Here is a 1,122,775-nt window from a genome sequence, read left to right as displayed (position 1 = left end):
GGGACGAGTATGGAAGCATACAGTACAGTGATATGTTGCGAAGCATTATCAATAATTTGAGAAAATTACCGTTAATTGAGCGAAAGCGAGCAGTTAGAGGCATTAAGTAATTGCGAAGAAGCTAAGGGATAAATAAAGTCCTAGTATTTGTAAAAGTACTTAAGCTGAAAATAGAATTGAATAGTGGAAGTAGCTAAGTGAGGTTAGGGAATGAAAGGCGAAGGGAAGAGGGGCCCGGGGCGTCCGGCAAAAGAAAAAGTCGCCGAGACGGAAAAAAGAGAAGAGGGCACCATCATACAATTCTTGGCATGGGAGAAAGGCGCTAGAGCCAAGGTGGTGCACTCACCAGTAAACAAAGAGGGCAGATATGAGTTGCGGAGTCTAGCCGAGAAAAGTGGCGCTGTGGAAGATGCCTTAGAGCATAGCAAGCCAGAAAGTAATATGGAAGATACCGAAAAGACACTGGACACCGGTTGGGTCGACGAGGAGGATAAAGGGGATTTTAGGCAAAAATCACATGCAGAGATGGATGAAGTGGGAAGAAGTATATTGGAGAACTCCATTAATTTAAGCGGAGTGATTGACGACAGAAATATGGATGTCAGAGAGAAGGAATCCTCCCACCACGAGATTATAGTGGTCAGAAGCTCTCAAGGAAAGTCTATAGAAGCGAAGGAGCACTATGAAGAGCTCAAAATCAAAACAGTTGCTTTAGAAGAGCTAGTGAAGAGTCTCATGAGGGAGAGAGACAAAGATAGGCAAGCCTGGGAGACAGAAAAAAACCAGATGATTAAGAGAATTGTGGAGCTGGAAAGAAAAGTAGAAAGTGACAAAGATGACATCAATAAGAGGCGGTTTGAGAGGCAACCTTCGCTTCAAATTGAGAATCAACTACCCCAAGAATTCTCAAGGGAAGAAAGGGAGGAAGTAGAGCCCATCGATGACAACAACAATGAAAAGGCAGTGAATGCAAATCCGAGGTTTCGTACTTCATCACCAAGTGTGAACAGGCAGAGGGTTAGCAAAAATCTGCAAGTCGACGAGCTAGCCATAGACAGACTAGTGAGAAGGGCAAAGAACAATATTGGGAATAAGCCGGTTGCAATAGCAGAAGAGCATTTAAAATATGAAGTTAAAGAACGTAGGCGAAGAAGGAAAAACATCATTATTAGAGCTGCTACACCAGAAACCAACATGGATCATGTTGAGACAAGAGGAATGATCTTAAGAAAGCTCGGCCTGGCTAATCACAATTTGAGAATCAAGTACTGTGACAAAAGGATGTTAAAGCTAGAATGTGAAAACTTAGGTCAAAAACTAGCGATGCTGAGAAGGAAAGGCGAGCTGAAAGAAGTAGGAATCTGGGTGGACGACGACCACACAGCACGTGAGATTGAGATTCAAAAGTGGTTGAGATGGTTCGCAGGACAAGAAAGAAGCCAAAACAGAGAAGTAAAAGTGGGCTACTTAAAAATAGCAATGCAGGATCAAGTATGGGTGTTTAACGAGTTGGTGGGAGATCTTGAACTGCAGCCCTTTCGTGGCTTCAGGAAATAGAGATGCAAGAGGCGGAAAGGGGTGTAAGGTGGTGACGTGGAATGTTCACGGTGCTAGAGGAATGTGTGCGGACAGGAGAGCGGTAAACTTTTTATGTAAATTCGACATAATAATGATACAGGAGACTTGGATGAAGGCAGACCAGGCAATCAAATTGTTTAATAAGACATTTGTTGAGCATAAGTGTTGGGCAAAGGGGAGCGATAAAGCACGGTAATAGTAACAGAGGGCGGTTGTCTGGGGGTCAAGTGCTGATGATAAGAAGAAGCCAGTTTCGTGAAGCACAGGTGAGTGAGTGGGAATATGGTCTCGTAATAAAAGCCAAAAAAGGCCTTGCAATCATATCAGTGTACTTGAATGAAGGTGTCGCTAAAGCAGAGCAAAAACTTAAAGAGGTGATCGAGGATTGTGCAAGTGGCTACGAATTAGTATTCATTTGTGGTGACTTAAATGCAAGAGTGGGGCAGGAGCAAGGCGATGCCTTCGCAGACGAAGAAAGCTTACGAGCAAGGCCCAGAAGATCCTCAGACAAAGTGCTGAACAGTGAAGGGAAAAGAGTACTAAAGATATGTGAGGAGCTAGGTCTAATATTATTGAACGGACGTGTAGATGGTGATATGGACGGAAATGTGACATACACTGGTGGCTATGAAATGTTTGAGGGGTCGGTATTGGACCTAATATTTATGGTAGACAGGAATAATAGTCATGTAGTTAAAAAACTGGAAGTCATAAAGAGAATCGAGTCTGACCATATGCCTGTCACCTTTGTATTTGATGTTGGTGGGGAGAACGAAGGGGATGAAGAGCTGGGAACTATGATAAGCACGGGAAATAAAGTGAGCCGGATTTATTGGAAGACAGAAGCTAGTGATAAATTTCAAGAGGTATTCGTGAGCAAAATGCAGAACATAAGCAAAGACTGGGATTGGAGTGCAATAAAAGAAATATTTTGGAGCACCGCTGACGAAGTTGGGCTAACCAGAATAAATCAATCAGCTGGTGATACGAACAGAGGTCCAAAGGTAAAATCTCTGATTTATACTGAAGATTGCAAGAAGTTAAGGAGTGAAGTGTGGAAGTTGCTCAACGAATGGTTAAAAGACAGAATTGCAGTGAAGAAAAAATGTTATATAGAGTGCAGAAAAAAGTTACACAAGATGATCAGTGAAGGCAAAAGAAAATGGTTGGAAGACAAATGGAGAGAGCTGAGCAGGGCAAGAGGTATGACTGAATGGTGGGGAGCACTTAATAAGTTTAGAGGGAAAACGAAATCAGTAGTAGTTGGGGATATAAGTGAACAGCAATGGGTGCATTACTTCTGTGGCCTGCTTAATTACAACAGGGGAGGATCAACAGAGGTACGGGAGGTGTCACCATGGAGTGTAGAAGCAGGTGAGAGTCTCAACTCGGTGGATGAAGGCTTGGATGATGATATAGCAGGCTGGGAAGTGGCGGAGGCCTTGAAAAAGATGGCAAGCGGGAAGGCGTCTGGGGAAGACGGCATCCCGATAGAATGTTTGAAGCAGATGAATAAGCATTTCGCTGAACTGTTGAAAGAATGCTTAAACAGAATATGGAATGAGGGTATATTGCCTCCAGGATGGGAGAAAGCACGTATCGTCCCAATCTTTAAGGAAGGTGACGAAAATAAACCGGAGAATTACAGGGGCATTTCACTCCTGGACTCGGGATACAAACTGCTGACATGTATAATGGCAGAAAGATTGAACTGTTGGCTGGACAAAGAGAGATCACTGAGAGAGAGTCAGGCAGGCTTCCGTAAGAAAAGGGGAACCAGAGACCACATTTTTGTACTCAACGCACTAATAAACAACAGACTGAAGGTAAAAAGAGGGAAATTGTACGTGGCCTTCATCGATTTCAGAGCAGCATTCGATACCGTGGATCGACAAATTATGCTGAAAAAAGTATGGAGCATTGGTGTAAGAGGAAAATTTCATAAGCTCATAAGGGAGATCTACAGAACAACAAAAGCAGAAGTCAAAGTGAATGGTGTTGTTTCAGCGGAATTTCTATGCAGAGTTGGCGTTAGGCAGGGCTGTGCACTCAGCTCAGCTCTGTTTGACATATTTATTGATGATATAGATGAAATATGGGAGAGAAATAAAGAAGGTGGTACTGTGATGGGCAAAGCAAAAGTAAGAGCACTGAAATATGCAGATGATATAGCAATAGTGGCTGAAAGTGGTGAGGAGCTGACCAAGATGTTGAAATCGTTGGAGAAGTATGTTGACAAGAATAGGCTAGAGGTTAACGTCAGGAAAACAAAGATCATGGTGTTTAAAAATGGAGGTAGAAGTAAAGACAACGAGAAATGGTACTTTAAGGAGAATACTATCGAGGTGGTGAAGGAATTTAAATATTTAGGCTACTGGTTTACGGCGGCAAATAAAGCGACAGTACATATGGAGAGAATGGCGAGTAAAGCTCAAAAAGCTACAAACGCAACATGGGGGCTGTTCAAGAGAGCTGGCAGAGACCTAAAAGGTGAAAGGATATATCTGATGGAAACAATTGTCAGAGCCATGGCGGTGTATGGGGTAGAGATATGGGGACTTGGTAAGATTGAGAGACTTCAAAAGGTGCAAAGCAGATATTGCAAGGCGATTCTCGGCGTTGCTAGGAATACGCCCAAGTATATTTGGAGAAATGAGATAGGAGTTAAAGAGATAGAATTCATACTCAAAGAACGTGCCTGTAGATATTTATGGGAAGTATTAGAAATGGACGATGACCGCTGGCCGAAGATATGTTTACTCGAAGAGGTAAGAGGTATATTAAACAACAAAGAATCAGCATGGGGAAAAGCATTTGCGGAGTTTTGCTATGAAATAGAGGATACTGAGATAATTCAAGACATAAGAAATGGAGTTGCTGCGGGTGCGATAGCAGCGCGATTTGCCTGCGGTCTTGACAAACTGGAAAGAAGGTACAAAAATAAAGAGTGGGATCTAATCCTGAGGTCCACATATAACCCCATATATGCAATTTTGAAGCCTGGTGACAATGGTGCAGTGTATTGGAACCAAAGAATAAAAAACTCTAGGTATAAAGAAATCTGGGCCAGGATCAGGTGTGGTAATGTGGGAAGAGGTGGTAAAAAAGGCTGGAGGGACTGGTCATGTAGGCTGTGTGGTTGGTGCAGTGAGACATTATGCCATTTGTTGTGCTGTAGTGAAGCCATTAGGCCACAATCAGAAAAAATAAAAAAATTTTTAATTAAATGGAAGGGAGATCAAGGCGAATTGGAGATTCAAAGTCTTATTGTAGAATTGCTCAAGGGAAACATCTGTTTTGAGCTGTGCGAGTTTGTGGAAAAAGTAGAGTGTGAGTTGTATGGAAGGCGGTGACTTAGGTTTGGAGGGAAGGGGAGCATGTAGAGAAATAAGAGTGATTTTAGATTATGGATGTAAAACTGCAACCCCCTTGCGTGCAGCATAATGTACAGTGCAAAAGAAAAATTATTTTTATAATTTAAACTTAAGTTCATTTAGATATAAGTTGGTCTGTATTGAGTGTATATAGTCGAAATGTAAAAACCCAGTTGGGTATACAAGAGTAAAATATAATAATAATTGTTTATAATAAATTGAATGGTTTAGTATTGAACAACCATATTGTATTGACCTCAGTTGTCGATAATGTTAATCATCTAATGAGTAGAATCTATTTCAAATGTCTTCTTAACTCAACTTATTTTGCAATCTTTTTGTCATAAAAAAATGGCTAAACCGAATTCGCTCAAACTTCTTTCAGATCTTTTTTATTATACTATTTTTAAAGTAAAATTTGTAAAAAAAAGTAAAAAAAAGAAGTGAAAAATTCGTAGCAAAGTCAGTTATATAAAATAATAATCCGATCACGAATTAGTAGAAATTAAAATGAATATTTCCTGACGATTTAAATCTAAAATAAACTTCACTTATATATTATATCACGCATGATTATATCACAATAGAAAGCGAGTGTAGAATAAAGACGATAAAAATACACGAATAACAAATAAAAGTATAATTTTTTTTTTGCAACGTTGACCTGTGCTTGTGATAAGGCGATAATTCTCAGGCATGAGCACGTGAAATCGATCAATCGACGTAGCATAGTTTATCCAGGCTGTCGACAACTACCATAGAGAATCGACGTGCCAAGCATCGAGGCATAGAGAGGCAGTCAAGCTGGCCAGCCAAACCCGGAGATGCCGGGGCGCGTAAATTCTCGAGGGAGTCACGATGCTTCTCCTGCTTGCATACATGTGGAGAACCAACCGATCGACTATAGCTACACGACCATCGGCCCGTCATTTCCGGTGGCTTAACCAGGATAACGATGTGTAATCACGGCCGTCGAGCAGGCACGCTCGATTATAACCCGCGCGCGATGCTCCAGGGACGTATAAATAACGCAAATAACACCCGACCATCCAGCGCAAGATACACGGCCGATTGCTTTTCTCTTCTATGCTTACTCGTCCCACACACCTATACAATCAATGCCTGCTATCATTATAAAAATTTGCTTTGCAATTGATAGGTTATTATATAAATTGCTTCTTAATTTTTCAATTTATTTCATTATATTTAATTTACCTTTGTCTAGCTTTTTATTATGTTGAATTATTTTATATCATGGGAAATATTTCATATCATGATGTTTCCATTTTATTAAGTTAATTTGAAAAAAATAAATAGAAATTTATTAATATTGTTCAAAGCTTTGGGATATTTTTAAATCCAAAAAAATTCGTAATTTAATTATTTAGATATAAAATACTAAAAATATATGAAATCTCATTTTTTCAGGACAAATTGTGACTATTCGAAACATCCTACTTTTGAGTATCGAATATATTTCGTGGCAATGGACACATAATTTTTGATACATCCTTTTTTTTATCATAAATACGATACTATTGGGTGAACCATTTTTTTCGTATAAATTTGAATTGTTATTAGCAGAATGTCATATTCATTAGTACGATAAATTGAGTCATATTATGTGAATAAATTAAATGTTCAATTTTATGGTGAATATATTAAAGAGAAAATTTTATCGGATAGAAAATTATTGTTGTTATTTGGGATAATCAATTTATTCGAAAAATTGAAATAAATTTTCAGTTGAATTGAAAATAATTAAATTATTAATTGATTCATAATTTGATGTTGAAAACTAGATTTTATATACTCTCAAAACGATAATACTGAATAAATAACATAAAGATAGCATAATGCCAGCTAAATTGTGTAAATCGATTTCAAACTATTGTTTACGATTAATAAATATTATCAACAAAACATATAATTAATAAATGACAGAAAAGCTGAAATATTCTAAATACCAATAAATAAAAAAAATTGCTTTGAAAATTTTTTTAATGAATCTATATATTAATATCCAGTATGTTGATGAGAGTTGTATGCATGTGATTTTATAAGAATAATAATGTAGTAAAGCCGGCAAACCGCAAAAATTCCATGAGTATTTAGAAATTTTCTTGTGAAATGAAGCTTTAGAAATTGTATTGTAACGAAGAAGAGAGAAACTCTCCTTAAGATGATATAAAATGAAAAATTGCACAACAGCGGAAATAATTGCGGAAATCGTTTCTCTAGTGTCATCGAAAAAAATAGCATTTACAGTACTGTAATGTACTTTTCATGAGACTTCTTCCTTCCTTGGCTTTTGTTATATATTTTTTTATCTGTTGAGCTTATTCACGATTTTCATTGTATGAAGACAAAAAGAAGAATTATGTGGATTTTATATTCGTGTAGGGAAATAATTTAATTCGCAAATGCAATAACTTTTGTTACGAAAAAATAATTTATGAACTCACCGGAAGTCGTTACAACTCGAGTCGCTGAAGTACTTTTCTTTTACGAGATTTTTGTTTTCTTTCACTTACCTGAAACAAAAGGATGAAAATATTAATTTAAAATAAAACAAAACAAATATTATATGACTTATTGTAGAAACAGAAAAGCATAAAGGAGAAGTAAGTTGAACTCGAATGACTTGAAACTCTATCAATAAATTCTAACTTATAGAAATATAACTCTTCTTATTAGTAATCTTGAACTTTAGTTTCTAAATGATATATATCTGTACATACTTCCTTTATAATGAGAAATATATTGAAAGAGAAAGAAAAGCAACAAATTAAATCTGACTATGTAAATAATTATCCTTCTATTCTATTAAAAATAAAAAAAGAATTAATAATAATGAATTAATGTTTTATAGAGACTATAAAGCGGATTGACTTCCATCCATAGCTATAATAGTTGACTATTCTGTTGCAACTGCAAACTAGAGGTAACTAAATATAACGAAATGTTTTATAGCTCGATAAAGTCCATGTGGACTGTATTTATTGTGTTTTGTTTAATTAAATATCCTCTTTAACAGAGCGCTATAAAAATTGAAATAAAAAATTAATTCGTTGTGACTTGGATGATTTCCTGGATATACTTAAAATAATTATGCACAACTATTTAAATTAATCAGATTAGATAGTCATAAATGAATGTCAGTATAGCTAAAAAGCTAAGATAAAGTTTATTTGATTAATTGTTTTTTAAATAGTATATCTCTATCGAAAAACGTGAAAGAATAAATCACGTCTCTTAATAACTCTTGCTAAAAACTTTGACGAATGGATTTTCCTTGGTCAAAGGTCACTACAAATCAATAAAGAAAAATTGATAACCACTATAAAGTTAAAGCCACCAGGTTGAAGGAACTTTAGAAGTAGGAAAAAAATAATCTAAAAATAAATAAAAAGTGAAATAAAAAGAAAAATGTCTTCGAAGCATATGTGCTTGCACACATGGATGATTGTACGTGAAATGAAGGAAATTTTTTACATTGAACATTGGAGGAAATCGGAGAGTTAGACTGGATAAGGTCAACTTGGAGGGGTTGACCACGTTTGATTCCATTTTCATGGTGGTCACGTACCCACTGCTGTCTCTATAGACGAAACCATGAAAGCTTCGTGTACATGTCACTCATACATATTGAGGACATTCTCCAATGTGAAGATATATAGTTGGAGGGTAAACGCTGCATTATGGCTAGCAGAATTGTACTGCTCTGCATCGTGAGGGTGTCGCACACGAGCAAGCTCTTGTCGGATTTGCGAGACTGGTAATCAGCGCTTTATTGGCCATAGCCAATTAACGGCTGCGATTGGCACGCGAACAAAGCTCGAGCTTCGCGTGGGTAACGTATTCATTCGCTCCCTATCTCGAGTGCAGACATTGCAGAGAGAGAGAGAGAGAGAGAGAGAGAAGACAAGGAAAGGCATTGAGGGTTTACCGGAAGTTTCGGATATCCGATCAGGTATTGAGTTAATCGAATGAGTTTTTGACTTCTGAATTGGATTATCTTCTACCTATTGGAGTTTATTTTATTTTATATTTCTCGTAAGCTGAAAGGACATTTTTGGTTCAATATTATTAGCTCATTGAGGTCTTTAGCGAGGAATCAATAAGAATAAAAAATATTTTAGAGTTTAAAAATACTCAAAAAAATAGTGCTATAAAATTTAATCTCAGATATTAAAGGTTCATTTAACTTCGTTTTATCAGTGAATAAATGAAGAGTATTTGATTGAAATAATGGGAAATCTATATTTAAATTCTAGAGATTATAAGCCCTTTTTTTTTAATAAACAGAAATGTAACCACCTTACTGCAAAAAAATCTAATCAATTTCTCGTATATGTATTTTTTTACGGTTTCAACGAATTTCATGAACAAAGCTTTTTTAAGGTTTCAGAACCCTATTGCAATCGAGTTTAATATAAACTATTTTGATATTCACAGAGAGAAAAGTTTATTATCACAAAAAGAGTACATTTTTGCATAACTGCTAGATTCTCTTAATAAAATTTAAAAAGTCACCATCGGTGCATTAAATAGAATATCAAAAATAAAAAAAAAATGATTTACTTTTATCTGTTGTGTATTTAGTTGTCGAAACACTTTATATAATTTTTTTAACAAAAAAAAATACATTTGCTTGTCCGCAAACAAACACTTTGTTATTTTCCAATAGTTTTTACTCAAAGTCTTAGATAAGTTCTTTCTTCTATCGAGCGAGCTTGGAGAGCTGTTATAAGAGAAACTATCTACGCGTTTCATTTCCTTCACTTTTACTTTTTTTGATCATCTCCCTAGCCAACAGACTCTCTTGAAAAAGGGGAAAAAATTTCTTTCCAAACTTCACGACGGAGAGCTTCTTCAAGCATTGTTGTCCGAGAAAACAGTAGCACTGAGCTTGACTTTTTCTTGTTGCTATCCTCAACACCAACTCCCTCATCAAGGACTTATACACAGTATGAGGGTTTGAAGAGGATGGTGTTACCCTCGACCTCTTTTTTACGACTCTCATGTTTCCTCGTTGCCTTTTCATCTAGTCGATCTGGCTGTGCATCTTACGGATGATCCGAGGTTTTGGAAGCTAAAACTGATCCCTCACTTAACGGGGTGAGATCCGACCTCTTGATCTCTCGATTAATCGTACTTCATGAGAGATAGATGTGACTTTAAGAGAGGAAATACCTCATATTTTAATCCACGGAGGGATAAAAAGGTAAAAAGAAAATCAAGTTAAAGGTTCAATTATCGATGTATCGAGCATTGAAATTTAGATTCTAAAGTACCTTTTTGTTTTAACAAATTTGTCTGCTTTAGAAACGACCGGTGAAAAAAAAATCATCAGAAGTTTTTTTTGAAGATCAGAGATGAGGACGGAAAAATGTAGGTCATTGACTTTTTAGGTGAGGTAGCATTTAATTGAGTTCTAGCATTCGCAGCAAAACTTTAAGTCAATATAAACGATGTCTCTACCTCTAAGATTATTTGAATTGATATTAAATTTATTTTGGCTTTTTTTAATGATTTTACATTCAATACTGTGAATAAAAATAAGCTGGTTTATTAATTACATTTAAGAATAACGCCAAAGTTGTTGAGTTTTTCATAACATTTTATTCAACATCAGTAACATAAAATGTTTGTTATGAAAAATATTTTTAAAAAGTACTGAAAAATAAAGCTTTTGTTAACTGAAGTACCTTTTGAAAATTTGGTAGTTAATTTCTACGATCATGATGTTAAAATAAAGGTAAATGAAAATATTTATATTTTAAAACATTCATCGACCTTTGTTTATTTTTCACTCTAATTATTCATGTAGATTTTTCAGTTTAAAAACAGCTTTGTTTTTACTAATAAATAATTGAAAATTGATAATTAAGATAGAGATCATATTTAAAATCCAATAGTTGATATGATGAAATCATAAATAAAGTCAAGAGAAGAAAAGAGATGATTTTATCAATAAATTTGTCTGTTAAATTTCTTCAAAATGTCATTTTCTGTGGTCCGAGAGAAGGTAAAAGGGAAAAAAATTTTAAGGGTTCGTTTGTCATCCACCGGTTGGCTACAAGTACAGTAAAAAGAGAGAGGATTGGTAACAAGACTACGAAGAGGATGGAAACAATTTTGTGTTCAGTTTAAGATAGAATAGGGGGTGATGAGGGTGAAAAGGACATTTACCAGAAGCACTTTCCGGTTCTAAAGCTCCTCCCACTCATAGTGAATTCTCGTTTTTTTTCCCCTGTCTTACTTGAGGTTCTCCGGATCCCCCGTTCTATAATTCTGAAGTCTTGCCGAGTGGCACGAATTTTCCAGAATTTTACCGCACCTTACTTCACCACAAGAAAATAAATCCTTAAGAATTGCTATAAGCGAGAGAACGGCTCTTGACCTCTCATTCTTATATGACTTCTTTTTTACGAGAATGCTTGTTTAGATCATAACCTTTTTTTAAAAAAACTACATACATAAATGTATTATACGAAAGCCAACATAACAAAAATATTTCTAAATATACTTGTATGTTATAAAAGTCGTGTTTTACAATAAAAATATGATAATCTGTTTCCTTATTTATTTAAAGTAATAAATATGATTTAAATTTGTTATCATTATTGTTTATACAAGTAAAGGAATATTTTATTATTATTGTTATTTTTGCTAATATTTTTCACTAAAGTGTTTACTTTTATTTCCACTATTTAATCAAATTAGTTATTAATAGAAAAAAAGTTAATGAAATTAATTGTTTATATTACTGTTAATGATACTGATCAAATTAAATTGATACGTAATGAATTAACTCTTTAACTCAAGCTCTACTCTCAAGCTTACTCTTTAATCTTCAATTAATATCTTCTTTGATACAAAGTAAACGTATACTACTTTTCTATTGATTGTAAGTTCTTGACCTACTCACAATTTTCTATTCTCTCGTATACGGATGTTTGTCTTGACTTTTATTTTATCAAAAAAAAATAAATAAATAAATCATCCACGAGTAAATAAAAATTTTTCTGCAATAAGAAGCAAAAACAAAGTTTACTTTTCACTAAATAAAAAAAAACGAAAAGAAATATTCTCCAACTTTTATATAGTTTAAACCAACAATGAAGGTAATTGCTCATATATATACCTCCATCTAGAATATTTTCATCCCCTGAAATGTTCCACCCTTACGAGAGACGAGCTCTACAAACGTATAAATATTTGATCTCGTTTAGAACAGTGAGAGGGTGCATTCTACCTCGACGACGCTGTACGCCCGGATATCTCTAAATCAGGGAGATTTGCCGACAGAGAGACTGAGGGAGAGAGAGGAGAAATGAAAGGGAATGGCCATGACGCGGCTTTCGGAGTGTACCCTCGCGCGAGACGGACACTCTGAATAATTATTCATCGAATTTGCATACTGATTTTGAGGTCACGTTTGCTACAGGATGAAGTAATTCTCTCCCTCTTTGCTTCATATCTATACATACGAATCTGCATATTCTGGGTATTTATGTATCTCTTTCTAAGCTTAGATCATTTCCAAATTGTTTTTGAACGTCATCGCTCACTGATGCGTAAAGTAATGACTATGAGGTTTGCCGAGTCAAAGGGGGGTGGGTTTAAACGTAACATATACAGAGAGATAAACGGATGTGTATCGTAATTCTGGACCAAACGTCATTTCATCCTGGTAATTAGATCCGGCTATAACAAATGAACGGAACGACGGTGCTCAGGGTGGTAAGGGGTGAAGCGTAGGGGTAGTTATCGTACCAAGCTTCGGGGAATCCAATAGCTATGAAGTACCACTGTGCGGAGACCGACACTAATTACTCGGAAATCGACGAAGAAAATTAGTTGATTCAGAGTGAAGGAGAAGTGAAAGATACTCTAATGTATTTATTTTATTTTAATACTTTTATTTTTTTGAGCTAAAAAAAATTTTTAAAGCATTTTTTTTATCTTGGAAAAATAATTTTCTCTACTTCAAGTAGTTCATGTTTAATCGATATATATATCATCGACGTTTGGTCAATTTTACTGCGGAAAATTATTATAACGTAAGCTTGGCAAAACGGCCAAGACAAGCTAGTCGAGATAGCAATTAATCATCTCCTACATTTTCATCTTTTCTTGCTGAAGAAAAATGTAAAAAGAAACAACTTTTCTCTCTTATTTTCATCGGTTATTCTCATCTTTACCTCATTCGTCGTTTTCGTCTTATTTTTTACACTTTTTCTCTATCCTTCATTTCTTCACTTAAAATTTTTTTTTCTCTTAGTTTTATTTTATTCTTTTTTGTAGTCGTGGTAAGTGAGGAAAAGCTTTAGATCGATCTAACCTTCACACGACAGAAGGATTACCTGTCTAGTTGAAGAAATAACCAGGTGGAAAATCGCTTGGTGATAATACGCTTTTTAAAATAAAAATAATATTTTTCAATAAATGTCAATTGGTTTCTTGTCATATAAGATCATACATAGTTCAAGTTAATCTTTAAATAATTCAATCATTAATTATCAAATATATTTACAATTAATTTTTCAAAATATAAACTGAAAAAAAAAATTATTTGTTAAAATTAAAAACAACAAAATTTATTAAATGAAAATAAAATTTAATTTATCAGCCACAAAACAAATTATGAATAAATAAATTGCTTTTAATAAATGAATGCAGCCATAATCGTTCATTTAAACGGTTTTAACTAAGCATCAAAAACATAAATTAGTGTAGAGAATAGAATTTACGATTACAAAGAAAATAATGTAATTTAAATACAAATAAAAAGGTATGTAAATGAGGGCGTTTACAGTAGCACAAGTCAAGCTGGGTCAGCCATAGAGGCGTGGTAAATCTTGGGTTCAGGAAGATAGATTCCAACAAATACATGACCACACGTGAAGCTGCAACGATGCTAATGTCAGACTGGGTTCTTGTTGTCGGCTTGTTTTGGTTGCCGAGATGTGACGGGCGACATATTCGAGAGGGTGCGAAACCCACTGGAAGCTGCAGAGGATTGGAATAGAGAAGTGAAGAGAAGGGTAAGCGGAAAGCAGAGAGATGTGTACGCAAATATGTATGCTAACGAGGACGTGAATCCTCGACGTTGATACATAACATTCGAGGTGCAGTCAAAGCTCGACCAATATTGTTGAGTGACGGCACTATCGATACATCAGAAATATTTTCACAGCACGTAGAAACTATTTTCTAATGAATTGCACTCTTAAATATGAATTTAAATAAAAAAAAAACAAAAGTATTTTATCGTGATATTTTTTCTTATTGGTTTTTTTTTGAATCATTTTTAAATTATTTGCACGCTTTAAAATGTTTACAGGTGACGATTATTTCAATAATCAATTGATAAATATAACGATAAAATATTTAAATTAAATGACACGTGTATAGTAAAAAAATTATTTTATTGAAATAGAAATCTGTTCAATGTTTACAATGATATTTATCACACAAACTATAATAAATATTCTAAAGTGAATAATAAACTTGTAGTCATAGACAATATTGTCATAACGATATCGTTCATTAGCATGAAGTCATTCTATCTAATATAACATCCCGATGTATAAATAATTAGTTACAATTAATTCAATTTTCTCATATTATATTGGGAGTAAATTACTAAATATTTACAAGTTAAAATAATTTTCCACGTCACTACTGTTCGTTAATTTCTGATTGGATAATAATAATATTTACTACGGTGTTAAAAAAGAATCAAAAAGCTTCTTTTTCTAAAAAATTTCTTATGTATTAAAATGGCGAAATATGTATGAAATGAATAATTATATTTGCAAATTTCTTTATAAGCTCAAATTTGTTTTGTTTTTATGTAAATGTTGCTTAAAACATTTAAGTAATCGGAAAAAGTACCTACAATGAGAACTTTGAAATTAACAAAATAAATGATGAAGCAAATAAATTTGTCAATGTTGAAAATTACTTCAGATATTATTAACCTGATGCATGAAGATTTTTTCGCCAATGATAAAACAGTAACTTAGTTAGTGTGTTATTGAATAATATCAAAAAAGAAGTTGCCAATTTGTCAAGCTATTGTCAGAAAACTTTATGAGTATTATCTTGCTGGATATTACTAAATTTGAAGAATGCAGTTGCACGTGTGGAATAGATATAACTGAACGTTTTATTATTATAGAAATGCATAGTCAGCATTCTAGATAGTGTAGAGATACGATAGGCAATAAGGGCGACAGGTCGTTACAACGTTGATAAAGCATCGTATAACAGTCTCTAAAACTTTGTTGCAATATCCAATCGAAAGCTTCTGTCCTTACACTTACATACTCTCTTCACTCTACCCTATTTAATCTCCTCTACTCTCGCCTTCAGATGTGGTATGTCACACGGGAATTTCGGGTTCACATGTTTCCTCTTGGGATACTACGTACTCAACTTTGTAAACCCATAGAATACTATGGACAGAAGCAAAAAATTTTAGATGAAGAGTAGATAGAACTTATAAATTCTCGAGAGATGTTTTGTATCTACAAGAATAGAACCGGGATATAGAGTATGATCTCTGGAGACATTTGAAAGAGTTTTGAGCTTATATAAGTCACAACTTTTTTGGTTTTTCTAACATCTTGATGGCACATCAAATATTGTATTAAAATGGAAATAGAAAAGAATAAAGAGAGAATTTTAAAAGCAATTATTATTTTTTATTCAGAAATAAAGTGTAAGTCGTTAAGGCACGTTCATCATCAACGCTTTATTGCCACTTTCAAAGTTTCAATAAGGTCTTACTCATCCTTTCCCTGCTTAAGCTTAAACTCTGCTACTGGCACTACACTAGAGGAATTCTCTTGGAACTTTTAGCATCCAAATTTAGCGTAAAATTGCTATATATTTCTAAAACTATTTGTAGTATCATTGATTGCTCAAACGATATATTTTACCAATATACTATACATCAATATTATTGATTAAAACATCGTTCATTTAAAAAAAAAAGGTTTTTTCATATCTCACGATATCCTATTTTTCAAATTGTGTTATCCCATTTTTTCCAGTGCACAAAAAAATTTTTCCTCAAGCTTCATACCCACTTTTACGTATGGAAAAAAAATTCTATTGTGGTCTATAGTCATAAATAAAAAAAAGGCAAAAGTTTGAACAATTGAACGTCAATTAAGCTGTTGATTACTAATGGAGAAATAAAAAAAAACCATCTAGGGATGGGAAGAGAGTAGCAATGAAAAATCGCGACATACTAGTTTGACAATCGGTATCATCCCTCTTCACCCTTTAACCCCTTCTCTAATTCTCCGAATGTGAAATACGAAAAGTACAAACTCGATTTAAACGAACACGACACGCACTACCGATATAACTACACGGATAACGACGTTTTCGCGTTGGCGCGTTGAGCATCGCGTAATTCGATTTTACGACGAACGATGGGATGAAAAAGGATGGTAGCGGTGTAGTAACTAGGAACGAATAGTGAGAGAATGGGTAGAAATACGCCTATGTCAGTGTCTCGATAATACGGTGGTCTAGTAGTGACAGAATTTTACAGCAGACCACGAAAATTGTCGTTGCTCTTCTACCAGGATGTAGAATATAACTAGTCCCTTTGAAACGTTTGGTCTACCGGATGTACCAACTATTGATGCTGCGTTTGAAAAACTTTTTTTCATCTTTTTTATCATATGGTAACTTTGTCGTGATAAAAATTTTTGAATGAAAAAAAAGGTTTTCAGATACAAATAAGAAAAAAAAGAGAGAAACACTTAATGATGTCTCGATAAAACAAAAAACAACTGCTGAAGATTTTTTTTTAATTCACAAGTCTTGCTTTGAAAACTATTCGATTTTTTATTTAAAACTTAACATTGTAATATAGTGATAGATTTGTCAAGAGAACTTCGTATTATATTAGTATTGAATGAGTAAGTCATGCAAGAGATTGAAAAATTCATTTTTAATGAACAAAGATGTTCTTTGGATTATTCTCTTCAGAATCTGAAATAAAAAATAATAAAATGGAAATCCATGGGATATTGGATCTTTGTTGAAGTAAAAAAAAAGTACTAAAAAAAATGAAAGAGAATACAATTTTATAATAGAAATAAAATTGGATCACTGTAGGACAGACTAAGGGTTCGCAGGTTTGCCGTCACAAAATTCAATGTCGTAAAGTGGAAAAAGTGAAGTCGGATTTGACATGAAAAAGTCGTTTTTACTCGACATTTCGATTCCTTGGAAAAATCATTATCTAATTCTTATCTGCGATGTCGTAAATCAGCTCTTCGATTGCAGGATTTTTTGTGCTCCAAAATAAAATTGAACAGAGATTTTATAAAATGTAATCAATAAAAACAATAAAATAAAAACTGTCAAGTACTTAACAAATTTAAAATGCAAATTTAATCAATTTTTTTTGTCTTCCAATCGTATAAAATTATTTTAACCGATAATTAATTTTATTATAAAAATAAATCAAATGAAATTAAAAAGTAGAAATGATTTAATTAAAATAAATATTTAAATGTTTTTTAAATAATATTGTACACATTTTTTTATGAATGAAAATACCAAATATATTAAAAAAACAATTATTTACTAAAATACTCGAAATGTTGGTCAACATTAAGACGAGTTCAAACCAAATAATTGAATTTTTCTGTGAGATATGCTTCGAAAAAAATTTCATTACTGCCCGATAATCGAAAATATCTTCAATATAATCTGGTGGAGATTTCAAGTGCAGATGCAATTAACTGATCAAAAAAACCTTTACCAAGCTTACGTCACCATTCTTTCCTTTTACTGTACATTCTCACCTCTTTTATTTTTTATTATATTTTTTTTTAATTTCATTTCCTCGTTTTACAAAATTGAAGTTGTTTTGACGTATCTCTATGGTCTATATGGGTTTGTCGATTGGTCGAATTGAAGCAATTACCTTCAGTAAAGGCACTCGAACACTTGGCTCATACAACCTCCGAGTCTTTTGGTCCAACCTCTCCGTCTTATTCTCTTTTTTCATTCCCATTCGTTCTTTCGCGCCAACACACAACCACCCGCGACCATTCAAACGTTCCGGGCCAAGTCTCTTTCTACCTTCACTCCATCTCTTTCTGCCTCAACGGGTCGACGGACTTCTCCAGACCAGTCGAGTGGAAATTTCAAGCCGAGTTCGCAATGTCATATCAACAAATTTCCATTTATTTTTATTTTATTTCAAAATGTCTTCAAGTTATTTGTAACAAAAATTGGTTACTCAAGTATATATAATGCAGTCGGTAATTATCATTTACATTTTGCGAAAAAAAACAAATTAAATCGTCATTGATCTGTTGTGAAAGAGGCTTAAAGAACTGCGAGATGAGTCTCAGTTACGGTTTATAGTAGGGGGCAAAGAAAAAAAAACTAAGAGAAGCGTTCGTGCCTAAGGAAAAGTCGCGTGCTCTGCAGTGCCGGCTACGCAATTGCCAGTGACGCGCCCGCGCAGTAAATCCCACGCATTCATATCAGCAAACAATTGAAATTTTTCGCTAACTAAATACGAAAAAACAAGTTTTACCAATAAAAAAAAAAAGAAAAAAGTCACAAAAAAGCTCCAGTTAAATTTGTTTGCAAATTTAAATTGAATTCTCGTGTTGATGAGGGAATTAAGATCCTTTTGATGGGATGACATCAAGTCGGAGATTGAGTTCATAGGAAATTAATTGAAAAATAAAAAAATCAATAATAGAATTTGTGCAAATCGAGGTTTAAAAAGACTTATATCAAAAAGAATTTTTATTTGTTTGATTTAATTCCTATTCAAATTCGTATTCAATCGTATATACACGTGACAAAAGCTTGAGAGTAAGCGGAAAAAACGGGTGTGTCTGAAAATTTTGCAAAGATCGAGTCCTGCAAGCTCTCGAGTCCAGCGATACGAGAAATTCATGGAAATTGGATGGAAATCAAAGCGTCCTGTAGTACCGTCTCTATACCTTCGACGAGTTGTATTGGATCGTACGAATGTTGAACGAAACTTTGAATGATGAAGTAAAAAAGAAAAAAGATATTCATGAACTGAAAGTAACGGTGAGTATATCGATCAATCTGTTTTCTAACTCTAGAAAATAGACTTTTCTAAAATAAAGAATTCAATTCTTTATAAACTATTTCGAATTATATTGCAACAGTGAGAAAACTTGGTGGAAAAGTAAACTAATAGCAAGGTCAATAGTAATCAGTAGTTCAGTTAAATGTTAGTACTTTCAATATTCTCGAAAGTTAGAAACATGTGTTAGATTATCGAATATTTATTCAAAGTGACAGGGACAGTTTCCAAGTGAAACGTCAAATGTTCTAATGTTCGAAAGGTTAAAGTGACCTCAACATGTCGATATTTCGTGTCTTTAATGATTAGCTACCCAGACCTGACTCAATAATCGTTTTGGCCGGAAAGTTTATTCACCACTATGTGAGCAAACGAGTAATGAAGTAAAGTGAACAGTGAGAGAAGGAGAATAAGTTGACGTACGTGGGGTCACAAGGCATTCACTCGCATTCCTTCTCACGTTCTTTGAAAGTCATTCGAGATTCTTCCCATAAAAAATCTTACTATGATAAAAGTATAATAAGATTGTTCATTTCCATTATTTAAGATTTTCTTTTTAACAAAAAAAAATATATGACACTTTTTTTCATCACGTAACAACGTCTATAAAGATTCTGATGACAAGATTTTCTACTGCAAAAAAATTATTGGGAAATATAAAAGATGAAAAAAAAAAGAAAAGAAAAGAGAACGAGGGTGAGAAAAAAGTGGCTTTCGATAATATAAAAAATGAAATTGACTCGATTACTCAGGGATTTAATATCATAAAATACGAGGATGAAAGAGCTTCTGAAAGTTTAAATAGATTTTTCCGTTCATACTTTATAGCTTCACTCTTTTTCAGCACTTGAAATGATTAATTCCTGCGCCTCGTCTAATTGAAACATCGTACTATCGGTAATTAACGTCCTTTTAATTCACAAGCGAACGTGACCTGCCTGATTCTCAATTTTTCTCACTTTTTAACCGTTTTCATTAATTAGCAAAATTAATATTGATACATTACAAGTAATAAAAGAATTTACAATTTATTTAAAATTTATCATTTATTTTTCATTTTTATTAATTAATTAACCCGATCATGAGGTAATATTAATTATTTATTTCCATCACGTTTCAAAGTGATTATATTTTTATAAATGCGTATTAAATTTTTTTTTCATCTCAAGCAGAAACTAAATCTTGTAGGTTACTGTTGATTTTTATACTTGTGACCTTTTTTCATTCAAAAATAAATTTATGGCAGATTATCACGACAATCTGTGCGATATTTAATCTATTTATTCTATAATATTCGTCTTAATACTCGATAAATTATCATTATTTATTTCGATACTGATTTTGATCATAATATATATTTATCCAAGGATTAAATCTTCGGATGGAAATTATTCATAAATGCACAAAAAATCAGAACTTTATTAAAAAAAAAAAATACTTTCAGTCTAAATTCGGATTATGAGTATTTTTTAATACTAGTGTATGAGACAGAACTAATTTATTATTAGATAGAACATGATTAATTAGAACTGATATGGATGAATAAAATGATTAAGAACGTGTTAATAGCAATTAAAGCTTCATTGAATCAATGTAGAATATTCTTCACTACATGCAACCCCAAGAATAAATTTAATTATAAAGAATTTAGTAACAATAATAAATATGCAACGGATGAACTTTTTTAAAAATAGATACCATAGACAATAATGTATCATATAATCATCATTCTTTTCTCAGCCTTGAGTCAGAAAATATACACGTGCAGTCGATTAATTAGTCGTCTCTTTACGGCTGGACGATAATAAATGCAAACGAGACTTCGGGGCCACAACGGATGAGAAGGAAAAGGTGGAAAGAAAAAAATAAAGGACCAACGCGAAACAGACGTAATTTACGAGGTCGTTAAGCTACCCCATCTCTGAAAACCTAAACGGAGAACAATGTTACCCTCCTAAATCTTCAAACTGGCGGTAGTCACTCACTTCTCTTTACTTGGTCTTCGAAAAACCTTTATCTTTCATCCAAATTATTTTACTAGACCCTCTGTTGATCTTCAAACTCAATCACTACTCCGTAAAGAATAGGAAAATTTTTCATTGACTTTTATTGCCGAAAAGTATGATATTGGAAGTAAAGTAGACAAATAAAAAAACACAGAGACAATATTTTTTAGGGACAAAGGGAGAGTGAATTTTATTCGAAGAAAATTTACATTCAGTGAAATCTCAAAGAGACAATCATTGAAACAAGAGATAAAAAGGGTTCTATGTCTAAAACCTAAGTCCCCTTCTTGATGTATATGTAAAACTGAGGAAGTAACGAAAGAGAGAAGAATAATAAAAGGGAAAACAAGTGACAGAAGTGTACGGCTGTTTACCGCATGTAATACTTGAAGACGTCTTTCGTGAGTTCGCATCTGGCAAAACTACCAGGGAATACAGATAGAGGAGTGAGTATTGAACACGTAAAACATTTAGGGGCTCAAGCAGACGGTGAATAATACATATTGGGAGAAATAGACCACTTGAGGAATTTAAATTTCGTTAATACTTTCTTATTATCCTATTCTTTGTGACATCTCGTACAAATATGAAGAAAATATAGCTAATTATCATTTATTTCTCAGCATTGTACTAAATTTCTTCACATTAAAAGTTTTTTATTCATTTAATAAATGTGAATAATTTGTTAAATACTTAAATACTTAATAAATGCTGATAGAAATTAAATTATCTGGAAACATTCTTTTCAATTTGTTTAGGAGTTTAATTGAAACATGGATATTATGAAGTTGTAACACCATGACTAATAAATACATATTCAGTACAGGCAAATAGAATGATCCATGTACTTATTTCCATGTCGACGGGGGATTGTAGAAAATTCTTGTAAAATATGGAGCAAAGCCAGTCAACAGGGAGTCCAAGCGGTAGTGTACAAACAAGGATAAGACAAAATGAGTAAAAGCAAGGCAGGGAGAAAATGGGCTAGGTTTCACCCGTTTGTCGGACGAGAATGAAATTCTGCGGCGTCTGCGAACGCGAGCTTGTAGAATCCCACCTCCTTCCTCTTTTTCATTCCCTTCTCGCTACCTAGCCCCCATGTACTCCTCTTTTACTCTCACCCTCTACTGTGGTTCGTTAACGTTAATTAAGCCAGTCGGAAACACGAGCAAAATCTATATCTTTCTCTCTTTCTGCAACTCTAACTTATTTTTTACCTAAATTGATACGACCGATTTTACTCGATTGATACTTGAATCAAGTACGAAATAATGAACGAGTAAATACTCAAAACGAGGTATTAAAATCATAAGATCTAAGATGATTAAGAATTTATTCCATTTTTGCTTTTAATCAACTCTATTTGAATAGTTTTTTATTTTCTTTTTTTTTAGTTTTAAGTGATTTTTTTTAAATTTGTTTATTTTTTTTTGTGTAGATTTAAAAAAATATATATAAAAATTTCATTCGATTACTTGTACAAAAGTTATCAATAAATAAATGTGAATGAGTGCGTTTATATAAACATTTAAAGCCCCGAAACTAATATAAGTTTTCATTTTTTTTTCGTTTAGTAACTTTGTTCGTAAATCCGCCGTAAAAACGAAGATTTAAAAAAAACATACACATACAAAAATGTTGACATTTCAATTTTTTAAAGCAAAAAAACAATGGGACCACGATAGTATGAGATTATCATTTTTAAGTATAATTTATTTAAAATATTAATTAATTGTAAATATAAATAACCTGACCGAAAAATTCATCTGAAAATGTTTATGTGTATTTTTTCCATAAAATTATTTTTGATGATATTTAAAATACATCAATTAATTTAATTAATAATGTCAGTATAGATTTATTCAGTACAAATTAAAGCTCCGTTATGTTGAACAAATTAGAGTGATTAATTATTTACAATTGACATTGGTAATATTTTGATTTTCTTATTTTTTCATCCAAATTTTATGCAATTATTATTATTTTAATTTCATATCAGTATTATAAGTAAAATGTCGATTTTTTTTGTTTTTATTGACACATATCCATTTAATAATTTACAATGTATCTTTATTGACATGATCAGCTAAAACAACGAAAATACAAAAAGTAAAATATGATACTTTTGAATATTTAAAATTTAGTAAATTTTTTTTTAATGTTTTTTAAATTCACCATTGAGTTAGTGTGAATTCGATCAAATATTTGCGCGTCGCTAGACTTAACATGAATCAATAATTACGAGAGATTAAAAGCATACGGGCGTGAAGTCAGGGAGGGATGTGAAAAGAGGAATTATATTGTGCAAACTAGTGTATATTTTATGTATACTTTTCGTTTTATTTTCAATTCATTAATTATTTTTATTTTTCAATTTTTATCAATTCATCATAGATAAATAAAATGATGGAAAAAAATGAATCGTTGTATCAAATTTAATACCGAAACATTAATTATTAGGAAATTAATTGCACGAATAAGCCAAGTGTAATGCGGTTGTTGGCCTGTAAATTTTACCAAGATATTTAGTCTAGATAGAGAGTAAGAGAGTAAGCACGAGAAGAGGCGAGAATGGAGATAAAGACAATGAATTATAAGATATAAGTTTAGGGAATAATTGTGTACAGTAACACATTATTCGTGCATTGCTTATTTCCGACTTCTATACCCTCTTAGTAGCACAGAGAATATACTTGCATTCTAGGTCACGAAACTTAATTGAAGCATTAATTTAACCGTTGAGACAAGCGGGTTAATCGAGAGTCATATCATCTTGTCCCTGGCAGTTTTTTTAACAAGCATTTCCTCTCAATTAATTCATTCTACTCTCTTTCCACTTATTTATACCAAACATTTTTTCAATCCACCAATAAAAAGTTTAATTGGACATTGTTTTTTCTTTTACATTATTTTTTTTCAACTACTTTTTATTGCTGCAAATTATTTGAACAATTTATCTCTTTTTATTAGATTATTTATAGCCTTTTTTTATTTAAATCAATTCAAAAATGGTATCTCAACAATTTCTGTGTTATTTGTATCCCCATAATCATTGATTAGTTTTGTTTTTCTAGATAATTCATCGATAAATATTATCTTAATTTAATATTTCCTTATTAATCCATTTATTGATGAATTTTATTTCTTATTTCATCAGCAAAAACAGAACCTTTCCATCAAAATTTAATTAATTCTCCCAAGTAATTTATCATTTTCTGAAGCCGCCCAATTGGACACTTTTTCTTATTTATTTGATCGTAACTCTAGCAGAAAGATTGTCTGAGCCATAAGAATTCTAGTAATTTATTTCAATGCTTGTCAATTTTGTCGAGTTGATCTTCTGGAAGAAGAATACGTCACATTCGCCTTGAGACTTACTGTAGAAATTACTAACAAAATTCGTTGACAGAAACCTGCCAGCGTCGATGTCAAATGTTGTCTTATTCGTTCTCTAGATTTAACTCTAGCCAAAGGGAAAACGTAAAACACACACAGCCTCCAGCACCCCCGTAACAGTATATATTCAGGCCTCGACCCGCATTTGCTTTTGCAATAACGACACCAGCTGTGACTTTGAATTGACATCGCAATTAAATTTCAACCCCTACTATATGTCTCTTGATTCGTTTTTTTTTTTATTTTTTATTTTTTATGCTTCTCTTCGCTTCATGTGAAATCAGAGACTTTTTATGCCAGGACATTTACATGAAGAAGTGACAATGAAAATTGTATGGAGTAAAAGTGAATAAATGAAAATGAGATTGAGAAAATTGAATAATTCATTTGATTCTGACTTTTTAAAAATAAAAATTGGAAAAATCAGACACACTTTTATTGTCATTGTTTTTTATTTTTTTTTCTCTCTTTACCAATGCAAGATAATTTATTTAAAGTTTCTAACAAGTCTTGAATAAATTTACAAAGAATATCACAAGAAACTAAAACCAAAAAAAAAAACTGGATAAATTTTTTTATCGCTTGGAAATTTAAAAATGAAAAAAAAAAAGCCTGTATAAAATGGAAACTCGGCTTCTTTCTATCTAGCTAAAGAAGTAAATAAATTTCATGTAAACTTACTTTTCTATAGATATTTTTATAAAGTACTTTATGTACTCAATATTTATCGCTATTATACAACAAATAAGTCTAAAAACGTAGATATTTGAATGAAAAAAGTGGGAAACTAGGGGATAATAAATACTTTGAACTAAGTATATTTAAAGAAAATAAGAAAATTTTTCAGCCTTTCTCTGGAGATAAAAATAAATATCTTCTAATAATTTTATTAGTTTACTTATCTTTAGTGGCAGTAAATTGGGGTTCAAATGAAAAAAGTTTAGCAATTTACAGCTTCGATTGATATCTCTTGTTCTTTGAAGATTGTTTCATCTTCCGCAACATTTACTCTTACTGACCGAATGCTATGTTATCACTAGTACGACGGATGAAGAGTACCATCGAGAACTACCCATTCGCTTATCGTAACCGTTTCTCGATAGCAATAACTGACTGCCTTGCGGCCAACCTTTTGTAACAGCCGGCAGAGTTACTTTACTTCTTCTTTTACTTCTTTCCCTTATTCTCCGATCTAACTTTAGCAAAGCACGACATCTCTTTTGCTCTATGCTACTCTTAAAAAACTCGTTGTGGTGGCAACGGACGAAGAAAATCGACATCTTGTCCCTTCGAGTATTGGAGAAACATTATGACAGGAATATTAGAAGGCAGACAAGGAGAGTATAAAAAAGTGACAAAAGTTAACCAATTTCAAGTAAATTTAGATCTCCAAGTGTTGGGTAAAATCAAAATTCTAAAAAACCTACTCTTTTTCTCAACATTGTTTACGTTTCTTAATGAAATTGAGTAACTTTTTTGTGAAATAAATAAGAAAATCTTTTATACTAACGAATCGATATTAATTGTAGTGAAAAAATAATCATGAGTCTCTTAATTTTAAATATTCTGACAGTAGTGCATGAATGAATGAATAAATATGTATTTGAAAGGAAAACTTCACAATTATTATGCTTAAATATATCTATGGCAACATTAATCTAGGGGGCAATTGGAATCTGGTCCTATTCTGGAGTCCTAAACATGGCCTATTAAATTTTCGAAACACCTTTCTCGATATAACATTTATAAAGAGATAAATTTAGGCCCAGGAAAGAAGATAAAACCAAGATCATTCATTGATCATTGATGTAACGAGTAGCGCTATGGTGATGCCCTAGTAGGGTATGCCAGTCTTGTGAGTAAATGAAGTTATTATCCAGTCATGGCTGAGTACAGAGCCATGGTTGGATGATGATTTGTGCCAGTCTCAATGCTGGCTCAATAATGAGTCTGTTATATGCCTCTACTAGGGTAATAGGCTAGTGGTAAATGAAGTAGCACTGAGGTAGTAATAAGGTAGCTAAAGGGTAGCTCTGAACTGTTATTTCAGTTCATTTTTATTCAGTATGTTTCAATAATATTACGGTTTATCGTAAAAAAGGCCATCAGGCCTGTATATGACCGTATTTCATTGCGACTCAGGATAATATATTCTATAGATAAAATCTAGAATAATTTACAAAAAAATGTTTTTTATCAAAATATATGATTGGGTAAAATTATTCAGATAATATTAGAAATGGGGAATTTTGGTTTGTCAATTGAAAAAAATTCCTTGTTGATAATAAAATTGTAATTTCATATGTAAGATAATTATTGATATTTAATTGAGATTGTAGCGGTTATTAAAAGTCTAATGGTAGTGACAGGTAGAACCGGAATATTGCTAAAAATGATGATAAATTTTGTCAAACAAACAGAGTTGAACGGTCAGAAAACAGCTTTTTGATATTAATTATTTCTAAATATTGATAGAATCTTTCGAGAAAAAAAAATGTGAGCTGGAATAATTTTCTATTGCTAAATAATTTAAATGGTTTAATAATAAATGACTATAAATATTATTGAATACAGAAAATGATGCATTGAATCTAGAAAGTTGGAATAATCTTGATTGCAAAAATTACTTAAGGAGTAATTTGAAATGCATTCGAATTTTTTTTTCGTAAGTCATAAAAAGCCATAAAAGTTAAGGGAATAATTTGAAAAGAAAGAAATGGTAATGCAAGAAGTAGAAAATGCCAGAAACTGATGCTCGGTCAAGAAGGAGATACTGCAAACTACGAACGTAGAATCCTAGGTATTATTCCTATCCAGGACGGTGCGCGTACTTGAGATTTACTCGAGCGAGAGAGCAAAGAAGACTCTGGACAGATGAGAGAGACGAAGTAGAAAACTCGGTTCAAGAGTTTGAGATAAAGGTGGATAAAAGAGAGAATACTTCGAAAGTAGACGACAAAAAGAATGAAAAATAAAATAAAAGTAAAAAAAGTGAGGGAAAGAGACAAACACTTGGCAGTTTTATCGGACGAATTGTATCGGTTTCAAACGCTTCGATGTACTAAATTCCTTCGATTGTGAAAATTAAATTTTCTAAACCCTTAGAAAAAAGTCACCACAAAAATGTAGAAATCAAGAGTTTCTCAAGTGATTTTTTTAAGTTTTAAAAAAAAACCAATTAGTGTTTTAAATAATTAAACATACTCAGATAATTAAAAAAATTAAAAATTTTCTAGGTTTAATAAATTACGAATTTTTTCTATTACTTTCATGTAGAAACTGTAAAATTCGCGGAATATATTTGATGAATATTTAATAACTGCATAGATGATTTATTCACTTGAATAAATATGATTTAGTTCTATTTGTTAGAACTTTCAATTTGATAAAAAACAATGTATTAAACTTAATATGATTTGCTATTTTTTTTTTAACACGAAAGCAATGTTTTATCTGAATTATTTAAACTCTAATAAAGTGATAAATCTATTCTACTATTATTATATTTAATAACTGACAGCTTTGTTGTTGAGTTAAAACTTAAATTTTTTACATATAAATAATGATACCACGAAAAATGTATCATAAAAAATATTTTTTATAGCACGTTAACCTAAAACATGACTACATGATGTTATTTTTAACGAGTACCTGCTCAAGAATTGGGTTATAAGGAAAGCTATAAAAATTCTCAACACAATTATTATTTCTAGAACACTTTTAGCAAAGTACTTAGTTGAAAAACATTGTCAGTATATTCATTACATGAATATTGAGTATAAAAAAATTATTTCAATAACTTTATGCTCTATAATCTGGCTTCCTCATATTTTTTAAACAAAGTTCTATAGCCTGAGAGCAAAAACTACAAACCAGAGTATAACTTATTGAGAGGAACCTTTTAAGCTAAGGTTTAAGTTGCTACGACCAACCATTACCGTTATATAAATTTTTTAAAATTAAAAAAATCCGATTTTTTCAGTCATGATAAATTTTACGTCTGAAATATTATTCAAAGGATCATCTTTTGGTGTTATAAAATATTTTTTATATCATTTTTTTATTAATATTCATGATTAAGTACCAAAAGTATGTCAGGATACCTAAGGTGGACATCATAAGAATATTTATTGATATTCCATGTTATAATAAAATGAAATAGTTCATGGAATAATTTTATTTTTCAATAGAAAACAGATAGAAAAACACACATGACATGTGTTTATCGTACAAAAAAAAATGGAAAACGACGTACATTTGAAACCATTAGAATTCAAATCAATCTTTGAGAGTTGAATGTAAATTGAAAGAACCCTTGACGCAAATAAGCGAAACCAGTCAATCCATCAAGTGGATTCTGTATCCTCAATTTGTTTGCACATCCTCAGACTCATGAGGATTTTCGCAATCCTAGCGATGGAGTGGTAGTACATGAACCAGAGACTTTCTATGAAGAAGATGAGAGGCTTAAAGTTGGCGTAGTTAAATCTGCCGATATACAATGTCTGACCTCATTTACATATGTTATTTTATACAAAGTTTAAGCTATGAAACTCACAGTATCCCTTTTCCCTCAGTCCCTTTCAGCCTCTCGTAATGTTCTCCGGCCATAAATCGAGAGCTTCCGACTAGTCGAACTCACGGTCTAAACTTTGATCGCTTGACTCGAAACTCACTTTCCACAAAAGCATGTACTGTATAGAGATGTATTTAGGAGCAAGACAGAAACTTTTGTGTTGCTGAATCTGATGTTTGTACTCACGTCCAGAGTAAATTTAAACTAAAAAATGGAATCTGGACTTGATGAAGCATTTAGTAAGTAGGAAGAAAAAAATCATAGTCAAAAGTGGATTAATTCATAACCGAATTTTTCCACCGAAAAAAATATCTTCTATTATTATTGCTAATAATAATTTTATAATTGATTATGTTCCTGCCATCATTAAGATATTAATATTATGATAAAGAATAAAAAAATTCTTGGTCCAAGAAGATGATTTTGTCAGTGTACGAGATATATTTTCAAGAGTTATTCAAGAGGTGTTTGGTGGTCAGAAAAAATTGATTAACCTGAGAAAATGCATGGAGATTAATTGAAAAAGAGGATCGAGAGATATCTGCAAACGACGAGGAATTATCTGACAGAAAGTTTGAAGCTTTCGATTGAATAGAAAAAAAAGTAAAGAAAAAAAATATCAGAGAGAAGAAAAGTACGTTTAAACGATTGGTCGATGCTAGAAAGACGACGATTCTACTTCTCTATATCATTTCAATTTTACGGCAGAACAACTACGACGCTATGAACTTAGAACCCCACTAAACTTTTCAATGATTTGTATGACTATTTCTTTCTCTACTTTGGATAATACTGAAATATGTATATTCCACCATGAAAGTACTTATCAATAAGTCAATGTACGTATATATAGATATAGGTTGCATAGGAATCAAGTTTTTAATTTGGAAATTCGAGAGAAAAATAATCCTGACATATTCTCTGACAAGGATAAAATTTTCCACTGTTGAAAAGTGGAGATGAAAAGAATATTTTATATTTGCTCAATATTCTCTGAAGTTAGATGTCGATATGAGAAGCCCAGAGAAATATGATAAAAGTGTAGAACGAAACATAAACAGGAAAAAATATGAAATTTTGTGAAAAATTTACTTATCGAATGTAACACTTAAAAATATGACGACATTTTTCATTCAAAGTATAATTCTGAATGGATATATTATAAAACGAAAAATCTCAGACGTTTTTCTGCACTATCAAACGTATTTTATACATATATTTCATGAAACCGCATTTTTATGTAATATTTTACAATTTTACATCACTTTTTATTACACATTTAATTGTAAATAAATTTAAAAAAATTAATTATTAATAAATCTAAATATATTTAAAAAATTCTCTTCAAGCTTTTTTATTTATCAAAGTAATTAGATTTATTTATTCATTTATTTTCTTGTGGTAAAATATTTTTATAAAGACATAACTAAATAATTGCATACACAACTCGTTTTCCAGTGCAAGCAACGTTTTAATCAAAAATATGAAAGTCGAAGCGTTAAAAAAGAGGAGTAAGCATGAAAGATAAAAAAAAATGTAGAAATCTCGGAGTAGAGGAGAATAGCCTCGTATATTAGTTCTACAACGATGGAAGGAGAGTAAGGAAAGGAAGAATAGCGAGACGAGAAGGTTTTGTGTCGGGGTCCGAGGTAATATCGTTTCCCGTGTGCACACCACCATAATCCAGCATAACGATACGCGGTGCAAATATTAAAGCGTCATACTAAGGGTAGAAAAGGAAAAGGGGTGAAAAGTAAAGAGAGTAGCTAAGCTCAACAGTCAAAGCTTAGGATCGACTTACGCATCAGCTGACCAAACTATAACAAAAAAAATATATATATATGAAAAAGATTTCTTAGAGATTAAATTTGAAGAATTAATGAAAAAATAAAAATGCAAAAAAATAGAGAGAGAGAAAATAAAAATTTTTCTAGGACTTCAAGAGAGTATTTAAAGTTTGCTTTTGCTTCTCTAAAAGCCAAAGGACGTAAGTTTGAATTGCACCACCTCATTTTAGCTTCCTCGTAATTCAGTTCCGAAGCTCGTCAGTTTCCAGCCACGAGATTGCCCTTCGCTAACCGAGGAATGAAAGGAGAAGACTTTAAAGGACGTTCGGATGTACGGTAGTAAGGGTAAACCGCGACCACTATGAGTTACTAACTCTGACCTGAATTTGGAGTTAAACGCTGGTATTAGAAATTTTCAATTAGGATAAAATGACATAAAGAATATAAAAGTGTCGATTGTTATCAGCTTTGGAAGGTTTTTACTTGATTAACTTGTTAAAACAAAAGTTTTTCATTTAGAAATTTACGAGCTTTTTCCAACAAGGATTTAACTAAGCTTTACATAAATTTTTTCTCATCTTCAATAGTTTCTTTTATCCATCATAAAATAAATAAATAAATAAACTTTAAGTAAATAGAAAAAAGCCATAAGAATAAAAATTCTGACATGTTTCATATTTATTAAAAAAATTTGAAAAAACAATTTTTTTATTGAAACGGAATAATATCTGTGCAATATCTTGTCTTGAATTGTAGATTGAATGTCACATCAACTTTACACCGAAGAGAAAATATTTCTTTTAGCAATAAAAATAAAATTAAATCATAAAGTCAGACACATGATAGATTAACATCAATGTGAAGGATGAGCAGTGTTGAAATGAAAGTAGATACAGACCCGTTGTAGTGTGCCACCCAAAAGTACTCAAAGATCTAGAGGCTGAGGTTAAGAATTCAATCTCGCCGTTGGCAAACATTTTAACTTTCAGCAGTACCCCTCCCATTGACATCACAAGTCGAACGATAGAAACGAGTAGACGTGGAGGTTTAAGTTGGTTTCTTACTCCCCCAAAAGAAGTGCATTTATCCGATTTCCCTCCTAGAGAATCGTAGTAGGACTTACTCCTAGCCACTTTTATTCGTCTATTTTTCTATCTCCATTTCTTCGTGTTGAAATGGAAGTCGGGTGTTAGGTGAGAAGTGTTAGATAAAGATATAAAATAAATTCAATAAAAAAAATACATTAACTGTAGACTTGGAGATGAAATTTTTTTTAAAGAGTCATTTTTTAAAACTTACTCAAAATAATTCTTTAATGTGTGTAAAATAAAAATAAATTATTTTATCACATCAGTTAATAAATATCTTATCGATTAAATTGTAATTGCTTTTTACTGATGATTATTTATAATTAAAAAAATTAATTACGTAATTAAGAACTGATCAGATTAAAAATACACCTTTAAATCAATTTCCTTTTTTTTTGACAGAAAGTATCACACACAACGTACGTGTTAGCATGTCTTTCAGGTGAATAGAACAGGTTGTGTTGCCAAGTGTAGTTAAAGAGGCCAACGAGACAAAAAACATGTTGCACTTATGTATTCATAACTTCTTCTTTTGTCCTCATACTAAGAATCAACATACCTTTATGTATAAAGCAAACACATGCTTTATATCCGCATTTTTTAAGATACAGAATTTTCTGTGTTGTTAACTAATAATAGTAATAATATTGTCTTGAATAATGAAAGAAAAACACAACATTTTAAATTCAGATTTTAAATTGTAAACTAGAAGGAAAAAAAATCGAAGAAAAACAATATTCCTTAACATGAAAGTAAAAGAGGGCATATTAATTGTAGGATTTAAGCTAATTATTACAAGGAATGGGAAGGGTCCAATTAGTGAGAAAAGCATAGGGATGTTGTTTGCAGCGACAAAATGAGGCTAAAATAGAAGAGGGGAAATGAGAGAGGAGAGAAAAATGAATCAGAGCATAAGAAGAAGAGAACAAAGAAGTAAAGGAAAAACATTACAAGATCCTGAAGGTTTTTTGTGAAAAAAAGATGAACGAGAGAAACTTCAAATGCTTGACGATGTCTTGAGCTTTACGAGGGGATTACCAACCTCCAAATTGCTTCACTTTATCTTCCATCGGATTTAGCACTACGTTCTCTGTGGAATCGTGTGAACCCAAATAATAGAGTAAAGATAGATGTTAAAAGAAAAATGATGGAGTGTTCTAAAATATATAACAATTTTTTTCACTACTATTATTTATCATTTCTTCTATCTATTAAATAATAATCTTCTTCCTTTTTAAAGATCTCTGTGTCAAATTTTACAATACAATAGTCTAATCGTTTATTAAAATCGGATTGAATCATAGCTAAAACGTTAATCAAAAGGTATCTTTAATTATAACTAAGCGAGTCATTAGTATGAATAAGTGAACCTACAGTCTCGAATTAAAGTCCTTAATTAGAGACTTTCTTTTCATTTATTTTATTTCTTTTTTAAAATTTTTTCACTCCTTCAATTTTATTACTTTGCGTAGCATTTAAATTGCCTGATTCAACCTTTAAGTTAGTCTTACTTTTTTACTGTCTCTCTAACCTTTTCTTTTAAAATTCTCATGAATCTTAGCTTCTCTACTCATCTCTACTGCTTTCTTACTGAGAATAAAGACCCGCATTCGTAGATTAAATTGGTAAATTCATCTCGAAGGAATGAAATAACGTTGAGTTAAAATGATGGTAATGAAGTAAACAAAGTAGGTGAAATGAATCTAGAATAATTAGCTGTTTCTGAAATTAATTATTATTTCTTTTGAAAAATTTTCTTAGGGTATTTAAGTAAAAATATTAGTTGGTATTTTTGTTGGTGGATTTTTATAATGAGAAATAAATGAAATAATATAAATCAGTTTTTGTTTATATAAGTACATTAAAAAATTCGCAAATAAAAGTTTATGATTCAGAGACTCATAAATTCTTTAATATTAAATCCCTTATTTCCCACTCTAAGCCCATAAGTCTCTTGAAACTATCTCAAAAGTTATTCTTTCGACATAACAAACTAGGACATGTTGAATTACCACTTGAAACAATCCCTGCATTACAAGCAGCAAAATCACAGAAAATAATTCAAATATTCAGCATAAATATCGAAAAAAAATTCCACCATAAATGTTCTGTAAAAAAATATATATTCAGTGTGATAATCCACTTGTACCTAATAAAGTATAATAACGAGCTTTTTTATCTGTATTATCTGATAAAAATAACATTTTTATAAAAATTTTTAATGATAGATGTACTCTAAATTTAAATAATTGGTGATTTACATACATATACATATCTTTAGATTTTTATCAATTATTATCGAGTTATATAAAATTCAATCTAAATTTATTTTATTTATAGATTGTATCTAATACCATGTCTAATGAAAAATGCATAATAAGTCCATTAGGTATTAAAATTTAAATTATTTAACTCAGATATAAAAAATTTTATTCAATTTTAATATAATGGAAAGAAATTTTTTATTTCTTTTTTTGAAAAAAGATTTTTATATAAAATAAAGAATATAGCGATAAGTAGATATGTATAATATTCTGGATAGAAATTTTTCAATTTTATCAACGAGAAAATAAATATATGTGAAGTACACTTTATCCCTCTAACAGCAATCCCTTTACTCAAATACTTCTTCTAGTGTTTCGTCTACCAATTCAAACATATACGATTACAATTGCATATATAAAAGCCTGACAAAACATAGAAGATCGATAAGAGCGTAATCGGAGTTCCTGCACACCTTTACACATCAATATCTATGTCATCTAGCTTGCATAATTCTACCCTCCTGTTTCCTTTGCGTTTATCACCATAAAGGTGATGTGACACGCACGTGGGCATGAAATCGGTTAAAGTTAGCACGAACATTCGAACCAGTCATGGGTCACGTACTTGTGTATGTAACCCTCTATTTGATTGTGGCTTCAGAGTCCAGCAGTGAAAGCCAGAGAACTCTTTGTTCTGTGGGGACTTTATAGAGTCAAATAACTATGCACTCTCTATAATTTTATTTAAAGTTATAGAGAAAAAATGATGTAAGAAAGCAAATTATTGTCATTAAATGAACAACAATGAAATTCTAGAGTTAATTTATTATTTGGCTCCATGAAATTATTTGGAAAATTTTTTCAACTTTACTTGATTTAAAGGCTCATAAAAGCCAGGATATTATTTGTAGCCATTCCATTCAGGTTTTTAATCAATCAATATATAAAAAATTTGATTTATAGTTTTCGAGGTAATGTAAATCAGTTATTTAGTGCACTATTCAAGAGAAAACTTGATACTAAAAATTTAAAAAAATTGTTAATAAAACTCCAACTACAGAATCAAATGATTATTCCATTGGTATTCACTATTCAACCGAATGGAGATGATTTTTTAGAATACATTTTAATGCTCGAAAAACTAAATTGTAAAAAATTCAATAATATTCTGACATACAATGTTTGCTTTGATATGTAATATGAAAACAAAATTAATCTATAGGACCATTTTGCCAGTGATGTAGAAAAATTTTCTGTATGTAAACGTAAATAAAGATAAAAGATATTCTATTTTGTATCACAAATGTCTCGACATTGTGAGTAGAATTTCTCAACAATGAATAATGGGTAATTGTGCTAATATATTAGCACAATTGTAAATAACTAAAATGGAAGAATGAAAGCAAACATTACAAGAATGTTATCAAGTTCTTAGTATATCTTATACAGACTTAATAATCCTCGACGTCCTCAAAGAGTTTTACTTCGTTAGTTACTGTTACCCCAACATGCGTTTCACAACGGGAAAAGTTTCAAAAGTAAGATGAAACTTAAAGCAAAATGGAAATTTACTCAACACATAGACTCCATTGTAAGACGTGAAATACAAGAACAAAACACCAGAGTTTTGTTAATACTTTTCACGTAAAAAAATAATAACAATAAAGTAACAAATAGGACAAGAAGTTATAAAAGATTGAATAATAAATCTATAGTTGATGTTGAGCAACATTTAACATTATAATATAAACCAGTGTATTTTATCATGTGATAGAGATCCAAAATGAAGCAAATACATCTGGATATGCAGTTTACCGCTTGGCGACATATTCGATTAACGGCATGTCCTACATTCTGAGTCGCAGCCTCTGGCGTCCTACTGACAGATAATTTGATGGTTTATTACGTACCAACATAAATAGAAGTTATATTGATATTATGATTTTCAATAGACTTCTTTGACGAGTTAAATTGGAACTAAAGGTTGTTAAGTATTTTATAGTTGATGTTAATTAATTAACAAATTATTTGAATTTATGGAGCTTCAAAACTTTTATTATGATTTTAAAAATAGATTTGGTTATGAATAAAATTACATGAAAGTTTTTTTGTTTGTCAATAATTGTGGTAAAATCTTTTTTTAGTTTAAATTATTTGAGAATTTTTTTTTTTTAAAGAGTTTAAAGAGGGAAAGAAGCTAGCTTGCTGGAAAAAGATGAGAATGATAATAGGAGGCGAATAAGAAAGTGTGTATCACATGATTATGTTACTAAAGTGAGTATAGCTATCATAGAGGTATCTGAAACATAATACTGAAAAACAGGAATTCTTAGACTAGGAATCTTTCAAGCAAGATCAATGAATTTTTTTATCGACCATGCTATCTTGTCCCTATCCTTGGGTTTTTTCCTATATTTAAATTACTGTTTAATGAAATCAGCATTAAAAAAATATTTTTTGTGGATAAAAATAAAAAATTTTTATTTTCAGAGATTTTTTTTATGAGAATACACTGACAGAATTATATTCTTAAATCACGAATATTTTCATTTTTGATCACAATATTTTTAAATAAAATAATATTAGATGTACAACATGACATGAATGAAGACAGGATAAGAACAAAATGGATTCAGAATGTTGATCATGATCCGGCCATCATTTGTGTCATGTTGTACAAGTATTATTACTTTATTTAAGAATTTCATGATTCAAGAATAAAATGATTCTTAATTTAAGAATATCATTTTTTTCAGTGTAATTAAAATATTTCAAGATTTTCTTCCTTCGTCTTATCTTCATTCTGGGCCTTGGTTTCTTCTTGACGCAGCCATCTACGCTTTACCGTAATCGCATTTTTGAATTAGACCCGCGAAGCGAGATATTGCCTCGGCATCGCATGTCCGGGAGGATTTCCTAGAAGCCTTTAATTATTTTCTCCCTCATTTTGAGAAAAGTGTTCATTTCCGGAAGGTGAAATATTGCCCAGTAAAAAGACCGGAATTAATATCATAAAATTGATTAAATTACTACTTTGTCTTATTTCCTTAAAAAAAAATTTAATAAAAAGACAAGAAAAAAATCAAAGTTTATTTTATTTAGATTGCTGACTCAACGTGAATGTTTTTCTTATCGTCATATCCTGTCTAGACATTCACTTATCCACTTGCTATAGTTTCATCCTATATCCTGATTGCCTATTCTCTGGTCAAAGTTAATTCGACGAATACCCCATAAGAGAACTTGGCCTTTGATCGGAAAACAGTTGGATACCGCAAAGGATTTTAGTTGGAAAATGTGGGCTGGAAACGATGAGGAAGCAGGAAGTGTTGTTCGAGGATAACCAAGAGCTTACTTGCAAAGGATATACTTTCATTATCAAATACAAGCTTTGAGATTGATTAATTAATTACGGACATCCTTTATGGATTTTATTTAATCCTTATATTTTTTTACTGTAACCCAAACTACTACCAACTCGAAAAAATATATATGCAAAATATTTTAATCTACATTCATTATTTATATTTTTAGATAACATTCTAATTAATTTATTTAATATTTTTAATTAAATTTATTGAGAAAAAAATGTTATTTGAAATTAATGAATGGAATTCTTTCAAAATAGATTATTTTTGCAAGTTAATTGAAACCATAGCTTGAATTATATATTTAAAAGAAAAAACGAAAATAAAATAATCACAAAAGTAATTACATAAAATTTAAACTGATACAGTAAAATAAACATAAAACATGTTATCTCACACATTCTCAGTATACAATTTGAAATGTTAGGCAATATGGGTGCCATTATTTATTTCACAGCAGTGAAAGATAGACAGACAAGTGTAAACACCAAGATTATTTATTCCCTAACCAATTCACACACTTGACAATCGGTATACAATTCTCCTAAAACACCGTATTCTCTTTCATTCGAACCCTACACATTGAGAGAAAAAAGCATCAAACGGTTCGTAGATTAAACGTTTTGGCTAAGAACTTGGGGAGAAATACCCTAAACTACATGAGACTTTCGGCAATTTCTCGCTACGGAAGTCAATACGGATTCACCCTCTCGTTTTCCTTTCACTTTCATCTAGAGTCTATAAAATTGCTCTGTGAGGTTTAGAGACGATCTAAGCCCTCTTTTGTCATTGGTCAAACGAGAAACCGCGATACATAAAGTTCTCTCTGTGTCCTTTGGAATCTGCGTTAGTTTACACACCTTTGAACTTATTCACAACATTCGATCAATTGTCCCACCACAAATCGAACTCAATTCTCTTGAATTTAAAGTGCATCTTTCAAACGAGAAGCACGTATTTTTTATCTCGTATACACGAGATTTATAAGAACAAATCAATTTTTCTAAGCAATTGTTTAAAAAATTTCAAACGTAAATAATGGAATAAAACTTTTTTAAATTAAATTTTTTAAAGTTGAAATAAAAAAAAAACATGAAATTTATAAAAACAAAACTAATTCTTATTGATTTTCTTGTTAGTTCTGTAGAGTAGTTAATTGAATAAAACTTTAGCAACATGTACAAATTAAAGTAGATTGTGAAAGTGACATACGAGTGGTGTAAGTGTACGGGTGCGAGAAATGTTTCGATTGAAGAGACCACGTAAACATCCTGTGATTAGAGTTGCTCACAAGGTTGCGCACAGAGTACACGACTCGTAGAGTTAATGTCAATATTCGATGCTAGTATGCGCATTTACTCCTCTAACTCGATAAGTAAATTGCTTTTAATTAAGATTGGGTACAAGTAACAATGATAGATATGAAATGGTTTCATGAATATAAATGAGGACTTAAACAGGAAACTCCTGAATTTTGGTAATCAATATAAGTTCATATTTATCTAACATTTGACAGACATCATTTTCTTCGTACGTAATTCAATTAAATTAATCAAAATTAGTATTCATCATAATTACAAAAATTTTTATTTAAATTAGATAACCCAGTTAAAACTTATTTTTTGTAATTTTATGTTCTAATTTAATTTATAAAAAAAAATAATGAGCAAAGAGTATAAAGCATCCGCCAAAGAACACATATTGAAAGCATGTGATTCTTTGTAGAGTTTCATAATTATTTTCTTCTTAATTTTCAAAATCTCAACTACTGAAAAACATGAAATGTTAAAATTAAGGTATACAAAAGCCTTTGAAGCTGTGTGGCGTCCGCTTTATCACAATAATTGGAATGCATATTCCAACTTGAAGGTATGCACATAGGTAAATACATCGAGAAATTTGCATTTGCGAAACTTACACGCACGCGTGTCCGTCCCGATTGCACCCTCTACAGTCAGCTAATTACACCAACGCCACCTCGTTTTAATTCCATTACATACTGCGTCATGTAGATGCAAATTTCACTCGCACCCTCATCCTCAACATTTCCTCTCCTTCCACTTCTGTGTTCTATCTTCAATTCTAACCTATCCTGTCTCTGCCCTACAGGCAGAGAACTTTCTGAATCATCTCGTAACACCAACCCACCATACTTACTATTCATATGTATATATATATATCTATGTCTATAGGTATTCTAATACTATTAAACTATAACCTCGAAACACTATAATGCAGATATGTCTTCCGAAGCCAACTTCATTTCCCCCGAGCTAAACACAAGTCTTTATTCGTAAAATTTTAGCTCCAAGTCGGTAAATTCACACACCCAACAGCACCAACATTCAGGATCCGGATATGAATGAAGACATTTCAGAACTACGCGAGTGTAAAGTACAATTAGAGTATAGTATTCAAGATAAAGCTCTAAGACCTTCGGAAGCAAGTAACAGCAAGTCTTAAGACACTAGAAGCATTTCCACTCGTAAGCACATCCGGTTTTTAGAAATCTTGTGAATTTAAAATCTTTCATTGAATATTTTAATCAAATTATCTTGGCTTCAACTTAATTGTGCAATTTAGAATAAATTTCAAATAAATTTTTATAAAGTGGTTTTAAGAAGTTTTTTTTTATTTTTAGCATTTTATAAAAACAACTTTGAAAAATGTATTATGAAATTTTGACAAAGTTACTTTAGTTGTTATCAACTTTTCAGCATTTTAAAAGATAACAATGAATAAATTGAATGAACTATTAATGACAACAAAAAATTTTCCAAGAGTTTCAAATTCTAAAATATTCTTTTACATTGTAGAGAACACACTTCAATTTTTAAACTTCTATGAACAATTTTTCAAGTTGAATAATTCTACAAATTCTCTAAAATATAATTTTAAAAAATATTTATCTCTGTTATTCACCAACAAATAGTTAATAGAAATTTTGCTTCAAACAATTTAATATTCTCCTTCAATCAACATTTTATTAATTAATCAACAGAATAATTGCAACTCTCGTGAGTTCATGTACTTTAATTTCAACGTTAATTCAAGCTATAAAACATAAGAAAAACAACAATGCTATACACAATCACACATCTACATGATGCTTCAGGAGAACAGCAGAAGCTTAAACTACAATTAGAGTAGTTAAGATAAAGCTTCAAGACCTTTGGAACACGTTAAGCAAGAAACAGCGACAAATCTCAAGACATTTGAAACATCCCCGTAAGCATCAACAGCACATCTTGCTTTCTAGAAATCTCAGACCCATCTGCTTTCTAGCATAACATTGTCATCAAGATGAAGCAAATCCCTTTGCCCATGTAATTACAGAAGACATTGTCTAACACCGGGTGTACCATGTTAGCGTGACAAGCAACAACATCCAACCACGTCTTCTGTCTCCAGGGTGATGATGGTAGCCTTGAAGGGTGATGAAACCTATCGTAGTCCTTTGTAATGGCACGTTAATATCCCTAAGGCTGTCGATCACCACCTACTAACCATCTCTCATTGAAACTACCTGCTCTAAACGTGATCCACCATCAAATATGGTTGACTCTATCTCTTCATGTTGCTATAATCATTATAGGTAGTCAATACGCCTGCGGAGAAGTAAATACATAGATGTACAATCCATCAGAACGTTCAGTTGTCTCTATTCAGGCATTATCACTTTGGAGCAATGCAGGTTGATAGAACAACTGAAGGACCATCATTCAGACATGCTCTATATATGTTTTAGTCAATGCTATTCACTAAACAGTAGCAAGGTTATGTCTCCTATGGTTGAAAGCCATCATGGAACCACCTGGCAAAGCACATTAGCATTAAGCTCTTGTTCTTCCTTCCTTATTGTATGTATCCCAAACTGGCTAAGATAAATATTTCCTTAAAAACCCTTTTAGTTTGCTCCTGTATTCCAGAGTTTTATCATTGAAATACTGCTATTGCTGAAGCTGTTTAGAAAACAATCTTTTCTGGATTAAATTCTTCAGTTTCTTTTTACTTCGGAAAAATTGTTTCCATTTATTTATAGATTGAAAAGCTCTCTCTTTTTTTTTTTAGCTCGAAAAATCTCCAATGTTTTTTTTATTATGGTACAGTGGATAGTAATTGATAAAAAAATATTCCGTAAATGTTCTAATAAAGATCTTTCACTTGAAAAACAGACTTTTCTGGTTGAAATGCTAATCTTCAGCCATTTAGAAAGCCGTTTATTCAAAAAAAATATTTTCCTTCTGGGTTAGATTCTTTAAGCTGCTCAATTCTCTTGTGCAATCGTTCAAAGAACTCTTCTCTTGTCAAGATATTTTTCTCGTTGGTTATGCAGACGAATATTGCTATATACATACAACATAACGTATGAGACACAAAGAAAAATATAGAGAAAAAAGAAAAGAGTAAAAGAAAAAAATAAACGAACTACGGAAACTTGTGTTGTGTGTGAAAGAAAGTCCTAGGGGACATTTGGTTAGATACACAAGACTTCACAAAGGTTGTTCGGGTGCGATGTCTTCAAGTTCTTTACTACCTCTGTAAGCTGCGTCACGTTGACAGCGAGAATGCAATTTCGCGAATTCGCGGGCAACGAGGCGCGCGACTCGTTTTGTATGCACTTTATGCATTCTACTGCATAATCTACCGAGCAAGGCAAGAGACACAAACTGTCGTTGATACGGTATTCGATTGTTTGAAGAGCTATTCAGAATCTCAATGAAGACTTTTATAGAAAATTCAATGAAATCAAAAAAAAAAAATGAAATACACTCAATGAATTCTCTCAATACAATAAGTTAACATGATTTTATTTTTAACCTATAAATACCCTTAAAATCTAGGACAAAACCAAAATGTTTGAAATACATTGCAATTTGTTTTTATTGATGAAAATTGATTGCTATTGATATCAATTTTCTGATTGATGATTTATGAAAACTAAAAGGCATTTAATGAAGTTAAAGGTTATCTATAAAATATAGATTATATCAGATGGACCCCAATCTATTAGACATCTCATAATATCAATATACTAGTAGCGTCAAATATTGTACAATAAATGACCAAATGTTCGATTTATAAATCAACATTCACCAAAGAGAGAATTTTAAATCACTAAAATTTAAATTAATTGCTTACTCTACACATGTTTGAAATAGTCCAATTTATTTATAAAGTTATTCATCGTAGTTTAAATGTGGTGATATTTAATTCGCCACTTTAAAAAGCTTTCAAAATTTTTGTGATTATTAACAATAAAAGTCAATCATCATGGAATGTTTGAGTTAATCATTGTAATAAAGAATACATTTTTTGATGTCTATAAAAAATAATTGAGAGTTAATTGTAGGAATCATTTTCACACAATTAAATTAATTTTGTGTCAAATTCAGCATTCATTTTTTCAAAGTAGAAACCAATGATTGGTTCATCAAAAAAATTTATTCAGTATTATTTATTTTATACAACTAATTGAAGTAATATTTAATTTAAGAAAAAATAGAACTATTTTATGTAAAAAGCTGTAGAGATTTATATTTGTGAGTTGAAATAATTTAATCAGTAAAAAATAAGGGAAATTATTGAAGATCAATGCTTATCAGTTAGAACAAATAAAAAACCAAATAAACTTTAGTCTGATATTAATTTGTGGAGGCAAAGAAACTGGCAAAAAGAAGCAAACGAATAATTTCTATTAAATCGAAATATTTTTCAGATATTGCTGAAGTGAAGTAACTATCAAACTGGGGTAATCCGAGGTCGAACTAACCACTCGCGAGGGATTTCCTATCATCGATCAATAGCTTCCTCTCGTGAGCAGCTAGTGGGTCATATCGAGCGTATTCAACCCCGAGAGTGGTCGATTGATCAGCGATTTGGAAATCGTTCTGCAACAGAGGGTGAGTCAAAGAGGAGTAGTGGGCGGAGAGAGAGTAGAGAGCAACTTGGCCAGCCAAATAATGACCACTCGAAATATGATCGAATGTACCTGGCCCCAAAGCTTCTATTTTAATTTCCAATATTCATTAGAGGGAAAGAGAAACCCGTGTGTTCACAGATCGCTGATTTTCGTTCTCGCATCATCATCTCGAATCGATGGTCACATAATCTATTAAAATTATAATAAATAACAAAAATATTTTCAGAAAAATTTATTTAAATCGTACAATTTATTTCTTTTTTGACGGTTTCACCCTCTTCTCTGTCAACATATAAAATATTTAAATACTTCCCTTGTGTATCTTGGCAAATAAAATGCAAGAAAGAATGAGGATCATGAAGAACTTAATTTAAAAACGGAAAAGGGTCGATATCGATCCGACTCTCGACTCGTAATTTCTCCAGCATGTTTTTCAACGACTCCGGAAGCGGTCACGGAGGCATAGCAGAGGAGGATGGGAGTTGAGAAAAATTTGTTTAAGAATAGAAAAGAAAAAATATAATGATGAAGAAAGGATAGGAAAAACGGTTGAAAACCTATTCTGACAGCACGATAAAGCTTTAAAAAAGTTTCTACAAGAACTGCGTTATTAGTTACTCGATCATCGAACCAACTTTGGAATTTCTTTGAATCGTGAAAATCGTCTTTCAACCTTTTATTTTATCTTCTAAAAATAATTTATCATTTTTTTTCATTGATTTTTATTGATAACTTAACGACATGAAATTTTGCTCTGTTTGTAAGTCGTAACCAATGCCTTGCAATAAACGTGAGACAATGGCGATGATGTAGAAAAGCTGATAAAAATAAAAAAAGGTCTCGGAATTTCATCAAAATCTAATAAAAATTTTTTATACGTTCATATTCTTTTAATACTGACCGAAAATAGAGAAAAAAAAATCACACCACAATAATTCAAAATATTTTATAATAATATTTAAAGAAAGATATCATAAAAAGATGTAAATAAAAAGAATATTTAAAATGAATGTCTCCAAAAAAGTAATCAAATAAAATAGAAAATTGATTGATTTTAATATAAAATTAAATTGACGGGTTTCGATAATAGAGAAAACAGAATCAATCACACTGCAGGCTACAGTAATCAGCGTTAAATTTTATATGGAAATTCGATAATTCATTTCCATATATTTTTTTATTCGTTGGTCTTTGCATAAACCACAGAAACCATAGTCTAATCGATACAGTAGAATAAAAGAGGAATTGAACCATATAACAATGTTAGCAACAGCAAAAATAAAAGTACATATGTTCTCTCCGATTCATTTAGTGGACAATCAACGAAGCCTGTAGGAGTTACAAGTACGTGATTGTTTCCAGTACTAACGATTAATGCTTCGGTTTGTGCGTGCTTTCCATGCATTCAAGGCTGATGAACAAAAAAAAAAGACAATGTAAAAATTAGTTAGAAATTCTTCGTCGATATTTTAGCTAAAGGATTTTCTATTCTCTTACAGCAGTATCTCAACTCGCTGTTCATTGAAAAAAAATAACTTTTCTCTATGGAAACATATAATGGTTTTAAATTATTACCAACATGAATAGAGAAATTCATAACAATAAATTTAATATTTTCTTAATTAATTAATAAATCAATTTTCAAAGTTAAAATATCGAATATTTATGTGATTAAATTTAATCTGAAAAATACAACAGCCATTTTCCTATATTTTTAATTTCTTTCACTTGTAGTGAACTCCAACAAAAAACATTAATCATTCAATTTAAGTTGAGATACGTGTTAACAATTTTTGATGACATAAATGTTTTATTAATATTTAACGTTATTTCAGTATTGGCGAAGAATAGATATGATTAACTGAGGAAATTTTCATTGTTGATTATACCAAATTTAAAATTTAAATTTAAACTAAAGAATTAAATTGAATAATTTATTTACAGATTGTTATTGTCAATGAGCATAAAATATTTTACAAGCAAACATGATAAATAAACAAACAAAAACATTAATATAATTTAATTACAATGAATTTCATATTGATGAAAAAAAAATTAATTTTCGGGGGAATAATCAAGATAAATAATACGATACACAAATTGAATTATAATGGTCATACATTCACATGGAGCTCGTAAATTCATAAGATATTTATACCGGAAGCTTTGAAACCATTGTCCTTTTCATACTCACTCATACCACTTTATTTCAACGTTTTGGGGCTAAGGGTTGTATTATTAACACAATACAAAGCTGCAAAGCAAAGAAGAAGCTCTCTAATTCTCTTCGTTGCTTTGTCGTCGATGCTATTCGCTAGGTATTGTTATCATCGTTATCGCGATCATCTACCGCGTTGGAATAGATGTGGTAAAGTATAAAAAGACGAGAATAGACAGAAGTGAAAAAAAATAAAATAAGAGCATAATAAAAAAAATCGCGACGTTTCCGGATATCCCTAAGGCAATGCCACTGTGAAAAGATGCTTTCCTTATTTTTTTTTTATATTTTTTATTTTACAGAAAAAATCCAGAATACCTGGGATGTTGAGTTAGACGCCATTAATGGACTGCAAACTGGCATAAAATTCTTTCATTTTATATTTTGCTGATCTTTTTTTCTTATCTAGAAATGTTTGATTCCTGCTCTCTTTGACCGCAAAGCCACGTCGTACCGTTGAATTATTCGAATTTTTCTCTGGGATTCATTGAATATTCATATTCGAGGAGACGTTGAATTTTTTATAACAAAAAAGATAGTACTGCCCTTAAAGGTGGAGAAAAAAAAATTCATTAAAATTTTTTCCAAAGAAAATTAAGTTGATAAATAATTGGATTTTTCATATTTCTCAATCAAAGAACAAACGTTCTTTTATGTATCTGTAAAAAAAGTGTGTCAAGCCTTTAGCTGCTGAAATGTTTCATTGTTTTACGTTTAATTACGAACGGAATGTGTTTAGTTTTTTGACAAAAATATTACGTAACAAAATTATAATAAAAAAGGGAATTAAATTAGAATAAATACTACGATAAAAATAAAACTCAAAACAAGTAATTACAATTAATTTTATGAGAATAAAACATTGAACATAAAATTATTTAAATTTATTATTTAATGAATCAATATTTGACATTAAAATACCTATGAATATTCATAAATGGCTTATTGCTAATAAACTAAAAACAAATATTCAATAATAAATTCCATATTAATATGCTTTTAAAAATAAACAGATTTTCAATAAATATATTTCAAATAAATGTACACAGAGAAATCTTTTTCACTGTTCGGAAGTAAAAAAGAATGAGAAATACACACTGCAAATCCAGGAAAATTCAAATGTTTAGTAATAAAACATTGAAAGTGTTTAATAATCAAATATATAAATGTTTACAATGTCGAACGCCATAAAAAACTATAGCATTTTTGTGAACAGCAGGAAGTGACTTAAATTCGTGTACAAAATTACTATAGTTTGTTTATGGGGTTTAAAATTTTAATCACTTTAAATGTTTAGTTTTCAAAAACTTATATTTACAGTGCACGATTTGAAGTTTAGAAGTAAAAATTTGTGTCTACACAAGTTAATTTTGGGCTACTGTAAGTAAAACATTGTAATGTAGTGTGTAAGTTACTTACCATAACTCAAAATTCACTTTTTTACATACACATTTTTACTTCTAAACGTTAAATCGTGTACTTCTCATTTTTTCCGAGCAGTGAAAAAATTCTCTCCGTGTATCTACCTCTTAAGTTTAATTTTTTTTTCTTTTGATTTATCATTATTTCCAATATTAAAGTTCTAATTGGCCAGTCAGAGGGAACTTGAACTAAATATTATAAATAGAAGCATCGAGATCAATTCACTGACACGTATAGTTAAGTGTAGAATACAGAGAATAGAGTAAACAAACAATCAAAGCAAAAAATGGAATTGAAGCCAGCTTTGAACTGTTTTGAATTGAACTGTAAATGCAATACCTATTTTCTAGAGGGTGTATGTGCATATTTTGATTCTTCTCAATTTTTCTTTCACATTCTGTCACCTTTTTTTTTTCTTGATTTTTGCTTTTTTTGAATATGAAATATGTTTTATTTTTTTCTTTTCCTAGCCAAGTTCTTTATATAAACTGTAAGTCCCCGTAGGACATTTCTACATTTATTGCACACGAAGCCTCGAGCAACAAACTTTAATTAGTTGAAACTCATCGACGATTCGTCCTCCAGAGTTCTATGTAATAGTCCTTTTCGACCTTTGGTTCTCGGATAAATTCTCCGTTCGATTCCAATACCACTTCTTTGCCCTCAACTTTTTGTCTCACTAAAGTCCGAGATTAACTGTCCTCAAACTACACTTGTGTTAATTAACTATCCTCAATTAAAAACTTTTTCATACTTTTTTGTGTATATAATCAACGCACTTTCATTTGAAATTTTCCTTTCAACTGTAAAATATTGCACGTCTTTTTACGTCCAATTGACTTCTTTCAATTAAATTCATTTACAAGTAACAACGAAAAAAAATCAATTAAATATTTTAATTACAAGAAATGAGATTATTAATTATTGCAAACTTATTTCTCATTAAAGTTGACAAATTATATCTTATCTTCAATATGAAATTCAAAGTTTATATTATATATTTGAAAAATCATTTTATTTTTTTTGGTACTTTAGAGAAATTGAATGAAGAACTTTATCAGCAATACTATTTAGCAAAAGTTTATTGAACAGGGATTGAATGAAATGAGAAAAATTAGAAAAAATTAATTGAATAAACAAAAGAAGATTATTTTTCATTTGATTCTTCTAAAAGTAATTATATTTTTTCTGAAATTGGAGATACATAAAAGTGGTTACATCTATAAGTTTTTTGTTGAAATCATATTAAATTAAATATTGTCAATATTTATTCATATCATCACGATTATTTCAAACCACGTAAAATGCAAGAGCAATGTTTGCATGGTCTATCACTTGCATCTATATGTTGTTGTAGATACATTTACTCCCGACAAGTTAAAAACATCAAAAGCTTCGCAATTTTATATCCCTATGTCCATTACTACAAGTATATGGAAGCGGAAAACGGCGACAGCAATGAAAGAGTACTGGAAAGATCAATTCCACGTCATATTTTGTGAACATACGTTCGAAAAAAAAATATACAGATTTTTTTTACTATTGAAAACAAAAAAAAATTTATAACGAAAAAATTTAACTTCAAAAGTCGAATATTTGTTAATTACTACTACTGAATCATTTATATTTTCTGTGAACTTCTTTTTTTTAGATTTGTGAATTACGATAATTATTTTTCTGCAAACTTACATTCCTATTTGAATACCAACACTTGTACTTATATATAAAAAGAGTGTAATGCATTAGTAAGAAAAGAACTGGAACCTTTTCTTTGGTGTGAGTATACACGAGAAAGTGCAAAAGAAGGAAGGGACGGTAGTAGTTTATAAACAAGACACAAGAGGAAAGAGGGAAAAGCCGTGGAAATAGGTATAAGGTACAGGAGCAAAAGCTGCTATAAGAGTAAAGCGTGAAAGCACTTTTTTTTATTCGTTTTTTCATTTTTACTTCGCCTTCAAATCTCTTGACAGTTTCTACAACTCACCAGCTTTCTTTTATCTTTTGAAAAATAAAAAACGCATGTGCGTTTGCAAATTACGTGGTAGACATTATTTATTTTTTTTATCCTTTAGAAGCTTTAATTATTCCATTAAGCATTTTTCCGTAATGACTATATGAATATATAATTTTTTTAATTTTAATATGATATAAAAAATTTTTCAACGTGTTTGAAAACTATGACATTGATGAAGATATAAATTTAAGCTCAAAAAAGGAAATACAATGATGTATTGTATTGGGGACAGCGGTTTATCATGTATCAAAGTTTATTGGAGGGTAGCTGGACAGTAGCTGCAGGGTAATTGGAGAATAATAAAAAAATACCTTCATAATGTTTTTAAAGTATTTGCTAACAATCCATTACTTCTCTTCAATTACTCTATTACTATTATATCTCAATACTGCTCATTACATAAATAACTCAGATCTTATTTTCTCTTCTAAGCCTGAATTTATTTTTTCAAACGTGCCACATCAACAACTAAGTGGGCCATATCCATAACTCTAGAATAGGACCAGATTTAAATTGCTATCTGAACGGATTAATCTTGCAGAATGGTAAAATTTTTTCTTTTACTTGGTAAAAATTCCTCTCTTGTTGGAACATATTACTATCTTACAAGATACAACCAGTTGACGAATCATTGTCCAATGACTTTTTATCATCAAGTTTTCAAGCCTCATGATTAATCAACTTTTATGATAAGAACCTTTTATTGGTCTAAGATTATTGCTCTGGAACTGCCCTAAAACTTCTAACTATTAATTAATTACTGATCTACAGTGAGGTGATCACTTTAAAGTAAAAACTTGCAATCACTCTAATATGAAGCAAAACTAGCTTATTCCCGGTTTATCACTAGACCAGTCTAGCCACCCTTGACCCAATCTTGGGTTAAATAAAGACCAATTCTATTCCCTACTGAAGTAAATAAAAAACGATTAATTAAAATTTTCTATAAAGTATCTTGCTTTAGTCTTTCTATGAAGATTAATTTTTTCCAAGCGTTGAAACACATTGTTTAACAGGAATAAATTTTTTCTAGTTTTTGCAAATGCATGTCAGTGCAATTATATGAGTGACAATTGGTGATATTCAAAATGTCTTAATAACTGTTGCATTTCCAATGACTAGAAGATATTTTATTTAAATCTATTTGTTATCGTCAAATAAGTAAGAACACGATATTACAGAGTATTGTTTGTATGACCGATTTAGAAGATCTGAGTAGCTGAGATGATAGATTTCAAGTATGTCTGAGAATACTAAGGCCAGGAGCTTTATTTAAAGGGCTGACCAAAAGGTCCAGAAGAGGGATTGAAATCTAGCTTGTAGGGTTAAAGGAAGTGTTATTATGTAAGGGAAAGTTGGAGAAATCAGGATGAGTCCAAGGTTCATATTTTAGAAATCAGGGATGATAAGAAAGGGTTTTCTGTAAAGGCCTTGAAATGTACGTAAAATCTAGGTATATAATATAACTCAGTCAAAAATAATTTTAAAAGATATTTTATATCTATCTATGATTCATTCTACTTGACTTTTTCAGTATTTTTATGTAATTTTTAGCTTTCATGCCATCTCATTTCTAGTTTTTATAAGCTTTATGTGTCTCCAACTATATACTGAATTTCAATTCCCAGAGAAAGAGACTTCCGGCTTTAATGCAAGGAAATGTAATCTTGATACTTCCTCCTGGGATTAATGCAGTCTGATCTTTAAATATAACGAGTATTGAAGTAAGAAAATAAGAGAAAAGTAAACGTGTATATTTCGTGATAATATCATTAAAACTTTTGCAAAACACATAAACCCTGGATACTTTTTAATGTTTCCAACCAAACTTTACGATAACTTGGTAATCAGAAGAAAAATTTATTAAGACAGTGAAGAAAATAAAGAGAAAATATTATAATGTCCGTATGTCTCACATCGTGTCATACTTTATACAATAAAAATACATGGAAGAATTGCAAGTTCTTTTCTTACCTTTCATATAGAAACTACAATGTGTGTATATACATATATCCGTTATACACTTAAATACATCTGACATTTTTTCCCAACGGGTAGTGAGTCATATTTAAAATTTTTATGCGTAGAAAATGTTCCCTCGAGTGAAACCCGAAGCAAAGCCCATGAATTTTTTCCTTTTTGAATTTTTTTTTCTCTTCTTTTTGTTTAATTTTATTTGTTTTACTTCGTTTGTTTGGACTCCAACGAGACTGGAGTATCCGACAATGAGTGTAGGTGAAGAAAAAATATGAAGGATTAGATTTTTTTTCTTAAATTTCACAATTTTTAAAAAATTTTTAATATCCTAATTCTTATTATTATTCACTAAAAAGTTTTCTTTTAACTCTCCATTTATTTTTGAGCTTTAAAGTTTACGAGAATGTACGATTAGGAAGTTACATAACTAATTAAGAATTTGATAAATTATTGCTTTAAATTAATGCAAACTTCATTCTCAATAATAAAAATTAATTACAAAAGTTTAGCATAAATTTTATTTTGTTCTGTTAAGTTTCATTTATTCTACCCTGGTTGTTAGAACTTAAGTCTCTGGAGTATTTGAGTGAGTGAATATGAAGAAAAAAAACTAAAAAAATACAACTCAACTTCTAAAAAATTTAAGTTGAGACTAAAAATTTTATTTAATAGACTTGACAGCGATTTTTTCTTTGTATCCAGAGAAAAACAAACGATTTTAAATCGTATGTTTAGAGTTTGACAAGTAAGTAAAGTGTTTAAAGATAAAACAGGTCAAACCTCGAACATATTGTAGATCGAAGTAAATGTTATAGAGATTTTAAGTAGATAAATATTTACGCACTTGCTTTGTCCTACAAAAGACAACAGAATCCTTGACAATCCTGTCAAAGTCTATCGCCTAACTCTTATATGTACATTCTCATCATGTAACCAATCTGACATTATCTTCTGGGTTAAATGAATCACGAACACAAGAGGCTTACAAAAAATATAGACATAAAAAAAAAAGAAAGAAATGTCATAAAAATATTTCATTAACTTCCATAATTGACTCGGAAGAGATAAGGGAAAAAAGAAATATTCTTCCTATTATATTGCATTATACATTTGACGGTAAAAGGACGCGTCTTTCACAATGGACTTCAAGGCCCATTATACTCGACGAATCGGAAAAGCACAAAGCTCAGAAGTAAAAACCGAGTGAGAGGTGAAAGTAGGCGAGGGTGAAAAAAAAAATAAAGAAAAATATGAAAGAAAAGCATAAAACGTAGAAAGGTAAAGAAATATAGCAGTGAACATGGGGATGGAGAAACTCCAGAAGCTGCAGAAATACGAATCCAACAGTCCTGCTGGGTCACGCGTTTCCGGTATGAAGTGTGCATGTACACATGGGTCTTGATATACTTATAATGTATATCTTTCATGTGAAAAATCAGTTTAAATTTGGCTTTGACTTATTTTATTTCTCTTATTCTCACGTTTCGTGACTTTCAAGAATTCAAGAAAACTCATTACACCAAGTATATAAATATTCTGTTTAATACAATTAATTATTATGAAAAATAGAATTTTTTCTTCATAAGCTTCATAAAAAAAGCCGATTTCTCTATAATAAAATTGCACTGCAAGTTTCTAAAGAATGAGGAGAATAATTACCTTATGGTAATGTTGAAGAGTCCTTAGAATTATTAAAATATTAAATAATCCATTTTATTATTCTCTATGTAATTAATTATTTGAAACAATTACCCATTTTTAAGTCATTATTTTTCATTAATAAAAAATTGAATTCATAGATTATGAATCAAATAAAAGTGAATAAAGCTTAACCTTAAATGAAATAACTCGTTATAAATATAAATAAAAGTAGAGCATACAAGTATTGAAAAAATTTTTGCTACATTGCAAGGTCTTTAAAATAACTATAAAATATTTAATGACCTAATTGCAAAAAAAGTAACTCGCACATGTTTGCTATAACTCGCTGATACCTCTAACGATGTTCAACTTGTCACGTATTTTGTCCCAATTTCAACTCATTTTTTTGCACACTGCATATATAGATATAAATATATATACAGATAAAAACTGAAAACATATCCACAGTGATGCTATGACTCTAGTGGGATAGCAATTTATTTTATTCAAATAAAGGAAAAAATTGTAATGATTACTCTTTGTAACATAACTACAACAATTTTATGAATAATTTTATATTTTTAATAAAAAAATTTCTAAAAAATGTTATCATCTGCATTTTATAGTACATGTTATTGATAAAAATATTTTGATGTTACTAAAAATTCGTTATGAAGAGTAATTATTGTCGTTATTAATTTTATTTGAATCTTAATAACTGTTTCTAACACAGACTAGCAAGTTATAAAATAGCTCAACGATTTAACGTCATATGTCACTTGTTGACTGTCACATGGATGACAATCACGTGACATACCCTCTTCTTAAACGTCATGGTACCTAGTCTTTATGCTAATTTAAATAGCTGTCTTAGTATCAAGTAATTTAAAGCTACTTTTCAACAAAGAATCGTTTTCTTTCATTATGTCGTTTAATAATCATTACTTTTTTTTAAATAAAAATTTAATTAAAATATAAATACATTCAACTATGAGTTTTATATTAATTAAATATGCATTTATTTTTTTTTTTCTACATGACAGTAGTTATTGCAATTTTAATTGAGATAAAAATTTTAACTTTTCAAACTCGCTTCTTGTCAATTATTTATTATTTTTTGGTTGATTTGAATGTTAAAAAATTATTAAATCGTAAAGTTGACAGAGTAATTTCCCCGAGTACCTTAAATTACAAAAGCAAAGGTTAATCAATGATCTTGATTGTTTGCGTGAGATTTGCAGGTTTAGTACAAAAAAAAAAATTCTCAAAATGATTTTGATCAGTAACTTGACACGCTCTTAGTACATATATGTATATACTACCTATGCACTTAGTTCCGACATTTAGGGTGTCACGTGTTGGCAGAAGTAGCACGTAAATTGCTAATTCCTCAAGTAAAGAAATTGTTTTGAAACTTTGTCTTTATTAAACAAAATTTTTCAAGCCAACAAAGATTATTTTTTTAGTCATTTTACATTTTCGATAAGTTAATTTGTATTATTTAAACAAAACCTTGCTACATGTTCGTGCATTTTTCAAATAAATTGCTTATAATATTTTAACTCATATTTATTGTTGCAAAATATAAGTTGTAACTTGTGTTTTTCAAATATTATGATAGTAATTGAAAATAAAAACAAGGAAAATATACCCTCGAGCATTTTTTCACCCTCACAAAAGGTAGAGGTTTTATCGGTCTTTTCACGTAATTAATCACAAGTTAATTAATGCCTACCCTTCACTCTCAGTCCACAAAAGTAAGAGGAAAAATTAAACTCCTTGTCTCTCTGAACTAAAAAATTTATTGAAAATATACGTTAAAAAAATGAAATTGCTTCAATTATTCCCCACTTCACTCGCTGAAGTTGAATTTTCATCTATAAACTTTCTCCAATTTTTTTTATTTTCAATTTTACAGCAATCTAATCAATGAAACTTTCATAAAATATACGTTTGTTTGACGTTAAAACTTTCTAAAGCGATTTTTTTGCATTTACCTATGATTTATAAATATTCTAAATATTAGCAGAATTTTTCAATTATAAAAAAAAACTGTTTTAGTATTTTTTGTCTATAAAATTGTTGAATAAAAATTGTCTATAAAAGCTCTTTTTAATGAAACGAAAAATTTGTCTAATTACTTTTTACCAATGGAGTAATCTTGTTTTACAATTGACATTAAATAGATAAGTACGCATTGATTAGATTAAAAGAAATTTGTAACAAACATGTGAATTTTTTTTCATCTATTCTTGATGTAACTTTAAATCACGATTAGTACAATAATATTATTCATTTTTTTACAGTTTAAAAATTTAATAAACTTCATAACTAATGAATATTTATGATAAAAAAGTTCCCAAAGAATCCTTCAATTGAATCAGTTTTTTTGGCTAACTTCAACTGAATACTTTTATCTCAATCTTTAATTTATCTTGAAACAACAAGTGATTCTAACTAGCTCAATAAAATAATTAAAATCATAAATCACCAATCATTATCATGACATTGAAAAATAAAATTCTTCTCGAAAAATAAAATAAAAAAAACTATTTCAAGCTATTAAACTTTTAGAAAAGTTTTCAATAACATTATAGAAACAATTCAAGTTCATTTTCAGTTAATAAATTCTTCATTCTGTCTCATGAAAATTTTTTAACTTCAAAATAATCCAAATAAATCATTAATGTAAATATTTGCCTTTTCCTGTTGGCTCCCGATAAATTTCATCACACAGAGGATGCAAATGGATGCAATGCGGAGAAACGAGAGCGAAAGGAGGAAGACACAGAGGTATAGCATAGAGGCAGATAGTACATGGGATAAATAGCATCTAAACTCTACTACATATACTGCACGAGGCGCATCCGACATATTCGACTGCGTCCCTGTATGCGCCGAAAGTGGGGATGACTAGAGGACAAAATAATAAGAGTGGGGAGAGCACTTGCGTCGCGGGATAACAGTCTGCGAGGTGCAAACCCAACGCGAATTCGAAAGACCGTCAGTCTGTGTCCGCGCGCCGGCCAACCAACTTTAAGGTGGTTGTATTTTATCCATTCTTTCTTTTAAATCCTTCGAAAGTATCAAACATCACGCACGCGATGCCAATCAAAATTCTTCAAGTTTGCAAACGTTAACTCGAGGTTTTATTTATTCCATCCAAAACTCAAGTTATAAAGTGTTTTTTTTTTTTCTTCATTTAAATTTCCGTGACAGAATATTTTTCAACAACTACATCATTTGGAGAATAAATAAATAAATGAAATTGTGCTTAAATGAATTTAAAAAAAAATGTGAGTTTGGAATTCACACTATTTCAGATCTTCTTATCGATAAATGACCGAGAAGTCAACGAGTAATCTTATCAAATAGAATAAACAGTCTCTGTGTCGTTACATTACTTATCAACACAGGAAAAAATATTTTTTTTTCATTTGATTCGATTAATTGAATCATTGAGGAAACAAGTAAATGGAAGAAATGTAGTCTTGCAGCTGTCCTCATCCCCTTAACTCTTTCTTTTTCTTTTATTTTTTTCTTTTTTTCGTGTAATCTTACTCTCATTATTCAACACGGCAGCTGTGGCACGTCGATAGTGCACCTTTACTTAAAAATTTAAAAGCTCCTTTATCATCTGTCGTCTATCATGAATATAAAATTACTTGAAATTTTTCGGAAAAGAAGAAAAAGCAATAAAAAAATTTTTCTCTCTTTTTCCCTCTCGATGTTCTTAAATAATAATTCCATTTTTTAAAAGTAATAAGTAATTCAATCCGATATTAGAAAGACGTGATTACCAGGGATATAGAGGAGAGGTTAAAGTGGCAAATAAGGAGAGTACATGAAAGTGGATCCATCAGTAAAATATTCTTTGACATACTTCTTAGAATAAAAAAGAAAAGAAAAAAAAACAAATAATTACCAAATAAAAAACAAAAAGCAATATCATTTTTCGATTAAACAAAAGAAAAAGTGTTGTAGTCATCTTGATCATATTCACCCTATCTCCAGGAACAGAAAGTAGAAGAAATGATGTTAGAGAGGGAGAATAACATAAGGAATATCTTTTCGTTCGAGCCATTAGGGAAAAAGTCTTAAAGATAACGTGGAATGAAAGATAAAGTATAAGAACGAAGAAATAAAAAAAAAAGAGATCCGAAAAGTCGTATTCTTCGAAATCACATTTAAATGACATTTTTTATGTATGTTTTATTTTCTTTATCTGTTTTTTTTTGCCCTTGATGTAAATAAAAAAATAATGACACAAATAAACGAGATTTACTTTTCGGCATAATAAATTTAATGTAATTATCCGATGAACTTGCAGGTCTCGTGTTCGTAATTTAAATATATGAATATCCATTAGACCGCGTAAATCACATGAGAGAAATGCTTAATCACTGACAGTCCCGAAAATTAGTGACTTTATCTATTTTTTTATAACTTGCATAAGCTTTACTTCATAAAGCTTCAAGTGAATAATTATTCTTGATGAGAGCAAGCATTTTTTGAGCTTCTCGTGAAAATTTTTCAATATAAAAAAAAGTTCGTCAAAGCTTTAGTGAATATTTTTCAATTAAAAAAGAAAGTGTAAAACAAGTAAAATAAAAAAAAAATTATCTTTAATAATAGTGTCCAGAGAATTTCTTCTTTTCATTTTTTTCACTCTTTGTTAGACAGATATTGAGGACAATTACTGGGTAATAAGATCAGAGTATAATCCCTTGATTGCACGGAACATAAAGACACTTAAACGCGCGTTCATTACAGCGTTAATCAGCTCGTGCGACGAGATAACGATTACCATCCTCGTGGGTGCTGTTTTTCGTCGCCTCGAGGCGGAAAGGACGTAACAAAGACGAAAAAAGTGATCGTTAAATTACGAATAAAATTATAGACAGAAAATAAAACACATTGAAAAAGTTGTATATAAAAAAATTCAATACTTCGTGACACGTGATCGCTTAGATTGAATAATTTCATTTTAATTGAATAATTGAATACTATTTATCGTTTTAATAAAGTGATATAAAAATCTTAATTGACTCATTATAATAATTTGAACAAATAGAAAATATTCTTATTAATTTCATTATTAAATCATTTCAATTAAAAAAGTAAAAGTTAATTTTCATTATTTTTTATTAACTTGATAAAGTACATTTTAATAAATGGTGTTAATTTTCAAGAGATTTTAGCAGTGAATAATTGAATAGTTTTAAAAATAAAATTAAAAGCTAAGTCATGTTATAATTTTTTTGCATTTCTTTTTGTGTGAAATGAGTCGACAATTTTTCAAGTTTGAAATTAATTTTTGTTCGTATAGACGAAGTGTAAAATCGCGTGATTAACGATTTGAGGGTGACTTCTATTGAAATGAAAAGCCTAAGAATCGTTCGAGTAGATCACGAGGTAACCATTTACGTCCCTAGAGAAACGAACAAGTTTCTTGGCTTGAGAGAAATTTCAATAATTACGCGGTCTGAAGTTTCCGGCGAGCCATGAACTTCGACCTCACTACTCGACAGCTACACAGAGATTCTCTTTCTCACTTACTCCCCCGAGACCAGTCCTAGTGTGTTGTATATATAAATTATTGTAAAGTTTTCTTATGGCTGTGGAAAATTTGAAGGAAATGAGAAATCAATAGTTATTAAAAAAATCTTATGCCCTATCTTCAATCATTAATTTAGAAAATTTATATTAATTTTACTATGAAGGAAATTTTGATGAACTTTATCAAAACTATTTACTCTATCTCTTTTTTCATTTAATATGAATAAATTATTTGATATTTATAAATTAAATACTTTAGTTGCGAAATAAAGTTTCAATTATTAATCAATTTATTTTTCAATAACAAAGAAAAATGAAGTATAGAGGTATTCAGGAATGTAATAAAAATTCAATTGTGTACAAAACTCAGTAAACATGAGAGTTGACGATAACACATAAAATGAAGGAAAAGATGGAAAAAGAGATTTAACAAGAATAAAGTACTTTAACCTGAAAATTTGTATGTAATAAATTAGTAAAAATGTCGTAGAATAATTTTAAAATTCCACGGAAGGCGTGAGTTCACGATAAAACAAACTCTCGATGGAAATACGAGTTACGTAATTCGAGAGTGTGCTCTCGCGATTCAAGTATGAAGAGTTTTGCGTGTTGAGAAGTTGGAGGTTGCATTTCAGAGTCTCCAAGCAAGTCTCCGAATACAAATTAGTATAGTAAGGAGTCTATTCCTCTTACTAGGTACTTTCTATATAATCTTTTGAATTTTTTATTCATTTCAGACTTTCTTTTCATCGTGGAGGAAAAAGTAGATGAGGATCATTAATAACAAGAGATCTATGATGCGCCTGAACTTTGAAATAGTTACCAAACCACTCAACCAACACAGTCTTTTACAATCTACCAAAAAATGATTACAAGAATATCAAAAAATATGTAGATATAAAATAAGGAAACTTACAATTTATAACATTTAAATAAAAACAACGTTGACATTTAGACAAATGGATCCAACGTACGTATTTCTGAGGAAAAAAAAATGCGAACTTTCTAGTCTTAAATTTGATGATCGAACAAATAACCAGAATAATTGAAATAATCAAAAATAAAAGATTTTTAAATGTTTAAAAAAATGTAGAGATATATCTTAGATGCATGTAAAATAATTCAAGAGTTTCTCTCTATCTTGAAAAAGTTCTGAGAGGAAAAGAAAGATAAAGTAAAATGGGAGCAGCGAGACTTTTTCTTGGCAGTGCAATTCTTGGTCTCTTCTGGGGTGGAATACCACGAACAATTGCCTCAGACACCCTCGATGGAATCTGCGAATCATCCCCTTGTGTTTGTGATCATCATGGGAGACTCACTTGTGATTGCGAGGACAAATCTGAGGTATGTTAAAAAATTAAAAAAAAAAAAAACATTCCCTCACTTGTTATTTTATTACTTCCACTTGAATCTCAGTCTAATAATACTGAGTAATAACTATCACCCCTAGCACATCATGAAAAAAACTAGCGAAAGCTAATGAATAAAAAATTATGAATAAAATGAGAATTAAATGAATGGTGGAAATGTGATGAATTAAAGCATCTGAATCTGACAAAATGCCAGAGCTTTAACCCAGTTTTTTCTTCTGACACGTATGTTCGTTTTATTTTTTTGACAACCACAGGCATGATTTTTTTAAACTAGTTTATATATACTCCATAAGAGAAATATGCCTGAAGCTTCTATTATTTTTGCACTATTCTCACTACCCCCTATTTTTTTTCGTTTTATCATTTGATCTCTCATCCTCAAAAATTCTTCCTCGACACTACTTTCATTTCATTTTTATTATTTTCCTTTTTTACGTGATTGCCAATTCGAATTTCGATTGTCTCGTTTGGTAGCTTGTCACTCAAATAAATGAAAAGAAATATAAAAAATATTCGAATAAAATTCATTACCAATAATTGATGAACTAGACAAAAATTTAATTGAAAAAGAATGATAAAGTATAGAAGCAATGAAAATAAATTTCACCCTTTACCCCAAAAAATGAAAAAAAAAAAACAAAATATCAACTAACAAGGCAAGCGAGAGCTTTACACTAAATCATCAAACTGTCCGCCTTATAAAGTCTCAAGTTCTCATAAATAACATTGCGTTTACGTAAATCTTTTGGCCAGAGGGAGTGCAAAGAAACATCAAAATTTATTGCTATTGTTTACGAGTTTATTTTTTTGTCCAATAATAAAAGTAACATGGAATAAACTGTGCATCTAATAGTGACTTTAAAGAATCAATTGGCCCGAATACAAAGTAGGTAAAGAAAGAAGGCTATCATGACACGATTATATTTGACTTTAAGACGAATATCCTTTGAAATACTCACTTACAGAAAGCCCGATAAAGGGTAGATTTTAAGAGTGAGTCGTTTATTTTCGTTGGCGACGGACATAATGGGGGTGGCGGAAAGTCTTCGGTGGTTCCGTGACGTCGTAAAACACCAGTATAAAACCCGCACCCGTGACGGAATAAAGCCATAACTACGTGACATTCGTTGTGTTTTTAGTGATCGAAACACCTGTCACGACATAAGAGCTATTTTTATTCAAAAATCCTCTATTTTTAACTTATTCATTTCCAGTATTTTAATTCAGTTATTTATCCATTTTCATATTTTATTGTTACCATATTTTACCGTTGAATATTTTCGAAAAAATTAGTTTGAAAAATATTAATTTAATAATAATTAATTTTTTCAATTAAAAAAATGCATTTTCTTCATTTTTAACGCTTTGTTAGAATTACTATTCTCTTATGATTGCAATTTATTTAATAATCCACTGGAGTAATTAAAAATGTAAAAGTGGCATTAAAAAGCTTATTATGTCATCTCTAAAAAAAAACGACAGACAGCGAACATTTTACAATTAATTTTTCTTTATTTTCAATTTAACGACAGACAGGAAATAAACTCAATAAAATAAATAAAAAATAAAGTATATTTTTTTTTAGCATTAAACACCTGCCTTTGGTTTAAATTTTTTCTTATTTAGCCGAAGGGAGAGCACGAGTCGATATAGGGAGTGAAGTTTAATATATGCGAGCTCGTAAAGCTCGATCGCTGAATTCCGCATAATGCGGTTCGTGTTTCACCAACACGCACGGCCAATTTGTCGCGACTACGAGGGTGATCGTGACTTGGAATACGTTCTCTAAGTCGAATAGGTACCTCATTTTTCTCTCATTTCATCTTGTTCTTTTATTCTCTCATTTTTTTTTACCCATCTATTAATACAAACAAGAGGTGAAAATTAGTTTGAAAAGCTATAGCAATAAAAATCCCCGTAATAAAAGCCACTTGTTCATATGTTCAGTTTATATATAGTCTAGGTAAATTATTTTCAAGCAAGTTTTTAAATGAAACGTCGTAAATAAACAATTCCATGGGACAAACTATTATGACTACATACATATATAGGTGTATATACAAGTGTATAATAACAATACAAAAGAATAGAAAAGAGGGAGTAAGCAATGCTCTCGCAAAATTGTTTCGCATAAATCTTTTATGGATCGTAAAAGCATGTTCGTTCCAACATTTCTGTACTCTTGGAAACGATGATTCGTACATCGTACCATTAGAACCACTATATTTTTCCCTTTATCTTTATGTATTTTCCTTGTGTGATTAACGTTAACGTTTATAAAAATTTTTTTTCTATTTTTTTAATCCCTTCTATTAATTTTTATTGCTATTCAGTTGATCGATTCTCGAATAAAGATACGTTTTATGCTGAAAAAAAACTTTTACGCTGATAACTTTTATTTACTGCATCGAAAGACATCAGTAGCAATCAAGATAATTAATTCCTCAGATAAGAAATTAATTTCAATATTCATTTAAATATTTTTAAAGCATTTTTTGTGTTGATAAAACATTAAACTAAATAATTTCCAGAATGATTGACCTATTTTTGAAGAAAAGTAAATGGAGTTTTTTGTCAAAGAATTCAATTTGAATTTCTTTAAGGTAAAATTCAGAAACGTTTGCAAATAAATAGTTGCTAGGAAGATCTAGGCTATTTTCATAGGCTTCGTAAGGTTAAAAGAAGGATAGAGAGAAAGAACTCTGGCAATAATATTCAGATTCTCGACGTGAGCACCCACGAAAATTTATTGCACCGTCCGGACGTGTACGTGCCTTCAAGGCTTTGCCAGTTCTTCGTTTCTCTTCTCCTCTCCTACACCCATCTTAAGCCTTTACCAAGCACACTACCATGCTAATAAAAATGTAAACTACCCGAGGACGTAACGCAGAACGAACTTTCAAACTTTACTCTGTAACTCTTTCATCAATCATAAACTTTCCACCTTCTCACAACTGGTACAATTACATTCTCAACTATTGCTATTCTTACTTATATATTATTTGACTCTGTCACGATTTAACTCATGTAAACCGTCATAAAATCTCGCTACTTAAGATAAAGATAATTCCTAGAACATATTCTATACACCTATCACGTATGTCTAAACATTCAACATATGACTCATTGCTAAAACAATTAACATTTTATCTTTTCATCATTTGTTGATCTCATTTACACATCATATTACTGAGAAAAAATCATAAATTGTTAATTGATAAGTAAAATAATATTTTAAAGAATGAAAACAAAATTTTTTTTAATATTTGTTAGCCAAGAAATATTAATTGATGAGTTGTTTGGTAATAGAGTAAATAATTATCAACTCAATTGTATTTTTCGAGTGTCAATTATCAATCAACTACACTTCTAATTGTTCTTGGCAAACACTTAGATCGTTTATCTAGCCAATAATGGCCCTCGTTATAGCACTCAAATTAATCACACTGATCCACTTCACTTGTACAGGAGCTGATCCTAAAAGCGGAGGGTGAACACCGATTGAGTCCACATACCAGCCGGATAACGATTAAAAACTGCCCATCAGCAATACTGATGAATTCCAGCCTATCATCAATGAGTGGTCTAAGGTCTATTGAGTTTATCAACATCTCCAACCTAACTCTCTTCACTCAATCCTTTGAATTATCATCGAAAACATCGAAAGCAATTATTTCAATTCACTCAGCCAATATCGACGTTCTTCCAAGTTTCGTTTTCAAGGGTGATATTGATTCCATCAGTTTCGAAAATGTTCACATTGGATTAGTGAGTGCTTTTGCCTTTGCCAACTTAGCAGGCACTGATACATTAAGATTAGAAGACTGTCAAGTTGATTTAATAGAAGAGCAAGCATTTAAAAAATTCGACGTCAACTATCTCCACATCATTCGTGGTAATTTTGGTAATCAAGTACCAAGTCGAACAATGAACGACCTTGAAGTATTTACTACCTTTCTATTAGATGGAGTGACAATGGGAAATGTACGTTCATCAGCATTTGTCATTAAAAAACCTAAAACTGTTTCAATACAAAACTGCCTCATTGATTCACTAGAAGAAGAAGCTTTTGAAATTAGCACTCGTGGTGCCGTTCTGATAAAAAATAATCGATTTAATAATTTAGCAGCTGGAGCTTTTTTGGGAATAAAAGCCGATACTGATGATCGTCTTCCACCTCTTGGATCTACACTTCCAGAAATCAGTTTTACCAACAATACTCTTGACAATTTTGAAGAAGGTTCAGTTATGTTTGATCGTAGTAGCTTCCGACCAGTTATAGACAATATTTTCATCAATAAAACATGCGACTGTGATCATATGTCAGCATGGAAAAATAACATTCTAAACTATAGCAATGTTTATACGAAATTTTACACTGGAAATACATTACTTCAAACAAATTCCCTCGAGCCAATTGAAGAGGGAACATTTTTGTGTTCAGATGAAACAAGAAATATCATCACATTCCGAGAATTTAAACAACAAAGCTGTACTTTAGGGAATTCAACAATGTTATTTCTACTACTTCTAATTGGACTGCTCTTACTACTGATCATTGCAATCGTTTTGATCGTTTGGTGCTGCCGAAAACATCGAGGACATGGACAAAAGCGTTGGATGAGTGTTCCTACAACCGCACCAGATGTTGTATCAAAAAAAAACGGAGTTATTGGACGTGATGGATCCACTTCAAATGCTCCAGTAGATTCAAGGATAACCATGGTTGTTCCTGACGGACGACTTTATCGTGAGACTGAATTTCATGTTATTGTTGAAAAAGCAGAACCACTCACTACAGAATTGTAACGAGAGCCTTCCCGCGCTTCAAGCTCCAGGCCGAGGAATTATCGACCACCAGAATTTGGATCTGAAGAGCGCGAGTGTCGTGTTTACAAATTGTGAAGTGATTAAACATTAAAAGATAAAAATAAGAAAAAAATTAACTCAAGCAGTGGTGATGATAATTGTGATGGAAATTGTGGAATAAAAGACTGGGTGAGACATTAAAACACTGTGAGAGAAGTGAAACAAAGTGGGGACATGACCCACTGATAGCTTTAAGACTGTCATAAACAATGAAATACTTAAGTGATTACCCTTTAGTACAAGATTCTTAAGCCTCTACATATCAGAGAGGTTGTCGATTTCAATAAAAGCTTTGTTCATACTGTAAGAAATGATTCTCTGAACCTTGAAATAATAATCTCTAATTTTTTTTTGATGAAGAAAGAAAGCATATATATATATATACATATAAATATAAATATACTTTTATAGAGTCAATAGGCAGTAATTGACCCACTTAATTTGCTTTCAATGTTTTACATTTGTAAGATACGTAAAAAAATATGAGAAATTCATTTAAAATTGATCATTCCCACTTTCCCACTTCCCAAAAATTCATGATTATTTAATTTAAATTTTATTATCATTTTCATTATTTATGACGTATTTTAATTGTTTCTTAATTAAAATTAGTCCAACAAAAAAGTGTAAATACATTACGTAAGCAAGCTTTCGAAATGAGCAACATAATCGTGCCACAGATATACAAAAAAAGTTTAAAAAAAAAGCGGAAAAGAAATGAATTATTTATTTATGTTGATGCTAAAAATTTCTTGACATATGATATGTCAAGTTTCACTCAATAGTCAAAAAGTGAAATTAAATTAATAAAGCTTTTACAGAGATAAAACTATTCAAAATGAGGTAAAAAATAGAATAAACTTTTTAGAAGCAATGTTTAAAATTTTTCATGTCCAAAAATAAATTAACTAATTGTTACAATATGGAATAAATGAATAAAATACGTGAATCTTAAATGAAATAATATTGTAATTTTTTAAAACAAATAATGAGATTAAAAATTTTTTTTTACAATTATAATATAAACAAATAATAGATCAAATTATTTTAATAATAAATCCAGGGCAATAAAGATTGAAAATTTAATACTTTCCAAAATATTCTAAAAAGGTTCCAAAAAATTGCATATCATAAATCATTTAAAGTAATGTATAATGAAAATAAAGTTTTTAATTACAAAGAAAGTTAATAGATAATTCATGAATCAATCTTCCTTCTAAATAGACCAACAAAAAAAACTTAAAAAGACTGCTAAATAATTTCGTTGGAGCAAAATCCTAAATAATTAATACCCGTTGAAATATTAATTTAGCATATTTGAGGTGCAAACTTGGTTAGATTTATTTCGATTAAACATAAAGATTACTCTTGACCTTAAAAAGATGAACCGAACGGTATATGATTAATTGATTGACTCTAACCCAGCTAATTAATAGACTAGTTAGAGAGCTAGCGAGTCTAGAGCGAGGGATTGAGTTTCATGACAAAGATCGTTTAGTTTTTAATTATAACACTGTGATATAAGACTTGAGTCGACTGTACAATTTGTTTTACATCAAGAAAACGTTGATCAACCGTTAAATAAAGATGAACGCTAATTAAACGGTAATACACGTTGTGTCTTGTTCAATCTAGATTACGAACCCCTAGGATGCACGAACACGACGCGATACGTGAGGAATTGTCCAAGCGAACGAACGAACGAACTGAGTCGATTACCAACCGAGTAAGTATGCAAATGCAATAATGATTACCTAGCAAATACCATGAACGCTTACGTGAGGGTTTTCAATACTCTTGAGTCTCTTCAGAATATTTTCAAGCGATCTACTACATTTTCAATTCATAATACTTCTTCATTCTTTTCAATATTCGTACGATGAAAGGAAAAATAGTTTCGTGGAATAAAAATTTTGATCAAATATATTCTTTTTGTTAGAAAAATTTATCGTGATATGCTTAACAATAAGCTGCCAATTCATTGCTATAATACAAGAAAAAAGTACTTGCTTTTTTTAATACAAAAACTTATGAATTTACAATTCATCAATGAAGTCATAGCTAAAATTATAATGATGACTTTGGATGTTTGTAATAGGCAAACTCCGCTTATCGCGAATCTTTTTATAAGTAAAGTTTAGAAACGCTAAATGCATCATGTTTTGAATGTGAACATTGTTTTTTTTTTGTTCGCTTTATGATGTTAAGTTTGAAATTAATTTCACAGCTATGAGAGAATTAAGATATTTTTAAAGATTAGTTAAGAGAGTGATGCTTAATAAATGATAAGTAATAATAAATTACTTTGGAAATGTATTATCAAACATTTACTGTTTAATTATTCAATGGAATAAATCTATTTTCATCAAACCATAGTGCATTAATTTTCAATGATTTGTTGATGAATCCAACAGCTAACAGCGATTAATCATTTATTATTTTTCATTTATCTTGATATTGGATTTCGTGCTATTATAAATTTCAATATGAAATCTAATCAAATTAAATGACTCCAATATCTAAAGAATCATTTAAAATTGGAATTTAATCTTTTGAGAAGTTAAAACGAGGTTATTGATCTCAAATGCAATCGCTAAATTGTTCGAGTTCAGAGAGTATTAATGTCGACCATTTGGTTAGACGACGACGTCATTAAACTACGCCGACACAATCGCTTGCTGTGACCGAGGCTGTATTTGACGTCGTTGTGGACTATGTCACGAGGTTACGCGATTAGCTTAACACGACAGCTAACTATGATTAATAATATCAAACAGTTATAGTGTCACACTTGTATAGATAAATCGCAAAGTCTCATTGCGATAGTTAATCGCCGAAAATTCTGATAAATTTTCAACTTTCCAAGATTAATTAGTTAATTAATCTAATCACGATAATCAACTTGTGGAAGTTTTCATGCATTAAGAAAATTATCTCACTCACCTAAACGGGATCACACCATCCAGGGCCTGGGTCACTGTTGGAGGTGCTGCAAGGGCGAATCCTCTGCTTAACAATGAAGAATGAATGGAGAATATTTTCCGAGATGTTTCCTGTGCAAGCTTCACATTATCTTCCACTTCTTCCACTAAAAAAATTTCCACATGATTTATTCAGATTTAATTAAAAACTTTTTTTCTAGTCAATATCTAATGAAATTATAATTATACATCTTTTTGTGTTATTAACAAATAATTTTATACAATATTGATTTGAATATAATTAAAAGACTTTCAAAATATTAAATTATTTTTCTCGACTTAATTCTTAATTAATATTTATTAATAAATGAATAGAAAAAAGCTTTGTTTGCATTTTTAATTACGAAATCACGTCTTTGCCGGTGATAAAGTTTGCATATCTTCTGCATAATTTTGATTCATAGGAATAAAATGAAGGTTTTCATAATATCATATCTACGATTCTATCAGAATAAAAATAAAAAGGAATAAAACCCCATTGTTTATAAAACATGATAAAAATGAGGAAATAACTCACTTGAAACAGCAGGTAAAATAAGACTTTTCTTCATCAGACTAGCTGCACAAGCACCACCAAGAAACGACAATTCAATCTCTAAATTTTTTAATCCATTGCCGGACGAAATCCAATCGTAGCCGATGATTAAACATTTAAATCCATACGTAACAGACATATCATCTTTCATATAATCTGACGCAGTCTCTAAAGAAAATATCACTTCGTTGCCTGGTAAAACAATAGCATATTGAGGCCATTGTGTTGAAACATTACTCATCTTATGTAATACTGGTAAATAAATAGCATTGTCTTCAGTTTTTCCAGCTCCACTGAAGTTTGGAATGTAAAGTTGAAGGTAATCTTCAGGTTGTGCAGTACCGCATTCAGGAGTAAATTCAATAGTCATCCACTTGACAGATTCAGGAAATGTTACTTTATAATTAGAAACAGTAGCGGGTTTGTAAGGGTGATCACTCTCCAGCCAAGTATAATGATGACTCGTAGTAACAGGAGGGACAAAGTGACTCTGACTCTCACTGTCTTGAGACACTTGAGACATTCCCATTGCAGAAAGAAGATTTAATCCAGCAACGTGAGGTAACATCTCTTGAATCAACGTCAACACTTGGACTGCACTCTTGGGATCTGAAGTAGCAAGTGGACCAAGATGAGCCATCACAAGAGGTAAAAGTGTCGTAACAAAAGTCGCATTACCCAGAACTTCAGTAGCTACGATATCTTCTGCTCGTTCTCTAGCAAGAGCAAGAATTTCATTAGCCCGATGAACGATAGTAGTTGTCATAGTAAGTGTACATTTTCTAGCTTGCATTTCAGCTAAGGCTTTGATCGTATGAGGGCTTTCAGAGTCTTGCGGATTAGAATAATATAGGATGTGTGGTATTTGTCCACGTGTTTGAGTCGTGCCATTGAAACTAAGAGAGCAAGCCGTAAAAGTAAAGTTTGTACCATCTGGTCCACGAACGACGCTCAAACCACCATCACCATTGCTCGTTCTACCACCATGATTGCGTAGTCTTATAGCATACTTAACGTTTTCTTTAATGCTTACAGGTTTGGAAAACTTAAGCTCAACGATGTCGTTCACACAGTCGTCAGGACCAAACGTTCCTCGTTTGAAATCAAGACTACTCCATCTCTGTGTATGAGACGGATCGTTTCCCGTATTATTTTGGTCGTCTAAAAGCTCAAGCTCATAATTATACATCCCAACACCTCCGTAGATCCCCACTCCTGCAATAACTATACCAGGTCTATCGACCGAGAAACAAATAGCATCAGGAGAACCATTTCCAGTATTCCACGTTCTTGTCTGATTGGTACGTGTGAATCTCGACGGGGTTGTGTACATGAATCTACCGCAGACGGCTTGCAATTCATCCTCATTTCCACTAGACTGTGCAGCCAATTCGGCAATTACCCGCGCAAGTAAATAACAGCAGTGAAGAATTAAATTGGGCAGTGAGTAATTCTTTTCACGGCATAAAGTCTTCTTTACAGGAACTAAAATAAGATCCAGAAGTCTATCAAGAACTTCGCGGAAGGACCAGTTTAAAACTTCACGTCCAGTACTTTCAACTTGAGACTTATAGCTCATCTGTTCCACTAAAATAGGATATTGATGAGGTTCTGAAGACTTCATCATTGGCAATCCCGAGTTATCGGAAGGACTTAATTGAGTCTTGATACCATCACTATTGTCCATTACATTACTAAGAATTGGAAAAGTACACCGCAACCTTATTGATGAACTGCACAATGAGTCTAAAACTGCTGATAATAATCGATCCTTTGGTGATGTTCCTTGTTCTTTATCAATCTCTGATAATAGTTCACATAGAGATGTCCATTTCAAGTAGGCAGTAGGATAAAATGCATGATAACAAGCAACAAAAGTCTTATGACATTCTTCTAGAATAAGTTCGATCATTTTATTACTTCCTATTCTATCAATTTTACTACCTTTAATCTTTCCTTTGCTTTTAGAAGCACTTGTTTGTACAGAATCCGAAAGAATTTGCCGAAGTAGAGCACGAACTTCTCCAATACATTCAGCAAGTCTTACAGATTCTTGAGGAGTCTTCTTTCCAGGTTGGTTCGGATAAATTTCATTAGTATAAGTTCTTAAAAGTCTAAGACTGGCTTCACTGATATAAACCAAGTGATCCATCTCCAAAACGGAGTGATGAGAGGTGGACGGTAATCGATGGACCGATTCTGATAATCCAGCTTTTAAAGTATTCCAACTCCATTGAAGTAGAGAAATCAAAGATTGAAAACAGTCTTTTGTTACCGTGCGGCTGAATTCTCTGTGCAAAATATACACAGGTTCTGCTTGGTCTCTTGGCCGGTTAGGAGATTGATTCTCTGGGGTAATGATCTGATACAAAAGTTGAGGTATTTGGCCTGCATTTACATCAGTACCATTATTAGACTTCTTTGAAGACTTAAAGTAGAAGACAACATTATCGTCAGATGTAACCATCGCTTGACCACCAGATCCACAATCACTAGAAGGTCCACTGACCCTTACCCAAGCAACATACCATCGATTTGCTTGTAAAGCTATCGGCTCTTCAAATAAAATTGAATATTTTTGACGAGGCTCACATTCATACGGTATTTCTTCAGTTTCCACCAATAACTCTCCGTCACTCTCTTGATCTCCACCATCCATTCCGATATCAAAAAGTTTTATTTTTGCCATATATTCACCGCGACCTCCAAAAAGTCCATAACCACCTAATAAAATGTCTGTATCTGCACTAAATCTGATAGCTTCAATTGAATGACCTGAGTACCCCCAGCCTCCTCCATGATTTTCAAACCTGTTTACAGTCATAAAATCTTCACGACTATAAATTTTATCGTGATTTGACTGATTTAATTCATTTTCTTCAATAACTGATAATTTTTCATTTTGTGCTTGAGTGAGAGTATCTAAACAACTTAAAAGATGCATAGCAGCTTGAGTTCTTGTTACGAAACAGGAAGAAACAACTGGAAGAGCTAGTGCAGGACTTAAAATTGATGCACTTAAATTAGGTATACTTCGAGCTTCCGTAGTAATAATATTATGAGGACTTATTTCACTTGTTGATGGGTTAAACGTCCAAATCACATTGTAAAGAGAATCTAAACACGCTGCACTCTGAGAAAAATCCACTTGGTCATTGCCATTAAAACTTGTACAACTTCCATCACGTTTGTTTATCACTAAACACTTGAATGTATTCGCGTGCTCAAGATAATGAGGAATTAAGATGATGCAGTTTTTGTTTGCCATCACTGTACTTTTTGATAGGTTGATCGAATTTATTTCATCTACCTTGATGTACGTTTGATCTCCAGCTGCACCAACCCATGTTGCTCGTCTTCCCCAACGAATTCCAATATTCGGTACAATGTTAGGAAAACTATGCCATGGTTGAGATCTTTCGAACTTTCTGCTCTGTGTCATGTTTGACTCATTCCACCAGTTCATGCCCAATTGACCTTTCTGTGAATTAAATAAATAATTATGGCATCATAATAAATGATTGTGACGTTAATATGAATAATGAATAATTTTTATTTACTAACCTGATAAGCTCCAAACGTATAAACTTCTCCTTTATTCGTTAATATAACGGTATGATTGCTTCCAGCTGCTACTTGTGTAGCTATCGCTGGTATTTTTACTTGAACAGGACCCGCATGAGCGATTAAGTCACCCACACCTAATTGTCCATAAATATTACTACCAAAACTGTAAACTTCACCGTTTTGAAGAAGTACTACGGTATGGTGAAGTCCACAGGACACTTGGATCACAGGACTATTACTAGGAATTGGTACTCTAGCTGGAGGGATACTCGTAATTCGTGCTGTTTCTCCTTTTTCAGGATCACTACTTCCAACAACTTCTTCTACAAGACCTCCACCTATTGGAGCTTTTCCTGGCGCACTTTTTCGAGGTAATACACTCGGTCCAACTAAGGAAAACATTATTATTCAAATAATTAATAAATGTAACCAGTCGGGATAAAGACAATTTCTTATATCATTTTATTTACCAGATCTTGGATTATTAGAAGCCTTTATTTTTATTCCTGACCATTGAACAACACTAGGCCCAGCTTTAATTCTCTGGCGTTGTTTTCGCTCTTCTAAACGTCTCTTCAGGTACTCTTTAAAGTTTGATCCAGAACGTCCTAGAAATGAAAAAAAAAATAATTAGTGTTGTTATCACCCGTCGTCACCTACCAGACCCTAGCAAGCTGTTCAACAATTATACATATTTATAAAAAGACAATGTTGTTAATAAAAAACATTTTCACAAAAAAAAATTAATCAATATCTGTTTAAAAAAATATGATGCAAAAACCACGAAACCAGCCCGCTGAAGGTGGCTGGTAGATTCAGACTACCTTCAAACAACATGTGCAATCTCATCATGCCTAAATCTCCACCGCCTGATGGTCCAAAAACTGCCATATCACCACCATTATCACAACTTTCACGAGCGCAAATTTTACAGCAACCACATTCAGCACAACCACTGTCGCCAACGCCACAGCCACATTCCCTAAGTTCAAAATAATTTAATTAATGTAATGAAAACATCTATTGGTAATTACTTTAGGCCAATTTAAATTATGCTCACTGGCCAGGTCGTTTTGGATTCCGATTAGGCACAATACTGGTTAAACAAGATATACCAAAACCCGTGCATTCACGACATACTGTGCAGACCATGCAAGTTCGATGTCTCCATTGATGCTGACCTGGTGGACACATACCTCGAGCCTCTTCCCATTCTTCTCCTTGTTCTCCACTTTCTAGGATCACAAAATTGTATTATACACAAATTGAGAAATTAAATAACACACTACATTTATATCCGCAGTAAGTAAATGGTGCTTATAAATAACTTCATTTTATCATTCTCGTAAAATAATTCACATTCTATTTCAGAAACATGTATATTCAATTGTCAAATGAATATTAACTCAGCTATGAAAATGTTTAACTTTTTCATAATAATGATGAACATTTACCTTCTTCAGCAACAAGTAGTTCATCCTCTCCAGCTCCAGTTTCCATAGCTACTACTGTCACTTCTTTATTGGGTTGACGAACAACAGAAAAGTCTCTACCACATTGTCCTTTGTTATTAATTCCAAAAGTATATAGATGCCCTTTATTAGTCACCACAGCTGCATGAGCTTTTCCTAATGCTACTTTTTGAACTATTACGTCTTTGAGATCATTAACAACCCCCGATGCAGGATCACTATGAAGCGTATCTTTACCGAACATTAACAATAAACCTTCTTTAGATACGAGTGCTGTAGATCCATTATTACATGCTGCATCAACAATAAACTGGCCATCAATCCTAAGCATTTTCTTTGGTTTTACTGGCTTTGAAGCTCGACGGACTTTATTGTTATCACCGTCTTCTCCTCTACGTGCAGTTCCCGCGAATAAAGCAGACCCATCTTCCAAGACTAGAATAAGATGCTGACCATCATGACCCGCAACTACTTGGGAAATTTTCGACCCTTTGCTTATCGTAAATTCTAGCCAACGATTTGGTCGAGTGTTATTCTTCATTCCTAAACAACTGCCTTTTCCAGTATATAGTAATTTTCCAGATGAAGTTTTCAACACACAAAACTCTTTACCAGCAGTCACTGTTAATATTTCATCATCACTGCCAGGACTTAAAGTATGTGCTCCTTGCTCTTCATCAAATAATGCCCAGCCAAATGTATCTACACACTTTCTTGCAAGTTTTAGAGGTAATTCTGATGTTACAGAGACTGGACTACTTAATGTATTTATCGTTCGTACAACAAAACCATCCTGAAAAACAAATTTTTTGTAATGATTACATAATATTAATATAATTTTTGTCGTAAGTTGTAATAAAACATAAAGTTACATCTTTCCCGGCTGTGATCATGCCCAAATTAATACCATCGGAAAACATCACAGATGAAGGCCAATCTCTACCCTCAAGAACTGCAATTCCTCTTACTGTTAAAGTTTCTGCATCCAACTCTAAAAGTTCGCAATGCTTCTTAGGAGCACATTTAAAATACAAAGATCCCTGTGAATAAAATATGTAAATATTAGTTTGAAATTGAGAAAAAGTTTATATTATTTTTATTTGTATCTAGAATCACTTTCAAGAAGAATCATCAATGTTTTCATTGAAACTTTCTCGATTAGTGTATTAATTTTTGTAAATTTCTTTAAATTATTTTCTGTTAAGTAGAATAATTTATTTATCAACATAAAAGTGAATAAACTCACTATTCATCGATAATGCGGTTAATAAATCATTATCAATCGTTACTGCATATATTTAAAGGCAATTTTACCATTCACAATAATCAGTAATCGATTAATATTTAACTTACACTTGCATAGCCTAGCCATCCAACTTCAGTAGGGAAGAAATCCGGTTTGTGTCCATATAATTGTCCCCCAATCGTTCCCCCATAACCACTACCGATTTTTAACAACCCCCTATTAGTGTGAAGGTACAAAAATTTCCCATCACTGACGAAACTTTTACCATTTAATATAACATTATGAATTTCACTGGGTAATCCAAGGGTAAATTTATAGATTTTTGAACTTTTCGGGATACCATATGTCATCCAATCAGGTCGTGAAACTTTCCCTAACAACACAGCTTCGACACTACGTTGAAGAGATGCTAGTACAGCTGGCATTTGAATATTTTGAGTTGCTAAAGCTCTAGGGCACATTAGAAGAGCTGCTATTGCTGTTAAAAGTCTTCCAGTATTTCCACGAACTACAACTAAACTCAATAAACATGCACAAGCTACAGCAGTCAAATGTTTTCCATCGTTTGCTACTGTTGATTCCGGTCCATGAGAAGTGGCAAGATCCAGAAGAAGATCAAATAAAGGATCGATGACATCTTCAGGTTCGGATTTTAAACTCTCGGGCATTTGGCCCTGGAGAACATCCAACAAGGCACTCAGGGATTTAGTACATAAAAGCGGTTCTATTGTTCGGCTCTCTCTCATCAACGTAAAAATACTTCTCAACCCAATGCCAACGATCTTTGGTAATGTTTGAGTCGATGATATCCTGTCTTCATCATCGCTATCAGTATCAATCGTATCACTAAGCTCTGGTGGCTGTGGCGAGCTACAAGTGGAAGCTCTAAATGTTTCATTAGAAACTCTAGAATTCTTTTCCAGGATGGCATCTCTAACACTAGCAAATACGGCAAAAGCTGATGCATTGCTTGATAATTCGATTTCTGGTGGACCTGTGTAGCTTGAATCTCCATTTATCTCAAACTGAAATTAAAATAATTCAATCAATAATAGTTTTATTGTGAAAAAATATTTATTGCAATGAAAAATTGAGCAATAATAAAATTAATAAATTACTAGAAATAGTTAAACATTAATATTGCTTGATATACGATTATCTGTTTATTAAACTATGATTCATAATCTATTTTTTAAATAAAGAACTCGTTTGGTATACAATAAATTGAAATAAAAATATTATGCCTACATAATTTTATCTTGAAAAAGGTATTTACTGAGAACACCTTTCATATATTGGAGTATATAAATATGTGTGCTTTAAAGTAAAGTAGAAATTTAAATAATTGAAATCCATTCTTAAAGATCTTTTTGTTTATTCACACAATGCTAATCATTTAAAATGATGCAATACACTTTTTTAGTATTTCTTCTTTCTAACAATCAATGAATAAAATTTATCTGTATTTTTATCACCACTCTTACGTTTGTTGTGTTGTTTAAACACAAACAAATATAATTATTAATATTTCAAAATTCATACCTTTTTCTTTTCCTTCCTTTTATTGATTCTTGATTTTTTACATTTTTTCCAATCACTTTTAACTCTGAAAAAAGAAGTTTCATAAAAAATTTCAAAAACCTGTATCAACGTTTACAAAAAACAAACAAGGTATTTATTTATAAGAGTGAAATAATGAAAAAGTTCGAAATTGTTGTTGAACCATTGACAAAAAGCCAATTGTTTATAATTTTGAATAAAAGAATCAAGCAGATTAAATGTAATTAAATTAAAGATTGGAGAAACATCACGTAAACAAAGCAGCTTTCTGAGGTTATAGGAATTACATCAGTGATAATAATATACCTTTCATTTTCGGCGGTAGTCTTGAATAATTCGTAAAAACATTTAGCATAATTATCCGGTTCAAATTGAAGCCTTTCGTAATCAATAGATAGCATGGCTTCGTGACTAAGAATGTTCGTAAACGAATATACGGCATTCACCAACTCATTTTCGTAATATTATTGATCGTCACTCGTCTCCCAACACACTACCACACTGTAGTGAGTAGCACTCTACTTGACTACTCCAATGCTCAACAGCGAATGCGTCAAGTTTTCATTTCCCGCTTCAAGAACTCGTGTCTCCAGCGTTCCTGTTCAATTCTGTGCGTTTATTGGTCAACGTCCTCCCTACTTTTCTAATGAATGTAGACCACGATATAAAAATACTATCGTGAAATGAATTAATGTTTACTTTTAGCTCTCTTTCATGTTGTGAAGTCATAAATAAAAATAATTATTTTCTTCATTATTTAGCATATTAATAAACTATTGAGATTATATTATAATACTATGAAAAAAATTTATCACTTATAGAATTCAAAAATACAATATAAGATAGTTAAACAAATTTTTATCATTATCTTATTATTATTGAATTGCCATGATGATGTTTTTATTTATAATTATTCAACATACTTTCATAATTAATTTTTGCAAAAATATCCAACAAAAACAATGAATTATACTTACCATTATTGGAAATTTGAATGAAGCCTACATGACATTCAGCCATCCATTTTCTGCGTCTTACTCATGCGTAGAAGCAGACAGGTTCTATCAGACATTTGCATTTAGCGCCACTATTAAGATGGAGTACTAATTAATTTTAAATTTTAGCAAAAATTAAAATGAGAAACTAAATAGATGAACAATTCAATTTTTACTTTTTTAATAGAAAAAAATAAACTTTATAATAATATAGAGTTCAAAAACCTAAACATCTCATTATTTAAACGTACTTTTTTAAAGCGATTTCTGTTGTTTGAGGCATCAAAACTTTAGTACCACAGCTGATATTGAACGTCGTTGTAGTCTCCAAGAGATCTCAAAAGTTCCAGAAGTCAACAATTACAATCAATCTCCCGCCAAAAAGCAGAAAAACGCGTTAGCTTACATTCTTTGGTTAGCTAGAGAGTCTTTTCGCTTTGATATATTTAATAATTATCATTCTTATTTACAAATAATTGTATTTTAATAATTTTATATCATAAATCTTTGCAATAATGAAGGATAAAGAGAAGAAAGGACGAATGTTTGTTGTGAAACGCGGTAAGTAGATATTTATGAATCCTTTCGTCATTCAAGAATGATGATCAGTCATCATAGATAACCAAAATACCGGTATTTTACTATTATTAATCAAGCATTAATATTAATTTGATTATTAATGTTTGAAATCCAATTGCCTTTATTACTTCTTCAGACTACCATGAAACTTGTATGTATTCTTTATAAAACCTTTATCTTATTATATATCTTATATCTGATTTTTTGAAGATTAATTAATTCTTTGATCACTTATTAAATATGTTCTTTCAGATGGTAATAAAGAGGAAGTTCATTATGATAAAATTACCTCAAGAATTGAAAGACTTTGTTATGGCCTGGATATGGATTATGTCGATCCTGTATGTCTAATTGCTACAATCAAGATTATTTATTCATTTTTTCATTTATCAAAGATATTTTAGGTATAATGCTATTAATAAATTGATTATTTTTAGCCTGCCATCACTTCTAAAGTCATCAGTGGCCTTTATACTGGAGTTACAACTGTTCAATTAGACAATCTAGCTGCTGAAATTGTCGCTACAATGACGACAAAGCATGCTGATTATGCCATTTTAGCTGCTAGAATTGTTATTTCAAATCTTCAAAAAGAAACTAAAAAGGCTTTTAGTGGTAATTATTTATTAGAAAGATTGTAGATGAATGTAGATTTCTTTATTGATCCATTTATTTCCCAGAGGTGATGAATGATCTTCATCATATATACGATCCAGTAACAAATGAACATACTCCAATAATTAGTAAATATCACAATGACATCATTCAAAAGCATAAAGATGCTTTTGATTCTGCTATTGTTAATGAAAGAGATTTTGACTATAATTATTTCGGTTTTAAAACATTGGAGAAGAGTTATCTGTTAAAAATTAATGGCAAGGTCGTTGAAAGGCCTCAACATATGTTAATGAGAGTTGCAGTAGCGATTCATGAGGAAAATATTGAAAAAGTTATTGAAACGTATAACTTCATGTCTCTGAAATATTTCACTCATGCCTCACCTACTCTTTTTTCTGCTTGTACAGTTTCCCAACAAATGTCCAGGTAAAATTCTTATTTTTATCATTTGATTACAATAATTTTTTATTAACTAAGTACTTATAGAATATAAAATTATACAATACAATTAAAACATTAACTATAAAAAATTTTCAGTTGTTTCTTACTAACAATGATGGAAGATAGTATTGATGGAATTTACGATACTTTAAAAAGATGTGCACTCATTAGTAAATCTGGTGGTGGAATTGGCTTAGCCATTCACTGCATCAGAGCCAGAAATACTCCAATCAGTACCACAAATGGAGTTTCTAATGGCCTAGTTCCAATGCTTCGAGTTTATAATAATACAGCACGTTATGTTGATCAAGGCGGAAATAAAAGACCAGGAGCTTTTGCTATTTATTTAGAACCCTGGCATGCTGATATCTTTGATGTTTTGGACTTGAAAAAAAATACTGGAAAAGAAGAATATCGAGCTAGAGATTTATTTTATGCACTATGGATTCCAGATCTTTTTATGAACCGAGTAAAAGAAGATGGTATATGGAGTCTAATGTGTCCTCATGAGAGTCCTGACCTTCATAATAACTGGGGTGAAGAGTTTGAAAAAATTTATACCAGATATGAAGAGGAAGGACGATTTATTCGTCAAGTCCAAGCTCGAGAGCTTTGGATGGCAATTCTAAAATCTCAAGTTGAAACAGGCACTCCATATATGCTATATAAAGACCATTGTAATCGTAAGTCTAATCACAAAAATTTAGGTACAATTCATTGCAGCAATCTCTGTACGGAAATTGTCCAGTATTGTAGTCCAGATGAAATTGCAGTGTGTAATCTTGCATCAATTGCAGTAAATCGTTTCGTTGATTCTGTTAATCGTACTTATAATTTCAAGAAACTTAAGGATATCACAAAAATTGTTACAAAAAATTTAGATAGAGTTATTGATGTAAATAATTATCCACTTCCTGAAGCAGAAAAATCAAACCGCAAGCATAGACCCATTGGAATTGGAGTTCAAGGCTTAGCTGATGCTTTCTTGCTGATGGGTTATCCATTTGAAAGTGAAGAAGCTCAAAAATTAAATATTCAAATCTTCGAAACAATTTACTACGGTGCTTTGGAAGCTAGTTGTGAAGTTGCTCAAGAAAAAGGTACTTATGAAACTTATAAAGGAAGTCCAGTTAGCGAAGGAATTTTACAGTATGATATGTGGAATGTAACTCCTACCGATCTATGGGATTGGTCAGAATTAAAAAATAACATTTCAATTCATGGTGTAAGAAATTCTCTTCTTCTTGCACCAATGCCTACAGCTTCAACTGCTCAAATTTTAGGAAATAATGAATCTGTTGAACCTTATACTAGCAATGTTTATGTAAGACGTGTACTATCAGGAGAATTTCAAATAGTTAATCCACATTTATTAAAAGATTTAATCAAGAATAATCTTTGGGATGATGATATGAGAAATGAATTAATTGCGCACAATGGATCTGTTCAAGAAATTGCTCGCATTCCTAAAGAGTTAAAAGAACTTTATAAAACAGTATGGGAAATTCCTCAAAAAATTATTTTAAAAATGGCTGCAGATAGAGCTGCTTTTATTGATCAATCGCAGTCATTAAATGTCCATATGGCTGAACCAACAACGAATAAATTAACTTCAATGCATTTTTATGCTTGGGATCTTGGATTAAAGACTGGAATGTATTATCTAAGAACTAAACCAGCTGCTAATGCTCTTCAGTTTACTGTTGATAAATCAAGACTTCAAGAATACAAATCTAATCAAACTTTAAATGAATCACAGCAAAATCAATCAATTACTGGAGAAGAGGAAGAAGATCCTGTTCTTGTATGCTCTCGTGAAAATGGAGATGCTTGCATGGCATGCAGTGCATAATCAATATTTTCTACGTATTTTTAACCATTTTTTTATTCATAAGTATATCAATGATTCATGTGACATTAAAATATTTCATGAAACAGTGAATCATAAAGTAATACCTCAAAAGAGACAACTAAAGAGAAATAGATTTAAGTAGGAAACTAAATTCAACACTCTCATATTAAAACCAATATCTCAATGAGTTATTCTTGATAAACATATTCCGTTAGTACACAATTAATGTGTTATAAATTTTTTAATCTTCTTTTATATCAAACAAACAAAAGTATTTGTCACTCATGTATTGATACATTAAGTTGCACATGTTTCTTTTTTAATGATTATCTCATACGTATTTTTTTTTTTATTTTTTATTTGCAAACAAAAAAATGAAACTGATTAATGAATGTGGAATACATTTAAAATACCATTAAAAAATTATGCCAAATATCATTATTTTCTTTTCTAAAAATTGAAGGTAATTGTTGAAACTTAATAAAATAATAAATTTAAAATCTCACTTACATAAAAAAATTTGTAAATCAAAATATAAATATGTGATTTGATAAATTTTCGTTTGTAATTATCTTTTGTTAAAAATAAAATTTATTCGTTCTGGATATCATTTTTTTTTATTATTACTTCAAATATTAATTAATTCTATAATATCAAAATTCTGTCCAGTTATTTAGTAAATTCAAATTTGTTAGTTGCATTATTTATTATTTGTGGCGCTACGATCGTTACGTTCACACTTAATCCTACAGAGGCGCAGTAATCGCATTGGCTTCCACACCGTTCTGGAATATCCGCCATGACAGCTGATGTCTTGTTGAAGACTTGACGTTTTGTCAGAACATGACATTTTGTACATTTTATTTAAACAAATGGCTGACTCTTTTTTCGGATTTGATACCGCTCTACTAGTAAGTATTATTTTTTTTATACATTCTTCAAATTGCATAGTTTTTATTGCTCTAACAATAGAGATTTTGCAATGAGCATATATGTACGCTTGTTTTCCTTCCAACTACTCACGTTTTTGTTGATTTATCTACTCATTTTTTCATTTCTACAGGTGAAGAGTTCACATTCAATGTATGACGAACGGAAAAAATAATTCTATAAATAATCATCTTAACTAAAATTAGCTTGATTTTTTTTTATCAGTAAAAAAAGACGAAATCTAATATTTAACATCCTGTTTTGTGCTGACGATCGAGATACATAGCATCTCAACATAACCTAAAATCATACTCAATGTTGATGAATACTCCAAAATTCAAATAAGTTTAATATTTTGGGAATTTTTTTTACAGGGTAGTGGCTTAGACGATGCTATAGACTGTCCTTTAGATGGAGATGAAATTGAAGATGAAGAATATGACGCCTTGAACGACGAGACTTTCGGCTCCGAAGCGATAGCAGGTGACTGGGAACAAGATCATGAGAAATTGGCACAAATCACTGAATCTAAAAGACCACATCAAACCCAATCAATTCATCACACCAATCAGAAAGTAGTTATTTTTATCTTTATTTTTATTTTTTAATAATTTAACTTTTTCTAAAAAAATTAATTTTTTTAAAGAATGGTGTCGACGTGGATATTAAGGATAGTCTTTCTCACTTGGTATTGGATGAGAAGGAAGGAATTGTTCCGCGTCCAGGTGTATGGGACAGCCCATCAAGCCTTCCAATAGCTCCAAAAGCACCTCCTTTATCCGTGGCCTTGAAAAATGTATGTACAGTTGAAGAACTGGAAAGAGGTCTTATCAGTAGACCACCTCCTGGATTACAAAAACCAATAACACCAACATCGGTATTAAATACTCAAGCTCCACAAAATGATCAATTATTGCTAGATCATGCGAAATCATTACATCGACAAATCAATAGTTATTTCGATACCTTACCTCCAAGATATTTCCAACATATGATAGCTGAGTTAGCTCCAATACGCACACGAGCACCATGTGTGGTACCTTGCCCACCAATATTGCCAAATTCACGGCCTTTAGCTCCTAATCAAGCTCCAAATCTTTTAAGGTATCCTTTATCACCTCCACACCTTATGTTAGCTCATAGAAATCAACAACAAGCACTTCATAGAAATTTTATGGGCAATTTTTCACAACCACCCAGACCTAACATACCACCACCTCAATTTACAAGGCCTGAGCAATTTCAATTTTTGCAACCACCATTTAATAATAATCATCCAAATCATTTACTACCCCATTCTCAACAACAACCACAACAACATCAGCAACAGCAGCAACAACAACATTCTAATAACCAGAGAAATCAAAATAGATCTTACCATAGTGATCCACAGCCATCAAATAATCATCAACCGTTCTTTAAGAGTAATCAACATTGGAATAACAGAAATAATCAGAAGCATTATCATCATAATCATGGTGTCAATGGTTTAAACGATAATAGCGAGTATGATGAATATGCTGGAATGATGAGTAACCGTGAGAAACAATGGCTGACAAACATACAGATGCTTCAACATAACACTAATCAACCTTACTTCGATGATTATTATTACACAGTGTTTTGTGAACGTCAAAACAAAAAGAATGAAAATCAGGATAAACAAAAAGATAAAAAAGTTCATAATAAGAATGGATATCGTGAGAAAGATAAAGATCAATCACAAAATATACTCACGAAAGTTGTTTATACTCCCATGCAATTTGAAAATTCATTAGGAAAATTGCAGTGTGGTTCTGTAACAGCACCAAGGAAAATAATTGATATGGATGTAGTTCCAAGTAATGAACCAACTCAGAATTATTCGTCACAGCAGAAAGATATGAAAAAGGCTCGTCAAAGATTGTTAGAAATTGAACGCTTATTCACAATACAATTAAAGCTTGAAGATATTAATAATCCACTGGCACAATTAGCTGAACAACAAGCTCAGCAAATGCAGCAACAGCAGCCTGATCAAGAGCCAGAAAATAAACCAGTCAAGAAGACGGCGCCAGAATTGATTAATATCATGTTGACTTCAATTTTCCAGCTTCTTCGCGAAGACAAATTAGCTAGCATACTGAGTATCCGGAAAGGAAAAACTTTATTACTTCGATTTTTACCTTTTCTCAGCGTTACGGAGTATACAAATCAACTTGGAGAAATTTGGGTAGGAATCATACGAGGACTGGCAGTTATTTGTCGTCGAGATGCTAATTTCCTAGTTCGATTTTTCCCTGAATTTTATCGATGGATTGAAACCGTTAATGACTTTTCTATGGTTTTACGCTTAGCCAAAGCATTTTTAGACTCTGCGACACAAACTAATAAAAATAACAATAGCCTGGCATCTGCTGTCACAAATAAGGTATGAAATATCACCTTTATGATTAATTCATATTATTCCATAATTTATTAATAGATAAATGTTTCAATGATTTACAGAAGTAATTAATTACAATTAATAAATTTCTTCTTTTTAGTTTGGCGTATCAGTAATCTCTTCGTTATTAGAACGAGCGGAAAATTTATATCCGGAAGACGATAAATTGATATCAGAGTGGTCAACATTTGTTGTAACTCTTGCTGATACTATTGGTAGTACACCACCAAATGTTGCACCGTGTCAACCGATCGCGGCTAATACACTCAACGAACATTTGCACAGAATTCATGGTCTAACGATCGAGAGGTACGCGCCAATAGAATCTTTATTAACTGATGCTAATCCATCACGATAGACTGATAACCTGTGAGTAAATTTTATTTTATTTTTTTCGTCTCGATTTATATTCGCAATATTTATCTTCTTATTTGCATCGAAAAATTTTTTTCCGTCATTGAACGTTCTTCCATCCAAGGGATGTAAATAGAAATAATTGCGATTAAAGAACGATTAAAACAATTAATGTTTTGTTTTTTATATCGATTAATATAAATTGATTAAAAATATATGCGAAAAATAAAATACAAAATTCTAGAGTATGGAAGAAGTACAATACCTCTACAAATAGCAACATGGAATATTACTAAATAATTTAATTATTTTTGATTCTTCGTTGAATTATAATATCCTGCGCACATTATTTGTTTCTAAAATCAATTGTAGCAATTTATAGATTTTTTTGACATAAAATAATTTTATGTACATATTTTGTCTGTCGAAAATAAACTAATTGATTATTTTAATTTTTTTTTTGATCGTGACAGGTAAACATTTTTTTGTTAAGTATGTATAATCTATTAAAAAAAAACAATCATTCGGCGATAATTTATCTAATACATTGCTTTATGTACATTTATCTTGTACATAGTGTCAAGATTGAAATTTATTAGAATGTATAATATTGATCATGCGAAAAGAATTTTTTTGTTTTATATATTAAGTGAAAATGAACCGAAAAATAATGAAGATTTTTACATTGATGATCAATTATAATATGGAAGAAAAATAATAAAGAAAAATATTAAATTGTTAAATAAACAAAAATTTTTTTCTTTAAAAATGAATGAATATAAATATTTCAATTATTTCCATTGAATTAATTCAATTGGAATTATGTTTGATTAAAATATAATAAATATGAAATTATTAATTTGTTTCATACTAATAAATTGTATAGTAAGATAATGATATTCAAGAAAAAAATGAGAATATTTAATAGGAAAAGATTGAAATATTTTTTCTCTACTATCGATAAAAGATAAAATTTTTCTCTAAATGATTTTTTTTCAATAATTTTACTATTTTAATGATTATCGTTATTAAGTAGTAAGTACAATTATAAAAAAAAAGATTTATATAGTAGTTAAATACGTCAGAAAAGTCCAAATGGTTACGTTATATTCTTCTTAAAAAAGTAACCGGGCAAAAAATGATAAAGATATGTGAAAATATTTAAAAAAAAACTGATGATAAAAAGCGCAGAAATATTTGAATAGCGCTTTAATTTTTTTTAACAAATAAATGAATGATTAAAATGTTAGAAGTTATAATGAAATATTTAAATATAATGATTTTTTTAATAAAAATTACATTTGATATAACATAGTATAATAAATAAAATAGTATAGTGATAATCGCACACGTATACGTGAAATCTTCGTGTGAGATAAGAATCTATAACAAAGCATTAAAAAGAAACATAATAATTATATTATAATTATAATAATTTTAATATGAACAAAAATTTTATCTGCCTTAACACACCTATCAGAAATATGTTAAAAAAATAGGTTGTTAGGCATGGACGATTAATTAAGTAACGATTAAACATACCAATTTATTGATTTAAAAATGAAAATAAAAAAAAAACTTGATAACTTTTTCACTGTAATTGTTATTATTAAGTGATAGAAGATGTTATAAAAGACATCATTACGGCCATCCCGAAGGAGTTTTATTTCATTATTATTATTATTATTATTATTATTATTATTATTATTATTATTATTATTATTATTATTATTTTTATCTATATTATTATGACTAGAATAAAATGTTTTATGTGATGATGTATTATAATAATGATTATAACATAAATTTAAAACTTTTCATTTATAACATGCATTTAAAAAGATAAATGAATAAATTAAACATCATTTAAAATGAAATCTAAGCGATACGATTTCTCATAGATTCATCCAATATACCTGTTGAGTAAATTTTTCGCTGAAATACTTATTTATTCTTATGGAATATTTAAAATTCGAATACAGCTCATTTCTGTCATTTTCTACTGTCAATGCATATCTAAGTTTGATAACATGATAATAATAATAATAATCAATAGAATTTATTAACAGTTAAATAACGTTTATAACTGAAATGATTGCTTTCACTTATTAATTATTACTAATTGATTATCTATTTTTCTAGGAGTATCCTTATATTACAATACATAATTTGTCAACTGTTAATAAGTTATCATTAATTATTAATTACTTTATTGATTTGTCTGGTAATATTTTTTTTGCTACCACATTGAATAAAAAAAATAGTTGAAGGATTGTATACTTCTTCTATACTCATTTTTATTATTAATGGAAAAAGTGGTTAAAAAGGATTCATAATAATTTAATAATTGAATAAAGAAATATAAAAATAAGTGAACTAATGTAAATTGAACGCTGCCAGTAAATAAAATAGCAGTATCATCACTATGTGTATGTACAGATTAATTAAATTTGAAATCAAAGTCGCAAATAAAACTTTTGCATTATAGTTTGCAGATTTATGTTTATTTTTTTTTTAACCCTATTTTAGTTTCATAAACTAATTTGATGATTAAAAACATCCATTTTATTCTTAAATTCTTTCCTTGTCTTTAATTCTAACATCATAAAAACAATCATCTTTTCATTATTTCCATAAAATTTATTTTCAAATGAGGTACTATTCCATTGCACTTTTTCTTCTTTTACTCCACCATTTTTACATCAAAGTTGGACATATATATTATTTTAATTACTACCACATCGCATTCTGATTTATTATTTAATATTATAATTTAACAATATACAACATTTTTCAAATTTTTTAATCATCTTTTTGGTTTTCTATTAAATTAAGTAATTCAATAAACTTATTAATTCAACTTTTTTGTGAGCATATTTTCATTTTGAACAAGTGTGCAATGTATGTTTCTAACAACATTCTGATTGTGCGTATATTAAAGTGCTAACTAGCATGAACACTCTTTACAACAGAAATGAATATTTTTCTTTGTTTTTCTTTTATTATTTTTTATTAATTCCAAAATGATAATTATTACAATTATTAACTTCAATAAATAAAAATTTAATTAGTTACCAATTATTTATTGTAATGAATTCTCAGAACAGGATTATCAAAATGGTTTCTTATTTAAATTAATATAAATTATATATTGATTCTTAAGTTTGTTATTTTTCTAAATTTTTTATTTGAATCTCACATTTACTTTTTCTTCTGAAATGTAAAAAAATGAGAGGATTTTCATGCTGTTAAAAATGAACTACGGCAGTGAGTACGTAGATGAGACAATTTTATCTTCATCAACCGAACATAATAAAGGTTAAATAATTTTTCAATAAATACATTACATTGTCAAGATAAAAATTATTTTATCTGACTTATATAATCATCAATTACAATTTTTCTCATTCCGTGGCAGGTTATTTCAACATATTTTTTATTTATTTGGCACACAAGATTTATTTATTTTATAATTATAAACATTCAATTGATAGAATTGTTCAATTTTAGTGAAAATCAAATTTTTGATATATAAAGAATTTTTTTTTTTTAAACTAGTTAAATTTTATGAATTGTGTGAAAATAATAGATACATTCGTGCACAAACAATTATCAATCAATGTTTTCTCAAAATATTCTTTGCTAGACATATTTTATGCATAAATATATAAGATTATCTATTTTATATTTTTCTTTTATTCCCATTTATTTTATATCTTATTCATTCATTATTTCTTAGCACCGATCAAAAAGAATATTTCTTTTTCACTATAGCCTTAAAAATATATTAATAAGTTTACAGAAAAGGAATGAAGAAATTTTCGTTCTAGAAAGAACCGCATGCTTATGGCTCTTTTTTGCCTATACAATTATTGTAATAATCTATGATTTTTAACAAGTAGACGTTCAACAATTTTCTAAATTTTTCAAATTTTTGTTCATGTATTTGTGACGTTTATTTCATTACTTTAGACGTATTTGAACACAAATTCAGAACTTTTCTCTTGTAAAGGAGTTTTTCGTTGACACTGATTTTTTATCTTTTTAAAAAATGATTTTATTTAAATAGTAACGATAACATTTTTTTACTTGTTCAAATATTCATGTGAGTTATTAAGGACGTTTCTTTGAAAAATGGTTTAAAACTCAATTACATTTATCTCTTCAATTAAAAATTTACCTGTGTTTACTAATTTTTGTTCTATACATGTAAATATGTTAGGACTAGTTAGAATATGATTAAAAAACTTTTCATTTACATTATTTAAAATTTAATTAGGTAAAAAACTTGTTTGAAAAATAATTGACGTAATTATTTTTTTAAATATAAAATCAGTAAAAGTTTTTAAAATTAATAAATAACTAATACTTTGCTGATAAAAAATTCATCAGCGAATTCATAGAATATTTCAATAAACAAAAATGAATTTTAAGTTTATATTGTAATAAAGGAAATATTTAAACACTGCTTGTAGCATGACAATCTTCCAAAGTGACCAGACTACTAGCTTTCAAAGAAGCTAAACTAAGTGAACTCTGATTCAGTTCATGAGAATCGTCACAGTGAAGATAAAGACGTGAGCTCACTGATTTATGACAATCAGGACAAAGACGTTTCTTCTTCTTATCACGTCTTTTTAGAATATCATATGCACATCTAAAAAAATTCCAATAAATCCAAATAGATTAGTAATTTCTTTCATAAATTTTATTAATATAGTTTTGAATAATAAATACCGAGCATGTAAAATGTGTGAGCATGGTAATGCTTCAAGAGTATCAGCTTCCAAGCCAAAAGGTTCATTGCATCCACCACATCTAAGCTCTAGATCCTCCTCTGTGGCTAAAGCTATTCTTTCATGATGACTTTTTTGTTCTTCATCACCCAGAGAACCGTAGATCCGTGATAGTCTGCATCGTACTGTTCTTACCAAGAGCTAAAACATTAAGACAATATATCTTCTTTTTCCGACTTTTCAAAACAAAAAACAATAGCAATGTGAGTTTTCATCTTGTTTTTAACTCTTTTATACTATCTCGGTATTTTCTTTTTTTCATAAAATATTACACATTTCTCCTCAAGAATTTTTAAGCTATGAAGAAAACATTTTAATGCTCTGTAAACATCTTTAAAAATCTTCAAATAATTTTTTAATATCATTGAGACGTTTTCCAATACTTTTACATTTGTTGTAAATAACTTAAGGGCTTTGGATAAATTTTTCAAACATTTTTCTCCTCTTGAAAGTTAAAAAAAGTTGACCAAGATTGTTGAAGTTATTTAATAAATATCTAAAAGCTTAGCTAACATTGTTTGCGCTTTGAAACAATATTTAATGATCTAATGGTAATTGATAGTCGTGATATATTTTGAAAACATTGGAGATAATGTTACCTTTGCGCCAACTGAACTGGCCACTTCTAGCAATCGCGTGTTGAACTCTAAAGGTCTGCAATCACAAATTCTATGCTGAAGTCTCAAAGCCTCTAAACATCTAGCAGCACCATCCATTGCTTCCATTTGACACAATCGATCTCCAGTCGCTGCAGCAGATTTCATGGCACTTTCATACTGTCGAAAGGCTTTCTGTAACATATCAAACTTCAATTCCAACTGTATTCCAATAGTCTTTTATGTCAGATAAATCTAGTAATCAAAAGCTCATCAGTTATGTTGTAGCTTTACAATTGGTTTAGGTAAGATCAATGTATTCGATTTCTGGCAAGCTTCATTTTTACTTTTATGGACATTTAGAAAATATTTTTAATCAACTTACATTAATATCTGATTTTGCTCGGTAAATATCTCCCATTATTCGTATACTTCGAGCATAACTTGCTTGGTCTCCTGCAACTAGAGATAATCTTGTCGCTTCCTGACAAACAGACAAGGACATTTTTTTATAACGAAATATTCAAATCCTCAATTAACATTATTCAATGCACAAATATATTTCACTATTTGAGACAAATTTATTTAGTATGAACTTATATTTTATTAATATCTAAAATTATATCAGTTATCAAATAAACTTTACCGAACAATAGTCATGAGCATCACCAAGTTCTCCTTTCTTCCTCAAAGCAGTTGCCATTTGTAATAAGGCAGCACGATGATGTCTAGAATTCAAATCTCCTAGTTGTAAACTTCGGGAGAGATCGTATGCTCTTGACGCATATCTCACACTTTTTTCTGCATCCTGAAGACGGCAAAACAGTTCTGACAGCCCGACATATACCTAGAAGTTAAATTTAATACTCGAAAATATATGACAATAGAGTATATGTACTACTTGTGAATCTAAGAAATATCATTTTATGTTTTCAACTTTAAACATTTTTAGTTTAATATTAATAACAAGCACAGAAATAACAAAAACAATTAAGATGATCGTATTAATATTAATAATTATAATTATAGTAGCAGTACATAAGGTTGACTGAAGATAATTGTAGTTATGTAAAATGGGTTAAACATATACCTGAAGTTCAAGGGATGGATCCTGAATAGAATGAGCAATTTTATGAGCTCTCTGGAAAGCTTCCAGCGCTTTACAGAAGCCGGCTAATTCAAGGTGAACCCTGCCCACCGTTAAATGAACTAATCCAGCTGTAGCACATTGGTCACACTCGTTGTACAGACTAGTTAGATTAATTTAAAAAATAAAAACTAATTATAGTTACAATAAACATATTAGTGCGAAGTTCACATTCAAAAATATTTATCATTCATGAATTCAGTAATTTATTTTACAATTAATTCATGAATTAATTAACATAAAAGAGTAAGGTTTATTCTATTGTAACAAGTGATTGTTGTAAGCAATTAAAATGCTACAATTTTGAAGCACTGTTTACCTGTGTCTGGCATAAGCTAATGCTCGTTCTAGTGCTCCAAGTCTCTCGTGGGCTCTTGCTAAATTCAAATAAGCCTCAGCTCGCATGTTAGGGGAGTCTAGGTCATCAGAAATACTCAATTGCCTGTGAGCGAAGTCTATACTATCTCTGTAAAACAAATGATTACAGCTAATTTTAGTTTTATTTGTTTCATTTATCTCCACAAGTACAAGCAATTATGCTATTCAAAAGCTTTGATTGTTAACTGGTTAAATACTTCAACAAACTATTGTTTTCGATGACCATTTCACAATAATTGTTGATAATTGGATTCGCAGAAACTATCAATGTCAATAACATAAATATTTGATAGCATTATTTAGTTGCTATTATTTTAGAATAATTCATTTTAGAAGATGCTTTTGTATTCAATCAAGTACAGGATTGATATTGAGTTTAAACAGTTTTAGTGTTAGTAAAAGCAATTCTATCATTGAACTTAATTGTAGCATTCAATGGCAATACCACAATGCTTCTATTTTCTGTCTATTCGCGTAATGACAAAATGAATAAATTATTCGTGTTCTCACTAGTCAGACTGTTGTGTCTGTTCGTAGCACATGTGGCTATTCCTTAATGAATCCTAACGTCACATGAGATTTTACAGTGTTCAGAATTGCAGATAAATGCTCACTTCAGCTTGGATTACCACAGTGCTATTAGCACACCCAAGGGAATATAATGTCCTTGATGTCCTCAGACCACAAAACGGATTTACTTAGAACTTATGATGACGTAATTTGTAATTTCTCCCTGATAAATTTATTTACTTTTCATTGTTGATTTAAAGCCGCTCTTTTGTTCTCTATACCTAGGATGAGTTCAAGTTTTATTTAATTGATACTCAACATTACTGTTATTCTCAGAAAGATTAATTCCGGTACGTGTGATAATATTTTATTCCTCAATTATTTCGTGTTTAGATAATAATTAAAAAAAAATATATGTGGCTTCTTTAGTGGTAAATCGAGTGATCTTGTGATATTAATCAAATTATTAATCATAGGTCGAAAACAAGAGTGTTGACTTGTCAGAAGTTTATTGGCAGTGTAAACCTAACAGAACTTGTTAACTCAGTAAATAACTTCAATGTATACTCATATAATAGAAACTAGGGCAAGTTGTTGCAATTTTTATACCGTGATTTTTATTATATTAATTTCTTTTTTTAAATGAAAAATTTAATTAGTTCATTATTATTAGTTAATAATATTCTGGTCAATAAAAAATTAATCAATAACATTTTTTTATTTAAAATCAAAAAAAATTTTATTATGCATTTTTTGGAGAAACTTTATTATTCATAACTCATTTCTCTGTAGAAAGAAGGAATTTTTTTATCACTGCACTATGTCAAATTTGCCAATTTCCTTCTCTTCAAGAATTCGCGACACCTTGATTTTTTATTACTATGAAAGAAAGTACAGGATATGAAGTCTAAAATGATGACAAATTGAGATAGAATCATAATAAAGGAGAGAAAAAGAACTTTTTTTTTGTAGAGTTAGTAGGTTATTGAAAACTTTTCGCGTGTTTGCACACTTGGAATGGAATCTCAAGGCATTCAACAGGACGCCGGAAGGTGGTAAGTGCTGCACCATGTACTATTTGTCAATATCGGTCAGTACTGGTCAATGGTATTTGCCAATAGGTATTTGTGGTTTCTATACCATCTCATATACTTAAGCTCTCTATCTCTGTTAGTATACTATAGAAGCTCTTCAACGTCAACGTTGCAATCTAGTATTCAACAAAAGTATTTCTGCGAGTTTACTTGAATACAAGAAAAAGGTTTTAAAAGTACTCTGTTCGAAAAAATAGAACTATGGAGATGAAGGCGTTCAAGAGAAAAATGGAAATGTATTGATAAAAAAAGAAACGAGTTGTAGATAATCGTTGGAATCGTATCAGTAAATTTTCAATCTAAAAAAAAAGACTCCAGATATTTTGTGAGAATTTTTTATCCAAAATCCCCGAAACAATTTTTTTTGTTGTAATAAAAAAGTATACATAAAATTGGAAGTTAAAGGATTTTATAAAGCAGCTAAAAGAAATCTCTCACATTCGTGAGATAGGTAAAAGTTTTGCTTTTATGGACACTAGAGTGAAAAAGAACTCTTTAAACAATAACAAAAAATGACTTTATTTGAAATATAGATTGATTCATGCATACAAAAGACGTGCTTGATAAAACGACTGTAGAGATATAAAATAGGAATAAAATGCAAAATACAATTGAGTTTCTTTCTTTAAATGTTTCTGGAGGTTGAAACTAAATTTATACAGAATATTTGAATGAATGGAAAAAAAATTTACACTGTATAAACTATATCATAATAAAAATGTTCGACAGCTTTTTTTCAATTTCAATCATCTCGAATCGTTAGAAAAAGATTTTTCAGGTAGAAATTTTTTAATTGATTTACATGAAAACGATTCGTTGATGCTATTCATGATTAGAATCATGAATAAATCAAACTGCAAACAACAGAATTTGGAAATAGATACAAAAAAATTCAGTATAAAATGTAAAGAATAAAAAAATAGCAGTGAAATTTGGAAAATCTGACATTTTACATTTCTTTATCAAAATAAATTTTATATTTGTTATCCAATAAAATTAAGTGAAGCAAGTGATGAATTTATGATCGACTTGAGGTTTAGAAGAGCTTCTTATTCATATGAAGATGATCCTCAAACATGCATTGTTTCAAACTTATATCAAAAACGTGTCTAAAAAGAGGAATCAAAATTAGTTCAGCAAACTTTTTATGAGATAAAATTAAATCTTTTCATTAATGTATTATACAGTCATGATAAAAATAACTTAATCGATTCTTTAGCTTTAAAAATTAATCAATCACAGTTTTTAAAAATATTTGTTATTCAAATAGATACTGAAGTCTTAATTTTTCCAATAGAATTTTATTTCTTTCTATTTTTAGTTTTTTTAATATTTAAAAAAATATGAAACTAATTAAGTGGCCTAATTAAAACTTTAGCAACCTGTTAACTTTCACGATATACTTAATAGAAATATGAGAGATGAGAGATTGAACACCGTAATTTAAAAAAAATGTTGACTTATCTACTATATACCTATATTTTCCCCAATCCATGTAAGCTTGATAAAGATATCCCAACAGGGTAAATTTGTCTTCACGTTGTCTGATATTTTTCAATGCACCCCTCCATTTTCGCACTGCTGCTTGCTGCTTATGTGCTCGATACAATTTTAAACCTTGTTCTACCTGAAACATAGCACAATGCAATAATAAATAAAAAATGAGTTAAAGAGAAGTCAAGAGAAAAATTCATGTACAAAAATAAAAATAAATGTATTGATCATCGATATGCATTTATTTTGCTATAAAGAGCTTTTTTGTCTATTTTTTATATATTTATATTAACCATATACACGTATTAGTCAATCTATATTGAAAGAATAGTCGAGAAAAAAATTGACAGAATATAATAATACCTTTAAGTGAACTGTCGTTTTACACAATATCAACTGAATATCCTAGTATATTGCTCTGCAAGTGTTTCGTCTATTCTACTAGAGATATATGTCAAGGATGCTTTTAGTTTGATGTGTCTTTTTTCTGGTAAATTGCTTGCATTTATTAAAATGTTTTTCATTGTCTAACCCATTGTTTCTTTTCCTTCTCTTATTTCATAGCATTTTAAGCTATTTGCAATGTTTCTATAATAATTATAATATTTACATAAAGATTAATTAAATTTTTTATAATTCTTTTTATTTTTTAACATCTTAGGTATCGTTTGATGCAAATAATTAAATCTATTAAGTTTTAGAAGGCAACTCTTTCTAAAACTAATACAATTAACTTCAACAAGTCTTTAAAGTTCTTCAAATGTTCCTTCAACTGTCGTCTGACTTTTCAATTTTACGCTTGATAAATTACATAGATTTGTGGAGAAGAATCTTCAGTAGAAAATACTGATTAATTTTAACTGAATATCATTTTTCAAAAAATTCAATTCTCAGTTTAATTTAATTTTATTAAATTGATTACATTAAATTAATTAATGATTATCAAAGTGGAAGAAATTCTAAAATACTAAAAAGATTAAACTCAATGAAGTAAGTAGAACATGAATATAATGACCAAGTATACAGTTGAAAGTGCATAGAGAGAGACTAAGAGCTTCGTCTACAAGTAAAAAAGTTCGAAAAGCTGCTTCAAGAGTAAAAGAAGAGACAGTTTAAGTACTTTTAAATCCTAGTTCTTGTTGACAATTTTTTTCTATCAACTATGTTGCAAATGATCTCTAATATGCTTCAATCTATAAGTCAATAGTTTTATTATTGAATAAATATTTATAATTAAATCAACAAACTTATAAATATCAAAATGTCCTTGATTGTTTTTTTTTCTTTTATAAATATCTCAGGGTCCTTAATATTTTTCAATATTATCTTCATTTTAATGATCATAAAGATATCTTTTCATCATCCTATAAATAGAATCAAGGTAGGTACCAATCAGCAAATTAATTAAGCTCTGAACTATTCCAGTGTTAGTATGTATTTATAAAAGCAGAAATGTATTCATTTTCTATTAAATTAAAATAATCAACCAGAAACATTCTATTTTAGTCTAGGTAACATTCACAACAAACCTAAGGATTGTTAGGTCACGAATTGGGACACTTACCCTATGGAATCTAAACTTACAATGGCATATTTCAGTGCAAGGTTACATTTCAATGGTAAATACATAACATACTTCATGGTAGAATCTATTATAGGTCAAGTTTCTCTGATGTTTACCAGCTCATTTAATAAATGAATGTGAAGAAAGTTGACATTGAAGGTTTTATCTGATTTCCTTTATATCCAATCATATTAAACACGTGTAGAATATTCAACTCTTACGCAATGTGGCCGATTATCACGCAAGGATTGGAATAAAGATGAAGGTTTGCTTGAGAGGGAAGGAAGGAAGGTCGTATCGATTCAACCCTGAACTTTATCCTCAGGTAATTCATGAGCACAAGGTATAGCATAAATATAGTAGGGTAGTAGAGAAAATATGAATTACAAAAAAGAGTTTAAAGAGTAATCTTGAAATATAAATCACTTAGGAATTTTTCTTTTTTATGAAGAATTGAGTAATTAACTGGAATAGTAGATGAGATACTCAGGTATCATTGAAAGACATGAAAGATTGTCTCTGGCAAGGTTGAATTCCTGCTTTTATTTCGATGAGGTCACATTCAAAAGAACTCCACTTTTAAAATACTACGCGAACTATTGATGAATTTAATGTCAGATCTCTTATCTTTTACTCTTATCTTCATACTTCTATGATACTGATAAAATAGTTTCTAATCATATTAAGAGTTATTGATAAAATAAAATATTTTTCTTTCTTTTTTGATAAAATATATATGAGGGAATATAGAGCATCTGTGCGTTAAGTATATTTTAATGTTTCAACATCAATTATCTTACCTTGATAGTTCAGCGATCATAAATTTCCATCAATCTATCACCCTATTTTCGAGCAAAAATTTTGCGGAGCTCACGTTTAGCTTAGATTCCAATACATAGCGGGAAATAAATATCGATAATACAATGTATTTGTTGGAACAAAATTCTTCAATACAATATTGATAAAAATATTGAAAAACTGATTTTCATAAAACATGCATTTTTTTAGATTTTCGTATAAATTTCTTCGTCCGCAAATCAATACGGATTATGATCGGTTATCAATAAACCTTGAATTAATCACCAATAGTTGACCGTTCAAATTTTTACAAAATTTTTATCATTCTATTTTAAACAACGAAACATATGAAAATATTTTATAATCTGTTGATCTGAAAAAAATATTCAAACAAAAATTTCTTTTGATGACTCATTTGATTTTAATGTTCTGTAGATTCTGTAATCTATGTATTTAACCTGTTTTATTGTACCTTTATTCAATTGATAATAGTCTATAAGCATTCAGGCCAATTTTGAAGAATATTAATCTCTTTACTTTGACCTCTCCAAGTAAAACCATTTACATCGATCCAACAGTCGAGCACGCAACCACCCAAACAACTGGGCCAAGTTCGTCGATTTTCTCTTTTCGTCTTTTTCTCATTCTTCGCGATGATGTCTGATGTCGATATTTACCCTCGACCCTTTTGTCTTTCTCATCGACCTTTCGTGTAGGTGCAAGATTGCTTTATCAACTTGCGGCCCAGTTTCTTTTTTGGATTCCAGCTAAACTTTTCTCTATCTACAAGCTCGTTTCTACTTTAACGTTTCTTTTTAAGGCTGTGCTAGTAACGTTGAGAAACGGCGAAAAAGAATGAAGATACTGAGAGAGCTTATTTTCAACAAAGAAATGGAACTTCAATTTCAAAGGCTTTTTTAGCTCAAGAAAAGACTATTTTACCTGAAAAAAATCATTTCGGAGATAAATAAAATGAATGGAACAAATTTGTTACTTTGCATATTCAATTAGAAATTTAAATAATTTATTTCCATTTAAAATATAATCCCTTAATAGTGAAGTATTTTTTGTTTAATAATTTATAAATTAAATTACGTTATTACTTGATCAATCTAAGTTATTATTCAAAGTCTAGAGAGCACTTACTATAATAAATTGACCATACTATATATTCACATATGATTGTCAAGCATAGTGGTGTCGAAAGTATAGAATGTTTTGATACAACAAAGCCGGTACTGCCATTCATATGATGACGCATAACATCAACTGATTTCGTCAATTTGTGTAAAATTTTTCCTAAGGCATTGACTGAAAATAGTGGAATATTCGTAGTTATAGATCAACAGTGAGAATTTTGGTTTTGAACATTGTGAACAGAACAGTAAATATACATATACCTTCAATCAACTTGTTATTGCATCAGCTAAAATAACTTTCGTTTCTGTGTTCCGTTAGGTTTATTGAAGAATAATGGATCAACTGCGAACATTTAAATTTTACCTCGATGGAAATTTGATAACACCACGTGATTTGCACTACAACTTTAGAACTAAAGTGCTTACGTATAATATCGAAATCGAAATTGGTTATTTGGACAAAAATGATGGACGTTTTCACTTCACAGCTGACTTTCATACAAACGTCATTTGTGATATCGGACTAGATAAAAAAAAGAAAAGTATCGTATCTAATACGTTTTCAAATAGCATCTTATTTGATGGATTCTCAGATGCAGATACGGGTAACGAACAGACCAAGTCAATTTTTCTGAAATCACTTCGAAAAATAAATGAATTGACAGATGATCCAAATCAAATCAAACGTGCTGAAGAACAGAATCCTGAAATTCATATTGATATTTTTAAATCTCAAAGTAATCAGATATTCAATAAACTAAATTTAGGGACTTCTTCTAATGGTAATAAAATATTTTTATTTGGCAATTCGAGTTGTACATTCGGAAGTACTTCTAAAACATCCGAAGGTATTTCAAAGCCTGTATTTGTTGAGACATCACAAGTTAATACTTCTACATGGAAAACAGTTGATTGTACAAAAGAGGAGAAAATAATGACTGTAAAAGTCATAATTATTATTGTTGAGAAAGCTGAAGACAAAACATTTAAAGTAATATAAATTAAAAATTGTTAATTATTGTTCTATATTTTTATTAACTTATCTTCATAAAATATCAATATGTTATTGAGATATTCTTCTATATAAAAATAAATAATTCCATAATTGAAAATATTTTTCTCTTTTGATATTGTAGTGTTTTTATAATTTTTGCAATTTCCAAAAAATATAAATCAATTATAGAAAATATTTAACTATTTCCAATTACGTTTTATAAATTAAATCTATTGAATTTATGTGAATAAATTAAATATATTAAAATACATAAAATTATTCTATTTTTTTTTATAATATTTTTAAAAAATATGTAAGACGCCTCGAGCGAAAAAAGATAAATACATAAAAGTTTATGGACTGTTACATCGTAGCTACCCTACACCAATTCGGTGTTGAAATTACACTGACATTAATATTCTTACATTTTTATTTTAAATTTTAGAACTACTATCTTACTTATTTTTCTTAAATGTAGTAATGGGTATAGCGTCCACATAAATGTTGGGTAAATTAAAAATAAGATAAACATTTTTATTTTACTTATGTAGATATCTCTTTCAAATATTATTATATTCTTTTACTTTTCTTAAACTAATAGTCCAGTAGCCAAAAAAAATACCTAGTTAAACTTTTTATTTTCTCCGCTTCCATAGCAAGAACGGTGATAGACAGGAGGAATAATGAAGATACTATTTTTGTAGAGAATCGAATTCTCTGCGAAAAAGTATGCGAGAGCACCTGTTTATCTAAATCAGGTAAAAAAGTGCAGTGCTCCAAATACGCACTCGAAAATGGACTTTTGAAATCATACTAAAATACCTGCTAACTGTTATGTTTTTCCATTTGATTTTAGGTCCATTATTTCGCCTCGGAAAGGCATTGTCTCCAGCTAGTCTTCACATAACATCTTTTTTGATGGATTCTTTCAAGTATAGAGAATGGTATAGTACAAATCAAGTCGATTTTCTTGAAATCACTTCAGAAAAACCAGTTTTTAAAAAAAACTAATAAACGATCCAGCTTAAATTTAATGTGCCGAAAAATAAAATGCTGAGTTTCATATTAGTATTTTCAAATGCCAACGTAATCAAACTGTACCATCTAATCATCGTTATAAATTAAAAGGAATCGCCAATTTTAGCACACAAACAAGATATTTCAGAGGCTGTATTTGTCAAAACACTACAATTTAATCCTATGAAGTGGACAAAAATCAGTGGCAAGATAATGAAAAAAATTATGAACATGAAATCGTTTTTACAATTATCGAAAAAGTTGGAGATAAAAAATTATATGTAATAGAAGTTTAACATTGTCAACGATCTGTTGTAAATTTTCATTCTTTAAATATATTTGCGTAGCTAAAAAATTGTTTTCATGAAAGTTAAATAATTTTATAAATAAAATAATCCTGCTCTTTCAATACAAGAAGTGTGGCTTCAGTAATTTATATTTAACTGAAAATAAAGATGAAAAATGATGAGAAAAAACTGTGTAAGTAATTGGATGTCACTGTTCAACTTTTGAATTGGAATAAATTTTTTACACCTTCTTTTTTGTTGCAGATAAATGTAAGTTGCAAAAAAAATCTTCATTTTATTTACGTAGAAATCGCTTTTATTTTCTTATATTTTTTTTTTCTTTTCTCATTTTTCTCTTATTCTTTAAGCCTTGTCATCCCCGGAGTCCCTTGTCTAACTATATATTGAGACTTTTCCTACAGAAAATATTATCATTGTCCTCAGATCTTTTTCACCACATATAACCCACGTAAAATGATAAAATATAGAATCTGAATAGTAGAAAAAACTTCATTTATCATTGAATAACTAAAGAAAAAAATTAATGTTATCATTATACTCTTTATTTGACTTCAATTGATGCGAAAATGATATATGCATTGGTGATATTTTTAATTATTAAAAATTGCCGGAGATGATTCATTTAGCAAGAAGTATATATCGATTAGCGATAAATCAAGCCATAGATAAAAATGATAAATGAAAGTAGGAAGAAAAACGACTATCATTTACAATAGCTTCGATCTTTCCCCTAAGACTTAAGTACATTTTCTTTTTTGCTGACGCTTCTTATTTTTTTTAACTGTCTCAGAATCTGAATCAAAACCACAAAAAATCTTAATTGGTCTTTGTTCTATCATGAATAAAAAATACGACATTCTTTTCTTGTGTAGTAAATTTCATCATAAAAAAATACCAGATCTTTCATTATAATATTTTTCTCCAACTTTTTCAACGATGTTGCTTTTATTATTATGTCTACTACTGCTGTAAACAGCTCCATAAATTGTTAATCATCTTTGAGTTATATAGCATCCATTATTATTTTTCATAACCATTTTCATTACTACTTGTGACAATAACAAAAGCCACAGTAACAAAGAAATAGTGAGTTGTTTACACTCCTCTCAAGAGATGAAGTAGTTCAAAAGCAAAGAAAGTACATAACAGAGAATAGGCTCCAATCGAGCATTTCATCGATGTCTGCTATTGGCAACACCGTTCAAACCTTTTAACTCGTCGACAGTTGGTTTCCTTTCTCTTTTACGCCTTACAGTTTTTATTTGCACCTTCACGGTTACTTTCAAGTCATACTTAATTTTTTTCAACTTTTCTTTCACCTCTAGCTATATTTTATACTTTTTCTTATCATATATTATACATAAAATCCTCCTCTTATTCTCTTCTCTACATTTTTATCTCCTTATTTTCATCAGAAAAAACCATTTTTTACTCTCCACCACTTTTATATTAATAAAAGTCTATTTGTTTCCTTCATTTCATTTTATTTGAATGATAAAAATTCAAATTAAATTGATTTTTATTCACTTACTCGTCTTCTTGCCAATTGCTGATCGAGTCGATGTCTGCAGCCTATAAGACACTCCCATATTCCAGCTCCAGATCGTCCATTTTGATAGTGAGTGCTTCCATTTCCATTTTGATATCGATAATCTTCTTCAGCGAACTCGTAAACATCCAGAGGAAATCTAGAATCATCTGGACTGCCAAGCAAGGCCGTTGCTGAAAGCTGATGGCTGCCAGAACCTCTGGAAAATAATTAAAAGATCAGAAAAAATTTAATCCACTCACTTTTATGGATTTTCTTTTTCATTATTACATGGATTAAATTACACAATATCGGAAAACCTGTTTATCAGGATTGTTTATTGTGCCAATGTTGTTCTGAGTGAAAGGAATGGCTTGTTTAAATGTGATTCTATTGGCCATGAACCAATACAGGTGCTTTCAGAAGCGTCGACATTTGTATAGAGCAATGGAGAAAGGACACTACAACTGAGATATGAGGGTGGAGAATGGAGACAGAGAATAACTTGGGGACTCTGCTTTACAATACAATGAATATTCTGCTGACACGCCTGACGCTCCCCTATAGTGGAGCATAGTACCATCGTCGAGCTCTTGCATTCAAAATTATCACAACTCGCCACAATGTGGGATGCTTCACGCGACCCGATTCTCCGGATGACTAGTTCTTCGATTCCAACCAACAACTACCGTATATCATCCAATATAATCACTTATTATTCCTATTATCTTTACCCTTTTTCAAGCCGATTGTACTAGAAATTTTCATCAACTTCTTCGGTATGTTCCAAACTTTGGTTGAGAAGTGAGTGTATTTGACAATGGACCAGATATTTGTTTGTATGAATGTATAATTATCATTATCAAGCTCTAATTACCATCCCTAACTAAAGATAAAGTTGATTTTATAATATTTTATATCAGTTTTTACTAATGTATTAATAAATTTTCTGATATAATAATCAACTATGTGAGAGCTTTTGTAACATTCAATAGAATTAACTGAAAATAAACTTTTTGCCATGAAATGTGTAATAAATTAAAAATATAATTCTACAGATGAAATAATCAGAGAACATTAATTCTTCTATTTTAGTAATAATTATTGATTTAACTTGTAATTTTCAATTGAAGATAATTATAATAATTCCTTAACATTTTTCGCAAATGATCATCAATAAAAAACACCAATCAATATCTGCTATACAATTTGTACTCTTTGTTATTTTTCAAAAACTTTTTACTGAAGTTTACGACACAATAATACAAAAAAGATTACTAATCAGGAAGTTAATCAGGATATTTATGAAATTAAAACAGTTTTTATCCAAATTTTTTGTCCATGTGGTATGTTAGTTCTGGTTGAGCAAAGAGAATGTATAGATAAAGATAAAGGACTGTTGGCTGATTGCCCAGGAGTCCGAGTTTGTGAACTTGTGGCATTGGCTATTCTAGACACGGGGATGGAATCACGCTTTGAGCCTCTTTTCTCTTCTGTCATTTTCAAGCCTCTGCAATGCGACTGCTGCAGCCTCGAAAGTATCTAATAAATCATATTATGTATTTTTTGTTTAGATACTTTTCGTGAAGGCGGAAACAAATGATAGTTATTAAAGTATCATATAGTAAACTCATCAAAAATATACATCCATAAAATGAACACTCTTACTTTTATTAGTGAATTTTTATATCATGTCGATGTAGAGGATATAATCCTTGAACTATGACGTTAAAAAATCTCTCTTGTTAAAGTATTTTTGTCCGTGGAATAAACTGGACTTTTATGATATGACAGCTCGTTAAATTTACTGTGAGTGTACTCAGAACAAATTCAAGTGTTTAATAAACTTGAAGTGTTTCTTTGTATTACTTAATGTCGCAAAAATGTAAATAAATATTTTTAATTGTGTTTTTAATTTTAAAAAATAACTGCAATATTAAACTGCCATTTTTCGCAAAATTTAAAAGCCACTGAAAAATATTCAACAATTTATTTTAATAAATTAATGAAACTCTCCTAAATTTCAAGTATTTTTTATACTCTCGAATTACTGACGTCAATGAATCAATGTAATACTTTGTAATTAAATTAATTAAAGTTTATTTTAAACTTATTTAAATTTTTTCTTCGATGATATATCACTCAATTAAAACAAAAAAATTTTTTATTAAATTAACAATTTTTTCTATGCTCTTTAATTGGTAAAAAAATGTTGCATAATTCTTCATTGAATTTGTGAACAAACTTTATCTACTTCTTAAGTGTTTTCTGTGCTCTTAATTTATCGACGTCAATGAAAGAATGCAAGACCTATTACTTTAATTAATCAAGTTAATTTTAAGCTTACGTAGATTATCGAAAATATTCTTCAAAATTTCATAAAATTTATTTTAACTAGTTTAATTTATTAACCATTCCATCACAAAGTTCTGCAATTAATATTGAAAATAAATTTTCATTATGCCTTAAAGAGCTTTAAAGGAAAAATCTAATGCTTATCTCCTTTGAAAATCATGTTAAAAGCATAAATTTTTATCTATACACTGATATGTGTAGATAAATGTCACTTAACATTGCAGTGATCTCAAAGTGATTCGTTAACTCTTGTAATAAGAGCAGTTTAATTAATAGGTAAGATGAAATTTAATACAAACCCGAGATAATTCTTGGACGCAACAGACTCCCATGACATGGCTGTACCTCTTCTGCTTTTGTTCCACTCCAACTCGTTCGAATCCTCTTCTTCTCCCTGCGTCCCCCAGTTCCAATCTCATCTCTCTTTAGTGTCATTATCTCCAACACCACTACTACACGTACATGCCACACTTAGGCAATACATGCCAATTTCACTTTTAAATCAACACTTGTCACCACCAAATTTACTTCTTTCTACTTCAATCCACGTTTGTTTTCTATGATTTACTACAACACTTGTTTTATCGTAATGTAAAATAATACTATGATGTACTACTTTTTCCCTAATTCTTATTTTCTTCTCCACGTTTGTAAATTATCTCCAACAAAAATGTGACAATTTCCAGCTTTGAATCACTTGCAAATGTATCCAGCTGACACATAAGTCCCAGATATCATTTTACAGTGCATTCTACCCAGCCTTCGTTTCATTTAAAAATGTGCAAAAATTTTTTCGCTCTACTTTTATTCAAAATGCTTGAAAAAATAACTGAAATAAGAATAAAAATTATTGTTAAAATGATTACAATTCATTTTTAATGGCTGAAAACGAAAAAATTCTGAACGTCTGACTAAAATTTCTCTGTACTACTTGCCTTTCTTCTTATTTATTTTATTTTCAAAAAATGGAAATTTTTATTAAAGATAATGAATATATGCAAGTAATTATACCCTCGTATAAGATAATTTTTTAGCATATTATTGTCTTTTACTATTATTATGATGATTATGACGATACTAACAAAGATATATTTTTGTTTGCAATCCTCTTCTTGTCTTCTTGCTTTAATCACTTCTCTCGTAGCTAAAAGATAGAATTGTCTACTGAGTCGCGTTTCACCTCGTTGCGTTTCACAAATTGTGCTGAGGTTTAATTACTCTGCTTGTTATCACATTTTATCATTTCTTATGAGTACTAATAAAATTTTTCTACTTATTTTAAACAAGAGGTCGTGGTCTCTTTGTTGCATTTCTTTCTTTGCTCTCTTTGCGTTACTTCTTTATTAAGCTTTTTTTTGCCTTAAAAAAAAATATAAATAGCCTTGAGGAATTTGCATCTTATCGCTTACTCTTACAAATCTTGATCACTCAATCTCGTTTTTATTATACTTTTTAATAAATCTATTTATAAATCATCATTATAAATGAAATAATTAAAGTTAATTAAATTTATTTATAATTCAATAAACTGAAAAACAGTTTATCAGGATTAAAGAATTATTTAAAGAGAGTTATTACAAATGAACAAGAAAGAAACGTTTGACTTTATTTTTATACAGAGTCCTTTTTAAATTCACTCAACCTGTCGACTCAATGTTTCACGAAAGCTTTATAATTGGATGTTCATTTGCGAATTTCTAGAGCAAAAATTATACTTTTATAATTCAACATGAAAAAGAAAAATATCAAAAAGAAAAAAAAATTAATTAAAAAAAAAGAATAATAGCGTTATATTCTTTTGTTAATTTCAAGTAAATTGAGCTTAGAATTGCTGAAGCTAGGAAAAATTCCGAGCGAAAGAGTAAGAATAATATTTGGGGCGGGGTTGATGAAACTTTTCGGGCGCCTTTCGCTTACGCTAATTAACTCACTTGCTTTTTTTTCAATATTAAAAACTCCTAATTTTATATTTTAGTATTTCCCTTACTATGATACTGATTCACGAACTAAATAAAAAAAAATATATATACTCACTTATTTATTATTTTATAAAAATATGAATGGTCAATTTATTATTATTTTGATTAAAAAACTTTTTAATGCACTTGAATTTTTAATTTCACTTATTATTAGGACATTTGATTCCTATTATATTTAGCTGTTTAATTAAATCGATTAGAAAATAAAAGAATAATGTGTGAAAGTTTTACGAATTCGTATAAATAGCCGAGAGATCAAGGAACGTAAGTAAATGGTGCGACGGTCGAGGGAGAACTGTCGCGCCAGAGCCGCAGCAGCCCGCAACTTTGCCACCCCTTCTCTCAATTCACCCCTCTTTTCGTCATGGCCTTCTTCTCGGTCAGCCAGAGCTTCGCCTACATCTCGTTATCCACCCTAGGCTACTATCGGTAAACTTCTTAAGCTGTATCTAAGCTTTAAGATATATAGAAACTAAACATCTCGGTTTATCATGAGGCATATGACCTTTGAAGTATCTCCCTGGGGGTGCGACGATATGAGAATACAACCAGAATAAGCATCAGGCTAGTGTTTTGGGTAATTTAAGACCAAGAATACGCTTGACTAACATAAGTGGAACAAGGCACAATTCGTCAGACACACTCTCTTCATCCTCTTAAATAATGCAAATGTGGGAGTAAGGGCTTTTATGAGGTGGATATTTTTTTACTTCATCTGGAGATGAATAAACAAATTCTTTCCAAATCACTTATCGATCTGGACTTATTTGATTGATGTTTTTTTTCGAAATATCCTATGTATGAACTTACTGATTAGTTTATTTAGTTAATTATTAAAAACTTTACAGTTTTTTGGAAAAACCCTTTGGTTGTTTATTGAATTTCCAAAAAAAAAGTTTAAAGTGTAATTTATCAAAAAATGTCAAAGTTAATATATCAGTTAGCAAAAAGTAATTTTTAGCAACACCTTTTTTACTGAAGTTTAATGTTAGTTATATATGGTGTGTATATCTGGTAAAGGTAATTATTAGAAAATGTTTGTTATTATTGGATGAAGAGTACTTTGAAATCAGTTTAATACTGAATGATACAGAAGTTGAGTAAAATTGAATATATACCTGTGAGGTATGATTTTGATGTCTGTTTTCACGTGAGAAAATTCAATTAAGCTCTTAAAGCTAAGTTAGCAATATTTTTCACATGTATTTTGAAAAAAATTATTATTGAATTATCTTTTAACTATTAAGAAAGATTGGTGATTTTTAGTTGTTACAAATTTTATTATCATTAACTACCAACATAGAATGATGTAAGGCTTATAAAAATAAATTGTTACATTAATGTGGTTGATGCATCAAGTTTTAAAAATTCAATTTGGTATTTAAATTGACTGAGAATTATTTTTTTTCACTATTCCATCAAATATTCAATAATGAGGCATTTCAATAGCTTGAGGCGTCAATAAGATTTACCTTGCTGCACGTTTTTATTATTTTCTATTTTATTTTCACCCTCTTCTCTATGTTCTACTTTCTCTTACGTTGATTTTACGTTCAACCAGACACGATGTCGTTCGCGTTATCGACGTCATTCATATCCCCAACGATAAAAGATATCAAATCGTTCCAAGTCCTCAGGCGAAAGGTACAAGGACTAAAAATTCAGAAGATGAAATGAAAGTCTCGAGGCAGCAGATTTTCAAGCCTCCCACAGTAATACTGCACTTGTGAGTGTGGATTTCAACGAAAGAAAAATAAGATTTTTGTTTAGATAGAATGAAGACTTTTAAAGAAATGCTTTCTTTGATAAATGCTCCAAAAATCAGTTGAAAATTTTTTTCTTTCCATTTATCTTCATTCTTTGTTCAACATTCGATCAAATTTCCTCGAAGTACTCTATTTAAATCCAATTATTAAAAAAAAAACTTTTAATTCTTTTGTGTCAATTGATTTTTTATTTAAAAATATTTCTTTTATTGAATTTTTCTTTTTATTTTTACCAAACAATAAAAACAAATTTACATAGCTTAATTTTCTATTAAAATTTATCATTTTCCAATTATATTATTATCTGAATGAACAACGAAATCATTTTAAATATTTTCCGGTACTCAAAAAAGCCAGTGAATTCAATCATAAAAATTGAACAAAATTATAAAAAGACAGATTTGAATGGTTCACTTTTTTTAACGCTATTATCGAAAAATTAAAATTCGTTTCAAGTTTGAATAGTGAGTGTTGAGTAAATTGCTTTATCATTTACTCTACTACATCAACGATTATTTTTCGATCAAAAAATTCCAATTACTCCAATACTGTGCCTATTATATCATGAATCTTGCAAATTACATCAAAATAACTAGATTACACTGCCTGCCATAAGATCAGATAATGTAATGCGATTACGAGCTAATTATGGATGGACGTGCATGAAAATATATTGCTTTTGACATCATATATCTTCTATATCTATTCTACGGTACTACAGAATATATTGCGTCGTGTATAATTATACCAAATAAACCAGTAATGCGTTCAATTGAATTCCTCACAAAAGTATCTGAGGCCATTGCTAAAGCCGTGCTCTATTGTGGTCGAGACTTTGAAGAATGGTCAGATTAAGGGAGTTCTAAAAACTACGTAACTCCTTTTACGTAACTCCTATCGATTGAACGAGACAACTTTTTCTTTTACACTAGGAGATAGGTTCATCGAAAGTCAGACGTTACGTCCTATGCTACTTTGTGTCTCGTGGAAAAGGTCTTGTATGAACCTCGCACGTTTCATCTACATACACTAATGAAAGTTCAGTTCAGTTTAGCCTTTTAAGACAAACATATTCCAACTACTCCGACACATTGTTTGCATCTCTTTATTATACAAAGTTAATATCAGTTTTGTACGAGTAGTAATTTATATTCGATAAACGTTGCTAGAGTTGGAAAGAATGTGCACAAAGAGAAATGGATCTATTGACAATGTAATGCTAATACATCTGTAACATATTTTTTCAATATTCAAGGAGGACTTTTTTGTAATTTAGAAGAAAATTTTATAATGAAATGATCGTTATTTATTATTCAAATACTTGCCGAGAAAACTTGTTGAAGAAAAAAAAAGTTTGTAAAATCGATTTATTCGTATCCAATAATGTATTTGTTGTTTATTTAAAAATAATAAATATGTTCTGTCAGAAATATTATCGTGAGATAAATTTATATAGTGTAAAATTGTTCGGGTATATTCCAATACTTTACAGCAATAATATTTTTTTTTTTTATTCTGAAAAGTAGAAAAAAAAACATTAATTTATGTCTATATTTATTCGTATAATGTTCTGCTGTTTGATAAAAACTTATTGGTTATATAATAGTATTTAGCTGTTGGAAAAAAATACAATCGTCTATTATTTAATGAATGTTAATTAAATCTTTGAAGTTAGTTCGTGATTTATCAAAAAAAATTTTAAGTAGAATTATCTAATTTTGTTCAGACACTTTACCATTGCGGTAGATGAAAGAGTTTGAAACAGTAATAAATGTTTCTAACACAATAAACAATTGTGGTATTTTTAATAAAGAGAATTCAGAATATTATTTGTATAAAAATATTTTCTTTAACTACCTGAGAACAGAAAAGAATGTCATAAAAGTTGTCAGAATGTTTTAATAATTTATATTTTTTCCTGCAACAAAAATATACCACGCAATACTTGGAATCAAATTCAATCTACAGGAGGAAAGTTAGTAAAATGCCGTTGAAAGGATAAATTAAAAGTAGCCTGTATGCTTAGGAAATAAAATCTGGAGAATTAATCTACTGAATGGAGATTAGTAAGAAATCTAGAAGACTTTGAAAAGTAAACTTTTGTTTCCTGATATCCTTGATAGGATTTCACTGGTACGATCAAGAGCATCGAATTCAAGTCCTAGTATCCTAGATCCTTGTCGTGTTGATAGAGTAAGATAGAATGGAACATAAGGGGGAACTAAGGGTCCTATAAAAGAGGACGAGGCATTGGCCCCTCGTGAACTTTCAGCTTTGGCAGATGTAGGTGGGTATTCCTGCTCGCCAAATCCTGGAAGGAAGATGGCAAGTGTGAGGGAATGAGGAAGAGAGGGCATGTGACCTGTTTTCCATCCTCGTCAGGTCGGGGTCTAGCAAGAGTCGCGCGTTCCTGATGCGAGGACGCACGAGTATCACCCGAATAAAGCCGAAAGCTTCATAGAGGTGCAAAAGACGGAGAGAGAAAGCAAAATTGGACTCTCTTGTGTTCTGTGCTATGCTCCACTATATATGTACTGATGCAGCCCGACCACGACCTCGCCAGTACGCTCAACATCCTCTGTCCTTATATCAGGGGTGCGCGAGCGCACCATACCTACTTACTGAAAAATTAAATCTCTCGATCTCTTCTCCACCTTCTTACTTTCAACTTCCACCGACTACAAAGACTCCTGCATTTTTTATCAAAGAAATCTCTCTTTTCTTCGTTTTTTGATAATGTATTCAAGGATTATCTGCAATATTGCTTATCACTACTTCAAAATTCAACAACCGGTGTAATAACATGTCATATTAGTCGTATCATATGCAAGAAGAATTTCTATCCATATTTTAATAATTGATATCTTATCTTTTTTTTCTTTTAAAATAAAATAACAAATTAACATATCTTTTATAAAATATCTTTTTTATTAATGAACACTTAAATTAAAAATATTAAAATTAAATTATTTTTTTAGATTCTTTTTTAAATAATTTTCTCTCAACTTTTTGAATACTTAATGATGAAATAATGAACCTAATCAACAAAAACTATCTTGACCGTTACTAATTCGAGTTTAATTTTTATTTAATAATTGATCTCATTCATTATAATAATATTACTGTAACTATCATTTAAGGATCTATGAAATTACATTTAGATATAATATATTCATAATTAATCATCAGTTACTCTTTAGTAATGTATGAATAGGATAAGTTCATCGTTTAGCAATACAATAAAGTTTCGATTTAAACACTGTTCAATTCATCAATCATCACATTATGAGTTATTATCAAAATTGCTTTCATCGTTTTTATTTAATATCATTCATACAAAGTATTTTTTTGGTTAATTTAATTCTAGTAATCTAGAGTATTTTACAATTGAGGAACAATTTAATTTAACAATATCCCGAATATTTAGCTCTTATTGACTTCCGCATTACAGTGCAGTTAATAATCACAGCAAAATCACTAATGGGAATATTACGGTACAGCTGGTAATAGAGACGAGGTGGTTAATTGGTACCTCCATCTTAACACGTATGATGCAAATAAGAACCCTTAATGAGTCACTAATAAGTGGAATTACATATTCATTTCATTTTATGGAGCTGTTTCTAGTAACTATTTTTTTTCATTAACTATTTTAAAAATTCATAATAGCAAAAATATTTTTACAAACTTTTTTTGCTCAAATACAAAAAAATACGAGAATGCTTTAGAATTTTTATTTTTATAATAAAATTACAGAGGTTCAATAACGTAAATACAATTTAATTCTACAGAATATTTTTCTATAATAAAATCAGTTGAATTTTTGTTTATGCTAAAAATGTTGTCGTTTAGTAACTCTTTAGAATACTGTAGTTAATATTAATTTTATTGAAAAAAATTATATTTAACTAGTAATCCATAGTATGTCATATAAAATACATTTAATTTCATTTTTAGAATCAGCTTTCGTATCATTTGAAATATTTACTCTTTGACATTTTGTAAAGTTAAAAAGATGAGAAGACTTTTCAGAAAAATATACTCTTCTTTTATTTAAAATTTTTTTCGTAGTAGTATGATACTTGGAAAAACCATTAGATAAAAGAGTTCTGTTTTTTTTTATATTCTTTATTTTAATCTTTCATGCAATTCAAGGGTTTAATAAAATAAATTTTTTCTTCTTTTTTCTAAAATAACAAAGTTTAACCCATCCCTTTCTATCAAACTGAAAGATCCTTTTTTACTATAAACGATAAAACTACTGTCAGATTTATTTAATAGTATTAAATTGATGTAAATCCATTTAATTTATTTCCCTCGTCTCAATCCAATTTTTATTCGACTTTTTATTTATTTAAAAAATTCCAGGAAAATGTGCACGTGAGATTGAAATATTATTTCGACGCTGATTTAGTAAAGTATGATGAATTGTTTGTTGTAGAATTTATTTTGAATTGACATAACAAGAGGAGTCAAAAAGACTCGAGTGTTTTATGCTTCGGATAAAATTTAACGCTCGACCCAGTTTTAAAAGCCAATGTATCCCGATATTCCCAATAACTCTGAAAAATTGTTCCCTTCTGTCTTGCATTTGTTCATGCGTAACTGTCGACCAACATTTCTTCTATTTCACTCTTTATATGTATTCTCTTCCATCTTTGCGAATTTTTTAAGGATTTATACTTCTTAAATTCTACTAAAGCTGACAAACGGATCTTTTGGTGCTGTTATTTTACTTCAAAGAAACTTGTCAATTCAATGCTATCACTTTAATGGATTTACTGTTGAAATTTTTCAACTTTATTAATTTAACTTTTTTCCTTTACGATACCAAACTAAATTATAAGAAATTTTGAAGTTTTCTTTTCTTCTTTTTTCGATTGAATTTATAATTAATTTCTACAAAAAAAAAGTTCTCCTAATGAAAATCAATAAACTTGTTAGATTTTGAAAAAAAAAAATATTTCAAATAGTTTAACAGTCATTTGTAAACTGACGTAAAAGAGAGATAGCAGAAGAGAGGTTAAATCGATGTCTGACAGGGTGAATTATTGATGAATGCGAATGATAACGAGATTCGAATATGTGTTGTTAACTCATATGTATGTGCAAAAACATCGTTGAATCAGAGAAGATGTAAAATGCATATTCGAAGTAAAGGGATGGAGAAATTTACGGGTGAATCGTTTGGATGCTCGTGGTTGGTATATGCTCATGTGAGCGTAAGTAGATTAACCACAGTCAAAGTACTCTAGAATTGGCAAGTGCGAAAAGTGGCCGCATAATCTCTTGTTTTAGTTGCTATAAACGTAATCAATACTTCCATGCAACTAAATTCCTATTAAAATTGTTTTCTCTTTAACAATAGTTTCGTATTAACGTTGATTCTCTTTTGAGTTTTTATTATGAGATTATAGTAGGGATTAGCGTTCAAAAAACCCATAAAATAATTGAATTGAAGCCAGAAAAATTGTTCGATAAATGAAAGGAAGCTTTTATTTGTATATATAAAAGATGATGATTAGTTTTTCAATTAAAAGATTAATGAATGATTCCAATTAACACCACTTGAATAGGGGTTTAGTTTATTTAAATAATTAGTGTTAATTAAATTATAATAATAAAAAAAAATATTTACTGATCAAATTATAAGAAATATAAATATCAATGAATAGTTAACTTGTTGCTTGAACAATAAATAAATATTTAGTTTACTGAATTTAATTGTATTTAGTAAATAAATTCTATTGTAATGAAAGATTGACCATGTGTAAAATACATAAAATCGTTTTTTTTTTTTTTTTATTTTGAAAAAATTATTAGTTTACATTTTAACTATCATGTTTTTTTAAGTTTACAATCTTATTTGATTCTGATTACTCTGAATGATGCTGATTTAAATTATTTAATGATAATATTATCAAGTTTGAGAATGAAATAAACTCGTAGTCAGAATTGTGACTTGAATTAATACTAGAAGAGAAATAGATGTAAAAAAGATGTGAACGTGAATAAAGACATATCCTGACTCTTCAAAAAATTAGAGCAAAAACATGATGATTTCTAGTACATACTCAAGTGATAAAAAATGCATTAAAAGTTTTACAGTCTACGTGTACACAGTCTGTCAATATAAAAAAACATCATCAAGTATCTAATTCAAATTACCAGAGTGTATCTTTCATTTTTTTTACGAGGGTATAAAATGCAACGAATTTATCGTTCACCGTTCAACCTTTTTAGCATCGTCAACGCTACTGTATACAACCCCCAAGGTGTCAGTTCGACGAGAACAATCACATGACATACAAGCTATAAAATTGAGAAAAAAAACTCGATTTTCAAACTAAATTTATTTATGGTTATTTTTTTATTTAAATTTATGCACTTTTTTCTTTTGACATTCTTATGAGACTAAATTTATTCAACGAAAATTATTAAAAAAAAAAATGTCAATCATGGGTATAAAAAAGAGATAATTCTTTATTTATTAAAAAATATTCAAACATAATTCTAAAACTTGATATTTGTTCAGCTAAGATTTCAATTAATAAATGTTATTATAAAATCTGATGTAATCAAATAGATTAAATGAAATAATATTCTTCAACAAAATAGAATAAAAAAATACAAGATTCCAGAAAACTATCGGAAAAAATCAACATTAATTTCCTAATGATTGGCGTGTGACGATAACCATTAGCAATGTACATCTCCAAGCTGAGTTTTCCGTCTCTTGTCTTTTGGATTGTTGCCAAGATAATTTTAGATTTTATTCGACGCTCAATAGACCATTCTAATTCCCCGAATCTGTGGTGTACACCTTCCCAATTGACGTTGTATTTACATTTGAGGAGTTTATCATCATGAACAGAAAGAGGAAAACTTTTTCCTCTACACAAAAAAATAAACTACTCCTACTAGGACTTCACACTAATAAATTCTATAAAACAAAATGAATGAGTGCAAAAAATACTGATGTTAATGCTAATTTATTTTTAAACATTGCTTGACAAATTTTCATTGAAAATGTCATGCAATTAGTAATGAAACCTCAGAGAGGTGAATGCAAGTAGTTTAGTTCGACTGTTAGCTCCATTGAGTGGAGTTAGTGAGCTGAGAAACGTTTGAAAGTGAATCAGTAAAAGAGTAGGTAGTGCTAATTAATGATAAAAGACCCAACCCATGTAGGAAATTTTGCCAAACTCATGCATCTATGACAAGGTAGTAGGCGGAGTTTATCATGGGTCCGAAGACATTTTCTCGTATTGCAATTGGCCGGGAATTTTAAAAATAGTCAAGACTGGGCTGTGACTGTGACACATGTAACACGTAAATATCCAAACGCATGTCTCCGTGGTCTGGGGTGCCAAGACATCTTTTGAGAGGGAGAAGAGAGTTTGAGATGTGAGAAAGAGACCATGTGCCATCAGACGGAGATATTACCCCAAGATGCTTACTAACTTTTCACTCTGATCTCTAACGTCGGACTTAAAACACATGCGTATAAAATCTAGTGACATTTTAATTCATTTTTTTCATTTTTATCATTATTTTTTACACTAAAATTAACACTATTTACAACTTTTAACAATCATATTCTAAACATTATTTATGTATACAGTTGTTCTTATTTTCAATCAATGGTTAACTAATTAATTCAACAAGTGCAGAGTAAATAGATAATAGGTGATCAACTAGTGTCTTGGATAGTGCCTTAAAATATGTGCTGTGTTGAATAAGTTGATAAAAAGAAATCTAGTGTTATTAATTAGAAGTAAAGATAATTTTTTTAAAGCCTTTTTATTGACATCTATACATTTATAAGTGAAATGATGACCCTGATGACAGACGTAGGAGTTTATCCCTACGAAGCTAGACTATCATATGAAAGTTATCATCCACATCGTCATCGGCATTTTTATAGCAACACCGATACTGGATATTTGCAGAGCTATGTATCGGAAAGAGATGAACATCCATCAAGAACTCGAAGTGTCGATAGTGTAACTTCACCAGAAAGTATTACTTCTGGCCACTATCGACATGATAATCTTATCAGGTTTGCTCAATTTTTATTTCATTTGAACTTCTGATAGTTCATTAATAATTTTAGCATAGCCATCATTCACTCTATGGATTTTTAATTTCAACTTTTTTAAGTTTAAAATTTTATCATCATTTAACAGACATAACTATTATGTTATTTAAATTTTTTTAATAAGAAAAAGTTGAGAAATAATGAAAAAAGAGACTTGGTTAAAGAATAATTGAATTTTTTTCTTTTAAATTTATTCACTAATTTGGTTCTTGTTCTCTATTACGTCAAATAAGGTTTCAGAATAATAATGAATAATTTCCAACAATATTATACCTAGAAGAAGCTAAGTTTAATATTTAAACTACTAAGACAGTAGACGTAATGAATAGAGCATTTCAAAAATTCATTTAGTTGGCAAAAAATTCATTCTATCAAGTAAAGTAATAAGAAAGAAATAAGGAAGCTACACATGTCTTTTTCTTGGCCTTAGTAGCATAGGGTTGACACATTTATCGGGACGGTAGCAGAAGTAGGATTGAAAGTCTCACAAAGTGGGGATGAAGTTGATGTCCAACGTCAAGAAGTGACGATTACTTTATTGGCCTTTAAAACGTTTTCACTTGATACATATATAAAACATAGTCCTTGCATTTATCTATCTACTTATCTCATTAGTTTAACATAGCTACAAACTACGTAGGCAATTTATTAATAAATTAATTAATTATTTCATGACTTATAGCCTGAATTAATTTCCTAAATTATTTAGTAAAGAGATATAAAATAAATTAGAATATCAAATATAAAAAAAAAATTCATGATGTTTTAGATCACAATTCCGTTACATCCCAGACTCAGATGATGCGTCGTCAGTGGTATCAGCCGACGCATCAGCAGATCCAGAGTCAGCATCTGCCGATGGCGATGAGACTAATGAAAGTGAAGGTGTTGAACATGTTCCTCATCCACACGTTTTGGATACCAGTTCACCACATGGACCTCGAAGGTGTCTTTTGTGGGCTTGTAAAGCTTGCAAGAAAAAAACTGTCACTGTTGACAGAAGAAAAGCTGCCACATTACGTGAACGAAGACGTCTCAGAAAGGTTGGTAATACTTTTTCTGTTTTATAACAAGAAAGATAATTTCAAAGATCAAAATTTCTTGTTACCTCCATGGACAAAGATGAATCTTCTCAAAAGTCAGAGTACTAATAAATTTTATTACTTTTGAGTCGATTTAGTAATAGTTTTTTTTGCAAAGTTCCAAGCTAGCATTATTAAATCTCATAACTTCTGCGTGAATGCCATATTTAGAAACAACATACTCACGTCATTTCATTCTGCAGCTTTCAATAGGCCTTATTACATATCAATCTGGAATAGTCCTTAAATAGTGATGATTATTCGTCCAGAATAGAGCACTAGTCAATCACAGATTTTTAATTGATCAGCTAAGTCAATTAAAAAGCAGGATGAGTGCCAGATGATGTTGACCCAATAATTTTATGTCGATTTTCGTGAGATTATTCGGATGTTTTAAGATTTCCTGTTCCTTATAAGATACACGATGTTTTCTGGCAAAGTAGCTTTGTATGCCAAATCACCAGTAGCATTTCAACTTTGTCTTGCTGAACAAAATAGAATGTCTAGCTTTATTCATCTAATGTTCTTCTATAATTAGTTGTGAATAATTGACATCAGCATTGACAAAATTATTGATATTTATTTAAAGCACTTTATATAAGCCATTCACAAAATATATTAGCCTATTATTACTTTAAAAAAAAAACTAAATAATTGTTGATGAGATTTTGAAGATTATCTTGATAGGATTATGCTTTTCATCACCAAAACCTAAGTACAACAATATCAGTTGAATGTAACCTGATGATAAGATAGAGTAACCATTTATAAGAACTATACTAAGATGTCTTTATCATAGTACTTGATAAGTAAAGTATCATCGAAGTATTTGAACAGTAGCAGGATGGTCTAAATAGAACATTTCCCAGGATCTTCTGGATCCTTCTAGCGTAGTTTTCATAGTGGCTTATCTGAAGTTTAGCATTTAGTATTTATCTACAAACTTGTAGAGTAGTAATCTCAAAAGTTTTTTCAAGTTACTTGTGATGATATTTTATTTATTTAGAATAATGTCAACTTCTCTGATGATTAATATTTGAAAGTTACTTTAGTATTTATTGAAGTGCCCTTTGATATTTGAAAATTCATTTACCATTGTTGATGAAAACTCTAGAGAAGGGCTTGAACAGATTCAATTCTAAGAGAAGTTATTGTTAGATTAAAGTTCTGCTTGATTGTTTGCTTTAGTCAAGAATGTCTCGTTCTGAACGAAAAAGCAACATTTGCCTAGATATTCAATTGGAATTCTCAATTTACGTAAAATGTGATATTAAAGAAACTCTTATGCTTGATTCCTGATTTTACAATAATTAAAATTTGATCTAGGGATTATTTTTTTAGATTCTGAGAAAAACAGCTTATTCAGTAGTTATTACTTTAGGATTATCCGAATCTTTGTTGATCTTTGATTCATGGAGATTTTTTTTAAGGCTTTAAGCGTAATAAAAAGGTGGAAAAGGTTTTTTAATTTTATAAATATGATTCAGCAAATGATCTTATAATGTAATTTTTACTTTTTTATAAATAAATCAGACAGCTGATCAGATCGATCAGACTGTAGTAACAGTTAAAAGCCCAACTTTGATTGAACCCATGAGGCTACTAGCTGTCAATTCCAATTTAATTAAAACAAACTACAAGTCAGCTGACCCTGAAGGGTTGAACTCAGAACTTCTCGTATGGGAATTAAACTTCACGGACAATATCTGCCAGAGAATAATTTGATGAGTTATGAAAACCAAAGCTTCATCGATTACTTTACTCGAAAAAAATTGCTTTTTATAAAAATAGCGAAAACAATTTTTAAAAGAAAATGAATTTTTTAAATTCTACTCTTCTCACGTGATCTAATATTTAAATTCAAAAAATCTATCCTTTAGCAATATTATTATACTTTTTAATAAAGAAAGTCATAAATTTTAGGTAAACATTGACTTTAGTGGAGATATGAAATGAATTTGCTTTGTCTGACTTTGATAATTTTAGTAAAGTATTTGAAGTTTTCACAAACTATTTTTACTATAATAAAAGTCATTTTCATTTTTACAGACAAGATAGATTCTGCAGAATTTTATTTGAAAAAGTTGATTTATTTTATTCTTACTTTTAAAATTCATCCAAGTTTCAAGATCTTTAAAAGAACCAATCAATAACTAACTTCAAATACTAAATTTATGAACTTACCAATTTGATGTAAATAAAAACTTCCATTCAGTTTATTTAATAAAGTAAAATTGCAAAATAGATTTTCATAAGGTTTAAAATACTTCTGATTCCTTTGATTAAAGGCAGTGGAACTTTGTAGCATTCTACTGAGATCTGAAACTATATAAAATGATAAATTTAGTCGACTGTACTCTTTTTGACATTGTTCTATACACTATCTAACTTGTTAATTAGATCGTATCAAAAGTTTAGTAGTGCTGTATGTTGCTGTTAAAGGTAGTTTTAATTGAATTTCCGTTTAAATTGATGAGATTCCAGTAGTCTCAATGACATTGATTTCATCTGCTTGAAATTTGTCAATGTATTGAATACTAATGTCTATATACTTGATGCTTGTTTAATTCAATAAATAATTGAGTAATTAATATTTAGGTGAATGAAGCTTTTGAAGTACTCAAGAGACGAACCAGCAACAATCCAAACCAGCGATTGCCTAAGGTAGAGATTTTGAGAAACGCCATTGAGTATATCGAAAGCCTTGAGGCTCTTCTTCAAGGTAATCGGTCGTCAGGAGGTAACTCAAACCACGTCACTGCGGATAATGTGGTAAGTAAACTCATTATTCAATTTCTCGTTGATTTATTCAGCTTACGTTATGTTCAAGTGACTAAAAAAATAGAAAAAAAAATTATCTGCATTTTTGTTCACGGCAAAGTTGAAATAAGCTCATGATCTAAAAGTATAAAAATCTAAAAGCGTTTTTAGAGTATTCGATAATGGTTTCAACTTCTACCAACAAATTCTAGGGATATTTCATTGTAAAAGAAAAATCCTCTCTTTTGGACTTCTGTATGCACGTCACGACTCGATTATTGCACTAACCAAGAACGACCAATGCTAATACCTAAACTTTGGAGAAACTTTGTTATTAATTGCATCTAATTTCTTCCAGTAAAATTGTTGGATTTTACTAAAAAAATGGCATTATTGGATCAAGAATAATCATATTTTTGATCATAATATTATTAAATAAAATAATAATACTTGTACAACATAACACGAATGATAGCAGGATAGATCTACCGCATTTCTGTCTTTATACTGCCACCATTCTGGATCCATCCTGCTCTTATCTTGTCTTCGTTCGTGTTATGATATACACGTGTTATTTTTTTATTGAAAATATTATGATCAAGAATGCAAGTATTGTCGATCCGAAAATATGATTTTGTCAGTGATTGTATTAATAATGTATTCAAGTCAGTGTATCACGATAATACTTCGTTTATTGTATTAATCAACTCTCTCGAGATACTTCAAACACTTTGATGTATTTATATATGTGTATATATTTTGAATAAGCTTCTGAATAGTTTACAGTAGAGGAAGCAATTCTTTTGATGAAATTGTAGTTTATAAACGCTTGAGAAAGTTTTTAAAATATATCAAAGCTCGGGAGAGTAATTTTTTTTTAAACGATATATTTTTGAAGATAATCTTTTATAAATGAATATGTTAGTTTTATAACAAGAATGAAATTTAGCTTGACAAACTTTTGAAACTATTTGGCCCGGTATTTTTAATTATATAAAATATTTGACAAATTTTTATCAACAGTTTTAAAAGATGATGAAAAATTTTTTATCGAAAATAATATTTTATTTAAAAGATTGCTAATTAACTTGACTGAACTCAACTTTTTTGTAATTTATTTTCTCATGACTTTTTATTCAAGTATTTTTTTGTGTATTACAAAATAATGTTTAATTATTTATCTTATTTTTATTTTCATTGATGAAAATCTATTTTTATCATATCATAAAAAAAAATTTGTGTACATTTTTAGATACTTGTTGTAAATAAATCATTATGAAAATATTTAGCAGTCTTAATTTTGTAACAATGATAAACGATAGAACCACAGAAGAATTCGCGGTCGTTTAATATTTTTCAATTTGTGTATAACACATCAAAAAGTTGGAGGCTTTTATTTTGATCTTGACAGATGGTTCACACTTTCGACAAATTCCATGACTTAGAGTAACTAAGAAGTGATATAAACACCTGAATAAATGAAGAGTTGAGGCAAGTTTCAAGTAAATGCGGCACGAGATGAATCTATTCATTTGTCGGTTTCCGACAACCCGACACGGACGACAGGTTCATGTAAACAGAATACCACTCGGAGGATTCTTAAGCCCACGATGCTTTCTACTTTCTCTATATCATCGGATATACGGGGATTACTGTAGTTGAGTCTTCATCTAATAAATATTCGTACTTTAGTGATAGCAAATAAACGAGCAAGAAAAAAAAATTTTAGTCTACTGGAAAATAAATATAAAAACAAGAAAAAGTGAAGAATTAAGAGAAAATAGCTTAAAAAAATCTTTAAAAACTTCCCAGGAGTCCTTTTTTTTTGGTCATGTCATTTTTTTTATCCACTTAATCTTCCAATACTGACCCCCGCAGTGTTGTTGGTGACTCTAAAAATTTTTCTTACGTCTTTTTTCAAAGTTAATACACGTGTTAGACACGTGGACCACATACCTCTGTTACTTTCTCTTAAAAAAATTTTTTTTTTCCTCTTTATGTCCTTAGATGTCTCATTTTTTACTTTTATACTTTTTAGATTGAAACTAAAAAGTTTGATATCTCATCAATCATACGACAACAAATACAATAGTCGTAAAATATTCTATTATTTTGTGTAAATTGATTGAATTTTTTTTACAACGCAAGTGGTAGTGGTATAAACGATGGTTTGATGAATAGCCTCAAGCTTTGACGTAAATTGAACATGTCAGTATTGCTTGTCAACATGATACTGCACTGAATTTATTAAATCATATACAAAATAACAATAAAAAAACTACCGGCTGTAATTTTTTCAAATCATATTCCCTCTTCGACGTAAAACGGTTCAATTTATGGTGGTCAAGAGATGACAAGTTTATTGTATAGTATTTAATGTAACGTTCTAAGCATACATATAAAAAAAAAAATAATAAGTCAACAACATCAGAAAAATAAGATTTTTGCGTAAGGCTCACACACTTTTGCTCTTGGTGATTTCGCACTGGGCGGGCGACGGTGGCATTCTTCCTGTGGGGATTACACAATGAAATATATTTCCCTTTCGTATCTTTCTCTCCTATTTTCACGTACACTCGTCAACGACAGTTATCTCTTTCACTCTTGTCTGCTAGTAATGTTCAACTCGCTAAATATAACTCTGCGATGCCACAGATCCAAGCGAAACGATAAATCACGATGCGACTGCGCGGAGAAAAATTCCTCTAATTTGTGCGAGCACCCTCTTGACTTTTCGTGAGAAAAAAGTTATCTCAAATGCAGAGACGAAAAATAAACATTAGATCGGAGTAGCTATGGACCTGTTGAAGTCTCGAGAACTCGCGAAAAAAATTTATTGAAACAACAATGAAAAACTTGCAAGATAAAAAAGGAATACTAGGGAATAATTATCGTTTTTTATTGGAAATAAAATGTCTATGAAATATTTGAAAACTTTTTTGGATCAATTTGCTCTTTTTTATGACCAGGAAGAGAGAGATACGAAAATACACTTAAATAAAATAATGTAATTTTATATCAAAATAATAATTTATTAATTTAATCACAGCAATTAAAAATACATTTTTAAATGCAGGGGAAAGGAGGGTAAAGTAGAATAAGGAGGCAAAGTAAAACGTTTGAGAAAATGTACTAATTTATTAAAATAAGTTTAAAATCACTTATTGCATGTTTTACTTATTAATTATTCAATTTATTAATATATTTAAAACTATTAAAATTTTTTAATATATTAGTTACTTTGTTGATTTTCGTTTTTCTTGGTGCTCTACTTTACCTCACCTCCCCCTAATTAAATTATATATTTATTTTAATTGTTCCAAAAATTAATATTATCATGATTAAATAATAATTATTATTCTATCAATAAAATAAACAAAGTTAATTAGATATGAAATCTTATATACAATGCTCTAGATGAATGTTTCAAAGATAAATATTAGTGGCAACAGGTAATTACATCACCTAAAGCACAGTTATTGTTTACATCAACATTAGTCTGGAGTTGATGAGGGAATTTTTGGACAAAGAAGCCAATAAAATAGATATAAAGCAAGTGTAATGTGTCAATGGACCTGTTGGCATGTTCTTTGGGCATAGGTTCCTAAGAAAAATATTGGGTGAAAAGTCCAAAAGCTGGAAAATACGAGGAGGTGATGATCAAGCCGGAGGCAAAGAAATAAGGTCGAGAGTAGCAGACGAAGTAGAGTCTATCTCGCTTTTTCTTTGTGGATCTCAGGCGTTTTTAGACCATATATCACCCGTGGACCTCAAAAGAGTGTCGAGTATCTTCAACGATACACTGGAGTCCACGTGCTATCTGCAAGCGCAAACATTGTGCTTATTTAAAGCCAGTATCTCACCCACAGTATCGTTAAGTCAGTGAGCTTTACGATAAAAGCTTTAGAGTAGCTTTCCAACTGTGACAAGAAAAAGAAAAATACAATAAATAAAATTAAGTAGAAAATAAAAGACTTTTTAGGATTCCCCATCTGATCTTGCGTGTCGGTCGCGTGCCTGTCACGCCGTGCTTCCAAGAGGTCCATTAAAAATCGTTAAAATTCCCCTCTTTTACAAATTTAAACGCGTAAACGCATCACTCGATATTTAGGTGAAGTGTTGATTTCCTTTTTCTTCAAATATTACAGTTATAAAAAAAATTATTTCCTTTCAGTAAATTGAGGGGAGATTGGAGCAACATAGGGACACTAACAAATGATGTTTACTTCAATGCTTTTAATAACACATTTTTATAGCCCTCTACTAGAGGAAAAATTACATTTAAGAAATAAATGGAAAGCCGACAGAAAAAAATTTGCTATATGGAGCAGCCTTTTAATTTTTGGAGCACTCTATTTTACCTGGGGTACCCCATAGTGCCTTGGTTTACCTGGTTATTTAATAACTATTCGACAACAAATATAAATGTTTTGATTGTTTTGTATTAATAATTATTCTAATATTATTCATATATTGAGCATGATAAATTTTCACATAAATATTCATTGATAAATAATGTAAAACAACTCAATGTATCGATAGGAAATTGTTTATTTGATTAAATTTTATTTTTTTTGTGAAAAAGATATTAATTTTAATTTATTTTTGATCGATTTTTATTTTATTCATGTAGGATCCACTTGTCAGTGAAAATTTCAGTTGTTTTTACAAAAGATCATTAATAATCCTCTCCACACATTTTATCGACCTAAAAGCTCATCAATCAAATTCAAAATGAAGGTCCAAAAATTTATTTGAATAGCAATAAAGTAAATAAAAAACAGTATCTATCAAAATGCGGAACGTTTTACGAGTTTCATGAGACTATTACAATATTATAATGCTACACAGGTGGAACAATTTTAATCCTAGAGGATTTTAAAAAATTGTGCAATTTTTATCAAACAGATGGAGTCTGTCGGTCTCTTTATTGTGATCACTGATGGTCACAGAATATACTTCTGAATTTTATCACGTTCTAAGTTACGTCACGTACATATGAGAAAGACTCTTTTGACTTTTTTTCTCTAACTTTATTTTTTGTCAACAACGACCTAACGTTTTCGTTCATACAACTCTTTTTTCCAACCACCAGACGGAAATAGAAGAGTATGAAGCAGCAATCTCGCGACCACCACATAGAATTGAATCAAGAATTGAAAATAGAGTTGAAAAATGCCATTATCAAAAGAGTAATTTTCTATTCGATAAAGTCGATAAAGAGTGAACTTTACGATGGAAGTGTCTGCAAAAGAATATCTCACATGTTCCAATCAATAATTTCATCAAGTTACACACATTCTTGAAGAGAAACTTTGATTAAAAATTTTGCACCTCAAGCAAATCAGTTAAAAATTTCTTAAGAAGTTTATATCTTTTCAAAAAAAATTTTAAAATCGATAAAAATAGGGTAAAATAATTTTAATTAAAAAGTATCTTTTTGAAATGCTAATATATTTTTTTTACTATCACATGACGGAGTTCTAATCATACCATATATGGTGATGATTCACTAAAAATAGTATTTAGAGTCATCAGGAGAAAGAAGAAATAAAAAAAATAATAATATATAATTTAGAAATAATAAAATATATCAGTTTGTTTTACCTTCTTGTACCTTATATAAATCATTTTTTTATTATTTTAACGAAGCTTTTAAAGTCCTGTAACGAGGCCAATGATCTGTTGATTTATCGGTCACTTTAGTTATTCTAGAAACAAATCACATTTACGATATATTTTATTTTTTTAATAAAAAATTACCTTCGCCCACACTTTTCATTCGTTTTTTTCTCATTCTCTCATCTAACTTTCTTGGCTTTCAACAATCTATTTTTTACTCTGATGTTAAAAAATGATAATTTCATGTTTTGATCTTTTTTGTACTTAATAATTATTTATTTTTAAGTAGTAGACAAGATTTAATATCTATAACATTTTTTTTTCTTTTTATACACTAGTGTAGGAAGTTAATAAAATAAAATGAAAAATTTATATGAAAAAATAATGACTGAATATCCTCTAGCGATCATTATTATAAGTGTTGGAAATAATTTTCATCCGAAAGCCATAACACTTCAACCATGAGTAGGAGATATAATTTATATTGAGTGAGACATTTAATGGGGTCGACACATTATCCTTCTGGGTTTATGATGTTTGCCGGACGCGAGGCATGAATTGACGAAAACAAAAAATCGCGACATTCTGACGCCTTTTTATGATGACTAAATGCACATTGATTACGTTGTTACATCAAAATAATATTCATAAACATCCTGTCAACCTCATCATCATTATCATCATCATTAAATTTGAATTAATTATTCATTAAAAATAATTGAACAAATCTTTTTTTTTGTTAAATAAACTTATTACTCAAATTTAATATTAAATTGGATGAATAATAGATAAGCATCAAGATGAAATAAGAATACTCAGTGAATGTCAAAAAGATAAATAGAAATATTAGCAGTGAAAACAAGCTAGCATAAATTTATTGACTGATTTGTTGATGTTATCACAATATATTTTCTCAATTTATGAAGGTAGACTATAAAATGGTAGATTGCAGACTATTTAATAGTGACATAAATTGCAGTTGCTAACCACCGATAAATAGAATCATTAAGAGATATACCCAAGAATACAAAATATACTTGAGTTTGTCTTTAAAATAACTGTCACTCTTCCGAATAAATAGTCCATAATTGTGTATGTAGTAGAATGAGTACAAGTCCTAGGAATTCAAACTCAACAAAGTACGAAATCCCTCAACAAACTTGAGTAGACTTTGAGTTTCAAGTAGTTTAAATACCACAGAAATTAATGTTTTTCATGTAAAGATAACAAAGGTGAATAGCTAGGCAAACTATGTGTCACTTGACTGGCTCTAAATTGCTTCAATTTAAGATGAATGACAATGAAAAAGGTTTAATGTTCATTGTCAAGATATCTACTATTTTTTTTTTTGTACCTTTTTTCATTAATTATTTCCTAATGACACAGGCAAATTATTAACAAAATAATTAAAAATAAATTCAGCTTCAATAAAATATAGAACAGTGAATTAGAATTTTTTTTTTTTTAATTAATTGAAAAATGTGTAAAACGATGAATAATTGAATAAACCACAAAGAGAATTTATTGGATTTGGTTTATTTAAATTACATTCATACTAGATCCTGCACAAATTTAACCATTTTCTGTATGTTCCACACACGACGTACCGACGGAATCGAATGTAGAAGAGCTTAGCGAAGAGACTACTTCGAAGCAATTGCAATTCTGGAATAATCAGGTCGTAGTAAATTACTCGATAGAAGGCCAGAGTTCGGATTAGTCCAATGGAACTGTTACTCTTGTTTATATCGATCAAAAATGCAATCTATTCCATATGTCATTATTCAACACACTTATATCTGTTTCTGTGGATGACTAATTGAAGCAATTAATGAACTAGAAAAATCATTAATCTTATCCTCAGTAACTGAAGTAAAAAATCTAATGGGAAAAGTTTCATTAAGATTTGCCTAAGTATTTAATAATAATCATCATTTACATGACATCTTGATTCTTGATATTTTCTTAATTAATTTTATTCTGTAATTGCTAAAGAAATATAAGAAAATATATTAATTAATTTGATTGAAGAGAAAAAATTTTTTTGCTGAGTAAGAAGCTACTTTTTTTATTCACTTGATCAATCATTAAAACTCATTAGTTTATAATTCGATCAATAAAAAAAATTTATCATCAATTTTTCAGAATAGTGAATCAACACAGTACGTGACAGATAGACTACGTCAGTTCTCCGATCCATTGGCAAGGTTTCAACCGATAAATGGTGAGTAAAAGCATCATTTAATATTCAATATTTATTTAATTCTCATTAGCATAGAATTGGAGATGAAAAAAAAATGAAGAAAAATATACAGAGCTGATATTGACGTTTGCCTGCTTCTTGCACTTACATAGAAGAAGCTTCTATACTTTTTTTTCACTTCCCAACGTCTGTTATCGCTCCTTGACGAATATTGATGATGGCCTTCTTCATCCCTTTTCCTCTCAAACTTCCGTACGCTCTTCTGAATTTTCTACGGAAAATTTCTCATCGTTTTTTTTTCTTTCTCAGTCTTCTTCATTTTTGTACAGCATCTTACTCACGTTCCCATCTAATGACTCTAAAACTGAGCTTTTTTTTTGGATTTTTCGGTTTTAACGACCCTTTCAAAAAGTATATTAAACTAAATATTCTTTCATTCTAGTTGGTTTCTTTGTATTTGAAACACAAAAAAAAATAATAACTCTCCATGATACTTTTTAACTTCTGTCTCTTAAACACTACTGACATCTTAATGAAGCACGATTAATCAAATAATCTGTGGATATTAGGCGGAAATCCACTGAGAGCGACATTCTTGAGATTTCAATTAGTCTATTCCGAACATTCAAGGGTGAAACCAATGAGATTGGACTCGTTAATTGAATTAGAATCTCATCTCCTCTTATTATTGACTTTAATACCACATTTCGGTAAGTGGAAATTAAATATAATGCACAAACTTCCAAGACATCTTTGATTCAAGTTTGTCACCGAGTTTAAGATTCAATAATCTTCAAGTTTGTTCAAAGAAAATGTTTAATGACTGGAATGTAATTATTCAGAGTTTAATTGACAATAACCCATCATTAAGTTCTGGAATTGATGATAATTGAATTGTATTAAATAGTTTGAGATTCAATGTTTATTGTTATCATCATTAATAATAATAATAATAATACAAGATAAAAATAAATAGATATCTATTTGTGTTAAAGTTCTGCCAAATGATGTATTTTACTTACTGCAGTATATCAGCAAAATAATTTCATGCCACGTGCAGTTGTCCCAGCGCCCGGATCATGATCTTCTTTTTTGCCAAGTTGCCACTATCCTACACGTGGTCTCGTTCATGTCTACTGACAGGGTGGGAAAAAATAGTGAGCATCTGGTTATCAAAACTGCAAGGAGAAGCAAAAGTTTGGTGCATCTGGATGGTAATGCACAGGGTTACTGACCGTTTTTTGCACCCGACACTTTCCCACTGTTGTATTTTACGTACCCGTATTATTCATGTCTTCGATTGAAGTGGTTTTAGCTTTGTGCTTTCATTAAATACAAGACCAATCAATTTAACTGTTCAACTAGTTTCGTAAGATACTCAGGCGATACTCATTACAGTTCACTTGTGCTAGCAATCAAGTGGAAGGTGTATTGTTCCATAAAGTTTACTAAATTGGAAAATATGTTTTAATTGAAAGGAAGAAATTCAATGAAGAATCAGTGAGATGCAACGTAAAAATAATTGAAAAATATCATTATGATGTTGAATATTTTACACCTAGAAGTTCACATGGTTGGATTTTAATTTTATTGAGGTAAATCTTATTTAAGTGAAATCATGTTTGGACCTTTGTGCATAATAAATAAAGTCCTTCGTTAGTAGATAAGCTTGAGCTCTCTAGATTTTATGGATATCAAAATTACAATATGTTAGCTTGCAGTTTAATATGCAACGATGCATTGGGTGAAACGTTAAAGAGAAAAAGCTATAACGAATGTCAAACTAACTGAGACTGCTGGAAATAAATTTCACATCTTTATATTTTCCTATATTTTACATACTTGAAGATCTTTTCAATTTAAAATAAACATTTATTTAATTTAAAAAAAAATAAAACAATTAATTTAACATCGTTAATGTGTGATTATAAATCTAAAAACGTGACATTTCATTATAGATTGTAGTATATTTATCCAAGAATGAGTAAAAATAATGTATAAATTTGTTTAGAGCTTAATTCATTGATTCAAAAAGACATTCTGTTAAAATATTTTCTTTCCTGTTACATTGTAGAGTATTTTTAAGTAGATTAATGCTGGACATGAGACGGAGCATTAAGCAGATCGGTATTAATGAGTTTTGTCACCCCCGAGTGGCACTCAGTTCCTATTTGGTTACACTCATCCGTCTATAGATAGCCCACCCGTGAGTTCTACTCGGTCCTCTCTCTTTTCTCCTCTCCCCAATGAGAAATATATGTACTCTGGATAATCCACCTTAAAAACAAAACGGCTCCTCATGTCAGTAATTTATCTGCATTTATTTTCATTTATAAATTTTTTTTTTCTATCGTCTCAACTCTTGCAAGTTTTACATGAAAACTGATAAATTAATTGTAATCTCTTGAGAGTAAAGTTATTCATAACAATATTTTACAACTCTCTGTTTTATATTTCTTTTCTTCAATATTACATCAACAAGGGAAATATGCAAGCTTTTTAACCACATGGTTAGCAAGGTATATACCATTGGATAAATAATTATTCGTAATATAACCCAACACTAGGGAGTTTTTGGCCTGATTTCCCTAACTTGGCAGTGAAAAATCATAAACTTGCATTATTTTATTTTATTCCTTGTTTCCTGTGGTTTACATTGCTGTTATCATTCCATAACATTGATAAATTAAAGTCATAAATATTCACCAGGTAATTAAAAAAATTTCTCAATTAAACATATCTCGGAATAATTTAATTAATTCAACCACACAAAAAAATGATAAATTTAAATAACAAAAATTTTTTATTCAAGTATTAATAAAGAAATATGGTTGGAGTATTAAAAAGCTTAAATATATCCTGGTGAGATGTAGATAAAAATAAAAAAAGACCAAGAAAAATCAATTACCTCAGTATAATGAATGAAAAAGATATTACATGACTAAAAGTTAAATATAACCTACGTGATCAGAATCTAGAAATTCCTACAAAAGTGATAGTCAAAAGAAACAAATAAAAAGAGCGATTAAGAGTGTGGGAAGGAGAGAAGATATCATCTAAGAAAGCCGTCGGATTATTGCTTCACGCTACGTTAACCAACGTCGTATATAACATACCCTTAGTATCTCATAAACTGATATAAAAGAACATAATTAAACTACTCCTATGACATTGGTCAATATCGACCTAAAACTTATCATTAATCATGATCAATAATAATCACTATTTATTCCCCATCTTAGTAAATATTTATTGATGGCCAATTGATTATCTCCAAAATTCTTTCTTAAAAGCTCTGAAATCATTTTTTTCAATTCGAGATCTAACTCTCCCCATAATTTGATTAATTCTGTCATTATTTTAGTAAGTGTAGGACTTATTTATTAATTAATTAGTTTAATCAATAACTGATAATTTATTGGATTACATTGAATTTAATTTCATGTAATAAATGCAGATAAATGAAATTGAAGATCGAAAAATTGATCACTTTAAAAATAGAATAAAACAAGCAATTTCTCGCTCGTGTAAACAATGTCGATCGAATTATTGCACGATAACGAGTGAGCAATTCGTTGGGTGATAATAAATTACACTTTTATTTCCATTAAACTCCAAAACATCATCAGAGATAGTAGGAAATTTGAAAGCAAAATGTAAAGAGGATGGCAACAAAGCTAAATAAATAGTATACCTAACTCTAACATACTCAATGCATTTACGAAATTTATAGACGTGTGATAAATAGAGCTAGCATAGTCTAAGATGTGATAGAACTTAATACTAACCACAGGGACTAATTTCCAGTATTTACAACTCTAGAAAACTAATTTTCGTATATTTACACAGCCTTGTGAAAGTTACGAGTATAGTAAATAAAGTCACCTTACACTCTTTGAATTACGCAGTCGTTAAACTATGGTTAACAACCCCTCTCCTTTGTTACTCTCACCTAACTCAGATATTAACTCATAACGCAAAAGTTAAAAGCTCGCATTAATCTGTTAAAATTACCAAAGTTTTGCATTATTGATGGTTTATATATAATGTTTATCGTCAGACATTGTGTTTTGAATTATTATTTTCAGTTTACAACACGGAGAGAATTTTTTTATTAAATATAAATACAAAAAGTGACACCTCCACATTTCGAAGTTTAGAAGTAAAAATATTATTATTTTATAGTAAATTTTGAGTTCTTGTAAGTTAATTTGATACTTAAGAGGTGTCTTGGTAGAATAATTACTTACGACAACCCAAAACTCACTGTTGATCAGAAGTATTTTTATTCCCAAACTTCGAAATGTGGACTTGTCACTTTTTGCACTTACTTTTAATAAAAAAATTCTCTCCGTGTAATCTGTTTTTTTAAAAGAGTTTTTATTTAATACTAGACATTTTTATTTAAATATATTTTTAGTGACATATTAATTTTTTTGGAGCGAATAAAAATGAAGAATAAATAATTAATTGGCAATAAAAGTTTATTATTAGGAAACATCAGCAACGAGAGATCGTAAATTAGTTGATTTTATTCTGATTCATCGAGTGACCGATTATGTAATTTGTATTACATTTTGATATAATAAAAAAAATTGAACATCTTTAGTAGATTTATTTGTTAAATAAATTTATTGTTTGGCACACTTTCATCGTTAGGTTTATTTAGCATTCGCTTTTAGGCTATTTGATTTATTGGAATATTTTGTTGTCAAAAAAGTTCCATCACTTCATTGAGTCAAAAATAACTAGAAATAAATGATTATTAATGAAAATTTAACCTAAATGTGTTATTATTGTCTTATTTATTTACGTTATTTACTGATTCTTAATATAAAATCTTTGAACACTACAATAAATTACAACATTCAGGCAAACTCCAGCAACAAGAACGCCCTAAATTTCAGCTAAGAAATTAAAAGTATTGCAGCACTTGGTAAACTACATTAGATCACAAAACAGATTACGTTAGCAATCTTTGGAAAGTTCTTATTTTTCAACCGCAATCATTTTCAACTTTTCACTGATAAAAAATAAACGATAAAGTGAAAAGTTATATAATAATTATTATAAAAAAATTCTTATGGTTTCTGAAAGAGTTTCTGATTGGGCTTTTGAGGAACTTAATATAAATTCACATCAAATCCATCACGATAAAATTAAAAAAATGTTTTAATCATTTCATAGCATGCCTCCAACTAGAGTGCCGATAAGAATAATTATGTTTTATAATAAACGAAATAAATGAAGGTAAAAAGAAAAGATGAAAGGGTCAAAATTATTCATAGCAAAGTATCTAAGATGTAGACCTCAAGATCTAAATGACTTCCATGTTTATAAAAGCCTGCTGATGACTAGAGAAGTGAACTTTTCTATTATCAAGCTCTAAATAACCCAGAACCTTCAATTATACACCACAAGATAAATGTTACTGAGAATTATACATTTGTTGATGATGCACGTGGGTGGTAATATGATTGCCAGAAAACAAAAAAGTAGAAAATGGCCCTGATGGTGGACAGGGTAAAGGCGGGTATCAGTCCAGCGATCGTGGATCCGTTCCAAAACAAGCCTCGTTTGCGCACTAGTATATAGTAGTGAAGTACCCGCGGCCGCTTTAAACTCGACAGTGAAGATGAACAAGGGAGTGGGAAAAGTACACGAGGATTCTCGTTTCTCTTGTGTAGTTGTCGGCACGATAATATAACTCGTGGATCAGAGCCAAATCCAACAGCACGCGAGAGCATTCATTGCAACGTTTGCATTGCCATTCGATATGTGTACCCTCGTGTCTCTAAAGTGTCCTTCTCACTTGCCGCGAATGATGTTTATGTGTGGGTTTTCTGAAATGTAAGAAAACATGTATTAACAATAACTAAATTTTACATTCAACTGATGATGTGTGGTTATTTTTATATATTTTTATATTTCACTACTAATGGTTGGTAATATTTCAATAGTGTTTTTATTGAAAAATTACTTGAACACAATTGGACAGAAAGTTTTGAAATTACTCAGTAAATAGTAATTACATTTTTCTGAATAATTATTTCACTTTTTTTCTAACACAAATCAAATTATTTCTAAATAAATAAAGACAATTGAAATTTTGAGTAAGCCAGAATGGAGTAATATTTAAATACAATCATAGTTTTATTTTTGAATAAAAAAGAAAGTAATTATTATGCAAGTATTTGAATATGATAAAAAAATTGTAATAAAATAAAGATGGTTTAATAAAACATGTATTTATGTAAAATAATATAATGTGAATTTGTTTTTAAAATAGTTGGAGTTGTTGATCACAAGTTGGAGTTATGATAAAATATTAGTAACTTAGAATAATAGTACAATTAGTAACAAAGGCAATTGTTATTCAAAGGTAAATTACTACTTACAGAGAGCAAAACAAAATACCAGTGTTATGAGCTCTTATCTCTATAAATACTCTCAGGATTAATTAACGTTAATGAACACTTGGCTATTGGCAAGCGTAGAGCATAATTTAACTGCAAGAAGACAGCGTTTTTGGTGTCCCTCTCGTGTATCTCATCTAACCTTTGAGCTGTACTCAAACTTTATTATTTTTCTTTTTTATTTTCAAGTAAGAAAGTCAAGTTATAGACTTTCCAGTGCAAATGTAATGGCTGTATATCAGTAAAACCGAGCCATGGTGCCAAGCAATTTACCGAAGCGTGTCTCATGCCGTGTGTGGATGCTGATTATTTTAATTAATGCTCAGCCGTTTCGTCTCAACTCCTTGGAGAAATTTGAAAATGGTTTCCTCATTCACTATGCTTATAATCCTCATAAATAAATTTAAGGACGAAAAATTCATAAATAGCAAATTAGGCTTCATATTTTGACATCACAATCAATATAAATCTTGTTAGAATAAATTTTCAAAAAATTTTATCAATTTAATGAGAGTCAAGGGAGGTCCTTAATGTTGACGACATTTGAAAGCCACACTCGAAGTGCCATATATTGTCACAGAGCATTAGCATGACGTATTGCAACAGTTCTAAATGTCTCAGCCAAGATCTATACCTTGGGAGAATCTCTACATACTTTTAAAAATAAATCCATAAACAATAAAAATAATAACGTCAGTTACTTATAGACATATATATTATTCAAGGTTTAATAATTATATTACTTTATTTAGCTTTCGTAAAAAAAATTGTTTAAATAATTCCTCATCTAAACATAAAAAAATATTGTTAAAAATTTGTTTTAACATTTTCTTTCTTGATTAAGTTACTTGAAAATTTATCTTTAACTTGTTATTGTTTTTTTTTCATTAAAAATAAGTAAATAAAAAATTATGCACTTATGAATGCAATTATCTACACCAATAAAATATTTAATGGATGCCAGAAATTTATTTTTCTTTAGTACATAACTTTTTTTCTAGAGACATTTATCTCATCTTGAGAACAGAAGAATACTCTTTTTAATTCCAACAGATTCTTAGTAATTAATAACGTTATTATGATAGTAAGTTTAAAATAGTCTGAATAAAAGTTAATCAGGCCAAATGTAAAAGTTAAATTTCCATTCGAAGTAACTGGTAACGTAATTTAAAGTTCCACAGTGTACGAATGCGTATATTTCTAACTAATGAGTAGGGAATAAACGTGACGTTGTATCCTTTCCTGTCAACGCTTTCCTCTTTCACTCTCACCTTCTATCTATCTCTCTCTCTTTTAGTTAGTGTGCCCAAGTGTAAATTAGTCGCGGGGTAACTCTTTGAAGATGAAAATGTAATTAAGCTATCTTAATTCAAGCGAAAATGTTGATTTGCACAGAGAACAAGGAACCTTGTAATAGTTTGCATATGACTATACTCATTGTCAAATATTAATTAAGGAGTGATGTTTTAATCATTATAAGCTACTCTTTAATATTTTTTATCCTTTTTTACATTTACTACATTAGCATAAATATGCGAAGAATTAATTTACTAAATGAATTCGTTCACTGTTTTTCATGTTTTTACGAAATAATTAATTGATGAGTTCTTTCACTGAGTCACGTAATCCCATCGGCTTTTGAATCATGAAAATTAATCCATCACAATTGTAATCATGTAATAAATAACACATGTAAATGATTTTTGGTAAATTTATGGAAATTTTTGATAATGAAAAATTCACAGTCAATTCGTTATTCAAATAAGTATCAAATAACGAATATTTCAATAACCACTCACTAATAAACATTTTAATTGGGATTTAATTTTTATACTTTAGCAACATTTTCAATATTATCGAATTTCAATTTAATATCAGACTACTAAAATTCAAATATCTCAGTAAATGGGAATAAATTTTATTGATCAATACATTTTTTTATTTATAGTGTATTTTACTATTTAATTATTCTCAGAGTAAACAAGTGAAAATTTAAAAATATTAAATCGATTTTTCTTTCAATTAATAAACATCTATATTGGAAAAAAAATTGGAAGTGTTTGATTTAAATACATAGCCATTTAAATACACAATCACATCAAGTTTAAATTCGGTTTTATAGAGATTATAATATTATACGATGAGGTTAAATATTCTTTCATCAATCATTTAAAGGGTTAAATTAATAAGAAGTAAAATAAAACTAAAAATAGCAGAGCTAAAAATAAATTTCGATTAACAGAAAATAAATGTTCAGAAAACGACGAAAAAACTTAATTCAAATGGTTTAGAAACTTCAGCTTGTTTCGAGATTAAGGTAAAAAATTAATGCGTAGCACCATTTAAATTAGGCCGTGAAATGAGCGTTTATCATGGCAATGAATTACCATGTCATATCTAGAGCAAGGGATGAAGGATGAAAGTGCATGGAAACAAGGAACTAGATGATTCATAATGCATGTAATGATTGAAATATAGCAACGCAATAATAAGTTTAAGTGCACTTAATATTTATTGACAGTATGTTGATGAAGAATATTGACTATTCATAGCCATGTCGATTTAGTTTTCAAATAAATATCTTATATATATTAGCTGTCTCTATGATGAAATTTGACTAGTTATTTTTGCAGATGACGTTAGTTAATATTATGACGATGGATTTGAGCAAAACGGACGATTAATCGCGCTGATTAGATGAAATCTTCGTAGGTTTAAAGTCTGCCAAGTACAAGTGATGTGGAAACAACTTGAGCTAACTTAAATTATACTTAAACGACTTTTGTCTTTCACGTTGGTCTCTGGAGTTTTACAGCACAAAAAAATCAAATAAGACTGAATAATTACACTTTATAAAGTTTAATGATCTAGAAGTTATAGGTAAGACAATTAATTTGATGAAAATAAAAGTGAGTAGCGAAATGCTCGAGGGAATAGTGTTAAAGTACATTGAAAGTACATCATGTAAAAGTTAAATAAGACATTGGAATTTTTTTTTTCAATTAGAGGGATTTTAATTATCACTTCACTCTTTTGGGAAAAAGTAGTTTTATAAAATATTTATTATTCGTGACATGTTGAATGTAACTCCATTTATAACACTTTTTTCTACAACATTTATAGATGATTTTGATTAAATAAATCATACTTTTTATTAGATAATACTTTGTCTAAATTATTGGAGCAGTAATGAAATCATACAGTTAAAAAAAAAGCTAAAAAATTAGTTCGTTTACTGAAGTGAACTGAAGCTTACTAGTGTTTTTAACGATTTTTTTATTAATCAACTAAAATTTTTGGAAGTGAAATAATTTGGCTTTGTTCCGATATCGAATTTAATTTTCTCTAATTTGAGAAACACGAATATAAAAAACATTGAATAGCAGTAGTTGAACAGAATAATGTAAAAGAGTTTATTTTTTTTTACAAAAAAGTACAGCATTTACTTCCTCTTCTCCATAAATTTTTATGGTTCGTTGGATATAAAATTGGAATTAAAATTGACGAATAAATTATAGAAACAAGATTTAATTTGTTTTTAGTATTCTTTCTACTTGTTTGCATATTACGTGATTCTAGTTGTTTCTTAAAAGATCTGACTGAGCAAGAAAGGGTAGTTTGTAGCGGAAAAAATAACAGAGGAATAAATACTTACCCAGCTTGCAAACCTCTGCTTTTATGTCTTCTCAGCATTCCACTAAGCACATCACATTTCCCAGCTACTGCACTATAATTGAAATTTTCCTACACCACAAAGATATCGTTAAAGTCCAAGAACAAAGGAACAAAAAAAAAACTTTATTCCCAAGAAATGAATTTCATTTATTTGAATGAAAAATTCAAGTTCAGCTATTGACAAACTTTCTTCTCATTCAAATAATTTTTTCTCAATTTTTCTTTTGTTTTTGATTTGATGAAAGTTTTTAATTAAATCATCTGGTAGGTAACAAACTCTTCCATTACTTTATGTAACAACAATGAAAAAATTATGAAACCAAGTCATAGTCTTGAATTTCAGAATAAAATATTCACAATTATAATTCATAAAAAAACTGTTGGAATAAAATTCATTCAATAGTTTTTTTTTGAAAATTTTTTATTCTATTTTTTTTAAATAACATTAATATATCTAATTTCAATTTTTAAATTGTTCTTAATCTCATAAAAGGATTAATTAATTCAATAAACTTATTCAAACATAAAACAAACACTTTCATTCAATTAAAAAAGAGCCAAAATGAATTTGTTCATAAAGTAGGAAATGATATTTTTAAAAACTTTATTTTTAGTAAATAACATTTTTCGAGTTATATATTTATTTAAAGGTCTTCTAAGACCTTAGTAATGTCCTATTAAAAACAAACCAAATCTCTAAAGCTAAATACATATTTGTCAATAGTTATTAATAATTATTTATAGAATTCTAAAAATAAATTTATTCTCATTATTTTTTTTTTAAATTTTATCCTATTTTTTTGAATCTTATTTAATACGAACAAATAATTCTGTGAAAAAATATACATATATCTGTTGAAGATCATAAAACGGATATTGAAAGATTTATAAGATTTTTAAGCAAAGATACCAGCACAGTTAAGCTGATTCACCATGAGAGCTGGGCTTATCGAGCTTTCATGCGGTTACACCGAATACACCCGTAGATTCCTACAAATGACATTTTCTGAGTATAAACTTTTCCCAAGGCATCTCATACAAATTATAGAATACTAATTTTCCCCACATTCTCATAGGAAATTTAATGAAATTAAAATTTTCATCAGTTAAGAGGTATATTTTATCGCAATCATTCAATTTATCAAGTGTATAATAAATCTCTAGAGAATTTTAATGCTCTATTAAAATATTTTAATACTGAAAATAAAGGTAGTATAATAGTAAAAAAATTTTCCAGATAAATAAATCCTGAAAACTCCAGATTTAAAATTTTCTGTCGACAATTCCCAAGGCCATTTTATGATGAAAATTATTAGGACACCTGCTTATATCGATAACTTTTGCTATTATAACTTTTATAATTCATAAAAATGATTATTCTCCAACAATTGAAGCAATAATTCAAAATCAAAGTCATCTATACTTATCATAACTCTACCAAAGTATTTTGATTCATTAAACTACATTTAATGTAAAAAAAAAGAACTAAATAATAAATATTTCTAAATCATAATCAAATTGACATAACAAGACTCTTTACTGTATAATGTATAATTATTATTAAAAATGAAATCATTCTTGATTTAAGAATATTATATTTTCAGTGTACTCAGCTTTTTTTAAATTACTCCAAAATCATAAATGGAATTTAAAAAATAAAAAAAATGATTTCTGAGTCAAGAGACAATTTTTAATAGTATAAAACGAAAAAAAATAAAGAAGTGTGGTGATACAAGTTGGTACATATGCGTGTCAGTGTACTATAGAGAGTTGTTGAGAGAATAGCCACCTGCTCTTGGTAGCCAAAGACTGGCATCTGTCAACACGTCTCTCTTCCAATATTTCTATATCTTTCCAAGACGCAGTAAAGTATCAAGTTAACTTAGAATATCTTGATCCAAGTGGTAGGTCAGTTACAGAATCGAATATTTTTCTTGTGTTGGCTGGCATCAACAGTTAGTAAAAAAAACAACCGATCAAAGCCTCTAGTGCACTTTCTATAAGTATTATTATATCAAGTAAGACGAGAAGGTCGTTAATATTAAGTGTTCTGTATTACATCGCAGCACATAAATGCTAAATGTTTCGGACGTCATATGAAGACAGCGGCTCATGAGGAACGACACTTGGCGGTCTGTAAGTTGGCTTATGATGATGACATTTGTGCCAGCCCTCCGATAATTGGTCGACGATGATGATTGTGGTCGATGGAAGTCCCCTTTCTTATTCTTTAACACTTCTCTTGCGTCTTCATCTTCTCTGATTCTGACAGACACTTATCCACCAACTCACGTCTTGTCTTTTCTTTTCTCTTTCAATTACTTCCTTTTGTACCCCAACTCTTCTTGCTTCTTCTCTATTTCTACTTTTTGTTTTTAACATTGCTGCACCCGACTGTCATAGCATATATTGTTCCTCTTCGTACAAGTGTCTTCTAACAGCAGTTGTAGTTTTCGAACAAATACGAATTATCTCATTTTCTTGGCAATAATTGTTACAGTTTTACAGTGCAAAAATGTGAAACTTTACTCGAAAATAGTTTTAGAATTGCTGTGATAGAAGTTTTGATTGAAATCCAATTTTCTTTTTTATATTTTACTTTATAAAAATTGAACATCAAAAACATTACTTTTCTTATTACTTTCCATTCAAAGTAGAACTCAAATCTTTTAAAGACTTTTAATAAATTATTTTTATCAACATCAATTAGTTACTAATTTTTTTTATCTAAAAAAGACAAGTTTTTACCTTGAAAATAAAAGTATTTAAAAGTTTTAAACAATATTGATGAAACATTGAATTATTTATATTACTTAAGTGGAAAATATTTAATTAAAAAATGCAATAAAGAGAATAAAAAAATTTTTAATTTCCTGTGAAACAAATAGTTCTTTCAATAAATTAAACTAAAATGTTCACTCGATAGCTTTTACCTTGAACCATTTGCAAATGCAAAAGAATATCCGGAGCTCTTGAAGAAAACTTTTTTTCATTATTTGTAGTGTTTTTTTCTCAAAGTTCAGGGGTGGTGTATGAGTTTCATGAGACGTTTGGTCATATACAGTAAGAAAGAGAAAGCTTTGATGTCGTTATTCTTGGCAGCCATGAACCCCGGCTGAACAAGCACTTTTCATATTCTACCTTGTTGCAGTCTACTATGACTCTCGATTCATCATGTCCTCATGTCTCTCATCTGTGTTATATTCTTTTCTCGTCTCTTTCGCCATTGTCTTGTATTTCTTAAGTGAAATGATTTTTTATTTATATCCACTAATGTCGCCTTAATTCACACATGAGTATATGTATACATTTGTCCCAAGAAAATGATGTCTGGATTCGTAGAAGTTGAGTAATTAACTGATGTAATTATACTGCAGGGAATAGGGAGAGTCGAAGTCAATTTCTCGCACCCATTCCAAAGCGCTTCTGTGAGTTGCAAATGGCCCCTACGACCTTCCGGTCTATTCAATAATCCTTTGTCCAAGACTTCAATGATGCCGATTAAATTTACCGTGAACTAATTGCCACCCTTTCCAATCTCCCGTATTCTACAATTTTTTCCATTCACTTTTTACTATTTGAGAAACTGTCAAAGTCAATTAATTTTTACTCTATTAAAATGAAATTTCGTTCCATTTAATGCATTTATCAGCATCATTTTTCGAAATATGTTGATCTTGTCAATTAAAAAAGCTCTCACCCTCTAGTTATGGCAGGAAAATTGACGTTTAATAGAGTTAATTGCTTTCATTGTTAATATTGAATATGATCGACTTTCAATTTTCCTACCTATTTTCATCCTATTACTTGATACTTATTTTATTTTGTTATCTCTAAAATTATAGTGTGCACAATCTAATCAGTATTTCTCTTGTTTCCTTGTTTCAGGTTTCGAACCAACAGAGGCTTCTGCGAATCAAAACACTGGGAGTAGTCTTGATTGTCTCAATATGATTGTCCAGAGTATAAGTGGCGAATCAAATGATAATAATTATCCATCGAATAATTAGGATATGTTCAGTATTAATTTTAACAATCATTAAGATGATGAGAAATTTTTTAGAATGAAAATTATGATGGATAGGTAATTTTGTATCATTTTATTTTGTGACCAAATGAATATTATTCTTTTTAATATAATGTAATGTAATTATTTAATATGATTCATACTCATGAGATAATTAATTAGTTTATCTTTGTTTACCAAAATAGACGCCAAAGATTAAAAAAAAAATATGATTATTTAGTAGTCTTTATTAATTAATTAATAAATATTTAATTAGTTTATAATTATTATTATTATTATAAAATTAGTTTTAATTGTTAATCATTATTATTCTTATTAATGAATCAAATAATTATTGATAAATTTATTCATATGTATCGTTAAAATATCTCAAAATTATTCATGAAAATGCTCAATTGTTTATTATAAATAGTTGCAATTATTAATATAAATAATGAATAAAATTCTGATATTTATGAAAAACAAAAAAATGATTTATTTTTAATGGAGGAGATAATTAAATATTGAGGAGTTTTTGAAGTGTATTAAAAATTTTTAATATTGCATGTATTTAAGAAAATCCATCAATCAAACAATAATTAACTAGACTTGTCAGCCAAGTAGTTCGAAATATTAATGGAGTCAAGTGCAAGGAAAATTTCATGAAGCATCTGACAAAAAGTTATTAATGATATCCATAAATGCCTTAACACTCGAGCTCTTCGAAGATGTCAGCTACAAGTCGACACTTTGCTGGAAATATAACTTATAATGCATGGCTATAAAAATTGAAGGAGATTGAAAAAAATACTTGGTGCGTAACTTTAAGTGAGAAAAAGTTAGATAAATTATATGATATTTTTATTATTTATTTCACTTTGCTCAGCAAAAATAGCATAAAAATGAAAATATGATGAGTAAAATTTTTATTATTATTTTATCAAACATTAAATAAATAATTTTCGTATAAAAATACCAACAGAGATGTGTTGAAAGGTAGAAAACAAATGTCTTCACGACCATTCGCCAAATTAAGAGTTAAAATTGATAAAATAGTGAGGAACAATTTGTCAAAGCATTTCGCTTGTCTTTGTAGTTTTACGTTCTACGGCAGATTGCTTTTATAGCTGTTTAGACAACCGGTGGATGGCTTACGAATGACATCCAAGAAATCGACATCAACGTCTTCGTTTCGGTGAATTTGCCACGTCGTTTAGAGACTTCGTTCCAGATAATTAAGATAAAATATCGTTAAATATAATTACAACAAAGTCAACAGTAATTTGGTAATACTTTGGTTTAAATAAGATACTAGATACACCATGTAACCGGAAGTACCAGTATTAACAGTGTTTTCTTTTTCATTTGATCCTTGGCTGGTTCCGCCTCTCCAATGATATTTGACCCAGCTCAAAGGATATATTTTACTAACCTCAACAGACAACTTTATTGACTAAACTGCAGTAAGACTCTTTTTCTTTTTAAAGTCAATATTAATTTTATTGATACAATTGCTCCAGTACTTTCGAACGCTTTATGAATGTTGGAAATGTTATTTCCGTCATTTAGATCCTTAACTGCCGATGAAATCTTCGTTTAATCTTTTTCAACATTTTTTATTCTCCACCATTCTAGGGATATAAAAAGAGTACTTAAAAAAGCCTGCAGATGAATTTGGTGGATTTTTATAAATCTTTATGTTATAATCCACTTAAAGCGAGATAATTTAATTTTTAAGCTTTTCTAGAAAAATTATTAAATTAGTGAATAAATGAGTGACATATGTTTAAGGGAATCAATATTTTGATAATTTTAGACTGAGCGTTAAAGTTTTTGTGGATGGAAATTAAATTACAGTGTAAGCTGTGAATCAGGCGTTGACATTTACTGATAAAGACGTTGATTTCATTTCAAAGGGTCGGAATTAATAAATAGATTTACGTAAATATTATACTTAAATAATTATTATAAAAGCAATAGTCTGCTATAAATCAACAAATGAATCTAAAATTCATAAAAATAAATTCAATTGACTGCTTAAATAAATAAAATCTCTTTTTGCTGTTTATTAATACTCTAAAAAATTATTCTAAACCTTTTTAACTACAATTTTACTCATTATTAATTTTATTTTTAAATTCTCGCATTCTAAAAAAAGAAAAGAGCATTGTCGACAATTAGAAATATTTTCCTCTCCAAGAGAATAATTAAATGACAAGAAAAAAAAATTTTAACTGATAATTGTGGAAAAATATTACTTGTCAAAATGTTAGCTAATGGGTTGAGACAGGAAATAAATAATATCCTGAGTAAAAATAAAATGACAGGCGTTAAATAAGTAAAGATTAATGTCTATCCGATCAATAAATTTTACTTAAAACATCTCTTTTTATCCAGTAACGGCATCCAACTTGGAAATTGAAAAATGCTGGGTTATATAAGAAAGCGTGTCTGAGAGAAAACATCTAGAAAGGAGTCAGGATATTCCGATAAATAATATAATACAGCTGTGACGGTGATTCTCCGGATATATGGAAGGATCATTTGGTGGCACGCCCTTTCGAAAACCGGAAAACCATTAAAGTTTTCATAAAATTTTCAAGAGATCTATCGTAATGTTATTTTCATTTTAGCGTAATTTCGGCACGTTTTCAAAACATCCTTAAGCCCTCTTAAGGTCTCTTAAAGTGCATCTGCTGTCGTTCATCACACGTCGATGTTACGTTATCGGTAAAATTCAAGATATTTCGGCTCCCTCATGTAAGGAACACGCCACGATGCCATCGATATGTTATAACAGTCTGCTTCTTCACCTTCTACTATGTTGGAGTTTTTTATTTTCATCAATGTGACACTTTAAAGTTGTATATAAAAGTTACTTCCAAAGCATCGTGTTTTCTAACTGTGTCACCCAGCACTCTCGAGATGATATATTCAAGCTCAATTAACTCTTAAAAACTCTCGTGCCTTGTAAATTATTCAAAAAAAATTTTTTAATTCGACTTTGAATTTCAAGGGCCTTTATTTACCCTCCCGCAAATAGAACATTCAGAAATAAGCGAATCAATATCCTTCATAAAGGATTCTGACGCGACTTTGCAAGCGGATATACATAAAGAAAATTCTTTACCTTGAGTTTCATAGATTTCAAAGTCTTCCCATCATTCTTTCGAGTTTTATTGAACTTTATTTTGACTACTTAAACTTTCAGGCTTCATATCCAATTCATTTTCAAGATCCAGTATCGTATTATATTGTATACTTTTACATTATTCTTTGAATAATAAAAATGTGTATAAGAAGACATTATCAGCTGCAAGTGAACTAGTTTGTTTGTAACGAGTAATAATATTACTTTTTTTTATGGAATACAAACACATTAACAAGACAACAAAAAAGTTTTCGATAGAATGACACTTTTAGTATTTTTTTTATTTTGTTGCAGAAAGTCTTGTTTTTGTTTGTTAAAAATTTTTTTTCTTCATGGTTGAATTTGATAACTCTGTTCATCATAAATAACATGAAACTTTTTTTATTTAAATAACTTTTTGTGATTTATCGTAGCATAAAATTTCTTGTAAAAGTAATTTCAAATAGAAAAACAATAAAAGAGCAGAGAATACAAATAAAATACAACACGAATGCAAAATTTATATCCATCATTTCAATTGGTCGTGTGTTAAATTCAGTCTCCCAAGTTTCGTGATCTTCCATCTTTTGTTTCAAGTTTCCATAATACCGTTGATAACAGTAATCCAAAATACCAAAATCCATAAACCGTGATAAAACAAAATCAATTCTTTTCATCAAAGAAAAGTCACGATTTCCAATGTAATTCAAATAAACATGATGGATTGGCTGAGACATGTGTAAATTATGTTTCCATGCTGGCTGGATGACGTTCAATCCAAATGTAATACAAGCAGAACGAGAATCGTTAACAATTTGATCAAAGCAATTTGGAGATTTCTGAATGATGACATTTTTTCCGCCCGATAAAGTTTTTAATTTAACAAATGGTTCTAACAAATGTTCATAAATGTAAATTTTATATTCCATGTCTATTAAATTTTGTATTGTTTCAATATTATTTCGACCGGGTCTTGTTAAAAATGCAGCCATATTACCTTCAATTGTTGCATAAATAATTAACATGAGCCAAACAACTCCAAAATAGTGAATCTTTATAGAAAATTTTTTTAAAGGCTGTAAAATACTGTTCTGTACCACAATACGAATGATATCAAGGAATGCTGACATGAAAGATTGGTATTTATGAATCATTAAAGCTGTCAATAAAGTCAATAGTGCAGCAAAAGTTGATATCACAACATAGGGATCATAGAAAGATCTAATTTTTTCTAGGGGTGTTAGGAATTGACTTTTGTGAGTTAATATCACTATAGGTAAATATATATATGGATAACTTTGACTGTAATTCGTAGATGTGTGAATGACTAATCGTGGTGATAGAAGTAGATCATAGAGTCCGTTGGCTAAATCCGAAAATATTCCTTGTTTTTTGTAATAAATTATTGGTGTAATATTTAAAGCAGAAAGATAATTATCAGCAATAAACCATGAATAATTATTCATCTTTGATTTTATGCTCGTCATGTTATATTTTTTTGTTGGTTCATCATCTATGGAAGTTCTTGATGTACTAACTGCATTTATTTGATAGCCATCAAGGTACTTTAATTTGTTGTACTTCAGACTAGAGCATAGCAGAGAACCTGCAAAATCAATTTTCAAACTTTATAAAATGATATTAAATAATGAATATTAAATTAGATTACAAAAGGTAAGAATTCTCTGATGAAGATTGATATGAACTCGATTAGTTGGACAGTAAGTTCATTTAGAAACTTTCAGATAAATTTTTAATGTAAATTATTTGAAAAGAATAAAAGTAAAAATACCTTTCTGATAAATTTGTTCATATAATGTCCAGCTTTTATTTAAATTATCATCATTTTCATGTTTTTTCCAAGGATATGGAGCATAATGTGTGAAAGGATTATAGGTATATACCATCACGACATTTTCATAATTCTGATAACATAAAAATATCGAGGATAACAACTTGTTCGTCCATGCTGTGTGAAGTATTTCCGATGCATTTTTACATGAATATTCCCAAGTTCCAACAAAAATAAAAAATGCTTTCACATTCCACCAGGGAGAGGAATTTAACTTTAAAAGAAGAACTTTAGTATTTTCATTGGAATTTGTTGTTAAAATGACCGTAGGCAATTCTGGATAGAGCTGATGTTCTATTATTGTTTTGAAATTTTTGTTAATTAAAATCAAAGGCAGATGATAATTGCAATCACACAAATATTCATTAATATGTTGGCTCAATTCCGCTGTAGTAATTACTGTTTTCATATTATCAGGAAAACATTCCACCAATAATTCTCTCTATAAAAAAGAAATAATCTATCACAATAAAATTGTTATGTTTAATATTATCAGTAATTGCAAAAATTTATTTATAGTTAAATTTATAAAATACCACTGTATTAAAAATCATGAAATTCTTATTTTGATGATTATTCATACTATTATTTTTAGTTAAGATATTTAAAGGATTTATCTTTTGACTTAAAAAAATAATAACAATAAATAAATGAATATTGATAATTTTGTTTATAATCATTGTTCTGTAATTCTTGATTCTTTTTCGGTTAAACACTACCAACACCTACTAATGTAAATTGATGTCTCTTCTGACCTGAATGTAGAAATATTCTGTGAAAAGTGAGCTGTATATTTCGCTGTTCTTATCTCAAACTAAATCGATGCTAAAACTTTAAAAAGCTAGGAAGATAAAATAATAATAATAAGTTTACTTGCGACTACAATTTATTTCATTAAATAATTTATTCTTTTTATCGATATTTTGTATTCATTTATTTTTATTATTTTACCAACTTCTGAGAGATTTATTTTATGATAACGGAAAAAAATTCCACAAGTCACATTTTTATATATTGTTACCAAGAATATTAAATCAATGTGAGTACGCAGATATGCCCAGATAAAAATAGTCTACCCAATAATATGATTTTGAGTGAACATAATATTGTTCGGATTGCAAAAAACTATTTATTGAAACTCCAGTTGATCTAGGTACAGAAAAAGAGTAGAAAAATCTTGAGATACATAAAATTTATTTATCTCTACATATCTCACTTGAGTTTATAACAGTATTACTGTTGCTTTATGTGACTTAATCCATTATTCTAGAATATTGTGCTGATGGTTGACTGAAAGTAGTATGACAATAAATTGACAGTACAGTAAGGAAAATATTCACCCTGAAAACATGTACATACGACCAACAACGATGACATGTGTGGTATGTAAGAGCTTTAAAAAAAATAGGAATCACGGAAAAATCTGTAGACTACGCCTCGCTAGCTATGAATACTAAATCTTACTGTGAAATATTTATACCAGATGGACGAATAAATAGAAATTATTTAAATATTCAAGTGAAGACTTGGTCAAATATTTGATTGTTCTAATAGAGCCAGTTCTTAATCCAAGTAAAAGTAATTACTAATCATTTATTTATTGATCAATTTATTTATAAATTTTTTAATTACTTTATTCTAAAAATATTTGAAACTTTCAACAAGTTTATTAAACGAAACGAAAACAATTGTTCTCAGAGGCATTGTTATTTTCCATATATTTTTTGTAACTTTAATTTAAAATCCACTTTGTGATCCTGAATGTCAAAAAAAGCTCACCTACACGAAAGAATAATTGAATTTCCCAGAGAAATACACAATAAAAAATGGCCTAATAATCCTTTCAGCCAAAAAGAGAGATAAAGGATTATAATAAAATTCGAATAAAAAATATGAGGTACATTTATAAGAGAACTCATCTTTGTTATAAGAAATTCAAGAGAAGTGTCGTGCATTTGAAAGAAGGTTCTTCCGGGTTCAAAGTAATCCACCCAAGAAATTCCTTTGGTGACACGCCCAAAGTAGCTGTTTCCGTTTCTCTTAACTGTCGTTGTCGTTAGGTTCGTTTGGAAATTGCATACGTGAAGAGTATCCACCGCAAGACGACACTTTATATTAGAAATAGCGATGTGACGAGATGAAAGAGACCGCGAATATGTTGTAAAGCGAGTGCTCAGACTAAGGCGAGAAAATGTAATACAGTCATTTAACTTGATCCGCACATTATAAATAAAGCTGAAGATGGTGATACAAGAATGAGTTGATGCTGGTTGATGTCAAAAATTTAAAGACCACACGAAATGACTATTCTAACTTACTGTGAGATTATACACATGACCCACAGATTGACAGAAATTATGTATGGAGTCTAAGCAGGAGATAGACATCTGGTTCAATGTATCCGACCTTTGAAGATTTTCGTAGATCACTAGCAAGAATTGTCTTTGTCAGGTGTCAAATATTCGTACATGTTAACTACGAAATTATCGACGGGTTTTTTCCCCGATTGGTGTATGCCGGGTCATAGCATCTATTATTCCAATTAACTGAACTTATGTAATGATCCTGCTGATTGTCGATAATGATGAGGGACTACTGAAACCAGCTGCTTGTGGAGAAATAATTGAACACAGTCATCTGTAATGCATGTTGTTAGAATAGAAAATCTCATTAAATATTTTAATCTCAAATAAATATGTGTAAATAAGTTTTTTTTTGATAGCTTCCTTTGATCAATATAATTACAAACTCCAACAAAATAATAAAAATTGAGTATCAACCGATGTTTATCTGATAAAAAGTTTAAAATCCTGCTTGGTAAATTGTAAAAAGAAACCATCTTCTTTCTCAATTCTAAGTACACAAGAAATAAATTGCTCTTTTCCCTCTCAATAGTGTATACCCATTTCAATAGATTCCCCAATTTCAAAGAGACAAAGGCAATTCGGGCGGAAAGGATGATATTGGGCAGAGAGAAATCGATTAAATGCAAATGCAGGTCCATCGAACAGCTACGTATCGGTCGTTGGAGTTGATGGAAATCATTTGAAGTTTCTGAATACACATACATGCACATGCATCAGCATATTTCTTATACAGCAAACGATTGTTTTTTAAAGCATGAGAATGTACTAAAAAATTCTCAAACTATTTACTTTAATGATGTGACTGATTTCTTCTTTTTTTGTTGTGGGTCATTAGGCACGGTTTTCCAAATTCTCGACATGATCCTTCATTTCCGTATGCACATGTTTTACATTCCTTAGTAACCAGTTCACACGATGGAAACCATCATCAAACTTTCAAATGACTTCGTCACAGCTATATAAGTTTTATAATTGAACTTTTTTTTGTTGGACACTAAAATAATCATACCATTTTCTGATTGATGTTTTGAATGATAATGGAAAATTGATAGAGTTATTTAAAGATTCATGAACTAAAGTCTTGATGTTTTTGTCATCCTGGATGTATATTTTTGTATCAAAGATTATTCAAAAGCATTCCACGGCAAGGAATTATGTAGATAAATTTGAGCTTGCAGATTATTTCCGTTCTCGTGTGAGGTCTCTTGCAACATTACACGCATTTATCCTGTTAATCCGAGTGGATTTTAGGGATCACGTACTGAGGATTCGGACGTGTACCAAGAGAAATTTTACTTCGTGTGGGTCACTATTCTGAATAAATCTTAACTGTTCTGACTATTACTTTGAATGATAACATGTATAATTAGAATGCATAAGAATATTTTTTCTATTTACTGATAAATAAAAAAAGCTCAACATAAATAATACACTTATATAGCTATATAGAGCAGCTTATTAATCATAACCCTATAAAGTATTAAATATTCATAAAAACTTGTCAATTCTTGCAGTTTGAAAAATGAGCATTACTTAACCTATTTTTTTAATATTTGATATGATATTAATAATAATGTATTATAATTTTTCTTTAGAAAGAATAATAAAAATTTTCATTTGTTTATTCAACTTTTTTCTCCTTCGATAATTTAAAAACTTTTCTATTTACTGTCGATAATGAAGAATATTTTCAGAAAGTAAAGCGGGAATTGTTTTTATCAACAGATCACCCCCCACTCCTAAATTCAATTGGAGTTACGAAGTTCAACCGAGGCAGACTTGTTTGTATACAACAGATTGGCAGTTTTCGAATCAGTACAAATTGTGAGCAATTTTTATTTAAATATTTATTTGTTTTAATATTATTTTGATATTCTGATTTAAAGTGAGTTTTAACTTTCATAACGAGATTAAAAAATCATCAAAATCATGTCGGGACCTATGGTTTTATGTCAACTATGGATGGGGGGTGTAAGTAATCATAAAATTTTGAAAAAGCTTATTTTTATTATATTTTAACATTAAACAAATTTTGAATCTTTACCAAGAAGGAAATTAAAATTTAGTAAATAATTAATGTAATGTTTTATGAATTTTGTGATCATTTCAATCATAAAACGTTTTCATGTCGTTCCAGAGAGGTTAGAATTGTAAGATTATATTACTAAGTTTGTCAATTACAATCTTTCTAAATAAGTTTCGTTTGATTTTCATTTGTAGTTGGAACCTTATATGACTGAAAGTTTTATTATGAATGCTTTCCACAAAATGGGAGAACAACCACAGACAGTGAAGGTTATGAGGAACCGGTATACTGGTGAGCCTGCTGGATATTGTTTTGTTCATTTTCCAACAGATGAAATGGCCTTAGATGCAATGCATAAATTAAACGGAAAAGTAATTCCTGGATCTAATCCAGTAAGTAACTACTATTTATAATCATTCTTTGAAATATAATCGTTACGATGGTCATAAATTTTTCATTGATATGAATATGATTTATTTCAGGCTGTCAGATTTCGACTGAATCACGCAAGTACTACAGGTAAACCGACAGCAGATCGTGAATTCAGTATCTGGGTTGGTGCTTTATCTACAGATGTTGATGATTACTCATTATACAGAGCATTTGCTGCCAAATATAATTCTATTAGAACTGCCAAAGTCATTTTAGATAGTTCAGGATTTAGTAAAGGATATGGTTTCGTACGATTTGCTAATGAAGAAGAACAAAAAAATAGTTTAGTGGCTATGAATGGATATAAGGGATTAGGAACAAAATCTTTAAAAATTTGTAATGCAGTTCCAAGACCCTGGAATAAAGTCCCTGGATCCACTCCACCACAAGTGTCATCATCAGATTATTCGTCAGCTAACTCGAGTACTGAGACTTATAACTATTATGATACTTCTTCGTACTGGAATAGTTACAGTGCATGGCAACAAGGATACTCTGAGAGTGAACCAACTTCTGATGTCTACAGTACTTATCAATCGGAGCACAAACCTGAAGAAGACGACCTTGAACTTATTGGTAATTTTTAAATTAGTTGCTTACATTTATATAAGTAATGATTCTTTTTGAGTACTAATATATTGATTTTTTCCAGAACATTCTATCCCTATCGACATTGATAAGCATAACAGAGAAATGATTGAACAAGATTACAATTTGTGGGATGCTTTAGAGAGTTCAAAGTGGATTCCCTGCGACACTCTTGAACTATGTTACTGAGTTCATATGTTAATTTACTCGGTTAAACAACATAAAGGATGAATTTTAATAATCTCTCAACTCATAATTGTAATATTAAATAATGTATTTTGCATTTTTTAATATAATTATTTCTTGTGAATAAAGTTACACAAAATTGTAATATTTTAGGTATAATAAAGCTACTTTATTTGTAAAAAAAAAAAAAAATTAACTTTCTATAACTTCCCATGGTTTTTCAGGCCGTAAATTATCCCAACGATTTGGTTTTACATATCTCGAAGGTTCCTCTAGTACAATTCCTCCTTCTTCTATTTGATTTAAAGCTGCAGTGAGCTTTTCACATTGATTTAATTTGGGATCTACGTACAAAAAATGTATTCCACTTTCAATACATCGTTTTGCTAAAATTCTGCCAAGATTCAAATAAGTTGAGGTGTCGGTACACCTGAAATTAATATTCATTTGATTATTCAATATATGGCCTAAATCATCTGTTTTTACTGATTTTATTTAATCATTAACCTGTATAAACGTTTTTTGATTGTCCATTCTTTAGTTGATACATCAAGAACTTTTCCATTCTCAAAATGTATAACTTCAAAAGTAGTATTCTTTGCTGACGAGTCAATAGTAAATCTGTAATATTTAATATCAAATCATTATTATTGGACCATAATTTTATAAATAAATTCTTGCCGGTATCTTACTTATGCCAATATGATGGAATGTGTTGTTCAAGAAAATAACCAGTTGGTTTTAGAGCTATTCTCATCAGTTCTAGATTTCTTGGATTTCTGTTGTTAATGTGTTGACAATTTTCTAATAATGCTGCATTATTATGAACAGCATGAGCTTGTATTCTTGATATGTTTGCTAATAAAAGCCGACTTGGTACCTTATTCATTTTCACCTTTTGAACAATGTTTCTCAATTAAATTAATGATGATTTATTACTATTTTTTTCACTTGAATTATTCACAAATTAAAAGTTCGATTTTAATTGTTTATCATTATTTTTTGAACTTTGATATTCAATAAAATTACGAGATTACTTGCTCGTATATCCTTTAAAGAATCGAATTCGTAGGTTATGTGGCGCAGTACATGCATGAGTGATCAACAGTCATACATACACATGCATGAATATTTTTGGAGTAAATGAGAAAGTATAATGTAATAATAATCTTCATAGTAATTAACATAAATAATTAGAAAAAATTATCATAAAACAAGGGGTTCTTTTAATTTTATGCATATATTTATGTACGTGCATGATTTTTTCATTTAACTGTTATATTTAAAATTTTTCATTTGTAAAGTTTGGCTAAGAAATAAGTACAGATGCTCTTTATCTATATTTATATACATATATATTTATAAAATAGTTAACACTTTGATTATGGACATTCATTTTTAAATTTCAGTATAGTTGCACTTAATTATAAAAGCCTCAGGAATGACTTAATTCTTAAAATTGTGCGTAATACTGGCTTTAATTAAGCAGTTGGATTTTTTTTCATCAACTCTAAGTCTGCCTTCATCATATCTTTAACTAATGCCTGAAATGAGAATTTTTGTTAAATATATTTTTAATTTGATATTCATTCTCTTACACTTGACTTACTTCAAATGTGATAGATGGTTTCCAACCAAATTTCTCTTTAGCTTTAGTAGCATCTCCAAGAAGCATTCCCTTTCAAGCAATTATGAATTATTTAACATTTCAATGTAACATGTCAAAAGCAATTTTTGTATCAATGCTTACCACTTCAGTAGGACGGAAATATCTAGGATTAACCCGTACTAAAATTTTTCGATTACTCTTGTCAAGTCCAACTTCATCAACACCCTCACCTTCCCAAATAATATCAACTCCAATATATCGAAAAGCTTCTTCGACGAATTCTCGAACGCTATGACTTTCACCAGTTGCTATAACATAATCTTCAGGTGTTTCTTGCTGCAGCATCATCCACATTGCCTAAATTAACATAATATGATTGAATCATTAATATTTTTTCTTTCTTTACTTAAAACAATTATATGTATATAAAAAATACCTGCACATAATCTTTGGCATGGCCCCAATCTCTTTTAGCATCTAAATTACCAAGTTCCAGGAAGTCTTGTAAGCCTAAATGAATTTTAGCTATACTCCGAGTAATTTTTCTTGTAACAAAATTTTCTCCTCTTCTAGGACTTTCATGGTTAAATAGAATTCCATTGCACGCATATAGACCATAGGCTTCTCGATAATTTACAACTATCCAGTAGCTATAAATTTTCGCACAAGCTGTCATGCAATAAAAAAATATGTTCATGTTATTTATTGATATGTAGTTTCATAAACTTGATTGTAGTTTGTGAAAATAATTTACCATAAGGAGATCTGGGATAAAAAGGTGTTGTTTCACTTTGCGGTATGGTAGAAATTTTTCCACCATAAAGTTCTGAGGTAGATGCTTGATAAAATTTTACAGATTTCTCCAATTTACAAGTTCTTATTGCATCTAATAGTCGAACTGTACCAATTGCATCAACTTCGCCTGTATATTCACTTAGCTCAAAACTCACCTAAACATAATTACAACAATTTATAATGCAGTAATTAAAAACTTAACAATACTGAAGTTATTGAAACAAATAAAATTACTTTAACATGACTCTGAGCAGCTAGATTATAAATTTCGGTTGGCTGGACAGTTGCAATAACTTTGACTAAACTACTGGAATCAGTCATATCACCCCAATGCAATTTCATTTTTTCTTGTCTATGACTTTTTGGATCAGCATAAAGATGTTCAATTCTGCCAGTATTGAAAGAACTGGCTCTTCGAATTATTCCATGTACTTCATACCCTTTTTCTAATAGAAATTCAGCCAAATATGAGCCATCCTGAGTGGAAACATATTTGTTTAAAACAAAAAATAAATTATGTTTACAAAATACAATTCGAACTTTGACTTACTTGCCCAGTAATGCCGGTTATCAAGGCAACACGACGGTCAGAATTTGTTGTCATTGTTATTTCTGTATTATTAGTTACTTTAATTAAATAATTATAGTCTCTATTTTAATGATGGTTCAAATATGTGTATTTAGTTGACGTGGCCTAGGAATTCAACTAGATGCCGGTTGGTTGTTGACACATTAATACATGAATTCTCTGAGAGCAGCGCTACTGTCTTTGCCACCTAGTGTTGATTATAATTACTTTTATAGAATCAGTTCAAGATGGAAGAAAACAATAACTTCCTAATTAATTGAAAATTCTTTTTTCGGTATTCCTAATTATGAGAAGTTTATTAATCATACAAAAATTTTTTTTATTTTAAAAATTATTCCGTTTATTTGAAGGTTATTTTAAAAAAATTTACTTCTCCTAAAATTAAATTGACAAGACAGGTACAGTCAATTTATAGCATGTGCAATGTTGTTAATAATATTTCTGAGTTCTTGTGAATTATTTCATAAATTTTTTGATATATTTTTTTTATTTTGATCAATTAAAAATGCCTTCAGTGAATAATCTTTAAAGTTCTCAATTATTATGCTGAATACGTAAGTGACCTTAACATTACATACATATCATTAATTAATTTAAAATATAAGTCAATAAAACATAAATTCTATACTCAACTTATGAATTATTACGTAAAAATTATTTAAAAAAAAATATTATATTGTATTGATAAGCAGCAGAGCTCATAAAAAATAAATAATTTTATCAATGTAGATCGATACGACGGTGATAATAAATATATCAAAATGGATTATGAGTATATGCCGATCCAAAAGGAGCGAGACATTCACAATCGATGTTGTGGAGGAAAATTTTGGTGTATTAAGGTACTTTTTTATGTCAATAAGTTACATTTTTGATAATAAATAATAAGTAATAAGTTATTTATAATATTTCTTCAATAAATAATTTTTTTATTTTGTAGGATATATGCGGAATAATATGCGCTATTTTAACCTGGCTTCTAATCATTTATGCAGAGTTTGTTGTGATGGCAGTGATTTTAATTCCAAGTATTACTACACTGTATTCAAGTTTTAATATGGCATTGTTTCAAACACTAGCATTCCTTGCTTTTGCATCACATTTAAAGACTATGTTTACCGATCCAGTAAGTATTGATTTTTTAATCACTTGTTATTCAAATAAAATTTTTAGATTTCCTCAGATTCATTCGTATTTTTGTCATAGGGTGCTGTACCTAAGGGAAATGCAACGAAAGAAATGCTCCAACAAATGGGATTTAGAGGTGGCCAAGTAATTTTTAAATGCCCAAGGTGTTGTTCGATTAAACCTGATCGTGCTCATCATTGCTCTGTTTGTCAAAGGTATAAAATTTATTACTCCCAAATTAAATTTCAAAATATCAGTGCTCTGCAATGGTCTGAGTGCGACCCAAAAGGTCCAGGACTTCCCAGTGGAAAGAATGAAAAGATTTAGCTAGTTTACCATTTTTTCCAGTTCTTTGATTCTGCATAAAAAATGGCTGGACCGATTTTGCTGGAAACTTAATCAGTTCTGAGTAATTATGCGTCGAATGCAATTAGTCCCATGTCAATATCATTTTTTGTTCCCGAGATAATTAAGACGAAAAATAATTTCGAATGCATGTACAAACATACGCACATCTGCACATACACACACACAGACGTCCACTTAAAAACTATTGTATTCGACTCTGGGAACCTTGAAACGTGGAATTACGTCAAAATTCGGGATTCGCAAAATCGGACCCATACTATAACTTTCCACTGGAAAGTTAATAAAAATGATCAAGTAATGTATTTATACAATTAATAACAAATTTTAGATGCATAAGAAAAATGGATCATCATTGCCCATGGGTTAACAATTGTGTTGGAGAGAATAATCAAAAATATTTTGTTCTTTTTACAGTAAGTATTTATTACTACGTTAATAAATTTTTGTTTTGAGATAATAAAATATTTTAAAATGAAATAAATTTTTTCAACAGTTTTATATCGCGGGAATATCATTGCAATCTCTTTTTTTGTGTATTCAACAATTTACCACTTGCGTCCGACAAGAATGGCGTGATTGTTCAACGTTTAGTCCGCCTGCAACAGTTATATTATTAATGTTCTTAACATTTGAAGCTCTTCTTTTTGCTATCTTCACTGCTGTTATGTTAGGAACGCAACTGCAAGCTATTTGGAATGATGAAACGGTAAGTAAATTGCATGGGAAAAATAATGAAATATTAAAACAAATACAAATCAGTCTAGTTGATTGATTAACTGTCGTTATATTTAAAATTTTATATTTATCTTAAAATAGGGCATTGAACAATTGAAAAAAGAAGAAGCACGTTGGGTTCGTAATAGTCGATGGAAATCTATTCAGGCTGTATTTGGAAGATTTTCTATTGCTTGGTTTTCTCCATTTACGTCGCCGCCAAATGCCAAAACTAAAATAGACTCTTATTTATATTCTGTTTAATTTATTTAAAACTTTCTTTTGAAGAGAACGAGATGTACATATAGAAATTAGTTTACAAAAAAGTAATCAAGACAATGACAGCAATTACGTTAGTTTTCTACTTTTTTAATTTTTTTAGTTAAGACATCACAAAAGTGAAATAATTCAGGGATTTGATATGTTTTCATACAGAATTTTTGAAAAGTAGAAACATAGACATTCTTAAACAAAAAATACGTATGATTGAAGCATAACATGAATATATACTCGAAAGTCAATTTTACGTATTTAAATGAGTAAACTAAGTAAAAATGAATTGAAAGTAGATGGAGATAATGAAATGAAGAACAAAAAAATATAATTTATAGATAAAATATTTAAACACAAACGTAATAAATAAATGGTATATTATGATTATTTAATGTCAAATTGACCTTATCTATCGCAACGGATACATAATTAAGCAATAGTGGACAAACCATGAAAAAATAATGACAGTGCCTTGTGAGGTTTTTATTCTTTATCAAAAACAATTCATCTCTAAAAATATTACTTTAGCTCTACAAATTTTTTAATCTAAGTGGCATGTTTTATGAAACAAAACTTATAGCGAATATTTGAATATTAAAATTTTTATTACAACTTGCATATTTAACACACTTATTTGTAACACTGTCATAAGCATAACTAATTGATTAAATAATTTATTTTTACTTTCTAAGATTACTAAGATAAAAAAGAGTAACATTCCATAAATATCTTCCGTTTACAAAGTACAAAAGAGTACATGTTCAACCTGGTTTGTTGATGTTGACAAATAAATTAGAACAAAAAAAATATAATTACAACAATTATATCGCTTAATTCCAGGCAGTACTTATTATCACTGAGTGATACATAGAATATATTGAGTGTGTCATTGTAAACATCAATTGTGCAATTTTTTGTATATTTTAAATTAATTAACACAGGGATAAAAATGTTTTAAAAATATTCTTGCTTATTTTCTTAAATAGTTGATTCATGATTAACCAAAAAAAGTAACCAATGATATAAAAGGCAAGGAAACCGGAAATGTTAGCATCAGTGAATAACACGTTTAGTAATTATTTATATTAATTATCAAGAATAATTTAATTTATGGCTCAATTTTTTTAATGTCATAGTTTTCCCTATATTTGATTATTAACTACTAACGAATTGAAAATTTATAACTATTATCATGAGTAGAAACCTGTTGCATTATATCTCTGTGTAGATTTTTAATCCAAATTAAATTTTATACTAATTAGGCGACAGAATATAAATGAAATAGAAAAATAATTCTAATTTATCTATTAATTAATAAATTAATTTTAATAATATATCTTTAGGAACACAGTTGATTAAACTAAAAATTTAGGAGAAAGTAAATAATTGTAAACTAAGAAACATGTGAGTTGAACATTTTTAGGACAAACAAAGGTACTATAATTTCTACAACCACAGATCTTGTCAACTGCTTCCGTTTAAATTTCTAATATTCAGTGATGATTAAATTTCATATCAGCTTTCGGGAGATCAGAATTAATACAATGTCGTAGGAGTTAATGTTTATTATTTTATTTCTTGCATCAGTCGACGCCAATATAAATTTAAAAGATTGAAAGACTACCACAACTTTCACTTTTGCTGGTGTAACTGTTCGTAGTTGGAATCATCGATCGTATGATTAAACATATCATATTATTAAACTAAGAAGATTTTACTTTAATAAACAAGATCGTCTATACACACTAATAATTAGATGTTTTAAATAACTAGTTTGATAATCTTATCAAATTGTTGATCGATTAAAATTCTGGATTCTCCAACACTGGTTGTTAGTGACAGTTAACAAGAAATCAACATTTAACAAGGGAAAAAATGAAGTTGGTGAGTACATGGTTTGTATCAATAATTTGAAAAAACTTTCAAAATCTTAATTTTTTAATGATTTAATAAATAAGAAAATTGTCATATTATTTTATACTATAGTAGTTTATCTTGAATATATCTCCATAAAACTTTTTTATTATTTATTAAGTGAATGGCTTAATTAGACAATTAGCTTCAATAGTTAGAGTCTTAGTAGTGAACTATAATATTTTTATATCCATGTAAAGAATAAACCATGATTAAAATGAAATGATTCTAAACCAGTTCTATAACAAATATCTAACAGTAATTTCTCTTTCAGTTTCTGTTGATCGTTTCAAGTTTCTTCATACTGGAAATAAACTCATACGATCCAAAAGATGAAAAGCTCAAAGATATTCTACTGCCGGAAGGTCAGTTTGAGGCATTCTACTTAAAAGGAGTTCAAAGTGAAGAAGAGAATGCAGTCCGACCACCTCATCTCCATGGATCTTTTCATGCACATCGTCATCCAGGTCTCGTAGGTGTACCAAATAGTGCAGCATACGGATTCCGTTTTGACGGAAAGCGTCGCTTTAATTATGATTAAGGGAAAGTATCATTCGTCGTTAATATCAAATATAATTAAGTGAGATTGTTGTACTAATGCGTATTATTTCTAATGCTTGTGAAAATCAGATAATCGTAGTATTATCTATTTGGGTTTCATCTCTACGATTTACAGAGCTATTGAAAAAAAAATAATGTATTTAAAGTGTAACATGCGTTGCGTGAATTAGTTAGCGATAAATCACAGAGAAAAATATCATTTTTACGAAAGTTATAATATTCGTAAGTAAGACTATCATTTGAGTTCCAATATGATATTATATTAAGTTCCAATGAGATATTATATTTATTGTATTATAATGCTTAAAGGCGTTCCTTGGAAGCTTTCATATATCATTAATGACCCTTTGAATTACTAGTCATCTTGATACACGATGCATACAGTTTCCGTTTTAATTATTTTCTAAAAATAAATTGTTTATTTAGTGCATTCTTTGAATATACTTTCTTATTTTTTTCTAATTCTAATTAACTCCAGATTCCACAAATTGCCGGTTGTTAATAAATCTAGTTGCCGAAAAGAAATCAAGAGTGATCTGAGTATCTACTAACCAATCAATAGAAAAAACAACTTGTGGTAATTATAGAAACTTACGTACATACACAGATCAATTGATATTCTACTTTCTATCAAACTGATTGAAGTTTTGTCAATCTATCCATATGATACTTAATGGACCAGTTTTTCTTTTAATGTACTTGAATATAATTACTATGTCTTCTATCTATTAAGAACTATTTGAGTACCATACTAGGTGAGAAAAAGACTTAAGTTAGATATGGAGAATCTTCATGGTGAAACTTTAGCTTTCATGTCCATTAAACAGGATGCAAAATTTGTTCCAAGAATTGAATAATACTTACATAGGTATTCGATTAAATACCTTTTTCAATTATCTATTGTTTTATTTACAGCTCTTTATTATTACTAATCTTAAATGTAGTTATTATTAAAACTCAAGAATTGCATGAATGAAAAATAATTTATTTATAATTAATGAATGCAAATCCAAAAATCATTATTCACAAAAAAATTTTAGGTAAATAATCAAGAATATTGGCTTAAATATCCAAGAAGGTACTTAGGTACTATATAATATTTTTCACCTTCAATTTTTATTGTAAACAATTTCTTTTTCTAAATAAAAGTGACCAAGATGTAATTGATTAAAAAATGTATTAATAATTACTCCATTGTTTTTATTGAGTCTAAGATCCATAAAATTGAATGAAAGTTATGTTTAAAGTATTGCGTGTTGAGAACTTTTTATTATCACTCTCGAAATATGAGGCAGTAGTTCAAAGATCTTTTTAATGATAAATTTAAATCAGTTTTAGTAAACTTTCTGCCTTGAGAGAGTGCCAATTGGGTAGAAGCAAATGACAGACTCTGGCCAGTTAACTATCATGTACTTACACATCCATTTGAAGGTATATGCACCAAATGCTAGAAAAACGTGGAACGTAACAAGGAAAGTCTTTAGAAGTTGCGGGAATATGATGCGAGGTGACAGTCGTGCAAGTAGTGCAACTTTGTACTTCGTCCGAGTGTGGGGTCCCACAAGATATGCTGAGGATTATATGTCTGATATCGGTGAGTGCTTGTCGCTTTACTGATCAGACCTCATCGATCTCTTCAACAGTTCAGACTGGTCTTTGATCGATTTTTAATTAGATTTAATTTTTATTTGAATGAGATTTAGTTGTGGATAAATGTGACATCAAGCATAAATTTTTTAAAAAGTGTTTCGATTTTCATGTGAAGTTAAAACAATGCAGTATACACTACTTTATTTAAGTGTAAATAATTTTATTTATATTTAATCGTTGATGGAAAAATATTTATTTTAATATATTCATTAATTTCTTCAGGTGGGATTACTTTTGTTATCCACTACAGTGTCAGGGGATGGTGACGTTCCGGGAGAGTAAGTTTAAGTAAAAATTTTGAAAGTTATAATTATTAACAAATTAAAAGAGAAATAATAATTACATTGTTTCTAAATAATAATAAATATTGTTATTTCTTGCAGTGATAATGTAAGAGTACCAAGAGCTTTAGTATTAAAGCCTGTAGTCAAAGTAAAAACACATCATGATGATGATGATGACGGGCCATTTGACTTCATTGCAGATTGGATATCTAAGTTAGTGAATCCACATAAACCGTCAACACCCGCACCTCTGCGATTACTTGTGCCTAGTATCAATGGTATATCCGACGAGTTATACATTGAACACTTGACGCCATCGCCTCATACGAAGAGTAGTTTTGTGATAATTCGAGTGTCATCTGATGCAAAAAATCCACCTCATGGTAATCCACCAGGTGGAGGAACGACACCTTATCATCCCAAACCAATATTTCCATCAGGATCTACAAGATTTATACCAAAACCATCGGGGAATTTCTTCCCTGTTGCTCCAACTGTTCCTTCTTGGCCTCGACCTTCAACGGCGATGGACAGACCTCTAATACCGAATCATATGAATGCTATGCATATGAATGCTATGCACATGAACAATCTTCATATGAATAATATTCACATGAATAATATGCAAGGATATGACTATAACCAACCTTCAAATTATGGGTCATATAATCAACGAAACTATCCAAATCATAAAAACTATATGCCAATGAAATTCGGACCAAATACTTATAATTTCAAACCTCCGTTTAGTCCACATCTGCAACCACCGTTCCGTTCCCATGACCGTTTTCCCCAGAATCCTTATGGAGTGTACGATTTTCATAATTCTATTCCTGGAGCAAGCGGAGGAAGTTTTCATCACGGAATGGAGTCATTCAAACCTACTAATTATCCCAGTTATTCATCATTTCCTGGAGTTCTCTATAATAATAATAGTCTACATACCTTGGGAAGTGAGCAAGTTAAAGTAACTCTTGAGAATGTTGATCTTCCTTTACCCCCCACCACAGCATTACCTTCTATATCTGATCATAATCAGTTGGATAATGTCAATCGTTTGGATAGAATGATATCAACGTCTTCACAATTAACTAATTATTCTACGAAACTCAAATCATCTACTACAACTACAACAACACCAAGTCCTCATTTAGAACAAAATAGAAATAATGATTTTAAATATAGCTCTCAAGAAATTCAAGAAATTTCTCCACCGGATTTACTACAAACTTGGAAAAAACTTGTTGCTGAGAATGAGGATAAACACGTGATGAAAATAAGCAAAGATGCTGAACTTCATGTCGATGAAAAAATGACGGAAAAAAGTCGACGAGATGTACAAAATAACACGAACGATAATCAATTAATGAAAACTAGAATTTCAGAGATGATTAAGAGAAGAAATCGGAAAACTACTACTAATAGAAGATCAGTATCAACTTTTGTAACTACTCCTGTTTATAATAGAAATTCAGATAAACGTGCGGAAAAATTAGTTGATAGGGTAACTGAAAAAATACAACTTGATTCTAGTGTTTTATCAAATAATGCTAATGATTTTTATAAAGTGGAAAATATTACTTTAAGAAGTATCGAGAATGTTATGAATTTAACTGCCAGTGGTAGTTGGAAGAATAGAGAAACTAGGAAGCCTGATAAATTGTATGAAAGGTTAAAAAATAATCATAATAAAAAAATAAGAGTTGTTGAAAGTGTAAAAAGCTCAGTTTCCGTAATTAAATCAAAAGATAAACAATAATAAATCTTTATAAAAATAAGAAATTTTGTTTTTATGAAACAAAAATACTCATAAATAAATAAAATATTTTCTAACACTTATAGAAAGCAAATAAATCCATGTAAAATTCTAAGAAAAATCTTGCTAAAGTGAGATTTTTTTTGTATTCATAAAAGTAAACTTTTTTTACCATCTTTAATTTGTTATAAAATTTTTTATTTTAATTAGTTGATTATTTAGTGAATTCTAACTATGCTTTCTAAGTGATATTAATCATACATTTATTTACAATTGTTGTAATAAATATGTATTTTTTTTTTAAGTTGAATAAAAAACAAATCAATAGAAAAAGAATGTTGAAAAAACAAATAAAAATCCAAAGATCTAGTTACAAGGAATGATGTTAATAAACTTAATAACTATATTTATAGAGCAAAAAAAAACCTAGTTTGTTTGTCTCAATAGTCAATTAAGTGAAGTAAACTGATTTTTACATTACTGATACTGATATTAAAATGCGATTTAGCTTTCACTAATTGCAGAAAACTTTTAATGAAAAATATCAATGAGGGTATATCGATTTGTGGAATTAGAGCACAGTTTAAATGACAGCTTTCACATTTCAAAATAATCAGAAAAAAATCTATTGACATGGCTTCCAGTTGAACGGAAACAGGGATCAGCTTGGATACATGCAAGATGACTTGATCAGCATTTATGATAGAAAGAAAAGTGCCCAGAGAATTATGCTATTTTTATTCTTTTTTTTTCAAGTTTTAGAAATTTCTCGAATTCATATCACGAATAGAAAAAAAAATTTTCTTTCATCATCATTACTAATATGTAGCATTTAATTATTTCACTCAAGCATTTATCTGAAGTGTTACGGATCGTCCGTACACGCGATAAGGGAATTTACTTAAAATCATGTTAAAATCATAAGTGAATTTGCTCTCTATTTCACTTTAATTTTCACTTTCAATTACTTATTGATAACTAGAATTTACAGAATAATCGTTAGTTTATATAATTAAAAGATCTAAATACCAGAAGATATTTATTTAACATAAATATGCAATTATACTAATTTTTCTAATCATTACTTAACATTTAAGTATTTGAAATCTATTCATTTATCTCTGATGAATGATTTATAATTAAAACCATAAGGAAAAAATTGAAAAGTGCATAAAATTGATGTGTACTTTCTGTTGATGTATTTGATGTCTCAATTATAGCTTTGATATTATTCCCTTCCTAATGGAACAGTTGCGATTTTTATTATTAGGATTTATAGATTGGTTCCGGTCATTAATATGAGGATGAGTATCAGAGTTTCACTGTATACTTTGCGGTTGTACGATTCGCCTCGCTAGTCACACCTGATATATAAAGCTGTGGATGCAGTTGCTACAAACGCAGTTAAACGATTTGTTTTATTTGAATCAAGTGCAAGAGTTCTTTTGTATTTAGAATTAAGTCAGATCGATAAATATGAAGACTGAGCACTTGGTGAGGATTCATGGATTGTTTCTTTTTTGTTCTGATATTTTTAGATTTAATTAATAATATTCAAAAAGACCAATATTAATAGAATCTATTTATCTATTTCAGTGCTTATCGACGTTTTTAATTGCAATGTTGATATTCCCTGATTTTTCAGACGGGTAAAAGTGGTTTTTTCTTAATTATAAATTAATACTTCTATCTCTTAAAATAATTGTAAATAATCATTATTGTGGATTAGAGATAATTTTTTTGTTAAATAAAACAATAAAATTAAGTTAATTTTCAAACTAAATTGGTGATCATTATTCTTAACTTATTTATTAATTAATATTTTTCAGGAAGAAAGTTGTCATTCATGTTCCATACCATGTGAAAAAAATAAAACATACTCATACAATTTATAAAGTAATTCCTCATCATTTCCATGAAGAGAAAAAGTATGATCTCCTTGATAATACAGATCATTTAGACAGTATAGAGCATACTGAAAATTCTGCAGTAGAGGATACAGACTTTGATAATTTTAGAAAATGATATATTTGATGTACTTCTATTGATACTGCCAATATTTTACCACCAAAGAACCAATTATGTTCAATGAAAATGTACAAATTCTCATTTAATGTACTTTTATAGTAAATTTTATTATTGTTGGTATTATAGTAATTATTGTAATAAAATATCACCGCCGTTATTATTATAGATATTAATATGATATTGTAGAACGTTAAATAAAATAGAATTTAAAAGCATGTATTTAGTTTAATAGTTCACTCTATACCTTTTGATTAAATATTTATTAAACAATATTTATTTTAAGTGATCCAATTAGTATTATTATGAAAATTATAAACTATTATTTCTAAATAAGAAATTAATTGTTTAGTAAATTTTTTTTATCAATGATATTTTTTGTTTCTATATCTTAATACAATTTCATTTAGAGTTCTCTCTAAGATAAGTATTTCAATTATTTTTTAATGACAAAAAATAAAAAAAATTTCTGCAAGATTTTTACTCCAAATAATTCAAGTGCAATGTCACTGACAATGATTTTACAGAAAAGAAATGAAATATTAAAAAAGTTATTTCATTTTCCAATCGTTTTACTCCAATTATTTTGTTCTTTGACAAATAAAAAGTATTTGCAGGAGTTCGTGCAGAACAAACGCTGGACAATCGGGAAAGCGACAAGGTTTTTTTTATTGATATAAATGCAGCTCTGGTATACCAATTGACTTTAAATTCAGTTGCACTACTGAAACGAGCGCATTTTCTTTAATACTCCATTAATCATTTCTCTCAACTATCGATAATGGTAGAGTATCCATTAAATATCGTGTATGTATAATTATGCTATATAATACGCATTCTTTTATTTTTTTTTAGAGAGTAAAGTGCTTCATTCTACTTATATTTACGGAAATTCTTCAGAGCTTTTGTGACGAGGATGAACAGTAAGTGTAAAAGTTAATAAGATAATTATTTAACGAATATGTCAGAAGAAAAAACGTGTAATTAATTTAATATAAAATAATTTAAACAAATTAAATAATTTTTAAAATAATTCAAAGTATTACATTTCAAAGTATTAGGGTTTTAGTGATGGTATGAGTAAAATGATAATTATAGTAATTAATTTCGACCGTTTATTTTTCTTTCTATGATGTCGTTAGTATTAAAAATTCATTATTTGAAGTAGAAAAAAAATTTTTTTAGTGTCCATCTACGAATCTACGTTCCAGAAATAATAAAGCATGATATTCACACAAAAACAGTGTTTATTCATGTCAAAATTCCAGCAAAGAAGAAGAAAAAAGAACATAGTCACCTAGAAACTTACCATGAAAACTGGAACAGTTGGGATGCGTATAATCATGGGAGTTACCATCAAATAGGAGAGAAAGAAAATGCTCAGAAAAATCTCATGAACTCGTTTCCTCCTGTATTTAACAACTTAAATCACCACAATCAAGGGCAAGGTCAAGATCCAATGCAAGGACATTATCCAGGTCAAAATTATGATCCAAGAATACCTTTTTATGATGACTACAAAGACTCCGGAAGCATGGAAGAGTCACCAAATCCACCAGGAGCTCAAGTGCCTCCTAAGTTGAAATTTGAAACTGGTGTAACTGGCTACTTCTATCCACCGCAATATGAAACTCATGAAGATGTTGATGACATTTCTCCTAATGATATTGAATCATATGAGCAACATGATTACAATAATGGTCATAGACAAGGTCATCATGTTGAGGAAGGACACCTGTATAATGATCTGTCAAATAATTTCTACAAGGAAAAGCTAGAGGAATCATCTGAACAACGAGGGGGATCTAGCTCAGAAAGATATAGTTATGGTAATAGTAATATCAACAGTGGGAATAACAATAATTACTTGTCAAATTTACGTATAGGATAGTTTGGAGTAATTTAATTTACCAATATTTGTACTTTTTATAATTTTGTATCATTTAATGCCAAATAATAAAAAACCTTAATTCAATAAACACTTTCAGAATTTATTCAATTTATTCATAAATTATAAAATTAACAAAATAGAAATATCGCACCATAAAATTAATCCTAATGGATGTATAATAATCATGATAATTATTCACAAAGACTAGTCGAACAATTTTTACAAAAAATTCACAATTTATAATGCATATTCTTCATAAGGAACACCACCAAGTTCATCACCAAAATCCATTTCTGCATATCCTTCATCCCAAAGCACTGCATCATCAATTCCTTCTCTTCCAATACCACGTCTTCCCCAACTGTTATGAATAATAATAGAGGTCGGTTTTTCCGGAGGAGGATAATCCCAATATTTTTCACTCTCTCCACTATCTTGATGTTCCACAAGTTTAGTGATTGTATGAGTATGTTTTATTGTTTTTATATGATAGGGAATATGAATGATAACTCGACGGCTAAAAAAAAATGAGATTATTTCCGATAACCAACTGTCAATCAATGTAATTAAAAATTAAGGAAATTCCAACTCACTGTACAGCTTCTGTTTGACTTATTGGATTGACTAAGGAGATAGCTAGTAGAACTGCAATCTAAAATTGAAATAAAAGACAGCATTAATTAATATCAATAATTTATCCATCACATTCAACATTTTTTTTTATTACTTTAAACTATCTGAGTTAATATATATTACCATTCCTCTCTAGATAATATTTTATTCAAAAAAAAATAAAATCCGGAACTCACCGTATATCCTATCATAATTATATAGTGTTCTTATCTGCTGTTAATACTTGTTGGAGGTACTGCTTTGGTCTGACACTTTCAGTGCATTAGATATTGCCTTTATATCTTATAGAAAGGAAATACTTGTAACTTTAGTGGAGACAGAATGAAAACATTGACTTTGAGTGAGGACAAAAGCATCAAAGAAAGAAAGGAACCATCTCTTTTTATCACAACATCATCAGTATTGTCCACAGAGCTATCAAACTTAAATACAGCAGTTGAGATACTTATTTTCTGATGTACATTAAATAAATTATAATTACGTGTTTATTTACTTTTGAAATTTTAAATCAAACATATGATTTAATGATCAGGATATTATTTAAATATTTTCCCTGATATTAAAGTCATTATTTCAAATACTATGTGTCTATATAATATAAGCATTAATTAAATCTTTATTAGTATCCGTAATGACGTCCTTTTTAATTATACGTAATTTTATAGATAATGTCAAGAGAGCCCATTCAAAACTTAAAAAGGAAGATGAAAGTTGTTTCATTATTTCTATGTCAAATAGTTATTTCTTAATTAACAATAAATATACTTATTTGTAACGTGTCATTGGAAATACAAATGTATAGCATGTCGAAGAAAAGATATAAACGTTTCATGAAGTAAATACCATCTTTATTAGTAGGTCTTGATAAATGCTACGATACAAGTTTATTTAAATGAAGAAAAAATTTTTCTTTTATCATTCAGGTAAATAGTTCTTTGTTCAAATAACTTTAAGTAGTATCATGATTTCTTTACTAACAATTTATGTCTTCATTACTGATATTGGCAGAAATAAATTTCTTATAATTATTGATGTTATTTCACAAAAAATATATCTAAGAAATAATTTAGTTTTGGAATGATAGTAAAAATAGATTACTTTCATAATGTTTTACTAGCTGTAGAGAAAGGAGATCAATGTGCTATAAAAGAGATTAAATTATATAAAAAATATTGATAGGAGGAGTTATTCATCCTAAAAGACAAAAAGTTTAGCAGCCTGAAGGATAAATGGCATATAAACAAGTTTTTAGAGAAAACAAAATAGATCACTAGGTATTTGATTATATGAGATTGATAATATTTTGTCTATGTATGATAACTTGTCATGGTTGGTATAACATAACTGATTTACATGCTTGATATGATTTAATAAAATAAAATTAAGTTTGCAGTGTTGATCAATCAAAGTTTTATATACTATAAAAAATTCATGAATAAAAGATGATCTGTTAGAAACATCTTCTAGAAAAAAATTGAAAATAACTATTGTAAATAAAAAGTTAAGTTGTCAATTTTGGTCTAGATTTTAGTTGATAAAAATCAAAAAAAATCTGGATGAAGACATCATATTAAAAATTAAAGCTATAATGATTAATTGGATTGATGAGTTTATTTTAAAAATCAATGCAACTAGTGATGACCTTGACAGTGAATTTTTTACTTAGAAAGCACATTAAATCCAGTAAAAATTACGGAGCTCAACTGGAATAATACGAAAAAGATCATGCAAGTAGGAGAGTTTAAAACACAACTTGTAATCAGAACAGAATTAATTATAGAACTTATGATTTGTAATCAAGTTAATGATGTACCTACACTACGATGAACTTCTTGGTAAATAAGAAATGTTAACTTTCATATACATTATTAAATGAAAAATGTGAATTGTTTACACTTATTAAAACGTGCAACTTGTCGTGATTCAATATTAAGTAAAATTAAAAAAAAATTAATGTGAAAAAAGTGTCAATGATAATGGTTGGTTTTGACCAAATAGTTTAAAACTTTTTACATGTTCTAATCTGCTTTTCACTCTCATCATTATATTGATGAAAATGTGAAAAATACTTTGAACATTTAACAAAATATGTAATTTTCTTTTTTTATGTGTCAGCAGAATTTTTTTTTTCATAATAGCAATAAATAAAAAATTAAACAATTTCTTAAGAGAAAGTGAGATATAGTTTTCCCATACCAATGTCTTTTTTTTTTGCTTATTCAAACAACGAAAAACATAACAAATCATTATCGAATTATCAGATACAAGTAAATCAACTCACAATTATGTTATGCTGAATAAAATTAATGTAATTTATACTTGTAGATGAAATAAAAAATTTCAGAGCACGCAAACTCTTTTTTTTAAGAAGAAATATTTTTTAAAATTATTCAATAAGTTAATTATACAATTTTGAGTTTAAAAAGAAAATTTTAAGTTTCGTAATGACCATAATCAGCTCCATTGAATTATAGTGCTGAGTTTTAGTTGCTTTTATAATTATAAAATAAAAAAAATTAATGAACGTGAAATGATTTACAGAAATTAAAATAATGAGATAGGATACTTTAAATCGATTACGAATGTATTTTCACTCTCGTATTCATCATAAAGGTGCACTTGTTTGCAACATTATCCCAGTCAACCATTACTGATTTCAAGTGAAACACTTTAAATTGTACTCATGAGTTTCGAATTTTTTTTCATGATAAAACTTGTATTATTCATACTTGAATAAAAATTATAGTACAAGTGCGAGGTAATTACTATTTTATCTCAACTAGAAGAACCGTTACCATGATCTTAACTACAGTGGGAGGGCCATGTATGCCTTCTCCTGCACCATTTTATCTTCTATAAAAGAGAAGTGTCTCACTTCTGCACTGCTTAGTAATGCGTCAACAAGTCTTGGAGACTAGTGATTATATACACTTGATACAATTGTCATTCAACATTTCACTAGTAAAGTGAAAAAATTAGTATTTATCTTTAATATTTACAATTAAAATTGATTTCATTTAAATATGTAAATTGTTAAAATTGTGATTAATAAAGTAATTCATCAAGAATCAAAGTAAAATTTTAACTGTATTAATTAAACTTTCATCAGCTTTCAACATTATTTATTATTTCATCAATTCATTGCTTTTATTGGTTTTGATTATTGACTTTATAGCTATTTAACGCTATTTTATTTCCATCATGATTTTAATGGTAAGTTGATCTATTAATTTTAATTTATTCGATAAAAGTATATCGACAAATATGAATAAAATTAATAATAAAATCATATCCATGAATTTATCTACATTCTAATTATTTATTTAATAAAATTTATTCATTAAATTATTTTATAATTTGCAGCAAATTGGAATTATTGCATTGGTGACCTGCATTCTAGAGTTCAGTGATGCTCAGTAAGTAATATAATTAAACAAATAATACTTATTGTTCAAACTAATGAATTTTAAAAATAATAAATTTATACAATTTTCGTTTTTTTTCAGAAAAAAGGTAATATTCTTGATGCCTCGACATGTGAAAAGATCTCATGGAACACCGTGGCGTCAATTTATTCGTCCACCTTTTTTAAAAGCAACACAATTTCTTGACAATGAATTTTTACCAACGCATCATCCAAAACAAGTTCTTTTACCCGGTCATCCTAGACCCAGAGGAATGGTTCAGTTCAATAAACATGTACCACATGGAGGTGATGATTTTGATCAAGGTCATGAAGAGGTCAATCACGTTATTATACCCCATGGAAAAGGAATAACACATGCAATCTCATTTGGAAAGGGATACATACCTCATGATGCTTTGATGCACCATGCAGGATTTACCTCTTCATCAGATTCTCATGAATCTCCTGATGATTCTGTCAATTATAATTCACTCACACCAGTCTACATAACTCCTCAAATGACTCAACAAGCTGACGTTTACTATCAAAACAATGAAGCTGATCAATATCATGATGAAATACAAGATAGAAAAATTGATGATCTTCATGTGAAATTTCTTAAAGCAAAAGCTATTGCTGGAATAAATCCTCAAGTCTCTGGAAAGTTGATTGTACATCAGGAACAGCCGAAATCTAATGGAAATAAAGCGTATATTTTAAGAGATACAATTAATTTTGATGAATACAATAAAAAAGTAGCTGAACTTACTAAATCATGGCCAACATCATCTGGATCTCAGGGACCTGTGTTATCGACTGGAAGTCTTGGAATTATTTCTGTAAAACCAGAATCACTTTCACCACTTCCACAACTTCCTCAGATTCCAAAGCATACCCAGCATAACATTGGCGATCACCCGGACACTTCGAATATCATCACATCGATTAATTTACATCCTCCGCAAGGATATTCTGTTAAAGAAGAAATTCAAGATATTCCACACGATTTTAGAACAATGCCCATACAAACCAATCCAGTTCGATTGCCTACTTCGACAGGATTGCATGTCGTTCATCCTTTCCAAAACCCTGTTAACCAAATTTCTCCAGCATCAACTGCTATTCCTGGTTTTTATGCATTGTCCGGCTATTCTGGACTCCTTCCAGGATAATTTGAAAAACTTTTATTGTATTTTAAAATATTGTATTAAGTTTGATTTATTGCCAAAGGTCTTTTTATTTTTTTTTCAAGTCAATTGTATGTCTGATAGTAACTACATTGTCCACTTTACTTTTTAGATTTCATGCATGTTTTATGTCTGTTAGTTTGGAAAGAATTTACGTAGAATAATTATAATAAATTACTGTTAGAAGTTGTTAATTTAGGAAATTAAATACGTGATATAGGCTTGTAAAAGAAGAAAATAATATATGCTTTAGAATATTTTAATGCACTTTCAGTGGTGTTAAAAAAAATCTCAACCAAGCAAAGTATTAATGATTATGCTTATTATTATTATTTAATGAAGTTGTTATATTTGTTAAAAAAATTTGTTAGAAATCTGCATATATTTTGTTATATATTTTATACTACACCACTTTGTTATAGAAACTGCATTGTTAATAAAAAAAAAAAAATTAAATGTCATAATTTGTTGTTATTTCATAGAATCTTGATGAATGAATATTTTTTAAAACTCTCAATTTAAAAAAAATTAGTTAATACATTTTTTTTTTTTTTTTGATTACACAAAACGAAGTTCAATGTATTTAAAGGATACTGACACGTGAAGACATTGGCACTTTCACTGCTGGAGTGGATGACCAGTTGAGTGTTTGAAAGTCTAGAAAGTTTGTTGCAATAAGACGATCATTTCTCGCATCTATCCCAATCCCATCTCATGTATAAATAATTCAACAAACATTAATAAGTTTTTTTATAATTCAATATTCATACCTTTATAGAAAGTTATTGAAAAAAGGAATGTTGATTACATTTGACAAAAAACAATAAAAATTCCATTCACATATAACAAGATAAAAAATAGATAAAAATGCTATTTTTCTATAACAAATATGGGAAATAGCTACCACTGACCATGAACGATCTCATGGTCGAGTTGATGATCTTGGCACTCAACATAAAAAGGTTAAGACAAGTTACTTGTTCTCAGACATTCTCCAGTCACATTGTGAGAGGGAAAACAACGGAGTAGGGATTTGTCGGAGTAATTCAAAGCAAGCGAAGCTCCAATGGATTGCAAATGCTTCTACTTTTATTCAATGATGAGAGAAGAGAGTAACGGAAGTGCATCGATAGTATCCAAGTTTAATGAACTTTGGCAGGCTTCAAAGATTCAATTTACGATAAAAGTATGCAATCGCCAATTTAACCTAAAAAATCATACCTGTAATTATTTGGAGAAAAATTGTTACTATTCAGTGTTGAATTAAAAACATCTTGGTATGTTTCTAAAAGATGAATTAATTAAAAAAAAGAATGAATTATTTTAAAAGTGATTGAAATGTTATACATCATGTATATATGATATTTAATTGAAAAAAAGTATCACGAAAGGTGATACTGTTTATGATATGAACTGTGAAAGAATAGTAGGTTAATAATAGAAATAGAAGGAGAGAAAGGTGTTGTACTAGAAGACTAAATAAGTACAGTAAAACAAATCACGTAATAATAAGTATCTCATTGCCAAGGCCATTTCTCTAAGATCTGGAATTAAATTAAGATATAAAATCTTGATGGTTTAAACTTTATTTCAATACGTGAGAATTAGGAAAATATCATCGAATAAACAGAGAAAGCTTTTGATGATGTTGATGATAAATTTGATATGTTAACTAAACTATTATTAATGAACTATTTCATTGTGATAAATCTAGAATGAAATTTATATTAAAAAATATCTTCACTCATTTTCTCGTAATACATTTTTATATTACTCGCTAATTGTTTAATGGAGGAAGGACGAATGAAAGAGAGAGTCAATAGAAAGGGAACTGTAACATCTCCACGTCTCTCCCACGATTCTCTCGCTTTCTATTCCCTGGACCTTCAACACTGTAGTAATTTTATGTCCTTTTATGTTCTGTACTTAACTTGAATAATTTCTTTCATCCTTTGTAACGTTTAACATTTTTTTTTTCAGAACAATTAGATAATTAATTCAACGTCTTTATTGGAAACTAGACAGAACTCTTATAGAAGTGTGATTCAAAGCAGTTAATTGATAAAATTGAGTTATTTAATAGTGGTAAAAATAATTTTATATTTTTCTATTCATGATTTATTTGACATAGGCCATTCAGAATTTCCTATTATGATTTATATGATTTTAAATAATGAAAAATTTCTTTTGTGTTATATATAATGGTGTTTAATTAACTACTATTAAAAATTAAAAAAATGCAATTTTCCTTAAATGATAATATCAACAGGAATCTTTTAGAAAAAAATTGGAAATGATTTTAGCATATCCCAATTATCGAGAGTCTGATATTAATTTTCAGAGTAAAAAGTGAAATGCTTTCATTCCAATACTTTTTTTATCAGTCTACCATAAAAAATTTATCTTTTCGTACCACTTGAGTAATAAACGTGATTAAAAACATGATTTTGATGTCCTAAAATATATGTTCATAGGACACGCGAGTTGTGTCATCCTTTAAAAAGTCTCGCTTGAAAAAATACTTGTCATAATAGAAAGTGTTTTTTTTTTGCAATTGTTCATTTATCAGTAATAATTATTTCACTTTCAAAATCTTATCGGAAGTGTTTTGCATCAAAAGCTTTGCTTACATTTTATGTAATGCTTTCAGTTTACCATTCAACTTTTAAGGAGTTAATTACCATTGATGTTCAACTTCAAAGGATTCAAGTAATTCATACTTTTTATTCATAAAGTGTTGCAGAAAATTCTTTTATTATTTTATGATCATAATAATTTTGAGAATTTGATAGTTATCTTTTATTTAATAATGTCAAATATTCTTTCATTAAAGAATTTGATAATGCAAATGGATATATTAATGAACATATGTTTCCTAATGGCTAGAAGGGATACTGACATAATACTAGAAAAGTTGATGATGGAAATGATGAAATGACTTATGGGATCAGGTGCAAATTTCCTGATAAAAAGATAAGATATAGAAGTTATGATTATTGAGAGAATGCCTGAAGCGCGAATTTCTCTGGGTTGTAGGTCACGGTCGGTGTGGGGTATAAGCACGTTTCCTTTTCATCTTCCTTGATCTCTCGGTCTCCCTCATATAATAAGACAACACAACATACTACCGTCACGTATCCCCACCCAATTTCTTCCTTCCCTTGAGTATTTTCTCACGTCAGTGTATATAAGTCCACCACTTCTTACATATATAGAACAGTGAGGATCCATCTATTGTACAGGACAGACCAAAAAGCCAATTTGTATTGGAAATTTTGGCTGACATGATTTCACGGATTTTCGTAAGTTTGTCTGAAATAACAATTATTTTAATAACTTTTAAAAACAGTTTTATATAGTTTTGTATATGATTTTAGATTTGTTCATTAATTATTTCCATTGGCACTTCAATAGTTTCTGCAACGTTTGGCAATGAGCAGTAAGTAGTATTTAAAATTGAATAGATGTAATAAATAAAACTGAGAAAAATTTTTATTAAATTATTAGAATTAAAATGGTCAATTATATTTAAATTAAACTGATTAATTTTTCAATTCCATAAGTAAACAAATTATAATAAACTGTTGAATGAAACCTAATGATATTTTTCTCAGTCTATTTATGCTAAATAACAGCTAAATGAATATGTTTCATTTTTTAATGACATAATTGTATCCTTTTCATTTGTCTAACAATCAATTAAATTAATTATTAGTGAATGAATTTCAGTAAATTAATGGTTATTTCATAATATTGACTAATTTTCTAATTTCTTCATCTATGTAACTCAGGATTGAGTATATATTTAATTAGCAATTATTTTATAAAAAAAAATTTAATTGACAGCACTAACTAGACAACTATAATTACAGTGTTCACATAAAGATACACCTGCCAGTTGAAAAAAAACACCACGGCGGTGGAGATCATGTAGAAATAACTAGTCCAGGAATAGGGGGTGGTCACGGAGGATTCGGAGGAGGTCACGACAGTTTTGGTGGTGGACCTTCAGGTGGAGGAGGCCATGATTTTGGTGGAGGATACGGAGGAGGATCCTCAGGTGGTGGAGGTCATGACTTTGGTGGAGGATTCGGAGGTGGATCTTCAGGTGGTGGAGGTCATGATTTTGGCGGAGGACATGGCGGAGATGATTTTGGAGGATATGGTGGTGGCAGTGGAGGCCATGGATCTTCAGGAGGATTTGGTGACAGTTTTGGAGGTGGTGGACATGGTAATGACATTTCCGACAGCTATGGTCCTCCTTCGCAAAGTTATGGACCACCCTCGCATAGTTATGGACCTCCATCTACTAGCTATGGAGTTCCTTCTTCTGGATTTGGAGGATCTCATGGTGGTAGTGGTGGTGGTGGAGGACATGGTGGATTTTCATCTAGTTTTGGAAGCAGGTAAAGTTATTCTTCTCAATTAATTAGGGTGTACGTTTTGTTGAAATTATATATTTATTTTATATCCAAGTGGATAGTATTACCAATTACTTGTTATATGTTATATGTTAAAATATAGTAAATGATTTTTAGTGGTCATGGTGGTAGTTCTGGAGGATTCTCTGGAAGCCACGGAGGATTCTCATCTGGTGGACACGACAGTTACTCAGGAGGTGGCGGTGGATTTGGAGGATATTCATCAGGCGGAGGTGGACATGACAGTTACTCTTCAGGAGGCGGTGGACATGGTGGATACTCTGGTGGAGGAGGCGGACACGGTGGATACTCTGGCGGAGGAGGTGGGCACGGTGGGTATTCTGGAGGAGGCGGTGGTGGCCACGGAGGTTATTCTGGCGGTGGCGGAGGACTTGGCAGTTATTCCAGCGGAGGACATGGAGGATTTTCCGGGGGTGGTGGAGGCGGATACAGTTCTTATTCAAGCCATGGTTCGTCTTCTTTCGGTGGTTCTGACTCTTATTCCAGTGGCGGTGGTGGTGGTGGTGGCGGCGGCCATCACGGAAGTTTTTCGGGCTATCATAAGAAGTAAAAGTGCTTCACTGAAAGCAAAGAAGTATTTCTCCTTTCCACAGTCCCTATTATCATCCCTTTTTTTTAATAAAATTGCCAGACAGACTTCTCAGAACTCGTTTTCAACACTGGTTCATTTCCTTCCTCATCTGAACGCCTTCTAGAGATTGCCATCCACTCGAGCACCTTGTTTGTGAAAGTAATAATTTCTCTGTTCGTGAAATTTAATTTATAACTGATCACCAGGATACTCTTTTTTTTTGCATATTCGGTCATAGGCATGACTAATGCACGATATTATATAAGAAAATAGATTGTTGTATTTTTGATTTGTTTGTAACATAAATAATATTTTGTAAATATTTATAATTTTGTTAATTGTGTGGCTGTAATAAAATATTATTTGAAATTTTTTGTAAATAATTTTTTTTTGTAACTCTCTAATCATTTCCGGAAAGATCAAAGAATGTGATAAATTTAATTTTTCTTTTTTACAAAAGACTTAAAGACCTGAAAAACAATGTAACATATTTTTCGCAACCATTAAAATAATAGAATTGAATAGAATACTTTTTCACATTAAGTAGTGGTAAATGTTTGTAAAATCTATTCATATAATTAAAAATCATTTTTCACTATTCATGCAGTGAGACTAAAATGGAAAGTAATGAAGGTGAAAGAGCTAAGTATAAAGAGTATTACAAGAGTGAATAAGTGTGTACTTTTTTCGCAATTACATATATCGTACTCTCTACATACTGCTTGATAGATGGGACTTCTGTCTTGTGAGAAAGCATGATCAATACTTCCGGTGGTATTAGGATTTTTCTGGTATAATTCACTTTCCATTATAGTGAAACCAAGGTCACATACATAATCCTCGAGAGTTAATTGATCATATACTATTTGTAAAATTACATTTAATGTATATTAAATAAAATAAATGATCCTTTACTTTTATTTTATCAATCATTTATTTTTCTATTAATTAATTGGAGAAAAGATCTGACATCAAAATTAACCATAAATAATTCAGGAAGTCATTAATAATTCCAAACATATTTTTTTTTATTTATACAATTATTAATTTAATTTTATAATAAGTTCATGTCGATATAAAAAATTTATCTCGTTTATAAATAATTTTTCTATTATATGGTTCATTAAATTCCAATTGATTCACATACCAAGTATTTAATGATAAAAAGTGGGAAAATTAAATTTTTGCTGCTTTTATTTGTACATGATGAGGTATATTAGAGATACATGAGATTTCGTACCATTTCCTTTAACTTTCACTGCGAAAATTCATGAATGTAAATACATATATGCCTCGATTGATCAAGAAATGGATACACAATAAACATTATACGGTCTGTATCGAGAATATTCTTGGATGTGAGAGCGAAAGTTAAGAGGGAGAACACGCGATATTAACCCGGAAATTCGTATTGCTCATGTTTTACTACCGATGATGATTACTCTAACTTTATATTTATAAGGCAGTTTCTGAGCAAAATAAGTCTTAGTCTTTCTCGGACTTCCTTTTGCTTAACATTCAGATAAAAAAGTAGTGAATATTTTTAAAAATGATGCGGACACATGTAAGTTTTTTACCAGTTGATTAGATAGTATAATTAATTTTGATATATACAAACAGAAAAATATGAAATCCTTCTAGAAAATGAGTTTTTTTTTATTTCAAATGCTACTCATTCAGTGAATCAACTTAGTAGATTACTATTGCACTTTTTATTGCAGCTGGTATTGCTTGTAATCATAGCAATCGCCCTCCTAGTATCATCAACACCTATTCCAGGAGATAGTGAGCAGTGAGTATACAGCCTATAATCAATTCTTGTATGTTTATAATATTTATGTCGAAATATTACATGCCTCATTATTTTATTCACTTATAATCATAACTTAATACTTTTATCTTAATAAGTTTCTTTCTATGTTTCTAGTGTTCACGTAAAAATTCATGTACCTAAACATATTCACACGCATCACCATACTGTCGTGAAGAAAATATATATTCCAGTGAAAGAAGAAAAGACTGAAGAACATCATTATCATCATGAAGATCATCATCATCATGAAGATCATCATCATCATGAAGATCACAAATTTATTGATGATGCTTGGGAGTGAAAACTTGCGAATTAAATTTTAGTAATTTTATTTTTTATTGTTTTTGTTATTGTTGTTATTTGTTATTACAGTTTTAGTTGTTTTCAATTAATTGTATGATTACCACTGTGCAATTTATAGTGTATGAACCAAATAATTTATCACATGATCTATGAATAAATCACTTGAATTAATTGTGTCTATATTTTTATTCAAAATAGAAAGTACAAAAATTACGGTATTTAGTCACTTACGCATACAACAAACATTATGTACATTTAATATATGATGGATCCGATGTGAGATCGAATAGTATTTTTGATATCTACTTTGGTGAATAATTATACCATTTTTTTCTTAATTATTACTCCAGAATATGACTAATTAAAAAGAATTGTACTCTCGAAAAGTCCAGTTTTGTTGTAATTTAAAGTACTTCTTAAATTTTAAAACTAACTTCTGTTACTGAAAATATTGGGACCTAAAAAAAATGTTATTCATTAATAAAAGAAAATTCTCAACGAAATTCAAATTGACAATAATTATTGACAGTAATTATAGTTAAATGAAAGTGACTTACTAATTTGGAAATTGATCCATGAAGAGAACTGTAACTCTCTAATAATACAAATCCTCATCACCACCATCCCCCTTTGTCTTCCCACCCGTGCTTTTCTTCATGCACTGGAACGGGAACATGGACTTTTTCAATTACGGGCACATGGACTTTTTCAACCACTGGATATGGTACGGGAACATGAACTTTCTCAACGTGATGTACTGGTACGGGGACATGAACTTTTTCTACATGATGAACAGGGTAAGGAACTTTCTTCACGTGATGATGATGAACAGTGTGCACTTTGTATGGTACGTGAATAACGACGTGTTTGCTGAAAAAAATATTTTTTTAATTGTCTATCCACAAAAAGTTTAATTGATGTAAAAACTTACTGATGATCATAACCAGGGACGGGAGATGCCCACGCTATTGCGAGTACTCCAAAAAACACTAACTGAAACAGTACAAGTTCAATTATAATTATCTATTATGCGCTCTGAGAAAGTAAAAGTATTATTTTAAACCGTTAAACATAAATGATACTGCATTCAGTGCAACACTTAAAGGTTTCGCTTTAGCTCGACCTAATTTAGGTGTTACGTTTGCAAAAAATGCATTATTTAATTACGTGATGAGAATTCAGTGAAAAGAAAAAATTTTTGTTTTTTTTTAAAAAAAAGGAATTGTGTTGAAATTTCGTCTTTTGAATTTTTTTTATACTTCTTTCACTTTTTAAAATCAAAATAAAAATCTTTATTACATATACTTATATCAACACAGTTAAAAGCATCTAAACATTTTATTATTGTATTAACTTTACTACCGTGTAATAAAATGATAAATAAATATAATTAAATCACAGCAAAATCTACCGAATTATACTGTCAGAAAGATTAAGTAGTAAAAAATAATGGCTATCGTAAATTGATGATAATTTTCTTATCAAAATAAGAAAAAATGAAACAAATCACTGACACTTTATCCGATTTTGAAAAAAATAAATTTTTCCTTTTTGATATATCAATAAGAGTAAAAAAAACTCACAACAAAGGCGTGAGAGTACATGATAGTTGAATAGAAAAAAACAGAAGTAATTCTTTGAACGAATGCAGATACAGTTCTGGTTGTCCACTGCTGAGCATTGGGTTTATAAAGGTGGACCGAATGTGAAAAAGCCCACTTTCAGTATGTTATTGAGTAGGGTAGGAGCTAAAATATACGTCACCCATATTACTTGATTCCCCTGCAGATCACTTTTTAATTACGTAAAACTCAGGAAATAGTGCACGCATCGTTACGTTATATCGTAATGAAAACACACACCTTTTCTTCGTATCTTGGGCTGCATTGAGCACGTGGCTAAATAATAGGATAGAAGTCTCTAGAGCTATTAACACATAATTATTATAAATTATACATTTTTATTTTTTTTATCTTTGTTTATAACAAAGTAACAACTTTAAAATAGAAGAGATAGAAATCGTACGTGACTTGTTCATGTTTTTAAAAAATTATAAATATAGGTAAGTATCATGATTTTCACTCTTATTAAGTAATTTTGATATCATTATTTATGTATAGACAGCAAAAAACGAAAGCGATGGGGTAACAATTCCTGGCCATTTATTAATATTGATCAAGAAATTGGGAAACTAGTTACTGATTTAATGACACAACAAAAAATCATTAATTTTTTCGTGATATCTCTCCTTAAAGAAAATTTTATCATTTCCTTAGAAAGTCAGTATGCATGATTATATAATAATCATCATTATTTATCGATCAAAAGCTTTTAAAAAGTTTTCAGTTGACATCTCCGGATATTTTTGATAAGAGTAATTAAAACTTCTGAAGATCAATAAATTTTTTTATCGGACAATAAAGAGTTATATATCAAAATTATGATATCAGAACAAATTAGCCAATTATCAAGTAATTATAAACCACTCAAACTGTTCCAATTAACTGAAGTATTCAAACTAATTAATACAATCATATTCATAAATTAATTAATTAAATATATATTTGAGACATTAATATTTACTTAGAGACATAATTTTTTCGCCCCCATCGAGTTTATTTGTTATATTTATTTATAGTCTTTTTCTGCCAACAATAAACTGCAGTGATGATGCAGGAAACAGTGCAATTGGAATACCAGAAGCATTCATCATACACAGAGAAAGTGTTTCATAATTCCTTCGCGTATTTTTTTTTATGTAAAACATCTTTCGTGGTCATAAAGGCGTATCTATTATGTGGCTTCTTGGACCTATTTTGTATTTAAAAAATTATGTAATGATTGTTGCAAAATTTCCTAAACCAGTATTTATTAAAATGATTGAATTTATTAAATTTTTTCTAACATGTTTTGCGGTTTTAAGTATCATTGTGAAAGTATTAAGCATATTTCAAAGTCGTTCTTTTCGCATTTATTCGGTCTCAAAGAAAATATTCCCGACTTTAGTTTGTGACAAGAGAAAATAAAGAATGTAATCGATGAAAGTCGTTGGAATGAATCCAATGTTGAACATATGTGCATTAGTTTCATGAGTAATTGACACTCTATACTCACAGGTAATCTGTAATTAAATACTATGTTTATTCGATTATTTTTACTTTATTTATGAAAAAAAAATTATTTATCTAATAACTGAATTTATTTCGAATGTGTAAAATAATTTATATCTTTCAAAAAAGATGAATCAAGTTATAATATAATTTATAACACACCAGTCAGAATGTTGTACTCTTATCATTTACTATATTTTTTTTCTTTTTATTTTTTGTAGGAACTTCACTTTGTGGTTTTTGCCAATCTAATGGTTTTCTCCTGTACATTGGCCATGGGGGAACTGTGATAATCATGGCCATTAAAAATCCAGCTCCAAGGATATATAATGATTGAGAAAACTCTTGTATGATGTAGCCCCAAATTAAACCTACAGCCTGTAAATAATAATCAACTATTATCTCTTAACAAAAATATTTCATTTTATTATTCCATATTATTTTCAAACTTTAATTTATTCTATCATAGTCAGGCTAATAATTTTTTTGGAGTAAAATTAAAATTTGATATACTTACTCCAAAAAGAGTTACTATAATTCTAGATAATTTTTCTGCTCTTGCTTGACCATCATAATCCTAAAATCATCAATAAATAACCATTAGTCGCAATAAAGTATATGGTAAATAGAGTTTGTTTACGTGGCACTGAATGAAATGTCAAAAACTAACCTAGAAGGATATTTTTTGTTATATTTATTCAGACTTTAATGACAATTTTTCAACATGACATCTTGATTTAAGTTTAAAAGAATATTAATAATCAACATTTCCTTACCATGTGAGTAGGAATTGATTTAAAATATTGAATTAACGATGCCATGATTTTTTATATTAATTTACTCCAACGTAAATAATTCACAGATGCTAAAATTTATCAGCTAATACGCATGCGTAGACCAAGCCGACACCACGTGATTATCATCGATTCGCGCAATTTTTTGATTCGTGAGTTACGTGTGACATTTTTCAATTACGTATAATTTTCCAACAACTATTATTCAATCATTATAATTAATATTTATCTAAGAAAGAATCTTTCTATTGCAAAAAAGAATATTGAAGTAACTTAGAAACGTGTTTGAATGAACCAATAGATCACTTTACTATTCGAATGACAGTTTCTATCGCTTAGTGATAAAATGCTGAATGAGAATAATGTCATTTGTAATGAATTTTAAATAAATAAAGAAAGAGAATAAATTGCAGACACGTGCTATCAATGTTATGATAAGAATGTATAATTGATGCATAAATATAAAAAGAAAAGTTTAACAAAAAGTATATAAATGTATATTACAGAATTCGTGATCCACTTTTTTTGTTTTTGAATTTTATTATAATTTTGAAAGTCCTTTCACCTTTCCTTAAGTTACATGATTTTTAAATTTCAACTTTACATCCTTTTAGAAAAATATTGTAATTATCATTTATAGATGACGATATTTTTTAAAACTTATTTTCATCTTTTGACATTTATATTGTTCAGAATAAATACTTCTATAAATATTCATCATCAAGATATAATATTAAAAATTAAATGTCATCAGATAAATTTTTTTACTAATGTAAATTTAAAAAAACGAAATAATTCTAAAAAGACTTTGAGCTAATAAAATCACAGTCGGCTTATACTATTTTCTTCCTCATACATAGGCCCGCACGTCCACATTGGCACCGGGGAAATCACATTCTCGTGTTGAGCATAATTCACTGCATCACTTACAGTTGGAAATATCATGAATGATTCTGTTTTTTCAACAGTATTGCATTTTTTTATTGTCTCAAATACTGGTCCTGAATAAAAAAAGAGGTATATTAGTATTCATAAAAAATCAATCATAGAAAAAATAAGAAACATGGTTGAGAATATAAATAGAACAGATCTATTTATTTAAAAAAATCAAGATAACTATTTCCTCACGATGAAATAAGATAGCAGATACCGGAACCAATTTCTGATCACATAATACCTTTTTTGATCGACTCAACTTAGTAATTTATTCTTATAATGTACATAGCTGCTATAAGTAAATGGATTCGTACCTGAACAACCGGAAAGATAAACTGAAACTCCAATCTTCATATAATCTTTGATAAGACTTCGAATAGTTGCTACACCAGCTGGATCAATATGATTAAGTGCAGAAAAGTCGAGTATTAATACTCGTAACTATATGAAAATGAAAATCATATAAATTATAAAATCATTAAAATTAGCTTATAACAGAGTATTTTTTTTTTAAATTTCATTTATTACAAAGAAGTTATTAATTTTCTTACTTTTTGAACTTTTTCTTCTGTTATTTCTTTATCGTTGGCTTTAATACGACGGTTCAATTCATCTTGTGGTTTCACGCCGGTAACTTTAAATACTTCTTGTCTAAAATGAAGTTTGGTTGCAAAGTTAAGACCACCACAATAATGGAACATTCGAATTCCAGGTATTTCAACAGTCTACAAATAGTTTAAACAATGAAATCAATTTAAGTTATTCCTGTTGAATTAAAATGATTCTTAAAATTGTCTACTGACAACAATAAATTAAGAAATAACATAAATTAAACTCACCTTATTATATCTATTAGTGTCTAAATAAATCTCAGTCCCTGGAACAACACCTAACTTGCAAGTATATGGTTTCATGGATAAAGTAATGAGTTTTATGAAGCATAGAAGAGCTCCAACAAGTAATCCATATTCAATGTCTAGAATAACGACAATAAGAAACGTAACAATCCAAACCATGGCATCAGTTGTTGATAATTTGCAAAACCTGACTAGATCTTTAACTTGAAGAAACATTCCCTTAAGTGCCACGACGATTATAGCTGCCAAGACACACTGAAAGTAAAAAAATAGATGATGTATGCTTCAAGTAGTTTAAAAGATATTTTTCTTACCCTTGGTAATGGTTCAAGGTAGGGTCCAATCCAGAGCAAGACAAAGAGTAGCAAAAAGCTAGATATTAAGCTAGTTAACTGAGTTTTTCCACCAACTGCAGTTTGCACTAAAGATCTTGACAAAGATGCTGTAAATGGCATACATGAGAAAAATGATCCAAATAAATTACCTAGACCTTGTGCTACTAATTCTTGATTAGCATCAATCTCATAGTTAAATTTTTGAGCAAAAATTAAACCCATTGACATTGAAATACTGTATGATACCATGGTAATAACAAAGCAATCAACCATTATCGATGATAAAAGAGATACTGGTGGCATTGAAGGCATTGGTAGTCTAAAAATAATTCTCATAATGATTTATCATGGAGATATATAATTAAGAGTCATTATAGCATAGTTATTTGACTGTATACCCGACAGGTATCTCTCCAACAGTGACAACATTATAGGCTTCAGTGAGATTCATTTGAACAGAAACTAATGTGCCTATAACTACTGCGATCATTTCGATTGGAATAGGGAAGGCACAGTATTTACTCACACGTGGCTGCAAATAAATTATCGTATTATTAAGCCATTAATATATATCAAGTTCCAATTGATGTGAGTTTATCTGAAAGATTATCTTACCCTCAAAACTTCGTTATTGAAGACTATTGCAAGTATTGTAATTCCAGATATTATCATGGCAGTGGTATTCAAATTATCGATTGAATTGAAGACATCATAGTAAGTCTACAAATTAAATCTTTAATCCACACATAAGTTTTTCAAAATTTATTACAAGTATGAGAGTAACAATGAAGAATATTCTATACTGTAATTTTGATGTTCAAAACAGAATCATTTATTTGATGATTAATGAATATAAGATTATATTATGTCAGTATTTAATGATATTTACTGCTTTCATTAAAAACTTTTCCTCAAACCAGTCTCAGCAAGTTAAATTCCCCTGTGAGATTTATAAATTGCTTGCGCTTGTCACGTGTAATTGTTCTTGAATACCGGAATACCGGAAAACTATTATCGTAGTGAAGAAATAAATTGCAGAAAATTTTACACTATATTATTTCTTTAAGTCTTTATGTAACAATAATTATAAGTTTAACCTTTTTTTTCTGTTTGTCTATCTAGATTTATAAATCTCAAGTTGAAAAATTAATCACTTTAGAAACTAAATGACGAAGACTTTGATTCTTGGTAAACAATAATAATACAAAAAAAACTTGCTCAATTTTATGACTTTAGTTAACAGACCAATTGACAATTAAGCTCTAACAAATGACGTAGATTTTTAATTTTTTTAATTAAACTATTTTTTCAGCTCAAACAATTTTCGATTTAAATCACATTTTTTTTTTCAAACTCCAACAACTTTTTCATCTTCTGGAGGATATCCAGGAGATATCTATTGGTCTGCTTTACCCTATGGGGCTGTAGAAATAAGAGAAAGCGATATTTCGTTTCTAAAGACAAAGAAAAAAAAAGTGAAGCGTAAGTGGGAGAACTACTTCTCCTCTTGGAAAAGGATCAGGGATTTTGAAGAGAGATTTCACTATATTTCGAACCCAAAAGTAAAAAAAAAACAATCAAGTAAAATGTAAATGAATGTATATTTAATGGATACTCACGAAAACGACTTTGAGAATACCACGACGTTTACGGAGTTGTAATCCCAAGAGATCTTTGATTTGCGATGTGAATACGTGAACAGCAGCTCCTGTGGTAAAACCGCTGACCAAAGTTTCTGACAAGAGGGATGATATCAGCCCTAGACGCAGCACATACATTGCCAACTGGGACACCAATAACTTGTCATTTTGATCTTTTTTTTCAATTTGTCTGAGTAAATAATCATATCGATACCTGTAATATGCCTACGCCAAACGTTACTGCAGTTGCCACTTCTAGGGGAGAAAATTGATTAGATGTCTGCAAATATTCTATTGATGGTGATTCTACTGAAGTTGAATTTTGACTATTAGCAATAGTACTGTGAGTTAAAACTACTTTGCCAGTCATCATGCAAATTACAGCAAATGTTCCTAGATGAAGAGTAAAACAATAATTTGTTTATTAAGTAAATCAACAAACGAAAGATTTATTTTTTTTTTCGAATTTTGATTGATCAAAAAAGGTAAAACATTATTTTGATATTTTAATAATAAATAAAATAAATTTACCCATAGAATTATGTCTAGAAGTTCCGAAAATCATGTAAATAAGGACAGGGAAGAATGCCATGTACATGCCAACTACTGGTGGAACATTTCCGAGCATTGCATAAGCCATTCCTGGAGGTTGAAATTTGTTTTTTGCAAATAAAAATTATATTATTCTATTATGCTCACGCAGTGTTTGTTTTTCTTTTATTACCTTGAGGAATATGCATTACTGCTACAGTAAATCCTGCTGCTATATCTCCGAGAATATTTTCTCTCCATGGATAATTTGGAAACCAGTCCAACATAGGGATAGTTTTTTTCAGGCATGATTTTAATTTAAAATTTTTATATTTTTTCTTTAAACTATTTCTTACTAAAAATCAATCAATTCTACTAAAATTTTATTCGATCATTAACTACACTCAAGCTAACTTTTTTAACTCACATGTTGAAGATGGTTTGGAGTATTCGAAAAATCTATCAAGATCCTCTTGTTGATAAACTGGGCGGCGAACTATGAGCTCTGGATTATTCGACATTTCATCACATTGATCTCAAATAATAATAAGAATAGTAAATTATTGAACATGTTTATAAACAAAATCCATTTATTAATAAAAATATCACTAAACAAACATAATAATTTAAACATTTTCAACACCATAACAATAAATACTATAATTATTTAAATAATTTTGGTCAAGAAATACCATAATCATGAGATTTTCTTTCAATTAAACGACTTGTTTCCATTTTGTTGAGAAAAATTTTTTTAATGACACTACAAATTAAGTCTTAAATTAAGAGAAGATAAAAATTATAATAGACTGAAACGCGCCCACTGGTCATTAAATGATGATGCCTCCGGGATGTGTTGTGATTACACAAGTCCCAGATATAAAGACATACAATGCTTTTATTCGCTTGTGTCACGAGACTCAACCGCCGTTGATATCTAATTAATCCAAGATTGTCTTAACACGCGCAAACGTTGAAGATTCTACTTATTTTATGCTTTTACCGATCATTCATGATATCACTTCGTTATTAATCATTCGATACGCGAAAACAAGTGTTCACACGTCTTATTGAAAAAAGAAGTTTATTTTCTTAGTGTAAGATAAGTTTTATTTACTCTGGCCTGTTTTAAGATATTTCTTACATTTCTACAGTCGTGACTTCTCAATCAATCGAACATGAAAAAGTTAATTCTTTATTCTTAACACGTTCAGAATTTATTTCAAATAAAATTTTTATTGCGTGTAATTATGTTAATGTTCAATTGTTGTTATTATTATTGTTACAAAAAATTTTAAAAATTCTGGTTCTTACTTAGGAATGAATAAATTTGTGTCTCTGTTCAACTTGTAAATATAATAAATAAAATGACTTTGGACGTTTTGGTTCCCTTAGGAATGAATGTCAGAAAACGGTGGTATGTAAAGAAATTTTATACGAGACTTGAATGTCAAAACGATTTCTCTGATCTTGAATTATCACAAGTTGTTGCGAAATTGTTTGGAGAGTGTTTTACCATATTTGCTTTTTTTGTTCTAATTTCTTAAAAGACCTTCATAGTTTTTTGTTGTATATTCTAATGGAAATATTTTATTCTCATTTCAGTAAATTATTTCATTCAACAAGAATCTATAACAATAGATACAAAAAATTGTAAGTCAATAAAATATAATTGATGAAAAAATAAATAAATGTATACATACTTAAATAATTACTTTTTTCTAAAGATAAACAGAATAATCTTGATAAGATTATTTTTTCAGCTTCACATGGAAACTGACGTATTTTTAATATGATTAACTCACTCACAATTTTTTTCTTCATCTACCGAGTGATGATACTTTTTTACTTTTAGTTTAGATTCGTATTTAATCTCATTCAGTATCATAGCAAATAAATACAGTTGAAAGTATATGGCTAATAACATCTCAGGGCTTGGATATAATATTATACTTTTCTTTCTATTAAATCGACAATAGTATATAATCTGGTGAATGGCTACTGCGCAATGTTAAATTGCAAAACATCACGAAAACATAGATAACACTTTTCCCAACTGCTCAAACATTCACCACATTATTAATGATAATTATATCAAATATATTCACTCCAACTAATGAAAATTCAAACGATGATATAAAAGAGCAAGTTTTTATTGAAAAAATGCGAACAAATCAACTTTGATAACAAGAATAAAACTGGCTTCAATCAATTATTTAAACTAGTTATAAATAATGTAATAATAAAAACTTCTTCAACAGAGGTCTTTAGATAGAAACCAGTAAAACTGACAGTAATTGACGATTGAAGTGAATATATCCTTTATTACATATTAATGATAAAAAATCTCTCTCACTTTTTATACACGATTATCAAATTATTGCAGATAATAAAAAACTGTTGTACATTTATACAGATAGTTTGATACGACTATTTATTACTGGTAGTGCTCAGTCACCTTTCCCGTTTGGTATGGTTATACTAACAGTAATGATATAATTAGCATTCACAAAACAGTTTATCTGCTTTATGATTGGAAAACATTATTAAAACTGAATAATATATACCGAACGTGATAAAGAAGTGGCAGATATTTCATCTCAAATTTTACTGATTCATGACGATACAATACATATATTTTCAGTAAATAAAATCTAAAATTATCACAAAAGATTATAAACAATGTTATAATTTAGTATAACATTATCATTATTACTGACGTTGTATGAAGCTTAATGTTGATTAATTATTCTTCGCACGTGGCTCATTTCGTGTATAGCAATTGGAGGTAACGATTGATTATGTGTTAATGAATTTTAAAATGCAATGCAATGCAAGTAATTCTAATTTTACATGTATCAACTATTACCCTTGGCACACTCATGAATCTACACTTATACTCTCAAGACCTATATTTTTGAGGTCACATATAAATACAAATAAGAATCAAAATATATCAGTTGAACAAATTGACTTAATTAATAAACGGCTAAATAAACAAAAATTTATCACAATAAACTTTTTCTTTCTTCAACTATCTAATTTTAATTATCATTGTTGATAAATGTGATAATTGTGTTATAAGTGATTCTGTTAATTCCCGGATTTAATTCCGGTCAAAGCCAAAGAAAAAGAGTTTCAATAAATTTTTTTACATTTATAACTGAACTTTTTTGTAAATAAGTATATCTTTACTTTACTTCTATCTTAGATAATCATACCAGTACATAATTAGTATTTATTTAATTAATTTACTATTTATAATACAATTAAGATGGATGATGCTTTATTTATAAATGATGATTTTAACCTTTGCAAAAAAAAAACATTAATAACTTAATTAAAATTTAACACTTACATTATCTTTCGAATTTACATGAAATGTTATTTATATGTGTATTTTAATGTTTAATTATCATATAAAAATATTTTAAATCCGTATAATTGAATGTTTAATTGCATTCTAGGACAATTTATAAATATATTTAATCTAAAAAAAAATAATCATAAAAAAAGTGTCTTTGCCATGTAATAATTGTTTTGCGGTTAATAGTAAATATTTTCGTTCTGATAAAATTGATTAAAGTCATAGACAAAATTTAATGGAAAATTCTAGACGAGAAACTCTAAATTAAGTTTAATAATTAAATATTAAAGTTAATCCAGTTATTATATAACTATTTTATATCAAAGGCAATAACTTTCATTTAGAATTTTTAATGATGATCTTTTTATGTATTTATATATAATTTTCGTTAAAGATAACGAGTATTTAATTTTTATCTTTTCAAGCTCACCTTGATATTCTGACATAAGACCGCTGCTAGTCTTAATAAAATAATTATTTTAATACATATCAAGAGAATAAACTCTTATCTGATATTATGAAATCAATAAAACGTGAGAAATCATGCCACCATGATTATTGTACTTAACTATTTCTAATTAATTGAAATATAAAATGACAAAAATATTATCATCCGTTATCAACTATAACAAATGATATTCGAGCTTCATGAATATTAAATAATGATAAGACTATATAACTAGATTTTACTTGATTTATTTGTCCTCACTTATGGAATTTATTTATTTGATGAAACTTTCAAAAGAATTTCTTTATTTCTCCGATGAAATAAATGTATTCTTTCTATGTGAAAAGAAATTAATAAATTATTCACTTTCTTATTATTAATACCTTTTTTTATACACTTTAGGAACTATTTTGACTATTAGAGCATTGATAATTTGTTCCAAAGCCATGAATGGCATATGAAAACAATTGTGAGGCTGCACTAATAGAATTTTTTTTCATAGTTAAATCTTCATTAATGTCCAAAAATTTACCGTCAACTTTGGCTTCCGTCCATTTTATACCAAGAAGAGGATCGGATTCTCCGTCAGGAGTAGGATTTCCATATTTTGCGAAATTTGTCCACATTCGAGTAATACGATTTTTCATAATTATGAAAGGATTTTTAGGATCTTCAGGATACTCCAGAAGAGACACATACCAAAAATAAGCTAATTCATCCTCATGAGCAGCACCTTGGAAAAAATTTTTTATTGTAGTTTATTAAAATGAATAAAGATTTTCAAATATACTAATCAGTTAGATAAAATCAATATTTACCTTTCATATTAATATGATGAATTCGTTCATGTATAGATATGGTTGACGTAAATGAAATTCCGTAAAAATAAACAGGCGCAGTACTGTATTGGGTCATTATTTGTTGTTTTGCATCGATATCTTTAATAAATGCTGCTTCGGATACACTCTAAATTTAATAATACGAGTTGCATAAGTGTAACTTCATAATTTTTATATTAGAGAATTGAAATTATCTACTTACAGTTAAAAGAAGTGAAGCTCCTTGCGTTACCATATACGCATAAAAATTTTTCCATGGAAAGGAGAGAAAATTACTCGAATTTTTAATGACCCTATCTCCTTCATTTAACGTTTTTTTTATCATCAACATACTGTCTCCTTTAATAAAAACAAAACGTTATTCCTTTGATGATTAATACAAAATTAAACCCATTACATTAAAAATGTAATTCTTTTTTAATAATACCTGGCCCTATTGTCAATGCTTCGTCTTTCATAAAACCAGTCATATGAGGTACATGACTAAAATTACCAGATTTATAAATATCATCAGAACATTGAGAGTAAAATGCACTATCACCAGCAACTAAAGGATCTTCTAACGTCGGTTTAAATGGTAAATCAATCTGTAAAATTTATATTGTTGTAGAATTTTTTTTTTATATTTATCGATCGATCTACAGTAAAAGACCACTTACATTGTGGAGGTTTCTTGTTGCTTCAACTATATCTTGGGGTGGTATTTTATATAAGCTTGTTAAAAGTTCATCTTTATTTCTATCAGTTATATTCAAATGAAGAAAGAAAGCAAGATTAAAAGCTTGACTTTCTGCTTCCTTGGGACGGGAATATGCCCATTGGCAATAATGAGATCCACTCATGCTAATAGATCGATGAAATAACCCTAGAAATAACATTAAAACTTGGTTATTTAAAGTTAGTAATAAAATCAGTTTTTAAATAGAATTTTTCATTTTTTACCTTTTGAAGCCTTCGAAAGTATGTGATAATCAACCGAAACACCACCAGCACTATGACCAAAAAGTGTCACGAGATTGGGATCTCCTCCAAACTTTTTAATATTTTTATTTACCCATTTTAAAGCTAACAACTGATCCTTCAACCCAGCATTCCCAGTCGCATTAGTGTGATTTAAAGCTAAAAATCCCAATGCTCCAAGACGATAATTAACTGCTACTACAACAACTTTTTCTTCTATCAAAAAATCCGGTCCAAAAAAAGATATATTAGTCCAACCACTGTAAAATCCACCGCCATGTAACCATACCATAACAGGTAATAACTTGTCATTTGTCTTCTTAAAATTTGTCTTAGGGGTATACACATTGAGATTCAAACAGTCTTCATCGCCAACATACACTTTATTTATTATGTCTCTTTGAGGACAGGGTGTAGCTTCTGATGTTGCATTAAATACTTTTCTCCACGGATCTGCTTCTTCTGGTGGCTATGAAAAAAAATATTCTATCAATTTATACAAATTTTTTTAAAAAAATAAAAATATTTCATCAGCTGATTATAATTTTTTCCCCCGCTAAAATTCCTAACCTAAAGATTTTACAAATAAAATTTTCTGATTACCTTAAATCTGGCATATCCGACAGGTGGTTTTCCATAACGAATACCTCGAAATGCTGAATATTTTATTTTATTTTGTACAGTGGTGCGAAATTCTCCTTGAACCGGTCCTTTATCTGTATATACTACTTCAGTTAAATTAGATTGAAGATTATTTTTAAGAGCATTGAATAAAACGAGAAATTTGAAATGTGCAAAATTCATCTTTTTTAATTCTTCAACAATAACTTGATGTAATAAAAAAGATAAACTAATCAATGCACAGAAAACAAATAAAGTTCTCAGCAGGAACATACGATACAGTCACATTCTTCACGGCGATACTTTATATATGAACCGGATTGAAAAGAAAATGTTCTACGTAAATTCTGACGTTTTAACTACAACTGAGTTTTTTCAAATACAGTAAAATCATAAGAGTATACGTCAATTGATAAAACAAAATAGATAAAAATAAGAATTAAAATTATATTGTTGTGAGAACTGATATAATGCTCTGAAAAGAATGTCAATTGACGTTAATGACTATACAGTAATTCTTTAGATAAAGGGCCTAGTTGATTACTTTCATTATCTTGATATATATTGTAAAGATCATTGCCCTAAGCAAATTTGACTTTACACACATCGTACATCCAAAGTGACATAGACGTTAGATAAATAAAAATTAAAATTTATTTACTTATCCAATCAACGCATTAATCAAGGTTATGACAAGTTAATAAAAGTGGCTTACATACTTATAATATTGGCACAATGAATGAAAATAAACAAAGATGAGTTTAGAAATATGTATTTAAAAAAATGATATGAATACTAAATTATTGTTGTATCAATTTAAAAACATCATTATATTGTTAAAAATGGAGTAATCATTGTTAATTGAACTTCTTTATTATATCAGTTGTCAATTACAAGGTATGACATATTGGTTAAATATAATAATTTTGTAATTTAAAAATAAGTAATAATCGTATTTTTGATTATGAAATAATTGGACATTTATTTGAACGAACAAATAACTCAAATAATCCAGAAATGATGTCAGTAGATACATCAGTAGGATCACGTTTAATGCTAAGTTTGTTATCTATATCTAAAAATTTGTTGTGAATTCCAGAAATTGGCCAAGTTATGTTGAGTTGAGAATCAGCATAGCCGAAAGGAGTCGGATGACCGAATTTAGCGAAATTGGTCCACATTAAAGTCACACGTTCTTGAACAATTGTAAAAGGATCCTCTGGGCTTTTAGGATAATCCAAATATGAAACGTACCAAATGTAAGCCAGTTCATCTTCATGAGCAGCACCTTGAAAATATTTTTTTATAAATGTAAGTATTTATAAATTGATTGTTTAACTTACCATCCATATGAACATGATGAAGTTTTTTATGAATTGACACATTTGATGAGAAAGATATTCGGTAATAATATACAGGAGCATTACTGTATTTTTTTAAGAGTTTACGCTTGAGATCAATTCCAATAACAAATGCTGCTCGTGAAATATTCTAGATATTAAAGAATGAAAAATGTAATTTTAAGGCTTATTATTATTAGATTTTTCAGTCGAATAAGATTTATATAAAATGGTAGATTTACTTCGATAAAGAATTCTGAAATGTTAATAATCATTTTCGAGTATATTCTTTTCCAAAAATTACTATCTCGATTAATATTTCTTTCTTTTATTGCGTTATTCAAAAGTTTTTTTACTGATAGCCATTTATTTCCTGAAATAAATTGAACAACTTACAAAAACAACAAAAAGAATACTAAGCCACTACATAATCAATAAAAATAAACAATCCTTTGAACCTGGAGCTATTGAAACTGCTTCATCTTTAGCAAACCCCAACATGTGGGGTAAACCACGAAATCCATCTGATTTATAAACATCAATAGGACACTGGGAAATAAATGCAGTATCACCTGCAACTATTGGGTCTTCCATTGTAGGCTTGAATGGTAAATCGATCTACAAAAAAACATGATTAATTATTTTTCATATCATAAAGAATGAATTTTATTTACAGTAACAAAAAATCCACTTACAAAATCGATTTTTCTTGTTGCTTCAACTAAATCATGAGGTGATTTTTCATATAAAGCTGTTAAAAGCTTTTCTTTATTTTTATCAGTGATTATTCCCAGCTGTTCACCAAGCTTGAAAGCTTGTGATTCTGCTTCAGAAAGAGTGAAAAACCCCCATTTACATAAATGCGATCCACTCATGCTGATAGATTGATGAAAAAAATCTGAAAAGTATTAGGCAATTGGATAAAAGTAGTCCACTGATGTCGATGACTTGCATAACAATCATTCAACTGAATAAATAATTTAACTCATTTTTCTTTCATTATAAAACTGTTTGTACCTTTCGAAACTTCTGACAAAACATGGTAATCAATTGAAACAGCTCCAGCACTATGACCAAAAAGTGTCACCAGATTAGGATCTCCACCAAACTTATCAATATTCTTATTCACCCATTTCAAAGCTAGAAGCTGATCTTTTAATCCAGCATTTCCAGTGGCATTAGTGTGATTTAAAGCTAAGAATCCAAGTGCTCCTATGCGATAATTAATGACTACTACTACAACTTTATTTTCAACTAAAAAATCTGGGCCAAAAACAGACATGTTTGCTGCACCGCTTTTAAATCCACCGCCATGTAACCATACCATTACCGGAAATAATTCATCGTCGTCATAAGCGAAATTTGTTCTAGGAGTATAAACATTAAGATTTAAACAATCTTCTTCTCCAACATAAGAATGGTTTACAATATCTAGATGAGGGCAAGGAGTTGCTTCAGATGTTGCTACGAATATTTCTCTCCAACGTTCTGCTTCTTCTGGTGGCTATACATTTTTCAAAGTAAAAATGTTAATTTCTGACTATTCATGACTGTTCTAAAGAATTTGGAGCAAGAATATTTTTACCTTAAATCTTAAATAGCCAACTGGTGGTTTTCCATAACGGATTCCACGAAATGAAGAAAATAACATGGAATTTCGGAATGTTTGTCTTATTTCTCCTTGTACAGGGCCTTTGTCTGTACTAACTATTTCCGTTAGTCTAGCATTTACACCAATAGAAAACATACTTAAAATATTCAACAAGATCAACTCATAGAGTTTCATTTTTTAAATACTTTCGACAGTACAAAGGAAATATTTTAAAAATAAGAATAAACTTCAACTTCGTGTTTGAACATATGTTTGCGAAAAGATGAAAATATTTCAGATATCGTAAAATATTCTTTATAACTTCAGGAATATAAACCTATCTTGAGGTATGATATCTTGAAATTTATGAAGAATCTTTGAATTCTATCAATGAATATTTTTTCAAAAATTCAATAAACTCTTATGTAAATTGATAAAAAATTTATTTTTAGCATAAAATTTAAATTACATAAAGCAATAAATTTTATCGTGGCTCAACCGATAGAATTGATTATTTTATTGAATATATCAGTTTAAAAATACATCAAATGTATCAAAAAATTGCTGTGATATCACTAATTTATTGAAATAAACATTAGATTAATTATAATAGGAAAGGGCAGGGTTCTATCAATAACCGTAAAGGTGAAACCAGAGTACGTATTATCTGAATAAAAGAACTGATAGGTCTTGGTCCAATAGAATATTCAGTATTGATTTCAAGATGTGTTCCATCTTCACCAGAGTTAGGCCAAGTGATATTCAATAAAGGATCATCTGTTCCATTCGGTGTAGGATTTCTAATTAAAAAATAATATTCATTAACAAATAATTTATTAATTATCCGAATAAAACTATAGAAAAAAAATTATTTTACCCATATCTCGCTAAATTAGTCCACATTCTAACCATCTTACTTCTTTGATGCGTAATACCAACGTTAGGATCAGTCGTTTGATTTCTATCAGATACCCAGAAAACGTGAGCTATATCATCTGAGTGAGCAGTTCCATTTAATTGATTACCTCTCACTCTATGAAGAGCTTGAGGATAATCAAACGAATTACGATAATAATACACAGGACCTTTGCCTTTAGCTAAATACTGTTGAGTTCTATCTATACCAGCGATAAAAAGTAAATCGGTTGTTACATCAATTCCTGTGTAAACCGTATCATAACCAATTTCACTAAAGGTATTCAGCGTAGAATTTACAAGATGACGTAACTGAATTATATTTGCTATCGTTTCTATACCAGTTATATTAACAACAGTATCTAGAGCAGAATTAAGGACTCTGAGGAATGATGCTACACCTAGAGAAAGGAACATAAACATATTTTTAGAATATCTGGAAGAATTATCTTGAAAATTAGTTAAAAAAAAAGAAATAAATTAAAAGATGAGAAAATAGTTTTCATACTATCAGCAAATGAAACAGTCTCTGAACTAACGAAGCCAAGAATATGAGGTTCATCACTGAAATTTCCAGCTTCATACATTTTGACGATACACTCCGAGATAAAAGGTTCTGAACTGTATTTAGGATCTTCAATACTTGGTTTAAAAGGTAGATCAAGCTTGTGTTAAAATAAATTTATTTGAGTCATTATTAGAGTGATTATTTGAAGCATTTATATACACTTACAATTTCAAGTTCAGTCGATGTTACCACGATGATTTGTTCAACAGGAACATCGTATAGTTTTTCTAAAATTTTTTCATCAGTGTCTTCCACAATTCCTAGTTTTCTAGCCAAGTAACGTCCTCGTAATACTGCTTGTTCATGAACAGATACACCCCAAACATTCAAAGGCGAGCCGCTCATTGCTATCGATCGGCTAAATAGACCTGAAAGTTAAGTGATTACTTGACTAATAAATTTACTCTTATCGATTAGTTTTATCATAATTAGTATAAAGCGTAAAACAGTTGTTATGTTGTATAAATATAAAGAAGAAAATGTTCTTATTAGTATTCAAAAGTATTCTATGCTAAAAAGTTGAAATTTTATTTTCATTTTAAATTAATTATTTTTTAACGCTACCTCTTGACATTGGAGAAAGTTTATGAAGCTGTACGGCAACTGAGCCAGCACTTTGTCCAAAAATAGTTACTAAATTAGGGTCACCGCCAAAATTTTTTATATTTTTGTTGACCCATCGAAGAGCAAAATTCTGATCTTTAAGACCAGCATTACCAGTAGCATTTTTAGTTTCGAGAGCTAAAAATCCCAAAGCTCCCAATCGATAACTCATGGCAACGACAACAACATTTTGTTCAAGAATAAAATCTGGTCCATATCGTGAAGCATTAATATATCCTTGTATAAAAGCTCCTCCATAAATCCAGACCATCACAGGTCTCAATTCAGTATCATCTGCTTTTAGCTAAAAATATTGATTATAATTTTTATAGTTCTTGAAAGAAAAATAGAATTATCGATAAGCATGAATTAACCTTAGGTGTATAGACATTTAAATAAAGACAATCTTCATCACCAGTAGAAGTTTTATTATCATAATCATATTGAGGACAAACACTCGATGTGTTGGTGGCAATTAATATATCATCCCATGGATCGATTTCTTCTGGTGGCTAAACAATTTTTTCATCAAGTTTTATGCATTAATTTGATTATCATTGTATGAATACAAGTTTAATTCAAATAAAAGTTATTTACTCGGAATCGACGACGACCTATTGGAGGTTTGGCATATGGAATTCCTTTGAAAGCTGAAAATTTTTTATGTCTCACAATCGTTTTCAGTATTACCCCTTGAATGGGACCTTTGTCAGTTTGAAAAACTTCTGATAGTTGATATTCAGCAAAAATTTCATTCAAACTGGTCAATTTAATTACACCTATTGTCAGTAGTATCAAGCGGACTTTTATCATGACGTTGATGACCGGACTAGACTAGAATTGAAGTGATGTTGAATGAGTTAAAATTATAGAAAACTGAAAAAAAACACTAATAGGTTAAACAGTTAGCTAACACTAACGATAGGTTTTAGTTATTTTTAATAACTTCACAATTTTGCAAATAAGTATAAGGAAATTACAACTTTAAGCATTAAAAAACCTGAAGTTGACAGTAATTTTCACGTTTCTTATTTGTCAAATTCCGATAAGGCGATAAAAAAAATGACTGTTATATCATTAAACACTAATAACAAAAATTGCCTAGTATTATCGTCTTATGTAAAACAAAAATTACTCAATAAGTAATGTTCATAAGTGTTCTTTCTGTAATTGAAAAATTAATTGCTAACCAATGTTTTCCTCTTCATTGGAAGGCTTTACAATAGCGTGACAATAGTTATATGTAAGGTGAAATAATTTTTTTTTTACTGCTAACTACAATTATGATCATAATTACCAAGTAAATTTATTATATCTTTTATATTTTTATTAAAATATTTTAATTATCTTAATTAACTTTTCATGAACAATTAATTTATTTTGACATACAAAATTACCACAAATTTCATTAAGAATCATAGAAGTGGATAATCCAATAATTAATTAAAGTTCAAATGTTGAATTAAAAACCTGAAAATAAAACCAAAGTAAATGACATTAAAAAAAGACCTGCGACTTAGATGTCACATAGTCATTGCTCACGCTAAGTAGCCCAATTAAACTCCCCTCAAGAAGTTTCATTTATTTTTTTTTTTCACTTACATACACAATTACTCCGATAAAAGCATATACAATATTAATTATTCAACAGAAATTAAAATAATCTCTAATAAATTTAAATATTTATTAATCTCTTAACCTCTTACCTGGAATTTACAATAATCAACAGGTGGTTTTGCGTAAGGGATTGCTTTGAAAGCTGAGTATTTGACTCCTTTTTCAACAATAGTCAACACTTAGCTTTGAATAGATCCTTTATTCGCTTATATGACTCCAGTTAATTCAATTGTTTGGTCGAAAACCTCAAAGATTGTCAGTATCAGTGACAAAATAAACTTAATCACGATGAAATGATTTCTTAATATATCACCTAGATGCAGACTTTTAGCCTTGTGGTTTTCTAAATAAACATAGACATACTTTGTTGATTTTATTGCTGTAGTAATGGTAAACATTCTATCTAGTTTATTGCTAGTGATAAAATGACTGTTCAAAAGAGTTGTAAATGATTATCATAAATCAAAGTATTTCTGTATGCAAGTGAGTATAACATCTCAATAAAGTAAGCTGAAAAATGCAGATGAAGATGATTTATTTATCTTGAGATTTCATGAAGGAATGAGTATGCGATATATTTTATATATTTTCAATTGGTTTTCTAGGGTAATTAATCACTAAAAAGACATGATTTTATTAATTGACTTATTTATTATGTATTTGTTGGATTAAAATACATAAATTCCTAAAATATGTTGTACACAGTAATTATTCATATTTTTTAATCAGTACAATTTCATTTGTTTTCGATTTCTTGTAAATCATTTTAATCTTTGCAAAGCATTGCAACTTTGTACATTCTACAATTAAGTTTAGCTAATTCCGCTTCACTTGTATATATTGTGGGACCATTACTACGACTATCTTCGTATTCTTCTATAACGACACCAGGTGGGTCTTCACCGTCCAAGTTGGGTCTCCTACAAAAATGAATTAAAGTTTTTCTTTATAATATATCTGAACAAAATGATCTATTTAATGAGATAACTTACAAATATTTAGCAAAATTAGTCCACATGGTGACTGTTTGTTTTCTATGACGAAGGAAAGGTTCACTGTGTGGTAGTCGATTTCCATCTTCATCATAATCATCCTCTCGATGCCAATCATCATTAATGGTCGGTTCTATTTTTTCTTTTGCTAATGCCAATTTATAATCGAATGAATCGCGATAGAAGAATGAGTTTTTATAGTGGTTTATGTTTACTGAGTATCTTCCAACTCCTCGTGCATGTCTTGCTGTTGGTTAAAATAATAAAATAATAAAAAATGCAAGTAAACTATCAAAAATAAAAACAAAAAAATATTGCTGAGATCAAATATTGAATAAAACATATGTAATGATGAAAAAATATGTTACTGTAAAGTAAGTAAAGTGAGCTAAGTGTTGGCTCAAGCACTGGCAAACTTAAGCATCATCAATTAAACCATTTTAGAAATTTAATACAAATGAATATTCTTTTGAATATTTTTTCATCATAATGTTAAAGAATTTTAGCGATAAAAAATATCAACTTACTTCGATCTCTGAAATTTAAACTCTTTTCCTTTTGACCAAGTATATGAGGTGTTTGACTATAATTTCCAGCTTTAAATTTGTCTGCAGGACATGTAGTTAAGAAAGGATGTTCTGAAATTGCCTTAGACTCAACTGTTGGCTTAAATGGTATATCTCTCTGCTCAAAATAATATGTATTTAATAATAAAATTGTTCGATTTAATATTGATGAATATATTGGATAGTGAACGTACCAATTCCAGCATCATACGGAATGAAATTCTAGCAATAAGATCAGCCTTTACTCGTTCTAAAATCGAATAAAGTTTTGGGCCAGTAAACTTTTGAAGTCCCAATTTTCTTACTAGTATTTTGGTGCGTTCTTGTGCTTTAGATCGAGAATAAAATACTCTAGGGTTAAGTAAAACTCCATCTACTGCTATCGATTCTCTATAGAGTCCTAGTTTTATAATGATAAATTAAATTAATTAACTAAAAATACAATTTAAGATAAAAACTATATCCCACTTTTATTTTCAAAAAAGTGTAAAGAAGCATTTCTTACCAACAGATTCATCACATAAATTGTGTAACTCGACAGAAACAGCTCCAGTATCTTCTCCGAAAATTGTTACCCTCTCTGGATCTCCACCAAAGTTTCTAATATTTTTCTTCACCCATCGTAAAGCTTGAAGTTGATCTTTCAGACCAGCATTGCCATTAGCTAAAGAATGATTTAGTGACAAGAATCCAAAAGCTCCTAGCCGGAAATTCATTGCAACAATAATGACATCTTTTTCAAGGAAAAGATCTGGAGTATAAGTATTCATGGATCCAAACATAAAGTTTCCTCCATGAATCCATACCATTACTGCTCTTAGTTGAGGTTTTGTGAAATTAGTCTAATAAATTATAAGAGTTAATGACAGAAATTATTCCAATCTAATGCAAAATGCGGTAGAAAAAAATATTACATACCACTGGAGTAAAAACATTTAAATACAGGCAATCTTCATTACCAAAGTAAGTATTGCCTTCAGGATACCATTGTGAACAAGGGCTAGGATCTTTGGTGGCATTCAGGACACCTTTCCAAGGCTTTGCTTCTGCTGCATACTAATGAAATGATTCAAATTATTTTTAGTATTATTATATTCATGGAAAAATTGAAATTTTCTATTGCAATCACAATTAAAAAGCATTAAGAAAATACCAGACGGTAAACGTGCAGTATTGAATAATTTATTATAATTTCATGATGAATATTAATATGATATTATACTATAGTGTCAATTATTCCGCACTAATAAATATTTTGAATAAGAGCAATTATAATAAACAATATACTCTGCAAGGGATAATCCTATAAAACATCTAAATAAATTAGCTTAAAGTCTAATTGAAAAATAGAATAAAATAAATAACAAAACTGTTAGCTTTCTCATCAATTATTAAATTGTATTAAAGTAGGATAATAAATTCTTACCTTGAATCTATTAGCTCCAAGTGGTGGCTCTGCATAAGGAATTCCTTTAAAAGATGAATACTTGATCCTCCCCGGAACAGTTTTCAGTATTTCACCCTGAACCAATCCTTTATCGGTCTCAACAAGTTCAGTGGATGTAATAACAGCGTAGCACTTAGCCACGAATAATAAAGGAATAAATTTGACGATAAAATTGTTTGGAATCATTTTTCCTGAAGTGAAGACTGCCAGAGCAGAAACAGTAGTCAATTTAAAATCCTCTTAATCAACCTTTAAATAGGCAGCAAAACTTCTAATCATTTCTATGTTATTGATTGATATGTTTATGATATCAATAAACCTACGTAAAAAATAAATTTTTTGTTTATACAATTGTATAAATTATGTTCATCAAGGTTGTGATAAATGTTCACGTGAAAAAATAGTGCATAGATATTTTCTTTAATTTTTAATGTCTAGTATTAAAAACAAATTTCTCAATTGTTTATTTAAGACCAGTATGCATAATAAGACATAAACATTCCATTAATTATCAATAATATTTCATAAAAAATATGCTAATAAGTATGTTTTTGAGCCCAATAGGTATTGTTAAGTTGTCAACAAAACTGATATCTCTAATCAATATTAACATCAATATTATTTCGTGTATTTATTGATTGTCAAATAATTACTAAATCTAAAGTAAAGTTTATTAGGTCAAAATAAAATTTTATTGTTCATTAGATGAATAATTATGATCATAATACATTGTTTTCAGTATCAGTAATTTACATTTGTTAAATAAAATTGAAGAACAATGTGAATGGCAGACAAAAGAAACTAGGTAACGATGATATAAAAATTGTTTATGACTTCAAAGTCTGAAAAATGGAATATAATTCATTTTATAATTATACATACAGGCTTTAATAATTTATTGTTAATTAAAATTATCGTATCAATAAGATTTATCAAAATAATTAATCAAAATGCTCTTCTCGTCCAATCATCGATTCAACTGCTTTACTAATTGGTCGTGTATGACTGACTCTTAAAACTTTGTCTATTTCAAGATGAGTACCATTCTCATCTGTTGGTGGCCAATCTACTCCAACATCAAGTGCTTTATTTTCTGGTATAGTGGGTCTTCTGAAAGACCAAAAAATAAATGATCATCTCTATAAGACAAATGAATCCAATTTACAATAAAACTTTCGTACAAATATTTAGCAAAATTAGTCCACATGGTGACCATATTTTTCCTATGCTTTGCAATATCACTATTAGGATCCAATGATTGTTGCATACCATCCATCCAAAAAATATGAGCAATATCATCAGCATGCCCACATCCTGGTCTTCGATTCATTCCATCAAGTTTATGCAAGCTTCTGTCATAATCAAAAGAATTACGATAATACCAAACTGTAGTATTACAATAGTGGTTCAAATAACGTTGAGATTTATCGACGTCACAAATAAAAATTGCATCCGAATAAAGAGCCATTTTACTATCCGTAAAATCTTCTCCAAAAATATATGGAATTGGCCCTAGAACTAGAATTCAAAATAATTTTTACTATAATAATTCTACTATTAATTTAAAAATTTTAATTATCATTCCCTACAATTGAGAACTGCTATTGCTTCTGCGTTTGTAAATCCTAATATATGTGGAATTGGACTACAATTTCTAGATCGATAAATATATGTAGAATCATTGGGGATAAAAGGATCATCTACAGCTTTGCTTTCGACTGCTGGTTTTACTATTAAATCACGCTGAAAAGTTTTAATCAATTTCCTTCATGATTGATATTTTTAATTGTCTATTTCAACTATTATTTAAGTACACTTACCGCACCAAGTATTATATATATTGTAAATCTAATTAATCTCCAGGTATCTTCATTCACCATTCGATTATACACATATTGATCACTGAGCAATGGAATTTGTAACATTCTAGTAACCATAATCTCTCCATATTGTCTTGACAATTTCTCGCCAATGGCAGCCCATTCATGCATAGCTGACCCACTCATTGATATTGATGCTCTAAATAATCCTACATTAGACTTTTATTAATTAATTCGAATTTCACATGATCAGTTTCATACTTAGGCCACTAAAATATTATTCAGAAAAACTTCGTGTCAAATTCATTCAATTGAATAAGATACTAACCTTGAGATATAGGAGATAATCTATGGTACTCAACAGAAGATCCACCAGCACTTTCACCAAAAATAGTTACCTTGGTTGGATCACCACCAAATTTATGAATATTTTTTTGCACCCATTTTAATGCTAGCGCTTGATCTCTCAACCCATTGTTGCTGTCAAAATATGTAGGTCGAAATGTAAAAAAACCAAATATACTCAAACGATAATTCATAGCAACTAGTACAACATCTTTCTCTATTAAAAAATCTGGACCATAACGTGAAGTTCTGACGTATCCAAACATAAAAGCTCCTTCATGGATCCACACCATGACAGCTCTTGATTTAGGTTTTTTGAAATTCAACTTCAAAATAAAAAAGTTCTATTATTCTGTTATTTAAATTCTGATCTTCAATTAGCATCTTTTTGTACCTCGGGAGTATAGACATTTAAATAAAGACAATCTTCATCACCCATATAACGTAAAGTTTGAGCATCTATTTGGGCACAAGGTATTGGATCATTTAAAGCATCTAGAACACCTTCCCAAGGTTGAGCTTCAACAGGACGCTGTTAAATTGGAGAAAAAAAAGATTCTTACTTTTTTCTAAATCATTTGAATGAATTTAACCATTTTGAAGTCCAGGATATTTTTAATTATTGATGGAAATCAAATCCTATTAGAAATAAATCTACTTACTCGAAATCTTCTTCCGTATCCGATTGGCGGTGTTGCATATGGAATTCCTTTAAATGCTGAATATTTCTGATACGATTGAACCGTAGTCAATATTTCACCACGAACTTTGCCCTTATCTGTTTCTACTATTTCTGTGAATTCAGCTTTCGATAAGATGCAGAAGAAAGTACTGATTAAAGGTAAAATTAATAAAAACAATGATTGTAACATTTTAGAAACATGAATTTTTATTGATGTACTTTGAAAGAAGTAAAAGCCATTGCTTGATGTATAATACATCCAACATAATACTATGATGATACAGCTATATAAAAATTTATGTACTCTAATAATTTTTTCTACTTTATATTACTATGATATATAAACAAGGACATCAGATAGAGACTGAATTTATGGTCTTTTTATTTTCTACACGTGGATAAAATTTTTATGAATTATAAAAGTAAAATTAAAGAAATAACTTCTTTTGATATTCAACTTTTATTTTTTATCAAAAGTTAAACACAAACTTTCAAGAAGTTTTCTAAAAAATATTTTTGAATTAAGTTTAAAATAAAGGTTTAGTTTATTGAGTTTTATATAAAAAAAGATTGATTTAGTTGTAAAAGAGGATTATTATGACAAAACAAATTTCATTAGTGGCATTGCTTAAAACCATGTCCATTAGGATTTCTCCCCTAAAGTTTTCACCTTAATTCCACTCACTTCATACACTAATTGTAGATTGTCGTACGTTTTTTTCCGAAGTAATGAAATCTCCTCTTCACTTAATTAAGGATTTTGAAGCATTCATTAATTATTTGTATGAAAAAGAAAAAAAACAATAAAGGATCTAAGAATAGAAAAGTTAAATTGCTTTCATGAATAGTAGTGAAACTTTTTTAGTAGACTCCAAGCAAGATGGTGAATTATTTTACGACTTTAAACATTTTAACATTAATTGTTGACTTGATCTAATTTTTGAGTAATTTGAAGACATTTCAAATAAAGTAGTATTACTACAAAATGCTACCAAGTTACTTGTTAAATAATGCATTTATGCATCTTTATCATTCTTTAAAAGCTGCAGAGGTAGAAAAAAAAATAAAGAGATTTTAGGGTATAGTGTTCTATATCGAGAGGAAAAACGTGACTAGCTCTATAGATGCAGCATCTTTATTTTTCTTTTCTCTCCTGAACAGAGAAAAAAAGAGGCTGAAGAAAAAGTGAATACTACTTGAAAGTTCACATAGAATTTTTTAACTAACTTTTTTTTTAACACATTATTGAAAGAAAATTTTTCAAGTTATCTCTTTCGATAAAGTCAAACTATTCAATGCCATACTCTATTTTTTTGATAAGAATAGAATTTCTTTTTCAACTATTTAACAATATAAAAACTTCTTTTTACCACTAACAGGTATTTTATTATAATGGCTTTTAATTTCTCACACTTGGGCTGGTTCTATTCAAAATAGTCTAATCTAATGGCATTAAATTAACTTCCTCTTGTCCTAGTATCGCAAGCTTTAAAATATTAAAGACTCTGAAATTAGGACAGGGTTTTAGTGACTTTACCTTATCAGAGCTTTTAAAATAAAAGACTCTAGTAAATTAAAAAAAAAAAATCCTATTCTTTTATGAGACCAAAATCAGAAAAAAAAAAAATATTTAGAAAAATTAAATGTGTCGAATGAGCATGTGCAAACAACTGACCTTAATTATCCATAAAATCGATTAAAACTCAAGACGTTGAAGGTTTGAAATCATAAAAATATACTTGAGTTATGAAAATAATGACATTAATAACACTGCAATATTTGAAGAGTTTTGATTAGAAGGACTTTGTTTTAATAAACATCCAACGAATATGGTTAATACATTTTTTTTTTCTACGTTTCTATTTATTATGAAAATATAATACAAAACATCCTATGTCGTATTACATAGATAACAATGCTCAATTAACGTTTTTTTTTCATTTTTATTTTATTATAACATTACCGTCCAACACTATTTAGAAGCATGTCGAGTTAGGTAAAGTTGTTTTATTTTATTATTTTTTCATCTTAATATTTCGTTCAATATATATATTTTTAAATTATTTTGTCTGTGACCTGACGTGACTGAGACTGATAAAATATTTAGCACGTTGGACAGAAAAGAAATGAAAGATAATTCTGTTGATTGAAAAAGACAGTGCCCGTTTGACAATTGTTAGGTATTTTATTTTCTTTCACGGTGGTATTAATTTTTTTTTTTTTTTTTGTTTTTTTTTATCTCATTATCTTGTCGATGTAATGGAGTTTTGTATTAATACTAATTACAAATAATACAAACGTATGTAAATATTAATTACAATAATAACGAGAAAAAAGCTTAAGTTTTATAAATAATCTAGCGTCACTATTGTTTCATTTTTTTTTTTTATCTTCACACCATACTAACATCAAGAATATTTCAATCAATGTTCTTGGCTCATTAATTAATTATTATTCTCTACAAAAAATGACATTTATAAAATACTAAATTATTGGTCACTAATAAAAGCACTTCAAAAATAATTCATCTATATGTACAAAAAAAATTTTTTTTTCTTTTTTTTTTTAATAATTTTTTTTAACTCATTAACACAATTAATATATCTATGTATGTATATATATATATATATATATATTAATGAGTTACAAAAAAATCCATGAGCACAGAGAGAAATATTTTGATAAACTACTTGTTAAGTTTATATCACTATCTGGCAAGCGAGCGACATTAGATTGAATTTAAAATTTAAAAAACTTGGTTGCAATTATTTTTTTAAATTTTTATTTTTTTGAAAATTATTATCATTATTGTTTAATCCTTTATTAATATTTAGTAGTTATAAATCCAATCAATCACGCTCACCTAGGCATTAGTGTAAATCTACGTAAATGCTAAGTACAATTAGCACTACGATTAGAATATTTTAATGACGTCATACAGAATGCTTGTTAGCTAAATTTCCATCATTAATAGTTGCCGTTATCATTTAATTAATTTAAAAATTTTTATCCTTTCATTACTTTGAATATTATGTTATCATTAATTTATGTCATTTGCTCGTTTAAATAACACTATATTGCTCTTTGTATTGCTTCGGTGGCAGTACAGCCCTACATAATCATGCAAAGATAATTGATTTGAAATTGCTTCTTTCATAAACTAATTTATTTCAGTAATCATTTTTTTTTTCATCAATTCAACTGTCCCTGATCTACACTTTTTGGTATTCAATGAATAGATTTATTCATTATTTTAAATGCATTTTATAATTATTGACATAATTATTTTTGCAATAATTATTTTTCAGTTACATTTGAATTTTTTTTTTCGGTATTATTTTATTATTTAAAATTCAATATTCGAATTTTTCTGCCCCTTTATGTTACTCTACTTAGTTCGTAATTTATTTAACTTAAAAGTGCTTTCATCTTCCTTTCTTCATCTACCATATAATTATTAGCAATTATACTTGTTCAACATATTTCTATAAATATAACTGTTGTAGCGTATAATATTTTCAACACATTCTATATCGCCTCATCACTCAAACTATTTAGTTATTACTTTATATTTTTTTTGTATTTTTTCTTATTATTTCAATCATTGCAATCTTAAGTAAAAGCTAGAAAATATTGAATACACCTTATAGTAATGCTTGGAGACTATTTTTACCCGAAATTACACCGTCTTAATATTCTTGCATCATTCTAAAAACTAAATTTATTTATTTTTTTTATTCTTTAATATATACGTAATTAATGAATTATACAACGATGCAAGGACATTTTAATATCTTATAATACTTTTAAAACAATCGTCCAATGATATTTTACACTGCATCGTGTAAAAAAGCTGGCTATTATTTTTTGTTCTTTATTAATATATTTATTAATTGAATATGGTAGCAGATTGCTATAGGCATTCGTTTCTATTTATTATATGATCGTATTTCGAATTTCAAAATGTTATATTATTTTATTGTGATTTTTCACAATTAATTGCTATCTTTCATGTTATATATTGGAAGAATAAATGCGAAAAAAAATTATTTAGGCCTTGTTTTATGATGAAATACTCTAGTATTTGATTCCGAAATAATTAGTTCTTTTAAATGGAATATTATTAATCAATAATTACACATTAATGATTATTTTTATGAATAATTACTTAAAAAACATGTTTTTATATATTATAATAAAAGTGGTGTTCTTATTGTTGTTATAAAATTTAATGATTAGGGCTTAAATAATTTTTTTAACTTTGATGAAAATTTTTTTAATGCATAAATGCGTTGTTTGTAAATGCGTATGTATATAATAATGTTATTGAATCATGATTTTCATTAATAAATTTAATTAATTATTAACTATTTTTGTCGGGGGCGGCTCGTCATAGAACCCTCCCCTCCCGCCTACGTCTTTTATTGCTTTTGAATACCCCGGCTTCATTGGGAGATCCAAATGGAACAATATCCTGTAAATATCAGTCAAGTATTTTTTTTTTTTTTAAGTTTTCGGGTGGGGTATCACAATTTATACGTTGTGTAATTATACTAACAACCATATGCACAGTTTAAATATTTTTCCCCCCTTTTACTCATCATTATTTGTAAGATCTAATTTTTATATCACATCTGTCTAACGTTACTGCGCAATCATAATAATTTTTCCCCCACATTCATTTTTCATAACATTCCATCACTCACAGTTCGCAATCAATAATAATTTCAATGACAATTTAATCATAATTTTACCTTTAATTATATGCATTTATTTTATTGACATTGTTTATTTAATTAATTTTTTATTGTGTCCTCGTTACTCTTGAAAATTTTTTTTTTTTTTTGATTTCGTTGATTATTTTGACGAATAAAATATTTTAAATATTCAAAATAAGTGATCTTATAATTCATTCTCACTCATATTCTTTGAATTTTATTTTTTAATTCAATTTTTTTCTGTAATTCTCCACCACTTATTTCTTTTCTTTCTACTCCATTAACTGAATTCTTTTTTTAATTGACATTACCATTGAGTCGTTGAATTTAAGTATATTATTAAATAATAATTTAATTGGAATTTTAGGCACTTTTTGCACATACCACGTTTACATTTCACATTAAGATTTTTTTTTTCCTCATCCTTCCCACATTCAATTAAAAAAGAGTACGGAGGAGCACAGATAGAGTTTGAAGAACAGAAAAAAAATAAAATAGAGAAAGACCAGCAGCATATTCAGTAAAAGTGACAAGTATTTAAGTAGATAGAATTTTACAAGAATAGAAACTTTGTATCATTATTAATAATTGCGAACTCTTATCCTAATTTTTATCCATTTTATTAATCGTGATAAACGTACTGAGAGAAAATGTAGCAGAAGTGACTGAGTTAATTAGAATTTTTTTTTAGAGTTCTTCTTCTAGTTAGGAATAAGATTAAAAGAAAATCATAGGAGCCAATGACAATTTACATTTGAATATTCGATTACCTCACGAAGGCGGTCAGAGAGTATTGCTTTTTTTTTCTTCGTAATTTAGTTTAGTTTGATATTATTTTAATTTAATATAATTCAATTTTTTTCCTTGACAAACGAGAAGATTTATTGACTAATGATAATATTGACTATGTACTAATTGAATTTTTTTTTTAGACTGTATGCATTGCGCATAATATTGCTTGTAATTTTATTATATCCAACTAATATTTATCATATCAATTGCTTCGTTTATTATTCATTGTTCATTTAACAACTAGACGTATTTCATTTGAGATATTCAATTTATCAACAATAAAAAAAATCATTTTTGAAATGATTATTACACTTTTGTTTTTTATCAATCTTTCTCTTCTAAACTTGCAAGATTTCATTTTTATTCTCCTATCAATATTTTCCAACATTTGATAAATCTATCCATCAAACATTCTATTAGTCCAATTAATTTTTATTGCAGCTATATATATTGAAAAACAAGGTCCCATTTTTGTAGATCAATCATAAACTGTTGAATCACCTTTTTGGATTTTTTTCAACTAGAAAAGTTATTGCTTTAATTATTATTGCTATGATTATGATAAAAAAATTGGCTTTAAATAATAATACTTTCAAAAATGATTTTTTTCTGATGCACAAACATTTTGGAAAGCGAATTAGAGTACGAGACAGTAGAAATCTTTCGTTAGAGTCAGACATATGATTTTTTTAGATAGAACACGGAGACTTGAAAGAAAAAAAAAACCGAATACTTAATTTTACACCGATATTTATTGAATATTGGTCCTCTGGGGACCCAGCTCTCGCCAGATAAGTTCTTATAACTTACTTAAAAATTATGTATTAAATCTCAACCTGCGTTGATTGACTACATATCATCAACCTAAACTTTTATATATATCCTAAAAGTCACTATTTATTTGTCTATTTACACACAACACTTGCTGTTATTGACAACTCTACGAAAAAAGTATAATTTATGTAATATATTTAAAAAATTATTAAATATGTGCGCGTCCATTTTCTTTTATTCATTTTTTTTCAAGTTTAATTAATACAAATATATTACCATTATTTTTTTATGAATTGAAAAATTTTATTATTATATATTTTTTCTTTGAAGTATATGGAAAATGTACGATAATTGTCAATTAACGTTCGAAGTGAGAGCATAAAATTAATGACAATGTTTAATTATTATTGATTAATAATTCATTATTTTTTCTGGTATGTGCGCGGAAAATTGAAAAAAAAATGTTTTCCCCAATAGATGAATTTCTTTTATCCTTTTGTTAATTTATAAATACAAATGCGGGAATTATATTCTATATAATATTGCTAGAAAAATTATTAATCGATTATTTGTTATGATTATTATTTTTTTGTATATTTTTTAAATTTTATTTTCATTCAGCGAACTTGAACTGTATTGATTTAAAGCTACAACTGTTTGAACACATTGTTCTCTAAATGTTATGCCTCATAAGCGCATTATTTCTCTCTCTCATTTCATTATTATTTTATTTTAATCAGTTATTGATTATTATTTATTCAGTTTAATTATCTTTTTGTATAATAATCAACAATGAAGTCTAAACATAATCGCATTTGTTCTCGTAACGTTTCTTTCTTTTTCTATTCGGTTTAATTATTTTTACACTTGGATTTTTTTTTCATACAATTATACAATCTCGAGATCAATAATATGAAATTTCTATGTTGCTCTTTCATTTTAACTTGAAAAGCGGGCGATATTAATGACAAAAGTGTTCCCTCAGTGAGTAGCATCAGTCTGACGATTTCTCAGGTGTCGAATTCGAAAATTCAGCGGGACGGTTCTGCATGTGAATCGATGCTCTATTTTTTTATTTTTATTTATTTTTAATTACTTATCAATTTTTTTTTCTTTTATTTTTAATAAATTAGTTTTATTATTATGTTTTTAAATTAGTTTAGACGGAGAGTAAAGAGGATCTATCAATAATTGATGATCAGAAAGAGAAAAAGAGCTTGTTCGAGATGCTAGACTGTCTGAAGAATAGATGGATGTTATAAACAAGAAGCACGTACAGATTTTAAGTGCAATTATGTTGTATATACTACGGATATTTGAATATAAATTTTTTATTTTTTTTCAAGAAAGTTTAAAAACTGTATATATTTTTTATATACATGTGAAAGCTCCTCACTTCATGAAAGATAATTGATTTATTTATCACTAATTATTACAGAGAGTGCTAAAAATAAGATATTTAATATAGATAAGAGTTAAATAGAAAATTAATTAGTGTCGATAATTTTTGCAATAATTAAGGAAATACTTTGATTAATGAATTAGCAGAAACGTAAAAACTCAATGAAGGAAATTGATTGGGTGCAAGGTAGAAGCTTAATTTAATTTAAATATTCAATAAATCTATCACTAAATATTATTGTATCAATAAATATACCATCAAATTTTCATTTTCGTATAGGTATTTTTTTGTACACACTTCTTGAGCACCTCTAGAGTAACATTAAACTTGCGACAACAGGGGTTGAGCTTTTAATGAATTTTTTATTATATATTCTTTTTAGCTGGGATAATTTTTTTTTCTTTTAAATTTATTTCTTTTCTAAACTACTTAAAGGACGAAACGTAGATATGCTCTCCTTTTTTGTAGTTCCTGTTATCGTTCCCGCGATTCTGTAATCCAGCAAATCATTCGTTACCAATTGTTTCAAAGATATTAGGTATTCAGTATTTATTGCTAAGACTATTATTCGATAAATATTTTGTTTTTGTTATTTAAAAAAGATACAAAAAAAAATCGTTGTATCAACTCGTTGTATTAGAATAATGATAAATAATTGAGAAAACAAAAGAAAAATAATAAATACACATATTGGAAAAAATTGCATGATAATATAATTAATTAAATAATCATAATCAGTCACAAAAGTTCAACAAAGTTCAAATAATATATTTATAATAATAATAATAATGATAATAATAATAAAAGCGCAGGTTTAAAAGGCAATTGCTTGTATTTATTATTTAATTGATGAAAAATTATTTATTTTGTCCATTATGAACTACCATTATTTTTTTTTACTAAAACATTTCATCAAAAAATCATTTATTCATTCGGTTTAATATTAATATAAAGATTCACTATCAGGACCTATAAAAGAATAGATATCAACTCTATATATTCTACAATATCAAATTTTATAAAATATATTTGCTTAAAAATCGTTCGATAATTAAGACAAATTAAAAATACTACAAAATTTATTAACTATCGTACAAATGTTGCTAAAAAATTTTTGTATAAATTTTATAAATTATAAACCTGCGCTGATATTTATTAATAGTACTTAATAATAAAAAATTATAATAAATTAAAATATGACTAAAAATTTTTTTATGAATTTACAAATAAATTCATTATTTGATGAATAAATAATTAATTAAATAAATATCTAAGTCTAGTAAAAATCTTCCTGTGAAGACGCTGGCCATTGTTTAAGCATAATTATCAAATTAATAAATCATACACTTTGATTTTGATTGATATAAAATCAAAGTGAATTTATATTTATCCATATTATATTGCTTATGTTTATTGCTCTATTTTAAAATTATTAAATGCTTATCATGGGTCATTTAATTATTATCGATTTCAATAATTTATTATAAATAATATAACACAAGTGCAAAATAAAATATTTGCACAATGTGTTTAATTATATAATTAGTAATAATTATACCAATTAGTTACTTTGTAATTATTAGTAATCGTTTTTTTTTTTATTCTTCTTCAATTATTGATAAATATTCACTAAATTAAAATATTGCCAATTGGTCTACTGTACATGCATTTAGATTATTTGTCATTATATTATAAATTATAAAAGACATTTACCATATTTGTAATTAGTGATTTTTCTCTTATTCATGTGTTCATTTTGTTATTTCTATTTTTGCTTTGGTTTCTATAATTGTTTGTTTTGGTATTGTTTGGTTGCTTTTTAATTACCGAGGGCGACGAAGCTTCAGCGAAGAAATATTGAAGAGTATAAATTTTAGGATTTATCATAATATTTCAGATGTATTTATTTAAAGGAAATAATAATTGTTTCTTAAAGCTTTAATTATATAGACTCATCGATACTTATGGATTGCGCATCAATTATTCATTCGATGTTGCTTCTATGTTTAATAGAATTCGTTGTTTCGAAACATTGCTTAAAGACCGTCACACTACGTGTCATCTTTGTTATATTGATTTTCTATTTAATACGTGTATAACAATATAACTTGCAAATCTCAGAATTATCAGGGCAATAATTATTGAATTAATTATATACGCGCAATTTAATATCTCTATTTATTATCAATGAATGCGGTGGTTTTATTTATTTTTTTCATTTTTTACAGCTCACATTTTGATTCTTTTCAATTCACCCCAATTGCAATCATTTAATACCAATGATTTTTGAAAAAAAAATTCTATCAAAATAAGACGACTTTTATAAAAGCTTCAATCATTTTTTTCTTTAGAAAAATTTTTTTAATAATCCATTCGTCTTCCAAGTAATTTACAACCCCTCATATCTTATAATTCATTCAATTCTTCTCAACTTTAATAAATAGATTTCATTTCAAGCTTTCAAGTGTATATTAAATTTCCTACAAAAAGTCATCTGTACTTGATATTTCCCCTTAATAAAAAAAAAATATGTCAAACTTGAAATAATATTGTAACTATTTTTAACTTGAGTCTTTTTAATTAACATATTTCTCGTGGAAATAAAGTTGAAAAATTGATTAAGGAAAAGTAGAGACAAAAAATAAGATGAAAGAAGCTACCATCGCATTCATTATAGCGTTTCGCTCAACCGATTATACCGCCGTTATTACACACAAGTGAGAGTATTTGTGAAAATACGGCAATAGCTTCGGAAATGCGAACCGAATTATGAAGAATATAATTATTTATTGTTGAATAGATTCGCGAAGTTTTGCGTCCTCGTTTACGCGCGATATTAAATTCAGGCAGCTAAGTTATACATGGTAATTGCATCTTGTTGCGCGTGACTAGAAATCTCATTAGCGCCCTAATGATAATATGCTATTTCATTCCACCATACTTTTTGTATATGTATCATGTATATATAATCATAATTTAAATATTTATATATATATATATCATTCATATATGCATATATATATAATTAATAATAATAAATAATCGCAGTAATAATAATATAAATAATAATAATAATCATCAAAATGATAATGATAATAATCGTCATCATGAATACTCGGTGTATAGGTATTAATTCATTAATTATTTAATTAATTAATTAATTGATGGATTAATCGACTAGAGTGACTAGACTGTGATGTGTGGACGTCATCACCAGTGTCTTCATTATCGTCTTTTTTTTATTTTTTTTTTGTTTTTAATTTTTTAGACTTAACAATTACTGGACGTTTTATTTATAAACTGTTAATCATTTGTTCTACTGGCACTTTTCTACTTAATCTACTTTGCAAATCGTCTCCTCGAGTATTTATTCACCACCAGATGTCAAGATCATTCCTAAGATTTACGACTAGACTTACAATACTTTTTTATGAATTTCATTTTAATTAAAAATTTCTTAAGATTGGTCGACATCTGTTTTTGACTTGAAAGAAAAATGATTTTTAATGTAAAAAAATAATTTTATTTATTTATTTATTTTTTTTTATCAAATGATTAAATAACAATTTTCATTATTTCCATTTTTAATGATATTTAATAAGGAAAAAATGAAATTATTTTCTAAAAAAATGAATGAATATTATAAAAATATATTTCAAAAAATTTTGTTCAATTTTATCGTTTTAATAAACATTTTTTCTTTTATATCAAAAATCATTTTTTTTCAATTAAAGTCAATTCGCGCGAACTCGAAGACGCTTACGCTCCGCAAACTGGCACTTTACTACTTAATCTACCTCTTAAACTTCTCGAGCAAGCGCCGTCCAGGTCTCATCAAGGCGTTCCTGAAGTCTCATAAATGTTGGCCGCTTCGTGCGCTGCAATCGGGGCGTTGTCAGCAACAAGTGACGACGCCCTGTTGCTGATCCTGATGAAGAAAAAGAAATGAAGAAAAAGAAGCCTTGAAGAGAACCATTGTGACGACACTACACGAGATGACTAGGTGCAAACCACACGGCACTTTTCTATCATCTATTATCTATCGCTTAAATTTAAGAAGTTATATCAACTTCTTGGCTTTCATAAAATCGCTAGCTGTTGTCACTTTTACTTGTTTCATGACGCTACAAGCCTCGATTCGATTGAGGAGAATGTTGTCCATTGTTATTAGCTTGATCGAGTTGAGGAGCTTGAACTTCTTCGTCCCTTAAACAAGCAGACTCAAGATGCTTATTCAGGTACGACTTGAGAGCAAAAGTCTTGTGACACCTTGAGCACTCGTAATTTTTGTCTGCCGAGTGTGTCTGCATGTGAGCACGTAGATTCGACCTGTCTGCAAATGCTTTACCACAGTGAGCACAACCATATGGTTTTTCACCAGTATGACTTCTTAAATGGCCCTGAAGTAACCATGGTCTCGAGAACATTTTACCACAAACACCACAACTATGAGTGAGCTTGTGTGTCAGCACATGCATCGCAAGAGCTGGCATGCTGACGTAGGCCTTGCCGCAGTGAATGCATTTCTTAGCAGACTGTGAGTCGAGGCTTCGATGAGTTTGTTTGTGTCGAGAAAGATTGGAAGATGTAGCATATTGTTTACCACACTCGGTACAAGTGAACTTAGGTCGATCTGCTGGTTGAGCTGGCTCTTTTTCAGGAACTGCTGCATTATTAGAACGTCTCTTGGACCTTCCGTCTGACACGAAAAAGGCCTCATAGGTATAAGCAACTGTTTTATTGCTAGTTGGTGATGTATTGGTGAGTGTCGGACTTGACTCTGAGCTTGCTGTAGATCGTGGCTCTGGATTAGACTCTTGTCTCGTGGGATTATTATGAGAAGGAACTGGTACAAGCACTGAAACTGGTATAGGTGTTGGTTGAATTGGCTGGGGAACGGTTGGGGCTGGGGGTGTTGGAGGCAGTGAGAGAGTGTGGATGAAAACGGAATGAGTTGGTGCTGCTGGTGATGCACTCAAGTCTAATATTGCTTGGGCAGCAGAGAGCTCTTCCTCCGGGGAATTCCTTAACACTTCTGACGGCTGAAGGCTATATGGTCGGTAAATGTCTTTCTTCTTTGGTGGAAGTGATAGCGCAGTACCAGTACTTGTAAAACACATTGAAAGACTTTTGTTACGTGGTTGAAATCCTTGAACATTTTGTAATACAGATGGCGCCAAGAGAGCTTGCTGTTGATCTTGCTGTTGGTCTTGTTGCTGCTGCTGCTGTTGCTGATGATGGTGTTGAGAAGGAGGTGGAGGAGACTCTGCTGTTGGCTGGGCTAACTCTGCAGCTGATCTCAGTGTTGCATATTTTGGTGGCTCTTCGTGGTTTAACCAAGACTCATGCGCATACCCTAGAAATTAAATGTTACTTTTTACTCATTTTATACAATTTAGTAAAATACTTTTCAAATCATTTTATTTAATTAAAAAGTTGAGATTAAAGCTTTGGACATTGCTTTAGTAATGGAAGCAATTTATGATTATTGGCTTTGAGAGGGAATAAATATGAAAAATAATACCAGAGTTGAAATTTAAATTGGTAGAGACAAGTGTGAAAAGTTATTTAAACATATTACAAAAAGTTTTTATTATGTAGATGCTAGTAAAATTGGTGATCTAAGGGAATCTTAAAGTTTAGTTAGCAAACTTTTTCACCAAGTAGCGACAACGGCTTTTCGAATTCAATTCTTGTCCTCTGTATAACATGAGACATTACCCAGAATTTCCGAATTGGGAGATAAATCGTGTGTCAGGAAATAAACCAAGTGATGATGCAGATCTTCCGTGGTTCATCGCGTTTCACATTAATCCCTATAATCCATTGATATCTCTCTTCCACTTCAACAGTTATATTATATGTATACTTATATATATATATATATATATATATATATATATATATATACATAGAGAAAGAGAAAGAATCGATCATCAAATTTCCGCTATCCTTGCATGGCTTCCTATTATCCTTCACATCCGTCATACAACCCTGCAGTATTCATTTCACTCGTCATTTCCGAACTTTCCCACGTTATTTACTTACTACACATAAAACAAAAGGAAAAATATTAAAGTAAAAAAATAAAATTCTAGAAATGTTTTTTTAGTAATAAAAAATTATTTGCTTTCTTTACATTACTGCAAGAAATATTATTATTATTATTATTATCAATGAATAATAAAAAAATGGAACAATAAATTTTTTGTTGCTATAAAAAAAACGACTTATTTTAATTCAAAATAAATTTTTTTTCTCTGAAAACGCTCTAAAAATTTTTATTAAAAAAATGTGTTATTTAATTTCTAGAATCTTCTGTCAGTGACAATGATTGATGATAAAATTTATTTTCATCATTTTTATGTCCAAACTTTTACAACAATTTTTTAATCCAATTTTAAATACCAAATTAAAGGTCAATGCACCTACGAATTAGTCCCGTAACGGTAGAAAATTTAAAGGGCCACGTGAATCATCCCCTCATTCATGCGGCTATTTCATTTCCTGTGACGAATGGCAGCTGCTGATGCCATGTGCTACCACTATCAACCTCTTGCATTAATATATATATATAAATAATAAGGTTTAGCAACGGTTGTGAATTATGAAGATTTAATGCATTGATATAAAGAATATAACTATTGTTCAGTATACAGAAGAAAATATTTAAAAAAAAAGGTATATCTGTTGCTCACATAAAAACTACTAGAGTGTATAAACATGCATCTGTCATTTCAGACATTTTAAACATTACATGTACACTTACGCTCACTATTTTATATAATCCCGATGGTTCACGTGATTGTTATCTGATTGTGGCGTTTGACGTTCGATCTGCCTTTTGAAAACTGGTTATCACAAATTTTATTTATACTGGCATTGCCATTTTTACATTTCGAGCAATAAAATAAATTCTTTCTATTAAAAATCAATCCCTCAAAAATTATTTTCAAACTTTAAAAAAATATTATCACAACTTTTACATTATTTTTAGTATAAAAGTTTTATATTATAAAAGAATTGCATTACAACAAATGATTAATTTAATATTTTATTTTAATAACAAAAAAAGATCGAAATATTTCATACCTTTTATTTGTATCAAAATAAACGAATGAATTTATTTGATTTTTTGCTGAGTAGCAAATGAATTAAAGTAAATTAGTGATAAATGGAAGCTTTGCGATTTAAACATTGGATTTAAACGAATAGATAAAATATGATGAGTTAACGATATTATTGACGATAGAGTTTGGGCTCACTTTAAATCCAATTTGATACGCGAATACATTTAAAACTAGCGCGTGTTGGAAAGGTAATAAATCAGAAAATTGTACTATCGATCTTGCCAGTTAGTCAGGCTATTATTGGCTAGAGAAATAAAAGGAAGTAAAGAGAGTGAGAGAGAGAATGCAAGCAGGAATCGGGGAAAAGACAGAGAAAACAAGGGTGTCTCTCTCTTTCTCTCTCTGGTCGTATCTAGACATGCATTTCATCAACAAGAGGGGAAAGGATCAATAACGTCGAATGGACGCTCGGCTGCACGCTGCCGGGCTGTTGATATTTTCCACGTACCAACCCCTGAGTAACTCTAGACTATCGAATTCGCTCGATTCTCCAACGATATTAAATCCCTCCGCGATTTTGTAGTCCATGCCGTCACATGTGACATTCAGGACAACTCGACCAACTCGAGTATTTTCTGTCTCGATAAACTCCAAACCACCTGACAATTTTACTGAATAAAATCCTCAATAAATATCAATAACTCGAGTGTACTTTGACACTTTTAATTTTTACCAAAAAATTCATCCTTCACTTCTACCAATTAACTCAACTTGTTGAATATTTTTTACATGCTCTAGATCAAATGGCTGAAAAAAATAATTACACTTCCACTACTCTAAATATTTGGAACGAGTAAAAGAAGAGAAATGATTGTTATAAATTGAAATGAAAAAGTAGACCATTGGAGGTAATTGAAATAAAAAAAATCGTTTAAAGAAAAATGGAATAGCGAAATACAATCGAAGCCGCGAGCGTTAAACTGACAGATCGATGCCAAGGAGCCCCTACAAAGGAAGCATTATGTATAGCAAGAGGTGAGAAAAACTAATACTTTCTTTTTCTTCTCTCTTCATCCCTCTATATACTCTTCATCGAATAAATCCTTTACTAAATTGAAAGAAGTCGCTCCAATCCTTTAATAATAACTGCATCATAACGCAAATCCGTTTGTTCGATGATAACCTGTCATCCTGAAATGTCGATACTGTCAAATATCTTGATGGCAATTAAGCTCTCTCCCTCAGAAGCTAATTTATTTCTTTCTATTTATTTTCTAATATATCTAATGTCTCTATTAATTTCTCTGTTATTGTAGTTTAAGGGGGAGAATGAGACTAGATATAGGTTGGATTTAGTGAGGTCGATAAGCCAAAAATTAACTTGTAATATCGAAGAAATCTTTGACATGGATAAAATCCAATAGATTAAGTATGAGGGGGAGTCTATCGAGTGGTGGAAGAAATGAAACAAATGTTTTTTCATTAAATCTGATGGGATCCATTTGGATTATGATGATAAATATTTAAGACAAATGTTGATTTATGATATTTACCCCAATTATAGGAAAAATCATAAAAATTTTTTTATATGATATTTTTCAAAACACCCTTGCTGAATATTACCACTGATTATTTGAGCGGCTGATAAATATATATATATGTGAGATTACTTGGAATATTTATGGTCATCTGATTACTTTTATTAAGAGATAAAACTTTTTATTGCTAATTAAATAGTTAATAGCTGAATGCTTTTATCAAATATTTATCCATCTTATTGATACATCCAATTTAAAGTCTTAGAAACTATTATTTAAATGGAAGGGAAAAATGAAATGATGTTTATTTAATTATTTTAATGAGAAAAAAAAAGTTTAGCAAATAAAGTAAATTCATTGAGTTTAAAAAGGAGATAATAATCTAAAGGAAGTAAAAGAGTAAATATTTTTCTATTGGATACGATGAAATTGAGTCGAGTTATATGGAAATTCACATTCATGAATGTTTTGTATCATTAGAAAAGTCGGTGGTAGCAGAAAGAAAATGAAAATGTATATACAGCATAAAATATGGGTAGGAAGCATAGAGTCATATATGTACGTATATAGATAAATACATAGATATATGGCAAGAGATAAATAAAGTCGTGTTGGACAATAAGATAGCAGAGAGTTATATAAACTCTTGTCGACGATTTTGTAGTAGTATCACGTCGAGAATGGCTTGGTTGTCAGTGGAACCCACCCTAAGTCGTAAGTGTAAGTGCCACATAGATCTTTTTCACATAGAATGTGCGCGAGGGTGGAGAACCGCCCCTTGACAAAAAGAAAAGTAGGGTGGAAAGAAGACTGCGCAACATGCAGACCTCGCCCGAGGGTGGAAGCATCATCAGCCGCAAAAAAAACGAGACATTGAAGCACCAAAAGTTTTGGCACCCCCCCGTTAACTTGGAGAATAATCCAAGAATTACGAGCTACTTTTGGCGAGCTTTCATTTGGTTATTTAGCAAGAAAAAAATAAGACCAAGCCTAGGGCGTGGTCACATTCATATTTTTAGTTTAAAAGTCTAATCTAAGTTGTAAAAAATAGCGTAATTGGAGTAACAAAAAAAAAGATATATATACCATGATAGTAGAGCGCCCCCGAGGCATTTAGTGGTGGTGGACTTGGTGCAGTTGTGCCAGCAGTAGGGCTATGAGGACCCCAGCATGTTTGCTGACTTGTCCTGTTGCCGTCGGTGGTGCTGTCGCCAACAACGTCAATCTCCTCGTCTTCAGTCTCAACAGTCATCCTCTTCTTGTCCTGGACGGTGTCAATATCACTCTTTTCCATGTTTTCCACATCATCTTCTTGTCTATCAGGCCATGGATAAGCCTTCCACTTCTTCGCCATCAGACAACGCGGCATTTTGTGATGTTACTCTTGGCAATCTTAAAGTTTCAAACTATATTTTTTTGCAGCTTACACTAACAGCTTGTTCACGTGCACCTTCACTGATAACACTGCCACTACAAGCACTTGCACAATCACCTCCTGTTGATGATGCACACCGACGGCGTCTCCTTCGTGTTCTCTTTCCACGAAATCGCAGCTTTCTCTGTTGACTCGCACTTGCCGGCTTTGGTGGCGTCAGCGAGCCACGAGACTTCGTCATCGGCTCAACAATCGGCAGTCATCAATTCCACCATGCCAATTACTCGGCGCCACTTTAATTTTTCTTTTACATTCGCGATTGTTCAAGTTTTGTGATCAGACGACTGTGTCGTCAAGCTGTTGTAGATATTTTCTGCTGCTCCTCGCCCAGTTTGGCTAACGGGGGAGGGCCTGGAATAAAGCAAGCTACAGCAGCGACTGCCAGACGTGGTGGTAAAGCACACCAGTCTTCATTCTTTTACGCAGACGCCACTTTTACCCCTCCAATCCTACTCTTACGATCCTCCCACCTTTCAATGCGGCTCACCCCAATTTCGTGCGTCGAGTGGGTCTGTGCAGGGGTGAATAGCGCCTGGCACGAGGGTGGTTTGAGAGAAATAGAAAAAGAAGGAGCACACATTGGTATTAGTAATTGATGGCTATCCTAAGCGTCAATGTAAAGGGTGCAAACTCTTATTCCAACTCTCATTTCGACAAGGGATCTGCTTGCGACACGCCAATAATTCTCGTATATAAAAAAAAGTAAATCACATTTCCACTCTTTTTTATTGTTTAAATAGCTCGTATCCACAATATGCAATACTAAAAAATATCCCAAGGGTATTATCAACAATACTAGACGAATAAATAAATAAAGTCATTTCCTCATTGCTGTCGAAAGGATACATTATGTAGGATAACAAACGAAAAATGATGTTGATAAATATGGACGAGTGAATAGAGGGGAAAAAAAACAATGAGATTTAGGAGAAGATTTAGTGACGAAGGAATAAAAAAAAATTTTTTTGTTTAAGATAGAAGGGAGAATTGAGGCCGATATTCAAAAAGAAAAAAGTATTTAAGTGTGGAGTGGTAAAAGAGGTAGCTGGCGCATGCTCGAGCGATCCGCATCGACCCGACGACTGAGGCAACACCTGGTAGCACCCCACGTGCCACGAGGGTGGCACTACCACCCCTCAATTCTCCGTATTGAATATCCCACTGGCCTTCCTGCGTTGCTGTCTACTGACCCATGCTAACGCGACTCCTCGAAACCTCTTCCTTGTCTTTTCTTCTTCATCTCCTCTTTTCTCTCTCTGAAAACCTACACCACGACTGTTACACTCTCATGAACACCTGGCTATCCAACCACCGGCCAATTTTCATCGCGTGTGCCTACTGTTAAACTGTTTTTATATTTTAAATAAAACGATACTCTTCATTTAGCTATTACGAAGAAGAATATAACATTATCATTTATTAATTCCCGCTTGGAAGACTTATATGGCTATAAATCGCGTTAAGTTGATGGTAATTTTGTTTGAGTAATGAATTTATATAACTTCATTTTTATTTATTTAATGTAAAAATGCCTCATAAGTTATTTAAATAAAAGAAAAGTCAATACTTGTTTAAACTAAATTTGGCAATTTATTTTACCAATAAAGCTGCAAATTTTTATTTATTCAGTCCTTTAAAGTTAATTGAAAAGGAAGGCAAATAATCTAAATGAAATATTGTTGACAAATAAAAAAGTTATTTATTTATGGAACACATTAAGTCATTTTATTTGTGAAGTCCTTGTTAGGAAAACTATACAAAAAGCGATATGTAGATACACTGATTATAGTTGACTTCATGAATAAATTATTTGATACAGCTATATATACACATCAAACGATAATTGTTACTCAAATAACATCGAATCAACAAGAAAAATATATTACTTTACTTTTAGACTATCTTGATCTAACATTCAAACTGATCAACATATTTTGTTCCCTGATGAATTTTAATATCAATATTGATTGATTAGAAATAATTCATCATCAATTCAAGTAAATTGTATAATATTGCCATATAAATGCAGTCGTTATTGGGCAATTGATTAATTCAAAATAATATCCGATTATTTGCGTGACAAGAAAAAGAATTGTTTTCTCTTCGGTAATTTTAATGGTGACGTAAGGGAAATGGTTCGAGGAAATATTTATAGTAAACTTAACTTTTATTCTTGGCAAGTAGTAAAACTATCCAGGGTATTATATAGTATTGCAAAAAAAATCTATTGATCGTATTCTATAGCGGAAGTTCCAACTGTTTAATAATAAGTAAAAACTATACACACAAGAACACGTACAGTAGGATACAGCTCCTCAAGTATATACATATTTTAGTTTTCCCTATATATAAGAAAATTATATTTATAGCTAGAATTTTATTTAGAGACGAATATTTTTCATTTCCACAAGAGAATTCTTGAATTGTCATTGAATTACGAGAGAAGGAAGTTTATTTATCGTCCTGGTTTTTCTTTTATTTTTGCAAGTCGGTGGAGATCCCGTAAATTCTTTACGTACCATCTAGAGGTTTTTTTTCAAAGAATAAAAATACGCAAATGTATGAGTAAAGCATACCAGCATAAATAAAAGCATAAAATAAAAAACGATATCAACTATAGAGGGTGAAAGAGAATGAGAAAAGTGGCGCGCGCGCGTTAGGGCACACCAGTTGCGAATCTTTACTCGCAGAAAACACGGGCAGCAAAGTCAACTACCTGTGGATACCACTTCATCCCTTCCTTTTGCGTTGTGTACACGCAGCCACGACTCTCTTATTTCTTCTCTCAGTTTTCGTAGTTTATATGAAATCTGCATTCATTAGTACATACATTTTCATGTTGCTCACTAAAAACCATTTTATGTCTTACCTTTCTTGTCAATTCTTTCTGTCTTTTACTGTCAACAAAATTATTATCCTCAACTTCATTTCTATTTATTATTATTTCTCTCTTTTGTGATACATTTTTTTTATTCCTTCAGCTATTGTCAACATCCTTTTAAATGAATTATTCATTTAGCCATTCTTTAAATATTACTTGACATTTTTTTTTAAGTATATTCACCAGCAAAGCAACGTATTTTCATGATAACAAGAAATTTTTCTGGATTTTTTTAAAACTTAAATTTAAGATATTATGTTTTATTATAATTTATGAAATTATTATTTTTATTATGAATCTTGAATTTTATTTACTGTTTAATTAAACTTGGGACTTTATCAAGAAATATATAATAACTATAAATTAACAGTTAAGATCAAACAACCAACAGTAAATAAAAAATTTAATTAGTTTCATGAAATAAAATCTTTGTTATGTTTGAATTGTTAAAGTTTTGAAAATAAATTAATTTTATTTAAGTTTATGTTGAATTTTACTATTTTGATTTTCTCATCCTGTTTAAATGATTCAAATTATTTAAATAATCGGAAATTCAAAAGTGGAATATTTCTCACAGATTTTTCTAATTGATAAGAAAGTATTGCGTGATGTAAACGATTTGCAAATATATACTACAAAGAAAAGAGAGGAAGCTAATTTCATCTCGTGACTGTAATCTTACTGCATCAAATCGATGCTTAAATCAACTGTCACTCGAGGGTTCTCATAAATTTCGCACTGCTATAGAGAGAATCAGCATTTGAATTATCACTGTTTCGAGGGCATAGGAGTCTCACACATGCCATTATCTCTACACCTATATGTCTATCTAGTAGCTTCTATATATCTTAGACAATTGCTCAGGTCGATTTTGCTTGATAAGAAACACTAAGAAGTCTGACTACTACCTACCAGATTAATCTAGACCATTTTACTCTTTGAATAAATGAGTAAAGTTTGCAAGAAAGTTATTTTTAATGAGAGAGAAAACTTTTCAAGTTTTGAAATAATTTAACTATTACAGTCAGTAGTTCTTTTTCACTGATAAGTCGTTTGTTTAAATGGTCCTTTGCATTATTTCCTTGAAAAAAAAAATTAAAATAATCAGAAAAGAAGATTTTGATTAATCTTTTGGAACAAAAAAAATTGATGAAAAATCCTCAGTAAATTTATTTCACTGGCTTGTTTATTGTGAGGTAATTTTCTAGAAGAAAGAAAATGATTTTAAGTACTTACCAGGATTTTTTTCTCTTGAAGAGATAAAAAAATCTAGGGAAATTGGTGAAATAAAACGAGGCAAAGTCGTAAACGTGATAGCAATAGATGAAATGACTCGATCAGGATGAAAATCCAGTTGGACATCTAACGACTGCAATGTCCCCAATCGAACGCCAACAAAATCAAGCACTGATGACAGGTCGCTGGGGTCAGTGAGGAGGGACGTTCTACTTACGTCTGCAGTCTTCGTTCATCATTATTCTAGCTGCAATCCTCTTTTCAAATCCCTAGGGTCGTCGGCCACCAGCCGTATGTGACGTTGAGCAGTCTAATAAACTTCTGTTTCCCCCTTCTTAATGTTCCAATCGAAAATGACAGCAAACGATTTCCACAAGTCATTTTCAGATATAGAATCTCATCTAAAAGATTCTCGAGTAGATAAAAAAAAATGAATTCACCATACATTTCCTTCATTGATTTTCTCCTAAATTAAGAATGCTGAAACAGAATAAAGGATTTTTTTATGCTTCTCTGAGAAATAAGGATAAAGTATTATTTTTTTTCCTGTCGAGATAAAGAATGATGGTTCCTAAAAAAAAATTGATTGATTAAATTGGAGCAAACATAGAATCAATATATGTCTTGATATTTTTTATAAATGAATAGTAATCTTACGTCCATTAGTAAAAAATTAGAATAAAATATTCTGCTCAACGATTGTAAAGAAAGTATCATTATGAAATTCATCTAAAAAATATATTCAACATTAGAAAGCAGGAAAAATGCAAGAGAATTATGAGACAAGACATTTTAAATTATAAATGTATAAATAAACTATGCAATTAGTTTTATTTATAAATCATTAAAATTCTTAAAGGGCTTTCATACCTTAACTTATCTTAATATTTATTTTTTACTCCAAAATGATAAAATATTTCCAACATATTCCTTTCTTCTTTCCAAACATCACCAATGATAACAATTACAATTTATTTAAAATGTATTAGGTAATTATTGGAAATTAGATATTACCGAATGATTTATTAGCTAATATAATATTATTTCAGCATACGAAACTTCCAATTACCTCAGGTACTTGATAAAAAAAAATTGACAACAATCTTTAATTGATGTTAATCAGTTTTCTCAGCTAACTCATGACATTTAATTACTTCTTAGTGAGTATTAGAACAACGACATTGACGTGTTGGTCGCTCAGCAACGGTTCGTGTTTCCGTGTACCTCGTATTCAATAATTCGTTGGGGGCAACTCATGAGTAAAGCTTGGGCTCTCTCACTCTCTCTAAAAGCAGACTTCTCTCACGCTCAACGTCTGCAGCGTTGCCCGGGGTTGCTTTATGCTTTATGGCTTACACCTACGTTTCCCCAACGTTTCCCTTGTCATAGTGAAATATTTTTATTGCAATAATAAAACGTTATTTAAAAAATTTCTAATAAATAAAAACATAACTACACAATCAACTTTCAAAATTGTCCCATAAGTTTGAGAGAATGGGCTTTTAGATATTTTTTTATGACTTTGATTTGTGAAAATAACGTAATGCTACTATTATTCAAGTTTTTTGAATGCATTATTTTTACTTTCTTTTTTGCTTTTCTTTATTTTTTGAAAAAAACATGCATCCAGCACTTATTCCCATAAGATCAAAGAGAACTCGCTGGGTCAAAGTGAATTTAATCGACCATACGTCCTTTCGTCCGGAAGTGTAATATAGCAACCCGTTAAAGGCACAAAAAAAACTGATGCTATAAAGATATAAACTTTATTTTCTTTGATCCTTTTTCTTTTTTTTTTTTTTATTTGTTCTTTCTCGTTACGCTACACACATAAAATCTCCAGTTATTTTTCTCCCTTACACAAGTGGACGGTGATAGAAATAAAAGCAAGAATAGGAGAAAAATGCTGCAATAGAGAAGCGAAATTTTCTCAAGGTTTAAACCGTTAGTTTTAAACTATAAATTTTGGACAAAATAATGGTGATTCTATTTGAATTTATTTTAAAGTGTTATTTTATAATGCAATATAAAGGACAATACCTAATATAATTGGATAAGTTGCGAAAAAGAAAAAAAAATATTGATGAAAAATTTTTTGATCAAATTTGCAAGCTTAAAACTTGGCAAACATTTCAGCACATGCTACACCAGTGGAGTTTGTTGTCTATGTAGAAGTTTTATTTGAATATTAAATGCCGACAAATAAATTCGTTTATCGAAAATCTCTTGGTTGTCTCATCCATCAGCATTCTGCGTGATTTCAGTTTACCCTCTTGCGAGAATAGTCTTGCTCAAACTACGAAGGGAGTCTCAAGTACACGTACATCCCTTGGTAAGGGGTGTCAGAAGGGGGGTTTTAGAGCGCGTCTGGCGTCGTTATCGATTGGTTAAGGAAGCAAGTGGCGGCGAGTGAATACGGGGAAAGCGCGTGTGCAGCACCGTACTATCTGGCGCGGTAACAGGTGTTGGTCTGGTGGCCTGAACGCTGTAAAATCGATGCACCGTGCCGCGAGTTTCGTTGTCCATCGTGCCGCCGCCACTGGGACCGTTGGTGGTCTTTTTCTCTTCTCTTTCTCTTTGGCCTCGTCTTTCGAAGCTGTTGGTGGTGGAAAAGCTTTTGGTATCAAGCACGCAAGCGCTAGGACGCGGGGGCGTCGTGAAGCGCCAGTTGCACCCCAGCCACACCCGGACGAGCCATGTAGTCGGTCTACCCTCCGCACTACGGCGGACAATTGTTGCTTCTGCGCCCACAGGTGGTATCTTCTTATACCCTTTGAATCATCCACCTGGACTAATTGTCAATCCTGAAAATCGCCTACTTCATTATCGCATAAACAAGTGTTTACAACTATTGCTTTGATATACTACAAAGCTCCAAGGAGACGTCAAGGCCTCCGCGAACGCGTAGTGGTGGGTGCTATTGGTGGTGGTGGTGACGGTGGTGGTAGTAGTTGCATGCAGCAGCGTGTGCTCGAAAGCTGCAGCAACGTCGTGTTGGTGGTGCTGCCATCAGTACTTTCCAACCATCTGAAAATAGGACAAGTTGTAACTTTGAGCTTACTCACAAGTTTGCATCAAGTTACTTGGAAGTTGGAAGATTTAACCGACAGTTTACAGTCGATAATGCTAAAGAATAGATGAAAGACTTAACCTTAGAACATTCTTAAACATAGTTCGTCTATCGACCTGCTAGACTATTAGACTGCTAGCACAAGAGAGAGCGCAGAACGAGCAACCGACCTGTTGTCCAACTTGTTGCTCGTCCTGCGGTATCCGCCTTGGTGAAACCTCCGTTGAAGCGAATATGAGAAAAGTGGAAGGGATACTCGGAGACCTAAAGAACAGTGAGCCGAGCTTTTTTAATTAAAATAGTAACAGAGCTTCTTGCTCCATTCAACATCATGTCGGAGAAATGGAAAAAATTATTATTCAACTTTTTCACTAATAATTGTCAATATCTTGCAATAATGGTGGTGTTGCATCACTAGGATTTTAGCAAATAGACATGCGTGAACGACATTTGGGATGTGAGAGATATGAGGAGAGAGAAAGAGAGACAGAGATTTATTATAATTAATATTATGATTATAATATATGTGATGAGAATATTGGAGTTATAATTAAGTAATGAAGTGACTGATATATAAAGTAAATGATAATTAATTTCCACCCACGTTAATACAACGAAAGCAATATCAAACAAGGTAAATCGAGATTTATTACACCGGAGTCAAATTTAATAAAAGTCCGAATTTAAATTTTGAATAAAAAACAAAACGAAACAAAAATAATTAATAATTATTATAAACAAAATACGGAGCTGATTAAGTGACAGACTGATGAAGCGATATTTCTTCTGTCAAGAGTCCAATACTAACTAGAATTAGCTCACTTTGCAAGAAATCGTATTTTAATAATAAAACTGTAAAAAAATAGTAATTCATGCAACGACATAATTAAATTTTAGAAAATCCGAGTTGTATGGATAAAGTCTTTTACTAATAAATAATTTATTAAGTAGACTCAATCCACAGGAGGATGATTAATACACTCGGTTTATTTATTCTCTATTCAATAAATGTGAATCCTACGTCTTGAGAAAATAATCCTAAGAAATTACAACTCCGAGTCAATGTTTACATTTTTATAATTACAACTATAGGCTGTATAGAAATTAGAACATTTAGTGCTAAACTGTGAAATAATAATTTCATATAAAACAATTGAATAATTGATTATTAAAATTCATAAATAATTATAAGTTAATTAAATAATAAATAAGCACCATGCCGCGATGCTACATGGTGAAGAAAGCTTTGTGCAACAAGTATATGAGTGTAACTAGAGGATTTGATAGTTGGAGTAGGAGTAGAGATTCTCCATCACCTACACCAAAACAACTACCTAGTGAAACTTCGCTGACACCAGTATTTCAAGGTATAATTATATTAATTACATTTAAAATTTCCTAGAAATAAAATGATAATAAATATTTTTGTTTGTTTTCAGAACGCTCAAGTACTGAAAATGATTCATCAAATAAAATATCAACAGAAAAATCATCATACTCTGATTCAACATCATCATATGTACAATTAAAAAATGAAAAAACATCCAAATCTGAAATTCAAAGTGCATCAACTAATGAATATCATGAACCGGTGAAACCATCAACGTCATCGTCGTCCACAGTAACCTCAATAAATCTAGATTCAGAATATAAAAGTCATGTGGATTTAGACGTGGAATCTCATAGTGTCATTCAAGAGCCTTTATTTAGAGACAGATCAGCCGCAGAAACTGAAGCAGCGCATGATTTATTGGAATTATCTAGGTCTTTACCACCTTTACCACCTCCTAGTATTGCAGTTGGACCTCAGAATGTGATAGAAACTCCAGGGACTGAAAATGTACAGGAAATAAGTATTTACCAACCAACAGAAACTCCTATTTATCAAGTAAATACTATTGATTTAGGAGGAACTACCACCGTTTATCAGCAACAACCGACAGGAATAATATACGAACCAACTACAATAGTTCAACAAACATCTACTGGTGTTTTTATTCCTCTATCACCAGTACAGGAAATTCTTTTTACTTATAGTACTCCTACGATTCCTTCTATTATCACAGCTCAAGCTTCACCTCTTGAAGCACCTCCGCTAACACCTCCCGCATCAGAGTGTAGTAGTGACATTGAGAACAACAACCCCAACTCTCAACCAAATCAACGAGACAAGGAAGTTCAAACTGTTACTGAACAAACTGAGGTCAAGGCTGCTTCGTATACTTATGACACACTTCTAGTTGCTGATGGAAGGTCAAAGAATAAGAAGCAAATAAATAATGTTGTTCAGTCCAGTAATCTTGTTACTGAAGCTAACTCTGAACCACCGGAGGCACCTAAAGCTGGACGTTATATCTGCTGCGAATGTGGTATGTCTTTATTTAAAATATATCTTTATGCTTTGAAAATGTTCATATTTCCTGACACCGGTTAAAAATAAATTGTTGTAATTTTTTCAGGAAAACAATACGCTACGTCTTCAAATCTTTCTAGACACAAACAAACTCATCGAAGTATTGACTCACAATCTGCTAAAAAGTGTATTCACTGCGGCAAGGCCTATGTTAGCATGCCAGCTCTTGCGATGCATGTACTAACTCACAAACTCACTCATAGCTGCGGTGTCTGTGGTAAAATGTTTTCAAGACCCTGGTTACTTCAGGGCCATTTAAGAAGTCATACTGGTGAAAAACCGTATGGTTGTGCTCACTGTGGTAAAGCATTTGCAGACAGGTCGAATCTACGTGCTCACATGCAGACACACTCAGCTGACAAGAATTATGAGTGTCCCAAGTGCCACAAGTCCTTTGCTCTCAAGTCCTATCTCAACAAGCATCTTGAATCAGCGTGTCAAAGAGAAACTAGTGATGACAATAGCAACGATGTAGATTCGCCAGGTTTTTCAGTCAATTCTACAGACTGTGAGGTAGATTATTAAATTTTTTTTTAACTTTTTTTTTTTATTTCATCACTTTTCATCACCTCAATAATTAAACCGGGAGAATAAAAGCATGATGAAAAATGGAAATTTTTTTCTGGTTTTAAACAATTCTTTTTGAAGATATTTTTTTTCAATATAATATCGAAAATAATGAAAGTAGAGAAGAATTTGACAAATAATTAATGCATCGAAAAGTTTTTAAAGAAATCTTTTAAAAATAGTTAATAAAATAATAACAGTATTTATGAAATTATCTTAAAAATAGTTAGATAAAGTGAATGTATGATTGCATAAATACACATACACGATATTGCAATTACTTTCAATTAATTGCAATAATTAACTCTTTTGTAATTTCCGTTTAATGTGATCAATGTTTACCCATCAGAATGTTCTAAGTTAACACAAAAGCCTTTCCAAATTAATTAACCTACAGTATTAATTAAGTATGAACGTGAATTTTCCTTTATTGCAATGAAAAAGTTAATAAATCTAATATTTAGTTACCAAACATAAAAAAAAAAGTATTTTCATAAAAATTATAATGTTATAAGAGAAAATATATCAGCGTAAAAATCTCGTTAAAAAATTAAATAAAAATTCCAAAGTGATGAAAATGATGGAATGAAAAAGTTGATGGTGAGGATTCTACAATTTTCGATTCAAATCGTTCTCAAAAATAAACTAAAAAAAGAATTAATATTAAAATTTGATATCAGCTCCAAAGGATTAATGTACGAAGCTCTTGAATGTTTGCTGACAAAATGGATTTGGATATGAAATTGGAAGAAATACGATATACATCCTGAATAAAATGCAGTGACCTCAATTGCCGCGATGAAGTTGGTCTCATCCGGCGACGATATCGATTCATCCCGCGGCGTGTGCCCCTGTCGAGGCTTATCCCCGAGGGCTCAACGTCGCTTCATTCTGCACACGATTTTATCGACCTTTCTCACTTCTTTTTCCTTTTCTCTATTGGTCTCGCTCACTTTGCCTGTACTCCTGCACTCGTGTATATGCATAGTTACAACACTCTAAAAAAAAGATTAAAAGAGGGAGAATAAAAACTAGAAGAAGAGAAATGTTGTACATCATATTAATTCAAAGTGACAGAAATCAAGACAAGAGTTTGTATAACAATTTTATTGATAACATCATTCTTTTAGTAGGTAAATAAATCAATTAGGTAAATTCTGATAATCAAATACTCATAACAGATTTACAACTTTAAATTGATACTTGAAAAATAATTTATATTTTTCTTATATGGTTTGAGGAAGAGATTCATTTGTAAAAAGGCTTTAACATTATCAGCATAATTAAGGCATTACAAATTTATTTCATTAACTAATCAAATAAGTATTAAGCTTAACTAGCATTAGTTCAGATCAATAATGCTTTCATATTGATGCCTAGTTTAATCCTAAATGATAACTAATGATTACTTTCCTCAAAGCATCATTATTCTAAATATATCCACACACTTAGTACGTGAAAAAAGGGAATAAGAGTTGAATGAAAATAGTTGGATTAATAATCCAATTCATAATATATGAGGCGAAAGACAGAATAAATTAAATAATAAGACTCTTGGCGATTGTCGTGCGGGGAAAATAAACATCGAAATTCTATTTCTATTGCTCTATTATTGATCGGGACTTGATATTTTTATGAAACGGTATCGCGTGATTCACGCTGTTAATATTTTTTGTGTGACGTAAAAAAATCGTAATGTCGATTGTATTTGCATGTGAAACGTCAGATACTATCGTGTAGCGCATATATACAAAATAATATACATATATATGATCGATTGTCGTGATATACGCTGTATTTAAGAGCATAAGTAATTATTTTTGAATTTTCACCTAAAATTGATACACCAAATTCCCAATACGTCCAAATTGTCTAGTCTAATAAATTATTTATATTTTTATGTATGGATTCTAAAAATGTTTCAAGTTTCTTGATAACTAGTTTATTATTCATTTCTAAATGTAGAAATCGATTCTCTGTATTAATGATGCCTTCATGCAATGCAAAAAGTAATCTAGTTAGAATAGACAGACAGACAGACAGACATACAAGGAAAAGTTGAGATTGAAGAATTGATATTAAATTTATACCAGTTTTCTTCATTAAAAAATCATTTTAACTTTATCTGAAAAAAAAAAATGTTTCTATTCTTAAATTATTTTTCATTCAAAAAACCAGATATATACATTACTGTGTATATTCCATGAGTTATCAAAATATTATTCAATATAAATAAGTTTATTTATACAAGCTAAGTTGTTGACAATGGGTTTTCATCAACATTTTACGGGAAGTAGCCCACCTGTTGAATTTAGTGACCATTTAATAGTAAAGGTTCTGCTATGACCTAACTCTTCTCTTTTTCATTCCTTCTATTCACTCTATGTCTGTCTTTTATTATTTACAGTAAATTAAAAACGTACGCAGATAATATCAATACATAGATTAAATCCATTTATATGCTTACGTCACTCTTATAGAGTAATCAATTCTAGTCTATACCTCTATATACAGCTTTCATGCCATTTCAGTATTCATTTTGATAATGCATCAAAGTGATTCGTGAATAAGTAATGCGGGAAATCTGGTCTAGTTATCCCCTGGCGAAAATATTCTATAATACAGAGAATTAACTCTTTCATTTCAAAATAGATTGAATTTATTTTTTTTTTTTGCATTTGTTAACATTCCATTATTTAGAAATTTTTTCTATGCATTTTTGGAATGATTTGTTGTATTTACGTCAAATTATTTTTCAAGTTATTGTTGATTTATTTAAAAGATTTTATTTTTATAATAATTTATTTAGTTGTTAATAAATTAGATATAATTAAAATAAGGATTAAAACTTATTAGGAAGAAGCTCGTTAAAACGAGTAAAAATAAGAAAATATTTTTAAGATTTATAACAATCAGTAGGTGATGCTGAACAGGGTTAAATGGTAAAGATAAAATGCGATTAGAAAAGTAATGCATGCGTTTGACAAAATTTTTCATTAGATTATAAATTAATTTATGAAAATAATTGATATTCATAGAAAAATAGTAATTTTTTTAAAAAATTAAAAATAAACAATACTGTAAAGCAATGAAAAGAATAATAAACTAAACAAATAAACAAACAGATTTTAGGAGAAAATAATTATCATTACGGTGTAATGTTGATTATCAAACTGCTGAACGACCTGATAACGACAAATTCATCACCCAAAGTCAATGGAATTTAAACAAAAAAATTTTTAACAATAGCATAAAATAGTAATGATAATAATAATATTAATTACAATTAAAATAATAATAATAATACAAAATAAATAAATAAATAATTACAACGAGTATTTCCATATCGTGTTCACGATTAATTAATAATTGCAATTTTTTATTTCACAATAATAAACATCTTATACATTACAAGAAAGAAAGGTTTGAATATATTATTTCATTTTTTATCATATCGAATTTGACCACTATTATATTATCAATACTTTTATAAACTCACATATAATGTGAACATTGAACCAATAATTAAAAAGAAAAAATAACAAAAAAATGTTTAAACAAAGACAAATTTTATCAATATATTATTACTAAATTTATATTCGTTTGACAAGTATATTCAATAAATAATGAAATAGTAATAAAAGAAAAATATAAGGAATATACTTCAGGTCAGTCAATAGAGTATTTAAGAATATTAAAAAAAAATAACTAATAAACGGTAGTCAATAATAAATGTGTATGGGATGTTTTCCATTGCTAAACACACCTTTTAAAACCTGATATAATATGATAAGAAACCCCAGAATTAAATCGGTCATTTATAATTCATTATGATAGTATTCATACTCGATGTAAAAAATGTACGTGCAGAAAAGATGTATTATTTATTTATTTATGTAAAAATGCAGCTACTCTAAAGATTTAGATTAACTATTCATTTTAATTTGCTTCAACAGTTAATTAAAGTTGTAAAGAAATTTTTTTTTTAATTAACTACATTATTTAATATTTTTCTATACTTAATGTTTGCACATAAATGAAAAAGTATTGATAAATCTGTGAGTTTATAAGAAAAATCGCAGAACTGAAACTTGTATTAATTATAGATGTGTGGCATCTAATAATATAACAATTTGTGCAGTTAAATTAATATTATCTAGATATAATTATTATGTATTCCGAGTCACATGTAGACACTTTTTATGTGTAAAAAAATACAGATAAATTTATTTCACACGTTCCTATTTATCATACGATAATTTGGAAATAATTAATATCATATCGAATTGATTTAAAAAAATCAATGACAAAAGGGAAAAAAATTCATTGAAAATAAAAAAAAAACTACTTATAGGGAGACATAGGGTCTAGATTAGTGTGATACAAGGTACGACAAAGCAATAATTTAGTGATTGTACTATACATTTAATTAGTGATTGTAGTAATTAAGTTCTACGATACTTTTGAACTCTATACGTATACATAAATTTACTCAATAAATCAATATAGTTTTGTAGAATGTGCAATGAAAAAAATGATTTTTTGAATTTTAAATTTAAATTTTCATAAGATTAAAAGATCATTTCTAAGCACTGATTATTAAAAACAAAAAAGTTCATAAAAATATGAAAAAATCATGTGAAACTAAATAAAAATATTTAGTTAATAATAATCTTGCTCGTCAGTTAAAAGTTAAAGGAAATGTTTTTGGTGCCAAATTAGTATGTTCCATTTTACGTTAAAACAGATAAATTTAATTTTATTAATTTAAATATTGTAAAAAGAAAACCATTTCAATTAACGCTAAATTAATTAAAACGAAAATTACCGAACAGTAATAACAGATTAAACAGTATTATGCAATTAAAAATAATTACATTATTAATTTGATTAATTAACTTACCAATAATTGCTAAATCCATATACTGGAATTTGTGGAAAAAAATTATATAGCAATTGTAAGAGAGGGTTGCAAGGAACCGAGGAAAAATCTGCCGGTGTCTTTGAAGCAGTTTTAACACAAAAATTTTTTAACCTAGTAAATAAAGAAAATAAATAAAGCATTGAAAAAGATTTTGAATGCGCATTTATACAAACTATATTATGTTCTTCTGAATTTTTAACCGTATAATTAAAGTAATTTTGCAATAAGTAAGTCAAATTTAATACAAAATGGACCATATCAAGGCGCAGGCAAGGTGACGGTGCCTAGTGACCTTCGTAGAATATAAATGAAGATAATTTGAAAATGTATAATATGAAACACAAATTAATAACTGGACGTGTTATATATACTTTCTATTATATAATATTTTAATTATAAAGAAAAATCATAATTTTATGTGTAGCAATTAAGTAATTAATTTAGGTACTTCTGTATTATTCAGATAATTTAGTTAATTAATGTCAAACAGTATTTCACAGTAATTATATAATTATTATTATTTATCTTTACAATTATTAATGTAATAAGTATGAATAAAAATAGCAAAAAGCCAAAGGCAATTTACAAAATTGTAGTGCGCAATGAGAAAAAAATCAATGACACGATGTACTTACAGTATTTAAAATAATGAAAACCGATTTATTGCACCAAATTTGTAAACTTTATTAATTAAATTATACGTTGCGAAAAATAAATAATGTTTCAGTTCTTACCTTTTTATAGCATTTTATACTTTTGTATAATAAATTTCATTATCATTTAATTTCATATAAGCACTGTATGACCACTTATTAACTTAATAATACTTTTGTCTTTATTTTTTTGGTTAATATTCAGATTATTTTTCATAAAATTTATTCTCTTTTGTAGCAGTATAATATAAACGTTAATGTATAATAAATAATTAATCATTTCACAATTAGAATATAAAATAGTCGTTAATTGTGTTATATATTTCAAGCTATAATACAAAATACGAGTGAAGTACACGAAAATGACTATGGCCTATTTAAAAAAAAATTTATAAATGATTTATAGAGCTCCTTGTGACTTTTCTTTCTCTAATTTCGGTTTATCCGATGTTTTTGAATCATTAGATTTACTACTTTTGGTGTCTGTTTCATTTTTGTTTGCATCACTCCCTTTTGATACATTCCAATCTTTAAGACCTTCAGGTAACGACGTATCTTCCTCAAAGGAACCAGTACCTTCAACAAATTGTTCATATGTAGATTTTTCAGGGAATGGTCTAGGACCAAGCAGTTCAATCATATCGTCTCTGCTCAATATTTCTTTTGCTAATAATCTTTCAGCAACCTGTTGAAAACATTTCAATAAAAATCTCTTCATGAAAGCAAGACAGCAAAAATAGAATTTTACATTGAAAAACAAAAATACCTTAATTACATCTTCCTTGTGCTTCGTCAACAATGCAAACGTACGGTCGTATGCTTTTTTAACGAGATCTCTAACCTCTTGATCAATTAACTGTGCCGTATATTCTGAATACGGTTTGTCAAGTACCATATCTCCAGGCTGTGGTTGATCAAAACTGATGTTGCCTATTTTATCATTCATTCCATAGACCGTAATTTGTGAATAAGCTATTTTAGTAATTTTTTGTAAATCATCTTGAGCTCCTGTCGTTATTCTGTTGAAAAATATTTGCTCTGCTATTCGGCCACCTAAGGTCATACACATTCGATCGAATAATTGTTCAGTCGAATAAAGATACTGTTCTCGTGGCAAGTATTGTGCATATCCTAAACCTTTTCCGCGAGGAATAATTGATACCTACATAGTCAACAAAATAAAAAATAGTTTGAAAAGCTCTAACAAATTCTTTTATAGACTTTCTGAAAACATCACAGTATTTTCTCATTGAAACAATGAAAACATATTGCATAATAAATATGTATGACTTTGGAATAAATAAACCATAAAATTGAAATAACTAACCTTCAGAATTGGATCTGCGTGTTCTAAATACCATCCAGACACTGCATGACCAGCTTCATGATAAGCAACAGTTTTTTTCTCTTCTGGTTGTAATACATTAGTTTTTTTCTCCATACCAGCTACGACTCGATCGATAGCTGCTTCAAAATGTTTCATTTCAATGTTGTTTAATAAGTCTCTTGCTGCAATAAGAGCTGCTTCATTGCAAACATTTGCAATATCAGCGCCTGTCATTCCAGGAGTTAAAGATGCCATTTTACGAGCTAAATCTTCTTTGTTTAAATTTGTTTTCAAGGGTTTTAAGTGAACCTTAAATATTGATGCACGTCCTTTGATGTCTGGTGCTGGGACAAATATTTGTCTATCAAATCTACCAGGTCGCAGTAAAGCTTTATCAAGGATATCAATTCTATTTGTAGCTGCTAATACTACGACATTTGTCGTCGTGTTGAAGCCTAAATCATTAAGATACATTTTTTTTTAAATTGATTCATTACTTATATATCTTAAATTATTTTTGTACTACAGAAGCTGTTTATTTACCATCCATTTCTACTAAAAGCTGATTTAATGTATTTTCTTGCTCGGAATGACTTGAAAAACTTCTTCCACCACGCTTTCTACCAACAGCATCGATTTCATCAATAAACAATATACAAGGAGCATGTTTGCGTGCCATTGTAAACATGTCTCTTACTCTGGAAGGACCAACACCAACAAACATTTCAAGAAATTCTGATCCAGAAACGGAAATAAATGGAACATTTGCTTCTCCTGCTGTTGCTTTTGCTAACAGTGTTTTTCCCGTTCCGGGAGGCCCTGCAATTAAAAAATATATTACTCCATTGTTCTAGTTATTTATAAGAAGTAAATTGATGATAAACACCTGTAAGCATTGCGCCTTTAGGAATTTTAGCACCAAGGTCAATATATTGTTGAGGATTTTTTAAGAAATTCACAAACTCCATAATTTCTATTTTTGCCTCTTCACAGCCTGCTACATCTCTATTGAATAAAATTATTAATTATAATCCATATCATGTTTATGTATTGTACAGAAATTAATATTATTTCTTACTTAAATCGTACTCCAATTTCACTAGAATTTATTAATTTTGCAGTAGACTGCATTACTCCACCAAATAAACCTGATGTTCTATTTTTTCCACTACCCATAAATGAAACTGAACGCCGCATGAAATAAATCACAGTTCCTGAAAAGTGTAAAAAAAGTTTATGAAAAATGAACAAATCAATTACTTGAACACATAAATAGAAGTATTCCACACAATCAGATGGTTAATGAAACAAATAATTTACCTATCATTACCAAAGTTGGTAAATATGATATGACTGTTCCCATTTCTACTTCTGTTTTATACACAACTGGAAGATGTTTGTGGGGTTCAATATTTAATTCAAGCTGAGCATTCTCTAAATTTCTTTCAAAAGTCTCTGCACTACCAATATTAAACCACAATATATTCTATAATTATAAATTAGTCTATTATTTATTTTAATCACAACCAATGTTAATAAAAAAACATCTTAATACAATAAAATTTACCGATCCATCAACAGTGTGGCCTGGCAATAATCTCACTCGCACCCATTTTTTATTCACAACCTCTAATTTCTCAACGTATCCTTTCTCCAGATAACTAAAAAATACAGGAAATAAAATTAATAAATCTATTCGTTAAGTGAATAATTTAGGAAATAGCTAATTTCACTTACTTGTATACAAATTCTTGCCAAGTAATTTCTTTAGCATTGACTTCAAAATACATCATCATTGCAAGAATTCCTAAAGCTCCAACAAGACCAGCAACTATCCATTTGCTACTTTCATTTCCATCCATGGGTGTCTTACCACCTCCACTAGGACCTCCTTTTGCGCCAGATCCAAAAATTCCTGATATATAATCTTGGAATGGATCTTGACGAGGTGGAGGAGGTGGTGGTGGCGAAGCATCGGAAGGTTTTGCTTGACTGTCTGCAGATTTTGGAGTTTCCTTCGATTCTAGAATAATATTGAATTTAAAATAATGTCATCTATCAAAGTGTCAAGTAAATTATGAATTAATATATTAATTCTTAATTAATCAATAAAAATCAAATTATAATTATAACTTACTTGGTTTAAAAAATTTTTCAAAGCCTTGTGGCGATTTTTCTGCTAACAATCTCCATTGTTTTTCTACAGTCTGCTCAAGATTTAATAATTTAGGGCTGTTTTTAAGAAATGATAATGTTCGCGACAGCTAAAAAATTTTTTAATTTAATAAATCTTATATCAGAAATGTTGCACATTTTGTGACAATAATATGATTCATATCTGTTATATCACAAAATCCATAACAGAAACAGTAGGTTATGTAGGATAGTAAACTTACTTGAACACGATCCAGTCGACCATTTCTGAATGATTTAAATAAAAGTTTTTCCAATTTATTAGCCGATGACAATAGTTGCAGAGCCATTATTTAAACAATTTAATTGTAATTATCATGTGGATGATGAAATAATTAATCAAAGCAGAGTTGTCGGACAATCTACCGGCTGAACTACGCCATTTTTCGTTTACTCAATGATTCAAGAAAACAACGAAATAATCACATTATCAAATCATTGTAAAAAATATACATATATAGAAATAAAAAAATCTTATCAAAAATTATTCCTACTCAGAAATGAATTTTTAATGATCAATAATATAACTAATACTTAAAAAAATTTTAAACGGAAACATGTTTTTGACTAATAGCGCGAAAAGATGATCTGAATTAAAAGTTGAATAATAGAAGCATTTGCATCTATTTGAATATAAATCAAATAGTAAATGCTCCCTATAATTTATCAATAAATATTAGACAAATTTAATGATCAAATTTTTAATATGTATTAATAGCCAAAATGATATGAAAGTTATTTAAAAATATTTATGAACATAAAAAATGAATGAAATATTTCTTGTTTATTATATAATCACTTCTAACTAATAGGAAAATCTTATTTTAGAATAAAATGTACAATGATTCAGCTAATTATTAACTTTGCTCTAAGAAATATCCAATTAACTATCAAGATATTTCTAACCAAAAAGAACAAAAAATCCTTAATAGTGAAATAATTAAAAGCATATTTATGTTCCATATTGTATATATTTTGATCTTTGCTACAAACCACAGACATTTATATCTGGTACTCTTTTACATTTTATTGTTTGTGTGTAATGTTATATCTGACTAAGAAAGTCCGGAAAACCTCGATAAAATATTTATCATACATATATTTAGGTAAAAAAATATTTCATTTCAGTTTAGCACAATCACTTGTATACGTTAAATATGTGTCAGTCATCTTAATGTTTGTTATCAACTAAAAAATACTCAATAAAATTAGTTTAATGTCATTATTGTATTAATACTGGTGATTTGCTCCAAGAAACCTTATAAAAAATGGCGAACAATATTTCTACTGACAAAAGAAATAATATTCCTCTGAATGTTATTGAAGAAAGAAATTTAAATCGGAAATTATTAAATGTACCAAGTGATAATGAAGAATTAAAAACAGATATGGCAAATGATATTACTGATGAGAAAGTTCTAACTGATGGAAAATTAAAGAAAGCAAGTGTGATAACAATTGACACCACTGACAAACGAACTTATCGAAGCTCAAGACTAGATAGCACTTATGCTGCTAAAAAAACAGTTGCTCAAGGAATGATGGATATTGCTCTTATCACTGCCAATGCTAATCAGTTGAGATATTTAATAGAGTACCAAAGAAATAGTGCAACATTTTGGGTAAACGTTGTCCTAATTGTAGTGAGTCTTTTACTCCAAATAGCAGTAGGAATCAGCCTGATTTTTAAAGGACGTTTTGATATGCAAGGAAGATCTCATTCACGTCAAGCAAGAATGATAAACAATTATGTGGTCGTTGGTGTTTTCCTTATTACCATTATCAATGTTTTTGTAGCTGCTTTTAGTGTTTCACCTGCTAATCCAGTAGTTACACCAATTACACCAGTTCTACCAGTACAAATAACATCTCCAACAACCAATACATCAACATAGTTCTTCAATCAATTGACATATATTTTTTAAAAATATTTCTCTTTCAATGTTAATTAAAATAGTATAATTAGTAATAAATTAATTTTTGATTCATTAATAAATTTTTTACATTTTTTAGTAAAGTTATTTTCTATAAATTTTATAAAATAATTTTGGATAAATTCTACACTTAAAAATATAAAAATAGAAGTAAATAAGTTTTTTCTATAATTTATGTAAAATAATTTTGCTAACTTTTTAATTTGTTGGCCAAGTGACCAAGTTGGCAAGAGGCAAGGAAATGGCTGACTCTAAATAGTGAGATTGAAGGACACTTAAAAGTTGCATCTGCTGAATCTAACAGATATGTTACATCTATCTATCTTCGTTACCTCTATGATGAGCTTTGTTGCTTTATATGCGCCGTTCTGCAAGCTCTATCGTCGTCACTTCACTCTATATGTGATCGAGGGGTATGCGGTTGAAGGGGAATGAAAAACATACGACGAAGGTTGAACTGTTAGTATGAAACAAAAGGTAAGTGCAGCTGCCATTGCCAAAGTCACGTCGTACTTAAGAAATACTTTTCTCTCTCTCTATTGATTAATCTATAATTTATCAGTAATTTGACATGGGGAAGGGAAAAGGTAAGCTCATTTTTCAAATTTTATTTCCAAAATCTCCTTTTACTTCCATTGAACATCAATAACATCACAGCAGTTTCAAAAATGACTTAATATTGATAAAAATTCAATGACACTGCCTTGGAGTAACACAGTTATAGAAAATGTTATTTTTAATTCATGTAAATTTTACTATAATCATTTGTTAAACTTGATAATCGACTTGAAGTTATTTGAATTTTAAAATTCTTATTGCTTGACAGGCGGTGGTGGTGGTGGAGGTGGCGGTGGAAAGGGTGGTGACGTGAGTTTTTTCATAACAAATATTGAAAGCCGATTATTGTGTCAATAATATGAATTTATTTTTAGACTAAAAAAGCAGGAGGAACAGCACCTGGAAAAGGATCTGAGGCCAAAGCCGACTCGAAGGGAGGAAATAAAGGTGGAAAAAAAGGTTTGAAATTTTGACCATTATCCTTAAAATAAAAAATTATAAAAAAATATTATTTTTCTTAATTATATACACATATTGCCATGGCAATAGTTGAATAAATTTTTTCAATAGTTAGATTTGAAGATCAGCAGATTCGTAAACCAAATGAAACTAAAAGAAGATAATTTCCTGTTATAGGTGGGAAAAAATAACATCAGCTTTCTCATCAATCTTCACACTCTCTTCCTTCTTTGATGATTTTTCGAATGATTTTTTTCGAATAAAAATATATATATATATATATTATTTAAGTTATTAATTTATTAATAATAAAATAATTTATAAAACCACTATATTTAATGAACAATTTTTCATCAATAATACAATTACAGTATTTTTATTCTACTGTTAAATTTCCAAAACATTGAAAACTATATTACTATATTAGTGCATACAAAACATTATAAATGATTACATGACTACATTAAAAATTGATTTATCAGATAAAATTAATTCATTTTTTTTTTTGTATATAGCTGATATATAAAAATAATTTGCTACTAGTTTTTAATTATCGTATAACTTGTGATAGATCTACATTGTCTTTAGGACGGTATCCTTCAGGCATTTCAAATACTGAAATGCCAACATTTACAGCTACTGTAAGCATCATCATGGATAAAACAATATTGTTCCATAGCTCTGCACTTTTATGATCCTTTTGCTTATTTATATTGTAACCTGAGCCTAATAGTAGACATATAAGTCCTTGAATGATCTGCAGTTGCAGGTGAGTCAAAAAATAAACGTGCATAAACAGAAAAAAAAATAAAAATAAATTATAAACTAAAGAATTGACAATGTTTCTAAAATAAATATTAATTAATGCAGTCTTAAAAAAATATCTGAGCAATATATCACATAAATTATGAAACAGTTCTATAATTATAACTATAAAAATAAATAAAATTATAACTGAATGAAAGAAATAAATTAAAAAATGAAATATAAATAAATAAAGCTTTGTTTCTATTATTCATTCTGATTCATCAGTATCTAAAGCTTTTTTACTGTATGCAACGAGTTCATTTGGTGGTTTATTACTGAATTCCATACCAAAACCAGAAATAACAACATTAATCAGACTGATGACGAAAACCGCAATTAAAATGATGTCATTAATAATATTAGCAGCCCACTGATCCCTACGTCGATTGATATCCAATCCACCCACGATGATGAAAAGAATACCGACGACAGCCTAAGCAATTGAATCTATTCGTTTTTTTGTCTAATCTAAACACCATCATTTTTTACTTGCGATTGATCCAATTGCGACGCAAGTATCGGATAATTAAATTTTTGAATTACTGAATTACGTAATCATTTCGGCATCGTGGATTGATTGATCAAAAGCAAGAAGTGAAGAAAGCCCCATGGGATCAAAAGCTGCTATGAGAATATTATCCAAAAATACTATGAAGCTCAAAGCCACTCTCAAACGGCCAATCCACTCCACTGTCAATCCTTGTCTCTCATCTTCCATCTTCCGGTCTGCCATTAGGTTTAAGGAGAGAGATAACAACCCCGACAGGATCTGCGCGTCATATAAATATTTTTTTCCACGGTTGCGTTACAATTGGATCAATTGCAGGTGAAAGTGGTTTTGAATATTTACATAAGTACAATCTACTACGTGCTTCAGTGCTATTATTAATTGTCATTTATTCAATAATTTATTTTTAAAAAAACGTCAACTAAAAATCTCAATAATTTAATGCATAATTTTATTTTAGAATTAATAAATAGATTCAGTTGATAGTAATGCATTAAAATGTTTTGAGACTTTTAATTTTTAATAATCTTAAACATCTAGGTATTTAATTATTAATGTCAATTACCTGAAGTCCAATTGATAGACAAATGAGAGAAAGCATTAAGGTATAAAATTCATGCTTCTTTCCGACCTAAAATAAAAAAGAAAATTGTTACAATAATATTGTTACGAATTCTAAGAATACTTTTAGTATGTCAATAGGTTACCTGTAGTATGTACTTCAGCTGAGATGCATTAGCTGTTAGCAAAGCAATATCCAGCATTCCCTGAGCAATCGTTTTCTTCGTCGCATAACGATTCGGGTCCAATGATTTTCCCTGTAATTACAAAGAAGATAAATGTATTACTTTATTCAATACCTTACTAAGAATTGATGATTAAATGTTCTTTTTTGCTTTGTGATCCTTTCAAGTATTACGCATTCATCACCTAAGTTTCATGACCTTCCTTTTCATTGTTCAGACTCTAAACAAAGAGTCTTTATGGGTATTCGTAATTGTTCAAGTCCGTAACCTTTGTGTATTCAACTCTTAAATCTAATTATTCAAATATATTTTTTTGATAATGTTAAAAAAAAAATGCAATAGTCATTTAAAGTTTGATGAATTAGTACTTTTATTACTTTGTTTCATAAATATTTAAGTATAATTAGTTGATAAACTTTTTCAGTGTATTTGAATCTTCTTTTTAAAACTCACAGTCAATACTTCAGCTACTTCAACATCAACAGCTTTTCTTTCATTCATAGCACTTCTTAAATCTCTTTCTTCTTGAGAAAATGTTCTGTGAAGCTCTATTACATCAAAACTTTCATCATTGTGAATTTTACTTCCGGACACTTTACGATACAGAAATCCATTATTATCCGTTTCTTTCGGTTCAGGTTCACTAGACTCTTCAATTCCTGGAGCGGAAGGTTTTAACTTTTCAAAAGTATTAATCTGTGCTTTGTCAACGGATGGATTTCGTCCAAAAGTTAACGGCTTCTCAATGTGCTCAGACATTTTTAAAATTTAGAAAAAACAAAAAGATTTTCTATGTATATAAATAATCTGTTTGTTCAATTAATTTCAGTTTACATTAGTAATCTCGACTGGAATTAATCTTAAATTTATAGACAAGATATCACTTTATATCAGATTTCAAATCACCAAGACTTATCACAAACTCAAGTTACTTTTTTCGTTAATATAAATCTAACTTTTTTCACCTGTTGCGATACGATTGTAACGCTCTTGATCATAGTCTTACAATAAGTAATTAAATTTATAACTTGAAGAGATAGTGGTAGTCAATCTCTGACTAACTTTACCATTTGCAGTCAACTCTCAGTCAATAACAATTACAAAGAAAATGAGGACGAATGCGTTCATAAATAAAAAATTATTTGAAGAATGACTTGATTATTAATCATAAATCTTAAAGCTCTACGTAAAACATTGTTTTGATAGCTAAATATTTAAATTAAATGTGTTATAAAGGAGACTAAAAATTTTAAAAATCTAAAAAAATATCAAATATGTTAAACTCAAACATACTAATATTTGTTATATTAGATTATTGAATATTTATTTAATAGTTTAAACAAAAACCCCGGTTATTCTGACCAATGGTAAAATAAAGTAGCTCAATTGATGAAGAAAAGCAACTGAAGGTCCACAAAAGTTAGGCTTCAAATGCTTCAAGTCTTTGCATGTCTATCTATCTTTTTTCTTTGATTGAAAAAAAATGGATCAAGGAAAAATAACTGACCTGGTCAATGTTTTTCATCACTTATTAAATTGATTATTGACGAAAAGTCACGAGTTAAAGCCCGAATGTTCTACATGCTAACATTGTCTTTATATTTCCTTCAATAATGAAATTGTAACAGGGACAGTAGTCTGATTAAATAAAACTAAAAGTTGTATTTAAATGCTAATAAAAGTTTCTTCTAGGAGGTCGTTCACGTTCATGTATAAAAAATTTGTGAATCGATTAAATAATATAATACTGTCCGTGACATAAGCATTTTAATACATGAATTATTATACTGCAAGTGTGGAAGTAAACCTGTTTATTACTCCAACGAATTTATTCGAAATATTAGTATTATTGCAGTTACGATTTATTTTCATTTATTTACATTCACTACTTAAACTTTTTTTTTGATTATTCTAATTAATTAATATTCATTACCTGATTAATATTTCCGTTTTCTGTAATAATAGGTCCTACGGCCGCAGCCGCTGTGGACATACTCTTGAAGTAGCGAAAAATCTTGAATAACCAAAACACTCTGAGGCTGTAAATAAATTCTTCTTGATATTAATAATGAGCAAAAGTTTACCCACCACCGAGTAAACAAAATAATATATATATGTAATCAAATAATCCTTATCATAGATTAAACATGAACTAATCGTTCAATAAATCGGTTGATTTAACAGTTATATAATAAATTTTATAAAATAGTACTTTCTATTTACAAGCCGAAAAAATTTGAAGACGATTAGGTATAGATAGCTATGTCTAATATGCATTGAAAATGCAACTTTCCCTTACAACAATTGAATTGTATTTCTATTGTTTGAAACAACTGTTTAAGTTAACAAATCGATCGTTGACATCCCCAGAATCGTGTAAAAATGCAAGTATTTCATTGGCTAATGTTGCGAACATTATCCAGTCATTTTTATTATGCTATGTTTTCTTCTGGATAGGTGTGTTACGCAAATTACCCTTTCTATTGTTATGACATGCTAAATATCCATGGTAACTAAATAAAAAGTCACTCAGCCATGTTGAGTATCTACTGTTGCAATTATTTATTAGCTTTCTTTAGTAAAAATTCGTAAACTAACTTTGTTACAAATTTTCGTTTTAATGGCTTTTTTGTTCTTACAATAATTTAATTTCATCTTATGTGTATTTTTACTTTTAAAAAATTTTTTTTTTTATACATACTCATTGATCTTTGTTATTACGTTTAGGGCTTATGTGCGTTAATACGCTAAATATAAAATTAAAAAATGCAAATGTACCAAACTTTTGTGAATGGGCGATTAAATCACACCGCAGATCAGCTCTAAAATTAGCTTGATCATATCACAGGTACAATTTAATTTATTTTGTAAATAAGTGATAGGTAAATTGTTCCTTTCAATTTGTTAAAATAAAATTTATTTATAAAAATTAATTTACTTTTATGCTTTAGCTAGATTCTTGATAAGTTTGTCAAGTCTTATCGTAACAAACTATTAGAAATATTTTTTTTCCGTTATTGAATATTTTTAATACAAGAAAATAAATACTTAATTAATCTAGAAAGATATTACTTTTTTACTCTAACGAATTAAAAATTTTCTAATAATTTGCCATTAAAAGAGGAAAAGAATGTTATTAAGTAAAAAATTTTGTAATAAAACTTAATTATACATTCATGAATTTCATTTCAATAGTTAATAAACCTCTTTAGAATCTAATATGAAAAGTTTCAGTATTTGTTGTCTTTAATAAAAAAAAAAAGATAAGAAACATTTTAATTTTTTAACAAATGATTAATTAGCATACATAAACATTATTTAATTATTAGAGCATAAAAACTGGCTCATTAATCCATGATTAAACGACATAAAAATAAAAATATAGTGAGACCAACAGCAACAGATTTTGATATTTCAATACAAAATATTTAACTGTACATTATTTAGTATACTGTCTAAATTTTTTTAAATTATTCAATGTAATTATTAACTTTACTATTTTTCTATATTCATTATTTCTTTTGAGTTATTTTTTATAAATTTTAGAGAAAATTCACTGTTGTTAAAATTATCTATTCAACTATTATCATATCTATTTTGCTCTGAAACTTCTTTTATCATCGTTATAATTGTATCAAGTATCAATTAATATTATAATGCGCTACATCTGTTAAAAAATAAAATAATTCATTATTGGCTGCATTATTTTTAACAAATTTAAGTTTTAAAACAGAGTTTCATCCTCTTTTTTAAGAGTTTCTTTTTCATGTTTCAGTGATATGAAATTAAATATTTCAAAATGTCACTTTACATTATCGTCTTGATTTTAAAAAATTATTTTTACTTATCGATTAAGATGTGTACTCTTCTTAAAACAGATCCAGCAAAATAATAATTTGGTTAATTTGCTTCCATCGGACTTTGCCAATAATGGGCCTGCATTGAAAGCCGTTGATTATTACTGGGTTTAAGAGGAATTGTGCAACGTACAGCATCAGGAAAACGCTCATGGTATCGCTCTAATCGTAGGTATTTTACTGTCACAAGATGTCCTGTATTTAAATAAAATGATTTTACTTATTATTAAATGAAACGTAAAAGGATAATAAATATTTGATTATTATTTACCATCAAACCAACAGCCATGAAGTGCTCTATATGCTTTTCCAGCGTCTTCTTGAGACATACACTTCATGTAAACACATCCCTCTCGACTATTACGATCCACTCTAATATGAAGAATTTTTACACCTTCTCCACATTTTTCAAGAATGGCATCCTGGACTTTAACTTCCCAATCATCCTCAATTTCTCTACATCCATAAAATAAATTGATTTACAGTTTATTTTGAATAAAATAAAATTAAAGGTACTATTAAAAAATACTTATTAATAAAGTACATACACGTCAGGATCAAACATATGACGAATTTTCAAACACGGTGTTGGCGAACAAGTTAGACTGTTCACTGATCCTTCCATAGTCTCAAAAGCTTGTCCTTGCCAAACTTTAGTTTTTTTACTCGTTGGTGATGCTGATGATGACGTATTTACATTAGGCAACCAACGCCACACTTGAAATTCTTCACCTGCTACTTGTTGCACTTCTCGTCTTATCCTCGATTCATTTTCATCCAAAAATTTTACTGCTCTATCCCATACTCCTAGCATTTTTTTACGATCTTTCGGTGGTATTAAATTGTCACGTACATGATTAATCGCCAAATAAGGATCTTGACTACCACCAGGACTTGTAGATGTAGCACTTTGGTGATGTAATTCAACCATACTGATTATTTCACTGACTAATTGAAATACTTCTCTTTCAGCAGATTTTTTATGTTTCACGTACCATTGAAAAAGCTTATGGCCACCAAAAATTACTAAAAGTCCTAAAAATTGATGGAAATATTTTTATCGTTACTTAATGATAAATAATAGATTAATTATAAAATATTATTTTTGCTATAGCTTACCAGCAGCTAAAATTAATATTGTGGATAGCACAGCAAATAATTTTTGCTTAATTAAACATTTTAATGGTAGATCAGGATTTAACATTACCATTCCTACTTTTTCTGCTAAACGATATTCAAATACTTTTTCCTAAAAAAAAGTAAAACATTAAATAATTACTTATTAAAATAAAAAAATAGTCTGAAGGCAAAAAGGTAATTACCATAGAATCTAAAACTGAGTTAGAAATATCATTACTGTCTTCAATGGCTATAAGAGAAATGCCCCAGCTAGGATTTTGAAAAATAAGAAGTTGGGCATTATGTAGATCACTCATTATTTCAATCTCTTTCTGTAAAAAAAAATTGGTTCAAATAGATAATTTTTATTAATTATTTTACGACTAATTTGTTAGTTATTTTATAGAAGAATAATAATCACAGACTAAACAGAAAAAACCTACCACTTTGTCATTTTTTAACATTTGTTTAACATCAGAATCAGTTAAATAAGGAGCTTCGTTATTATTATCGCAAGATACAGAAACAGCTTTTTTCATCAAAATAGGTCGAAGTTTTTTAAGTAATTGCATCGTAGTCTCCACATCTTCATTGAGTAAGCAGTTTACACTGGGTTTATTATGTCCTGTTTGAGAACATATTGGAATTTCGTTGTCTATAAAAAATTAAACGCGATTTTTAATATATTATTTATTGTAAAACATTGACAATTAATCATCTTAAAGGTAGGATTACTAGTTAAAGTGATGATACCAACAGTGATAACAACAATAAATATTATAGTAGAAATAGATTACTCATCACATGCACAAATTTTATAGAAGACGAATAAATGAATAACCATTTCAATAAATCGATTCCAAAAATAAAAACTATTCATTATAAAAAAAATTTAATAAATAATCACTCAAGGGAGAAGGAAATAAAATACTGAAACTAACAAAATCACCATTATAATATTTATTATTTATTATAAAGAAAATTACATATTTAAGTAATAATCTAGCAACCATATATAATTAATATAATAATGTTGAATGCAAAGTAATGTATAAAATAATTTTTCACCAGGAAAAAATGCAAGTAATTAGAAAATGCACTGAAAGTATCTTAAGAGTAAGTAATCGAGTATAAAATATGGTTGCTTCGATTTAGTTTGTTCCTATACTTTATTTATAATTAATTCAAAATTCCAAGAGACAAGACAAAAGATAAACGAAAAAAAGACGCACACAAAAAATAAATATGTTTCTATCGCTAATTATTTTTCTAAGTTGACGAATTTCGATAAGCTAACGATAAGCAAGTTACTAAAAATTTTGTTTCGTAAATTATGAACAAAATACTAAACTGATTATCAGTAGCTATAGCTGCATAACAATTTATAACATTCAGAATCTATAATTTCATTTTTGCTACAATATATGATATACCCACACCTTTAGATATTTGGCGATATTTTGTAAATATAAACGTTCCATGATTTCTCTTATTAAGTGTGTATTTAAGTGATTATTAATCTTGATACCTACCCATGGGAAGAGCTGGAGCAGAATCAGATTTTCCAATAAGGCCCAAGTAAACAATTGCCAAAATGCCGAAGAAGAGAGCAAGTACTATCACTAGAGCCATTGAAACCATATTTTGGCTGTTTCTGGATTCTTCCTTATTAGATACTGATGATTTATAACTTCTGGTCACAATGTCTCTCGGTCTATCATTTGAGGAGGAAAAATATCTGTATTAAAAATAAAAAAAACATTATTTGTTTGAAAGATAATTTTATATCATTAGAAAATTTATCATTGATATTTAAAAACCTTGAAGTCGGAGAGGTATACGTGGTTTTTAGTGGAGAAGAGTAATGTCCATTTGTATCATTCTCTTTGATTTCTGACCGAACTGATCTTAATATCGCACCTAAAAAACAAAAAAGAATTGAATATGGAAAATTTGTTGATAAAAATACACATCTTATTAATTTTTAAAGTTGTAGAAATTAATAAATACTTACTGGTAGATGGAGGTCTAGGAGGTAAATTAAGACTAGCTTGAGAACTAAGTTTTCTAGTAAATTCAGATAAATATGGTTTTTCATATTGAGAAAGAATGACATCAATGTCATCTTTTTTTTTATAAAGATCATCTTTAATCAGAGCTATTGGAGATATGTCTGTTTTAAATGGAGGTACATAATATTTTTCTTCTCTCAAAGCTCTTGATATTGGTTCTGAAATTCTTGCAGGTTTTTCAACATCTACTGTACTACGTTGCTTTTCTTTCGAATTATAAGGTTTTGCATTCGAAATTTCAGTAGAATATTTTTTTGCTGAGGAATAAATTTTATCCGGCTCATCAGTTATGTCTGAATCAGATCCAGTCTCAAGGCCGTCATTAGGAGCTGATACTTTATGAAATTTATTTAATTTTTTCGTAACAGTTTTAGTTATTGATGATCGATTAGTTGAATTCACGGGTTGGGCTGATTGCTCAAAATCAGCATTAACTTCTTTAGGCTCCGATGTTCTTGATTGAGTACGACGTTTCGAAGGACTTCGTGAAATACCTGTTGCAACTGGCGGAGCCGGTGCTGGTGGTGGCATAGGATTGGCCATAGTCTGGCGCCTGTTGGGTGTTTTCTTTTTCCGGCTTGGTATTGGCGCCGCATCATCATCGGTATCATCACTACTAAATCTGAAATATAAATCAAATGTCCTTTGAAAATACATCAATATTAGTTTTTTTGTACTACAACTAGAGATTACAATATTGCAATAAATTTTACCGATTAAACACTATATTATTCATTATTAATTTTGACTTCTTATTTGATATAGTCTGAGACTACTAATCTAAATTAATGCCTAGAAAAAATTACCTAGCAGCTAAAGAATGACGAGATCCAGAACCTCCTCGAGTTTCAATAAGATTTTTAAGCTTCTTCACTAAAATGTTTCGAGTAGTTTGCGTGACTGGGCCAACGGGATAACCATATTCCGCGAGCTTGAAACGAAGCTCTGAGTCGGTGAGTGTATCCACCGACATTATTGCGTATCAGAAATGTAGGTAAATATTGAGGTTAACTGTTTAATCAGAGATTTATTCAATTTCTATGTGTTCCAAACAAATTCAAGTGATTATCATGTATATAAACAAAAAATAAAACACACACTACAATTGTCTTTTCACTTTTCTAAAAAGAGCTTCGCCGTTTTTTTCACACTCTCCCTTCAACCCGCGTACGACGTTATTACAACCTTTCGTGCTCCGAGAAAACGCGATATGTCGTACGCGCTATTCTTCCTCGATTCGACGCAGAAGGCGATTGATCGTATCTGCGCACATAATCCCGCCTAAAAAGAACCAATCCGAGAACATCATTTTAATTTAGAACATACCTTCTTTTTAGACATCGTTTTCAAGTAGCGATACTTTTTGTTGACATCGCAATTATAAATTACAGAGAAATTTATGTAATATTTATATCATACTCTGCTTTTTATCTATAAATGTTTATTAAACAGTATTTGTATAAGAAGAATTTGATAGAGAGTAATTAATTAAATAGTTTGAACATTTCAATTGGTTGTGTCGGAATAACTTTGATCGAAGCGCCAATTCATCTAACCAAACAATTGGCAATATTATTGTCAGCGCCTCTGTTATGAAAATTGTGAAAATTTATGGTGCAAGTGACACATAATTTGTTTATAAAAAATATTACCGTTAATGCAATATCAATAAATATACATGAACTAAATTATCATGAAGAAAAGTATGTAAAGTACAGTTGAATTGTTTGTGAATACTAAAAATTACGATTATGGATGAAGAAACATTAAATAGGTACATTCTGGTATTATGTTTATAAAATGTTATTTACTAGATAAAAAATTGATCAATACTTTATAACATTCAATTGTTTTACTTTTACTTATAATTGTTACTTTATTTTGTAGATTAGCAGCAGAAGCCTTGATTGAAGAAGCCAAATTAGGAGCAAGAAGAGCAGAAATCATGGGTCCAAGTGGTTGGGTCAAACCTAAAGAAACTGTCAACAAGAGATTCTTAAGTTCAACAATTCGTAATGCTGTTATTTTTAACAGACATCGACAGAAAAGAAAAGAACGACCAAGTGAAAGTCACTCACATGAAGACTCTAAAAATTATAATAAGGAGAAAACAAGGTCCCGTAAAAGCAACAAATAATTCAAACAACTATAGTACATATAATTAAAATTTCCAATCATTCTATGGGAATTTCAAGTGAAAGTAAAAAATATTCAAAAAAATTTACCAAAGTAGATCTTCAAATAATTATATGTTTATAGTCTCAGAGATTAAAAGATAACTTAAAAGAATATTTTTATCCTAGCTATAGAAATAATGTCTTAAAGTGTTATTTAATTAATAATTAATATTTTTATTTATTTAAAATTATGATTGCCTTTATTTTCAAAAATATTTAAAACTTAGCACAAAGTATTTGTAAGAAATTCAAACATTGAAATTTATTATATATTTTTTTTTCATTAACAATCACTGGTATATACAAGTTATACGAAATAATTCTAATTCAAAAAGAGTTTTTAATTTCATTACATATTTTCTTTTAATTGAATTATTCATATTCTATAAATAATTCCAACAAGCACCAATTTTATAAAATATGGACTTATAACACTCTTAATTAATATTAATAAAGAAAATAATATAATTGAAAAAATTTATTGTATATAAAATAATGTATACTACTAAAGTATTTTGCATTGATAGGTTGCTCATGTAAATCGAGTTACAAATCTTTTTATCAATTCCACGAATACTATCTAAAAGTAAAGATAAATTTGAAAATATTATCCAAATAGTACCGTTATAAAATTTTTTCATTCTCATTTATCACATTTTCCGAAATTGACTAAATCAATTATATAATATAACAGTATTTATGCGACCCGCAACAAGTTTGCTCGATTCAATTGTGCATTGTTAAACGTAAAATTTTCTTAATTAAATAATCTAAATCGATCCATTCTTTTGTCCACTCAATTGTTTAGCAGCATTCATTAGATCTTTCATATCAGCAAGAGCTTTTTCAATTCGCTTTGCAAATCTTGCAGAATCCTATCAAAAAAATCGAAATAATTTTAAAACCCATTTTAAATTCATTAAAAAATACAAGTATTATTACTCACAGTCTCAGGAGAACTTGTTTTACTAGAAATATGGAAAAATATAAGATCTTCTCCAGCAATAATATAAGAAACTCCATATCCATCGTCAGCAACAGGCCCAAATCCACCACCGGCTGAGATACAATTTGGAAATTTCTTTAAATCTAATTTAGATGTTTGTCCATGAGGAGTTTGAGATGTCGACAATTTCCACGGTTCACTCAAAACTTCTTTCAAAAAAGGTGAATCGACTTCCAAATATTTAGATACAACATATAAGCAGAACAGATGCCTGTCTATTCCTTTTCCACACATTGCTTCTTGATATCCTACTTGATGTTGCAGTGCTGCCGTTTTTAATAAATTATATTTTTCTTCAATACTTGAAGATTTATTTTCCATTGCTTTAACCCAGTTATATGATTCAATTGTACAAGGACGGACTGTTTCGGTTCGTCCTTCTCGGAAGAGTCTTGTCATGGAAGCTTCATAAGTAAGACAAAATTTACCAGCATCTCTATAGTAAGCAAGTTGCAATGCCATTTGAATATAAGCATCGGGTGACATTTTACATTTTTTCATGAATCCTTTGCCATAATGATCATGAACGTAAATACGAAGATCAACATCGTTCAGTAGCTTGTGTGCTACCTATAAAAATAATCATTTTACATAGTATTTTTCAATCATAACCGTAAAATAAATTTTATACCTCATAAGCTTGCTCTATAACATCAATACATTCTGGAGTAAGATCCCACTGTAAACGTGAAGGAGTCAATGAAAATTCTGGAGTTCCAGCTGTATGTCCATCTTCTTTATATCTACATTTATCCAAAGTAAAATTTTTTACTCATTCGATTAATTAATCATACAAATCTTTGTTAAGTAAAAAGCACAATTAAATTAAAGTAAGCAGTTTGTGTTAAGCATAAAAAATGGTCTTAAAGTATTAAGAATAATTTACCCATTGTCTACTATATCACTGCCAATAACATATTCCCACATAGCACCCATCACAGGAGCATCGGCCCTAATATAAAAATAATTGAAAAAGAAAAGCGGAAAATGAGTAAATTAATGTATGAAAATCAATTCGATTAAAACAGTTCACATTTGATAGATATTTACAATATTTACAAAATTTTAGTTTGAGAAAAGAAATGAGTAAGTTTTTTAATGATAGAAAAAGTAATAATATCCTTTTTAAAGCTCCAATGCAGATATATTAGATAATATTTTATTTTTTAGTTTATAAATATCTGTTGATATCTTAAATCGCAATATTTTAAATCGCTTACATGTTACATGTAACATCTGTGGCTACCACACTTTCCCATAAGTGTGACATTACTGCTGCATCAGCCCTGTTCTCAATTTCGCATTTATTAAAAAATAAAAATAAATCAAGACTATTACTAATTCCAATCACTTGGAAACAAAACTTGATCGAATTTCCCAAATTCAATAATCAGAAACTATCGTCGATTATCAATAAATAAATATTGAAAATTGTTTTAATCGATACACTGAACTTTAAATAAGAGGCTGTAAATAAGACCTTAATTGATAATAATACATACCATGAATGTTCAGCATTAAAACCAATACGTCCATTTGTTCCAATGCAAAGGTTAAAAGATTTATCAAACCATCTATCATAACCTTTTCCATGCAACAATATTCTTCCATATTGATCTAATTTTTCTGGATGTGCCTGCATGAATAAAAACAAATATAAAATAAATATTCTATTTATTTAATAATAATGTTTATTATTTATACTCACAGGGTCGTATTCGTAAGGTAGGTCATCAAGAACAACAACAAAAGCAGACTTTTCAATTAAATCCAAAGAAGTTTTATTAATTCCTTTAGCAAAGTGATCTATTCTTGCTTTCGCCCATGTTGTTCTATCTGTAGCCGTTAAGGCTGCAAGTTTTTGTTCACCAGGTAACGGAGCTGCCTCGTGTGTCAGGATATAATTAATCTGCTGCTCAATCTCGCATGGTAGAAGAATCCTATTTTTATAGTAGATTAAAAGCTTGTAATATCGACCTTTGTGATAAACAACAATATGTTTGGAGTCATTAAAATGTACTATTTTGTCAGTTTCAATTCCAGGTGTCCTCGTTGTGTTGAAGAGTCTCTCATATTGCCAAGAACACAGGGGAACAATACCTTGCAACATTATCGGTTCTAGCTCCTGACGTTCGATACTTCGTCTATACTGCAAACACCAATGGATAGTGTTGGCAGCTCGAGCTGCTTGTATTTTAGTTGGATGCATAAGAATTGCGTCAATACCATAAAAGTTTGAGTTGACCATTATTGGAGATCTACCACGTAGATATACGTACTCTTCCCACCAATCAGACACGTAATTACTCGACCACCAGGACTTGAGAATTAGATAACGTTGAAGTTTTACTGCGATGCCTTTTTCGAATTCATTTGCTAGTTTTTCCATACGTTTGAAGTTTTCATCGTCAAGTAGTGGCCTTACACTTCGCAAATACTGTAAAAGAATAATTGTTTATTAAATAATGGTGAAAAAATAAAATACTTCACAGGTCTACAAATATTCTTTGTTTAATATTTGATGTAATAGTAATTTTACATATTCAAATAATGATAATTAAATGTCTCTAAGTTTTTAATTTACTTTTGATTATATTACAATGTAAATTTCATGACTTCCAGAGAAATACCTCATCTTGATTCAGCATTTTTCAACATTTATAAGTGCTTTAGCTGCCTCACTATTACATAAATTGCAAATTGTAGACTTGTGCTGTTTGATTAATTTACGAATGAGTATTGAATGAATATGTGAATTGTCATTTTGTTATTTATGTTGTTGATTTTTTAAAATATATTTCCTTGCTCCATAATAGTTCGATGGATTAAAATACGATACGTGAGTACTTACTCACTACCAAAAAATTATTAATAGGCTAATAAGACCCTAACCCTTCTAGTAGTATCTTTGACTGATGGCAATGGCAGTCGTGGCAGTGAACCTTGGAAGCTATACAACATAGGTTTATTCCATCCTGACAATAGTTTCACCAAAATCAACCATATTCGAGTAGTAAAAGATATTTTACGCTGTCGAGTATCTAACATCCATCCTTTGTACATCAGTAGTAATTTCAAACAATATCTCAGGGTGTAAATTACTACCAGCCACAAAACTAATCCAACAACAACTGAAGCAGCTAGATGAGCTGGTATTGAAGATCTAAAAAATGAATTGATGATAATAAATTATACTTTTTAAAAAAGTAATTATGATCATAAAATTATAATTGAATAAATGAATAATTTTTCGTTCATAGACTTTCTGTTTGTGTACATAATATTTTAGTCAACAAGTTCCAGGTTCAACCTTTAAAGGTCAGATGATAAATACTTGATCAAAATAAACATTTTTGAAAAAATAAATTGAATTTTTTTGTAATCCATCAGATATGACAGAAGAAAATTTATCCTTATAAAAATACTAAAAAATTCTTGTTTAATAAATGATATGAGTAATGATAAAAAATGACTAATGGACAGTAATTCATACCCTGTAAGATAAGGAGCAATCCTACCAACGAGATCATAAGGAACTTTAAATCCAGTAAAATGTATAGTTGTCACAATAGCTATAGTAAGCCATAAACTCTTCAACGATGCTGGATAAACTCCTGTCTTTAGATTATTCTGCAATCAAAAGATATTTAAATCATTTTTATGACTGATTAAATGATGAATAGATTAAATAATGAAGTTTATTAATACTTAATTAAGATAGAGATAATTAATTGAAGTAATGAAGATAAATACACACCTGGAATCTAAAGAATCTTTTTTTCCATGATCTTAGACCAGATTCCCAAACTAGATGAAGGACTTCCCTATCAAAATTAACATCCCATCCTTCATGAGTAATTGAAAAACTGAATGCAACGGCTGAATGAGCTTCCGCCATACTTGTTTCTCAAGAATCTGTGAAGTGAAAGTTATTATTTATTTTTATTTATAAGAGAAATGCGATAAAAGTATACAAAGAATACCATAAATAGTACAGTCAGTGATTGAATATTTTAAGAAAAATAAAAATATTTCTTAACTGATTATCATATCTTTGGAATTTGTATTCGACTTTTACTCTTTGAAAAAAATACATTTTAATTATTATAATAGTTACAAAAAATTAATTAATAAATAATTTGAATTTAGTTTTGACGGCAAGATATGCATTTAGAGTATAGTCTAGTATTATTAAGTGATTAATTAAAGTTTCATTCATTAATGTAAATATCAAGATTTTAGCACGTTTGATAATAGTGTCGTCATAATTGTTATGATAGTAGTACATGTAGAGGATGTGGCGTAGTGGACTTTGGACTTTAAGCAGTTGATGGGCCAATAATGCCATCGCGGTTCATATTATTAATGCTTCGGCCTTCATTCAATCGTGTCTGCAACTTGCAGTTATTTAAAAACTACTAACCATCATGACTTTTCAACAATTAATTAGTAGCCATGACAATGATAGAAAGGAATATTTATTTTTCATTGAAAAAAATATTCTACTTCATGATTATTCATATTTTCACAATTGATTTTCTTAACTTTTTTAAAGAAATTGATTAACATAATAAATTTTTCGCAATTCGCCATTGTAAGATAATTAAAGTGTAGAGTGCGTTTGTTCACCTTCTGACGTACTATTTACTCAAGGTAAAGAAATAGCCTTTTATGTTTTTTAATTAGCCACAAAAGAATCGAATTAATGTTCGTTAATAAATAATCTTTGTATGCATATTTTTATTCTTTTTAAATATCTCCTTTTGTTCCATAAAAATTATACTTTATTAATTAATCATTAATTTTTTAAGATAAATAAAAACAAATTATATAAACAGATATTTATAATTTGACTCGATGAATAGTATTTTTATCATTATAATGATGAAGAAAATTATATTTTGTACAAATTTTAAATTATAAAAGTTAAAAATAGCTATTTTTAACTGCAACAATATATATTTATTTTAAATAATTCAATATAGTTTAATGCGATTTGCTAATTAAAGTTGGCAAAAAATTATGACTTAACTAAAATTAGCTGTCTACATTTTGAATGATCAATGTCAGTGTAAAGTTCAATTTTTCCAATATTTATAAGTGTAAAAAATTGAAAAATTTAAATGAAATTATAAAATTATAGATTTTTTTTAGTTTTCTCAAATATATATATCGAATGTTCAAATCAGTATTTATTATAAAAACTTGATTAAAGAATTGATAACACTACTTTGCAGGCTTTATTTACTTTTCAACACCTATCATTGACTGAGTAGAATTTCAAGGTCATTTGGAATGCGATTATTTCAATACAACTTGACGCATCGCTAACAAATTTAACTATAATTTTCATGAGCAGTTTTATAGATAAAATTATGCAATTTCATGATTATTCTATAAGTATTTATATAAAAATGAAATTTAATGCGTATTCATGAAAATGAGGTCGAGATTAATTCTCAATTCTAGTAAGAATTTATTAATTATCACAATAAATGCTTATGTAATTGATTTTTTGTTTATATAGACCTTGTTATTATTGATAAAAAAAGACCGGTATAATGAATCAACTACGTAAACAAACTTGCAACGCAATTGTTGATTTGTCAAGTAAAAGCGGAAATACGAACTGATTTTTACACGTGGGAAAAATGCCACCTGTTACAGATATGATAAAAGATTATAGTATAAAGCCAACGTAATTATATTTTTATACTTAAAAATGATTCATTGATTGCACATTGATCTTACAATCAAAAAGTAATTATAGTTCATAATAAAGACAGCCATAAAAATAAACATGAGTTAATAGAAACATTAGAGTTGAAGGAGGAAAACAATTAAATGAAAGTGGAAATTTTTTACGATTCAATTTTAAGTTCTGCTGCCAAGAAATAAACTTGATGTAAATTTTTAACACTTTTTTGTCATTTTTTATCAACACTAAATCTCACATTCCTCTTCACGTCTTTTCTGTCGGCTACTTTTATACTTTAAAGCATGAAGTTTCATTTTTTTTTTAAGTAAAGGTAAAGATTGGTAACTTTTGAAACCCGTTGAAATTATGTTTTTGCTCTCATTACGCAACAAATTATAAAAAAAATTTTACTTTCACACTATTTTCAATTATTATTTTATTCATAGTGTATCTTTTAATTATTGTTTGTCAATGAATCAACTTATTTTACTAAGAAAAATGACACTGAAAATTGCAGCATGCTACCTGGAAGCTGTTGTTAGATTGAGATTTAATCCAGCTGGTAAAGTTTTTTTTACTAGAACAGTGCTCCGATCAAAAAATTTTAGTAAACACAAACGATGAAGTGATGTTAAGATGATAAACTTTCATAGAGTACAGATACCAGTTGCACTGTACGCTGTATTAAGACGTACTTGTTATTTAAAATTATAACATTTACTTATAGAACAGATATACTATCTGGTTGAAGAGTTGACCCAAACTGAAGGCTCCAACTTCAGCTTCAAGTAGCAGAGCGATACGAAAAGAAGTATACAAGAGAACTAACGGATTATGAAGAAAGTTGTCCCGTAGCTTTATTTTTTTCGCATTTAACTGAATAATATGTTTCAAACACACATTGTTATTGTACAATGATAATACTAGAATTAAACATAAGCAATAATGAATAATTACGTATGAAACATGAGTTATAATGCGTTTTAAGTACACGTGAATTGTGAAAGGAAAATTTATATTTATCTAGTGCTACATACGCTACATACGTACATTTGTAACACATACATACTTGATTTAGTAGATCGATAAAAGTCGTCATTGTTCGGATAGGATCGTTTGACCAATCGAAGACTTCAAAATAATTTATAAGCATTGGCGCGGAAATTTAAAAATTGATTTTACAAAAATTACTTACACCGCCATCTGTTACGGAACTTGATGAATCTTATGCTCAATAGATAAATGCCATGAAGCGGTATTTAGTGCTCCAAAAACAGTGAATAAAGCTTTATAAGTATCAATAAATTTTTTGTTTAAATTAACAATTACGAAATTTAATTTCATCTTAGCTGTTTAATAACTTAATTACTAATTTTTTTACATTTTTTAAGTGTTCTGAATTATTATTTGTTTATTTTATCTAGTCCAATTTATTTTAAGTAAGTATTTTGTGTTTACAAATTATTTTTGTTTATTTTTGTAAGAAAATTTAATTATTTTTCTATTTATGTTTATTATATTAGTTACAATGAATTCACTTATTATAATTACCTTGAGAAAATCATACTATAAGATATTTGAATGAATTTTCATGATAAATATTTGTCTGTAAACAACCGTTGGATTAAAGTGAGGTTATATTATCGAAACAATAGATTATATTAACTATGCCAAAGGTAAAATGAAACTTTTTTAAATTATCAATATATTTTTAATTCAAAGCCAAATATTGCAGATGGATTCAGATTATGATGAAGAGCGAGGGGGATGGGGAGATGATATCGGCCGAGGAGATGACGGTGGAAATGAAGAAGTCTTGGACAATCCCCAAGAAGTTCTTCAACAATGTTTGGATAAATTTAAAACACCAGATTATATTATGGAACCAGGAATTTTCACTCAGCTTAAAAGGTTTTTTATATTTCCCTCAAAACATTCATAATTAAATTTTAAAAACAATTTCAAAGAATCGGATCTCATTTTAGATATTTTCAAGCCGGTGGAAATCCTGAGCAAGTTATTGAATTGCTTTCAAAAAACTATACAGCATGTGCTCAAATGGCTAATCTTCTTGCTGAATGGTTAATTCTTGCTGGAGTTAAAGTTACCGATGTTCAAGCAATGGTAGAAAATAATCTCAAAGATATGATCCTAAAAACATTTGACCCTAAAAAAGCTGATAAAATTTTTACTGAAGAAGGAGAAACTCCAGCTTGGTTAACAGAAATGATACAACATCCTACATGGCGATCATTGATTTATAGACTAGCTGAAGAGTATCCTGATTGTTTGATGTTGAATTTCACTATAAAATTAATCTCTGATGCTGGTTTCCAAGGAGAAATAACATCTATTTCAACAGCTGCACAACAGATTGAAGTCTTTTCACGTGTACTAAAGACTGCTATCGCAGGATTTTTACAAAACACTGAAAATTGGCAAACAAGTATCCAAGAATGTGCAAAAATGGTTTGTCATGGTCAACATACCTACGTTTATAGCCAAGTCTTACTACAGATTCTTGCGCAAGAACCACGAAGTGGTTTTATGATGAAAAGATTATCGCAGGAAATTACTAAGTGTGCTCAACAGAATCGTCATGATGTTACTCCAATAACGATGGCTTTAAATGGAGCTGCAAGCAGTCCTGCTGCATGTTTGGCTTTAGCATCAATGTTATCAAGGAATACATTAAATCCTGCAGATATTTCTGTTTTATATAGACACTATTCTTCCACAGAACCTCCTCCAATAGAGCTTGTTCGAAATCCTCAATTCTTGGAGCTTCTTGTTGACGTCCTTTTTAAACCTGGAGTAAAATTAAACCCTGAACATAAATCTAAATATATTTATCTGCTTGCTTATGCAGCAAGTGTTTGCGAAACTTCTCCCAAGAAAGGTAACGTGAGAAAATTGAATAAAGATGAACTAAAAACAACCATTCAAGCTATCGAAAAGGTCCACAATATTTGCAATATCAATAAAGGATCTACAGAACTTATTGCTGAATTAAATACTCTTTATCAATCAATAAGATTCCCTGTTGTAAGTGTTGGAATCATCCGATGGGTAGAATGTACAGTTACTGAACCTTCTTATTTTAAACTATGTACTGAACATTGTCCAGTTCATTTAGCACTTCTTGATGAAGTTGTAGCTTGTCACTACCTTTTACATCCTAAGGTTTTACAACTACTGATTCAACTATTTGAAAGTAAACAAGACGAATTGGAAATTCTAGTTCAAGTAATTATTGACAGATGTAATTATAATATTTTATCTTAATTTTCGTGTCATTGATTAAAAATTTTAAACTTTTAGCTGGAAATGAAAAAAATGTTAATTGATCGAATGGTTAATCTTCTGAGTCGTGGCTGTGTAGTACCTGTTGTATGTTACATAAAACAATGCTGGCAACGAGATGATACAGATATATCATTGATTCGATACTTTGTAACTGAAGTTCTGGAAGCTATTGCTCCTCCATACTCTCATGAATTCGTTCAATTATTTTTACCTATGGTAGAAAATGAAGAGATAACTGGAACGATGCGTGGAGATAGTGACAATGATCTTGTTTCTGAATTTATTGGTAATTATTAATTATTTATTAGAATGAATAATTTAATTCTAATTTTAAGCTTTTTTTGTTAATTTTAATATTTTCTTTAATTTATTTTACATATTTTCCAGTCCACTGTAAAGCTCACTGTCCAGTTGTGAGATGACGATTCAAAGATTAAATTAGAAGATATAATTAATAATGAATTGTGATGTCTACCAACATTTAACTTTACATCTTCAATATGGAAGGAATTAACTTCTCTACAAATCTGCATTGATGTAAATTATGTGGCCTCTGCAAAAAAATTCATGAGAAACATCACATTATTATAGATATTAGATAAATTCGAATCTTAATTAATATGATACATATGAAAAGGTCCTCCATTGAGTGATATAAATTAATTTAAAAAATTGTTTATAAAAAAATGAATTATACATAAATAAAATATAGATGTTCAAGAGATATTTTGCAATCAAATGTTAATCGACATTTTATGAAAAAGAAAAAAACAATTATTTATAAAAAATCAGTCCATACACTTATTAATAATTAGTGAAAAAAACTTCAGTTAGTTGTTAAGAGGATTAATCAATCATTTTAAAAACACGGTAACCAAACTTTTATCTAGCGACTTACAAATCGATGAATTTATGATTTTTCAGCTGTAAAACAGTGTGAAACATGTAATTAAATGATGATACTGATAATTGTCATTAAAAAAATATTTAATAATGATTATTTAATACTTACTCGCTGGTTTTCCATCTTTCCATTGAGTAAATTTGACATTGGTTTCATCACGTTTCATTGCTGCAGTTCGATGTTCAGGTTTTAATGCCTGACGAACTAATTTAGCAGCAATTTGTGAATAATTAATGTAGCTTAAAAAAAAAGAAAGTTTATACATTAATTCATTAATTTCAATAAAAATTTCAAAAGAAAATATTGATCATGAATGGTTACATAATGGTAAATAAATTTGTTCATTGATTTATTAAATCATGGACTATAAATAAGAACTCGTTAATTAAAATTTTCAGATTAAATTTTATAATCAAAAACTCACTTTAATCCAGCTTGTCTCCACGCTGCCATTTCTTATTATTTTAGAGATTTTTTTAATGAACAACTCAATTACAAATTTGGATTCTGATATGGTTATGTTGAAAAACCACAGCGAATGTGCGGAACTATCTATTGTTGGTAACCAAAATCTAGTCATAAACATGTAGTGTCACCTTTATCCTAGTTTTGGAAGTTAGTTAATTTTCTAAAGAGAGAATCCGTTGAATTACAAAATATTTAAACGAATAGATTTTACTCTCCAAACAAAAATATAAATAACTTTAATTGTCATCCTGATAAATTTGCTCACTAGTTTACTTTTCTAAATTTGAAAGCAACAGTATTTCATGGCAAATTTGCAAGTACATCAAGGTTAACACTTTTTTAATGAGTTTGAAAACATCAAATATTAACTTATTACCTCAAAAGTCAATATTATTCTATACAACGATTTTGTCAATGATAATGAAGATTTTTTGTGTACTATTTATGTAAAATTTAATTAATCTTAAAATTACAAACAAACAGAATTAAACTGATAAAAATTTTAAACAAACTGACGTTCAAATAGATTGATATGAATGAATATACATAAAAATTTTGGGTGATAAACTGCATTTATAATCATCGAAACTCATAAATTAATTAATGTTTATTTTAATCATATATAGGTCATTTTATTTACTTATTCCAAACATCGTCCAGCTTAAACATGGACTAAATACTTTTGTATCCAAGCTAGAGCAAACATCATGTTTGGCATCATGAAATTAGCTTATTCAATTCATAGGTGATGATTACAATGAACTTATTTGTAGTTTACTATGAATCCATATATGTAGGCCATGGTTCCTCCTAAGTTTCAGGTAAATTGTAAGGTTATACAAATTACGTAATGAATAATAAGTACTTAATAGTGTTAAATATTCATCACACACCCTCGAATCAATAGTTAGAATTAAGTATAATTTTATCAATTTATTATCATAATAAATCAGTTGCTTTTTTTTATCAACTTTAGCTAATTAATATCTTCTTTATTATCATTCTTGTGCATCATTCAAATTATATCATTTATTTTTTTTACTAAGAAATGTTTTTTAACTTCTCTCTTATCTTAAATATATTTTGTTAAATTTATTTTTCAGTCTGGATATAAAGTTATCATTTTTTGCCATCTTTTATACTTCTCCAATGCAATGAGCAATTATTGATTGATTAACATTGCAGCAGAACACATGTGAGTATTTTTTTTATACATTTGTCTTTTTTTTTATTACTTGTGTATCAGCAAGAAATTATGTAATTGTCTTAAAACCAAAATTTACTCGTGTACAATTTTTTTTGTTTTCAATAATGATTTGCAATATGATGACAAAGTCAGCTCACAAATTAACACGCATAATAACTAGAAAGAAAGATAGAAGAAAACGTACCATCTCATTACAAGTATTTATTAGTACACTAGGGATATAATTAAATATACATACATCAATGTTTTATTTACGAAATCAAAGAATTTGTCGATTCACAGTGCGTTTTGCCTTATACTTCGTGCGATTATTACACAATTACATTGTCATAATGTCTTACTGCTATAGTTGTTTTTTCCCGAATATTTCTATGGTGTCTGACATACTATTAGAATTTCAATAAATTCTGTTCAATTATTTCTTAACACTCTTTTTTGCTTGAATGTAAGAATGTAAGTCAATTACCCGATGTATTTCTCAAACAAAACAAATGACTCATAAGTATTATACGAGGAAATAAATGCTGAACATTTAACGTCCTAACGGTCTGTTGTACTTGTTACTTTAACATGATAATTTAATATTCACTGGTCCTTTATATTAAACGTTCAAACACATCAATACCTCACTTTATGTTACATAAAAAAGATGAAAACAGTTAAATAAAGAATATAACATAGGGTATTTTAAGATGAAAGTTTTTCTTACTTTTTTCCTCGAATTAACAAATTATCATTATTATGAATAATATTATTACTGTAAGATAAAATATAAAAATTAATTATTTTGAATGTTTCACTAGATTATTGATATTATTGGGGTGCTGATTATAAGGATACTTTTGGTGACTTAAACAATTATATTATTATGTGTAATTCCTGAAAGAAATATTGACTCCAACTTCTAATGCTCTCATTCACACGTTAAGTGAACTTTTTATGTAGATAAATAATTTATTTCATAATTTTTCCATTGAAAATGACTCAGAAAGTGTCTTGTTCAAAATGATTATACTAACATTTGTGTTTTTTTATTTCATAGCATCACTGTTTAACTGATTGTATCAATATGGAAGCAATTGTACGGAGATTTATTGTAAATGGAAATTTCAAATGATCAGCATGTATGTAAGTTATTAGCAAGATGGAAATTTTTCAGAATTTAATTGAAACAAAAAATTCTCATGTATACTGATACAGCGGATGTCAGAATCATCAATTAGGATATCGTAGGCGATCGTTGTAAATTGTATAAACGAAAAAACGTAGCATCCAAGTTCCGGTAAATTTACATCGGCAATTCTCAATTGCGTAATATTGCATTTAGTTTCCGGTTATTCTTTAACTGATGTAATCCTTTACATTCAAGTTCATAAAAACGAAATCTCGTTTTTATGCAACTAAGATAAGTAGTATATAAATGACGAAGGAAAACAATTAATTCGTTATAAATAATATACATATATTCGGTTAATCATGATAAATAATAGATATTTATTGCTTTAGCATGTATGAAATGTGACATACACTTGTTATCTTCTCTCTTTGACACCCATATACTGTCATCAGGACTACAATAAATCATTATGATACAAAGGAAAAAGATAAAATCGTAGTTCTCTACCTCATATGTTGAAATCAAGTAAATTATTTTATTTCATTTAAAAAATTGGTTTATCAAACAAAAAACCATTCCTATTCCATAAATAATCATTTAAATTGAATTCTTTTTTGGAGTTGGATAAAAAAAATATTTATGATAAGATAAAAATCATATATATACTTTGAACTTCATTTTATGACAGTTTTAAACTTCTGTTTTACTTTTCAATATTTTTTTTTTATGTATTATAATTTTTTTTATTTACAAAAAATTTTGAAACTTTCATTACATTTTCATTTTCTTTTTTGTAAAGTTATGAACTGACCCCGATCAAGATACATATAAATCAGTTCACGGTCTCTTCTTGATGAGGGTTGACTGGTGCTTTTGTTTTTTTTTCTCTAATCTTAAAGTGTTGTCTCAACGTCAGGTAACAATATGCAAAAGCTTTTAATAATTTATTGAATACAATAATTCTTTTGCTAAATTGGAACAGTCAACTTTTTCTGTTATTTCTTTTTTATTCAATAATTCATCTTTATCTTTTTGACCATAAAAACAGGTTCGACAGGGTGTAAATGACAACAAAACTATAGCCACAACTGGTTGCGTTAATTTACTTGGCCGGTGTCTCTCATAATATGTTTTTATGCCGTTACAACAACTTATTATCTAGGAATTTGTGTGGGTTTTTCACTAAAAAGTATCGAGTAAGCATTGGAGGACATCTATTTAGTATTTAGGATATTTTATCACACTCAAAATCTTAAGAAATATGCTTCCTTTTAAGCATTGACACACTGACTCAGTTACCTCCATTACTTTTTTGTTTTTTTTTTCTTTTAACAGAGAAAAATCTTTTTTATCAAAACGTCAAGAATGTTATTCTTTAATCCTTAGATATTTACATGATACAAGGTGCTTTATGATTTATTTGATTGTGACGATACCTAGGCTCAAATTATGGCAGGTTAAACTTGTGAGTGACAATCTTTGCCTTCATCAAATCATGATAACAAAGACGAAAAAACACACAACATACGTTTTGCAGTAAATAATGCCTCTTACTATTTATTGCTTTTAATTAATGCCAACAACAAGTGTATTTTTTTAAAAAGTTGTTAAAAATTCTCTTTCCAGGTATAATGACTCTAGGTAATAGATGGATTTTGGATTATTGCCAACTACCGATGTTTTGTTTCATTCAATGAAATCAGTTCAACGTTGAATAAATATTGAAAGGATGAAAAAGAAAAAAAAAGCACGTGAATACAAGTAATGAAGTAGAAAGTTGAAAATTAACAGGAAGTATAGATAAGTGTAAAGAAGCTTTGTTCATTTAGTGATGCTTTTGACACTCTAATGTCTAGTACATCTTTAAGTACTTAGACGTCTGTTTAATTTTCAGAGTCACGCGGAGTAGTCACATGGACGTGAATGACCGCATACGAATGCACCTTTGAACTCTCCAGATTATTAAGTGAAATTGTTTAGAGACAACAAATTCATCAAGATTTTAAAATGTAATAAACTTGTTCAAACTGCATTTTATATTCGTGCAAATAATAACAGGTAGTTAATTATTATTCTTTATCTTTCAATTCTTTTTCTTTTTCCAGACGTATTTACTGTACAAATTAATTTAAGAGGTAGAGACAGTAATTGAAGTTTCTAGAAAAAAAAACTGAAGCATTGTAGTCATGAAGACAACATTTATGACCATAGTAACATATGAAGATAATTAAAAAAACTAATACGTCATTGCGATAGTCGTTTTTGCACTGTATCGTTTGGTTGAGTTGTGACAATCGCGATTAGCTGCAACGAGTATACTTAACAATTTTATGCTGTATCAAAGTGTCACTTTCACTTTTGTTGAGAGACTTATTATCATATGTAAAGTATGTAAAAAAGTAGATGAAGTGGAAGAACAAATTGGAACAGCTTTGATATATATTTTCAGAAGATTTGCACGTTGAATTGTCGAGGACTTGGATATTTCGACAGAATGTGTGCATATCACAACCGATAGAGTGCCAAGGTTAGTGTTATTATGTATAATTTCATTGTAAAATAAAAAAAATGTTTTGTTTATATAAATCGTAAGAATGATTTTGATTATGTCACAGAGAGGAAAATTTTTTCACTTATTAAATTTTCATAAATGAAATTACTTTAGTATTATTCATTATGTTAACATTGAAACAATTGTTTTTTTTCATTGATACACATTTATTTGTGGTGCATACGATAAATATTTATAAAAGAAGTATTCACGTAAAATTGTTAGTTACAAATGTATTCATTAAATGAACATTTTATATTTAGACTGGACGATTAATCAAGAATTAAGATACCCTTGAGATAATTAATGGAAATTAAGGAAAAGATCATGAAGTATATATTGGATAAAAATTCAAAACCGGAACCAAACGACCCCGAGATGGACAATGACCTCGGATGGATTCGAGGGTTGACCTCGGGATCAAGTTCTCCAGTACCTTTAAAGGAGTAAAGAGACATGTCTCCAGCAAGAGTAAGTGAGAAAGAAAAGAGAGTGGCTGCAAAGTAACTACAGATCAGTTACTAACAGAGTTTAGTTCGCGATTGGCCAGCATCCAGTAAAGGACTGTGGCAGAATTCGTGCTAATTCCTTGTGCAAAGTCTCTCAAGTATACTTATTTGATGAAAATTGATTATCACGAGTATCACAACAGATTAACTGTTGATAGAAGCAATTGAAAATCAGGAAGACATTAAGACCACGTAATTCTAACAAGAAAGTCATCCTGACTGCGATTCTTCTTCGTATTTACGAGTGATTAGTCTGTTTTTCGCCAAGAATCATCATTTTCCCCTCCAGGCAACTAACGAGGAGCTTCTTCATCAAGTACTTCTGTTGACTCAAGAAGAGGGGGTGGTATCAAAGTATTAACGAAGAGAGGGAAAAAGACACGCGGACTCTGAAAACTGAATAAGTCTCTTCGGTAGTATAACTTGCGGTACGGTGCGAGCAACCAATCGAACTCTGCAAACACAACCGATCCAAAGTCCGTTGCTTGTTCAGTTGTCTTCGAACCCTCGATCACTACGGACGGTTTACAGATTTTTTTATATATATATTTATCGGTGAATTGTTGAAAAAACAAAAATTTATTTTTCAATTTTTAAAAGTATTTTTATCGTGAATAAGAAGTTGACAACGACTATTGCATCTCATCACAAGGAACTCTGAAGTGAAGGAAGTTGTAATCTTAAGTTGAAGATATTTGGACGTTAAAACGTAAGTAATGAATTTTTAAGTAATACTACTTTTTTATTTTATTAAAGTATTTTTTCTTGACCGATTTTTCTATTATTTATGACTTTTTGCAATGTCTTTTTACATTATATTAAATGTATTATATTTTCATTCTTCCAAGTAAATTAAATACCCAGTAACTTGATCAACCGGTCGTATATAGAATCGATCCATAAGCAATTGAGTTCAGAAAGATATTGTGTACATAAGATATATATATATATATATATATATATATATATATATATATATATATATATATATATACAAAGGTTTTATTATGAAAAACAAAAAAAAAATTTTAAAAATATTTTTTTATATCTTAATAACAGTAACAATAATTTCTGAAGGCCTTAGTAGATTTCCGGATTCTCCATATGACATTTTGATGATTGCTTTCACTTGAACGTCCTTTCTTCATTTGCAAAATAGTTGAAAAAGATTTAAACGCATCCTGTCGATCGACTTTCTATTGATCTTCCGGCAAAAAAATATATTTTCTTAAAAAAAAAAATTATTTTCAGAATTTATGTTTAAATAGCGTCAATCAATTAAATGTTGTGGCTTTTCTCCACAAGTAGAGCTGTTAAATTATCGAGATTTGATATGACAGGGAGAAGAGATTCTTATTCAATACGAAACACAGTATATCGGTATGATGATATGATGTTGATGTTGACGATGATAATGGTCTCGTGCGCGCAAGGGTAGATCATCCAAGCATGACGAAGCGCAAGTAGTTCGAATGTATCTATACTTCAATCACAAATGATTACCATCATGTGTACCTGTTAGAATCACCATGAATACCATTTGCATAGAAACTTATTGAGTATTCTATCACCATCATTGAAATCTAGAAATAATTTTTTCTTTTCTCTATCATCACTGAACTGGATCCTTGTTGATAATCAACTAAAAAAGATTGTTTATTTAGATATTTCCAAGTGAATAAGATTAATAGGAGGGAGTTGGAAAACAAATTAGAGTGAATGAAAAATATAATTATTGTGATGCAGTAAAAGAAATCGAGAGACTTGGAGATACATTCAATAGATACCGCGTGCAAACGTTCTTTGACATACTTCCCACTTGGAATGCCGCGATCATTGCCATGAATATACCTGGAGTAACTCTCGATGATGATTGCCTCTGATTCTAATCAATTTCAAGGATGAAATTCATTTGTCATTTTATATTATTGCAATAACCGCAATAATTAAATTGATTGTATAAATAACTTGGGTTGATGATAAAAAATCATTTAAAATGATGACGATAATGATTATTAAAGTATATTTTATCCAAATGGCATGATAGATAATAGCAAAAAGGTAATTATTGATGAATTTTAGGGAATAATTGTTTCGTGTGTCAAGGCCGGAATAAATTGCAAAATGGTGAAGGTCCAGAATTAAATATCGCGATTAAATTCCGCGATGTAACAACACATGAATGCATATAAACGAGTCGACAACCAGTTGAAAAATAAGTTGTGAAATGTAGTGATCGCGTCGACGCTCAGTCCACGATCCTTTCGAGACTTTCTAAAGCTAGAGTCCAAGACGTATGAGGCGATATATCAATACGTACGCATACGAGCGTAACGCCAGTCGCGTTTATCGAACATACGAATGACTGAACAAGCTCTGGCCGTGCATGCTAAAGCTTTCATGTCTAGGGTAAATCTTCCACTTGAGTGTTAAGAATACGAACGATATTTATTATCATTCCTGAAAGTTGCACTCGGTCTATTGTGTTCTTAATTACTCTTTACAGCTTATACATGAATAAACTACAATAAACCAGATCTCTTCATTGGTTAAATTATTTTAAATGTTTACATAAAAAGGTTGATAGAATTTTTTTTCCTTATTAATTTTTCTCTCTCTCTCTCCAAGTAGCATTTAATGAGATTTCAGGTATTTTACTGTCTAATACTATTAGAAATTTATAATTAATTACCAAAGTAAAATCAGAAGAATTTTTTTTCTGTTCAAAACAATGAGTCGTAAAGAGTATCAATAAATAGACAATTCAGTTGACATTATGATTGAAATCACATGTAGATAATAAAATGAATTGATGAATTTTTTAGAATATATCTAAAGCAAATCATGTGGAGCAAGTATTTTTCAGGTTTAGTAAGCACTCAAGCATGCAGAAATAATAATTATACCAATTAAAATATACAATATTATCTCCTATAATATTTAATAAACTTAGTTTTACTATCTACAGTGTTCTATATACCTGAATTCGTTTCAAGTATGAACAAAAGAGTGTTTTACAACTTAGTTGAATGATAAATCACGAGACAATGTAGAAATAATTGAATATGCGTCATCATTGTTACTTTGCTCCTGTCCTAATCACTTTTACGTTGGTATTTCTATCTTACTTTTATCTCCATTTAATTTGATAATATTGAATAGAATGTTTAATCGACGAAGCATGCTAAAATGGCAAATCAAACAGCAACAGAGCAAGTGAAAGAAGAACGTTTAGTTCGAGTCATGTACGCACGTACACGTGTATTGAAGCATTGCGTGTAGCATTTTAACATCTAATATACATTTCGATTTTTTTTCTTTTCTTTCCAATCGCTTTGCTTGTATTTCATGTATTCTTTTATGCTTATTTGTGACACCTCCGCTGACTATCTCATGTAAAATGAGGTCGTGGCATCCTCGTTACGGCCCTGAAAACCTCATAGGTTGTATTATCGTCTTTTTTATTTTGTTTTTCTACCCATCTTCATGTTCGAACTGTTTAGTTGTATTTTCTGATAACAATGGTAATTACTCCAGCTTTTTTTTCAATCAATAAACTTTCATTTGCAGGCTAATCATAATGTAAGTGATTTCTCTGGTAAAAGATTATTCTAGATATTGATAGGATGGTTTGGTGATGTAAAAAAATTTTTCCTCAATAAATTAGGATCACATTTTATTCAGTGATTAAAAATAATTGTTTTTATTTATTTACAAAAAAGAGAATTAACTTTCTGCTAAAATTAAACAGTTATGTTTTTATTGAGTAATTATTTATAGAATGTGTTAATAATGATTAATTCAATTATTTAATTGCACTAATAAAAGTATTTATTAATAAAAAAAAAAGTATTATAAAAAAAAAGAGATTACAAACACCTTTTTTTTTATTTTTAAATGAGCTATGGATTATTTAATTAATTAATATATTCATTGTTATAATGATAACTAACTCGTTAAAATAATATACAATTATTTATAAATATTGATATACTCAAGGCAATATTGATACTCATATTTATCCTGCGACCTTTATATATACATATGGATTTATTAGCATAAGAATGCAATGAGTAATGACACTCTTACCGCTATTCTTAATATTCTTGTGTTACTTTGCTTGGACACCTTTCTCGTTGCAATAAAAATGAAAATAATGAAAAAGATTAAGTAATGAGAATTTGTGAAAGAAAAAGAAATACTTGAAGACCATTTGACTTGAGTAAAACAGACTTAGGATCATTATTATTGAATATGAAGAATAATTTTATAAATATTAATACTGCAATAGGAAAATACACATATAAATTGTGCAGTAGGTTAACGACTTGTGTGATGTAAGAGGCGTTAAGAATTGCTTTCACGTTCGATTGACGTCCTTATATACGCAAACAATTGCTCTGGAAATAAATATGGTAATAATTTAATTTGATAATGAGAAATTTATAGTCTTTTGTGATTAATTATTTGAAAAACTTCTCTATTTTTTAAAAATGCAATGTAATTAATAATTATCATGTTGTTTTCTTCACGCGTTATTGAGCATGCAATTCTTAAATAACTAAATATCGAAGGATTAGAGAAAAAAGTAATGACTGAAAAAAATATCTATAAAGATGAAAAAAAAATTTTTTTCTTTTATTAAAGAAAAATATTTTAGAATTTTTGTTTTGGAATTTCAAGGAAATAAATATATCTTCAAGGATAAGTTACATCCTTCGAGGAATTTACACATTAATATGTCCTTCACCTAAGTCAAGAAGAGCATTAATTATTTTCGAATTGGGTAATTCAAGTCAGAAAAAATCATCTCTTTTAGTTTAATTGTTTTCAGCATTCCAATTTTTTATGGATATCTATTGACTTATTTCTCTTTTGTAACTCTTTCAAAGCTATGTTTATATTTATGTATTTAAATGATAGTATTTAATAATTGTTTAAAATTATTTTTATATAGTATTCCTTAGCTACTACACGACTATAGACATTCAGTTTGAAACGTCGAACCTTGAACTTATCGCAAGTTTGTCGACTGCATTGGTATATATTGCTGACCAATCAGCTTGAACTCGAATGAGTCGTTCATATAACACTTTTCCACGCTTAATTAACATTTCACTGGATAATCCATTACACTTGATTCAAAAAGAAAATATTTTGTAATTGTTTGTTTTTTTTGTCATCTTCATGGGATCATTTAATTAATCTTTTATTCATTTATGCATCAAATGAATGCTTCATTATTTTAATATAATTTTATTTATTGATTAAATAACAATTATCTATTCATTAACTGAAAACAATAAATATCATGTAATTGTTTGGATATGTATGAGATTGTGAAAAATCATCGCTCTTAGTTATTTATTACTTCTTTTTGTGAGATATATATATATATACTAAATAAGATACGTTTGAACATAAATGATAAAAATATTTATATGCTAAATAGTTTATTGCATAGTAAAGTGAATTAAAATATTATACTGAAATAGGAACACTTCCATTTTATACACTTCTATTCATTTCTACTTTTTCAGTGTACATAATTAATAGCCTGTCTACGATTCTCTTCATGAAACGGCTCATTTATTCATATTAACATAATTAAAAGTAACCTTCATCTCTCTCTAACTCTAATATCCCAAGTCAATTAAAAAATTAATATTTTGAATTTTTTAAACATGATTTAGAATTAACGATTTTCATAAACTAGATTTGTAATTTGCCACATTAATCCTTGAACGGTCTTTTATTTTTCAGTTTATTTTTATTGCTACTAAAATTAATATTAGAAGGCTAATGTGGTTGAACAGAGTAAAATGAAACTACTAATAGTTTTTAGTGAACAAGTTGATACTTTTAAAGCTATTAATAATAAAAAAATTCTTATAGATATTTTTATTCCGTTTCTATTGAGTTGATAAGTTTAAAAGTTATCGAAAATTGGTCATTTTCAAGACACGTTTTCTTTTAAAAACTTTTTTACATAAATACTTGACAAAACAACTTTCTTATCACATAATTGCAAATATGTGCATCATTTTTATATAAAGAGTGGGAAAATAAATGATTTACAGCTTGTTAAAAATATAAATGTAATAGATTGTAAATATTGATAGAGATAATCATAAATCAGCTAAAGAAAGAAGGAAAGAGAGAAAGAAAATTTGTACTTTTTTATGTGATTTCAATTAATATTCACTGATATGTAGATTAGAGAATAAATTCGAATGATATTAATTGTTATGACTTATAATACGTACAACTGTTAATCGATGAAATTAATGAGCTACCGATAAAAAACTATAACTGATTGTTTCATTCCACTAGACATTCTGACTTAATAATCTACACATTTACTACCTACACATAACATTCCATTGGTTTGTTCCTTATGCAATCACACGTAAACTATCCATGAATACTGAATATGAACTATTATATCTTTTTTTATTCATTTAAATTTAATTTTCTTATATGTATAATTTAACTGATATAACAACATTTACCATAAAGAAATTTACATTAGTAATAATAAAAATAATTACTGTAATAGTTATAATTATTTCAGAAAACTGTCATTGGTATTCTTGGTTATTTTCTAAAATATTCTCAATTTACTTTATCCATGTCTATGTGAACGTCAAGTCATATCTTTCAGTACCTGGTACGTCAACAAAAATACAATTTTCAAAAAGTAACTCTGGTAATTGAACAGTAATATTACGACTCTGATTGATTCAAGATTCTTTATTAAATCTGATAATTTTATATCATTTATAAATTATTATTTTTTATTATAATTATCTTTGAAATGATTATTTCCTCTGGTAATTGGAAAGCCTTTTATTATACCTACTAGGTGCACATTAATGAGGAAGAAATCTTGTAAGATTTTTTTTTCAACGTGTTTAAATATTTATCACGTACTTGTTGATTGTTTTCTGTTTACCACACAACCATGTCTGGAATCAATTAAGAAACGAAAATAGAATCGAATAGTGTAGTGAAAAGTAACGATGAGTTTCAATGTATTTTTACACTTCGTAGAAATGATTGTAAATAGTTGATAATTATGTCAGTTAGATGTTTTTTTTACTTCTTTTAAATGTTAATTAAATGAATGTCATTATTATTATGTACTTTAAAAAGACTTTGATCTGATCCTTCAAGTTATTTTCATTTTAATTTATATAAATAACTAGTAGTATGTATTTATTCATTGTAAGGATAGCAACTAAGTGAACTAATTAGTCAATTCAATAAGATAATGCAACTTATGAATTACAGGTAGCCTATACGGAGAATGGTGGCATCGCAGAACGACGGGGATAGAAGTGGAGGTGGTGATAATACCTTGGGAAATGGTGAGCACGAGACAGCAGTTTACACAGTATCAGTAAGTGGAGTTGGATACAGAAATGAAGGATACAAAGAAGATGGAGCTGATGGTATTCCCCCAGAACCAACAAAACCACCAGCTTTACCTGCGCCAGAAGATGACACACAATCTAGAAAATTTAAATTATCACGTAGCGAGAAGTGGAGAATACTTAAAAATATTGGAACAGTATCGATAGCCTTCATGGTCCAATTCACAGCCTTTCAAGGCACAGCTAATCTCCAGTCATCAATAAATGCTCATGACGGTCTCGGAACTGTATCATTATCAGCTATTTATGCAGCACTAGTATTGTCTTGTATTTTTGTTCCTACATTTCTTATCAAGAGGTTAACAGTCAAGTGGACATTGTGCTTATCCATGTTATGCTACGCTCCGTATATCGGATCCCAGTTTTATCCTAGATTTTATACTTTGGTACCTGCTGGAGTACTTCTGGGTCTTGGTGCAGCGCCTATGTGGGCTGCTAAAGCCACTTATCTTACACAAGTTGGTGGAGTTTACGCCAAACTCACTGATCAACCAGCAGATGCTATTGTTGTTCGGTTCTTTGGATTTTTCTTCCTTGCTTGGCAAACAGCTGAACTTTGGGGCAATCTTATTTCTTCTCTGGGTAAGTTGATAATATTTTTTTTTTTTCATTAGTTTTATAATTATTCTTATCAGTATTTTCACTGATAATTAATCAGTTAAAAGGATAAAAATATGGGAAAAAATTTATCAATACTTTTATAGATTTCCCCTTAGAAAAAATGATTAAAATTCTTTTGAAGTAAACAAGTCAGTAAATGAACTCTTCGAAAAACAGACCGATTATAATTTTTTTCCATACACCTCTTAGAAAATACAATTTTCAATTCAACCAATTTATATTGAATGAAAACAATCAAATTAATATTCATTAAAAATGTTTTCATTCAATGATTGTAGCAGGTATAGTGTATATTCAAGAATAGTAATTATCTAGTTGGAATTTATTAAATATATATTAAGGTTCCACATATTCGAACATGTGTGTATATATCTATATCTAGACACTGTTTGCTACGCATCGGTGTCAATAACAATAGCCTTTTTTTCATTCATCATTCTCCATTCATTCCATGTGGCATTAATAAATCATTGAGAGTTTACCAAATATATTTCTGGAAAAATAACAGCAAAGATATCATCATTCTGAGCATATCTTTTTGTTTATAAATACATTTTTTTTTATTCATTACACAATAAAAACATTTATATCAAATTTTATTATAAATAATTAGTGAATATTACTTAAAAAAATTTAACCACTTTTCACTCTTCATTCTTGACTTGTTTAATTTTGTGAATAAAAGTATTTTAAGCTGTTAATTGAAAAAAATATTACGCAGTATTCTTTGAACGATTATTAATAAATAGCGGAATAAAACAATTAGTCTGTGTATTAGCGTAACGGATAAAAAATAAGACAAGGAGTGAGGGTCAACGTTTAGTCAGCCCTAGTTGGTTATCATTAGATCTTTATGATTTCATTATTGATACAAATCACAAACTCAAACTCTTATGTTTTCATGTAATTATTTATCTACAATTTACTGTGTTAAACATATTTTAATACTTTACATGAACATCTACAGGAAATATAAAATTATAAATGTCACAGCGGAAGACAGAAGTCAAACTCACATGTTGTGCCTAGTAAATCCAGCATCCAACTCGTTGGTTGTGTTTAATAAAATGAAAGAATTGCCTCAGGCAATATGTTGAACAAGATTTAACCGGTATAAACCGATCTGTAGTCGTTGCTTTCTTCAGCACGCATAACACTACATCTACGCCTTCTTCACTCTTTCCGTTTTAGAAGAACTTGGAGACTCATTCATATTATCAATAATGACCTTTAACATGGAAACAATGAACTGTACTCTGTAACATATTTCTTTCTCTGAGACAATCAGACTCTTTATTATCAATTTATTTAAACTTTAAGATACAAAATTTTTTGTCGCAATGAAAAGTTTATATTTATTTATCTTGAAAATTGGATAAAAAATATATTTTTGATTTTTAAATAACAATTTACCGTTTATTTTTATTTAAAGTATTGAAATGATTATTAAAGTCTTGTTGAGATGTAAATTTTTATTCATCATAAACGTAATATTTTCAGGAAGGTCAAGAGTGTTTTGAATCTTCGTTGCGGGCAATTTTAATGCCAAAATTCTTGCTAATTAAGAAAAAATCTTGGAGGTTAGCATATATAATATAAATAAAATATAAAATATTCTTGCTAAATTGGAAAGTAAATTCCAGGTGAATGATGGATATTTGTAGATAGATTATGATGTTTATATTTTTTTATGTGAAATACATGGTGAAAGTATCCTTATGGAATTAAATGAAAGCTCTAGAAGAGAATAAATTAACAAATCGTTTATACTAACATAACTTCTATTTCTATCATGGTAAGGCACATAAAAGTATTCAAAAATATTTTGACAGTTGATTAAGCGAATATATCAATAAGCTTCTAACACTTGTATCAATATATTGATATCATTTCTTGTGTCAATTATACGTCATTATGATTCAGTTGTCGATATTGTTCGAACAAATCTAGCAAATGTTTTTTTCCTAAAAAATATTATACCTCAATTGTATATTAAATATTCAAGAACTAGAAATATCTTACTTATTTATATTATTAATAAATTAACCGATTGAAATTTAATTATAATGATGTAATAACTGTTTTATTTTGAATTTCTAGTACTCAGTGAAGGTGAATTTGGTGGTGATGATGGTGGTAATTCAACAACTCTAAAAAAAATCAGCAACTGTGGCGCCAATTTCTGTGTTATTGGTGGTGGTGCTGATGATCCACTGAAAAGGCCACCAGACTCAGAAATTTATGAAATATCAGCTATTTATTTGACTTGTGTTATTGTTGCCGTTATTATTGTTGCTCTTTTCGTCGATCCTTTATCAAGGTGAGTTATTTTTATTATACATGAAATATAAATAAAATTACTAATTATTGATCACCGCTGTTAAATCAACAAACGGCTTATTAAAATTTCAATTAATATTCTCAGTTGGAAACAGTTTTATGGCTTTTAGTATTTTTTTTCATCGACGAAATATATTACAGTCGTTAAAGACTATTTATTTGAAAGTTGAAATATTCTTGGGAAGAAGTTTCTGGATTTTTCTTTATCTTTTACTTGATATGTGAAATAAAAAATAGAAAATTATTAGATAAAAAATATGTTTTTGTACAGAATCACTGCTTTTTTGTATCCACGTTGTAAGATTATGAAACAATGGTTAATAAGTAAGTATCACGGGATTGACGGAATCCCTACCATTGTATCGCGATAAACATTGCTCTGCTCATGATTGCAAAATGGCATACATCCGACTTGCGAAGCATCGATGCATGGCATTTACGTAACACGATTTGTATTTATTAAAACTTAACGTTGACGTATTTCCGGAGTCACTCGTTCAGTCTTTGAGTGTATTTTTTAGATTCCGGAAATCATTCAAATTTTATTTATTCAAATCATCTTTACTTCCTCTTCCTTTTTTTCTTTTAATAACCAATATCAAAACACGTCGATGAGGAAATTTTATTTTAAGAAATAAAAAGCAGCTTTACTTTCTTTTGAAAAATAAATATTTAAATCTTCATAAATATTACTACTTTTAAACTTTTATCATATTCTTTCAAACATTTACATAATAATGAGTTTATCTAATCATTATTATAATTATATTATTAGTAGTCATTATAAACTTACTAATGATTTCATTTATTTTCTTATCAATGAATTGGTTTTTATTATTCAAAAGTTTTTCAACACAATAATTTACTAAACATTTTTTTCCAATCAATTAAAGTTTTTATCATTAATTACTGTTTATTTAATTTTATGAAAATTTATTCCATTTTTATTTTCTCATACAATCAATTTGATGGAATCATCAATTGATATAATTATTAGTTTCTTAATAGAAAATAAATTTAAAAAAACGATTATTGTAGTTTTCAGAAAAGTAGAATTAATCCATTGTAGTCAGCCGTGACTACTGTCGTCAATGGAAGTAGTTACAGATAATTATGTTTCCGGTTTTTCTATTTAATTGGTTTTCTCATAAATTAATTCTTAGAATTTTATCTCTATTATAGATTGAAGATTACAATATTTTCATTCGAATTTTTTTTCCATCGAAAAATAAACTATAATTATCCTCTACTTAAAAATAAATGAATTTTTTTTCCTCTCAGAATCTCATAATATTTCATTCATGAAGTTAATCAAAATCACATTTCGTAGAATAACCAACGAATCTTTTTAACGACTGACCTGCATCACAGCATATTGTCTGATGAAAGAATAGTCTGACTAAAGAAGAAAAAATAAAAATTTGTATCCATTGGCTAAAAATTTCCATTAATTTTACATCATGGTTTATCTTTATTTCATTTTATTTATCAATTTCAAGTTCTTGAGCTACGATGTTAACTTGAAGGATCATTCTAGATAACATAGGATACCGATTCCGGTTCCATTGCGTTATTTCTCTTGCGTTGTGGTTCTATAACCCAATATAACTAAAACCTGTCTTGGGGTATTGGAATGTCTTGCATGCGAGAGTCCTTTCACCTCCAGTCGGATGCGACTGAAAATAGATTCAACCGGAAAGGAAATGAGGTCTCTTACGATCATTGAAGATCATTTTATCAAAGAGAATTACCTGCGTTTAATCACCCAAAATAACTGTTTCATGCTATTAAATAGATTTTTATAAAGATAACGACAGTAATTTACTGTATTTATAGGACATTTTGGCCAAGAAAGGATATTTATTGATAAAATAATATATTACAATAATTTAGATTCACCATTTTTCTTCACAAATGTTTTAAATAGTGTTGAAAACACTGCCTGAAGGCTATCGTCCTGCATCGCGGATAGTTTTAATGACTTTATCATATGTGATATCTTAATATGAGTGTATTACGTAATTCATCATGATTTACGTGAGACAGTAAATACACTGACCGACGTCTCCTATTTCTCGACTACAGGTACAAGGTTAAATGAACAGCGTAACGGTTTAATACAAGTAACAGAATAACTTTATTCCTGGAAAAACCATTTGAATAGTACGAGAATTTATCAATATTCATAGTTTATAAAGGTGTGTATACAAATAAAACGAGAGTTGATTCTTGTATCGTTACTTCATACATACATACAAATCAATTATCCTGTGAGGGACAACCGATATGGAGAAAAAAAGTATTCATTCTATACTAGCTTACCTTGCAAGGCTGTTTGTTTTCTTTCCAACCTCGATACAACGAGAAACTGATCTCCAAGTTTTTCTTCTTTTTTTATATCGTTATCTATCCTTAACATTGTCAATGATGATTCAACTGTGGCTTTCTTAATAACTCCAAACATTAGAGCATTCATCATTACTTGAAGATACATTATTATTATAATGAATGTCATAAATATTCATTCATATAATTGGTCAGTTTGATATGTAGATAATCAATGGTTTTACATTTTTAAACATGTGTAATGTTAAATAATTTTCATATTTTATGGTCACTTCAACTTCCAATAGCAATAATATATTATATCACCTGAGCTCTAAGAAAGTAAAAAAAAAAAATTGATCACAAATTTTTTTAATGCAATGCGAAAATTAGGTTGGAAACTTTCATTTATCAATAATAAAGTATAAGTATTATTGACTGCACATAAATCATATCATCAGTATGAATAAAAACGGAAGACAAAAAAAACAAATAAAATAATGTTAAGAATAATATTGAGGTACTACTGAGTCATTAATTTATTAATGATAGTAATTTATATGTCGTAAAAATGATAATAAATCAGAGAAGAGCAGAAGAAATCATTGAGAATTAAAATTCAATAAAAGAAACTTGTGTTACATATGAATGTCGTAAAGGTTACAGCAGAGTGTCTGGAGATTCGCATAATCTTATTTGATTGTGATGATATCAAGTAATAAAGTAGTAAGTTGATACCTTTTCTGCTACCAACTCCCACACTTCATAAGGACTAGGTCCAGGTTAGGTAAAGAAGAGAATTCAGAAACTGATATGCACAAACATGTTCTTTGGAATGCAGTCCTTGACTGTCCCAAGTTGTTTGCCCACCGGTACAACTTGAGGCTTATATTATGAACGAAGGATAACGTTAGCATGTCTGGTAATCGTTGTTGTACATTTCTTCGAATTTGAAATGGAGAAAGAAGAATAAGTTGATGGAGACTCGAAGTCATGAAGCTACGAGGCCGCGACCTTCCGATAACTCTTCTGTCTTCCTCATCTTTTTCGTTTGCATGAATTAGCAAAGAACATGGTGTTGAAAGAAAAATCATTTCCTAAATGTATTACAGCTTATAAATATTTAGATTTATGTGATCATTTAAATGTTTATTTATCATAAAATTTAATTTATTATTATTAATTAAAATTTTAACTCAATATATATTGGTATATTTATTCTATTGATATGCAAAATCGAAATGATGAATTGGTTGAAGGTATTATAAGCAAAATGATAATACAAACCTTATTATAATCTGTAAGAGAAACGAAAGCGTCTTGGGGTCGTAGAACCCGTTTGTTCCAATCGGATTGGATTTACCAGACTAGTCTTGCAATATTTTTTGCATCTCACACTGCGAGATCGTCTGAAATTTTTTCATTTTTTTTACCACAAGTCAAAAGACATTAGCCTTTAGATTACACACAGAATGAAATTTGGTATCTTCTCAAGTCGTTCTGAAAGTAAACTATTTTTATCCTTTAATAAATTTCTTTACGGGAAAAGAAATAAATATACAGTTTAAAAAATGTGCCATCATAATTTATATGATTGGTTTTTTTTAATTTTTTAGGTACGGAGAGAAGCAACGGCGAGCTGATAGCCAAGAAATAAGTGGTATTCAGCTACTATCTGCTACAGCATATCAGCTTAAAAAACGTAACCAGCAGCTACTTATACCAATAACAGTATGGATTGGAATGGAGCAAGCATTCATTGGTGCAGATTTTACTCAGGTAATTTGAGCTTAAAAATATACAGTCTCTAGAACACAAATTTTCATCAGAACTTTCTACATATAAATTAACATATACTAAGAAAAATGAAAGCTTTAATTTATATCTCAAAGATAACAGATTACAAATAAAGTGATACAAAGTTATGAGGTTAGATAATTAGTGGGTTGAAAAAATAATATAAAGAAAATAACTCCATCAAAGAGTATACATGAATGACACAGCGGTATTTAACCATTCATAATAAAATATTTTTAAGCAGTCATTGTATTATGATTATTGTTTATGCTAATGTCAAAAAATCTGGTCAACTCGATTGAAGATTTAAAAAATCATACGCGAGTAAAATAAGCCAAGATAATAATGATAATAACTAAAAGAAGATATTCAAACTCGTTTCTGCACGTGTTAGTTGATTAACGCCTTGAGCAATTTTAAGTGGCATCATCATCCTTTTCTTGCATCTTTTATTGGAGTAATCTTCAGGCGCCACGTACATATTTACATCTTTCTATCTTACATACTATTTATCTACACACACAACTTATTAATATAGATATTAATTAGATATCCATGTATAATTTATTATTTCACGCATAAATATCTAAAAAAAGAAAAAATATGTTAACAGAAAGTAATGAATATTTTTTTATAGTTTCAATTACATTATGAGAGAAATTTTATATTTATTAATTATTTAATTATATTTAATATTTTAGGCCTACATATCATGTGCATTAGGAGTTCAAAAGGTTGGCTACGTAATGATCTGTTTTGGAGTAGTCAATGCTGGATGCTCATTACTCTTTGGTTCAGTAATGAAGTTTGTGGGTAGACAACCTCTAATGGCACTTGGAGCTATTGTTCATGCTGCCCTCATAGGTGTTCTTCTTGTATGGAAGCCACATCCAGAAAACGCTTATGTTTTCTTCACAGTCTCTGGCCTTTGGGGAGTTGGAGATGCTGTTTGGCAGACTCAAGTCAACGGTAAATTATAAATCAATCATTATATTATATTTCATCTATCCTGCTGAGACGATTAATTTTGTTACTTGTCAAAATCTCGTTGATTGAACGAACTAATACTTATTGAAAATTATTTTATCATCAAAACAAATGAAAAAATTTTTGAAACATCAAATAAATTTTTTAATTGAATAAGAATGCACAAATATAACGACTATCATTTTTCACAGGTCTTTATGGTACACTCTTCAGGCGTAATAAAGAAGCAGCTTTTTCAAATTATCGTTTATGGGAAAGTGCAGGATTTGTAGTTGCTTATGCATACAGTACACATTTATGTGCAAGGATGAAGCTCTATGTAATGTTAACAGTATTAATTATTGGTACTGTAGGATACATAATTGTGGAAATCCTTCATAGGCGTAAACAAAAAAGGCTCAAGGCATTGGCAGAAGATCCTAAAGCAGCTCAGGCAGCTGCTGAAGCTAATCAGCCAGAAGAAACAGATGACGAGAAGGATGATATTGATGACGATATAATTATCACTCATTTGTAATAATATAATGTTATTCATTATAGAGTTTTTAATTAATTGCTTCATAAAAAATCTTTCAAGCTCGCTCGTCGACTTGCATTTATTAAAAAAGGAAACTCAGAAGACAAGTATTTTCCATAAATTCCAAATATTAATCACGTCAGAGAGGTCCTTGGCAGGACGACGATCGATTGAAAAAGCTTGAAAGCCTTATTGGGTTTGTCCTTGTACAGAGAAAAGAATGAAAGAATGGATAAGAAAAATCAAGAATTGAAGAACTGATAAAGAAGTAATTTTTGGTATAATTTTTAATTTATTTATAATTACTTCAACGCCTAAAATAGAATGTGAGGAATAAATTTATGCTACATGGAATAATGAGTAGTGAAGTCATCAAAATTATTCAATAGAAGTTTTTAAGTAAAAGGGAAAAAAGGCTCAGGATATGAGATTATTAAGAAATATTAATTTAAAAGTATGATTTAGACCACAAGTGTAATTGCAAGAAACGATCAAAGTTTAAAAATATTACTTCACAGTGAATGCGAAACAGTATTTCTTAAACGGTCGTCTCGTGAGAGACAAGAAGAATATATAGTGATAGAGAAGATGTGTCTTTCATTTTTCCCCTTCTGTTGTATCTCTCACGTTTCGATCGCTCAAGAATTCTCCGTAATGTAGATAGTAATAGATAAAAATATAATGATATTTTTCCTTGTCTTTCTGTGAGTAACCTTGCAAACTCCTGTCAAGTGTAAACGTATCGATAAAAAGATATCAATGTTTATAAACAGGAAAGTACAGGTAAACGAGAGAAAGAGAAGAAAATGGATATAAAAATTGTCAGTCAGTAACTCAATTAATTTATTCGACCTTGATCAAGTGAGAATGCTTTGATGAGCGAAGAAATGTTTCTTCTACCCTGATTCTAGAGGCGCCAATCTATGATCTACGATACTGATCTCGTTTGGCCTCAGTGCAATACAAGAATGTTGATCAGACATTCTCCAGAGCCTTTGATGTTTTTTTTCACTATTCCTCTCTCTTCTATGAACTTTACTGCCTGTCTTTTTCTCCCCTTAAGCAAGAACAAGTAAAAACCTGGACAGGAAACCAGTAGAAGAACCTGTACACGCAAGACACGCCTCACTATACTATGTCTATTTATACCTACGTGCGTGCTTAATACTAATGAAACTTCCCGTAAGAGTAAACGATTTTTTCGAAAATTTTATAAATTACTATTATACCTGATCTAATTTTATGCCGGTGTGTTGCAATAAAAAAGATCTTGATGGAATAAGTTGGTGAAAAACCGCTTTGTGATAATTAATTAAAATTAATCAAAGATGACATTAAGTTTAAATTAAAAAAAAAGTGATTAAAAATGGTTATTTACTACTTTTTTCATCACTGTAAATGTACATTCTATTATATCTTTTTTTATTTATAAACTATGCTAATCACACAAAGAAAGGAATATAATAAATCATTATAACGATTTTATATAACGAATGACGATAGCACCAAAAAAAATTTAGTCATCAATGATCTTCACACGTAAATTTGACAAGGTAAATAAGGAAGAACATTTCGACCTTCTAAAACTGGTTGATTCAAAACCAGAAAAAAATTTTTATAGTTCTGAAGCGTCAATTTTGTGAATAAAGATTGACTTATTGAGAGAAAAAATTTTTCAATAATACATAAATATTATTATTTATAATGTAAGACAAGATAATTATTATTGTTTATATTTCTTATTATTTTAAGTATCATTTGAAATTAGTGATCTCACTTGGGATTACTTGGACAAAGAGAACAAGAAGAATATGTACTTAATTATAAAAGTAATTAAAAAAAATCAACTTCAATAAGAGTTTAAGCACGTACGTACGACGAAATAGAAATTTATATTTGATCAACAACACTATCATTAATGTTTTTAATTACTATCAAAACAATAGACGAATAAGTGTATCCCATACTTGAAGAACAATTAGAATGATAATCTATGTTTATAGGAGTTGAGATTAGAAATATTATATAATACAAAATAGGTAGTTCTTAAAAAAAAACTTTAGTGTATGTATGCACATGAATTTTATACATATCTTAATTATAATAACTAATGTTCATTAGAAAAAAAAAGATGTCACAATAAGTAAAATGGGACCAATGCTTCATTGTTATCTTTACTTGTTACTTAAAAATAATTGATTACTGATCATCAACTATTAATCATCATTGTTAATGTTATATGATTATTGCAAGCCTTATTTGCAATATATTCCGTATTTTTTTATTATTGTTATTGTTATTAAGCGTTAGTACACGATTAACTTATATTTAAGCGAACGCAGCCGATGCGTTAACCGATTTGCCAAGCATATTCTGTTCTCCTTTAAAGTCTCTATAAAATGATAACTAATTGTCCTTGGATATACCGAAGAATAACTATCATTACTCGATTTTGTTGCACAACGCTCAATTTTCGTAAATGTAAAGCAATTTTTTCATATTTGTACAGTATAATTAATTTAATTAATAGTTATAGTTATTATATTGAAATAAAATGTATATTTAAGATATATAAGAATATATATATACACATGAGATTTACTTTCATTTCTCCAAGACATTACTTCATTTATTATAATTATTGTCATTGTGTTAATTACATAAATTTTTTCTTATCTTATTAACAATTTTCTAAAAATTATTTTATTTATTTTTTATCAGAATTAAAATTAAAGATAAAAGAACCAGCTTTAACGATTTATTTTTTTTGTTTTAATTTTATTAATGAAAGCTAATTAAGTTTCCAAAATTAGTGTTTTTAATAGTTTTATTTAATTTATTAATTAAAATTTTTTTAACTACATTATACAAATAATTATAAATAAACATATGTACAAAAACTATGTTTACAAAAAATAATAACTGTTATTTTTTAGATTTTAGTTCGTTTCTTTATAGGTTTCTCTTCTTTTTGCAATTCATCATTATTGTTTACTGTAGTTTTTGTAATCATTCCGGTATTTTTATCCTATAAAATGTAAATGCAACGATTTAGTTTATCAAGATCAAATCAATTAAATTGATTCATATTTTTTATCTCAGTATATACCACTTAGTTATTAAAAAAACCTTACCGTTAATAAATAATACATTTTACATTGAGCTCCTTGAATATATGTACTATCATCATTTACAGTATAGTCATCAGTATAAAATATTTCAATTTTATCTATTTTCGATGATGTTATAATAAAATTTTGGATACTATGATAAAATTCATATTCGTGCTTATTTTCCAAAACTAAATGGGCTATAATAAAAAAAAACATAGTCATATGAATAATGATTGTTAATAATAATTGAGTAATAATAATTGTCATATATAATAATGAAATTTTACCTTCAATAACAAAATTCTTTTTTAGTCGACTCAAGTTATCTCTAAGTACCAAAATATTTTTTATAACTTGGTCAAATTGCTCTTCTAATTCACAATCTCTTCTATTTATTTCTTTAGTCGTAGGAAACTGTGTCTTCATGATAGATGGAACAGATGAAAAAGCTGGAAGTTTTTTAGCAAGTCTTGAATACAATTCTTCACTTAAATATGGCATAAAAGGTGCTACGGTCCTCAAAAATGTTTCGAGACATGTAATTAAACAATATCTATGACTTTTGATAATGTCTTCTTCACTACTTTCCAAGCCAATTTTTGTAGCTTCTAGGAAAAAATCACAAAACTCATAATGAAAGAATTGTCTCATCGCTGAAACTGCTCGATGAAAATTTCTCTGTTCAAGAGAATCATTTACAATTTCAACCATTAATTCTAATCGACTTAATATCCACCGATCAACGGTGGATAAATTTTCAGGAAGCTTCACATATACGTCATCAGTTACCATTAAGACATATTTACTAGCTTGCCATATTTTATTACAGAAATGTTTGAATGTTTTGCATTCTTCAATAGCAAAATTAATCCTATCTTCTTTGATATTATGAGAGCATAGAGTAAACCGTAGAGAATCGGTTCCACACTCAGGAATACCTTGAGGAAAGGATTTCGCATTGACAGAAATAGTTTTTTTGAACTCTGCTTCATCAAGTAATCCAGATTCCAAGTTTTCTTTTGCTTTCTCTTTCAAACCAGAAAGACTAATGCCATTAATTATAAACTCCGGCAAAATTACATTACCCAAACTTTTTGACATCTTTCTTTTATGTGAGTCACAGAGTATTCCATGAAGAAGAATTTCTTTGAAAGGTAAAACACCAGATAATTCAGTACAAAGCATTGCCATTTTTGCAACCCAATAAAATAAAATATCTTGCCCAGTTTCCATTAAAGATAACGGATAGAATTGAAGATGTTTTTTATCAGGCCAACCCATCGCCGAAAGTGGAAGTAATGCTGCAGAAAACCAAGTATCTAAAACATCATTATCCTGTCGGACATCAGCACTTCCAAATTTTGTTTTTGATATCTGTCGTGCTTCCTCAATACTTTTAGCTACAATCCAATGAATTTCAGAATTAATTTCACAAGAATATGCTGGAACCTGATGACCCCACCATAATTGCCGCGATACACACCAATCTCTGATATTATTAAGTTTATCATACCATAATTTTTCATGCCTCTCAGGATCTAGTTTGAGTTCTTTATTTTTCACAGAATCCACAACTTTCTCAGCCATTTGTTTAGTTTTTATGTACCATTGCTCCTTCATTATATACTCAATTATATCTCCGGATCTTGAGCAAATGGGCACAAGCATCGCATGATCTTTAATATTTTTCAAAATTCCTTTATTTTTTAATTCATTGAGTATTTTATATCTAGCAACAAATCTAGGATATCCTTCATATTGTTTTGCATTTTTATTCATTATTCCATCTTCTCCAATTACTTCAATTTCTTCTAAATTGTGTCTTCTTGCTATTTCTAAATCCTGTATACTATGACCTGGAGTTATTTTTACTGCACCTGTACCAAAGTCTTGTTTGACAAATGAATCAGCGATAACAGGAATGAAAACTTCTCTCAAAGGATGCCAAACTTGTTGACCAATAAATTGTGAATGTCTTGAATCTTCTGGATGTACAGCAATAGCAACATCACCCAATAAGGTTTCAACTCTTGTTGTTGAAACTACGATTTCATCTTTCGAATCTTTCACTTTAAATACGATATCGATAATTTCACCAAATGAAATTTTTCTGTCATACCCAGGAACTTGAAGTTCAGTTTTTTTTGTTAGTGGAAGATAATCAACTTCAATCTCTGATATTGTACTTCTTAAAGCTGGAGACCAATTGACTAGACTATTGTTTCTGTATAATAAATTGCGTTCATTTAATATCACAAATGCTTCACTAACTGCATTATTCTGATCCTGTATTAAAAAAATTAAAGTTTATTGGAGATGATGATAAAATGAAATTTATTCACCATAGTTAAACTTACTTTGCTCATAGTAAAATATTGCTTAGACCAGTCTAAAGTTGAGCCTAAATTTCTCAATTGGTTCTCTATTATATGTCCTTTCTCATTTTTCCAATCTTCAACACATTTCAAAAAATTTTCTTTGCCTAATTCTAATCTAGTAACACCATTTTTAGCTTTTAGATGTTTCTCAACCATAACTTGGGTTGCTATACCAGCATGATCCAATCCAGGAACCCATAAAACTGAAACACCTTTCATTCTATTCCTATAATTCTAATTAATTAGTAACAAATATATTAACCAAAATTCATTATTATATTGATTGAAAAGAAAATTACCATCGTGCTAGGACATCTTGAATTGTTATTGTTAATGCATGACCTAAGTGAAGAGCTCCAGTAACATTGGGTGGAGGAAGAATCATAGTCATTAATGATTTGTTATTAAGAGGATTAAAAAAATTATTTTGTTTCCAGACATTATTCCAAAATGTTTCTGCATTTTTCGTCTCATACTTTTGAGGAAAATCTATGAAAAATGTATTCATCTTCAATGTATTTCAAATAAAGATTTTTTACATATAAAAAAAATATATATATAAAGCAATTATTTATTAGTCAATAAAAAATAATTCATTATTAATCGATTAATATGTTTTAATACAAACATTATCATACCGGCTATCCTTTCAACATTCAATCTAGAGCAAAAATTTCTACAAGAAATACTATTTTGTCGAAAATGATATAATTTGATCATTTTCAATTCTGGTTGATATTTATATGCATATAAACAACTGTTATTATTGGTTTTGCAAAGTAGTTAACGAGTATTTTTTACTGTGTTTATATTTTATGTCTTTGCACCTTGTGTTTATGTTTTCATGGTTTTAGGTTAGAATTATTTTTATTGAATAGGTTATGTCGCATTGTTTTGTGTATGTGGATAGAATTGGAGTAACTCTGGCAAGTGATTTGAAATGAAAATTGTACAATTACATAAAAATTATACAAATTTTCATTAAAATTCATTTGTAAATATGACTCATTGCCAATTTTTTATAAAACGTAAAAAAAGATACTGTAAAATGATAGTAAAAAAGGGTAATATGTATTGTGGAGAGCATCAGGAAGTATCATTAGAACTTTTGGAGCCAAATAATTGTGAAAAGTCTATATCTCAACCTAGAAGGATACAGTGTCCGCTGGATAAGTCTCAGTAATTAAATAAATTTCAATAATAAACTTTTATTTTCACGTGATTGTTTATAACGAATTTTGTTGATTTGTATATTATATTTTTTAGTACTTGCTATGAATCAAGACTGAAACAACACCTTAAAGTGTGCAACGTGAAACAATTGATTGACAGAAAGCCTGAGTATATTATTGATGGAATTAATAAAGGAAGTACAATTAATATTCCAAAACACATTCCACTTTGTAATCTTGAACAAAATATAATTGACAATGTAATAAGTAAAGTAGAAAAAGCATATGGTATGTAAATATATTTTCTTTTATAATTACACAAAAGAATATATTATTATAAAACAAAAATCTAATAAAATTTGTACTAGACATGTTACCTCAAGTTGAGGAACTAATCTATGAACATGAAATTCTCAAAGATGAAATTAACAATCCAACTTACGGTAATCATATAAAAAAGCATTTAATTCAAAATGCATCTTTATTATCTCACCTCAAATATGCTGGATTAGTGAAAGATGATACGTGTTTTATAGAGTTTGGTGCTGGTAAAGGTAATATAGTTCAATAATAAAAGTTTAGCATAAGACGTCAGTATCATGAAACAAATATTTTATAGACGATTTATATTTTTTTAGGAAAACTAACATACTGGCTAGCTCAAATAATAAAAGATATAGAAAAACCAACAATTTTATTAGTTGATCGTTCTAGTCATAGGTATAAAAAAGATAATAAACTAAAAAACGAAAAATGCCCAATAAATATCATCAGAATTCGAGCTGATATAGCTGATCTTGCCTTACATAAAATCGAAGATGTAAAAAATAGTACCCATAAAGTTGGCATTGCCAAACACTTATGTGGTGCTGCTACAGGTAATGTAGCTCTTATTTAGATTAATCATCCAATTCATTACTGCTCCGATTTCACAAAATAAATAATCGACGTTTATTTTAGATTTAATGATTAACTGTTTATGTAAACTGAGCAAAGAAGATTCAACAGGTACTATTGGACTAATAATAGCTTTTTGTTGTCATCATCGATGCGAGTATAATTCTTATGTAGGTAAAAGCTATCTAGAAGCATGTGGCTTTGAACCAGAAGATTTTCCAATTTTAAGTAGCATCGCTAGTTGGGCTACATGTGGATCTAAGAATGATCAAAAATTGAATACTTCAACAAAAATAAAGTTTGTATATTTTATCGTTCTTTAAACCGATTTTTTTGAAACATTTTTAAATAATTTAATTGCACATTTCGTTTACTAATTTATTGTGTAAATTTTTAGCGATACTTCTCAACTGGAAAAAAGGGAATCAATAGGTCGAAAGGTCAAATTGATCCTAAATTGGGGACGAGTCAAGTATTTGACGGAAATAGGATTTAATTGTAATTTATATTTTTATACAAAACTAGAGGTTTCTCCAGAAAATATGTGTGTTGTAGCGATACGAAAATAAATTAATTCATAATTTATAATATTTTTTTTAAAATCACTGTATATTTCTAATATACAATATATAAAAAAAAGTCTAATATAAAAGTAGATTATAATGGTTACAGTAAGTTATGATTGTTAAAATTTCTTGCATCTCATAATTTTCACTCTAAGAATACCAAAAACTTAATAGTGATTTACCAGGAGTTTGTGCTCTCTCATTAGCATCAGGTACATATGTAGAACTTCTGTGTTGATTCATTGCATCAATTTTATTTTCCAATGAAACAACTTTCGTTTTTAGATCCTTAACTTCGTTTATAAGTGTTAATACTAAGTTTTGTAAAGCTTTAATTTCAGATTGTTCGTTTGGTTTCGCAGTAGCCGTGCATTTTGGAGCAGGTGTTTTCGTTTTATCAGTTTGCGGTTTTTCTTGAACCGTTAAGTTATTTATACTCTTCAACAAGAATGGAATGTAAGAACCACATGAACCTAAAAAAAAAAATATTATATTTTATTTTATCTATACAAACCAGATAATTTATTTACCATCAAAAGTTTTAGGAGTTGATGGAGTCGAAACTTGAGAAATGGTATTCGATATCTTGTGTGCTTGTAACTCTTCCTTAGTAACTAATAAAAAATACAAGACATAAATCATTTATTTCATTTCAATAATTATTATAGTATAAACTGAATAAAAAACTCACAGATATAATTGTACAAGCTCTCAGGTTGTTTCTCAACATCTTTGATGATTTTTTCTATACGATTAGCAATTCCAACCATTTGTGATTCATTCATAGCTTGAAATAAGTTTAAACTAGGATCCCAAAAGTAATTTAATTTTCTTTGATGAAGACTGTCTCGTAGTCTTTTTAACATCTATAATTTAACAAAATATTTTTAAAAAATCCAATGAATTCCATAGTTAAGTAGTACATAATCATAAAAAACTCACAAATATTGTTAAATATGTTTGACTTGAGTTTTGAACATCAGTACTATTCAAAGCTGAACCCAATGCCTGATAAAATAACGTTTCAATATAATAACTTTCTAAAATTGGCCACTCCTGAGTGTCTCTCAGTTTCTAAAATTAATCAAAACTTGATAAAAATATGAATTCAACGATATAATTGATGTATTTTAAAAAAGATTATCAACTTTAATTGTTCTTATCACAGATTTGATTTTTCCAAAATCTTTCAGAAGTTTTTGTTCATGCCTATAAAAACAATATCGCCAATTTCGATGTGGTTGAGGTACATTTGTTAGAGGCTTTGGAACAAGATACCAGGGTACCTGTAAATCTTTGTATTTATTTGCTAATGACAAAGGAGGATCATTTTTAAATTCCAATACTGGTACTAAGTCTACATCAAAATTTTTTGATTCATATATGACACATAATGTAAAAGCTGGCCCATTTTTTCTAATTTTTATCTAAAATAATGACATTATATAATTACATTATGTGAAAAGATATCATAAATTATATGTAATATCGATGGCCTGCTAATAATTATTATTGATAGTATTAAAGTACATACTTCAAAAGGAAAGTTTAATTTTGATGGAAGAATTAAATATCCATTATTTGTTGGACTTTTTTCCAATGTATTTAAACTTTTTTGTGACATACTTTCAAACCAACGTCGTACTTGTTCATTATTTAAATAATTTTCAGCATCAAGCCAATTTTTTAATATTCTAATGAAGAAAAAAAAAATATTTTATCAGAAATGAACAGAAAAATACACTATCATTTATTTCAATTTTTTTCTTTTTAAATAATTAATCAATTATTTTATACTTATTATCTGTCCATTGAGATGATAAATCTTCCTTTCTAAATTTGATTCTCGCAAATCCAGGGCGACCTTTCTTTTAGTTTAATCACACATCAAAAAGAAAATTAATGACTCCAAATTAATATTAATGGTAATAATGTTAGAATTGTAATAAATGCAAAAGAAAAACTTTCGAAATTTTATTATCGCAATGTTTTATTATATAAATATAATTGAAACTTACTTCAATAATAGCTTTATCGATGTTAGGTAATTTTATAATTATATTTATATCAAACTCCTCAGGTTTCCCAACACGAGTTTGTTTATAAAAACTACCGACATACATTAAAGTCCTATAAAGATATTTGAAGAGATCATCTTTTTGTAACGTTTGGATTACATTTTCTGTAACCTAATAAAAAAATTTTTAAATTGAAAAACTTGTAAGTCAATTAATGAATTTATAAACAACTGAGTTGTGACTTTAAATCGTTTCATAAATAAATTGAAAAATTGCAAATTGCTAAAAAATTCTTCGATCATGTTATTAATTATTATCATTTGTTTTGTATTTAATAAACAATGAACTAAACTGATAAAATTATTTTTTTCTCATTAACAAACATTGTTATTGTCTCATCTGTAACTTAAAAAACATTGTTTTAATTTATGCATAATACAAAATAATTATTGTACCTCACGTAATAAACGATTATAAATATCTGTTTCTTCCTTTTGCAATGAAATCAATGGGCTTATTGTATTAAATGCTGTATCTTTAAACCTTCTGTTTTGTTCCTCTGCATTCATCTGCACATGTTATTTACACTAAATTAATTGAATTGTAGAAAAAAATTATTTTTATCTAATTATTTATTTTCAATATGAGTTAACCTTTGCAGAAATCATTTAAATACTTTGAAAAGAGTAAAAAAAATAAATTTACTTTATTTTTAATTGATGGTATCGAAAAATTTTTATAATCACTTTTTCATGAAAATTTTTGTCGATATTTTTAGATTTCCGGTTGCAATCAAAACTAAATGAATGTCAAGTTTTTTGACCGACCTTACTCTTGAACGAACATTGTTGAACTGTATGTATCACGTGATTTGACAATATATACTTGGTATCAGCAATTTCCAAGCCATATTATATCGCAGTTTTATGATAGAAACGTTAAAAAACTTTACTTCATAGCAAAAGTTTTTCCAGGAAGTTTAATTCTCCGTATAGAGAATAATAATATACATATTGTACGAATAGAAAATAATTATTTATAAAATTTTTTAAATCCAATTTTATTATTGTTTATATTATTAGGAAAGAATTATTATTATTATTATTGATCATTTTTTAAAAACATATTTTGGATAATTAGGAAAGGGATAGCCTGATTATTAAAAACATTTTCTAATTAAATATACCGCGCGTTCGATATACAAAGTATATTTATTATTAATGTTGATTATGTTAAAAATTAACATTCACAATTTTTTTTAAATACAGAATTCAATATTAACATATTGTATTATTTATAAAAAATGGGCTGTTACATTTTTTTTTTTAATTTTTTAATATAATTTTATGTTTTTTAAAAGTTTGGAGATTCTTGATTTTTTATCTTTCAACACCTTTTTAGTACGGTCAACTTTTTAACTTCATTATTAATTTCAATTTCTATTTTTAATGCTCATTTTACAATTAATTATTGAATTATTTTTTTAAAATTCATTATTTATGATTCTGTTATATGTTACTATTATTCAATAGTATTATTTTGTTATTTTATTCGTCAATTTATCAATACTTTTATTTGGATACATTTCGATTAATAATTTAATTTCTCACACTTAATTTGATAGTTATTTTTCATGTTACTATTATTGATGATTATTATTAACAACGAACCGTTATGTGCGTTGATTATCATTAGTCAATCATTATAACGTTGTAAGTTATTTTAACTTGAATATTTTTAATGATTGTTTTTTTTTTCTTCACCAATCATTGATAGTAAAATAATATTATTTTACTTAGGTCGGGCATATGGGGTAGAACGGTAGCGCGAAGCCGATCCGGTTGTAGCTGACGTCTTGTACGATTTCCAAGCGCGGCCCGATGAATCCTCTGCGAATTTAACGGATGAACCTTCTCTTTTCTCTTTAATTATAATTATTAAGTTCATTATTTAATTAAATTTATTGTATAGTTAATTAATATTTTATTTATTGGTTTATCTTTTATATATATAGAAATATATGTTTTCAAATATAACTGCTCTATAATATATATTTAATGTGCACTATCAAATTATTTCAAACGATTGAGATCGGAGTAAAGTTGAATGTTACTTTTAATGTAGTACTTATTAACTATTTTTTGATGAAAAGATTTAAGGGTAGCAAATTATTTTACTTACCCGGATAATCTGATGTTTCGTAATAATCAGAAGAACGAGATGTAGGATCATCATCATATTCATAAGACGAGTATGCTGACGACGTATAAACGTCTTCACTGTATTGTAAAATATAAAAATTCAAATTTCTACATGTATCAAATAGTTTTTTTTTATAAAAACAAGTTGAATAAAACAAATCATGCTTGCAGAAAAATTTCCAAACATCTTACGAAGCTGTTGGAGAGTAATGCCTATCAGCATATCTGCTACTACTACTTGAAGATCCATGATAATCATAACTATGATGAGTACGACTTGATGATGGTAATGGTTCTTCATATCTATAAACAAATAAGCATATTGTTTGATATTTTTTATAAAGTTCGTCTCACTGCTTAAATAATAAATCACTAATTCACTAACCCATAACCCCGATTCATGGCAATCCTCGCTCGATCTAAAATCGAGAAAACTTTTGATTTATTTGAAGTTGAGCGTGTAGATGAACTCCGAGATACGGGCGGTGGTGGCATGACTATAAAATCCGTGAAAATTAAATAGTAAATAAAGGTTTTAGTTATAATGAAAGAAATGTGGTAAACAATTACCATGTGCTGATGAAGGAGGTCTGACGGTTCTAGGTGACGGTATAGGTCTAGATCTTAAGATACTCGATGATCTTAATGAAGGTTTAGGATCATCAGGATTGGCACTTTCAACCATACTCAGTTCCATTTCTCTCATTTGTTCTTGACGGATAATATCATTACTATCGGGAATTAAATATTTTCGGAGTTCAGCAAGAGCATAGGCAATTCGAGCATGAGCCTCAGCTGGTGGAGCCAACACATTGATCTCCACGTGCAGGTCATCATTCAGGTGAGCATATTTGGGGTCTGAAGACTGACGAAGTTCCTCCTCCTGTTTGGTAAATGATTTAAGTCATATATAATTCAGTTGTACTCCGGTCCATTCGCTCTCTTCGATCTTGTCCTCAAAAAGGGTCACGTGGAATTTAATGCTACCTTATGCAACACTATTTTAGATATTAATTTACCACGAGGACACATTAATTTTAATCGAATTATCCTCCTGATACTTTTATTTATAAATAAAAAAGATGAAAACAAGCAAAAAAAATCTAAATAATCCTGAGGGATCGTAAAGGAAAATTTATTTCTCTGTTGTTTCTATCTCTTTTTATCTTTTTTCTTCATTTTCTATTGCTATGTTCCTCGTCTTTTTATTTTAAGTCAGTCTTTCGGGATATTTCAGTACATTTTTTACAATCGGTAAGTCCTAAAAGCTTGGGTTTCAGTACAATATACCTGGGGTTTCTTAAATCGATCTGCTCAATTGGATAATTTATTGCAGAACCATGTGGTAAAAGATCATCAAGTATTTTTAAAAGCAAAATAAAAATACCCCAATGCGGATATAAATATATTCCTAGAAAGTTAAATTGAAAGAATATATACTTCTTGCCTTCTTAATAAATTGGAGAGTTTTAAAAATTAAAAAATAATTCAGAATGAACTTTAGAACAAAGGGAAGATAACTCAACTATTCATCCTCGAAATATAATTTACACGTGTTCCTTTCATTTACCTTTTGTCTATCTTTCATCGATCCTCTACCCAACACAGCCATCTTACACATAGTTTCTTCTTGTAAGCGTTTCATTGAGTTTCCTTTAGGACCAAGTAACTTTCCCACGAAGTTAAACTATAGATCCATATACAAGAATTTTTATTCTCTAATAAATTTTGTAATACTCATATCAATTGTTAATTACACTTTACAATTACCTTAGGGTGTTCCCTAACTGGAACTAAGACTTTGACACGTAGCCTGATTGGTTTCTCATGGTAAATATCAACGTATTTTTGATCTTTTATTGGTTTTGATTCATCCATAGGATTTCGGAGTCCTGAAAGAATATTGAACATTTAGCAGCTAGTCTAAAAAATGACAACTCATTTTCTATTTATATTTTAATTGAATTGTCTACTATGATAAAAAATTTAAAAACGGAGTCATGAATAGTTGATTTAACATTGAAAATTCCAATATAATACTGTTAAAACTTGTGACATTGAATAACATATCTAAAATAATTGGTTTTTTGATTTATTAAATTGAAAAAATAAAGGGGATCGTTGAATGTTCTTGCAGATATCACTGTGAGGACACTTGACAGGCTAATTTGTGGAGGACATCGTTTTGATCATCTAGACTCAATTTATGATTTAATTGCAAACTATTGCCGGGCACAGTGCCATCTTTAGCAAATGAGTAAATGTCAGTCAAATAATATTTTAGAAACAAATCATCTTTCAGAGTTTTTACACTCATATTATATTCAACAGTGAAATGAAATTCTTAAATATGTTTTATTTAGAGCTTGAAAATAACTTGATAGTAGTATTATAGCTAAAATTGTCAGTAAAGCAGACAAAAAATATTAAACACCTCCATCGAGAATTCTGTCAAGAGAATCTTGTGATGAACCTTCGATTGAAGAAGTTCTATCTTTTTCTGTAACTGATTCCTTTCTATATTTGTCAGCTTTACTAACAGCATGATCTTGTTCATCTCTGTCTTGTTTTTCCAACGGTATTCTTTGCTGAGAATCATTTGCTCCATTACTGTTCTCGCCATCACCAGCATCGTCTCCATCATATTTTCCATTACTTTCTCTATCCGTCATCACTGGTGATTATTTTATCAGAGTATAGTCAATAATAGAACTTTAATTATACAATACACAATTATTTAGTTATTAATAATTAACAATGACTAATTTCAAAAGAATGTAAAACACCAAGTGTAAGGGTAAATAGCAACAATGGCGATGCGCAAATTTTCTGCGCACGTTACGCTCTCTGGCGAAGGCGGAAGAAATATTTTAACTCAAAATTTTTATCAAATATTTGCAGAATAAATAATCAGTGTAACACTTACACATATTATGAAAACGTTAGATGAAACAAAAGTACTCAATTAAAAAATTATCATGATAAATGATTATTTTTATTAAATCATTTGCCAACTCTGTTACGTATGACCAGCCACGCGTTCTAGTTTACCCATTGCAGTTTACATGCTATTGTCTCAAATCATTCAACGTGTCTATCAACTCGAGGATTGGAACAATAACGAGCAGTAAGCTGTAATTGTTGAACAGGTTTACTCACCAATAAAGGATATTAAGACTCTAGAAATGGGCTTTTGATAGACATTAATAATACATTGTTGCAATGAATTATGCAATACTGATAATAGGACCTTTTTGTATTCCTCTGTATGGTCGATACAAATTGGCTGTTAATTAAGATTAATAGTGAAATTTAATAGCATCCAAAGAGACTCATACGTAACACAAATTGACTTATTATTCTAGACTCCATTCGTAGGATATCATATACAGACACGTAAAGAGCATCATTCATTTCTAACTTGAGAAAATACTTTACTAAAGGTAATTTTGTATATTTCGTAATTAAAATGTGTTGACATTAGTGTCCATATATTTACTAAGCAAACATATGATTACAAATAATTCAAATCAATTTGAAATCAGCTAACATTTTATAGCAGAATGCATATATAATAAAATATCATGTATAGTGGCAGAGTTTTATTTTATGCATTTATTAATGTCTTTATCACGAAAGTTCTTCGGAAAAACATATAAATATTCATAATTATCTACCTAAGAGAGTATAGTAGATATTTATAAGATTTTAATCTTTATGGCATTGGATACAGTAACGAGAAAAAGAACATTTATAAAAACTACAGACACATCCCTCTTCTGGTAAATATTTTGTTTTTTTATTATTATATAATAATATATAAAGTATTTGTTATTTATTTCAAACTTGTCAATATTTTTCTTGATATGTAAATTACTTTATTTAAAAGAAAATTTTCATCAGTTAAAATATTATTTTACAGGTATTGAGACAAATTGTTGTTCAAACCCCAAATAATCAAGAACAAAGGTTAATATTTCATGAAAATTAAATTTTTTTTATAGTATTTATTTACTAAAATTTCGTTTCTCATAAAATAATGATTTCTCATAAACTCATAATACACTAATAAAAATTAATCCATAGTAAAATACAAATATTTATGTTTTAAGATTTAAAGTTGAGTGTAATACATACAAACTTCGTACTTTCATTCTAATTTTGTATACACCCGAGGGAGTTGTTTTGTGATGCCTTGTTCTTTGTCATTCATATTTGAGCAACTCCCAACTGTTTATTCACATTCGCCAGTATTTCGTAAGCATGAAGGACCTGATAAAGAACTCCGATCGATGGAATTGATTGGTGTGTGAGTAGTAGAAATTATTATCGCAGTGGAATTCAACTACATTTGTGGCCTTTTCCCACAAAAATCTTTCTCTCATATTTTTTATCTTTTTTTTCTAGGATACTTTTATCTCTTTCTTACTCATGAGCTTGCAAAGCCTTAAGCAACTTCAGACACGGGCTTTCGGTTTCAGTCGTGCTAGAACAGCCGTAGAGGTGAGTTCACAAGACTGTGGAGCACATCCCTCTGACTTTGTGTCACAGACTAGGTGATAAATTAAATAATAATACCTGTCACAGAATAATTTCAATCACATTTAATCAAGTAATGAGTGAGTTAATAAATTCAGTTTATAAATCATATCAGTTAATTTGAAATCATATATATAAAAATTTTTCATGATCAAAATTGTACATAAGAAAAATGTGTAATGGTTTTTTGTAATATTTATTATCAATGTCATATAACGTACAAGGTGAGTGATAACAGCAATATTTGATACTTCATTCTTTTATTTTATTAGCTCTGTTTTCTCACATGTTGCTCGGTAATTAATGTGAAGAAAAAACTTAAAGTTACTTCCAGCGGGAAAATGTATCAAATGGATGTAAAACAAAGTTCTAAGACAAGTAATCCTTCTTTATATCCCTACAGGCTTTATTCGTTCGGAATGACATAAACTTTTCTGTGTTCTTCGTTCTTATCTCCTTTTTTTTTTTACTTTGCTCCTACTTAGCAAATTTGAGTTACCTCGTGTCTCAAATCATTTTTCAATACATTCTATCAGAATAAATAATCAGCTAAAAAGGCAGTAATTTCAAAATGTTTTGCTTAGTGTTTTACTGATCAGCGTACACACATTTTGGGATATATGCGAAAAATATTTCCAAGCTCTCTTCAATTTTGTACATGTTTTTTTTTGCAACTAATTAGTCCAATTACTAAACATTTTTATAAGAGAATTTAATTATTAAAATGCAGTCCACTGTCCTAGATTGATATTCTATGCAAGTTTTTTTTTTTAAATGAAAACGACTTGGTAAATATTGATTGCAAATAATCAATTTTTGTTTTAAATTATTCGAAGATTAAAAAGAACTATCAAGTCATTATCATTGACAAAAATAATTATGAGTCCAGAAACTAATGGTGATTTAAATTTTCATCTACTTGAGAAAACAAGAAAACTTTCATAGATTGAATGAATAAATGACATACATATTAACCTGTTGGTTAAGAATTTTTTTCAATTTTTCAATACTTTTTATGAAATTAATAGTATAGGTGTTTGAATATTTTCTAAACATTGATGTTACATCAATTTTTTCAAGCTAAAATAACTTTTCTTCATTTTTTTCAAATTTAATGGAAATTTTCTGTTCTTTTTCGTTATTTCTGCTTCACAGTAATTTTTTAATTAATTGAATAGTTCTTTCTCACTAGAGAGACTGAGTACTGATGTAATTAAAATTATTTTTAATAAATTTCCAAACTTTTTTAATTAAGATCATTTAAAAATCATAAATATTTAAATCCAATAATATGTTTATGATAAAATGTTTGTATATCAGTTGGCTTTTTAATAATTCACTTGAACCACTCCAATAAAACTCTAATCTTTACAGAAGCACGTAAATATTTTCCTTCCATAACATTCAACTTTTACCCTCATAAATTGTATAGAAATGACAAAATCATTTCAGAGGGAATGGTTTTAAAATGAGAAAATAACAAAAGTAGATTCAAAAAAGAAACTAAATAGGGGTAATAAAGTAAAGTACAAAAGGTATTGTGGGAGAAATAGAGGTAAAAAGGGTTCTCGAAGGTGTTAGATGCAAGTACTGATCTATTGTCGTTACTCAAAAGCAGCTTTTGTATCATGCGTGATCCTTTCAGATTCCAGTGCTAGCACCGGCACCGGGAGAAATGTTGGGAGCGGTGGAATTCGTGGTAACATCGGTGGAGGAAATTGCGATGGGGTGGAACGAAGAATGGTCGACATTACGCGAGATAAGCCAATCAAAGTTGCTGTCAGGGTACAAGTCCCTGTCCGGGATCACCCAAAGGTTAGATTAACAAAATTGACATTGAATCATTTTTTCCAATAGCTTCTTAAATCTGTTCATTTTCATTGTTACATCAAATTACGTGTCAAATAAGTTTAACAAAAGATGATAAGCAAGTGTTTTCTTTTGATATCCAACAGATTTCAAGTTATCGCAAGATTTTTCAATCTTAATAAAAAAATCTTCTTTTTATTTTATTTTAAATTAAATATAAAAGGCTTTTATTGTGGTTTTGTTGTAGTTTAATTTTGTCGGAAAACTATTAGGACCAAAAGGTAACTCTTTGAAGCGGCTTCAAGAAGAGTGTGGCTGTAAGATGGCTGTTTTAGGTCGTGGTTCAATGAAAGATCGTCAAAAGGTAAAAATAACGTTTACATAAATACTTTTAACATAGAAGAAGAAACAAAAAAAATATATAATATGGTTTTGAATGAAACAAGAAGCTATGTCAAGTGTTTTACATAGTTACATATGAAAAGATTATGTGCCCGTCGTTTTTATTTATTTCTTATTTTTTCAAGCATCGTACCACTTTCTTGCTTACCATCATCATAATAAATGTAGCTGAACACACTAGTAGGCTTGCTCATTGCGCCCAGATTCGCTCAGCGATGCGACTTTAATGACTTCGTTAATTAAAAGCCGTGCATCGCTCTCATCGCGAGATTCAGAAGCTTATGTGGTAGCCAAAGCTAAAATTTTATATGTACTTTTTAAATGCACTTACGAACACATTTCTGTTTGACAACACCAGTCTACCGCTTTCATCTTCTGTATAACTCAATATTCTCTTAAAGTCTCTAAATATTTAAACATGTAATTAAGTACTGCTAATCGATTAATCCATTCCTGGCTTGGTAAACCAAAGGAGGAGGAGCTGCGAGCAAGTGGTGACCCAAAATTCTCCCACCTTAACGACGATCTTCACGTTGAAATCAGCGCCTATGCAACTCCTGCTGAAGCACATGCCCGCATTGCTTACGCTCTCGTCGAAGTTCGGCGCTTTCTAGTCCCGGTTTGTCTTTTCTAATCTCTTGAACGTCATTTTCAAACTCATACAACCTCTGTCTCTTTTAGGATTACAATGATGATATTAGGCAAGAACAAATGTGGGAAATGCAGATGATGAATTGTAATGAAAACAATAATACAGATATACCATCAAGTCCTGAGACATCATCAGAACCAACTGGATCTCCAATTTCTAGTAAAACCAGCCACTCTGCTGATGTTCAAGACGTTTCTGGAAAATCAGTGGCTTCGTTATGCACCTCATCAACACTCGGTAGTAATGTAATATACTTAAAAAGCATTGCTTTTTTACTCCAATTTAATTTATATGGAAATAATCATTTAGGGTGTCGTAAACGTCCTGGAAATCGACCAACCGTATCCCCAATTAAACGAACAGTCATGTCACTACTAACGCGAGCACGAGCGGTACAGAATAAAGAACAGCCAGTAAGCCTCAGTCACAATGGTCCAGGAATTCATCAAGCCTCCGTTGCTTTGTTGACTTCAACTACAAATCCATCACCTCATCCAGTAGCTCAAGTGCCAAGAATTCAATTGATTGGATCTTCTGTTCCTCAACATACAACAGTTCGACGACAAATTATTCCAACATCGCACACACAGCATCAAATGTTAACTCCAGCAATCCATGGATTGATTCATACCCAGTAATATTTTTTTCTTTAAGTAATATGGTTTTATGTTAATTCATTACTCAGAAATATTTATTTATAATTTTAATCGATACATACGTAATGAATTTTTTTGGAAAAAATCAATAATTTTTTGTATCATGGAATATACTTCTATGCATAAAATAAATATCTCCCAGTTAAAAATCTCTTGATGCTAATGCAAAGAGAAACTATGAGTGTTCCTTTTATACCAAGTACTTCTGCTTTCAGAAGAGTCGCTAGCGGGCCGGCAATTCTTCCACTTTTACGAGAGGATCTCGTTGCTGGGGTTAATCTTGTTTAATCTTTGTGACGGCTACAAGGTACAAAGGTTTTCCAAGTGATAAAAAAATTTACAGATTTGAAATCTCTGTGAAATTGCATACATTTTTTAGCGAATATCAACGACTTTTTAGAGTTGAACAGTTTCACATTCTCTTTTTGGATTTACTGAAAAATCCGAAGAAACTCTAGTCATTTTCCTAAACATTGTGATCAATATTTCCAATTTACTAGCATTTAAAGCTTCAATGTAAAGTTTCTTTAATGTATATTGAAATATTATGTGATTATTAAATATTAGAGAACAAATTATCAAAAAAATCTATGCACTGAATTATAAATTTAAACATGTAATATTATTAAAAAATATTCATTCTTCAAACATTTTCCTTTGTTTTTTTTCTGTTATTCATCCATTTCAATCCATTCATCAAAAATCAATATATCCTGTGAAAACAAATTTTATTGAAAAATTAATTAGAATATTAAGCAAAATTATGTTGATGGTTTGTTTATCAATATTAATATTATTATCAAGGATATAAAATGTCATAATGGCCTGGACGATATAATAAATGAACTGATGGTGTTGCTCCTTCAGGAAAATCATGTGCTACTACTTCCGTTCCAGCTCCTCTATCCATGTACCGAACTCGAACTCCAGTTCCTAAAGCTGTACTCATGGCAATAATGTGGATGTGATCAGATTCTTTATACATTGGTTCAACTTCCTATAACATTAATAAATAAATTATTTATATTACTACTTATTTAATTAACATAAAAATACTAATTTAAAAAACCTCAACAACAATTCTTTTTTGTTGCCAATAAGTATCATTAAATATTAATGGCATTGATGTATCCATTATTAAATAATATTTATTTCGTTAAGAAATTGCTTTTGAATATAAAAAACCTTATTAATTTACCTGATGACAAAACTCAGTAACTGTTCGACCTCCTTCAATAAAATTTTGATAAAAATCAGCTTCTTTTTGAAGTTGGCCAGATGTGATCAATCTAAGATATACAACAATGTAGTCAGAGTACCCTTGTTCATTGAAAAATTTATATAACTCTGTGTAACTAGCTTCGGAACCACCTTCAACTTTATCAATAACTTCCATAAACTGAAAAATGATTACCCAATCAGTTGTTAATAATTTTTTATCTATTACTAAGCATTTTACATAACTAGTTTTGCACCGTTTTTTTACCATTTGAATAATAAATTTTGTGACATCCTTACTAAATATGTATATTGATAAAAAAAGGTTCATAAGTTAAAAAAAATTATGAATCGATTATTAAAAGATTTAATAAAATATACTTACAGTATCATGAAAATCTTCCACAGTAAATTGAGGGAATCCTAAAGCAACTAAATTATCCTTACTTTTTGCTGCTAAATCTCTAAATTTTTCATATTCTTCCTTGTTCTCTAACAGTCTTTCAAGATAAGCAAAACTAAAAGCACGGAAGAAACAATTGCCATCAGGTCTCGTTCTTCTAATAAATGAATATTTTTGACCTAAGGATTTAGCTTTTGACAAATACACTTCATCTTCATCATATTCTCGTTCTAAACTTTTCAGTGATTCTTTTTCACCAATTAGAGGTATTGATTCCGATATCTAGAATATGTACGAGATTAAATGAATAAGTTAGTCATATAAAAAAAAGAGAGATATAAAAAAATATTGTTAAATTTTTATATAGTTATAGAAAAAGTATTAATGTGTGTCAATTTATTTATAAATTATTGACAGTAACCTCTTTCTCAATACTTCGTTGTTGTTGAAGAATGAGTTCATCTTGATTAACTGTAACAGAAAACAAATATATATAAATATAAGAATAAATCAATAGAAGAGTTATTACAGTTTTTACAGAAATTTATATCAAAATTAAAAAAAATAATTATTATTTTGTCTTACCAGAATTCTCTGAAGTATTTAGAGCTGCGTCTCCCATGTTTCGATGAACTCACATAAATATCAATGTCACAGTCAAACAAATAACAAAGTTGCACTGATCATCACTGAGTGTAATAAAGAGAAATGATATTGTTCAAATATTTTTCATGTTCATTTGAAGACCAAAAGCGTCAGAAAATACCTTTTGTCTTTTATTTTTCGATAAAAAAAATTTATTTTCGAGCTTAAAATTTTTTATACGTCGGTAAATTACCGTGGATGAGTTTCAATTCTAGGTTTTATTCTCCAGCCATACCAGTTCATTTCAGTGTGTGTTGTTATAATATCAAATATTCAGAAGTAGTGTGTATATTAAATTCTATTGTATACGATATTATTAGACTATAAATGTGCAATGATAAATTATAAACATTATATATTCTATTATAAACAGAAATAATAATTAACTAAAGTGAATTTAATGATAGTGTGTTTAATTTGATAAAAAACAATCAAAAAGTTGAGGTTATAACTTTTTATTATTGATTGGTCGGTGTTGAGTGATTTATTATTTATATTTTTGGTGGTAAAATTGATTTCAAATTTTATAATGGCTTCAGCGTCAAGTACAAGTGCACGTAGTTTATTTATTGAGTCAAAAATGCGATTAGCAGATAAAGTTCAGGTAAACGTTAACAATATTGCTTCATTAGCGCGACAAATTCAACGTGGATCAAAAAGTAGTGAGGTATGTTATAAGACAAAATTTATTCTGTTACTACATATTCAGTAACTATTTAACTGTCACTTGAACTAAAACTTATTGAAACTAAAATCAAATTCGACTTTTTTGAAAGGATATTTTTGCCTTTATCAAGTAAAGAACTTTTTATTGTAGATGTTAATGCAAGCAGCTAAGACATTTGCCCAACAAGAACAAGGTCTTGAAAATGCGGAAAATAATTTGGAAAAATTAGCTCTAATTACATCGCATCTCGAATGCCAATTAACTTCAATTGATAGAAGCTTAGCGAAATTAGAAGATGTAACTGAGCAAGTTCGTGCAATGCAACGATAATTCAATTACTATACCAAAAAGAAAAAGGACGAGAATAACTTAATAATGTAAGTATTTTATAATAAAAAATTTTACAATATTTTTTATTAACCAGTTCCCATAGTGAAGAAATTATTCGTTCATATTTTTTGTTTCACTTATATCGAGTGTACACCTCTGATAAATGCTTCTACGGACTCAATTGGAGTATCAGGAAGTATTCCATGGCCTAAGTTAGCAATATAACGCGATTTTCCAAATTTCTCAGCTATTTTGCGTGCATTTTCATAAACTTTATCTTCAGATGCGTACATTGCACAAGGATCCATGTTACCTTGAAGTGTTATTTGACCAAAACGTGATTTTGCTTCTAAAGGATCTACTGTCCAATCAATTCCTATTACATTATAGCTTTTATCTTTGGCAAGTTTTTCTATTGAATTCATTGTTGCTCCTTTTGGAAATGCAATCTATAAAATATTAAATAAAAACTATTATTAAGTTCAATGATTTCACTTGATAACTAGTATTGATCGATTTATTTACCATTGGAACCTGAGGTATTTTTATTTCATCCAATTTGGACTTTACTCGCTGGCTGATTTGTTTTAGATAGGGAAATGAATACGTTTCGAAAAGTTCATCATTTAGATAATCAGCATGGCTTTCAAATACTTGTAAAGCCTGAAATCCATTATATTAATATATCAAATAATTAAAATTATCATAATCGTTTCAACTGAAACTTCTTATTATAATTACATAGAAAACATTTTATACCTGAGCACCAGCTTTCGCTTGCATGACTAAATAGTCAACTATGATGTCCGTTAAAAGTTGTAATAGTTTGTGAGAATCATCTGGATATTTATAGAGCCAAGATCTGGCTTGAGCCATTGTAGAACTTCCACCCCCTTGAATCATGTAACCCATAAGGGTCCACTAAAGTCATATGAATAATACTAAGAGGTAAATTTATTAGTTATCAATGAATTGAAATATTCTTAATTTATTTCATTTAACAATATTTCAAAATTTTGTTTGATTCTTACTGGAGCACCTGTGAAGCCAATTAGTGGAACTTTACCCTCTAATTGATGTCTGGTTAAAGTTATTGCTTCCCCAACATATTTAAGATCATTTTCTACATCAGGTTTCTTTAATCTTGTCATGTCTGATGGATTAGCTATCGGTTCTGGCAACACGGGACCCTATTAATTATTGTTATACACATTAATTGTCGATTTATTTGACTGTTAAAATTTTTCTAATAATTGTTTCATTTGCTAACATACCACTCCAGGTCTCATTTCAACAATTAACCCCATTGCTTGAGGAATCACAAGAATATCTGAGAAAATAATGCTTGCATCCAAATCAAATCTTCTTATTGGCTGTAGAGTTACTTCACAGGCTAATTCTGGAGTCTGACAGATTGCGAAAAAATTGTGTTTTGTTCTGAATTCCCGAAATTCTGGTAAATATCTTCCAGCTTGTCTCATAATCCATACTGGAATTTTGTCAACCTCTTCACCTTTAGCAGCTCTTAAAAATCTGTCATTTTTCAGAGGAGGAAAATTGTGTTGTGTCATTTTAATCTAAAAAACTGAGTAAAAATAATTAGCTATCATATAAATTGATTACAAATTATGTATTAAAATTGATAGAAAAACAAGCGACATTTAATGAAATTAATTTAATCAAGTATATTTAATAAGTATGATGTTAAAGTAGTTTTGGAGTAAAAACTTGAGACGTTCAGTGTAGATATTTCTTTCAATAATTAAAAATAATAGCAAGACAAGAAAATATAACTTGATTAACCAGCATGAGCTGTCATCATAATTTTAAAAATATTAATCAAATATTCGATAGACAAACTATAATTTATTTCTTTAAAGGTTATATCTATAACAATATCATTACTTACTGGTATAAAATAGAATGTTGATTATAAATACTTCTCAGAAGAAATGCTATTATTTATTTCTACAATTGTTCTGATAATTATAATGAATGATTATTCATTTTTTCACAATTATTCAAGTAAAATTAGCTCTACTTTAATGCTGATAACCTCACTTTTTCGTATCGGAAGTGATATTTACAAAAAACGATGAAAAAATTATTCCAGTCACATAAGCGCCATCTTTTTATCGGTAATGCAGAATTTATTGTTAAAAACCGCGAAAATTTTAACGGTTTAGAAAAGAAATCGAACGTTTGTAGGTCATTTTGAAATAAAATGAAACAAAAGCAGAGACAGACAAAAAGAGATGAAAAAAAACTTTTTCAAACGAAAAAAAAAGTGCATTCTAAATCTTTTCGTGATTTGCTACAGCTGTCTACTACTCTACTGACCTCGATTAAATCATTTCAAGAGAGATCTGCTGATACGGATTATTATTTTACATCAAAACCGTTCATAATGCTGCTTGTAGCTATTTCTTAATCTCTCATATGAAACATTGATAATAGAGTGTCAATACTGATCAATGTAGTGATGATTGAACGTACTGCAATGTCATTTATATTATTGTTCATATGAGAAAGTGTAATAAAAAAGATATCCGGATCAGACTGAAGTTCATAAGGTGAAGGATGTTGTATTGGTACGCCAGGATAGTGACAAAAGTGATAACCCTTTATCGTTGTCAAGACATTGAACGATATATGATGTTTGGACTCCGATTTCCTCGAAACATCTAAACTTTTTTTTACTCCACTCTATTGCCAATAAATCAATTCTTATTTCAAACTATAAATATATAAAAACCAATCATTTATCCAAGTAATAAATGAATAGTTATTGATATAAAAATATTTGCAATAATCACTATCTTAATTTTAGAAATTACTTGTGATTTATTTTATGCAAAATCATTATTTCATTTGTAATGTGTCTACTGATAATTTAATAAATTAATTAATTTAAATAAATGAAGGAAAAATAGTATCTAGTGTATAGAGATGTCTGTTGTTCTTAAATAAAGTACAAGATAAGTTGGTCAACAGTAAATGTATACTTGAATATAGGCTGATAACACGTGAATTGACAATGTGAATTAGTGTTTCAGTAATTGAAAATATTGATTCAATGAAGCTTGTTGATCATTACATCTCTTGTAATATTTTTTTGTTGCCAATATTGATAGTTGTTAGTGCAAAACACCTATTTATAAGAATATATGAAATATTCATCATAATAAAACTATTATATCAGTAGTACATATTATGTACGTCGTGAAGCATACATTCGATCGTCAGAGTACTGCGCTACGCCGTTTCTTGGTAGTAAAGTGAGAGCCTGACGTATTAGTTATTTTAGTTAGTTTGCAGTTCACATCAAGACTTCACACGGGCTGGTTGTAACGATTTTTCGTACCGTTATTATACTAGTGAACATTTTTTTACAATTAAAATTCTTTATTAAAGAATTAATTTCTCATCAAGAAATTCAAACATTATTTTGATAATTTCATTTTTGTGCTGTTTTGATTATTTTTTTCTAAACAATTCAATCAAATAAGTGAGTTATTATTTTATTTATACTTAATTCTTTTTAAAGAATTAAATAATTTAATTTTTTTTTCATTTAATTTGGAAAGTATTTGTTTAAATTTTTGCAGAAGAAAAATAATTGGCATGAATTTGATGTAAACAATTCTTTAGATATTACATTTTATAAACCAAAACAAATAATTTTCTGATGAATAAATTGATTTATTTAGCATTTATTACTGATAAATTATTTTGAAATATGTCATGTGTATACAAATATGTTGTTTATCAATTATTCTTTTTTATTTTATTGGAAAATTTAATAGAGTAAAATCAATTGTAACGGTGAATTCCAAGGTTGTGGATACAAATAATACGATAATTTATCTCTTACTGTACTAATATTGCGATTATTGCAATCGAGTTTAAACACACTTTATTTATTTTATGTCAAGGATTCAAAATTCGTTCTATAGTAATAATTTAAATAATTATTTTAGCAATAAATATGATGAGTTTTAACTTTCACGGTAGAAAGCGCCGGTTGGTGACCCCGAAGGATTTATCCTCATTTCTTTTAACGTTTCATCCATCTCATTTTACCTGCGCTTCCAACAAGAACACTATCGAGTTCAACGAATATAAAAATGAATGCATAATGCATGTTATACTGTTTTTTTTTCTTCATTGCGACTGGTGACTTTTAGAATTGAACGAAAATCAAGACGTTGGAAAAAAAAGTATGCAATCTTTAGAATCTTGAAATTTTAAAATTCACAAAAAATTATTATTTGTTCACAACCGGTTTGTGGAGAAATATTTGAACTGAATCAATGTTTTTTTTTTCTTAGATAAAAAAAGTCTTTTTCTATTTTTATTACCATTGTTATGAATTATATTGTCGACTAATGATTAAATGGTCTGCATGCAATAAAATTTCTTGGAATTTGTCTCATTAAAAACTGTATCTTGTTTATTAAATTAATTAAATAAGTAATTGATATCACAGTTCATTCATATTTTAATTAAGAAAAATAAATCAAATATGATATTTTTGATGAGACAAGGAAAATTAATGGATTTATGGTTTCTCATTGATAAGTTTCAATAAAAGAAAGAGCTATTAAATTGAAACATTGATGACACAATTATTGTCATTAAACTATGATTATTAGTCAATACAGTAAGAGTATAACATTTTAAAACGAGGATAGATCATATAATACTATTATTGGCAGATATTTTAAATATAAAATATCTATTAAAATTTAATCACAATGGCTAATCTATTTTTAGCATTCGCCAATTTTTTTCGCCTCCTTTTCTTTCCTCGTTAAATTTTTATTCTTATTATCAGAATCAGGTTTTTATCAGTATAAAAATAGCCATAAACCTATTAAGGTATACAAGTCAATCTAAGATATAATTCAAAGTCGTATGATTTTTTTTCTCGATTGGAATTGGCAAGATGCAGCTAATTAACATACAATGTAAGGTAATTTGAAATAGACAATTCTTAGAATAAATGAAATACAGAAAGAAAATCATGGAATAATGAAATAAGATTAGAATAAAAAAATATGCAAAGATACGTGTCGATTTTTTTAAATAAATGTGTGACTTTCCTGTGACTTCTAGTTTGAATTTATTTTTCTTAGTACAAAAGAAACAGAATTTTATTTTTGAATAATTTTTATCTTCGTTACGCAAGGATTATAATGACAGGTGCTTATGGTTGCAATGTAGATAATCACCAAGTTGGAATATTCACTATGCAATTCACGTACACAAGACCTGTCATTAAATAAATCGATGAATTGGGATTAATGAATGGAAGAAATTCTAATTGAAATTTTTCAATCTATACTATTTTCTTTTTTTTCCCTCCATTAATTCAATTGGTGATTGAATTTTTTTTTTCTAACAAGTGTCAATTTTATAAAATAATATTTATGACTCATTTCGCAGAGGAACTTCGAATGAGTCATGTAAAGTTGATGGTATCAACTGTAAAAGTAAAGCACGCGCATGCATCCCGAATGATAAACGTTAGCGAACTTGGACATTTGACGTCATTATATTATATATAAACATATATATGTATATATATGATTAATTATTACTTTTTTATTTTATTACGATCATTTCTACAGATATCATAATAATCTTAACTACTTTATGATGAAGGAATCACTAAAGTGATGTGATTGCAGTTTATGTCAATATGATTTGTCAACACATTAGATTATTTTTGAAAAAAATTAATAGACGTTTCTAGAATAATTGATAGCTTGCAAAAGTAACAGTTTATGCTTAATGTGCAATTTAAATCCAATCTGATACATAAAATCATACAAACGACAATTAAAATATCAATGAAACAAAGTATTATTTAAAATACAATTCTCTCTGCAATTTTCTTGTTTTACAGAAATTTAAATTAAAATTAAATTAAAAAAAAGATCATTTCTACAGATCTATTATCAATCCGTTGAATCTTTTAAATTACATTTAAGTGAAAGGAATAATTATGCAAAAATGATGTAATATCACTTAGATTTCAAACAAAAAAAAAGTGAAATCAAAATGATTCTTTGCAATAAATTACATGATGTCCATTCTACTGACTAAATTTTTATTTTAATTACTTTTTCAGATAATAAAACACAAAGTTGACAGTATTAAAATGTTCTTCAATGAAGAGTGAGTTTTTAAATTATAAAACGAAGATATAATAAATAATAAAGTTAACATAAAGCCGCTAAAATGACGAGCGGCTTACATCAAGCATCGCACGCCCTACCATCACGGTCTTCATTGAGCTGTTGTCAAGGATTAGATAATTGTGGGAGTATCAATGATGTAAATCAAGTATCTGCTATATCAGGAAATAATAATTACATTGAAAAATCTAAACACGCCTTTCCGAAGCGACCTGAAGTCGATTTAGCATTCAACAATATTCGATATAGCGTTAAATCATGGAATTATAAAAAATTTCTTCCAGGTATGACCATTTTTTTATTATTTATCTTTATTATTATAAATCTATGTCAATGGACTATTCATATAATGTATTTATCATCAAAAGAATTACTTTGCAAAAAAGATGTGATAAAAAACAAAATAATAAGTTTATAACAAAAAACGAAATTAATTGAATGGATAATGAATGTAATATTAAACTATTAGAGGTATTGATAAAAACGAATCGGAATTAGGTATGAAAACTTTTAATGACAACGTATAGAGTTATTTTGTAAGTCATTTATAACTTGAAGTTATTCTTTATACGTCTTTGGGCTTCTATTTTTTTTTATTTTTTTCTTAACTCTGGTCACTTATGAAAATACATTGATAGACCATTACGCGTCCGTTTGTAGATAATTAAGAGCATTATTCATGCAGTAAGAAAGGAAGCAACACCGACGTCATTGGTGTTACTTAGTATTGTCTTTTCATCATGAATATATAGATTGACGTGTCATTACAGCCTTTATTCTCAAAAGACAATTAAAAAAAAATCAACAAGCTTTTTATTGAATTGATGAGCTTTTTTTGAATAAAAAATATAAAAATAATATCTTTATTCGAATGATTTTTTGATATTTTCGACCTTCTCCTTGTAAATAGTATTTTTTTTTTTACTGTTATATTCATTTTTCATTCCGAAGAATAAATTTTATATGAAAAAAACTTCAGATCATTAACTCCAGTTCTTTAGAAGTAAGAATAAATAAAAATAAAACAAGTCTTGATAGTGAAGTATAAATTTAATGTTTTGAAATAGTAACAGGTATGTTGCTTTAATAAGAATACAACATTGAAGACTTTGTAAAAAAATTAATCAAATGAATATATCAATGTATTAATAAAGTAATTAAACATTCTTTTTACTTCATCTTCATTGAAGAACTTTATTATTATCAATTTTATAATTTCAAATTTCAATGCAAAGAGCTGATCTATTTCATAATCTAAATACATATATGAATTCATGAGTATTTATAAAAAGAAAAAATATAAAAAGAAATAGATAACAAAATTCTCATGTCAGTTATAATTATTGTAATTGAAAAATCATGTAGAATTTTCTGTTTAGAATGAATTGTTTTTTGAAGTTTGAGTTAATAGAAATTATAGATCAAGGTAATTCTAATTTTATGTTGACATGTGATAGTTAGTTGTTGTATATCCTTAAAATAGCATAAAATGGAAAAAATAACTTAATAAGAAAACAATCAATCTTTCAGAGTGACAAATAGCATCATTAAAATTGATTTATAAAAAAATTTTGCATTTTTCAATAATTAAGAGAATCATCTTTTTTGTCAAACTATTTTATTTCTTTTTTAGTGACACGATAATACTAATGATTAAAGTATAAATAACTGAAATATTACGTAAATAAAGCTAATAGTGAGAAAAATTTTTATTTTAAACATCAAGATAAAAAAGTTGTCTTTATTTGCTTATTATATATTACTAGTGGTCAGTACATACTTGATTCGAGAGATTTAAAAGCAATTCTGAAAATGTAGTTGAACAAAAAAAAAGAATATTTTAAGCTTTCAAACTTTTAAATGATAATGTATACGATAAAGATCTGAAGTTTAGAGAGTCCTCGAATAAGACTGTTATTACTTTGCAATTTCATTTTTAACGGTACAGACCGGAAAACCCGGTCACGTTCCATTTCATACCGGATATCACGTGTGATGATACCGATGGGTCAACAATTGTTTTTTTTTTGTTGATTCAACTTTTAGTTAAAGTAATAATCAATAATTCACCATCTTCAATCTATAAGTAATTCTAGCAAGGAACAAATAGTTTTTCAAAAGTATTTTTAACTTTATTTTATCTAATTATACTACTTTAATTAATTAGCCTATCTATTACAAAATCCTCTCTATTTGATCCAAATCCTAATTGATTTATTATTATCCTTTACAGAAGTCAAAGAAATTCTTCATGGTGTCAGTGGAGAATTTCGAGCTGGTGAGCTCACAGCAATTATGGGTCCATCAGGAGCCGGTAAATCAACTCTGTTAAATGTCCTCGCAGGATTTACGTAAGTACTGAATTTTTATTCAACCGAAACATTATTTTTATACATATTGATTTTGTCGGATGTTTATTTGCTTAATTATTATTAATTAATTACAACATATTTTTAAATGAGTTTACTTCATATACAATTAAAATGAGAAAATTATCATTTTTAGTTTATATTTAGCAGCTAGAAAAATAATAATAATGAATTAATCATTATTTTAAGAAAAATTCAAAAGAATCTTTTTAAACTTGTCACCATTTATTTGTCTTTCTTTTAATAAATAGTCGAATTTGTTCTACTGGAGATAATTTTTTTTTAGTGTCCAAGGAATGACAGGCCAAGTCCTTGTAAATGGCAAAGAAAGAATGCCATACAGTGAAAGATGGAAGAGAACGTCAACTTACATTCATCAAGATTCTTTGCCAAGAGCTAAATTAACTGTTGGTGAAGCTATGACTCTAGCAGCAAATCTGAAGCTCGGATATACGATAAGTTCAACATTCAAGCATACTCAGGTGAGATTTAATGATGATAGTATGATGATAATTTTCAGTATATTAATGAAAACAACAATAAAATACTTTTTCTAATGAACATTATATCTAGTTAATAATTCAAAAATATTAAAAAAAGCAAATGATGAAAAATGAAAATTATCTGATCAAGGTCTTAGAACTATTGGAGATGTTGGGACTGAGTCATTGTTACGACACTCTTTGTGGTCGTTTATCAGGTGGACAAAAGAAAAGATTGGACGTTGCATTCGAGCTCTTGAGCAATCCTTCAGTATTATTCCTTGATGAACCCACTACAGGTAACAAAAAATTCACTTGAAAATAAGTTTTTTCTATAATTCTCTCTTCTCTTCCTTCCATTAATGTTAAATACTAGAGATCATAATAGTGAATAGATAATCAATCATTTCAGGTCTTGATTCTGCGTCATGTAGCTCGTGTATTGCATTACTGCAGCGTTTAGCAAGAACAGAAAAACGTACTGTGGTTTGTACAATTCACCAACCATCAGCTTTATTGTTCGAAATGTTTGACTCATTGTATGCTGTCGCAAATGGTCAGTGTATATATCGTGGACCTATAGCATCATTCTTGCCACATTTGACCTCTGTTGGTGTCAGTTGTCCAGCTTACCACAATCCCGCAGACTTTTTGATTGAGGTTGCAATAGGAGACTACGGAATAACTGTTGATAAATTAGCTATTGCGGCCGAAAAAATGTGGGATGACCGCAAAGTATCATCAACTCGTAAAACACCATCAGACTCAGTAAGCGTTAAGGAACCACCGCCACCAGCAGGATTTCTCGCTCAATGTTATCTACTATACAAGAGACAATTAATGTGTCTAAAGAGAGATTACTCTCTCATGATGACCCGTCTTTTCTGTCATTTGATGATTGGTATAATATTTGGTTATCTCTACATGGGCAGTGGATATCGCGCCAATGGAGTTCTTGCCAATTATGTTTATCTCTATGGCTCATTATTACTTATTGTTTATACTGGAAAAATGGCTGTCACCCTTGCGTTTCCGACAGAAATGCAAATTCTTACGAGAGAACATTTTAATCGATGGTATCGACTGGCACCTTACTACATCAGTTTATTATTGGTCGAAATTCCATTCCAAGCAGCATGTGCCAGTACATATTTAGTGGTCAGTTACTGGTTAACTGGTCAACCTATTGAAACCCATAGAATTCTTCTGTTTATGGTTGTCAGCATTGCTGCAAGTTTGACAGCACAGGCTTGGGGATTCTTTATTGGTGCTACAACACCGGTGAAGGTAATTATTAATATTTAATTAAATGCTAATAATTTTTAATTTATTCAAATTATTAACCATTCAATGATTGTTTAGATTGCAGTATTTGCGGGTCCCGTTATTGCCGTTCTCTTTTCAATCTTTGGCTTTTGCATTCGCTACATGGATACTCCAGTTCATTTCCGTTGGATATTTCATATTTCTTATTTTAGAGCTGGATTCCACAGCTTAATATATGCAATGTATGGTTTCAATCGAATTGATCTCAAGTGTGATGATATTTATTGCCACTATAAGAAACCCACAAAATTCTTGAATGAAATGGAAATTAGTGATACCAATGTTATGAATAATTTAGTTTTAATCGTTGGTATTGGCGTTTTGATGCACTTGCTTACAGCGAGTGCACTATGGTGTAAATTAAACAGACGATGAAGAATAAGATGGGATGAGAAAATATTTTTATAAGAAAACATAAAATCAAGATAATATATGGTTCCTCAGTATTTTTCTAATAAGGATTTAATGGTATATATAATTGATTGGTTATTCATTTTAGTTAATGTTCAATAACATCTAAAATTTATAATATCTTTATCTTGCCGTAGATACGTTGATATTTTTCATTTATTTTTAAGAGAGAAAAGTTTTATTAATAAAGATAAAAACTTTTATAGATTTTAAATAAATTCGTTTAAAACTCTATTTGAATGAGTTGATTGTTTAAAATAAAAACAAATATAAAATAAAATTTATAACATCTTTTCTATTGTAATTTAACAGGGTTAATATACGTTTATCAATAATTGAATTAATTACTGAACTAGTCGAGATTACTTATAAACTAAAACAAAATACCTAACTATCTCATAAAAACCATATTTTAGACAAAATAAAAACGAATAAATTAATTTTTTTCACCCATTCATTCAAAGGGCTAAAGCTGATGAATGAAAAGTAAAATAAGCGTATGAATTGTAATGATAGTAATATACAATAAAAAAATGTCTTCATAAATAAGCAGTTTCTGTGAACATTAATTATAGTATATAATTTATTAATAATAATTAGTAGTTTGTCGGTATTGCAGCATTGAGATCTATACATTCTTTGATATCGCACTAGGCCTTTTACTTCATGAAGAGAGAAGAAAAATTTAACAGACAAGTGGGGGACTATAATGTGTGGGATACGAATATCTTTCTTATTCCGTACACTTGTTTCAAACAGCCAATCAGTTGGCGTTTGATTGCCTTCTCGTTCACACCTTGCAAACAATTCTTGTCATTTTCGTACTATTATTTCATAGTCATTGAGATAAAAAAAAATTATTAATCCTAGTTCAAAATATTCTTAATTTAATTTTGCAATTTTACAAGTAATATTCAATTAACTTGATTGATAATGCATGCAAAATATTCGCGATGAGTGAACTATTCATTGTTTCTTATGAAAAACCAGAAAAAATGAAATTGCTATGCTGTTGAATGGAAAAGGAAAAACGAAATGTCGAAGAAAGAAGAGATGACACCATCGGGACGTTCATTGAACTTGACCTTCGATGGACTATCATACAGTGTACGTGCAGGGATTTTAAAAAAAGGTATGTAGTTTACTTTTTATCAATTATTAACCTTTAATCAATAAAAACTTATAACCACACTAAATAAAGATATAAAATAAATATATGAGATTAATCGTATCTTAATCATAAAGTGCTATCTAAAATTGACAAAGAAAAATAACTTCAAAAATATCTTCTTTGCATCAAATATCAATATTTGGTTTAACCAAATGTATAAAGTCACTTATTCGAATATAGTTTCAAATAAATTTGCATTCATTATAATTTTTTTCTTCATTAAAAATGTTGAAATAAATTTCTTTTTATGTATCATGATTATCACTCCGTTTTGTAAACAAAAAAAAAATGCAAACAGATAAACTAGTTATTTACTTGAAGGTATAATAATTATAACGATAAAATTTTTTACATTTTTTACTGATTAAAATTAGGTCCTGAAATATATTCAAAAATATATTCATTTACCAGATGTTACTTATCAGAGTATCATGAGTAAATTTTTTATCTAGATTTACTTCAGAAATTCAATAAAGTTTTTTATCCAGTTGTTAAAAGACTTATCATCTGTGATTATATATTATATCTTTAAACCATCATTAAACCTATAAAATTGAAGAAATTAAACATTCAGATACTTTTGATAATTTTTTTATTACTCTTATTAAATAATTCATCAACCTCTTCAAAGTTTTATATATTTATTCAATTGAAAAAATTTTAATAATGCAGAAAATCGTCAACTCTTAACAAATATAAGTGGTGATTTCCGAGTTGGAGAATTAACAGCAATAATGGGTCCATCAGGAGCAGGAAAATCTACGTTCTTGGATATTCTCGCTGGATTTACGTAAAAATACTGATTTTTAATAAACTAAGTTTTTTATTTTAAAACTAGACAGTATAATCATTATTTAGCAGTTGAGCTAAAACCTATTACACACCTGCTATAGTTTCATAATAAAAAGCACGTGAGCTCAATATTTTTTTTTTATTGAACTTAGCAGCTTTTTTTCAAAGATATTTATAAGTTATAAATTGCAATTTATATGATTGGCTTAGAATAATCTTTTAATACTCAAGAAATATTTATCAATAAATTAAATTTACATTTATTTTCATGAATAAATAAAATCATAAACATAAAATAAACTTCTATCTGTTTTCTGATTACTATATCGTACTACTATATTTGCATTAGTAATGATTATTTTTTTGTTCTCAGAATACCAACTACTGGTACAGTTTTAGTAAATGGAAGTCCCCGTGATTTGTCTGAATTTCGAAGAAACTCTGCATACATCATGCAAAATGATAATCTAGAACCACTTCTTACTGTTGAAGAAAGCTTGCGCATTGCAGCAGAACTTAAACTACAGTCGAATCATAATGAAAAAATTCAAAGAGTAATTGCTTTATTACTTATATAAAGAATATTAAAAAAATGTATAACAGAAAAAATATTATTTTTATATTCTAGGTTGATCAAATAATTTCGGCCTTGGGCTTGGACACTTGTAGACACACTAGAACTTGCAGCTTAAGTGGAGGCCAAAGAAAAAGACTTGCAATAGCTCTTGAACTTGTAAATAATCCTCCAGTTATGTTTTTTGATGAACCAACAAGGTAAATTAAGTTCATAAGATTTTTTTTCTATGTTAACAACTAATAATAATTGTTAATATTTTTTCTAGTGGTCTTGATATTGTAACATCTAAACAATGTATCAGTTTACTGAAAGCATTAGCAAGAGAGGGTCCGAGAACTGTAGTTGTAACAATTCATCAGCCTAGTGCAACACTATTTGATATGATGGATCACCTGTATGTAATTGTAGACGGTTATTGTGTATATACAGGAGGTACTAAACCTTTACTGTCATATCTTGCAAAGTTCGGATTACACTGCCCAACTTATCACAATCCAGCTGACTTTTGTACGTTTTTTATTTTTGGTTATTTATATTGATCATGATGCTCTGAATTGACAGTACAAATAAAGTTAATAAAATATTTTATAGCTACTTTTATGTTTTATAGTGATGGAAATATGCAATGGTGATTATGGTAAATGGAACGAGAAACTCGTGGAGTCCATAAACAATGGAAAGTGTAATAGTTGGAGATCGATTTCTTATGAAAAAGATTCATGGGGATTTACTCCTATATTTAGAAGAGGATTAAGTCTAGAATTTCCAGAAAGTCATGTTAATTATACACTTAATTCTAAACAATATGCCACAGGATTTTTTAAACAGCTATATGTACTTGTCAAAAGGAATGCTATAAAACTATCTAGAGACAGAGTAACATACTTATTTACTTTTTGTTCATGTTAAATAGAATAAATAAACTATTTTTTATTTAAATAAATTTTGTTTCAGATTTTAACATTTATACGATTAGGAATGCACTGTATTATTGCTATTATTGTAGGAATAATTTATTTTGATATTGGTGAAGATGCAGCTTATGCTTTGAATAATTTCAATCTGTTATTTTTTAGTCTCATGTTTCTCATGTTTTCTGCATTCAGCGCTACAATAATTACTTGTAAGTTTACTGGGAAAAGCTATTACTTTCTTTTTCCTGTGAATTTCTCTAACAAAATGTCTATTTCTTTTTATTTTTCAGTTCCATTAGTTTTACCCATCATTTCTCGTGAACATTTCAATAGATGGTACAAATTACGTTCATTTTATATTGCAAATAAACTAGCTGATCTTCCAATTCAAGTAGTTGCAGTATCCATTTATACTTTAATTGTTTACTTAATGACGGGACAAATTCTTGAAGGAAAAAGATTTATATTATTATCAATAGCTTGTGTTGTTGTTAGCCTTGTTGCCCAGATCATTGGAGTCATCGTAGGAACCGGATTGAATATGCAGGTATGCCTATAAAAATTAATTATATTTTTATTAATAACTAATTATTAATTATTATTCATGTTTTTACAGAATGGAGTAATTTTCGGCTCCCTGTTTATAATGCCATTTGTGATCTTCAGTGGATTTTTTGTACACATTAATGATGCTCCACCATATCTTCAATGGCTTTTTCATGCTTCTTTTTTGAAATATGGCTTTGAATGTGCCATGACATCAATGTATGGGTAAGTAATTACTTTGGAAAATTATTCTCTTTTATTTGTAGTAAATTTTTGTTTACAAAAATTCTATGTTGCAGATTTAGTAGACCAAAGATGCTTTGTTCTGATGATTATTGCCACTTTATTTCACCTCAGAAACTTATGAAAGAGTTTGGAATGATTCATGTTGAATATTGGTTTTCAATGATTATTCTTCTTTTTTTATATCTTGTGCTTGATTTATTCGCATACGTTATTCTTAGATTAAAATTAAAAAAACTTATCTGATCTATAAGCTAGATTAATTTATCAGACATTAAAAGTTTTTCCTTTAAGTTCCTCTATTATTCCAGTAGCTTTTCACGACAATATCTTAAATGATTTTTTATAGAGTAATAAACCTCGCCATTTAGTTATGTAAGAAATGATAAGTATTTCTTGTAATAAATTCTAGTCAGATTTTGAAAATACAATGAATACTTTCAAATTATTTATTTATAAAAATTCATAAGTTAATTAGATGGTGAAATATGTAAGCATCATTTTTTTTATTATGATTTAATAAAATGAAGATATATAGTTTATAAAAAATTATTTTCAATCTCTCGAATTAAAAAAAATATAAAATAGTTATTTCTCTGCTAATTTTATTCCATATCATTCATGGCGATTGACGACACACTTTCTATCAAGTTTCCTTTCTCGAGTAAAAACCAGTTTCACAAATTGTGCTACAGTATATAGAAGAAGTATTCACATTGTAGAATTATTTAATAATTTGAAGATAATATTATCTATCATAAACGTGCTGTGATTTGAAAAATAGCAGCTTTACTCAGTAACTATAAAATTCATGTTAATTAAATAGCTGATTTGATATATTTCGGTATGTATATATTTTTTATAAATTATTTATAGTGACTGCACTATTTTGAACGCTTTGATGTTGATTGTTTTAATGAAGTATAATTCCTTTATCTGTTTGAATCGTTGATTCTCCCTCTCATGATATTCTCTTCGACCATAATCATATCTGCTATGTGTGCTATCAAGACTAGTAGTCTATCTTTTATGCAGTCAAGTCTCAGCAAAGCTTGAGCTATCATGACAGAAGGTAATAATCTACTGCAGTTGATTAAAATTATTCAAAAGAATAGCTGTTTTGTTGAAATAAATTAATTTGATATATTTTTATCAGTGGTAAGCTCGGAAGTACTTTGTGTGTTGACCTTGTTTGAAGATCATGAGTGTAACAAACACATAAATAGGTTTATTATCATCTTGAACACGCAGTGATGAATAAGAAACAAATGTAAAGTCCATCAACAATTAGATTAACTCAGAAAAACCTGATAAAATAATTTTTCCCTCAAACTTTGATAGAAATTATATTTTATTATAATTATAGATGCATATATTTACAATTTCAGAACACTATTGATTTATTGACATTGATCACATTGTATAGATGTGTTTATTAATTTCATTCTGATAAGATAAAATGTACTTTGAACTATTCGAAAATCAAAATTTTTATTTTTATAATTTCTTTAAAATTTTTATAAAAAATGATTTTTATTTTTTTTTTCAGTTTGAAGTGGATGAAGTTTTTATTTTTGTATTTGTTATTAATATGAATGAGACTAACGATGAAAATGGCATCTTAATGCCTCCACTGTCATCACCAAGTTGCACACTTGACCTTGAGAGAGCACACAATAAAAATTTTAATATTTCTTCAAATGAGTTTAACGATAACTTTCATATTAACATTGACTTTAAAGATCTTATTTATTCAGTAAAAACAAGGCAGAAAGGTAAAAATTTTTATGCTCCTATAAAATAAAAACAACCAAGATAAATTGAAATTTTTAACATAAAGTTAATTTGAAACATTTTTTTAGGAGAAGTAAAAAAAGAAATACTTCATGGGATCAATGGTTACTTTAATTCAAAGAGCCTTAATGCTATTATTGGTCCTTCTGGTGCTGGAAAAACTAGTCTTATAAGTATTTTATGCGGGTTTAAAAATTTAAATATACAAGGAACAATTAGAATCAATGGAATCTCAAGCAATTCAGATACTCTACGTAAAATATCTTGTTATGTTCCTCAAGAGTTTGAACTTTTGCCCTGGCTAACGACAAAAGAAACTTTGTACTTTGCCACAAGGTTAAAAATTTCGAAAATGCGACAAAAATACTATCAAGAAATTGTAAGTATAAGCTTTTTTTATCGGTAATCATATCCAATCAATTTGCAGAGATTAATCTTAACAATTTGATCAATCATAGGTCAATAATGTAGCGGATAAACTAGGACTTGCAGATAATCTTGAAACCATGACACAAAATTTGAGTGGAGGAGAAAAAAAACGATTGTCTATTGGAGTGGAAATTGTTACCAATCCTATGGTATTAATTCTAGATGAACCTACCAGTGGACTGGACAGTTTAGCATCAAGCCAAGTGATAGCTTTATTAAAAAACATGTCTCAGAATGGATGCAACGTCATTTGTTCAGTTCATCAACCCAGCAGCCAAATGATGACCATGTTTGATAATTTATTAGTTTTGGCTAATGGCCGAGAACTTTATTGCGGGCCCCAGACGAGTGTTATTAGCACTTTTGAAAGAGCAGGGTTCAATTGCCCTTCATTTTATAATATTGGGGAATATGGTAATTCAGTGAATACAATTAAACTTAATGAACAACTTCAATAATAGTTATTAGATAAATTTTCAACAAAAGCAATTAATATATAACTTTTTTCCTTATTCACGATAGCTTTATTGGTATTTCAGTGATTGAAGTAGCAACAGAACGTAGAATTGGCGACCTTGACTTGCTGCGGAAACTAACTGATGAATTACTATCGTTAAACTCATCAGTAATAAATCATAAATTTCTTCATGAACCGCTGAATACTAAAGAAATTCAAATGAAATGTAAAAATCATTCGGAACGAAGATCAATCACGTGGACTGATGAACTTCGTGTTCTTCTTTGGCGTGCAATCACGTGCATTCGTCGAGATAATGTAAGAGACTTTACCACTCAATGTATTTTTCAATATAAACAAGGAAATGATACATCATTGATTGAACAATCTCAATTATAATCAGAATATTTTTTCAGACCATGACACGATTGAGATTATTAGTACATGTATTGGTAGGAATTCTCCTTGGGATAGTATTTCAAAATTTTGGAGAAGATGCTGAAAAAACTCCTAGTAATATTGCCAGTCTTTTTTTCTTCCTGCTCTTTCTATTTTTTTCTAATGCAATGCCTGCAGTACAAATGTGTATGTAAATTAAATTATTATGTGATGAATTCAGTACATATGTAGTTATTTATCTTACGCAATGTTTGATGATAATGTTACAGTTCCTATTGAAGCAGCAGTATTCATTAGAGAACATTCAAATAACTGGTATAGTCTAGGGACTTATTATATATCCAAAGTTATAACTGATCTCCCACTGCAGGTATGACATTCAAAATTGATTAATTCAATATCACGAATAATGAGTTATTTCAACAGTGATAATTTATTGACATTATTTTTTTTATTTGTTTAGATTCTTTGTCCAACATGTTTTCTCATTATAGCCTACTGTTTAACAGGACAACCATTGGAATTTGATCGTTTTATAAAAGTATGGCTAATGTGTTTCCTTATGTCAATATTAGCCCAATCTTTTGGTATCTTGACAGGTGCCGCATTTAATACTCATGTTGGCTGTTTTCTCGTACCTGCTTTAAATATTCCAATGTTTCTTTTTGCCGGATTCTTTATTAAACTTAATGAAATCTCATCTTATCTTTATCCTTTGAGTGCTATAAGTTTCTTTAGATATGCATTTGAAGGAATTCTTCAAGCAATTTATGATAATGATCGACCATCTCTAACATGTAAAGCAGATTTTTGCTTATTAAAATCACCAAGGTTTATCCTTTCTTATATGGATATGCCTTCAGTAAGTTTTACAACTATTACTTTAAGCTTACTTATATGGATTATATGTCTTCATTGCTTAATTTTCCTTGTACTTAAATGTAAATTTATTAATTTATGTAAAAAATAATTTTTATAGTTTTATATTTTTTATTTTTATAATTTTATAATATTTTAGAAAATCAAGATAAAGTGGAAAAATCTATAAAATAATACTAATCGATTGAATTATCTGACTTATAAAATAATAAAAAAAATATTTTAATGACGAAATTATAAATATTTTTAAAAATGTCAAAAGCAACTAATTGATTATTTTATAAATAAATTTATTGCAATCGAGTGAAATAAAGACGAATAATGGCCCATTTAAAATTAATAATATTACATACGTTTAATTGAAAAATTATACCTATCTAGAAGCTACTAGTTTCCATCGTAATAGAAGATAAGCAAATGTTCTAGAAACTATGAGAATTAAAACAAGAGCTATAACATCATTCCAAAACTGATCAGGAGCCATTGTAATGTCTCTTAAGAAAACCACAGGGTTCTTGTAATGACAATAAATTTCACTACATTTCAAATTTGGACGATTCAAACCATATATAGCATTTATATAGCCTTCTAAACCATATCGTAAGTAACTAATATAGCTACCCCACTTTAAATATACTGGAAGATCACGAAGAGTTACTCCAAAACCTGCAAACATCATCATTGGCACAGAAAGAGTTGGTCCAGCAAATGTTCCATTCTGAAAAAATATATTTGTTTTTTAATATATCTTTTTCTAAGTATTTAAGTAGCAATAAAATTTGTGACGTTAAATTTAAGCCTATAAATTCGCGTATAATTTCTTATCTATTATCAGTTTATTACATTTAATTATACTTACAACTACATTGAAAATGGCTCCTATCATAAGACCAAAACTCTGAGCTACGAAAACCACGAGTAAACTTATCGTAAAAAACATTGAAAACCTTGTTATCTCCATGGGTTGCCAAGACATGAAGTAGATAATTATTGAAAAAACCAGACAACAGATGAATGTAACAGGTATATCAATGATCGTAATTGATAAATAGAACATTTTTAAACTGTACCATCTATTAAAATGTTCTTTCTTTAGAATATTAAGCTCTGATGGAACTGAAATAGAAAATAATTATTTTTAATAATAATCAAATTATTTTAATAGATATTTCATAAATTATTTCTAGAAATATTTAACATGTAGAAGATATGTATATGGAGAAATATTAATCACTAAAATTGCATAAATATAAATATTTACTTACATGTTAAAATGGTCAACATCATAGACGTCATCATGTGATGCATTAATATAGCAAATAGAAGATTATAATTTTCTAAAACACGTGATCCTTCATTTCCAGCTTCGATGAACAAAGATCCAAGCATAATTCCAGTAACGATATTCACCAAAAAACGAAGGTGCGTTAGAGTCTGAGAAAAGTTGATTTTTTGAATATAAGTAACTTTATTGTAGTAATTATCATAAATGATGTTCATTTAATTGATAAAAAATAATTGTTTAAATAAATGAAAATCATTCATTTTAATTGTTAAAATACGAATATCTTTCCATAGAAACTGCTTTTATATGCGTCATAAAATTCCAATAAGTTAGTAAATAAAAAACCGATAAAAAATTACTATACTTACGGCATCTCTTTTAGTTTTAATATATCCTCGAAATAAAAGAACTTTCAATTGATGCAATGGAGATGTTGCTTGCAAAGATTGTTTTCTTTTAAATTTTCCATTGGACTCAATACAGCTGTTATCTAAAATTTTATAAAAGTTATTATAAAAATAATTTTTTTTTATTCAATTCAATATATTTACCCATTTGAAAGTCTTCTATTTCAGGAATCGAACTATCAAACCACTGAGTCGACTTCCCATTCTGTATTACATTAACTAGTACATCTATTTTATCGTCACCATACTCTCCACATGCTAATTCTATGGCATAATCTGCTGGGTTGTGGTAAATGGGACAAGGAAGTTTAACGTTTTCGAGGAAGGGGACGAGTCGGTTAGTAGCTCCTTGATATAAACATTTACCTTTTGCTAAAAATAATACCTAAAAATACATGAGATAGTAATTAGTTCAAAAGACTCATCAAAAAGAATAGTTTTAATCATATTAGAATAAAAACAATTTGTATATTACATGATCAAAAAGTTGAAAAAGTGAAGCACTAGGTTGATGTATTGTACAAACAATTGTTCTATTTTGTTTAGCAAGTACTTTTAGTAGATTAACAACTTGTACACAAGTTGAACTATCTAACCCCCTGCAAAAAAATTCTTCATTATTTATATAATTATATGATGAATGTCGTGTTATTATTTATCACACACAAAAAAAAACTAAAAACTTACGTCGTGGGTTCATCTAAAAACATAACAGTAGGATCATTAACGAGTTCTAGAGCTATTGAAAGTCTTTTTTTTTGGCCGCCACTCAGTCTGTCTGATCTTGTATTCAAATGATCCTGAAGGCCGAGAGTCATTAATATCTCCTTTATCTGTCGATTAAAGTGTTATAGAGAAATTTATTAAATCATTTAATACTTCACTGAAATATACTAATATGCAAAACATTTTTTCCGATTGTTTATTTAGGTATCATAATCAGTATTAATATTAAACTAAATAATGTCCATTTCAGGGAGGAAAAAATTCATAAATATATGTTTACATACAATTAATTTTTTCTTCTGTTTGGAAATATTTGTTCCAAGTTTTAAATCAGCTGCAACCCACATATTTTCTGAAACGGTGAGTAGAGGTTGGAGACGATCATCTTGAGTAATATATGCACTAGTTCTAAAGTAAAAAATTGTATTAAAAAAAAAAAGAAACCAGTTCGTAAATAACATAGTTGAAGATTAATTTTGAAAATACCTTCGGAAGGCATCTAAATCACGAACAACTCGATTAACATAAACAGTTCCTTGTATTCCAGTTAATCTATATCCGGAAAGGATGTCGAGAAGTGTAGATTTTCCTGCCCCGGAAGGTCCCATGATAGCAATCAGCTGTTTAGCCGGTAATCTTCCATTAATTCCATGTAAAATCTCTTTAGTACCTAAATTACATACGGAATTTTTTTAATTTAATTTATCGTACTAAATAAAAGCTTATTGTTTTACCTTTTCGAAATCCTAGAGAAACTTTATAATAAAGATCTTCGAATGAAATATCTGCAGCTTCATGCTCTTTAGTCTTCTTGATTACAAATTGAGATATTGGACTATAATTGTTGAATGTTTGTTCAGATTTTGGAACTGAATCACTGGTTGCTTGAATTTGAGGTACGTTGGAAGCTTCATGCATTAAAACTTCCATGGTTATTTATTTTTAATAAATTCTTTTCTTGATTGTTAAAAAATTAAAAGCTTCCAAGGATGGTCAACGTTCTGCAAATAATATCAGAATTCACATAATAAATAAAAAATTTTTTCTTGTTTCTGGTCATATTGGTAATGTATGATTTGTCAGAATATTCGATAGATTAGATTAGATTAGCCCACGTCTTTGGTGATGATATATCAAACATCTATTGAGATCGAAGGCCGAGAGGTTGCCGCATCGTACTTTAAATCAAAGTCCATTCTTTTGTTACACTTGATTATCAACATTATTGTTTTGATTCATTCCTCGCTCGTGTTTATGTTAGCATAAAAAATGGTGAAAAATCGAAAAGATTGCTCAATGAAAGTAATCATGGTGACGATTCTCTGTTCATCTAGTTAATCGATTGGTTAATTTAGAAAAAAATTGTATCAAATTTATCATTTGATTTTTTTTATTTTCAATAAACAATACTATCTCTGCAACTTTTTTTTAATGATTATTTCTTTTTCTTATGCACCCACGCATATGATTTTTGTTATCATGGCCTTCTGTCATGTAATAATAACACATTCTGCGAATTAATTAATTTGCTGAGCAATAGAAACATATGATAATGTTGTTAATAAGAAAAAAATTAAATTGCAATTCAATGAATGACAACAGTGATAAATGTGTGCTTAACTAATTAATAATTAATCTCATGATCTTGATTTATGAAATTTTTTTGTCATCGATAATCATTTTAATGGCGTTAAATTTCAATATTATTTTATAAAATATAATTCATGTTATAAATTTTTTTTGTTAGATTTGTTTTCTTTTTAATGTGTCATTGTTTATGTTATTAATGTTTATTTTGGTGCATCTAAATAATACTTAGGCCAATAGGCCATAAGTTAAAATGGACCATGGATACATCTGTTGAAAAAATGACAATGAAAGTGATAGTGTCAACTGCGTTTAAATGTCTTGATGAGTACAAAGTTCGTTAGCGTAAATGACTCACAGATAAAATATACTTCAATGATAAAAAAGAAATATTCCCATTTGTGTACCTACATTCTAACAAATTACGATAATTAATTATAAGACACATTTTTTTCTGTTATCATTTTACAAGTTTATGAAAGGTTTAATTTAACAAAAAAAAAAGAACAAAGACTTCAAACATCTTTTGAAGTAAAATCTTCTCTAGAAAAAATAACTATTTTATAATAAATATTTGTCTATAGTTATTTCATAATAAATAAAAACAATTATGCTAATGTTTGTCATCAAATTCTCAAAAAAAATTCTATTTACAGATAACAGTATCAATGCATTTGCAAGACATGAAAACACATTTTTCAATGAAGAAATGATGATGGTGAAAATTATAACAACATATTTGCATTCTCAGAAATTATCATATTATTTGAGGAAAAACTTTATCCAAAAACAGACTTTACTTTATTGCAGCATTAATTAATTATTTAATAGATATAAATTTTATTGCTCATTATTGATTTCAATTTCGTCAACAGATTAGAGATAATAATTTAATTGACACTCGAATTACAGAGAATTGTCCAAATACCTTGTGCATAACATAATCTAACATTGAGAATAATCGTTATTGGAAACTGCACTGTTGCAGGATCTCGATTTACTCTAGTGCAAAACACGTCTTCAACTAAGTGAAAGGCATCAACTAAGAAATGAACAACGATACTTACTACTGGTTCAGGGTCAATGTTTTTCAAAAAAAAAAAAATAATACTTGAACACAAAATCCGCTTTGTTAAAAAAATTAATTTATTTTATTTTCATTAAAGTTCAATCAACATATTTTTATCAAGTTTTTGCGGTTTTACTTGATTTAAATCTCAAGGATATATCAAGATGATACTAAATAACCTTGTGAAGGAAGTAAAAAAACTTTGAATAAAATAGACTTATTTAAATTAAAATACAGATAAATATGGGAAATAAAGTGAAAGAAATGTAGGAACTAATCTTAATTATTCAACGAATATTTAAAAAAAAACATTTAAGACAGAGTCCTGTCAAAATACATGGAATAAATTTGATAAAAAAAAAGATAATTTACCTTAATTATAAATGAAACTAATGACAAAGATGACTCTAAAAACTCGTACGATCATTGTAAAAAATAATAAGTTTAAAATTAAATACACAGTTTAGAAATAGTTATGGTAATAGTCGAAATAGGAGAGAAAACTAGATGTTGTTTGATAGTAAATCCACAACTGACTGACAGATTCTTAGCTCTGTGGTGCTGAAGACACATGTCTCCTTTCTCCTACTTTTATGAACTTAAACTCTTCCATCCTATATAGCCTCATCTGTATTGAAGTTCCCCTACTCATGACCCTCAGTTTCTTGATCACAACTTATTCTTCATTCTCTGGTTTCATTTGATGACGTATTAGTATGTTATTACGTGCTATGGTATAATAACAAAACATCAGTACTGGGACAGAAAGTGTCTAAAATTGTAATGCATAAGTTTTCGTTTATACTTTATTTGAACAATTGTGTGTAATATATTGATACATATTTTTAGCGTCTTTCAGTTGCTGTCATCATTAATTATCCCTATTTATACCTGTATGATATCCTGTATGTGATAAAAAAGCAGAATGACGAAGTATCATGTGTACTTTGGTTCATTAGTATTATTTTGAAAATTCTTGAGACTTAGAATTTTTTATTATGACTAGTACATATATAATTAATGACTGATTTATTCACAAGTTATGAAAATCGTAGTGTCATGGAAAGATCTCATAGTTTTTTCCCAAAAAAAATTTAAAAATCAAAATATATAATTTCTACTGTGATCAATTATAAAATGTCATAGAAAAAATTTCTATACAACTTATCATCATTTATGCATTAGTGGATAAGATGCGGATATACATATTTCACATAACATGACCTTGTTCATCAAAAAATAAAAAAAATTTAATGAATAATAATATAAAGTATGATCTAATGAAGCAATATCCAATTCTATTTTTATTGTTAAATAAAAACACTATGAATTAAAAGAATACATTTTTATTTTATTGAAAATCTTTTAGATACATTTTATGCACTTTTCTTAAAATACGTAGAATAGATTAAAACTAGAATAATTAATTAGAAAATTTACAGAATATTTACAACGAGCTAGAACTACGTCTTTGGTATATAACAAAGCTAATTTTAATAATCTTTTTTTCCATGTCAATGCCGAAATATGAAAAAGGTTAGAATGAAATTAGTAAACATAGAATTAAGAATGACATTCAGCTTTCCGTTGAATAGACATGGTAGCAGTAGCTACAGCCATCCATTCGTTTGTATCAGATTGATACCAAGTTAATCCTAATGAATATTTCGCGTTCAAATTAGCGTGTTGGCAATGGCTAAACCACCAACCACCGTGATAATTAGCTGCACAGTCAGCTGAGCTGATGTCCATGTCTTTATCTTTAGCACTAAAAGCCATATTATTCTGGTAAGAAAAAGCATCTGTAGCATTCCCGGAATATCCACCAACATGCAATTGGTAACCAGTTTCTTCAGATTGAACATTAAAGTAGTCATAATCTGCACGCCATTTAGTTCCGTAAATGTCGGTTAGGTCAATTCTTAATCTAGTACAGTTGTCCCGTGTTAAACGATGAAGAGCTTCATTTCCAACCCAAAATTCATTTAATGGAGATCCAAATCCTGAAGCATATTCAGCCCAAGTACGATCGAAATCAACTATGCCGTCAATTCGACGAGCTACGACAATCCAGCCATCATGACAAGACACTAAAAGTGGAGATCCTTGACCTCCGAGTAAAGTTAAACCGTCTCTTGCATCACAATTACCAGGTAAAGCATCAACCATGAGCCTGTACTGGTCTTCAACGTGTTCTAATTCATGAGTAACGTTTATAGCCTTGTCTAAAGATGTTTTAAAATCTACATTTGAAAGCACCTCTAATTTGTGACTTAATTTAGCTGTTGTTTCCTGCTGGAGATCACTCTTTTCTTGAAGCTTTGAAGCACTCACACTCAAAGCTTGTACCGTTCTTCTTAGATTACTTAATTCTTCTCTTGTCGAAGTCAACTCCGAATTTTTTTTTGCTGCATTGACATCAAGACGAGTGAGTTCTCGTTTAATCTCTGATTGATTTAAATCCAATTTCTCTCTTAGGTTGCCTCGAGTTTCTAAATTTTCCATTATTGATTCTTCTAATTTTTTTTCTAAAGCATTCACTTGATCACTGATATTTTTTATTTGGTCAGAAAATTCGTCTTTCATATTTTGCAATGTTTGTATATTCACTGTATCTGGATTTGATTCATATACAACTCGTTTTTCAATCATAGCACGTTTTCTTGCAACAATTGCTATTTTCCGCTCAAGGCTCAATAATCTCTCTTCCATTCTTCTCCCTAAAAGTGATCGTGATAGACTGTGTCTCATTAATCGATGATGCTCCTTTTTTTCTTCACGTTCTTCACCATTATCAACTTCATTCCTAGCTAGTTGATGATGTTTATGCTCCAGGTGTGGATCCCACTTTAATGATTTCATCTCAATTTGCACCGTGCTCAGCTAAAGCATAAAAAAAATTTAATTAACACCACGCTTTTATACGCTCTGTTGTATCTTTTTTATTTAACATCTAAAAGCATTTTTTTAAAAAAGAAAGTTTATAGTGGACTGATAATTTAAAAGAGATGTTAAGTCAATAGAAAAATGTAATTTAAAGTTGGTTGACTAAAATGATGAAGGTTTCTTAAGAATAAAAGAAATGTCTTAACATTTGAATTATTATCTTCAATGAATTATTGACTCCTTATTAAAGAAAATATAAATTTTTTATTCGAAAATTTTTAATTAAAAATTTAAATAACTGTGATATATTTTGTTGTTAAAAAAAAAAGATGATAAAATCTCGTCGAGTTTATATGCAACAAAATCAATAATAAATCAAATCGATCGCAAAGTATATAAAGAATTTTATGCGAAAAATTTTTATAGTGTCATAAAAAATTTAAGAGCAGCTTCACTACATGGATACATACTTTCATTTTAAAAAAATTCTTCCTGCGTTTATATTAAATGCATGTACAAACCATATATGGTCATCTAAAAGTCAGTGACGCACAGTTGATTTGAACACATAATGTAAAAATGAAAGAAAAATGACCAGGTGATAACCAAGCAAAAGAGAAAGGTAAGAATGAAAAAAAAAGAAGAAAAGAAGAATAAGAAAAGAGCTTGGCGAGCGGCTCGTGTGAGGTAACACGCGCAGCCACCCCTGTATGGCGTGCCTTGGCCCTGAATGTGGTCAGAAATAAAGGGTGGGGGATCACCACCTGCTCACCCGCTCACCATTGGAATGGAACGCAGCGGAGGCGGAAGGTAAGCGGAGGGAGTTAAGTTCAGTAAGGGGGACTTGCGGCAGCTGCTAGCCGCCAAAACGAGAAACTGAAATTAAGGCCGGCTGCCCGCCGATAGCCTGCTGGCCCGCAGGTGCACATGAGCTTCATGTAAATAAGGACGACGGTTATGAGGATTGGAGAAAACAAACTCACATCATCCAGCATATAGATAAACCAAGAATAATATACTAAGATGCTTTATGGTATTTACCTGACTAGCAACATCAGCACAGCTTCGTGTTAATTGACCAGCTCGTTCTTTAACAGCACTGATGTCGTTTCTGATACTGCCCAATGATGCTTCGATCTTCGTCAATCTTCCACCAAGATCTCTGATCCCTCTTCCCACTTGTGCAATATCGCCACGAAGAAGTGAAAGCTCACTCTTCATTCTCGCACGTTGAGCGAATTCCTCACTAGTATTTTGGGCTCGTAAAACTTCAGCCAACTCGGACTTTAATTCGGTCACAGCACTACCCAACCATTTGATTCGCAGTCGTTCATTCTTCGCCTCGTTGCCGCTTCCGCCACGAAGACTAGTAGTGATTTCCTTTCTAGAAGGGACAATTGTCAATTAATTCATGCATTCACTGAACCAAAAAAAATTTCATGCAAAAAAATAAAATACAAACCTTAGTTGCTTTACTTCATTCCTTAAGACTGTCAATTCAGTATTTTTTTCAATAGCCTTCTTTAACGAGCTCTCTAGTGCATTGTAATCTTCTTGTCTATGATCCAGAAGAGCATTCACTTGTTCTCGGAGTAGTTTCACTGTGTTTGTAAGCTCTACTGGAGATTCAAGATCTCCAAAAACACTGGAGATAAAAAAAACTACAAAAAACTGAATAAACTTCATTGTATTTTTAATATAAAATTGTCAATAGATGATGAATAAGTGCCTGTTCAAGGCACGTGTCACTGTTCAACACAATAATTATCAAAAAATATAACAGTTTTATTCAATAATAAAAATTTAAAGTTTATAGAGTCTAAATAAATACTCAGATCATACCACGTATAACGCTGAAGCTTGACTAAAGCACTCAAAGGTAAGTCCAGGTGCTTATATCATCAAATCGGCACAAAGGGACGGGGTGGGCTGAGCCTGTGAGGCAGGTGTTCGCCACACAACATCATGCCATCAGGTATAAGCCACAAGATCCCCCACTTCTCAAGTACTTCAAAATACTGATCAGCTATAGTCCTCTTCAGAGCTATTGTATGAGCTCTTATTACAATGTATAATCCTAAATAAATTTTTTAGGTCAGTAAGATGATCTTATAGGATATTAAAGTTATATCTGCAAAAAATCAAATCATTAGAACAGTACCTTTGAACCAAAAAAAATCGGGTAGATGATGAAAGACACGAGAAGCAGCTGGAAACAGTAATTTTGTTATTGAAGAACGAATTGGATAGCATGACTGTTGGAAATATCTTCAAGGGCTATAGCCACGCGCCAGGCTCGAAGTCATTGTCGCTAAACTCGTGCCCACGACCGGTGAATCGGTCGATGAGATTCCATTCCAGCCGCAAGGGATGAGATAATAAATATCAAACTCGGCAGATGGTGAGCAGCGACTTGACTCGTCTCGAATATCTCAAGAGTCGATTCATTAATTTACAAATTTTGCAACTGTGTTGTAACGCTTACATCTCACATTATAACTTTAGTTACGTAAATGATCATAAAATCAATGACAACAATCGTTGAAAGTCTTTTATCCAAATAATAAGTGTTATTCATTTAAATCTATCTAACAGTTAATTAATAAATTTCTTTTTTGTATCGTAAATATTAAAACGAATTAAATTTTTTACTATTTTATTGAAACAAATTTTGATTAATATATCATTTCTAGACATCAACATTTAACATATTAATAATGAAAATATTACTACATGGTTATATCTATTTAATTATGAACTATAAAAAATGTGAGGTATTATTTATTATAACTACATAATTATTAAAATTTTAATTAAAATTATTATGACTATGTACAGGTTGTATTTAAAATCACAATTATGTAGATTAAATGAATTTGTTTGTACAAAAAAATTAATGTTCATAACATCTTTAAAATGATTAAAACACTGTTAATTTTGAAAAAGACTAAAAATTACAATTATTTAAATTGTTTTTCTGTAAAAAATAATTTTTTTATCATGTTCAATATAAATGGCACTAAATTGCAACGGTTATTGCTAATTGATAATTTTTATTATGCCATTCTACTTCGTTTAATTAATTTAAATAAATTTATATTAAGAAAAAGTTGTGGTTTTCAGTGTTATATTCTTTTTTTTTTTTTTAATATTTATGTTCTTTTTACTTTGTTATTAAATATTTCATATTTACTCAATATGTAAATTAATTATAAATAATAAACATTTTAAGTTTGTGCCGGTCCATAGGTGCCAGTTGGAGGACGATAAGCTTTTGGTAAAGTTTGAATGTTTTCAAACGCGTATTTTCTTACTCCAGTATTTTTCCACGTATTCTCTCGTCTACATCCCTCACTAAAATTTATAAATAATTGTTTTATAGAAAATTTATTTAATTTATAATGAATTTATTTATTCTGACATTTTCTCGAATTAAAGGCAGATTTTTTATCCTTTCAAGTTAAAAATGAAAATTAAGACACTTACCTTCGCATGCAGTCCAATGCCCTGCCAAACTCATTCTCGGACAGGTGATACTCTGTTACAAGAATGTTAACTTGTTCCAATGTAATTGACATTCCAGTCCTGTCTTTTGCACTTTTACAGCTGGTAAACCTGAGTCCCTTCATTCTTCTACAAATCTGTGATGATAGTTGTAAAATATCCGTATTTTTTGGAATTTTAGCATGAACACTAGTTTTTAATGCTGCCATCATATCAGCAAGACTTTGACTGGCAAAAGCTGAACCACCAGATACTGGAAAAAAGTTATTAATATTTTTCCTCTATTCAAAAATAGTAAATAGTAAAAAATAAAAAAATGCTTACATCGAGTAGAATTCGATTCCATAGGTAGATTAAGTTTTTTAAATCTCAGATAATACTCATTTAATCGATCAAAGTTATCGATATTGCTTTTTTCCTGTGGCTTAACAGTTCCAAGGCTCTCAGCAAGTGATGCCATTTCATTAATGCCTACATTAAAGAATACTGGAGTGACGTTAAATGCAATAGTCTGTCGAGAAGATTGCGGAAGTGGAAGAAGAGAATAAGTTCCATCAGGAACTGGGAGCATAACAGTTAAAGCAGCACGAGATCCAACAACTCTTGGCATTGGAAGCTGTGGATTACTCAAACTTTTATCATCAATCTTGGAAGAAAGTCCACATCTTGTCAAGGTAAATGTAACCGTATGCATATCTTCAACAGCAACGGCCATGTCTCCCCACATGTCTATTTCATTTCCATAGTAACTCAAAAGTGCTTCAAAAGAAATAAGAGGTCCAAGAGTCGTTAAAATCAAAAGAAAAAGTGGATCTGGTCTTTGGCACCATAGTTTCGCCATCAAGCCAGTCACAAGAGCAGTTAAAGCTTGACTGAAGCATACATCACGTCTATAACGCACATTACAACTTCTCTGAGCAATCTTTGAGTCTTCTTGAACTCTAAAAACAGAATGTGTAAGTCTTGCAGTTTTCAAAAGTCCATCCATAGCTTGACGAAGTTTTTTCATGCTTGGCCGTAATTCACTGGTCCAATCAACAATGGAGGCAAAATCTAAACCTTCTGTAAACTTGTTTCTTTGTCCAGAATTACTCTTTATAACTCTGGTCATTGAATCAACAGCTTGGCAGACATCCTTGGCTTTAGCAAAACCTGTTGTGGTTGATTCTAAGCCTTCACAACTTTGACGTATAATCACATTACCATTATCTAGAAGTTTACTGGACTCCTCATTTTTGGCTTCTACATTTTTTGGCTGAATTGTTACAACATTGGAAGCAATTCGGTTGCTTGGAAGACATCCTCGAAGAGTGTGAGAACACGCTATACCATTTTTATTACGTAATCTAACAGCTGGGCTACTACATCGTCCACAAAGGAACTTGACTTTTGACACTAGACACATCACACTCGCTTCTATATTTAATTGCGTTAAGTCCCAGGGCTCTGGTTCATCAGTAGGCTTATAATAATTAGCAGAAGGTGAATTACACATTTTTTGAGTATCTAAAAATCTCTTACTTAAATCTAAATCTCCATTCCCTCTTGTATTTTCCTCTTTATCTTCATCATCATCATCTTCATTATTGACAATTCGATTGACTTCTTTGTATCTTGATTCTTCCGAAATGTCTTTACTGTCTTTATTATCTTTAGGATCATCTTCAACCTCAGGAAATATTACAAAATTTTCCTCAGTTAATTCTCGATTATCATTATTTTCATTATTTTTCACAGAATAATTGGTCCTTGTTGTTTCTTTAGCCCACATATCTCTGACACATTCAGGCGTATCTGGGGTAATGAGATCATCAAAATCTGGACTTTTTAAATCAAAGTTCAACTGTTGAGTGATCCGTTTGAAAGGAGACAGCGACTGATTGCAATGTAAACTGAGTGATAAGCTTTCGTCACTAGAATTTTTAGTTTCTTCTTGAATCTTAGCCACTTTATGTTCTTCTAAGAATGTCAAAGCTTCTTCTACAAGACCAGGATCCCAAAGACTAAGTAATATTCTAGTTTTAGAAATCATATCTTCACATATAGGAAGCATTCCGCTAGTTTGTTTTTCCTTTGCTAGTTTCATTAACGATCTCATTGCTTCAACGACGTCTCTTCTAAGTTGTTTTATTGCTTGAATTGCGTCATGTGCCATCGTTATCTTCGATGTTCCTTGATAAAGCTGACTATGACGTGTTGGAGATTCTTTTAAAGCTTGAACTAAACGAATTAAACCACCATTTTTACTTTTGTGCGAATGAGCAGTGAATGCGCCAACAGTTATAAAATCATAAAATCCACATTTATTAAGTGTATCATTATGCACCCACATTCTTTGTAAATGAAGATTAATTGGTGCAAATTCCAAAGTTCGATCATTTCTTCTTGAAGAACGTTTGAAATAGCTTGCATTAAAGGCTGCTAAGTTTTCTTTTGCCTGAGAATACAAGTGTAAAAGATGTAAATGTCTATCAAGAAGCTCTACTTGTTTTGTATGCCAAGGTTCTCGTAATTCACCCATCCCTGCTACTTCTTGAAGTAATTCTTTTTCTTCTTGAATCCAAATGCCTAATAACTGTTGAGGAAATTGAAAGCAAAGCTTACTTTCTGCCATTATCTCATGTACACATATATCACCTCCTAGACCAGAGTGGAATCTGTATGTTTGAAGAAAAGGATTGGCAAAGAGAAGCTTGAGCTGACCTTGGTGAGGTAATTTTATTTTGGTTCCAAGTTTTGGAGGCAAAGATTGGGATCTCCGATGGCAGTAGTTTGAGTTGTTGGTATTATTTGGTGGAATATTTCTCGACGGAGTACTTTCAGTACTATTACCTTTATCATCAGCTTCTAAGCTCCAAACGTTTATCGTCAAGAAACCAACAGTCGTTGATTTTGACGATTTCAAAGGTATCCTAAGTCTTGGAGTATCTTGAACTGCACTAAATATCACTATTGCACTTCCTATTGGAGTTGCCGTTTGGCTCACTCTTTCTCTTACATCATAAGCAGTAATTCTCACTCTCGTATCTACACCTATACCATCACTAACACGAAAACTTACGGTTGTTAAAAATCCTGGATTGCTACTCCTTTCAACGATTTCTGTTTTAGCGTATTTAATCCAAGCTTTAGACCTTGCTGCTTGCACATCTATTTCTAGCACCGGATTTGGTGGTCGCCCGTGACCATCACAGAGAAGATTATCACAAGACAGAGATATTTCACAAATTGGAATTTCTGCAGGATCTGTCACTATCCCACGTTGCAACCGTAACATGTGAATGTCTGTATCATTTTTATGACCAGATGAGGCTTCTATTCTTTCACGTAATGCTAGTAGTTGACTTCTCATACATTCATAGCTGGCAAGTTGAAGAGCTTGAAGCCACGAATCTCGTTCTTCAGATGAATTTGCGCTTAACTGTTGATATAATCCTCCATCGAAAACTGAAATGAAAATTTCATGAGTAAAAATATAAATGTATAAAGTAGATTAAAAAAAGATTATAAACACATATAATCAGATATTTTTTTTTTTTAGATATGGAACTGTTAAAATCAATATGTTTCAAATTGAATTAGAATCATTTATCCGAAAAAAATGAACTAATATTTTAAATTCTCAATTCTTTTATGTTTTATCAATTCAACTATTTTAAACTTTGTAATTGAATGAAATTTATTAAATATTTTTTCATTCAATTGGTTGATCTAATTTTGCTGATTCCAATTCTAAATAATTGATACCCATACCTCTGAAATTGCAATATTACAGTAATATGGGGTGATAATAATGTGTATTATAAATCAAACAAACCTATGCTAAAACCGTACGGAATTTGACTAGTTGGTTGTTCAATACGAAAGTTACATTGCTCCAAAATAATTACACCCATAGGCTCCGACCATTGTTCTTTAGATTTGAAATAGAATAAGAGATTTCCTCGAAGACGACACCATCGCTCCAAGCTTACTATAAACACAAATAACAACTTTACTCATCTTTTAATGTCATGAAGTATATAATTGATGGATGTAGAATTTCCATTTATCTGCACTAATCTCTCATCCATTTTTATTTGAAAAAAAGATGGAATTGACGTCACAATACGTCATGCTTCTTACATTTTTTTTATGAATTTTCATGTCACAAATTGTTAATTAATAACGTAAAAATCATGCAATAATATATTTAATACGTTAACATGCTTTTAAGTGTTACTGAATAATGCAATCTATTAATAATTAAAGCATAATCTTGATTTTAAAAAAATGAATTTTAAGCTTCGTACACCTTCTGTGCATTTTACTGCATAACAAGGTTATTTTAATGATGCAAGTGTTATTTGTTATCTACATGGATTTGTGTAGTTGGTAGTTAATTTAATTTTTGAACTTTTCTTATCAACGAAAAAAAATGTTCATTTGTTATTAATAGCTGAAATGTTGATTGACTTATTTGAAATTAAAATTTAGACAAGATTTTGTTTTTTTAAAAATATTCATTAATTGTGATTGAAAGATCATATTATAATTTATCGTGTTAATTCCGTAGACTGATAACGTGAGTAATTGATTTCTATTGTTTCAATAATTCATTTATATGTCTGCAATAATGATGATTTCATGTTCATTAATATTTTGTCACTAATTAATCAATAGAAGTGGAAAATTCAAGAGTAGACAATTGATAAGTTAAATTAATTAATTAATTTTTCTACTAATTTTTTTTTCTGTTGAAAATAAAAAAATTCTGTGCTCATTTGTGGAAAAATGAAGTGATAGTAAATCAAGAAATATAAAAATTGTTTTGTGTTAGTGGTCGAGTGATTGAGGAAATAGGAGTAAAGGTAAATAGGTAAAATGGTAAAATGCACTCGATGGTACCTTTGCTTGTGCTGGCTGTAACACAACTGAGGTTTCGTAGAGTCTTATGAGTTTTTCCTTTTTGTCTTTTGCGCTCAAGTTTTTTACCTGTACCTGGAAATTGTTCGAGGTACCGAATAGTCATTAAAAAGAAAAAAAAAACAAAAATACCAAAGTAGCCCCATATATGTACAACAGACTTAAAAAATGTACATTATTAATTAATATAAAAACAATTTTTAATTGATTACTAAATCAATTTTTATGAAATTTATTAATAAGTTAGCTTTTTGATTATTTGAATATTAAGAAATGGACATTTAATATTGTATGTGAAATAACAAACATTATTAATAAGATTAAATAATGCTTTTGTCCTGAGAAATCATTAAAATGGATAATTAATACCTTAATTGAATCAATTGTTGAACATGAGACAATTAGTAAATACGTAAAGTTGTAATTTTTCATGCGTTCATCACAATATATTTAATTTTACATGACATAATGCATAAATTAAAAATCATGATGAAGATCATTAAATTAAAACAATACTGCAGAATTTTTAAAACCTAAATTACAATAAAATAAAATTTCAATATTGATACATATTACTTTAATATCTTATTGAACCATGCTTGCAGAAATTTTTCATCAAACGAGATAATGAATCAATTAACAAGCACTATACTAGAGAGACATCAATGTCTACTTTCATATTTTTTCTTAATTACATGACATACTTTATTGATTCTAATTTACTTTAATTATTTATTGTTTAAAATGAGAATAATCAATCATACAGAAGTAAAGAGAAATTGATAAATTAAATTTTATTTTAAACTTAAATAAGTAATGAAGATTTTACAGTTATATCAAGAAACTTCTAATTAAACTTATCAAAAAAATTGATTTTAAAAACCATGCTAATAAAATTATTGGTTCATAAGAGCATAACAATTCTATAATTCATACTAAAAATATTTCTAGTACAATATATTATCGGACAAATTGATAAAAATAACATTAGCTATGAATAAGTAATCAATAATTATTATTCTGTTTCAATTAAACCTCTTATTGATTACTTACCTTCAGTTCTTCGAAAAAATCCTTCCTGTCGTTCTCGAATGCATAAAGTTCCTTCTTTTTCAAATTTTTGTGATGGCTGAGTAGCCAAAGTCATCAATTCTTGTTTATTGAATCTCATTCTTAGATGTTTTTATTTTTTATTTCTCATCTATTAACCATGATCATTCATTTATGCTCTATAAATAGGTGAAATATTTTGTTGAATGATTTTCTTTTATTCAATAAACATTGTCATGATTACTTAACAATATGATAATATAAACAATACTTTTTTTATATCACTTTTGATTAGAAATAAAAAATGTTTATATTGTATAAATATTTACATATATTCATTTGTGAAAATTCTGCCAGTATAAATTTAAATAAATAATAATCTAATAAATAAATAAAACTCAAAGTTTAATTTGATTAAAATTTTACTGATAAAACTCTCAATAAAATTTGATAAAAACTCTTTTAAAACTTAATTCTCCCAAGTCAACATAATTAAAATCTCATCTTTACCAAGTTGCCAATAATTTCGTATCAAACTCTCCAGTAAATTGTCACAAATTGTTCTGGTTTTCTTTCAAACTTTCAGAAAACAATTTACAATTTAATTTTTATTAATTAAATGTATTTTCTTACTTTCATCTCATGTTTGCAATAAAGGAAAAAATTTGATGGATACTATTGCATTTAGCTATTTATTTTTAGCTGTGTACAACAATCAATAAGTAAAGGATAGTATATACGTTTGAGGTTAACTGTCAGTATGAAGAGAATTATTAAAAAATAATAACAATAATAAATAATATAAATGAATTTTTTAACACTTGGTTTTTCACTTGAACCTGACACAAATTCACTTCACTTGTTTTACCACTTGCGCCATTGATCTATTGGCGAAAGCTGTTTTTATGATGCGCCACTTTAACACATGATCATTTGGTTCAACTGTCTAAGCATCTAAACATCTGTTCAATGATTTTACGAATCATTTGTCAAACGTCAAAGTTAAATTTGTCAAACGAGTTTGTTGTTCTACATTATCTCCATAAATAGTAAGAACCCAAATGTAAATGTTTTAATGCCTGTGTGTGTATGTGTGTGTGATTGTGAGTTAAATTTTCTATGAATCCTACACACATTTCACAATTTTTATGTAAGAAAAATTGAACGGATTCTAACCTTAATTTTGATATAAAGTCAGTATGAAAATGGAGGAATTTCTCAGAGAGTCCAAATCTGCTTTAGTAAGTAATCAAAAGCACTGTTGTTTATATTTTCAGTTACTTTAATTACATTCAATTGTCTTAAATAACTCATTATGATGATTATTATTTTAATAATTATACACACATTAACCTGTCACGGAGTGTGATATGTGACATTTAAATATGGCAAAATGCGCGCGCACTTTAAATAGAGCTGTCAGCGCAGCATAATATTCAAGCGGCAAATTTAAATAATTTTTTTTCTTTAATTCTTTTTTCAGAATAAATTAGATGAGTTCACGAAAGTTAAAGTAATCTTAGGAAATGAAACTTGTGATCTAGATTCAGCTGTTTGTTCTTTAACTCACGGATTGTGGCATTATGATAATTTAAAGAACAAGAATATCCAGGATGTAGCTGTTATACCTGTTTTAAATATCAAGAAAAATGAATTGAAATTAAAAACAGAAGTAGTTTATCTTTTCAATGAACACCAAGTTCCATTAGAATTATTAACATTTCGGTGAGTTGAAAGTATAAATTATGAGTTTATTCTTGGACAACATTAATAAATTATTTCTTTCCAGAAATGAAATCGATTTAAGTGACTTGAATAAACGACAGATGTTGGAATTAAGTCTTGTGGATCACCACACGTTGAGCGATTACGACACGTCGTTGGCAGACGCAGTGTTAGAAGTAATCGATCATCGACCTCAGGACCCGAATTGGATGTGGACAGGTCGCGATGTTAATCTGGAAAAGGTCGGCAGCTGTGCCACCCTTATCGCTAGAAATATATTGGAAAAAAATCCAAAACTGCTGGACTTTCATATCTCCAGTTTGTTGAGAGGCAATTATATATCTGTTCAGTGTTGCATGAAAATCCATTAAATCTAGTTGTTTAAACTCTAAAGGATGTTTTCGTGAATTAACAGGACCGATTCTGATAGACACGTGCAATTTTTCCGAGTCAGCGGCACGTGCAACTCCACTTGATATCAAAGTCACTCGAGAGTTAGAGAAGATCATAGATACTTGTTCATCCACCAAGCAAGACAGTAAAGATGAAATTTATTCAAGAATTTTAAGTGCAAAGACTGACATTGGTTGTTTGTCGTCTGAAGATCTCCTTTTAAAGGACTTAAAGTTTGTCAACGGAATACCTATACCTGGCTTACCTATACTCGTAAAGGTTTGCTCGACTTGCGAATTTTTTTATTTAAATTTTCACTAGATTAGATATCCCACTTCTTACACCCATCCAATAGCAATGCGACGATCCGTAAAGCATTCAATTTTACTTTTAGGAATTCTTGAATTTAAATGGCGCCTTGGAAGCTGTGAATGCGTTTACAAGGGAGCGAGAATGCTGCCTCACGATTCTTTTGGGGATGGATTTAAAGGAAAACGTGGCGAAGCGAGACCTGGCTGTATTCTCTTTCTTGCCCAATGATCTGGAAAATAAAGTGAGTGTTTTAAGTATTTTCATTTCTTCTCCACCGTCACTTCATTACTTGTAATTGCAAAATTTCCTTTGACATTACATCACGTATCAATCACCTATTATTTTATAAACAATTAATTTTAGATTACAAAAGCACTAGAGGAAAGTAGTGTTGCAAAGTTGTCACTATTGGAGAGTACATCGAAAGAAAACTGGAGTTTGAAGCTGTATAAACAAGAGAACGTGCGGGCGACACGGAAGCAAATACTGCCAATTATACAAAGCGCATCAGCTGGTATACAATGTTGACCGTGTCCTCTAGTAGTATATACCACTTTCAGTAATATAAACATTAAACTTTGTATTAAGTTAATCAAGACGTTTCTTATTATCTAATTGCTGCTATCTCATCTGTACCTAATCCTTTATTTTGTCCATTTGTTAAAGGAATTAAACTAAGACATATTTTAGTTTTAACATCCAATGAGCCTGTTAATTAAATTAAATGATTAGTTGACAAACTACAAGGATGAGTGATCAAAAGTAAAGATGAGAACCGTCTGACCTAACAGGGAGTAAATCCACTGGGCGTATTCAATTCCCACAATAATCCTGCATCTCTAGTGTCTGCAGCAGTATACACGCACATTACGAGTAAGTGAGTGAGATAAAGGCTTCAGATGTTGCACATCTATACTAGTATACAGATGGATGAGAGTCACTCTCGTCGAGGTTACGCTTCTCACATTCAGATCGTTATGGATCGGTTGTTAAACCACGCGTGGGGGTGTAGTCGGATTGCTACCAGTGGAATGCGGTGAATCATGCGATGAGGGTTTCGTATAGAGAGCGCTTAGTCGCCAACAAAAAAAAGAAAAAATGAAAGGAAAAAAAGCGACGCTTCTTCCTTTCTATTTCCTCTTGTGTGTGCTTACCTCATCGCACATCGTTTGTTCGCATCGCAGAGTCGCAAGCGTGTCAAGGGTTTCACGCTTGTATACTGACAAGAGAAGCATGTTGAAGGATTTGAGGCGCAGGGGAAAAATAAAAAGAATACAAGTGGAATTGTGGGGAGCGTAAAAAAAAAATCTGGAAAAAAGGAGGATGAACAAATCGTTGCGATTAATTCGAGCCCGTAGCACACGGTTGATCCATCAGTCTCGCTCTTTAATTTATGATCTACCTCTTAAATTCGTTCTCTGTCCAATGTACGCGTTGGTTTATCATCCAAGTCTATTCTTCATCGCGTGCCACATCTCCTAACCCATCAATTCTAGTCCAACGGAAATTACCAAAATTTTCCTTTCTCTCTCACTTGGTTTCTCTCCAAGGCCAATGTTCGCATTATAATACTCGATCTATTGCTCTTCTCCCATGTCTTCAGCATCCTTTCACATCCCTTAAACCAACTTGAAGCATCGTGGTTGACACGGGAGTATATATCAGGCCGGGGATTATTGATAAAGAGCTAGGATGGCGCATGGCGGGGCGCATAAAACAATGCGATCTCCGGGGAGAGCGATGATAACCCACCGGCCTCGGGGGTTACCAAAACGGTGGGGATGACGTGGTGGAGGGTGTCCCCAGGTGTTTCCCGGCACTCTCGGGCGGCCAAAGTGGCGCGCACGATCGTATCCATGCGAGATGAAAGAGGGGACCTAGAACAGAAGAGAGGAGTAGGGAGCCAAGGCGATGCTTGATTTTGCGCATTCGCAAGCTCTCTCACGGCATCAACCCTGCTTGTCAGAGATACTGAGACGTCGGTGAATGCTGTACCGAGGAGTCCATTCACTCAGCTTCTCGAGAGTACGCGCAAACATTAACCAACCCTCACCTCTTTTTGAATTCTTAAATTGCGACCGAGCGAGATAAGATTTGTGATAAGCAGCATCATTACGACGTGCTTTCCGTCGTGTGTTGACACCCTCCGGCACGTTTTATTTTATTTTCTCGGGTAGCTTTTGACATTCATATCCTGTAAAACGGGATACGGATGCTGGATGATATTCAATGGGTCTCGTCGTTCTTTCTCAACTGAAAAGGATGAAGGAAAATTACAACTCGTCATTAATAAATCGTAAGTTTCATTACGATGTTACTTTTCATTATTTTACTCATTTAACAAACTTTCTCTTCTTCCCTACTCTAATTTCATTTGTCCAAACTTTATTGATAGAAGTGATTTATTGCTCACTCTATTTCATTTCTATTTCTTTTATCGATTTACGACAAGCATGATACATCGATTTTATTATGATTCCCAAATAACTGATATTGAAGTATACTTAAATGTAATGTTATTTGTTCTATACAATTCACCTGTCGATTTTCAATTTATTCCATTTTAATCTTTGATGCTACTGCACCTGACATTCTGCCGCACTGTCAATAGTCACTGGGAAATCGTTTTGCGAATGATAGAAATTAAAAGAGAGCCGAAAAAAAGGCTTTTTTAAAGTCAATTCAGCATGGACCACAAACTTTCAAGTCTCCGGTGATACTCAATAAACCAAGTACCGAAGATCAATATCCATAATTGTAATGAAAAGTAAACATGGTTCACACGTGTGGATTCTAGTATAATTCAATCGTAGAGTAATCGACTCTTTCTTTTATCTATTGTATGCCTGAGTTATGCAGAGAATAAAAGGGATATAAATGATGATGGTGATGTGGTGAAAGGAATAGTAAGAGAAAAGGATAGAATTCACTGTTACTACCGTATGGTTTGATCGTTCGCCCTTTCAACATCGGACGTTAATCAATTACTCAGTTACTCACCCTCGCGTTGTGTTTCAATGTTTGCCGGAGAAAAGAAATTTCAACGTCGATTGTTGTTTGCCAATTCACTTGCACTGTCATTGTATTTCAACAATTCGTTTATATCACTTTTAATTATTGAATAACATTTAAATTTTATCAAACTGGCCAACAAAAATATTTTTTTATTTATAAAATAAAAATCATTTCTTTTCAATTAGTCAGCTCTATTATGGTTGATGAATAATGAAATATTGATTATTAAATTAACAGTAACAAAAAAATTGTATTTTTCTTTTGACTTGATTAGAAAGCTATTGTAAATTAAAAAACTTCGGTAAGCTTTTTAATTTATTCATTCAATTAAAGCCCAGTTACTGAGGATAATTTTAAAAATTTATAAAATGAAAAAAATAAATAATAAATTGAAAAAAAAGCTATTGAATTAATTATTAAATTACATTAGGAAAGTAGATGATAAAATAAATTCTTGAATTCATTCACTGAAAAAATGAATAACATGAATTTTGAAAGATTTAATATTGACTTATTTAAAATCCCTCCATTCTACTCTAATCCAATTTTTCAATAACTTTTCTCAAATTTCCAACTCTATTTTAATTCATAAATTTAATAGAAAATTATTAAATATTCCTATCAATATTATAATCTCTATAGCATTCTCATTACCAAGCACTCTCTGCTCATATTGCTTTCCATCATCATCAAACGTATTGCTGCTAGCTTATTGCTAATGCTATATACTCCATGTTGGATGTTTAGAAATACATTTAATTATTCTAACTCCATATTCTCTCCCTGCTATGGTAGCTGAATAACATTTAACTGCTAATAATAAGCTTCCTAGATGGAAGTTGAATAGTTTAGATGTCGGAGAAACATTTTTATTCCATCCAGGATCACTTGGACAAGCTATTCAATATTGAACATTTTTTAAAATGCAGATGATGTAGTTGTAGATTTTAGGATAAAGGAGAATTGACAGAACGTGAGTGCCGAACGGATTTGTCTAATCGACATGCTTGGTCGCTGATAAATGCAATTAGTCCCAACATTGTTCTCGTGTTTGGTGGTTATGTCGGCTCGTAATAATCGACATTGTAAGGGAATGGGGGTGTAGGACATGGGATATATATTTATTTGTATATATGTATTAGAGGAGTACATAATATATATATATAGATTTCAAACGGAAACGTATCGGTTGTTGCGCCGCATGGTTGCACGCGTTTGGCGATGTATATTCACAAGTACGAAGGAGCCAACAAAAGGGAAAGGAAGATGGAAAGGGGAGGAACGATAATGGCTCAAGGAATTCGAGGGTGACGCTACGGGAACAAGCTTGTGAAGGTTATTGGGAGGCTGGTTAGTGGCTTAGGGGTAAAAATATTGGCAACATATGTGGTATATATGAGGATAAAAATCCTCAAGTTCTCTTTCTTTTCTACCGTCATTACTCTCTATCCTACTACCTACCTCTTTGGTATATTCCAAAGAAGCAAATGGACCATCGACAGTTGAGAGACTGAAGAGAGAGAGAAAGAGAAAACCATCTATTAGGAAATGCTTTTAGGCTTGTCTCACACCCTGAATCTTGTAATCAAATTATCAATTGCTCTTTGAGATACCTTTGATTACCACAGTTATCCAACATCACCATTTTCAGTGATGACTTTTTTTTTCATCAGTAATGAATGCTAATTTATTTAGATAAACGTCTAGATTGAATTTCCGCGTCAATCTTGATGAAATCCCTCGAGTTATTTGATTGTATACTTGAAACAATATGCATTAAATATCAATTTTCTGATTTTTCATTAATGATAAGACAGTTTGAAAGAGTTGGAAGGGTGCTAGGGGATACTTTCCCCAATGTTTTTTGTGTTACAGCGGCTTTCAGACACGGTCACGTGCGCATGCAAATGAAGCGTAATTCAATAGGAGCTTTTAGAAAGCCGGTAGAGCAAACTGGATGCTATGTTCGGTTAGTGATCCAAACGAGAGGGACATGACTAGGAGGGGGATAAATAAGCCCCCCGGATTCACCACCCTCGAAGTTAGTATACATCGGCGTAAGGCCGCGAGACAACGGGGAAAGAGATAAATCGAGCGCAGGTGCATTCGCCAAGACATAAATGAGGGTGCAGGGCTTTTGACGCGGACATGTTTTGACTGGTTTCCTTTGCGCCCCGCGGCGGTATAGAATACGAGGGTGGGATTATGGTCAGGATGGAGAGAATCGGAATGCAGAGGAACATAAACCTACGGACGAGATCGATCGTCGAGGTACCGCCGCGTGCGCACGCCAACGATGGAAAGTTATTCAATTCGCACAAGTCGTTTATTCTGTTAGAGTATCCTCTTACATTTGGCGGTAAGACGTGATGGATTCTGAATAGACCAGAGGGGGTTAAGAAGAGGGAAGGGGAGTTATCAATGATGGCAAAGGAGTCTCTATAAAGAGATAACAAGCAGCATAATATGTATAGATAACTGAGGGTCCAAGGTGCGTGCGCACTACCATCAGGATGGTCTTACTGAATATGTAGATTTCCGCAGCGAGCCGAAATTAACTCGGTTACGACAGATTGCCCGTGAATAATTTCATCGCCTATTCAACGCCGCGATAACTTTGTTGGCATACGCTCATTGTTCACCACCCTCTCATTTATACCTGGTCCCATCTCGGCCTAGCTTTACTCTATATTATACTCATACGACGTCACTCTCTTTTATATCATTCTCGAGTGACTGTTTTAAGGCTTGATGAAACAAGAGAGACAGTACTTTTGTGTCATTAAATTCTTCAATTTCCATTTCTTTGATACACACGAAACCTCTTCTATGTTTTTCCCTCTTATACTCACCACCTCTTTACACGTCCTTTTTTCTTGTCCCTTTTTTTGCTCAGTACCCCAAGCTTAATTTATATTTCAAAGCTTGAAAAAGTTTTTACATTTTTTATCGACTTGAAGGTTGTTCGATTTTAAAATTCGATGGTGAGCGTCTGCGCAACATTTGGAAAATCGGAAATCGTTAGGCTTAGTTGGCGATCATCCTCATGAGGAAGAAACTTTCAACAAGTTTGGGTTGGAAGGATAGAGGACAAAAACGAGGATGATGATTATAGATCAAGTGTCAGTAAGAATGAATAAAAAGGTCAAATGTAGCAAAGGGTTAATCAAAAGTATCTTGTGAATGTTGCGTTCGTGGACACCAAGTATATATTGCGTATTGATCGTTCGTTTACTTGTTGCGCAGAGCAAATGCTGGGTTGCTTGCTCCCTGCCTGCTGTGCATGGCTGACTCTGCCGTCGTTGGTTACTCTCTGGAGCCAACCAACGAGCCAGCTAGCAAACTTTTCTCCCTCTTTCTCACCAAGTATATCTCACTACTCAGCTTTTTCGCACATGCACAAAGCCCTTTCACAACTATAATTAATGCCCAAATACTCAGTAAAAAAAAAACGTCAAAGAAAAAAAAGATAAAGCAACACCTAAAAGCGAAAAATTTCATTGGCATTCGGTCATTAATTCCATCAACTTTACCATTCAATTCATCTTTTGAATTTTTCTCCTCTTGTCTCCTTTACACTTTTGATTCGTACTAAAAGCAAAGTTTGAGCATTATCCTCTAGCAGAGATCGTTATATAGGTATGCCCTTTGGCTATTTACACTTGGCTGTCATCTACTAGGAAGTTGAACTAAAACAAATGGAAGTGGAGAATTGGTAAAGGCAAAAGGAACAAGAGGGGATTTGAATCAAAGGGTAAAATACAGTTTTTGTATAGAATCTCATTAAACTTCCGACTGCTCAGCATTTGTCGAGTGACTGGACAATGAAGGGTTCAAGTGGCTTAGTGTAGTAGAACGATCTTTAGCAATGATAAACGTAGTTTCTCTGTCTTCATTTCCTCTCAGTCTCCTTGTCAACTTGGTCCCGTGTTTCTACTCATCCCCCAAGCTTTCATTTCCGCGTCTTCCTCTCTGGCCAATTATCTCATCGGCGTGTGCCCGTTCAAGGGACGACCAACGGAACAATTAACAGTTCTGCTCATTCCACAATGTTTCTGTCTTTATCTGTTTCAGTGTAAAATGTGATGACATGAGAGACTGGCGAGCAGGCCTGCGATGAGTTTGCAATGGCCGGGCGACGTAGATACTAAACATTATCAGTGTGTTGACATATCATGAGTAACGCACTCAATCTACTTGTGAAAATTGTCGTCGTTGTGTCGACGCTTCACTGCTACCTGGCACAGCAGCAGATTAAGAATGCTTCCGGTGAGTAGTATGAATAATCTACGGACACGAGAACGTTGCTCCGGAAATTTGTTCCTTCTTACTCTCAGCTCACGTTATACAGTTAACTGAGTGCCCGGGGGACCTACGTCGAGCGTTGTACGGAGAAGCTACGGGAAACGAGCTCTCGTCCAACTTGATGCCTTTTCATTATTAAACATCGCCACACCAACCCAACCAGCGTTACCTTCTGTGCGATTGTTTCATTCTCTCCTCTTGCACCCCGCATACCTCTTCTATGTTCCCTCTGGTGAATACCCGATGTGTTCACTTTCCTCACTACCTCATCCTAGTTCTATCTGATGAATTACTAATTTATTATATTTTTCAGCCCAATGTGTCCTCCCTTTGGGTATGGAAGAGGGAAAAATTCCCGATGATGCCATTTCTGCGTCTTCTAGTTATGAAACCAAATCTGTTGGCCCTCAGAATGCCAGGTAAATCAATTAAGTTGCTCTGAAATATACCACAAGATTTCATTTAAAATTTATTCACTACTGTTTTGTGATTTATTATTTTTTGGTTTTTCATAATTTTGCATGATTTAATTTCAATAAACGCTTCAACTGTACAAAATATTGTTTGAATATTATTTTTTGCTTGAAAATAGAACAAAATATTGCTATTATCATCTTGGTATCTAGGGTAATCAAACCAGTGGATAAACTTTCATTTATAAATAAAAAATATTCTTTCTTCATAAAAATTGAAACAAATTTTTCTTTATTATAAACTGTAAACTAAGCTTACATTTTTTATATGAGAGCAAATATTGAAATAAATTCAGCAATAATAATTCATTTATTGATCTTGACTGTTCGTCTATTGGTCTTCTTATTCTAGATAAACAACGTTTGGCTGCGAGAGCTAAACTGTTCTGCTATCGCTGCAATATTTTTCCCACGTAATGTTATCTACTTTGTAGTAAATATCGATGGGTTTGAATAGATTGACAGAAATCTTTGTATTGTTATGTGAACTGAAATTATTTAGAGGAACACTGTTCATTTATAATAGTTATTGATATCTATAGATATCTTTTTTTTTTTCAATTTTGCAAGTTTATTAACCTACATCTCGTGAACGAAATCGTTGTGTTGTCATTGCATATCTGGTAACAATAGATAACAATCTGTTTGGAAGATTTATTATCGATTTATTTTAAAAAAATATCTGCCAAGTAATGGCACGTCGCTTCCTCGCTAACAATCATTCTATTGCAACACTCGTATTGACCTTTACTATAGAAAATTGAATACTCTTGGGGGAAAAAAATTTATTCAATTTTCTGTATATCATATGTCATTTTTGAATTATAAAAAAAACATGTTTTTGAAGATTTTTGAAATATTACTCTTTACTTCATCCGACATCGGTGATTTATATATAAAACCATTTACATCCTAGACCCAGTCTACAAAGGATGAATTGTCGAATATGGAATGGAGAAGTGATAACATAAAAGACACAAATCGAGTTTAAAACATTTAAATCACAATAAATCTTTTGAGTATTTTTGTTTTTTTTTTTTTTTAAAGAAACTATTAACCCGATGCTAATTTTAAATGAATGAATAGATTAGATTTAAATTTTCTGCAAGCTTTGGATTAAATTTTTGTTCAGTTTTTAAACTTTAAGAGAAAAATTTTTTGTTTGTGGTTAACATAGCTTTGCGGTCATTACCGAGATAAAATTTGATTTTCTAGTGGGATCGAAATATTTTTATTGCTTCTTTAAAATTATTTAACTAGTGTGATATTTTTTATTTATTTATTTTTTTCTGATATTATAATTCTTGTTATTGACTAAATCAAAAAGTGTGTTAGATGTTCGTATGTTAAAGTATAAAAGAAAGTAATTTAGAAAGTAAAAAGAATAAAGTGTTGAAATGTAAAAAGCATCGCGAAAGTCAAGTTTTGACCTGAATTTGACATTTTTAAAAAATTCCTACTCTAACTGCACATTCAACAAACTTTTTTTTCATGAAGGTACGGGTCAGCTTTTTGATGAATGATAATGAAATAATTTATGAATAGTAATGAGATTTTTAAAGTTTTATTTGTACTAAAAAATTTTAATTAATGATATAAATAAACTTTTAATTTATATATCTAATAACGGATATTGGATTTATTATTAAAAAAAACTTGTAAATTTTGTCTACTAAAATTATTTCAAACAACAAAAGGGAAACAGCATTTAATTTACATGTATTAAAATATAAAATAATTTTAGTTTTGAAAATATATTTAAAAATTCATGTTATCGATTTCCTATCATTTGTCATTATTAATGACATAAGCCAACCGGATTGATGGTCCAGATTTTAATATACTATTTTAAAATAATCAAAAGCCTTTACTTACAAATAAAATGAATTTTTTGTTTGTCTAAATGTCATATAATATTGCATATTACAAGCTCGTTTATTGTTGAAACAGAATACGTCAAGAAAAAAATGGTGGAGCTTGGTGTCCAAAAGCACAGATTAGCAATGACATACGAGAATATTTGGAAATTGATTTAACCAAGGACCACTTGATTACATGGACCGAGACACAAGGACGTTTCGGAAATGGTCAGGGTCAAGAGTACGCAGAAGCATTCTTTCTTGAGTATTGGAGGGATTCAAAGTGGCATCAATACAAGACTTTGAAAGGTGATAGAATTTTACGAGGAAATAGTAACACGTACCTGGTGGAGCGGCAAAAACTAGAGCTGCCTTTTGTAGCAAGTAGGGTACGCTTTGTACCTTATAGCCAGCATCCACGAACCGTATGTATGAGGGTAGAGATATATGGCTGCATTTGGGAACAACGAATTATAAAGTACAAGATACCTAGACCAGCATCGTATGGTCCAGGAGGTTCAAATGTTGAAGATATGTCTTATGATGGTCGAGAAGAAGTGGGTGATGGATATTTGAGTGGTGGTCTAGGTCAATTAATTGATGGAATGCTTGGTGAAGATCCACGTGTATCATCAAGTCTAGCTCATTGGGTAGGATGGAGTGATTTAAATCCAGTTCCAATTGAATTTGAGTTTGCTGAGGAACGAGAGTTCAATGTTTGTGTGATATATGCAGCAAATGCCCCAGTACGTGGCATTGAAGTCTTTAAAAACGTAAAAGTTTGGTTCTCAGAAGATGGAGAAACGTACGAATCATATCCAGTTGAGCTAAGTATTGAAGAAAAATCAACTTATTCACCAGGGATTATTCCAATCATCATTCCTCTACGATCGCGAAGTGGTAGATTCGTCAAACTGGAACTCGAGCCGCGTTCCAAGTGGCTTCTCATCAGTGAGATTTCCTTCGAGAGCCGTAAGTTCATCAGTTAGTAACAGAAAACTCCAAGATAACGAGTTTTAATTCTAATCTATACCAGTTACAGGATCTAGGTCGAGTAATTCGAGCGAGGACTCAAAGCAATTGGATTCTCCTGTTGGCAGAAACGATTCATTACCGGTGGTGGACTCAATCCAACCACGAAACACGAATACCAACTTCAGCAATGTGGAAATCAATACCAACCAAACTCCAGACGCATTTCCGGTTGGTCCACGATGGTCGCAGACGTACATCGGTTTGGTGTCCGGTGCTCTTACAGTTTTGGCTCTACTTCTCACCTGCACGGTCTTTCTGATGAAACTTCGTGGACGAAATAAGGTAGCTCTACTTCAAAAACACACGGCCCTGCTATGTGGTACAAGTGCTCCAGGTATAACAATCAATGTCAAGGACATGAAGCTGCCAACGCCGATAGTTGTCAATGGGACACAATCAAGACCAACTGGAAGCCTAAAATCATCGGGCAAAGGGCGATCTGGGTCAGTATCTAGTTACGACATTGCCACGCTGATGAGAGAGCAGACATCCAATCAACAACATCAAGCCTGTGATGTCAGCAGTGAATATGAACATCGTAGTGTCTACGCCGAGAGCACCTACAAACTTCTCTTTCCAGAGGAGCGCTTCTCAGGATGTAAAACAGACTACGCAGACGTAACAGACTTCACAAGCGAGACAGTAGCAGTGCCTGAGGGTGAGTCAAATGAGCGACCACAACCACAGACTCCCTATGCCCACAGGTCATCCAAGCATCATGGATATTCATCCAAGGGTCATAAGGTCTACGAGGGATACTATGCCGCTACTGATATTCTCACGGTTTGTAGATGTTTTTATAAAATAAAACATTCATTTGCTTTGCTAATACTTTTTTCTGCTTCCAGCAATGTAATTATATTTGTTTGATGTAAAGAGTGCTTTTCAGATTAAAAAAAGGGAGCAGCATACTGGTGCTAGCCTTTTTACGTCGCTTCTTATTCAAGATCGTGATTCGGTTGAGACTTTTGATATTCAACATATATCTAGACATCGATTAAGAATCTTGGATAAGGTTGGCGAGGGGAGCTTTGGATTTGTTCATCTTTGTGAAGCTAAAGGAATTCATAGTCCAGATTTGGGAACTACTCGCAATCGTCAATTGGTTATTGTTCGATCACTTTGGCGTGGAGTTACTGACTCTTTAAAGTAATTTTTTTCTTCAAATTTATTCACTGTCATATTTTTTTTTGTTTGAAATTCATATTACAATTTATGAGGCACAAGATACTATTTCAAATATTATTTTTCAATTACGTCAAATTTAAATATGAATGAGCTTCAGTCTTTTAGAATTCACGTAGTTTCATTTTTTATGGAAAACGTAGAGTCTCGAAAAACACATTCTTTTTACTCGAAGTTATTTTTGTATTCTGTTTTTTTCTTTTTAAACATAGAGTAGCAGAAAAATTTTAATTTCGTTGTTGTACGATATTAGGTAAGTGATACTGAAATTTTTAAGAACTAAAACCAAGTTTTCATGTCCAATAGTTTCTGATAGAAATATATTGAAAACTTTATTATTGATTTTTGAAATGAAATTGTAGAAGTAACTTTAACTGACGATAAAATACAAAAAAAAAAAACATGCATAAGGAAGATGCATCACCGTTCAAAACCTACTGAAATATCTAAACTTTCAAACGCATACATTAATAAATTTTTAAACTTGTATGATACCTCAAAAAACCTTCCACCATGATATTGTTTTTGACATCAAATCAACGAGTTCCAATAAGTCATTCACACATATTTAAAATTGAAAGTTTTCGAATACTCAGAAGTCGTGAAATATCAAGTACTTTAGAAAATAAATTTTAGATCAAGTATCTCCACTAAAATATTAAAGCACATTGACACTTGAAAAGAGAAAAATTTTTTCGTAATGCATATTCTAAATATTTTTTCTGCTCTAAAAAATATTTTTCATCTTTTTCTTTTTAGAAAAGACTTTATGCGAGATATGTACATCTTAGCTCAAATTCGCGATCCAAATCTGACAAGAATTGTTGCTCTTGTGGAAGAGGAACCTTTTGGAGCAGTCTTCGAATATGGGGAACTCGGAGATTTGCCTAATTTTATTCGCAGTAATGCAAAGTCAGACAACGAAACGTTATTAAGGTTTGATTATGAATTTAAATTATTGAAATTATTCAACTTCATATTCATATTAAGCTCTTAAGCTTTATATTATGATAATTGATAGAATAGAAAATGGTAATTCTGAGTAATGTCATTACAATTCAATTATCTTTCTTAATTACAGTTACAATCGATTATTAAAATTTATCACTCATATTGCCTCTGGCATGAGATACTTGGAGAGTTTGAATATAGCTCATTGTGATTTGGCTGCAAGAAATTGCGTGGTGAGTAAGAATCTAACCATAAAGGTGTCAGATCATGCCATGTATTGCAGCAAATATGATGGTGAGTATTACGTGAACGAGTGCTACACTAAGATACCTCTACGATGGATGGCATGGGAGGCAGTATTGCTGGTGAGTTTTTATGCTAATTAACTAGATAAATTGATTAAAGTAAAAACAAAGTTTAGTTATTCTGCTCTTAAATGCCAGATCCAGAATATCTCTTCTCTTAAATTTCCGTAAAGTTCTTTGAATAAAAACTTTAGAATTGTTTAATAGATTTAGCTTACAATATAATCTATCTCAAGTTATTTTCAAGATGTATTGATTGATCACTCAGTTACTAGAATATTATACTTAATAAGATATTGTTAGACCAAGTTCTAATCTTATTCACCCACCAACATCTTGATAAATTATTGACAAGTAATTGAACAGGCTTATTCCTTCAATATAAAACCAGTTATTATTATTTCTTTAATACTGCTGGATAATATAAACTGTCAATATAAAATGAGTAAAAATCTTTTGAAGGGTAAAAGAAGCTGTCAAGCAGACGTTTGGTCTTACGCAACAACAATTTGGGAAATTTTCACGTACTGCGAAGACATGCCATTCTCTGATATGACATCAGAACAAGTGCTAGAAAATTGTGGAAATTGGTATCACTCATCATCACAAGAGAAAACACGCATGTTACCGCAGCCAGCACTTTGCTCCAGAGATCTTTATCGTATGATGACAAAGTGTTGGAGTAAACGCGCCGAAGATCGGCCAAGTTTTGAAGACATTTATGTCTTTCTCAAGCGACTAACACTAAATGAGTAAGCAGATAAGAGTCTTACTTGGCATGTAGCAGGACCAAAATAACTTGACACAATCAGCTATGAAGCATTCACCTCTTTCTACAATTATCCACCCGTCGAGGGATGCTCTGGCCACTAACTTATGCTCAACTAGGTTTATCTTCATCCTGTAAGCATAATCATAAATTAATATTAATTTTAAGCATCTATATAGATAAAAACTTTTTATAATTGATCTCAAATGCTAATTTTCTTCCATCAACAAAAAAAACTCCCCAAATGTGATTTTACATACCAAATGGATTTCAAAATTAAATATTTTATAAGCACCCATTAAAAATTGATAAATAGATTTTGAATATTTAGTTTCAAATATAAAATACATAGGAATAATTTGATATCATTAATAAGCAGTATTGATAGGGAAAGAGGAATTACAAATTGCTATTAAAAATTTATCCAATTAATTGGAATTCTATAAAATAATGAGGATAATTAAGAATCCTAATGTCGTATCAATCTCCTCTCTTCTCTGTGCATCTTCCTATTAGAGTCATTAGAATCAGTCAATATGATAGATAATAATGATAAATAATAATAACATGAAATATAATAATAATATTGGGACGTGGAGTTTATATATAAAATCTCGTTACTTTAATATAATTTAATACAACACATGAATAAGTAATAATAAATGCAACTATCAACAACGATAAATCTAAGATATATCAGCGCTTCTGAGTAAGATATTCAGGTCGCAGTCACATATCCTTTAGTTTCAATTATGAAGAGATAGATAAACAAAAATGTATGGTAAAAATAATCGTGATGATCACATTGAAGAATAATTAATGTTCAATTGATTATACAAAACTTGTTTCTAAGAGTATTTTAAGGCTTTAAGATGTATGTATGTGTGTAGTTGAGTGGAAACTTGTTGTAAATTATATATCTCTCCTCTCTTCTACCCATCAATCTTACTATCAACTTTATCATCATGAAAAATCACGAAACACTGCTCATGTTGACAACAAATTCCTCAAATATTACGTGTTTCCTTTACTATATCCAAGTAAATATTATATTGATTCATTTATGTTACATGGTAATATATACCTACATAAACTGCGATGTTAGGAATCGATTATAATTGTGAAAAGATAAGTTGAATGCTTTTTCACATATAAGTATTGAGATTTTTATGATTAAAAGATAAGTTAATTGAGTAAAGAATTTTCTCAAAGTTACCGTTCCATAATTTTTGGCAAAAAAAATTATAAATGAATAATTGATAATTGATGATGAAAATTTATTTCGCAGTTTATGATGTTGTTATAAAATTATTGAATCAATTATACGTGCATAAATAGGATTTATTAATAATAATTTGTGGTAATCATTGAATCGTGATATATACATGTCATGTAACACAAATGTGCAAATCCTCTTTCGGATTATTCATTTATAATATTTGGATTATATCAATTTAATGGTAACATATAATGAACAGAAAATAATCAATTAAATTTAGTATTACATTTAAAAGTGACACAATGAGAGGAAAAATTATTTTTATCGATAAAGAAAATCCTTCAACAAGCAAATCATTTTTTTTTGGGAAAAAACTCCATAATTACTATTTTATAATCGTACTATTTACAGTTAATATTATCATCATTGTTATTATTAATGTTATTATATTTTTTATAAATGAAAAAACAATATTTTTGCATGAATAATTAGACTTAAAAACTATAAAAATTTCTTAATTATTATGGATTTGTTTGTTAAACAATTTTTCTATTATTTTTAAAAATCATTTTTTCATCTCAAAATTATGAATAATTTATTTATGAGGAATGACAATTTATATGACAATCAATTTTTGGTAGTTACATCACACTGGGTGTAGCGAAAATAGGTAATGCGCTATTAAATAAAAAAAAGTTGTTTGTTATCGCAGTATTTGCTTTGTTATAATAAAGGTAATAAAAGAATAACCTAATTTGTAGTTTGTACATATTTCAATTTCTACAGTATTAACTTTGGTAATATTACAAAAAACTTTAATAATAATTTAACAAGGTTTAATATTAAATGATAATTAATTGTAATACTAACAATAAATTCAAAATAATCTATAGGTTTTATTATAAATAATCAGTAGGTTTACTAATATTATAATGAATAATATTAATATTAATACATAAATATATGATAAATTATAAATAATATATAAATATATATATTGACCGCAATACAAATGAAAAAAATTTTGTAATATGGATGATTATTATCGCACTCCATTGAAAATTATATTCTTAATATTTCCAGTGTTACAATTAATAAAAAAAATTGTTATACTGTGTACTTACTATTGTTTGTGAAAATTATTTTCTCCATCTTCAGCTATGTTTTTTTACTAAATACAAGTGTTTTTCAACTATGATTACACGAGTCGTTGAATCTTCATTTCTTTGTGAAAGTCATCAAGCGGTTGCTCCCAACGTTCTTCAAAGTATATACTCAGTAAAAAGCCAGAATTTTTTCCAATATTTATAGCCCAAGGTAAATGATATTCGTAATATAATTTTCTCTGTCTATAAAAATATTACAACGTTAGTTCAATCAATGAATAGTTCAATTCATTGAATACAGTTTTATATATTAAGAAATTTTTTTCAATAAAAATCAAATTAATGATGCTCATAAACATTTTTAAAATATCCATGATTATTTTGATTACTTTGAACGCAAACGTGCAGCACCAAATAGTGCAGCTCCAATACACATAGGCAACCTGGTTTGAAAAGCTTCGACCCACTTTACAGCTACCTCACCAAGCATCGTCGTCGGCATCAACAGGACAGCATGGAAAATATCATGTACTTCACGATATCGCTGCATAACATAGGCCAGTTCAACATTATCGACAAATTTTACATGGTCCCTGGAGTCTGGGCTAACATCCTGAAAACAAAAAAACATGTTGTCATTAATTAAAACTGATGGAAATGAATTTATCAAACTTTTATTTAATTAAAAAAAAACTTTTCTTCCTTCTAACACATTAAATACTGTGTGTACTCTATGGAATAGCTATAAATTAAATTAAAGAATTTTATCACAATGGCTTTTGATCATCTTTTTATATAGTAATAAATTTTTTATTCGGTTCACAATCAATTTACTCACATTGGCTTTTAAAAAATCGTAATAAATTTTCCCAAGACATCCTTCAGGCATTTGCTCTAATTTCTGTATATCAAGAGTTGATGTATTAATTCGTGGTTGTTCAGCAAGAATTCTCCGTCCTTCTGCTGATGACTGCATTCGTTCGTAACAATATTCCAATGCTCGGTTTCCTGTTGTTTCTCCAAGACATGCAATCATATCTCCTCGGAATGGATCGACAAGTGAAACAATAGCTGAACCCCCCGTGAGAACTAAACGCTGTAAAGGTGTCAGTTCTATGTGATGCTTTTCAAAACTAACAATAAATTCGCTTTTTCTATCATTCTCATCACTTTTCTGAGCTTTTCTAGGTACGCTTGTTGATACATATCTGCGGATTAATATTTTACCTGGAACATAAAAATTTGATATATGTATTCATCTATTGATTTATCAATGCCTTCATTAATTATTCTACGTAAATATTTTAATGATGTCATTAAATTTTAATCAGCGAAAAAATATAAAATTTATGTAGATGTTTCATCGTTATTTTTTTAATTTTTTTTAGTTTTAATTTAAATATAGCATGACATGAAATTCATATTAAGGGCAATAAATGTAAGTTGAAATTACTAATTAGTTAAACAAATATTTATTTCAAGTGCTTACATTGATTACTTTACATAATTATACACTATTTTATGAATTAACTTTATTCCTGAGTACAAAATTATAATTTATCTATGTAATATGTAATACGTTTACTTTGGTTTTAACAAAAATGAAGGATTAAATTCTTCTGAATTATATATTACATGAATGTATGAAAACTTTATTATTTTTGTGATAAAAATTTGGAATAAAAAATTACTTATATATATTTATGAAAATTTTTATTAACAAGTAGATGAATTTTTCCTTCATTTTAAAGTACGAAAATGAATTCTATTATCTATTAATAATTAACTGATATTTAAATCCTATTTATTACAAGGATCTATATATACAAAAATATACATAGTTGAAAGAATGTACATAACTAACGATAAATGGCACGCTCATCGTATTATTCTCGAATCCAGCGAGACATTAAAATTACTGGAGACAATAATATATCACTATCGTAGCAAAAAGATATTAAACATGATTTTAGAGATATTAAAAAAAAAATCATTACTATTTATTTAATTGAAAAAATACTGTTTATAATGAAAAAAATATTATATAACTTCAACTTTAGTTGGTGAAGAAATTAATGGAGAATATTTTGGAGCAACATTATCTTTGGGCATAAATGTAACCCACGTATAAATTAAACTACCTGAAACACTTAAATTAAGTCCAGCAAAATTTAACCATGAAAAAACATAATCTCCACCAACAACCATGCCCAAATAAGTAACTGTGATATTCTTTAAACAACCAATAATTGTAGTTGTAAGTGCTGAATTATAATGTGTACATAAAAGTACACTGTACAATAACACGAAACCCATGATGCACGAGAGAATGAACTGACAAATGAAAAAAAAGTTCGTCCAATTATCATATTCCATTATTTTGTCAATATCACCAGTCCACCAGGCTATTAGAGTTGACGGTATAATCATGATGAGTGAGTTGTAGTACATTAAACCATACTTCCCAAGCTCTTTAGAATTTAATTTTTTCTTCGTATAAACACCATTTGCAGCCGTAAAAATATCATTCAAAAATATAAAGATATAGCCTTGAAGATTGAATGCAAGATCATCAAATGCCGCTATCATTGCACCGAAAACCATTATGTAAACACTCAATTGAACTGATGTTTTTGGTTTTACTCCTAGCATATAATATTCTGCAGCCATTGTCATCAAAATACTAAATCTTCTTAGTGCAGTAAACATGGGTAAACTCAATTGTTTAGTTCCGCCAAGGCCGAAAACCATGTTTCCAATGTAGATCAGTGGTAAAGGAAATATTTTTACAATTGTAGATAAATCTAAGTTGGGGAAGTCGATGTAGTTGATTTTCTTAGCAACATATAAAATAACTATTGTTGCTATCATTTGCCCTATTCCAAGAATTTGGAATGATGGAAATTTGTAAGTAGTTAATACTGTCTTATTAACTACAGTGATTAAAAATGATGATATTCCATAAAAAATTGCTGAAGCAATCCGGAACCACATCGCATTCTGTTCTGTCACTGGCATTTTGAGAACTGAGGTTAGCTTAATGTATTTCCTTGATAATTTATTTGATCATATTTGATAATAAAATCGAATAATAGTGATGTTCTCATATTGATAAAACAGAGAGCACAAAAGAGAAGAATGTCAATGTTAATAGAAATAATGATAAGACAACATACTTGGTAACCTTATCATCTTGCCAACAGTAATTTGATAATTCTTTACGTATTTATGTTATGGCAGTAATATGTTCTATAACTATAAAGTTAGATGATTGATAAATGTTATAGTTTTCCCACTAATATAACTTTGTTTATGTTTTGATAACAATTTTAACTATTATTTAATTACTTTTTGTCATAAACGTCTTTTTATTGTCGGCCTATGGCGGCCATACTGAATTTTCCGCCATATAGCGGCGTTGTTGCTAACTTCTAATTAATTTCTAGCGGGAAAATAAATTAAACACACTTCAATTAAGTAAAAAATGTAAATGTATTTGATATCAAACTAAAAAATTATCTTTTATCCACAACATCACATTCTTAAATAGTAGCATTTCAATTATCACTAAACATTTGACTGAGATTTGTTTCATTTACATGAATAGAATAATCAGCAGCTGAAAGTTTTAAAGATAAAAATCCTCCACTTCCATTGTAGTTCTTATAAAAAATTCCAACTCCACCAATAGGTATTGGTGGATCAGAAAATATTGCTTGTGAATCTATGTAAGGAACTAATGTTTGACTAGCATCTTTATTCCAATCTGTCAACTGGAATTTTACAAACTGTTCTCCAGGTTGACTAACTTCAACATTTACTTTATTTTCCCTGTCTGGAATGTCAGCTTGAACTAACTCAAGTTCAGTTCTACACAAATAAACAATTATGATCAAAATACTTTTTTATAAAAAGTACAAAATAATAATTGAGTAATAAATTAATTACCTGGGTAATTGATTTGGCCAGTACCATTGCATATATGTGGGAGTTATAATTTCTCCTGCTTCATCAAAAATTTGTGTTCCAGCCACTACCAATGTTATTCTATTTCTAAGTAATGCAAATCTAACACCTAGAATAATAAAAATAATTAAAAATATAAGATTACATTTTTAGAAATAAAATAAAACCATTTTCGGTTAGAAACCTGTTACAGCATATCCTGGTGGAAGTACAATATTATCCAAGTTTACTGAACGCATATTATAATTCAGTTGAACAACTTCAGAACCTCTTTGAGGTAAATAGCTAGCATTTGGATTCCACATAACAGTACTTGGATCAATGGATCCATTGACTAGTTTTCCTTCTTGAATTTCTAAATGGATTACTTTGTCAACTACTTTTACACGAATTCCCGTAACAATTCTGATGATAATAACGGATATAACAATTAATATTCAATTGAAAAGTTTCTGTCAGTACAAATGACAAGTAAAATAGAGCATACCTTCCATCGCGGAAATCAGTATATTGTTCTCTAAGACTAAAAGACCGAATGCTTTCAGAATTTGCCCATTCATCACAAGTGCACGCACAAATATTACAAAGTGGGTCATTATTTATAAAATCGAATGCTGAAATTTTTTCTTTGTAACATCTTTCACTCCAAATACCCCTTCGATGGTGTTCATATAAATTAAACAATCCATAATTTTCTGTTAAAGCTTCAAATCGTCGGCCACTACCAGGATTCTATAAATTAATAATAAAAATTATTACCACAATTATACACAAATTAATCATTCATAATATCATTACTTACAGCTAAACATATTTGAGTTACACTAGTTTTCCAGCAGTTATAAGCAGATCCGGTACATTGAAATTGAGAAAGTCTGTTTTTATTTGTAAAAATGCTACCTAATTTTTTATAGCTACTGCAGCTACCGGTACACGAAAAATCAGAACTCATCGAGGTTTGAGTAGTTAAAATAATTGATAAAAAGTTCTTCAAGCTTATATAATTAGAACCTGTTGAATAAAAATAAATTTATGTACATCTAATAATTAAACTATGAAATGATTCTAAGACTTTACTGTTGATATATTTAATTACCTTCTACAAGCTCATTAGGATCACAACGACGGATTTCTTTAGAAGCTTCATTCATTGCTCGACGTGCTATAGGAGCTATCTGCATTAATGCTTCTTTGAATTCATTTACAGCATCATTAATTTCAGAATTCCATGCATCTTTGAAACATATTACAAACAAATTTAATTAAAATGAATTAAATAGCCAGTAAAAAAATGAATATTTTGAAAAAAATTTCATTAATTAAAAATATTACTAGGATTCGGCTGTGCTAGTTGTCGATATTTGTAAGCATGAACTACCATAGTATATCCGCGAACCAGTGTATGAACTGCTAAATTATATACAGCGAATAAGTGTTGATGATGAGAAGATCCTTCATTGCAATCTCGATGATGATTCATCTGAAAATAAATAATAAATGTTGATACATTAGAATTTAAACTAAATTATATAGCTTTTTTTATTTACATTATTCTTTAATTACCTTTATTTTTTGATAATCGAGTAAAATATCAAATAATCTTTTATCAGGAACATGATTTAAATAATTGCGAGGAATAATATAGGAATTGAGTGAATGCAAAATTCTTTGGAAACCAGATTCACTTATTGTTTCATTAATAAAGCTTTGAATTGTTTCCACTTGATAAGAATTGTCTTCCACAAAATATTTTATAAATTTTTTTTCAAATCTTTCATTTATTGAATGCACAACTCTTGTGAAATCGTGAACAGCTTGCATGTCAATTTTGACGGACAACTCTTCAATCACTCTATCAGCTTCTTCTGTTAACAGTGATTCAATTCTCCGAGTGCTGTTAACAATTTCTGCTAATGATTCTGTTACTTTTTGCTTCCACATGCGATCGTTATGAGCTTTCTTCAAATCCATTAATGCTTTTATTCCATCATATCCATATTTAGCAATGTCTTTTGCAGTAGATAGCGTGAAAATAAATGAACATGTCGAAGAAAAATTAAAAACTATTATTGATAAAAGAAAAAAATTTCTCAGGTACCGAAATTTCATGATTAATAATAAACGAGTGATTCTACTCGTTAATCAATAAATATAATGAAAAGTTAAAATGCACTGAAATTCGTAATTATGACTTTTTGTTTTTATAAAGCGGTAATGATTTGTCCAAGTGTTTTTTTGCGAATTAAATGATATTTTTTATTTACAATATAAACAAGTTATAAATTGTCTGACCCTCAAAGATCAATGATAGATAATCAGATTATAATTTTTATAATAAATTACTTTAATGAGTATTTCCTGATATTGGATATCTTCCTGATATGTGTAAAAATTTGATATAGATGAGTTATGACCATAAATATCATTAAAATGACATTCAAGATATTACATAAAATAAATGTAATTATATACTTTCTGACCCCACTTGCCCTACCCCGTCTACACAGTTTCGTACAGGCACGCTTTTTTTAAAAAAAAAAAATTTTTCTTGCAACCAGGACTCGAACCTGGATTCCCCAAAATTTGTGCGTTAGGTGCTTTGCCACTTATCGCTATACATTAATTTCTATTTTCCTATATGTACCCATACTCATCGTGATCTGATGAGAACTCCACCGTCCTCTTACGGCTTTAAATTTAAGTAAATTAAATAAATCGCTAAATTAGCATATAGGGCCTAAGGTCATTAAATATATAATTACCAAAATTAAAATTAAAAAGCCAAAGAAAACAATGATTTAAACGTCAATCGATTATCAATATTTATTGACAAAATAATAAAATTATAATAATTGTAGGTGATTTTACTTTATCTTAATCACACATTTACCAACTGTATCAATAAAATTCATCAATTTTATCCGTAGTGAAATAATAATTGTTTACAATATTTATCTTGTCAATCATGAATGAAAAACCATTGTCTTATTACTAGCAGTCAACGATATGATTCTGTTTTTTTTTTATCAAGTACAATTTCCTATCGTAATTCAATTGCACTGACAATTGTCTGTTTTCCTATCTTTGTAACATTTGTCACGGTAGAAGCTTGCAAATTATTTCAGAATCATACGTAATCACGGGTAACAAGCGGTAAGGACCAAGTGGAGCATCTCTTCAGCATGCGCGATAATTTATTCGCAATTTATAAAAGAAAATAAGGTCAAGTTTGTTAGTAAACTTGAGTTAGTTCTCATCAGAGAATGTAAAATCATGGACTCTGAATTCTATAGATAAACTGTGAAATCTGCTAATGATGTTTATCGTAAAACTATTTTTAATTCTCAGTATATTATTTATTATGATCCACGGTGATTCTTCATATGATTATCAGAATTCACCAGATAATTTTCAATCAATTATTGGTGTTTCAAAAAGTATGAGATCAAATTGTCAAAATGTGTATCTTTGTCACTTGATGAAAGGTTTCAACTACGATTCAATTAACAACATGCCTCATTTTATTTCTCCGGTATCCTCTCTAGGATACCGAAGACAAACGTTAAAAACGACTGCTATGCAGCCACGAAGTTATTACGGCTATGGTACGAATGCTGCTCCAGCATATTATCCGTAAGTAAAAAAACTTTGATTAATTACTTTTAATTAAATGTAATTCAACTTAAAATCTTAGTAACTTACTTTAAAATATTAATTGTCACAACGATGATTTTCAGAACATTTGATCCAATAAGCATACTTGCATCTCTGGCATTTTTAGCATTTCTCTTGCAATCTTTTGTATCTCTATTCGATCGAAGCCGATCAATAATCCCGGCAGTAGTCAGCAGTCGAGATTCCACTTTACAGCATCAAATTCCTGATCCTATACAGCTAATAATGCGTGCAATCGACGAATATGTACGTATTGTATATATTGATATGAGATTCTTCAGAAAATGATGAAATTAATTAATACTTATGAAAAAAAATTTTTCAGGCTACTTTCAATCATTCTATAAAACTTTTGGATGAAACAAATTCTCGAAAAAAATTATCTTGATATTGTTAATGATTAAATAATTATTTAAATAATGTAAAATTTAGATTTAGCTCTAATTATTTTTATTATAATTAAATATAAATTTGTATTCATTAAAATATGACTTATTTTAATTTGCTCTAGCATCTTTTTTTAAATGTAATATATTTTTAACAGCTTCGCGATATTTATTCACTGTAAAATGATCTTCCCCGGTATTAATAAGATCACTCACGGCTATTTTATATTCGGTCACATTAGGAATAGTATCATAATCCAAATCTTCAGGTGGATCTGATGGCCATGCATGAATCTTCACTAAAGTTTCTCTACTTTTATTCCTATCCCATTCATAATATTCCATATCAGCTAATGACTTCGCCGCTTCCCAAGGCTCCACATTCTGAAATAATTTTTTGGTCAGTTATGGATAAAAAAAAATATAGTAACAATAATAAAAATTGTTTAATAAATAAATGATCAATAAAATTTACCCAGGATTCATAAAATACAGCAGTCATCAAATAATTGGCGTAATCTAAGTTTTGTTTTCTTGTAGGACATCTATCAGCTACAATAGTCACTGTATCTGTTTCTGGATTGTATCTGTGTTTTACGAGACGCAAAAATTTATCTTTAGCGTGAGAATCAAGTTTTAAACTTGATAATTTAAAGCTAAGTGTTACAATCCTTGCAAGAGGCTCTCTGATCGTTGGAGATGAATAACAATAATCAGAATAAGAATATGTAATTGGAAAATGTTTCTCACATTTCTCTTCAGTTTCTAATCCTACTGGCCATTCAGTACAAAATTGTTTTAATGCTTCACAGTGTCTTTTTATAGCTGGTGGTGTAAGATGAAGGAAATTTGGAATTTTCATGAGCTCTGCATTACCAAATTTACTTGGAGGAGCTTTCTTTTTTGCGTATCCTTGACGAATAGGTAATGGTACAACAGCTGGATGAAAAGTCCTTGGACCAGGCCAAACTGATGGCCAATCCTGATCTGTAGGCATTTCTTTATATCTTGGAGGTAAAGCCGGACGTTTTCCGTCTGACCGAACTTGCTTGGTCTCAGGTGGAGGACGTATTTGAAGAACTCGGAATTCTTCTACATTAGGTAGCAATAAAGTCAAATGTAAATCGAGACAAAGTGTAAACATCATAAATGAATGATTTAAATGATTAAAAATTACTAACAAATAAAAAAGATGTTTGGGAGGTTATACTACTTACGATCATACTTTGGTGAAGATGTTGATGATGTTGAAGAATATAAAACATTTGGTAATTTGGTCAACGTTGATAATGAGTTATGTTTACCAGAGCGAAATATTAGTGACATTTTGATATTAAATGAATACTATTCTTTTCCAGTTCACGGGTAAATATTCATGCGTATACCATTTTAAAAATTACACAGAAAAATTACACATGTTATGAGATGTTTCACAGTGTTATTAGTGAGCAATGCAACTATGTGAAGCGCTACGGTCTACCCAATTTAAGATATTTGGTGATCACTATTTTATTCGCGTTTGATAAGTTAGTACTGATTAAAAACTACAGTTGGTAAAAAAACACATGTAACCTTACAGCGGATGGATCCTTTCATTTTTTTCTGTACACAACAAAGTCACATGGTTTTGTCAATCGTTTCATTTCTTGTTTATAATATGTACGAATGAAATTGTAAAGTAATTGGAGCTAAAAAAGAGAGTGATTATGAATAGTAATTATTTGAGGTTTTAGTTATCATTTGTTATGATGCAACAATAATAATAATGGACAGTTTAATAAATATCCACTGGTTTCCTTTGACATCTCAAGGGAACGTGTATTCAATGTCAAAATTATGCTCTCCATACAGTACAAATAAAATATTAGTGGCTTCTTTAAAAAGAAAAATATTTTCTTGTGGATACCAAAAAACTAACGATAAAATTCTGAAGCCTATTGTCAAAGAATTACTATTCACGTATATTCCAAGTAAGACTCAATCTCCAAAATTATTTCTTACTCACGTGTTCATTGTTTATTTTTACTATCGAATAAAATAAGGTTAAAAGTCTTAAAAATTTTTAAATATTTAAATTCAATTTAGGTGGTGCAGAGATTATTTCTGTTGATGGCTACAATAAATACCAATTCGACGAAGAATTCGTCATAGGAATAACAATTATTAAGCCAACTAATGAAGGGAGTGTGGAAAGATATTTAAATATTTATTCAGAAAGTGCAGGAGATGGAGAGAATTCTGAAACTTCTATAGAAACGATTGCACAAAATTGTCTCACAGTAGAATTAACTTATACTCCATATTTATTATATCATACTACAATTATAAATGAAGAAAATGAGAAAGAAGTAAAATTTCATGTTTTGTTTATTAATTAGTTAAAAAAAAAAAAACTTGATATATTTTTGGATTAATTTTATAATAATTTTGTTATGTTTAGGTTGTTTGGCTCATTTCTGGGAGTGACAATCAATTACATATGATTAGAGAAGATAAATTCACTCATGGATATGTTGAATTCCCCCTGGATAAATACTTTCCGGAATTGCTTAGTCTACAAACACTTGTGTTATGGATTAACGTGCACTATTATAACAATCATACCCGGTAACTTATTATTTCTACTTTTGGAGATAATAAAGAATTATTTTGAATTCGTTTTCCAGAAGGCTAACAGTTGTTTCTTGTGAATCTGGATTAGTTAAAGTAACACTAGTAAATATTGAAAAACTTGAAATAATCAAAGAATGGATACTCCATTATGACCAACCTGTACCCAGTGTACGAATTTTTTCTCAAGAAAATGAATCACCTAATTTAATTCCTAATGCTGATGGTATGAAATACTATTATCAACGATTTAAAAAATGTGTCAATAATTAGTCACTAATTTTTGCAGAACCTGAAAATAGTAATGAAACTAGTACTCAACCTATCTTAAATATATTAATAGTTAATGCTCTAGATCCTTCTGTTGTTTTTATGTAAGTAGGCGATATGTAGCTTTAAAATGAGCAGTTATGATTGTTATGGATGATTAAATCATATTTATAATGGTTAAAATTTTTTAGGGATGTTTTAAAATATGGAATGAAAAAGGAAGTAATACTACAAACAAATGATACTTCCGATGGAATATTATCATCTTGTATTGCTGATATCAATATGGATGGGAAAAATGAAATATTATTGGGAACATACAGTCATGAAGTATTTGTCTTCACTCTAGATAACAATGAATGGAAGTTGACGAGCAAAAGAAAGTTCGATTCGCCTGTTTATTCTATGTGTTATCTAGACTTGACTGGTGATGGTGTAAAAGAGTTAGTTGTATTAACTCAACGTGGAGTATATATTTTACAAGTAAGTTTTTTATTTGGATAATCATGTTTATGAATATAATCATATTATAAATTCATTTTTAGCACAATCCAAGTATTGTGAGTCAAATATGGAAAAGACGTATAGAAAAGTTAATGGTTCAATCTGTCGATGATGCAATAAAAAAGTTACAAATTAAGAATTTCAACATGTAAATATAATTAATCATGTGATTATAAATTAATTTAATAATTTCATAAAAGTTGGTGTATTAAAAAGTTTTATATTTTACAAAAAACTTAATTTAAACAAATTTATACAAACAAAATGACTTCTTACACTTATTTTTTATTTTTCTACTTACATTATTAAATATTAAACTACCCGTCTTACTTCAAAGAACCGTTTGAGGTAAAATATTTGACCGAAGGTCATTGAAACTAATACAGAAGCTTCGAAAATTGACCATAATACCACTCGGAAGTTTGTACTTTCATTGATAGCGCGGTGATTTCGATCACGTACCTTTTAAAAAAGTAATTTAATTAGCTCATTTTAATGTCACGACTATAAATAGTCATTAAGCAAATTCACAATAATAAACTTGAGGCGAATTTGCTAATCATTGTTAAATATTTCAAGAGGGAAAATGTACTCACCTGCATGTATTCCTGTTCATTCTTTACACCTGATAGACTTTTACTTAAATCCGAGATCATATCATCTAATTTTCTGTGATTAACTCCATCATCACCCTCAGTATTGTGCTCATCTGTAGCTTTAGAGGGCTCACTTACTTCCATATTAAACATAACTACTTTGGACGTTAATGTGCTTTTTTGATTGCTAAAGCAATAAGTGTATACACCAGGCGCATATGCAGCAAACGTATATTTTCCTCCACCTTCTCGTTCTCCATTATGAATAACTTTACCATCTGGTCCTACAATTTTTAGATCTATGTCCAAAAATCCACCTTCTGCTATTTCAAATGTAAGACCTGAAAATAAAAAAAGTTTATATTTAATAATAACATTAATATAAAACTTTTGTTTCTTATATCTAATAGAGAAAAGAAAGTGAAAATAGTTTAAAGTTTGTTAAAACTCACCCATTTTAGTATCTTTTTCAACTCTTTCATAAAAGCATTCTTCTGTATGTGCATCCACGGTGATAAAATATGCATGTGTATTATAGATAAGACAAGTAATAATTAGTAATCCGTTTATAAGCTTCATTTTTATAATATATTCTTAATTTTATTCAATTGTCACTGTTTTATTTTTGTTTGCCGGAATTACTTTCTAGTGCCACGTATTTCTCAAGTAAGGTTATAATGGTCGTTTGTGTGAATGTTTTTATTTTATACAGTTGTCAATACTTGTTTTTATGTGTGATACGTTGGTATACTTGTTTCCCCGGGATTATTCGTTTTAGATTCAAAACATTTTGGAGATTATTTTTTGAATATTATGTCATGGAATATCAATTCAATAGGAGTTGATTTCGTAATTCATAAGTAATATTATTATTCCATGAAAATATGAATATAAAGTTTGCTATATAAAATTCTAATTTTATTCAACTTTACATAACAATGAAATTGTTATGATGAAAAATAGAAGTTTTAGCCAAACGGGGTAAATTTACTAAGAAAAAAGAATAAAAACTCGACAATATGATCAATTTTACATCTCGTCGTCAGATGTTTCATTGTATTGACAGTATAAAATACCATACAAATTTAATAGAATTTGAAATTAAAAGCAGATAAATACAAAGTTAAATAGTTTACTGGTAATAAATTTTCTTTTCCGGATGTGAAAAATAAAGGAAAAAAGTAAGCGTGCTCATAGGAAAAAAAATAATAATTCCATTTCTTCGTGACAGTGCATAATCGGAGAATAAAAGAGAAGTCGTTGGGTCATAAAGAAAATAACAAAACGATCTGACAGGCTTCTACTCTTGGAAACCAGAAAAAAAATCATAATCGGATCATGTCAGGCACAATGCAGAATAAAAGAATATATTTATGACAATGGTGCAACACAAAAGCAGTTGAAAAGGCGACGGTGGGTCTTGTATCTAACCGTTGACTTGATATTATTGAATAGCTACGAATAGAATAGCCAGCTATGGTATCCTAGTAATAGGCCTTACCCCTCAGCATGACTTGAACATTAAATTTAACAGTATCAAAGTTTTCATCTGCGTCAAATTAAAGAAGAAATTATTTTGCGTGAAAAAAGGGCACGCCTTAAATTGTTCGTCATCATGCTTCTAGACCCCACCTGCGTGAGCCGCTATTTCCCTTGCGATAATTAACATCATAGCTCTCGCGCTGTGTCAAGTCTCGTCATCATCCCCTAAATCCAAAAGGCGAAAAGAAAATCAATAAAATCCTGCGTCAACTGCCGACTAGACCACATACGTTAGCTGTCTCGTATCTACAACATATTTTGCGACCCCTCAACTCAATTGTTATACTACAACCCCTCGTGGTCTTGGTTCAAGAGCGAAAAAGCAAGAAAGAGATAGCTAACTGTTGTTATATCGTCATTCTATACTACCCCTTCATATGTGTTTTGACCCTACGCTCACATGGTGTGTATCAGACCCTTGGCCACTCTTGCAATTATGTGTAACATCTCCCATTTATATTCGCTGAGGGTAGGTGTTCTTTGTAAACAACCGTAGGTGGCGTTTAAACACGCGGGCAATTTTGAATACTGAAATATTACAAAAGTTTCCTCTTTTTGATATAATAAATAGTATAATTTTAATGTTAATAATTAATTGCAATTATTTTTATTTTACTTTACATATGTAAGCCTATTTTTCATGCCGAAAAATCTAAAAACTAATAATAGATATGATTGTTACCGACTGAGCAACAGCTTTTAATACTCACCAGTAGACGGCGATTTACTGGCCGAATAACATTTCGGAGCGGATCGAACTACCGTGACCCTTCCCCTATGGATTTCCCCCATCTCCAACCGGCTCTATACACCAAGTGTAACACACACTTCTGACTCGCGATCATACACTACTGTCAGTTAGTGCCGCGCCGCGGTCACGAAACACTGTTTTTAATTTAATTAATAACATAAATTAAACGCACAAATTATTTATTAATCAATAACTGTTACAGTTACATTTTATAATAATTAGCATAATTAATCAATGTCATGGGTAATACCTGATATTCTGTGTATCTTCAAGGTCATTTACAATCATAACAATGTGAATTTAATGTAGTGACTGTGATTATGCTTTGTGATTGAAAGAGAGATCTCCCTGATGCATTTATTTAAAAAAGTGAAATGATGATGACTGAATTATAAATAATTTGTAGTGAATATTAATGGCATTCATTGTGAATTTATGGGATATCTCATTTTATTGGTCGATTCTTTCGGATATTACCCACAGAGAAAGGTAAGAAAAAAGGATTAATAAAAATGTCAATAAATGAGAAAAAGGGACTAGCGTCTGTAATTAATTTGTATGAATATTTCAGGTATTTAATAATTAATTTAATAAATGAAATGTTTCAAGCTGAAATTTCGAAATTTATTACTTGTCCATGTTGAGTTGAATTGGAAATAACACAAGAGATTTTTGATAAAGCGCCTAAATCCTAGAGGAATAAATTAACCAGTTAATTAATGGCGTATAACATTTTTTTTCTCTTTATTTCTCATTCCCTGATGGGAATGGAGCGGAAACACACAGAGAGAAGAAAGAATTCTGCGTATGTGGTTCGTTAAAAATGTAAATGCGTACCAGCAGCTATGGAGAACGATGTTATAGTTGTTGAAATATTATAGTAAAGTCATGGATATAGATGGATAGATATTCTCTTATGTCTTTTTACTTTTTCTCTACTTTTTCTTCTTATTTCAATCTGAGACCTTATAGTCACAGTCCAATAAGAGCCAATGCCGCCAGAGTCTTGCTTCTAATATCGACTTGACGCTGGCTGCCTGCTAACAGGTCGATATCGCGTGTAGTGTGCCTCCTCTAGGTTGATGACTTCAGTCTAGAGAATATTATATTATATCGGGGTTGTTTCAGACCAATGGGTCATCAGAATTTCATGCTACTATTTCACTACTCTACTTCATCATTTTCGCTAATTTATTCAATTCAAAGCACACGTTATTTTACATTTGAAATATCTATAACTCATTTATGAATATTTATTTGTACTGCCAAATCTATTCATAATGTATTACTTAAATGTTACTGATTACTTCGTAATTGGATTTTTGATAATAGCTTTTATATTGCTGCTATGTTGAATATTCTTTAATTACTAATACTCACGACAATTTTCTTCATGCATTTTTCTATCTAAATTATTGGGTATATTAATCATTTGCATCAATTGTTGTTAGTCGATTGTTGAAAGAACAAAAAAAAAGAGTGTTTTATTTACCAAAGGAAAATATTGATTAATTAATGACAGCTATTTATTAATGTCAAGTATTATTTGATATAAATAATAAATGGAATAAGATAGATTATGATCATTATTAGATTTCCTTCAATGCATTATTCGTAATCATGAAAAGATATCAGACTTCTGTATTGATTTTATTTATAGATAAAACCAAGCTTAGAACTATTCTTCAAACATTGAACAAAGACTATTGTAAAAGGATTATGCATAATTTTAATTAATAATTCATAATTAATCAATGAATACAATAAAATGGTTACTCCATTGTGAGAAAAATAAAATACAAAAGAATAGTTGAATCGGTGCGCAAGCGCGTATTCCTGGCCACGAGCGTTCGAATCAATTTAATAACATTTTATGTCATTCATCAGTCGAATGGATACATTTGGAATTTTATTGTGGCGAAAATTCATCTCTTGGGCGAAATTTATTTATGAGATTGTATTAAAACGTATGATGAATAATCTACAAGTAAATTAGCTTACCATCTATCTTACTTAAATTTTCATATTTCCCACATCAGACTGAATGTAGTTGAGGTAAGGGTGGGTATTGAGTCTAAAACCTCTGTCGCTTTGTGATTAATGTTCATATAGAGCCCTCGATAAATTGGCCTTTGCTATACAAGCAAAGTGCAAGAATAAATGCGACTCACGTGCCAAGAGGACGTGCGTACGTATATTGATGAAATGAGATGGGGATGGGGGGATAGATTCACAGTCTTATACACCAAGTTTGCAACGTGCTAAAAGAATACGTACATATATATGATATATATGAAGCCGACAGCGCGCAATGAAGAAGAACAAAGTGACTGAGGTGGAAAACGAGACATGTGCATTTTGACGGGTGGAAGAGAGAGAGAGGAGAAAAGTAACAAGAAGAGTTTACGTGTCCGATAAACGTCGCCGGTGTCTGGGACATCCGGTTTAAGATGATGTCTTGAATCATCGACACGGATGTACGTGAAGATTTGCAATCATTCCTACAACTAATTTAATCACTTCCTTTCGCAAAAAGTTTAACAACTAAGTAATGGAATAGACGAACCGAAGTTGAATAATTTTCACTGTCACTGCCGCTGCTAAAATTATATCTCCAAGACTTTGAAGACATGTGCACTCGTAATGAGAGAACAAATCATCGTACGAACTGTCCAAAAGATAATTTGGAGCGAAATATATGTTTATATATAAATGGGTAATGATTCGCTGAATAGCTTTTGAAAAGTCTCGAAAATTTTGTTGAATAAAATCTAGTTGGGAGGTGTACTTAAAAATAAAAATTCTTATTCTTGGAAGAATTATTTTTTACAAATTATTTTTCTATTTGGGCTTGGAAAAATTCACTTCTCTAGCTCTAGTTTTGGAGCACTTTTTTTCCTCTAATAATTACTCCAAAAATTTCTTATCAATTTCTACTAAATTTATTCCACTTTAATTAATTATTATAAATCCATGCTGCTAATTCATTATAAAATTACTGAATAAATAAATAAAAGTTTTGAAAGTAATTGAAATGTACTTTCCAACAAACTAAAGTTGTTTATTATTCATTCTTAATAAAGTAATTGATAAAATTTATTGCAGAATAATTTCATGAGCATTCTTAAGGAGTCTTTGACTCGGCATATGTCATAAACAAAAAAAGGGGAATTTCTGAGAATTTTACCCTCTAATAGTTGCTTAACTCAGTAAATTTCAGTGTTAATGGAAAAAGAAAAAGAGGAAAAGAGCAAACGAGAAAACGAGAAATAGAAAAGAAAAAAAATCGATTTATGTGACTCGAAAGAGTATGAGAGTTTGGGGGCGTAGTGAAATCCTCCTTGTTTGTGCTTGAAGTCGATTTACGAGCGAGAGCGAGACATGTTGGCTTTGGCTACCAGATGGTATATGCACACGAAACTGAGGGCTAGATTTCCCTGTAGACGTAATAAAAATACAAGGGCGCTGGGTAGTCCAAACGACGTTCGAGTTAACAAACGATATTGGATTATGCAGATATCCCTGAGGGTAAGGTGAATTCAAGAGCACTCATATCGAGACTGATACACCCAACCATCTCTCCACTGATCCCATCCGTATATCTGTACCACATACGTATCTATCTACCTTCCACCATATATCTAGGCCATTTTTACGCGTGCCATTAAATTAATATTCACACTTTCTTCACTTTAACGAACACTAAATGGATATTATTATCGTTCATGCAGTCATATCAATTGATTTTTTTTCTCCATATCAGTGCAATGTACTATAAAGTAATTGTGCTGAAGATATTATCAACCATCATCAGCTATTAAAGACTCCATATGTACATAATAAAGATGAAACCTACTTGTGCATTATATTTTTTTTTATTATGCCATCAAAGAATTATTTTTTATTGAATCTTAAACTAAACTATATAATAAATTGATTAAAGTAGAACAATTTTTTTTCTGCTAGTGTAAAAAAATATCCGATAGTATAAATGATGAACATTTTATTGATTTTAAATCAATAAAAATTCATCCACATCCAAAAAGACTAGTTTATGAATAATGAAAAAAGTTATTCATTAATTATTGAAAAAACAAAAAAAATCTGAGGTTTTGATAGTCCAGTGATATTTTTTGTTTTTATTTAAACTTTTTTAATTAGATAAAAACACAACTAAATGTGCTGTTCAATTATTGGCTTCTCTCCGTTATTTTTTCGCCTGAGAGAAAAAACCATTAATATTATTCATGACTGAAATGATAGTCTGACATTCTAATTAAAATTTGAAATCACTCAACAAATAAAACAAAATAACTCATGACAGAACATCCGTAATTTTGTCGAGAAATTGGAAAGCAAAAGTAGTTGGCAACAATCATCAATTATTATTGTCGTTATTGTTCTTATTCTTGAGTGTGACATAATACAAAGAGGGATGGCTTTTTTTTATGTGGTACGTTGTGTCGATCGATAGAAGAATGGGATGAGCAACGACGTTGCGCGGTATATAAGAGTAATGTAACGTAGCAAGTGAATAAGTGCAAGGGAGATCGCAATGAAAAAGAAATAAAAAAGCCAAAAAAAAAAAGAAAAAACAAGAAACAAAAAAAAAAATAAAAAGGAGGGCGTCGTTACAAAGATGCAGGCTTTTTGCTTCTTTCAAACGTGACTGGCCTCTGTGTTTCACTACTCATGATAGTCACGAGTTATTTATTCTTCTTTATTTTTTCAATCTTCTCCCCAAACCTCAAAGTTAAGTATTTCTTTTTCCTAGTAATTTTTCAATGTTTATGTTTATAATAAGGATGTTATTTTTTTAGTAAATTAGTGGCAAAGGGTTGATGCTTATGCAGTCTATGGGTGGGTGGACAGCAGGGAGAGAGAAAGATGAGAGAAGAGTGACGAAGAGTAATCTAAATATAAAGCATACTTTATCTGGTTTGTTGTGTCGGAAAGTGGAGGAAAAGGAGTAAAATAAATATACTCGTTTCCCTCTTTGCAGACGACGGCTCGCAGGAGTCGAGAAACGAGTATGAACAGATGGTACATGAGAAAAGTGAAGAAATACAGAGAAATAAATGCACCTGCATGCGTGTGTTTCACACTGGCAGTGCCAGCAATGAAGAGAATAAGAGAGAGAAAAGTCTTTTTGCCAAGTTAATTGGTTGGGCATATACGAGTGTCAGTGCTTAATGACCATCAATAAATCAATGCTAGCACGTGTATTCATGGAACAACTAGACTACGAGGGAGTAGTGTATTCAATTGAGGAACACCCTGATGCTATAATTCTATAAAGAGTTAAACTTTAAACTTAACATATACATACACACACCTACACCGGAAGTATGAGACTAATTTATTCAAATTTATTACTTTCGTCTTCATAGAGGCTACTCAAACCTTAAACACTTCTCACGTTTAACTCACCATCATTTTTTTATTATCTCATTCTTTCGTCTTTATTAATAACTGGATCATTTGCTCCCTTATTTCCTTCCTATTATAATACTATCATTAATTCTTATGCTAACGACGTGTGTGTCACTGGACCCTTGACAGTCAGAATTATAACTTTGTTTTTTTCTTAACTTGCACTGTGGATATTTTCTTATTACATTTTATAGCAGTTTGCAATGTATTTAGTTGAATCATCTTTCTGGAATTGAAGGAAAAACATTATTTTTGATAAACGACTTTTGTTAGTTTAATGCAGATGGAAAATTATGTGGTTATTTGATTGAAGTGGTTTCAGTCAATAAAATTAATTTTAGTCTTATTTTCTATTGCTACAGCTGCTGATCGTTGAGAAAAAATGATGAGAATTTTCTTAATACTACAATAGAGCCCCAAAGTCTGGAGATTTGTTAAAAATTTCATTCAGATTTATTTCAACAAACTCTCCCTATTTTTTGGAATCAGGGGAATGTCTAATGTGCTACTAATGTTGTTGATATAGAACCTATTATGAATAATTTATTGGACAAATAATATAAGATTTTAAGTATATAAATAAATAACAATTCAATTGTCATGAATTAATTTTTGAGTTTGAGTAGAATGGACTAAAAATGGATTGAATTGAAGATACATACCTTTATTGAAGAACAATAGGTCGATTCAATGGCTTACCATGCAAAGTCCCGAAGGCACAACCGTCTACCATGAATGACAGGCATCCAAGTCCGAATGGGAGCAATCAGTCTGATTGGCCAACTGGTATTTACATTTCTGTGGCTATGTACCAGTCGACCAAGTATTACTGTTCCTGCTCTTGACTGCTGTTCCTTTAGCTTTCTATCCCTTTCTCTCTTGCTCAGGCTTGTTTTAAGCTTCTCTCTCTTGCCATTTACTCTACATCTACACCAATTCTATCACTATATATTCACTCCCTCGGTACTCTCTCACTCTCTCCCTCATCCCACTTATTTCATCGACCAAAGCGAAAGCTCCTCGCGACGGAAACAACGAATGTGGAAATCGTAAACGCGACGAGAGCACCAGGTGGGCTTTTCGAAATTGTAATCCCGGATTCGAGTTATTTCCTAAAATGCTTTATTGGCACAAAGTTGCACCTGATTAAAATTTACAGTGGTGTTTTTATTTTGTTTTATTAACTTCCCGATATATATATATATAGTGAAGTTGTCATGGGGGTTAAAATCGACATTGCGAATTAGGAGTTTTAATTATAGAATGGGGAACGAAATTGTGGACGATTAAAATTTTTTTTTAGAAGGAGTGTTTGTCACATGTGAGGTAAATTTTACTGGAATGAATTATTTTTTTCGTGAGTGTTCCATAAAAAGTTATTAATTTTTTTATTCAACAAATATTGATTATGAGATAAATTTTTTTTTATTTTACATTAAAAGAATTATTTTTTAAGAAAGTAAAATACTACATTCGAAAATTAATTTTCTCAATCCAAAATTATGTTTATTATTCTTAAATTAATATTTTGCATTTATACTCTTGTTCGTATTCCCCTTTTACGAGATGTCTCATAAACTACGACTTATTTTAGCAATATTTAACTCTCTGTAATTGATGAACCCTCCTAACAAAAAATTTTATTGAATATTTTTTTAATTAATTAAAACACTGTTCATGTTTTATAACACCAAATTCATTTGTGTCTCATTATAAAGAAGAAAATTCATTTGTGTTCGGGGAAATGAAACACGTGACCAACTGTAGTCTAAAAATATTGATCCTATTTTTTTTTGGAGTAATTTTCTTTTTTTTCACCTCTAGTAAACGTAAAGTATTCTTTTGGAATACTCATAATTTAAAATGACTCTTCTCTCAGATTTTTAAAAATAATAATGTTGAAAATATTTAAATTAATATTATATTAGAAATATCAAATAAATCCATCAAGTTTAATATTAAATTGTGAATTAATGATGAATTTAGATATCCCAAAACAAATATTAATACAACCTTAATAAATATTTGAACTTGACATTCAAATGTTACTAATATTTGTTAACACTTATCTGATGTATTTTTGGAAAATCAATATTCCTCGACTGTTAACAAATTAACCTTCCAGAGTAAGCTAATATCATATTCTCCACCAACTGAAAACTTGTACAAACTAAAGCAATTTTTTGTTTCAAACTGTCTCAGTTTGACATAACTATATAGTATCTAATTACAGTGTATCAACTAACTAGTGTACTGTAATTAAAATTTATAGAGATCGTTTATTTGTTTAGATATTTAGTCTTCAGTAATTGATGAACTCTCAGAAAAGTTTTATTAGATATTCTTAATTAATTAAAAAATACAGCGCAACATGTTCTAGTGTAATAAATTTCCTTAGAAAAACTCTAATATATTAGTTATCAATAAATTAGCTATTTAAAATGATTCAATATTTTTTAATATATTCAAATTAATATAAACAGCGGTAATATCTTATTTGTGAATGTCTCGGTTCATAATACTGTCTGCAGTACCTATGGCTGGCTCGGCTATTGAATTATTCAATTGAGTAATCATAACATATTTTATTAGATAATTTTATAAATGGCTGTATAAGTAGGTATAATTAATTATTATAGAGAAGTGAGTTAGTTGGAAATATTTGAGGAAAATAATAAAAAAATTAATCAAATCATAAAATAAATGAAAATAAATCCATTTTTCATCTCTAATTAAATATTTCAAACATGAAACATCAATCAATTTTCTCTTTTATTTTATGATTTTTTTTCTCTCTAGTTTTCAATTTTATTGGAAACAATAAAATAATTGATATTCCATCATTTATAAGCAAATGGACATAGAATTAAGTTTTATAACAAAGTGAATTTTTTATTGAAATAATATTTTTCGTCAGACAATAACTAGAGCATTGTACAAAGTCCAATTACACGTTGCAATTTGTCTAATTGAAATAATTTAAAATTTTGTATTATTCAATTTAATATTTCTGTCTTCTTTTATCTCTTCATCACGTTTATCAAGTTGATCTTCTTTCTCTAAATGAAAGTATTTCTTTTGAGAATCAACATAGTGAAGATGCAAGAGAAGAATCGTAAGACGAGTCAGTGGTCGCATAAACGATGTTTGAAATAAAAAAAAAAAATACTCGATTAGCCCCAAGTTTATACCAACGTAGAGAGAAAGAGTAAGAAGCAGCATCTGCTTAGCACTCTTATTCTTATATACTATATACACGAGTCAACTTCTCTTTCAATTTCGTTCACTCTTCACGAGCCTGATCATAATCTTGGTAATGATGCATAATGGCTGCTAGCGTGAATGTCGCTCTTTGTCCGTCGTTTTCAGCCAGTCTCAACCAACACGAATCACTGGGGCTAACAAAGACCAGAGGAGGGATAGTTAACTTACTACCTATGTATTATTTTTCCACTTCACTAACTTTTTTAATAAGAGATAAGAGTAATTATTATACATTGTGAACTAAAAAAAAGAAAGAAAGAATTACTTTAGTAGTATTATGCCAATTTTAGACAGAGTTACTTTATTTTAACTATTATTTCTATTATTTTTTAGCTCAACTTTTTTTTAGAGACGTAAGTTCAAGTGGATTATTGATTTTTTAGACTCAACTCTAATTATATTTGATAAGAATTTTTGTTTTAGAAGTTTTTTGTATGATTGAAGAGTAATTTTTTATCGTCTAATGGATACTTTGATGACACGAAACGAAAAAATGATGTGATTAAAAATGGAATGAAAATTATTCAGAGAGATTATCAGAATATATTTTTACTTATTTTCAATATATACTATGGACTTTTATTATTGATCCTACATATATTTTAATATTTAATTTTTTGCATAAATAATGTTTTCAATACTAAAAATATTTTGCAAACATTAAATTAATTTAATTTGAATTAATAAACGAAAGTTAAAATGTGATGAATAATGATTATATCTCAATGAAAAATATTCCTTCAGCATATTTCTCTAAGACAATTTTTTTATTTGTTCCAGATTGATAAGAGAAAGTGTGACTATGCGATTCGAGTAGTTATCGTAGAAAATAATCGACAAAAAAAACATCTGTCGTAATGAGTAACCTGGGGGTGTTTTATCTTTTTTACCTTTTAACACTCTGTCTTCACAATGGAGACGCTATAGACATATGTAAGTAGAAAAAAAAATAATAAATATAGATATATGTATATACATGTTTGTTTGTATTTGTGTGTGTGTGTGTGTGTGTGGATGAAAAATAGATAATACAATCAGTAAAAAAATTTTTCTCAGGCAAATTCACACAGGGAGATATTTATGTACACATCACGCACCCCTTGTGGGTTCATTCCATGCTCATTAGATTCCTTTTAAATGTACTAGTGGTAAAAATAAAACTTTTTTTTGTTTTCATATGGTGAAGAGTAACTAATATAAAATTTCATGCTGTCAATAATAGAAGATATGTGTCATAAACATGAGTAACATTTCAAAGATTTTGTTATTTCATATGTCGAAATAAAAATTATTTTTAATGAAAAAAAAAAAAAATTTTATTTTTGTTTTATAAAATAATTGGAGTAAAATATTTTAATATTCGATAAATTCCATTAGTTTTCAATATGTTTGAAGTAAATATCAATTTCAGTAAATAATAATTCATTAAAATGACGAAAAAAACATTCTTCATCCATTTAAATGAATTTTTTTCCCAGTCACTACATTAGACAAAAAATATTTATCAGCATTTTAAAATGACCGTAATTTTCATTCGGAAGGATGTCTATTTATAATATGACACACATGCGATATAAAGGTACAGTCACATCAAAGTGCAACGCACTTTCGTTACAGATATCCTGTTAATGCTATTAATTTACTTTTTTTCACTCGTCCAAGTCCAAATAAGAAAAGTCTTATGAAAGTTGATGAGATATTTCAATAATACTTTATTCATAAATAAAGGGGAAAAAAAAATTTCCACCTCAAACTTTTCATTTCTGAAAGCATTTCTTCGTTTTTATCAGAGCTATAGGTATAGGACTCCAGGTAGGTGGAGTGAAAAGTTAGAAAGCACGCTTTTGTGTGACTGAAGAGTCCGAGCAAATGGATGGAGAATGGGAGCTCGTCGGAGTCGCGCTCGAGCTACAGACTTGGAATGAATATGTAATGGCTTGCATATCGAATTCTTTTTTTCTGCTTGCAGCACAATGCATCTCCCCTTTGGGAATGGAAGCAGGAATCATTCCAGACGCCGACATCACAGCAAGCTCGAGCTTTGACAGTGGCAACGTTGGACCACAACATGCACGGTAAGATAGTCAAGAGAATTGAAGTAGTAATAAGAGACACTGAGAGATGACTTTCTCCGCTTATTCATCTCAAAAAGCTACATATCTATCTCTTAAGCTACTACTGAACCTGTCGTCCTGACATTTACTATGTGATTTGGTACTTGACACTTAAACTGCCGCAGCAGCCGGTTGGGTTCGTTGCCTCTACCGCTTTTCTTTGATGTTAAATGTCTCGAAAATATATCTATACCATACCTATCATACTCCTATATAATCTAACGCCTACCTACCATATCTCTATCAAGAATCAAGATATAAAGATCCTGATACTGTGGTAGGCTTCACCCATACACCTTTTTCAATATCAAAGCCTAACATAACATATTTCTTCATCAACTCAGAACAAAAAGACGTATTTTCGTAGCCTCTCAAATCTTCAGGGACAACCCAACGTTAGAGAGTCTCCTGGGAGATGATGACCCACCTTAGAAAAAATGCAAAAATTGATTTTAAAAATTCTTTTAGGCTGAGCATCGAACAATAGGGGCGTTTATTATAAACCATATATTCTTTTTAATGGAGTAAAAGTAAATATATGATAAATTTTCAGTTTTCACTGGGCGTAAATGATAAAAAAATATTTCTAGATTAAAGAGGATAAAATTTAGCAATAAATTTCTTGAGTAAATCGATAATATCTTGGAGGGATCTTTTCACTCCAGTTTCCCCTATTTTTGAAGAAAAAGAAAAAAATAATAACAGCAGCCATCAAGATTTATTCTAATTTATCACATTTTACAAAATATTCTCTTAACATGAAAGTAAAAAAATGTCATGAATTTTCTCTCGTCTTATGAATATTAAAATCACAATTTTTCAATCGTTAATTACTCATTAAAAAGGTCAATAAATATTCCAGTAATTGACAGCGGTGTAATTTAAATGTTTATCTTGAAAGGTCACAAAGCAAATTTATGATTAACCTTATTTTTTTTATTGATAATTTATTCTGTAAAGAATTATAATGGATTAGGGAGAGAAATAAGTATATAAGCCATTAAAAGTATTCGATAGAATCATTTTATTCTTTTTTCTGAATAATTTTTTACCTTTGGTTATACAGCATCGACCCATTTTCCTTTTATTATTTCCTTTTACCTAATATGCCTACTCAATTTCGTGGATCATATCAGCTGCTGATGGACTTGAATTTAAAACTTGCTATATAATGTTCACCAACCCGCCCTCAACTCTGTATCTATTATACTTATATATAATAGTGGTTCATAGTCGTATTTGTGACGCATGCTCCGCGTGAAACGACACTTGGGTTCGGGTCGAACTGAGTGCCAGAGAAACAGGGGGAGATGCCTGAGAAATGGGGGGATACACGATTCATTAAATTACTGAGCAACTTGAGAAATGGCGAGTTAAGTTGTGGAAACGTGTAATATATTCTTTTTACTTCCTCTAAAAATGCTTGTAATATCTGTGTTTTTTAACAGTACATATTAATATATTTCATAGACACTTTTTTTCTCTGACATGTGCTTTTTCTCATGCATTTTTTTTTCACCAGTCCAATATCAAATTTTTTAAATTTCATCCTTTATTTGCGATAGAAAACTTTTCTACTTTTTATTGGAAAGATTATTCTATAGCACACTAGTCGAATAGTATCTGGAGAAAAATTCTTCTCAATAGAAGTATGCATAAATATCGATAAAATTGAAAAATGGTGATATTAATAGTAGCTATATGCTGCTTCAGGATCAATAAATCTATAAATTCTAGGCTTAATGAATTTTTAAATATTACATGAACCATGATGAAATACATTATCGAAACGAGAGGGTGGAGTTTACATGGATAGGTCTTGTATAGAGATCATAGAAGCTACAACAAAGGACATTGTGTTTAGCAGTTAAGCTACTGATCGATGATCAGAAGTTTTACTCGGCAATCTTTTGTGCAGTTCTCCATTTTTTTCTAGGAATTTTTATGACAGAAAATTATCGAGTATTTATGATGTTTATTTTTAAACTAATGATTAAGTTTTACATTAAAAAAAAAAAAAAATTTAATAAATTAAAATTTATGTTTTTAATTAAAATATCAGATTCAAGATAAGTTTATTTAATGAAATAATTTTTTTTTCAAAGAGATCTTTAATCTCGGAGTGTAATGTTGAAAATTTTTTTTAGTATAATTAACGTTAAGACATTACTATATTTCATTGAATGATTTTCGCCAAATTAATTCTGCACTTGCACCCTTTGAAATCATAATTTGACAAAAAAAAAAATATTTTTCATTTGCGTAACAAAATCCGGTCCTAAAATCTGGGTTAATTCAAACCAGTTTTATTAAATCATTTCGCTTGTAAATTATAATTTAACAGAATACAAACTCCTGGATTTAAAAAGTAAAGTTAATTAAAAAATGAGAACAAAATATAGAAAAAAAAGGTTCCTTCATTTCAGCTGGAATAAGCAGTTTTTCCTTGCGGTAAATTTATTTTTTGCTCTCTTTTTTTTAGATACTTCTATGGCATAACTGTTTTGCTCAATGTCTTTGAAAAAATCTCGTAGTGCATATTTTTTTAAAAATAAACCACGTTATCATTAATTCAAATTTTTTTCCCCTCTTTTATAAGTTCAGTTTTATCATTTTACTGTGAACTTAAATACTAGAATTTGAAAGATAAAGTAATATGCACTGAAAATGAGAGCAGTGAGGAAGAAATGTGGAGAAAGAGGAGGAGAAGGAGGGAGGTTCACTCATTCCAGTTAGAAAAACCAGTTTTTCGCAGCGGTAGATACACTTTTTCTCCCTTTTCTATTGTAGTTATATCTTTTTTTCGTAGACAAACAATTCTTTACACATTGAATTTTGACATAAAAAAGTACAATTTCCTATTTGCTCGTTTTACAAAAAATCAAAAAATAAACAACTATTGTGTTTACAAAGCAGTTATATCTAGTTTTATGCTTACCTTGCCATAAAAATTTTGTCAGTACTTTTTTTCATTTTCAACAAGTAATGATTAAATATTGACCCATGAAAATGCTTCTGCAGCATCATATTATAGCTGTCATTTGTACAAAGTGAAAAACATCTGATAAAATTGATTTGAAATTGAACCTGTAGACTAACAATTAAATACAGTAACGAGCTCTAATATTCCTTATCTTTCAAGATAAGTCAAATCTTTATTTTTTAAGAAGAAAATAAAATAAGTTTTGTCATTAAAATTAAATGAGAAAAATATAAAGTTTTATTAATTGAAAATCTGGATTAAAATCTTGACAAACAATTTATCTTTTATCCCCTTTCGACGCTAACGTACCAGATAATAATCTTGCCCTGATTAAGGATTATTGAATACTCCAAGAAAAGAATTCATTTATATTTGAATTATTTCCAACTATTTCGTGAAAATTTATCATTAAAAATATTTCAATAATTAATCAAGTTCATCAGAATATAAATAAGTTGGTAATCATACATACTTTTAATTCATTTAGGTATAAAATATGGTAATTATTCATATGAAAATGATGTTTTAGCTTGAAGCAAGAACGTAATGGTGGTGCATGGTGTCCAAAAGAGCAAGTTACAACAGAGCCACATGAGTGGCTAGAAATCAATTTGCACACGATGCATGTTATAACTGCAACTGCAACTCAAGGACGTTTTGGAAATGGCCAAGGGGTGGAATATGCAGAGGCATACATTCTTGAGTACTGGAGACCGAAGCTCGGCAAATGGGTTCGATATCGGGATGTTAGTGGAGAAGAGGTGAGTTAGCACATTTAGATTCCACACTAACTATTATAAGTATTCCACCTCACTATTGTAATATTAACAATTAAAACTTTGCTCCATCGTTAATCTTTTTTTTCCCCTCTATTCTAGACATTTTGTAATAACGTTTCCCACTATGTATTAATAATTTTCAGATCATTTTTCAATAATGATCTGGTTGTGATGTTGCACTCAAATAATAATAGTTATTTTGGTAACTACAAATTGCTTTTTTTCTTCTTTTCAGGTAATTAATGGCAATAAAAATACATATCTTGAATCGAAACATGAGCTCAACCCAGCAATATGGGCAACGAAAATTCGATTTCTACCGTACAGTTATCACCGTCGTACCGTGTGTATGCGTGTTGAATTGTATGGCTGCTCTTGGAACGATGGTATCGTATCTTATTCGATGCCACAGGGCGACAAACGCGGCAACTGGGAATTCTTTGATGCCACATATGATGGCTTCTGGGACGGTGAATTACAACATGGCTTAGGACAACTTACGGATGGTAAAACTGCGCCAGATGATTTCAAAATGGGATATTACGATTATGATCGTAGTCAAGGATGGGTGGGTTGGAAGAATGACACTCGTCCCGACCATCCTCTTGATGTCAAGTTTGAATTTGATCGAGTTCGTGAATTCTCTGCTGTTCATATTTTTTGCAATAATCAATTTACTAAAGATGTACAGGTAAATATGACTATAGTTTTCTATTAAAATAATTTTAAAAAAATATATATGTATTGAGAATTTTTATATCAATGAAATTTTAATTTTCAGGTATTTTCTGAAGTTCATATTTTATTCAGTATTGGAGGAAAATGGTATATTGGTGATCCAATAATATACGCTTATATGGAAGACCGGATATTTGAAACAGCTCGTAATGTTTCGATAAAACTTCATCATAGAATTGGGCGATTTATCAAATTAAGATTTACGTTTGCTGCCAAGTGGCTCATGATTAGCGAGATTACTTTTGAGTCTGGTGAGTCATATTGTCCAATTGATATGATACTTTATCAATGTAAAGTTTGTTTTAAAAGCTTAAGAGAATAAAACGGAACATATATATATATATATATATATATCGTGAATAAATACACAGGATGGATAAAAAAGAAATATAATAGCTGTTTTTTGTTCTGAGAAATACGAAAAGCCAGTAAAAAAAAAGTAATAATACTCAGATATACTGATGAATGTATTTGATATTTTTATTATTGTGAGTCATTGGTTAAATTATCAACAATCACTATCATAATGACCGAATAATTTATATCATTAATAACAACATTGATGTTTGGTTCTGACATAATAATTTAGAATAGTTTTGATTAATTAAGAAGTTTACCAGCAATATTGTGTGAGTAAAATTTAATATAAAACGTGTTATCAGTAGCTTAGAGTCGTTTAGATAATTTTGGCCATGGCTGTCTATTTTTTTCATACTGTGTCTATATAAAATACGTACAAATATATCAGTACATATATGTATTAAATAATCCCACTCATGTTTTATCGTATCACTGTTGACAGACATAGCCCATGGGAATTTCACTCCGGAGTCACCCCCCTCGACTGAGTCTCCTCGTACAAAGAACCAAAGTACCTCAAAAGATATACCACTACAAGCGGAAATTCCTATCTCAACAGCGAAACAAGACGATCCAACATATATGGCTGTCATAATCGGTGTTCTCACGGCTGTCATACTTTTGCTAGCCGTCGCAATATTTTTCATCGTATCACGACATCGACAGAGAAAGAATTTTGCTAGTTCCCTTGACACCAAGGATTCATTACCTTCTGGTAATCATCAACACCTTTCGCCTGAGTCAACGTATGGTATGACTGGTGAAAAGGATTCTTCACTGATGACATATCGTGTTGAAGATTATGATGACCGATATGCTGGAGCTAAATTGACAACTCTTCCGCGAGATTTAAATGATCGTTTACTGGGTGATGTCAGATTAGACGAGTACCAAGAACCGTTTCATGAAAACAAGTATAGAGAACCATCGCAAGCTACTTACTATGGATATAGTACGGTTGTTATCGACAATAAGGATTTACATGATAACATTGAATGTTCAGGTAATTATTTTTTTTTTAATAAATAAAATCGAAATAAAACATGTATTCCAGTCTTGAATAATACTGAATATTTAATGATTTGTATATTTAAATGCTCTTGTATAGATCCAACGTATGATTATGCAGTTCCAATACCAGTACCTAGTACAAGCAGTGAGCATGAGAGTGTATTCTCTAAAACATCATCGAGAGGTAGTGCTAAGGTAAAGATTATAAAATATTAGAATTACTTTTATAATTGATTTCATGACTTATCTAATATTTTTTATGCTAATCTACTTACCCAATTTACATCATATTTTTTTTCTTTAACTTTAATAAAGGAATCTTTATAGCTATTTATATACATATAGGAAATCTCAGCAAGATTTAAACGACAGTAAATTAAATAAATTGGTATTCCAGGCATGTTTGCAGAGTTTTTTTCCACCGCCACCGCCACCGATAAGCGTCCCATCGACTCGGGGCTCCAACAACGTAGTCTATTCAAGCCCTCCAAGTCCTCAACTAATCTCTGAACGCGAACGGAGAGGAAGTAAACGTCGGGAGCACACGCACAATAGATATGCGTAAGGATCTACTCTCTCTCACTCTCTTTTATTCTCTTTCTTTCTTATTCTGTCTTTCTCACGAGTCACACATATTCTGGTGAATATGATAAGCAAATATTTTAATGTAATGTTCAACAATCATTTACGAATGCATATAATAATCAGTAAGAATGATGAACATTTGCATTTAGGTTTCATACAAGTGATTTCTGTCTATGCAAAAAAAAAAAAAAAGAATTTTAAAGTGAATTAAAGATAGTGTCAGTTCATGTCAAATAAATATCTTGTAAAACATACATTATATATTACAATTAGGACGATCGATTCGTAGTATTTCCCGCATTTAATTGAGAGAAAAAATTCATTGAGTTATTTTATTATTCTTAAGCAATGAAATTAACGAAAAATTGAAGAACTCATTCAGTATGCTTAAGTTTTAATCGTTACACAGGTCAAAAAAAATATTTTAAAAAATTCTATTACGTTCAAATTTTTTATAATAATTGTTGAAACCGCAGCAGGCCTGTGTCACAGTAATTATGAGATAATTTATTTATTTAAAAATTGAGAATTTTAGAAACAAAAAAAAAAATGATTTTTATTCTCTCAGTGATGTGATGACGAATCGACTGCCACGCTATAAGACTGAAACTATTTGCAAACTGAAAATAATATACGTGTTTGGCTTTATATAACTTTTGTGCTCCCAAAACAACCAAACAAACACGTTGATGTATTTTTTTTATTTAATTAATGATTAATTAATTGATTAGTTATTTTCTATCAGCGATATCAGTAATTAATATAAGTCATACGAACGTACATATTTATAAACAATTATTATTAATAGAATTTAATGACCAATTGTAGCCATTAAGTCTGATTGAAATAGCGAAATCTTGTATATTATTTCTCTATTTCTAAACCGACATCGCCTTCAACGCAACGAGTAAAAACTAAAAAAAAATAAAATAAATGAATAATTAATTAAATAAATCAATAAAAATATAATGATGACGAAAGAAGAACGAACATTGAAATAAAACATAATTTTTATGAGTATTGACAATACAGGGATAATCCAACAATAAATATCATGTATGTAAATCCGATGATGAATGTGATATAAGTAACAAAAAATAAATGAGAATACAAAACAAAAATAATTACTTAACTTAATGTTAAATAAAAAGTTATAACAACATTGCAAATCATACAAAAAGGTATAGATAATGAAATTCTTATACGTGATTAAATTCTCGATACTCGGTTCATCGAAGCTTTGTTGGCTAACTTTTTAAATTATACATGTAACATTTTTTTTATATATACAAAAATATATATATAAAGAAAAACTTAAAAAATGCGTTTATCGTTGATTTCATTGATTATTCTTTATATCGCTAGCTACTGAAAAATGGCGATGTTAAAAAAAAAAGCTTTTACTGTTGCGTAACTTTGTGAATGAAAAGAGTTCAAGTGACGGAAGTTACTACTTTTAGGGTGGTACATAACTTTCAAGTATTGTATAGAAAGGGCATAGAATATTGTTGTTAAATAGGAACTTTCATTTGCAAAGTACGCAATGATGTACTCGTTAATGAGAAAATGCATTATTTTATGAAAAAATAAAACGATAATAATAAAAGGAAAGAGAAGTAGAAAAAAGTTAAATAATATGTCTTAGGGTCTTCTTCGAATATTAAATAGCAAATAATTATTGCAATAATACCTTTGCCTCTTTTACTATCACTTTTTTTCAATATTTATATACTCATATATTTTACCGTAAAAACATTTACAACTACTTTTTACATATTTTTGTCATCTTTAATTTAAAAAAAAAATTATACAGGTTGATTCGCATTAATGTTTAATATGAAAAAAGGTGAGACTTAATTTATGAAATTCAATTATATTTGAAGGCAGAAGAAGTTATCATAAAATAATAATTATTATAATTTAGAAAGATAATAATTAATGAAAATAAATTTATTAGACTGAACGATAAAAATTCAGAAACGATAAAAAAAAAGAAATTGAAAAGTGGTTGGAAAATATTGGTGCGGTAATAATATACGTAAATATATAAATATTAATATAAATTAGTAGTTTTTAAAAACGACAAATGTCAATTTATCCGATGCGTACTGGACGATCAAATATTTTTTATGTAATCTTATCGTAATAAAGATTACTGATGATGAATAATTTAGGATTGTAGAACAAATCTGTACTCTATGATAATGGTTTATTGATATGAAATTTTGGCTGAATTTTTTTTTCAATAACTATATTATACGAGAATCTGGTGAGGATCTGTACCTGTTCAGAACATTATATTCAAAATCACATATTAATAATTGCATTTGCCTTTAGAGAATTTTTTTTTCTATTTGTCTGCGCTTTTAACAATGAAATTATTTCTGCACTTCTATTGAACGAATTAATTAGGTTTTTTTATAAACAAAATAAAATTTAATTTTAAAAAATCTCGATATGAATTAAAGGTTTGACAGTATTGAGTCAAAAGATGAATAATTGATGAAAATATTAGTTGCTTTTAGTAGAAACATTTGTAAGCTTTTGATAAGCTTTTATTACTGTTCAAGCGTAATCCAGCTTGCGTATAATCACATTGTGAAATTTTTCATGTCATTTTCAGAATGAATTTCCCGCAAAAAATTGCTTTGCTTAAACTATTAAAAATGTAGAAAGGATTTAATAATATTAGAAAAGTTTAATGCTGATGTTGATTGAGTATAAATTAGAGTAACAGTCTTACCAATACAAATGTTTAGAATTTTTTCTGTCATTAATTTTATTGGCTGATGTAGCATGTATTTAAACATAAAATTACTAAACCAAACGAAAATAATTGTACTCACAAAAGTATAAACTATTTTATCATTACAAAAATTAAATGAACATTAATTGATTTCAATATCATAGAATGTCAATATTACTGAAGAATAATATTGTTCATTTCACAATGAAATTTAACATTATATTAATTAAATCAATAATTGTTCATTTTTGGCCTATTCCATATTAATGTAATCAATGATTAAAAATAGAGAATTTTAGATTGATAAAATCTTAAATTATTCAATTGTTTTAAAAAGAACTCAAGATTAAACTAATTCATTTGAGAATAATAAATATTTATAGCACGATTTTAATTAATAAAATAAGTAGAACAACCCAGTAGACGGTACTCGGAAAAATTTTCTAAAATAAAATATAAATAAAAAATGTATAATGAAAATTTTTTACAAGTTCTGCCTTGTATTTATTCTGGACTGGATCGTCCCGCCTGTAAATCTCAAACTTGACAGGATTTTAACAGATTTTAGCGTTGTAGTTAATCAATGATTCTTAATAAAAATAAACGAAAAGAAGAAGCAAAAAAGAGTAAAACTAAACAATGAAATTATGATAAAAAATTATAACAAAATACGAAAAATTCATTACGTAATATTGTACGAGTTATATAGTGTACGAATTTTTTAAAAACAAGGTTATTTATTTTATGTACATAAACAATGTAATTTATATAAATATATATATACTCAAATGATGATAAAAAAATCAACACCCTGTAAATAGATGTAACATAAATGATATATTGAGTACCACCAAGTGTAATTAATTATGGTGCCCCACATGAATAAATGAAACTATTATAATTATTATTTCTTTATAAAATAAAATAAATGTTAATTTTAGAATGATAAATAATTTATGCAATATGTAATGATAAAGTTAAAATATGGTAATTTTCATTTTCATACTGTTCTTAAGTGAGAAAGATTTTTTTATTTTCTACTGTCATTGTACAATATCTTGATTCATAAGATAATCATAGTTGAACTTGATATCTAAATAGCATATGTACTGTAACGAATGAATAATTGATTCACAATTATTTCTACTGTTCCAAAAAATATCTTGAACAAGACTATAAATAAAATGATATTATTTAAATTTGTAACAATAATAAACATAGTCAAAAGAATGTAATAATAATGAATAATAATAAATTTTTTGTAAAACTCAAATTAATTAATTTACTTTGACTTTATCAATGAACATCTTATATTACATTACAACACAAAATGAAAAAAAATGCATTGTAAATCATAATAAAAATACTTAGGATTTATAAAAAAGGATTGTTTTATTTATTCTATCAATTTTTATCAAGAATCCTGCACGCCTAGCTAATAAAAATTCACAAAACTGTAACTGGGTTTAAAATTGCTACATCCTTCGATTTTTCCATTTCAGTTGATCCTGAAAAAATAATCCCTACATATGAAATTGAATTTTTGAGAAAACCTCTAGTTAATTCATGAAATCAAATTCGCTTGCAATGAGAAATGTTTAATAAATGTTTAAATTATTCGCAATCTCACGAGAAGGTTGTGCACGAGAGTACCTGAGCTATATATCTATCACCCTATCCCTATGACATCCACAAGGCATTATATATGTAAAAGAGACAAAAAAAAAAGCAGCCAACATAAAATCAGTGAATTGAAATGAAACATAAAAGAGAATTATGTTTGTTCGATGAAATCGATCCGTTGAAGAGGAATGAAGGGGAATCACAATAAGAAATAAAAAATATAATATAAGAGAAGAAAGAATAAAAGGAAAGTATGTCGGCGGAAAAAGATCGACATCTGGCGTTGGTGTTTCCTTGTGTCGCCACAGGTCATGGTGGCGTCGAGTACGCCTATCCCTCAGAGGGTTGTTTCAACCCTCAGCACCCTCAGTTTGTCTTGGGGTTGCGAATAGTATGCATTGTTACAAATAATTTTATCGATCGAATTAATATACATTTTACAGTACTTAGCAGTAAGAAAATTCCCGCGTAACGATCGCCCAAGTGTCACAATGGACTATAATGATATTTTAATTAATAGGAATAATTATAATATTAATCATAACAATAAAAAAGTTGTTAACACTGATAATTGTTTTAAAAAAAATCATAATAAATTATCCAAATTAACAATTAATCCAATTTTTAATGCTTCTTTTTCTTCAATTTATACGATTATTGAAAAAAGTTACCAGCAATTCGTCACCAAAAATCTATCGATTAAGGAACCAATAATTTTTCATCTAACAACGATTCTTCCATCATTAGATGAAGAAAACTGGGGCATGCAAATTCAATAATGGAAGCTTATTAAATAAGTAAGCTCATTAAAACGATACCCATTTTAATTAAAATTTATTAACAACTCATTTATTTTTATATTATATTTCATTTAATGTATATGATATTATGTTACGTGTACGAGTGCTTCAAAAAATGAACGAGTCATTTTTTAATTAAAATAATTATACAAAAGTTGAATAGAAAAAATAAGTTATTACCATTAGATAAAATTATAAACTTATGATCTCATAAGTGGCTATTCATCTTTTTTTTCTTTGGAATATTTACCCTTTTTTCAGATAGGGCGATAATGAAGTAGACTGAACGTCACCGAGAAAGGGTCTAAGTGAGACCCGTAGAACGGAACTATGATGAAAATCTCACGCTTCTGTGACGTTGTCTCATTAATTATTCAGCGATTTTTCATATGTATTTTTTGTATTGCTTCAACAGCACGCAGTATAGATCTTTGTAAGTGGCATATTTTATTTTTATTTCAAAAATGTTTTATGTCTAATCATCATGTATATTTATTTATTGAAAAAGGAATATCTATGTTTCAATTGCTTGACAGAAGTTTACAAACATTTTTTTTTTCGAATTGAAAGAAGAATTAGGTAGCTAGGGAAAGCATGGGAATAGATAAATATAAAAAGCTAGCGATGTATAGGGAGGGAGAGAGCCTTTTAAAAATAATTTTTTACATTTTATCGAGAGAAAACAGAGGTTCAAAAAAATAACATAAACATTACTTTCGTGGAATAAATATTCATTTCTTCCCAACTTTAGGTAATTTTTTGGCTAAAATTTATCAATGAATAATAAACTTTGAATTTTAATATTCAACTGTCGAAAAAGATATTACTTATTTATCTTACAAAATAAATGAATAAATTTTTGGGAACAGTAAATCTTAATTATCAAAACACAGACAGAAAAAAATGTGCCATTGAAACAAATATTCCTTTCAGAGAATCTCAATGTCTATTTTTATTTCAATGAATTGAGTACAATATTAAATGTATAACATATTTTTAGCACAATGCAACAGTCCATTAGGAATGGAATCTGGAGCAATTCCAGACTCAGATATCACTGCAAGTTCGAGCTTCGATAGTGGAAATGTCGGTCCACATCAGTCTAGGTAGGTGTGATTGTGTAAAAAGTTATTTTCTGTGTCAATTAATCGAACAATTTCTAGGTTGAGAACAGAAAATCATGGTGGTGCATGGTGTCCTAAAGCTCAAATCACCAGTGAGCCTCGTGAATGGCTTGAAATCGATTTACATTCAGTTCATATGATCACTGGTACCAATACTCAAGGCCGTTTTGGAAATGGAGTGGGAGTTGAGTACGCAGAGGGTTATTTGTTGGAATATTGGCGCCCGCGGTTAGGTAAATGGGTACGGTACAGAGACATCAAAGGAAAGGAGGTAAAAGCCTCAATAAATCTTCTCTGTAAATACCTACTTATCTATTTGAAGCATTTCTTCCATTTACTCCACTTCACTAATACCCTTTATTCAGCTTTTATGTCTTTAATAATATTTCTTTAACCATTATTATTATTATTATTGTTATAATACGTATATTGTGAAAGCTTGTTTAATAATTAAATAAAATGTCGTAGATTCTCAAAGGAAATACTAATACCTATTTGGAGAATAAGCATGAATTGGATCCTGCATTCTGGGCTAGTAAAATACGTTTTTTACCCTACAGTAGTCATCGAAGAACTGTTTGTATGCGAGTTGAATTGTATGGCTGCCTTTGGACTGGTAAATATCCCATTTAAATTATTAGATAATCATTCATTTTTATTCTTTTTAATCAATCAAAAGTTCATTGTCTTATTTATCTGTTCAATATGTTGACTTTAAAACTCATTTTATTAAAAAACTCCAAAAAGTGTTGATGAAAAATTAAATACTATAAAATATTTAACTATTTCATGGAGATTAATCATTGCATTTATTGTGATAAAAGCATGTTAAATATTCAAATTTAAAATAAGTTAATTATCAAATTTTGTACAATAGCTTGAAATAATTTTTTTCAATATAGTTTTAATATTTTAATCTTTTTTTATTTAATATTTTAGATTATTTATTTATTATTCTTTTGCATGCTTATCAAAATAAAATCATTGTAAGTTTTTTATTTTTTGGTATAGAAAAAAAAATTGTTCTCCAACATTTTAAAAGTGTTTATACATCCAACAATAGCAATGCAAAATATTCTATACTAGAATTTAAATATTGATCAACACATTGGGTATTCATGTATTACAGTATTGAAAAGTGATTTTTAATTTTCTCACGTAAAACTAAAACTGGAACTAATAGAGGTAATAAAAGTGTAGCCCTTGAGCTGTATTATTATACTTTTAGCTTGAAAAAAAAAATGTTCAACAAACATTTATTGATTTTTCATTATTCGCAAATAATGGTTATATGCGTGTCGGATGGTATAGATATTAAAGATACACTATTTTTATATTTTACAAACATAAATGAACTTTAATACATACTTGTAAATTAAATAGAGCTCGTTGTTAGCCAAATACAATGGTATTCTATTTTATAAGCCTGTTCTATTTAATATAAATTGCCCTAAATATTATTTTTTAAAGCTTGCAACAGTAAAAATTATATTGATTACTAAATTTTTTGTGCAAATACTGTCATTATTTTGGAGGAACAAAATTAGAGAAGGTTTAAAAATAATTTTTAAAAAATTATTGATTAATCGTTAAAATGATAACATGTTTGTATGCAAAAAATATCTTGCAAATAATTTTTTATCTTTATTATTCCAGTAAAATTTTAAAAAGAGATTATTCAACTCTATAGGCTCACCAAGCCCCACCTTCATTTTCAATTCGATCTCGTTACAAATATTTACAATAATAATAATAACCATTGAATGCCATTCAAATATAATTCATTTACACGTATTACCAACCATTGTGATGAATTAATAATTGATACAATGAAAACATTTATAGATGGAATTGTGGCTTATTCGATGCCTCAAGGCGACACTAGAGGCAATGAATGGGATTTCTTTGATGCAACATATGATGGTCATTGGGATGGTGAATTACGTCGTGGACTGGGACAATTAGTTGATGGCAAAATTGGACCGGATAACTTTAAAATGGGCTATTATGATTCTATTCGCAGCCAAGGCTGGGTTGCATGGAGAAATGATACTCGTGCTAATGAGCCCATTGAAATAAAGTTTGAATTTGATAAGGTTCGAGAATTTGCAGCAGTTCATCTTTATTGTAATAATCAATTCAGTAAAGACGTTCAAGTATGTATAATTTATTCATCTTTATGTCAATACCATTTTGATAAAACTGTCATTCTTGTTATACTTATTGTACATCCTGTGAAAATGAATCATTTGATGGTTTTAGGTATTCTCTCAAGTGGATGTATTGTTTAGTATTGGTGGCCAATATTTCAGTGGTGAACCAATAGTTTATACATACATGGAAGACAAGATATTTGAAACGTCACGGAATATCACAATTAAACTTCATCATAGAATAGGAAGATTTGTAATACTACGACTTCACTTTTCATCAAAATGGATAATGCTTAGTGAAGTCATTTTCAATTCCGGTAAATAACAATACTATTACTTTTATTGCTTTATACGATAAGGTTTCCAAACATCATTGATAGTCATTATGATACATCAATATTTGATCAAAAAATCTTCATTGAAGTCAAGTATTTTCTTTTATTGCCAAACCATTACGACGTATGAGATAAAAGTTATTATTTCTGCAACTAGCTATTTTATTTTTAAGTTTATAAACGTTTTTATTATCAAGTATTGAATAAAAAGTTAAAATAAATTATCGATTCTAATAAAAAAAAAAACTTTCAGATATTACTCACGGTAATTTCACGCCAGAAGAATTTTTAACAACAGATACATCATTACCTGAAGATTTTTTCACAAATAATAAAAATCCAGTGTCAGACAGTGAACTACCAGTACTTACAGCTCAACATGATGATCCCACTTATATGGCAATAGTGATTGGTGTACTAACGGCAATCATTTTACTTCTGGCAATTGCAATATTCTTCATAGTATCTCGTCACAGACATCGTAAATGTTTTGCTAGCCCTGTGGCAGTTAAAGTGCCGTCTCATCTGAGTTCAACGTGTGCTACAGTGGAGAAAGGAGCGGCGCTTATGGCTTACACATTAGAGGATGACGAAGGGTTATTTAAATTAATATATCTTATCTCTACTTTATGCTGATAGTTAATTTAAAGAATGGGCTAAAAAGTACTATGCTATTCTTTAGTATTTGCAGATAATAGTAATTTTTCTTATCATCTATACTTTGACTTTTCTATTTATTCTTTAAACAAGAACCTCAAATATTTGTTATCAGCATATTAAAAATGTTATTTATCTAAAAAATTCTTTTACTTAGTGGCTCAAAATTAGTTTGAAAAAGAGAATGTAAAAAATTGTGGCCCATTTTTGAACGTGCTAAGTGATATTCTTTAAAATATTGAATTAAAACATGTTTTCTAATGGAATATTTACTCCAACAGCCGGTATGCTGGTGGAGCACCTTCAACACTGCCTCGTGAACTTGACAATCGTCTCTTAGATCTCGTGAAATTAGATGAGTACCAAGAGCCTTATCAAGCTCTTAAATATGCTCCATATTATAGCTATAGTACTATTATTATGGAAATGAAGGACATGATGTTGAACAATATGGGTACCGGTATCAATTATGCTGCTGGTGAGTGTCGGTACTGAGTGTTTGTGACCCAAACAGATGTGATAAGCAATGAAATTAATTAATTGTATAATTATTCAGTTCCAGAGGTCGTTACGGCACCACTTCTAAATCCCGAGGGTACTTTCTCAACTCATGAAATAGCTTCCAGTTCAATCTCAAGTGCTAGTGCGAGTGATGATCAAGAAAGTATTTTTTCTAAAACATCTTCACGCAATAGTCGTATTGATGATAAAAAAGTAATTAAATCTTGTCAAGTTGATAACGATTATTTCTCTCATTATTATTAATTAAGACTTTTATTAATTGTTCATTCTAATGATATCTATTTTTGGTTAACAGTCTCCTACACAACAAGAGGTTCTTGCAGCTTTGAAAAAACGATTGGAGCAGTCAACAGTACCGCTCTTTCCACGCCACAGACTTCGCATGCTTTCAAAACTTGCTGAAGGAGCATTTGGTTCGGTAAAAGTTAATTAGTAATACGTAATTTGAATGAACTTTAACTCAAGAAATGATCAAAGTCTTAAGTAATTTGTTAAAAATAACTATGAACAGTATAACCCATAAAAATAGCCTTTAAATCCAATTATCTGAGATAAAAATAGCTCTTGAAAAACTTACAAATGGGGTTACTTTTTCACAAAGAATTTTTTTGTATGGTAATATTTATGATCGTTATATGAACACATTTTAAAAATGATTCTTTAATACATAACTTTTATGTTGGTCCTAAAACTATTTTATAATATAATTAAATAAAATAGACATAAAAAATATTAAAATTGAAAAATAATTTACCAAAAATACTTCTATTCATATTTTTTTCATCACAGGTATATGTAGCAGAAGCTGAAGGAATTCCAGAATATGGGACGAGTACCAATACTCTAGGAAAAAGGCTTGTAGCTGTTAAATTTTTACTGCCAGATGCCAGTGAAAAAGAAAAGTAAATGAAACATAAATTTAAAGTTTTAGATAAAAGAAATATAAAAAAATTTTTCTTTAATCAATTTTTGGTGTTTTCATGATTTTTAGATTAGACTTCCAGCGAGATGTAAGAATTCTAGCAGCTCTGGAAGACATTAATATAGCAAGAGTACTAGGCGTTTGTTGTCGAGAAGAACCTTATTGTGTTGTAATGGAATATTTGGAGCATGGTGATCTTTGTCAATTTTTAAAGACTCATATCACTGTTGATGACGCACATTCAATGCCTATGGGAGTCAAGACACTTAGTTTTAATTGTCTAATTTACATGGCAGCTCAAATAGCGTCAGGAATGCGATATTTAGAGAATTTAAATTTTGTTCATCGAGATTTAGCAACTAGGTAATTTTTCAACTATTCTACCACAATAAATTTCTATCAAATACTTGACATTATTATAAATTTAGTGTTCAAGAATGTCAAAGTTTACGAGAAACTCATAATAAAATTTTGTTTGAATATTTTCAGGAATTGTTTAGTAGGTAAGGCATATTTAATAAAAATCTCAGATTTTGGCACTGACAATGAGCTCTATGCAAGTGATTATTATCGAGTTAATGATGGTGCATTACTTCCTGTTCGTTGGATGGCTTGGGAATGTGTTTTTCTGGTAAAAAAATCAATTCAAAAAATTAAAAATAATTTTCTTCCAAATAAACACAAATATTAATAGTTATTATTATTGATATAGAGAAAATATACAACAAAGAGTGACGTATGGGCATTTGCTGTTACACTTTGGGAAATTTTAAATCTTGGCCGGCATGTGCCTTATGAAGATTTAACTGATGAAGAAGTAGTTGAGAATCTTGAACAACTTCACAATGAACACAATGAACGCAATAATGGTCGGAATGATGGTGAAAAGAAAATGCGAATACTCTTTGAGTATTTACCAAAACCAAAGACATCGAGTAAGGATATATATGATCTTATGTTGGAATGTTGGAGACACGATGAAAATACACGACCAACATTCCGTGAAATATCACTATTTCTACAAAGAAAGAATCTTGGATATGCACCTACTTGTTAAATACCTACGAACGTTCGATAAAATGCACATTGAGTTATCACATGGCTGCATGATTAGATATGTTATGATTAATCATATTAATAATAAATAAGATATTAATATAATTATTGCAAACTGAAATATGCAGATATTATATTAAAATAAAGGTAGATAATAATATTATCACCGAATATATAGTCGTCGACTTTTTATTATTGAAAAATTTTTTAAGAAATGTGGTGTAAAACTTTAAAGTGTATTTAACGGATAAATTACAAATCAGTTTACATATCTTGAATTATAATTCAAATAAATTTTTTTTACCATTTTTTTATAATTATATATCGGAGTAATCGTTATGAATAAAGAAAAAAAAACAAATTAATGAGAAGTAATTTTGGCAATGTGAATAAAAGTGCAAAATAGTTGCAATTAATTAATTTAATTTGTGAATAAGTATATAAGAATGTGTTTTGACAAATAATCGTCAAGAAAAATAGCGCGAAGATCATGAAAAAACATTTACTCTCTTTCACTGTGGAAAAGAATATCATCATTGACACGATAATGATACAAATATCATCAATAAAACCACATTATATAATACATACAATGTTATACGGATATTTGCGTTATCAGAAATGAAATTGTTGTATATAAATATACATATTATATGTATTAGTAGAGGGGATCAATGACGCATATAATGTACCTTATGTGAACGTAAATTTAGAAGTGTGTCTGTAATAATACCATCATCATTATCATCATATCATAGAACAACGAAACATTACATAAATATTTTCATTTGACATAAATTCTTCTTTCATTAATATATTGTTATAAAATATTCGAGCAAAATGTATATCTTCAAATTCCGTTAAAATGCGAATAATATTTCAAATATATCTTCCATAAGTTCCAATGATTGTCAATAAATTATCATTTGTTAATTATTGTAATTGAAAGCTTTTATATGTAGGATTTATAATTTATTATTTATTGAGCTTATTAGCAATACACTTATAACTTTCTAAATAATTATTTTTTAAACATTGTAAAAATCGCGTTTAAATGGAGAAATATACGATAATTATTACGAATAACTGGAATGTTATTGACTATGCTTTTTAATTTTTACTTGTATATAAAATACACGCTCTGAGTACAAACAAAAATAAAAATAAATATTGTCATGTAAACTTTGTATTCCCTCAAAGTGACCCAAAAACGTGGGAAGGTAATATGGACTTGAATTCTAGAAAATTATTGTGTATTTGGCTATCAGCATGATTGGGTAATTTTATTTAGTTTTAACGTTATTTTTAAAAAAAGTTTTGCATGCAAACATACCTGTTTACGATCTGCTCAAGAATAGGATTCTTTTAAATTGAAAAAAAAAACAATTAAAATAATCATTTTTGTCATAGTGTTAGTGCAAACGTTTGACGCTACTGTAATATAGTATTTTTAGTTTATTAATTTACTAGACTGATGAACCGTTATTTAGGTTGGCTAAATTGAATGATTCAATTTTAAAATCATTGACCGAAAAATATGAAAATACTAATAAAGTAAGTTTTGAATAGTTATTAAGTTTATTCCTACGGTAAATTTTTTTTATTCCAAATTTTACTTCAAAAAATCTGAAATAATCACATGTTAATTTTAAATATTTATTCAAATGACAGAAAAGTGTGTACTATATACAAATTAAATTATTCTTACAGTATTCACTTAGATATATCTCACTAGAGTTATTATACAATAATTACGATGATATTACCATATTGATTTGCAATAGTAATTATAATGAAATTACGACAAATATATCATTTTAATTCAATCATTTACACACTTTAATATCCAAAAATTTTACTTTCCATCGTTCTTTCGTTTCCAATAATTCGATGTGTAAGAAAAAAAAATAACAATTTTTCGAAATTATTTTAAGATACTATAAATAATCAAGAGTACGGGAAATAGTGATGAATAAAATATAATAATAATGACTGATGACGGAATTATGATAAAGAAAAAATATTGTTTACTAGCGGTTGAATTTAAAGCATAATTACAAAATCATCTGTATCAGAAAGTGAATAATCTGGTGAATTTCCATCAAAATCAAGACTGTCATTAACAGATTCATCTCCATCTAAGCTGTCATCATCATCATCATCATCGTCATCATCGTCATCTTCATCTTCACCTTCATTTAAGTTAGGTCCATCACCATTATCTTCACCAGCTGCATCTGCATTATCTGCTGTAAAATATTTTTGTAATTATTATTTTTGTTATAAAAGTATACAAACTTTTAAAATCTACCTAATAATTAGAGAATAAATATTCTTATTCACCATCATTATTATCATCGTCTGAATCAGAATTGGAACCATCATCATCACTGGCATCCATATCTTCTTCATCATCATCTTCATCAGCTTCATCTTCATCATCTCTTCGTCTTCCAACATCATACAATCTGACACAAGACTCTTGCACGCTATCGAAATCGCCTTGATTTTCTACAATTGCAATCTGAGTATCATACTTGTTACAGGCTAGACTGTAAATGCCTCTTTTTACATCATAAGTTGCTATACTACTATAATCTAATGCATCTAAAGTTTTAAAGGATGTTATATTAGGGGATTCATCATCATTTTCCTGTTCTAATGACACTGCATAAATAATATGATTAATGGGTGAAAAAACAACTTCCATTTGATCTAACGCTGGTACTGTATTCAATAAATGAAACGTCCTGAGATCCCACACTTCTGTGTTTGATACAACTTCAGTACCATTAGGATGAAACACGCCATTAAGTGATTGATTTAATTTATCGAACTTGTGAATTTCCTTTCCCGAATTTAAATCCCATAAAATACCGTCACTTAGCACTAGTTCATCATTCATACTAAATGTTGCACGATTTTTATTGTATTGATTGGATACAGATGGTTTAAGAGTCTTTATAAGTTTGCCTGTAGCAACATCATAGATTTTAGCTGTTTCATTTAAAGTACCAATAATTTTATCTTGCAATTTACTGAATTCTACATAGTCTTCATTATCTATTGGTAGCTTCATATCAAACGACTGTCCAATACTCCATAAAGCAGAAGAAGGCCGCCTCCATACAGTAGATGTTAATAACAGATCTCCTTTCTTATTGCACTGAATATGATATACGTATGATTCATGGCATTGATAAGTAGTTTCTTCAGTTCCAGTATGTAAATTGAATATCTTGACATCTCCAGAGTAAGTACCGAGCATTAGATATTGTTGACAAGGTGAAAAAACACAGCAAGTGAAGGTGCCATCGACGTCTGCAGGACGGAAAGTTTTAATTGGGCAAAACTTGCTGTAAATGTGTCGTCTGTCAAGTTTCGTACTATCTAAACCAAAAGGTCTTCTTGTTACTCGTACAGTTACATTAGTGGCAGCTGAATTTTTCGGTCGTGGATCAGGACACTTATGAGGCTGGAATAAATTAAATTTCGGACACGTAACCATAGGATTCTTACACAAAGAATGCTGATTAGTCAGGTACTCAGTAACTATTGATTCTAATTGAGATTTAGTAGGGACTAAAGGAGTTGCTATTCCTGAAACATTGCCAATTTCAACACCACCAGCATCCCAGGATATTTGTTTCTGAAGTGATCGTGACATGCAAGAGATTGGGCTCATTTGGTAATGGCTTGTAGATCCAGCAGATGATGCATTCTTATCTTGTAAATTTGTTTTTCTGCTATTAATTTGAAGCTTTATTGGTTGGTTTGTTTGGCCACTCATTGAAGGTAATGATTGATTCAAATTATCAGATTGTTTGTGTCTGGATGAAATAGAGCTTGAGATAGGAGAAAAATTACTTGGTGGATAATTATTAAATCGTGGTGATGAAAGTGCAACAGATTGTATCATGTTATGTCGGCTAAAGTTATCGCGTTGATTACATCTATTAGTATTATACAAACTAATAGGGGTTCCAGGGCTTAAACTACGAATTCCGGATGTACTAGGATTGCTATATGTAAATGGTTGACAGGAAGTTATTGGCTTCATGATTGCTGAATTATCTAAATTGACAGCTTTCTGTAGATCTAAAGCAATTTTATCTAATCCTTTGAGCATAAGATGTTGGCAAATTATTTGATACAATTGTTGATCATCGTACTGTATACGAGTTTGTGCTATGACATTAGCTCGATGTAAACTCGCTAATGACATTTCATATTCATTACCAGCTGGTTTTGCTTTACCTGAAACACGCTCCATTAATTCGAGTGCGTATTTTTGGAACATTACATGTTCCTGACGCTTCTCATTATGAATTGGATTCTTCATCAGCGACTGTATTTGTCCATCAGTAAACATCGGTAGTTTACTAATAATTTGGCGAACTTTTTCACTTCGCGCTAGACCAGCTAACGCTCGACATGCAAGTGCTCGTATGCTATCAGCATCCGTAATAGGAGTTTTTACCATCATTAATTGCAATAAAACCATTATTCCATTATTAGATCTTACACTAGACCAAACTTTTTGAATTAACTCTTCATTTTTATGAGTATTAGTTTTCTTCTTAGCCGATCCAGCCGATGAGTATCTGTAAACTGTTCCAACAACTCTGTTGATTGGTGCACAAACACAATTAACGATGGCTCTTAATGCTGCTCGTTGAACATCTGGATCCGGAACAATTTCTCCTTCTGCCGCTGCTAATAATAAATTGATTGCTGTAGTGATAGTTGCATCAGATATATGTAATCTGTCACAAAGTAACATCATAACTTTTGGAACAACAGAACAAATAGAAATTACATCAAGACACGATCGAACAGTTTCTGCACTAGATGATGTATAAGCCCGATTGTTAAAAATCCATTCACGAGCAAATGCTACTATTTGTAATAAAAGAGTTATTGCACCAAGCCTATAGAGTTCTTCAACAGGTGACCAAACAGCACGGATACTCATTAGTTTATGAAGTACTTCTACTTTTTCTTGAACTTCTTCTTCGTTTTTAAATTTACATGGCTTATGTGGTAATAGTGAAGGTTGACAATTTTCACTTTCTGTTCTAGCATTTTCCATTCGTAATAGTTGCTCTGCCTTCCAATATAAGTGAACTTCCATATATTTCTTTAAAGCAACAGCAACATGTCGAACTATTTGTCTAGATGCACACTCTACATCATCATTTAGAGTAGGGCCTTCTTCGACGTTTAAAATGGGTAAAGTTGAGATAACATTGAATAGTTTTCGTAATCCATCTTGAGCATCAAATTCTTCAAGAATAACTTTGAATGGAAACGAACAGCCGAAGAACATTGTAGCATGGCATCTACCGGAGTCATGACTTCTTTCTAGTAACCACAAGGCATATGTTACTAGATCTGCAATCATTACCTTTGATTGTACACATACACGTTCCAATGCATCTTCACAGTACGCTAAATAATATAGACAAATAGAAACACCAGTAGCTGCAACACTTGGCCTCGGGACATCGAGTAATTTTTGTAATCCTCCCATATTTAAAAATTCTATAGAAAATTTTTTGTGACACAATAATGATGCCAAGTATTTTAGAGCTTCAAAAGCAAGTCTACTGTCTTTAGTTTCACGAACGTTAATATATTTGAATATCAATTCCAAAGCTTTTTGTTCGAAAATGTGACCTAAAAATTCCTGATATTCACCCATAGGTGTGAGATAACGAAGAATAAGCATCTGTCGAGTTGCCAATGTTGGTGGATGTATTTGTATATTACCAATAACATAAGATTCTAATTCTGCCCAAGATGAATTTGAATTTCCTTCCACTAATAGAGTAGGCGTGTTACCACTTTGCGATAAATTTCGTACCGCATTAGGTTTGGCAGGTATTGTTCCAGATTTTGGCGGAGTGGCTCTAGTATTTGGACTTTTCAACGGAGTTACTTGAGAACTAGAATGATTGGAGACTTTGGACACTGAAATTGGCGGTGACATAATTTCAGAATATTGTTCAGTTGATTTCAAAGGAGTTAATTGTTCTTTTTCACCGACTCGCATTTTTTTATTTGGCAACATTTCATCAGCACTTGGTACTTCCTCATCATCTGAATAAAATAACATGCTAGGACTTTTTACTACTCCATTTCCACGTTTTTTATCTCTTGCTTTTCTTTTACCATATACACCTGTATTCTCTGTATCATTAAACCCGTTACTTCCACCAAAGTGTGCAAATGGCCGGTTGTTTATTGATGATGCATGACGATCTTCTTGAGCTTTTTCTTGAAGTTTATGGAGTCTCTGAAGCATTAATGGTACTAATTTACCATTTTGTTCACGGAAACTTGTGGCAATTTCTTGAACTTCCATTGCAGCGGCTAAAAGGCCTGTGGCATAACTTTGAAGTGGTTCAACACTTTTTTCAGCCCATGAAAATAGTCTATGTATTAAACTATCATTATCTGGTTGAAATACGGCTGAAGTTTCTAAGCCTGGAAGAATGTCTAACATCAATCGACAAGCTGCTATGTTTAATTTTCTTACATCACGGCCTGTAATTCCACTTCTAGAATAATAAGTGTCTCTCAGATAATCGTTGATTAACTGTGAAACAATAAAAAATAAATATAATAATTGATAAAAAATTAATGATTAGATATATTGAAGAGAAAATAGTGAAAATCATATACCTTGGTCATAAAATTATCTTTTCTGAACAAAACTTTGAGAATATGACCAAAATTACATTCTGGATCCGTTCTCGAAGGATGCCTCTCATCAAATGGATCTGGATCCATTTTCAGATAATTTTCTGTTTCGACTTCTATTATTTCTGCCAACCTTTGTAATGTAGGAATAGGGTCGTATGATGATGATGTGTGTTCATCTTCCCATTGCCGAAGAATTTGGACAACGTCTGTTGTTTCTGCTAATGATTCCGTTGTAACCATTTTTAATAATCTGAAATATATATGTATAAATAAATGAAGCAATAAAATTGAATACAATATTAAAAATATTCTCAAGAGATATTTCAACATTTGAGTTAATAACTTATACAAAATTGTTCGTTATCATATTCATCAAGTAATTGAATCATCAATTTATAAATAAAGTTTGACTTTATAATAATAAAAATTATCAAAATTATTTATTGCTCACTCTTCTGACAACTGCTTAACCTAAAAATATTAATATACTATTTAAAATGCTCAGATGATAATATTTGCATGAAAAAAATATTAAATTACGTGGAAAAAAAATTATAGTATATTTTGTAATCAATTTCTATGTCATTATTAAGTTTAAATGGTATATTAACGTGGACGTAAAAATCGTCGTACTAAACGTGTTATTTGTTCTTTGTTAGGTTAGAATTGTCATCAATACTAATTATTTCTTGTTTTTATGCTTAATTTAATATAAACTTGGTATTTGATGTCAAGTTATAGGTAATAAATGTTCATAAAGATCATTACAATACCTTTTAATTTATTAAAATGTGTGAAAACTTTATTACTTTTGTTCTAATAATACAAAATAACACTCTTTGAGCAATCTACGGAGCAAATTGTAACATGAAAGTCGCCATGTTGCTGGTGGGTGAGCAACAATGCGTTTTGATATCGCTGTGGCTGGTTGATTAAATATTTTTTTCCGCCAATCATAAATATCATTTAATAGCGGGATATTTCAAAGATTTCATATTATTTTAGTATAAAATGATATCAAACATTGCATAAGATTTTTTTAGTTTGGTTCATACATTATATGCACAAATGATGAATGCAAATTGTTTTTTGTGCGAATCAAGTTTTTATTGTTAAAAAATATTCAAGAATTAAAAATAATTTATCACTTAATGTTTCTTAAATTAAGTGATAAGAAAATTAATTAGTTAATCAAAAGATATAAATGACTATTCATAATGTTTTTTAACGGTATTAACAATTATGTATTTCTATCATAAAACACAATAATAACAGAAATAAAATAGCATAGTAATGTATTACAATTCATAATAAAAAGTACATACGAATATTTGTGTTGACAATATTAGATCTTATTATTTATAAAGTATTAACAGAATATTTCATCATAATCATACATTTGATTTAATGAGCTTACAATTTATTCATAAACCTAATATTATGTATTCTACATAAAATAAAAGTATAAAAAATCTGTTACAATTTCTATTACTCATTACAAATTATTTTTCATATGTACACGTACAGTTAATTATAAATTTTAATCGTTAATGTTCTTATAATTTTTATTTTTCTTTAAAAGAAAATAGTAAACATTTTCCATATCAAATACAAAACCAGCAAATACGTGAATATCTGAACTCCTATATGAATTAAATGTAATCTGAAAAATAAAAAAATCAATTTACTAGCTATTTATTCTTTTAAATTGCTATTATTTTAAATAATAATTCTTAGCAGACAATATTACCTGTTTAATCGCTTCCGTGCGACTTCTAAAGTGCTCAGATCTTCTTTAAATAAATAAAGTCTGACTCCAAGGATGTGATTCCTCAAATAATGCTTCCAATCGAAATGACTGAGAGAAAATTTAAAATTCTTCTTGTCTTCTTGTTCTAACTGTTTCCATAATGCTTGAATATTTTTATTATCAAAAGTCCAATTTTTTAATGAAAATGGTTGTATAACACTTAAAAATTTTTGTACTTTAGTTACAGCTTTAACCATTCTAGGTTTATGTCCACTACAAATAGCAGCTATATCTACTAAAACGGCAGGAAATAGATGCAAAAGAATATGTGCTAAAAAACTTAGTATTTTATTTTGATAACCAGTCATTGACAAATACCAAACTGATTGCTTTAAGGGGAATTCACGACCAGCTGAAAGTCCATGATCCATATAATCACCCCAAGTTATAGGTGCTTCAACAGTGGAAACATAATTATATATTGGAAGATTCTCTCCTCTTTTGTCTGTTTGAATAGCAACATCCCAAGCACTGGCCAAGATTGCATTAACAGTGTAATCAACAGGAACCATATTAGCATAAGCTTTTTTATCAAAACGCATAAACCTAAGAAACCCTGTTATAGCTGCAGCAGCTACTCCTGTTGGTCCATAGTAATTATCAATCCATCCTGGTACAGGTTCTTCAGCACAAGATATAACTGCAAAAGAATTTTAGTTGAGAAAATTTCAGTTTCATAAGTAAAGAGAAAAACTAATTTTACTTTTACAATCTAGATGTTTATTAAAGGAACTTTCTTGAATAATCAAGTGTCTTATCTAATATTTGCTTCATTAGGGAAAAGAACATCGACAGATCTATTCACTAATTCCAAGGTTCCCCTATTCCGGAGTAACTTTTCAATAGAGGAGCCAGAAGTTTCTGGTAATTCTGACACAAAAGATGATTCATTATCTTCGTGACTGTTTTTATGTTGTGCTGTTATTTCATGATTATTTTCAGTATTCAATAGATTTATTTCATCTAGACTCCCTATTGTTATTGAAGATATACGACGTGCTAGTTCTGGGTCATTTTCAATATTATATTCTGGGTACATTGTTTCAAAATTATTGGAAAGCAGAGAATTAGAACTACTGAATATGCTGATTGGACATGGTATGGTATATAATAGAGTGAGAATAAACAGAAAAGCTTCGGCAAAAATTGTTAGGAAAAATAATCCTAATGTTAAGATAATTTGATAAAAAATTGTGATAATTCCTGAGATCAGATACATTGCTATTGCTAAACACATTTTTTGTTTTTCAATGATGTAAATTACTAGAATTAATTTGAATAATGAACTGATAATGAAATGAATCTAAAATTAAATTAAGAATGATTGATAAATATGAAGTTTGCTTTTTATTATGACTTAAATCATTAGTTGATTTTCACTTACTTATTGCAGGACGGAAAATTCCAACTGGCATATTCTGACAGTTTTCTCTAATAACCTTTTCTGCAAGAGCTTTGGTGAATGTATAAGTATTTGGCCATCCTTGAAGGATACTGAAATTTATTTAAATATTGTAGTGATGAACCAACTCATTGAGAGTTTTTTCATTAATATATTCTTCAATTACATCATTTAATAGTTTATTAATAATAAAAAAAAATCTTTTTTACCGCGGTAATATGTCATTCACTGCATCTTCTGGAAGAGTATTGACTAAAACTTGTACTTCTTCATAACTCGAAGGATGAGGGTAAAACTTTTCTTCAATAACATCAAGGTGACAATTTGCATAAGCAGTTGACACATGAATCATTGCCTACAGAAAAAAAAAATATGTAAAAAAGAAAAAAAATTAAAAGTGGTTTTTTAGAATTTTTAAGAGTATATTGACTTCATTTTTTTTTAAGTTAATGCTTGAGTTCATTATGAAAAAAAAAACAAAAGTAAATAAGAATCGTAATAGTTATGAGTAATGTTCTTTTCTTTAAATAATATTGAAGGCTAACAAACTCAGCATAAAAAAATAAAATCATTATGTTGAAAAAAATACAATGATGTAGAAATTCAGGAGTAATGAATTAACACTGTTGCTAATTTTTCAATTGCATTTCAAGGTGAAGATAAATAAATCACGTCATGGTTAAGTCAAAGATTGTGCAAACATTTACTACACCATGTCCATTATTTGTATTAACAATCAGAAATTTTTTTATTTTCTTTATTTGTTTTCCTGGAATTTCTTGTAGATTTGTATTATTATCCCTAGATGATAATGAACTTATAAGAAAGATGAGATATAACACTTTCAATTTAATATTTATAATAACAAAATATATGAAAACTGTAATAAGGTACATAGTAATCAACATAATTTTTATATGCATTGTAATTAAAATACTTTCTTTTATCTTCTTGGCCCTGACTTGAATTGCATTGCATGTATTATTTAGTGATGTAATAATTGTATATAACCAGTGCGTTCATTGGTTGCGATAATAATAATTGCAATAACAGAGGAGAAAATTTGGTACTGACCCCATTTTATGGAGACTCGATTATGAAATGCTATTACACATTGGAAGTACATTAAATCTTAAACTTTAAAGAAAATTTATATATTACCTTCAATTTCTTCATCTCTTTGCAAAGATTCATTACAGCTAATGCACCCCCTGCATTAATTGCGGTTGCAGTTTTGAGTGTTTCATCGAACTTGACAGTTGCTGCATTGTGGAAAACTATTGAAACTTCTTTAATGAGAACATTACGATCTTCCAGTGATAATCCCAAGCCAGGGAGAGTACAGTCTCCTGAGACAGCGACAATTTTATGACGTAATTTTGGAGAGTCTTTCTTCAATTGCTCGAAGATCTGCAACGGTAAAAAAGAAAAATACAACATAGGTAGATGAAGATAATTTACAAGTAATAATTACTCGATAAATTATTATATCTTTTAAAAAATATGTGACAATTAAATGCAATAAAAAAAATTATAATTCAAAAGATATAAAAGAAACAAATTAATATCACCCGTTTATGTATAAACTGATTTTCTACAAAAAATATTAATTTATGAACAATATTCTTCATTTTCCAATGAATTACTGATGCTAATGAACTTATTATTCAATTGAATTTTTTAATATTACAGATTTGCTTTTTGCTATAAAATGTTTTTAAATAATTCAAAGTTATCTTGAGTGATTGAATAACACTTGCGATATAAAAAAATATCCAGTTTTATCTTGTATACTTAGTATCGTTATGAATAAATTAGATGCTTTTACATTTTCAAATAATTATTTAGCATAGTCTTAAAGATTTATAAAGTCAAGTAATTTTTTATGATGTGATTTAATACTCACCGGTTCGTTAAAAATATCTTCAACTCTGTCATTAATGTTACTATTTTTTTTAGGTCGAATCAGTAGATAAATCGTTGATAGATCTGGACAAGTTCTGAGCAATTTTTCGATCATAGATTTACCGAGAAAGCCCGTAGCACCTGAAAATAGTATTTGTACTTTTACGCATGATTATTAAATTGAGAGAAAGTGCTGAGTAATATCTTATAATAGAGTTATAATAGTATCTGAAGCTATTCTGAATATTACTTAATAATTTAACAATAACCTGTCATGAAAATATTCTGGCCGGCGTAAAAGTCTTGAATTGGTGTCCTTTTTATTATGTCATCAGTGTTGATTGTATTTGAAACATTATTATTGTGCTCATTCATGTTTATATGGTTTTTATAAACATTCATTGCCTAAAAATATTTACAAATATCAATGAAATATTTATCATAAAAAAAACAAAAAAATTAATTTATTATATGACCAATTAAATTGTTATAAAAACAAAAATTACAGTGAAATAATTTTAAATTTACATCACATTTTATTTTTTTTTTTCTTAGTTTTTTTACAACATTAGATAATCGAGAAGAAGAAAAGGAAAAAAGTTCAATGGCTTTAAGAGATTTGAAGTGAAGATAAACATCTTCGTTTAAAAAGGAAACTGTAAAGAAGAAGAGTTTTATCTTCGTCCTCATTTTTAATGAACGAATGAACACATTGGAATGTGCCGCGTGAGTACATTCTTTTGACGTTTACGTTATGTTATAGACCGTTATTATTAACGAAAATATTATTTATCAACAGTTATAATTAAATTATACAAAATTATTTATTACGTTCTAATTATTATTCAATTTTATGGAGGATTCCCTATAAACATTTATGGTAATTTAAATAAAACTGTCAACACAATTTAATAATGAATAATAAATTAAATTGTGACAATAATTTTAATATTTCTTTTGATAAATAATTAATTATTTAACATATCTCAATTTTATAGGCAATAAATTAAATAAAAAATTATTAATTAATTTGTTTCACAGTTAATTAACTAACTTGATCATTGTACGTAGTTATTTCGTTTTCCAGTAACATGTTGGCTTTAAATCACAACCACTTGGACAAAGTAATTTTAAAATATGAATTTAAATCGATAGAATGTATTTTTAAAAAATTGACAAAAAAATTCAATGAATTAAGATGAGTACAGGAGAGACTATTTCTCTACCTGTCTCTGGTAAAGAATTTGAAAAGTCACTCGTTTTTTTGGGGAACCACACACTTCTGTCACGATTTAAAGTACAGGTTGATTCAGAATAAAGTTAAGAAACAAACTGCTGATGATAGCTGGACAGTGAAAGACTCGAACTCTCTTCTATGGGTCCCCCAACACTCACCTCAATAGGGACTCTTTGCACCTGACTCGTCGACTTTGACAGCGTTGTTCTTTATTAAGTAGATTCCGTTCTTGTTCCTAAAAGCACCTACGTCCCACTCTCTTGTTTGCTTTTCTAACAGAACTCTGATCTATGAAATCATGGTGTTAAATACTCTGAGTGCAATTACAATTTTTTATTTACTAATTAAGATAGTAGGGGAAATCCGAACAAAGTCACTTAAGAAAAAATATGAATAATTTAGAATATATGTTTACTGATTTCATCCCTGCCATCTTTCATACTAGAACCAATAAAATATTATGCTTTCAACTTTTTTTAACTCTTTTCTTTACTTTAATGACTCGATGATAAATAATTTTTTATTTACTGTTTTATTTAATATTTAATTAATTTTTAAATAATCAAGCATCATTAAAATGATTTGAATTTTTTGGATATCTATTAAAGCCAAAGCAAAATTGATACTCATTCCGAGACCTTGAACGTGAAGAAAAACAATGAAATTGAAATTAAATGAAGTCCATAATAACATAAATGATTTCTTGGCATGAAGTGTTAGACATACTTTATAACAATGAGAAATTACGCCACGTGTCAACTTAAATTATATGACGACATTTTTTTTTCCTTGATGTCCAGGTACATTGAGGATGACAAAAATGTATTTGAGCCCCATTTTGGATTGCACGACTCATAACAACGTATGGCCTAAATTCGAAAATACGATTTGCTTGCGTAAGCTAAAGACCTATACACGTTGAATATATTGAATATGTTATACAATGAGTTTACAAGAAAGGGGGAAGAAAGACGAAACGACGACATCAACTGATGTAACAGCATGACCACCAAGACTATGGGCTAGAGAGGCGGATCCATAGATGTTTGGATATTATTTCGCAATGTGAAAGTTGAAAGATCTCTGCAAGAACTTTCTGTGTTTTTTCATTCTTAGGGCTTTATACACATAATTTATAACAAGAAAAATTTGAATAATATCTTTGGTCAATTTCGCATTTCAATCTAATTGGTTAACTTCTTCGAAAAGTAATTATTGATGAAACCACTTGTAATAAATCGTATGTTAAATCATCACTATTTGGCAAGTATGATTAATATGATAAACAATCAGTTTTTTTTGATTGATTATTGGACATTGCGTTGAGGGATTTGTCGAGGAATTTCATTCTTAATTAAAATTTTTTATTTATCAATGAATTGTCAAATAAATTTTTTGTTGAGGCTACGTGACAAATCGAAACATTTTTTTTTCTAATATTTATTGAAATACTTGTTTCTTAATCAACTCGAATTAAGAATTTCTAATTCGTGTTCTTTGCTAAAAAATGATATTCTGATTTCTCATCATGTTATTAATTAAAAGCTGCTATTAATTGAAAAATTGTTTACATGAATTTACCTAGCATTTTTTATTGTGCATTATTATTTCTTGTTTTTTACTCCTTTATCAGTTTATGAAAATCAGAGTTTAGACTTCGTGTATTTTTCTATCATTTACTTTTTTACTTCAATTTTTTTCATCTAAAGATTGAATAGGGACAAATTTATTTTATCGAAAAAATACAATCCCAAAATTTTTCTTATTAAAACCCTAAAATCTGAACTTCAAAATTAATTGAACAATTTATATTATTTGAAAAATTTTTCAATTTCCCTCTTTTTCAAATTTATAAAATCTTATGGTAAGTGGTTTCCATTATCCATATTTTATCAACAGTTGATAAAAAGTTATTATCGACCGTCAGACTTGTTGAAGATGGAGCCACATTCAAGATGCACACGTGATGATAACGATTTTGTAACTGAACCAAGAACGACAAAGCTTTATTTTCAAAATTTATATTTTTTTTTACGAAAATGTCTGTAACTACGAGAGGATTGTTATTTATGATGCGTAGTTTTAGTACAGCAGTTAAAGATATTCCTAATCTTGTAAAGGTATGTAATTGATAAAAGAAAGAAATAACATTACATTGATTTTATTATGATGGAACAAATGGCAAGGTTATACTACAAAACAGTAAGAAAGGTAATGTTTCTAAATGTTTAAATGTTTTTACAGAAAAATAAAGTAGTTGTGTTCATGAAAGGAGTCCCAGAAGCACCGAAATGTGGCTTCAGTAATGCTGTTGTTCAAATTTTTCGTATGCATGGGGTGAAATATGATGCTTATGATGTACTAGCTGATGAAGAACTTAGACAAGGTATGAAGGATAAATATTTGTTTTGAAATAAAGAACTTCTAATAATGTATTCATTTTAGGTATCAAAGATTATTCGAACTGGCCGACGATACCACAAGTTTTTATGAATGGTGAGTTCGTAGGAGGATGTGATATTTTACTTCAAATGCATCAAAACGGTGATCTGATAGAAGAGTTAAAAAAAGTTGGGATAACGAGTGCCCTTCTGAATAAAGAGACGGATGGAGTTAAAAATGAATCATCTTAAAAGTAATTTTTTTTATTTTTAGTTTTTTTACATTGTTAAATTTTTAAAAGTTAAGTGACTTATTTACTATTACTAGTCTGAATTTGTTGACTACAATTAAATCATAGAATGAAACAATTGCTGTATGACAAATGTTCATTAGATTTTTTGCAGTTCCCTTCGTAATATTTTTCCAGCGGGACTTTTAGGAATTGTATCAGTGATAGTAATGTGGCCAAGATGTTTATATTTAGCAACACGTTTTGCTACAAATTCTTTCAACTCTTGTTCGTCGATACGCATATTAGGTTTAGGAACGATGAAGGCTTTGGGTATTTCTCCGTATCGTTCGTGTGGTACTCCAATGACTGCTACGTCAGCGACTTTTTCATGACCTAGAATAACGTCTTCGAGTTCAGCAGGAGCTACCTGGTAGCCCTGAACCTTGATCAGTTCTTTAAGTCGTCCTTTTATGTACAGAAAACCTGAGTAAAGTTTTTTTATTTTAAATGAATACTCAGTGAGGACAATAATTTAGCATCAATTACCTTGATCATCAATAAGTCCCAGGTCACCAGTTTTGAACCATTCACCCTCCATACACTCTTGAGTAGCTTGTAAATTTTTATAATATCCTTTCATGACTTGTGGTCCTTTTACAAATATCTCTCCAACTTCATTTATTCCTAAATTCTTGTTTTTATCTTCATCATTGCATCCGACAATTCTCAGTTGAGTATTAGGTCTTATTAATCCTGAAGATTCATTCGGAGCTTTTACGCTAAAGGAAATGAGCGGACTAGTTTCACTCAAGCCGTATCTATTAATATCAGAAAATAGTTGTTTTTATTTATCCGTTATAAATTTTCCCAATAATTTTGATTGTATAAATAAAAAAGTAATAAATATGTAAATACCCTAAACCATAGAAAAATAATTTTCTACTTTGTTTTATTAGCTCTTCTACCATTGTTTGACTTGTTGGTGCTGCTCCTGATGACACCAATCTAATGTTTCTCATGTGTCGCGGGGTAAAGTTTTCATTGTTTATTAACAGTTGAATAATTGGTGGTACAAGCATTAAAGCTGTTGCTTCATTTGTCTCTAAAACTTGTAACAGTTTCGATGAAGAAAACTGTGGCATGAAAATTAATTTTGCTCCAATACTATTTTTATATATAAAAAAAATATACATGTACTAAGTAAAACAAGCTAAAAAAATTAGAAATAATTAATTAAGAATTCTAAGTTATTTTTCTACCTGAGATATGTATTCATTATACTCGATATTCCATAGATATGGAATAGCGGCAGAAATAATGGCACAATTTCTTGATGAGTTTTCGAAGTTAATGGAAATAAGAAATCATGTTCTGCTTTTAATTGTAAACAATTCATAATTAGGTTTCTATATGACAATAATAAATAACAGTGGTAATTATTATCATACAATTATAATAAAATAATATTGAATTAATACCAACCTTTGAGTAAGTTCAATGCATTTGGGAAGCCCTGTAGTCCCACTAGAACAAGGTAGAAGAAATGCATCCTCATTCGGATTTTGCTCTGTTTTTTGCCCCGTTTTTTCAAACTCTTCAACATTATCCGATATCAAGTCTTTGAAATTAATTGTACCTGATGGTACTGGTCCTGTTCCATCTTCAATCATTATTATTGGTAATTTAATCGATTTATTATCACTGATACTTTCTGTAACAGTTGAGTATTTGAAAGGCATGGTAATGACAGCTTTCGAATCAGAGATAACTAATTGCCTTTTTATTTCTCTCACTGTGTACAGAGGGTTTACCACAGTTAACTAAAACATTTTATGAAACAAAATAATACAGGAAAATTTTTTTATCACGATTAGATGTTACTTTTACTGTCAAAGAAAAAACTCCCACCTTTAAACCAGCTTCACTAGCTCCTAAGAAGATTATCGCATATTCAGGTACATTAGGGAGAATCGCTGCAATAGTATCACCAGGTTGGAGGTTATTTTTCCTTAGAGATGTAGCCAATCGTCCACTTAATCTCTTTAATTGTCCATAAGTATATGATCGTCCAGTCTCTGCACACTCCTATATTAAATAAAAAATTTATGAATTATTTTTTAATTTTGTTAAAATTCTAAAGTGAGTTGATTTCTTAAAATTCACTAACCAGGGCTGTTTTATCCCACCATTTTCCAGCATTTTGCCAGAGATACTCATGAAGTAACAAACCATTAGAATCCGGAATTTCACTTATATGACTTTTAAATATGTTTCCATCACTTAAACCTGATGTAGAAGAGTAATACTTTTCACAATAAATAGTTTTATGGAAAGTAGCTCGTTCTTTATACAAATTTTCTGACAGTTGAGTATGACTTCGGAAACTAGTCCCACCAAGAACGTTGCAGTAATTTTTGAACAAGTATTGATACCGAGAAGAAAAACAGAAACGTGCCATATCGGAAACACTTGAATTGTTTTCTTACTAATTTCTTCTACTGCTCAAAGACAACTGACTCCAATCAGGAGTTTAATATTTTCATTAGAGACTACTTTTTAGTCTCGTCTTCATTGGAATAACAAATATAAACCATTAAGGAAATAAAAGTTTTATCAATTTATAAAATGTCGAAACTGACAAAGTTGTATTTATATCTAATTACCATATTCAATTTTAAAAATCTATTCATCGAGTGACCTGCGGCTATAAACGATCGACAAATAAATAGATATTTATCAAAAAATAAATTTTCTTTCACATTTCATATAATAAATTATTTATTTCTTACTATTTTATAATCATTTTGTTTATCATGTAGCTATTACATCATTATTTTTTGTGTTTTATTTTCAATCATTCGTCAAATCTTCAATAGAACAGTTCTCAGCTAATTATAGTGTATAATGATACTAAATATAAATTATAGATACATTAATAAATATAAATACTGTTGAGAAACAATATTTGAATATTTCAAGTGTAATGATCAATAATTAAAATAAAACGAAGAATATTATTTGTATTTACTTTGTCTTGATATGATGAAATTTTAATTACAGTACCAGAAGACATACACAATTATCAAAAGCAAGAAGTAGTATATTATTGTTGATAAGGAATATCTGGAAGATAAAATTACAAGAAGGATTGAAAAATTAAATTGAAGGAGTTAACGTTTCACGAAAAATTATTCAAGAGGTAATGTTTTCAGATTTATTTGCATTCTATAAAAACATCAAGTCTTACAAAATTGAATACATCATCTTATATTTTATTAAACAATTTCTACTACATTTTTAACAGTTCCCTTCGTAATATTTTTCCAGCGGGACTTTTAGGAATTGTATCAGTAATAGTAATGTGGCCAAGATGTTTATATTTAGCAACACGTTTTGCTACAAATTCTTTCAACTCTTGTTCGTCGATACGCATATTAGGTTTAGGAACGATGAAGGCTTTGGGTATTTCTCCGTATCGTTCGTGTGGTACTCCAATGACTGCTACGTCAGCGACTTTTTCATGACCTAGAATAACGTCTTCGAGTTCAGCAGGAGCTACCTGGTAGCCCTGAACCTTGATCAGTTCTTTAAGTCGTCCTTTTATGTACAGAAAACCTGAGCAAAGTTTTTACATTTTAGATGAATAATCAGTGAGGGCAATAGTTTAGTATCAATTACCTTGATCATCAATAAGTCCCAGGTCACCAGTCTTGAACCATTCACCCTCCATACACTCTTGAGTAGCTTGTGGATTTTTATAATATCCTTTCATGACTTGTGGTCCTTTTACAAATATCTCTCCAACTTCATTTACTCCTAAATTCTTGTTTTTATTTTCATCATTGCATCCGACAATTCTCAGTTTTGTTTGTGGAAGAATTAGTCCTGTACTGCCCAAAGGACATTTTAAACTTTGAGCAACCACTGGTGAAGTTTCCGTTAAACCATATCTAGAAGTGTATTGATATTAATATAAATTGTAATATAACTATGCATTTTTTATATGATACAAATACCAACCCTTGGGTAAATAAAAAATGAGTTCCTGCTCGCTCGATTAATTTTTCAGCTACGGCATTACTTAACGGTGCTGCTGCAGATGCTAGAAATTCTACATTTGCTACGTGTTTTGGTGTCAATCTTTTATCATTAGCTAATAGTTGAATAATAGGTGGAACAGCATATATCGCTGTTACTTTGTTTTTTTCTAATACTTCAAATAGTGTTGATGATGAAAACTGCGGTATGCAAATTATTTTTCCTCCGCAGCTATATTAAGTATGTTGAGAAATTATTAGCTTCTTGGTTTTCATTGTTGATAATGATCAATAGTAAATAAAATTAATTTTTAATATTACCTCAAATACGTGTTCAAGATAGAAGTCAAACCATAGGCATGAAACAATGGCAAAAATAGTGGCACAATTTCTTGATTAGTTCGTAAAGCCCACGGGCATATTGCTTCCGATTCCGCTCGAATTTGAAAACAGTTCGCAACAAGATTTCTATTTTAAGAAATGATTGAAATTTAGGAAGTATCCATAATGCGATGAACTAAAAAAACGACAAATAAGCAATATTTTTACCTATGGGTCAATGAAACACTTTTAGGGGGTCCTGTAGTTCCACTGGAATAAGGTAGCACGAAGGTATCCTCATTCGGATTTCGCTCTGTTTTTTGCCCCGTTTTTTCGAACTCTTCAACACTATCCGATATCAAGTCTTTGAAATTAATTGTACCTGATGGTATTGATCCTGTTCCATCTTCAACGATTATTACTGGTAATTTGATTGATGTATTATTACTGATACTGTCTTGGATGATTGGATATTTCCATGATGCAGTAATAACAGCTGAAGTTTCAGAGTTGATAAGCTGTTTTCTTATTTCTTCTGCTGTCGCAAGCGGATTTACTAGAGTTACCTGAAAAATAACAATTTTTATCATCAAAAATTAATTCAGTTTCTGTTATCAAAAATATATATATCTTACTCGAAGACCAGCTTCACTAGCTCCTAATAAAAGTATTCCATATTCAATCACGTTAGGAAGAATTATAGCAATGGTGTCACCAGGTCGGAGCTTACTTTTCCTTAAAGATGTTGCTAATCGGCCACTTAATCTCTTTAATTGTTCATAAGTGTACGATCTTCCTGTCATTGCACATTCCTGTATACATTTACAAATCAAAGAATTGTTATAAAGTTTTTTTTTAATATAAAGTGACGTAATTTATTATAATTTGTTTACCAGAGCTGTTCTATCCCACCATTTTTCAATATCTCTCCAAATATACTCATGGAGAAACATTCCATTATAATCAGGGATGTCTGGAAGGCGACTAGTGAAAACTTTTTCGTTGTTTAAATTTGATGTTGATGAATAGTGCTGGGCATGTTTTGAATTAATAGTATCATGATTACAAATCCACTTGATATGAGATGTTCCAAAACTTTCAGTCTTAGCGGACGATAATGTAAAAACATTACGTGAGAATCGTAGATCACGGTTGGCAAAGTTTTTACACGTGAAATGTTTATATCGTAAAAGCAAACTTTGACGAGCCATTGGAGACAATGGTGAAGTTTTACAGTGTCTTGATTCTTTAGAAGCTGAAACTAAACTAAACTGTAATTATCAGTTTTACGATGTGTGATTTATTGCGCTCTTTGTTTTTATTTAAAAATTTATTCTTCGTTGTAAAAATTATACGATTAATTATTCAGGAAAATTTATCACCTTAGACTAATAATTATCTGATAAAAGTAAATAATGTATTACTTATTATCAAATTAGGAAATTCATTATGAAGGCTATTTCTTCAAGTAATTTTGTATACTCAAGGTCAGTGACATTGAAGACTTATTTTATTGAGGTTGGTCTACTGTCATAAGTTTCTGAGACTGCCGTATCCCTTCTCTAATTTTAGGTAGAAATCTCTAGATATTTAAAATATTTTACTTGTGGATGTGTTTAGTGGAAATGGAAAAATTAATGTAACAGACTACTGACTGTCAATTTCTTTTTACAGGAAATTGTGATCACTGATTATTTCTACACTGGTTTAATGAATGGAATTAATAAAAATGCATATTGGATTTAATCGTACAAGAAAAGGTAACGGAAATTAATGAAAATGCATGAAAATTGACCATTAATATGTAAATATATTTTTTTCATTAAAAACTGCGTTGTAATCATTTAATGAAATAAAGAGTTCGTTATGTAATTTTACGTAAAAACGAGTATTCATAACAGTTTACTTATATTAACAGAGTATTATTTATATATATATATATATATATAACGATAGGTAAAGTTGTAATATAGCATAAAAATATTTATGTATAAAAAATAGATATGTGTGTTGTAAAATCTTACAAAAATAGTTTAATTTTAATTTCAGATATCGGAAATGATCAACCAGGTCTTTACAAGATCGAAGGATTCATCGTATCTTTGTGTAAATAAAGATAACTACATCTGTTGCAATATACGTCGAAGAATTTTTCCAGCTGGACTTTTAGGAATTTTATCGATGATAGCAACGTTGCCAAGATTTTTATATTTAGCAACACGTTTTGCTACAAATTCTTTCAACTCTTGTTCGTCGATACGCATATTAGGTTTAGGAACGATAAAGGCTTTGGGTATTTCTCCGTATCGTTCGTGTGGTACTCCAATGACTGCTACGTCAGCAACTTTTTCATGACCTAGAATAACGTCTTCGAGTTCAGCAGGAGCTACCTGGTAGCCCTGAACCTTGATCAGTTCTTTAAGTCGTCCTTTTATGTACAGAAAACCTGAGTAAAGTTTTTTTATTTTAAATGAATATTCAGTGAGGACAATAATTTAGCATCAATTACCTTGATCATCAATAAGTCCCAGGTCACCAGTTTTGAACCATTCACCCTCCATACACTCTTGAGTAGCTTGTGGATTTTTATAATATCCTTTCATGACTTGTGGTCCTTTTACAAATATCTCTCCAACTTCATTTACTCCTAAATTCTTGTTTTTATTTTCATCATCACAACCAACAATTCTAAGCTCTGTATTCGAGAGTATTAACCCTGAGGATGCTAAAGGAGCTTTCTTACTCTTAGAAATTACAGGTGAAGTCTCAGTCAACCCATACCTATTCATGAATCATAACGGTTCATTTAATGCTATATTTTTCTAAAATTTGTAGAAAATCTGTCGAATAAGTTTCTTCTTTTTTTATTAAAATTTATATTTAACTGTTTCATACCCTTGTACTATCTCGATTGGAATTTTACACTTTGTTCGAAATTTATCAATCATTTCTTCACCCATTGGGGCTGCTCCAGACATCAAAAGTTTGACGTTTTCGATATGACTAGTCGTAAATCTTTCTTCATTTACTAACAGTTGAATTATTGGTGGAGCTACGTACAGAAGCGTCGTTTTATTTTTTTCTAATACCTCTAGAAGAGCTGTCGATGAAAATTGAGGCATGCAAATAATTTTTGCTCCAATACTGTAATTGTTAAAAAAACCTTGACATTATTCATTCATAGAGTTACATTTCTTCTTGAAGCATAAAAAATTACCTAAGATAATAGTATAATATACAAACAAGACCATAGATATGATATATTGGTAAAAATAATGGTACAATTTCCTGATGATTTCCAATAGCTTCTCCAGATATATTGACTTCTTTTGCTCCAAATTGATAAAGATTTGCAACAATATTCCTGGATGTTAAAATTCTCATTGATTCTTTTAATATTTATTTAGGTCATAGCAGTTTTTTAAAATGAAATTGATGTAATGATTCAGGCATAATAATAATTTTAACCTGTGAGTGAGTTCGACACCTTTAGGAAGTCCTGTAGTTCCACTAGAATAAGGTAGCACTAAGGTATCTTCATTAGGATTTTGTTCAGTCTTTTGTCCAGTTTTTTCGAATTCTTCAACACTCCCAGAAATTAAGTCATTGAAATTAATCGTACCAGATGGTACAGGTCCCGTTCCATCTGCAACCACTACTGTTGGTAATCGAATAGCAGAATTATTAACAATACTTTCTGCAACAACTGGATACTTTGAAACAGTTGTAATAATAGCAACAGTTTCAGAATTGATCAATTGTTTTTCAATTTCTTTCGATGTGTAAATAGGATTTATCAGTGTCACCTGTTGTGATTACAATGTTATCTTATAAATCATTATCAAAATTTGGCAAGTGAATTAGATTCTTTTGTCTCTTACTTGAAGACCTGCTTCACTAGCTCCTAATAAGAGTATTGCATATTCAGGCACGTTAGGGAGAATTGCTGCAATAGTATCACCAGGTCGAAGGTTATGTTTTCGCAGAAATGTAGCTAATCGTCCACTTAATCTCTTCAATTGTTCATAAGTATATGATCGCCCAGTCATTGCGCATACCTACATTTATTCAATTTTAAAACTATCATTTCTATAAGTATGAATATGAGGATATTCGTGTAGAATTTTAAGATGCTTACCAATGCAGTTTTATCCCACCACTTTTGCATATTCCTCCAAATAAACTCATGAAGGAATATTCCATGATAGTTTGGAATATCAGGAATAGCGCTTTTAAATATATTTTCATGGTTTATCCGCAAAGCTGATGAATAGTGTTGAATGTTATTAAGTTGAACTTTGTTATTGTTATTCCATTTAGTGTAAACATGATTGTTGCATTTAATTTGCGTATTAAATGATTTAATCATACAATAAAAAACCGGATTTTGAGTACGAAGATTTTTCTGTATAATGCGTTGATGTCGAAAAAATAAACACAGACGTGCCATTAGTGATGTTGATTAAATGTACAGAATGTCTTGAATCTTTGACAGCACCAAAGCAACTGAATGTCTGTCAGGGTCATGATATGATGATTTTCATCAAAAAAAGATTAAAATAAAAAAATGATAAGTAATTCTATCACAATTCACTAGATGCCTCTTCTGGTCATAAAATTGCTGCAGTAGTCTAACAACCAACTCTGATGACTACAAATTACTTTTTAGCAAATATAACTGGTACATGTATATTGCATATACATAAATGATAATTGATTACTGTTAAATCAACACATTAAATATTATTATAAGATACTTTGTAAAGTGTGTTGCTCTAAACTCATACCTAAAACAAGATTTCTGTGTTAAAAAAAAAAAAAATATCAAAGATATGGAAACGATGTTTGAAAACTTTTGTTAATAATAATTTTTATTTACATTTATTCAATAGAAACATGTATGGAAATAAATTGTATTTAAAAAAACTTGATAATTGATGTCATGTCTTATATCTTTCAGAATATGAACAAAAAGTCTATTAAAAAAATTTTAATTGCGATCGAATAAAAATGAAGGATCTAAAATAGTTAGTATTAATTTTAGATTGAAACAGTCAATGTTCGGATGGTCGTTTATGACTTTTAAAAGCAGATATTGGTTTTGAATGCTGTCAGCACTGATGATGTTGATCCTCTTGCACAGTCCAGGGACTCATTTGTCACTGTACACACATGTGACTAATTAATATAGATCTATAGCAAGAGTACAGTCCGAGAGACACCACGTTACAATTACCGGAGCAAAATAACTACGATGAACGATTGGAAGAACTATCCATGTGTATTACACGTGATACATATATTTTATTGTTATAAAAATTGTACTGACCTAAAAATGTTTTAATATTTTTTTTATTTCATAAAATAACAAATTATAAATATCAGTTTTTTCATATCAATAAATTCTTAAATTTATAGATCAATTTTCTTATAATAAAAACATTTTTCTTTTGTTTAATACAAATATTCTTCGCTTATATTTTTTATTTAACACTATTAATTGTTACAAAATTTTTACAAAACATTAGAAATTGGGCAATTATTAATAATAGATTCTAAGTACATAATTGTATAAATATCGTTAGGTTTGTATGATTTTCATAAACACATTGTAAAATATTTAATGTGACTTTTATTTACTTTAGTAGGACATAATTTATATCAAATTTATTTACTGAAATTAAATATCCTTTAAAATCTATAGATAAAACATTAATTTAATTTTTAAAAAATAAATGCCAGTAATTTTGATAATTTAAAACATTTTAATTCATATTTGCTTCGCGCTACTTTTTTATTGGCTATTTAATTACGAATCAAAGGATAAGTAGGCACAAAGCGCCAAAAAGAACACCGAAGATTCCCGAAGTTTTTTCATCCAATGGTCGCGAGGGATTCGCGGCTATTTCATCTAGGTACAGCGGGCCGTTAGCATCTTTAATTGCGCATAAGTGAAAATTGTAAGTGAAAAATTAGTGGGCAATAAGGATCAACGTCTTTTTGGTAATAAATATATTATTTTTATTGTTTAATAATGTCTAAATTATTTGTATATTCTTTAATAATTAATACTAAAAAAAGTTTTCAAGATTAATACGTTAATACATTCGTGTAAAAATCGGCATCATCTTCGTAATCTTCGATGGCGTCGTTTCCTAAAAGTCGGTTTTTACGTTAAATTAACAATAAATAACCAACTTTTTATGTGTTAGTTACAAGTTGAAATATTTTTCTAAACTATTTTAATATATTTACATAAGAATATATCCTTTTATCGGTGTTTTTTTTTCTCAGTCATTTGTACATTAACACGTGCATATTTTTTATGCTAAAATAAGTTCGCTTCCGATGTGAATTTTTACTTTTCTACATTTATCAGTCTTTTTAATGAATACAGAAAACTTTATTTTATTGAACATATTTCTTTAATTGATTATTTCATGTTACATTTGAATGTTTTCTTTGTTACATTGAGACTCGCATAAACATATAATTCGAAGAAATTCTTCTGTCGCCGATCGCGTCAACTCGACTAAATAGTTCGTCTATCCTTCAGACAAAGATAAACACGAGATTACTGATCTTATTTTCTAGTCATTCTAAGAATTACACATTATCGTTTGATATTTCCGATCTTTATTTCGAATGCAATTTGTATATGTATATATATAATAAAATACCTTTGTGTTCGTATATTCATTTGTTTTGATTACGTTTAGTATGTTCGATTAGTAGTATTTATTTTGTTTTTACACAAAAGAATTTATTATTATTTTTTTTCACTTGACAAAATTATTGTTAACTGAAATTTATTATTATCTAAAAACTACTTTTGATTGATTTACTATAAAAATTTCTAATTCAATCGAGCACGTTTTCAATGAAAATTTTTTTTTTTTAATTTTTCGAATAAGAATTATTCTTATCTATTTTGATGCTAAGTTATTTCAATGTTGGATGTAGTTCTTATAATAAAAAAAAGAAACATGATTTTTCTTGTTAAACTTGATCTACTTTTAATTGAGGAATTTTTTTGAGATTTTTCTTTTCTTCAATCGAAATGTGTGATTTGTTTAGATAATTTACAACGAATATTTACTAAATAAAAGAAAACAACTAATTATTTTGTTTTATTATTCCAATTTTTATTCTTTAGTGTCACAATGGAAGGACAGCAACCACCTGGCGGAAGAGCCCGTGGTCGTGGTCGAAGTACCAGTAGACCTGATAGATCTCAGCCTCCTCAACAACAACAAGCATGGGTGCGTCCAGGAGTACCTCCTCAACAATCCGAGAGTTCATATGGGCCTCCTGTAAGTACATAATCGTAGACTTTTATTTAATAAAAAAAATAGGTTTCTACTATTAAAAGAAAAAAGTCGAAATACCATCGTTCACAGACTTCAAGAGGCGTCGTCCGAACTCCAATGCCACATCAGTCATCACAAGGGGATCGCGCTCCAGGGCAACAGCAACAGCCATCGACATCAACTTCAGTTGGTACGGGATATCGACTTTTTCATTACTTTTCCTATTAATTTTCGATATAATCGTCGAATGGATTTATTTCTGTTATGTGGACAATTATTAAATTTACTTTCTTTTATTGGAGGCGGGGGAGATGCAGCAGCAACTCGATCAATGGGTAGAGGTGCTATGAGAGGAAATAAAATGATTGTTCCTGAAATTTTCACTCGTCCTGAACATACCAGAAACTCTAAAAAGGGTATATTACAAGAGAAAAAGAAAATAGTACATTTCACACCTAGGGAGGGAAAGTAGTCTAGCTCAAACCACGTGTAAAATTACAACCCGAGCCGAAGGCGAGGGTAGTAAACACGTGGTTTAAGCTAGTCTAATTGTCTTCTCTAGGGCTGAATATGATTTTTCGTCATACCTACGTGGAAAGTTCAACCCCTCTCCAATGGAAAAGTGAACTTTCCGTGCGGGTATGACGAAAATTTCATTTTCACATTTAATATGATTTGATAATAAATAAATAATTTGACTTATAGGAACTATTGGTCAGCCAATAAATTTGGAAGCAAATTTTTTCAAGATTCTAAATGCTCCAGATTGGTGCTTATTTCAGTATCGAGTCGATTTTGCTCCTGAAGAAGATAGAAATGCAGTACGTAAAGGTCTATTACGTCTTCATAAAGATAGATTAGGAACGTATATTTTTGATGGTACAGTGATGTACACTTGCAATCGATATGCTAATGTATCCACAACTGAAGTAAGTAAAGAAAATTTGTATTTATGTCAACATCAACAATAATTTTTTATATTAATATTTACTAAAACTTTATTTAAAATATGCAGTCAATGAAGCTGACTTCTAAAAGAGAATCGGATGATGCTACAATTGAAATTAGTGTTCGACTTGTCGGCGAAATGTCCAAAGGAGATCCTCACTATCTTCAATTATATAATATTTTGTTACGTCGTGGTTTGGAACATTTACGTTTACAATTGGTTGGAAGAAATTACTTCGATGCCAGAGCGAAGGTAAAATTTAGAAATTAAATTACGTTTTTTTCTTAATTAAAATAATTAAATTAATAAAAAAAAAAAAAAATTACTAAATTCAAATTAATTATTGTTAGATTGAAATAAGAGAGTTCCGCCTGGAATTGTGGCCTGGATATCAAACTTCTATTCGTCAACATGAACGAAATATTTTAATGGGTGTTGAAATCACAAGTAAAGTTATGCGTCAAGAAACATTATTGGACATTTTGAATAATGTTCGACAAAGAGTTGATTCTGGAGATTTACAGGTAAAAATTTTAAATTATGCATTATTGAATTCATTTTCCGATTTTTATAAAATTTGTAAGATTATATAAGTTGATTTATTCTTCTTTATAATTTTTAATTCCTTTAATGTTTTAAAAACATAGGCAGCTTGTCGTGCTGAAGTGATCGGATTAACAGTCCTAACTGATTATAATAATAACACTTACCGTGTAGAAGACATTGATTTCGGTCATAATCCACAAAGCTCTTTCAAAATAACAAAAGGGGGTAAAGAAACTGAAACCACGTACATCGATTATTATAGACAAAAATATAATATTACTATAAGAAATAGATCCCAGCCTCTTTTGATCACTCGTCCATCTATCAGAGATCGTCGAGCTGGTAAAGATAAAGATCAAGATATATGTTTAATTCCTGAACTATGTAGAGCTACAGGTAAAATAGTTTATTGCAATCACTTTAAAATACAAACTGAATATTCTAATTATTAATTTACTTTTCTTTTTTACATGCTTGAATGATAAAAATTTTTTTACAATTCTAGGCTTAACCGATTCTATGAGAAGTGATTATAAACTAATGGCTGCTCTTGGAGAACATACAAGACTTAAACCAAATGGTCGGATTGATAGACTTATGGCATTTAATCGTCGTCTCCTTGCACAACCAGAAGTAGTTAAAGAATTCGATCAGTGGCAGTTGAGATTAGACACCCAGCTGGTACAAGTACCAGCAAGAGTATTACCAATTGAAAATATGTTATTTGCCAACAAAAATGAAAGTGCTGGAAGACAAGTGGAATGGGGACGATGCCTTCAAAAAGCTAAACATATTGTTAGTACTAGAATGTCGGATTGGGTGTTGGTGTTTCCAAATAGAATCCGCCGCGATGCTGATGTAATTAATTTATGAATTGAAAAATTAATATTTCCTTAACCCCACATATAAATACATTTTTTTTTTTTCAGACATTTTTCCATAACATTATGGAAGTCGCTCGCGGAATGCAATTCAGTGTTAATCAGCCTGTGATGCGCGAATTGCGAGGTGATGGTGCTCGGGATTATGTCGAAGAACTCGAGTCAATAATGAGACAAAAAAATCCGCAACTTGTTTGTTGCATTGCACCTAGACAACGAGCAGATGTATATGCAGCTATTAAACAAAAATGTTGTGTAGATCGACCAGTTCCCAGTCAAGTTGTGCTGTCAAAAAATATTTCTTCTAAAATTTCTATGTCAGTTGCCACAAAAATAGCTGTTCAAATGAGCTGTAAAATTGGAGGAGCTCCATGGTCCTTGCATTTTGGATTTAAAAATTTGGAAGGCGGTATTATGATTGTTGGATTTGATGTTTGTCATGATCCAAATCGACGTGGAACTGATTATGGTAAATTATTTTTGAAATCTTATATTCTATTGCATTATTGTTTTTATAGTTAATTTAATTATTATATTTTATATATGATACTTTGTATTTAATGAAATTATTTTTATTATTTCTTTAATTGGTTACAGGAGCCATGGTTGCTTCATTGGACCCTGGTATGAGTCGCTACTTTTCAGCTGTGACTGCACATAAAAATAATGAAGAATTGACCAACGAATTTACTTCAAACATGATTAAAGCAATTCGTAAATATGCCGAACTAAATAGTAATACATTCCCAGCTCGAATTATAATATATCGCGATGGTGTTGGAGATGGACAAATACCATATGTCGTAGATCACGAACTTAAACATTTACGAGAACATCTCGATAAATTTTATGCTCAAAATCCAGTGAAAATGGCGTTCATCATTGTAACCAAGAGAATTAACGTTCGATTGTTCTTAAACAAACGAGATAATCCACCACCAGGTACTGTCGTTGATGACGTTATTACTAATCCTTCTCGATATGATTTCTTCCTGGTTTCACAATTTGTCAGAAATGGATCTGTATCACCTTCTGCATATAATGTTATTTATGATACTGTAGGATTTGATGTATCAGCTATTCAACAGTTGACATATAGATTAACTCATATGTACTTTAATTATTGTTCAACAATTAGAGTACCTGCTCCTTGCCAGTATGCTCATAAACTGGCATTCTTAGTGGCTCAATCTATTCATAAATCACCCAGTAGCCATCTGGAAAATTTACTTTACTTTTTGTAATATTTCAACTTATTGAAAAATTTATTTTTTTATTTTTCTTGAAAAAAAATATTTTTTTATTTTATTTCTAAAAAAGTTGGGAAAAATTTTATAGAAAAACGTACATTGTTTTCAACTAATATTTTATAATTTTTTTAATACGTACTAAGTACTCAAAATTTTGAGGTTTATTTTTTATGAATTAAGTAAGTTGATAAAACTTAACAATGAGTTCAATAACATCATTTTCTAAAAAAATAATTAATATTTTTGGAAATTATTAATATATAAAAAAAAATCAATAACTACTAAAAAATCAGAAACTTCTTTTAAGTTTGTGGTACTTTCATTATTTGCTAAAAATGTTTCTTTTTCATTTTCAACTCGTAGATATATCAGAAAAGTACTTTTCTACTAATAATCATTTTGCAAACTTTGTTTTCTCATTAAAAACTACTTATAATTAAGTAATATAATCATTAAATAATCAATTTGTGTTTACTTTGAAGTAATTAGAATTAATAAATATTACTTGTACGCAAAAGTAATTGATGAATACTTCAATTGAATAACCTAATTGATCAGTTCTCCCGTAGCAAAATACTTCAAATATTATTTCCATGTAACATCCAAATGATTCCTCATCCGTACAACATACAACCTATCTAATAAAATGGTAAGTAACAAAATAAACTTTCTAGGCCATTTTAGTTTTCATCTTAACATTTTTCATTCTTTTGTTTCGAAGGTCGAGGTTAACAATATTATCAGAATCCTAAGGACTCGTCACGCGATTGTACGATTTGCCAACACGTCGTGGTATCTTACAAAATTTTTTACAGTATTTTTCAATCTCTCTTTCCTTCCTTCAGATCTGTAATATGAAGTTTTCGTAAAGAATTTAAGTAACTGATACGAACACTGTGCAACTTTATGGATATTTGTCAAGAATGTGAATGCAGAAGGTATATGATATTCATTCTAAATTCGCGTGCAAGTACATAAAAAGATTAAATATCCTTCTGTCAAATATAGGGAGCCTTGATCTACATTGTTTATATATTTTTTTTATTCCTAAATGAAGTAAATTATATAAGTTCAAAAACATCTCTACTATTTTTAGAATAATGAATGTTAATGCATAACATTTATTTAATTTTTATGCATTCGTTAGACGTGAATAATAAGACAGATTTTATTTATTATTTCATGAAAAATTTATAAAAATTTTTACTTTTTATTTTTTTGTCGTAGTAATTAGAAGTAGTCTTGTTAATTTACTTGAAAAGTAATTAGCTCAGAGCAATATATGACATTTAAATTTGATTACCTTAATTACGAAATTATTTATACCTCATAGACGATTAAATACCATGATCGTTTTGCTACGGATTCATTTACTGTTTGTATTCTAAAAGGGCCAACCTAATAACTTGTCTTACTAGCCAATGCGCTGCTATATAAGCTTAACATAGGCTTTCAACTAGTCATTACACATCAGAGTGTCATAAACACTCTGCTAATACTCCGAATCGGAGTAAATGTAAGCGTCATCTCCATTTCAAATTAACTCTTTTTCTTTTCGTTAAGTGCACTCTCATTCAGAAAATTACCAAGTGATTCTCCATTTGTTCCAAGGTCGCTCAAATTTATGTATCTAAACTACATAATTTATATATTTTTTACAATTTACTAATTTTTAAAAATCATGTAATTACTTGAAACGGTAATATAGTTAATGAATTATCTAAAATCTTTGATTCATATTGAAATTATAATTTAAAAAAAACAGATATTTTTTTTTTTCAATTACAAAAAACTATCTCTTGAATTAAGTTTTTTTTGTTATGATTCTTTAAAATAATATTGTCACATTTAAACGTGAAACCCATTCAGAAAATTACCTAATTTTTTTCAATTTCCTTCAAGATCACTTGCAAAAATTCTTTTCTCTTATTTGTAATTATTTTCAAGGAGACAATTATGAATTTTCCATGCATGAGCTTTAAAAAGTTTGCTCAAGGTCACCTACAATAAATCTTTTTTTTAAGGTATATAATTTTTATAAAATAAAACAGACAAATAATTTTATGTTGACTGTTTGAGAGTTAAGACTAATCAAATTTGTGATTGAGTTTCAGGTAACGTGAAAGACGTTTGAGCTGGAGAAGCATTAGCGATAGGTCAACACATAGTGGGGTTGATAGAGGACTAGTGGAGAAGAGGGTTGTCGGTGAGGTGGCGCCCTCCCTTATACTTTCGATCGACCCTATCGCGTTCTCAGTTATCCCTCGTCCTCTCTGGCTCCTTCCTTGCTCGCAGTGTCCATTCGTCCTCTTGAGAGCTCAGTAGTCAGCGATCCAGCGACCCGGTCAACACTAGGTGAGCTTGCAAAAGCTCTTGCACTGGGAACGTGATGCGTGCATTGCAATAATAAATTTATCGTGTGAAAAAGGGAGAATATTTAAAAATAACACAGGTATGATATTTTTAAAGAACAATTTTTATTTTTATCGATAATATTTTTTTATTAATTTTATTTATGATTTTGGTCTTGTTTATTTGATTATTTTTTTTTATTTAAAATTTTTTGTTTACAATTTTTTTTTCTTTAAATTGCGGGTTTTGTGGCAAGGAGTATCCACTAAAAAGAGGACATGTAAATTGGACAGATGACATAAAGCGTTGACAGAGTAAAGAACGAGGACCTCAATTGTATAACAATCGATCGAGTGACTCAACAAAGATCGAAATAATCGAACGGATGTGTTCCTGGGTTAAACAAGTAGCTGAGCCATTGGTTGAGGAAGTCAATAACGTATGCTCTGGCTTAAGTTTAGTCTTTGCAACGACGTAATTCTAGATCGTGAGTCTTTGAAAAAATATATTGAGGTGATAGTTATTAAAAAATATTTTCAAGAACGAAATTCAGGAAACGAAGAAGGAAAATGTGATAGTGCAGACAAAAAAGAAATACCTCCCTGGTGATATCGAACTTTTTATTTATCTTTTTTTTTTATTTCGAGAAATGCTTTGATGGCATTCTTTCAAGTGGACGAGTGAGAAATAGAACTGAAATGTTATTGTCATTTTTAACAGTGACTCGATAAAAAAATATTTAATGCAGACCGAGTATAAGGGAAAAAAAGCTTTTAAGAAATGTCTTCTTATGGTTACAAATGTGTTGTTTACTAGACACGTGTCTAATTGGATTTTTTATTGTTGGATATTAAACAATGTGCAAAAGGTATAACCTTTTATCTTCATTAATATTCATAATCTTAACATTAAAAAATTTCATTAATTTTCATCAAAATTATTTATCACGTCTCTGAAAGTATTTGTAATGATTTAAATGTTTTCCGAAGTAATGATTCAGATTAACTAATTTCCGCAATGGCGTTCTCATTCCTCATTAAATCTCCTGGTGACTATAATCATACTTTATGGAGAAACGAGTAGAGAAATTCATAAGAAGGAAATTTGAAGATATTAACCAAGAAGATATGATAAAATATTTGATTTATATTTTATGTGAAATTGAAATTTTAATTTTTTTAGTCGTGGACCATTTTTAGATGAACTTTTTATAAAATATTGAAAAAATTGATTCAAAATATTTGCTGCCTTCAAAATTTCTTATTCAATAAAGTGTTAAATGGAAGCAGTTCGATTGAATCTCATTTAACAAATATTGAAGAAAAGTGATAAATTTATATTCAAGTTAAAAAAAAATATTTTATAGTATTTGTTACCAAGCGAAAAATCAGTTTGTATAATTTTCTCGATTGTTTATATTTTCTTTTTTCTATCTAAAGGTTTTTGTAACTTAAAAAAACTAAAGAGGTCAGTGCGAAAGCGCAGAAAAGTGGAAGGAATGACGCAAATATCCGCACGATATTCTCAATCAAACGTATTCATTTGAAAATGTAGGACATGAATATTCTTTAAGCACAAAAAAATCATTTCTCTATGGATTCTCAATTCAGCAAGACATTATATTCGACATTCTAATGTAAAAGTTTTCAGTTTCTAGTACAGTTTAAGTTGTAATGTATGTCGTATTGAGAGAAGAAAAGAAGAAGAAAATGTACAGAGAAGAAAGAAAAGGAAATGGAAAAGCTAAAAAATCTTGTGCCAAAGAGAGTGGAGAGAGTCAACGAAAAATGACTGGCGCTGGAAGCTCGTTAGGTCGGGCTGTGGCTTGTACGTCACACCGAGAAATCGAGGTAACCTCTTTCGCCAGCGGAGGCTCTTACCCCACGCTATGACTCCCCCTGACCTCCGCCTGGAGGGCGATCGACGACTTCGACAACACTAAAACTGATCCCTTCACTTATTCAAGAATTATTACCTAAATTTTTAAATCCCTACATCTCGTCTGGATAAGATTAATGTTTCTAGTGATTCAGATGTTGATCTTCTACGGATATTGTGAATATAAAATAAGTCATTGATGAAAAATATTTTTACCCAAAATCGTTGCTTGAGGTTTAATTTGAAATGAAATCGACTTGATAATTCATTATTACTTTAAATATTTACTAGCTGCTTCACTCTAGGGTCTTTGACATGTCTCTAGTGCTAAGAGTTACTTCTCTCAGGCACGCCAAAGTTATCTACAGGCTTATTATTTATTCTTATTTTAATTTCTAGTTACTGTATACTTTGAACGAAAATACTTCTTTAAAATACTTTTATTATTGCCGTGAATTATAACTATACAGTATATTAGATTAATCTTGAATAGTGATTGCTTCTTTAAAATCCATTTTTCAAATCTACTTGATTGAATTGAATTACGCTTTTTTGTTTTATTACATGAATATTGATTTTAAGAGTGGCTTTAAACTATTTGTATCAAACCTTTTACATTTGACTTGTTTCGAATTCACAAATTGATTCAATTATAGAACATGAATTCATATTTATTTATCGATAGTTTTAAAAATAATTCCTTGTATTCTGTTACTTGATCTTAGTCAAACAATAGTAAATCCCGATTTAGAGATAACAGCATTTAAATTATTACTAATTACAAGTCGATATTAAAATTCATTAAGCTTAACTTTAAATTAGTAGAAGTGTTTTCTTAATTATAATTAAAAAAAAACTATTCTTCTGTGCACAACCAAGACAACTATCTGTTTCCATATGATTGATTTAACTGTTAAAGTAAGATTACCTTTGTGAAAGTCTTAAGACCTTCAACATTCGACCCTCGAGTCCAAAAATAACTGATATCCGCGTGGCTTACACGAGCTTGCTCGAAAATTACCGTCATAGGTATACATATCTACAATCATGAATTACCTCTTTTCTTGTCTTTCCCATCTTAGGCGGAAGAAGCCACGGGATTGGTTTTCCTCCGGTATGTGAATTAGGTCCAACAGTGTTATCTACTACATTCTCCATCCTTTGAATCATTCGAAGAGCACCAGAAACGAAGCTTCCGTCCCATTTGCTTTTCAATACTATTCTACTCATGTCGACACTTGATTCCTCACTTCGATTCTCTTCTTGCATTGTTCCGTCATTTATCCCTATCGATGCCCACATCTCACCTTAATTCTTATGCTAATCCTCATGCAAAAGCACAAGAAACTATCACGATTAATTTAAATGTGTCAGAACAATTTGAAATTTTAAAAAAGTTTTTATTATGATGCATTAAAATTGATCATGTGAACTTTTGTCAAAGATAATTATTAAGTACGGGAAATTTGTTGTAATTCAGCTTTTGAATGGTTGATGAATTTTTCTACTTTTATTTCGTTTTCTATTATTAAAATAAAAATTATTTTATTCACGTTGTGAAAGCTCATAACTAGCAGGTGAATAATTGTAGAAAGTTTCAAAAAGGTACTTTGAAATCTCCAAAACTCTGATCTTTTAAATGTATTCATAACTTTATGTTACCGAATATGAATGATATAATTTAAATTTAACTTTTTAATTAATATTGAGATAAATGAGTTGAGATATTAATATACTACTGTTTTCTAAAAGAGGTCTTCAAGTGTCGAAAATACTGTTGAATAATTAAATTCATTATTATAGATATTTAAAACTCTCTTGAGTATTTTTAATCATTAATATGCTCTAAGAGTAGAATTAAATGAGGGTAGATGCTTTGAAAATGTATAAACTACACGTTGTTATTTTTATTTATATAATAATTAAAAATTTATTTAAATTTATTCTCTTGAATAGCAATAAACTAATGGAGATATTAAACTCATAACTTAGAAATTATTTTGATTAAATATAAATGTAAAATTTAATAATTATACTTTTATTCTAATTGTGATTTTTTTTCAGGTATATTAGATGATCAAGAGCTCAGCACGGAATTTTTAAAGAAAAATAAGAAGTGGTGCAATAAGGATTAGTATTGGAAAAATGTAAAAACGGCGCTAAGGCGTCGAGCGATGTCTTCGTTGTTGGTAAACAACTGTACGGACGAGGAGGATTCCGAGGATGTCGAAGCAAAGCACGCAAGCTGGCGATTCAGCAGGATCATCATTAGTGACATCCGTTTATACGTGGAAGGACTGTGGTTAGATACAAATAAATAATTGAAATTAATTTGTGCGATCGCATTAGTGAATGTACTGCGATTGACATCATTTGCAACTTGACAATGATGAGGTGACAAAAAAAATTGGCCATCGTTGCCGTTTTAACATACTTTTTCATATATTATATATATATAGATATATTCTGTGGTTACCAAAGTTATCTTTGAGATAAAAAAAAATTGTGAAAATTTTCAAAGAATAAATAAAAATCTCTTTTTTAAAAAGAAAAGAAGCTGAGCGAAAAGTGGATCGTCAGTCATCTCTTTTACTCTGGGGATGGAAAATTGTCATTCACGAGTACGATTGAAAGTAGTAGGAAGTAAAGGAAGTGTTAAAAGGGGAAGTAGTCACGAAAGTGATGAAGAAGATCCTTTAAGAAGACTAGTGAAAGTGAGAGACTGTTGGATAGATCGACCAATAAAAGAACTAAAAAAAACAAAGGTGTCGAGTGCGATTTGTAGAGGTGGCTGTGACGTCACACGCTCGATGACGATGACAATGATGCTTCTAAAAACGCTGTGGAGTCGCAAGTGACATAAAAATTTCGTTTTTAGTGTGGGTGAAGTGTTGGGTGTGACGTGTTATTTATTCCCATACACGCAGCCCTCGCCTTTAAGTGCTTTGTGATATCTAGATTCTTGTTAAGAATACAAAAAAATTTCTGGAGGGAAGGAAGTAGATAATAAAGTTATACGTTTATTATCAAGCTGGCGTGACACGCCGGAGATTTTTAAAACGGTGAAAGGATGCCAGGGGGTCGTAGGGGCCTGGTAGCCCCTCAAAACACGTTCTTGGAGAACATCATTCGAAGGAGCAGCAGTCAACGTGAGTTTCATTCAATTTATTATCCAAAAATTTTTTATCAAATTCATACTGACTCTTATAAACCAAATTATTCCATTAGCAACTCATTACAAATTATTCTGAAACATTTCTGAAACACTCAAAAAGAAAAAATTCAAAAAGAGATAAAACTTGTCTAACTAGAGTTTTAGATTATTGTCAGGTTGCCAAAGTTCTCATTCGATTAAACCAAGATACACAAATATATTCTCTATCAGCTAACTGAGATATTTTTTGAAACGAATAAGTTATTTAAAGTGAGATCATTGAATGATGGTATTTATTTGACATAAATTTTATACACATTATATTAATATTAGTCACCGCTAAAATATGGTTACCACTAGAATTTAATTATCTGAATTCAATTAACTTGTCAATTTCAGTACTAGTCTTTGACATGGTTTAGAACAAAAACAAATATTGCTAATAAAAAAAACACTACAAATAGGGGCTTGGTAATAAGTGGAAATATGTAATTTATTTGCCCATCAATGGGTAGTCTACCCTAGCAAATGTCTATTCACTTACATCACACGTGGTTATACCCTGAATCCATACAAGTGTCGTGATCATGACCTACTATTATTCATGGTAAAGGTGGCTATAAAAATCTACAGACAACTGAAGCCCAAGTATACATATGACAGGTGACAATTGATGTTACAGTATCAGCATATGAATATTACTTTGATATGCTTGATCGCGTGACAGGATCTTTGACAACGACAAAACATATTCGCGTAACTTCCCACTTAACTACTGTTATTAAACATCTTTTTTTCTTCAAATACGTAATTTTTATCAATACAAGTCGATTTAATATGTTTGCATTAATATCGATTACTCTTTGATATCATTTATATATTAGCATATATCTTTAACCCTTAAATTTATGATCTAAGTCAAGCAAATGAACTGATATCAATGATTGTTACTAGTCATCCAGTCAATCTAACAAAGCGTTCATCCGAAAAATACGGGTCGAGAAATCGATCCTGAGGTTTTGTGAGTTAAGTCAAGGCTATTGCAAGTTCAATTACAAAATGTCATCTACAGAAAAATAATATTTGTTCTTAATTTTTTAACGAACGTCTTTATGTCAAGAGAAAAATTATATTAATCATGAACAATTAATTTCAAAAAACGTTTTACAGTGGAGAACATTTCTTTCTTTATTTCCTTCATTTTCTAAAGAGAGTATTTTTTTAATTTTTGCAAGAAAAAAAATACAAATGAATAAAGGATTCTCTTTAAGTTTGAAGGAGGTTCTAGTGTTTTTCTTTTTATAAAAATAATATTCATAAAGATATAATAGATTGAGAGTGAATTTTTGATCAATTTTTTCACGACATTTTTAAAAGTGCTTAGAATCTTATTACGTTACTCAATGATCTCTTTGTCACTTGAACTTTTTTTAACTCATCTTTCGTGTATAGCCCAAGGCTTGAACCACTCAGTAGGAAATTCTTGTATGTATGACAGTATAGGTGAAAGGTTGTGTTATACAAAAGAGGGGTGAGAAGATTAAGAGGGCCAACGTCCTCCCGCTGGCTATGTGGTTTTCTAGTGACTCTATCATTCTCTTGCTTTGTTCTAAAAACTCTCTTGTAGCCTCTTTTATTTGCACTCTAACATTGCTGTCTACCAAAGACTATGTCTTCTGTCTACCTTTTTACTGTTATACTCTACGTCAAAAATGTAATTAAATACTCTTTGATAGTCCATTTTCTTTTTATCCTCTCTCATTCCTACGTATTATACAATACTTGTAAATATACATTTAATCGATTCTTGAACTAGTACTTTTTCTTCTAATAATTATGCATTTAATTTGCTACCAATCCTCTTTATCCTTAGATATTCGTATATAAAAAAAAAAAAACTATTGATTTTTACAATCTACATTGCTTTTTCTAATTAAAATAAATTTTGTGAACTAGATAAATTTTTATTACCTGACTGAAAAAAATTTTTTTTAGTTTAAAATAACTTTGTTTTATTTTTATGTAGGTCAAGTTACATTGTCATTGTTTATCTTCAAATTATAATGCAAAAGATACTGCAATTCAGTAAATAGATCATAAAAATTTAATCTGCAGGACATAAAATGTGAAACAATAAACTTTACCCACATATGTACTATCTTAGATTTAATATAAAAATGAAAAGGTGTGGTAATAAAAATTATGTTAATTATATCATTTTCATAGGAATAAATGATATGTAAAAAAAAAAAAAGAATGCCATGTTGACTAAAAGTGATGATAAGCAAACTTTAATTGTTTTATTTAGTCTATGGGAAAGAGTTCAATTGAATAGTCTGCACATTGCGTTTAATGAACGTGATTAAAATAACTATTTGAATAATGAATTGCATGTCAAGTTTTCAATTTGAAAAATGGAATAGAAATACTTTGATAATCATTTACACAACAAATAATAAATAATTAATAATGACTGAAAAAGGAATGATTTTTTTTTTTGATCAATTGAATATCATTTTCAAATGAATTATTAATTCGATAGATATCAATAAAACATTTCCCAGGGTGTGGTTTTCGATTGGTGCGAGTATTGAGCTTCTGTATGAACCAGACGCCTCAACGTAGTGCATTATTCATCCGCATTATCGGCAAAGAAATTGAACCGATGGCTTCATATTATCCTAACTGTTTAATAGTCTAATTTAATCACTTCATTTATTGGAAATAAAAATATTAAAATTTTTATTGACTTCTTATGGCATCATTATTAGTTCATTGTGTTAAAATAGTTCATATTAGTATGAATGAAGAAAAAAAAATGGATAAAAAATCTTAAGATATAACATTAAGTTCAACTCTCCTTGCAAGTATCTCCTTTTATCCACAAGTGGATCTTAAATTGCTTGAAAAGCAACGAGATCTAACTTGTTTTCGTCTTTTCTTCGCTTTCCGTTTATTTCTTAACACACTTTAATTTACAGAAGCACAAATGACGGTCACCTATTTATCGCGTGGTAAAATTATACATTGTGTTCATATAACACGTACGTTTTTTCATTTAACAAGATCATACATGGACACACATACTAATGTTGCACTTTTCTCATTAAATTACAATTTCATGTTTTGTAATTTTATTGTTGTAGCAGTTTATTCGAAGGTGGTATTTCATTTAATTTATACCGAGTGATGAGAGAAACAAATTTACGAATTATTTTTTTGGAGTAACAAGAGAGGAATAAAGAAACAAATACGAGGGTTGTTTTTATTATAGTCTGGTCAATTGTAGATGTTATTGGAGATTTTTTTTTTTAATGAAATCAGGATTCAATCTCGAATTGATTTGGTTTTCAGATTTACCTTAGAAAATATTCTGCTTTTGAAAAAATAAAACTCGTGAAAGATGTCTAAGTCGTACGGTTTTTTTTTTCTTTTTTGGAAAATAAAAAATTTTATACATTGGTTACTTTTGTTCAACAACAATAGCTTAAAGTATAAAAATAAAATCTCATATGATGTGCATGGAAAATTTTATTCATAATACATTTTATTTAAAATTTATGCAGCAATGGGGGAAAAAAATTGAACATTATTTTGATTTATTTTATAAATAATTTTATATTGTATTTTATGACATTCACTATGAATATTAATGCTTTTTATTATAAAGATAATTACTTTTTTATCTCCCGTTAGTTGCCAAATTTTTTTAAAAAGTTCCTAATAAATGTAGAAAAATTTATTTATATCAAAAAACTTTATGACCCAGACACTTTTTTACATTTAATTATTTCCGAAATCAGCATATTTTTTGTATAAAAAATTCGTCAAATTCAAAGCTTAAGAAGAAATTTCGTGATACTGTTGTTTTTCGTTCTTTATTGACTGCACTATCAGTGGAGCATATCGCATCAATAAAAATAACTTTTTTGAAATTTATCTTGAAGTTATTTAAATTGATTATCAATCAAAATGTCTACAAAAAAACAAGAAGCATTTAACTTTTTATAAATATTATCATTACCATTGATTTTTATAATGCTGTTTTTATATTATTTAATTAATGATGTTTAAAATATCTGATGTTTTCTGTGCATGCATAATTAACAATAAAAAAAGAGCTTTTATTTCTTTATTACAATTTTTAGTACTGAAATTTCCTCTTTGATAACAAATAGGAGTAACTTATAATGCATTACAGCTAGAGGAAGAGTGGAATAGACACTTTGAATTACTTTCTTCCCTCAGGAAAAGAATCAGTTTATGCAGTCTCTAGTTATTTTTATATATATATGTATAGAGACGTATACTTATAAATTGAGTTTTTCTCATCTTCAAACAATTGCATTGAGATGTTTCATATCTTCTATGTAAAACATTTTATTAGGAAGGACATTTTTGCTGATTTTGTTTTTGGCAAAGATAAAGTATCATGTGAAATCTTGAAAATGAATCGAAGTAGAAACAGACATACAGAACTAGTCACTTTTTCTCTTGTCTTAATATAAAAGCAAATCGATTCTTTGAAATTTACGTAGACAATAAAAATACATGTTAAAGAAATAAAAGAATTCTATTGTACTTTATAAAATTAAATTTTTAATATTCAAGTATTTGCATTTTAAATAATGAATGAGCAAAGTGTTTTTTTAATTTTCATTTTTAATTTCTTCGAAGAAAAAATAGTCTGAAAATATAAAAGCTTATGAAAATGCATAAAATTAGACAAAAACATGGCAGATGAACTCGTTGAGTCTTTTTTTCATAACAAAATGGATTGATCTTTTTTTTATTTTCATAAAATAGAACCTTTGGTAACTATTTGAATATTTTCTTTTATATTTAAATGTCTAAAATAACAACTCTATCCATACACTTTGAATTTTGCATCTCCAAACTGACATGTGATATATGGGTTGTAGTTACTGTACCTCATATTTTTATTCCAAGGATTTATTTACTTTTAATTGAAAATAATAAATATATCTATATCACTAAAAAAAAAGTCGAATGACACTTTTTTTTTTTCTTTTTAAAAAATGGATATTACGAAAGATATAAAAATAAAAACACTTTGTAAGCATAAGTCTGCAATGATAAATTAAAAAACTATTCATTTCTATTTTTATTTTTAATATAAGAAAAATTTAATTTAAAGGTATAAAAGCTTGAAATGCATGAAAGTAGAAAGAGATACGTTAAATCAGGCAGTTGGTCTATTCTCTTGGTGTAGGAAAGTTATCGGCTGGTTCCGGTTTATTTCGGATTCATCCGTCGTTGGGTCATTGGGTCAAATCTACCGGTTGTGTTTGCATGACCTTCCCCACGTTCTACACACTAACTTACGCGAAACATGCGTACATACACGATAGCTATCGCGATTCAATAGCTCCAATAATATCGATATTAACTATACAAAATAATTTTCATTATTCATCCCCAGTAACTACACTTGCTTGAGTCTAATTTTAGCATCATCTACTCGCTGAATTTCCATTTTAAAATGTCTATTCTATTTATATATTACAGAAAATATGATAAAAAGTTTATTTTTTCTTATGAAATCATAATTATGTAGTACAAGGTAATGTGGTTTTGTTCGAGGGTTGAGATTACAGAGAATTAGTTTGGATACTTTTCGTGCTTGTATTGCAAGTTGAATGAGTATCGTTGAAACCCTTGCATTCAACTTATCGATAGACCACAATGCAAACATTGCTCATGGTTGGAGCCTACGTAATTTAGCTAGTTAGTTTGTGGTATAAAATTCGTTATGAAAACATTTTTATTCCATTTTTCAAATGTCGTTTTGTTGATAAAAATGAAAAAAAATGGTTATTAATGAGATAAATGATGTTTATCAATTTTTTTGCGATCCATTAAAAATAGTGGTAGTTTCGATGTCTAGTGTCTCTCTTTTTAAGAGCATTTATGTCAGTATTGTCGCTGTTTCTCAACACTTTGCTTTACTAAGCATCCATTTCATATATCTGACTATATCAGTACTTGTTTCTCTACACTGAATGCTATTTTTAACTTACGCTTTGTGCTTGTTCCATATCCGGTCACCGGTTTTCTCATTAATTTTTATTTTTTCACCAACCCCTTGAGAAATAATGAAGCTTCCCTGACTGTGTTACTCTTTTTTATATGATATTTAATCCCATTTTTGTAATAACTTATCTTTCATTTCCACTCCTCATCTCTTTGCTATTTATATACAAGATTTTTTTATTTTTATCCAAAATAGCTATATAACTTGTGAATGAAAAAAAAAAAATTTTATAGATGCATCATAACGTTTTATTGCCTTTTTTTTTATTTTATTTTATCATTCGTTACTTCTGACTTATCTCAGGCATCCACAAAAATAATAGACATCAAATCGGATATCTACACACAAGTATTGTCACCACTTTTTGTGTCATATCTCTTTCGAAAAAATAAAAGTTAACTGTATTCCGGTCTTTTTCCAGGTCGTTCTGGTATCGCAAGACATTTTTTCCCCACAAATGTTGATCTAGTTTCATGTATAACATGTAGAGTATGCAGTTTGAGCCAATTTCACAAAGATACAATAACAGTTGTCTTAAAAGTACAATTGTTTATCGGTATTTAACACTTGATTAGCATAATCTCGTTATAATTTAATATGATATTAAAATTTTTTTAATTTTTATTGACATTATTTTCTTATTGATTCAATATCAGATATTTTAAATACTTTAACTTTTTTTTCTAATTTTACTCTACTTTATTTTTATATTCACTAGAATCTAGTCGTTCATAACTTCGTTGAATTAACCAAGTCCTTGAAAAAAAAAAATTTTTTTTTTTAATGTTTTTAATATTGAATACAAATTCTAATTGATATTAAATAATAAAAGTTTCTACAATGGAGCAAGATTTTAAATTATGAGGTATATTAAATGAGAACTGAACCAGTAATATTATCTAAAATAGTCATAGAATTCTGAAATTATATTACTTTTTAAAGTTAGAATTATGCACCACAAATTTTTTATTCAACCATTTTATCCTTAGAATTTTCTAGCATTGACAAATAAGCATAAAATGCTTACAATGTCTTTCATTCAACTCTAAAAGTTTGATCTTATTGTTCTTATACTCTCCCTTTTTATTTCCTTATTTTTATATACATCGTCGATGTATGTAAACGCTTATTCTGTTAAATTTTGAATTTATGCCAAGGGTATCTTGCGATTGAGAAGTTTCTAAGAGTAAATGTACATTACATGATTGATGAGAATCTTCGCAGCATTATTTTACGGATAATTTAAGAGGATGACCAGAAGAGATAGAAAATATGAAAAATAAAGATTAAATTGAAAAGTATTCTGCGGTACTTTTGCTGCAGTCTTTAATAAAGTTTCATTAAATTCAACTTAGTCATTACTTACACTTATTTATTCATATACTTCAAATATTTTTCATTTAATTATTTTGAAAGAAATCCTTTTTTAATTAATTTCAAGAATATCAAAATTAATATGCTTTATTTAGCGATTTTGTAGAGTTTAATACTCTAAATAAAAATCTCTATTAAATTTACTCGTTATAACTTTTTTTTTTTATTATTATTATAAATCTTCTTAATAGAGAGATTCTCCACATGATTTACATTCCTTGCTTCATCAAAATTTAATCCGATTATAAAAATTGAAATTATGATTTTTTATTGCAATATTATTCGTGTAGTACTGAATTATTTTCTAAATTCATGAGAGATTGGCATCAGGTATATTGATTAAGACATTAGGAGTTAACTGTTAAAGTTTAGCAATTACTAAGTTTACTTGCACAGTGAGTAATATTTTATTTTGAAATTATTGCTGCATTAAAATTCTTTATTACTCAAATCAAATAATCATAATAATAATAATAATAATAATAATGGAAAAATGACTTTGAATTATGATGCATTATTTTGCACTCAAATTATTCATAATAAATAAACATATGATGGATTTACTTTATTCCATTTTCATGTTAACTAAAAGCTTTTTCATAAAGAAGATTGGAAATCATTGCAATATTTTTTCCTCAATGTTTATTACACAATAAATATGTATATATTTTTTCTTATTTTGGATCGTATTATTACGTTTTATCAGTTACTTTATGCTCTTTTTATATTTGCTTAGATTTTATACTGAGCATATATATATATGTACTTGAAAAAAAGCATAAAATATCAACACAAAGTACATATATGTCTTAAAAAGAAAGTTGCACTTTAACTTGGTATGAGTATATATACATTTAAGATCTTCAAGAGATCGATAATAATAGACATCTTATTCATGTGAACTGACACTTTTAGTGTTTGCAAACATGAGAAAATTTCGAGGATGATATTTAAAACACAAATTTGAAATGATAATTTTTTTTAAAAAATCTCACATTTCTATGTTATTTCAAGTAATAATAGATAAAAATAAAATTGTCCACATTTTTTCGTTGAAAATCAAATCAGTATTTTTGATATATATTTTTAGCTTCATTGTAGAATCAGGAAAATTAGAATTTATTACATTCATTGCTGTAGCGAATGGATTGAGGACAGTTTGAGTTAAAAATAACCTTTTTTATAATTCTAAAAAATGTTGAACAAAAAGTACTGGTATAATGCAACATGAAGAATTTTAAAAGTAATGTTGATACATAAACTCCAAAGATAAAAAGTAGTTTTGAAATCAAGATTTTTATACTAAAATATGTTAAAGTCAAAATGATATGCTTGAGTAGTATTTTATATTTTTGAAATGTAAATAATAAAATACTAAAAATGGTATTTTTGTTGGAGTTGAGGAAAAACAATTTTCAGAGCTTTCCCTGGTCTTGAAGGGTCAGAACTAACATTAAAAGGAGGATGCATTCACTGAGCTGATAAATTATACAAACTTAAGATTATGATGAATAATTTTGTACAAGAAGAACAGAACCTTCTGGAAGTAATGGTTAATTAAATGAAATTAAAGAATAAATGTTCTTGAAATGTATTTGATTGAGATATGAATATATTATTCATAAGGGAGGTGTCACACCGTATCAATTATTTGTAAGCAGACAAAAGTCGTGTATATATGTATATATAGTGTGGAACTAGAATTAGTGGCGTTGTTCATCCTGTAGACGAGGGTGCAATGTAGAAACCAGGAAGGAAGGAAGGAAAGACATCTCTTTTGGTCTTATTGCTCAGTATGTATTATATGCTACATAGATGTATATATATATACATATGTAGTGCAACACAAGTTGTACATAGAGGCGTCACGACAACTCTGATCGAAACTCGAACAAGTCCTGTAGCCTTGAAAGAGGTATATCCGTCAAAAACGATACGAGCACGACAAAAAGGAGTGGCGTAGTGCAGGAGTAAAGAGAACGAGAAAGGACTTGAGAATGCTGTCACACGCGATCTCTTCTCTTTCGTGGCGATAAATCAGCTAGTTATGATTATTATATTTTCATGACCTGGAATAAAATAATAAAAAGAAAATATTAAAAATAAATAATAACAATAATACAAGGGAAATGCAATATGCGTGTGCTGTAAACGATAGCATGCTTGCAAAGAACAGCTTTTCAGTACAATGAAATTGTTATTGACAAATCCATTTAATCTTTAAGCATTATTTAATCCGAGATTACTTATTCGATCGATTTAAAATTTCTTTTATATCTTAGTTTGGTATTATTTGTCCATATTAAATGAATTAATGAATTATTATGATAAATTAAATGTGTCAATTGTCTAATATGGATAATATTGCGTGCAATGATTGATAAGCTTACTGAATGCTAATTGAAATGAATATTTAAAACCATTTAATCATTGGAATTTCTGATAAATGACTTTAACAACGAGCTTTCATGCTTTTAACGGAATATAATAGTTTAGTTTTATTTGTATATTTAGGAAAAATATTAAGTACGAGGTTATCATGCTCAATGACTTTGGTGTTTAAATCTCAGTGCAAGGTTTACAGCCGCGTGTGCGAAAGGCTTTTGACGCCCACCTTGACCCACGCTGTTTGCCTGATCAAAACTCTTTGTGAGTTTAGCTGACTTTCTCGCGTGTAGATCGAGATCTGACTCAAAGTAGTAACCAACTTTAGCCCTTGTCTTAATGCGCTATGACCTTACCTGCCTTACCCTTAACAACTGTTGACTTGTAGATGTCAGGGCCTGTTGCAAAAATTTTTAATTACTCTAGTACATATGTAATGCTTATCATTTAGCTCCAAGCACTTTTATGAGCTCTTGAGAAAATTATTTTTCCATTCGATAGTTATTCAAACTTCAATTCGAATTTAATTTATTTTTGAAACTAAGTTTGAAGATGATTAATTGCAAGCTATTTGTTTGAATTATTGGAATAGAATCAGACTTTGATGTATTTCGGTATTCAAATTTTTTTATCGATCTTTTGTAGACCAGGAAGTATTACAATGAAAATAAATAATTCATTTGGATATTTATTTTCCCATATTTATGAATTCGCTTAAATAACATTAAACTAAAAATAGTACTTGAATTATCATCAATTTAAAATCGCTAAATGTTGATGCATATTAAATAGTTCAATAATACGTGAAATAATGAGATAATTGAATTATTTATTTATAGGTTTAATTATATAAGACCAGATGAATTTAAATTCAAAATTATTCTAAAATAAAAAGGGTTAGATTAGGATTGTAAGTCTTGGTTATTATTGATTGCAAGAATAAAGTGTCAAAATAGATGAGATAATTACATCATTAATCCAATCAAATTATATATCCAATACTTCCCGAATGCTTATAATTGAATACTATTTGAAAACATTCTAATTAAGATGATAGATAAATTTAAAAATAATATTTCATTATATCAGTTTTATAAATATTACTCCAATATTCCAACTTTGTTTGGTAAAATAAAAGTATTGATTGACAAAATTTTACCTGTTTTAAAGTCGGAATTAATTAAATTATTCCAGTAATAATAATAAAAATAATAATAATAAATTGTTAGAAACAATTTATGCATTTTCCATGTTGTACATTTATTTCGTTGTTTATATTAAAATGAATGACGAATGTAATATAAATTTCGATGAAAATACAACCTTTGAACTTTGTATTTGATTGGTGAAAATAATACTTCCACAATTTTGCAATTGTAGATAAAATAATAGAATAAATAATTCACTTGTTTACAAAATACTCGGAAATAGTACTCGAAAAAGTTAACTAAAAAATAAAGTTTAATAATATACTGCAGTTTAAAAACTGCAAACGAGTACAAAACATTACATTTTTTGTTGCTTCTCACCCTTTAAATTTTAGGTTCAACTAAATATAAATATGCATGGACGTGATCTCGATGCATATGCGTTGACTTCAAACCACATATTGCAATGTAAACAAGTAGGTGAAAAAAAAATCACGTGATAGTTATATTATTTGCATTCAACTCGGAATGAATAAATACTTAGATAGTACTAATGTTAGTGTCATAGTGCATAAGCTATATGTATAAGAAAACTAGTGCCAAGTGCTGGTAGATCGACCTTCTTTCTTGTATATATAACTCTCCAGTGAGCTTGAAAGCTATCAACAGAAGTCGTCTTACTTTCTAGTCTTTATAGAGACTATATTTGAACATACATGAGTATTGTTGAGTTTTCTTATGTCTGCAACAATAACTTCCTAGCGATAAACTTGACACACAATTAAACTATTTTATCCTTCCGATATAGATGTACATGAATACATTTAGAAATCTGGAAAATATCCAGCAATAAATAATTATCGATAACAAGCTAATATGTAAAGAAACTGTTATCAAATTTGTATTTTATTATTCTTGAAGGTATGAAGACATTTTTGATCAATAGGAAAAAAATAGAAATAGCAAGTTATAGCCCATGGGTCAATGACATAAGATGTAAATATAAATCCAAGTGATATAATCCGAATAGAGTAGGAAAAATGTAATGACAAGTTGAGTGCAATATGCTTGTACTCAAGAAAAAGAAGGGGAGTAAATATGATGGATTCTGGGGTGTTGATAGCAACATCAGTCAGATAGAAATTGTTATGACATATATTTTTCATCGAAATTTCTTTCATCTTTAAATGATTCAAATAGTAATTAGCATTAATTATTAAGTATTGGTATTAATAACTAAAATTTAAAAAACCATTAACGCAAATAATGATGTTTTTCTGAATCAGCATTATCAAGGACTAGTGCTCTACTTTTTCAGCAACACAAGATGATTGATCTCTTAATTCCAGGAAACTAATTAAATTATTGAGACAAGACAGTTGATTTTGGCAAATACATTCTGATCTTGTATCTGAATAACAAGCTGGCTATTTATCAGTGTTCTTGTCATCATCTGACTAAAAAAAGAATCCGTACAGTCAATCAATCAGGATTCGCGTCGGTAATCGTCAATAAAAATGTCAATCAAATGGTATGAGTTGGTCAATAAGCTTAAGATAAATCGTTTTATCCTGAAGCAATGTAAAGGAAATGGGGTACTAAGAATGACTTTAGTTATTGTCTTTAAACTTGTAATCAAGAAGACATCACATACTAAGCAACTTGCTAATGCGCCATGAAACATTTGAACCCCTGGGAATCTTGCAGAATATATTGCACTAGTTATATTTTACACACGATATAATGGATGTTGTTGAGATAATAAATAAGTTAGTAATTAAGGATTCATACGTTGGAAAAAAGCTCTAAAAATTAGTTAGAAGAGGAAGTTAAGTCTGGATGTCGTTTGATAAAATACCATAAAATTTTTTTCATTTGACTTTTTATGTTTATTACATACATTAGATGACCTTACCAAGTTAATTAAGATCATAATAATTTTTTTTTAATGTGTTATTTAATATTTAATGTGATACATTACTGTAAATGTTTTAGAAAAATCTCATAAAAAGCACAGTATAATGATAGCTGGACAAAATGCGCGTGGGACGAACGACAGTAACTGTTTTAATCGACTTTAGTACTTAGAGGCCAATCAAGTGTTGTATTCTCTCTCTTCCGAGGAAAAAAATAACCTTCACCTCAACCTCGTTTATCATAAATTTCAAAGTCGAGTGACATTGCTCAGCTTAAGCACTTGCTCCTTTATTTTATTTGAAAACGTCTGCTTTATAAAAGGAAAATTTCTTTTCGTTACATTATTTTATTATTTCTTTTTTTAAACTAGCTTCTAATATTCACTGATGAAGAAGCATCATGTTTCATGCGATTATACGCTGAAAGTGGATGATAACGAGGTAAAAGATAATCAATGTGAAGAGCAGTAGATTTTTATCGAGTTTCCGGAGAGAATGATCTCTCTTGAAAGAAGATGAAGTTATTAATCTCAAGGAATACTTGAGCCTTTTGATTAGTTCTTCTTATCCACATCAATGAAATTGAATGACACGAATGATATCTATTTATTTATTGATTTTAAAAGCTGTGATGATAATTTATAATCCACTTATATTTATTATTGGACAAACAATAAATATGTAAATCCAATTAAGCTAAAATACTAAGCCTTGATTGGATTTTTTTAAACCTGATGTTTTATTCTTTTTGATTGTGTGATAGCAATTTGTATAGTTTCCATTTCTTTGTTGAATTTGCAATATTAAATTGAACCATAAGATTAGGCATTTTTTATTCGTGATTTTAATTCGTTTTCAACTTCAAGCCAGCACATGGAATATTCTCACTGGCTCATGATCAAAATCTTCCAATTGAATTAATCTTTTTTTATAATAAAAAATCTGTAGAGTTAGAAAAATCGAAATTTTTTCTTTTTTTTTTATGAAATGAAAATATTGACGTTCATGATGACTATTTCCACACAGGTTTAAAGTTCACTTGAGAGTTTAAATAAATTTTGAGATACTTTTATTGATAAAAATGAAGATAGAAACTGATTTGAAGTTTAAATTGAGATTCTATCAAGAAGTATAAATGAAAATAATATCTTTTATAATTTAATTGAAAACCCTTTATTTATTTATAATTGAAAGTTTATCATTTTTGATTATTATTATATGCAATTAATTATTTGGTAATAATTACATAACAGAATGATTAGTTTTCATCGATTGCATTAAATGAATTTACTCATCTGTAAATCGTGCGAGTTCAATTAGACTAACTACTGAATCATACTGATTGTTCTCTGTTCTATCAGAGTAATCCCTGGGATTTTAGTAGATGTAAGATATCCCAGATTTTCTCTGTGGAAAATAATAAGGTCGAGGTGAGGATTGTGATTTTAATGGATGTAGATTTTATTCTTATCATATTTCTTTATTGCTTTTACTACCAGCATTTTAATCTTATCTTTCTATAATTTACAGCGGACAGCAGCTTCCTACTTGCCAATGCTCAAATTGTGGATTTTCCTATAGTTTATTGCAACGAAAGTTTCTGTAAAATATCTGGATATAATCGAGCCGAGGTAAGGACTTTTTTATAACTTCTTTTCCCTCTTTTATATTATTTTTGCGTATGAAGAAAATTTTCCCTTTAAAGAATTCCTATTTCTTTTATCATCGGTTTATCATAGTATTTGAAAAACATTTTACAACTGAATGATTAATTTAAAAAAGGTAGTATTATGTTTGTAAGCTAGGTGCATTATCCATATTTTGTAATTGCTTATTCAATTGTTATCATTTTATACAGATTGCTGTGAAAACAGGCATAAATATTGTTTGATCATTATAAAGAAAATATGCGACAAAAACTGTAAAAGAAAAATATATCAACAATGCAAATAAAATAAATTAACTTTGAACTTTCTTTCAGGTGATGCAAAAGTCATGTCGGTGTGGATTCATGTACGGCGACCTAACAGACAAAGAGACAATCGCCAGAATGGAGGAATGTCTAGAAGCTCAGATCCACGATCAATTCGAGATTCTCCTCTACAAAAAGAACAGTAAGTTCAGTTTCATGATTTTACCCATTTCGTTAGATGTGTTGCACGTGCAGGGAATAATTTTCGTAAGACGATGCTGCGACATTTTTCGCAAAAGCATAAAAGACAGATAAAAAGCATCACATGAACAGATGCCTGAGCCTTTTTGTAATAGTTATTTAGCCAAGGTTCTTACGTCTGCTTCAACTTTAAATTTTCAAGTTCTTTTCATGTATTTTTGCTCTCATTTTTGTGTTCACCGTTGATTCTTTTAATTCTATCGTTATTTCTTCTGATACTTGTCATTATTTTAACAAGAAAAGTAACAGTATTTCTTCTGGGTTTTATTGTTCGTTTTTGGGGATTAATTTAAAGAAAAAAAAACGATAGAATTTAAGAGAAATTGACAAGCAAACAACAAAAAATAAAATTAAAGCTCAAATAATAACCAAGCATGTCATTCTGTGTGTTTTAAAGGTAATCCCAAAGGTATGTCTATATGCAGGTATTCTGTGAATGATTATAGCAATAGATATCTTTCTCTTATTCTTCCAATTAATAAAAAATGCGTTGTATAGAAAAAATTTACCGTAAGTGACTGTAAATTTTTACGGATGTCTCTTAAAGACACCCAAGATACATCGTATAACTTTTTCTAGAACTCTTTCGTTTACTTCTTCTGCTAATTTCTTTCTTGTAATTAATGTTCTATAATTTATATGCTAGTAGTATCAAACTTTCTTTAATTACACTGATTAAATCCTGATAACTATACTATAAATATTTCTTGATCAGCTGAATATTCATGGTAGATTATCGAAAATTTTTAAGTAATTTATCAAACTTTTACTACACTCCATTTAATAAAATATTTTTTCAGGCTTCAATATTTATTCAGACTGATTTCATCATTTTAATAGAATAATGTAGTGTGACTAAGCTAAAAACAATATCAAAAGTTAACAAGATTTAAAATTTTATTTAGTTCAAAAAACTTTTACAGATAAATACGTGGATTACATCTTTTTTATAGGGATTCGTTGGAAAAATTTCTGTGTTGAATATTATATTATGACAAGGGAAGATTAATTTCTGAAGATAGAATCTGCTAAAATCCGGCAAAATGTGGAATTACTGATAGAGTTTATTTATTTATTAGTGTTTTTTTAGCATGTACGAAAATAACTCTTGACTGCTGTGAAAATGCTTGCTGTATTGAATAATTTATTTTTCGTAGAGACGTAATAACCTCGTAGTGAAATGAAAACCAGAACGAAAGGTAATTGTGGCAGGGAAAGAAAAATTTTGTAACACAGAGGGTTAAGAGGGTTTTTATAATTTTCATCTCATCCTCGAGGGTTGTTTTTATAGACTGAAAAACATAGAATATTTTTGGAGTACACTATTTAGTCAATTATTCAATTGAATTAACAATTTTACGTTCTACAAAGATGGTAAGTGAAAATTGTAAAAAATTTCATATATAAACTTAAATAAAAGTTTAAATAACTTTGAATAAGAAAATGAACATTTAACTATGATATAAAGGTTTACTAATAATTTTGAAATATAAATCAAAATTTGTAATAACATATTTGTAAAATGATGTTAAATTTAAATATTACGTCAAAAACTTTCAAGGTGTGTATTCTAAATTAATTTACTGTTTAAATGTGCATGGAATACATTCAAGTGACTTTCAATAGATTTAAATTAACATTCTATAATGACAGAAAAGCAGAGATTGATGAAAGATTCAAAACGCGTCAGATCGTGTGATTCTCCCTGACGTAGCGTAATAAGTTGCAGTGGATTAATCATAAGTTTCTGAATGCTCGCTTTTCTGTATAGAGTCGGATTACGTTTTGTTCAATAATTAATTGACGGAATTTGTTGGGTACCATGTCACACAAGTATATAAAAAAGAAATAGAAAGCAGTAGAGGAAAATATATTTCCCTGTCAGTTTTTGTCCTACTTTCTTTTATATGAGCTCATCTTCTGTCTTATCACTTAATTATCTTCCATTTTTCAATTTTTTCCCCTAAATTTTTCCTCATTAACACGCACTCGTTGATTTTATCATATGAATGATCATATTACGTAAGCTTATACTTTTTAAATTAAATTAATAATAACTAGAGAAGTATCAGTATCAAATGTAATAGCTTAAAGTTGATTTTATCAAAGTAATTACTCCTTCTACCAATGACATTTGTAAACTGGAGCTAATAAAACAGCTCGACAGGGCACGGAAATTACTCGCTTATGTATATATGTTATTCCAATGCTTCCGTGTAACAACATGAGCTACATTAGACTACTCCGAGTACTACTCTCCTTTTATTACTCTCAAAATAATTTATAACCGTAGAACTAGCGTTGAATTTAGTGTTGATATGCCGTTCCATTACTAACTAAAACAGGGCTAGGCTATTGATGTTTTTGATAGAAATTAATGTAGATAATGTTCCACGTAGAAAATGATGGAACTTTTTCATGTTTATGAGGATAATAATGATGGTATGAGAAGAGATCGTTTCCATTTTCGTCATTATTTTATAGTAAACAATAGAATTTAATCAGTATGCTCATGTTTCATTTTAAAAATCTTCAAAATAAAATTCTATGCTTTAATATTATTAGTCCTGTAGTTGAAATAATCATTTATTATTTTTATGTCACTCTATAATTTTTAGTTTTTATTTTAAATTAACTTCTAACAAGTTTTAAGTCTTCATTAAGATTGCATTTAGTTTTTTAATCTATTAATATTAAAAGCAAGTTATTAAATAGATACATAAAAGAATGGTTAATTTCTGATATTCAACTGTCAATTATCTTCTCATGCATTAATTTAGTTGCTAATAAATTAAAAATGATGATACTGAGTTTGTATGTCGTCTAGCAGAGAGTAATGATGAGGAAATATATTATTAATAAAGTAATATGACTGTCCACAGAGACTCCATTATGGCTCCTACTGCAAATAGCACCAATAAAGAACGAGAGAGACTTGGTGGTGCTGTTTTTGTTAACTTTTCGCGATATTACGGCCTTAAAACAGCCTATCGAGACAGACGACAGCAAAGGTGGTCTTTCAAAGTTTGCCAAACTTGCAAGATCAGTAACCAGATCTCGTTCTGTTCTGGTTTCGCAGTTCAGCTCTCATTTGCCAGCTGTGAAAGACACTCTGCCTACAACAACCAAACAGTCTCACCTTGGTCATGTAAGTAATTAAAGATTTATTGATCAGCAAAGTTAATTATGAATAATTTTAACAATGCTATTGGTTCATTATGTACTTTAATAGTTGTAGTTCCAACCATTAAAAATTATCATTTAATTATCTTAAGGTAAACCGTTCGATCAATAACTAAAGCTCAATAAATAAAGATATTATGAGCTTTAAAACTGTTGAAACAACTTAATAAATGATTGATATTTACTTCGAATTATTTATTGAACAGTTTTGATAGTAAAAAGTGGAATAAAATATTTTTTGTGGATATTTAGATGATGTCATTAAGTGGCGATGTAATGCCACAATATCGTCAAGAAGCTCCAAAGACTCCACCACACATTCTACTCCACTATTGTGCATTTAAAGCCATTTGGGATTGGATAATTCTTTGTCTTACGTTTTACACTGCTATTATGGTACCGTACAACGTGGCCTTTAAGAATAAAACCAGTGAGGATGTTTCATTGCTTGTAGTCGACAGTATTGTTGACGTTATATTTTTCATCGACATCGTGCTCAACTTCCATACGACTTTCGTCGGCGCAGGTGGCGAAGTCGTTTCCGATCCAAAAGTAAGCTATTCTATCCGTTAATTTACTTCTTCTTATTCTTATATAACAATTTTTCTTCTAAGTTACAGTAAATAAAATCCAAGTAAAATCATGTATTCGGAATAATACCATTGTTAAAAGTTGAGGAATTAAAAAAATGGAAATTTGAGAATTGATAAAAAGTTGAGAATAGACAATTATTATTATATTTCTATCGGTGGAAGTAGAATGGAATCGATCTGTTGAATTACTGATGAGCTAGCTGTTCTAATTGCCGCATCTTGAGGATTTAAATTTCTTCTAAAGACTGCAAGCTGGAATAATGAAAAAAATTGTCTATTGTTAAGATAAAGATAACAATTATAAATTATTGATTTTTCTTTCTCAAGACTCATTAATAATCAACCTGTTTAATTATTTATAATTATAAAATGCAACAGGATAAATTCATACTATTGATCGTGGATAAGTAACTGTGAGAAATCGAACTAATCCGATAAAAGCTTATCAAGTCATACATATCATGTTTAGTCAATGAGATTTTTGGGACGACAGATGTAAAATGTGGGCGAGTCTTTAGTAGTGATATGGTACTTTAGTGCCAAGGGCGATTCTATCCTAATGCATTTTTCATGTGTCGCTACTTAAATAGGTACTTTAAATAAGAATAATAAAGATGTAGCCTATTAAAAAAGTGAGAAAAAATTTAGTTAAATTAATTTTAAAAAAAAAATCAGTCAATTTTGAGACTTTTAGAGAAATTCAATTTAAATATTTATTTGAAGGGTAAATGATATCGAAACTAAAATTTTAGACAGCTGTAACTTATAAACGACTATGTGGAATTAAAATTACCTTCATAAAGTCCTAAAGGATACGTATTCATGTGGAGCATAAATAAATGTCACATTTAAACTCATTTATATTAAAAAGCGATCATTTATGTCTTCTAATCATAAAAATTCATCATAAATTTATCACGACATTATGAAGGTTATTTTAATTTTAAACAATGCAGTAACTAGAAAAATATATCAGAATTAATCATGACGTGTGATTTTTTATACAAATTTATATTATAATAATCGTAAATTATATATTATTTATGTAGTTTTTTATTGTTGAAACTTATAAAATTCAAAATGTAGTATAATTATTTATGCAAATGGTAATTTTTATTAATGATTGTTTGTTTCTATGTTCTAGGTTATAAGAATGAACTACCTGAAGTCGTGGTTTATTATAGATTTGCTCAGTTGTCTACCCTACGATGTATTTAATGCCTTCGACCACGACGAAGATGGTATTGGAAGTCTTTTTTCTGCCCTTAAAGTTGTTCGATTGTTAAGGCTTGGACGAGTTGTTCGGAAATTGGACCGATATCTAGAGTACGGTGCTGCGATGTTAATTCTTCTGCTTTGTTTTTACATGCTGGTAGCCCATTGGCTTGCCTGTATCTGGTATGTCATATTAAGGTGATTTTTTAATAAGACTCGGTGGAAATTAATGAGCTTTGATAAACATATTTTAGCTATCTTTTATTTATTTTCCATCGCAGTAGAAGTGCATTTGAATATAAATTTTTTCTAAATATTATAATTTTTATAAGGAGAAAAACGATTTTAAGATTTATCAAATAAAATTTGCAATACAAATAAAGACATGAAACTTTTATGAATGAAGATAAATTTTCTCACTAAAGAAAAAATTATTTAGTAATGCACATTTTTATTGTCGTTGATAAATTTTTGCTATTAAGCTTCTTAGTTTAATAAATTCTACTTTTTTTTTAGCAAACAATCTACTAGAGCTTGTTAGAAAAAAAAATGATTTATTAGAGAATACGAATGAAAAATTTTAAGTCTTCAATTTAAAGAATTCATTGATAATGCAGATAACATAATTCTAATCACGATTGTTGCGTCACATTGCTTTGAAGGTATTCGATTGGGAGGTCGGATGCCGATGGGGGCGTTCAATACTCGTGGTTGTGGAAACTGGCTAATGTTACCCAGTCACCTTACAGTTATCTATGGACTAATGCAAGCACAGTTCCTGAATTGGTAGCTGGTCCATCTCGCAGGACAATGTATGTCACAGCTCTCTATTTCACAATGACATGCATGACCTCAGTCGGTTTCGGTAACGTTGCTGCTGAAACCGACAATGAAAAAATATTTACCATTTGTATGATGATCATTGCTGGTAAGTTCATTACACTTTTTATTTCTTTTCCTTAATTCTAATATAATTAAAGCATAATGGCTTTTTTGCTACATTTTCTTCTGTAATTTTTTCCCCAGACTGTTAAAGCATTGCAATAAAAGAATACAGACTTTAATTTTAATGTTAAATAAATGTCTGTAATAAGTTTTTGTTGCCTATGATATTATTATTTGAGCTAATACTTTTTTAGCTCTTCTCTATGCCACAATCTTCGGGCACGTCACGACAATAATCCAACAGATGACCTCGGCAACTGCCAAGTATCATGATATGCTGAACAATGTCAGAGAGTTCATGAAGCTCCATGAGGTACCAAAAGCTCTCAGTGAACGAGTAATGGATTATGTAGTAAGCACATGGGCAATGACTAAAGGTCTTGATACCGACAAAGTTCTTAACTATTGTCCAAAAGACATGAAAGCTGACATTTGCGTTCATCTCAACCGTAAAGTCTTCAACGAACATCCTGCTTTCAGGTAATACCTTGTTCTACTTTTCATAATTATATTTTTCGAGAAGAAAAATTGATATTAATTAAAATTAATACTTAATCTAATTATATTTAAAAATTCTTGCATTTATCTTGAAAAAATTTAATCACTTAATAAAAATACATTTTATATATAATTATATTAATAACTCCATTAACAAATTAATTAGTAAAGTATTATATTATAACAATAAAAGCAATAAAAACTTAATAATATGTTTTTATTAGTACAATCAACGTTATACTATGATTAATCGTCAAGATTTCGTTTATAAGTGTAATAAAAAAGCATGTACAGCTAGTTTATGCTGATATTACCTGTTATTTCTAGCTTCTTCAATTATTTCAGGAAATCTCTTTTTTTTCAAACATCTAACTCTTCATTGCTAGCCAGCAAATAAATAAATAATAATAACTAATGTACGATACAATAAAAAGATTGAGGGAATCTGCCACAAAGAATAATTGACTTGGCTTACAGGTTAGCATCAGATGGTTGTTTACGTGCTCTGGCCATGCACTTCACAATGTCACATAGTGCCCCAGGAGATTTACTTTATCACACGGGAGAGTCTATTGATTCCCTCTGTTTTATTGTAACCGGCAGTCTTGAGGTCATCCAGGATGATGAGGTCGTGGCTATTCTTGGAAAAGGTGATGTTTTTGGAGATAGCTTTTGGAAAGATTCGGCTGTTGGGCAGAGTGCAGCCAATGTACGGGCACTTACCTATTGTGATCTTCATACAATCAAGCGAGATAGACTGCTAGAAGTGCTTGATTTTTATCAAGCGTTTGCCAATTCTTTCGCAAGAAATCTCATTCTCACCTATAATCTACGTCATCGGGTGAGTATTTTTCACTTTTCAATTTTAGTTATTACGTTTATACATTTTTATCATTCCTTTGGAATTTATTTTTTTATTAAAAAAAAGAAATAAGAGATTGTAATCGATAGGACTCTTCAATAATATTGATACAAAAACTTTTCTCAATTTTTTATTCATTTTTACACATTCAGAACCTCCACAATTGAAAAGTTTACATTAAGAATTGTTGAAATATAGGATATTTTATTTGTAGAGAAAATTATTTTATTTTATTCAATATTTGGTGATCTTGATATCTATTTAGTCTTTCATATATTACCTTCATATTTTAATATCAGTCAAACTTGTTTAATGCAGGTAAAATTGAAAGTCGATACAAATGATCTTATTTTATAAATTAATTTTGTTCTTTGATGTAGATTAAAATAAAATTATTCTATAATCACAAATTAACTTTAAATGAAAATTAAATTAAATTGGTTTATGATAAATTTTTTAAATTAAATCAATGTGATTGTATTTTATAAATCTTGAAAATTTATTAACCATTTACTAAATTATAATACTTTTGAAACCAAATAATCATTCTTAATAGTAAATAATGATTGATTTGATAGTGGAATTTTTAAATCTTATTTTGAAACAATATTTTAGATTGCATCGATAGCTGCAGAAAATAAAAGTTAAGAATATTGAATAATGAGACTAGTAAATTGAATGCAAGAAAATTGTAGAACTCTTTGATAATTTAAATAAAAGAAGAAAAGCAAGCACCTAAAGGACCAAATATAATCACAGATAATATTTATATAAAAGAAAAAATATTTTAAAGTACGCTATTATTTTCATCACATATGTTTTCAGGTGATCACTAATTAGAGAAAATTCGTTTATTTAGTTTACGTTGAAATTTCATTGATATTTTTTATTTGTTGAAATGCCATTTATTTTTACCACAAAAATTTTTGCTTCGATGTCTAATTTTTTGAAACTTTTTATTTATGTAATCTTTGACTGTAGGATCAGTTTCTTCGTTCACTCTTTTTTATTCCTGAGTCCTTCGCTGTGCATTTTTCTTCCAGCTAACTCAAGCATGACTTGAGAAGCAGGATCTTGATCCAAGATTGATCGTGGGTCTCGTGTTCCTTCTTCAACTTCTGGCAAAGGTCCAATTCCCCATACTTCTAAATGTTTTATCGTAAAGTTTTCTTTCCCACTGAGCTGAATGTAATTCTGGAATGTTGTACACGAAACACACGATTTACCAGTGCCATAATCACAATCAAGCCAAAGGCCAGGATAATTAAGCTGCCCACCTACTAGCATGCCATTGGGCATCGTTTGTTGATGAAGATTTAAATATTGATAATGATTGTTATAACCACTAGAATTAAATGTTAAAATTTGAGGTTCAAGTTTAAACAAAAAACATGAAGAATTGCCAACAAAATTAGGGCTTAACGCCCAACTAACTGGAGCAAAAGCTCCAAAAATATGGTCGTCTGTATCTTGAATAATAATTAGTGTTGCTCCTTGCATAGAAATACGTCCGAGCATCGTAGAAAAAGATTCTCCATGAACTTGACTGGAGAATAAAAATCGCCATTCATTTCGAAGTTCGTGAGGTAGACTAAGATTTAGAAAAAGAACATCTCCAAGTCCTAGAATACTTGGGAAGTGTGGAATATTTTCTAGACCTTTACAAAGTGGCAAAAGGTTTAGGTCGTTAATTTTTACACTAACATTTTTGTCTCCTTTTTTTTGTGAAATTAAAAAGAGACATTGAATAACATGTGATTGAATTTCTCGAAAAGTAGCACATTGATGAAACCAGTTTTCTACTTGATCAATAGTTAAATTATCTCCTGATTTAACGATATCTTCACATAAACTTTTAGATCTTTTTTCAATTCTCCTAGTATTTACAGTGCATCCAATGCTATTCCAACTTGAATAATGAAAATTTCCACAGTTTTTTTGTAATCTCAAGTAAGAATTAATGGTTGCTTGAACATATTGAAGAAATGTGGCAGTTGAAATTTCATTTTTCCCATCAGGCTCTTCAGTTAATCCATTAAAAATTAATCTAGCACGCTCTTCAGCACTTCCTCGTACAGAAAATACATAAAGTCTTCCAAAGTTCTCTCCATTAATGGCTGATACTTTCTTTCCAGGATCATGGCATAAAAATCTCACAACAAATTGTAATAGCCCATCATCTAAATGAACAGACCAATGTTTAAAGATATCTTCTCTTTTAATTGACCCTGAGCTCCGGGACATGGATTTGAATAGATTCTCTACAAGAGTCAACTCCTCTGCCGATAATATATTCGCTGAGGAAGCTGAACGACTAGATCCATGACCCATCTGTCAAATAAAATTATGAAGAGAATTTAATGAGAATCATCATGAAGCAAATTTTAATATATTTGATATTTAATTAATTGCTTATAAATATTTCAAACGAACCTTCTTATAGAAAGGCAAAGTATGTCATCCGAAGTTTAGTTCAAGCTCAGATTACTTCAAGAAAACTTAATAATGAAGTATTTGCACATCTTTTTCTAGCACTTCATTCACGCTTTATTGGTGTCTGTTGATATTTGTACCAAATTCCATGTAATTTTTTTTTTCAATCTTTTATTATGATTCTAAATGACAAGTTGATTGTTTTGAGGTTAAGCAGGTATCCCCTCCAACTCTAGGTGACTCTCTGCACTTGTAACAGGCTACCATCAAACTGCTGTTATCGACTCTTTAAGCAGCGCAAGCGCGAGCTTTGAATTTGGATAAGTAAAGTTCATGTAATGTTGTTGGTTCCTCTTTCTTTTTTGGTTATTACGTCATTTCAACATTTATGGACATGAGATATGAAACAATAAAGTCTGAAGAATGGAAAAAGACGACAAAGAAAAAGAGATCATTATACAAAACATAAAAAACAATATGAATTTTTGCAATTGTTGTATATACCTCTTCTTCAATACTCCGAAGGATTGTACTTTTTTTTCTAATAGGATACTACGGTCTGGTATTATTTAACTCACATCATAAAACTTGAAATTGTTGAAAAGAAAATCTTTCTTAAGGTCTGACAATTTTTAAGTATTCTTACGTGCGATTAAAAATTTCAAGACTTAAGAGTGTCAAGAAATGGAGGAAAAAAAATATAAAAGGCTTTGACTGGCATAAAAGCTTTGAAAAGAATCTACAGGGTTTTCGTTTTCCTTTGAAATTTTGGTTTTAAAGTTACAAAGATGTTTTTGTATTAAAATATTTAAAGAAATTAGTTGACAATATATAATGACAATTCCAAAAGGAATCTTTAGTCTTGATATTTTCTTTTTTTTGTTTCAACAATGAATTTTTTATAAACGATAAAAAACTAAAAAAATAATTCAATTTATTTTTAGCTCATATTTCGCAAGGTAGCGGACGTAAGAAGAGAAAAGGAGCTTGCAGAAAGGGGGAAAAATGAGCCGCAGTTGGATCAGTCACAGGATCACTTGATGCGAAAGATATTTTCAAAGTAAGCACACTCATTAATTTATGGGGGAAAAAATTAATCAGTTTTTCTTGAATATGAAGATAAAAATAATAAAAACGGAATATAAATAAAAAAAAGGAATAAAAAAAAATATTAAACAGATACTTTTAATTGTTCACTTTTAATCAGATGTTTCATTGAACAATACATATTCTTGGTCTATGTTGAAAGAGAAAAATAGGGACACATACGCGAGCAACGGATTTGCGACGCATAAAGAGAAGAGTTTTGATAAAAAAAAAAAATTCTACTTTAGTTATACTGTACAGCTGGAATAATTTTTCAACGTCAATCAATCGTAGTTAATCATACTATTGTCTTAGTCATTAAAAAAAAAAGAATATTTCTAGAGCAATTTTCATTAGCTGTACTGTAAAACTGTTTTAGCGTTCGCGCTTCCGTTTTATCACATTTGTATTAAGAGATTTATATTGATTATAAATAAATATAAAAATGCGTAAACGAAATAAGATAACGGCGAGGATAATTGTATGTATGCTGATGACGCGACTGTTGATCTCTCGTGGCTGCCTGTGCTCAAAAAGGTTCAAGCCCGACGAAGAAGCTCAGATCACACCACTAACTGGTCGTCGGAGGGCCCAGGATTCTGACGAGGAGCTCACCGTGAACGTCCTGCCGCCTTGGCCCAGTTTTAGGCAATTTCATTTATTACGTATTTATTTAAACTACGTTTTCTTTCTGCCATTTTTTCTGCTATGTATTTATTAAGTACTTCCTTGTACTAATTATTAATTACCATTAATTATTATTATTATTATTATTAATTATTAATATATATATATATATAAACAATTACTTTTTCTCTATTTATTCGCTTTGTCTATTCTTTATTATTAATTCATTTTCTCATTGTTATCCATTTGTAATCTCATTTTTGATAAGAAAATAACTTACTTAGCTAGCAATTTTTTTTTGAATATTTTCAGTAAAATATTGCTTTACTTAGCTACTAGTTTTATTTTTCCATCATTTAATATCGCTGAAAATCATCCAACATTTTTAGTTGCAATTTTTTTTGTGAACGAATTAATCAGACAATTGTGATATGATTATTTACATTTTCAATATTTTGATTATTTAATGCTATGATTAGTTACAAGTTATTTGATTATTATTGAGTATCTATAATTTATGTATTATAATTTATCTGGTTATTTTAAGATATTATTATTTAAGCAACAACACTTTATTGTAATAGCAATAATTTTATTGGAAATCAAAAAAAAAAATTACTTGCTACCTAATTATTTTCTTTTTGAAAATATTTGTAGCAATTATCATTATTAATATTATATCAATTAAGTGGTTAATTACATTCCAAGTCCGCATTATAAATATTTTTAATCCATACCAAATGATTAATCATTATCACATAAATAATAAATAATATTTACTTATAATAATTATAGATATCATTAATCCACTCTGAATCATAACATTATTATACTAATTACCACAAATTTTATTTCTTTTATACTCACTTTCGAGTTCATTATAATCTAAATTTAAAATAATTAAATCAATCAACTTCGATGCTTTTTTTTCATCATTACCTATACAAACTCTTCAGTTGACATTTCGGACTGCAAATAAAGTTATTGGAATAATAATATGGTAAATTTGATCTTCATCAATAGAAATGTAATAGTAGTTAAAAATGAGATTTAATTTGAGTAAATACTTCTTATGAAGGTCTTCTAACTACATTTACTCCGAAATGTCCCAAGCGTTATTGCTGAGAGTTATACAAATATATTTTATATTATATGAATGCTAGAGTGCTGTAAATTAAATGCCTTTAGAAGGTTATGCGCATTTTAAATTAATTATTTCATTCATTATTTTTACAATATTTCATATATATTCAATATCTTTTTTTTTGTAATTTTATACTTCTTTAGAAACGCGTCACTGGGATGCAACCAGAAGCGATATATTTTTTTAAATTTAACACGGCAGTAGACTTTTAAATTATTAAACAAATTTAAATAACTTTAATAACTTATTAGAATGTTTTTAATAATATTTTATGTATAAAGTAACTGTAATATACATTTATTACTCAGTACTTAATGTTTTTAAATAATAGTATAGAATATCGATGAGGAATTTTAAATATTACTAGAGTTATTTTTACTCCGTTTTATCAGCATTTAAATGAATTATATATTTTATCTCTGCAGAATGATTTTTTATTCAACAAATGTGTACTGTCGAATGCACGTCAATAGTAGTTGGACTGTCAAAATGTCGAAAATGTTAAAACAGCTCTTTTCATTTATTTATACAATTCTCTATTATTTTGGAATTGGAAAGTTCACTAAAATTCACCAGGATTATGAATGCCGAGTCTTGCTACACAAAGTCACGTGTTTCGAATAGTACAAAAAGTTCAATATTGTTTTACTTTTTCCGTAGAGTAAATATAAAAGTCTGTACATCTTTTTTTAAAATATACTTTAGTCCTTATTTTTTTCTTTATCTCTTGTTCAATTTATCTTGGTATTCTTTTACTCAATTACTCTTATTGATCAGTCTATTTTTCACTAACTCTCACGGGATGAATGTAATATGGAATATTAATATTTTTTCAATACTTTTTATCATATATATTATTAAAATTCTTTTATTTTATTCACTTAAATTACAATTTCATGCGCTAAATTGTAACAATTAATGCCAAGTGCATGTGATTATACACACTCTAGGATTCAATTTTATTAATCTCTGTCACCTGTACTTGAATTCTTTGAATAAAATTGAATAAAATTCAGTGATTCGAAAAAACACTTTAATATGTACAATTTATTCACAGTAAATATATTTTTTCGAATGACTTATGATTGTATTTGAAACTCTGTCGATGGTGAATTATTGTGTCAAGTTAATTAACATTTATAAAAATAAATGGTCCATTAATTACCATTTAATACAGTAATAAAAATTTCCATCGATCTTTTTTATGAGATAAATAAATAGAGAAATAGAGTATTAATTTATTTGTGATAAAAACAGGTTTTTTCATCATTTCTATATTATAAATTTAATTATTAAAATAAAAATTATAATAGTTAATCAATGTGATTTTTTTTATCAGCAAATTCGCAGGCTTTATTTCACCATCGACTTTCCTATATTGACCATTATTTTATCACAAATATATCTTTTTACTTTCCTGTAGGCACACCAAAGTAGGTTGCTCGTGAACACCGCTGGAGCTGTACCCTTTTATAGCCTCTGTAGCTATTTTGTAATAATTAATGTAAGAACGCAACAACAGATGTATATGAACTAACAAAACATCAAAGCTTATTTGTAGATATATTTTTTATTACTGAAATTATTATTTTTTTCTATCTACAAATAAATATTATAAGGAATCTACATTTAAAGCGGATTAATTATTAATCTTTGCTACAAATGCAGACGTCCACTAAAAAGATAATAAAAATTTACTAATTCGCGTAGAATATCCGGCCTTTTGTAATATCCCCTACAGTATCTAACATACGTCATTTAAGTCGATTGTACACAAAGATTAAAATTTTATCCATCTCGACACAGATTCCGGAGAGAACGTCATGCTGCGGATGTGGAAAAAGGTGACAACAAGGAGGGAAAAGACAGTGAGAGCCAGCATACACGGAAACCATCCTCTGGGGAGGAAACCACTTCAGTACGTCCACGAGCTAGCAAATGGGGTCGTCTTCTCGGTAAATTTTTTATCCCTCTCAAAAATCAACTATTTAATAAATTAATTATTATCAGTTCATATTATTATGATAATGTTTTCCATTACTTAATTGAATGAAATAAAAAATATAACAGTGATAAGGATAATAATTAAAAGTTTATTTTTCTAGCGATTTTCTATTTTAAATAATAACGATAATATTAATTTTATGTTCAAATGTAAGTTGCTTATCAAATAACTTGTATGATAAAAGTGTAACATTTTGCTTTAACTTAAATAACTTAGAATGCCTCCGGGAGTTTTTCATCATTCCAGAAATTCTTAGACAATCTAACGACGTACAACACTTTTTTGAGTCAACAATGTTATATGTAACATTTTATAAAGTTACTGAAAATTTTCTTGTCAAGAACTTAGTTTATTGAAGAATAATGTTCAGTTGGAAATTTTTGACATATTAAAAAGAATTATAGATGTCACTTTTTAAAATATTTTTCATTTTTTACAGGGAGTTCGAGTTTAGATTCCGGAAGTGGAGAAGGAACCGGAACAGATACCTTCAAAAGGACTTTAAGTGCAAGAGATTCAAGACCAAGTTCCAGTGCGGGGACAAATAAAGTGTTCCCAAAGTTAGGTAAATTAAGTGGTACCATTGAAGAAGCTGATGGAGAAACAACAAAAGATCCAGCAACTACAAACCAACTGACAGTTGATTCAAAACAGCTTTCTTTACGTCGCCTGGAGAGCTACGACGGTGGTTTAATAACTTCTCAACCAGGACAAGACCGTGAGATTTTAGCAGCAGTGTTAGAAGTTAAAGTTGATCTTAAGTTGGAAGTCCAACGAGTGAATCAACGGTTAGCAAAGTTAGAAGATATGTTACAAACTGTAATCAGTCGGTTACCACCGGCAAACTCGTCTCCAGTATCCAGAGTAGCAGGAAATGACGCTGGAACTCAAACACTTCCAATACTTCCTGAGCAAAAGACTGCTGTTCAAGCAACATTGGAAGTGCCACGAGAAACTGGAGAAAGACTCCAAATAAAGGAACTGCCACAGCATCATCATCATCACCATCATCATCATCATCAACAACCACAAACAGAACGATCTAAAGATCTATGCAGTGACAGACTGACTGGTGGTTCAACGGACTACAAAATATCATCGAGAGAGGTTAACAAAGAACTTTTAGAACGTCTTACTCAAGCGTCTACTTCTAGAGAAGATTCTGCGGCGCTTGGACCACTTATTCTTCGTAAAAGAAGAAGTAAAATACGAAATAAAGGTGCAGCACCTTTAGCACCACTTGCGACTCAACCTGTTAGTCCAACGGATGCAACAGAAACGACGCAAATGCTTGAAACTGAAGAACATGAGACTGGTAGTGCTGATAGGACTGAAAAAAGTGAAAGAAAAAGACCACCACCGAGACCAAGAGAATATTTATGAAAAAATGTTGAACAATTTTGGTGTTATACAAAATTTTCTTGGTACTCTTCTATTCTTGTATGGAATTGATTTTAAATTGTGAGTATTGACTGATTTCATGTTTAAAAAATACATATTTTAACAACGATGTTGTGTTATTAAATGTGTATGCTACGCCTTCGCTGAAAACTGCTTGCTACGAGCGTAATTGCGAGTGTTTTCATTGAAAAATAACGTATTTAGAGACAAAATTAATTTATTCATTAAACTAAATGTACTCGAATTTTTAATTTTATTATTAACGATAAACTGTACTTTTTCAAATATTCAATATTAAATACCAATAACTGATAGTTTAAATCTATAAAAAGTTTTAGAAAATTGATTTTCTGAACATTTCAATTACAGTTGATGACAAAATTAGTTGAGAAATCTAATTTTGTCTCTTAATACCGAAAAAAAAAAACAAATTTATGTAAAAGACAATCTTGATAAAAGCAATAGATATATCATATAATTAAAAGGCAGTATTGTCATAATGATAAACCAAACAATACATATAGGAAAATATTAACAAGAACAATGCTCGTGACTATTTTTACCGAGACGTCAAAGTATCCAATTATAATATAAAATAAATTAGTAACCAAAATTGTCACAGTAGGTGAAAAAACGCAATAGATGATCGACGATATTATAAATAATCGTAAAAATAGTAAATAAGAGACAATTTTAATTACAAAAAATCGAAATATCTTTACATAAAATAAATAAATAATACTTAAAAAAAGATAAGTACGAAAGAATTTGAAAAGTACATAAAACTAAATTAGTTTATAAATAATTTTAAATTTTGATTCGTCTACTCCTTAAAATATGATGACGATTGTGATGTATCAATAATCAGAGAAGCATGTTAATCGTTAACCACATGATTTTTATTGTTTAAATAAAGAATGAAATACTTAAAAAAAAAATTATTAGTATCGTTGATTAAAAAAGATTTCATTTTTATTGTTTCTTATTTTAAATAAACTGTATTTTTGTATTAAAATTTTAATTCTTTGATCCTAATACTCGATTTTTAACTAAAAAGAAAATAAAAAAGTTGGGAATTATTTATACTAGCTTCGACTACAAAATCATGTGTAACGATGCCAAACAGCAATATTAGATGTATATAATATACATAATGTAATTATAAAAAAATTGTACATATAGTACAGATTAATGTATGCTTAGTTTGATGCCTGGTACGAAAATCTGCGTACACATGTATATTAATACAATATTTGAAAGTAATTGTATGGTAAGTAAATTATTCACAAAAAAAACTAGAGTAATATTAACTATAAAATAAAAAATATCACTATTAATTTTAATATTATTATTTTTGAACTGATCTTATACTATGTGTATTGAAACATTTTGTGAGTAGTTTCGAGAAATATTAGCTTATACATGTGTATGCAGGAGAGTAATATATATATATATCTATATATAAATACAGAATATTAAATAATGAGAGAGAAAGAATGAAAGAATATGAGAATGTGAATAGAAAAATTATATGACGTTATGTAACTTGAAAAACATATAAAAGAAAACAGAAAAAAAGAAACAGAAACAAAATAAAAATCGAGTTATATTAATTAACTAAAACACAAAATGGAGATTGTTAATTAGGTTTTAGACGAATGAAGATGATTATAGTTCTGGCTCTATTTATAGTTAAAGTCTGTACGAAAGTTTAAAAGCTGTTGATACATTTCGGAGTTTTCTTATCGTGATGAACACGATTATGACCGCCCTTCGTGCAAGCTCGTTCAACTGCCTTCCTTCTCACTCAATTGCTTCGGAAAAACAATGTGCAAACTTAGGATAATATTATTTTTGCATTGCTTCAATAACAGCTAATAAAAATAATAAACATGAATGATTCATTACGTACATTGCTAATGAAAAGTTGTGAAAACGGGTCTAATTGAAATTGACGAACAATAAAGTGACAGAAAACCAGAAAATACATGAAACATAACAAATAGCAAACGATAAATAAATCGAAAAAAATCTATTCAACTAAAGAAAAATTTAAAAAAATTGATAATAAAAGAAAAATATTGTTATAGAAATTGAGAGAGAGTGTAAAATTTTGCTATCACACTGTTCGTCCAACTTTTTACTTGGGCTGTGCGCGACGTTGCGACTTATTCTAGTCATTTAAAAATCCCTTGATGATATTCTTATGGAGGAATATTACATATAAGATATTGTTTTTATCAAAAGTTTAATGTGACAAAACAAACACAAATTTAAATAATTTGCATAGTATGACATAAAAAATTCTATTAAATATGTTTTGCGTTTATTTCCATAATGGAAGAATTAATCAAGGGATACTTCTAGTCTTGGCTTTCCAACGTGTATATTTACTATTTATACAAAATAATCTGAAATAAAGTTTATGTACGTTATCGTACATATCTCAGACATAAAAATTTATTTTTTCATTACTGCTATCCCTTATAAAAAATATTACCGCTACATTTAATATGACTTATAAATCATTCTCGTTCATCAAATTATTGTTGGAAAACCTAATTATTTACCAATATTAATAATAATATTATTAAAACGAAACTATTATTAATACAAAAAGAATTTACTGACAATTAAAATAAAATTATTAAACTTTTTAATTCTTACTAAAAATTCTCTAAATTTCTAACTTTATGACTTTTCAAAGAAATGCAATAAAACTAAAGTCACTGACTTAATAAACGCCCAAATTTCCCAACTTTTTAAGTTGGAACCTTTCCCCTACCATCAACCATAGTCCTAATGCACACCATGCACTAATATAAATACGATCATCATTTTTCACTAGTCAGATCACTTAATTCTTCCTTCGACAAGCCTATTCTAAATATCTATTAAAAATAATCTTATTTTAAACCTATATGGAATATTAAATAACGAATACTATTAGTTACAATACAATTGTTTTCTAAATTGAAAATTACTTGAATAAATCTCGTCGGAGTACAACATTATTTAGAATAATTTCATTGAAAAAAATTTTTATTTATAAGATATAATATGTAATCTAAATATTATTTTTATAATTATCCTTGAGACTTTTTTTTTAGACTTTTCAGTCTCAATATTATTAAAAAAAATATGCGTATTTATTCAATCCTGCATCCTTTTTTCAATAAGATGTATGAAAAATGCAGGAACATCAATCTGATTTAGTGGTTTAAAATCCCCAAAAATTTTGTGCTCTTTCTGTTCAAATATTTCTAATAACATGTTTTGAAATACATCAAGTTGGTGCGGATAATACGATAATCGGAATTCATTTTGATTTTCTGGCTCATCATTATTTTCGTCAGAAAGGAAGTAATCCAGGATCACCATTTGAGGTTTACCAGAAACATATAAAACAGATGTTCTAATATCTTTTGTATGGGGGCTCTGAAATGGATATAAATTTATTAATAAACGTTTTCTTTTTGTTCCTAATAAATAATCATTATTTTCAATTGAATTAGGTTTACGTTATAGTAGATGCATCTAGAAGGTGCTGTCCCGGATTTAATCATGTCATCATAATTCCTATGATCAATGAAAAGAAAACCACCAGGTTTGATACATTGCTCAAAATTTCTTAAGATTTGCTTCTGTTCTCTTTGATCACCATAAGTATCTGGAATATGAGCAAAGCTATTGCCTAAACAGATAACCGCGTCGAAACCATCACCGATAAGATGAGATATATCTTTAGGCAGTGTCAACCAGTTAGCTTCTTCAATAACTGAAAAACATACAAATAATTAAGCTTTTATACTAATAAGAAATGACATTGTTTTGATAATATTTTTCAACAAAGATACACTTTTAACCGCTAGTTCTGGCGGTCAAGCTAATAAAACTACTGATAAATAATTTAAAAAAACTCGTATTAGCAAAATGAGTCAATAAATCTAAAAAAAAAAAATATTTTATAAAAATTGAAGAATATTTTTTGATAAAATATCATAATTATTAATTTTGTAAACATGTAGATAATCGTACGCTGAACAAGTTTGAGAATTATCGGATCAATCATAAAAGTTTGCGATATTTTATAATTGAATAATAAATTATATGTAAATGATGACACTCGTATCACAATAACAAATTATCTTTTGAGTATTTATAATTTATTTTTTAAAAGGAAAAATTTTTTATAATTCGATAATTCATGAATTATATAAAAGACCCTGATAGACAAAAGTTGAAATTTGACATCAATTGGAGCTCAATATGTATGTATTACAACATATGTATGTATTACAACATATTGAGCTCAAATTGATGTTAAATTTCAACTCTTGTCTATCGGGGGATATTTAATTCAGGAAAAAATATATTTATCATAATGTAATTCGAAACAAAAACAGTTTGCTTTCAATTTTAATTAGTCATACCAGGAAGTTTTTTGAGTAATAACAAATTGGTTAAAAAATTTGGTAAACTGTGCAATTATTGCATCAGTCATTTATTTGATTTGACAAAATCAAATATATCGATTCCATTTAAAAAGTAAAATTGCCTCGATTAATTTAAATAAGCGAAAATGACAATGTGATAAATTTTATAAAATAGATAATTACTCCAATTATCGAATGCTGGTTCCTTTCTCCGATTCCACCGGTCTTTGAGGGCATATTTGAGCATTTTATCCGAAGCATCAACACTCACAACATCGAATCCTTCTTCCAATAGCATAATTGAGTCAATTCCTGTTCCACAAGCCACATCTAATACTCTTTTACAACCTTTTTCCCGCAATAAGCCTACCAGAAAATCCTTGTAAACTTGAGTACGTTGTTTTTTATCTCCTATGAACGTTTTCCAAGCTTTAGCAGCTTTTCCATCAGCGTACTGATCTCTCACACCCTCAGCAGCGGTCCCCGGAGTACGAGTTCGGAAAACTAGATCCATCCTAATTTATTTCTTACTCGTAGTTTTAGTTATATTAACTGATGGACCGTAATGAAAAGTAATGGACAGAAAGTTCTGTAGGGTCGTATACGTAATCGTCATGAAAACTGATATTCCAGTTCTGATCACCGCTTATATATACGCCAGAACAAACACTCCACAAGTGTGATAAAAAATGTTATTAGACTTATCTGTATTAATACACATATACAAATATATTATGCTATATTCCCAATCTAACTAATCAGTTTAATGGTTTGATTTTATAAAATGTGTATTTCGAAATACTCTCCTCACTCTTTACTGTAATATAAAATACAAGGAATTTCATTTTTTCAATCTCACTGGATGATTTTTAAAACAAAATTAATATGTAATGATGACAAAGATTTGTTTATAGTTTAATCAAAACATATCATTTCATTGCGTTAATGTTGTGATGCGTCGTCATTTCTGATGTAACTGAATCATCAATTAAGTAGTCGATAGAAAATAACATTTAGATATCCACAAATTAATTGATTGAAACTATTTTTTTTTTATCTTTTTTGATATCTTATTGAGCAGGTGTTTTTTCATTATTTATATTTATTTATATTTGTTTAACAAAATTGGAGTAGTAGATGAAAAAATAATAGTTTAAATTCATTAGTAAAATATAAAAATCTTTTCAAATTAGTTCGAAGTCTTGCTATGTGCCAAGTATTCTTTTTTTTGAGTAATTGGGCATTAGTTGACAGCATTTTCTGAAGATGAAAATATTCAATCGTAAAAAATAAACGTGCAAAGAAACTACACATGATATTGATTATGATTATTTCAATAAAGTACGATCAACATGTTTTTTAATTGTATATTTATTCATTGATTTTATTGTTTACTTTCAGCGATTACATAACTAAAATTATTATTTAAGTGGCAGTTATTTTATTATTTGATCTAAGGAATGAGATGAATATATTCAAAACATTGTGATATAAATATTATATAGATACAAAAACAAATTCATTCCCAGATGTAATGATTTTGATTTGATCTTATTCATTAAAATCTTTCAACTGCTACTGTGAATAACAATAACTATGTATTCAAATGAATGTCAGTAAAAAAAATTTTTAATGAATTTTAGTACTATTTATGCGCATTAAACTTTTTAAATTGATTTTCATATTTTAATAAATTTGCTAAATTTTTTTTAATCACGATTTTTTTAGTGAGTTAGTTAGTAATAACATTTATAAAATAGTTAACCTACATTTAATTAATATATAAAGAAATTATAAAAAAAAGTTTTGAAAAGAGAAATATTTATTAACTTTTTTCAATCAGTACTTAAGTGTCATTTGATAAAAAGAAATTAACAAATTTTACGAGGGTGCAAAAACTTATTAAGTTTATGACGATTTAAGCTGTGAATACGATTTCACCGATAATTTGATTATAAATTTTTTTAGTTTGTGTAGAAGTCAATAAATCATCGGGTCAAACTTTATAACTATGTATCACTCAGTTGGTAAATCACTCGTATTCCAGCGAATTATTTAAGTATTCTTTTTTAATATTCGCCTCGACGATTACAATTAATTGGAATTGCTTATTATTTTCATATATTTTTCAAATCTTCAGGCATTTCGTTCTTTGGATGTTTGTTTTCAAAATGCTGCTTATACGTCTTAGGATCTGGCATTTGAGCCTGAAATGAAAGTGGATAAAAAAAAACTTCAATGAGTTGTGTAACTTTCAGATCAAGATAAAAATAACAATGAGAGAAAAATGTACGAATTATCTTCATGCTTATAATCATATAACTCAATCGATTATAAATAATTGTTAGTTTTATATAATAATAATGAACATAAAATCTTGGCGTAGCAAAATAAAATTTTTTGATATGTTAGTTATTATAATTATAAAAGATTAGATAATTCAAATTAAATACCGACAGTAATTATCGTCAATAAAATCTTTCAACATTAAATTCATGTAGTTTTGAAGTTCTGAATTGAATTTGAGAGTTTTTTCATAACTGTGAATTACTTGTAACTGACCTTACAAACAACGCAAACATGGACGAGAGCTTTTTGAGCAGCTTTCTTTTGGTCGTTTGCACTGTGACCTTGTTGTTTTTTTAATTTAGAAGCCTTCTCAGCTGCTTTCGCTTGAGATTGAATTTTTTGTTGACCACGAGCCATGTTGTTTTCCTAAATTTCTCTGAAAATTAAAAACTGACAAATGAATATTACAGGTAAATATTTGCCGTGGTTATTCTTGTTAAATTTTAAATTCAATCAATTTTTATATTTGATATTATATTGATTAATATTCTTTCAAATATGACAAAAGTGAATGAATTATAAATTTTATAAATTTTAACTTACTACAAAGGCATATGGAGACATTATTTATTTTGATACAACTAAATCAATAATAAAAGATTGAGAGAAACTAATCTAAGACAAAACATGAAAGACTTTAGAAAAAATAGTAAACACAGTATGTCATTAATATAAACCACAAAATTAATACATTTTCGAAGAAATGTCCTAAACTTACTTCTGTGATGTAAAACTTTTTGATACTGTTCTTCTTATTTTTAATTACAAATTTTACTTCTATTACTTAAATATATCCAATCAAAATTAATACTTATTATTGCTTTAATGAAAGTTTTTAAATTATTTTAAAGTAAAAAGAAACTACAAATTTGTGTAAAAATTGAAATAATTGGCAATGATGCTTTCTCTCACGTTCTCTCCGATAATAGGTTAGGTAGTTAGTAAATACTCTCAGCAGGGAGCAGGACAATCTTGTTTGTACCTGGAAGTGACTAACCTTTTTTCATGACCGTATCGAATGAATAATGTTAAATTAACCCGAAATAGTTACCATTAATTAAATCAATTATTTTAATAATTATAAAGAAAAAAAATTTTTATAATTACATTCATAAATAATCATAAATAATTGTGCTAATTTTTCATTAGTGACAGCCGATAAATAATGTGGAGTCGCTGTACGATTTTTTTGGAGTACTCCGAAATTTAAAGATGTGTCAAAAATTTTAATAAAATATTTTGTATTAATTACGATTCGCAAAATCACTTTTTAGATTTATTTATTTTCTTTTTAATGTTATTTTTATATAAGTACTGAAATTTTTACAAATTTTATTGTTTGAATTTTGTGATTTTATCTAATATGAGATCTAACTTTTCAACTGAGTATTCATACCAATGATCAGGCGCCAACGTGAAACGTGGAACCTCTCGAATTCATCATGAATTTACAATAAATATTAAGTTTAGTAATTCTAAATTAATTGTAGTCGTGTAAAGCTTCAGTAATTTAGTTCTAGTAGTGAGTGAATGTTGTTGTGTTGTCAATTCTATACTTGGAGAAATGCCTCCACGAAAAAATAAGGGAGGCCTCCTTGCGAGAGTGAATTTTCCTCTTTATACCATTCAGATGTTGACAAGTAGACATGTCATCGTTGGAGGTGGTGGAGGTTCTTCAAAAACAGGAGTAGCTAATGGCTTTGTAAGAAAAATAATGAAGCAAGAATATTTGATGAATAAAAGTTTCACATAACCTCATTTTTTGACAATAATAAGTTTATAATAATTAATGTTTTTTAGGAAATCTTTGAATTGTCTCATGATGGTTGGAGTTTTGTGGCTGAAGAAGTCACAAGGCATGAGACAGGTCCAAGTGTTGTTATGAATTGTGCTGCATTCAATGATGGTAAAAGAACTTGGCTTGTAGCTGGTCAAGAAAGCCATTGCCAATTATATAACGTCATTCCAAGAGTACTTACTTTAGAGAATGGAGAAATCCAGTCTAAGACTGATAAAAGTACAGATGAAGATACACAGAGTAATGTTAGACAACGAAAATTGAATGAAAAAAATGTAACACCTGAGAACACTAAAGAAAAAGTACAGACAATACGAGAAGACAATTCTCATGTCATTCGTAAAAAACTCCAATTACTTCTTAAGCCTTCTACAAGCATACAAACTGATTTTAGGTTTGTACTTTCAGTATCATATTATATTATTATTTTTGAATAATGATTTTATCTGTTTAATCATTTATTTGGTAAATTATTTCTTATTTATTATCAATTTTTGTCGATAAACAGTTGATTAGCTAGTAATTTATATTGCGACTCCACGTTTGGTAATTAATTTTAATTGAAACTATTCGAATGGTTGCAAATAGTTCGTTAATTGACTTAACAAAAGCTTTAGAATTTCGCCATTAGATAAATTAACTAGAGTATTTCGAATATTTAATATATTTCTATATAACTGTTTAAAAAATTGCAGTGATTCTGAGCCACTTCAAAGAATAGTTAGAGTTAGTCCTAATGGAAAGGTAATGGCCACAGGAGGATTAGACGGAGTAATAAGGCTCTGGAAATTTCCTCAATTAGTAAAGCTTCATAATTTAGAAGGCCATACTAAGGAAATTGATGATATTGACTTCAATTTAAGTGGAAATTTGGTTGCTACTATTGCTAAAGATGGTCAAGCATTTGTATGGGATGTTACAAAAGGTGCAAAACATAAAGAGCTCTCATGGAATACTCCGGATGGAGCTAAATACATGTACAAAAGACTACGGTTTCGTATTCCACTTGAGAAGAAATCAAAAACAGAATTGTTTATGCTATCGAATGCAATTCTAGCAAAAAATCCAAGTTATCTTCAATTGTGGGATGTTGATCAGGGTTCTATTGTTAAGTCAGTAGAGTTTAAAGAAACTTTATCAGCAATGGCTGTATCAGATGATGGAAAATTTGTTGCCGTTGGAACAATGTTTTCTGGAACTGTTGATATTTTTATTGCATTCAGCCTACAACGTGCTCTTCATGTTCCTGGTGCTCACAGTATGTTTGTAACTGGGTTAGAATTTTTGCCTACTAAATTAGATGGTCCTGCTATCACAAGTAACTCAGAAACTGCTGTTGTTAGTATTTCAGTTGATAATAGGATTTGTATTCACAACATTCCTTTCAGACGTAAGTTTATTTCGACATTTATTCTATTTATAGTGCTGATAAGTTGTTCATTAGGCTTACCAGAAAGTCTCACATTATGGATATCGTTTTTAGTGCCCATATTTTGTGAGACCTGTTCAAAAATAAAATAAATGATACTTTTATAAGAATATTAATGGTAGAAAAATTGATTAAGTGATTTAAATTATTCCAGATTCATTGCCATTCTGGTTAGTCATCGTTTTCATCGTGTTAAGTATTTGTGGAGCACTTTTATTTTGTAGTTTTATGGGTATTTGACCCGAGTTATTTAATCCGAAATTAGCTAATGCATCTCTAATGGTTTATCAAATTTATTCTGTTAACTAAATCTTTATATGGACATTACCTTGCCAAAGGCAAATTAACCATCTCTGTGAGGCGATTATAATTCATTAAAGGTCCATATTTATGCCAGCAATATTAATTGCAATTTCATTTGAGTAACTCGATCAATTAAACAGCGGTATTTATAGTGTAATGAACAATGATAGATAAGTTTTTTGTAAATGGGAAAACAAGATTAACAATGATAAGATGTCCATTTATTCATCCAATTAAAAAAAAACCTGAACACATTTATAAATTCATGTTGATTTTAAAAATTATTAAATGAATGCCTGAAAAATTGTAACGATAAATTAATCAATTTATCGTCTAATGTAGCTAGAATATAACAAATTATATTTGTAGTTGATGGCATTTATTGCATTGTACTTCTTGTTATTGACTTTGAAAGTCAATTTGCTCACACATTTGTCAAAGTTGTTATCAATTAAGTTATGAAAAAAAAGTAAATTTATTTCTACATTATTTAGGGTTTGAAAATTGCTTTACAATAATTAGTTATTTATTTGTGAAATTGTTAAGCTTGTTTATTGTAGTGATTTTTATTTAAATCAAATTGTTTAATTCTAAGACAACACAGACACCATGCAACAATTTTATTAATTGACCATTTTAGTTAATAACAATTCAATCAAATTGTATATTAAATTGATACTATTATTAATATTATATTATAATTATTGTATCTAAAATAAATTAAATAATCATTAAAATGATATTCTATAAATATCTGAAATATATTTTATAGCCATTAGGGTTGGTTAAAAAAAAAGTTTTCGATATTTCTTTAATTTAAAAAATTGTTTATGAATCATAAAGTTTCGAAGATGCTTCTGCTCAAGGACTTTAGGATTAAGTAATTGCTTTTCTCGTTATAATTCGAAAAGGAATGCAGTTTTAAAATTAAAAGACTCCTAGATTATAACTGACATTTTTATGAGTACTCTTTCTCTGAATTAATTATTACACAATTTATTTAAAAAATTTTTTTTTATTAACTTCTTTTCACATTGAAGAATACTTCAAGCTCTCTTGTTTTATTTTAAGATAATACATTAATATGTTTAAAAAATAAACATGACTTACTTTCTAGTGAAAAAGTCTTAGCACTTAACGTGGCAATTACAAAATTAACAAAAATTTTTAATTCTTTTTTATTGTAGAAAAATAATTATTTTATTTTCTCATAATAATCGTCTAAATATAAAAGTTTTGTACTTGAAAATATTTAAAAAAATTCATTATATCACTCGTTATTCAAGTACATAATTCGTATGATTTTAACTATAGTCTATATAATTTATTTTAAAAAAAGATTCGGGCCACGTTATGCACCATCAAGATAAAAAAAATATTTTTTCGGTGGATATTTACAAATGGAAGTTTCTAGGATACTTTCATTAATCCGGCTACTTCACTGAGACCCGTTGTCTGGCAATGATTTATTTAAAAAATATTTTCATTAATTTTTATTTATTTTTTCACATTAAATCCATCACCAGTAGGGTCAAGAAGCCAAGGATAGTTGTTAGGGCATTCCATACAGGTGAAGAGACGAAGAGTTTCTCCTGGAAGTTCCCGAGTTGTTAGTGGACATGCGTTAGGGAGAGAACAGTAGGGTTGTCCTTTCTCATCACAAGTTTCTTTCCAGTCTTGGAAATCTCTCAATGCTGACAATTCGGTTGGAGTTTGCATCCATTTTATGACCTAAAAAACGAAAAAATCCCAACATAAATAATCAATAATAATTGTTGTCATTCACAAAAAATATTATTAACAAACCTGGACCATAGTAACGAAATAGACATCTTGTCTGCCCAACATTTCTTCAATAAATTTAATCAATTCTTCTTTGTATTCTTTTTTACTCTTAAGCCAAGAGGCATGGAAATGAAGACCAAGAGGTGCACGGTTGCTGTTGAAGTGGCGGTTGAAATTATGTCTAAGAAGCCGAGCGAATTGTTCTCCAGTTTGAACATTAGAGCAAGAATCAACCATGTGACAACCAGGAAGAGATTCATCGAAAGTTGGGTCATCACGTCGATCGAGTTCATTCATTACCATTTCCCAGACTGGATGAGATCTTGATGGGCAGTTTCCGCCGTTACCATTACACTTGTGAGGCATTCGGAAGTAGAGAGTATAAGGCCAGATAGGGACACGACCAAGAGAAGCAGTAATGGAAGCATCATAAACGAAAAATTGATCAGCCATCATCTCAAATTGTTTATTTCCACCAACTCTGAGATATGGAGCACGAACTCCAATGATCGATCCATCAGTGATGTTAGCAAATCGTTCAATTATTAATCGAGCTCCAGCCATTTCTGCAAGCCAATCATCATAGCTTCCTTGGCTCCAGTATTGTGGATCTTCTTTGTGTGTTAATGAGAAGACCGAAATTTCATGACCCTTTCTATGTAAATCTTGAACTGCCGAATAATTAGTATATTTATGAGAAACGAAAAATGTTCCACGAATTTGACATCCATTAGGATTTTGTCGTTGGCCATTGAAAATTTCTTCATAAAGGTCGATATTGTCAATGTTAACAGCACCGTTGAAGGTGATGGTAATCATCTGAGGTACTTGAGTTGCTTCAATGCCACCGGGAATTCGGGTACCATCAGCAGAACAGTAGCAATCAGGAAGAACACATTGAGTTGGATCACAGTCAGGTGCTCTGTTGGGATCAGTTTCCACAGCTGAAAATTGATATACCATTATAGAATTGCTTCACCAACTTTATTGAACTCTCACAAGACATGGAAAGAATTTTTTTATTATTTTGAAAAATTTTCTTCATTCACCAAATGTTCCAAAAAGCAAAATAAAATTTCTTCCTTTTTTATTGGAGTTTCAAATTTACTATAAAATTGTTGAAATACTTACTGCAAGCATTTTCATCAGACTCGTCTTTACAATCAGGTTTTCCGTTACAAAAAAGCTCTTTGTCCACACATTCTCCATTACCACAAGAAAGTTTACCTTCGGGACAAACTGGCTCGTCGGTTTTTAGAATTGGAAGAATCTTGCGTGGTTCTGTGAAAATTAAACATTTTCAAAAATTATAGTTACAATAAAAACCAACAAACTTTTCCAATTTCCTCTATCGTAGATTTCAAGACCCGTCTCCATACGCTTTATCCCCTTCTGTACACTACTTGAAAAAGCCTCTTCAGCTTTTTCTTATACTTTTCTACTTCGTGTATTTAATTAAAAACATTTGTAAAATTAATAAATTGATATGTGAGTGCGTGTGTGGTATTGTCCATTGTCTGAGTTTGAATCTACATGAAGAATAAAAAGTTGATTTTGATGAATGAGTAAGAAACTCTTTTTGGTATTTGTCAGATTTCTTTGATCTATTATGTTTTAATGATCATTCGTGACGCGTTCCCGGGTACTTTTCGTCGACTCACGACGACACTCGCGTTTAGAAAGATGAAAGAAAGCTTTTTGTTTAACTTTTTTGATTGATATTAAAAAGAAAAAGTTTTTTAATTTATTTCTTTAGTTTATTTTTTTAATGAACTTTGTAATTTCTCTTCTGATTACAGCATGATATAAACATAGAGCAAAACAGAGCGAGAAAAAGAGCAGAGTGATGAAAAATGTTTACGACTCGAGTCTGCTGCGAGTGTATAAAATAGAGAAAGAGTAAGTGATAAAATTTTAGATAAGACTTTTTATTCACAATATTTTTGAAAAAAATTATTTTAATAATTATAACAATCGATTGAAGATTTTTATTAATAATTAACTTAAATTATTCTGAAATATTTATTTATCTTTTAATGTTGATATATTTTTATTGATCAGGTATAGGAGTAGATAAAATATGGGTGTTAGATATTTACAGATTTATGTTTGTTAATTAGCACAATAACAAACCATAAATTTTAATTAGAAGCAAGGAATGAACAAGCAAAAAGAACCAAAAAGCTACAATATATTGAAGCTGTTAGTTCATATCAAACTAGTTCACAAAACAACAATATAAAATGAATATTGGTTATTAGAAAGCTAAAATATCCAGCAAATATAAAAAGCAAGTTTAAAGTAGAGTAACTTGAAAAAAGAATTCTCCTTCAAACTTCTTTTAAATTGTTTAAATAAAATTTTTTTTAAGTTACTCAACTTTGTAAAAAAAAAGAATGCGAGAACTTTTTGGCGTGCTACGGCGCGAGTCTACGATCGAGCCTGAATTTACTGATCCTCTGATCGAATTTAAATTTTCCTTTGAAAATGGGAAAATAAAAATACAAATCCAGAAGATAAAACATAAATCCGGCACTTCCCCGTGCGTCACTTACTCTCGAGCTTGTCACAGTTGGTGACCTTGCCCTTCCAATCACAGGTCTGTTTGTCCAAATCAAAAGCCAATCCACTGGGACACGTGATTTGCTTCAGTCCAGATCTTGTACACCTAAAGGGTCAAAAACGCATGGACTTAAGTCTTGATATAAAATAAATTATTCTTACTTTCAAGCTGATCACAATTCTTGACATGAGTTCTCCAGTCACACGTTTGCCTCTCGATGTCGAAGGCCAGACCTGTTGGACACTTGACTGTAGCTAGTCGGATGACTCCTATCTCACTAGCTTTATCACACCTGTATTATAATTTAGATACAGTTCTGGGATATTTTATATAATTTTTTCTAAAAGTCCTTTCTCGTATATCTTGCTCACATAAATCATTTTTATGCATAAATAGTAGATAAAAATAATTCTTGATTATAAAAAATGGAATAATTATTTTTACTTCTGATGTTATTGATCCCTCAGACTAAGTTGTGAAATAATCATTTCAAACAAGAAACTATAAATAAATTTTTACTATGTTTTATTAACAACTACGAATGTTAACTTGGTTCATTTTCAACGACAAACAAATAATTTTTGGTACAAAGAAATGGCACTCAACATCAAAGACTAGCATCAAAGCACTGGTAAATAAGTACAATATTTGAGATTTCAGTTTGAAAAAAAAAACAAAAATAAAAAAAGGAAAAAGTTGTTCAAGGACTCTTTCTGTTAAAAAGCTTCGAGCCTTTTCTTTTTCTGTTTTAAATTAAATACGTGTTTACTTGAGATCTCTTGATGGCCTTGAAAGAATAAAAATTTTATATTCTGGATGATTCACTAACCAGTTTGAAATAATTTTTTTTCTAAAAAGTGAAAACAAAATTTCCCTTGTTTTTTTTCTACCATGACTTTTAATTTAATTTTTAAACAACCATTTGAAACTAAACGAATACTTCAAAGTATCCAAAACCTCTAGGAGTTGATTGAAAGAAAGTCAAGTAAAATGTTTACATAAGTTTCCATAACAAATCAATATTATTATTATTGTTGGTAATAAAAATAGATGAAATTTTCTTACCTCACGACATCTCGGCAATCACCATCAGTACTTAGCCGGAAATATTCATCACCGGGTCTATTTTCACAGAGTTCTTCAGCATTAGGATCAGCTCCATCAGAACCTTCATCATCCTGTGCCTTCACTGAGACTGAAATACCAAATTATGAAACAAATAATTTATTAGCATGCAATTAATATGATTACAATGATAATTTTGCAATTCTTAATCGAAAAAAACGCAAGTTATTCAATTGCTAAAATGATAAAAGCATCAATTCTGGTTAAGACATGACTTCTAGGGTCACCGAACTCTCCTGTTGAAGTAGAAAGTCTTGTAAATGTCAGGCTATTCATCGGTAGGGGAAAGCATCAGTGGTTCTCTTAAGTAGGTTTCGTTAATGTCTAGTTCGATTTTCATTGCATTTTAAACATTTATATTCATTCATAAAACGTTTTATTACGTTCAATAAACAATAAAAAATATCCACGTTAAAATTACACGTTTCTTTCTGTTACTACTTTATAAAACATCAATTCTATCAATTCCGATCTCCTTGAAGACAAAATTATTCTTGAATACCGTGGAAAGAAACTTTAAAGTGAGAAGAAATACTTTTTGCGAGACGAAAGATATTTTAAAACGAAATTTAATATTTTACATGTCAATTTTACAAAAATAGAAGTTTGAGTAACTGAAAAATAAGATAAAAATACGACGAATAAATTTTAAAAAAATGTCAAGTACTCACCGGTTAATAATAAAAAGCATCCTAGAAGAAATATCAACTTTAGCGACATGATCTTCGTCGTCAGGACAGAAAACGTCTGAACAAGCCGCGCCCTCTCGCCCCTCTATAAGAGCTCTGCCACTCCTTCCCTCTTCTTTGACAGGACTTTCACCACCTGGATAGTGCTGCCATCGTCTTCAGGTGTGTTTGTCTACCGGTTATAGATTTGTTATAGATTTCTGAATCATTATAAAAGAGCCTATGAATATTTTTTGTCCACAATAAAGAGTTTTTTTCTGGGAAAATCATTCATAGCTACTTTTTCTCCAGCAAATCTCCAGTTTTTTGTTAAAAGTAATTGTTATCATTATTTATTGTTATAATTATTAATAAAGTACAAAGGCTTTGAACAAGTGTCTATGAGTAGTACTGATGATGAATCAATCTTTTATGTTCTTCTAGAAATAAATCGATTTTTCTTGAAGTTCTTGCTGCTCTTTGTTTCCTTTCTTTATCGATGGGCTTTTTGTGTGGTTTATTTATCTGTTAGGTCAACGATGATTAAATTATTTCAATTGACCTCGTCAGTTATTGATTGAATATATTCACATTAAATATATTTTTAATCAACTTCCTTAATCTACAGTAGAAGCTGATAAATCCCGGTTGTTTTCTAGAACAGGTGCATTAGCAAGAGTACTTGTGGCTTAGCAGAAGTTTGATGATAAATAAATTATCAACTGAATCAAGTATATATAATTACTAGGTCATTAGTGTAAAGTAAGAATTTCTATTTAGAAAACAAAATTATCTCTCAATAGAAATTGTTAAATAAAATACTTTCATTTTTTGAGAAATTCGAATCCTCTAATAATTATTAAATTTCATTTCTGAGAGAAAAAAAAACGAAGAATTACGTTCATTTCAACCTATAAAATTTCTTGGGAGAATGGATGAATATTTATTGCAGATTAGAAATCGATCAGTCATTTATTGTATTTAGCAACTAATAGTTTATCATTGGAATGATTTTTTAGACTAATTAACGTTTTTTTTTGATAACATATAACATTATACAATTTATAATTTCGCATAAATAAACATTTGTATTATTATATAATATTTCATATTATGTTATTAAATTTATTATTACAGTAATTGTAACATACAGTAGCATACATAAGGACTAAATTATAGTTACATTTATAACTAGATTTTAAATGATTAAATCATAAGATTTCTCAGAAAATAATGTACAGAATTATATAACTTTTTTCTTTACTTTTTTATTAATATTTATTAGGTATAAATTTCTTCCAATTAAGGATTAAATTCAATTCTAAATGTAGATTTATTGTCTTGTCATTTTTTAGTTCACAAAGAATTTTTATAATGTAAAAAAAAATGTTTAAAATATGGAAATAGCACTGGTATTATGTTAAGAAGCTTTGCAAAAGTATCTATTCTTAAAGTAAAAAAAATGCATTTAGAAATATGTGTAAAAAACTACATTTTACAAGCTTAAATCTTGATGCACCTAAAAAAATATGGTTGAGTTTTGTAGTAGTAAAAAATATGACTAGAGAATTGAAAAGAATGACAAAGCTTCCAGATATATTTCTGTTTCAATATAAACGCAAGGAAGCAAAGAAAACCTGTTTTTTGTTATTCGAATCTAGTGCCTTTGAATTTGTATTTTTTAACAAAGAGACTTTGATGAGGAGCAATGGAATTTTATTATTTTTAACAGAAGGATAAATTAAGCCTTTCACAATCTCTCTTTATTCATCATAATTATATTGCATATCCTTTATATTTCTATTGTTTGGAAAAAATTACTTCTCTGTTTCAACTCTTTTATTAAATTTTTTGTGATAATTAGTTTTTTCAACAAATGAAAACAAAAAATATATCATAGAGGGAAAGAACAGGTTGAAAGACTATTAACTAATTTAGAAATGATTATGAAAAGTGAAGTGTTTGATATTCGAATATTTTGAAAGTGGAAAAAAATTCATTCAAGATCCAGTTTGGGACAATTTCGTATTTTAGAATATAAATAAAAAAGAGATTAAACCGAAAAACCGGTTCAGAAAGCATATTCAAAATCTGGTCACGATTGAAAAGGTTTTCTAAGCATTTTGTCTCCTGAAAATAACAGTGATCCAAGCTAGTAGTTAAGAAAACAAGTAGTGACGCGACCAATTGAAGGTTCGGGTAAATGTCAATCGATAGTAGTTAACATCTGCAGGCTTTTAAAATGCTCCGACCACTCGGCGCCGATTTCAGATAAGGTACACTGACCTACACTCATCCTCACCTTTATTTTCTCTGATCTTTTTTCATTATTATATTTCTATTGTATTTAAAAATGGTAAAAAAATACCTTAAGCAACCCTAGATGATAGAAACAAAGTCGATAAATAAATCGAATAGTTATTATAGAAAGTATTAACAGATGTATTAACATGTAGGTTTATTGATGTTGATAGATTCACATGGTTTTCATCAGTTCCATCACTAAGAGATGTTTATCAGCAACGATTGATTCTCATTACCTCAATCTTGGATAATGTTGATTATGATGGAAGTTTTTATTTCTGAAAGTGATAATGTTGGGCTCATCTAGAGAACGTTGGACGATGAACTCTAGCAAGAGGACACGGTCAAGGTGACGAGCGGGTGTCGGGTATATTTGCAAAACAGGCGTATTGTGACTTCTTGATGCGTGTCCTCTTCCGCAACGCACAGTGAACAGAATGTAAATGCTAAGAAGTTTTACCTGATGTTTTTAATGAATAGCCAAATGATATATAAATTGCGTAGTGACCCAATTTTTCTAACAATGAGTCAACAACCTCAGGTTTTATATCAACCTGATTTAGTATATTCCTTTTAAAGTGATGAATAATTTACAATAAATTAGAAAGAAAGAAAAAAATAAGCCGAAAAATAAATAAAATTCATTAATTTATTTTGTTTTAACGAGTTTTTCATGTTAATTTTGATGATTTTTTCTTAATTCATGTGAGCTAGGATTTGTTGAGCTAGGTAGCAAGCACGCACACAACAACAACAACGTGGGAAGAAAAGAAAAGAGAAAGAAAAAAGAAACGTGACACTGGAAATAAATGGATATGCATCTTTTATACCTGCTATGCGCTGATGCATCGTTCCAAGTAGGCGCGTGTAATTATGCACATCTCGTATTTCGAAATGGCGCTCCCATCATTCGACCCACTACATAGTACAGAGTCTCTCTACGACACTCCTCAAGTCGAACCAACCACGCGACAGTGAACTTTTCACTCGAAAAATATGCTTCATCCTTATAAAAGTTACTTGAAAAATATTTTTTTTTCTCCTCTAAAGAAACTTTTTAATGGAAATCTCCGATAAACTTTTTTTTAATCCTTTCACAATCCTTGTCTGTTTGAGTGGACATTAAAATAAGCTTTATTCACATCAGCTTTTGTTTATTTCGTCAATTTTAAAGGTTTTTTTTCGATGAAACATTGTTGGATATTTTTTTTGTATGCATTGAAAATGCTTTGAATAGGCTGAGGAGTAGAATTTATTGAAAAATCATGGAGAAAATTTATGATTGGGGATATTTTTTGTTACTTTTAGAGAAAAAAAAACGTTGTTTTAATAGACAACAAAAAAAAATTATTCCTTTGTTAGAAGTATTTTCTGCTTTTGGATTGAAATAATTTTCTTTCCTTTCATTATTTATTAGAGCATTAATAATAAATACTTTGACAATTTTTACTCCAAAACTATTTCCTTTGTTTTTTTTTATAAAGACGTGATAAAAATATTTGGTATCATAGGTTGTCAATAAAACATTTTGAAAGCTTCCACAATGGTTTCACAACAATAATTAGAAAAAAAGTGAAACAAAAAAAAATATTATTAGCTTATCTATTTGTTTTTAGTAGTAGCTATATTGATCATGCAGTTTGTATACTGAATATTTCGCGCGTGCGTGTCTGAGAATGAAGATAAAAAGTAAAAGTGGTATTAAAAATAAAATACACAAGAAAATTTATATAAATAATTAACGAAAAAAAATGTAATAAAAAGGTATCACTAATGACGAAGGAGTTGCGACAGTTTAATCGAGGTAATAACGAAGAGAAGGAGTAGGAAGTTATGGTCTATGTCTACCGGTGGTTCACCTTCGACGCAATCTGCAAGCATTCCACGGCCTTCCGTTATTTCACCTGCACTTTGTGGTACTTAAACAAATTATCCTTATTTTTCTTTTTCCTTATCAGTGATGCTCATCACGAAAACCCAACTAAAGTTTCATTGTTTTTGATGAATTTAAAATTCTGTAATTTATTTGACATCGGATGTGAATAAAATTTCAAAAATTCAATTAATTGTTGAATAATCAGAATAAAAATGATCATTATTCAACCATTTAATACAGTTTCAAAAGGTTAATTAAATACAAAACTTCTTCATTCAACAAAATTTTTATCGATTTAGAAATTTACCAGAAATGAATAATAAAAATGTTTTATTTAAATTGCCAAAAATATTTGATTAGTGAAAGTGAGAATGATAATTATTTATTTAAGGAAAAACATTCTTTTGATAGAAATCCAGAATAAAAAGAGAAATATATAAAGTGATAATTTAGAGTATTTTCAATCGTAAATGAATCTTTGGATGAAAGTATATGTTTCTTGTACGTCAGTTGACCCGAATTTTTACCATACATCACCTTTCTAAATTAACCTTCAAGAGGAATATCGTCGTATCGAGTCGATTTCCAATTTCATCGTGAAACGTCTCGACTGCAATGGAAAGTTCGTCGAATGCTATGTTCGTTGTGGTCTTGTCGACACTGAGGTAGCTCGGTTACACGTGGTCTTTTGAAGTTTACTCGTTTATGTTGTTGCTCTTTCAAATTTATTCTCCTGTCTTTCTAAACATCAACATCTAACCATTGAAATATTACTTGAAGTATCATTAAAATGATTCCTTCAATCAATTCTCCCTTTCTCTAGCATAATAACAAATTAACATATCAAATTAATTCATTACTACATTCATATAATAAATATTTTTGATTTATATTAATTAATTAATAGTGTACAATAACAATTATTTAATACTAATAACAATGAATCAATAGTTTTCAATTACACGATATCATTTAATTTATATTTATTTCAATCATTGTAAGTTTCATAGACTCTTGCTAATAAATAATCCCACAATAGACCTTCCAAGTGTTATTTTGTAAAGGTAAACATATTTGTTTTGCGAAAGAGAAGTCACGGTGTCAAAAGTTATTGTAAATATCATATAATATAAAGTAGAAAATTTATTTTTAGAATAATGATATTTATTTTTACTTTAAAAAAAAATTTAACATAGAAATATTGTAATTTTCATGGAATTGAAAAATTAGCAATAAATTCTTTTATAGTGACCTTGTTTCTTGTCACTTTCACCCGTTGGCCGGCAACCACAGGGTCATATAAATTTTCTGGGTAAACCATGTTGCCTTCAAGACGATCGATCCATATTCTTTTTATATATAGTTTTCTTGATATTTTTTTTTCACTATTTTTTCTTCATTCGAATACCCGAATTGCTTTCGAGACTGACCTTGACCATGAGAAAAATTAATATCAACCATCGAAGATAAATTGCAGTTTCATGATTGCACTTTGATTTTGCGTACTAGTAGAAATCGTACGATTTGGTCGGACAATGCATTGACGCTTTTCCTGATTTTCTGCATTATTTTCTAATCGACCTTGTTCTCTACAGATGTCTTAATATTCCTTTTATTTATATCATGTTTAAAAAAAAAAGAAAACATTTATTACCTCATTTATTCTGCTCAGGAAAGATTAAACATAAAATATAAGGAAAGGAAAATGAATAAATTTCACCGAATTTGTTTACTCAGTAATAAAAGAGACAAAGAAGGTTTTATATCAAAGTAGATTTGGACCGAGTGTGGTACGACTTTTGCTTCGAACACCTCCGGATAACTTTCACTGTCAAACGTTATATGTCACGTAACACCAAGAGCCGAGGCCAGAGAGTAGAACAACTGGTCATGGCAGTACCACAAAGCGAGAAAGAAAGAGAGAGAGAAAGGACAGAAAAAAATGAATTCAATAAATAATTGATATTTTAAATAAAATATTGAAAAACTGATATACTAAATAAATGATAAAAATAAAATGAAATATAAAACTACAGTTTGAATAAAAAATTTAAAAATAGAGATACAAAACAAAATTAATTATATCACAAGCAGAAAGAGAATTGAATAAGAAACCAAAGTTTTCATCTGACTTCATCAATATACAATGAAAATTGTGGTATAAATAATGAAGCAACTAGATATTTAACAATTTAACATTTGATTACACTTGTACAGGTTTTACGATCAAAAAAGTCTAAATGGGGCGTGAAATTCGTGTTCAGAAAAAATAATAAAAATTTAATAGAAAACAAAGAGATGAAGTGAGAGAGTCTTTTACTGAACTAAATTATAGCCTACTGAGGTGTATAAATGACGTGTAAACTCAAACGAATGATTCATATCATTTCACATCTTTCATGAATTATTCCTTCTTCCCAAGTGCATTGATTACATTAACATCCTCAATGATTTTGCATTTAATCGATCATTAATATTCATTCTCTATCCTTTCGATTGCTTAGAAAAATTCATTTCTTCTTTAATAAATACGAATACTTATGCATAAACATTTTCTATTATTACAACAATAATTTACATTCATTTTTGCATTTCACTATTCATTAAGATTTACATCTAAAAATCAATTGTAGATTTTTTATAAATAGAAGTTTAGTAAATCTCATCAAGGTTGTTCCTAGCTATAAATCAAATTAGAAATAAAGTATTTCTTTTTTTTTATTTCTCAACTAATGTTGTTGTTGTTGTTATGTAGTAAATTATTTAAATATCTAAAATCAATTTACTGATAGTTTTCCAACTTTGTTATATAGTTTTAAAATGTAGATGTAGATTCCTTTTGACCTTTAACATCAAGGATAATGCACATTAAATTGCTCTTTATCCGGAAGAAAATTATTCTTGCATCGAATGCTTGATGGATCGATCAAACACATTTCCATTTAGAACAAAAGTACTTTGGAATGTTGTAGTGTAGGTGCCTTCAGAGGGTGTGGTTAAAACTGAAAAAAAATGTCAAAGAAAGAAAGACTGGTCTCTGTTAATCTCACTAACAATAGGAGTCAAGAATGTTGAGAGTCATTTCAAGCAACACATTTTACACCAAAGAAACCAACTTGTCGCGAAATTACTTTCTTTTTCTTCTTCACTTCGATTTGACCTTTAATGGTCATTGTGGAGAAAAAAACTCAAGTTTACTCTGAAGACAAATAAGGAAGTAAAGAAATGACTCACTTTAATTTAGTACTGTTCCGCTTTGATATTCTATAGTTTTTCTAACCACTCCTTCCATTGATATTCCACTGCGTTAAGTTCATATTTTGTGGTTATAAATTATCTAAATAAAAAAAAAAGAACAAAAGAATAGAGAGAAAATTTGTGGTTATAGTTTAATTACATATCTAAATTGTTTTCGTTAAATCATCATAATAGTAACCTTCTTTTTTTAGAGAAGCATAGGTTCAATAGATTTTATTTATTCATGAACTTCGTTGATTAACTTATTTAAAGTATTATCAAAGCAATCTAATAAACACTCCAACTGGTAAAAGTATAATTAGTAACAATTAGTGGTTACAATTAATTAAATTCTCCATCAGTGTGGTAAAATACATAAATTTTCAATTAAACTTTCAATTTTGATTTTGTTAGGAATTATTAAATCAGTTTCTTCAAACTTTTTTATCATCTTGAGAACAATGGAACCACAAGGAAAATTACATCAACATCTCTTTACCAACTTTTAAACTGAGTTAAAAATGATGGACAAATAGAAACACTTATAAATGGTAATAATTTGATAAAAAATATAACTTAATTTTTTTCAATGACTACTGGAATTTAATTAAAAAGTTTTAATCTAATTAAAGGATAATTCATTTGAAATTAATAAAAAATGTCACTATTGGAAAAGTGTCTGCTGGGATCCATAGTTATATTTGTAATTTTTGCTAACTGTGATGATCCAACTCCAATAATTCTTATGATATTATTCGTGTCTGTAATTATTCTTGAATTTTAATTTCCTCTTCCTGAAGCTGAATTAAAAAAGTTTTGATAGAAATACCTAGTAATTATGTAATATCAAATGCAAAAAAAATAAATAAAGAATAACAAATTTGGTCAAAACATCAAAGTTAATTAAATCTTTGTTTAATTTTGTTAAAAGGTAGGAGTCTAGTGAATAGAGAAAATGTCTATTGCACACACTTCACAATGTTATCACCGATAATTAACTTAACTTACTAGAGATTAAACTCACAATCAGTGAAGCATAACGAGAGCACTGTAACTCTAGAAGTATTTATGTTCACTTGATGTCGACGTAATAATTAACAACTGGTAAGATGAACATCAGGAGTTTTTCTAGACTATGTTATTTATTTCCTCTCATTAAATCTATACCAACTGATATCCATGAGAAGGATTGTGATCGAATATATCCTATTCTAGCTTAAAGAAGAATTGATTCATCAATCATTTAGCAATTAATTAAAATTTTTAATTTATTCCAATCTCTTCTATACTATTCAGGATGATAGGAATAGGTTGATAGAAATGAATAGAGAGACTTTTTATTGGAGAAGTTTTAATGAACTATCTATTCTCACAGTGATACATTGAAGATAAGTTGAGGTGATTCATAAAAAGTCACTTAAAATATCCAATAACAAGATGATGTTGAATTGAGCAGCAGACTCACTTTTCAAATGCAGACACAAGTAATGAAAAGAGAGTGAATTTTAAGTAGCACTGTTGTGTTGTTTATTTGTCACCTACTGACCTAATAACTAAAAGCTAATTTCACCTGTTTCCGTGTTTAATTCATCACTAAATGTAGGTAGAAATTTCGTAGGAGGATAATAACAAGTGTGTCTTTAAATATATCCCATTTTCTATTTCTTTTATTTTTATTGCTTTCATATAATTATCATGATATGAATTTTCGTGTCAAGGGAAAGTTGAAGAACACTATTTATCGTCGCTAAATCTAGAACAATACAGAACAAGGTACCACCAAGAGAAATTTGATTGAATGATAAATGAAAAATCTTATGTTGGGTGTTAACTTAACAATAGGTGTGGTGTTGATATTCTTAATAAATTTATTATAAAGTGTCATGCTAATACATGCTGACCTTACTCGAGTATTTGTCAGAGAGGAGATGTCGAAGAAGTTGGTTAAGAAACTTAACCAAGTATCGGCCTTGCGGTTTTAACTTCAATGGTGTCTCTATCCTACGCTTTCACTACTTTCGCTTACGAGGGATTTTAAAGGAGTTGCTATCTCTTTCGATCATTAATTCCTTCCTTATACTTGATGATCTTGTTTGAGAACGTTGAAAGCAGATGACCTTCTTCTTTTCTATTAAACTTCAAATTTATTCAACCCTTCAGAAACTTTCAAACATTTACTCTAATGAGAACATACACTTTTTTCAAACTTTCTGGATTACGCTATTAAAATCTCATTCTCGTAGAAAATTTTATAATTATATTTGTATTAATGTTATCAGTGATCATTCATGGAGTAATAAATTTAAATTAGTTTGAATTTTATGATTATTTTGTTAAGATTAAATGTATCTATGTCTGAAGGAAAATTTTTAAAATAAATAATTTATTCGAGAGCTTGTTTTATCTAGTTACATTAATTTTAATCAGGAAAAAGTCGAGTCTTGAATTTTGGAAATTATTTTAAACCAGATAAAAGTCTAATAATGTTAGTTTATAATGAAAAAGTTGATGAGAGAAATTTGAACAATTAGGAAAATTTCAATTTCATCAACATTAATTTGCTGAGTTATTAATTCACATTTAATTTTCATTACATTGTTCATTATTTTTATTATCATCATTTTTTTTCATCATCCTTCCACTTACTATAACTCATCAAGTTTCTTCATTATCGGCAAAATATGAATATCAGAATTTTTTCCAACCATTATCGTGCTGCACGATTACAAAAACATCCAAGCGACATATACCCATGTATTTACAGACTTTATGAAAGCATTCAGAATTCATGATTGCAGGAGAGACATTGGAATGCAATCGTGTCGGCCCATTGGCATTTGACGTGGCAGTCGGCTTTCAATATTTTTTCATTTTTTTTCTACGAAGACGTTGTAACTCCTTGAGTATTGCGAACAAGAAAATAACGGTACACTTAGTAGTCATCTTCATATTGTTGATCATTAAAATTTCTACAATATTCAACACTTGTAATTTAACTGAAACGTATATTTTCATCAGTGAAAAAAATGAATGAAATTCTTGATACAAAATTATAATTAGTGGTTGCAATTTCACCTCGTCATTCCTGCCCTCCTTCACCTCTTTTTCCACGTCTCACTTACTTGACAATCCGTGGCCTTGATCTTAATTCATTGCCCGAAGAGGACGTGCACCCTCGACTTCTCTCCCTCACAATTTTTTATATTCTGCGTATATACGCGATCTCTCGTTTATGACCTCGACTCACGGCACATATTACTGACCAATTGAAGCAGCAAACCAATGCTGCACAGAAATCTAATGAAATATCAAATTAATTTATATTATTTCGCTCGTACTGATAATTCAAGAGAGATTTTATCATTTTAGTTTCTGTGCTCATGTTTATTAAATTATAATAAAATCAGCTTTTAACAAATAATATAATTATTAAATTCATAGAATCATTTAAATTGAATTTATTTGAAATAGGAGTTAGGTAATGAAAATTATTACGAAATTTATTTTTATTAATTATTCTTAGAAAAGTATGGAATAAAAATATTCAGGAGGTATCAATAAAAACACATGGAATTATAATGTTTTACTAAAGAATTTATTTTGATATTCAATTATAGTTACGAAAAGAAGAAGATATCACTTAGTTTTTTGTTTTTTTTTATAAATTTACATACACATGTAACATAATTATTAATAATTATATGAACAACCCTTAGAAAAATAAGGACGTTCTTCAGGAGCTTTTGGTGGATTGCTTAGGGATACAGAGAACAGAATAAAAAATAAAGATGTCGAAGAAGTAAGAAAAATAAAAAAAAATTAAAAATAGAAAACAAAAAAAAAACATAGAAATAAGATGGGAAAAAATTGTCATATCTATATTACAAATGTCTTTGCGGTTTTATTTGCTCGCTTGAAAGGAAGCAATAAAAGTTAGATTTTTTTTTTCACTTATTTCTTTTTCTCTTTCTCTCCCTCCCTTTCATTCTATTATTCATATTTATCATTATTTACTTTGAAGTTTCTTATAACTCCAGGATTATAAGACCTAGTTCCCAAAAATCATGATAAAATTATATTTCAGTACCAAAAAAGCATGTTTCGCATTTTAATATGATTTTTTGGGCACTGGAGATCACGTAGATCACTAGACTCTTTCGCATTCTCTGCAGGTGTATAAATTCTTGCACAGACTGCTAAAAAAACTTTAGCAACATGTCTTCGTGCAAGTCAAGGGTCAAGGTAGTAAGTGACTTGATGATTTATTAGTTATATTTAAAAGAAACCGTCACCAGTTGGGTCATTTAACCAAGGATAATTATTGGGACATCGTACACATGTTTGGAGATTGATTGTTTCCCCAGGTACTTCTTTAGATGTTAATTTACATGTATGTGGAACCCAACATGCTGGTGGTCCATCAACAACACATTTTTCCCTCCAAGATTCAAAGTTCTTTGACTCGGTGACTGTACGTGGGTTTTGGATCCATTGAATTACTTGAGTCATTGTGACGAAATAAACATCATTGTGGTTAGCGAGAATTTCATCAATCCAATAGAGAAAAGCATCAAGGAACTCGGGATTATTTTTCAACCAAGCTGCATGGAAGTAAAGTCCAAGTGGTGCACGATTTTGTTCATAATGACGTTCGAAGTTGTGGTTTAAGAAATTATAGAATTGGTCTCCAGTTAGAATATTACTGCAGGAATCAACCATAGCACAGCCAGGCAAGTATTCATCATTCTGAGGGTCTTCTCTGCGGTCCAACTCATTCATTACCATCTCCCAAACAGCATGAGACCTTTTAATTGGAAGTTTATTGATTAGCATCAATTTAATTTATTTATTTGATTATTCTAGATTGTTCATGTTGATGAGTTGGTTAGTTAGTTGGTTAATTCATTAATTAATTGTACTGGTGGGTTTACTTACCGGGTTGGACAATGTTGAAGATTTCCATGGCAACGATGAGGCATTCTGAAATACATCGTATATGGCCATAGTGGAGGATTATTAAGTGCTGCAGTAATTGTTGAGTCATAAAGGAAAGCTTGCTCTTCCATCATAGTGAATTGATTATTTCCACCGACTCGTAGATAAGGCGCTCTCACACCAACGACACTATTATCCGTCAAGTTGGCATACTTCTCTGCGATGATTCTCATTCCAGCCATTTCTTTTGCCCAATCATCAACTGTCGCTTGAGACCAGAATCGTTCATCATCGTTATGCCTTTAAGAGAAAAGCATTATTAATCATGAGAAATTTATTATTCTTTTGTTCGTTAGAAAAAGTATTAATAAAATGGTAATTAGGAATTCATGATACTCACGAGATTGAGTGAACGGCAATTTCATGACCTTTTCGATGCATTTCCTGAACTGCTGAGTAATTGGTATATTTGTGAGATACAAAGAAGGTGGCCTTGATGTCACAGCCGTTAGGATTTTTACGTTTTCCATTGAAGATTTCTTTGTAAAGTCCAATGTTGTTGTTGTTGATGGCATCATCGAAAGTTATTGTAACCATTTGTGGAACATCTTTTGGCGGAAGGTCTCCAGGAATTAATGTACCATCTTCAGAACAGAAACAATCAGGGAGGGAGCAAACTGCTGGATCACAAGGTGGTGCTCTATTTGGATCATTATCCATGTCTATAAATTAAGAAAAAAATAATTACTCTATAACGTACAGCAAATTTTCATACAATTAATGATGGTTTTTTTTCGTCAATTTATTTAAAGTTTTTCATGCTAAAATTCTTTTAAATTTTTTTTTAATACTTGAAGGCTATTAGTATTTTAATAAAATTTACCGCAAACATTTTCATCGGATCCATCAGCACAATCTTTTTCTCCATTACAGAAGAGTCCCCGTTCAATACAAGAACTATCGCCGCAAGCTAAAGAGCCATCAGGACAAAGTGGTTCTTCAGTATAGAGCAGAGGTTTAGCCTTTCTTTCCTTGTTTTTGAGCTTGCAATTATTGACTGAATCCTTCCAGTCGCATGTCTGCTTATCGATGTCAAAGTAAAGCCCAGCTGGACATCTTATAGCTTGCAATCCTGAGCTTGTACATTGAATTACATCTCGACAATTATCACCCTCACCAGCGACAAGTCTGAACCATTCGCCTGCGTCCTTGTCCTTGCATATTTCATTCTCGAAGCTTTCTTCCTTTTTCTCCTCTTGTCTCTTTACTCGGATGTTCTCACTCTCTGAAAAACGTTTTTAACATTCTCGATAACAAAAAATTAAAATAATTATTTAAAAAATGTGAATAATGATTTTTTTTAAAATAATTGTCACATATGTTGGATTTTTTGCCACGCATGCCTTAGGTTATGGCGAGACGGCGAAAGTTTCTCCCATTTTAGACTCGCCTGAAGCAGGCAATGACGTCAAGTTAGCAAGAGAGAGATCTAGTCCTGGGCTTTCACGTTCTAATCTCTTATGCAACTTCTGTTGCGCTTATGCACTCGTCGTTAAACCGACTTCATAACGATAAAAATTCATCAACTATTCCCAAATCTATTGTAAAAAATTATTTATTTAAATAATAATTCATAAATAGCTTGAGAAATTGAGAGTAAGTGTGAACGACGTGTAAATGAAAACCGGTTTTATCTCGCGGTAGATTAACATAAATCTTGATCAGGGAAATTAAGATTCAATTTAGACGAAAAGAAAATCCAGAAGTTTCTGCCTTTCTCCATCAAATATTTCAACTTGTTATTTATTTCATCATTATTTCTATCAAATCTTCTTCTTCAATGACTTCACTTGATTGATAATTATCAAAAAAAATAAAAATAAACTAAATCGTAATTAAACGTAAGTTAAAATTAATCAAACGATTGATGAAAATAAAAAAAAACTTACGAGCAAAAGAAACCGCTACAAGTAGCAAAATCACCAGTGATGAATTCATCATCCTCGTGACTATTGTTTAGCCGTAAAACGGCAAAGGTGTTTCACTATTTTATAGATCGATTGGTTAAATCATAAAATAAGCTGACTACTAAGAGACTACGACGTGTCACTGTTTCCGTTTTTCTCGAGCTACCGCCTTCGCTGGCTCTTTTATTGAACTTCCAGCGATCGGTGAAGATGGTGGTGGTGGTTGATGAAGAAAGGTGACTAAGATGTGGAAGAGAGAAGAGTTGAATGAAAAAAAGAAAGTAGACAAACAGACTTTTTTTCAAACGCACTGATTGAAGGTAATATTTTAAGACATTCACGAATGAATTTAAATATAATTAAAATATCTTAGTGAATATTTTTTTACAATGTTCAATTAATATTTTTTATGTTTAATAACACTTTAGAGTGGGGCGCGGACCTTGGATTGTAGGTACCGCTTATGAACTGGCCGAGCAGCGCCACTCACTGGGCCTTATATTGCCACCACCACCTTCATCATGTTCTGAGGGGTCTGCGAGGTGTTCCTGGAGCCTCTCTCGATCAAATAAATGTCCAAGACACTCCACTGCCTCTTTTTGTTCATAAACCAGTTGATTTTTTATTTTATTTATTAACCCTTCAGTGATTTTGATAACTAATTTGCTTCATTTATTCTGATAACTTTTTTCCACTGATGATGAATATCATTTATTCTCTCCTGATGTCATTTCATAATGAAGTAATTTATTTTTAGATCTATCTAGAGAATTTATTAATTATTTGATTATTCATTAAGGTGGAGGTGGATATTTTCTATGTCTTACATTGAATAAACAAGTTGGTTGATGGCGCCATTATCTTCTTATAAAGTCAGAGAGAGGTCTGAATAGGACCACAGAGAGCTGGAACCCACTGAGCCACCATCATCATATGATTCGATAATTTGAAACTCTTCTTCGTCATCAATTATATTCACTCGTCTGGAGCAAATTTTGAATTTCGTCATGTTTATCATTTAATGAATGATTTATTACCAATAATCTGCATAGTGGTGCTTCGTCCTCTGCTACTTGTAATTCTTTTTTTCTTTTGCAGAATTCCTAAAGGTCATTTCGTAATCCAACATTTTATTCCTTTAATGCAGAAAAAATTATTCAAAAGTTTTTAAAAGTAGTATTGTAAAATCAAAGTTATTATCTCTATTGTAATATCATCATTATAATTATCATCACCATTTGTCCTATTAATTTAATTAAATTTCTAGATGCTACTTAATTAAGCACATATTGAAACCTGCGACTTGTAAATTGATTCAAAATTCAGTTTCAATTAAATTAAATTAATTATTTCTTTGGTGAATGTGAGTTAATGTTGATTCAACAGTAAAAATATGTAATAATGAAATTGAAACTGAAAGAAAAAAGAAAGGAAGAGTTGGAGTATTGATGAGTTGATGAAATATTTAATCATGTTAAATTGATGAATTTATTGAACTGAATGGAGACTTTGATGACACAGGTACAGACAAATTGTGTAAAGTTGAATAAAAAATCTTTGTTCATGTTGGAATAATAATAAAAATATGAAGAATATCGATACTCAGACCTTTGAATCATGAACTTTTAGCTTCTTTCCCTGAACTTTCCAGTTCGAGAGATCGAAGCTTCTAAAGGTAACAATAATGAAGAGTTTTATTTGATGCATCCATTGAAGATGCGACATTTACGTTCACAATGAGAATGTCGGTATGTACTGAGACCTTTTATTAACTACTGCTATTATCCCGTTATCACATGTTTTCATCGTGCTCATGTAATCGAACTTAATCGTCATCATTCATTATGACAAACTCTCTCTCTGATCCTCATTGTTAATAAAGATACCATTAATAATAATACCGTTTACGTCATTGATATAAATCAAATCTGATGTAAAGAATGAAAATTAAATTTTTAAAAATCATAAAAGTAATCAATCAAACCAAGTATCTAATACTTATTGAAATAAATAAAAGAAAAGTGTTCAAACATAATTGGGTCTTTTTATAGAGAAGTTATAGAGCTTGGATTGTAAGCTGTCTGGAGTAAGCATATAAATTGTCAATTCCCCTGCAACATGGCAATTTCATAAATCAAGAATCATGTTCTCTAGGGATTATTTAGTAGAAGCTTTTTAATACTTTATTACATCTCAATAAAACTTTAGTAATAATTCCATTACATTAGAAACTAAATCATCAAGTTCAATTATTTATTTAAGGCATTTATTTATTCATTTGAAGTATTGATAATATTAATTAATCACTTAAATATTAATGATGATCATAAACTAAATGTTAATTTAATGCTGGAATGATAATTAAATTGAAATTTGTTGAAGTGAAAGGTTTTTTCATAGAAGATGAAGCTGTCACCAGGAATCTTCGTTTTGAATAATTTCAGACATTGTACGCCATCTTTAGGTACATCGATCGTTTAGAAGGAAGATCAATATCAACAGGTTCAAAATTGATTTTAGATCTAAATGTTATCTAAAGGAAATATATTTATCGCGAAAAGGTTATGTAGGAAATTTAAATATTAATAACTTTTGAATCAATGTATAATAAATACTTTTTTTTATTATTTTATTTTTAAAAAGCTTTTCTAAAATAAGAGATCCAGTTAATCTCGAACTTCATCTAGGTTATTTTCTTTCTTGTTAAAAAAAGATAATTGTCAGTTCATGAGAATTTTTTTTCATCCTTCTGAATTACTGGTAACCTTTAAATTAAAAATCCTCTACACTTCAATTACCATTCTTTCTTTTCTCATTTTTTTCTAATAAAAAGCTTCAGATCCGAAAGCAGTATATTGTTTTCCTCCAACCATTTTTCTATCCACTTTCAATCTTTTCCACCTTTAAACCTGGATTGTTTTTACGTCATTTTCTCCCCTCGGTCGACTAATTTACGCTCACTTATACGCCTCTGCATCATACATAAGACATTTTTAGAATTTATTAGATTTCAAAACTGACGTCACTAATTTTTTTCTGATTATTAACACACGTCATCAATATTTATCTCTTTATTTAAAACTTTTTTTTATATAAAATTGTAATGGAACTAGGTCTTTCAACATGTGGTATATTTTTCCTATCCTGTATCAAATCCCAGAATATTCCAGCTCAGGATCATATTCCCAGGATAACAAGTCTGGTCACATTTACCCTTAATGGTTTTTCCAATTAAGTCTATTTTATTTCTCTTTTTCTATCTCATCAAAATCAACCAGACATTTCTATGGATATTTTTATTAATACTAACATTTATTTATAAATTTTATTGTGATAAATTGAGCAATAAAATAATTTATAATGCACCCATGCAATAGAAATAAAATATACGATGCATAAATATATGTTGCAGAAGTGTATCTTATCTGGAAATATAAAAATTGGATATTCAAGTTATTGATAGTCCCATGAGCATGAAGATATACGATTAATTTGTATAAATGTCAAGTCTCAAGAGAGCTAATAAATTTCGATCACCTATCACGTATGACCGTGTCAAGTCATTGTAGAAACAGACTGATACCTCGAGGGGAAAAATAAGCGCAACAGGGTTTGAGATATATGTATATAAACGTGTTGCTAAAAAAAGCTTTCAGCTCTACAATTGCGATACACGATGGCAATAAATGCATGCCTTGCACAATTGCCAGGCACAATTCAGTGCTCTGACCTCGTCCTTTATGGTTATTTCTATTATACTGTTATCCCTCTTCAACTAACCGTGTATCATTAAATGTGAAAAACATTATATGATGAACCCACTCATATTGAATGAGCTAATAAAACAACTCACAAATTATTTATTTTACTCTTTTATTTATCATTATGTTCAACAGCTCTTGTATTCTATAACAATACTATTAATTCCACACCGTTTAATAATTATGAACATTAATGAAAATAAATACGATCATTTTCTATTTTGTTATTACAAGGTTTTGTCATGTTAATAACAAAAAATGATATTGTTTAATCGATTAATAATAAAGCATTCTTTTTTTAATTCAACATAAGTGGTGATAATATAAAATAATTATAATAATCATAAAAAAACTGAATAATGATAAAAATTTTCATGTTAAGTAAAGATAAAAATGTTAAAATACCATAAAGTATCATGCTAATATAATTATATGATGACATAAAATTAAAAAATTAGTAATTAGAAAATATTTTTTTGTTTCATTTTAATAAATTATTAAGTAGGGTAAAAGTTTATATGCCACAAAATAACTAGGTTTATGTATAGCTGTAGCTATTTTTTTTTCTAAAACTTTTAACTGGAATACATTTTTTATTTTGACATAAAAAATATTTTATGTTAAAGTTATCAATGCCACAATGAGTAAATGTCTATTTTATTATAAGTTCAGACGGTGAAGAAAATTATTGATCAATTTCTTATCTTCCAATCGTTCCCGGACAATTTAGTAAATTTAGATGATGTCTTGCGCGAGTAAGTGGTCAAGGTCATGGATGTATTTTATCAAGATTCTAGAGCAGAGACAGGGAATAAGCGTGGCAAGCCCATGGAGGTGGGTTGTTTGATGATCACTATGCCAGTCAGCAGCAGCAATTTCTGCAGATCAGGGGGAGACATTGGAATATGACCGGCAAGTAGCTCTAGATCAGGGTAAATTCGTGAAGAAAGAATGCTTTGGTATATATGTGACCTTGACCTACAGGATAGTTCGCGCGCCGGCGTCGCGCCCTCAGTATTCCTCTCTTTCTGTCTTGCACCCACTTTCTCGCATCCCCTTTCTGGTCTGGCGAGTTGCCCGATACTTTGGCTTTCTCCGCGTGCTCGTTGACGACGCCGCCGCGTTTCGGAACAAACTGAAACCCCCAGAGCTTTCCAACCCTTGCTGACACATTAAAAGGGTGGAAGGGGTGACCGTACGTTGCTGAATAAGGTTGGGTCCCCTGGATACGTTCCCGAGACGCTTCGCGTACAGTTTCTCCTCACTCTCAGTTGACCGCGAGTTCTCACGATCGTGACACTTTTGATTCGTAATTTATGCTAAGTGGCAACTTGTTTCTCGTTCTTTATGAACTGATTGACGAAAAAACAATTATTATTGTATAATTAATTTTTTTAAAATAAAACTTCCGAATAGAAATCATCAAAAGTCATTTGTTTTAGTGGTAAATATTTTAGAAATGTTTCAAGTGTTTGTTTTTAATTTTTAAGTTGATTCATTTTTAACAAGAAATGTTATTTTGACAATTTATTATTTATTTTTTTTTTCCATAAATTTTGTGTTAAGATAAATTTTTTGATAATTTTCTTTTAAGGTATTGCTTATCTTGGAGATGAATTTAATTTTTAGTCTTTTAAAGTTATAAATAAGCTGTGAATTTTGTGTTCACCATTTTAATTTTACAAAATTGTTTTTAATTGTATTAAAATTTTTCATTTTGTTAGAAAGTTTTTAATTTAATTATAACTCCAAGAAACCGTGTAAAACAAAATTTAATATATTTTATTTAGTACAGAATAAAGAAAAACTTTTATAAAATATAAATTCAACACACTCGAGACTTTTGTCTCGATGGGAAAGTTCTTCTTCTTTCCTGCCATGAGTCTCTCGTTGGAGATATGCAGGTGAGTTTTTTTGAATTTCTTTAAATTATTAAAAAAACGATCTTCATTTTCTTTTATATAAATATTCTTTATTATTTATTAAAAATCTTTTCTAACATTCTCCAACATGTTACTAACATCAATGTCAATTTATTTTCAACACGTATTCTAAAAGAGGAGAACAAATGCCAACCAAATCATAATTGAATATCACTAGAATTATTCAGAGCATTCTTATCACATGAAAATTCATCATTTGTATCTTATAATTAAACTCTGGACAACCCGGATCTAATTTAACATGCGTAACTTTTTTTCAAATAAATCAAATTGACATTAGAAACTTTGAGGATTAACGATCATAATTTATCACCTGGTTTTAAGGTAACAAAATCCCATGAGGATAAGATTTCTCTGCAAAACTTTTTGCCAACTTAAATCGAATTTCTAGCACACTTTCAAAAGATCAGAATCCCAGAAACCAACAACACTTATTAGAAAAGAAACACAAGTTTTTTAAAAATCAAATATTAGTTGTGTAAATGATTCAATAACATTCTAGTAATTTCAAATAATTCCCTGACATTAAAAACTTATCTTTTCCGAGTAACATGCAAGTTGTTCTCAAGAAATTTGGCCACCAGCCAATATGAACAAGGGGAAAAATTCTAATGGCATTAACAAAAAGATTGACATTGAGAAGTTTAAAAGAAATAGTAATACAAGAAACTTGCGTGACTCGTCAAGAATCACTAGCTTGTTTAAATCGATTTCAACCGCCTGAACCATCGTGTTCAAGGCCTGGATTAAGTCGCAAATGAAAAGAAAAGACACAGCTTTAGTCAATGAACTCTATTTGTTATTAAACCTAATTGAATTTTCCATCCAATTAATTTAATATTTTCTTCCATATTGTCAGTAAAATAATCTACGAAGCAAAAGTCATTTTCTTATAACTTATTTATTACATCAAAATAATTGAAAAGTTAACTTCTTCAATTAAATAATCTTCTTAATAAATAATCAGTAACTTATTGATTTTATTCTTTAAAATGTCTATCTATGAATAGATAAATGATTTATTCTCTCGGCCTTGTACTTCACACTTGTTGCTCTCAAGAGTGAAGAAGAAAATGAAATTGAAATGGCAAGAAGAGACTCAGAAAAGAAATTCTACGATAAAAGGAATGTTACAATAAATTTTATTAGTATATTCTTGTTCATTTCTTTGTTCTTAGTTTATGGATATTGTGCTTTTGTGCATTTGAATTGAAAAGAAAAAAAAATAAAATTATTTCGAGTTCACTAGTCACCGATGCAATTTAAAATGTAGAACAGTCCTAAAGTAACTATCGATTCTTTCTCTGAAAGTCGTATACGGCTATCTAAAGATAATATCTGTGAAATGCGAAACTCCTTTATGAGTTTCTCGAAGGAATCTTGAGTACTTCAATACTTGTACAATGGGAATTTCATTATAAATCCTTAAGTAATTATGTCAAGGTTATATTTTGCACTTTTACTGACAATTTTCAAAATTTGCGTGCATTATTTGTCATTATATTTTGCTTTGATGAAATTGTCAATAGCTTCTTTTCATGTAAATAAAAAGAATGTTTTATTTTAAAAAGGTCACATTTGAAATAAAAATAATAATAATTTATATTTTTTTAAATCTTTAATAAAAAATACATTTTAAATATAAAATAACATTAAATAATCTACACAGGTCACACATTTATTATTTTTCCCTATTGCAATTTTCATCTGATGCTTTTTGCTCTATAGATATACCATTTTCATTGCTAAGTTATTTACATTTTCCCTTGTTTTTGGAAACTGGCCAAATTTTTAAAGTAATCTTTTGCAAAATTTCCCAAAGATTTATTTTTAATAAGTAAATAATCCCACTTGAAATGTATCTACACTATGAACAGTGCACTCTCACTAGTAGTATTTTATAAATGTAAACATCAACAATTGATCTCATGAGAGAGATAGAAAAAGATATAGATGATAATAAAAGCCTAGCGAAACGCGATAGGATTAAAGGTCCAATGTCATGGATAGATAGGATCAATATTGCAGTTTTTTAATATTAAATCCCGTTAAATATCTACCAGAGTGTTCAATAACTCAGTATTTAGCAAATAAAATTTTATGACATTTTTTTTTGCAGAAACCTTTAAGAGAGCTAAGCCGGCTGTGCTTAGGTACTAGTGGTCAAAATAATGCAGTAGTTGTTACAGCAGATGTTTGTACTGAACCACCAAGTGGTTTACCATTACTCCAAGTATGGCCAAGCGAATCACCCAGAGGCGAAGGGGATGGGCAAGCCTTCATCTTCCCAGATACTCATCAGGACAGCATCAACGACAGTGGCATAGAATCTATCCAGGTAATTTACATTTATTTGCTTGGCTTTACATGATAAGAATGCCATAGCAAAAATAATCCAATCAATTCATAATTCATTTTAGCTATGACATTCTAGATGTACAATTAGTCGTTTAAAACACCAATTCTTCATTACCAATGCTGGTCACAATCATGTTAAAAATGATTATAAATTATTCGTACTTTGTCTTTCATTATCTTTTAAGGTAGCAATTTGAAACCAGACCTAGACACGGAAGAGAAAATAAGATCAGGGCCATTTAATGATTATTTATGTCATAGGTAGTTCTATTGTAGTAATAGGTAAGATAGTAATATCACTACCTTCAACTATTCTGAGTAATATAAAGAGATAGTGATGAATATGATAGTTGTCTTCACAGTAGCATATTTTATAAATGATATGAATTTATGTCGTCAAAAATAATTTTTATTTTTAGCCAATTTATATCAAAGCTCTTTGCTAGATATTTTATATCCATTATGAATATAAAAAAAGTGATCTGGGATTAGTACCCTCACGATGAATTTCCCATTAATTGAAATTCGTAATTTTGTCATCGTTTTTTTTGTTTATAAAAAGTTACTATTGTTATAAACAATATACAATTGTTTAATCTCATCGATTTATTTATAATAATATTTTATTGATATTTATGGACTATAATCATAGTAATGATAATTGAATTAATTAAAAACTATATTTAATTGAATTTTTTATAAACACTACATAATTGTTTTGAGTCATATGAAGTTATTAACAAGTATATTATATTGATTTCAATTGTCAATAATGTTAATCATTTAATAAGTAGATTTAATCTATTTCAAATATCATTTTGACTCAATTTATATTATATTCTTTTTGTTATCAAAAAAATGGCTAGACCGAATTTGTAAAAACTTCTTTCATTGCCTTCATTGTTCTTCATCAAAAAAAGCTTGACATATGCACACACACTGCAAATCTCAAATTTGGAAGTGTCTTAATTTAAAACACTTAAAGTCTTTTAAAATGACGTCATCCATTTGATTAACATTGTAGTCATTTTTTAAATACTTTCAAGTGCGTTAAAAGTGACAACAATGTTAATCAAATGGGTGACGTTATATTAAAACACTACGATTTGCAGTGCACGCACATACATACATCCATGTTTAAACCTCCTAATATGCTTTCAAATGTCTCAAAACGTAAAGATGTGATAAAATTACGAATTTAAAAAATTGATCTCATTACAATAACTTCCTAATGGGAAATGATTAAATGTTTTGAATAGAAGATACTTGACAGTAAGCTTTGAAAAGCCATTATCCACATATAAACCTGATTTCAAGTTAATGGAAGCATTGGTAATTGAGGATAATGAATTCACACTATTTGAATGATGACTATTAAACATCATGTCCGTGTCAATTCCCGGAAAAATTCATGAGAATCATTTAATAAATAGAATGCAATTGTGCACGATGAATTATCTAGAGTAATGCCAAATTCGAATAATTAAACTGTCATAGACTTGAAATTGCAATACTTGCACAATTGTCAGTAAATTATCGAGATTCCGGTGAATTATTGAGGCCGGTATTTGGCCGTGGCATTTCCGTGTCAGCGAGATGATAATTATCGGGCATCCTCGCAAAAGGCATCACCATCGCCGTGTGGCGCGGCATGCAGCAGTGTAGCAGTCAGCCCTCAGCAATCTCGACGGCCAAGTCTTCTACATCCAGATCATGCTCGGCTACATCTCTATCATTTGAGACACAATCATGGAGCAGCGGATCGGTCACCTCAATCGCCAGACAGAAATTCTATCGACGAAGAACAAGCACCGCCAGCACCACCGAGTCCGTCCAGTTCCACCAGCAGCCTCAGGTCCATGCCAAGTTCAACCATGGCTTCAGTTCATTCTACCCACGATAGAAGACGAAGCAGCCGGTAAGTTGATGAATTATTCAGCCAAGATGTCTAACATTGGAGAAATGGTCTGAAATAAGAATTTTAATTGAAAAAAATCATTTTCAATAATAGAATTGAAGAATATATTTTAATAATAAATACAACGCATAATGGCTGCATGAATTATTCAAATGCTTCTTTTGATTAATATTTAATTTTTTTTATTTTTTCATTGTTATTTAATACGCGTAGAAATGAGCAAGAATAATAATAAATGATGTTCAAAGTAGAGTAAAATGTATTTTTATAACACAGGCTACCTGGCAAATAAGAAAAAACTAAAGAAAAATTACATTCATATTATTTTTATGCTAAATATTAATTTTAATTGGAAAACATTTCAATGGATGAATTAAATGATTAAATAAAAGCTTTTAAAACAAGTTTACTGTTATATGCTTTTTCCTAACAACTTTTCTATTGTCTATTTGTATCAACATAGATTTGATCTATATACCAGTCATATTTACATAATTAATCAATATACTGTAATTGATTGCCGTAGGTACAGTGTTTTCGATGCACTCGATTTGGAATACGCATTATTACGTGCTGCAGCCCGTGGATCTGTTGGTCCATATTCTCTTTCTGAATCTCTTCACAAGCTGACCTTCACGCAAAGTCTAGCATTTCCAGCATTAGCACGGGGTCTCGCGTCCAAACAAAGTGTACCCACTAGACGCCCTCAACAACACTCAGAAAGTGGTTTAAATGCTTTTGCTAAAGTAGTTACAGCATTGGTACTGATGCTTGTGAGCGTTCTTGTGTTCGGGATTGTTTATAAGTTTGTAAGGACGTGAGGGTGGCTGCTGGTACCTGCTGACCATTTAGACTCCTCAGACAAGTTGATACATGTAGATGGTAATGATCCAGGTACCGGCGATCCTTTTTCAGTGAATATTTGATGTGATAGTGAACTATTTATTTATTTAACCTATTTCAACAAGGTAATTTATTTTCATTTAGTTGGCAAAGAGTGATAATGGATTATTTACCAATATATTTTATAAATGTGACATCAGTATTAAAAATATTTTTTGATGAATTATGGAGGTTTAAATGTCATGCTGCTATATATAGATGATAAATTCATATAAATTTTGTTATATTATATTTTAAATATCTACAATATTGTGAATAGCTTATAATGGATTTAATGTCAAAGCTGAAGTTCTTGTTGACTTAAAATACTTGTAATGAATGCGCTATCGTTCTAATTACTCTTCTAAGTATTGATTAAAAACTTCCACCTCGATAAACACTATTCTATGAACTGTGAATGTATTCCAGGAAATTTGTATCAATGTTTTCTTGAAGATATTCCTTTTAATTAGCTATTGGAGCTGCGATATTATTTGAATTATGAAATATTTTTCATTCTATTGTAAATTTGTTCAAAGTATTCAATGAACTCTTTTGAAAGTGGTGATTTTATCGAGTTAATAATATAATTCAGTAAGAGTCTATGAAAGCAAAGTTTTTAATGATCTAAATATTTATGGAATAATAATTATTTTTAATATATTGATAATGATATGAAATGTTTAACATGTACATGTGTGTACTAATAGGTGAAGTTTGAAAATGTTGAGAAAAAAAAATATCAAGTATAATAAATGCTATTCTCTATATTCGTAATATGATTAAGCTTAAACATTAAAATTCGTTTAAAATATAAAACGAAATTTCATATTATGTAGTTCTAAAAAGCTTTGGAATATATGAAAAAGATGTGATGAAGTCAGAATTATACTGAACTGACAAAAAATTTTTTCTTTATTTTTATAACTTTCGATCGATAACTATAATAATCGATCTAAATATCTTACAAAATTTTAACGTGATTACAATGATAATGAAAACTGTAAAATTGATGATGTTAAAAAATTAATGATAATTCAAGTAACGATAATGATCATTCCGAGGTTTAATTTGCCAGTAAATGATAATTGAAAAATTATTACATTGGTTGTGAAATACAGTTATCATTAAAATTCATTTATAATTAAAAAAAATTTTATATTACGGTTAAGTGATTTGAATTTTATGTGATTTATTGATGTCAACTACTATTTGTATTTTGCTCAAACTATCTAAGTGCTTTATCATTAACTCCTCGACAATCTTTGATGAAAAGGCGTTCGATATAAACCTCGAGAATATTTTTTAAAGTACACGCGATGATGTGTTGTCGACCGTGAATCGACCAACGTATAAAAATATCTTACGAGCGAGCTTTTTTAATGTCACTGGTAATTCTCATCTTTTTTTAGATCAATAAAATAAAAAAATTCTCGTTCTTCCTGTATACTTAATTTTCATAATTGAATTTTACCTTATTAATCACATGAAACCTGTAAACTTCAAAGAAAATTAGTAGAAACTAATGTAGAGTAATGAAAATCATAATTATTAAATCATAAAATAATTTATTCTATATTTTTTAATAAATATTTTAACAAAGAAAATTATCCAACTGCAATAAATAAATAACTTATGTATAGTATTATTTATAAGTATTTATGTTCTATGATTAAAAACAAAAAAATATGAAATTATAAATTATAATTATGTGAATTAACTTTTTTTCTTTTTATAAAACAACGAATTTGTAATTAACATATATTTATCATTAAAGTATAAAAGGAATGTAAATAAATTTCAGTACATGAATATTATTATAAAGAAATTTACTTGAAAAGAGATAAATGAAAAAATTCTGCTTATTTTAGATTTTTTTATTTAGTGGAATGAAGAATCGATCATCGATAGTCGAGTTGTCTTATTTTTGTTTAAGTATTCTGTATTGAATATATATGTATATATCTATTATAGTTTTCTTTAAATAATTATTAATTTAATAATAATAATTCCAACTTAAAATAAGATAGAATGTGTTCCCTCTGGAGTTCAGTTTGTTTCACACCTAGTGCTATTATATCTACAGTGATATTTCTTCTGCTATACATCTTTTATGTTTTTTTTTTGTTTTTTATTATTGTAATTATTTTTTAATGAATAGCACATTTTTTAAATTCGTTTTTAACTTCCCAGTGGAAAGTTATGATAATGGGTCCGATTTTGCGAATCTCAAATGTTAACATATATTCACGTTTTAAGGTCCCCAGAGCCAAATGCAATAATTTGCAAGTGGACGTCTGTATGTGTGTGTGTATGTATGTAGGTATGTGCGTTCGGAATTATTTTTTGTCTCGATTTTCTCGAGAACATGATATCGATGTGGGACCAATTGCATTCGACAGGTAATTATGCAACTTAGAGCTGATTAGATTTTCAACAAAATCGGTCCAACCATTTTTTATGCAGAATCAAAAAACTGAAAAAAATGGTAAACCAGTTAAATCTTAACTTTCTTTCCACTGGGAAGTTAATAATGTGGACCTTTCGGGTCGCACTCAGACCACTGCAGAGCACTGATATTTATTATTTATATTTACCTACATATACATCCGTATTATTTTATTAATTTTTTATTTTTATTTCACCAATGTATTTTAATTATGTACATCATAATCTCTTATTATTTATTGCTAATTTACATTCTCAGTTTCACATAAATTTTATTCCGTTTATTCGTATTAGTTTTATTTATAATTTGAAAAGTTCATGGAATAGTATAGTCTTTTTTGTTTGAAAAATTACTCTTGCTTCCTTATACAATATTTCAATGTTCGTTCCCATCTTTCATCAATGTACTGATCGATGTAAATCACTGGCATTTAAGAAGTATAAAAAAAAAATTATTTGAATTAAAAATTCGTTTCGGAGACTGATATTAGGCCGTACTTAATTCTTGATTGAGTATAAACTAAACAAACAATTGTTTCTATTTTTTTTTATTTCTTTGTAATTCAATTCGGTGTTCATTTTATTTTTTCGAATATTTTTATCCTTGCCATTTGTCACTCTGGTACTTGGATACCAAGAAAAACATTGACAAAAGTTAACAGAAACTCGGCATTTTTTGTAGAAAAATAAACTATCACCGAGTTTATATAATTTTTTCTTAGCGTTTAAGAAACTACTTTGTGATTCGACATGTATATTTTACACTTTTTACGACAATTTATCACGAAATATATTTTTTCTGCAGATATTTCGAGTTTCAGTAGCTATACTTTGAAAAGTCAGACATTTATGACAATGTTCTGGCTAACATCTTTACCGATGGTAGATGAACCCGAACATAGACAGACACATTTTACTTTCTACACTTCATTTACTTATCTACCTATTAAGTAGTACACCATGAGTTGTCAGACAATTTGAAATAGAAATTGGAACAATTTATTACAGCGATTAATGATCATATCATTGTTCACGATTTTTCTAAATCAACACAATCATACAATAGTGATTATACGAATAAAGTTTTTCATTACAATTAAATCGTCAACACACACTGATTACATTATTGATGACAAACGTGAAGATCATTTCTCCATTTTCAAATAACAATTTAAAATATCTCTATAATTAATAATAATTATAATATTCCTCTTCTTCATTACATAATTATTTTTGTTAAATTTTTTCTCTTCATTTTTTTTTATTATTTAAACAATTTTTTAAACATTTAATTTATAGAAATGATCTTCTCGCAATTCCTTCTCATTATCATGTGAAATTTATTTTGATTAAGTCATTCATTTTCATTTATTATTCTCTTCCTCAATCTTGCACAGTAAAATCAATGACACCGTTTCATTATTTGTTATTCTTTTTTTGTTTTTTTGTAAACATCTTGTTTTTCGTCTTTCAATTATGATTCGATAATAACATGACAACAGAAGTCTATACAACGTTTCAAACGTGTGTTATTATTTTTTTTTATTCTTGTAACGATCAAATCTAATTTACATTCAATCATTTAGTAGGGCCACAATTTTCGTAGGCCTTCGTTTCTCTCTTCCCTCATCATCATTTGAGGGAGTAAAAATACGGAGAATTAGACATTAAAAAAATTGTAATATTCATTTTCATTGTCTATTTAATTTCTAACTAAATTAAAATATATTTTATTTATTTATTTTCATATTAATATTCATTTTAGTAGATTTAGTAGTAGTGAAAGCCCATTTAAAAGATCTTTATCGATGCATTAAAATTCTCCAATAATCATTTGAAAGTTTTCATAACTTTTATCCATGTTTTCAATTTTTAGAAATACCTTTTGGTATTTATATTATCATACTGATGAGTAAAAATTTTAATTTCATCAAATCAGTTCAATATTTGATTTTTAAATATTTATTGTTCAATTAATTTGAACTATTATTGATTCTATTAGTTTCTTATACCAGTCAAATTTGTATATTTATTTATTTATTGATAAATAATCGGATGTGTTGGTACAACAGGTAAATCACTATCGAGCTCAAGATCTACTCCATCTTTGGATACTAAATAATGGGTCAATAATTGTCCTTTTCCCTTTACAAAAATCATTCCTCTCTGAATAAAACCAAATCCAAATGGCTCTAAAATTTTTCTCGTTTCATCAGTGACCTAAAAATACAAAACCATTATCAATTTAGTAAAAAGGAAGTAAAGTAATACATCAATCCATAGAGGATAAAATTTTCACCTGAATGTGACCAACTTTTCCAGTGCTTTCCATTCTAGAAGCAACGTTAACAGTATTACCCCATATATCATAATGAGGTTTTCTAGCACCAATAACTCCAGCAGTGATTGGTCCATGATTAATACCCATTTTGAGAACAAAATGATTGAAGCTTTGGTCGTTAATGCTTGAAAGAGCTTTCTTCAATTCTAAAGCGAATTCAACGAGTGTACAAAGGTGACCCCATCTTGGTCCATCTTCAGGTTCAGCGACTTCTGAGATTCCTGAAGCGGCCATATAAGTAGAGCCTATCGTCTTAATCTTAATGATGCACTTGAACTTGCTATTATCTAAAATCTTGAATAAGTAAGGCAGAGTTATTATACAACATCCAGCTAATTAAGATATAATCAAATTGACCACCTAGTTGTAAGATAAACAGATGAAGATAAAAAAAATTAGCGGACTTACTGCATCAAAGTCTGATATAACTTCGTTGAGGAATCTCAAACATTCAAGGCCTTGATTGTTGATACTTTCTTCACTGTAGAAATCAGCAAAATTGGGCATGCTAGCAAAAAGAACACCAACTTCCGCATAGCTCTGGCTGTAGAGGTCATCATGATGCCGATTAGTGGACAAAAAGTAGGTAGCTACATGCGGTGGTAGAATGTTATATATCAACGCCCCATTTCTTCTTTTCATGTCTGCTGCACGTTCCCTTTGAGCTACAACTTCCCTGCCTCTTAGGTACAGAATTCTTCTTGCTTTTTCCGCCTATGATTAATCACAAAGAAGATTAATTGAATTTTTTTTATTGATATATAATCAAAAAAAAGTTTCTGTTCATTCTTTATATGATGTATAGTCAGGAGATCTCTTAATTTTCTATCACGTCCATTATTTACTCTTTCTTCAGAAATATGACATTGATAAAAAAGTTATTTATTATGTAGTTGCTCAATTTCTAAATGCTGTTTGTTATCAAAATTAATAGAAGCATCCCATTTTAATCAATTTGCTGAATTTCAACAGTTTTGATTCATGATAGTTGAACTCTTTTGTGTGAGTTTATTCAACAAGAACTTGAATATGATTAAAGTCTTATAAGTATGCTATTGCCAGATTTTTATTGAAATCATAATACCCCAGGAAGAACATAATTTTCGTTCAAGTTCTTACACAAACAAAATTTATCTGTTATTGAATCCTCAAACTCGTGCTGAAGTCGGAGAAAATGAGAGGAAATAAAGGAAATAGGGCGTTTGATTCTACTATACTAAAGTTAATTGAAATCCAATGCCCAATCGTGTCTGAAATTATACTTTTACAGATATATAATGTTACTAAACTTGATTGTATACGTATTCATCTAATCAATTACGTTCCGGCTACGACCCACTCTACGTTTATTGTCTCCAATCTCACCCCCATTTCACTTAATAAATCGCAATAACTACTCACTGCAGAAGAAAAAGAAATCTCTAAAACTACATTAATCTATCACTTTTATTTTCTTTTTTTTTTTGGTTTATTAGATATTTGTAAGGCAATAAAATTAACTTACGTATCTTGCGACGAAAACGAGGGTTACTACTATCGTGAGAAGAGTGACAGAAAGCAAATACTTGAGAGGATAAGCAACTGGTTGATCAGGCGGAGGCTGATGAGAGGTTGTATCTTCTTGATCAAGACTTGGTGCTAGTATTAAGACGTTCATAGAACATTGTGCACTAGCTAATAAAAACATCAGTACTGATTTTCCGAGGTAACTCATGTATGTTGGCATAGAAATAACTATCAGTGATAGTACTCCAACGTAAGAGTAATATGATGGATAGGGACATGGTGAAACCCAAGTTTCTGAAGCATTCCTTGGTGGTTCTAAGTCTTCAATTACAGCACAATTTAGCTGAAATATATTTGTAAGTAATTTTATGATGCTTTTTTAATGATGAAAATAATTTTGTTTCAAATAATTACCATGTCTAAAAGTAGGAAAACACTCAAAGAAAAAATCATGAGTAAAGCTAGAGTTCGTCGAAGCCATCGAGCTCTCACAGCACTTCCGAGGCACGTTGCTCCAGCAAGAACTACTCCAAATAAAACTACAACACCAGCACCACCCCATGTAAATGGTCCCCATGGCTGAAACCTCCATATTGGAGAAGCACATATTATTACGAGAGGTCCACCCAGAAGAGACAGTGGAGAAAATGCTTCTCCACTGGTGTGAAACTCTGACTCTACGTTTGGATCTTTGAACTGAAGAGTTAACCACGATGCATGATCTTTGAGTTCTGTTCCACCATCTATAAAATGATCTTGAATAAATGATTAATCGGAGAAAATATCTTTGATAAGTTTTAAGTAAAGGGAAAAACTTTAAATAAAAAAATTAAAAATGGATTAATATGTAAACTTGAAAGTCTTTTTTATTACGTGAAATGTTGATAGTTGATGTTATAAAATTCAATTGTTGGAATTTAGAGTAAAGTATACTACAGTGGACACATTTATTTGATAGTTACCTTTATTCTCAAGCTCTTGACGTAACCTTTCTTGAAAATCGTCTGAATCTTCCTTCGTATTTTTCTCGTATTTGATATCTCCATGGTTCATCATTCTTGGAGTGTTCTCAGCGTCAGTAAGAGAAGCTAGACTCTTGGTAACAGCTGGTTTGAATGGTTTCAATGCTCGCACGATAAAATAAGTAACTATTCCAGCTTTCGCCAAAGCCTCTTCACGATTTTCTCCAAATGCTGGTTCCACTTCAAATTCTCCATTTAGAAAGCTCAATGTTACGTTAGAAATGTGGACTCGTCTTTGAAATATAAATAAATTGTGTAGAAATAGCAATTGAAAATAGGAATATAACTATTCAATAATATTACAATAAGAGAAATAATGTTTACCCAGCCATTCCACTACTTTCCATTTTATTTGCCAACTCAACATCCTTACTATAAACATCGAATTGCCATTGCCTTTGACCAAGGACACCTGCTAGTACAGCACCAGTGTGAATACCAACTCTCATGTCTACTGGACTTTTAGTTGTCGCTTGGACATATTTTATTGCTTCTACCATTGACAATCCCATGTGAATACACAACACTGCGTGATCCGGTCTTTCAACTGGTGCACCACTAATGCAGTAATAGCAGTCTCCAAGAATTTTTATTCTTAATTGCTCGTACCTATTTCAAAACAATTTATTATTTTATTATTTCATGCTCAAATAGAATATTGATTAGATAAAATTGGTTCTCATAATATTTAATGTAAAAATATTTATGTTGGGGTTGTTAGAAAAATATTATTACTAGAAGTCAAACGGTTCCGGTATAGGAATATCACTTTTTGTATATAAATAAAAAATTAGAAAGTCGATAAATAGATTTACAATTCATTTGAAAGTTGAGTGATAAAATTCTTAAGTTAATAAGGTGATCATTCATTGTCTTTGTTTATTAAATTTCGCTTTCTGAATTGCATTAAAAATTACAAAATAAAGTGTTGAAGTAGTAAAGTGTCCGGACGGTCAGACATTTCGATCGGGGTTGATTAAATAATAGGTCGAGACAGAAGGGAGGGAATTTAAAAAGCATTAAAGCTGAATCATGGTGAGTTGCGTGACTAGAAATTTCTAACATATACTCTAGTATAACTCCCCAAATCCAACGTATAGTTTACTCTACGAGCACGAATGCTTGATCGAATTACGGAATCTTTTATCTAAGAATGCATGTTTAAGATAAAATTTCATAAATTTATTGAATCATCAAAGGAGTATAACCAGATTTGACATTTTATTTCAAACATTCTTTATATATCATCGTTATTCACATTTTTATTCCTCCATTCTGTCTAGCGTTTTCGTCCTTGTCAAGGAAGTAAGAGTTAGGAAGAGAGGGGCCTAGGTAGAGAGCGAGAAAAAGTGTGTATGTGGCAAATCGATAAAGAGCGGTAAGGACGAGGGAATGGGTCGACTGAAGAAAGGAATTGCGTATAAATATATCTATAGGATTATTCCCTTGTTCTGCTTCTAATAATGATACGGGCATTTACCGTTCGCTCAGCTGATCGAAGCGAGCAAAAAGCTCATTCAATATCTTCACAAGGTCACCAGCGCTATAAGTTGATGAAATCGCTGTGAAACCCACAATGTCTGCGTAGAGTATTGATACATTTTCATGCCTTGACATGTAAATTTTTTTAAATTGTGTATCAAAAGATGCGCCTAAGTCTTGACGCATTTTTACTGCCACGTGTTCAGGCAGGACACTTAATAGCAGTCGTTCTTGTTCTGCACTTTGTTCTTCTATCACCAGCTGAACCTGAAGACTCTGCCGGGTTTCTAAAAAAGCTCGACGCTGCTGGAACTCTGCCAAGGAATAACTCGATGCTCCCAATATCACTGCACCCGCTGACAATGTCACAGTTATTATCTGTAACAATTCGTTCATGTTGTATTTCATCGGTTTATATATTTTTTTTAATAATTCCCTTGATATTTTGTTGTGTTTTTTTTCGCCTCTGGTAAGACTGATAACGTTATCGAATATCCCAATGTTTGAGGGGTTTAAATAAAATGATATGAAATTATTATTTATATATTGAATAAATGTTAACATTAAATAACTGCTCTTCAATTAAATTTTTTAAATTGGCATGTTTTTTTTTTTTAACCGGTAACTATTTTTTCCTCTTATTGGGGAAAAAAATAGCAGAGTGATGTATTTTATTTAAATATTTTTTAAATACATTTTTAATTAACGTAAATATTTATTCATCCATTGGTATGGCATATTCAATCTATATTGAAAGCAGAAAAAAAATGGATTCTTCATTATTTTTTATTATTCATAATTTATTATTATTATTATTTCTTTTTTTTTGTTTTTTATATAGAATAGCTCTATTATTTAATAATATAACATTAGGAAAAAAAATTACAGATAATGCAAAAAAGTTGTCACAAAAATGAAATAACAAGTAAGATAAAAAGTTTATCTATTATTAAAAGTAATATAGTTTTTTATAATAACTTTTTCTATTATTAATTTATTGATATCACTTGTTTACTGCTCTATATAAAATGCAGAAATAAATTTTAAAATTAATTATAATAAGAAAATATTAATGCTCTCATGTAAAATACACATATTGATGTGATTACATTCTAATCAATGAGCTTAAGCTTAGATCTATTTTAATCTACCATTCACCATACTTCACTCAAGTGTGACTAATGAATGTGAACACGTGTCGAAGACTTCAATCGTTTCAATACTATCTAAACCCTACAATCTAGAAAAACATTGATGAAGATCTTTGACATGTTGCTATAAAAAATTTTTAATCAAGTTAAATCAACTTTGTTCTAATTTTAGTAGAAAAAAAAAAAATTCTCAAAAAATCCTTTTGATCAACCTATTTCATTATCAACAGCGCAATAAAAAATTCTTATCAATAGCAATATGACTCATACAAATGATTTATTAGCGTTTGAATGTAGTTTAATTACGTCTATAAACAGTCCTATATTGAAGAATAATGATTTTGTTTGATAGCAACAGAGAAATCGCTTATTTAAACATTTACTACCCTCAATTTCGTGCAATTTAGATTTTCAATGGATAGGATCAATTCAATTGATTATATTCAAACGTGGTTAATTAAAGAAAAGTTATTTATTCTATCTAATCTATGTTGTTTATGATCAAGCTTCTGAATGAGGGCTCTTCAATCAATTTGATGGTAGTTCTTAATTGAGAGAAATAAATATTAATGACAAAAACACAGAGGATCTATTTAGAAATTTTATTGAATTATAATGTTAGAAAAAAACGAGATTCATGACTCATTGAATTAATTTATGTTTAAGAGAAAGATTCAATTATTTGTGAAATTTGATACTAGGGTTGTTAATGATTATTTACTTAGAGCAGGTCCAACTTAATGACTAAGTATAATTGAATAATAAAAGAAAATCAACTTGGCAAATCATATTTTAACTTTTATATTTATATTATATTTGTTCGGAAATAATAATCCCTGATAATCCCTCTTTATCCTCCCGAGGGACTCCCCAAATGACAAAGAGTCTTTCGTAGAGTGGAAAAAATTTGACGCAGTTGATAACTGTAAGTAAATATTTATTCTTTTCGAACATGAAACAACATGGAAATGAACAAAATAATTGAATTCCGTTTAAAAAAAACTATTTTAATTAAAAAGAATCCTAACTGCGTTTGAACTATCGAATTGTTTTCATGATGAAATAAAAAAGGTTGATACTCATTTCCATAACTAACAGGACTATCCATTACGACAGTAACAAAAAACAAATATTGAAGGGGGATATTACATTTATTGGATAAGAGTGTTTAAATTCAGAAATAAAATGTCCAAAACAGGACATCCTTTCCACTGAAATTTATATTGGTAATTCAGAGGGCTTTTTTCATCAACATTAAAGCCCAAACTGGAGAGTTTTATATTTTTATTACTGTCATAATTTGATCTACTCAATTTTTATTGTGAAATTATTCATTTTCTAAAATGAAAAATTTTCTCTTTAATTTATCACATTTTATCTGTTTGCAGTAAAACATTCGCGTGATGGTGAGTAAACAAGCCAACAAATGAATGCAGCTTGGAAGATTAATAGGCAGCAAAAATTGAATAGGGTAAGCAGTACAGTTGTTGACAGGGGTATAGCTTCTGGCTAGTTATTGGCTCTTTAAATGTAATATACAATGAGATGAAATAAAGCAAAATGACTACCAATAACTGCACAATTTGCTCCATCAACTAAACTGAATAATCCATGAAAATAAAGATAAGTTATATGCTGATGAAATGTATCATTGTCTATCCTGACTTTTATTTTTATAGAGAAATAAAGCATCCAAGTTCCAAGGTGAATTTGTTCATATATTTAATCTGAGTTGAGAGTGATTGTTTTCTACTTTGTGTAATATACTTTGAAGTACTTACTGTACCTGAATCAAAGAACGATTCAATAACTGAACTTCACATAACAGAAAGTGAATGTTTTTATTGGACTTTTGATCGAATTAATTATTCATATATGCATTTATTCATTTATTCTCAAGTACCAATGAAAGGTAGAACTATTTTATAAAATTTTAATATTAATTGTGATAAGATAAATTTATCAATATTTTAATACCAATGATCCATTCATACCCTCCATTGCATTACAGCGAAAGGTAAACCATATTATTTATGAATATTTATTGAATTAATAATATAAATCCCAGGACTTAAATTTAAACGTATAACTTATCTTTCATCTTGGTTAATTGAAGAATAATTAAATTGATCAACGTCACGTACCAGAACTTCAATAGGGGTTTGAGTTGGAACTTTAGCGAGGCCGACAACAGCGATGATATAAACCGTGGCAGTACTGAGAGCAAGTAGAGCAGCATGAAGAAGCCGAAGAGGTAGAGTAGTAAATTGGAGATAAAGACGAAGAAGTATCCAACCAAGACTATCCCTCGGTGTTACCACATTAGGTTTAAGGAACAGCTGAGTAAGAAGTTGTGCTGTTGATAGAAGCCAAGCTATGTGTGGTAATGCAGACCACATGCAATCTCTTCCTTTGGTGCCTCTTTCAGCCATGGCAAGTAGACTAAGGTTTAATCCAATAGACACGGCAGTAAGCCCCTTGGCGGCTGCTTCAGCTTCCAGTGATGTTAGGGTGTAGGCATCGTAGAGAATTGCTGATAAAAGGAAACAGTGAAGTCCTCCTCGTCGTTGTTGGAGGGAAAAAGCTCGGTAAAGTTTTTCTAACTTTTGATCTGAGAAGCTGGCTTTGAAGAACCTCAGGGGTCGACCTGATTTCAGGTACGACTCCTCGTTCGGCAACATTTGTTTTTGCGACATGTTTGTGTCTAAAATGTCTTCTACTTGAACAGGAAGAGACGATTTATAACTCGAGGCATATTCAGCTGACCTTGAATTTTTCTTGGTGTCAAGTAGATTCTTTTGAGCTTCTTTTTATTTTTTCCCACCTCTCTTTGATACTCGTTCGTGTAGAACTTTGTTACTTATCTTACTTTCCTAATGACTATTTATCAGACTTAGTCGAGAATTCGATGCTTAATATCGTTAATCTCTTGTTCTATTTTTCTAAAGAGTATTCATCATTCCAGGGCCAAAGTGATGATATTTAGTCATTTATTTTCGTTATCATCATAAAATAAATAAACACGTTTGAATGTAGTGGAACATTTACTTTCATACTTGAGTGAAATCCGTTCAATTATCTGCTTCAATAAAAGCTTTTAGCATTTTAGTCGTCACATTGTGGCCTCCTCTGAATGAAATGCACCAAGATTTTTCAAACACTCTTCAATACGACCTAAAATTTCACTGAAACACTTGTACACTGCTTGATAACATTAATCCATTTGCTGAATATCACTTGGGTACTTTTTGTGCCAGAGAAACGGGGGAAATAATGATGATTATTGCGATTGTCTTTCTTCCTGTTTCGCAATCCGTCGACCCATGCACCCAGGGTCTCTTGGATGCACCGCCCGCGCGCGGGGGACTGGCCGGGTTACTACCAATTCCCTCATCTGCTTCCTCGTTCTCCGGCGCCACCACTTGGTCCGACGATCGCGTCGTCCAGACTTGCGCTATGCGACTCTCACCCACTTCGGGTCGATATTAAACCACTACAACGGATCTAAAAGTACATACAGTCACACATGAGTAGTAAAAGCCACAAGGAAAAATCCTACTTGTTCTACCGGCTTAATCCTCATTCTCAATTCCCCTAAAACATTTTTCTATTTCTTTTCATAAAAAAGTTCCTTTTTATTTTCTAAATTACAAAAATAAAAGAAAATATTTTACTGATTTTTATTTTCACACCCTCTTTAACTTACCCTCTTGTTTTACTCGGTAAATTTTTTACGGTTCTCTAAACTCATGAGTATCTCAACCGTCAACATCATTCGTCAGTTGCACTCGACCTTCAAGCAGTTTTAAATCTGATATGGGTGAGATTTATTTTTTTTTTAATTTGTTAAACATACTATTGTTACACTTGTTCATGTATTTTTATTTACACTTGACACTATGGTTTTAAATCGAGGATAAATTTTTAAATTATATTCGCACCTATATATCAAATAGGAAGTTTTCATTTCAAGGACTTCTTATTAATTCAGTGTTTTTCAATATAGAATATCGAATTTTTTAGATTACACAACTTTTAATAAAAGAATATGAAGAAATTAAATAACTTTTTACTCATATTGCTTTTTAAATATTCCAATATCTCTACTAACATTTCTTTAGGTAAAGATTTATTAAATATTTTTGAGAAAAAAAAATCCAAGACTATTATATAACCACTGAATGTTCTTTGCAACCATCAATGACAGAATAAAGGAAAGATTTATCTTCACCACAACAAATTAAGTATTTATTTTGATATAACAAAAAAATATAGTCGTCATGAGTTAGTAGGTTTCATTTATAAAAAAGGTATCTTTTGTTCGACCAACACGAAGCTTTTTAAAAATAAATCATCGTAAACTTATTAGAAGATTTAAAAGATTATTTCAGGTGCAGACATGAGTTCAAATACTCGAGGCTTTTGAGAGCTTTATAGTTTATTAGAAAAAACTAAAACGAGTATCATCTCGTTAATGTACAAACCAGAAGAAAAGATAGAAGCTTCTTGAAGAAACCCAGTGCATACAGTGAAAAAGGAAATAAAGATGTGGAGTCAAACTCAAGAGGATCGTGAAAATAATTGGAGTGAACTCAGTAAAGAGTTGCTGTACAACCCCTAGACTAAGCTGTTCAATAATAAATCGATGGATCAGTAACTGACCTAACATAGCTAGAACACTACATAAAAATAGTATAACTTCAATTAATTTTGCTACTCATAAATAAAACAATAAAATAATTTCATCTCAATCTAAAGCAATAAATGACTTAGGGTGGAAGTATTTTTAAAAAATTTTATTTAATACTAAAAAATGTATCAGTAAGTCACATAAAAGCTAATAAAATGGCTACATAAGATGTATATAAATTCAGTAATAAAGTTGACCATAAAGTTGAAAGATCAGAGACCTTTGATCGTCTCCAATAATTCATCAGGGACTATGTAGCCGAGTGAATACATTTCCTTCACAAGCCTCGGTTTTAAACTCAACGAATCGATCCATTTATAGTATGGCAACTCCTCTCGTGTGCCGCCATATTTCTTCGGCAAGGATGTTGGTGCCACATGCTTATGAAGGCTTGACATGTCATCACCATGGAAGAATACACGATCTTGCATCTCTTTGTTTAAAAGTGGCTTGAACACAGCGTAAATCATATCAAAGACCCAAGATTGGTGGAGAATATGAATTGCGTAGGTTTTCATTGGATTTGCCGTTACCATTAAACCCAGAACCATGTTGGCGATCTAAAAAGAAATTCAAGGTTACTATTTACTATTTGTTTTATAAAATAATGTACTTGATAGGTGTATTTACTAGAATATAAATGATCGAAAAATACATATTTGTCGTGAAAAAATTGATTAGTGTATCAAATAGAGGATAGATGACCATTTTTTATCTAGGACATCTGCTCTATATATGACGTTTTACTATGAAAGGCCTTTAATCCATTCGGTAGACATCTATTCCACAAGAAAGAATTTTTTCAATTAAGTGTCAAAGTCTACATTTCCATTTTTATTAAAAAAAAAAATTATCTACCATATCGAATGAATAACTAAAAAATTTATCAACAGTCTTTCAACATTTATTATTAAGTGTTGTTGGTCAGAAAAATATTATTTAATATAAACTTTTTTTATGTTCATTTTAATATGAAAAATATTTTTAAAAAAATTCTATTTATTTGATAAATATCATCTCTTTTTCATAATCAATAAAAGAAGTTATTAAAATTCAACAACAACAATTTTTTGTACACTAATGTTTTGTTAACAATCAGTTGAAAAAAAAAAGATGTTAAAATGTTTGTGAACGGTGTATGGTTTAATATTTTCCTGCAATCTAAATCATTCCATCACTTCATGCAAATAATGTTAATGGTTGTTTATGATTCTGATTGCTTCGTGAATATAGATATATATATGTATATTTAATATTTGAGCTTTTTTCATGTCTATCAAGACTAAAATCTAAATTCGAGGGTTGATAAGAAAATTACCTGGGGTGTAACAGACCACGCATGCGCAATAGTGATACCCTGAAGGTCGAAGATGACGACACCACCAAGAACTTGTGCTCGAGGTTCCAAAATTCCGAGTTCAAGGATGATGACTGTTGCTTTGAAAATCTCCTCAACGCCGTATTTTTTTGGATCCCAGTTGCCCATCCTATAAATCATCATCCGTCGCCCACACTGAGTCCTGTAGGCTGGTACGGTCATCACGTCATCATCACCAATATGACGCATTTCTAGAGGATTTACGTTTTTATGAATCTCTGGATATTCTTCCTTGAAATTGCAATACTTGACTATCTATCAAAGGAAAAACAAACTTTGAATAAATAAATTTACTCAAAAGAAATAGGAAAAGTGATGTTTTTTTATTCTTCACTGCAACATATTTTACATGACTTTTAGATGCCGGAAGTTTCACGTGTGATACTTATGTAAGATACTTTGATCCAGTCAACCAACGACTTTCCAACACTGTGGAAGTAATAAAAAGTTTTATGAACTTTGATCAAGTGTCACTATATAGCAATTGAGAAGAATAAAAGGATGATAAAGGTGAGAAAAAAATTGACTGGAGAAGCTAAAAGTTGGTATAATTCATGAGATTAATTATTCATCTAAGATTGAGAAAGGTGTGAGGATTTTTTTCTTGTTAGCGTTGTGATATTTAAATTAGAGATTTTATTATTCACTTGATAAAAGATATTTGAAAAAAAAAACAAATAAAAATGAATCAAATTTTTGATTTAATAAGGAATGAAAAATAAAAATTCCTTCTTTTGTTATATTCACTTACCAATCTGTGTGCTCGATAAACATTGAAATTGCGTGCACGAAGAAACCTGATCAGGAAGGCATCATCCATTCGATGTGGTGAACATTCGCCTTTTTCTGCCGATCGATTGATTATATTGACACTACAGTTACGTCAGACCAGATATATTCTATATGTAAATCTTTAGCTTCTTAACTAAATCATTGTTAACCATTTACAAGTCATTCTCAACCTCACCCAAGACTAAATATTTTTCCTCATGAAAAACAACTCAACTATCTTGAAGAAAATTCACAAAAATATCTCCCTTAATCAATTTTGACCGAAATTTAAAAAAATATCGTTAGTTAAATCAAGTTCATCAATGTTTCTATTGCAAGGTAATTTCATTTAAAATTCATAAAAATAGCTTTTAAATTGGCTGGTATCTTTTTACTTTTATTTATTCAATGGCTGTATGAGTTAATAGTCAATAAAAAATGCAAAAACCTCAAGTGTAAAAAATTATAACACAAATTGGAATAATTACCATATATCATGTCACGAAGCTCTTGCAGAGTCTGACACTTGACCTCCTCGGTTTCACCGAGTTCTCGTTTAGCGTACTCCATCACTTCAGGCGGGAGTTCCTCACTTAGGTCCAGGTCGAGTTCCTCATCTTCTGGATTTATTTCTACATTTGACTCCACTTTCTCTGGTTTATCTTCAATTATTTCCAACACTTCTTTACCCCCAGTTTTAGTTTCAATTTCATCATGAACACGAAGCATTGATTCCCACATCTTTTCAATTTCTCGTGGCTCTTGATTCCTCTTTTTATTATCAATCAATGAGTCCTCTAAATTAATTTTCCTGTAATGATACATATTATTTTTTTTATTCCAATCATGACTGTGTTATAACTAAAATTAATTTCAATAAATAAAATCAATCCTTGAAGTTATTAATTACCCATCTTTGCAACTGTAGTTTTTGTCTTCATGGTTTTTCGCCAAATTCTCACCATTTTTCAGAATTAGCATTTTTTTATCTATCTCAGCCATTGTTCAAGGAAAATACTCTTAAATTATGACACTCCTTGGTTCTTTTGTGTTCCAATGTGAACGAGCTCTCTTCCAGAAGTGTCCGGCTGTACTGAGTAAAATCTACTGAACACTTTTCGTCTTAAGGAATGTATCTTTAATTTGTTAGGTCAACACGCAAATGTGACCGCAATTATCTTTTATTTTTTGCGTGTTTGCTGTAATTGTACCTGATCACACATTTATACATTCTGATTTAGCAGTTTTATAATTTTTGCATCAGCCTCTTTCGTATTTTCTGTCACTGATAATCACTACTTATTATAATAATAAACACTTTATTATCTCTTTCAACATTTAGAATTGAATTCACTTTTTTTTCCTTTTATTCTATTTACTAAAGAATCTCGATTTAACCATTCCTGAAAAGTGTAACAATTTTATGAAAATAAGTATTATTTGTTATACCAATTACCATCCATGTACTTGTCTCTTATATAATAAAAGAAATAAGAAATAAATTATAGATTGAATTCATTTGTTTGCACAAACGATACGAATTAGTTGAAGAAAGTGCATGAGACTAATCAGCGTTAGTTGTTCAGCTTTCAAAGGAGTCCATTTAAAGTTTGTTACTTGTGTTAAAAGAGGAAATAATAAAATGAAGATGACAGGCAGATAAACGAAAATGGTTTCTCTTATGAAAACGTATATTGTGAAGTCAGTATTTTTATTGATCCAAAGATGATGCAATTGCTTTGTACATGTATGTCTATAGCTTAATCATAAATTATGAAACGAATACATAACGTTGAAAAATTATTTTTTTTTTGTTTTTTATAAAAGTCTTTTATTATTCTAAGTATTTTCTGTTACACAGTTTCATTATTAGAATAAATAAGGGGATAAGGGGAAAAAATAGTCTTCTCTATTTGTAAAAGTGAAGTATAAATACGTTAGATAAGTTAGTCTACAGGTAAAATAGACTGAGAATGGCAAGAGATTACTTGGTGTAGCGATTAACCCACTGATGTAATTTGTACTTCGTGCAGCTGAGTCTAGATTGTCTGCGAACGAAAATTGCGAAATTGAAAATACCTAGCATAAAATTATCCCTTGTAACTAAGCTGCTTTATAAAAATTAACTTTAAATTCAATTATGTTTTATAAAGTTTTTTAATTATCCTGTCATTCCTCTAATGAATTATTTTATTGTAAAAACAATAAATTGGACGGAATTTTTGGTAAAATTTGTCGAACATCAAAAAGTATTTGGTTTAGAGAAAAAAAAATGTGTAAGTTAATTTTGTACTATGAAATGTTTTGAAAGGGGATTAAATGATGGATTAAATCAAATTAGTTAATTTTTTAAAAATATAAAATTCATTTGACTTTTATGAGTAGAAATTCTGAAATTATATGCTCACCATACAAGCCACTAATTCATATTTATTCATGCATTATTCAGAATATAATACACTTATAAATTGACACATTGATGTTGATATTTTTAGCATGTATTAATGTAGATAGATGTTTATACACATTTCATCAACAACATGTAGATGATAAACGTACGTACATTTATGAAGTGTTAATGCATTTATAAAATATATCAATGATGCACTAGCACTTTTTATTAACGAAAAATAAAGAAACAAAACTAACGTTGGAAAATATGAGATAAATATTCATTCACACATTACACATAACATGGCATGTTATTAAGATAAAAATAAAATAATTTATCACTTGCACAGTACTTTAAATAAATTTAAAGTAAATTTATTTACAAAGATTGAAATTTAATTTTAAAAAGATAAATTTTAAATAAAAATTTTCCAATGGTTTATGAATCATAAGACTTGAGATATAATAAAATAAAACTATGCCAGTGATATAAATGTAAAATTTAACGAGGAGAAATGATGCAACTGACTTAACTTGAGCTGCACACTCGACTGCACTGTTGCACGTCGATCGCACAACTCCGATTGCCTGTTACTCGTCATGGACATTTGCAAGCACTATACGACCATGCTTTACGGATATGTACACTAATAACTTCAAAAAATTTTTTTATTGTCAAAGGAAAAAACCTTTATGAATTTTATGATTTTTTTTTCCTGATTAAAAATGCTATTAAAATAATTATGTAATATAAGGAAGTGAATGAGAAAATTAAGTTCTCGCATTTGCTTAGACTCAGTGAATTGCAAGTGGATAAATAATTACCATTACTTATTTAGTACATCGGAAAATTATTCGTCATTATTGCTTGCATCTGTCATTGATGATAATCTTTTGAATTACGGAGCTTTGTTCTGTAACTGTTCTCATTTTATGTAATAATTTTCTCACAAAATATTTCCTTTTTCCTTCGACATTTAATTCTCTAACAGTTTTACAATTAACTTTTTGAATGAAATTAAATTAACCTGAAGTATTATTCATGTTTTTTATTTTTAATTAATTAATATAAACTATTTTTTTTTTGTTCTCGAGTTTTACAAACAATAAAATATTGATATTTATAACTCAAACAATTCAATTATTTTATAACTACCACCGTTTCTCCAGTTCAATGTAATTATTAAATTGTTAGAATAAAAAAAAATTAATATTTCATGACAAAAAATACTATTGCACTTTCAGTCGTGTCTCATTACAATTTAATCTTTTGTTCTACGGCTGTTGACATTCTCCCGGCTTTTAGACGAATGAAATGGAGACCTTGAATGTGAGAGGTTGACTCGAATAATTCAAAAACTAGTTACTATTTAAATTTTTCATAAAGAAAAAAAAAGTGACTATAAAAATAACATAAAATGATCAAAGTACAAAATTTAAAATGAACTATTAATCTACGTATAAAAAAGGGCCGTTGTCCTTCTTCGAGCTTATAATATAAATGATTATACTGTTGATGCCTCAGTACGGTATTACGAAATAAAACGTGGTCAGGGTCACCCTGTTGCGTCCATGGATCAGTGCTTTCACTAAGAATACGTTCACGGTGCTGAATCGTACACGTCATATATTACGAGTTTTATATAGATAAAGGAGTAGTATGATTGATTAAAGGTCAAGTGAATAGAAAAATTTGAAATAACTTCATTTCAAAAATTCAATCCTATCCATTGATTAATCGCCTTACAGGGTAAAATTAATCACTGTTTGATTACCTAATACATTGAATTTTAATATTGTGTGAGAAAAAGCTATTTCCTTCTTTTTTCGTTCATTTCTGCCAGTGTCGAAATAAAAAGTTTTAATTTATACTTTATGATCAAATAATTAAGATGATTTATCAATAACTGACTATCAATTACCGATTATTCAAAATTTATAAATCATAATAATTGATGAATTTATCTATTTGATGCTTATTTATTTATGATCCATCAAAATAAACGTTTTTAATCTTTTTTTTTAATATTTGTCCGAGGTTTATACTGTTGTTTTTTAAAAAAAAAAAATTTTTCCACTAAGATGAACATGATTGTACTCAGTTAATTACCTAGTAGTGTTAATTAGTGAATTAATATAGAAAAATGCTCCTTACATTTGCCCTAATTATCCTCTATTTTTCTTAGTCACTCTATAATGACGAATTAAACTATTCAAATAGGCAAAAAAGTGTGAATAGATTTGATGATTGTTGTGATTACAAAAAAAATATTGATTGACTCATTGATTAGGAATTTTTATGAATACTTTGTATTGAAAGAATCATAGTGAAGAGTATGTAAATGAGAAAAATAAAAATTCGAATTAAAGTTGATGTTTTATACGTCAGCAGATGATCTGAATAAATTGATGAGATAATAATTACCGATTGATCGATTATTGATTAGCAACAGATATTTTTATGAAGCGCGTTGCGCATGCATGCGTTTGTTAAAGAAGCACGTGTAGTGTATGTAACGAAAATACGTCGCGTGCAAATTCTCAAGCGGACGTCACGGTGGATACTGGCGTTCAACAGCTGAAGCACTAGCTATGGAACCTTAGCTTTACCTTCCGTGTTTGTGATTTAACCGGCATGAGAAAGTTGTATAGCCAGCCGGCTCTGTATATACTCAGACAACTGCCTTTCTACGTGGAAACATTTATTCAACTCCTATACTTTATAATAGTCGGAATGAAAAATAAAAAATAGTGAATAAATATATATATATATATATATAATCTCTACATATATGAATAGTATAAACTGTACTTTAACAGAATAATATCAGAAAGACATTAAGTTCAAGACGTTATTGAGTGAGAGTGTGCGGTAAATAACGACAAGAAAATATTCTCATGTTAGAGAAATCGCTTGGTTAATTCTCAACTTGGAAACAAAGCCAATTCTTACGTTGCATGCAATTGTATAGAGTCGAAGGATTCGTTTGATTGTTCTGTTTTGAAAGAAATAAAGAGCGAATATGAAATATCTTGATAAAAATATTCAAGATAATATGTGTTTGAGTAATTTTCAAATATCTATCTTAAAGATATTCGTTCTGGGATTTTTTATTATTTTATTTATAAATGAAAACCATTGAAAAAATTTTCTTTTTATTCAGGAATATTTTTATCTGTGTTGACTTTTATTTAACTGAGTATTTGAGTAGTTTTTTTTTTGCTTTCATTAAATTTACTTGAAAAAGATTTGCTAACTATGAGAAGTGTTTGATTTATAATTTCTGAGAACAGTGAGATATTTTTAATGTTAGAGTGAGTTAAAATCATCGTCATAACTGGATAAATGACGTCATATTGATTTTACATACAAGAAATCATCCATCCATCCATAATACCTGACGTAGGTAGAATTATTTATACAGTTTTTATTTTTTCCCTTTGCTTTTTTTTTAATACTGAACATCCTCGACTTTTCAACTTTGTCATTATAGACTCTACAAAATCGTTGGTTTTTATTCTTCTCAGTAATTCTATATATTTTTTATTATTTTTATGTTTTTTAAATCAAATGACAATCATTTAAATGCATGTTAAAAAATTTTAATTAAGCAAAATAGTCAATTAGCTTTTGAAAAAAGAAAAAAATATTCAAAAAATTTCAAAATAAAATTATCAGTCATTCATGATTTATCTACAAGCAATATTCGTTTTGCAAATAAATTGTTTCTACTCTTGAAACATGAGCTTTAAAATATAAATTTTCATAGGATATTTATCTTAGTGTCAGTATGAATATATTTGAAATTTCAAATGCTGTCAAACCACTTGGATTTTTGTTGTTTCATTTAAGGTTGAATCTCGAAGACCTTATGAGATATTGCCATTTTAATTGATACGAATAAGTGTCAGGTCAAATAATAAAAATGACTGATAACTTATAATACTATTGATATAATATATAAACGAATGATATAACTGAAAAAATGTTTGTAACGAATTATTAAATCACATTACATTACAGAATAGAAATTATTTGTTTTTTTTTTGGAGCATAATTTAAATTTGCTCTTTATAGTATGTATCATTAAAATAATTATTTACTAGACTACCAGTATGTTCATGTCACTAACAGAATAAACAGAAGAAAATAATTGCACAAAATAGATAAAAGAATGAGAGAGAGAGAGAAAGATATGACATGTACTGAGTGGCACATCTCTTGTCTCATCTCGACCGACGGACTTCGATTCATGTCAAGCTAGAGACACTCAAATAATAGAAAAACCTGTCATCTTCAGTTCTATTTTAATCAATAGGTCAATAAGAGTTTACTCATTAATTCTCTTAGTGTCAAAAATATTTTTGATTCATAAAAAATTTTCTTATTATTCATGACCTACTGTTTATGCATAATAGTCAATGGCAAAATGTAAATATGTATAAATTATGATTAAATAAAATTCTGAATATTTCTATTCATCTAGTGCAGAGATTGGCAAGCATCAATATGCAAGTTGTGTCGTTAAGATAAAGGAGGGAGGTCATGGACAAGTCAAGAATCAAATCTTCCGAAAAAAGTATTACTTTGAATAGGCATCAAATTGCACTCATGTATTAAGGATGTTGTGTTTCAGCTTGACAGAAAAAAAACTAATCAATTCTATGTGTATTTTAATGAATGAAAATGAAGAACAATAGTTCATAATAACGAACAATAATTCATCTAGAATTATTCATTTTAATTAAAAATAATTATTTTTTGTAAATATTTTGTTTTAATAATAACAATAATGTAGTTAAAAGAAAAAATTATTTAAAAATCATAAATATTAATTTGTTGATTTGTTATTACTAGAAGAAATGATTGAAAAAAGTTTTTTTTGATACCAACAGTTGCTTATGATTTACATTATATTAATTTAATCGTTAATTAAATCAGTGAAGATTTGTGATGCTTGAACGATCGATTCATAACATTCCTTCAACTCGTCCTTCAATACAGAACGAAACGTCATATAATAGTGGACACGTATTTTAAAACACGATGCAAAAATGGATAAGGAGGGGATACCTGTCGAGGGTCAGAGCTCAAATACTCCTATTGGGAGTCCATTCTCGTTTATAAAGAACGCTTCGTCTTTATTTCTTGCACACTTGTTTGCAATTTTCGTAGTTAAACATTACATTTATTGTCACTTGATGCTTACTGCTATTCGCGCACGTCTCGCATAACTTATTTACTTTCATCATTCTACCAAGTAACGCTGACGCTCATCAATTTATCAACTAAAACGGAAACTAATTAGTGATTATTCTAAGCAGTGAATGCTTTGGGAGAAAGTTTTTATTTATTCTTGTTTCGGCTGCAATTAAGAGTTATAAAAAAAAGCCGGTAAGTGATTTAAGTGTTAGATATTTAATTGAAATTTTTTGCTCCTTAATAATCTAACAAAAATAATTACTCGACAGATTTTTTTAATCAACAATCTTTTTTATTTCATAACCTTCATTAAAAGAAGAACATGCTAGAGTTAATAAACATAATTATAATTTTTTTAATAACTTGAACCATTTTTTATGTCTTAATCAATAAAATTAATTAAACTATTCTAAGAATAAATTTTAAAAAAATATTTAAAAGGAATTTATAATATTCTAAAGTCGTAAAATGAAATTCGGATATCATCGATGTATTGGCTAATGGATTACGTTCGCAAGGTGATATAAAACTTTCCAATGAAGCTACAAATCTTTCGGAACATATTCTCAATACTAGCGTCATCAAGATCACCTAATGTTTTGAATAACAACCGGAAGATTTTTACAAAAATGATATTTGCATCATTAATATTTTTACAATGACACTAGAGAGTATTAAACGATAAATGTTTCTATTTACAATTCATAGTAGCAAATTAATGATTCGTAAATTTGATAAATTTATTCTTTACAGAAAAAGTTTATAAAACATCAGTGCCATGCTTACAAACATATTATTACTATCAGTAATTCTTTTAAATTGCAATTTTCGTTACATAAACATTCATAAATTATTAGAAGTTATAATTTATCTAAACTAATCTTAACTGAGAAGTTATTTATTAATTAAAGTGGTTTTTATTTTGATTACTATCAAATATGGGCAATGGGTAGAAAAATAGAGTTAAATAACAATAAGAAACATTTAAATTTATATATATATCACTTATATAACTGATAATTGTATTGAAAAAAAATTTTCACTCTCCCTAGTGTCTGTTTCTACTTAACTGGTCAGACATACGACTCCTGCAGATATGCTTGTCTATGAAGTACTATTTCAATTTCTATTGGCTAGAAAAATTAATAGGTTGCTGTTTATAGATAAATACAAATGTTCAACACAAATACTGACTACGAACTTGAGTTTTGCCCTACTGAAAGATATATTAACTTCATGATAGCACATAGATAGTGCATATACACATAACAAAAGAGCTGATGTTCACTGTACAAACCTCTGAGTGCATATAATGGACAATAGACGAGATAGTGGGGGCAAAACTCAGGTATTCTATCTATCAGTTTACTGTGGTCTTTAAAAAAATCGTCTTATTTAGAGTTCTACATGATGTCTTGTATGGTATATGTATAGTATACCGAGGTCAAGAAGCGGGGAATCGGTATAAAAGATTGATTCAAACGTAGCAATCAACATTTGGATTAGATTTTGAGTATCATAAATACTTATGAAGTTTAATTATTCCAAAATTGTTCACTAGTAAAATTAAACAGATTTTTCATGAAAAATACTTGAGTTTGAATTGTTTTGTTTTAAAATTATTTTTATTCAAGTTTTGTTGAAAAAAATTTAAGTTTTAAATTTTCTGTTGAATTTAAATCGATATCATAATGGAGTTTATAAAAGAGAGTGAGTAAAAATGAGCGTTCTTGATAAACACACTAATTTTATTGACTATTTTGAAATTTTTCAACTAGAAAGAATGAGAAAAAAAAATTTGAAATGAATATTGAGTTTGATAAAAAAATTTTCAGTTTACTGATTTCACTATTCAACAGTTGGTTGATTTTTAATAATAACTCAATTATACACATGCTTATTTTTTGTTATTTTCAATTTCTACAAAACTGGAGTTTCGATGAAAAGTGGTTCAGAAATAGGTATTCATTAAACGAATATGAAAGTTGCAAACTCAATTTTATTTATTTGTGTTTCTTTAATCATTTATAAATGAAGAAATATTATTATAATTATTGCATTGAAATCTTAATTAATAACAAATATTTTCATGCATCGATTCCGATTGTAATCAATTTCTCGTTTATTTTATATCATTGCATGTTACAGTAATTAATTAAATAATTAAATTAACGAACAGATTAATTAATTTGCTCTTTTTGATATATTCAGTAAAACTACTGTATGACTCTGCATTAACGTATTATAAAGGACGTGGAAAAAATTTAGTCGTACTATAACCTCGACCAAAAATTTGACGAAAGACGTTTACCTTGCCTGTAAACATTTCCTTTCTCTTGATATTAATAAATTTAAGAAAAAAACAACTTATCATATAACTCGTTGCAACTTAAAGTAACATTTAATTATTCATGTCAATCAAAAAAAAATGAAGGAAAAATTTTTTAATTCTCCTGACGTCAAAATATGTTTAGAAAATATAATATACTTTTTTTTTACATCAACTTCATCTTTGTATTCCACTCTCTGCTGATTAATATTCTTATTAATTCATTGAAAAATTAATTATCTTGCTTTGACGACAATTTAATAACTATAGCTATACTTTTTCATACTAAGTATCCATTAATTATAATACGTAATAAAAAAAAATGAATACTTTATAGAGCACAATTCCATATCAGTAAATGTTGCATAACAACAAAATTTCTTGATAAATTTTTTCATTTGCTAACTGACTATAACATGTATTAGACTTCGGTAACTCCAATTCTTCTGTCAAGCAAAACAAGAAAAGTGGGGCTAATGCTATGGTTATCATATGTATAATTAAGGTATAACTCACATAAAAAGCAAAGATGCTACACGATATAAACAATAATAAGCTCTAAAGAAAAAAATGCTTCAAGGTTTTAAAATGTTTCCAATCAAAGTACATAATGCTTTGTAAGATCTTCAAACCTTGTACTTTGATTGAAATCCTTCTTTTTTTCCAACTCATCTGATCATTTTAAACAAATAAAAAAGAAATATTCTTTTAATTAATATCATGATTGTAATTAATCAAAGTATTATGTTTATTTAAATGTCTTAGAATATTACCTATTGACTTGATTTTTATGTCTTTCAATAATTTATTATCAATCAAGGAATAATTTATTCATAAAACGTCTGATTATTGATTTGAAATCCTATATTTTTAGATTAATGATTAGTTATGATCATTTGTGATTGAAGTCCTAGTATTTATGTATGGTGAAATAAAATTGAGAACGAATTGATTGAGTATTGCAGTGAATTTTCTGATTAAAATGATCGTAGCGATTTCTTCATATTACAAAAGAAGTTCAGAATTACTTAGCATCCCTGACAAACCACAACGCATAGGAATTTCCAACGCAACACGCTCGAAATGCTTGCGCAAATTGAGGAATTCGTTGGTGCAAGGAGGGCATGCATGAGAGAGTACTTTGATATTCTAGAACAGTATTATTGAATGACAGTAATGGTATTAATATAGTTTGTAATCTCACGTTCTTGTCTTCTGTCAATCCGTCTTACTTCTCCCTAATGTCTCTTAGCCTCTTATTATTTGTAGCTTATGGTCAATGAACAGAAAGCAATCTTGTTGTTAGTATTACATAATCCTACTGATAGAATTGCTTTTATATTTTGTGGTTGAAGAGAAAAAAATTTTTTTATTTATTAATCATTCTTTTGTATTCCATCATTTACTACTTTATTATTAAATTACCTGTTTCTGACTATTTATAGACCTATTATCAAAGTAATATTGAATAATTAATATTTATTCAGAAACAGTGTAGTGGAGATTGCAAATTATTGATTTTTTTTTTGCTTTTAGCATCTTCTAGTTGTTTTTATTGTAAAGGCTATAAGTTTATCATGAAAAAATGAATCAAAAAAAAATCCATTATCATTAAAATAATAATTTTATCTGGATAAGTTATGTTATTTATGCTTTAAGACAAGTTCTTTATTCGATTAATTTTTAATCAGAAAAAATGTATTTTGTAAAATACAATGTAGAGGCTGTAATATAAAAATTGAACATTGAAAGCTATGAGATTTTATCTAGAATTTGATGCATTAAAAGTTGATGATAATTATTTTGTCTTGTCAATTTTTATTTCAAGTTGGGAATCAGTTAAAAAAAGAGTAGAGATAGAAAAATTATAGAGCTATATATTTCAAGCTTCAATTAAATTACGATGATATTTTTAAAAACTTTATGTGTATGATTAATTCATGATTTTCACTCAATTGTCATTTATTCCATCCTTTTTTCATGTCTCGTCCAATTTTTCTTGATTGACATTTTTGATGTCATAGTTTTAACGTTCTTGCAACAGTCAACTTTTATTCACGTAATCTAATGATACGTCTCTATTAAAAATACGTTTAATCGAAAGTCAAATTACTCACATTGATTGTTCAATTTATTTTTATGCACGAGTTATTTCTTGCAAGTAGCAACATATCTCCTATCAATCAAAGTTCTATTTTTTCCAACTCATTTTCTCGTCTTTTTTATACTCTAGAAACATCCTTCACTTTTTTAACGTCTCGACTTATTATCTTGATAATTATACTTCATTTTCTTGCTCTCATCGCATAATATTGATCGTTAGATTTTTATATTTTTTTAGCGTTCTTTTTTTTCATGACCCTTTATATGCTTCATTGACGTACATTTGTATATTCAAATTCAAAAAAATCCTGATTTATTTGTATGTAGATGTAAATAATAGGATTTAAACAATTACCATTAAAATTAGGTCGATGAATTTATTTAAAAATTTAAAAATAAATCAAACGGCCATGAATAATAAAATCTTGAGAAATGATGTAACATGATAATAATTTTTAAAGTGATTACTCTGACAATTTTACCATTTTTCCAATGAACTCAGAATCATTTGAATTCAGTCCACATAAAAAAAAGCGTCATGAGGAAATAGTATATAAGGCCTGTCTGATAATTACTTATCGTATTCACTCGCTGTGTGGTATATATTATCGACTATTTGTAAGCACAGAGATTTTATTTTATTAATCAATTTGAAATGAAAAATTTTAAACTCAATTCCGGTGATATTTTTTTGCAACACATTTATCAAAAGTGTATTAAATTTGTTTTATTGTTTAGCTTTTGTCTTTGTGTAAAAAAAATTGTAGATAAAGGTGTAAATGAATTCAATTTTCATTCAATACAAACACCAATAATTAAGTATTATTTTAAAAGATATATTATTCATTATCGTAATTATTTTATAAAAATTATTTGAAGGAAATAGCTTATAATATTTTGTTTGTACGATTAAATTAGATGATGATATTCCACTGGTCTGTAATGAAATATTTCCAAATGTTAAATATGTGATATAAAACGAGTGTCTAGCTCTGTAGAGTCGAGTATCATTAACCTTGACTCCAGCATAAGTTGTTTAAGTATTTGCAGTAATATAAGTCCCATTCAACAACGTCATCTTAGTTAATTAGTTAAATATTTGACTCGTGGGTCACTAGTATACAGTGCTAATAAAATTTATAACTAATGCAAACCTTCATTAATGAGTTTAAAAAAATATGATATAGCTAATAACCCGACTAAATGGTATTCGCTAGATTAAACAGACCGACGTCATTAAGTAATTTTCACTATAGTATGAGATTATTATAATAATCATAAACTCATGAACACTACAGAGTGCATCATGATACATGAATAAGATAAAAATGAGTCAACCACAAATGTGTACTTTATCTACTGGAAATGAATTAGTCGTTAATTCGGTTTCGCATTAGCTGGATCTTCATATTAACACTCTGCATTTATAAATCATTATTTTTTCACAATAATCCGTTACATTATTTTTAAAAATACTTTTAAACTTGGTGAATACTTTTAAATACTTCAAAATTTTTTTTAAAAAAGTTGTGAATTATAAATGTAAACATATGTGAACATAAGTGACTATTAAATAATTTGTTAAATTACAGAAACCATGCTGACGGACATGGAAGACATGCCCTCTGTCAAACTGGGAGATTACATTCTCCAGTTTGAAATGGGACCACCACCACCAGAAATTCAGGAAGTTGCTACAAAAGAATTAAGAGAAACTCCGGAACGGCAGAAAAAAGCAGTTGAAGAACTTAGAGAATTACTCAAAAGTAAGTCAGTTAAATAATGAAAAAAGTTATAAAACTTATGAATTTATTTCATCAAAAATTAGGAAAAATAAAATAATTTCCTTGAGGTAATAATTTAATAAGATACTCCAACTTTGACCTCCAATTAGTGGAAATGATTTTAATCAAAATAATTGACGGTTCATGTGAAAGAAGCTAATAATGATGTCAATTTTATAGAGGAAACTGATCTGAAGTGCCCTTTGGACAACGAAGCTTGGCTCATTAGATTCCTTAGGCCATGCAAATACTACCCAGAGTCAGCTGTTAAACTTGTAAAGGAGTATTATTCATTTAAAGTAAAACACGCAAATGTATACGATGGATTGACACCAGTGCGTGAGAAAAATATCTTTGAACAGAACATCCTAACTGTTCTGCCAAACCGAGATCAACATGGCCGAAGGATATTAATTATTGAACTTGGAAAAAAATGGAAAACTAACAAGGTTTCTTTAGATGAAGTCTATAAAGGAAGTGTTCTGTATTTAGAAGCTGCTATGTTAGAACCAACAACTCAAATTGCTGGTGCTATAGTTATCTTTGATATGGATGGCCTGACTCTTCAACAAACTTGGCAGTTTACTCCTCCATTCGCTAAGAGGATAGTTGACTTATTGCAAGATGCAGTACCATTAAGAATAAAAAATATTCATATTATTAATCAACCATATGTTTTCAATATGGTGTTTGCATTGTTCAAACCTTTCCTTAGGCAGAAATTGAAGGACCGAGTAAGTAAATTTAATAGCTCTTCTAGACCATTAATGTTTATAGCTTGAATTTAATTAGTTAAAAATTTTTGAATTATTTTATATCAACTTAGTAAAAAGTTGTTAATGATTGAAGTTGATTTTCATGTAGAAAGTTGGATAAAGATCAAGTATTTAACCATCAATAGTTAATTTTAATAAAAGTTTGTCTATAAAAATCAAATTTAATCATGAATAATTTTTATTATTATCAGTAAAAGTTTTGGTAAACTTTAAATAATTAACTTCTTCATAAAATTTGAGGTCAATTTTGAGACTTTTTAATTAAAAAAAAACAATTCAATCATCATAAATATTAATGTCTACTTGACTGTTGCTAAAAATAAAAGCTTTGAAAAGCTTACATATCACGAAAATTCTATTTTTCGTGTTAAAATTTGAAAAATAATCACGAATATTTAACAATTGATGTGAAAATGAATACATATGTCAAGGGCATACATTTGAAAACTTTGAGAAAAAAATTGAAAGAATTCTTTTTACACAACTTTTTTATGACCACTGCTCTTCATGAAACGTACTTTTCTACAAATAGAATATTTTCTTACTCCTTAGAACGATTAGAGAGAGAAGAAATATACTTCTGTAGAAAAAAAATTATTCATTTAAAAGCGTAAAAAAATTTAGATTGAATTATTTGACAAAGTAAGAAACTCTAATATTAATGATAATTGAAAAAAATATTTTTGTAAACTACTAATAAATTAAATGGATTTTTCAGATTATTTTCCACGGTACAGACCGCAAATCCTTGCACAAATATTTATCACCTAAGTGTCTTCCCGAATGCTATGGTGGTACTTTATCAATCCCACGGGTGACAGGACCGCAATGGCTTGAATTGTTGGTCAAATGTGAAAAAGAATTTGAAGGTAAGAACATACCAATTTCTTTTATCTATTCCTATTTCATAAATAGTAAAGAGTTCTATCACTAACAAAAATCACTGTATTCTCAACAGTAATGATAATTTTTGTTTTCTTTTTTCAGCCATAAATTCCTATGGTTACAAAAAATAATATCCATCGATGTAGTGTTGATGAAAGTCAAAATATCCGGGGGCTCATATCAGTCATTAATTCAGTGTATCGATGACGTCACACTCCCAATACCATCTACCTCTTTGAGTTCATCGTATACTTCTCACAATCTATTTCTAACCATCTCAACAATCTGATAAGCCACGGATAAGGCTTGAAAATTCGTCCGTAATAATGTATTTATAATTAATTGTATTGATTCTAAAAGACGACATGAATACGTCTTTTATTATTAGTTTGAATTTTTTGCTCATTATTTAGTAAAAGTAAATATTATTTTATGATATTTTTATGAAAATGAAATTAAATTTAGTGAGATACTTGATTTTGATATTCATGCCAGAGATCTTAATCGAAACAAAACTACTTAATGTGAGTGAAAGTGAATTAAAAAAAAATAATTATCTTGTGTGTATGAAATAAATGAAATATTTTCGTATTACCTTTAATTTTAATTTTAATCAATATCAATAATAAAATAACTCTATAGTATCTCAACAAGTCAAATGTAATATACCACAATCCAAATATATAAATATAAATATATTTAGTCAGTGAATCAGTATTTATTTCTTTGATTGATATCCGTAAGTCTCAGCCTCTAAAAAAGTCACAAGATTGGATAAAAGATTATTTTAAAAATATGTAAAATTAGGAAGATAGTTATTTTACCTATAAATTCGTCTTCAAAATTTGAAATGTATTTCCAAATTTTTTCTCCAAATGATTCAGGTGGTAATTCTAATTCTCCACCATATCGAACTGGTAAAGCTCTAGCGTCGATATATTTTAATAAACTTTTTCTATCTGTTCCATGGAAAATTACTCGTTTTCGTAATTTTTCCTAGAATTTCAAAGAATTATTATAGAATCGATATGAGCAGTGTTGATGATAAATAATGAAATAGTGACATCAATGTTATTGAACAAAAAGAATATTTGATTATGATTGGAATGACATACCATCAAGAATGGTTTGAAAATTGCAAAAACCATGTTAAATATGAATGGTTGGTTGATTATATGAACACCTTTGAGGCGTGTAGGAAGGCATTTTTGAACCCACTCGAGTACAGCATTTGCAAAACTAGGAGTGTAGTATGTTACTTGACTCAAAAAGAGTCCATCCATGTCTAAAATCACATGGACACCATTAACCTGGGAAAAATAAGATAAAATATGTAAAAGTACAAGCAACTTTTTTAATCATGATATTTTAATCATTTATTTCAAAGCATAAAAAGCCAATATCTTTATTTAAGAAACTTATTCTTCAACGTAAAATAATATTAAAAGAGTTTTAGAATCGAAATTTTTTTCTAAAGTTCTGAAATAATATTCTATTTACATTTAAATTTTTCTTTGATTCTGACAATATTTCCTTCTGGGGATTGCCGTCAATCATTTTATTTATTTTAGTTATATCTGACAATTCGTGTCTTCAAATTGATTTCAATAAAATCATATAAAATAAATACCTGTGTTTCTGGTTCAATAACAGCAGCATCTAGGAGCATCATAACTGTTCTAAAAATTTGGTCGAGAGAAACTTTTTTAGGATTCCATTTTTTCCCACCCTCAATCAAAACTATCCGACAACCATCGTTGGTGCGCAAGGGGAGAGGTGTAAGTATATCATTGACAAATGCACTTGGCTCCGATTTTGGAGTGAGATTAATACAATATCGAGGATGAGTCAATTTGTAGCGATAAAAACGCTTTAACTGTAAAAAGAAAAATTTATTTCAATGAATAATCATTTTTGGTACATAAAACTTACAAATTATATTCCTATTTAGTAACTTTTAATGATTTTCTTTTAGAAAAAAAAAAATAATTCTATGATTCATAAAGTAAAAGAATTTACCAATTCAAATGCAGGCTTCACATGCCACTTGCAAGGTCTAAGAAACTTGGCAAAAAAATAATCATCATCCGGAACATATAAATCTTTCTCTCCTGTAATTAAGAAACATAGAAATAGTTAGCAAATATTAATAATTCATTTTTTATTTAAACATCTTGTAATTATCTTTGATAAAAAAAATTATACAAACACTTTTTAATCATCTTAAAAATGATGAAGATTGAAATAAAGTTGTGATTTCAGAGTATTAAATATTATAAATTATTTGCAAGTTTAAAAAATGCCATTTTTAAATAGATTACATTATTCCATCAAATCTGGTGTATCTTAATTAATCAGGACTGACCCCTAGACCTAACAATGAATATAAGTCATATTTGAATTCTTGAGTTCATTATATTCACTTGGAATATATTACAGTGTTAATTAATCGAATCAAGTAAAAATTAGAACGACAACGAGTTATTAAAAATTGCCTATTCATTAATAATAATTTTTAAGAAATTAATCTTACGATATTCATACATAAAATATTTAATAATTAGTGTCATTGGCAATTAATTAATCTTTAACTATCCTTAATGACAACGAAATATTTTAGCTCAACTTGGTGAAAACCAGGCAGTAGTTAATATTACATAAAAAATGACTTGACAATTTAATGCAAAAATCGAATTACAGCATGTATTATTCTATTTGTTATCCAATCATGCGTAAAAAAGTGTAATAACTATAAATATTAAGCATGTCACGAGTTATTAATATAAATATAGTTAGATAGTGTTTTGTGATGCAATGTTGAATTTCACTTTTTACTATGTTAACGAAAGGAAATTATCTGTTTGAATAAATCTCATTTTCATATGATGTAAGAATAAATTGTTGAAGCGGTCAGATGTCATTATTCGTTCAATGATAAAATCAAAATAAATTCAAAATCGAATTTTTATGACTGGAAAATAACTTTCAACGGACTTGAAGTGAAAAGAAAGTTTTCTCTCGTAGGCTTTAAAAATTTGAAAGACTGTTAAACAGAGTTACATGACCTAAATCAACGAAGAGAAGATTTTACGATAATGTGAAAGAAAAGAACTCTAGAAATTTTACATATTTAAATTATAAGTAAATATAAGTAAAGTTATCTTTGTGGAAAAAAGATAAAAATTGATTTTGTCAATATGAAAAAATGTAAACATAAAAGTAACAGTGAAAATAAAATCGAAGGACATATGCTGAAGAGGATATTATCTCACGAAGATACATTATTGCTTCACTATAGAACTGGTTTTCAAGAATTTTTTCTCACTTATAAGAATTTTTGATAGAAAAAGGAAATAACAATGAAAGGAAGATGCCATGTTATTATTGTCATTGAAGAAAAACTACGTATTTATAGAAATATAATAAATGAAATGATTACCTTTTATTAATTCTCTCATATCTGCAAGAGCTTGTTTAACAACTTCTTCAGTTTCTCTTAGTTCATTCTTCGCTTTCTCAATAGAAGCAGCAGATAAGGGTTGGAGTTCATATTGAAAGAATACATTACCCATTTTTAGGGGTTCAATATGTTTTGCTGTCTCCAAAATCCTTTCATATCTTCCTGGACTGATTAGATCTACTTTATCCATTTTTGATGACTGTAGTTTATTTACTTTCTAATTTCAATAATCAACAAACTTTAAATAAAAGGTTTCACTGATAATAAATAATAAAATATAAAGTACAACAGTTTACTATGAGTTGTTTCACTTAAACACTCATTAACTTGTTAACAAGGCATTAATAAATAATAAAGCATTTTAAAAAATACTAATATAATTAAAACCACCAAGAAACTGTGTTTGGAATAGTTTTTTTTCTCGAGTTTATAAACAGTCTAACGATTCTTAAGAATTACTGAAGAAGACTGTTCAAGAACTGCAAAGTCAGCTATGGTTTTACTATACCAGTTGCAAGAAAGTAAAGTTCTCCGTCCCCACTTAATTCTTGTACAAGTCGTGGCTTTGATCATTCGTCGACCTGTTGTGTTATTTGTTGCTCTACCGGGTCTCGGTCGTCTCATCATGCGTAGCGGCACACTTAAGACAATGGAAAGACTTAATAAATTTACTTTCGAGAATTCTTAATAACAGAGGTCTAGTGTCGCGCCAATATGTAATGTCATATAATTCTGTTTGTCACCATGTTCTTATAAAAAGCACATGGAATCCTAGTGTAAATGAATGAATATTGCTATTATACTTGGAAGTAATTCAAGGAGTTATGCTATTCCTGCCTAATATTCACTTGATTATGAAGTCTTGAAAAATTCAGTATATTTTTTTAATTTTTATTGATTTGCAAGTCACTTGATTGCATTGTCGTTTTTGAGTTATTTTCATTCGATCAAGAACACAATAATTTATTAAGAAATAATGGTATTGATTAAATCATTTATTTGACTTGAATTTTAATTTACCAACCAAAGAAACATTGTTACTTATTTGTATCTACATCTATTCACTCTTGAATAATTTTAAACTAAATATTTAAAAAATAAGAATATCAACATTTCCATAAAAATTTGTCATTCTACAAAAATATAGTTTCTGAATTCACAGCACGTGTTTAAATTAATGTGATTTATTTCATCATTTTTATTCTTCTTTCTTGCGATATCCGTAAGAGTTCCATTCTGAAAAAAATTATTTTAATTTGATCAACTGTTTAAAATATTTATATTAAATAAATGCCCTTTCTTTTATTTTTAATATAGTAAGGAATTATAAATATCCAAATCGATAACTCATTAATATATAGAAAATCTAATAATACCTTTAATAGATGGAACGCATTTTTGAAGAGTTGGATACCAATCAGCCGACGTATAATCGATTTCCGGAAGCTCTCCTCCATAATTTTTCGGAAGATGACTTGGAGCTAAATGTGCATGCAAGGAAGTCATTTTGGAGCCATGGAAGAACATTCGCTTTCGCAATTTCTCTCTTGTGAAGGGTTTGAACATTTTCCAAACAAGATCAAAGAGGAAAGGCTGCTTTACGATATGCACCTGAAGAGAAAAAATTAATTTAATCATTTTTTGAAAGTACAAAGTCGTTTAATCTATGTATTACAAAGGCAGTAATTTTTTTTATCTTACCTCTTTTAGTCGTAAAGGCATAGCTTCTTGAATAAACGTTAACAATCTCATGCTAAACGATGGTGATAATCCCAGTACTTGCTTCATTGATAAACCATCGAAGTCCATAATAACAACCACACCTCTGACCTAACATAATTGAAAAGAGTCAATTAATAAATTCATCAAATTAATAGTGAGCTAATGTAAAATTGTTGTTATCACTCAGGTAATGCTACTTCGAACTTTAAGCCTATTACCAGTGTATGTCATTCACATACACTTTGTTATCATATTTTTATCACTAGAGCAAAGTACAAATGACCTGTCTTTGAAATGATCTAACTAAAATTATCAGTATATTAAATAAAAAATATATTTTTTTCAATCAAATGTTATCATGCAAAACTATTTTTCAAATAAGAGTAACAGTATACTTATTATAAATGAATATTCCAAGGATTTTTATTGATAATATCACATTAAAAAATTTTTTTTTTTTTTGAGATCATTCTGTAATTTAGTAAAAAAGATTAGTATTAGATTATAATTTTGCTCATTTTAAGTACAATAAAATTCGTTATATAATTAAATTAGTTTGTTCTTGGATTGATTATACTATCTCGAAAATTTATTTTGTCACACTAATTTACGTCAATCATGAATTGAAAGCGTAATGAATAAAAAATACTGTATCCATTAATATTTCATAAAAAAATTTAAAAAATACAAATCGTTTATATTGTATGCAATTCCAAGTGAATCATTAAAATAAATTAATCGCAGTAAAAAAATGGAAATGCAAAACAAATTTCTTGCACGTCTATGACGTCAAATATTTATTGTTTAAAAAATTAAACAAAGCGACAAGTTCCTACTGAAAAAGACAATAAAAAAAATTTATTTAAAAAATACTTACTTGCGTTTCAGGTTCTAAAATAGCAGCTTCATGGACCAGATAAAATAGTCGGAATATTTGATCAGATGAAACCTTTGATGGATCCCATGATTTTCCAGCATTTACAACAAGAACACGTCTTCTTTTGTGGTCTCGATTTTTTAAAACATTGACCACATTGCTTTCTAATATTGCTGTTTTTTCATCATCTGGAACTAAATTGTCAAGAAGTGCAGCATTTTTAACTTTGAAGTCAGCAATTCTCTGCATCAAAGCAAATGCACTAGCGGGATAAAATTTACAAGGTCGTAGAAAAATCAACAGGAAATCATCATCAGTTCTGTAGTACAGAGTCTCGCTTTCTGTAAATAAAAATAATATTCTATCTTTATCATATAATATTATAATGTACAAAGAAATATTTTTTTTTTCAATTTAAATAAAGTTTGCATGTCAATGTGATTATAATTTTGATAGACTATCATTTCAAAAATTAATAGACGATCAACAAGATTATGTAAAATTAATCTAATTTATGAAATAATAAAATGAATAAGTTCACTACAAATTAAGAGTGCATCAATTGAAAATAATCATTATTGGTTTTCAGAAAAATCATTTAATTAAAATGATAATTTCAAAATAAAGGGGAATATAAATCTGGCTGAAACAGATAACCCGATTTGCTTGGTCCATTCAGCGATGACCCGCTGCGGTATTATAATTTATAAGCTCAATATCTCGCACACTTGATGGATATTTCACTTAAAATAACTCGCAAATCTTATTATTTATTTAATATTAATCAACTTCTTTATATTTCTTGCAAAATAAAACAAAAAATATTGCAAAGACAAGATTGAGAATATTTTCTTTTAAAAAAGTTTCTTCTTCCTTAGAGTATCAAACAAAGCACATATAAAAAACAAATTGAATCTGTAAGTTTACCTTCCAAGAGTTTTTTGAGTTCAGCGATACCATTTCTGATATTCTCAGGTGTTTCTCTTAATTCTCTTTCAGCTATTGCTTTGGTGTCTTCATCAAGAGGACCGGCTTCAAGTTCAAACGACATCACAATTATGAATTAAATCAACTACACGAATGAATTAAGAAAGTTAATTTAATTATTAAATGAATTGAATGAACCGATTGATAACTTATGCTGAAACGATCTGCAGAGTAGAACGTCTAAAATATATCTGCTCATGTTGCTTCTTTGGGGAAGCTCTTGTTCACCATCTCCTCCCAATCTTTGACCATTACAAAGTCCAAATGAGAACTTTGAGATTTGTGTGACATCAGAGGGGTTTTTCATCGTCCATACACAATCAGCACGAACAAACGAATAGTCACAGTATCCCGTGACTGAACTTGTCACAGTTTGATAAGAAAGTATGAAGACAACCGGGTAATACAGTGATTTATCATTTTACCATTCTTTCAATGGTATGAACATTGTTTTATCGTCACTCAAACAACAATGTCATTATCAAGGATAATAAAACAAAATAAAATGCTTCATGAAATTATTTCAACAATTATAACAGAATGCATTATTGTTTTTTCAAACAATCTTTCTTTTAATATGATAAAATTAATTGATATTCAAAAAATGCACGATGAAAATAAAAATTTTAGATAAAATGAATGATGATAATATTCGTGAAATTTGAAAAAAAAAGTTGTTATTGTTAAATATTAATGCAGTAGGACAATGGATGTTTTGATTAATCAAGAATGGTTGATTACAGATTAACAATTTTGATTCAAGAGAATATTAAATTTTTTTGTCCGTGCATGACAGCAAACAAAATAAAATATGTAAAAGTAATGAATATATCAATAATGTGTTCTTAAATGTTGGAAAATTTTTATAAATGATGTGATTAACTGAGATTATTTTATAATTGAAAAGACTAACTAACATTCATTCATTGTTGGTTGAAGTGAACTTGCGCTGCTGTCGATGATGATTTAATTGGATTAATGATAAATTGAAAGCTTTGTGGCCACAGATAGATTATCGTTTGAGGTACAGATTAATTTATGATGAATATTATCGATAAGTTAATTATATTCTCTAATTGTAAAATAAATATTTCAGATAGAAGATATATCAGGAATGATTTTAGAGAATGTGAAGCCAATAATCAGATTGAAAGGTGCACTACAAAATTTATAAATGGCAGCTGTAAAAATATTTGATATAATATAACAAAACAATTTATTCAAAACATACTGAATACATTTACAGGAATAAAGTATGCTCTTCAAAATGCTGTTGATAAAAATAATTCATAGACTATCAATTGTAACGAGTATTAAATTTCTTTTTTATCTACCGTAACAAACATCATAATGCAAACTGAGAAATCTTCTATGTCAAAGATTTTCTTCAACATCGATTTGTCGTGATATAATTATATTTAAAATAAAACGGAATTAAAAATGCTGAAAGTTATGATTGATGAAAACAAAATTTTTTAATCGGTTTTATTGATCACTCTACAATTTTTACAATGTTTTAACCTATAAAAAAATGGAACAATCTTAAAAAATAATTTTGTTACAATAATAATTGTAATTGTTATGGTAATACTAGATATTTTTTTCGAAGTTTGGAGTTTTATTGATTATTTTAAAAAAAACAGCTCAATAATAGCTGTCAAGATGTTGAACGTTCTGACTTAGTTCTTAATTTTACTTCTCAGAAGTGAACTTTACAAGCCCTTCTAATAAACTAATGTATGCAGAATGTTCATAAGATGTGCTGAGTTCTATCAGTTTCTCTGCAAACTCATTAGAAATTCCTTTTTCTTCTAAGTAATTCATCAAGAGATCATATAAATACTACAAAAAAAATTTCATAAGTTTCATATCATCCATGCTTCCAAAGATGATAGGCATATTATTATTGATATTAATCATTGATATTAATTTTTTATAAACTCACCCCATCAATAACCTCTCCAGCAACAGAATAAACTTGTTCATTGTGTACTCCTTTATATACAGTAACTTCATCAATGCCGAAACAGTCATCTAATAATTAAGAAAATTATTATAAATTATTATTCAATGAGTTTATGAATGAAGTAATTAAAAAACTATATCTAATTAAAATAACTAACTGTAATTGTCATCAGCTCCAGAAGCTCCAAGTTCATTATTAAACGAACAAGAGAATCCTAATGTACGATTTCCTCGTACTATGTCGATGTTAAAGTTAGGTTTGCTTTTCATTTCACCAATGTCTGGTTTGTCATCTGTTGGATCCAATTCTGGATCAGTATCTGTGTCGACCGTGTGGTTAATGTTAAAAGTAATGGTTATTCTATAAACAATATTAATATTGATGAATTAAATTATTAATCGTTATTTTGCTTTTTTATACCAAACAAAATGAAAATATATTTCTATTATTTTATAACTTACGTTTCCTTATCTAATTTTTTTTCAAGAGTAACATTGGCACCATCTAAAGAAACTTTAAAACCATCAAGTTCAGTTGGAATGGTCTTGAGTTTTTGTGCTTTTTTTTCTGCTACAATTTCTTCAGCGAGGAATTCTATTAGTTCTTTTTCAGCTGTAAATAAAATACGATTAAAATACTTAATAACAATTGTAATTTTAAACTCTATTGAGATATCTTATGAATTTTCGCAACTCATAGTAAATATTTTTATTGAATCAGAAATTTTTCGGCATACACGTGGGTCTCAAGCATTTTTTTCTCAGAAACTTAGCCATTTTTGGTATGAAATGCTTTAAAAAAATTTCTAAGACATGTTTTAATTTTAAATAATCATTGATACATATCATACCTTTAGTATGCTCAGAGCTTTTGCTTTGAACACTATATAATTTGATCGGTTTTAGCATATGATTCGATGCAAATGTAAAGTCTTTCTGATTATGTGATTTACAAAGATACCACATAGAGCGTGGTGCTTGTGAGGTTAACATTTGAGTTGCAGAAGTAGCGATTTTATTTAAAGCAGAGATGAACAACTTGTTTCGAATTATTCCACTCATATTTGAAACTGTTATTTATCAATTACTCAGAAATAACAAACTGAAATATCTTTCAAAATATTAAATTTTCGTTTACCAATAAGCCGGTATACTCAGATTTCTATTGCTTCGTGCAAGAGAGGAAATGATTTCCACTAAAATGGTGGAAACTACACGATTGGCCGGCTAATCGATGAAGTGGGAGAACTTGTTCTAATCAAGAAATTTTTTTGAATTTTATGAATCGTTCATTAGTTAGACAATAAAATGCAAAAATTATTGATAACTTTTTTTCTATTGGCAGATTATCTTGTTTACAGTGAAAAATTTTATAATTAAAATACAGAGTGTCCAGTTACTCATGGCGAAGCCGGATATATGATATGTAAAAAAAATAAAAACGCTCTGATATGGGAACGTATTCTCGAAAATAAATAGTTTTTGCAAAAATTATCAAAAATTACCCGACATAAATGCTGTGTAATTTTTTTTTTTACATATTATATATGTATAATATTTTGCTTCACCATAAAAAACCAGACACCCTCTATAAGCGAATGTAGCTAATTATGAATCGGCCTTAAATATATGACATCGTTGAAAATAAAGCTTTAGGCTACGACAGTTGAATTGTACTGCGATGAACTCAGAAGCGACCAACCCATTTCTATAACTCTGCCGTAATATGTCCTTTTTCACGTGTTTGTGGATATTTACTTTGAAATAGTTAATTTCTTTCTAAAAATTTAATTCAGTATTTCTTAAACAATTCAACGTTCACTTATCTATATACATTAGATATATTTTTTGTATGCACAAAATGGTAAGATCTGACTACTTTAATTATCAAATAGGTTATAAACTATTCATCTGACTCATTTTTCTCATAACTATACGTACTAATCTACTTGCGAATTTATTTTAACAACATTAAATTAATCAAAATTTTCTTTTTAGTCTGGAACATTAAAACCGTATTTAACTGCCGTCAGACGTACATTGACTGCTGCTATGTGTTTGGAGAATTTTTCATCGCAGATCGTTGAAAAGCATAATAAACCCGAAATTGAAGTGGCTAGAAGTAAAGAGTTACTGTTAACGCCAGTCATAATCAGTAGAAATGATAAGGAAAGAGTTTTAATTGAGTCCAGTATCAACAGTATGAGGATAAGTATAGCTGTAAAGCAAGTTGATGATATGGAAAGAATTTTGTGTCACAAATTCACACGATTTATGATGATGAGAGCTGAAAATTTCATGATTCTTAGAAGAGTACCTGTTAAAGTACGTTTTTTTTTTTAATTTAGAAATTTATCAAATTGAAGAAATTATGTTTGCTAATTGTAAACTTAATTTATCTATATATATTTAATATTTGTCTGACATTGATGATTTGTTTACAATTAATATTTTCATTTAATTTTCAGGGATATGATATTAGCTTCCTTATTACCAATATTCATGTAGAACAAATGTACAAGCACAAAATAATAGACTTTGTTATCCATTTCATGGAAGAAATAGACCGAGAAATAAGTGAAATGAAGCTTTCTATGAATGCTAGGGCTCGAATCTGTGCCGAAGAATTTTTGAAAAGGGTAAATATTACTAAGTACCTCTGTTTTACCACTAAATATTGTGTTACTAATAATCTTGATATCTTGTTACAGTTTTAATGACCAAAAAATTGTTAATGATTATCCTGACAAATATAAGAATTTGAATCAGTCTGAATCATTTAACAATCGCATTTGTAATGGTTTCAATTACCAGAAGCGGCTTTCTTCTAGCGAAGCAATGAGAAAATTTTTAATTTAGATAATAAAATGTTTTATAATTTTCTTTGATACTTACTGATTATCATATTAATAATTGGTGAAGAAATATTATTCAAGGTAAAGTGTTCATAACTAGAATTTACAAGAATTTTTATCTAATAAAAATACAGATATCGCTTAATGTGCAATTATATTACAATGAAACAAACATTTTGATAAAATAATCAATTTCAAAAATCAATTGTTATTACTTCAAAATATTAGAAATTGAAATATTGAAGGATTTTAAAGAACAAAGTTCTAAATAATTCAAGGGAATCATCATTCGATTTTTATTCAAATTTTTTTTCACTCTTGTCAATTGTGGTGATAACTTTACAATTATTGATAGATACTTATAACATTCATGATATTTTTAATTAATGAATGAGCCAGATTTTTTTCTTCATTTTGATTATGAATGTTGAATTGATGCTAAAATTTTTGCGATTTAAAATTCAAATTATTGTTGATAACAAAGTGCTTTTTAAGTAATTAGGTACTCTATCAATATTGATAAGATACTGTAAAATTTTTCCTGCCATTAATTTAACAGTATTTTAATTTTTAAAACTATTCTGAAATTTAAATAGATCAATTAAGAAATATTTTTGCATCGGTTCAATATGTGTTGAACTTACAACAAATGCATTTAGATATAATTGTAAAAAATTTTTCCATCTTAATTTTATCATCAATTGTAATCAGTAGATTACTCTCATGTATATATAAACTTTTTAATATATATATATATATATATATATACTGAGTAATTGAGTAAAACTATTCCGTTGGTATTAACTCTGTTAAGATTTAGTATGGCAGAATGGTTTTATTGAATACGTTTTATATATGTATACAAAATACATGTACAATAAAGTTTAAGTACTGGATTTAACCGTAAAGAAAGAATGCAATAAATGTTTATCAACTACATACAAAAAGAATTCTTATAAGTAAATGAGATGATAATGAATGAATTAACAACGCAAAGAGACAATTGGCGCATTTAATTGATTCGTCATTGTAGGCAATACAACATTGCATTAAATTTTTATGCATGACGAATCTTCGTCTGTCAACGCACTGCAGATTGCAAAGACCTTCGAGAGAGAAAAAAGAACTTACATAGGTATACAAAGTGCGCTCAAACGCGCGAGAAATCACCTGAATACCGCGTACGCATGCTTCTTAAATCTCGTCACGACATCGGTCATGAGCCTTCTCGAACTGCGGAATCCATCACGTTCATGACTGTCCGTTGATTTTTATTTTGTTTCTGCTTTCAGAGAAGGGGTGAGGTCATACAATCAGTGCTATAGACTCAGTACAGTTGACTGAAAGTTCCGTAGAAGTTGAACATTTGGCTTTTTAATTCAAACTATCAGAAGTTTCGAAAGAAGAAAATTAGAGACACACCGGCTTGCAAATAGTTGATATCAACCTGCGCGGCGTATCGCGTCGGCAATAATTTTGTTTTATTACTCAGTGTGACTACCGCATTCACGTACTTGGCCATATCTCAACCACAACATAACATAGCTAAATATTCCCGAATAATTTCTTCTATCTTTGTATGTACTTGAGTTGGTATACACACCGTACTCCAAATGCATACGGACATATACATGAAGCCTGTTTACATTTCTAGAACGTTTTCTGCATAATTTTCGTGCAAAAATTACATCGCCTTGAGGCGTAGCATAGCATCGCAATTAAATTTGAAAATTGTTACAAATTTAGAATATGAGAAGACACCTGCAGTATCATTAGAGTTTTGAAAGCTGCAGCATATTTTCCCTCTCTCAGCTTCGAAAGTCAATCCAAAAATACGAGTATCTCATCTCGCGCAACTTCCGCTCATCAGTGTTAGCAGTAAATGCGAGCAAGTAAGAAATAACCCAAAGGGGATAGAGAACAAGTATAAGAGAGACCAGGAGTAGTAGTAGATCGAAAGAGTTATTTTGCAGAGATTGCGTGTCTCTTTCTTTCTCATTCCTCCTTTGTTTCTCATAGTTGTCATAGTCAGTATCGTCGAGCGTGCGCTTCCTCACTTGACTGTGCCTACGCCGACGCCGCCGCAAACGACAACCGTTGCTCGGAGTCGGCGTAGTCTGGGAGCTAGTGTCTCCCGATCGGGAACGTGAATATACACTAGAGGTATAACAAAAGACGAAGAGACATTGAGACTTGAACGGAAGAGGGAGCAAGAGCAAACTAACAGGGTCGGAGGGAAAAAGAGAATAGTGCAGCAGATCAGCCGCACACTAGAGGAAATCCACGACTATCAAGAGGAAGACGGAATAGTTGAGTGAGGAGTGTGGCCAGCGTTAGATAGGATGCGTGAATCTGGGCGCGGTGTCTCACCACCCTACATTAATAAAAGCATCCACAACAACAATAACCACAACAATAGCAACATCAACAACAATATTGTTACCAAACAGTACAGTCATCATTCTTATATCAAGAATACCTATCTTCTTAGGTTCTCAAAAAGTGATACAGTCAAGCTTTGCCCAATATTATCAAGTTATCTAAACGAAATAAACCAGATTTTTGCTGCTACCAAAATACGGCAGGTTCTTCTACTCTTTCCCGTTGATATCGTGTGGAAGACAAGGCTGAGGCAATTTTTTAAGCAATTGAACATCACTGAATTGTTGTCATTAAGGTGGAAGAGCTGTTAAGAGTTGTGTATTCAATTTCATAAAAAAGTTTTCAATCTTCAAAGTCATTTACAAGAGCAATCGTGTGCTCACCAGCTTCAGCCTGGACTGTTTGAGTTACTCATGTTCATCCCGGATACCTTGAGGAGCTGCATGGTGGAACCGGATGTTTCAACTTATCTACAGGCTCCTTCTGTAGGACAGGTGCTTATTTTTCATTAATTACTTTTTATTTTCATTGTCATAGAATTAGGTAATTTCATTACATCCATCATTACCATTCTGTTCTGTCTATACACTAGATTATTATTAAAATTTATCTTATCTATTATTTATGTACATGCATAAAATGGCCCGCTATTTTATTATTAAATTTTGCTAATCGATGTTTGATTGATGCATCTTACTTAAAAACTGAGAGAGAGAAAGAGAGCACGTGGCCGTACAGAAGTAGATCGCGTGTTGTGGATTCGTGCACGCTAACTGAGCCGAAATTCCAACATTCCACTCTTTTTACGGAATCTATATACTATATATAACTATATATCTATAAATACATATATATATATACATTTGTTTCATTCCATTCTCACTCTATTACTTTACCTATAATCACTTTTCATACCTTTATTTATACTCTAGACTCTAACCAACATATTGCTTAGAATAATTTTCAATCTTCATTTTCGTGTAATTCACCTGAAAGCAGACTGTCGCTAAATAGCCTGAAGCACCCTAAAAATGAAGGAAAAAATGCAGCAATAAATGGTTAGGTAGAGTGTTAAAAGCCTATTGACTGGTGCACTCATGAGGATAATGAGGTTCGTTGTAGCATAACGGTTTTGGAAATGGCTCATTTGAACATTAGAGTAATTCCTATAAGACTGAATGTTTCTTGTTGTTGTTGTGGTGGTATATGGTCAGAGTCTGTACCAAAAATCTCGCTGGTTCTTCTTTTGTGATCCTTTTTTCTTTTAAATGTGTCTATATGCGGTCTATGTGTCCGCGTGCAGACAGATAGGAGAGGAGTTTGGCTATCGATCGTTCTCAGCAGCAGCCGCGTGGTCGCCGTTTCCTCCTCTTTCTCCTCCTTCCTTCCTTCCTTCCTCTTTCTCGTCGTCCTTTTATTTTTCTTCGTAACTTGTCTATATATTGTTGTCCTCTTTACCCTTTTTTTTTCCACTAACCCACGTATACAGCATTACTACGGTCTGACGCGTCGGCATAAAAATCTCTTCAACCCTCCGAAAGTTCTGGCCACGTGACGCGATGCGCGAATGAGAACCGGAAGAGTAGTTATTCTCCTTCTTTTTGCTTTTTGCTTTGACCAACTGGTGGGGGAAGAGTGTCGGTTCGAGGGCAAATCTAGTAAGCTAGGACATGGACTATTAATAAACTGTATTTGGGGGTGCCGTACCTGGCTACCGCGCGTAGCATTTCTCTCTCTTTTTCTCTCCTTCTCTCTCTCTCATTCATATACATATATACGCACACACTCTTTCGACGTCTTTCTCTTTCTAACTCGAGAAGAGCGTCCGGACGAGCGCGCCTCCGGCCGTCCACCGGCGTCTCAGTGTCGCCGCGACGAGCGACGTCGTCTACTACGTTTCTCGTTCCTATTGCAGTCGACCAAGTAATATCTCTCTCTCCTTATCTTCTTATACAGTGAATCGTTAACGTTATCTCATTTTACCAACATACTAACGCTCGTGAATATCGCAGACCCCCTGCCAATTCGCTCTATTTTTCTCTTTTTCTCTTCTCCAATCATCTGTCACACTCTTCCCTGCATAATTTTATTTATATTCTCAATTTATTCTGCGTCAATAAAAAAAAATTCTACGTTTCATCTAGAGATATAAAAAAAAATACTACTTTTATAGGAAGTACCGATTTAACGTACCGATTTTCAACGGTTTGTGCTACGCTCTTCAGTAAAATAACTATATTTTTATTTATACAGTGTACAATAATGACTAAATATTTTCATAATTTTTAATGTATGTTTATACGGTATTGAGATTTAACAAGAAAAAAGTACATATATTTATCCATAAAAATACAATTATTTGAATAAGCAATACAAAAAAGAAAGTGTTAGAATTTATATGAACGACAAAAGTGAAGTTAAATGTTGAATTAAATGTACAATATGTGTTTAATGAGGTGCTAGTGAGTCGTTGGAAAAATAAAAATAAGTACAGATATAAAGTTAGAGTAAATCTTGAATCACAACAAGGAACGTGTGAAAAAGGCGGGAACGCGGGTGCAGATGAGGCCACGATCAACCTGTGTCCAGGAGGTGGAGGAGTATCGGTGTGACCTGCGTTACGGCTATTTTGGGAATCCGTGTTTCTGACAAGCAGACGAACAGAGAAACAGACGGTCGGTTGTGTGCCACAGCGACCCAAGTCCTTACGAATACTCGATGGTTCGTTTTATTTTCTTACTTCTACATTTTCTCGTCTTCTTATTTATTTGCAACCATATTTCAACTGATTGCAAGTTATAAACAATGTCACTTTAAATGTTATCCACCTTTTTTGCCTTTTATTCAATCCAATTCACTATGTAATAAAATATTTGTTCGTTCTATTCTATAAATCAGTCCAATGACCGAATTTCAATTGTAATTGTTCCATAAAATACTATCGCACTTTTTTCCTTTTACATTTCAATTGATTGTCTTCACATACTTATGCTAAATCCACCGTCTTGCCTAGATCTCTTCGTCTGACCAACAAAGACCGCAACTACTAACGGGCCTTGCTCGTGCCCAATGTATGAAATTGTCTCTTTAGAATATATACCTCACATTGATGCTATTTATTTTTACATCAATTTATTTCAATAAATTTTATTTATTTTTCATCTAAATTATCTGCATTGTTATTATTATTATTATTATTTATTTTTACGATAGTCGTTGTTGTTATTATTAGTGTTATTGTTATGATTTGGATATTTATAGAGAATTTATTTTTAAATATCAAGTATGTTACGATGATATTTGAAATAAATGTTTTAGGATGAATTCCATCCGTTTATTGAGGCCCTCTTACCATTTGTGAAGTCTTTCTCCTACACGTGGTTCAACCTACAAGCGGCTAAGAGACGTTACTACAAGAAGCACGAAAAGCGGATGAGCCTCGAAGAAGAGCGTCAGTGTAAAGAAGAACTCCAAGTAAGTGTTTATAAAGATGACAACATGAGTATATTAATAATTGTTTATTTCTTCATCTATTTAGTGTTATTGATATTTTTATTGTCTGGAGTATATAATTTAATATAATATTTTTTGTTATTTTTACTTGATGTTTCTTCACCTTGAATGATTTATTTTCGACCGACCTATTGGTCAACTCTAGCGACTAACCTTGAGAAATGTAATTGGTCGTAAGAGACGAAGCTTATGATTTTAATATTCGAAGGGTGGGTAAATAGAAAGTTGATTGTTGGCTTTTCCGAGATATATATTTGATATAAATTGAATATGGACAAATAAATTTACTGAGGAGAGGAAAAACAGGAAAATGGAGAAACAGCAGGAGGGGTAAATGAAAAAGAGAAAATAAATGATAAAAAGAATAAAAAGATCCAAAACTATTTTTGGCGCTAAACGACGTCGTGACGTTTTGTCGTTCAGTCAGTAGTTCTCATCTCAATTCACGCACACTCTACTTTCTTTACTCTTTCTTCTGTTTTATTTTTGTTTCACGTTCTCTTTTTCAATTAATTGTTTTTGATACCACATTCAGTTGTACATTAATGTCGGTTTTCTTAACAAATTTTTTAATCATTTCAAGAAAATTATTTCTCGTCGGAATATTAATGTTGATAAACTGATAAGTTACATTGTTTTTTTCCTCTCTTCGGTTTCTATACTTGAGTGCTCATTTTCTTCATTTTTCTATTCTATCTTGCACTCGTTGCTTGTAAAATATTTTCCAATTCTTTCTATTCACATAGCAATGATGCTTTCGGTCGATATTTTAATCCCACGATGGTGCTGTATATATGGCAAATGGTGAGAGCTGAATATATCTAAAAAAAAGTAGGGGCAACCAGCGAGTATGTTGTTACATAAAAAACCAAATTTTTTATAGGAATCTTTTTGTTCGCTAATGAATTATGTTATGTTAAGAATAGTTTAAGTAATGGATGGATATGTAGTAGCACTTCTGAAAATGAACTCCAGATTTCTCTTTATTTGAATCGTTTGTTAAAAAAATGATGCAAACAAAAAAAAATATCCCGATTAAGTAAAAGTCAATCATTATGATTTAAATACCTCAAAGTAATCTAGAATAAATAATTTTAGTAATAAAAAAATTTTTATCTATTAATGAGAGTTGATAAAAAAATTTGAAAAAAAAGCATCGTACTAAAAAGAATTGTAGATATTTAAAAGTAAAAATAAAGAGTCGTAAATTTGATTAAGACGGAACAAAAGAGCAGTATTTTAAAAATTATCAAAAAAATAAAATAAAGTACTTGGAGTACACGAGAGGTAAATGGGGCTATTAAACATATATATAACTAACAGGATATCACAGAAAATCAATGCGTCCAATAAAAAATATTTATACATATAAAATGCATACATATCCAAATAAAACGAATAGGAAAGAGTTGGAAAAAAAGATAAAGAAGAATAATATCGAATGTTCGTTCTATTATTTTCAAGTAAAACATTGGAAATGATTGGAAGAGAAAGAAAAAAAAATAAAACATCGCTGCAGATTCTTTCGGACGTTACTTCAAGCGAGAATTTTACCCCTGACACTGGAGGTGCAGGGACACAAGTGGAAAAGCTCCTTTGGAGAATTGACGTGACGGGCGTACAAATCTCGAGATAGACTACTTAAATTCTAACTGGTTGAGTAAAGGAAAAGAAAAATGTACGAATGGCTGAGAAAGAAGGAAGAAAAATACGACGACGTGTTCCAATAAGTACTTTAGACCATGCAAAGACTGACCGTTTCATTTCCCCCTTTGGTCTTTTGGCCTTTTCTTCACTTGCAGAGTTACTAGTAGTTTTAACAGCGCCGAAAGCCATGTGTCCGCGTGTATATACAAGCAGCATGGACCGCGAGTACATGAGAGATGCTTGCATAGGGATAGTAAACGCGGCGAAAGGGAAAAAGAGGGACAACATAAAAGGGGGACAGGAGGGAGGAGGAGTAGACACACGTATAGCGCATACGCCGTCGCGACGGAGGCTGCGGCTACGCGGCGCCTACCAACCACCATCTATAATCTCTATGCGGATATCGATTTTCCACCCTGTATTTCCTAAATTTATGCAAACTAGCAACCCTTTCCATTGCCCCGACCCTCGAACCGCTCTCGGAGACTACTGCCTTCCCGCGGTGTATCTTTCTCTCTCAGTCAGAACGATCGTAGATATATGTATGGATATATACATATAGGTATTCTGTCGGCCCCATTCATCTAACAAGCCCACTCACCCGAAATATCTCGTCCGTGTCCTCCTCATCTACCCTGCTATGATGACGATGGCCCATCGCGGCAAAAACGAACCAGGTGTGAACAATAACGAGATAAAGGACATACTTTTTCCTACCTGTCAATTATTTATTTGATTTATTCCCGTTTATATGTACATTGTTTTATTCATTTCTATTTTATTCCATTTTTTTAACTTCCTTTTGTTTCATTTTTTTTATTTTGTTTTTATTTCGATTCTTCCGTTATTTTGAAACTTATATAACTTTGTGTAAATTGCGAATTTTTTGTCTGTTTATTTATGTGAAAAAATTTGTCAAAATTGTCGAGATTGTATGCGATACCGGAAGCACTTGATCTGGAGAAAGAGACAATGTAAAAGTGGGAGATGATGGGATGAGGTAAAAACGACAATGCGGCGCGACGCGACGCGACTACGTGGCAGCATGAAATGCGTCGTGCTGGTTAGATGAGGGTCAAGGGGGGTAGTGATAGTGTTGGTTGAAAAGAGGAGGTCGGCCGTAACGATTTAAAAACATTGTCGCCCTCATGTTTTCCACGAGGTAAATCCCTATACCAAGCTTGATCTCATACTCTTGGATGTCTCATTTTTTCTCCCTATCTCTTTTATATTGCCTCACTTCGTTGCGCCGAATTTATGCAGATTGGAGCTCTCCTAGTCTACATCACGCTAACGGTCGTATTAGAAATCGATGTATACATAACTTTTACTTAAGGATGAAAAAAGTGTTGGGAAACATGTAACATGTGAATTGAAAATTTAATAGTCTGCTATTATATTGAAGCTTGAAGAAAAAATTCCATTATATCCATCCGTTTCTGATCTTTGCTAACGTACTGGAAATAAGAAATATTGGTCTTTAAGAGTACTTGGACATTTAATTACGTATTAAGGAGATTCTTATTTCGATGGCAAATGGCAGATTGAGATTTTATTTGTCTCATTGTTGGAAAAAGTAATAAAAGCTCATGTTCAAAAATTCAAGTATCACTGATGTTATTTTCAACCATCTAGATTAATAATCATCTTGAAAAAAAAGTTACTCTTCCGAGTAAATTAAAAATCTTAAAGCTAAATAATAAACATTGCGTAATAGTGTCTATAAAATTTCGTACATTTTAAAGTATCATGAAAATGAAAAATACAATGTGGTATTTATGTATATATATATATATATATATTTATGAGTAAGTTTGTTAAAAATACATTCCCTTAGTTTGTAAATTTTCCTGCAATTCATACAGGTACTTTAGACGCAGAAAAAAAAAATGAGGAAAAAAAAAGCTCGAAGCAATTTAGCATGAATAGTCTAGCCATATAAGGATGCTCTCGGAAAGTTGAAAATGTGGCTTTAAAGCTCGTGGTAATTTTTCCCAAACAATTGCCTCCAGGCCTCAAGAACTCGAGCGTGGAAAGAAAAAAAAAGGGGAGAAAAATATATATGTACAAATACATACATATAGAAAAATATATACGACGACGGGACAGAGAGCTAAATAGTCGATCGCAGTCGCGTTATGGAAGGACGAAATGACGTTGGAGAATGGGAATAAGAATGAGAAATAAACATAGAAAAGTCTTTCTAACAAAAGGAAAGGAAAAAAAAAAACGAGTCAGAAGTGTGTCCTCTTTTGCTGTTCTGACTTGTTTTACCCTTTTCACGATCTCCACAATATTTACAGCGTTCTATGCAGACCTCGAAATTGCCTATAAAGAAATCGTGAAATCGCTTTGTTCGCGTCATAACGTAGTAACGTAAGGGGCCTCCACCGCCGGCCATACACTCGGGATCGTTGCCAAATTAATAAATATATTCTCAAGTCGATTCTGCTTCTCAACCCTCACTTGTCTTTTCCATTTTAAATGACCTTACACATTTTTTCCTTGCACATATATTTTATTTATATGCATATCTATATTGTATATACAGTACTCCGAGTATCTGTTAATACATATGTATATATTAAAAATATAGATATATCTTTTCATACCCATTCTGCCCATTATACTTGATGAGCAATTAGGAAGTACGATTTCGGAATAAAAGGACACCGGGATTATATGGCACAGAAACGACAAAACTTGTACCCGAAAAACTAAATCGATATAGGCGCATGGCGTTACATGTCGTTGAGGTATATAGCTATGTAAAGCTAATGTACACATGCATATTCCACACATTTATACGCTAAATCACACTCGCGCATACACGATAAATTTCGTAAAAGAATCCCCGGAAATGACGATAATAAAAAAATCGCTGCTTCATGATGATCCACATCTTGATCCTAATCTTCAGTCTAATTTATTGCAAATATTATACTGCTTTGGTAGAAATTATTTTCAAGTATTTATAATGTTGAGACATTTCGATGTATCGAGACAGATTAGAAGTAATGTTTTCGCCTCGTCAGTTCCATCTGTTTAGGATTTTATCCTTTTCCTTGATAGGGAAGCATCGAATTTCGGATGTATATAAAAAAAACATGCAACTGAGTATTTTCCCTTTACTTGAAGACGTCTCAGATACTCAGAGACTTTGGTGGATCGAGGTAGAAGATAAAAGGTGAGCTACAAGAAAAATAACGGCCGGTATTCATCGAGATTTTCCATTAGAATGCCTTTTGTCAAGTCAAGAAGAAAATCAAGAGGAAGATATAAAAATTCGACGGTTGCAGACGTTTATATTTTAAACTGGAGGGAAATAATTTCAAAAAATATTTCACCTTCCCTATCTGAATTATGATGAGGGATGGTCATATAAATTTTAGATAATTTTAAGCTCAAATAAACTCGATAGTTCGCTATGGATAAGGATGGAAATTTATAGTAATTTTTGCTGAAATAAGTAATATTTACTTTACAGTTCAGTAACGCTATTTGAATTTTTCTATAAAATAGGATAATAAAATTAACTAACTTTTTTTCAATAAATCATATTTATTCAATTGATAAATTTAAATTTTTATTATAAATTTGTCTTTTTAGATATTATAAATAATATCCCTAGAATAATTTGAACCTCTTTTTAGTTTTTAGTAAAAATTCTAATATTTAAGTATTTTTTATTCAAATGCCACTTTGCTTCTCTTAAAGAATAATTTTCACTTCATAATTTTTTTCATGTATAAAATATAAGCTTTCTACATCAACATGAACTATATTCTATCCAACAAACTTCTACCAAATCACAATTTTATTTTAACATCAGATTGAAGTTGATTAATTATTTTCAATGAGAGGGAAATTAATGTAAATTCTTGTGTTCCATGTAAAGTTGATGTGGAAGATGACTTTCATTAATTTTCAACAAGTTTAATGATAACCACTTGATCAAATGAATATGTAAAATTTTTTGTAGTGTCTTTTTCGTCTAGATAGCTATTTTATCTTCTTACAATATTCCAAAATAAATTGGCAGCAGCTGTTGCACATCGCACATTTTGTGTTAGTGTCAAAATCAGTGTCTACAACGAAGTAACGCCATTACTATCAAGAATAAACACTTGCATGCAGATATAGTAATAAGTCTCTTGCTCGAGAATCCACACCTTGTCTCACTCATGCCCAATGTGTAACACATAACTGTACTCGCGTCAACAAAAGTCATATTGAGAAATTCCAAGGAATATTCCACGTCCTCAATTTTTACACGCCAACCTAGTGTCACATTCTGAGTATATCATCGTCATGATCGTCATATATTATTCACTGAAAAACCGACTACTCTTTCTCTCTTCAAAGAAAACTCTTTTTAAGTCAAAGTCATTTCAATTGGCTTTACATACTTGAAATTTATCTATGATCATCAAAGTGTTTCTAATCTCCAATTTGCCTACCTTTTTTCATTTACAACATCTTGAGAAAAAACGTTCTCTGATAAAAAAAAAGTTGTGAAGAGCAATACTTGACTATCATCAATTCTAAAGTAATTGTAAAATTGATTCTTTTGAAAAATCGTGAATAATATTAAAGCAAAGTAACTAAATGTTTTTGGAAATATATTAACCCAATGTTTCAGCAAAGTGGCCATGTTCGGTTATTTACATTAAACCAACGAGGTGCCGCGTGTGATGGTGGCATAATATATATGTTGATCACGCTCAGATAATTTATGATTAAAGTTCATTATTATTTTCAAGTACAAAAACCTCAATAACATTTAAACCAACTATGTATGAATAAGAATATAAAAATAAAACTACCATCTAAACGATAACAGTCCTAATAATTAAGCTACAACTATCATAAAAATATATTTATTGCTTATAACCCAGAGCATCTAAAAGGGTTTTTTTATAAACATTTTTCCATCTCATCTAATTTATAGCATCTTTTATGGTTATTCTATTGAGAAATCAAGTCGTTCTCTAATGTACATTCTACCCCTCGTGGGTGGAAATATCCATAAATAACAATCACTACTTTGAGTAGAGTTGAAATAAGAAGCAAAATGTTTATTTTTCTAACTTATACATAGTCGCATGATTCAGTATGTTCTGTCATGTAAAAATTAGCTTGCATAATTCCATGCAATAATATAGTACCGAAAGATTTGATAAATATTAAGTAGATGACAATAGCATATTTTTCTCCAACAAATATTCATCTTTATAATATGATAATTCTTCCAATATCATGAAAAGAAACATTTTTATGACGTAGTCATTGAGATCACGAAAACAGATAATTTTCAGGATTTTGTATAAAAACCCTGTTGTTTTCACTTCAATTCCCATGAGATAGAATAGTTGAACTCTGCAATGTGTCTGGAGGATATGATTTCTAGCAATAAAAAATGTTATAAAGCAAACTTAAGACCTAATTATATTTTTATGTATCAATTTATTTTATTTTTATTGTTGGAGATGAAATAGATGACTAAAGACTCAACACATGTAAAGGAGGGACGCTGATGTGTGCTTGTGATTTCTTATTTACAATTGCGAAAGACACTTGCGTTGCATACTTGATGATATACATACCAGACTTCTTCTTTACGTTGTCCTTTTTTTCCTTTCCTTCATTTCTCTAGCGTTCCCACGAACTGTAAACAATCCTGAGCTGGAATAGATCGACGTGGCCTGTGAATTCCTTATAGGTACATTTTCAATGTTTACCATGTGAGATTTTCTATTCCATGTGTGACTCGAGTATACCAGCATGAGGAAAAACGACTTATAAAACAAAGTGTGTATGTAAAAAAAGCTGAAAGGGTAGTGGTGGTATGGGGTGAAGGGAGAACGAATGGACGCATGCATTTTATTGAATGCGGAACACGAGTTGAGAGTTTAATCGATGTGATAAATTTTGTTTTTGTTCTCTGTTTCAGAATGAAAAATTGGAGGTGAAACAGAAATGGGCTTCAAGACTTTTGGGAAAACTGCGGAAAGATATTACACAAGAGTACAGGGAGGATTTTGTTTTAAGTATTACGGGGAAAAGGCCGGCCATGTGTGTCCTAAGCAATCCTGATCAGAAGGGCAAAATGCGGAGGATTGACTGTCTTCGACAAGCTGACAAGGTTGGTATATTATTATTTTTTTTTTTTCAATAAAATAAAAGAAACATGCAGTAATTGATCAAGTAAAAAATCTATTAATTCTACTCAGTGTCAATAATTATTCTATTAAAGCAACAAAGTACATTTATCTTCTTGACTTTGATAGGTTTGGCGATTGGACCTGGTAATGGTGATTCTTTTCAAAGCAATTCCGTTGGAATCAACTGATGGAGAACGACTTGAAAAAACAGCTGAATGTGCCCAACCTGGTCTATGTGTCAATCCCTATCACATCAATGTTTCCGTCCGGGAACTGGATCTCTACCTCGCAAACTTTATTACCAGTCACGGTAAGCTACTATCAGCAATGGTAATGCAATTACAAAAAAGCATATCACGCGTATGTTTGTATACATACAAGAACGATGAGTGAAGAGAATATGCAAGAAAATTTTTGTCCCCATCGGATGCCAACGTTCCCTGAGGGTTCATTCATTCGTGTAGAATTCGTTCATTCAACACACATGCTACTAGAACAACGATGAACGAGACGAAGATGAGAGAAAAAGAGAGACAGAGATATTCAAATCAACATTTACTCAGTGCTTGTGCGTGTCTCTTGCCAATTCTCTGTCCCATAATCATCAACAACTTCTCGAGATGTCGGAGAGACTCTAGAATTGTCATTCAATCAATGAACTCGAGTCATTCTCTTTAATCAACACGTATTTTTTTTTATTTCTTGCTTCACAACACTTTCAGTGTGCTTATTAAATAACTCCAATACGTTAGATAATTTATTTTACTGAAATTAACTAATTAGCCAGTCTGCTAGTGAATTTAATAATCGGTATTATTCGGCAGCTTTATAATTAATGATATCACATGGTGATGACATGAAAGAGTAATGGAGCTAATGTATATAATTATGTCAATATTGGGATGCTAAGCAAATTAATAACAAAAAGAGGTAGGAAGAAATAAATAGCAAATGAAAAAAGTGTCAGTGCCAAAGCATGGGGTAGGTTAGGCATCATGTCTCTTTACGGTCGCTTGACTCTTCCGTTCTTATTGAACACTCAAAGGAAAAAACTTTGAAACTTTTATTGCTCAAACGATTTTCTTTTATTCCCCTTCCTGAGAATTGTATTTGGGTGATGTTCTGTCGGTGTTCCACATTCAATTCCAACTTTTTCCGACCAAACTATTTTCCGAAGTCCATTGAGTGTCACACTTGGTCTTTTTCACTTATCAGTAATATGTGTTATACACTCATTGTCAGTTATATACTTTTGTCAGGTTTTTTTTCAATCCATCATCAAAATTCATCAAATTATTCATTAGAATTTTTTTTCTCATCAATTCTATCAATTTTTGTTTCTCAAACAGATGCTGAGAAACTTTACAGACAAATTTTTCTAGTTTTCTGGGTAATATGTAATGAAAAGGATAATGAAGGAAATGTGAGAAAGAGCTCTTATGGTTTTAAAAGATAAAACAGTCAGTAACTAGTCGTAGTTCGTTAAGAAAAGATGCTTTAAAATGGCCCGTCAATTTCTAGAAGCACCAGTCTCAAGCGTTGTAGTCTACATCACACTCTCATCAACATTTACCACTACCACAGCTACAAATGCTTAGCTCCCTTCTACATATATACTAACCAGCAGCGTCGTTTTACTTACGCAACTGCTACCTCGGCGATATTTAGCTTGCTAGGTGAATCCACAACGACTAAAACTATTCCACGGATTTGAAGACCGCACTGAAAACCGTGGCGAGTTTCAAACTCTATTCAACATTTTCTCAAAATACATCTATAAATATTCATCACATATATCTATATATTTAAACATACATCTTTTATAAAAATGTCCCCAAAGTCTATTTGCTTTGTTAATCGTTATAAATTACTTCAATGTTTTTTTTCCTACTCTAATCACCCTCTTAAGAATAAAATGTATTATTTTTAGCTAACTAAATATTTAGAACAATAATATTCATTACAGTCACATTCAGAAGTCTAACTTTAAAATTATTAAATTAAAAAAATTTTCGAAAATTGTTGTAAATATTTCTAATTGATTTCCCAAAATCATTTATTTGTTATTAATCACTTGTAAATAAATGACAAGCTTTTATTAACAATTTTTAAAATTTTCAGAAGTTTTAAACGGGATTTGTAATGCGAGTAAAGAAGAGGAAAGGCGGCGAAAAGGTAAAAATATTATGCAACATTGATTTAGTGCATTTGGTGGTGTTAAAAAAATAATAATGAATCCTATTAAAAAAATACCTGAATCAATAATACTAGGAATATTAAAAAATATAAAGTAATATATTGAAAAATATTTATTTCGTTGGATTTGTTCTCAGGTGGAGGTTACCATGAACTCTATAATGGTGTCGTCTGCAATGACACAATCCTCGCGACCGGTGTCTTCAGCTCCAAAGAGCTATGGATGCTTTCAAAAGGTACAATTCTGACCAAGGGTAGCTCTCATTCTATCATCAAATATGTCTAAACAAAATAAACATATTAAGCAATCATATAAAATATTCCAAAAAGTCACAATGATTAATTGGTTTCACTTGAAAAACACTCGCGTTTTTGAAGGATGCTTTCGAAAGGTAATATCATTTATTATATAAAAATAAAATCAGTCTAAATACCTTTTGAAAGTATCCTCGGTGAATTTCAATAAATAACATGAAAAATACTGACTTAAAATTTCTCAAAGACCAAGCGTGAAATTTACAGGCCGCATGTACATATATTAGTACACATGCAATCTGGTGGTAGTATTTATAGAAGGGAACAATACTTATGAAAGACGGCTAAGTATCATGAAAATTTAATTATACTCATTTTCGCTGTATTTTAAAATATCTCTTTCAAGACTCTTGTGATATAATTCATCATTATCCTATATCTACTTGTCTGTCTTTTAATTATTTATCTATTTAGTCGTCTAGTTCATGAGTTTAATTTAACAAAGAATCAAATATTTATCTCATCTTTTATTGTACCAAAGAAAAGTGGATAAAAACATTTGTGAGTGTTATAAAAAATGATAAAAAATATAAATACATTCGGCGTGCAAATATAAAAGCATATATGTAAGTGAATAATCAGGTAGAAAGAGAAATATAATGCGACGTAATGCATGTGTCTGGTTTCAGCATCCATACTGCATGACCTCAGCGACATGCAGCCTCAAATAAACGCGATCAAAATAGAGCACCCGCCGTACTACTGCAGCAGCTATACCCCTCCTTCCGCAGCATCCGCCGCGGATCACTCTCAACCTGCGGCTAGCTTCAGTAAGTTTTTTTTTCTATTTAATAATTTAAGTATCGCATTTATTTGCTAAATATTTCAATCTGTTAATAGGAGAATGCAATGAACCATCATAAAACATATATGATTTGATGTATGAAAAATATCCAAGCACATGTACTTTGTAATTGGTGTTTTTTTTATAGGCCCACCGCCTGTACATCAGCTTATAAGGAACGACAAGACTGAAAAAGCACCTACAGTTTCGGCATCAAGTGCCCCTAGTTTCTCTCCTGTACTTAGACCTGAAGATAGCCACCGTGGTATTGACTCTCCTCATTCGCAAACAGGTATACTGAAATATGAATTTTATTATGATATATATATATATTTATATAGAGTGTTGGATTAATTTTATTTATTAGTATTGTGTATATATATAAATTATTCAAATATATATTTACATATTTTTATATAAGCTGTAAGCTAAAATATTTGCTCTCTCGTAAGATGTGCAGTTATTCGTCGTGAACTACAATAAATAAATTAATGAGTTGGTTTTGAGCGACGCAAGATATATGTTAACAATAAATTTTTATTCTTTTTAATAATAATCAAGTAATATGACACTAATAACGATGCCGCTGCGTTAACTCATCGCCTTTTTTTACACCTAACACAATTAATGTACCATTTATTTCTCACCGGAGTTTTGTTCTTTTCTTTTTTCTATTATTTTTATCATGAGTTATCAACAATACAAATCTATCGATTAATTATAATATCATTGCAACAATATATCTAAAATCATTAATAAATTTATATTTAATAATTAAAAAATTAATATTTTAAATAAAAATGATTGATTTTTTAAATCAATAAATACCAAATGATTGAAGTAAAAATAATAATTTCACTGAAAATAAATTGTTACTAATTTATATTGGTGAAAAGAGTAACGAAGTTTTTAATTAATAGTAAAAATACTTCATAAAGTTGAAATCAGTAGACTTGTATTGTTAAAAAATAATTTTACCTTTTAATTGCTCTTAGTTAAGTTGAATTTACTTTAATCTCCATCTTCTCTAATACTGAACCTTATATTTAACCCCTTTCTCACTCTTTCACTCTCTTGATTTTTATTCAAGTCTCAACTATATGTTAACAATGTCCAGTGTGCGATAAACCCATTTCTGAGCTGACTCGGGCATCGTTGAAAGTTTCGCCAACATAAATAATGTGCTATTAAGACTTTTATAATGACATTATCTTAATAAATATTTAAGTGAATCAATAATAATATAATAGTAAAAAGTAAAAAAAAATGATATTAAAATTGTAAATACTTTTTATTATAAACATAAGCAAGCAGGATTGACAAGTTCATTGGATGCCGAATCTAGATATTGAAAGATCAAATAATGAAGAAATACTAAAAGAAAAGAGAGAGAGAGAGAGGGAGTCACTAATCGTGGATTACGCGTGATCTCTGTTTCAGTATGAGCCCGAGCATTGAGAGACGCTCGCTAACTCGACCAAAAGGTACATTGTGATATGGTTATGATGTTATATCTATCTACCTATGCGACATGTACACGTATTTTTCGTAGACGTATGTGCGCACGGCTATATAAAGAACGTTAATTATACGTCTCTATCATTACATTATATATTATATATTTTATTATATATACTTACTTTCTTCCGAAAATATTGAACGTGCGTTCCGTTATTCCTCCACATTATTGTAAATACGTGTTTTGCATATGTATATATCTTTCATTTTTACATTCTGTTTCTTTCGTTTACTCCCTAAAAAATCTAGTGAATGAACATACTGTGTGGTGGGCTAAAAGACTTATATCTTCTAAGAGATCAAAATTCGCACTTGAAATTGTCATTGTTTTTTATCTGTTGTTATTTGTATATATTAAGTTGATACGTATTTTCTATTCAGGTGTAATTGTAATCTACCACCACTTGTATGAATATCTATGATTGTAAAACAAAATTACCTGTTTTATACATTGCTGTCACATCAAGCCTTCTCATTATTATTTATTTAATGCCGTACACTTATTATTCTCACATTATATGTTTTCACTGTATTACTCGCTTGATCGTATGTATATACATCTACATGTATATATGTACACATTCACCATTTTTTGTAGCACACATATTTTGTTGTGTGAAGTTTATACATTATTTCATAGGTTCATATATAAATATTAATATCCAAAAAAAAAAAAAAATACCAGGCATATTTCAATTTTTTTCTTCTCACGTAATTCTACTTCTTCTACTACCACTTCTTCTTCTTCTTCTTTTATAATTGTTATTATTAAATGCACTTTCTTCTGTATCTCTTTTATTTAACAACTTTAAATGTTCTTTCTCCTCCCTTCTACATAGCTACATATCCACTCATGAAATTGGCTTGCAAAGTTAGACAATTGCTTGTATAATGTTATATCCACTGTGTGTATATATATATATATATAATTATGTCTGTTCTTATTATGTACCTATATAATATCTAAAGTATTTGGTACTTGTTTCATCTCGTCACCATGTGCAAGTATAGATAAGAGTATAAATGGTTGAAGAAGTTTAATTAATCCTCGCTCATTTTCTCCCTTATCGTTGTTATTATCATCTAATCGTTTAATCTACATTTATTTTCATGCTGGTTATTTCCTAAGAAGAATTATTTTTCAAGTTTTTCGTACGTTTTAATATGCCATATTTTATGGACAAAAAGCACTCTAGGTATTAGTCTCATCAACATTAACATCGATTACCTTATCAAGCATCTTACATATCAACATATCAGTTATTTATTTATCATTTTTTAATATCGATTAGTTTATCAATTGCATACCATTTATTTGGCAGTGCTCTGTCATTATTTATTATGTTATATATGTGCTGAAATGATAGCCTGCATCGTTAATATATGTGCACGATTGTTTAGCGATGCTGTGTTATTTTACTTTATTACTTTTTTGGTTAATGGGTTTTACACTGCGACTGGAGCATAGAATTGACACAAGCTTTATCTAGATTGTTAGTATTATGCTGTGAGGGAAATCGATTTTTTCAAAATTTAGAATTCCATCATTTATTTATTTTAGCAATTTATTTTTTACTATCAACTTATTATTATTATTTTTAACGATAAAATATTTTATTTAGTAATTAATTCGCACCAGTATTTTGCATTATTTAATTATTTTTTTAATTAACAGTAATTAATTAGCACGTAGTCAACAATTGATAAATTTTATTAAATTATTTTAATCATTAAACTAATTTTTTGTTGCATATAAAATATATTACACATATATTATATATTACACAAATTGTTTTTAAAACATAAATAATATTTAAAAACAAAATAAAATAACGTAAGTACGTAAATAGTTGTGCGATATATATCTATCACATTATTTTTATTATTTGTTTGTTTTTTTTTGTATTCTTTTCACAAAAGGTAATTTTGAAATGAATCACTGACTTAAAATTTATTCACAACCAAAAGCTTATGCAATGTGAATATTGATACCCTATTATATAAAAATGCAACAAAGCATGTTAATAAATCTGAACATAGATATATATATAATGAATTCTTGAATGCATTATTATTATTACACTACTGTCGTCAATATGTCACGTTACTTCTGTTACTGTCATTATTAGATTACTTATTTATTCGATTTTATTCATCTCTATCAATATACTGCCCTCCGAAGCATACTTACTATATCTATATACTCTTGAAAACTCAATATGTAGATACATCAAGTATATTTCGGCGGGTAGTATATACAGCCAATGCTCTGGGTATGTCGTATGCTGGATGGAATTTAATCATTTCTACTGAATTTTAAAATAATGATCTAAAAGTTTGAAAACCCCCTCCAATTAATTGTTAATTATAATATGAATTATAACATCACATTTATCTCTCACATGAATTTGTCTATTAAATTCACCTGTATATATCCAAAAAAAAAAAACCTTCATTATTTATCATTTCTACTTGCAGTATTTACTTAGATGAATTTGAAACCTATGCGGATGAATTCCTCGACACCGTTCGGTTTTATTTCGTAAGCACAAATTGATCGATTACTGAACGGTTTCAACGAATTCACCTTTTATATACTATGTACATACCTCTGTTGTGATGTTGGTGTTGTTTACTATCCATATACATGCTGATCGTATACATATATAATGTTCAAGTATCCGTAATATACGTATATGTTCTGTATACTATATAATAACTATATACACTTGTTACATGTCTATAACCATTGTTGATGTTGTTTTTATTAATGTCTATTATGTGTTGTTTAATCGTTGTTATTATTAATGGTTAATGTTTTCATAACGCTATATATATTGACCATATATTGAGTGTTATGTTTGGATGTGTGTGGAGACATGGATATTTTAAATAAGGTCAAGCAAGGGTTTTTTATTCAAATGATGATTGAACTTTGAGAAAAATTTTATTTCCTATTAAATAAATATGTTCATGACTTTTTGACTTTTTTATTCAACATTATTTTGGTATATAATAATTAAAAAAATATTTATTTAGTTGAAATAAATTTTTTTCTCAATGTATAAGAGCGTATGCAGTTGATTTTCACTGGAGATGTTATTTTAAAAATGTAATTTTTCAAATCAAATAGTTCTTTTTTTTTCTAAATTAAAAAATGGGGGAAAAAACTTAGATATTAAGAAAGAATAAAAATAATCCATCCTCGAGTATTCATGAAGGAATCTATTTCAATCTCGACATGTAAAAAATGTTAAATTAAACTGGAGAGCTTCATTCTCATGGAAGAACTTCTGTAATCACTATTGAGTATGTGGACCTAGGAGCATTACCACCTGAGTAGGGAAAAGTAAGCGAAGCGCTGGTTTTAGAATTCACTTAGCGTATGGCTTCGATCTCAGACTCTTAGTGAAAATCCACTGTATACGTATTTCAAATCCTTTGTCGTCTTTTATATATACATATAAACATAGTATATGAACTATGTAGTACATGGTGTATATATGTATATATAAAACAATGTACGTACATGTATTACAATCATATCAACTGACGCAACCCTTGATACGCATCACCATTATACATTTGTACATACGATTCAGCAGATTATTTGAGCCGTGTTATGCAGAAACTAATCTAGCAAGTTGATCAATACTCAATTCACGAAAAGTTACTTTCAAACTTTGTACATAGATGTTGATACAAAAGTCAGCTACTTCCACTTTTTATTCTGGATTTTTTAGTGCAATGTGCATTCACTTATTTTCGCATAATACGGTTCATTTTGACTTCCCGTCGCACTTTTTCTTTGCATCGTATATAAAACTTGTGACGTGATGTACGTGCAGACATGTATACATATGACTTTGCAGCCAGTCAGTCAGTCATATAAATATCAGACTCATGCTTCTATTCTTCGCGAAAACCTTATAAAAACAAAATTACTTTTTAACCATTTCACAACTTCTTCTCATTATGAATCCTCTCTAGTCCTGACAATAAAGGCTACATTCATGACTTTTTATTCATTTCCCCATCTTCTTCTTCTCCTTCTCTCGATCTCTTCTTTTCTCCTTGTTGTTATCAGCATAACCACTGCTACTACCACGACCCTCTGGAAAATTCACTTGATGAATAAATGATGTTGGTGTACTAAACAATCATAAAGTCTATTGATTAATAATAATTCACAAGAGGGGAGTGGATAAGCAGCTTTCCTCCAGAAATGTAATGTAATGTTTATCGATTTTAATGATAGTCAATTGTGTTTCAGGTCTACATTCACCACATGAAGGTTTAGCTGGTGGTTCAAGTCAAACCGGAAGTATGTCCGGCCTTGCCTATTACCAACCTGAACATCCAGTCTCAAGCGGAGTTGTCAAGTACCCAGAGAACGGTCACGACACACTCTCGGATTTTGTCACGTTTGTCTGTCAAGAGGCTGAAAACACTCAGCAATTACCCCAGGTACCTCTCGGGTTGATCAACTCGACTATTTATGTGTTTCTTCGTGTTCCAATCACTCTGGGATGATAAAATTTTCCTCATTTTCTTTAATATTTATTTTCATCATTATAAAGTATTAAAGAATTTTTCAAATATTGATTCAACTAACAATAATTACTTGAATCCAACGGTTAAATCATTGCTCTTAGCTTCAAAAATGTTGGAGTGAAATATTAAATTGGGTAAAGAAGTAATATAAATTCTAATAATGATACTGAAGACAGTAAAAAAAAAGCCCAGAGTGAATGGACATAGCAACACATATGAAGTTGATGATCGGTTGTATGTGAATTTTCCAGGCTCAATTAACTGGTCAACGTGCGGGTGTACAAAAGTTCTCACAGTATTATCCGAGTTCAATGCTACCCCCTCCACCACCAGCACCAATGGCGAGGCCAGTGGCGATAATTCGTTCAACCGGCGAATTAAGTGCTACGGGATCAGGATCACCACCGACGTCCTCAACGTCACCGACAGATCCAACAGACCTCAATGGTACAAACCAAGACCAACAAATGCAGGTCGCTGCTGCAGCCGCTGCGGTTGTTGGTGTGACTGGTGCTAATTGTCAAAATACAATTGATGCTGGACGAAAAAGTCCTACGAGGATTTTTGTCACGGCACCACATAGCAGAGAGTATACCTTCGCCCATTTTCACTCACAGCCTGGACAGGTGAGGGCACATCTCGAGCTTTGACAAATGGAAAAGTTTAAATGGTCTGATAATATTTAGTCATTTAGATTGTACATATTTATTATTTCCTAATGTTTATCATATTTTTATTTATTTTTTTACACAGCAAATATTTACCTACCCCACCATCAGTTCAATGTCTGGAGTAATTTCACCTACAAATCTTTCACTATTTTCATCACCGGTCGCTGTTACAAGACCAGTTGCTACTCAAAGATCAGTTGCTAATGTTCCACCTCGCTGGAACACCGCATCGTTTATTAATCTGGAGGATGATTACAATATGATTGCTCCAATTATTTCTAGTACACCCGGAGAACCACCCTCTAGTATAGACGAAGGTGAGTGACTTCCTTGAAAAATTATTTCGCATCTGTATGAATTTATTTAATTATTAAAATCAAAAATATCTATATCTGTTATTTTATTACTTGTGAATCACTTTATAGAATTAAGAATCAGTTTGCTATTTGCAGAACGATACTTTCAATCCGTGCACACGAGTAATGTCGTGGACAAAAGCGGGTCCGGGAGTTTGATGGGCAACGAACTTGGTGTTAATCAAGATCCATCTGCACATCATCAACAGCAACAGCAGCAGCAACAACAACAGCATCAACACCAACAACAACAGCAACAGCAACAGCAACAACACCAACAACAATCACACTCACAACAAAATCAACATCAACAAATACAGGAAAAAAATGAAAGACCTAAATCTCCTCCGTGACCTTTAGAAAATCGTTGCGCACATCACGAAGGACCTACCTCGCCAATAGGGTCATCACTCGTGGCTTTTTTTATGCGAGTTTCGTAATGCCAATTGAAATTTAATCGCTGATTTGTTTAATCCAGCGATTTGATACTGATATCTGTATGCTCAACTTTTTCCCTCTTCTTTTCTTCATCTACTATTGTTATTATTATTATCGTTAAAAAATTGAATATTTTATTGAAACAATATTCACAAACTGTTTCCCGTCAAAAGGTCTTAACCCTCTGCCACTAGTCGTAGGTCTTCCAAAAATTGTCCGCGCCATGTGCTTCCCGGGTGTGTTGAAGAAAGAAATTCAAATATACACGAACTTATAAAAAAAAAATTATAATAGATTAATAAACAAATAAACTATTAAAGAATATAGTAGTAATGAAAGAATTATGCCTTTCTGATTAAATATTTGTTACTTAGATGGCCTCAAAAGAAAACAAAGATAATAAAATGGCTGAATGCCTCGAGATAGTTTGTAATGCAAATAAATTATGTACGTAGTTTGTATAATAACGATAAATCGAAGTAATTGGTGTTTTTTTATAAAAGAATACCAAAAGATAAACATAATTTTTCAAAACGTGATGTATTTTAGCGTTAAAATGATACGCAAATTGTAAATTAAGTAACTTTAGAGGAATGTCCAATACCTCATTGAAGTTACATTTTATGATTACTGATATTATTATTACCATGATTGTTATTATTTTTATTTTTATTAATATTATCATTTCTATTGTCATTGTTATTATTATTATTTCTTTATTATCTCTTTCTCTCTTTCTCTCTCGATATAATCATCAATTGTTATTATAATTAATTTACGGCAGTTAATTACGTCTTGCTCAGAATAGTGCTTATAACTAGCACTTGTGAAAACTATAGTCCCGAAGCTATTAGACTTTAAAACCATTGAAAAAAAGAAATACGTTAAGATAATGCGAAAATATAACTTTGTAGCTATAAAATAAAAATATGAAAAAAAGTATGAGAGCAAAATTGAGCAATTAAGAGCGTTAGTAGAGTGATATTTGTATAAAAGATTCAACAAAAAAAAATGTAACGAATAATTTGTCTACTCATATTATAAGCAATAACAATTATTAAAATTATAAAATTGATAGTGAGTAAGTAATGATTGCGAATGAACATTATATTCTGCTTAGAGTAATTGATTGAGATAATTAGTAAACCAAGTAAACCGATAGAGGAAAAGGAAAAGAAAATGAAATTTTCTTGTTGATCTATTACGCTTATTGGCTTTTGTAAAATTGATTAGTGAGATCTGCACAATGCAAACATGAAATTAAACAAAAGATAAAAATTATGGTGAAAGTATAAACGTATAATTATTGCAAATAGAAGTGTCCAGTTATATATGGATTGCATTATGCAAGAGACATTTATGTTGTATAAAAAGAACAGTCATATGCTCTACTGTGGATTTTATTTCTCAAGTGCTCGAATTAAAAGAGTCAAAGACAATTAATTTTTCAAAATTATATTCAAATTATTATGATTATTGTTACTACGATTATAATTATTATTACTCTATTTTATTTTATTTATTTTTCTTAGATAATTAAGAAGGTGCTTGCATAATTATTATTAGATTTAATTCGTATTGTTGATATAGAAGTTTTTCAATGAAACTAAACTTAATACAAAATAATGAGAGTATCGATGCTTTTATTTAATCTGGTAAGATTCATAAAGTTTAAGATATATTTATCATAGGTTATATATGATTTTTTGAATTTATCTTAGTTTGATTTGTTTATAGAGAAAGAAAATTAGCTCATGAAATGTTGAAAAAAAAGAACAAAATGCAAAGTTTAATATTTAATGATTAATTAATCATACTTTTTTATTTACATGTAAGTAATCCTCTTATCCCATTTTACAGTCATTAGTATCCTACCGATGAATTTCATTTGAAATATTACGGTTAATAAAATAATTACGTAAAAATAATTTAGATTGACGTATTAAAAATTAATAATGATATTTACGGAGAAAAAACCAGCTCAACAACTATTTCAATTATAGAAATGACAAATAATTCATAAACGAGATCGTAATGTGTCTCAGTGCTTTATTATAATGTTAAAATACCTTAAAAAAACGCAAGTAACTATTATTATTTATATAATACCCTTAAAATGCCACGACTACTACTACCACCACCTATTACCACCACCAATAAAAAATTTACATCGAAAATTTTAACACCATTTATCTGTTGTTATCACTATTGTATTTATATACTACTTTTATGAATGCAAACACTATTTATTATGAACTAATTCAAGTTAATTGATGATTCAGCTAATAATATTAATGCTTTTGCCATAAATATGTAAGAAACAATGCCTTTTTTCAATGAATAATTAACGATAATATTATTGCTTTGAGTAAATTATTGTATATAATTATATATTTATTTATTTACTATGAATAAATGTATAAATATATATAATTGTTTAAATGTACACAAGAAAGATAGTGAGTAAAAAAAAATTTTTCAACGAAAGTTATAATATTTGATGAGCAATACCTTGAAATTGATATGTGATTGTAGCTCGTAAAATATGATTGTGATGATTAAAAATATTTATTATGTGCTTAAGTATAATAATGTAAGCGAGCCATAGTTTTTAAGATAGCAACGTAATAGACTTTGTTTCATACCTCTTTCATTATTATTAATAATTTACACAGACATAAACACACGTACACATGAGGATTCATTGATAATGATAAAAATGCACTCGTCAATTTTTGTCATTCAAATTGCAGGGTGGCCCGGGACAGCGTACTGTTTATACAGACATTTGTTATATAAATGACGATTTCGGTTATTAAATGACAATTAATAGTGCAAAAATTTAAATCAAATAATTCTCAAATAAAATAAGGCTATTTGATAAAATAACAATTAGATGTACAAAAGAAAGTGGCTCATTAAAAAAAAAAAAAAAAATACTATTGGTAATAATAATAGTTGTTGAACTATTGTTGTATACAAGAGTCTGTAAATTTTCTTCGCTTTAAAATAATTTTATAGCGCTATCGAATTCTCTCAGGGTAGATGAAATGTAGATTAAATATGTAAATAGTAAAGTGACTAGTTTTTTTGCAATATTAGTTGATAAAAATGTGTCAAATTTATAATAACTTCTATTTCTGCATTTTACATATTTAAAGTAACTAATAATAATAATAAATTAAGATAGAAAATAAATCAAAAACTTATATGCAGTATTTTGCATTGATATAAAATAATGAGAACTAAAAAAAAAAATGTTCATTATTGGGATTTGCCCAGCAGAGTTTGTTGTACATCGTCTCGAGCTGCCTTGAACCAAAAGTGCATTATTTACAAAAACAAACATTATGCATACTTAAGGTATTACTTCATAAAATGAAGTCTAACAAAGACCATCGTTTTCTGAAATATTACCTGGTATGTAAAATTGACTGAATATTAATATAAAATGACGAGGCATAACAATTACAAGGTTGACATGATAAATAAAAAATATATATAGGAAAAAAAAAAATTCAAAAGCAAATTTGTAGAGCTTAAAAACAAGCGCGAGACATATTAGCTCAATGTAAACTGGCGGAGGGAGCTGGGCCAATTTGTAAAATATATTATGTAAGTGATAGTTCTACGTCGTCTGCAGAGCTAAATTTAGGAATAATATTGTTAATTTGTACAATAATGGATCAGAAAAAAACTAGACGAATCGTTCACGATATCAGTGAATTGGCATAAATAAATAACAGTGTTTATATTATAAATAAATATTAACAAACTCACGGTGAAAAGAAATGATAATAATAATAACATTAATAACAACATAATAAAACACTAATAAAAGTAATGATAATGATAACAATAATATTAATAATTACAATAGTGCAATTATTATCAATAATTATTACAGCAATGATAAAAAATTATATATTCAAAATACAGTATGATGATATATTTATCGAATATTTATTGAGCAAGTTAGTAGTTTATATAGAGCAATTGTACAAAGTAGATAATGCGAGAATCATCAAGGAGAAGAATAATAACAGAGTGTAATTAAAATGAAAATTTCAATTGAATTGAAGTGAATTAAATGTGCGGCAAAACGTTGAAATTTAAATGAAAACATAATAATAACAACGGTGCGGTTGTTTTAGTCGTGACAGTCTGAAACTGTGTATTTTCATCTCATGATAATTTTTTTTACAATTGTGAACGCAGTTCATGTTATATATCAGGGATTAGATTAAATACAATTATGATATGCTCCGTGTAAAAGGTGGTAACAGAAAAAGGCAAGGTGGTAATAATGGTGGAGGAGAGGAATATATTGAGAAATATCGTTTAATACATACTTATTGCTAATGTAATAATCCCCTATGTAAGCTGTTTAAAATGGGGGTAGAAATATTGAAAACATGCAAAAATTAGTGCATATTTCATGGAATAAATTTTAAGCAGTAATAATGGGGAGGGGGGGATGCTGGTAGAGATAAAGAACAATTGCTGAGGTGGGATATTATTTGTCACCTTGCCGGGTCAATTATATACATTGTGTCCATACTAACTTACATTTATTATTAATGTGTATTATATATCCGACAATATTGATTATTAAAATACTTAATACATAATGTGTTTTGTCTTTGTTAATAGCCTGTAGAATCGTATGATTTTACTCCAAAATAACCAAACTGGTTCTACCAACTTTTTTATTCTTGCTAAGGAAAATAATATGTAGGATATACAAGTTAGTAATTAACAATTGAAATTATTATTTACTAATCGAAAGGACGGAACTTATTGTCATAGAAAAAAATATTTTCATAGAGAATATTTTTATTCAAAATAATAATAAAAGTCGTAGAAATTGTGCTAAAATTTTACATTTATCTACTACTACTACTACTATAAAGAATAATAAAATATTTCATAATATCAGAAGATCGGCTATTTATTATATATATTTTTTTTTCATTTACATTTTTCTATTTTTTTAATTTCATTATTCAATCAATCCAAAAGACATAACTAAATTTTATCATCACAACGATCCATTTATCATAAAAATAAAAACAATTATACTAGTTTTTTTTATTTTAAAAAATAATTTATTACGATTATTATTAGCTAATCACTGTTTGTTTATTATATTCAAAGCAACATCTGAATTTTTTGAAAGATTTGAAAACAAATTTATAATCTATTTTTATTCTTGATGATCACTCGATATAGTGATTAAGCTCATTTTGTTAAAATGTAAAAATTATACAATTCTTTAATATATTATATATTTACATGCTATAAATTTCAAAAATTTCCACTACATTTACGTCAATTTAAGTACGAAAATATTACATCATAGATTTTTACGTGATGAAAAGAATAATATCAGCTAGTATGTGTGTTTAATATTAAAGTGAGCATAAAAATATTTTGAATGAATTACATTCGAAGAAAGTGAGATAATTCAACATCTCATAATTGCAGTGTCTTCAAGTATATATTATTGCGAATGTTTTTTTGTTTTGTTTACAAGAAATAAAAATTACGTCGATTCATTAATACTGACAATACTTTCTAAACAAATCTTCAGTGAAAGTGAATTAACTACACTGATTTATTTTTTAGAAAGCAATATTTCGAGAGATAGAGTGATTATTGCACCATTATTACCTTCATATCTTTCAATACTATTCAAAATAAATACATTTTTCTTCCATTATTATTTCTCTACGGAAAGCAAAGCTTGCTTTTAGATTCTTCCGAAGGTTCTTGCATTCGCCTCGTAAATACCTTCAATAGTTGGCAGTGAACCTTAATCTTCACATTCACATACTGTAAAACCTCTCCATCGCAATTCCATACACTAAGTTGAGAATTGAGGTTCTCACCAATGATATTGTCATTTGATGATAAATTCGGATACGCTCGGAATGTGAATTCTCGAGCTCGATATACTTCAACGAATGGCAAATCATACTGAAAACATAATACGACTTGAGTAAACAAAACTCAAGAATTAGTAGGAAGTGAATGTTATTTAAAAAAATAACTCACCAGTGTTTTATTTTTACTGCTCAATCTTAATAGCATTCTAATATTATTGAATAAGGACGTATGTCGGACTAGAATAACATCAATACAGCCATCACCAATATGACAGTGAGGACTAAAGCCTTGTGGACTTCTTGAACAAGCACATGATACATTAGCGCCATTGACCATGAAAAATTTTCCTCGAACAGTTAACCATCTCGTAATATCTTTATCTGGGATTGAATTGTGCATATGCTCAATGCAACGATTACAATTTTTTTTACATCTAGTGCTTGCTGCTGGATGACATGGATCTGACAGTAGATGTATTTCACCTTCATAGCCTTTATTGGCTATGATTTTTTTAAAACCTGAATAGTCATATCTCTGTGGACCCATCCACCTAAACTTTTCACTATCACGAATTACATCACCAAGGTAACCATAGCTTAAAACACTGGCGTATAATCTGTGCAGAGATTTATCACCATAGACTGAAGATATATCAAGACCAGCAGTGTCCCCAAAAATGATATGAATAACAGCAGTTTGTACGTCAGTTGTACCATGAAGGCTATAAGCCACCGTATCGGTGCTTCCGCTCGGAATTACACCTACGGGTAATTTTGGTGGTGGCAATGCTGCTTGGTAATCATTTGGATCCACATGATGATCCCTTGCTGCTCGTAATATTAAACCGTTGAAAACCTCAGCAAAAGTTCCATCACCACCTACGCAAACTACTGCCTAAAATAAAGGAATTACGAGTTAATTGAGTGCTGAGTTGAAAAAAACTTTTTTATTCTCTTAAAAAAAATTACCTCAATGTCATCTAAATTGGAATTGAGCAAACAGTCATGAATATGTCCAGCTCTCTCAGTTATGATAATTTTTGTTTCAATACCAGCCAGTCTCATGAGTGGTTGAACCTGTTTCTCCCAAATTTTGGTTCCTTTTTTCTTTCCTCCGAAAGGATTTACAAATACCAATATCCTTCGAGGCCGATAAGTCAATGCTTGAATAATTAGATGATGTATTATTAATTACCATTCTTATTACTTTTATACTAATGTCATTCCACATTTCTAATTCAATAGGTACTATAAACAATATTGACTTTTTTATCAAAAAGAAAAAAATCAAGTTTTATGGTACACTAAAGAAAAAACAAAAAAATAGTTGTTGTCCTTTGTTTCAAGGGCTTCAAATTAAGCAATACAATACGTGTGCTACATAAGTAGCTTTATAACTAGGTAAATACTTACTGAGCAGATAATTCCTGATGGTTTTGACCCAAGAAGCCACTTGCCTTGGGTCCTTGTGACTCATGATCACATGATGATGACTCCACCGATTTTTTGAACCACGAGCTGCATAGTGTAGGATGAAACTCGTTGGTGGAGTTGAAGGAATTGCTTCTGAAGATTTTCCATTGCTTTGGAGCTCAGTCATGTAATCATCTCCATAGTGAACTGCTAAAGCATCTGTCAATGGAAGAGTCCATCTCACTGAAAAAAATTTTACTCCCAATAATTAATCTGATATATAATAATTTAGCAATCTAATTATACTTGATGATTTTAACAAAATTCGACTATAAGATATTAATTAAGTTTGATGAATAAGTAAGGCATGTGTTAAATAATTCTAAATATGTAGATAGTTTTTTACCATTATATAAACATAATGACATACTTTTTTCTTAAGAGTTGGAATGTAAAAATGATAAAGACCATGCAGATAATTATCTGCTGAACCTTGGTTTCACTCCAGTATAATGTAAATGTGTATTTATATTGTATGCTATTAAATATTCTAAACCAGTCACACTTTAGATTTACGATTGAAGGTCATGGACAAAGTTCATTCTCTTATAAAAACTACTTACTATACTGCTCCTTTGAATTAATGTTTTTTTCTCTATTTTATTGAAGTCACATATTTTGTGGTCTGCCAATAACTCTAACGTCCGTTCTTGATAATACAAATTTATTTTTTTCTAATAATAAAAGTAAAAAAAGTCATTCTGGAAATACTCTACTAGCTTCTGTATGATATTTAAAATAGAAATGATAAATTAATATTCCGCGATTTGCATGAACAGATTTAAAATCTTTCTCATATGATAAAAAAAAAACGTTGGACGTATAGAAAAATTATGTAACAATTTTGCAAGTATGTTAATAAGGATTATTAATGATAAGCTTGACGTGCAGCTGCAAGGTAAATTAAGATTACTAGAATATTTATAAATAAAGATTTCTTTTTTTCTGCAATAATGAAAGAAGAAATCAATATTTATTTATTAATTTTCTACTTTTTATATAAAAAATCCAATGAAACTCATTGTTATAAATGCCATTACCTGAAATATTTTGTATACTACTAGAAAATATTGATTTTATATTATCATTTCAATGTGATGAAAAGTATTTCAAGAAATATTACTAAATAATCAATGAACATAAGATAAAATTACACTAATTGAAACAATAATATTGCATTTATCTTACCATAAGGTGGTCGTTCTGTTTCCCAGATAAGAGTTCCTCGATGAAAATAAACTCTACAACGTTTCTTTTTTATGATAAATGTATTGAGTAGTACTGTGTTGGAAAGCTGGTCATTCTCCATTATTATTGATTGATCATGGTAAATGATAATACTCTTGAAGAAAAATTTACTAACTGGTCATTAACACTGGTAATATCCGAGATGACAACATTAACATTGTCATCCTAATGCTTTATTGATTTGATGTATTTACACTTACAGCCAACTATCCTTTGTCAGTACTGGATAAAACTATGATCGTAGTAACACCACCGAAATAAAAGCTGGAAATGACAACCAAAGAATTACACATGGACTGTCAGACAATATATGACTACATTTAACACTAGAAAGTAGAAAGATATGTCAGTTAGTAAGCAGGTAAATGCCTTACCTTCCACTTTGGTTCTATTCACTCCATGTTTTACACAGATACATATCTGTATATTTCACCTCTTACGTCTCCACTACCTTTACTGCTTGACGTTCTCCCTGACGTCTACTCCCACCAAACCTCCTAGCTACCACCACCTTCAATCAAACTCTGGTCAAATAATCGACTTTTGTGAACATCACGTGGCATCTTGTAGTGCACTTGTTGGTCGGTGAGAATGAGATTCAAATATTTTAAGATTTGAATGAAAAGAAAAAAAAACAAAATGAGTAAGCAACGATTTAAAAATAAACACAACTTTTCCTCTTGTAATTTTTTGGAGTGACTTAAAATAACAAAGAAATCTCAAACTGTGTGATTCGGAAAACTTTTCGGAGTATTAATTTAAAAATGATAATAAAAGCCCAATCTTTGAGATTAGCATTAATTAATGTACTGTTGTGATTAAATAATACACCTGACATTTAATTTCACAGAAATATTCATGAAATTCATTATCAATAGAAAATATTTATTCAAGTAATCTACTAGAAACCTAGAGACATCTGAAGAGATTCTTGATAAGTATTGTAATCAACAAGTTCAAAAATTCCCGCCAGATAATATTTTTTTTATAAAAGATAGAAAAATATTTGGAACAATGAGACATTTTGATGTAAAAATGTTTGATTTATTTACAAATTAAGGCACATTGGTTACAGTTGAAAAATTTTCAATATTACAAATGTTAGTATACATACAATAAAGAGAACTTAAATGTTGGCAGTAATAAAATACATTGTCTTTCAGAATAAACGTTATTCAATTCAGTCTAAAGCATTGAGTAATATACAATTAAAATAAATATACAAAATGTTTAAATACGACTAAATTCAACTAATTGAGTTAAAAACAATTGGATTCAATTACATAAATCATGGCAAGGTTCATTGCAGTAATCGTAAATAGGAAGTTCTTGAGGTTGATGAACTGGCTTTGGTTGGCATCTTCTAGTGATTGTCACAACACATAAAGTTACTCCAAATGCGGCAGCAATATGCCATGAGAATGCTAATGCGACTTTTTCGCAAGTTACAACTGTAGGATAGGTACGAACCATGTGTGCTAACCATCCTCCATGTAATATTGTAGAAAACCCACGTAAAAGTTTTAAATCAGACCACACAATTTCAATAATAATTATTACAGATGTGGTCCAAGCTGTTGCAGCAAGAATATTTAATATCATACCTCCACTTGATTCATCAGTTTTAGTTGCCCAGACAAAAAGAAAACCTTCAACAAAGAAGCTTTGTGCTAGAGCTAGATTAGTCAGTTCACTCAAGACATTTCGCCGAAAGTAAAATGCTAAAACATCAACCAAGCCAGAGAAAGCAAAGAAAAGGTAGATCGTGGCATGAACAACTTTAGGAGAAACTGTGTCATTATCTGGTAACCCACTAATAATCGTTCCCAGGAGACCAATGGCTGTACATATTAATTTCAAACCTCCTTCGATGGGATGTCTTACAAAAAATTTCTCACAGACTCGAGCAAACTGCTCTACTCTTGGTACAGGGTTTTCACTTTCAATCCTTGTTTTTGGAGTAATCCACAATTTTCCATACTCGATGCACCATTTCAGTCCAAATATATAAAAAATACAGCCTATCAAAATATATGGAAGTACACTTTCTGATGATGACTCCATAATAAATAAATAATCCAGTTGATAATTATTTTAATTTTATTTATTATTTCGTTTTTCTATTATGTATTTACACAAAGCTAACTACTAATGATATTTTTATAAACTTTTATAATCACTTTAGAATCATTAGAGCTTTAGTATTGTCAAAATCTTATTTACACTGTTGAAAACAGACTTTGACATTTAATTAGAAAATATTAACAAAAATTTGAACAAAAATAAACATAATAAAAAAAAGCCACAATCAAATGCTACTGTGCCATTGTAGATGCTCTTGTGGAGGGTGGACAATAGTTTGAGTAAACTTTCTACTGTGCAACATTGGTGCATCTGTCGCCCTCTGTTCACAAGCATGCACTTTTTATTGGTCTTGAAATATTTTATCATTTGTTGGAATGCATTGGTTACCAACTAGAGAAAACAAAGATAACTTGTGTTATGCTGTAAGAGTAAAAATGAAACAATGAATGGCGCCAAATGACCAAAGATTTTATAAAAATCTGAAACAGTGATTAAGAGTACTCCACAAAATTGATAAGAAAATATTTAAATATTCTTTCATTATTAACTTGCTTTTTTTATAAGCAAAAATTAAGTGTAGGTATTTTTGATAAACTAAAGTGCTTGAAATAAATTAGGAGGATATCTTTTTGATAATTTAAAATATATTTAATTATTTCGTTATATAGCATGCAAAATAAATGATTAAAGGTTTATTTATTAATTAATTATAATAAAAGATTTTCTATCTGTTTCCATTAGTGTATATATAATTTAAATAAGAAAAAATTGGAAACATTATTGACATAATCCTTTCAAAATAATTTCATGTTGCAATCGGTATGATTAATTTCCGATAAAAGCAAACATTTGATTATTAATGTACACATGTTTACATATTTTGTTAAATCTAGAAAGGAACCATGAACGAGCTTGTTTGATGTTTTTCTGAAAATAAAATATATTCCTAAATTATCATTTATAAAAATATATTTTCAAAAAGTTCCAAAATAATATAAAATGAAATAAAAAAGTATTTGTTTTTTTTTGCACAATTTTTTACTCCCAATAAAATATATCATTTTAATTTCAACTTCCGCAAAAGATATATCACTAGCCAATTATGAGAGATGGTTTAATTCATTAAAATTAAATCAATTCATTGTTAAAAAAAAATTTGACTCAAATTTAAAATCAAGTCCAACAAAACGTTGAGGAACATCTTACCCAGAATTGGCTTATTTCGAAAGTTATTCACATGCAAATGAAAATATCTAAACCCAAATGGAGACAACTCAAATCTAATTACTGCATCAAAATAGATGGAAGAATCCACTCGATTGGTTGATTCTGAATGCTAGTCTCCTATAATATAAGAATAACACATTATGATGCCGAATGCTGTACATTCTCTCTGTATAGAAGCGCATTTTCGGCGTACTTTTATTTGAGTATTATTATATATCCATCAATAAGCGTTCTAAGTCCATTCGCTCAGATCATCCGGATAATACACCATGTATTCACACAATGGTTGAGCTACTTATCTGAAGATTACAACAAAGTGTGTCCATTATGAATTTTATATTTAATATTAGATATAATTCCATGTTCATTTATTATACATACACACACAAAGCATTATCGTATACTTCAACTTTACCTTTCCTTCCTGTTGTTCAGCAGCAGTGAATGTAGATGCTACTGGAATTGCACCTTTAATCAAGATTTCTACCAATTTACAAGCGCCGACGGCGTGAAGACAAAGCCCATTGTTGCCGTAACTGGTTGAGGCTTCAAGTGTTCCAACGCAACTGCCAACTCAATGCGCTTGTGTATACCGGGTGAAACCAATGTTAACAGTTCTTTTACATTAACAATGCATTTTTCATATCAAATAATGTCCATGGTCTTGTTCACCACCATTAAACATCAATACAAAACCATTAATTAATCAACCGAGGTTGACTTTTGACTTGCTACAAGTCTTTTTGTAAAAATAAAAATTACATACATCCCTGCAAGATCTTTTTGGAGGTATATATGACTTATTGCTGGCAGGCAGACCCTTGGAAACTATACTTGAAACCACTTGTATACTTTTGTTTGTGTTTGCTAATTGTGAATTGTCTACTTTTTGCTCGGGCGCCTCGAGTGCTTCTGCACACATGGACACTACTTTTGCAATACAGAATATGAATGGTAAACTATAGAATGTCACGCGTAAGAGTTGTATGTTGTTCACTACACCACATATTAGGCATCATTGTGTGGATGTTCTACAACATTGGTACATGAACATGTTGGTCACACATATGAATGTTTGAATGTATGTACTAAGCAGTAACAACCATAGTAGCATTTGAAATCACACAGATAAATATACCCAAGTGTTTACTCGGTCATGCTGCTTCATCTCATGTAAAATTGTCCTTCATCGCTTGCCACATGGTGCTGCAGAACAAGTATATAACGTTGACACGTGTGTGTCACATCTCAGACATTCACTCTGCCACCTTCTGCTGAACAATCTTCCAATTAAATGTCTATCATGTCTTTCATACCCCAATAAATTTGCTAGCTAGCAATTCAAAAAATATTTATCATCAAAGGGTTGGTTTTTTCTACGGACAATTTGATCCTAGAAGAGAAAGGATTTTAGTAAAATATTCAATAATAATTATTGAAACATTGTAAAACCTATACAAAATATAATAAAGAAACCCAGATTTTTCTTACCTAGCACTTTAGTGATATCACCTCTGTTTTGCAACGAGTTCTCACATTCTTTTTTTCGTTTTATTCATCATCATTCGCCGTTGAATAATATCGTCTATATTCCAAAACATTATTCTGATTGGCGCGTTGAAAAAGAACGAGGGAACATCGCGTGAGTTTCCATTGGCTCTTGGTGAATCCATACTCGGCACTCGCAGGGCCGCCTCATTTACGGATATATACTTTATAAACCTCTCGTCCCCGCAGGAATCAAAAGTACCCTTAATGTAGGATATGCGACGGGTGTCAATCTCACTTTGATTTTGTTCAATCTCTTGATGTGTATCTTTGAGAATTTCATCCTCCAAAACCCCATCCTCTCTTACTCATCTAATGGTTTCATCACTGTCAGCTGTAACTGGGATGATACTCCAATAATAATCATCAGTTCCATCACCAAAAATATCTGTCTATTATTTTTGTTTGGAATTTGATGATCATGACATGGAGTTGAGGCTAATTAGGACCTGATTAAGTTTAGGACAAATTAGTAAAATGATTGAGCATGTGAGTTAGATATATCCAGCAGAAGAATTGATAAAGCAGCAGAAGACTGTCGTTTACGTTGAACTAGATGTCTGGAGGGTTGCATTACCCTATTCGCAGGGTAGTGGCTTTTGACAGGGTTTGGCTAAATGCGAGGAAATTCAGAGGGGCGTGGTTTTGTTACTCCATTAGACCCGCCCCCGTGGATGATACAGGAGAGGGGCAATTGCAGCAAAACCACGCTAACAGCATCACCACTACTATCTCCATCGGTGGCTGACCAGCTTGAGTCGCGCAACTAGGGCACCCCCTTTGCCCTTTCGTCTTCATAAGACCTCATCAGATACACGGTTTTTTGCCGGGCAAACATTACCAGAGACACCTCGTTCAAAGACCAACAGTCTTACCCTGGATTTTTTCATCTTGGTCATTTGTTGTCTCCTGAAGCTGAGTTTTACGATCGTCATTTTCGTCCTTGATACGTGTTTGCGAGCCAATTGAAGCCACCGACGATAAGGCATGGCGTCCTTCATCATGGTGTCGGGAAAACTGAGAAGATAGAGTTGGTATTAATACCTATGAATTATCCGTGATTGTTGTGTGAATTTCATTTGATTAATGAATTATTTTGTCTTCATGATCATAGACGATGATTTCTGCTTACACTTATTGCTTTATTTATAATAACTATTGTTATTTTTTATTTGTTTATTTGATCTACTGCCAAAATAACATACCACCGAGGAAAAGAATATTGTGTAAATAAAAATTATCGTTAAACAATGAACGAAAAACATTCTAATCAATTTGAGTAGTTTGCTTGACGGATATATCATGAATCAAATGCATTGGAATATTTAAAAGTGAATGATAAATAAAATTATTGTAATCAAGTGTTGCAACTGTTCAAACTGATAATAGTGTGGTTAATGATGAAATTTTTATCAATATTGTATTACTTTCGACTGGTATTTTATTGGCATTTGAAGCATTATAATAATCTTCATCAGTGATCGTGCATCTAAAATTGTGCATCAGAAAAGTGAAAAGAAATCATTATTACAAAGCAATATTTATTGGTAAGCTTTTATGTTATAATTTATATTCATTTTTTTAATTTATTTTAACATTTTATTATTTTTTTTTTACAGCATTATTATTTAAACATTATCGATTGGAATTTTTTTATTGCTAAAATATTAGATAATTAATCTTGAACAAATGTGCGCCGGCACAAACACTTATTACTCTTGCTCGCAATGAAAGAAATTGAACGTTTAGAGTTAAAAGATGTTGAATTAGGTATGTGTACACATAAATATAATATTATGGTTAGCATATCTGAAACATGGTGCAGGGTATGCACGAAATATATTGTTAGGGAGGCTGTTGTATGTACTCTTCAAGTACATATGAGTATATAGACGTTTGTAGTATGCTCTATAAATTGCTGATACAATGAGAAAAAAAGGTTTGCGAACGTACTAACTTGAAAGAGGGGACCTTAGAAAACGCGTGTATTGTTTTTATTTTTTATCACTGCTTTGCTTGTAGGCACAGCAGAAGTGGCTATTTAATAGGTTAAATAATTATGAAGCTACAGCAGTTTCTCACTTTTAAGTTCTGCCTTTGTAAGGATTTGTTGAATTTTGTAGCTTGCAGAAATAATCATCAACAGTTTTGTTGCATTCTTTTTATGTGTGAAGGGTTTGAAAATTATTTAAAAAGGCAATTAAGATTTATTTACAGATTCTTATGCATTTGGAATTCTTTAGTCAACAAATTGAATCATTTAATTGGAATTAAAATTGTTTATTGTTAATTTATTTAACTTATTTCAAGCACGGATAGCCTATGATCTAGATGTTACATATTTTGTAATTCCAATATTTATCTTTAGTGAATTATTCGAATGATGGCTCAATTACTCCTTGCACAGGAAGAATTGAAAATTGTGTATTTTATTTCTTAAGTCGTTTCTCATTTGAGCTTTATAAATACTTACATATCTACTGGATAAAAAAAGCTATTGTCTTCTTTGAATAATTGCTTGATGATTGAATACAAAACACTGAGAAAATTATGCCTGTCGACAATTTTTAGTTGATGTCTTTGCGTTTTTAGGTTAAACATAAATTTTTTTTGAGGATTTGATTGTGGCAATTATTTCTAAGATCTTAATGAAACGTAATAAATGAGATAAATTGAGGAAAGAAAGTGTTAAAAATAGATAAACCTACTTCAATTGATTTTATGATGAACTGTGCTAAAATATTTCATCACAACATAATATTACTCGACATATCAAGTGAGAATACATTAAAATATCGTTCACTTATGTGAGCAGTCTTATAAAAAACAATACAATAAAGAAGTTATCCGGTACCAGACGACTGAGCAGATTTTGACAGGTCAAAGTTGAAGCAGACAAATGTGTTTGATCACGAAAGAAGTATGGCGACGCTGTACGAAGCACTGAAACGTATTTAATGTCGTCATTTTTACGATTGACTACTATATTTAAAGACGACATTATATCTCATACAATCCTGAATTTATAACAAATCAATAAATTTACAATGAAACGTATGTAATAAAAATTTCAGCACCAATATAGAACAGCTATTGGTCGTTCCTAATGAAGATTATGGAATAATGTTTCAGAAACTTCAGTATGAAGAAATAATTTATTTATTGGCTCAAGTTTGATTCAAATAAGAATGAATTTTAGTTACAAATTGGAAATATATGAGATTATAATCATTTTGTCAGAAAGAAATAAATATGTATATGAAAATATAAGATCAGTAATTTCCTGGACGACCAAAATATATCTTTACATTTGGGAGTAAATTGAACCCAATCAACTTTGCGATATTGAAAGCGGGTACATTCGACGTTAGATTATTACGCTACTTGATTTCATATCCCGATGAGAATTTCGTTCATATGTACATTCTTTATATACTTACTACCATCATCTCTTCAAGCATTTTTATTTACTTAGTACAGAATAAGAACATTATTAAAAAAAAAAACAAAGAAGAGAGAGATGAATATTCTTTCCTGGAGTTACTTTTTCGTTCTTCAAGAAGAGATAACAAATGAATTCATCAATTTGTTTATTATAAAATAGAGTTAAATACGAAAAATTTTCGAGAATTGTATATACAATAACTATTATCACACTTCAATGGAACAGGAAGTACTCATTTTTTTATTTTGAAAAACATTTATTCGAACATTTCGTATGCACCCTCACAGCTATAAAAAAATTAAACTGAAACAAGCAAGATTTTTGACAAATTTTGATGAACACCAATTTATAAACCATATTCCTTCAATTCATTGCTAAATACCGAGGGTGCATAAAAATTTTCACATGGATGCTTTTTTAAATAGAAGAAGTGAGCTTGAAAATGTTTACCACTTCATTAAACTGTAATTCATTTTAACCAAGCTTCAATTTTCTAAAAATCATCCAAAATGCTTAACATTCCTTTCATTTTCAACTCCAATATAAAACAATTTACCTGAGGAAAGTAAAAAACTTTCACATTTAGAGCTGCTTTTCCACTTGACTCTACCTAGAATTTGTCAAGTATATTTAAATATGATACTAAAAAAAAATAAAAAAACAAATTCGTAAACTAATTTTCAAATGCATGGGGAAGCAAAAGATTGTAAGATTGATAGGAGAATTCGTAAGGACGTATAAAAGTGTACGAGGGTGGCAGTAAATTACGATAAACTTATGACAAACAAATTACTTGGCACGGACTTACCCCGGTATGCTATCGTATATCAGTCTACAAATTAGCAACCGGCATCAGACCCAACTCAGTCTTTATTCGTAAAATGGTAGTATTATATAGTTGTATGTATACGTAGCTAGATAGGCAGTATGTGTCAGCTAGCTCTTCAAGACTATAGGTATAACACACCAGACGAGTGCTCAGAGGGTTATAGAGGGTGAACAAGCGCAAGAACTGTATAGTTTAGGGTTGGCCTAGAATTAATGTACCACTTCCTCTTGAGCCAAAATGGCAATTTTAACCTCAAGAGGTTTACATATACAGCTTAGATAATAAGATTTTTTTCAGTTACAACCTTTACCACATTCACCATACACTATTTATTCCAAACTATTTCGTTCTATTCTTTACAAATAATTATATCATAATCCTCTATGCCACATACTTCATAAGGTATTACATTCAATTTATCTAGAAATCAAAATAATGCTTCTATATACAACTATACGAATCAGTTTAATAATTAATCCTATTTTATTATAGTATATTACATTGTATGATGATTCGTGAATGTTTACAGACATAATAACAGTAGGCTATTCCATCCGACAATTAATATATATATATCAATCATTTATTTAATATTACATTTTAATGGCTATAATAGAATTAGTGAGAACAAAACCAATTTGCTTGGATTCATGTTAATCAGTTGCATGTATTATGTATTTATTTTATTTGATTAAAACTTATTTAATTACAAAATAATTTCATGCTTTGATAGGAATGCGTGGATAGATTTATTGAGTTTCGATAATACTTTAAAAACTCTCAATACATTGTTACATTAATTAAAAATATTTTTCAATTAATCCATAATATTTTTATAATAATATTATTTAAAATTGTAGTAATAAAAAAAAAATTATTAACAATGGACTATTGAATTTACAATCATTACATTTAAATGTATTTATTGCTATAATTGTTATTTACTCTCAGTTGAATGTGGAACAAAGATTATTTAAAATTGAACGAATTTAATAATTCTTTATCAATTTTATTGAAAATAAATATTTATTAAAAATGTTACAATAACTAAAATGAGTAAATTAAATAAATAAATCGTCTGAATATGAATTCATTTTGAGAATAGTTTAATTAAATAAATCATATAGCTGAATTAAATTTAAAGAAATGATTAATTAAAAATAATCTAGTTAATTAGTTTGGAATCCTTCTTTTAAAACATTCAGCTATTTTTCTCTAATCAACTAATAATCCCAACTGCTGAAAAAATTCCCTAATTGTATGCGAAAAGAGATGGATAAACTTAAAAAATGTGGTAAAGGTGTTATATCTGATGTTTGGTCTAGAAGCATAATCAAGATTACTGATAATTGATACTGAGGTGGGTGCAGTAGTTGGTGCTGTATTCATGTAAATGTGTAGCACTGGATAAATTAAGAACCTTGACAAGAAATGCTGAATATACATATTCTTTGGTTTGCAAAGAACATCGGATAATATATGTATGGGATTAATGGGCAGGTGCGAAAGATCTTTGCTTGTTATCGCAATGCATAAAACACCTCTTAGAGGCATATACTTTATATTCCAGTAAAAATATATACATAGCAATGCACATTATACACCTACACTTGGTGGTTACTTATTCACTTTGTGGCTTGAAACAAAAATTCAACTGTTTCAGTATGAGTTGAAAGCAGAATAAAATATTTAATTGATTAATAAAAATTTTGTGGCTCATAAATACTATGGGGATTAATTATTTTCTGACGTTTTGGCAAATTTAGGGTAGATGAAGGATATAACTAAATTTCGAATATATGAGCAAACATTTAAAAAAGCGGAAGTTCATGCTTATTCATTGATAAAGTGGAAAGGGCTGTTCATTATACATATAATTTACGTATAAATTAAAGTGAATGAATCAACGGTAGACTATTAATCACAATACAAATCTTATCAAGCATTTACAGTGTATACCCATCAATTATACTATATATATATTGCCTACATGTTGAAACATTGAAACATAGTGTAATTTAAAATATTTTTAAACTTCTGAAAAGAATCTATGGGGTAAGAAGCATTTTTGGAATCATATTCTTAGACATTTTATACATTTGGAGAAAAATATGATTGTCTAGACCAATTGAACAATTTCTTTACTACTTATTACTCATAAAAATAAATTAAGAATTTTTTTTAAATATTTAAATTGTTTATTTGTCATAAAAAACCATATGTTAAGTATTTATTTGCTTGAGATAAAATAAATTAACCAGGAATAAAATTCGTTGATACTCAATAAATGTTAGAAAAGTAGTAGTTAAAACCGATGAATACTAAATGAAAAATAATTTACAGCTCACTCCATAAATTTCGATTAAAAATCAAAACTTGAAGTGTATCATAATACCGATTGGGCAGATAAGCTATGAGCAAAAAGAGGGAAAATGAGAGGAATGGGTGAACGTATATCGTCATGAAGGGTAGAGAGGAGAGAACGAGGGTTGCATGAAGTAAACAGCCCGTGAAATTACCTTTTAAATATTAGATTATGATTAAATGTGTACTTAGCCCCGGAAACCCCTAAATGCTGAACGATGATCGCTTTCCCTCCGTAAGTTCTATCTATGGCCCAAGCTACCAATGAGCTGGCTTGTAAAACTTACGATGGGGAGGCAATGTATGATACGAGATTGTCAAGCATCCCTTCACGTTCTTTTCACTCCATTATTTTTTTCTCAGCACATCTTCCCATATTTCTTAACAAACATATTGAACATTACATCCAAAAATCACTATGAGATTAAAATCTACGAAACTAAAAAAATTGAATTTCACTTGATAGAAAGAAACACATCAATAGCAACATCTAGAAGAAGTAATGATGATGATATTTATTTTAGACCGTGTATTTATTTCTTAACCAATACGTATGAATTAAGTTCCTGATGTGGTTTAATCGACAATCGAGGATGTCGATGATTTCGTCTTAAATAAACTCGTCACCTACCACTCGAAGCTGGATTACCAGCAGCCCCTTATTATTCTTCTCCTTCTTGGCTTGTCTCCCTCCTTCTTTACTTTGCCACAATCACTATGCCACCCTTGATATTCGCAACCAATCTTCATCACACTTCAAGTGGTCACTTTTGATCCAATCTAAGGTATACATAATATTCGGAGGTCAAATTCAATGTGACTTTTAACTGGCATGGTATCAGAAAGAGACTGATGGATGGGTGGGTGTATGTCGTACGTGGGTTGCCTTTTAGCATTTAGGTTTCCGGTTAAGTGCGCCTGGGGATATAGATCAGAATGTTCAGGGTGTATTATTCAAATTATAATTCGTGTGCAGCTGTTATTTCCTCTCTTCTACTAAGGCAAAGTTCAGACAGAGATTAAATGAAATATTTTATCATTACTTCTTTTCACATAAATAATTTGACAGAAGTTGAAGTAAAAGTTCCAATAAATCCAAAAGCTTATTTTTTTCATCAAAAGCAATAAATGTGAAAATTCAATCAACTTGACTTTCTTATATTCGTGACATTAAACGCCATGCAATTTCAGTTAATATCTTATGAAAAGCTTTACGCAATGGTACTCTAGAATAAAGACACGTCAGGGGGTTTCTCAAGCTTTTCCTAAGAACTTCGTCCTTATATTCACGTCCAAGCCAGTTGCCACACTTTACTTCTTACTTGATCCTTCCTCTATAAAGTTGTAATCCATTTCGCACCCCAAATATATATTCGCCAAATCGCTTCGGACACCGTAAATTCACTTGGTTTTTCAATCAAATTGAGGTATTATATTTTATATTAAACTGTATTCAATATTTTCTATCTATCACTTTATATTCATTCTTATCATCAGTGTCTCCAGCATTCTAATCACCTCTAAATCCCTAAAAAAAATCTACTATTAAAATCACTTAAACTTCCATGATGATTTTTATCAAACGTATTCTAAAAATATTTCTTACCAATTTTTAATTCTTCTTTTTGAACTTCCAATCTTGCTCAAGCATCTCACTGAATATTCGTCAAGGATGTGGTAAGGATGCTGATCATGGCAAAGAACAATATAAAGACGTCGGGTATGGCACGCGCTCGTGTACTCTCCTACATCTTAGATTTTTGTATGTGCAAGTTCATGATAAAAACACACATAGCCTTTTTTCTTTCTTCACTCAATGATTCTTCTCACTCGATTGTGTGTATGTATAGAACTCTATACTTCTCATATTGTGCTTCAGATACAACGCGAATGGCACGCGCAAGACTTCCGGCGGTATCAAATTCTTTGGTCTATTCTCCTCCAGGGACAAAGTGGAAAATAAGACTAGTCTATTGTATGAATGCATATTGAGCGGAAACGCGAATTCAGTCTTGCTGTTATACTTCACATAACCGCTCTGGTTGACGCCCGTTCCTTTGTTAACTAATGTCAACTTCTTTTTTATTGTCTATAGCACAGGGCGTACCAAACTGTTTGGAGGGTAGCAGACGAAAAAAAGGTCAACCGAAGTTGACTCGTTATTTAACGTTCGGAAATGGAGTATTTATTTTTCTTTCATTCAACCGAATGAGTATTTATCAAAAAAGAAAAAAAAATAGATCCTATTTCCTTCGTTTGATGCAGTTGGAGATTAATCAATCAGTCATGATCAATATTTTTGGAGTCTAATTAAGAGATCTGATTCCCGTCAAAAATGAACAATACTTGCAGTCAATTGTTTTTTTTTGACTTTTCAGTTCCTTCATTGTTACGCCTTACTTCCTTCAAGCTTCTGAATCATTATAGCAGCGTTATTGTTGATGTCATCGTTATTTCAGAATGGTTTGCCCGGCAAATCTCAGGTTACTCGGTTGCGTACAGCCTGTCTATTGTTGATGTATGGCTCCAAAAACAGTACGCAACGACCAACATGAGCGATAATATAAAAATTTTGAAAGAAATTAAGGAAGGAGGGAGGAAGCTTGGGGTATTGAGGGTCTTTTTGCGTTATTATTATGCTATATTTGCTCATATTGGTTGCCTTGTTTTCTATTAAAGCTAATTTAAAAGTCGTTTTATAGTCAATCGTTTTTATTTTTTTATTTATAATATTTAAAAATAATCTCAAAATATTTTTTTGAGTTTCAAAAATAGGTATATATATTTTCTTAATCATATTAAAATGAAATAAATGTTAAAAATTTAATTGAAATTTTATAAAAATAAGTAAATAATTGGATATGAATAATTTTTAAAGCCACAACGTGTATGTACAATAGATCCTGGTGAACTGTTGGGAATTTAGTATTGCTTAGAAAGGTCTTTTATAAAAAGTGTCCACTGATAACAAGACTGCCTGATGTGTGTACTACATTATACATGCGTTGAAAGGACCATGCAGGAAAAGAGGAAAAGAATAAAAGTTCAAGGTTCCCGTATGTCGTTGCAGCTGCACGTCAACCCCCTGCCATGTTTCTCGCTTTAACACATTCGCTTTTTTGCGAATACAAAAGCCGAAGCTTTTAATTATATAAAGATTTTATATTTTATGGCCATCAGTGTTGAGAAAAAAATTATTTGAGCATCGAGAATAAAATAAAATACATTTGTAAATGCATACACATCTTACTACTCCAATTTATTGTGAATAAATTTTGAAGTTTGAAGTTTTTGGAGTTCTAATACTTTTTACTATTATTAATAAATTGTTAAGATAACAAGAACAATTGTATATATTAATATAAATATATAAATCCATTAGTACATATGTACTAGAATGAAATCGGCTTATGTGTCATCATTCAACTAAATCTAGAGTTCTCCAGAGGGTTGGTCCAAGAGCTTTGCGTTTCCAAGGGGCTGTATTGTGTCTCCTGTCATCTTCAGCCTTGGTCTTATTTGCACCCAAATGCTAATTATACGTCAACGATTCGCGCGCCAGTTGACGACGAAAAGCTGCCGAGTGTCTGGGATGGAACAATGACTGGTAGGGATAGATATTATAAGAAAGGACAATAAGAGACGCCAAAGCTCAGAGTGGGTGTTTATACCCTTTCCATAATCGTCAAAGATGTTTTTTTATGGCTTCATATTCTTCTCTTAAGTGTTGGGGCAATTGCTCGATATTGCCAACCTTCTATCCACAGGCAAAAAAATTACAATACCATGATAAATTATTATTTTTTTTTAAAAAAAGAATAGCAAACTGAAAAATACTTTAAATAAACTACAAAAAATAAATATTTACTTTTACTATCAAATTGTATTTTTTATCAAATAGTAGATCAAGAATTATTGCTTTGTAGCGTGCAAACAATTTTTTATATAATCGTTCTATAGTGTAGTCTATATTTATGATAATAATCTAGAAAACTTATTCATTTCGAATATATTTATTTTTTAAACTACAAAAAATATCCTGAACATTGTCGAATTTTTAGATTGTGTATTGATCACAGAAAAGACGTTTTAAACAGAAAAAAAGCCAACAAAGTTAAAAAAAAAAGAATGTAAAAAATAAATTGTCAAATCCAAAGTTCTCTAAGTAGACTAACTAACATCCGGTGGTATTTGTATTTACAATATCTACATATCCTTGAACATTATGTATAAGTACACTGTTGTTAGAACAGTAATTTCTGCTTGTTCGAACCTCCTAGATGGTGTAATTATAACAAATCTCAACTCAACTGCAACGTTCAAATTTACAAAGCCATTTCAAGTTACTCGTAGTAGTACTGAAAGTGTACTTATTCGATTTTCTTCGAGCTTTTCAGCAGTCTGTAATATTCATTCTCACTTCAGTTAATAGTTTATTAGGTGCAATAGAAGGGGTTGTAGACGAAGGTGGTGATTGGATTCGTTAGACCATTCGTAACTCCATCGGTAAACTTTGTACATTGAACATCTCCAACGTCTTCATTGTACCTTGGTTGATTCTCTTCCCACTCAATTTTATCCATTCTGCCACCTCCGGTTTTCTACTCGACACTTTTTTTTATTTTGTTCCTGCGGTATTGATCGATATTGTTTCTTTCTCACAATAAATACAAAATTACTGGTTATAATTGTAATTAGTTCCTTAAAAGTGAATACTGAATTTGTAATTTAATCTAGTATTATTGATCAATTCTTCACCATCATCAACATCAATATCATGTCGATTTTCATTTGTAAGTTTAATTCTTAAATAAAAATAATCATTTCTTGTTGTTATTTGTTGTATTTTAAATAATTAAAGAAAAAAAAATTCAAATCTAAAGCATCAAGGACACAAGTTTTGTGTTTTCTTTTCATTGTTCAGCCTTAACTGTTCATCTGCTGGCCTCTTCACCCCGAATTGTTATAAAAAAAAACCAAAAAAAGAGTAATCAGTACTGGGATGTTGGGTTAGCACGTTAGCCATGTCACCCATAAAATAAATCCTCTGATGATCGACTCTTGAATTAAGTCTGACAAAATGGGCCCTCAGTTTTGCAGCCATGCTTTGGTCGTGAATTGAAGCAAATTGGATAAAATTGATGATCCACAATTGCCTGACTCGCGCGCGGCACAACAATGATAATATCCGCTATACATTTACGAGCCCTTTTTTGCTCAGTTATCTTAGCCTAATTCTTCAAATGCCCTATTACACCTAATATAGCAATCACGATGACTGGTTTACCGAGGATTTCAAGTTTATTATCATTACGTCACACACATCTAGACCTATGTGTCCAACTTTGCTGTTGAATACAGGCATTCACATTCGCATACACGCATGAGTGTATAAACAAACCCACAGGGGCGTGTTTTAGCTCATTGCTGCGTTCCTGTGGGTTGTCGTATCGTGGGGAAACTTGGGATTTCTCTCTCCTCCCCATCTGTAACACTACAGTTCTTTAGATCTCAATCACGTAACAGTCTCGTGTTTTCATTACAGACTTGGACTCTCCATGTCATCTAGAAATAACGGAAATTCACTTTTGTAAAAGATATTGATGGTTTTTTATTAGATTTGTTTTCAGTAGATAATACTTTTCTACCATTTATTTAGAAATGTATTATTTCATTCTTGGGTACAATGTGCAGCTTTAATGAAAAATAAACAGAAATGTTAATAAACGGTAGAGATGTGCTCCTTAATATGACTGACATGCGCAGAAATGGGTACATCAAGTCTGTATGTATTCTACTATTCAATTCAAATCGTCATTCCAAGTCCAAACAGAGAACGTCATTCCGTGAAGCAAACATCCTTGACTTTCATGCGAGCAAGTAGTCAAGCCAATCATGAGTTAGTTTGCTGTCTTGCTGGGGTAACTTGAATGACCATTTGACATCTCATTCATCTTTTCATTTTTATTCGTCGCTGAATATACCAGAAGTATAATAACTGTATAACTGTACGTATGTTTGAATGAAGAAGAATACTTGAAATTGAATTATTCATTGCAAATTTAGGAAACCTTTTACTTTTCGTACAACTATCATCTAGATGGTTTTGCAAAAAGTACATACGTATTCTTTTTTTTATTTGATATTTCAACATCTTCTGATAAATCATTTTTGCTTACAGGAAAAAAAATGCAACCGTTGGAACGAGCAAGTAAAAATACCACAATGACATCATCAGAGACACCAACAAGTCTTCCACGATCAGCAACTGAAGATTCAAGATCTTCATGTAGAAACCTATCAACTTTAACATTTTCAATTGCCAAAATAATGGAACCAGATAACAAACGATTATCATACGAATCTTGTCCAGTAGCTACAACAATTTTAAGACATCCAACACCGAGTATACCTTCATTATCATACTCAGCTCACTTGGAATCTGCATTTAAAAAATACGTACCAACTTTGAGGCAACAAAGCTTACTCCAACACTACCCTCTTATTTATTACCATCCAAATCCATTGCTGAGAAGTTTTCCTAGTGGACCAGTGACCCCTAGCAACAATAATGCACCAACTGCAATCAACAGTCATCCAGCATCTCCACCAATTTCACCAGCGCTTCAGACAACTTCAACTGAGCCGGCACAAAATAATGAAAATAAGTCAGCAGTAGGTTCAATTCCACTTCAACTACCTGCAGGTTCTACATCTCAACCCTCATTGGCAAACCAATCATTACCAAGTAGTCGAGAATCAAATTCTGGTAAACAAAAGATATTTGCTTGTCCCTCAGTGTGGAAAAGTATTTAATGCCCATTACAATTTGACTCGCCATATGCCTGTGCACACTGGTGCTCGACCATTCGTCTGTAAGATTTGTGGAAAGGGATTCCGGCAAGCAAGTACCCTCTGTCGTCACAAGATCATCCATACTGCTGAAAAGCCACATAAGTGTAATACATGTGGCAAAGCTTTTAACCGCAGTTCCACACTAAATACACATACTCGTATTCACGCCAACTATAAGCCATTTGTATGTGAGTTTTGTGGCAAGGGGTTCCATCAGAAAGGCAATTATAAAAATCATAAACTCACACATAGTGGGGAAAAGGCGTACAAATGTAATATATGTAATAAGGCATTCCATCAAATTTACAATCTGACATTTCATATGCATACTCATAATGACAAAAAACCATTCTCTTGTAAAATATGTGGCAAAGGTTTTTGCAGGAATTTTGATCTCAAAAAACATATGAGAAAGCTCCATGATAGTATTTCACCAGTCATTACGAATAATGTGGACAATCCAACAGGACAAACACATTTAGATCAAACGAGCTTTTCATCAGTACATCATGGTACTTCTGGACATGCTTTTGTTAGTCCATTTCTATTACCATCTCCTAGTTCTCATCAAGTAAACTATCTGACTAAAATGTTGTGACAAACTGAGAACAGTGTACATTATTTCAGTAGAAAAAATCAGTCACAATTGTTTTTTAGTTCTATGGGTTATAATTCTCACAGTGATGTTGGACATCATGTTTTCAAATGAGATGAGATTTAATATTTGATAATAAATTTTGCCAGCAAGGAAATTCAATTTTATACTGTGCGCTATGATGATATAAAATCGAATTCAGTTTCAAGTATTTAAAATAGAGAAATAGAAAGACTGACAATTTTGCCGGTTCATCAAAGCGGAATTTTTCTTTTTCTTTTAATTTCGGCTTCAGAAGCTAGGCCAAGCGAAAGCGCTAAATCCTAGGATTTAAACCAAGCTACTGGATGACGCACAGAAAGACTTATTTTATAAAGGTCGATGTGACACGTGGGATGCACGAGTGCGTAGTTCCGGTGTGGGAAGGCACACCTGTGAGATGGTATATATATATTTATAAAAATATCAAATCGGTTTGTTATCGTTATAAAACGATTATCACGATATTGTATTGAATATATCAAAAAATGTTTTAAATGGAATGATTAATAACAGTAAAAAGGTGCAATTGTATAAGTAAATAATATTTTTTTTTAACATGTACATAATTTGTATATAAGATTTAAACTGGAATAAAAGTGAAGTATATTATTGTGGATAAATTTTAAATTAAAATACTGTCTCTCTGATACATGTCTTCTAAATTTCTAATAGTATTACCATTATAAATCTAGGATATTTTGTGATGGAGATACATTAATAGCAGTGTCCAAAAAAAAGAACCTACATCAATTAAAAATTTTTTCATATCAAAATCCAAAATAAGAATAATCTTGTTCATCTGCTCATTATTATTAGCTAAAAATAGTATCAATTATTTTGTTATAATAATTGTTTGTTTCCAATTAAATTTGTTCAATGTAAATAATTGTTATAAAATAAGTCACTTATAAAACTTGGTTTCCATCAATCATCCTTTTTATTGACTCTGTTATTAGCATGTAACTCCAATTACTAATAAAATACGAAAATGACATGTGTAAATTGGTGTGATAGTAAATTTAAGCTAGACAAATGAATTAGATAGCTAATGTAATTATATCATAATATTGGATTGTCTTTGTATTATGCAGATATATAAAGTATTAAATGAATATATAAACTTATTGCTATGATAAAAAAAAACAAACCAAATAATTTAATTGATTTTTATTTATCTGCATATGAATAATTATTAGGTTGGCTTTGTATGTTAACTTGTTCTGACGCACTGTGACGATTGTAAAAATTAACTGTCTATGCATTAAAAAATATCTATATATCTATTATATAGTGACACTTTTTCTGGTGAATAAAAATCACGCCCTTATCATGGATCCATCTTCTTACATTTGTATCCTATTATACATATTATAGTTATCGTGCAAAATTAACTGATTTACGACAATTAATGTGAATGATGATTAAAAATTTTTCTAAAAATTAATCATTCTTAATGCATATTTGTGCACTTCAAGTTGGATGAAATAGAATATGTATAGATAACGTAGACGTAGAGGTATCAAAAATATGCATACATATTTCTCATTGTAAATAATTTCATCAAGGCAATAAATTATTAATGAGGATAAAAAATAATTTTACTTTATGTTTAATATTTTTACCTATCCTATCAATCAAATAAGTTTTTATTTTAATTAAAAATAAATTTTTATATTTTTTTAGCTAAAAACTTTTTTTAAAACATAATCTTTGAGCTTTAATATTCGTTCTGGCGAAAATTTTCAAAAAAAAACTCTTGAAAATAGGAGGCCAAGCTTCTCCAGCTATCTTTAATGATCTCGATACAATTTTTTTTACAAAGTTACAGTTGGGTGGTCTTGTTTAGTTTCTTGTATATGTACTCATGTGTATGTATAAAAGGTCGTGATAGAACAAGATAAAATATGTATGGAGATTTGCAAGCAGTGATCACGGTATAGGAAAGAAGAAAAGAGGGCAATAGCATATGATACGGTGTCGTGTAAAAACGTATACTGATCAGTGATGTAGATATCCTATCCTCTTTACTGACATGTATCTAGAGTAGGCATCTGTTCTCTATATCTATTAAATTTCATTTTGCACAGGTTAGCACATTGGTTTAACCCATTCACTTTGTTCTTTTTGCTTTTCTCAGCTATCTCTTATCACGCTACTGATGACTCTGCAGTACAAAATTGCCACAATTAACTATTTTTTAGACCAATCAAGTTTTTATCAACATTGTAGAGACTTCATTATAATTTTCTTCAAATAATACCTTGTAAAATTATCAAATTATTTTTAAATTATTATTGAAAATAATTACATGGATAACTAATTTGTTGAAAAATGTTTAATTAAGGATGTTAAAAGATTGATGCTCCTGATTAGGATTAATTCAAGTAAATTGTAAACTAGAATCAGTGGAAGATAATTTTATCAATTAAAATAAAATGTTTCAAGCTTATCAATTAGCATTTAACAAAGCTGATGATCAAAGAATATTGATAATGAGTATTTCATCAATAATTCTGGAAAAAAAATAAGAATTGGTAATATTTGAGTGAAGACTAAAAGTGAGAAAGACAATAGTGGTGAATAAAAGATCTGGTCTAACATGAAGTAATGAGGGGCTGTGCACAAACAAGTTATTTAGCGACATTTAATGCGAGAATGATCTATAGGGATCCACTTGGGTCCACCTTCCTTTCGACAAGGACAATTAGGGGTGGATTATTGACACCTGGTCATGGACTCACGCTGTTTCTCGAGTCGTTGCCTCTTTGGATTTCGTAAGTAGACAAGAATAAAAAGAAAGAAAAAAACCACTACTTTGCTATATAGCTTTCCGCTTTTCTGTATCGAGTCTTGTCGGCTCAGTAAATTTCTTTTCATTGATATTCGTTCTACCACGATTCCGGTATTTCAATTTTACTTTATACCAATATATTGTATAATAAAGAAGAATAGATTTCACCATTGTCATCTTGAGAAAAAAAATTGATGGATTCTTTCAAATTACTCCGTACTATATTTTTAGCTACGTTAAATTGATTCTCCACTTTTCAACATTCCCTCATTATTACTTTTGTAGATAACGACTGTGTATTATGTCGATATATAATCATGCTTCTCGACGTACCTATTTTTATGGTATATGTATATATATATATCCCTTTATCGAATATATGCAAAGGTTGTGTTTGGAGCTGTTAATATCCCTCATAATTGGTTAAAACCCCCGTAACTGATGAGCGAACTGCAAGTTATTATGCGCGAAAGACCCTCACGTTTGGCAATAGGGCTTTATGGAACACGGTTCAACACCTCTTCATTACCCTCTTCAACCATGGTGAGTACACTACATTATATACTGTCCGTGTTCTCTGGCGCCTTAACGTTCTAATACGCCATCGCTGTATTGTGCATTATCCACCCCTTGTAATTCTTGCCAAATCGCTATTGTTCCTTATTAAATTCTTTCTTGCTATAATCGTATGTTTTTAGTCGAAAAACAAAGAACAGTTTTACTACTAAATTCAATTAATTCGGTCAAGCAGAACTTGTCAGCTAGGAATTTGTGTCCTATAGATTCATTTTTTATTTTAATGAAATTAAATCATGAAAACTTTTTGTATATTTCATTAGAACAGAAAATTTTATTTTTATTCAAACAATAAATTGAAGGAAATAAAAAATTTATTTAAGTAATAAATAGATTGGGGGTGTATTGATCAACAGTGTTTTTAATTCAACTTCTATGACATTATACAAAGTGGTCATACGTTTTTTGTCCTATTCAATTTGGTTTATTGCTTAAACACAAAAATAGGGTGGGTTGTGTTGAGGGGTAATACTAAACTACGGCGCAAGAGAAAAGCCAAAAGAGACGAAGGGAGAGAAAGTAGCAGACATTTTCGAATCTGTTTAATCTTGGTCCGTAGCGCGTAAGTGAAAGCTATCTCCGTGAATGTGAAATCAAACAAAGCGACAAACAAACCCGGGAGTCAAAGTTTCCGTAAAGCAGAAGAGGTAAGGGCGAGAAAGCGAACACCCCTGGCGAGAGTTGTTGAGTGCTTTTGATGTGACGATGCCGCCAAGAGACGACACGATCACGTCACACTCCAAGTGTTTATGAACTGAGAATCTTTTTCATTTTTTCTTTTTATTTTCAACCTCTTGTTGATTAATTTTTGGTTTTTTTCTCACACCTTTTGACACCAAAGTAAAAAAATTTACTATTTTTTGTGGTTATATAATTAAATAAAATGTATCAAATATATGCATATAAATAAAAAAGTAAAGCTATTGAGAATCCATTCTATCGTTGGTAATTAACAAGAGGAAAAGAGATAAATTGCATTCAAAAAGATATAAAAGTGGATATTGTATAATTGCCAATTAGTTCTCTTCCTTTCTGACTATATAAAATATAAAAAATAAATTCCATCAATTGAAAATTTTTACATCTTATTATTCTTTTATTCAACTCTAATAATCAATATTCTCCTATTTTTTTCCTTTTGTATTTCTTCTCCTCATAAAAAAATGCTAGATTTATTCTTTGACTTATAGAAAATTCGCCATTATATACAATAGACAGTACTCCTGAAATTATTTCCAATCATCTTTAGATAATAACAGAAAATAATTAAAATTAATTATTAGCTAACTATCACTGATTTTTTTATTGAATTTTTGTGTTGCAATTGTGGCTGTAAAAATTAGAAAAAAAACTTATATTGACTAATTACATGTTAAGATGGGTCAAATAAATGATGAATAAGATTTCCACGCAAATTCAATAGTCATCTGCTACCGAAAATTTACTCGAGTGTAAAAAATACCGACAATAGACGGTCGGTGAAAATTATAAAGCTCAAGTAAAGTAAACACAAACATAACAACAAGATACAATGTATCGGAAACACGGATAGATGGTGAGAGACTCGACACGAGACATTAAGCATTACAAAGGTTACTACCTTTCTTTTGACAAAGAAAAGAAAATAGGTTCCGACAATTATCAATAAATGAACCTACGGATCATTTTACTAATTTCTTTATAAAAGTTGAATAGATTATGATAATATATTTAGTTCACTTCGTTAACCTGGAGTATATTTTTTTACGGTAGCTGATTGAAGAAAATAGATTGAAGCATTACATTGTTATACTTACAACAGATAAATTGATCACTTAGTGTCTAACAATTGAATTCTTCAAAAAAAAAAATTCTTAAATATACCGACAGAAGAATTTGAGGAATATTAAAAAATCATTTGTTTGATTGAAATATTTTTTTCTCAATGAATCTTTCAAGAGAAGATATTTGTAAGTACATGTCAATAAAACGTACATCATAATATAAATAATTGAAAAGCCATGGTGGTTGATAATTTTTTTACTTTCTCAAGCCAGCATTATTACTGCCAAATTTATAAGGGTCGATTTAATTTAATGGAGGGGGCATAAACCTCACGCCTGCAGTCACACAGGGGATAGAAAGCAAAAGACCGCGTGTTGATCGGTATTTAGTGGTGTCTGAGAGTGACATGAGATTCCCCATGTTTCGACCCTTCTTGATGCCAATTTAACCCTTCGATTATTCAAAGAATGCGTATCGCATCGTATTATATATAAAAACACATTCGCCAATTGTCCACGCATGGAAGCCACTTCTGTCAATAACTAAAACAAAAGCTTCATTCACTCATTATTGACAAGAATTTTCGATATAATTTTTTCATGACGCTGTTGATCTTGATGGCAAGTTTTATAGTGGAAAACTGAACGTCAAGACAATGAGTTAAGTTGAGTAATGGCTTGGCGTTTTGTTTTTATAATTTAACAGGAGAAAATATACGTGCGTGTATTGTGGGTGGACAGGTTAAAAGTGATAAAGGGGCGACGAAGGAGGGAATGTCGTCGCGAAGCGCTTAGTGAGATTGCAGCCGGCAATATAACACAATACAACGTGCGTGACACGCCCGATGGAGCTTGGGGGTTGGAGCAGACACTGAAATCTCGCCAATTCTAGGGGCGGTTTGCCACACCCCCGTACAGCAGCTCTTGTCGGCTTTTATCCCAGAACTTGTGCGACGACTCTTTGGGTGAACGAGAGTACAGAAAGAATAGGAAAAGAGAAATGATGACGACAACAACGATGAGACATGAGAGAACCTAGGACTGAATTTTTCTTTTCTTCTTTTTATTCACTTCTACCCTCTCAACCAACGTCACCAGCTATAGAGCTTTCATTATATATAACTGAACTTTAACGTTTATTTTATAATGATATTTTGCCATTACAAATCCTTGTTAAAAATATCTCTGTTTATCCGTTTTATTTCTCCAATAAATTTATTCAACATCATCTAGTCTATCAGACTAATAAATAAAACTACTTGCCAAAGGTGGATTTAAATTTTTATTATTTGATGGTAGAAATGATTTTATGGCTGATATAAAGGTTGAAAAAATTCTTGTAACATCTGTAGTCACTAGTATGAATACGAAAAAAAAACATATAAATGTTTAAGCTGTCGACTTAGGCTTAGTGGATGCTACTGTGGGATAGAACTGAGCGAAGTGATTTTATAGATCAAGACTTACTTACCTCTCAGAACTACCCTGCTTCAGGACTTTAGGATGGGTCGAATTACTATTCGTACAAGTGATGATGACAAGGGACGACAGCTATACTAAATAGAGAGTTAAAATGTCTGGCCCTATTTTACGCAGGAATTGTTACAACCATGATCTGTGTAAAACGACAAGTGTTTTATGACATATATGTATTATTAAGTTTATTTGTTTTTTTTTTTAACAACTCTTTAGAATAGTAAAATGATTTAACATGCTTCAACAATTATTCAACATAAATTTTAATCAGTGCAATTATTTTATGTAAAGTCATACGGGTAGAAAAGATGTAACAAACATAATTGTACTTAGGGATATGATGTATAATATGCTAGTACAAATGATGTATACATTGGAATATGTGAATTGAGTCCCGCGGCCTGAGGTTTTACGCGAGCATATGTCAATGTTTACTTTTCAGTACACAAGCTTTACGCTCGCTCAGTTGCTCGCAGGCAAACTCACCCTCTCAACATTGGACTCATCTTCTTTACAGATTCAATGGTCTGCAGAATTTTCTTCCTCGTCTCGACAATAATTATTAGTTATAAAAATAAACTATTGTTTTGTGTTTGTTTCTGTACAATTATTTCCTATCATATTTATCACATTTACACTTTTATTAAATAAAAAAAAAAATTAATCCGCTCTGAAAAAAATGTTGGAGAAAAAATATTACTGATATTGGGATTTGACTGAAAAGAAATCAGGGGGAGGGGTGTTAAAATTTATCCACCCGGTAGTAAAGATTAATTTATAAAGAATTATTTTTAAAAAAATACTCGAAGTTTTTTTGGAGTAATTTTTATTTAAGGCCATATAATTTTTACTCCAAAATTTTTTCAATTTATTTAATTCACGGTTTTTTAAATTACCTTTTATTATTTTATCTTCCAGAACTCCCTTGTATTTTAGAAAAATCCAAACTTCCACATTTTAATTTACCTCACATTTCGATTTAATCCGCTATCCTCAGTCCAATCTGATTAAAATAAAAATATAAATGAATTATTATTTGATAACTTTGAATCCAGAAAAAGTTGAAATAATGAAAGAAAGAAACGTTGTATGTGTTGCGAATAGCAATCTTTCTCACCAATAAGGAATTTACCGGCAAATATTGTGTTCTAAGTAATGACCGTGCAAAAAAGAAAGAGGAGAATAAAGCAGCTCTTACATACAGTTTTCACATCCCCGTAGTTGCGGTCGGGATTTTATCTCATCCCTAGTGTGTCCCTCGAATAGAATGAGTGTAGAAAAAAGAGAAAAAGTATATAAAGCTGGTCGCTTTACGCGGCTGAGACGCTGTCGTTTGTTCGCGCCACAGCAGCCTCCATTTTAAGCCATGTTGGCTGAGGGAAGCCCGCGAGGGACTTTTCTCTCTATTCTCGTTGAAAACTTACATTTTTCCCTTGGGAGTCGATGCCTTTCGCAAAACTAGCGTGCTAAATGTCACAAAAAGCTCAGACTTTATGATGGTTTATAATAATAAAAATTTTAGATAAAAGAAAAAACTTACGTTTGTATGCTCATTTTCTCGTTTTAAAAATGAAAATGGGCAAATTTCTAATCAATTATGTAATTAATTTTTGCAATAAATTATTTTTTATCCTATAAATTTTTTTTTTTTCATTTCAACGTTACTCAGCTTTTACTAAAACATGATATAAATACAACTCAAAAGAATATTTAAATAAAGAAAATGTAAAATTCATAACAAAAAATTACAAATGTTCAAAGCAGGTACTAAAAAAGTAGAAAGAGCAAAAAGCAAAAATTGCAAACGTTGGCGTAAAAGCGAAAAGGATCAGATACGAAGGGAGTGATAACGAGAAACTTAATAGGATAGTCTCTGTCCCTAGTCGATTGGCTAATTATCCACTTGGCAATAATCCGTGGAGATTTCATTCTGTCACGTGAGCTTTTCATACAATCAAACCAACTCATTGCGTGTACGGGGTAGAACCGCGTGCCAAGTTTATATACACTGACATACACAATCAAACTTTTCGTGTGATAATGAAGAAACACACAATCATGCTCCAAATCCATTTTGTATCACGTTATGTATGGCGAGTACGCACTAAACTAAACAATCTCACTATATTTGATGAGACAATAAAAATTCTGTATTAATGGAAGCAAAGGAATATCTACTGTATGGGAAAAGACAAAAGAATCATAAATATTTGAAATAATATATTATTTAATTATCATTATTTCACAAACAGTAAATTAAAATGTTTTTTTTTCTTAAAATATGTCAATTTCAAAGAAAGACTTTCGTTACAAAAAGATTGCCTTTTTTTTAAAGAAAGAGTATATTAAAAATCAAGAAGCTATTTTTTTAGTTATGTAGTTGATTTTTATACCATTTTTACTTTCATATTTTCCAACTTTATGAGAGCAATGGTCTTCTTAAGTTGGAAATCTTCTCAAAAACTTTTTAGTCGAATCGCTTCCAATAAGCATGATCTGGTTCACCACCGATGTGATTGATAAAGCACATCATGTGTCACTCACCGATACAAGCTGTAAGATAAATTTATGGCTATTGAAAAAATTATTGAATAAATTTTTTGCTGATCAAGTTCAAATGCTTCTATAATACAAATATTCATTTTCAATTAAATACCTGTGTTCCATCATCAGATACGTAGTATGCAACTCATACGTTCCAAATCTTTGGTAAAAATGATCTAGCTGTAGGGTATTGTATGAAACCATTGTAATGGTCTTGTACAACTAGTGTACAGGGTTTGGAGACGATCAATGCAAAAGCACATACCAAGTCCAGTGGCAATTCGAAGGAGAAGAGTAGAATCTAGAGAGATTGTTATACCTAAATAAATCGAGATTGTTTGCAGTGGCATCGTTTTACGCATGAGTCCGTGGGTTCTTTATATTCTTTTCTCAATTCAAGTTGATGCCACTTGAGCGAGTTGGAGTGTAAGCGAATGCAGAAGCAAGCGAGATAGCTTGAGGGGTTGGTTGCTCGTAGGTCACCCTCAGGGACTTTGATCTGTGCCGATCTCCGGAACTACAATTCCCTTCAACACTACCATATCCTCCATTTCTCCCACTTTGTGACCACTTCTCGCTTTGCGATGCTCCGCAATTCATTCTCATTTGAAAGAATGACGCTCGTCCTCTAATTACTAGATGCCGAAGTTTGTTTCTGTACAATGAGAATCTGTCAAAGTCGATATATGTCTAGAGAGTAATGGAAAAAATTTTATTCAATTTAATTTATTTCATTTTCCTATTTGTTTTATGTTATTTCTTTATTTTTATTATTTTTCTTATGAACTTGTAGTTTTATTATTATTATTATGAATGCTTTTATAAATGGTGAATTAGAGGAAAATAAAAAGATCACATACAGTTTTGATATTCATGAATATAAACAGAAATATCGACGCACATTTAAGTCAAAGGACTACCAGTCAGGTGATCAAAGGATAAAAGATATCACAATGTTGAGTCCTCACAACCCCTCTTTTTTAACAATCATCTTTTATACTAAACAAGACCATCGTTTCAACTCTTCACTTTTACTCTATATATACAGTCAACTTCGTTTTTTGTAATAATTGTATATTTTTGCATTTTTTCGGCTTTTCAGTGTACTTTATTGCACACATATTGATTTTATTACTTCTCTAATTATCATTTCTGGTCCAATAATTATAGTTTGAATTCATTATTCCTGAAAAATTCTAATATTTAATGAAGCTTTTTTACTGTTAAATAAACATGCTATAAATAAATATCAAACTATATTGCACTCACTTATTTGCATAATACAACTTTTTTTTTATATTGAAATTTAAATTAAAAACGAGCTTCTATATTTCATATAATATTATGGATAACTGTAATAAAATTTGTTTTTCTCTTTTCGTGTCAAGAGATTACTGTTGGAGTTTGGGTGGACTCCATCAAGCAGATTGAAACTGACGAGACTAGCACTTTTCCCCTAGTCAAGCTGCTAGATATGTATTCCTTATCTTTTTCAGTGTATACATAACAGCCACAGTATATGTAAAAACCTTCTACGATACTTTAATAAAATCTATAGGTATACAAATCATACATACACAATCAGTTATGTGTATTTTTGATATTTTTAACCATCAAATAATTCTTTTTTGAAAAGTACCTATATAAATCGGGCAAGCTTATGATGAAAATTCACAAAACATGGACTTAAGACGATTACGTTTTTACCTTGCTTTGTACCTTTACAGAGAAAATAGCAGCCTCATGTAATCATTCTTCGTTATTTAAAGATTAAATGGAATCCCAAATGAATTAAAACTTGTGTATAAAAAAGACGTACTCGTCAGAGTTCAGCAGGAAGTACAGTAGCCTAAAGGCATTGAGAGAAATCAAAAAATCTAACTTTTTCAACAGTAACATTTACTTACCAAATATTCTTTTTGATAATTTTTATCAAGGATTGTAAGTTTTTTAGTTTATAAAAAAATCTTCCTCTTAACACCAAAAATCAAAATTAAAAATTTCAATACATTTTTATGGTGTCAAAGAATCGTATCAGTATGTATCATTCAATTGTATTTGTTTAAAATATTATATAATATTTAAAAATGAATATTATGATTCATTAATGAAAATAACAATCATTTATGATATCCTCATTCTAACCGTCCACAGCTTTGTAAGTTCAAGGATAGAGTGGTTCAACGACAGAATTGATCGTAGCACTTCATGTAGTGAACTTATGTACTTAAATTAGTATTTTGTGAATGCAAAATTGTCGAATGTGGGTCATTTCATGAAGTAGTAATCTTGGTTGGTGATAAGAGGTATTGCTACCAACAGGGCAATAAAAACTTTATCAAGCATAGAGAGCGCTACCTTATGGAGTCTAGCATGTAAACACATATGCTTCTGCTAGGATTTTTCGGTATTACACATGTGTTGTATTATGTGAAGCATAAGAGATAAAGTACATAAAAATGTGATTAATCAATGCTGTTCTCTTCTTCATAAACAGCATCCACAATCAATTTAAATTTTTGTGAACAGAAGATTATTAAATATGACAGTATTTATATAAAACAAAGTGTGTCTGTAATTTTAATTCAAGTTAAAAATAGAATTTAATCTCAGTGATTTGTAGAATGTAATTTAAACGCAGTATATTAAAGATCTTTGTTGAGTAAATTTTAAACCATTATTATTTGTATAAAACGATATTTAAAAGGTATTATTGTAATTCGATACATTAAAGTGTACTTATTGTGTGATTTAAAAATTATTTGGAAGTGAAGATAGTCATGTTGATCGATTATTTATAAAGAGAGGCCAACCTACGCATTAGCCAAAAATTTCAATTATTTTATTGGGTAATCAATTTATTCTTATTAAAAAAAAACAACTCATTTTATTTTATATTGTTTAGATCACTACAAGCAAAATGACAGTATCAACTGGAAAGAGTGTACGTAAACCGGAAAAAGATGATAATGAAGTAAAAGAATTGACTGATGGACAAATAAAATTAATAAAACTTCTTATTAAGTTATATCACTTAAAAAAGAAACGTTTATGTAGAATAATTACATATTTTATTATTATTTTTCTATTATTATTTCCTATTGTCAGTTTAATCCTAATATTGAATGATGGAGCTATATTATCTGATAATTCAGAATATGAAGGTTATTTTGGAACCTCTCATAAAATGCTTGAAATAGTAAATAAACTAAAAAGATTACTTGAAAAAAATATCTATATAAAGTCTGCTCAAAATGAAGAATGTGCTCGAATGCCAAAAGAGCTACGTTTTGATTGTCATCCTGACAATGGAGCTTCTATGATTGCATGTCAAAATCGAGGATGTTGTTGGGATCCACCTAATGAAAATATTAAATCAGTTCCTTTGAGTATACCTTATTGCTTTTATCCTACAAGTTGGAAATTGTATGAATATGAAAACTATACTCGAAAAAATAGCGGCTTCACTGGTTATCTCATTAATAAAAGATCTTCGTTTCTAAAAGATGATCTACCGATTTTGAAAATGGAAGCTATTAATATTGATGAAAATATCTTAGAAGTTAAGGTAACATAACTTGAAATTCAAATATTATTTTATATCAAGCGGATGATATTACACTGCTCAATTTATTTTTTTACAGATCTATGATCCTACTAAATTACGTTATGAACCAAAATGGCCAGTCAGGAAACACTATAAACCTTTTGGTCAAAAAATGGAAAGTACAAATTATCGTTTTCAGATGGATAATTCTAAGCCTGGCTTTCGCATCTGGAGATCCAATAACCAGAAGTCTGTAGTGTAAGTAAATTAAGAAATTATTTATCAAAATTTTGTAATGAACACTTAATTAAAATTTATATTAATTTTATAGATTTGATTCTTTGACAGCTGGTGGATTCATATTCTCTAATCAATTTCTCCAGATGTCCACTTTACTATCGTCTTCCCATATTTATGGTCTTGGTGAACACAGAAATAATTTAAAGTTAAATACTACATGGCAGACATTGACATTATTTAACAGAGATCAGGCGCCAATAGAACACTCCAATTTATATGGTTCTCATCCATTTTATTTAGTTGTTGAGCAGACTGGTGATTGTTATGGTGTATTATTCTTAAACAGCAATGCTATGGGTATTTATAATTTTTTTTCTGAGCATAGTATTTTTATTTATCATAAAGATTAATTGTATGTTTTATTAAATTTATATAGATATCATACTACAACCTACACCAGCATTAACATTTCGAAGTACAGGTGGAATATTTGACTTGTATTTTTTCATGGGTCCAACTCCTGCAGATGTTCTTGCTCAATATACACAAATTGTTGGAAAACCTTTTATGCCTCCATATTGGTCACTTGGATTTCATCTCTGCAGGTAGAGTTATTAGCAATTAATAAAAATAAAAATAATTTTTTATTGATCACAAAAATATTTTAAACGAAGGTTCGGCTATCGATCTTTGGAAAAAACCAAAGAAGTTTGGAATAGAACTAGAGCAGCTGGCATTCCGTTTGTACGTTATTCAATCACTATTTTATGATTGATTTAAAAATTTAAAACTTTTTATTTAATTTAAGGATACTCAATGGAATGACTTGGATTACATGAGTAATAACAATAATTTCATATATGATAAAAATAAGTTTAAGGATCTACCCAAATTTGTTAAAGAACTTCACAAAGTATGGTTTTGATTTTCAATACTTCTTTTAAATCGAATAAGTAATAGTTACAATATTTTAATATCTGATAATATTTGATAGATTGGAATGCATTACATTCCATTGATAGATCCAGGAATTTCAGCATCAGAAGAAAAGGGCACCTATCCTCCATATGATGACGGAATAAAGAATGATATTTTTATTAAAAATTCTGAAACGAATTTACCTTTTGTTGGAAAAGTATGGAATCGCGTATCAACAGTTTGGCCAGATTTCACTCACCCTAAATCTCAAGAATATTGGTATAATATGATGAATAGTATGCACGAGAATTTCCAATATGATGGTGCTTGGATTGTAAGTAACTAAAAATTGAAATAAAATAAAATAATATTACATTATACCAAAATTTTTATAGCAATTCAATATATAAATATATATATTTCCAAGATACAATATTACTATTTAATATTTTTATGCTATTCCGAAATTAAACATGGTTTAGAAAAAAGTAACCGATTTTTACACATACAGGATATGAATGAGCCATCCAACTTCTTCAACGGCCTAATCAATGGATGTTCTCCATCAAGTCTTATGGATAATCCTCCTTATACACCAAATGTGGCTGGTGAAGTTTTGTATTCTAAAACACTTTGCATGAATGCAAAACACTATTTAGGATGGCATTATGATATTCATAATACTTATGGCATAGCAGAAGCTGCCGTTACTCATTTGTTAGTAGAATTTTATTACTAAACTTTATTACTTATAAAATATCAAAATGATTATAAATAACATAATTTTTGTATATTAGTGCATTGGAAAAGATTCGTAATAAGCGACCATTTATCGTTTCTCGAGCTACATGGGTAGGTCAAGGTTCATATTCTGCTCATTGGACCGGAGATGTTTTTTCTACCTGGTAATTTTTAAATAAACTCAAGTGATTAAATGATAATAAAAGTTAAAATTTTATATTAATTCCATTTAAATAATACTAATTTCAGGCACGATTTAAGAATGAGCGTTCCAGAAATATTGGCATTCAGCATTTTCCAAATTCCTATGGTTGGAGCAGATATTTGTGGATTTAATGGCAATACTACTCAAGATCTTTGTAATCGGTGGATGCAATTAGGAGCTTTTTATCCATTTTCGCGAAATCATAACACTGATGATGCAATAGTAAATAAAATTTTTCATAATGCGTTAGCTTAATTGATTTACATTTAATATAATTGATATTTATTATTTAGGATCAAGATCCAGTAGCAATGGGAGATATTGTTGTAAAATCATCAAGAAAAGCATTGATGATTCGATACAGATTTTTACCATATTTATATACACTTTTCTTCAAAGCTCATATGTTTGGAGAAGCAGTAGCTCGTCCTCTATTTTTTGAGTACAAAAATTTTCATTTAGAGTCAATTTAATCAATTGAATTTTTTTTATCATTCATAGTATTCAATTTTAAATACTAATGATTAATTAATAATACTAGGTTTGTAAAAGATCCAAATACATTGGATGTGGATTCGCAATTTTTGTGGGGAAAAGCAATGATGTTTGCACCAGTTTTAGAAAAGGTAAAATTTTCATTATTTTATTCTTTGTAATTTATCGTGAATATAATAAATTTTTATCAAACAGGATAAAGAAGAAGTCACTGCTTATCTGCCATCAGGATTATGGTTTGATTTCTATAATAAATCTTTTGTCATTTCTAAAGGGCAAAATTTCACACTTCCTGCTCCAGTTGATACAATACCTATTCTTATTCGTGGAGGCAATATTTTACCAGCTCAAACTCCTGGAAAAACGACAACTGAAAGTAGACAAAATAAATTCGAGTTATTGATAGCTCCTGATCTACAAGAAAAAGCAGTTGGAGAATTATTTTGGGATGATGGAGATAGTATTGGTAACTATTTACTTGATTTAATAGCTTTTGTTCATATTGTCTAATTATTAATAAAATTTTAGATTCAATTGAAAGTGGAAAATATATATTACTTAAATTTTCAATGGAAAATAAAACGATAAAATCTCAAATACAACATGATGATTTCGATGGGAAAATGATTTTGGGTAAGATTCAAATTATGGGATTCCAATCAGATGTTACACAAGTGACTATAAATAATACAAATGTTCCATTTAGTCACGATAAGAAAAGAAATGTAAGTATCTTTAATTTTACCGAATCCGTAATAATTACTTTCAACAACTGCATTAATATTTTTATTTTAGTATTTAACTGTAAAACCAATCCAAGTGGATCTCAAGTATTCATTTATTATGCAATGGAAATAATTCTATAAAACTTTTGATGGTCAATACGTCATACGCGTGTGTGTGTGAATTACAAATGTTTATATTCATTTTACTCAAACACTCTATACAAGTACGTCAATATTTTTACAAAGTTTATTCAAGTTATGTTACAATTTTCAAATATGCATGACACTATTAGAATACAATAAAGAGATGTTAAAATATATTTTGTATCATATCTGAAAATAAAAAAAATTTCAAGCATGAGTTTGTTGAATTATAAAAAAACAATAATAGTGACGATAATACTATCTATCGTCTATCAGTAAGAGTTATAGTTGAACCGAATTTTAATTTTTTTTTCTGGATTCCACTTTGGCACTAGATCTCCTTATAGATAATGAAGACAAAAATTATACGAAAACGTTTCCCTTATTATCAAGTCAAATACTGCCCTCAATGACCTTAATCTTTATTCAGTGATTGTACGACTTATTTACTTATATCGATGTATTTTTTATTTTTCAATAAACACAAGCTCTGCTTTACATCAATTTAATAGGAATAATGATTATTATCATATATAAAAATTTTTTAATACAGAAAAATTGAAAAAAAAAAATTAAATGGCAATTAAATCTTTGGTGAATAAAATATTATTTGCATTTTAACAAAAGATATATAGTGATTATCATAATCAGTCACACAACTAAGCACCGTCACTTGCTACATTAAACAAATTTTTATCCAAATACATAATTTAGAAATACGTATAACACAAGTAACATTGATAAATTTTAAATATCAATATATTCATATTTTAAAATGAATTAATAGTATAGATATTAATGATAAATATTTTTATTATTGTCTGTTCACATTTATTTATGTCTATCATAATTATCGCAGTTTTATTTTTAATTATTTGTTAACCATTTTTTTATAAAGTGAGTGCTAATTCTCAATACCATACACACAGTAGTGTTGACTTTAATAAATCAATTACTGTATTATTTTATTTAGTCAGAATAAAGAATTGAAACACTAATCTCACAATTTAAAGTGCAAAATATATAACAGTAATATAAACTGTGCCTAATATAGCTTTATAAGCAACATAACACAATTTTTAATTATTTATCACTCATAAGTAATTCATTCTATAAAATAAGCCTAAAAAATTTTTGGTATAAACATCTTTTATAAGTTCAAAATTAATAATAAGGCCTTTATATATTGAATCATCTCTGTGAAAAAAATATAAAGCGTCAAAAATGGTAGTAGAATAACTATGTTAATACAATATGGCAAGTTTTTGTCATAAATGGCACTGTTGGATTTCTCGTTATCACACATACAACAATCATTAGTATTAATAAATAATTTTTTTAACAAGAAAAATCCGTCGGACAAATTATTCTTCTGTTTTGACATAAAAAATTCTTTGGTTATAACACATGAAAGGGACATATGGCTATGTAGTTGTAAGAGTCTCCAGTATCTCTTCTGGACTTTTATTCATCTTTTTAAATGTTTCCCAGTGTTCCTTGGGTACAGTCCACTCGAGAAATGTCTCAAGATTTTTTCGTAGAGCTTCGAATTCAGTTAATTCACCAACTCTTGCTGGATCTTTACCAGCAGATATCAGGGAATCTTGGAGAACTTGATCGATAAGTCTCTTACCAAAACCCAATTCATCTAACTTCTCAGGTTTTGATATTCTTTTCAGCAACACAGCTAATAGTAATCTCATTTTCTCGATACTCATCACACAATATTTTCCTGTTTCTTTTGCTAATTCATCTCCTGATTTATCAGCAATCTCTGATGTCTTCAGACAATTTCTCTCATGATTTTCAAGATCACTTTTGATCCTGAAAAATAAGTTACAATTTTTACAATTGTATGGTTCATTCCTTCCATGAATACACTTCATATGTTTTTTCCAATGAGGCAATTGAGTAAAGCCAGCATTGCATTCAGAGCACTTGAAAGGTCTTTCACCAGTATGCCTTCTGGTATGAAGCTTCAAAGCAGTAGAATGAGCAAAAGCTTGCCAGCAAACAAGACATCGAAATGGACGTTGACCAGAATGAGTTCTTTGGTGAACAGTTAGTTGAGATTTTTGTGCAAATCTTTGACCACATGTAGCACAACCATGTGGTCTATCTTGACAATGAGTTCTCATGTGTTGTGGTAAATGTCCTTTGAATGTTTTGTTGCAGATTATACAGAGAAATGATTTAACATCTTTGTGCAAACACTCCAGGTGTTTTTTTAAAGCATCTCTGCGAATAAATCCTCGACCACAGATATCACATTTATGATCTTTCTGACCATTATGTCGTTTCATGTGAAGTGCTAAATTAGCTGCACAAGTAAATGTACCAGTGCATAGAGCGCAATGATAAGGCTTTATATGACTATGAGTTCGTCGATGTTGAGCTAATTGTCCACCACGTGCAAAACTTTTATCGCATTCTGAGCATTTGTATGGTTTGAAGCCTGTATGAGTCCTAACGTGAAGTTTCAGTCGCTCCTTTAGGGGAAATTCTTTTCCACAATCATCACATTTAAAAAACGGTCCAGCAGCATGAACGACTTTCCAATGATTACGTAGACCTCCACTTCCTTTAAATTTAGCATCACACATCAAACAGCAATATTTTTTTATTTGTTGATCATCTTTGGGCTGATCATCACCTTCAGATATTTTTGAACAATTATTTGTACCCGTAGAAGTTTCATTACTTGAAGATTCTAATGAATCTGAATTGTTATCATGTTGAACTATATTATTATTTTCTTGTTCTAAAATATAATTTGATTCAATTATTACGCCTATTTTGTGTTTTAAATCATTTTCTGATTCTCTTTGTTCTGCTGATAATTCTTTCTGATTATTATTACTATTCTTTATAGAATAATCATGTTGAAGTGTTTTACTTTTTTTTGCAGTCCGATGTGATTTAGTATTGGATTTAAAAGTAGAATTCCCATTACAGAATTGATTATTAATATTTTCTGAAATATTATCACCTAATAATTTATCTTCATCGCTACTATTTTTGTTGATATCATCATGTGAATTTTTTTCTTCTTGCTGATAATAAAATATTCCATCTTTTAAAATATCTTTTTGATATGTCTTCTTTTTTTTACTGGTTCTAGCTCTACTTTTTTTAATTTTTTCTTGAGTAAAAAATTCATCATTTTGATTTTCAGAATTTTCAGTATTATTCCAAGGTAGATTCAATTTTCTTTTACTATATTTCTTTCTTTTAGTCTTTAATATTGAATTGTTACATTCTATCTCAAGTAATCCATCAAAATTACTCGTACCTTCATCATCATCTTCTATATGATCACTATTAGAATCAATGTCAATATCATCGTTGACACCATCAATATCACTATCTTCCTCATCAGTATGCTCATCATCATTGTCATTGTTATGAAGATAAACTACTTGTTTCCGTTTAATGTTCTGTTGTCCATTAATTTTAAAAGAATTTTTTCTTGAAGGAAATTCGCAATCTTGAGATTTTTCAAAAAATTTGAAGTTTCGAGGATCAAATTCACTTTGATTGTTTTGCGAAAAGCTTCTTAGAACTTTAAGTCCATCAGTTGTGGTATTATCTCTATTATCAGAGGTATTTTCGATACGTGACTGTTCAACAGGAAGCAGTTCTGTAAGTTGAATTTCTTCTTGCGATTGTTCAGCTCCACAGACTTGGTCTATAACTGGCTGTTGTGTATTAGTCATTTTAAAATATCTTTATTTGCAGAAAAAAAATATTCTCTACTTTATTTCTTTGGCTTTATTCCAATCTTATTGTATGATAAATCAACTACACTTGCGTCGCTTAAGAGACTTTAACGCTTTCGATTTTATCAAACTGAAGGCAAACATGATGACTTATCAATCTTTCAACTTTTATCGTTAATGTCCATCATGAGTTCATTATTAGCAAATATTGCATGTGAGTATAAATATACCGAAATAAAATTCAGACTGTTCACGTGAAATATGTGATTATAGTGAAAAGTTGACTAAATATAAAATATAAATAGACATTAGTAGAGAGATTATCAATGAATGGAAGACTGGTTACTTGAACGAACCTATTTCAACTGACCAACAGCACAAGTCACACCCGGAAAACTGTACACACGCCTGTCCCTTATCATAGACTGCGTATAGATATACACCTTTAATAGAAGCAAGAGCACACATACACATATGTTAGCAATAAAACCGTGAGCGCGAGTGAAACATTTTATCAAAGCGTTATCGTCTCACGAATAATAATTTTAATAATCTTCTTTTTTATTCAGTATCTTTAGCTAAACACTTTTGTAGTATCAATCGAATATTCTTGCAGTGTTAATATTCCTTTCAATGATAATTATTTCTTCGAAAAAAAATATGTTTCTTTTTCAAGTTGATGATAACTCTTGAAGTTTTGTTTTTGATCCTTGAAATAATAATAAATGATCATTACAAAACCTCCATTAGCGTCGGAATCACTTTCACAGATGTATGAAGCTGCGAGCTTTTAAATGTCAACAGTTTCCCGGTCGATAATTCAACGGAGCTGAACGTCGTTGGCAAGCATTGGAATCTCCCAAAGGCCAAAACCCACTTCAATATTAGCTCAAGGCACGACTGAATTTGCCACAAGCTTTTAGTGTCTGCATGACGATTCTACTATCACACAATTGCGCGCTTTTTACGCGCAGGCGCTCTATAGAGGTCGATATCGTTGCCGGCCAACAACACCGAGCTTTCCCGTCACCCTTTTCCTCTCCAATTCACCCTAAAGTATTCATTACCATCCCCCTTTACTTTTTATAATCGTCCGTGACCTACTACATTGTCTTCTTGATCCCAGGATCTTACTCATGTCTATTTCTATGGCTAAAATTTTATCATTGACAGTTTACACATCTTCTTCATCTGATGTAACTAAAATACACTCGACAAACCCAAAAGGTTTTGAATATAAATTTCAAATTGAATCTTTTTTTAACAATACATATATGTTGCTCATATACTTGATGCTATTCTAAAGATTCACTGATATGTGATAATGTAGATAAGAGTGATAAAGATTGATGATACTTATAGTATATAATAAATAAAATATGAAATATTTAGATATTTGTCATTGATATATTGTAATTCTTGAAAAATTTATGAAATAAACTATACTAATAGTTGATTAAAGGAAATAACCCATCTTCTTTTGTTGAAATAATTTTAAAATATTTAGGTATAATATTTATCAGTTGATGTATGGCATAAAAGATTGAGGCTAATGTAATATAAATGATGACTAGAAGTTTCGATGACGATGGAGACGAAAGGAAGACTGTCAGTGGAGTGAAACGAATAAATAAGTCGACTTTTGTGAGTGCGGTCATACGTGCCCCTGCACGCCGCGCCTAATTAAATGACTTCCGCTGACCAGTCAAGAGCAAGTTAGATATAATACGCTGTAATAGCTTAGTTACGATATTAGTATTCAAATGTCCCATGTGGATCCCTCAGAAAAGAGGATTTGTGATTATAGTATGAATTAATTCCTAGTGAGAAACCGTCACCATCTGTAAATAACAAAGATAAAATTTCAAACCCTTCTTTTTTTATTATTACTCATGTCTATAGTATTTTCAAACATTTATCTACTCCGAACAGAAATACGCATGCTGTAAAGTTAAAATTATATCATATGAAGAATAATTATTTTTATCACAAACGAAATGTAATGAGTGAATAAGTGTTAGGTAGATATAATTTATTTTATTGAAAATATTTAACAAATTCTCGTCTTATCTTGAGAATGTCATAAATATGATAAATAATTATCTTATAGTAGATTAATTTTGTTATTTATGCGTGCAAGATTTCTGATGATGACTGATGATATTGTTATTAAAAGCATTATTTATTGAAGCAAAAAGTGTGCCAACATTGTTCATTTTTTTAATTTAAAAAAAAACAATATAGATATTAAATAAATGTAGGAATAAATTGAATTTTTTTTTACAACAATATATAAAATACAATATAAAAATAAATAGCTGCAAAAAAATTCAACATTTAAAATAGTATTAGAAGCAAATGTTTCTGTTGATATTTATTTATAGAATACTGCAGTAAATTTTTTACAGATCTAATAGATAAAAAATATTATAAGTAATGGTGTAAGAGAATCCCTTCATCAAGATAAATTCTTATGTGGGCGGAGAAGCCAATAAAGTTGTATAACTTGTAACAAGTATAATACTAATTTCAAAGATAGTGTGATCTAAAAAAATGTATAACCAAAAAAAATAAAAAATCAGAAGAGGACAAACCAGTAATGATTTCTGTAAATGTGTTTATCAATCAAAATACAGGTGTACATCAACGCAAAAAATTTGTGCAACAAAAGCTCAATCACGTGATTATTTGTACAATACATACATACATAAATACAAACGTGCATGTGTATGTCTATCTTTCTTTGTCTCTTAATCTTTTCGAGCAATAAAACATACATCTGTGCGCATTGAACTTCCCAAGACATAATATGAGCATGTACATACTTCTCATAAAATTATTTTTTGTGTAAATAAAAACAAATTGGTTAATTAATATCACATCAATGGCAGTAAAATACCTATCTGATTGGAATGGTGTAAACATTGTAATAAAACTAAGTGTACTTACATTAATGGCTGAGGGCAAAACTCCTTGATGTTTACTGTGGAATTAAATGAGAACACTGATCAGTCCTATCCGTCGTTCGCCATCTTTAGTTTTCGTTTTAATTCTACTGATAAATAACAGACAGACAAGAGTCGTCGGAAAGTAAGAAGAGTGAGATAAGAATAAAATTCTGATCAACGCAGATCCCTACATTATGAACGATAGAGATGAAATGTTATCACATGTCCGATAATATATTAAATATTTTTATTCATCATTTTAGAGTAATTAAAAGTTCAATAGAGACTTTAATGATTTCAAAACTATGAATCTTAATTATTAAATTAATTTTTTTTTCTATTCATCGATTTTTTTTTATCATGACTACATCGAAAATATAGAAATCTATGTGATAACACGAAATAACTCCAAAAATCAATTTAATTTTGATCTCAATATATTTATTAAAAAACAAATAATTATCTAGTGTGACTTGAAAATAATCTGAATATTTATTCTATAAATTAACGAGTTATTGTAAAAATTTATTAAACATCCAATAATTTTATTTCTAATGAAGATTATTTATCATACTCCAAAGTCACTTCGAAAAATTGTTATTTTTTTCATTCTTCAACAATTCTTTTGTTATAAAAGAAACAAAAATTACCTTATGAAATTCAATCTGAGCTTTTAAATAATAAACATGGTCATTCTTCTAAATAAATGATAACTTTCTTGATATACGAAAAGGCAAAAGTATTTATTATTCATACAGATTATTAAATAATTCACTGAAAAATTTTTTTTTTTTTTTCAAAATTGTATCTTGGTAGAGGTACATTTTTATCGGCACTTTACCACAAGATGACTCTAGTTATGAAGTTTCTTATCAATATATATGCACACACGTATATTACACATTAGAAGTATACTATGCATCAAGTCGAAATGTGATTACTAACGTGCGCACGCATCCTATATACACTCTCCTTTATTGTAGCTTCAATCTTGCCAGCTCTGCATAGAACGTGAAATGCGATTGGCAGTGCAAGTAGTGTGGTGACCAAGTGTAGTCACATTGGACTCTGTTTTCATCAATTTTGTTTGCAACAGTTGTCTCTAAACAATCACAAACCCACGTTGATATTTGGTTTAACCTATTTGACATACATTGTCGATATTTCATGTACTTTAATCAAAGTTATTCATTTTAGAAGCTATCAAAATGTTCAATGTGACAGTTGACGCTTATGTTTCCATCTAACTCGTTGATTGCCAGAACTTTTCGATGATACGTTGTTTGTTTAATAAATTAATGTGTCATAATTAGTTATTAATCAAAAACTTACCTCATATGTAGGTAATACAAACATTAATATAGTATATATACATTTATTCTTGTATAAAATTGTTTTCGGTGAAAATAATAAATCTACATTGCTAGGTTGATGGTACTCTGGTGTCCTCTGTCGGTGAGTTGTTATTTTTTAATTTATCTGTCATTATATTACTTATGTATTTAAATCAAGGATAAATATTTGTTTTTTGAATAAACTTACACTTTTATAATTTTTTATTATAATAAAATCTATCTAATAGATTAGTCAATTAAAATGTATCTATGAAATTAATTTCACACACTGTAAATAAATAGTATTAACCATACATTTGGATTTAAGTAAATTTTATAGTAAATTTGTTCCATAAATATTATGATTGCAGCATCATTGTCGCTTATAAATGCTTATAAATAATTATATATTCGACGTAGAATAATTCAATTATAATATTTATAGCATATTAGCATTTAATTAAATAAAAATTCATTTTAAATTCATGTCATAAAAATAATCTTATATTTTGATTATTTATATGATTATTGAGTTACATTAACATGTTTTATTTATAGTAAAAGCGAAAATATCGAACTGTACTTGCTATGTAGCATCTAAACAACATTGTAGGTATTTTCTGAACGATACCGTTATCGTTCTTGTAATTTATAGTTGAAGCATCGTGATGCTGGATTTAAATTTCTCTTTCTTTCTACCTTTTCCATCGACAAGCTAAATATATTTATTCATGTTGCCGGTAAATTATAAAAATCAATTTTTAAAATCAATAAAGCCAAGAGTTTGTTAACGAATTATACAACTAGGATTTATATTAATTAAAAAAAAAAAAAACTAAACTTGTGTAATGAATATATATTTTTTTTGTTATAAACTCAACTGTTGCTCGTTCATCTGAATCATTGAAATCACTTTCTAGTTACTCGTTAAAAGCGTAATGACGTGTGATGATTATTAGCAATGATAATAATAGATGTAGGATAACACTTTCCCAATTAAGTATAAATAACTGAGCATGGGAGACTGCATAATATTTGTAATCTATCTCCTTTTCCTATGATCTTATGTGATATTTGTATAGATATATCTAGATATAATGAAGGAAATGATCAAGAGAGAAGATCTAACTAAAGCTGATGGTCTATTGATGCATTTTGCAATTTTATTTTATAACATCTAATTATATGTCTTTTTGTCAGACTTGATATCATACATTTATTCGTACATGCACCTCGATGCAACTTTTTCATGCACTTTTTATACTTGCTCAAAGTACCTGTAATAGAGACGTTTCTTTAGGAAATGCAATAATTGACATTAACTTGTTATAATATAATATAAAAAAATCCTGCTGGAGATTTTATAATAATGAAAAAGTGTGGAAATGGGAAATATCATCAAAGCTTTCAAAGCAATTTATAGAAAGATAAAATGAAGTTAAAAAATAAAGATGAAAAATACATTGAAATATGATTGAAAAATATTTCGAAGAAAACATAAATTACATGAATTACTTGAAGTTATGGGAAAATCATTTCTACGCTGGGAACTTCAGACAAAGTGTTTAATCTGGTAGATAAGAGGAGTAATTTATGGCTACATATGAATAAAAGTGACACTGGTGAGTGGATCTACGCATTTGTGCAGATGACAGAAAAATTTAATCTGCATTTTCGAGAAGCTATTCTCATCTACATTTTTTTCATTCTTTTTTTTCTATTTTTCTGCCAATTTCACTTCTATTAGAACGATTGAAGAATCAATTATTCCAATCACGAAGTTCTTGGAACCTTTTGTTCATTTTTGGTAGTGTTCGGTGAGTTTAACCTTATACTGAATATGTAATTAGGGTAATGAAAGCTACATGACATACTCGGAACAATATTTAAATTACTCAAGACGTCATAAATAAATAAATAAATAAAAAAAAATAATTAATGAAAATTATGAAGATATTTATTGTGATTCAATTACATTAATTGGATTAAATAAACGTAAAAAATAAAGCATAATACAGTGAATCTTATGTTTAATGAACAAAAGGGCAGACTTAATATCAAATCAAGTAATGGAAAATTAGACAATAGGATTAAATTCATTGAGACGAAAGAATAATGTGTGAATAGACACATGCTTAGGGTGTGAAATGCGATAAGAGGAACGATTATAGCATACATATGTACAAATATCTACAAGATGAGAGTGAGAATAATTTTTTTTGTCTTGTTTACTGGTCAGAATTGAGTCCAACTTATCATAAATTATCAATATGTATTATTACTTAGAAGTTTGATTAACAAAATTGAAAAAAGACGTTATTAATAATTCTGATTATCTTAAATTGGGATATTTTTTATTTTTCAACGCTGTCAATGTGCACTAGGGAATTAATAAGTATAAAGAAGAGATAACATTGATGTTGTATTAGTGGCTACGTTACATTCAGCTTGGATCCCTCGAGTAGAAACGATTGCGAACATATACTACCATCCTAGCCATTATATATATATCCTGAAGATTAATTCCACGTTCGTTTAATATTTTATTTTATTTTTCTTCTTATTTTTCTCGTGTTGTTATCTTGAGAGACCGGTGTGCTATATTCTCCCTCGAGGTTCATTGGCGTACACGCGAGGATCAGAGAAATATAACAATCAACTCTTCTTGTCTATTATAAATAAAACCATTTAAAATTGATTTATTTTGTTATTCCTGTGCTCTAATCCTACTTCAATTAGCTGTAGAAAATAAGCTATATTATTAATTATAATATTTATTTTTTAATATATATACATTGCGAATTATGGAATATTTTTTTTCATTCATTTTTTGCAGCTTTATCATTTATTTATGTATTTAAGTTGAGCAACACTGAAGAGCTTCGGATTAACAGAGCTTAAATATAATTATTTAGTTGAATTGATCATTTTTGATTGATTTGTTTATTAAAATTATTTAATATCATTTTTTCTTGTGTGTAAATTGTATGCCATTTTTGAAAAGCCGCAAAAAAATTTCATTTTATTTTTAACATAATGACAGTTGTTGAAGGTCATGCTTGAATGAATTAAAACTTTATTATTCAGAAATTTGAAAAAAATCCTTGGAGTTACAAGCCTTTTGCTACATTGTATAAAATTACTGAGCAAACTTTGATGATTTGATTGCAATTTTCATGCTGTATACCCACATACATGCAAGCCTACCACTTACTCTTAATTCTCAACAGTGAGTTACATCAAGAAGATGTTACATAGGACCATATTTATGTATGCACAAAGGCAAATTAGATGGTAGACTTGATTTGTAGCCTTTCTTTCATGAAATGTGCGTACTCTGGTAGTTCACTATAATCACAGAAGATTCAGCAGAATCACAGAAGCTTTCTCTATCAATTTTCAATTTGGCTGGCATACTTTTATTTTCCACGTTTTCCTTTCATCTGTGTTCTATGATTTTATCTTCAACTTTATTACTTGACGTGACGAGAGATACTGAATCAAAAGTAAGCATTAAATAAGAAAAAATAATTACGATAATAAATTTGCAATAATTGCTTAGAATTAATATACTTGATGTCTATTTATTAAGCTTTCTTCTTTTCTCTTGCACATTTTGAATAGTCATGATGACGCATTTGAAGTTTTGCATTTCATGCTCAACTAGACGTCACAGGAGATCTGTAATTGTTGATTATCAGTTAAAAAAAATATAAGTGCTCATGAAAACTCTATCAATTATGATTTTATTTACTTTATTTAATGAAGCTAACAATGTAGTTTTATTTTTTACCAAATGTCTAATGACATACTATAAATATAATTATAATAAAATATACCATTGATTGTTTATTATTATCACAACCTTTTCCAAGACGTCATGAATCCCCATTAAGATCCGTTCAAAAAAAAACCAGGATGAATTACAAATTATTTTTGATATTTTTATCAAGAAATCATTGATGTAATCCAGCTTTTTTAAATCTCGAAATAAACCATTAGTAATGGTAAAAAACAAACTATTTTTTATCAAAAAAAAATCTTGTTCGATTCCTAAAAATGCAAATACTAAAGACGTATTGAAATTAAATTGAAAACCTGTTCTTCAGAAATTAAAATGCAAAGATGTACAGATAATAATCATCATCGATGCTAGATTTGAATAGTTGCATACAATAAACATTCCCTTGAAAGTTCAATAAAATCAGTAAATAAAAGCAAGCATTTTAGAATGAACATTTCAATCATAAATGATAAATGATTTCAGCAAATAAAGGAAGCTTTATTTTCCTTTCGTGACTTGATCCTGAAGAAGACGAGATAAGGATTATCATAGCATGCACAATAGTTATAGAAATTCAATCATAGGTTTTATTCTTTGATTTCATGAAAACGATTATCTTTTGGTGAGATAAGGAGACAATTTTGTGAATAAGACAACACAAAAGGGCAAGTGTGTAATGTAATAGGTAAATAATTCAATAAATGGTCCATTCGGATAAGTAGAGAATAGACAATCTAAAGGCAGACCCGGAAGCTTGAGTTACTTCCGTACAAGCAAGGGGCCACCGACTCGTCGGGGAATTGCATAACGAGTGGGATGGGATATAGCAGTTTCTTGTCTCTTGTATATAGAAACAGTGCAGACGACGCACCAATAGGACCTATAGAAAGAAGGCATAAGCACGATATTGTACCTTACACACATACAATTATTATATACAGAGTAAGGTGAAAAGTACCAGAGGATAGTGAGAACCACTGGTACGTGTACCGGTTGTTCTACTCGTGGAATGCGGACCATCGTGTTATGTGTAGTGTATCTACGTACAACCAACAGGCCGTCTGTCTGGTTGTGTCCATGCGCGTGTACAATTATTGCTGTCGAACGTGCGCACCCGATCAACCGGTGATTGAGCATTTATTATGCGTCCGAAGAAAGCATCCATTGTCTTGAGAACATGACATCTCTTATTATTTTCATTGACAATGAGGTGCATTTATTTGCCAGTATTTACTTAGTCAAGTACTCAGTCATGTATTTATTTCACTAAATATTTCAACAAGTCCTGAAAATAAGTGGAAAAAGTGGATAAACAATTGGAGGAAGTTGAAACCTATAAATATGTAAATGGTACTGGTCACCTGGGCCACTGTATGCTAATATAATGCGACACTTTGCATACATGAGACTTGGCATATTTTATGGTGAAAATGTCTAAGAGTTGTGCAGGTGCTGAACCATTCGTGGCTATCATAAAATTGTGATTTCAGTTTACATTTAAGAGCTTTGTCTATTTTTCAACTCTATTAAATCTATTATCTGATAATGGACGGTTGTCATTTACATTTGTATTTTTAATCAAATTTAAATTTAGAATTTATTTTCATTTAGATGAGATTCATTTATTTATCATTAAGTTAATAGATCATTATTTATAGTGATTAAATTGCAATGATGATTATTGTTGATTTTTTGTTTTTTATTTGTGTTTCAGAAATTCCTTCTTATGTAAATAATAAACAAAAAATATAACAATGGCGTCTGGAACGTGTCCTTGGTCCTGAAGATACTAAATTCTACGAGGTGAGAAAAGTTGTTTTAATTTATTTTAATTTAATCGATAAGGAATCATTCTGTGAATCTTTTACATTTTTTGTCAACAAGAAAAAATTTTTTGTCTTCCATCATTGAATTAAGGAAAATTATCTTATTCAGTAGCTGTTAAGAATTTGAGATTATTTCTGAAACTATAAAAAAAACTATTAGATATTTTATTTAAATAGATAAGAACTTGCAGACTCGAGAAAATTTCTGCTTAGTTCACTCTAAAAGGTACTGTCATAAAAACCTTATGAATTGCCGAAAAATTTAGCCAATTTCAATAAAAGCTCAAAGACAAACACTACAAGTAAATAAAACTTGCAAGATATCTTTAGAAAGTACAAGATAAAAATATGGACAATGTATGTACGTACATGAACGACCGTATATGTACATGTTAACTGATATTAGTATACGAAGATATTATCTCTATGATAGATAACGGTAACATGACTGCAATATTAATCCATGTCAGGATTCTCAGACGATTAATTGCTGTATCATTATTGGCCCCTAGAGTTGACTTCCTCCCAGTACATCCTAGGATATGTCGTTATATACACACGTTTTTGTATCTTCCTAGTATCCAGTGATTAACTCCGAAACCTAAGGTCTATATCCCCTCAGTAATTAAGTATTTTAATTAATTGTTTCTCTAAACAATTATGCTAACACCGGACTTATGATGCTATACATTCATATTTGTTTAATCTCCTGAACTATGTTCTTATCATACCAATTCTATTCAAATTTTTATTATTCATTTTTTCATTTCTTTTTATTTTGGCAATCTATATTTTTATTCTCACTAATAAAGGATAGTTGTTATTTAGTAATCCTTAAATCATTAATATTACAACATTTACTAGAGTCTCATTAAATATTCATATTTATTCATTTTAATTAACAATAAATTTAATAATAGATTTATTTATAATAAAAAAAGATTGTAAGTAAATATTTCTACTACAATAATTCATAAAGATTGTTTAATAAATAATATTTATTAATCATTCATATAAATTATTTATGCAAGATTATTTATTAACAATAAAAACATTTTCAGTACTTTATTATTATCCATTCATATTTAAATTATAATTTTTTTTCACCGGGACTCATTTTCTCATTTTTTACTTATTTCAACAATGCATGAAAGTGATGAGTACTTGGTTGGAATAGCAACAATATGATTGTATAAGTATATAAGACGATATATGTGGTACGACAATCAACATTGAAACGTTGCATTATCAAACCGACGAAGGCGAGTCTTCTGGACACACTACAGTAATAATTAAGGTAATGGCTACTTTTCAAGTGGATTTCCGTGTGGCTCGATCTCCTCAGCCTCCCACCTATTACAGTCACGAAGGCACCCGCGTCGTTTTTATAACTTGTTCGATTCTTTTTTCTTTCTTTCATTTTTATTTTCATCTTGGCTCTACAATATACATTTCCGAGAGTTTTTCCTTTCAGTATTACTCTCTTATACCTCTTTTTATGGATATATACACTCATGCTGACAAGTTATATACAGACTTTTCTTCACTTGAACTTCATTCGCACTGTTAAACAGCAATGTTTCAACCTGTTAGACTTGGTCGAGTTCTGCTACAAGTAACTTTATCGTTGACCACTTTAACTTCTTCATTACTTCACCATCAGAGTGATTGATCATGCTTTTCCAAAAAAATTTTTCTTTCATTCTATATTGAAGCAATTGAATTTTAATTTTAATAATGGTAATAAAACTTCTTAAGTGAATTGAATTTTTTTTACGTTAAAAAATAATATTCACTAGAGAAAGGAGGTAAAACAGGTTTGTTTGCAAAGCTTCAACTTTTCATTTTTTTTTCATCTTCATAGAAAAAAAAAACTCTACTGCTACAACAAATCAAAGGTCTTTTTCTGCAAAAATACTGATCTCTGATGTGTTTACAGGTAAAGTCTACCGTATACTTTAGGGATTTCTTGTTACTATAGATTTCTTTTATGAACGCAACAGCAATCAAAAAAATAAGTCTGAGTACCCTTTGTCTGTGCTAACACGACAAACTTCCCATTAGTAATTGTTTATAACAAATTTAAATAATTATAAACAAGGTGTAATTGTTAAAAGTCATATCTCGTTATAACTAAATAACATTATTTTGTTGAAAAATCCAAATCGATGTGATATAAAAGTAATTAAAAATTTATTTAAAAGTATTTTAAATAATTAATCTTTTTATTTATTCATTATTAGTTTTTTCGTTATAAAAAAAAACAGCTTGACCGAATTCGTTTAAATTCTACTCAGATCTTTTTTACAATAATATCTTTCGGATAAATTTTGGTTGAAGTTGATATCTCGATCCGTTCTTGAGATATCGAAAACGAAAAAAATGCTGACATCCGTACATACATACGTACGTACACACATATCATTCTAAAAATTGGTCAGTATGCTTGCAAATATCTAGAAACGTGGAGATATGATGAAAATTCAAATTTTACTGATCGACCCAATTTCAAAAACTTCCTAATGGGAAGTTAAAAATATTTTATGAGTAATAGTCAGTTTTGATGCTGCTACAAGTTTTTTTTTATTGTGTATGATATTATCTCATTATCTCTCATAGATAGAAAAATAACGACAATTATTCTAGTCGATGCTGAGAAAGAAAAACAATTTTTGAAGTTTTTTTATTCCAGTCTAATTAATGTACATATTGACATTACAATAATATTTAAACTCCCAGCACTACAGGAATAGATGTAATCCAGCAAAAAAAAACAAACAATAAACAAAAACAAAGTGAAAAATGTCAACTTCAATTACACAGCACTTTTTTAAAATTCGGTAATTAAATGACAGCTGAGAGAATCGATACATGAATGTTACGTTGGGGTGCATGTCTATGAGTCCTTAGAGGAATTTAGGTCAGATCGGCTATCAAACTAGTGATAATGCAACCATCCTTGATGCTTGAGGTACTGAGGTGACACATCACTTGCACTCCGATAATTATTGTTAGAAAGTCATATGAGCTTCGACAATGCAGTGCATCAGAAGAGAAAATGATTTATAAAAAAAATATATCCAAGAGTAGGTGTTTTTCTCTAGAAATCTCAGCTCTCAACCGAGAAGTGGATGTGACTATAAAAAAGAGAGCCCTTAAAACAGACATGTATTTGACTTGTAATCAAGTGTTAGCTGATTCGGCTTTGTCTGTGTTATGTGTGGTTATCGCATCCCTTATCTCAATGAAAACCTTACAATCTAAAGAGTTACTGAAGCGAATATGGGACGAAAAAACGTTTCTCATTGAAATTCATGAATTTCAGACAAAAGCGAGAAAAATTTGTATTTTAAGTGCTTTCTAAAATCGAATAGTTTTTGTTGTTTTACAAAAAAAAAAATCTTTAAGAGAATATTTCAACAAAAGAGATAATATCAAACAAAGCATATAAAATGAAGACAAACATACTGAACATCAAATTCAAGCTTTTTTCAAATTTTTGCCATTTTAGATGTTTTCTTGAGAATGCTTTGAAAATGCCAGCTTTAGCATAATGATACCTTTTGAAATATCTCTAGTTTTAGAATTTATATGAAATTCAGTGGTTGTGAATGCTTGCGACGGACATCATCTTAAGAGAAGCTTCTGGGTGAATGTATTATGATAAATTGGTATAAACTGGATAATAAAAGTATCCAAAAAGATAATTCAACTTTTCAAGCTGTTGTATAAAAGATTTAACCGCTTTTATGATAAATAAAAAGTTATATGATGTTTATAACTGGACAATCAATTCTGACATTATAACTTCCAACGTCATTGTCAATTAGCAAGTGGTTAATGGGCAAACTTTACTCTGATTACTTTTCTTTCCTCGTAAGCAGTATTTGGCAATTCTCTGTCTAAATTTGTGAAAGTTACTACCAAGTTATGGAAGAATGTTAATAAAAGGTGAAGTCTCTAAAAGAGACCATTGAGATCTTTATTGCTACTCGACAATGACAGACAAAAAAGTGGTGGTGTAAGAAGAGATTTAACTGCCACAAGAATTTAATGTCTTTGTAAATCTAATCATGGTACGTTGTAAGGTGGTGAATGATAAAACTTTGTGAATTTTTTAAAGGGGATTATGTTAACAATAGATCAGTATTAGTAGAAAATTAGAAACTATTCAATAAATAATAAGATAACTTTCAGATTGATCTTGTTTTTCCTTTACTAAATTGTTGGAAACTTTCCAACTTCTTGAATTTTAATTTAGTCTATGGGAAGTTAGTGAAGTTATTGGCCTCCGGGATGCTCTTTACATGACGTTGAAGTTGATGAAAATTACAAATACTTTATGTTTACCAGATAAAATGAAGATTAAGTTCTCTAATCGTATAAAGACCTCATAACACAGACAAGCTCTTGAAGTTTCGTTTCCGGAATAAATAATGAAATTCTAGATGGACTTGTATTTAAGTTTTGTATCAACTCATGTTGTCCTTTAACTGCATCTTAAACGTGCTCACTATGAAGATGAAACGTGACAGTTTCTCTTAAGCTTCAACTTGCTCGTGGCAATTTAATTAATAGATAGAAATTGACATTTTCAACGCTGTCATATTTTCGATAATATTATACTATGAGTATTAATTAAACTAAATTCATAATTCTTGAAAATATTTATATCAATTTTGAAACCAATTTGTTAAGAAAAAAAATGAAACAATAAAGAAGTTAAAATTACATAGAAGAACTGGAGAGTAAAAGGTTGAGGGGATCAAGCAGTATAAAAGAGGAAGTGAACAAAAAATAAAGAGACGTAGACAGTGGACTCCACCAGTATACTCTGATACAATGAATTTTCGAGGAGTGTAATTTCCTGGCGGTACGATAGCGATAGCCATCGCCGCCGTGTAATCTCATACCCGCAATGGAGTGGCAGACGCTAATTTTCCTGGCGTCATAGCAATTTTGTAAGATTCACCTCGACGTTCCTAAAATATATGTAGATACATACATATCTAGACATAAATTTGTTTATATCAAAACATATGATGATGCAAAAAAAATTATATTTTTCGCTGAAAATATGAATATTTATATGCTTTCATTATTTTCACAACTAAAGAACAACTATTCCTCATTTTATGTGGATTCTGTGCTTTTAAATTCTTCCTTGTAAACGACTGCTTTGTATATCATCCAACAAATCAATATATGATATCATTCTTATTAATAGCAAAGCATAGTTTGCATTGTTTTCTTTCCTCTTAAATTGAAAAAACAAATTAATGAAAAATAAAGCATTTTTAATAGGTATTATTATTAAAATACTCTATTGTACTGTGTTTTAATTACACATCAATCATTTTTCAAACTCCATTGAAATTTTTCTCAAAAGCAGATGAACCTTTCACAACTCATCAAAAATAGTTCATATACAGTCTGTAGATAAAATAATTTTTCAAAAAATTGACGTAAATAATAACAAAAAAACAATTAACTTCCACTTACTTAAACCATGTTATCATTTTTATAATTTTAAATTAAAAAAAAAAAATAAACTTTATGAAAAATTTTATTTTTAATTAATTCTTCAATATATTTTTTTTAATAAAAAAAACGTTTCTATACTTGATTGAAAAAAAAATTTATTTTATTCATTTAAAAATTTTTGCTTTGAAATATTTAATTACACTAATGTATTTTTTTAAATTTTTTTAGCAATAAGATAAGCCAATCATGAATATTTTTTCATCAAAAAAGCTTCAAGATCATCAAGAAAAAAAATAGATCTAAATATTCACGCTCTGTTGGTGCTGCATTCGATTAGAAAATAACTGTCGATTGGTCTGCTTTGGATTTCACACTCCTCCCACATGCTGACATACTGGCTGGTATTAACCAGTCGACGTGTTTGCTGATAAGCCAGTCATAATCAGTGGGATTTGTTAATAAGTTGGAAAATACCGACTTAATGAAAAACGAGCACTTAGTAGTGTTCGACGTTGATTCAAATTAGTTTACACAGGATAGTCATTTCAGTAATTAACACAATCACATATTAATTCTATAAGTTATCATTTATCCTATTAAATGAGCATTTGCTTGTTGAATAATTGACATGGTGTGTTTATTAAATCCATGGAAATTTTTAGATCATTGGATTAACTTTAGAAACAATAAATAAATATTGGTAAAAGGAGTAAATTTGGAATTTGAGATCAAATAGAAAAGTTAAATTACTGGAAGAATTTATTTGGATATATTTTTAGTTGGGTGAGCAAGCAAAAATAAATACGATACAATGATTTATTCAAATTTCAAAGCATTCAGTTACAGGCTTGAAGATGAACAATAAATGTTGTGTTATTCATTGTTATCTTGTTGAGTGACTTTTATCTTTGTTCATCTTTCCGTTTTGGTTTGATTTTTTCTTTGCTATTTTATTTTTTCTCTTGTAGAGTCAGACGTTGCTTGTTACACAAGTAAGCTGTTACGGTGAGACACTTAATACACCTCTACTTGACATGGAATCACGTCACGAATAGTTGTTCAACAATACCAGTGATCTTCGATCTTCTAAGATCTTTGTCATTTTCTTTTTTGTGACCTGTTTTATCACAATACCTTTATGTCGCTCAGAGACACAAAGATACTTAACAATCATTATTTTATTGTCAAATTAATGACAGTTGCAATCAAGTATTGAGTATTACTATTTATACTTTATACCTCTGTTATGAAGTATTATCAATTGTGTCTAAGCGAATAATTCACTCCTCATAATGAAATAATTCTATTCAGCTTATTCCATACTGAGTTATCATTATTTCTTATTACTTTGATCTTTCAAGCAGAATTAACCTGTACGAATGAGTTTGTCAAGTATTCTAATACTGTTAAATTTCTCTTAAAGAAAATTTTATATTAATAAATTTCACACTATTGTCACACATCATTCATCCTAATTAGATGTTAAAAATATTCATGTGGAATAAAACTGTACATTTAATTTGTGTAAAATTTATCTTATTAATACTTTTATTTCTTATCACAGTTTTTTTTTTCGTAGGAATTATCAATAATTTTTATTATTGTGTAATAACAGGGTTTAGATAATGACAAGTTTCTAGAACATCCGCAATTTATTGCCAAGCTTCTTTTCAAATCAATAAACAGATGAGAATAATGATAAAATAAATATATCCGACATTTTTAGAGTAATAAATGAACAAGTTTTTTTTTAATTGTTAAGTGTTGTAGATTTTTAATTAAAGCTTTAAATCATATTTTATAATAGAAGACTTTTCAAACAAGTTAAATAATAAATTTTCAACTAACTTCCACTACATAATAATAATTAAGTTCTCTTTGACTCTAGCCTTTCTGTAACCATATTTTTGCCTCTCTTGTTGCAGGATGGTGTTGGTAGTGAACGGAGTGCTGCAGGAAGAGGTACCTGTGGATAGCAGGTCCTTGTATGCAGCACATCCAATATATCGTGAAACAGCAGCCCAGCTGCATTCAATGCCTGCAAAATTGGTGGGTCCAGTAGGTCTTCTCTATGTTCAACAAAGAGAAATGGCTGCAACACTTCCTCACGACAGTGAGTATTATCAATGAATGTCTTATAGAGCTAAAAAGAATGAATAAATAATTCGTTTGAAATTTATTGATATGACCTGCCATTATTACCAGAAAATTGTCCATAAATAAAAAAAATTTGTATAACATTGTGCTAGTTTTAATAATTGCTTTAAATTGAATAAAGTAACACAATAAATTACTCATAAAAGAGCAAATGTAATCAAATGTCGTAAAGATTATTATCGGTAATTCTCAGCATGGAGCAGCACTACCAATTACCAGTGAAATGCAATAAAGCTTGGTTATAAAAAACTGAGTATAATTTAGAAACATGACAAAAACACTTGTTAGTTTATCAGAAAACAAATATGATGTCTTTTCTTGCTAAGTATTTTAAATTGGCATGTAATGAGTTTTCTATGAAATTTTCGTTAATGAATTTTGCAAGAAATATATTTAGATGTGATAAAAATCAATGTTGATTTAATAATAAAATATGTTAATGTGAATTATAATTTTCCATGTTGTTAATGTAGAAATGATGTAACAGATAGCTTTGGAGTAATATTTCATCATATTATTGCATTGGTTGCATTTAGAAATTCAAATTCATCTTTATACTCGTTGACTTATTTTCTATTCTGTTTGAGAATTTTTATCTAAAGAAGAAAAAAATAAATTCCCTTAGAAAAATGTAACTCCAGTAAAAAAGCTTTCTCTACATTTATTTGCACTATTATTTTCATCATAATTTCAGTTTTTTCTTGATAAAAAGAGAATTTTTCCTTGGAATTTATCAGCAAGTGATAGTAATTATTCTTTTGAAATTGTTAAAAAAGTAATAAAATTCAGTGAACAAATATTTTTGTTTCAGAAAATGTCAATATTTTGGGATCAGACGACATGACAACATGCATAATTGTAGTGGTGCGACATTCTGGTACGTATAAAAGAGAAACTTCAATAACCAACATATTTCATTAACTTAATGAAAAACCTTTAAAGAAGTTTATAATTGAAAAATTAATATTCAAGCAGAAAGTAAAAGATTTTCACAATAAAAAAATTGTTACGAAAAATATCATTGTACTGTAAAGCGTGAAGTATGATATGTTCAGCTTATCCACGATTAAGTGTGCCTCTTCACGCTGTTCTATTCTATCCTTTTCTTCTCTATCTCCCTCTCATTTTAGAGATCTCTAAACTTCTTCCTACATCTTACAATATCTCATACACACTCGTATATCTATCTAGCTTTCTTGTTTTGCTGTCTAATATATATATATTCTTAGTCTTTCCGTAATAAACATCATGAATATCGGTGTCTTGCTTGAAATATGTCTACCAGTAAAAGGATTTCTTTTTGAAGTGTGTGGCAAAACAGTCGTTTTAAGTTCTAACAAACCGACTCTGGGAATATCATGTATAAGCATAAATTTAATAAATTATGCATTCATATGTTTGATAGGATCAGGTGCTGTGGCTTTAGCACATCTAGATGGAGCAGGGACTGAGGAAGCTGCATCCGCAATGGTCCAGAAGGTGACGGAACTAGCGCTGGGATTCCCTGAGGGAAGAGTTGAGCTTCAACTTGTAGGTGGATATTCCGATCCAAGAAATTACTCAGAAGAATTATTTTATAACATCCTTTGTGAGTAATGAAATTTTTAAGCTATGTGTACTCATGAAAAATGGGAAATTAATTAACTTAGATTCAGAAAAGTTGTAACAGACATTTATTCCTTGTGTTGTTGTCCATAGCTGCTTTTCACAGGCAACCAATCGAAATCGATTTGACATTGTGCTGTGTGGGCGAGCTTAATACGACAGTGAGAGGTGGAATTCATTGGCCTGTCATATATGGAATTGGGCTGAATGTCAAAACCGGCGAAATATTCCCAGCAACGTTTCCTGACAAGGGACCGGATCAAGCTTTGAGGGCGGCTAGGCACCTGACAGGCGGCCAGCAAGTGAGTACAATCTCACATTTTATACCTTGGGGAAAATAAAACAAAAAATATTCTTCCTTAGGTTTTGGACGTTTATGACTGTACTCTTGGACTTTTGAGAATTGGGCCATTCAATTATGATCCACTTCGTGGAGTAGATTTATGGCTAGCTCAGACTGATGATTTTATTCTCCGGCATCTCTCTACTTCACCAGATGTAGAGCCACCTCATTTTGTAGCTCAAGTATGAATATTCTCATCGTTATACAAGTATTACTCAAAAACATCGATTAATAATATTAATTGTATTTTTTGTCATTTCTTTAAAGATAAGAGCTACGTTAAAATATATTCAAGATAACCAATTTCCGGCTGTGACAGTCTTCCGAGATAACAGGCCACATTATTACCGCCGAGATGAAACAACTGGTGTTTGGCAACCGATCCGATATGACACTGGTTTTTAATAATAACCTTAAAGTGCTTCAAATACTTTCGTGCAATACTTTAATAAATAAATAAAGGCCACGATGTAAACTGTAAATTTAAATCACAAGTGAATTAATACATTTTTTTTTCATATTTTTATTACAAGTATCTCGAATTAACTTCGACTGTAATGTAATTAAAGGAATCTAGTATAGATGAATTATCACGATGAGTTTATATTTATGTGGCCTTTGATTCATTCTTTTAATCGTGGTGTATTCGTTGATACCTTTTAAGTTTGCCATAAAATGGAATTTTACTTTACTATGATGATGAATGGTAGAGAAATCAGAATATGATAAAGATGTACATATTTGTTTTATCAATGCTTGGCTAGCAAATTATTTAGACTAATTATAAGATTTGAAAATTGATTGCGTTTTTATTTGATTCACAAACAATTATTTCACTGTTTTCATATAAATCAAATATACTGTTATTATTAAAATGTTGATGAAAATTTATAAAATTAAATAAAAACGCCGTCCTCGAATTGTAATTCTATTATAAAGAAAAATAATACGATGAACGATAAGCTAGCTGGCCTGGACTAGACGTTAATAATATCATTCGTGATGAAAGCTTAAAAGTATATATTTTTACAAATTAATAATACGAAAAATGAAATATTGTGATCAATTATCTGGTATGTAAATAGAAGCATCACAAGCTCGTGACATATTTACATACTCAGTGAACTTTGTTATCGTTCTGTTATTTTTTATTTTCATTTGTCATTAAATTTTCAAAATACATAGAACGAGAAACTTTGTTCAATAAAAATACGTTAATTGTGTTATACAAAATGTCAAAAAAAAAAAATCAATAGAATGTAACGATTCTGGAAAGTTTCTTGGCCATGATGTAATTTATCACTTTCGACTTTGTTCAAAGTAAACTTTAATTTTCTTCATAGATCATATTTGCTTTTTCTCCTCTAGGAATTAAATATATTTTATTAAGTCTTTTTTTGTCAAACGAAAACGACTGTAATTTTAAACATTATTGGTGATATATTTATACTTATACATAAATAAATAAAGTTATAAAATGAAAGACATTTCATGAAATCTTTATTTTTTATTGGGTAGAAACAAGTGTACCTAATAAATATCTACATCGAAATTTGACACCTAATTTGAAGTAAGCTACCTTTAACAGCGAACCAATAACAACTTATTTAAAAGAAGGGTCTTAGTAAATCCCTTTTTCCCAGTTACAAAACTTTTAGAGAACTCCTATAAACTTTCCTAAATATTTCAAAAACTTTTTTTTCGTATAATCTAATCATATTCTCTTATCCAAAGGGGTTCGATCTCACATCTATAATTCCTTTTGTTCAATGCGAGGGTCTATAGAGCTTTCAAGGGGAAAAATAAATATAAATTTAAAGATATTATCAACTACGACGTACTAAAATTTGCACATTTATGTAAAACATCTTATTTATCAGAAATATATAAATTTTTTTTTCCTTCACAACATTAATATATTCCAAAAATAACGTTGGCAAATGAAAATTTAAATTTAGTGCTGCTGGAAAAAGAATTTATTACCCGAGAAATATTGCTACAATCATTTTTTTAATGAAATTACGATGAGAACACTTGGAATGAGATGGAAGAAAAATAGATAGGTACATAATATATCACAAGATAAATTCAATAATAGGTTATTAATACAGAAAACTCCAATATTGCTGCAAAAATGAATGTGTGAAATCAATTGTATTATACTACCCACTCAACAGGTTTCCTATCATCCTCTATTAATCTTTATATGCGAAAGTTTCTGCAGCGAAAAAAAATGCATTGTAATATTTACATATTTTCACATCCATAAAAAACATCAGCTTGGTAGGCAGTACATCGTTCTTGAATAAAAAAAACTAGGAAAATGCATCTGTTAACATACCATTACCATTTTGTTGATGAAAAGGGTTGTAGTTAATTTTATGCAAAAATATTCGTGAAAAATTTGGGTTGTGTAAATTAAGGGTAAAAAATGAAACTTTCAAAGAAAATCAAATAAAAATCTAGCTTACAATCAGTGTAAATTAGAGTGGAGTAAAAATCGATAACTGACTAGTTGATAGTAAGTTTGATCGATGCAATGTGTGTATTGTTGGGGAATGTTCATTTCTATAATAAACTTAATAACGAAAAAAAAAAAAGTTTTAGCGTAACGTCATTTATTTAACGAGTTATAAACAATCGAGGAGTATAAAAGGGATGGTATATACAAGATATATTGTACATATAAACCGCGCAGTGTAGTTTTCGCGCATGTCATCTTCTTGTTGTCAGTAACGCACAGAAGGGGAATAACACGGCAGTTTTCAACTGTTTTCAACTCCCAGTGCCGCACCGTCTACACGTCTGTATGCACCTTTTTCAATTATCTCTCCGTTACTTCCGATATAAATTTTTTTCATTGTCACTGTAATTGATATTTGTACGATATTTTGAATGAAAAATAATTTTCATTAAAACGCCATACATTATTATTATCTTAAATGTGATTTCATCAGGATTGTTTGCTGGGTAAGTGAATCTTTTATTACATTTAAAGTATTTATTTCCTTAAATAAATTTACAAAAAATAATATGACATGGAATATAATATTTTTAATAATTTTCTATTCACTGATTATACGAGTATTTTGTCGATTTAACGTGGTGTAATAAAAGGGGAATGATTAAAATGATTATATATCCCTTGGTTCGTTAAGACAAAACATGTAAGATGAACAAAGGCATTTAGACTACCATCTTACGAACGTGTTTATTATTCTCGCTTCTTCATAATAGTCTGATCTAGTTTATAAATTAGTATTCATGAGAATAACTAAAATTAATGAAAATTCATATTCTGAAAACGACCAATTATTTTTTGCAATATCTGAATAACATAAAATTATGAATATTTTACACTTTTGGGAATTACAAATGCTATATTACATTAATTAAAATCAAACTTCATATTTACATCGCAAAATTACTTCATGAATATTTATTTCACGAATTATTTTTTCATGTTGATTCATTTTCGTGTATGAATTACATCCGAAATAATGTTAAATACTGTTGTGTCCATTAAAGATATTCTGATGTCAATTATCCATTTTCAGCGATATAATTATTACTCAATAATCATTAATCTTCAACCATTAAATGATGAAACTTGTAATTAAAAAATGTATTGCAAAAAAAACAGTATTAATTATCTTTGGAGTATTTTTAAATATATAATAATTATAAAGAAAAGTTCAAATTTATAAATAATAAATGAAAATGAATGTGTTATAAATGAAGTGAATTTGACAATAAAAGCTCAGTGAGAGACAAATGGAAAAATGAAATCCGTAGTGTGTCTAATACAGAATACATTAAAAGTTAGTCAACTTTGTGAATCAACTGATATGTTGATCATGACTTAAATATTACAGATTAATTCATAAACTCGAATAGTCAAGTGAATTCTCCAATTTGATATTGTTAACTAGACACCAAAGCGTGTTTAACATATATACGTATATCGACATGTTAACCGGAGAGCGTTTCAGTTGCTTCGACATATGTACTTGTAGGTTTGTGCTTCTTGTTGCAATGAAATTTCATTTTAGTACACTCCATTATGGGCTCGCATATACCTGGCAAACTTCTAATTACATATTCCTACAGCTAGCAGGCAAAATGTGCTAAGTAAATATCAACGATACAAGTAAAAACGATGAAAAGGCGTAATATAATATGACAAATAGTAACACGGCACAAGAAAAAGTTGCAACGTCAAGAAAAATAAATTGCTTCTATTTATGTAGTCATAGAAAATAAAAATTAAATAATTGGAAAATTTAAATAAGAAGGACTAGATGTAAGCATAGTTATAGGTAACTTTAGCGCAAAAGTTAAATTATACGTCACTTACACTTACAAATTATCGTTGCTTTAATTATAATTTTTCATTTAGTCGCCTTTTTCACGCCCTTGATAATTAATTCGTCTTCAATACTTTGACCCATAATCTAGATTTTTTTTCCTGAATGCATTAATTTAAAGCAAACAAGTATAAGTTTCTTTAATAAGCAAAGTAAAAAAATTAAAAAAAAAACAAATTTCTTTTTTGGATAATAATTTTGTGAATCAAATAAGAATAATTATTTTAATTAATCTTATTGAGAAATAATAGAAAAGAAACATATTTTTCAATAGCATCTATTGTTGATGAATTGAATTTACACAAAATGATACCATCCGATTTTTTAATTTGAAAATGCTAAGTACAATACTCAAGTTCAATACAAAGTAACTTTTATTTCAATCTTAACATTGGCTTGATGACCTTGGGTAGATGTTTCCACTGCTAGAGTCTATACAATGCCTAACAAAGAGCATCGACAATACGGAAATGGCAAAGAATATAAGCTCAACAGTTGTCATTTAACATTCTCTCTCGCACGATGACTCATTTTCTGTCCATTTCTTTTATCATATTCTCCGCTTTTTATAAAATGAAAATTTTTTTTTTCATAAACATTCCTATTGATTTATGTGTAATATTAAGAAATAGTCTGCATAATTTTGTAATTTATATGAAATACACGTTCTTCCCTTATTCTTTCCTCCCTTTTATTCAAATTGCTTTTTTTTTATACAAGTGCACTTATTCGCCAAGTGAATACTTGACAATAATACCGTTAATCTTATTGATACAAAACAAAATAAAAAAAAATAAATCTTCATTATCAATTTTTTTCTAATTTAAATATTAAATATTAAAATGATATGGAAAACAATTCAATATCGAGATATTACATTTTTTCTACTGCTTGTTTTCATAATTGACCATAATCACAAAAGCTTTTTTATTCACGCTGGAGATATTTAATTTCAATTGAATGGATTTATACAAAATTTAAATTGAAATTACGATTGTTTTCAAACAGAAATAATTTTTTAAATAATTGTTTCATTTAACTTGAAATAAAAAAATAATAAATAAATAAATAATCCTCCAATACTGTTACACATGAAATATATGCTTAAAATGAAATACAAGTGTTTTTAATAACGAGCTTAATTATTATTTTTTAATTTGATAATAATAATATTTCAACTGTTGATGAGAACTTTATTAAAGCTACAAAAATCATAAGAATTATTTTGTTTCAATAAATATCAATCGTTGTATAAAATCTACTTTTTTTTTGCTATCAATCTATTTTTTTCTCAGATATTTACACTAGCGAATATTATTTTGAAAGAATATTTCCCATCAAGACCGTCTATTTTTCTAGATTAATTTCAAAAAAAGGAGTTATATTCCTTCATCTTTTATTATTAGGTTTATGTTACCTGTTATTTCTTTCATTATTATTTTTTTATAACTATTTCCATCTGTAAAGAATAATATATATTTCAAAGAAATGATCAATAATCGGGTTGAGCGTAAAAAACTATAATAAAACTAGTAAAACTAAAAAAAAACATTAATTAAAAAAAGAGATAAAGATGAAAAGGATCGGTTACGTTTGAAAATGTGTCTATTTAATTTGTCCACTGTTCCAGAGTTCATAGTATTTTTTTATTCAGTAAGCTCTACATAAAAGAATTTGAGTTTGTAATTTTTTTAAATGTCAAATTGGTACGAATATGAGAAGGCTTAAACGTGACAGATACAATTGAGTTTTTTTTTTAGAGTCATGTCACCAGGCTTTACTCACTTACATTTTCTAGTAATGTAACTAATCGAACATAAAGTCCATGAAGTATGCACTTTTATTTCGTAGAAAAAAGAGAGATGAATTTTTTTAAAAATAAAGTTATTTTTTAAAGTAAAGAATTTTGACGAAAACACGTTAGTGAAAGGTTCTATAGGTTTAACACCGAAAAAACATCAATCTCATGTCTACCCTGAGACTTCTCACGAAATTTATGAGTTGCAAAAGTTACCTGTGGAAATATGTAATTTCCTCATTCATAATGTCATTCTCGATGAAAAGTGGCAATATATAAAGTTACTAGTACAGTATTTTCTGTATAACATTTCAATATATATTGAATAAATAATCTTTGAATTTTCTATAAAAAAGATGCTTGATAAAGAAGGCTTTTTGATGAAAGACATTTTACACTCATCAAATATCTTTACATATTTAACAAGTCAATTATTACACTCATCAATCAGGTGGTAGGTATATGATGTAGCTACTCGAGTGTTCATTTATTAAGATTATTATCAAGTTTATTCAATTATACTCCACTATGATATTTAATAGGATTCTCTCAAGAATACTTCATTCTGCATGATATGTGGATTTGTGATTAATAATGCTGATGCCAAGGATATTCATGCTGATTGAGATTTCATTATTATTTTTAGATCGTTGATCAAATAAATGTGTACTTCTTGTTCTCAATAATATTCTATCCTTTTCGAGTATTTAAACTTATGCAAATGAATATCTCGCGATTGTTGAGATGCTTCATTGAAAATATTTTTCTTTTCTAAAATCATCTTTAAAAATAAATATGTTCCTCTTTTATCAGTGATATTACAGCACAATACCAATTGTAAGATAATTTTTCTCAACAATAAAATATTTTTATCAATAAAATGACTGAATTATATTAAATTTCAATGATATATTTATTGAAATTGTTTGACAAATTATTTTATATTAAAATATAGTTTATTACGGTAGTTATTAAATCTATAAACTTTATAATTAATTTAATGCTGTAGCTATATGAAAAAAATTTATTTTTGAAGGAATGAATTCGAAGAATATTTGCTCATGAAAAATTATTTTTATCATGCTTTTAATTGCCTCATAAATTTCTTTTTGATATAAATATTTCCTAATTTTTTCGATTACGAAAAATGATGTGTAATGTCCATATGTCAAGAAAAAAATCAAATTCTTCTTTTGTTGATGAATTTAATGTATCGTCTATATACAACTAGCAACATACTTATCCATAATATCACCCATACACGTAGAGCTTTTATTTGTAGGGTCATTGTCTTCATCGATTTTCAAATAGCCGACATAACATAATGTTATCAACTGCGTCGCCACAATATCCGAACGTAACATAAAAAATTGCACGCACACAAAAAAAAACTTGGATAAAAAGCAATAATGAGGGATGATATCATTATATAGCAAGCTTTGGGTCTGTCTATACTTCTAGCTAGACATCAATAACACTTGATAAAGCTTTGGCCTATGCTACTTTAGGGAGAAGGTAGGGGAAGAGAAAAATTGTCACGTACATCTGGAAAAAAAGTTTTGAAACAATTCATATCATGCAACAGAATGAAAAAAAATATATCTCGACTAATACACTCATTTGATTAAATAAATATCACCGAATAAATTTTTTTCTGTTTCAAATATCTAATAATTGAACTGACAGTTTAATTGATGTGTCGAGTCGATTAATTCTTTTATTACCCAATAAACAACAAAGAAATATTTTTAAAAAGCTGATGTATTCATCTTTCTGGCTTTATTATTTCGATATTTCCGTAATAGTACATTTCACACCTAGGGAGGGAAAGTAGTCTAGCTCAAACCACATGTAAAATTACAGCTCGAGCCAAAGGCGAGGGTAGTAAACACGTGGTCTAATTGTCCTCTTTAGGGCTGAATATGATTTTTTGTCAAACCTGTGTAGAAAGTTTAACCCCTCTCCAATGGAAAAGTGAACTTTCCACGCGGGTATGACGAGAAACTTTTTTTTCTCCCCCTCGATCAACTCAGAATAGAAACGTACATAAAAAACCTGTAATGGAAGTTTGGAATGATTTAACAAATGTTTAAAAATCTGCGAAAAAAATTCCATAGATAATAAAGATATTCAAAAAAATTGACAAATTTTATTTAAAAATTTATAGACATAAAAAATTATTATGAAATAATGGTTTTTCTACGTTATGGCTGATCTAAATAATTTTTATACTACTGCCATGATATTGCTTACGGTCTATATTACCCTATAGTAACTGCAGTCTGTACTGTATTCTGTTATTACAGTAAAATTCATTTTAGAACATAAATTATGCCATAGGCTACGTTTGTTTGGTTGACAATAAATAAAATAGAGTTTTCATATGTACATGCAATTACTATTAACACAACCCATTTTCAATTGCAACAAATAAAATTTTTCAATTTTTTTGAATATATTGTGTTCATAAATTGCAACAAAAAATTATTCCTATATTATTTCTATTCCTATTTTTCTATTCCTATATTTAATAATATTTGAAAATTGTAGTTCTTTATTTCTATACATTAAAGGTATTTGAACATGACATTATTCATTTAATTATCATAGCAGTCACTTTTTAGGGATATGTAATGTCCAAAACCATTGTTAAAACCACTTTTCTATTTATTGAACCCATTGTAACTATAAAAAAAGAAAGTAAAACAAAAGAGAGAAATAAAATTGAATTTTTCTATTCTTGCCTTAAGTAAATAAAAATCACAACAAATTCGGAGAAAAAAAAAATTTAATTTCCAATATAAAATCTAAGTTGATCAATTTATTTTGTGCTGGCATACTTAGGACGCTGACAAAAACAATTTTGTCGGAAATTGATATTAAAACACGTCATAATTGCACTCAACATAATAAAACTCATCCAATAATAAAGTAAAGAGTGAAAATTACATTCAAACAATATCCAAAAGGGTATCATATGTTAACACATTTAATATCGACGCATATTAATAAATAAAATGTTCAAAAAATGAAAAACAATGAGATTCATATCTAAAAAATTAACAATCTCAATCATAAAACAACTAACATGAATTTCCCAATAGACACAAATAAAAATTTCATTTTTATTTGCTTGTAAAGTTCGATCTATTATAATTGCTTCTAAACAATTCATTGTTGTAAGCAAATAATAAAACGACAATGAATTTGATGATTCTATTATCAATAAAACAAACACATAAACATTTGTACATTTTTCTATAAACTATTCAAAGAACTCAAATAATTAAATACATGAAACGTGGTAATAAAATGGATGATAGAATAGATGAAACATGTAACAAATGGATGATTTAATATATGTGAAAAGGGAATTTTGGATTTAAAGAGAGTTGATTCAGTATAATAAGGTCGTCAGTACAATCGATGCCAAGTGGCGTTACGTAATAGGTTTGCTTCCTTGACGAAGAGTAGAGCATAGTATTTGAAAGGAGAATGGAGCGTTCTTGTCGTAATGACCAAGCCAGGCTGACTTTATTGTCAGCTAAATCCCTGGGAATACAGAAGTGAGTTTTGCATTCAACAGCTAGGTATACCGCTAATGAATTTCAACTCACTTCTAACTTTGTTTTGTATCATCAATTCATTTTTACACTGCAACAAATTTAACTTTAGTATCATAATGGAAAATATTTTCTATAAATTGGGAAATTTATTCTTGATTTCTGTTCCTTTTAATTTGGTTGTGGAAGGTTACTTATTGTCATTGGAAATCTGAAGAGGATAGAAAGGGGAAACGCTTCTCCACTAGAGTTTATTTGGTTGCACTCTAATAGTAATAATAAAAGAGTAACTCTGAGGGAAAAAGGTGTTTTGGGTAATAAGAGATTTATTAACTCTATAAAAGTAGTATTTTAGAACTAATTTTTTGGTATTTTATGGTGATTTTAACACTATAGGGATTTTTTTATTTACCATCAAGATTTTGTGTGAAATGAAAAAAAAATTTTTTTAACATTAAAAATAAAGTAAATAAAATTATTTCCGGGTTTTTTATTTTATTAATTAAAAAAATATTTTCACTAATGAGTTGAACTGTTGATGATTTAAAAAAATTCTATCAAAGCTTTCAATATATCCCCTAGTAAAAAGCTTTTTTTTTTATTTTTCCCTTATTTTTAATATTAATAATTATGATTATTTTTCTATAAATAACCAAGGAAATTTATCCTCAACTTCTTTTCACTGAGTTACAAAAAGTTACCTAATAAATGATGAAAAAATATTGGTGGTCAGAGAGAGAGAAAGTGAAAGAAAGAGAGAACACGTTGTCTGAGAATAATGTTATACTACTACTTAGATATATAGCCATCGGCCTTAATTTCTCTCACGATCCTTTGATCGTTTCACGCAAGAATCGCCATATGTGCCGGACTTATACACCCGGACAAGCTTTAGTGGAGTCCGGACAAGCCAGAAAACTCGTGCCTCATCAGCTACATACAGTGTAGAGGGTGATGAAAAAGAGTGGCTCGAGGATGGATACTAAGAGGAAGCATATGGTTGGAGAACGGTGCAAATATATTCCATATATTTAACACTCTGTTAAACAGCCTGATTTACCCTTGATTTAAACACTATCTACTCTACTTTTCTGCTCTTTGTCTTTCTCTCATATACACATCATAAATCTACTACTTGACGTACTTTGGAATTTCAAGTCTCTTGGAATTATAATTAAGCTATCTTAGGTTTATAAACACACGCTTCAGGTGCACGTGATTTATCCTATTGAAAATATTTGCTTTATGTCGATTAGAGTTTGCTTAATGTTAAATATTCTAAATAAAGTTTTCGAAATTTTTCCCAAAGGTTTTTTCAACAAATTATAAAAGTCATCAGAGCGTGAAACTCATTTTTGAATTTAAACTTTCTCAATTTTCTCAAAAAATATCCATTTTAATCTTACTTGAAAATCAAAAGTCTGTATTCACAGTATCCAATATGAATTTCAACATAAAAAAAACTTTTCATTTAAAATTATATCAAAGAAATGGTTATTTTCAAAGAAAAATACCTGCCTACGTTTTATCAACATTGATTTGACAATAAAATAAACATTCGATACTAAAATTACTGCTTCGGAAATATCTTTATCTGAAATAAACTAAATGTCATGATATCAATAATTCTCAAAAGAACCTGTCACGCAGCGATGCAAAGATAATAATATCTATTATATCAAGAGGGTTTAAAAATCAATTATTGCACCCAAGAGAATTATCTAGTCACATTTAAAGCTCAGTTCAATAATTTTTTTCCTATTTATGCTGTCATCATTGTCTCTATAGTATCAATTGAATAATCTTTATACAAATAAATAAGTTTAATCCTTATTGAACGTATTAAACTTCGTCGTAAGGAGATATCGTATAACTACGGTACTTCCACTGTCTTTGGTGAACATGAGAGTACTCTTATTTCCGCTGTATCAGTTTAAGATCATTATCTACTATTGTAGCTAGTTAAGATGTCACTATTACGAATTTAATCCTTATTATTATCATCATCATATTCGTTAGCATTCTATGTCTGTAAAAATTACAGTTATTACTAATTTTCTCATAATCATATGACTATTATGAGTATCATATCAATCAATATGTCGACTATCTTATTATTTTTAATGACTTTTAATATTAATAATATTATTATTAATAAACTCATTTAATTTTTTAGCCATTAAAAAATTTTTATACTGAATAAAATTAATTCAAAATGTCTTCATAAAAATTCGAGAATTTATGTAAAATAGTTGTCTTTTCAAGTTATGCAATATCGATTGTTTACATATTGACGTTTAAACATATGCCAGCATTCATGTGTATCTATTTAAATCCAGAATCCTTTTCACAACCAATTCATAGGTGGAAAATGGGGTCACTGATACTTGAGTTTTCACCCTGAAGAGTTTCTTTACTTTCACACGTATCTTCTGACGTTAAATATTCTCAAGGTATTTGTAAAATTGAATAAGCTACGTCAGAATTTCAACTTTCTTATCCTCAGATACTCTTTACTCTGTAATTGTGACGTATAGTGTTACATGTTTTAGATTTTGCTGATTATTTATTCCAGACACATTTTGATGTCTAGACACTCAAAGAATAGTCAATTTTTAAAATTAAAATTCCATCAGTTTTCTTCATTTTCTCAATTCAAATTAGTAGAAAAAAATGTAATTAAATAAATTACATTATCATAAAAGATGAAGTATAAATTGTTTAAGTGACTGCTTAAACATTTTCAAGTTTGTGTTTTTTTTTATCATAAAAACTTGAGGAGCATTAACAATAATTAAATTTTCATAAACGAAGAGAAAGTTGTAAGTTTAGCTCAACTATAAATTATTTAATTTGAAAACACTAATTCGACTGTTACTTTAATTCAAAATAATACGCATTTATCTACCTAAGGCACTATGAAATGAGACATCAGCCAGCAGTATGAAGGAATATTCTGTTGGTTTATTATTTCTCTGCAAGCTCATTTCCGTTGTTAGAAAACAACAGATGAGTCGTAGATAAAATGAAAAAAGAAAGAAAAAAAAAAACTTTTATCTTTTAAATAAAAGAATACCATTTGAATGTGCTATTCTTTTAAAAGGAAATTATCACGACAAAGCTCAGGAAATTTTTTATCAAATCTACGTTAAAAGAACATCTATTGAGAATTTTGTTTTCATTCATTTCCGTTATAAACTTCATAATAGACCTTCAAAATTATTAAAATGAAAATTATAAAATTGCTTGTATTTTCAATTTATTTAACATTTAAATAAAAAATAAACATGTCACGTTCAATTGATATTGTCAAATCCAATTTTGAGAGGAACTCTGGGTTCTGTGACATTACATAAAGTTCGAGATTATCGTTGAATCCCTCACGTAAATGGATTGCTGAGTAGATAGGTATATAAAAAGAATGAAAAATAGACATTTTTGCTATGTTCATTCCTTACTTTTGATTGAATAATCTTATCATCTAGTCAAGGTCGTTATTTTGGATTCAAGTACTTGATAAATACACAATGAGTGTCATTGATTATTCAAAAAAACATCTAGATCCAAGCTATTATATTTTCTTGAACATGAAGTAAGAAATACCGACATTTATAAACTGTCAATATGTTCTGTTTAGTCAATACTGTAGAAATAGTCTTAGCAAATGGATTGCAAACAAATACAGATTTATTTCTGAATCTCAGTAGGCCTAAAAATACTGAAATCTGCCGAAACATTGAACCCACGTATAGGAAACCTACGTCCTATGTACATAATAGAGTTTGGGGTAAAACGACAACATAATCCTAACTAAGCTGAAGTCAAAAATTCAGCAAGGCAATTAAATCTGCAAACCATGTTTTGCTACCGAAAATGCCAAATCGATATGGATAAAAATAAAACCGGATTTATCATCATCAAAGCAAACAAGCAAATGGTTCTTAGCAACTCAAATAGAACCAAAGATTGTTATCAAAAATTTTTTATCTCTTAAGCTTCTACTGTTGCTACTACAACATTCACTGGATTGCCAAAACTGATTGAAGATTTGTACAGTACAAGTGAAGGTCAGCAAGAAAGCTTTGACTTTGTTGTAAAGCTCCCTAGGCTACTTGGTAATTCTTGGTGTGATTTGTGTAGAATTACTAATACAACTATACATCTTGAGTTTAATTTTTAATTATCTTACAAAATTATCCAAGTTCTCCAATGTCACAAATGCCAACTTTAATCATATTGTGGTATCTTCAAAGTTATAGATTCAAACTTTAGTATACATATAAATTAAAATTATTTGTTATGAGATTGCCAATGTAAGAGGGTTCAACCCTTCTAACATGTGAATGAATAAATGAGTTACGAATTAGTTGATTTTTTGGATTGATGAAATTAGTAAAATTGATATAAAAATGTATAGTTAGGAATAATTGGTACAAGTAAACAAGGTGAAGGTTTAAACAAAATTTTTGTTGTATTAGATCGTTATAATTGCCAAAAGCTCTCAGTTATAAGTTTTAATCATATTATGAACCTGCCAAAGTTACTAAACGCCCTGAGCTCTACTTAACATCATACCAGGACCAGCAATCTCACCAAATGTTTAATTTTAATTTCCTTCATTTTGGACTGTATCATAAAACTTAATTTTCAAGTTAATTATTAGACTAATAAAGTACTGATATCCTGTACTTATTATCTTGTGAGATAACAAATAGATGAGTTATTACTTTTCAACATTTATTAAACTTTCCTTCATTTTTAATGAGTATTAAACCAAAAAGAAGTATTTAAAACATAATTATTAATTGACATAATTTTTTTTTTAAATCAAATGTAGCCAATTGAGTACACTTTAGTGTATTCGATAATTGCTAAAAATGAAAATAAAATTCATCAATTCAATCTGTACTCTCATTTTATAATATTAATGTATATCAAAGCATCAATTCACAATTTACTAATGAAGTGAACTTATGAATTTCAATACTGATATTAATTGCATCATTATTGACTGTAGATTTCGTCATTATAGAGATTGTGCTAAAAATGATAAAAAAAAACATGGATAAAAAAATGCAATTAACATTAAAAAAAATACAGACGTCGGATTCACACTAATCTGAGTTCTGTGAACAAATCTTGATCGATTTTTCAAATAATTTTATGAATAATGAAGGAATAAATAATAAAACGACAAACTTTACTCTTCGAAGATATCGTTAAGAATAATTTCGAGCTTCTTGACTGCTGTTCAAGCTCCCATCAACGTCTCTATTCAAGTATCGACGATGCCAACTATCTTTCGACATTTCCAGTAATTTTCTTCTCGAGTGTTTTCACAACTTCATCTCACTTTTTCGATTCATTTATTTATAAATATTAAAGTTGTTTAATGCAGCATACATCAATTGTAATACAAAACAAAACTTTTAAGTATGAAATAAAAATTAATTATTCCTAAAAAAAAAGAATAATAAATAGAAGAATTATTAATTGTTTTACTAATTAGGAGAAAGCAAGTTAGAGTTGACTGTTTTCCGTTTAATTTGTTTCATAAAAAACTTTGTTCTCTATAATAATATCCTTGAAAATAATTTTCTTAATTACGAAATAACAGTGTATAATTATCCAGAAAATTTCTGCTAATTCCATGTACATATCTTTTATTAAATACGATAAGTTATGAATAAATAATTTCAGTTAGTTCGTATTCCCTTTGTCATCCTCAAGCTCACTTGTATTCAACGAATAAAAATGCTGGTAATATAAAAAAATCATACAAAGAAGCTCGTCTGAGAAATAAAAGAAAAGTTTGTAATCTGTTTAGATCAGAACTTGTTCAAGTTGTGGTGAAGTGGTTATCTTGGTTCTTTATAAATTTAATCAGGACCGTTGGGACATAAGTTGGATAGCTTCGTTGGACGGATCAACGTAGATTTTAATAAAGTTTGTTGTATGTGAAAGCAGTACTTAATGAAAAAGTAAGACCCATTTATTTGTGCTAAAATATTGCTAGTTCAAGACAAGCTAACGTCTCTAAATTTAGTATTTATGATGTGAGCTGTAATTGATTTACTTAATGAGAAGAATAAATTTCCCATTATTAGACCACTTTATTCTTAAATTTTTCCTTCCTCCAAAATTAATTCAACCAGGAAACATTTTATTTAACTAAAACACTCTAACTAATCAAACTGATATCTTCTAAATGATTGAAATAATTATTTTAAGAAAATTTCTGGTAACATATCTGAAAAATGAGTATTTCTTCGACCTTGATATATGTGTTATCAGCATGCTCTACAAATATATAACATTGCATGCAACCTCTAGTTGCATGAAAAAATGCACAATTCATTACTATCTTGTTCGACAAGCTTTAACTTTCAAAAAAAAATCTCTAGGAAATAATAGGGTAAAATAGTTATCATTGGATCACTCTATTTTCACAATCAATATCTTTAAAATTATAATTACGAAAAAAAATGGCAAGTAGATTCTTAGTGATTTGATCTGTTATATTTATGAAGAAAACGAGGAGATTTGTTTACAAATGAATGAGTAATTGGAAGAAAACTAATTGCAATAAAGTTTCTTTAATTGGACCAGTGAAACCTTGATTGGGCTGATGAGTCGATTTTTATCGGATCTCGGTTTTAGTCTTGATAAACTCAAAAATTAAATTATATCTTCCTTAGTAATTGTCTCTAGATGTATATTTATTTGAAAGTAAGGTTTCAAGCTTTTAAAATAAAAATTGAGTAATTTTTTTAATTTGTTGTTTCATCTTAGTTTCTCATCTCTATATTAAATAACAACAATAATAATTAAGGTAACTATAGACATTTCAAACTTATTCTGTACTAAGAAGTTTCACTAACTTGCCTGTCAAAACAATATGTCATCATGATGTGAGTTACTTTAATTAGATTAGTCAGACTAGCTCCAGTGAACTGATATTTTAATAAATGAATAATGCATTAGAAGTATAACAATTTGTCCGAAACCCGGAATAAATATCTTTTCTTTACGAAATTCTATTCAGTTTAATTATGTTGTGTCAGAATGATTTGTAACCAGATACTTTAATAATCATCAATGAATTTAATTAACAATAAAAAAAACAAATATTAATGATCCAATTCATGTCTGTTAAAATGATAAAAGAATTTTTTTTGAATGAATTTTCTAATGACTTTTAATAGATGATAATTCTCTTAATCATGATACTTCTCGTTGCTAAGATTAATTCAATCTTGACAACAGATCTTCTCATAATTACACATGCTGACATATGATTGGAACCAACTGATAAAATTATGAAGCATCATGTTAGCTGCAACATTCTAGTGACATTTAGCGTTTATTCACCAACTCTATGCATTTATTTACAAGCATTTCTATAAACGTTCACAAACATGTAAAGGCCAATTTGTTATTGACTATCACGAATTGTCATTTATAATAAGTACGATATTCATGTTGCAATATAATGCATATTGGTACATTCATCCACATGTTCTTTGATGTAATAATTTAATCCAAATTAATACATTAATAAATTTCATTGGGATTACAGGAATTTATAAAATCGATACAAATAAAATAGTGAGCTAATTAACATCACCTTTATTTATCGCTTTTATTTTTCACTGATTGAGAGAACTGGTTTGATAGAGAAAAATTTCAAAAATGCTTTGTGAAATTGAAATATTCAACATGCTTTGTAGTATCGATTGAAATGTTCTACAATATATAATCACCAAAAACAAGATATTTTGATAGGCCGATAATAGGAAATATTGAGTGTAGGATATACTCGAAAATATGAGACTACAAATTAATTCTCGAGCAATAATAATCGAATTTTTTTTCAAACTTTTATTTTTTTCACGTTAAACTATTGTAATTAATTGCACGAGATTCAATTTCTTGATATAAAATTGATAAAAAAATTCTATACAACTATTTTCGACCATTATACCAATAAAAACCATTCAAGAAGTGATGCTAAATATGCAATAATTACGAAAAATAAATATTGATTTTCTAATTTCTTTTTTTTAATTTTATTTCTCACATGTCATTGTTAATTTTAAATTAAAACAGTGAAATACAAAGTTTATACTAATAATTGAAATTTACTCTTTCATTTAATTAATTTTTAAATTGTTTTTCCTCCAATCATAATTCATTACTTTTGTAACCACAATGAAATGTCCAACTGCAGATATAATTACGGAAATTGGACTCTAGGTATTATTCGTTGAAGAGTAAAACCGAAACATATATGGCCTAAATATCATATTTCAAAGTCTTTGCGATGCATGCATCTGTGTTATCGACATGTTAACATCAATCAGTTTTTTATGAACATGTGAACGTTTTTTGCATCACTATGTAGATATATGATAAAATAAAAAGAATCGGTAATTTATGGAAAGTCATGGTATAAAAGCCCTAATAAATGTTTTCATGATATTTTTGTTTTTATGCTGAAGATCCCCTCGATGATGTTGGCTATTTTATACCACTGTCATTAGTGTGAAATATCCAGCTTTAGTAGTGAGAGAACCAGATGACAAGAAACCTAATTCATCCATGCGGATTTAATCGGCATAGCATCCACACAATCCGTAGGATTACGATGTGAACTGATCTAGCCATGAATACGTCTAAATGCTTTCTCCTTGACGACGATCACTATGAGCTTTTGACGCTGTTCAATCTACTCGAGTCAGAGCTATTCTGAAGGAGTAAGAATTTCTACCATTAAGAAAATCTATATAAAGAATCCATGAGTTATCTAGATGTTACAAAGTTACTTCTTGGAATTTTTTATATTAATTACAAATTTTAATAAAAGATTTCTATCAAAATCTTGATGTTTTATCAACACCAACTGTCATTCTGGTGATTAAAAACATTTATTGTTTGACTGAATAATTTTTAATGACCAGGAAAATTAGTTTAATGAATTGAATATCTATTTTTAAGTACATTTAGAGAAATGGATACTTAAATCTAGATAAATACATTTTTTTTTGCTCAGGTTTTATTTTTATTGAGATTTTGTGAAAAAAAATAATCTTTTAAAATCCGTGAAAATATTCGAAAGGTCTTTTAAAGTGAAAGGAAACTTCTAAAATCAAGTTTTAATGCCAAAAAAAATTTAATTCTTTTTTAAAGTATTATTCTATTTAAAAGACGTGAATAAATCATTTTATAAAATTTTTTCCATTAACGACTCGTATTCTTTAACGGAATGAAAAACTCATTTATTGATTGAAATTTTAATTCTACTTTAATAATCAAAATTCAAAACAACTCATCAAAACTATATACTAACAAAAAAAACGGATCTATTATTCATAATAATAATGTCATTAATTATTCAAAGACTTGATTAAATGTTTGATGTAGGAATCTATTTTTCATCAATCCTCAAATCGAATAAGTCACGAAAGGAAAACTCTGTACTTGATAAAGAACCTGAAAATTTCTCAAATGAAATGTTAGAATCAATATCCCTTTCATTGCAGCTTTTCTCTCCATGTCAAAGCACATTCTGTTTACATTTTCAGGATTTTTTAAGCTAGACGAGTGTCAATTTCACACGTTCGCATCCATTGTGCAATTGGTTCCATCACTTTCAAGTATTTTAGTCAATCGGGACACAAATAATAAAATTGTTAAGTGAGTCTATGATGTGAATTTGATAAAACGTGCGTTTTAGACTTCAGTAGAACCACAGATGCAAAAAATATATCTACATGTCAAATGTATATATACCACTTGTATATATTGGATGAGACGCAGTGATGGAGATGGATGGAGAGAAAGAAAAAAGAAAAATCAAAAAAAGAGCAAGAGAATTTTCTCTACGCACCATTGCCCGTGTGATACTGACGTATTTACTGAAAAAAAAGTTGACTAAATGTAAGAATAGAGCTGAAATAAAAGATTGTCTGTAGAAATGAATGAACAAGAAAATATGTACACAAAAAAAATTAACTATATTATTCAAGTCAATTTTTCCATTTATTATTTACTTATCAAGACAGACACGATGATAAAAAAATCCATCAGAAAAAATTTTTTTTCTAAATAATGTAATTTTTATGCAAATTACTTGATGGAATGTTAGATAATGGAAAGGAAAGTGGAAAAAAAATTAAACTGTTTGACTTTGGAAAATAAAGGAGTAAATAAAATAGATAATCGATTTAGTGAAAAGAGCTAAAATACTTTAGAGATGATATAACAAACATATATGTCTATGTTATTATGTGGCCTACAATGTGACCTTTAGTAAGGGTTGAAGATGTGCTTTCAGGCAGCACATTATTATTTTCAATCAAGCAGACCAGCATAAAAATTTTCAGTTATTGGTTTTGGTATTTTTAGATCTCGAGATACATTAGATTATATTGAAAATCAGAATGGATATCTCTGATGACAATTAGATATGAAACGCAATCGTGAATGGTAAATACAAACTCAAATGACAAATATGCTGATGGACATTTTTTTTACTGATATTTCTGCGTGCTACTGATAGAAATTGGTCTCGAATTATTGCAAGATTTTATCATTATACTCTGTAGTTGATGTCTATATGTTTTATCTCATTTTTTAGGTTTTATGTTACCTTGTAGTCACGCTTCGGCCAATGCCATAAAAAAAGTTTAAGCGACGTGTTTTGAATTTACGAAACACTATTTGAAAGATGAAAAATTGAAATTTCATATTTATTCATTTCGCTTACATGAATAAAATGTGCAATATTTCATATTTAGATTGTTATTATTCACCAATCATTATGACTTATTCTTAAAATTACTTTTATCAAAAAAGAAATTTTATATTCTAACGTTTGTTTTTTTTATTTTTATTTGTAGAATAATTGTGATAAATTGTTGATTGAAATTTCTTTCTATTCACTTGCAAGCCAAGACAAATGACGTTGATCGTGATAAAATTTACATCAGCGACTTATCGCAGTGTTGGAATAAAAAATTTAACCGCAAATGTGCGGGCTATAAAAATAACTGTGATTGAAAAAATCACTCTACACACTTGACAGTGATTAGTAGAAAATGTTATCTGTGATTTATTCCAGGTAATAAACTTTAGTATAATAGTTGTATGGCCATACGTGTTGAACATGATCGATATAATTTTATTTCGTAAGGAGCGATTAGTATTTTTCATTCTAGATATCAAATAAATCTTGAAGAATCTTTTTTCAAAGTATAAGTAACAAAAATGAGTCGAATTTATATGTTTATGCTTCAAATGAAACAAAAATAGACATCTAGAGATGCAGATCCTATTTTCTATGCAACAACACGTTAATTCACTCCATCAAGCTTCAAATAAAATAAATTCCATCCGAGTGTTATTCTCATTTGCTCTTGAAGTTTGCTGCTGCATTTTTATGCCTTCGTGATGCTATTAAATTCGTTCAATTGCACCATTGATTTGCATAAAAATATTAAATCCTTTAAATCGTTAAATATTAACCTCTGGATAAAATAATATGGATCACATCACCAGGGTTGGAATTTAAATCTAATTCTATTCTGGAGCTCCAACTATGGCCTACTTGATTTTTTAGTGTCCTTACCTGATAAGACAAGAGAGTAAATTCAGGCTCAGAAGAAACATTTAATAATTACTTCTGTAACAAGCAGTTCTGTGGTAGTAACAGTAATAAAACGTAATCAGGGAGATATGTAGCCATATTTAATTGCTACTCGGACAGATAAATAAAAATAACAACACTTCAAATTGTAGTGTTTTATTTCAATGTGTTTAAAGTGTTCAAATATGACCTCATCCATTTAATTAACATTTAGTCACTTTTTACACACTTAGAAACGCATTAAAAGTGACTAAAATGCTAATCAAATGGGTGACGTTATTTTTAACACGTTTAAATGTGTGACACGAATGCACTTGGATTTGCAGTGCATTTGATTAACATTGTAGTCACTCTGTAAATACTTTTATAGTTCATAAAATATGACTATAATATTCATCAAAATGCCCTTAGTGCATTGAAATAAGACATTTTTAAATTTAAAATTGATGGAATACTAGTTTTTATTAAATGTTAAAAGATCCAGACTGTCTGATTCATTTTGTTTTATTTCTCAAAATTTTATTTTCCTTTTATTCATATTCCTTTGATAAAAAACGGTAAATTTGCTAAATTTATGAATAAAAATAAAAGACTTTTTACTGAACCATTCCATTATTAAATTCAATAACTGTACTACAGCATTATTATTTCGGAATTCTCGAATAAAGTCTCAGAGCTTGAAAATAGTCATGGAATGCTTCTGTAGAATTACCTCCGAGAAATGACCAAAAGCATTCCACACATCCGACGTGAATTTCGAATATATGTACACATGGTTCCAACCACATGTATACATCTAGCCCTCATGGTCTTTCTTTTCTTGTCTGTCTAACCAAATATTCTACCATCTCCAATCCCTTGTATAAACATAGACTACAGACTTATAATTAGATACTCTAAATGCTATTAACACCATTCAAAAAGAAAGTATAATTAAAATTACGTTGCTTCTTAAAGAAAGAATTCTTTTACTCGTAATGCTTCACATTTCTGTTTTTATACATTTTTTACGATCACTTCTTTACCCTCTTTGGCGTTATTCATTAAATATAGATATCGAATCAATAAATAATAAGGATTAATCCGATTAAATTTTTTTATTTGTGACATGTATCAAGGATATTAGGAAGTAAACAGTTTTATCATTAAAAAATCATAAAAGTCTTTAAAAAAAAGGTATCAAACTTTGAATTTTGCTTTTTTTATTTGTCGATAAGCTTTTCAAATAAATGACAGAAAATTTTTTTCATCTAAAAATAAACCTAAACAATTCATATCTGTCCGGTTTTATTGCGATATCACTGATTAAAATTTTATCTCAATAAAAAAAAGTTCATTTTTATAAACACAAAGCAATTCATTAAAGAATTATTTCACATCACAAAATACTTATTATCAAAAAGCCCTCAGGTTATGCTTGAAGATACTATTCTATTTCATATTCCCCTATCATAATTTATTTAACTATGATCACATACGATATCTTCCCTATACAGCTCTCCTTGCATTTTAATTTAGCTATGTATCATCGTAACTAGATCTTCTTTTTGATGGTGATAGTCTCCAGGCTCTTTCAAATTAATCAACATTTTTAGTGAGTTTTTAAATATTATTACTCTATCACAGTTTGCTTTCAGACTAATAATATAAAAGTCGACAGCATCAAATGCTACATATTCAACAGATCCCCTGCTGATATTACGCAAGAATAGTTTCAGTCACGTTTGTTTATAGGAACTCTATATTCCATTATTGTGATATGTATTTAATAGCTGCTATCTGCTTTTTCCAGTTTTGTCATCATTCACCTTTACTAAATAAAAATAAAGCTCCCTACATAAACCATACTTATTCTCATGATAATTTATTGATTTTTATGATTATTATTTTCAATCCAAATTGCTTAATTTTTACAAACAGATCTAGTTAAATAATACATTCACTTCCTTCTCTTTGAAATAAAATAATTTGGAAAGTAAATGAGTATGAATCTCTATATTACATCTCAATTTTATCGTGGGCTGTTTTCAAAGAAAAAAGTCTATATAGATAAGAGCTAACTTGAAGAAAGATTTTCTACGTGCAAATAAAAGGGAAAATGACTTAAATAAGGGTAAGCTAAATGAAAGTGCTGACAGTATCTGTAATTAAAAATAAGATACAAAGTTTCTTTTGAATCTTATTTGATCATGCTTTTTTTCATTTAATTATCTATTATTTCACATCAATTGAGTCTTCGTTTCTTTATGTTTTTTTAAATAAAAACTCTCAATGTTGGAATATAGTAGCCTTCGTATCTTATAATTAAACATCTGGTGGGGAAATATAAAAATTATTTATTTATGAAATGTTTGGTTTGAATGTGCAATAAAATTTTATTGAAAATTGTGAGATTAATTATTGATGAGTAAATAGCAAGTTTGATTTCTCAACAAACCAGAATTGATGTTAAACTTGGCAAGCATTATTGGATAATATACATGTGTGACCGGAATGGGTCAAATGAGATTAGTGAAAAATTGATTACGATCAGCAATTAATTGAATCATTCGAGCATTTTCTTATATACTAGTTATTCTACAATATCGACATAATATGATATACCTAAACATATCCAAAATCCTAATTGGACATGGACGAGTTGTCGAAGCCCTTACTCACACTTATACCCACTCGGTTCTCTTTCTCTATAGTTTCATCGTAACGCTTCTACGATTTTAACGTTGTTAATTAGATTTAAGCGATGCGAAAATTGAGCCTGTTAGCAAAATTATGTTTCAGATACTGCAGAAATGGTAGTATGACAAGTGCAATTATTCATCTTGCAATTTATGTCATAACAATATTTTTTAATAAACTGAAAATTGCGGACATAACTTTGTTCGAATAATTATTTCAGAATATCAAAGAAATATTAAAATTCCAATTTATTCCTCCGTATAAATGTGAATAATTACTTTGTAATATGATGATAAATAATTTATTTACGTTCGAAGTAATAATTAATAATTAAATTATTAAATGGCTATCAATAAATATCGATTGGTACACCGTTTTGATGACTATAATTTAACAATTAAAGTCTTCACAGTAACTAAACACCCTTGGCCTTACTAAATTATTTAATAAGACTAAACTAAATCGAAAAAAAAAAAGATGAGACACAGCTGATAGATTAATAACTCAAATTCGAATATAGGTCAAGCTTGGAAACCCCATGAAATAATCGGAAAGTGCCAAGTAAAGATGATGCGTGTGCAATATGTTCACACCCAAATACAAAGGGAAGGAAAGGACATAATTTATTGATAGCGTTGGAGATAAAAGGATATCGATTCTTGTGTGAAATTGATACATGTATAAAAAAACATTGAAAATTAATTGAATAGATAAAGTTGGAAATTAGAAGATTAGATTGCTAAATAAAAATACAATGCTTCAATGATTTCTGATGAGACTGATTGTATATTAATAAGCTATAATATTTTCTACAGTGTATTTTTCAAAAAATATACCAACTCTTACTGGTCAGTAATTGAAGAAAATAATATGTGGATGAAAAATTAATTAAATTCTTAATTGATGGATAAAATAAAAAAGTGTTACATAAAAAAATCTGAAAAATACTGGCATGTGGTTTTATATGTGGTTGTTGGTGGGCCGATATTGCGCTTCAGTAATAGATTCACCAGACCCGCAGGACTGCTTAATTGCTTCCAGTGCACGTGATAATAGACTTCAGAGACAAATGAAAACACCTAGTTACTATCAACGTAATATTATTATTATCATTGAGTAAACAGTCCAGTATCACATTAATGAAATTGCAATTCGAAAACTTCTTCTAAATGACCAGTACTATTTGATTTTCATATCACCACATTAATAGCTGAGGGGAGTATTGAGTAAAACCATGGCATTTGGCATTCCAATATCACTTTTAATCGTCAAGCCAATTAATTCATCACCACGAAGATGCTTGACATTTGTTGAATCGATGTGAATATGGAAAATATTCCTGTGTAACATAACAATCATGTATTGATTGGAAAAACTGATTGTGACTAAAAATATCTTGAATCGTGGACGTATCTATTGATTTATAAATACATAGTAAAAAATTTTATTGAGCATAGAAAATAAAAATGGTGCTGTGATAACGATGATAGCAAACCCTATTAGCTTCTTGATAAATTGTTGCAATCATTCTATAAATAATATGAACTTTTTAATGAATACAACAACATGTTGAGTATGAATACAAAAAATTTCGGAATATTTTTAAATAATTGATTACAAGTTCATTGAACTCATTATGTTTACAAGGGAAATGAATTTTTAAACCTACGTTAAATTGTAGGGTAGATAGAACTATTTATAAAAATTATTCAACAATTTATTAAGGCAATATTAATGATTACTTAATGAATAGATTCGTATAATAAAGATAAAAATAGATAGAAATAATAAATAAAAGAATATGATGAGTGAAAATTTAATATGATAATGAACTAATTTACCAGAGATGGTTGAAGGCTATGTCATAATAAAGTCCTAAAAAAGTACAGAGGCTCATTAGCTGATGTTGAAGTTGGTTTGATATTGAGCTCTATTAATTCGCTTCAAGTTCAGTTAACTGACTCGAAAATTATAAAGTCTAGGAACTAGCTCATCGACTAGTTTGTCTCTTGCTCCTTCATTCTATCGCTCTTAGACTCATTGAATTTTCTCAGAAAGTCAAACCCTTAGATAGAAATTTTCATTACTAATTGATTAAAGTACAATTTCTCCGATAATTTGATAATTAACTTTTAATTATTCTGATATAATTCTTTGGTCTTATAAAGTAAAAGTGATTTAATTTTTCACTTGGTGATTTCCATTATATGTTGAATGCTCATTATTAATGTAATATGATATTACACATGTGTTAACGATTCCTGTTTACTAGCCAATAATCATTTTAATATAATAAGATAATATTCCAAACATTCACTAATAACATTTTCCATTGCAATTAGCATTGATCTGAATGTCCAATATTTCATTTTAACTGTCTATACAGTGAGAAAATGTAAGCTATATTCATTAATGATTAATTTCTCTATAAATAACTCGCCCTTTAGACATTTGTTACTAATTAAATGTCTTCATTTACGCTTGAATCATATTAATTTAATTAATAGTAGCTATTCTGAAAATATAAAAAACAAAATTCAAATCATTCCTTTTTGTCTTTGTTTGCCACATAAATAAATAAAATGATTCTTTTGATGTAATTAATACACAAATTTATTGATAATGTTACAGCTAATTAAAATGCATTTTCATTTCAGAACTTTCCTGGAAATTCATTCTACGTCAACAGAAAGAGGAAAAATAAGAATGAGATAAAATTAAAGGAAAAAAATTGTCGTTTAAATGAAAGATTTATTTCCATTCATGACAGTGAAATGTTTTATGAAATTTGATTTTCTATCTTTCAAAGAAATTCCTATCACTTACAGTAATGATAAGTTCATCAAGTGATTATTTCTTTTTGCTACGTTCAACTTGCGAATAAATAAGTTCACCAATAAATGAATAGAAAAATGTGAAAACTTTCAATATCTGATCACGATCGATAACTAGAAAAAGCCACTCCCACGGTCACGAAGGCGACGGCTTCCGGAATCATACAATACTTGAAAACACGCTTGCGCTGACCATGATTCTTTACAAGATTCAGACATCTTCTACTTGAATCTTCTTAAATATTCTCAAGATCACTTGAAAAAGAAATGCCAATGAATGAAAAACAACCTGCTCTAAAATTTGCCATGAACTTAAATTAAAATTTCATTGCTATCGTCTGATTAAAAATATTCACAGCAACATTGAAACTTTCTGAAAAATGACCGACTATGAAAGAATTCGGTTGGTAGTTCTTGGAGGTGCTGGTGTAGGGAAAAGTGCCATCATTAGACGACTTCTTGGCCAGGGTTTCACCGAGAGATACAGACCAACAGTTGAAGATCTTTATTCTAGAGAATGTATTCTAGGAACATTAACTTTAAAAGTCGATCTTTTAGATACTGCAGGTAAAAAATCGATAAGTAGCTTAGAGCAGAAGAGAAAAATATATCCTATCAAATGGTCATGTTATTTATTTTGATTTTTTTTTGCTTTTATCCCTCTAGGCGATCTTCAATTTCCAGCAATGAGGAGGTTGAGCATAGCTACTGCACATGCTTTTCTGCTCGTTTACGCAACGACATCACTGTCAAGTTTTGAATGCGTCAAAATGTGCTTCGAGGAAGTCAGAGAACAACGGCCGGACTATCAGGTTTGATATCTAAAATTTTGACTTGATATTATATTTAATAAGCTAACAACAAAACCAGCTAATATGGATCCAGGGTTTAGATTGATTATTTATCCAAAGTTTAAATTATAATTTTTAATTGAAATCGAAACTCTGAACGATAATTAATTTTATCTGATTAAAATATTATTTTGTTTCTACCAAGAATTGAAAAAGAAATTTAATCAAATGTTTTATTGTAATGTTTAACAATAGGAAGTTCCTATAGTAATAGCTGGAAATAAACTGGATCTAGCATCTGTAAGACGTGAAGTTCCAATTGAAGATGTCAGCGAATGGCTCTTCTGTGAATTGCCCAAACTTAGAGCTAAAGTGATGGAATGTTCAGCAAAGGACGATAAAAATATCAAAGAAATCTTTAGATGTTTTGTGACTCTTTCAAAGATTGTTCCAAAGACTCCAGCAGGTGAAATTGATGAAACTGCATTGAGAAGAAGACGTTCAGCTTATGGACATAGGTAAGATAAAGTTTTTGGAGGTATACCTTTCATTTTAGCAAAAAATGTAAAATTTAAAGAAGGTAATGCTGTAGTAAGAATAATTAATAGTAGATCCGGCAGTCCAGGCGGAAGGACTGACAGTGCTGGCCCGGGATCTCCGCAACAGGTACTCGCTGCTCAAGGAACAAGTGTTGTAGCAGTCGCAGAAGAGGTCAAGAGCAAACCTCGTAGCAGGAGTTTGATAAGACGAGCATCTAGAAAAACAAAACAACAGATCCGGGATGCACATACTGATGACTGTAATATTTCTTAAACAAATAAATAGCTGAGTGCAATAAGTTGTTGTGTTGAAGAAATAATGCAGAGAAATGATGATACAGATGGTAAAATGAAATAGAGATGTGAGTGAATATTGCAGTGTTTAGAAGAAGTTCATTTTTCTCAGGAATATTAAGTCTAGCAATTCCAGCTGTTTGCAGGAAGGTCAATTGGAAATAAGAAGGAAAATCTAGGGCAATAATGTAGTGGAAATATCAATAAGTGTGTATAGAGGTAAGTTTTGAAATTTTCAAATGAAGAGACAAGAAACGAACGATAAACTAAGATGGGAGCGTGGGTAAAGTCTTAGATGAGGGCAGAACTAAAGGAAGTGTCGGTGAAGCGAAGAAGAGACAGACATCGAGGGTGGATGAAGATGACACTATAAAAGATCAAAGCAGAGTCATCTGCTTTTTATTGTTACTTTTTTTACCTTACAATTTACGAGAGTCAAAAAAAAGGTGGTCGTGAAACAAGTGCGGGTCTCTCTTGTGAACTTATCTTATTATTACGAGTTGATCATAATAACTACACCATCTGTTACGCATTGCTTACTTTTATATGATAATTCAATGAACATTATTATATAATGAATCATTCTGTTATTCATACATTTTTTTTTTCTCTCTTTTGGAATTGGTCAAGTATCTCTCAGGATATATTTTTTTTTCATGTGTCAGGAAAAAAACCTTTCTGGTTGAAATACATTTTTTTTAGTGGATTAACTATTTTTTGTTCCAAATAAAACATATCAGTTTTTAACTAGTAAAGAACAACAAATGAAATGAAAAAAAAATATACAATTGTATTGTATTCATAAAAATGAGGAATCATTAATCTTATCAGACATTGCTTGCAAATGGACCAAATATTGTTTTTTCGAGTTGAGAATAATTCATATATTAAAAACATAAAATTTACAAAATATTTAATCTATCTGCTAGTCATATAAAAGTAATTATTCTCATATATATATATAAAAAAAAGAATTAAAAAACAACAATCTTCATTTGTTGTTCAGTATTTAAAAATTTATCAATTAAAGAAAAAAAAACTTTATTTCACCTAAGTAGCTGGTAAATAAAATTTAGTTATCATAATATAAACACCAAAAATAAATTCAATAGAAACAATAATAAAAAAATTATATTTATAATAATAATATTACAATAACTAACGTGTAAACTTAATTTTGGTAAATTAATGAATATATTTTCCAAAGGAAAAAACAGAAAGAAAACTGAAATTTACTAAAAAAAATCCATTTTTTAGACAATGAATAAATAGGTGAGTTTTTGAAAATGGCTAAAGTAGAAGTGTTAATTTATATTTTTTAAAGTCTCTCTAGGTGTTTTTAAGTAAATATATATAAATAAATATGTATTCGATAAAGATACTATTCTTGGAATTCAGATTAGAAAAGCCGTAAGTATGCCACGATATTATTTAAACATAGAATATTTGAAATATGAATTTTTAAAGTTATGACAAAGTGAAGAAATTGCATAGCATAGAACTATAGATAATTCAAATACATCATCGATGCTCGAAAGAGATTGATAGTTTTAACAAAACTGTATAAAAATCAATGTTACACTTATCACCTCCAAGAGTGCAGTAGTCCATTTAATATATAGTTGATTATGAAATTTATTGTGTTATTAATTAAAAAAAAATTATTGATAAAATACTGGCTTACAAGATTTTGTAAATAGTCATAAAAATATGAACATTCAAATTTAAATGATTAATAATAAAGTGGAGATTTTGATTTAATTTAATAACTATAGCATAACACATAGCACAGTTCAATGATAAATTAGTTGATATTTAAAATACATATGTGTGTAAATACCGTCCGGGAAATGATTTATAATCAATGGCATTTTACAAATATTCGAAAAATTGTGAAAAATATTATTAAAATAATAAATTAATGTGACTTTGTTGATTTTATGATGTCTATGCTATTAACCAAATTTGATGTTAAAATAATCATACGAACATACAAAAATATTCAATATTTATTACGCTTATGATATAAAGTAATTTTAAAATTTTTCCAAAATGAATCGTTGAAAATTCCAAATGAACAATCGGTGATTTTTTTTTTGGGTTTTATAAACTATGAACATTGAATCATATCTACCGATTAGAGCGATGAAATACAAAAACACATGTTTTTGACAGCAATTTTAGTTTCAGCAAAAAATTTATTTCACTAAAATTTAAAAGAAATTTTAACTTCCGCTGAACCGGAGATGGGTTTTTAATGACGAAGGTTTACAACTCTGCTGACATTGGCTTTGAAAAACTCAAAAAAGAAATTTCACAAAACGCAAATAGTTACTGAAGTTGATATCAATGATATTTTTTTAATTTAAGTTAGTATTTAACGATTCTATAAATTAAGTAATTAATTAATAAGTTTATATCTTATTAAACGACCACGTCAATGTGATTTTTATATTTTTTTCAATTAATAATACTAGTATTTGAATTTTACATGAAATAATGGAGCATAAAGAATTGTAAATTGCCAACAAAAAATGTCGAAACGAAATTTTCTTTACCTTTTTATTTTACTTTTATCTATTTGTGATTTACTCTCAGGCTATTGACAATAGATATTTGAGAACATTTTGTCAAAAAATTTGTGTACGTTTACTTTTATTTCAATTCATATTTATTTTTAATATTGATTCAAAGTTGTAGAAAAAATATAAAACGTAATATGTATTCAATAAATGAATTTTCCATATTTATTGCTATGCCTTACTTCTAGATTTTTTCGTCACTATATGCAAAGCAGATAGGAATTAATCCCTGTACCAGTCAAATATGTATTTGGATTTATAATAAATACTATTCATAGTCAAAATGAAAAATATAGACTCTGAGGGCTAAGCTATTAATCAAAAGAATTCAAAACTTACTAATAAATATAATCATTGATTAATATATGAGTGTAGAAAAATTAAATTGATTACATGTATATGATATGTAACAATACTAATATTCAATTATCTTAACGAAATTGTTGAAAAAATTTTCGTCTTCATCTTCATCAGTCTTGGCAGATCTAGGATTTAATATTATTATCAATCGATTCTGAAATGTCTTTAAATATATTAAAGCACAAAATTCTTTACAAATTTTTGCACTGAACTAAAAAAGAATATATGTTTGAAAAGTACTTTACCAACTATGTCAACTCTAAACTTTCAAATATATCGTATGTTTGAGAATAATTGAAAATAGATATTGCTAAACAATTAGCATAAAAATAAAATAATAACGTGTTTATGATTATATGTGAGACCAAATATATAAAGACCATGTGTACAAAGAATAAATTATGAAAGTAAATTTTTCATAACTCCATGAACTTTGAGAAAATAGCTTAAAGGGTAGAAAGTTTCCCATTGTGATATTCTTTATTGCATCAAGCTTCTGTTGTCTGCTTTTACGTTAAAAAAAAAGTGTGTTTAACAACTCAAACATTTTGATCTCGTTTAAAGAGTTATTTCTTTTTTATATTTCGCTACCATTAATCATCATAAGCGGTTTTATGTGAAAAATTGGTAGGTGAAATTGTTTTAATATTTATAAAAATATCTTTCTACCCGATAAGTTATTTTTTTTATATTCGTGGAGCTTTAATGCAGTGTAAAATGTGGGAACAGATTTATAAAACAAATCTCATCTATGCTCACTTCAATATTGAAAGGTATTACTACAGTATAAGTAACTTTTATTATTCAGTCACTTGAACTAAACTCATGCTCTGTAATATTTTTCTATTGAAGAAAATAAATGAGATTGTAATTTCCGAATTTACCTAAATTATTGATAAATCAATACACTTATATTTACTATGTATAACAATAAATATTTATCATATAAATGATAAAAAATTATTTATAAAATTAAAACGACAAAAAGAATCTACAAAAAACAAGATATCTAAGTACTGTTACTTATGTCCACCTAAAATAAATTTATTGTAAAAATATTAAAAATGACAGTTAAAAAATAAAACAAATACTATTGCTTCATGAAGCAATAAAAAGAAAGACAAAAAGTGAAAGAAAATATGTCAATAAAACTCATTTTAAATAAAAATACATTAAACTTTGTTATAGTAGTATTTACTACTCTCTTCCTGATATTATTACTATTCTTGTTGAAAAATGGCAAATTTTGTATGCTATATACCGAATCTGAAGTTTACCGATACGTGAATTTTCGGATTCACGACGTTCAACAAACAAAATATTGAAGAAGAATGGAATAAAAGCATTATCGATTTTTCTTTGAATATATGGGACATAGTGTTACTCTTCGTGTCTCTGTGGTTGCAATGATAAAGCATTTTACAGTTCAGTTAACGCAGTGATTGAAATATCCCAATGTTAGTTGAATTGTCTCGCATCTGAAGATAAACCCAGTGAGATTATCAAGGCTTTACAATTTCTGACGACTTTACGAAAGTTTTTGTCATTTTTCATTTTTGTAAGTCAACTTAAAAAAAGTAATTATAATAAATGATGACCAGGATTAAAGGAAATTGCACATGTATATTTTTTAATGAATATACATCATCTTGTATAAATTCAATCTTGTATTGGATTAGTAGAAATGCTAGAATTAATACTCACATTACCAGAATTATCTATTCCGCGAAACAAAGATTCGAAATGTTGCACATAAGACTGGCAATGTTCACTTCGAGTAAAAGCAGTTGTGTTATGAAGACGAACATTACGTTGTTCAAAAAATTTATATACAGAATGAAAGATTGTTGAATCATTCATTGCTTTGGCAGCTTCTAAAAATTTACGTGCCGACACTTGATTCATCAGCCCTACTGACCTCACGTATCTAGAATGAATTTGATGAGTAAATAAATCAAATAATCAATAAATTCTTTGCACGCTATTTGCATTGTTTAGAATCTTAGAAAATTAGAAATACCTTAAAGCCGGTAATATATGTCCTTTTGAGAGTAAAACTTCAATTATTTCTTCATGAGCATTGCCAAGCCGTTTTAGCATATCCAATGCCAGTTGATGTGCTGCTGGGTACAAATTTTCTAGGGACAAAAGTAAACATGCTAATGGCTTTGAGTCAGCTACAACATGATACTGCAATAACTGATGGAGTTGATAATATGCTTTTCGTTGTACAAGCGTTGTAATCACCAGTTCGTATATAAAGTGTTGTACAGGAATGCCGTGTTCCACTAATGATCTTAAAAAAACAAACAGTACATATTTAGCCAATTAAATTTTACCTGCTTCACATGAGTTTGAATTTTTTACATTGTTATATTGATTTTTCGAATTGCAATTAATTAGAATATTAATTTATTTAAATACATATTTTCTCCATTGTTATGTTGGAAAAAATGACAATTTCCGATAGGTAAGTGGAGAAATAACTAATCTGGTTTACGGAAGTTGGAAATACCAAATTGACAATTTTTCATTGAAAAAGGATGAAGAGTCAATCTATTGAAATGCAAATTTTGGGTCGACTTTTAGGTCAAGAGGTTACACAAAAAGGACGGTTCTGATAGATGGACAGACCAAAACCTCTGAAAGGATTTTTTTTTCAATTTCAATATTCACTCTTTTATCGGCTTCAATCAATCCATTTGTTGATTAAATAATAAGTAATAAGAAAAATTAGTAAATTATTTATTATTATGAATACCTTATGTATTCAAGTAAAACCCAAATGACCATTTTCGGTTCTACTGAGTCTAAAGAAAACCTGGAAAGTATGTGAGTATATATATCACTTTGTTCTAATAATAATTTGTATGAAAGATTATCAGAATTTTCTGTTCCGCTTTTCAGTGCATTCACTAAAGGTGTGCCCATCTGTAAAGTAAACGTAATGCATACTATCATCCAACTTCCAATCTAACTTACACAAACATTATAAAAATATTATACCTGACTCTGAATTTCATTTTCCAGGTGACCTCGATATACTGCATTAATTTTATCGAATATTGCTGGCATATCAATAAGACTAGCAGGTAAATCACTTACAGAAGTTTGCAGAACTTGTAAAAGAATTGGTTTAGCATTTTTACGTTGTAATAAAAATTCTATCAATTGAACTTTGTCGGTTAAAAGTTTCACTAAAGCTTCTAATCGTAGTTCTATGTACCTGGAACAAAATTAAATAGTTTGATGGTCAATTTTGCCCTTTATGAACCTAACTATCGGAGTATTTACGATTAACGTAATACAAATAAAAGGCATTTGTACAATCCTAAATTTACAGAGAGACTAGTGGAACATTTTGTGAAGCTTTGCAATTTGCATTAATCAATGACGTATGCTTTAGCTAAGCATTTTTTTAGAATATTTTGCTTCAAAGGTCATAAGTAATACTATGTAAATAAGTCCACATTACGCCGGAAACAATTCTGTTCTGTTCTACAGAGTAGTTTTCTTCACGAGATATCCAGTGGAGTTACGAGAAATAATGTCTCTTACCATTTCAATAGTAATGGATGATTTTTGTAGCAATTTAATTTTATAAATACATTTAAATTAATTAATTTTTTGTTTATAATTTGTATTAAAAGTGCTAAATTGGTACCGTAATTGAGGTTTTAAATTTAATTAATTTGATCATAATTAATGAAAAAATAATTATAAAATTTTAATAGGTATTTTTGTGAAAAGATTAATAATTTAAAATACAATTACCATAGACATCCCAATTTAATATCGATAATGATGTTGGGTTGAAAGACCACCCAATTTTCTGAATCTAATTATTGTATTAAGGTACATAATAATAAAATATACGAAAATATATGCAGTGTATAAAATGAAAATAATTACAACATTGTTTATATTAAGGATACACAGTGGACAGGGCTGTATGACCTGTTCTGATAATGTTGCACCTTGAACTTTAAGATTGAATGGCTTAATTGGCTTTGGCACAGCTACACTTGTATGATGCATTACAGTTCCATCACTGGCACCACCCAACATAATATCAAAAATCATGGAAGTCTAAAATAATGAATTCATAAATATCTCAATTATTATTCCATACAGATAAAATTATTATCAACTGAATATTTTATTTACTTTGGATGCTTGATGATGTACGATTATTAAATTGTCTACAACATTAATAGCAAATCGGCCACGCATATCTAACTTTAAAATATGACTTTTTTTTATTGTCAACATTCTGAAAAGTAAAAAAAAGTTATTGGAATAATTAATGATGAATTATATCATTTGATAGCTTGATAGAACATTCAATAGTACTCACTTATGTACAGTATAAATACAAACATAGGCACTAAGTGATTTAGCTTCGTAATGATGTCTTAAAACAATAATACATGGAATTCCATAAAGAACAGTTAAAGCTACATCTCTTTCAGATACCGCATATTTACCAGGCTTTACTGGTCCAGCTTCCACTGAGAGAATGTTTTTAGAATGTTAAAAATTGGTTATTTAATTAAAAGAATACAATTTCTTACTTTCAAATTTTGTTATTTTATGTAAATTTCCTGGAGTTATATGTAATGCTTGCATCTGATTTCCAATTGTACCAGATGATAACAGAATCATACTACTTTGAGGACAATAAACATACCAATTAACACCTAAGCTAAGGGATTTCAGTGCCTTAACACTTCTCTTTGACGGATTGACCTAGAAAATTAGATAATAAATGATTCAATCGATTTCATACTTAATACGAAATGAATTATTGAAATCATTTTATATTTTAAATATATAACTGAAATATAAAAAAATTATAATTACTGAAAATAGTTCTACTCCATGATCAGTAACTATTAAGATTTCATTACTGTGAGTCCATACAAAACCTTGAATAGTCGCATTTTTACTTTTACAAGCCTGAGAATATTCAATGGCATCCAAGCCACTGGTCGGCGAATAATTAACAAATTCCACTGACGTATGTGTTCGTTGGATTGCTAATACACTCATATCTGGTGAAAATTTAATAGATATAACTTGGCCTTTATCTTCCATTTTGAAGAAGAAATTTTCATTTGGTCCATACACTCCAGTTGCTCCTCCTGACCTAACAGCAAATACCTAGATGTAAAAAAAATTAAATAATTACTAGCTTTTGTTATTTTTCAATCATATTGAAAATTCTATAACAATCAACACCTCTTTGAATAATTTAAATCAAATTATTCAAAGATAATATTAACAATGAGTTGATGAAATGTACATAAATATTCGATGAAAAAACTAAAATAGTTGATAATAAATAAATAATGACATTTCGAGCTGTCAAACTAAATTTGGAGCTTGTATAGGTTAAATACTTGTCAACAACTGATAACTGTTTCTTACTTGCTGTTTGGAGTCATCAAAAAACACATTTGTCACACAACTGAGAGATTCAAATCGGATAGGATTGTTTGACAGTTCTAAAAAAAAATCATCAGTAGATTCTGACTTAGTTTCTTCTGTATTTTCCATGTTGATAGTTTTCTGACAGTTCTGGCGTTAATTCGGAGGTTTATGTGGATCAGCTGATTGATGTTGGCATTAATGGTTGGCACATGAACCATTAGATGTCACTGGTGAGTCAATAAAACATGCAAGTGAGCAGGGAATTGGAGTAGTAATACAAATATTCTGTTCGAAAATAGGTGTGTAAGCGGGGTGTGGGAAAAGACACCAGCAGTATCTTACCGACCGTCCCTGTCATCGGATGTATGTGGGGAATGCAAGAAAGCACAGAGGTCCTTGGTCGTCGGAAGCGCGAGTAAGAAAATGGCGGACAGTGGTACGGTAAAAGGGCAGGGACATTCAGAGATAAGAATTGTGAGATCGAGGATACGATTTTACAAGTAGACGTCTTTCTTGGACGTCACCAATTAATTACGTTGAGTTTACAGTGTCTATTAATGAGGGCGTGTAGTGTATAATCAGTGTGAAAAAAAATCTTAATTTAAGTGAAAATAGTAAATACAGTATACGACATTTGAGTGAGTATTATTCAAGAAAGAATCGAGTAGCAACAAAAGGACTGCTCAAAGGTAAACATATATACATAGTCATTGGATTTAATGAAGGAAGACAGCAATATTATTTTTTTTTTTAGTTTTTAATTTTTTTTTAATTAAATAAACATAAAGATACGATAAAATGAAGAATTGACTGTCTGATTATTATTTTTTATCAATGATTTGAGAAATCTGCGGTCTTTATATACGAGATTCATCGATCAGACTAGCTCATGTCAGCCACTTGTGGCCATTTACAAATATCAGTACGAGGATTTTTCTATTTTTTTTTTTATTTCTATCATAATTACAGAATACCATACAGCCGTGGTTTAATTACTTACGAGTACTCTTCAGTTTACTATTGATCATTTAATTACATTTAAAGTGAATTTCTGTTGATAAATCAAACTTGTGAAACGTGAAATTTAAAATACATTCTTGTAATACAAATTACACAAAAGATTTTTTTACTGTAAAATTTTTTCTCTTTTCATCCGTTCGAGATCTTGAACGAGTAAATTGCCATATAATAAAACTTAAATGAATTACTTTCATTTATAACATGGATTAAGAATAAAATTACAACAAAATTTGTTTTCCAAATTTCAGCTCAAATGCGTACTGTACACTTCCGTTGTAATTTTAATTGACTATGGTAACAAGGTAGTGTTTAAAAAGATAAATGAATAAATAATCAACAGTGTTAATTAACTTAATTAAAAATGTGAAGGAAAACGTACGTAATGAAGCCACAAAAGAAGGCTACTATCGCGCAAAAGGCGCCAAAGTCGCCACCAATTGCCAAAAAACGTAAAGCTATGTCTGCAGATCAATCATCAATAAATTTGAAAAACGATCAGAAGACAAAAAAAGCTGATCAACCGAAAAAAAATATTGATAGTGAGAAGAAGAGATTAGAAAAGTGTGAGAAGCAGAATAAATTGTTAGAGAAGAAGAAAAGTGAGGAGAAGAAAAAAGAAAAAATTGATAAAGTTGATGATAAGAAAAAAATGAAAGAAATTAAGCAAGTAGACAAAAAAATTGAGGTTGTGGATGAAAAAAAAATGGATAAGATAAATGATAAAATTGAAGAGCATCCAACTGAAATAGGTGGTAATTTAACAACAATTGACAAGAAGAAGAATCACAGTAAATTAGATGAGAAAATGTAAAATTGATAAACAGTTTGTCGATAGTAAGAAGAAGGCAGAGAAGGAAGATAAGAAGAAAGTAGTTGGTAAAGAGGACATCATTGAGAATGAACAGACCTATGATCTGTCAATAAGTACAGATGAGAATAGAAATAATGAAGAAAAAAATCACCCCCAAAATTTAGCCACGACAAAGAAGAAGGTCAAAGATGACAAGAAGAAAGACACCAAGGGAGTGAAAATATCTGAATCTAAGGAAAATGGAAAAAATACACCCACCAAAGATAAAAAAGTAGACATAAAGAAAATGATAGAAAAGGATTTTGGAAAGAAAACGAAACCGGTTACGGATAAAAAGGTATCAAGTTCAAAATGTACGCAAAAAAAATCCCCTACGAAAAAGACTGTTCTTGCTAAGAAATCGTACGAACCATTGACAAAGAGAATGATTGAAAAAAAATTAAAACTAGTCAAATCTAATTGTAAAGATGATAATTCTAATGCTCTTGATGTTGAAGAGAAAAATTTAACTGTCAAGAAAAAACATTCGTTTATATTTAAAAATAAAATTAGTCAAGAAAAGAAACCAAAATTAGCGAAACAAATGAAAGCTAAAATTCCACAGCAAAATGGAAAAATAAATAATATTTTAAAGAAGGAGAAATTAAAGAAAATATCAGATAAATTGATTAATAAGAAGAAAATAGAAGTGAAAGAATCAGATAAAATAATTATTGATACTAAAAAAAATATAACAGAGCTTTCAATTAATGTAAATTGCAATGTTAATGTCAAAGAAGAGATTGTAAATGAAAAGGAAGAGAATGAAAATGTTGACGTAAAGTTACCTGACAATAAAAAATGTCCAAAAAATATATCGAAACCTAAAGTAGCTAAAAAACCCACGACAAAAAAGTGTGCAAAGTCTTATAAAGCACGAGATGAAGATGTTGATAATAAAAATCCTCCTAAAATGGATGAATCGTCAGATTCTTCTAAGCAGACTAAAACTGAGGAAATCGTAAAAACGTCACAAAATAATAAAAAAGAATCGGAAAATCCAGTAAAAGTATCTTTTAAAGCAGAAGTGACGAATGAGGACAGCAGTGAGGCAGCTCCAAGCAGTTCTTCAGAATCTAGTGAAGATGATCTGAATGAAATAGAGACTCGTCAAAGTAAGCAGAGAAAGAAGAAAGACAATGAAGATTCTTCAAATGATGAAAGCACACGGAGAATGTTATTCGATTTATGGTCTGGTCCGAAACGTCACAGAGTTGCTTCACTTAATGCTCTGGCTAAAGTACATTGTTTGTATGAAAATGAAGCTGGAGGTGTTTACCTCGGTGGATTTTGCAAGCCGAAATCAGCAGAAAAAGATAAGCTGAAAAAGGTCAATAAAGAATCTAAAGAGGAGCCTTCAACGAAACGTAAAGAAAAAGAGACTAAAGTACCAGATTGTGGTAGCAAAGGATCTGAGTCGGAGAACAATTCTAAGAGAAATTTGAGGAATGTACCTGGTCTTCGAGGGAAACATTGGGACATGATGGAGAGTTCTTCGTCTTCGTCTTCGTCGTCAGATGAAGAGTCTGGTGAATGCGTTGAGAAAAACGTTAAACGTGGTAGGAAAAAAAATACAACGAGACGAAAAAAACCGGAGGAAGTGATGAATCTCAAAGATATGGTGGTTTCCAAGAGAATGGCAAGTTTAAATGCCTCTGCTATATTAGCAGCTTCTTATTCTGATGAAAAAAATCGACAAAGTTCATCCACCGAATCGTCTAGTGACTCTGAGGTTGAAATAATCAAACGAAGAAAGGGTGATTCGGAAATGGACAAACGAAAAGCAAAGCAAGAAGAGGAGATCAAGGCAGCAAAAAAACTGGTTATTGTCAATCAGGATACTGACGTTACCATTACTGGTTAGTTGATATTATTTGTATAATTTTGTTGATTATTGATGGTATATTATACCTGACTAATCTAATTGTTCTCACTGTCATCTCTGTGTAGGTGTCTATGTTAATCAAACTAGATCAACCCACCACGAGGGTTTCTGTAGCATCGCTGGAATGCAATATAGAATCAGCTCAACCAGCCACACGCAAACTGCGGCTACTGCTGTGGCTGCGGAACTTCACGAGCAGGTATGCTCTTCAATTTAAGATATGCATAGATTAATATTATATACCGATTATAATCAAGGGAATTATCGTTTACCAGTGGGTATACGAAACTTTAACGGTAATCATTAATTGAACACGAAAACCTATAGAGTTTCATGAAAAATATATTTACACTAACTTTGGTAGTTTCAACTATCCAGATTTTTTTTAGCTGAACAAATGATAGATAATTGATTCCATCAATAATTGAGAGTCATAAATAAAAAAGAACTGTATTTCAGATAAGTTGATCCACAAAATAATTTATTCTAAATGCTGACCCGAGTCAAAATATAACACCTACATTTATTCTTTCTATACTATTCCCATCCTTTCTATCCTAGATTTCAAATAGTAGGGTTTATATCAAATAGTACTTTCTGGAAATAGAATAAAGTTACAATTTATATAAATCGATTAATTTTCCAAAAATTTTATTTATTAACAATGAAATTGATACAAATAATTCGTTCAAACCTATTAACTAATGAAATAAAACTGTTTTTTCAAATATGAAGATAGTCTATATTATAATAGCTCCCATTAGAGTCAGACTTTTTTGATAATACATATGATTGTAATACTTATAATAATAATAGTAATGGACAGCCCAAGGAGAGTTAAAATAAAATAATTAATTATAAATAATAATGTTTCTATTAAAATAAAATTACTCGAATCTCAAAGAGTGAAGATAGGATAAAATTGGAAAATTTTCGTCCTATAGAAACGCTGATTTGTTGCGTATTCCAATTTTAATTAGGATTTATTCATCTTAAGTTAAACCTTAAGAAAGAAGTCTTAGGATCAAAATAAGTGTTATATTTTGACTCGAGTTGATAGAAATTTTATTGAAAATTAAAAGAAAAAAAAAAGAAGATACCGCTAACTGATTAGATAGAATTTATTGGAGTTTATTAAATTGCTGTTGACAGAAACCAGAGCAGCCGTGTAAATCTTATACACCTCTTGGCGCCTTATCTTCGATGCAACCACCTGGAAGTCAAAGTAATCATCCGAACATGTCACCAAGAAGACATTCAGCATTTAGTGCTCCTCATCAACATGGTAAGTCAATGACTCTATTTTCTCATGTTCACTTCGATAACTTTTGACACATTTCCGATTAAAAATAATTGAATATTTTTTATTCCATAATTACTGATGATTATTTATATTTGATTAAATCTACAATTTGATTTCATTCTATCATATTCTGAAAAGAATTATTGATATTTCTATGACATTTTTTATTGAATAGAATAAATAAGTGGTAGTAGGATTGAAAGGATATGTTTCAGACACATGTAGAATAGAGTACAAATTTAAATCTTGTAATTTTTCATAAACTGGCTAGTCCACTCATCTTATTTGGTTCTCTTGTTAAATTTCTTTCACTTACTGGTATATGTGTTTTTTGGACTCAACAACCCCCCATTAATTTGGCGCCTAGAAAATTCGTTCTCGTGTCTGTCCACATCTATAATAAAATACCGACACACATCGAATGTGAGAAGAGTGCATGTATACATATCCTGCGTCATCTGCGCGCGCATTTTACTCTTCTTTGTTTAACTTGCCGAATTGTCTCCCTCGTGGGACTATCCTGGTCTCTAGTGTCTTAACACTTGCACGATGAAAGTCTACATGTATGGATAGCAGTGTGAGCAACCCCTGTGTAAAATCTTAGGGAGCACGTTTAACCACGGCTATCACACACGTTGCAGGCTAACATTACTTGTCAAGATTCTCACACAAGTTGTTACGTGCAGTTTGTGTTTGTACAAAAGCTTGCACATACAGATGACAAGTATACTCCCCTTACTCTCCTTCATTCGTTGCCCCACCCTTTACTTTACGTACAAGTAAACGAACGTGCTGGCGATACTGGCTTTAACTACTACCACTACCAGCAATACACAGGGAAGCCAGTTGAGCCAGTAGTGTAAGTCAGACGGAGTTGTAATGTAGTGTGAGATTACCACTACCTTCATAACCGTCACCTGATGGGCCATATTATACCAGAGTAAGTTGGAGAAAGAGGATCATATGACCTACACACAAACGTTCCTTCTCTTTTTCTCAGTAAATGCGCGCGCATACCGAGCGGGGAGTTCCTATCCTGATGAGCGTCCGTACCGTATAGTTTACGGTATATGCATGTACATGCCCAAGTGTGCGCGAGACAGCGCAAAGGGTACAAACAAACGGATTCGCGACCAACCAACCCGCGAAGAAGTGTACTTAGCGTTTTAGTAGAGTATATATCTCAAAAAGCGACAACTACGACACGTCGCGTGTAGCATAGAACCAATTGCAAGCTGGATTACGATTGAATGCGGTTACAACTGCCAGTTGTCAAACCGCCGCATGTTATTCTGCCGATCATCGTTGACGTCACGCAATATATATTTCCGTGCTAACTAAATAGTAATGTAATCGTGTTGTTGGCGTGGAAATATTCATTATCTGATCAATTGTTTCCAAGAATCTCGATTATCCCTCGGGAAAAGTAAGAGTGTCATTTTCTATTTCCTTCACGCATTTATCAACACTAATACCATTTATTAATGTCAGTGATGTTTATTAGTTCGATTATGAAATATTTTTTTAATGAAGCACAAAAAACATCAGCACGATATGCTTTTTTATCACTACAAGATATACGCCGAAATGTGAAATGTTGCAAAAAATCAGCCAATCTTGCCAGACAAATTCTTCTTAATACTCGTGAAAGATATTTTAGCTTTTAGATATATTTGTTGTTTTTTTATCATGGATTATTAATAAACTTTATTGTTAAATCAATTGTTTATAATTGTGAGTGAAAAAGCAGTGATTTTATGATTTTTGTTCTACTCTCAAGTGAAATAACGACATCAATATAACCGCTTTGTCATGAAAGAAAGGAAAGACTGATGTTGATAAGACAGATATATGATGGCGAATTGAAAAGAAATCTAAGAGAAAAGTCCATGTAAATACTTTCTATTGATCATTACTGAGAATATATATACATAGATATATATATAAGAATAACGTGAGAATTTACAGGTTAACAGTTTGCACACTGTTGGTAGTTGAATAAAGAGAAAGGGGGAAAAAGACGAACGAGTATATGCTACTTGAGAATACCGTGAAACTTTTAAGCAGAATGAGTGTAACAAAGAATATGCTATATTTTATTTTTTCTAAACTATCTTAATAATACCGACAAGAGTTGCTGGAGAAGCTCATATTTCTTACGAAAAATAATCTTTTAATAACTCTATATAGTTTATTTATCAACTGTGTTGTGTACATATACCATATTTTACTAATTCAATCAGTGATAATAATAAGAATCGATCATTAACCATTGACAACTAATTCATCTGTAACATATTGATATTAAACTGATAAGTGCATCAGTGAATAATACCAAGTAATAAAAGTATATTAAAAATAGAAACCTTTAACAAAATTGAAAAAAGATAAAGAAGAACTTGAATTTCAGATAAGAGAATTCGAAGAATTGTTGAAAAAAATAGATATATATATATTTATATACTTATATTTACATATATGTTTCATATATTTTTGAATTTTTTATTGAAACACGAACGTGATATGATTTTAGCGGGTAAGTATCATGAGTAAATAAATACATAAATTTTGTTTATTTATTTGTGTTGACAATTCAACTGTCATATTAGTTTCTAACTGTTTTAAAAATTGTTGACGTTAAATTTGTCATAAGATAGGAATGTAATTAAAAAAAAAAAAAAGAATTCCACTGAAAATGCAAAGTGAGTTTGTATTTATTTAGACTGCTGAAGTAAGAACAAGATGACAGATGGAGATCTGCAATCTAAACAGTTAAGGAAAGCATGCAAAATGTCAACTTTTCTATTCATCTGCTTTACAGATCATTGAAATAACTCATTCGTGCATAAGTTACTCAGTTAAAGTCTCTTAGAAGTCTTTCTAGTGTTTTAAACTCACTTCTATGAGGAAAATGTTGATAATTTGACACACCCAGACATCTCACATGACGTTTATCATTCCAATATATTCTTTCATGAAATGAATCATAATGTAGATCATGCTCATCAATGTTGTTTAAACATATAAATAATTCTGATTGGGCAAGTATAAGTAAAAAATCATCAATATTCAAATATCATCATTGTATTAAGCAATGTTTCGATAGTTTATAATCATTAAACTATGAGAAAACAATCATTGAAAAGATACAAAGAGCGCAACAACTCTATCTTTTTTTTTTGTAATACCAAGCTATTGTTTAGCTTTTAATATTACTTTTTAATTCAATTGTTTTTCAAGCTCTTCGTTTTTTTTTTAACAAATGATAAACTTTTTATAAATATTCCAATCTTACAAAATACCTTAACTTGCAGATGATTGAATAGTTTAGCAATTAAAGTGCAAATATTTTTTAGAGTGATGTTTGTTGGTTTTTTTTTTCAATCTATTTGACTTGCATTAATTTATTTAGGTGAAAATTTGTAAATTTATTGTTTATTTATTGGTCTTTTTAGTTGGATAAAAAGTTTTTTTTTGAAGTAATAGACATTGACACATTGTATGAAATTTATTATTATATAGAGGACATCACTGTAAAAAAAAAACTTGAAGGTATTCACGAGTTTAACACATTCATCAATGGTCACTTGGCCTTTTATATCGATCGTAGAACCAACAGTTTTATCGTTGTACACGTGTATGAGTTAACACTAGTTCAGTTGGTGTATCGAGTTTATGCCAAACGATATAGCGTGCTTTTAGAGATGTTGAAGCTCCAAGTTTTCAGATGATCATATTATGTATTTTATGTTCTATTCCATTTTCCCTTCAATTTTGCAATCATATCCGAGACTATTTTACACATTTGATGATGTTATATCAAAACTAAGTGTAATCGGATGAAACTATACAGATATTCATCGATATTTTGCTGCAATCAGCACTTCTGTACTCTATGATAAGTTACAGGAGTTTGAAATATGCAAGAGAATTAAAATGGCATATCATTTTTACCTTTCTGAGTTGTTAGCTACTAAAGTCAAATTTATATCTTCAATATTGAACTTTGTTTTAATCTCACAGCTGACTTTTGTTCAAAACTAAACTAGTTAAAACAATAAAACTCAATTTGAGATGAATCTCAAAGTGGGAAAGATTTTTTTTTTCAAGTACTTCACTGTTGTTTTTTATACAAATGTCAATCTTTTATTTATGTTTTATTATTTAAATTTCATTAATTTGATACTTAATTTAAATTTATTTATCAACTGGATATATTTTATCAAAAGAAAAGTTTCATTTTTCAGGAAAATATTTTTCTACTCCAAAAATTATCTGACAATTGAAGTTACTCCAAAATATTAAATTGAAAAAAACACATTTTTTATAAAAGTATTTATCTTCTTTCTAGATTCTAGAGTAATTTAGAAATTGATTTTAAATATTCATACAGTTTGGTTAGTACAAAAAATTATTTATTCATTGAAGAATATATTTTTTTTTCTACTCAATTCAATTTTATTCTGTCAACATGATTATTAATAAACCAAGATGACGAGCACTATGTAATTATATACAACCTACAGTAAATTTCATCGTAACAATACTAACAACTATTCCACGTATCCTTCAATGAAAATGGCGGCCTATCAATACTTTTCTTATGAGACTCACTACGCAGTTCCCATTCAAGTGTCAGACTTGTAAATGTCTTAAAATACTCCATACATGTCCAGCTATTTTTTGAAAGAAAATGCAACACTCGAATGTCTTTCAACAAAAGTCAATGATTCTTGTAAAGCTTAGTAAAGTGTTGAAGATATTTAATCTTATGAACAATTAATTTTTTTTGTTACTACGCAGCTTGTTATTCACAAATTATATATAATTATTAATGCAAATTATTCGGAGATTGCCTTCATTATTTTCGCAATCTTCGATTAAAATATGTGTAGGAATACTTTTTATGTCTACTAATAAGAAAAAAATTCCTCGTGTTTCAATATACATCAAAAAGGATTAAATATTTAAATCAATTACTTCCCTTTCAATGATAAATTTTAATTCTCTATCAATTCATTATTTAAGAATTTTATTTTTCTAAATAAATAAAATATCTATCCATCACATCTGTTAGGCAGAAAAAAAAATTCATCTGAATAAAAAAAACTTCGATATATGTTTATTTGAATAGTGTTGAAAAAAAATATTTATTCATATTCCAATAATTTACTTTGTTAAATAAAAAATTCTATTATTTTTCCACAAATTTTGTAATTTTAAATTTTTATTCGTTCATCTGAATAATCTTTATTTATTGTTTAATAAAAAAAAAAATATTTAATACAATTTGAGTAAAATGTAATTTTCATTCCATTTTATTCATAAAAATGGGTTATTTTCGTTTCTCATTTCAACAAGAATTGTTTTTGATTGATGTGAAAAAAGTCCTAACATTGCTTTAAAAAACTTACTCTCTGTTTGTTAATTACATAATAGACTTGAATTTTGATGAACGCTTTTCTTCACAAGTGTGTTATCATGTCCCACTTAGTCCGATATGTAAAGTTAATTCGACGTAAAGTTTAAATTTGTTGTATATACTGCTGACGTGTACGGTGTTCATGATATGATGGTCGTGCGCACTTTCACGTAGCTTGATAGATTGAGAATCACTGTTTTAGTGATATTGCATCTCATGCCGTAACGTTCCAGCCATTTGGGAACCGGCCGCGTCGTTTCGTCAGTTCTTTCGCCAAGTTTAAGTATCACACAAATTTATCCCTTCTCCATGAGTAGGGAAAAAAACCAGTGCAGAAGAGTCCATCGAGTTTTGATACTTATATTTTATTCTCCTTTGTTTATTTATACGCCGTTCAAGAAATATTATAAATCATTAAATATGTAACTAATGATATGTACTTTATAACATTCATTTTAAACCATACATTATCTTGAATAATTTCAACGAATCTGTGAGTATTTTTTATCAACTGCATACATCCGTTCTTGATTTTATACTCCATGACATTTGAGAAGCAGTTAATTTTATGAATTGTTAACAGTCAGTAATGAATCAGTCTTTGAGTAATAATATTATTCGGCAGGAAAAATGATTAAAGTTAAATCAATCGATTCTTACTGAAATAGCATATGAGAGAACCCTCGAATAACATTTTGCGGTAATAGCTTCAGTAATTCCATTAATTTACTCAATAATGCAAAAATCATATGGCAATTTTAGCATGACGCCACGTTGCTGACGAAGACGATCGAAAAAGCCTTTGCATCATTCTCCAATCGTAAATAAGATTCTAAAGTTCATTTGCTCGTAGAAAAAAAAGTCGTCATTAGAACGAGTAGATTTGAAGATTTTTTAAATGCATAATACAGTTGTCTATCGTTGAGAAATAAATCATCTAAGTAATCTCAAGATTATAACTACTTGTATTATACATACACAACTGATTTGTTGGAGATAATTCTAAATGATTGATGTTTTAGAAAATAACCTGGTAATACAATACACGAGATCTTTTGTTTTATATTAATATATAAATTGTTATTTTATTTACTCACTTATCGTTTCAATTTTTTTTACCAGTTTTTACTCCCCTATTCTTTTCATTTACGCTAGCAGGATGTTCCTAATTTTCTGGCGTGTTAAACATCTCACGATGTAACCGTTGCATTGTCGAAGAACCTGGTGTAAAATGGAAGAGTTTGAAAGTGGGAGAGAGGTCCGAGAGAGAATTGGACGTAGAAAAAGTAGGAAAAGTTTAGAGATAAATTTTGATATCATCTGATGAATAGTTATATATCTAAAGGAATTTTGAAGTTATCAAAATATTATGAGAAAATTCTGGTATCACGAAAAGTATCAACTATCATGATTAGGGATTTAAATTTTGTGTTGATATTGCATCATGCTGACAACCTCAGTTGATTTGCATACCCTTTTCATGTAAATTTTATATGACTAGAAAAATCCGGATATTTATAAGACGATTATTATAACAATAGAAATTTTTTTTTTAACATTTTGAGTATATTGAAAGCTTGAAACATTTGTAGTTTGTAGTGCACTAGAGTATAAACAAGCCAAGTATATGAAATACATAGTACGAAAAAACCCATCAACTATTAGAAAAATATATGTATGATATGTGTAATTACTCGGCCCTCTCTTATTTCCTCTTTACTTTCTCTTCAGTTGATCTACTTTTTATTTTTCTAAATTATTTATTGACTTTTATTCTATTTATTCAAATTTTCATCATTGAAAAATATTATTTTTTTATTGTTGGCTTTTAGTACTATTGCCGAGGTGGTTTTTATGATGTCATTGAAATCTGTATTGCACATTTTTTGTATCTTGTACTGACATTTTGACAGTATTCATTGCTTCTTGAAAAATTGATTATCGTCAATATTGTTTATATAAAATTCACTTGTATCGATTAAAGAATGCTAAAAATAAACCTTCTTCTGTTCACGGCAGCCTGTGTAAATTCGATTAGAATATTGCTTTAGGTATTTTTTTATTTGCAGAAATCAAATATTGGATAGCTTGGTGTAACAGTGGGAAATACATAGAGGAATTAAAAAAGTAAAAATATATATAAAAGATTGACTATTCAGTGAAAAATATTGCATACTTGTTTGTTGTAAATTTCATTTCCTTCACAAACGAATTTATTTCTTTCGAATATAGTTTTTTTTTTAAATAGTTTTATCACAAATTATTACTTTACAAATATACTTACGATCTATATGTATTATGACGTATATTGATTTCTTTTATTCCCTGAAAGCCCGGATGTTTTTACATTTTTTGTCTGGATGTTTGTTGATATGTAAAATTATTACAATTTTTCTGCTTATGTTCTTTGATAAAACATGCAACTTTTGTTGTCATAATTTTCATGAATTTTCAACTTACATCAAAGGTGGTGCATATGACAATCAGAGATTCTCTTCGATATTTTCATAATACAGACCACGGTGTGTCTAAAAAAAGGAACTGCAAAAATTATTCCAAGAAATTTTCCTTAAAATGAATGTGTTAGTTTTTGTTTTAGAAATATTTTATTCTTTTTATTTGTACAAGTTTATCATTATCAATTGTTGTCATCTTTCTATACAAATGGTCAGCATTGTAAACTTTTTACTTAAAAAAGTACATATTCAACTGGAAGTCTATTTCCGTTTACAAATTTTCCTCAATATATTTTCCGACTACATTCCTGACTTGGTAAAAAAATTTAGACTCTATTGTTGAATTTAGTAAATATACAAAAAAAAACTTTTTCAGACACAAATAAATTTTCATCCAGGAGGTTTTCCCAATCATTTGAATCTTACTTCAAATCTCTTTCGACTTTTGAACGAGATGTCACAATCAAATTTATGCGTTTTCTTCGAAAGAATCAATATCTAGTACTGCACTTACGAAATGATGAAAACTCCATTTCGTGCTATGTCTATTAATCCCTCCCACACGCCACATTTCGATATCTTCCATAGAAATTGAATGAATAACTCGTGAAATAAGTTTGAAGTACTTCCAATTGGAGAAAAATGAATGCAATCAAACATTCAATTTACATTAATTATTGTTATTAAAAACAAATCGAAAGAAAAAAAAAATAATTGGATCGACAAGTATTTTTCATTCAACATAAAATTGATAACAATCATAGGCATATTATTTTATAAAATATCCACTTACTCTTAAATATTCATAGCACTCCCAGTAACAGAAAAATTCTTATGAAGAAATAATTATTACAAAATATCAATGTCCCAAATCATTTTTTAATTAAAAATATTTTTCATAAAAATTAATTTAAAAATTAATTAATTTCAGTAGTCATCATCAATGTTAATGAGTTAAAATTATTAAAAATTTATGCATCTTCTTCAGTAATTTTAATTCTCAACTGTTCACAGAATTCAATAATTAAAAAAAAAATTTACGGTATTTAACATTCATAATTTATGCAACAGTATGTTATAAGTTTTTAGTATGTTAAAATAAAAAAAAAGGAATAAGAATCGAATCTTCTCACAGCAAAAAATGAGAAGGTACAGTTAATAATCATGATAATGATATAGCATAAGAAGTACGAATTTGTAATAGTGAACAGACAGCATAAATAAAGTACAATGTGGCGCGAGTTGTAGCCTAGAGGAATTAGCGAATTCAAAAACGTCTGGAGATGAATTCTGTACCTCGAGCAACTATTGTACCTTGATATGGCACCTCGAATCCAGGACAAAAGAGTCGCTGGGCTGTGGAAGTACATGACAGAACACGAAGAAGACTTGTGCTAGAAATAGTGAAATTGAAGAGATTATTTCAATAAATGCCGATTAAGTTAGCAAAGTAATAATACTCGAAAGTTAGGTGAATTAAATAGATGAAGAATGCAGAAATGCAGGAAAAAAGAGATGGAAAGGATAAAAGAAAAGAGCTAAAACATATCCAGTAGTCGTCAACAAGGATAAAAGAGACAGAGTTAGATGCTAAGTGTGAAAGAGCAAGAGGGCAGAAGCAGCCAAGCTTTGGTTGTTATTTGGCTGCAGCTGCGTAGCAGTGTGGTAACGAGCAGATGCTTCGTGAAAACGTCTTTAGAAGCAGCCGGCCTTCTATCCTCATCTTTACTCCAACAGTCTATGATTTTACTCTAAGGCCAGGAGCGAAATTGAGAATAGAATAAGAGAGGTAGAAATTGTTCGCTTCTTATGTACTGAAAATAATAGATATTTCGTTTTCACCAAACTCTAATGAAAGCAATGATAATGTCATCGTTTTGTGACGGATTATTATTATTATTTTATTCATACTTAGACATCTTTTGATAAAATATGTTGAAGCAGAAAGTTTTAAAAATACAGGTGTTTGATTGAATTATTGATTAAGCTAATCAAAATGTTTTAATCATAAAAGAAATATGTTTAGTTGCTTAAATGTTTTTCTTAGTTAAATATTAGTAACTACTTTTATATATTGTAACGAATTCTACAGTTTAATACTACTTTCAAGCATAATATTGCTATTATAAATATTTGTGTGGTTACAGGAGTATTATATTTGTTTGATGAACCATGGGTAATTACATTGCTTTAGCAATGGATACTTGTAATACTAATATTCTATCCAGTTGATAGTTTAATGACGTTAAATTTAGTTTGTTTTAAATATATAAAAGCTTTTGTTGATGAATTAACAATATTTGTAGTATAATTATTTTTGAATTAATATTTTCATTGATCTTCACTGAAGTGAAAAAGGATAATTAGTAAATTCATAATTTAATGTTGAATTATAATGTAATATGTTCTATTTGGTTATAGCTACATTAATGAATTAACAACAGCATTGTTTCGTTTAATCTTCCAACTGCAATAGTAAACGTACGACCATCATAACTACTGAGTTTAGCTATAATAGTTGTGCTAATCGATTTACTCACTATAGCAATATCAGATATTGCATCCAAAAAGTTTTTTCTTTAGAATAGAAGTGAATTCATTACATCAGAGTAATACAAATATCTAAAAAAAGATAAAAATTTTTATTATGAATTATTAATTCATTTTTTGTAAGAGAACCGATAGATTAATAGTCAAAGAATGAATATGAGAAAAATGATCTAGCAATGTATGAGCTTGGTGGTAGATCACTTTCCACATATCACTCTCAAGACTTCCACTAAGTCTTGGTCTGGGAATGATATGTTACGTTTGCGGTAACTCTCTTTCTACATTTGACGTCTGATCGGAAGTGGATATCTGTGTTACGTGGGCGTTGAGCCAAGGGTCTAACTGTAAAAAGGATTTTACTAGATGCAAGACTTTGTAGAGTCTTTTTTACCCAGGATTCAGGTTTTGATCCAACTGATTCTTTTTCAACACTGACTTCTCAAATCCTAAAAAATTGTCCGGATAAAACATGTTGGGTGTTTCTGTTATATTTATTACAATTTATATTTACAGATAATCTTCAAGGATGATATGTCATTGCTAGCATGTAGCTGATCATACTTGTGTAGAATCAGTTTCTCGAAGTTCAACAGAAACATCACATATAATAAACGCTGAAACAATATATATATATATTACTTAAGGCTGGTTCAGTGTAACAGAAAATCTATAGTCATCTTATATAGGCACACATGTGTGATGGTAAAACGCTTACGCGTGCGACTCGCGATGCAAGGTCGTCCTGATGCATGAGAGCGAAAAGCAGTACGTCATGGTAAGACCGGAATCGTCCCATGAAATTTTTTTTTCTCTTCTTCTATTCAATGATACCAGTCACGAAAGGAAGGCGAACAGTATCAGCAAATTAACTGAAGAAAAAGAGAGACCAGATATAAAACTCCCCTTACATATATCCAATGACGTCACGGCATTCATATGGATAACTATGTGGGCATATACTTTGTGAGATAAATATGGACAATACATGTTATGAACATCAGTAAGCAATTTGTCCAAAAATATATATCAATTCAGAGTCCAAAAAAAAGCTCGAGGCATGATAGGATGATTGGTTTTTTATATTTACTTATTGTTTGTTTAAAAATAACATACTCATGATTCTTGTGCTATGAATTATGATGAAAAAATGTTAAAAATAACAGGACAGTTAAAAATAGAATTTCATTGGTGCATAAATAAGTCAAGGGTTTCGAGTTATTATTTTCGAATTTCCGAGACAAATATCAAGCATAAGTGACATATTACTCTACAGCAAGCTTAGGTATCCATTGGTATTTGTCCTAAACATTCCTCGATATAGTATTCGTGTGATCCAAAATTCCATTTACTACAGTTGGAACTTGACAACAACTGTCTCAAAATACTCGTAATATAGAAAATACTTGAAAGGATTTATCTTTCCATCTATTGTATACCAAAAGACGTGGCCTCAATCTCTCGAGACTGAAGCCATGATTCTTTATATTTATTGGCATATATATTTTGTGACCTAATACCTGAATAAACAAATCGACTGGAAAAATATTAAAGCTAAAATGCGTGTTAACATTTAAATTAAATTAAATCATGTCAAACGTGCACACAGCCATAGGCATTGATCTACTGTCCCCCTAAAATTCATAGTGTAGGTATTGTATCTGGCCTGAAGAATCAATTTTCCGCTCATCCAGCCTTCATACCTCAACAGCTTTATCCAATCTGTTTATAAACAATAGTCAAATTTTAATCTGAATTCATGTCAAAATTCAATTAGTTATGTTTTTTTAGGTAAAACGATAAAGTTTAAATAAAACTGACTTCAATGAATTTATTTTTGTGAGAAAAATACTTTGATTCATGTTGAGATCGCATTTTATGATATATTTTGGTAGAGAAGTTTTAATTTTTTAATATCAACAATACATTATCATCATTGTGTAACATCTTTATTTATCCAACATAAACAAAATATTGAACAAATAAATTAATTATTTCGTACCTGTAAGAATTTTTTATGAATATTAAATTAATTGATTATAATGAAAAAATAAAATCAATAAGTAATTTCAAATTTGACAGAAATGTCAATACAAAATTCAACAGAAAAATTCAGAATTGAAAAATACATACTTTGTGTCACGGTAAAACAAAATATTCTACTTGTCAATTTTTCACTTAAATTGTGATTGATATTATTTTTTTGTTACACACAAATGTTTTGTATTCTGTATAAATCCTGGTTGTAGTATAAATTTTATATGAATTATATTTATTTTATATATAATCCATATGATGCAGTTTCGCCTGGATATAAACTAGTGTGATGTAAATCGGTATGATTTAAAAATATTTTTTACGAGATTATCCAACATCCTCTATATCCCAAACAGCAGATAACACATTATTGAAATAATTTGATCATCTCTGATACATTTATTCATGTGTTAAAAACGATATGAATTTTTTTTCAGATAATAAATCGATATTCATGGAGTATTGATACGCACAAATACCTTAAAAAATGGTGAAAAAACAATCTTAAATGATTTCGAAAAATCCAAAATGTCAATTTTATGTATTAATAAATGACTGTATGATGTTTGGCATTAGACAAAAAAACGAATGCAGATGAGTAAAAATAGATATATAGGTATAGGAAATTGGGACATTGCGGCGTGCCATCAAGCAGTGTTGCTACATACATATACTTAACTATTCTCTAACTTGTCTGTTTCTCACTCTCTTCCGGTTGCGCGCGCATTCTACATGATATCAGGATTTCTCTATTTTGAATATTCCTGATGTATATATGCCGCAAGCACATTCAGTTCTATCTACTTACTGATAATATACACGGTTTCTCTTACATGTATACAATTTTCCTATGTACTTACTTAGTTCTCAAGTCATCATGGAAATGGAGCCATGAAGCGCTGATTAGTTTTCAGACTGGACTTACTTAATTATATATTCCTAATTTCCAACTCAACGCCATTAGGATGTTAATCTATGAGACAGGTGGAAGGTTACATTTTTATTTTTGTTCTCACATGGTTGAGCAAATGAATGAAAAATAGATAAATACTCTTGTTTTGTTAGTTTTGTTGTCAATAAAAATTACCAGCATGTGGTATTGATTATTCTTGCAAAAATATTATACTTATATCAAATTATCTATAATTTATGCATTAATTAATTTTTCTTAATTATTTTCTCTGATAATTTGTTTATTTAATTCACACTTTAATCAAATGAGTTCAGAAGAAATGATGAAATAAATGATAGAAATGATATTCCTGGACAGCAAATAAAGTGTATCATCATTGAATGAAATAACTAATAAAATTACCACATGGATAATTGATTAACGAAATTAGTCAAATGACATTCACTGTGATGACAATATGCTTATGGATATAATAGTTGGATACAACTGGTGCATATGCAAACAAGTAGCATATAGCATGATAGTATTCCACAGATGAGAATGAAAGCTCAATCTATACATATCATAGCTATATGTATATTGACTATTTATCTCAAGATGTTAACAACTCTGTACATTGTGTGCTTATATGTTTGATAAGCATGTTGAGTACACATTATATGCAGTGAAGAGAGCAGTAATATGATAATAATCCATGTATAATCTTAACAGCTCATTTTGGATGAGTACTTGCATTATAAAAGTATTAAATTTATTAATAAGGATCATTATGTTACTTAGATCGACTTTGCTAAATAATTATTGTATCAAATGGTAGCATATACTCCATTTTGTAAGTTTGTTGCTTTATGGCACTTAACTGAAATTCACCACCGGTCAGGTATATAAACACATTGACGCTTTTACGTCACGATACAGTTTTGATTTCAGTGTTATAAGAACCGGTCTTTCTAAAAGAAAGTCAATATGCATTATGCAGCATGTTGTATGGTGAGAAAATAGACAGGTTAAAATATAGTAAGTCTGAATATAAGTAAAAGAAGGTATACATTTATAGGGAATCCAAAATATCATGCTAAATCCTTTGTACTTTTCAGTTAGTATCTTTATTTATTATCATCACTGATGAGAGAGTTTTATAACAGATGATAAAGCTTGATAATAATCAACAAATAGAATGTTTAAATATGGTGAAATAAATGTCTGATTTTACGTAAACATGTGTCAATCAGTCATTGTCATTTTATCAAGTTCTTCTATATCATTTCAGTTGTCTATTGTTGAGGTTTTTGCTCCAACTATGATTAAGCTTGCATTTTATTCAATGCACATCATATAATTAAAATAAATAGAGGATGAAATGTAATCGTTCATTTTTTATTGATACCGCTGAAAATAATCTCAATTTTAATTAATATATTAATTACTTAAACGTTTATTGAAATTTAAATAAAATTTAATATTAAATGAATTCATTTAATATCACTTCATGATATCAACATTGAATCAATCAAAAAATAAAGGTTTCCAATATGTCCACAAAGTAACAGTTTATTTTTGGAATTGAGCTAGTGTTGAGTTAAATGAATTTAATTGAGTGATGGAAAATTTTTTATTCTTTTTTTCTCTAGAAAATAATCCTAATAATTATAATGATTTATTTTTAAACCTTTTAGCTGAATGTAAAATATTAAAATATATTCTTCAAGTTGAAATGAACATTTTCTGAATAAATGTCTTATCAAGTTTCCCCTCGAAACTTTTAAAGAAAAAACACATTACTATGTATTATAATTTCTATTCTTAGTCTTATCGTAGCAAAAACGTGATGTATCTAACATCAAAGCCATATAGCATTCTTCTGTTAAAGGAAGATTGACTGCCAATTAGTCACTTGCAGTGCGAAAGCAAAAAGAGAGACTCTGCTGAGAAGCAGAACTTATCTAGTCTTTTACGTAGGTGGTTAAAGACAAAATGTACGTAGTTGGACAATGAGGTCGTAAACACCACAAATGTAGAGGTGCGCAGCGACAACTTTAACTGCGTTGCGCGTAATGTGCATTGCTGCAGTAGACTCGTAGTCGACCTTGCATGTTCATACGAATGACATGTCTCATATATGTACCTTATTGCTCTTCCCCGCACTTCTCTTTTAAAACTCCGCAATGTGGATGAGAATTAACCGAACCAATGTACATACCATGAATCTAACAAGCTTTGTCATGGTGTCAGCTGGTTGTCGACAATGCATGACTATGGAGTAAAAGGGTTCATTTCATTCTATTATTATTATCCTATCAGCTATTATTTATTGTGACATATTATGATAACAGACATTCAATACTCTAGAATTTTGATTTGGTGTAATTAAAATTCTTTATATACCAATGAATTCATTAACATACTGATTTTTTTGTTGAAATAACAAATAAATTTTGAGGATAAAAAAAAAAATTGACATATCGATACCGAATTTCGATATAAAAGTGACTTTGACATGATAAAAAGATCAAAAACATGAAAATAGTGTGGAATAATCAATTTTTCATCAATCTTTAATATTTCGCGTGATTTTAAACTGATGCTATTTATTCCTGTCAATTAAACTCTGCCAATTAAAGTGCCTTTGATACATATAGGAAAAAGTTGTTATTAACTCAACGCCAGTAAAGAAGACTTGACAAAAAATTGGATTTCAGATGATAAAATGGATAATACAATCGCGTTATAACGATATTGAAAGAAAAAAAAAATCGTTGACACTCAAAAATATCGGAAATACTTGATGTGTGTATATATAACATACATGTACACATATAGTAACTAGTGTAACCCGTCCAATATCCTCATCGTCATAGCTGTCGTCGTAGTGGCTAAGTGAGAGTATGGTCGTGAGTCGTGATGGCCATTGGTGTAGTGGTGAACGCGGGAGAATTATTCGACCACATATACATTTGCAGACAACTATAAGTATACTCAGTACAGGGAACCTTGTGCTATACTCAAAGCTACTCGGGATTGTGGTACGCAGTCGAATCGTGAATCTCGAAGTCGACGCGTGTGGCTCTTCTACAATCGCCGTCTAGTCACGTCTCTCATTTTACTTTGGATGTATGCGAGGTCGTTCAATTTTCTCCGAAAACAAGAGTTTCGCCGCTTACTTACCGGCTCATTAATTGAACAAGTGAAAAGGGGCGTCAAGCACCAAGTACATACACGTATCGACCTCGTTGAACCATCTACATAAATCTCACAATATTATATATATATATATACATATATATATACATTATAAATCGCACGTTAAGTGTACTAAAAGCGAGTGGTGCAAAGAAGTATAGAAATTAAAACGTTTTATTTATTTTATCTATGTTCGCTTATCGCTCTATCATCATTGCACAGTGAGAGTTTAATAATCATTCATATTCTTACATTTTGAACGTAACAACAGTGTAACAAGTGAAATAATATTTTATTATTGAAGTCATTATTTTTATGGTAATTCTTTTTGTGTAATGCTGAATGTCGTGCTAATCATATGAATACTTAGATGATTGATGTGATATGGTTATATATTTCTTTTCACGGGAATAATATGAAGTGCATGAAAGAGTGTGTGAAATTTACGCTAGCCTACCAGCACGAATTTGCCACACGTTTATAATCCCATATGATTTTAATCACGATGGTACTGAAGCAACAAGTGCGCGTGGTAATAAAAGCTACAACCGTATAGTGATTTACCCCCTTCAAAAAAAATATTATTGACCAGTTAAATATTACATCATTTTTTATACTTACTACCTTTATTGTATTAGATAGATTAGATACACGAATTTGCAATATTTCAAATGTATAAAAATATTTTCCTTGTTGCTGATAGTTATGCAATTCCGTGAATTGAGTGTAAACAAATACATTGAATTATTTATTGAACTTTGTTAATATATTTACAGTTTTCATCAAGAAATTAACATTTCCGTTATTGGAATAATTCTGTCTATTTATTTATCACATATTTATGAACTGCCACGTGCGATTTATACTAATGAAAACACGTACGTTCTTTATTGTAGCTTTAAATTAATATCAACATAAAATGTATTGTCATTTACAATTAACTAGATCCACGTGTAGACATTCTGCTCGTTACTTTTTTTTCCTTTTCATATCTTACTGTTTTAGATTGGCACAATAACCTTCGAAAGTAGACCGCTTATTTCAGAAAGACGCTGAAATACTTAGAGAAATCAGTTGAATAAATAGTATATAAGTCGACTATACATCGTATTGATATGCCGGCAACTCAGTCGCCTTAGCTAGAGAATGAAGAATATTGTAACTTGTTGACTAAAGATTCTTTTCTTGAGACTGCTAATACTTTTTGCTTGTGATTCTATTGTAACTCAATAATGTGGTGTTGTTTAAAACGCTTATTTTTGAGTCTCTTTTTCGGTTGACGAATACCTTACTTTTACATATGTAATACATGCTAAAACATTGGAGCTTATACTGCACTTCAGTTGATTATTTACATTTTTTTTTCTGTCTCTTTTTCACACTTATTCTGTCTAGTACTTTTTACGGTTCTATGACTCGCACGGAAGAACCATTTTGCGAAAATGCAGTTGTAGTAATTAAAATTATTTTCGAAAATAATCAAGCTAATTTGGCGTTTTTTTTTGTAATTAGTTCTTACACTTTCAAATAAAAAGATATTTTTAAATAAAATTTATTGCTTAATTAGTTAATAAAAGATTAAATATATGAAGCTTTTTAGGAACTAATTAACGTTCATATTATTAATGACATTTGTGTTAATTAAATGTGAGAAATATATATGCGGTTGATATAATTATATTATTTTCTTCATATCTAATGTGTATAACAATATTTTGGTGTAACACCTGTAACTCGTTACAGAATATTTTTAAATTACAATACTCTGATTATGCTAATTACAACTTTGATACCGTTTTTTTCTTAATAGCAATAATAATCATTTTGTTGATAAAGACATTAAATATTTAAACTCAGATTTGTATAAATTAAATGTTGAACTTTAATGAATATTGTGATTATTGAGCGTAAAAATGCATATTTCTCCATTTATTTTCACCGAGTTTAATTATAGGAACATTAGATTTCTTTCACATGATGTCATGAAAAAATGTTTCCTAGCCAAAACGAATGACGTAAATTTTATAAATAATTAAAAGAAAAAATTCAGTAATTTTTTTGTTCTCTTTCCCGGAAATTTGTCTGTTAGAGATAACACTTGAATTTTCTAGATAATTTTTTAACAAAATGTACTTTCATTATAAGAATATAGCCATGAGTTAACTGACGTTCCGATATAAAAATAATACGTAGAATTGAACTCAAAAACGCCGGAAGTATGATTAATTAAATGGCAATATGTAGATATGTTCATTTTAGATGAATTGATGTAGACTGAGGGAATATTAAAAGTGACATTTGAATGCGTTATGATAGATGGAGGATCGAATGGAGATTCAATAGTTAGGTGTTATTTTTGGGAAATATACGGAGAGGAAATTTTTTAATAATTGAAGACACATAAATGAAATTTCAATAGACGATGTGAGCAATTTTCAAGTAGTCGAACCACGTACTAGAGTGATCCAGACACGACGTGCTCTCGAATCACGATTTGTAAAAGCGATCGACTTTCCTTATTCCCACAGAATCAACGACTTTCTTTATTACGTTTTTCTCCTGTGTTATGGTTAAAGACCTTTTTGTTAACTTATGTTCTTTTTTTTTTAATCCATTTTTCGGGTTTTCATTAACAGTGTGCCATTTTTGTTATTACAAATTTGTGAAGTCGAGCTTTTATATAAATTTCTTTGCACAGCTACATTTTATTTTCAACAGGAAAATAATTTTTTTTTTTTTAAATTGAAATATATTTTATATCTGCTACTGAAAAACTTTTTCAGCAAATATTATCTTCTGAGAGTGAAAATTACTCTAAACGAAATAAAAATTATTCCAAAATGATTACTCTAAAATTTATTCCTTTTAAATTATTTCTATCTTGAAATTTTTCTCGTATGAAAGCCAAAAAACTTTCATTAGAAAAATAATTGACTTTTAACATAAATTCATGGCCTATTATTTCTGGATTAAAAAACGATTTCATCACTAAGATACCGATAAAATTAAGAACTTAATAACGACAAATTCCACACTTTTTGCAAGTTTGAAGAAAAATAAATTAAATCGTAATAATCAAATAGAGATTGAAAAGCTCAGTAAACATCTAGAATATGATGTTATCACTTATTTTCGCTGATTCGAATAAATTTTATCCATGTTAAAGCAAACATTTTTTTGACATTTTTGTTTACACTATAATTCATTGAATCCATATATAACATGATAAGACATCGTTATTAGATTATCATGAGATATCATACATTGAATACATTTTTGCTTTATTCACACCATATTCAATCTCGCATAACATTACGTATTTAAACACTTACATGTCTATATAGAAGTTTTCTTAAAATTTTTACTTTTTTTTTAATTCAATATCCCTCAAGATATCTTTACACTTGCAACTCACGTTTAACTCCTCAATTTTTCTCGATATATAACGAAGAATTGAAACGATCCCTTTAAGCGATTGAAGAAAACGATAACAACTGAACCTTAGAACTTTTAACGAATTACTGTTGAAACTTAGCTGAATTTTTTTACTTTTCAGAGTGAAATAAAATTTTATATGAATCTCCGAGAGTGTTTTCCAATAGATGAATATAAATTTTAATTAAAGATAAATATATCTAATATATACTATCTTAATAAATAAAGTAATATATAAATGTGATAGAACTGTTGAAAAATGACTAAAAGTCAGTGTAAAATTTGTCAACTGTTTGGAGAGAATAAAGTGACTGAAGATCATGGACTGAATCATCCCTGTCACTTATCGTCGTTTCATCAATTAAATCACCTGAATTTATCAGGCTTAGATTGCAGTACAGATTCAAGTATTGACTACGCAAATTATGGTCTACTTAATGGGCTGTATCTGCCACAGCTGAAGGACATGATGTTGGCCGCCTATTTGCTACGAGGTAATTTCACGCGGCACGAAGGTGCTTTCCGTTACTTGCGGAAGCTCGCGGATCACCGCTAAACGCACCTTTTCTAACGTCATGATTTTAATCTTCCCACTTTATACCAATTCTATACACTTGTATAAATACCGTTCCAGCCTGTTAACTTTATTATACCAATATCAATTTTTAAATCAAATGTTTATTTTAGTGGTGAAGAAAATTAATGTTTTCCATGTTGTCTATCAATGTCTTCGTTTTTCAGTAATTTCATTCATTTGAGATAATGTTGAAAGGTTTTTTTTTATTTGCAATTGAAATATATTTAGATACCTATAAAATAACTATAAATTTAGTAATGAAAATTAAAAAAAAATTTTTTTTAAATTAAGAAGTCACTTTTCTTGATATTTTTAGTTTATCCGATTGAAAATTTATTAACAATTCCACAATGTGCTTTATTGACATCTTTTAAATATTGTATATTTACTTTTATTTGTCTTATCGTTTTATATTCTTTCTCTATTTTCGTATTCTCTTCTGAACAAAAATAAAAAAGAATTTCGTTCTATTTTTTTATCTTTTTTAGTGTAATAAAAAATTCAGTTATCAAACTGATTCGAATACAATTCAAGTATTTTAAAATTGAAAAATGAATTTTGATTAATTCGATAAACAAGTTACACGTTTTTTCTTTTTCAATTGTTTATATATTCAACTTACATTTTGTCTGCTCTGAATAGAACAAAATATTTTTATCGTATAAAAACCATTCCTGGCAATATAAAAAATTGAAATATCCAATGGAGTTCGAAAAACTATGCATTTATGATCTTTTAATATTAAAATATTGGAAGAGTCAGAGATAAAATTTTTTAACTAAAAACAATTCTCTAAAAAACCTTTAACCTTTTGACACATTTTTGTATTGCAATACACTGAAGATGTTTCGACAATTTATTAGCAATTAAACTGAAAATGATTTTTTAAATTCTCACTGTTTGTAAAGTGTTAAAAAAATCATTGCACAATGTGCAGCAATGCCGATAAAAAGCTTTAAGCTGTATTAACATTTTTTTATTTCTTTTCAACTTGACAACGTTACAAAAAAAAAAAAAAATAAGAAAGTATTTAAAAATTAACGGATCATAATTTTCTCGTTAAGTTCTCTTCGTGGAAAGTAAAGATAATTATAAATTCAAAATGAACTCCTCAAATATTAAAATGCAGCGAGAACAACTTCAATATCATAATTTATGCGAAAAATATAGCTGTTAGAAAATTATCATTTTCCGACAAAAGCAGCTACTCTTTAAATTATTTAAACACAAGTTCATTTTTAAACTATAAACATTATTACATTAACTGATTTCTGAATAATAATTTATTCATTTCATCTGAATATGAATATCAATTGTTTTGTGAATGAAAACGCTTCTATGTATTTTATCAATTAACTCGATTAAAATATTTGGTCACTAATAAAAAATCATATTTATAATTTTATTCTTTAATGGAACAAATTTACTTGGACCACTTTTTCTAATAAAATTATAATAACACACGACACTTTTGTTGTTAACTAATTAATAAAAATTAATTTTGATCTTTTTACATTGGCAAAAATTTCATGGTTTTAATTTCTTAACACATGAAATGAATATTAATTTATTCCAGCTTTTCCTAGTGAAATTCAAAGATCATTTGACCAATTATCGAAATCAGTGATCAACTTCTGGTAAAGTATGTTTATTAGTCACCACTTGACAACTACCCAACATCACGATCTGCTAAGAATAAATGAAATTGCTCATAATATAAAACAAACGATTTATCCAGGATATTTCGAGTAACTTAATTTATGTATACGTGAGGGAGTTAGGTATTTCCGGAATTTCATTTAAGAGAAAAGAGAAAAGCAAGTCCAGAGGCCACCAACAGATTAATTGACTGGGAGGTATGGGCAAAAGTAAGTTAGGAGCAACTAAATCGGTGCTCTACGAAGCTCTCAGTACACACAGTAATCTGCTCGTAAGTGTCACCTATAACCAGTTGGCATTTCTGGCTGGAGAAAGTAGACGAAAGAATGAAATGAAACGACTGAAACGAAGACTTTCAAGAGATCTTAATGCTTATTATTTTCTTTTGAGAATTATGCACGGACTAATTACCAACCTTATCAATGATATACTCACCGATCAGAGATCGTAGTTAGAAATTATATGATTTTCTGCGGAAAAACGTTCATCGTTTTTAGCACACCTTGACCTTCCTCTCTTTCTCTCAGGTTTTCGCTCGAAATAGAATTAGTATTTTTAGTTCTCGGCATACTCTTGTCGATCTTGCTTACTATCCTATTTAAATGTCTTCTTGTTCCAGAACCCGGGAATCATAACTCACAAAAGTGAAAAATAAAAAAAACACACTTTCTATGATAATTAAAAAAGTCATGTTCATCAATCAGGACTTGACTCGAGAGTGACAATTAGATGCTCCAAGAATTCAGCAAAACATTAATTTTATCATAACAAATTCTTTCAATAGATTTTAATCAAAATTTCTATCGATAAACATAATTGGCATCTATTACTCAAATATTTGAACATACATTCATTTTGTCTGCAGAATCATCAATAATCTTCGTTCGACTTCATCAATAAATATTCATCACCAATCAAATGATTTGTCATGGATTTAAAGTGAAAATTGATCGCGAAATATTAAAAAATATGTATATCATTGTGTTAAACATTGTATTGGCATGAAGAAATGAACGTAATACGACGACCTGCTTTGTGCTATTGGCGTTCGCTAGCAACCGAGTAACCTCAATCAGTGAGATTCGTACATGCCCTATAATCCTCAACGCTATACGTTCGAGCAGAAATCTAGGCTAGTTACGATCCTTAGTTATATTAATGTAATACTGATGATACTGCAAACTCAGCATCTCTTCCACTTGCTCGCTGCAGATATGTATATTCATAAGGATGTAATTTGAGTCTTTAATTGCATTGTTATATACTGATTTCATCTAAATCGTGATTTATTTAAAAGCCAACGTATTTAGTGATAAAGTGCATTTAATAGTTCAATCAATAAATCATCTATAATCTATCAACTGATAATGATTCATGGAATTCACTCAACATTCATAGAATTTAGTGGCATTGGATAGTCAGTGTACCTATATAGCAAAGCTTGAATTTAACTCTACTTTCAATGCTTGTCAGGTAAACGAGCACGTATTATATTGGGACACTTGTCGATCACAAGTAGTAAAGTGGTAATTCACTGAACCACAGTAAAAGAGACATGAGCAAGTTGCAAGTAACAGAAAATTGTTCCACTATCATGTTTTAACTAAAATGTTTCAATACTTGACAGTTCAAAAACTGTTAAAAGCATTGTTAATATTAATTTTTTATTTATTTTATCTATTGTGATAATTAACATACACAAAGTAATGTTCAAACAAAGTTTTTAAAATTCTAAAGTCAACTTTTCTAAAACATTTATGCTAAATAATCCTAAGCTTTAGATTTTTTATGGCTAACTCTTGTTGAATCATCATCGCTAGAAATGTCTTGTCTATTAATTATGGATTAATTACCTCAACAGGTATTTATGTTCATATGGGAATTTAGAAAATTAACGTCATATTAACATACATCATATGTTAGCATGAAATTGAGAGATTTGTAGAGGCCATATCTTCAAAGAAAATTATTAGCATCATAAATAAGTAGATTGTGCTTGAAGCAATGAAAATAATAGTCATATTTATTACAATATTCTGGAATGGTTAGCATTAATGGAATGCAGAGAAAAAATGTAAACCATAAATTAATTTACCTTTTATCAATTTGTGTTGGAATTAAAATGGAAAAATCAGAAAAATATGATGAAAAGTAATATTATAAATTGAAAAGGAGGAAGTATAAAAGAAGCAAGTGGAAATAAAATAGAAATGTAGAAGAAATATGAGATAAAAAGAATTCTTAAATAACAATGAAAAGGTACATCAATCAATCTCCAATTTGTTATATATAATATTCCGTTTTATTTCAAATCGAAAATGATTTTGTTTCATTTAGATTGCAGAGTCTCCAACATATAATTCCAATTTTACGTTAAATTGCTATACAATTTGATCCAACATAATATTATTGAATCCTGATAAACTTAACAGTGTATTTAAATATTATGATTAAATACGTAATCTTTTTAACTTGTAATTTTGATCACTATAAATATACTTTTTTATCGTTGGACTACTTGATCCTCATTAGAGCAGTTGAATTCAAAGAGAGTAATTTAATTTATAATTAATCTACTCTATATAGAGATCAATCAACTGTTAAAACAAGCCAATAACATTCACGGTCATAGAGTTATCGATTTTGATGTTTGAAGGAAGCACATCCTACCTAAATGTCTCTCCCTAATCCCCTACTTGCAAACAGGTCAGTCTAATTTAACAGTTAGTTAACGTAATACTTTATAAACATGAACGACACTTACACTAATTAATTAGCCAACATCTATTTATCCATCAATTTGTTGTGAACCACAAAGACAGAGAGATTATGATTTAATTGGATATTTTTTACATAAAACATTGGAAACACTTATTCTAGATATTTATATAGGATATTTTAATGAAAAGTTATACTTTCGAGAATTGAAAAAAAAAAACAATTAAAAACTCCAGTTAGTCTTGAGATAAAGAGATGTAAATGTAAAGAAAAAAGTACAAAGTTGTCTTCATAAAAAATCCCATTAATATTTTTGTTGTGATCCACTTCCGTTCAATTCACCTTTTTAGCTTCATTTTTGTCCTTCCAGTCTGTAAAACTCTAGAGACGTGTATCTATTTAGCTAATGCTCTGTAAGTAAACAAATCCGACTATTTATCATCTGAACAATCTGTAATAATAAAATCCAAAGAAAATACAGTAAAGGCATTTTAAACCCGTTAAAAGCATCCAAGCATTCAGATTGTCGATCTCTTTGGAGTGAATTCTAGAGTTGACTGAGTCCATCGAGCCGTTGCGGTTCCGACTTATGCTTTTGATTTCCTGTATATCCTTCTTGAAGTACTCTCACAGTTGATCTCTTGATATTTTGCGGAACGAAAAATAAATAACATCTCTAGTAGGATACCTATATGTCTTCAATTTTCTTGCTAGTAGAAACTAACAGCGAGTGAAACATGCTCATCGCCAGTGCGTCAACCACTCGTTAATCTCGACTTAGCTCTCTCGTCCTCCGTTTCTCCTTTCACCAACAATCTACCAACCCACGTGTCCGCGAAGACTATTCTCGGCCATCGGCCTTTACCTTAAGCTTTGCTAGCTCTTCATGTATACCTACATAACACAGAAAACTGACTAAGACGAGAAACCAAATCAAGGCGATATCAACGTATTCTCTTGTTCTTTTTATTAGTTACTTAATTTATTATGTTTGAGAAGCCCAACTCGTTTCTTTTTATTAAATTTTTGCTACACCTACGCTCATCAAATTTCTCACAGATTTACAGAGCTTAAATATATATCTATTTAAGTAAATATTTATTTGTGTATCCATCTTGGGTTCATTAACTCAGACAAACTAATTATCAGCTTATTAAAAATGCAAGTTGGCCAAGAAACTCAAACTTGCTAATATTTACGATCAAATAAAAATAAAAACTCATTGACTTTTGGAAAAGAGTTTAAAAATAACCTCTTTCAAGTGATGAAAAATGAACTGAATCAATAATTGGATAAAGTATTTAAGTAAATATTGACTTTAACTTATTTACTTTGATATCATTTTAATGATAATTTAATGATTATATTACTCTTGTCCTATAAGCATCATTTTGCAAAACAAACTCAAAGGGTTAATTAAAAAATGAAAACAGTATGATTATGTTGAAGCATGATAATAATAACCTGATAAATTAATTTGATTATAGGTTATTATCAGCCGGCTGGTCCGCTCATTCAACATCCTCCTACTTTGCCTCCAATAAAAGGTCCACCACCAGAGCCAACACCTACGCCTCCTCAAAATTCAGAAAGTTCAGATGACCTGGTAGCAACTTCCACAACTTCCGGCGTGAACAGCTCAGGTAATACGTGGCGTTCGTATCGTAAAACGGAGTCCAGAGTTGCAAGTTCAGCGATCCCGTCCACATCGATTATTCCTAGTGAGCATTTTTTTTTTGTTTCCTTTCTATCTCATGTTCTCATTTTACTTCTTCATAAATGCCAAGCTTTATTCTATTTTGTTATACTTTTAACTATACCTGATACTAGATGCAACGATGAACATGCTAATAAGACTAATTTTAGTTTTATTTCCAGCAGGTGGTTTCTACAGAGCTTACTGCCCTCAATACTATGGTACTCCACCGCAGTATCAGGAACTCTGTTATCCGTCAACGTATCCTCATCCTCATTCACATCCACCGCCTTATTACAAATATGCTCCGACGTACAGAAGGTAACAATTACTTTTTTTACATGATGTCATATGGCAGTAATTTAGTAGATAATTAAAATGACATTGGACTAGAAAAGATTAATTTATAAACAATTTGATCCAATGGCCAAATGCATAAAATAGGTTAAAAAATTTGTAATAAAAGAATATTTTTATGATATTTTTATCTAAAATTTATCAAAAAATACAACTCATGTGAATCAGTTTTTTTTGTAATATGACTTGAAGTTTTTTAACTACAATAAGAGAAAAAAGAAATTTTTTTAGCCGTTAAATGGTCGTATAAAAGTCATGATAATTACATCAAACACTGTTTCAATATTTGCAGACAGTACTATGGTTATCCAGAAGCTGGCGGTGGCACTGGAGCAAGTGGTGCTGGAACAGGAGCGCCAGGAGTCGTTGAATATCAACCACCACCTCCTCCTCCACCCCCACCACCAGGAGAATATGCATTACCACCTTATTATAGCGGATATCCACCGCCACCACCTCCACCACCCCCTCCACCTAATCCGGCATATCTCCAAAGCCGACCGATTGTAGATCGTAAGTATTAACTTAGTGAAAAAGCTTTGCCATTAAAGAAATTTTTTTTTATTATCTAACAATCAAATATCTTCTTAAGTAGACGCGGCTTTCCAAGGTTGCCCGTGTCCTATGCAATCGTGTCCAAAAAACGTGGATACTGGGCCCCTTATTGGTAATGGTAAGGGGGCGCCAGTGGCATCAGGGCCCGGTCTGTCATTGCCACCCAGTGCTTTGGTAGGGCCCCCCTCACCAGCGAGGGGGCTAGCCGGGTTAGCGCCACCACATGGTGCTAATGCCTGGGACACGGATCGCGTCCAACTCAATACTCATCGGAATCTAAGTAAAAATCATCAACATGACCAAAAATCACATCATCATCAACAGTTACAGCAACAGCCGCAGCATCAACAACAGCAGCAAGAACTTCTGTCAACACCTCATAATCTCACTAATGAACACTGCAGAACACAACCGATTGAATGTCGAACAAAGGTACATCATTTTGCACATGCTCGTTAATTTTTACGCTGCGATTGTCTTAAATCCTAAACCACTGAAGCATATTATTGATTTGAGAATATTTTTTAATTTATTTCTTTGCTCATTTAGATAAGAAACGTTTTACAGAAATGAAAATAAAAAAATCAATTTAATTGTCGCTAGGTTTTGTTCTACATTTTATTGTAGTAATTAAAAAAAAATCTAGAGCTAAATGATTCACATAATTATTTTAGAGTTCATTTATTGAAAATAATTTTTTTATCATTACAGGAGGAAAGGACTTGTATGGATGATAAATTAAACAAGTGTACTTGTCAAAAGCGAGCATGTACATCCACGTGTGAAGTTAAAATGGAAACTTTGTCACCTACAGAAACTACTCTTCCATCTCCTGCTTTGCCTACGGAAAATCTCCATGACTTCAAGTTGGAAAATAATAATGTTAAATGTGAATCATGTAGCGTTGGTATTGGAGAAGAAAATTGTAATTTAAAGTGTGAATCTGATTTTAAGTGTGACATTATTAAGTGTGAGCAGTGCATTAAAGAAGGACAAATGGCAATTTTAGAAATTGATAAAGATTCGGGAATTTTATTAATAGACGATAAATTGGAAACGCAAAATAGTGTTAAAGAAGAAATAAATGATGTTGTCGTTGTTAATAATGAAAATTGGACAAAACCAGATTATGAACCTACAGTGCCGGAAACAGTGGATGAACAGAATAATACAGAAACAATAGTCATTAATGAGTTACCAAAGTGTCAAAAAATAACTAAGAGAAAGTTTTCTCTTGATAGTTTATCACATAATCCTAAAAAACGAAAACTCAATGAAAGGACATTGTCAGTAGGTTCCACGAGGGAATATCAAGATGATAACAGAGTTTTAAATCCAATTAATGGCGAATACATTAATAGGAGCGATAAGAGTGACATTAACAAGTCTTGTTTGGCGAAGAAAAAACAATTTAAAAAAGAAAGTCAAAAAAAGAAAAATCAAGTTAAAAGTTTCATTGAAAATAACACGAAAAAGTTAAAAGGCGCGAGTAAAAATGTCATTAGTAATGGTATTAGTAATTGTTTGAAGAATGTTGCAACAGATAATTCAATAATGGAAACAATTAATAATGTTATTCAACAAAGTGTACAAATGACTTGTAAAAAGGATAATAAGTGCAAATCTAAAGAAAAAGTTAACAAAAAAAAACAGAAAGCAGTAAATTTATTATCAATGATAACAAAAGTTCCAAGGACTTTAGTTAAAGCAGTGGTAGCAGAAAAATTAGTATCAAAAATGGAATCAAAGAATATTGATGAGGTTACGGCGAGTACAATTGAGTCGAAAAATAATAAACTTAATGTACAAGAAAACAAGTGTAAAAATAAAGTCAAATCTAAACTTGCCCAGGTTAAGTCGAAAGTATTACAAACGAAAAATAAAGGGACGGACTCAAAGACAAAAACTTTATTAAAGCCCAAAACAGTTGTCGACAAATGTGAGGATATTAAAAAAGCGGCCTTAGTTAAAAAGAAAAGGAAAAGTACAAAGAAAACGTGCAGTAAAAAGTCAAATGGAAAAGTAGACAGTGATATCGTTATGGTCAGTGAAAATTTCAGTCTTAGCAAAAAATCTTTCCTCAAACCTAAGTGGAGTAATGGATGGAGTTGGGAAGGAGAGTCTTATGAGGCCAAAGTTTATTTGACGGTAAAATTTGTATTTTATGTTTTATTTATAAACCTTTTATTACGTTTAAATTAATATAATTCAGTTCTTCATTTTTCTTTAAATTAAAGTTAAACTTCTTTCATTTTAAAGAAATATTTTGTAATTCTGTGATTCTAATTTACGAAATTCATTAATATTTATAATGTTTCGTCTTTATGCTTGATAATTCCGAATTATTGATTAGATGATAAATTTTCTTAATTAAATTCAATGCATCAACATCTATATATTTTTAGACAGTTAAGCGATCTTAATTTTTTTTAAATTTTTTTTTTAATGCTTTTTCTTTACAACATATTATCTTGTAAATGGAAATAGAGCATGAGAATTTAAAATTAAAACAATACCGACGATGGTGTTGACGATAATTAAGTATTATATAATAATAACAACGATAAAAATTAATTTTAGAATGAAGAATCTGCCATTCGTCGATGCTACTCAAGTATGAAGCACATTAGTGGTGATGTATTACGACCACGAGATTGTGTATTGCTGAAGAGTGGTCCACGAAAAGCGGATTTACCTTTCGTAGCGAAAATTGCTGCACTGTGGGAAAATCCGGATGATGGTGAGCGCTAATATCAAATAGTATTTTGTATTCTTTTATTTTTTTCACCAGTAAAAAGAACTTTATCCATGACTTTAAAATTTTTCTATTTAAAACTATTTTAAAAGAAGTCAGTTAGTTTTGTTATGATTTTCTATCGTATACTCGAAAATGTTTAATTGACTATTAAACTAATTTTAACTATGTTATAAATATAAAAGATCTTATTAAAAGATATCAAAATCTCATTAAATAGAGTTACATTTATTTTTTATTTTACTGCTTTATTATTGCTGTTGTTACAGCTATTTACATTGTCATCGTTGTTTTCAGGTGAAATGATGTTTTCACTACTGTGGTACTACAGACCAGAACACACAGAACAAGGTCGTACAGATTACGACACTGAAGACGAAGTGTTTGCATCCCGACATCGCGATGCCAACAGTGTTGCTTGTATCGAAGACAAATGTTATATTTTAACATTTAATGAATACTGTCGGTAGGTTGTCAAAATACACTTAAACATTATTTATTTATAAATAGATACTACTTAATTATATAAGATAAATAATAATATTTTTTCAAATTAATTAGATACCGTAAAAATCTTCGAAGAATGGAAGAGGGCTTAGAATGCCCTGGTCTAATAGTACCTCCAGGTGAACAAAATTATCCTCGTGAAAACAGACAACCACCCATTGCAGCGCCATCAGAAATAGTACTTTTCTGTCGGCGAGTTTATGATTATCGAGGGAAGAAACTAGTGAAAAATCCTGGATGACTCGATTTGCCATAAACCTTTATGGAAATCAATGCAATCTGTAGAATGTTGCAGATGACATTGGAACAAAAGATTGATCTTTCTGTAAGCATTTCCACATCGATATTCTTTAAGCGAATTGTCATTTCTATGATATATCAATTAATGATATCAATATAATTACTTCATTAGTTGATATCATTCATGAATGAAATATATCCAAAGAATGGAACTTCACTCTTAATAATGTTGGCTGAACATAAATTCATTTCAATCAATGAAACAATGTAAAATGTTAATTAATTATTCAAACAAATTAAATGAAAATGATTTATTGATAGATGAAATATAATGAATAAAATTGTTTCATTGATAAATAGCACATCAATTTCGAAAATATGTATTTTTTAGTGCTTAAAAGAATTTTAAAACCCATTAACAAATTCATAGATATTTTTTGCAAGATAGTCTTTTACAAATTTTAAACATTTTTCATGTATAAGAATAATTCAGTGAAACTGAACTTGAATGAAAATATCATAAACATATTTTAATCAAGAGTCAGAATATCAACCGTATTTGACCGCTTTAAAAACAACACTGTGAAAAACTTTAATAAGTTATAGCAAATCATACATCCATATGTTACGTAGATTTTTGACGTATTTTATTTATGTCATACTTCCATCGTCCCGGAGGTGTTTATATCTTTTGTGAGAGGGACGCTAGATTAGCGTTTTATTTAGCTCACGAAGTATTATACTCATAAAAACCTACTATTATATCTGCAATCAATTATTCTAGATTTTAGTTACATTTTTTGTTGTTTTACAATTCACCTAATCATGGTAAATATCATAATTTGCAAAAAAAATACATTTTTTCTATTACTTTATTACTGCTACAACTACTATTTTTATTCTTAGTAGAATTATTATTGTTACAGTGTAGTCTGCATGTCTTAAACTATTATAAATATTGATTTATAAAATATTTGAATCCTCATGTTTTTTTTTAAAAATATTATACAAAGGTACATAATTTTTTATGTAATTATTTAATACTTACTTAAAAATAGAACTTAGGCTACACTGTATTATTTTTTTAATCTACTTTTTTTTGGCGTATTAGATTGTCCAGAAGATGTTGTTCTATGTTTGGTCAATGAAAAATGTAGCAAAAATATTAAGAATTTGATGAAATAGTTGATCAATTGATAAAATGTACATTTGTTACAAAATTTGTATGATATAGTAGATTAATATCATCATAATTAATTAATTATCAGAAATACTAAACTTATATTTGTTTTATTGGACAAAAATTTCTGAACAACCAAATACAATTGAGATTTTTGTATATTAAGACATTGAAAGGCCGATTCTTCAATAGAAATAAACGAAAATAGTCTGTTCAGTGAGATGGTATGATTGATATCACTATTGTGTATTATTGTAAATTTTGATACCATATAAGATTCATAATCTTTTAAACAGCAAAAGTGGAATGCTACTGATTATTGTAATGAAATTGAATGCAATTGTAATGTTCAAGAGATAGAAAAATATTAAGATCAAAATTTAATGAATTCCCGCTCGAATTAAAAACATTATATATTTAATTTAATTATTATTTATTATAAATTATGAATATTTATTACGAACAGTAAAATATTTTAAATTATTACTATCATTCTAATAAAACAAAAACAGAAATAATTTTGATTTATGTACGTAGTAAGAGCAGCGGGTATCTTGTTACGAATTACAATGTTTAAATTAATATATTGATCAATTTTATTATTCTTTCATTAATATAATGATTTTAGTTATATTATTTTATTATTTAAAACCTAAATTTAATCTATTCGTTTGGGTGAAATTAAATTATTTGAAAATGGTATAAAAATGGTATGAGAAAAAATGGTAGAGAGAATTCATGAAAGCTGTGTCACTGTAATCGAAAAGAGAAGGAAATTAATAAAAAGATATTTTCCTTGCGTGTAGTACCAAAATATCTTATTTTAAAAATATTTAAATATTATCTTATATACATTATTAATTATTTATATACTTATTATTTATCTGAATGATAAAACTATTGAATAAATATTTATATTACTTACAATTGATTTTTTTTTAAGTAAATGGGATACCAATTTTTAAGCATTTTATTTTAAAAAAATAAAGCTTTTTAATTTTAATCTTTCCTTCTCTATTCTTCTTTTCTCTTTTTCTCTCTCATCTCAAGTAGAAAAAATTTTAACGCATTATCATCAATCAAAGTGTAAAATAAACTAAAAAAATAATTGATCAATTTTGTAATGTTAATTTTGCTTGAATTTTACTTAGAAAAATGATTAAATGTTCACGTGCCAAAAGTGGAGAATAACAACATTCAAATTAAAACAATGAAAATCAATTGAAAAATATTTTACACATCATTACAGGGATTTAAAAAAGCGTAAAAGGGTTTCAAAAGATGGTAACAGAAAACTATCTTTTAAATGAGTAAATAAATAAATAACGTACCATAACAGTAACAACATAAAAGTTATTTCTACATCAGATCTATAAAGATAAATATATATATATATATATATATATATATATATATATATATATATATATTTAGGTAATTAGTATAAATTTGCGTATGCTGCAGGCATTATTTGATTGAGAAAATTCCACGCGATAAAATAAGATACACTCCCCCTTTTTGCGTCAGATACAACCAGAGCAATACGTGATACTTCTCTGGATAATCATTAAAATATCATTGCAAAGTATTAATCTCTTAATTAAGCATCGTTTCCTTTCGTCAAGCATATATTTTTACAGATACATTAATTATTTAGATACATGGATATGTTTCTTTCATAAGTAGAGCCCTGATGTTTACATGATATATCAACTATAAATTGAATAGATGATAAAAAGAAACATGTTATTAGTGATGTGTGAAAAATTTTTTTTATATTGTAAATATATAAAAGTGAGCTTCTCCTGAGAGTGTCACGCGTTACTTTATGCGGTATTTGGTACAAAGTATATGTATACATCTAGAAATTAAATAAGCTTTGTAGGGGATACAAATATTAAAATAAATGAACAAAATATGGAATTAGCAATGAATGAAAAAATCAATTGAGTTATCAAATAAACAACTGTGACTAACTACTTGATATCTCGATTGTTTGTTCAATAATTCAATGCTAATATAATCCACTAGTACCGCAATGTGTTTTTTTCACAAATAAAATAAACCAATGTGTACTTTTCAGATGAATATAACAAAAGTATAAAAAATATTTTAACGGAATATTCGTTATCTTGTAATATTGTAATATAACGTAAGAACAAAAAAATTTAATAAATTATTTGATCAAATATAATATAATTGCTTAATACTCTGTCAATTGTAATATCATTCTTAACATGTCACACATTTATCATCAGCTTAATTGTTTAGCACATGTAATTGATAAAATCAATAATATGAGATTATTGTAAAGCACTCATGAAATAATGATAAGGTTGAAACTGATCGAATTTAAAAACCACATCTTGAAGGTGTTTTTTTATGTTTTGGGTTTGAAAATGATTTACCAGGCTTTAGTAGAAGTTGAAAAGTTTATATATAACATCTATGAGTACTTAATCCGAAATTTAAGAACGATATCACGCTCATGCTCGTGCTTGAATCTAATTCCGACAGATTAAATTAATTCGATAAATGGATGCCCCAAGTAATATCACAAAAGCGATAAGTTGATTTTTTAATCTCAATCTTAAAGAAAAGATTCATTTTCATTCACGTCTCTTCCGGAAGTACGGATGCAAGAAAACTATAGATGAATGACATCGTTATTCTTTAAACTTTCATTTTTTTATATCCGTATATAGTTATGCTTTTTTTTGGACTACTTATTCGTCCTCTCAATACAATTTTATTGCATCCTGAGACTTTGGATAAATAACTTTCTTTTGCTATTTTAATTTGGTAAGGATGCTTGAGGGTTGCTTAAAATGGAAATTGGCTGATTGAATAAAAAAAACATTATAGAATAAAACATATAACAGTTTAAAGTCATAAACCACATTCCTACTACCTGTCTTCAATGCCACAATTACGTTATTTCTGAGAACCTACAGCTTCCAAGATGTTTTGATATTTAAATCTAAAGAAATATTTCATTTCTGTTAGTTTGGTTTAGTTCTAACATGCCAACATTCACTTTGCTCAACTCTTTTCCTATCCTAATTATTTACCTTTCTTTATCATCTAATCCAAACAATATTATTTTGGTGGTATTGCAAAATGATTTATTTATGAAAACACTACTTTGAAACTAAGCAATTTATTACATAGAATATATTTAATAAGCCATAAAAATCTATTTTGCAATTACATTTGCATCAACTGGTGAAAATTTTTATCAAACTATCTCTAAAAATAAGCATAAATTTGATTGCTAAAATGATTAACGATTTATGAATGTGTGGTATTGACGATGCATTCGAGCTTGATGAACTCAAGATTTCCATCACCTTCCAGTCATTCTACCATCAATCATATCCCTTTACTTGTCATTTAAGAATAAAACGTGTTTGTTAAAAAAACAAAAAAATTTTATTCATCGCAATTCAAGAAAATTTCCAATCATTATAGCTATATCAATAATACCAATATTTTCTTTATTTTGTTTTTTTAAATACTCACTCATGACTGCTATGCAGCAAACAGTTACCCAAACGATCCTGTCTTATTCTCGTTAGTCTTCTCATTCTCCTTCTACTCTATATTTTCTTCTTACTCTTTGTTCTGGTTTTCTTTCTTTTTTTACGTTACTTTCATCATCTGCGCCTGCCAATTTTGAGAGAAAACAGGCTCTTTACAACAAATGCCTTACAATAATACCTATACTGTATCCCTTGTCTGTTGCGGAACAAAACACAACGGTTGCTCTCACGTTAGGCGTCACTCGACAGGACTTAAAGCCTTTGGTGCAAAATTCTCGCGTGCAGATTGTGGGCGGTTACTGGATGTCCGATTATCTCGCATTCTTAACCTTTATTCTAATTTCTTGACCACAATTTTCATGCATGTTCTACCCGCCAATTAAAAAAACTTGGAACTGCCAATTTAAGAACAAAAAAGCACTTTTTGTTGCCAATAGAGTAAACAAAAATTTCTAACAATTAGAGAAAGGCAAATCTTTTTTTGTTTCATGGATAAATGAAGATGGAAGTGCATGTTTTAGTCTCTAAAAAGTGCTTTAGAGGTGACTTAGTGTTTGTAAAATACACGCAGCATCCCTCGTGATCCTTCGCGGCTTGTGAACGCGTGTCCGGTGGGGAGATCACTTTGGAAGCAAGCCCGATTGGCCGAGGACCACGGTAGGGGAGTCAAGCTTTCAGGGAGGGACTTTAAGTTGCACTGTGATCACGTTCAGTTCGCGGCAAGCCGCCACCGTAGAAAGAGTATGTGTTGAGTGTCTCAATAATAAATTGTAACTATAAATTTACGCGCGTGATTATCCATTTTTTTGTTAACCTGAAATCTAAATCCAATGAAGTTTGTAACATAAAATAATTTTTTCCCGCCACCAGCTATCATTCGCTGCCATCTTGCGGTCAAAAAAAGTGATTTTTTTAATTAAAACGCAATTGGAGTAAAAAATACTATTCAGTGTATGAAAAAGTTGATGTTTTATGGCAAATTAATTTTATCTTAGACTATGTGATGTTTTGGAGAACTGTTAGTAAAGAATAATAACTGAAAAAAAAACAATAGATATTTTACGGAGTAAGTTCAACAGACGTTCAATCGAATAATTTGAAAAAATGTCAACAAACGTGGGATCATGGACAATGGTCCACACATTTTTATTATTTGTGTTATCGGTAAATTCGGTGAAAGGAGGAGGTGAATTGTTTGCAAAAATGTTTTCAAGTCAAGCAATTCCATCGGATCCATGTTACGATGAAGATCGTCCGCGTCGATGTATTCCAGATTTTGTAAATGCGGCGTTTGGAAAAACGGTGGAAGCATCGTCAACCTGTGGTACAGGAGGACCGACAAGATATTGCGACGTACAAGAGCAGCCTGGTGGTAGTATTGGAGTGAGTCATTGTCATGTTTGTGACGATACTACACCACGACGTAGATTTCCTGCAAGCTATTTAACAGATTTAAACAATCCCAACAACGTAACTTGTTGGAGAAGTGAGCCTTTGGTGTCATCACAAAGCTTTAACGCGCCGCCAGATAATGTTACCTTAACCTTATCGTTAGGTAAAAAATACGAATTAACATATGTCAGTCTCCAATTTTGTCCAAAAGCCGCAAAGCCTGATTCAATAGCCATCTACAAGTCAATGGACTACGGTAAAACATGGCAACCTTTTCAGTTTTATTCTTCCCAATGTCGAAGGGTTTATGGAAGACCCAACCGAGCCACAATCACCAAAGCAAATGAGCAGGAAGCAAGATGTACCGATAGCCATCGATTTACTGGCGGGGATGGCCTTGGACCTGCTGGAAGGATTGCCTTTAGTACTTTGGAGGGAAGACCATCAGCCGCAGATTTTGATAACTCTCCAGTTCTCCAGGACTGGGTCACTGCCACAGACATTAGAGTTATCTTTAATCGCCTCCATATGCTTCAACCGGACCTGAATGAGGATATTGGAATTGAAGAGTTAACTAAACGAGAACGTGAACGAGAAGAGAAATTGAAAAATCACAAAAATAATTTACTCCATGCAATAGATCCTTTGGTTACGGTTATTCCTTCAGTTCACCAAGTCCTTGCGCCTCAGGAGATGCATTCAAATGATGCTTTGGATATACAGGAGATGAACTTCCAACCGGACATTTCGCCCACGACTACCATTGTAACTGCTACAAGCGGTACTGCTCTTGCTCATCATTATGCTGTTTCTGATTTTGCTGTTGGCGGCAGGTGCAAGTGTAATGGACATGCATCGAGATGTGTTACGGGAAAAGATGGAGAAGTTACTTGCGAATGTAAGCATAATACTGCTGGAAGAGACTGCGAGAGGTGCAAACCTTTCCATTTCGATAGACCATGGGCTCGAGCTACTGCAAAAGACGCCAACGAATGTAAAGGTAAATGCTCAGAATAAAATTCATTAGCTATCCACATCTTACCAGTTGAATTAATTTTTTGTTTTCCAATGTTTGCTAATTTTTCAGCGAAGAAATTTTCTTCCCTTTTATTTTATTCATTAATTAAAAGGTATTTCATTTTTATGACATTTAATGCACCAAGTTATTTATGAAGATGGTATTATAATGGAAAGTACGACTATCAGTTAGTACATTATGTCTGCGTCAGCAAAATATAGACAGCAGCTATTATAGAAAAATAATGAAGTTTTACTCCAAGTACAGCTTGACTTAATTACGATCTTGACCTGTTTTGATCAATACAACACACCATCGTGTACTTATCCCAAAGAGGAAATGGGTTTACTTTGAAGATAGGAAATATCTCCAGCCATTCGACCAGTTCTAGTCGCATCAGCTTTACAATTTTTCTCTGCGTGAGCTTTTTTGTTATCACGAGCAATCAGTGTGCTAATTAAAAATTGTCAATTAATTGTTGAAAAGCTAATGAACTGTATTTATCGACCTACATCTTGGTACATCTCATTTTTATTTATTAATGGTTATGAATGCTTTTATTCCCGGTTAGGGAGGGATATTATTTTCAAGTCATATTTATTTTTTATTCAATTTTATCAACGACTCAGAGAAGGGATTTTAACACGTATAATATTCTGACTGAGGTCGATCGAGCCTGCTCGTTAATTTCTCAACATCATCTCTCACCCTAACGCGTATTTTTAATTTGACGCCACGAGCTGTATATTATGTCAAAATATCCTGAAGCCGTATATCTCTTAAGTCAAAAGAATGAAGGGATGAGAAAACTAAGTAACCCTCCAAAATCATTTTAAATCGATAGAACAAGTATTGAAAAGTCTTGTATGAATAAGATATCAAGTAGAAAATAAAAGACGACATGTTTTACGAGATAAAAATTTTGCAATTCATAAAAAAGTAAATATATGTTACAGAAAGCTTGACTACTTGAGAGTTTCAATACTTCAATATCTTTTTTCTATTTTATTTTATTCAGACACATGTCGATGTAGAGAATGTAAATGTAGCTTTGGATCCTTTAACTTCTAAATTGACATTTTACCAGGAATCAATTTTCCAATTGGCTAGAATTGACATATATGTTCCAAACGTTTTACTAAATTCTCATTTCCTCGGATCAGGGAATTGATGTGATTTAACGATGTGCAATTCTCAAATAAAAAATATGCAAAAGTGATATACAAAAAAATAAATAAAATACTGACGCAGAGACGAAGTAAAGCTTATATACGTCTCGACGAATTAAATTACATTTTAATTTCGCGGATATTTCGTTCGCATTTCATCGCCCGACTAAGCGCCAGATATTCGTGGTAATTTACATTTTAAATTGGATACTTTTTGCTACTTGACGTCATCAGTTTTCTCTTTCTCTTATGCTCGTTCGTGCCTTTTTTGCTTGCTAACATTTATAGATAGATATTGTTATACAGTATATAGAAATAAAGCGAAAATATGTCAATGGTATTTTCTCAATTTGCATGGAAAAGTACTCAACAAACGAACAAAAGGCATAGAATAAATGAATAAAAACTATTTAAATAAAAATGTATATTAAAAAATAAAGGTTGAAACTCGTGAGAATTCTTTTGAATCGATTGCTCGATTTCTTTGGAATTCGTGATACCATCTATGTTGGATGGATTCACAATCTTTGGAATTCACAATCTTATACCTCTTTCTCAAGGGTGACAACATCTCTTCACCCTTTTATACCTTTTTTTGAATCGTTCGATCTCTCGTCGACCAGCACTTATCGTATTTTCCGAGCCATCCTATGAAATTTATTGGTTTGCCGAAAGCCAAACGCTATTCTTCTTAGTGAAACAGTACTTTCCTGATCTCTGCGAATATCTGAGAAAAACAATTCCCTGATTTTTAGAGAGTTGTCGGAAATCTTGAAAAAATTTGCCCATGGAATGAATAAGATTTCAAACATTTCCGAGATTATTTGACATCGATTGAAGTAGCAACATGATAATAAATAATAATAGTTGGAATAGTTTCAATTTTTTTGAAAACTCACTTCTGTTAGGAAAAGAAATCATCCTTTGGATTTTAATTAAGTAATTATACACGCACAGCGGGACACAGCAGGTTCCGTGTTGAACGCACAACATGCAAAGAACCTGTTAGTCAAAATAAAAATAAAAAAAAGGTCAACCACTAAATAGGCGCAAACTTGGTGGAAGAATTTGAAGAATTGTCTGTTATTTAGAAGAATTTCGATGCCATCTTCGGAACAGTGGCTTTGATATAAAGGAGAAAGTATCACAATCGAAGATATTATTCCATGTTGAAAAGATCTTATGAATTCTAATAAAAGCAAAAAACTTACTTTGAGATTCAATGAGCTCTTAACATGATCATTCAGTCTTATTAAAATCTTATTGTCGTTTTTCTTCTGTTCTCATGGTAGAGTGTTTTTTTAAAGAAAATATATCATCTCTTTATTGAAAATATTTCATAACATTTTCATAATTGAATATTAATAAAAATTTCATGTAAAATACCCTAAGAATAAATTTAAAGAAAATTTTTTATAGATTTAAAAAAAATAATCTTTGAAGAGTTTGACAAAAAATAAAGTAGAAATAATCATTCTTCTTCGAGATACATGCCATCTGAAACTCAAAAGAAGTAGACATGTCATAAATTATTAGTTATATTAGAGTCATGCATCATGTAGCCTATTTTTGAAACTTGCACAATATCGTTCTGCAAAAATAAATATCCATTAAAATTCTTCCGCTAGTGATGGAGTCTATAAAGTTATCCATTATGCCCATGACTGAATAATGCACTTTATTCATATCAAAAGCTATGTTATAGAAATATTAAAAACATGAAATAAAATTAATTCACAATAATAATAATAATAACAAAAATACTACAGGCGAAAAAAAGGCGAAAAAAATACATCAACAAGCACAGAATTATAAAGGTGATGATGAAAGAGAAAATATAAAGAATGAATAAAAAGTGTATGACTTTTAACCATACATCAATGATTAATTATTTTATTATAAAGGTTGAATAGAATATTTAAAAAGCCTATAGTAGTGAATATATGCAAGCTGACGAGGCATCGTTTGGTCAAATAGCGGCGAGTTGAAGCCTCTCGATTCTCTTTTCTCTTCTCAAGTCACGCGCCCGCGTATAAATAAATCGCTCGCAAACCCGCGGCTGCCACGCGGTCTGCAGTACCTATGCCGTGGTCTGTCTCTCCCGACCACGCACGTTTTACTCGCATACAAGTGTATATATTCACGCGTCCCCGAGTAGAGAGTGTATAAATGTAAGAATAGAATAAAAAAATGTGTAGAAAGAGATACATGTATAAAAGATACGTATATATACATGAGAGAGCACATTGGAACGTCGCCCGGGGACCCGTTTCATACTGGACATTCTCGGCGGCGCAGGTGCTTCCGTGGTCTTTCGCACGCCAACCAACAGACTCTTGTATCTTCACCAACATTTGCCTGAGACCACAAAGTAGTCATTCATAATATTATTCACATTATTATTATGCTATTATATATGTACATTTACTTCATTAAATCGTTTTAAAAATTCGACTGATTTGTCGAAGATGGGAAACGTAAAATGAAGAACATCATGAAACATATTTGAAACCAGTTTGAAAAAGAAATAGAAGACTTGTTATGCCATAAATGGTATTCGTTCGCAATCGCCTTTAAAGAATAACACCCTGAAAGTAGCTTTACCTTTTCCATATTGTAGTGCATCAGCAATATATCTTTTTTGCTTTCAGTATTCCTTTTTTACTCTTTCTTCAGTTCTTGTATATATAACTTCCTCAATGCACTTCTTTTATGTGTCTGATTAGTCCGTCCATTTTGATCATCCTCAAGCATCACTCTTTGCATCCCAATAGATCACTCCTTTTATATATTTGAATTCTATTCATGCTTGGTTGTAGAATAATAATTTCTCGCCTATTTGCATGAAACTTTAACTACAATAAGCAAAATTATTTATCTGATGAAGAGAATATTTTGCAATGTTGTGAAGAGAGATTAAATGTCATTCTAGAATTTTTTTTTTACTTTTAAATTATTTTATTTCATTGAAAAAATGAGAATGGTAAATTAAATATTGTGGTTTCAGTATTGATTAATTCAATTTACGTTAATCATTGTTGAGCCAACTATTTTGTAAATCAATATTCCTTCCATTATCTACCAACTTGCAGTCTTTTGGGGCAAATTAGTGCATTTGCCCTAATCGAACTAATTTAATCAATTAGTTATCCGAAATCTCCCCAATTTGGTGTATCAATGATCCTGATCCATCTAAATACTTGATTATTAAATTTAAATATCAATATCGAGAGCGTTTAATTAGATAATACGTTTTTTGAATACTTAAAAATAGTTTCTTTTGTTTGAATTAAATTAAAAAACAAAAGTTTAAATATTAAATTGATACTGAAAATAAAAAACAAAAAAAATAAATACTTGAATTTTTTAAAGAGTTATTGAAGAGTACTTTTAAACGAAAATCTATCGAAATTTTAACCATTCAACCGCGTTTTCAAAAATAAAAACAAATTGAATAGCAGTAATTTTTTATTCAATTTTTTTACATTGTTCGAAAAAAAAAAATTATAACATGGAAATACTTTTTTCCCAAACAGTCAAGTCTTTTCAAAAGAATTCTTTTAACTTTTTTAATGATACTTGAAAGAATTTTGTACAATCATTTGTTCATGAGTTATTAACTTTTAAAGTCAGCAGTAACTTCTTTACTTTGGTAACTCATAACTCCGAAAAAGAAATCGCATAAATACGCCCAAAAGTTGAATAAAAAATTGGTCTTTAATAGCATGGCTGTCAAATTTGAGTCAAATTATTCTCTGAATATTGAGAAACATTCAATAAAATCATTAATAACAATAAATAAAATATTTTCCAGGTTAAAATATTTTTACCTTCAACCAGAAACTATCAAAATACTAGAATTTTTTTACCTAAAAATATTCATTTATTTTTACAATGCTATTTCGTAAAGTCAATTACTAAGCCGATACGCATCTCTTAGAAATGTCTATGTGTGAACAGTAAAATTTTATTTAATAATACACATATCGAGTGGAGAGAATATAAAAAGAAATCTCACGGGTGAATTTTTAAAGAACAACTTGGAGTAACGACTCAGTTTATGATCCCCGGAGATGATAAAACGAAGAAAATCAGGTGTCTCGGTCGACTATAAAATCATCACTGCGACCACGAAACATGTACATTTTTTATTTCTATAGGACAAGTGAATTACATTTATTTTCAACTCTCATGAAAAACTTTCAATGTATACCAACCATTATTTTCTTTCTTCACGCGTCTTCGTTCTCTACTGGCTAATTTAGTTAGTTGTCGAATTATTTTGAAATGGCGAAAAGAAAAGATAAAACAAGAACCGACAAGTACTACATAACTCGATTTCCGACGTGACATTAGAATGCTCTCTCATGGTACCTTTAGTTTACTAATACAATCATTGAATTTATCCTTTCCTCTTTCATAAACCTAATTCTTTTATTCATTTGTATGCTATCGAAGGAATTTCATAATATTTTTTTCATCCCGTTGTCTTTGATAATACTTTTATCCAAGCTTTGGCGACATAAAATACACTTGGTAATTTTCACTGCTTATCTTTTTATATTCTTTCTTTGCCATTCATTATTCTACCTTTTTGATTATGTTCGTATACTAACGGCTATGTTTTTGAACAGTTGAAGCTTATATTCACTGGCTCGGCAAAATTGAGGACAAAATGCCACAAAGATTTACATTTCTGTATATATTTGAAAGTACACAAAAAGACAAATGTTATTCAAAATATCAAAAAAGTGGAGGAGTTATAAAAATAACCGGATGAAAGGGTATTAATAAAGTTAAGGTATCATGTCTGTAATGTTAATGAAACGATAAAAAAACGTAAAAAGTAATAAAACTTATCAGAATATCAGTTTTCAAGTATATTCATTAAAATAAGAATATAATAAAATATAATAAATCGGTGGATATATCGTGGGGATTGAAATACATAAGATGAGTGACATTGAAAATGAAAACAAAAGGTTAAAAGAATGATGGAATAATCAAGTGACTTTGGCGAAAGAAAATAGACAAACAACAATAGATAAGACGATCAGAAAGTTGGCACTAGACTTTGAGAACTGAATCTTGAAACTCGAGGAGTGCCATGGAAATAACAGGCGACGTGGAACCGTGGTAGACCGCTTTTACCACGACTTTGAGAGTTTTGATGTTGAGTTAAATATCGTTGAATCCTCGTCGAAAGGACCGGAGGATGAAGTTTCGCAACGAGGTCGGGTGTCACATACTTCCTACACTAATAGATGAATCTACAACACTTATTCGGCCTTCTAAACATTCTTTGTCTTCGTTTACACTTCAAACAGGCTTGAAATTTCATTCATTATCGCGTCATATTCCTTTCTTATCTCCTCTTAAATGACTGATAATCAATTTGCAACCCAATTCTTGATGAGGTCTTTCATCAATGATGGACAGTCAATTAACCTTTTGCAACGTTGTTGAAATGAGATATAAATATTTTTTGCACATTAATAAATGTCAACAGACGTTATCTATGGATGCAATTAAAAATTGATGATTAAACAATCATTCGTTTATTCATAAATATTTGTTTTATCCAGTATTTATTTTCAAGACCTACCTCTTTGTTGCTATAACTCTTTCTTCTCATTACTTTTTTGCTTCATGTACTTAGTTTCCATTTCCAACCCACTGTAGTTATTCTTCATTCAGGCACGCGTTTGTTGTGGCAAAGTCCTGCGGGAGGTCGACTCGTGGGTGTCCAATAAATTGGTGAGGTGGGATGTTGTATTGTCTCGGTGAGATTGGCCGCTCTATCAAGTGTATGTGGTCGTGATCAAATTGAGTCGAGATTGCACTGCAAAGACTGTCAAGTATGCATTTAAACCACTTATAAAGGGATATATAGTTTTGTTATTACTTTCAATTCAATATAAGCTGGCTTTTATTCCTTGCACAAATATGCTTTTGTTTCACACTCAACTTGAAGTGTGTTTTTAATTATTCCATGCTAATATTTACGTATAAAAATTGAAAAAAGCATCAATATTTATTTTTTCTTCGTAAAATTTTTTTCGTGGAACTTTATCTTGGAGAAATCAATATGGTTGGAATATTGTTTTGAATTTTTTTCCTATTTTTAGCAGATGGCAAAAAAGGAATAAATATTGAGTGAAGTTTTTTATATTTCAAGCTGGAGTTGAATTGATGAATTTTTAGATAATTATCTGTTTTAAAAATTATCGTTTATTCTGTAAAATTATCTTTCATGGGTTCAATTAATTGGTAGATGGATTAATTAAGGGGATTATAAAATATTCAATAGCCTTCGTGTGTCAATAAATAATATTGATTTATTGAAAAATAAAAAATTACTAATTAATTCAGCTGAAAATGTATATAATATTTATAGAATGGTAATAGAATATTTACTAATGTTCTTGTATGTAGAGGAATGTCAAACAAATGTTGAATTACATTTTAAATGTTTTTTGTTCAAATTTATACATCAGTTTAAAGGTAATATTTTATTATAAAAACCATTACAAAGAGTATAATAACATTATGTTTACATAATTTATGTTGCAAACATACAACACTTGTTTACCCAACTTCTTTTTACACTTTTAAATAGTTTTTGCACCATTACGAAACTCACTCAGTTTATCTATTGGCTTGTTTAGGGATACTTAAAGCAAGAAAATTATCAGACGTAAGCAGAAAAAATTTTTATTTGTGGTAAAATATATAATACGCAAAAAACTACAAGCCAAACTGCATCTCAAGACGTTGGCCGGCAGGAGGTTTTTGCACATCCTGTTTCTGCCATTTAAAGAATTTTTTCCACGATTTACACGAGTTTCTTAGGATTCGATAAATGTAAAACATAGTTTAAAAGTTACTTAATACAGCAATATAGTGATTGAGAAAGAGGAAAAAAAAATTCTTATTGTAAAATATTTTTACAGCTTTTCACTCATGGGTTCGTTGAAAAACCGTTAAAAATTCCCATAATAAATTTATTCACATTTTTAGTATCTAGGGAGTCTGTAAGATAACAAAGAGGCTGTTCATAGTTCTGGGGAATTAAAAAAAATTCCATTATCTTAAAGTATATATTTAGTAAAGAATGAAAAATAATTTCATAGTGCACTTTTAAAAATTATTTTAATCCCTTAATTACATTTAATAGTTATTTAAAAACCTCCACGAGAAATGAATTATTTATTTTGCAATGAAATAATATACTTATCTGTTTTTAAAATAATTTTTTAAAATTAAATATGTCGCACACATTAAGTACAAAATTCCAACTATGTATAAACTGTGCAAGGCGTGCAATTTGTCATCCTGACAACGACTATTCATTCGTCTTTTAGTTTTATTAAAGTATTCACGTATATTATATAGAATAAACTGTTGAGTGAGGAATACTTGTGAGAATTGAACATTGTTTCTTAAAGGGATATTCTTGTTGTAGGAAAAGTATGTAAAGAACTTGGGTTAAACATTCTTTCACTGTTATTTCTACACAGACAAAAATCGTACGAAAAAAAAAGGATGAAAATAAATAAATTCGTGATGACTTGGCTATCAGAATCCAAGCTGTTGGATGAAAGGTATAAGATATTCAATCCAACGTGAAATATTAATGATAAATAAATAAATAGAACAAAAAGACATCATCTGAACATGAGACAGAGAAAGATGTGGAGAAGCTTCCAGGGAGTCCAAGAACCTTGGTCGTTATTCATGCAGTAAAAGATCCCGTGTTGCCGGTTTTCTTTTCATCGATTTTTTAGCAGCAGATTCGAAAGAAAAAATACAAAACCCAAATCTCAGAACACACTACCGGGTGGATTTTATCATAACATTGGTAACAGGGGAATCTATAAGTGAAGATATAAATATGGAGGGTTATTCATTCGTTACGCTCATTGCAGACGATTTAAAATATCTTCCATAAGTAATCTCACTAAAAAATGATCCGTGAAGACTATTCAAATTTTTTTGGAGCTCAATTTGAATTTATTTTTGCATACACAGCTTTATTGTTGTTGAGAGGAAAAAAAAATATTTCTAATGGATAATTGTTTTTTCTTGGAGGTAATTTTTATTATTAATACATCAAATGAGTGAATTTATTCTAGGAAACAAAGTAAAATGATAATTAATTTTTCCAATCTTTATAAAAGCTTCTATTAAACAAATATTTAACAACCTTGAACTTCCCTATATTTTTCGAAAATAGACTTGGGGGTAGAGTTTATTTTCTCACTTCAACACTTCGGTATAAGACGAAGAAATGATATTTTTCTACGTCAAACAAATGGGATGATCGATCTATAAAGTTCCCTAAATAATTATTTGATACACGGAATTGAAAGAAAATTAGGAAGTATAATTTAATTTATTAAAGATAATTTCAGTCTAAACTAACATATCAATCGATAAATAAGTCATTCTAATTTAGGGAAATATAATTCAAATAATAGTTATTATTTCTAATGGTATCAAAGCAGTCTTTTTAATTGAATTTTATAGATAGATATTTTTGTTTGAATATTAGAAAATTTTGATCCGTCTTAACTGTTCATTTATTGACATATTTTCTTGATACTAAAATACGTTAGTTGTAAGATAATGTTGAAAATAACTGGGAAAATTCCGTTAGATTGAAAAATACTAGACAAGCAGAAGAGTATTCATACTACTACTTCCGTTCAATACGTCAATATCAATTCACAACTTCGTGACCTCCTGAGGTCTATGACTCGTGTGAAGAGACATGTATATAATCTCAACGACTCTATAGACTTCTACAAACTTTCTTTGATCAAAAGTCATACTGCAATTGATGTCTATTAAAAAACAATGAGAAAAAAATTCCCTCGGAAGAATACTTGATTAAATGATTCTATTTTTTTTTTTGATGTCTGAAAATTTATCGATTGTCATTTAGTGTAGATAAGTGTAGTCTATTAGACTAGTCTTATCTAGCTGATCAGTATCGTTAGTGATTTGTAATTATTTCAGGAGTAAACTGGTCATTTAGAGAAGAAGTTAATTAATATTTTAATATCAATTAATGTCCGAATGTTGAGTGTCTTGTATTATATACTGCATGTAGGATGCGTAGAACAGGATCGTTACGTGTGGGTGTTGGCACGTAAAGTGCGTATGGAGACGGGACCACCCATAGCAGTGGTTATCGGTACGTCAAGATTGGACCACCACAGGATTCTCCTGTTTTTTCTTATGACCACTATGTCTATTTCACTTTTTCATATTCTTCTTCTTTTAATCCTCTCTTTCTCTATCTCCACACGGTGTATAATGTCGTCAGTGTCCTGCAGCTGCTATCTGAACAATTAAATTGTTTAATGGATAATTTATTTAAGTAGCCAAAAGGGGAGATTGTGTTTTTAATAAAAATAGTCGATAAAAATGATTGAAAAGAGACTGGAATATTTTATATAAATAAGAAAAATGTGGCGTGTTATTTTAAACCTATAAAATCATTTCGTGTCATGAAAAATCGTTTTTTTTTACCATTTCTACGATTTACCACACTATTTCACCATTTTCGGTAGACAGCAGTTTCACACAAAACAAGACCTCAGTGTGGCCTGTTGAAGGCGTCGACAGGGCCATATAAAATTTTATCGAGTTTGAAAGGTAAAAAGTAAGAGCAAGGTGCGAACTCACTGTTGGAGACTATTGTCATTTGAATGGACCCCTCAAAAGTAAAGGTATCCTCCTATTTTTCTTTGTACTCCTCCATATGCCTCGACGATGTTTCAAGTCAGGAATTCTAAAATTTAATATTTACAAAACTGTCGTACAGTTACAGTGTATTTTTTAGCCATTAAAAAAACATAATACTCCAAAAAAAAAATTTATGTCCAATTAAAAATGTATTTCTTATATAAAAAAAACGATTTGAAAATGTCTGCAACTGGTTGAGAAATAAAAATGCTGTAATAACCAGCACATTACTACCCTTGAGCATGTTCCTGTAATAAGAAACACAAAAAAAGAGTTGATATGAAAAGCAAATTCAATTAACGTGGATAATAAAGTAATGAATTCATATAATAATGATGGTGGATTTGCCTCTTGTGAGATAAAGATATAAAAAAAGGCACGTCAGCAGAAAAAATGAAATAATTGCTCTACCTTTTAATGATTATAATAAAAATAATAAAGTGTAATAATGATAACGACGAATATCAATGAGTACATTTTTTAAAGAATCAATAATTTATATAAAGCTGTTTGCCAGCAAATTATTTAATCTAAATATACTTTCCTTATTATAATGTTAATTTTAAAGACTGAATAAAAATCGTATAAATAAATTTTTATTATGCAAATATAATGCCTCAATACAATATTTAAAAAAAAAAAATCTTAAGCATAGAGATAAATATTTTCATTAAAATAAATAAGGAGAAATAAATTCATTCATTTTCGCATCATCGAAAATATGGCTTGACATATCTGAGATAACATACTTTGATGTTAATCCATAGATTTAACGCACGAATGCAGAGAAATAATCTCAATAGAATGATATGGAAATGTTTGAGTTTGACGGGCGTAAAATAAATTAATTACTTGAAGCGAAAAAAAGACATAAAAGACGATGCTGTGAGGTTGAAACTTGAATATTTCGCACGGATTATATTCATCTCATTTACAAATCCGAGTGGTACATTCTTACGAAGCACTTGGACACATGAAGTTTAAGATATGTGCCACGATATATTCGCCAATGGGCGAAATTTTGTTTCTTGCTCACTGACACTCGCCGGAACTCGATTTCCTTAAATCTTTCTGGTAATATGGCCTCGACATCTCTGCAGCACGCCTTCCAAAACTCCAAACAAAAATTTATTTACTTTCACGGATCGTAAGTTTATACCCCGGAGTGCGCGGTTTCTTCGAAAGTCTCCTGTCTTCGAATAAGCAGCGAGTGAATCAAGAAGAAATAAAAGTGTCGCGAAACAAAATAAGAAGAAGTCATTATTCTTTTACAAAAAATAAAATGGATTTTATTATTTTACTCACACTCTAGAAATATATCTTCACTAATTGTCAAGCACGTACTTGTAGTGCACTTAACGTTATAATTACATTACACTGGCTCTGGCAAAGATGGCCATATTAAATTAAAATTTAATGTTTTTTATATTTTACTTTGAAAAAAAAAAATTAATTAGCAATGCTTTCAGGTGAAATACGATCAATTTGAATGTGTATTAATATCTGTTGATGCTTTCAAACTAGGATTAAATTTTCTGCATTCTATACTTCTAATTATTTTCATGGCAAAATAATGTTATCAAATTAATCCTTGGGTGGTATTATTGTAGTATCATATATGTATCACAGAACATTTGATGAAATATTAAATTATCATGCTTATTAATATACAAATAAAATAATATACACTCTGCATCATTAACATAGGAGTTTGATATACTTTAATCCCGTCATCATTTACCTTGCAGTGAATAATATCATTTATACTTTGAAATCTAAAGCCTGGTATGTGTTGAGAATGCTAGATTATGCCGGAGGAAATTTCGAGACTATTAACAAATTTTTCTCATTAAATTATAAAATTTAAATTCACTCATTGCGTATAATAATCATATTATCATTTTTCACGTTTTATAAAAAGTTGACTTTCAGTCGGTCAAAAAATTTTAAAATAAATCATTTGATTTTTTTTTCAAATTTATTTTCACGTTAAAAAAAAAGGAAAAAAGTAAACTCGATATGAGAATTTGTTGCTAAGCATAAATATAATAATAGTGGTTATAATGAGAGATAAAAGAAAGATAAACATATAATATCAAGTAATAAAAATGATGATCGAGTTTTTCCAAGAGTGGACAACGAAAAAGTATCTTTCTCTCTTAGAAGTCTCTTCTCGGTTGATGTAGCCTTCAGGCTTAACTACATCAGCTACTACCCTCCTACTTCTCTTCTCTAACGATTCTCTCTTGCGTGGGTGGGCTGATGGGGTGGTTGGCAAAAGCCTGAAATCGCAGGCCGTGTCAGGGGCATGCTCTATCCTGAGGCCAAAATAGATTAGCGCTGCCAGAACTCGAGCGGCGCTTCAGCTCGATCCTTACTCTCTCTTGCCGACGTTGTGTGTACCACAAAATCCCGTTCTTTGTGCTCGGCACGTGCATGTATGTACTTTTACCTTTCCACCCTTACACGATATATATACGTGTATTACACAACGCTTTGTCGTGTGTTATACGTGACGAGCAATGTGTCCTATACAAATTGTACATTTCACTAATGGACATGCAGCATTTTTATTCATCCATTAACTCCTTTAACAAAAGAAGATGAGCTGCATTTATTTATTCAGTTAAAGTTCCAATTTGGATATATTCTTGTTGCATTTATGATGGGCATTAGAGCTATCAGATCGATAAAAAAGATGTCCAAGTGAATTTTTTGAACTGAAAATTATTATTTTTTAATACTGGTAACCACTGTGATTTACTTCTTTAGGAGAAAGAATTTTTTTCCAATGGAAAAATAAGGCAGAGTCAGATTACAAATTAATTAATCCAATAAATCTCTTCTTACTTATTCAAATGAGAAAAAAAGGTCATCGATCAATTTTACTCCAATTATTTCTATTACTTCAAACAATTCAAGACACTTGTTTTCTTCGTGATCTAGATCAATCAAAGATAAAAATGATGATTGACATTTGGCTTTACTGGTGTTAATCACTGATCACTCTTCACTCAAATCTGTTTACATGTCACATAAATTATCCCGGGTCGAAACCAATACTCTCCTAAGACAAGTGTCCTGATTTGATCCTAATTAATGCATTGAGATCAAGTTAATGAACTGATCATTGTGTTAATAATTTTTTTGATCATCTTTAATGGCAATGATAATCATGATGATGATGAGGATGATGTGGTGGATGATGAGCTGAAGATGATATTTATCTATTGAATGAATGAATCTTGTTGGTATTTATAAAGAAATATAATATCATTGTGTTCTTATATCAGACATTGACAGGCAGTGTAATGTAACACATGACATGACACGCCTCCATGACCATCCCAAAGTCTCAAGATTATTTCCAACAGTATGATGATGAAACCAATGAAATTACTGAAATAAAGACACGACTTGATGTAGTAAAAGGGAAGCAATCTCTTCTATATACACATATCTACTTCTATTGAATGGTTATTGATGATTCAATCAAATAAACCTCGACATGAACATTCATTCAGACGTAGATGTAATTTTTTTGAGCAAAAAGAAAGCAAAGTTGTTCAAAAATTAAATAAAAAATATTATTCTTTAGAAATGGTGCTGAATGGTTTTTAAATAAGGCCTAATTGGATCTAAGTGTTTGGAAAGTTACCTCTTACTTGTAACATCAGTCTTTGACTGCTTTCTGATGAATATTATCCGCATAAATCGCTTGATTTCGCTTCGTGAATTTTTATTAACCTTACACTAATATATATAGATATATTTTAGATATTAATGTTGCATCACATTACTATATAATAAGTGATGTGTCTCGGGTAGTGATCCATTACAGGAAATATGCCCGAATGATGTCAGGATACAGAGGAAGAAGGAGAAGAAGACAAGAGAGTGTTTCAGCCACACCTTTGTTGCCTCAAGGTAACAAGACTAGATATATCTAGATGCTGATCTCTCGCTTAAATACCGGAACAACACACGATTCATTATGTTCTATTTTCGACAATGTTAGTCTTGTAATAAGGTGAACATTCGACAAATGCACCAAAACGAGGAAGAATGAGTAATTGGTTACAAGCTGAAATTTTGATCCAGGAATTAAAATAACTTGGATAGTCAGGCACGTTTCCAATTTTCTTTCCATGTCATGTTTCACTTATAATTAATATTGTTTATCAGTTAGAAGAATTTATTTGAAACAAAGAAATTGAATTTAATGGATCCGATCAGTTTTTTGTTTGGTGAAATTTTTTTTTTTGGATCTTGATTGAAGTTGTAAGAAATAATTGGTCTTTGATTGACCGCCTGGAGAGTGGAAAAAAATTGGAGTAAATACAAATCAAAGTAAAAAAGAGTTTTAAAAGCTGATGGACTTGAAATAAAAATGAAATGGCTCCCAAGGTACAATTCAACCCTTCAATTTTAGCAGAATGTAGGTTATATCCTCATGAAGATGAATTGAACACCGATTCCCACGTAACATTCATTAGTGCTTTTGAAATTCTATTAAACATTGTGCAATTACTGCTATGTAGTTACTTAAATCGGTTCAAAGATAATTACAAACAAATGGCAAAGTAGACCAGGTTGAGAATCTTTTTATGGTAGTTCATAAAAATGAGATAAATTTTTATGGTATAATGATGTATGAAGATGAAACTATTTTAGTGATTCGTTGAGGTTGTCAAGGTGGTGTTGAAATAAATGTACAAATGTATCATCACAAATAAATCACCGGTGAATAAACTACAATTTTCTAGCTGAGGGAGCGTATAAATAATACTAACAACTGCTTAAAAGTAAAATACTTAAAAGGAGAAAGTACAAAATCACGGGGAAATTGTGGGGACATTAAGCCTGTTATTCGTGAATAACAATAGTACAAATAGGCGAGGGGACATGCCAATTGACCGACCCCCTCTTTTCATTCATGACGGGTATATTTACTCAATTGGAAAATGCTAAGAACCAATCACTTCAAATACATCTGTATATTTATATTTTTTATTTATTCAATATGGATAAATTTTTTTTTTTTGCAAAAAATGAACCAACAATAGATAATCTCATACAATAATACCTAGAAAAAAATTAAGAAATCATTCTGAGAATAATTTTTTTTTTTTAATAACTAACTCGTAAAGAGTGTTTTTTATTAACAATAAAATTTTATTTACGATTAATATGAATTTTAAAAGCAAAAAAAATGTTTTCCTCTCACTCAGAACAATTTTCTTCACCTAGAGAAAATTGATTCATACCAAAGATAAATTACAAATTATTAATATGATAATTGTTGACATTTACACCCATGTATAAATGTCTCCAGCACTATTCGCATAAATAGATTTGATTAAACAATAAAATAATGGCTTTATTACTTGTACATACCCAAGACGTGGTTAGATTGGAATGAAAATCGATGATAATGATGGGGAAACGATGTCTGTGATATCGATGGCAGCTGAACGATGTGCAGATTTTTTTAATGAAAAGAGTGTGGATAACCACTCATGAGTTTGTTTACACAGTAAATATATCAATGAATTTACGATGCGTGTACTTAATAGCTTCACAAGCAGATCTTCAGTAAAGAATGTACGACAAGCAAAGTCCTCTCGTTTAGTTGGCGGGACGTGAAACTATTAATAAGTTCGCAGCTAACTGAAGATAGAATAAAGGGAATTGAAAAGTAAAACACGTTAACGAGTCTTTAGTATATGTATATCAGACGTGGTAGAATTTAACACCGGAAGCTTTAATACTAACTGGCTGTTAAAAATTGTGATACATCAAATGAAGCCTTTGTTTTTCTTGTCTTACATTGTATGGATTATTTTCTTACATTCCTAACTGTCTTGGAAAAATGCTTACGGGTACTAGTGATTTATTTAATGAGTGGAAAAAAATTCATTCGTTGCTAATAATTGAATAACTGTCTCATGAATATTCATTAGTTGACTTTAAAAATATTTTAAGCTTCTAAAAAGCTCTAAAAATTTTTAATAATAATTTTCATCACATCTTCTCAGTCACAGAATATTTTTAATTGAAAAATTCTAAAGATAACTTAAAGTGAAATTTTTTTTTTTTAAATTTATTGAATTTTTTTCTATTGAATATTTTCTAAGTCATAAAAGCCAATGAATAGAAATAAAATTATGCTAAATTTGTCAATAACACTAGTATCATGTTAAATAGCTGATGTCATAAATGTAGAATAAAACCATCCATTAATGTCATACATCATATTTTTAGTAGTGATCTAGTACATCGTTCAAAATTCTTTTTTATTTTTTTTATTTCATATTAGCTTTCAAAAAATGCCGATCACGCGCCTTTTTCCACCCTTGGCTGTCGTAATGGATTGATTCGGAGACCAGTATAAAAGAAATATTTCAATATTTACGCTCTTCCATCTAGTTTATATCCTGTGAACTTTTCTTATTGTATCACTGTCAAGATCTTTTATTCATTCACTTACATTTTTACTTCAACATCCTAAAAAGTCGCTTTATTTCATGTATTAATATCAAATGTAAATTTATACAAATTCAAAAGTTATTTCAAACTTTAATTCATTTTTATAATTAACTGAAAAATGATAAAAATCTTTATCGAATTAAATTTTATTTAATTATCATACATTAAACTTCAGATAAAAATATATAAACTTATTTAATAAATTATGTTAAAACTTGAAATTCTATTACCTTATTAATAATTGAATTTTTATAGAAAATAATAATATGAAACTTTAATAAACTTGGAAGTATTCTAAAACTTACGCTTCCTTACATCTTTTAATAATTTTTTTATCATTTTCTGTAATACTATAAAATATGAACAAAAAGTTTGAATAAACTTGAACGAGATCTTTATAAAATTCAATATAAAATTATTTTCTTTCCACTGATGTAATAAATAATGAAGCCAAATTAAATGATTGGGCTGTTTTCGATGTCAGAAACGTAAGCCTAGTGATTAAAGTGGGTGACCCTGATGTACCAATGATATACGTGTGTGTACTCTCATTACTAACACGAAAACAAGTAAAATAAGTTTCGTATACTCACACCATTTCCGTTCAGTACTTTCCCATAGTCTCCATAGGCTGTAGCCGGCACCCGTCTCTATAAATCCTCTGACACTGGCAGTTTATCCAAGGGGGTAAGTATTTATCGTCCGGCAAATTACGAAAAGGGATTATCATCAACGCATTCTACATCTTCTAAAGGTAATCAGGATCTAGATATAAACCTGATTCGGCTTGTTCAGCTGTAAGAGTGAATGAACGCGTGAATGTATGTTAATAAAATTCTGTAAATTTAGCATAAATAGATGTCACTTGATATAAGTACATCTACTTGGCTATTCAATTTATTTCTAAGAGTCTTGTACTCTATCAAACTTTGCCATTGTTGTTGTGAGTGCTTTTTTACTCAAAAATTCTTACAAAGAATTCTACACGAGATTAATGAACTGTAATTACAAATAATTGTGTATAAACAAGGGTTAGTTATCAAATAAAGCTAAAAATGATTTTGAAAAAGCTCTATAGAGTAATTACTTGCTTTTTTTTTATCTCAAAGTACGTTTGGTTGTAGAAATTCTTCTGTCTTTTAAATTTTTTTACCAGATAATTAATGATGTTTGTTCCTTTTAAAATAATTGTTTAACAGTTTTTGTTCGAGTGAGTTTGCTGTATTTTAATCGCATTCTCTTTTTTTGTTAGAAAATTTTGATAGCAAAAATTGCTGCAAGAACGATCGTGATAGTATAAAAGATTAATATATTTGTAAGACATTTTCGCCAAAGACCTCTTGTCTTCCTACGAACTTTAACTGACTCGTAAGATTGCTGGAAGGATGATCCTAAAATTTTCCGGAGTCCTATGGGTCGAGTAGACTGAAAGTGCACCCTCGGGACAAATTCGCACTTTCAACCAACACTTTCACGTGGATAAATTCATCCCTCACTGCCTTCCTTTTCTTCATCATCTTTTTCTACTAATTTTACCAAGACCTACCAAAGTATTTGGTTTTGTACCTTGGGGCTAATCGCTTTCTTTAAGACGTCTTTAACTTTTCTTTTGAATGTTCTGTATATATACATATATCTATGCGTTCAGTCAGAGAGGTATTATACGACTCGTGAAAAGCGTCAGAACTGAAAAAGTGAGGAAAAGGTATCAGTAAAAATACCTAAATGTAAATCAAGCGAAAAATTCTAGATCGTAAAAATCAATTTATAACAAAGAATATCAATTTACTTATGGTTTAGCCATGAAAAATCAAGCTTCCTCTTCTTTCAAATCATCTGAAGAATTGAATGAATTTTACGACCACTCGTTTAATTTATGAGCACTCCTGAAAAGGAGGAGTTTATATACCTCTGCCCACTTCTCCCTGAACATACTTTTCTTTTAAAAAATGTTATGTAATTGGACCACATTATGCTATAATTGGAAATATTTTATCGAAGAATCCTATTAAAAATTCCGGGAAGATACATTTTAATAAATATTATAACCATTATTTTTTTTCATTCAAAAGAATCTTTAATATTAAAAAAAATGTAAGAAGAGAAATGGCATTCTATAAATATTATAGCTATTTTGCATTTTTTTTTTTTAAATTATTATCCGTAATCCTAAAAATACATAATAACTTTTAATTCCATACCATTATTAAACAATGAGCTTTTTTATCATTATTATTAACAACTTTTTACCACATTAAATTATTTAAAATAAAAAATATGAAAAAAAAATCAATAAAATAATACACAGATGGTTACATAAATATGCGAACAGTTATTCTGAAAAATTGAAACTCTGGCACATCACCAAGCTTCATAAAACGATAGCATGAAAAATGGTCCATTGAATATTGATTTATTTAAGTAAAAAAAAAAACAAAAATTATTATAAATGAATTGAAGCTTTCATTTTCAATATAATTGATGAAGAAGTCAATTAATTATTACCAAGCACATGATTTCTCTATAAAGATAATTAAGCTAATTTTCAATTAGATCTACCGATCAAACATTCGTTTTATCTTATCATTAATATTCAAACATAAAATATGCACTTAGGAATACATCTATATTAATTTCATTAAACTACGAATCATCATCAAACCCATTAGGATAAGTTGGGATATAATTTATGACTAGAGTGCATAGCAATTTTCATGGGCATGGTAAGTTTTTTTTTATTAATTTTATGTCTGATACAGGAACATTACATCTTTCCATATTTATACCACAGAAAAATATTTATTACCTCAACTAATATACACCAACATACGTAGCAACATCGAAAAACAATATCAGCAGCTCAGTCGCGTGTACGAACTAGCACCGGTACATTTAATGTCACGGCTATTACGATCTTATATAGCCGCAGTTGTTGCTGCTATGAAGGAAACGCCACGTAGCGTATGAAGCTTATTAAATTCCGTGGTGTAATAATACATACGTATATTTTCTCTTCTGGGTTCTTTAATAATGTACCTTTGGTCTCTTACATACGTTTATTTCGAGAACAATTGTTTTCTTCTACAAGTGGTTAATAAAACAACAAACGATGTAATAAACCATTGAGAAGCTAATTAATTGCAAAACTCGGTAATTATTCAAGTGTTGACAAGTTGTATGAATAAACTATAGTTTTTATGGTAATCTACATCACTCTCTACATATCCGGATGTGCTTTCAAATCAGCTTAGAGAGCTTAAATCTATTTTAAAAGTTTTTTTTAACCGGTATAATGAAAAAACATTTCAAAGCTTGCTTTTGAAGAGAAATAAAAAAAATTGATGATTGTTAAATAAAAATCATAAAGTGAGTTTACTTTGCTTAAAGTTTTTTTTTAAACAAACTATTTTTTAATGAAAAACATTTTTTTGCTATTAATTTCACTATTATTAAATAGAATGTGATAATTTAATTGGATGGATAGGTAGTTAAATGAGTTTATTAAAAATCTGGATTAAAGTTCAATGTAAAGCGGACTTGTACAGGTCTTAAATATTTAACTGAACATTATTACCCAGTTAATAAACGGTGTAACTTGTTAAACTCATGAACACGAACTAAAATACTTTGCAGTACATGTTCAATTATATTCAGGGGTTGATAGAAAGCGTGCAGGAATTCCTAAGAAGGGTGTAGGTTGTGTACAGCAGTTTATAGGGGAACCAAATGGGCAGTTTACGTGGCCGAATAACGTCTCGCATCGATCATTCTGCTTGACAATTAGCAAGGGTGGCGTGTGGGGGTTACGTTCTCGTCATACCTCGTTTTTCAACGAAAAGGAATATGAATTAATGCAGCATAGCAGTTGGTGTAGTGTGAAAATTGAAGTCATTTGTAATAATATGCATTCATATTTGCACTCTTTCCAACCCTACATTTTTTATTTTATTGGCCACACTTTGGGGGATTTAAACTTCACCTATCTAAAGTTTTATATACGTATAAATGTTCTCTTTCCATTTTCATTTCTTATTTCTACCGCGAATATTATACATATATTTCTTCCAACTTTTCTTACGTTACTTTTTTTTCAGTGCATTTGATATTATTGTAAAAAATGGGCGAATTGTTGTTACAGGAAACTTTTGCTATAAAATTCGAAAGTTTTAATCTTTATAAATTTTCATAAAATTAGGAATTTTCTAAGTCGGTTATTACATTTTTTTTCAAATGAGATTTTGCTGTAAAACTTTTTTGAATAATTTTCTAGATAGTAAAAATGTCATCTTTCCTTTTTATTCAATTTTTGAAATTTTTCTTTCAATTTTATCCCAAGTATTTAAGTCAAATAAATTAATTCTGACGCACCATAATGGCACTGAAAAAATGATATTGAATCAAGAATAATTTCATTCTTGATTATAATGTTATTTAATAAAACAATAATACTTGTATAACATAACAGCAATTATGACAGAACCATGGTATCAACAGTGAATAAAAAAATTAATTAAGTTAATATTTTAAACTTACCAGTAGAAATAATAGCAAACAATTTCATTGAAACGAATTCATTAAAATGCTTGCAATTTTCATTCATTCAAGTAAACAAATCCCGGCTGAATGAAATAATAAATTGCTTAAAAATGAAGTAATAAATATAAATAAATCAAGTAAATTTGAGTATAAATTATAAGTTTCTTGTAACAATCAAGTCGGAAACGTATCTTGAATCTTTCTCTTCTACTCGCTTATAGCTACTACTCAGGGTGGATGATTTATTCGACGTTTACTTGCAGACTTAAACTCTCATTAAAACAGTAAGGGGGGCTGGGCAAGTTGTATATAGATACGTATATGTATATACTGAGTACGATGTTATTCATCTTTTCTAACTTATGCCGTCGTTATCATTAACCTCTTCCTCTTCTTTAGCATAGAAAAAAAAATTTGCCTTTGAATTTTTCGCCCTTTCTTAAATACCATATCACGTCCACTTACGGTCAATGAGCAGACTTGATGCAACAACAGTCAACTGAAAGACGTGAATAACTAATTAAAAATACATATTTAAATGTTTTTATGATGTAATGATGTATTAAAGTTATACTATGTTAATGAATAATTAGCAGTAACATGCAAATGATTATTCATAGTAGACAGTAGAATGTGATAAATCAGATTAAAAAGATAAATGATTAATTTACCAAATTATTTTGTCCTGTATGTAAATTAATAGTCATAAGATTTCAGTAGATATAGTTAATAACTTGAGAAAGACGTAAAAATAGATGTTAAATTTTTTTTATTCCCTAGATCATCAAAAAGCAAATTATGAAGCTTCTAGTAATAAATAAAATCATTTCTGTCTTCCTTTATTAGCAATAAAGTATCCTAAATTGAAGAAATATTACTCATTAAATTAAAATTGAGTCGTTAAATTAATTTATTTATTCCTGCCATTTTTAATGAGCCGCTTTGGTAAAATACTAAGCTAAGAAGAATCGATAAATAAAAATCATCTTAAAGATGGTGATGATGATGGAATTTTAATTACTAATTTCTAAAAATTATTTCATTCATTCAACATTTTTTTAAAGTGAAGAAAATAATGATACTTTCATTACTTGAGTAATTTATTAAATCTAAGTTTATTTCGACAAGCTTTAGACTCATATGTATACATATCTGTCTACCCATATCCAAAGCATGACAGTATAGAAGAGACTCGTTAGCGAATGACAATCGTGGCAAGCATTCGACGCATCGCTGACGCCTTGTTAACTATTTTCATGAAGCACATCCGTTAGTGTTTAGTAACGTTGAGTAGTCGATAATTTATTGGCTTGTAAATTAATGAGCTTTCCAGAATATAATACTTTTAGTGGTTTCATCGTATTTGTCTGATGTGTAGACAATAAAATAGCTTTCCCCTTCAATTATTTTTTCGTCTGATACACAACATCAACAAAGAAAAAAAGAAATTTTTAACTCCATTCATCAGTGAAGCATTATTTTATATTTCAACTCATCAATTGATTCTATAAAACAAAATACTGTGACCATTGAAGTAAATTTATTTAAAAAAAAGATTCTGTAAATCAGAATAAAATATTTAGTATAACCACTGTAAATTTTAGTGTTTTATTATAAAACATTAAAAGTGTTTTAATATGACGTCAATCATTTGATTAACATTGTCTCAATTTTAAAACGTTTTCAAGTGTTTTAAAATTTACAGTGACAATATTTGCAAAAAATAGAAATAGTTTAATTGAATTAGAATAAACAGTAAATTAAAAAAAAAATTTACTTGGTTATCGACTCTTGTTATTTCAAACCTACAATAATTTGAACCTTTTTATAATTTAAAGTTATCACGAGTTCTCTACAAAATTTTTTTATTCAAACACTTGATAATTTGTAATATTTTAAAAATCCTCGAGTTTCGAATGAATGAAAGTTGACTGTAATTAGTTTAGAATAATAGTGTAATTAATATGACTATGTTACATACATGATTGAATAGTTTTTATGTATAAAATAAAATTCAATATTACCGTTGAGTTAGTTAGAATTTTCACTACCACAATACTGACTGATTAATTAATACGAATTGCGTGCGAACCACTGAATTTTTTAATATACACTCTAGCTCTCATATGAGTTTTAACTATGTATTCCGGCAGCTAGAATGTGTAAAGAGAAATAGTCGAGGACCCAAGAGAGAAAGTGAGAAAGATAATTCAATATTAAATTAATGGCTGTAACAATATCAGCTAATAAATCAGCTTAAAAACAAAATTTGCTATTTTTAAGCTGAATAATTCAACAAAATAACATAACCAAATACAAAAAATATACCCAACTGATTGTTAATTAATTAAATATAATTATCTTCTATTTAAAATATAAAAGTAATTAATTACATCAAAAGTATACCACATAGGTATGGTTAGTTGATGCTTAAATTTATATTTGAGTACAAATGTGAATGTTAATAAATGTATAGACATAAAAAAGAGAATATACACCCTTCATTTCTACATGACAATCACCTCTTTCACTCCTCCTCTATTTCTCTTTGAACACGCGGATTCAACGTCGGTAGCGAACCGATTTTAATTCCCGTAATCTTATAAGCTGATAATACGATTTCACGGTCTTGAATTTAACGCGTGTCTCGCGTTGACACCAATGCTCTATCACCTCCAATGGCTGACTAGTGTTCTATTTTTTCATGTTATTTAGCGCATTTATACACTCATGTTTACGGTCAAATACAACTGAATTAAACTTTAAAATATTTTTTATCCATTTATTTATAAAAACGTTTGAAAATCTACTGATTCCTTCAGCAGAAGAAAAGACGATGAGGATTGATGTTTAATCTCTGATCAAAATTTGATAGCATTTTGTAGGATTAACTTGTTTAAAATAGAATCTTTAGAATTTCAGATAGTTACTTCTAATTGTAAGAATCGTTTAAGCAACTGATGATGGTGGTCGACCCTCAAGGTTAATTGTTCTCGGCAGGATTTTAACTTTACTTCTTCCTTCGTCATCATCTTCTGTGCTGGAGAGAACTCAATGCACGCATTTTCTTATTGGAAACTCAGCCGAGGCTTTAAAAGATTGGTATAAATGACAGGAGTTTCTTTAGAATATGCTTCTTTAAGCTATTCTATTCTCATGGATCAACCCAGTTTGAATCGATAAATCAATCTAGCTCACTTGATTCATAGTAGACGTTTAATGTTGAGAATACAATTGAAGCTCCACATGGCTCTTCTTCAAGTCTCTATTATTCTTTTATACGTAGCAGGCACACTTTGGCGTGAAAATAATATAGATGGTTCAATATATTCGATAATGTATTGTGTTATTGTTATTGTGATATTGATCAGATTAGAGGAAATATTTTTTTTGTCAAATTTCACAGTTTGTTGTTGGAATTGATATAGAAAAATAATGCAATCGGAAATAAATTTGAACTAGGTTGAACTATTTGAAAGCTTTAATTTAAATTTTAAATCTTGAAAGCTATGATTTATTATTTTTATTGTTTATAAATTGATAGAATAAAAAATTTCTAATAGAAAAATAAAATTTTTACAGAAAAAAGAAATCATTTAAAATAGTTTACTGAATAATATTCCATTTTTTCAATTTGATCAATAGGAAAAAAATTATTGACTAGTTTCAGCTGTAGTTTGTATACAATAAAAGCTGAATGACAATGAAAAAATTCAGAATCAAATGTTTTTTAACTTGGTAGAGTGTGAGAATGACGTATAAAATGTCAATTTGTGAGTTGGACCGCAGCTGACAGATTTTTAAAAATGACACATAAATAATATCCATAAAAAAAGCCATCTTATTTAAATATTAATTTTATTACTAAAAAAATTATTAAATTAATAATAAATGAGTATTGATCATATGTAGACAAATTAAACTGATGAATAAATTTGGACGATATCAAAATCAAAACTAATTTGCAAAATAATAGGAGAAAAATTCTATAAATTACATTATTCATCCCTCTCGTTATTTCTATATGTAGATATTATGTGTATAAAGGGCAGAGACTACTGGCGGATTATATGCTGTACCAGGTGTAGCCCAATAATGGTTAAAAGGGGAAAAACGATTTTCCTCTCAGCGAGCTTTTATTATCGTTTTGAATTCGTTACGCTAATATTATTTAATGCTTTTTACCGTTAAAAATCAAGAGCATGTTGATAGATTTGTAGAAAAATATTTATTTTCTCTCTAATTCGAGAGCTAACTGGTCTTTGAGATGAAAATCGATACTAGAATCATCATCAAAGTGAATGATATGTGATGAAAAAAAAAGAACATGTTGAGTTAAATAAACAAAAAAAAATATTTCAACTTAATGTACTTAAACTCTCTATCAGCTTTTCACCCTGTTTCAAGGCCTACAGAAAATTGATGCATCATGCCATGTAAGTATATTCCGACACTCACATAAAGCGTGTGTACTCGCATCATATGGCTTCTATTGTTGAGGTGTTCAGGTCGCTTCACCAAGTCTGCAGGCACTCGCTCTATGTTAAATGGATTACGTGACATATCTTCTGTTATAGAAACGAAAGAGAGATGGATAAAATGAAGAAGAACCAAGTTGAAAGCTGTATAGAATATGTGTTGTAGCGCACTAACTTAATTTGATCTGTTCAGGGCGTGGCTTTCATCGAAGTGGTTAATTGATCGAGTTACATGCTTTGTCTGGAACAATAATGACTTTCTATCTACGCAACATGCACTTGGACTTTCATTACAACCGATTCAAGATTTAATTTGCAACTAAGACTAAATAAATTCCATTGACACCCCATGTCAACTTCAGTCATTTATTACTTGCCTCGCCACCATCACATGGACAATCAAAGTTTCCTCAAAGTTCATAAATGGAGATCCTTGGGGGAAATTTTGCGACCCTGCAGAATCATTTCATTAACTTGTTCTATATTGGAATTCGTGCGTGGAGTATTACGTGGAATCATGTCAGTTTGACGTTAAAAATAAATTCATTACAGAAGTTTTTTATCGTAATAAAAATTTTCTTTCATTAACTAAAGAAGGATAAAAATACATTTAATTATTTTAATTAAAAATACACTACATAATAATTCAATTCTTGGATACATTTTTAAAATAAGTCTCCAGCAATTTTTTGAATAAAATTAGGGCTGATTAATTTATGTAAATACTGGTGATTTGAAAGTTAATTGATAATGATGCTAAGGGAATTAGTACTATTAACTATTTTTTGTAACAAAAAATAATTGATTAAAAAATGGCCAACGACAGGCAAAGGATGATTAAAATCCAAAAAAATGTGCAAACGTTGTTCCACCTTCTGACGAGAAATAACTATAAAGCGATTTGAGGTTTACTTAAATAAAAGTACAAGAAATTACCTCTGAGGAGTACCGACATGAATAAACGACTCGGTCATTATCCAACGATCAAAGTAATGTGTTGAAGGGTCGCCTGGCGCGTTTCTAATTAAGGAATTAACATCGTGAATTACAGCTACGTGGTGAAATGGATTGTAGATAGCTCAAGAGAAAGTCATGATTATTACAGAACTTATCTTGTACTATATTATCTTTAATGAAATAATTTGCATAATTCTGTATCTATAAAGATAGTGTGTACACGATATTTATATGCAGATAGATGTATTTATAGTGAATAATAATTACCTACTTTCTTATCACTATATTTAAACAATTTGCGAAAAAAAAACATCTTGTAAGTATCGTTAAAAGTATTTACCCTAAATAAATGAAGTCATCTATCATGATTTTTATGCTGCCATGAGAAAAGTATTTTTTCAAATAAATTAGAAAAGTTTTGAGTAATATAGTTGTGACTAAGGTGAAAGTTGAAAATTTATTGCGAGTCTGTTACTGCAGTAAGGGTAAAATACCTTACGGGAGTTAATTCAACTACTAAATGAACCAATTTGTCCATGATATTCCGCAGCCAAGAGATAAATTTTACCTAGGAAAATTAAAAAATGAAGAAAATATATGCATCCTTTCTCAAGTTTCTTACCATTTTTTAAACTTCTTTCCCCTCCTTACACTTTTTGAACTTTATTGTCTTCATTGGATTCTCACTAAATCCTGTGGTAAACCACAGCAAAGGATCCGCCGATGTTAGCGTTTAATTAATTATTCTGCAAGCATCGTACAAGTCAAAATTAAAATTGGTTCATTAAATGAAGCTGCACGGAATTTTTCTTTCGATTTCATTAAATTACATCTCTTCATTTTATTCTTTATTTTCATGTCTGCTAATGTGTGCGGCTCATTTTTAATATTATGACCGTTATATATGTAATTACTTCGTGGTACAAAGGTCATTAAACGATTTTTAAATTTGTTGACTCAATACTAATAATTCCTGAGGATTATAGCCTTGGCAAGTATTTACTTTCGTCTTTAAAAAGTAAAGTACATTAAACCGTTTTTGATAAATACTACTAAAACAATATTTTCTTGATAAACATGATATTAATTAAAATTTTTATTTTCCAGCTGGAATATTATATAAAAATATCTTCAGCATTTGATTACAATCCTAGTATTTTTAATCCTCTGATTTATCTATTTTAAATTAAAATGTTTCCAACTGGATCCAAAGTTTCTGAATTTTTTATTTACTTTTGGTAGTTTTTAATTCCACGAAGATTATCAAGTATTTTTTTTTTCTAAAGAAAAAAAAGCATCTCATGTAATTCATTGTCCATTAAAATGCAGTAAAATCTTTGAAGTGAATAAAATATTTTATCAAGTGAATTTACATTTGCTAACAATGTTACGATACCTTTTCTCCTGAATAGTCGTGAAATGGTGACAAAAGTATATCTCGAGTTAGTAGTCTAATAAATCGTAGAACAAAAACAAGCAAAAAATGTTAATTGTGTTTTACTTAAAAGACAAAATTTTCAGATGGCTATCATGGTTGAGCGAGCGCGACAAGTTCTTTACATCTCCCAAAAGTTGTTTTAGTCGCGTAGTAAACGAACCGTGCTAAAAGAATGCCAAGTTCTACTGTGAAGGTGTCGCGACAACGGACATTATCACTACGAGCCGTGATAAAGCGCATAACAAACAGTGAATTAAAATACTAACGACTTGTTCTAGAACTTGAAATAAACGATACAGAGTGCTAATATATGTAATCTTCTCCCATTTTCTCAGTAGTGTGAATAATTATTGAGGTTTAAATTAGATATATTGCTGTATATATTAAAGAATTTAAAAGAGAAAAAAGACTGTCGAAAAATATATGAGTGTGATGACAGCAAGGTGGGATGTGTAATGGCTAGGGTCAAAATACATATGCTCTTTCCCTGATGATTATAAAGTATGCCTATTCATTTCAACACTTTAACAATTATCGAGTCATTATTCTTCTAATTTCTCCACTGATGGCTAAGTAATTTTTACTGATTTTACAAATTATTTTAAAAGTTCATAGCCCTCCCATGCTGATAACTCATTTTTCTCTTTTCATTTTCAAATGATTGGTTCAAGAAAAATTGTATCTTCACAAAAGTATTTCAGAAGAGAAGACATCTTTATTCAGTGCACCTGTCCACCATTGTTTCGAAAACACTAAAAATGATTTTGACATTAAGGGGAACATGAAAAGAAAAAATACCAACTAGATATCCATATAGGAAAACGGAATCTAGAAATGATGTAGAGACTTGAGCAGCAAAAAGCTCATGACAAAACAAAAACGATGAAGGAAATGGAGGGATGTGTGATAGGATGTGTATTATGGAGGTGAGAAATCTGAGGGCAAACTTTAGCTTGAGTCTCTGGGGGTCGTCACAGCTGAGAGACTAAGTTATGAATAAAAGAGCAAAGACGAAGAAAGAAAAAAGAATGAATGTTCGATGGGAAGAAAAGTGAAGTCTCGATTGACGATCGATCATCGATCTTGTTGGTAAAAATAGTAATCATGAGTGAACGATCAAACATATCCTGAGGCATAGAATGTGCGGCTTATGGACTAATAACAGGTACGAAAACTCACGACTTCTTCCAGTGGCTATTTGTTGAAGCTTTATTTATATTGTTGATAATAATCGAGACATCTGCATCATGATCCTGATTGAGATATTTCACTTGAGTGTATTTTATCTTCTAACAAATTATTGTGGACCTAAACAAGTGGCCAATTATCTCGTTAAGTCTACATGTTGTTTCATTTTTATTTTTTACTCCAAACATGTTAACATCAATTTGGAAGTTCAGCCAAATGATGTTGGAAATAAAAAAGTCAATTTTTGGCTACCTGTTTCTCTATACACGACATATCTTGGACCAAAATCTTTGTGTAACATCTAATAAGATAGTAGTTTTAGACTAAACCAACTACATCTATAAACATATGTAGCAGACCTATACTACACATCAAGGTCCATTCCAGCAAACCTCACGAGAACGACCTTTTTCCACGATTATACTTCTGGGACAGAAAAAAACTGCAGACACGAAAGTGGCCCGTTTACCTTTCACATCGTTATTCGATGCGCAGAGAAAAAAATGTGAGAATAAAAAAAGTCGACTAACGAAAACGTGACATCGATGATACTTGAACAGAGAACTACTACACTTCAGCTCTTTTAGTCCCTCGCGTAGTAGTACTGCTAGGAATAAGTTCAATTCTTCAGAAGAATAAGCCCTACTTAGCGACTATATAGGTGTAGAGATTGCTTTTGTTACCTAACGACATTGCTATGTATTCCAATATACTACCAACTCTTACTAAGAGTCTGCTGCGTTTTTTGCGTTTAAATGTAAAGGCTTGATGGAAAACAAAAGATAAAAAGTAGACTCTCATACAGCAAGAGTTCACTGATGTACTCAGGAACTTAACAGACGAAAATGGAATTTTTATCAATGATATTCCTTTTATTGTGTTTCAGCGTGTAACTGCAATCTTCATGCTCGCAAATGCCGCTTCAGTGTGGAGCTGTACAAATTGTCAGGACGTGTGAGTGGAGGTGTTTGTTTGCTGTGTCGACACTTCACTGCAGGAAGACATTGCCATTATTGTCGTGAAGGTTACTACAGGGATCCAACCAAACCGATTACTCATCGTAAGGCTTGCAAACGTAAGTAATCATAATCATGCTAATTTAATTTGAGATTTAATTATATAACAAGTCACATTGTGAGGAATAATTGATGTCGAAGAAAAAAGTACTGAAGAGTTGGTAGATATCTTGTTTCAGATCAACAAGTATAAACACTAGATTATGGATTTGTTGATCAAATAATATTTGATATTTTTTAATTAATTTTTTTGCTTTTAACCTAACGAAACTACTGTAAATAAATTAATTTAAAGTTTGGTAGTTGCAGACAGGTGTATAAAGTTGTTTCTTAATTTAGAAATTACAGAAATTTTGTGCTTCTGTATTTTATTCGTCAGAATAGTTCTCAATATTTCATCCTCGAAATTTCTCTTCGAATGAACACATTTGTAAATTGGTTAACCACAATGAGAATTTGGAGTATCCACGAAATGCATAGTTCGAATAACAGTTACAAATCTCTAGAATGTTTTATATATTTGAAAATTAGTTTTTGGAGATAGGGTTTCAACAGTTAAAATATATTTGCAATTAATTCGCATTTAATTGATGGATAAATTTGATTCAAAAAAAATTTTCCAGCTCATGAATTAGAGTAATTGACTTTATCATTGATAAAATATAATGATAACTAATTGATAAAATATTGGAATTTAAATAGCTGATGAATAAATTCATGATTTAGTGGATTGAGAAAAAAAAAACTTTTCCAATAAACGTACCAATGGTGATAGAAAGTCAACCAAGCAAGAAACTCTGTTATTTTCTATTCCACTAGAGTATTTCAGAATATCCTATTCTAATACCAAGATGACTATACAACCCTCTATCTAAAGTACCACTCGGCTACAGTAGTTACATTTGTCGTTACGTTTCTCTTTTAGTAAGATCAAAAAATTTCCCAGTAAAAGCCACAGTTATCTGTCTCTACCATCACCAACTTTAACAATTCAGACGCATTAGAATGTAGTTTCATTTTAACGATATTTTTATATTCTACTCTCACTTTGTGTTATGTTTCTGAAAAAATTGAAGCAAAAATTTGTTGAAAGTTGATGACTTTACTGCAAAAAACATCTCATTATATTTTTTTAAACTTTGGGTTAAGTTTCTAAAAGTAAATCCATTCTGAATAGATGAAGCTGTTGAAGAAGCCATAGTGAAAATTAGGTATCAATAAAGCTGAGCTTCCAGAGGCCAAAGAAAAAAGTAGGGATTTTTTCAATCATTATCAAGTAATTATTGATTTTCTTGTTCACGTTTCAAAACATTTCCAACCATCTTTCCCAATTACTCTCATAATCACTGTTAAAGGAAAATAATCCCTTAAAAAAACAGAAAAGAAAGGTTTTCATTGCACAAAATTTCCTTAATCAAAGATAATTAATTTTACGATGAATATTGATGAGTTAATAAAAGCTTGAGACATCGTAAAATATTTTTTAACTCCTCATTTATTTATTTTCATAATTAATTTTATAAATTATAGGATGAAGGTTGTTAATTATCAACGCTTGAAATTAATCAACAGATTCACTTGTTTGTTAATAAAAATCCAGTACTTTCATTCAAGAATATTCATGTTCATCATGTAGATATGTATCATCCTAATGAATAATCTTCTCAAACATGTTTCACAGCAAAAAAGAAAAATCCAAGATCAATCATTCGAAGTTCTTGCTACCCATATATTTCATCTCTATCATGAAGACATATAGAAATATCTAATATGAAAAATCCATCTCACATAACATGCATACCTTGCATACATATTCACAATACTCAACAATTTTTATGAAACTTCAGATGCATCATTTCATGCACGAGTATACACAATTACGCATGCAGAAGCGTGTTACCTACATACATATGAGCTGAAAACGCGTAACTTATGGGGTGCTCGAGGCGTACGTAATATTAGAAACTTCCCTTGTTTGCGTAGCACGCGTGACCGTCCCGAAACGATACTGTTTCAACCGTTCTTGCTTTCTATGTTAAGTTTAACTTTGTCTAGTGCCTCGAGCAAGGGTTGTTCTTCAAACAGAATCAGTCACAGAGTATCATCATCAGGACTATCATCATGAGTGTGTACGTTACCCTTTCAAACAAACTTTTCTATTTCAACAATAACATTACAGTGCCCTAGAACTCTTTATTTTCCCTCCAAGATCTTCTTACACTATCTTGAGCATAAATTTGTTAGAGCTATTATTAACATGATCCAATCTGAGTCTGGTGCTATCAAGGTATTGTATTGCAATTCCTTATACAAAGAGCAACTGTTCTGATCAATAGCAAACAAAAGAGTAAGTGAATCATGTTTATCAACCATTACACCAAGGATTGGAAGATTTAAAAGATTTATCTATTTATTGTTAGAGATCACTTTTGTCAAGTAAATCAAATCTGAGCAAGTAGTTTATCAATGAATTAAATACACTGATTTGAGTTTAAGCTGAACTTGAGCTTTTCAAAATTTCCGCTTGAGCTTATGTTGCTTCACTCTGTTAATACGATAACGATGGATTGAGATTCGCTGTTGTTGTGAAGTAAGTCTTGAGAGTGATAGAAAATAAAAAGTTAGGGGTCGACAGAGGTTGGTGGTAGAAATAGCTAATCCTCTAGTAAGGTGCTTGAACTCGATACACGCCAGTACAAAGCTTTCTCTTGCCTACTTCGCACACGTTAGCATATTCATTACTTGCCACTTAGTTAAGAGCTTTAAGCTGAAGACCCTAATGACTTCTTACTCACTTGTGGGATCAGCACTATTAGGTTCGCTTGAGTTTCATTCTCATATATACACAATTGATCTTTTTCTTTTCTTATAACTTCTTCTAAGTAATCTATACACTTATAAGTATTTTATATTATTTTTATTGCTCTTGCACCAATTTATCTTCCTTTTATTCGCAAAAAATAGAACGATATTTGTTCCCATAATGGAACAATAACTAATCAACAGCTATCGTTCTCAATTTTAAATGAAATGGAGAGCACATGGCAGTGATAAAAGTGAACATTTTATCACTCGGTGGAGGATTTGTTTACTCGACAGTTATTTCATTGTGAATTATTGATTTTTAGTTGATAATAGAAGTTTTAATGAACTTTTAAGGTTGAATGAGTTTGAAATAATTTCGGAAATTGAATAATAAAAATAAATGAAAAATATTAAATTCCACAAGTTTAGCAAACTCATTAAGATAATCTTTACTGCCAAATTACTTATAATGAAGATTGAAATTTGACAAAGTAATTTGCACGAGTAGAGCACATGAATGTGATGGTAATAAGAAGATGTACAATAATAAGAAGCTATAGAGATAATAATAATAAGATGCTAAAGAGGAGAATAAAAAGAATCCAAGAAGATCGGTTAGAAATCTGGTATCTCGTTACAACCGTGGACAGGATACTCGGTCGCTTTACTTCGTGCCAAGCTTTTAATTTATTCCCACCTGAAAATCAAGAATCTTTCTTTTCTTTCTGTTTCTTCTTCTCAAACCCCACGAGGTCTTTTCTCGATACCCATGCACCTGCATACAAGGTGTCCTGATTTAATTCTTCACTTGATAAATTATCACTCGTCTACTTTTTTGTTTTCTCCTCATCTACTTTACATATAATCACATTTTTTACGCATATATAAATATTTAAATATACTTGAGATTAGTACATTCATCATTAAAATTGAGTATCAGGTGGAACCTAGGAAGTTGGTTAATCAGATTACACCAATTATCGTAGAGTACGATTGCAGACAATTCTCTATGAATACTCTTGTCATATATTATGAATGAAAGCTTGGTCTCTCTACCGATTAAAATCGCTTAAGAAGCTTACAAATAGATGAGAAAAAATCGAGAATATGTTTCAAATTTCTCATATATTTTCTTAATCCCTCTTAATATTTTACAGATTAAAATTAATGATGTTTAAATAGACTTAAAAATATAGATTTTGCTTTTTTTTTTACTTACACAAAAATTTATTATATTAATTATCAGCTTGTGTTGAATATTTGGAATAAAAATTTCCTAGATGATTGATACATAAAAATAATTAGCATTAAAACATTTAATGTTTTTTAAATTATTTAAGATATTTTTAAACGATTAACTATAAGTTAGTAGGACGCCTGTGGTGACTTGGTTTCGTTATAAATTGTTGGACATGCTTGAGTCGTTATTAAAAGTCGAGACAATCACGACATACCATCGATCCAACAAAAGTCAACCTTTAAAATGCTGCAGCCTCATTATAAATATTTCAGTAGCAACGAGATTTCGAAGAAGCGAGAATCTGCTTCAATTTGTTTCGTTGGAATAAGTTTAACGAGACAGACGTAAAAAAAATTCAAATAAAAAACTGTAAATAAAAGAATTTAATGAATTAAAAATAAATAAATAAATGAAAAATAAAATAAAGAAGAAAGAAAAGAAAAGTAAAATCAACATGGTGAGATATACAGGTATCGGTCAATATATTTGTGTCAGGAGTTAAGACGAACAAGAGGAGCATACGAGAAAGAAGAAAGATAGAAAAATAATTCACAATAAGGAGTGAGTGAAGTGTGCATATATATAAGAGAATGTTGCATGAGCGGTGAATATGCTGAATTGTATATTTTCTTTCTGACTTCTAAAAGTCGGAATAAAATATATCTAAAATAGTGTCAATGTGCCACTGACCTGGCTTATCATTTTTACGATGATAAATACTTTGATATTTCTACGCCTCTATATATAATAAACACTAATGCTGTAAGTTAATAGCAATAAAAAGTTGTAATCAAAATCTTTTAATACCTAATAATTTATATATTTTATTACACCAATTAATTCATGTCGCCATTACATTTATTATTTTTAGATTTTATATTACACTTATTTTGCATTAATTCGTGAAATAAAGTTATTTTTTCTCAATCAAAATGGACGATTTTGAAAGTAGAACAATCCTTCAATTTATCCGATAAACGTTTGTATGTGGATATCTGCAGGACTGATTATAATTGCGGGAATAATTTAAGGGTGCGGCAGCATGGAGATAGAGCCCGAACTCTGTTTTACTGATGTGTAGAACACTGGAACCTGATCGGTATCCACTTGAGAGATCGAATAAACCCAGCACTTTCGAGAAAATCGATACGTACAATCATTGTGAGAAGGGAGGGTTGAAGAGAGGAAGGAAATTGAAGGATCAGATGCCTTTATACATCAAACATTTTTTTTGTAAGATCGTTCTCTTCAATTTGAAGTTTATTTTGTAAATTCGCGTCGTTCATTGAATTAAGTAAATCCAACATAAAACAAATAACTCAATTATTATTCATAATTTTTTTTAAGAAACCCTTTTTTCTTATTTTTATAGAAAATAATACTTAATTCAATTTTATTTATAATTAATAAAAATAATAATTTTTATTTTCTTTATTCCACTGTAAATCCAAAATCCCGTCACACATGTTTGAAATTCACACAAATAATGTATAACGCCAGAAATGAACTATAGTAATTTGGTAGACACTTTTTACACAGATAATAGTGTATAAAAAATTCACACACATAGTATATAGTTTGTTAATGGCGTTATACATGTAATACACATAAAAAGAATTTCACATGTGTGTGAATTATCTCAGATTTGCAGTGTGTACTCTTTTAAACTGAATCAGTGAAAGCTACTTTACATCAGTGAATATTCACTGCTTGTTAGTGATAATTCTAACACGGAATGAATCAGTCATTAGATAGATACTGGATATTAGTGAATATTCACTGATTCGCAGTAGTTTTCACTGATTTAATTTGAGAAAGTAAAAATGAAAATGACAAGATTCCTTCAGTATTAGTTATTTTATTGCATTTTATCTAAAGATTCCTGGATAAAGTTGCAAGAGATATTCAAAACAGTCACTTAAAGACAAGTGTATATTTTTCAAATATCTTTCTTTTCCTTTCAGTTATTGACGTTTATTTTGTACCGATTGCCATGAAACGGGTGCTATGTAATGTCTCTTTGGTTGAATTACACGACTGTCTCATTAACTCTCGAGACGCCGTCATTACCGAGATGTGTATAGCTACGTATTGCCGAAGAAGTCGCGCACTCCAGGCGTTTCAAACGCATGTAAACGAAGATGAGATAGCTATCGATCTCCCGCTGCTGCTCGTATATACCTTTTTTCTTTTTTAATCTTAACTACTCTGCATTTACCTATCCCTTTTTATCTATGAGATTTCAAACACGGAGAATGAATCTCTATACTTTTAATGCTTGAGTGCATGTCAAAGATTTTTTTGCATAAAAGACATTTTCGCAACAGTTTCATCGCTCGACAGTTTTATTAGCTTCCTCTTTTGCTTGTTAATTATCACATTCAACTTTACTCTTACTCTTACTAAATGATAGTTTAATGATAATTCATTATTATTAATTATCAATGGGTTCATTTCTTTTTCGTGAGATTATTTTTTTGCACTGTCTTCACTTGGTATTCTGTCTGCATTACGATCATAAGCCTCCAAGAAAATAGGTGGTAAAGATCGAAATTTATAGTGGTGGAGCTTGACAGGTGTTGGGTTTCAATTAAACATGATTGATGATGAAACATCTTTTACTTTCTATCTTTTACTAGCGATTTTTTTCGATCAAAATATACAAGATTTGTTCTTCATTTGTAGTAAGAAGCTGTATACACTGATGATAAACTATTAATTTCCACTGCCGTAATAAAAAAAATTGAAACAAATAAACAATCCGTATTTCCATTAATTTTAATCACAAAAATGCATCAATTTTCATTTTTTTAAAACACATTTTCTCTACTTCTGATTATTCATAAAATCGATAAATGAATTTTTCTTTAGGATTAAAGGTATTATTCTGGTACAATAAAAACAAATATCAGTGTATACACAAGGAATAAAAATATTTTCATTTGAGAGATTAAGTAGTTAAATGAAAAAAAATATATCAGTAACATTTTTGTTAAAACGCAATGACAGTACTTTTATTGCAAAAATACAAAAAAGTGTAAATACAACCGTCTGGCGCTTCAACAGGAAATGACATTCCACCAGGCTGCGTCCCCGTACAGGGTTAAATAACGTGACGAAAAATGAGCCTGAGGGGAAAACAAAATAACTAAAAACTCTGTTCTTTCAGTAACAAAGTCTCGTCTCTAACATGGATAGCGATTATTTGATGCGCAGATATTCAAAAATATTTTATTTATTTTTACTCAATAAAAATTCATTTTTATACTCTCTTCATTCACGTTTTATTCTATTAAATAAAATCTATTTTATTGAAATTATTAAAAACTAACGATGCACTTGGCTTCACCCGGAATCATTCAAATTTGTAATTTTTTATTAACAAAAATAAATTGTTTGTTGTCTTAAATTTTTGGCAATACTTAATAATTTATTTCTTTTAACAACACTGTAAATTCCAGTGACTTAAAATTATACACATTAAGAGTATTTAATGCTAAAGCTCTATATACAAACTATTGCATTTTGTAGATAATTTGTACACTGTAAATTTCAGTTTTCCAAAATGCATTATTTTAATGCGGATAAGTGTGTTAAATATGACGTCAGCCATTTGATTAACATTGTAGTCACTTTTAACGCAGATCTAAATGTGTAAAAAGTGACTACAATGTTAGTCAAATGGGTGACGTCATATTTAACACACTTATCCGCATTAAAATAATGCATTTTGGAAAACTGAAATTTACAGTGTACTCATTTTAGAGTGTGTTAAATTCCAAAATTTGTTTATCGAAATTAAATATTAAACTCACTTCATGCGAGTTATTTTAATATATTTTGAAAATCTTGGATTTGCAGTGAATATTGCAAAGACAGAACAAAATAAAAGTAAAAATGTATGAATGGTAAAATTAATTAATTGTAATAGAAAATAGTAGAAACAATTATTTTTAATTATTTATATTATCAAAATTATTGGAAATAAACTTATGATGAACTGTTTTTAAATTGTTAAAAAATGAAAAATAGTGATGAAGAATAAATAAATAAAAAAAAAATAGTTTGGATTAAGTTGACAAAACTAATCATCACTGAATATCGAACGACAACGTCTTATTCAGTCTGCATTATTTCTTCTTTTTCTTCAACATTTCTTTAATTTCCTTTTTTTTCGATTTCTCACAGTTCTACGTGATTTTTTCGCAGACGAGCAACACACTATATATACTTTGCGCCTGTCGTACAATATTCTGTGAGTCGCAAAAGAGAGATACAACAATTTGTCTTTCTCTTCCTACCCAGAGCGGGCGGGCAATCGAATTTACAGGATATCTGACTTGGTCTCTCCCAGCGGATTCTTGCGAACGTGATGCCAAGCAAAAAGAAAAAGTTATTGACGCGTTTACGTGGCGTGAATTCTACTGGCTAGCCATTTTGATTATTTCAACTGATGGCTCATTTCATTTTTGTAACAAAAAATTACTTTTTACAATCAATTTAATGATATTTTCTTTTTCTGTAATTAAGAAACCAATAAATACAAGAAATATCAAAGAAGAAATCAAGAAGTTTTTTTTCATAATTATCTTCGATTACAAAACTATTTAAAACGTTTTTAATTCTTTTAGCAATTAGCAAATAAAATAATGAGTTTTTAAAAAATTTATCGGCATGCCAATTAAAGGTTGAGATGATGTTCAAGCAATGTTGCCACAAAAGCCTAGAGCTATGAAATAATAGCTCGATAATCTAAGCTAGCAAAATTAATATCCAGAGTAGATTAATTTTAGCAGGTTTTTCTGCATCATGGAGAGATCAGATTCCACTTGATAAATAATTATTAACCAAGTCATTTATAAAAAAAAAAAATTCTTTTTTCCCTTTTTCTTTCAAATAAAACGGAAACTTTGATATGCAAGCAATAGTGCATTTTCCGATAAGAATTACTTGCATTGGAATTTTAATAGATTCAAATAACGAGATTTATAAACTTCAGATCTCTATTTAGCTCTCATATAATCCCAAAGGATTGGATTTCCTTTTTATCCTGCATATTTTCAGCATTTTCAACATATCCGATATTCCACCCTTAATAATTGCTCGCAGTAGCAAAGGAAAGTAGAAAATGCCGGTTGCTATCTCATCGTCGACATGCTACAGGTGGGTATCTATAGCATGCGACGAAACCAGTTTCCGTTTTCTTCTCATTCGCCCAGTATACGCTTGCCATCACGAATAAACGGATATCTTCAGAGGTCATCCGGGCAACTTGCACTCGGCAGTGTATATAAAATCATGAGATAGTTTTTGCTTGCATGTTTGGATTAAAAAAAAAAAAAAAAATCTACATACTTATATTTATGTATACCAAGAGTAAGAGAGCTTCAAGTTACAAAATATATTCTCAGAATTTCTTTAATTCAATGCAAAATATGAAAACATTAAGAGAAATTATTCATCGTTGCAACTCAAATTGAACTTGAACATGTGTTGAATAGTTGTACGGTAAATAAAATAAAAATAAAAAAAAAAAGAAAACGTGAAGACCGATTTGAATTATCTGTAGAAAGGAAACAATTTTCTGACGAGCACGTGGGGGCCGACAACTTCGGGTTATGAATGTGAATTTCTTCGTGGGGAACCGCGTCTGATTATAGGGCGTAGCGAACAAGGTGGAGAAAAGAGTAGAATGAAAAGGAACGAGCAGAGGCGAGAACGGAGAAGTTGAAAATCTTTGATGATGAAGAGAGAGATGAAAAAGGGAGAAAACTAGAGAAGAAGACACAAACTTGAAGTCGAATAGCGTGATGTGAATAAATCAAACGATGCCGAGCGTGTTTCGATTTGAAAAGTCACACACAAGTTTCTTTATCACTATTTTTATCTGTCTCTAACACACTGTTCTCTATTTTTTAATTTTATATCTATTAGTTGACAACTGCAAACGGGGATCAGTAGAAAAATCTATATGTGGTCAGACGATGCGCCAACATTTAAGAGAAAATCAATCTGTAATAAATCTTTTTTTTAATTTTATTTAATAGGTTCAATGTTTCAATTGACTTGAATTTATTTTAGGTGAATTATGTGGAATAAAATAGATGAGATAAATTGAATGTTTTTGGTGGATATTATTACTAAGGTAACAGTTAGTTGTTATTCAATTGAAGTAGTTATTGACATTCTTGAAAAAACATTTTTAATCTTATATCTGTTCTTTATACTTACTCAAGATTTTATGAAGAAAAATTCGTCGCATGCTTGGACGAACAACGTAAGATCCAATATACTCTCGACCCCGCAATAAAATTGAAGAATCTTATAGGGACTTTTCTCCTCTTCTCTATACTTACTTTCCTTAGATTTCTAAAAGCTCTCCAGAAAAATAATCTGTTTCCACATGAGTAGCTTTCATCTACTCTCATTCTTTTGTTCTTATCTTTGGATATTATTCGTCGTCCCGTACATGTGAAAGATGGTGCCCTATATAGCTACGCAATTCTGCCGATACCGAACCACGATATGTCGCATGAAAAGTGGGAAAAAATCTCTAGGGTAATATTATCCTTCAGATCACACACAGAACCCTAGCAGCTTTTATATTCCCCTTATGATATTTATTATGGTATAGAGTTGGCCATCGTGAGTTTGATTTTTTTGATATTTTTGCAACATCGATACGCCGATTTTATCCGATTCTTTTCTATAATTCTGGAAAGGAAAACTCCAAAAGGACACTGGTGTTATCGAAACAAGGCAATGCCTAGCGTTCTGTGTTGATGATATTTTTTAATGTGCATAAAATGAGGGAAAAAATGAAAACAGCTGGGATAGAACATCGTGGGATAATGGCTCAATTCGATAACCGATAAACGATAACAGACGCTGCGGTCACAAGGACCCACGGGAAATTTTCAAGCTCACATTGCAACCAGCCGTGAATTGTGGGTTTTGGCATATGCAGTGCAATCCTATTTTTCACTATTGCTTGTGACTGGTTGATCGCAAATGCGTCTACCTAACAGTTTACAAAACTTTTTATCGTACAATTTATTACTGGGAATTTTTGAATAATTGAACCCATGCAGTTTAGGAATAATCGTTTTGAAGTTTATTTAAACCAACGGCTTTACTTTATTTAAAATTATAATAATTCTGTTTTTTCATTCGAATATTCTAGAAACATGCATCAATAATGAATTGAAATAATAATAATTTGTATTTTTTCACAAAATTTTACCCAACTGAAATTAAATTTGTGTAAAATTTATTATAATAAAATATTTCCAGATGAATAGTTTGGAAAAGTTAAATAAAAAAACATATTTCAATAGAAATTATTTGATAGAATAAATATTATTTATTTAGCATCGCAATGATAAATGCGAAAATGTGCTAATGAATAAATAAAATAATGTCACATAATTCTTTTTGAACTTTGCAAATATATTTTATAAAAATAAATTTTTAACATCCAGACGATTTGAGTAATCTCATTGAGTATTTAATAAAACATACATTCTAATAAAGAATATATAGATGAGATCAGAAACATTGATTTTATGTAGGATGTCTAGTGTATATTGAATTTATTAAAACACTGTGCTAAAAGCGGTTGAAATGAGAATCCTCTGGAAGTAAGTCTCAAGAGAACGTGGATAGGTGAAAAATCTCGCTCGTAAATTTTATTAAACCAATTCCGATCATCCGAGTATGGGTTTCACTCCAGGGAAATCAACTTGATAATTTGATTAATAAGTTGATAGATATTTACATTAACTTTGCTAAATGCTATTCTATCATTGGTAGAAAAATACTACAATTTAATTGCATTATTTCAATACTCATTATCGGTTGTATGACAAAAACTATAATTCCGGTATTTAAAAATCTTTATTACTTCAATAAAAATGTGAAATAATTTTTTTGTAATAAAAAAAAAAATTTTGTTTGATATTTTAAAGGAAAAAATATGTAAAAATAACGTTTAATGAATCTCTTTGAGGTTAATCAGATCCTCAACAGCGTCATAATCGGCTTAAAAACACTCTTACAATTTTATAAAATATAAAATACATGGGTAAAGCTTGTGTCTACTTGAATTAAGAGCAACTCCTTCGTGAATAAGTCAAATTTACGAGCGTCTTATAGCTTTTGGAGGACTTAGCTTACTCCCACCAGTGAATACTTCTTTTTTTGGATCCACGTCGTTTAGACTTCCCATTCACAATATTGTAACATTATATTATATAATATATAAAACACATCCAATTTACTTTCATCTTGATATTTTTTTTTTTACCTCTCATATAATCCAAAATTTTTTTTCACTTACATCAAAAGATCACCTAATTGTTATTTACTGACACTCCAATATTCCGAACAATTTTAATATTTACTTTTTTAATAAAAAAAATGGTTTTAAAATTTATTTTTTTTGGTGTTCTATTCAAAGAATTTATCATTTTTCGGTCACACACATGAATAAATTGTTTACTTAGCATAGTATATTGATGAATAATAATGAGAGATAAAGAATGAAGGATGAGTCGTGAAAAAGATGTAAAGGGGATATGATATAATAGAAAAAGGATGTCAACGTACATAGATGAGGAACGAGCAGCGAGACACGATCATCGTGAGCGGCTCCAAAAGGGTTTCCCTCTTAAGAGTTTTTCTTTTTTTTTTTCTTGTGATGAACCTTCTCTCACTTGATACGATCGTAATTAGCCGCTTTTCAACAGCCTCATCTCGTATGAAAGACACACGCACGCGTTAACGAGTCAGCAAAGAAAGTATTTTCAACCTGAGCTTTATAGAGGAGTTATTTTCACTATTTTTTTTACCTTGTGTTTATAGGTACACATGCGTAGTTTTTAAATATTTGAATTGAATTCATAATCTATTACAAACCTTTAAAAAAATACACTGTAAAATTTAATACATATTTTCTTGAATTAAAAATATTAAAAATAAGTTGAGTTTTAATTATAAGTAGCTATAATTTCCTTATATATCTTTTTAAAGAATTAGATTGTTGTCAAAATATACTTCTAATTACTTAAAAAAAAAATAATGATGATAAATACTTTGTTTAAAATTCATGAGATCTTTGACTTTAATTTTCTAAACTTCTAGGACTGATGAGAATTGAAAATCACTATGAATCAAAGGAAATGTCAATTCTCTTTCAACTCCAGACCATAAACATCCTTTAACTCAGACTAATTGTGGTTTCCCTATGTGGCATTTCGGTAGAATTCCACCTCTAGACTTTCAAGTGGCACTGAGACCTTTATATCTCAAAGTAGTACAACATTACACACGTGTAAAACTTTTCAAGTTGAACTTTTATGGTTCTCCATAGTAAAAACAATTTTATTTAGCAGAAACAAGGTTTATTATTAATTACCAACTTTTCTTATGAGCAATAAAACTCATTGGCAATAAAAAAAAATGACCTAGACTGAATGATAAATAATTCATTTATTTTTTTTTGCCAATCAATATAAACTTCCAAATAATTTTCACTGAATTTTGTTATTCAATTCAAACAATGTTAATTAAACTGAGAATCTAATATACGAGCTCAGTTCATTAACTTCTTTGAAAGTACGTTGCTGTTATTTACAACTAGGTAATTGAGCTAAACTAAACTTTTAACAATCAATCTAAAGCATGTCGATACGTATACGCATACTCTATTGTTTCATACAAGTGTATTTCAGCTAACATTCCTAGCTAATAGAAAAAAAAAGGCTTAATAAAAATAAATCATCAACAATATTATGATAGAGACAGACAAAGAACTTCTTTAGATAAAACCTTTCTAACAATTCTTTCTTAACACTCATTAACATATGAATTACACTAGCGTGTATACATAATCAGGATATGATAACAATAATAATGTTGACAATCCTCTGACTTAGATGAATCAGTCGAGAAAATCTCTCTGATCCTAAAGTCATACGTGGGATGACTGATACGTTGTCGAGAGATAGGTTTCAGCATAATATCTTGAAGGAAGCACACGTATTCCATTCATACTCACATCCCAACTTTATCGTCAAGAAAAAGTATCTACAATGTATATGTGTGAAGATGCAAAACAGACGAAATCATTTATTTATAGCCGGAATTAAGATATACATTACACAACACCTACTTTTTGATTTATTAGTCGATTAAATTATACAATAAATTCGCCATAACTATTATTTAAATACTAAATTGACTTCACGTATTTGTTGCAATATTGACACAAGGCAAATATGGGATTATTAAGCCAATATGTATTCAGGATGATTTATAATGATGATCGTTTGAAATTTTTCATTGATGATACTAGGTATGATGCTGGTAAGTATAAACATGTCGAAGCAATAAAAGTGGAGTTGGTATAATCTCTTGTCAACTGGATGTTAATAACATGTCGTTTGCTTTATGTCAATATTGTCTGACGAATCAACTCACTGTCACAATGACAAGACATGAGCTTTACGTTACACACTGTGTGTCTAATATTCTTTTTTAAAGAATGCTCATTATACTAAAGAGACAAGAAGACTTGACTGCAAAAAAAAATAATAATATTCCTAAGGACTTGAGGTATCTGGTATATACTCACGCGTAGGAGTCACGAAAGGAATCACAGATGGAAAAGACGTGAGAACGAACGTCTTGGTCTTCACTTGTTTCATTTGCTTCAACTAAGGATGATGAATACGATAAAGTGGTACAAGTATATCTGTTCGTGTGATTTAATCTGATGCACTTACTTAATGACCGTGTATTATTGAGCATGTGCTGTGAATCGTGAGGCGATGCTCACTATATTCATAATAGCTGTATTATTATTTTTATTGTTATTTTCTATGTTGTATTTATCTCTTATGGTTGAATTAATTTATTATGAGGATCGCTGCATGTTGATCTAAACATTCTAGAACAGGAAATGACGGGAAATTAATAGCACCATTTGTCAGATAAATATTTCTGCTATTTTTTTTTGCAATAAATCTGTGACAATAATTATTAACATCAATTATTAATATTTTTTTTCATTCTCATATCAGTCTAACAACCATAGAAAAAATTGGTTTATCTAAATAATTAAGAAGAGATGGAAGAATCAACTTTATTTTTCAAAGTTTTTTGTTGATAAAATTAATTAGTTCAGTTTAATAATTTTTTCTATTACAAAACTGCTAATTATTTATTGAAGAATGTCTTGTACTCATTATAGAGTTGTGATTACAGATATATATGACATCTAAAAATTCATTAAGCAAAAAAATCAACAGATTCTCATTGCTTCAAAATGACATTAGTAACTTGTACCAAATTATTTTGACAAATTTTTTCCTTCGTCATCACTTAATTATCACACAACACAAAAACACTTGGAGTGTATTTACTCTGCGACATAACAGTACATCCATCATACCCAAGAATTCAGAAAAAGGGTCTCAGTTGTTCATTTAAGCACCACTAATTAATTCGTCCCCCAAACACATAAATTAACCCATCAAGAAGATGCTGCACAATTATTGATTTATATCTCTGAAATTGCTGAGGGTCACTTTCAACGAGTTAGATTATGGAGTAATTGATGCTAAGAACAAGAATGTGATTCATAATAGAAAAGTCCACATGTACAAGTTCACACATTGATATATTTATACAGTGAAAAATAAATAATAAAGTTATATATGATTAACGATAACCCAAATGGATGTATTACAATTATTCAATTTAAAGATGTAGGCTTAGAGTGAGAGTTGGAGACAAATGGTCAGTCCAACTGACGTCGAGACCAATCAATTGATTCGTTATTCCATTAATTCGTAATTGATATTACGTCGATCCTATCCTCAAACTATCAAACATGCACTTGTCACACTCCCACGATTCTCACTCTCATTTGTCCGTTAATATCTAATAACCTGCGCTTGTATCCCCAACATAACAGATCGTTAATTAATTCCATAAATTATCAAGTAAACCGCTCCTTTTAACATATAAAAAGCCTCATGATGTATTTTACTAACACATATGTAGATGCCAGTATTGAACATTATTCAACTTTTTTATAGTTTTTTACATCAATTAGGAAACACATTGATAATTAAATAGTAACTGATAATTTATTTTAAAGCTTTCTATTTTAAGTTAATAAATTATCACCAGGAATATTACCACAGTGAACGTCCAACACTGATGTTCAAGCTTTAAATTTAATTAATATCCAACAAAATGAATTTTTTTTCTTGCTCCTGATGTTGTGTTTAATTCGATTGTCAATGATGAAAGATTAACTGATGAAATATTGATGCTGAGGAAGAAAGAGTTTAAAGTATAATACTTTTTTTTGTTGCAGCCTGTGACTGTCACTTGATTGGAGCATCCGGTAAAACTTGTAACCAAAGTACAGGCCAGTGCCCTTGCAAAGACGGCGTGACTGGGACCACCTGTAATAGGTGTGCCAGAGGTTACCAGCAAAGCAGATCCCACATCGCCCCTTGCGTTAGTAAGTATAGGTTCTTCATCATCTTTCATCGTTGCCCATCAATACTTGATTAATTTACACTTGCAGCTGGTTACCAAAATACTGATTCAGTAGATTTATTTCCATTCCTGCCAGTAATAATATTGCACACATCATCCATTGATCGCACCCTCGTTACTATCTATTCAACCTGGTTATTTATGCATGTTTCACCTTCAAGAAGGTACCAATTCTGATTATGAACAAACTACCTGTCAATAACTTTTATGGATCACTTATTTCTTCACTTTGTATCTTGCTTTTGAAAAAAGGAATCAAGGTTATTGTTTTTTAATTTAAAAAATTCGAGCTTTTTGAATATTTATTAATGCTACAAAATGGTTATACATCAATTTACATCCCATCAATAAATTCTTTCTTCAATATAAATTACAAATTTTTTTTTTTTCCTTTATATTTATTCTTGTTCTTAGTTGAAAAACCTCATTTACGCGTTTAAGTATACTGCTGGCGTGATTAAAAGTAATGAATGGTAGCAATAATCATTTTAAAACCGCACAGACATGTGGTCGATTAGCTGCTGATTGCAATCAGTTGTTTAAGTAAAGGTTCAAGAAGACCCGATTTCCAATTAGTTGGAATAATTTCTTAAAATGAGAATCTGCAACTTTGCCATCACCATAATATCCATTCACACCTTAATGACTATTTTATTTCTTTTATAAACATGTACCAAGTAAATTGATTTCATTGGTACATTTATAAAGTGATTGGATACATATATGTTTGTAAGTAAACATTGTTTTAATCACTAGTTTTTTATCATGCTTTTTAGGAATTCCGCAGGTAGTGCAGACTCAGGGGATTGCTGGTGAAAACAACGGGGAAGACGATTATGATGAGGATGAACATGGATATGATGGGCAGACTGGTAAGTACATTACTAAAATAAAATTAGATTTTTTTAGAAGATTCTGATTAAGCTGAGTATAACAGAAATGGTACACAAAAAATATCAAACAACTGGCTCCATTTTTTTTCAATCAACAAATATAGTACTTAATTAAATTATAAAACAAAAAATTCATTTTAATAAAAAAGTATTTTATTTAAATTATCAAAAGACTTTTATTTTATGATTATTAATGATTCATGAAGATCATACTCACTTGTTAAGTTAAACAAATGCTGTTGATAATGAAGAAAAAATGTTGTCTTCATCAAAAATAATTATTCTTTTTAATAAAATTTCATCTTCAACCCCTCTTTAGACTCAGTAACATTCATTTATCGACGGTAAAATAACAGGATTCGTCTTCAGATTCCACCCTGTAAATTCTTACATAAAAATAATTCAAACCGTACAAAATCTGCCATTAAAAAAATTCTCAAAGTCTCTAATCCACTTGTGTAATCATGACCATTATCTGACACACCGAATGGAACAAGATAACGAGTGGAGCGTCGAGTATTGCGCTTTTAGTAACCCCCGGATGAATTCCAAGACCTAAAGTAGTGATGGTAAGCGAACAGACGTAGAGGAGGAGTAGGAGGGTGAGGGCAATTTGGATGGAGTTTAGTGAAAGTATGGTCACGTGGTAGGGTAGAATTTGAGGGTGATATTAATTTAGCAAAGAGTTGAAGAAGAAGGACAACAAGAGAGGAATGATGGGAGGAAGAGGGCAGAAGGTGAAAGAAGGAGAGGGAGGGAGAAGAACGAAGAGAGGACGTCTCGTTGCGTCGTTGCAGCTCTCAGCCTACCCTAATGGCTTAATTAAAACTACCCTTACACAGCGATACACGTTTATACCCTCGGCATGGACTCCTTCCTTCCTTCCTTCCTCTTAGGTACTCCGTAATACACGTTGTATCGCCGCGTATATTTACGCGCGAATATACCTAGACCTACTGCTAAAATATATTTGCGTGTGTTTTAGCTTTAGCGGCCTTTGCTCGACGTGTATTTGCCAGGCAACTGGTAGAAGTATTACTTGGTCGATTAATCATTTTATTACTTAGTAACGCTTTACACACTGTTGCGAATAACTTGCTAAATTTGTTCTGAAATTCATTTTACATAACTTATAACTTGTAATTAAGTTCAAATACTTTGGTTATTTAAACTTTTTTATAACATTGTTTATAAGCAATATCGTTTTATTTCATTCATTAATCAATTAATTTCGTTATCAAGTTTTAATTACATCAGTGAATAATATTCAGGCTAAATAAGTAAATACGAGAATCTTGGAAGTCTGAGTTCAATTTTAATTATTCAACTCCTTTTTTGTTCTTTATTCTAAGTAATTAACTTTTTAAACAAACTTTATAAGTAATTTATTTTATTTAAAAAAAAAAAAAAATTTCACATCAAAATGAAAATTCCATTTTTATGAGATAGACTTTAAAAACATTGTTAGTGGGAAAGTAAATTCGTCTGGATTACCGTGATGTTTTTTCCTCGATAGATTTTTCTAAATCAAGATAAAGTTTCTTGAGCTAAGAAAATATGTTATTGCTTTTATTAAAGTTGATTCTTCCCCTAGGAATTTTCGTTCTTTCGTAAAATAACTTCTTTTTTTTTCTCGGTGTATATAACACTTATTAGTAAAGTAAGTTTACTTGTAAAGTTGACTTTTAACAAGAAGAAAATATCCTAAGCAGATTCATGTCTCATCATGGATTGCATCTATATGTTAATGCATTTCAAGTGCGCGTAACTCGTCGCATGTACATACGCAGTTCACCCACGCGACGTCAAAAGATAACCTCCGGACAAGCGTCCAAGTAAATGTAAAAAAATATCATCTGCTACTTGTACACAGTCTCGTGAATGTAAGAGGCTTGTTGTAAAGAGATTTATTGGATTCATGATTTAGATATTGGTACCAACGACACAGCTCGATATTTTATACATTATAGGTACTTTCAAATATTTTTCATAATCATTTTAAAAGAATATTTAGCCTTGTAAATACATGTATTAGATGTATATTCATTTTTTTTTTTCATGCTTTCGCTTCGTTGTAGCACGACGAATTCCCTCTCCCTTCGTCTTGTTGAATATATACGCTCGGATAAATGCGAGGGTCCTTTCCGTTTCGGAAAACATACCCAGTCTGCCAATGTTTGCACACTGCATCGATTCGTTTTCCACGTCGTGTGCGGTTTTAAGCCTTCGAACAACGAGACACAAAACTCTTAAGTTGCTCAAGGGTTCCCAATGAGCTAGGGTTAATTCTAGAGAAAACTAACCATAATTACTGTTACACCGTACATGTAAACTTTCTCCTACTAGTAAAAATACATTCTTTACTCTACATTTTCCTCAATATATTCATTTATTTATTCATTTAAAAAAAAATGTTTATATTATAAATAATAATGAAATATCGGATCATATTTATTGCGAATAAATTTTTTAATAAAAATAAAAAGTTACAAATTGCTTGGCTGAACAGATTTATTTTTAAATCAAAGTTATTTTTTATAATTATGATGGAAGATCATGCGGCTTCATAAAAAGATAATAAAAATAAGGAATATAAGTTTCATAGCTTTTGGGTTAGTTTTATCGATTTATGACAGGTTTTTTTTTAACGCTCGGAGCGTCTTAATATATTTTCTTGTGTCGGAGCATGTTTAAAAAAATTTTCTGGTGCATCGAATAAATCATTTGGAAGCCAAATCAATTAAGAGGTAAACCCGTTTACTATCTATTTCTGTAAATATTTAGATATAATAGTAAAACTTGAATTATTATCGTATGCTGGTTATTTTTCGTAAACATTACTATGCAAAATATATGAAACCGGTTATAAAGCATTGATCCCTATATAAGAGTCAGGCGTAATAATGAATAAAAATTTAACGCGCAGTCATAACGAGCGGCAGAGAAAAGACGGAAGGAAATTTATGCGGGCGCGACGGCTCGTTCACTGCCAAGGGACTCGATCTATATATCGATCTCGATCGAAGCCTAATTGCTGTACCACCCTCTTTCACTGAGGAAAGAAGAAAGATGGAATATGGTATAAAAGTATATGACGTTAGACTTTAGAGACTGCTGCAAGCCTACTCCTTACGCCGCCGGCGACCCAGGCGTAAATCTTTCAGCCCGAAAGTACGTGTTCGGCTGCTCTTTCTCATCTGCTACTCATGTAGTATTTATTCGATAAAACGAGCGAGATTGAACCAGCTAAGAGTGTCGAGAAAAAAAATTGACATGACATCACCTGTAATAACCTCTCTCGTCTCATTTATTTCCATTTTTTTATGGCAACAATAAAAACTTGGATATACTTCCAGGTCATCATTACTTTGCGGAAAAAAAAATACTACTCAAGTAGCTCGAGATTGTTGTGAAAAATTTGGCAGAGGTTTTTTTTCATGAAATATCTTTGTTACTGAAACCAATAATTTTATATTTAACAATAGAGTTCATTAATTTAAAATACTTTTTTTTTTTTCACTTTATTTGACAATTATTTTATTAATTTTTGAATGTATTTCAAAAATAATAATGACTTGATAGAATAATTTTTCAAAGCAAATAAAATTGGAATAATTGTTTAAAGAACTGTTGATAAATTTATTATTGATATTAATGTTAATTAAAATTAAATTGTGTTGATTAAAAAATAATAATAGGTCGTTTATTTATTTTAATTGAATTGAAGTGTCAGAAAAATTTGTTCTATCATACCACTCAATAAAGTTATCAAAAAAAGGCAATCCATAAAGCTTTAGCACAAAAAAAAGCTTACTTTGATGCCTAACTCAAAGTTAATCTACAAGATTTGCATTACCTTTGTTCTCCAATAGAATTTCCCGTACAATATGTCCTTAATAAAAGTTTTCGTACCTTGAAATTTCAATCTCTTTATCCCATTATTCGTACTGTAGGATTTCCTAAAAGGTTTTACAGCTGCCATGTGATAAGTAATGGAATTTTGACGGAATAATAATTATTTTTGACACTCCCTAGTAGATTTTTCCGCTGAATCCAAAATATATTATTTTATTTTGCAGCTTCATCATAAGAAACATTGAATAAGACCATAAAAGTAAGTTCTTTTGTCAGAAATAGAGGGACGATAAGACCACTGACGCGAGATAGGTACAATATCATTTCCTTTTTGGAACACTGCCAATAAACTTGTGCTGATGGCACTCCCTTCTAGAACATCAGACTGTATCGATACGCCAGTAGTGCTTCCTTTAAATGTAAATCGATACATTTATGTATGCAATAACCAATATTATAATATTCTGCAAGGTGTCGTACAGCATACACTATTTAAAGTCAGTATCTAAATCGTTTTTTATTTTTTTTTTTCTTCAGAATAAAAAGCTATTCAGCGAAAATGTTATCGATTTTTTTTAGACAATTTGGATAAACTTTATTCTTTTCACATTCACCTCACACATTCACTTAAACATTTGGATTATTTAGTACAAATTCAATTAAAAAATCACCTGAATAATTGTGAAACATTGTTTCAATAAATTTCATATTGATTGACGCACTTTATAAAATATTAAGTGTTCACAAAGCTACTTTTACCACCATTTTTATTCTATTTATGGGCTGGAATTTTTTCGAATTCTCCTGTTTATTATTTCAAGCTTTTCGTGACTTTATTGTGACTTTCATGGTTGATTTTATGATGCTTAACATTACGAGGAAATTTTTTTAATTATGACTTTTATGATACTAAAATTTTTTAGACTTATGACTTTTATGACACTAGACTTTTAAGAATTATGAGAATTTTCACATAAGTAGCTGCAATCATTTTGATAAGTTTAATATTGATTCATAAAATATAAATTATAACTTTATCATGACTTTTATGAATTACTTTTTTAATATAATATTTTTTATGATTATTAACACACCATTTTTTTTAGCTTCCAATGAACGAACAAGACATTGATGATATTGAGTAGTTGCTAAATAATGAATTCAGAATATATTTTCCAAGATGTAAGTTTGATTGGTTCTTGCATAATGTACTTGAATTATTCAGTACTTTAATGACAATATATACTTTATTTTAGAAAGGTTATGTTAACAGAAATAAAAATTATTACAATTTGATTACTTAATTTTAAATATCAATTTTTTTTTTTTAATTCAATTCTTAAAATCACTAAGCTATTTTCCTAGTTGATTTGAATATATTGCAAATTATAATATGATTGTTCAAAGGTATCCAGTTGGCAGTAACAAATTGCATTAATTATTCCAAATGTGATTTATTACTGCTAGACGATTTCCCCAGACCATGCCAGAACAATGAAAATTATTTTCATTAATTTTGCAATGTGTTATTATAATTTGCAAATGACTACTTCTTTATTTTATTAGTTGGTCTGAGTGTGGGGGAAAGAACATAAATCAGATGTATTACGATTATTTCAAAATGAAACTTGATATAAAAATAGATTGAAAGAGGTGGTGGAGTTTGATATTATAAATGATCCAGTACATTCGCCTGGTGGCTTGTAATATATTAATTATCGTAATTATTAACATCGTTGTGCATTAAATCGAGCAGGTCCATCGGCTAAACATCTTCTTGCTTGCGACCTAAACCAAAGTTAATTACCACCCGCCGTTACTAATTTAAATCAAGCCTAATTGATCTACCTCGCGCTTCTTATACCTATACTTTCTCACTAGGATTGCGAAAGTTTCGATCGCGTTGTATACAAGACTCTGTAATAATAAAATATAAGATGAATCTTGATAAGAAATGAAAAAAATTACGTGATTACATTTACAATGTAAAAATCTGAGGATAACTTAACCTGTAGGTGAACAAATTATTCGTTGATTGAAATTAAAAATTTTTTTATCAATATTTTTCATTTTTTTTTTTTTTTTCATAAAAACAAGTGGCCAATTAATTTTTTTAACTTTAACTTTTTTTGTTAATTCTACGAGAATATTTATTTCTACATAACAGATATTATTTTGACAAAAAATAAATTCAACAATGATTTTTAAAATTTTTTTTTGATTAAAAAAAATTCTCTGTTAAAAGAAAATATTTATTTAATCTAAAAATAGTTCTTCTAATCAAGTTAAATATTTTCAATAATTTAAATCAGAATTATCATTATTTTTAACAAGATTATAAATTTTTACATTCCATTACCAACTATAAATACCACTTGAAAGATTTTTTCCATCATTTATGTACCAAATAAATTTCTATTTCCAATCATTAACATTTATTTTGATTCTGAAACACAAAATCCAACTGCAGATAAGCCTTCTATATATTTAGTATGAGTTAATTTACAGTAGTAATGTACGCATGATGATTCTCGCAGGTTGGGTGTTGGAAGTAGTACTTTAGCATTTACCTAATCCTTGACGTTAATCTGGCCTTGCGATATATTGACTATAAGTGAGCAAGAAACAAAACGAGTGAAAAGACAAACGAGCTCTGAGAATCCTTACACTCATCCACTGAACATACTTGTATAGGTAACGCGTTAATGACCTCGTTCATTGGTTCTCAACCGAAAATTCAATCTATATAACCATCTATTTGGATATTATTCAACTGAAATAATCAAACTTATTTTCCTGATCCTTTTTTTCATCATTTCATATTAAAGGGTCAACTAAAAATCTATCAATCATTTGTTCGACAGTAAATTTCTTCTTGCTTACAATTGCGGCACTTAAAGCGACTCATAATGGTGCATGCACCGTCACAACGGAACCCTTTTGTAATTAAGACGTTACTTTATGGTCTTGCTTGAAGGCATAAGTGTAGCCCACGCGCATGAATATGCCACAGGCAGAGTGACTGGAGACAAGAAGTAGGAACAAAAAACGAAAAAATACTGATGAATAAAGACAGAGTTAATGTAGAACAAAAATGTTGAAAAAAAAAAGAAACAAGAATTGAAAGGAGTTAGGCTGGGGAGCACGGGTGAATGATACAGAAGGAGAAGCCTACGATGGAGAAAGAAGCGTGAAGATGAAGCGCAAGTAATCCAAGGTAAACACACGCGGTCGGTACCATCAACAGAGAAACTGAGTGTGCTCAGTTAGGCCTTCAAGTCTCTCTCTCTCTTTCTTCGTGGATTTTTATCGTCAAGTTTTATGAATGCTCCGGTGTTGTTAGCAAACGATATATACCTCTAGAGATGTTCCCGCGTGTGAAGATGATCTCACAAAATTAAATCTACAGCATACTGGGTATTTTGCAATCATTTTAATGAATGGAACTCACGTCTCGTTAAAGTCAAGCTCAACTAAAAGCGTAACACGAAGGAACAAGAGTTATGTAACTTTTACTAGTGGCTCATGCTTTGTCTAATATATTTTACATGTTGTTCATTAATCAAATGCTCCCTGTTGTCTTATCATGTTATGTTTGTCGATGTCAACTTGTTTTTACTTCAAGTACTTCCTATATGTTAGTTCAAGTATGTTTAGGCGTTTGTATTAATTGGATAATTACTTTTCCTATCAACTCTTACACCACAGTTAAAATGAGAAGAATAATCTTGAGAGCAAAATTAAAATAAATTTATCAGAAAAAAAAAACTTTACAAGAAAAATATGGAAAAATATATATTAAACGAAGAAACTGATTTTCAATCTCGTATAAAGCTGAATTTATATACATGTGTATGTACATATTTATGAATCCTAAATATCCTACCGTGTGAATAAACAGCAGTTTAACACCAGGATAAATTTTATAGTACAAATTTTTATCGAGAGAAAACATGACTTTTCCATAACTTCTCAACGCCTTTAGTACAATCTTAACCAAACTCTTTTTATTCTCTTCTCTGTACCAGTTGGGTTGAGTATTGATGATCATCGTTATAATAACATCACAAGCAAATGCACTCCAATCGTAACATTGTGTAATTTAATTGGAGCTAATTGAAATCAATCTCAACAGTCGTTAGTATTATTATACTCAAATATATATGTCTGCTTATTTTACACAAAGTTTTCTTTCGTGTAGTTTAATAGTGAATAATAAATAAATATTATATCTTTCCTTTTGAGACTATGATAAACACCCTCAAAAAAAATATTTAACCTTCTTTTAAAGCACTTAATATTTATGAAAAGGGTAGATAGACAGGGGGTTGATAAAAATTTTTTGTTGAATAAATATATGTCGTATATGACATTATTCTTCCACAACTAACTCTGATCTTATGTATAACGTGTCAATGATAACAACAATAATTTATTAAGTTTAAAAAATTGACAAAATATATTTTTTTTATGTGACAAAAAAATGCTTATTGTAGAAATTACACCGAGTATCTGTTAGTGATGGTTGATTTTTTAATTCCAGTCAGAAATGTTGCTATAAGTATAAAAAAATAAGATTCAATTTTCAATCTGTCTTGAAAGTAAAGCATAGATTTTTTTTCGTGGAAAAAAACTGATTTTTATGAAGAGTAACAATTCAAATATTGAAAGCTGTACACTTTATCTGACAAAACCACAACGTTGAAATAATGAAAAAGAATGCGAGGCAATCACCATAATGTGGATGTCTCACCAACCCTATAGGATTCATCCGTTTTTATTTCATAGACGAATCTGAAAGCAAAAGATGAAGAAAGCAGTGTTATATTGAGGGAGAGATTTACTGGAAATGTGGTGGTTGTATTTTGCCATCAGAGTACATTGGCTTTCATAAACGGATGGTACGATGAGGGAAAAGTTGTTGAGCAAAGTAATTTTTCTGCAATGGAGAAAGGGGAAAGACTCCTTGGCGTCAGTGTGTTATTCAGCATGTCTATAAATATATACATGTATTAAATCTACATATATTTTATTTATACACATTGATGTGACGATAAAAGAAATGCTGAAACGATTGATATATCGAAAGGGAAGCCTTTAAAACGATTTACATCGACGCGGCCTTATTTTCAGATATTTATTGACCAGCAGTCTCGCCGGGATTACACCATTGTGTAATTCTAGTTGAGCTAATCCCCCCTAGGGATGACGTGTATTACAGGAAGTTTGTGAAACTGCAAATAAAACGAGCATGCAGTAAATCGTATGTTACAGTATAGACAATAAAATAGATACATGTTATTCTCTAATAAATGTTGACTTTTCCATTTTTTCAACCACTTTTCAACCTTACAAAATCGTTTGCAATTAACCAAATTCACCATTTGTGGATCTTATTACATACATTGTTCATCAAATACCCAATAGCACTAGAGTCTGTTCATTTCGCTGTCAAATCCACTAGAACATGTTTGCAAAATATTTCTCCATCCGAGATATTAAAGCTTTTTTATAATAGTCCTGTTCAATAGCTAGCTCAATGTCAATGAAAATACATACTCCAATCGAGCTGAATTTTTTTTTTTTCTATTATCAAAACCTAGTGGAGCTAGAATTACAAAAGAGTCAAATATTTGTAAAACAAAAAATATTCAAAAGAATTTTTGATAAAAATAAATTTTTATTTTCAACTATAAAATTCAATTACTCACTAATTAATACTTGATTCAAGTGTTCAGCATTGGAACCCCACACGTGTTAAAGTGACACATGACATGCTCTCCTTACATCATCCCTTGCATAGAGCTGCTCTTTAATATTTCATTCCATGAAATTTAGTTCGTGATTAATTATCTTTAATTCAGCTATTTTATCAACTGAAAAATAGTGAAAGAGGAGTAAGATGATATATGCAATAATTAAAGTGGAATTTACATATTCACCAATTTGATGTAAATTAATGGTGAAAAATATACAAACTAAAACAGACACTAGAATATATGTTTGTTAGATTTCATGGGCATTTTAATGAACCATTGAGTTTATACTTTTTTTTCCTCTGTCGATCTCTCATCAACAGGATGATCTCTCATATAACGTACGTTGGCTCTATTGATATATCCTACAAACCAAAGAGGAAGAGAGGAAGAGAATAGTACGCAAGCCTGCGGCGGTGCTTGTCTGTGGCTAACCAAATTAAACGTAATTTAAATTTCGTTTGAAATTCAATCGATGCCCCACGGCAGAATGATGCTGGAAAAGAGAGCTTCGTAGATGAGGGAAAGAGGGTGGTGATAGCAAGCAGAGGCCAGGTTATCGAATAAAAATATATCCAACATTCCAGTATCAGTATGTATGTTCTATACACAACAACCGGCGTCAGTTCCGGCTGGGCTCGTATCGAAATTTTCCAAAACCTACCGGCCAAAGAGATAAAAGGCCAAATCTACTATCACCCTTCGTGGGCCATTTTTTTTCTTCTGACATTGTCAAATAAGAATGAAAAAGAAAATTATATTCCTTATATCTATTGTGCTATTATTTTGCTCGACTTTTTCACTGATAAAACTCGCTGGAATGAAGGCTTTATCTTTTGCCACATCTAGGACAATAAAATCTGAGTTTCTAGTTAATTTTGTGGCATCAATAAATTTCTAAGCTCGTGGAAACTCAATAATACAAAAAATATTCTCTTGATAACAAACTTTCTAATTTTATCTTTGCCAAAAAAAATATCTACTATATGTAATTCTAGTATTTTTATTAATCCATATAAATTTTTTTATTAATCATTACATCTCTGAGGAGGTCAAGTAACTCTAGCTTTCTTTAGTGGAATTAAAAAAAAAATAATTCCAGTATTTTATTGCTACTAAACTGATATGACTTCTTTATTGAGCTGTTTACGGCTTCGAACATTTTTCCAATGATGAATTCATTCATAAAATAAGCAGAGTAAAAACAGGTTAATCGATTAGCATATTCCAGCATGTGGGTAAGTGATCAGAATTAAAAAGTCATTTGGTGGAAAAAATTGTTTTTATTTATTATTGACAATTTATTCGTCTGATTATTTTAATATTAGTAGATGTTCCTTTTTTTGTTACTCTCTTGGTTTAAATGCTGATCATTGGACAACAGTGCATATAATTTATTCAAATAACCGTAATCGAAAATCTATTTTGTATATTGATATTAATGCGACTATTTGTTGGCATTCGTGCATGTAACACTCGCGGGAAACCACGTGCATCTCTTGACAACCAATAGATTGATCTCGCGAGAATGCCTGATGTGACAAAACAATATTGTGAATGCTCTTGTTGTTATCAATTGGATTCAACGATTGCATTCCAAAGACTAATTAGTTTCGTTTCGGTTCAACAAACGTTATCCCTTGTGACTTGGAATTGATCGATTTTTTGATTGTTTTATTCAATTTTATTCAAAAACTATCGTTCAATTAATTAGAAAGCAATCCAAAGACTATTGAGAAGTAAGTCCAGACAAATTTGTAACCTTTTCTGATCGGACCACGGAGATGAATTACGACGAGAGTAAAACGATTTCAGAGCAATCTCCTGCGGCACTTCCTGCGGTCGGATGTCAAGTGATGTGAGAAAGTATATGAATGAGATGAGAAAAAGATTAAGCTTGTATGAAAATACTTATTCTTATTACAACCTATGGTTACTGCATCAAATTATTTGTCAGACTTATTTTTTAACCGTTAATTTTATTACATCGATGAATTAAAATAAAAAAGAATATGGAGGAATAAAAAAAAACCTTCAAGGGTATGTAGTGGATAAAAATACTTGTGACCTTTATATTTTGCTTCTTTTACGACATATTATGAAGCACTTAAAGAATATCGTGCCAAAGGAACATAGTGTAATCTAGATTTAATGGACTGTGGCAGTATAGCAATAAAATTTCGATTTTTCTTCAATCGAATATTGGGATAATGTTGGTAAAAGAGAGCAGATGGAAAATTCCAGAAATTCTTGGAACCAAAATATTATTTTTCCTGCTGTTGCATGATCGATTGCCTGTCGGAAAAAATATTAAAATTCAATTTATTGGAAATTTAACAAAGCCCAGCCTTCACAAGATGGATTATTTTTAAATTTACACTTGAAAGAATCATTTTCTGATGATGATCTAGAATTTACCAGTTGATATAATAGCATAATCATTCTTAATGAAGAACAAAAAAATCCAATTTCACGTGTAAATAACAAGTCTAACCGTAAAGATTGTAAGAATTTCGGCTGGAGCATTTTTTCACTTTTTTCTAGTGGTTAACGAAAAATAAAAAATAAGGAGGGTATCCTTCCCCATATCTTGAAAGTACGAAAAGTCCTTGGTGGAACTTGGAGGACTCTCTCAACGACGTAGGGTAAAATCCAGTCTCTTTTTATACTTTCTACCCCTCTTTACTTTTTTTTACTTTTTCACCCCTTTTATCCCTTTATTTATCCACCTCAACCCCCAACACTCCCCACAACCTTCTCACACCAAGGAAATATTGAAATTCGTGATGAAAACTGTAGAACTCTAAGATATAGAAGCTTAGAGCGTGAATTTTCACGAGAAATGTGTAATTCTTCAATGGAATTAGATTTAATTATTATACGTAAAATTTATTGATGGATTAAATGGAATTTCTTGAGCTTTACGTCAATCATTTTATGTTGTCAATGAAAATAACAGAAGTGAATGAAATATTTTCAATACTTTACTCTTAATATTAACAATATTTTATTAATATTTTCCAACTCTCTCTTAAATGAATCAGTAAAAATCACTGCATTATAGAGTGTACTCATTAATTTATTTTTAGATAATTTATTTAAATAACTGTAATTAATAACATCATTTTATTTCTCATCACTAATTAAAATACTGCTTATTAAGAATAAATTCTTTTAATTATTATTCTTCTATTTCTGTGATATTTATTACAATATCTTGTAATTTCTACTGAATAATTATTAATGAAAAACTTATTAACAAGATTCTAATTATCCTTTTGTATGATTAAACAAAGCTGCTCTGTTGTTTTAGTACTCTATATAATTAATTAAAAAGTACACTGAAGGAATTTCATTTATTAGCCCCTTTGTTCTCAAATAAATCCAAAAACAAGAAGCAGGTGTAGAAGCATCAACACATAAATGTTCCTCGTCTCAACTTGACACAGCCACCATTATTACTAACCAACTATATATCTATCTAGCACCCATTACTCTGCGTGAATATATCTAGCCAGTGAACTATATATATATATATACATATATGAGTTCTACATACATACGTACAGATGAAACATGCTCATACGTTTACCGCCAGCTCGATTAATTCCCCGAGCAATATGTATTATCCGTCTCGCAGGCAAGCGAGTTGACCAGAGCCTACGTCGGCGATTCAACGTACGAATTCACCTGGCATTAGTCTCATGTCCACTCTGCCATCCTAAGACAAATTGATCAATGTTCTAAATGTTTTCACATAAGTTATGGACTTATCTACTCCATTTAGTAGTTTTAAGTTGACTTAATTGATGTCTTTTTGTTTCAGAACATTGTGGAAAATGCCGGGCAAGTACTCGAAGACTGAATCTCAACAAATACTGCAAAAGAGACTATGGTAAAACCACAGTTTTTTTTTAATTAAATTTTCATAATAGCTTTTACAAAAACAAAAATTCTGATAAAAACCATTTTAATGGACTCTTTAAAAATAGATTACTTCAATCTGTATTGATTTTGTTAGTTAAAAAATTAGTTGATATCAAAGGAAATAAAAATTGAAAAAGAATAATTCATCTTTTAATTAATTGTTTAATTATATTCATTATTAATATATTCAATCGACTTGGATAATTAAAACAATGTTCTTTAGATAAAAACTAGATATTTAAAATTTTTTGTGTAATGATCAAAGATTTACTTAAAAATTAGTGCAGCATCAATAATTACGATAAGTTATTTGAGAGGAATACTGATTAAAGTAATGAAATTAACTAGTTCAATCAATGGAAGAGTTAATGAATTCAGCTAACATTTTTTCCTAAATCAATTACCATGACAATTTCATAAATAAACCAAGTAAAATTAAACCCCTGCTTTTTATTAACTAAATATTTGAATTATAAATAGTATTAAAATAATCTCTTAAAATTCACTAAATATTTATTCAAGCTTTAAAATCCCGGTAAGCTTCAAATGAGTTTATCATCGTCAATAACTCAAACTAAAAATTCATAACCCAAAGTATATATTAATAAAAAAACGATAAAGTAGTATATAACAAGGTGAGACTATGAAAATGATAATAATTTAGAATATAAAGTAGCCAACTTGTAATGCAAAAGCTGGAACCCAGCATGCAAAAGTTGACCTGAAATGTTGGCTAAAAGCAAAGGGATTTAGAGGGAGCGACCGGGACCATAAGAAAAAAAAAGTAAAGAGCCCGACGTGGTGCTTCAATAATAGAACGGCACGCTTTTGAGTCTTCGCTGGGGCAACCACCAAGGGGATAGAACGGTGTGGTTGTCCTGCATAGAGCTTGATTCCACGCGCGAATAAATTGTCAACAGGTCTGTCGTACTGGCGAGTAGAGTGTTTATCTTTTTTTGTCCTTCTCTTTACTTTCCCTTCACTATCCTTTATAGATTCGCAGATGCCGGAATAGATTTTGTCGCGTTATTACTACTACAAAAGCAAAGTTTGCTGTAGCATTAAAATAAGATGCTAAGAATTTGCGACAGAAGCCAGAGGGCGTCACTAATCGGACCATTTGCCTTTTCAAACATTTATTTAAATATTTAAACTTGAAAATTTATTGCGACAGACGATGGAGAATAAGAATAGATACCTCAGACGACTATTTATCTACAGATTCATTAGCCAACTTCAATAGTACTGTTAAATTGTCGTGACATGTAGTATACTCTAAAATTATCATACTTTTTTCATATTAAATTGGGTAATAAATTTTACACACTCTCTTTGGAACTTTGTTCATTTTTTTAACTCCAGGGAACCGTAAATAAAAAATTACTTACATTTTTTCTAGAAGTATAACTAAATTTATCTTTTTTAATCAATTCATTATTTAATGTATCAACTAGTGAAAATTTTAAAAGAATATTGCACCATTTTTAAAAAGTCATTGTAGAATTTTATGTCTTACAAAAGTATTTAAACTCACACTCAGTTATTTAAATCGTTGTGCACTTTACATAGTGTAACACCTTGTAGACTATATAAATACTTTCATGTCTGAATGTAGTTTTTTTCTTTGACGTAATTATTTTTATATATTCAAAATAATGATCATTTTATAACACTTTGAGTTTCATCAGTTTATTCAAAATAATATTTATTGTACAGAAATGTTCAAAATGTATTAATGTATTAAAAATATTTTTACAGTAGATAGTATATCTTTAAATTGATCTCTGATATATTCATGTTTCATCAAGAATATTGTGTGAAAAGATAATTATATAAGAAAAAAATGAATTTCTTGAAGCAACCTAATAAGTAGTAGATAAAATAAATACATTATGTATAATGATGATGAATTTTGTTGCAGCAATTCTCGGTCGAGTAACCGGAAGATACAAAGGTAATGAGGTAGCAAATGGTAATTCTGCCAGCAACTCCTTCGCCAGATTCACATTGAACGTAGATGTAATCTACAAACGCAGTCCAGATTCAAAGATCAAACGTGGAACGATTACTCTTTTCGTACACACAACTGATCTTGCTTGTAAATGTCCGAAAATTAAACCAAATAAGTAAGTTTAATTATTTTATCTTTATTTCCACACGCCTTATTTTTTATAAAATGAAAAACATCTCTCGGTTTGCAAAATTAAAAATGAAAAAAAAATCTCAGAGTACTAAATGTTTTATTTAAAGTAAGAAAGTTTTCGAGAAGTAGTGAAAAAATTATTAACCGACCTCGTATACAAGCAGAATGACTGAGAGCATTACATTATATATTTCCGAGATGTGGTATAATACTTCTAGTTGTCACAAATATTCAGTGTTTATGTGAAACCCCTTGAGATCGCATTGCGCTTCATGTCAACAACACTCTTATGCTTTTTCATCTTTATGTATGTATGCAGTAACATACTACTCATTACTTTTTATATCTTTTATCCTTGATGTTTTCCATTAAATTTTTTTATTTCATCTTCATTCCTTCAGGGATTAATTTTTCACATTTAACAACAAGAAAAAATTAAATAAGCCAGTCGTTGAAAATATCATATATTATATCCACAGTGTCCTCTAAAACTCAATTCCATGCATTTCAAAATCTTGATATTTTTTTTTTTATAATAATTTTTCTCTGAGCTTTTTAAAGACTTTTTTTGTATAGATAAAAAATAATTCAGCTTATTAACAATCTTATTTTTCAGATCATACTTATTCTTGGGTCAGGAGAATGACGGAAGTGGTAAAAACGGACTTACAGTGACACCAAAATCCATCGTGATTGAGTGGCGAGATGAGTGGTATCGTAGAATGCGTCGGTTTCAACGCAGAGCACGATCCTGTCATTGAAAGATCAACGAATAATATCAAGAGAGAGCGAGCAAGAGAGAATGAATGGAATGAAGAAGAGAGAAACAAGGACAGATCAACTTGCTCCCTCGCCCTTTTCTCGATTTACTCGAGACACGATCGATAATAAGTGAGCTCGAACCACTAGCACATTCGCGTTTCTCAAACCCTTCACTGGTACTTAACCCTTCCCATTCTTCCCCTAAAATCCGTGACTTATCGTTTTTCATTATTATCTTAGTATCCTTCAAGACGCTTCGCCAAACGCCCATACAGTCCGGTTTTATCTATGAAATTTTTTTTATGTACTTTTGAATTTTTTACACATGATATTAACTGATGATGTATGTATATTATATTAGATTTTTTTTAAATTGAATATAATAACTCATTATTCATACATATCTGTTGAAACTGTATGAAATAATTGTTTAGTAAATAAGTTTTAAGTAAGCGTAAATAATGATAGATAATATCGCGTATGTCGATAGTAATTTAATATATTAATTAATAATATAATATATCTAGTCGATAAATACAATTACGTGGCTTCAATAATTGAAAGAAAAAATAATTGTACGATAAAGCATTTTCGTTTCTTTATATATTTCAATTATATAAATGATGAAGATAATACGTACTAATAGTCTTTAAATAAAAAATTAAACAGCATCGGCAAAAGTTGCAAATATGTATTTACACAGACGACCCTGGGTTTATGTTTCAAATTTTGATTTACTTATGGCAACCTTCGTGGGTTGTTGTCGTAATTTACAAGCCTCCACGAAGTAGAGAGAAGGGAAAGAGACTGCTGCAACCAAGAGAAGCAAACAAGTGAAAGAAAAAAAGAAAAGAAAGGAAGCAACGAACGAGGTAAATATAATGAGGGAGAAGTGAGACGAGCAAAAGAAGGAAAGAAGCATTTGGTTGAGTGCAAAGTGAGCAAAAGCAAAAGAAAACGATGCCCGCGGTTCAACCCAGGGAATATTTAACCGTCGTATATTATCATCAAAGTCGAATTGTGTGGTGCAGGCTTACGCACGATAAACGGATGCGTTTCAAACGCCTTTGAGCATTTATCTTGCGTTTTAAACTATAATAGTGATTAGTGAAATATGCGATTCGATATGAAGCAGCGTATGTATCGTATTAATTTGGCGATGATTAGCCACGTACGCCAAAAAATGTAGAAAAAAAAAGCTTTATAAATATTGTTCTTCTTCAGCTCTGGATGCTAAGATTAATGATGTTTAAAATTGCCGATACGTCATCTATTAAAGCGCTGATGAATTAACTTTACCGATGATTTAATGCACGATTTGTAATAAATGATGAAAAATGCTTTTGCATTTTTTATTTTGACTAAGCTAAGAAATTCATTTGTAAACTTGGAAGTTTAAGTTTTCAATTTATCAAATTTATTTATTTAATTTTTTATATTTTATAAACTGACATAATGCTATATATATATATAGATAATATTATTTGTAAATTTCATACGATGAAAAATATTGAAGCTTTTCTAGATTGTATTACAAATATTGTCTAATTAAATCTTTTAATAAACATTTATAATGTGCGTAATTAAATCAGTGCAAATCACTTACCGATATTTATAAATAAAGTATTAAACCAAGTATAATATTAACACAATAAAATTTATTTTGAAGATATATAATTATTATCATTCTGGTGAAGAATATTCTCCATGGCAATAGTCTTCTGTATATGTTGAGAGACACTTTTATCCCTGCCAGACTTTCTTAACATCATCAATCCAAGATAGAGAAATAATTGATGGGTCAAAAAACTTCATTCAAATATAAGTTTAAAACTCAAAAAGAATTTGTACCAAATTTAAATAAATTTTCATTATTAACTGATGATTACAAAATTAAGAACATTATAAAAATTGCAATATTTTTTTTTATTTAAATAATTTATTATATTTTTTAATTTTTTATCTTAAAAATCAAAATTTTAATGTATTTAATTTATTTATTATGTGACATTTGTTCGTAATTTTGCCATCATCATTGTATATCTTATTAACTCGAATGTATTAAAGCAGTTTTGTAGAAAAAACCTATGGATTAACATAAATAAAAAAAATAATTTATACGTTATTGCTAATTAATTAATTAATATTATATCTACTTGAAGTTCTTTAATACAACTTTGTATTTTGTCAAAACTGGTATTGTACAGTATTTAGAGAATAGAGAGTAGAAGACAATAGATACTCCATTCGAAGCATATAAACGCTTAATTCCACTAATTTAATTATCACATTGAACAAGAGTAATTTTTGAAGCCAAAAATATAAAATCAACATCGAAAAGCAAAAAGAAAAAAACTCTTCAAACCATCAAATTTCCAATAAAATAATAATTGACAATGCTTTAAAATTGATTTATAATTATAGCAATAAAAGCTACAACAGCACTAAATCTGTTATAGAGCGTTTAAATATTATATAAAGCTTCAAGAGTTCTTGTTGTCAAATCATACATGTATAGGATATTATTACCACCATTTAATTTTAGAATTAGAATAAATGAGGACACAGAAATAAAATAATAAAAGTAACACAATAGCATTGTGGCAGAAACGATTTAAAATGGACAAATCAAACAATAAATATATGATATATATTAAATTATATAATAATATAGTTTTATCAGTCCAATCGAATTTTAAAATAAATGTGCAAAATAGACACTGCCTAATTATTATTGATCATTATATCTTCATTGTTAATATATTAATTAAATGTCAACTGATAAATTCATGTATCATCAAATCCATGATTCTGTGACAAGTGTGCTATTTATATCTTCAGATTAACTATATAATAATAAATTATGATAAAAATAATTATTTAAATTGCTTACGACTGTTTTTTTACTATCGATTCACCAATTAATTTATATAAGAAAATTATTAAAATGTAATAATGTGTATTATGATGTAATAAATGTGATTAGATACATATTCAAGAGTAAATAAGTATATGGCGGTATATTAAATATATTTCATTTTAAATTTATAGTTGAAATATTAATTGATAATTAATAATTGCGTAGACAAAATTGATGATTTTTGTACAAGTTAAAATGTTTATTATAAACCAAAGCTTATACATTATCAGATCATTAAATAACAATTGTTTGCACCTGAGAGCCAGAATACCTTTCGTACTATACGATAATTTAATATCTAAATGGATTTTTTGAAACTTATACAATTTTTATTCTTACAATGTGCATTAGTATGATATACTATATAATCTTCTATTATACCACTTGATACATTGTAATGTAAAAATATTGAATACTGCTAAATAATAGCAATACAAAAATGCTATAATAATACTTAAAATTGTTTAGGAAGGTAAATTATACAAATATCGCCCATTTATAATTAATTTTATTATTACATTACTTAGAAAAAAAGTGTTTATCAATTCTCCATATTTATAACTTCATTACAAAATTAGTGAAATAATGAAAATTAAGGAAATCAATATGACAAAACAACCAAATTCATATTTTAATCAAAATATTTTTCAACTTGCTTGAAATGTATTTTATTTATTCAATAAAAAGTTTTATCAACCTGTTCTTAAGATACAAACACTAGGCCTTTAAGCTCTCAGGCACATACCTTACTGCAAATGCGTAAACATCAGGACATATTCAGAGCATACATTTCCGCAAAAATCAATTAATGAATAATTGAAAAAAAAATGATCACGGAAATATACGATCAACTTATTTCATGGAATTTTTCAAATCATTTTTAAATATTAGAAAGTTTACATATGGACGTCGTACGATTAATTTTGAATATTCAAAGATCATGCAATTTTCTATAATCAGTTGATCTTCCTTATTAACCAAAATAAATCATGGGTATTATTGTTGCCACTTACCGTTGATGTTCTTGATGATTCTATTGGTTCTCACAACAAATTGATTTATTTATAAAATCAAACATATTTCATACGGTCAATAATATCTAATTTACAATTCGTTAAAGTATCAAAAAAAATCTATAAATACAATACAATTGATACTCAAAACTTCTCAATAAATCAATAAATTGATATGATATACAATTATTTAATCTTTAATTTATTTACACTTTTCCAAGTGACTAAAAATAGTTGACAGTTCGTATAAAAGGAGTATAATATTAATAATTAAGTATAATTGAATAATTATCAGACTATACTGATATATTGCGAGAACCAATTAATTTATTATAAAACGTGTCAACACTATATACCATGCTTTATTTTTCTATAAAAAAAGTACGATTAATTATTTATCTTTGTTAAACTCAATGTCAATTATTTCAAATTGATCATGCGTTGAACTCTCCTTTTAAACCTATCTCCAATCTAGAATCATGTTGATTACATTATCGAACATATTTAAAACTGATAAATTTTGGACAACTGTCAATTTAATAAATGAATAAAAAGGTAGATAAATAAATCATTCATATCACACATGGGTTAACAGTGGTTTACACAAAAGTAATTATTAATAATCAGTAATCTCAAAAGAATTAAATTTACTTCATTGCTGTAGTTGACTAGTCCTACACCCACTTTTTTAAAGTAAATATTTTTTAATAAACATAATTTTAATGAAAAACTTGCCGAGTAATTAAGTATAAGGAAAAATAAATAGATAGTGAAGGTTTTTAGTAATTCATTAGAAATACTAGACAAAAGTAACAAATGATAGAACATTAGACTTATTTTGTTCTATCTTATTTAATTACTAGTTGTATATTTTTATCATTTCCTCTATGAAGAATCAATAAACTCATTTCGTACTAGTTGTTTAATTAAATTTCAGTAAAAAATAACTATTTCACAATAAATAGTAATTCAATAGGTTTTGGAGATCTAGTAAATTTCATCAGACATGATATGAAAATAGTACGAAGTGCAAATGATGTTTTTACAATAAGGATTTTGATTAAAATTACCAGTCGAAGGAGAGTTAATCAATTCGCCTCATAGTTCTTAAGAATTCTCAAACGAAATTTATAAAGCTGGTTGTTTTGTTAATATAAATATTAAAATTGCCTGTAGGAGCAATTCGCATCTATCGCGAGCCTCGTTGAAAGCAGTTCTGGAATGTATATGCATAAATGAACAATCCAGGTGAGTGTTAGACGTCAAAACAACGTTTTTATGAACAGGCAAAAACGCTGTTGGAGTCCTGTTGAGGCAATCACCTCTGTATCGCTCACTCTTTCGATGATGTATCACCATTTATTCATTATAAAATCATCTTGAAATCCCTGTGTGGTTCTATTGAGCGCGAACCGTGTGTTTTCGATCCTGCAACACAAATAATTCGCGACTTCTACCAAAATGCCTTTTCTTATTTTTATTTTGGAGAGCAAGAAAAACACTCTATTGCTTTAGAGTCATATCTTACTTTTCAGCAAGAAGAATAAATTCCATATGATTTTTTATTGATAATTCACTTATTAATTAATTCAATTGTGAAAAAGTATGATATGTCTAAAATAATCAATTAAGCCACTAAAATAACATTATTATAGCTTTTTCTAATAAGTTGTATACAAGAAGTATGAGCAAAAGAAAAATATGTTCAAACAACAAAAACATGACATTGTTAACAACAGTGCTTTCACTTTATTTACTGACATCTATCAACAATAAATAAAGCTATTACCAGGCAAAAAAAATGTTATTGTTCTATTAGCAATCACTTAATTAGTTTGTCTACACAAACAAAATGTCTACTGTGCATTATCAGGGGTAGAAAGTAATAATTTAAATGAAGTTTACTCCTACAGGTACGCACCTGCTGTTGCCTTTATTCGAATTTGCGATTGCCATCAGAGCCATTGTTCAGATGTTGTGTTGTGCTGCTGATTCTCCATACCTAAACCCCGGTTCGCGATATACAAAGCGAAAAAAAAAATAACAAAAAAAAATCGAGACAACGCAAGTATTCGGTAACGATGAAAGAATGAATTTGATTAAACATACATAATGCGTGCACAAAAAAACGAATTTATTCTTTATTTCTCGAGCTTTTTTGCCTAATTATCATCCAATAAAGTCTTATTCTTATTTATTATTATTATTATTATTATTATTTTTATTATTATGTTAATTGACAACTATGTATAATTATAATTCTTTATAAAATTATATTTAATTCAATATCAAGGCACCATCACTTTCTAATTTTCCTCAATTGCAACAAATTATTATTCATCGCGCATTCATAATTAACGTATCATTGCATAACAGATCTATAATAATAGTATTAAATTGTCATAATTATTTTCCTATCTAATAAGATATATAAAACTAAATCATTGAAATATAAATTTTATAGTAATTATAATAATCATTATGATAAAGATAAAGTTATAAAGTACCAAAAAAAAATATTTTTTAAATTGTTTAATTAATTGATGAATTGATTGTATGCAATTTTTTAGAACTTTTATATAACAATTAAGCCATCAATTAAATGCTAAGGTGAAAAGTGAGTAATTAATGAAAACATCTGCGTGTTGATGATTGTAATAAGCAGATTTAAACATTTAATTTAAAAAAAGATAATTATACCTGAGTCACACTATATTAAAATATTATACGCATATAGCTTTAAATTTGTCATTTAATATATTTCGAATTTTTTATTTTTAATTGCTCATTACTTTAAGAATTAATGCTACTTCATTAATCTTAACATATTTAAAGCGAATTTTTCACTAACATTATAATCAAAACATCCTTCATGAATGTATTATTATAAATCATTATAGTATTCACAATCTTTTTAATCTTGCATATTATCACCGTTTTAAGAAGTAAATATTTAATTAATAAGCACCTAAATCATGATAGATTGAAAACAGTAAATGTGTTGAATACATGCAGAAAAAAATTATATTCAGCACAATTACAATAACAGTCACGAAAGTGTACTTATCAGTCAGTAAATAAGATGTACAAAACAGTTCAAAGTAAGTATTTATCTACACAACTGCAAAAAATAGTTATTTATGATCACTAATGTATGAGTTAACTAAAAAAAAAAAATACTTCTTTGAATAAAACTACTGAATATAACTAAAGTAAAAATTAATTAGTTAGATAAAAATAAAATAATAATCCTACGTGGAAGAATGAATGCCGAAAACATGAAAGAATTTATTTTTAAAACCGGGCTTATTAGAGCTAGAGTCGTTGTTGCTGGATTGTCCATCATGAAGTGCCTTCTGAACCAGCGATATGGATGCCTGTGATCGTGTGTCGAATCGTCAGATTGGGCCGAGACAACGAAAAAAAGAACAAAAAGAAAGAAGAAAGGATAGTAGACGACTAATGGTGATACTACGACATGCGGTGCGACTATAATGTCTTTTGGAGTTAAGAAAATAATTTCTGTATAAATTTCCTCGGTAAACTCACCTCATCGTGCTGATCATGCTCGCTATTAGCAAGACTAGAACGTGAACCACGTCTGGTTGTGCCTTTTTCATCACCCAAAATTTGTGCAACTTTTGCTTGTTTAACAAGATCCAATGCCTAAACATGAAATAGAATAATTAATTATCTAAGGATTTATTATATAAAAAGAAAAAATTTTTAATTATCTGAATGAAAAAGCAATTATGATTTTATATGTAAATGTTGATGAAAGTTGCTCGCAAAAGCCTCGACTTACCTGCTGCAAATGCTGCGTGCAATGAAAAAATGGTGCATGGTTAAACTCTACTTATTTTTAGTAAATTTCCGTGATCAATAAGAATGAATTTATGCTCTAAATATTGAAAATTAAATTATAAGTAACTAACCTCTTTACGTGATCTCAACGCGCAGTCTTCAAGTGTCTCAGCAGCTTCATACTTTCCTTGTCTTCGATAAAGTGCTCCAAGATTTTTCAAGGTAGTAGTTACAGTTGGAGAATCTACTTTAGCAGCCTTGTGCCAGCCTCCATATTCTCCATATGGGGCATTCTCTTTATTTCTATGTTTGTTTTCTTCTCGCTCTTCAGCAACCTGTCGAGAAGATTCAAAAATATGATTATTATTTTCTTATTTAATTAAAACAATAAAAGTACACATATGAACCAAACAATACCTGCCAAATTGGCTTGTTATCACCATCTATCGCACCAAATTCTCTTTCATGTGCTCTCGTCAACACTTGTTTATAAAGTACTTCAGCATCCTTGTATTTTCCTTGTTTCAAATAACATGAAGCTAAATTATTTTTCGTCTTGGCGACATTAGGGTCATCTGGTCCTAGTTTGGCCTCGTAAATCTCCAAAGCTCGTTGATAATATCTCTGCACCTCTTCATATTTACCTTGGTTTTGACAGAGGAGGGCGAGATTATTCAACTGTTTCGCGACGTCTGGATGATCACGACCAAGAACCTTTTCACGAATTTCAAGAGCACGTTTACATAGTGGCTCAGCTTCCTTATATTTGCCACGTTTGCCATAAAGCACTGCTAAATTATTTAATGTTGCAGCAACAGCTGGATGATTTTCTCCAAGTGTCTTCTCACGAATTGCTAGAGCATCATTTAGAAGATTAGCAGCTTCTTTATATTTATTCTGATCTCGATAGACCAAAGCTAAAATGTTCAACATTGTAGCAACGTCCGGATGATCATGACCAGATGTTTTTTCAAGGTCTTCTAGAGCTTGTTTGCAGAGTGGAACTGCAACTTCATAGCGGCCTTGGCTCGCGTACTGAATAACTAAATTGTGGAGAGTGCGCAAACGAGCCGGAATCTCGTAGCCGGCATTAACTTGCTGTGCGAATTGTGATGGCGGTGTTGGAGACATTGCTGAAATATTAATAAAAAAAATTAGAATATAAAATTAAATCAACTTCACTAAGAAAAAAAAATACTTTTAAGTTTTCAACATCACATACATTTACTGTTCCTATCATCGCCTTCATCGTCTGGGAATAAATCTACTACAGGATCATCTTTTGGTCTGTCTTTAGCATTTTCATCATCAGCTGGCGGGTCAGGATCGTATTGTCGCATACTTTCCATAAAGTCACTATGTTTTTTATCTTCTTCTAACTGAGCCACCTGCATAAAATAATTTAATTAAAAATTTTTCACATTAATGTTAATTATAAAAATAATCACTAAATATTACTTACAGCTTGTTCACTAGCTTGCAATTTTTGTTGAGTACCAGCAAGTTCATCTCTGAGCCAAGCATTTTCTTGACAAAGCCTTTTAACTTGTGTCCTAAGTTTTTGTTTTTCAGCTTCAACCATTTGTAATTGACTGGCCAATGCCATCATCACTTGTGCTTCACCTAATCCAAGCTCAATCATTTCGATGTTTTTGCATAGTAAACTCACTTTGTCCCGTGCTTCAGGTGCGTCCTGTGATTGAAGACCCTGAAGGAGGCCAGTGTGCTCAACACGAAGGGCTTCCAGACCTTGAGCAACAGTCCGAGCCCCAGCCACTATCTCTTCCTGTGTCATAGCTGTCATTGTGCCGATATGCTCTATTTTTTTACTGTAATTCAAAACATATTTGTGAATAGTTAGTTTACAGATATTTATTAAGAATTACACTGACATTCAGAATAAAGATAAACACTTCTAGGTGATTGATTAATTAATTAAAGAAAGCAATAAATTGTAAAAGGAATATTATTTTGTATCAATTCACTCGATCAAAGAACCCTAAATCGTGGTAAGAATGAATTTACTGGAAATTTTATGGCTAATTACATTTAAGATCAGCCATTAACCAATGTTTCAAGACTGGTCGACCTTCTGACCGGGAAAAATTAACGAATAAAGAGAAAAGTAGAACCTATTCTGCAATCCGTAAGTCACAAGGATAATTTAATCGATAAATAACACGAAGATATAGAAAAAGGAATAGATTTCGATTGAAAATAAGTTCGAATAAGAACTTACCCCATGTCAAGGGCTGCGCAAAACCTGGCGAAATATCAATGGCTCAATAGTTCCGCGACTGCGCGATAAATTTATCTCTTCTCTTTTCTATGCGACAAAAAATGTTTCTGTAGATTTCGAGATGATTCGATAAAAAAAAATACGTTTTACTATTATATTTATCTTTGCGAAAAACTTGAACACCTTGATGCCTTTTAGTAATTATGTTTAACCTTAACCTTCTTGTACACTGTCATTCAACAATCAATTTATACAATGCTGTTGTCTGATAAAAAAAACACGTGGGGTAAATGTGCTGACATTTGTATATATCAACTAAACCATTCTTTTGTTCATATTAAAGGGAGGGAAGAGTATAGTTGAATTTATTCAAGGTAGTATACTGAAATAAAAACAATTCACAGCTGACATAAAAAATCTGCTCAAGGTCATGCAATCACTAAAGCATATTTACAACTGCAATTGTCAATCATTAACATGTGAAAAAATAGCAAATTTTATTGCAACTTCTTGATATAAAAAGTTGTTCTGAAAAATGTATTATTAAACAGCTGCATTATTGAAGTCATGTGGGTGACGATTATAATCAAAGCGATAAATTAAACAATTTATTGAAAATGATGTGATATTGATTTTCATGGGATTTTCAATGAATTATTAAATTTATTTTTAACTCACATTCTATAAGCATTCAGCGTTTTTGACATATCAGTTCTACCCATTGGAAATGTCACGTTCTGCCAGACCTACCTAATCCGTAAAAAAGATAAAACCCTTATATGATATCGATCTGTGCCATTCACGTCTTGCAACAAACACTGATGTTTACGTCTGGTGAATTTATATGTAAATTATCACTTGATGTTGAATTCAGTATTAAAAAACCTTTCACTAATTAATTCTAACAACATTGCAGTAAAAAAATATATCTAGACTATAAAATGTTATATGATAAACTACTGTGATATAATCACACCACTTTGGGGTTTTATTCCTCACTGAAGCTACTCGATGCTTCGTGCACCCCTCGTGAGTACCGCAGGGTGGGAGTAAAACGCATGCGCTTCCCATATGACCTCCATATTCTTGTGTATTTTGCAGATTTCACATAATGTAGATTGATGGATTCTTTTGAAAAGGGTTTCGCATTTTTCAGGAAGAACATAAAAAAGAAAGGTAATAAGAACACTACAAATTTTTGTCGCTCCAGTGCTCAAACAAACTTGTCCACATTTTTATTAATTAAAAATTTATGTTAAATTAAACAATTAATTTGAAGAAAAAAAAATTCTCTATTAAAATTCATAAATATGAGTTGAACTATTTTGATAAATAATAAAAAATAATTTATGGAATTCATTGAAACTTTCTGGAGTAAATAAATTTTATGTTTATAAGTACGACGTAATATGTCAATTTGGAATCAGATAAATTTGATAAGAAAATATTATTTTTCTTGGGTAGAAGTTGATTGATTGACTTGAGAAGTAATAAAAATAATGAAATAGTAATCAAAAATTCATTATGACAATAATCTTGACATCTTGAGGTAGGTGTCCTCAATAATTGGTATTCGCCCTAGTTAACATTTTGAATACCCATCAAGTCATAATGACTTGATCCATTATATATGGATTTATTTACATTATTCCAGATAAAATATATCGATAAGTCTTTACTGTTATTATTGTAGCAGAATTAGATAAGATTACGGGGAAGGTTTGCGTATGTACAATTATAAAAATATTAATGAAATAGACTCTACATTTAATTAGAAAGATTAAATTAAATAACTAAGGAACTTAACCCTGTCAATTACTGATAGTAAAGAGTCATAGAGAACAGTTTCAATTTAATTAAAGGGTCATGTAAATAAATACGGAAAGAGGATAAAAGATAAGATACTTTCACATTAATATTTATAAATTGTTTTTAAATGTTCTGGCACTAATCCTGCAGGTAACAGGATTTTAAATTGTGAAGAAAAAATAATTAATTAATAAGGATAATAAAAAGAAAACTTTTGTACATAATTTGATTTAGTTAGAAAGTTTGTGAAAGGTAGAAGCAATAAAAGTTAAAATCTTTGTATTGAAAAATCTAATTGATTAGCGAATAAAGAAATTAAAATGTTATCAACTGTTCAGATAAATGATTGTCATAAATTATTCAGACTAGATTGCAATGATAATGAACTTTCATGAAAACTTGTTCAATTTAAATTCAGTTTAGAGATCGTAGGATAGCGTAGGATCTATGCCGATTGCTTGAGAGTCTGATCAACCGATGATTCATGCTGTGACGACATGACTGAGAACTCCGCTACACTGATCAACTCAACCATGTCTGCGTGTTCAAGACTTTAAATAAAAACCAACACTTTTTATTGTTTTATTTAATATACGTGAGGATAATTATAGATTCTAATCGAATTAAGTGAACTTCTGTATCAATAAAAACGACATAATATTTATCTTTACATGAAAGTTAATTGGTTTGTGACATATTAATCCTAAGAGAAAATAATCAATAAGAAATTAGATGTGAGTACTTATTATTATTTTAATATTTAATATGATTAACATATCAAGAGAACAGTTATGCAGGAACATAAGTGATTGTTGATTCATTGAAAGTCAGCATATGAATTAAATATTTTAATTACGATTGTATTTTAACAGGTTAATGAAATGAAATTGCTTAATTATTGCTTTCTTTTTTACTGTTTTAGAAACAGTTTCTAAGAGTTATTCAATGAAAATAAAATTTCAAATAACAGGATAAGTATTACATCACTCAATTTTAGTACAACAATCATGAATCAGTGAGCATTTGTTACAAATTAGTAGCCACTTATTTACGTAAAAATAAAACTTGGTATTTTTGAAAACAACAAGAATTAAAAGATGGTCATGGGTGATGATTTTCTTTAACGGTTCTCACAATGGATCGCGAAAAACAATTAAAATTAATACTTCCGGTTGTACCTGGTTTTAAATAAAAGGTGTGGCAGGTGAACGAGCTTTCAAAGTCGAATGCATCTGTTATTTTTCCTTAAGGTATGTCTTTAATCGATAGAAAAATTTGAAAAATTGGAGAGAGTCATGCGAGAATCTACGACAAAGATAGAGACATGATAAAATAAGACACTCACAGCAGTTCCTGCTAATTATGGTCCAAGAAGGAATCTTCACTGAATTTTCAGATAACCATTACACTGCTGAAAATAAAATGAAATCATTATAATTGCTCAAAGTTGAAATAATTATTAGTTTTTAATTATTGAGTAAATTTGGAATAATTAAAAATCTCACAGCCTACAGATGTTAAAAAATAATCGTTTTGAATAATATTTAAAAAAAAATATTTTTAGAAGATTTAAATTATTGTAATATGATAAATATGAATTAAAAAATGAACTATTGTTTCATCTTAAGCTATTTCGTCGACTAGTTATAAAAAACAAGAAAATATTAGTCATACAAATATGACAGAATAAAATGGCGAAAGCGTTCTCGAATTGAAAGCAACAAACAAAAAATGCAGGATTTGAAGGAGTTATAAAAAAATAATCATGTTACTTACATTTTTCCCTTCTCCGTTTACTTGTCACAATTATTAATCAGCTATTTGTACACAATAAAAGTATTTTGAATTTATCAGATTTATGAAATTCGAGTGGTCGCAACGAGTGTCGTCTAATCGTAAAAACACGTATGCTTTGGTTCATGTTATAAGCAGCTAAAAGTATAGATGGCGCACAATGAAAATTTTTATTCTCGACAAATACCGTGTGATGGCGTTACTTTGTGATTCTTCTTTAAATGTGAAAAAAAAATTGATATTTTCTCTTATAATAAATGGGAAAAACTTAAGAATAAATGTGCTATTATGGTACTAAAATGATTAAACAAGTATCTAAAATTGCGACGATAAACCATATTTATTTATTCAATTATTTAATTGCATATTCAATAGATACAATAGAGAAAAGTTTTAGTAGATTAATAATCTAAGGAAAACCAATTGCAGATTTCCATTCATTAAACCTTTACTATAAACAGGATTGTGTGCAAGTATGAAAAAGGTATAACATTATAATTCAATAAAAGTATTTAATAAAAATTAATAACTATTAAAATTTTTGTTTAAAGAAAATTTCAACTTTATAGTAATAAAAATCATTAAAGAAAGGAATAACAAAAATGATCATAATGTTAAATCTTTTTAACAGCGTAACATATTTTTCAGCTGCCAATTGTAATTATTCTTAATTATTGAAACAGGAAAAATCGTGGGTCAGATTGACGATTATTAAAGTTTTATAAGTTTGTTTATCGCTTTAATATAACTTTTAAAAAATCCATCAATGTTGCTGATATAATAAATCTTTAAATGGCATCGATGTCAACTTCATCTTCAATATCATCTTCGGCAAGTTTTTTAGACGTTTGAATTGTCTGCTGCTGTTGTTGTTTAAGTGGTTGTTTAGCTCGGTCGTCATATTCAATCTAAAAGTATATTTATAGATCAATAATAATACACAATGAGTACGTACTTTAGTGATAAAAAGCCTTAAAAAACTCACCTCTAAATCATCATCATCGTCCTCACATTCAGATTCCTCTTCTTCAGCTTCTTTAAGCCAAGTAATAAATGGAGCAGCTTTATCATGAATCTCTTGAGACAAATCTTTCGAAACATATTTCTTGCTTACTTTGCTAGCCCAGTCAAACAAAGCTTTCTCTTCCAAGATATCATAGTCATAAAACAGCTGTAAATTATAAACATAATAAATATACACCTTCATTATATACGAGATAATAGATGTTAATAAATAATAAAAAAATTACCTTCAGTATGCCAGGAACCTTCGGCATGAGAGTGTCTTTATGTAAAGCAATGATTTGCTCGATACCACGAATCAAGTATTTTTGTGCCTTAATGTCTCCATGAGTAAAACGTAACAAGAGAACTCGGTATTTTTTAACTTGAGCAGCAATGCCCTGATCAAATAACAATTCAGCAAGGACTAATGGTGCCTTAGTCTTAATTTCAAGTCGTTCAGCTTCACTAACAAGTTCTTTGTGATTATCAAGTTGACCAGCGTCACGACGACATTTAACAAGCTTATAGAAAATATCCATGCGTTCTTTTTCAGATTTGTCCAAATCTTCACTAATAGTCATACCTTTAGCGCCGTCAGTGAGATCTTGAAGACGTGCTCTAACAGCTTCCTCAGAGACGTCAACAGCCCATTTAGCGTCATAATCATCATCTTCATCTTTAGCTATTATTTCTGGTGCTTCAACAACGATGTCAGTAGTATTAGTTTCATTTTCAGGTGAACCAGAACGATCACCATTTGCAGTATCTCCATTTGCCTTTTTAGAACGTTTACCACGTTTACCTTCAGTTAGAGAACTTCCTTGAGCAGCTGGATTCAAACTCGGAGGATTTTTCAGAATGTATGTATTGAGTTTATGATTACTCTCAAGTAGACCATGATGTCCACAAGCTTTACATCCTTGAGATATGGTTCCTTTCTTAGCGCTGACTATTAATTCAGTTTCAGGATTATCGCAAGCTGGACACAGTACATACTTACGAATAAATCCATCAAGCAAATCTTGAAGTTTATTTGCTTCATGAGACCCATTTACAATAAATCTTTCATTCTTAAAATCAAATTGAGTTTGCGCTCCAAGCTCACATCCAAAATACTTGGTAGGATAGGTAGCAGGTCGTCCAATAGCCTTAGCAACATCTACCATATTAACAATAACAGTTTTAATTCCATTACCTTTGCCTTCAACTTTAGCTTGAATGCGTGGCATTTTGTAGCGATAGAACGCATCGCTGACGTTCCGATTGACGTTGACACTGCCCATGATGATAATTTACTTTTAACTTGATCCAATAACAATGAAGTACTCTTTTAAACAATTTAATATTCTGTAACGACGTCGTTGCGAAAATTTGGCACAGGCCAAGGACCTTTGATCCTTGGTCTTTTCTCTTTCTTTATGACGCTTAATTTCCACTTATATTTCCCCTTAATAGGGCACTTGCTCAAGTTGGTAGAGTTTTAGTCCTCGTTTTTCCAACGTCTTTTCCTTTCGTATCGCTTCCAAGCGTCAGTTTGACCGCTATTAAACGATCGCACTCGGGTGTTGCTACCCGTTGGTAGCGTAATACGTGTCGAGACAGGGTGATTCTTGTTGTTTGCGGTTTCGTTGGCCGCACTACCCAATGATGACAGTCACGTTTCCCTAAAAGGTTGTAATTTTCGATGTCTATTACTGGAAAATTTTGAGGTCCTGTGCTTAGGCAGGACTAAATGATTTAAACGTTGGGTGGTATCTTGATTGGAGTTATGCCTCGTTCTTGTGGGCAGAGGGGGATAGTTTTCAATGATCATACACGCTGCTGGTCCGTATCTCTTGTCTTTAAGAATTTCCAAACACCACGTCGATAACCTCGACCCAAGAAACCCACGTGATGACCGATTACTCCAAGCGTGAGATATTATTGTGCTGTCAGCTCTACGATGTCTGGACAGTGTCTTACCACCACCGCCTTTGCTGCAAACAGATCCTTTCCCTCTGGATGATGATATCCTGAATGTTTCTGCAATAAAAATATTAATCATTATTATAAATATCTTTTTTTCAAAAGTAAATGCTTTCTCTTTAGCTGTCGATTAATATCTCTTTTAAAAATATTCACTTAAACTTTTAATGTGGCACGGACATTATGCCCGCCACAAAAAATTCGTATATCATTTAAATTTAGCTTTTTCTCAAGATCTAGTTCGAGGTACATGATAACGGGGATTTATTTTTTCTGGCGATTAAAGTGAGTTAATTTTACCTAACTGTCAACTCTTTTAAATGAATATAGGTATAAAAAATCAATTCATTTGTTTTATGTCAAGATATTATGTATGAGAAGAAAAGAGAGTACTTTAATCAATGTTTTCATGTCAATGAAAGGATACAACTCGATATAACTTACACATGCAGAGAAAGTTGTCACACATAACATTAAACATGCATTTTATTGGTTATACAATCCTTACAACGAGTCAAGTAATACTACTGGTAAATAAGATTAAGCTTTCAAATATACAATGAAAGACTATTTCAAACATTGGCATAAGTGCTAAAAAAAGCTAATAATTAAATGGAACTAAAAAGAAAATATTGTTTGATAGAACTGTACAGTAGCAGAATTTATGGCAGAATTTGATTAATAGTCATAGTTATTGATCATTATGTTGGTACATAGCTGCAGAAAAATCAATTATATGTTACTTTAATGACCAACATTCATTATAGTACGTCTTTTAAACAACAAGAATTTTAATATATACACAAGATCAATAGCTTTATCTGAATGTACCCTGTGCTAAATGATGCTTGTCTACCGTTAGCTATCTATTAAAATTCATACTTTTATGAATGTTGACTTAGTGGATCCTTGAATTATTTACATAAAAGTCATATGAAAAAAATCCATAATTCATATTTAAAGTTAAATTGGCATTGAATTTATGTTCCAAAGAATTTTTGATTAATCAAAGGAATTACAAATATTTGTTTGAAAGTTACATGCCTATAAACTTTAATAACAATCTACGGAACTATTTATAATGATTCCCTTTGAAGCTATCAAGTGAGTACTAATGTGTCGCAGAAGCGAAAATATAAGACACGGTTATGCGCAATTATCGGTGCTGACCAAGGGAGTATATAGAAATGTCGGTCATGTGTGCTGATGATTTTTGTTCGTTATTTCCCTTGACTATCGATCATAAGGGCGTTGACTATCTTTAGAACAATAAACAACAAAATACATCATTATAATATAAACATAACAACCTTGAACATTCACACAGATATAAATTATCATAAAATAATATTTTATTACCCTTGTCGAAAAACAATAAAATCATTTTCTTGATAAATACAAGTTTCTATTCCAACAATCTATTTCACTTAACACAAGTATATTCAAAGTATTGATAATTAAACCGTTAGAGAGTAATTAATAGAATTTTATCAGTAGTCAGGTTTACTTTACCTACTACACTACTTTAAATTTACCTGCTCGGCGTAGACGCATAAGTCGTGATTTGGTCTCCTAACTTTCGATGCTGTTGATGATTAATCTAAGGACCAGTTGGTCCTCACCTCTCTTCTGATCTTCCTCTGATTTTCAGCACCTTCTTGCTTTCTCAATCAATTCTTTAAATTCGTAAAGAAGCAACTGTTCTATCCTAAAGACAAACGTCCTCTCCTTCAAGGTGGATGCGCGATGGGACACGTAGAGGCAGGAGACAGAGAAAAAATCGAACGGTGTGAGAGAGATGTGAAGCGATACTAAGGTAAATAGGTAGACTGTGTATAGGCTCCAATCCCAGATTACGTTGGCGAGAAATCCACCAATGTTGCTGCTACTGACTCTCTTTTGCTTATACTCTTGCGCAGGCGTTAAGTGGCGCGCACAATCCACTGTGATAAAACAACTAGATCGTGGTTTCACCCCTTGATTATTGATCGTGAATGCGCAGTGCACCAACCCTTATCTACCAGACAGTGCTGATGAATTAAATGACTTGAGATATCCGATTACCAACAGTATTTTGCCTCTTGAGATCTATAGTAGGCCTCGTTCCGCAATTCCCTGATTTTATAAAGTGTCAAGATGACTCATCTCATCAACGAATGATCTAGGTTTATGATCATGATGTTGAAAGTTTAACTGCCAAATTACCCCTTCTAAGATTAACATCAAGAAATTCGCAACAATGTATTTCAGCGTTTATTGAACTATTCAAACTCGCATAATTGTAAATGATGATATATATTTAATGACTGAGTTGATAAATATTCAACTTTACCAAACTTTATTTTAGAAAATGATTAATTTCTATTATAATATGGTTGATTGAATGAAATAAAATAATAGAATGGAATTTATATCGGTTTATTTATAATAGTAAAAGCTATTTAGATCGTAAAACGTTGAGCTTTATTTTATTTTTCAGTAGATTCCAATGGGGTCACAGTTCTTCCGCATCCAGAAATATATATTTTATTTTGAATACAATTGGAAGTCTCTGAACTGGTTTAACTACTCTTGAAAGGCTTAATAATATATATTCATTGATATTTTATCAAATTAAATTGATAAATACAGTCGCATTAAGAGAATATAAAGTAATATTCACAATATATTAATTTAATACATACAGACCCAGAAAAATAAAATTATTGATATGCAATATTTTTTCATGCACTTCCTTTTTCAATGTTGACACTCGACATGCACATACTTAGATTAGATTAAATTCAATACAAAATAAAACAATGTTGTGATAACATTGATTAAATTTTTGAATATACAATATGTAAGTACGGAATGCTATTTTAAAATTCAATTAAAACGTTATCAATCGTTAAATCACATTGAATAGGCTAATAACTAACCGTTTGTTTTTACTGGTATTGGTAATTTACATAAAATAATAATAAATAATTTTGCAGAATGATGATGAAATGTGATAAAATGATGAAAGATAAGAAATTAATCGAATAGGAATTACAAGTAGATTGTACACGCGACGATCACCAAAATGGCTGGTAAGTTTGCTAAAATTATCCTAACAACAGGGAGGGCGTGAAATTAATCGAACAGCTGGTAAAGAGGAAACACTCGAATGTTGTGATAATCTAAATATCAGCTCACCTTGTCGTCGAAGAAAAGTCATATAAAATGGTAACGCCCTTCTGGACGGCCGCCTTCTAGCGTGAAAATTCAGAGATGACCCGTGTTGGGTAAAAATTGGGACAGATGGATGGCCCTCACGAGAGCACCCTGATCTTGTCTTGCGATTTCTCGCTGCTGGGTTACCTGAAATAATAACCCAAAGTATATACATGTAGAGATAAAGCTCGAAGCGACCCCATAACGCAATATTGAATGATTTTTTCAAATCCAAATTTACCTAATTATGTAAAATAAACACAAAACGTATTGCCAATATCACTTTTGCTGTATTATTCGCAATGTAAATGTGATTTTTACGATAATTCACTGTGAAATGTTCCGGCTTGTAACACGACTATCGCCTGAATGCAACTGCGAACAAGGATGAACAGTGATGGAGTGTTAAATGGAGGTTATTGCTCAATAACCCCACTGACGTTGTTTCGTTTATCAAAGATAAAAGTTACTATTTCACATACAACAGATCAAATATTGCTAAATTTTTTAAAATTTTTAAAAAATAAGCATTAAGATAAACTAATCACTTCTTTTTGATCTTTAAATGTATAAAGATATAGAAGAATGTGGTAGGAAAAATATTAGGGGGAAAGCGCAAAACGAAATACGGCCCTGTGAAAATCGAGTTGTACGAGATATATCGAACCGTTGCTGACCACATGGAGCTATTTTTTACTACTTCTGCGCACTCCTGTTCCGATATCAATTTAGTATAGTCGTCATCATAGTATTTTCTAGTTTTAATTAGTTTTAAATTTTATTATCATAATCCATAAATTGAGAGCAATAATCTATTTAGAGAGCTATTAGTTGAAGGTCAAATTAAATTACAATTGCTTTTTAAAACATTTTTTTGTATAATCTTGAAGATTGAACACGTGATCAAGAGTGTTGATTGGGATATCAGATCTATTGCACCATCACTGCTAACAGGTAAATTATAAAATATGTTTTACATACATGAATAATTTATTTACTAATTTATTTTAATTTTAGCAAAGAAATATAAAATGGAAACAGAAACGGAAACAACTGGAAATTTACTTTATACTTGCATTGCATGTAGAGTAGCTTTTAAAGACTCCGAAATTCAAAGGCAACATTATAAATCAGATTGGCATAGATATAATTTGAAAAGAAAGGTAGTTGAATTACCTCCAGTTACAGTAGAAGAGTTCCAAAAAAAATTGATAATCCAAAGGGAGCAACTTCCTGCACAAAAATACGGCCGAGCTAGTTTAAAATGTAAAGTATGTAAGAAAAGTTTTAGTAGTAGTGCTCAACATGATAATCATGTAATGTCTAAAAAACATAAGGAAAATTGTTTACGAAATAACGTCATCATTCCACAATTTTATGAGTCAGATACTAATTCTATATCAAGTGGTAGCCACTTATCAAAAAGTTCCAGAATTTCCAAGAAAAATTATAAATATTCTGCTGTTGATGTTGAGATCGAGTCTGAAACTATGTCAATAGAATCAGTAGATTCTGACGAATGGTTAGAAGATACTGACAATTTAGTAAAAAATAACATTTGTCTATTTTGCAATCATCAAAGTAGATCAATGGAAAAGAATTTAAAGCACATGACAGATGCTCATTCATTTTTCATACCTGATCCAGAATATTGTACAAATGTTAAAGGTTTATTAGAATACTTAGGAGAGAAGATATTTGCAGGTTATGTTTGTCTTTGGTGCAATGACAAAGGCAAAGCCTTTCAGAGTGTTGAAGCTACTAGAAATCACATGATTGATAAAGGCCATTGTAAAATGCTCCATGAAGGGGAAGCCTTATTAGAATATGCTGATTTTTATGATTACTCCTCAAGTTATCCAGACGCTGAAGAGCACGATGCCGATGAAGAGATAGATATCACTGAATTAGATGGGGATGATTATCAGTTAGTCTTACCTTCTGGTAATGTGATCGGCCACAGGTCGTTGATGAGATATTATAAACAGCACTTAAATCCTACTAGAGCAGTTGCCATTTCTAAAAATGACAAGATACGTCAAATTCTTTGCCAGTATCGAGCTCTTTTACCTCCTGAGATTCAAAAGGAGACGGTCTTAAAGAAAATCAAGGATATCAGATACATGCAAAGAATACAAGCTAAATATTCTGTTCAATTACAAATCAAAGCTAACAAACTGCAACACCATTTCCGTCGACAAGTTAACTTTTAAACTTATATTATGTATTTTTGTTTATTTACATACAGTAATAAATCAGAACTATTTAATAAACTCGACTATTTATTCTTTGAGTGTGGATATTTTACAAAATGAAACATTAATATCAATATTTGTAATTATATTGTCAGGTAACAACAAAAATACTGCGTATAGTATAACTTTAATATTTTGTGCTTTTTTGGACGTTACTGGACCCATCATAAGATTTGTACGATAAATTACAGTATCGTTGCCACCAATGGACGGTAGCTGTTAAATACTTTACTTTTGCATTCATAGCAATATGATTTCAGACCTACCAATAATGGCGGTTTAAATAATCTTTATTTCATTTTCACTTTTGCCTTCTCTTTTTAATATGCTCATTGTGTGTATCAGTTGAACTCAATGTATGAATAACTTACAGATTGTAACAGGGCAGTAATTTTAAATCATTATTAACATGATTTTGAAATGTGAAGATAATTTTGCAGCTCTTATTTTGTAAAATATATATATATTAATTTTCACTCTTACATTTATTTTTATATTAGAGAGCTGTTATTGTCAGACTTTCAAAAACAAAACTCATTTTTTTTTTACTACTGCATTCTCTTATATGCATATATGTGGGATTTAGATATATCCTTTTTTTATGAAATTTAATGCAAATCCAAGACCATCAGCTTTAACTCCTTGTGAGGTGGTTTAGGTCTGAGCTTTTCATCAATTTCAGAGTAAGGTATTCTGAATTCAGTCTGGAAACCATGTTTTTCGAATACCTTCTGCGAATATATACCTGTTGCATCAGCTTTAATTACCTGAAATTAAAATGATTAAACCAATTAACTGAATAATTACTTACTGTTAATTTTTTAACAATCATAAAATTATATAAATGTTAACGCTAATAATTAAATAATTAAGTAAACTAAAATGAATTTAACAAAAAATATACCTTGCGTTTAAAAACATTTACAGTGATGCATGCTTCAAACAAACGGTTCTTTGAAATAGGTAAGACAATTAATTTTCATTTTAATTTCAACATTTTTACACCGAACACAGTATTCATGCAGGTATCAACACCAACTCGTTGAGTACCTTGAAACCAGCTTTTTTAGCCACTTCTATAGTATCACTCAAAAGAGTGTTAGCAAGTCCTTGGCCACGAAATTTTTCATCTACGCTAAGAATTCGACATTCGAATAGTTCATCAGTACAATGCGTTGTAAACAGATTAACTGCCGAATTCAATGTATGTAACAATCCAAAAATTGTTTTAAATTTTTCATCATCAACTTTTTCAAGACGTCGAAAAGCTTCTTCACGTTCACCTTTCTTCAATATTCCATTTAACACCAAACCTCCTATCTAGAATTTACATTTTGTTTAAACGACCTTTCTAGATAAACTCATAAATATATATAGATTGAAAACCAATTGATAAAGTTAGTAGAACCGATAAGATGAAAATGAAATTTATCAATTTATTATAGTTATCAAATAGAAAATAAATTGATAATTACCGTTCCATCATCTGTGACAAGCATCCGTGAATATCCTTGTTTCAAAGTAGCCAAGCAGTGATTTTCTAATTCAAAATGCGACTCTCCTTTTCGACAAAGACCTACTGCACAATTTAAAGGTTCATCAGCAAAAAAATTAAATCTCAAATGTTCAATAACTTCTTTAAAACGAGTTTCTGGAATGGCAACGACATTGAATCCTGAGGAGCACATTTTCAGATATAACTCAGTTACTTGTTGTCGAACAAAGACTGTGACGGATTCTCCATGCGCACGATTTGTTTTCCTCACGAATAGGATCGCTGTTGAGTGCGCTTAGTGCTTTATATTGATTGACCTAGTTTAGGGAATTCATTTTATCATAATATGATTTATAATCTGAAGACATAATTAATAGAACTATAACATTTATTTTAACTTTATAGTATTTCATATAATACCTTATATTTTTAGTATAATACTATACATATACGCTCATGCAAGCTTCGGAGTGATATTCACAAAATGATACTTTTATATTTATGCCAAGAGTTCAATTCAACTTGACACTCTTGAATGTACATTTTTAATTAAATAAAAAATATAACATTTAATAAAATATTTTTCAATTATATTCATTAATTTAGACCATGTAAGGATTAGATCGATTAAATAAATGGAGTTTTTAAAATTCTACAAACAAGAAATTATTTCTTCAGCGTTATCATATGAAATTGACTGTACAAAATTGATATTATGAGTCTATAAAGGAGAAAGCTAAAGAGTCATTAGCTATATCGATTAAAGACTCAACAAATTTATAAAGATCTCTCGTTTTAACGCTGAAGTCTATTTCACGACAAATTTTCTTGTGTGCGTGAAAATTAAATTTACAAGTTTTTAAAATAGAAGATCTTCGTCTCCTTCATCCAACATATTGGCACCATCAACATCATGACCGGCAGCAATTAGTTCTTCAAGATCAGCTTCCACCTATGGAATGATTAAAAGTTAATTGTGCTGAACCCATTGATTTTTCTATAATAAATTATAAATACTTACCTGTTCTTTGATGGCCTTCTTCTTGTCTTGAATTTTTTTGAGACGGTAGAATTCTTCTCTCTCAAGTTCGTCTAATTCTGAAATAATGTATGCAAGAGTCCTCTCGATCCTTGGAATAATAACGTGCTCAATGGCATTAACACGACGGTTAGTGATTTTAATAACTTCATCAAGAGTGACAAAGCTAGTTTGAAGAGAAGCTAAGACAACAAGAAGCTTAACACCTTTCTGATAATTTTTCTTCAGCTTGGCAAGCTGCTGACCACCTCTAGCTAAACCAGCTAGCTCATATGTGTCAGTACCATCTTGGTATGATTCAAATACTGGCAAATTTACACCGGCAACATTATCCTTTTTGGATCTTATTTTTATTTGGGCTTTTGTAACGTTTTGGAGTACTACTTGGTTAAAGTCTCCAGTGGCAAATTTAGCTTCAGCCAGTGAAAAAGTTGCTTCTTTCATAACTTCTCCCATAAGTGTTTTTGTCTATAAGAATTTTTATAATTAAAAATGATCAGAAATTATTTATAAACAGGGCTCCAGTCTTGATCGACTCCAAAAATGTTTCTACGCATTAAGAACTTTTATTGATGGCTTTAAGCATATACTTTAAAATTATAGAGACATGTTTATCCATCTAAAAATGGATAAATGCATTTTATTCATAATTTTTTTTAAATATCTATACATAGTACGCATTCTTATGTAAAAAAAATGCTCGTTAATGCATAGAAAAATTTTTGGAGTGCATTAGGGTTGTGTCCCGCCTTATAAATAATTACCAAAATTCTATTTGACAGTTTATGTCATAAGTAAAAAATTTATTGACTCCAAATTCAATTATGAACATACCTCAATAATTTTTCCAAGTATCATTCTGAATCTCATTTGTAAAGCGTCTGCTTTTTTCTTCAGCAATCCATGGCCTTTAGTAGCACCTTGAAGTCTTGACTTCATCAACATTTGAGCTCTGAAACATTGAAATTGTTAGATGATATCAAAAGAAGAATCATTAAGTCTATTAATGTTTATGATTTGTCACTTGATCTAAAAAATTGAAAGGAAAAATAAAAGTGTACAAGAAAAACTATTATACTCAAATTTCTATTAATATTTAAAGATACAGAATTTATGTATTTATTTTCAAGTAAAAATAATGAATTGTTGTTTTTAACTGTGAAATCAAGGGTTACACCCATTCGTTTCAGATGAGTAAACATTGAAAAGTATGGTAGACGGTGTTGTTAAATAATATTGAAATTTTCTATTCAATCAAGACGTTATAATGATTTACTGGAAGAATGATAAAACATCTATACTTACCCCCGAGAGGGAAAAATTGGAAGTCTATCTTTCCCCGACATGTTTGCAAGAGGAGCCAAGTAGACAGGAATGAAAAAGATCAGCTGACTTGTGTAAACCGGAAGTTACAGAAAAGTCACATGAAGCGCGGCAATAAATCGGGCGCCATAAGATAATTCAAACATGATAAATATTTATACTTGTAGAATATCAAAAAATAAAGAAGTAGAAATAAAAATAAATATAACCAAACCTAATTTTTTTGTGAAAGATAATTTACTGATTTTCTTAAATGTGTTTTCTTTCTCAAGTTACATTTAATTTTGAGTCATTTTTACATTTAAATGTCTATTGATACTAGTTTAATACTATTTTATCAACATTGAGTAAAAAAATGTGAAATCTATAGTTGATAAATGGAAACTCTTTTTAAACAACTCATTCTTATCGGTTGAACAATATGTATATTTGTGCAGTCACACCGAATTTGGAAATGGTCGTAATACTTGAAAATCTTATTCTCCGGTAATCTGTTTAATTCTACTTGACAAGTTTTTTGTTGGCAAAATTAAATCATTATCTATAAACGTTGAGTATCTGTTAGTGAAAAATGACCAAGTTTCATAAAATTGAAATAAATAAAACAGAATGGGAGGTTCCTGAACGTTATCAGATGCTAACTCCGGTTGGATCTGGTGCTTATGGTCAAGTTTGGTATGTATAAAATCTGTATTTTTATCTTTTTCACATACAATTCAATTTCAAATGTTATTCTTAGCATAATATCTATTTCTACAATGGTTTAGTCAGTCGAATATTAATAATTTAGCTTCTAAGAACCTTGACATGTTCGTAACAATCCTCGAACTCACTTACAACAATTAACTAGTTGTCTATTCTTGGCATTTGATTAGTGAATTGTCACTAATTTATTTTAAGTAACTTTATTTCTTATCAATAAAATCTATGTTTGTAAAATGTATATTTCTTCCTGAAAAATATTATCTATCAATGTACTTAAATCTTATAATCTGTCTGATATCATTCAAGGCCTTGTTTTCTTTCAAATGTATAGAGAGTGTTATTAATGTCTTCAACCTTGACACTTTTTCATTATTTACCTTTCCCCTGATCTATTGAACAATCTATTGCTTATCAATGTACTACAATAACTATTTTAAATTTTCTTTCCAGTTCTGCTGTTGACACGCAAACCAATCGTAAAGTGGCTATCAAAAAATTGGCCAGGCCCTTTCAATCAGCTGTTCATGCTAAAAGAACATATCGAGAATTACGTATGCTCAAACATATGAATCATGAAAATGTAAATGAGTAAATCAATATCACTCAATCATGCCAATTAAAAAAGATTGAAGAAAATAAATGAATTATTTTTTTCTTAGGTCATTGGTTTGTTAGATGTTTTTCATCCATCAACTTCACTTGAAGACTTCCAACAATTGTTAGTATTTGGAGAAAGTTATTAAATAATTACTTGACATATTTATAATAATTTATTAAATTTTGAAGGTACCTAGTGACTCATTTAATGGGTGCAGATCTTAATAATATAGTTAGAACACAAAAACTCTCAGATGACCATGTGCAATTTCTCGTCTATCAAATACTTAGGGGCTTAAAATACATCCACTCGGCGGGAATTATTCACAGAGTGAGTATCTAAAAATTCACAAATTATTTATACAAGCCAATATTGATTATTTTTATACATAATTTATAGGACTTAAAGCCATCGAATATTGCTGTAAATGAAGATTGTGAGTTAAAAATTCTAGATTTTGGGCTTGCCCGGCCAACTGAAAATGAAATGACTGGATATGTAGCTACACGGTGGTATCGCGCACCTGAAATTATGCTTAATTGGATGCATTACAATCAAACAGGTTTATAAAAATAACGAAGCAATTATTTTGTCGATGATATCATCTTTAAACACAAGTTTGAATTAATTTTGTTTTCAGTTGATATTTGGTCGGTTGGATGCATTATGGCCGAATTGCTCACAGGAAGAACACTTTTTCCAGGCACTGATCGTATCCTTTTGTTATACTTTGCTAATTTTATTTAGATTAGCTTTTTTATAAATATATTCCTCAGTAATTAATACTTTTAATCACTTCCTAGCTATTTTATTTTTTTTTTGCTAAACATTTTTTATCACGAATAACATTATTTTCATTTAAATTGCTCTTTGCTAAGGGTCTACATTGCTCGAAAAATAATTTATTTTGCTTCTGAATATTAGTTGCAAAAAAAATAATAGCTTTTTATCGCTTTAATTTAATTAAATTAATAAGCTTTTAAAAAGCTTGTTAATTATTGCAAAAGCTTGATAAATATAAAATTCGCAAATTAATGAAAGGAATAGAGCATTAAAGCTTAAAAAATAGATAAGTAAAGCTGGATAGTATGACAAATGTCAAAATATTGTAGTGGAGCCTTAGCAACAGCAGATATTCACCAATTGAACCTCATAATGGAAATCTTGGGTACTCCACGAGACGAGTTTATGCAGAAAATATCATCTGAGTCGGTAAGTGTGCTTAACGTTTCCTCCCCTAACATCAGAAAATGCTTCTGACAAAACAAACACGCATGGTTAAACAATTAAACATCTTCATCGTTAGGAAAAGATGCTAATAATGATCGTACAGGCTGAAATAAATAAAACGCATGGGCTTTTTGATCAAATATTTTAGTTTTTAGTTTAATTTTTCAATAAGTAACAGTTTTTAATTAACTGCAAAAATAAATGTAACGCATTTTGTATCGGAATGAGTGAAACCTTAACCGTGTGCAGATGTTGATCATCTAACCCGAGTACTTGTACTTTGTGGCACTCCCTCAGAAGAGACTATAAGCAAAATAACCAGTCAAGAGGTAATTAATTATACAAAAGTGTTTTTGTTTCAATTATTAAATCGAAATTGAACCCATTCATTCAGTTTCATTAAAACACTCACCATTAATCAATAGTAAACACAGCGTTAAATTTTTGTTCTAATAAAATTGATAATTAACTGCTCATTAATCATTTTAGGCTAAAAATTATATTCAAAGTTTGCCACCACTTAAGAAGAAAAACTTTAGAGAAGTTTTTCGAGGAGCCAATCCGCTTGGTAAGTAACTTAATTTTTTATTAATTGAAAAATGAAATCTGTTTGAATTATTCATTTAAATTATAGCAATTGAATTATTGGAGTTGATGTTAGAGCTTGATGCTGAAAGGAGAATAACTGCTGAAAAAGCTTTAGCTCATCCATATCTTGCTCAATATGCTGATCCAACAGACGAACCACTATCTCTTCCATATGATCAGAGTTTCGAAGACATGGATTTACCCGTTGAAAAATGGAAAGAACTGATTTATCATGAAGTTGTCAATTTTATACCTCAACAACTGCCAACATCGTCCGCAGCGACCGATCCATCTGCATAATAATAATTTTAAGTGATATAGAAAGTAGTTAACACATCGAAAATAACAATCTTGTAAATATGATATATCATTTTAGGACACTGAAATTGAAAAATATTGTGAGCTTATTTTTCCAGAGTCGCATATATATTTTTTTTATAAGATAAATTATATGTTTTATTCATCTGCCAGAAACACAATGGTTGAATATATTTAAAAATATTTTTATTACACTACATTTTACATTAACAGTTCTAGTCGGAGGTAACTGAAATACCTTATTCTAATACAACATACATACTATATTATATACTCCACAGCAGCTTAAAAATAACAGACTAATTTATCAAAACTAATCAGCTAATTAAATCATCACATTTAGTGAATATATTTGCTTTTGTAGATGATACTGAAAAATTAAGTATTATAATTTTTTTGTTATCATTTTTTTTTCTAAATATTTTTTAGAAATATAGGGCTTAAATACGTGATAATAAACAATTCATCTATGATATAATGTGTTTGTATAATTTTCACTGGCCTATTAAATATAGCTTTATACAAAATAAATAGCAATGTATTCTTATTTTTTTCTATTACTCCAATACTAACATATTTAAAAACTAGTTGAGTAAATAATTATTATTACATTTTAATACAACCGTTATTTAATAATTATTATTACATTTTTATTACAAACGTTTAATCGCTTTAATAATAATAGATTTGAGTCTTTAAAGTCATTTATATTGATGACAATTGTAAAAATAAGATAATAACGCTTGTTTTGCAATTATTTTTAGCTAAAAACAGCGTAAGAATGGCATGTAAAAATTGGTTTTTTGCTCTCATGTCAGGATGGCCGAGCGGTCTAAGGCGCCAGACTCAAGGTATTCAACCTTCTCAGCTTGGCTGAGTTAAATATGAGCGTTCTGGTCCTCTCTGAGGGCGTGGGTTCGAATCCCACTTCTGACAATACTTTTTATTTTTCTATTTTACTGCTCTAGTTTCATATAATTAAATTAATATGAAGATTATATTGATTTCTATGCATTTTCTGAGTCGTTAAATGTGATTTAGCAATAGATTTTATGAAATATTTATCAGTTTAAAATGTAGGATGCCGCTTTTTTTTAAATTAGTTTGCGAATTAAACAATAGAGGACATCAATTACGTAAAATAAAAACGCATGCGCTGTAACAAGAATGTTTTAATAGATCGAATTGGCGGGATGCCGGTGTTGACAAACCAAAGAATATCATCAAATCTTAGAACTTGAATCGCAAAATATCGCAACAAAGCAAGCATTTAGTACATAAACCGACTATGTGTAGCGTTGCCGTCTATCGTAATTATAAATATCGAGCATTTTATATAAAATAACTGCTTTATTATTAAAACAAAATTTATTCGGAAGAGAATAAACAATATTTTGGAAAGACAAGATGATTTTACAAGGATCACATATTATCAATCAATTAAACAACATCTAACATCACACATAGCCGGTTTACATACTACGCAATCAGTGCATCATAAAGTTTCAAGAATAAGATTTCTATGATATACATTATTCTTTGTTCTAAAACATGTAATCAAATGCCTAAGATGTTGTAAATATTACGAAAATTTATGTGTGATACTTAATGAAAATTCATTTTAGTTACACATAAAGCTTTGGATACATTACCAAATTGATGTGAGTCTGTAAAAAATGACTGTTGTGTTATACTATCAGTATAAATGAGTTTATTATGTTACAGTAGTGTGTGTATAGTAATACTATTAGAACGAAAAACAATATTTGTTGTTGTTACGAAGAATGAAGAAATTATTGTTGTAAATTGATGAAGATATAATAACATGAGAGTAATTTTGAACAAAATTAGATCAACTGTTTCAAGGTAAGAAAAACACATGACTATACAAATGAAGAAAGATAAATGGTAGTTATCAATATGAACATGGATCTTTCTTTACATATTGATTCTTACAGTGTTCTATTTTGCATTATTCTATTAACTCAATTGAAGTTTATATTCAGAATTTAAAGTACTGATAGAAACTAATATTATAATTGAAATTATTTATTGCATGATGCAAAATAGTATATCAATATCACGAATTGTGTATTATTTTTGGAAATTACTTGGTTTATTTCCTTTTTATTTTGATAAAACAGAAACAATTAAAAGATCAAAGTTAGGAACAATTTATACATTAATGTTTTTAATGATGTATAAAGTAGAGTTAGGTCGAGTTCTTTATGCACGTTCTATATGGAAATCGTCCTACGAAACAACTATTATTTATTACTCAGATTTTCTTGGACTTATTTTAGAATATATTGTTAATTCAATAACTTGGGTTTGTGCTCTAGTTCGTCAAGATAATGTACGTAAGATTTTAAATTCATTTAGAAACATTATCGACACTGCAGTTGTACTCGGAATGCCAAAACTACCTAAAAAACTTTTTCGTAACCTTCATCTTATAGTTTTGATAATAAATTTAATGTTTTTATTTATTATCACTTTTGAAATCCTATGTATGTACTCGGATATTTGGAATTACGATTTCTCCATTTGGATACCTTTCAACTCAGTACGCTGTCTGAGTATGAATGTCATAATAATGTATGTTTGGTGTTTAAGTCTCATCAAACATGGATTTCAATTTATTAATCAAAGTTTAAGTATTCTACCAGAATTAAATGTAATCAAAAAGCCTTCTATAGGAGTAACAAGAATAAGGTATTTTTTCAAACTTCATCAAAGTGATCTTGATTTTTTTTCATTATTGTAAATTATAGATTAAATGCCAGTGAAGTTAATTCACGATTAAATGAACTCTTCCAACTTCATTTAAATCTTGAAAACGTTGCAAAAATGATAAATGAATTATTTTCATTACCAATGTTGATTGCGCTTTTGATGCAATTTTCGCAGTCGATTGCTAATGTGTATACAATTGCGATTTTTATAAATACAAAAATGTACCGATCTTGGAAAACTACCAGACGTATTTTTGGAATTACAGGCTGGCTTGGCTTACGTCTGATTTTGATATTTTATGTGGTGGATATTTGTAATGCTACTTGTAGGGAGGTTGTAAATAATTTTTACTAATTCATATTTTACAAACATTTCTTTTTAATAATTATTTTTTTGCTCTTTACCAAAAGGCTAATCGAAAAGCGATTATTTTACACGAATTATGGAGCACATTGAAATTAAAAGGAAATAGAGAGACGGTATTAATTACCAATATTGTTTTAAAATTTTCATGGATGTATAATCAAATTAAAAAAGATAATCTTTACAGTTGAAAAATATTTCGATTCGATTATTGCAAAAACCACTGGAAATAAATTTATATGATTCGTTAAATCTCAATCATCAAATATTTTATAAGGTAAATAAGAACTTGTTAGTTACATATTTAATTTAAAAGGAATAATTTATTTAGATGTGTGGACTATTGATAACTTATTTAATCATCATTATTCAAATCGATAAGGTCGAATTTGATACATCAATCTGAATAATTTTCTGAAGTATTTCAAAATATTATTGCATTGAAAAGACAGAAATTGATGGATAAAATGAATATATATGTACTGCACCGATAAATGTAACGAGAGAATTTCTACTCATGTACTATGAGTGATATTAATTTATTTTAAAATGATTTTTTTTTATTTAGCTGGAAAACTTTTGAACGTAAAATATTGCATGCAATCTGTAATATTGAATTTTTTTTTGCTTGATTGATATTAAAAAAAAAAAATGAACTTAACTTTGATAATAAAAAAGAAATAAATAATTTTTAGTGATGCATTTAAGTAATTGGCAATTTAGCATATGAGTTTTCTATGTTCATCCAATCGTTTCTTAAAATTGCTGTATTAATGCAATTGGAGTATTAAGCATTCCGTGTGAAAACAACAGTTCTTTATTCAGTTCGAATACCTAATCTATTATTAAAATTTAAGTACAACATGCAAAAGAATTTTCCGGTGTCAAAAATTTTATTCTATTTCTGGAAAATTTTTGGTTTATGTCCATTTAATATCCACAAGATTGAAATAATTAAAAGATCGGAAGTGGGAACATTATATGTCATATTTTTAATAATTACATTTACAATATGTACTGTTAGAGTTTTCATAACAAGGATTACTTCTAATAGACTTCCTTTAGAAACTGTAATAGTTTTCTGTATTGATTTTTGTGCTTTATTTTTAGAGCTTGTAATAAACATTATAATTTGGCTGTATGTTATCATTTATCAGAATCAATTACGTCTCATCTTGAGATCATTAAGGAATGTTATTGAAACTGCAATTTCTCTTGGAATGCGTGAAATGTATAAAACCATTTACTGGCAGATACATTTAATTGTTATAATAATTAATATTGGTTTTATTTCTGTGATTTGTTTGGATCTTCTGTACGATCATCTGGAATTTATTGATTATGATTTTTTCGTTTGGATCTCCTTTGATATTCCACGTTGCATCAGTTTAAATTTTATTATTATTTATAATTATACATTGTATGTTATTAAATTATTATTTATGTTCATTAATGATAGTTTAAAAATTTTACCTGAAGTTGAAATAGCTCACAGTGTTCGCAAAAAAGTAAAAACCATCAGGTAACTAATCTTATATTGTCTTAATATTGTAATTAATTATCTAATTCAATTAATTCATAATAAGTTATTGTTTATCATTTTCAGATTAAGTCCTCATGAAGTAGACATTCGATTAAATGAACTAAGCCAGTTACATTTTGATCTTAAACATCTGGTCAAAATGTTCAGTGAATTACTTTCACTACCTCTATTAATTGCTTTAACAATGCAGCTCTTTCATATAATTCTTAATACATACATGATATCAATATTTATTAACAACGGACGGCATCGATCTTGGAGAGGTATTCGAGGTCTCACAGCTCTTACAGCTTTTCTTTTATTACGTCTTATACAATTGTTCAGTATCGTTAATGTTTGTGATGCTACATGTCAAGAGGTTTTTTACAATCCTTCCTTTATAATGATGGAAAAAAGTATTGTGTCTATTTTTGGTAATTAATTTTTATAAATTTTCTAAAGGCAAATCGCAAGGCAATTATTCTTCATGAGTTCTGGGCTTCTAGAAGACCTGAAGGTTCTAAAGATAGGGTGAATAATGTAGTTACGTAGGAAAGTGACGGAGCAAAATTAATAATAGTGAATTATTTCAGCTGAAAAAAATTTCGATTCAGTTATTACAACAACCAATGGTAATAAAATTGTATGATTCGATATATTTGAATCATCAATTGATACACAAGGTAAATTAGTGTTTTGTAATTAGTGTTGAATTTTGATGAGAATTATTCATTAGGTGACTGGGATGATTATAACTTATTTGACAATAATGATGCAAATTGACAAGCAAAATCATTTAGTAGACGATATTGACTAGCCAAATAATTGATGATTTAATTATTAATTGGTCTGCTTGTTATGTCCGATGAAAATAATCAAAGTTATGGTATGGAAAATAATTTGGTGATGTCATAATAATTATATCAGTAATTATTATCAATTAATGGACTTTATAAACAAGATCTTGATTAGTAAACAATAAGACATTGTCAATGATTCTAATCAAGTTTTATAAGTGGTTTAAAAGTTGAACAAAACTTATCTAATATATTTTTGTTGAAAAATTTATCATTCAAGTCCTGAGAATCTTTCATTTATCATCACAACAAACGAATGCTTAAAACTATGAAACTTAACACAAAACCAAGAAAAGATTAATTCCGGTAATCCATTTGAGTAATTGATCATTCTGAATATTACTTTTTTTTTCTTTGTTCCTTTCCATTATGTTATTAATTCTATTCGAGTATAAAATATTCAAAGTAAAGATAACTCAAGTTGAAGTTAAACTTCATACTTAACTTCACACTTTTACAATCATGAAAAATAATTCTCGTATGCTTTTAATTATATTTTATTACTGGAAATTAATTGGTCTGTGTCCATTTTATCTTGACAAAACAATTATCATAAATAAGTCAAACATGGGAATATTTTATAATTCTTTCTTGATAGTGCTTTACACTATATGCTTCATTCGAATACTTATGTTGAGACTATCCTTAGATATATCTCAGGAAAGCACTGTGATAGTTTTTACAGATCTGTTTGGTTTGTGTCTAGAGTATGTTATCAACACGATAGTTTGGATCTATGCAGTTATTTATCAAAACAACTTACGTCAGCTGTGCAAATCATTAAGGAATACTCTAGATATTGCACTATCTCTAGGGATGCAAGAAATCAGTGAAAAATATCTCAAACAAATCGTTATCCTTGTAGTAACAAGCAATGCTTCTTATTTTTTTTTGATGTGGTTTGAACGCTCACGGGTTAACTGGGCTTTCAAAAATGTCGAATTTTCTACTTGGTTAATATTTAACACTTTTCGTTGCATTAATATTAATATTATCATAATTTATAGCTACATTTTAAAAACCCTTGGATCAATGTTCAAATCTATCAATGACAGCTTAAGAATTTTACCAGATGTTAACATGGTCAGATGTATTCACGAAGGATTAAACAAAACTAGGTAATAAATTGGAGTTTATATATAATTCAACTGATTTATTTCTCTTAACTACCTTACATTTTCAGACTAAGTCCCCGTGAGGTAGACATTCAATTAAAAGAACTTTGCCATTTTTATCTAGATCTTAAAGATCTTCTCAAGATGTTGAATGAATTATTTTCATTGGCAATATTGCTTGTGTTAATAATGCAGTTTTCGCAATTAACTGTTAATATGTATACTTTATTTATTAATATAAGCGGAAAATGGTTACGATTGTGGACATTACACTGTGACGTCTTGATTATACTTCCAGGCTGGCTTATTTTGCGTTTGATACAAATGTTTAGTGTAATAAATATTTGTGACTTTACATGTCGTGAGGTATTGAATTATTCTAATTAGTTAAATAAAAAAATGTTATATTTTATCTATCAGTTTTTATATTTTATTCTAAGGCAAATCGCAAGGCAATTGTTTTGCATGAGCTGTGGGCTTCGAAACGACCAGAAGGGTATAAAGATATGGTAATATTTTTATTAAATCAATTTACACTGGTCAACGATAAGAAATATTTTAAATACTTAATTGACTTTATTGAATATTTTTTAAAAATATTACTTTCATTGGAAGTAATGAGATTGGAGTTTAAATTAGTTGACCAGTGAAATCTAAACTTGTTAAAAAAGCAGTATTGTATTTAACTGAAAAAATATTGCAGCTAAAAAATCTTTCAATCCAATTGTTGCAACAACCAGTAGAAATTAATTTATGTAATTCAATACAATTGAATCATCAATTAATACAAAAGGTAAATAAATACTTGAAAGTTAATTTTTAAATTTAATCAAAATAATTTAATTAGATAAGTGGGATCATTGTAACTTATTTAACAATCATGATCCAAATTGATGATAAAAAAGTATTTATAAAGAACGGCGAAATAGTTGATCAAAATCTATACCACATATTTCAATTTAAAAAAAATTAATTAAACATGTTTCTATAAATGCCTTGATTAGTGATGTCTTTATAAAAAAAGATTCTTTAAAATTATGTACATGGAAATGGTAAATATGTAGGATACTGAAAAGAATGAGATATGAAATAAAACATTTATTTAACAAATTAACAGCGTAAAGATTACTCCAGCAGATGATCTAGTCTGGTATGTCTAAATTTTTATTGGTATTTATATTATCTACATTTGAAAACCAATCCATTTCAGTCGCAGACGACCGCTCGTACACAAGACGCCGTCAAGAATTTGTTACATTGTCTTACAATTCATGAAGATTTTATCATTTTTTTCTCAAATATTGTTTGAAAATTTATTTTCTCTATAAATACTATAAAGAAAAATATTTTTGGTTTCTTTTTCACCACTGGGTGGTACATTTATTAAATCTAAAATCAGCTAAAAATGAATTAATGCCACTCGATTGATAATTAAAATGATAGAGATAAACTAAACCACTATTGATTAAATTTCCTTGGAGTTACAATTTTTTCATGATATGGCCTTTGGCAACATTTCATTGAATTTTTTCTTTCACTTCTATTATTTATTTCTCATTCATTTATTTTAATAACTTATACAACCTTTGCCTAATCATTGTCAAGTAGTGATGAACTTGTTTCTTTTCAAACGAGTTTTGTACAAAAAGGCACCCATGTCAAAGCGGTTCACAGCGTCTCTGACTGACAACCTCTTCAGATAATGCAATAATTGCATTTTAATTAGACTAATTATATTACAAACCTCAATGCGATCATTTTTAAAAAGGACTTAATGTCCTAATTCGTACTTTATTTGGAACTTTGCTTTCCCAGCATTTATTTAAAAGCTCCCACGAGTCAACGTGAAAAATATGTATTTTTTTCAAACAGGAGCACTTGGTCGGCGAAATAAGGCCGACAAAACTGAACGTAGATCACTCTCACGCCGTGGACGTCCTTCAAGATAAGACGTCTCAATCCATGGTCAATCCTCCTCATAATCTTCTGAAGACTCTGTCGACGAAGAGATCAATGCTGTTGACAGACTCGGTGCATTCTGTACTGTGGTACTTGGAAAAGTCGTTTGTAAGCGTAACCTCTGAGAGTTCCAGTATTCTGGCAACGAATGCGAGCCATTGTTTGCTTTTTCATTGTGTATTGACTCAGCAGAACTCAGTTCCATCATCGATCCCCTTCGTTTGGCTTTATTTGATTTATCTGGAAGATTAGAGTTTTATTTCTGAAATTGGTCTTTCAAATACTTCAAAAGAATATGATGGTCATTTAGAAATGTAGGGAAAAAATTCAGTTAAAGAATACTGTGGCATTACTCTCAGAGAAAGAAATAATGAATTTTTGGCTCATAAAGATTTCAATGCTTGATAAAAGATATAAATGAAATCTGACTTGTGCTAAAAAAGTTTATTTGAGATATCTTTTATTATTTTAGTGAAAGATAATTACTTCATAATTATCTCGATTGGTATATCCATGAATAAATATTTTAATTCAAACAGTCGTTCTGATGGTAATTAAAGTCTAACCTGAATTCGTAGATGAAACTCCATTAGTGAACCTGATACCCGAAAATCGATCACTCTCATTAAGGTCAGGATATCCAGAATTATCCGAAGTGCTCGCACTGTCCTTACGAAAAAGGCCAATCACGGATTGTACTTTAGGCTGTTCAATACCACCTAAAAATGTTGCTGATGGTGAGCTATATGCTATGTATTCTTTATTAGAACACCACGCTGGGAATTCATTTTGCTTCACTGGTCTTGCTGAGTCATAATCGTCCTCACGCTTCCATGGAAGCATAGTTTCCGTCGCAGTTGGGGTTGTTACTCTATACGCATCGCCTAAAAAAGGAAAATTAATATTTTCCCATAACCAATAGTTTCTTATAAAACAAAGTAAAAATAAACTATGATTTTTTTTTATTCTTCTTTGACACAATTACCTTCAGACTCTCTATGTCTTCTCATCATCCCACTATCTGTGTGATCGTCATCATCACTGTCATCAGCACTGGGATAATTATCGTAATGAGAACCTTCACCATCCCGATGAGAATCTAAAAAAGTTCCATTGTGGTTATGTCAACGGTTTTTAGGACTTACATAAACGGATTTTATGACGTTATTTACCTGATCGAGCTGTAAAAGTAATTGCCGACTCCCAATCAGAATCCCGCGCTGGTTTACCGTCGTCATCATTATCAACTTCATATAAAACACCATCCATATAATCTGGAATAAATAAAAACTTTCTTAAGTATCATTAAAACAAAGTATATCACCAATTGTCTAGGTTAACTCGGTGGTGATTTTATGAACATGTTACAAACCTTGAGAAAATAATTTCGTAGACCCATTTTGTTGTTGAAGCTCAGGAAAACTGACATGGTTCTGTTTACTACCATCCTATACATAACGTAATCAGAAAAATTAAAACAATTGATGATTAAGAGCCACCATGTTAGTATCAACATGAAAAAACACTGCTGTTTGGGATGAAGAAAAATCTTTGGAACAAGCTTACCTTAAGAATTTTTTTACTGCGTTTGTGTCGATGTTTGTGCTCACCCATCATGCGACGAATATTCATGTGCATTTTATAATTGACTTGAGTAGATAAATCGCGATCGTTAACGGCATGGCGACTGTAGCTTAATCGGCGATGCTGAAACACGTAAGTCTAGCCGAATATGTTCAATAATAGAACGGGTATCATGACGTCAGGAAGAGAAATAAAAGGTTAGTACATTAGTAGTATGATATTGAGAGAAATCGAGTAGTAGATAGTAAATCAATCCCAATTATCAGCTTACCCTTTTGTACGGCTTGCAAAGCTCTTCGGCAAGTAAATGATGGATTCGCGCATCAGTTAAATCTTTCTTTGAGGGATAGTATTCAAGCTCTTGGAGATCAATGTTCCAACCAGCCTCCAGTTGACTACAACTTGGACTTGAATGAACAAAAGGAAAATTACTGGCACATGTACTTTCCTTAGCTAATGGAGTAACTCGATGCTGACTTATTTTCAGCCGTCTTTGTCCTGCCCACCTGGAATTAAATTGTCCTGTGTTGCTATAATTGCGAAATATCGCTGACATACTCTCAGTGCCACTGATGTTTCCAATGGTAGATGCATTTCTCCGAATATAATCCAAAGCATCTTTCATTGCCAGCTTTGAGTACGTCTCGAGAATTTTTGGCTCAGCACCGCAGTGATTTCTCACTAAGTATGGACGAATGAATTTGTTGTCGAATCGTTTGAATCTGGAATTCAATAGAAAGTTGATTAAATTTTTTTCTCTCGTTTCTGCTTCAAATAATTCATAAAAATTCTTCGTGTTGAAAACAATTATCGGTATTGATTTTCGTTATTAAAATATTTTCTACGATTAAAACTCCTGATTTTATCAAAAATATTAAAGTAGTTGATAAGTTGATTTTAGTGTAAACGTAGATATTATTTTGTTAAAACCCATAATTTACAAATGATATTCAAGTTAAGTAAAATGGTTTATTATGTAAATAAATAAACAGAATGATCATGTGATAACAATTTAGTAACAATCCAATTAATTCTTATATAATGATGTTTATTCAGAAAAAATTTGATTTACTAAAAAAATAATACGAACTTATCTCTGAGATGATAATTTCCATGTTTGCCTAAAATGTCTTCGACACCAGCCATTATGTGATCCATAATCTAAACATGTCACGAAAGATGAATATTTAATTTATTCCCAAACAACATATATCATTACAGCAAATGATTTAATAAATTTTCTACCCTTTCGTGTATCCTCTCATTCATCGTAGGTTTTCTCCTTTCAGCTCTCTTGACATTTAATATTTTGACAAGTGGCTTAATTGTTATTCCCTGGTGGAATGAATAATAAATTAGAACAAACATATCACATGAGAAATCAATGAAAGTACGCTGCTCAATGACAAATTAGCGTAATCCCTTAAATTACATACTTGGCATATTTACCTGAATAAAGACTGTGAAATAAATAACTGCTATAGTGGTTGTAACAAACATTGGTTGTAGAGGCACGTGGTGTGGGTCGATGAGGAGAACCAAGGCGAATGCCACGGCCCCACGCAAACCACCGTACGACATGACAAACTTTTCCACCTTGTCCAGCTTGTGCAAACGGAATCGATTAGCCACTGCAGTAAGTACCATTACGCCTATAAAAAATGTAGAGCAAAACATGCAATCAATGTTTGTAACATATAACTTCTATATTCTTTTTATTTGATCCTACATTATTAATAATAATCTGTGTCATTGCATGCTTTGTGTAGGACTAGAACAACTCACCCACGATCCGGTAGACCGAACACAGAACAATAGTCATTACAACGAACCAGGTATTCCAATCATGTCTATTGGTGACAGTTGCAACACCCAGGAACATAAAAATGATGGTCTCTGAACTGCTTGATAACATTTTCATGGTGTATTTTACAGTAGTATGAGATTTGTGGGAAATATTAGCCTCGACATAGTTCTTCATAGTAATGCCACAGAAAGTGATGCTGAAAATGAAAAAGGTAATGGTTGATAACAGTTGACCATTTATCGATTGTTCGTAGTCTTGTATCCTTGCTACGGATTAATGCAGATATCCACTACAATGAAAACTCACGCGAGGATTCCAGACATATGAAATATCTCGGCATTGAGGTAAGCCAAATAGGCCATAACAAATATAAAGATGGGCTCGATCACGCGGACTTGATAAGTGAATCGAGTGACGAAGCCTGTCGCAAAGCCCCACATGACACCGATTATCGTACCACCAATAGCTACCACTGCAAACGATGCAAAACCTGAGAGAATTTCCATGTAGGTTATTCTTGATGGACCCATTTCACTGTAGGTTTCAAACATATGGTAGAGCACCTGGAAATTATATTTGCATAATTAATTAATCTCAGGATCCAGCTGCTTTTTTTAATAATGTGAATTAATTAATAACCTTTTGCTTATTATTTTTAATATGATTATTTTTGTAGTGTCTTTTTTCAACTGTTGAGGGTCAAAAAACAAATACAAAGAGGATTGGTGATATTAACTTGGAGAGTTTTTTTTATAAGGTTTAATATTTAATGAAATGTTTGTTTCATGACAATGACAATAAAATATTTTTATTTATTTAAATCATTTTTGATGAATCAAATTTTTGAAATATGATTTTCTTGAAAGCTTTTCAAAGTAAATAGATGTTCCGAATCAGCGTTTTCGATAAAAGCTATTTTATCTGAGCAAAATAAATATTTGTTCGTGTAAAATTACGGCAATCTGTCTTTCAATTTGTTTGGAATATTATTTAATTCACAATTTTCTATCATTTATTTATTTATGTATTTATAGAATCTTTATGAATTTTATTTTTAATTTGTAAATTGCTAAAAGTACGTTACATAATTCACGTCCATTAAACATCCTGAAATACAAATAATAATAAAAGTTCTAAAGCTTTGAGAAGATTCATATAATTTCTCAATTTTTTCCAGGAATTTAATTTTCATGAACTTTAATAATATCTTAAGCATAAATTTTACGTAATAAAAAATTTTTTAGCACAAGTGTTGACGTGTACTATTCCTGAAAATAGACACAATCGTCTTCAATAAATTTTAACAAATGAAGGCTTGTCCATTTAACGATTGTTGTAAAAAATTAATGAGATGTAAAGTTTGCTAAGTATTCAAAGATAAAGTTGTCAATAGACGTCAATTGTCAATTGCCTTTCGAGTGTCACAAATATTCTGTAAATTGTAAGTAGCTTGTCTGAGGAACTAGGTCATGTTAATGAATCTCTCAAGGAAGAACGTATCATTCAGCGACATTTAGATTATACCTAGAAACTCGATATAAAATTGATAGGATTATATACTTACGACAGTAACAGCGTCGTTCAGCAAACTTTCTCCGAATACAACTATATAAAGAATTTCGTTGACATGAATCTCTTCAAATACTGCTAAAACTGCCACAGGATCGACTGCACTTATTAAAGCAGAAAAAAGAAACATGTCGAGTAGTGGCGTAGTGAATCCAAAGAGGCCACTTTTTCCCAAGACCCAAAGTGTGGCACCTAAGTTCAAAGAGATATGTTATATTAGAAATGAATTTTTTTTTAATTTTAAAATCATATATTCATCAATAAATTATTAAAAGGAGATAGAAATATTGTAAATAAGATTTTTAATGATGAAAAACTTTTCATTTATTTTTAAATAAAGTTTTTTAAAAAAGATGAAAGTAATTTAGAGTAAATAATAATTTTCTCTTCATATTACATTGACTAAGGATTAATAAAAATTTGAAAAAGTCTACTTTATTTTACAGTTTCTATGAGGATAAAAGAATTTATTAAAAAAAGCGAAATTAAATTACTTTCTCTTAGTATAAATAAAACAAAATTAAGCCAGGAAATGAAACCTAATAAACTTCAATTCTCCTAGAAAAAAAACAAAGGATTTAATATCATTCAGAAAACCAACACGTGGATGAAGATTGACAGCAAAGATTAAGGCTATAAGAAGTGGTGAAAATAAAAATAGATACGCAGTTCATGGTTATGATGATATCACAGCAAATTTAGAAAATACACAACTGCTATATCTATTTATGAATTTGTACCGATATATCTTCAGTTATGAAAGACTTTATAGTTACACTTTAGAAAATCATCGCTTTATCTAAAAGTTACCTCACTTCTAACCACAACAGTCTATGTTATTACGTACCTATTGACAGAGTATTAAATATAGTTCCAAGGACGGCGAACAGCAGGATGGTTCCAAGATGATCGAAAAATAGCCGATTTGGCATAAAATAACCAGCGTCAAGGATGATAGGGGGAAGCATGTAGAGGAAGAATGTGTCCGGTGTCAATGGAGACACATGAACGCTGCTAGCATGGAATAATAAAACTCCAACAACTACTCCAACGACAATGAGAAGACAGGATTCAGGAAATATCTTACTAAATTTTGGAGCCATGTGGAAACCTGTGAAAATCATTAAAATCATGATTAAGCACATTCTTGAAAGCCCTCGCAATTGTTAGCACGTTATTTCATGAATATGTATAGCTATTACGAATTAGAGCGCCAGCCAGTCAAGGCTAGAACTCGGTCTGTATATGACCTTTATGCGCGATCTCCAGGTGCGGTTAGTCCTGGCAAATAAGCTCAGCAAATATCTTATATAGCCCTTAAGAAAAATGTTTGAACTACTTTTGCTTGTATTTAGGAGATAGCAGCTATCACTTACTCATTATGAGATTATGAGATATGCTCATCATTTCTATCCATGTTTTTTTTCGGATAGTCAAACTGATATAAATGATAAAAAATGAGTAATGATGAATAATTATGATGACTTACCAATCTTAGCAATGCTAGCAAAAAAGATCCATATGCCAATGATAAATGGAGTCTCAACACGATGAAATTCAACAGAAAATACTTGGTATTGTTTTTTCTTTTCTGGATAGTTTTCAGGAACAGACTCTCTAACAGTACTATCTCCAATATCTCCGCCATTCTCAAGATTTCTCATTGAATTATCCAGAAAAGTTCGATCAATGGGTCCCATAGGTCCAAAGCTCTTTCCAGGGTAAGGTTTATTTAAATCCTGAGGTAATTCCTGGTTATCAACGCTAGGTCCATGCATGGGAAGGTCGTCCACGGCTGATGAACCATCATTAGACGGTGATAACTGTCTTGGTTCATAAGACCTTGCCATGCATTGTAAACACGTCGTATACAGGGAAAATAACAAAATAAATGTGTTTCCATGGGATGCCATTTTTTCACGTGGGATGTTTGGATATGCGCAACGTGCAGTCGCATAGAGAGGCAGTGAACACACAGTAAGTCTATTATTCTTGTTTTTTGATCATTTTTACACCACTACCACCTGAAGCTATTCCCTTGAAACACAATTTAAATAAAGAATTGGTTAAAAATAAATGCTCAAATGTTCAATATTATGCGTAATTTTCGCATTTTTTCAGACGCTGCTGCGTCCTCGTTCTCATCCTCAGTGGATGCCAATGTTGAACACCCAGTCTGTTGTATGAGACGACGAGACTGATGCTTGCTTGGCGCTCGTCTTCTCGGTCTCATCGTATTTCCAACACCAACCACATAAGATTTTTTCAACTGCTTAGTATTAACACTCCTCTTCACTTTGTACACTTTTTTTGTGCCAAAAGCCACCCAGTCGGCACCGACGTCGTTCGTCGAGGACTCATCAACGACGTAACGGGTAAATAGAAGAATCGGTGCCGACGGTTCGCGCGGCGCCACTGAGCTACTTTCCTATACCACTCCAGAGTCAGCTGATCATTGCTGAAGAACCCCGCGCAGGCGTCGAGGAAAAATATTCCAATATAATATTATTCTTGAACACCATCCCCTTACTTCCGAAAACCCGAGGGCGTCTTCCCTCGCACATCCGTTGCTCTATACAGCTGCTGGACTAGCGCATGTGCTCTCCTGCCAGCCGCCTGACGAATTTCCACACGGTCTCGAGCCAATACAGCTTGAGCTACACAGGGAAAGACACCCCAATCGATCTATTGACAATCGAAGGGTTTTAACATGAGCTTCAATTGTGTTGTCTGCTTTAATTTCGTTCCACTCCATCTGCACATGTGCTTATGATCCTTTTCTTGACCATTTTCACCGAGGGGGAAAATGATCAACTGTTTTGATGATAGAATTTTCAATCGCTTCCTACATGACATGCAGCTCAACATCATTCTGCTCTACAATTATTTTGGAATTTTAGAGTACTTTATTATAAACAAAACCTCTCGTCCGCGTATATGTTTTGTACCTGAATTATGTTTCATGTTTTCTATGCAGTCTATAATGGTATTATAAAATTATTAGACAACCTTGTTACACAATATATACATCTAAATGGATTATTCTTGCACTCAGCATACTATGTCCATACTTCCTGTTATGAGTGCAGTAGCCAATGTGATGGAGTTCACAAAATTCGATTAATATTCCATTAGTCGAAATGTCTTGGGATAATTTTTTCTTATTTCTTCGTTTAATCATTTCTCGTTTCTTATCACGCAAAAAAAATATTATAAGTATTAGTATATTACTGACGAGATTACAATTAACTTTTTTTTAGGTAAATAAACTGGTTCTCGTTCATCTTATTAATTCATGGATACTTATTTTCCAGTGAATTAATTTAATAAGTAGATAATGAAAATAGAAACAATTTTTCCCTCCAATTATTTTTATAACAAATAAATCTCCTAGGGGGAATTTTTTTTTTAGAGCAGAAACAATAAGTTTGCAAGATTGATAACAAATCTTATGCTGAATAACCCTTTCCTTTTCTGTGATTTATTTGAGGGAAACAAAAAATGTATATTAAGAAATTTCTATGGTCTTCGATTAGTCATCAATTTTTGTTCTCAATACATCATTTTTTTTTGTGGATTAAACAATCCGATTCATGATGCTTTAAAACCAACCATCAATTAAATAAACTTGACAAAGTCAGATGATATTTTTTTAACGACTTTTTTTTATTGTTTTGCCAGCTATTAATGCTCAAGAGTTAACAGAAAGCAGATTGTTTATAGGAAAAAAATGCCCATTTTTTATTTTGTTTTATATTTCTTTTACTTTGTTATTCAAATATTCTATACAAGATTTTTATTTAAACAGAAAAATGTTCCCTGCAGCTGGAAAAAAACTTCTGTCTCTGCCGTGCAAAAAATTAATTATCATAATAAATTTATTTATCTGAATATAATTAAGAGAATTATTGACTTGTTAATTGAATTAATTGTTAAAATTATAAAAAAATTTAATAAAATTATAGAATCAAGCATTTATAATTAAAATTTGATGAGCTCAATGGTCTTATACGTAATGAAAACTTTATTAATTTTAATATCATCAAGTTTATTAAAATATTTATACATAAATTGTCAAGATTAAATGCAGACCTATGTTATGAAGTTTATTGTTCTATTGATAAGACAAAATGAGTTTTTATCATAAAACGTTTTTGATATCTTATTAAGTTCATTATGTAATGAAAATAAGAAAAAATAATTTCCAATAATTTATCTACAAAAAATGATTATTGAATATTGTTGTTTTGTTTAGAATATAAAATGTATATAAAAGTGAACGCGTAAATTTGAAAATATAATTTCAGCAAATATCCATAAGTTTTCATATATGAATAAAAACATTATAAATAAAATTTATTTCGCTATGACTATCATGTTAGAGGATTGTTGTTTTATAAAAACGATACTTCTTCTAGAAAATGTTTATTTTCGAGTTAAAAGAAGAGTCCTTGAATAATGTATCGTTAAAGAAATGGTTACTATCAAAAAAGATAACATTTTATTTTTGTTGATAATATATTGTTTAAAAATAAATAAAAAAAAAATCTCAAGCTTTACTCGTTTTAATATAAAACTTGTAAAATATATAATTCTCTTTTTGTTTCACAGTTTCGGAAAATTATGTCAAGGATTTTGTGATAAAAGTTACCATCTCATAGCTTCTACTTGGAAATAATTAGAAGAAAAGTTTTGAAAATTTTTTATTAATTTATTTGAATAATATGTTGTAAAAACTCTCCTCATTTTTTCTCTTTATCCTCAATACTTATTTATTTATATATAATTTCTACAAAAAACATTTAAAACAAGAGCTAATTCTTCTTCAAAAGGGCATAATTAGTCTTTAAAAGTGCAGATAAATTAAAAAATAAATGAAGCCCTGATTATAAAAATGTATATCATATCACCGAAAAAAAAAACATCTTATCTCTGAAAATACCTTCATTTCCAGAAGAAAAATATTCATATAAATATAATAAAAACAAGGATTTTTTTTTACAATGATTATAAATTTTAAGTATTTAGAAATGAAAAACTTTCGTATTCAATTCATATCCTTTTTGTATCGAGAGAATAATCTAAAAGAAATTTTAATACAAAAGTTTATTTGTCAGTTATATACACATGAAAGAGTATAAAGTTGCAAAAAAAAAAGAAGAAAAAAAAACCAAGCCAAGAAAGAAGTTAGCAACAGTACAAGGAGGTTGATTTCTTAGTTCTACAATATTTTGTATAGAATTCGTAAAGCGATACGTGATTTCATGAAGAGTAGGGGTGGATAGTTTTGACGTTATTTTGACATCAAAGTATTGCATATCGTTGCGAGGATATTCGCACTGAATTAGCGCAAGCGCGAATACAAATTCTGACGGGGGAGGAATTGATTCTGCGCGAAAGTCGGAAAGGAATTGGATACATTGAACCGACAAACGTCGACGGCGAGTTGCCGTGATCGTCGTCGGTGTTACATAAAGGATGTTTCTCTGCGATGTCCCATAGACTGTTGTCGGTCCTTCGTGCATAAGGATCGTCATGCGATGCATACTAATTAAGATAACGAACAAAACACAGTAATATTAAAAACAATAGATAATTTTTGAGAAAGAAAAAAATTTATTTAAATTTCATAAATAATTTTAAATTATTAAACAGAAAAAAAAAACATTTTTGTTAGTCAATTTAACATCAATGGAACGAAAAATTATTGTTTTCTTCACCTTAATCGTTGGTGAGTATTTTCATTGTTTTCCACTCCATTTATTTATTGTGAATTCCATTAAAGTTTTGAATTTAATCGTTTCCCGCCCAATTGCTTGTAGAGTGTTGCGATAAAAATTTAAACGCTTTTAAATATGCCGTCGGGATTGATTGGTTTTTTTATTCCACATCAATCATTTAATTAATTGTCGAGACCACTCAACTCAATTGGAATGATTTTTAATTAATAATTTGATATAAATTGCCGAATAAATGTTAAGGTATCTGAAACATTGTCTCTACACGTGCCTTAGGCTTTCGTGACTTCCGATAAGTACACAAAGTTTGATTTACATTCCTTCTGGCAGTTTACGTATGTGCACCAGACCATAAACGACATATTGTTTATAATTAGTTGATGAAAATTATGAGCTTTTGTTGTATTAATAATTGAAAAATTTTAAAAATGTATCTGCATACACAATTAAGCTAAACAATCACAAAATGCTAAAATGAAATTCTTTTTTAATTTAAACAAAAATTTATTTTAATTGAATTTGTTACAAATGTTTTTCAAATGACTTTCAACATCTGTTTAAAGAAGAAGATTATTTCTCTGAAATTGTAGAAAAGTACTTGCTAATTAATGTTGACATAATGTCATTTATATCCTATACAATTATTTTCATATAATAAATAATTCTTTTATTTTTTAATTACGTTGGAAAATAGAAGTTGAAAATATTCAAATCACATCATTAATTGTAATGAACAAATATTTATTTTAATTTTGAAGTGACCAGTGTAAATAATGATGAGAAATATTTTTTTCATGTTTTATTCAATATTATGTTGATTCTTTTATTGTCAATTAAAAGTTACATGACGACAAAAAATTGACGCAGTGACAAGCAACAAAAATTAGCCGCGTTTTTATCTGTGTTGTCAGTTATTTCAACAAGTAATAAACACCAGGTATAATTAGCGTATTCCATTACGTCAAAAGTTCAGATGGGTGATAAACTATCAGTGTTGATTTTGTTAACAATATTAGCAATACGCATTTGGAATTATTAATATTATCGAATTATGCATTTCGTTATTGGATTAGAAATGATGATCGATTGAGCAAATTTGTGTCTATGCAAAATAACTATTCAATCTATAACAATTGATTGAATAAACTAATCTGATAATTAAGTATTACTTTAAATAGATAAGATTACGTTCAAATAAATATGAAAAGAACATTAAAACAGGAGAGAGAAAAAATTCAAAGTGTCACTCTAATGCTTTTGCGCTATTAGTTGTAAGTGAAAAAGAAGTAATCTGAGAACAAAAGCTTTTTTTTATTAGAAATAAAGATTATGTTGGAAAATTTAAAGAATATTTTATTACCAACAAAAAAAAATTAATAAATATGAAATAATAATAACAATAATAATAATAATAATAATATGCTTTTTGATAGAAAATTATTTTTCATGATATTTAATGGTGTTATTTTATTGAAAATATGATATCTTTAAAATAAAAAATATATATTTGAATTGTACTTCAAAAATGTCGTGTAATTTTGTACAAATTTATTTTCAAAATAACATCGAAATGCAATGAAAATGCTTGAAAATGAATTTTGTCTTATTACAAACAAAAATATATCGAAATTGAATTTTTTATATTTCAATGTAATACTAAACATTGAAGCATCTGAATTTTTAATGAAAGAATTTTTAATTATGAAATTTTAATAATATGCAAAAAGCGTGAAATTTTACTGAATATTTTTTTTGATAAGCATTTCCTTTTTACCAAACCATTTGAATTAATAAATGAAAGAGCAAAATTTAATAAACGATATTTCACGATTTTCTTTTTAAAATAAATTATATTTTGGAAAACTCATTTACCTGAACATAAGAATAATTGAAAAATAAAAAAACCATCATTTTGAATTATACTCCATTATGATAGAGTAACATAATTCAATGAAAGTAAAAAATACTGTTATACTTGAAAGCTCCTTTAATAATAGAATTCATTATAATATCAGTGATAGATAAAAAAAAAATCTTTAGTTTAAATATAAACGAACATATTATTTCGTTGTATTTTTATAATTTACAAATAAAATAAAAATTTTTAAATACATTGACAGAGACAGAGATTGAAACTCATAAATTTATAAAACTATTATTCAGTGAACAATCGAGTAGAAATGAAAAACATACCAGAACAGTCGACAATTCCTTTGATTCTCATTCGTATTAGATGATTAATGTAAGTGATAAAATATGTTATATGCTGATATTGAAATGTAAGGAATCTCAGTCTTCATGGGCTGACTGCAGACGAAAGATTCAATCTTGTAAAGTAAAGAAAAGAGAGTATAAAGTATAAAATGAATGGTTTTCATTTAACATAAACTAAACCACTCGTAATATGTTTTATACAAAAGGTTTGGTCCTTTTCAGAAATCTGCTCGGGACTTCGTAATGTACGAATGAAGACACCACTAGCTGTTGAGAGAGGAGATTCAGCAGTATTAAACTGTTGGTATGATCTAGAAGATGCTGATCTCTATGTGGTCAAGTGGTACAAGAATGGCAAAGAGTTCTATCGCTTTAGTCCTAAAGAATTACCATCTTCTAAAGTATTCCCTATTGGAAGCTTTCGAGTTAACGTGAGTAATTATGAATTATCATTTCTGCTGCTAACTTTATTCCTTTTAGAATTAAATATTCTGAGTTGAGTATACAAAGCAGCCTTTGATCTAAATTTTATACTATTTTTCAAGTAATTTAATTGTATAAAATAGATGATAAATATTTTGCCAAGCACCTGACATTAGAAAAAATCCATATGTTTCATGTTAAAATGAATGAATAAATAAAACCTTGTCAGTTTATTGTCGATAAAGTTTTAGAATTTTCATTGTATTCTTCCATTTCATTGATCTTTTGAATTTCCAAATGATTGTTTATTGTTAAACTATGATAATTATTTTAAACTTTATATTATTATTTATATGAATAATCCCATGTCAAATATTATAGTTATTTTATAATGAATAAAATGATAATAAAGTTATTTTAAAATCCATTATAATTAAAAATTCAATATTTTATTCAATATTGCATAATAATGCACATTTTTGAGCTTATATATTATTGTTATCTATTGAACAATTTATTTTACATTCTGCAGAGAATTTTTGAAATTCAGTCTTCCGAAAAATGTCTATTTCCATAAAATAATTTACAATAAATTCTATTCAAAAAATCTCATAAAAATTCCCACAGTTAACAATTGGCGCCGGTTTATTTTTCAAAAAATAATTGATTGAAAAAACAGTCCAATCATATGATCCATTCATATTGCGTATGTAATACTAATATTGAATAATTCAAGCTCAATGTAATACAAGATGTATGAGGAAAGCCATATCGCCAAATATAATATTGCAAACATAATTGTGCATTCATTCTGTTACCTATGTTCTCTAATTATTTTGTGTACCTTTACTTTTGTGTAAATAGAAAGCCAAAAGCAACGCAACGCAGGCTACTTTGGAAAATCTACAACTTGATGCAGCTGGAGAATACAGCTGTGAGGTATCTGCTGATGCTCCATCCTTCCATACTGCCGTTGTCTATGCAACAATTTATGTAGCCAGTAAGTGAGAACAAGGATCTTTAGAATTATTTTGCAAAAACAAAAAAACTCCGCTTCTAAAGGAAAAAAAAAATCCAGCAGTAGATCAGAGGTATTTCCTGCAATGGACTGAATTTCAGTTATATCTGCTTCATTTACAAAAATTTCGAATGAATGTTAAATTTAGAGATTAATTTTTACACTTGAAAAAATATTGATCATAAAATATTATGAAAGATGGTCAATTAACCAAAAAACCTAATTATATTAATAATATTTATAAATATAAAATGATTAATCATTAATTGTTATAAATTAAAAATCTATAAATAGAGCTTGAATTATCTTGAAATAAAAATGCGAAAAAATTAATTATCAATTGATTATTGTCTGCATATTCGATAGGACGCTTTTCAAGTTTTTCTCGTAAACTCAACAGTAATTAAGTCCATTGCAGGCCTCCGATCATTTCTAATAGAGTCTATTCATTATGCTCACTATATTATTTTTAGAGGGTTTCATGTGTAAATTTCATTAGAAATAATAAATATCTTTGAATAAGATGGTATAACAATACTGACTTCTGCACAAAGCGAAAAACGGATCTGATAGTGTCGCTAATTAATCTCAAATATACACCCATAGGCGGTACCTATAATTAATCAGCACGACATTTTTTTAAACTCGTAATTAATGAACGAGAAAATGTTATTGTGTGGAATTTCAAGATGAGTGGATGAGGGATATGTGGTAAGGTATAGATTGGCAATGCGGAGAAACGTAGATTGATGGAGTGATGCGGGCGGAGTGATTACACTATTCGTGGTGGGTTGACATTTCTCTCTTGTATCACATGAATAAAAAAAAACAACCTAAAGTTAAATCAAAATGGCTTCCGTTGTTACATATTATTGTTGTCCAAAAATATACATCAATCTCTACTAAGTGATTTGCATCAAGACACTTTGCATTTATTTTTTTCCATTTTCTCCCTTGTAAATAATTAATTCGTATCCGCTTGAGTTATTCATTCAGTTAAATTTTATTTTAATAAGAACTATCATAGCATTTAAGTTTTCGTTTATTACATATTAATATCTAAATAATTTTTTTAGAATGTTGTAGAGAAAGGATTAGATTTTAATAGTCTTATCATCGTGACCAATTTCGTAAAATTTATCATCTACAAACTCGAAAATTAAATATTTCATTTACATATTCACGGCACAATACATTTATGGCTTTTCTAAACTTCGCTTATTTTGTCACACATATAAAGGGTCAAGTAGGATTTAGTAGGTTATTATATTTAATTAATAATATCTGATTAAAAACATTTTTTATAATAATAGAGAATAAAATGAAGTTTAAAAAATTGTCTTATACTTAAATTTTGCGACTATTCAATTATAAATTATATATTAAACGATTAATTATTGGAAAATTCATTAATCTTAAAACTAAATTATTTCTTTAATAAATTTTATAATTTATTTCAAGTCCCACTTATTTTCATCTTATATTTAATATCATTTCTCAATTTAGATTATCAAAGTACAATCTATATTCACGTTAAACTAACTTTTCGATATGTAAAAATAAAAGCTCCTGTGATGTCGTAAGAGTTTGATTTTTAACTTAATTTATCAGGAATTCCAATTAAACCAATTTAAACCGTTTCAGATTAAATTATACCAAAAAATTAAATTAAAGAGAAATATTTCAACTTTTTTTTACCATTTTCATATAATTATTTTTTCATAAATTATTTACATTATACTCACATTCATTTCGCTTGATTAATTTTTGTGTATACATATCGAAAAATTGATTTGTATTTATACAAATATCCATACAAATGATGAATAAAAAATTAGAATGTTAAATAGAATATTGGCCAAATGCTAAAATTAAATGCTTAAAATAATTTCTCTTACTATTACGGTATGATATTAACGACTAGCTTTGGAATATATCAATATTCCATTCATTTTGTTTTTATATATTATATATCTGTTATTTAATAATGATTTCTATAAATTCATCATAATGCTAAGGTCTTTGTTATTCTTAAAATTGATTGATAAGTTATTTTGGTAGATATCAATGATTTAATATATCCTTTATTCAATTATTATATATGCATCTATATATTTCAGAACTTCCAACTCAAAGACCAGAAATATATGGATTTATTCGTAAATATAAAGTTGGAGATACTCTTCGTGTAAATTGTACATCGGGAAGAAGCAAACCTGCTGCTAATTTGACATGGTACGTCAATGATCGACAGGTGAGTGATGAAAAATAAAAATATTTTAATCTATTTGAGAAATTTTTTGAAAATATTATCTAACATCCTTTAAAAATAATTTTCGATAAATTTTGTATTTATATTGGACTTCAAAATTATTCTAGTTTGAATATGTGTTGATGAAATAATTTAATTACATTGTTATCAGAAGAAATTCAGAAATAAAAGGCGAAACTGTGCTAGAATTAAAACTATTATTATGATGAAATAAAAATAAAAAAAGTTTTCATAGATGATACGAAAACTTGAGATTTGTCGTTAATACAATTATGTTACAAAAATAATGTATTTATAAATTTTCAGCTCAATAAGAAATTAGATTTGTTCTAGAATTTACATATTCTTTCTCTTAAAAATAATTGAAATTTAAATTGCTGTAAATTTAGTAGAAATAGTCAACATTTTAATATTCACTGAGAGATACTTTTTCTCCTTTCAATTTTCATTGATATTCTGTTGAATTACAATATGTATAAAGACAAATAGAAAAAATATTACTTTACTATTTTTATTTATAATCTAAAGCTGTGGTTTTTGTATTATTTTCATTTAAATCTCTTTTTACAAAGTTCTTTACGATTTTTTTTTATATTTACTTTTTTAGTTGTAAGAGAAATATCGTACCACCGACATTTTTTATAGCACACCAGAAAAAAATCGTATGATTTGAATCAACAAATCTTTTCATTCATAGAAATTTCTCAAAAAATATTTGCAAAACTTCAGAAAATAGATTCAAAAGCGCGGAAGAAAATTATATTTCATTTAAAAGCATAAACTTAATAGTTTTTTTTCTTAATATCAGAATGGAACCAATGACAAATTATAAAAAAATTTCAAGAAATCTAGTTTTTATTGAAAAAAAAAAGTTTCAGTTTTCAATAATCATAGTCAAAAGGAATATCTCGATTTCAGTGAAGAGTACTCATAGATTCCAAATCATATAAAAAATTGTAAAAAAAGGAGGCTTTTACATTTTTTTATTTGGTTATTTTGCTGTCGGATATAAATGTAGATTAAAAACCAAAAAACTCTTTTTAAATGTGGTACCAGAGCTCTAAAAAACTTTTTAAAACATTTTTATTCTTTTTTCATCTACAAGAGTTATACATGCTTTAATTTAAAAATTGTTATCTAATTTCTCCGTTTCAAATTCTCCGATTGAATATGTATTACGTCATTATAAAGTAAATAAATCAACACCATTTTCAAAACAAAAATAAATAATCACAGCATAAAAAATTAATTTTTTTCTTAAAATGATTGAAAATATTACAAAATGATTTTCATTTTCAGCCCTCTCCTGCCCACGTACACACGTATAATGTATTGGATATAAATAATTCAGAGTGGCAAATTGCTCAAACGAGTCTTCAGTTTGTTGTAACGCATGAGCATTTCACGTACGGCAAGCTCAAGATTCGTTGTAGCGCTTCGATATATAATCTTTATTGGCAAAGCACTGAAGTGAGCACGGAAGAAGAGAGGCCAAAAGTCATTCGATTGGAACAAGAAGCTACGATTGTGGGCATCAATTACCTCCAACCACCTCCAAACTTTCAAACTGACCAGCGAAAACCCGATGGACACCTCGACGTAAGAGGTAAACGACCTGATAAATATCTCCACTATAGAGAAAATGTCATTTTTCATATTTAATTACAATAGTGGCACAGTTCTATTATCACCAACCACAATCAACCCACTTATAATTCAACTCTATTTCCATCTTAAAATTGAATATTATTGTTTCCATTATATCGTTATACTCTAGTTCTTCCTGTGGTTCAGTCCGTTCAGTCCGCGTGTAAATGGGTTGACTTACCGTCCGTGTAACTTAGTATGAAGGGAAATAGCTTATATTAGATAGAAGTAACCAAACTATCAAGAGAAACAAACCGAATCAAAATTGGCTCAGTGGTTTTCGAGTTATAATCGGGGCTTACACAAACAGACACCCGTTATACTTTCTAACGTGACGAGAGAAGACGAGGTTTAAATGACAGTTAGCAATGTATTTGCGACAAAAATGAACAGCAAACAAACAAAAGGAGTTTAACAAATAATTAATCATACTCAGGTATTTCATAAATAAAATAAAAAACTTAAAAACAACCATTCATTTTAAAATAACAGACAGTTTCTCTCTAACTCTATTTGTTTTACTGTTTACTGCTTGTTTATTGTTTATGTGTGCTCATATTTGAATTAGTTATAACTTTGATAAATTTATGGATATTTGTAATAAATGAGAGTATTTTAATTATTTACAGACATTGAATCTTCTTCGGAATTGAACCAAAGCTCTCTGCATCTTATCCTTGAACTCATATTTATACATCTAACTATTATGCTTCTTCAACTTGAAACTTTGTGAAATAAGTTTCGTTTATTATAAGCATGCTTTGGAACTCTATCTCTCTCTATACGTATATGTATACATATAAATGTATAAATTAACCGTGCTTGTATGGAACATTGTACAATTTCGCGTGTTAATTATTTGCAATCTCTGAAGATGTTTTTTAATAATAAACTTCAAGAGAGGTTTATGGAAGTTAACAAAGCATGATTCATCACTCATTTTCTCCACAAAGAGCTGATAAGTTCTCTTTGTATTATGCTACTGCCAAAAGTTGTTAGAGGATTGAAAAAATTTAAGAAAAAAAACCTTTAAGCTGATTTTTGGTGTGATGGTATCCGTCAACTGTAAATCAGTTCACATCATTTTCTTACCACTTCAGGAGCAAAATCCTCCGGGAATTTCCAGGAAAGAGTTCACAGATCGTCGAACATCAGTATGAATATATTAAACTTTCAAAATGCTGACAGAAAGTCGATAATCAACTTGGGGGAATGAAAATACACAAATATAAATTTTTTCTCCAATTTTTATTCACTTTTAAAACGTTAATCTGTCGGAATCTAAGATTTTTATGAGGACAAATCATCCGGAAAAAAAAGTCAAGGAGAGGAAAAGTCATTTGATGTAGGGTTTGAATGGTTTTAAGCAAGAAGTGAGGCAATTGATGTGATGGTGGATAAAGTACATGTATGTATTTCTACGTTCTTAAACTAGTGCGTAAGCAGTACATAAATTGAAAGATGAGCAAACTCCCAAAAGAAGAAGGGCGAAGTGAGTTGAAAAAAACTTAAGATTGATTGAAATAGGAAACAGGAGAATTTATGTATCAAGGGAGTTTTCCTTCAAAAACTGACGACTTTTCTGCAAAAGACCATTTGTTGAGAAAGTCAGCAAGTGGAAAGGAGTGAATCATCCTTTTTGTTTTCTTAGAAACTCTCTGCGACATTATGCATCAAGAAGAAAAATTATGAAAAAATCACCAAAGAATTTGTGAAAAGTATGAACATTTAGTTCAGTGATATTAAGATTTAATAAAAAAGTTTGAAATTTATTTATTAAAAGTCATTATAGTCAGTGTATATTTAAATAATCAGTTATAATTTATTTTTTACATAATTTATAAATAAGGGACTTGAACAATAAAATCTGCAAATAAGACTAACTTATATGTTTGATTAAAAAGCTCTTCAGGTAGTTATAAAAATAGATGAATTTATTGATAAAAAATTTTGCAGTGTCAATCAATTAAGTCTTTATGTCTGTCAGAATAAAAATGGAATTTATTGCAATAATAATTTCTATTAGATTTTTACACATTTCATATTTCACTTCAATTTAGATAAAAAAAATTCACTGATGTCATAAATTTAAATTAATTTCTAACATCACTACATTTTGTTTTCAAACTGTTTTTTGACATTTTTTTTTGGATGTTTCTATTTTTTATTTTTTTGGTAATTCAGTTAAGCTTTCGTAAATTTAGTGTTGTGATTTTTTTTTTTAATTTTTACATAGTGGTAAAATTTATTTAATACATTTATTAACTCATATTGTAATAAAAGAAAATGTTACACTATTGCAATATAATATTTCAAATTGAATAGCTGAAAAACTTTCAAGTGAATCACAATAATTCAACTAAAAACATTTCGGATGGAACTATTGCTTGCTCCAACGAGTGATTCATCTTATAGGCTATAAAATGATTCATCTAACTTTTGGGATAAACCTTACAATGGTTACATTATATCCTTAATAGATTCTCTAAACCCTCAGCAGAGTTTAACGGAAACAGTACGTGCAAGATTAAATCCCATTGCTTTAGTTCTAACTACGTATAATTTCATTTTCATTCGGAGAAAAATAAATTAATTTTTTTCAATAGGTTTTAATGAGAAATTGAAACAAATATTTAAGTAAATTTTAATGAACTTTATAAACTATGTACTTCTGTTAAAATTCTAAAAAAGCAACTGCTGAAACAATATAAATTACAGAATAAAGAGTAAATGATATAAATGTTGACGCCAAAGAAAGAAAAAAAGTAAAAGTCTAAAGTCAAGACAATGTTTTCTCTTTATTTCAATTCTTTTTCAAGCTTCTTGTACAAGGTAAATAAATTAATTTTAAAACATGAACTATTTTTAATTTTTTTGTATCATTAATTTATTCACTTCTTTCAGGTCCGGCAGTTGGAAATTTCATTCTTTCCAGTAGATGTACAATCCAGTTCATTGATCTAAATAAATTATCAACTGTAATTAAGGAGCCGTATAGAAACGATATGTCACGTTCTATTCAAAGTGTAAAACCTCATCAAATATCAGAAAATAAAATTCACCAACACTGTATTAGAGAGGAAACTGATTTATAAATGAAAAGAAATTGACATGTGAAGAAAATTGGATCAAGGGGCTCGAATGGATTTCATTATCAGGAGTAATTTGCTTAAATAATGACATGGTGTATTATTAGTGGAAAAGTAATAATTAAACCTTGATAATTTATGTGTACAAGGTTAAAAATTCAACAATACCACTTAAGATATGAGTTTAACATGATACTTTCAATCATTCTTTTATCTTGGCTATAAGCCACTGAGCACAAATTAATGATCAAGTAGGCGTAGAAGGTGGATATAACTACGTTGATATCAACTTAAAGTACTCATCTTCAAACGACGTAATACAAGTGACAAAAACTTCACTTAAATTATTACTCATTTTTTTATGTAAGTATTACAATCTTTTTGTATTTTATTTCTGCAATTAATCGTGAATGATAAAAAAACACAAAGAAGCTATGTAATGACATTTTGATAAAATTTTACTGTAATTAAGAGTAGTCATAATGAATTTTTGAACTCTTTGTGATGAAAATTGAATTTTCGTCGAGGGTATTTTATGTAGATAAACTGTGATCAGACAATTAGTCTTTAAATAGAAGATTCTTAATGAAGTGCTCTTTTCTACTAGATCTACTATCATTTAAGAGAGAAATTTTTCAACGTCATGATTGTTTAAATGGATTGATTAAAAACTTACTAATTTTTAATTAGATTCAATCTTTTTATTGAAGTTTGACATAAAAAAAATGTATTATTACTTCTAGCTATTATTTTTCAACGGGATAATTTTGAAATATTTTTAAACCTCATTTATCACAATTGAAGTTAATTATCCAAGATATGTCTTTTATTTTCTTACAGAATGACTACACGTGCTATGGGATGGCTAGTATAGTGTAGGTCATGTCTAGAAGAGGCACTCAGTGGGAAGCGTAAACGAGAGAATGGCAAGAGTGAGATTATCAAGGACGAAAAAAAGAAGTAGTGTAAGTGAGACGGAGTAAGCTTACAATCCTGTTTGGCATACGCTGAAAGCAGTGTTTGTGTTCTTCATGAGAACTCTACCAGACAAAACATTCTCCTCTTATAGGAACCAATGACGTCCTCGCAGTATGTGAGCAAAGAGTAGGTGTGGTAACGAGTGAACAGACTCGCATGCGAGTATTCCTCTATTCGTGGTTACTGTACAAGCACGACTATCGCGTGCTCACACATCAGAACGGTTGTTGGTTTATTCTGGCAGTCGACCGTCATGCTGAGAATAGTGAGGATCATTATCGAACAAAGTTAAATTGACGTTGATCCGTGACTTATCGAGTACTATCGTTAATCAATGAGTAATCAACAGCTTCTTCTGGCTAGTTGAACGGCGAAGATCAGTGCTAAAGTATTGCGAAACGAGAATTATTGAGTGTGCAAGTGTAAAAATTGCAATTGATAAAAAAAAAAAGCAAGACAAGTGAGTATATCATTTTTCCTGAATTATTATAATGATTAAAAAAGTGATTAATGTGTAGCTTGCGTTGAAGTTTAATTCTGCTTTTACTTGGAGTTCGGTGTACTTGGCAAAAATGCCAAGAATTTATTCACGAAGCAACAAATACACTGTGACAGTGCTTTGGCTATATTCCACGCCGTTCTCTTCGAAGTTTAGTTTAGTTTTTTTCTCGTGAGTTTTTTATTGGTAGATTTGATTACGCAATGAAAATACATTTGAATCTGCGTCAATGACAATATAAAAAGTGCACAGATTATTGTTATTTCAAAGGAAGGATATGACTGAGATAAGAGATAATCTAATCATTTTGAGTCAATTTTAAAAAGTTGGTGATTTCCTGAAGAGCAAATAACTTTTAGGTACTGATAAAATTTATCAGAAAAATCATAGTAAAAGTCATAACAAGAAGTAATTACTAGACACTTTGTCTAACTGAAAATATTTATTAACTTTAATGTATTAATAAAATTTTTATGTAAATATAATAAAAAAAAGTATAATCAAGTTCATTCAACAAAAAGAAGTCATTATTTCTTTGTATCGAAAAATGTATACTTTATTATTGTCATTGAAGTTGTTGACAGTCTTAATATTCAATTAAAAATATTAATGGCTAATAAACAGATAAGAAATGATATGTACTTTGAATAGTAGAAAAAACTCGTTTAAATAATGAAACATGAAGCATATGCTTTATTAAAATTTTTTACAATGGAACACTTTAAGGGAAGTTAAATTTAATTAAGGAAAAATTCTATGAAACGTCGTGTGTTATACGAAGTACATAAATTAAATACAAAATTTATAATGAGAATAAGTAATAGACTAAAATATAAAAGAAACCAAGCAAGTATGAACGTGCTATTCTTCGTCGTTTCTTCCGTCCTCTAAGTTTCATCGACCTCTCTTAGCAACTCCTTTGTTGAATACCATGTGCACACATCCATGATTTAAGATCGAGTCCAATGACCTTCTACCAAACACTTGTAGAATTCTATAAAGATTAAACTTGGGAAGTTACTAGATTAGCGTGAAAAAAGTCACTCTTCCATGGAATGGTGCAACAGTCTGTAATATTTAAATCTTGATGGCAGTTCTTTCGAAAGCACTTTGGAATTATGTATATAGAATAATCTCAACGCTTAACTTTAATCATAAACGTGATTGCAGTCATGGTCATCTCTATATAGTATTCGTTACTATTCTATACATTGTTATTTTATACCGGGACGATTCATTTTACAAAATGCAAGCTTATGATAATTTAATACGTGTGTGAACTATATGGTTTCATCAGCTTAAAAGAAATGAAACAATTCCTGATAACAAAATAACACCGAACATTGTAAAGAAAATTTATCAAAGTAGACTATTAAGAAGTTCAGTTAATTATATTATTTCCTATAAAAATATTAAGTATCAAAAATGAATATTTATTAGTTTTAATTATTATAGCTTTCAAGAAAATGAATTGACTTAGATATTAATTGTCAAAAATAGGAATCAAGTTATTTTATCAATCAAATATTTATTATTTTCTTTGAAAGAATTAAAAGCTTATAAGCTTATAAATAACTATAGTTATTTGCTAATAAAATAAATAATGATAAAAGTTATTTTAATAAAAACCAATTTAATATTTAATTCATAATCTTGCAGGATTACAAGTTTATTATAATCTGTAATATAATTTTAAGTATTAGATTAGTTAGACTACTTAAGTCTTCAGTTTAGATTTGATCTTTAGGAAACAATTGCATTGATTTTTGTATCTGTCTTATCCTCTTAAAAGTTTATCCCTCATTAAGTCATAATAAGTATTGATTTATAAATAGCTACTTCAACTGGTTCAACTTGAACTATAATAAACGTAGGAGATTTAAATGTCATTTTTTTATGATCATTTAGGTGAATTCTTTCGATGTGTAAATGATTAAATTTTGATGCATCAGGGGAAGCGTGTAAAGTGAACTGTGACTGAATCAACAGAAAAAAAATGTAAATAAAATAAAAGTACCACAACGATCCAAATCTAGTATGTATGTAGAAGCAAACAGAGTGCTTTCGAGAGTGGGGACAGGTTGACAGGATCTAAGGTGCCAGGTGTGCGATAAGTTGGTTCCCTTTGTAGGTAACACACAACCAAACTCAATTTTAGCCTTACCTGGCCTTTCGTCCTTAGTCCTTACCTAACCGTTGGCCACATCAAACGGAACTCTATGTTACAGACTAGTATAAAATATCATAACCGAAAAAGTTATTATTTTACTATTTAAAGTATTTATTTGTTGAATAACAAAGAAATATAGTAAAGTTCATTCAGTGTATTGTATTGTGTCTATCAAAATGGTTATTACACTTGGTGAGTCACAACAACATAAGATAAAGAATTATTATTCATTCAATTAACATCATTATCATTGTTATTATAATAAGATTCAATTGATTGTGACATCTAAGACGAAACTTATACATATTACAAGGGCATTTACCAATGTCTTGTTATATGTCTGGTATGAGACAAAAAAGCCGACAAGAATACGTGACTAAATTTATAAAAAGAGAGAAGACTTCAAGGCTTCATTCTTCATTCAGAAGGATATTATTCACTCGAAATCCCCCGTAACCATCGCATTATATTATTACATGCAAAGCATTGTAGCAAAACTGGCTTGTGGGATAACAAAGTGCAATTTTCTTTATGACGAAGAGTAGATTGATATTATCATTAATTCTTACGCATGTGAAACGCCCGCATAATGGTGAATATTTGCGGGTATTTAATGATGTTTCCACTCGGTATGGCGTGCTATAATCCATTACATCAACAACATTAGTACAAAAACGTTATGTAGAATGTAAGAAGACTACGCAATCCATCAGACCACGACAAAACATCCTGTTATGTTTTATTTTTTCTACCTTTTTTATCACCTTGTTCATACTCAGCTAAATTACCTTTTATTTTCTCTAGCCCTTTTTTTGTTAGTTTGAAGCAATAACTGACCCAGTTTTACAAACGTGAATTGCTATTTTATGCGAGCACACTTAAGAAATATATGTCATCGTGATCCTTGAAAATAGATTGAAATATTTTCCTGTGTTGGTGTATTGACTAACAAGTTCCTTCCTCATGACTTGGACATCATTTTTTACACCAGTCTCGCCAACTTTCTTGATGGTTTAGATCTGTCGTTGATACGATAGACCTACTTGAAACACCAACAAACAGTTGGTGAAAGTAGAATAGGACAAATACTATAAAACAAATCAGTAAAATAGAGCCCAGAGAAATACTGACCTCAATTATATTAATATTCGTTACGTAAAGTCTTTATTGCTAGGACGATTTATGTTATACATATAGTTTCGAAGTTAATGTAGTTTTAGAACTTACGGTGAACTGTTTATTTGAACAACGGCTGACTTGAACACCTTGTGGAACTTTAATGACTTGACTATCTGAGCATTTTGACTTCTGAATACAAAAGAATGTAATAGTCAGCAATTAGATCTTCAGTAATGAATCAAAACAAAAAAGAAAATTTGTATAAATATTATGATGAAGATGGAATATTCTATGCTCTTTAAGAGTAAAAATATAAAATTTTCTTTCAAATAGATATAAATAAAAAAACAAGTTTAAATGAATTGCAAATATTTTTAGGAATTTAAACGAATGTATTGCCAAAAATGTTGGGTTTAATGTGAATTGCTTTTCTTTTATCTTTGATGTTGTTTCACAAAGCATTGGTAACTAAAGAGATAAAATATTTATCAGAGAAAATTATGCTGATATTTACCATCATAAGTGGCAGGAAAAAAATTACATTGAGGGTCATTGACATTTTTTTAATCGTTTGGACAATCGATCAAAATTATAAACTTCTGTACATGGTGCACTACGTGAATGCACGCTACCAAATCGCGTGATGCATTCAATGAACTCTAGGAAAAATAGTAATGGCAACACGAGGATGAATTTTATCAGGATAAAAGCTATACCTTGTTTAATTCTCAGAAATCATACAATAAATTTCATGACATTGACATGACAATAAACTCAGGCTCGATAATTTAATATTTTTTTTCAAATATTGATGGTCACTGTCAAGATAAAAACCGTTCAGCAAGAATTTTTATGACTAAATTTTTGTAAAAATGAGAACAAATAACATAGACGACTGTGTAATCTTTCTATTGATATGTAGCTATAAATAATTCACGGAATACCCATCATGCTGATCTACCTTGATGATAACTCGAGTATAATATTAAGTGCGGGAAATGAAGTAAATATCAATATCATAATCCTAGCTTAATAAAACGATATTAAGATAAAAAAAAAGAGTTTTATAAAGATCAATATACACGACACCATTAGTAACTTTGTAAAATAATTCAATAGCAAACAACTTTGCCATGAAATTTGTTTTGTTACTTTAGAGATAAAGAGCATAATCACTGATAAAAAAAAATAAAATTCCCTGAATATCTAATTATCTTGTCATCACATTAGTGTAAATGAAGCTTTTCTAGGTATTGAAGTTCAACAAAATAAATTTGCTACTTCATTAATTAAACAATCTATTATTTCATAAATTTCACCATTATACTCTATACATTATAGAATAATTTATATTCAATTTTATTTTATTCATACTTGAAGTCAATTCAATCTATTAAGCTTCATAATAGTCATCGTGAATCTGTCAAGATAACTGATGATTGTAATTGTCACTTATTCCAATAGGTATTCTTCACATTTATAGAATAATCCATTCAATTCTTGCAAATGATTGTGCTAAAATTATAAATACATCTAAACTAATCAAGACGTAAATGGATTGTGGAGTTCTCCAGAGTATCAATTAAGTAATTAACTAAAACTTGGTAAATGATTGATAAACACGAAGGTATCTTTTCGAAAAGTAAATAAAACCGCGAAACAGTGCGTTGCTATGAAACTAAGTAAGTCATGCAGGTGCACAATCACGTGAGCATTGATACCTAATAGTTTGTTCGATGTAGCATTGATCGTAGCTTCCTTCTCTCTTATATTAAAAGGAACGGTCCACCTTCTCTTCAATGAATTCGCGCATACTCCAGTCTTTTGGCGTTCCTCTAGACAATCGTGAGTCGAATGAATTACATTCGAACTAAAAGTTGTAGATCAATCGAACTAAGTGTAACGATTGAGCTCTTTGGTTAATCAAGTTGTTCAAAGAAGAGATAATGACAGTAATATTGATAAAATAGATAAATTGAGTCACTACTTCCTTTGATAAAGATTTGATATGATATAGAACTTTGTTGGATTACAGAGCCAGAGGGTAAAGCTGGATGCGCATCTGCAGTGTGCAGTCAAATTCAGGTACCAGGTTCTATTGTGGTACCTAAGGTTGCTCGACTGATCCCGTGGAGAATGGGTTGCTGTGGTTGTGGAGATGATGCTTCAACAAAGGTAGATCCTCGGGTAAGAAAATCTGATAAATAAAATGAGAATTTCATCCATTCATCCGTTTATGCCATTCATCGGTATTGTATAGTTTCAAGCCACGTGTTCCATGACAAATGAATGCTTCATACAACATCTCATTCAGATTTTATTAAGTACATAGTTTGCATTAAAATTATGAACTAGACTTGCTAATTAATAATTAACGAGTTTTTATTTTGAATATACAAACACGAAAATGGAAGAGTCTCCAAACGTTAGTTGTTAATTATTGTTGATTAATATAATTACCAATAATTATTATTTATCTTTAGAACTATAAATAACCTAGAAGTGATATCTGTTTGAAAACAAACCTATTTTTGTTGAGATTAATATTCATTTTTTTCCAGACTGCTGAACAACATGACTCACCATTCAATGAAACTGAAGTTTTTGCCAGAAAAAGATCATGTACAGATCTTCCTGCACTACTAATTCTCATTCTTTTGCTCGGTGGATATGTAAATATGCATTCAGATATATCTTCGTTATCTGTAGATTTTGTTTATTCTCATCTATGTGTTATTTTATTTTTTAGAGTTTTTTTGTAAACAATGCTGTAAAAAAGGGTGATCCGTATCGAATAATAAATGGATATGATAACTGTGCTAATGTATGTGGCCGTAAAACGCTTAAAGAAACTAATCCAGAATTCAGTTGTAAAGGAGCTGATATGACATCTCGTCCGTTAGTAAATTGAAAAATAATCAATACTATGTATTTTTCATAAAAGGTTTTTTACATTGAAATCTTTATTTATCTTTTTTATCATAGATATTTGAATGGTAAACTTGAAGCTGATGGAACCTTTAGTCGAACATGTGTTACAAAATGTGAAAATACAACAAATGAGTAAGTACTTTTTACTTTAAAATTATTTCCCATTGGGAAATTAAAGATACTAATTTATTAATTAATTAAACTTATTTTCTAGAATACATTTTTTGAACCGATGTCTACCAAAAAAATTGACAGACAGTACAAGTTCCATATTGAGTCGCCTTGGCTTACAAAATTTCTTCAACGTACGTATTCATGCTCCAATATAATTATCGTAAATGATTAATAGTGTAATTAATAAACTAAATTATTTGAAACGTTGGTAATGTTTTAGGAGGCTGCAAGTGACTTAAATATTGCGTGGAGGGAACTTATTTACTTACTATTAATTGCTTTTGGTATGTACAATGAATTGCTCCAATACAGAAAACAGCATAAGTATTATCAGTAAAATTATTCATTCTTTCAATTATAGCCATTTCAATCTTTATTCTGGTTGCTTTTCGATACATTGTACAATATGTCATTTACATTGTACTCTGTGGTGCAGTTGTCGTTTCCATTGGAGGAACAATTTGTCTCTGGTATGTACAATATCTTTTCAATTTCATGGTTTACGCTCTAATAATATCCCATCTATTACTATGCTTATTGTCGTTGAACATTTTTCCAGGTTGTTGTGGTATGAAGAAAAGAATAGATCCATACCTCATGCAGAAGATGCACACACAACATCTTATTTTATTTACTCAATTCTCATGACGATCGTTGCTGTTATGACACTTCTGATTGTTTTGGTTATGAGAAAAAGAATTGCATTGGTCGCTCAACTTTTCCGAGAGGCTGGTAAAGCTGTCTATTCTATGCCCGCTTTATTACTCCAACCTATATATGTAACTATTGTGATAAATAACATAAAAACAATTCTTTTTACGACTTGATGACATTAAAATTTTATTATAGACATACATTTTTATTGGCCTCTCCTTTGTTGGTTGGGTTTACTGCATCTTGTGGATCGAAAGTGCTGGTGACCTTTATAAGAAACAAAAAAATGGTCATTTGCATTACAGTAAAGATGCAATTCTTCATGTAAATATATTATTGTCAATTTTTAAAATTCAATTAAAACAAAAGAGAATTATTGAAATAATTTTACAGGTTGCAAGATGGTATAATATGTTTATATTCTTTGTCATGGTAGAATTCTGCCTTGGATGTCAACACATGGTAGTAGCAGGAGCTGTCGCTCGTTGGTTCTTCACAAGGTATAGAATCAATTTAATTAAAAAATAATCATTTATCTAATCAATAAATACTATAAATAAAAAAATATAATTTTTTTTTTAACAGAGATAAAAAGCAACTTTCTTTACCAGTTACACGCAGCACGTATTCAGTAATACGTTATCATATAGGAACAATCGCATTTGGTGCGATGATTATAGGTGTAGTGCGATTACTTCGTTCTATGATCGCATTTGTTCAAAATCGACTGAAGCATTATGATAATTCTTGTGTGAAAGGTCTACTTTGGTGCTGTCAATGTTGCATGTGGTGTTTTGAGTCGATTTTAAAATTTTTAACGAGAAATGCATATATAGAAACTGGTGAGTTTTTAATATTTATTTTGTAAATATTAAATGCAATCAATAAAGTAAATTTGAATGAATTAGTAAATATATAAAATTTTATATTTATTCACAGCTATATATGGATGTAGTTTTTGTACTGGGGGGAAAAAAGCTTTTCGGGCATTATCAGATAATATTTTAAGAGTGGCAGCTATCAACAGTGTTGGAGATTTTGTTTTATTCCTTGGTAAAGTGCTGGTAGTTGCCCTTACCGTTGTTGCTGGAGTTTATTTAATACAGGTACTGTGATTAAATTTTTATAAAAAGCTCTTTTTTAACTTCGTTAATTGGATATTCAATTTTTGTTCCAGAAGAAGGAAGGATTACACTATCCTTGGATACCTATAACATTAGGTGGTTTATTTGCATTAATTATTTCACACTGTTTTATTTCGATTTATGAGGTAAAGTAAATTAATAATAAAACCATTTCCTTACAATTAATTCATCTTCTAATAATTGAAATATTCATGTAACTAATGTTGAATCTAGATGATAATTGATACAATCTTCATTTGCTTCTGTGAAGACTGTGTGAGAAATGATGGTATAAGTCGACCATATTACATGAGCAAAGGACTGATGGTAAGCTTAATAGAAACTTGAAATAATAGATTACCGTCTGACCTACTCTTCATTTGTAGGAATTCGTAGAAAACAGTAAAAAAGCCCTGAAGCAATTGGACGCTCAACCATCAAATGCACGATGAATGCGACTCATTGATTTTCAATCCAAATCACATAGAAACCAAGACTGAAGTGACTTTTGAAATTTGTACTTCGAGTGAATCAAATGCATGTTTTTGTATTCATATTTCCTTTCTGTTTAATGAAGTATTATCTATTGCCATGGTCTTCTCAATAATAATATTAAAAGAGATATTTTTACACATACACATGTACTTTATTAAGGATTAGAGTTTATGGTAAAAAAAATAAATAAAGAGGAAATTTGTTATAATAAATAAATGTTATTATTCTAGATAAACGTTGGCTCGGTACATACATGTAGGTTTTTTCATACATCCGACATTATTAGATACATATAAACATCCTTGGACCGTGCAAGGAATACGGGATTATGGATTTAAAATATATAAAAAAGAGTGAAAATGATGATATTAATAATTCGTGATTAAAAAGCAAGAAAAACATGAAATATTTAATTTAGAACTTTGTATCTATTATTGCATGAACATTGAACATATTTTTTATAAATCGAAAAAGTTATTTACAAAGTGATTAACTTAAAATAATTGACTCGATTACACCCGCAATAACAATACATATTGACCAAAATTTGTAAGATAAAGTGATATCTATTGAGGTGATATTTCATTTTTTGTAATTAATCGAGAAATCTTTAATAGGCAGTTAATTTATAAACAGACAAAATTATTAACACACATGCACACTTTGCAGTGTATGAATTATGAAATTTGCGGAATTGATGTAAAATTTATAATAAAAAAGATATTGATAAATTTTTTACTAATGCGATAAAATAAATATTTTTTGATGAAGATACGTAAAAATAATTTACTGAGAGATAAAAATTTATGAACGAGAAACATATAATTCAATAAAATCATAGGTTAATTTATTCTTAATAAAATAATTTGTTTCTTATAAATTAGTTCTTCTCTCAGCTTGAAGGAAGCACCAAGGGACGGAAAGAGAATTGATGGATAAAGGCAAGCAGCAATCTAACATTGCATTTGCGCATTTATACTGTATATCATACGCTTTATGTGACAATAATAATCAGTTATAATTTAATTAATATAATAATAATAGTAATAATAATGATAATCATAGTATTAATAGAATATAATATCATATCATGCATCTCAATGTAACATAATATTACAATGAATTCCGCAAATTCAATACAACATTGTTTACACGGACTAGATAACTTTTGCAACGTAATTGCGAAGTTCTTTTTTTTGTTCGTCAATTTTGCTGCTATTCATTGTTATTTATTTTGATTTTAGATTCCATTTAATTCGACAATGAGCTTTTTTATTCCCCTACATACTCAACACAGTTACATTAATCAGGACTTAATTTTTGCCATAAAATTGATACATCGAATTACAAAAAAAATGGGATTGCTAACTCCGAAAACTTGGATATTATTGCACAGTTTTTAGCAGAATATTTAACGAACGCTTTTCAGACCTAATAAATCATATCAACAAAGACTGCAACACTTAGATGGGTTACCAAGATGGATATGACATATAGCTGGTAAACCAACACAACCGTTTCCCATTACACTGTCCTGCACGAATTGAGCAAGACCAAGATTCTGATTTATATCACCGTCACTGCCGCGATGTTGCTCTTTTGCTTCACACCATTGTCGTTGCTCTCGCCATTTATCCTCTGTAGCAGCACAAAGTAATACAGATTTAGGGGAAGGTGGAGAGATTCGATCCCTCGAAATATTACCACAGGATCGAGCTTTATATAACTTTCCTTTACCTAAAAATCCAGGTAAAGGTACACATAATTTCTTATGAACTGCAAAATATCGAGTAAGAAGTCGAATTTTTCTATTTTTACAGTCATTTCTGTTCATCGATGCTCTTGTATTTTCTTTATCAAAAGAATTTACTGCTCCACCATTCTGCTCTTTTTTCTTATCGTCTTTTACAATTTCTACAAACTTTTCTTCAACTTTTATCACATTTTTAGATCCATTTGTACTTGATTTAGTATCAACTAATGACGCAGTAGTTCTCGAAGTGAGATTCCAGCTTTGTAAGAGTTTAGCTCCAAATCCTTTAGCTTTTTGAACTGTTGTAGGCTGACAGTTCATTTGGCTTGATGAATTAGACGTAGTTACTTGTGAAATTGCTGTAGAAGTTGAAGACGAGGTTGTTGTAACCGTTGTATTTCTATAGAGAGCATGACACGTGTTCGGAACTTCTGCTTCTTGTACTTCAGTAATTCGGTTGAGAGACTGGCTTTCTCGTAATCTTGTCTCACCAGTTCTTCGACGACCAGCTCTATGTCTCCTTCCGAAGGTCATCGTCTGATTTTCTGAACTTCTTTGTACTTTACCACCTGTTGTAGTCGTGGTGGTGGTTGTAGATGTATTATTTTCGTTACTATTATTAGTTCTTTTATTAGTAGTTGACGTGGGTCCCTGTACACTTTCACCATTCCCAAGACCTCTGCCAGCACCTCCACTTCCTCCAGGATCTTGAGAATCACTAGAATCATCATGACTATCTCTCCTAGATGGCAAAGGCTTGCCCGAAGATGTACCTAATTTATGAGCACGTTTTTTCCTACCTTCACTATCATCATCACTCGCGTCGGAACTAGAACAAGACGTTGTACGTGCTTTGTGAAATTTACTTCGCTTTTGTTCATAACCTGTCCTTCTCACAATTCTACTTTTTGATGAACTATCCCTGTCCACCGGCGATTCTATTGTGTCACCGTCCTCAAGTATCTCATTAAGAGTTAATTTGTCTGGTTGTGACTCACTTGCACTACTCGATGCAGGCATTGTTTTATACTTGGGTAAAAGATTACTATCAGAATTCCTAGGAGAACGAAGTGGAGATGGAGCTGTTGAAGATTCCGTAAGAATTGTAGTAGCAATTTCTCCCTGTCCAGTACTTAAATTTGTAATGTTTTTTGTGGGAGCACTAGAAGAATCATTAAATGGTAATCGATGTTGAGAACCCATTCTCCATTTATTATTTGGCACAGGTCCCGGATATTTTAAATGCTCAGCTACAGACTTTGGTTTCCCTTCAGAATTACCGTAAAACGGCCGCTTTGTCAGTGCACCTTCTGTCATCGTTAATCCAGTAGTTGGCAGTCTATTCTTTAGATTTTCTTCGACTATTTTAGTATTTGTACCAGATGTAAAAACGTCTTGTTGTACTTTAACAACAGTAAATGTATGACTTGGTGATGTAGACTCCTTAATTTTTGGTTCTTGCTTTTGAATACTACGAACTTGTGGCTTCAGAACAGTATGTTTCTCTGGAAGCTGTCCTAATCGTTCTTGTAAAATATGTGACAACTTTCCTTCTGATCTGGAACCACGACGATTGAATGAATTTAATGCGGAGTTACTGCCATGATCATCTCTTCCTGAACAAGACGACACATCATCTTCATCTTCTTCCTCTTGGACAATACTGCACTTGCGAGTTCGAACATTCTGCAAACGAATATAATAGTCTGTTTCTCGTCGATGATTTACGATGGAGGTAATGTGCAAAGTCGTGAAGATTAAAGATTCACGTCGAAGATTTTGTGATTTTACAAGTTATAGTGAATAATATTTATTGGGGATAATTAACAATAAATAGTTTTGAAATTATTACATTATATGATTTTGTTACAAAATAAAGCCTATATCATTTAAGTACATTATCATTGCTTGAGCAAATCTCATGAGCATATGATTGTTAATATCTTTTATATATTTCATTTAATACTTCATTTAACGAAAACCAAGGTAAAGACGCGTATCACTACGTACCTGAGGTACGTCTCCAGGCGTTCTTGGCACTGTTAGCAGTGATTGATTCATAGTTCCAAGTGAATTTGGGTCAGTTCGGAGATCATTAACGGATAAATCATTATGCCGCCTGAAAAATAAAAGTATAAAACATTGTTTTTATAAAATAATTTTTCTCAGAAAAAACCAGTAATTACGAGATCAAGTAATTATTATTTTTGAATATAAAATAAATAAAACAATTTGTTAGTCATAATCATTTTAATGTCGATATTTTTTTTTTATTGTTATCTACGATTCATTAAATAAAAATTCATAAAACAAAAATAAAATTTTCATTAAAAAAAAATTCTTACCTCGCCGCAACGTCTAGTAACTCCGGACGATTTTTTTGTACCTGTTCTTGTCTTTGAGCCCGCAATTTCCTCTCTGCCAGCAGGAAGTATGTGGCTGTGATATGGTTATATTCATTTTTTTCTAAAGCTCTGTCAAATGAAAGCATAAAAAATTCTATAACTCAATTATCCCTCAGTTTATTATTCATAAAACATAACACAAAACTCGATTACAATAAAAAAATTTTTTAAATATTCTTCACTTACTCTTGTATCTCTTCCTTGGTAGCAATGTTTCCATTGACCATTTTTGTGATGATTAAATTATGGTGATCATCGGAAACTTGTTCTCGAGATACTAGAGGCAAAGTTTCCACGGGGTCATCAGTCTCAATTCCTAACCAAGGATCATTGGCTATTTCTTCAAGTGTCGCGCGGCCTTCCGGAGCTCTCACCAACATCTTGGCAATTAGTCTTTTGCATTCATCACTCACATGCGACGGTATAGAATACTTGCAATCCATAATCATTGTAAGAGTTTCACTATCATTAGCTTCTTGAAAAGGTGCTTGGCCACATACAAGCATATACAGAATAACTCCTAGAGACCAGACATCTACAGCAGGTGCATCATAACTATCACCAAGAAGGATTTCAGGTGCTGAATAGGCCAGTGATCCACATGAAGTTTCTAGCTTTTGTCCAGGACAAAATCGATTACTAAAACCAAAGTCCGTAAGCTTGACTGTACCGAGTTTTTCGAAAAATACAACATTTTCTGGCTTTAAATCTCTATGAACGACATGAAGCCGATGACAATATGAAATGGCTCTTACTATCTGCCTGAAATACGTTCTTGCGATCTATAAAAGAAGATTAGAACAAGATGAATAAATAACTCTTTATCTAGGAGTTTTGATACTAACTTACCTCTTCACTCAACCCGCTATCATGCCGCATAATGTAGTCATAAAGATCTCCACCATCTCCAAGCTCTAAGATGAGATAAAGCTTTGTCTGGGTGTCTATTACTTCGTAAAGCCGTACTACATTTGGATGTTGCACTAGTTTCATACATCTTACCTATAAAAAGATAATAAAGAATATTAAAAAATATCTATAAACAGCTATTTTTATGTTATTACTAGCTTTTACTACGGTCTCGTGTTTTTAGTATCGACTAGGAAAGATATTATTCTGTAATATCATCACTAAGATCTTATAAACTAACACACGTACAGTTACAGCTGCTGGCATTAATAAATTGAATTAAATTTTCTTTTGTACTTTTTTAAAAATAATTTTCAATTTTTTCAGTTAATAAATAAAGAGTATCTTTTAGTAATTTGATATAAAAATTCAAAAACTTGGAAAAGAATGATTGGCAACTGATAAAAGAGGTAACACAGAATTGTTTATGTTGATTTCTTTGACTTAAATTTTTGAATTCACTCCGGAATTTAATTATATGAATATATTTTTTTAAAATTGAGTTTTTTTATTACCTCCTGGAAAAGATGTGCTCGTGAAACCTCGTCCAGCTTGCTTTTATCAATAACCTTGACCGCTACCTTCTCGCCAGTGAAGACATGACGAGCGAGTTTAACCACTGCAAAATGACCTCGCCCAAGGGTCTCTTCCAAGTCATATAATCCAGCGATCTTGCCATCATAGTTACTGTGACCCAGTCTCCGATGCATCACGTCACTAAAATATGAATCATCAAAGTTTATTAACCCTAGAATTGTTTTTCAACATGAACAAAACCTATGTTTATACTTTCAATTTTCATGTACCACTGCTGTACTAGTTATCACATACTTAATTTATAATCCAAGCGATTAAGTTTCTAATTAGCAATTGGAGCTCAGTATAAGTAAAAATAACATGTTTTGTTCACTTGGTAATTTTTTTTTTAAATTCATGAAAAGAGAGTAAAAGATGATTAAAAAAACTGTTTGATAATCGATTGACGTCAAGAATAGGTGTAATTAGAAAAAGAAATTGAAGTGGAAATGAGGGAATTTGACATTTGAAATTAAACGGGAATAGAGTTTTAATGTACCCGGTGTTCAATGATTGAAATCATGTACTCAAGAAATAAAAAATAAATCTCTCTGGTAATAAATTATACTCAGTTCTAAAAATAGAACAAAAATCTTGACATTTTCATAAAAAAACAGAAATAACTAAAATAAAAATAAACAATAAATTTTAAAAATAATGGAAAAGAAGATGAACAATTATCGGTTAAAATCAACATTCGAAAATGTAAATAACAGAACAAGATATAATATCTTATATTTTTTTCATCCACTTAAGGAAATAATTTTCTTTTATGTATATATATAGAAATATATATATAGAAGCATTATTGAAGGCACATGTCATTATTAATGTTGATTATTTAGCATCATGAGATATTATTAAATTAAATTTAACTCTATAAGTAATTGTTAATAATTTTGAGTAATCTTCTTATCCCCTACGACTTCCGGTATCGAATAAAGTGTAGTAAAAAACGAGTAGGTCAACTGCCGCTAGTATTGACCCGTCGCTTTGCTCTCTCTACTTTTTAAAAGCTATCTTCGTTTAATTTACGATTCGTAATTATCTCCAATACAATATTCATAAGACCAATTGACACAGGAATAATAACAGTTGCTCTAGGTCTTCAATCATGAATATAATTATTGTCCTTGTTCAATTTCCCATCTCACAGAATAGTGCACGTTCAGAGCACATGTCTAGATTTATTACTGAACAGTAAATAATTTGAACATAAAATTCTAATTATATATAAGAGAAAATTTTCGACATGCTTTCTACTTCACGATTCTTACGCTTACTTCTAGGAAGTATGAGGAGCCTATTGAAGTCGAGCACTAAAACCAAGAATATCGACGCGACGTTTTTCTATCTTCCCTTTAACATGTCTGTTCGTTTCGTCTCCCCATGTTTTATCTTTGTCGTTTCTTCCGGCCGACTCGGAAGTGCCCGGGAGGCAAATTTATGCCAAGACGCGGCAATGCTAAAGTGCAACTGGGGTCGACAAGGGTTCGGTCGAGGCCACTAACCCATCTACGAGTAACTATGATATTTAATTATTTGCTTTTGTATTTAAACTTTAATAAAAAACTTTTTTGTTCTAAGCGTATAAATAAACAACTTATAAGTTTAATGAGAATTTCGAAACATATGATAAATATATTCACTTGATAAACACTTTTCTAATATTCAATTCATGCATAAGATCGATACAGTAATTTCATATAGTTTCAATCAATATTTCATGAATGCTATCACATAGGAGTGTAGCATAAAAATCAAGTTACTTCATCAAAATTAATTAGTAAATATCAGAGCATTGTAAATGCTGTTGCTCTTTTTGTATGGAATTACGTAACAAGTTGAATTGTTTTTACCAATACTAAAATTTTATGTACATCACAGAGATGCTTTAAATCAAAATTAACGCTTTTTTGATCAGACCATTCTATTTAGTTATTTTCTAGTTGATTGATTGACAGACATGTTTAATATTTCAAGTAAATCCTCGAAATAATTTAAAAATATTTAAATTGTATCGAACATCATCTGCTATTATACAAATTGAATAGCAAGAAAATAAATAATAAAATGGATTAGCAGTTGCGTAGAATTTGCAACCATTTGACATGTTTTCATATTGAAGATTTCATGTCATTCAATTGATGTATACAGGGTTAATTTAGTGAATGTTAATACATTTTATTCAACCACGATGGTTGTTATTATAATTCCAATGCTTGAAGAGGAAAAAATTGCGTGGGTGATGACAAATAACACAATCTGTTGAAATAAAATAAATGAAATTAATAACAATAAATATAGATATACCTCTACGCTAGGTCAAACTTAGTGATTCCGGCTTCCTCTGACGTCTTAAGCTGTTTTTATTCCTCGTTGTCATTTGTGGTATCTAGACATTGCCTTTTTCTAACTCGAAAAGCTTGATGTCTTATGAATAGTCGATGTTTTTATCATCCAAACACTGCCCTCGTGTTAACAGAAGCCAATCAATTTATGCAGCTTCTTTCACACGTAAATGAGGTCACACACACTGACCTTAACGCACCGGGAATTCCGCTATGCACCGATGCTTACGGTGCATTCACGTAAAACTGTAACTGTCGTGGATCCAGCTCAAAGGAATACTTGGAAAATTATTTATGTGTATCAGTGATGATCTTCTGACTCAATGTTTTGAAGCAAATGCAATACGTCAACTAACTTTGATTGTTATATATGTTGTATTGCCAATTGATCAGATATGTACTACGCTTCAAATAGAAATAGTTAACTTGTTTTCATTCCGCATCACACATCAACAAGCTTCAGCTTCCGTCACTTCATGTACTCTCGATCTCGTGAGTACCGTTCATTTTCTTGCCCCACCCAGACACTTTGTAAGACTTCTTCGTTTTCTTCCTCACAATGTTGATGTTATTGATACTGGAATAAATATACCTTTAGTTACTTAATTCTATTACAAGTAACTTTGATTAATGATTTATTATTACATTAAATTATCGTCATTCACCGACACTTCTTCTCGTCTCTTCCTCTCACTCTCTCCGTCAACTTCACTTTTTTCCTTCTTGATAATATCTACGCGTAATCTTTGTTGATCATCCTCATGAATATCATGAAATTCTAAAACTGCAATTTGTACATTTGGTGTGTATTCACGCACGTCTGATTATTGTAGTAAATGATTTTTCTTCAAGATTAGATAAGAGCACTTTAGGAATTCAAGCAACACATAACCGACGGGAGTTCTCGTTAGAACAGTGACTCGAGAAGGCTGGAAAAAACACATTTCACTGAAGATGAGAATTCCATCAGATGTCTTCACTTTTTGGCCACCTGGTGGGTAGCCATTTTAATTTATTATCCAAATCTCAGTCGATAAAAAACTATTGACACTAGCGCCACCTGTAAACATTGAATGAGAGGGAATTTTAAACAGTGGCGCGGTGAATACTGCAATCAGTCTACTGTTCTGGAGAAACACAGCCAGCTGATGGTTTGTGACGTCACTTTATTAACCCATGCGCGCTCGATCTCTAGACTCTGCAGTCGTCGAGTGCCCGCGAGAGCTTTAGGATCGCTCTCTATCAGCAAAACGGAGTGGTAGGTTTGGTTCGATCGAATAATTGGTGACAATTCGACCGAAAGCACCAGGAGCAAAACCCCATCACCAATTCCACAACACTCAGCTTCAGGGACAATATCTCGATGCCGTTCATCTCAAAAGACTGGAGAAGTCCTGGTGAAGAATGGGTTAAAACTGTCGAAGGATGGGAAAAGAAAAAAATACTGGAATGTGCAAATAATAAAACTCTTTCATTGCTGATACGGTGAGTGCTTTACCTGAACTAATTACATTTTAAATGACTATAACTATAACTCATATTCTTTGTCTTGACAACTAAATAGACTTTATTGGCAAGACAGTGATAGTACACAGCTGTTGAATCGATCCAGTCGACATCTTTGTTTACTAGTTGATGTTTACATCTGCGTTTACGTGTCTATTTAAAATCTTATCAATTTTTTCTCCAATTTATAATGATTTTTTAATGATTATACGGGTGATTATGTTTGTGTTTACACTGCGTTACTCCGTTGCTAAAGTATAAAAGTCTTTGTCTCCTTTGTTCTAGTTGACGCAGTTGTATTCGTTCCAAAAACATCGAGAAATGTTAAATGTTAGTTTCTAAAAACTTTTTATTTGCTTTAACTTGCTATTTTATTTTTGTATATTCTTAAATTAAAAGGAAAATGGAAAGTGCGCAATAAATTATTCCATGCATAATAATTAGTTTTGTGGCGTAATTATATTTTTTTCACCTTCAGAATTAAACAATGAATACTATTCACAAGTAACCAGCTGTGAGATCAATTGATTATTTTTTTTTAATTTGTTATTTAACTTTTTTGAGTGGTTATCTTCATATCATTGTTCTTCATCGAAGAAAAATATAATGCATCAATCTTAACTTTTGACTTCGTCACGCTTTCACAACATTGAAATTATGTACTTATAACCTTCATGAGATTTTTAAATCTTTAAGACATTCACTTTAAATTTCAATAGTCAATAAACCTCTATAAAGTACATTAATATAATTTGTATATAATTTAAATTGCTAGTTAGATATAAAGAGAAGTAATCATAGCCATCAGTTACGGTCTAAACGACACGTGTACGCATGAATGCTAACGCAAATCGAGGATGCATATCAAATAAGATATAAATATATGAAAAATAGACAACTAAAAAAAGTTCAACCGTGACAATTGTCAATTGCTCTTGAATCATGGAACATGTAGTATTGGTTTGACCCGAAACCTAGAACTAGGTCATGACCTAGAATTGCAATATGCTTTGTGTGGCTTCCAGGATTCCTCCTTGGACTTTTTTCTCTTTGAACCCTATGCAAGGTTTTATAATTTAATTTACATTTTTCCACAGTACTTTATATTAACAGATTTTGTTATATTACATTTTTTCCTCTTCTACGGTATTCATTATATCAAAAAATTCTGTTTAATCGCCATAAGGCTGATATAAAATTTTCATGAAATCTGGAAGTATTTAAAAAATGTTTTAGAATTGCAAGTTTTTTTATTAAATATTTTTTTATTTAAATTATTGAAGAAGTATGTTTTGAATATCAATAAAGATAGTTCAGGAAATATTAACAATATATAACGTACAAACTATTTTAATTTTCTCTTCAAATGATATTACTTTTTCATAAGGATAACTGAACGTTAACTGTTTCATCAGAAATGCGTACTTAAACAGGTGCATCATGTATCTTTTCTTAGTATTATAGAAAAACCGCAAAATATCTCTATGAACACACGATTCCATCTAATTTTTTTTTTCTATTTTTTATCCGAGTTAGATTGAACGTCAGGATGGTTCTGCGACATCAAATCATTGAGTCGTAACGGATCACGTCAGCTCGTGTCAGTTATATAACACCAACGCACAAATTAGTGACAGTATGAACACTTATATTAATTTGCCAATGAGTAACTGTATAAGTGCATCAACGAAGGTCACTATTAAAACTGGTGACCTTTTCCTGAGCTTAATTTCCCAACCGAGAAACTCTAATATGATATTATCATAATTCTCAACTGATAGAATGGTTTTTTAATGAGTCAATATTGAATATAAATGAGAGAATTGGTAATAAAAAATAGCGAATAGATTAATATATTGATTTGTTGATCATGTTAGTGCGTGGGCAATCCAGTCAATGCCCCGATGAAAAGTGACGTCATCAAAGCAAACAAAAAGTCCTCATAACTTCCATGATACCTGTATGACACGTGCTATAAAATGTTATTTTGCTTTTAGGAGCGAGAAAGATGGAGACAAACCTCGGGAAAAGGAGAAGGAAAAGGAGAAGAAAAAAGGTGAGTCCTGATTGAAACGAATAGCTTTTATGAGAGCATGACGTATCTTTTTTTTATAAAAATTTTGTTTTTTATTTATAGAAAATGCCGTCCAACCTCACTGTCACATTACCCTGAAGTGTACACGTGAGGTGAGTGACTCTTCCGGCGTGAATTCTATATTTAAATTGCTCGCTTAAACTATCAGGATACCAGGATTAAAAATGTGCAACAAGAGGAAGCGAGATTTAAATAGATCCGAAAGTGAATATAGTTAATTTCCCATTTAAATGCACACGCGCAGGCATACCCTCGTATTTTCTCTTAGCCGGAAAAAGAAAAAGAAAACATCAAAGAGAAAAAAAGGGATGAAAATGCGCGAGCAAACCATCAGCTATTATTATTTGGATGTTTTTCATTTGTAGATTGCTGGATTCAATGGATTAAGTGATGCACTTAAGAGGCTTGATTTTTTGTCTGCGGTGCATGACTGTCGACGTTTCAACTATATCGTACGTTTGTTGGATCTACTGGTCAGCCACACAATGGGTGGTCTTAGTGGATGTGCTCAACGAGTGCTGTTCAACATGCTGGAAGAAGTTACTCTGGAGGTTTCTTGTTCTCAGCAACAAACTGGAAGACTTCGTAGACTGATTGAAAGAGTTAGAGCTTTTAGTGCAAGTTGCTGTTGGGGTGGACGACCTCTTGGTTCAGTTGTTCTTTGGGAAAAACACAAGGCAGCTTTAGATAGAATTTTACAAATTGCTTCATCTATTACTATAACTCAGGTAAAGTTGCTTTAGTGGGTAGATGCTGCATTGAGATTAACAAAATCAATGTCAGTTACGTGCTGCCTCAATGCCGCAACGCAGTTGATGTTTATAGGTCAATAAAGTAAAGAGAAAATATGGATATTTATTTACAGCCTGATGAAGAGCAGCGTCCACAGTGGGCAGATCTTCCTGCTGAATGTAGACGAGAAGTGCTTTTACGTCTGAGTGATCCAAGAGATATTGAAGCTTCTTCAGAAGCTTGTGAACATCTTGCTGTTCTTGCTCAAGAACAAAGAATCTGGAGAGAACTTGCACAGTATCATTTTACTCCTCAACAAATTGCTACAACAATGCAAAATAACCCCGGCAAAGACTGGAAAACATTATTTACTATTGCTCGAAGGTAAAAAAACAATAATTTACCATTATTTTAATGATTTATTGTTTTATTTTGATCTATTATAAATTGTTTTAAATTTATTTATAGAAACTTTGGACTGCGAGAAGAGTATGCTGAAATGATTCAACTATGCCGAAACTGTCGTTGTCTCTTTTGGCGATCTCTTGGCCATCCCTGCATTGCTGACCAAGACCCTGCGTTCCAAGAGAAGCTTGCTGATGTCGATCAATCTTCTCTTCATGTTCCAATCCCACCGCAAACTTTTCTCAAATTTTTCTCTCTGTGAGGAATGTAGTCCACAAGCTAAACTGCAATCGTCAATCCACAGGCAAATTCTTTGAGAAAACATAGAAGATAAAAAATGAAAATGTTCAGTCTTTAGAATATCTATTGTTGGCTGTTAAAAATTAACTTCACTTGTAATTTTCTCTTTGAAGTATTATAACTCTAAATTAATCGAGCAAGAAAAAAAAACAAAAAAAAAAATCGTAAATTTAAGTCGAAAAAAGATATATTATATTTATTTTGTGGCGAAAAAAGGGCAGAGAGAAAAATATAAAGGATATAATTTAAATATAGGTATATCGTCCATTAAAATGGTTAATTATTTATCACTGAATCAACGATCGAAATGAATTTATTCGTGATATGTTCGTATAATGACTGTCATTGAAACATATTGACCGAATAATTTAACGTCCAATTACGATCTCTTCCAGAAATTTTTTTATGCAAACTAAGTAAGGAATTGAACGATAATTTATCTTATAAAACTACCGATCTTCATTTATAATCATTTCGATGGTTACATATTGTTTTTAATGAATTGACAAAAATATCCTTTTTTATTTAAGATATAATCAATTCGTCACCGTACGCCGAATCAATTCCGCGTTCTATCCACCTTTCTTCCTTTGACAAAATTATTTTTAAACTAGAGAAAATCATATCTTAAAAATGTAAATATAATATCTCTATATTGAAAAATGTACGGGCCAATAAAATATTATTATTACATTTGAAAAACAAATACAAAAAAAAAAGAAAGTAAGGTGGATGTAACGAATTTAATTTTAAATATAGAAACAGACATTAAGGATTAAAATAATTTAAACGATGTTCATTGTCGGAATGTTATATGCATTGTTGTGTAGTTATCTATCAATCTCATATATATCATTATTAGGATATGTGATAAATTTTTAATGTGTCTAACTATCCTTACTGAATTTATATATATTGTATTACTACATTTAATGATTATAATATTAGTTTTAATTTTAATATAATTATCGATAAAGTCGATTTTAATAAGTTCAATCGGTATTTCTAATCTGAAATATAACAACCGTTTATTGCAGTGTGAAATTTAAAAAATACGAAAAAATTACTGCCAATGCAAATGCTATTGCATTTATGTGAATTGATAATAATTACATATTTTGAATGTCAAATGTTCAATGGTTTGACCCTCATTTTTTCATATGTTTTTTAATATGATTTATGTATAAATTACTGCACGGAAATATATTTCATTAGACTAGTCATTATGTAGCTCGACCAAGACTACAAAACATTTGATCTAAATAAAGAATGGAAAAGATCAGTTATAAATCATGGTGGTGGATACTGAAATAACTTTGACTTATTAGACCAATGTTTAGTGCGATATTGTGCGAAATGCTTTTAAATAAAATATATTTAAGTATATTTTTCTTGACTTATTCATTTCCAATTAGTTAATACTTCATAATTATTTCATAAAAGTAATTGAAAAAAAAATTTCAAAGGTTCTCATGATATTTTAGAATTTTTAAATTTAAAAATTATACAATAACTCCCTCTTTTCTTCCATTTTTTGGAGTATGAGTTTGATTTGTCAAAATAAAAGTAACAATGCTAAAAATTTCTTAATTGATTTAAAAAAGGGTTATAACAATCATAATTACAAGTGAGGTGTCATAAAATTAGAGGAATTATTATCAAGCTTGAAATACAGACCTGATAAAAGCAGCTAAAAAATAGAAGCTGAAAAAATAGAGAACAATTTTATCTGTAACTCTTTGCGAACAGAAGTCGCCATGATCTACTGATAAAATCATTGGGAACTGTTTGTTCGACGGAAACTTCATTTTGTAAAAAAAAGTTGTTATTACTTTTAGTTTACATTTTATTTCACTCACAAATGATGTACATTTTTCTAAAAGTGAATAAGTCGTGGAAAAATATTAATACATTAGTATAAGAAGGGTTTTTTTTACTTCAGCAGTATCGTACATAATAGTGCATACTGAATATTAACATGATATAATAACAGATTTACTTCGTTCTCAATAATGAACTTAAGTGTAAAGTTGTTGACATCTTTATGGATTTTCATTTTTTTTCCACCCAATTCTAAATCACGTTCTTTTTCTTAAGTATGGATTCATAAACTTAATAGGATTGTTAATGATTATTTTAATCCAGCATTCTTGTGAAAATATTGTATTTGTGTTTATGATTAATTGAAGTCAGGTAATAAATTATTGGTATATTATTTTGAATATAATTTTCCTATGTTTATTATTTTCTTTGTTTCTAGATATGATGGCACAATCCACAACAAGTGGTACATCATCTCGCAAACATATAAGAGACCATGACATTGGTACAAACACTCGTCTACCACATTATGGAGACAGTGAATGGGAAACAAAAGAGGTAATATATTGAATATTTATGAAAAACTATGTGATTTTATATTTTTCAATTATAAATGATGTTTCACACAGGCTCTCAGACAAAGAGAATTGGAGGAAGCAAGAGCTCGAGCAGCACAAATGGAAAAAACTATGAAATGGTGGTCTGATTGTACAGCTAATTGGAGAGAAAAATGGAGTAAGGTAAGAAATGAAAGGAATAAAGCTAGAGAGGAAGCTAAATTATTGAGGACTAAGTTAGAAATAGCTGTAAAAGATGCCAACAGTTATAAACATGAGTCACAGGAGCTTGAAATTCAAAATGAACAATTAAGAAAGGAAATGGAAAAAATTCATGTGGTCTTATTGAAACATGTTGGTCAATTTGATAGGCAGATTGTTAATATTCTTGAATCAGATTCGCAACTAAGGAATTCTCTCGGTATTGATGATCTTTTAGAACTCTATAATAATGTTGAGAGATGTGATAGAAAGTCTGATAGTGTAAATTACAATTCAGGATGTCGTAAAAGTCCACGAGATGAAGTATTATTACCAGAAGCACCTGAAAGAGATATTGAAGAGTACGTTCTTCAAGGAGCTTTGCCAAAACATGCTGTTGAGCTGTATAAAGAAGGATCTATGAGTAGTTTAGAAAGAGACATCGCTCAATTAATTGAAGAAAATGGTAAAATTCATGATAAAATAGACAGGAAACCTTCTACAGTTGATAGTGAAATTGAAGATCCAATGAAACTTCGAATGGCTATGCTAAACTTAGGTATTGAAGAAGCTACTAAAGCTCTGTCTGCAGAGAAAGATAACGAACCATTTCTCAATGAAACTGAAAAACTTCAATTAGAAATTAATCAACTGAAAATTCGCTGTAATGAATTACAAGAAAGTCGATCTGAACTATTGAAACAACTAGCCGAATCAAAAGAACAATACCAAACAGAATTAATGGCTGCTCAAGCTGATCTTTTAGATGAAATAGCGAATCGAGAAGGTATGGAACAACGAATGAATGAGTTAAGAGCAGAATTAGAGAGACTTCAGCTCGAAAATGCATCCGAGTGGGGAAAACGGGAACGGTTAGAAACTGACAAAATTTCTCTCGAACGTGAAAATAGACAATTGAAAAATGAACTACGGGAATTGCAAGAAAGAATAGAACTCAGAAGATCTCGATCCAGTTCTACAATCGATACTGATACCAAACAATTACATCAAGATTTATTAGATATGAAACACGTCAATTCGAAATTAAAGAAAGTTCTTGCTGAAAAAACAACTGAGTTAACGCATGCATTACGTAGATCAGAACAATATGAGACTGAAGTAAAAAGAGTTAGAGGTAGAGTTGATGAGTTGAAAAAAGAATTAGCTCTAGCTCAAGATGAAGTTGATGCTGCTATTACAAATGCTAGACGACTTCAACGAACAAATGAGGACCTTGTCGAGCAATTACAGTCAGCCAATGTTCGAATAGAACAGTTAAAAAATCGTTCAGAACCATGTGCTCCAGATGTAGTTGCGGCGATTTTAGAAGATAAATCTAGAGATGATGAAAATGTTGATAGTTCTATTGCAGATTATGAAAAAAGAGTTTGAGTATAAATTTTTTTATTAATTGACCATTCCTCTAGATTTGAGTGACAAAGGCTGTGTTAAGGTGGATGAATTCATGACACTTCTTTTTTACTTTTTTTATTTTGACTGAATTTTAAAATAAAAAAATAATATAAAACTTGTATATTAACAAAATTATGATTGAGAATAAATAATATTCTATCATGTTCCCAAATGTCTAGAATTTAAAAGAATAAAAATATAAATTATATGAGATTCTTAGAAATACTCCGAATTAAAGAAATCGTTGTTGGTTCAACTAAGCAATAATGTTAATCTCAATGAAAAACTAAAACTATATTCTATGTAAACAAAATTAGAATAAATATTATTGTCATTATATGAATTATGATTAACGTCCCTATTGCTTTACTTGAAATTTTTAAATGACAAGGTATACAACTCTAAAATACAATTAGTATGTATTTTCAATTTACATATGAAGTAAAAAAATAGAAAATTATTAATCAAAAAAGATGATTTATTTTTCAATTGTTTTTATAAACAAAATATAAATGCTTAATTAGGTTTTAATTTTTTGAGTATTGTAATCAAAGTAAAGTGCAATAAAGCATTGAGTGTCGACTACAGAAAAATAAATAAAATAAAATTTCTCTAGTAAAGATATAAAAAACACTAGCATTTCATTGGTGTACCATCAGGATATGTAGGCATTTTTGGTTTACAAATCTTTGTTCTTCCATTCGAACCATGAACAATGTCACAGGAGAATGTAAAATATCCGCAAGTTGAACTCTTCGTATAATATCGATGTTCATATTTTTTGCGTGCATCTCCCAATTTTCCAGCTACACTATTTGTTACTGTATAATAATTTGTTTTAACAGGTGCGACAGTCATAGATTTAAATTTACCATTTGTACCTACAAAATTAAAATATTTTTCTATAATTTATTCTTTATATAATTCACATTCAAACACTCACCTGTAAATTTCGTCGAGTATCTATTATTATCCCATTCACTACTGTGACTTCCAATTCTATCATGTTCATTATTCAAAGATCTCATCTCAGGTATTTTACTATGCTGTACTCGGTCGTGATTAAATATTGGCGATACTGTATGTTTTTGAGATTTTTCATTTTCTTGATCTCTTCGATCTGAAATTGATGTAACTTTTCCTCTAAAACCTTGAGGAATTGTAAAACCAGGTAAAGAAGTACCAGCTTCTAAAATACTTCCTTCTTTCAACTTTGATGAAGAAATTTGTTCTACATGCGTATCAAGTCTTCTGCTATTTCCAGGATGCATTGAAGTTATATGTTTACTTCCAGAAGTTTTCATTTCTAATTCTCCATTTGCTGGAGGCATGAGATCGTCTTCTTCTGCATACTCTTCTTCATCATTTTCATCGTCTTCATCTTCATCAGCATATTCTACATTCCTTGATTCGAAGTCTAGACTTTCCCTTGATTTATCATCTACTCTTGATGATATCTTAGAAATTATTTTTTTTCTACTAGAACTAGAACTTGATTTAAGAGGATTAATTTTTTCTGTCACTGGATCTTCTAGTTCTGGAGGAAAAGTACTTCCTTCTTCATTTTCACTAATTTTACTTGGTCCAAATTTTTCAAAACTTTTGAATAAATTGGAATCAGAATTTGTAAAATTGAAAGGCTTCCTCGATGCTGCTGCACCAGATCCTGAACCTGCTTGAGCAGCTCCTGTATAAGTTATTCCATATTGAAATGATCCTTCAAGTTGTGATTGAGACTGACCTCGATAAGCTCCACTTTGTGCTGAAGCTGTTCCTCCACCTCTAAATGGTTTGGATCGAACTTTTTCTTTTTCATTCGATTCCATGTATGGCTGAAAACCAATTTGAGCTTGGCTAGATGTACTACCTTCGCCATTGGCTTGTGCATCAGCCATTCCACCTTTTACACTAGCCTGGACTTGAGAACTAGTTCCATGGTTCCAACCACTACTTTGTGCTTCTGTTTTTGTTGCACCACTATCAGAATTCAATTCAACTTGTGCCTGGCTTTTTCCTTTACCGCCCATACCTTGAGCACTGCTCATAGCACCTTCTTTTCCACCAGCTACTTGAGTTTGAGCACCTTTATTAGAATCACTAATACCTGCTTGAGCAGCAAAAGAACCAGATCCAGTATAAACTCCCCTAACTTGAGATTGAGCTACTCCAGAGCCAAATTTTCCATCAGCTGATGCACTTGCGTGAGTACCTGAATCAGTTTGCTTTACCGAACTCATTGCATGAGAATCGGCGTCATCGTCTGTTGAAATCGCACCCGGATGGCCGGGAACGGAAGTTCCCGGAGTAAGTACTGGATATGTTCCAGGAACATTAGAGGTAGAATAACCAGGATATGATGTGATATAAGTGCCTGGTACTAATTGTTGCCCACCGGGAGGAATAACGCCACCAGGATATGTCCCCGGTGTGGTTGTTTGTCCACCAGACGGAACAATTCTACCCGGATATGCTCCAGAAGTAATTTGGGGTCCACTAGTAGGCATTGATCCGCCAGGATATGTCCCTGGCATGCCTACTTGTCCTCCAGGAATAACTGTACCTCCTGGATAAGTTCCTGGCATAGAAGTTTGGCCTCCAGTAGACACTGAACCACCAGGGTACGTGCCGGGAATAGATGTTTGTCCACCAGGCGAAACAACTCCACCAGGATATATTCCTGGCATAGAAGTTTGGTCTCCAGTAGCCACTGACCCAACAGGATACGTGCCGGGAATAGATGTTTGTCCACCAGACGGAACAACACCACCAGGATACGTTCCGGGAATAGTTGTTTGTCCTCCAGTAGGCACTGACCCACCAGGATACGTGCCTGGAATAGTTGTTTGTCCACCAGGCGAAACAACTCCACCAGGATACGTGCCTGGAATAGTTGTTTGTCCTCCAGTAGGCAACGACCCACCAGGATACGTGCCTGGAATAGTTGTTTGTCCTCCAGGCGAAACAACTCCACCAGGATACGTTCCTGGAATAGTTGTTTGTCCACCAGGCGAAACAACTCCACCAGGATACGTTCCGGGAATAGATGTTTGTCCTCCAGGCGCAACAACTCCACCAGGATATGCTCCGGGAATGGTTGCTTGTCCTCCAGGCGGAATAACTCCACCAGGATACGTTCCAGGAATAGTTGTTTGACCTCTAGAAGTAACTGTACCTCCTGGATACGTACCTGTCATACCTACTTGTCCGCCAGTTGGAATTGTACTCCCTGGATACGTTCCTGGTAGAGAAGTTTGGCCACCAGTAGGCATTAATCCTCCAGGATATGTGCCTGGCATATAAGTTTGACCCCCCGTAGGAATTGTTCCACCAGATGGAATCGATCCACCAGGATACGTCCCTGGTATGGAAGTTTGACCTCCAGTAGGCCCTGTTCTATCAGGATACATTCCTGGAATTGTTTGACCCCCAGGCACAATAGATCCACCCGGATATGTTCCGGGCATAGCCATTTGTCCGCCAGGTGATACAACGCCACCAGGATAAGTTCCTGTGGTTCCTGGTATCATTTGTTGTCCACCGGAAGGTACAGTGCCACTCGAATATGTTCCTGGAATGGTTGTTTGTCCACCCGGAGGTATAATACCACTAGGATAAGTTATTTGTCCTCCGGAAGGTATTGTTCCTCCAGGATATGATGTTCCAGGTATCATTTGTTGCCCACCAGATGGAATTTGTCTACCAGGATATACATCTGATGTGCCTATTTGTCCTCCAGAAGTGACTGTACCTCCCGGATATGTTCCTGGTATTGAAGTTTGGCCTCCGGTGAAAATTGTTTGTCCTGGATATGTAATGGATTTTCCTGGTGTAGTATCTGGATGATAAACTCCGCCAGTATGTGTTCCAGGACTCTGTATGTTCAACTGGTCTGGTTGAGGATATTGGCTTGTAGAATAAGTTGATCTACCTGGAGCATTTATTCCGTATGTTTGATATCCTGGGCAGTCTTCACATCCAGAACCACCTGACGACATACTTTGAGCTTGTCCAATTCCATTCCTGCCACCTAAAAAAATTTATTTATCTTCACTTCTGCTACGATCAGTTTTAATAACAATCTACGACTCTATTTTTATAATTTTGATTATTATTTTCATTGAATTGAATGATCGGTACAAATGTAATGGGAATAAATACTTCTTTTATTTAGTACCAAATGAATTTACAAAATTTTTAAAGAGTAAGTTTGTTATAAATTTTGTATAAAAAATCTTCTAATTTTACAAGATTAATTTTATAGTTTCATAAAATCTTGAAGATTCACTTTAGTCACTCACTCACAGCTGCCCGAGAAGATTGGTTTGTTGCTTCAGCTTCTGCTTTTCCTTCTTTTTCTCCTTCTCCACCAAAATTTAAATATTGAGATTGAGTCTGACCACGAAACTTGCCAGACAGATAAGTTTGTCTTCTGAATCGCTGGTTCATTTGCTCAGAATTTTCCAATACATTTTCGCGTTTAACACGTTCCTGTACGTGTTTTCTAAACACATTGCTACCATCAGATGGAATCTTGTTAAAATACGAGTCTTGAGTATTCGATGGTATTTGACGAATTTCTTGGAGAAGTTTAATAATATAATCACCACAAAAATTCATTATTCGAGGTCCAGCTAATTTCAATGCCTACAATTTTTCATAAATAAGAATATTTATCCATCATGGATAAGTTTTTATTTAAATATTTTTATTTACCTCAGCTCTTGTCATATCCAAGCTTGATGGATAAAGAATAGTTGGATAATTTTTTCCACTTATAAATGATTTCCATTGGTTTTCTCTTATTTTCTCCAAGTAGCATGTATTTTCATTAACATCTTTATGAGCAATGTAGCGCTGAAATTTGCTTTATTTGATCATTTATTCTAATAAGAGTCAAATAATTAAATTTAATTACCGTCGAATAATCAACATATCTGATAGGCTCAAGATATTGAAGATCCAAAACTTGTGAGATATCTCTGGATTCCAACGAACGATCGAATCTCGTTTTTTCCTAGTCGATATAAAAAAATGTGGTCAAATTAGTGTAAATTAGTATGAATGGCTACTAATTATTAATTGGGATAGGAAAGATGAATTTAAGCTTATTATCTCGTGAACTCTGATCTTCTTAAATCTTATTCTAGTCAACGCGACAATAATATTCTGCTTTTGTGCATTTTAAAATATACGAATTCTTAATTTTCATACTGAATAAAAATAGCTGAATAAAGTCATATATGTGATTCAGGAAAAAAATTGCTTGCATCCACACATTCTGAATAAAAAAAAATTAATTCAAACATTTTGTAGCTAATTTTAAACAAATACTATAATTGATTATAATATTTATTTTAACTTACATGATATCGACCAAAAGTAATCTGTAGGATACAGAAGATAAACGTTATGACAAGCCACATGATGATCGTTGTCTTGACGGGCTTCAACTGCGGTTCGTCGTATTGTGACTTGTCGTTTAGAGGTGTTACTCCCTTCCTACAAGTTGCCCTCTCTCATATAGCACTTGAGATTCAAGAGATCGAAAGGATTGTGAAACTGAGACGAAGATGTAAGCAGAAAACTTGAAGAAGTAAAAAGAGAATACTGATATGAATATTCTGGGAAGCATGGAGGCTCTGGAAGATTCAGCTCATTGCATATATCTTCTACTCTCTCCCTACTTCAATTAGATTACATTTCAATCATTCTAACTTTCATATTAGTATCTTTGTCTTAAGATTTTTTATTCAACCCTGACGTCACCATGAACTCAATCAAAATATATCAAAGTCAATGAATGTTTAATTGGTCTTCATTAATATTTCAGGGTAGTTATTCGAAAATAATTTTAAAAAATAAACAAATATATTAAAATTTCTGCTAAAAAAAATATAAATATTGTTGAATTAGAATATTTAAAAAACGTTAAATTTTGATTGGATGACGTTTGAAAAATCAAAACATGAAAATTCTAAATTCATTTTATGATTATTAATAATAATTATACTATTATATACCAATACTATTATATTTTTTAAGCAATATTTACTAGATATTGAAATATGAAGTAATTTGAGTTCTTCTTTTAAATGGCCTAATTATTTATTTCAATTCATTAGCTGAAGACAGCAGATCTGTTGTTTGTCGATAACCACTTACTGATGAAATCCTCAACTTCGTTCAGTGGGAGATTGAATTTCAATTTAAAAATGAAATTGCATTACGACCTTATACTCAATTATGTCAGTATGATACTTATTATCTATTGAGAGAATATTAATTAATAGTTGAAAATTATATTTGTCTACATTTGTTGTTTGCCAATTCAACAACATATCAATAAGGTGTGATTTATAAATAAATTAAAGGTAATTTTTTTTTTTTTCATTTTATTATCTAAATGACAAGATTGCTAATGACTCGTAAAAAATTCGTATAATTAGTTTTTCATATTATATAGCTTAGGCACTCTGTATAAACGTCTAAAAGCTTTAAATAATCTATAATAAATTGATTGATACAATATTTACATAAGCTGTATTTATACTTAATGTACTCATAAACTAATTTTATTTAAAAACGCTATTTACAGTGTGTCTATTTTTATAAATTCTTCTATTAATGCACTGACTAGGATAGACACAGACGACTTTATAAAATAATGAAAAATATTCCCATTTATACTTATTAAAAATTACATTTGAATTTCATTTTCCAAATCGTCAATTTTTTCATAAATTCATTGTAATTAAGCATAAATTTTTTAAATTATTAATAATTTCTACTCGATTTGCGTTATGTTGATCAATCTTCCATCTATGTGGTAAATGATCTAAACTCTCAGTCGATAAAATCGTCACTGTATGTTTGACAAATATTTTATATCAAGAAGAAATGATCATTTAATTACTGCAAATCGATTTCGACTAGTTTTCACTCAGCCAGTTTGATTGAATCGAAACTGACAATCTTAACAATTTGAAAAAAAAAAGAAATAATAATTGATGATTGTTCATCCAAAACATAATCATATCTTTTTCCTTTTTGCCTCATATTCACACCTTGTCTAAAAAGCGAATAATAAAAATTATAGTAATTAAAAAATTATCTAACAACAAACATGAATTCATTCTCTTAGGTAAATGAATAACAATGCATATTAAATGACGAAATTCCTATTATCATCGAAATTCGAATGATTTTGTAACTATTATATAACTATTATCTGGTCCCTAATTAGGAAGATGCTTAAAATCAGCAAAATAAAGGGAAAAATATGTTTGATACAATAAACAAAAATTTCCACACTTTTGGAATTTCTGAATATTAAATTAAATATGTTAATTAAATTTTTGTCTATGCTATCGCAAGGTTCAAAGTTATTCCAGTTGGTCTTGAGAATGCTGATGGTCTCGAAGGATCAGAAAAATCAAAAAGCCCATTCTTTCCAGTTAAATGACGACCGGGAATATGTTCTGGATTTGGTGAGATAACTGATGTTCTTATAACCATTCTTGATAAATATTCACTTCCCTCACTGCTGCATTCTATTTTTCTAGATTTTTCAATATCATCTGCGTAGTGATGATTTTGAATTGGTACCGGAGAAGAAAGCGTTTGACTTGACTTTGTGTGTCGAATAATGGTTGAAAGTGCAACAGGAGATGATGATAGAGTTTCGCGAGCGAAGCCTGGTCGTGGAACAATAACACTTGTGGGTGACGACGTAACTCCGGCTGGAAAAATCCGTTCTGAATTTCCTGAAGATGGTGGTGATGCAGTGGTTGAAGTAGTGTTAATTGCAATATCTGTGTTTTCTTTTTTTTCTGGAGTTACCCGATTATGAGCTCTCATGCAAGATGATTCTTCATGTTTGTAAAGATATGATTTAAGAGCAAAAGCTTTCCCACATCTTCCACAGATGTGTGGTTTCGTATTCGAATGAGTCTGCACGTGGGCTCGAAGATTGGATTTATCAGCGAAGGCTTTGTTACAGATGGTACATTTAAATGGCTTCTCACCTAAAGAAAAAGAAATTTGATAAATAAAAAATTGGTTTAATTGCTCTAATAAATCATTAATGAAATTGCAAGCATTTATAAGATACAATACCTGTATGAGTTCTAATATGTCCTTGGAGAAGCCATGGTCTTGAAAAACATTTACCGCAATAATGACATTTACATCCTTGATTATGAGTTCTAACATGCATGCTAAATGCTGGCATGCTGACATAAACTTTGTCGCAGTGAGGACAGCGTCGAGCTTTTTTGTCTCCCAAAGAACGATGCGTTTGTTTATGTCTAGCTAAATTTGAAGAAGTTGAATATTTTTTTCCACAATCAGGGCACTCATGATCTTCATTATCATCTGTTTTGGAAGAATCTGAATGACCTGAGGAGTTTCTTCTTGCAGGAGTTATTGGTTGGTTGATTGCGAATAATTTCCTACTATCTTGTTCAAGGTGAGTTGATGATAAACGACTTTTATCTTCAAGAATTTCTTTTTCTGCCTCAATTCTTTCAAAAAATAATCTTGTTCTTTCTTTCAAGCTTAATTCTGTTTCTTCAACTGGCCGATGAGTAATTTGAGTTTCCGCTGAGATCGAACGATATTTATGAAGATCTTCGACAGCTGGGGTCCATTTCGGAGACATTGGTCGGTGATAGATGACATTACTAGGATGAATAAGTGTTCCTGCAGCAGCAGCTAAGCTTACTTCAGCAAGTTTAGTTAAATTATAAAGTTCTTCTGGACATTCCGAAGATGTTTCGCTTCCACAGTCACTAACTCCATCAGAAGTTGGTTGGTTTGAATTGTATTCCGGTATTCGTATTCGTCTTTCGATACCAAAACCTAAAAAAAATTCCACATTAATATATCATTTATTTTTGCGTTTACAGTCTAGTAAAAAAACTATTGGAAAGATTGGCGTCAAAGAAATAAGCTCTTTCTTCGCACTACACCGGCTGCTCCGTTTTCGGGAAGAACGGAAATAGCACAGCGCGTGCTAAGAGACCCTGAAGAAGGAGGGGTTGACGCATACCATTGGTTTGCGTCGTTAATCGTCATATGACGCATAAGTTTATCATTTAAGACATAAAATAAAAGCCGAAAATAAGTGAACAAAGAGGCGCAAAAATGGATAAAAGTAAATAAACTTACTCCGACCAGTGTCTTCAAAGTCTTCGCTACCATTATACCGGCGATGAGTGATAAGGAAAGCTCTTGGCATTGTTCTTACAGTTTTTTCTCAATATTAAAAAACACTTTACCACTTCACTTGACTCAATTCATCACTCTCCGTAAAAGTAACTGTGATAGAAAATGGTTATAAAAAATTTTCCAAGTAATTCACTAATGGTTCCAAAATTATTGAAGTGTTTGTAAATGTTAAAGAGACTCTAAGAAGCACATGTAGATGAGGGATAACATCGACTTGCGAGTTTAGGACGTAATAGTTGGTCCGGCTGGGATTCGGGGCTACATATAGGGAGCCAGAGACCTCCCTCGTGCCTCTCCCCACTTTTTCAGCTGCTACCACGCGTCCGGAGTACAGAAGCATGTGCCACAGTCCCCCTTGCAACTCCCTTTCTTACTCTCAATATTCTTTTATCTGTATACATGGCACATTCGTGTTGGAACTTGGCTGCTTGGCGCTACCACCACCCGGTCCATCGCCTTCTTCTTCTCTTCGCGGTGGCTGAGGTTTCTTCTCCCACTGGGGCATGTGCCGGCCACCCTCGCAAATGCGGCTCACCAGACAAAAGACAGCTGAAAAGCTCAAGCCCTTCTGCATATGAATTTATTTTTAAGTTTTTTATTAAATTTATTTTTAATTTAATTATACATCAACTTCAATTGATAAAAAAAAATGTACTGATATACAAAGATTTTATGATGATAAGAAAAATCTGAATGAAAATTCGTTCGACAGATTGAGTTCGACGTTGATCTTTCTACATCAATTATTCCAGTAAGCGATTGGTAGCTATTTTTACTACCCTAGTGCAGTTCCTTCCTCGCCCTTTACGTCGCCGAAAGATTGTCAGCACAAGCATGATCGTAAACTATAAGTTTTTTTTTTACCGCGCAGCAAAGATTATCTGGTTTATAAAAAAATTTTTAATTGACGTAAAAATTGCTTCAAAGCTCGTGGGTGGAGCCAAAGTGATTCTTAGTAATTTCGTCAAGAAAAATGGTAAAGATAAAAGCTAAAGTGAAAAGCTTGTCGAAGGACAAGTATAAGTTGAAGAGTCGAAGAGAGCGATTGAATGAATGCCACGCAAGTTAGTCAGCATCCGCGATTCTAAATTCGGCAGTCTGTTGGCTCTAAGCCAGCAGAACCACCCAGCGCACCAACCTGTGCTTCTTGCGTCCTATGAGCAACTTTACAAACTCAACCAACGCATCTCGCAAGTTTGAACGCTTCACAATCAATTTCTTCATCTGTATTTGATGTTCACTGTTGCTAATCAGGAACATTTACTATCATCAAAGTGTCAACTCTTTTCCTTTATCATCTTGTTTCTTAAAAATAGTAGTTGATATGTCGACTTGTATTTCTAATCAAGGCGGAAGTTGAAAATAAATTGAAAATAAGAACAGGTGTCTTACCACTGTCGCATCGTCACCGTATCCAGAAATAAAATTGTGCGTCGGTATATCAATTCATTTGACGCACGTTTAAAACCAGCCAAACTAATGGAAATTTTTATTTCTCTATGAAGATTAAGAAAACAGATGAATGATAAATTTTTTCAACTTCCTGTCGACCTCAACTGCACTTCAGATTTAAATTTATCCATATGCAAAGCTAATTATTCTTTGATGAATCTTTAGGACAAGTTTTTCAATCTCCAGGATATCTACTGATTCATTATTCATACATTTAGGGTAATTTTTAGGTATTTCTACTTGCACTTTCAACCTATTTATTACATTCATAATGTTTTCTTCTATTGTTAAAATCTGGTCCTTGTATAGTAGTTGTGGTTTTACACACATGTTGGAAAACATAAATTAGTGAAGGAAAAGTCAGAAGGGTTGATTGAGTAGGTATCCTGTAACATGAAAAATATTTAGAAATGCTTGGTTCCTGTTCCTGTCCCTTTTTTCACGCTAATGTTATGACTGTTACCGGAATCTGTACAGTTTGAGGAAATCCATCGGTATCTTCAAAGGGCCAATATGTAGTAGATAGAGAAATGAAGATGGAGAAATGGAGGCGTGGAATTTTTCAGTGCGACACATCGGACTAAATTGTCGACTCGGCATGGGGTTGCCGTTGCTGGGGCTATTTTGAGTACCGGTGGCTGATGCAGCTGTCGCATACTCTCGGCAAACCACCTCCCGTATACTTCATGGTCATTCGACTCAAGAAGACACCGAGAGAACGACGACCTCACGTAACTTCAACTTCTTCAGGGTCGTCTTTATAATCGTTTTAATGTCGATTAATAAATTCTGTAATGAAAAATGTTTATTGATAAATAGACTTGAAAATATTAAATTTAACAGCAAGGAAACAGACAGAAATTAGAAAAAAAAAATTACCCGTAGTGGTTTTTTTGGATGAACAACAGTCTTGGAATTCACTGGAGAGTGATAGACTGGTCTGAGTAAAGCCATTTTGGCCCATTGCCATCTAGACGTTTTCAGACGTTTGAGTGTTTAACCCATAGGTTCCTAACATGCCATCGTCATAGTCACTTATTTAAGTTAGAGCTTATTTGTTCCATTTTCTTATTCAATTAAAATCTTAATAAGACATCAATGACCCTTATAAATTTTCCGTAAACTTCATAACAGAAAAAGTTTATAAAAAAATTTTTTCAGTGACAGACTATTGATTTAAATTTACAAGTGGTGAGGTGACAAAAATTCCACTGCTTTATCTATGAAAGTAAACAGTCATGACACGTGTCGTTGACACTTGCTGATAGACAATTAACTAATAAATTTATTAACTTCGTTGTTGATTATTTTTTAGCTACAATAATTAATGAAGTTATAAAAAGATAATTATTATTCTTATTTGTTTAAATAAAAAATGTAAAAAATTGACTCAAATAATTATCAAAAATATTAAATAAAATTCAGTTGGCTAGGTCAGTGGTTCAGGAGCTGGAGCAAAGTAGTTGGAAAGAAAGAAGAATAAGAAAAGGAAAAAAAAACGCTCACTTTCAACAATGGATAACCACTTATGTAGTGAAGATGGTGATGGTGGTGCACTAAAACGAGTTTCTTCGCAGGTGGTGAATGCGGCTTGCTAAGGGGTTACAAAGACATGCCGATCAGCTGGCCATGTACTCTCCCTTAGAGATAAAATAGGGAACCTCAACATCCTGTGCCTGTTGAGCCAGCTAGCATCTGAACCAGCTATTCAATGGCTAAGTCAGTTCCTCACTCTAATGCTTTGTTTTGTTTATTCTGTTCATCAAATTCGCTTTTTCCGTTGCTTAATTTATAACACATCTGACATCTAAATAAAATTATACAGATATTTATTTTTAGAAAATTGATTTCAAGTTTCCAGTTCTTACCTCTTTCCTTGACAACTGGAAAAAAATAAATCATGATAGATTTTTTATCACTTTCCCTTTCGAACAGGATGAAAAAGCAAAAAAAGCTAGACTCTAAAAGAAAGTAGACTGGAAGTTGAATTAAGAAAGGAATTTAGGGTTGCAGACATCAAGTCACCAGTATTAACTGGCACGCGACTGCCACGCGCTCTTATTCCGTCTTCTTTCTTTTTAATCCTCCGCTTCCTTTTCTTATATTCTTCCTCTCTACATATTCACTTCTTCTTTCTTGTATTATATCGACGGATGTAAAACCACATGTATTAGGGCATGTGTCGAATTGGAAAAGAAATCAAAACTAAAAAAAACTTCCAATACTCAAGAGACTTTATCAACATTTTCAGGAAGTTCATGAACAAGTGTGTAGTCTGGATTTCTTATCTTTCTTTCCAATTCACCGTTTAACAAAGTGGTTCAAAGTCTTAGAAATTTTCAAGTAACATATAAAGTTTTTGCATCAACAATATCAATTAAAAGGATATTAAATAAATTCCGTAAAAAAATATTTACTTACATAATGAAAGGTGTACGTACTTAAATCAATTAGTTAATGAAAATTACGTCAAGAGTTACTGTAAAAATAGTTATTAGAGCAACCTGTGGCATTCAAGCTATCATTACATCAACGTGATTGGCGCAACAAAGTAGCCAGAATTAAAGGAGACTCGCCTTCAACTGTCCCTAATCATCAACTCACGTACTCATGAGAAGCAAATTAGTCCGTTGTTAATGTTGGCATCAAGACAGTGAAATAATCCGATGCTTGATTATTTTTTCCAACTTTGCTCTTAGCTTCATGTAAATCATATGAATTGCTTCCAGTCTCGATGGCTTTTAAAATATTGGTCATATTTACTCAGGAAGGAAATCTAATTATAGAAGAAGTTGTCAGAAGGTGGAAGTAAAGAAGACGAGAAAAGGTAGGGTGCGAGTAATACGAATAAGAATTGGTTGCATTGGACGTCGTAAAATGCAGCCTGCATCCGCTCTGCGCAGATGTACGTGAATGTTTGTCTTCCAGTTAGAGAAAGAAGCAGACAATTTTGACTGTTGGTCCATGACCAAGTCGTACTAAGCACAAACAGTCTACCTGGGACGATGAACTCACTAGAGCTTCCAAGAAAACTTCAACGAAGGTCATTGACTCGGAAAAGCTGCTTCTCCTCCTTCAGAGTCACAGAGAATCTTGAACCTTCTAATTGTCACATCAAATGTAGATTTTCTTTGAGCTCTTTTTTGCCATTTATCAATTTCAATTCTGGAATAAAAACGTTTTTAGTTGACTCATTAACTTTTCCAGCTGATGAAACTCACTTGAATCTCTCGAAAAGCATTGCTGAGAGAGTTTCGCTAATTTTAGATCAACTTAAGGGTCTCTGGATAGGCAGCTGGTGTGATTCGAGTCGCACGTGGTCTCCCGTATGACGTGTGTCCAGACGTATGACCGGACATCTCCCTTCTGTTCACTTTTTGATACCAAAAATGGACCTTTGAAATCTTATTCACCTTTTTAAATACATTTTCTTTTCTGAAAAAATTCAAACTCTATTTTTGACATCAACCTGGTCTTATACAATACTTATGTATGTGAACAATTCGATATATCTCGTTTATATTAAAGTTTATATTTGAATGATTGTGTTAAAAATAAACAGGTGGTAATGAGGAAAAGATTAGCCGGATGTTTGAAACTTACTGGAGTTAATCTCCAAACTGTCCAAAAGTTTGAATATATATTTAAAGGCTCCCTTTAACGGATGTGATGTTTGGGACAAGACAAAAAAATATGCGTGCAATCTCGTATAAATAGACAACAGTGACTGTCTTGCTAACTAATACTCTCTGGCAGATGACTGACTTCCTCATTTTCTTCAGGGTCAATTCCACCTTAAAAATGTTTTATCTACGAAAAAAGAGAAAATAAATTCTACATGTTTTTAGCTTTCTTTATGTCAACGACCTGAAAAATGACACGCTCTAGGATTTTTTTAAGCTTTACACTTGTTACTTCGATGTCTAGCAACCTGCTTGGAAAACATCGATCCCACACGCAAAAAGTGAAAACACGTGATACAAAGAAGACCAGTAGCCCTTTTCAGACCACATGCTTGAGCTTTAGAGGGGTCTTGGGCCCTTTCTGAACTATAGTATATGATATAGTTGAATTAAAAAACATGTGACAATCCATGGAGTAAAAAAAACTTGGGAAAAAAGTCAAGACCAACGCAGATTACACCTCCTCGATGTGTATAATAATTATAACGTTTTAAATAGCACTGGACTTTGGTAATTTCTTCGTAGGAGATGTTGAAAACTCAAAAGAAATAGTGATCAAGTTTACTTTTGATGATATCACACATTATTGATGGCATAACATCATGTATATAATTTAATCTCTGCTTACGAAACCTGAAAAAGCAAACGTTATAAGCTTCCCAGTTTAGGAAAGTTATTGTGATGAATTTGAAATTCAAAATTTTGAACTCATTTTCATGTTCTTAAAAAATAATAAAATAATTGGAAAAAATTAATTTTTGTTTAAGTTCCTTTAATATCATATCTTTTTTTTTTGAAATTATTTTTTGAGTTGAAGCTTTATTTCGACAGAAAGATGATGACTATCACCTGCTTCCATTGTTTAACAATGATTTTCGCTGGTGCTGTCGAAGAAATCTGACACTTACTTTTATGATTGCTCAAACTCATAACCTAAAGTAACGGATAAAGAGTAAATAAATTAAAGAAGTAATAAAAAAAACATTATAAAAAAAAGATAAAAAAAGAAAACGGGTAAAAGAATAAGAAATAAAAAAGTTAGCGACCAAAAGGGCACGTGCCTTGTTGTAGCTTTTATACGGCGGAACATACGTAGTAAAAGAAGAAGTAGGGTGCCAAGCTAAATTCACCGAGTTTATGGTTACGCTTTAAAAAAGACAGATGTTAAGATTTTATTTTTTGTTTTAAGTTTATTTTCCAAAGGTACGGAACTAATTTTTGCAATACAAAAAAAAATCATTTCTAAATATCAATTTATTTAATTTCAGATGCTTTATTTTGTTTCTAATAAATAATTCATCATATTTATATTTTTTTCAATTTCATTCTTTTGTTGCTCATTCACAATATTTAATTCAATAATTGACTTTGACATTTATATTTTTATGACATATATTAATAAAACAGTTTACTCTTCTTTGATTCTTCACTTTCTTATTTCATTAAAACTAATCAGTCCATAAAATCCTGATTACTTACTAATTTGTTTTTATGCCATGGTTAAATATTTCAAAAAATAGTCTAGAGAGAAAAAGAGAAAAATTAAGATAACAATGCCCTTAAACGGGTGTGTCACTCGACAAATAATAATAATACGGTGAGGTGTGCATCTCACAAGAATAATTAAATAGAACTAATATCTTAACTAATTATATAAAGAATAGACAAAAACATTTATAACATATTGGGTCTAACAGTCGATTTTTGAATGCTGAGAGTTTTGTTGAATCCGAACTGCTTTTACTGCAGATTCCAATCCAGTCACTGCAGATAAAACACGGAAAAGACTCTCCATCAGTCTGTCAAAAATTTCTGTCATTTCACTATCATTTTTTGTAACAACGAAAAGATCTGCTCTTTCCTGTCCTAAATATTTGCAATACATATTGACAGCTGTTGTTACGTCGTCATCATCGAAGAAAGGATCACTAGGCCATTGGGCCCGGTATAATCTCACAGCCTCAAGAGCCGCCGACCAGCGCGCGGATCTCAAAAATTCTGCAACTCGTGAGATATCTTCAAGAGAGCCACTAGGCAATGGACTTGGGCTCGGAGTAGGAGTCGGTGTTCCACGTTCACTTTCTGTACTTTCTTCTAGAGCTCGACAGAGTGCTGTTTTCATTAGTAATATCTCTGCTGACATATCATGAAGTGGAATTGTTACACTTCTGGAGGCTTTGGTTAAAGCTAATAGCATCTTATTTGATGCCTCTATTAACAGTAGTAATTGAAAATGAAGTTTATAAAATGATCGACCAAGTCCTAGAAGCATTTCTTCAGAATTAAAATCGCTTCCATGAGATTCTCCAAAAGCTTGAAGTTTATTTGTTGCCTTAACTGCTTCTAAACATTCTGTTGCATGATCTTTTTTATCAAGAAATGTTTCTAAATGTTCTTGAACCTCTAACATTCCGAATCTTAAAGTTTCATGAAGTCTTTGATTTGCAAAAACTGATACGGAGAACCAAACTAATGGAGGTTCAGCTTTTGAACTCAATAAATCAGCGTGACTCGATAAATGGGAAGCTAATTGAGCGGATGCTGTGCTTCCATTTGTCAACAAAGCCACTGCTTCTCGAGATAACCCAACAGATTTGCTGCACACATCTCGTAAAATTCTGCTAAGTAAATGGAAAAATTCTAAAATATTATATGGTGGCTGTGAAATTAAATTTTGAATTTGTTGTCGTCCCATTTCTTCAACATCATCACGTACTACTTGACGGAATGGTATCAATGCTGATAAATTCGGTGAAGCATTGCAAGGTGTTACATCTCCTAAATCGCCAGCACTAGAACCTGAAGTGTCTGACCTTGAATCATGACGAGTTCTATTTTGTATTAATGATAATGAAGATGGTGGAAACATTCCAGGAATACTACTAGCTTCTTGACCGGCTCCTGAACCTGATGGAACTTCATCAAGTGGTGATTCTGATCCCACTTCATCGTCAGATGATTCTTCAGCTACTCCACCACGCTGAAAATTTTTTTTTATTAGAAATTCGATAAATCTAATTTCTAAATATTATTTCCAAGTGATAAAAATTTTTGTAACTCACCCGAGAGGCGTGTTTACTAGAAGAAATAGTTTTCTCACTAAAACTCTCTTCATATTGTCGTAGACTTGACTCTCTTTCTTCTCCTTCACTAAGTGGACGTCTTCGAACTCCCCAATTAAAGTTATCAGTGCTTTCTCCTTCCACACTTTCACTCTCATATTCCAAAAAGTCGAAATCTTTGAAGACTCCAAACTGTTCATCGTCACGTCGAGAACCACCACTTAAATCATTGTTAGCACCAGAAACTTCTTCAGTAGACGATGCCATTGATGATTGCCGTTCCATTAAATCGGAACTTTGGCTAAATATCACCTGAATTATCATACAAATAAATATTATTAATAAATGATAAATTGCATTCGAATCTATGTAAAAAGTGATAGAATCTATACGACAAAGCTTATTATACTTCTTCTGACACTTTAGCGTGATAATTGAAGGCTTGTGCTTTCATAAACAATAAAGCATATACGGATATACTGATTACTTTTACTTAAACAGTACATGTGATTTAGTTCTACTTGCATAATATTACAGAGTATTGAAAAACTCTAATTGAGTTGTTTAATTAATAAATTGTGAATGTAATTAGTGTACTCGAAGCTCGAGTGAATAAAATGAACGCGAACGATTTCTAAAAAAATGTAAGCCTCGTCTATTTTTGTGTGCCATATTTATTTCTTTCTTACAGTTAACCCTCGTTACCTTGCTATATAGTGTCAATGAGCTAATATGTTCATCCTAAAAAAAAATAGGATCGTAACGGTTGTAAAGTTAGGGAAAATATTGAAATTGAAAATACTTACAGATGGACTCTTGGGAAGGCCTACTGGTTGTCCAAAAGGTCTTAAGAGATTCACTAAGCATTCTCTTACTCTTCCCTGTAAATAAAAATAATAATAATTATTATTATTAATCATGATTGCTATTTTTTTTTTTTATCAGTTTATAAGTTACCTGTGACATCCATGGACGTTTCCAACTAGAAACAATATTGGTATCAGCAGGGGATAATGATAAAGAACGTCGAGGGGATCCAGAAGTTTTTACATCATCAACTGGACGTTTTAGCCATCTTTTTCCAATCACAGGAGTTTTAGTTACATCGAATGTGAAGTCCATAGTTCTTCCTATTAATTATTCAAAAAATAAATGAAACAAAAATTCATTAAAATTCATCTTGAACTAGTAAAAAAATAATAATGAAGTGTTAGAGTGTACTAATAAAATTAAAATATAGAGAAATTTATATAAAAATATTCGTATTTTATTCCAAATAAACTTTTTACAACCACACACAGTCATTGTTATTCTTATCGCAACCTGACAGGCGTTGAGTGAGATGTGCAGTCCATGCAAGTGGTAAAGAAAAAATAAAAAATAAGTTATTTAATAAGAGTATAGTTATTATAAATTATAATAATTATTAATAACAGTTAATAAAAACATGCAATTTAAAATTATTAAACTTTTAGTATTTTTTTATCTTACCAGGTAATTCTTTCTTTGAAAATATTTCTGTATCTGTAAAACTAGGATGTGGAGAAGTCAAAGATGATTCCCATGAAGAAGCATGAACTGAAGTTGGCGGAGCAACTAAAGTTGAAGATCTTGTTACAACCAACTTTAATATTTTCAAAGCTTCTTTCCAATTTGGACCCTTTGATATTAAAACAAAATAATTACTATTCGTTTTTTTCTTATTGAGATAAATTTTTTATCAAGTTACTACTTTTATAAAACTTACTTCAACGTATTTGGAAATTACTCTCAGCAATTCTGTATTGATCGGTTGAGCTGCTTCAGATGCCAGATCAACATAATGCAAGAGACAGTGAATAATACTCAACACCGGTAATGCAATGCTAGCAGGCCCTTTTTCAAGGACTTCAACAAGAAAGGCTAACATATTAAAACTGAGATGAGCATAAGTATCATATAAATATTTAACGACACACTTAGTCCACTGAAAACTTTCCTTGCTAAATGTACGTCGAGAATATAACGTCATTACAGTACCCAAGTGATCTAATTTCTTCCCTTTCTCTGCGCTTACTTGAGCAATATTTTCTGCACTTCTTATACAAAGCTCATTTGCATCTTCAAAATTTAACAACATGTATGGTAATAATGAAATAACATTCATCGGAAATGCGAGACTTTGCGTGGGATCGACGAATGGTAAATCTAAAAGTGGTGTAAATTGTGAAAGAAGTGTAACAACTGGTTCATATGTGTTTGGACTTGTACACCCTTTCAGAAGTAATGCATGGACACCAGGGAATGAATTCCATCCTAACTGTTGTTGAAGTTTCTCCACTTTATCTCGTGCATCCGGACGATCTAGCGGAAGACGATGAAGAACTCTTCCAAGTAATCTTAGAGCCAATAAAAATTCATGCTCATAATCTGACTCAAGTAAAGATACTGACAGCCAAAAAAGCTGAGCCAGGATAGTCATTTTATCATCTTGAGAAGCAGAATCTCCAAGAAGTTTCAAAGACTGTGCTGACCGTGATCTTGCTAAATTTGAATTAGGATATTTAATACCACCACTGCGGCAATCAAGCTCTTTGGGCTCACTAGATGTTGTTGATCCAGCAGCTGACTTTCTCATGCAATAGCTAACAGAATAACTAGTACTTCGAGCATGTCCACCTTGATTTAAATGAGCTAAAACATGAGCTCCTGGAAAACCGCCAATTCCCATGTTTTTCTTCCCAGCCATAATTGAAGCAGCGTCTTTATTATTCAAATTTGGAGTTGATTTAAATATTTCTTTCATAAAGTCCAATGGTCTAAAGTCCGATTCAAGAGAATCCACTGCAGCTTCTAATGTTAATAAAAGTTCTGTCACATATCCTTGCATATCTTCTCCTTGCTCAGCAACAGTTTCTACAAGTCGTGATAGAATATCTGATAACATACGAGAGGTTATTGGTACTCGAAGAGCTCGAAATACTTGAAGAGATCGTCCAGCATAGTGTCTCGATGAACAAGATAATCCTAATTGTAATGCAGTTTCTGCCCATCGTTGACTAACATGAGCATGAGGTAAAGAATCTCTAAAAACTCTTAATACATGCCTCAGCAAAATTGTCAATTGTTCAGCGCTTCTAACCCACCAAACTTTAGCGGTCATGTCTTCATAATTCCAAAGTGGTTGATTTATCTTAGATGCAAGGAAATGGATTAAAGATTTTATAACATCTTGAATAGGCATATTAGGACCTGGTTGTGGTCCAGTCCAGTTGGCAACATCTTCAGGTGTAACAATCACTGGAGGAGGTCCATTAGATCCTGAAGACGGTGGCCAGGCACGTAAAGGCGTCTCAAATTCTTTTGATATATCTTTAATTTGTCCTTGAGTTACAATTGGTGGTGTTAAAGAGTTAGAAGGAATAGGAGAGTGAGAAGGAGAGGCATCAGAAGATCCAGAAACCGACGGTGAAGAAGGGAGAGGTGGCGGAGGTGGAATTGCTGGTAAAGATCCCGATGAAGTAGCAGATTCTTTAATCTGATCTCTAATTTGATTATGCGTCGCAGAGTTAGGCGGTGTTACAGACGTAGGCAAAGTAGGAGAATGAGAGGGAGAAGCATCTGAGGATGATACAAAAGACGTTGCAGTATCAGGTAAAGGTGGTGCGGGGGGAGGAGAATATACTGGAGGTGGTGTATGCGACCTCGGTGGTGTAGTCGTAGGTGGAGCTGTGGGAGGACCATATAAATAAGCATCAAATTCTGGATCTACGTCAGTAAAGTTATGCTCTAAAATAGGTAATGATGGAGTGCTAAGTCCTAATCCTAATTGTTCTGTTTTTGATGCTAAAAGTAACCGCGCCACACCCAAATGATCACGATGATCACCGAGTACTACTAAAAGATTTAAAAGAAGAAGACGACAATGGTCTCGAACGAGAGGCCTGGAGTGATCTAAACCAAGAAAGATAATGTGAAGCATTAAAGGAACATGAATCGACCAGTCTAGCTGCACTCCATCAACGACAATATCCGTCAAGAGCATTATAGCTATGTTACATCGATGAAAACCACTTATTGGCTGTGAGCTGTCGGGTAGATACTCGGTGAGAGGAGCAAAGTACCCTCCATACTCTGGCATAGGTAAAGGATGTGGTTGAGGAATGTCAAACTTTTCTTGATTAACTTTGTTAGAAACTGTAGAGTTTCCTCCTCGAGGGCCATACATTTTTTCATCCGTTGTCAGCTCAACTTCTGTTGTAGGAGTTGATAAATCATCAGGTAAAATAGGAGGTCCACTTGTAGTTCTAGTTTTTTCTGTCCGTGGAGTTTGAAAGCCAGCTAATGCTCTTAAAGCAGTATCAGATTTAGATCCTGTTTTTACGGGATCTTCTCCTGAGTGTCTCTTAGTATGAATAGTTCCTTTTTCAACAGCTAAATCCCGAGGTGGGTTTCCAGGATCTGCTGCTGGAGCATCACTATGCGATGATGCTTTTCTCATGCTAGTTAATCTGTAGAATGGTGGAGTTTCTGTTCGTTCTATCAAGCAATTCAATGTTTCAACAGTCTGAAGCTCTGTCATCATTTCATCTACTAATCGATCCGATTTTGCTCTTGCTAAGAACAAGACTACCCTTTTAGCATAAGGCAACAATTCTTGAGGTGCCATTCCTGAGACTATTATCAAGTACCGAATAATAACTTTAAGATTGTTTGGCCAACATCCGCATAAAGTTGCCCAAAGTTCTTCCACTTCCTTTGGATGCTCATCAGAAAACTGTAATGATGAAAAAACTTATTTAATAATACTAATAACGAAAAAAATTTTATTATTTTTTATTTTAGCAAAACTTTAATAATTTCATTATGTAAAATGTATTAAAAATCTCGTTATAATTGCATAAAACTAATAACCGTAAGATTACTTCAATAAACACAATTTCATGTATGTAGATGATTACTCAAACAATATCTATTATTTGAATACGTTCATTATATTTGCAATTACATTTTACTTTCCGTTCTAATAAAAAATATTCAAATAATCATTACAGTAGATTGGTAATATTTTACATTAGGATCATAAATGGATAGAAGTATATAAGCAGAGTCATAAAAATATTTAGAAAATCATTTTTTTACTTTTAAATGAAGCAAAAAAAATATACATGAAAAATAGTTTTTTGCAATCTCTATAGAAAATGTTTTTTTAAGAAAAAAAATCTGACAGCAAAATAACGTCAACACTTACTGGTGATTTTCATTATAAAAGCTACAAAAAAGTATTCCGAGATTCATTTATGTATGACTCTCTATGTCTAAACTATTAAGTTTTAAATAAAGCTTTCACCAATTTTTTTATCAAAAGCTGATGCTATTGAAAAAAAGTCCTGTGAAATGTCTTTCTGTCCAGTTATCCATTTAAAATAATTAAAAAAGATCAAAAAGAATTTTTTTCGCTCTAGAGATCTACTGATACAAACTTCTATCATGGCCTAAAAACCCTATTTCCGTCCAAAAATCTCGCCTATTTCATTTTAATTTATGTTGTACAGTTTTGTAAATTAAAATTTTCTTCAAGTTATGAATTTTGTCCTACAGAAGAATAATTTTTAATTAAATTTTATATCATTTTGTAATGCATTCATAAAAAAATTAAAAGGATTTAAATGAAATATTCGTCATAACTTGAAGCATTTTTAAAATATACTAAAGATGGAAATTTGATTTGATGAAATGTCGCAACATAATAAAATTATAATGTAAGTTACTTTACGCAGTCCACTTAAGTAATTAGAAAATTCTTCTTATGCTTTCCAAATGGACAAAGGACTTCATATAATGTGCTATTATGTCATTGATTGTCACTTAGCATGGTTAATGCTTTGATGTCGGAATAATTAGATCGATAAACTATTGTAACGGATTTAAGAATTTATTGTGAAGTGGAATCGTGGGTTGAGCTATTAATATTGTTAGACAATAGAGTGATAAAGTGGCTTAGTATTAGATTAATTATTTTGATTAGATTTTTCCAATTTATGTACACCTTTGAAACTTGACTACGACGTAAAAGAGTGGAAAAAGGGAAATAAAGAATAATTTTATCATTAACTTATCAATTGTTGCAACCGTACCTGCATACGGGTCAACTTCAAGAACATGGGGTGAATATACCATTTATAATATTGAAGATCCTATCCGTCTACTACAAAGTGAAATATAATTAGGCAAGAATCATAATCGAAGATAATGAATTTTTCAATGTACCATCCACCACATGCTATTAAACAATAATAGGTTATATGAGCTTCATTCATTTTTTTTAATTAATTCAGAGCAATTATTTTTATGCAATAACTTTTTAGGTCATTAATAGTAATTGGAGGTTTGATCAAATTTTATTTAGCTCAATTGTTTTTCCTTCATCAATTGTTCAATATTTTATTACCTATCCACTAAAAAAATTATTTGCTTTTATAATAAAAAATCTCATCATTTTTTTTCGATTATTTTACCACAATAAATGGATAAAAATATTGTTCAGTTGAAAAAAAAAAAAAAATTCTCTATAGAGATAAACTAATTTCAGAGGTGTCATGAGTCCCGTTAGTTTTTAAAAGTGAGTAAATGTTTTCACAGAACAGTGAAGCACAAATAGATAATATTTTTTATTATTTTGAAAAAGATATTTATTGTTAAATTTTTCTATCCGTTTAACTCGATAAGATGAAAAAAAAATATTCGAACGATTTACTTTTGCATATTCAAGGTATTTACTGTCTTGAAAACTGGTTCTTTTTAAACAAAACAAAGGATTTTAAAAAAGAAGAATGTGATATTTTTTTTTCTTTTTCAAAATAGCTCCAGTAAATTCAATAAAAGAATAAATAATTATTAAACAGATTTTACGGTTTCTAAACTACTAAAGAATTTGTTCATTACATGACATTTTATTTTCTTTATGAAAAACAGATTCAAAGTATATACGCTATGCTTTGTAAAATTAAAATTTATATTATGCTGTAAAAGGGGTTTGCAAATTAAAAGATATTGTAGATATGCATAAGTTTATGTTCAAAATATTTATGAGTCAAATTATTTATCAAAATTGCCAATGTTCCCTACATACAATAAAGTTCTTGTAAAATTTTTTATCACTAAATTTGTGCTTCCCAGTAAAAGACTTCATATGTTTTTACTCTATCTATCATTTTTTTTTTGCTATGTAAGCAATGATGTGTTCAAAGTAGAACTTTTTTATTATCTCAACTGTAATAAACGTTCAATTTTACTTTTTTATATAAAGAGAACTCTTCCAAAGAATCATTAATACTTGCACAAAAAAAAAAACATTTTAATTTAGTAGTTATGAATTTCACTGATTGTAGAAATAGTAATTTATTTCTTTAACTTCTTTTAAAGTAATAAAATTAAAAAAATATTTCAAATATAAACTTTGAATGTAATCTTCAATAATTCATTATATCTCATATAAAAGATGAAAAAAAAAATATTAAACGTTTCATTACCTTGACTGTGATATAAAATAAATTATTTAGAACCATCTCTGTAGCTTCAGCAGATCCCCAACCTTCTCTTCTAGCACCTCCTCGCGTGATATCAGTCATATAATACTGGAAAAAAATTTTGATACACTTTAAGCTCATATTGCAAAGCAAAATATAATCATGATAAAAATAAAAAAGATAAAAGCAAACCAGACAATTTTCTTTTAGAATGTTATACATGTATGAGAGGTCCATTAGACACTAATACTCATAAAGAAGTACCCTTAATGATAGTAAAACACGAAATATCAATAATAAATAAACGATAAAATAATTTTATAGAGCATAAAAAATAGTTTAAACAATTAACTCAAGTGTGTAATTAATATCAATTGGTGCTATAAAATCTATTTTTAAATAAACATAGAATTCATGTATGTAATGTATGAAAAGAAATCGGAATAGAAATAAGGTTTAGAACACCCATAGAAAATTGTATTACAGTCACTTTAAGCTTGCTGATTTAATCTATAATCTACTTCTATGGCTCATCCAGATGCTTGAAATCTTAAGATAATATCGATACTTCATGTCCATACGATGGAAACGGTGGTAATTGCATTGAGGTAATTCTAGAGTGCAGTGGAAGATGATTTTCTTTCGAGGGAATTCTCAGTTAATAGCATTCGCTTGTAACAACCATGTCTTCTACAGTCGTACAATAAAGGAGTGTCATTTCCATCTCATATTATCCTTTCTGCATCAAAGAATAAGGATTATTATAAAGTTATATATTCTGAATATCTCTTGGAGCTTTATTCAACATTATCTGCCGAATATAACTGTAGGATAATCTGGTTGATGCCAGATTTATATTTTATCGAAGTATTCAAGTAAAATTTCAATATGAAGCAATTAATCCAAGGGATGTCAACTGTCGAATATAGTTTATTGTGACTCACAGTTGTTTTTTAATGTTTGTCTCTTCAGTTCTGTATGATAGGTATTAATGCTTGCTTTTGAAAAGCTCCTCTCAAACTTGTCCAGTGTTTTATTATTCAGACTTTAATGTATAACTTGACAGAAGTGTTGATCAACTGGATGCTGATCGATTATATCGATTGTTATATTTATATTGTTCGAAAAATGGTATTAACGTTCTTTTTGAAACTTACTCGTCAACTTATTCCATTTGATAGCTTTTAATTGACTTTCATATATCTGTTGTTTATCTGATAATGGAAACTTCACTTAGTTTATAAAAATAGATCATTCTATTTGAACTTTAACTATCATTTGTTCTATTATATGTCATTTTATTTTATTTGCTAATTGCAAATAACATTTCATAAATTCTAACTTGGCATAAAATATTCATGAAGTTGAAAGTTTCTTCAGGATTGTGTATTATTAATTTATAAATTCTTAAAACTTTTAATGTTTTATTTAATTCGAAAAACTAAATACTATATATGATTATCAATGTTTGATATCACGAGAGCTTCAACTTGCCGTTGATTTCAATTATTATTTTCGTAAAATAAAAAAAAAAAACAATGAAAAGAAATATAAGTAATATAAAAGCATTAAAAAACTTGTTTTATAGAAGGATTAAAAACAAAGTTAAATTCAATATTTTAATCTAAAATACCACAATTGTGGAAGATATAGTTAAAAAACATATTAGATAGCATGATAAACTTTAAACTAAATGATATTGCCATTTTAAAATCACAAGTACTCCAAGTGAAAAATATTCCTTCGCTCAGGTATACTCTCACCCGGAATGACCTTTTATAAAAACGGGCTTTCACAAAAACCCATTATTTTCGTTTATTTGCCAAGTTCACAAAGACACAAACTATGTTTTGACATTTTCTACAATTAAATTTTTTTCTCTTGAGATTTTTTACATCACCAACTAATTAAGTTTACCATCATAAAAGTCTTGTATATATGATGATATCTTAATGAATTTCATAATGTTGCAAATTAATAAGTATTTTAATTATTTATATAATTACAATTTTTTGCTTGCATGATCTATTAGTTGTTAACTAAAAAAAATTATTTATTTATTCATATTTATTAAAAGTATTGTTATCCAGCTTTCGTTATGATAAGTACCAACAATATTAATAAATGACTACATTTTAGAAAATATTAACCACATGATGCTATAATTATTGGAATATCTTGGAATGAACTTCAGTGATTTCAATTAGAATATCTATAGCTCAGCTTCAAATCAATTCTGTAATCATTCACTTATTTCTATTTATTCTTCGCATACATTAACTATAGTGCTGATTTAAAGTTTCATTTAACTAGAACTCATTTTGTAAACTTTTATCATTGAGTACTATAAAAATATTTACGTAATAATGAACAAAAAAACTTATCTTTTAAAAATTACCTGGATTAATACTCAATGTTTCTGAATTGACATTGAGTTTGATTTTTCAAGTGATTTTGACTAAAGAAAAAATTCAAAACAACTACGAGATAATTTCTTTGATCAAAGAAAACTTATCTCATTTGATAGATCACTCGCTCAGTATGCAAAAGATATCGAAATCGATATTCATCACTTCGAAAAAGTTTATTTTTATCGCAGTGACTGTTAATAATCAGTATTTCAATGGAGTTACTGATCATTGTTTTAATTTATGATTGAATACTAATTACCTGATAATAACTTGAAGGATTAGCTGGCGGGGGAACATTTGGGTCGACTAATTCCATATTGTGGAGCCACGGTAGTAGATATTGAAGCAACAGTTGTCGAACTTCACGTCTGGCAGTTTGGAATCTATGAGTTATCTCTGTAACAACCAAATGTTAGTTGATAGATGATGGCAGATTAGTGGGGATTGAAGTAAATGGTTACACAAGGGGTAAATAAAGATGAAAAGAGATGAAGAAAGATAGAAAATGACCAAGATATAGGTAGGTCGGAGCTTTTAAGTTCGTTGGACTTGATTGAAGCAGTCAGCAAGCATTGATGGAGTATGAATAACCAAAGAGGTGTTTTGCCAATAAACTTTGATGCTTGACAGATGTTCTACGTGCAATTACGATTATTCTATCAACCACGAATGGATAACAAGATAAAAAAACTAACAAGATAGAACATGAGATAAAAACTAGCATGATTAAGTGGCTGGTGGAAAGTAGTAAAGTGCAAAAGAAGAAAGTTTCATCATGTTACTGAGGCTTGTTTAGATTCTAAAAGTAGAATTCGCTCATCCATTTGATTTTAGAATGAAATTCAGAACTTCTGGGTGAGAGACAGGACGGATATTTGCCTGCGAGTTATAAATGGAGTGATAATTTCTGTTACATGGAATGTTGTCACTATCAATGAGCTTTGGACTACGCTCTAAGTCCTACTTTTCATCCTAACACTAGTCTATACATGCTGAGTTTATTGTGAGAGCTCCAACACCCTCTCTTATCTTATTTAGGCAAGTTAATCCGGCTATTTTCATGTTCAAACCCCTGAAAAGCTTCAATAGACTCACTCTAGTGTGTTAACAACTGTTATTCTAACTACTTATCAGAAAATTTTTATATCAAAAGCTAAAATAAGTTATCAATTAGTAACTAATTAGAAATTAAATCAAATTTCTTACCGCTGAACATTGGCATCGTCAACTCTGGATGAAGTTGAGCTAATTGCGTCGATAAATACATTTGATTTCGACAGTAGGATGTAGTAAGTAATGCATTAAGAGTTCCAGCTTTAACTGTTGTATATGTTCCTCCTGTTGATCCTGTAACTACTTCAGATGTTATTCCAGGTCCCAAACTATTAGCTCCAACTTCTTCTTGGTCTAGAATAAAAATGTTTTTTATTTTTCACACTTTTGTTTATTTATTAGTAGATCTAAAAATGTTCTAGCATAAAAAAGTGGATGTAATGATAGAAACATATAATAATTATCTCTTATAAATAGAAGAAGAGGGGAAAGAGACGAAATTCATGATGTGACGGCTGAGCGTAAGAAAGTCCTGATGCGCGCAGAAGCCGGAAACTTCGCGGGCTTTATCAAGCTTCCATCGGACTAGAGAGCTCGCAGAAATAGGTAGAACGTCGATCCAATGAGGGAAATATTCTCGCGTATTTTTCAATGTTCTATCATATTTTATGATCTTTTCTGACATCCGAATATCTTCCTACAATCGATTGTATTTAAGAGTTATTATTCGTTCATTGAACTTTGTGTCTTTAATCAATTTTAACACAATTGAAATTTCATCAGTGTCTAAGAAAAGTGCACCATGTTAACAATGTTACGAGTTAAATTAAATTATCTTGAACCTTGAAAAGAAACTAAGAAGAAATATTTTGGCACATATGCCAAGTCATTATTCAATGAAGACAAATAAACTTCCTCATAACCCACGTGGATAAATTATATGGATTGAACTATAAAGCAGATGTACTCTTAGTGTTTTTAAGCATTGTAACTATCATTAAAACGTTATGGAATCAAGAAAAGAAGCAAATAAAACATTAATACAATCTCCGGATTGGGTAGAAACAATAATATTTGGTGTCCAAATGTATTATACTCCAGTTTTAGTGTCATTAGGAACATTGGGCAACTGTTTATCAGTTTACATTTTCTGTAAAACCAAGATGAGAAGTGTTTCATCAAGCTGGTACTTATCAGCACTAGCTATTAGTGATACTGGTTTCCTCATATCGTTGTTAATAGCTTGGCTTAATATGGTTGGTGTTGGCTTATTTAATCGCCCCGGTTATTGTCAATTCTTCGTGTATTTACCAACGCTCTGTAGCTTCTTAAGCGTATGGTTCGTTGTCTCATTTACGGTTGAACGATTCATTGTCGTTCTTTACCCACTTCGCCGTCAATCAATGTGTACAGTTGCCCGAGCAAAAACAATCCTAATTGGGCTGACAATAATTGGTTCAATTTTGTGTAGTCCAGTTCTTTGGTTCTCTAGTTCTAGACCGTCGAATCAAAAGTTTAATTCAACTGTTTGCGGACTTGCTGATGAATGGGAACATTTGGCGTGGATTTTTAATGTTGCTGATACAATTCTTACGTTTGTTCTACCATTTACTGTGATTGTTATTCTCAATGGACTAATAATCAAGACTGTCTGGCGGCTTGCTAGAGTCCGAATAAATTTGACAAGTTCGATAAAAAATAAAAGAAATACAAAGGGTAAATCTTTAGAGCTATCTCAAACAAAGGTCACTAAAATGCTTTTAGTTGTTTCAACTTTTTTTCTGTGCTTTAATCTACCCGCTTACGTCATGAGAGTTCGTGCATTCCTTGAGGTGAGTCAAAAGCATTGTTGATTTTTATTAACGATATTAATTTTAATATTATTAATATTTTAATCATTAATATTAATATGAAATTTCTTAATCAATATTATCAAATAATTCACGTTTTTGATTAAATTTGATCAACATCTCAAAAATTAATCGTTTAATTACAATTTATGAGTGATAATTTTTTAATTTGTTAAAAAAGTTATTTTCTACAATATTAAACTAAGGAAAAAGTATATAATAAAGCAGAAAACTTTTCTAATTGATAACTTATGTTCTCTGTTTATCATTGTCTACCTTTAATGTTTCTTTAGGAAGGAGAACCACCACGTGCAGTAATAATAACTCAACATATCTGTAACCTGTTGTTCGATACCAACTTCGGAATTAATTTCGTTTTATACTGCGCAAGTGGACAGAACTTCCGTAATGCTGTAATCGCAATCATCTTCAAACGACCAAGGCGATGGAATTCTGGTACACCAATGTCGAATCATGGTAATAAAACTTTTCCAAGTTAAACAGATTGTGCAAGAGTTTTAGTATAAATAAATCTCTTGAAACCTTCAATCTGTTGACTGATAACATGAGATTTATAGCTTTAATAGCATTCATTTTAGTGAATTTAATTAGCAAACAATTTAATCCAAACATTCTATTTCCAAATATTCAAACAATCCATTTCATCAAGTTTCATTTAATAAAAATCTACACAAATCTGAAATGCAATTTGACAAGACAAACAATTATTGAAAAATGTAATTTACAGAAGCCTCAATGTATCTATCGAGAAATTTCAATAATGCTATCATTTATTCAAAATTATATGCTTGAACTAATTGGATCAGTTTCCAGTATTAAATATCATGGAAAAATTTTTTGTTTATTCAAAGTTAAATTAATAATCCTAATATAACTCTTTTTTGACTTTGTAACAGCTTCGGATTATCGAAAATCATACAACAATTCAATGCGACGTCAAAAAACAATAGTCTTCGAAGTTCCTTGGACCGAAGAGTGTGAATTACAACAATTTTCTCAAAATTCAAGAAGAAGTTTTTTGTTAAGACAAAATTCGAGTTTAGCCAGTGATAATTAAAAAGTAACAATCACAACAGCTATATAAGCGATAGAAAAAACTTACTGGTCTCAGGGTCAGCAGTTGGAAGAGGTCGCACGTTACCAAAAAATCTCTGGTCTAATAGTTGAAGGAGTTGAAGAGCCGCATCTTGAACGGGTGCGCGAGGACATCCAGTATTCATCAGACTGACATTTATCACGCTTGTATAATGATCGCAAGGGTATTCCCTAGATAGTAAATAAATAAATTGTTTTTAATTTAAAATAAAAAATTGTAAATATAAGCAAAATTGAAAAAAAGTTTTGTAGAATAATACCTGGCACTAAAAATTGTTGCTAAACCAAGAAAACAGCCATCAGCTACTTGAGGAATTCCCGTATAACATCGATCAATCACCCAATCCAGAAGAGTTCCAATATCTGGATTACCTTCTAGTAGTAATACAACAGTTTCTCGAGCCAAAGCGTAAATCTTTAAAATTAGAGGATTAAATTGAGTTTTATTATTTTTATTCTCTAAAATTGTGATTTTTATTTTCAATATTCACAACAAACCTTTTCATCTTTACTAGCAAGTAACAGATCTAACCACTGATATAAAATTGCACCTTCTTCAGACAAAGATTGGGGATTAAAACAAGATCCACAACACAAGAGACTACTCATGGCTTGTAAAGCTGATAGTTGCAATTCTGAGCACGATCTTTCTTCGTCCAAAGATGTTATAGAATTTGTCAGCGGTTTACCATAAGGACCAGCCCATGTTGCGAATAAGGTGAATAAATTTCTTCTTAAATCTCGTTTTACCAATGAATGACATGCTTCCACTAGAGAAAACCAAAAGTCATAAATTATTTTTACTTTTGTACTATTTAAAATAATTTTGAATTATCTTCAAACTTACACGAAAAACTCTTAATCATTTTTCTAATAAAATTACAAAAATGTAATTTAATATCCCGAACAGCGGGAGCTTCTTTATCTGTTTCATTTTCAAGATAAACTCTCACTCCATCGATGTATTCAATGAAAGTTGGATGAAGGGACTGAGTTTCTCTGTCAAGTACTGCTGGGCTAAAATTAATATTTCAATAAAATGAAACATTTAATTATAAAATAATTAAATTATATGGATAGTAACAGATATTTCTGTACAAAATAGTTTTCATAATAATAACTCTTCTCTTACCAAACTCCAAAAATTCCATACTCTGCTATAAACTCTAACACTCTAACTAGTTGAAGTCTTAAAGCATCCCGCCTCCGTCGTCTTCTCATGTTTTCCTGCTTTCTATCCACTGCTTCACGGATGTAAGGAACAAGTTCTTCCATCAAGTCTCTGTAAAGTAATGAAATTCAATTAGTTAATTTTCCACTTTATAAATTATTACAATCAACCTTCATGGTATTTAATTTTGATGTTTATAAAAAAATAAAATTTTCACTTACTTTAAAGCATCAGCGTTTACTTTTCCCATTGCTTGAACCACAGCGTCTCTTACATCAACAGTCTCACATCTTAATAATGGCACTGTAAGTTTATATAATGCTGCTGGGCTTGCATTTGTTCCTGGAGATTTATTATCACCACGTTCCGCCGATAAACTGTCAGGTGATGAACTGCAGAAATTAATTTTCAATTACCAAAACTATTATGATAATCCATAAAATCATCAACCGTGTATTGAAAAATGAATGATGTGTTTTTAAGTGCACAAACACCAATCATAATGATCTCTAATCTATTTAAATGTACTAATCGTGAATCTACAATAGTCTAATCTAAGTTAAAAGTGTTGATAAAAATCTAGTGATATCTATTTAACTATAAGATAGTTCAACTTCTAAATTTTAATCTATTGAGTAATTAGTTGAAAAATAGTTGTGCACAATCAAACGATCTTCCTGTGTGAAGTATGTGATATAATTTATAAAAATTATCTTTTTTACGATGAAATAAATTCTTATTCATCTCTTTTGCGAAGTTTTTTGTCACTTAGGCTCACCTGGTCCGCTTATGCCTGGTGTAGATTCCAGATATTGATGGTACGGAGAATCGGCCCGGCAGGGTCTGTGCCCCGCCGAGGTTCTCCAGGCTCTGACTCAACTCCTTACTCATGCACAACACACCAAAGTCCACCGTATGCTGACCACTAGAGTATGCAATACAGTGTACCACCAATGCTTATTTTATCAGACGTATTTTTTACTGGTTTTAGCGCAAAGGAGTAAATTACAGACAGAAATACAAGGAGATAGAATTTTAGTAAGAACGGTTAAAAAGAAGGAAAGTTAGAGAGTTACATCGAATTATTAGTTAATAGACAATAATCATGCATTATATTTTAATTCAATAGCGGTAAAATGCAAATTAGAGTAAAAAATGGTGCTGTGTTGTACATTTATCACGAACAATTTATATTATTTTCTATAAATATAAAATGAATTAGAATTAAAAAAAATTTTATCAATAAATTTTCTAAGAATTTGTAAACGTGTGTTGTCTAAGTAAAAATAAAATAAAAAATTGGAGTATAGTGATTGGCTAGAGTCAACACTACAGACATAAGCAGACAAGACCCAACACCAATAAATATTAAATTAATTATGTTAATAAAATATGTTTATACTATTTATAAACTAGTGTAAAAGATTTTTTAAATATTTAATCATTTTTAAATATAATTAATTATTTAGTAGCAATTATGCATCATTAATTTTTTAATTATATATTATTTTGCAAAAAAATTTCAACTGTAATTTACCTGAGACTTAAATCTGGACTAGCACATCGAATAATTGGGCTCGGAATAGGTGGGACGACTCGATAACCAAAAGTTAAATAATTTTTCCAAATATGCAAGTAAACATCTCGCTCGTTTATAGGTTTTCTTACTGTAGCTGAACTTCTCAATAATGAAGCTCTATTGTCATTTACTGGCCTGAAATAAATTAATTTTTAAACTTCATCTATTTTTAATTATTTAGTTGGCCTTTTTTTTAAATTTTCAATAGAAATAATTATTCAACAATGTCAACCTTGAAGAAAATCTATATAAGTATACTTACGTTGGATCAATGACAGTGAAGAGGGAATTGATTCTCGTAAATACAATGGGCCATGAATGGGCAATAGCATTAGGACACAATGAAAGTACTCGATCTCTTTCTAAAAAAGCAAATAAACAAGTACTCCAAGGATCTGCTCCATTAAGGTTGAGTAGGGATGAACTTTTGATACTATTTTCATCATGAAATCCTGCAGTCCATATACAGCTACTTCTATCAGCGATCCATTGTAAATCTATATTAGATGTAGCTGCAGCTGCGGCTTTCTCTGCTGGTGGTAAAAGGTGATAACACTTTTCTATAACTGATGGACAACATGCATCAATCACATCAATTACTGGTTGATCAGTTTCTGGACCACCTACAGCTTTTAAAATCATCTTGACTTCACGAAGAATATGAACTGCTAATCGTCTTGGATAAAGTCGACAATTACAAAGCATCACTAAAGCAAATCCTTCAACTAAGTGGAATACACTTGAAGCTTGTTCAATCCTTTGACTTGAGGAATCAATTTTCTTTACAATAGGATCAATTCTTGGATTAATTCTGTTATTTTCAATCGTTTGTTCCTTAGATCTCGGACTTGGATTGGATAAAGCATTTTTCCAAGATGTTAATAGTTGTAAAAGCATTCTCAATCCATTATCAACAAGTTGAGGAAAAGTGTCTTGAACATCTCGCGCAAGAAATTGTGTGAATCCAAGAACAACATCTTGTCGCCAGTCTGGAAAATCTAGGACTAGTGTTTGTAAGCTTTGATAAGCAAGACCGCGAAGTTCTTCATCCATATGAACAGTAATTCGAGCTAAAAGATCAACCAATTCTGCTCCAGTCATTCCGTCAGGGATTAATCGTGGAACCGCAGCCACACAAGTTCTGAACAAATCGATTCTTGGTTTTCTATCTCCCGTTATCATTTCATCTGGTTCTTTATTCATATTTTGAGTGCTCGTCATCATTAAAGGTCGGCCATAATGAACATCTAAAGCTCTGAGAATATCAACAAAGACTCTACGAACATGAGGGAAGTAAGATGACATCCCTATACTTTTAGCTGTGTCTTCAGTTAACATTTTATTGAGAAAAGTCTTCTTTACTCTCATTGTATTACCGCTAGGTAATACACCCATAGTTCTTGGCATTGGAGGTTCTCCTTCTTTTTGCTGAAGACTATCAGCAACAACTAAAAATGCTCTCAAACCAATACTCATTCTTTCAGGTGTTAGAATGACTTTTACTGGCCTTCCAACTGACAATAAATCAAACACTATTTCTCTCATTGCAAAGTCAAGTCTTTCTTGAGCTATAAACTGAATGATTTTAACAAAAATATTTAGAGGAGTATCTCGAGGTATTACTGCTTTAGATCCTTTGGGAAAAAGTGAGTTAACAATGCTCTGAAGTCGACTCTGGGTTGCTGAATTACTTTCACATTTTATTCTAATCATGTAAACCCATAACAATCGATAAAGAGCTTCGAGAGCGACTCTACTCATCTTAGCATCACGACTTTTTAAATTAGAAAGACACATTGCTAGAAAATAGTGCCAATTTTGTAAGAAAAATTGTTTTTGACTCACACATAAAAGGCATGTGACTAGAGGAAATAGAGCTAAACGATGTTTAGATTTAGTGCACATATCCAAAGTTGTTGAATAAAGCATGTCAACGAAATTTTTCAAACAAGGAACATTAACTTCATTTTTTACAGCCGCTGCAACAGGAACTAAAATTTCTACAAAAAGTCCTGCCAATGCGTGTTTAACGTCTTTATCTTTAACATCCAAAAAATACTGAGCACACTCTTGCATAAATTGAAATGATGCTTCAAATTCCTCAATCGGTACCATTTTCACTCTAAAAAATTTCATACCCATCAGTAGTGAAATGATGCTTTGAGTTGTATGAGGGCCGGGTTCTCTAGCTCGTAACTCCTTTAATTCAATCATAAATTGTTTTCTCACAGCCTTGAAACGAGATTGAGCAAGAACTCCAATGACCTCAGCAAATAAATCAGCAATGATGTGAATATTTGCAGCATTTGGTTCATTCTGAATGCCTTCCCTATACTTGAAATGCCTGAATGCAATATTCTCAATTTCTGTAACCAAATCCTCGTGACCTGGATGAAATGGTAACTGGCGTAAAACTTCAATCAACATGAGACAAAAAATAAATTCAACTGCAAGATCTCGGCGTTCTTGGAGAAGATCAGCTTCACTTTTTTCAACAGTTTCAACTTTTTCAGAACCAGACACTATTGTATACATAATACTTTTACCTTTTTGATCTTCTTTTCCAGGTGCAGGTTTTTTTTGATCATTTCCTTGATCTGCTAATTGTCGTTCATACCATTTGAATAATGCCCGAAGGATTGATGGAAGACAATGTTCAGCAACCGAACCAAAAGCTGATAATAACTGATCAAATTGAGTATCTTCTCCTCTCTGTAATACTTTAGAGAGTGGCTTCTCAGTTTCTGCCATTACTGCTTCAATTTTTCTCTCAGCTTGAGCGGCAAAATCAGCAAATAGAATTCGCATTACATATTCACCAGGTCTAAGTTCCATATCTTCTATTTGTTGGGGCTTAACAGTTTCTTTTTGAGCTCCCCAAGGTAGAACAACAGTAATTGCACTCACTCTACTGGAACTTGTCTCTGAAGAAAAAAAAAGTTATATCCAATATTCTATTACATATTTTGATTTTAAAAAATTTTATTATATTTACCATAGCCAGAAACAGAAGCATTGGCTGTATAAATGCTAGAAGCATCACTCCCTTCTCCTTGAGATCCATGTGAAGTCAAGGAATCTTGACAAGGATTGGATGACGTTTCGACTCCGCTTTCTTGTGATCCTTCTCCATGAGTATTTCTTGATTCATTTGTTTCTAAAAGAATTTATTATAACATAAATGTATATTTTGAATCGAGATAAGAGAAAAAAACCGGTATATTGATAATACGAATTGAACTCTACTGGGAATCGAAGCCTTGTGATATTGTACATAACAGATACCCACACAATTCTTCTAACTTGATTAAGAACTACTTAACAATAGTTCATACTAAAGTAATAGTTTTTATATATAAGTGATTGAGTGACATTGAAAGTTAATTCTTACCAGAGTGTGTCTCGTCTCCACTTGGTTGATTTTCCATTTCTGTAAATAGAAAATTACATTGACTTTTTCCTATCCATAACAGTTTCAACATTATTAGATAATATTCTACCTTCAGTAATATTTGCTACACTTGTTTCACCATTGGGAGGCATTTTTGTTTAAAATTTGTTTTTAGTCCTGCAAAATTAATCTCAATTATAATTCGGTAATATTTTCAACGATAATTTCTATATATTTTAATATATTCCAAATATATATATATATATATATTTATATTAATTGAGTATTTATGTTACTTTATAAATAACTACTGATAAAAATCGAATTCAATAAAAATTTTACATAATAACAAGATGATAATAATTGATTTGAGTTTATAAACAAACGATTATCTCATTGTATTTAGATACAAGTAGATAAAAAAAGTATCCGTTTACAATAACTCACAAACTCCATTAAAAAAATATTAGCGACTAAAATTTTTATTCAAACTCAATTAAATTCATACTTCATAAAAATTCTTAATCATATTGTTCAATCAGTGCATAGAAAAGTTAAAAAAAATAAAATATGTATCTATAGATTCATTTGCAAACGATAACCTCAAATATCAAACTAATATTCACTCATATTATTAGATTAATTATTGTAAATACTTTTGTCTGTTTTTACCTTCATTACTAATTTACATTTTCATTAAAATAATGCACTCTTATTAAAAATTATCTAAATATTTGGAAAGCTTGATACTAAAATGTTTGACGCTTCTAACAATGGATTTGTTCGTAAATTTTTTTTTCTACTGTGTACATAATAAATCGGAATTTTTATCCCAAGTGGATGTAACAGGTGTAAAAAATTATTTCAATAAAACTGATACAGGAAAATATAAAAAGAAAAATGTAATTTTTACAAACTTAGCAAAAACATTAATAATAAAAATGGCTTAATTTTCACTAAATTTTTCGCCATTGATGACCATTGCGACACCTACAACTGTCAAAATTCGGAAACTGTATAATCAGAACAACATAAGCAGCGCCCTTGTAATTTTTGCTAAATGCTCATTTCCGGTATTTAAATAATATTGAAACTCAAGATAATAAAACCAATAACAATTATTTTTGAAAATTTTTAGATCAGCAGATGAAATCTTAACTAATAAAAAAAAAATAATTTTAAGCACACTAAGTAATTTTATAACTTAAGAGAAAATCACATAAGTTAAACGAATTGTCCATCGTTTGAAGCAAAGGTTCTTATGTACGCTTGCTTTCCAGGAAGTGCTGTGCTCTAGTGCACATGAATATAACCAATTTTACTCGTTATTATTTTACCCTAATTTTACACAAATCTTTATATATTACTCAAAAAATTTTTTTATAGATATTATAAAATACACAATGGTGAAAATCTTTTTTACTGTTATGTTTCTATTGTTAAGACATATTAATACTTTTTTAACACATAAATATATTTAAATACATTTATATAAAATAATTATATAAAATAATCTTAATTAAAATTATTTCATATAATTATATAATTACTTAAATAATGCTTATAGTATTATAAATAATATTATGATATAATGAATGATAAAAAAAAACAAATTAATTTATTAACCAATATTCCAGGAAATCTCGAAGATGAATTATAAGTAATGAACTTATTATTTGATTTGCATAATTAAATTCAAAGTCAATGAATTCATTTTCATTCACTATTTTTAATTCTAAAAAAAGTTGATAGTAGACATGTATGTATGTTTTACGTTATCACGTATGAAAAATTCAGTCACGCGCAAAATTCTCTACGTCAGCATAAGTTAGAGTACACAAGACAAATTTAGCAATAATCTATTCTCTGCAAGGTCCATGGATTCGGACATTGTTAAAGAAAAAGTCCTATAAATAAATTTTGCCAGTGATATAGACATTAGACCACACGACTGCTCCATTGAACTTTGGGACTTTTGCGATGTCAGAATCCTGGCGAACAGCCAGGTTACGCAAGTCTTATGTCCCGTTAACCTCTTTACTCCACGTACATTTGACCTTGTGTTTTCTTTCCAGGACTGCATCAAATAAAACTTACCCTAAACAAATAAAAAAATGTCAGATTTTTTTTACATCACTCTTATCTTTTATTATGTCAAAATTTATCTTGTCTAAAAAAAAAAAAAAAATTATCAATTTACTTATCAGTTGGTATGTCACTTGACACCCTGGAGTTTATCGATTTCTTGGAAATCATATTTCCCGCGGAATTTACTAAAAATGCGCCATCAGCAGTGCGCACATACTTTTACCACCGACTTTTAGTTATTCAACACAAATCCATAATTTTGAGTTAAAAGATTTTGTTATTTTTTAAGAAGTATTTGTTTATCAATTATTATAAGAAATTTATTATTATATTATAACTAAATAAAATAATTAAACTGTATGTAGTTCTTGTTTTGATCTCTGCCGAGTAGTGATGAAACGCGGAAAAATGGGTGGAATTCAAACTGTCGATTATAGATATAATATTAAGAACAAATTTAGAATAAAAATATATATAAAAACCCTTAATCGGATTCGGAAAAGTAATCTTGAAAGCTTGAATAACATTCAAACACCTTGAATGTCAGTGTAATTATCCCAAGTGTCAGGGTTTCGAGGTTGGCTTAACAGTGTATAACCTCGTGTTCGTTTGGTCACAGTGCGCAGAATCGGCCACGTGATCTGTACCTCTATTCTTAGCGGAGGTCGTTTCAACGAGAAAAGCTCTAACTCGCTCACTCGTCGTCCGGCGTGCGTCCAATTCACATCATAGTGAGGAGATATAATACTCTCCTTTTTTCTTCCTTTTTGCAAGTACCCACACATTAAAAAACTAACACAAAATGTCTGGTCTCGCGGATCCCGTGGCGTTCGCCAAAGATTTTATTGCTGGTGGTGTTGCTGCCGCGATATCCAAAACCGCCGTAGCCCCGATTGAACGTGTCAAGCTGCTTCTTCAGGTACAGCACATCTCGAAACAAATCGCTGAGGACCAGCGTTACAAGGGTGAGTGTTAAATTACCTATTATTCTATAACTTATTTGTTATTACTTAGTATAAAAAAAAAGAATAAATGTAAACTTAGAAAGAAAAAAAACGCGATATCGAACTGCATGTCAAAACTTAGACCAAAAAAATCATTAGAATTTATCTCATCTTTCACATGTGACAGTGATTTGTGTCAATGTCACTGATATGGGCCACATGTCGAGGTCGTTCCAACAATTTTTGTGGAAGCATTTGCAGGGATTTCCCGTTACATAACTCCTTACAGGTCGTTGATTATTCCAGGACTGTAACAAGATTCGATCAGTTTCTGTAACTAATGCTTGTGATTTTCGACATTTATGTAATCTTCATAAATTCTTAGCCAAATTCTTACATAACTTTAAAAAGCACGCTATAGATGATCTAGTGAAGTAGACAGACATTATTGCGGGTGGATCAATAAGAAACAGCGGCCAGATGGCGTCCTATGGATTTGCTTCCTTTTCGTGCGTTTCTCAAGCATCAATCGATGACGATGCGGTACAACATGGCTGTCTTTTTTGTCACCGCCATTAGGACTAAATTTATTTTTCAAAATTTACGTCAAACTTAAAAATAACATTCGCTACGTTACATATCAATTCTAAATGGAGAGAGACATTATTTTCTAAACTTTTTTAGAAAATTTTACTCATTTAATTCATGAACTCCATTATTGATTATTTTTTTAAATCCCCTTTTTTTTTTAGATATTATTCATTATATTATGTCAATTAATCACGTGCTTCGTTATCAATAACTAAACGACAAATATTTTTTCGAAATTTCTATTCAGAATTTAACGTTTAAAGCCCTTCAATCATTCAAAAATGCACAGAGAATGACAATGACGCTGAACCTACTGTTCGACCTCGATTCCACATTAAGCAAATTAAAAGGCTAGTTATGGCCGGTTTATAATTCTCGAATGGAATAGATACCATAATTGTTAAAAAGTTTTTCCTCGGTAAACTACCGAAATCGATGCATTATATAAATCACTATTTCTAATCAGTCATTTTTTCATGTAAATTAATTTATAAATCATTGAATAAAAATGTTGACGTGGCCCAAATTCTATAATCGAATTATTTAAATTGCTTTTCAGGTATGGTCGATTGCTTCATCCGAATTCCAAAAGAGCAAGGATTCCTCAGTTACTGGCGTGGTAACTTTGCTAACGTCATCCGTTACTTCCCAACTCAAGCGTTGAACTTCGCCTTCAAAGATAAATACAAGCAAATTTTCTTGGGTGGTGTTGACAAAAATACTCAATTCGGCCGATATTTCGTTGGTAATCTTGCATCTGGTGGTGCTGCTGGAGCCACGTCACTCTGCTTTGTCTACCCACTTGACTTTGCCAGAACTAGGTAATGCATTGCTGCCACATATTTTTACTGTAATACTAAAAATGATTCATAAAAAAATTAATCCACGCCTTTTAATGCTAATAGATTGGCTGCTGATGTTGGTAAAGCTGGTGGTGAACGTGAATTTTCCGGTCTTGGAAATTGTTTGAGCAAAATCTTCAAATCTGATGGTCTCATTGGTTTATACCGTGGATTCGGTGTATCCGTCCAGGGTATCATTATCTACCGTGCCTCATACTTCGGTTTCTATGATACCGCTCGTGGTATGTTGCCTGACCCCAAGAAAACACCATTCCTCGTCTCATGGGGTATTGCTCAGGTATTTATACAATCTTGTTAACTAATCTGATTTATTTTACAACTAAGAAACATGTTTAATTGGATGTTTATTTTTCAGACTGTCACTACTGTTGCTGGTATCATTTCTTATCCCTTCGACACAGTTCGTAGGCGTATGATGATGCAGTCTGGACGTGCTAAATCAGACATGTTATACAAGAACACTTTACATTGCTGGGCCACCATTGCTAAGACTGAAGGAAGTGGTGCATTCTTCAAAGGAGCATTCTCTAACGTTCTTCGTGGTACTGGTGGTGCTCTCGTATTAGTACTCTACGATGAGATCAAAAATCTTCTTTAAACAATTTTCCGTTCCCCCTTTATTTTATCAGCAAACCCTTCACCATCATCAATACACAATCACGATATCAATACAATCTGAAAGTTGACACAAGTTATTTTTAATTTCTGTATTAAAAACACACAGTTGTCACGCCCTAATTATAAATGCGATCATAAACGTGTAAAGACACTATCCAAATGTCAACAATTTCATAAATGAATTCTCAATATTACGAAGATCAGATAGTGACTCACGAAGTGCATAAAATCTTGGTATAAAATAATTGAAGTGGGTAAAATATCTTTAGATAATTTTTTTCTTTTTATTTTATTTTATGTTTGTGTATTTATTGCCGGATTCAGTATTTTTAACAGTGGTTCCCGGCGCGCCATCGACAATTTAAATAAAGAGAAAAATATTCATAATTGTAGTGGTTTATCTGAGTTTTCATGATGCTTATCGCGCAACACCTCGCTTGCGTATACGATCGCGGGCGTGGACATTTGTGAAATTGTTTGGCACGTCCTCCAACTGACGACTGCCTATTAAATATATATTCAAACAAAAAACATTAGATATATTACGAATTTAAATTGATTAAAACACATCCAAAAGTGAGTATCTATACTCAAATACGAATTGTGCGCGTCAAGAAGTATCATCAAGACCATTGGATAAAGAATCATTTATCATCAATTGAAGACTCTTCAACATAGAAATTCAATGAAGATTAACTGATAAAAATAAATTAAACAATACAATCGAGATATTTACAAAGGACAGCGACGCACGTCAAAATGACGGCGATGGCGGGGAGTGTAGACGTGGGCTGCCCCCGCCCTTATTTCGGCCCATTGTAGATAATTAATAATTCATAAGGATAATTGATCAACAATTAACTTGAATCAATCATCTTTAAAAACTATCCGTAAACAGTACACCAAGTTTAGGGGGATATATTAAAAAAAAAACTACTTCGCAATTCGGACAACGTGTAAAATAATGCGAAATTATTCTCAATGTATACATCTAATCTGTTCATGTTAAGATGTATGCAAATTAAATGAAATCAATAAAAAATAAAGCCGAAGTAAATTTCAATTTCAATTTTTATTTATTTAATCATGTATAATTCATCAATATTATTACCCTAAGTATCCTCTCTTATATTTGATAAACATATTATAAGATTAGTAATCATTCAATCGTCTTCAGTATGACCCACATTTATTATCATTATCTAAAGGTCAGGGATCGAGGTCAATTGTTTAGTGTATCTAAGTAAAAGTAAATATGTCATTTATTTTATTTTTAATGTTTTCCTTATTACATTATGTTCATTTCTTATCTTTCGGATTTTAATCGTACAAAATAATATCGATGTAATCGCTAAGGTAGAGACAACAAAATTTTCTTTTTTATCGAATGATAGTTTTACAGAGGAATCATCATAGTTATACAATTTCCTATTCGGTAGGTATTTAAATTAATTATCTTCATGACATGATATGACAAAAAAAAATGCATAATTGGCAATCAGGTGATCTGGAATCAAGTCAAATATCCTGAAGCATAAAAAAGAATTAAATTATTATTTGTGTATGATTCTTTCTCACATTTTATTTATAATTTTTATTTTTACTGTTATTTTTTTCTAATTTAATTGGTTACAAAAAATTAATCAATATCTAACTTAAGTTGATTTTACACCGATAAAATGATTTAAACTGATGGATATCACATTTACTACACATTTGTATCATCACTGATGGAGAATATCCACTGTGTTTTAAAATATTTTACATTCAAAAAATTTATTTTAATGTATTTATCATTATGGAATGGAAAATATAGATATAGATGATTGGTAATGATGGATTTGATATTTACAGTGTTTGAACTTAAAGTATTGATAATATATTAAATTAAAATTAAGGAGTTTAATGAGGTCATACAGTCGTTCGTTTGGAGTCTCCTGCGAGCATGTCCATTATTCTACTGATTCCTGGCATGTTTAAAAATGTTCCTAAAATTGGCACTCGTCGCAGAAAATTTATAGCAACTGGTAAGAAGCCACTGAAGTTCAAAAAATAAGAATTATTTTTTTTTATTCATTTGTGGAAGAAACATCACATAAGTAGAAATATATATTGATTAAATACCTGAAAAGTAGTACAAAGCCATATGTTTCTAGAATCATACCAATAAGTGGCCATCCCATAAGAACAATAATTATTCCTCCTAGAAAAGCTACACTAGCTCTCAATTTATGCCTTTGAAAAAAGAAACTGAATGTTCTTTGTGGCCCAATGACACATCCTAATCCTGCTATGAAAAGAATCTGGAAAAATTTCATTTGGATTATTTAATTTACTCATAGGTATATATAGTGAAATGATAAAAAATGTAAAACTCACGTTGCCTATGGCGAGTAGTCCTTTATCAAACAAAAGTAGAACTCCCAGGAAGAGAAAAAATATTCCAAATCCTGCAAGACCTACGCCAATTTCTGAAATATAAAGGCATTTATTAATACTTTTTTAAAAAAATAAAAAAACTACTGTAGTGCATAGCTGTGGAAGTATTGTTTTGTGAAAAAAATGCAATAGCCATATCAATGGTATAAATTTGAGGTTATTTTATTTAAGTTAATAAAAATTACTTACTCTGGGTATCTGTGATTTCAAACATATTTAAATAAAATTGGTAACAGTAAAATTTGTTAACAATTTACAGTAAATCTGTGGCAGTAAACTCGCTACCACGGGATTCTAACCTAACTCCACGTCATTCGAAATGATCGTGGCACAATTTACGTTTCACAAACCATCTATAACGTTTAGTTAAATTATTTTACTATATTTTTAATTAATATTTTTCTTTTATGAGTTCATAAACTAAAGTTTTGAGCTTTTAAATAAATTTTTTAAATATGAAAATGGCTTAATTTTTTTAGAGTAAGGAAGTCAAGGATGTAAACAAACCTGAAGGTTCACAAGTGTATACAAAATAGAGATAACTTTATTATCTAATTTTATCAGTACATTATTTATATAATACAATTTTATTACTTTAAGTTAAAAAATAAGTGTTTATAAAAAATAGTATTTTTTACAAAGATTAATTTTTTTTATAAAAGATCATAAAAAATGAAGAAAGTAGAATTCTCAGTTAATCGATTATGGCCCATGAGAATAATTTCTTCATAATGTATTATTTACAAGAAACTGCGTTACGCTTTTTTTAATTTTGCTATTTCAGCACATTAGAGATGATCGCAACCACTGAAATAAAATTATAAAAAGTTTTACATACAGTATTTAATTTAAATATGTAGTTGCCTGATATTGATTACTTAATTTTATTTATTCAACTGTATTTTTAGAAACATTCAATATTTTTACCTCTGAAAGAGTAAGTTTTATACTTCCATTCTGTAAAGGATCTTTTCCTTCAAAAATTGCTGAAAATAATAGAAAGTATAGTCAGTATCGTTTTTTTTTTTTAATAAAATAAAATTACATTTTATTAGTAATATTACCAAATGCATCACTTAAATGGAGAATAGCTGAAACAAAATCTCCAAATCTCAAAGTACCATCTTTTCTCATATACCGAAGAATCAGAACAGCCAAAACTTCAGTATTCAATTGAAATCCTACAAAAAAAGAAAATTGTTATTTCAATACATGTAACAAATAGAAAAACGATTAGTAACAGTACTCTGTAGAAAGTGATAATAAATTTCTATTTTCCTACCAACTTCCAAAAGTGCGTCACGTAGTCTTTCAGCCTTGAGAATACCTGTTCTTTCTTTTGTGTGATTTTTAAAAGCAGCTTGCCAGTATTTGAGACTACACATCAAATCCTTGAAGTCGTTAAATTCAAGCCTGCCGCTACCAGAGCTCTAAAAATATGTGCTTAAGGAATATATCTAATATTTCTTGTACTTCTAAGAATAACAAAGAGTCTATATAATTTTTTCATAAATACATTTAAAACAAAATTTAGTTTTCAATCTAAAAATATTATTTTATAATGCAAGGATACATCCATTGTTAGAACTACTTGACGACAAACTTCCATAGATGCACAGCTTTTAATATAATCTAAAAATCAAAAAATTAATATTTATTAATCATAAAAATTTCTCTAATTTCATTATCATCCGCATTACCAATATTACCATTTGGAAGACAAGCTTCCAATAATTCTTGTAATTCAAAGGCATTTACAGTCTTGTGTTCATCAGCTAATTGTAGAAAAACAGCTTCATATTGTGAAAATCCTTTACCTTCAAGAGCAGGAGCTTTAACTATGGCTGATTTGATTAAAGTTGGAACAGTATCTAAAAGCCTGAAATATAAATTAATATTAGAATTAAGTTCTATATCTTTCTACAGTGTGACAAAAATTAATATTAATATATAAATAACTTCATACTTACTTAAGTTTTAAAGGCTTACTGCTATAAACTCTGAATGTAAAATTAGTCTCTTGTCCCGGCTCAAAAGTCGTAGGTATAAGTAAATATCCACCTTGCTCAAGAAGACACCGATGACTCACTTGTCGACTATTTGTATATTGCGAATTGATGAGAGATTTATTCTTTTTAAAAAATTGTCTATTTATTGACTCTGTACTATTTTTTGACAAAGTGTATGCTGTAAAACCAATTACCTGAAGAATATAAAAACAAAATATTCCATTAAATATTACATCATATGTAAATAAAGTTTTTATTTTGTTAGTCATTAAATTAATAAATACCTTTGGTTCCATTATTGAATGTTGATTCAACGACACAATTACTTCTTCCATTTCGCTTAAAATTAGGTGAAGTTGTGGGTTTATATGAAAGGTCTCTATAAAAAAAATTACATATTTTAGTGATGAAATTCAACAAAAAAAAATATAATTATTTGATAATTAATAGCTTCTGAGAGAAAGAGACAAAAAAAATAAACCTTGATTATTCCGACATCCTCCGGCAGTAACTCCTCTCCTCCAACTACCTTGATATAACTTCATTTGCCATGTATGTTTACTATGTAAAGAAGGTTCATCTCTTGACGTTTCTGCATCCAAATGAACAACTTCTAAATGTGTAAAAGTTTTGACAAAATCTGAATAAGAAATCCAAAACTCTCCTTCTGCCATATTCCTTACAGACAATCGATCTCTTTCAACAATTGGGACATCATCCCATTCAAGACTACCTCGAGCCCACGCTCCAATATATTCTCCACCTGGACCAAGGGGATTTCGTAATTTTACTAATTGAACTGCTTCACCTCCAAACGTTTCTACCTATTCATTAAATTCATAATAACAACAATTAGTATTCTTTAAAGCAAATTGGAAAAGTTTAAACTATAATTATATTAATTAAAATGAAATTTTACAATTACTTTTAACAAAAATATGATTTTTTCTTTTCATATGTATAAATTTCACAGTAGTAAACACTTTTAACGTAAAATAATTTTAAATTATAATTTATTTACCCTTTCCACAGCATAAAGCCTGTAATTAATGCCCATTTGAATTCCATTAGCAAGCTTTTCTGTGCTTGTACGAATTTGCTGTTGTTGATTATTGTTATTATTATTGACGGTGCAAGTAATTAAAGAAGTCATGTCAAGAAGTTTAGCGAGTGCTCTTCCACATCCAGTTGGATCTTGACGTATGGCAATACTTTCAGTTATGCCGCCAGTGAGATCAGAAAGTCCATCCAAGAGAGTACCATACTTGAGTGCTTCATACGAACCGTGCAGTCTGAAATTACAAAGAAAAGAATTAAAATTCTTCTTAAGAAAATACATATAGATATAAATACAAAGTAATTCACTGCTTCATCAACTAAAATCTCGATAAATTAACTTTCTATTTAAATGCTTTAACACTCGAGGGAAAATCAATTCATTAAAACCTGATTATATGGTATTAGGTAATAATTTTGTTGGAAAATTATCTCTCGAAGAGAAAAATCTTATATTTATTATCTCACTTTAATTTGACTTTTTTTTAAAAATAAATTGTTTACAAAATGAGCGTTAAATGTGACACCTAAACCAGCATACGTGCGTTAGATCATGATTCTTAGAGCTTGTAACCATTCTCACGTGTGAGTCCATGAATTCCGTGAGTACGTTCTCAAGGAAGAGAAGGACATAGTTAACACGCAATCAAGTAAACTCGTTCAAACATTTCATTTCCTCTTTTACAACTGTTTCTTCTTCAATTGCATCCACTCCTTCGATCATGTCTATTAATCTTTGATAAAAGTTGCCAAGAGGATGAATATTTTTTGATTCTTAGATACTGTAACTATTATTTTTATTCATCTTATATACCGCCTATCCAGTTTATATCCGGGATCTTATTTCACCATTCATTTTATTGTCCTAAACATTTTCCTTGATTTAAATATTGAAAATTTTATATAGATCTTGTTCAAGTAATGCTATAAACTGTAGTGAATGTTTTATCTTTCTGCTATATGAATGATATAAAAAAATATAATTTAGGATAATAATTTTTTATTATTCATGTTTAAATAAATTTATACAATCCTGAATGAAAAATAGAAATCGGCGAAGCGCATGGACACAAGTCGGTGCACTGACCTCCGATCCATCGACTTGTGAGCAACGAACCGACTCTGGGCTTGTTCAATGAAAGTATCGGCAATGTGTACAATCGAAATTGATTTTACATACATAAATCAAGGCCATAAAATGTCCATTAAATACATCAATTTATTTCTATCATATAAATTATACATTTGTTGTAAGTTTAAATTTTTAAATAATCATGGTGTGTTTGAATAGACAATTATAGGAAACCAGAAATCCATTTCCGATATCTTTGAATCATCTATGACCCCAATTGCTTCATTTAATGCTCAACGGGTTTTCAAATTGCTGGCCCATAATGTGTGGTAAGAAATAAGCCATGAAAGAAGACAACAAGACAACAAGAGAGGGAGAGAAACAAATGAGAGTAGAGAAAGCAGTGCTTTATTAGAACAGAGGTTTTTTTTAAAAGATGATACTTAGTGTGGACGAAGAAAAACGTGATGAGAAGAAAGAAGCGTCTGTAAATGTGACGCTTGAAGAAATAAATTGAACAGTATGTGTGTATTTTCTAATGGAAATCGCGCTGAGTACAACACGTTGGACACTACATGAAAGCTTTCTATACTATTATAATTCTACATGTAGTTTCCTCATTCGGATATGCCGGAGGTTCAGTTCTAGGTTCAACTATTGGAACTGTGAGCCATCGAGAATAAGGATTGTATGACATGAATGTCATTCATTACCATCAGATGAGTATAAATATACATCGATTATCTCGACTATCATCATCTACAAGTCATGATCTTTTCTTTTATGTGTCAAAGCGGAAGAATGAGTAAACGTGATGAGAAATTAATTATCTTCGAAATGTGATGATAAAAAATTGCATTTTACACTTATGGATCAGCTACTGGTATGTTTTGCTGAATTGGAAAATTTATTATAATATAATTCTGATGTCGGCTATGAGTAATTGATTAATATTAATGGTTGTATTCTTACTAATCGTTTAATTGACTGGAAGTCTTGAAGTGAAGAAATATTATTCATCAAAATGACCTATTTCAAGTCAATGTGTTTGATATATATAATGAAGCTACTGAAAGAACCATTAATTATTAATATAAAATGTTAGTTTATCTTTTTGATTCGATTAAAAAAAATGTTTTCTCCTTAACGAGCATAATGATACACAGAACATTTAAAAAAATAAAATTATCTTGTATCTATAATTAATATGCATCATCCGCAGGCTTTTGGCCTATAATAATATGAGGAATATGCCTAGAAGTTGTTTCGATCTCCAGGAATTTCTAGATTGAGGTAGAAAAGAAAAAAGTAAATGCTGAGAGAGGATCATTGGACTCTTACAGGCCAGTCAAGACGGAAGACAAGATCAAGAAAATACCGATGAAGAATAAAATGATAATAAGAGTAAGGGAATTCATGATTAAATTGAATTGAATTATACTAAAAGGAAGTAGATTATCGCTTAAACAAAATAAACCAAGTACTTATTACATTTTATAGTTCTGGGTAGTATTTACTATATTTTTCTTGCTAATTATTAAACTATTCAAACGTAAAATTACGATAGTAATTCTAGAATATTCTTATAGTAGACACACCTGTTGACCAGATGACTTTCATCTTAAAGAAACGTCAGTGATTGTTTTAAATTGTGACAACTTTAAGTCAATGAACTTTATCATTAAGTTTGAATGGTTAAATATTTTTTACACTACAATTATTTATCAATGACTTGTCATTTGTGTAGCATCTATTTATAAATGCAGAAAACAAGACTTGACTGGCTTTATTATTCATGAAAATTTTATGTTTCGCATCTCTTGATTTAATGTTAGTAAAATATTTGTAATAAATAAATCAAAAGCCTTCCATGTTTCAGTGATAATTTTTTTGTAAAGAATCCTTTTAATCATTCTTTTTTTACCATGACGGTGTTTAATATATGCAAAAATAATGGCAGACATTGTATGGAAGCGTTCTGTTGGAAGGAAGAAGATTTGTGAGTGACTTTAGAGTCTTAGGAGTCATGATTGCTAGCAAAAGCCATTACTCGGACCTCATGGAGGCTTGAGCAGAGCGCGAAGGTGAATTTTACTGTACAGAGTTACTCGATGCCTTCGAAGGCTGACTCAAGTATCTTTCATTTTCTCTCGTGTACGTTTTCTCCTCACTATACTCTCATCTTAGTTTGCTTCTTTCCTGACCTTTATTACTCTTTTTCGTTAAAGTTAACTACCTTGATTTCATAGCTTTCAGAAGCAAAATCTTAGATTTATAGGTGTACTTTTTAAAAAAATACTATCAAATTGTTTATCATTTTTAATTATCAAAATAATTGATGTCAATTTAAGTCTCTTGACAAACTGGTAATTCATTAGTTCTTAATCTTAATGGATATCTTATTGATTTCTTACTTTGCATATGCTTTTTCCAACAAGGCAGGCCAAAACTGGTCGCTGTGACGGCTTTGAATAAAAGCAAGCCGACCATGAACTGCTGGAAGTCGATCATCAACCAGCACTTCAACCCAAGTGCCACACCACCATAACCGGAAACGAAAAACTCCAGCATACTCTGACGTGGGTGATCCAGATGCTTCTCCCAAATTACCAAAACCTTGATCGGCTGGTACAACTCGATAAAATAAGCCTTTACTCAAATGAAGAACTCCCAAACATGAAACAAGCCATTTGTCACCTGAAAAATTGTTTTAAAAAATAAACTTCTGTTCATAATGTCTTTAATTTATACAATCTATTAGAACATGCTATTTCTAAAAATATTTTTTAAAAAGGTCTAACGATTTTCTACACCACGATCACGTTTGAAACAAAGATAAGAACAAGTTTACAAAAGTCAGTCAACTGTAGAGTAGATTAGACCTTCGAAAACGAAAGTTCTTAAGTCTTACTGGCTTGAGTCAATCTACCCACAACTTTTTTTTCTTTCTTTGATTATGATTTAATTAGATAAGTAATAATTGATAAACTGTTATTAGGTCAGTGTTTTTATGACAATAATGTAAGCAGTTAAAATTGAACTCACGAGTCTTAAAGTAAACCTCAATCTGCTCTGGGATTCTACTTTCACTGTCTCGCCTCGAGAATTATAGACGAGTTAAGCAAGAAGAATCAAGACACTCGACAGTCAATTGTATTAGTGAGAAAATTCTTATTTACCTATAAAATTACTTATTAACTATTTAATTAAAAATGCTTCAATTAAATTGTATTTTTTATAGATTGCTGGTTGAAATACTTTCGATTGTAAAAAATACTAAGAATAAAAGAAAACTATATGGTAATTGTCATTTAATGCACGAGTTTCCTTTCCAACGAACCGAAACGTATCAGTTTTGGCTGTAAACTATTTACCCGTATTTCCTGTCGTGTAAATGATACTAGAACTCACTTTCACTGCATTTCAATAATTATAATATGATCTTATTTTTATTTCTATTACTACATGGAATAGAAGACTTTGCTGTCGCAACAGTTTAAAGGTCTATTCCAGCAACAATCTCCATTTTAGATAGGTCAACATTCAATTTGACCTGCAAAAATAATGAGGTAATCAGTTGCTCTGGAACTACCTCAGACCGGAAGGTAGACTTTAGGATGAGGAAAACAAAAATTAAGATTATTACAGGAGCTAACTTTAATCTGTTGCAGCAATAGAATATTTGTTACCTTGTAGTTACTATTATTATTATGAACTTATCTTTCAAACTTGATCTGTACATTCAACTTTGTATTTAGTTCGTAATGATTTAGAATCTAACCTCAATAGAAAGTTAGAAGATTTTTTTTATCAATACAAATTTATCATTCATGTTATGAAAATTTATCATATAATCATATTGTGTCTCATTGGACTAATTAAAAATAAATCTACCCGTCGTGAATTGCAACTTTCACTTTGGTTATTTACTGACAGTTTGGTTTGTTTATTTTGTTGTTGTGTTGCACAAAAAAAAAATATGATATGAATCATATCATTTTATATAAAAGAGAATATTTTGTAATATCATAAACATTTAATTTAATGTAATAAAAGTTGATAATGTGCTGAATTATTTTACCATACGTGTTATAATTTCTACATTTTTTTATATCAAATGCCAGACACCCATATTGAATAATGGTAAGAAAATATAACCTTATTCAATAAAATAGTACCAACATTTTTTTAATAATATTTAGAAATTTTTTTTTTTAATGAGCATTATGCTTCTAGGTAATTATAAAGTTATGTCATGAATCATGAGATAATTTTAAGGTAACGTGATTCAAGAAGAAAACATTAAGAAATACGGAAGCAGTTGAATAAGATGCGGGTGCAAGGTTGATTTGATTTATTGGCATTTGATCGTGGAGAATGGCCTCTGGAGGTATGCGAAGAAGCGCAAACGCCGTGTAATGCAACAATCTCAATAATTATTCTCAATACCTTGTAAAGGACGTAAATACGTGTTAATGTCTCTCAGTAACTATCATTAATCCCTTCTTTATAAATTTCATACTTATATAGTCAATAATAATCATTAAAAGAAAACATAAAATTCAATTTACAGTCATATAATAATAACCAAATAACTCAATCAATTTGTAATAATAAAGACATTACACAATAATATAATCTATGCTCAATACAATAGACTCAGTTTTACTTCACACTTTACTGTCTAGAAATAGAATAAGAACGTCTTACTAATGTTAATGATGTGGTTTTGATTCATTGCACTATTCATATTGCTTATGCGTAAGAGTTACATTTTTCAAGCTCCATTCTTGGGCAAACTATATCATTACGCGTTATCGAAAAGCATTCCTTCAGGCACATTACCCAGGATATAAAAAGGACTAAACCGGAACGACTCGTTCTACGTCTTACCCTCTCTACTTTGCTTTCTTCTTCTTTTTCATCTTCTTCACATGAAGACTCAAGTTTTCCTCCCACTTATTTATATATCGTCTTTATACATCTATCCTCCCTTTCAATACACATTTTTATCCTAGCTTTAATAATGTGTTTCTAATTTTTATTTCAATAAGAACTGATAATATCTTTACCCATTTTTCCAGGAATGACATCGAACTGTGTTGGAGAATCGCTTACAAAAATTGGACGATTGCACAGCTCCTGAAAATAAAATAATAAAATTAGAAATACATTCAAAAGGAAGCTTTTAACCTTAGATAAGTATATCTAAGTAAAATCAATGAAAAATATTTATGTGCTTTCTATAAGAAAAATTTCTCAATGGATACATCAAAAGTCCATTATTATTTAACAGTATTTGAAAGAAAATTTGTGTAGGATGATTATTGCGATAGATTCGAATTTTGTTTAAAAAATATTCATGTTAGTTAAAGTGAACAAGGCTGTCGTACTTTCTACATTGAGGTCGTGTAACACAATTATTCGTACTGCTGAAGAAATATAATTAGTTAAATGTAATTTTAACTCATGTTTAATTATGATACAAAATGAGAAATAAATCCTTGATTTTTAGAGCATCAACTCTGACTAATTTTAAAAATTGTCATTCACGCAATGACTCTTATTCGTGAAAAATATGCTTTTGATAGTATATTATTTTTCAGTTACATAATCGGTGTAAATGCACATGAAACTAATATCTTAATTTCAGACTGAAATAATATTAATTTAGTGATGATGACAAATGTATTGTAATGATGTTACATTTTAATTAAAAGCCGTTAACTGTCGGTCACCGCAAGTGACTTGAAGTATGACGAGGACATGAAGAACATTACGACGACCACTGCTTGGTTTCCGTCCTCTATACTGTACTACACTTCCGGTATTTCCTCAGCTCTCTAGTAGTAACTATAATAATAACATTTGTACTCATTCATTTTGCTTTTTTCTACATTTTTCATCAAATAGCCATGTGCTAATAGTTTAATAATTGTTTAATCTCCTAAAATTCTAGGTTGAAGAAGACTTGACATAAAACAAGTGGATTCATCAGCATGAAAGTCGAACTCAACGATGCAGCAAAGCGACCTTGCTATTAAACGCTTGTGTTACCATGAATATTACGTAGTTCAGTTGTACACAAAACCAACCAAGAGAGAATGGAATAAGAGGATTCAATTACTGCATCATTTTAACACCATTGTCTTCAATTCTTTTTATCAGTCTACCTTTCATTTAACTATTGTACCATTTGCATCATCATCTTTAACTTAATATCCTCGAAATCTGAATTACACTTGTAAATTATTACCCACTTTTTTTGTTTAATCAGTTACAAATGTAATTCAATTACATTTTGTATTGCTGAACATAAAAAAAAATTCATACCTTCGGCCTCTTCCATTGAAACTGAAATGGTGGTGTTTGATGGTAGAAAACTGACGCCTGAGTCGCCGGAAATACTGGATCCTCCCACAGTTCACTGCGTTTCAAGCATGTCCGCTTGATCCGCTCGTATTCGCTCATCACGTCCTAAAAAAAAAAAATAAAACTTACTCAGTGAACATTCTTAATTATAACACTTGCTAATTAATAACAGTACTCCATAAATAGAAAAATATTAATATTAATACAACGTCATAATTTTCGTCATCAATCATCATACCATAGAATGTTAAATTATTTTCCTTGATAATTATTATGCTTCATCAGTGACTAATTAAAATTAACAAGTGGACACATTGTTTTAAAAAATCAAAATAAGAGGCCACGTGAAATATTGTGTAATGTTTGATGTTGCACATAGATGTAACACGCATACCCCACGCACCAAGTTCCTGTGGTTGACCTCGATAAACGATCACGCGGTTCTTAAAGACTCTATTAAGGTCAGCACCCTTCTGCTGCTACTTCTACCTACTACATTTCTTCCTTCCTGCTTTTATGCATTTTTCCATACATATTGCATTCTAATCGCTAGCACAATGTCTTAAAAAATTCTCAGAGAATCTTAAAACAGGTCCATTGAAAATAGAATTAACCCACGTTGCCAAGACAAATAAGTAACTGAGTTAATGATTAATTTCATAAATTACTTATTAAAATACATTGCAACGATTCACAGTATGAGAATGTTTAATTATTTAGCATTCCAGACTAAGGTGTGGTAAAAAAAAATTTCATTGTTACATTACTTATTAATCCAAACATTGCTATCATTCTTTTTTACATTTGTTGCATCAGAGCTATCATCGGAAGCTTATATCAAGAGAAAGTTGTAAGTTTTTTAAAGTCAATCATGGTTCTACTAGAATGATAAAGAAAATGAAAATGTTTTTCTTGTTATCATTTAAATGTTCAGATAAATTATTTCTTCGCGCCATTTCTTCTAGCGATTGAAGAGATGCTTTCTCGATGCTTCTTCAACAATTTAAACACGTCAACCTCAATTTCCTCAACCGTAAAACACTTTAAGTCATTGAAAAAATAATAATCCACTTAAATCATCAATTCTTCTTTCATTTTATTACACTTTCTTCTACCACAGACTAATTTTCTGCTATTTTTAATATTCATTCTGACAATAAGATATACAAGTTATTAAATCTGTGATTAATTAATATCATTAAATTTTTCATTGTTTTCTTTTTTTGATTTGTGTAAGATACTTTCAAAGTTTTACTTCAATATAAATTTTTTAAGATATAATTTTTTTAAAGTTGATGATTCATTTACTCTGATCTTGAAGAATTGGGTTAGTTAATAAATGAAACAATTATCATTTTATAAATACAAGGACATCCGTTATAAAGAGTTACCATTTGACGTAACGGGAAAATAGTAGGATTCCCCTCTTAGCAATGCTCTTGTACACTCTGACCTATCTTAATTAAAATTAAATTCACTTCACTGTGCACATTATTGTTATTACTACTTATTCTTCAGAATCAAGTAACGGAAAAAATTGTATTGAAAGCTTAAGATCCACAGAAGAAATAAATTTCTTAGTATGGTGAATTAAACATGCTCTTGATGTTACTAATTAATTTATCACCACGAGTTGTCAATTTCACAATAATTGGTAAAAGTTTTTGAAATGTTCACTTCACAACAATCATTTAGATTTTAAATTGTTTCACAGTTATCATTACTTTAAATATCTCTTTAGTATTGTGATGATTTATCAAGAGATTCAAGACAAAATTTTCTTTTCTAGAAACTTTCATAGAGAAGTCATTTTAGATGAAAATCTGTAAATTTTCTCCGAATAATTTACGAGTTCTCATACCAATAAAATTCCACTTTCACCTGCAAAACCATTAAATTAGTTAGATACTAAATAAACATATTTTTCTTATAATCAACATTTACTGGAGATTAATAGCAGTTTCGGTATCTCATAATAAGTTGAGTATAATTGATATCTTACAGGATTAAATTATTCATGCTCTAGACATCCTAAGAGAAGATGGAGACGTGAAGAAATGTGCATGAGCTCATGGCTTCAAGTGTACCTACTCGTTCCGCGAGTTCTCGTATATATGAAGAAGGATCTTGAACCCTCAAGCGTTTTCATGTAGCTTTTCTCCGCACAAACTGAGATCTAAATAAGATAATTTAATTTTTTTTTATCAAAGTACCTTCTACATGTTCATATTCGCTCATTACCAATAGATAAAAGGATTAAACAACAAACAACATTGTTTCCATTTAATTCAAGTTGATGCAAGGATGAAGATATCCTTTGTCTACTTCTTTGTTTTGCTTTTGTTCTTCGCTGACGTGAGTCAAGGTGACCTTGAATGTACGTGGTCGTGGTTCATCGTATCTTTATCCTATCCCTTTTACCCTTTTATTTAGTTTATCCTTCTAAATTTTTTTATCCTTCTTCCTTTACTTACACTTCTCTGACTTCACTGCCGCTCCTTAAGGAAGGCAGCCCATGGCTCCTTTTAACGATCCTTTTTATTTCAAAGAATTTCTAAAGATTAAAGTTATTTATTCAAGCTTGACATCAATGATGATTAGAACTTATTTTCTGCTGTTTCGTTATTACACTTTCGCTTTCTATTATGTTATTTTAATCCTTTCAATTATAGTTCATATTTTGCACGATTTAAGATAAGTAATAATTATGTCTACATAGTTTTTCTTCAAATAAATTTTTTTCATTTAATTTATTAACAATTTGTATTTATTACTATTATTACTGATTCAGTTTTTATTCTCTAAATTATATTTTTTGCTTATTATTTTTAATACTTTTACGTTGACTTGCAACAATAATAATAATAATAACGTGGAAGAATAAAAAAAAATACAACGTTCACTCGTAATTCAAAATTGAAGACAATTTTATTTTAAAATTGTTCTTGTTCTTTTTGAATAACTTCACAAGAACTTTGGCTGTTTATAACAACCTGCTTCCACTTCAGAAACCATAATTCATGGGGTATAGTAATATCTTCAGAATTGATATTGAAATGGACTTTTTATTCTTTCCTCTTGTAATCTTTGTCTTTTACAATGGAGGTATTGCACTTTTTTTCATTCGTTATTTCGTAAAATGATTTTTTCTCATTCCATTTGATTTAATTAAACTTCTTTACATCAATCTTTTTTTTTATCAAAAACATTAAAAGATTTGCCCAAATTCGATGTTGCATTTCTGTTTCACTGAAAATAATTGAATGGAAATAAAATTCTTCGACCAATTGATTCGTGTTCTTAAATCGAAATCGACTTTCTACTGATCGTTAATTTTGCGTGTATGTACGGGTGAAAGAACTCTGTAAAAGTATTATACCTGTTTCTGTCTTGAGTTGGACACCTGATGCGGGGCAACACTCGTGTGTGTAAGAATTCTGAGTCGGCATTTTGTGTGTTTTGAGGTCGAGAGAAGACAAACCTGGTTTTGTCAAGTTTCAGAATTGGTCTCTGAATCAGTATCAAGTAATTTAACGATAAAAAAAGGTTTCTTCCATCTAGCTAATGTGTCATAAAAAAAACATTTTTATTGTTGTTATTGCTATTGTTAATGTTAAGTAATCGAAAAAAAATTGATTACATTTGTAAATATATTTCATAATATCTTAGCAATTGCGTGGGTGAATAATTGAAAGTAAAAAAATCACGTGTCATGTCTACATAATCTTCTTGTATATTATATGAAGACTAGGGTGACTACCATGTAAATAAAAGTCTTCATATACTGAAAACGCCTACACTTGTTGAAATATAATTGCAAGACGCCTTCGCAAATCGTTTACAGTCAAGTATTGGCTATTGATCAGTTGAAGAATCGCAAATATCCTTTTTCCTGTGCTATGAGACTACTCTTCTTCATTATACTCCTACGACTATCTTCATTTCCACTTGTCTTTGCTATCTCCAAATTTAGGCAAAGATACAAGTTACTGCAAATGATGTGATTCTTTGCTACTTGGAGACACTAGAAAAATTGGTAAAACTCATAAATATCTTAATTGGGAGTAAATTAAAAAGCGGAAACGTAAATTAATAAAAATGACCAACTAGAGGAGAAATTGCGATCGAATGTTGAATCGTGTGCGTGGCAATACGAGGAAGCTAGAAAAAATGCGGGCTTCGTCAGAGCGTAACACGAAAGTTTCGACCTCACTCTCTAGGTGAAAATGTTACTCCTGCACCAATTTTTGTTCTATTTTGGCCCATGCGATCAAAAAAATTGTATGACATTTTGTGAACTCAATAATTGAAAAGTTATTCTTTTAATATTTGAAATAATAAAACAACTAATCAAAATTAATACTCACATTAACCATTCGGAAAGTTTATTTCGATATCGTTTAATAAAAATTTTAAATTTTTCCAGTCTCTTGTAGGGTCCCGCAGGACCCACAATCTTTTAATTAATCACAAAATTCAGCTATAAAAGTACTTTCAATTCGTGAAAATGATTTTTCACAATTTTGACACTTAATCACTTAATTTTAAGCTTTCACTTGAAAATTACGTGAAAATTCACACTATTCATACACAATAATATTCATAAGAAAGTGAAAATAGATAAATCAAACAATTCTAATTAACACTTTTGGCTGCAAAGTTAATATTTGTTGTGACTTGGAGCTTTTCCGTACAGAAATAACACGACGAGTACATGAGTACTCGATCGTGATCGCCGAGTTCACGAGCGAGGACTGCACGATCTGGTCACGATTGTCAGTTCTACACCTCCACCTCTAGAGGTTTATCTTGTGTCTCATACTAGCTTCTACGTTGATTCAATACTTTCCTCTTCTTTTCCAGAAGTCCCTACTCTTCAACTATTATCATCCTTTCTCTTTTCCCCCGCCATAACTGTACGATTTTTATTCACTTATGTCAATTTTAGTTGAATTCAAATCTAAATTTACAACGACTGTATTTTCTTGTATTATGTAGATCAACTTAATGCAGAAAACCCTATTATGTTCAACGATAATGTTTAATTATGTAAATAAATAATCCAAGGATTTATGAAATTAAAAAAATTTATTACATGAAAATTAACTTTAACATGAGAAAATATTTTTATGACATTGCATTTTGGAAAAAGTAATATAATTGATAAATTTTAATATGTTCATCATCAATTAGAGTTTCATTTTTATTCATCAATTCAAAAAGAAAAAATTGGCTAGATCGTAGTGCTTTCCAGCAAAGCAGTCTCCCAAACTTTTTGGTGATCAAACGAACTATCATAATTCAAAGTATCACAAACTTTCTGAAAATCCAGAACCTTATCGACGATTGGCCTTCGGAAAGAGTATCCTTTGGATTGATAGTAAGACAATGTAACATCAAGTGCGGGACTTAAAAAAAATGTTACATTATAATTTAGAAACATTGAATAAGTTTTGTCAACTTCAATTTCTTGAGGTTTTAAAAAACCAACAAAAGATAAACAATCATATACAGTAGGAAGATCTTGGAAAACTTCATTTCCATAATAGCAACCTTTTACACTCATTTGTGATTCCCATTTATAATGTCCTGAATTGTATTGTTGATTAGTCTCATGAATCAAATTAATCATAATATTTTTTCCAGCGACACTCCATTTATTATATTTATGAATAATATTTGCAACAATTGTAGCTATTGATGCGTTACTTAAATGTTTAAAGGATTTAGTGTTTCGTATACAATCAAATGTTACATTGACTGAAATATCATATATATATCCAGTGGTATTTCCAATGATTTTTAACTCTTCACGGGGTGTTGCTGATTTTTCCATTTTCACTGATGCTATATTTGCAGTATATTTATATTTATTTTACATTTAACAAAAGAATCGGCCACTTTTGTTGCATAAATTTTAAAAATATTTTTACGCAGAACAATTTCATACAGTTTAATTAATGATTTACTGCGTTTTTTTTAGAATTATTAACTTCGAACATTAATTTATGAACAATGCTATTTTTTTCATAAAAATATTATTATAATGATCGTGTAATTATACTTTAATAGTTGCTATTATTGAAATAAGTCGAACAGGTTATGTTTATGATTTCAAATGCGTATTGACTAGTTGATATTATCGATGTATGATGCGTTACCATCTGAGTTTTCGATGGTAATCCATCGCCATCTTTCGTAGTGTGTTCGTACTAGGTTGTTTTTTGATCAATATTAGGCGGGCAATTTGAAGTAATTTATCCTTTGTTCGACATTTGATTTAAACGTGAATAAACATATAAAAAAATTATAGATTTAATCAAGTATGTACTAAATATCATATTCTAGGATGAATTTTGATGTAGAATAGCAAAAATAAATCGTCCCTGGGTGGGCTCGAACCACCAACCTTTCGGTTAACAGCCGAACGCGCTAGCCGATTGCGCCACAGAGACTGTTGATGGAATGATCCTCCACTTTACTTCAAATTCCAAAAAAAATATTACTTGGACAATACACTCAATTTTTGGTAACAATAGACTTCATTCTTAAGACTAATAAACTGTTACTACTTTTAACATTATCCTGTAATATCAGGATAAATATTAATTCATAGTTTTTAGAATAATTAATAAAAAATTTATTTAGAAGGTTATTTTTATTGTAACAATAATTGAATTATTGAAAACTGTTAATCATAATTCATTCTTTTTTACTTCGATAACGAAAATGTGTTTTTACGAGAGTGGCAAAAAAAATGCATTTCTAAGTAATGATATTGATAATGGATTAGCCATGAAGGTGAATTCACTAGTATTGAGCGCAAAAAGATAACTAAAAGCTCAGTAATATCTAACGCTAGATCACATAAACTAGCCATTGTTTTGCTCTATTTGAAAAAATATTCTCAAAATTGTTGAATACATAAATAATAATTATTCAACATTTTTTTATAACAATGTCAGACAAATTATCAACAAGTGACATAAAATATATTCCAGTAAGTAAGCTTATCAAGTTATGACAACAATTTCAAATAAAATAAATTTGTGATACTATTTTTCAGGGTGATTATGTGTGGATTAAAAACATTACGAACAAACAATTTGATGTCCCTTATGGAGGTAAAATTATTTCAATTGACAAGAAGAATGTTCAAGTTCAGACAGATGATGAAAAGGTAATGATTAAATGCTTATCTTAAAACTAGAAAACTTTTTTATGATGATCTGGAAATTAATCTTATCAGAATAATGATCAGCAACTCTTCGTCAATATTTATTTATAAACTTATGCACAAATAGAATAATAAATTGATTAACCCCTATTTTTTTTCCAAAATAGGTTCAAACAATCAGTCGTGATTCTATTCTTAAGTCCATGCATCCTACTTCTATAAATGGAGTAGAAGATATGATAAAACTTGGAGATTTACAGGAATATGCTATTTTAAAAAATCTTCATATTCGATATAATAAAAATTTAATTTATGTATGGAACTCTGTTAAAAAAATTATTTTTCTGTCAGTAATGATGGATGTATTTTAAAATATGCTTTATTTTTTTATTATAGACGTATACAGGAAATATGTTGGTAGCTATTAATCCTTACCAAATATTAAATATTTATACACAAAAAGAAGTTACTACCTATCGACAAAAAAATATAGGAGCGAAACCACCGCATATTTTTGCCATTGGTGATAACTGCTTTATGGAAATGATACGATCAGAAGCTAATCAATGCATTGTTATCAGGTATGGTCAAATTTTTTTCACTAAGATATTTTTGGAATAATGTGTTTATTATCTAGCGGAGAAAGTGGTGCTGGAAAAACAGAAAGCACAAAATTGATTTTACAGTATCTTGCTGCAATCAGTGGCGAACATTCGTGGATAGAGCAACAAATTCTTGAAGCTAATCCAATTTTAGAAGGTGAAAATAATTGTCAATAAAAATCAAATGATCAAAAATGATGAAAATAAAATACAATTTTTCCAGCATTTGGTAACGCCAAAACAATTAGGAATGATAATTCATCACGATTTGGAAAGTATGTTGATGTAAAATTTAATAAAAATGGTGTCATTGAGGGTGCGAAAATTGAGCAATATCTGTTGGAAAAGAGTCGTTTAGTTTATCAAGCTGAAGGAGAACGAAATTACCATATTTTTTATTCTATTCTTGTTGGATTGTCAAAAGAAGAAAAGAACAAGTTGAATTTAGAATCATCAGGAAACTATAAATATTTAAAAAGTTCCACTGAATGTAAAACTCGTAACGATGCTAAAGAATTTGCAGATTGTCGAGCAGCTATGAAAGTATTGAACTTTAATGACGAAGAAAGTTGGAATATTATTAAACTCCTTGCAGCAATTTTACATATTGGAAATATGAATTACAAATCTATAACGATATCTAATATGGATGCGACTGAAATACTTGAGGATTTGTCAATGAAATCAGCAACAGAAATATTAGGTGTTCATAATCGAGCTTTTAAAGAAGCTTTGACCAGAAAAACAATATTTGTACAAGGAGAACAAGTAATTAGTAATTTATCTAAAGCTCAAGCAATCGATATAAGAGACTCTTTTGTTAAAGCAGTTTATAGCCGTCTATTTAATACGATTGTTGATAAAATCAATAATACAATATTTAAACCAAAAACAAATTCTAAAAATTCTATTGGAATTCTTGATATTTTTGGATTTGAAAATTTTATTCATAACAACTTTGAACAACTATGTATCAACTATACCAATGAAAATCTTCAACAATTTTTTGTAAGACATATTTTTAAAATGGAGCAGCAATATTATACTGAAGAAGGAATCTCTTGGAAACATATTGAATTTATTGATAATCAAAATATTCTTGATATGATTGGAATGAAAGCCACTAATATCATGGCTCTAATTGATGAAGAAAGCAAATTTCCCAAGGTAATATTTTAGAACCTGTACAAAATTACAAGAAGTCTTGAAAGTACTGAATTTTCTAGGGAACTGACGTGACATTATTGGATAAACTTCATCAAGTCCATTCCGGCAATAAAAATTACATAAAACCCAAATCTGATTCTATTAAAGCTTTTGGGATAAAACATTTTGCTGGAGAAGTTCAATATGAAGTTAATGGATTTTTAGAGAAGAATCGAGATACTTTTTCTGCAGATTTAAAACAACTCATTTCAATATCATCAAATGAATTTTTAAAGAATATTTTTCATCGGGAATTCATGTCCGACAGGTCAAATGAAAAAAAGCGACCTCCAACCTTACTGATAGAATTCCGAAATTCTTTAGATGTATTAATGAAAACTTTGGAAAATTGTAATCCATTTTTCATTCGGTGTATCAAACCAAATGAAGATCAAAAGCCATCTGTGAGTATTTATCCTAATAAATTACTAAATATTTTTTAAATGGCATTAAACTTTTTTATAGCTTTTTGATAGATCTCTCTGCTGTCGTCAATTGAGGTATTCTGGAATGATGGAAACTGCAAAAATTCGTCGTGCAGGATATCCAATTCGTCATGATTATGAAGAATTCATTAACCGATTTCGTTGTTTAGCAAAAGGCGCTGATTCAAAAGAATACAGAACATTAGCAGAAAAAATTTGCGAAAATGTTGTAGGAAAGGATAATGGTGATTATCAGCTTGGAAAGACTAAGATATTTCTTAAAGAAAACCATGATTTTATTTTGGAGCAACAAAGGAATCAAGTATTAGCTAATAGTATTATTATCATTCAAAAGAATGTAAGAACATGGATATGGAGAAAAAGGTAATAATTTTTCAATATTTTTATCAGTATTAGCAATAATAAAATAAACTAAAAAAATTTTTTTCTAGATATCTAAAAAAGAAATTAGCAGCTTTAATGATTCAACGAGTTTGGAGAGGATATGGACCAAGGAAAAATTATTTAATAATAAAAAAAGGATATCAACGACTACAATCTTGTATTCGATCTCGTGCGCTTACCTATCAATTCCAGCAGAAAAGGAAGATCATTATAAAGCTTCAGGTTATCAAATATTAATATTCAAACGTAGACCATTAAGAATAAATTCTATATAATTTTAATTTTATTAAAGATAATATAATTATACTATTTGCTAAAAAACTTGTTTTTTTTTAAATTACAGGCACTTATACGTGGTTATCTTGTCCGGAGTATTTTTAAGAAAAAATCTGAGGTGAAGTATTTTATCAATACTTGGAGTATATGTCTAAAAGCATTATTATGTACCAACTGATTTTTTATTGAATTATTTTTTTATTCTATTTTAATCAAGATAACTTATTTATATTATTAATTTTATTAACTCATTAATGTATATACAGTGGTATCAGCAGAAACTATTAGAAATTAAAGAGCTTCAAAGTAAAGATGAAAAAAATATGAAAACAACTGGTAATAAATTGTGGAAAGAAGAAGCTTTAAAAACATTCAAACAAAGAATGAAAGAGTTACGTGAATCATTAGTGAAGTTTGATAATCACAATGTGAATACTCCCGTTAAAGATTCTGAATGTAATATTGATCCATTCTTTGAATTCTTGGAGACTGAGCCAAAAGTTCAACCAATAAAAGACTTACCTTCTAATATCTATGCGGTATGCTTCATTAGCAGAAGTAAAAATACGATATAAAATTTAATCAATTTTTTTTTTGTACAGGATTTACCTGCAACAAGTTCTGAAACTACTAGACGACGGAAAAGTGTTTTGCAAATTCCTCAAGAAGATCCTTCTAAGCTAGAAATATCCAGCTATCATTTTTTTAAATTTGCAGCAACATATTTCATATCGAATGCAACACCACATTATTCTCAGAGAGTTTTGAAACAACCATTACTCGATCTTTCTACTCCAGCAGATCAATTAGTGAATATAAATATTTATTAATACTGATTTTTGTAAGCACAATGTTATTTTAATATCCAATTTTTTCTGTAGGCATCTCAAGCTTTATGGATAACAATTTTAAGATTTATGGGAGATCTTCCAGAACCGAGAAATCCAGTAGAAGTCTCTCCAAATAAAACAGTAATGTCAACAATTACTGAGACATTATCGAAAAGTTTTGCAAGATCGAACGATTTGGAAAAATTAATTAATAAGGATAAAAATAAAAAACATATTGTTAGAATGACGTTAAAAAGACAAAATAAACTACATGGTGATATTAAGAAAGGTATGAATTTTGAAAATTATTTTTTTGTTATTAAAAAAAACTTAAAATTCAATTATTATATTTCTACAATTATTAGGAATTATTGAAGATGAATATGTCAATGAATCTTATCAAAATTGGATACAAACTCGAAGTAGCAATTTAGAAAAATTACATTTTGTTATTGGTCATGGAATTCTTCGGCCAGAATTAAGAGATGAAATTTATTGTCAAATAGTAAAACAGTTAAATAAAAATCCAAGTAATGTTTCTCATGCTCGTGGATGGGTACTCTTATCTCTTTGTTTGGGGTGTTTCCCTCCGAGTGAACATTTTGTTAATTATTTAAGAGCATTTATCCACTCTGGACCACCAGGATATGCTCCATATTGTGACCATAGACTCACTAGAACATATAAAAATGGAGCTAGAACTCAACCACCGAGTTGGTTGGAACTTCAAGCTACAAAGAGTAAAAAACCTATTCATTTAGAAGTCACATTTATGGATGGTACTTCTAAGATTATTGAAGCTGATTCAGCAAGTACATCACAAGAAATTGTTAAGAGACTTGCTGAAAATATTTCTTTAAAAGATACCTTTGGTTTCTCTCTTTTTATTACTCTGTACGATAAAGTTTTATCCATTGGAGCTGGAAGGTAATTAAATATTTTTATTTATTGTAGTCCTTACCTAATATATTTATGAACATATAATTTTCAGAAATCACATAATGGATGCTATTTGTCAATGTGAACAATATGCAAGAGAACAAGGACAATCTGAACGTACAGCACCATGGAGACTATTTTTAAGGAAAGAAATATTTGCTCCATGGCACGATCCAACTTTTGATCAAAGAGCAACTGATTTAATTTATCATCAGATAGTGCGAGGATTAAAGCATGGAGAATATAGATGTAATAATGAAAATGATATAGCAATGTTGATAGTTCAGCAGCTTTATATCGACAATAATACCAAACTAGCACATGATAAACTAAAATCCACCCTACATTTATATATTCCTAATCATTTACTCCAAGGAACTACACAAGAGACTTTCAAAAAGTGGGAAAAATTGATTATTGAAGTTTATGAACAAAATATAAATATTATGGAATCAGAATCAATAATAAAAGCAAAAGAAAATGTGGTTCTTTTTGCTAAAATCACGTGGCCATTGTTATTTTCACGATTTTATGAAACGGTGAAAATTGCTGGACCAGAGTTACCTGTCAATATCATAATTGCAGTAAACTGGACTGGAATATACTTTGTAAATGATGAAGAACAAGTATTGATGGAAATTTCCTTCCCGGAAATTGCGGAAATAATGGTACAAAAATTTAATAATAGTTTAAATAATAATTTAGTATTAACAACAATCCAAAGAGAAGAATTTATCTTTCAAAGTATTGAAGCAGATGATTTGGTATCTCTAGTTAATTTCTTAATTGATGGTTTGAAAGAGAAGTCTCTGTATGTAGTAGCCACCCAAGATTATTTAAGCAATGTAGATCCATTGAAAGAAAAACAATCTACTCTTTCATTCAGAAAAGGAGATATCATAAAGCTGATGGGATCTTGCACAGGATATACATTGATGTATTCATTAATTGGATACGGTGAATTAAATGGAAATATAGGAGAATTTCCTTCAGAATGTGTTTTAATTCTCCCAACAATGTCAAAACCATCTTCAGAAATAGTAGAAATCTTGAAAACTGATTATAGCACCAAAAATATTTCAACAAGACGGAAAAGTCAACAAGTAAATAAGGAACAAGCATATACTTTGAAAAAATTTGCTCAAGATAATTTTCGATCAAGTTATAATGTAACCCTTTCGAAAGGGTCTACTATTTCTTCAGTAAAAAAATCAATTCCTGAGAATTTATGGAAACACACACGTGCTCCAATGAAAGCTCCACTGCTTGCAAAAGTTGGTAAAAATCAAGATTTAGCCCAAGTTGGTGTGGATATATTTTCGAATATTTTGAGATATATGGGTGATTTACCGGGTAATTGTCAAAGATTAGGAACAGAATATACTGATTTTATTTTTAAATCAGCACTAGAGCATCCTGATTTAAAAGATGAAGTTTACTGTCAAATAATTCGTCAGTTAACTGAAAATAAAATCCGTTTGAGTGAAGAAAGAGGATGGGAATTAATGTGGCTAGCGACTGGAATTATGTCTTGTTCAGTGACACTTCAAAAAGAAGTAATTGCATTTTTATCTATGTCCAAATCTCCTATAGCTATGGATTGTTTAACAAGATTCAATAATATTTTAAAAATTGGTGATCGAAAACATCCTCCTTATATTTTAGAAGTTGAAGCTATTAGATTTAAAAGCATGCAAATTTTCCATAAAATTTATTTCCCGAATGATACTAATGAAGCATTTGAAATACATTCTTTATCACGAGCTTCAGATCTTTGTGAAGAAATTACTGAAAGAATGCAATTAAAAAGTAATAAAGGTTTTAGTCTATTTGTTAGGATTGCTGATAAGGTAGTTTCTATTCCGAATGATTTCTTTTTCTTTGATTTCATTCATGAACTTATTGCATGGACACAAAAAACAAATTTAATAACCAAATCAACAAACATTCAAGTTCAATATCAAATATTATTCATGAAAAAATTATGGATAAATGTTTATCCAGGCCATGATCCAAATGCTGATGAAATATTTTATTTCCATCAAGAAGTACCAAAATTTCTTCGTGGTTATCATAACTGCAACAAACAAACAGCTGCAAAATTAGCTGCATTAATATATCGAAGCAAATTTGGTAATAATAAAGAACAGCTTTCAGAAATACCAAAAAATATTCAAGAATATGTTCCTGCTGATCTCATTCGAGTTTATTCTATTAACGATTGGAAAAAACACATAACTACTGCGTATAAAGAAAATTTAGGAGTTGATGAGAATGGTGCAAAATTATTATTTTTACAACAAATTTATCAATGGCCTACATTTGGATCTGCATTCTTTGAAGTAAAACAATCAACAGATATTACTTTACCAGAGTTCCTTATACTAGCAATAAATAAAAATGGTATTAGTGCTATTCATCCACAAACAAAAGAAATTATATTAACATGGGGTTTCACAGAAATTTCAAATTGGTCTTCTGGAAATACATATTTTCATATGACGATTGGTAACTTTATAAAAGGTCAAAAAATTCTTTGTGAAACTGCTCAAGGATATAAAATGGATGAATTAATATCTTCATATATTTTTTATTTCAAAATGATGCTTGAAGACGATGAAATCGATGAAGAAATCACTTCATTATGATAGAAAAAAATTTAATTATGTATTTACCTCGATTTAATCATTCCATATGTAACAAAATTTCTTATGAAAAATATCAATTTCAAAAAACTATTTGCTAAACTCTTTCGTATAGAAACCTCCTTTATCAACATTACTATACTTATGTGGATGATTTTTCAATTCGTAACTATAGCTTTTTTCGAGCATAAAAAAAGCAACAAGAGAGACATCTGGTGAAACAATGGTTAGAAAAATTTCGAGTTGAAAGTCGTTTACATTCGATATTTCTCAACGTCACTTGACTTCGCGCTACCCACGAATGGACAGATTCAAGAAAATGAGATGCAGCAAGGAGAAGGACGATTGAGTTTGTCAAACGTATCAAGTGTACTTTGAGGACGTCATTTATTATCAGTCCTTCGTGCCATTATGTTTCCTTATTGGTTTGAATTAATTGTCTGGCATTTAATTACGATAAATCTACGATAATGTTACAACCAAATTCGTCAAAGGAAAAATTTCCCAGACTTTATACTTGATTTGTTGTTTCTACCAAATAAGTCGTGTGTTCAACGGAATCTTTGCACTTACAGAATGGCTACGTCTACGAAAAAATCCTGGAAACTCCGTAAGTAAACTTATCTAACCTTAAATTAGACTCCATAATTAGTTATTTGTGTTATTTATTTATTATCTATATTTAAATATTATCATATAAACAAAGAATTGTTAAAGGCTTTCTGATGACTAAAAATTATTTTACAGAGGATTTCACTGCCCATTCTTCCAATGTTAATTGCTTGGCTTTAGGACATAAGTCAGGAAGAGTTTTAGTTACTGGTGGTGATGATAAAAAGGTTAACTTATGGGCAGTTGGAAAACAAAATTGTATAATGAGCTTAAGTGGCCACACAACTCCAATTGAATGTGTACGATTTGGACAAACTGAGGACCTCGTTTGTGCTGGTTCCCAAACTGGAGCTTTAAAAATATGGGATTTAGAGCAAGCTAAATTAGCACGTACGCTTACAGGTCACAAAGCAGGAATTAAATGTATGGATTTTCATCCTTATGGCGAATTATTGACTTCAGGAAGTTTAGATACTGGAATCAAATTATGGGATATTCGACGAAAAGGTTGTATCTTTACTTATAAAGGACATAATGAAACAGTTAACAGTCTCAAATTTAGTCCTGATGGTCAATGGATTGCTAGTGCTGGTGAAGAAGGAATGGTAAAGCTTTGGGACCTGAGAGCTGGAAGACAATTAAGAGAATTTTCTGAACATCGAAGAGCTGCAACAACTGTTGAATTTCATCCTCATGAGTTCCTCCTTGCTAGTGGAAGCATGGATAGAACTGTTCATTTTTGGGATTTAGAATCTTTTCAACTGGTTTCTTCAACTGATGCTAATTTATCTGCTATTAGATGTCTTCATTTTAGTCAAGGTGGAGAATGTTTATTTGCTGGAAGTCAAGATCTCTTAAAAGTTTTTTGTTGGGAACCCGCGAGAACATTGGATACTGTTCCAACAGGTTGGGGTAAAATTCAAGACATTGCGATTGCTCAAAGCCAGTTGATTGGCGCAAGTGCTAACGGTTCTAATGTGGTTGTTTTTGTTTGTGATTTGAAAAAAATTGCACCTTTTGCTAATATATCTCAACTTTCATCACCTTTTGCTCATGGAAATCCTTCTAGAAGAAGTTTTACAAGAGAAAATCCTAGAAAACACTCGTAAGTTCTGATTTTTAGAGTATAGTCATAAATATTGTAGATAAATAATATTTTTTAATTTCTTTGCAGTGTGAATGTAAAAACAACTATTGAAGAAGGAGATAAATCAGGATCTGATCCGGAAGATGAAGAATCAAATGTAGAAATTCAAAATTTAACTACATGTGAAGATATATTTCAACCTCATCGCTCATGTAAGTTAAAGATATTGATGAAAAATATTGTTGTCATTTATTTGTAAATTTGAATGATTGATAGAGTTAATTCTACAATTATTTAATGACGTGGTATAATTTTGATATCCCAGCAAAAATATTAATATTTTTACTAATGATTTAGTCTAGTGTGTTTTTATAATAGTTTGTGAATGAGCATGCAATGCACGCTATGTTTCAGTGTCTCGTACGCCGCCACCAGAACCTGAGGCTTTTCCCGAGCCTCAAGAAATAGGTAAGAATAGTTCTAAATGGTCAATAGAGATGGTTATTAACTCTAATATTAATAACTCAAATCGATCAACCTTTCTGTTTACTGATAGTAACGAGTGACTGATTTACCTTTATGTCTGTGTAATAAGTTTTTCTAACTCTTTCATTAAGCAAAAATTTTTTTTGACCGTTAATTATTAACTTAATACTTTTTTTGTAGATCCAACACAGCCTCAAATAATTCAAAACTTTACTACCTCATTGACAAACCTTTCAACTGGAGGAAGTCAAGATGTCGAAGAAGATTTATCACCATCATCATCGATACCTCCTCCGTCACTGTTTACAAAACCTGTATCAGTTCGAAATAATCCAATTAAATCATCGCCACCAGTTCAGAGGCACTTAATAAACTCAAGTATTCAAGTGAAATTAAATGTACAGACTGTAAATAATACTAGTGCGGGGAAAAATGTAAAAAATTTCGCCCAAATTCCACCATTAAGACAAAGCATTACGCCTCTTGTTGGAAAAAAGACTTTAACTAATAATTCAAGTATTACTCAGCCTTTAGGACCTCAAAGGTCGAACTCTACATTAACTTCAAGAGTTGCACCGATGGCTGCAGTATCTCCCTCGGTAATGGGAGGTGATGGAAAATCTAAAAGTCGAGCACCAAGTCCGGATTCTCCCAAACATTTCTTCAAACGTCAGAGTAGTTGCAAAGATGGAGAACATGGCTATGAAAGTGATTTCCCAGTGCAAATTAATACAAATATTAAACATAGTCCTTCAGATCCTGCGCTAAATAGGCCTAATACAGGACAAACAAGGTCCAATTCAATGGCTAGAAATTTCATCAACTCTGGACCACTTTCTGCTAGAAATTTAGCACCAGCAAAGAAAAATAATCGTGCTCAAATAGCTCCAAATCCTAAAGTTGACATCAGAGTACCCCAGTTGAAACAGGAAGCAGTTGAAAAAGATGACTTTGTGCCAATGATTCCTGATAAACCAATTGGTCTTGATGTTGACGACTTCCTACCTAGTACATTTTCAGGTCTTGCGAGACTTGGATGTAATCAGGTACTTAGTGAAACATCTGAAGTTGAAATTATGAATAGTTTAATGCGTGGACAACATGACTCTATGATGGCTGTTTTAACTAATCGTCAAAGATCTCTTCAAATAATTTATTCTCTTTGGCATAACAAGGATGTCAAGTCAGCTATTGATTCGGCTGTTGCTATGAATGATTTGTCAGTCATTGTTGATCTTCTTGGAGTTCTAAATTTAAAGGCGTAAGTTTAATTTAATTAACCGTATAGTCGTACCCATGAGTCATTCGAATTTTCTTTATTTCATTGTCTGATTTAAGACGTGATTTTCGTACCAAAATACTTGGTATAAAAAATCTTAAAAAATCATTGCTTTGTTTGAAACGGTACTTATCTTGTGTTGAATTATACAAATTTCCATTCCATTAATACTCTATAAAGTCAAAGTTTTATTGTCAGTTTAAAAATGAATGAAACATTATGAATCAAATATTAAGAATCACTAGATGAAAACTTTTTCAATGTCATAGAAAGTTTTATTTTGATTACCTAATGATTTTTTAATATTTCAAGGCTTTCAAGATGTTACTGCATTTGTCAGACCTAAAAAAGATCGGTCATAAACGATGAAATGCCCTTGTGAACCCACTCTCAGTAATTTCCATTTTATTCAAGAATTTCCTTGTATTAATATTCATACTTTAATGATCACAGAGTTTCTATTTTGTTTACGTCGTTCATATAACTTGCCACATAGAAGTTTTCATAGTAAAATCAACATTAAAAAAGCTAATTAAAAATGAATTATTTTTTGATGTAAATCATTCGTAGGCGTCGACTCAAGGTCTTTAAGTTAACGATGCTATTTGAAAATAACCTCAGACGTATATAAAAAAAATTTATATTTGCAATGTGATTTGTTTTTTTCAGAACAATATGGAATTTGGATATATGCAATTCATTACTCAGGCCTATTGCAGAGCTACTACAAAGTAAATATGAAATGTATGTATAAAATTTATTTAAGTAGAAAAATTTAGATTGAAGTTTATTTTAATATTTACATGCTTCGATACGAATGACTTGAAAGTTATGAGACCGCGAAGCTTGAGTGCATCTTCTAGCGGTATTGTGGTCATGTCCTAGCCGCAAACTCATCATTTTTTTGTTCTAAAAACGCTGAAAGAAAGAGAAAGTAATATTGTCAAATTTATGCCTTGTATTTTATTCTTAGATTTGTTATTATGATAGAACACCTTCATATTATGAAGGAGACTAACTTTCCTTTTTCGGTGATATCAACATTCCATCTTCTTACGCAATAACGACATCATCTACATAACTGTTGCAATGATCAACATTTACATTTTCGTTGCTATTATAATCCACATGAGTGACGTGGAGCATCCAAAAGGATTCTTATTCTCTTTTCAGCTGACATATCAATCTGACTGTAAATAAAGTCTCACGTCCATTTCGCATTGAAATAAAATCTCTTTCCAAACTGTTACCAATGGGAACAGCTAATTTTGTTCTTAGGATCCAATATTTGAAACACGTATGTCTGACAAAGGGTCGCTAGAAAATTAGCTTAGACAATGAGGTACGATAGCAGATGCAAATTCATTCGCTGAAATCTTCCTGACGTGGTGCATTGTTCAATTATGCATTGAAGTTTTAAAGGACACACGACATGTCTCACATATGTCAATATACTTTTTTTTTTCATTTTTAAAACGGTTGTCAGAATTCTACTCTTGCAAACAAAATGCAAGAATATTTATTTACAGTAATTTGAGTAAGCTCAATACACCATTCTTAATTCTCACGGCCAACTTTCAACTGCTCTTGTTTAGAGTTACTTTTAAATAATATAAATTATTTTTTTATTTCTATCAATTAAAAACAGAGCAATGAGCGGGACAAACTTGTGCACTGACACGCAGGGCCTCGAAATAGGCCAATTATTCGGTGCTCAGTCACAAGCTGTTGCCACTGCCGTTGACCTGTCGTGATGAAACTGACATTTCCTCTCTTTCACGCCAATGTTTGCTCTTTTTTTCTAACAATTATTCTTACAGTTTATTTATATCTTTTTTATTAAACCTTTTACAAATTAATCTACAATAAGTGGAATTATTCTATAAGTAAAGATTGCTTGATATGTTATTTCAATGATCCTTAATTAGCAATTATCTATCAGAACAACAGTAAAATAATATCCGGAGTAGTTTGAAATCAACGATGCTGAAAATTAGCCTTCGGTCATTCGCATAAACGTCAATCAAACCAACTTATTAGCTAATTGTGTTCATGGTATAGATAAAATACCATAAAAGTGAATTACACTAATTGCCAACTGTTTAACAGATGTTATAAAATCATGTTGGCTTCGTTTTAGTATTTGTCATTGAATATCAGTTAGTTAAAAATTTTACCTAATTATCATTTTTATTCAAAATTTTCAGTAAAATCTTTTGTAATTGTCATAAAATTGTATTGACGTAGACACTGAATTGAATTATCATGTTAATATATTGCTACAATAATTATATGTATTTTAGTTTTTGTAGCTACTCAGTCATTTTCACGGTTTGTTCGTTACACTTACCCTCAAATCGTGAGAAAAAACTAGGATGAGAACAACTTGCGAATCTTTTGATATTGAATTTATTGGTTTTTTTGAAAGACAATTTTTTCTTAATTTATGATACTTATATGAATGTTTAAATGATGGTGAAATAATTTAATAGCTTCCATAGTCAAAAATAATATACTCTATGAAAGGTTTAGTAAAACATGAAATAGTTCAAAATGTGCATTCCTTGTCCAGAAAATGTGCATCAAACATAAATTCATTGCTGCCATTAAAATTCGTTACACTTATTCAGGAGTTGATCCCTCAGCCAACCCTTTATCGTTTAACAAAATTCAAGCGGACCAAATTTGAACGTTCGCGTGCCCACGTTATTTATTAGCTCAATAAATAACATAATATTATATGTTATATATGTGTCGTTATCAAATAATAAAGGGTTTTTAAACTACAAGGCGTAACTTAGTCGGTGGTTACTGAATATACGAAGCATTACATTATTACATGCCTGTTATTTTCAGAAAAATCACATATTTGTATTTTGTATTCATATATAAATATATAAGAGAGCACTTTCCCAGCCGTAAATTATATTTTACTTTTCTTGACATGTAGAATTGATGCCGAAACTTGTTTTCGCAGGTACGTGACGGTTGGCTGCACGGCGTTGAAGTTGATCCTACGGAACTTTGCCCCAGTGATCAAGTCGAATGTTGAAGCGCCTCTGCATTCCATTGGCGTAGATGTTTCTAGAGAAGAAAGGTAATTACGTCTTTTTAAAATTTTCTTTACATAATTAAATTACAATAAATGATGAAAATCGTATAATAACAATAATATTCTAAATGGAAGTAAAGCTTTATGAAAGAGGTATATGATAAGAATTTTTAAATTTATGAAGTTTATGTAAAAAATTATTAACTTCATTTTTTAAACTTATAACAAATGATTAAATGATAAATTTTTTATAGATATCACAAGTGTTTATCTTGCTACGAGAAGTTAGAAGCAATAAGGCCGTTAATTCTGCGAAAACAATCTAGTTCTGGTCAAATTGGATCAACATTTCGTGAGATTAATGTTCTTATGAATACCCTAGTGTGACCGTGGCTTCTACAAGATTATTGTTATATCCCGGTGCTACAAAAAAACTTCCAAAAAGTGTAAAAAAGTAGAAATTGCCAATTTTACGACTTGAGACTGAATTAAGAGGCTTCTCGAGTATTCTGTACATTCATTAGCCTCAAACTTGCCGGCTAGTCCTCCTAAAACAGAAACAAACCGACAAATGGAGAGAACATTTTTTAGATAATCTTATAAAATTGTCATTTATTGAAAATCCATGCCATAAATTTTGATGACAATGAAAGGAGAGAATAAGTTGAAGAAAAAAAATATAGAGATTAATTTCCACGTTTTTACTTCCGAATAATCACAATATAATTATGAAAAGTTAATCAGTGATTTAATGTTAGGGCATCGTGATACGTCTTTCGCTCAAAAAAAAGAGAAAGATGAGTGATTTTGAATGCATAAGTGATAGAACAAAATAGTAGAAACGAAAAAAGACATGGATAGAAATTTATACTTAATATTAAAATGGAGAGAATGAGTTTTAAATATTTCAATTTACCAACAAACAGAGTTAGCATTCTATGCAAATAAATTTGTATCATATTATAATACACACATTATTATAAAGCAAATCATAGTTTCCTAAAAAGAAAACGATCAATAACGAAAATTAGTCAGATAATGTTTAGTTCTCTAAAAGAATGTATTTTTCCATAAATAATTCCTATTCCGATCCTAAAAAATAATAAATAAGAAAAATAAATCATAGACGGATATTTACAACAAAAAAAAAAATATTTTAATGCACTCACATACAAATATTATTTTTAAACTGAAGAAAAATAGCAAAAAATATTTCGAAAATTTATAAAAAAAAAAAAAAACTTTTCTGCTGTAAAATATTTTTTCTTCATTTGCGAATAATTTGTTCATAGACATAAAATACTTGAGAATGTGAATATTTATATAAATGATAAGAAACTTGTATAATAGACAATCACGAACGGAAATAGCTAAATTTAAATTACTTTGTATGTATTTAAATTTTTTATTCAAACTTAATCATGATTTTTTTATTTCTAAAAATTTTAAAAATATTATATTGACATGTCATAGTTTTAATCATATATGTTTCAGTTGTTTTATTTAAGAACAAAGCAGTAAAATAGAAGCTCCTCTTTTAAGATATTTTATTAATGCTTTTAAATAAAGAATACCAGTAATTTTATGCTCCGTAGGCTCATTCAATTTACCAGTCATACTCAAATGTTTTTATGAATAGTTCAAAATTTTTAAGAATTTAATATATTTGTCATAATAATATTAATAATAATAATAACACAAGATCTTTTGGAGTTTACCCATTATGATAAATATGTTAAAACCAGTAACCAAATAGAATATTCAATGAAAGGTCCTGAAAGGACATTAATGATTAAATGTTCACATTATTCGTGACTTATTATCACATCTCGAGTACAAGTAATTAATAATCTATAAAAAGAGTATAAAGAACTAACTCATAAAATCCGTCCAGAATGTTAAATATTTGAATAAAATAAGAGGAATGTGAGATTGTATGTAATTAAGAAAGTCTGGATATTATTAATGTAATTTATAATAATTATCTGTGTTTATTTTCGGGTTTTACAACAGTTAGATAGATAGAATGGAATTTTCGATAATTTTTTGTAATTATCAAAATAATTTACACTCCATTCATTTGTCTTTGAGACTGTAAACTGTATGTCTTCTTTACATGTATCAAATCAAATTGCGTTTACTCGAAACGAATGCATTATGCGAATGCGAGTTTATCATTAATATATTAAATATTAGCTAGGATTATAATATTAGACTATTAGCAGGTTTTCTGAATTTTAATGTACCTATAAGTATGTGTAAATAATTATTACAATAATTCAACGAGCTTTTGGCCTTTATCTTAATAACGATCTCCTGCAATATTTTTGATTTGTTTTAATATTGTTTATCAACCAATTATATATGTAATTTTCACACGAGCTTGTTAAATAATTATACCGATAGATTAACAATGTTTATTATAAAATCATTTTAATATATATATAATATAATTCTAATTTAATTAAACAACCGTTAAGTTTTAATTAAAAACAAAAACGATTATGTAAAAAATAATATAGCTGAATATTAACGAAGAAAAATATGATTAATAAATTAATTTTCATATGAAATATGAATAATAATTACTCTCTTATTTATTTAAAACTTATTGATAATCTTATCTTAATAATAATAATCTTTATGTTAATATTGATTGAATTTATATTCAATTTTTGTAAGTAGAAATTTTTCCTCAAAGTAATCTCGTAAAATTGTCAACAAAAATCTGTATAATTTAAATGTTTTATTTTTGAAGTGTAACTAAGGTATTAAAAAAGCAGAAGGGCGATCATGTAAAAAATGCAATCGATCTCGATCGTGTCTTGCGATAGAGCGTGAAAATAAGACTGCATAGCTGTCTGTAATCCGTGAAATATCGCGAACATAACATAAAACATCAGTAAACGCGTGCCGACTGTTTACCCACGCGATTTCGTATTCATATGCGTAGGATTATGTCGTTGCCGTGTCATGAAGAGGAAAGGGGGCAACCCTTCGTTTACTTGCCACGGTATCTCGAGCACAACGGTTTTCATCTCCACATCGAAAGAGTTATGATATTATGTACAGTATTTTCATTTTAATACCTGAAACTTACATTAAATGTTTATACCGTTCAGGTATATTAGCTTTAATAACTGATATTATGCATCATTATATCATGATCAATCATTTAAACAAGACTTCCGTGCATGTAGTAATTTCGTACGCATGTAAATGGAGATGATGTTAAATCTTCAATTGCAATTTGGTACATTTACTTAATCATACCTGTATTTATCTCAACACGTGTTGAATTTATTATTAAAGTTTTTATTTTGAATTCAATCAACATGAGATGTATAAATAAACGTATAAACATGTAATACAATCATAATATGATGCTGTCATTTATTGTCGGCATCTCAATGACAATCATCAACATTTTTGGATCTTTCTATTGTGACAAAGATAAGTTAAGTCTCTTCTTGTCGCCACCTCGAGCGACGAAAATACTGTTTTCTCACAAAACGTCGAACAATACCACCAACAAGCACTCTGGAATTTGATGACAGTAGAGCTGGAGGCATAAATTCTCTTGGAGGCCAATAAAGAGATCGAAAAGAAGACTACCTTATAAGCGGATTATCCTTAGGTACTAAGAAACCGATATAGGATACATCCACGACTCTTCTTCAGCATCTTTGTGATCATCAGCCTTTACAAAAAAATTATTTTCTATTCTAAATTCAGTGTATTTTATGCTATTTCCATCTCCTCTTCTTCATCTTCATGCTTTTTTTACTTCTATCTTTTCCTTTTATTGCATTTTTTTCGTATTCAGAACTACATTTTACTCATCATCTCCAACTATTATCGACTTATCTTTACATAGAAAATTTTTTTACAGATTTTCAGGATAATTTTCTATACCTAATTTTTGCTCAGCCTCACAATGTAAAAAAATTGAATTTACTATTAATGAATGAATTCTTTTTCTACATGTGCCCATGATTGGTAGCAGAGAGTATCTACATAAATTCAATAAACTCCCCCTGAATCTGATTGGCTAATTATGTACATGTCGAAGGGGAGGAAATGTGACGTCATAGGGTGGATAACTAGGAACGTGATTGGCTGAAGCAGGGGTTGAGCAGCCCTTCTGGCTACGCGTTAACGCGCAGGGTGGGTTTGCACTCGTATTCACCCCTCGTTTCCGACCGTTTCACTTCAACATTTTGCTTGAGATATATCGTGTTACAGGAGATATTTTAGAAGGGATTTTCAAGGGCGGCGACGCGAAAAATAAAGGAATAGGGGGTTTGAACATTCTAAAAAGGAAAATGTCGCATAATAATAATAATAAATCGTTGCAAAAAAAATTACTGAAAAAATTATGGTATTTTAGTGGATAAATTTAAAAAATCACTTTAAAGACCAAGACGAAATCCTTGACTTTTGATGAGGATAAGACTAATTTAAGGAGATCACGCACGCGCCAGATGGATGCCGAAGACTCTAGAAAATTATCTCTAAAAGTGACTGAATAGGAAGCTCTTAAAAATAATTATGCAGCTGGTGAATATTTTGGAGTATTAATAATAATCAGGAATTATTGTTGAATTTTATTTTGTGTTTAAATATTTGTTAAATTCATTTTACAGGAAGATGACCAAGTGACTTAAGATATATATATAATAGTAATAAGACCTTGCGTGTGTCCTGTAGTTGGTCTTAAGTTACCGATATCAAATTATACGGCGTCTTGAATCGATACCTCGAAGAAAAAATTCGTTGTGGTTTTAGGAGTAAAGAAAAGAGGCAAGGATAGGAAGTTAAAAAGTAAAATAAAAAAAAATATCTATATATTCTTTCGAGTAACGCCCGAGTAATTCGTTCGCCAGAAGAATCACTCGAGAACACACAGGATAGTAGAGAAAAAATAAAGAAAGAAAAAAGTGAAAAAATACTAAAATAAAAAGCAACAGAGTCCGTTGCATCTGTAAGCGAGCGATATCCTTTGTGCGGTTTCGCTCAGACGTTGGGATGATTGCTATGAGGATGCTGTGTCTCTAAAACAGCAACTGAGAGACTCCATTACAGAATAAATTTGAAGAAGCTTCAAAAAGTCTATCTAAAGGTCTTCATTGATGACGCTAAAGTAACCGTGTAATCGTAAGTAGAAAATTTGAATGGTCTGTGACGAATGATCCTCAAGAATTGTATGATTTGGTTCTACAAAAACTTATGTATTTTCAAAAGGTAAACAAACTCAAGTTGCGAAGCTAATGATTGGAAATATTTTGTTGACCTGAATGACTGGAAAGGGCCATAGAGTTTAGCATGAAAATAAACATCTGTATTAGTTAGTTACACTTGGAAATAGAGTATTTTACGAAGTGTTTTCCAAAAGAAAAAAACTGAAACAAAAAACAAAAGAATGCCGTGCTATTTAAGTCTTCATCTATTAAGGAAGCCTTTGTGAAGGCTGATTATAAAGCGAATAAAACAGATTTGCGTAGGTGAAATGTCACTGCAGAAAAGGGATGTCGCGGATAATGGATAATACTGCTTGACGGTTGAACATTAGACATGAACAAAGCGTTGATTAAAACGAGAATTGGGGAATTATGCATTTGGCCTTATGTTCTTAACTTCACACCCTTTTATACTCCATTTCCACCCTTTTAGTATATACATCTACATGTATGCCACCCAAAATAAACTCTTGTCTTTCACCATGAAATCGTTGGAAGATGTACCGGGTGCATTTTATGATCCTTTTTTAATCTTCCTCACAACTTTTCAGTCCATCATGTCCTGTTATATATATAAATTAATCTTTGCTACAAATAATTTACTTGAAAGTTCAAGGGAGTAAATGTAATATTTCATGATCGTTGACACTTGTTAATATAACAAGACAAGGTTTTAAGTTACAATATGATGTGAGCGTGCATTTATTCAATTTATGATTAGAGAGAAGGAAAAAATATTGACAAGGATAAGCTAACCCTACACTCACACCCTAGAATAAAATGGACAAGTTTTCTTTTTGATGATAAATAGTCGGACCAGGTGATACTCCCTTGATATAGTTTTCTGACTCTTTCAAACTACCGTTTGATGAGTTGTTTTTCTTTTCACTTTTTCTGATACTCTTTCGTCCTTTCACGGCTATGAAAAAAGTCTTCAAGACTCTTTAAATACCAATGATGAGTCAGTAATAAACAGTTAGATCACTATAAAAAGATTTAATCCTTGTTTAATCGTTCAAACGATTCACAATGAAAAAGTTCTCTGGTAATTTTTATCAAGCGAAGAATAATTCATTTACTGTTATCAGCTTCTACGAAATTCACTCTAAAAAGTTATCTTAGTTTTAAAAAATATTCACACACTCAGATTTTTTGTTTTCCTTCGGATTCCCATGTTTTCAATACAAAAAAGAGGAAGTTCATACACAGTAGAAATGATTTTATTGAAAAACTCATAATAGAGGTGGTTTGTGAAATAATATCACGCAAGCAATTTGAATAATATAATAATATACATTGAAACAACTAAAACAGCAAGAGTGTAACACTCTGAAGGCTTTGAAAAAATTTAGCACCTAGAAGACAGTTATGGAGATCATCGAGAAAATGTAGAATATAACAGACAAAGCAACCGCTAATTTCACAGTCATTTAAAGGACGATAATTCATCATGATTTATGTATCTGCATGGCGCACATCCTCTTGACATCATATTCTATTAGAATCGTTCACAAAGATGCGCCGAAAAATCGTGTAGAAGCTTTACGATCAGAGTCTTGAGTACCATAACATTAATGTGACTTGAAATTTATTTATTTATTTTATTCCTCGGAATAAGACTTTAAAAGAGAATTTCCGCGTGACTTGGAACTCATTTTAACCCCTTAAAGACTCGAGGAGTCGCGAGTTAAAACACGAATAACGACAGGAGGTCGAATAAGGGTTGATGAAGGCGGGAAAAAGCAAATCGCTATTGCAACACTCACTCAAATGGACGAGCATCTATCGAAAGTTTTCAACACGACTTTAGCGATTCTCAGCGTGATGTCAAAATAACCAAATGTCAACATTGTTAGGCGTCAAGGGGTTTATGATCGAATTATAGGGGTGCAAGATCTCCTGGTGAGACAGTTCTTTCCTTCAATTATCAGACAATGCTACATGATGCAGCTGCGTCTTTCTACCTACGATGTCCTCCTGAGTAACACCGTCACCATGTTCTCATGTGATATTGCATGTTTAGAAGCACTTTTTCAATGTCCGTTTCAAAAATTTCGACAAACTGACCGCCTCCAGGCCGGACACACAGCCAATTCTTTAATCTTGGCAATTTTCATGGGCGGATCATCAGTTGGGTCAATTGTCCATTGAACTGGACCCTCTCCATGGTCATTTTATTCAAATCTTCAGTCATTTTTGTCTGCCAATCATTTAAAATTGGTAATGTAGAAGAGAATGTTAATTATGATGTACATTCAAGAAAAAATATCAAAAATCGTCCTTCAAATACTAAAAGAATTTTTTCATTCAGTTGTTTAAATTATATATTAATATTTAAATAAAATGACTTCAAATAAATTTAGTTCTGTTAAACTTTCTGCGAAATGTTTCATTCATAAAACAATGAAAAAAAAAACAGTCATGGAATCCTCACAGACGACTTATATAAACTTGTGAATGTTTTAATTCTTGGGATACAAGGCGAATGTCTTGGAAAAAGATTCCCGTTTCTTCGCAAATGATTACACACTTTCGTTCTATATCGCCACGATGATGACGTCTATGTCATATACCAGACATCAGAGGACTAACTGCTGCTTCCTGATTTATTCAAACAAACACGTGTGCCCATACGGCATGTTTTACTGTCGAAGAACTGTTTTATTACAAGATGTTTGCATTTGGCTGAATCCATAGCTGTCTTTTTGCTATGACAGGACAGATGATTACTAGCATCGTCGCGGAACCTTTGACAAGAAGACCATCAAGCCGATTGAGGCTTTAATGATTTTTCCGTTTCCTTTTTTTTTCTTTGCGGATGCCGTTTTTATATCTTAATCTTCTTTAGGCTATGATATATATCTCCTTCTGAAAAATATATAAAACTTTAGATTTTCTAGCTCTATTAATTTCAAAATTGGTAGTTTGATAATAACATTTTTCAAAGAAAATTAACATCATTGAAAGAATATTTTTTTAATCACTAAATATTAAACATATTCAAAAGCTAAAAAAAATTTTTAACATCAGAATTTAATTTCTTTAAAACCGGAAACGAAACTGTGAATGTAGAGTAGTTTGATGGTTTCTTTTTTGGCCAAAAAAATGTGGTAAAAAAGGGAAATAAATCTAGATAATAAGCATTCATGATGGATCTACATATTGTAGATATTTTGATGTCTGGTGATTTCCAACAATCAACACACGAAGTAAAAAAGTATGATAGATAAGATATCAAAGACATGATGGATTGGTCATTTTGAACGTGGGAAATATAAGAAATGTCTGTTGGGATACAAAGAAATAAATCTATATAAAAAGGAGCAAGCACTGTTAACTTCTGTATAGATCGACAATGCGTCAATGTTACGTTTCAATCGAACTACTGAAACGTGGACAGCAGGTAGTGCTCTCCTTTTAACACCATTTACACCTTCAAGATAGACGTGCACATCTTGCCTAAGCCATTGTCGACTTCTTCTATTATATTGACCAAGCGACTTCCCGTCACGCCACTTTTTCTCCTTCACCATCTTCTCATGCCAGGAGAAAAAATCATGAAAAAAAAAACCCGAATGTTAGAAAAAATTTTTCATAAATACATAAACAAAAAAAGTCAATGCAATTTAGAAAATTTTTTATCGATTTCTATTCTAGAAAAATTAGATAAATGTCAAGCTTTCTGATCAATTTTAATTCATGTTGAAAAGCAAAAAAAAAAATAATCGAAGCAAGAAGAGCATATGACAGAACAATTTCAATGATTTCCACTCTACTTTGCATTTAGACAGGTATAAGTATTTTCTTTGGGTGAAAAAAATGCACACGCGGTTGTCAGAATAAGGGAAAGCCGAGTGCTCACTCGACAGTCGAACAATGTGATTTCAGTGAGATCCTCTTATGTACGCGAATTACACGGATCAGCTTCTCTCAATAGCTATCAATCACTTCCGTCCAGACACTGATCGTCCAAACTAGCAGCTTGTAAGTAAGTCATATCATCAAATATAGAAAAAACTTATTCAGTTGTTTACACATTATTTTCAATATTTTGTCATCTAAAAATTCCAACACGGTCTTTTTTTAAACAAATAAAAGCAATTATATTTTTTTTCCTATTTACTATAATCGAAAAAAATTTTTTACCAAAAAAATTAATAACACTACAATTAATCATAATAATAATAATCAAAATGTAGAGTTCGCCGTCCATCACCATTTACATCTGTAATATACTATAACGGAAGATGATAAAAAAAATGTTGAGTCTGCGGTTTTCCCTCCGGGACGTTACATCCCGTTTTCATCACATATTTTAATACATATAACATTCATCTCGCTCTAATCCTCTTAACTTTTCGACTCTCTTTATTCCTCTGGTGTGTGAAGATGAGAAAGCAGCACATAAGAGTAAAATCAGCGTGAAATGAGGGAAGGCGTGTGCAGTTACCATTTTCACCCTTTTTCCTGATGTTTTCAGACATCAGCTCAGACGCGTCAGTAGCATTCGAATATACAAACAACTTAATCGGATCAATGACTATTATTTGTCCCTTATTTTTGATATTTACCGAAAGATATACAATGGAATGGGCTTGTATAGATCATGAAATGGCTTCAATTCGTGTATAATATGGGAAAATAAATAAATCATTCCCAATAAATAAATAAACATTACGTCCAAATTTGCCTCACAATTTTTACTATAATTAATTTCGGCAAATGCAAAAAATATACTTTTATTGATCATCATTTAAATAAAGATGGAATTTTCAAAACATTGTTCTTTACCTTTTGTTGACTTTTCCTTACGTGACTCATGTTCCAGCACGCGAGAAAGCGTTGGTCCTGCAATAATATCTAACATTATATTTTTCGAGAGATCAACGTTAGACACGACGAAATCGATACGCTTCGCTAGTCTCTTCCTTTCATTATTTTCTTCCGACGGCTTCGAAATAATTTCAATCGATTCACGGGTGACACGAAGAAAGGAAAGTATCCGTTTCGCTCGACAGGCGATAAAATCAGGTGATCTTGATCCTTGATACGCAACCTGGTCGGCTCCTTTGATATTCTTGATGTAATATCTTCTATGAAAGACATCTTCTTAAACGCTATTTCAAGATATTTTAACTCCATTGTAGTTTTCTTAAATTGCTGATAAAAAAAATTCGGTAGATTACTGAAAAACCTGGAAAAAAAAAAGAAATAAAGTTCATTAGAATTTTTGAATAAAGGCTTGATTTGTTTACATCATAACAAAGCTTTATGTGCAAAAGGGACTAAGTGTTGTTGCTTAAAAGGTCGTATTTCGTATAAATAAGCTTAGAAATAGTCTATTGGCGTAGTATTACTGCTATTACTTGAAGTAAACACAGATTTACCTTAGAATAAAACTCTCTCAGTATCATAATAACAGGGAGCAACAAGAAACTCTTCTTTTTTCTCATCTAAATCTTCCTCTTCTTGCGTTCAAAGACGACCAATCTCAGCTTCTGCTTTCTCTGAATTTTTTTCACCTCGTGTCACTATTCATGGTGAAGAGAAGGCGGATAGGGTGGCCCGTCATTGAAGCATTCAGAACAGCTAATCCGCTGATTCCGCTAGCGGCGCATGACGCGATGGCTCCCTTCTTTTACTGAATTTAATTCAAAACTTTTTTCTTTCTTTCTCTGTGAGATATTGATATATATCTCTCACTCCTTACCAACGATTCAATTCAAATCCAAGGGAATTTGTAACGATATCCTGCTGCAATTGATCCTGAGCTTTCGTGGAGATCCCATGTCAATGTACCCTGACTACAGCAATAAATAGCTTCATTGCAAACTGTTATACAGATGATGATTTTTTTTCTGTACTATAAGCGTAAAAAAGTCACTTGTCCATGACGCAATAACTTAAATGTTCATTTTAACTGATAAAGATGATAATTTAACAGCAACCCCTTTGACTTTGCTGTTCTCATTGCATTTTTTTTCTTTACATTTTTTTCTGAATGAATAGACGCAACACATGTCATCTGATGGGGTTAGAAAATCGCTGATTTTTACCCCAAATCGGTATTTTATGTTACAAGATCGTAAATCAAGGGTGTGAAATCAATTACCACTCATCACACGTGTTAGGTTAGGAATGGAAGATTGAAAAAGTTGTTGATAACATGATGCCTATAAAAAAAAAACAAGTGAAAAAAAGAATAAATTGATTGGTGAATTAATTTATTTATTATCATAGAGTTAAAAATAATTTATGACAATAAAACGTGCTTGAAAAAAAATTACATACATATCAAAACCTTTTGAAGTAGAATACATTCTCAGAACGCAGGTAACTCTTCCAATCCGACTTTAAAATGTGTTCATTTCTTTCTTATTTCCCCTTGTCTGATTTTTCTGGGCCAGCACCCGTTCACTCCCTAGATCCTCGTCAGCTTTTATTTTGATTTACACGACGTTAACGTGCTTTGACGTTCAGTCGGTCGTGTCCTAGTCGTACGTGCCGGTGAATTAAACCAAATCGAATGTGATCATGGTCAACGACAAAAAAGAAAACATTTACTTTTCACATATTTATATTCATCCTTATTCTCATTAAAAAAACAACAGTATAATTTCAATTTAACAACAATAAATACAAGTGTCTAAACACTCGGGAAAGAATTAAAAATAAAGAAACATAAATAATTGAGATTGCATTAATTGGCTGAGAAGTAAAAAATATAATTAATGCACAGACGCAGGCGCTAGATGGCCCGTCGACGGCCATCGTTCTCGTCGTCATGGATACACTTCTCTATATCAGAGAGGAGGAGAGATAAAGAGGAGACACTACGAAATGTATCGATCGTCTCTTGCAGCCTGACTGCTCTCTAAAATCCTTAGAGGGGATACTGGAGACTAGGATAAAACATGCATGGAGGATTGGAGCAAATAAAAATACTCATCTGCACAATAATCATCTTCAATGGATCAGTATATATCATTTTAAAACGGAGGAATTTAACGTGATTGAGATGTATACTTATGTTGAGGATTCTGTTGTCGAAGAGAGATGTTCTAACAGTTACATAAAAGAGCATTCGACATGATCATGTTTTTTTTTTCTTTATAATCCGGGTCTAGCTCATAGATGTTAAAGGGTTTAACCCTACCCTTCTACTCTTTTTTCTTTTACTCTTACTTCCTCTTCGTTGCATTGTATACGTTTTGTAATTTACTGTCTGCAAATAGTCAGGGTGTTGATGTACAACGTGCGCAAACACATTGAGCTACCGGATTACAGAACAAGAAAAGCGAAAGATGCAAAAACTCGTGAGAATTGGAGCAATCAATGATTTATTAAACAAATTATTTATATTCAGAGAAAGATTTCAATTGATATTTGACTTATCATATGAAAGAGAGATTTTAATTCACATAAAAAAAGGTGAAAAAGTATTCTGAAAACTCCTAGTGACAAAAAGATAGAAATGTCAATGTCCTGCCGTTCACGTACGTGACGTGTAATTAAACGTGGAGTTGTAAATTCGCACGAGAAGAAAAAAGAAAGAAGAGTCGCGTGGCCCCCTGGTCGTGATCGTTGTCGTGATCCCCCGTGATGCTGGCAATTACCCAAGGCTTAATGCAAACGGTTGTGCACGTTGACAGAGGGTCTCTTTTCATCATGAATACCTACTTCTCAGACACGTGTCACGCCTTCTCAATATTCATATAAATTCTTCATTTTCCACTTCCTACAGTATTTTCTTCTTCGCGTGATGAAAACAAAATTCACGAACCAGAAAAAGAGAACGAAAAATTGGATAATAAATGTGTTTACTTGAATTTTATCATCACCTTCTCGACTTCAATTATTTATATTGAAAAAGATAAATTGGGAATTATATGAATTACTGAAGGAATATGTGTATTCAATATTCAGACATCATTTATCAAGACTCAATAAGGTAAATGTTATAATTTGTGTTATAAAATATTCTCGAATACATTTTTTTAATAGTTAAAAGTAGCATATATGACTATGCAATTTTAGTTCGCTTTTTTGATTGGGAAAAAAGTAATGTTATACATGAGCGAATAATTATTACCATTAGGAAAACAGTAAAAATAATAAAGCTAATGAAGAAAATATACACATCGATAAGAGCTACTTGCCACCAAGGCATATCTACTGCAGGTGATCTCAAAGCATTGGGTCCAAATTTAATTACATATTCGATCCAAAAAATAGTTGTATCCATGGCACTCATTGGGCGACCAAGAAATTTAGCTGACTCATATTGTGCTGCATTCCTATAAGACACAATAATTAACAATAATAAAATAACTCTAAATATAATTATACGTACTGATAAATTGGGTTATTGAGAATTTTATCAACAGCATTATATATTTCAACTTCTCTAAGCAGTTTAAAATTCAACTTCAGAGCCATATTCTTTTTAACAAACAAATCAATGTTAGAGAATTGATCAGCAAACAGTGGTATACCAATCATAGGAACTCCAAACGTGAGAGCTTCTTGAACACTCATCAAACCTCCATGAGTTATAAAAACTTTCGTATTATTATGTGCTAGAGAATCATAGAAGTATTAATATTTTTACAAATTGTTTCCAAGAGTTAATAGGTTTTACCTAAAATTGCTACTTGCGGGATCCACGATGACGTTCTAACGTTCTCAGGTAATCCCGGAAGTAATTTCTCTTTATTTGCTACTTTCATCAACACTCGTACTGGAGATATTTTTCTGAAAACTGAATAGAAAGCTCGCAAAACATCATCAGGAAATGTCTCAATGTTAACCATTGACCCGAGAGTAAAATATACTACTCCAGCAGTGCTCTCATTCATCCACTTTTCTAGATCGTGAGGTATTTTTTCATAATGTTCATAAACATGGAGTCCTCCCACTTCTATGAGATTAGGAACTAATGGCCTAACCCCATGCAAACTGTGATATGAATTGACTAGAGCTAGAGCAACACTCTTTTCAAGTTCTCGCAATGGTGGAATATTGGGATCAATATATTTCTTCATCAAATCATTTTGCACATCATCAGTGTATCGTCTGAAGCGAACAAGATTATAATAACTGATAAATGTATTATAAACACGTTCAAAAAATGTCATAGGATAAGAATTGGTTCCAAAGCATGCTCCGAAGTATGCCGTCGTATCCGTGGGTTGACCTAATGATCGATCTAACCATGGTGAATCCACCAAAGAAGTTGCTACAATGACTGGAACTTTCAACACATGTCCTAATCCAATGAAACAATTAAACCCTAGAGACTGAAATATGATAGTTAACTTTTCCCCACAACTTGTTTTAATATCACAGCTAATATTTATTAAAGTAAAATTTTATTACCTCGATAATAACGAGATCATACGGAGGATTCTTTGGTGGATTTTTAATTATTTTCTGCACTTCCGGTAATCGTAAATATTCGCATATGTTATTCCCACATTCAGATACTATGAATGGAATGATATCATCTGTCACTTCAAATGCAGCTTTGTAATCCCACTGATTCACAAAACTTTTATTTTCTGTCTCCAAATTTACTATTACATTATAATTAGGGATAGGTTTTTTTATTGGAAAAGAAGTTATTATATCAATCTGATGACCTTTTCTAGCTAAACCTTTAGCAATTGCATCATACATCAGCTGATGACTTCTTGAATGAAACGGAAAGACTGCCAAAATTCGATAACCTTTTGTTTTAGTAATTAAAATAGTTAATAATGAAATGAGTAAGAAATTCACTAGCACTTTCATTTTTAATTGTAACGCTACACGATTTTCTACTTTAAGAAATATTTTAGTAAAGTAATTATTTTATTTCACTTATCATATATTAAATTTTCATGCAATTCATCAGTAACTTAGAACAAGATCTTTCTTCTTTAATACTTCATAAGATAATAACGGATAATATAGTCTTTCATATGCTATAAGAGAACGTAGTTTCATAAATACATGAAGTGTATCATTGCTAATGATAACATAAATACAAATGATATTAATTTGTAATTGTCGAGTCATTACTGATATACATAAGTAGATTATGATGACCTATTCATTCAGCAACTTACTAGCAAAATTTCAAATTTTCAGTTTATAATAACTGCATTGGTGAATTTAAAAGATGTCAATATGACTAATCAATAGTTTTGGTTTATAATATATGTTGAAGAATTCCACAAATCACTCTGGTAGCATATTTAAAAAGCAGGAAATTAGAAGAAGAAAACTTGAATATAATTTTAATATTTTATCAATTTGTTCTACATTTGTTCAATCATTCAGAATAACTCTTATCAAGTTTCGTTGATTTTTTTTTAAACACAAAAAAGTAAAATCTCTTATAGGCTTTGAATGAAATATAAATTATTAATAGAGCACAAAAAAGTAAAAATATATAAACATCGATAAGTGCTACTTTCCACCAAGACATGTCTACAGTGGGTGACTTGAGAGCTCCTGCTCCATGTCTTATTACATACTTTATCCAAAAAAGTGAAGTATTCAAGGCGCTTAATGGGCGATCAAGGAAACGGGTTGCCTCGTATTTAGCAGATTGTCTATAGACAAATAATATAAAAACCTTCTAGTAAAAAAAAAAATTCAAGTCTAGGCAGCATCACTTACTGATATTTTGGATTGTTCAAAATTTCGTCGAAAGCATCATATATTTCATCTTCGATAAGCTTTTTGTAGTTCAACATGACAGCAATATTTTTTTTAACAAGTATATCGATGTTAGAGAATTGATCAGCAAACAGTGGTATACCAATCATAGAAACTCCAAACGTGAGAGCTTCTTGAACACTCATCAAACCTCCATGAGTTATAAAAACTTTCGTATTATTATGTGCTAGAGAATCATAGAAGTATTAATATTTTTACAAATTGTTTCTGAGAGTTAATAGGTTTTACCTAAAATTGCTACTTGCGGGATCCACGATGACGTTCTAACGTTCTCAGGTAATCCCGGAAGTAATTTCTCTTTATTTGCTACTTTCATCAACACTCGTACTGGAGATATTTTTCTGAAAACTGAATAGAAAGCTCGCAAAACATCATCAGGAAAGGTCTCAATGTTAACCATTGACCCAAGAGTAAAATATACTACTCCAGCAGTGCTCTCATTCATCCACTTTTCTAGATCGTGAGGTATTTTTTCATAATGTTCATAAACATGGAGTCCTCCTACTTCTATGAGATTAGGAACTAATGGCCTTACCCCATGCAAACTGTGATATGAATTGACTAGAGCTAGAGCAACACTCTTTTCAAGTTCTCGCAGTGGTGGAATATTGGGATCAATATATTTCTTCATCAAATCATTTTGCACATCATCAGTGTATCGTCTGAAGCGAACAAGATTATAATAACTGATAAATGTATTATAAACACGTTCAAAAAATGTCATAGGATAAGAATTGGTTCCAAAGTATGCTCCAATGTACGCTGTTGTATCCATGGGCTGGCCTATCGACTGGTCTAGCCAGGGTGCCTCGATCGACGTTGCAACCAACACAACTGGAATTTTTAATGCATATCCCAATCCAATAAAACAATGAGCAGCATGAGACTGCAATATTAATATTTTTTAATACACAAAATTCTCCTCATAAATCAAAATCTAAAAATATTAGTCACTTACTTCAGCTATTAATAAATCATAAGGAGGATCCTTCGGTGGACTTTTAATGATATCCTGTATTTCAGGTAAAGCCAAATAGTGACATAAATCATTTCCCAGAGATAGTGCTATAAGTGAAATACTATCTCCTGTCAATTTCGATGCATATTTAAAATTCCATTGATTTTCAAGACTTTTTCGATGTTTTGACAAATCAACAATTAATGTATAGTTTGCAAATTTTTCCTTTAAAGGATACACCGTCACAACATCAACTCGATGTCTATCTGTTAATAATCCTTTGATGATTGCATCAAATATCATTTGATGACTTCTTGAATGTAGTGGAAATACTCCTAATATTCGATATGCCCTAATTGTACATGTCGAGATAATGAACAAGATAGTGACTAAAGTTAAGGCCACTTTCATTCTTAAATCATTCATTGAAATACACACGAGAGGATTTTATTTTTTTAATTCAACACCTTAGCAAAATTTCTTAAGTAGTTACAGATTATACAGTACATGTAAAACTAAAGACAAATGATATTTGAAATATCTAAAACCTATTATTCATTTCATCATAAATATAAATAGAATTTTCATTATCTAGTTTCTACCATGCATAAAGTAACTGTTTCCATTTTTCCATGGTAGAATTGCAAATATTAACAATTTACATAAGTTTTAATAATTGTCTCTATATATAATCAATGACCTACTATGCCTGTTTAAATGTGTTGGAATACTTACAAATAATTACTCATTCAGTGTGGAGTTTAAGTATTTTTCTTGATATTATAAAAAGCAAAGTCTTTAAGAATTTATTGAGGAGTAGAAAAATTAATAAAATGGAAAACAATATCATTATAAAGAGAAATGAAAAAACGTCAATTAATGATAATTTCCACCAAGGCATATCCACTGCAGGTGATTTTAAAGCACCAGGACCATGTCTTATTGCATATTCGATCCAATAAATTGTTGTATCCATTGCACTCATTGGACGATCAAGGAAACGAGCTGCTTCATATTTTGCAGAAGTCCTTTTATACAATGTTTTTTAATACAATTATTTTTTTTTTCTCAATAATTTAATATTAAATTATTATTTCTACTTACTGATACAATGGATCGTTAAGAATTTTATAAAGAGCTTCATAAATTGAATCTTCTGTTAAATTATTATAATCTAGTTTCACAGCCATTTTTTTTTTAATATAAAATTCGATATTTGAAAACTGATCAGCGAATAATGGTATTCCTATCATAGGAACTCCAAAAGTCAGAGATTCTTGTGTACTCATTAAACCCCCATGAGTCATGAAAACTTTGGTATTATTGTGAGCTATAAAATTATTATATGATATGATATTTCTTTTTTTTAGGAACCAATATTATTTAGTTTCTTTATTTACCTAAAACTGGAACTTGTGGAATCCAAGATTCAGTTCTAACATTTTCAGGCAAACCTGGTAGCAATTTGCTTGGATCAGCAACTTTCATCAATACTCTAACTGGTGCTAATTTAGTAAAAACTGAATAAAAAGCCTTCATTACGTCTTTTGAAAATGTTTCAATATTCACCATTGACCCAAGAGTGAAGTAAACAACTCCAGCAGTGCTTTCATCCATCCATTTTCCAAGATCCTAAAGTTAATATTCACATGAGAAAAGTTAATCAATAATATTGATTCAAGTAAAATAATGTTCTCTATTCTTACATGAGGAAGCTCTTCTAGACGTTCTAGAACATGTAATCCAGCTACTTCAATGAGATTTGGAACAAGAGGTCTTATTCCATGAAGGCTGTGATAAGAATTAACCAGAGCTAAAGTAACATTTTTTTCTAATTCACGTAATGGAGGAATATTAGGGTCAATATATTTTTTCATTAAATCATTCTGAACATCATCAGTAAAACGTCTGTAGCGAAACAAAGTTACATGATGCATCACTGTATTACAAAAGCGCTCAAAGAACGTCATAGGATGAGTATAGCTTGTAAAATAAGCCGGAAAGTAGGCAGTTGTAAATGTTGGTTGACCTAAAATATCACTTAGCCAAGAAGAATCGACTGTAGTACTAGCTAAAACTACAGGGATATTTAATGCGTAGCCTAGGCCAAGAAAACAATGCGATCCAAAAGACTGAAAAAATTATCAATTAATTTATAATCCAAAGGCTGATAAAATAATTGTTGTAACTTACTTCTAAGATTATGAGATCATAGGGTGGATCTTTAGGAGGATTTTTGATGATTTCTTGCACTTCAGGCAATCCTAAATATTCACATAATCCATTGCCAAAAAGTAACGCAATGATGGGGATAGTATCTTGGCCCAGTTCAGAAGCGAATTTTACATCCCACTGATTGACAAGATTTTTTTGTTGGCTTTCTAAATTAACAACTACTTTGTAATTAGGAATTGGCTTTTCGAGTGGATAAACTGTCATAACATCAATCTGATGACCTTTTCTAGCTAGTCCTTTAACTATCGCATCGAACATCATTTGATGACTCCTTGATTGAAAAGGAAAAATTGCAAGTATTCGATATGCTTCAATTGAATAAATTGAAACGAATAATGAAATAAATAATAAAGTCACTTTCACTGGCATGTTGAATTGTTTTCACTTGAAATATTAGTCGTCCAACTGTCAACTAAACTATACAATGAACTGGGCAGTGGATTAATTTATTCTTTCGAAATCCTCGTAAAAATAATGCAACTCATCATTAGCAATCACAGTTATTACGGATCCGCAACTGCATGATAAGTGCTTAATTACATCTGTCTACAGATGATATGTCGTTAATGATGTAACTGGAGGAAAACAGAATTGAAAAATATTTATATGGATTAATTCAGATGTTGATAATTTTTTTTATACATATATATGAGCTTTTAATGAATTTCATAATTCATCATTTCATCATATTTTTAAAATTTTACTTTAAATAATAATTTTACTTAGTAGATTATTCTGTGTGTATTTTACGTGATTTGTTAAATAATTTATAATATAATATTGTTAACAATTTTTTAAACAATAAAAACCATAAGTATAAGATAAAAATAAAGACAACAGCAAAAAATAGGTAAACATCGAGAAGAGCTGCTTGCCACCATGGTAAATCAGCACCTGGAGATCTCAGAACGCCTGGACCGTGTCTTATTGCATACTCTATCCAGAAAATTGCAGTATCCATTGCACTCAATGGACGATCTCGAAAACGAGCTGCTTCATATTTTGCAGTTTTGCTAAAATAATAATTATTATTATAAATAGATAATAAATAAATTGCTATAAACAATACTTACTAATACTTTGGATTATATAAAATTTCATGAAGAGCTTCATAAATTGAATCTTTGGTAAGATTTCTATGATTAAGTTTTATGGTAATATTTTTTCTGACAAAACATTGAACATTATTATGCTGATCTGAAAAAAGTGGTATTCCTACCATAGGAACCCCAAGAGCGAGTCCTTCTTGAGAGCCCATCAAACCACCATGAGTTATAAAGGCTCGAGTATTATTGTGGGCTAAAATAAAACCTCTTATAATTTCATATAAAACAAAATGAAGTATAAAATCTACCTAAAACTGCAACTTGTGGAATCCAAGATTCAGTTCTGACATTTTCAGGTAGTCCTGGTAATAATTCAGTTTTACTAATGATTTTAATAAGCACTCTAACAGGAGCTAACTTGGCAAAGGCAGCATAGAAAGCACGAATTATATCATCAGGAAAAGTTTCAATTCTGGTCATGGATCCAAATGAAAAATAGATTACTCCTGCAGTGCTTTCATTCATCCATTGACCAAGCTCCTAGAGATATTTTATTCGATAAAAAATATCAAGAACATGTAAAATAATTTTTTTAATGTTCTTACATGAGACAATTCTTCATGATGCTCTGAAACATGGAGTCCAGATACTTCGATTAAATTAGGAACCACAGGTCTGACTCCTTCAAGACTGTGATAAGAATTAACCAAAGCCAAAACAATTTTTCTCTCCAACTCATACAGTGGTGGTATATTTGGATCAATGTACTTTTTAATCAAAGCATTTTGAATACTGTAAGTGTTGGATCTGACAAGAAAAGTGTTCAAATGAGTTTGGAAGGTATTATGCACCCGTTGAAAGAATGTCATAGGATGATGATAATCCAGAAAAACATCAGCGAAAAAAGCAGTATTTGCTGGCTGTCCTAAAACCCAATCTATCCATGATAAGTCACGAGAAGAACACACTAAAATTGCTGGAACTTTTAATGCATGAGCCAAGCCTATGAAACAATTTGCTGCTAAACCCTAAAAAAATCAAAATGTTAAAAATCTTATAATTAAGTCATAGAATATAAAAACCTACCTCAGTCATCACAAGATCGTACGGTGGATCATTCGGAGGATTTTTAATTAATTCTTGTATTTCAGGTAATCCTAAATATTCACATAATTTATTTCCAGTCAATACAAAATCAATTCTTCCTTTAGTATCAAACTCAGTAGCAAATTTATAATCCCACTCATTGAGAATAGGATTGTCTTCCTGATGTTTTAATTTCACCAACACTTTGTAGTTAGGAATCGATTCTTTTAAGGGAAAATGAGTTATCACATCTACTTGGTGACCTTTTCTTGCCAATCCTTTAGTAACAGCATCAAACATTATCTGATGGCTTTTCCACCTGAATGGAAATACTCCCAGTATTCGATATGCATCAGTTGAAAATGTCACCACAGTTAGGAATAAAAATACTACACCATTGATTTTAATACTCGAATGTTGAGAAGTTAAATCATTTTTATGAATGAGAGATACCATTTTTAAAAATTATTTGAAGTATTCTTAGCATTACTCCTATTTAATATTATTTTAACTTCAAATTATATGCTACTATTATCAAACATTAATTAGCATAGATAGATTTCTCTTTACCACAAGTATCTAAGCTATTGATTCTGTAATGAAATAAAGATAATTTATTTTAATATTTTTATAAATATTTATTGATATTCTAATTTATCATGATGTATTTGCCTAAATAGATACGATGACTTAATAAAACTCTTTTAATGTTTTAATGCAGAGTCATGACATCAGTTGTAACTTAATCTCTGTATGTCATCATCATAATTATTCTTGAATTAATTTTTTGCTGCCTAACAGGTGTCCAAAAAGACACTAATGACTATCAGGTTACGAACAGAAACACGAACTTAATCTACTGCTTGATGTAAAAACTAATCGATTTTTCAATAGTTGGCTGTAATTCAGATATCTCAATGACTTTATATAATACTGGAGTATATAATCGTACAACTAATCATAAAAATACGTAGAGTATGTAATACGTATTCAATCCAAATTGAATACCTCCTTGCTATGTCAAATAATTCCATGTGTACCTTACGTTCAATTCTAATGACGGCCTGTCAATGCGAGAAATGTTCCCAGTAAAGTGAAGGGAGAGTTGTGGGGTAGGTATATGTGCAGTGTATTTTGTTTCATTCTCTTTTCCCTTGAATTCACCCCCGCAAAAGAAGGGTCAATATTGTTCCAGCGATTGAACTTGGACGTTTTGTTATTTACTACTCGACAGGTTTGAGTAATTAGTAACAATTAGATGTTTATTTATTCAAATAATTCTTCACAACAATAACTAGTATTTTTAATTCATATATGACTTATGTAAGTAATAATCAAAAATTTATTGAAGCTAAAATTTATGCAAAAACGTATGTTGTTTCACACCGACTGAACTTGACTTTCACTGACTATTCTATCAAGGATTTTAATCATTGATCTGTGAACCGATAACACTATCCATTACATTTAATCCACTTTACACCTCGACATTATGCTGATCTCTTTGACAGAGATATGCAAATCATCTTTGACTGCAGTGTATTCATATCCCTTACAACAGCTACAATCCATATAGCTTCAAAGTGACGTTTTCATTTTCTCCCTTGAACGGTTGTTCAATATACCTACGTCAATTTTTAACTTCCAATATTTGAAAAAGAATATAGATTTTTTATTCAATCATTGGTGCAGAGGTATTGACAGAGTTTTTTCTTTGAAGAGACGAGCGAAACTGATTGTAAACCTAGATCAGTTGAATTCGTGCCCTTATGAACGTACTTTTTGTCCTCGTGACATTGATTTGACGTAATTGGCACCAGGAAGAGGAAGGAATAAGATGATAGCTGAGTGAGCGAGGCAGAAATGATTGGGATAAGCTCGAAATAATCTGGGGATAAGCCGGTGTATGGATCACGAGCTATGAGAGAAGGGTGCCTTTATTTTTTTGTCATTCATATTAAAATCTATAGAAGTAAGTAAAAATGTTTTCTCATTGCTTTCTTTTTAATTTAACACCTGATTTACTCCAATAATTAATTTTTATAATTTTAAGTTTATATTTTTATCCAACAATTATTAACAATCAAAGTTATTTATAATTTTATTATTATTTTCAATCATTTAAGACTCTTCAATTAATTATTTTTAATCTGTTTCAGACTGACAGAGCTAGAGATTGAAGAAAGTGCACTCTTTGATAATACGATTGTCAAACACTTATAGAAATCCTGGACTAATCTGCATGGAAACTTCAACATCTGAACACATTTCAAGTTCAATCCAGTAAATAGCATTTTGTTGTTAATTAAATGAAACAGATTTTATGAACAATTTATAAAAAAAATTAATTAATATATTTATATTAGACTTGATAAAATGAAAATAAATGTTTTGTTTAAGTCAATAGTAAATGATTAGTGCAAATAGATTGAGGTTTCTCGGGCTCTTATTGATGATACAAAAAAGACCCTGATTTTACGGATCTTAGTATTCGAAACAGCGAACTGAATAGCATCTGCAAAGGGGGTAAAAGCGTTAAATTTAAATAAATGTCCGCGGTGGAACAAGCTTGGGCCGGATACGCTACGTTAGGTAACATGCTAATCTATGTCTGCCCTAGTCTAACGATGAATCATTTGATTCGTGATCGTCACCTTCACGTGACAATTCATTATTCAAATTATCTCACAAGTGATTCTACCGCTATTGAATATCTATTTTAACTATTTTTTAGTTAAAGATCATCTGTTATAAAAATTTCACATCAAGGATATCAATAAAATTCCTTTTGAAATAATTAATTCGAATGTTTTTGTAAATTTATTGTCATTCGACAAATTTTTATAGTCACGCCCAGGCAGTGTAATCAACTGGAAGGAAACTCATAGATTACTTAGCAGTATCTTTTAGTGTCACCTGGTGTATTAGAGTCTGTTGCATTGTCCCTAAAAATTTAAGAGAGTCACCAATTCAAACTAAAAAAGGGTTGAAATGCTTTTTTTACAATTCCCAATTCGTTCCTCATCTTTCCACCCATTTGCTTGTATCAAAAAAATTATCTGGGAAAGAAGTTGGACATGACAATTGTTCATATTATAGATGATTTATGAAATACGTTAATACTTCAGTAATTTGCTAAATAAAAAATTCTTAATCAACATAATAATATTTTTAATAAAGAAAACTATTGATAAGAATAATTTTTTGCAATTATTCGTTGAATTTAACTAAATCAAAAATCAACGGTTGGAAAAAAGCGTATAGAAAACCATGAATCATGATAAATATGCACGTGTTGCCACTTGTATAGGCTAAAGGCTAAACGAAAACTATTAACACTTGCTTTAGCACATACACATGAAGAAAAACTTGTGAATATATTACAATACAGAGATTAATGGATGAATTAGAATAAAAAAAAGTTCATCAATAAACAAATTTACCATGTTGTGAAAAAAGTAAGTAGAACTTAACACACAGGCTTTGCATCATGAAGATACCTCTCAGTCAAGATATTCACAATCCTTTTTAATATTGTGGATATGATTATTTTCCCATTCTTCAGAGCTATCTATAGCCTATTTGATCTGCCCTAAACCCTCTAAAAATGATTCTATTCTTTGGAAATATTTACCAATAAACTGAAACATGGGCTGGGTTAGCTATCTCCAAAGTACAATGTAGAAATATTTAAAGAATCCATCACAAAATACTTGAAATTGATATTTAAAATTGGAATGCAATAATGAATGAGAACGCGAGCAATTTTAGTCTATTAACCCTTATCATAAAATGAAAGAAATGCCCCTCGATAAAGAATGGCAGTGGAAGAAGGGGCACATCTGTGCGACGTAAAGAGAGTTCAACATACAGGGATCGTTTTATTAATTCACTCCCTCAAATGTATATCGGAGCAGAAAGGGATGGGTGGTCCCATTTATTACCTAATTGCTGCCAGTCTTGTGTTCTTATGTATGATTCTTTCCTCTCGACAGGTGTAGGGATCTATAAAAAAATGTTTCCATAATTACCGAATTAATTTGTCATTAAATGAGTTTCATTAAATAATCATATTATATTCAATTAATCATATAACCCATGAGTTTTATTAAGCATAATAATGAAGTTATTATTCTAACGCGATGAGAGAACATGTGTTGAATCATAGAGAACATGAAAAGACTAGTCACCCGCATTTATATCATCATCTCGACTCAAAAATCAAGAACTTGGAGACACATTTGATATGACTCTCACCGACATATCACACACGTGCGTTTATAAACTTGACGGTATATTTCCAACAGAGTTTGAAGGGAGAATCAGAGTGTGTACAGAGAGCGAGAATAGGATCTAGAGTTGCCCCGTCGCGTTGTGTATGCCAACAGGCTAAATGTGTTTCACAGATGACCGCCTTCGTTCAATGCAATTGCTTTTGCTCGATGATGGTTCATCAATGCACTTCAAGACATTAACATTTTGTTCCTTTGCTAATTTTTAAGACTAACTTTATACTCATTTAAATTTTATTCTTTACACAATAATTCATTTGCTGACTATCATCAGAGTAATTGACTTTAAAAAATAATTTTATTAAAATTATTTCAAAGTGATAAAACATAAAATATTTGGACACTTTTGATGGTTCTGAGTTTTTCAATGCTAAATGTTGATTTAAATGTTATATGGAAAGTGATGTAATAGGATTTTGGGGACATTCTTGAGAGTATGGAAGTAACTGCAGTAAAGTCATCAATTACAGTTGAAAATAAATCGAAAGCAGATGCGACGAGTGCCTACAGGGCACGACGGGTGACCGGACGCCCGAAAAACTTTTTCACCCCTCTTATAATGGACAATAATGCTGTTTCAACAAATACAAAACGATACACGCGAGTGTATACCTCTCTGGCATACATAAATTCATCTCCAGATATTCCCCCTTTTCAGTGCCACTCATGCCTCTAAGTAGTATAAACTATTTGGACATCTAGATACATTCATCCTCAAATTGAGTGTTAGAAAATTGCCAGCATCAATGATTTATCAATAAATCTCTCATCGAATCAACAGTTTGCAGACTAAAGTATGAAATAAGCTTTCCAAATTCACTTCTGAATGTCATAAACTTTTTTGGGTTACTAATTGACACAGGACTTGATAATTAAATCATACAGGAAATGATTGATAAGAATATAAAAAAAGAACTTGATAACTTCGTTGTCTACAGCCGTTATACCGATCTTGTTTCAAGGTCCAACTTATCTCACATGGGAAGAGAATATTTTTTTTCTTCAAAGGAGTCGCAATAATAAGGCTTCTTATAAGAATTCCCTAAGGTAAAAGCTATCATTTTACTCAAGAAACCGCCTGGAGTTAAATTTCTAAATTTGTTCTGCAGTACTGACCAAAGACAATTATTTAACAATATTATAACGTGATATTTAATTGAAAATAAATAAATATTACTTTTAAAAAGAAGATTTAAGGATTTAAAGAATTTTTAGATTAAAGTGCACAACCTGAAATATATCCTGTAAATCTCAGAGCAAAGGGCTCCGTGATCCTTTCTAATTGATTCGCCGACATCCCTTGAAACAATAAAGGGACTACAGTCGAATATACGCGAAGGGGAACACATGCTAATACCAGATTTCTACGCTCCAACACCCTGTCGCATTTGCCAATAAAAACAACCCTTAGGCTATGAGTAAACATAAGCACACGTTACTCAATCACTTGGAATTTATTTAGATTCTTGTATTTAAATATTTCCAATCAATTCTTATCCATGATATCTTATTTTTCCAAGTATTGAAAATTTCAAAATGGGTGTAACCGAAAAAAGTACATGTCATACAACATTTAAGTCATTTTAACGACTTAATCTATTATTTTCTTTATTAAATTGCACATTATTGATGTATGAAAAGATTTCTTATATTTTTCTAAAGAATCCATGAGCTTTTAACTCAACTCCCGCCTCGACGGGACACGTGGGACTTGATGGTTCAACGAGAACGTAAAAAGGATCTTCCTGTGATTAATGGTTTGACTCTATTCAATAATACTCGATTTTCATCGTGACAAAATAATTTCATTCTTTTATAACTGCAGTATACACAAGTATTTTCTTTCATATACACAGTAACAAACAGTAAAATTTCTTTTCGCATTCGTAACTTTTAAAGACTTTACATGAGACTGAACAAAAGTGACAAAGATCATTTTAAAAGCAAGAACTCTTTCTGTTACTAAAAGTTTGGAAGAATATAAATTTCTCAGCTCAGAATTTCTTGTTAAGATAACATCTTTATTACAACAGCATAAAGAAATTACAGAAATTTTTGGCAGTTGATCATTAACATATAGATTCTATAATCAAAATAAATAAAAATAGCTATTTTGGAAACAATTTTTCTAATAAATTTTGATAATATTTATTGATTTTCAATTGTTCGCATTATCAAAAATCAGCTACTAAGTGATGATTATAATTAAATTTTCACGATTGTGTTCATTAAAATGTATCTTACCCTAATAAAATAAAAAAAGGTTAATGTGATTTTCAGGTAAATACAAAGATATAAAAATTTACAATGATATTGATGCTTGTATACAGAAATTGTATTTAATCATAAACTCTTGACAAATATTTACAATACATAACGAAATTCTTGGAGATGGTTAACAGAAGAGAATGTAAATGAGAGGAAAATATATGTATTATAAACAAAGATGGAAAAATATAGAGAAAATAAGAAAGATTGAGTCATGAGTCATGTTGATGCTTGGAATTGCCTGATTCATACATGGTTGATCGAGCGTAGCGTCGCTTGTCTCAACAAAAATTTCTACTGCTTATGCAATCCTACTGTCGTATTCCTCGAACTTGTATCTCATTTAATGTCTATTACAGTTAATTTATGTATGAAAGAGCATAAAAACCCATCGTGTTACATATTTTTCTTATAATTCAATTTCTACATCTAGAAAATCTAACATAAACAAATTTGACTATTTAGTAAGATTGAAAGGATAACAAACCTAAATCATCATTAAAACTAATAGTTCATAAACAAATGTCACCAATAAATAAAACAATTTTATTAAAATTAATTTGACAATTGTAAGATACTAATGTACAATACTGATGTAATGTAAATGATTCAATCCTTGAGTCGAAATATTTGATTTTACTGAAAAAAACGCAATGAAACTAAAATATAGGTATTGCTCATCCCAAGACAATATCATTTTCGTTTTAACTTAAAACGGTAATTGCAACTCAACATTTTTAATTCAAGAAAATATTCCTTAAGTCAAGAATAGTTCGTAATCAATGTATCCTTATCAAATTGAAGTAAAATAACTCACTTTCATTGCTGAATGTGGTATATTGTATAATATTGGACACTTTTAGGCAAATATTTCGACTCAGGTCTACTTTGAAGTTTAATAAAACTTGTCTGTAGGTGCTGTTACTCCACTAGTTCCAGTAACATGATGACCAAGATGATGATGAGAAAGATGATGTGGTTGTTGTGCAGCTGCACTTCTATATGCTCGTTGTTTTTCGTCAAATTGTCGTCGACGTTCATTATAACGGTTTAATTCATTGCGTAATTGTTCATCTTCTCGAGCTGCTGCTTCTTCGTCAAACTCAAGACAACCAACACCATCCAGACGTTCGAGATCGATCCATCCTCGCCACCTTACACATACACCGTTCATTATCAGGTGGGATCGCAAATGAACCTATAAACCGTTTAAAGAATGATTAATTTAAAAATATATTAAACTGGTTCACTGTTCAGTTTCATTAATAATTAATTAAATAATGTGTAACCTTAATGTATAGTTAGTAATTGCAAGGATATACTTAATGGAATGTTATTTTAAGGATATACTTATTCGTTTTAAAAAATTAAAAAAATGAAAAAATTAATAATAATAAAATAAAGAATAAAAATATACAGAAAAAAATACTTTGAAGTCGACCGTGCAATTTTCTTGCGGCCGCAGGTATATTATACCTTGCAATCTGCGTAATCGCTCCAAGAAATGAGCAGAGTTTGGCCAGTATACAACCAAACTTAAATGGAAGAAGTCGCATTGTGTAAGATTGAAACATAATTCACTGAATGAACTATTAGATATTTTTTAATTTAATTTTAATAATTGATTTTGAAAATTTTTTTCAATTTTTGAATTTACAGAAAAGATAGCAGTAATATGCTAAATGATTCCAAAAAATATAGAATGCTAATTTAATAATAAATAATAAATGGACAAAAAAAAAACAAATTCAATGGATTCGAAGAAGAATAACCCAAAATTATGTCTTTTAAGCCAAAACCATTCATTTTCTGTCGACTTTGAACGTCATCAGTCGTGTAAGAAATAAAGTATTCTATTTTTTGTTGTTATTAGATATCAAACAGGCTCAAAGTCGTAATAGAAAAGAAATTGAAGAGAAAAAAAATATAAAAATAATGTCAAATTGCCAGGGGATTTATTATTATTTCAATTTTCATTATTTCATTGCTTTAGTTACATTTTTGCTCAGCCAGCTGTGCACATTCTTTGAACATTGTCACGGCAAGAGACCTCAACGGGACGTTTATTCGAATTATAATTGAACTACGGGGTGGCCGTGTTAGATATTCCCGTATTTTACTTTATGGGGACTTGCATGTTTGACATTCAGGTGAACATCAAGCTAAAAATCGACAAATGCTGATTGATATAAACATGCAACGCACGATTATAGAGGTGGAAAAACCACGAAGATGTTGATTCATACTTGAACGGTGTGTAATTCTGACTTTAATATTAATGAAAGCGTGATTGTGATTACTTTATGGCATATCAATGGTTATGTTTAATGAAAACATTTTTTTGATCCATATAAAGAATTTTGTTTATCAGTAATGATAAAAAATATCTATTATTGTTTAAAAACTATAAAAATAAAGAAAAAAAAATGTTGAGACATAAAAAATGGTGTAAATGAGTGTTGTTACAGCATCATCCTTAACTGAGCATACAAAATTTGTTCAATTTCTTCACGCCTCATTCACCAGTCGTTACTTTTTATTTATTTTTTTTGCATTTAACAATTAGTCAAAGTATTCACGCTTAGTTTGCGTGACAATTAATAACTTGCACAGCCCAACCCTTTGACTCTGCACGTTCTCACGCAATGAAAAATGAGGGAATAAATAAATAAGTAAGAGTGAAAGGAATGGAATAAGAAAAAGAGGGCATATTAGCGAAACTTTAGCCAGCTAAAGCATGAAGTACATAAAAAGAAAAGAGAAAAAGTATACTTTCAACGTGTTTGGGCGTGACCCATTAACTCTGTATAATGTTCAGTGATATTTAAACTGTAACTCGTTTCACTCAACCCTTTGACGGGCTCATTTGCATCGCAGGGTCGAAACAAAAAGTAAAAAAGTTAAAAAATAAAAAATGAAATGTATCAAAGGGGTGAATACTAGGACATATTAAACCTCATATAGACTTATTATCGTCAAAGACAAATGCTACATATTAACATGCTTTCATTCTATTTCTCAATGTTTCAGTGATGACACTAGACCCAAGCACGACCATTCTTTTATGTGATTTTATATTTTTTTTTAACAAGACGGACAGAAGCCAGACGGTATTGTTTTAGTAGGCGTAACCCGGCGCCTTTTTTCGCCAAGTCCGGTCTTGACAAAAGCCAGGACATTCGTCATCAAGCTCCGAGGACCATACGGTCAGCGAGAAGGGTTATATGTTCGTTTCTTCCCTCTATTCTAACGTTTATTTTTAATTGATACTATTTTTCAACGAGAGATGAGATTATTGTTTAAGTTTCGCTTTAATCAAAAATAAATAAATAATCAAATAATACTCCGGAAATGAGGAGATTAAATAAGAAAACAATTTTCAATAAATCATTGTCGAGAAGATGATTTCAAGTTATTTCTTGTTAATTAAGATGTCAAATTATGGAGGAGTTAAATGCAATATTATAGTATGAATTGATATGATCAGAGTAAAAAAAAGGGTTCCACCTTTTTATCTGTGATCTTGCGTAATTATTACTATTCGCCACGGGGCATCACAACAATCAGGCCACGTGCCGTTTCGCTCTTTATCTACTCTGTGTTAAAACAATGCAATGGACAGGAAACGTGGGGGGTTATGCGTGTCTCGTGCCGTGAATTCGATTGAGATTTCAATTGTCGTTGGCTTTTATTTCAATTTGGAGCAACGAAACGAATTTAAATATATTTTGGAGTATAATTCTATCAATCTTTATCAATTACAAATCATTTAATTTTTTTCATGTTTTATAAAAATAAAATTGATTTTATTTTGAAGATGAAGATTTGCAAATTCTGGAGGATTCTATGCAAAATGGCGGTCCAGCAATGTTATATTGATCACGATGGCGTCTCGAAAGCGTCTGCGCTAGAACAACGCCTTGGTAGATACAGAAAATTTGTCATGAAGGAAAAAAAAAACCTGCATAGTATTGAGTTGTAAACTTTCAAAATAAAATCATAAATTTCAAAAAAATTTTTCCAACAATTCTAATACTTTTATTCATATTTTTTCAGTGCACTTTATGCAACGTTTAAATATTTTTTCTAAATCTTTGGACAACTTTATTTATTACCCCGGATCTTTCAAGTAAAAGTTGAGGGAAGGACAAAACAGGAAGTGGTTCTAAGAAGTTCTCGACACTTCTCCCGATATCCTGAAATGGTCATCTTGTACAAATTTTGTCAAACAGAAATTGGAATTATTATGGTACAAGGTACCCATTTTCGGACATAAACTGTAACCTAGTGTCGTAAAAGAAGCCATCGACCTCCTACCGCGAGGGTATTGCGGGGGTGTAAAAGTAAACTGTGTAGGAAAGAACCTGATTTGAACTGAAAATCGAGGGTCGACGGAAGTCACGAATGATCCCAACGACACGGACAATTCATTGTTAAATAAAACCATTCAAGAATATCTATATTTTACTGTTCATTTCGCGCCGTCGGCTTTTACGTTAAATGATACAGTCAATAACGAAGACTAACAAGGATTGGTCAATGTTAAATGTTGCTAGGACCCTGCTATGCTAGTATATCTTACACAATATCAAGCGATTTGATCTTTCTTTATCCCTGCCAAATTCGTTCTAATTGACACGTTTCGTCTAAATATAACTAGGACATAAATTTTTCGTGTCATTTAATTTATCTATTTATTTTCTCCGTATTTATTCAGGTGTTGATAGGATATTATTAATTAGATGAAGGTAATTAAGATCAAAAGAAATTAGAATAAGAGGTAAACAAATGAGAGGGCTTGCCTATTTACATGTATTGATAGAATTGGAGAACACTTACCTTGCCATGTTCTTTATCGAAATCACATTGACTAGGCTCATTAGAATAATTTCCGGCAGCAGGTCCGAAGGTCAGTTGAAGATTTGTACCCATTGCAGCGAATGCAATTTCCGTATGACCCTCTCGACAGCCATTTTGGAAGCGACCCTGACGTTCTTCTAATGGTCTATCTCTAAACCCAGTGTATCGAATCTACAAGCATAAATAAAAGTAAGACATCAGCAAGAAAAAATAAATGGTAAGACTACTAGAAAACAAGTAACAATGCAAAGGAAGTCTCGAACATTCCAGTTAAATAAGTAAACCTGTGGAGTCAGATAAATTTCTCGCCTAACTTTCTAATTTTGCCTGAATTTTAGGAATAGGATTCAATATTTTTCCTTAGATGGCTCATATAGATGGTATTCTTGAAAATTTTTGTCACAAAATAGTTGGTGTTTAAAGTCAGTGAATGATAATTTGGTAAATAAATGTCATCAATCTGTTGATTTCAATTACCTCACATTCTCGACTCAATCGTCTGAAGAGCTCATCAGTCTCAAACTTGGCCTTCTGGTTTGGCACAACTTTTGGCATTTTTAAAACAAATCTAGGTCTAGATTGCTCATAAAAACCGACTCCATCGAAGGGAAGAGCACCAATTCCCAAGCCACCCACACCTCCTGCGTGCTCACTCATTGCGTGCATCATCATTGAAAATTTTGTGATCTTTTCTGTTGATTAAGCTATTCAACTGTCACTCTTCAATGAACACAGATTAAGTTTATTAACAAAACCTATTGAAAGTTTGTCAATAAATTTTTTTTTAATTTAATCAGTCACTTAAAACTTTTATATAAATTAACACATTAATTTGAAATGAATTAACGGAATCTTGAAGCCATTATAAATTTTGTGTAAACAAATAGTCAATACACTTGGAGTAAAATATTTTAAGATACGAGCAAGAAAAATTGTTTTAAAATTTCGATTATAGCCGCACTGACAACTTCACTATCCGATTCAACGTCCCAGTGGAGACTGGTAGAGTTCAGCTTGGTGATCGTTTCACTTTGAGGTAATATTCTATTTGCCACGCCTCTTAGCACCGCCTCCAAAATCCTCTCCACCAAGGGGAGAAAATAAGGGAAAGGGGAACAATTCGATTTTGTGCTGCCCACGTCGATGGAGAGATGCAGTTTTATTTAATTCCTACTGCATTTTAATATCTAGATGGTAAAAAAATTTTTAGAGTAATTAGATATCCTCAACTAAAAATATATTAAAAAATTTAATCATCAAATGACAAATAAGACATATTGAGAAGAAAAATGATGTATCAATCAGTTTCACATGACTCAAACGGAAATTTCCACTTAACTTCATTACTTCAATTCTGTTCAGTCAAAAAAAGCAGCTATTGCATGTGAGAATTTCAAATTTTTTAAAAATAAAATAAACAAATTTTATTTCGATGATAAATGATACTTACGTGTAAATCATAAGGGGTAGTTGAATTTTAAATTATTGTCTACATGTTTTCAGGGATTGGTTGAGATCATTCTCTTGAAAAATACGTATTTAGGGTTGTGCAGAGTATCCTCCCCACACTCAAGTGTACATCCACACATAAAGCTGAATGCTGATGTGATATCCTGTGAACTCTACAATTCAGAGAATAAATCAGAAAAAAGAGGGATGTTGGAAATGTTTTATACACATGAAATACAGATAGAAGTATCAATGAAACAGTATGTAACCCCCTCAGGAAAAACATTTCAAGACCTTTACATACTTTTTTAGCCTTACCTTTCTTTTGCTTCAAATAAAAACTGCAAGGACTCTTCTTGCTCCAATATGGATTTATATGGCACATACATTCATGACGGTTCACCATCCAGTTAACTCAAGCTTGAGCTGCTAGCATTTTATGCCAGCTCTTGAGTAGCTTAGCTCATCTATTCAAGAATATCATTGTCAAATCTCTTGGTGATTAAGATCAACAAGACCCTTCACAACTTGTGCTAAGTAGGCATATCTATTTCTCTTCACTTATGCTGTCGTTTCATTTTTCTGCTTCACTATTACTTTCAATGGCAACTGTTTTATTTTGTTAGATTATTCTTCTCATCTAGGATCTATTATACTGATCTAAAAAAATCATTAAATTATTCTAAAATTTTCAAATTTTTAATTTTTTTATTAGACAGCTGAAAAAATCTAAAGATTTTTACCTTGATCAGCATACTTTTTCAATATAAAGAATAAAAAAATATTCTTCACAATATGTGGAACAATGAAGTAAAATGACATAAATGCTAGAGGGTAGAAACTTGTTGAAAGATTTTTCCCCGCCTTGGCAGCATTGTCATTGGTAGAAAACATCCACCAATAGTCTTCTGTGAATAACGTTGATAGCTCATGAGTTTACTGACTCATACGAGGTTCCTGTCATGCATGTGACATGCATACAGGCGCGTGCCTCAAGTATCACATTCTATTCTAGTTTTATGCCTACTCAGCAATATAAAAAATAGATTTCGTATCTGCCTGACAATTCATGTTATATTACAACGATCGTAGTAGTAATAGTTTATTTTTTTTAAAAGCATTCAAACATATCCTAAATAACTCACAATTTATATTTGCATTTTACGATCAACAACAGTCGTAAACAACCATTGTTCTAGAAGCTGCTCTTCCAAACGATCAATACTGCTATGAACACATGAGTTTGAACACAGCAACAACGTTGCTATCAGAGTTGTTATATATCGAGTAAACAGTAACTATGCTTCAAACTAACAAGCATTAGAATACCCATGAGTTCAACAGTAACGTTTGACTTTGAAGTTTAATATTTGACTAAAGAAGTTTTTGTGTTATAAACTTTAATTAAAATACATTAAACAGGATATTGTCATTTTTGATAAACGAGACTGATATTGAAGCAACTGGTCAGGGATACTTTGCAATTATTTTCAGTTTTTTTACTCCTGTTAACTGAATATTAGATATCAAATTTTCCTGTTGACGTGCGTGAAAGGATCTTGATCAAATTTCTTGTGGTCTTAGTTAATCATCTATTTTTCTATTTGATAACATTTGATACTTGTCTGTGGATAAAATGGTAACTGGAAGGATTCCCAGTGCATGTGATTCGTTTTCTTGGCAAAAGAGAACATATGAAAAGCATAGAAAACGGGTAAATACTAATCTAAATTAGTATTCGAGAAATAAATTATTACAATTTTAATTAAGAATAAAATTAATAAATTTACCATTGATGCTAAGATTTCTTGTTTTATTGCAGGTTAAATCGGCAACTCCAACAGTAGACATGACTCCTCCGCAATCGAGACCTCACGTTCTTTATGATGCTAAACGGTTACAATTACAGCAAGAAAGACAAGCCCAAATTATAAGAGACAATTTTATATTATTGAGAAATCTTCAAAATATAATGCATGGAAAAAACAAGAAGAAAAATTACAGACTCGATGAGAAACGATCGGAATGTATTAGAATTTTTTAATCTAATTAATAAACTTAGTAGTTTTTGTAATTTACTATATCAATGAATTATCAAAAAAAAATTTCTTACATACATGAATAGAATAAAATATTAATAATAAAAAGCATTACTTGTTTAGTTTTAACTTTTATAATTCTTACCAGTTACACGCAACAATGAATATTTTGTAACGTATTTTTCAAACGTTTATGTTATTTATCTATCGATAAAGTCGAGTAAAATATGTCGATAAAACAAATTATTTTAACAATAAAATTCACACAAACCTTGATAGATGTCACTTCATTCCGTTTTTTATGCGCGATATTTAAAACTATTTATAAGAGTAGTTTTATTCATTTACTTTTTTAAATGAATAATGTTAGATATTAATATAAATTTATAGATTACTTTGTCATTGTTGAAAGTATCAATTGTTTTATTATTCTATAAAAAATATTTTTACAAGAGGATGTTATAATTTTTCATATTGAAAATGTGAACAAATGTATGTATGTATATCTATTGACCTCAGTATCTGAAGATAATTCAGTTTATAAGCGTAATCCGGCTTAGGCAGTGAACTTCATAATTGTCTTAGCTTTTTATGTGAATAATACTTGTTTAAACAATAATTTTCTAAAATGCCGGGTAAACCAGATTATAAAGTGGGTAAGTAATCAAATTTCTTCGGTATAGCACATCTATTCATTGAAAATTAACATAAATAAACTAATAAATACTGTGATCTCTTCTTTTTTTTCTAACACGTGGTTCTCTACACCACAGATTAATATGGATAGATTAAAATAAAAATATTATTTCAGCGGATATTTCCTTGGCAGAATGGGGTAGGAAGGAAATAACTATGGCAGAAAATGAAATGCCAGGATTAATGTCTTTACGTAAGAAATATGGTCCACAGAAAATATTAAAAGGAGCTAGAATTGCTGGTTGTCTTCATATGACTGTACAAACCGCAGTTCTTATTGAAACACTTGTGGAGTTGGGGGCAGAGGTGAGTTAAAATTATCAGTTCTATTCAACTGCATGATAAGAATCCTCTCTTTTTTATTCAGATTACTGTTATTTGCCTTGATCACAAATATTCAAGTTCAAAATAACTAAATATTTTTGAATCATTAGTTACTCCATTCTTTTTGACTGACAATGTGAATTAATTTTTTAAGTTCTTTAATTATTTTAATTCAGGAAAACAATAGAAGCACGTTTCAATTATTGTTTGCACTCAAATTAGGTACAATGGTCTTCTTGTAACATCTTCAGTACTCAAGATCATGCAGCTGCGGCAATAGCAAAAGCTGGAATTCCAGTTTTTGCATGGAAAGGAGAAACAGAAGATGAATACACATGGTGTATTGAACAAACCCTTCTTTTCAAAGGTGGAAAACCTCTAAATTTAATTCTTGATGATGGCGGAGATCTCACTAATCTTGTTCATGAAAAACATCCTGAATATCTCAAAGAATGTCGAGGAATTTCTGAAGAAACTACGACTGGAGTCCACAATTTATACAAAATGTTTAAAAATGGAACTCTTAAAGTTCCAGCTATTAACGTGAATGATTCAGTTACAAAGGTTTGAAATTTTTTTCAATAATTTGTATTATTAATTATACTGATAGAATTTTGTAAAAATAATTTGAAATTTTTCTAGAGCAAATTTGATAACCTGTATGGTTGTAGAGAATCTCTAATTGATGGTATAAAACGTGCAACAGATGTTATGATTGCTGGTAAAGTCTGTGTTGTTGCTGGTTATGGTGATGTCGGTAAAGGATGTGCACAAAGTCTTCGAGCTTTAGGAGGAAGAGTAATTATCACAGAAATAGATCCTATCAATGCTCTACAAGCTGCTATGGAAGGCTACGAAGTTACAACCCTAGAAGAAGCCGCTCCAAAAGGTCAAATTTTTGTTACAACTACTGGATGTAAAGATATCATTACAGGCTCTCACTTTGAAGCTATGCCTAATGATGCCATAGTTTGTAATATCGGACACTTTGACTGTGAAATTCAAGTGTCATGGTTGAATAAACATGCGGTTGAAAAAGATAATATCAAACCTCAAGTTGACCGATACAAATTAAGTAATGGAAGACACATTATTCTACTAGCCGAAGGTCGACTTGTTAACTTAGGTTGTGCTACTGGTCACTCGAGCTTTGTCATGAGCAATTCTTTCACAAATCAAGTTTTAGCTCAAATTGAACTTTGGACAAAATCCGATCAGTATCCTGTTGGTGTTCACATGTTGCCTAAAAAGGTATGATAATTCATTAAAGAAATGATTATTCATTAACTGATCGATTGTTTTACATTTTTATAGCTTGATGAAGAAGTTGCTGCCTTACACTTGGAACATCTCGGTGTTAAATTAACCAAATTAACGCCTGATCAAGCTAAATATTTGGATATACCAATGGAAGGGCCATTCAAACCCGATCACTACAGATATTAACAAAAAAAAAATAAGTAAATGAATACAACGATAAATCTACGCATCAAAATCTACGAAAAAAATTGTTACCTCCAAAAAAGTTATAAAGTAACTCAAAAACATAATTTGATATAATGTATTTAAAATAATTGTATCAACATTTATTCTTTGTAATACAATAACAACAATGTGTATAATATATATTTATATACACATTTGTCAACAGTCTTATAATTTTTATAGCTTTAAAAAACTAGTACTCTCCTGAAGACAATAACAGCCACAGCCTGTTGGACAAACTTTTTTATTCATAAACCAAGAAGCTAAATGCTGAGTATGTCCTCCATGACCACAAACTATACAAAAAGTGCTATGACCTAAAAGTAATATAATTGTTCAGCTCTTTTAACTCTATAACTTTAAATCTAAAAATGAAAATTACCTCTAACAGAAATATGACAAATAACACATTGAAAAGCCAGTCTTTTGCAACTCGTACACTGTGGACCTCGATTAACTTTCATACAAATATGACATTCACTTTGGAATTCAACATCTTTTTGAATATCGAGATGTGTCACACTGACGTGTTTTAAAATTTGTGCTCTTGCATCAAGAAGCTTCCATCTATGTAATACTTCAGCATATGCTTTTTTGTAATTATCGTAGAGTAGAGTATTATTTTCATCTAATAATTTCATATTTTTTCCGGTATCACCTACATTATCTTGAATAATTTTCAAATCATCTAGAGATTCAGACCAAGAATTTGATCGATTCTGTTTTAAATTTTGAAGATTCCAGCCTTCTAAATGAGTATCCGTTGGATGAATCGTATGGTATGGAGATCCACCAGGCTGAAATCAATAAGTTATTCAATTATTTTCATAAATGCCAATATTTACAATAAATACTGATACTTCATTCGCACAATGTGTATATGTGTGTTAATAAAAGATGACTTCGATAAGTAAATTTCGACAAAGAACCCAGAGAACCAATCTTACCTTTAACCACCACTTCCCAGTGAATTGTCTCTATAACAAAGATAATAAATAAAATAATATAAATATAATAATAGTTTGAATAATGTTGATACATCGTGCCGTCGACGGAGAATTGGTGCCCGTGGTTACCAAAACAATTGCAAAATTAAGGTTCTCGGGGTACTCAGTCGGCGAACAATGTACTGACCATGTCATTAAAAATTGTACCTCAAAGAACTTTCATCAAAGAAAATCAATTTATTTGAATTCGCACAAATATAATCAATTATGTATGTCATGCAATCATCATGCTCATTTTTATTCAGTATGAATTAAATATATGAAACTTACGCTAACGTTTACTGATTTGCTGTATCCCTGATTTCCATCATGATTTTCTGAACGATTATTAAACACACAACTTAGCATGCCAGCCATTTGAATATCTGATTGATTGACGTAATGCTGAATTCTGTCAAAAATATTCCAATAAATTATGTTTGAAAAAAATTATATTAATCAAGAAAAATAAAATGTCATACATAGAATGTATAAGTTTCTGTCCGAATGGATGAAGTGGCCAAGGAGAAATAATATCTTGAGTCTGACAATAATTTTGTGATGCATTAGATGAAGGTGACGATACGACAAGAGCAGCTAGACACCAAGCTTGAACCAGATCTGGACGATTGAGTGATGCGGCAACATTTGCATTGAATTGACACATTGCTGGAATATCATCAATATTGATCCTATAAAAAAATTAATTAATCATTTTTTAAATAATTAAATATAAATAATATCTATTAACAATAACCAAAATACCTACACGTATTTTTCAGCAAGCTCTTTATTTACAAAAAATAATGATGATGCATCATAGACGGTGACTATTGAATAATATTCTTTATTGAAACAATTTTGAGTTTGATTTTGAGTTCGACTTGAACTGTGTATATTTCTTCTCGATGATTTCTGCTGTTAATAGGATTAAAATCAATTTAATTCTATTGTGAGAAAAAATTAAAAAATAAAAGCTAAAAAATTTACCCGATCAGGAAAATAGAATGAGCTGATAGATATCGTATCTCCAGATTGACTATATGGACTGGAGTAAATACTCATAAATGGCCCACCATTTCCAATACCATTACCTAAGGCAGAAAGAGCTCTCGGTGTCGTCCCATCAGATTTAATCACTGATGATCGTCTGTTGAAAGTTGATCTGCCGAAACAAACGAGTATTCCTACACTACAAAATTTAGCTCCTGATGTTCGCGGGAATGGAATGTATGTATCTTGATAATTATGACAAATGTTGGTAGAATTTAAAAAATCTGCATTTGACTGAATATGATAATCTAAATGATTTGGTTCACTTTCATCAGCAACACATGTTTGTTCTAGAGTTATTATTAACTGTCTTAAACAAGGTTCTAAACATGATCGATTTTTTCGTACTCTTTGTTGTGCTGTTTGTTTCAAGACTCTTAATAATTTTGCCATTGTTGTATTATCTACTGTAGTTCCGGAACAAAATTGAAAAGTAGGTAGAGCACTATATGGATAATTTCCTGGAAAATTGACTTTTAATATGACATTGTAATTTTTGTTACGAGCTGTAACAGTGCAACTTCTTTCAGCAGCATCCATCGAGTTTACTTCTATGTTTGGAATATTCATATTGATTAATGAAAATTCTTGCTGAAGAGTCTTTGGTTGTGTTGGCGATGGAACTTCTTTTTCAATTTCAGAATTTGTAGATATTTCATTAGGAATAACTGGAACATCTAATGTAGATACCGAGTAATTTATTTCATTATCATTATGGGAATCATTTAACTGAATGTCTTGAGCTGATTGTAGTGCTCCTATAAATCATAAGTAATGATGAATTAATAATTACTTTTATAATTATTATAATTATAATTGACGAAGACTTACGCAAAGTGGTATCTTCAGAATACTGTGTGTAGACGGAGGTAGCATCATCCATATCATGGCCGCATAATTTTTTTAAAAAAGGATCAATTTTAAATATTCTTAGGCATTGATCTTTTGACCAAGTTATTAGCTCATAATCATTACTATCTAACTTTGGATGTCTCCACTGAAAATCTAAAACAACATCTGTATGACCTACAAAAGTGTAGATTGGTGAACTAAGATTAGCAATATTCCATAAAAGAAGGCTGTTTTCTCCTCGACGAAGTTGTGGAACAACTATCGTTACTAAACCTTCTCCAAAAGGCTAAAAAATTAAATAACTACTATTAAAATACAAATCAATTAGAATAATTAACGGAATTTTATTTTATCAAAAATACCGTATATCTAGCTCTCCAAACAGGTGAGTTGGTTGTTAAAATACTTTCGGCTTTTCTTGGATTACCAATATCAAAAACTTTAACTGTACAATCTTGACTAGAGGTAGCTAATTGATTTTGTTGAAATGGGCACCAGTCTAGGCCATAAATTTTCGTTAAATGAGCAGCTATATATTGAACAGGACTATTCCCTTTTCTTTGATCCCATATTTTGACATCACCATCATGTGCTGTTGCTAGTATATGAGGAGATAATGGATTCCATCTGACTTGAGACGATCCAGCTTCAAAACATAGTGAAAAATTGTTTTTCATAAATTTGTTAAAATTATTACATTAAGATGATCTTATAGATCTTACCAACTGCTGACAATGATAATGAAGGTCTACGGGCATCTCGGAGATCCCAAATATGAATGAAAGTATCGATACTACAAGAAGCTATAATATCAGACTCTTTAGGATGCCAATTTAAATCGCTAACAACTCTGGTGTGTGCTTTTAAACTGTGAATCATTTGTAATTCCTGATTACTTCCTCCAACGAAACTTAAAATTTCTATCCTTGTGTTGCTCTATGAAAACGATAAATGATATTTTATTTTTTTTCATAAATGATTATTTAGAGTAATGTTTATTTTCTTACTGATATTGCACAGCAATGATAGTTAGAAAGCGTAGGATTCCATTCGGCCGATCCAACTTCATACTTGCTTTGTCTAGGAAATTTTCTTAGCACATCACATTCTTCATCTAACTGTTTAATAGCTAAATATCTTCGTCTGAAACATAGTACACATTAATAGAACAAAATAATGAGAGCATAAAATTGAGCTTAAAATATTGACTAATTCTTATAATTTTTTATTCGTACAAGAATTATGTAATGTACATACCCAGCTAACAAAACATAAGTACCAGTAGCATCTAGAGCCATTGTATTAGCCTAAAAAAACAATTTATGTATATGAACAATTAAAGATAAAGTTATTATTACAATAGCATAATCTTACAATAATATAAATGAAAATCTAAATTTTATTAAGATTCAATTTTTTAAGGAGTTGAATGAAATTACTAAATAAATAATAATTAAAATGATTGTTTACCTGTAAATCTCGATGTTCAGTGACAACATAGTCACTTCCCCAACGTTTCGACATTTTTGGCATTTTAACCAAATTTCAATACTCTTTTTCATTCTTTGGAATTAATAACACGCAATTTTCATGTTGATTTAATCAAATATTTCATTCGATTTAATTATAATTACTAAGAAATGTACACTCATGTGTAAATAATGACACAAAATGCTACTATAGAGTATGGATATTTTTCACGCATTGAAAACAATTATCAATGGTCACGTGTCTAAGCTTTATCGCTAGTGGTTGAAAAAAAACATATAATATGATTCCTGCTGATTAATGATTATTTAAATAATTCTTTAATTTACATAAAATTTCTCAACTGAATAATTGAAAAAAAATCGAATGACAGAAACATAAGAATTTTTTTCCACTTGTCAATTAATTAAACGTTTTAAATTTTGTAATTTCATCAACATTTACTCACTTATCTGTCATTTCATAATTATTCACGGTCACGTGATTCACTTGCGAATAATGAGCAATGTATGAAAATAAAAAGCAAACTTTACTCCATAGCTTCCTGACACCAAATACAAAGTGCCCCTACCTCAAGATTCTACGCCAATGTATCTGCGCAGTGACCGTCAGACTTTAAGCTTTACTGCGCAAGAAGAAGGCAAAATACATAATAAAAGTGAAATAACAGATGCAATATTGTGGATGATAGAAAGGGATAAACAAATAAAGAAAAAGTGGCGTAAAAAGAGTCCGAGGATAAGACGCTTTGGGTTATTTCTGTCGCGTAGATTGTATTAACGGAGTATATTTACTTGAATAATTCTATCTATTAATTTAACACACCCCGAGGCACTAATCAACTGATTAAATCTATTATTTCAACGAATAATATATCAAACTTCGTTATTTACTCCACTTGCGGGTGCAAAGTGTCAAATTAATTTTGTGATTGTGATTGTTATTGAAATTAGTTCAAACTATAACAATGATCGTGATTATGGATTGTTTTCTGCAATAGCGGATGTGTTGGATCACTTTTGTCTTCATAATACATTAGAATCTTCAATTTTTGTTTAAAAAATATATTATATATTATATTATTCCAAGACTTCGTGTTTATTTTGGAGTGAGAATCCCTGCTAAGCGTCTTGTTTTGAACGCTTGAACGTCACTTTAGTGACAAAGATAAAAAAAACTGAAGTTATTTTGGCGCTCATTTAACCAATTCACTTATCTAGTTCATTTTCTAATCTTTTGTGTACTCAATTTGTGTATTGACAATTGAAACTTAAATTTATATTATTTAAGGCATTTTAACTAGTGATTCTGTAATGTACCGAAAGTGTAACACAGAAGAATACTCAGTCACATCAACAATTAAACTCGTACACTCGAAACGAAAAGGAATCTTCATAAAAAAAATGCTAAAAAATCCTAAAAGTCTCAGAAGTAGAATAAGTTTTAAACTTCGCTGGGACTGAATTACTTGAAAATATAAATAAATTAAAAATTTCAACAAATTTACGTGAGTTTCATTCTTGAAATCTTAAAAGAGCTGATACCTCTTTTTGAGACAATTAAAATGTTGAAGTCATATTAAGTTTATCTTGAAGATATATTAAAAGATCGTAATCAACATTTTGCTGCTGACGATTCTGTTAATTTATTTATTTAGCCAAAGTTCATAATATCAAGATGAAGTTGTTAGAAAGTACAAGATTCGAAGCCATAAACAATGCACTTTGTATTAAAACTGGAGATAGTAAAATCATTGGAAGGTATTTTTCATTTCTATATGTAAATAAATTATATTTAAACTGTTTATTTATAATCCAATGTTTACATAAAGAATTGTATCATTTTATTTATTGTTATTAATCTCTTTTTGATGATAATGATTAATTTAATGTTTATTTTTATTTAGAATTGAAAGTTACTCTTGCAAAATGGCTGGGAATGATAAACAATTGTATAAAAGATTTAATGCAGAGCAAGGAGTTACTCCACACGACCTTCAAGCTTTATCACCACCACAAACATCTCTTGGCACTTCACCAGCTCAATCTTACTTTAGGTATTTTAAATTTGTTTATTAGTTATGTAAATGAAAAATAATAAATTACTTTAAATTAAAAAAAAAATAATTTGTTCTATAGTAAAAGTATATCTGGGGATGAAGAAGGACCATTATGTGATACAATCAGTCGCAAAACATTATTTTACTTAATCGCAACATTGAATTCAGCATTTCATCCAGATTATGATTTTTCTGATGCTAAAAGTCACGAATTTAGCAAAGAACCTAGTTTACAATGGGTGATGAATGCAGTTGACAGTAATTTAAGTGCGACAGCAGGAGACCATTATCGTACTTTAAGATCAGCATTGTGGGCTGCTGTAGAGGATGAAATATCAATGAGCGAATGTGATATTTATAGGTAAATAATCGTAGTAAAAAAACCTAAATAAAAAAAAATTCGATGAAGTGAATCAAAAGTTACCGGCCTTCCAAATGATTTTGTGACGTTAACATCTTTTGCGCACACAACTTTCTAATTACGCAAGTGATGTTAAAACTTGGATATTTACAGTTACAATCCAGACTTGGCTTCAGATCCATTCGGAGAAGATGGATGTTTATGGTCATTCAATTATTTTTTTTATAATAAAAAATTAAAACGAATTGTTTTCTTCACTTGTAGAGCAATCAAGTAGGTATTTATTCAACCCTCTAACTCATTTTTGTCATATATTCTGATTAAAGAATAATTTACGTTTTAGCCCTCTTTACGTACTAGATTCTGGAGTCGGAAGTGATTTTGCTATGGACGAAGATGATGATGATGATCATTATTAGATCAAAAATAATACTTTGATTGAAACTAATTAATTAACTTTACATATAGTTGAACAATATAAAAAATAGCTGCAGATAAATAGTTTGTTCTTCAGCATCAATAATTACAACATAAATAAGTAATATTTAATAACATTTTATCCGAAATTTGTGAAACCCAATCAATGTTTAGTTCTTATTGTCAATCAATAATTTATATTAATGAATTTACTATTAAATATCTGCTTAAAAGTTTCAATTAAATGCCCTTCTAGAACAGTTATTTTTATGGAAAAAATTACAATTTTGGAGTTATCTTTTTAAGAATTCAAGTATTCTATACTAGATATGGATATAGTCCTTCATATCAATATGATATAAAAATCTATCGATTACAGTTTCTAGCTTATTAAAATTAGGATCTCATGTGTAGTTTTTGTAAGTGATAAACCTGGGCGATTATTATTGTTATGGTTTAAACAATCAAGTACTAATCAAATCATACTAGTATTAAGACTTTTTCGTGTTTAACTTTAAGAATTATTTATAAAATTGCTACAAGAGAAATAAAAAATGTACTACAGATGCTATTAAACTATATTGTATAACAATTCTTAAGTATTATATATTATTCATACTTTTCAGCTTACACTACAAGGTAATTGCAATTAGATTTTTCTTAATGCACAGTAATCAAATGATTAAGAAGTGCTCAAAATATTATAAAATATATATTAAAAAAATCTAGTTTATCTATTTTAAATGTTTAAAGGTTCTCATAATAGATTGTAGTGACCTCATTGCCAATAAACGATAGCCCATTTATTTTAAATGTCAACTTATAAATTAAAAAATAAATTTTAAGCGAATTTTTCAACAGAAATTGTCAGTAGAAATTTTATTTCAATGAATTTTATGTGATAAAATAAATGATACAATTTTTAACAATGTAAACATAAAAAATAAAAGAATGTGAGATAAATCATCTATTGAGAGTATTGTATGAATGAATTAATAGATAAAATGCAAATGATAAACTGATAAAAAGTATTTTTGCAAACAAAAACGTTTATATAAAATGATTAATACTGATTATCGATATGCATGAATCGAAAAAAAGGTAAAAAGATTATTCATTAGATATAATTTCTAATCAATTTAAATTAGACCAATATAAGATAGTTAATATCATTTTAATGAATATAAATATATTCATTACACTTACAAGTTTGAAGTGTAATTCAAAGTTATAAATAAAATATTATAATAAATCAATTAAGCATTCACTAGAACAAAAACATTACAACAAAAATATATAAATAGTTTCGTTCTCTTAAACATACATGATTACTGTTTCATTATTTAATGTAAATAATTTATAATTAATTGTATTTTTTTTTCAAAGGTTGAAAAAGCAAAGTTATATATCTAGCTTACCTAATAAATTTATCCATGTCATTACTTATACATCATTACGTCCGGTGATTGATACATGCACATGTAAGCGTCGCAGAGAAGCCTTTTTGCGTGTTCAGGTAGTTGTCGGTCATCTGTCAATTCTGACAAATAATTTGCTCCTTCTTCACTCAGCCAGTAGGGGAAATTTGGGCAAGGGACCATTTCTGGTATATTATATCCGTTTTGTTCTCCTAAAATGAATGAATGATTTTAGAATAATTGTTAATATATCTTTTTGACCTTGGTATATAAAAAGTAGACAGATAAAGCATATATTTACCTTTTCGGTCTGCCATTGAATCAAAGAAGCACCAAGGTGCTTCAGAACCTGACCCACATTTCACGAAAGACACATAGTGAGATGTTTCGATGCAGACAACTGCAGATAATTCTAAATAAAGTCTTGGAACTGAACAATGCTCTTGTATAGCAATAAATTCAGCTGGTACAATTAATTTCCTCGGTTCATGATTTGTCCTTCTTTCATGTCGATGGGCCTAAAAAATAATAAATAAAGTATAAACTTTGTGATACATTGAGAATTAGTGAACGTTCTAGATTTACGGATTGGTGCATAAACGCATTAATTACAGACCTTTTCAAGGCAAGGAGCGCAAAAAGCAATACTTTCTAGACCAACTCCGCACTGGCCGTAACATTCTTTACATTCATATTCAGCTAATTTTCCACAAACAGTGCATTGCCTTGGAGCTGAAAAAAATACAAGTATTACTTTCCTTGTTGAAATCTTGTTTTCTGAGTTTCTAATTTTTTTATTTTTCATTGAAATATAAACTAAAAACAAGTTCCATACAGTCTTCGATAATATCTGTGACGTCCAACAAAAGTGTAGGTTGAATCTTTGAATACATCTTAAAAGACTTTCCAAAACGTGGCATTTGAATAATAAAACAGGACGGAACTTCTTTCAATCTAATGTTACTTGTAAGAAAACTTTGCTCAAGTAATTGTTGAACAGTCGGCAGGCTTAAATGATCATCTTTCTCAACAAAAAGTTGATAATGGTATGCATCCTGACCAGAACTTAATTTTAAAAAAGGTTCTGCATTCAAAATTTGAGCAACTAGAGATGTTAAGAATTCCTCAGGATCTTTTTCTTCACTTGTTAAGCCAGATACTGAAGACAGTTTTTCTAAAAGTGTTCGAAGCTTCATCACGCTATTGGCATTGACAAATATATTTTTACGAAGCGGATTTACTATTTCTTCTCGTAAAACTCTTTGAACTTCTTCATATTGGCTGCAGTCTTTTTCATTTTGCGGTCTAAAAATTAATTAATAAATGGTATCAGTACCAAATTTTATTATTATTCTCTCTAATTATATCAATTAATAATTTAAAAATACGTGATCAAATTACCTAAATAAAAGGTTATCAAAAACACTTGTAAAAGCGAACATACTAAAAAGCGTAGCATCCAAATAACAAGAGTTATGATGTCCTTGAATGCCTCGATATTTGCCACAAATTTTTTCTAATCCATCTTCTACACATATTGGTCTTACCATTCCTGGTATCACTAAATTTTCAGTCTTACTCAAATCTTCACCATTAACCTTTACTAACGGATCATTTGACTGCAAAAAAATAATTATTAATTAATAAATTAAATGTTTAAAAACTTTTTATCTTGAACAATTCTTACAGGCATCACATCAAACTGTTGACAATGTCTAATATCAGTAAATATTGCTCTGTTTTGTTTACAATGAAAGTATCTAATGTCGTTGTATGTTCCATCAGTGCCTTGTGGATGTTGTCCATCTTTCTGTGATCAAAAATATCTCATGAATGCATGCAGTACAAATATTCATGCAATCTAATACATATTTTTTTCTAGGAAGTAATTTATTTAAGTTAAATAACTTGCCAATTCGATAGCTGCCATTATTCTACCAGGGCTAAGATCTGGCAAATTGCCGACCCAACGAATTATTCCATGTCTTGCTTCAGAACCGACAAGTACTTCAACTTCAGTTCCTAAATGAAGAGGCTTCCCATTGTCTTTTCGAACCATTTGATTACTATCATATTTTTCTAGCAAGTCATCTAAAAATATTAATAATTAATAACGTTAAAATCTTATTATTAATCAAAGTACTCAAATATTAACGGAGTACAGATAATTTTAACACTAAGAATATTAATTAGGAATAATTCAATGAATAAAAAATTAACAAACAATTCACAACGCTTACGTCGATTAAATAAGTTTACACAGTTGTCTTTTGAATCCAATTCACTATACACATTTGAATCTATATCACCACTCCATTTATGTTCGAGTACAAAAAGAGGAATGTTTGGTAAAATAGTGGCCATAATTGAATAATTTTTATTATAAATTTTTTGTTTTTATTATTATTGTTGTTCTAGAACTTTAGTAAATTTGAAAGTTTCTACGATGTAATAGAATAGTCTGAGACACACTGGCTTCTGTCTATTTTCAGGCTCTTGCGTATATTATTAACTCTCGCCACAACTCAGTCAGGCGGAAGTCAGGTAATACTACGCTACTTGTTGAATTTTTACAATTCAAATATTTGAGTTAGTTAAATGAAATAATTAAATAATTACCTATTGGCAGGAAGTCATAATTGCTCATACTTTTCTGTAAATTTGTTCCATCTTGGCTTGATAATATTTTAGATTTAGTTGATTGATGCACAATTTTTGGAATTAATGCATCGTTCAATCTTGAGCTAGCAGATTCTCTATCCGCTCTAGAATTGTTATTGTTACTATTATTATTACTATCTTCAGGAATCGGAGTTTGTTTTTTATTAATTGGAAGAGAAAAATCTTGTGTTTTCTTTCCATTTATCGACTGATTGTTTATTGTACTATTTACAAAGCCATCAAGTTGTTTAGACCATGAAGCTTCAATGTCTTTTTGAGGATGTTTACCTTTAAAATAAAATAAGTAGTATAATTTGTTTAAATTCTTTCAATTAAATATAATTGTTGTATCAGTTGACTTAAAAAAATTAATCACACAATACTCACTAGCATTTCCGATAATTTCGGAGCTTTCAGTTTTAAGAATTTGAATATTATTCAATGTTGTAAGAATACTGCTATTAGATGAGCCTGCAACGAGTTTTTTCGCTACAAGTGATGTACGAATACCCTCAGGTCTATCCTATGAAGAAGATAATAAATAAATTAATAAATAAAATTGACTGCTAGTATTTTAATTTACTTACTATCAAATCAAGACCAAAATAAAATCCCGGACCCATTTCTGGAACTGATCCAATATATTTAATCACAGCTTTATACTTTTGAGTACTTCCATCAGGACAATACCAAACTTTCCTATTAACTTTTAAATTGTTTACATCTTCACAAAAATGTGTATCATTAGCCAGTGAAACACGATCACGTGCAGTTGGAATAGCAGCTAAAAAATGCCATACAAGTTCTGGAACTGAGATTAAGTCAAGTCTTGCACATTTCCATTCAGTTTTACGCCAGAAATCAGGATTATTTGGATCACAAACTTTAATTCGGAGTCTTCCATCCGGTTGAATTTCTTTAGCTTCTACCAAAGCACCAGGTTGTAGTTTACGAATATTTGAATCACATTCACCAGAGATTCTGCTTAAAAGTGTATTCCTCTCAGCTATGTAGTAACAAGAAAGAGCTTGAGAGTTCATTTTATCAGCTATTTGTAATTTATCCATGATAATAAATTATCAATTGTTATTGTTATTATTAAAACTTATTTCATGACTTATTTTTTGACAACTTGATAGTTTATGCCGCGTTGACATTCTTCAATAGCCTTCACATGTTGTCATTACAAAGATAAAATCTGATGTTGTCACGTTTCATTACTGATTAATTTGATATTTATTAGCGAAATCATTGGTATTATTTGACAGAATCAATAGAATATTAATATCACAGTAATAAAATAATTTTCAACAATTTTTAACTCTTTTTGACATTTCTTACACAATGTAACCTTCCATTTAGTACACTTTACTACCTGAGAAAAAACTCACCGTTGATTACATGCTATAGTCGAACTGAGACCAAGGTCGGTATTCTTTGATTCGACTTTAGAAAAAATATACAGATATATTATTTATATGGACTAACCAGACATTGATGAAACCGAGTTTCTAAAGTCTATTTTGAATAGAAAATATACTCTATCAAAGCACTGTCATCTGATATAAAACAAGAGTGGAGAACTATATAAACTTGGAGATTTTTATCGACAGAGCATATTCGGCGCGAATTGTTGTTGACGGTTTAAGTAATTATTTTGGTTTATTAGTGGCCGTTGTTTGTAGTTTAGCAAAACATGATTAGTGAACGAAAACAAAAATTATTGAATGATAAATGGAGTAGATATGCTGTCGATAGTAGTTTATGGAATGATGAAAATGCTCCAGTCGTAAAGGTAAAAACTCTACACCTAGAAAACCTGACTGATTCTGAACTTCAAGGGATTCTATCCGATCGGATGATTGAAACATATTCAACATTCCTATCAACAACGCCTGATACTGATCGTTATACCTTAACGAAATGTGAATTAAGAAATTTGGTAAGTATTATCTGATTTAATAATATTACTTCCTAATTGTTAGACGTAATTTTTTAGAATTTAGTTGACATTTCTATTCTGGAAAATTATCACTATTGCCAATATTTGGATTTAGCACATAATAATGTAAAAGACTTATCAATATTAAATAAAACTCCATACCTTTTATATCTGAATGCATCTCATAATAAAATAACGAATGTTTCAAAATTTAATCCACCCTGGTATTTAACATATCTTAATTTATCACACAATAATATCAAATCATTGAGAGATTTTCAAGAATTTTGGAGCATTGTACGATTGGATCTTTCTCATAATTCCATCGAAAAAATTTGTGGATTACAAAATCTCAAGTATAGTGATCCCAAAGCTAAAAATTTCTATTATAAAATGATGATTTTTTTTTAGGCATTTGAGATATCTAAATTTATCTTACAATGTCATTGAAATAGTTGAAAACTTGGATGATTTAAATATTCAAGAACTAAATTTGGAATACAACTATATTAAAAAATTTACATCAATGGGTTTAAACGATGATACAAAAATTTTTAAAAATCTACGAACATTATTAATTAGTCATAATAGAATATCATCTTTAAAGTTTTTTCACAACATTCATAGTTTACGTCTGGTTGATTTAAAGCATAATAAAATATCTGATTTAATGGAATTATCTCATTTAAGTGGTTCAGTTTATCAAGTTGATTTAAGAGGTAATGGATGTACCAAATGGCCAAATTATAAAGAAGTGGTTTTATTTTGCATGCCAAATGTTTTATTTGTTGATGGAGCAGAAATAACTGCAGCAGAAAGAGTATGTGTTTTCGTCATTAATATTACTATTATTACATTAAATAAACTAAATCTGAAATTATCAGGTATCTGCAGCTACTACTTTCGATCCACCAATAAATCTCCTTGCATCTCGTGGTCTTACTAAATTAATATTATTAGAACAATTAAATGCACCCAGGATTGATAACAGTATCATTCCATACGATGAAGTTAGCCCACCACTAATAATACTTAGTGGACCATCAGCTGTTAAAAAATTGACCCTGGCTCTCCATATTGCTGAAAAAATTTCCAAAAAAGTACAATATTGTAAAAGTCACACGACGAGAGAATTTTCTTCAAGCAATGAAGATAGTAAAGGCTATCATTTTGTGGAAAGAGAAGAATTCAATGAGATGGCTAGAAATGGTGAATTTTTAACTGTTGAAGAATTTGTTGGTGATAGTTATGGATTTCGTGAGTTTATAAATACCAATTGTATTTAAATAAAAATACATTGAATTTATAATTAATGATAGAACATTTTGAATAACGTAGATAGTAATGAAATAGCTGGATTGAGAAGAGAGTGGAAAATCGGCATTACTCAACTGGACTTATTAGCTTCAATTCAAATGAAAACTCGATATCCTAATTCTAAAATTATTCTTGTTTTAACAAAAGATGAAACAATTCATCAGCAATGGATAGAAGAAAAATTTCGAATTTTTACCTGGATCAAGGATAGTGTAGAGAATTTGTGGGCGTTGACAATTGGAAATCGTCAAAGTGAAAATCATCTCAAAATAATGTCGAGTAAATTGAATCTCATTACAGGAATAATTGATGATATTATTAATAATATCAATGTTGATAATAATGATATGGGAGTTACAACAAATATAAGTCTCCCAAGTCATATCATGTCACCAAAGATATTAAAAAAACGCCGAGAACTGGCAGAAGAGAAACGTCACATAAAATTTGTTGAAGATGAAGCATATAATGATATACCTAGAAATTCATCAGTTAATATTTCAGAAACATCCTCTGATTTAAAAGTATTTAACGAATAGTTTAGTTGAATTTAAATGTTGTGATAATGCTTACAATTATGTTTATGATATTAAGACTTTCGCAGGTAATTTTAGATGAACAAATGAACGTTATGGTTGATGATGAAATTATGAAACGTAAAAGAAAACGTGCCAAAATGTTGAAACGTCGAGCTGCTCAAAAATTGAACAGCCTTAATATTGTTGAAGATGAAGAATCAACATCTAGTGAAGACTCCTTACACGAATCATTCCAGCGACATGCAATGATGGACGATCCCAAATCATTAATGAATAATTATGTGAAAAGTATTTTAAAATCAAGACAAGTGTATATTGATCAACATTTAAATAATCCAGGATTTTATTCACTCGTGGTAAAGACTGAGAATTTAGTAGAAAATATTGTAATCTTCTTCTATAATTTAAAAATTTTTTAGTTATATACAGATGATTTTGGAAATGCTTCGAAACCATTAATTAAATATATTCGTGACCTGTACATTAATTTTTCTGCACATAAACCTCGTTATGTTCCTGAAGTTGATTATTTGAATAATGTGGTTATTCCTAATAAAATAGAAGAAATTGTGAATGAAATGAAAATTCAAAAAATAAATCTTTAAATACAAACACATATGGAATCTATTTAGACATATTAAATAAACCAGTTATTTATAAAATTATTAAAATTTATTTTTAAGATAACAAAAGCAAGTTTATTTAATAAAAATATTAAAAATTATATCAAAAATGTGTATATATACTATTTGAATAAGTACAAGTTTGTAAAAATTCATAGAAATATCTTTGAAAAACATCTGATTTCTTAATAAAATTATTAATAAATAATTGAATATTTACAATAGCTAACGTGAAAAATTTTTATCGCATTTTTTTTCAATTTTATCTTATCGATTCAATGATACTGTTTTTCAATACTCACAATTTATTTCCTCAATATCATTTAAATGATTCTTCCGATTTAGTTTTAAATTATTGTATTAAATTCTTTATAAATATTTGATGATCCAGTCTTTATATCTTCCTGAACTGACGGCATTTTATCATAAGAATAACATTGCCATTCTGCATCATTTTTAGTAAAATTTGATTTTACATTTCCAGATTGTAATTGTTCAGGTAACCAGTTTGAATTACTTTCAGCTTGAGTTTGTACTTTGTGCTGTTGTTCTATATGTTCATCTAAGAGTACTTGTTTTATGAACAATTGATTGCAATATTTACATCTATAATTGACATGATCAAATTATGTGTTGCAATAGTTTTTTTAATAAAGCAAACGTTTGTTATGACCTACTTGTACTGTATATTTTTGTCAGCTTTAATTCCATTTGCAGAAGTATGAATTTTTTGATGAGAAAGCAAATTATATCTTTCTGCAAATTTTTTACCACATGATGTACAGGTATATGGTTTTTCACCAGTATGTACTCGCATGTGTCTCTTTAAATGAGACGATGATAAAAGTGATAAATCACAAATCTGAAAATGCGGAAAAGACTAGTTATTTTATTGAATAGTCACTTCTTTCAATTACTAAATTGTGTTGTTTTACTTACAGAACATTGGTGAGGTTTTTTACCCGTATGAGAGAGAATGTGCATATTGTACGAAGAATGATGAGCAAATCTTTTACCACATAAATCACATTGATAAGGTTTTTCACCTGTATGTAACGGTAAGTGTCTGATAAGAGCTCCTTTTTGAGTAAAACTTTTGCTACAAAAACAACATTGAAATGGATTTATTCCATTATGCATGCCGACATGAATTTCGAGTGCATGTTTATGTTTATAGGCCTGTCCACATTTCTCACACATAAAAGGTCGAACATTCGAATGAGTTTTAATATGAGCTTTTAAATCTGATAAAGTTTTCCATTTTTTATCACAAGTCATGCATGTATACTTTAGAGACTTTTCATGATTTATTTTTAATTTTTTCCCTGGCTTTTTAAATGATTTTTCACAATTTTTTTTTTCATAAGCACTTTCTTTCAGACATTCTGTGCTTAGTGTATTATCTACAAGTACAATTTATAATTAGCAATTAATATGGTATAATAATAACGAACTGGTAATTTTTAAATACTTACTAAATGCATCTAATTTATTTTGATGAACTTCAATATTCAGGACTCTTGGTATCTTTTCAAGAGTTGTTTCTTTTGAGGCTACATTTTCATCTATCATTGTTAGAATATCTTTAGAATGAATATTGTTTTCATTGGGAGAACTTATTGTTTGATTAGTAATGTTATGAATTTCATTATCAATCATGGTTGTACCTTCAGTCCCAATTGTTGTATCTTGATCAATTTGAAGTACATATAAATTTTCTGGAATATGTATATTTGTAGTAGATGAACTTGAAATTTTTTTAGAATTATTCAGTGATTCGGTTTTTTTTGGATCAGCATTATTCAGCTCTCCGAAAGTTTCTATCTGATTCAAATCGTTGAAATGAGAAGGGATAGTTAATTTCTTGGTGAAATCTAAACGGGATGTAATTTTTTCATTTTCTTCATCATCGCTACTTAAAACTATTTCATTTTTAATTGGCATTTTTTTCCCATGTTTTGACGATTGGTAAATTTTTATAATTTCATTTTGAATATTTTTTACTGTAGATTGTGCCTGCTCTAACATCACAAAGAGATTGTAACATTGTAAACAGATGTAAGAGCTCGTTAAATTTGTAACAGGATTTAAAACACCAAATATAAAATTTGCTAGCATTTCTCCATTACCAGACAAAAAAGTATCAAATATGTTAAAACTTGATGATATATCCAAATTTAAATTACATACTAAACATAATGCTTCTGAGACATTACAATTAGCTGGCATATTAATATTTTTATTAAGTGCTAACATTTCGCAAAATAGGCATACAACAATTTTTAAAATTGATATTCCACTTTCATAATTCAATAAAAAACATTTACTCCAAAAAGAATAAAAACACCATCAATAATATTAACTTTTCTCTCAAACACATATCATCTTACTTTTTTTTAAATAACTTAGTTATTTATCAACATTTCATTTCCACAGGAACAATCAGTTCTTTGTTATTTTTTTTTTGTATACATTCAATCAAATTTCAGTTCATTATCTCATAATACTAACGGACATTTAACCAGACATCAATACATAAAAATTTATTTTTGCATACAATAAGATTAGAATGGAATTTATAACATTATATTCTTTGTTTAAACAAATTTGTTACTTAATAAAATTAATAAACTCTACATTCTATGTTATTTTTGATTTACCAAATAATTCTTAAAATTCTAACCTAACAGACTGCACTACCGACTGAATGAAATTGTCTGACATTTCTGCTTTCTATGCGACGCTTGTGTACATCAGAAGTATTCCCAGGAACTTCATGTGGCATGGCTGCAAAGTTAGCTCTAAGAAATTGTCAAAAATATAATCTTTACATAATCACGTTAATTTAATGGTTGAATATGTACACAAGTTACACGGATCAATAAGATAAGATATGTGGACTTTAAGAACTATGTGCGGATTACTTTCAATATCTTTAGATCCATATGATATGAGTTGTGACAAAGTCAAATTCTAGTGAAAAGTTGTGAACAACTCCCACATATGTGCAAATGTTAAATATCCCAGTAAATAGAAATTCATAATTGCAAATTATAACCTTTCCTTCAATGAGGTATGTTTCTTTTTCATTATTGATTTGATTTATTCAACTTACAATGTTAAAAAAAGAAAAGTTTGAACTACTTATCCTTTATTCAATTGCGCCATTAATCAAAACAATCATCATAATTTAAAAGGCCAACCTCTATATAGCGTTACCATAGTAACTGTATCTAAATAATTTGCGATATTTTAAATAATGGATTATCATATTCAATTACTCATAATAAAATAAAATGCAATAAAATCAAAATAATGTTTTAAAATTTATCTATCAATACAGATGTCAATGTCGAACATCTTTTCAATTACAATTAAAAATTTGGCATTTGATGTAAAAATGTGATTTTTATTGTTTTCAAATCTCATTATGTCTCAATGTTATAAAGAAAATTTTTTTAATATGGATATATAAATAAATTGTCATTATTCTTTATATCACTTTTTTCCATTCTAATAATCGTTTTAAAAGTGACACGTACAAGTTGAGTCATTAGTTGTTTATTCTTTTACAATTGATTATTTGAAGTTTGGCATGATTAGACATACAAAATGAGTTCATTTATAATATTTTTTATTAAAAGATTAAAAGATTTTTATTTACTCGCATGTTTGAATTAATCTATTATTAAAGTGTCTTAATAACTCATATGGATTTTCCAGATTTATCATAAATATATTTATCAATGTTTATTTCATTTGAACAAGAGTAATAAAAAAATGTATATCATAGTGTGATTTTATTATCTACGTCAAAGACAATTTCCTATTATTATATACGTGTAATTGATATAATTTTTAATTTCTTGATGCCTACTGTTATAGCTCCTTATTTAATGTGATTTGTGACATTGAATTTACCTTATCACAGAATATACCTATTAAAATGAATTTGTTCGGCATACATTTCAGTTCTTTACCTTTTTTCGTTGTGTTACAAAACATATAATAGTGTTGTTTTCCAATACACGCGATATTAATCTTACAATGCATTATTTTCGCAGAATTCCTACTGCTAGCTATTAATGGAAGAAAAATTACATTACAATTGAAAAATCAAGACGATTATTATTTTAAAATGGCTGGGAAAGTGAAAATTTTGATGCTACTACTAATGAAAAATTTTCTAGTCAGGAAAAAACACTGGTTCCAATCTTTATTCATTCAAGTGTTAGTTCCAATTGGATTATTTTTAATCGGACAATCTATTAGAATGATGACTGATAGTACTCCTGAACGTATTCTTCATAATACAACTCATGAAGCTGAGCCTATCGAAAAATTGATACACGATTTTTTTCGACGAGATGTGATCATCAGGTATACACCAAATAATGAACATACTCAAAAGCTCATGGAAAGTGTAAGGATGTGTGTAAAACTCACCTATAATCGTACGTATAACAATGTATTTTGGAAGTTATATTATAATTAAATTCAATGGGAGTAATTAAAAATGTATTTAAAATTATTTCAGAGGTTAATGGGTCAGCAACAGAGGATACAATGATTGCTGAACTTCAGCGAGATCAATCCATTTCAAAATCAGATTCTATTGGGATTGTATTTTACAGAGTCAATGAATCACTTCCAAAATCATTTAAATACAAGATTCGAGTATTCGAATCAATACCAAATGAATTATATGATTCTGAAGAAAACGGAAATGGTGCCATTCATTTGCGTATGGATCCTTTTTTGCCTATTCAGGCATGTATTGATCGATCCTACATAAATTTAATTAACCCGGTTCCACCATATAAAACTCAGGTGAACTATATTTGGCTAAAAAAGTATCTTTTTTGTTTTAGTAGTATTGTAATTAATAATTATTGTTTAAGGTTTCAATCCAACAAATGCCGTATCCGCCTTACATTCAAGTAAATCAAATGGCTGTTATGAGTGTAGATATGTTTGCAGAATTAGCTAGGATAACATTCCTCTTAATTTTATGTATAGAAATTTCATTTCCAGCTAATGAAAAAGCTATCGGAATCAATGTAAGTGACACTTAGTAGTTTTAAAACTAATTATAATATTTAGAAATAACTATGACAAGGAAAAATAATATTCTTATCTTATATTTATATGTTTCTAAATCTATTCAAAACTAACATCAAAAGATAATCAATTGTGAATGTAATTATTTTACTGTCCTAATATAGATTCTCATGTCAGTAAATGGAGTGAAGAATCAATTTAATTTATTTAGCTGGCTAGTGAGTGCATTATTGTATAGTACAGCTTATTTACTTCCAATAATAGTAATGTTGAAACATTCTTTACTACTATCAGTCACTCCATATTTACTGCATGGAAATGCATTTCTGGTATGGATGACATTATTTATTCATCTTTGTCAAGTTGTTTGTTTTGGATACCATATTTCATCATATTTTCAGAAACGTGAGTTTAATTATAAAATTTATATTAGAATAAAATAAAATGAATATTTATTTCTTGATTTATATTTTTTTTTTAGCTATTCATGCATTGATCGTAACTTTCATGGCTATGACGTTAATGCACATAATTGCCAGTTTTGTAACAGGATATGCAGCAGAAAGATTTCTACTATATTTGGGAATTATTTTTCCAAACTTTATTTTAAAAAGAATATTCAAAGAAATTTCCTCATATGAAACAAAATGTATGTAAGATCAATAGATATCGGAAATAATCAGTTTTTATAAAAAAAATTATCATTAAATTTCTAATTTTAGTAATTGGTGTCAAATGGTCAAATTTATTTACTTCTGGAATCACTGGAGCACCTCCTGAATCCAGTGTGGGTGTGATGATTGTCTTCTCACTTTTAGGTGCCTTATTCCACTTTTTAATGACAATATACATATATAATGTTCGACCAGGAAAATATGGAATTCGTAAAAATCCATTTTACTGTTTTCAGGTTTGTTTGAAGTTTTGTTTTACTTTTATTTTGTAATTACAACATCACTTTACTATAGATTTTTAATATCTATTTTAGATGAAAAAATGGAATAAAGTGAATGGTGATATAGATGTAAATTTTGAAAGCCATCAATCTGATAGAAAAGAATTTGAAACTATATTATCAGGCAGTCTTCAATCGGGTATTCGAATAAGAAATCTTAAGAAAGTTTATACTACCGATTTACTTGGAAAATCCACAGTTTATGCTTTACGAGGTGTTTCTATAGAATTTTACAAAAGTCAAATAACTGCATTATTAGGCCACAATGGAGCAGGAAAAACTACCATGATGTCAATTTTATCTGGACTAACAGATGCTTCTGAAGGTTTGGTAGTTATTAATGGAAAAAATATTCAAACCAATCCAGAGGCAATTAGAAAAAATATTGGTTTATGTCCTCAAGAAAATATCGTTTTCCCTGATTTAACTGTCTATCAGCAGCTAATTTTCTTCGGAACATTGAAAGGAAATAATAAAACTAAGAAACAGCTTGAACAAGAAGTGAATGTTCTATTATCAAAAGTTAATTTGTCTGATAAAAAGTATTCTTATCCTCAGGAGCTTTCTGGAGGTCAAAAAAGAAGATTATGCTTGGCAATAGCTGTGATTGGTGATGCCAATGTATTAATTCTTGACGAACCAACATCTGGAATGGATGCAGAAAGTAAAAGGGAAGTATGGGATATTGTTCTTAAATTACGAGGAGAAAAGACCATTATTATAAGCACTCATGACATGGAAGAAGCCGATATTTTAGGCGATCGAATAGCCATTATGCATACTGGTAAATTAAAATGTTGCGGAAGCTCGATGTTTTTGAAAAAATTGTACGGCAATGGACAAGTTGAGGTAACTTTATCAATAGAACCTTGGTGTGATATATCCCAAGTTTCAAGAGAAATGGGGATTTCAGTCGAAACTCTGAGCAAAGATGAAGGAAAAGTAGTTCTTGCTGTTCCACGTGTTGAGTCCTTACCTAAAGCTCTAGACAAGCTGGAATATGCCAAGAAACAATTAGGTGTAACTGGCATTAGTGTATCGATGATTACATTAGAACAAGTCTTCTTGAAGGTAACAAGAGATGAAGGAGATGAAGTGGATTCAAGAGAATCAACGATGATATATAAAAAAGTCAAAGGTTTACGATATTACATACAAACATTTATAGCATTCTTTATCAAGAAAGGTATTTTTATGCGTAAAAATCCTTGGACTTCTTTAATTAGTCTGGCCGTACCCTGCTTATCGTTTATAATATTGGTGTTAGAGTATGGAATATCATCTGGACAATCTCAACCAGTTCCTTTAACTTTGAAAGCATATTCGTATCCAGAAGCATTAATATATTCTGAAATTCCAGAATTCGGTATACAGTACAAAAAGTCTGTCGAACGATTTGGAGGGAGTGGAAAAATAATTTCACTGAATACATCTCTTACTGATGCTTTACTTACGTATGCCATGAAGAATCTTGGAAATTATCGAAATAAAATGATAGTCTCCGTTGAATTTAATCGCACTGGAGATGAAGTATATGCAAATGGTTTGTATTCAGGAACTGCGTTGCTTAGCATTCCAATAACCATCAATTGTATTTCCAATGCAATAATAAAAACACTCGCCGATGATACATATTCAATCGAAGCCTCTATTCAGTCACTTCCTGATGTTGACAATATGAAAAGAAATCCGATGGCTGGGTACGACATAACGCTATCAATGTTAATATTTTTAGTACCTGCTGTGGCAATGTATGTTACTCAACCTTTAGTAGAAATTATGAGTGGAGTTAAACAGCTACAATTCATGACAGGAGCACCAAAATTGATGTATTGGGCAGCAACATTTTGTTTTGATTTTCTTCAATATATTATATCTGTAATAATGCTCTTAATTATGTTTGTGATAGTCGATGCAATTTTAGGAACTTATCTTTATTATTTCTATGAAACATGTAAGTTGAAAAGTAATAATTTAATGTATAGCGTTAATAATATTAATAGAAGAATTAATTAATCTTTTTATTCTGTTTTTTTAGCACTTTTTACTGCTCTTCTTGCATTGTTCGGCATCAGCGTTTTACCTTTTGTCTATCTTATGAGTTTCATGAAGAAAAAGTTAAGCACAACAATTAATATTTTAACTATTACTCCGATACTATTGAGTAAGTAAACATACATATTTTAAAGAAAATTAATAGAGTATAAAGTTCACAAACTTTAATCAATAAAATTTACAGGTGTTGTGGAGGTAATTTTATTTGCAGTTTCTATGCAAATAGAAAATTCAATATTTGAAACGTTTCGCAAAATTCAAAGTAAAGTGTTTTTATTCATACCCCATGTAAGTTTTTTGTACGGTCATATTGCCTTTTACGGGGTGTTGTATGAGAATGCTCGCTGTCGTCGCATGCCAAACCGACTCCAAGATGCACTTTGTATTAGTAATGATATATGCTGTGCATTAGATTGTTCTGATGGAGTATGCAAAAATCCTCTATCATATTTTATCTCAAATGGTTATGCTCCAGGTCTCAAAGATAGTATGATCTATTTGACGGCATCATCGATTATTTTCTTTATAATTATTTTTATACTAGAAGAAAGAATATTTACAAAAATATTATTAACAATTAAAGGAAAAAACACACCAATTGATACCACAGGAATGGATGAATTAGTATTAAAAGAAAAAAAAATTGTAGATGAAGAAATTTTAAGACTAGCGAAAAACCACAATAATTTAAAACTTGAAAGTGAAAATATACTTCTTGTTCAAGGACTTAAAAAGAGTTATGGAAGCTTCGAGGCTGTACGAGGCATTACTTTCAGAGTAAAAGAAGGGGAATGCTTTGGTCTATTAGGGGTGAATGGAGCAGGAAAAAGTACGTCATTTAAGATGTTGACAGGTGCTTCATTGCCTAACAGTGGAACCATGTATTTGAAACAATTTAATATCGAAAAAGATCGCGTCAAGTACCTTACAGAAATGGGATACTGCCCGCAACAGGACGCAATCATCGATACGCTAAACTCGTGGGATCATTTACATTTATTTGCAAGACTGCGTGGAATTCCTGAGGCCCAAGTATATACTACCGTCAAAAGGTGGATCACAAAACTCAATCTCACGGTCTGTGCGGCTCAGCCCAGTGGCACATATAGCGGTGGCAATAAACGACGATTAAACATTGCGTTAGCACTAATAGGAAATCCCTCGCTTGTTTTAATGGACGAGCCAACCACAGGCGTGGATCCAGCAGCTCGAAGATCATTATGGAATACGTTGAAAACGTGTCAGGACGCCGGGCAATCGATTATACTGACATCGCACAGCATGGAAGAGTGCGAAGTCCTTTGTAACCGATTAGTAATTATGGTGAGAGGTCAGCTAGTGTGTGTTGGTGCAAGCCAAGAATTGAAGCAACGCTTCGGTACTGGTTACAATATTCACATCAAGTTGAAGCAAGACCATCGCAATTCAGATATTTCTCAGATTAAAATCCGAATTGAATCCGCATTGACTTGTAAGTTAATCGATGAAAACAGTGGGTTCATTGGATACCACATAACTGATGCTAAAACAACGTGGACCAAGATGTATTCAATTATGGATGAATTGAAGAATAATTACGATTGCATTGAAGATTTCGCTGTATTATCATCCACACTAGAACAATTATTCATTCAATTTGCTCGAGCGCCCAGTGAGGATGAGCCGGATGTTGTAAAAAAGAAGTGCTGCTGGTAAGTATAATAATGTAAATTTAATAATTATACGCTTGAAAAGTCAATTATGCTAAAATTTATAATATTGGATATTGATACATTAATATTTAATATTCATTTTTTACCATTGTGTACGACTTCAGGTACCTCTTATGTACATACATTGAATTGTAATTAATTTGTTAAAATTTTTTTTATAAATTTATTCAAGTATTTTATGCATTAATTATAATCTAACATTAGATTATAGTTTCGTATGATTATTACATGTACGTATGCAAACATTTTCTTGATGGGTTCATTATCGGACTCAATGTTTATATTAAACTACCCGTCCTAAAATTATATATGTATTACAGCAAATAGAATTTTTTCAATTGTTACTAAAAGCAACAATAAAAAAGCAATTTGTTTTAACTTGTATTATTTAAATCGAGCTAAAAGTTATAAGTGAGAATCATTTATGAACTAATATCTAAAAAGATTTGTCTAAATTAGAAATTGTTTTATAATCTTAAACAGATAGTCAAACTTAATATTTCAATGCCAAAAAAAAGTGATATTTTCATGCTTGTATTTGGAATTATATAAAAAAAGCATCATAATTAAAAAATTGTATTGTTAAATATTTAACTTTTTATTAAAGATTGAATTTAAAGATACAAGTTAAGAAAAATATACTAATAATTTTTTTTTGTAAGTATTTAATAAACCAATAAATAAATGTATTTACTAAATACCGACAAATATAATTGCACGTATATTTTATCTATTTTTGAACTATTGAATTAAAAGAGTATTATATTACCACTTTTATTACCATATATATTGAATATATATTTATATTTGTAAATTGTTGAGTAATATTGAACAATTAAATTTAATTGATAAAAAAATGTCTTTGTCTTCACATTTATTTATTCATTTATCTCGAAAACCAAAAATTTTCACATACAAAATCATGTCAACTATTCAAAATATTAGTAACTGCCAAGTTTCAACATAAAATAAGTATTTTTTAATGATCCAATTATATTTTGATTAATATGATTTTAAGAACAATTTTTAAACTTGGTAGACTACGATTTTATTTTACTACGAACATAGTTCGTTCATTTAAGACTTTCTTCTGAAAAAATTTTTAAACATTTCACTATACGTTTTTAACACATGCGTATAGGAGTTCATGGCATTGATTATTAGATTCTAATGTTATTTAAATTTTGCAGCAAATATACTGATCCGCATCGGATATTAGTTAAAAAATAAAATCAGTCCTATTAGAAGAGATTATGACGAGCATTGATAAATTATCAATTTTATGATTGTATGCAAGACTCGATGGTATTTCAAAGACCTAAGTATATTCTGCCGTCAAAAGGTGGATCACAAAACTCAATCTCACGGTCTGTGCGGCTCAGCCCAGTGGCACATATAGCGGTGGCAATAAACGACGATTAAACATTGCGTTAGCATTAATAGGAAATCCCTCGCTTGTTTTAATGGACGAGCCAACCACAGGCGTGGATCCAGCAGCTCGAAGATCATTATGGAATACGTTGAAAACGTGTCAGGACGCCGGGCAATCGATTATACTGACATCGCACAGCATGGAAGAGTGCGAAGTCCTTTGTAACCGATTAGTAATTATGGTGAGAGGTCAGCTGGTGTGCGTTGGTGCAAGCCAAGAATTGAAGCAACGCTTCGGTACTGGTTACAATATTCACATCAAGTTGAAGCAAGACCATCGCAATTCAGATATTTCTCAGATTAAAATCCGAATTGAATCCGCATTGACTTGTAAGTTAATCGATGAAAACAGTGGGTTCATTGGATACCACATAACTGATGCTAAAACAACGTGGACCAAGATGTATTCAATTATGGATGAATTGAAGAATAATTACGATTGCATTGAAGATTTCGCTGCATTATCATCCACACTAGAACAATTATTTCTCCAACTAGCTTGAGCTTTTTTACTTGAGTATTACATATGTTATGAAATCACTTTCAGAAATATTTTTATATCAATACCTCTTAACATAGATTAAAAATCTACTTAAACGAATTTATTGCATATGATGTATATTAATGATTATCAAAGACCAAATATTTTTATAATTGTTTCCAATTATACAGATTTTCTATGATACTATTCATATTTCTTATCCGATAATGTGCAATAAATCTAATCGTTTTATGATGAAATGAAGTAATATATTTTTGTCACTGACGATGATGTAAATGAACTATAATAAATGATGTCTAACCAGTGAAAGGATTAGTTTTACGATGAAATATAATAGTTAAAGAGATTCTCAACAATGTATCATTGTTAATTAGTAATTCATATTTCATGAATTTTTTAAAATACCTTGAATAATCAAGTTTTATTTAAAGAATAAGTTATTATTTCGTAACATAAATGAACGAATATCACGTAATATTTTATCTAAAATACACATATTTTATTAATTAAAAAATAATACATACAATAGGTGAAATAAAATTCTTATTTTATCATCATTAACAACACTTTCTTAATAATGGAATAAAATGACGAGTAAGAATGTTACATACACACCTAGTTGTGATTAATAAGACATCACTTTTGTCTTAAGAAAAAGACATAAAAAGGGTAAAAAAAAATTACGTAATCATTATTGTTATGTACATAAGTCGGGTTTCTTTTGAGTTATTTTGAAATAATGAAAACGATCGAGTTTGTATGATGTCAATGACTGAGTATACATATTTCCAAGATTTTTCTAGTATTGATATCCACCATTTGAGCTTGTTTGATAAGAGTTTGGACCTTGATAAGAAGTACCACCACCGCTACTGCCACTTCCAGATCCACCTGCAAAAAGTAATTATTTGATATTTATATGAATAAATGCAACTCCTTTCATAAATTGATGACTTACCTCCATAGTTATAACCACCCCCTTGCCCTGCACCACCTTTTGCGCCTCCTTGACCTCCTCCAAAACCACCTAGAACGTAAAATATTATTAACAAATTAACTAATATAAGCAAAAAAAGAATATTAGGAACAAATTTATTTATGACATACAATTTTTTTTTAAATATAAATATTATTAATACCTCCTTGTCCAAAACCACTACCAGAACCACCACCAGCGCCACCACCAGCTCCAAATCCACTTCCTACACATTGGAAAAAAAGTTACTGTAATTATCAAAAATAATTAATCGAGTGCACAATCGAAATTTTTTATCACCTCCTTGTCCAAATCCACCTCCAGCACCACCACCAGCTCCTCCACTTCCTCCTTGTCCACCACTGTAACTACCACCTAAATGTAGAAAATATTATTTTTCATAGAGTCTGTAAATTAAGTAAAGATATTTTTCTTGTTTATCCCCAAACGGTCTGGGTTACCTCCTTGACCACCACCACCACTACCACCACCACTAGATCCCCCATCTTGATTTTCTCCTCGAGCTTCAGCTGCTAATGAAAGCTCAATGCCTTTCTGAATTTCTGGTGGTATCGGAGGAGGCGTTGGAAGATGATCTCCTTGTGGATGAAAACCTTCAGCATCAGCAGTGTACGTAATAGTATACTGAACGCCATCAGGGCCTGTGTAAGAGTAAGATCCGCTCACAGTCTCAGTATCACCTGAAACGAAAAATATTTTTATTGCTCAATTCAATTGAATCGAGTATTTGCATTAGGCTATTGAGATGTCTATACTTAAGATGAGGAAATGCGTGAGTAATTACCGTGATACATATACACGTTTACTTGCCTTGTGACTGGCCTGTTTCTTGAGCGGTGATTCCATTTCCGGTTTCATAGCTGAATGCATAGTTGCCATCACCATTGTTTTCATTTGTAAAAGAAACAATGGGAATTTCTTGACCACCACTACCACCACCAGGCTGTCCAACAGGTCCAGAACCACCACCTACTGGACGACCGCCACCACTTCCAGCTCCAGCGCCTAAAAATTTCATATAATGACTGCTTTAATCTTGCTTAATTTCTATTATGAATAAATTTTTTAAAAATAAATTACTAAGAAATAATTGTTGTTGAAAATATTTCTATAATAATTATCAACAAAATATAAAATGTCCTACCTCCACCAAATCCTGAGGGACCTCCGGGACCAGCACCAGCGCCTCCACCGAATCCGCTACCTCCAGATCCACCTCCAGATCCAAAGCCACCAGGACTTCCACCAGGTCCGAAACCTCCAGGACTTCCACCGGGTCCAAAGCCACCAGGACTTCCACCGGGTCCAAAGCCACCAGGACTTCCACCGGGTCCAAAGCCACCAGGGCTTCCACCGGGTCCGAAACCTCCGGGGCTTCCACTAGGTCCAAAACCACCAGGACTTCCTCTTGTAGGTCCACTTGGCCCACCTCCAGAAGGCCCTCTTTTAGGTCCTGAAATTAATCCAGCTCCACCAGCACTTCCGGCACTTCCGGGTGGAAGATATGTATTATCAAGTCTTGCTGCCAAGCTCGTTCCTAACACAACTAACAGCGCTGACACACAGCACTTCTGTTCCGAAAAAAAAAAATTTTATTTCAGTAACATGATGTTTTGGAAAAGCTCAAAAATAATCAAAAATCTTTCCATTACATATAATTAAATAAAAATGTTTGTTAAAATTACCGGCTTCATTATGACACTGAAAGCTTTCTTATGCTTATATAAGTTGATTACTAATCCACCCTTAGTGCCTTCTCTTCAAGTAGATAGAAATTGTGGATCCTCAGACATCAAGCAGTATCTTATATACTAAGTCGTGAGGTCCAGATCGTCTTCCTCCCACCAAAGTATCATCCAAGTTGTGCGGGCGCGTGGTTAAGTGCGAGGAAGAGAAAACGAGGAGTTGGAGCAAAAGATAGAGCATAACAACTGCACTCCTTCTTCGGATGAGTCGTCATCATTGCTAAAAGTTAAAAAGGAGAAAGAGAAAGAAGAGAAGATGCGCCAGTGAGACCACGATAATACTCTCGATGCATTGCATCATCAGACTGCACTAAGAATGATACAGATCGTTGGGCATTCGTAGGCTGAAGGTCGATCAATCGGGTCATATGAAAGTGTACCATCTAGAGTTGGTGAATCTTCAGAACTGCTGCTAAATGAGCTACCGCTGACTTCTTAAGGACATTAGATTGACGTTTGACTAATTATTTTAATCGAACACATCTGAAAGTACACTGATATTTTACGATAAACATTCACCATCGATCAATATGCCTGATAATGGCATCAATAAAACATTAAAATTGATTAAAGAACATTGTACATTGATAAATTTGACATTTTCTTTCAACTTCTAGTGTTTTTTATGTTTAATTTTTTGTTAACTGAAAGAATAGATGATGGTGATTGTAATTGAAACAATTACAATAAATATTTTTTCAAATACAAAATAATAGTAATTTACATCTAAAAAAAACGTATTTTTTATTATTCATCAAAATATTTTTAATGAATAAATACAAATTCCAATATAATCTTTATTTTAATTTTTTTACACTGAAAAGTGATTGTGAAAGGGTGAATAGAATAGAGTTTACTCTCAGCTTTAATCGTAATTTAATGTGATTTATTAAATATTTATAATATAAAAACTCATCTCAATTGATGAAATAATCATTGCAAATAATGTTAACTAATAAACTTCAATTTATTTACTATTTTCTCATCTTTACAAATAACTTTATAGATCTCATTAAATTTTTTTTAGTACCGTTAAAATGTTAATAGTCACTTAATAAGATTCAATAAGTTCCTTGATAGACTTCTCTTAGCACTAAAATTCTATTGAGCAACAGATCACCTTAACGAGAATGCAACGAGGCAGTTGGCAGTCTACAAGAACGAGGTCACTGCTTTTCGGCAAGATGATGATACTGATGATGGTAGGGGTGATGATGATGATGATGATGATGATGATGATGAAGTGGTAAAAAATCGAGCATCGTGATGTGAGTGCTGATGATAATGAATGCAACTACTGCATATAGGACAATGGAATTCTGCTTTCTAAACAATATCAAGAGTATTTGCCTAGAAGGATAGAAAAACAAGCAAAAGGAGTAAAGAATAAGAATCTGACAGTATTACTTTGAGAAAAGCCAGCCCTTTGTGTATTATCTGAGCATTCATCTCTTGTTGCTCGTGTTATGCCAGAGGTGAATCAGAATAGAATGGAGTTGATGCCAAGGCGAGGTTCACTTGTAAAATCTAATAAGAAACTGCCAGAAATATCGAAAAAATGATAAATGAATAAATATTAAAATAAATAAAATGTGTAAGCTTATGATGTAAAAGTAATTCTGAGTGAGATCTGGCAGTAGAATTGGCGATGGAAACTAGTCTGATGATGGTGCAAGTCTTCATTGCTTATAATCTGTTGAACGGGACTTGATGTATCCACGATAAGATGATACTAGTAACTATAATATAACGATCGTTAGATTACATAACGTTTTTACGCTTATTGGATCCTTTCGAAAGTCGCATATGTACGATGAGATAAGTACGTGTCTATGAGATAGAACTGTATGTAAAATAATATAACCCGTCGAGATGTACAAAATATTCTTCAAGACGAAGATAAAATAATTTTATTATGATCATGCCGACGAGGAAAAATTTGTCATTTTTCTCCTTTCTTCAGTGATATGTTGAATAGTCGTGGGAACGCGAAAATTATTAAACTGAAAGATAAAAATGAAATGGCTATTACTAAGTGTACATTAGTGGTGAGTAAAAAAATCATGTGAAATAATAATTTTCATTGTTTGATAATTATTATATCGCACAGGTCAATTGTGTAGTTAGATTAGCGCAACGCAATATTGCGGAAGCATTTCACCGGTCGTTAAGACATTGCTTATGTCTATCTATCTATCTGATGTATAGAATAGATCCTCAAGAGGGAAGAGAAGAATTTATTGATTACACTCTCCCTATGCTGTCTCATCTTCGATACCTTCGGCCTCGCGCGTCTCTCACTCTCTTTCGAAACGGACTACGTTGCCGATGGCCATAAGACAAAAAATTCTACGGCAAAGAGTGTCCAGCATGCGTTCTCATGTATTCTAGCGATTCTTGATGCAACCGAGGTCAGCAGATCGTTCATGACAGTAGTCGATTGGGTGTTGGTGATGCAATTCATTGAATCTTCAACAAAACTTATTGGTAGCTTATAGGATTCCTTTCCAGTTCATCCGGGAGGTTCCAGATTCCGGACATTTTTACAACGTGCCTGACGACAGAATTTATTCTTCATTAGCTATCAACTATATACAAATTTATACCAACCACTTTCTACTTGCTAAATAAATATTCAAACTTGTTTTACACGAATAACAATTTGTATGAAATAATTAGGCATAGATAATCTTCACATAATTTTGATATGTGGCTTGAAAAAATACTAAATACTTAAAATATATTATTAATGAGAATTAAGTTATTTGTTGCATTATATTTAGATAATTATTATAAATAAATGGTGTAACATTTACAAAAATGACTCAAATAAATTTTTCATTATTAGCTATAAATAATGTTTCATTACGCCATATAATAACGATTAATTAGATACAAAGATTTTACAACTGCAAATATATACTTGGTTAAATGAAGTAGTTTAGCTGCACGCCAATGATACTCCAAGCTTGCATAAAGCTTGCTGCTATGTAGCATAATGTTGAAGTAAACGACCTAGCCGTTTTATTCTGTCAAATCTTCTGAGCGAACGTCAAGAAAGATGAGCAAGTATTTACACTTTCAGTCTCTTTAGTAAATAGCACTCTGTTGCATAACAAGACTGAGGTGCCTCAACTCGAGCATCGTGGAATGAGAGCGTCCTCCGTTCTGCTGACCTTTACGCGAAATGGTACGTTAGACTTATGTTCACATTACGGTAGGGAGATGCCGACTAATATGTATCATTCCCGAGGAGCGGTAAAAAAGATATCTGATCCAATTTCACGCGTGTCGTTTTCTTTCATGCGAGGCAGTTCACCTTGGATTCCGACTAATATAAGGGAACATCTTCGTCTAATACAACTGGGGGGTAACCGAGTACGTGAAGGAATTCTTCTAGTATTCAATAATAAATCAAATTATTTCACCTTTAATATCAGTATTTTTTGAAAAAAAATGAAAATTTATTAAATAATACCATTATATTCTACTACTTCTTACTCCATCTCATCATCATTCAACATTTTTTCGATGTCAGTAACTTCAACTTTAATGCTTCTTCTCGCTGTAGGAGTTCTACTTGGTGTTCTATTGGGTGTTCTCACTGCAGAATATCGTTCAGATTTGATTTCAGATTTATGTTTTGGCGTTCCACTAGCGACATATGATTCATTCGTATCCGCTAAATAATAAAAAATTTCAAAAATTAAGATAATGCATAATTTCTTTGATTGTAACAGCAATATATTACCTGAAGAAACACCCGTTATTTTAGCTATTATATTTTGACTATCTGAAAAGTAAGCATTAGGATGCATCACTGGATTTTCTGGTGGTGTTTTGTGAGTTACTTCAAAGTATTTGGCACACGCTAATTGATAATGATGTTCCTTTGCGAGACCAGCAATTTCATTAACGTCTGTAATTAAATTTTTTTATTAATTTTCTTAAATCAATATCTTAAGATAAAATTTAGAAAGTAATTAATTTACCTGTAGCTTGTATTCCATAACTTGTTAATTTCTTCTTGAGGGTATCATTATCCATAAGTCTATATGGACAGCCATGATATTCACCTGCACCAGCGATGCTATTAATGATCTTCGTGCACCCCATTGGTGTATAATTTCTTTGGCTTCCTGTTTTTCCGTAGAGAAATCTAATAGTATAAGCATATTGCTTCTCGAATTTTTCACCATCTATTTTTTTCGTGAATTCTGCTCTCCAGAAATGTAGTGAATCTTCTAGTTTTACACCAATTCCTTTTAAAAATAAAGCATACTGAACACGACCAGAATTTTTTAAGTGATGATTAATTCGCAAGGCTTCATGTAAGGTTCTCATACATAGTGGATAAGAAGTCCTTGATAACTGTGGGAAAACATGAAAATGGTAAATATAAATTGTTAACCAGGAATAATATTATGTTTACAAACTGTTTTAATCAATTACATCATCTAAACCGTCAATTGAAGTCTCTGTAGTCGACCAAATAGTTCGATCTGCTTCAGGGAAGTAGCTCGGTAAATTTTTAAGGTATTCAAAGATTCTTTCATCACCTTGCAGATCATAAAAGCATGACGTAACAACCTGAGTGTAGAGGAACATATTAAAAACTATAAATTAAATATGATTGCCTGCTATTATTGTATTAGCATTAAATAAGAAATTAAAATATTTACCTCTATAGCTTTCGTGAGATGTCGTTTGTATTGTGATATGAAGAGGGTAGAAAGTTCAGATTGTGGGGTATAGGCCATGCCCTTTTTAAGATACACTTTTCTAGCTCTAACTAGGTCAAGGACTTTAGTGAAAGGCACTTTATAAAAATCTGTATTGTCTATAAGGGACATCTTTGCTGTTGAAGCATTGAGCTCTTCTCTTAATTCATCTTTCTCTTCCTGTGAAATCTGTAATAAAATGCTGAATGTAATTCTCCAACTGCTTTATGCTTAACTGCTCAATAAAAGACGATATAAGCGTGTAGGCGTATAATTGAAATATATAATGATCCTTACTGGATGGTAAGTAAAGTTATTAATAGCCAATAATTTTGCCATTCCTTCATTATTTAAAGATGTAATTCTTAGTTTCATGTATTCAACTTCCATAACAATGAACCATTTCTTATAATCCGGGCTCTGAGAATATGCAAGTCTCAATATAAAGTGTGATAAAACGTCTCTTTTTCTTGCTTCTAATTCCATATCGGTATGAGATGTACAACCTGCACCGGTTAATAATTTAGCTGCATAATTATAACCATCTCTTCTGAGAGCACTTTTTAGGGCCAATTTTCTCTCTTCTACAGTCTTCAAATCGGATCTATTTAAAACTAGTTCAACTAATTTTAAAACTAAAATAAAATAAATTGTTATTCAATTACAATATTAAAGACATTGTTAACATGAATTTCTGTCATCTTAAAATAAATCATGATCTAATTAAAAATAAATATAGTTACTTTGTCTCCTTTCCAATCCTAATTCAAAAAAATGATGAAGCTGGACAGTATGTTTTGGATATTCAGTATACATTGATATGTCATGAGGATAAAGTTCTTGATAATTATTATTTTCTTTTTCAACGACATAGTGACCACGTCTTCGACGTTTTATATTACATTCCATAATTTTTTATCAAGTAAACAAACACTGATGATCAAATAAATTTTCCCTTACTTTTAAGAATATATGAAAAAAGTTATAAATTTATTATAATTATAAATGATCCGTTTATTTAATTATTATGACTAATATTTCACTGTGTTATAAACTCTAAAGAAATAATAATAATTGTTTAATTTATTTTACATTAATACTTCAACTCAAAAAACTGAAATCAAGAATAAACATTTGTATACATATAAAATAGGTTAAGTAATAAATTCTCCCGCCAATTTCGAAGCAACTGAAGTAGTTTCTAATATCGTTGTTAGATGGCATTAAAATAGCCTTAAACGGTGCCGCCACCAATTTGATTTTCATGTACTAAAAACATTTGATACAAATGGTCTGTAACGTAATTAACGATAAATCATTTTTTACGACTTTGATTTCTTCTATCGTGTCATGAAAAATGCTTTAGTAATTAAAGTACAAGAATTAGCAGAATAATTCTCAAATTCTAATTAATTTTTATCTCTTGAAAAAACTTTCTACTGTTATGTTTATCAAGAAAGCTTGGGCATGTCTTTGGAATTCATTTGACTCATAAAAATAATGTAGAAAGGTATCTTATTCAAAAGAACAATAATATTTATAACAATAAAGCTGAATATAGTATCAAATAATCATAATTTAAGTTTGTGTACTTAGTAAATGACAATTTAATAACAAGATAACATTTTTAATTTGATGTTTACTTTCGATGATTTCATAATTTTTTTATTTAGAAAAGCACGTGATTCATGTTTTTTTCTGAAATATGTTATATATTGACAATTAATGAATTCAAAATTCAAAAGATAATGATGAAGGTGTCAATAAAATAAAGCAAATAGAACGTAATAACATGTTGCAGCGCAGTAAAAAAACATCTGTTACAACACAAAAAGTGTCTTTCAAGTCTTAGAATCTAAGGTATTTATATTTATAGCATCCAACATTTATAACTCGTATATAATCTACATTTACAATATATAGAATAGCAACAATGTCATACTTTTATTTAAAAAAAAAAACAAGTGTGTGCACAATCGTAGCATAAGAAAGCTCATTGAAATATTCGTAGCTAATAATTGCTGATACACTCTTTATTAAACATATAAACAATGTAAATATATATTCATATTTTAAAACTAGGTTTTACATTGTTCCATACAATATAAATTTATATAATATGTATTATAGTACATCCATAGATTTTTTTCGGTTGAATATCTGATAAATAAATATTTAAATGGAAACAAGAATTTAATTCATTGCAAACTCTAATATTTATCATATTTTCAATTGTGACAACTTCTGATATAAAAAAGTCGTCAGTTTTATTGAATTTCAAATATTGCTATAGTTGGTTATACTTAATGGATTAAATATTATTTTTACTATCAATTTAATCCTGTTCACAGTGATGGAATAAGAAATAAACTATTAGGAATAGATGCTAATAATTTATCATCAGTAAGTTTCTACAATGTATTAACTGCCTTAAAAGTAACAATTTTTATGTAGAAAATAGACGAAAAGTGTTTTACATTCTAATCGTATTTTTATACCACTTTTTATGTTTAAAAGTCACTGATATGAGTATAACTATCGGTAGACATTCTTTTAGCATTATTCCGAACACTTGTTCATTCGAAAATCGAGGACATATGTAGATAGGACTTAACAATAAAACTTGGGTTCTATTTCAGGTGTTTTACAAATTACGAGCCATCAAAAAAAAATATATACATTTAACAGTATAAACTATTGTAATAAATATTAATACATTTTTTCAATACTTATTGTTATCTAAGTTCGAGTATAAAAATTGGTGTCTTCTCCTTCCTTAAATTTTACTTTATTACCTTTTTTATTAGTTATGATAGTTTTAATAAGGTGAAGAAGGTGTGAACATTTAATTTGATCTTATCTAAGTAATTAAACGGGGCTTATACCACAGTGTTATATTTTATTTATGACATCACCTATTTTCTTCATCTTTACTTTACAACATCCTATCACATCGTATATTTGTCGTCTGGTGCCAAGTTGACGGTAAAAACCCATTTATATTATTCATGTATAAATTACTACTTCTGAAGGAAGAAAAAATGTATATCTTAATTATTTATCCAGGTGAAAAATTAAATCAACTGTGATTGGAAATGAAAGATGATATAGGAAATCATGGAATAACAATTAAACATTCTTATGAACAAGTTACTATTCAAAGAGTTTACATGTTGGACTTTATGGTGTTTGAAGTTCATGGTATATCACATTTGCCTCTGCTCTGCAAACTGAACGATATTATACGAGGTACGTACCATTCAAGTCTTGCGCCTTTAATCAAAGAAAAGGTCATTCAACCCTCTGACTCTTGATCGTGAGCACTAAGTTTTTTAACTCACGGGCAAGGGTGTTTTAATCACGCTATTTGAAATAGCCAATTTAAAACTGAGTTAATATCAAAATATTCAAAGATTAAAAATTTCGTAGATTAATAATTAGATTATAATTACTAAATTTCATTAATTATATTATTTTTATCAATTTTGACAGCGACAGTTTATAATTTAATCAAAATATGTTTACTATTCGTAAATCTTTGAAAGCGAATATTGGAGTTTAATGGAATGATTATTAGATATAGAATATTGGAGTAAAAGTGAGAAAGCTTTCTTCTTAAATGAATGTTAAAATGCAGCCAGCTGTAACGTTGACAAAAGAAAAACGTTGAATTAGGCGGCATCAACAAAGAGAGCAATTCCATGACAGTGTTACTATTACCATACTGTCGATGGATAGCTCTCTTTATAGCGCTCGCCTTAAGTTTATTATTTCTTCCTCAACATAGACAATCATAAAACTCCTTTAAAGTAATGAAAAAAATTATTTTAAACATCCTATTATATTAAAATTATTTTTTCATTTTTAATATTAGAAATATGTGGTTATGCACAAATAAACTGGAAATTACAAAAGACATACCTTATAAATGAAGTGCAAAACCAGAGCGAGTACCTTGGCGAACTTTGCTTGTTATCGAAGTGGTGCGAGCTAACTCTTTCATTTAGCGCTCATCTGATTGCGCGGTAAACATCAGCAAAATCCACTTTTATTTGTTCAAGATTATTTGCTAGTTGATTGAGCTTTCAGATTGAATATCTTACATTAATTAACTCCACTTAAGAATACTAAAATTGTGCAAACAAAATTTAACAAATTTTTCTTTTATAAAAATTGTTCTCATTTCAATTGATTAAACTTTATGCAAATAATTTAATTTAAGTGTTAAAAAAAAAAGAAAAAAACCAAATTAACAAGACGCTTTTTTTCAGAATTATGGAACCTGAATATTGTTTCTTCCCTCAAGGTTGAAGGACAACTCAAGAAATGATGTCTGAAGAAGACCACGAGGCAGACTAAACTCTGTTCAGACACACAGGGTAGGGACACTTATTTCTTTACGTAAGATCAAGAACTCGTTAAATTCATTTCATCAGCGTCCGATTATCGTAGTGTTCCTAATGTTTGAACAAACGAATAGGCCGTCTAGTTTCTGGCTTTTGCCCGCCTTCTTTCCGTCTTTTGTCAACTGGGAGTGTAATATTAGTCTTCAGGCGTTTTTTATTTAATCATATAATATTTCATTTGTACCCAACAACTGTTTAAATAGTTCGATTAATATCAAATACTCTGGTGCATTCAGTCTGAAATATTTTTTCACTTTTAAATGCATGTGATCAAAGAAACATTTTCAACAAAAAAAAAAACCTTTAAATGCTTTAAGATAACTCTATGCTAATTTCTTCCGTAGAATGGAAAATTATTCAAATGAGATTTCACAGGAGTGATAGAATATATATATATTTTTTTTTGAATTTCAACGAAAGTAATCAATTTTCTTTTAATAAATTGCTATAATTTAAAAAAAATAATCGTTCTTAATATTGAAGAATTTTTACAGCTATAAATGTAACTATTAAAAAATAAGTAAAAGAAAGATTTAAAACATTAATTTGGAATTTTGAAATAATTTTTTTAAAAACTATGTTCTTAATTTTAATCTGAAACACCAACTGCTCAAATAACGACTTTCATAGAGATGTTGAAACATTGGTAATTTTTTTTTTTTTTTTTAGGCTTTGCGATGTTTCCAAATTGGTGACACAGGTGATAAGATTTCAAACCTACATTAAATACCACAAAAAAGTACTAATATATCTGTGAGTAAATAAATTAACAACCGAATGAGAACACAAGGACGATCACGTGAAAATAATTAAGTATAATAGTAAAATAAATATACGAGGTATGATATCAAATTGATAAACGAGAAGTTTATACGAATTAGTTTGTATTTTAGAGCTCTTTGGAAATTCTTTTGTACTTTAGTTCTTACTCAGGGAAACATTTCGTTATCAGTTCACTGTTGAGATATGATAAGGTACTGCGATAAAATGAATACAACAGGTACACCACCGAAAATCCGCAGTGTATTTGCTGAAGGGGAAAACGTCAAGATATCATTTAATTTTTAAAGATATCAAAAGATAAAAAAGTGAAACTTGGAATAAGTATAACTTTCGAAATTATGTTACTAATAAGCCTTTTCAAAGAGAAACATTAGTAAGCATTTATTGAGAAATACTAATTCTAAAATATTTGAATTTGTTTAGCAAAGGAAATAAATGAAAAGTGCAAATTATCAATTCACATTGCAACTTATAACTTCTTTGACGATGTAAACATTACGTAATTTCTTATATAGGAAGAGAATTGAAAAAAAGAGCAATGTACCCGGTACTTTATAACAGTATCTTTTAAATTTACACATGAAAAGCCTGACGGAGTAAGAATTTTGATGGATATAAAATAATGCGCATCATGTCGTCATACCGTTTATCACGTGTTTTCACGCCCAAATGACTTAAACGACAATTGTCCTTCATTAATGACCCACATTAGAGTAAAAACCCAATCGTTGGTGAAACTCAATTTGATATTAGTCATCAATATCTTGAAATATTTATAATTATGCTAATTTACTTACCTCTAAAAAAAACTTTTGGCAATATAAAATCCTTTTATTATAAATATAAAAACTATAAGATTTTGAAATTGCGACTGGGTTGGATTTGATGAAAACGCTTCAAAGAACTGAACGACGATTTGGAGTAGTGCTCAAGAACAAGTGACTTGGACATGGTGTCTCAGCCTTGCTCATATACCTGTGCTTATTGACGTCACGGCCACGTTTTCTTATCAGCTAACATGAACTGAGGCTTGGGTAGAAGCCGCGAACATTTCTGCGACACATACGCGAACCTCATACATAACTATATGTTCTTCACCCCCGTTAGTTTCTCGCAAGTCTCCTTTAGTTTAGCTTCAACATAAGGTGGGGAAATGGTTCGTAAAAGTCTCATAAATGTTTGGCAACACTCACCTTCCTATGTAGTACCCTCTGTGTCGACTTATTGTTGATAATGTCTTATTTCATTTTTACCATTGTAATACTCGCTTTCCCGTCTGACGACGACGCTTTGTTAGACAAGAAAGCGGTTGATTGTGATATGTTGATAAAGGACCATTTTTAAGACACTATTTTTTATTCCTCATTCAATGTACTAAAAAGTTAGTTATATGGTAATTAACTCTTATTATTAAGGGTGAGAGTTATTGAAATTAAAACGTTATCGTTATCATGTTTTATGCTAGATGTATACATAAGATAATATCATTTTTCTATATTATTCTCTAATAGTAGAAAATATTTATTCTCTTACAAAATTCTTTAGCTTTCTTCAATCCTTCAAGAACTAGATGAATTTATAACACTAAGAAACGGAGCTCGAGATATCACTCAATGCAAACGTAGAAGTGCAAATAAGCTACATAAAAAAATGATTACACTGAGCACCAGTAGTGGTTTACACCAATTTTACTGGTTACTATATGAATCATAAATCTATATAACATAAAAAAACATTTCAAGATATTTTATTTATTTTTGGATAACCATTTTTGTTCTTATATTCTTTTATTATCATATTTGATAAATTTATTTTAACAAAGAATACCGCATTTATATTGTGATTGCAGTTGAATATCTTTCACTTGTTGTATTATCCCTACACCAAATAATAGTTTAGGTTTCATCGCTGATAAATATGGTGATACATTTTCTTTTACACTAATAGCATACCTGTAGGCATTTTGAAAAATTTTCTTAGATTGCTCAAGCATTTGTTTGTATAGCATAAAATCTTGATGTTTTTCCTGATTAAGTGTAGTTAATCGAGTTTTGAGTGTAAGACATTCTTCTTCTAGAAATTCTAATCTAGTAATTGTGAGGAAACCATGATAAATATTGAATATTCATAAAATATAAAACTTGAAATGATAATAATTTGTACTTGTATTGCATTTGTTCTATATTTATTTGTTGATCTGTTGGTGAAAACTGAAGCATTGATTGAGGATTTTTTTTTCTATAACCAGTATTAATTTTTTGTACTTGTGCCATCTCTAGCTGGTGTACTCTGGTTTCCAACTTGGAGTTTTTCTGTTTTTCATGACGATAGAGTTGCTGAAATTGAGAGTCCAGGTTATCTTTAATAAATTTTACTGTTAATAAATGAGAATTATCATTGTAAAGCAATTTCTATGAGCAAGGTTATCTTACTGATAGATGATCTGTATCACTCCTTTCTTTATCTAAACGCTGATTTAATATTGCAATCAAATCTAGGAGACTCTTTCGTTCTGTTTCAGCAGCTATCATCAAATTAATATATTCGTTTGATTCTTGAACACTTTTTACTTCTTTTATATTACAATTCTTCGCTAATGTTTGATTCATGTTTAATTGAAGTTTAAAACTATGCTCTAGTTTATTTTCAGTATCTTCTAATCTATGAAGATACATAAATAATGATAAAATGTTTTCAAAAATTAAATTAAAAAATCATTTGTTTAAATATGTACACTATCTAAACTAATCTACACTAATAATACTTTAATGTTTCTATTTCTGTTTCTCGTTCTTTAAGTTTTATTTGTAATTGTTCAACTTGATCTTTCATAACATTTAATTCATTTTTTAATTTCACGTTTTCTTGTTGAGTTTTGTCTTTTACATTTTTCATATCTATTTTTTTATCATCATATCTATTTTCAACTCCATGTACTTGATTCTGTAAGAGTGTTTGAAATAAGTTAAAAATATTTGATTATTAGAGCATTACTTTTCTATTGAAATACGAAAAACTAAAAAAATATTTTGCATTAAATATAATTAAATAATTACAGTATAACAAACAATATAATGAATAAGAATAATACTTTTGTAGTTAGAGCGTCAGCAAATTGATCATTTTGAGCTTTCGCTTTATTTAAATAAAGTAAATCTCTTCTTGTAGTTTTTAAAGCTGAAAAAAATTTATTAATTTTATTTTGTGATTTTAAATTGAATAAAATTTCAAATATTTACTTGATGATGGTCTAGAAGTTTTCTCGTACTCATTTATTCTATTTTGAAGTTGAATTACTTTATGTTGTAGTTGCAATATCTGTTGACTTCTTCCTTTCCATTTACTTTGATGATTCGAAAGATTAGCAATCGTTACGTGCTCTCCAATTTCTTCTGATATGATCTTTAAAATTAAATGAATATAATAACTGGTTTTTTAGCACTAATAACTTTTGTTTAATAGTATAAAGTATTTATGAAGTACTTTTTGTGCTTTATTTATTTGCTGACGTAATGACAAGCAGGTGTTTTTGCATTCAAATAGTCTGTTATTTGTTTGAAAAAGTTTTTCTTGAAGTATTTTTATTTGATCTTTCTGACTATCGAATTCTCCAATTGATCTTGATGATTGCTCTTGGAGTTTATTCTCACTTGATAAATTTATTTGATCATTATAAATGTTTTTTACAACGTTCTTTAAACGACCGCTAGCAGAAAAATTTTGTATTGGTAGATCCTGTGGGATGACTCTATTTTTTAATTATATATCCAGCTGTTTTAGTACTTTAGATTAGTAGGTATGCAATTAATTAATATATACATCGATTAAAGTAAACAACTTACATGTTTCATTTTTGGATAATGACCAATTAATTCATCACTAAAATTACCAAGAGAAATATTGTCATCCTCACTAAGTTCAGAATCAATTTCTTGACTATTTTTTGCAAGTTTAACAATATTATCCATAATACTAATATTTTATTACAAACTATTTAATTTATTGACACTCATATGTCAATAACTCCAAAACAAAAATTAAATGAAATATTGAAAAAACATTTGAAAAGTGCATAAGAATTTTTAAAATTAATAAAGTATTTATCTTCAAAATATTGCTTAAAAAAATGATTGAAGATGTTTATTTATAGTATATAAAGTAATACATTAGTAATAATTATTTCTAGTAGGAACTTTATGGATGAAATTTCTTAAAGCCCCTGTGGCCTAATGGATAAGGCATCGGTCTCCTAAACCGGGGATTGTGGGTTCGAGTCCCACCAGGGGTAAATGTTATACTCTTTTGCAGTTTATAAATGAATCCTTAATTTTTATGTACTAGAAATATACTCAAATTCTTTACTTTTGATGTAGATTTATCGGACAACTCGTTTAGATTTAAATTTAGAGTTTTGTATCTCAAATCAATAAACATTATTCTTAAAAATACATTATAAAAGAGAGGGAGGTCTAATGCAGGGTCAACAAAAAAGAAAAATTTCAGTAAAGTTTCATATAACAGCACAGGATTTCAGAATACGAGCATTACTCATATTCATCCATTTTTTATTTGTTATAATATTAAAAATTATAATAAAAAAAATCTGAATAATACAATGTAATTACATTTACATTCAATTCATATGGAGAAGACATTGCATTAAGCATCTTTATTTTTTTGCTTATTTCTTCTAACACTACGTTTTTGGTTCTGTTTTACACTTCCAGCAAGTTTTCCTTGTTTTCGAAGTGCATGAAGCTTTTTGTTTTTCGCAACTACATTTGGCCTATTACTAACCGTCTTAGAACCACTTTGACTATACAAAACGTTGATCCTTCGACCACTTATTTGAGAATGGTGTAAAGATAATCCTTTCTGTAATTCAGAGAAATATGAAAATAAATGTTAATTATATTTATGACATTTAAATAATAGAATTATAGCCAGAACAATAAGTAATTACCTCGTAATCTATATGATTATTGAATTCTACATAAGCTATTCCTCGGGGCTTTTTAGTTTTTTGATCTAATGGAATTCTCACACTAGTTACATCACTCACTTTAGTAAGAAAATGTTTCTTAATATCATCAGTTGTCGTTCTAAAATAATAAAATTATTATTAAATAAATTTATTTACTTCAATTCTTTTTTTTTTTTTTGAAGAATTGAAATACTTACGTATAAGGAAGATTTCCGACAAACAAAACAAATCGTGTTTTTTTCTGACCATTTTTTGTATCAGAAGATTTTGGTGGATTTGTTTTATTTTTTCTGCTTTCTTTTTTAATTGACTTTTATGTGGAACTTTTTCTTCGTCCTCATCGTCATTTTCTATATCATTTGCGTCACTTTCTTCATTGTCCTCATCACTTTCTTCTTCATCTTGGTCACTTTCTTCATTATTCTCATCGACTTCTTCATCATCTTGACCACTTTCTTCATTTTTCTCGTCGACTTCTTCATTATCTTGGTCACTTTCTTCATTCTTGACAATTTCTTCAATTTCAATATTTTCTTCAGGCTCGATTTTTATTTTTTCAGTTTTTAATTTCTTTTTTGGATTCTGAGCATTTCCTTTTTTTTTATCGAACCTCTCATCACTAACAGATTCATTAGATTTAACTTTCAAGCCTTTCACAGTTTTAGCCGCACGTATTGCCTTTTCTGTTACATCATTTCCATCATCTTCATTTTTCAACATACTCAACACCCTCTTTTGAAGTTCTTTTTTTCTTAAATTTCGCTTTGCAGTTTTAGTGAGACCAGAAGGAGTAGGTGGAGGACGTTTCACATAAGTACCTTGCAAAATTTGTAATTTTTTTTTAAAAACAGCTAGCTTTCTTCGTGCTGTTTTACTCAAATTTTGTCTGTTACTGATGTTTTCAATTCTTTCTTTCAATTGTTCTTCGTTCAAGTTAATTTGCTCTGGTTTATACTGCCCAGATTCTCTTCTTCTTTCAGCTCTATTTGTTGGTAACTTTTCCTCAGTTTCCATATCTGCTGTATTTTGTTCAATAACTTCAGACTTTACAGTAACAACATCTTTTTCTTTCTTCTTATTCATACCTGACTGTTTTAATTTTTTCTTCATCTTTTTATTTGATTGACTCATAGTCGATCCATTTTGTAACTGATCATCATGCTCAATTATTTTCTTCTCTTTTTGAGTTTTGTTCTTTTTGGCTGGAGGTTTACCATTTTCATGTAGTTTTCCATTTACTTCTAATTTCCCAGCTTTTCTTTTTTTACCTTTTACTTCCATTGCTTCTAATCTACAATTTAAAAGAATTTTTATTTCTGATACGGGTAGAGTCTTTTTTAATTAAAAAAAAAATTGGCTAGAACAGAGTAGGTAAACAAAGTAATGCAGTAACCTTTCAATACAATATTAAATGTTTATCAAGAATTTAAAAAATTGTGCAACACTTTTCATTTGAAAATAATTATTTTTTAATTATAATAAATATATATTTTTCTAATTTATTAAAATATTTACCAGATATTTTGATGAAAGTCTTTTTCAACCACGTGCAATCGATCGGAATGATTAAATTACTAGAGACGTCTATATGTCAATTTTTAAATTAGAAACACGAAATGTCGATACTTGTATTAACAACTTTATTTATTGTCGGCATAGCAGTGATCACTGCAGGAATTTTTTCCTTATTAGTTCATCGCCAGGTGTCGCATTTTTGGAAACATGACGCCTACTCATTGGGTTTTACACTCTTAGTCGTGTGTAGAATAATTATTATAAGTTTTACATAAGTTTTATTATTATTTTATTGAACAAATAAGACAACAGTCTTTTGTGTACTTAATAAATAACGCAATTTTAAGACTGATTATCTAAAATGAATTTTAATCTTAACGACAAAGTGATACATTTCCGATAAGTATTTGACATCTTCCTGGATACATTAGTTTCGATGTTGTGATAATTAACGGTCTTGACAACCGTTCTGACAATGTTTGTGCCTATCTTTTTATTATTTAAGCAATTTCGTATCAGTTGAGCCTATAAAATGTTACGATTTTTATCGCGGCGGCGAGTCCGCGGTGTCAACGGACAAACTGCATCACCACAGATAAAAAATCAGCGATTATTGAGCAATAAAAATATCATTCAATGTCGAGTCATATTGTTGGATGGTACTGACTTGCCTATAGAATTATCTGTAAGTCTATTATTTATTATTATTCAACTATGTACTTTCACCGAAAACATTCATCACAAAGAAGTATAAAAATTTATTAATCAATGGTTCAGTATAAGATTCAATGAATTAACAATAACAGAATAGGTGTTTATAACATCAAACGCCTATATAAAAAATTTTTTATCTATGACGATTAGTTCCATAGTGACATAAATTTCATAATTATATCTATATTTTTTTTTTCTTAATTACAGAAAAAAGCCTTGGCTAGTGATTTATATGAACAAGTATTTTATAGTTTAGATTTGATAGAAAAGGATTACTTCGGATTGCAATACACTGATAGTAATAATGTTCAACATTGGCTGGATCCTACAAAACCGATAAAAAAGCAGATTAAAAGTAATTAATTATCACTTATAAATAATATTTTTGAATTTAATTTACCAACAAATATTAATTAAATTTTGTTTACAGTTGGGCCACCATACACTCTTCGATTGAAGGTAAAATTTTATTCATCGGAGCCTAATACTCTTCGGGAAGAGTTAACAAGATATCAATTTTTCTTGCAACTGAAACAAGACATTTTAGAAGGAAAACTTCACTGCCCTCATAATGTTGCTGTTCAGCTTGCAGCCCTTGCTCTTCAATGTAAGTTTTTTAAAATTATGTCTTATTAATATAAATTCATTTCGTTAATTATTAAAATTAATTATTTATGTTGATAAATCAAATTCACAAATTGTTTTTAACAGCTGAGCTCGGTGATTATGATTCTACAATGCATACAGCAGCAACAGTATCAGAATTTCGTTTTGTTCCTGGTCAAACAGAAGAAATGGAACTTGAAATTCTTGAAGAGTATAAAAATTGTTCAGGATTGAGTCCAGCTCAAGCAGAATCTTCCTATTTGAGCAAAGCAAAATGGTTGGATATGTATGGCGTTGATATGCATACAGTACTTGGAAAAGATGCTTGTGAATATTCTCTAGGTCTTACACCAACAGGCATTTTGGTTTTCGAAGGAACACAAAAGATTGGATTATTCTTTTGGCCCAAAATCGGTCGACTTGATTTTAAAAAGAAAAAATTGACATTAGTAGTAGTTGAGGAAGATGATGAAGGCAGAGGTGAACAAGAACATACATTCGTATTTCGATTAACTAATGAAAAAGCTTGTAAACATCTTTGGAAATGTGCTGTTGAGCATCATGCATTTTTCCGACTTCGAGCTCCAGTGAAAGGTGCCAGTGGGCGACAAAACTTTTTCCGTATGGGATCTAGATTCAGATACAGCGGAAAAACAGAGTTTCAGACAACTCAATTAAACAGAGCTCGTCGAACGGTTCAATTTGAGCGACGACCAAGTCAAAGATATGCTAGAAGACAAAGCCATGTCTTGAGAGAACGTCAACGTCATCAACCAGAACCTCAAGCACCTCCAGCACTAAGTACTGAATGTGAAATTCCTCTTCAACGTCAATCTAGCAACTCTGGCTCCGAATCTTCTGCAGTAAGCCTTCTTCAACCAACTACATCAACATCTTCACCACTTGTTGATTCACTGTTGAAATCATTAGCAAAAGATCCTCAGCCTCTGGAGTTGAAAAATCAAACTGCCAGTGTTACTACTCCGGAAAAAGAATCTGAGCAGATGAAAACTAATTTGATTGTTGAAAGCTCGCATTCTCCGCCTCCATCATTGCCAAATAATCAACTTGGTGGAACTTTATTACTTTCTGCACGTTCTCCAATACCACCAGAATCCTTGAAGTGCAATATTCTCAAAGCGAAGTCATTGGAAACTGAAAAAAATTCCAATTTAGTTTCTATCACTTCTACTGATAGTGGAGCCATTTGCGCAGTGAAAAATCATACTGATGCTGCAACTATAGTATCTGTGGTATGTTTTACTTAATTAACTATATTCTAATTCATTTAATGTGTCATCGTTAAGCTAGATATATTGTTAAGTTCTTAAAAATATTTAAGCGTAATGTGATTGTTTTGCTAGCTTTTTGATCATTCGCTTTTTTGCTTTTTTACACCCAGGGAGGAGACAAATTGACTCTAAATGTAACTGGTGCAACAACAATTAGTCCACCAACCGATGATACCGTTACTGTAACACATTTTTCATTGGATAGTTGGGGTCAAATTGCTCAGAAGACGACACCTTTCACTCCAAAACTTACAAATCAATCACAAAATCCATTCAATCCATTCACTAGTGATAATTGCACTGAAAGTCTCATGCCTATTGAAGAGATTAAGGATAACAAGTCTGATGAAAACAACGAAACTAAAAATACTAATCCATTTATTGACTCTAATCCATTTTTGGGTCTTTTAAATCCATTTAAAGAAGTGCAACCGATTTTAGAAAAAATTGTTGAAAATGAAGAAGAGACCAATGAATCTCTTACTATGGAAGAACCCATTGAAGAAGTGCCTTTATCACCTGTTCCAACATTTACTCGTGCGGTTAGTTTTTTTTTTTGTCAACGCTTGCATGCATTTTTTTTTTTTTTGAACTCTAGTATCATGAACAAGTTTATCAATATGAACAGCAATATATTTGTTTTCACGAATTATTGTAAAACGAGTCATAATCGCAATATCTATGCATTGATAAAATAATTGATATTTTAATTTTGGTAATAAATTAAATTTATTCTTTAGGAAACTTGTACTACTGCATCAGATATTAGTCCATGGTTGGTAGCTGATCCAGCGCAAACTGCCAGTAAAACATCGAAGCCGAATATCACAATGAAGACTGTAATAACTACGCAACTTTAATTGTTATTTTATTCTTATACCAGATGAGAATTTAAAACATATATGGTATTGGTTAATGACTTGAAGAATTTTAATAGTTTTACAGTTGACTTAACTTAATAGCAGATTAGTTATTGAGTTGATCAATTTTTTTATTCATTCCTTATTAAGTAGTACTGATTAATAGAAAAAGAGAAATTATTTTGCATTTAATGAAAATTTTTTATAAGTTATTGGGACCAATGGCAGCTTCATTTTCCCAGAAGCATTAAATATGTATTATTATTCATTGATGCAGTTGTAAAAGACATAAATTATACTTTTTTATTTTGTAATATTTTACAAAAAAAATTATATATATAAAAAATACAAATATATATTATTATATAATGAATAAATAAAAGTAAATTTTCAATTGAATTTATGGCAAAAATAATATTTATACTGAGTAAAAAAAAATATTTCATAAATTTTAATTATTTTTTTATTTAGAATAAAAATTAGATAAGTATGTATTATATTATAACATTAATAGTAATGACAAAATTTTACAGTAAAATTTTTTCTTAGCAACATCTAAATCCACACCAAGTACGGAAAATATTAGATTTTTGGTGTCATACATGTACAATCATTTTATTTTTTTAATTGAGTTGTAAAATTTTTTTTAGTTATTTCTTTTATAACCACTAGGCGTCATTTTTTGTTTCGTAAGACGATAATTGTTCACATAAGACACAAAGGATGACATGTAAGGAGAAATTGCATATTGCATGGACATAAATAGATAGCTTCAGGAAGAGTCTTATTATATCGTGACACGTAAGGTACTTTTCTTACAAGATATAGTATATGATAAATAATTATCTTACAGCACGCGTGCCATCATTATTAAACAAATAAAAGATTATGTAATCATGTTTAATAATAATTGAAATTTTCTTATTCTTAAATCATTTCATTTATTATTAAAATACACTTAATTTGCATTGTATTATCATCATCTCTAATATTATTTTCATTGGTTTAATAAATTATTAATGATAAATTCCTCATCTATAATTATTTAAAACAAGAATATAGTAATAAAAAAACTTGTCATGGCAAATTTATATTCCAAAAAAACAAATTGATGCCTAACAAACAGAGACAATAATTTTTATATTTACCGAAAGTACGTTTGATGTAATACAAAGATTAGAAAAACATTATGGAATGTGCATTTAATGCTGTAATACTAGTTAAATATTGTTAATAATGAAGAATAAAATATAAAGTAAATAAGTGACTCATAAAAATTGGGAAAAAATTAATTAACATAAGTATTTTTTTTTAATGACTTTGAAGCAAAAACATTAGTCATGAATTATAATATAATAGGCGATTTTGACTATTAATTAGTAATTAAAGCTAAATGATTTGTAAACAATCAATTGCTATTTACACCTTCATTACTGTATTTTTCATCATTATAGCTTCCTTCACTTTTATTATTACAGACTTCTTTTCATAAATGTTCAAGGATTGTATATCTTAAATGGCTGATTTACCTAGATTTATCAAATAAGATTGTTTCTAGGGTTTATGAAATGAGTTTCCATAGTCTTATCATGAACTCTATAATTCACTGTTCTAGTCTTTAATTATACACATGATGCAATAATATGCTATGCAATGCTTTCATTAACCAGCATTAATACTTACTAGGTTATTTAAACTGACAGAAAAAAATAATTAAGAAAATTGTATTTATAACCAATTCTTTAATCAAAAATATTTGATCGTATACTGTTTTAATTGTTTTTCTTTAAAAAGTTCGTGTTAAAATCAATTATTATAATATTATATTATCTAAATTAGATTATAAATGACGAGTACTAAGTAAAAAATTATTTATACTTTTATAAATTAAGCAATATTTTTTATGCTTTTGTACGAGAAAAGAAGTTCTGGGATAGTTTTGGAATTATTTTATACATTTATTTAATATTAATTAATAAATACCATTTATTTGCATCTTAATGAATTTTTTAGGTCGTAACTTTTTGGTTTTTCTTGTATTTCTATTTAAAAAACTATTTCACTTATTAAATTTATAAAAAAGCTGAAGCAGTTAATAAGATAATTTCAATTATATAATATCTTAAATTGAAACGTTTTCTAAAAAAAATTCTTATCAATAAATTTAATAGAAATTGTATTTAATTTTTTGTTCATTTTTTTCTTAATTCTAATATTGAATCAATGTTATGAATTTATTATAATTATTGGAGGAAAAATTTTATATAGCAATTTGTGACTGCCTACCTATAGTTTAAAATCCTCTTAATGTTATTGACATTGAGTAATATCTTAATAGCATGTCGTAAACATCAATTAATGCTGCATATCACTTGCACTCTTAGAGTGGTTACTTGCTGAGTTGTTTGCTTGGACATTATTTGAAGTTTCATCTGATATTTCTTCACTGCTGTCACTTCGAATATCGCCTTCCATCTAATAAACAAAATAATTATGTCGTGAGTCATCAATCGCCGTGTCATTGACCGATTAATAGAACATCGAATTGTTCAAAAAAAGCATACCTGGCCTGCATAAAATGCGTTATAAGCAATTTTTAAAATTAAACGTGTCCATATTACATGTAATATGAACAATAAAATTAATAATGAGTTGAAAATATAATATGCTGGAAACATTGGTACAATTTTAGGAGCAGCTATCGAAGTGCTGGAAAATTAAATAAATAATTAAATTTATACACTAACTTAGATATACTACATTATAAAATCTTAACATACTATGGAAATAATTACCTATGTATAATCCATAAAGGATAAATTCCCATACGTGTTATCAACCACAACACAGTAAATATTCCAAAGATAGCATCGCAAGTTTTTTGATAGCTTGCATACTTGGCCATTTTTGCAGCCTAAAGAATAACAAAAAATTACTTCTTACATAAATTTTTTTAATGACTTTATACTATACAAGCTATTAATAATCTTAAGAAGGTTATTCTAACAAATAATAATACCTTTATTAATACTACTGATTGGAAAAAGATATTCAGTACATTTTCAAGGCTCCATTGTATTAAAAAAAACTTACCTCTAAGAAAATATCTGCGCAATCATGCACAACTAGTACAAGAGATCCAATTCTCGTAAGATTTCCAACCCACGAGAAACACATGAGAATAATAGTAGCTTTGTGATGAATGAACATTTGCCAAAAGTCTTTTCTTTTTACATCGAAGAATTGAGATATACTCAAAGACCAATAAAAAGCCATAGAGATCATGTAATACCACCAGATATCATCTGTCACTGCATGGTACGGATAACCATAATAACAATGCTTGATATCCCACAGCCACGGTTTGTCCCATAAGATGACAAGACCGTAAATGAAAATTAGAACGTAATATAAACATCTCCAGCTATTTGTAAACAATAAAAAGCATTGTTAAAAAAAAACAATCGTAAATTTGTACAATAATTAGTCATTACTAGCTATAAAAGTAACGACCTTCAATGACTCAGAAATGCAACCAACCTGTTCTCACAAAATTTCGTCAGAGTTGAAGGTTTATCTTGAGATCTTCGTAATCTTAACCATCTTTCAACTTGCCTCTCTGACCAATCTAATTGCTTAGCTAATGCAGTTATTTGTTTATGTTTTATTTTTTTAGAATAAGCTTTCTCTAATAATGGATTCGGAACAGCTTTTTTAGTTCTCGTTGGTTTTATGCCAATAGATAATCCAAAAGGAGAAAAACAAAATCTGAAAAAATAATCAAAAAAAAAATTAGAATATAAAATAAAACTTGAACAAATCACGTAAAATTGGAGTTAATATTAAGTCAATTATCGTTCATTTGATTCAATGTTGAATATTATCTGAAATTGCAGAGTAAACTATGAGAAGTTTTATGTATAAAATTATTGATTGAACAGCATAAGTCTTTTAAAAAGATTAAAACTAAATTATTTACAAAAATTTTAAAGTGAAAAAATATGAATAAATTTTGTTATAAATTAACCGGGATTAAACTGATTATAACCTAAAAACTGATTGGGATTCAAGGTTATACTGAGATAACCTATCTGACCGGCAACGAGTCTGCCGGGATTTATGATTAACAATGCCTGTTATAAAATAATATCAATGCAATAATACTTACTTTTCTAAGGCATATCTCACTACTAGAAGTCCGAGAGCCATTGGAATGGGATATGCAAGGTGACGATAATCTGCATACTTATTTTCCGAATTAGGAGCGATATCATTCCAGGTTATATTTGGTGGTAACCAAACATCAGGCGACCAAAATGCTGATGATATATTTTTCAGGATCTCCATAATTAGGGATCCTGACACACGTGTAAAATTGATGTAATTTATTAATGTTTAATTCAAATGTTAGAAGTTAACACTTTTTTTTTCTGTTTCTTATTTTAATTTAGTAATCGTCTCAAGAAGATAAAACGACTCCACCCTGTTAGTAATATTCCAAGGCTTAAATGAACACTCGCCGTTATCGCCGTTTAATTATTAGCCAAGACCTATAGTACGTTTAAAACAGACTACAGTCAAGGAATACCACTCGAATAAAAAGATCCGAATCACGAGTCGTGAGCCGACTATGTCAGCGCATGATGTATCCCCATCCATTTATGAGTAATATGCAAAAATGATTTTAGAGAAGGAATAATTAGAAAATTAATACTATGATTCTGAAAGAAGAAATGTTCTTCAAAGGTCACATAACAGTATTACATCATTATTCACAATTTTATACATAATATTTAAGAATGCAACTGACGTTGACAGTACAACCCATGTTATTTGATTGAATATTAATACTGACTTCCGGGATTTAAATGATTAAAGTTTGAATCAATACAAAAAATAAAAAGTATTTCGAAACTTTTCTTTAAATTAACAAATAATTGAATAAAATTGGGATTTTATTAACAGGCAACGTTCCTATAAGTTTTAGACAATTCATTTACATTTTAACAGTTTTATAAAAAAATTGTTGTGACCTGGGTTCAAACCAGGATTTCTAATTATCTGTACATCGTCGCAATCTTTGGCGTAGTTAATCCGTTTCTTCGGATCAGTTTCTTTTGCGAGACGACAAGTAGTTGTTTAATGCCTGAATAGTAGATGTATCATGAGTACCGTCAAAGTACGGAAGAATTTCTTCCAAATTATGTTTCACGCAAAGTTGCTGTCAGAAGGTTTGGGTATGAAAGTTGTTATCTAGGATTTGCATCCTAAAAAACATGACACTTTATCACTTACGCCAACACAACATTTTTTTCAACAGTATTATATTTTATTCATGTTTTTTATTATAATTACAGAATTATTTACACAGATATTAATTAAAAAAATATTTTGCTTTAGATTATTTGTAATATTATTGACAAGTTTATTGAAGAATCATCTTGTTTCCTCATTATTAATATCTTTTTATCATACAGCACTTGAAAGAAATGTTTACAAAAATATATAAAATTTAATTATGATGGTTTCAATTATAATAAAATCATTTACAAATTCAACTGAACAATTTTTCACCATTGATGAATTTTTTTAAAAATTTTTGTAAAATATATTGAGTGACTGATTCAATAATATCCGCTGATAATTTATTACATACATATTTTTTTAATTATTGATATTGCTTTAATTTATTTAATATGACTACATCTTTTTTGTTACTAACGTTTAAAGCATGGTTGGAATGAAAGAGTAAATATCCTATATTAAGTATCTATCGTTAATTTCAAAGCAAAACATCAACAAAGTTTTTTCAATAAATTTATATCGTATGAAAACTAGAGTGCGTGAAAATATTTCGGAGTAGCATTGTATTGAGAAAAGAATTTTCTTATAACAAACAGCTCTGTTCTTTAAATTTAGATAAATAAATTTTACTTGATAGAATAAATTTACAACAATAATTAATAGTAAAATAGTTGCATCTTAAAAAAAATTAACATTCGTAAAAATTTGTATAAAAAAATCCTCTTTTCAATGTGGAAGCACATTGTTAAATTAATTTTTTTCATTAATAATCTACCATCCTCACGATAAAAATCTTTTAATCTAGTTTTTAATAGTGAGTGACATAAAAAGGCACTCGATGGCAACGAGTTTAGTCTTGAAGTAAGAAATATTTTACAAATGCCATAAGTACATTTCCTAAATTCTGAATAAAATTATGATAAAAATATCTTTTTTCTATAGTTTTAAAATTAAATAAATCTCTACAAAATTTACACTGTGTCTCACATTTCTTCCAATTTTATATAACATTTTTTAGTATTGTTTCAGCTATTGTTTGAAATGTCAATGTCAACTGTTTCTTCTTTAAGTAGTGCACGTTTATCTTCTTTAGCAGTGCTTTGTTTTTTTCCACCAGTTTTACGTTTACCTCGATTGATTACACCATTTTCATCATCCATCATGCGTAAAATTTGCATTTGGTCTGAACTTTCTATCGGAGCAATTGAAATGTCACGTACGGCACGGAATTTACCACAATTATTCAGATGTTCGTTTTCCAATCGAAAGAAATTCCATATAAATCTCCTGTTAAATAGTATAATTAGATGATTTTTTATTTTACAATAATTAAAATAAATTTACCTGAATACTTCAAGTGGAGCAACTATTGATGTCATCAAATCAGTCGAGACATATTGATATTCTATTAAAATATAACTTGCAATCCATATAAATCTCAAAATAAAATCTTCAATTATAGCAAAATAATAAAATCCCTACAAAAAATAGCAATGAATTATTCAACTCTAACTTTACTTCTTGTTTTAACTTACTGCAGCAGAATAAACAACTTCTTCACGTAAAAATCTATTTTCTCCAGCATTACTATCTAATAATCCCCAATCCATTTTTATGTCCCAAGTATATGAGTAAATTGAATTAATTAGACAGCTTATCAGCCAAAACCATAACCAAGGACTTTCCCATCTATTGAGATATTTTTCTATAAAAAAAAATAATTAAATGTTTCAAATATACATAAAAACTTATTTTACTCCAAATGCAATTTACCTCCATGATATTGTCTTAAAGTAGCAGCAATAACAACTAAAAATGTCGTAGCATATTTCCCAGCATTTACAAGATGGGGAAAAGCTTCTTTAGAATCTCGATATCGCCGTAAGCATTGAGCAAATCGAAACCATGCTGGGAGGCAATTAACTATTGGTCGAACTATGAATGATTTCGACATGCATTGAGTTGTATCTCCGGCCTGAAGCCAATTTCCATTAGTAATATAAAAACAAATTAAAAACTGGAAATCTAATAAAGGTGTCACGAGACTGTTCAATTGATCCGCAAGCCAGAAATCAGCAAAATTGACAAATGCGAATGGAGCAATTATCATTCGCCACTAAAAAAAGAAGAATGGTTAAATTGTTTGTTGTTAATAATTTATCAATTATAAAATATTCTATAATGCTTACTATGATTCGTAATAACCAAAATCTTGCTTCGTGTCTAAATATTTTAAAAGGATTAAATAAAAATCCAAGCATAATACAAACAAGTACAAGTGGATTTACAAATGGAGGAATACTGAGACTTGCACTATATAGAAAACTGAGTAAACTTAAAGTCCAAACGACTCCCAAAACGGCAGCTAATTCCATAAGATGTTGCTCTGACAAATGATTTCTTGGATCCAGTTCAAATATTAAAACATGATTGACACCAGATGATCTCCAACCGTAAACATTGACTCCCATTAAGAATAAAAATTGGACGATAAGTAATGGACCCCGATACAGACGAAATGCTATCTTCAAATTCTCTCTGCCATCGTGAAAAACAGCTGTATAATAATAAAAAATAAATAATATAATAAAGTGATTTTTATAAAGTAATAAACAAACGATGGATAGTTACCAGAAAGTACTACAGCAACAAATAGAACAATAAAACTTCCAGAAAAAAGACCAACTTTGAAAGTAGTCCAAGGACTTTGATGTTCTCCAAGTGGAGGTACCCTTAATCTTTTCATGGCACGTTGTCTGTCTCCTCCTTCCAATTCATTTGTAACAGCCGCTTCCGTTTCTTGAATTAATTTATCAATATCCTTTGAGGTATAAAAATGAGATGTTTCTACACACTCCACCCTCCATTTTGATCCCGAATCCACTGACAAAAGCTGAAGGACATTTGGTCATTATTAGCTCTGTCAACTACTGCTATTTTTAATAATTATATAACATATATTACTCATTACTTGGTTTAAATTTTGGACAAGAAATGTACTGCAGGACGATTATGGAATTTTGGGTGATTTATACAATTTATTCAAAAAAAATCATGCAAAGCTATAATAAAATTAGCACAAACACGAAAACATAAAAAGGTTCAGGTAAAAATATGTGAATTAAATAAATACCTTATCGTGTTTTTTAAGTATTTTTCGAAAACCTGTATAGTTTAAATTCTGATAATTTTGGAGTAAAATTAATGATAAATAATATTCTGAAAAAGCAAGCTTCAACTCTCGAATTTTTCTAGTAGAAAGTTGTGCTTTCGTGCTTGACATTTTTCCTTTATTTTTTCCACTTCCTCGTTGAAGGTCCAATGCTCTTCTGAGTTCACTTTGAAGAGCAGCATATTTTCTTGTTGCTTCTGCTAACTTTTCTATAAAAAAATTAATGAATGTATTAATAAAGGAGTTTTTTATTGATAATGTAAACAAGAAGTTTTCTGACATACTTACCAGAATAAAATGTATTGATTTTTTTTAATTCACGATCACAGAAAGTGAAAAATACTTCGTCAAACGATGCAAAGTGTCTTGTAATTACTTCTGGTTCGACACTTTCAGAGGAAGGAGCTTCTTCGACAGCTGCATAAAGCATTGCTTTCATTTCCTGTTAAGTAGAAAATAAGATTAAAAGTAACAATATTATCAAATATCGAAGATAACAAATAAATTACCTCATAGCTAATATATTGTTTTCTCCATTCTGGAGTAATATGGGCAGACAAATGTTCAGCAAATTTCATTTTGCTGGTGAACTTTTCAACTAGTTAGTTAACTAGAAATAATTTTTATATATATATGACATATTCATACACTAGAAATTTTTTTAATAACAATGAACTCTAGAACTTACTTTCAATTATAAGAATTCTAACTGAGAAATAATCTGCATTTATAATCTTAGAAAAGCGTTTGTCGGTGTCATAATTACAATCATTAAGTTAACAATAAATATTGATAAAACTCTTCAAACAAAAGGTATTCATTATTGTTTTATGTATGTTAATATATAAAAATAGAGTATTAATAATTTAAAAAATAAGATGAAAAGCAAAATTAAAATACTTGAATTATTTTATGACTATTATCAATTATTAGAAGTGATATGTTGGTTATCATTCACGTGATGTCTCATCGAAGAGAATACCACTCCACTAACGATATTTAACTTGAACACACTAGATTCATTTTGATTAATAAAATAAACTTGGTTTAACCTCAGACAAATCTTTGTTTGAGATCTATATTATACCGATTATCTTTGTTTTGCAAGAAGCCTGAGATTTCGCTCTGATCAGCAGTTATCACGACTTTTTATTGTGTCAAATTTTTTCTAAATTTGCTTTTACTTCTTTACTAAGATGTAAAGATGTCGCTTTTATAACATTCTTGAAATTTCACGATGTGTTATTATTATGGCAACAATGACAATTTGCTGCAATAAATTCAAAAACATTTTTTTAAATAATTAACTTTTTTTTAACTACAACAAATAGTGTATGGGTAAACTTTAAAGTACTGGTAAACATTGCTGATTTTTTCAATACACACTACAATATATAATATACGATATATTGATATATTTTTTGAAAGTTATTCAATTTTATTTAATAACAAAAGAAGACAGAAATTATACAATAATTGTTTTGATAAATAATTTTCTTATTACAATTCGATTCTGTTGAATGAGTGTTCACATCACTCTACACTGAGATGATGCACAGCATTTTCAGTTAAACAATACATAATGTTTAAAATAATTTAGCAGCAAGAAATACATGTATTTTTACAATGTTGATCCAATTTTTTAGAGAATTGTATTTATACTAGAATCGAGTACTAATCAATTTTATTTAATATTTTAAATTATTTGCTGGGCAATCTTGTAATGCACTCAGGTGGTGGTGGTGGGAGTTTCTCAACTGCATTCCACCAACTGCAAAAATTAATACAATAAAAAATTTAATTTAATTAATCCTATAAGAATAAAATTCTAATGTATTAATATTTAAATAATCAAAATTAAATAAAATAGAATAAGAAATATAAGAAAAATCATTATGAATGATTACAATGGTTGATGTTCATGCTTGAATCTTAAAGCTATTACAAAAATTCCAGCTGCTAGGTACACTGGAATAAATGGAGTTCCAATGAGTGCCATTTTTTCGAATTAAAAAACTGAGAAGTTAATAAATAGAGGACAAAATTGTCTTTCTGTTAGAAAATTATGCACTATCGGTGAACATAATAGTACTGAAGTATGTCTGATCATTAAAAAAAGTGGTACCAACTGTATAAAATAATTTGACAGGCAAGACAACTGTATACACAATGAAGTGATCAATTTTTCCAACAAGAAGCACTGAAGAGCAACATAACCTCAGCATACACATGCTGGCACGTGTGAATTGATAATTTTCAAACATATGAGTTTTGTATAAAATAATTCATGAATTTGTTTAGTATATTGTAAGTAAATATTACAATAAAATACAATGGCTTTATACAACTTTAAAAAAATTACCGTCGTTCCCACGGCAAAGGTAAATATATCTTTTCAAATATTCTATTTGTATTTAAGGTTATCATAGCATTACACTATTTAATTTTTTCTTACTAATATATATTATTTGCTAATTTAATCATTAAATTTATAGGATTTCATCGATATAATTTTATCGAAAACTCAAAGGAAAACTCCAACAGTAGTTCATAAACATTATAAAATTTCTCGAATTCGAGCCTTCTATACTCGTAAAGTTCGATTTACTCAACAAAATTTCCATGATCGTCTTTCTCGAATTATTCAAGAATTTCCAAAGCTTGATGATGTTCATCCATTTTACGCGGATCTAATGAACGTTTTATATGATAAAGATCATTATAAATTGGCATTAGGGCAAATTAATACTGCCAGACATTTAATCGACAAGTAAGTAACTTCAGTTGTCTTTTTTTTTTCAAAAATTTAAACGATTTTTTTTCTCTTGAAGTGTTGCAAAGGATTATGTTCGTTTGTTGAAATATGGAGATTCTTTATATCGATGTAAACAATTGAAGAAAGCTGCTCTGGGTCGTATGGCTACAATAATGAAAAGACAAGCAGCAAATTTAACATATTTAGAACAAGTTCGTCAACATTTAGCTCGTTTGCCGACTATTGATCCTTACACACGTACAATTATTATTTGTGGTTTTCCAAACGTTGGAAAAAGTAGTTTTATCAACAAAGTAAGTTGAAACATTGTATAACAACTATTAATTTTATTTTTGTTGTTATTAAATTCGATTTTTGATTGATAGATTACACGAGCAGATGTTGAAGTCCAGCCTTATGCATTTACAACAAAGTCTCTTTATGTAGGCCATACAGATTACAAGTATTTACGTTGGCAAGTAGTAGATACTCCAGGAATCCTAGATCATGCATTAGAAGACCGTAATGTTATTGAAATGCAAGCAGTAACTGCATTGGCACATTTACGAGCAGCAGTTTTGTATTTCTGTGATATTTCGGAGCAATGTGGTCACTCTTTAGACGAACAAGTTAAACTTTTTGAATCAATTAAACCTCTTTTTGCAAATAAACCATTGATTGTTGTTGTCAACAAAGTAGATGTCTTACGTCTTGACGAATTATCACAAGAAAAACGTGATGCTCTAAAAAAACTCGAAGAAAAAGATGTTGTTTTAATGGAAATGAGTACAATAACAGATTTTGGTGTTATGGAAGTTAAACAAGAAGCTTGTGAACGATTATTATCTTTCCGAGTAGATCAAAAAGTCAAAACAAAAAAAGTAGAAGGGTTATTAAATCGATTACATGTTGCTGTCCCTACTCCAAGAGATTCTAAAGTTCGTGCACCTTTTATTCCACCGAATGTGGCATTAAAGAAACAAGCTGCTGCAGAAAAAGCTGAAAAGAAACGTAAATTAGAACGAGATATCGAAGAAGAAATGGGAGATGATTATGTTTTAGACTTGAAGAAAAATTATGACATAGAAGGAGATCAAAAGTATGATATTATTCCTGAAATGTGGGAAGGTCATAACATTGCTGATTATATTGATCCTGAGATCTTCGAAAAACTTAATCAATTAGAAAAAGAAGAAGATATGCGGATTGCTGCTGGTATGTATGATTACAAAGTTCCAGAGCTAACGGAAACTATGAGAGATATTCAAGAGCTGGCCAAACAAATTCGGGAACAGAAAATGATTATGAAAGAAGAGGCTCGTATCAATAAACAGTCTACTAAACCTGTAATGCCACGAACAGCAGCTGCAAAAACACGAGGTAGATCTGTCACAAGATTGAGAGAGGAAATGGAAAAACTTGGTGTCGATATGAATGATACTGAAAATGCGCATTTCACTAAAACACGTAGTAGATCGAGATCTGCATCTGGTCCAGCAAGGAAACGGCAAAAATTAGAATCTTCATCTCAGTCAAGAGCTCGCAGTGTTTCTCGACCTCCACGAGACGATATGGGTGTCAAGGACGTTGTAGTAAGTTCAAAATATTTTTGTCTAGATGACTTAATTAATAATATCAAATTATTTCGGTGTTTTATTCATCTTTTTTCATTTTAGATGAAGCACAAATTGAAAAATATTGCTCATAAAGCAATAAAGAAGAAGGTTGCCAAGAAGGGTCTAAAAGGAGAAGCTGACAGATTTATTGGAAATAAAATGCCAAAACATTTATTCTCTGGCAAAAGAGGAGTTGGAAAAACTGATAGAAGATAATCCAATTTATTCAAAAGTTATAATAATTATTTTCATTAATCAATTAAATATATCTGAATAAGCTTAAAAATTTTTTATTCGGTACAGTCTTTATATTTGTAATTTTTATATTCCAGATGTTTTCAAAATTATCATTGCATAAGAAAATGTTCATACCTAAAAATTCATTCATTCAATTTTTATTGAAATATACTTCTATGCAAAAGGCTGCTTTATATTTACTAATAAACGATTTTTTTCATTCAAGTTGAAAAAAAAGCTGTAATAATTGTATTTCCAGATGAAATGGTTAATAAGTATATTTCTAATTAAAATTATTCATTAATCACTAAGGAAGAAAATAATTTTCTCTGTATGCAATGGTAATATTAATATTTTAGATTCTTTAAAGTCAGTAGACGTGGAAGTGGAGTGAAGATAAGAAAATTAGTTTGATAGAGAAGGAACATAAAGATAACAAAAGGAAATGTTAGAAAAAAGAGAAAATTTATCGATAAAACATAAATAATGAATACGGAATTTTTATATTAATTATTGAAACAAAATGATCAGTTTTAAAGGAATAAAGTAAAAGTCAATATTTTAGGATATCTTGAGGGTTGGCCTCTTCTTCAGGGTGTCCATTGCCAAATAAGGTGTTTCTCTAGGGTTTCCGGTTTTCCGCTTGCATTTACGCCACCACTCGGTGTTTCTCCAAAGTATTCACCACGTTATTAGAGCTCTAGAGAGAGCTTTGTAAGTCAACGAATGCGTGCGTTTAAAATTATAAATCGGCCGTGCGTTGCGACTTTTAGTTACCAAAAATACGAGATGCATGAAACACGTAGAATAACGATTGGAAGTAATTGAAGTTTTGATTAAATTAAATCTTTAATTACACCCATGAATGGATTATTTTTTTAAATATATTTTTAAATAAATTGTGATTGAGTAATTTAAAAACAAAGCTCCTTCAAAAGGAAATATACTTGGTAGACCTTCGAGTTGTTTTTGTTTGGCTATCGGTAAGTTTCCTATGACTTTATCTAACGTGAAGTTTCTTAATTGGCGTTGAATCATACATAAAAGAATATGTTAATTGTCAAAATAATTGAATTTAATAAATTTGATGCTTTTAATATAATTCAATAATAACGTACATAAATAAGATCGAATTAGATTTTATCAGTAATAAATCAATGCAATTCATTAATTTCCTACTCTGGTATCCAATTTCATGCGTGAGAAGAATAAATGTAATTTTACCGTGTTAGTACAAGCCTCCAAAAGATTGTCCTACTTATTAGGCAATAAAAAAATTTTTTGAGGTTAATTTCATAATTTTTAAAGAATTATTGATATTTAAATAGAAAATGATAATTAAATAAATGAATTATAAAAAATTATAATATTAAAAAAATTTATATATCATATTAAAATTATCATGCATGTTTAGAGAAAAATTAACTTAGTCACTTTGTAGGTTATTTTTAAAACTTGGAGTATTTTTTTAATCAAATTTCATCATGAAATCAAATTAAAAATGATTGATTGATTTCAGAAAAATAAATCAAAAGATAAAATTTAGTATAATAGTTTGTATTGGACGTGAAAACGGAGTAGAAACATTTTATAACTATTACTCGCGGTTTTGGAGTTTTTTTTATTTTTTAATTTAACTTTAATAATTAAAAACGAATAATAATAATTAGCATAAAAATATCAAAGGGCTTGTGATCTTAACGATAAAGGAACATAGACAATTGGCAACATCGGTGTGATATATACGACATTCATGTTAACTCTCTCTGGCGCTATTACGGGTTGCATTGGAATCTTGGTTGATTCGAAAATATTCAGATTTTAGTCGTGTTCGTTTGGCATCCGAAGGGTGGGGAATCTATTTATAAAAAGTTTCGGGGGATGATCTACGCGACGCCCACGCCCGAAGTGGCTACGTAACGATTATTTATTGTAACAATAATGATTGTAGTTTAGTAGCCGGCGTAAATATTTGGATATTCCTGCGGGACGTGAGTGAAATTTTGAGGTTAAATCCATCGCTTCCCATATTCATCGTGTATAAATGCACGACTCCTTCGATTCTTAGTTTTTTCATCATATTTTTCATTTTATTATTTTCAATTTTTTATCTTTTTATCATTAATTGTTGATACTCCAGGTACAGGTATGTCTTTTCGTGTGGTGCGCAGCAGTAAGTTCCGCCACGTTTACGGAACATCACTTAAACGAGAGCAATGCTACGACAACATCAGAGTTTCCAAGTCTTCCTGGGACTCCACCTTTTGCGCTGTCAATCCAAAGTTCCTTGCGATCATCGTTGAATCCGCAGGAGGTGGTGCTTTCATCGTTTTACCTCATAATAAGGTAATTTCCTTATAAATTTTTATTATTACAAAATTAAATTTATGATTTGATGTATGCTAATTTAGTACTCTAACCGTTCAATCACTGTGACAAAAAGTGTTATTATTCATTTATTGATAATTAAATTCTATATTGTCTTTTCATGATTTTTTATTAATAATACTCAACTCAGTAAAATTAATTGTAACTATTCAATTATGATATATTTTCATGTGAAATTGGTGTAATTAAATAATTTATTATTCTCATTAAATAAAATAATTTTAGATTTTGATCTCTATTCAAAAAGACTATTCAATGAGTTGTTCATGAAGTTCACATAATGAAGTAGATGTATCAGTGATGAATCATGCCGAAATAATAAGTATTAATAATTGAAGTCCAGTCTTTGTCAGCCTTTCTAACATCTTAATAATGTTTATTATGATCTTTCAATATAAACTCTTGAAATATATAAAATTCATATTTTAAATGAAACAATAATTATTTAAAATAAATTAATACGGAATATACTTGAAAAATTTTCAGTTCTATTAATTCTAGCAGGATGAGTTTTTTTTTATTTATTCTAAATATGCTAAATTTTATATTCAATAAGTAATAATTATTTTATTATTATTATCAGTGTTAATTCGAAATTTCTATAATTATTTATACTATTAAAAAATATTCTTTACAATTTAAATATCTTTCTTTATCAGGTAGGCAGGATATCCGCCGACCATCCATTGGTTGGTGGCCACAAAGGTCCTGTCTTAGATATTGCATGGTGCCCACATAATGACAATGTCATTGCCTCAGGTTCTGAGGATTGTGTCGTTAAAGTATGGCAAATTCCTGACGGAGGAATATCACGCACGCTTACGGAACCTGTTGTGGATCTTCAATTACATCAAAGAAGAGTTGGTCTAGTATTATGGCATCCAACAGCTCTCAATGTTCTACTTACTGCTGGTTCCGATAATCTCGTTGTCATCTGGAATGTTGGAACTGGAGAAGCACTAGTGAAAATGAACTGTCATCCAGATGTTGTTTATTCTGCATGTTGGAATTGGGATGGTTCCAAGCTTGTTACAACCTGTAAAGATAAAAAAATCCGTATTTTAGATCCTAGAACTGGGGATATATTAGAAGAAGCAATTGCCCACGAAGGAAGTAAAGCAACACGGGCTATTTTCCTCAGGTAAATATTTAATTTACTTTTTTATAAAAATAAATTAATGGATTATTTAACTTTGCTAAATAATTAAATTTATTTGATATAGAGGTGGCCTTATTTTCACAACGGGCTTCAGTAAAACATCAGATCGGCAGTATTCATTAAGGGCCCCCGATATGCTTGGAGAGCCAATCGTTATGGTGGAATTAGATTCAAGTAATGGAGTAATGTTTCCTTTATATGATCCAGATACAAGTCTTGTATATCTTTGTGGTAAAGGAGACTCAGTGATACGGTACTTCGAGATAACGCCTGAACCACCCTTTGTTCACTACATCAATACCTTCCAAACACCTGACCCTCAAAGAGGAATTGGAATGATGCCAAAACGTGGCTGTGACGTTAACAGTTGTGAAATTGCACGGTTTTATCGTTTAAATAATTCTGGTTTCTGTCAAGTCATATCTATGACAGTTCCTCGAAAGGTTTGTTTCTACATTTTTTTAAAAATTAATTTTCTTGTTACTAAAATTGATCAATAGCGTATGACAAACTGTGATAACGATAACTTATCGTTAATAATTATTTTTAGTCTGAACTCTTCCAAGAAGACTTATATCCTGATACACCAGGAGATACTGCGGCTATATCAGCTGAAGAGTGGGCTGCTGGTACTGATGCTGAACCGATTTCTATATCTTTGAGAGATGGTTATCAACCTTCCACATCGAAAAATGAATTAAAAGTCACCAAAAAAGCTAATGTTCTTGGCAAAAGTACCAAAGTTGGAGCTAATGCAGCTCAAAATTCATCACAAAATAGCGGAGTTTCTGTAAGTAACAACTAAGATAAAAAAATGTATGAATAAAGGAATTGAAGTTAATAAATTTTCTCATTTATAGGAGGATGTCATTAAAGAGTTGAGAGATGAAATTAGAAAACTAAAAGCACTAATTATTAAACATGAAACGAGAATTCGAGTATTGGAATCAGCAGTGAGACTTCAAATGAAGGAAGAAGAGGAAAGAAATGAAAATAATGCTCCATCTGTAGATAGGGATTATCTAGCGGCGGATGAAGTGTGATTTCCTTGAAGAATTTTTTATAAAAATTTTAGCATGAAAAAAATTTTGTGATGTTTTTCTTTTAATGAAGAAAAGAAAAATATACACGAGAAGAATAAGAAGATCGTACTATATTTTGATAATACGAAAAATTCGTGTAAATATTAGATAGTTAGCCGAGTTGCCTTATATTCCGATCACTTTTGCTACGATCTTTGTTATTTATTATATTGTACATCTTAAATCATTGTGCCTAATTCTTACTTGTTTTTACTATCTTGACATTACTATATTCACTCATTTTTTAACAGCTCAACAAAGCATCTCGTTACCTGCTAATAATATCATTAACATAATCATGTTATTATATATGTAACGTTATTTTTTGAATTTTTAAAACCGTATATACCACTTAATTAATTTTAAGTGATTTGAGCACAACGAGTGACTCAATTTGTATAAAAATAATTTTTTCTTGTAAAATAATGTCAATAAGAGATAAATTGAAAAGTTTATTTGTTTAAATCAAAGTGCGATCTATTTTAAACATTAGTGCCAATGTTGAAAATATTTTTCGGATATTTTGTAAAAATACTTTTTATCTACATAATTTGAAATATCATTGACATCTTTATAAAAAATATTTAACTAGACTATTGAATGTTATCTAATAAATAAAAATTTTGTCGTATGATAAAAAAGTATTGTTTACCTTAATCATCAAATAATTTGTTCTTATTTAAAAAATTTTTTAATATTCCGTTTTCATTATTACTATCACTACGAGTGTCCTATAAATATTACTTACATTAGAAATAATTGAGAATATATTAAAATAAACTTTTATCATCACTAATGTCTCTTTATATATATATATATATGTCGTTCTCAAAATGTATAAAGTAATGTTAATATATTTAATTCTATTAATGAATTAAAAAAAGTACACATCAGTGAGCTACAAAAAAGACGGAATGGTGGAACGGAGCTTGCAGCTGTCTCCCTTCTTCTCGCACGGACGATTGTTCGACGTACGTTTAAACTTACGTACATGACCCCCCACTGCTAACAATCTTGAATGATCATCTCCAAGCTTCGGGGAGTTCTAGTCAGTACAAGTGTTCTACTAAAACGTAGCATAGCACGCATTATAACGAAAGCAACACGCGAGTGAGAAATAAAGTGAAAATCGTCAATACGATACTTGCTTGAATATCAAGGATTAAAGGTTGGTCGAAACTTCATACGTCGCAAATAAGTTTATGATTACAACACATAGAAAAATTTTCTAAAGTACTTCAAAACTGACATATTTATCGATTTTACTTGACTACTAATAACAAAATATTTTATAGAGTTTAAACAATATATTAAAACTATTAAAATTAGTGGAAATTAAAGTAAAAAAGACAAAAAATTTGCATAACGTCTAGACTTTGGCTAGACTGATTAATTAACTCACCACATTTTATCATCCTTCTTCGAACAATTTTTTTTTATTATTATTCTTTTAACTGAGTACTAAACTTGTCACGTTTTTCGATACATATGGAATTGTCAATGACAAAAGCGCGTTTTTAAGACCTGTTGCCATGATTGGGATATCAATGACTGCGTTTTAAAATTAGAATATAAAATATCAGGGCTGTATTCAACTGTTGAAGCTATTAACTAGACTTTGAAAGCTAAATTCTTTTGGCTAAATAATAATGGAGTTGAGAACCACTTAAAACTATTCAAAATAATTTCGAATTCGATGACCTTCAAAAATAATTTCAATAACTGTACAATGAATTTTCATTCTAACGCTAATTATGATTACTACACATGTTATTGTTTACGTCAAAATTAATTGAAAGAGTAATTTTCAAGAATATGATTGTCATTTACGTCAGTAATATATGATGTTGTAATTATTTCTAAAGTAAAAAAAAAGATCCTAAGAAAGTTTAAATCAGAAATAAAATTTTTTATACATGAGAATTATTCGCTAAATCTTATCAATTGATTCAAGATATCATGAGTATGTGGGAAGTAAAATTCAGAACGCAATAATACTCTTTTTGTATGAATAAAAAATATTGTAAATTCTCTCAATATCTTTTTTTAAAATTTTTCAAAAGATATATCAGCTTTTGCTGCTTCATAAAAAGTTATCATTGATGACTACAAGTTCAGATTTATTTTTCGCTAAATATAAAAAACTACAGTTATTATATCCTGTCGTTGCTGTAACTTGTGTCGCATGCATAGCATGTTATAAAAATCGATCGCTTGGTAAATTCCTTTCAATATTTTTTTTTCTGTTATCGAGTTTTATACATACTGTACACATACAGTATAATAGAATTATTTTCTCATGTTAATTTCATACTGATTTACATATGCTAAAAACTAGAGAACCATTTTTTACTATGTAACCTTTATATAAATTATTGTTGTTTGAGTTGACATTTTGGAGTTCTTTTTTTTTTACTTATTACTCATTTCTCTGATAAATACGTCAATTTTTTGTCATGAACCTTAAAGTAATGATATCATCAAAAAGTAAAGATAAAAATTTCGTAGAAATGACAAATAGTATCACAAAGGCAAATAAATATCGGTCATAGCAAAAAGTATTCATTTCACAGTACTTAATACTTATCTCAATTGTTATCAGCTCATTCTATAAGCGTACAAATTGATTTTTTAACATAACGAGATGTTTTTTTTCCTCCATAAAATTAATCCAAACAACCATAAAATACATAACCAATTGACAAGGTCGAATTTTTTAAATGTCTAATAAGTTTATATTTTGAAATTATCGTCAATGATTACAGCCATTATGATGGACATTATTTAATGTTTAATATTTTGAATGATGAGTCATTGTAATCTTTGTTTATTATCGTGATAAATTCACAAAAAATTTCTTGACGTACATGTTCTACTTCCGAAGATTGACTTTTTCATTAGTGTATATGATAACATAACTATTGTCATAATAAAAAATATATTTTATATCATATCTTTTATCTTTTAAAAGTATAAAAAAATCTTTAACAATTCATTGATAATTATCATGAACTCAATAACTAGATAATAAGTTTTACTTATTCCTGACCATCAGCTTGTATACTAAAGTATTATTTAAAAAAAAAAAAAATTAGTTACAATGGTTTATAGAAGATTGTGGTTTTTTTTTTTAACTTCAATATTATTAATAATCAATTTAAAAAAATGATTATACTGGTATGAAAAAAATTTTTAACTATCATTTATAAATTTTTATACATTGTACTCATTTTTATTTTAATTATAGAGGTAGTCTGTTTGATGCAAGTGTGAAGATAAAGTTTGTGTTTGTAATATATGTATCCATGTTGTAAATTTTTATAAAGATAAGCAAACTGAAACTTACTTTCGTATATTCTGTAACATTCTTCATTAATTTATTTATTGTTGACATACCTAAGAAGTATTACTAGAATTACAGAATTCGATAAAATTAATTTGAATACACTACGTATTCTCTGGACTTGCTCCGATTAATAGCGATGAAACCGATGAATAATATTGTCAAGGCCATATTATTCTTGGATTGATATGCTTGCTTATATATCAGCGATACTTGAGTCATAATGATAAAATGTCAGTACATCTGAGTAATGATAAGTCAGACTCTTAAAATATATTCTGTTAACAGTGCAAATTTTTTGCAATTAGAGTATAATTACTTTAAAATTTAATTGACTGATGTACTTGATGATTTTCTACCATTGAAAATAAAATATTCATCAAGATTCTTTTTTACTTTGTAAATTTCATTTCTAACTTATTTGCTTTTCAAAAGAATATAAACTTCTGTTTATTTAGAAATTTTTCAGCTATTTGATAACTATATGTACAATAAGAAGAATCATAAAAAACTATTGACAATATCTTATTTGTTGAATATATTTTAAGCCTGTAAATATCTTTTCTAAAGAAGATTTTGATAATATTGTTAGATAATAAAAGTTGTTATTATGTTACAGGTTGTGTAATTAAACTTTGAAATCATGGATCCTAAAGGGCCTGCTTATCAACAACCACCACCACCAGGATTTGCTCCTCCTCCTCCTTATTCACCCGGACCACCACCTCCTGGAATGCCTCCAGCACCAGGTAATGTTTAATAACATGATGATGGTGTATTTATTTGATAATTTTTTTTCTGTAATATTTTCAATCAATTTTTAATATTGAATAAATGATTCCAGGTGTTGTATTTGTTCAACAAACAGCAAGTACTTTCGGACCAGATCCAATGCGAATGACATGTCCTCACTGCCAAGCTAGCATTTCTACGAGGGTTGATACTGAACCTAATACAAAAACTCATCTTTTTGCTCTTTTACTCTGCATTCTTGGGTAAGAACAAATATCGCTTTAAAACTTATTTGCCATTTTTACTAGAAAAAAAAAAATACTTTCAACTCCAATTAAGTTGAAACTAAATATTATCAACAGCAATTAAAATCAAGGATTATTACCTTGTTCAGTATTAACCAGGAAACATTATGTATTACATCAGAATGTGCAATGAGTATTAACACGACCTCTAACGTAATTCATAGTTGGTATTCATACACGTCCGATTCTAGGAAAGAAAATCTCTGACGTGTCTGGATATCATTTGTGTGAACGACCGTTCATTTACCAAGAATCTATATAAATATATCAATAAATAATAAAGCTATGAATCTAGCTATAATAGAAAAATTGTTAAGGTGGCCCATTTGTTTTTATTATTTTGAAAATTAATTTTCTTCAGATAAATAAATAATGACAGTATAATATGATACTGATGTTAATTTTGAGTGGTAATTAACACAAATTATTCTCAATTGAAAAACAAAAATTAGAATAAAATGATCATAGAAAGGTTCATTTATTTTAAATGTGGCTATTAAATTTGAAAAAAAGCACCTTTCAAAAGCCTTTTTTATTATATAGAACAATTGTAACTACTGGTCTTATATTTTTATATCTGTAAAAGATAATTAATATATCCTAGAGTATTTTGAATACTAAAAATTTCCTGTTCATAAATTAGCTAATATTTTGATACCATTTTTTATTGTAGATGCTGGCCATGTGCTCCGTGCCCTTATTGTATGGATACTTGTTTGGCAAAGAAACATTATTGTCCAGCTTGTAAACAGTACCTGGGACAGTATGAACCTTAATGATGCCATCCACAAACTTACACATTTCATTATTGTTTTGCAATTCAAATTCTTTTGCAAGCGTATATTATGACGTCTCACGGAGAAAGTTGTTGCATATATTATTATTTTATGAATATAAATTTTCCATCATTATAAACTATACTGTAATTTATATACCAAAATATTTTATAAAACACCATTTTTACTGCACTGCAAGCAATTCTAATTGAATAATATGAAAGTAATCACGAAAAAATAATGGCAATAGCTTTAATGTTTATGAAATACAAGCAGATCGAAAAAAGTCTGTAAATGACTATTAAATGAATATTTTTTTAACTCCAAAGAAACTAGTATTTTACTAGTTAACGAATGAACTAATATTTTTAATATAATATATAAAAATAAAGAGAATTATATTAAAAGTTTGCAACAAAAATTCAGGGGATATTATACATATAGATTTTGTAATTTTTTAAACGTAGCTTTTTTAAATGTTTCAAAAATATTTTCTTGTATTTATTTTAGGTATTTGCGTTTATTAAAATTATGCATAGCTTTAATATATATTACTATGTAATAAAATATGATTAATTTTTAATAAAATTGTATAACTCGTAATTTCATATTAGAATAAATAAATTACAGCCCACTATTTTCATTTTTATGTTTCATTAATATCAAAATAAACCAATAATTATTTAAATGCTTATTATAAGACAAAAAATTTTTACATTCAATAAACAAAATTTAGTGTTATAATTTTTTTTTTAGTTATTCCTGTAAAAATTGTCAACATGTAATAAATTGGAGCATTCGTTGTCATCATAAAAATATACACTTGAATTCGTTGATGCCTGGTTTATGCACATAAACATTTACCGACCGCAAAAATATTTATTTTACATCTTGAGTTCCTAATCTATAATTTGTTTTATCATGGCAAATTTTTCGTTGTCTCTTGCATAATCAATATGGCGGAAAATCCTACGCCATTGGTGCAAAATTGACCAATCAAACACTACGATTAAAAACACATGTAACAGGTACAGTATGATACTACCGGGCAAATTAATTAATGATAAATTTCACAAAAAAATTGAATAATTTAAGTAATTGATTATCAGTGAAAAAATGAGATTCATTAGAAACTTAAAAAATCATTCACTATTTTCGGAGTGAATAGTTTTTAACTTCAAGTTATCAGAACATAAAATAGAGCATTTTTAATGAAACCAACCTCTTATTTGATTATAATAATAAACTTTGCTTGAAAGTAAAACTTTGTAGATTATAAATATTAGTGAATAATAAGTTGAAATTATAATCATAATGTTAATAATATTTGAGAAAACATTACTCCGAAAAGTGTCGTTATTCAAACGCTTTTATTCGAAACTTGTTGAAAACCCTCCTCTAATTTTACAATTTGACAATGCTTTAAAACAACAAATATACAATGACAAGTCAAACTTACAACAAACAGATGAAAATGGTTTTAAAACATTAAAAATTGCAATTTTTGGTCTGCCAAATGTTGGAAAAAGTACTCTGATTAATCGGCTTGTTCGTCGACCTGTAAGTATAATAATTTATTTTTTATCAACTTAAACAAATTCTTACATTTATAGTTTCGTTCATTTTCTAAAGGTATGTGCAACATCTTCAAAGGTTCAAACTACCGAACAAAAGTCTTCTGCTATATTAACAGAGAATAACATTCAGCTAATCTTTGTTGATACTCCAGGAATAGTAACCATGAAAGACGTAAAAAAATATGAACTACAACCCACTTTTATTTCGGATGTTAAAAAATCTGTAAAACACATTGATTGTGCTGCCTTGGTTCAAGATGCATCAAATTCTCATGCTGCACAAATTAACGAACGGGTTCAACTAACATTAGAACAATTGGAACCAACAATGAAAACAATATTGATATTAAACAAAGTTGATAAATTGAAGAAGAAAAAAGAATTACTGAATATAATTACAAGTATTAAAAATACAAAAAAAACTTTTCCAGATTTCTCAGACTATTTTATGATATCAGCATTAAAAGATGATGGAATTGATGACTTAAGAGTAAGATTTTTTTAATTTTTTTACAATCAGGATTATCTACAATTTCTTTTTTAACTCGTAAAATTTGTAAAAATGAGAATAATTGGTCTTTGAATGACCCACTCATGAAATCAATCATAATGAACAAAAACTAAAATTCGATTTGTTTCAGGAGTATTTTTTTAATCTGGCTATTCCAAGAAAGAAATGGAGTTATCAAGAAAACGAAATTTGTAGTGATCCACCACAAGTTTTGATACGACGTGCAGTTCGGGCGAAATTAATGGATGAATTACCCAATGAAATACCTTATGATTTAAAAATAGAAATAGAGCATTTTTCAAATCTTCCCGATGACAGCATTCTGGGTGTGATTGCTATTAAACCTCCTTCAGATCGAATAGGAAGATTAGTAATGGGCTTAAAAGGTAAAAGAATAAAAAAAGTTGTAATGGATGCAGAACAAGAATTATCTGTTACCTTTAGAAAAGCTGTAAGGATAAAAATTATTATTAAATTTTCAAATAATGATAGAGAGAAAATACAAAAAGACCTAGAGAAAAATTTGAAGAACGTATTAAATTAAAACCGTGTAAATACCAATGTTAAATAAACAAACTTTTTTCTAAAATAATTTGTTATAAAGCTATGTATATACGAAACATTACATGTAATATATGTGTATTGATAAATTAACTAATTGTACTTTACAATTGTTTTAAAATAACAATTAATTTTTAATTATCTGATAAGTGTTGTTATTATTAACACAAGGAAAAATGAGATCAGTATTTTTTAGATTCTCATTGATCCAAGCATCCGCTTTGGCCTCGAGTTTTAAAGTGAAAGTGTCACTCCAAACACCACTTTGTCCATTTCTCACAAAACTTCCTGCTGTTATGATATGACAATCTCGTAATTCCGATGAATTTACCATTGGATTATTTCGAAAATTTTTTATATCAAGGTATTCCATTAAATTTTGTATATCTTTTTTTTTGTATGATTTTCCTAAAAATTTTGAAACTTTCTGAATCGCTTCAAAAAAATTCTAAAAACAGAACAGAGATTTAAATCAATAATCAATTTTTATTAATAAAAAATTAATAAATACCTGTTGCATTTCTTCGTAAAACATAAATAAAAAATTTGGATGATTTCTTTGTGCCCAAGCTTCTTTTAGATGTTCCCAATAAGGACTCCAAGGAGCTAATTATTAATATCAATTTGTAAAGCTGATTTTATTTCTTATAAGATAATATATTATTTATTTTTTAATAATCCTTACTTAAATCATTTTGAAAATAATTCCAAAATTCTTCAAATGTTCCTTGATATCCTTGAGTCTTGATAGCTTTATTTAAGTGATACCATGAAACCGCAACATCCTTTGGATTTCTTGCAACATAAACAATTTTACATCCAACATCTAAGATTCCAGGTAATAAACTTAAAGGAAAATGAGATTTTATAAATCTTGGAGATGGTAAATCACTTAAAACTTCGTATCCTGATTGTGCTATTTTTTTACAAAGATTCTGCTTTTCTAGATCACCTTCATTCAGTTTTAAAAACTCTTCGGTTACTGCTGGGTGATTAAACATGCTGAATCTTTAAAGCAAAATTTAACAACATATAATAAATCAAGGAATTCGAAACCGTAAAAATAATTAGAATTTCTATGCGTATTATAAAAAATCTCACTCAAGAAAGGGAAATCGATCAGCAAGATATTTAGTTCGAGCAGTTTCAAAGTCAAGGTTGTTACTCAAAAGCCACACAAGTTCTTGAGTCCACGTGGTTCCTCAAAAAAAATTATTTGTTTATTTATAATGTTTACAATTCAAAGCTCATACATTTAAATTTAAGAACAGTTTTTTGTTTTGTTGATTGATTGATTTAATAATATCTTACCAGATCGAGGATATGATAGCACCCATGTATCACTAGGTCTAGCTTTAAAATTGTAAAACCCTTCACCTTGTTCAATGTATCGATAAGGGAAGAAATAGTTTCTCTCTCCAACTAACACCCATCCCGTTCTTTCCCCTTTAAATTTCTTTAACATTTCTTTGGTCTTTTGATCATCCAACATCTTATATTTTGGCAACTTTCTACTTTGGTCACTCATATTGATAATCACAAATGATTTTCGTTTTACGAATTCTTTTTCTTAAGAAAGTTGATGCTAAACTGATGCGGATTCCAGAAAATAAATCCAATGTAGTTAGAATATATACTACGTAGATATTTATGTTCAATAATGATTTGGTGATGAGAGAAAGTTAACTATGGCCCACATTCACTTCATTGGCCGAAGAAATTCTCATTTTCCACTACCTTCTTTTTCAACGTATATGAATTTTAATGAATAGTTATTCAATTATTCTAAAATTATTAATAGTAAAATAAAATAGTCATTTTTATTTTTAAAAAATTATGAAATATTTTATTAGTTATTTTTATGATTTAAGTTACAGTCTTTGATTGAAACTCTTAAATAAAAATGTATAAAATGTATCAGTCTTGGAACGATTATACAATAATCATTGGTAAAAAATACTATGGTGAACTATGGGCACTTTCGGAAGAATACACTAGAGTTATTTTATGTAAAATATTTTAAAAAATCTCTAAATGTTAAAAATTAGTAACATTCTAGTCCAATAACACTTTCAGTAACGGTAACTTTGTTATGTGTAGAAATATTTACTGGTGTTTGGACGTTTGATATAGGAACAATGTCAACTTCACCAATTCGGAAGCTACCTTTTTGGATTTTGTCATGAAAATCTTCAGTCTTATTTGACTTATTGTTAAAACTATTATTAGAATTATCAATATCCTCAGGATCACCTTCATTAGAACTCGTAGATTTTGAATTTCGTCGTTGAGATAACAAACTTTTCAATTCTGGATTAGTCAAAAAACTTTCACACCGTTTCGTATGCATTTTCATGTTATCGTGGCGATTAAATCCTCGCTGACATCCAGGACAAAAGTATCTATAAAAAATGTTTTTATTTTAATGACATTGTTTATAAGTTTTACCTCACAAAACATCACGAATTATTCGCAGTTCTTAGTTTAAAACTATACCTTTTTTCACTGTGAACTGCTTTATGCGCAGCTAAATGCGATTGTTGAGCAAAATCTTTATTACATACATCACATTTGTACTTCCTAATACCTTCATGTTTCAATAAATGCTCTTTTAAAATATGACTGCTTTTATATACGTTGGGACAAATAGGACATTTGTACTTAGCTTCGGAATGAACCTATCGAAAATGAATTTCAATTAGAATAACGAATGTCATATAAATAAATCATAATAATGGTCAGTGACTGAAAATATATTATCTTACATTATAATGATTGTGCAAAGCTTTTCTGGATTTCGTGCGTTTTCCACAAGTTTCGCATACATAGTCTTTTGAATGAATCTTATCGCAATGTCGTTGAAGAGCCTCACTACTTGTAAAATGATGTGAACAATATTTACACATCAAAGCTTTATCTTTGTTATGTGTTATCATGTGTGATCGCATGCGTGTTTTGGAATAGAATTTCTTCTGACAAATATCACATGTAATATCCTGGAAAAAAATAAACAAATAAAAAAAACCATCTAAAAATAATTGGCATGACTACTGAAGTACAATTTAGCATCAAATTGAAGTTAATTTCAAAAAAATTAACATTGAATTAGATATTAATTAATATGCTATATGTTAACTAATTTAATTAAAAACTTGACATGATAATAATGATCTTACCTTAACAGTTTTATGTGTGGTAATATGGTAAGTCAAAACCTGTCGGCTAGCACTAGAAAAACTACAATCTTTGCATTGGTAAGGTCTAGCACCTGTATGAGTATTCATATGCTCTTCTAGCAATACTGCAGTAACAAAGCGTTTATTACAGAGATTACATTCAAAAGGTTTTATTTTTAAATGACTCTTTCTGATATGGCATCTAATGTTTGTCACTGTAACTGTGGCAAAATCACAAGCAGTACAGCGATAAGGTTTCATTTCTAAATGCCCCCAAATGTGAACGTGACACTTATCTACTCGTGGATAAGTAGCATTACAGACTTTACAAATAATTTGTTTCTTTTCGTTGATATAGTAGTTCTTCTTAACAGTGTCTTCGTTAACCACTGACATATCCAGTATGTAATATTTTTCAATGGCTTCTTTTTGTTCTTGACTTATCAAATCTGATATTTTTCCATAACTCGAACTCTTACGACGTTTCGCATTCGACTTAGAATTATTATCGTTATTAAGTTCATCTTTAACTAAACAATTCGGTGATTTGTCCACACTTTTACGAGCTTCATCTTTGGAAGGTACAGGAACTGAAGGTGATAACGAAGAGATAGATAGATGGAGTGTGAAGCTTTCTTCACCTTCATCTCCTTCAGTAGTTAATGGGGTTGAATTTTTATTAGATTTAGTTAAACCTTCTTGGCTCTCTATTAATTCATTCGTTTCTTCTCTACATGAAAATTCTGTTAATTCTTTTTCAGGTTTTGTAGTAGCAGGTACTTCTAGTTTTTTAGCGATATCTTCATTTTCCCTCTTATCTTCAATTGTATTGTTTTTTTCATTTTTTACGTTTTGTGCTTTGAAAATGTCTGTTAGTTTTTTTTGCTCAATTTTTCGAATTTTTCTCATTCCAGGTGGACTTTTTCGAGTTCTTTTAAACCCTTTAGTAGTAGCAGGAGTAGAAGTAGTGGCAGTAGAAAAAAGTCCTCGGGATATTGGGGTCTTATGACGTTCACGATGTTGATCCGTAATATCAACAAGAACATTTTCATGAGATCGTCGAGGTGCTGATTCTGAAACCTGATTCTCTGATGGATTATCATTCTCATCGACAGCAAGTTTGGGAGAAGAAGTTAAAATATTCAAAGGATCTGAGTGATCTAAAGATGATCGTGAATTATCAACTGCTTCATTTGATGGAATTACATTTTCTTTGTTTGAATCATCATCTTTATTAGGATTTTCTTCTGTAAAATTTGAACTTTCATCTGCAGTTGGACTTGATTTCTGAAGTTCTTCATTCTAAAATATTCAAATGACATTTATTTATTAATTATATCAAAAAAAAAATTTCGATAAAAAGTTACCTTTTCTTTCAACACTTCTTGAGTATGATGACATTGTTCATAAAAATCACATAAAAATTCCAGAGTTCCACAGCAACGCATACAAATGATATGAGATAAGTCATCATCTTCTTGAATCTACAATAAATTTTTATGCCAAATCATTTATAATTCACATATCTTCATTCTCAAAATCTGAATAATTTTATTAAACTATAAAACAATACGATTGATAATTCACTGATTTGTATCAGTAATATGAAAATATTTAAAAGTAGAAAGAAAGAGTTATTTAAAAACTGAGATAGAAAAGAAGAAAGTAAAAAACAACAATAAGAGGTAGAAAAAAAATACACACAAATGCTCGAAAAATATGGTAGTTTTTATTCATGTAAATAATGGAATTGGTAAATGAGCATATTTATTTACTTTTTATACGATAGAAAACTAATGCTAAATATTCTTCAATGTTTCATAGCATAAATTATTCCCAAATGGAATACTTTATTATCTATTATACTTATTTAATGTCTACTTACATTGTACAATGGTACAAGCTTATCATTATAATTATCAGAAATTCAATACACAAGTGTAAAATTATTGCTTTACTTATAAGATGTCGTCAGTCTTAAGACTATGGACAGTAAAAATACAGATTTTTAAAAAAAATTTTATTTATGATTGTCTGTCCGATCGACATTAATAGAAAGGCACTCTTGTTCCAATAGTATCACTTTATCGCACAAAGCTTTGTGAATAGAAAATATACATTTGTATTTTTTAATGAACTTTTTTTCAATATTATATAAATACAAATGGATTGACCATTTTCGTACTTTCAGTACAAACTAACGATAATTTATTAGATATTTGTCGTTTTCATATCATAAAAATATAAAACTATATAATTTTCACAAATTATTTAACATGAATAGTAATTTTAATGATTTAATTTTTATATCGAAATATTTTCATGATATATAGATTTGTATAAAGATATATAAAATATTTAATTTTGCCAAAAATAATTCATTATTTTGGAAGCCCTGACACTACGCTTTCAATTTTGAGCTTAATTCCATGATAACAACTCATAATATCAAGAGGTAAATTTTAACCAAAAAACTTTTTTCATAAAAAAAAGGAAGAATTATGATTACATGATTATTAGTAATTTTAACAGAAATATAAAAGTGAACTATAATTGAAATTAAAAAAAAATATAAACTGATATAATAATCAAATTTAATAGTTTATTTTTAACTCATAAAAATCTTAAGTTGTCTTTTTTTTTTTAAGAAATAAGAAATTAAAAACAAATTTAGTTCTGTTAAAATCAGTAATAATGATTGAATAATTTATTTTTCATTCGAATCTGTAGTGTCTGGAGATGCCGGAACGGAGCTATCAGGTGCTCCTGGTTGAGTTTTGTCAGTCGTTACAATTCTCCCCGATTCAGCAAAGTGTCTCTTCCTATGAACTTTCATATTATCACGTCTATTAAATTTTCTCCCACACTCCGGACACGCATGAGTCTTTTCACCATGAACATGACGATGAGCAGCTAAATGACTTGCTTGAGCGAAACTTGCTCCACATTTTTGGCACACATGTTTTCTCAATCCCTCATGTTTAAGCAAATGTTCATTGAGGAAAGCTTTAGATGCATATCTATTATTACAAATATTACAAACAAATGGTTTAGGATTTGAATGTTGAAGAACATGAGCTTTGTATTTAGACGCTACTTTGAATGTTTTAGAACAAATCTCGCAAGTATATGTAGTTGCATGTCTTGTTTTTATGTGTTCATTTAATACAGATAAACTTGAATAAAGATTATAGCAAAAACGACAACGAAAATTTCGTCGATTTTTCAAATGAACACTTCCAATGTGACTGAGCAATCGTGTTCGAAAAGGGAATACTTTACCACAGTATTCACAAGCAAGATTTTGAGGTGGTAAATGTGATTTTACGTGCATCTGCAATGAGACTTTATGGTGATAGCTTTGTCCACAATCAGAACATTGATAAGGTTTTACTCCTTTATGAACATTATCGTGTTCCGTTAAATCAAATTTGGATCTAAATCTTTTTGGACACTTTGGACACTGCATTGGCCTTGGATTAGTATGCGAGCATCTGATATGTTTCATAACATCAGACTTACATACAAATTTAGCGCTACAAAGTGTACAAGCATATTGTTTGATACCAAGATGAGTTTTAACATGAACAGTACATTTGTCTCGTCGTTCATAAAATTTACGACACAATTTACACGCATATCCACTCTGGCCACCAACAGTAGCACATTCTACATTATCATCAACACGAATTTCTTCTCCATCAATTCTAAAAAGTTCTTCAGGATTTCTTGAAGCCACTCCATCGAGATCTCCGCCTCCACTGTCACTAATGCTTGATAATTTTTTTTCTAATTCTTCTAACTCTACAGTCCTCATTGCTTCACTGTCTTTATCTTTTGTACCTTTTCCTTTCGCAATTGAAGTGATTAATTTATTAAGCTCGGAATTATTATCGTCTTCTAACAAATCAATAATCTCCGACCCAACTAAACACGAGCCTTGATCAGGAAATACTTTAGCCAGTACGGTAACAACTGATTCAGATTCTTGTTTCTTTCTCAATTCTAGAGTAAAACTTATATCTTCAATATCACCATTCCGGTTTTTTGATTCTTTAACTGATACTTCAACATCTGGTGAACTTGATACTGCAGTTAAAACTTTATTTAAAGCTGATGTTGGAATTTGGATCATACGTTTCTTTTCTTCATCTTTATCCTGCACAGAGTCACTATTTTTGTCTACTTCTGAATTCACCACCGTCCTACTCTGATTTTGATTTTGACTACGGAGTCTAGTGACAATAGAAACTTCATTAGCCTTTGGTGAAGACGTAGACGTAATCTTATTAGTAACAAGAGTAGAATTTTTAGACTTTGGTGTTTTTTCAACTTTCGAACGCGATTCAGTAGTATTACGACTTCTTAACCATCTTCTATTGGGAGTTTCTTGAACTTCATGTTCATTGATAACATCTTTGTCACTATTTTTAGCTCGATTCTGTGGAGAAATTCTTGTAGATCTCTTAGGCTTTGTATTTTCTGGATTTTCAATGATATCTTTAATATTCTCATCCTGAGATGGATCCACATTTTCAATATCCGCAGTTGAATTACGATTCTTATCAGTACTAGTGTTATTGTTATTGGTTGATGTACTAGGTGGTGGAGCAAGTAGTGATGACTCTTCATCTTTCAAAATTTCTCGGGAATTTTCTTCATCCTACGATAAATCGAATTAGATGTACCAGTAATCTATAAAACCTTATTTAAGTCAATTTTTTAAATATTCTCTTAATTTTTAAATAAGAAATTTATTTATAATATAAAAAATTAAGAGAAATTCTTAGAAATATTGACTTTATTTATGTCAAATCTTAAAAGAGCGGTAGAGTATTTAAACGAATAAAAAAATGAACTTACGACGTCTGGCAAAGGCGGTAGATCATATTGATCACGCAACAGTCGTTGAGTTCGAAGACACTCCTCTTGGAAGTCACAAACAAACTCGAGTTTTCCCAGACATTGAACGCAGATCGTCTTGGGTAGAGGATCCGTCTCATCTATCTACGATTTAAACACAATAACTTGATAATCAGAATTTTAATTATGTAGTGAGCTATCGTCAACATTAAGGGACTGTAAACATTACTTTCTCCCACTGTTTTATTTAAAAACCCTACCGCTCCATTACAGATACACCAATCGTTATTGCAAGGTTTTATAGGCTTAAGCAAGTTTTTAACTGGTTCACCTTTTCGATTATCATATTTTTTGTTAAATAAAGCAATCTTGAATAGGATATTCGAGTTATTTATGAATTTTTAAAAGTACTCTAATTAATTTTGTTATTTTGTTTTTATATAAACTCATTATTTACATGAAAACGTTGATTAATTAAAGTATATGAAAGTTAAGAAAAGGAGAACAAGTAGAGGAAAAGAAAGCAAGCAAACACAAAGAAAAACAAGTAAAAAGAATAAAACAAGATAATAGCAATAATAGCCTTAAACTAAATTATTGATAGCAAGCAAAGAAAATAGAAAAAAGCATAACAATAGCTATTAAAAATGGTGCAGCGTCGATGCTAAATTTTTCGACGCGTCTTCATCGGCATCGCCATCTTTCTAACCCTCTTTCCCTTTGTTTGAGTACCATCATTACAAATTAACATCAGTTAAATGAAAATTTACTAACATAAACTTACCAAAATGTTGATTTTATGATGTATCTTTAATCCAAGTAATCTTTTAGTGCCTTCTTCTCCAAAAATATCGATGTAAATACTCTCAAATTGTCCGCAAAGTCTGCAAACTTGATGATGCACTTGTTCAGGTAACTTCAACTCCATTTTTGCGTCCTATTCGATGATTTTTCAATAGACAGGATTTATCTCTTCAATATATTTTTTATATATCATTCCCAATTTGGCACAGATATTTTCATTTTTGACATTTATTTTAAACTTTTCTTCATTATTATCTTTGCAAACTCAAAAATGAATTTGCAAAAAATAAAGAATAAAAATCCAATGTGGTTATGGACTTCTGCATGTAGTTCAACTTTTATCCGTTATTTCATTTATAATATTTTTTTGCAATATTTTATTTTATGATCAGCTTAATAAGTAATAATTAATATTAATGTAAATATTAGATTATAAAAATAATTGATGAGGCACACTTGTCACTAAAAATTATTTGTCTCTAAATTTTAGCGTTCCTTTTCATTCCACACACCAGCTGCAGAGACGCAACAGAGTCGCTGTTGAACAAGTATCAAATTAGGATGAATGAAGTAACGCCAGCTATTGATTATTAGCGAGAACTATGCTCTCTAGACTTGACAAACAACGCCCTCTCAAATATGCCGCGTAAATTGAATTAGTTTAGAGATAAAGAAATTTTTAAGATGGTTGAAGGATAATTTGTTTATAAAGTTTCTAGTAAATATCCATAATTTAGTAAATGAATATAATTTTTAAATAACGAGGAGAACAAACTTGATGTTTTCAATATTTGATGTATAAAAATGCACTATTTAAATTCTATTTATCAGCTAGTAATACTGTAAATATTTATAGTTCATATACGAAAAAGACAATGGCTCCAAAAAAACAGTTAACAGGTAAAATACTTTGTGAGAGAAGAGAATTAGATCTACGAATAACTTTAAAAAGTGGCCAAAGCTTTAGGTTAGTAAAATATTTAGTAAATTATTTAATTGGATGTAAAAAGAATATCCCTGATTTTTAACCTCAAAATATTTTATGAACATTTTTTAGATGGACTGAAATTGAAAACGAAAAAAAATATCGAGGAGTTTTTGCTGGAGAAGTCTGGACTCTACATCAAGATGATCAGTTTATATATTTTACTGCTCACAGTTCAAAATTGAAGAACATAGCTACTTGCAAAAATGAACTTATAAAGTACTTCAATCTCCAACTATCTTTGAAGGAAAATCTCGAAAATTGGTCAAACTGTGATAGTAATTTTAAAAAATTTACTAATATTGTAAATGGAGTAAGAATTTTAAATCAAGATGTTGTAGAAAATACATTCTCATTCATTTGCAGTGCAAATAACAATATATCTAGGATCACAAGTATGGTAGAAAAGATGTGTCGCCACTTTGGTGAAAAAATTTGTTTAGTAGATGATCAATGGTACTACGACTTTCCTAATATTGAGAGTCTTGCTGTTGATAAAGTTCGAGATATTTTAACGACAGAAGGTTTTGGCTATCGTGCGCCTTACATCCATAATACTGCAAAAAAACTGATCGAATTAGGTGGAAGAAAATGGTTGGAAAGTCTTCATAAAGATCAAGGATCAGAATACGAAAAAGCAAAACAAGCGATTCAAATTTTACCTGGTGTTGGACCCAAAGTTTCTGATTGCATCTGTTTAATGTCTTTGGGGCATCTAGAAGCTATTCCTGTTGATACACATATTTATCAAGTAGCACGAGAGACTTATTTACCGGATTTAAAAAAAGTTTCTTCAGTTACTCCAGCCATTTATCAACTTGTAAATAATCATCTCAGAACTACTTGGGGACCTCTAGCAGGCTGGGCTCAAACAGTTGTATTTTGTACAAGAATAAATGGCAATGCAAGACGGAAAAAAGGAAGTAGTGCAGAAGAAAAGCCGAAGAAAAAAATTAAAAAGTGATAATTATTGACATTTTTTAAAAACTGTTTAAATACAATATTCCAAAATAGTGTACTGCACCATGTGAATTAATTTTTATGAAAAATGTTTTAACAGGTCGTTAACTGAAGTCTGAAAATATTGTTCAATTATTGAAAATATAATGTTTAAAATGTTTCTACTTTACAATATAGTAACAAATTATAATAAATGAAAATATTTTATTTTTCAATAATTATTTGTGATTCTTCATATTATTTTTCAGTACTGAGCAAATTAAAAACATATTTGCATGAGTCTTTCAATCCATTTCTTCAGTAAGATAAATACTAAAGAAAAAAACATGCTCATTTCTAAACTTTTTTGCACGAGATAACTATTAAGAATGCAAATGTTTACATTAATTTAAAATTATTACAATTTCGTAGATTGGTTTGTCGCTTAAATATGAAGTTCTGTTATTATTATCATTTGTGTGGCATTACTTATACTAACATACGCTGTTACCAACTGTATAATTTATTAGAAAGAATGAAAATAAACACAAACAATCAACTAGAAAGATTTTTAAAATCAAAACAAGGGATTAAGGAGTAAGAAAGAAATTAATTAGTTAGATCAAAAGTAGCAATGCATAAGTCTAAGAGGAAAACTCTCTTAATGTGCTGAATTTTTGTAAATAAATTTTCTTTTGTTCTGTTAAACAGACTAATTTCCGTATCACCAGCAATAAATAATAGTAAGAATATTTTTTTTAAATTGAAATAACACAAATTTAACTATTTTATCAATTAAAAATTAATTATTATCAGAAAAATTGGTTAACTTCATAAGAATACTATAATATATATTCAATTTTTGAATTTTTTTTTTATTTTAGACAACAATGAGCAGTGATGAAAGCTTTCGAGGTTTTGATACTATTTCAAGTACTCCTCACCCAAAGAAAATAATAAAAGAGCCTATTCAGAATTTTGCATCTCCATTAAAATTATCAGTTAATGACAAAATAAAAAGAAAAAAACGGCTTATTTCAGCTTCAAAGTATAATTTATTTACGAAAATTTTTTGTAAAATTATATTTATAATTTTTATCTATAATGATATGATTATTTTATAATGAATTTATTTAAATTATAGGCCAAAAAAAAGAAAAACTGAAAGTTTCAGTAGTACTGATAATGTTTATTCAAGTACTTTTCTCAGAAAAACAACTAGTAGTTCTCAAAGTTCTAAAAGTTCATTTAGACCAAATAAACAAAAAAAAATCAGTTTTTCGCCAATTCAAAAATTTTACACTATACCATCAAGACTTGAAGTAGATCATCTGCCATCTTCATCTGAAAAAGAGGAAAGTTTGAAAAATACAATACCTGAAATAATAATTGATGAATGCATGCAGGATAATAAACTGATAGGTGGTAACAAAAAAATAACTATTATTTTAGTAAAAGATGAGAATTTATTTTCAATCATTAATTTCTAAATTAGATTTATTATTCTCTATAAATCTCATGTTTTTTTAGATTATGAAGATATTAGCAACAAAATAGATAGCAAAAACGATACAGTTCTTGAATCTCCTGCAACAGACGACGATGACAATTTAGTTGAGTCTTTTAGTTGTCTCAGTACAGCATCAGAAGAAGAACGAAATGATATTAAAGATTTCGTTACGAAGAGACCAGAACACTCAGTTAAAAAGAAGGGTATTGAAATTAAAATAATTTTAAACATATTCTATTGAATGTAACTGAATTCATTTCTCATTATTTCAGAAATAAAACATATTCGGAAAGAAATTAATAATGCGAGAAGTACGTAAGAATATTATTAAATATTTTTTTTCTATTTTCTATAACTATAAAAATATAATTAGCTGAATATCAATGCAGAGTCTCGACAAATTTTGTAAAATATGAAAAAAGTAGACATTTATTTGAAGGTGCTAAAGAATGACATTGCATCGATTTTAGAATCAACAGATGAATCAACTAGTTTCAGGCACAAAAAACAATTTTTTCCAAGGTACTACCCACTTGGATGGATGGCCGTTTATAGTAGGAGTAGTTGTTAAATTACTGTAGAAAAATTATTATGTAGTTATTATGTATACTTTGACATTTAATAGAAACTCATCATTTTAGATGTGGGGAGTGACATATTGAAAAGATTTTTAACCTCCCAGCAGAAGCTAGTTTCTCTAAAAAGAAAAAGTTTTCAAACGTATGGGGAATGGAAAAAGATGCGCAAGGAAGGATTGTTATTGGACTCTCCAACTCCACACATTAAAGAGGAAGAATATACATTGCCAATTGAAGCAACAGGTACAACTATCGAATTGACTTCTATAGTTTCTGAAAGGTTTTTTGAAAACTAATTCAAGATTTCATATTTAATGATTGTAGTAAAAAATAGAAAAATATCGAAGAAAAAAAACAAAAAACGATCGTTGAAAATGGAGAAAAATGAGTACTATAAAAATAGTATTAAAAAAGGTATTGTACAGAAATTGACTTTAAAATATTATTCAATTTTTATGTTGAATTTGTAGAAAAATTTGATCTCTCTTTTAATCGATTATCAAATTTAATATGAGTTTTTTTTATTGTAGAATCAAAATCAGAAGTATTATCAATAGAAGATATCAAACAAGATGAAAAGGAAATTCGTGAAAACTCTTCCATACCAAATGAAACATCTGGGCCACAAAATTTATCTGATGATTTTGCACATGTTATCAATAACCCCAACACAACTATGAGACGACATGAAACTAATTCAATTATTTCGGAAAGGAAGGGTAATTTTTATTTTTATGATGAACAAATTAGTTATAATAAACAAAATATTCAGAAGATACTATTATTTTTATTATTTCATGTAACTGAAAACAATTTTTTATTTACAGAAACGTCTGAAACGTCAAATACGTTGAAGAATAAGATAAAAATTATCTCAGATATAGAGTTTGAAGATTCAACAAAAATTCGTATTCCATATGAAATATGGAGTAAAATTCCAAATTTATTCGACCGATAGGATATTGAAATGTTATAATATATTTAAGTTTTGCATTGCTTCATTTATTATTTCTGAATATTTTCCGCTTGTAAATAAGCGCTACAGTTTTCTATTGCTTTTTCATAGTATTAATATTCTTATATATAATATTAATGTATTATTAAAAATCAAATGTTTCTTATATATAATAATTGATTTTTACACTTATTAGTAGTAACATTAGTAACTTCAATTGTTATAAAAAAATTGAATTTAGGCGGTTCATTGAAGAGGGCGTAGTTTGTTATGTCCTTTATCCACGCGCTAGTTGTTAAGATAATGTTGTCAGAAACTGACGCTTGAATGTGTTGCAGATATTTTTATTAAATTGTGATTCAATAATCAAAAATATTCATAAAAAATTATATAAATAGACGTTATAAATTACCTAAAAAATTTTTAATTCACAGTTGAAGTTGATAAACAGTCGGTTTATAACTTGTTGTGATTCAAAAATAGTCCGTAAACTCCATTGCAAATGATGCATGTGAACAACAGTTTATTGCTATTTTATTGAAAACATTATTCGTTCGTATAAGTAAAATTTTATTTCAAAGGCATTAGTAAATATTCAAGTTAATTTAATCTGAACTTTAAAGAAAATTTTGAATTGCGAATAACCAAAAGTTGGAAAATAAATAGGATTGCAACAACACAATCTTTTCGAAGAGTATTCATCATCAAATAGTTGCTTTGGTAACGTAGACAATTTGTTTATTATCTTAAATTATTTTTAATTTTTAATGATACACAAATAAATACCACATACAATTAAATGTGGTACATATAAAGTTAATTATATATTAAACGTATTCCTCAACTTTTCGTTTAATCCCTATTATTAGTATTATTATTCAATGTCATAATAAATAGATTTTTGAGATTTTATTACAAGAAATTGATTTTAAATCTAGTCATTTTATTTTCTATATCAGCAGGAATGCAAATAATTTGTTTACTATTTCTTATTTATACATATATTTATACTCTCAATATTCTTCTCTCTTTATAGCTTGATAAAAAATATGTTACATTCTATTTACTTAATATATCTAACTTGAGTATTATGACAATATTTTATTTCTATGTTTCGTTTAATCGTTAGTCTATTTGATTCATCTTTATTGTTCATTCGTTAGTATAACAATAATTATTTTACAAATATGTGTAAAAATCAGCAAAGCTTTGTTCAGTTAAATAATTATATCATTATAATTATTTAAATTAATCGACAAAATTATTTCATAACTAATCATTTGAAGCTTTACTGCATGAAAGATGCAAAAAATGACTGAATTTATTTTCGTTTCTTATTTACATTTTCTAAAAGACTGCTTTGCTTCATCATGACTTGCTACAAAATATTCTCTATTCTATTTATATTGACTTCTTTTAATTATATCTTAATCCTATTATAAGATTTGTTAAAAAAAAAACGATATGTCTATGAAGAACATTATAATTGTTCTTATACAGCTCAGTTTTAAGAATACCAAATATTTATGAATAATTAATTTAATGAGTATTATAGATTGGTATTGTATTGTCATTCAATATTGAATTGCGAATTGCTCTTTCATTTGTGCGACAAAGATGTACAACATCCCTGAGTCCTTTCTACTAGTATATATTAATCTTCCAAATAACGTGAGCAATTTGATACAGTGAAAAAATCAATTTTTTCATTTTAAAAATCTTTGTTAAAAAAATATTTATGTTTATTTAAATAAATATATTAGATGATCTTATGATAATAGTAATGATAAAAAAAATTCTTGACGTAAACACAAATATAAATTGTCAGTTTTTAAGACAATTAAAACTCGAAAAAGTATTCACGATAAATATGTCTACAAGTTTACTTGAAACAAGGTATAAATTAGTTGCCATTTTCGTTCGATTTAAATATGTTAGAAATGCAAACTAGTGGGCATTTGAAAGTATCGTACATTCTGTTTATTTTTAGGAATAACCAATTTCATCTGATAGTTTGTTCCCATTTTGCAGTTATTCAAAGTAAAGTTTCTCTATGATTAGAGATAAATAACTGCAATCATTACATTATCTTGTAAGTAAACTTGACCATTTTTTCATTAAAATTACTTTTAAAAATCTCAGAATTGACTTTTTAAATTCTTTTTTTATTGGAATTCTCTGAACGAAAGTAATACCATGTCTTTCATTAATTATTATTGAAACTTGTTGATAAATATTTCACAATCAAATTATATATAATTAATAAGCAATATTGTTTCGAAGATGAGCCTGTTTTTTATACTCATGTTTCTCACATTTCCCCCACCATGTAGACTTGGTGCAAACTTTTTGGGGCTTCAAGACAAAACATTTTGTTTGAACGACATTAAAAAAAATCCTTCCGATAAAATTTGCAGCTGATGTACCTGCCATTTTTAAACAGGTTCTAAAGCTGTAAACAATAACAAAAAACAACAATTATTATTTTTCACTCCAATAAAAGATGATATTAATTAAATAATTTAAAATAAATAAATAAATAACACGTATGTTTTCTATATTTTCTAATCTAATGATAAATAAAAAACTATAATCTATCTATTCATGCCTGCTATTTTTTATACAAGTGCACAATACGATCAAACATCTAAGACAAATTCTATTTACAATGCTACAAAGTCCAGGCCACGTTGCATTGTTCAGGTTTCTCATCCCTAATGACATAATCCATAAGACGTTTGTTGCAAGAATACGTAATCATGCGTCGTCGTTTGCGTCCAGCTTACCGCTCGTCGCAAGTGCAATGCATGAGCGTGGATATGCCCCAATTGAAGAGGCCATAACGGGTCTCAAAAGCAGGAATATAAAAAGGACACGCGGTGTCATGTCTTCGACAGCAGGCATCAGCTTTACCGAAGCCACCAAGATTAGTATATTTTGTGGCACGATTTCCTCTACCACACCATTGAGTTCCAGGTATAAGCAAAAGTTCTCGTCTAGTACGTCTTCTACGTCTTCCTCTTCGTTTGCTCTTTAAAGTATTCGTCACGTTCTCATACAGCCTGTTAATTATCGTACTTGTTTCTCAAATTAATGTCAATGGGGATAATGTGTTAGAAAATTAAAAACAAAAGACAAAGAAGTTTTATTGTTTGAAATTACCTTTGATCACATCCACAATGACTAAGAGTGAAAGGCATGTAATTCCAGAAGTTGTATCGTTCAGAAAAAGGTGGAATTGATCGGCAGCAATGATCATGTCTTCGACAGCATCTATCAAGACTGTCCAAAGCTCCAAGCTGTTTGTAGGATGATGCTATTTGATGTGGACCACACCACTTGGTTCCTGGGGCAATGAACATATTTTGGAGACCTCGTTCTACTCGTCTAAGTATTAAAAAAAATGTATTTAATAAATAATGATTAATAGAGTTATGGAAAAAATGAAAATAAGCTTCATTGTAATTACGATCATTGGTAATATGATCTTCATCATTCACAATGATGATAGCTTTTTTACATGTTGTAATAATAATTTATTGGAAAGTGAAGAAATCATGAACAATATAATTATCTATAATTTTTTATCCTTATAAGTATTTTATTATTTCAATTATAATATTTTTTATTGTAATTTTTAGTCATAAAATTGATCATCATTGAAATGATTGTTTTGTTCAATCTACTTAATAACTAAGTAATTTATTGTGCTTGAATAATTAATTGGAAATCATGGCAATTTTTGAAAAATTCAATTACTTTAGAGCTATAATTTTTCCAAATTTTTATTACAGTGTTATTGAAAAATGAAAAATAATAAATAACTGTATAAAAGCTATCAACTGTCTCCAAAAGTAATGATGAAAGAAAAAAGATAAAAAATACATTTTAATTAAAGCACTAATTATCATACCTGTGTGCTAGACGTTGTCTCAAAACTTGATTTCTTGTTTGAGACTTGACACGATGACATTTCCTACCAAGTTCTCCAGTTGATTGAAGCCACCAGATTTCCGATGGTAGAGTAGTTACATCATGATCATCAAAAACTTGAAACTTCTCCTTAATATCAATGGACCAGATTTGATCATGATAACGACAAATGTCTTGGTCGATCGATCTTTCATCTACGCAGTCTGTTAAACTATCTCCCTCGTAAATCAACTGCAGCTTCTTACCGCGTATTTCGACCTCTCTCAATGCCACACTCGTGTCTCTGAAAATAACGAAGAGAAAATAATAAGGATATCATTGATTTCCCCTCTATATTGTCAGTCGCAGAAAAGACATTATCAGCAGCACAACCGAGCGAACTTTTCTTTTTGCTTTCTCCTTTTTTTATTTTTCTCTCTTTAGCAAACCCCCTCCACTCGGAATATGCCTCTGATGGAGGGTCAAAGTTACGAGATAATAATTTACACTAGATTTAATGTGACTCGGTTAATTTGTGATTGATGGCGTCTCTGCACAGATGTGCAAGTCTCTAGAGATATTTTCATCAAAAGAAGACGAAGAAGAAGAAGACGAAAAAGAATCAAAGGAACAATACGTTGATAACGAAAAAATAGTAGATTTTTGGGATTCTAAAGTTTAGATCAGAATTGTTGAATTCTCGTGGTCACAGGATTTCTCTGCATCCCCGTGAGAGTTCAACAGATGAATAAGGGTTGTGAAAACACTAACGGATTTCTAATCCTTGCTTACTTAACTTGCCACTTTGAAGGATTAATCCTCAACTAGTGGTCATTCATTCAAAAAATATTTATCTCATTGTTTTATTTGCATACATTTCCATTCATTCAACTTTAATTTGCTTTTACAATATAAAAACAAAGGGGTAACTATTTGAAAAAATTACTCTAATTATGTAATAATGATGATAATTAACCAAAGATAATGAAAGCCTTTAAAGTATGAACGATGTCATTGTTACAAAAAAGGATGCGCTAAAAAGATGAGGGAAAAAAAATAATTTGCATACCCCCAGTCAACTATTGTTTCCTTAGCACAAATTCCCCGCCACCTGATAATCCTTTGTATCTCGCCGTCTGGTAAAATTCGAGTCACCATAAAGTTGCCGTAGGACTCAGTGGAATTGACAATTAAGCCAATAGTGCCTTGACAAAAAGCTCCAAGGTGGAGCAACAGTAGCGATAATATTGCCAGGGGCATTAGACACTGATTGTTATGATTGTAATGTTTGGTTGATTGTTTTGTTTGGCTTCTAAATAACACCGTACGATTAGTATTTTTCAACGTCCACAACATTTTACAAATAAGTATGATGATGATTGATATTCCGACACATGATTTTGTTGTGGCTTTCAATTAATCACTTGATGTTAAAATGATCACTTGGATAGAATGAAGTCCATTGATAAATATCTTAAGGGGATATGTTATGATTAGGATCATCAATCCAGCACTAATTCACAAACTTGTTGAATTTATAAAGGAATCAATCAACTGAAGAAGCAACAAGAAGAGAAATCATGTCATACATATTTGTGCCAATTAAAGTGTCGACTTTCTTATCGACTTGCTTGTGGTGATGATCATTTATCGAGTGATTTATTTCACATTCGAGTACTATTAGAGGAGACACGTGGACGACCGAGTTGAAGTAGTACGATGTAACACAACGATTAAGTTGCTCGCGGCACGACTAAAGTGAGAAGTAAACTGACGGGCGACAGCGTAGAGCTTCCCTTAAATACTCGACGTCCTGGTAGCTGTCCAGTTCACCTACCACCACCCTCCTGGACCCCGAGGAACATTCGTCGGCCCGTTCTCCCCACTTCAATGGATCTCTCACCAGCCACGTCTGCCAAATCCAATTCTCCATTCTCACCCCGGATCTAATTCCCCTTCTTTTCTCTTTCTCGCGTCATTCCTCTTCCTTTTCCCGAACATCTCCTGATTTTTATCCATGTACATCAATGCGAATGTCACTCTAGCTTGGCAATTTTGAGATAAATATTTTTTACAGTGAATAGAATTCTTTTACTCGGTTTGATTAAATTTTAACTCATAATTTTTTTAATTGTTACTTTTAAAATTTTACAAAATATTGATAAAAATTTATACATTGCAATAATAAATGTTTGTAATATTGACATAATTCTTTTTATAATAAATTTTTATGTAACATACAAACAATAATAATGCATTGAATAAATGCAAGTCTTGAAAATTAACGATAGAAAAACGATTAAAATAACCAAATGTCAAAAAAAAATGAAGCAGTTGCTAAAAATCAGTTTTTATCTTTAGGCTAACGTAGGAAATATTTTTTATTCGATTACCTATTACTGTTTTTCATCATTCGTATATAAAAAATCTTACCATCATCACAAAATGATAAGTATCAGAATTTTTTCGTTTTCCATCCAACATTCTTATTTCTGTCTTAAGGCAATAGTGTCCTTGTGACCTCCTACATGACATTTTAACAAATTTCAGAAACTTGACGTTTTCATTCTAACGTTTGTTTATATTTTTATTTTCCCTGGTCACAGTAGATCATACGTCACAGTCGTCTATGATCTGTCACTTGAAATCTCAAGAGATTCTGCTGAGATTTATTGCTAGAAAAGACCAATCGTTCTATATAGGGTCCAACGAGTTCTCTACGCTTTCTCTTTCTATTTTCTCCCCTACGACGATGTGAAATATCACATGTGTGATGTATACACAATCAGATAACGTCAGATATTCAACATTTTGCGTAGGTAGAAATTATTCCCTTCAGCTACTACATGTAACTCATCAAAAATTACTAAATGACCATATGTAGAATCTGCTATGGAACCAACCATTAGCATTATCAACCTCTAAAACTGTATGGTATATATTAGCACTACGAGTCAATGAATGTTGTAAATAAAAGTATTAATATAACTTGTGATTGATAATTTTATCAAATTATTTGCATTTACAAATTGGATAATATGCTATTGAATTACAGTGATAATCAAATTTACTGTCACTTGTTTATTGTAGCTCTACGTCACTTAAGGTTGATAATTCTTTTTTGTCTTTATTTTTTATTATCAGTTGCTTTCAGTGAATTTTAAAAATAGTTGACTGTAAGGTCAATTAATATTGATAAGATGCTAGAAATAATTTTTTTTTTTCTTTCTGCAATTATTACATTCGTTGGAAATGGATAAAATTTTGAATGAAATGTATTTCCGGTATTTTAACTTGGATTAAATTTTTCAATTGTATTAAATCATTTTTTTGTATTATTTAAAGAAAAAATTTAGTTGTGTTTTCACTTTTTGCTATTCGTATGAATAAGACAATGGGAAAAAATGAGAAAATATTGCTAGTCAATATATCCTAATTGATCTGATAATTAATTTCAATAAAAAATAATAGAAAAAAGTATAGTATATATTTATAATTATTATTATACGATTTATCTGAATTTAATGATGATTAAATTGAGCCTGTCAGTTATGAGAGTTTCTTACGGTATTGTCAAACGTACCAAATTTACATATATTGATTCTGATTAGATAAATATATCTATTAAATATAATCCTGACGTTATTTACTCGATACTTTTTTTGGCAATTAATGATATCAAATGCTAATAAATTAAATATACTGAGATAGATTACTTTCAGCTAAGTGAATCATTGATTCGGAAGTTCTTATTTCACACAACTGTGCCTTCATTCATCTCAATGTGGGATGAGTTATCGTTTCTAATTCATTCGTTTGTGTGTTAGAGATATCAGTTTCATGAAAATGTATCATCAATATTTTTTCCTAATAAAATATTTCTTTTGTATTAAATCATAGAGTTGATGAAGAAATTATTGCTTTTTTGCAAATAATTCTTTAGAAGAATCAAAATTAATTAACAAAATGACAATAATTTTGATTATTCTTATAATTAATGAAAGAAAAAATAATTATAATCAAGAAAAAAATGATGAATCATTGATTGATTTTATTCCAGATAAAGAAAAATGTTTAATATTTTGGTTATTTATAATATTTTTATTATAAATAAAATATCTATTGTATAGTGAAAAGTACATTTTGGTATAGAACATATTAGGTTCAACAAAAATATTAACCATTTTAATGATGATCACGAGTGAAGTTTAAAACTCAAGTAGAATATGTTAATTTTTTGCTAATTAAAAATTATCAATCCAATTAAAAACTTTTCATAATGATAATAATCTTTAAGTGCTCAACGAAAATGTCGAATAAATATAACTTTCGACTAAAAATAAAATAAATCTTTTTCTCTCATTTTCTGTGTAGTACAGTTCATGAGTTAAAGATGTTAGAATAGAGTTGGTAGTGTCTGAAGATTGTGGAGAACAAGAGTGAATATAAGAATAGACTAAGAGAGTACTTGGTTAACTATGCTCCCCGACTTGTTCATGAATTCATTCGTTCCCTCCTGGGTTCACCACTTGCTTCATCGTCACGAGAATTACGCAATTATGTTGCAGTGCACCGACAATTATCGCGCAAAGTGCTGAATGACAAGAGAAATTATGAAAAAAAAAAGGAAAAATTAAAAGTAACTTCAATTCTCTTGCAACGATTTTGTCTTTATGAAAGATTTAAAAGCAAGTGAGCAAATGAACGAAATAAATAAAATGGAATATCTTGAACAAAGAATGAATGATTAATTGTTTAGATTAATGAGTCGAATAATATTAAAAAGGAGATGACAACAGTAATTCCTGAAAAACGTAATGATTTAATAAATATGAGTGAGACTACTGAGTTAATCGGTGCAATTGGCGTGTTTCGAGTACCGCGAAATTTGTGGGGTCGCGACTGAGGTTATCCCTCGGCAAATTCCAAAGGCCATCAGTGCCCGAAATATATCGGTCTAGCTTCGTGTCCACAATTTTCAACTGCACCACAGCTTTAGAGAAGTAGGATCAAGGCAGCTGACAAACACTTTTTTTTTAATTCTAGTTATAAGTTTGTTTTATTAACCCAATGAATATTATTAATACAAAATAATTATTAAGAAAATATCAAATTTTTTGGAAAATTAATTAATTAATAATGAATCTTCAAGCATATTCCTAATTATTTAATCAAAGAATCGATTATTAATTTAAGATATGTTTTCAGAATTTCTAGTAATTAAAATTATTCATTAATTGATTAATTATTGAATTATGCATTCAAGATAATAAAACATCATGACATGCTCCTTCATTTTATATATTTTTTTTTCTCTTCCTATATTCTTTCCCTAAAATAATATTTTTATTGAATATCATTTACACTTAATATAAAATCAACAAATGTTTATTTATTGAACAAAAAAAAAAGAAAAAAATTATAAATATTCTAAAAAAATGAACTGACTCAGCATAATGCGACGATGTTAGTTACTTTACCTAAATTTCTAGACCTTTGAAAAAAGGAAATCAATCAAAATAAGAGAATACTTTGATGACAGGGGCTGGAAAGCGTTAAACGTTGGAAAAAAATCTAAAAGACTAAACCCTGCGCGCCTAATTAATTTTTATAGCTCGTTTCAAGCCGGTCTCCAGAGTCTCAGACGCATGATACATTCCATGAGTGAATCCTGTGAGACCACCGAGTCCCTTTTACCTTGTAACATACAGAAAGATTCCGGTGCGATTGTCGCATGAGTCAGAACATCCAAGTTTTTTTTCTTGAATGCAAAGTTCATCTCCAACCACCGGAGACGTTTAAAGAAGCGATAAAAAATAAAATAAAAGAGCTTAAATTTTTTTCTATCAGTCAAAGCAAAGTTTCTGGGTCACCATCTGTTTCCTATATACATTCGTGAATATATATGGATACGTACGTATGTACGCTACTTAAATATTTTCAAATGACATAGATGTCGACGAAGGCCTAGAAACTTCGACGTTTACAGATGAGGTTGTCCGGGACATCAGCCAATAATAAGTTCAATGTTCAACGACCTAAAGAAGAATAAAATGAATTACATCTAATACAAAGATTTAAAATAATTAAAAAATTATATTTATTGATTAATTTAGTGTCAGTTATTTATTTTCATCTTTGTCTTTTTATTTATTTGATGTTGATAATTATTTTTATGAATTATGTCAATTACATTCATTATTTATTCAATTAGAGTTGAATTTTCTTTTATGTTTGGAGTTATTGATCAATGAACTTTAATTATTTCTATTTTCTAATTTTTTTAACTAAAAAATATTTATAGCTGAAAAATTATTGATTGGCCATTTTTAGGAATAATTGAAAAAGTATGAGAAATTAGTTCTGCGAAGCTGCTGTTATAACATGATCCATGATCAATCAATTCTTCATGCTCTTCAAACTAAAATAAGGAAAATTTATCTCCATTCTTATTGATACTTTTTAACGGATATTACATCACAGTTTTAGTAGAATCTAGGATAAATAAAAATCATGGTTTGCTTAAAAAGCAAACGAAAAATTTCTCATCAAACAAAAGAAACCAAAAAGATATAATTTGTCCAGCTTCTCAAGACCTCTTGAAGGGCTGTAGTGGTGCCCCATTGATTGCAATACATAATTTCTATTGACAGAAAGAGGGAATGAAAATATTTTATGGTCAAATAAATTTGGGTATATAACGGGAAAGCATAGAAATGTAAACAATAGAATAGAATTTTTCTAATCATCATCACCACTGTCATCATCACGTATAGATTTGTAGGAATGTGTATGTATATGGAACAGATGAAATAGACGACTTAGTCAGAGGATAGCACATAAATTTGAAGAGGGTGTCATAGTAAAGTTGGCCCCATCTGGAAGAGATCTCTTGAGGGGTGAACAATTGAGTACCTCTCTGGAGAACTTGAGTTTTTTTCTTACTCACTTATGACTTTATATTTCCATCCCTCTTAAACTTACACTCTTTCCATGTAACTCCAGAGTCATATAACTGGAGAATACAATAGACCGCACGCCATTTTCACCACATCTATTCTTCCTACCTAACTATTAATTTTTGCGACTCACAAATTCTTCGGCAAAAGTATGGATGAAAGGAATAGCACTGGCAAAAGTTGGTTGAATTTCTTTTTTTTTCTTCCGTTTTTGCTTTATGTCTTTAGTGTCTTTTTCCATTCCTCGCTTATACATCTTTCATTGGAGCTTTGACTATTACTGGAGCAACGCCGGAGAACCGTGAAAAGACGAGGTAAAAATTCAAGAGTCGAGTGAAGCTCATGGGAAGTAATCAATTACACTCAGGGAATGAGAGAAAAGCGAGTATGAGGTTTGGCTTTTATACTGTGATGCACGGACCAAGTATAAAAGTTTATCTCTAGTTTTAGCGGCTTTTACTAAGCGCGAAAACCGACCTTGGAACTTTGCCAATCGGCCCACGATCTTTTCTATGCCAGAAACAGTCTAAGTCAATGAACACGAGGCACATTCTAGAGTTGCATAATTTTTATCATCGTGATTTAGCTAACTGATTTATAACCATTTTCACTTGGTTATTTTGATTTTCATAACATCTTAATAAAATAATCATTCAAGATTTTCAAATCATAATAAACATGTTCACAAAATATTATAAACGAAAATGAAGTTAATTCATTAGAAATAATCAGTTAGAGAAAAATTAGCTCTTCCATGTCACTATTTTCCTATATTCTGGATGAAATAGAAATGAATTTTTGATAAAAGTATATTTAATCTTTATCATGATTCAATAAAACAAGCAAAATAATGATCAGAAGAATACTAATAATAAGTACAAAAAGAAATAATTGAACTGAAGAAATTCGTTACACATTCATGGTTATTTAATTAAATACAAAGTTCTCTTGAATTTTGGGAATTTTATACGCTTCTCAATAGAACGAAAATTACCCAATTGTGTCATGTTTGATTTTGGTCCCTTGAATGTGCTCTCCAAACACAGTCGTTAAGCTTAAAAATGTCCTGCAATTCGATCCTAATTTTGGTTGAGGATTTTATTGACCATGAAGATTGTAACATGCTTGCATTTCGGATATGAACATCACATTGAAAGATGCGACGAGCCATGCATGACACCCCTCTTCTATTGGTCCTGATGTTCAGGGATGCTTTTATACTCATGTTGTACCAGTTATAATCGATAAAAAAAAAGAAAGAATAAAAGAGTAGGACATGAAAAATCAAAATGCGTTTTATTTTGCGATTTTTATTGTGTTTCGAGGGACCCAGGAAAAACTTTGAAGCATGAATTATTCGATAAGCATCTCATAAATTCCCTAAAGCAACGTCAAACAAGAGTCGAATTTACATCAAAGCAAAGGTACATTTTTAATGAATCTCGGGAGAATTGGCTCTCTGACACATTTGTCGATAATAGAACGCCTAATTTTAATGAAGAATTGTTTAATTATTGATAAAGTAGTAGCTTTTAAAATTTAGAAATCTAAAAAGCAAAACATAGTGTTAGGGAAAAGAGTATAAAAAAAAATAAGAAAAAAAAGAAGGATATTATAGGACTCAAGAATAAAGCGATGAAGAACAGGTGGTTTAGCTGACGTATTCAATGTTATCTCTCGCTGTTCGTTATTACAATGGATTGACTCGTAGCTCTGCAACTTTTCTGAATAGTTTGCTTTGCATTCACTACATTTCTACATTTAAAAATTCAGACAATATTAATGTTCAGTATAAAAGATATTTAATAGTAATGATGCATTCAAATTTTGTTTACTTGTCTATTGTACTATTAAATAATTTGATTCTCAGGCTTTTAATTTAGTTATTTTTATAATTTCAAATTTATATATGTATAATTGTACATTTAAATAATAAAAGATAATTTTATCTAATAAGTTTTAATCTTCAGCCGAAAATCTAAATAAGTATTGATGAGTATCTTCACCTCTTTTTTATTTTTCTAAAAACTTTCTCATCTTGAATGAAAACAAAATAGGAGAAGAATATTTTATGACTTAAGATCACCATCATAATCTTATTGAAAGACGCTGTTTGAGTCTTTTATTATCTAATCTGATGTATATCAGTATATTAAAATCTTTAAAATGATTGTGAATAATTTTTAATCTTATTCACATGTATATATATCACTCATCAGATATACGAAATAAGTGATTACTAGTGTACTTTATACATTTTCTTTATATTCATCAGCAATAATTTTAGTCCCGCTTCTCCTACGGTACTCAGTCCAATCTCCAGCGATTCTTATACACATATTCTATATCATCCTTACCTCCTGCTGATTTTTATTACTCCACCTGAAACCCAGTATAATAAATAACAAATATTTATCGAAAAAAACAAAAAAATATTTAACCACTGAATCGAAATTAATTTACTAGTACCTATATAAGAACAACAATGGTCAAATTCTTGTTCTAAAGAATAATTTAAAATCTCATAAAGTATCAAGACAAGTTAGAATCGAGACTTGTACAATATGCAGATGAGTTTTGATATACTTTTCTATCCCGCAGCGTAATTGATACATACAAATCATCCCAACGGAATTAAAAAAGAGTGTGAGTGCAAGGACCATCATAGTATAGGAGGGTAGATTGGAGACTGTTTGATGTCCATGACGCTCCGGTATCGCCTTTACAGTTCGCTGCACAGGTTTTTCTCTCCCTCTGGGTCCACTGCAGTCTAGTCTAGTAAAGAAAAAAAAAGTTATCATTGTTTCAACCGACTGAAAGTAAAAAGCGTTAAAACTTTTCTGAATAAATAACTAGATAACGGGAAATACATTAGTATATTTCTTCTTCCATTGAATCATCATCATTTATTTTTATAGTTCATCAGATGTGAAACATTCCGAGGTTCTAATTCCATTGACAATTCTTAGGTTAGTTGTCAAAGTGAGAAATTAATACCAAATTTAAAAAGTAACTGTGAAGTTTTGAATGATAAAATTCACTTATGCATATTTTGCGTTTTTTTTGTAAATACAAATTTTATTTAATTTATCTTTGCCTGCATTAATCGATTTAATACATTTAAATAACAATCGATTATAAGTCGCTCCCTTTTTAACCGATCGAGGTTATGTTTAGTTCTATATATAATTGTAGAGGTCCCCATTACTTTTGTGCAAATTTTGATGTTCCGATGATAAAAAATAAAATAAATTTATAAAAAATCAATTAATTAATTTTTATGGAAGGAAATTATAAAGAAACATAAGTATTTGTGTTATGAAAAAAATTATATCGTAATGGAATTATTGGAAATGTCATCGCTCTTGTGAAATTTTTTGGTTATAAAGTAAATAAAAAAGTAATGTAATTATTCGTGCGGGTTTTTATTTACAATGAGGTTATGAAAAAATTAAAGGAAACAAAGAAAAAATGAGAGAGCATGTAAAAAAATTCAAATTTAGCGGGATTAATAAAAAGATGGCGTTAAAGGAATATAAAAGAGAAAAAGAGAATAAAAGAGAGAGAAAGAGAAAGGAAAGTGAGGCAGTGGTGCCACCGCGAAAGTATTGGATGACGTACTGCACGCCAGATTGCTCCCTCCAAAAAGATATCCAAATTGGCAGCATTGTTTTTTGGTAGTTTACAAATAAAATGGCCGATATATGAGGGTATTTTATATGGAGATATAAAATATGCAATTTACGTAAAATTAATGACCATCGGTAGAACGTGGAGTAGTGCTCGCGACAAGTATTGGTCGCGTAAAGTGTCCTGATATAGTGCATAGTATCAGTGATAGTGCGGGAGTGCCGTGAGAAGAAGGTGGAGGTTGTCTTTTTCCGTCGGTTGCCGTCGTGAGACGCCGCGGGGCCCTCGCAATACCGAAACGGAGAATCACTCACACGGTCGTGGTGTCTCCAATACACGCAAGAAAAATATAACGTGGGTAAACGAAGAATATATATCCTTTTTTTGTGTACCATTGGCGCGCATGGTGGCGCGGCAAATATACAAATAAGACTGCATTTATATTCTTTGGCAGGTGAATAAAAGGTTTTACCTTCGCAACATCACGGAGACGAGATCTTGAGGTGGACACGAGTGCAAGTTTATAGTGGCCGTCTGGCGGGCAACGCGAATCGACGTGAGACATAGTGCTCACCTTCAGGGCTTGCCCTGAACCACCACGCGCCTTGTCACGAGTAGAAGGATAGCAGCGTCCCGTGTAGGGACGCAGATATGATACCCACGAACGAATATCACAGCCGAGATACTGGAGTGTGACGGGTACATCTACCTGGAGCCGCTCAAGATATTTCCCGCCGACCAATTCGTCGTTGTGGAACGAGTCGGCGCGGACGATGCGTTGACAGAGAGCGAGGTGCGAACAAGTAGCACGGTGGCCAGTGAAAGTGATCCTGATCACGCTACCCTAGCCAATATGTGCACAACCCCTGGCAATGCCGGCACAGGTTTTGGGTATGCGTGGTCATTTGGTCCTGGTACAGAAACCAGGGATAATGCACAAGGGGAATTGACAGCAAACATTAACTACGCTGTCAACAATAATCAAGATCAGGGTACCAGTCAAAAGATTCAGATTGATGTTAAACCAGCTAAAATCATCAATAGCACAGGAAGAAGAGCGGTGTTTACAATGAATGAGAGCTGTCAGCAAACACCAACATCTCATAGCCATACTGGAGCTCATAATCAAACGCATGTCACTCATGCACGAGTGAAAAAACATTCTGACGTTTTCACGCTTACCTGCGATAAGGGTGGATGCAACTGTGATGCAGCACACTCGACACCGGCTTCTACAACTCTCTTTCCTAATGCTTTAGTTTTTACTACTACGGGTGATAAACATGCCATGAGCAAACCTTTTATGACACCAATCGGGCCGCTTCAACTTACTGCTGAAGAGTGCAATGAAATATTGATGAAAAGAGCTGCGGCTGCTTCGAATCAAGCTAGCGCTAACAATGTATCTACGAGTCAGACTGATACAACAGCACACTTTGGCCACGTGCTCACTCACGTCAACACCACACAGATAGATACTAAGATTAAACAACAGCAGGACATGGGAAGTCAAGCACGCGTGCCAAAGGAGAGGCCTTATTCATGCTCTGAGTGTGGTAAATCTTTTCTCCTTAAACACCATCTTACTACTCATGCGAGGGTTCATACAGGAGAAAGACCTCACATCTGTGTCCATTGTGGCAAAAGTTTTGCGCACAAACATTGTCTACATACTCACCTCTTGCTCCATAGCGCCGAGAGACCATACCAGTGTCGGGAATGTAAAAAATCTTTTACTCTGAAACATCATCTGGTTACGCACACACGTGTACACACGAGAGAACGGCCGTTTGTTTGTCAAGAGTGTGGTAGAGCTTTCCCGCTAAAACGTCATCTAGTTACACATAGCAAGTTTCATTCAGGAGAACGACCATTTGTTTGTTCTGAATGTGGTGAATCTTTTTCTCAAAAAGACCACCTTACTATGCATTCGCGCTTCCATGGCAGTCTCCATCCTTTTGTGTGCTCTGATTGTGGGGCAACCTTCCAGAGAAAATTCGAGCTTGTCAATCACGGTCGTCTTCATGGTCGAGTTCCACACTCTTGTACTGTATGTGGAAAAGAGTTCCTGCAAAAAAGAACGTTGCTGGCTCACATGCGTCTTCATACTGGAGAAACTCCATTTGCCTGTACTGTATGTGGTGATGCTTTTGCTAGGAAGGTAGATCTGGTGACTCATTCCAAGATGCACAACACTATCATTGATGACAAGACCATTACGTGCAGGTATTTATTTTATTATTTTATTCTTTTTTAATTCCGCCAAAATAACACTGGCGGAAGATAAAAAACACCGTCCCTCTCTTTCTTCCCTCAGGGAATGTGGCTTGGACTTTTCTAATCAGGAAGCACTTACTTTACATTTGAGGTTACATGGTGGTGACAGGACTCTTGTGACGGATTTGTGTGGATTGGCAGCAGCTTTTCAACAAACACCAGGTCATTTTCTATCACAAAATACCACTGGAACTCAACACGTATGTATTTATATTATTTTATACAATATCATGAAAATTGAAAAAAATAACTTTAAATATTTTTTTCAGATAAATGGACCAACAATCAATAATCCTGGAGTGAGTCACATGCAATGTGCAACTCAAACATCACCCCCAGCTGGACCGAAACCCAAACCTCACTTGTGTCCTGATTGTGGTCGTGGATTCGCTCAGAAACACGGGCTATCTCAACATCAACGGCGTCATACTGATGGCAGTTGTCATATAAGATCGCATGTCTGTGATAAATGCGGCAAAGCTTTCTTCCAAAAGAACCATTTATTGTTACATCAACGTCAGCATATGGATCCACCTCCAAGTATACTAAGACAACAACAAAGATTAGCTGCTCAAGCTGCTGCTCAAGCTCAGCAACAAAATCAACAACAAAATCAAGTTCAACAACAATCACAACAGCCTCAACAACAATCGCAACAGCAACAAAACCAACAACAAGCCCAGCAAGTGCAGCAACAAGTGCAACAGGCACAGCAAGTTCAACAATCACAACAAAATCAACAACAAGTGCAAACAACTCAACAACAACAAGTGCAACAGCAGCAGGCCCAACAGCAAGTTCAACAACAAAATCAGCAGCAGGCCCAACAACAAGTGCAACAACAATCTCAACAATCACAACAAACGTGTAATGTTGATACTAAAACTATTCAGTTGCAAGCAATACAACAACAAGTTCAACAGCAGGTTCAACATCAACAGCAGCAGCAGCAGCAGCAACAGCAACAACAGCAGCAACAGCAACAGCAGCAGCAGCAACAACAACAGCAGCAAGCGCAACAACAGGTGTGCTCAGTGGACGCAAAAGCAATACAATTGAATGTCACTATGTGAAATAACTATAAAAATAGTGAATGGAATGAAGGCTATGACGACTGTGACTTTGACGAAGACGATGACTTTGAATCTAAAAATCGTGATAATCATGATGGTGATGACAATGAAGATGCACCCCTCAATGCGCACTTGGCTGCAACCCACTGCACGCACTTTTCTTGTACTAACATTACACCCTAGTTATATATTTATTAAATATATTTAGAAAGAAAGAAACAAAAAAATCAAGAAAGAATCAGGCATAAAGTAATCGATTTTATTACAAGAGTATATATATATATATAAACAAATTATACATATATTATTCTAATTATGTATAAGGCTTGTAACAAGAAAAAAATAAAATAACCATATATTAGTGTTTTACATATACTTTTAATCTATCATTTGATTTTTTAGAATATATGTAAAATGGAAAATAAGTACTAAAAACAAAGATATGCGTTGATAAAAAAAGTGAATGAATAATAATAAACAAAAATTAGTTGCCTTATCAAAATGATATAAAACTTTTAAAGATATATTATTAACTATTTGATTTTTGATGCAAACGATAACAAAAGAAACGCGCAAAAATGCATCATGTTATTTTTCATTCTTAATTTTTATTTGTAGAATACAAATTTATAAAGAAAAATGAAAACAAAATATACACATTGAATAAATAACTACAATTATACGTGAACATTTTATCCTAATCCTCATCTAGGATAAGCAGACCAATCAGTTTTCTGGATTATATTAAGTAAATATACAAATCAAAAGAATTGGAGCGGAGTTGAAATTGAAATGATATCTTTTTTTTTAGATAAATATTTTCAAACAGATCTTTTTTTTCTTTCATCGCAGAATGATGTTTGATGCATGTATCTGTTTTGGAGGAATTCAGATGCTTTTCGTTGGTCTATTTGTCCTACCTCAAACTATTTTGAATTCACTTTCTTTGAACGACTTGGAGATTTATATAGATAATTTCCTACCAATTCTCAGGTAGTTCTGAAATTGTTGTATATATATATATACACGACATTTATATGTGTAAATATATACAGATATACATATACATTCTATAGAGAAAGGATTCTCGGTTAGAGATGGAGTAACAGGAACGACTCAAATAGAAACAGAGAGTGAGAGATCGACAGCAAGAAAGGAAGAAAGGAACAGGTCATCCCGTACTTGCCGCGCGAGTTTCGATGTAGGCTATGTCAAGTAACCCCTACATAAAGGAATCTATCGCGCGGCTTTTGCGTCATTCGTTCTAACACGAATCGTCAATGACAGCAACAAAGTTGATGCATGGCTATTTGAGAGCTTAAAGAACAAAGGGCTTTAAATTTTCCCAAACTTAAATCTACTCCAAAACATATAGAACATTAAAAATTATTGGTTATACATTTTTTTCAAAATAATATGATTTCAATTATAATAATAACTCATAATGGAGTATTTAAACAGGAGTTGATGTCATTTAAATAATAAACAAAAAGTTAAATGAACAAGTTGATAATTAAATTAAAAATTGGTGTAACTTGGAGTGATAGTATAATTGAAATGTTTTATTTTTATAAAAATAAATGAGGAAGTTATTTATTGACATTTGAATTTATAAAAAATGAGTAATCATCGAAGTTTCGTGATTTTCTTTGTTCTATAGAAAAAAATTGCTCGAGGCTTACCAAGTTGTGTGTAACCTCGCTGTGATTAACGCCACCTTATGACAATGTCCGGAAGCTTCCGGAGCGCAGCACGCTTGCGCAGTAGAGAGTTCGTCCCGCCTGCGAACCGAAATAAATCGAAGTATTCATATTGGCCGCAAGCGTGCAAGAGAGATCGCAAGACGTGGGAAAATAGAAGAGAGAAGGAAAACACGAGCGCGGCCTCATCGGTTGGCACTCTGTCGCTGGCCAGAGTGCTGTCGTTGAACGTGAAGGCAAGTAGAGAGACTGCGCTACTGCAGCTTGTAGTGATGATCAAAACGAGTTGTTGTTTTTCGTGTCCAATGCGAGCAAGAAGCTGTGATTCGCGTTGAAGACAACGGATTATTCAACAGTGATTATCAACGCTGCTAACTGCTACTACTACGGATGCATATGGAGGTGCGTAAATACATTAATTTGATCGAGAAAATACACGCGTCTTTGTTTAGTTTTGACACAACACGCCGCGTCATATACAGTTCATCACATACCATACCTTGACAAATCAGGCCATTTTGCTGATTCCTAAGACTTCTGATCCATTAGATAACATTTCTTGAAGGTATCTAAACCATTTTTAGACTCACTCAATAAAAAATACCCCCAAGACTGTTGTTCAATTTCCCACCAAGTCGAAACGCAAAAAGAAATGTCTTGCTTGCGTCTTACTCGCTTACTACGCAATTCAATCATTTTTTAGAGCTTCTTACTTGATATTAGCTTGACAAATAGTATAAATATCATTAGTTTACTTCTAAATGTATCCAATTATTTATCGAATAATGCATGACTCTTTGTCTCACTTTAACAAATCGATGTGGGAGATCTTGTCGTCATATTCCGACCTCGTCTTTCTCTCCGGCCATAGTTGTGCTGTCTCTTTCACTCCCTCGCTACGGATTTGTATACACTCTCAGCTGATAGGGACCTGTGTCAGCTGCCCCGGAGTTAAGAGAATGAGTGAGTGAGAAAGAAAACATTAGTAAGAGAGAGACCATGAGTTCCTTACTCTGGAAGCTATACTTTTTTTCTTTTCCTTCCCTTTTTCCTCCCCCCCTTTTTTGTCCCTTTTTTCATTTTATCACTATTTCTCTCACATAAATTATCCCCAGTCATGGGTTTGATTGTTATTCTTTACCTGCAGTTCTCCATTTCATCTATTCCAACTGTCACGTCTGCTGCTACTTCTGCTTTTCCATACGCTTTCATACTCCGTTTGTCAATTGACATTAATGCTTGTCCTCTCAGCAACTGAGTCCTACTCTAGATTCGCGACCTAGATCCACCGAAATTCATTCACTCAATTCCCCACGTCCTCTTTTTTTACGCTTATTCTATTGTCTGATATCAATGTAAACCAACATGAGAAATGATAACATTCATTTGCAAGATAGTTGTGATAATAATAATCCTTTGTTTTGTATACAAAAGCACAGCTGATTTCAAGACATGGCGCTTGTATCGCGACCTACGACCTTATCAGTATATAAAACCAAGATCAAATCTTGTACGATCAATACAGCTTATATGAATTACTCTGTGATAATCGACATGCGCGATTTACCACTTCTTCGTATATACATCATGGATGTTGCTAGGTTGTATCAAATTGTTACCTTCTTCTACTCTTCTCTGTCGTCATTCATTCAAATTAGACATTCAGGTGGTCAATTAATTTCCTACTGTTATTCACTTCACTGATGTTGTTACGAAACTTCATTACTAAGACATTAAAAACCTGAAAAAAAAAACATTATCATTAAATATCATCAATGAGATTTTTAATTTTACTCTTTAACTCATTTATAGTTCGTCCACCTCTTTATTAAATTATTTTATTAACTTTAACTCTTGAAAAATATAATGTCATTGGCCTCCTTACTTATTTCCTTTGTTTCTAACTACAGAACGTAGTATATAGTAATACTTCTCGCTGGGAAAATGATGCTCAGAAAAAACTTCAGATTGTAAGATATAGAAATCGATAAGTTACTTTGATTAATCTTTACCTTTTATATCAGTGTTTATATTGTTGTTTTTCTTTATTTGATTCTGTTATATAAATAATTATTTATTTTTGAGATAAGTAATAAACAATCATTGATTATTATTGATTTTATTTTTATTTCAGCCTTATTTTTGCTAATAAACGTGTTCAATAAATTAGAATGAGTAACATCTTATTGTTCGCAGATAATTGTTATTGTAAAGTTATATAATGATGAAAAAAATAACAAAAGAATATTGAAAGTAAATATTGTGAATCGATAAAACTGTTGGATAAACTCCAGATCGAATTTAATGCAAAAAAAAAAAGAAACAAAATTAGAATACATTTTCTTTTTTTACTTTTTCATGTCTTCGTGGAGGTTAGTTGTTGGCTAATATTCCAAGTGCAATCATTGGAACAATAAGAAAAAACAATTTTGAAACAGAACAACAAACATATATTGTGAAGCATAAATGTTTCATATACTATTGGATAATTGATTCACCACGAGGTACCCTTGGCTCATTTTTATTTTCACATTTGTCAGAAATCGATGGGGTACAATGGGTGGCCTTGAGCCATCACTCAACGTAAAAAGATAAGTGGAAAAGGTGAAAAAGGTTATTTTTATCGATAAGCAAAACTATTTCGTTTTATGTTATATTGAAATAGAATATATATATATAGGAAAGTATAAACTCAACGTCTTCATATTTTTTCCTAGAGCTCTTCATTCTTTCATCATCATTACTTGTTCAACTTTCATTGTATAAAATGTCGAAAAATTTTGTATCATCAACTCACAAAGAAGCATTAACTTGAAGTGAGTAAAATCAAAGATATCTTTGAAAATTCATCAAATATATTTGCATTGTTTAAAATTTGCACGTTATCATTAAATGTGACAATGAAAAATTTTTGAATTTCAATTACATATCCATATTCATTCATTTTATTCATTAAATTTAATTGTGCCTAATTTATCAACTGATTTGGATTAATTGAGAAAGTAAATACATTTCATTAATACTTTTTTTTATTCTTATTAGCAATAATAAACATTTCATTACTGAATCAACATAAAGTATTAGTAAACGAAAGAATGAAAACATTCGAAATAAAAACTTGAAAAAATTGTATTTGATCATTAGATCTTTATTTCTACTGCATTAAAAATTTATTTTCTTTGTTTAAGACGATGTTTTTTTTTGTTTGAACAGGTGTTTGAATGTGATAATTTAAATGTTAAATAAACAAAACATTAATGATTCAATACTGCGCACTTTTATCTTTGTCGTACGATAGTAATCTTGAAATAATTTATCCAATGATAAAATGTATCACGTACTTTTTATTTTTGCTTTATCTTTCTTTAATTAAATCATTTGTCTATCGAACTTGAACTTATCAGCCTTGAAGAATAATATACAGCTTTTAAAACAAAAAATTTTATTGCTAAATTAGAGAAAAAAGTCTTGATTTATGTTTAAATATTTTCCTATTCCTCTTGTGATTATGATAATTTATTCAGAGTTGTATTTTCATTCCATTTCATTTGAATAAAAAAAAACCAACTTTCAAACTTGAATACCATACATAATCTTCTATTGGTTCGTTATCAAAGATATTTATATGAAATATCTTAGTGTTAATTGTTTAGAATTATTATTGGGTATAAGCTAGCTCCGTTATTTTTTAACGTCTTCGATTATCGAAAATATTGATATTCATCAATTGTACATAAATGTTTATGGATCGACATTTACTGGATATAAGCATTTATTATTTCTAGTAAAATTTACAAATAGGTAATTACTTCTAATCAGGGTATTTGATTAGTTATGTTTATTGATTTAATGTGACATTATATTAATGATTAAATAATAGCTGTTTATTATAGACCTCTTGTCGTTAATTGTCTTCGTAATTATTATTCAACAGAATATATTGTATAATCTAATCTAATATTGAGTACATTAAATACTATTAGTAATAATGATTTTGTATCCTAATTAGAGATAAAAATATTAATTATGTACAAATTATTAATTTTGAAAACATAAATATTTTCTATTTCTTTGAAAGATTATCCATTATTTTATGATATGTACAAAAATAAAATGACTAAGATAAAAAAAACATTATATCTCTTATCAAAGAATGAATTCTAAAAACCAATTAAAATTTTTGTTATAGGTGTCCCCGAACCGGCGCTGCCTGAACCAGCTTAACAGCTGATCGGAGTACGAGGCGGCGGTGAACGGGGCCACAATTGCACCACCACCCCGCGTTGGAAAAACTTGAAAAATTCGTTGACCACAATATTGATCGATGGTGGATCAATAGGAAATTGGAAGGAATTAATCAATTAAAATAAATACATTTTAATATAAATACAAATAATAAAATTCGCGAATTTAATATCTTCAATCGAGAGAGCACTCAGAGACAACAGTTAACTTGATTACAATTTGATTAAACATGGTCAAAACTTTTCAAGCTTATCTGCCCTCCTGCCATCGCACTTACTCGTGCATACACTGCCGTGCTCATCTCGCAAATCATGACGAACTCATTTCTAAGGTAATTGATTAAATATTTAATTAAAGACAATGCTAATCACATATAGCCTTCAGCTATTTTAGCTAATATGCGAATTTCCGCCTTCTCTTTCTGTTTCAGTCCTTCCAAGGCAGCCAAGGTCGTGCCTACCTCTTCAATTCCGTGTAAGATATCTATACATCAACAGTAGATTTAGCTATTGCACACGCAAACAAATGTATTATTAAATTATTATTTTTTTATTAGGGTTAACGTAGGGTGCGGGCCGGCCGAAGAGCGAGTTCTGTTAACTGGCCTTCATGCCGTTGCTGATATTTATTGCGAATGCTGTAAAACGACTCTTGGTTGGAAATATGTAAGTAAATTATAGGATTAAAATGAAATGAATGGATAAGGCAGCATAATTCAAATATTTTTTTTAGTAGATTAAAAAAAATCGTTAAAAATTTTTAAGTGTTACAAAAAAATTTAGAGAACGGCTTAAAATTAATATTTAAAAAAAAATGAATTATAAATACAATTTTTTATAAATTCTTTTACATATAAAAGTATTCTAAGTATTTAACATAATTGAACAAATAACTTAAAACTCACTTTTAGATAAAGAACATAATTTATTATATATAAAAGAAATGAAGTAAAAAAATTAATGGATATTTTCGATTTTTTCAGGAGCATGCGTTTGAGTCAAGTCAAAAATATAAGGAAGGTAAATTTATAATTGAATTAGCCCACATGATTAAAGAAAATGGATGGGAATGAACCTTGGGACAGGGGGGTAATGACATACCGCCCCTGGTTACTAAAGTCCCATCAACAAAAACTTCAAATAAGGAAAAAAATTTAAAACAAACATAACAATGCCTACAATGTTGTTCTAATATTCAAATGTGCGGCGTCCTATTTTCAAACAACAGCCCTCCTTTGACAAACCACCAACGAAAGTCTGTGATTTCATTTGTGATTTGTAATCTTAGTAATGTTTTTCCGTTCTGGACAATTCATTACCGTTTTTTATTTCTCCAAACGTGAGCTTAATGGACTTATACTTTGGGAGAGTAAAAAACCGGAAATAAAGGATTTCAAAGAATGGAAGGACACTGAAAAATAACTTATGTGACTAATTGACACATAATGATGAGTATTGTAAAGAAATTATTTTTGAGAAGAATAAATCGCGAAGAAATAAAAAAAAGAAACAAATAGAGTAGAAAAAATAATTTTCGCGAAATGATTGAAATAGAGAAACGATTAAACATGTCGGCGATGTTGCTATGGTAAAGATGACGTGCAGAGAAGAGTTAAAATTGAGTAATGGAGTGCCCCTTCTCTTTTTTTTCTCTCGTTCTCTCTCTTTCTATCTTAATCTTGATAAATATTAACAGCCAAGTCGTGACAACGACGTCTTTGGCATACAAATGGATTGTGCGGGGCACTCATGAGTAGTTTATTCAATACAAAATGACAAGGGAAGAAAAATTATCAAATATTGGATGATGTTAATCTGGAAATAAACAAAAAATCCTCTTATCCGCCGGAAGCAGCGCGAATATTCCAAACTGCTGGACTGACTGCCCTGCCTGCCGCATCTATCGTTGGAATTTCACTGCCGATATTCCTAAATAATAATTAAAAAAAAAAAAACAAAAATGAAAATAATACTGTAGCCATCGTTACGGCACAGTTGTAGCCCCAGCGTAGCCTACACTAATTAATGTATTAAAGCCTATATTACAACATTATAGAACTTACAATATAGTTAATAATTATTATAAGAGTACGACTGTGAAAATGTGAATAATTAATTATGTATATTACATAAATATACATAATGATATAAACATGAATTAAAAAACGGGAGACAAAGGAATATAAAAGGTCTGGCAAAGGATTGTAATTGAAAAACGAAAATGTGATCGAGTGTGCTCGCTTGATTCTTATGTTTTCTTACGCCTGCCAAACTATCTGTTTGTCTGCCAGAAAATGCTACTTGGAATACAGTAGTAGAGTTAAATCAAATATGTTATATTATTGATATAATTGTTGTTGATTCTGCAGGATATAGAGTAATTATCAAAGATTAATTTTTCTCATAAATTTTACACTTTATCAAAACAAATTATTTTTCTTTGATTCAAGCGTGTAATAATGTTGGAACTGCGCCTTATTCCCGCGCCATCAAATCAATGAACTTTAAATTGAAAAACAAATCTATCACTGAGGTAATTGCTCATTATTCTTAATATCGATCTCATTTGTAATTAATTAATAAATTAATTAAACTTATTAAATTGAAGTGAGAAGGAATAAGCGGGTCGGCAAAGAGTGTTTTTTCAATTAAATGTTTTTTAAGAATAAATTTTTAATCGAATAGATAAAATTATTCATAATCAAATGGTAAAAGCGTCAATTACTGGGTGTTTATGTCATTGCAATTAATTATAAAATTTTTTATTTCAATTACTGAAATTATTATTAGAATAAATTTTAATGTTAATTGAAATTAGTTGATATATATAATATTAATTATTGTCGTTATTACATTTTAGTAAACATTAAATAATGTATCCAGCCGTTGATACTTTTGTTCAATTAGGGAATTATAATTACGAAATGACAGTGTAATTGAAATATGTTTTATTGATAGTAGAATTTAGTGGTATATTCATTATTATCATTATCGTAGTAACTATTACTACTATTACTACTATGATTATTCTATGATTGAATGTTATTAGAATTGTAATTTAC

The 1,122,775-nt window shown here is 29.8% G+C and overlaps 141 protein-coding genes, 6 long non-coding RNA genes and 3 other non-coding genes across 278 annotated transcripts; 72 read left to right on the top strand and 78 right to left on the bottom strand.

Moving 5' to 3' along the window:
* The first annotated feature begins 18,446 nt into the window (after nucleotides 1-18,446).
* Nucleotides 18,447-64,859, top strand: LOC118068687 (uncharacterized). Of its 3 annotated transcripts, XM_035086297.1 has the most exons (4): nucleotides 18,447-19,052; nucleotides 43,276-43,459; nucleotides 59,048-59,654; nucleotides 63,152-64,859. In XM_035086297.1, exons 3-4 carry the CDS (start codon nucleotides 59,490-59,492, stop codon nucleotides 64,490-64,492), a joined length of 1,506 nt encoding a protein of 501 aa, XP_034942188.1. In that variant the 5' UTR covers nucleotides 18,447-19,052; nucleotides 43,276-43,459; nucleotides 59,048-59,489; the 3' UTR covers nucleotides 64,493-64,859. The 3 variants fall into 3 exon arrangements, with proteins under 3 accessions (XP_034942188.1, XP_034942186.1, XP_034942187.1); XM_035086295.1 differs by lacking the exons at nucleotides 18,447-19,052; nucleotides 43,276-43,459 and adding an exon at nucleotides 55,732-56,047; XM_035086296.1 differs by lacking the exons at nucleotides 18,447-19,052; nucleotides 43,276-43,459 and adding an exon at nucleotides 57,884-58,981.
* Nucleotides 64,860-67,381: 2,522 nt separating this feature from the next.
* Nucleotides 67,382-76,470, bottom strand: LOC118068685 (E3 ubiquitin-protein ligase MYCBP2-like). Its single transcript, XM_035086293.1, has 11 exons — nucleotides 76,220-76,470; nucleotides 75,896-75,959; nucleotides 74,461-75,378; nucleotides 73,980-74,147; nucleotides 73,090-73,900; nucleotides 72,696-72,870; nucleotides 72,460-72,617; nucleotides 72,106-72,243; nucleotides 71,633-72,024; nucleotides 68,051-71,549; nucleotides 67,382-67,640 (listed from the first exon to the last, which is right to left on the bottom strand). Exons 1-11 carry the CDS (start codon nucleotides 76,312-76,314, stop codon nucleotides 67,492-67,494), a joined length of 6,567 nt encoding a protein of 2,188 aa, XP_034942184.1. The 5' UTR covers nucleotides 76,315-76,470; the 3' UTR covers nucleotides 67,382-67,491.
* An 803-nt stretch (nucleotides 76,471-77,273) lies between these two features.
* On the top strand, nucleotides 77,274-80,820 carry LOC118068500 (ribonucleoside-diphosphate reductase large subunit-like). The gene is made up of 5 exons (XM_035085948.1): nucleotides 77,274-77,469; nucleotides 77,740-77,828; nucleotides 77,925-78,102; nucleotides 78,168-78,531; nucleotides 78,643-80,820. Exons 1-5 carry the CDS (start codon nucleotides 77,424-77,426, stop codon nucleotides 80,396-80,398), a joined length of 2,433 nt encoding a protein of 810 aa, XP_034941839.1. The 5' UTR covers nucleotides 77,274-77,423; the 3' UTR covers nucleotides 80,399-80,820.
* A 360-nt stretch (nucleotides 80,821-81,180) lies between these two features.
* Nucleotides 81,181-84,800, top strand: Patr-1 (Protein associated with topo II related - 1). The gene is made up of 4 exons (XM_035085947.1): nucleotides 81,181-81,309; nucleotides 81,703-81,903; nucleotides 81,975-83,738; nucleotides 83,854-84,800. Exons 1-4 carry the CDS (start codon nucleotides 81,271-81,273, stop codon nucleotides 84,109-84,111), a joined length of 2,262 nt encoding a protein of 753 aa, XP_034941838.1. The 5' UTR covers nucleotides 81,181-81,270; the 3' UTR covers nucleotides 84,112-84,800.
* A 3,704-nt stretch (nucleotides 84,801-88,504) lies between these two features.
* On the bottom strand, nucleotides 88,505-105,025 carry LOC118068539 (43 kDa receptor-associated protein of the synapse homolog). 2 transcript variants are annotated; one of them, XM_035086015.1, is made up of 11 exons: nucleotides 104,908-105,025; nucleotides 104,125-104,654; nucleotides 101,474-101,690; nucleotides 94,104-94,255; nucleotides 90,966-91,112; nucleotides 90,590-90,749; nucleotides 90,146-90,346; nucleotides 89,885-89,983; nucleotides 89,503-89,709; nucleotides 88,845-89,044; nucleotides 88,505-88,764 (listed from the first exon to the last, which is right to left on the bottom strand). In XM_035086015.1, exons 2-11 carry the CDS (start codon nucleotides 104,160-104,162, stop codon nucleotides 88,566-88,568), a joined length of 1,620 nt encoding a protein of 539 aa, XP_034941906.1. In that variant the 5' UTR covers nucleotides 104,163-104,654; nucleotides 104,908-105,025; the 3' UTR covers nucleotides 88,505-88,565. The 2 variants fall into 2 exon arrangements, with proteins under 2 accessions (XP_034941906.1, XP_034941907.1); XM_035086016.1 differs by lacking the exon at nucleotides 104,908-105,025 and having other exon boundaries at nucleotides 88,566-88,764; nucleotides 89,503-89,694; nucleotides 104,125-104,162.
* LOC118068540 (uncharacterized) lies at nucleotides 97,661-99,890 on the top strand. The gene is made up of 4 exons (XR_004690522.1): nucleotides 97,661-97,868; nucleotides 97,943-98,614; nucleotides 99,274-99,375; nucleotides 99,474-99,890. It is a non-coding gene; the product is annotated as an uncharacterized lncRNA (long non-coding RNA).
* Nucleotides 105,026-115,008: 9,983 nt separating the features above from the next.
* nau (nautilus) lies at nucleotides 115,009-141,637 on the top strand. Its single transcript, XM_035085826.1, has 5 exons — nucleotides 115,009-115,632; nucleotides 116,441-116,714; nucleotides 119,352-119,525; nucleotides 127,281-127,359; nucleotides 141,318-141,637. Exons 1-5 carry the CDS (start codon nucleotides 115,403-115,405, stop codon nucleotides 141,437-141,439), a joined length of 879 nt encoding a protein of 292 aa, XP_034941717.1. The 5' UTR covers nucleotides 115,009-115,402; the 3' UTR covers nucleotides 141,440-141,637.
* An 8,908-nt stretch (nucleotides 141,638-150,545) lies between these two features.
* Secp43 (tRNA Selenocysteine associated protein) lies at nucleotides 150,546-152,177 on the top strand. 3 transcript variants are annotated; one of them, XM_035086056.1, is made up of 5 exons: nucleotides 150,546-150,607; nucleotides 150,670-150,754; nucleotides 151,004-151,201; nucleotides 151,292-151,817; nucleotides 151,894-152,177. In XM_035086056.1, exons 2-5 carry the CDS (start codon nucleotides 150,713-150,715, stop codon nucleotides 152,016-152,018), a joined length of 891 nt encoding a protein of 296 aa, XP_034941947.1. In that variant the 5' UTR covers nucleotides 150,546-150,607; nucleotides 150,670-150,712; the 3' UTR covers nucleotides 152,019-152,177. The 3 variants fall into 3 exon arrangements, with proteins under 3 accessions (XP_034941947.1, XP_034941946.1, XP_034941948.1); XM_035086055.1 differs by having other exon boundaries at nucleotides 150,548-150,754; XM_035086057.1 differs by lacking the exon at nucleotides 150,670-150,754 and having other exon boundaries at nucleotides 150,549-150,607.
* Nucleotides 152,105-153,126, bottom strand: mRpL18 (mitochondrial ribosomal protein L18). Its single transcript, XM_035086058.1, has 3 exons — nucleotides 152,708-153,126; nucleotides 152,523-152,636; nucleotides 152,105-152,445 (listed from the first exon to the last, which is right to left on the bottom strand). Exons 1-3 carry the CDS (start codon nucleotides 152,902-152,904, stop codon nucleotides 152,208-152,210), a joined length of 549 nt encoding a protein of 182 aa, XP_034941949.1. The 5' UTR covers nucleotides 152,905-153,126; the 3' UTR covers nucleotides 152,105-152,207.
* Nucleotides 153,127-153,335: 209 nt separating this feature from the next.
* On the bottom strand, nucleotides 153,336-155,055 carry Gmd (GDP-mannose 4,6 dehydratase). The gene is made up of 7 exons (XM_035085713.1): nucleotides 154,970-155,055; nucleotides 154,654-154,896; nucleotides 154,379-154,574; nucleotides 154,061-154,293; nucleotides 153,766-153,981; nucleotides 153,625-153,693; nucleotides 153,336-153,559 (listed from the first exon to the last, which is right to left on the bottom strand). Exons 1-7 carry the CDS (start codon nucleotides 155,021-155,023, stop codon nucleotides 153,497-153,499), a joined length of 1,074 nt encoding a protein of 357 aa, XP_034941604.1. The 5' UTR covers nucleotides 155,024-155,055; the 3' UTR covers nucleotides 153,336-153,496.
* A 189-nt stretch (nucleotides 155,056-155,244) lies between these two features.
* Nucleotides 155,245-158,455, top strand: LOC118068586 (palmitoyltransferase ZDHHC3). Of its 2 annotated transcripts, XM_035086077.1 has the most exons (8): nucleotides 155,245-155,406; nucleotides 155,524-155,562; nucleotides 155,738-155,850; nucleotides 155,949-156,134; nucleotides 156,215-156,351; nucleotides 156,834-156,918; nucleotides 156,999-157,211; nucleotides 157,322-158,455. In XM_035086077.1, exons 3-8 carry the CDS (start codon nucleotides 155,770-155,772, stop codon nucleotides 157,481-157,483), a joined length of 864 nt encoding a protein of 287 aa, XP_034941968.1. In that variant the 5' UTR covers nucleotides 155,245-155,406; nucleotides 155,524-155,562; nucleotides 155,738-155,769; the 3' UTR covers nucleotides 157,484-158,455. The 2 variants fall into 2 exon arrangements, with proteins under 2 accessions (XP_034941968.1, XP_034941967.1); XM_035086076.1 differs by having other exon boundaries at nucleotides 155,245-155,562.
* Nucleotides 158,456-158,899: 444 nt separating this feature from the next.
* LOC118068425 (uncharacterized) lies at nucleotides 158,900-161,023 on the top strand. 2 transcript variants are annotated; one of them, XM_035085815.1, is made up of 2 exons: nucleotides 158,900-159,376; nucleotides 159,681-161,023. In XM_035085815.1, the coding sequence occupies exons 1-2, from the start codon at nucleotides 159,368-159,370 to the stop codon at nucleotides 159,945-159,947; spliced, it is 276 nt and encodes a 91-aa protein (XP_034941706.1). In that variant the 5' UTR covers nucleotides 158,900-159,367; the 3' UTR covers nucleotides 159,948-161,023. The 2 variants fall into 2 exon arrangements, with proteins under 2 accessions (XP_034941706.1, XP_034941707.1); XM_035085816.1 differs by having other exon boundaries at nucleotides 158,900-159,387.
* A 287-nt stretch (nucleotides 161,024-161,310) lies between these two features.
* LOC118068446 (GATA zinc finger domain-containing protein 11-like) lies at nucleotides 161,311-163,750 on the top strand. Its single transcript, XM_035085862.1, has 3 exons — nucleotides 161,311-161,561; nucleotides 161,840-161,895; nucleotides 162,001-163,750. Exons 1-3 carry the CDS (start codon nucleotides 161,535-161,537, stop codon nucleotides 163,658-163,660), a joined length of 1,743 nt encoding a protein of 580 aa, XP_034941753.1. The 5' UTR covers nucleotides 161,311-161,534; the 3' UTR covers nucleotides 163,661-163,750.
* A 3,977-nt stretch (nucleotides 163,751-167,727) lies between these two features.
* Nucleotides 167,728-168,432, bottom strand: LOC118068526 (uncharacterized). The gene is made up of 3 exons (XM_035085993.1): nucleotides 168,383-168,432; nucleotides 168,167-168,225; nucleotides 167,728-168,090 (listed from the first exon to the last, which is right to left on the bottom strand). The coding sequence occupies exons 1-3, from the start codon at nucleotides 168,395-168,397 to the stop codon at nucleotides 167,811-167,813; spliced, it is 354 nt and encodes a 117-aa protein (XP_034941884.1). The 5' UTR covers nucleotides 168,398-168,432; the 3' UTR covers nucleotides 167,728-167,810.
* A 2,867-nt stretch (nucleotides 168,433-171,299) lies between these two features.
* Nucleotides 171,300-173,019, top strand: LOC118068460 (uncharacterized). The gene is made up of 3 exons (XM_035085878.1): nucleotides 171,300-171,419; nucleotides 171,570-171,622; nucleotides 171,713-173,019. Exons 1-3 carry the CDS (start codon nucleotides 171,408-171,410, stop codon nucleotides 172,782-172,784), a joined length of 1,137 nt encoding a protein of 378 aa, XP_034941769.1. The 5' UTR covers nucleotides 171,300-171,407; the 3' UTR covers nucleotides 172,785-173,019.
* A 3,012-nt stretch (nucleotides 173,020-176,031) lies between these two features.
* LOC118068428 (glycine-rich protein DOT1-like) lies at nucleotides 176,032-178,151 on the top strand. Its single transcript, XM_035085818.1, has 4 exons — nucleotides 176,032-176,101; nucleotides 176,177-176,238; nucleotides 176,672-177,205; nucleotides 177,338-178,151. Exons 1-4 carry the CDS (start codon nucleotides 176,084-176,086, stop codon nucleotides 177,789-177,791), a joined length of 1,068 nt encoding a protein of 355 aa, XP_034941709.1. The 5' UTR covers nucleotides 176,032-176,083; the 3' UTR covers nucleotides 177,792-178,151.
* A 1,944-nt stretch (nucleotides 178,152-180,095) lies between these two features.
* On the bottom strand, nucleotides 180,096-181,641 carry LOC118068583 (uncharacterized). Its single transcript, XM_035086073.1, has 4 exons — nucleotides 181,512-181,641; nucleotides 180,860-180,921; nucleotides 180,486-180,798; nucleotides 180,096-180,386 (listed from the first exon to the last, which is right to left on the bottom strand). The coding sequence occupies exons 1-3, from the start codon at nucleotides 181,530-181,532 to the stop codon at nucleotides 180,543-180,545; spliced, it is 339 nt and encodes a 112-aa protein (XP_034941964.1). The 5' UTR covers nucleotides 181,533-181,641; the 3' UTR covers nucleotides 180,096-180,386; nucleotides 180,486-180,542.
* Nucleotides 181,642-182,795: 1,154 nt separating this feature from the next.
* On the bottom strand, nucleotides 182,796-184,099 carry LOC118068584 (signal peptidase complex subunit 1-like). Its single transcript, XM_035086074.1, has 4 exons — nucleotides 183,815-184,099; nucleotides 183,556-183,615; nucleotides 183,201-183,416; nucleotides 182,796-183,049 (listed from the first exon to the last, which is right to left on the bottom strand). Exons 1-3 carry the CDS (start codon nucleotides 183,857-183,859, stop codon nucleotides 183,204-183,206), a joined length of 318 nt encoding a protein of 105 aa, XP_034941965.1. The 5' UTR covers nucleotides 183,860-184,099; the 3' UTR covers nucleotides 182,796-183,049; nucleotides 183,201-183,203.
* Nucleotides 184,100-184,375: 276 nt separating this feature from the next.
* Nucleotides 184,376-190,716, bottom strand: LOC118068515 (prestin-like). 4 transcript variants are annotated; one of them, XM_035085974.1, is made up of 13 exons: nucleotides 189,941-190,302; nucleotides 188,559-188,666; nucleotides 188,325-188,486; nucleotides 188,132-188,242; nucleotides 187,815-187,993; nucleotides 187,580-187,744; nucleotides 186,576-186,680; nucleotides 186,359-186,492; nucleotides 185,940-186,279; nucleotides 185,608-185,880; nucleotides 185,320-185,493; nucleotides 185,083-185,209; nucleotides 184,376-184,833 (listed from the first exon to the last, which is right to left on the bottom strand). In XM_035085974.1, exons 1-13 carry the CDS (start codon nucleotides 190,056-190,058, stop codon nucleotides 184,655-184,657), a joined length of 2,175 nt encoding a protein of 724 aa, XP_034941865.1. In that variant the 5' UTR covers nucleotides 190,059-190,302; the 3' UTR covers nucleotides 184,376-184,654. The 4 variants fall into 4 exon arrangements, with proteins under 4 accessions (XP_034941865.1, XP_034941867.1, XP_034941868.1 ...); XM_035085976.1 differs by lacking the exon at nucleotides 189,941-190,302 and adding an exon at nucleotides 190,488-190,716 and having other exon boundaries at nucleotides 184,377-184,833; XM_035085977.1 differs by lacking the exon at nucleotides 189,941-190,302 and adding an exon at nucleotides 189,446-189,760 and having other exon boundaries at nucleotides 184,377-184,833.
* Nucleotides 190,717-192,335: 1,619 nt separating this feature from the next.
* LOC118068322 (pyrethroid hydrolase Ces2a-like) lies at nucleotides 192,336-194,595 on the bottom strand. Its single transcript, XM_035085624.1, has 7 exons — nucleotides 194,349-194,595; nucleotides 193,728-194,214; nucleotides 193,445-193,650; nucleotides 193,213-193,372; nucleotides 192,988-193,124; nucleotides 192,765-192,912; nucleotides 192,336-192,679 (listed from the first exon to the last, which is right to left on the bottom strand). Exons 1-7 carry the CDS (start codon nucleotides 194,547-194,549, stop codon nucleotides 192,345-192,347), a joined length of 1,674 nt encoding a protein of 557 aa, XP_034941515.1. The 5' UTR covers nucleotides 194,550-194,595; the 3' UTR covers nucleotides 192,336-192,344.
* A 733-nt stretch (nucleotides 194,596-195,328) lies between these two features.
* LOC118068321 (uncharacterized) lies at nucleotides 195,329-200,316 on the bottom strand. Its single transcript, XM_035085623.1, has 14 exons — nucleotides 199,981-200,316; nucleotides 199,758-199,895; nucleotides 199,345-199,687; nucleotides 198,946-199,148; nucleotides 198,721-198,877; nucleotides 198,175-198,613; nucleotides 197,911-198,097; nucleotides 197,292-197,492; nucleotides 196,724-197,210; nucleotides 196,402-196,604; nucleotides 196,165-196,324; nucleotides 195,949-196,079; nucleotides 195,710-195,857; nucleotides 195,329-195,654 (listed from the first exon to the last, which is right to left on the bottom strand). Exons 1-14 carry the CDS (start codon nucleotides 200,194-200,196, stop codon nucleotides 195,329-195,331), a joined length of 3,339 nt encoding a protein of 1,112 aa, XP_034941514.1. The 5' UTR covers nucleotides 200,197-200,316.
* Nucleotides 200,317-202,120: 1,804 nt separating this feature from the next.
* LOC118068320 (venom carboxylesterase-6-like) lies at nucleotides 202,121-204,191 on the bottom strand (the record flags this gene model as incomplete). Its single annotated transcript, XM_035085621.1, has 6 exons — nucleotides 203,985-204,191; nucleotides 203,455-203,614; nucleotides 203,064-203,372; nucleotides 202,753-202,958; nucleotides 202,520-202,676; nucleotides 202,121-202,239 (listed from the first exon to the last, which is right to left on the bottom strand). Coding segments are annotated over exons 1-6 (1,158 nt in total), but the record flags the coding sequence as incomplete, so codon positions are not given.
* Nucleotides 204,192-204,798: 607 nt separating this feature from the next.
* Nucleotides 204,799-207,231, bottom strand: LOC118068418 (juvenile hormone esterase-like). Its single transcript, XM_035085807.1, has 7 exons — nucleotides 206,833-207,231; nucleotides 206,565-206,702; nucleotides 206,154-206,496; nucleotides 205,826-206,034; nucleotides 205,595-205,748; nucleotides 205,187-205,523; nucleotides 204,799-205,115 (listed from the first exon to the last, which is right to left on the bottom strand). The coding sequence occupies exons 1-7, from the start codon at nucleotides 207,109-207,111 to the stop codon at nucleotides 204,947-204,949; spliced, it is 1,629 nt and encodes a 542-aa protein (XP_034941698.1). The 5' UTR covers nucleotides 207,112-207,231; the 3' UTR covers nucleotides 204,799-204,946.
* A 10,955-nt stretch (nucleotides 207,232-218,186) lies between these two features.
* Nucleotides 218,187-224,945, bottom strand: scrt (scratch). The gene is made up of 2 exons (XM_035085692.1): nucleotides 224,233-224,945; nucleotides 218,187-219,894 (listed from the first exon to the last, which is right to left on the bottom strand). Exons 1-2 carry the CDS (start codon nucleotides 224,513-224,515, stop codon nucleotides 218,663-218,665), a joined length of 1,515 nt encoding a protein of 504 aa, XP_034941583.1. The 5' UTR covers nucleotides 224,516-224,945; the 3' UTR covers nucleotides 218,187-218,662.
* Nucleotides 224,946-232,875: 7,930 nt separating this feature from the next.
* On the top strand, nucleotides 232,876-237,264 carry LOC118068365 (protein snail-like). Its single transcript, XM_035085703.1, has 4 exons — nucleotides 232,876-233,135; nucleotides 233,208-234,137; nucleotides 234,228-234,694; nucleotides 235,429-237,264. The coding sequence occupies exons 1-4, from the start codon at nucleotides 232,985-232,987 to the stop codon at nucleotides 235,456-235,458; spliced, it is 1,578 nt and encodes a 525-aa protein (XP_034941594.1). The 5' UTR covers nucleotides 232,876-232,984; the 3' UTR covers nucleotides 235,459-237,264.
* A 3,267-nt stretch (nucleotides 237,265-240,531) lies between these two features.
* On the bottom strand, nucleotides 240,532-244,259 carry Afg3l2 (AFG3 like matrix AAA peptidase subunit 2). The gene is made up of 11 exons (XM_035085886.1): nucleotides 244,049-244,259; nucleotides 243,790-243,916; nucleotides 243,390-243,675; nucleotides 243,220-243,313; nucleotides 242,973-243,138; nucleotides 242,731-242,866; nucleotides 242,539-242,657; nucleotides 242,196-242,471; nucleotides 241,653-242,107; nucleotides 241,092-241,487; nucleotides 240,532-241,010 (listed from the first exon to the last, which is right to left on the bottom strand). The coding sequence occupies exons 1-11, from the start codon at nucleotides 244,133-244,135 to the stop codon at nucleotides 240,726-240,728; spliced, it is 2,427 nt and encodes an 808-aa protein (XP_034941777.1). The 5' UTR covers nucleotides 244,136-244,259; the 3' UTR covers nucleotides 240,532-240,725.
* Nucleotides 244,260-244,752: 493 nt separating this feature from the next.
* Nucleotides 244,753-247,130, top strand: LOC118068292 (uncharacterized). Of its 3 annotated transcripts, XR_004690488.1 has the most exons (5): nucleotides 244,753-244,951; nucleotides 245,995-246,366; nucleotides 246,606-246,646; nucleotides 246,712-246,796; nucleotides 246,974-247,130. It is a non-coding gene; the product is annotated as an uncharacterized lncRNA (long non-coding RNA). The 3 variants fall into 3 exon arrangements; XR_004690489.1 differs by lacking the exon at nucleotides 244,753-244,951 and having other exon boundaries at nucleotides 245,872-246,256; XR_004690487.1 differs by lacking the exon at nucleotides 244,753-244,951 and having other exon boundaries at nucleotides 245,872-246,366.
* On the top strand, nucleotides 244,926-245,765 carry LOC118068291 (ninjurin-1-like). The gene has a single exon (XM_035085589.1). It carries the CDS (start codon nucleotides 245,114-245,116, stop codon nucleotides 245,738-245,740), a length of 627 nt encoding a protein of 208 aa, XP_034941480.1. The 5' UTR covers nucleotides 244,926-245,113; the 3' UTR covers nucleotides 245,741-245,765.
* Nucleotides 247,131-247,315: 185 nt separating the features above from the next.
* NijC (Ninjurin C) lies at nucleotides 247,316-249,927 on the bottom strand. Of its 2 annotated transcripts, none has more exons than XM_035085587.1 (4): nucleotides 249,311-249,910; nucleotides 248,819-248,929; nucleotides 248,677-248,742; nucleotides 247,316-247,553 (listed from the first exon to the last, which is right to left on the bottom strand). In XM_035085587.1, the coding sequence occupies exons 1-4, from the start codon at nucleotides 249,614-249,616 to the stop codon at nucleotides 247,347-247,349; spliced, it is 690 nt and encodes a 229-aa protein (XP_034941478.1). In that variant the 5' UTR covers nucleotides 249,617-249,910; the 3' UTR covers nucleotides 247,316-247,346. The 2 variants fall into 2 exon arrangements, with proteins under 2 accessions (XP_034941478.1, XP_034941479.1); XM_035085588.1 differs by lacking the exon at nucleotides 247,316-247,553 and adding an exon at nucleotides 247,580-248,036 and having other exon boundaries at nucleotides 249,311-249,927.
* Nucleotides 249,928-252,323: 2,396 nt separating this feature from the next.
* Nucleotides 252,324-257,135, bottom strand: LOC118068289 (LEM domain-containing inner nuclear membrane protein MAN1). The gene is made up of 10 exons (XM_035085585.1): nucleotides 256,712-257,135; nucleotides 255,848-256,527; nucleotides 255,654-255,753; nucleotides 255,366-255,571; nucleotides 254,277-254,488; nucleotides 254,037-254,165; nucleotides 253,834-253,963; nucleotides 253,263-253,749; nucleotides 252,986-253,170; nucleotides 252,324-252,909 (listed from the first exon to the last, which is right to left on the bottom strand). The coding sequence occupies exons 1-10, from the start codon at nucleotides 256,876-256,878 to the stop codon at nucleotides 252,758-252,760; spliced, it is 2,448 nt and encodes an 815-aa protein (XP_034941476.1). The 5' UTR covers nucleotides 256,879-257,135; the 3' UTR covers nucleotides 252,324-252,757.
* Nucleotides 257,136-257,270: 135 nt separating this feature from the next.
* Nucleotides 257,271-258,335, top strand: LOC118068742 (protein POLR1D-like). The gene is made up of 2 exons (XM_035086398.1): nucleotides 257,271-257,679; nucleotides 257,793-258,335. Exons 1-2 carry the CDS (start codon nucleotides 257,657-257,659, stop codon nucleotides 258,040-258,042), a joined length of 273 nt encoding a protein of 90 aa, XP_034942289.1. The 5' UTR covers nucleotides 257,271-257,656; the 3' UTR covers nucleotides 258,043-258,335.
* whd (carnitine O-palmitoyltransferase whd) lies at nucleotides 258,319-265,805 on the bottom strand. Of its 5 annotated transcripts, none has more exons than XM_035086394.1 (10): nucleotides 265,312-265,805; nucleotides 262,846-263,003; nucleotides 262,582-262,718; nucleotides 261,981-262,251; nucleotides 260,797-261,525; nucleotides 260,591-260,724; nucleotides 260,309-260,374; nucleotides 259,720-259,831; nucleotides 259,029-259,658; nucleotides 258,319-258,957 (listed from the first exon to the last, which is right to left on the bottom strand). In XM_035086394.1, exons 2-10 carry the CDS (start codon nucleotides 262,984-262,986, stop codon nucleotides 258,853-258,855), a joined length of 2,325 nt encoding a protein of 774 aa, XP_034942285.1. In that variant the 5' UTR covers nucleotides 262,987-263,003; nucleotides 265,312-265,805; the 3' UTR covers nucleotides 258,319-258,852. The 5 variants fall into 5 exon arrangements, with proteins under 5 accessions (XP_034942285.1, XP_034942283.1, XP_034942282.1 ...); XM_035086392.1 differs by lacking the exon at nucleotides 260,309-260,374 and adding an exon at nucleotides 259,975-260,040 and having other exon boundaries at nucleotides 265,482-265,805; XM_035086391.1 differs by lacking the exon at nucleotides 260,309-260,374 and adding an exon at nucleotides 259,975-260,040 and having other exon boundaries at nucleotides 265,508-265,805.
* On the top strand, nucleotides 265,806-269,089 carry TH1 (negative elongation factor complex member TH1). Of its 2 annotated transcripts, XM_035086395.1 has the most exons (6): nucleotides 265,806-266,225; nucleotides 266,310-266,462; nucleotides 266,522-266,697; nucleotides 266,772-268,032; nucleotides 268,108-268,378; nucleotides 268,480-269,089. In XM_035086395.1, exons 2-6 carry the CDS (start codon nucleotides 266,454-266,456, stop codon nucleotides 268,512-268,514), a joined length of 1,752 nt encoding a protein of 583 aa, XP_034942286.1. In that variant the 5' UTR covers nucleotides 265,806-266,225; nucleotides 266,310-266,453; the 3' UTR covers nucleotides 268,515-269,089. The 2 variants fall into 2 exon arrangements, with proteins under 2 accessions (XP_034942286.1, XP_034942288.1); XM_035086397.1 differs by lacking the exon at nucleotides 266,310-266,462 and having other exon boundaries at nucleotides 266,193-266,225.
* LOC118068743 (protein stunted-like) lies at nucleotides 268,421-269,573 on the bottom strand. Of its 2 annotated transcripts, XM_035086399.1 has the most exons (4): nucleotides 269,421-269,573; nucleotides 269,105-269,235; nucleotides 268,991-269,016; nucleotides 268,421-268,645 (listed from the first exon to the last, which is right to left on the bottom strand). In XM_035086399.1, the coding sequence occupies exons 1-3, from the start codon at nucleotides 269,447-269,449 to the stop codon at nucleotides 269,003-269,005; spliced, it is 174 nt and encodes a 57-aa protein (XP_034942290.1). In that variant the 5' UTR covers nucleotides 269,450-269,573; the 3' UTR covers nucleotides 268,421-268,645; nucleotides 268,991-269,002. The 2 variants fall into 2 exon arrangements, with proteins under 2 accessions (XP_034942290.1, XP_034942291.1); XM_035086400.1 differs by lacking the exon at nucleotides 268,991-269,016.
* A 994-nt stretch (nucleotides 269,574-270,567) lies between these two features.
* On the top strand, nucleotides 270,568-292,227 carry LOC118068267 (UNC93-like protein). Of its 5 annotated transcripts, none has more exons than XM_035085541.1 (14): nucleotides 270,568-270,659; nucleotides 271,475-271,594; nucleotides 271,714-271,799; nucleotides 272,588-272,704; nucleotides 272,837-273,324; nucleotides 273,415-273,797; nucleotides 273,894-274,175; nucleotides 274,238-274,315; nucleotides 274,603-275,557; nucleotides 282,142-282,866; nucleotides 285,006-285,225; nucleotides 289,187-289,349; nucleotides 290,069-290,336; nucleotides 290,546-292,227. In XM_035085541.1, exons 10-14 carry the CDS (start codon nucleotides 282,158-282,160, stop codon nucleotides 290,869-290,871), a joined length of 1,686 nt encoding a protein of 561 aa, XP_034941432.1. In that variant the 5' UTR covers nucleotides 270,568-270,659; nucleotides 271,475-271,594; nucleotides 271,714-271,799; nucleotides 272,588-272,704; nucleotides 272,837-273,324; nucleotides 273,415-273,797; nucleotides 273,894-274,175; nucleotides 274,238-274,315; nucleotides 274,603-275,557; nucleotides 282,142-282,157; the 3' UTR covers nucleotides 290,872-292,227. The 5 variants fall into 5 exon arrangements, with proteins under 5 accessions (XP_034941432.1, XP_034941433.1, XP_034941434.1 ...); XM_035085542.1 differs by having other exon boundaries at nucleotides 272,588-272,984; nucleotides 273,124-273,324; XM_035085543.1 differs by having other exon boundaries at nucleotides 272,588-273,324; nucleotides 273,415-273,594; nucleotides 273,683-273,797.
* Nucleotides 292,228-293,764: 1,537 nt separating this feature from the next.
* LOC118068404 (valine--tRNA ligase-like) lies at nucleotides 293,765-297,321 on the bottom strand. Its single transcript, XM_035085774.1, has 6 exons — nucleotides 297,001-297,321; nucleotides 296,662-296,851; nucleotides 296,342-296,588; nucleotides 294,272-296,270; nucleotides 294,006-294,181; nucleotides 293,765-293,899 (listed from the first exon to the last, which is right to left on the bottom strand). Exons 1-6 carry the CDS (start codon nucleotides 297,080-297,082, stop codon nucleotides 293,804-293,806), a joined length of 2,790 nt encoding a protein of 929 aa, XP_034941665.1. The 5' UTR covers nucleotides 297,083-297,321; the 3' UTR covers nucleotides 293,765-293,803.
* On the top strand, nucleotides 297,235-299,016 carry LOC118068407 (tRNA:m(4)X modification enzyme TRM13 homolog). Its single transcript, XM_035085785.1, has 6 exons — nucleotides 297,235-297,541; nucleotides 297,629-297,822; nucleotides 297,903-298,088; nucleotides 298,173-298,412; nucleotides 298,495-298,729; nucleotides 298,829-299,016. Exons 1-6 carry the CDS (start codon nucleotides 297,363-297,365, stop codon nucleotides 298,998-299,000), a joined length of 1,206 nt encoding a protein of 401 aa, XP_034941676.1. The 5' UTR covers nucleotides 297,235-297,362; the 3' UTR covers nucleotides 299,001-299,016.
* A 36-nt stretch (nucleotides 299,017-299,052) lies between these two features.
* On the bottom strand, nucleotides 299,053-306,026 carry LOC118068405 (KH domain-containing, RNA-binding, signal transduction-associated protein 3-like). Of its 10 annotated transcripts, XM_035085776.1 has the most exons (13): nucleotides 303,787-303,817; nucleotides 303,602-303,713; nucleotides 303,409-303,519; nucleotides 303,197-303,294; nucleotides 301,471-301,584; nucleotides 301,016-301,186; nucleotides 300,795-300,865; nucleotides 300,532-300,691; nucleotides 300,146-300,424; nucleotides 299,940-300,071; nucleotides 299,689-299,863; nucleotides 299,528-299,611; nucleotides 299,054-299,470 (listed from the first exon to the last, which is right to left on the bottom strand). In XM_035085776.1, exons 2-13 carry the CDS (start codon nucleotides 303,603-303,605, stop codon nucleotides 299,148-299,150), a joined length of 1,722 nt encoding a protein of 573 aa, XP_034941667.1. In that variant the 5' UTR covers nucleotides 303,606-303,713; nucleotides 303,787-303,817; the 3' UTR covers nucleotides 299,054-299,147. The 10 variants fall into 10 exon arrangements, 8 of the variants coding, with proteins under 8 accessions (XP_034941668.1, XP_034941670.1, XP_034941667.1 ...); XM_035085777.1 differs by lacking the exons at nucleotides 303,197-303,294; nucleotides 303,409-303,519; nucleotides 303,602-303,713; nucleotides 303,787-303,817 and adding an exon at nucleotides 301,669-301,966 and having other exon boundaries at nucleotides 299,053-299,470; XM_035085779.1 differs by lacking the exons at nucleotides 303,197-303,294; nucleotides 303,409-303,519; nucleotides 303,602-303,713; nucleotides 303,787-303,817 and adding an exon at nucleotides 301,762-301,966 and having other exon boundaries at nucleotides 299,053-299,470.
* Nucleotides 306,027-306,357: 331 nt separating this feature from the next.
* On the top strand, nucleotides 306,358-311,837 carry LOC118068624 (female germline-specific tumor suppressor gld-1-like). Of its 7 annotated transcripts, none has more exons than XM_035086140.1 (11): nucleotides 306,358-306,659; nucleotides 306,776-306,998; nucleotides 307,139-307,185; nucleotides 307,329-307,525; nucleotides 307,624-307,979; nucleotides 309,401-309,570; nucleotides 309,812-309,928; nucleotides 310,439-310,585; nucleotides 310,648-310,855; nucleotides 310,928-311,252; nucleotides 311,490-311,837. In XM_035086140.1, the coding sequence occupies exons 5-11, from the start codon at nucleotides 307,961-307,963 to the stop codon at nucleotides 311,560-311,562; spliced, it is 1,059 nt and encodes a 352-aa protein (XP_034942031.1). In that variant the 5' UTR covers nucleotides 306,358-306,659; nucleotides 306,776-306,998; nucleotides 307,139-307,185; nucleotides 307,329-307,525; nucleotides 307,624-307,960; the 3' UTR covers nucleotides 311,563-311,837. The 7 variants fall into 7 exon arrangements, with proteins under 7 accessions (XP_034942031.1, XP_034942030.1, XP_034942033.1 ...); XM_035086139.1 differs by having other exon boundaries at nucleotides 306,762-306,998; XM_035086142.1 differs by having other exon boundaries at nucleotides 306,358-306,998; nucleotides 307,624-307,719.
* Nucleotides 311,838-311,983: 146 nt separating this feature from the next.
* Nucleotides 311,984-313,750, bottom strand: LOC118068625 (ubiquitin thioesterase otubain-like). Its single transcript, XM_035086145.1, has 5 exons — nucleotides 313,481-313,750; nucleotides 313,317-313,366; nucleotides 312,878-313,177; nucleotides 312,473-312,673; nucleotides 311,984-312,271 (listed from the first exon to the last, which is right to left on the bottom strand). The coding sequence occupies exons 1-5, from the start codon at nucleotides 313,515-313,517 to the stop codon at nucleotides 312,074-312,076; spliced, it is 786 nt and encodes a 261-aa protein (XP_034942036.1). The 5' UTR covers nucleotides 313,518-313,750; the 3' UTR covers nucleotides 311,984-312,073.
* Nucleotides 313,751-313,979: 229 nt separating this feature from the next.
* Nucleotides 313,980-316,805, bottom strand: Urod (uroporphyrinogen decarboxylase). The gene is made up of 6 exons (XM_035086136.1): nucleotides 316,447-316,805; nucleotides 315,812-316,122; nucleotides 315,569-315,727; nucleotides 315,297-315,458; nucleotides 315,063-315,200; nucleotides 313,980-314,986 (listed from the first exon to the last, which is right to left on the bottom strand). The coding sequence occupies exons 2-6, from the start codon at nucleotides 316,106-316,108 to the stop codon at nucleotides 314,675-314,677; spliced, it is 1,068 nt and encodes a 355-aa protein (XP_034942027.1). The 5' UTR covers nucleotides 316,109-316,122; nucleotides 316,447-316,805; the 3' UTR covers nucleotides 313,980-314,674.
* On the top strand, nucleotides 314,070-314,537 carry BORCS7 (BLOC-1 related complex subunit 7). The gene is made up of 2 exons (XM_035085620.1): nucleotides 314,070-314,207; nucleotides 314,358-314,537. Exons 1-2 carry the CDS (start codon nucleotides 314,070-314,072, stop codon nucleotides 314,535-314,537), a joined length of 318 nt encoding a protein of 105 aa, XP_034941511.1.
* On the top strand, nucleotides 314,451-325,877 carry LOC118068622 (ATP-binding cassette sub-family G member 1-like). Of its 3 annotated transcripts, none has more exons than XM_035086134.1 (7): nucleotides 314,451-314,584; nucleotides 320,674-321,024; nucleotides 322,974-323,091; nucleotides 323,396-323,591; nucleotides 323,743-323,890; nucleotides 324,004-324,878; nucleotides 324,954-325,877. In XM_035086134.1, exons 2-7 carry the CDS (start codon nucleotides 320,784-320,786, stop codon nucleotides 325,290-325,292), a joined length of 1,917 nt encoding a protein of 638 aa, XP_034942025.1. In that variant the 5' UTR covers nucleotides 314,451-314,584; nucleotides 320,674-320,783; the 3' UTR covers nucleotides 325,293-325,877. The 3 variants fall into 3 exon arrangements, with proteins under 3 accessions (XP_034942025.1, XP_034942026.1, XP_034942024.1); XM_035086135.1 differs by lacking the exon at nucleotides 314,451-314,584 and adding an exon at nucleotides 316,980-317,110; XM_035086133.1 differs by lacking the exon at nucleotides 314,451-314,584 and adding an exon at nucleotides 317,620-318,045.
* A 229-nt stretch (nucleotides 325,878-326,106) lies between these two features.
* LOC118068318 (uncharacterized ABC transporter ATP-binding protein/permease YOL075C-like) lies at nucleotides 326,107-333,697 on the top strand. Its single transcript, XM_035085619.1, has 17 exons — nucleotides 326,107-326,460; nucleotides 327,172-327,289; nucleotides 327,665-327,845; nucleotides 327,920-328,065; nucleotides 328,134-328,375; nucleotides 328,479-328,744; nucleotides 328,823-328,991; nucleotides 329,073-329,329; nucleotides 329,399-329,553; nucleotides 329,628-329,814; nucleotides 331,121-331,346; nucleotides 331,434-331,744; nucleotides 331,824-332,208; nucleotides 332,334-332,569; nucleotides 332,668-332,836; nucleotides 332,920-333,020; nucleotides 333,114-333,697. The coding sequence occupies exons 1-17, from the start codon at nucleotides 326,364-326,366 to the stop codon at nucleotides 333,618-333,620; spliced, it is 3,753 nt and encodes a 1,250-aa protein (XP_034941510.1). The 5' UTR covers nucleotides 326,107-326,363; the 3' UTR covers nucleotides 333,621-333,697.
* Nucleotides 333,698-333,802: 105 nt separating this feature from the next.
* On the bottom strand, nucleotides 333,803-339,182 carry LOC118068503 (ATP-binding cassette sub-family G member 4). Its single transcript, XM_035085952.1, has 11 exons — nucleotides 338,976-339,182; nucleotides 336,682-336,948; nucleotides 336,434-336,617; nucleotides 336,232-336,355; nucleotides 335,909-336,054; nucleotides 335,697-335,820; nucleotides 335,366-335,606; nucleotides 335,183-335,304; nucleotides 334,795-334,963; nucleotides 334,389-334,645; nucleotides 333,803-334,247 (listed from the first exon to the last, which is right to left on the bottom strand). Exons 2-11 carry the CDS (start codon nucleotides 336,875-336,877, stop codon nucleotides 333,903-333,905), a joined length of 1,908 nt encoding a protein of 635 aa, XP_034941843.1. The 5' UTR covers nucleotides 336,878-336,948; nucleotides 338,976-339,182; the 3' UTR covers nucleotides 333,803-333,902.
* An 878-nt stretch (nucleotides 339,183-340,060) lies between these two features.
* sca (scabrous) lies at nucleotides 340,061-343,312 on the bottom strand. Its single transcript, XM_035085725.1, has 3 exons — nucleotides 342,952-343,312; nucleotides 342,531-342,873; nucleotides 340,061-341,486 (listed from the first exon to the last, which is right to left on the bottom strand). The coding sequence occupies exons 1-3, from the start codon at nucleotides 343,173-343,175 to the stop codon at nucleotides 340,167-340,169; spliced, it is 1,887 nt and encodes a 628-aa protein (XP_034941616.1). The 5' UTR covers nucleotides 343,176-343,312; the 3' UTR covers nucleotides 340,061-340,166.
* A 1,181-nt stretch (nucleotides 343,313-344,493) lies between these two features.
* On the bottom strand, nucleotides 344,494-351,782 carry LOC118068724 (inositol polyphosphate-4-phosphatase type I A). Of its 4 annotated transcripts, XM_035086359.1 has the most exons (7): nucleotides 351,582-351,782; nucleotides 350,952-351,127; nucleotides 349,881-349,973; nucleotides 348,811-348,966; nucleotides 345,318-348,440; nucleotides 344,976-345,246; nucleotides 344,494-344,843 (listed from the first exon to the last, which is right to left on the bottom strand). In XM_035086359.1, exons 2-7 carry the CDS (start codon nucleotides 351,067-351,069, stop codon nucleotides 344,717-344,719), a joined length of 3,888 nt encoding a protein of 1,295 aa, XP_034942250.1. In that variant the 5' UTR covers nucleotides 351,070-351,127; nucleotides 351,582-351,782; the 3' UTR covers nucleotides 344,494-344,716. The 4 variants fall into 4 exon arrangements, with proteins under 4 accessions (XP_034942250.1, XP_034942249.1, XP_034942251.1 ...); XM_035086358.1 differs by lacking the exon at nucleotides 351,582-351,782 and having other exon boundaries at nucleotides 350,952-351,218; XM_035086360.1 differs by lacking the exons at nucleotides 349,881-349,973; nucleotides 351,582-351,782 and having other exon boundaries at nucleotides 350,952-351,218.
* A 273-nt stretch (nucleotides 351,783-352,055) lies between these two features.
* pn (exopolyphosphatase prune) lies at nucleotides 352,056-353,970 on the top strand. The gene is made up of 6 exons (XM_035086366.1): nucleotides 352,056-352,189; nucleotides 352,432-352,673; nucleotides 352,738-353,003; nucleotides 353,089-353,345; nucleotides 353,461-353,619; nucleotides 353,742-353,970. Exons 1-6 carry the CDS (start codon nucleotides 352,148-352,150, stop codon nucleotides 353,904-353,906), a joined length of 1,131 nt encoding a protein of 376 aa, XP_034942257.1. The 5' UTR covers nucleotides 352,056-352,147; the 3' UTR covers nucleotides 353,907-353,970.
* A 1,394-nt stretch (nucleotides 353,971-355,364) lies between these two features.
* Nucleotides 355,365-368,881, top strand: LOC118068725 (discoidin domain-containing receptor 2-like). Of its 4 annotated transcripts, XM_035086364.1 has the most exons (10): nucleotides 355,365-355,674; nucleotides 360,468-360,662; nucleotides 361,012-361,117; nucleotides 363,122-364,002; nucleotides 364,067-364,347; nucleotides 364,420-364,848; nucleotides 364,955-365,214; nucleotides 366,010-366,186; nucleotides 366,332-366,566; nucleotides 366,969-368,881. In XM_035086364.1, exons 2-10 carry the CDS (start codon nucleotides 360,569-360,571, stop codon nucleotides 367,260-367,262), a joined length of 2,757 nt encoding a protein of 918 aa, XP_034942255.1. In that variant the 5' UTR covers nucleotides 355,365-355,674; nucleotides 360,468-360,568; the 3' UTR covers nucleotides 367,263-368,881. The 4 variants fall into 4 exon arrangements, with proteins under 4 accessions (XP_034942255.1, XP_034942253.1, XP_034942254.1 ...); XM_035086362.1 differs by having other exon boundaries at nucleotides 364,067-364,848; XM_035086363.1 differs by lacking the exon at nucleotides 355,365-355,674 and adding an exon at nucleotides 356,085-356,110 and having other exon boundaries at nucleotides 364,067-364,848.
* Coq4 (Coenzyme Q4) lies at nucleotides 360,830-372,992 on the bottom strand. Of its 2 annotated transcripts, XR_004690538.1 has the most exons (6): nucleotides 372,777-372,992; nucleotides 370,439-370,827; nucleotides 369,990-370,213; nucleotides 369,619-369,843; nucleotides 367,280-367,407; nucleotides 360,830-361,136 (listed from the first exon to the last, which is right to left on the bottom strand). XR_004690538.1 is itself a non-coding variant. In XM_035086368.1 (4 exons), the coding sequence occupies exons 1-4, from the start codon at nucleotides 372,790-372,792 to the stop codon at nucleotides 369,693-369,695; spliced, it is 780 nt and encodes a 259-aa protein (XP_034942259.1). In that variant the 5' UTR covers nucleotides 372,793-372,992; the 3' UTR covers nucleotides 369,502-369,692. The 2 variants fall into 2 exon arrangements, 1 of the variants encoding a protein (XP_034942259.1); XM_035086368.1 differs by lacking the exons at nucleotides 360,830-361,136; nucleotides 367,280-367,407 and having other exon boundaries at nucleotides 369,502-369,843.
* Nucleotides 371,057-372,790, bottom strand: frc (fringe connection). Its single transcript, XM_035086367.1, has one exon. It carries the CDS (start codon nucleotides 372,616-372,618, stop codon nucleotides 371,641-371,643), a length of 978 nt encoding a protein of 325 aa, XP_034942258.1. The 5' UTR covers nucleotides 372,619-372,790; the 3' UTR covers nucleotides 371,057-371,640.
* Nucleotides 372,993-373,130: 138 nt separating the features above from the next.
* LOC118068317 (uncharacterized) lies at nucleotides 373,131-375,675 on the bottom strand. Its single transcript, XM_035085618.1, has 8 exons — nucleotides 375,130-375,675; nucleotides 374,899-375,046; nucleotides 374,663-374,800; nucleotides 374,369-374,577; nucleotides 374,054-374,298; nucleotides 373,751-373,971; nucleotides 373,549-373,675; nucleotides 373,131-373,470 (listed from the first exon to the last, which is right to left on the bottom strand). Exons 1-8 carry the CDS (start codon nucleotides 375,673-375,675, stop codon nucleotides 373,158-373,160), a joined length of 1,947 nt encoding a protein of 648 aa, XP_034941509.1. The 3' UTR covers nucleotides 373,131-373,157.
* A 1,328-nt stretch (nucleotides 375,676-377,003) lies between these two features.
* Nucleotides 377,004-377,629, top strand: LOC118068316 (uncharacterized). Its single transcript, XM_035085617.1, has 3 exons — nucleotides 377,004-377,199; nucleotides 377,304-377,487; nucleotides 377,567-377,629. The coding sequence occupies exons 1-3, from the start codon at nucleotides 377,006-377,008 to the stop codon at nucleotides 377,627-377,629; spliced, it is 441 nt and encodes a 146-aa protein (XP_034941508.1). The 5' UTR covers nucleotides 377,004-377,005.
* A 45-nt stretch (nucleotides 377,630-377,674) lies between these two features.
* mRpS35 (mitochondrial ribosomal protein S35) lies at nucleotides 377,675-379,094 on the bottom strand. The gene is made up of 3 exons (XM_035086067.1): nucleotides 378,845-379,094; nucleotides 378,103-378,719; nucleotides 377,675-378,011 (listed from the first exon to the last, which is right to left on the bottom strand). The coding sequence occupies exons 1-3, from the start codon at nucleotides 378,951-378,953 to the stop codon at nucleotides 377,739-377,741; spliced, it is 999 nt and encodes a 332-aa protein (XP_034941958.1). The 5' UTR covers nucleotides 378,954-379,094; the 3' UTR covers nucleotides 377,675-377,738.
* Nucleotides 379,095-379,242: 148 nt separating this feature from the next.
* On the top strand, nucleotides 379,243-381,230 carry LOC118068564 (KICSTOR complex protein kaptin-like). Its single transcript, XM_035086042.1, has 7 exons — nucleotides 379,243-379,597; nucleotides 379,713-379,975; nucleotides 380,068-380,234; nucleotides 380,294-380,463; nucleotides 380,527-380,611; nucleotides 380,699-380,990; nucleotides 381,053-381,230. The coding sequence occupies exons 1-7, from the start codon at nucleotides 379,393-379,395 to the stop codon at nucleotides 381,161-381,163; spliced, it is 1,293 nt and encodes a 430-aa protein (XP_034941933.1). The 5' UTR covers nucleotides 379,243-379,392; the 3' UTR covers nucleotides 381,164-381,230.
* Nucleotides 381,231-381,276: 46 nt separating this feature from the next.
* LOC118068565 (transmembrane emp24 domain-containing protein 2-like) lies at nucleotides 381,277-382,291 on the bottom strand. Its single transcript, XM_035086043.1, has 3 exons — nucleotides 382,060-382,291; nucleotides 381,608-381,948; nucleotides 381,277-381,473 (listed from the first exon to the last, which is right to left on the bottom strand). The coding sequence occupies exons 1-3, from the start codon at nucleotides 382,184-382,186 to the stop codon at nucleotides 381,324-381,326; spliced, it is 618 nt and encodes a 205-aa protein (XP_034941934.1). The 5' UTR covers nucleotides 382,187-382,291; the 3' UTR covers nucleotides 381,277-381,323.
* A 1,706-nt stretch (nucleotides 382,292-383,997) lies between these two features.
* LOC118068359 (discoidin domain-containing receptor 2-like) lies at nucleotides 383,998-404,863 on the top strand. The gene is made up of 9 exons (XM_035085695.1): nucleotides 383,998-384,389; nucleotides 393,378-393,530; nucleotides 394,567-394,672; nucleotides 398,224-398,455; nucleotides 398,709-399,164; nucleotides 399,255-399,462; nucleotides 400,014-400,574; nucleotides 400,680-400,777; nucleotides 400,980-404,863. Exons 2-9 carry the CDS (start codon nucleotides 393,455-393,457, stop codon nucleotides 401,145-401,147), a joined length of 1,905 nt encoding a protein of 634 aa, XP_034941586.1. The 5' UTR covers nucleotides 383,998-384,389; nucleotides 393,378-393,454; the 3' UTR covers nucleotides 401,148-404,863.
* Nucleotides 404,864-405,925: 1,062 nt separating this feature from the next.
* Nucleotides 405,926-414,009, top strand: Ddr (discoidin domain-containing receptor 2). 2 transcript variants are annotated; one of them, XM_035085694.1, is made up of 15 exons: nucleotides 405,926-406,333; nucleotides 406,602-406,769; nucleotides 407,337-407,442; nucleotides 407,500-407,731; nucleotides 407,929-408,076; nucleotides 409,306-409,616; nucleotides 409,723-409,930; nucleotides 410,202-410,544; nucleotides 410,887-411,083; nucleotides 411,162-411,319; nucleotides 411,423-411,545; nucleotides 411,917-412,029; nucleotides 412,119-412,412; nucleotides 412,539-412,680; nucleotides 412,762-414,009. In XM_035085694.1, the coding sequence occupies exons 2-15, from the start codon at nucleotides 406,667-406,669 to the stop codon at nucleotides 413,104-413,106; spliced, it is 2,823 nt and encodes a 940-aa protein (XP_034941585.1). In that variant the 5' UTR covers nucleotides 405,926-406,333; nucleotides 406,602-406,666; the 3' UTR covers nucleotides 413,107-414,009. The 2 variants fall into 2 exon arrangements, with proteins under 2 accessions (XP_034941585.1, XP_034941584.1); XM_035085693.1 differs by having other exon boundaries at nucleotides 406,598-406,769.
* Nucleotides 414,010-415,109: 1,100 nt separating this feature from the next.
* Nucleotides 415,110-420,712, bottom strand: mahj (LisH and WD40 domain-containing protein mahjong). 4 transcript variants are annotated; one of them, XM_035086384.1, is made up of 4 exons: nucleotides 420,587-420,712; nucleotides 419,793-420,063; nucleotides 415,449-419,706; nucleotides 415,110-415,354 (listed from the first exon to the last, which is right to left on the bottom strand). In XM_035086384.1, exons 2-4 carry the CDS (start codon nucleotides 420,051-420,053, stop codon nucleotides 415,149-415,151), a joined length of 4,725 nt encoding a protein of 1,574 aa, XP_034942275.1. In that variant the 5' UTR covers nucleotides 420,054-420,063; nucleotides 420,587-420,712; the 3' UTR covers nucleotides 415,110-415,148. The 4 variants fall into 4 exon arrangements, with proteins under 4 accessions (XP_034942275.1, XP_034942277.1, XP_034942276.1 ...); XM_035086386.1 differs by having other exon boundaries at nucleotides 415,110-415,351; XM_035086385.1 differs by lacking the exon at nucleotides 420,587-420,712 and adding an exon at nucleotides 420,265-420,392.
* A 585-nt stretch (nucleotides 420,713-421,297) lies between these two features.
* Nucleotides 421,298-426,444, bottom strand: LOC118068738 (fatty acyl-CoA reductase wat-like). Of its 2 annotated transcripts, none has more exons than XM_035086389.1 (8): nucleotides 426,326-426,444; nucleotides 425,200-425,335; nucleotides 424,932-425,071; nucleotides 424,187-424,435; nucleotides 423,235-423,380; nucleotides 423,008-423,117; nucleotides 421,564-422,263; nucleotides 421,298-421,476 (listed from the first exon to the last, which is right to left on the bottom strand). In XM_035086389.1, exons 2-8 carry the CDS (start codon nucleotides 425,330-425,332, stop codon nucleotides 421,389-421,391), a joined length of 1,566 nt encoding a protein of 521 aa, XP_034942280.1. In that variant the 5' UTR covers nucleotides 425,333-425,335; nucleotides 426,326-426,444; the 3' UTR covers nucleotides 421,298-421,388. The 2 variants fall into 2 exon arrangements, with proteins under 2 accessions (XP_034942280.1, XP_034942279.1); XM_035086388.1 differs by lacking the exon at nucleotides 426,326-426,444 and adding an exon at nucleotides 425,985-426,313.
* A 1,699-nt stretch (nucleotides 426,445-428,143) lies between these two features.
* Nucleotides 428,144-435,614, top strand: Grx5 (Glutaredoxin 5). 5 transcript variants are annotated; one of them, XR_004690485.1, is made up of 6 exons: nucleotides 428,144-428,287; nucleotides 428,412-428,553; nucleotides 428,613-428,802; nucleotides 431,842-431,980; nucleotides 434,814-434,899; nucleotides 435,189-435,614. XR_004690485.1 is itself a non-coding variant. In XM_035085560.1 (4 exons), the coding sequence occupies exons 1-3, from the start codon at nucleotides 428,207-428,209 to the stop codon at nucleotides 428,798-428,800; spliced, it is 411 nt and encodes a 136-aa protein (XP_034941451.1). In that variant the 5' UTR covers nucleotides 428,144-428,206; the 3' UTR covers nucleotides 428,801-428,802; nucleotides 429,738-430,189. The 5 variants fall into 5 exon arrangements, 3 of the variants coding, with proteins under 3 accessions (XP_034941451.1, XP_034941453.1, XP_034941450.1); XR_004690486.1 differs by lacking the exon at nucleotides 431,842-431,980; XM_035085560.1 differs by lacking the exons at nucleotides 431,842-431,980; nucleotides 434,814-434,899; nucleotides 435,189-435,614 and adding an exon at nucleotides 429,738-430,189.
* Nucleotides 428,805-431,428, bottom strand: LOC118068274 (4-coumarate--CoA ligase 1-like). Its single transcript, XM_035085558.1, has 7 exons — nucleotides 430,949-431,428; nucleotides 430,690-430,866; nucleotides 430,264-430,601; nucleotides 430,041-430,187; nucleotides 429,697-429,945; nucleotides 429,328-429,599; nucleotides 428,805-429,264 (listed from the first exon to the last, which is right to left on the bottom strand). Exons 1-7 carry the CDS (start codon nucleotides 431,237-431,239, stop codon nucleotides 428,939-428,941), a joined length of 1,800 nt encoding a protein of 599 aa, XP_034941449.1. The 5' UTR covers nucleotides 431,240-431,428; the 3' UTR covers nucleotides 428,805-428,938.
* On the bottom strand, nucleotides 431,982-434,665 carry LOC118068272 (4-coumarate--CoA ligase 1-like). The gene is made up of 8 exons (XM_035085556.1): nucleotides 434,522-434,665; nucleotides 434,033-434,400; nucleotides 433,775-433,951; nucleotides 433,368-433,705; nucleotides 433,140-433,286; nucleotides 432,802-433,050; nucleotides 432,460-432,731; nucleotides 431,982-432,396 (listed from the first exon to the last, which is right to left on the bottom strand). Exons 2-8 carry the CDS (start codon nucleotides 434,348-434,350, stop codon nucleotides 432,071-432,073), a joined length of 1,827 nt encoding a protein of 608 aa, XP_034941447.1. The 5' UTR covers nucleotides 434,351-434,400; nucleotides 434,522-434,665; the 3' UTR covers nucleotides 431,982-432,070.
* On the bottom strand, nucleotides 435,230-437,664 carry LOC118068273 (4-coumarate--CoA ligase 1-like). The gene is made up of 7 exons (XM_035085557.1): nucleotides 437,278-437,664; nucleotides 437,021-437,197; nucleotides 436,608-436,945; nucleotides 436,357-436,503; nucleotides 436,035-436,283; nucleotides 435,649-435,920; nucleotides 435,230-435,585 (listed from the first exon to the last, which is right to left on the bottom strand). Exons 1-7 carry the CDS (start codon nucleotides 437,587-437,589, stop codon nucleotides 435,260-435,262), a joined length of 1,821 nt encoding a protein of 606 aa, XP_034941448.1. The 5' UTR covers nucleotides 437,590-437,664; the 3' UTR covers nucleotides 435,230-435,259.
* Nucleotides 437,665-439,017: 1,353 nt separating this feature from the next.
* aub (aubergine) lies at nucleotides 439,018-444,262 on the top strand. 2 transcript variants are annotated; one of them, XM_035085813.1, is made up of 11 exons: nucleotides 439,018-439,142; nucleotides 440,296-440,452; nucleotides 440,519-440,639; nucleotides 440,752-440,865; nucleotides 441,155-441,378; nucleotides 441,465-441,650; nucleotides 441,749-441,922; nucleotides 442,046-442,340; nucleotides 442,450-442,802; nucleotides 442,874-443,294; nucleotides 443,423-444,262. In XM_035085813.1, exons 2-11 carry the CDS (start codon nucleotides 440,303-440,305, stop codon nucleotides 444,067-444,069), a joined length of 2,685 nt encoding a protein of 894 aa, XP_034941704.1. In that variant the 5' UTR covers nucleotides 439,018-439,142; nucleotides 440,296-440,302; the 3' UTR covers nucleotides 444,070-444,262. The 2 variants fall into 2 exon arrangements, with proteins under 2 accessions (XP_034941704.1, XP_034941705.1); XM_035085814.1 differs by having other exon boundaries at nucleotides 440,540-440,639; nucleotides 443,423-444,261.
* Nucleotides 444,263-446,353: 2,091 nt separating this feature from the next.
* On the top strand, nucleotides 446,354-482,932 carry eag (ether a go-go). 4 transcript variants are annotated; one of them, XM_035085565.1, is made up of 14 exons: nucleotides 446,354-446,527; nucleotides 450,370-451,454; nucleotides 465,868-465,968; nucleotides 466,319-466,451; nucleotides 466,908-466,919; nucleotides 469,393-469,658; nucleotides 469,946-470,245; nucleotides 471,431-471,684; nucleotides 472,164-472,429; nucleotides 472,641-472,926; nucleotides 473,422-473,785; nucleotides 477,184-477,299; nucleotides 480,903-481,051; nucleotides 481,541-482,932. In XM_035085565.1, exons 2-14 carry the CDS (start codon nucleotides 451,376-451,378, stop codon nucleotides 482,482-482,484), a joined length of 3,270 nt encoding a protein of 1,089 aa, XP_034941456.1. In that variant the 5' UTR covers nucleotides 446,354-446,527; nucleotides 450,370-451,375; the 3' UTR covers nucleotides 482,485-482,932. The 4 variants fall into 4 exon arrangements, with proteins under 4 accessions (XP_034941456.1, XP_034941454.1, XP_034941457.1 ...); XM_035085563.1 differs by having other exon boundaries at nucleotides 471,431-471,699; XM_035085566.1 differs by lacking the exon at nucleotides 466,908-466,919.
* LOC118068277 (MTOR-associated protein MEAK7) lies at nucleotides 474,384-476,494 on the bottom strand. The gene is made up of 2 exons (XM_035085567.1): nucleotides 476,240-476,494; nucleotides 474,384-476,137 (listed from the first exon to the last, which is right to left on the bottom strand). The coding sequence occupies exon 2, from the start codon at nucleotides 476,135-476,137 to the stop codon at nucleotides 474,803-474,805; it is 1,335 nt and encodes a 444-aa protein (XP_034941458.1). The 5' UTR covers nucleotides 476,240-476,494; the 3' UTR covers nucleotides 474,384-474,802.
* Nucleotides 482,933-485,526: 2,594 nt separating the features above from the next.
* Gnmt (Glycine N-methyltransferase) lies at nucleotides 485,527-487,572 on the bottom strand. Its single transcript, XM_035085568.1, has 3 exons — nucleotides 487,122-487,572; nucleotides 486,024-486,280; nucleotides 485,527-485,940 (listed from the first exon to the last, which is right to left on the bottom strand). Exons 1-3 carry the CDS (start codon nucleotides 487,450-487,452, stop codon nucleotides 485,656-485,658), a joined length of 873 nt encoding a protein of 290 aa, XP_034941459.1. The 5' UTR covers nucleotides 487,453-487,572; the 3' UTR covers nucleotides 485,527-485,655.
* Nucleotides 487,573-488,747: 1,175 nt separating this feature from the next.
* LOC118068386 (zinc finger protein 706-like) lies at nucleotides 488,748-490,244 on the bottom strand. Of its 4 annotated transcripts, XM_035085741.1 has the most exons (4): nucleotides 490,006-490,244; nucleotides 489,831-489,902; nucleotides 489,501-489,663; nucleotides 488,748-489,145 (listed from the first exon to the last, which is right to left on the bottom strand). In XM_035085741.1, exons 3-4 carry the CDS (start codon nucleotides 489,642-489,644, stop codon nucleotides 489,056-489,058), a joined length of 234 nt encoding a protein of 77 aa, XP_034941632.1. In that variant the 5' UTR covers nucleotides 489,645-489,663; nucleotides 489,831-489,902; nucleotides 490,006-490,244; the 3' UTR covers nucleotides 488,748-489,055. The 4 variants fall into 4 exon arrangements, with proteins under 4 accessions (XP_034941632.1, XP_034941634.1, XP_034941631.1 ...); XM_035085743.1 differs by lacking the exon at nucleotides 489,831-489,902 and having other exon boundaries at nucleotides 489,501-489,677; XM_035085740.1 differs by lacking the exon at nucleotides 489,831-489,902 and having other exon boundaries at nucleotides 490,006-490,243.
* A 398-nt stretch (nucleotides 490,245-490,642) lies between these two features.
* LOC118068294 (prolactin regulatory element-binding protein) lies at nucleotides 490,643-493,461 on the top strand. Its single transcript, XM_035085592.1, has 4 exons — nucleotides 490,643-490,989; nucleotides 491,088-491,479; nucleotides 491,781-492,475; nucleotides 492,669-493,461. The coding sequence occupies exons 1-4, from the start codon at nucleotides 490,852-490,854 to the stop codon at nucleotides 492,752-492,754; spliced, it is 1,311 nt and encodes a 436-aa protein (XP_034941483.1). The 5' UTR covers nucleotides 490,643-490,851; the 3' UTR covers nucleotides 492,755-493,461.
* Nucleotides 493,462-493,812: 351 nt separating this feature from the next.
* On the bottom strand, nucleotides 493,813-499,053 carry verm (LDLa and CE4_CDA_like_1 domain-containing protein vermiform). Of its 2 annotated transcripts, none has more exons than XM_035085590.1 (6): nucleotides 498,962-499,053; nucleotides 498,231-498,360; nucleotides 497,327-497,457; nucleotides 495,734-495,883; nucleotides 494,624-495,546; nucleotides 493,813-494,548 (listed from the first exon to the last, which is right to left on the bottom strand). In XM_035085590.1, exons 1-6 carry the CDS (start codon nucleotides 499,008-499,010, stop codon nucleotides 494,315-494,317), a joined length of 1,617 nt encoding a protein of 538 aa, XP_034941481.1. In that variant the 5' UTR covers nucleotides 499,011-499,053; the 3' UTR covers nucleotides 493,813-494,314. The 2 variants fall into 2 exon arrangements, with proteins under 2 accessions (XP_034941481.1, XP_034941482.1); XM_035085591.1 differs by lacking the exon at nucleotides 497,327-497,457 and adding an exon at nucleotides 497,158-497,270.
* A 7,489-nt stretch (nucleotides 499,054-506,542) lies between these two features.
* LOC118068544 (uncharacterized) lies at nucleotides 506,543-507,257 on the top strand. Its single transcript, XR_004690523.1, has 3 exons — nucleotides 506,543-506,682; nucleotides 506,790-506,926; nucleotides 507,008-507,257. It is a non-coding gene; the product is annotated as an uncharacterized lncRNA (long non-coding RNA).
* A 2,769-nt stretch (nucleotides 507,258-510,026) lies between these two features.
* On the bottom strand, nucleotides 510,027-513,734 carry serp (chitin deacetylase-like protein serp). The gene is made up of 5 exons (XM_035085760.1): nucleotides 513,260-513,734; nucleotides 512,194-512,595; nucleotides 511,711-512,032; nucleotides 511,311-511,610; nucleotides 510,027-511,179 (listed from the first exon to the last, which is right to left on the bottom strand). The coding sequence occupies exons 1-5, from the start codon at nucleotides 513,309-513,311 to the stop codon at nucleotides 510,651-510,653; spliced, it is 1,605 nt and encodes a 534-aa protein (XP_034941651.1). The 5' UTR covers nucleotides 513,312-513,734; the 3' UTR covers nucleotides 510,027-510,650.
* Nucleotides 513,735-518,306: 4,572 nt separating this feature from the next.
* LOC118068419 (uncharacterized) lies at nucleotides 518,307-524,744 on the top strand. Of its 2 annotated transcripts, none has more exons than XM_035085809.1 (5): nucleotides 518,307-518,482; nucleotides 518,829-518,942; nucleotides 521,101-521,319; nucleotides 522,965-523,257; nucleotides 523,784-524,744. In XM_035085809.1, exons 2-5 carry the CDS (start codon nucleotides 518,937-518,939, stop codon nucleotides 524,076-524,078), a joined length of 813 nt encoding a protein of 270 aa, XP_034941700.1. In that variant the 5' UTR covers nucleotides 518,307-518,482; nucleotides 518,829-518,936; the 3' UTR covers nucleotides 524,079-524,744. The 2 variants fall into 2 exon arrangements, with proteins under 2 accessions (XP_034941700.1, XP_034941699.1); XM_035085808.1 differs by having other exon boundaries at nucleotides 522,932-523,257.
* Nucleotides 524,745-527,142: 2,398 nt separating this feature from the next.
* On the bottom strand, nucleotides 527,143-537,498 carry Ac3 (Adenylate cyclase 3). 2 transcript variants are annotated; one of them, XM_035085896.1, is made up of 9 exons: nucleotides 536,234-537,498; nucleotides 532,937-533,316; nucleotides 531,781-532,065; nucleotides 531,397-531,689; nucleotides 530,849-531,189; nucleotides 530,433-530,777; nucleotides 529,337-529,642; nucleotides 528,887-529,222; nucleotides 527,143-528,807 (listed from the first exon to the last, which is right to left on the bottom strand). In XM_035085896.1, the coding sequence occupies exons 1-9, from the start codon at nucleotides 536,783-536,785 to the stop codon at nucleotides 528,625-528,627; spliced, it is 3,021 nt and encodes a 1,006-aa protein (XP_034941787.1). In that variant the 5' UTR covers nucleotides 536,786-537,498; the 3' UTR covers nucleotides 527,143-528,624. The 2 variants fall into 2 exon arrangements, with proteins under 2 accessions (XP_034941787.1, XP_034941788.1); XM_035085897.1 differs by having other exon boundaries at nucleotides 528,625-528,807; nucleotides 530,849-531,177; nucleotides 536,234-536,785.
* A 1,372-nt stretch (nucleotides 537,499-538,870) lies between these two features.
* On the bottom strand, nucleotides 538,871-545,873 carry LOC118068519 (alpha-tocopherol transfer protein-like). Of its 5 annotated transcripts, none has more exons than XM_035085985.1 (6): nucleotides 545,745-545,873; nucleotides 541,839-542,331; nucleotides 541,417-541,739; nucleotides 540,909-541,003; nucleotides 540,098-540,412; nucleotides 538,871-539,339 (listed from the first exon to the last, which is right to left on the bottom strand). In XM_035085985.1, the coding sequence occupies exons 2-6, from the start codon at nucleotides 541,928-541,930 to the stop codon at nucleotides 538,992-538,994; spliced, it is 1,173 nt and encodes a 390-aa protein (XP_034941876.1). In that variant the 5' UTR covers nucleotides 541,931-542,331; nucleotides 545,745-545,873; the 3' UTR covers nucleotides 538,871-538,991. The 5 variants fall into 5 exon arrangements, with proteins under 5 accessions (XP_034941876.1, XP_034941872.1, XP_034941874.1 ...); XM_035085981.1 differs by lacking the exon at nucleotides 545,745-545,873 and adding an exon at nucleotides 543,492-543,960; XM_035085983.1 differs by lacking the exon at nucleotides 545,745-545,873 and adding an exon at nucleotides 543,578-543,960.
* A 2,575-nt stretch (nucleotides 545,874-548,448) lies between these two features.
* Nucleotides 548,449-556,965, top strand: LOC118068280 (alpha-tocopherol transfer protein-like). 4 transcript variants are annotated; one of them, XM_035085572.1, is made up of 5 exons: nucleotides 548,449-548,714; nucleotides 554,547-554,720; nucleotides 554,919-555,472; nucleotides 556,233-556,383; nucleotides 556,502-556,960. In XM_035085572.1, the coding sequence occupies exons 2-5, from the start codon at nucleotides 554,552-554,554 to the stop codon at nucleotides 556,528-556,530; spliced, it is 903 nt and encodes a 300-aa protein (XP_034941463.1). In that variant the 5' UTR covers nucleotides 548,449-548,714; nucleotides 554,547-554,551; the 3' UTR covers nucleotides 556,531-556,960. The 4 variants fall into 4 exon arrangements, with proteins under 4 accessions (XP_034941463.1, XP_034941462.1, XP_034941465.1 ...); XM_035085571.1 differs by lacking the exon at nucleotides 548,449-548,714 and adding an exon at nucleotides 550,097-550,232 and having other exon boundaries at nucleotides 556,502-556,965; XM_035085574.1 differs by lacking the exon at nucleotides 548,449-548,714 and adding an exon at nucleotides 553,552-553,572 and having other exon boundaries at nucleotides 556,502-556,964.
* Nucleotides 556,966-556,990: 25 nt separating this feature from the next.
* Nucleotides 556,991-560,449, bottom strand: LOC118068279 (alpha-tocopherol transfer protein-like). The gene is made up of 6 exons (XM_035085569.1): nucleotides 559,839-560,449; nucleotides 558,419-558,510; nucleotides 558,030-558,275; nucleotides 557,515-557,709; nucleotides 557,224-557,395; nucleotides 556,991-557,152 (listed from the first exon to the last, which is right to left on the bottom strand). The coding sequence occupies exons 1-6, from the start codon at nucleotides 560,047-560,049 to the stop codon at nucleotides 557,118-557,120; spliced, it is 951 nt and encodes a 316-aa protein (XP_034941460.1). The 5' UTR covers nucleotides 560,050-560,449; the 3' UTR covers nucleotides 556,991-557,117.
* A 390-nt stretch (nucleotides 560,450-560,839) lies between these two features.
* LOC118068281 (clavesin-1) lies at nucleotides 560,840-563,750 on the bottom strand. The gene is made up of 5 exons (XM_035085575.1): nucleotides 563,386-563,750; nucleotides 562,459-562,799; nucleotides 561,561-561,689; nucleotides 561,236-561,470; nucleotides 560,840-561,095 (listed from the first exon to the last, which is right to left on the bottom strand). Exons 1-5 carry the CDS (start codon nucleotides 563,507-563,509, stop codon nucleotides 561,058-561,060), a joined length of 867 nt encoding a protein of 288 aa, XP_034941466.1. The 5' UTR covers nucleotides 563,510-563,750; the 3' UTR covers nucleotides 560,840-561,057.
* Nucleotides 563,751-564,916: 1,166 nt separating this feature from the next.
* On the bottom strand, nucleotides 564,917-566,625 carry P32 (complement C1q binding protein P32). The gene is made up of 5 exons (XM_035085988.1): nucleotides 566,262-566,625; nucleotides 565,873-566,023; nucleotides 565,569-565,771; nucleotides 565,391-565,479; nucleotides 564,917-565,287 (listed from the first exon to the last, which is right to left on the bottom strand). The coding sequence occupies exons 1-5, from the start codon at nucleotides 566,470-566,472 to the stop codon at nucleotides 565,138-565,140; spliced, it is 804 nt and encodes a 267-aa protein (XP_034941879.1). The 5' UTR covers nucleotides 566,473-566,625; the 3' UTR covers nucleotides 564,917-565,137.
* Nucleotides 566,626-567,023: 398 nt separating this feature from the next.
* On the top strand, nucleotides 567,024-569,173 carry Arpc4 (Actin-related protein 2/3 complex, subunit 4). Its single transcript, XM_035085989.1, has 4 exons — nucleotides 567,024-567,274; nucleotides 567,409-567,735; nucleotides 567,879-568,049; nucleotides 568,122-569,173. The coding sequence occupies exons 1-4, from the start codon at nucleotides 567,263-567,265 to the stop codon at nucleotides 568,125-568,127; spliced, it is 516 nt and encodes a 171-aa protein (XP_034941880.1). The 5' UTR covers nucleotides 567,024-567,262; the 3' UTR covers nucleotides 568,128-569,173.
* A 396-nt stretch (nucleotides 569,174-569,569) lies between these two features.
* LOC118068330 (nuclear factor 1 B-type-like) lies at nucleotides 569,570-593,949 on the top strand. 6 transcript variants are annotated; one of them, XM_035085641.1, is made up of 12 exons: nucleotides 569,570-571,141; nucleotides 573,966-574,121; nucleotides 581,761-581,952; nucleotides 582,098-582,281; nucleotides 584,093-584,146; nucleotides 584,305-584,403; nucleotides 585,112-585,252; nucleotides 585,415-585,558; nucleotides 591,058-591,251; nucleotides 591,590-591,964; nucleotides 592,092-592,326; nucleotides 592,448-592,668. In XM_035085641.1, the coding sequence occupies exons 1-12, from the start codon at nucleotides 571,061-571,063 to the stop codon at nucleotides 592,522-592,524; spliced, it is 1,932 nt and encodes a 643-aa protein (XP_034941532.1). In that variant the 5' UTR covers nucleotides 569,570-571,060; the 3' UTR covers nucleotides 592,525-592,668. The 6 variants fall into 6 exon arrangements, with proteins under 6 accessions (XP_034941532.1, XP_034941528.1, XP_034941529.1 ...); XM_035085637.1 differs by having other exon boundaries at nucleotides 569,571-571,141; nucleotides 591,626-591,964; nucleotides 592,462-593,949; XM_035085636.1 differs by having other exon boundaries at nucleotides 569,572-571,141; nucleotides 592,462-593,949.
* Nucleotides 593,950-598,080: 4,131 nt separating this feature from the next.
* Nucleotides 598,081-602,092, bottom strand: Cerk (Ceramide kinase). Of its 2 annotated transcripts, XM_035086048.1 has the most exons (7): nucleotides 601,787-602,092; nucleotides 601,613-601,676; nucleotides 601,353-601,506; nucleotides 600,105-600,347; nucleotides 599,661-599,854; nucleotides 598,861-599,586; nucleotides 598,081-598,782 (listed from the first exon to the last, which is right to left on the bottom strand). In XM_035086048.1, exons 3-7 carry the CDS (start codon nucleotides 601,471-601,473, stop codon nucleotides 598,534-598,536), a joined length of 1,533 nt encoding a protein of 510 aa, XP_034941939.1. In that variant the 5' UTR covers nucleotides 601,474-601,506; nucleotides 601,613-601,676; nucleotides 601,787-602,092; the 3' UTR covers nucleotides 598,081-598,533. The 2 variants fall into 2 exon arrangements, with proteins under 2 accessions (XP_034941939.1, XP_034941938.1); XM_035086047.1 differs by having other exon boundaries at nucleotides 601,353-601,676; nucleotides 601,787-602,089.
* Nucleotides 602,093-602,482: 390 nt separating this feature from the next.
* LOC118068409 (transmembrane protein 45B-like) lies at nucleotides 602,483-603,747 on the bottom strand. The gene has a single exon (XM_035085793.1). The coding sequence runs from the start codon at nucleotides 603,474-603,476 to the stop codon at nucleotides 602,688-602,690; it is 789 nt and encodes a 262-aa protein (XP_034941684.1). The 5' UTR covers nucleotides 603,477-603,747; the 3' UTR covers nucleotides 602,483-602,687.
* Nucleotides 603,748-607,096: 3,349 nt separating this feature from the next.
* Nucleotides 607,097-621,912, top strand: LOC118068427 (fez family zinc finger protein erm-like). Its single transcript, XM_035085817.1, is given in 3 exon segments — nucleotides 607,097-607,306; nucleotides 619,092-619,702; nucleotides 619,704-621,912. Coding segments are annotated over 2 exon segments (1,263 nt in total). The 5' UTR covers nucleotides 607,097-607,306; nucleotides 619,092-619,099; the 3' UTR covers nucleotides 620,364-621,912.
* Nucleotides 621,913-631,926: 10,014 nt separating this feature from the next.
* LOC118068339 (lysosomal alpha-glucosidase-like) lies at nucleotides 631,927-636,741 on the top strand. Of its 4 annotated transcripts, none has more exons than XM_035085661.1 (16): nucleotides 631,927-632,118; nucleotides 632,458-633,120; nucleotides 633,197-633,357; nucleotides 633,431-633,696; nucleotides 633,776-633,944; nucleotides 634,014-634,083; nucleotides 634,148-634,252; nucleotides 634,334-634,591; nucleotides 634,769-634,974; nucleotides 635,055-635,162; nucleotides 635,248-635,425; nucleotides 635,497-635,645; nucleotides 635,745-635,829; nucleotides 635,894-636,164; nucleotides 636,227-636,423; nucleotides 636,494-636,741. In XM_035085661.1, the coding sequence occupies exons 2-16, from the start codon at nucleotides 632,473-632,475 to the stop codon at nucleotides 636,554-636,556; spliced, it is 2,934 nt and encodes a 977-aa protein (XP_034941552.1). In that variant the 5' UTR covers nucleotides 631,927-632,118; nucleotides 632,458-632,472; the 3' UTR covers nucleotides 636,557-636,741. The 4 variants fall into 4 exon arrangements, with proteins under 4 accessions (XP_034941552.1, XP_034941550.1, XP_034941549.1 ...); XM_035085659.1 differs by having other exon boundaries at nucleotides 631,927-632,209; XM_035085658.1 differs by having other exon boundaries at nucleotides 631,927-632,259.
* Nucleotides 635,828-643,955, bottom strand: LOC118068340 (zinc finger protein 250-like). Of its 3 annotated transcripts, none has more exons than XR_004690491.1 (3): nucleotides 643,236-643,372; nucleotides 636,012-636,068; nucleotides 635,828-635,943 (listed from the first exon to the last, which is right to left on the bottom strand). XR_004690491.1 is itself a non-coding variant. In XM_035085662.1 (2 exons), exon 2 carries the CDS (start codon nucleotides 640,281-640,283, stop codon nucleotides 637,992-637,994), a length of 2,292 nt encoding a protein of 763 aa, XP_034941553.1. In that variant the 5' UTR covers nucleotides 640,284-642,127; nucleotides 643,236-643,360; the 3' UTR covers nucleotides 636,722-637,991. The 3 variants fall into 3 exon arrangements, 1 of the variants encoding a protein (XP_034941553.1); XR_004690492.1 differs by adding an exon at nucleotides 643,885-643,955 and having other exon boundaries at nucleotides 635,930-636,068; nucleotides 643,236-643,269; XM_035085662.1 differs by lacking the exons at nucleotides 635,828-635,943; nucleotides 636,012-636,068 and adding an exon at nucleotides 636,722-642,127 and having other exon boundaries at nucleotides 643,236-643,360.
* A 271-nt stretch (nucleotides 643,956-644,226) lies between these two features.
* On the top strand, nucleotides 644,227-661,254 carry Ntan1 (N-terminal amidohydrolase 1). Of its 4 annotated transcripts, none has more exons than XM_035085858.1 (8): nucleotides 644,227-644,689; nucleotides 650,067-650,155; nucleotides 657,588-657,775; nucleotides 658,631-658,696; nucleotides 659,225-659,407; nucleotides 659,518-659,726; nucleotides 659,788-659,949; nucleotides 660,035-661,254. In XM_035085858.1, the coding sequence occupies exons 3-8, from the start codon at nucleotides 657,589-657,591 to the stop codon at nucleotides 660,170-660,172; spliced, it is 945 nt and encodes a 314-aa protein (XP_034941749.1). In that variant the 5' UTR covers nucleotides 644,227-644,689; nucleotides 650,067-650,155; nucleotide 657,588; the 3' UTR covers nucleotides 660,173-661,254. The 4 variants fall into 4 exon arrangements, with proteins under 4 accessions (XP_034941749.1, XP_034941750.1, XP_034941752.1 ...); XM_035085859.1 differs by lacking the exon at nucleotides 644,227-644,689 and adding an exon at nucleotides 649,783-649,801; XM_035085861.1 differs by lacking the exons at nucleotides 644,227-644,689; nucleotides 650,067-650,155 and adding an exon at nucleotides 656,096-656,210.
* A 1,313-nt stretch (nucleotides 661,255-662,567) lies between these two features.
* Nucleotides 662,568-689,124, top strand: LOC118068412 (GTP-binding protein Di-Ras2). 2 transcript variants are annotated; one of them, XM_035085796.1, is made up of 5 exons: nucleotides 662,568-662,737; nucleotides 686,479-687,222; nucleotides 687,322-687,467; nucleotides 687,702-687,964; nucleotides 688,058-689,124. In XM_035085796.1, exons 2-5 carry the CDS (start codon nucleotides 687,036-687,038, stop codon nucleotides 688,257-688,259), a joined length of 798 nt encoding a protein of 265 aa, XP_034941687.1. In that variant the 5' UTR covers nucleotides 662,568-662,737; nucleotides 686,479-687,035; the 3' UTR covers nucleotides 688,260-689,124. The 2 variants fall into 2 exon arrangements, with proteins under 2 accessions (XP_034941687.1, XP_034941686.1); XM_035085795.1 differs by having other exon boundaries at nucleotides 688,055-689,124.
* Nucleotides 689,125-692,824: 3,700 nt separating this feature from the next.
* Bulli (regulator of MON1-CCZ1 complex protein bulli) lies at nucleotides 692,825-696,839 on the bottom strand. The gene is made up of 11 exons (XM_035086040.1): nucleotides 696,652-696,839; nucleotides 696,085-696,384; nucleotides 695,796-695,970; nucleotides 695,579-695,732; nucleotides 695,389-695,494; nucleotides 695,157-695,310; nucleotides 694,996-695,059; nucleotides 694,228-694,447; nucleotides 693,983-694,152; nucleotides 693,242-693,517; nucleotides 692,825-693,148 (listed from the first exon to the last, which is right to left on the bottom strand). Exons 1-11 carry the CDS (start codon nucleotides 696,778-696,780, stop codon nucleotides 692,881-692,883), a joined length of 2,016 nt encoding a protein of 671 aa, XP_034941931.1. The 5' UTR covers nucleotides 696,781-696,839; the 3' UTR covers nucleotides 692,825-692,880.
* A 117-nt stretch (nucleotides 696,840-696,956) lies between these two features.
* Nucleotides 696,957-733,130, top strand: Hers (Histone gene-specific Epigenetic Repressor in late S phase). The gene is given in 13 exon segments (XM_035086078.1): nucleotides 696,957-697,343; nucleotides 697,923-698,482; nucleotides 698,484-700,383; nucleotides 700,475-700,608; nucleotides 701,562-701,694; nucleotides 728,144-728,377; nucleotides 728,535-728,673; nucleotides 729,002-729,222; nucleotides 729,302-729,696; nucleotides 729,976-731,412; nucleotides 731,845-732,004; nucleotides 732,317-732,485; nucleotides 732,581-733,130. Coding segments are annotated over 12 exon segments (5,535 nt in total). The 5' UTR covers nucleotides 696,957-697,343; nucleotides 697,923-698,056; the 3' UTR covers nucleotides 732,768-733,130.
* A 5,074-nt stretch (nucleotides 733,131-738,204) lies between these two features.
* LOC118068551 (netrin-1-like) lies at nucleotides 738,205-807,705 on the top strand. The gene is made up of 7 exons (XM_035086028.1): nucleotides 738,205-739,880; nucleotides 770,793-770,981; nucleotides 787,353-787,502; nucleotides 788,317-788,412; nucleotides 801,871-801,939; nucleotides 803,893-804,097; nucleotides 804,731-807,705. Exons 1-7 carry the CDS (start codon nucleotides 738,593-738,595, stop codon nucleotides 804,873-804,875), a joined length of 2,142 nt encoding a protein of 713 aa, XP_034941919.1. The 5' UTR covers nucleotides 738,205-738,592; the 3' UTR covers nucleotides 804,876-807,705.
* Nucleotides 807,706-807,967: 262 nt separating this feature from the next.
* On the bottom strand, nucleotides 807,968-818,577 carry Klc (kinesin light chain). Of its 9 annotated transcripts, none has more exons than XM_035085834.1 (10): nucleotides 818,438-818,577; nucleotides 818,007-818,072; nucleotides 815,531-815,602; nucleotides 814,076-814,442; nucleotides 813,836-814,001; nucleotides 813,031-813,746; nucleotides 812,745-812,948; nucleotides 812,615-812,626; nucleotides 812,359-812,475; nucleotides 807,968-810,237 (listed from the first exon to the last, which is right to left on the bottom strand). In XM_035085834.1, the coding sequence occupies exons 3-10, from the start codon at nucleotides 815,572-815,574 to the stop codon at nucleotides 810,208-810,210; spliced, it is 1,656 nt and encodes a 551-aa protein (XP_034941725.1). In that variant the 5' UTR covers nucleotides 815,575-815,602; nucleotides 818,007-818,072; nucleotides 818,438-818,577; the 3' UTR covers nucleotides 807,968-810,207. The 9 variants fall into 9 exon arrangements, with proteins under 9 accessions (XP_034941725.1, XP_034941727.1, XP_034941719.1 ...); XM_035085828.1 differs by lacking the exon at nucleotides 807,968-810,237 and adding an exon at nucleotides 811,457-812,186; XM_035085827.1 differs by lacking the exon at nucleotides 807,968-810,237 and adding an exon at nucleotides 812,061-812,186 and having other exon boundaries at nucleotides 818,007-818,069.
* Nucleotides 818,578-819,166: 589 nt separating this feature from the next.
* eIF5 (eukaryotic translation initiation factor 5) lies at nucleotides 819,167-825,934 on the bottom strand. Of its 4 annotated transcripts, none has more exons than XM_035085838.1 (5): nucleotides 825,800-825,934; nucleotides 824,606-824,770; nucleotides 819,706-821,482; nucleotides 819,441-819,626; nucleotides 819,167-819,363 (listed from the first exon to the last, which is right to left on the bottom strand). In XM_035085838.1, the coding sequence occupies exons 3-5, from the start codon at nucleotides 820,741-820,743 to the stop codon at nucleotides 819,244-819,246; spliced, it is 1,344 nt and encodes a 447-aa protein (XP_034941729.1). In that variant the 5' UTR covers nucleotides 820,744-821,482; nucleotides 824,606-824,770; nucleotides 825,800-825,934; the 3' UTR covers nucleotides 819,167-819,243. The 4 variants fall into 4 exon arrangements, with proteins under 4 accessions (XP_034941729.1, XP_034941728.1, XP_034941731.1 ...); XM_035085837.1 differs by lacking the exon at nucleotides 825,800-825,934 and adding an exon at nucleotides 824,865-825,004; XM_035085840.1 differs by lacking the exons at nucleotides 824,606-824,770; nucleotides 825,800-825,934 and adding an exon at nucleotides 824,347-824,497.
* LOC118068436 (zinc finger protein 622) lies at nucleotides 825,263-826,896 on the top strand. Its single transcript, XM_035085841.1, has 2 exons — nucleotides 825,263-825,577; nucleotides 825,641-826,896. The coding sequence occupies exon 2, from the start codon at nucleotides 825,655-825,657 to the stop codon at nucleotides 826,834-826,836; it is 1,182 nt and encodes a 393-aa protein (XP_034941732.1). The 5' UTR covers nucleotides 825,263-825,577; nucleotides 825,641-825,654; the 3' UTR covers nucleotides 826,837-826,896.
* Nucleotides 826,897-826,899: 3 nt separating this feature from the next.
* AANATL7 (Arylalkylamine N-acetyltransferase-like 7) lies at nucleotides 826,900-828,629 on the bottom strand. 2 transcript variants are annotated; one of them, XM_035085845.1, is made up of 3 exons: nucleotides 828,354-828,629; nucleotides 827,929-828,198; nucleotides 826,900-827,645 (listed from the first exon to the last, which is right to left on the bottom strand). In XM_035085845.1, exons 1-3 carry the CDS (start codon nucleotides 828,564-828,566, stop codon nucleotides 827,487-827,489), a joined length of 642 nt encoding a protein of 213 aa, XP_034941736.1. In that variant the 5' UTR covers nucleotides 828,567-828,629; the 3' UTR covers nucleotides 826,900-827,486. The 2 variants fall into 2 exon arrangements, 1 of the variants encoding a protein (XP_034941736.1); XR_004690512.1 differs by having other exon boundaries at nucleotides 827,512-827,645; nucleotides 827,783-828,198.
* Nucleotides 828,630-828,743: 114 nt separating this feature from the next.
* Vha36-1 (V-type proton ATPase subunit Vha36-1) lies at nucleotides 828,744-830,822 on the bottom strand. Its single transcript, XM_035085844.1, has 4 exons — nucleotides 830,718-830,822; nucleotides 830,247-830,364; nucleotides 829,395-829,880; nucleotides 828,744-829,325 (listed from the first exon to the last, which is right to left on the bottom strand). Exons 1-4 carry the CDS (start codon nucleotides 830,756-830,758, stop codon nucleotides 829,233-829,235), a joined length of 738 nt encoding a protein of 245 aa, XP_034941735.1. The 5' UTR covers nucleotides 830,759-830,822; the 3' UTR covers nucleotides 828,744-829,232.
* A 335-nt stretch (nucleotides 830,823-831,157) lies between these two features.
* On the top strand, nucleotides 831,158-834,647 carry LOC118068437 (mitogen-activated protein kinase p38b-like). 2 transcript variants are annotated; one of them, XM_035085843.1, is made up of 9 exons: nucleotides 831,158-831,410; nucleotides 831,891-832,020; nucleotides 832,100-832,158; nucleotides 832,227-832,368; nucleotides 832,438-832,600; nucleotides 832,679-832,750; nucleotides 833,518-833,597; nucleotides 833,758-833,836; nucleotides 833,903-834,647. In XM_035085843.1, the coding sequence occupies exons 1-9, from the start codon at nucleotides 831,307-831,309 to the stop codon at nucleotides 834,154-834,156; spliced, it is 1,083 nt and encodes a 360-aa protein (XP_034941734.1). In that variant the 5' UTR covers nucleotides 831,158-831,306; the 3' UTR covers nucleotides 834,157-834,647. The 2 variants fall into 2 exon arrangements, with proteins under 2 accessions (XP_034941734.1, XP_034941733.1); XM_035085842.1 differs by lacking the exon at nucleotides 833,518-833,597 and adding an exon at nucleotides 833,171-833,250 and having other exon boundaries at nucleotides 831,159-831,410.
* A 340-nt stretch (nucleotides 834,648-834,987) lies between these two features.
* Nucleotides 834,988-835,110, top strand: TRNAL-CAA (transfer RNA leucine (anticodon CAA)). The gene is made up of 2 exons: nucleotides 834,988-835,025; nucleotides 835,066-835,110. It is a non-coding gene; the product is annotated as a tRNA-Leu (tRNA).
* Nucleotides 835,111-835,456: 346 nt separating this feature from the next.
* Nucleotides 835,457-862,832, top strand: LOC118068630 (cell adhesion molecule 3-like). Of its 3 annotated transcripts, none has more exons than XM_035086158.1 (7): nucleotides 835,457-835,835; nucleotides 835,900-836,040; nucleotides 855,861-856,069; nucleotides 856,926-857,061; nucleotides 859,200-859,333; nucleotides 860,651-860,957; nucleotides 861,628-862,832. In XM_035086158.1, exons 3-7 carry the CDS (start codon nucleotides 855,890-855,892, stop codon nucleotides 861,729-861,731), a joined length of 861 nt encoding a protein of 286 aa, XP_034942049.1. In that variant the 5' UTR covers nucleotides 835,457-835,835; nucleotides 835,900-836,040; nucleotides 855,861-855,889; the 3' UTR covers nucleotides 861,732-862,832. The 3 variants fall into 3 exon arrangements, with proteins under 3 accessions (XP_034942049.1, XP_034942048.1, XP_034942047.1); XM_035086156.1 differs by lacking the exons at nucleotides 835,457-835,835; nucleotides 835,900-836,040 and adding exons at nucleotides 853,135-853,259; nucleotides 853,342-853,417; XM_035086157.1 differs by having other exon boundaries at nucleotides 835,457-836,040.
* On the top strand, nucleotides 836,687-839,347 carry LOC118068315 (uncharacterized). Its single transcript, XM_035085616.1, has 9 exons — nucleotides 836,687-836,889; nucleotides 836,949-837,243; nucleotides 837,321-837,389; nucleotides 837,461-837,550; nucleotides 837,605-837,655; nucleotides 838,431-838,504; nucleotides 838,733-838,795; nucleotides 838,880-839,174; nucleotides 839,258-839,347. Exons 1-9 carry the CDS (start codon nucleotides 836,687-836,689, stop codon nucleotides 839,345-839,347), a joined length of 1,230 nt encoding a protein of 409 aa, XP_034941507.1.
* On the top strand, nucleotides 840,659-841,749 carry LOC118068631 (uncharacterized). Its single transcript, XM_035086159.1, has 4 exons — nucleotides 840,659-840,770; nucleotides 840,836-841,133; nucleotides 841,208-841,276; nucleotides 841,471-841,749. The coding sequence occupies exons 1-4, from the start codon at nucleotides 840,685-840,687 to the stop codon at nucleotides 841,588-841,590; spliced, it is 573 nt and encodes a 190-aa protein (XP_034942050.1). The 5' UTR covers nucleotides 840,659-840,684; the 3' UTR covers nucleotides 841,591-841,749.
* Nucleotides 841,846-850,088, bottom strand: Nhe2 (Na[+]/H[+] hydrogen exchanger 2). Of its 4 annotated transcripts, none has more exons than XM_035086149.1 (16): nucleotides 849,176-850,088; nucleotides 848,534-848,797; nucleotides 847,682-847,878; nucleotides 846,424-846,680; nucleotides 846,096-846,313; nucleotides 845,760-845,962; nucleotides 845,556-845,645; nucleotides 845,401-845,471; nucleotides 844,817-845,032; nucleotides 844,582-844,717; nucleotides 844,293-844,448; nucleotides 844,099-844,174; nucleotides 843,899-844,000; nucleotides 843,712-843,825; nucleotides 843,293-843,610; nucleotides 842,734-842,966 (listed from the first exon to the last, which is right to left on the bottom strand). In XM_035086149.1, the coding sequence occupies exons 1-16, from the start codon at nucleotides 849,597-849,599 to the stop codon at nucleotides 842,734-842,736; spliced, it is 3,075 nt and encodes a 1,024-aa protein (XP_034942040.1). In that variant the 5' UTR covers nucleotides 849,600-850,088. The 4 variants fall into 4 exon arrangements, with proteins under 4 accessions (XP_034942038.1, XP_034942040.1, XP_034942041.1 ...); XM_035086150.1 differs by having other exon boundaries at nucleotides 844,293-844,433; nucleotides 849,176-849,599; XM_035086147.1 differs by having other exon boundaries at nucleotides 841,846-842,966; nucleotides 844,582-845,032.
* A 2,150-nt stretch (nucleotides 862,833-864,982) lies between the features above and the next one.
* Nucleotides 864,983-874,982, top strand: LOC118068629 (choline transporter-like protein 1). 4 transcript variants are annotated; one of them, XM_035086155.1, is made up of 16 exons: nucleotides 864,983-865,525; nucleotides 870,889-871,040; nucleotides 871,415-871,525; nucleotides 871,603-871,751; nucleotides 871,839-871,916; nucleotides 871,999-872,089; nucleotides 872,179-872,242; nucleotides 872,320-872,428; nucleotides 872,518-872,737; nucleotides 872,808-872,936; nucleotides 873,006-873,112; nucleotides 873,198-873,454; nucleotides 873,552-873,718; nucleotides 873,790-873,882; nucleotides 873,971-874,063; nucleotides 874,123-874,979. In XM_035086155.1, the coding sequence occupies exons 2-16, from the start codon at nucleotides 870,990-870,992 to the stop codon at nucleotides 874,186-874,188; spliced, it is 1,785 nt and encodes a 594-aa protein (XP_034942046.1). In that variant the 5' UTR covers nucleotides 864,983-865,525; nucleotides 870,889-870,989; the 3' UTR covers nucleotides 874,189-874,979. The 4 variants fall into 4 exon arrangements, with proteins under 4 accessions (XP_034942046.1, XP_034942045.1, XP_034942044.1 ...); XM_035086154.1 differs by lacking the exon at nucleotides 864,983-865,525 and adding an exon at nucleotides 867,743-867,926 and having other exon boundaries at nucleotides 870,889-871,028; nucleotides 874,123-874,982; XM_035086153.1 differs by lacking the exon at nucleotides 864,983-865,525 and adding an exon at nucleotides 867,744-867,926 and having other exon boundaries at nucleotides 873,793-873,882; nucleotides 874,123-874,981.
* A 487-nt stretch (nucleotides 874,983-875,469) lies between these two features.
* On the bottom strand, nucleotides 875,470-883,170 carry Snrk (SNF related kinase). The gene is made up of 8 exons (XM_035086146.1): nucleotides 882,871-883,170; nucleotides 882,188-882,802; nucleotides 879,814-880,015; nucleotides 879,239-879,391; nucleotides 878,576-879,171; nucleotides 878,330-878,458; nucleotides 877,995-878,103; nucleotides 875,470-877,670 (listed from the first exon to the last, which is right to left on the bottom strand). Exons 3-8 carry the CDS (start codon nucleotides 880,006-880,008, stop codon nucleotides 875,676-875,678), a joined length of 3,177 nt encoding a protein of 1,058 aa, XP_034942037.1. The 5' UTR covers nucleotides 880,009-880,015; nucleotides 882,188-882,802; nucleotides 882,871-883,170; the 3' UTR covers nucleotides 875,470-875,675.
* A 242-nt stretch (nucleotides 883,171-883,412) lies between these two features.
* On the top strand, nucleotides 883,413-888,553 carry LOC118068532 (F-box only protein 32). Its single transcript, XM_035086004.1, has 6 exons — nucleotides 883,413-883,710; nucleotides 885,729-885,787; nucleotides 885,869-885,918; nucleotides 886,192-886,554; nucleotides 886,692-886,942; nucleotides 887,027-888,553. The coding sequence occupies exons 1-6, from the start codon at nucleotides 883,589-883,591 to the stop codon at nucleotides 887,223-887,225; spliced, it is 1,044 nt and encodes a 347-aa protein (XP_034941895.1). The 5' UTR covers nucleotides 883,413-883,588; the 3' UTR covers nucleotides 887,226-888,553.
* Nucleotides 888,554-889,067: 514 nt separating this feature from the next.
* Nucleotides 889,068-891,647, top strand: LOC118068453 (coiled-coil domain-containing protein 102A). The gene is made up of 3 exons (XM_035085871.1): nucleotides 889,068-889,456; nucleotides 889,524-889,642; nucleotides 889,714-891,647. The coding sequence occupies exons 2-3, from the start codon at nucleotides 889,526-889,528 to the stop codon at nucleotides 891,232-891,234; spliced, it is 1,638 nt and encodes a 545-aa protein (XP_034941762.1). The 5' UTR covers nucleotides 889,068-889,456; nucleotides 889,524-889,525; the 3' UTR covers nucleotides 891,235-891,647.
* Nucleotides 891,648-891,786: 139 nt separating this feature from the next.
* On the bottom strand, nucleotides 891,787-896,815 carry LOC118068452 (apomucin-like). The gene is made up of 6 exons (XM_035085870.1): nucleotides 896,619-896,815; nucleotides 896,171-896,269; nucleotides 895,969-896,109; nucleotides 895,554-895,899; nucleotides 892,199-895,282; nucleotides 891,787-892,136 (listed from the first exon to the last, which is right to left on the bottom strand). Exons 1-6 carry the CDS (start codon nucleotides 896,676-896,678, stop codon nucleotides 891,889-891,891), a joined length of 3,978 nt encoding a protein of 1,325 aa, XP_034941761.1. The 5' UTR covers nucleotides 896,679-896,815; the 3' UTR covers nucleotides 891,787-891,888.
* An 871-nt stretch (nucleotides 896,816-897,686) lies between these two features.
* On the bottom strand, nucleotides 897,687-900,704 carry LOC118068373 (zinc finger protein 845-like). The gene is made up of 3 exons (XM_035085712.1): nucleotides 900,424-900,704; nucleotides 899,371-900,114; nucleotides 897,687-899,279 (listed from the first exon to the last, which is right to left on the bottom strand). Exons 1-3 carry the CDS (start codon nucleotides 900,491-900,493, stop codon nucleotides 898,615-898,617), a joined length of 1,479 nt encoding a protein of 492 aa, XP_034941603.1. The 5' UTR covers nucleotides 900,494-900,704; the 3' UTR covers nucleotides 897,687-898,614.
* Nucleotides 900,705-906,889: 6,185 nt separating this feature from the next.
* fry (Protein furry) lies at nucleotides 906,890-929,755 on the bottom strand. Of its 3 annotated transcripts, XM_035086229.1 has the most exons (22): nucleotides 929,432-929,755; nucleotides 928,869-928,936; nucleotides 928,760-928,798; nucleotides 928,364-928,525; nucleotides 925,631-928,292; nucleotides 925,327-925,503; nucleotides 924,568-924,714; nucleotides 924,011-924,181; nucleotides 923,751-923,900; nucleotides 923,466-923,635; nucleotides 923,117-923,388; nucleotides 922,879-923,033; nucleotides 922,626-922,789; nucleotides 919,806-920,006; nucleotides 918,859-918,995; nucleotides 916,192-916,296; nucleotides 910,428-913,436; nucleotides 910,172-910,340; nucleotides 909,638-909,810; nucleotides 909,487-909,561; nucleotides 908,681-908,992; nucleotides 906,890-908,598 (listed from the first exon to the last, which is right to left on the bottom strand). In XM_035086229.1, the coding sequence occupies exons 2-22, from the start codon at nucleotides 928,909-928,911 to the stop codon at nucleotides 907,309-907,311; spliced, it is 9,783 nt and encodes a 3,260-aa protein (XP_034942120.1). In that variant the 5' UTR covers nucleotides 928,912-928,936; nucleotides 929,432-929,755; the 3' UTR covers nucleotides 906,890-907,308. The 3 variants fall into 3 exon arrangements, with proteins under 3 accessions (XP_034942120.1, XP_034942121.1, XP_034942122.1); XM_035086230.1 differs by lacking the exon at nucleotides 924,568-924,714 and having other exon boundaries at nucleotides 906,891-908,598; XM_035086231.1 differs by lacking the exons at nucleotides 906,890-908,598; nucleotides 908,681-908,992; nucleotides 909,487-909,561; nucleotides 909,638-909,810 and adding an exon at nucleotides 909,932-910,003.
* LOC118068661 (thyrotropin-releasing hormone receptor-like) lies at nucleotides 920,271-922,634 on the top strand. The gene is made up of 3 exons (XM_035086232.1): nucleotides 920,271-921,484; nucleotides 921,796-921,979; nucleotides 922,420-922,634. Exons 1-3 carry the CDS (start codon nucleotides 920,660-920,662, stop codon nucleotides 922,578-922,580), a joined length of 1,170 nt encoding a protein of 389 aa, XP_034942123.1. The 5' UTR covers nucleotides 920,271-920,659; the 3' UTR covers nucleotides 922,581-922,634.
* A 1,769-nt stretch (nucleotides 929,756-931,524) lies between the features above and the next one.
* sesB (stress-sensitive B) lies at nucleotides 931,525-934,926 on the top strand. Its single transcript, XM_035086355.1, has 4 exons — nucleotides 931,525-931,812; nucleotides 932,942-933,203; nucleotides 933,288-933,522; nucleotides 933,601-934,926. The coding sequence occupies exons 1-4, from the start codon at nucleotides 931,650-931,652 to the stop codon at nucleotides 933,841-933,843; spliced, it is 903 nt and encodes a 300-aa protein (XP_034942246.1). The 5' UTR covers nucleotides 931,525-931,649; the 3' UTR covers nucleotides 933,844-934,926.
* A 19-nt stretch (nucleotides 934,927-934,945) lies between these two features.
* Nucleotides 934,946-936,816, bottom strand: LOC118068723 (vesicle transport protein GOT1B). The gene is made up of 5 exons (XM_035086357.1): nucleotides 936,492-936,816; nucleotides 936,243-936,334; nucleotides 935,988-936,166; nucleotides 935,781-935,901; nucleotides 934,946-935,390 (listed from the first exon to the last, which is right to left on the bottom strand). The coding sequence occupies exons 1-5, from the start codon at nucleotides 936,514-936,516 to the stop codon at nucleotides 935,382-935,384; spliced, it is 426 nt and encodes a 141-aa protein (XP_034942248.1). The 5' UTR covers nucleotides 936,517-936,816; the 3' UTR covers nucleotides 934,946-935,381.
* Nucleotides 936,817-936,883: 67 nt separating this feature from the next.
* CalpC (calpain-C) lies at nucleotides 936,884-961,362 on the bottom strand. 4 transcript variants are annotated; one of them, XM_035085824.1, is made up of 14 exons: nucleotides 961,347-961,362; nucleotides 946,773-946,916; nucleotides 945,512-945,581; nucleotides 942,854-943,136; nucleotides 939,333-939,603; nucleotides 938,793-939,135; nucleotides 938,596-938,690; nucleotides 938,273-938,505; nucleotides 938,003-938,181; nucleotides 937,876-937,934; nucleotides 937,585-937,732; nucleotides 937,367-937,483; nucleotides 937,230-937,288; nucleotides 936,884-937,109 (listed from the first exon to the last, which is right to left on the bottom strand). In XM_035085824.1, exons 2-14 carry the CDS (start codon nucleotides 946,908-946,910, stop codon nucleotides 937,083-937,085), a joined length of 2,022 nt encoding a protein of 673 aa, XP_034941715.1. In that variant the 5' UTR covers nucleotides 946,911-946,916; nucleotides 961,347-961,362; the 3' UTR covers nucleotides 936,884-937,082. The 4 variants fall into 4 exon arrangements, with proteins under 4 accessions (XP_034941715.1, XP_034941713.1, XP_034941712.1 ...); XM_035085822.1 differs by lacking the exon at nucleotides 961,347-961,362 and adding an exon at nucleotides 947,050-947,167; XM_035085821.1 differs by lacking the exon at nucleotides 961,347-961,362 and adding an exon at nucleotides 951,179-951,754 and having other exon boundaries at nucleotides 936,885-937,109.
* On the bottom strand, nucleotides 953,193-953,266 carry TRNAN-GUU (transfer RNA asparagine (anticodon GUU)). Its single transcript has one exon. It is a non-coding gene; the product is annotated as a tRNA-Asn (tRNA).
* LOC118068429 (myosin-VIIa-like) lies at nucleotides 953,670-961,353 on the top strand. The gene is made up of 15 exons (XM_035085819.1): nucleotides 953,670-953,811; nucleotides 953,878-953,991; nucleotides 954,156-954,302; nucleotides 954,385-954,569; nucleotides 954,626-954,747; nucleotides 954,814-955,757; nucleotides 955,817-956,200; nucleotides 956,262-956,605; nucleotides 956,674-956,848; nucleotides 956,970-957,020; nucleotides 957,169-957,441; nucleotides 957,505-957,711; nucleotides 957,784-958,021; nucleotides 958,098-958,659; nucleotides 958,724-961,353. The coding sequence occupies exons 1-15, from the start codon at nucleotides 953,770-953,772 to the stop codon at nucleotides 961,317-961,319; spliced, it is 6,384 nt and encodes a 2,127-aa protein (XP_034941710.1). The 5' UTR covers nucleotides 953,670-953,769; the 3' UTR covers nucleotides 961,320-961,353.
* A 203-nt stretch (nucleotides 961,363-961,565) lies between the features above and the next one.
* On the top strand, nucleotides 961,566-968,995 carry kat80 (katanin 80). Of its 2 annotated transcripts, XM_035085954.1 has the most exons (8): nucleotides 961,566-961,926; nucleotides 962,064-963,033; nucleotides 963,103-963,227; nucleotides 963,430-963,483; nucleotides 963,682-964,762; nucleotides 965,450-965,524; nucleotides 967,758-967,877; nucleotides 968,087-968,995. In XM_035085954.1, the coding sequence occupies exons 1-8, from the start codon at nucleotides 961,893-961,895 to the stop codon at nucleotides 968,217-968,219; spliced, it is 2,592 nt and encodes an 863-aa protein (XP_034941845.1). In that variant the 5' UTR covers nucleotides 961,566-961,892; the 3' UTR covers nucleotides 968,220-968,995. The 2 variants fall into 2 exon arrangements, with proteins under 2 accessions (XP_034941845.1, XP_034941846.1); XM_035085955.1 differs by lacking the exon at nucleotides 963,430-963,483 and having other exon boundaries at nucleotides 961,567-961,926.
* Nucleotides 968,996-977,869: 8,874 nt separating this feature from the next.
* On the bottom strand, nucleotides 977,870-979,661 carry LOC118068338 (uncharacterized). Its single transcript, XR_004690490.1, has 3 exons — nucleotides 979,364-979,661; nucleotides 978,460-979,245; nucleotides 977,870-978,266 (listed from the first exon to the last, which is right to left on the bottom strand). It is a non-coding gene; the product is annotated as an uncharacterized lncRNA (long non-coding RNA).
* Nucleotides 979,662-981,004: 1,343 nt separating this feature from the next.
* Nucleotides 981,005-989,590, bottom strand: LOC118068313 (uncharacterized). Its single transcript, XM_035085615.1, has 18 exons — nucleotides 989,123-989,590; nucleotides 988,642-989,064; nucleotides 988,345-988,576; nucleotides 988,064-988,289; nucleotides 987,724-988,003; nucleotides 986,949-987,371; nucleotides 986,462-986,887; nucleotides 986,156-986,387; nucleotides 985,860-986,085; nucleotides 985,502-985,783; nucleotides 984,756-985,107; nucleotides 984,026-984,683; nucleotides 983,738-983,963; nucleotides 983,000-983,081; nucleotides 982,451-982,918; nucleotides 981,714-982,371; nucleotides 981,426-981,651; nucleotides 981,005-981,369 (listed from the first exon to the last, which is right to left on the bottom strand). The coding sequence occupies exons 1-18, from the start codon at nucleotides 989,576-989,578 to the stop codon at nucleotides 981,096-981,098; spliced, it is 6,150 nt and encodes a 2,049-aa protein (XP_034941506.1). The 5' UTR covers nucleotides 989,579-989,590; the 3' UTR covers nucleotides 981,005-981,095.
* A 6,617-nt stretch (nucleotides 989,591-996,207) lies between these two features.
* Nucleotides 996,208-1,002,164, bottom strand: LOC118068545 (protein big brother-like). Its single transcript, XM_035086019.1, has 4 exons — nucleotides 1,001,993-1,002,164; nucleotides 1,001,020-1,001,729; nucleotides 1,000,522-1,000,713; nucleotides 996,208-996,880 (listed from the first exon to the last, which is right to left on the bottom strand). The coding sequence occupies exons 2-4, from the start codon at nucleotides 1,001,212-1,001,214 to the stop codon at nucleotides 996,578-996,580; spliced, it is 690 nt and encodes a 229-aa protein (XP_034941910.1). The 5' UTR covers nucleotides 1,001,215-1,001,729; nucleotides 1,001,993-1,002,164; the 3' UTR covers nucleotides 996,208-996,577.
* A 995-nt stretch (nucleotides 1,002,165-1,003,159) lies between these two features.
* Nucleotides 1,003,160-1,004,107, top strand: LOC118068546 (uncharacterized protein CFAP97D2). The gene is made up of 2 exons (XM_035086020.1): nucleotides 1,003,160-1,003,705; nucleotides 1,003,814-1,004,107. The coding sequence occupies exons 1-2, from the start codon at nucleotides 1,003,628-1,003,630 to the stop codon at nucleotides 1,004,033-1,004,035; spliced, it is 300 nt and encodes a 99-aa protein (XP_034941911.1). The 5' UTR covers nucleotides 1,003,160-1,003,627; the 3' UTR covers nucleotides 1,004,036-1,004,107.
* Nucleotides 1,004,108-1,004,556: 449 nt separating this feature from the next.
* On the top strand, nucleotides 1,004,557-1,006,507 carry Ahcy (adenosylhomocysteinase). Its single transcript, XM_035086336.1, has 5 exons — nucleotides 1,004,557-1,004,686; nucleotides 1,004,842-1,005,032; nucleotides 1,005,273-1,005,614; nucleotides 1,005,693-1,006,301; nucleotides 1,006,365-1,006,507. Exons 1-5 carry the CDS (start codon nucleotides 1,004,659-1,004,661, stop codon nucleotides 1,006,494-1,006,496), a joined length of 1,302 nt encoding a protein of 433 aa, XP_034942227.1. The 5' UTR covers nucleotides 1,004,557-1,004,658; the 3' UTR covers nucleotides 1,006,497-1,006,507.
* Nucleotides 1,006,508-1,006,607: 100 nt separating this feature from the next.
* On the bottom strand, nucleotides 1,006,608-1,011,546 carry Wdr59 (WD repeat domain 59). 3 transcript variants are annotated; one of them, XM_035086332.1, is made up of 14 exons: nucleotides 1,011,363-1,011,546; nucleotides 1,010,897-1,011,171; nucleotides 1,010,684-1,010,733; nucleotides 1,010,434-1,010,569; nucleotides 1,010,149-1,010,362; nucleotides 1,009,789-1,010,072; nucleotides 1,009,406-1,009,712; nucleotides 1,008,512-1,009,332; nucleotides 1,008,291-1,008,439; nucleotides 1,008,004-1,008,213; nucleotides 1,007,813-1,007,933; nucleotides 1,007,483-1,007,512; nucleotides 1,006,918-1,007,332; nucleotides 1,006,608-1,006,852 (listed from the first exon to the last, which is right to left on the bottom strand). In XM_035086332.1, the coding sequence occupies exons 2-14, from the start codon at nucleotides 1,010,957-1,010,959 to the stop codon at nucleotides 1,006,713-1,006,715; spliced, it is 2,940 nt and encodes a 979-aa protein (XP_034942223.1). In that variant the 5' UTR covers nucleotides 1,010,960-1,011,171; nucleotides 1,011,363-1,011,546; the 3' UTR covers nucleotides 1,006,608-1,006,712. The 3 variants fall into 3 exon arrangements, with proteins under 3 accessions (XP_034942223.1, XP_034942224.1, XP_034942225.1); XM_035086333.1 differs by having other exon boundaries at nucleotides 1,008,291-1,008,436; nucleotides 1,010,897-1,011,546; XM_035086334.1 differs by lacking the exon at nucleotides 1,007,483-1,007,512 and having other exon boundaries at nucleotides 1,010,897-1,011,546.
* Nucleotides 1,011,547-1,011,641: 95 nt separating this feature from the next.
* Maf1 (repressor of RNA polymerase III transcription Maf1) lies at nucleotides 1,011,642-1,014,330 on the top strand. The gene is made up of 5 exons (XM_035086337.1): nucleotides 1,011,642-1,012,674; nucleotides 1,012,821-1,012,970; nucleotides 1,013,053-1,013,334; nucleotides 1,013,488-1,013,607; nucleotides 1,013,678-1,014,330. The coding sequence occupies exons 1-5, from the start codon at nucleotides 1,012,592-1,012,594 to the stop codon at nucleotides 1,013,751-1,013,753; spliced, it is 711 nt and encodes a 236-aa protein (XP_034942228.1). The 5' UTR covers nucleotides 1,011,642-1,012,591; the 3' UTR covers nucleotides 1,013,754-1,014,330.
* Nucleotides 1,014,331-1,014,896: 566 nt separating this feature from the next.
* LOC118068704 (ubiquitin carboxyl-terminal hydrolase CYLD) lies at nucleotides 1,014,897-1,019,256 on the bottom strand. Its single transcript, XM_035086335.1, has 10 exons — nucleotides 1,018,418-1,019,256; nucleotides 1,018,218-1,018,353; nucleotides 1,017,789-1,018,118; nucleotides 1,017,082-1,017,260; nucleotides 1,016,857-1,016,979; nucleotides 1,016,571-1,016,788; nucleotides 1,016,005-1,016,474; nucleotides 1,015,786-1,015,901; nucleotides 1,015,471-1,015,687; nucleotides 1,014,897-1,015,381 (listed from the first exon to the last, which is right to left on the bottom strand). Exons 1-10 carry the CDS (start codon nucleotides 1,018,895-1,018,897, stop codon nucleotides 1,015,191-1,015,193), a joined length of 2,460 nt encoding a protein of 819 aa, XP_034942226.1. The 5' UTR covers nucleotides 1,018,898-1,019,256; the 3' UTR covers nucleotides 1,014,897-1,015,190.
* A 270-nt stretch (nucleotides 1,019,257-1,019,526) lies between these two features.
* Nucleotides 1,019,527-1,022,129, top strand: LOC118068312 (leucine-rich repeat and guanylate kinase domain-containing protein-like). Its single transcript, XM_035085613.1, has 6 exons — nucleotides 1,019,527-1,019,772; nucleotides 1,019,830-1,020,128; nucleotides 1,020,184-1,020,592; nucleotides 1,020,657-1,021,029; nucleotides 1,021,111-1,021,613; nucleotides 1,021,694-1,022,129. Exons 1-6 carry the CDS (start codon nucleotides 1,019,527-1,019,529, stop codon nucleotides 1,022,045-1,022,047), a joined length of 2,184 nt encoding a protein of 727 aa, XP_034941504.1. The 3' UTR covers nucleotides 1,022,048-1,022,129.
* A 355-nt stretch (nucleotides 1,022,130-1,022,484) lies between these two features.
* Nucleotides 1,022,485-1,024,678, bottom strand: LOC118068596 (zinc finger protein 83-like). Its single transcript, XM_035086094.1, has 4 exons — nucleotides 1,023,727-1,024,678; nucleotides 1,023,191-1,023,654; nucleotides 1,022,929-1,023,113; nucleotides 1,022,485-1,022,857 (listed from the first exon to the last, which is right to left on the bottom strand). Exons 1-4 carry the CDS (start codon nucleotides 1,024,505-1,024,507, stop codon nucleotides 1,022,599-1,022,601), a joined length of 1,689 nt encoding a protein of 562 aa, XP_034941985.1. The 5' UTR covers nucleotides 1,024,508-1,024,678; the 3' UTR covers nucleotides 1,022,485-1,022,598.
* Nucleotides 1,023,174-1,032,591, top strand: LOC118068595 (phospholipid-transporting ATPase ABCA1-like). Of its 2 annotated transcripts, none has more exons than XM_035086093.1 (10): nucleotides 1,023,174-1,023,309; nucleotides 1,026,316-1,026,705; nucleotides 1,026,789-1,027,081; nucleotides 1,027,153-1,027,311; nucleotides 1,027,477-1,027,717; nucleotides 1,027,794-1,027,961; nucleotides 1,028,035-1,028,222; nucleotides 1,028,301-1,030,221; nucleotides 1,030,306-1,030,431; nucleotides 1,030,507-1,032,591. In XM_035086093.1, exons 2-10 carry the CDS (start codon nucleotides 1,026,390-1,026,392, stop codon nucleotides 1,032,015-1,032,017), a joined length of 4,923 nt encoding a protein of 1,640 aa, XP_034941984.1. In that variant the 5' UTR covers nucleotides 1,023,174-1,023,309; nucleotides 1,026,316-1,026,389; the 3' UTR covers nucleotides 1,032,018-1,032,591. The 2 variants fall into 2 exon arrangements, with proteins under 2 accessions (XP_034941984.1, XP_034941983.1); XM_035086092.1 differs by lacking the exon at nucleotides 1,023,174-1,023,309 and adding an exon at nucleotides 1,025,185-1,025,324.
* Nucleotides 1,032,592-1,032,956: 365 nt separating this feature from the next.
* Nucleotides 1,032,957-1,034,041, top strand: LOC118068311 (ATP-binding cassette sub-family A member 3-like). Its single transcript, XM_035085612.1, has 2 exons — nucleotides 1,032,957-1,032,978; nucleotides 1,033,358-1,034,041. Exons 1-2 carry the CDS (start codon nucleotides 1,032,957-1,032,959, stop codon nucleotides 1,033,966-1,033,968), a joined length of 633 nt encoding a protein of 210 aa, XP_034941503.1. The 3' UTR covers nucleotides 1,033,969-1,034,041.
* A 414-nt stretch (nucleotides 1,034,042-1,034,455) lies between these two features.
* On the bottom strand, nucleotides 1,034,456-1,036,766 carry LOC118068599 (glycine-rich cell wall structural protein 1.0-like). 2 transcript variants are annotated; one of them, XM_035086097.1, is made up of 8 exons: nucleotides 1,036,650-1,036,766; nucleotides 1,036,109-1,036,535; nucleotides 1,035,775-1,035,969; nucleotides 1,035,405-1,035,644; nucleotides 1,035,244-1,035,318; nucleotides 1,035,107-1,035,169; nucleotides 1,034,926-1,034,994; nucleotides 1,034,456-1,034,858 (listed from the first exon to the last, which is right to left on the bottom strand). In XM_035086097.1, exons 1-8 carry the CDS (start codon nucleotides 1,036,656-1,036,658, stop codon nucleotides 1,034,767-1,034,769), a joined length of 1,170 nt encoding a protein of 389 aa, XP_034941988.1. In that variant the 5' UTR covers nucleotides 1,036,659-1,036,766; the 3' UTR covers nucleotides 1,034,456-1,034,766. The 2 variants fall into 2 exon arrangements, with proteins under 2 accessions (XP_034941988.1, XP_034941989.1); XM_035086098.1 differs by lacking the exon at nucleotides 1,035,107-1,035,169 and having other exon boundaries at nucleotides 1,034,457-1,034,858.
* Nucleotides 1,036,767-1,040,151: 3,385 nt separating this feature from the next.
* LOC118068597 (DNA primase large subunit-like) lies at nucleotides 1,040,152-1,042,549 on the bottom strand. Its single transcript, XM_035086095.1, has 7 exons — nucleotides 1,042,174-1,042,549; nucleotides 1,041,728-1,042,065; nucleotides 1,041,392-1,041,619; nucleotides 1,041,162-1,041,299; nucleotides 1,040,702-1,041,080; nucleotides 1,040,461-1,040,628; nucleotides 1,040,152-1,040,391 (listed from the first exon to the last, which is right to left on the bottom strand). The coding sequence occupies exons 1-7, from the start codon at nucleotides 1,042,337-1,042,339 to the stop codon at nucleotides 1,040,207-1,040,209; spliced, it is 1,602 nt and encodes a 533-aa protein (XP_034941986.1). The 5' UTR covers nucleotides 1,042,340-1,042,549; the 3' UTR covers nucleotides 1,040,152-1,040,206.
* Nucleotides 1,042,550-1,048,432: 5,883 nt separating this feature from the next.
* Nucleotides 1,048,433-1,050,587, bottom strand: LOC118068310 (spindle pole body component 110). The gene is made up of 8 exons (XM_035085611.1): nucleotides 1,050,462-1,050,587; nucleotides 1,050,103-1,050,354; nucleotides 1,049,859-1,050,021; nucleotides 1,049,711-1,049,796; nucleotides 1,049,384-1,049,562; nucleotides 1,049,052-1,049,280; nucleotides 1,048,783-1,048,955; nucleotides 1,048,433-1,048,706 (listed from the first exon to the last, which is right to left on the bottom strand). Exons 1-8 carry the CDS (start codon nucleotides 1,050,585-1,050,587, stop codon nucleotides 1,048,433-1,048,435), a joined length of 1,482 nt encoding a protein of 493 aa, XP_034941502.1.
* Nucleotides 1,050,588-1,050,834: 247 nt separating this feature from the next.
* On the top strand, nucleotides 1,050,835-1,050,907 carry TRNAR-CCU (transfer RNA arginine (anticodon CCU)). Its single transcript has one exon. It is a non-coding gene; the product is annotated as a tRNA-Arg (tRNA).
* A 218-nt stretch (nucleotides 1,050,908-1,051,125) lies between these two features.
* Nucleotides 1,051,126-1,053,252, bottom strand: LOC118068598 (glutamic acid-rich protein-like). Its single transcript, XM_035086096.1, is given in 5 exon segments — nucleotides 1,051,126-1,051,494; nucleotides 1,051,583-1,051,721; nucleotides 1,051,801-1,051,877; nucleotides 1,051,880-1,052,894; nucleotides 1,053,119-1,053,252. Coding segments are annotated over 4 exon segments (1,437 nt in total). The 5' UTR covers nucleotides 1,052,885-1,052,894; nucleotides 1,053,119-1,053,252; the 3' UTR covers nucleotides 1,051,126-1,051,278.
* Nucleotides 1,053,253-1,053,349: 97 nt separating this feature from the next.
* On the top strand, nucleotides 1,053,350-1,056,872 carry yrt (erythrocyte membrane protein band 4.1-like yurt). Of its 2 annotated transcripts, XM_035086008.1 has the most exons (6): nucleotides 1,053,350-1,053,803; nucleotides 1,054,040-1,054,187; nucleotides 1,054,263-1,054,439; nucleotides 1,054,544-1,055,691; nucleotides 1,055,841-1,056,272; nucleotides 1,056,471-1,056,872. In XM_035086008.1, exons 1-6 carry the CDS (start codon nucleotides 1,053,651-1,053,653, stop codon nucleotides 1,056,588-1,056,590), a joined length of 2,178 nt encoding a protein of 725 aa, XP_034941899.1. In that variant the 5' UTR covers nucleotides 1,053,350-1,053,650; the 3' UTR covers nucleotides 1,056,591-1,056,872. The 2 variants fall into 2 exon arrangements, with proteins under 2 accessions (XP_034941899.1, XP_034941900.1); XM_035086009.1 differs by lacking the exon at nucleotides 1,055,841-1,056,272.
* Nucleotides 1,056,873-1,058,774: 1,902 nt separating this feature from the next.
* schlank (ceramide synthase schlank) lies at nucleotides 1,058,775-1,061,222 on the bottom strand. Its single transcript, XM_035086075.1, has 6 exons — nucleotides 1,060,759-1,061,222; nucleotides 1,060,131-1,060,358; nucleotides 1,059,684-1,060,014; nucleotides 1,059,386-1,059,504; nucleotides 1,059,155-1,059,299; nucleotides 1,058,775-1,059,065 (listed from the first exon to the last, which is right to left on the bottom strand). The coding sequence occupies exons 1-6, from the start codon at nucleotides 1,060,935-1,060,937 to the stop codon at nucleotides 1,058,946-1,058,948; spliced, it is 1,122 nt and encodes a 373-aa protein (XP_034941966.1). The 5' UTR covers nucleotides 1,060,938-1,061,222; the 3' UTR covers nucleotides 1,058,775-1,058,945.
* A 954-nt stretch (nucleotides 1,061,223-1,062,176) lies between these two features.
* LOC118068542 (xenotropic and polytropic retrovirus receptor 1 homolog) lies at nucleotides 1,062,177-1,066,244 on the bottom strand. The gene is made up of 10 exons (XM_035086018.1): nucleotides 1,065,755-1,066,244; nucleotides 1,065,576-1,065,676; nucleotides 1,065,355-1,065,508; nucleotides 1,065,028-1,065,275; nucleotides 1,064,526-1,064,787; nucleotides 1,064,084-1,064,451; nucleotides 1,063,668-1,064,010; nucleotides 1,063,430-1,063,599; nucleotides 1,063,239-1,063,372; nucleotides 1,062,177-1,063,181 (listed from the first exon to the last, which is right to left on the bottom strand). Exons 2-10 carry the CDS (start codon nucleotides 1,065,642-1,065,644, stop codon nucleotides 1,062,920-1,062,922), a joined length of 2,010 nt encoding a protein of 669 aa, XP_034941909.1. The 5' UTR covers nucleotides 1,065,645-1,065,676; nucleotides 1,065,755-1,066,244; the 3' UTR covers nucleotides 1,062,177-1,062,919.
* Nucleotides 1,066,245-1,066,475: 231 nt separating this feature from the next.
* On the bottom strand, nucleotides 1,066,476-1,067,183 carry LOC118068517 (uncharacterized). The gene is made up of 2 exons (XR_004690521.1): nucleotides 1,066,974-1,067,183; nucleotides 1,066,476-1,066,837 (listed from the first exon to the last, which is right to left on the bottom strand). It is a non-coding gene; the product is annotated as an uncharacterized lncRNA (long non-coding RNA).
* Nucleotides 1,067,184-1,067,245: 62 nt separating this feature from the next.
* Nucleotides 1,067,246-1,069,723, top strand: Non1 (nucleolar GTP-binding protein 1). Its single transcript, XM_035085979.1, has 5 exons — nucleotides 1,067,246-1,067,447; nucleotides 1,067,562-1,067,836; nucleotides 1,067,898-1,068,135; nucleotides 1,068,208-1,069,413; nucleotides 1,069,498-1,069,723. The coding sequence occupies exons 1-5, from the start codon at nucleotides 1,067,400-1,067,402 to the stop codon at nucleotides 1,069,651-1,069,653; spliced, it is 1,923 nt and encodes a 640-aa protein (XP_034941870.1). The 5' UTR covers nucleotides 1,067,246-1,067,399; the 3' UTR covers nucleotides 1,069,654-1,069,723.
* Nucleotides 1,069,724-1,070,356: 633 nt separating this feature from the next.
* On the top strand, nucleotides 1,070,357-1,074,818 carry coro (protein coronin). Of its 4 annotated transcripts, none has more exons than XM_035085678.1 (6): nucleotides 1,070,357-1,070,657; nucleotides 1,071,815-1,072,020; nucleotides 1,072,722-1,073,203; nucleotides 1,073,286-1,073,664; nucleotides 1,073,772-1,074,011; nucleotides 1,074,082-1,074,264. In XM_035085678.1, the coding sequence occupies exons 2-6, from the start codon at nucleotides 1,071,823-1,071,825 to the stop codon at nucleotides 1,074,262-1,074,264; spliced, it is 1,482 nt and encodes a 493-aa protein (XP_034941569.1). In that variant the 5' UTR covers nucleotides 1,070,357-1,070,657; nucleotides 1,071,815-1,071,822. The 4 variants fall into 4 exon arrangements, with proteins under 4 accessions (XP_034941569.1, XP_034941570.1, XP_034941568.1 ...); XM_035085679.1 differs by lacking the exon at nucleotides 1,070,357-1,070,657 and adding an exon at nucleotides 1,071,409-1,071,682; XM_035085677.1 differs by lacking the exon at nucleotides 1,070,357-1,070,657 and adding an exon at nucleotides 1,071,411-1,071,665.
* On the bottom strand, nucleotides 1,072,760-1,075,939 carry LOC118068350 (uncharacterized). Its single transcript, XR_004690501.1, has 3 exons — nucleotides 1,075,706-1,075,939; nucleotides 1,072,970-1,073,098; nucleotides 1,072,760-1,072,901 (listed from the first exon to the last, which is right to left on the bottom strand). It is a non-coding gene; the product is annotated as an uncharacterized lncRNA (long non-coding RNA).
* On the top strand, nucleotides 1,075,322-1,079,760 carry LOC118068349 (lipopolysaccharide-induced tumor necrosis factor-alpha factor homolog). Its single transcript, XM_035085681.1, has 4 exons — nucleotides 1,075,322-1,075,471; nucleotides 1,078,266-1,078,395; nucleotides 1,078,491-1,078,641; nucleotides 1,079,357-1,079,760. The coding sequence occupies exons 2-4, from the start codon at nucleotides 1,078,290-1,078,292 to the stop codon at nucleotides 1,079,457-1,079,459; spliced, it is 360 nt and encodes a 119-aa protein (XP_034941572.1). The 5' UTR covers nucleotides 1,075,322-1,075,471; nucleotides 1,078,266-1,078,289; the 3' UTR covers nucleotides 1,079,460-1,079,760.
* Nucleotides 1,079,761-1,080,468: 708 nt separating this feature from the next.
* LOC118068699 (GTPase Era) lies at nucleotides 1,080,469-1,082,249 on the top strand. Its single transcript, XM_035086326.1, has 3 exons — nucleotides 1,080,469-1,081,019; nucleotides 1,081,092-1,081,526; nucleotides 1,081,678-1,082,249. Exons 1-3 carry the CDS (start codon nucleotides 1,080,774-1,080,776, stop codon nucleotides 1,082,089-1,082,091), a joined length of 1,095 nt encoding a protein of 364 aa, XP_034942217.1. The 5' UTR covers nucleotides 1,080,469-1,080,773; the 3' UTR covers nucleotides 1,082,092-1,082,249.
* On the bottom strand, nucleotides 1,082,197-1,083,700 carry LOC118068701 (sulfotransferase 1E1-like). Its single transcript, XM_035086328.1, has 5 exons — nucleotides 1,083,420-1,083,700; nucleotides 1,083,210-1,083,309; nucleotides 1,082,794-1,083,116; nucleotides 1,082,620-1,082,714; nucleotides 1,082,197-1,082,556 (listed from the first exon to the last, which is right to left on the bottom strand). The coding sequence occupies exons 1-5, from the start codon at nucleotides 1,083,634-1,083,636 to the stop codon at nucleotides 1,082,236-1,082,238; spliced, it is 1,056 nt and encodes a 351-aa protein (XP_034942219.1). The 5' UTR covers nucleotides 1,083,637-1,083,700; the 3' UTR covers nucleotides 1,082,197-1,082,235.
* A 310-nt stretch (nucleotides 1,083,701-1,084,010) lies between these two features.
* On the bottom strand, nucleotides 1,084,011-1,091,500 carry LOC118068309 (uncharacterized). The gene is made up of 8 exons (XM_035085610.1): nucleotides 1,090,932-1,091,500; nucleotides 1,090,148-1,090,291; nucleotides 1,087,995-1,089,947; nucleotides 1,086,652-1,086,768; nucleotides 1,085,285-1,086,586; nucleotides 1,084,874-1,085,104; nucleotides 1,084,605-1,084,786; nucleotides 1,084,011-1,084,510 (listed from the first exon to the last, which is right to left on the bottom strand). The coding sequence occupies exons 1-8, from the start codon at nucleotides 1,091,073-1,091,075 to the stop codon at nucleotides 1,084,153-1,084,155; spliced, it is 4,431 nt and encodes a 1,476-aa protein (XP_034941501.1). The 5' UTR covers nucleotides 1,091,076-1,091,500; the 3' UTR covers nucleotides 1,084,011-1,084,152.
* Nucleotides 1,091,501-1,091,629: 129 nt separating this feature from the next.
* Nucleotides 1,091,630-1,093,070, top strand: Ogg1 (8-oxoguanine DNA glycosylase). Its single transcript, XM_035086327.1, has 2 exons — nucleotides 1,091,630-1,091,918; nucleotides 1,092,009-1,093,070. The coding sequence occupies exons 1-2, from the start codon at nucleotides 1,091,746-1,091,748 to the stop codon at nucleotides 1,092,898-1,092,900; spliced, it is 1,065 nt and encodes a 354-aa protein (XP_034942218.1). The 5' UTR covers nucleotides 1,091,630-1,091,745; the 3' UTR covers nucleotides 1,092,901-1,093,070.
* Nucleotides 1,093,071-1,093,477: 407 nt separating this feature from the next.
* Nucleotides 1,093,478-1,096,307, top strand: LOC118068697 (uncharacterized). 4 transcript variants are annotated; one of them, XM_035086322.1, is made up of 10 exons: nucleotides 1,093,478-1,093,618; nucleotides 1,093,760-1,093,923; nucleotides 1,094,020-1,094,297; nucleotides 1,094,406-1,094,588; nucleotides 1,094,658-1,094,696; nucleotides 1,094,856-1,094,945; nucleotides 1,095,027-1,095,206; nucleotides 1,095,288-1,095,377; nucleotides 1,095,494-1,095,682; nucleotides 1,095,791-1,096,307. In XM_035086322.1, the coding sequence occupies exons 2-10, from the start codon at nucleotides 1,093,766-1,093,768 to the stop codon at nucleotides 1,095,919-1,095,921; spliced, it is 1,338 nt and encodes a 445-aa protein (XP_034942213.1). In that variant the 5' UTR covers nucleotides 1,093,478-1,093,618; nucleotides 1,093,760-1,093,765; the 3' UTR covers nucleotides 1,095,922-1,096,307. The 4 variants fall into 4 exon arrangements, with proteins under 4 accessions (XP_034942213.1, XP_034942214.1, XP_034942212.1 ...); XM_035086323.1 differs by having other exon boundaries at nucleotides 1,094,020-1,094,300; nucleotides 1,094,856-1,094,939; XM_035086321.1 differs by having other exon boundaries at nucleotides 1,094,020-1,094,300.
* Nucleotides 1,096,308-1,096,343: 36 nt separating this feature from the next.
* Nucleotides 1,096,344-1,101,588, bottom strand: LOC118068698 (uncharacterized). The gene is made up of 5 exons (XM_035086325.1): nucleotides 1,100,900-1,101,588; nucleotides 1,099,832-1,100,134; nucleotides 1,099,081-1,099,305; nucleotides 1,098,705-1,098,980; nucleotides 1,096,344-1,098,370 (listed from the first exon to the last, which is right to left on the bottom strand). The coding sequence occupies exons 1-5, from the start codon at nucleotides 1,101,184-1,101,186 to the stop codon at nucleotides 1,098,178-1,098,180; spliced, it is 1,284 nt and encodes a 427-aa protein (XP_034942216.1). The 5' UTR covers nucleotides 1,101,187-1,101,588; the 3' UTR covers nucleotides 1,096,344-1,098,177.
* A 9,758-nt stretch (nucleotides 1,101,589-1,111,346) lies between these two features.
* On the top strand, nucleotides 1,111,347-1,114,429 carry LOC118068695 (zinc finger protein 2-like). 2 transcript variants are annotated; one of them, XM_035086316.1, is made up of 3 exons: nucleotides 1,111,347-1,112,645; nucleotides 1,112,788-1,112,896; nucleotides 1,112,966-1,114,429. In XM_035086316.1, exons 1-3 carry the CDS (start codon nucleotides 1,111,489-1,111,491, stop codon nucleotides 1,113,767-1,113,769), a joined length of 2,070 nt encoding a protein of 689 aa, XP_034942207.1. In that variant the 5' UTR covers nucleotides 1,111,347-1,111,488; the 3' UTR covers nucleotides 1,113,770-1,114,429. The 2 variants fall into 2 exon arrangements, with proteins under 2 accessions (XP_034942207.1, XP_034942206.1); XM_035086315.1 differs by having other exon boundaries at nucleotides 1,112,737-1,112,896.
* Nucleotides 1,114,430-1,115,619: 1,190 nt separating this feature from the next.
* Nucleotides 1,115,620-1,121,031, top strand: Ypel (Yippee-like). Of its 2 annotated transcripts, XM_035086331.1 has the most exons (6): nucleotides 1,115,620-1,115,871; nucleotides 1,117,847-1,118,285; nucleotides 1,119,659-1,120,045; nucleotides 1,120,145-1,120,188; nucleotides 1,120,271-1,120,379; nucleotides 1,120,697-1,121,031. In XM_035086331.1, the coding sequence occupies exons 3-6, from the start codon at nucleotides 1,119,944-1,119,946 to the stop codon at nucleotides 1,120,784-1,120,786; spliced, it is 345 nt and encodes a 114-aa protein (XP_034942222.1). In that variant the 5' UTR covers nucleotides 1,115,620-1,115,871; nucleotides 1,117,847-1,118,285; nucleotides 1,119,659-1,119,943; the 3' UTR covers nucleotides 1,120,787-1,121,031. The 2 variants fall into 2 exon arrangements, with proteins under 2 accessions (XP_034942222.1, XP_034942221.1); XM_035086330.1 differs by lacking the exon at nucleotides 1,117,847-1,118,285.
* Nucleotides 1,121,032-1,122,775: the final 1,744 nt, after the last annotated feature.

The sequence above is a fragment of the Chelonus insularis genome, unplaced genomic scaffold (genome assembly GCF_013357705.1).
Source record: "Chelonus insularis isolate UGA/USDA-ARS -01 unplaced genomic scaffold, ASM1335770v1 contig_3_pilon, whole genome shotgun sequence".
In the NCBI taxonomy this organism is placed as follows: domain Eukaryota; kingdom Metazoa; phylum Arthropoda; class Insecta; order Hymenoptera; family Braconidae; genus Chelonus; species Chelonus insularis.
Note: the sequence above shows the minus strand (reverse complement) of the source record. Positions and strands in the feature narration are given on the sequence as shown.

What these genes read in the sequence shown, in the direction of transcription:
- LOC118068687 (XM_035086297.1), top strand. Translation starts at nt 59,490, where the DNA reads ATGGGAGCAGCGAGACTTTTTCTTGGCAGTGCAATTCTTGGTCTCTTC. An exon ending in ATTGCGAGGACAAATCTGAG is followed by an intron (nt 59,655 to 63,151) that starts GTATGTTAAAAA and finishes TCACTTGTACAG; the next exon opens with GAGCTGATCCTAAAAGCGGA.
- LOC118068685 (XM_035086293.1), bottom strand. Translation starts at nt 76,314, where the DNA reads ATGCTATCTATTGATTACGAAAGGCTTCAATTTGAACCGGATAATTAT. An exon ending in AAAGGAAGGAAAAGAAAAAG is followed by an intron (nt 75,379 to 75,895) that starts GTATGAATTTTG and finishes TTTTAATTTCAG; the next exon opens with TTTGAGATAAATGGAGATTC. An exon ending in ATACGTTTGGAGCTTATCAG is followed by an intron (nt 71,550 to 71,632) that starts GTTAGTAAATAA and finishes TTTAATTCACAG; the next exon opens with AAAGGTCAATTGGGCATGAA.
- LOC118068500 (XM_035085948.1), top strand. Translation starts at nt 77,424, where the DNA reads ATGAAGGATAAAGAGAAGAAAGGACGAATGTTTGTTGTGAAACGCG. An exon ending in AATGTTTGTTGTGAAACGCG is followed by an intron (nt 77,470 to 77,739) that starts GTAAGTAGATAT and finishes ATGTTCTTTCAG; the next exon opens with ATGGTAATAAAGAGGAAGTT. An exon ending in ATATGGATTATGTCGATCCT is followed by an intron (nt 77,829 to 77,924) that starts GTATGTCTAATT and finishes GATTATTTTTAG; the next exon opens with CCTGCCATCACTTCTAAAGT.
- Patr-1 (XM_035085947.1), top strand. Translation starts at nt 81,271, where the DNA reads ATGGCTGACTCTTTTTTCGGATTTGATACCGCTCTACTA. An exon ending in GATTTGATACCGCTCTACTA is followed by an intron (nt 81,310 to 81,702) that starts GTAAGTATTATT and finishes TTTTTTTTACAG; the next exon opens with GGTAGTGGCTTAGACGATGC. An exon ending in CATCTGCTGTCACAAATAAG is followed by an intron (nt 83,739 to 83,853) that starts GTATGAAATATC and finishes TCTTCTTTTTAG; the next exon opens with TTTGGCGTATCAGTAATCTC.
- LOC118068539 (XM_035086015.1), bottom strand. Translation starts at nt 104,162, where the DNA reads ATGTCATGGGAGTCTGTTGCGTCCAAGAATTATCTCGG. An exon ending in ATGGATTGGGGAAAATATAG is followed by an intron (nt 91,113 to 94,103) that starts GTATATAGTAGA and finishes TTTGTTTTACAG; the next exon opens with AGATAGTATAGACTTCGCTC. An exon ending in ATGCTCATGACTATTGTTCG is followed by an intron (nt 89,984 to 90,145) that starts GTAAAGTTTATT and finishes TCTGTTTGTCAG; the next exon opens with GAAGCGACAAGATTATCTCT.
- nau (XM_035085826.1), top strand. Translation starts at nt 115,403, where the DNA reads ATGATGACCCTGATGACAGACGTAGGAGTTTATCCCTACGAAGCTAGA. An exon ending in AACGAAGACGTCTCAGAAAG is followed by an intron (nt 116,715 to 119,351) that starts GTTGGTAATACT and finishes ATTAATATTTAG; the next exon opens with GTGAATGAAGCTTTTGAAGT. An exon ending in ACGTCACTGCGGATAATGTG is followed by an intron (nt 119,526 to 127,280) that starts GTAAGTAAACTC and finishes TCAATTTTTCAG; the next exon opens with AATAGTGAATCAACACAGTA.
- Secp43 (XM_035086056.1), top strand. Translation starts at nt 150,713, where the DNA reads ATGTCGGGACCTATGGTTTTATGTCAACTATGGATGGGGGGT. An exon ending in TAATTCCTGGATCTAATCCA is followed by an intron (nt 151,202 to 151,291) that starts GTAAGTAACTAC and finishes GATTTATTTCAG; the next exon opens with GCTGTCAGATTTCGACTGAA. An exon ending in AGACGACCTTGAACTTATTG is followed by an intron (nt 151,818 to 151,893) that starts GTAATTTTTAAA and finishes GATTTTTTCCAG; the next exon opens with AACATTCTATCCCTATCGAC.
- mRpL18 (XM_035086058.1), bottom strand. Translation starts at nt 152,904, where the DNA reads ATGAATAAGGTACCAAGTCGGCTTTTATTAGCAAACATATCAAGAATA. An exon ending in ATTCCATCATATTGGCATAA is followed by an intron (nt 152,637 to 152,707) that starts GTAAGATACCGG and finishes TAAATATTACAG; the next exon opens with ATTTACTATTGACTCGTCAG. An exon ending in ATCAAAAAACGTTTATACAG is followed by an intron (nt 152,446 to 152,522) that starts GTTAATGATTAA and finishes TATTAATTTCAG; the next exon opens with GTGTACCGACACCTCAACTT.
- Gmd (XM_035085713.1), bottom strand. Translation starts at nt 155,023, where the DNA reads ATGACAACAAATTCTGACCGTCGTGTTGCCTTGATAACCGGCATTACT. An exon ending in TAACCGGCATTACTGGGCAA is followed by an intron (nt 154,897 to 154,969) that starts GTAAGTCAAAGT and finishes GTTTCCACTCAG; the next exon opens with GATGGCTCATATTTGGCTGA. An exon ending in TTATCCCAGATCTCCTTATG is followed by an intron (nt 154,294 to 154,378) that starts GTAAATTATTTT and finishes ATTGCATGACAG; the next exon opens with CTTGTGCGAAAATTTATAGC.
- LOC118068586 (XM_035086077.1), top strand. Translation starts at nt 155,770, where the DNA reads ATGGATTATGAGTATATGCCGATCCAAAAGGAGCGAGACATTCACAAT. An exon ending in AGACTATGTTTACCGATCCA is followed by an intron (nt 156,135 to 156,214) that starts GTAAGTATTGAT and finishes TTTTTGTCATAG; the next exon opens with GGTGCTGTACCTAAGGGAAA. An exon ending in CATTGCTCTGTTTGTCAAAG is followed by an intron (nt 156,352 to 156,833) that starts GTATAAAATTTA and finishes AACAAATTTTAG; the next exon opens with ATGCATAAGAAAAATGGATC.
- LOC118068446 (XM_035085862.1), top strand. Translation starts at nt 161,535, where the DNA reads ATGCTGAGGATTATATGTCTGATATCG. An exon ending in GGATTATATGTCTGATATCG is followed by an intron (nt 161,562 to 161,839) that starts GTGAGTGCTTGT and finishes TAATTTCTTCAG; the next exon opens with GTGGGATTACTTTTGTTATC. An exon ending in GATGGTGACGTTCCGGGAGA is followed by an intron (nt 161,896 to 162,000) that starts GTAAGTTTAAGT and finishes TATTTCTTGCAG; the next exon opens with TGATAATGTAAGAGTACCAA.
- LOC118068526 (XM_035085993.1), bottom strand. An exon ending in AGTCAAACAGAAGCTGTACA is followed by an intron (nt 168,091 to 168,166) that starts GTGAGTTGGAAT and finishes ATTTTTTTTTAG; the next exon opens with CCGTCGAGTTATCATTCATA.
- LOC118068460 (XM_035085878.1), top strand. An exon ending in CTAGAGTTCAGTGATGCTCA is followed by an intron (nt 171,623 to 171,712) that starts GTAAGTAATATA and finishes GTTTTTTTTCAG; the next exon opens with AAAAAAGGTAATATTCTTGA.
- LOC118068428 (XM_035085818.1), top strand. An exon ending in GCAACGTTTGGCAATGAGCA is followed by an intron (nt 176,239 to 176,671) that starts GTAAGTAGTATT and finishes CTATAATTACAG; the next exon opens with TGTTCACATAAAGATACACC. An exon ending in TCATCTAGTTTTGGAAGCAG is followed by an intron (nt 177,206 to 177,337) that starts GTAAAGTTATTC and finishes AATGATTTTTAG; the next exon opens with TGGTCATGGTGGTAGTTCTG.
- LOC118068583 (XM_035086073.1), bottom strand. Translation starts at nt 181,532, where the DNA reads ATGTACTCTCACGCCTTTGTT. An exon ending in TGTACTCTCACGCCTTTGTT is followed by an intron (nt 180,922 to 181,511) that starts GTGAGTTTTTTT and finishes GTACTGTTTCAG; the next exon opens with TTAGTGTTTTTTGGAGTACT. An exon ending in GTCCCTGGTTATGATCATCA is followed by an intron (nt 180,799 to 180,859) that starts GTAAGTTTTTAC and finishes TATTTTTTTCAG; the next exon opens with CAAACACGTCGTTATTCACG.
- LOC118068584 (XM_035086074.1), bottom strand. Translation starts at nt 183,859, where the DNA reads ATGGCATCGTTAATTCAATATTTTAAATCAATTCCTACTCACATG. An exon ending in AATCAATTCCTACTCACATG is followed by an intron (nt 183,616 to 183,814) that starts GTAAGGAAATGT and finishes TGATGATTTTAG; the next exon opens with GATTATGATGGTCAAGCAAG. An exon ending in TTATAGTAACTCTTTTTGGA is followed by an intron (nt 183,417 to 183,555) that starts GTAAGTATATCA and finishes TATTATTTACAG; the next exon opens with GCTGTAGGTTTAATTTGGGG.
- LOC118068515 (XM_035085974.1), bottom strand. Translation starts at nt 190,058, where the DNA reads ATGTTATTAGCCATATACTTTCAACTGTATTTATTTGCTATGATACTG. An exon ending in CTCCAAACCATCTTCAACAT is followed by an intron (nt 188,487 to 188,558) that starts GTGAGTTAAAAA and finishes ATTGATTTTTAG; the next exon opens with TAAGAAATAGTTTAAAGAAA. An exon ending in TCAATAACGAAGTTTTGAGG is followed by an intron (nt 186,493 to 186,575) that starts GTAAGATAATCT and finishes ATTTATTTGCAG; the next exon opens with CCACGTGTGAGTAAATACTG.
- LOC118068322 (XM_035085624.1), bottom strand. Translation starts at nt 194,549, where the DNA reads ATGAATTTTGCACATTTCAAATTTCTCGTTTTATTCAATGCTCTTAAA. An exon ending in CAACAAGAAACCTCCACAAT is followed by an intron (nt 193,373 to 193,444) that starts GTAAGTGGTCTT and finishes TAAATTTTACAG; the next exon opens with ATTGATTTACCATTTAAACC. An exon ending in GAGCTTCACTTCTTTTAACT is followed by an intron (nt 192,913 to 192,987) that starts GTAAGTAGATAA and finishes TATTAAATTTAG; the next exon opens with AGTGTATCCGAAGCAGCATT.
- LOC118068321 (XM_035085623.1), bottom strand. Translation starts at nt 200,196, where the DNA reads ATGATAAAAGTCCGCTTGATACTACTGACAATAGGTGTAATTAAATTG. An exon ending in ACTTTCTCCAATGTCAAGAG is followed by an intron (nt 199,149 to 199,344) that starts GTAGCGTTAAAA and finishes CTTAACTTTCAG; the next exon opens with GTCTATTTAGCCGATCGATA. An exon ending in AGCAGTTTCAATAGCTCCAG is followed by an intron (nt 196,080 to 196,164) that starts GTTCAAAGGATT and finishes AATTTATTTCAG; the next exon opens with GAAATAAATGGCTATCAGTA.
- LOC118068418 (XM_035085807.1), bottom strand. Translation starts at nt 207,111, where the DNA reads ATGTATTATACATCAAGCAATGGCTTTTACTTCTTTCAAAGTACATCA. An exon ending in ATTATCTCCTATATCTCAAG is followed by an intron (nt 206,035 to 206,153) that starts GTTAGTATCTTA and finishes AGTCTAATGTAG; the next exon opens with GATTATTTAGAGCATCAATA. An exon ending in TATATATAATACTTGGTGCG is followed by an intron (nt 205,749 to 205,825) that starts GTAAGTGTACTT and finishes AAAACTTTTCAG; the next exon opens with CGTGATTTAATAGTAAAACC.
- scrt (XM_035085692.1), bottom strand. Translation starts at nt 224,515, where the DNA reads ATGCCGCGTTGTCTGATGGCGAAGAAGTGGAAGGCTTATCCATGGCCT. An exon ending in GGGGGCGCTCTACTATCATG is followed by an intron (nt 219,895 to 224,232) that starts GTATATATATCT and finishes TTTAATTTCTAG; the next exon opens with GGTATGCGCATGAGTCTTGG.
- LOC118068365 (XM_035085703.1), top strand. Translation starts at nt 232,985, where the DNA reads ATGCCGCGATGCTACATGGTGAAGAAAGCTTTGTGCAACAAGTATATG. An exon ending in GCTGACACCAGTATTTCAAG is followed by an intron (nt 233,136 to 233,207) that starts GTATAATTATAT and finishes GTTTGTTTTCAG; the next exon opens with AACGCTCAAGTACTGAAAAT. An exon ending in TTATATCTGCTGCGAATGTG is followed by an intron (nt 234,138 to 234,227) that starts GTATGTCTTTAT and finishes TAATTTTTTCAG; the next exon opens with GAAAACAATACGCTACGTCT.
- Afg3l2 (XM_035085886.1), bottom strand. Translation starts at nt 244,135, where the DNA reads ATGGCTCTGCAACTATTGTCATCGGCTAATAAATTGGAAAAACTTTTA. An exon ending in TGGCAAGAATTTGTATACAA is followed by an intron (nt 243,314 to 243,389) that starts GTAAGTGAAATT and finishes TGTATTTTTTAG; the next exon opens with TTATCTGGAGAAAGGATACG. An exon ending in ACCAACTTTGGTAATGATAG is followed by an intron (nt 242,867 to 242,972) that starts GTAAATTATTTG and finishes TACACTTTTCAG; the next exon opens with GAACTGTGATTTATTTCATG.
- LOC118068291 (XM_035085589.1), top strand. Translation starts at nt 245,114, where the DNA reads ATGGCGAACAATATTTCTACTGACAAAAGAAATAATATTCCTCTGAAT.
- NijC (XM_035085588.1), bottom strand. Translation starts at nt 249,616, where the DNA reads ATGTCTGAGCACATTGAGAAGCCGTTAACTTTTGGACGAAATCCATCC. An exon ending in AAGTAGCTGAAGTATTGACT is followed by an intron (nt 248,930 to 249,310) that starts GTGAGTTTTAAA and finishes TTGTAATTACAG; the next exon opens with GGAAAATCATTGGACCCGAA. An exon ending in GTCTATCAATTGGACTTCAG is followed by an intron (nt 248,037 to 248,676) that starts GTAATTGACATT and finishes TCAATTGCTTAG; the next exon opens with GCTGTCGTCGGTATTCTTTT.
- LOC118068289 (XM_035085585.1), bottom strand. Translation starts at nt 256,878, where the DNA reads ATGTCGGTGGATACACTCACCGACTCAGAGCTTCGTTTCAAGCTCGCG. An exon ending in TGTTAAAAAATGACAAAGTG is followed by an intron (nt 254,166 to 254,276) that starts GTAGGTTTTTTC and finishes TTTTTTTTACAG; the next exon opens with AAAGAGATTGAAATAATGAG. An exon ending in TCATGGCTGTTGGTTTGATG is followed by an intron (nt 252,910 to 252,985) that starts GTAAATAATAAT and finishes ATTTAAATACAG; the next exon opens with GACATCTTGTGACAGTAAAA.
- LOC118068742 (XM_035086398.1), top strand. Translation starts at nt 257,657, where the DNA reads ATGGATGAAGAAACATTAAATAG. An exon ending in GATGAAGAAACATTAAATAG is followed by an intron (nt 257,680 to 257,792) that starts GTACATTCTGGT and finishes TTTATTTTGTAG; the next exon opens with ATTAGCAGCAGAAGCCTTGA.
- whd (XM_035086394.1), bottom strand. Translation starts at nt 262,986, where the DNA reads ATGGCGGAAGCTCATTCAGCCGTTGCATTCAGTTTTTCAATTACTCAT. An exon ending in ATTGCTCCTTATCTTACAGG is followed by an intron (nt 262,252 to 262,581) that starts GTATGAATTACT and finishes TTCATTTTTTAG; the next exon opens with ATCTTCAATACCAGCTCATC. An exon ending in TTATAGAGCAAGCTTATGAG is followed by an intron (nt 259,659 to 259,719) that starts GTATAAAATTTA and finishes TTATTTTTATAG; the next exon opens with GTAGCACACAAGCTACTGAA.
- TH1 (XM_035086395.1), top strand. An exon ending in ATTTTCACTCAGCTTAAAAG is followed by an intron (nt 266,698 to 266,771) that starts GTTTTTTATATT and finishes ATCTCATTTTAG; the next exon opens with ATATTTTCAAGCCGGTGGAA. An exon ending in TCTTGTTTCTGAATTTATTG is followed by an intron (nt 268,379 to 268,479) that starts GTAATTATTAAT and finishes CATATTTTCCAG; the next exon opens with TCCACTGTAAAGCTCACTGT.
- LOC118068743 (XM_035086399.1), bottom strand. Translation starts at nt 269,449, where the DNA reads ATGGCAGCGTGGAGACAAGCTGGATTAAA. An exon ending in TGGAGACAAGCTGGATTAAA is followed by an intron (nt 269,236 to 269,420) that starts GTGAGTTTTTGA and finishes TTTTTTTTTAAG; the next exon opens with CTACATTAATTATTCACAAA.
- LOC118068267 (XM_035085541.1), top strand. Translation starts at nt 282,158, where the DNA reads ATGGTGGCATCGCAGAACGACGGGGATAGAAGTGGAGGTGGTGATAAT. An exon ending in CAATCTTATTTCTTCTCTGG is followed by an intron (nt 282,867 to 285,005) that starts GTAAGTTGATAA and finishes TTGAATTTCTAG; the next exon opens with TACTCAGTGAAGGTGAATTT. An exon ending in TTGGTGCAGATTTTACTCAG is followed by an intron (nt 289,350 to 290,068) that starts GTAATTTGAGCT and finishes TTAATATTTTAG; the next exon opens with GCCTACATATCATGTGCATT.
- LOC118068404 (XM_035085774.1), bottom strand. Translation starts at nt 297,082, where the DNA reads ATGATCAAATTATATCATTTTCGACAAAATAGTATTTCTTGTAGAAAT. An exon ending in CAAGATGTCCTAGCACGATG is followed by an intron (nt 296,589 to 296,661) that starts GTAATTTTCTTT and finishes TTAGAATTATAG; the next exon opens with GAATAGAATGAAAGGTGTTT. An exon ending in AAATGTATTATTTATTAACG is followed by an intron (nt 293,900 to 294,005) that starts GTAAGGTTTTTT and finishes TACATTTTATAG; the next exon opens with GATAAAAATACCGGAATGAT.
- LOC118068407 (XM_035085785.1), top strand. Translation starts at nt 297,363, where the DNA reads ATGACTCATTGCCAATTTTTTATAAAACGTAAAAAAAGATACTGTAAA. An exon ending in AGAGTTTGGTGCTGGTAAAG is followed by an intron (nt 298,089 to 298,172) that starts GTAATATAGTTC and finishes ATATTTTTTTAG; the next exon opens with GAAAACTAACATACTGGCTA. An exon ending in CTTATGTGGTGCTGCTACAG is followed by an intron (nt 298,413 to 298,494) that starts GTAATGTAGCTC and finishes CGTTTATTTTAG; the next exon opens with ATTTAATGATTAACTGTTTA.
- LOC118068405 (XM_035085776.1), bottom strand. An exon ending in CGAAACATCAGATTATCCGG is followed by an intron (nt 301,585 to 303,196) that starts GTAAGTAAAATA and finishes TAACATGTGCAG; the next exon opens with ATGAATGCAGAGGAACAAAA. An exon ending in AATTAAACTTTCCTTTTGAA is followed by an intron (nt 300,425 to 300,531) that starts GTATGTACTTTA and finishes TCATTATTTTAG; the next exon opens with ATAAAAATTAGAAAAAATGG.
- LOC118068624 (XM_035086140.1), top strand. An exon ending in TTCGGCGCTTTCTAGTCCCG is followed by an intron (nt 310,586 to 310,647) that starts GTTTGTCTTTTC and finishes TGTCTCTTTTAG; the next exon opens with GATTACAATGATGATATTAG. An exon ending in ATGCACCTCATCAACACTCG is followed by an intron (nt 310,856 to 310,927) that starts GTAGTAATGTAA and finishes ATAATCATTTAG; the next exon opens with GGTGTCGTAAACGTCCTGGA.
- LOC118068625 (XM_035086145.1), bottom strand. Translation starts at nt 313,517, where the DNA reads ATGGGAGACGCAGCTCTAAATACTTCAGAGAATTCTG. An exon ending in AAATACTTCAGAGAATTCTG is followed by an intron (nt 313,367 to 313,480) that starts GTAAGACAAAAT and finishes TTTCTGTTACAG; the next exon opens with TTAATCAAGATGAACTCATT. An exon ending in TTACTGAGTTTTGTCATCAG is followed by an intron (nt 312,272 to 312,472) that starts GTAAATTAATAA and finishes TTAATGTTATAG; the next exon opens with GAAGTTGAACCAATGTATAA.
- BORCS7 (XM_035085620.1), top strand. Translation starts at nt 314,070, where the DNA reads ATGGCTTCAGCGTCAAGTACAAGTGCACGTAGTTTATTTATTGAGTCA. An exon ending in GTGGATCAAAAAGTAGTGAG is followed by an intron (nt 314,208 to 314,357) that starts GTATGTTATAAG and finishes TTTTTATTGTAG; the next exon opens with ATGTTAATGCAAGCAGCTAA.
- Urod (XM_035086136.1), bottom strand. Translation starts at nt 316,108, where the DNA reads ATGACACAACACAATTTTCCTCCTCTGAAAAATGACAGATTTTTAAGA. An exon ending in TTGAAATGAGACCTGGAGTG is followed by an intron (nt 315,728 to 315,811) that starts GTATGTTAGCAA and finishes AATAATTAATAG; the next exon opens with GGTCCCGTGTTGCCAGAACC. An exon ending in TTGGCTTCACAGGTGCTCCA is followed by an intron (nt 315,459 to 315,568) that starts GTAAGAATCAAA and finishes ATATGACTTTAG; the next exon opens with TGGACCCTTATGGGTTACAT.
- LOC118068622 (XM_035086134.1), top strand. Translation starts at nt 320,784, where the DNA reads ATGACGAGCGGCTTACATCAAGCATCGCACGCCCTACCATCACGGTCT. An exon ending in TTATAAAAAATTTCTTCCAG is followed by an intron (nt 321,025 to 322,973) that starts GTATGACCATTT and finishes TATCCTTTACAG; the next exon opens with AAGTCAAAGAAATTCTTCAT. An exon ending in CCTTGATGAACCCACTACAG is followed by an intron (nt 323,891 to 324,003) that starts GTAACAAAAAAT and finishes CAATCATTTCAG; the next exon opens with GTCTTGATTCTGCGTCATGT.
- LOC118068318 (XM_035085619.1), top strand. Translation starts at nt 326,364, where the DNA reads ATGTCGAAGAAAGAAGAGATGACACCATCGGGACGTTCATTGAACTTG. An exon ending in ATAATGAAAAAATTCAAAGA is followed by an intron (nt 327,846 to 327,919) that starts GTAATTGCTTTA and finishes TTTATATTCTAG; the next exon opens with GTTGATCAAATAATTTCGGC. An exon ending in AATGCCTGCAGTACAAATGT is followed by an intron (nt 332,837 to 332,919) that starts GTATGTAAATTA and finishes ATAATGTTACAG; the next exon opens with TTCCTATTGAAGCAGCAGTA.
- LOC118068503 (XM_035085952.1), bottom strand. Translation starts at nt 336,877, where the DNA reads ATGGAAGTTTTAATGCATGAAGCTTCCAACGTACCTCAAATTCAAGCA. An exon ending in GATTTAGATGCCTTCCGAAG is followed by an intron (nt 336,356 to 336,433) that starts GTATTTTCAAAA and finishes TTTTTACTTTAG; the next exon opens with AACTAGTGCATATATTACTC. An exon ending in TTTTTAGATGAACCCACGAC is followed by an intron (nt 335,821 to 335,908) that starts GTAAGTTTTTAG and finishes ATTTTTTTGCAG; the next exon opens with GGGGTTAGATAGTTCAACTT.
- sca (XM_035085725.1), bottom strand. Translation starts at nt 343,175, where the DNA reads ATGAAGTTTATTCAGTTTTTTGTAGTTTTTTTTATCTCCAGTGTTTTT. An exon ending in AATGAAGTAAAGCAACTAAG is followed by an intron (nt 342,874 to 342,951) that starts GTTTGTATTTTA and finishes TGTCCCTTCTAG; the next exon opens with AAAGGAAATCACTACTAGTC. An exon ending in GTGCTGATGTTGCTAGTCAG is followed by an intron (nt 341,487 to 342,530) that starts GTAAATACCATA and finishes TTTATGCTTTAG; the next exon opens with CTGAGCACGGTGCAAATTGA.
- LOC118068724 (XM_035086359.1), bottom strand. Translation starts at nt 351,069, where the DNA reads ATGAGATTCAATAAACAAGAATTGATGACTTTGGCTACTCAGCCATCA. An exon ending in TACAGCCAGCACAAGCAAAG is followed by an intron (nt 348,967 to 349,880) that starts GTACCATCGAGT and finishes TTGTGTTTATAG; the next exon opens with TAAGCTTGGAGCGATGGTGT. An exon ending in TCCGTACGGTTTTAGCATAG is followed by an intron (nt 348,441 to 348,810) that starts GTTTGTTTGATT and finishes TTTTCATTTCAG; the next exon opens with TTTTCGATGGAGGATTATAT.
- pn (XM_035086366.1), top strand. Translation starts at nt 352,148, where the DNA reads ATGAAAATGGAGGAATTTCTCAGAGAGTCCAAATCTGCTTTA. An exon ending in GAGAGTCCAAATCTGCTTTA is followed by an intron (nt 352,190 to 352,431) that starts GTAAGTAATCAA and finishes TTCTTTTTTCAG; the next exon opens with AATAAATTAGATGAGTTCAC. An exon ending in GCTTACCTATACTCGTAAAG is followed by an intron (nt 353,346 to 353,460) that starts GTTTGCTCGACT and finishes TTTTACTTTTAG; the next exon opens with GAATTCTTGAATTTAAATGG.
- LOC118068725 (XM_035086362.1), top strand. Translation starts at nt 360,569, where the DNA reads ATGAGTAACGCACTCAATCTACTTGTGAAAATTGTCGTCGTTGTGTCG. An exon ending in CCGCTACTGATATTCTCACG is followed by an intron (nt 364,849 to 364,954) that starts GTTTGTAGATGT and finishes AGTGCTTTTCAG; the next exon opens with ATTAAAAAAAGGGAGCAGCA. An exon ending in GACAACGAAACGTTATTAAG is followed by an intron (nt 366,187 to 366,331) that starts GTTTGATTATGA and finishes TCTTAATTACAG; the next exon opens with TTACAATCGATTATTAAAAT.
- frc (XM_035086367.1), bottom strand. Translation starts at nt 372,618, where the DNA reads ATGCCAGTGACAGAACAGAATGCGATGTGGTTCCGGATTGCTTCAGCA.
- Coq4 (XM_035086368.1), bottom strand. An exon ending in ACGATTTTTTAAAAGCCAAT is followed by an intron (nt 370,214 to 370,438) that starts GTGAGTAAATTG and finishes TTTTGTTTTCAG; the next exon opens with GATGTTAGCCCAGACTCCAG. An exon ending in GCTGCACGTTTGCGTTCAAA is followed by an intron (nt 369,844 to 369,989) that starts GTAATCAAAATA and finishes ATATTTTTATAG; the next exon opens with ACAGAGAAAATTATATTACG.
- LOC118068317 (XM_035085618.1), bottom strand. Translation starts at nt 375,675, where the DNA reads ATGAAATTTCGGTACCTGAGAAATTTTTTTCTTTTATCAATAATAGTT. An exon ending in TCGATTATCAAAAAATAAAG is followed by an intron (nt 375,047 to 375,129) that starts GTAATTAAAGAA and finishes ATTTATTTTCAG; the next exon opens with ATGAATCATCATCGAGATTG. An exon ending in TCCTAATGAGCTTGTAGAAG is followed by an intron (nt 374,578 to 374,662) that starts GTAATTAAATAT and finishes TTTATTCAACAG; the next exon opens with GTTCTAATTATATAAGCTTG.
- LOC118068316 (XM_035085617.1), top strand. Translation starts at nt 377,006, where the DNA reads ATGAGATCAAATTGTCAAAATGTGTATCTTTGTCACTTGATGAAAGGT. An exon ending in GCTGCTCCAGCATATTATCC is followed by an intron (nt 377,200 to 377,303) that starts GTAAGTAAAAAA and finishes GATGATTTTCAG; the next exon opens with AACATTTGATCCAATAAGCA. An exon ending in TGCGTGCAATCGACGAATAT is followed by an intron (nt 377,488 to 377,566) that starts GTACGTATTGTA and finishes AAAATTTTTCAG; the next exon opens with GCTACTTTCAATCATTCTAT.
- mRpS35 (XM_035086067.1), bottom strand. Translation starts at nt 378,953, where the DNA reads ATGTCACTAATATTTCGCTCTGGTAAACATAACTCATTATCAACGTTG. An exon ending in ATCTTCACCAAAGTATGATC is followed by an intron (nt 378,720 to 378,844) that starts GTAAGTAGTATA and finishes TACCTAATGTAG; the next exon opens with AAGAATTCCGAGTTCTTCAA. An exon ending in CTGTATTTTATGAATCCTGG is followed by an intron (nt 378,012 to 378,102) that starts GTAAATTTTATT and finishes AAATTATTTCAG; the next exon opens with AATGTGGAGCCTTGGGAAGC.
- LOC118068564 (XM_035086042.1), top strand. Translation starts at nt 379,393, where the DNA reads ATGGACAGTTTAATAAATATCCACTGGTTTCCTTTGACATCTCAAGGG. An exon ending in TTTAATTCCTAATGCTGATG is followed by an intron (nt 380,464 to 380,526) that starts GTATGAAATACT and finishes TAATTTTTGCAG; the next exon opens with AACCTGAAAATAGTAATGAA. An exon ending in GATCCTTCTGTTGTTTTTAT is followed by an intron (nt 380,612 to 380,698) that starts GTAAGTAGGCGA and finishes AAAATTTTTTAG; the next exon opens with GGATGTTTTAAAATATGGAA.
- LOC118068565 (XM_035086043.1), bottom strand. Translation starts at nt 382,186, where the DNA reads ATGAAGCTTATAAACGGATTACTAATTATTACTTGTCTTATCTATAAT. An exon ending in TGAAAAAGATACTAAAATGG is followed by an intron (nt 381,949 to 382,059) that starts GTGAGTTTTAAC and finishes TTTTATTTTCAG; the next exon opens with GTCTTACATTTGAAATAGCA. An exon ending in ATGAACAGGAATACATGCAG is followed by an intron (nt 381,474 to 381,607) that starts GTGAGTACATTT and finishes CTTTTTTAAAAG; the next exon opens with GTACGTGATCGAAATCACCG.
- LOC118068359 (XM_035085695.1), top strand. Translation starts at nt 393,455, where the DNA reads ATGAGTAACCTGGGGGTGTTTTATCTTTTTTACCTTTTAACACTCTGT. An exon ending in AATTTACTAAAGATGTACAG is followed by an intron (nt 399,165 to 399,254) that starts GTAAATATGACT and finishes TTTAATTTTCAG; the next exon opens with GTATTTTCTGAAGTTCATAT. An exon ending in TGATAACATTGAATGTTCAG is followed by an intron (nt 400,575 to 400,679) that starts GTAATTATTTTT and finishes GCTCTTGTATAG; the next exon opens with ATCCAACGTATGATTATGCA.
- Ddr (XM_035085694.1), top strand. Translation starts at nt 406,667, where the DNA reads ATGATGAAAATCTCACGCTTCTGTGACGTTGTCTCATTAATTATTCAG. An exon ending in GTCGTATTGATGATAAAAAA is followed by an intron (nt 411,320 to 411,422) that starts GTAATTAAATCT and finishes TTTGGTTAACAG; the next exon opens with TCTCCTACACAACAAGAGGT. An exon ending in CTTGGGAATGTGTTTTTCTG is followed by an intron (nt 412,681 to 412,761) that starts GTAAAAAAATCA and finishes TTATTGATATAG; the next exon opens with AGAAAATATACAACAAAGAG.
- mahj (XM_035086384.1), bottom strand. Translation starts at nt 420,053, where the DNA reads ATGGTTACAACGGAATCATTAGCAGAAACAACAGACGTTGTCCAAATT. An exon ending in AAGATAATTTTATGACCAAG is followed by an intron (nt 419,707 to 419,792) that starts GTATATGATTTT and finishes ATTGTTTCACAG; the next exon opens with TTAATCAACGATTATCTGAG. An exon ending in AGACGATGATAATAATGATG is followed by an intron (nt 415,355 to 415,448) that starts GTGAATAAGAAT and finishes AATATTTTACAG; the next exon opens with CAGATAATGCAGATGCAGCT.
- LOC118068738 (XM_035086388.1), bottom strand. Translation starts at nt 426,023, where the DNA reads ATGTTACTGGAAAACGAAATAACTACGTACAATGATCAA. An exon ending in TAACTACGTACAATGATCAA is followed by an intron (nt 425,336 to 425,984) that starts GTTAGTTAATTA and finishes AAATATTTTTAG; the next exon opens with GCAATGAATGTTTATAAAAA. An exon ending in AATTTTCCGTCCTGCAATAA is followed by an intron (nt 422,264 to 423,007) that starts GTAAGTGAAAAT and finishes ATTCTTTTGCAG; the next exon opens with TTATATCTTGTGCTGAAGAA.
- Grx5 (XM_035085560.1), top strand. Translation starts at nt 428,207, where the DNA reads ATGTCTGTAACTACGAGAGGATTGTTATTTATGATGCGTAGTTTTAGT. An exon ending in ATATTCCTAATCTTGTAAAG is followed by an intron (nt 428,288 to 428,411) that starts GTATGTAATTGA and finishes ATGTTTTTACAG; the next exon opens with AAAAATAAAGTAGTTGTGTT. An exon ending in TGATGAAGAACTTAGACAAG is followed by an intron (nt 428,554 to 428,612) that starts GTATGAAGGATA and finishes TATTCATTTTAG; the next exon opens with GTATCAAAGATTATTCGAAC.
- LOC118068274 (XM_035085558.1), bottom strand. Translation starts at nt 431,239, where the DNA reads ATGGCACGTTTCTGTTTTTCTTCTCGGTATCAATACTTGTTCAAAAAT. An exon ending in TTATTTTTCTATGGTTTAGG is followed by an intron (nt 429,600 to 429,696) that starts GTATTTACATAT and finishes TGATATTAATAG; the next exon opens with ATACGGCTTGAGTGAAACTA. An exon ending in GGGACTTATTGATGATCAAG is followed by an intron (nt 429,265 to 429,327) that starts GTAATTGATGCT and finishes AACTTTACTCAG; the next exon opens with GTTTTCTGTACATAAAAGGA.
- LOC118068272 (XM_035085556.1), bottom strand. Translation starts at nt 434,350, where the DNA reads ATGGCTCGTCAAAGTTTGCTTTTACGATATAAACATTTCACGTGTAAA. An exon ending in GGTGGGATAGAACAGCTCTG is followed by an intron (nt 433,952 to 434,032) that starts GTAAACAAATTA and finishes AAATGTATACAG; the next exon opens with GAATGTGCAATGACAGGAAG. An exon ending in CATTTTTTATTTACCCAAGG is followed by an intron (nt 432,732 to 432,801) that starts GTTGGTATTTGT and finishes ATACACTTCTAG; the next exon opens with ATATGGTTTAACGGAAACTT.
- LOC118068273 (XM_035085557.1), bottom strand. Translation starts at nt 437,589, where the DNA reads ATGGCACGTCTGTGTTTATTTTTTCGACATCAACGCATTATACAGAAA. An exon ending in ATATTATACTATTATCTTAG is followed by an intron (nt 436,284 to 436,356) that starts GTAATTTTTTAT and finishes TAACAATTACAG; the next exon opens with TATTGGAGCAAAAATTATTT. An exon ending in CCAATCGAGATAGTACAAGG is followed by an intron (nt 435,921 to 436,034) that starts GTATGAAACAGT and finishes ATTCATGAATAG; the next exon opens with GTATGGGTTGACTGAGACTT.
- aub (XM_035085813.1), top strand. Translation starts at nt 440,303, where the DNA reads ATGGAAGGACAGCAACCACCTGGCGGAAGAGCCCGTGGTCGTGGTCGA. An exon ending in TGAACTATGTAGAGCTACAG is followed by an intron (nt 442,341 to 442,449) that starts GTAAAATAGTTT and finishes TTACAATTCTAG; the next exon opens with GCTTAACCGATTCTATGAGA. An exon ending in TCGACGTGGAACTGATTATG is followed by an intron (nt 443,295 to 443,422) that starts GTAAATTATTTT and finishes AATTGGTTACAG; the next exon opens with GAGCCATGGTTGCTTCATTG.
- eag (XM_035085563.1), top strand. Translation starts at nt 451,376, where the DNA reads ATGCCAGGGGGTCGTAGGGGCCTGGTAGCCCCTCAAAACACGTTCTTG. An exon ending in TTGTATGATGATCATTGCTG is followed by an intron (nt 472,430 to 472,640) that starts GTAAGTTCATTA and finishes ATACTTTTTTAG; the next exon opens with CTCTTCTCTATGCCACAATC. An exon ending in CAAATGGGGTCGTCTTCTCG is followed by an intron (nt 481,052 to 481,540) that starts GTAAATTTTTTA and finishes CATTTTTTACAG; the next exon opens with GGAGTTCGAGTTTAGATTCC.
- LOC118068277 (XM_035085567.1), bottom strand. Translation starts at nt 476,137, where the DNA reads ATGGGTCATGGATCTAGTCGTTCAGCTTCCTCAGCGAATATATTATCG.
- Gnmt (XM_035085568.1), bottom strand. Translation starts at nt 487,452, where the DNA reads ATGGATCTAGTTTTCCGAACTCGTACTCCGGGGACCGCTGCTGAGGGT. An exon ending in ACCAGCATTCGATAATTGGA is followed by an intron (nt 486,281 to 487,121) that starts GTAATTATCTAT and finishes TATGTTTTTCAG; the next exon opens with TTATTGAAGAAGCTAACTGG. An exon ending in CTAGATGCATCTACTATAAC is followed by an intron (nt 485,941 to 486,023) that starts GTAAACCTAATT and finishes TATCCATTTCAG; the next exon opens with AGCCCCCATACAAAAGATAT.
- LOC118068386 (XM_035085741.1), bottom strand. Translation starts at nt 489,644, where the DNA reads ATGGCTCGTGGTCAACAAAAAATTCAATCTCAAGCGAAAGCAGCTGAG. An exon ending in ATGTTTGCGTTGTTTGTAAG is followed by an intron (nt 489,146 to 489,500) that starts GTCAGTTACAAG and finishes CTTTCATTTCAG; the next exon opens with GCTCAAATGCCAGATCCTAA.
- LOC118068294 (XM_035085592.1), top strand. Translation starts at nt 490,852, where the DNA reads ATGCCTCCACGAAAAAATAAGGGAGGCCTCCTTGCGAGAGTGAATTTT. An exon ending in CAGGAGTAGCTAATGGCTTT is followed by an intron (nt 490,990 to 491,087) that starts GTAAGAAAAATA and finishes AATGTTTTTTAG; the next exon opens with GAAATCTTTGAATTGTCTCA. An exon ending in AGCATACAAACTGATTTTAG is followed by an intron (nt 491,480 to 491,780) that starts GTTTGTACTTTC and finishes AAAAAATTGCAG; the next exon opens with TGATTCTGAGCCACTTCAAA.
- verm (XM_035085590.1), bottom strand. Translation starts at nt 499,010, where the DNA reads ATGTCGCTAAAGTTGATATTTCTTCTAGGATGCTTTTTATTATTAACC. An exon ending in GAATTGTGATCAGCTTGAAA is followed by an intron (nt 495,884 to 497,326) that starts GTAAGAATAATT and finishes TAATTTTCACAG; the next exon opens with AACCACGCAAGATTCTTCCA. An exon ending in GTCTGATGAAAATGCTTGCA is followed by an intron (nt 495,547 to 495,733) that starts GTAAGTATTTCA and finishes ATCAATTTTCAG; the next exon opens with CTGTGGAAACTGATCCCAAC.
- serp (XM_035085760.1), bottom strand. Translation starts at nt 513,311, where the DNA reads ATGATGAATTCATCACTGGTGATTTTGCTACTTGTAGCGGTTTCTTTT. An exon ending in ATTGCCGTTCACTCAATCTC is followed by an intron (nt 511,611 to 511,710) that starts GTGAGTATCATG and finishes TTTCTCTTAAAG; the next exon opens with GCATAACGATGATGAACGAT. An exon ending in CTTCAACATTGTCCAACCCG is followed by an intron (nt 511,180 to 511,310) that starts GTAAGTAAACCC and finishes TCCAATTAAAAG; the next exon opens with GTCTCATGCTGTTTGGGAGA.
- LOC118068419 (XM_035085808.1), top strand. An exon ending in GTGGCATAGAATCTATCCAG is followed by an intron (nt 521,320 to 522,931) that starts GTAATTTACATT and finishes TTTCCGTGTCAG; the next exon opens with CGAGATGATAATTATCGGGC. An exon ending in GATAGAAGACGAAGCAGCCG is followed by an intron (nt 523,258 to 523,783) that starts GTAAGTTGATGA and finishes TGATTGCCGTAG; the next exon opens with GTACAGTGTTTTCGATGCAC.
- Ac3 (XM_035085896.1), bottom strand. Translation starts at nt 536,785, where the DNA reads ATGTCGCAAAAACAAATGTTGCCGAACGAGGAGTCGTACCTGAAATCA. An exon ending in TTCGATCAGCTGAGCGAACG is followed by an intron (nt 532,066 to 532,936) that starts GTAAATGCCCGT and finishes GTTTTGAAATAG; the next exon opens with GTACGAGCAATTAAGAATAA. An exon ending in GAAAAGTTGGTCACATTCAG is followed by an intron (nt 528,808 to 528,886) that starts GTGAAAATTTTA and finishes TTGTATTTTTAG; the next exon opens with GTCACTGATGAAACGAGAAA.
- LOC118068519 (XM_035085985.1), bottom strand. Translation starts at nt 541,930, where the DNA reads ATGGCTGAGATAGATAAAAAAATGCTAATTCTGAAAAATGGTGAGAAT. An exon ending in GCTTCGTGACATGATATATG is followed by an intron (nt 541,004 to 541,416) that starts GTAATTATTCCA and finishes ATCGATCGGCAG; the next exon opens with AAAAAGGCGAATGTTCACCA. An exon ending in TTTATCGAGCACACAGATTG is followed by an intron (nt 540,413 to 540,908) that starts GTAAGTGAATAT and finishes TTCCTTTGATAG; the next exon opens with ATAGTCAAGTATTGCAATTT.
- LOC118068280 (XM_035085571.1), top strand. An exon ending in GGCAGAAATTGAAGGACCGA is followed by an intron (nt 555,473 to 556,232) that starts GTAAGTAAATTT and finishes TGGATTTTTCAG; the next exon opens with ATTATTTTCCACGGTACAGA. An exon ending in ATGTGAAAAAGAATTTGAAG is followed by an intron (nt 556,384 to 556,501) that starts GTAAGAACATAC and finishes TTCTTTTTTCAG; the next exon opens with CCATAAATTCCTATGGTTAC.
- LOC118068279 (XM_035085569.1), bottom strand. Translation starts at nt 560,049, where the DNA reads ATGGATAAAGTAGATCTAATCAGTCCAGGAAGATATGAAAGGATTTTG. An exon ending in TGAAGCCTGCATTTGAATTG is followed by an intron (nt 558,276 to 558,418) that starts GTAAATTCTTTT and finishes TTCTTTTTACAG; the next exon opens with TTAAAGCGTTTTTATCGCTA. An exon ending in TTTTGAAGACGAATTTATAG is followed by an intron (nt 557,153 to 557,223) that starts GTAAAATAACTA and finishes TGACTTTTTTAG; the next exon opens with AGGCTGAGACTTACGGATAT.
- LOC118068281 (XM_035085575.1), bottom strand. Translation starts at nt 563,509, where the DNA reads ATGTCGTTTGAACTTGAAGCCGGTCCTCTTGATGAAGACACCAAAGCA. An exon ending in TGCCTTTACGACTAAAAGAG is followed by an intron (nt 561,471 to 561,560) that starts GTAAGATAAAAA and finishes TTTTCTCTTCAG; the next exon opens with GTGCATATCGTAAAGCAGCC. An exon ending in ATGCGTTCCATCTATTAAAG is followed by an intron (nt 561,096 to 561,235) that starts GTATTATTAGAT and finishes AATTTTTTTCAG; the next exon opens with AATGGAACTCTTACGGATAT.
- P32 (XM_035085988.1), bottom strand. Translation starts at nt 566,472, where the DNA reads ATGAGTGGAATAATTCGAAACAAGTTGTTCATCTCTGCTTTAAATAAA. An exon ending in AAGCTCTGAGCATACTAAAG is followed by an intron (nt 566,024 to 566,261) that starts GTATGATATGTA and finishes TTTTATTTACAG; the next exon opens with CTGAAAAAGAACTAATAGAA. An exon ending in CTGGAGAGGTTATTGATGGG is followed by an intron (nt 565,288 to 565,390) that starts GTGAGTTTATAA and finishes TTTTTTTTGTAG; the next exon opens with TATTTATATGATCTCTTGAT.
- Arpc4 (XM_035085989.1), top strand. An exon ending in TTAGAAGAGTACCTGTTAAA is followed by an intron (nt 567,736 to 567,878) that starts GTACGTTTTTTT and finishes TTTAATTTTCAG; the next exon opens with GGATATGATATTAGCTTCCT.
- LOC118068330 (XM_035085636.1), top strand. Translation starts at nt 571,061, where the DNA reads ATGTTCATCCCGGATACCTTGAGGAGCTGCATGGTGGAACCGGATGTT. An exon ending in AGTGTAAAGAAGAACTCCAA is followed by an intron (nt 574,122 to 581,760) that starts GTAAGTGTTTAT and finishes TCTCTGTTTCAG; the next exon opens with AATGAAAAATTGGAGGTGAA. An exon ending in ACACTCAGCAATTACCCCAG is followed by an intron (nt 591,252 to 591,589) that starts GTACCTCTCGGG and finishes TGAATTTTCCAG; the next exon opens with GCTCAATTAACTGGTCAACG.
- Cerk (XM_035086048.1), bottom strand. Translation starts at nt 601,473, where the DNA reads ATGGAGAATGACCAGCTTTCCAACACAGTACTACTCAATACATTTATC. An exon ending in AACAGAACGACCACCTTATG is followed by an intron (nt 600,348 to 601,352) that starts GTAAGATAAATG and finishes AATTTTTTTCAG; the next exon opens with TGAGATGGACTCTTCCATTG. An exon ending in CCAATTTAGATGACATTGAG is followed by an intron (nt 599,587 to 599,660) that starts GTAATTTTTTTT and finishes CCTTTATTTTAG; the next exon opens with GCAGTAGTTTGCGTAGGTGG.
- LOC118068409 (XM_035085793.1), bottom strand. Translation starts at nt 603,476, where the DNA reads ATGGAGTCATCATCAGAAAGTGTACTTCCATATATTTTGATAGGCTGT.
- LOC118068339 (XM_035085661.1), top strand. Translation starts at nt 632,473, where the DNA reads ATGACAGTATCAACTGGAAAGAGTGTACGTAAACCGGAAAAAGATGAT. An exon ending in AATAACCAGAAGTCTGTAGT is followed by an intron (nt 633,358 to 633,430) that starts GTAAGTAAATTA and finishes TTAATTTTATAG; the next exon opens with ATTTGATTCTTTGACAGCTG. An exon ending in TTGTTAAAGAACTTCACAAA is followed by an intron (nt 634,253 to 634,333) that starts GTATGGTTTTGA and finishes AATATTTGATAG; the next exon opens with ATTGGAATGCATTACATTCC.
- LOC118068340 (XM_035085662.1), bottom strand. Translation starts at nt 640,283, where the DNA reads ATGACTAATACACAACAGCCAGTTATAGACCAAGTCTGTGGAGCTGAA.
- Ntan1 (XM_035085858.1), top strand. Translation starts at nt 657,589, where the DNA reads ATGGTGTTGGTAGTGAACGGAGTGCTGCAGGAAGAGGTACCTGTGGAT. An exon ending in TGTAGTGGTGCGACATTCTG is followed by an intron (nt 658,697 to 659,224) that starts GTACGTATAAAA and finishes TATGTTTGATAG; the next exon opens with GATCAGGTGCTGTGGCTTTA. An exon ending in ATTATTTTATAACATCCTTT is followed by an intron (nt 659,408 to 659,517) that starts GTGAGTAATGAA and finishes TGTTGTCCATAG; the next exon opens with CTGCTTTTCACAGGCAACCA.
- LOC118068412 (XM_035085795.1), top strand. Translation starts at nt 687,036, where the DNA reads ATGACCGACTATGAAAGAATTCGGTTGGTAGTTCTTGGAGGTGCTGGT. An exon ending in CGATCTTTTAGATACTGCAG is followed by an intron (nt 687,223 to 687,321) that starts GTAAAAAATCGA and finishes TTATCCCTCTAG; the next exon opens with GCGATCTTCAATTTCCAGCA. An exon ending in CGTTCAGCTTATGGACATAG is followed by an intron (nt 687,965 to 688,054) that starts GTAAGATAAAGT and finishes AATAATTAATAG; the next exon opens with TAGATCCGGCAGTCCAGGCG.
- Bulli (XM_035086040.1), bottom strand. Translation starts at nt 696,780, where the DNA reads ATGGAAAATACAGAAGAAACTAAGTCAGAATCTACTGATGATTTTTTT. An exon ending in TTGATGACTCCAAACAGCAA is followed by an intron (nt 696,385 to 696,651) that starts GTAAGAAACAGT and finishes TTTTACATCTAG; the next exon opens with GTATTTGCTGTTAGGTCAGG. An exon ending in CATACAGCCCTGTCCACTGT is followed by an intron (nt 695,060 to 695,156) that starts GTATCCTTAATA and finishes TACAATAATTAG; the next exon opens with ATTCAGAAAATTGGGTGGTC.
- LOC118068551 (XM_035086028.1), top strand. Translation starts at nt 738,593, where the DNA reads ATGTCAACAAACGTGGGATCATGGACAATGGTCCACACATTTTTATTA. An exon ending in TGGATATGATGGGCAGACTG is followed by an intron (nt 788,413 to 801,870) that starts GTAAGTACATTA and finishes TTTTTGTTTCAG; the next exon opens with AACATTGTGGAAAATGCCGG. An exon ending in ATACTGCAAAAGAGACTATG is followed by an intron (nt 801,940 to 803,892) that starts GTAAAACCACAG and finishes ATTTTGTTGCAG; the next exon opens with CAATTCTCGGTCGAGTAACC.
- Klc (XM_035085828.1), bottom strand. Translation starts at nt 815,574, where the DNA reads ATGGGTAGAACTGATATGTCAAAAACGCTGAATGCTTATAGAAT. An exon ending in TGCAAGCTAGTGAACAAGCT is followed by an intron (nt 814,002 to 814,075) that starts GTAAGTAATATT and finishes TATTTTATGCAG; the next exon opens with GTGGCTCAGTTAGAAGAAGA. An exon ending in ATAACAAGCCAATTTGGCAG is followed by an intron (nt 812,949 to 813,030) that starts GTATTGTTTGGT and finishes TCTTCTCGACAG; the next exon opens with GTTGCTGAAGAGCGAGAAGA.
- eIF5 (XM_035085838.1), bottom strand. Translation starts at nt 820,743, where the DNA reads ATGGGCAGTGTCAACGTCAATCGGAACGTCAGCGATGCGTTCTATCGC. An exon ending in AGGTTCCTGGCATACTGAAG is followed by an intron (nt 819,627 to 819,705) that starts GTAATTTTTTTA and finishes TATAATTTACAG; the next exon opens with CTGTTTTATGACTATGATAT. An exon ending in ACGATGATGATGATTTAGAG is followed by an intron (nt 819,364 to 819,440) that starts GTGAGTTTTTTA and finishes ATATACTTTTAG; the next exon opens with ATTGAATATGACGACCGAGC.
- LOC118068436 (XM_035085841.1), top strand. Translation starts at nt 825,655, where the DNA reads ATGGAAACAGAAACGGAAACAACTGGAAATTTACTTTATACTTGCATT.
- AANATL7 (XM_035085845.1), bottom strand. Translation starts at nt 828,566, where the DNA reads ATGTGCTCCTCAGGATTCAATGTCGTTGCCATTCCAGAAACTCGTTTT. An exon ending in TTGTCACAGATGATGGAACG is followed by an intron (nt 828,199 to 828,353) that starts GTAATTATCAAT and finishes TGTAAATTCTAG; the next exon opens with ATAGGAGGTTTGGTGTTAAA. An exon ending in CTAAAAAAGCTGGTTTCAAG is followed by an intron (nt 827,646 to 827,928) that starts GTACTCAACGAG and finishes TTTTAATTTCAG; the next exon opens with GTAATTAAAGCTGATGCAAC.
- Vha36-1 (XM_035085844.1), bottom strand. Translation starts at nt 830,758, where the DNA reads ATGTCGGGGAAAGATAGACTTCCAATTTTTCCCTCTCGGGG. An exon ending in TACTTGGAAAAATTATTGAG is followed by an intron (nt 829,881 to 830,246) that starts GTATGTTCATAA and finishes AAATTCTTATAG; the next exon opens with ACAAAAACACTTATGGGAGA. An exon ending in AGAAGGCCATCAAAGAACAG is followed by an intron (nt 829,326 to 829,394) that starts GTAAGTATTTAT and finishes ATCATTCCATAG; the next exon opens with GTGGAAGCTGATCTTGAAGA.
- LOC118068437 (XM_035085843.1), top strand. Translation starts at nt 831,307, where the DNA reads ATGACCAAGTTTCATAAAATTGAAATAAATAAAACAGAATGGGAGGTT. An exon ending in CTTGAAGACTTCCAACAATT is followed by an intron (nt 832,159 to 832,226) that starts GTTAGTATTTGG and finishes TAAATTTTGAAG; the next exon opens with GTACCTAGTGACTCATTTAA. An exon ending in ACTTTTTCCAGGCACTGATC is followed by an intron (nt 832,751 to 833,517) that starts GTATCCTTTTGT and finishes AACCGTGTGCAG; the next exon opens with ATGTTGATCATCTAACCCGA.
- LOC118068315 (XM_035085616.1), top strand. Translation starts at nt 836,687, where the DNA reads ATGTACTCGGATATTTGGAATTACGATTTCTCCATTTGGATACCTTTC. An exon ending in ATAGGAGTAACAAGAATAAG is followed by an intron (nt 836,890 to 836,948) that starts GTATTTTTTCAA and finishes TGTAAATTATAG; the next exon opens with ATTAAATGCCAGTGAAGTTA. An exon ending in TCTCTTGGAATGCGTGAAAT is followed by an intron (nt 838,505 to 838,732) that starts GTATAAAACCAT and finishes CATTAATGATAG; the next exon opens with TTTAAAAATTTTACCTGAAG.
- LOC118068631 (XM_035086159.1), top strand. Translation starts at nt 840,685, where the DNA reads ATGTTCAAATCTATCAATGACAGCTTAAGAATTTTACCAGATGTTAAC. An exon ending in GTGACTTTACATGTCGTGAG is followed by an intron (nt 841,134 to 841,207) that starts GTATTGAATTAT and finishes TTTTATTCTAAG; the next exon opens with GCAAATCGCAAGGCAATTGT. An exon ending in CAGAAGGGTATAAAGATATG is followed by an intron (nt 841,277 to 841,470) that starts GTAATATTTTTA and finishes AAAATATTGCAG; the next exon opens with CTAAAAAATCTTTCAATCCA.
- Nhe2 (XM_035086147.1), bottom strand. Translation starts at nt 849,599, where the DNA reads ATGGCATCCCATGGAAACACATTTATTTTGTTATTTTCCCTGTATACG. An exon ending in TACGAAATTATTTTCTCAAG is followed by an intron (nt 844,001 to 844,098) that starts GTTTGTAACATG and finishes TATTTATTCCAG; the next exon opens with ATTATATGGATGGTGTTTTA. An exon ending in AAGACATAGAGAGTCTGAAG is followed by an intron (nt 843,611 to 843,711) that starts GTAATTGTGTCA and finishes TTCCTTTTTTAG; the next exon opens with GCGATGCGTATAGAGTAACA.
- LOC118068630 (XM_035086156.1), top strand. Translation starts at nt 853,378, where the DNA reads ATGGAACGAAAAATTATTGTTTTCTTCACCTTAATCGTTG. An exon ending in TTGGAAGCTTTCGAGTTAAC is followed by an intron (nt 856,070 to 856,925) that starts GTGAGTAATTAT and finishes TTGTGTAAATAG; the next exon opens with AAAGCCAAAAGCAACGCAAC. An exon ending in GGTACGTCAATGATCGACAG is followed by an intron (nt 859,334 to 860,650) that starts GTGAGTGATGAA and finishes TTTCATTTTCAG; the next exon opens with CCCTCTCCTGCCCACGTACA.
- LOC118068629 (XM_035086152.1), top strand. An exon ending in TTCTTTTGCTCGGTGGATAT is followed by an intron (nt 871,526 to 871,602) that starts GTAAATATGCAT and finishes TTTATTTTTTAG; the next exon opens with AGTTTTTTTGTAAACAATGC. An exon ending in AAATGCATATATAGAAACTG is followed by an intron (nt 873,455 to 873,551) that starts GTGAGTTTTTAA and finishes ATTTATTCACAG; the next exon opens with CTATATATGGATGTAGTTTT.
- Snrk (XM_035086146.1), bottom strand. Translation starts at nt 880,008, where the DNA reads ATGCATCGGAGACTGGGTCACAGTAACTATGATGGCAAGATCGCTGGA. An exon ending in ATAGCGGGTTGAGTGAAGAG is followed by an intron (nt 879,172 to 879,238) that starts GTAAGTTAGTAT and finishes CTTCTTTTATAG; the next exon opens with ATCGCAAGAACGTATTTCAG. An exon ending in TTACTAGACGTTGCGGCGAG is followed by an intron (nt 878,104 to 878,329) that starts GTAAGAATTTTT and finishes TTTATTTTTCAG; the next exon opens with GCGGCATAATGATTTATCCG.
- LOC118068532 (XM_035086004.1), top strand. Translation starts at nt 883,589, where the DNA reads ATGCCGTTCATCTCAAAAGACTGGAGAAGTCCTGGTGAAGAATGGGTT. An exon ending in GGAAAAGGAGAAGAAAAAAG is followed by an intron (nt 885,788 to 885,868) that starts GTGAGTCCTGAT and finishes TTTTATTTATAG; the next exon opens with AAAATGCCGTCCAACCTCAC. An exon ending in TTATTTACTATTGCTCGAAG is followed by an intron (nt 886,943 to 887,026) that starts GTAAAAAAACAA and finishes ATTTATTTATAG; the next exon opens with AAACTTTGGACTGCGAGAAG.
- LOC118068453 (XM_035085871.1), top strand. Translation starts at nt 889,526, where the DNA reads ATGATGGCACAATCCACAACAAGTGGTACATCATCTCGCAAACATATA. An exon ending in GTGAATGGGAAACAAAAGAG is followed by an intron (nt 889,643 to 889,713) that starts GTAATATATTGA and finishes TGTTTCACACAG; the next exon opens with GCTCTCAGACAAAGAGAATT.
- LOC118068452 (XM_035085870.1), bottom strand. Translation starts at nt 896,678, where the DNA reads ATGTGGCTTGTCATAACGTTTATCTTCTGTATCCTACAGATTACTTTT. An exon ending in TTACTTTTGGTCGATATCAT is followed by an intron (nt 896,270 to 896,618) that starts GTAAGTTAAAAT and finishes TATATCGACTAG; the next exon opens with GAAAAAACGAGATTCGATCG. An exon ending in ATCTTCTCGGGCAGCTGTGA is followed by an intron (nt 895,283 to 895,553) that starts GTGAGTGACTAA and finishes AAATTTTTTTAG; the next exon opens with GTGGCAGGAATGGAATTGGA.
- LOC118068373 (XM_035085712.1), bottom strand. Translation starts at nt 900,493, where the DNA reads ATGCCAAGAGCTTTCCTTATCACTCATCGCCGGTATAATGGTAGCGAA. An exon ending in CTTTGAAGACACTGGTCGGA is followed by an intron (nt 900,115 to 900,423) that starts GTAAGTTTATTT and finishes AATTTTTTTTAG; the next exon opens with GTTTTGGTATCGAAAGACGA. An exon ending in ACATATTAGAACTCATACAG is followed by an intron (nt 899,280 to 899,370) that starts GTATTGTATCTT and finishes CTTTTTCTTTAG; the next exon opens with GTGAGAAGCCATTTAAATGT.
- LOC118068661 (XM_035086232.1), top strand. Translation starts at nt 920,660, where the DNA reads ATGGAATCAAGAAAAGAAGCAAATAAAACATTAATACAATCTCCGGAT. An exon ending in GAGTTCGTGCATTCCTTGAG is followed by an intron (nt 921,485 to 921,795) that starts GTGAGTCAAAAG and finishes ATGTTTCTTTAG; the next exon opens with GAAGGAGAACCACCACGTGC. An exon ending in TACACCAATGTCGAATCATG is followed by an intron (nt 921,980 to 922,419) that starts GTAATAAAACTT and finishes ACTTTGTAACAG; the next exon opens with CTTCGGATTATCGAAAATCA.
- fry (XM_035086229.1), bottom strand. Translation starts at nt 928,911, where the DNA reads ATGCCTCCCAATGGTGAAACAAGTGTAGCAAATATTACTGAAG. An exon ending in TGCTTCTGTTTCTGGCTATG is followed by an intron (nt 928,293 to 928,363) that starts GTAAATATAATA and finishes TTTTTTCTTCAG; the next exon opens with AGACAAGTTCCAGTAGAGTG. An exon ending in AATGATTAAGAGTTTTTCGT is followed by an intron (nt 923,389 to 923,465) that starts GTAAGTTTGAAG and finishes GGTTTTCTCTAG; the next exon opens with TGGAAGCATGTCATTCATTG.
- sesB (XM_035086355.1), top strand. Translation starts at nt 931,650, where the DNA reads ATGTCTGGTCTCGCGGATCCCGTGGCGTTCGCCAAAGATTTTATTGCT. An exon ending in TGAGGACCAGCGTTACAAGG is followed by an intron (nt 931,813 to 932,941) that starts GTGAGTGTTAAA and finishes ATTGCTTTTCAG; the next exon opens with GTATGGTCGATTGCTTCATC. An exon ending in CTTGACTTTGCCAGAACTAG is followed by an intron (nt 933,204 to 933,287) that starts GTAATGCATTGC and finishes TAATGCTAATAG; the next exon opens with ATTGGCTGCTGATGTTGGTA.
- LOC118068723 (XM_035086357.1), bottom strand. Translation starts at nt 936,516, where the DNA reads ATGTTTGAAATCACAGATACCCAGA. An exon ending in GACTACTCGCCATAGGCAAC is followed by an intron (nt 936,167 to 936,242) that starts GTGAGTTTTACA and finishes AAATTTTTCCAG; the next exon opens with ATTCTTTTCATAGCAGGATT. An exon ending in GGCTTTGTACTACTTTTCAG is followed by an intron (nt 935,902 to 935,987) that starts GTATTTAATCAA and finishes TTTGAACTTCAG; the next exon opens with TGGCTTCTTACCAGTTGCTA.
- CalpC (XM_035085821.1), bottom strand. An exon ending in TTCAATGGAAGAGGCCGAAG is followed by an intron (nt 945,582 to 946,772) that starts GTATGAATTTTT and finishes TTTTATTTTCAG; the next exon opens with GAGCTGTGCAATCGTCCAAT. An exon ending in TTGGAAAAAGCATATGCAAA is followed by an intron (nt 939,604 to 942,853) that starts GTAAGAAATCAA and finishes TTGTAATTTCAG; the next exon opens with ACTGCACGGTTCGTATGAAG.
- LOC118068429 (XM_035085819.1), top strand. Translation starts at nt 953,770, where the DNA reads ATGTCAGACAAATTATCAACAAGTGACATAAAATATATTCCA. An exon ending in AATCAATGCATTGTTATCAG is followed by an intron (nt 954,570 to 954,625) that starts GTATGGTCAAAT and finishes TTTATTATCTAG; the next exon opens with CGGAGAAAGTGGTGCTGGAA. An exon ending in AGATCATTATAAAGCTTCAG is followed by an intron (nt 956,849 to 956,969) that starts GTTATCAAATAT and finishes TTTAAATTACAG; the next exon opens with GCACTTATACGTGGTTATCT.
- kat80 (XM_035085954.1), top strand. Translation starts at nt 961,893, where the DNA reads ATGGCTACGTCTACGAAAAAATCCTGGAAACTCC. An exon ending in GAAAATCCTAGAAAACACTC is followed by an intron (nt 963,034 to 963,102) that starts GTAAGTTCTGAT and finishes ATTTCTTTGCAG; the next exon opens with TGTGAATGTAAAAACAACTA. An exon ending in TCCCGAGCCTCAAGAAATAG is followed by an intron (nt 963,484 to 963,681) that starts GTAAGAATAGTT and finishes CTTTTTTTGTAG; the next exon opens with ATCCAACACAGCCTCAAATA.
- LOC118068313 (XM_035085615.1), bottom strand. Translation starts at nt 989,578, where the DNA reads ATGGTATCTCTCATTCATAAAAATGATTTAACTTCTCAACATTCGAGT. An exon ending in GTCTAGAAGAGCTTCCTCAT is followed by an intron (nt 986,388 to 986,461) that starts GTAAGAATAGAG and finishes TATTAACTTTAG; the next exon opens with GATCTTGGAAAATGGATGGA. An exon ending in CTCAATAACCCAATTTATCA is followed by an intron (nt 981,370 to 981,425) that starts GTACGTATAATT and finishes TGTGTCTTATAG; the next exon opens with GAATGCAGCACAATATGAGT.
- LOC118068545 (XM_035086019.1), bottom strand. Translation starts at nt 1,001,214, where the DNA reads ATGATGATGCACGCAATGAGTGAGCACGCAGGAGGTGTGGGTGGCTTG. An exon ending in GATTGAGTCGAGAATGTGAG is followed by an intron (nt 1,000,714 to 1,001,019) that starts GTAATTGAAATC and finishes TTATGCTTGTAG; the next exon opens with ATTCGATACACTGGGTTTAG. An exon ending in TCGATAAAGAACATGGCAAG is followed by an intron (nt 996,881 to 1,000,521) that starts GTAAGTGTTCTC and finishes AACGGTTTATAG; the next exon opens with GTTCATTTGCGATCCCACCT.
- LOC118068546 (XM_035086020.1), top strand. Translation starts at nt 1,003,628, where the DNA reads ATGGTAACTGGAAGGATTCCCAGTGCATGTGATTCGTTTTCTTGGCAA. An exon ending in ATGAAAAGCATAGAAAACGG is followed by an intron (nt 1,003,706 to 1,003,813) that starts GTAAATACTAAT and finishes GTTTTATTGCAG; the next exon opens with GTTAAATCGGCAACTCCAAC.
- Ahcy (XM_035086336.1), top strand. Translation starts at nt 1,004,659, where the DNA reads ATGCCGGGTAAACCAGATTATAAAGTGG. An exon ending in TGAATGATTCAGTTACAAAG is followed by an intron (nt 1,005,615 to 1,005,692) that starts GTTTGAAATTTT and finishes AAATTTTTCTAG; the next exon opens with AGCAAATTTGATAACCTGTA. An exon ending in TTCACATGTTGCCTAAAAAG is followed by an intron (nt 1,006,302 to 1,006,364) that starts GTATGATAATTC and finishes ACATTTTTATAG; the next exon opens with CTTGATGAAGAAGTTGCTGC.
- Wdr59 (XM_035086332.1), bottom strand. Translation starts at nt 1,010,959, where the DNA reads ATGCCAAAAATGTCGAAACGTTGGGGAAGTGACTATGTTGTCACTGAA. An exon ending in ACTTATGTTTTGTTAGCTGG is followed by an intron (nt 1,010,570 to 1,010,683) that starts GTATGTACATTA and finishes ACTATGTTTCAG; the next exon opens with ACGAAGATATTTAGCTATTA. An exon ending in TTGTCATATTTCTGTTAGAG is followed by an intron (nt 1,006,853 to 1,006,917) that starts GTAATTTTCATT and finishes TATTACTTTTAG; the next exon opens with GTCATAGCACTTTTTGTATA.
- Maf1 (XM_035086337.1), top strand. Translation starts at nt 1,012,592, where the DNA reads ATGAAGTTGTTAGAAAGTACAAGATTCGAAGCCATAAACAATGCACTT. An exon ending in GATAGTAAAATCATTGGAAG is followed by an intron (nt 1,012,675 to 1,012,820) that starts GTATTTTTCATT and finishes ATTTTTATTTAG; the next exon opens with AATTGAAAGTTACTCTTGCA. An exon ending in AGCGAATGTGATATTTATAG is followed by an intron (nt 1,013,335 to 1,013,487) that starts GTAAATAATCGT and finishes GGATATTTACAG; the next exon opens with TTACAATCCAGACTTGGCTT.
- LOC118068704 (XM_035086335.1), bottom strand. Translation starts at nt 1,018,897, where the DNA reads ATGGATAAATTACAAATAGCTGATAAAATGAACTCTCAAGCTCTTTCT. An exon ending in TTTGATAACCTTTTATTTAG is followed by an intron (nt 1,016,475 to 1,016,570) that starts GTAATTTGATCA and finishes ATTAATTTTTAG; the next exon opens with ACCGCAAAATGAAAAAGACT. An exon ending in TTCAATGGCAGACCGAAAAG is followed by an intron (nt 1,015,382 to 1,015,470) that starts GTAAATATATGC and finishes CATTCATTTTAG; the next exon opens with GAGAACAAAACGGATATAAT.
- LOC118068312 (XM_035085613.1), top strand. Translation starts at nt 1,019,527, where the DNA reads ATGATTAGTGAACGAAAACAAAAATTATTGAATGATAAATGGAGTAGA. An exon ending in TGTGGATTACAAAATCTCAA is followed by an intron (nt 1,020,129 to 1,020,183) that starts GTATAGTGATCC and finishes ATTTTTTTTTAG; the next exon opens with GCATTTGAGATATCTAAATT. An exon ending in AAATAACTGCAGCAGAAAGA is followed by an intron (nt 1,020,593 to 1,020,656) that starts GTATGTGTTTTC and finishes TGAAATTATCAG; the next exon opens with GTATCTGCAGCTACTACTTT.
- LOC118068596 (XM_035086094.1), bottom strand. Translation starts at nt 1,024,507, where the DNA reads ATGTTAGCACTTAATAAAAATATTAATATGCCAGCTAATTGTAATGTC. An exon ending in AAATAAATTAGATGCATTTA is followed by an intron (nt 1,023,655 to 1,023,726) that starts GTAAGTATTTAA and finishes TTGTACTTGTAG; the next exon opens with ATAATACACTAAGCACAGAA. An exon ending in GACAAAAATATACAGTACAA is followed by an intron (nt 1,022,858 to 1,022,928) that starts GTAGGTCATAAC and finishes TGTCAATTATAG; the next exon opens with ATGTAAATATTGCAATCAAT.
- LOC118068595 (XM_035086093.1), top strand. Translation starts at nt 1,026,390, where the DNA reads ATGGCTGGGAAAGTGAAAATTTTGATGCTACTACTAATGAAAAATTTT. An exon ending in TTCCACCATATAAAACTCAG is followed by an intron (nt 1,027,082 to 1,027,152) that starts GTGAACTATATT and finishes TTATTGTTTAAG; the next exon opens with GTTTCAATCCAACAAATGCC. An exon ending in TTATTATTTCTATGAAACAT is followed by an intron (nt 1,030,222 to 1,030,305) that starts GTAAGTTGAAAA and finishes CTGTTTTTTTAG; the next exon opens with CACTTTTTACTGCTCTTCTT.
- LOC118068311 (XM_035085612.1), top strand. Translation starts at nt 1,032,957, where the DNA reads ATGTCAACTATTCAAAATATTA. An exon ending in GTCAACTATTCAAAATATTA is followed by an intron (nt 1,032,979 to 1,033,357) that starts GTAACTGCCAAG and finishes CAAAGACCTAAG; the next exon opens with TATATTCTGCCGTCAAAAGG.
- LOC118068599 (XM_035086097.1), bottom strand. An exon ending in TCCCTCAGGATTTGGTGGAG is followed by an intron (nt 1,035,970 to 1,036,108) that starts GTAGGACATTTT and finishes TGAAATTTTTAG; the next exon opens with GCGCTGGAGCTGGAAGTGGT. An exon ending in AGAAACAGGCCAGTCACAAG is followed by an intron (nt 1,035,645 to 1,035,774) that starts GCAAGTAAACGT and finishes TTTTCGTTTCAG; the next exon opens with GTGATACTGAGACTGTGAGC.
- LOC118068597 (XM_035086095.1), bottom strand. Translation starts at nt 1,042,339, where the DNA reads ATGGAATGTAATATAAAACGTCGAAGACGTGGTCACTATGTCGTTGAA. An exon ending in AGGATTGGAAAGGAGACAAA is followed by an intron (nt 1,042,066 to 1,042,173) that starts GTAACTATATTT and finishes ATTTTATTTTAG; the next exon opens with TTTTAAAATTAGTTGAACTA. An exon ending in AATAACGGGTGTTTCTTCAG is followed by an intron (nt 1,040,392 to 1,040,460) that starts GTAATATATTGC and finishes TTTATTATTTAG; the next exon opens with CGGATACGAATGAATCATAT.
- LOC118068310 (XM_035085611.1), bottom strand. Translation starts at nt 1,050,587, where the DNA reads ATGGATAATATTGTTAAACTTGCAAAAAATAGTCAAGAAATTGATTCT. An exon ending in ATTATCCAAAAATGAAACAT is followed by an intron (nt 1,050,355 to 1,050,461) that starts GTAAGTTGTTTA and finishes GTCATCCCACAG; the next exon opens with GATCTACCAATACAAAATTT. An exon ending in AAATAAATAAAGCACAAAAA is followed by an intron (nt 1,050,022 to 1,050,102) that starts GTACTTCATAAA and finishes TTAATTTTAAAG; the next exon opens with ATCATATCAGAAGAAATTGG.
- yrt (XM_035086008.1), top strand. Translation starts at nt 1,053,651, where the DNA reads ATGTTACGATTTTTATCGCGGCGGCGAGTCCGCGGTGTCAACGGACAA. An exon ending in ACTTGCCTATAGAATTATCT is followed by an intron (nt 1,053,804 to 1,054,039) that starts GTAAGTCTATTA and finishes TCTTAATTACAG; the next exon opens with AAAAAAGCCTTGGCTAGTGA. An exon ending in TGCAGCCCTTGCTCTTCAAT is followed by an intron (nt 1,054,440 to 1,054,543) that starts GTAAGTTTTTTA and finishes TGTTTTTAACAG; the next exon opens with CTGAGCTCGGTGATTATGAT.
- schlank (XM_035086075.1), bottom strand. Translation starts at nt 1,060,937, where the DNA reads ATGGAGATCCTGAAAAATATATCATCAGCATTTTGGTCGCCTGATGTT. An exon ending in GCGCAGATATTTTCTTAGAG is followed by an intron (nt 1,059,505 to 1,059,683) that starts GTAAGTTTTTTT and finishes GTTATTCTTTAG; the next exon opens with GCTGCAAAAATGGCCAAGTA. An exon ending in CCTTTATGGATTATACATAG is followed by an intron (nt 1,059,300 to 1,059,385) that starts GTAATTATTTCC and finishes TTAATTTTCCAG; the next exon opens with CACTTCGATAGCTGCTCCTA.
- LOC118068542 (XM_035086018.1), bottom strand. Translation starts at nt 1,065,644, where the DNA reads ATGAAATTTGCTGAACATTTGTCTGCCCATATTACTCCAGAATGGAGA. An exon ending in TGTTGCTGTAGTACTTTCTG is followed by an intron (nt 1,064,452 to 1,064,525) that starts GTAACTATCCAT and finishes ATTATTATACAG; the next exon opens with CTGTTTTTCACGATGGCAGA. An exon ending in GCTCCACTTGAAGTATTCAG is followed by an intron (nt 1,063,182 to 1,063,238) that starts GTAAATTTATTT and finishes ACTATTTAACAG; the next exon opens with GAGATTTATATGGAATTTCT.
- Non1 (XM_035085979.1), top strand. Translation starts at nt 1,067,400, where the DNA reads ATGGCTTTATACAACTTTAAAAAAATTACCGTCGTTCCCACGGCAAAG. An exon ending in CCGTCGTTCCCACGGCAAAG is followed by an intron (nt 1,067,448 to 1,067,561) that starts GTAAATATATCT and finishes TTAAATTTATAG; the next exon opens with GATTTCATCGATATAATTTT. An exon ending in TGGGTGTCAAGGACGTTGTA is followed by an intron (nt 1,069,414 to 1,069,497) that starts GTAAGTTCAAAA and finishes TTTTCATTTTAG; the next exon opens with ATGAAGCACAAATTGAAAAA.
- coro (XM_035085680.1), top strand. Translation starts at nt 1,071,823, where the DNA reads ATGTCTTTTCGTGTGGTGCGCAGCAGTAAGTTCCGCCACGTTTACGGA. An exon ending in TCGTTTTACCTCATAATAAG is followed by an intron (nt 1,072,021 to 1,072,721) that starts GTAATTTCCTTA and finishes TTTCTTTATCAG; the next exon opens with GTAGGCAGGATATCCGCCGA. An exon ending in ACACGGGCTATTTTCCTCAG is followed by an intron (nt 1,073,204 to 1,073,285) that starts GTAAATATTTAA and finishes TATTTGATATAG; the next exon opens with AGGTGGCCTTATTTTCACAA.
- LOC118068349 (XM_035085681.1), top strand. Translation starts at nt 1,078,290, where the DNA reads ATGGATCCTAAAGGGCCTGCTTATCAACAACCACCACCACCAGGATTT. An exon ending in TGGAATGCCTCCAGCACCAG is followed by an intron (nt 1,078,396 to 1,078,490) that starts GTAATGTTTAAT and finishes AAATGATTCCAG; the next exon opens with GTGTTGTATTTGTTCAACAA. An exon ending in CTTTTACTCTGCATTCTTGG is followed by an intron (nt 1,078,642 to 1,079,356) that starts GTAAGAACAAAT and finishes TTTTTATTGTAG; the next exon opens with ATGCTGGCCATGTGCTCCGT.
- LOC118068699 (XM_035086326.1), top strand. Translation starts at nt 1,080,774, where the DNA reads ATGTTAATAATATTTGAGAAAACATTACTCCGAAAAGTGTCGTTATTC. An exon ending in ATCGGCTTGTTCGTCGACCT is followed by an intron (nt 1,081,020 to 1,081,091) that starts GTAAGTATAATA and finishes CATTTTCTAAAG; the next exon opens with GTATGTGCAACATCTTCAAA. An exon ending in ATGGAATTGATGACTTAAGA is followed by an intron (nt 1,081,527 to 1,081,677) that starts GTAAGATTTTTT and finishes GATTTGTTTCAG; the next exon opens with GAGTATTTTTTTAATCTGGC.
- LOC118068701 (XM_035086328.1), bottom strand. Translation starts at nt 1,083,636, where the DNA reads ATGAGTGACCAAAGTAGAAAGTTGCCAAAATATAAGATGTTGGATGAT. An exon ending in GCTATCATATCCTCGATCTG is followed by an intron (nt 1,083,310 to 1,083,419) that starts GTAAGATATTAT and finishes ATTTTTTTTGAG; the next exon opens with GAACCACGTGGACTCAAGAA. An exon ending in TTATTTTCAAAATGATTTAA is followed by an intron (nt 1,082,715 to 1,082,793) that starts GTAAGGATTATT and finishes ATTAATAATTAG; the next exon opens with CTCCTTGGAGTCCTTATTGG.
- LOC118068309 (XM_035085610.1), bottom strand. Translation starts at nt 1,091,075, where the DNA reads ATGGAGTTGAAGTTACCTGAACAAGTGCATCATCAAGTTTGCAGACTT. An exon ending in ATCATAAAATCAACATTTTG is followed by an intron (nt 1,090,292 to 1,090,931) that starts GTAAGTTTATGT and finishes TTTAAATCGTAG; the next exon opens with ATAGATGAGACGGATCCTCT. An exon ending in CTACAGATTCGAATGAAAAA is followed by an intron (nt 1,086,769 to 1,087,994) that starts TAAATTATTCAA and finishes AATTTATTGTAG; the next exon opens with ATTCAAGAAGATGATGACTT.
- Ogg1 (XM_035086327.1), top strand. Translation starts at nt 1,091,746, where the DNA reads ATGTATAAAAATGCACTATTTAAATTCTATTTATCAGCTAGTAATACT. An exon ending in AAAAGTGGCCAAAGCTTTAG is followed by an intron (nt 1,091,919 to 1,092,008) that starts GTTAGTAAAATA and finishes AACATTTTTTAG; the next exon opens with ATGGACTGAAATTGAAAACG.
- LOC118068697 (XM_035086321.1), top strand. Translation starts at nt 1,093,766, where the DNA reads ATGAGCAGTGATGAAAGCTTTCGAGGTTTTGATACTATTTCAAGTACT. An exon ending in AGAAATTAATAATGCGAGAA is followed by an intron (nt 1,094,697 to 1,094,855) that starts GTACGTAAGAAT and finishes CATCGATTTTAG; the next exon opens with AATCAACAGATGAATCAACT. An exon ending in ATTGCCAATTGAAGCAACAG is followed by an intron (nt 1,095,207 to 1,095,287) that starts GTACAACTATCG and finishes TAATGATTGTAG; the next exon opens with TAAAAAATAGAAAAATATCG.
- LOC118068698 (XM_035086325.1), bottom strand. Translation starts at nt 1,101,186, where the DNA reads ATGTTGTGGACGTTGAAAAATACTAATCGTACGGTGTTATTTAGAAGC. An exon ending in GAAACAATAGTTGACTGGGG is followed by an intron (nt 1,100,135 to 1,100,899) that starts GTATGCAAATTA and finishes CGTTATTTTCAG; the next exon opens with AGACACGAGTGTGGCATTGA. An exon ending in AGACAACGTCTAGCACACAG is followed by an intron (nt 1,099,306 to 1,099,831) that starts GTATGATAATTA and finishes TTTAATACTTAG; the next exon opens with ACGAGTAGAACGAGGTCTCC.
- LOC118068695 (XM_035086315.1), top strand. Translation starts at nt 1,111,489, where the DNA reads ATGAATGAGAGCTGTCAGCAAACACCAACATCTCATAGCCATACTGGA. An exon ending in GACAAGACCATTACGTGCAG is followed by an intron (nt 1,112,646 to 1,112,736) that starts GTATTTATTTTA and finishes TTCTTCCCTCAG; the next exon opens with GGAATGTGGCTTGGACTTTT. An exon ending in ATACCACTGGAACTCAACAC is followed by an intron (nt 1,112,897 to 1,112,965) that starts GTATGTATTTAT and finishes TATTTTTTTCAG; the next exon opens with ATAAATGGACCAACAATCAA.
- Ypel (XM_035086330.1), top strand. Translation starts at nt 1,119,944, where the DNA reads ATGGTCAAAACTTTTCAAGCTTATCTGCCCTCCTGCCATCGCACTTAC. An exon ending in ATGACGAACTCATTTCTAAG is followed by an intron (nt 1,120,046 to 1,120,144) that starts GTAATTGATTAA and finishes TTTCTGTTTCAG; the next exon opens with TCCTTCCAAGGCAGCCAAGG. An exon ending in GCCTACCTCTTCAATTCCGT is followed by an intron (nt 1,120,189 to 1,120,270) that starts GTAAGATATCTA and finishes TTTTTTTATTAG; the next exon opens with GGTTAACGTAGGGTGCGGGC.